Genomic DNA, 1153433 nt, shown 5'->3' with positions numbered 1-1153433 from the left:
TGGGAAAATGAAAAGAGACAAAAATAGCTGAAATAAGGTTACATAGTAAAGAGCAATAATTATTAAGAGTCAGCCTATGGATATCAGTAAAAGAAGTGGTTAGATACACTGAAACGTTGATATTTAGATTCTGCCTCATGCATTTATGATTCATGCAATTTCCTGGGTTTCTCTCTATTTCTTCAATATAAATTGTTGCATGAGAATAATATACAAGTGTATTTAAATACATTAAATATATTTTAGAAGAAACGGTGTTATTGGAAAACTTTTTGCTTGAAACACCTCAAGATTTTGCAGTTTGAGAAAAGTTGACCTAGGTGAACCGAACGCCATATAGGTTTTCAGTGAGTAGCCTATTTTTCCCTTCCTGCTCTCTCCACTGCCCACATGCTTGCATGCACGGCTATTAGACTGATTTATTCTCTCCTGGGCTTTTGTATTCTGTGACATTACGTATATTTCGTAACAGTAAGTCTGACACTGCAATTTTATAGACATCAATGGCAGTGGTCCTTGTATAGATTTAAACTTACCTGACCGCATTATATCCCTTGAAAATAGCCTTGCTATTTAAGGGATTGTCACTGAATCTAGTATGTATGATTAATGTATAATGCTGCCTATTAAGAACTTTGAATGTGTACATTAAAAGAGTTATAAATTGCACTTCATCATTGGTTTGTTTCTTTCATATATCTTGAGAAAAACCCGATGGCTGTAGCATTGCCATTTTGTGACTAATCCTTCATGTAATAAACCTAAGCTTCAATTATCTTGAATGAATGGTCTATTTAAGAAACCCTTTGGCTTAGGGCTGAACTGTATTCCTACTTAAGGAGCCAAACATCATGGAGAAACTTCCAGCAATGTATAACAGCAGCTTCCTCATTCTGGAGTTTTAAACTTCTACCTTCAGGGGTAAATATATGGATCCTAGAACCATCAGAACTTCCAAGATCTCATTGCAGATGCTTGAGTGAGCAGAGTTGTACTAAGATAGAATTGCTAATTTCCAGAGTTGGAATTACTGAGTTAATATATAATGCTGCTTTCTGCAAAAATAAGCCCTTAATGGCACAGTGTTACTATACTAAACACAATTTTATTTGATCCATTAAAAACAACAGGGTGAATGTAGATGCCAACATTATAGTGATGACTAATAATTGGAAGCAGTTACTTATAGCACTTTATACTAGTACATTTTTCTTACCATTTATTCTAATATTAATTTTTGTGGTTTTAATCTTGGCTACAGAACGCACATAGCATAGTTTAGTGAAGTTGGGCTCACATTTGTAGGCACTTCAGAATGCATATTTTAAGGACACACACACACTTAAGTTCAGTGAGAAAGTGAATATTTTGTTCAAAGAACAATATGCAAAGAAAGAAATAGCATGAGTACAGAATGAGAAGGACCTCATTGTGTTTGCAGTTCTCATGGGAAAGAATAGTTAACTGCAAGTACTAGATGAACCAATGTTGATATATCTGATCGATCAGTGGGATATATCAGTGTGATAAATCTGTCTAAAATCCTCTAAATGGAAACTTCCTGTGAGAGAAAAAGAGTCAACTTTAATTGAAATATTCTTGCTCAGACAAGAAAGTTATCAGAAGTTCATTGTGCACTAACAATAGTCAGACCACCTGCGGAGTATCCGGCTCATTGGCAAGCTAGAGCAGTTTCCCAGTATAATCTGCAGAGTAGTAGCTCTTTGTATATTGACAAGTATTATTAGGAGGAAAGTGTGTGGTCAACAAAATTTGGAAAGATGAGCTGTTAAGCAAGTCAATAGGTGTCTTTTGGGTAGTACTTCTCAGAGACTAATGTATCAATATACATTGTAAATGTCCAAGATGGGATGACATAGGGAAACCTGGAGTGAAATGGCCTACCCCAGTGTCCTGAAGTAATTTGCATTCACCTCAAAATACTTACATTCTCCCTTCATCCCCTGACCCTTCTTCTAGGACTCTGATCCTCCTGTCATTGGCTTTCCTGCCACTCTCTTGACTATTTCACTCTCCAGTGGCTGCTTTATTTCCTTCCTCAGACACAGACATGCTGTGTTTCATAAAAATAATTTTAATTTTGCTTCTCTCTCCAGATGCATACTCTCTTTTTTCTTCCTCTTGCTACTTCTGGTATTTGATGCCTTTTCCTCCCTACATTTTCGAATGAGGACTATTTTTCTTTCTTGGATAATCTTGCAGATTAGTATTCCATGGTACGTGCCTGGGGCCATGCTCAGTTAGAGATGCTTAAAAGAGGCAGAGAGAAAGACAATGCATTTGAAAATTAGGTATTTGTCTTTCAATGGTTGAGGGGTTCATCAGTGAGAAAGAGGATAGAATTATTCTAGTTTCCTCTAGAACAGAGCTTATTAACCATGAGTGTGTGTGTGTGTGTTTGTGTGTGTCCTAGATCCCTTTAGAAGACTGGGTAAGCCTATGACTGCCTTCTCTATATGAGGTTTTTAAGTATAAAATATAATTATAGGATTAAAAAGGAAATTAAATTATCAAAATATTAAGACAGATTTTTCTATAGTGCTATTGGGCATCTTGATTAATGCATCAGGTAACAAGATCTAGTAGGTCTAATGTCTACCATACTTTCTTTTGAGATATTTACAACAACTCTAATAAGGAAATATCTGTGATTATCATCAGTAACAAAGTTATACAAACTACTGTGGTTTGATGACTATATTCATAATGGAAGGAAATGTTATTTTTCAGTTAGAACTTAGTGAAAATGTAGATGTAATGTTTTCCAACCAAATTTATCAACTTCCTGAATTATTTGTGGACACCAGCTTTAAAATCACTGCAATAAATGATGGAATGTATACTTGCAAGGAGTCAGATTTAAGTTTATTGTAAGAAAAAATTTTATAATTGAGTTGTCCAAGAAAGGAAAGCACTTTCTCATGAAATAGTGGTCTACCTGTCAATGGAAATATTCAGTTAGCTACTGGATACCAAATATTGAGAATTTTGTAGTATAATACTAACTCATATTAGTTAACATCTTTTGAGTGCTTACTAGGTTTCAAATACTGGATTAGGAGCAATTTATGCTTTAGTTCTTTTAATCTTTATTACAGTTCCATGGGGTTATCTTCACTTTATAGATAAGACAATTTAAGTTTGGGGGTTTGCCAAAACTTTGCTGCAAGTAAGTGGTACAGTGTGACCTCAAACCCCGAATCTGGGGGACTCCAAAGCCCATGATTGAAGTTTATTTTGGTGGTAATTTTGGGGGCTGATTGGAAAGGTGAGAGAATTGGAGATCTTTGAGAGTCCATCCTCTTCAACTGATAGATGTTAGCAGACTGAAAACCCAGAGAAGTTAGATGACTTACTCCAGGTGACACAATTTGTGGCAGAGCCAGAAATTGGACTTTGATGTCTTGTTTATGGGGAAACATGAGAAGCTTTTATTCTTTGACTTACCATCTGGTAGAAGCCAAACACATCCTGAAGAAAGAGATAATGGAAGACACTATGGTTTGGAACAGAGTGTATAATCCCTTTCTACTTCTTCTGGACAGCACAGATATGTCTCAGAGTGCCTTTACTGTGTTAGTGCATTCATTCTTTATAAAGACAGAGTTACTTGATATATCAAATAAGGAACTTCCCAGTACTAAAATTTGTGCCTTTGATATGTTTATATTATGAATAAAAAAATTTCTCTTTTAATAACCATGTCCTTATCAAATTTTTTAACATTTTTATTAGAGTATAATTGCTTTACAATGGTGTGTTAGTTTTTGCTTTATAACAAAGTGAATCAGCTATACATATACATATACCCCCATATCTCCTCCCTCTTGCATCTCCCTCCCACACTCCCTATCCCACCCCTCTAGGTGGACACAAAGCACAAAGCTGATTTCCTTTGCTATGTGGCTGCTTCCCACTAGCTAGCTGTTTTACGTTTGGTAGTGTATATATGTCCATGCCATTCTCTTACTTTGTCCCAGCTTACCCTTCCCCCTCCCCGTATTCTCAGGTCCATTCTCTAGTAGGTCTGTGTCTTTATTCCCATCTTGCCCCTAGGTTCTTCGTGACCATTTTTTTTTTTTAGATTCCATATATATATGTGTTAGCATATGGTATTTGTTTTTCTCTTTCTGACTTACCTCACTCCATATGACAGACTCTAGATCCATCCACCTCACTACAAATAACTCAATTTTGTTTCTTTTTATGGCTGAGTAATATTCCATTGTATACATTTGCCACATCTTCTTTATCCATTCATCTGTTGATGACACTTAGGTTGCTTCCATATCCTGGCTATTGTAAATAGAGCTGCAATGAACATTTTGGTACTTGACTCTTTTTGAATTATGGTTTTCTCAGCGTATATGCCCAGCAGTGGGATTGCTGGATCATATGGTAGTTCTATTTTTGGTTTTTTAAGGACTCCATACTGTTCTCCATAGTGGCTGTATCAATTTACATTCCCACGAACAATGCAAGAGGGTTCCCTTTTCTCCACACCCTCTCCAGCATTGATTGTTTGTAGAGTTTTTGATGATGGACATTCTAACTGGTGTGAGATGATATCCCATTGTAGTTTTGATTTACATTTCTCTAATGGTTAATGATGTTGAGCATTCTTTTATGTGTTTGTTGGCAATCTGTATATCTTCTTTGGAGAAGTGTCTATTTAGGTCTTCTGCCCATTTTTGGATTGGGTTGTTTATCTTTTTGACATTGAGCTGCATGAGCTTCTTGTAAATTTTGGAGATTAATCCTTTGTCAGTTGCTTCATTTGCAAATAATTTCTCCCATTCTGAGGGTTGTCTTTTCATCTTGTTTATGGTTTCCTTTGCTGTGCAAAAGCTTTTAAGTTTCATTAGGTCCCATTTGTTTATTTTTGTTTTTATTTCCTTTCTCTAGGAAGTGGGTCAAAAAGGATCTTGCTGTGATTTATGTCATAGAGTGTTCTGCCTATGTTTTCCTCTAAGAGTTTGATAGTGTCTGGGCTTACATTTAGGTCTTTAATCCATTTTGAGTTTATTTTTGTGTATGGTGTTAGGGAGTGTTCTAATTTCATTCTTTTACATGTAGCTGTCCAGTTTTTTTCAGCACCACTTATTGAAGAGGCTGTCTTTTCTCCATTGTATATTCTTGCCTCCTTTATCAAAAATAAGGTGACCATATATGTGTGGGTTTATCTCTGGGCTTTCTATCCTGTTCCATTGATGTGTATTTCTGTTTCTGTGCCAGTATATCATACTGTCTTGATTACTGTAGCTTTGTAGTATAGTTTGAACTCAGGGAGCCTGATTCCTCCAGCTCCGTGTTTCTTTCTCAAGACTGCTTTGGCTATTCGGGGTCTTCTGTGTTTGCATACAAATTGTGAAATTTTTTGTTCTAGTTCTGTGAAAAATGCCATTGGTAGTTTGATAGGAATTGCACTGAATCTGTAGATTGCTTTGGCTACTATAGTCATTTTCACAATGTTGATTCTTCCGATCCAAGAACATGGTATATCTCTCCATCTGTTTGTATCATCTTTAATTTCTTTCATCAGTGTCGAGAATCCTGAAGATGCCACCTACTAGAACTAATCAATGAATTTGGTAAAGTAGCAGGATACAAAATTAATGCACAGAAATCTGTTGCATTCCTATACACTAATGATGAAAACTCCGAAAGAGAAATTAAGGAAACACTCCCATTTACCATTTCAACAAAAAGAATAAAATACCTAGGAATAAACCTACCTAAGGAAACAAAGTCCTTATCAGTTTTATTTCCCATGTGTCTCTTTGGCATATTATGAATCCTAAGTAAATGCCTAATGCATGAATGAATGAGTATAATTGCCCGGTTTGCTTTAATTCCTACCTAAACCCCACAAGTAATTGAGTATTTATAATACAATAATTCTGTTTTTTTCCACTGAATGATAATTATAATTAAATTTACCATGCGTTTATAATGAAGGAAGGAACTGTCCAAATTAGTTCAAAATACAACATGTAAATTCTTTCTGCAATAGGATGACGTATAAGTAATAAACAGTTTAAAAACATTTTTAAAAACTAGACTTTATTTTTTAGAGCAAGGCAGAAAGAAGGCTAGAGTGTGATTCTGATTGCAGAGGACTTGGAGGACTACATTAAGGAGATGTTAATAGTCTTGAGAACAATGGGAAACCATTAACAAGTTTTGGCAGCTGTGACTTTTATTACTGACCTCATTAAAATTGAGAGGAAGGTACAGAGATTTCCTGTGCACCCACTGTCTTATATGAATATTAGAGTCTGTGTGGGAGAACATTGCTAAATGGCCACAGTTAACACAAAAACTCTAATAAGCTGCAAACAAATGTTTTCATTCGTAACACTTCAAAAATCTTGGCCTCAGTTCTGTTATTTTGCAATTTTATTTATTTATTTTTTTTTTTGAGGGAGAGACTTGAGGGCAGGCTTGGTTTGTTCAACCTGGGCATTCACACAGGGCCCTGCACTTGGATGGATCCTGTAAATTATGTAGCAGGTCCTAGATGAAAGAGATACAAATCAAATTACAGTAGTCAAATTACTGATTTGATATGGAAATTAAGCCTGAAAAATATTGAGAACCCAGAAAACATCTCAATCTTCTTAGTAATGCTTTCTCTCATGCATTCAATATTTTTTGTTTCCTGTCTTTCCCACCTATAGAACTTTTTAGGTTCCACCACTGTGTCATTATTGGCACTTTCTTCCCCACTCCAGAGTCTTAAAAAAGAAGTTGTGATTAAGCATATGCAATATCCAAAGATTCCCCAGCATCTTTGCCAAGCTGCCATATGAGCATTTGCATATTGTTATATATAAATATGTATTTTAAATGAATTTTTGTACCTTTCTAAGCAAAGAGTACATAATATAAAAATCTGCCATTTTCTTTTCAATTTGAGATAACTATATTTTGCTTAATTACTATTCAACTCACTGTAGCACAAATATTGATGACAAAATTAGAATTTGCTTTTTAATTAACTGTCAGTCAAAGGAATAAAATGGAACGTTGTTTTCCTCTTCTGGTAAGAGAGTAGCTTAACTATAATTTACTTCAAAAAAGTATACTGTTTCCCAGAAAAAGAAAACTTTAAATTATTTTGACCCACTCAGATTTAAGAAAATGCTTAAAAGAAAATTAACTGCCCTTTGACTTTGAACATTCTGTCCGTATCAGTGAAATATGGTAAATTTCATCTTAGTAAATCGGTAGGAATGAAAGGTGACTGTGGGCTGTGAGATAAGTGCTGCCCATCTGGGTAGATTCCAAAGTAGTCAGCCTCAGTGTATCAGTTAGTGTAACCGATATTTACTGCTGTAACAGATAAAACCCCAATTCCAGTGGCTAAAACAATTGAAGTTTCTCTCTCATTCGTGCAGTCAGTTGATATTTCTGGTTGGTGGGCTGTCTTCTGCCTGGTCATTCAAACACCTAGATTTCTTCCTATGAATCTCTGGCTTCCTTTTCCTCTTAAGCTTCAAACATCTCTCCCATCACTCGCTGAATGGGGAAGCCAGAGAGGTTTTCTGTGAGCAGGCCCGGAAGTGGCGTACATTGCTTCCACTCACCTTATATTCACACGTCCATGAAGGGGAAATGGTCTAGCTCTTAGCCCAGAGAAGAGGGAATGAATTTTGGTGACTCTCTGCCTCTCTCTGGTCAAATGACAGTGTGCTATAACCAAATTAATTCCTTTCTGTAATCCTTAAAAAAGTGTGTTACATCACATTATAATTACAATAATATGTGCCTGTTTCTTTTGGACAATACTATTCAGTAGACTTCTTGACTGCTCTATGCCAAGGTCATTGTTATTGACTCAGGGTCATAATTTTGGATAAGTTATTCCAATATCAGAGGCTTCGTGTGTGTTACTCCATATCTTTTCCAATGGCCAGATAAGGGACTTCCCTGGCCGTCCAGTGTCTAAGACTTCGGTTTCCAATGCAGAGGGTGCGGGTTCTATCCCTGGTCGGGGAGCTAAGATCCCACATGCCTTGTGGCCCAAAAACTAAAACATAAAACAGTAGCAATATTGTAACAAATTCAATAAGACTTTAAAAATGGTCCACATCAAAAAAATCTTTTAAAAAAATGGCCAGATAATAAGTGGGGCCTTTCCCAATCTTACTAGTTGGATGTAGTTTCTCCCTCCCTCTGTGTTCTCATAGCACCTCTTCCTTGGTGTCATTTATAAAACTGTCTCCTGGTTTTCTTCTTTCATCTCTGGGTTTTCTTCTCTGTCTCCCTTTTAACTTCTACTTGGCTGTTAAGTGTTGGGAGTTCCTCAAGCCTGATTCGAGATCCCCCCTTTTTCTTAACCTGTACTTTCCATGCCTCTGATTTCAATGATCACTTACACCAACCTGACTAATTTATATATTCAACCCATTTGCTCTCTGGAGGTTCTGAACTGTATATGGTACTGCTTTGTCAGTATCACCAATTGAGATACCACTTTATATCCAACATATCCAAAATTGAAGACATGGTCTCCCTTACTGCCTGCTCACTATGCCATATTTTCCTCCTGTGGACCTTGTAAATATGAAGATCAACCTTCATCCAATTATCTATCTTCACCCCTTCTCTTCATTGCTACAAGCATTCTATCACTAAGACCTCTCAATTTTACCTTCCAGTTTTCTGTTGAATCCATCCTTCTCTCTTTATCTTTACCTGTGCCAACCTATCTAAGCTGCCCCCCCATCTACTCTGTTGTCCACACTGCAATAAGAGTCATTGTTTCAAAACACAAATCTAACCTTATCGTTCATCATATGCTTTTATCTTAAAACCTGTTAATGGTTTCCCATTGTTCTCAAGACTATTAACATCTCCTTAGTGTAGTCCTCCAGGTCCTCTGCAATCAGAATCACACTCTGTATCTAGCCTTCCTCCTGCCTTGTCCTGATGCATTCTCTGCCTCCCTCTCTGAGCTCCTCCTACGTTAATTTTACACTCCGTTCCTGTCTCTTAGGAACAGTTGCTCCCATCTCTCTTTCTCCTTTACTTACTGAGCCTGTCCTCATCCTTCTCACCTTAGAAAATTCACTTCGCTATAGAAGGCTTCTCTGAACTGCTAGACTAGGTCAGGACTCACTACTTTATGCTAACGTAGCCCTATATATTTCTTTTGTTTTTACTTCAGTGAGTTTTTATTTTTCTACATCTTCGTCTAGATATTTGAGAGCCTATATGTCTATAAACTTGCAACCTTGAGTCTGCAATTGGAAAGGCCTATTGTTCTTTTTTGTGGGTGTGTGGACTAATTTTCTTTTTTTATTTATTATTTACTTATTTTTTTTTTAATTTTATTTTTTTTCACACACACACTGGATTTTATTTTTACAAGAGATAAACTGATGCCAAGCATTGTAAATGGATGACCACAACAAAAGCAACAATGATTGCAATTACCAAACACGAAACACACTCATGCTATGTCATAATATTGACATTCAGTCCAGGAATCCTCCACTGTAACAGCTCCTTTACTTTGCAGTGAAAATTGATTTGTATATTTTTGCCTCTGAGTCCTTGTGGGATTTTTATTTTTTATTCAAACAGAAAGTCACAAAAATTATAATCATCCTCATCAGTCCATTCAGTCCCATGTAATTAATTTTTTTTCATCTTGATCTTTTGTTAGCACTTTTATGAATTCATCAGTTTTCCATTAGAGTTCTGAAAATGCTTATTCATTCAGTTCAGCAGTATAGTCAGTTACCAGAAACCTGTACTTGTCAGAGTCTTTTCCATGAATTCCTTGAAGATGAAACCCTTTTATAGGAACATTTTTACAAAAGCATCAGAGTACACCCAGAACTGTCTGTAAATGACAAAAGACTTAAAAATGACCACGGTTAAAGATTTGATGAAAGTTCATAATAATGCAATTGACAAGGAAATTTAGTTATTTCTGAGATATACATTTTAAAGTAATAACTAGAATTATGACTTATAACATTATACCAGAACATATAAGATTTTTAGAAATTTCATGTAATGTCTGAAACATTTATATTAACATATTTCCATTCAAATAACCCAAAGAAAGTTTAGTATTAGTTGGTTTTTTGTTTGTTTGTTTTATACTGCAGGTTCTTATTAGTCATCAATTTCATACACATCAGTGTATACATGTCAATCCCAATCACCCAATTCAGCACACCACCATCCCCACCTCACCACGGTTTTTCCCCCTTGATACCTACATCTGTGTCTCAACTTCTGCCCTGAAAACTGGTTCATCTGTACCATTTTTCTAGGTTCCACATACATGCGTTAATATACAATATTTGTTTTACTCTTTCTGACTTACTTCACTCTGCATGACAGTCTCTAGATCCATCCACGTCTCAACAAATGACTCAATTTCGTTCATTTTTATGGCTGAATAATATTCCATTGTGTATATGTACCACAACTTCTTTATCCATTTGTCTGTCGATGGACATTTAGGTTGCTTCTATGACCTGGCTATTGTAAATAGTGCTGCAGTGAACATCGGGGTGCATGTGTCTTTTTGAATTATGGTTTTCTCAGGGTATATGCCCAGTAGTGGGATTGCTGGGTCATATGGTAATTCTATTTTTAGTTTTTTAAGGAACCTCCATACTGTTCTCCATAGTGGCTGTATCAATTTACATTCCCACCAACAGTGCAAGAGGGTTCCCTTTTCTCTGCACCCTCTCCAGCATTTGTTGTATGTAGATTTTCTGATGATGCCCATTCTAACTGGTTTGAGGTGATACCTCATTGTAGTTTTGATTTGCATTTCTCTAATAATTAGTGATGTTGAGCAGCTTTTCATGTGCTTCTTGACCATCTGTATGTCTTCTTTGGCGAAATGTATATTTAGGTCTTCTGCCCACTTTTGGATTGGGTTATTTGTTTCTTTACTATTGAGCTGCATGAGCTGTTTATATATTTTGGAGATTAATCCTTTGTCCGTTGATTCGTTTGCAAATATTTTCTCCCATTCTGAGGGTTGTCTTTTCGTCTTGTTTATGGTTAGCCCTGTATATTTCTTTCACTGTGCTTAGATATTCTAATCATTTGTATATGATTAAATGGTCAATATCTCTTTTATTTACTGAAAAGTATCTGTGTGCTCATCATTGCATTAGCAATATGTAGAACAATGTCTGTAGCCAACAAACATTTTTATTTCCAACAGCTCCTCCTTTTTGAATCCCAACCCCAGTCTATGATCTAGTACAGAGTGAGTCCACAATAAATATTTAATTAAATTAGATGTTAGTGGTTAGCATTTAAGTATATTCAGTTGATTACATCCTTCACAAAATGGCATTATTGGCCCACCCACTTTGATTCCTAATCAAAATTGCAAGAGTGCCATGTGTTTCAGACACATAAGGTTGCTATTTAGAAGGAGTTTTTACTGATAGATTGAGACTGTCTTGAAGATATCAAGTTAATTTACTCCTATTTCACTTCTTTATCCATCTGTTTCTAAAGGAATAGGGATTTGGTAGGAGTAGTAAATACATATTAACTATTTGTATAATAAAAATTCTATGTAATTTTTAGTGCTTACTGTTATAAATAAGAAAAGTATGATAGAATAGAAGTAAAATCTTTTCTATTTGGTATTTAGGGTATTGTTTTGGCATCTGTGACTTGTATTACTGACCTCAGGCTTAAATTTGGTTTTATTTTTCGAAGATAGCTAAATTTGGGGTAGTAATTTATAAATATTTTGTGGCAAACCCCAGGGTGTCTATGTGGTCAGACAGATGCAATTCACTCTTTGAGTCAAATGTTGACGATGTATTACAATTTAAGATATGCTTGATGCTTTATTAACTTGGACACCTAATATTCTGAAGCTAATGAATGGAAAATCATAACCAAAGGCCTATTTAACGCAAAAGAACCATGTCTCCAATTATTTCCCTTTCTCAAACTGTTGCTTCTCTCAGGCTAGGATCTTTGAGATATTAAGGGAGAATTTTAGCTCAAAATAGCAACAACAAAAAAAGCACAGCCCTTATTTCTTATTTGGATGGTCTTTAACATTCAATTCTTAGCACTTATCTTTGCCATAAATAAAATTTTGTTTTACCTTTGGACATTGACAGGGAAGCCAGGATGAGGACAGCACCAAAGAGGGTAAACTAGATGATTCATTAATTCAACAAACATTTTGATTTCCACTATGTGCCCAAAATTCTTCTAGATACTGGAAATATATCAGTGTGGGTAGATAGTTTCTGCTCTCAAGGAGTTTAAATTCTCAAAGATAGGTAAGAAACCAGATGAATGCAGATATAGATGTAGATATAGATGCAACTCTATGTATATCTAATTGTATGTGTATATGTATATACAATTATATATATATTAACATACATATGTATTTGTGTGTATTATATATATACATATATATATATATATATAAAGAGTTATTCAGAGAGCAGGTCAGAGAGATCATGTAGGACTGAATAGTCATTGCAGAAGATTTTGCTTTAACTGTGAGTGCGATGGAAGACCATTGGAAAGTATCATCCAGAATGACACAATCTCCCTGTAAGATTTATTGGGATCACATGGTGCACTGTGTTGAGAATAGAAAATAGCAGTGAAAATTCAAAGACCAGTTAGAAGATATCTTAGATTAGGTTCCACAGAAGCAGAGATTGAGATGGAGATTATCAAGGAAGTGATTGACTATGAGAGTACTCTTAGGAGAACCTACTAAGAAGCAAGGGCAGCAGGATGAGGCATGGGGAGAAATTAAGCAAAAATTTATCTTCATTTAAACCCAGCCTTCACCTAAGCCAAACTAGAAGGAGATCTAATCTGGAGGGGGATGGATCTCTGGAATATGGATGGCACCACAAAATATTCCACTTTGAGATAAGAGGCCAGCTTTGTATCCCTGTATCACTAGATCACTGGGCTTCCAAAGACAATTCTCTGGAGATGCAGCTATGAGCTATTTAGCAATCAATACTCATAACATCTGGAAGATGAGTGCACCTGCCCAGTAAAGGGGATCTGGACAGAGTACCAATAGTATCTGTACAGAAGAAAAATGCATTATTCCAGGTGGAGGATAATAATAGCTTGGACCAGGGTGATAGTTGTGTTTTTAACAAGACAGACAAGATCTAGATATATTTTAATAGTAGAGTTGACAAGATTTGCTGATGGATTGATGTCAGTTGCATGAAAGAAAGAAGTCACGGATGGCTGTATGAATCCTGATCTGAGAAACTATATAGAGTTTTTATTTACTGAGATGAAAAGGGGGAGATCAGGATTTCCATTTTAAATTTGGTATACGCATTCAGGCATATTAGTGGAATAGTTGGGTAGACAATTTGTTATATGAGTCTGGAGTTCAGGTCTGGTTTACAAATGTAATTTGAGTTTTGATGATTTTAAAGTTAAGGAGCTGCTGGAGAAAAACAAGAGAAACCAATTCGATGTACTGAGGTTGGGGACCTGAGAAGGATACAGGAAAGGATATTGAGAAGCAGCAGCTGTCAAGGCAGGAAGACAACTTAAAATGAGGGAAGTTTTGGAAGTCAAGTGAAGACAGTGTTTCAAAAAGGAAGAAGGGATTAATTGCTGAGTGTTGCTTATTACTTGAGTGACAACTGGGCATTGACTCATGTATTTAGCATTGAGGAGGTCTTGGGTGAGCTTGACAAGAGTGGTTTCAGTGGAGTGCTGAAGATGAAAGCATGGTGGGAATGGATTCAAAAACAGGTGGAAAGAGAGGAAGTGAAGATCATGGTTCTGGACAACTCTTCTGAGGAGTTTTGCTCTAAAGAAGACAAAGAATTGAGACAGCTGGTAGTTGAAACCTAAATGGGATTTTATGTTGATTGGAATAATTCATAGAAGTGAATTAGTGATGCAAGAGAGAGGGTAATAACTGGAGAAATATTCTTGAGCAGGTGAAAGGGGAGGGGATTTGATATATAAATGGAGGGTTTGGCATATGTGATGGAGGAAACAGAGGAAATTATTTCCTATTTTGCTCTAATTTTTTTCAGTGAAATAGTAATCAGACTGTCAACTGAACATGAGAATAGGCAGGAAACTGTTGAAAGCTTAAAGAGAGTGTGAAATAATCATCTCTGGGTAGGAGAATGAAGGAACTAAGAAAATGCAGTAAGATTTCTGGACAGCTCTGAGGGTTTAAAGATTTTAAGGAATAATCTCAGAAAGCCCTGAGTGCTTAGAAAGTTGAGGTTGGGGGGAAGCATTATATTAAAACAATCACAAATAGTTGAAAAAACCCATATATCAGTTTATCTGTATCACAGAATTAAAATATTACATCCATTAGAATGTTTTAAAGAAGATATTGGGGCCAATCAGACCCAATAATCTCATTACATGGTTCAGTGCGATGCTGAAAATTTTGATAAGCATATTGCATCATTATGGGAATTAGAGAATCTGATGATTTGATTTGGGATATTAAACGATAATATTTTAGTTTTATCTTTTGGTTATTAAGGTGAAAGAGAACAATGGGCTATTACGTTGTTGTGGGCACATTAGTTAATTTATTTGGAATGTTTTAGAACTTTTTCTTAGCCAAATTTTCTTTTGTGGTAAAATTCAAATGCTGATAGAGTGGCTTCAGAGAAAAATCAGAAATGTCACATGGGACTGGAAATCCGTTTTTCCCCTGCCATTTGATATGTTTATCTAAGAAAAATATGGGCAGCCTCCTCATGTGTCTAATGCCCATTCCTTCTTTTCCATGGTCACTGAACATCAAGTGATACTTTGACACTGAGATGATGCTGTGAGTTGAAAATACTTTCTTTCAAACTAACATTTGTCAAGCACTTTCCTGCCTTTCCAGGGCCTTTAAATGCATCTTACTCTTCATCCCTCAGAAGTGGGTAGAAGCAATCACTAGACAACCCAACTAGTTTTGTGAAGTGGGAAGGTACAGGAATAGAGCTTCCAGCTGACAGTGGTGCAGACCATAATGCCTAGTCAGGGCCACGGTGTTCTCTGGGAAACTGGACAACTTTATGGGCCAAGCCAGATCTCCCTAGACCCAGCTGCCTACCTAACACAGACTGCCTGTGAGTGAAGACTCCTGCAGGGTTCCTCTTCACATTTCCTCAGCAGAAGAGTGACTTGAGAGAGCAACACCCTTTAGTAGCTCGTGGGTCTGGTGCTACAGGTCACCCATTGTCCACACCTTCTTTTGGTTCTGAGGAGCAGTCCTTGCATTGCTAGACCCTTTGTACAGCAGACCTGGTTTCTGGGCCCTGCCCTCCTGGCAAATGGGCCACCTCATTTTGTGAGCCCAGGGCTAATGTCCTCCATAGGTATCTGAAATTTATAGACATGAACTCCTACCTGGAGTTACTCAGACACACCACCTCTCCTGTTAGTACATTGATGCTCCCCATTAAGTACCATCAGTTCTGTTTTAATGCTTGTTTTGAAAACATGAATTTGTTCTAATGAGATGGACATACTAGGGAACAATTTTGACAAGCAGTTAAAAAGTGAGAGTAAATAATTTTAATGGCTCTATGCTATGTATCACCACTGGGATACATAACAATGTTATTTTCTCTAAGAAAACTGAAGAGTTTCTGGGCTTATATATTATTTTTTTATACCTAGAAATAAGGCTTGTCATAGTTAATTAAATGCCAAGTCTAGTAAACAAGATAGCCACTAAACTTTGAGTCTGCCTAAAGGTCCTATTTTTAGGTTCTGTCTCAAAGTTTCTCCTATTCTCTTTCTTTACATCTTTTCTCAGGATGAGACCATATAAATCTGTGGCTTTGAGTCCCATTTACATATTGATAACATCCAAATCTCTCTGTATATGACCAAAGACTAAACTTTTCCCAAGTCCAGATTTTGATTTATATCTGAAGTTACCCGAAATATTTCAAACTTCTTAAATATAAAATTGTTTAGTATTTCTCCTACTCATTGATACTTTTGCATGTGTCTGTGTATTTGTATGATTATATCACATATATTTATGTGTGTTAGGTAAGGTCCTATGTGCTTTATCTATATGAACTCATTAATTCCCCCAAACAACCTAATGAGGTAAATCCTCCTATTTTGCCCACATTACAAGGGAAGAAACTGATACAAATAGATTAAGTACATTGTTCGAGGTCAGTGAAGAAGCTGGGATTTGAATCCAGATAATCTAGACCCAGAGGACATCCTAATTCCAAACTTCAAACAGTCCAGCAGGGCAAAAACCTGTAAGGATTATTTTAATTCTTTATTTGAATCTCACTTAAGCAAGTACATTCCCCGGTAGAAAGATATTCAGGCTTTGGTTACAAAGCATCCTTCTAAGAGCATTTTGTTTACATTTACTTACTCATTGCTTTTTTGTGAATTCTTGAATCTTACAGAACATTTTTGGTGTTCAGCCAAATTGGAAACTGTTATGTGAATGCTGTCCATAGTACTTTCTTATGAATGTTAACCAGTGCTTCTAAATCACAGATAAAACGTGAACATAAGGTTTGTGTCACCAAGTAACTGATGATAAGACTGGAATGGTAGATTGAGAGTCAGATTGTGGAACACTTTAAATGACAAACTGATGAGGATAGGGGGCTTTATTTTGCTGCTGGTAGCAATGAAAAATGTTTGCATTGAAGGGCCGATGTGAGGTTCAGCTCATGTTTTAGGAAGAACCAGTTGGTCATGTGCTGGAACTTTCTGAACATTAAGGTATGTACAGACCTTGAGTGCTCTCCCCTCTTGTCTGGTGCTGTGGTTCTCCATCTTTAATGTATGTCAGAATCTCTTGGAGAAGCTTGTTATAATATCCTGGGATTGCTTCACAATGGGACCCCAAACCCTGAGAATTTGTTTGAGTAGAAATGGGTTTAAAATGCAGAAAAATGCAGTTTAATAAACACCACACTGGAAGAGTATATGCAGGTGGTTTGAGAAACACTGATTTAGTGGCTGTGGAATTAATACAAATGTCAGGTAAAAGTAGGGTGGTAGGAAAGTAAGAGGTGGAGTTTCAATTCAGAATGGCTACTTGAGCCCACATATTTTGCTCTCTCCCTTCCAAATGCTCACTGAACATACACACGCACACACATACACACAAACACAAACACACAACCCGTATCCACCCTGAAAAATGGGAAAGATTTCCTGCAGAGGTCAAAAGAGTGAGGTCTATGCACCATATATAGTACAGGGAGGACCAGGCTGAGGAAAGCACCCATCAGCTTGGAATCCCAAGCACAAATGGAAAAACCTTCACAGGAAGTAAATGCATAAAACTCCCTGGAAGAACCTCACCAAATTTTCAAGGGTGGAGTTGGAGGAACTGAAACAAGGGCTGGCCATGTGACCAGGAGCATAAGTAAACTTCAACCTTAACAAAGTCTGAAGGAACCATAGGTCACCAGAGAAGTCTCCTAGGGATATGGATTGATTGAGTCTGTTGGCAGTGATTAGTTCAGGATAGGATTGTTTAAAGCAAGAAAAGATATGAGGATTGATGACAAAATCTGGTTTGGTTTATGTCCACATTTAGGAAATAGGGAAGAGGCAGTCAGCAGAGCTGGTAGGAAACTTGACAGCTATCCAGTGACCTTGAAGCAAAGAAATTAGTGGCTTTCAAGAGAATGTGGTTAATTGCCACAAGAAATAGAAAGATCAAATAACATGTAAATTGAGAGTTGATCAATTGTGTGGCAACTTGGTGTTCATGGTCGTCTTTGTGAGAGATTTTCAGCAGGGTGGTGTGAGTGCAAGTCAGATTGGGGGATTAAAGAAGTGAGTAAGGGAAGAAGAAAGTCATCAAAAGTTGACTAGTATCTCTCTGTGTTTTTCCTTCTGTGAGTTTGGTAGCAAAAGGGAGGGAAAGAGGGTTGATAACTGCAGCAGTAATCAGTGAAGGAATATTTTTATGGGCATGAGGTCCTCCCTTCACATTTAGGCAGAAGAGGGAAGGAGACAGAGAAGTGAATAGGGAAATATTCAAGATGGCAGGGAGCAAGGTAATGACTGATGATGGAGCATGTGCTGTGGGATCAGAATCTCATTGGGACTAATATAAATCTTGTTCCTGGGTAATGAGGTAGGATATTTCATTCATATTTTATTATAATTGATTTAATCTTTTGAAAAAGGAATATAATGACAATAATAGCTCCATATTTTCAGTTTATAGTTGAATAAAGACTGATTTATAAAATATTGACATTGCTATTTTTGAGGTGGTAAGGTAAAGATCAGGAAGTGAAAAATGTTAAGGACTGAATTTAAAGAGAATGTGTTGGGTGCATGCTTTGCAAGTAAGTAGTAATCCAGAATATATCCAGTCTCTAAAGATACTAAAAGAGAAAGATGAGCTAGTAGGACTTGTAGAAGAAAATGGATTGATAACTCTTAAAAGTTGAGGGAAAAAAGAAAGGCCAATCAATTGGTCTTATAAGAATTGCCATTCTTATAAGGATCATTCCTTCATTTGGGAAGCAAATGTTAGTTACTATATTAGGCAGCTTAGGATGCCATAACAAAATGCCATAGATGAGGTGGTTTAAAAACAGAAATTTCTTTTTCACAGTTCCTGAGACCTAAGGTCCGAGATTAGGGTGCCACCATGGTCAGGTTCTGGTGAGAGCTGTCTTCTTGGGTTCTGCCTTCTCACTGTGTCCTTACGTGGCAGTGAGAGAGGGAGCTTGGATTCTTCTTTTTATAAGGACACTAATCTCATCATGAGAGCACTCTCTCCTGACCTCCTCTAAACCTAATTATCTCCCAAAGGCTCCACCTCAAAATAACATCACATTGGGTGTTAGAGCTTCAACATGAATTTTGAAAGGACACAAATACTCCGTCTGTAACAGTTACTCCTTTTGAAATTTAATTCTGTTTTAATGTAGTGACATGTGCAAAGGTTTTTGTTTTTTTTTATTGAAGTACAATTTATAATATATTGGTTTCAGTTGTATAGCATATTCATATCATATTCTATAAAAATATAATTCTATTTTTATAGATTATGCTCCATTAAAGGTTATCACAAAATAATGGCTATAATTCCCTGTGCTGGACCATATATCCTTGTTGCTTATCTGTTTTTTATACATCGTCGTTTGTATTTTTAACTCCATACCCCTATCTTGCCCCTCTCCCCGTCCCTTTTGCCACTGGTAACCACTACTTTGTTTTTTGTATCTGTAAATCTGTTTTGCTATATATATTTGTTTGTTTTATTTATAGATTCCACATGTAAGTATTATCATATAGTATTTGTCTTTCTGTGTCTGACATTTCACTAAGCATAATATTCTCTACTTACATCCATATTGCTGAAAATGGCAGAATTTCATTCTTTTTATGGCTGAGTAGTATTCCATTGTGTGTGTGTGTGTGTGTGTGTGTGTTTGTGTGTGACATCTTCTTTATATGTTTGTCTGTTGATGGACACTTTGGTTGTTTCCATATCTTGGTTATTGTAAATAATGCTATTATGAACATTGGGGTGCATGTATATTTTTGAATTAGTCTTTTCATTTTTTCCAGATATATACCCAGGATTAGAATTGATGGATCATATGGTAATTCTATTTTTAGTTTTTTGAGGAACATCCACAGTGACTGCATCAATTTATATTCCCACCAACAGTATACAAGGGCTCCCTTTTCTCTACATCCTCACCAACATTTGTTACTTGCAAACTTTTTGATAGCCATTCTGACAGGTGTGAAATGATTCTCATTGTTGTTTTGATTTGCATATTTCCAATAATTAACATCATTGAGCACCTTTTCATATGCCTGTTAGCCACCTATATGTCTTCTTTGGAAAAATATCTATACAGGTCTTCTGCCTGTTTTTTGATTGTGAGTTTTTTGTTATTGAATTGTATAAGCTGTTTCTATATTTTGGATATTAACCCCATGTCTGTTATATCATTTGCAAGTATTTTCTCCTATTTAATAATTTGCCTTTTCATATTGTTGATTTTTTTTTCGGTACAAAAGCTTTTAAGTTTAATTAGGTCCCATTTGTTTATTTTTGCTTTTATTTCTTTGGCCTTAGGAGACAGATCCAAAGACAGTGTTGTTACAATTTATGTCAAACAGTGTTCTGCCTGTGTTCTCTTCTAGAAGTTTTATGGTAGTCTTACATTTAGGTCTTTAACCCATTTTGAGTTTATTTTTGTATATGATGTGAGGGAATGTTGTATTCTTGTTTTACATGTAGCTGTCCAAGTTTCCCAACACCACTTATTGAAGAGACTGTCTTTTTTCCATTGTATATTCTTGCCTCCTATGTCATAGGTAAATTGATCATAGGTGCATGCAATTATTTCTGGGTTCTCTGTTCTGTTCCATTGATGAATGTGTATTTGTGGACGTACCATACTGTTTTGAGTACTGTGGCTTTGCAGTATAGTTGGAAATCAGGGAGGATGGTTCTTTTTTCTCAAAATTGCTTTGGCAATTCAGAGTCTTTTGTGGTTCCATATAAATTTTAGGATTATTTGATCCACTTCTGTGAAAAAATGTCACAGGTATTTTGATAGCTATCATATTAAATCTGTAGATTGCTGTGGGTAGTATGGACATTTTAACAATTTTACTTTTCCTAATCTGTGAACACAGGATATCTTTCCATTTCCTTGTATCATATTCAATTTCCTTCATTAGTGTTTTATAGTTTTCAGAGTATAGGTCTTTCACCTTCTTGGTTAAGTTTATTCCTAGATATTTTATTCATTTTGATGCAATTTAAATCAGGATTTTTTTTTTTACTTTCTTTGTCTGATAGTTCATTATTAGTGTATAGAGATGCAACAGATTTCTGTATGTTAATCTTGTATCCTGCAACTTTACTGAATTCATTATCAGTTGTAATAATTTTTAGGTTAAGATTTTAGAGTTTTCTACATAAATTATCATGTCACCTGCAAATAGTCTGTTTTACTTTTTCCTTTCAATTTAGATGCTTTTTATTTCTTTTTCTTGTCTGATTACTGTGACTAGGACTTCCAACACTATGTTAAATAGAAATGGCTAGAGTGGGCATCTTTGTCTTCTTCCTGGATTTAGAGGCAAGGCTTTCAGCTTTTCACTGTTGTGCATGATATTATACACAAGATCATACACAAAAATGGGTTTGTCAAAAATGGCCTTTGTTATGTTGAGATATAGTTCTCTCTACAAACTTGGATGAGAATTTTTATCATGAATGGATGTTGGAATTTTGTCAAACGCTTTTTCTGTATCTGTTGAGTTGATCATGTGACTTTTCATCTTTCCTTTGTTAATGTGGTGTATTACACTGATTGATTCGCAAATATTGGACCATCCTTGCATCCTGGGCATAAATCCCACTAGATCATAGTACATGATTCTTTTTATATATTGTTGGGTTCAGTTTGCTAATATTTTGTTAAGGATTTTTATCTCTATATTCATCAAAGGTATTGGCCTGTAATTTTCTTTTTTTATAGTGTCTTTGTCTGGTTTTGGTATCAGGGTAATGGTCTCATAGAATGAATTTGAGAGTGTTTCATCTGCTTCAATTTTTTAAAAAATAGTTTGAGAAGGATATATATTAGCTTTTCTTTATATGTTTGGTAGAATTCACCTTTGAAGCTCTCCAGTCCTGGAAGCTTTTTAAATTACAAATTCAACTTCACTACCTGTGATTAGTTTGTTCAAATTGTCTGTTTCTTCTTGATTCACTCTTGGCAGGTTGTATCTTTCTAGAAATTTGTCCATTTCTTCTAGGTTGTCCAATTTATGGGTATATAACTGTTCATAGTATTCTCTTATGATTTTTTTGGATCTCTGTGGTATCAGTTATTATTTTTCCTCTTTCATTTCTTATTGTGTTTACTTGGGTCCTCTCTCACATCTCATGCGGTGAACCTGGCTAAGGTTTAATAATTTTGTTTATTTTTTTAAAAAAATACATCTTGGTTTCATTGATCTTTTGGTTTTATTTTTTATTTTTTAAAATTTTTTTTACTTTCTATGTATTTCCTCTCTGATCTTTATTATTTTTTTCCTTCTGCTGAATTTGGGCTTTGTTTGTTCTTCTTTTCCTAATTCCTTTAGGTGGTAGGTTAGGTTGTATATTTGAGATTTTTATTGTTTCTTGAGGAAGACCTGTATCACTGTAAACTTCCCTCTGAGAGCTGCTTTTGCTGCATCACACAGATTTTGGAGAGTTTTGTTTCCATTTTCATTTGTCTTGAGGTATTAGCTGATTTTCTCTTTGACTTTTTCATTGACCCACTGGTTTTTTAGTAATATGTTGTTTAGTCTCCATTTGTTTGTTCTTTTCCCATTTTTCTTTCTGTAATTGATTTCTAGTTTCATATGGTTGTGGTTGGAAAAAAATGCCCTATTTAATTTCTATCCTCTTGAACTTGTTGAGACTTGTTTTATGGCCCAGCATGTGATCTATTCTGGAGAACGTTACATGTGCACTTGAAAAGAATGTGTATTCTGCTGTTTTGGAATGTAATGTCCTGTATATCTCTATTAAGTCTAACTCGTCCATCATCATTGAAAGCCACTGTTGCCTTATTGATTTTATGTCTCGGTGATCTGTTAATGATATAAGTTGGTGTTAAAGTCTCCTGCTTTTATTGTATTATTGTCAGTTTTTCCCTTTATGTCTGTTAGTATCTGCTTTATATATTTAGGTGCTCCCATATTGGGTGCACATATTCTTTTTTTTTAATGTATTTTTTTAAAGTCTTTATTGAATTTCTTACAATATTGCTTCTGTTTTATGTTTTGGCTTTTTGGCCACAAGGCATGTGAGATCTTAGTTCCCTGACCAGGGATCGAACCCTTACTCCCTGCATTGGAAGGCGAGGTCTTAACCACTGGACCACCAGGGATGTCCCAGGGTGCATATATGTTAATGAATGTAATATTCTCTTCTTCTACTGATCCCATTATCATTACATAATGCCCTTCTTTTGCTTTTGTTATACAGTTTGTTTTAAAGTCTGTTTTGTCTGATATGAGTATTGCTATCCCCACTTTCTTGTAATTTCTGTTTACATGAAATTTCTATCCCCTCACTTTCAGTCTGTGTGTGTCTTTTGCCCTGAAATGAGTCTCTTATAGGCAGCATATAGAAGGGTCTTGTTACCTCTATCCAGTCAGATACCCTATGTCTTTTGATTGGAGTGTTTAGTCCATTGACATCTTTAGTAATTATTGATAGGTATGTAGTTATTTCCATTTTATTATTTGTTTTCCTATTGTTTTTCTAGTTCTTCTCTGTTTATTTTTTCTTTTTGTTTATTTCATTGTGGTTTGATAATTTTCTTTAGTAGTATGCTTGTGTTCCTTTCTTTTTAGCTTTTGTATATGTATTGTAAGTTTTTGATTTGTTGTTACCAAGGGGTTCATATACATCGACCTGGAATTGTATCTACTTATTTTAAACTGGCAGTCATTTAAGTTCAAACACATTCTAAAAGATGTACATTTTTACTCCCCTCCCCCATATTTTATTTTTGATGTCATATTTTACATCTTCTTGTTTATTTGTTAACTGTTTATTGTAGTTATATCTGCTTTTACAATTTTTTGTTTTTTAATTTTCATATTGGGTTATGTAAGTGGTTGATCCTCAATCATTAATCATTATATTTGTATTTTTTAGTGGGCTCTTCCCTTTCCTATAGATTCTTCTTTTCCACTTAGATTTTCCACTTTAATATTTATTTTAGGGCAGGTTTAGTAGTGATGAATTCTTTGAATTTTTGTTTGACTGACAAGGTCTTTCTCTCTTCTTCAATGTTAAATGATAATCTTACTGGGAAGAGTGTCCTACGTTGCAGGTTTTTCCCTTTCAGCACATTGAATATATCATGCCACTCTTTTCTGGCCTGCAAAGTTTCTACAGAAAAATTAGCTGATAGCCTTATGGGGATTCCTTTATATATGATTCTTTGTTTTACTCTTGCTACCTTTAGAATTCTCTTTATTCACTTTATTTTTGGTATGTCTTGGTGTGTGTGAGCTCATCTTGTTTAGCACCCTCTCTGCTTACTATACCTGGCTATATCTGTTTCCTGTTTTAGGTTTCAGAAGTTTGCAGCCATAGTTTCCTCAAATACATTTTCAGTACCCTTCTCTCTCTCTTCTTCTGGGACCCCTGTAATGTGAATATTGGTATGCTTATTGTTATCCCATAGATCTCTTAAATAGCTTTCAGTTTAAAAAAATTTTTCTTTTTGCTGTTCTGATTGGGTGACTTCCTTTATTCTATCTTCCAGAGCACTTATGTGTTCTTCTGTATCACTTAGTTTGCTGTTTCATTCCTTCTAGTATGTTTTTAATTTCAGATAATGAATTCTTCATTTCTGATTGGGTCCTTTTTATATTGTCTACATCCTTGTTAAAATTTTCACTTTTTTTCATCTATTATTTTCCCCAATTCAGTTATTGTTTTTATTACCAATGCCTTGAATTCTTTATCTGGTAAATTGTCTATTTCTCTTTCATTATTTATTTTTTCAGGGTTTTTCTTTTGTTCTTTCAGTTGAGAGCAGTTCCTCTGCCTTTTCAGTTTGCTTAACTTTTTTCTGCCTCTAGGAAATTAGGTGACACAGTTATCTGTTGCAGTCTTAAGGGTGTGTTCTTATGTGGGAGCATACCTGTAGAGACTGCATGTGCCCAATGCCTTTTATGGGAGAGTTGGATTTGACATGGATGCAATTCACATCTTTCCTCAGGGTGTGCTGGCTGCTATCACCTTGGTTGGGGGTGGATCTGGAGATGGGCGGGCTAGAGCTGGGCCAGGTATGAGGTGGGACTTTCCCTCTACTCAGTGGCTGTCACCGCCTTATTGGTGACAGGAGTCTGATCCCAAGTTGCTGGAGCAGGAGCCCTGTGGGTCAGGCCTAAGCTGGTTCTGTTCCCTTTAAGTGTGTATTTTCCCCTCTCCCAGCACCAGGACCCTTGTGGGGAGTGTTGAAGCAGGTGGAGAGGGGGCTATGCAGGCTCTGGTAATAGGCAGAGGCCTGAGCTGCCTGTGTAGGTACCCACAGTTGTTTACCTCCCTCTGCTCAGACACAACCTTGGGTGCAAGTCCCCTTTGTCCCTCTGAGCTGATTACTGCCCCCAGACTTCACCTCCCTCACCCTTTTGTGGAGCCACAGCACAGGACAGGCAGTGTTCACATTGACCCTTGGTGTATAATGGGCATGAGCTATATTGGAGCATTTGCCATCAGAGTCGTGGGCTGCTTTTGACGTGTTGCTTGTGATGTGCTGTCTGAGTTACCACTGACAATAGCAGCAACTGCCCCACTCAGGCTTCACCCCAGAATGTGGTCACCTCTGCTTCCCATGGCCAAATGTTCCCCCTGGTTGTTGCCACCCTCGATCCAGTGCTATGCTGTGACATGGAGTGAGCAGGGCTGGAGCATCTGTTTGGCTCAGGCCAAGGTACATGATGAGGCACAGGAAACCTGGCAGCTGCTGGAGAAATCCTCTCTTGGCCCTCTCTGCCCTGCCTTGGGGGCAAACCAGCACACATGCACTCCTCATGAGCAGAGTCCACAGCCCTCATGCTAGTCCCAGCAGAACTCCAGCCAGCCAAGGGGGTTCATCTCTCCTGTGTAGAACCCCAAGACTGGGGCACCCAATCTGTGGCTCTCACTGCTTACTCCCCAGCGTGGGTCTCCAACCATGTATTCTCCCTTTTCCTCTGAGTCCCCATTCAGGGGCACAGGTCCCAACCTGATTGCTTTTCTTTCCTTCCTACTCAATTACATGTGAATCTTTCTTACAGCCTTGATTTTATAGGGGTCTTTCTGTCAGATTCCAGTTAGTTTTCATTGACACTTTTTCCACATGTAGATGTATTTTTGACATGTGACAGGTGAGTTCCACATCCTGTTACTCTGCTATCTCTACTGATTTCCCCCATAAAAGTTACTCTTAAATAATTCAATACTAAAACAAAACATAATATTAAGGTTAATTTAAAATTATATCACTGCTAAATTATTCAAAATTATTTATGAATACGGGTAAGGGTTGGAAGGAAATATTATTGTTTTGTTAGGACTATGCAATTTTGAGTAATGTTAAATTATTTTTTTTACTGAAACTACAATAATTTTGTGGAAAAACTTTTAAAAATATAGACAACATTGGTTCACACTTGTAGAAAGTTAGATGTTTTATTCAGGGCTCTCAGTTTCACATATTTTGATTGGTTTGCAAAGGGATTAACAAAAATACTGCTTGCTTTAACCGTTCTGTGTAGGTTGCTATGCTCATTGACATGATAGATACAAACTGCTGCTCAGTCACTTATAATATAGGAAGATATTTTTGCATTCCAGATGTCATATCCTGTTGGCACTGAGTTGGCAATTTCTGAAGTATAAGAATTTAATTTTTTCCTGTTAATTTTTTATATCTTTAAGGTTCTTGATTTTCTTTCATTTAGCAACAGCAAACAACTTATCTCATAAAGAAATATCTCATTAACCCAATTATAATCTACTAGTTTCTGCACTATTAGGTATTTATAAAACTAACAGAATTTAAATATGTTTTCCTTGCTTCTCTCTACTAAGAACAATATGTTGGTCAAATTCCTTTATGAATGACTTTAGAAAAAGTTGGGAGACTTCCAAAGGATTATATTGTGCTGATGGCATTGTATGGTATTTGGGAGTGGCACTAGGCATGAGGAGATTTCCCTCATTAACATCTTTTAGAAGCTCAGAATTAAATGTGTAGAATTTTTATATGCTACTGCTGTGCCTGTAGAACTCTCAGTCTCATCCTTTTTGTCTGTGAGCAAAAGTTTACATGTACAACACCAGGTGGGTTGGACACTGATGCTTATGGCTGCTGCAGCCTTAAGAGAGACTGTGGGTTATGTGTAATTCTTCAAGCTCCACCTATAACCCATCACTTGTCCTTTTAGAGGCCTGCATTGACACCTAGGCCAGGGACTATGATGTGAAGAAGACCTATTCTGGAGATGTGTTAAAGATATCTAGACCAAGAATTATGACGGGTGTTATCCTATATTAGTTTTGTCCTTTATTCATAAATATGATATTCACTGCAAAAAATAACCTCCAAGTTTAAATCTTCTTTACTAAATTGTGATTATAGAGATAAGTACAGAGATATTTGGGCTATTCCCCTCTCTGCCATTAACATCACTTTGTCAGTAAACTGATCAATAATTCACTCATTTCATATCAGAAGAAACATTTCCGTTTATAAAAGTACTGAATACCATAGAGATGTTGATACTATAATATAATGGAATTATGTGAATCTGTTGTCCATGTTTCCAGATCTTAAGTGATTAAAGGCCCTAAGATCTGGAAATATGAAGACAAAATACACAAGGAGTATTTTGCCAGGAATTTGAATTCCAATGATCTGGTTCTTTGATTTGGGTAGATTTTATTTAAGTTGTATAAGCTCAGGCTCCTCACTGAGAAACAGAGGTAATATTTATGTCATAGGGTTTTATTGTGAATTACATAAGATGTAAATGTCAAGTTCTTTCTTCTGTATCAGGTACATAGTAAGTGCTCAAAAATATTAACTTTTAATCATTATTTGTATCTCCAATCACATTTTTACATAGTCAATTATAATTAAATGTAGTCCTTCATTCATAAGTGATACCACTGAAGATGCTTCTATGTCCGATTTACTCAGACTGGCTCTTGCTGAGGAGGGAGCATGGTGGCAATTCTTACACTGGTGGTGATTCTGAGTATGGCAGTGATTCCTAACCATTCCCATGTTGCCTACCAAGTTCCCTCCTTCCCTTCCTCCCTCCATCCCTTCTTTCCTTCCTTCCTTCCTCTAATTATATATCCATATATACAAATACATATGTATACACACACACATATATATAATACCTTTATCAGTCTCAAATATGGATTAAGAAAGTGATAGCTATATTGTATTTCTTACTGTTTCTAACCCACTATGACATTCTATGACATTTCAGTAGGATTTTAACGAGCAAACTGATGACACATGTGAGTTTCTTTGCAGCCTAGTGAGATTTTTATCTCCATCAAAGCAAAGTGTTTTGGGGCAACATCAGGGATAAGCTTATGGAATTAATAATTTTTTTCTTCAGTGCACTCCATCTACTAGATTCAATAATTGTGTTCTCTGGTTCATACTCAGCATAACGTCGTGACCTCCAGATCCGAAACAACATATTTTCTGAGAGACGCTGATTGTGTTTCATGAAGTTCTGCAGGGCCAAGTAAATTGAGGATGTCTTTGTTCTGCAAATGGCTAATCTAAATTATATAGTCTTAACCATTAAAACATTAAAATGTACTTGATGGCCAGTTATAGATCACAGAATTTTTACAAATGTGCTTTATACTTTCTAAGCACCAACACAGATTTTTTTACATTTAAAACAACTGCTATACCACATCACTTATATTTAAAAAAACTAAGTTTCCATCTTATAAAAATAAATACATGGCTGTAATCTACAAAAATCATCAATTAATAACTACTGTGAACTTCTATTGTATACTGAGTCTGTGACATACTACTAGTTACTATGAGGATGTGGGATTTACTGAGTCAGGTAGAGCATCAAGTCCATTATTCTCATGGACTACCGATTCCTTGCATCATAGCTTCAGTTGTGTGAATTCATTTCAACAGACTTTTATCAGACATTTTCCACGTGTGAGGTACTGTTGTTGGTAGTGGGGAAGGAGAACAAATGGTCTAAATGCTTCTACGTACCAGTACAGACAGTCTTTGGACAGTCAGAGGTATCCTTGGAGTTTAACTACATGAGGGGGTTATTGGAGCTCTAAGCCTTCACCAGTAGACAGGGAAGTTTTAGATGGCCACTAGAGGTTATATAGTCAAGGGAGAATCTTTTTTTTGGTTAATACTGTGTATATGTTTAAATGCTTGTGTAAAAATGTCAGCTTAAAAGGAGAGATTGAAGACATAAGAGAGAGTGAAGAACTGATAGTTTTGGCAAAGTCTCTGGGTAGGCAGAAGTGAATGGAACCTAGGAAAAAGGTTTAGGGACTGGCCTTGTATCAGTGGAATGATGTCTCTTCCATTGTCTTGGAGGGAAGGTAGAGACTCAGGGAGGCTATTGCCATGTATGCCCCAAGGGAACTGGGATACACAGTGAGCAAAAATGGTATTATGAAAGGAGGCATATCTGGAAATGTCCAGCACCTATGCCTCTGCCTGACCCCTAGACGAGGTACTGCCATGATTCCTTCACAGGGAGCAGCATTAAGACTAAGATAATGGCAATGTAATGTGTGGGACTAGCTGGGAGAAGGTATATCTGAAAGTTTCTTGAGGGGAGAGTCTATCTTATGTTCATCTTTGTTATCTTTGTTGCATCCATCCCAGTCTTGAGTATTGTTGGTACTAAATAAGTTTATGGTATTTGTTGTGTCCAAAAAGGATGGACACATAGTTTGTTAAGAAGAGAGATGATGGCATGAAGGACTGATAATGCAAACTTGACTCTTCTGCTTAGGACAGGATTTTAATTTGGTTGATACACAGTTATAGTGTTTAATGTGTAATTTGGAAGCAGCAGAAGCCCTGATGGTTGGAGCATATAATTAATATTTTTGTAGAAGTTTACAAATACATGATTGGACCTTTTCATATACTAATTCAAAGCAAGTCCATAGGAAATCTCTCTTCAAGTGAAGTTGACCTATGTCTCATCTTTTTGGATCGGATGGTCCAATCTCTATCACCATAAAGAAGTTTGCAGATGTTGCAGGGAAAATAGAAGCAGGAACCTTGCGAATCTACCCTCCTCTGGAGATTTGAGATGGAGGTATAAAATAAAGGGAAAAAAAGTTACCCTCCTCCATCTCCTAGCGTGAAGAATCCCAGAGTCATTCTTCTCTGTGTTCTCTACCTATACCTTGTACAATGTAGACCATAGCCAGGTATTAAGAATTCTCAGTTGACTCGTACTCTGAAGTGGGTGTAAACACACTTACTGAGGGTATGGTTTTGAGAAAATAACCTAATCAGATGGTCTTATGACAAGACCAAATTAATCTTTTTGACTTACTTCTTAGCTGTAAGCTTACTTAGAAGTTTTCCCTGCAATATAGTTTTCAAAATAATTAGATCAGGGATATGCTTTTTTTTTTTTTTTTCGGTATGCAGGCCTCTCACTGTTGTGGCCTCTCCCATTGCGGAGCACAGGCTCTAGACGTGCAAGCTCAGTGGCCATGGCTCACGGGCCCAGCCGCCCCATGGCATGTGGGATCTTCCCGGACTGGGGCACGAACCCGTATCCCCTGCATCGGCAGGCGGACTCTCAACCACTGCGCCACCAGGGAAGCCCTGGGGATATGCTATTTTGACTAAGTAGAAAACACAGTAAAGGGATTCACTCAAGTTGTGACTAAAGGTTCACATTGTCCTTATGGGATCAAGATTAGCAAACAACATAATAACAAATCAGAAGTCATACTGTTCACTATATTGTTTCATAAATTTGGGTAAACATAATTCCACAGAGTTCAGAACAGTACTGATTATTCACTCCATGGAGGAGATGTCAAATGTGAAAAGAACAATGCATATTATTGGTTATAATGACTGAAACTGAGCACAAAAGCATTCATTTTTATTAGTTAATAATGTTTCAGAATGGAAATAGACACAGTCTTTGGACAAGATCTTTATTTTGACATCAATCAGTATTAATAAAAAATCTAGAGAAATTTAATGACTGCCCTCCTCTTCTATTAGCCAAGTCTCCTGGAGGCAGTTGAATTGATCAGAGGTTTAACCAGGTTCATTTGGATACCCCATGCAAAATGTGAAGAAATTGACTGTGGGATCAGTGATTTCCCAGAAGTTAGATTTTCTTTGAAGCCACACAATCAATATAGATGTCATAGAACTAAAATAAGGTAAAAATGTTTTGTAATCAATTATTAAATTAACATTTAAAAATTTTAATTTAAACTTAATTTTTAGATTGAAGTATAACTAATTTACAATATTATATTAGTTTCAGGTATACAACATAATGATTTAATATTTTTTATAGTTTATGCACCATACAGAGTTATTAAACTTCTATTGACTATACTCCCTGTACCATACATTATATAACTGTGACCTACTTATTTTATAACTGGTAGTTTGTACCTCTTAATCTGCTTCACCTATTTTGCCCAAACCCCACCCTCCCTCTTCACTTGTTTTTATCTGCATCTATGAGTCTATTTCTGTTTTGCCATGTTTGTTACGTTTTTTAGTTTCTGTATATAAGTGAAATCATACAGTATTTGTCTTTTTCCATCTGACTTACTTCACTTACCATAATACCCTCTAGGTCCATCTGTGTTTTCACAAATAGCAAGATTTCATTCCTTTTTATGACTAACATTCCATTGTGTGTATATACCACATCTTCTTTACCCATTCATCTGTTAATGGACACTTAGGTTGCTTCCATATCTTGGCTATTGTAAAGAATGCTGCATATACCTTTTCAAGTTATTGTTTTCAGTTTCTTCGAATTATACCCAGGAATGGAGTGCTGGATCATATAGTAGTTCTATTTTAGTTTTTTTGAGGAACATCCATGATGTTTTCCATAGTAGCTGCACTATACATGTCTCTGATAAACAGTGATGTCGAGCAGTTTTTCACGTGCCTGTTGGCAATCTGTGTATCCTTTTGGGAAAATGTCTGTTCAGGTCTTCTACCCATTTTTTAAGCAGATTGTTTTTTTGATATTGAATTTTATGATATTGAGCTGTTTATGTATTTTGGATATTAACCCCTTATTGGTCCTATCATTTGCAAATATTTTCTCCCATTCAGTAGGTTTCTTTTTATTTTGTTTTTCCTTTGCTGTACAAAAGCTTTTAAGTTTAACTCTGTCCCATTTTAAAATGTTTGCTTTTGTTTCATTTATCTTAGGAAACAGATCCAAAAAATAATTGCTCCAGTTTATTTTAAAGAGTGTTCTGCCTATGTCCTCTTCTAGGAGTTTTATGATTTCCAGTCATACATTTATGTCTTTAGTCATTTCGAGTTTATTTTTGTATATGGTGTGAGAAAATGTTCTAATTTTATTCTTTTATATGTAGCCCTCCGGTTTCCCAGCACCACTTATTGAAGAGACTGTCTTTTCTCCAATGTATATTCTTGTTTCCTTTGTTGTAGATTAATTAACCATAAGTGTGTGGTTTATTTCTGGGCTTTCTATTCTGTTCCATTGATCTTCACATCTGCTTTTGTTTCAATACTATACTGTTCTGATTACTAGCTTTGTAATATAGTCTGAAGTCAGGGAGCATGAGAAATCTAGTCTTGTTCTTTTTTAAAGATTGCTTTGGCAATTCATGGTCTTTTGCGGTTCTACATAAATTTTAGGATTATTTGTTCCACTTCTGTGAAAAAAGTCACAGGTATTTTGATAGGAATCACATTAAATCTGTAGATTGCTTTGCGTGGTATGGACATTTTAACAATATTACTTTTCCTAATCAGTTAACATGGGATATCTTTCCTTTTATTTGTATAATTTTTCAGTTTCCTTCATCAATGTTTTATAGTTTTCAGGGTATAAGTCTTTCACCTTCTTGGTTAAGTTTACTTCTAGGCACTTTATTCTTTTTGCTGTGATTTAAACAGGATTGTTTTCTTGCTTTCTCTTTTTGATAGTTCATTATTAGTGTTTAGAAAAGCAACAGATTTCTGTATACTAATCTTGTTTCCTGCAAATTTACTGAATTCATTTGTTAGTTATTAGTTTTTGGTGGAGACCTTAGGGTTTTCAACATAAAGTATCAGGTCATCTGCAAATAGTGACAGTTTTACTTCTTCTCTTCTAATCTGGATGCCTTTTATATCTTTTCCTTTTCTGATTGCTGTGGACTAGGACTTCCAATACTATGTTGAATAAAAGTGGTGAGAGTGGGCATCCTTGTCTTGCTCCTGATCTTTGAAGAAAAACTTTCACCTTTTCACTGTTGTGTATGTTATCTGTGAGTTTGTCATAATTGCCTTTATTATGTTGAGATATGTTCCCTCTATACCCACTTTGCTGAAAATTGTTATCATGAATGCTGAGGAATTTTGTTAAAAGCCTTTTCTGTATCTAGTGAGATGATCATGTAATTTTTATCCTTTGTTTTGTTAATGTGGTGTATCACATTGGTTGATTTATGGATATTGAACCATCCTTGCTTTCCTAGAGTAAATTTCATCTGATCATAATGTATGATCCTTTTAATGTATTGTTGAATTTGGCTTGCTAATATTTTGTTGAGGATTTTTGCATATCTGTTCACCAGGGATATTAGTCTGTAATTTTCTTCTTTTGTAGTGTCTTTGTCTGGTTTTGGTATTAGGGTAATGCTGGCCTCATATAATGAGTTTGAAAGCATTCCTTTCTCTTCAGTGTTTTTGGAATGGTTTAAGAAGGATAGTTACTAACTTTTTGAAAAATCCTTGGCAGAATTCCCCTGTGATGCTGTCTTGTCTTGGAAATGAGCATGCTGGCAGTTTTTTGATTACTGTTTCAATTTCATTACTAGTAATTGGTCTGTTCATATTGTCTATTTCTTCCTGATTCAGTCTTTAAAAATTGTGTATTTCTAGGAATTTATCCATTTCTACTAGTTGTCTAATTTGTTGGCATATAATTGTTTGCAGTAATCTCTTATGATCCATTGTATTTCTATGATGTCATTTGTAACTTCTCTTTTATTTATGATTTTATTTATTTGGGCCCTCTCTTTTTTGCTTGATGAGTCTGGCTAAAGGGTTATCAGTTTTGTTTATCTTTTCAAAAAACCAGCTCTTAGTTTCATTGATCTTTACTATTTTTTTTGTCTCTATTTCATTTATTCCCACTCTGGTAGTTATTATTTCTTTCCTTCTACTAACTTTAAGCTTTGTTCTTTTTTTCCAGTTCCTTTACGTGTAATGTTAGGTTGTTTATATGAGATTTTTCTTGTTTCTTGAGGTGAGCCTGTATCATTATGAACATCCCTCTTAAAACAGCTTTTGCTGTGTCCTATAGATTTTAGAAAGTTACATTTTCATTTCCATAGGTCTCAAATATTTTTTGATTTCCTCTTTGATTTCTTCATTGACCTATTTTTTTAGTATCATGTTGTTTAGTCTTCATGTGTTTGTATTTTTTCCAGTTTTCTTCCTGGAATTGATTTCTAGTTTCATACCATTGTGGTTGGAAAAGATGCTTGTTATGACTTCAGTGTTCTTAAATTTATTGAGACTTTTTTGTGGCCTAGCATGTGAGAACATTCCATGTGTATCTATCTTGGAGAATGTTCCTTGAGTACTTAAAAAATTGTGTATTCTGCTACTTTTGGATGGCAAGTTCTTAGGTATCTATTAAGTCCATCTTGTTTAATATGTCATTTAAGGACAATGTTTCCTTATTAAGTTTTTCTCTGCATGATCTGTCCATTGATGTAAGTGGGTTATTAAAGTCAATATTATTATATTAATGTCAATTTCTCTCTTTATTCCTATTAATATTTACTTTATATATTTATGTGCTCTTATGTAAAATGCATATATGTTTATGAATATTATATCCCCTTCCTGGATTTCCCTATTTCTAATTATGTAATGTCCTTCATTGTCTTTTGTTATAGTCTCTGCCTCAAAGTCTATTTTGTCTGATATAAGTATTGCTGCCCAGCTTTCTTTTCATTTTTATTTGCATCGGGTATTTTTATCCATCCCCTCACTTTCAGTCTATGTGTGTCTTTAGCTGTAAAGTGAGTCTTTTGAAGGCAGTGCGTAGATAGGTCTTCTTAAAAATCCATTCAGCCACCCTATATCTTTCAATTGGGGCATTAACTCATTTGCGTTTAAAGTGACTACTGATAGGCTAGGACTTACTGCCATTTTTTCACTGTTTTCTGGTCGTTTTTGTGGTTCTACTTGGTTCTTCTTTTAGTCTTTTCCCTTGTGGTTTGATGATTTTCTTTAGTGTTATGTTTGGATTCCTTTTCCTTTGTGTTTTGTGTATCTATTGTAGGTTTCTGGGTTTTGGTCACCATAAAGTTTGTATATATTGACCTATATGTATTTGTTTTAAGCTGATGGTCATTTAAGTTCAATCATATTCTAAAAGCTCTACATTTTTTTTACTCCTATCCACATTTTATGTTTTTGACATCATAATTCACATCTTTTTCTGTATCTCTTGACTACTTATTGTAGTTATAGTTGACTGTATAACTTTTGGTCTTTTAGCCTTGATACTTATTAAGTTGTTGATCCTCTGCCTTTATGATTTATTTGCCTTTTACTAGTGAGATTTTTTCTTCATATATTTTCTTATATCTTGTTATGGCTTTTTCTTTTTCCCTTAAAGGTGGCTTTTTAACAATTCTTGTAAGGCTGGTTTAGTGGTGATGGACTCTTTTAGTTTTTGCTTGTCTTGGAACCTGTATCTTCCTTCAGTTCTGAATGGTAACCTTGCCAGGTACAGTATCCTTGGTTGTAGGGTTTTTCTTTTTAGCATTTTGAATATATCATGCTACTCCCTTTGGCCTGCCAAAGTTTCTGCCAAAAAATCAGCTGATAGCTGTATGGGGGTTCCCTGCTTTTCTCTTTCTGACTTTAAAATTCTCTCTTTACCTTTAATTTTGTCATTTTAATTATGATATGTCTTGGTGTGGATCACTTTGGATTCATCTTCTTTGGAACTCTCTGTGCTTCCTTCACCTGGATATCTGTTTCCATCCCCAGGTTGGGAAAGTTTTCAGCCATTATTTTATCAAATACATTTCTACCCTTTTCTCTTTCTCTCTCTTCTCCTTCTGGAACCCCTATAATGTGAATGTTAGTATGCTTGGTGCTATCTCAGAGGTCCCTTAAACTATTCTTTTTATTAAAGACTTTTTTCTTTTTGCTCTTCTGATTAGGTGATTTTTTTCTATTCTGTCTTTCAGGTCACTTATGCATTCTTCTATATTACCTAATCTGCTGTTGATTCCCTCTAGTGTATTTTTTTATTTCAGTTATTGTATTATTCAGCTGTAATTGTTTTTTTTAAATTATTTATTGAAGTTCTCATTGAGTTCCTCTATTCTTTTTCTCAGTTTTTTGAGCATTTTTGTGACCATTTCTTCAAACTCTTTATCAGGTAAATTACATATCTCCATTTCATTAGGGTACCCCCCACCTCCCCTGGGGTTAACTTGCTCTTTATTTAGAATGTATTCCTCTGTCTTCCTATTTTGTTTCATTTTCTATGTTTGTCTCTATGAATTGGGCAGAATAGTTACCTCTCCTGGTCTTGAAGGTGTGTCCTTGTGTGAAAGTGTCCCTATGCAGACTGCATGTGCCCAGTGACTTTAGCAAGAAGGCTGGAGCTGAAGTAGATGCAGACAGAGGCTTCTCTTGGGGCACACCAAGGGCTGCTGCCTTGGCTGGAAGCTGCTGGAGCCTGAGCCTGGCATGGGCCAGGGCTTCTCCCAGGGCCCATCAAGGGCCACTGCCTTGGTGAGTGGGGCTGTAGCTGGAGCACAGCCCAAGATGGGGGTTTCCTGGGGCATGCTGAGGGACAGAATCTTGCTTGGTCTGCAGGCTGGTGTTGGCAGGCTGGTTAGAGTGCCAGGTACTTTTCTTTTTCTTTCTTTTTTTTTTAAAGTCTTTATTGGAGTATAATTGCTTTACAATGGTGTGTTAGTTTCTGCTTCATAACAAAGTGAATCAGTTATACATATGTTCCCATATCTCTTCCCTCTTGCGTCTCCCTCCCTCCCACCCTCCCTATCCCACCCCTCCAGGCGGTCACAAAGCACCGAGCTGATCTCACCTGTGCTAGGCGGCTGCTTCCCACTAGCTATCTACCTTATGTTTGGTAGTGTATATATGTCCATGCCTCTCTCTCGTTTTGTCACAGCATACCCTTCCTGCTCCCCATATCCTCAAGTCCAAGTTTATTCCTAGATATTTTATTCTTTTTGTTGCAGTGGTAAATGGGAGTCTCTTCTTAATTCCACTTTCAGATTTTCATCATTAGTGTATAGTAATGAAAGAGATTTCTGTGCATTAATTTTGTATCCTGCTACTTTACCAAATTCATTGATTAGCTCTAGTAGTTTTCTGGTAGCACCTTTAGGATTCTCTATGTATAGTATCATGTCATCTGCAAACAGTGACAGTTTTATTTCTTCTTTTCCAATTTGGATTCCTTATATTTCTTTTCCTTCTCTGATTGCTGTGGCTAAAACTTCCAAAACTATGTTGAATAATAGCAGTGAGAGTGGGCAATCTTGTCTTGTTCCTGATCTTAGTGGAAATGGTTTCAATTTTTCACTACTGAGGATGATGTTGGCTATGGGTTTGTCATATATGGCCTTTATTATGTTGAGGTAAGTTCCCTCTGTGCCTACTTTCTGGAGGGTTTTTATCATAAATGGGTGTTGAATTTTGTCAAAAGCTTTTTCTGCATCTATTGAGATGATCATATGGTTTTTCTCCTTCAGTTTGTTAATATGGTATATCACATTGCTTGATCTGCATATACTGAAGAATCCTTGCATTCCTGGGATAAACCCCACTTGATCATGGTGTATGACCCTTTTAATGTGCTGTTGGATTCTGTTTGCTAGTATTTTGTTGAAGGTTTTTGCATCTGTGTTCATCAGTGACATTGGCATGTAGTTTTCTTTCTTTGTGACATCTTTGTCTGGTTTGGGTATCAGGGTGATGGTGGCCTCGTAGAAGGAGTTTGGGAGTGTTCCTCCCTCTGCTCTATTTTAGAAGAGTTTGAGAAGGATAGGTGTTAGCTCTTTTCCAAATGTTTGATACAATTCGCCTGTGAAGCCATATGGTCGTGGGCTTTTGTTTGTTGGAAGATTTTTAATCACAGTTTCAATTTCAGTGCTTGTGATTGGTCTGTTCATATTTCCTATTTCTTCCTGGTTCAGTCTCGTAAGGTTGTGCTTTACTAAGAATTTGTCCATTTCTTCCAGGTTGTCCCTTTTATTGGCATATAGTTGCTTGTAGTAATTTCTCATGATCCTTTGTATTTCTGCAGTGTCAGTTGTTACTTCTCCTTTTTCATTTCTAATTCTATTGATTTGTGTCTTTTCCCTTTTTTTCTTGCTGAGTCTGGCTAATGGTTTATCAATTTTGTTTATCTTCTCAGAGAACCAGCTTTTAGTTCTATTGATTTTTGCTATCGTTTCCTTCATTTCTTTTTCATTTATTTCTGATCTGATCTTTATGATTTCTTTCCTTCTGCCCACTTTGGGTTTTTTTGTTCTTCTTTCTCTAATTGCTTTAGGTGTAAGGTTAGGTTGTTTATTTGAGATGTTTCTTGTTTCTAAAGGTAGGATTGTAGCGCTATACACTTCCCTCTTAGAACTACTTTTGCTGCATCCCACAGGTTCTGGGTCATCGTGTTTTCATTGTCATTTTTTCTAGGTATTTTTTGATTTCCTCTTTGATTTCTTCAGTGATCTCTTGGTTATTAAGTAGTGTATTGTTTAGCCTCCATGTGTTTGTATTTCTTACAGATTTTTTTCCTGTAATTGATATCTCATAGCTTTGTGGTCAGAAAGCATACTTGATACGATTTCAATTTTCTTAAATTTACCAAGGCTTGATTTGTGACCCAAGATGTGATCTCTCCTGGAGAATGTTCCATGAGCACTTGAGAAGAATATGTATTCTGTTGTTTTTGGATGGAATGTCCTATAAATATCAATTAAGTCTATCTTATTTAATGTATCATTTAAAGCTTGTGTTTCCTTATTTATTTTCATTTTGGATGATCTTTCCATTTGTGAAACTGGGGTGTTAAAGTCCTCTACTATGATTGTGTTACTGTCGATTTACCCTTTTATGGCTGTTACTATTTGCATTATGTATTGAGGTGCTCCTATGTTGGGTCCATAAATATTTACAAGTGTTTTATTTTCTTCTTGGATTGATCCCTTGATCATTATGTAGTGTCCTTCTGTGTTTCTTGTAATAGTCTTTGTTTTAAAGTTTATTTTTTCTGATACGAGAATTGCTACTCCAGCTTTCTTTTGATTTCCATTTGCATGGAATATCTTTTTCTATCCCCTCACTTTCAGTCTGTATGTGTCCCTAGGTCTGAAGTGGGTCTATTGTAGGCAGCATATATATGGGTCTTGTTTTTGTATCTATTCAGCCAGTCTATGTCTTTTGGTTGGAGCATTTAATCCATTTACATTTAAGGTAATTATCGATATGTATGTTCCTATGACCATTTTCTTAATTGTTTTGGGTTTGTTATTGTAGGTCTTTTCCTTCTCTTGTGTTTCCTGCCTAGAGAAGTTCCTTTAGCATTTGTTGTAAAGCTGGTTTGGTGGTGCTGAATTCTCTTAGCTTTTGCTTCTCTCTGAAGGTGTTAATTTCTCCGTCAAATCTGAATGAGATCCTTGCTGGGTAGAGTAATATTGGTTGTAGTTTTTTCTCCTTCATCACTTTATATATGTCCTGCCACTCCCTTCTGGCCTACAGTTTCTGCTGAAAGATCAGCTGTTAACCTCATGAGGATTCCTTTGTGTTTTATTTGTTGTTTTTCCCTTGCTGCTTTTAATACTTTTTCTTTGTATTTAGATAGTTTGATTAATATGTGTCTTGGCATGTTTCTCCTTGGATTTATGCTCTATGGGACTCTCTGTGCTTCCTGGACTTGATTAACTATTTCCTTTCCCATATTAGGGAAGTTTTCAGATATAATCTTTTTAAATATTTTCTCAGTCCGTTTCTTTTTCTCTTCTTCTTCTGGCTCTCCTATAATTCAAATGTTGGTTCATTTAATGTTGTCCCAGAGGTCTGCAACTTTCCTCAATTCTTTTCATTCTTTTTTCTTTATTCTGCTCTGCAATAGTTATTTCCACTATTTTATCTTCCAGGTCACTTATCCGTTCTTCTGCCTTAGTAATTCTGCTATTGATCCCTTCTAGAGAATTTTTAATTTCATTTATTGTGTAGTTCCTCACTGTTTGTTTGCTGTTTAGTTCTTCTAGGTCCTTGTTAAATGTTTCTTGCATTTTGTCTATTCTATTTCCAAGATTTTGGATCATCTTTACTATCATTATTCTGAATTGTTTTTCAGGTAGACTGCCTATTTCCTCTTCATTTGTTAGGTCTGGTGGGTTTTTGCCTTGCTCCTTCATCTGCTGTGTGTTTCTCTTGTCTTCTCATTTTGCTTAACTTACTGTGTTTGGGGTCTCCTTTTTGCAGGCCGCAGGTTTGTAGTTCCCGTTGTTTTTGATGTCTGTCCCCAGTGGCTACGGTTGGTTCATTGGGTTGTGTAGGCTTCCTGGTGGAGGGGACTAGTGCCTGTGTTTTGGTGGATGAGGCTGGATCTTGTCTTTCTGGTGGGTAGGTCCATGTCTGGTGGTGTGTTTTGGGGTGTCTGTGGCCTTATTATGATTTTAGGTAGCTTCTCTGCTAATGGATGGTTTTGTGTTCCTGTCTTGCTAGTTGTTTGGCATAGGGTGTCTAGCACTGTAGGTTGCTGGTCATTGAGTGGAGCTGGGTCTTGGCGTTGAGATGGAAGTCTTTGGGAGATTTTTGCCGTTTGTTATTATGTGGAGTTTGGAGGTCTCTTGTGGTCCAGTATCTGAACTTGGCTCTGCCACCTCAGAGGCACAGCCCTGACACCTGGCTGGAGCACCAAGAACCTCTAATCCACAAGGCTCAGAATAAAAGGGAGAATAAAAAGAAAGAAAGAGGAAGATAAAATAAAATAAAATAAATAATGTAAAGTAAAATAAAGTTATAATAAAAAATAATTATTAAAAAAATTTTTTAAGTAATAAAAAAAACAAAGAAAGAACAAAAGAAGAGAGGAACCAAACCAAATCCACAGATTATAACAAGTGCTAAAAACTATACAAAAATTAAAAAACCAGACAGACAGAACCGTAGGACAAATGGTAAAAGCAAAGGTATACATAGAAAATCACACACAGTAGCATACACATACACACTCACAAAAAGAGAAAAAATTATATATATCCTTGCTCCCAAGTCCACCTCCTCAATTTGGGATGATTCATTGTCTATTCAGGTATTCAGCAGATGCAGGGTACATCAAGTGGATTGTGGAGATTTAATCCACTTCTCCTGAGGCTTCTGGCACTGATTTCCCTTTCTCTTCTTTTTTCGCACAGCTCCCAGGGTTCAGCTTTGGATTTGGACCTTACTCTGTGTGTAGGTCGCCTGAGGGTGTCCGTTCCCTGGCCCGACAGGATGGGGTTAAATGAGCAGCTGATTCGGGGGCTCTGGCTCACGCAGGCGGGGGTGAGGGAGGGGTATGGAGTGCTGGGTGAGCCTGCGGCAGCAGACACCAGCATGACGTTGCACCAGCCTGAGGCGCCCCGTGTCTTTTCCTGGGAAAGCTGTCCCTGGATCAGGGGCCCCTGGCTGTGGCGGGCTACACAGGCTCCTGGGAGGGGAGGTGTGGAGAGTGACCTGTGCTTGCACACAGGCTTCTTGGTGGCTGCAGCAGCGGCCTTAGCGTCTCATGCCTGTCACTGGGTCCGTGCTGATAGTCGCGGCTCGCGCCCGTCTCTGGAGCTCCTTTAAGCAGCGTTCTTAATCCCCTCTCCTCGCGCACCAGGAAACAAAGAGGGACGAAAAAGTCTCTTGCCTCTTCGGCAGCTCCAGACTTTTTCCCGGACTCCCTCCTGGCTAGCCGTGGTGCACTAACCCCTTCAGGCTGTGTTCACGCCACCAACCCCATTCCTCTCCCTGGGATCTGACCGAAGCCCGAGCCTCAGCTCCCAGCCCCCGCCCGCCCCGGAGGGTGATCAGACAAGCCTCTCGGGCAGGTGAGTGCTGGTCGGCGCCAGTCCTCTGTGCGGGAATCTCTCGGCTTTGCCCTCCACACCACTGTGGCTGCGCTCTCCTCTGCGGCTCTGATGCTTCCCCTTCTGTCACCTGCAGTCTCTGCCCGTGAAGGGGCTTCTAGTGTGTGGAAACCTTTCCTCCTTCACAGCTCCCTCCCACTGGTGCAGGTCCCGTCCCTATTCTTTTGTCTCTGGTTTTTCTTTTTTCTTTTGCCCTACCCAGGTACGTGGGGAGTTTCTTGCCTTTTGGGAGGTCTGAGGTCTTCTGCCAGCTTTCAGTAGTTGTTCTGTAGGAGCTGTTCCACATGTAGATGTATTTGTGATGTATTTGTGGGGAGGAAGGTGATCTCCATGTCTTACTCTTCTGCCATCTTGAAGCTCCTCCTACATATTCTTCATTCTTGTTTAATGAGTCCTATTCTTCTACCATGTGCTAGTAATACATGGTACGAATCCTGGCATAGTAATTACTGTCCCTTCTTGAAATAGTTCATCCCTGAATGTCCTTCCTCCTTTATCCATCTTTTTTTGTTTATCCTAACATAAAGTAATAATTATTAATGAGCTCAGATGTTTGACATTCTTACACATTTCATGTCTACCTAAAAGCAAAGGCGAGTCAGTAATCATCATTTCTTTTGAGTCTGACTCACCAGGAGGAAACAGCGAGCTCCAGGATCTCTGACTTAGGCTGGTGTCTGTTCTGTCATGCAGTGAGACAGCAATACTGACTGAATTATTTTTCTGGAAAGTGTTCTTCTAGGACCTGTAGTAGTCACAGTGTTGTCCCACGGGAGCTTATAAATTAATGGAAATCATGGTACAAGGACACTCTAAGAACTTCCTTTACTACAAACCCCTTTACCTCTTGGTGAATGATGTTTCTGTTCTATTATTTCTTCTTTACTAAAATGAAGATTACAAGTAGAAATGGAATCAAAGATGGAATTAGCAGGAGGACATTTTCCTTTTCCTGGTAGACTGTAGAGCTGGGTATTCAGTTGGCTGTTTACAATGAATGTCCCTTCTAGTTGGTCATGGCCTTAACCCTCACTGGTTTGAGCACAAGCATATTGATTGTAAAATATATTGAATATGATCCCATGATTACAGACATTCCTGTTCTTAGTAATCCTTAGAGCCGAAGAAAGCCTTCTGTCTGTATTCTGTTCTGACCTTCTGGGTCATCATCTCTATCTTTTCTTTTTTATTAGGTCTCTATCTGCCCTCCATCAGTGTGTCTGATAATGCTAACTACTGATAAACTAGTTCCATGGCTACTTCAGTCCTGGAGTCTTAAGATTCCGAGGGGGGTGCCAGACACATTAAAATTAATCCTATCAATTCAGTTAAAGCACTGTTTGTGAAAGTGTAAGTGTCATTATGCAGCAGTTTTCATCTCCCCACCCCAGTCTCCCTTCCACACTTCTTCTATCCCTTCGCACCCACTCTCATTACCAGCACTGGATAGCTAGTGGGATATTTGAAGGATTTCTTCTCTACTGATTGAATTCAAAAGCCTTGATTTATAACCAGACTTCCAGTGATTTACTTTGCTAGTAAATTAAAAACCATCTGGACTAGAAGGCCTGGTTAGACAATTTATAGTTTATTGTAATTCTAAAATTAATTATATTTTAGTTCTCTGATACCCTATCTAGATCAGATTTCTAAGATGAATGCCAGACACATCAGGATTCAGTAGCTCCAAACTCCATTGAAATCTTCTCCTAATTTTCTTGGGCTGACTTGAGCATATTTTAAAAAAATTATTTACTTTCATGGTTTGGCAAGACCCAGACAGAAAGCAGCTTCAAGTGTCAGTGGCAGCCGGAAAGAATACTAATAAGTGTTAGTCATCCACAATAAATTAAAAATATAGTAATAAAGAAAAATTAAACTGCAGTGTGTTTGGGTGTTTGCTCTATTACAATAAATTCACACTCTCATCTTCTATTCTCTGAAAAAGAGTGGGTGTGGCAAGAAGCATTTGTGAAATTCCATTAGCATTTTTAGAGAAAATCACTCTACTAAATGATTCAGGATTCAGCTCCCAGCTTCCAAGGTTCAACTCATCTGTGTGAAACATTTTATTTTGTATATAAATGATACCATAGAATTCTTAGGACTTGGAAAGATTTGTTAGCAGCTAGCCCAAATCCTCTTAATTTTTAGGTGAGGTAATGCTACCAGTTAGCCCAGATTCTCATACCTAGCTACTGATGGCGAAGAGGTAGAAATTCACCATTCCACCTTCAGGTTGGATGTTGATCAAAATACTTCAGAAACAAGATTTTAGACTAGACTACAATGCCTTGCTCTTGGTAGGTAAATGAACAAATATAAGATGTACCCTGAGATTCAGAATTGGCCCTAAGAGGGTCTACATTATTAAAATTTGTTTTTCTCCTCACTTTGTTACTGAATAAGTTCATTTGGAAATGAATAAATGCAGTGATGCAACCAGATATTAAGTCAGATTTCCCAGGCTTTGAATTTTAGATGTGCATTCATTCCGTTTCTCTAGGAAATTTGCCTTTCTCTTTCTCTGCTTAGCTTTGATGCATAACAGATTCTGTTGCACTGGAGATCGTTAAGACTTCATCAAGTGAGGATTCCCTGACTTCTGCCTCCCTGCTGGCCCACACAAGTAGCCAAACTAATTCATGTCACATCATTCTCAACCCCACAATGCAAGACTCTATGTAGATCTAACACTGCTATAGCCAGTGATCCTAATTTCCTAGGAACATGATCACTTTGACAATTTGTACATTTGGTGTCTCTGCCAAACTCCAAATCACAGAAAGCTGTTAATTCCAAATCACCTTTTGCAAAACACATTTCAAAGTCTTCTCACAGATTGCTCAGAGTATATTCACTAGAAGGGTAATGTGCTTTTCTTTCTTTCTTTTTTATTTGTTTTTTTTTTTTAGTACTCAAAAAATCTTCCATTTTTAATTTAGCTTTCTGACTCTGCTTGTGCCCCCAACATTTTCACAATGATTTTCTGTTCCTCAATAAGGAAAGCATGCTTGATCCTGTCATGGACACATTTAGCACACATGAAACCACCACAGAATTTTAATTTTAGACCACCTCATAGCAACTTTACATCTCACAGCACAAATGCCTCAGAGTTGGCTTGGGCACACACCACAAGCCCCAGCTTTGACTTAGAAAAAAAACTCATGCTCCAGTGTGTATACATGACCACATTTCCTAACAGATAATATTTGCCCATGTTGTCCCACTGTAGACAATAAGTAAATGATAACAAACCATTTAGTGCATAAGCTCATATCACAGAATTTCAGTAGAATCAATAATTTAGTTAAAATTTAGGTATTGTCTTGTCTGAAAAAATGCAAGATTGAAGAACCCTGAGAAGAGTAACAGTTCCTGAAGGCAGGAATAGGAGATTCAGATATCTTCACTGTTGTTTCCAGTGTGGTGTCAAATGTGTGTCTGATTCATTGGTTCTATTTCTTATTGTGAAAGAAGAGTGGATGAGGGAAGTAAATGCCAGTGTAAATATTCTAGTCCACTTAAGAATTTGTGGCAACGTTATTCCTTCATTTATGTCTATTTAGTTCCTATTTCTACTAGAAAATTTTGATTCATTTTTATTGTTCTTTTTATCAACATTAGTACTAAAGGCTATGTATTTTCCTCTAAATGCTGTGTTAGCTACATAACATAGCCTATGATATATAGTATTTTTCATTATAGTTGTTTTCTGAAAAGTCTGCAATTACAACTTGTTTTTCTGCTTAGATCTAAAAATTATTTAATAGAGATGTTTAGAATTTCCAGGTGTAAAGGATATTTGTTGTTATTGATCTCTGATTTTATTGTGTCTAGTTTTGGGATTGTGAATAAAGATTATTATCTTTATTAGATGTACTATTTTGGAATTATGGGGTTTCTTTGGGACCTAATATGTTATCAATTTTCATGAATATTCAAAGCACTTGAACAGCGGGAGTATTCTTTATTGTTCAAGTACATAATTTAATGTGCCAGTGTACGTCTATAATATCTACCTTCTTGTTTATTTGGGGGTCTTCTATCACCTTATTTACTTTTTGATAATTGAGAGATATAAAGTTTCATATTAGTGTGTTTCTGACTATTCCTCCTTTAATCATTTATCATTATGCTTTATGGGAATTGCTGCTGTTATTTTTCATATAGATGTTTATAAGTGTTAGTTCTTCATTGTGAATTACAGAATTCAGCATTATTTATTGTCCCATTTAATTTTTTCTCTAATATTCTACGTTGTCTGATGGTAAGATCACAACTTCTGGTTTCTTTTTTCATTTGTATGGTATATCTTTTGTCCGTTCTTTCATTTTTAATTTCTCTGAAGCACTTTAGTGTATCTCTTATATGTGGCATAGAGTTTGTAATCTGTAAAATTTTGTAGTCTAATCTGAAAATTTTTTATTGTAATAGGTGATTTAAGTCCTTTACATTTATTGATATGACAAATGTATTTGATCTTAGTTCTCTCACATTATTTTATGTTTTACACATTTACATCTTATTTATTTTTAAAAGTCTTCCATTTGTGGTTTATTTTCTTTGGTATTTTGTTGTTCTTTTAGAATATGCAAGTTTATTTCTAGTGATTCTTTTATATTTTGTGTTTATATGTCTCTCTTTAGATAAAATCTATTTTATCCAAAAGAGCATTTATAAAATTAATTTGTGACCTCTTCCTCATTCCTTTCCTTCTTCTCCTCTACCAACCAATATTAATTAATAGTGTATTTTGCCTAGTATTTACCTTTATACTCCTAAACTTTAAATGATATCTTTTGACTTCCAATCATTATATGTGAAGCAGTCAGTAGTTATTCTTCCTTCTCTCCTAGTTTTCCTTCTATTTTTCTTAGTTGAATTGCTACCATGCTATCAGGGTATATTATATTTGTATGCTATTCTCTCAATCTTATCCTCACTTTTATTTTACAAATAAATTAGATAAAATAGATTCAGTCAGTGCCCATCATTTACTTTTTTCTCCCCAAAGTTTCCCAGTTATCCTCTACTAATTTTCTCAGCAATGGCTGATAGGAACAATATTCCTTAAGTTTGTGGACATTCATAATTCTGTGTTCACAATTTTTATATTTGAAGAACATCTTTGCTTAAAATCTTGTTCCTTGAATGTCTTCTAGGTTTTGCTCCACTGTTTTCTGCTGTTAAAATTTTCTATTACAAAGTCTGGGGCAAAGCTCATTCTAGGTTTTTGGTTTTTGGGGTTTTTTTTTGGTAATGACTAGATCGTTTTGCCTTTAGGCCCCAAAGATTCTTCTTTATTTTTAATATTTAGCAGGATATCTTAGTGTTTACCCTCCAGATCAATTTTCCTAGGTATGTAATATGCCCTTAAAAATTTTAGGGGGTGGTTTAAATTATAGATAAGTATTTTTTAATCATCTGTTTTTTCTTCTTCATTGACTCTATGTATATATCTCCTTTGTTGTCTATATATCACTTTCCTTTAAATACTCAAAAAATTCTTTCTTTATCCTATTGATTTTCTTTACTTTTTTCATTTTTTCCCTCTGTGTCTAATGTGGTTTTCAGTATGTCTATCTTAACTTATAGTCATTGTAATGGAAACTTTTTTTAAGATGTCTTTTCATTCTTTCTCAATTTCTCCCCTGAATTCTGTTAGTTTTTTCTTCCTGTTGTTTGGGTGTCTTTTAATCTCCTTTTGGCTGTCAAAATTTTCACTGAATTCTACATTTTCAATTCTTTTAGATTTACAATTGCTTTGATAATTTTAAAACAATTCACGGTAGAGTATCAGTTTGTATTTTCTCTCTACACTTCTGGAACATTTTCCTGATTTGTTTTTTTAATCTGCAGGGGACTTTTGCTGTTCTTTGTCTTTTTAGTAGTATCTTGGGATGGATGTGATGATCTTATATTTTAAAATAAACCTTAGATTAGAATGAGTTGGATATTCCCGCACCACCAATTTGAGGAGGATACTGGGAAGCACCAGAGTAGCTTTTCTGACTTCTCAGATTAAGGGTCCCCTCCTGCTGCTCTCTGGTGTTTTGTGCAGCCAGGTTCGCTTTGATCCTCAGCACCAGGACCCCTAGACATCCTCATTCTTTTCCACCACCCCTAGAATGCTCATGGCTGCACTTTCTCCCCAACACGCCTGCAGTTTGATTGGTTTGGGGTGTTTGGGCCCAGCCCATCCTTATAGGTAATTTAGTATTTGTGGGGTTTTCTTTTTCCTCTTTTTATTTTTTTATTTTGCTAAAAAGGTATTGTGTGTGTGTGTGTGTTTATATGTATGTTCAAGTGTTGAGGGGGGGAAGAGTGGTTTCTCAGTCTATTGCTCTATTCAGTTTTAAAGAAAATAATAGGAGCTTATCAACACTTAATGAAAAAGTGCTGAGAGATAAAGAGAAAGAGCAAGACTCTCAATTCTCATTCCACTTCTGCCATCTCTTTTGTCAAGATAGGCCATGTCTCTCCTCTCCTATACTAGAACGACGTTCTCACGTTTAAGGTCTGTAGCAACGTATGGATTCTGTGATTCAATGAAGTTCATATTATATTGGTTGTTAGTCCAGTTTCTTTCTTCTCATGGAAGTTACTTTTGCTGAAGGCAAAGAAGAATTGTTCTGCTAATAGAGAAAAGTGGCACGCCACTACAATGAGAAAAAAAACGGGAGCCCTGGATGGAAAAATCAGGCCTGGCTCTACCTAGGAGGGCAATTAGCATTCTACTCAGCTTTCCATTAATTATTCAAAGAACGATTATGCTCCCTTATGTTTGTTTGGTTTAGGCTCTGTGCTGATCATTTTACTAAGAGTTTGCCCAAAGCAAGAAGTAAGTGGAAGTCAGTCTTAAATCACCATGTCTGGCTGTGACCTGTGATAAAAAATTTAATGGGAAAGTTCAGTTTAGATGAGGGTAACAGACATTCATTGGGTACAGGGTGCTAGAGATATATTTAGAGCTAAGTTAGAAATAGTTCCTGCTCTTTGAGTAAGTCAGTCATCTTCCTCAAGTAAGTGATCACTTCACATCCAGTGAAGTTGTAACTGACTAAGAGAGAGTTTTCTAGTCTCTTTTTATCCCCATTAGCCTATATAAGCAGGTGTATATTTGGTTTCCTTCTGGGTCTTAGGGGTCTGTAAACTTCAGAACAGAGACCCTTTCTGCCTTATACATTACTGGATTCCTAATGCCCATCACAGCACCTGATAATAGCACACACACAGACACACACACATGTATGTGATATATTGAATGAATAAAGAAATATATTAACAGACAAAGGAGCTGTTACTAACTGATCTCTAACACCATTTTATTGTTCTGATAATTGTGGATTTATTGTGTCTTTGGAAGAAAGTAAGGTAACAGTCATAAACTATACACAAATTTGCTATGTCATCTCAGACACTCAAATATAAAATATCCTATACCGAAATGGTAAGACTGAATTAACTTTAGTAATCAAGGTATACTCTGAACACTATATAATCTAATTACCTTTTATTGAGAATAAGTTCAGAAAAACAGCTCATAGTTCTTTTTGCTTAAACTGTATATGTTATATGTATAGTTTTCAGATATGAATGGGATTTGGAATCAGAATGACAAAGCTTCAAACTCCAGTTCCTCCACTTGGTCTCTCTTTATGCTTCAGCAAATAACTTGATCTTTACAAGCCTTCGTTTTCTCATTTGTAAATAAATATAAAACTACCTCATAGCATTCAGTGACACAGTATGTATTACATGGCCCTTATGAAGCACTGGTTTTCTTATCTCTCCTTCACTCTTCTTTCATTCTCATTTTCACTCTTTGCCATGCTCAGTACTTCATTCTCTGGCTATGTTTTCAGGAGAAGAGTATTACTGGATCACTTTCATTTTTAACCTAACACATCACTTCCCATTTAGTTGAAATAAATATCAATTAGAGTTCACACTTCTGAAGCCCTGAAAAATATATTATCTGTTCAAGTTCCAGTTGACTGGCACAGTGAAGAGTCTTGATAAATTTAGAAATGCCCATTTTAATGGTATTTTGTGAGGCGTTAGCTGTTATTCTCAAAGAAGGAAGAGATTTGGTATGGAGATTTGGGTATGAGATAAAAGAACTAGCTGTTTCCTTATAAACTAGTGGCCCAGAAGTCATGTAATTAAATACCATAGAGGCTCAGAATTTCATTATTCCCTGATGGAAACATCACAGTTGCCTCAGTCATTAGCTTTTAGGATTTCAGCCCTGACCAGCACATTTCTGGTCTTATTAAAACTATGCATTTGCATTCAGTGACTTGTAAAAATAAACTTCCTTTTAGATAGTTTTATGTGCCTGTACTATAAAGCACATCCAAATGAATATACAGCATGAGAAAGACCACAATTTAAAGGTACCTTCTTTCATCCTCTATATTCTTGTTCATTCCAAAGCATAGTAAACTTGAGCCAGAGAGCAAACAATTTGTCTTTACAAAATTTGAGCATTTGTTTTCTCTCTTTTTTTTTTTTTGCGGTACGCGGGCCTCTCACTGCTGTGGCCTCTCCCGTTGCAGAGCACAGGCTCTGGACGCGCAGGCTCAGCAGCCATGGCTCATGGGCCCAGCCGCTTCGCAGCATGCGGGATCTTCCTGGACCGGGGCACGAACCCGTGTCCCCTGCATTGGCAGGCGGACTCTCAACCACTGCACCACCAGGGAAGCCCTGTTTTCTCTTTTTGAAAGAAAATGAGCAGCTTATACAGAGATTCCCTCTGTGAAGAATTGGCCTAAATTATAATTTTTTAAAATTCTATTATATAGCATTTTGTTTTCTTGTTTCCTCTGGTGAATTTTACTTTCCATGAAGGTGAAGATAAATGAATAGTGCTCATACAAAAATATAAGTATTTAGCAAAATTAAGTAACTGTATTAGTTTCCTGTGGCTGCTGTAACAAAGTACCACAAACTGAGTGGATTAAACAATAGAAATTGATTGTCTCACAGTTCTGGAGGCTAGTCTGAAATCAAAGTACTTGATTCCAAGAGTTGGTTCCTTCTAAAGACTGTGAGAGAAAGATTTATTCAAGGCATTTCTCCTTGTAGATGGCTGTAGATGGGTGGCTTCTCTCTACGTTTCTTGACAACATCTTCCTTCTACATGTCTCTGTATTCAAATTTCCCCTTGTTTTGTAAGGATACCAGTCACTGGATTAAGTCCCACCCTAATGACCTTATTTTAACTGAGCTATCTCTGTAAAGACCTCATCTCCAAATAAGGTCACATTTTATGGTACTAGGGGTTAGGACTTCAACATATGAATGGGGGTGTGTGTGGCACAGATTCAATCCATAACAATAGCCATTTAAATATGGGTGTTCTTTTCCTTTAAGCTTGAAGTCCCACCTCAGTGCTAACCAATGCCATCTTAGTGTGTACTCTTTAGAACAACATAAGAAGGATTTCCACATTTTTATTAACATTCAGGTTACCTTCAAGTTTGTTTTCAGTGTTTTATAAACTGCCCCATCCGGGACTCCCTTTAATCACTCACTCTGCACCACCCATAGGTTACTCCCTGACATCCAGTGATGAGCACTTTGAGATGCATGAAGAATGGAAACTCAGCTTTGCTAAAGTCATACAGTTAGCATGTGGCAGAGGCACGATTCAGATATCTCTCTGGTTGACTCTAAAGTTAGCGTTACTTGTGTGGTCAACAATATTATATTTTAAAATGCTCATTTGCTATTTATCTTTTTAATAAAAATACTGATTCTTTTTTCCGAATATAAATATAGCAGGTGGTCACTGAACAAAATTTAGGGGAGCCCCCCAAATTACAGAAATGAACATTAAAATTACCCGTGATTTCACCATCCAGAGATAATCATTATATATTAGCTTTCAGAACCTATGTGTACACATTTTTTAAATTCCATTTATATCTTTATGTCTGTAGAACTACACATATAATTTCACATATCACCAAAAATTCTTTGCAATAAAAGTTTTCAAATCTCAAATCATTGGCCCAATTAAAAATCACCCTAACATTACATGGTGAATTATTTTTTAAGTATGTGAAATAAGAGTTCTTTTTCATCTTACATTCTTCTGGAAAGACTAATGCACAAGCCTGTAAAGGTGCACATGGAATTCACTTTCTCTTCTTACTTTCTATGCTAGAGTCCTAAGGGAGGAGCTAAGACAGAGTGAGGGCAGGGCAGCAGCCAGCACTTTGTCTTTTTTTCACTCTTGGTTCATCTCTAAAGCCAGGACTTCTACCCAGGCGTGAAAGTATTTGCATAAGTGGCCCTTTCTAGTCCCTTGTGCTGATATAAAGTGGGGATTTTTGTCAGAGGAAAGGCCCCCCAAAAATCTGAGGTAGGAGCAAGGATAAACCTTTTGGTCATCCTCTTGAATATAAACAGAAGAGCCTAGAAGAGCATGGCATCCATGGCAACCATATCTAGATGTTACAGAATTTAGAGAACCCATTGAATCCTTTCAGAGGATGACTAGCAGACCTATGTTACATCAGATATAGCACCTAGCACAGAGCTAAGGACAGGATCTGTGCTGAATATGTCCTTCATGTTTGATACAGTATCATTCCAAGGCCTCTCCAGGGAAATCCCACATCTGCCTCACCATCTCACTTATTTATATTATGTGACTTACACACTTACCCCTACAATGTCATCTCCTGAGCACATTAGATCTATCTGACACTTAACCACTTGTAATCTGTTAGTTTTACGTTTGACTCTGAAAGTTTTGGTGTGGAAAGGCTGGGATCAGTCCTGATGAAATGCTTGACTCTGGCAGGCTGTCTTTCATAGTGAGGCGGTCTGGCTCACCTGGGCAGCTCCGTGGTTGGTCACAATACTTCCCTTGCACACTTGGTTGTTTACAATAGCCCCAGCATGACCCAGACCCATGGATCTTGCTCCAGGGCTTGTAAATAAGCCTGGACCCTGTTCACATTAATAAATCTGACCTTAGTTCCAGTTGGTGGTAAGATGAGCTTAATGATGCAGTGTTAGCCCTCACTGGAGTAGAGTTAAAGGAACTTCACTGCCAGAAAGAGTGACATTTGTATGGTGATTCTTCTGAGGTTTTCTAAGGTTGTTTGGAAGCACAAAGGTCCTGACTGTTCCTAGTGCCCTCCCTGCACTCTTGAGTCGACAGTTGTGTGTACATTAGGCAGCAGATGGAATCACTACGACTCATTCACTTTATAACCATTTATCCTTATGCTACCGTATGATCTATTTTTTCAGATCATTGTGACAAGTGTTCTACTCTTATGGAAAATTACTTTCATGGTTAAAGCTTTTGGTAAATGCTATGAAGCTTAATAATTCTCTCTACTGAATGGGAATAATTATGCAGTGGTTCATAAAATGCACTTGTGGTCTCATTTAGTCATTAGAAAAACTAGAATATGATGCTTAAATGTGAAAAGCTTCACAGGCTAAAGAGCCATAATATTGGACAATTGTTTTCTTTCTGAAGCTCCTTGGAGATGGAGGAACAAATCAGTTAATGTTCAAAGCAATTATTTGTTTTAGTTTTTTTTTTATCAGAAAGCCTACAGCTTCTTTTAAAAATAAGGTTTCCACATATTCTAACTTATTGAAAAAGCTATTTGAAAAATTCTACCTCAACCTCCCTATTTTATCTAAAATAGTCAAGGTTTTCTTAATATAAATTGTCAAAACTATGTGTTTATTCTCATAATCATATAACTATTCAGTTTGTGTGTGTGTGTGTGTGTGTGTGTGTGTGTGTGTGTTTGCTATCAGAATAAAAGTCTGACATTCCTAAACTGCAGGGTATTTTCAATGAGTGCAATAGGTAGCTTTCATGCCCTTTTATTGCTAAGTAATTAAAAATTATCAGAGCACATGCTTCTGAAAATAATCACAGATAGATGTAAAATCTGTTGTGTTCACATTGGCACTCTCTTCTATTTAGAATTTTGTATCTTGTCATATGAATAATTGCATTATTTTCAGGTCCACTTTTTACATAGACATAATCTCTAACCTAATCGTCTAAACTAAGCAGAACTCTTCTGGTTGCAAGTGACAGAAATCCAACTCAAGGTAACTTAGCTATTTAAATAATAAAAATAATAATGATGACAATGTATTAGTTATTTTAGCTGGAAGGATATCTGAAGACTTATAAATAAGAGGAATAACTATAGAGCCAGAGCCTCAGAGACTCACCTCATCATTAATGGAACTTTTTTTCTCCATTAATCTCCTACCACTTCTTGACTTCATCTACACACAGCCTCTTTCCACCCGGAAAGAAAGATAATATAACTGGCTGTTACTGGAAGTTGGGAAGTGAAAAGCAGGAGTAAGAGTCCTGCCAGACTCCTATGAAATGAGGGTGTGATTGTTCCCCAAAGCATGGGAGGCTAAGAAATAAAAAATACCTGGCTCTACAACCTAAGGCAATTGTCCCTTTTTCTCACCCTTTGCCCTGATCTACCCAGAATCTGCTCTTCCCAAACTCCCTTTCCCTCTCAGTGTGCATTTCCACTGGAAAATTAACCTGGGAGTAATCTCTTCAGACTTCCATCCTTAAAAAGACAGGGCAAAGTCAACAGCTCTGTTATACTTCAAATTTCAGTAAATTAAAGAAAGCCCCTAGTGTTTTAGTCCTTCCTTATTACTCTGAGGAAAAATTAAATGGGTAAACTCAGGGGTTAGATTAAGAACATTTTGTAACAACTACATAAGGCATGGGCACTAAACAGTCAGAACTGGTATCCATCTACATGTTGGCAATGCGTCCTGGAGGCCCTGCTATAACTCAGGCTTTAGTTTCCAGTTGCTGGGTAGTGGCATGGTCCCAGGTATCCTGTGGGTTGTGGCAGGCTAATAGTTGGGTATTCAGGGCAGCTCAAAGCAGCAACTACTTACCAACTGCATAGAGACTATCGTAATATTTTTGCAGTAATACGTAACCACTGACTTAACAACCTGGGTTACAGTGTAAGTGTATAGGATTAAGGGTTACTTAAGAGAATTAATTCTGCACAACTGACTTTAAGAGAATTAAATGTTTGGGATATCAACCAAAGGTGATATGCTTTTTAAGTAGTTGCTCTGTAGCATGTTTCTTGTTTGTTTTGGTTCTCTTTTCCTGCATGTATTTATTTTGAATGGGTCACTGAAACTCTGGAAATTATATTCAAATTTTGGTGGATAAGTGGTATATGCATGAATTTTTTTCCCCCTGAGGAGACTAGGCACTTTTACCAGGTTCTCCAATGAGCCCATGCCATACACACACATACATGCACATACACACAAAATGTTAAAAAATCCCTGTCATAAGATGTCATATATATAATCTCCGTAAGTGGGGAAGAATATATCAAGCTCATGTAAGAGTCATGTCAAATAATTAAGTTACAATTTTGAAAGGAGTAGGACCATAGCACATGCCTGCAGTTTCTCACTGGAAATTTTTCTTTGATGTTTACAACACCTTTTTGTATGCTTACTCTTGCAGTCGAATTAATCATTAAATGAGGGATTTATTTTGTGTCCATTCAGCTTAGCCCATTGCCAGTTCTGGTTCACATGAACTCATGGGTTAAAAACTACCAATATTATATTAGTCCTCATGAATTTCTCCACAGAGTGATAAAGTATAAAACAAGGCTCAATATCAAAGATAATTGGGCCTAGAGCTTGTCTACTTTTATAGAACATTAGCTGAAAAAGTCTCACTTTGCAATTTTAATGAAGAAAACTGCTCTAAACTTTAGTGCGAATGTCTAATAAGCCAAAAAGGTTAAAAGCCAAATGGGGTCAGAGCTGTCTTTTTGATAAATGATAAATTCTGACCTTTGGCTCCAGCCAGGCCAGACCATGTCCTTAGAGTTACTAAAGATAAACAATTGGCAAAGAACACACTCATTATTCAGACTGAAACTTAAACAGTTCTAGGAGTACTTCCTTAAACAGTTCTTTTTTATTTTATTTTTTATTAATTAATTTATTTATCTTGGTTGCATTGGGTCTTCATTGCTGCACCCAGGCTTTCTCTAGTGGCGGCAAGCAGGTGCTACTCTTCGTTGCGGTGTGCAGGCTTCTCATTGCGGTGGCTTCTCTTGTTGCAGAGCACGGGCTCTAGGGACATGGGCTTCAGTAGTTGTGGCACATGAGCTCAGTAGTTGTGGCTCGCGGGCTCTAGAGCGCAGGCTCAGTAGTCGTGGTGCACAGGCTTAGTTGTTCCGTGGCATGTGGCATCTTCCTGGACCAGGGATCGAACCCATGTCCCCTGCATTGGCAGACAGATTCTTAACCACTGCGCCACCAGGAAATTCCCCCTTAAACAGTCCTACATGTGCTTTATTTATTAACTTTTTAGGAAAAGCTATATAATATGAAAAGATCCCTGAGGCCCAGGCAATAAGTGAGTGAGGACTATACAAATTGCGGCCAGTGATTCTGTTTTGAAAAGTTAAGGAAAGGAAACTTCTCAGGTGATACATTTGGTTATGAACATCCAGGACTCAATTTTCCATAGTGTTTATGTTCTTCCTTGCTTATTGCAGCTGATGACCAGGCTCAGATTTTCCCATAAAATTATATTTTATTGAGTTTGTTTTGAAAGAATATGAAATTCTGTAGTTTTACGTTATTAAACTTATAAATGGCTTCTTCCACTTTTCCTTTTTGCATGTTTCTGCTCTAGCCTAACCATGTTTTCCTTGTTGTTTGTTTTGTTTTGTTTTTGCTGTTCAACATATCTTGTCAAATGTAGCACTATTTCCATATTTGGTGTCTAAACTTATAAAATTTATTTGGTGTGAGGCGAGGGAGAAATTTCTTTCTAAAGGAACTTAAGCTGAAGTCCTAAAAAGTTCTGGGTTTATTCACTTTGTTAACCAATATTTATTGTACAATTGAAAGTTAGTCATCAGCTGTATTCACAGCAGTGAACAAAATGAACCTGGTCTCTTAGGGCATTTACAGTTAAATGTAGGAATCTGACATGAATTAATCAGGGGAACAAATAACCGTATAATTATAAGTGAACATGAGAGCTACAAAACAAACAAGAGATCACCAGAGAACTTTGAAAAAGTGATAGAAGGGGTTACCCCAGATGGAGAGAAGCAAGATGTTGTATTCTTTGGGAAGGAAATATTTTAGCTATGAGCTGAAGAAAGAGAAAGGGTCAGCAATTGTGGGAGAAGAAAAATCTAAGAGGAGGGAACAGCATGTACAAAGATCAGCTGAGGATCTGATGATGGAAGGTCAGAATGGCTACAATGAGTTGGGGTGGGGTGGGGAATGGCATGAAATGAAGAAAGAGAGAGCTTCGTGGCAGCCCTAGTGCAGTTCATGTAACATTCTCCCTCTGTCCAGACGCTGGGTAGGATCCCACTTCCTGCTCCCTTGTGTTTGCGTGGGGGGAAGGGGTGGTACATGCTGATAAATCTGGCCAGTGAGTTGTGAGTACAAGAGATGCCTATCACTTTCTGGCTAAGCCCTGAAATAAGCCTAGTAATGGATAAGATCACCTCTGCAATGGAGTGGAACTTCCTGGCCATCAGCAAAACGGGGAGGAAAAATGGTGTTGGGCACCATATGAGGGGTACCACAGGTCAGGAAGAAGAGAAGAAGGGCTTTTTCAGAGGCAGAACTGAGGGGTAAAACCATTTTGTGCAATATTGTAGTAGGTTCTGCTATAGTGTGGGGTGGAGGGAGAGTGGGGAAAACCTTCCTTTAACCTGCAAAGAAGGAAGAAAATGATGGGAAGTAGTGTCTAAGACCCTGATGAAGTTACCTTTCTCAATCTCTAATTGCTTCATAGAAATAAAGAAATAAGCAAATAAACTATAAAGAAGTAAAGTATTAGTCACTTTTGTGTGCACTGAGAAAATCTCCAGAGGAGCCCAAGGCCAGTGAGGTAGGCTGTTTATCAGGCTTGCCCACCCAAAACTCAAGAACCGGTGACCCCATCAAAATAGCAGATGACACCATCTTTCAATACTTGTTAGACTCCACCTGGTATAAAGATGTGTCTGAGGCCTGCCTGATGACTTGATACGGTACCTTCTCTCATTAATGTCTTCAGGAAGATTTAACACTTGGCAGTCCCTTACTAAGTCAAATCAGGGGCATTATGTGGAGCTGTGGTCTTTAAACTGGGCATGTGTTACTTGGGTTATGTAAAGGCCTTACAGAGATTACCTGATTGGGGGTCATTTTAAGAACATCATTTTAAAATCCTCGATTAACATGTGTTTTCTTTCCTAAAACAGATCTACCTGAGAATTAATTTGGATGGAGTCACAAGTTCTCCTTTTCCAGTTCCCTTTTTCATAATTGTCCCTCTCCCATTTTACAAAAAAAGCAGAAAAAAAAATTTGACTCTTCTCCACCCCTACTATCACTATGGTGCATTGCTGTGAAAAATATCTAATTTTTTTCAGTAGAAATCAAAGGGACAATTTGACATACTGTCTTGGTAGCAGTATTAAAAAAGTGAATCACTCTAATAATTAACAATTTTTTTGTGCAGGAAAAGTGGTCATCAGTTTTTTCCCTTTTAACAAAATTGAAGGAGGAGCTTTCAAGTCTAACGCTGATAGAGAGTTGAGAATAATTTTTGATATTACATCATTTGGTTTTGGGATGTAATTTCTTTTTTGGCATGTATCAGGATTTCAAGGGATTTAATATTTCCATAATAAAACTCCTCCCATTCCCACATACTTATTTATATGTAGCACTTACTGTAGAATTAAAATATAGGAATAAAAAAAAAAAAGAAAAAAATATAGGAATAGATTTCGTTCTGAACTTTGTCTCATTCTAACAGTGAGATATATTCACCCACAAATAAGTGAGCAAATTGAGAAATTCAAGACCATCTGTTTCATCGAGATGAATTTCCAATGAAATTTTAGTTTTTATATTAAACAGTTACTAAAACTTATAAGATGTTTTGAATAAGTATGTACTATATGATTGTAATGATAGCTCTACTCCGAAGAAAAATTTGGATGGTACCAAATTACTATGGCATTTAGATTTCCGTGAATACATTTTAAGAAAATTATTTAACAATTTTATTGTAACATGTCAATTTTACTATTGGATAACCCATTCCTTGCAAATATTTACACTTATGATGAAAAATATAGATTTGACTTGAAAATATATGGGGAAGTAAATAATTTATAAAAATTATTTTAGATAATATAAAACTAAAAAATGTGAAGATCACTGGCATCGAAGGTTTATTCCCAGATATGACCACCTATTCTAAAAATCCTTTTAGATTATTACCAACTATTGCATAGTGTACCCAGTTGGATCTTTATGTATGACTGAAGATATATAGAAATTTGAGACATGGACTTGATGGCATGAAATGGTAGCAGGCAACAATAAGCCATAGAGAATTATCAACCTGTGGCCTTTTGAATTTCCTGGAAGTAGAATTTTGAAGAGATGTTCTTGAAAAGGTGAATGTGGGTGTCTGGAGGGGTACTAGCCACAAAAGTTTGGGGAGAAAGGGCTTCCTACCTTCCTGGTCGGAGTGAAGGCTCACTATTCTGAGGTTAAGCCTGTGGAAAAATAGAAGGAAAGAAGAGGAGGACATAAAAAGTTAGATGCAAATGAAGCCAAAGGTTAGAAATAAAATTAAAGCAGATAAAATATTAAAAGAGTAGACTTATGTAGTGAAAATGAACATGTAAAGAAAGTTAAATTAAGAATTAAGAAAAGAAGCTTGGAACTAAAGGAAGTAAAAAATATCAAAGTAAGAAAATCTTTAAAAAATAATTAGTAGACTGTTGAAGGTGAAAGGGTGATAGAAAAAAATGGGTGGAGAATTAAATTTCATGGTGCATGGTGACTTAGTGCCGGGTAAGCAGAGAGCAGTGGGTCCCCTTCTCTCTCTTCCTTCCAGTAAGACCTGGTAGCTTGTTCCCCAAGGAACGGAGGTGTCCTTGTATGGTTAGCCATGTTTCCTTAATGCAAATAGCTCAGGCAGGTGAGTGGCTGAGTTTGGCCCCCAAGAAAGCAATTACCCTATATTTTAACATTGTGTTGGAAAGACTCGAAGGTGAGATAGCCATGCCTAGATAAAGCAAATGATGGCTTACAGGATGGCACAGAGAGACTAGTATGAGAGGAATTTGCATCCCCTCCACTTTGTAACTCTTTCACAGTGTCACATTTCCCTCTGGTAGGGCTGGTTGTCTCTGAAAGCTGATAGAGGGAAGTTTTGAGACAATAAAAGAAGAGCCTACATACAGAATAGAGCCTTGCTTCCTTCCTCCCAACCCTCATATAGAAGCAAATCTGTGCCTTCCAGCTTCTGATGCCCTTGACTGAAGAAGGGACCTCTAACAGCACTCTGTCCATTCAGTGCAGCACTGCAGTGAATGAGCGTCTGAATTCTAGACTAGTTCGGGGCCCAGAGTGTCCCCAAAATATATGATGACCAGCAAGGGAAAGGAAGCCCTGAGGACAGCTTGCCAAGTATTGGGGGAAAGAAAGGGGCAATTGGATGAATGGGACTAATGTCATGTTTATGAGTCTCAACTCTTTTTTTTTTTTTTTTTTTTGATGAAACCAACTTCTTTTCTAGCCACGCTTAGCCATTTTCCATCCCTCAGTAGCTTGAGCCACACAGCTTCTCGAAGCACAGAGTTTTTCTGCATTTTCCCATACCTGTATCCACTCTGGGAACAGGAATCCTCTTCTCCCTTGCAGATGCTGCTATTATCAAAGGCCAGTGAGACCACTGTCTTGTCCTATTATGGTCTCTTGTCTAAGATGTTCAGTAGGGATGAAAAAATTTTAGTAAAAGCATGGATTGCATATGAAATAACCTGAAATCTTGAATCATTTACTTAAAAAAAAATGACTCCCGGTGTGTCAAGGAATTTGGTGACACTGTTTTTAGTGAGTGTTTCTTAAGTGGGATACCTGGCAGGAATATGTTCAGATTCCTCTTGTGCCTTTTCTCAGAAGTACCAGCCTTATGAGCACCATGTCACTTAGTATGTTCTTCTGGTAATTTTTCGTTCTTGGAAAGATCATTTTTCCTTACGACATGTATTTCTAGAAGCAGCGAAATGTCTGACGAAACTAAACATTTTTGAAAGTTAAAATAGGATGTGTGCTTTTTGAGGTCCATGTCAGAGCTTTTCCTGAAAATATCAGGCAGAATTATCTGACATGGATAATGAAACAGTTTCTTCTGTAAAAATAGAATGAAGAAAAAGAAAGAAAATGTCTTATTACTTTAGTATTACTATACTATCTCTGTATTTCAGGCAGAACTTCAAAAGGTCTGTGTTATGATAAACATGCTATAAAGAGCAGACATTAATTTATGTTGTACAATGTCACTGCCTGAATATGGATGTAACTAGCTCTCACAAAGACCCTCTACTCAACTCCATGCTGTATTTTGTCACCTGTAGCATGAAACAGAACTGTTTGTGCTCAGAGACTTTTTTTCAATGAATATAGTTACTTCATCATCTGACTATAACTCCTCTCTTCATTTGGGCTAAAAAACCAAACCTTCAATTGTGAATAGGTATACAGGGGTGAATATTTTTTAAAAAGTAAGGTGGCAGATACCATTTCCCAAACCCCTGCTTTAGTCAGCTCAGGCTTTATTATACGATAATATACAATGAGTGGCTTTAAGGACAGAAACTTATTTTCTCCCAGTTTTGAAAGCTGGAAGTCTGAGATCATGGTGCCAGCATGGTCAGGTTTCTGCTGAGATCTCTCTGGCTTTCAGATAGCTGCTTTCTTGCTGTGTTCTCCCATGGCAGAGAGAGAGGGCTCTGATGTCTCTTCCTCTTCTTATTAAGGCATTGACCCTTATGACACCAATTAACCTTAATGTCTTCCTAAAGGCCCCATTTCCAAATATAGTAACATTGGGGGCTAGGCCTTCAATGTATGAGTTTTTTAAGGGGACACAATTCAGTCCACAGCACCTACTGTTCTCTTGCCTCTTATTTCCCTTCCCTTAACACCACCAACTGCAAGTCCAAAGTATAAAACTCGTTCCTAGCTCACCATCCAATGTAAAAGTGGCTGTGCAGATCAACTCAGGCAAAGAGGTGCTGCTATAGTAAACAGCCAAATTCCAGATTCGCTTTTGGGCACAGTTAGGACAACTAGGTATATAATCAGTATCACAGAAGTCACGCCTTCTCTGTGACATAGAGCAGTTAACCCTCATTCTGGAATATTCCCTCACCTCCCTCAGGAATTCTGCCTCTAACCAGTGCTGTGATACAGCTCTCTACTGTGTGGGGGAAGCCTCGATGATTAGTCTTAAGCCCAGTGATACATCCTGGAGTTGCAGAACGAATGAGCACAAGTTTGGGGGCCAGTCAGACCTGATTCTGAATATGAGCCATGTTATTTACTACCTGCCAGAACTCAGCAAGCTATTTAACCTCTCTAACACAGAGTTTCATTCTTTTGCAAAAGAGAATGAATGATACTTAGCTTGCAGAACTTTTGCAAATAGAGATAGTAAAGTGACATACATCCAGGATTATGCCAGGAACATGGATTTGTGACTTGATATGTGATACTGAGAAGAAGGAAAGGAAAAAGGAGAAATCTGCTTAAGGAGTACTTTGAAGTAATCAAGATGATCTTTTCATTCACTAAAAGAAACTACAGCATTTTTAGAAGGAGGACGTTGGAAAAACCATGCTGCTTAGTTAAATAGGCAGTAAGGCACTGAAATTCTCAAAATGTCGCAAACGTGGGGTCCATCAAGACACAGTCGTATTCTAATGGACTTTCTCCTCTTGAACTCCATTAGATTGTCTAAATTTGGGGTATGTTCTTCATTTTTACAAATAATAACAGTTCATTTATTAATTTCCTTATAACCAATTTATAAGGAAATTAAAGGAGAACCTTCACACGTCTTCTTTCCATGATGTTCAAGAAAATAGACTGAGCTTTCTTCCCTGTCTCACTCCTAGTTTATATTTTCAAAGCCAAATGCAGATACCTCTCTGGGCCCAACCAATCTTCTTTCCTACTGTCCTAGTCTATCACACAAAATCCCCTTAAAGAATGCATGCTGTCCCTTAGCGGAGAGGCAAGCAGCTGGGCTTACATCAAAGCATACAGGACAGCTCGGCACTTTTCCCACAGTTACGAGACTTCAGGAACATAAATCAGTGAAAGGTGGGCATTCACTCATATGAATGAATATGAGTGAATACATCATATGTCAGAGGACAGAATTTAGTTGTGTCAAAAGAGGGCAGAGAATGCTATCCTTTTATTGCTCTTGTTTTTGAAGTTTCTTTTTCCTTTTTCATTATTTTATTGTCTGTGATCATTGCAGAAACATCAGTAATTACAGAGGAGCAAAGTAGTTTCTCTGGAAAAATTATAGGTGGTGATGGATGACGATGTAATCGTGTGACAATAAAATGCTGTATTAAGTACCGAGCTCCCTGCCAGATTATGGAAAGAACACACGAGTAGATAAAAGCACGACAATTTTCTTTTTTTACTGTGTCTCAGGAGAAAACAATGCATGCCAGCTAGATGGAAACAAATGAGATTAGTTAAAAGAAGGAACTTAATAATGTAGACCAAGCCAGAGTAGTGATTATGAATGAGATGACTCATCTAATGAAAGCATAAATGAAGACAAGTGTGGTTTCATCTTAGATTTTCCTGGTCATTTTCCTGAGGTGATTTTATGCTTTAGGAAGGAGTCGCACATTACAAAATGAGACAAAGACTTGATAATTATGTGGTTAGTTGAATTAAATGAGTCTAGACCCCAGTGGAATATTTCACTTCTAGGTCAACTGTCTACATTGTTGCAATGAACTAAGTTGGCTGTAAAAGCTCACTGTACTATCAAGAGATCATTCAGAAACATCTCCAGGTGTTAAATAGAGCTACCACAGAAGAGTGTGTTGTGTGCAGGGATGTACAATACATTGCAAGATATCAATAAAAAGTTTAAGATCATGTAAGCTACTCACACACTTAATCACCATAAGATGTAATATAGAACATGCATGTAAAACATCAATTTCACACATGAAAAAAGAATAAGTCATACACCCTCCCTTTTGTCCCCACCTCCCACCCACTTGCACTGTATCTGCAATAGCCTACCTGTTAAGGATTCAGGATCCAGCATAGATTATCTGACTTATCCAATTTCTTAGTAGCAGAATAAAGAGCTTCTTGGGAGAAAGAGGCTTATACTCAAAACCTGCTTTCTGAGTCCCTTTGAGTTGAGCAACAAAGGAAACTAAAAAGGCCCAGAAGTTGAAATGGAAGGTGTGTATCCAAGGTTTATTAGGAATGATTCACTACTTTATTTGGTTTTCTGTCCTACATTAGGGCATAGGCTTTGCCTAGAGGGTACGAATTTCCTGTAGTTCCTGCTCTTTTAGTAGTTCAGGCAGTGCAGAATGATGGATAAGGTGTATAAGACAGCAGTCTATTTGCCTGAGTTTTTGCCTTTGAAAACTCAGCCAAATAGACGACATCACATTTCATTATCTGACCCTGATGAGGCATGACATTTAGATTGGGAGCAGAAATGCCAATATAATTGAAGGGTTTGGAAATGGCCCTTTGAAGAAAGGTGATGAATTATTGATTTAATCTAAGAAAAGAAGATGGAGAAATGATACAGGAGGGGGTTAATTTCATATGCAGCTTGCTCAGGAGGCTGCATCTTAACCGATTTTGAATGACATGCACTCAGCTGTGCATGTGGCCTGGTGTTGGTAGAGAGAGTCCGATGAACAAGCTCGAAGGTCTTCATTGGATGTTATTAAATTTTTTAAGTGGACGGGTAGAAAATGAGAAGATTGCTCAGTGCCACAGAAGATTGCTGTGCCTGCCCTTAGTGCTGCCTGGATTTCCTCTAATTGAGAACAGTATGAAGAGAACTCTGATTGTCAAAGTCTTGCTCTTCTGTGAGAGGTAGTTATGGACAGAGGAATAAATGCTGGAAAGCTTGGTTTCAAATGATAATTCCTCTCCTTATTAGCTGTGTGACCTTGAACAAAGTATTTAACCTCTCTGTGTTCTCATTTTCCTCATTTGTAAAATAGGCACAACAATAAAACCTACCTCACAGTTTTGTTTCAAATATGAAATGAATCAATATTTTGGGTATTTGGAACATTTTCTGGCACAAAGTAAGCCCTCCATAGATGTTGTTTTCAATGTATATTTTTTCCAAGATGAAAATAGCTTTATTATTTTTCACCTGATTATGAAAGTGATATGGGCTTATTATTTAAAAGATAGATTTTTAGAGAAAGATACAAAGATGAGAAAAAAATGATTTGGAATCAATTTACTCTCAAATAACTACAGTTAACGTCTAGATATTACACTTCCAGTTTCCTCTTTGTAAAACTTACAAAATGTATAAAATTATATCATACACACATGTCATGGAACCAATTCCCTATTGACTCCTGTTCTATCCCACCCCTAAAATAAAAACACATATTAAGCTGTGACACTGTCATCTGTCAGAATCCATTGCTCTTCCAAGACAATATCTTCTACAAACTTTTTCTTGACCAACTCACTCTCTTTTGAATCCCATTATTATTATTTTATGTGTGTATTCCATGTAGCCCTTAACATACTGCTTCTTCATCCAACCAATAATATTGAATACCTTTTCTGTGTCAGGCACTGTGTGAAGTGTGGTTCTCCAGTGGTGAGCAAAGAGGAGCAGGGTCTCTGCCTTGCTGGGACTTAAGTCTCAGGAAAGAAAAAAATGCACAAATCAAATAATTGTACATATACATGTATAATTTACAAACAGTTGTAAACTTTTAGAAGGACTGTCCCATAGTGATTGCTCTGTAATAAATTCATCTACAGGATGATAAACAGTTATAGAAACTGTGTTTATAGAGAGACAATACATGTTATAAACCTGGTCATTGTAAGAATAACAATTAGGAGGAGGGGAAGGATGGGAGGAAGGAATGAGAGGATAGAAGGAGAGAATGTGAAAATATTAAGATGCTCTTTTATCTAAGAGGGGAGAGTGAGTTGTCTAAAATTAAATTGTTTGAAAAATAATCCTAATGCCTTCAAAGTTTTCATAATCTCTTTTCTTAATCCTAAAATCCAATATAATATCCTGTGGTTATATAAAGCTTAACAATGGTATCTTCAAGTTATTTTCCTTTTGTTAACATTAGTTACAATCAAATTTAATAATTTTAAATAAAAATAATAAGTATATAATTCAAAGTTTTAGGAAAATATTTCTCTTTCTCTCTCTCCCCATCAATCTATTTATCATAATACATTCTTAGAAAGATGTCTGGAATCACGTTTGCCTAATGTTAATGTTTAATTTCTTGTGGTGAGATTATAAAACTCTCACTTTCATCATTTTTCTTTCCTTTATTTGTAACTTATTTGAGGTGGGTATATATCAGTTTCTTAAAAGGTGGTTTTCTTAAGAAAAAGAGATTGAGATGGAGGCAATTATGCCAAAATGGTTGTAACAGAAGCTCCCTTGAAAGTTGTCTTCACAATTAAAAATGATGTATGTAAGATGCTTGGTGCAAAGCCTGAAATACAGTAATCGATAAATAAGGTAACTATAATTCAACTGTGGGTTATTATTTTTGATAGATAAAGAGGTAGGTGAGCCTTACATGGAAGTGGTAGCTGATACATTTTGGAACATTTAAGCCTGAACTGGGTAAGGGGAGGGAAACGGCAGAAAGAAAAATAACATGTTGGGAAAAGCATGCTTTAAAGAATTTCCATAATCATTGTTGTTTGCACCACAGAGGGAAGGTAGGAGCCTACACTGCTTTGTCTTCAGTGATTTGCATACCATATTTTACTAATCTCTTCTATTAAAGTCTTTAATCCAAGGTCGTGTAATAGAATCTCTTATTTTTTTCTTTTAGTACTTTTATAGTTTTGGTTTTTTAGATTTAAGTGTTAAATCCATCTGTACTTGTGATTATGATTTTGTCAAAAAGGATTATAATGTTTTTGTTCTAAATGGATAACCAATTGTTCCATCACCATATATTGGAATGACCACACTTTTCTCATTTACTTGAAATTCCACCATTATTATGGTAAGATTTTTGTGTTATTGTTGTAAGTTTCCACATGTACATGGTCTGGTTTTGACCTCTTTCTGTTCCATAATCAATTTTTCTAGTGCCTTGCCAATACTACCTTTGATTACTACAAATTTATATGAATCTACATAAATCTAGTAAGAATGGAAAAGAGAAGAGAGATTGGAGTTTTTCAAAAAAGAAAGTAAAATTGGTGCAACTCAGTGGCTGTTTTTTGCATGCGGACGTGAGTAAGAGAGAAGAGTGAAGGATGACTCCCAAATATCTAGGTTGTTTCTAGTTGGAAGGAAAAAAGGAAACAGGAGGAAGCAAGGAAAAAAGACACAGGAGAAATAAACAGGAGGAAGAGCAAGTCTGTCGGGGAGGATGGTTTGTCACATTTGAACATAGTACATTTGAGGTTTCTGCAAGATATGTAGGTAGAGCAGACTTACAGGCCTTGAGGTATGAGAGTTGCAATTGGAGATGCAAGTTCAGGAGTCATCAGATGTAGTTTGCAGGTGAACTCATAAGAATGAATGCAATGATTCCAGCAGTGTGGACTGGAGACAGTGGCTGCAGTGATCTTCAGTATGACCCTGGGGGGGACTTCCTCTTATAGTGAATGCAGTTTTCTTGCAGCAGCTGTGGATACTCCTGAGGTAGCCTCAGCTTATTGGTGTAACCTCTTTGCATCATCATAGATCTTTTCATTCTCCAGACTTGGCTCTTTAAGCCCTGGGAAATGTTCTTGTCTAATATTTCTTTGACAGTAGTAGCTGGAAGTAGTAGTTGGATGTATGATCTCTTAGATGATCTTCCCTATTTCTTATGTTTCCTATTTTTTGTTTCTCTCTTTAAAAAAAATTCTACTTTCTATGAACTTTTCTCACATTTGTATTCTACCCCTTCCATTGAATCTCTTATTTTAGCAATCCTGTTTTTAACTTTTATTAGCTCTGTCTTGTTTTATGATTGTTACATTATCATTATACCTTGTTATATTGAAGCAATATTTTCTTAAACCTCTCTTAGCATATAATTAGAATTACTAATTAAACTTCTCCAAACTATCTGTTTCATCCGAGGTCATTTTATTTTCTTTGCTTGTGTATATCGGGTTGTCTCCTTCAAGACACATTACCTTCAGGTGCCTGATGAGCCAGGATCATCTTTTTATTCAAGTTCAAGAGAGGAAAAACTGAACGGACTCTGACTAGTAGTTTGCTTTAGGGTGATGGAGCTGTGAATGGACAGTTTAATTGGGGGATCAGAACATTCCAGCTTGTGGAGATCCTTTGTCTGGAGCTATTACTGTTTTCATTCACTTACTTATTTTAGTGAACTTTTCATTTCTAGTAAAGAGTCCTTAAATATTTCCCTATGGCAGAGTGGCCTGACTAGTAGTGGGTGTCTGCTTTCCTGCAAGGATGGGTAGTGGCTACTTCTACAAGGGAGGCTTACAATTATTACTCCTATTGCCAGTTCCCCATTTCACTTCTGTTCTCTTTCCTGACTGCATTGTACTTGGTGGTTTGGAATTCTGAGCCATTTTGTTTGTGTAAATCAATCTCTCTCTCTTACTTATATCCCCTCAAGACACTCCAAGCTATGGTTTACTCTGTTTCATTAGTTATCACTTCTTTATCTGCTTTGACTTTTATAAGTTTGTCGAAATTTTCTGTTTTCAGATGACTCTCTTCCAGTTCCTTACTACCGTTATTGTTTTGTTTTGTACTTTTCTCCCCTTTATGACATCTGAGCTGGGGGAGGTAATAAATACATATGGCCATATTAGGGAAACAGAAGTAATTCTAGGAATTTCATACAAGACAGTATATAATACAAATAATTAAAAGCATACACAGTCATTCCAAGGGCTTGAAGTTAGGGAATCAAGAAGCTGCTACTAGAATTCAAGAAACCAGTGGTGCAGAGGTCACAAACACATGCCACCAGTGCTCTCAGATGTCCACAACGCAAAAGTAGGTATTCTTAGCAAAATTCCTAAGAACTTTACGGTTTTTTCCAAATGCCTGTCATGTGTGTACCATTACAGTATCATGCAGAATACAGGAAGCACATTTTTGTTGCAAAATATATATATATTAGACAATGCCAAAGTAGAATTTCTCATTTCATTGATATTTCTAGTTTCCCAAAGAGGCTAGAAACAATGTATCAGTATAGGTGACACCACATTATAAATCTATATATTTATACATAAAAGTTTGAGATAAGTAACTGTTCAGGGTTCAAGAGCAATAAATAAATATGATTTGGGATTTATTTTCTTTCATAAAAATAAACAAGCAGGACTTTTATACTATGGCGTTACAATGTAGCATCTATCATATGGATGACAATATGCCTTATGCTTTTTTCTCTAAAATATTATGGGGGAATGAGGTTAGCAATATAAACTCTTTTATTTTATTAACAGTAAACTTGCAGATGTTATTATGGGGGTTTCCAACTTTTATGATCTTTCTCACTTAGCTTCAATCCATAAAAAAGCTTCTTGTAGAAATACTTTTTAGCACCCCTTAAGTTCATTCCATCTTCTCTTTCCTCAAGAGACAAGTTAAGAGTATAGACAATATTTTCTCCGGATATTACTTTCATTTATGTTTATATATTTAGATTGACAGTTTTCACAAAAACAGCGCTAAAATCCAAGGCAAAAAGAGGAAGGTTTTGTAAAGTATGAATAGTTCTTAAGGGGATGGTATCATTTAACTCTGAAGGCTTTCTTTCTTTCACTTTTCATTGTTTTGGTTTTAGAGACCACTTGTAGAATATTTCTCTCAATATAAAATCAGCAGATCAAATGCAAAAAAACAAAGCCCAGAGTTTAGTACACTGCTCACTTTTATTATGTTCAGGTAGAGTTTTTTTTTTTTTTTTGCGGTACGCGGGCCTCTCACTGTTGTGGCCTCTCCCGTTGCGGAGCACAGGCTCCGGACGCACAGGCTCAGCGGCCATGGCTCACGGGCCCAGCCTCTCCGCGGCATGTGGGATCTTCCCGGACCGGGGCACGAACCCGTGTCCCCTGCATCGGCAGGCGGACTCTCAACCACTGCGCCACCAGGGAAGCCCCAGGTAGAGTTTTAATAATTTTACGAAGAGACACGAGTGAGAATAATCAACATAGTTCAAAATGCACAAAACTTTATATATTCAGGAGCCTTTAAAATCTCACCTTTTTTTTCAAGTTTCCTTTAAACATCAATTTTTGATGCCTTGCTTTTCCATAGGTTTGGTTAACCTGAGGGTCATTCACAGTATATTTTCTTGTCTATTTTCTACACTTTAAGTAGAGGATTTAAAACCAACAAACTATAAAGAAGCAGATTTGGAGAATCTTATTAAATTTCTCTCTGGAACAGTTGTACTTACACAAACATGTTATATACAGTTTTAGGGGCCTATCAACCCTTCTATATATAGCCAAGGTTAAGCTCTTCTTTCTGTTAACACAATTGCAGTCGCTTGTAACATTGTGTTCCAGATCTAGAGACAGGAATTATATAACTTCTCTCTAAATATGACATCTGTTTCCTTCAAGTGAAAAATGGCTTCAGTCATAAGTACCTATATCCATATTCCATTTAAATACACTTGACATTAATGAAACACTAGAGATTGGAATCCAGTATCATATTTATATTAATTAGTCAATATTTATGGAGTTTTGGGCACTGTGCAATTCAAGTAATACATATTCTTTGCCCTCAGTGATGTCACAGCTAGCAAATGAGAGAAGCCAGCACAGAAAAGAAAAAAAGAGCAATACAATGTCCTAAGTATAACACAGAGATAGTACCACAGGGTTGGAAATAACTAAAGGTGGTATGGAAGAGGAAGTGAATGAGGAACGGCTTCTGAGAGGAGGTGTTGCCAGAGCTGAATATTAAAAGATATGAAAGACTTATTCATGTTGATATGGAAAAGATTAAAGAAGGGAGGCATGGGTTTTTCTGAGCAAAGAATGCATATTGAAATCACAGACATATCAGCTAAGGCCAGGTATGTGGAGGAATCCAAGTACTTACTTTAGTGTTGTTAAAACAAAACAAATATGAGTCATGGAGTAATGACAGATGAGACCGGAGGGATCGACTGAGGGGGATTAAATCACACAGGAATAATCCCACATGTGATGCTAACAGTGGGATAGGAGAAAAGGCCTTGGAAGCTACTGACGTATTTTAAGCAGGGGAGGGACATATTAATAGATTGATTTGTGTTCTTCAAAGATCGCTCTGTTGGCTGCATGAAGAATAGATTTAAGAGGTAAAAGACTGACTAAAATGTTGTTTTCATAGCAAAGGGAAGAGATAAGACCCTCTATCAAGGTAGTAAGAATGCAGAGAAGGTAAATTAGATTTAAAAAATTAGAAAGTAAAAATCAGCTCGACTTGGTGGCTGTCGGATGCTGAGTGACAGAGAAGAGTCAGGAATGACTTCTATATTTCTAACTTGTTTTCCTGGGTGTACCTAGGAAGACTAAATTTTGATGGATGGGTGAAAGAAGAGGGACCCTGCAGAATGTTCTGGTTGGAAAGAGCAAGAAAATACCCTGCTGGTATCTCAGGATCTATAGTCTCAGTTTCATTTTGTTGCCAAGTTCTATTGATTCCATATCACTCTTTTGAAAAACTTTTTCATGGTTAAATGCCACGGGCATAAATTTAGGCCTCTAAGACATATACGCCTTCAGATGCCTCATTGCAGAGGACCTATATGACTTCATGTGAAGGTGAGGACATCCTAACACTTGTGTTTTGTTACTTCTCAAGTTACAAATCTATGGATATTTGCTGGATTGATTACTGGTCTTTTTTCCATCTTACATAACATCTTCACTGATAATCCTGGCTTGGTATGAAAGCTTTTACCTTCATCATCTAAATGTCTCTTAGTTTCCAGTTTCTTCTGTGTAAAGAGTTCGGTTTCATCAAATATAAGCTGACATTCAATTACCTATCTAAATCATAGGAGAACTTAACATTTTTATTCATCTTAAGATATGGCTGAAATCCCAGTTCTAAAGCAGTTGTTTTTACATGTGAGAAAATTCTTTTCAGTTGGCATTATTAGACATTGGAATGAGTTTCCTAGTAAGATGTTAAATGTGCTATCCAAAGACGTTTTTAGGCTAGATAAGTACTGACTGAGTAAAATAGGTGTAGTTCTATCTGGAGAGAGAAAGTCCTAATAATATCAAGCTGTGTATGTGTATGTGTGTGTGTACATACACACAAACAAACACATGCACACATGCTAGGTTGTATGTGCAAAGTGGTTTTCACCAAAGGTGGTTGTAAACAAAATGCCATAGATTATAAAAACTGAAAAGGACACTTTATTTTAAAGATATAGGAACTCAGGCCCAGAAAGATAAGGTAGGTTGCCCAAGATTGAGAGCAGAGTCCAGAACCTGAGCCTCTTAACTTCTCTTATAAAATATATCATTGTGCTTTCAAATTATAGATGTATAGACAAGAAGAAACTCTGTGATTATGCAGAGCTCATTTACAGCTCCCCAACCCTACCCCAAACAGTCTGCAGTCTCTCTTCCAGGGGAAATCCATTGAGCACAAAAACTGATCACTGTGGTTGGCCACACCTTTTTTTTTTTTTTTGCTGTATGCGGGCCTCTCACTGTTGTGGCCTCTCCCGTTGCGGAGCACAGGCTCCGGACGCGCAGGCTCAGTGGCCATGGCTCACGGGCCCAGCCGCTGCGCGGCACGTGGGATCTTCCCGGACCGGGGCATGAACCCGTGTCCCCTGCATTGGCAGGCGGACTCTCAACCACTGCGCCACCAGGGAAGCCCCGGCCACACTTTTTTGACAGCTTATACTGCTACTGTTGTTACCTTCTTTCCCAGTCATTTACATTATGACAGACCTCTGAGCAGAGTCTCAGTATAAACTTCTGATTCTCAGCACACAAAATTCATTTGGAGAAGATGTTTAATACATCTTTTAAAAAGGCCAGTGGCCTTTTGTATTTTCAACTGAGATAGAAAATGCTGTGATGGGTTCATTCAAGGGAGACCCGATATCTTAAATACAATGAAGAAGTCAGGCAATTTTTAGGAGTAGAAGTGAGAGGATGATTCATACGTAAATTTGTATTTTCTTTTATGAGTTTTTTTTTGATGTGGCAGTTACCCAAGTTTTATGGTGAGATGAGATGAAAGGCAATGAGCAGTGACTGAAAGATTTCTCATCTCCCTACAATTTTATCAGGAAGAACTGTACAGCAAGGATACAGTTCATGCACTCCTTTCATTTATTAGTATTTGTATATAAAAGTGGAGTCTTTCATCACTTTTCTTCCCTTCCTCACTTCTCCTTTCTTCTCCCCACCAATAACCCCCACCCCCCAGCCTTGGTTTCTCTGTTAAGCTTTTCTTTCTTTCTTTTTATCCTTCTTTGTAAGTGACTTTGCTTCTTCCTGTTACCACCCTTTGTCCATGGTCTCTCCACCCTACGGTATGTGATGAAGACTGTAGAAATAAGAATTCAGAGCAGTTTATGATGTAATGGTTGGTGTTTTTAAAAGAGCTAGTAATGGTAGTTGATTCATAAAACTCAAGTGATTAATCCAAGTAAGTGAAACTTTCATAAGCTTTTATTTTAATCAGCTAAAATGATTAGAGTATCCTACTTCAAGGTAAGAAGGGAATTTTTTTTTTCTTAACACAGTTATGAGAGAATTCTAGGTTCACTTAATTGTAAGTAAGAATCTTAAAGAAGGAAAGAAAAACTCATTGTTTAAAATGTTTCCTCAAAAGTCTTGAAGTAATTGGAGCAAGAATACACAATTAGGGTGATGTGAGAGAGTTAAGGCCAGTGTTTGTTTTCTGACATACTACTTAGGGACTGACTGGGGCATTGTAGAGAAGTAGTTCATTATATTATAATGTAACATTAGTCTTGAATGCATACACCTGGTATCACCTATACCAATAATGTGTAAATGGGTAGTTTGTTCTTTAAATAGTACCTCATACCAAAAATGCCAATTTAAATGGTTAAGTACCTGGAAAAAATTTCCACAAAGTGTGAAACTTTGAGTAATGGTTCAGTTTAACCAAAATAGAAGTGGATTAAATTATTTGGCCAAAGTTACAGTGAAATAAATGACGTGACAGTAGCCATACACAAATTTAACTAGGACCATGTCATTCTGTGTCCACAGGTGGGATCTCCACCCAACCAGCAGGGTCATCAGCATTTACCTTTTATTAATAGAGGAAATTGGTGAAAGAGTTGAGAGATGGGATGATAAAATCCCACTTCACTGGGGGAAAATCAAGCCTCAGCCACATCCTGCTGATGACGTGTTAGTACTATTGTCCTTCTATACAATATGCTTGTACCCACAAAGAGGCAATGCTTTTTGTGTGTGTGTGGTGAGCTATAAGTGTTTACATTAGAAAAATTCAAAAGAGAATTTTGCTTAGATCTTGATAAAATATGAACCTTGTGGCTGATGGAAGCTATAGATAGATAAATGAGTCCAGTTGTCTTGGACTTGTGAAACTTAAAGAATTCACCTCAAGAAACAAAGATAACTAGACAACTTAAAAGAGGAAGTGTTTCCAGTTTGGTGAGTAGAGTTGATTTGGCATTCAAAATCTATGTGTTTAGAAACGAATGATAAACATATAGAACTTAAAATATTTTCAGAATTTATTTTCTACAGCAAGTATTATGTTCAAGAATGTTAAGTGGGGTGTCCTGAGCAGCCATTGTACTTCACCTGGCTCTGTTTATTTGTCATCATTCGAAAGAGAATGAAAGCAACCTCAATACAATAGCAGAAGTTCCTCCTTGTGGCTATTATAATTTTACTGCTGAGGAAAGGACATCTATGGGTTTTTGATTAGACTAGAAAGCATCTTAAAATTCAGAAATTATAAATAAGTACTTTGGTGTGGGTTAAATTAAAAACGCAGGATTACATGGTTTCAGGACCACAGACATCTTAGACATAGGTAGTAAGAACTTTGTTTTATATGGGTTTTTTCAAAACTGAATATGACCTGCAAGAAAAAAAAAAGTGGAAGCAACTAATTTTTCCCAAATCTTCAAATTAATGGTGATATAAGCATATCATTTATATTTCATTTTAATTATATGATATCTAATTTTTTATGTGAAATTTTATTTCAGATCAATTAGATAATAACCATAGCACTAAAACAAAGTAGTTGTCTTAAGATCTTTTAGTGTTGTTCAGGAAATCACTTGAAGAATAAAAACCATCAGAATAAAAGCTGGATACCTAAGTTCCATATTTCAATACTAGCTTTGAGTTCTTCAGCTGAAAAAAACTGTATATAAATGGGTTAGGAGTTATATGCTTTCATAATGTGTTGTGTCTCCTTTGTAACACTCATTTTATTTAATTAATCTATTAGTTATTTTGGGGATCATTGTCCAATATATGTCTTCTCTGTTTCACTAGAAACTTCACGAGGGCAGAGAGAATTCTCCCTCTTGTTCAGCCTTGAAGTTTTGAGACACGGCATAGCCATTGGCACAGCATAGGTACTAATAAATATTAATAGGACCAGTGAATGAGTAAATTAATGAATAAATGAATAAATGGGCCTGAAGTAGAAAAGATATGTTACAAGTGTTAATAAGAGCCAATTATAAATTAATGCATTAATCTCTCACTTGAAACGGAAACAAATTAGGGACAACTCATGAACCTTAAAACTTTATGTGAAAATCTACTGCCTATAAAATGAAAATAATAATGCTTGTCTTTTATTTCCCCATTAAAATGTTATAAAAATGGTTTGGGGAAATGTTCAAGTGGGCTTTTTAGTTCTGTACTTTATACGTCTATTAAAATTAATTTTTAGGTGCTAAACATTTTAACATGTAATGCTTATAGTATACTCTGGCTCCCTCACCTTCAGAATTTTATAATGGCTTCCTCTCTCTCCAGCCCTACCCACAAGATAGTATTATTACGTATATATTCTTGCTTTGGTTTTGTGCTGTGATGGAGAACCATAAAGTCCTATCTGAATTAACCTCGCATCTAGCTAATTGAAGTGTGTGGGATTCTTCTGGTCTCTGATAACATCTCATAATGAGTTCTCACCCTTGCAGCCAGAGACAATGTTAAGATTTATCATAAGATCAAATATTTAGAAATAGTATGTATTTGGGATTTTGTACGTATTTCATGTTTTCTCTCTCCTTCCCTTGCCCCCACCCTCCTGGGCATGAATGAAATTTTGAGACCATTTATAAACAAAGTACTGTTTGATTTGAGTAAACCAAAGGACCCTGAAATGTCCAAGTCAGGGTTCATCGACCGGATTTACTTCATCCCCACAGAGGTGGGCACCTAGACCGGTAAGGACACAAGGTTAACTGGGGAACGGAAGCCCTTCTTAGGTCCTCTTGGTGGGGAGACGGTACTGACTCAGTGTCAGGTCATAAAGGAGACTCAGGATTTGTTCATTTCTTTTCCAAAATTCTATGAATTTTATGACTTCTCCAGTGTTCTTTTAAAAAAGATTTTGAAGGTATGAATATATATATGCCTTTTCGGATATATTCATGGGCATTTGCAGAGAAAGTGGAATAAATCATTAGGTTAATGTGTGTAAATTTACCAACACCTTTTTAATATCTCATCAGCCACCTTGTTTATTATTGTGATTCACTCTGCTGATGAGCTCATATCCCTTTTTTTTCGTTTTAAATGTAGGAATTACCATATGTCACGGGACCAGATGTTGCTGAAAATAAACAAAATATCCTCCTTATTTTAACTTGAAGGCACTGATTGGTGGGTCCTCACACTGTTATGTTCTGTACGAGGGTGTGTGCACAAATCATAGGACATTTGTGCCTGGATCCAGTGATAACATGTTATTTGAAATATTTAGAGCCATGTTTATCTTATGAATTTGCAGTTGATTTCTCTTTTCTATTTTTTTTTTTTTTTTTTTTTTTTTGCGGTACGCGGGCCTCTCACTGCTGTGGCCTCTCTCGTTGCGGAGCACAGGCTCCGGACGCACAGGCTCAGCGGCCATGGCTCATGGGCCCAGCCGCTCCGCAGCATGTGGGATCTTTCTGGACCGGGGCACGAACCTGTGTCCCCTGCATCGGCAGGCGGACTCTCAACCACTGTGCCACCAGGGAAGCCCTCTATTTTCTTTTTAGTAATTATTTTAAAAGAAAACTAACAAAAAAATCCAACAGTTTCACATGAATAAATTCATTTGTTGCACATCAAACAAAAATGAATATGGTATTTCCAAGCAATGATGAAAGATGATGACTGTCATATTTCCAGCTAAACTTTATTTTGAAACTCATCTGTTGGTGTCATATATTTGATATCTGTTAAATTCTGTAGGCCCAAGCAAACTGAGAAGAGTATAATTAATTTTATTTGTTGTGTAACATTAAAAAATTCAGAGTTTGAATGTGCTGGGAATGTTATATTGGCACCAGTAGAATGGCCAATGGTAGAGATTTAAAACACCAAAGACTTGTGTCAAGCCTCATACTTGGGAGGCCCACATGATATCACTGAGATTCCTTTGGCAATGCAAACATTGGAATGAGCCTTACTGGCCCCCTCCCAAGAACTAACTTGGTTATTTGTTTTAATGATTGGACCCTCTCTGTTGGGGAGCAGAGGTGGCAATGCTAACTTCTGTCATTAAAGAAGAGCCCACTATGTTATTTTCACAAATCTAATATGTAATTTATTATACGGACCATCGTTTTGGTTTGATGATCCTTAAGTATCTCTAGATAGTATTATTATTTTGGATTTTGGAATAAGACACAGTGTAACCTGATGGAAGGAAGAGGGGGTTTACAATCCCACAGAGTTTGGGTCCTGTTGTCATAGTGAGTCTCAGTATGAACAGGGGCAAGTTATTTAACTTCTCTGAGCCTTATTTTCTTCATCTGTAAGATGGAGATAACAGTCTCTCCCCAGGAAGGTTAAAGTAAGGATTAAATATGATAAAGTATGTAAAATACTTAGCAGCAGACCTGCCTCCAATATGTGTGCAGTAAGCTACTATCAATTCGATCAGTATACTCACACAGCACAGCATGGACTTCCTGACTTCTTTCCTGGGACCATGTGGAACTCTCTGGATCCAGCAGAGGAAGAGCTATGCAGAAGTGAGAGCTCCAGGACTATGTCTGGAATCCAATCTCATTGCTCAATGCCTTGATATATGTTTCTAAGTACTTTAAATATTATCCTTAATCATTCCCGTCTTTCAGAGAAAGAGAAATGGCTCCATAATGCAGGTAAAGTGCCTAGTGTAGTGACTACTACATCATAATGTTAGATATTATCATAATTTTTATTACCAGCTGTGGTAGGCTGAATAAGGGCCCCCAAAGACATTCACATCATAATTTCTGGAACCTGTGAGTATATGACCTCACATGGCAAAAGAAACTTTGCAGATGTGATTAAGGATGTTGAGGTGGAGATATGCTCCTTAGTTATCCAGGTAGATCCTAAATATAATCATAAGAGGCCTTATAAGAGAGAGGCAAGAAGGTGAGAGATGTAAGAATGCAATGTGACAACAGAAGTAGGAATTGGTATGATGTGGCCACAAGCTGAGGAATGTTGGTAGCTTCTAGAAGCTGGGAGAGGAAAAGAATGGACTCCAGCCTGGTATCTCTAGAAGGAACCAAGCCTGCTAACACTAATTTTGGAGTGCTCACCTCCAGAACTGTAAGAGAATAAAGCTGTGCTGCTTTACACTTTTAAGTTTGTGGTAATTTGTTATAGAGACAGTGGGAAATTAATACACTTGCCACCCATAACCGTATTTCTAAAAACCTGGAACTCTACCATCTCCTGAAACTATCCTTAATTTGCATGATTCTTGTTTTTGTGTATATGCTCTTCCTATTCACTTCTCCGCACATTATTACCCTTCTCACATCTATTTTACCCAGGAAGTTCCTACTTATCTTCTGAGATAGTATGATATAGTCTACCAGTGAAGAAAGGAGTCTCAAGACTTCTTTGAAACTTTGTAGTCCTTTATCTATAGCTCATGAAAAGGACTCTGAGCCAACAATATATATTATTTTTTATTTCATCCAAGAACCTACCCTAGAAATACTTTAACTGGAGAAAAAAAACTGGGAACAAACTCTGTGTCTTTTTCTCACATGCCTATTGCCAAATTCCTCTCCCTGCTCTGCTTTCACCGCTAATTCTAGCCATTGTACTGATGACTGTGACCTTACATGACCCTTTGACTTATCCAGATGGTGTGAAAATGCCCCTCTCCAAAAAGCCCACACCAGTTTTCAGCTTGCTAATGGGCAGAATCTCTAAGTACTTAGGGTGTCATCAAGAATGATGGACAGGGCTTCCCTGGTGGCGCAGTGGTTGAGAGTCCACCTGCCGATGCATGGGACATGGGTTCGTGCCCCGGTCTGGGAAGATCCCACATGCCGCAGAGAGGCTGGGCCCGTGAGCCATGGCCACTGAGCCTGCGCGTCCGGAGCCTGTGCTCCGCAACGGGAGAGGCCACAACAGTGAGAGGCCCGTGTATCGAAAAAAAAAAAGAATGATGGACACATCCGCCTGTCAGGTGGGTGAAATTAATACTGAGATTAATGGTTAGGCTAATGGCAATTACTTGACTTTAACAGATTTTATAGCTACCTAGTATCATTCACTCTATTTTTATTATAGTAAAAAAATGTACAACATAAAATGTATCATCTTACTCACTCTTTTTGAGACTATATTTTTGAGTCCTGGAGTATAAAAGTGGTAGGATAACCAAGGTATCTACTTTCTTGTAGAACCATCAACACTGACTTTTGAAGAGAGGTTTGAATGTCTTGTCTTTGAAATTCCTATTGCAAAGCTCTTCAAAACCCAAAGCGATCATTTATGAGGTGGTTATCAGACATTCGAGATAAATTGCTGGGGATTTTTATGTTCTGGTTCTCAGTATACAACCAAAGGTAGAATTTGACAGTGAAAGGAAATTCTGCCAGTCTCTCAAGGAAAATTAGTGCTTTACCAAAAAACAGCACAGATGAAAGGTGAGGCATTTTACCAGTGATATGTAGATCTCAGTGGGTAGAGACTCGGTTGAAAGTATATTGGGAAAGAGACATTGTGCAGACTTGGATACAGACATTTGTTTTGCCAAATCTGGAGATGATTTCTGATCACAATGGCACTTTCAGGAGAGTCAGATGCTTGATACAGAGATGTTTTATTTGGTGATGACGACCATGGGTTATCCACAAAATGATGCCATATTAAGTTTTCTGCTGACCTGCCTGCAAAGACATAAAGATTTTTCAGGAAGGAGACCTGCAGTTCTTTGAAATATGCAATGTAGATTTCAAAGATGGATGCAGTTTTTCTTTTTGAGGAGCTCTGAACAGCAACAAAGTTTCACAAGCTTCTGCAATATCTCCTGCTTTACACTGTCACCTAAAAGGACCCATGAAAAAGTAGCAAAGAGGGAGAAATCATATTTTTGAATGACAACTCTGTGGAAAGCTCTATGACAGGTGCTTTCATTTACTTCTCACAACTATCTTACCCAGTAAGTTATCCCAAATTGTACAGGAAGCAACTCCGAGAGGGTTAGTGATTTGCCTAGAAAGGGTAGGATTTGAACACGGGATTGTACTATTCCAAAGCCCACAATGTGCTTTATATGACACCAAGGTAACATATCGTGAGAATGTGCATCTTTCCTACTGAGAGCAAATGACTCTCTGTAGACATCTTACCCTTTGAGATTATAGAATGGCTCAGAAAATACTGTTTTGAGGCCATGAAAGGGAAGTTTAAAATAATATTGTAATTCTACAGATAAATACATGATAGACAAGTAGAAATGATGTAGTAAGTTTTGCCAAAGTATAAAACCTGATTTATTCAGTGTGACTCTACACATTGATCAATTGAAATGGGTAAATGTCAACTTACCACAGTTTAAAGAGGAATAGACTTACGTTCTTTCCAGTAAGTCACTAATTCTATTGGTTACTGTCTTCAAAAGAGTCATCATTTTTCTTAAATATAGCTCAATCTATAATAAGATTTTACTGTATTTCCCTGAATTACCAAATTCTTCTATTTCCAAGGCTCTATTAAAAAGACAATTTATCGTGTCTCTCACTAACCAACTGATAGTAAAATATCGATGCTTCATTATAGCTTCGAAAGATAATAGCTAGTAAATAACGCTGATTTTATTTTTCTTATAATTTGCTTCAACTTCGCTGATAGTCTATTGTATATTTCCTATATATATAATTACATCAGGTTTTGACCGTTTTGTCCCTGAGCTAAATAATTCATTATTTTAACCTTTAGTGAATGATCAGTAGTTTCTCTCTGTCTCTCTTATTGTAAGCCATACTATTTGCTTTTATCCATCCTCATTATAGATCCAGATTCGGCATAATTTGGATAGGTATTTTAGTGCAGTAGTCCCCCTTTATTCACAGGGGATACATCCCAAGACCTCCAGTGGATGCTTGAAACTTGTGGATAATACTGAACCTATATATACTATGTTTTTTTCCTATACATACGTACCTATGATCAAATTTAATTTATAAATTAGGCACAGTAAAAGGTTAATGACAATAACTAATAGTAAAAGAGAACAATTACAGCAATATACTGTAATCAAAGTTATGTGAGTGTGGTCTCTCTCTCTCTCAAGCTATGTTATTTTACTTTACTCAGTCTTCTTGTGATGATGCAAGATGATAAAATGCCTACGTGATGAGCTGAAGTGAAATGAATGAGGTAGGGATTGCTGTGTAGCTTTAGGCAACTGTTGACCTGGTAATATGTCAGAAGGAGGATCATCTGCTTTGGATAATCCTGAATCATGGAGCTATTATGCTATTGATGGTTGGAAATCCCGGGCAGGACAGAGTGGGACAGCACCAGATTTCATCACACTACTCCGAATGGCATGCAATTTAAAACTTATGAATTGTTTAATATTCCATTTAATATTTTTGGACCTCAGCTGACCCCAGGCAACTGAAACTGCAGAAAGTGAAACCACAGATAAGAGAGATACTGCTGTTCAATATTCTTACCATAAATATCTTACAATTTTTTAATGTGGAATTTCAGTAAAAAGTGATGGTTTAGCAGCAGGTAAAGAGTTAGATTGAAATTGTGTACATGAACTTCTTCTTTTTCCATTAGGCAGGACTAACTGATGGAGATCTACTTTGGTTTTGATTCAGACACATTTAAAGGGAGAATGTACATATAAATTATCTGTGGGTTTCTCACTGCTGCTGCGCTGAATGTTGGCAGCAGCCTGCAGACTTGCACCACTTTTTGGCCACTGTGATTTCCTGGCTCTTGTTTTGATTTGCTCCACAATGGCAGGATGTCATGGGAACTGATGTGGTAGTGAAATAAAGGAAAGCAAATAGCCCCTGCAATGTTTGATTTCCTGAAGATATATTTGCCACATGAAAGACTTAAAGTTTTTGTTCATAATTAATGTTTGTTCAATCAGAAGCCTTCTTCTGTATCAATGGAATAAAGCAGAGTTTCTTTAATTATGAGTAGTGATCTCCCATACCCCTTTTCTCATAGACATTTCCAGAGATGCTAAAGACGTCAAAGAAGATGCATATCTCTGAATATAAGGAAATATTCTCTTTTTAGAAATAAAATGTGAACGGTTTCAATTGTCCACTACATTTTTATGTTCTACACCCATTTTCAACGAAGCATTGAATTGTAAGGTGCCATATCATCTATAAATAAAATATGATTGTGGAGTGTGTTTATTTTTAAAATTGTATAGCTCTTTAAGGTTTGGCTTATACTGATTTCAAAACCTGACTATAGGTTTTTATTCTGAATACAGGAATGGTTGTTTCCTTGGAAGTATCCGGTTTACAGTTTTCAGCTCCACTGATCCTGGTTATTAACCAAATTTTTCAGCACAATTTGGGTCTTGGTTATTGAGGAGAAGTCTGTGTGATTGGGGCTTAAGGATAGGGGAATTAATTAGATCAGTTGCTCTTGACTCCTACCCAGTGCTTCGACCAAGCACTTTAGACATTAATGGGTGAAGATTGGAATGATTATGTAACCTCCAGTTGTGGTCTAAGAGCTCCTTGGTGCATTTACCTGGGTTGATTAAGGATTTTAGGTAGCCAAAATTGAGAATATAATTCACAGTATGACAGGTTTCCACATCACTGAGGGTAGTGCTGGGGCTTCCATCCCACCACTATCACATGCACAACTCACCTTGTCTGCCACATCCTCGCTGTTAACCACCACCACAAACACTGTACTCTCATCTCAACTTCAACGATTGCCTTCAGTTTAACTAGCTGGTGCTACAGAAGGATTCTTAATGGATTAACCATAGTCCTAGCCATAAAGGAAACTTCAGTTTAGCGGGAAGGACTGATATGTACCCAATTAGTTATACTGGAAAGCAGAGTATGCTTACTATACTGAGATAGAATTATCAAGTACAATAGATACCTAGAGAAGGGAGAGGGTAGTCTGACTAAAGGGATTGGGGAAGATCTTATGGAGAAGTTGCCAAAGGCTTGACCTTGAAACAAAGACAGAGGTTTATTTACTCAGCAAATCAATAGGTATTAGGTGTCCAGAATGCAGGGATCATGGGAAAGGGCACACTGGGCAGAGATAATATTGAGAGCAAAGATCAGAGGTTAAAAAAAAATAGTCTGTAGAATGTTGAGTCATGGAGAGTTATTAGTGCAAAGAATTGGAAGAGGACAGGGGGTGGTTGAGGATGATCAATCAGGGGCATTTTATGGAGTGTGCTCATTTTTAAGAGGTTGGGATTATTTTCTGCAGTCAGTGGAAACCATGGAAGATTTTGAGCTGGGGAGTAAAATGAATAGAGCTATGACTTGGGATGGATGGATTGGAAGGAGGGAACAATTATACTAAGGAAAACCAATTATAAAAGTTTAACAATAGTTTAGGCAGGCAAGGAAGGACATCTGACCCAGGGTAGTGGCTGCAGAAACAAAGGACTGATTGGAAGAATTTTGCCAAGGTGCATGTTGAGGGGAGGGGAAGAAACACAGAAAATAGAGGAAAGAGGCAAAGAGAATTCGTTGAAGGCTACCAGCCTGACAGAGATAAGGAGCAGAGGAAGAGGGTCTGGCTCTGAGGAATGGTGTCGTGTTTGGGCAGATAGAGCATGAGGGATGAGAGAAATATTTAAGGGTCCTCTGCTTAGAAATGAATGAAAAGGCCATGAGAGAGCATGCTATTGTCAGGGATAGAATACAGAGCATAGATCCTCAGAATTTTCCAACTCATTCATGAACCCAGAATCACAGAGGAGATCAAAGTTTTAACCCAGGTTCTTTGGTGACGTACTTCAAAGTGCAACATTTCTTTAGTATCATGTGTTTTATTTTTTAAAAAATATGTGTAGATTCTTCCTTCTACTCCATGATCTAGTCACACTTAAATTTCTTCCTGATTCATTCATTAATGGGCAAGATTATGCTGTATTGAGATTCATTTATTTAATCAACAATTCTTTACTGAATGCACTAGACACCGTTTCAGGCACTAGGGATATGCCTGTGACCGAAACAGGCAAAGCCCATCTTGGAGCTTACAGTCTGGTAAGAGGGAAACCAGCAATAGGCAAGAAATTCAAAAAATGGACAGGATTTTTCAGAAAGTAAGTACTAGGATGGAAGCAAAACATAGTAATGAAATCAGGAGTGGTGGGGGAGTGAGAGAGCATGGTCTAAGAAGCTTTTGAGTAACTAGGAGGATACAGTTGAGCTAAGAGCTGGGGAACAAGTCATCTGGGCAAAAAAATCACACCTGTAAATGCCTTCGGATGTGAGGAAGCTACTTTGGAGAACAAGAGGAGGGTAGGGAATTATGGCGTAGAATGAAGTTCAAAGAGTGAACAGGGGCTTGGCAGACCATGCCAAGAAGTGAATTTTATTTTCAATGCCCCAGCAAATACTGAGGACTTTAAGCAAGGGGATTAATGATCTGATTTAGATTTTTAAATGATTCCTCAGCCTGCTGTGTGGCCAATGAGTTGCATGGGGCCAGAAGTAAAACCTGAAATAACAGCTGAAAGGAATGGCTGACGGATTCTTGTAGGTGTTGAGGGAAAGTAATGACTAAGAGATGAGTCCCTACGTTTTTATTCATTGAGTTGATCATTTTCATGTATAATAGGGCTAAATTAAAGGCAGCTAATCATGTATTTTGGGTTCAGCATATCTATACTTTTTCTTCTCTGTCTTGGAGTCACCTTATTCGAAGGAGGCAAATTCACAGATATGTATGGGTATTCAGAACATCATTCTTAAAGACACGAGCTGTATATGAGGAGCAAGTCAGAATCACAAAAGGAAAGATGATGCCATGTTGTCAGGCTGCTCTTGACAAAAGTTTGAATGAGCTCATCTACTTGTTGAGTCGATGGCTCACTTGTCTACTTGTCTAGTAGGAGACAAAGAGTCTCTGATCCACCGGTTAGTTTTTTTTACACTCCCATGAAAATATTCATAAAGGACATTTTCAACAAGGAAATATGAATAATGATCTTTGTTTTGTGACTAATGCTGTCTTTCTGTCACATATAACTGACTGAGCCACAAATTATTCACCTTCTGATATCTCTTTTTAACTCTCAAACTTCTATTCCATGTTACAATTTGTCACACTCTATAAAAACCATCACCATAATTTTTTTTTTTTTCGGTACGCGGGCCTCTCACTGTGTGGCCTCTCCCGCTGTGCGGAGCACAGGCTCCGGACGCACAGGCTCAGCGGCCATGGCTCACGGGCCCAGCTGCTCTGCAGCATGTGGGATCTTCCCAGACCGGGGCACAAACCCGTGTCCCCTGCATCGGCAGGCAGACTCTCAACTGCTGCACCACCAGGGAAACCCCATCACCGTAATTTTACCTTGGAATAGTTGAATCACGAGGTTCAAACGTTAGGGGGGAAATCTGCTAAAATAAACAATCCCATGTGACCTGCAATTTGTTAGAAGTGTGAACAGTAAATTAACTCATAGCATTTAGGGTTTTTGTTTGTTTTATCATAATGTCTTTGTTATTTGCATGAAAATAAACTAATGTATGACTGGATTAAAAAACTCTAACCATGAGTACTATTTTTTGCTTGAGAATGCATTTAGGTAGTATTGTAAGCTTTCTAAGTCTCTTCTCATTACAATTTTATCTAAAATGAAGAATATTAAAAATACTGTATTTTGCAAAATTATCCAGTTTTACTAAGTTGCCTCAACAGCCTGAGAAAAATTAAGGAAAAAAAAAAAAAAAACCTTTGAAGCTGTCTCTTGGTAAATGCAAATATTATAAGGATGAGCGTATGTCTGTTTTATTCAGCGTTGAATCCTAGCATAGTGCTTGGCACGGTAGGAGCTTAAAAATATTCTGGATGAAAGATTAAATCATTGGCTGCTGGCACAGTGAGGGGCATAATGTCTTTTGTGCATATTAGTGCTTCCAAAGGCTTCCTTAACATGGATTTGAGTCCAACATTTTTTTCTAGTCAATATCACGCTAACTAAATTGCTTATATTTTGTTGAAGATTTCTTCGCCAGTTCTACCTTCAAGTACTTTAGCAAATAACACGCCTCGACACACTCCATTATAAGTGTAGATGACTAATAAAGTAGTTAGATCATTTGTATGTGAGTTTTCATCCTAATATTAGGTAAAAATCCAGTTTATCTTCAGGTTCTTGATTATTCAACAATGGCTTGCCTTGTAAAAATACACATTGTCATCTTGGTTGCCTGTTTTTGAATCAAAACAGATTCAAGCACACCGTGCTCCACCAAACCGCCCTTGTCTCTGGAGTTCTGCCTCCTGCAGTGATTCTGAAACAAACCTTGATGATGCTTCATGCAATTTTTTTCTCTGCCTGTTTGATTGTGTTTTTGAAGCATTGCTCACAGCCAAGATTTCTCTCTCTGAGCTTTTTAACGTTCAAACTTTTCAAAATTGGTTTAAATATTATATATTCAATGAGATGTTTACAGGGAGCTATTTGTCAGGATTTTTCCATTCAGTGGACATCAAGACAGGCTTATTTGCATCTCCACAGTGATTGAAAACCTGTGTTTTTAAAGGAGCATCAATACATACCTTCTAAATGTGTGGCCAACTGTGCTCACTTCAATTTATATAGTTGTGGTTGGGGGCTGTGCTCTGTTATTTTGAGACATCAAATTCCCTGTGACACGCCCTCTGCTTCGAGATTGTTCTGCATTTCCTTTTGCATTTTTGCCACTTACAACGTTTTGCTCCAACCGTTACTGTTTTTGACCACCTCTCAATATTTCCAACTGAAACTATAATTTAGAATAAATATATTTTTGAAGAAATAAATAGAGAGTGACACTGAGTTTTCTAAAGTCTGAATCTCTAGACTTGTTGCTGTTTTCAGACTAACTTCAGTGGGAAATGTAACTAAACAAGAGTTTCATGTTTGTAAATAGGACATTTGTCCAAGTACAATTGTGGTAGGAAGTTTAATCAACTTGCGGGAGCCAAAGGCTTTGTGTGTGTTTGTGTGTGAGAGAGAGTGTGTGTGTATATGTTCAATGTAAAATGAAATTAGGAAAACACACTGGTTTATTAAAAAAAAAAAAGACAACAACACTTGTTTTTTTTCAAAAAATGTCCTACTCATCTAGAAAGGCACTTGTCATCCTATGTTCAGGGGCTATGAGTGCCATCTGTGATCCTAACAGTGCATTAGTTCACTGATCCGGTTACAGAGATAGTGACTCTTGGTTCCCCAACAGCTCTAGAGTACTGCACTTTCCAATTGCTTGCTGCATGTATTTTCTATTTAGGGGGCTAAAAAATAAAATTTGCTGACCTGAAATAGTAGAATTCTGCTTGCGTCCAAGGGTGCTGTAGTCAAATATACTAATACAATGACTAATATTTGAACACACCGTGTTCTTCTCGAGGCTGTAGATGTGCTTTTGCATACCACACAGCCTTGTAATGCATCCCAGCATGAGAAGCAGAGATGCAGAGAGAGTAGATGTCAGGAAACACCTTGTCTTAGGAATGGAGGGAAGGAAAGGACCCCGAGAATCAGAGAAAAAAGTCTGGAAGGTGAGAGGAAAATCAGGAGCATCCGGAGTGATGCAAGCGAGGCAGAAAGACATGTTTAAAATGAAAGCGGTGGTCAGTGGAGAAATGAGGAAAGATAAGAATTGGAACAGGCCCTTCTGAACTGCAGTCTAGGGAATTATTGGTGTGTGGGCTGCAGCTGAAGTTGCATGAATACAATATAAGCCGCTCTTTCGAAAGAAGATTGGCATTGAAGTAATGAAGAGAAAAAACACTGATGCTTAAGAATATGGAAGAATGAAGAAAACAGTTGAGGCAGAGAAAGGGTTTAAGGAAGATTGAAGGTAGTCATAGCTAACAATGTCTGGCTGCTTACTGTGTACCAGAGTTCTGAATGCTTTAACGAATTCAATCTTCATAATACATCTATGAGATAAGTACTTCTTTTTTTTTTATTCAAACAGAAATTCACAAAAATTATAATCATCCTCATCAGTCCATTCAGTCCCATGTAATTAATTTTTTTCATCTTGATCTTTTGTTAGCACTTGTATGAATTCATCAGTTTTCCATTTGGGTTCTGAAAATGCTTATTCATTCAGTTCAGCAGTACAGTCAGTTACCAGAAACCTGTACTTGTCAGAGTCTTTTCCATGAATTCCTTGAAGATGAAATCCTTTTATAGGAACATTTTCGCAAAAGCATCAGAGTACACCCAGAACTGTCGATCAATGACAAAAGACTTAAAAATGACCACGGTTAAAGGTTTGATGAAAGTTCAAGGAAATTTAGTTATTCCTGAGATATACATTTTAAAGTAATAACTAGAATTATGACTTATAACATTATACCAGAACATATAAGATTTTTAGAAATTTCATGTAATGTCTGAAACATTTATTTAACATATTTCCATACAAATAACCCAAAGAAAGTTTAGTTGGTTTTTTGTTTGTTTGTTTATACTGCAGGTTCTTATTAGTCATCAGTTTTATACACATCAGTGTATACATGTCAATCCCAATCGCCTAATTCAGCACACCACCATCCCCACCCCACCACGGTTTTCCCCCCTTGGTGTCCATATGTTTGTTCTCTACATCTGTGTCTCAACTTCTGCCATGCAAACCGGTTCATCTGTACCATTTTTCTAGGTTTCACATACATGCATTAATATACGATATTTGTTTTTCTCTTTCTGACTTACTTCACTCTGTATGACAGTCTCTCAATCCATGACGTCTCAACAAATGACTCAATTTCATTCCTTTTTATGGCTGAGTAATATTCCATCGTATATATGTACCACATCTTCTTTATCGATTTGTCTGTCGATGGGCATTTAGGTTGCTTCCATGACCTGGCTATTGTAAATAGTGCTGCAATGAACATTGGGGTGCATGTGTCTTTTTGAATTATGGTTTTCTCTGGGTATATGCCCAGTAGTGGGATTGCTGGATCATATGGTAATTCTATTTTTAGTTTTTTAAGGCACCTCCATACTGTTCTCCATAGTGGCTGTATCAATTTACATTCCCACCAACAGTGCAAGAGTGTTCCCTCTTCTCCACACCCTCTCCAGCATTTGTTGTTTGTAGATTTTCTGATGATGCCCATTCTATCTGGTGTGAGGTGATACCTCACTGTAGTTTTGATTTGCATTTCTCTAATAATTAGTGATGTTGAGCAGCTTTTCATGTGCCTCTTGGCCATCTGTATGTCTTCTTTGGAGAAATGTCTATTTAGGCCTTCCGCCCATTTTTGGATTGGGTTGTTTGTTTCTTTAATATTGAGCTGCATGAGCTGTGAGATAAGTACTTCTAAGGCATGGGGAGGTTATGTTACTTTCCCAAACTCATACGAATAGGTGATGATGTCAGGATAGCAACTCAGAAGGTTTAACTCTGGAGGCTTGCTCTTAACCACTCCATCATATTACCTCTCTATGCTAGAGAGAGAGAGATTCGATGGAGCATTAATGCCTCTCAGCTGGTCACAGTTAGGGATGAGAATACATGTGTGCTGAGGAATCAGCATCAGAAGGAGGAAGAGGAGGAATGAGATGAAGATGCAAGAGGACTTAGTGTTTTTGAAATAGAGAAGGGAGAGGATATGACAATTTAAGCGTTTCCACTTGGTACAAGAAAGAAATACCTTACGAGTTAGGGGACCAGGGAAATAAAAGAGGAGCTAAGGAGAATAGATGAATTGGAATCATCACTGTGGGGTATGTGAGAGGGAGTCAACTGAGGCGAAAACAAGTGATTACTAACTAGCAGTTAGGGGCCCACACAGGCACAGGGACACGTTTGTAGTGGACGCTGTTAGCTTTGCAGCCATAGCAGAGGAGAAGGAAGATGGTGAGGTTTAACGGGGACCTGTGAGTTCTTAGAGATGGGATACTTTCAAGAACTTCAGTTGTCATCTCTGTCTTTAATAGAAAGAGGTAAGTACGGCAAAAACTTGCAGCCATAATTGGTTTGCACATTTTTTTTTAGTGTATTATGATTAAAGGAAGGCATTTTAAGACCTTACCAAAAATATTGTAAAATTCTTGAGTCTAGGCACACTCCATATGGTCAATTAATTTCCCATTTCTCCTACTGCAATATTTCTCATGTTACAGAAATTCAGCAAATACAGTGACTTAATTGTTATTCAAAGGATTGGAGGGAACCTAGGGGAGGGCAGGGATGGCAGAGGAGTCCCTCTGAAGAATATTTAAATTCCATCTTCTAAGTTAAGTCCATTTTGGAAAAGGAGCTCTTTTTAGGGAGAATGAAGCTGTCAGAACCACTCCTGTGATGATTTTTCAAGCTGTTCTATCCAGGCTTCTAAAATGGAATGTTTGACAAAACCACAGTGGGAAGACAGCAGCCATTAATACAGTGCCAGGGGTAAAGAGAAGAAATGTTTGGTCCTATTAATTATACAGAAATATTCAATATTTACTGTCGAAATGTGCTTCTTGACAATGAACTTGAAGCAGTCCACCAGCAGAACACATTAAAGACAGTCTGTTCCTGTTTTTTTGGTGGGGTAAGGAGAGTCGAGGGGTAAGGAGGAAAAGCAACGTCTAGACTTACAGAAGGGTTAATAAAAAGTATGCTTGGTGTATTTAGTACTCTAACACAGAGCCCCAGAAAATTGACTTGGAATTTGACTTCAGCCTTTCATTCAGTATGCTAATGAGAATATAAAATTTGCACTCTTCACATAAATAAACATATCCTCAAATGTGTTATTTTTCTGCCTTGGCAGATGGATCACATGCTCAGAATCACAGTGAATTATTATTCTGAGCAGCTTCGCACAGCACTCTGCGTCCACTCGTGTTGTTTGCCACGTGCTACAGCACTGCCTGTACCCTGAGCCTGGGTCTCAAGGTAGCTACAGTCTGATATTTTCCTAGAACACAGATAGGCAGGCTTTAATTGACCTCATTATTCTTGGATCCTCAAAGGCTTCCATGGCTGTGCCCATTCACTAATACTATTCTCTTGGGCTCTAAAGCTGTGTCCAATTATTCTTGTTGCATGTCATCGAGTGACTCGGTGACAACTGCAGCAGCCCTTCTCGCATTCCAATGACTCCATCCCTAATTTATTGTGACTTAAAGACTCTGGGGGCCAGTAGAGTTTTGTATAAGAGGCCTGAGCTTTTCCCCTTGCAGTGTCTTTGTTGGGACTTATACCCCTTTCTTATTTTTATAAATAGTCCTTTAAGTGAAGGCTGAAACCATAAGGTGACCAAATAGCTGTGCTATCTATTAAAAATCCCCAAATGGTCATTATATAGAGGGAAACGTGATCCCAAATAATTGGTTTGGATGAAATTGGGTTTCACTGATTGGAGTTTGGCAAATTCCCAGTTATAGGCTGACCCTGGACTGTCCTCAGAGCTAAAACTCTGAGAGAGAGTAAGCTTATATCTAAGATGGATGGTTAGAAAAGAAGATGTTTTACTTACCTAACGCTGTGTAGTGAACCCCGAACTTAGTGGCTTAAAGTGATTATTTTTTTTTTCCTCAAGATTTGTTGGGTCAGACATTTGGGCAGGGATTGGGTGGGCGATTCTTCTACTTCACGTGGCATCAACTTGTCTGCATCTGATGAGTGGCTGGGCTGGGCTGGGAAGTCCCAGAAGCCTTTACTCACATATGTGCTGCTCATGGTTTCTCTGTATGGTCTCTCTTTGTCTGTAGTAGTCAGGGTTCTCCCGAGAAACAGAACTAACAGGATGTGTATACACACACATTTATTTTAAGTAATTGGCTCAAGTGATCATGGAAGATGGCAATCCAAAATCTGCAGGGTGGGGCTTCCCTGGTGGCGCAGTGGTTGAGAGTCCGCCTGCTGATGCAGGGGACACGGGTTCATGCCCCGGTCCGGGAAGATCCCACATGCCATGGAGCGGCTGGGCCCATGAGCCATGGCCGCTGAGCCTGCGCGTCCGGAGCCTGTGCTCCGCAATGGGAGAGGCCACAACAGTGAGAGGCCCGCATACCACAAAAAGAAAAACAAAAACAAAAACAAAATCTGCATGGTGGGCTGGCAGGCTGGAGAGCCAGGAAGTAGTTGATATTGCAACTCAGGTGTGAAGCAGCCTCCTGGAAGAGTTCCTTCTGTCCTGGGGGCATTGTTCTTTTTCTTGAGGTTGTCAACTGATTGGATGGGTCCCACACAATGATAGAGAGTAATCGGCTTTACTCAGTGTCTGCTGATTAAATGTTAATCTCATCTGAAAATTACTTTCAAATCAGTATCCAGATGTGTTTGACCAAATATCTGGGTACGGTGGCCTAACCAGGTTGACACATAAGTTTCATCATCAGACTCTTCATGTGGTTTGTCATCATTCCGTAGTCTAGCCCAAGCTTCTTTACAGCATGACAGCTTGCTTCCCAGAGAGTGAAAGTAAAATCTGTCAGTCCTGGGCTCAAAAGCCCCAGGGCATCATTTCTGTTGCATTCTGTTGGTCAAAGTAAGTCACAGATCTAGCTCCTAGTCGAGGGGAGAAAAATAGAATCACTTTGTGGTGTGAAGAGCAGCATATGTAGACAGGGAGGAGAGGAATGGTTGGTGACCAGCATCACAGCAATTTCCTTTTTCTTCCCTGAAAGTTTCATCACATTACAGAATTAGTTCTCAAGCCTCTCAGTCCAGGATCTTTTCATCTAAATCAGGTACGTCTGAAGTTGAGCCTTTTCAGGTATAGCTTCTCTTGATCCAGAGACTTGATTTCTCAATAGATTAATGTAATCTCTGTACATCCCTATCCGCCAACACACAATGATGAGACAAGGATTATTCTATTTCTGGCAGTAGACCTGGCCATTCAAAAGAAGGGAAATGGGAGGTATGTAGCAACCACTGTTTCGCAGCAATCCTGAAGTCTAACTGGGAACATGTTATCAATTCCCTCAAATCTAGGGACAAAGAATGCTTCTTAAGAAGGATCCAGTTCTCTGGGTGTGATTTTTCTATTCCATTGTTTTCAGTGGCTCTTGGCTCTGTCCTCTAAATCATCCTCCTTTTCCATAAAAAAAAAAAAAAAAAAGGCCCATGTTTGTAGCTGAGTGGCTTTCTCAGCCTTGTTTTATGCCAGTAAAAGTTTAGAGCCCTCTTTTCATTTTGTCCAAGAAGGCACAGTTCCTTTTAAAACTTTGTGGTTTTCCATGTATCCAATTATAGTCCATTTCATTAAGGAAAAGCTATTCCCACAAATTTCTTTAAGATAGACATTTTCTGACTTTAGGCTAGGAGTCAAGATGCTATGGAGCAACATCCTTAAGATTTTTAGAAGCCCTTACCTTCCAGCTGAGTGTACCTTACAAGGGTTTTAAGAGAGATCTTACTGCCCCATCCTTGATTTGACATTTACTCTGAGACCACATTTTATCAGCAGCTCTCTGAATTTGCTAGCAGCTCTCTGGATTTGATCAGAGACCACTTCTTACTCTGAGAACCTTTTGCCATCTGGAGGAGCTGAGAACGAGAAATAATTCTATTTTCTAACCCAGCAAGTCCTGGGTTGGACTTTGTGGCTTAAAACAACAATTTATTATTTCTTGTGGGCAAGGCTTGCCTGGGAAAGTCTTCTACTCTAGGTGGTATTGATTAGATCACTCAGTTGGCTACATTTTATAGGTAAGTGGTCTATGCTGGAAGGTCCAAGAAAGCTTAAGTCACATACCTGGCACCTCTAAGCTCATCTACATGGCTTCTACATGTTAATAATTTTGGGCTACCTTACAGCATGGCAGACCCAGACTGGTCAGACTTTTTATATGGTGGCTGGCTCCAAGAGCAGGTGTTGTTGTTTTGTTTTGTTTTGTTTTGTTGCGGTACGCGGGCCTCTCACTGTTGTGGCCTCTCCCGTTGCGGACCACAGGCTCTGGACGCGCAGGCTCAGCGGCCATGGCTCACGGGCCCAGCCGCTCCGCGGCATGTGGGATCTTCCCAGACCGGGGCACGAACCCGTGTACCCTGCATTGGCAGGCGGACTCTCAACCACTGCGCCACCAGGGAAGCCCAAGAGCAGGTGTTTTAAATGAACAAGCCCTGTCCAATGTGTAAGTGCTTATCACGCCTTTGCTTAATCATGTTTGTCAGTGTCCTTTCACTAAAAGCATGTCATATAGCTAAGCCAGAATCAGCATGGGAGAGACTACATAAGGTTAAAAATAACAAGAGGTAGCATTTATCGAGGGGCATTCATGTAACAGTCTCCCACAGAGAATGATTTTACTGTCAGACAAATAGATTTGTCACTTCTACCTTTTATTAGTGGTGTGGCTTAGGGTAAATTGCTGTACTTTGGGGCTTCTCATTTTCTGCCTGTAAAATGGAAAATACGATATAAACATTACTAGATTTTTGTGAGAATTGTACACACACACACACACAGAACACCCATAGTAGTACTCAACAAGTAGTTTTCACATTTTAGTAGGGTATTTGTCAGACCAGCAGTCAGATATTGAATGCACCAGCTGTGGTTTGGTTTTGCCATATCAGGGCCAGTTTATAATCAGAAGCCAGGGCTTGCGTAAATCAATGTGTTTGATTAACAGGAAAAACTTGGAAAGGCAGGTGGACTTAAGAGAAGATTAGGTCTTGGCCAAAGCTGTTGGTGTTGGTAGAGACGGGAAGTTGAGCTCAGGGCTCAAAGTGGCGTGAGATGCACAGTGCTGGTGAGCATTGGAGCGAAACGTTAAGTCAGTATTTTATGTGGCCCCAAACTGCAGGACCAAGAAATTCTTATGGATCCAAACCAGATATAGAAGCTTCGGAAGTCATATGGAAATCAGGGACCTAGGTCAGAAATAGGAAATCAAGAGCCAGAGGACAAGCCATATGCTTAGGCAAGCAGTTATGGGTCCCAGAAGCAAGAGAAAAATTTGATGATTTGCAAAGCTGTTGAGGTCAGACTCCAAACATTATTGTAGCCCAAAGTTAGTTTGTGGGCAGATCTTGACCCACGGGTGGAAAATGACATCTGGTTAGAATAGGGTTGGAGCAGTTAGGTAGCTCCTAATGCTAGAACTCTTTTTCTAGTTGTCCCTTCAATTATTTCAATGAGCTAGTCTTTGTCTATTTCAGAACATGATGTTTTCCTAAGGAGGGGCTTCCCATGAAGATGCTATCAGACTCTAAAGTTCTCTAAGGCATTTGTGGTACCCATATGCTCAAAAAATTGATGCTGTCTCCTCCATCTTTTGTTCCAACTGAAGAATAGTCCATTCTTTGGTTACAGCAGTTTTATTCCTTGAAGGTGTTCTCACCCACAGGGAAATTGGAATTACCAGTGCTACTGTCTGAGGCTGAGTTGCAGAAGTCAAGATTTTTCTGACTGCTTCTGAATATCTTACCTAGACTTGTAGCTTGTCAGCAAGCTACAGCCCACAGGCCTTGTCTTTTCCTCTCAGGCCATATGGATATTCAAAAGTGGAGTCTATGGATAGGTCGTTGACCCATGAGTCAGAGGAACATAAGTTTTCTGGAGTCTCACCCCCAGTGGTGCTGGCAGGTTGGGGGAGCTTCCACCCTCTTTTGTTTGGCACCCCCTATAAAAGATGGAATCTTCTGTGAAATGATTGCTGGAACTAATTGGACCTTTTGTATTTGCAGACCTGTTTCCCTCAGTGAAGCTAACAGGGGTGGTCAGGAATCAGAATTCGAATGTTATTCTCGTTAGCACCGTGCTCGCACCGTTGCACTCCCGAAACTCAAGTGCAGATTGAGATAAATTCCTCCTGTGAAATGATACAATTCACCTGGAAGCATCTGCCTTTTTTGTCATACAGAGCTCACTTTTTGCTGTTGTTGATGTAACTGAGATGATATTAGGAGGTTGTAGGTTGAATTTTTTTTGGCAATACTAATAATTAGATGTTTTACTAGAGTTTACTATGAAGGTTTGAGAAACCATTACTACCTATAAAATTGAAGAAAGTAAAATAATTTAATACTAAAAATTAACCTTAAAATTGCACATTAGCCAGCTGTACTATGCCGCGGGAAAACATTGTCTGTGTCCTACTATTTAAGAAGAATATGACATTTCACCATATCTTTATAAATGCTTGATGACAAGTAAGAAAATTATATAGCTCTCACCAAATGGCAACTTTTTATCATGTCAAATCTACCTTTGCACAAATAAGGTTTTAGAAGTAAAAAAAAAAAAAAATAGAATGAGTATGAGTTTGGGGCTTTAAAGCCTCCCAATATTTGATATTTCTGGTTCAAATCATTTATTAGTATTTAGTCATGGCTGTTAAAGGTGTCTTTCAGTTTAAGATCTGGTGATTTTAAGCTGTTTGTGGATACATTTATTTTTATGTAGGAAATAATGGGATTTACCAAACGTTGAACACATTTAGGAGCATGAATTTAAGACTTTAAACCTAACACTGCCCTCAATTCTCCAGGCTCTAGACTGTAACATTTCAGAGGACTCAGGACTGTAACTATTGTTCGCCTTTCCTTCTTAATTACTTGTTGCAATGAAGTATACACATATAATGGTTCATTCATGTAAAATTTTGAAATAGGATGTTAAACAAGAACAGTGTTCGGATCATCTGCAACTTACCAATGATGGCTAGAGGAAACCCCTTAACTTATTCATGGTATTATATTTTTTTTTTTTTTTTTTTTTTGCCGTACGCGGGCCTCTCACCGCTGCGGCCTCTCCCGCCGCGGAGCACAGGCTCCGGACGCGCAGGCCCAGCGGCCATGGCTCACGGGCCCAGCCGCTCCGCGACACGTGGGATCCTCCCGGACCGGGGCACGAACCCATGTCCCCTCCATCGGCAGGCGGACTCTCAACCACCGCGCCACCAGGGAAGCCCTCATGGTATTATATTAAAATCGGATACAGGGAAACAAAATGGACTTTTTCCAAGGGTAATATATTCAGGTTAGAAAAGGTAGAATAAACAGGGGAATAAGTGAAGTTAAACTAGGTGAAGAAATCCATCCCCCCCACCAAACCCTACCTGCTGTGAATGAAATGGCATAGAAAGAACTTTTAGATGTGATCACTAGACCTCTGTAATTAATGCTATAGAGACAAGAACAAAATGCACAAAGGACCTAGTGATCCAGCAATAAGCTTTTCCAAGATGAAGCATGTGCTCAAAATGAGGCAAGAAGAAGTATATACAATAAATAGACATCATGAACAGTACAATATTCCTCTGCAGTGAGCGGGTTCAGCTTTCTTGGTATATTTGCATTTGATTGCTCTTACTTTGTGAGAAAATAATGTGCTGAGAAAAATCCCGTCTGAACCACCAAAATGCCCCTAGTATATTGGCATTAATCCCTCATTTGTCAATTCTCTGTGAATTTATTTGCATATAGAAACATGTAGCAGAATACATTGTGCTCCTCATGTGCCAGACACTGGTATAAACCCCTTACATGCTTTGTCTCATCGAATCTTCACAAAAACTGCATGATGTGGGCTCTATTATCACGCCCATTTCACAAACGAGGAGACACAGACATAAGTAACTTACCAAAGTCTTTGAGGAAATATCTAACGGTATGTTAGAGGTAGGATTGAATAATCCTAATTTTCAGGAAGAAGAGGAAAGTGAATTCCCTCCAGTTATATCCTTAGGGAGTAGGACATTAATCCTTTTTCCTTTAGTTCTTTTTGAAAATTTTCCTTTGGTACTTTCTTGGAGGCCTTCCATGGATTCCTATCTAAAATTACCCCTCATTCCCACCCTCTGGATTTTCTATCTACCTTCCCTGTTTTATTTTCTCCTGGACACTTGACACTGTCTAATGTTGTATGTAGTTCACTTATTTATATTGTTTACTTTCTCTTTCACCACACAAATGAAATTCTACAAAGGCAGGAATTTTTGTCTGTCACTACTGTATTTCTGGTGCCTAACATAGACACTCAGTGAACTGTTGAATGAATCAAGTGATTGATCTTAGATAACATTCTAAAGTGGATCTTTAAAAAAAAAATTCTTGTGAGCCTTTAAAAAGAAAGTGGTAATCGTGGAATTTGTATTAGGTCACTAATAGTGAAGTATATCAGATTAAGCTAATTTTCTTTTCCTACGGGACGAGTGTATCAAAGGAGTGATATAAGCATTACCTACCAGGATTTCAGCACGCATTTGATCAAATCTTCCATAGTGATTATGATCTTCTTGTGATTAAGATGCAGAAAAGCAGTTGATGGTACCATTAGACAAAGTCATAACTAAGTGCCTGTTTTCATGCATCAATGTCTGTTTAGAGAGAAGCTTCTCGTAATTGACTAGAGGAGTTGGCCTCTTTTTTAATATTTTATTGGAGTGTAGTTGATTTACAAGGTTGTGTTAGTTTCAGGTGTACAGCAAAGTGATTCAGTTATATATATATTCATTCTTTCTTAGATTATTTTCTCATATAGGTTTATCACAGAATATTGAGTAGAGTTCTCTGTGCTATACAGTAGGTCCTATGTGGAATCTAATTAAAAAAAAAAGATACACATGAGGATTTTTCTTTAGGTCTCTTCTGTTCACCATTTTTATTGTTAATTTTGGTAGTGGTATTAGTGGCATAAGGAGCTAATTCACAGATAAGGCAAAACTAGGGAGAACAGCTAGTATGGTTATTAACAAAATCAGCATACAAAAAGTACTTGACAGACTGAATGGGAGAGGTAAATATAATAAGACAAAACGTAAGAAAGGAAAATATTAAAGGAGAGAAGTACTGATTGATGTTATTTGAGAAGCAATAGGGGAAGAGGTGAGAACAGTTTAACAGCAATTGGAGATTTAGGTGATTGAAAATAGTTTGAATCAATAACATGATGCGATTCCCCCGCATCCCAAAATATTCACTCATTCTTAGGTTTTATAAATAGAAATGGGTCTAAAACAGGAAAGGTAATCATTTGGCTCTATATTAGTGTTGGTTTTCCCCATACCTAGAACTATGATGCCAATCCTGATGATTCACTTTAAGGCGGACATTGAGAAGTTGGAGTAGATTAAAAACTTGCAAACGTGGAGAGGGAGGTTAAAACTGTATCACATGAGTATCTAAAGTGGTAGCTCCAAACGTGTAGGCTTCAGATGTGTTTTATATGGCACACACAGAGGTTTTAGAAATTTGAATTAGTAGTAGATGTTTCAAATTGAGTATATGTTTCAGTAAAATATAGGTTTCTGGGTTTTGCTCTTACATTCTTATATGGAAACGAACCATGGAGATGTAGCGATTCTACTTTTGTGCTCTTCTCAGCCCACTTTAAATTTGCTTTAAATTCCTGGTTGCTATAGTAATCTGAGTGCTTGACACCTGAAAGAAAAAGCCTGGGGAATGCATGGCCTGTAATACAAAGTTGGAAGTGCAAGAGATACAAATATATCTGGAGAACTTTCATAGGGCAGAACAATTAGACCTAATCTGTGTGACCCCAGAGAGCTGAACGCTGGTGGTAATTATAGAGAAGAAAATTCCCATTAAATATATCATTTTCTCACAGTGACCTGAGACTTGCTATGTTTTATTCATCTTTGGTTCATCAGCACTGAGAAGAATTTCTGACACATATTGGCACTCAGTGACTCCTTATTAAATGAATGAAATACAACAGGTTGTGAGTGGTGAGTCCCATTCTAGGAGCTGCTGGAATGTAAGCTTTTGGAGAAGAGAGATCATTGTTCATTTTATTTACAGCTCTGTACCTAAATCAGTGCAGCCACGTGGTAGGTGCTCGTTAAATATTTGCAGATTCCATGATCAGAGATAAAGGTAGGATCATGGTCTACTTGTCAGTAGTGTAGGAAAAATTAATTAGGTATACATGTGAGGGGTCATGGAATAAGGGGAATATTGAACTAGATGATATTTAAAGTCACCTCCAACCCTGAGAGTCTATCAGGCAAGTGACATGAAATGAGATTATGTATTTTGCATCAAATATTAAACACGGTAAAAGTAAAGTAGAATGTATACGATAAAAAATCTGGGAGGCAGGCCTTCCCTGGTGGCGCAGTGGTTGAGAGTCCTCCTGCCGATGCAGGGGACACGGGTTCGTGCCCCGGTCCGGGAGGATCCCACATGCCGCGGAGCGGCTGGACCCATGAGCCATGGCCGCTGAGCCTCCGCGTCTGGAGCGCTCCACAACGGGAGAGGCCACAGCAGTGAGAGGCCCGCGTACCAAAAAAAAAAAAAAAAATCTGGGAGGCAGATCATTGAGCCAATTATTTATTTATGGTAAGGACAAGAAAATGATTTCCTGAATATTTTAATTAAAATAACCAATTATTTAAGATTTTTCTAATAATGGACTATATTTTATACCCATATTGATGTCTGTGTTTACTCCACTTTTGAGCTGTTATTCCTATGTGATGAAAATATTTTTGTCCCCTTATATTTGTAATCTAATTTATAAAATCCACATTATCTTGAGGTTTGGAGTGATTTGTTATTTTATCCTTCAAGAAAGCCAATAATAAATCAAACCACTGGGAACTGGTTTCAATTTTCATTGTTTGGGGTGGTTACTGAAGGTGATGTTCTGAAAAATCATCTTATAACTAACCTAGAAAATAATATCTGGAGTCCAAAATGTGGCAAAGGAACAAGATTAAGTAACTAATTTTTAAATGCTTGTTGTAAAAATTCTATGCATCTTTTATTGTGAAGCTCTAGCAATTTTAATATTCTCAAAATCAAGAAAAAGGAGGAATATTGCTTTATAACCTCAAAGGACAGAAAAGTCTTAAAGCCCTGATTTTGGGTGCCAGGGATGAATGTATCTAGAACGCAGTCCTGAGAGGGTTGTAGGCTAACCATGAAAAGCAATGGCTTAGTAAATTCTGGAAAACTTTTAGTATATCTGAAAGACAGATGGTAATTGATTTTTGCTAAATGTTATTGATAAAGGATAATATTTTCCTCTGAGTATTTAGCCCAGGACAAAGAAAAGAGCACCTAATTGTATAAAGGTTAGTGGGTCATCATTTTTACTGTGCAGATAACGAACAATGCAGAAATTCCTGTCACAGAGTGGTGTGCCAAACCTTAGAATCCTATATCATCGTCATCATCACTGTCATCATGTGTTGAATGGACACATCTCCTGTCTCTGAGGAACACTTAGCAATTTATGAATTTGTTTTAGTTTTTACCACTTCCTCATAGGGCATGGAGCACATACAGCTTTAACCCTAGTTTCAGAGTCAGCTTTAGGTAAAATGATGATCTAAGCACTATTTTCTTTCAGCGACTCTTCTGCTTGCTGGTATCCCCTCCTCCTTGCACAGCACAGCATCTTATTTTTCTTTCCTAGATTTAAAGGAGAAAATCCTTGACTATTTATAGTTTAAAAAAGTATAATGGAAAATTTCAAACACATGCAAAAGTAGAGAGAATAGTATAATACATGCTAAAGACTCATCACCAAGCTTCAGCAATTCTCAATACACAGACATTTCTTGTTTCATCTGTATCCCCACCCACATTTCCCTCTACTAGGATTGTTTTGAAGCAAATCTAATATATAACATTACTTCATTTGTAAGTATTTTAGTATGTGTCTAAAAATAGGCTTCTAAAAAATTACCTCAGAAACATTAAAACACCTGCAGATTTTTCTGATAATTTCTGAATATCTAATTTCTCTGATTTTTAAAATATTTTCTAATTTTTTGTTTGAAATTAGTTCCAAACAAGGTTAATAGATTGTAATTATTCTGTGTCTTAATTCTCTTTTAGACTATAAATTTCTCTTTTCTCTCTCTCTGCAATTTTTTGTTGACAAAACTGGGTCATATATGCCATAGAAATTCTCATGGGTTTGATTTTGCTGATTGCATCCCTATAGTGTCATGCAATGTAGTCACCTGTCCCTTGAACTTTGTAAAATTAGTATTTAAATCTAAAGGCTTGATAGATGACTTAACATTTCATTATTTGGGGAGAATAAATATATTGTGAAATGTAGTTTTTACCTCAAACTTTCATTTACTAAAGATCTGAAATACTAACTATAATTATTTTCAGTGCTTTTGTTGTCGTCGTTTTACCACATCATATTCTTTCTTCATAGTTTCAATCTCTTCCCCTTAGACAACTTGAATTTGTACCCTTTCCTATGTCTCCTATTCCTACTCCCTCCCTCTCTTTGAACCTTTTCCTTCCTATTCGCCTCCACATTTCTTGCTAGTATTGCAAATGGCGGGAGGTGAGGAGTAGAGTATCAATAACAGGATACGAAGGGTTGAGTGAGGATGGATGCTAAGTCAGGGAAGTGGTCACATCTTTTGTCTCAGAATGCAGTGGTGTTCACTAGTCAGTTCTTTGGTTTCAAATTGTACATTACGTATAATTAGATTTGAATGTGGGTGATTTAGATAACCATAAGATAACATCCTAAAGACAATTATTATGATCTATTTCCTTCTAGTCTGTTAGCAGTGTGTGTGTGTATGCGTGTGTATTACAGAGTTTGAGAACATTCTGTATATGTCCTATTGGCTCCTGCTTTTTCCATTTGACAAAATGCTGTCTAAATTTCTTTAATAACTTCTTTTTAGTAGCTACTTTGTATTTATGATATAGATATATTTCTAAGGTCATTTGTTTTAGCTGGATGATTTTTGGTTGTCTCAAAGTTTTCACCCTTAATTTTGTTACAAATAACACCCTTATTCAAAATGTGGAGCTGCATTGCTGACAACCTTCTTAAGTTAATTTCCAGAGAAGTGGTATTACTAGGTTAAAGGACATGACTGTTTTTCAGGTTCTTAGTGCACACTGTAAAGTGACTTTCCAGAAAGTTTCTTTCATCTTTTATTTCTCTAGTTGGTCATCTACTCTCTTGATTAATCATAGTATTATTGTCATTTAAAAAGTTGTCAACATAATGGGTCAAAAATGGGGACATAATGATCTCATGGAATTTATTATTACTAGAAGGAGGACACAGTTTTTTTCTGTGAATTATTATGTTCTAAGCTAATTTTTCCATTGAGAGAAGAGTGTTTTCCTTACTAATTTGTAAAATAATTTACATATTAAGGATATTTACCATTTGACATACCAGGTGCTAATATTTTTTCAGTTTATAATTTATCTGAAGTTTTATATATTTTTATAAATGAAAGTTTCCAATATTTAAAAAATTCATTTCATTTGTGATTTCTTCCATTGTCATTATGCTTATAAACACTTCCCCACCCCAAAGTCAATTAAATGTTTACTTATATTGTATTTTTATGGCTTATTTTTTTATGTTAAAAGAACACATAACAATGTTTACCACCTTAATGGTAATTTTTAAGTGTACAGTACAGTAGTGTTAACTATATGTACATTGTTGTACAGTAGGTCTCTAGAATGTTTTATCTTACAAAGCTGAAACTCTATACCCACAGAACGACAAATCCTCTTCACCCTTTCCCCAATCCCTGGCAATCACCACTCTACTCTCTGTTTAAGAGTTTGATTACTTAAGATACTTCCTAAAAATGAAATTATTCAGTATTTGATATTTTGTGACTGATTTATTTCACTTACATAATGTCGAGGTTCATCCATGTAACATTTGACAAGATATTCTTTTTTAAAAGGTTGAATAGAATTCCATTGTATGTATAAATCACATTGTCTTTATCCATTAATCTGTTGATGGACATTTGGTTTGCTTTCACCTCTTGGCTGTTTTGAATAGTGCTGCTCTGAACATCAGTGTACAAATATCTCCCTATGATCTTGTTTTCAGTTCTTTTGGATATATACCAAGAAACAGGGTTGCTAGTTTTATATATAGTTATATATATCGTTATAGTTATATATATATTGTTATAATATATATAGTTATATTTATATTTTTTGAAGAAACTCCATACTATTTTCCAAAGCAGTTACACCATTTTACAATCTCACCAACAGTTCACAAAGGTTCCAGTTTCTCCACATCCTTGCCAACACTTGTTGTTTTGTCTTTTTGATAGTTAGCCATCCTAGTGTATGAGAGGTGATAGCTCATTGTGTGTGTTGTTTTTTGTTTGTTTGGTTTTTACTCATTGTGGTTTTGATTTGCATTTTTCCAAATGACTGGTGATGTTGAGCATCTTTTCATATGCTTATTAGCTGTTTGTTTATCATCTTTGGAAAAATGTCTGTTCAAGTCCTATGCCCATTTTTTAACTAAGTTCTTTGATATTTCGTTGTTGAGTCTTAGGTGTTCTTTATATATTCTGGATATTTACCCTTTATCAGATATACTATTTGCACATATTTTCTCATTTTCCTTTGTGCATCTTCTATTGATATTTTCTTTGTGGTTACCATAGGGATTACATAAGATATTTTATAGTTATAACAATCTATTTTAAACTGATAATTTCAATCAGATACAAAAATGCTACTTCTTTACATCCCCCCACACATACTTTATGTTATCAGTTTTATTTATTATATATTTTTGTATTTTGTATGCACTAACATAGTTTTATAGTTGTTTTCATATGCGTTTATCTTTTAAATTGAATACCAGGATTTAAATTGATTTGTGTGCCACAGGATTCTGTATTTGTGTAAATATTTACCTTTACCAGAGAGCTTTATATTTTCATATGGTTTTGTGTTGCTGTCTAATGTCCTTTTGTTTCAACCTGAAGGACTCCCTTTAGCAATTCTTATGAGCCAGATCTAGTGGTGATGAACTCCCTCAAGCTTTTGTTTATCTGAGAAGATATTTATAGCTTCTTCATTTTGAAGGACAATTTTGGCAAATATAATATTCTTGGTTGGCAGTTTTTTCTCTTTCAACATTTTGAATATATAATCCCACTCTCTTCTAGCCTGTAATGTTTTTGCTGAGAAAATTCACTGACAACCTTATGTGAGCTCCCTTTTCCCTTGCTGCTTTCAAGATATTCTCTTTGTGTTTGACTTTTGACAGTTTGATTATAGTGTGTTCAGTGTAGCCTTTTTTGAGTTTGACTTAGTTCAAGCTCTTTTCTTCTGGAATTTGGATGTCTGGTTCCTTCCTCAGAATTGGGAAATTTTCAGACATTATTTCTTCAAATAGCTCTCTGTACTTTTCTCTTTCTTCTCTTTCTGGGACTCCCATAATGTGTATATTAGTCTATTTTATCATATCCCATAGTCCCTTAGGATTTCTTCAATTTTTTTATGCTTTTTTATTTTTATTCCTTTGATGGTATAATTTCAAATGACCTGTCTTTGGGTTTGCTGATTCCTTCTTCTGCTTGATTAAAGTCTGTTGTTGAACCCCTCTAGTGAAATTTTTCAACTCAGTTATCACATTCTTAATTCCAGAATTTCTGTTTTTTTTTTTATGGTTTCTATCTCATTGTTGATATTTTCATTCTGTTCATACAGCATTTTCCTAATTTCATTTATTTGTCCATCTGTGCTCTCTTGTAGTACCTTGAGCTTCTTTAGGACAATTATTTTGAATCTTTTAGGTAATTCATAGATCCCTATTTCTTTAGGGTCAACTTCTGGAAATTTATTTTATTCTTTTGAATGGGCCATGTTTCCCTGTGTCTTTGTGTGTCTTAATTTTTGCTGTTAACTTGTGCATTTGAAAAAACAGTACTTAGGTTTACAGAGAGTGTTTGTAGACAAGAGGAGGTCCTTCACAAGCTAGCATGGCTAGAAATTCTAGAGGCCTCTCGAAACTTTTCTGGGGATGCATCTTTCCTGGACTTGTGCATGTAATTGCTCAATTAGTGAGGTTTCCCTGTTTCTTTTTCAGGAGTTTATAATCTCTTGCGCCCTCTGGTCTCTGTCTGCAGTACTGAAGATTCTCTAGCGCTGCAGAGCTCTCTTTTGTTCTCAGTGGCCCCCACACATGCCAGGTATTCTGGCTCCCCATCAGTGCTCTGAATCAGGTGAGACAGAAACCAGTTCCTTGGGCTGTTTCACACACACACACACACACACACACACACACACACAAAAGGTGTAACACTAAGTGTATATTACACTCTTCTCTTCCTCCCCAACCCAAAAGCCATGAGTTGGGCTTTTTCTCCCATTTGCACCAAACTGTGCTGTCTTGGGAGATGGGCTATCACAGTTGAAATGAAATGGCTTTTCGTATCCATTTCAGTGTGACTGGTCTTGGCTTTGAGTTTGCTTGGGTACTAAAATTTCTTACCTGGTTTCTGGAAGTTCTCATACAGGCTCTTAGAACTGTATATTGTTGTTAAGTCTGTGTCTCTGTCAAGGAACAAGGTCTGGAGCTTCCTGTTCCACTATCTTGCTGATGTCACTCTATGGCTTACTTTTTTGTATTTTTAATATTTAAAATTTTTATTTCCTCTTACATGGTCTACATAGCGATTTTCCCCAACACTGACATAATTGTTCCTCCCGCATTAGTTGATAGTGTTTCCTTTAATACGTATTAAGTTCTATAAGAAATATTTAAGAAAATTTAAGAAAATCCATCCATTAAACAGGTTTTAATCAAATAATGATAACAATTTCTTCATCTTTCCTGTAGTTCTGTGTCTATTATTTCTATTTCCCACATTACTGAATTGGCCAGAAGTTCTTGAAAAGTGTGGACAATCGTGCATTTGAGCTAACAATGGTGAGCTTTAGGGTCAGGTAAGCCTGGTCTGAAACCCTGGCTTGACTATTTACTAATAGTGTTACTCTAACCTCCCTAAAGTGGGAGGTAAGTGGCAAAATAACCCCTCTAAGCCTCATTTTATGAATTTGTAAAATGGAAATAATAGCAGCCCTTCCTGCAGTTTTTAATGAGGATCAATGAGCTACCTATGTATAACATGCAATATAATAAATATTTATTAATGATCCTAAATAAAAGAGGTATTGGGGCACATCCTTGTAGTATTCCTTACTTTAATAAGAATAAAAAATATGTTTCACCATTGACTATAACATTGAATGTAGACTTATATAATATGAACATTCTTCTGATCCTTAGTTTATCAATGAAATCCTTAATAGTTATTTGAACATCAAAGCCAAGAGAGAAAGCTCTGCAGGCTCCTTCCATGTGAAGAGGGAATTTGGCATTACTTTGTCTCCCCTTTCCTCCTACACCTCAGTCTTTATTAGTTTATTCTACAGACTTACTTTACTATTATAAATATACCTTATCAAAAATGATTTTAGTTTTTTGTTTTCATGTTTGTAAATATTTTTTATTAATGTTGGTATTTAAGTATAACTTGAAAATGAAGACAGTAGATCTTTGTGCTCCCTTTAATGCTGTGCTTTGGCACCTGATTACTCAAGTGATAGATTTTTTGAAACAGAGAATAAGCCAGCTAAATTTTAACGTGTTTTTCTAGGAAGACATAATTTTCAGGGGCCAGAAAAACACTGTTAGCTTCTTTTATGTTGATGTGCTTCTATTACTGTGTATATCGTTGTGAAGTAAATAATTGATAGAAATCATGTTTTTCTTTAAATTTTCTTTCTTTTCTCTGCCAACCAAATAGAATCCACTTCATTTTTCAAGGTCACTCAGGAAAGATACAAAGCTATTTACATAAGGTTAAGTGAATCCTAGAGTTTCAGACAGACTTTCTTCTTGATGAGAATATACAGTAGAATATGACTGAATGAGAAGTTTTCCTATTCCTTTTTAGGAACTTTGTAGAAGTTCTGATGAGCGTATTATAGAAAATGGATTTAGAAGGACTTCAGTGATTTCTGTCTGTTCTAAGCAGTTTGAAATAACACCCTAGGGCTTCCCTGGTGGTGCAGTGGTTGAGAGTCCGCCTGTCGATGCAGGGGACACGGGTTCCTGCCCCGGTCCGGGAAGATCCCACATGCTGCGGAGCGGCTGGGTCCCTGAGCCATGGCCGCTGAGCCTGCGCGTGCGGAGCCTGTGCTCCGCGGTGGGAGAGGCCACAACAGTGAGAGGCCCGCATACCGCAAAAACAAAAACAAAGTGAAATCACACCCTATATTTGGATTATGCTCTGTAGATATATGAGAGCTGTCTGCAATCTTTGTGTTAACCTGGGGTGGAAATTTTCATTTGCATACATAATTCATTTTTTTTAACATCCTTATTGGACTATAATTGCTTTACAATGGTATGTTAGTTTCTGATTTATAACAAACTGAATCAATTATACATATACATATATCCCTATGTCTCTTCCCTCTTATGTATCCCTCCCTCCCACCCTCCCTATCCCACCCCTCTAGGTGGTCACAAAGCATCGAGCTGATCTCGCTGTGCTATGTGGCTGCTTCCCACTAGCTATCTATTTTATATTTGTTAGTGTATATATGTCCATGCCACTCATTCACTTTGTCCCAGCTTACCCTTCCCCCCCCATATCCTCAAGTCCATTCTCTAATAGGTCTGTGTATTTTTTTAAACTTTTTATTGGAGTATAATTGCTTTAAAATGGTGTCTTAGTTTCCCCATATCTCTTCCCTCTTGCCTCTCCCTCCCTCCCACCCTTCCTATCCCAACCCTCTAGGTGGTCACAAAGCACCGAGCTGACCTCCCTGTGCTATGTGGCGGCTTCCCACTAGCTATCTATTTTATGTTTGGTAGTGTATATATGTCCATGCCACTCTGTCACAGCTTACCCTTCACCCTCCCCATATCCTCAAGTCCATTCTCTAGTAGGTCTGAGTCTTCATTCCTGTCTAACCCCAAGGTCCTTCATGACATTTTTTTTTCTTAAGTTCCATATATATGTGTTAGCATATGGTATTTGTCTTTCTCCCTCTGACTTACTTCACTCTGTATGACAGACTCTAGGTCCATCCACCTCATTACAAATAGCTCAATTTCGTTTCTTTTTATGGCTGAGTAATATTCCATTGTATATATGTGCCACATATTCTTTATCCATTCATCTGTTAATGGACACTTAGGTTGCTTCCATTCCTGGCTATTGTAAATAGAGCCGCAGTGAACATTGTGGTACATGACTCTTTTTTAATTATGGTTTTTCTCAGGGTATATGCCCAGTAGTGGGATTGCTGGGTCGTATGGTGGTTGTATTTTTAGTTTTTTAAGGAACCTCCATACTGTTCTCCATAGTGGCTGTACCAATTCACATACCCACCAGCAGTGCAAGAGTGTTCCCTTTTCTCCACACCCTCTCCAGCATTTATTATTTCTAGAATTTTTGATGATGGCCATTCTGACTGGTGTGCGATGATAGCTCATTGTACTTTTCATTTGCATTTCTCTAATGATTAATGATGCTGAGCATTCTTTCATGTGTTTGTTGGCAATCTGTATATCTTCTTTGGAGAAATGTCTATTTAGGTCTTCTGCCCATTTTTGGTTTGGGTTGTTTTTTCTTTGTTATTGAGCTGCATATAAATTTTGGAGATTAATCTTTGTCAGTTGCTTCATTTGCAAATATTTTCTCCCATTCTGAGGGTTGTCTTTTGGTCTTATGTATGGTTGCCTTTGCTGTGCAAAAGCTTTGAAGTTTCATTAGGTCCCATTTGTTTATTTTTATTTCCATTTCTCTAGGAGGTGGGTCAAAAAGGATCTTGCTGTGATTTATGTCATAGAGTGTTCTGCCTATGTTTTCCTCTAATGTAAGGCCTTTAATCCATTTTGAGCTTATTTTTGTCTATGGTGTTAGGGAGTGTTCTAATCTCATACTTTTACATGTACCTGTCCAGTTTTCCCAGCACCACTTATTGCAGAGGCTGTCCTTTCTCCACTGTACATTCCTGCCTTCTTTATGAAAGATAAGGTGACCATATGTGCGTGGGTTTATCTCTGGGCTTTCTATCCTGTTCCATTGATCTATATTTCTGTTTTTGTGCCAGGACCATACTATCTTGATTACTGTAGCTTTGCAGTACAGTCTGAAGTCATGGAGCCTAATTCTTCCAGCTCTGTTTTTCGTTCTCAAGATTGCTTTGGCTATTCAGGGTCTTTTGTGTTTCCATACAAATTGTGAAATTTTTTGTTCTAGTTCTGTGAAAAATGCCAGTGGTAGTTTGATAGGGATTGCATTGAATCTGTAGATTGCTTTGGGTAGTAGAGTCATTTTCACAATGTTGATTCTTCCAATCCAAGAACATGGTATATCTCTCCATCTATTTGTATCATCTTTAATTTCTTTCATCAGTGTCTTATAATTTTCTGCATACAGGTCCTTTGTCTCATTAGGTAGGTTTATTCCTAGATATTTTATTCTTTTTGTTACAGTGGTAAATGGGAGTGTTTTCTTAATTTCACTTTCAGATTTTTCATCATTAGTGTATAGGAATGCCAGAGATTTCTGTGCATTACTTTTGTATCCTGCTACTTTACCAAATTCATTGATTAGCTCTAGTAGTTTTCTGGTAGCATCTTTAGGATTCTCTATGTATAGTATCATGTCATCTGCAAACAGTGACAGCTTTACTTCTTCTTTTCCGATTTGGATTCCTTTTATTTCCTTTTCTTCTCTGATTGCTGTGGCTAAAACTTTCAAAACTATGTTGAATAATAGTGATGAGAATGGGCAACCTTGTCTTGTTCCTGATCTTAGTGGAAATGGTTTCCGTTTTTCACCATTGAGGATGATGTTGGCTGGGTTTGGCATGTATGGCCTTTATTATGTTGAGGAAAGTTCCCTCTGTGCCTACTTTCTGCAGGGTTTTTATCATAAATCGGTGTTGAATTTTGTCAAAAGCTTTCTCTGCATCTATTGAGATGATCATATGGTTTTTCTCCTTCAATTTGTTAATATGGTGTATCACGTTGATTGATTTGCGTATATTGAAGAATCCTTGCATTCCTGGAATAAACCCCACTTGATCATGGTGTATGATCCTTTTAATGTGCTGTTGGATTCTGTTTGCTAGTATTTTGTTGAAGGTTTTTGCATCTGTGTTCATCAGTGATACTGGCCTGTAGTTTTGTTTGTGACATCTTTGTCTGGTTTTGGTATTAGGGTGATGGTGGCCTCGTAGAATGAGTTTGGGAATGTTCCTCCCTCTAATATGTTTTGGAAGAGTTTGAGAAGGATAGGTGTTAGCTCTTCTCTAAATGTTTGATAGACTTTGCCTGTGAAGCCATCTGGTCCTGGGCTTTTGTTTGTTGGAAGATTTTTTTTTTTTTAATTTATTTTATTTATTTATTTTTGGCTGTGTTGGGTCTTTGCTGCTGTGCGCGGGTTTTCTCCAGTTGCGGCGAGTGGGGGCTACTCTTCGTTTCAGCGCGCGGGCCTCTCATTGCGGTGGCTTCTCTTGTTGCGGGGCACGGGCTCCAGGAGTGCGGGCTCAGCAGTTGTGGCTTGAGGGCTCCAGAGCGCAGGCTCAGTAGTTGTGGCACACGGGCCCAGCCACTCCGCGGCATGTGGGATCTTCCCGGAGCAGGGATGGAACCTGTGACCCCTGCATTGGCAGGCGGACTCTCCACCACTGCGCCACCAGGGAAGCCCTGTTGGAAGATTTTTAATCACAGTTTCAATTTCAGTGCTTGTGATTGATCTGTTCATATTTTCTATTTCTTCCTGGTTCAGTCTTGGCAGGTTGTGCATTTCTAAGAATTTGTCCATTTCTTCCAGGTTGTCCATTTTATTGGCATAGTGTTGCTTGTAGTAATTGCTCATGATCTTTTATATTTCTGCAGTGTCAGTTGTTACTTCTCCTTTTTCATTTCTAATTCTATTGATTTGAGCCTTCTCCCTTTTTTTCTTGATGAGTCTGGCTAATTGTTTATCAATTTTGTTTATCTTCTCAGAGAACCAGCTTTTAGTTTTATTGATCTTTGCTATTGCTTCCTTCATTTCTTTTTCATTTATTTCTGATCTGATCTTTATGATTTCTTTCCTTCTGCTAACTTTGGGGTTTTTTGTTCTTCTTTCTCTAATTGCTTTAGGTGCAAGGTTAGGTTGTTTACTTGAGATGTTTCCTGTTTCTTAAGGTAGGATTGTATTGCTATAAACTTCCCTCTTAGAACTGCTTTTGCTGCATCCCATAGGTTTTGGGTTGTTGTGTCTCCATTGTCATTTGTTTCTAGGTATTTTTTGATTTCCTCTTTGATTTCTTCAGTGATCACTTTGTTATTAAGTAGTGTATTGTTTAGCCTCCATGTGTTTGTATTTTTTACAGATCTTTTCCTGTAATTAATATCTAGTCTCATAGCGTTGTGGTCGGAAAAGATACTTGATACAATTTCAATTTTCTTAAATTTACCAAGGCTTGATTTGTGACCCAAGATATGACCTATCCTGGAGAATGTTCCATGAGCTCCTGAGAAAAATGTGTATTCTGTTGTTTTTGGATGGAATGTTCTATAAATATCAATTAAGTCCATATTGTTTAATGTATCATTTAAAGCTTGTGTTTCCTTACTTATTTTCATTTTGGATGATCTGTCCATTGGTAAAAGTGGGGTGTTAAAGTCCCCTACTATGAATGTTTTACTGTCGATTTCCCCTTTTAAGGCTGTTAGTATTTGCCTTATATATTGAGGTGCTCCTATGTTGGGTGCATAAATATTTACAATTGTTATATCTTCTTCTTGGATTGATCCCTTGATCATTATGTAGTGTCCTTCTTTGTCTCTTCTAATAGTCTTTATTTTAAAGTCTGTTTTCTCTGATATGAGAATTGCTACTCCAGCTTTCTTTTGGTTTCCATTTTCATGGAATATCTTTTTCCATCCCCTTACCTTCAGTCTACGTGTCTCTAGGTCTGAGGTGGGTCTCTTGTAGACAGCATATATATGGGTCTTGTTTTTGTATCCATTCAGCCAGTATGTGTCTTTTGGTGGGAGCATTCAATCCATTTACATTTAAGGTAATTATCAATATGTATGTTCCTATTCCCATTTTCTTAATTGTTTTGGGTTTGTTATTGTAGGTCTTTTCATTCTCTTTTGTTTCTTGCCTAGAGAAGTTCCTTTAGCATTTGTTGTAAAGCTGGTTTGGTGGTGCTGAACTCTCAGCTTTTGCTTGTCTGTAAATGTTTTAATTTCTCCATCAAATCTGAATGAGATCCTTGCTGGGTAGAGTAATCTTGGTTGTAGGTTTTTCTCCGTCATCACTTTAAATATGTCCTGCCAGTCCCTTCTGGCTTGCAGAGTTTCTGCTGAAAGATCAGCTGTTAACCTTATGGGGATTCCCTTGTGTGTTATTTTTTCCTTGCTGCTTTTAATATGTTTTCTTTGTATTTAATTTTTGACAGTTTGATTAATATGTGTTTTGGTGTGTTTCTCCTTGGATTTATCCTGTATGGGACTCTCTGTGCTTCCTGGACTTGATTAACTATTTCCTTTCCCATATTAGGGAAGTTTTCAACTATAATCTCTTCAAATATTGTCTCAGTCCCTTTCTTTTTCTCTTCTTCTTGTGGAAGCCTTATAATTCGAATGTTGTTGCGTTTACTATTGTCCCAGAGGTCTCTGAGACTGTCCTCAGTTCTTTTCATTCTTTTTTCTTTATTCTGCTCTGCAGTAGTTATTTCCATTCTTTTATCTTCCAGGTCACTTATCTGTTCTTCTGCCTCAGTTATTCTGCTATTGATCCCATCTAGAGTATTTTTAATTTCATTTATTGTGTTGTTCATCATTGCTTCTTTCATCTTTAGTTCTTCTAGGTCCTTGTTAAATGTTTCTTGCATTTTGTCTATTCTATTTCCAAGATTTTGGATCATCTTTACTGTCATTATTCTGAATTCTTTTTCAGGTAGACTGCCTATTTCCTCTTCATTTGTTAGGTCTGGTGGGTTTTTATCTTTCTCTTTCATCTGCTGTGTGTTTTTCTGTCTTCTCATTTTGCTTATCTTACTGTGTTTGGGGTCTCCTTTTTGCAGGCTGCAGGTTCGTAGTTCCCATTGTTTTTGGTGTCTGTTCCCAGTGGCTAAGGTTGGTTCAGTGGGTTGTGTAGGCTTCCTGGTGGAGGGGACTAGTGCCTGTGTTCTGGTGGATGGGGCTGGATCTTGTCTTTCTGGTGGGCAGGTCCACGTCTGGTGGTGTGTTTTGGGGTCTCTGTGGACTTATTATGATTTTAGGCAGCCTCTCTGCTAATGGGTGGTGGTGTGTTCCTATCTTGCTAGTTTTTTGGCATAGGGCATCCAGCCCTGTAGCTTGCTAATCGTTGAGTGAAGCTGGGTGCTGGTGTTGAGATGGAGATCTCTGGGAGATTTTTGCCATTTGATATTATGTGGAGCTGGGAGGTCTCTTGTGGACCAGTGTCCTGATGGCTCTCCCACCTCAGAGGCACAGCACTGACTCCTGGCTGTAGCAGCAAGAGCCTTTTTTCATCCACATAGCTCAGAATAAAAGGGAGAAAAAGTAGAAAGAAAGGAAGAAAGAAAGAAAGAGGATAAAATAAAATAAAGTAAGATAAAATAAGGTTATTAAAATAAAAAATAATTATTAAGAAAAAAAATTTTTTAAGAAAAAAAACCTGGATGGATAGAACTCTAGGACAAATGGTGAAAGCAAAGCTATACAGACAAAATCTCAAACAGAAGCATACACATACACACTCACAAAAAGAGGAAAAGGGGAAAAAATAATAAATCTTGCTCTCAAAGTCCACCTCCTCAATTTCGGATGATTCGTTGTCTATTCATGTATTCCACAGACGCAGGGTACATCAAGTTGATTGTGGAGCTTTAATACGCTGATTCTTAGGCTGCTGGGAGAGATTTCCCTTTCTCTTCTTTGGTCGCACAGCTCCCGGGGCTCAGCTTTGGATTTGTCCCCGCCTCTGCGTGTAGGTCGCTGGAGGGCGTCTGTTCTTCGCTCAGACAGGACGGGGTTAAAGGAGCAGCTGACTCAGGGGCTCTGGCTCACTCAGGCCGGGGAAGGGAGCGTTGCGGATGCGGGGTGAGCCTGCGGCGGTAGAAGCCGGTGGGATGTTGCACCAGCCTGAGGCGTGTCGTGCGTTCTCCCGGGGAAGTTGTCCCCGGATCCCGGGACCCTGGCAGTGGTGGGCTGCACAGGCTCCCCGGAAGGGAGGTGTGGATAGTGACCTGTGCTCGCACACAGGCTTCTTGGTGGCGGTAGCAGCAGCCTTAGCGTCTCATGCCCGTCTCTGGGGTCTGCGCTTTTAGCTGCGGCTCGCGCCCGTCTCTGGAGCTCCTTTAAGCAGCGTTCTTAATCCCCTCTCCTCGTGCACCAGGAAACAAAGAGGGAAGAAAAAGTCTCTTGCCTCTTCGGCAGGTCCAAACTTCTCCTGGGCTCCCTCCCGGCTAGCCATGGCGCCCTAGCCCCCTGCATGTTGTGTTCACGACGCCAACCCCAGTCCTCTCCCTGGGATCCGACCTCCGAAGCCCGAGCCTCAGCTTCCATCCCTGCCCGCCCCGGCGGGTGAGCAGACAAGCCTCTTGGGCTGGTGAGTGCTGGTCGGCACCGATCCTCTGTGCGGGAATCTCCACGCTTTGCCCTCCGCACCCCTGTTGCTGTGCTCTCCTCCGCAGCTCTGAAGCTTTCCCTCTCCGCCACCTGCAGTCTCCGCCCGCGAAGGGGCTTCCTAATATTTGGATACCTTTCCTCCTTCACAGCTCCCTCCCACTGGTGCAGGTCACGTCCTTATCCTTTTGTCTCTGTTTTTCCTTTTTTCTTTTGCCCTACCCAGGTACGTGGGGAGTTTATTGCCTTTTGGGAAGTCTGAGGTCTTCTGCCAGCATTCAGTAGGTGTTCTGTAGGAGTTATTCCACGTGTAGATGTATTTCTGGTGTATCTGTGGGGAGGAAGGTGATCTCCACGTCTTACTCTTCCACCATCTTCCTCTGCTCAGAATGCTCTTTTCTGAATTAAAAGAACTTAGGTATTTACATTTATTGCCTTGACTTGTGAGTTTCCTATAAGATTATTTGAGCAAGCTTAGCATTGGATTTTAAGATAAAAAGATATATATATATATATAATGAGTAATGAGATAAGGGGATAATATTTAGCATAAGGCTGAGGAATTTTAAGGCAGATTTTCAATTATTGCTTTAGTATATTGTGAACAATTCATTGAGACATAGCAGAATTTATGTATATATATATATATATACACACACACACACACGTACAATGTCTACGATATATATATATACATACACATAATGTCTATCATGTATATAGTTCTTTTAGATTCTGAATATAATCTTCAATTCATTTCAATATAACCTATTAAATTTTACCCTAGTTCTTAAAGAGTTGGTTCAATTTTCAAAAATTGTCTTGTTTACAAATTCAGGCCCAGGGAAACTACTTTTTCAGAGTAAATTAGGAAACTAATTAGACAGCAGCAAGGATCGTAACATTGGAAGTTATAAAAACTAATCTTCAGCTTACTCTGTCTTCTTCCTGAAAATTCATGCAGTATTTAGCATGCTAACTTCTACAGTGCTCTGCACAGAATAGGTACTCTGGAGCACTGAGTGCCTGAAATCTTTTATCAGTTTTTAAAAATATTAGGTGAAACTGCTTATCATAATGAATCTATATTTGAAAGAAGTTTCAAACATGCGAATAGTCCAAAGCAATCTGAGTGGCTCAAATCCTGAAATTTTAAGAGAAATTCCTTGTATGGGCTGCAGCCTCTACCTAACTTACATTAGTAGTTACAAACAGAACATTACTAGTAGTACCAATATCTAATACTATTTCTCCATTTCCTGATTTCTTACAGTTGAGAAAATGGAGTCAAGTTTGTCTGTTTTCTTCAGTCATGCCTTCAGCAAGGTTTATTTTGCATGTGTTTTTTGTTTTAAACATCTTTATTGGAGTGTAATTGCTTTACAATGGTGTGTCAGTTTCTGCTTTATAACAAAGTGAATCAGCTATACATATACATTGTCCCAGGCACTGGCTGAGTACTGGAGGTACAATAGTTGTTATGGCATGCTCCTCTCCTAGATGTGTCTAGGCTAACAAATGGAATGACACAGGAATTAATCATTTCACTACAACTGGAAGGCTGAAAGCTGACTTGGGGTCATAAATAAAAAGGCAGAATTTATTTGTATTCATTGTCTTGGATAATATTTTCAACATGAGTGTGTTAAAGGAGGTCATTGAGAGAACTTGACCACCAGTTGACCTGTGAGCTGGACCCAGGTAATCAGAAGCTGCTCACCCCCTCCCTGGTCCATGGAATGTTCTGCCCACCATTCTCCTAGTAGGAGCAGTTTTCAAAGATGCAGGCTTGAGAGAACAATGTGTTGTTGAGATCATCTGGACAGTATACATAACTGAACCCAGTTAAGGCCTCTATATAACCTTTTCAGATTCTGGCAGCACATGCCGAGATCTAGTTGCCTTGCAGCCGCCCAAGACAAACCTGTATGTAAGTTCCCTTCCTTATTAATTCTGTCACCTACTGATCTGGAGTGGCGTGCCTCTTTCTTTGGCCTCTCCTTGCCCTCGTGTACAGGGGCCAGGTTCAGATTTCACCTGGGAAGCTCCTGAGGTTTCAAACCAATAGTGTGTAGGGTGAGAAGAGAAATGGTTGAGGATAGCTCGTTGGAGAGTGTCTAGATTCAAGAGACAGTTAACAGGGGATCCATCAACGAGACTAAACAGAACTGATTGGAGAAGTAGACAGGACCCAAAAATAAATGCCTGATTCACGAGGTAGTCATACCACTTAGTTTGCCTGAGACAGTCCTAGTTTTCTCCTTTGGTTGATGTCACTTCTGGCTAGCACCCTCTTTCACTCACAAAAGTGTTCATCCTACTGATGCACTCCTAAAGAGCCCTAAGTCCTCTGTTACAACTCTTCATCACACATTGGTGAAGACCTATTATATTTATCTTTCTCCCCACATGAATAATGAGTACTTAAGGAAAAAGGAAGTGTCTAATTCATCTGTATTTCTAGCACCCCACACACATTTTCAAGGTAGTAGATGCTCAATGAATATCTAATTAAGAAATTACCCAGAAAAGAATGATGTTATAATTAAGATAATTTGAACTCAAAGAGTAGAGATATGATTATATATATATAATACAGCACTAGCTGTAACACGGAGACTCCAAATTTTAGTGCCTTTCCACAATGGAAAATTATTTGTGGCTCATGTGGCCCAAATTAAGCATTCAAGTGGCTCTCCTCTGAACAGTGACTTAGAAACCATGATATCTCCCATCTTTTGTCTTCACCATCTTCAGTATCCAGTAAGGAGTTCCAGAGGGGGAGAGAAATGAGGGATTGTACTCACAGTTTTTATGGGACAGCTGTGAAAATGGCACATTTCCTTAGCCTGTAATCCTTTGCATATAAGGTAATGCCATTGATGTACCTATATCTACCTGCAAGGGAATCTGGAAATGTGGTCTAGCTGGTGCTCAGAAAGAAACATTTTCTGCTACAATGCCAATGTATAGTCACATATATTTTAAAATAATTTCTCTATAGAAAATTTCATATATATGTGTAAAATATTTATACATATATATGACACAAATATCAAAAACCCGAGATTATCAACAGCACGGCAATGTATTCATCACCAGTTATATGTATGTCCCTGCAGTAAAGGCCTTAAGTGGCTTGCAGTCTATTTTGGGATGGGAAAAAAAAGAGAACAAAGAAACTAATTAACTATCCTTCATGGAGACTGAAGAAAACGCAATAATAATGATTCCAGCAACAACAACAACAACATATTTAACACTCACACATTCGTTGTAACTCTTAATCATTGAGGGATTGCTTTCTTTAGGTATGTATTTCAGGGAGGCACTTGTCCTAACAGTGAAAACAATTATCTTTCAAGTTATTTTTCTGTCAACTATTCCAAGTAAGTTGGTTAGTTACCAAAGAGAATTTTGTTTTATTACAAATTAACAGGTTTGCATTAAACTCATTCAAATATTTTAGTGTCTTTTTCCTTTGGATATTGCATATCTTGAAGCTGAATGTGAGATATTTTTGAGTCCCATCAATAGCAGGTTCAATGTAGTTTCATTTTTTTATTATGACTTTTATTGTACTTTTAAACTCAAAATAGTACAAATTTATAGGGAATATAGAAACTAGTAATAAACAACAATGTCAAGATCACCACCAACACCATCACCTAGAGAAAGCCATTTTAGAGAACTGGGATATATATCTTTCTAAAATTTTTCTATAAATATAATATGTTTTGGTGTTTGTTTTTGTTTTAGTGTTGTTTTACAAAAATTAGATCACATTGTAATCTGTTTTTCCCACTCGGCATTATGTCATGAACATAATCACATATTCTTCTGCATTATTTTAACAGCCTCATAGTATTTCATAATATGATGTATCAAAATTTATTAAGCCAATCCCTCAGTACAATAATTAGATAATATCTGGTTATTCTTTATCATAAATAAGCTGCAGTGAACATCTTTTTGTTATTGAGTCTTTGCCAGACCATCTTATTGGACCATGTCTAAAATGTCAAAACCATTAGTTCCCAAATTTAAGCATACATAAGAACCATAGTGGAGACTTACTCAGACTCCCAGGCCCTAATAATAGAGATTCTGATTAGGCAGATCTGGAATAGGGCCTGGGAGTCTGAATTTTAGCAAGTACCTTCTGCGATTCTCACACAGGAAGTTTGAGCATCACTATTTTGAGAAATAACAGCTTAGAGATGCTATAAATACTGTCTTTTCCCTCGACCCTTGTAAAAATGTCATTTTCCTACAATAACATGAAATACATATTGTCCTGGTGATCATTTTTACATTTCTTTCCAAAATAAGGCCGTTTAACCTATCACCTGCTACCGGGTAAAGTTTTGTTTCTTCTTAAAATATCATTGATACACATTGATCTGGAATTTTTTAAAAGCCACTTGTTATGCTATTTTTGAATGGAATGTTAGGATATAGACATCTATAGCTTTATCATTTTTATTATCAAGATAAAAATGCTACACTTTATTTTTAATAGAGGTTGTTCTCTCAGAAGTTACCTCTTGAGGTGGTTTTATCTAAAAGAGAATGTCACAAACCTTAAGTCTTTTTATCACATGACCTGGGTTATAGAAAGCATTCCTTCAGTTACAATGCTATCTTTATAAAAAGATATTAACTTTCAGTGTTTAGCTCTGCTAGACTCATCTTTTTTCTTCTTTTCCACGTTTGTCCCAGAGAAGGATGTCTACACACTTAAGTCATTCATTAACTTCTCTTGAGAAATACGTGAGGCAAATCATGACCTGTTAGCAGTCCCAGAGTGTGGCTGTAGTTTGCAATTCTGTCCTTAAACGAACACACAGAACTTTGTAAGCACGTAGAGGCTTACTTTCTCAAACTAAAAGCTAAGAATGGTACATGTGCACACGTTTTCCCTTTATTATATATATTTGCCATCTCACTAAGCACTGATTTTACCACTGGCTATTATAAAATCTGAGTATTTCAGAGCTGAAAGTAGCCTTAAGGTTCATTTTGTACAATCTCTTGATTGTATGACTAAGGAAACTAAAGTCCAGAAGGGTAAAATGACTCAATACCACGTAAGTAATTAGTGGCAGAGTCAGGCCTAGATCTCTGTCTCCTGACTTAATCAACAAGGATTCTCAACTAATTTCCACTGTTTATATAGGGCTCAATTCTGTTCATTTTTTTAAAAATGTGAGGCATATTAAATTATGGTCAATTACTGTGTGTTCAATTCTTTTCTGGAAGTATGCACCTTGCCAGGGACCATACTTGTTAGAGGTAGTACAGAGTAGCTGTTAGTTTCAGGTTTAACTAAAATAGATTTGGGTTTGGATTTTGACTTGTAGGGTGATCAATCATCCTAGTTTGCTTGGGATTGGTGGGTTCTCCTGAACATGGGACTTGCAGTCCTAAAAGCAGAAAGGCCCAGGCAAACAGGAATGTTGGTGACCCTACTAACCACGTGGCTATGTGACCAGGGCATGTGATGATAAAAGTCTCTGTTTCTTTATGTGTGAAATGGGAAAAGTAATAGAACCTAACCCAGAGGACTTAAGTGAAAATTAAATGAGGTGATACATGAAAAGCACAGCACTCACTAAGTAAACCCAGCACTTGATAAGGACTCAATAAATATTAGTCATTATTGTTAAAAATATTTTCTAGTTTTTTTGAGATATAATTGACATACAGCAGTGTATAAGTTTACTGTATACAGCATAATGATTTGACTTAAAAATATTGTAAAATGATGACCACAGGTTTAGTTAACATTCATCATCTTGTGTAGATACAAAAAAGAAGAAAAAGAAAAAGTACTTTTTTCCTTGTGATGAGAACTCTTAGGGTTTACTCTCTTAATAACTCTCGTATATACCATCCAGCCATGTCAACTGTAGTCATCACACTATACGTTACATCCCTGGTACTTATTTATTTTATAACTGGAAGCTTGTACCTTTTGACCCCTTTCATTCAATTTCCCCTCCCCCACACCCACTTCTGGTAACCACAAAGCTGATCTGATGAGTTTGGGTTTTTTTCTTTAGATTCCAGGTATAAGTGTGCTCATACAGGGTTTATTTTTCTCTGTCTGACTTACTTCACTTAGCATAATGCCCTCAAGATCCATGCATGTTGTCTCAAGTGGCAGGATGTCCTGCTTTTTAAAGCCACTATTATTACTAATGTTGTTTTACAAAGCAAGTAGATTCCCCAAAGCACAGATTCTCAGAATCTAGATCTTCATATCTAGGACCTGAAATAAATAAACTTTGCGTTTAGCTTTGACGTCTTCTTTACCTTCCGGGTGCCTTCTTTTTTGTTTCTGTTTATCCATGAAATTAGACAATAAAACCCAAGGCTGAATAGAAGCCACCATTGGATGTCCTTTCACATTTTTCAAGCTATAAATCAGAAAAAGACAAATTTTCTGTTTTTGGAAAAAAATATGGATGAATGAAGTATCAAAGGCAGTATAGTGCTATGAAAAGATAAAGGGAATTAGCCTGGATTATAATAATAATAACTGCCATTTTGTTGAGTGCAAACTGTGGGCCATCTATTAGTACTTCATACACTTTGTATCTCTGATCCAGACAGTGACCCTGAGAAGTAAATATTATTATTATCCTCAGTGTTCAAGTGGAGAACCAATCTCAGTGAGCCTAAGTTACTTGCCCAAAGATGGTAGTATAGTAAGAAGTACAACAAAGGTTCTAAACTAGGTCTGGACTCTGCAAAGTCAATGCACTTTTAACTTATAGCCAACAGGCTAATTTTAGAGAAAGTACTTTGCCTCTCTGGGCTAGTTTCTTCACTTGTACAACTCAGAAGGAAAGGAAATTGCCATGACTGCTTATCACATAACAGGTAATGAGCTATGCACATTACATTCATGATCTCATTTAATTCTTGTGGGTAAATATTATTTCCATTTTTGTGTGTTTGGGGGGAGGTGGAATGGGTGGGTCATCCTCCATCCTGACAGGGAGTCACCCTTACCAATGGAAAGGTTTTTTAGGAAAGGGCAACTCCTACTTAGTTTCCAGAGCCCTTCCTTTCCATGTCTCAGGAGATAACCACTTCAAACAATATGCCAAAGAGACACAATTGAGGGTGGCCAATTCTGCTCCCCTACACACTGGTCCATGGGAGAGACCCTGCCTGGCCACCCACCCAAAGAACAGAGTCACTCACCGAAGCCCTCCCTTAAACACCACCTTTGGCTCCTAAAGAACAAACAGGGTGTGGAGGATAGTGGTTTGGGACTTCAGAGGGGAGAAAGGCCACTCACACGGAGATAGAAAAGCAAAGGTTTGGCCAACAAATGTGTGCTGCAGAGACGATGGATCTATTTCCATTTTTATGGTAAAGAAACAGAAAACTTAGATTAAGCAACACTCTACAAACACAACTGGCAAAGTGGCAATGCAAGGATTCTAAAACTCATTGTGTTATCTGATAACATTTGGTGGCTCTATCATTCTGTGTATATGGATATAATAAACGTTGCCAGACTAGACTTTCCAACCACTTGGAAATAATTATTACTTATGTAGCAGTATATTTTTTCAACTAGAGTCAAAATATTAAATTTTCTATTCGCAAAATTCAGCTGTGATTTAAATATATTTCTACTTGGTACTCAGATGTTCATGTCTTTTTTTTCATTCCCCTCACAAAGTCTTATCATAAAACTTTGTAAAGAATATCTGAGTAACATGTGACATATGAAAATATGTTACAAATATGGTCCTAATTATGAAGAAAAAAAAGGACTCATTTTCTTCCTCTTTCTTCATGTATTTATGGGTATGTAATATGTCAAGATATATATATATATATATATATACATACACATATATATATGAAATTTCCACAATTCATTTCATATTTGGTAGAAAAATGTTTTGATTTACCCTTGATTTCATAGAATTCATGCACAAAACTCATAAATTCTAAGATTATTGGAAATGTCAGTTAATTGTTAACAACCAAGCCATATCTGAATATACTGGTGAACAACTGTACTATTTTTAAAATAACTCTAGATTTCAGTTATTAGTTGTAGTCTTTTCACCAAATATTTTTCTGTTAATATCATTGCTTTCTAGTTAGCATTTTTCACGTATAATTTTCCCTCAATTTCTTTCTCCAAAAGTGTAAAGCCATCATGTAATGATAAATCATGGGACTTTTGTTGATTACTGAACTTTCTTGAACTTTTGTCTTAGGCCTCTGAGGAAACACTGCATTCCACTAATGAAGAGGAAGACCCTTTGCGAGGAATGGAACCCTATCTTGTACGGAGACTTTCTTGCCGCAGTGTCCAGCTTCCCCCTCTTGCCTTCAGACAGTTGGAACAAGCTGACTTGAAAAGTGAATCGGAGAACACTCAAAGGCCAACCAGCCTCCCCCTGAAGATTCTACCCCTGATTGCTATCACTTCCGCAGACTCCAGTGGGTGAGTGACCTTGGTGACATTTCCCCATTTTGTATTTTAGATGGTGATGGTTATCTGTGATCTTTTGAGTTTTGTGGCTCATTGCTTGATTTGAGCGGAAGGAAAATGGGGTTTCTAGAGCCAAAAGAAAGAAGGGTGATTTTTTTTTTCTGAGGTAATGTTGCAATCTCTGCAGGAGGAGACGTTTTAGTGAAATTATTTTACAAGGAGGACTTGAAAAGGTATTGATGAATGATAATGAGTATCTGAAGAAGGGGACTTGGACTTGGAAATTGATATTGGTCATAGGTAATTTAATAGAAAATTTCTTAACAAATGAGAACTAATGGGCAAATTACCATGTAGGCATACATATCTGGAAATGGTAGGCAATGTTTATCGATGCAAAGCAAATTTGAAATCAAGAATAGATTGTACTATAATTAGAATTAAAGGAAATATGCAGTTATAGTCATGAGCCTAGTAATTTGGCCTTTGACATTTTCAGGTGTTGCTTACCAGAATACTGTTTCAGTTCCCAGCACAAGGCACTTTTATTCTGCATTAGTATGTATAGAAGAATCAGATGCAATGAGGCCTCCAATTACAAATGTAATATTTCTAGTTCCTACTTTGCAGAGTATTTATGTTTTTATTCTTTTTCTACTGTTTACAATGGAGTTTTTACTCTTTAATAGCGATTCACCAGATAAAATATTGTCAAAGAAAGTGAGGATAGTGGGCACATCTGTTATTTGTTTTTTTGGGCAGCTCAGCTGCATTTTAAGAAGAGAGGAGGAAACCAGTGGAACATAGTCTCTTAAGCATTTACTAGGATTACAAGAACAGAGCAATTTGTTATGCTGAAAATGTGATGCTCCCTCATTCTCTGCCAAGTTCAAGGCATGTATGTCTAGAGAGGTATCTTTTGGATTTTCCTAAAAGTTGTGGTCAGAAAAAATTTCAGCAGTAACTGTCATCTAAGATATTGAATTTAGCTGTTTGAGTTGTTAAAGACCAGTTAAAAGTTATGAGGAAACCACTACTAGGTAAATAAGAAGACAACAAATTCTTACTTTGAAGCGATGGAAAGAGGAATTACGTATGTGATGTGTTTGGTTTGGTTTTTTTTTTTCCCTTGGGATGAACCATGTATATAAATAAGACTGTACACTTGTTGATCAGACACACTAAATCAGGTGGGACTTTTATATGGCAGTTTGAGCATGCTTTGAAAAATACTGTCTCAGAAATCCAATTTCCCCTTGTCGGCGTCAACACCACTTCATCTGTGTAGAGAACAGGATTCACTGCCAGGTGTGTCAGAGGTCACCAATTCCACCCCTATGTTGATTAATTTGCTAGGAGAGCCCAGAATTCAGTAAATAGTTGTATTTGTGACTGGGATTTATTACAGAAAAAGAATGCAAAGCAAAATCAGCGAAGAGAAAGGCACATGGGGTAAAATCTGGAAGAAACCAGATACAAGCATCCAAGAGTTCCTTCTCCCAGTAGAGTCAGACAGGATGCACTTAATTCCTCCAGTGATGAGTTGTGACAACACATGTGAAGTGTGTTCACCAGGGAAGTCTTCTACCAGGGAAGCCTATTAAAAACTCAGTGTGTGTATGAGGTATTTAAGAGTCAAACTTATAGAAACAGAGTAGAGTGGAGGTTGCCAGGGGCTGGGGGTAGGGGAAATGGGGAATTGCTATTCAGTGGGCATATAGTTTCAATTACAAAATGAATAAGCTCCCGAGATCTGCTGTACAGCATTGTGGCTATAGTTGAAAAGACTGTATTATGCACTTAAAATTTGGTAAGGAGAGTAGATCTCATGTTAAATGTTCTTACCACAATAAAAATAAATAAATAAAAGATAGATTCAGTGCCCAGAATTTTTATTGGGGGGTGGTCACTGGGGCACCCTCTTCGTAGCATGTGCCTAAATTCCAGATTCCCAGAAGGAAATCAGTTGTTCAGCATAAACCACATTTTTTACACAACCAGTTTAGGCAGTTGGACACTCTTACCAGTTAGGGAACGGTGGGAACCCTCCTGAAATCCAAGTTCACAGATGCCAGCTAAGGGCTCACCTTTCCAACAGGCTTTTCTAATGATAACAGTTGCAGGCCTAGTATAAACGCTTTTCTGCACAGCAGGTTTATCTTACAATCATTATCTTGCTTTCTCTACCTTTGAGGAAGAAGGGATTATAGTTATAATTAAAATTAAAATGAATTAATTTAAGCCTGTGTTGTATTCAATTCACTTTGGTACCTCAAAAAATTTGGTGGCTAAACATGATTTCTTTTTCAAAGCTGGTGTTATATCATGTGCCCTTAGAAGAAACTGATGCAGTATATTTAATATGCCTCTGTGTAGTTAGGCAATGCATATAATTAAAAATCTCATGTAAAAGCTAAGCTTATTTAATTAAATTTGAATGTGTTGCTAAAAGCAAATAGCCTCTAAGTGCCAAAGAACTTAGAGGTTCAGAATTGTCTGTATGATAGTACTTAACTTGGTTCAGAGTTTGTTTCCTTTTTAATCAAGGATCTAAGACTCAAGTATAAGCAAAACAGTGCTTACCATTTACAAATTTATTCAATATCTTGGAGGAAAGAATTTGTCTTTTAGAGAGATGAAACAAGAGTGACTTGTCTGTATCAGAAGGCAGCCAGGAGAAACCATGGATGAGAGTGGCAGAAACAAAGACTAAGGATGTCCTAAAGGGATTCCTATTATCTTTTGAAGCAAAAATAACCTAGTGGCAGGGCAGGAATAGAGACGCAGACATAGAGAATGAGAGGTTGGGACAAAGTGAGAGAGTAGCATTGACATATATACACTACCAACTGTAAAATAGATAGCTAGTGGGAAGCTGCTGTATAGAACAGGAAGATCAGCTCAGTGCTTTGTGATGACCTAGAGGGGTGGGATAGGGAGGTTGGGAGGGGGGCTTAAGAGGGAGGGGATATATAGCTGATTCACCTTGTTGTACAGCAGAAAATAACACAACATTGTAAAGCAATTATACTCCAATAAGGATGTAAAAAAAAAAAAGAAAGAAAGAAATAATGAATCAAGTGAATAAATAATTGATCATTTGGTCTAAAAAATATATATCTGTCAACTGAGTATCTGAGAAATGTAAAAAATCAGAAGTATAATTTTCTGGACTATCTAAGCTTTGGAAGGTAAGCAAATGGTAAAGTTAGGGATGACATTCCGTAGCTATTCCAGTTAACCAAGAATACAAGGTTCCTTCACAGCTATCAGAAAGGGCTAATGGGTAATTTAGACTATTTTAGCTAGGTTTTCTACAGCCCCGTTTCCCATCATTAAAGGTTAGTTGGCAATTGTGAATCTCTGATGAGAAAGAAGACTTTTCATGCCCTTTGGATTTATTTATTTATTTTTGCTCTTTCTTCTGGGATATCAGCACATCAGACACTTGCTCTGTTGAGTATTACACAGTGAGTCTAGAGACTTGTGCTACCCCTTTAGAAAGCCATGATGTGGTTTCTTAAGGGAATGTTGGTGGGCAAAAATGAATGTTATGCATGGCAGCTATTAACTTCCTCATGAAGTGCCTGGGTCAAGAGCCTGAGTTCCAGAGGACTTTTTAAAATTAATACTTTCACAATTCTACTTGGATTTGTTTTAACCAGGCAATATGAATGTGTTCAAATGTCCACTATTTAACAATTCTCTTTGAGTATGCCTAAGGTGTTAGCTTGTGTGTGTTGTGATTTAGCAACATTTTGAAACTTTCAGTGATCACAAAACAGAATTGTAAGGCCCGGGATGCCCAGAACCTTGAATTCACCCACCAGTTAGTTTTCCATATAGGATAGGATAGGATGACACAGGCTTCGTGGCTGTTTATTGACTCTTACTGAAGTAAGAGAGACATCTATTAATGTCTTGAAATGTTATGAACTTGGCAAGAACTTGGAATGTCATAGGTTTCTATATTTCTATCCTAAACAGTTTTCTATCCATTTACTTTCTTAAAAACTTTTTATATATGTATAATTTACATGCAGTAAAATACATAAATCTTAAGTATGCATCTGGATAAATTTTATATATTTGTATACTCATGTAATCACCATGTAATTTCCTATCTTCTGTCACTAAAGATTAGTTTCCCCTCTTCTTAGACATCATATAAATGGGATCATATAGTAAATACTCTTTGTGTGTGGCTTCTATCACTCAAAATGTTTTTTGATATTTATAGTGTTGGTGTATGTATCAATAGTTTGTTCTTTTTTATTGTGGTGTAGTATTCCATTGTATGAATATAACATAATTTATCTATGCGCTTTCATTGGTGGCCATTTGGGGTATTTCTAGTTTGGAACTATTATGAATAAAGTTGCTACGCACAGTTTTATACAAGTCTTTTTGTGGACATATGCAATTATTTCTCTTGGTTATATTCCTGGGGCTACAATTTCTGAGTTGTAGGTAAGCATATATTTATTTTTACTACTGTCCAACAATTTTACAAAGTGATGTACTATTTTATCCTCCCACTAGCAATGCATGGAAGTTCCAGTTGTTCTGCATCCTTATCAACACTTAGTATTCTCAGTCCTTTCATTTTAGCCATTCTAGAGAATGTGTAGCAGTATCTTACTATGGTTTTAATTTACATTACTCTGATGAGTAGAAATATTGTTTACCTTCTAATATGCTTATTGGCTATCTGTATATCTTCTTTTGTGCTATGCCTATTTAAATATTTATCCAGTTTTTTTTAACTTATTGATTTCTGGGGGGTGTTTCTGTATTCTAAACATGAGTCTTTTGTTTGTATTGTAAATGAATATTTTCTCTCACATCATGGCTTGAATTTTATTTTCTGTTTACTTTTAATATGGTGGTAATATTAAGAACCTCTGAAATGTGTGTGTGTAGGGAAAAGTGTCACAGTGAACAGTCAGGGAAACAAGGATAAGTGAGATGGCAGTGGAATTAGGCTGGAGAAAAGAGAAATGAGGATGGGCAGATAACAGGGAAAAACAGTGAAAAGGACAAGAGTGAAGTTTGCAGGGTGGAGAAGAAAATGGAAAGGGGGAAATGGAGGCAGCTTGCTAAGGGCAAAGCAGGTAACAAGGATGACACTTAACCTGCAGGGTAATTGTCCTGAGAGAAAAGAACAGTTGATCCCTTGAATATTGAATGGTGGCAAATAGGACATCCAAGCATTAAGGGGGCAGACAGAAAAGTTGAGAATGAAAAGACAATGTCATGGTAGACAGTGGCAGAGTAGTAAGTGGTTTAGAGTGGGGACTCCAGATAAGGTGGTCTGAATTTGAGTCTTGCGTGCATCACCACTTATGAGCTATCTGACTTTGGGAAAGTTCCTTACCACTCCAAGTTTCTAATTTCTAAAGGGCAAAAATAAAAATAATGAGAGTACCTCCCTCATGGTTTTATTGTGAAGATAAAATACTTGGTACTCTTTTGGCCTGTTATAGCTACTTACTGTATAACCACTACTGCTACTGCTACACTTATTTGCAAAAATATTGGAGCAAATCCTGTTTGTTTTTATCAGTTTCCTTGTTAGAATTGGCCTCAGAGATCCTCTATTAATAACTCTTGGGGTAAAGATGGGTGTTCTAGCAGATTTAGGAGGCAACCAGAAATTTGTTCCTGGTTCAGAAAGTTAAGATTGTTATGGACCTGTCACATTTGTGTTAAGAAGTCTAGGTCTTGCTTTTGGCATCAGTCCACAGACATGCCCTGCTTTCAAAGATTATTCAATTATGTTTGGAATGAGATCAGAGGTCCTCTTCATTCCTTACTTCCTCCTTGTTTCACTTCTATAATAACCCTTGCTGACTTCAACATAGTTACCTGGTCAGAATTCTCTGGAGGAATTAGGAGCTCCCCTTGGCATCAACTCTGGCACTGGCTTACTTTCCCTGGGTAATCCATGGACCCCCCAGATACTCTGAGGAGGGTTTAGCTTGCCACACATGGAACGCTTCTTGCACACAAGTAGGAGATTGTGGCAGCAGAGGGAGGGTAACAGGAGATAGTGCTACCTGTGTTTTAGAGATAGTGCTAAATCTTTCTACCTGTGTTTTACTGCTGCATCAGCTATAATAAAATAAAAGCCAAGGAGTAAGTTGTCCCCTTGTGACAGGATGACACACCTCTGGATGGATGTATATTCAGGGATACATGTGGGTGGAGAATATTACAAACACTTTCTCATCACTAGTGCCCCATTACCTGTCTGGAGAAGTACACTGTGTGCATTTGTATTACTATATCCTATGAAAAAAAGAAAATGAAAAGAAGTTAAAGGAAGAAATGGTCACTTGGGGGCAAAAATCAACTCCCCAACATAGGAGGAAGGATTACTTTAGTCAAATAAGGCTTCATATTATAAGGATCTTCCAGAAATATTTCCTTGAGTTATGTGCCATTCACAGAGGAGCTGGTCCCAGATGCCAGCTAGACTTTGGATTCTTTGATCAGCTGCCCATCATCTAATGTTCTTGAGTACACACAGTGCCTTAGTGTGAACATAAAAAAGCTAATTTTCAACATTTTGTTACTGAATCAAAATCCATACAAAATAAAATGAAGAGAAACAGAAGCTTGGTTAAAACAGACATTTGATTTTTCAAATTTCATCCTTTTAACTTAAGAAGGCATTGACAGTGGGCATTTCAGATTTGAAGTATTGTGGATATAAGGATTTATGAAGCTAAAGAGTTATATTTCATGGTGAACCCATGAGACTTGCACCTTCATATTGGATATGTGCTCAAGTTTCCAGATATTTATCTGATAAGTTCTGGCTGAAAGCGATGTGGCAGATCTATAACCCAGTAGGCAAAGATTTCTAAAATTGAAAATGAGCACACATGACTGTGATTATAAAATATTCTTTCAGAAATACGGCGTTCTTGAGCTGGATTTGGTTTTAAAAGTAATCATTGCAGAGTAATAAGTAGGCAATGTTTGCAATAATCATAAAGATACATGCTATATAAAAAAAATAATAAGACAACTGGATTCCTTTGTCTTTGATTTTTTTAAATGCAATTTATTTGTATAGTGTTTGTCAAAACTTCTCGGAATATCCACAGAATATCACAAGACTCATTTCTATAGCATTTACTCTTATTTAATTGAATCAAGTTTTACTTTGCTTTGAAACTTTTGAGTTTCAAGATTAACATAGACTCTAAGAGTGATGGAACACTTTGCTATATAATATCTTGGTAAATGACATCTTGAATCTAATCTAAGATAAACAACTAAATAATGCTGACAGTTTTCCCTCACATATCACAGAAACTCTGAGTGTTTTATTGTACCTGTCACGCCCTAAACTTCCAGAAAGTAAAAATATTTCCAATGAATGAAAAAGATTTCCAATAAATGGTAATTTGGTTAAAATAAAGAATACGTTAATTATCAAACTCTCATTTCTTTTTCAGACTACTGTAGTGCCTTTTCATTCTCATAGTACTCTCTTGCATCCTAATTAAGGTTACTCAAATGGACTGATACCATACCACAGTATTTTGATCTCTATTTGTATGTCAGTAAAGTAACATGTACTGGGGAGAATTTACTTTTGTAATCACAGATTTCTATCTCACCAGGCTCCCATGTTCATAAAAGCACTAAACGGAGTGGTGACTTGTGCGTTTATCACACCAGAGCACCTGGTCCCTGTTTTCAAACTTTTCTATTTCAACTTTACTTGTTTGATAGTATAGATTGGTTAGAGATCCCATATTTTCTAAAAATGAACCTGGTGAAGCATTTAATTTACCATGAAAAGTGATTGAAGAACACGATACTGTGGCAGGCAGAGTGCAGAGCTGAATAAAAACACTTTAATTATTTCCACCTGAGAATCATCATTTTTCAGCTCCTCAGATAGCTGCCTTTCCACAAACACTACCCTGTTTGACCATCCTTATATAATCACTGAAGTGTTTGGGGAGAGTTTCCAGTTCTTTCAAAGTCATGTTCTTCTGTCTTGCAATATCATGTTTGTGGGGAAAGAAAGTAGGTGAAAGCACTCTGATTGAATGGCCTTTGTTTAATTGTTAGGTGCTCCATAAATGTATGCATTAATTTACACTTAATATTGGACAAAGTGTATCAGTTCAAGAAGAATAAAACAAGAAAAATGCATTCAGCTGAAATTCAGGAAAAGATGAAGTTAGCAAACTCTTTCCCCTTACAAATGAGCACCACAAAATGGAAAAAAGATTTCTTTAAAATAAAATTGTATACAGAAAAAGAACTATGAGAAAACTACATGACCTCTTGTGTTAAACACACTTTTTTGTTATTGTTGGTTTTGCTGAAAATCCTGGCTAGTTGGTTAGAATTCTTTCTAACAGCTTAGGATTTAGGTGTTATTTACTATACCAATTTATCTCACTCATTTAGAACCTTTTATCCACTTAAAAGGAATTAAGTGGAGCTAAGCATTGTTAGACCTATTCCACATCTGTGGAATTCAATCAAAATAGTATGCCATTTAGTTGTTTGATGTCGTTTATTTAACATATCTGGATTGACTTTATTTGATGGATTAGCATCATTTACCCTAAAGTTGGTGGCTCTGAGCCTGGGAAAGGTGAGACCTTTGCCTGCATTTCCAAATGGGATTTACCTCAGGGTGTTCTGATTTTTATTCCAACGTGATTCCTAAAAAAATGTGACTAATGCTTAATGCCATAATAAATACACACACACACACAAACACCTCATTGTATGGAACCTATACATAGAAACTCAAAACTTTAGTATACATAAATAATAAACTTAAAATATATAATTTAAAATATACAAATAAGATTTAGAATATACATTTTAGAATACACAAATATGCTTTACCATTGACTCTCTGGACCTTTTCCATTTTTTAGTCATATATTTTAGGAGTGTTCTCTTTCTTTCCTCCTCCACTAACTGTTCTGTGCCCCTGTTAACATGTGACTCTGGCCTTCTTATTTCTCCAATATTATTTAATTGAGATTAACTTTATTTCTTAAAAGTTGTATGTTTCCACACATATTAGAAAATCAAGTTAAATTTTATAAATAAAAAAGAATAACTGCATGTTATATTGGTGAAAATGTTCATCTACTCCATCATGTATCAGTTATGTATTTATGTATTCATGTACACATGCATTCAACCATTAACAAGTGTCTATTTTTTCTACACACTGAGCTATGAACTGGAGATGGGAGGCTCACCAAGACCAACACAAGTCTCTTCTTTCATAGAGTTTAGAATTCATCTGGGCACACAAACAAGAAAACAGACAACTACAATCCCATTTGTTAGGTATAATGCACATATAGGACTGAGGACATGCAGAGTAATGCAGGATAATAGGGGAGCAAGTTAGCATAGGCTTATGAGGAACTGACACCTAAGCTGAGACCTAAAGGAGATGGTATCAGGCAGAGAGAACAGCAAAGTCCAATGACAAAAGAAAGCGGGATGTATGCATTCAGATAACTAAAACTGTTTAGCGTGGCTAGACCAATAGGCCATGTTGTAGGTATGGTTGATAATCATTATCATTAATTTTTCAGGTAACTGATATGTGAGGGTTTGGAATATTCTCCAGGAGTGCTGAGCACCCAAGGTATAGGCACTGAGAAAGCAAATAGTTCAGTTGATTCAAAATTGGAAAGTGGGGTTGCAAGGTAAGAAAAACTAGGAAAGGGATTTGAGAGTTTGGAAAGATAGTGAAAGAAGTGATGAATCATGGCACCTAAGCTGAGTATGGAACTGAGTGAATGTAAGAAGGTACAGATATAGACAGGGTTGAGATCTCTAGCGGGCTCTATGATGTCAAAGCGGTGAGATTAGAATAACTGAACAAGCTGAAAAGTTAGGAGGTTATATTTGAAGGATAGGATGTTTGGGCCTTCTGATTTAAGTTAGGTCATTTAAGGTGGTTTTCAAGATGTTAGCGGGTGTCCAGGGAAGAGAATGACTGCAGTGGGAAAGAAGTAGTTGAAGAATTGAGAGATCTGGGCATGAGGTAACCCTTTCACAACAACACTGAAGTCACACAGAATAGCAGCAGGGATCAAGATGTGAAATTGCTAAAAAGGTGGACAGCTTTCAATAAATGAGACATAGAGACCAGGGAGACTGGCAGAAGTCAGTGATGAAGTAGAGTTGATTGGCATCGATGCAAAAGGAAAGGTTTTGCAAGAGGACAGAGGAGTAATGCCCAGTAAGTTAATGTGAGTAATTAGGAGAGTCCCAACCCCATCTCAGGAAGAGGGTCAGGGCACTGAGAACAAGAGCAGCCTCCCCTCCAGCTCACTGCAGGGCCGTAATGTCCTCAGCAAAGGGCCATGTTTGAAGGAAGGTAGGATGTGGGTGACTCTTCAGAGGGGAGGTGAGGATGAAGGACAGTCTGTTTACCACAGGAAAAAAAGGGTTCCAGAAGACCTAACTAAGAAATTTGGAAGAACAGAGAGGGGCTTTGGACAGAAAAGAGAAATCATAGAGCAATAGACAGATAAGGAACAGAGGAGAAATTATCTATCTCAGGTAGTTCTCTGAATTAGAGCTGAATTTCAAAACATTTTCAAGAATTGGTCCAGCTGTCCTCTGACAGATTTAGGGAGGCAGAAGTGTAGCCTAATAAGTAAGTCTTTTACAAAGCCCACAGGGATTAGTCTAGTCCAGATAAGTAGGTCTACAATGGTAGCCTTTGGTTCCTAGTACTTTCATCATCTGTTGGAAACAGCAGCAACTTCTGGTGTGGGAAATTTTGCATCTCTCAAGCTACTCAGCTGTGTCCTAGATTTATTACAGTCTGTGGAATATGGGGAAGGATCTGATTTTTTCATGTGTATTATCTTTTTAGTCAGAGTATTATTTTATTTTCAACTGTTGTTTTTTTAAATATTCAACGCTATTTTGCCAGCTATAATAACAACTTAGGTGTTATTTAGCGTTTGGGTTTTTCTTTTGAGAGTTTCCTTCCTGAGCAATGATCATTGTCTGAAACAACTCTACTTTCTTAAATATTCTTAAATACTATTTCTGGGTTTCAAATACTATTCCAGTTCATCCTGCTGCCAGTTGTAGCAGCAAAATCTAGAATGAAAGTGAATTTTATGTGGACAAATTCTATTTGTAGAAAACTTTCTTCTGTAAATGAGACTACTAATGTGACTCTACTGAAAGAACACAAAGGCACATGCATGTGGTTTTTTCTTAACTTGGGTGTAATGTATTACTTGCGGACTTTATCTTATAGAAAACAATGCTTCTGTTAATTTTAATTCAAAACTATATGATAAGAGTTGCACGGTTAAATCCTGGGACTAAAAACCTTGATATAATGCCTCTGCGAACACAGTTTTTTTATTCTGGTCTCTCCTATGGGTCATTTTTGTTTGTTTTAATCCTCACCACCTGAAGTAGTATCTGTGACTAGCAACTGTGGAGTATGTCATAAATACCTTAGCAAAGGATATTAATTCTACTCCAAAGATACCCACACAGAGAGGGCTTCATTTGTCTTAAAAGAAATGTAAAGGTTGATTGATTTTCAGATTGTTGTTGGTTCTTTACAACAAATAAAGACTACATAGAATCTTTACCTTCTTATTTTGGTTTTTAATTTCTGGCATGTTGTGTTCAGTGTCCACTGGCAAAGCTGAGGTTAGGGCAAATGATTTTAGGTGTGTTTCTATAAAACTGCCCTATAAGCGAAAGATATCCTTGGCAGTGGCAAAACAGTGAATGCATAATAATGAAAATTCACATTCATGGACCATTATCTAGTCATTAAGATGATTGTTATGATAACTATATGGTAACATGGAAGACCTTGGGAACTTTTGGGAAGAAAAAAAAATATATAAGTACATCTCCATGTTTAAATTACAGACTGCAAAATATATGCCTGCATGTGTCTAAGAACTGGAAAGCAATATGAAAATAATTAGATATTTTTGAATAACAGGATTGTGGGTTTTTTCCCTCTTAATTCCTAGTAATGAAAATATGTGTTTGTCCAATCAGTAAATTACATTAAAATTGTATTTATGATTTATCTGCCATTGCATTCATCCAAGCATCTATAGAGCTTTAGTATATGATAGACACTGTGTCAAGTGCTGGGAGTATATTTTTGAAGAGATAAAAATAAAATTCATGGTATTTTGTTTTTCACATGTAAGTCAACAGGAATCTTTGGCAAATATGAGGGGAGGAATACTTGGACTTTTCGAGTTGTCCTGATCATTTTGTGTAACCAGGCTCTGCAGGCAGCAGACTCCCCAAAAAGATCACCAGCCGAACATATTGATCAAGCCAAACTTATTAGTCTCACTGAAATAAAGGAGAACACTGCCCTTAAACTTAGAAATATTTTAGAAGGGAGAAGTACAGAAAGGATATTTATAGAGTTTTATAGCCTGGTCTTGTTAGGTGGAAAATGGTTGGAATTGAGAAGAATTTAAGGTCCTAGTAGCTTTGGATTAATGGGGTCTTAAAATGAGGTGAGGGTCATAAAGAGGTTTCATGAGCAAACTGTTAGTTTTGAGAAGTAAACTTTTAGTTGGCTTACAGTCTTACAGTTTAAGAGCAAGCATTCCATGGAGCTAGTACCTAAGTTATTTTTGCTTGGTCCCAGGATTTGTTTGGCACTAAAGCAGGCACTTAAGCTTTGACCCATAATTGTTTAGTGCTGGGACAGGAAAGTATTTTGGTTTTAGTTCTTACCACCTTGGTTATGAGTGCGCCTAGGACCTATGGTCTGAATATTTATGTACCCCCAAATTCATATGTTGAAATCCTAACCGCCAAGTGGGGGGATAGTATTAGGAAGGGGGGCCTTTGGGAGGTGATTGGTCATGAGGGAGGAGGACTCATGAACAGGATTAGTTCCCTTATAAAGAGACCCCAGAGATCCTTCACTCCTAGCCACGGTGAGAAGGCCATCTATGAACCAGGAGGTGGGCATTAACCAGACACTAAATCTGCCAGCCCTTGACCTTGGACTTCGCAGAGTTGAGAACTGTGAGAAATGAATTTCTATTGTGTATAAGGCACCCAGTTTAAGGTATTCTGTTACAGCAGCCTTAATGGACTAAGATACTAGGCTTGATACTCATTCAGCCAGACATTGCAAAAAGGCAGGTGCTCTGTACCCTCTTTTTAAATTTATACTATTGTGACCTCATTGTTTGAGAATATAACCCTGGGGATAGTCAAGGGATGAGAGCTCAAGGAAGGTAAGATCCTAGAGTGGAAAACTGGTTTGGTTGGTTGGCATCTTCTGTTTTGAAGGGGTCTCAGTGTGGTAGGAAAGAGAGCCCAGCCTTCCACCTGGGAAGCTAGAGGGGACAGATATCCCCTCTGCGCACCTCTCTGAAGCAGTTAGAGCTCAGTATGGTAAATCTGATACTCCTAGCCAGGACTTTGAATCTTGAGAGGGTGGCTCAGACCCGCCATCACATGTGTCACCACTAAATGTTAGTGGCATGGAGGTTGTGGCTGCTGACACTGTGACCAGGGCTGATGGTGCCCAGCTGGTGAGCAGCAGCATACTAGGCAGACTGATCGTGTGGTTTCCTCCTGGCCTCCTGGCTACTCCTTGTTTCCAATGGATCCAGCTCGTCTGCTTCTTATATTCTTTTTTTTTTTTTTAAGAAGATGTTGGGGGGTAGGATTTTATTAATTAATTTATTTTTGGCTGTGTTGCGTCTTCGTTTCTGTGCGAGGGCTTTCTCTAGTTGTGGCAAGCGGGGGCCACTCTTCATCGCGGTGCGCGGGCCTCTCACTATCGCGGCCTCTTGTTGCGGATCACAGGCTCTAGAGCGCAGACTCAATAGTTGTGGCGCACGGGCTTAGTTGCTCCGTGGCATGTGGGATCTTCCCAGACCAGGGCTCGAACCCGTGTCCCCTGCATTAGCAGGCAGATTCTCAACTACTGTGCCACCAGGGAAGCCCTCTTATATTCTTTTGATGAATTCTTTTGATAAATTCCTTTTCCTGCTTAAGTGCATCAGTGTTGATTTCTATTATTTGCTACCCAGACCCCTGAGAGGTACACAGCCCTTAATAAATGTATTATGAAGCTTCACTGCTCTTGAAACCAAAGTACAGGAGGTGCTGTGACTTTTCCTTTACTTTAACTGTAAAATCAGTAGTAAAAGTTAGTAGGGAGGAACCAAAGGGGAAAATTAAGTTTTCATTTCAGCGCATTCCTTTTACATAAAAGGGTAACAAAAAAAGGGTTACATAAAAGGGTAGTAGAGAGAAGAGTGTCTTGAGAAGAGTCTCTTTGTCCCCGGCAAAGTTTGTGAAGCTCTCAATAAGAAGACAAGGACAGGGCTTCACTGGAATTACTCCCTTTTGACTGTTCAAGCTGGTAGGCTTAAAATGGACTCCTAATGAGAGTGGTTTGCACTGCAATTAATTAAGTGCATGAAATTACAAACTGCATGTCTTTTCTCTCTGGAGAATATTCTTCTGCTATAAGTACTAATTTATTTTAATTCCTGTCTCTCTCTCTGTGTCTCTGTATCTCTTTTTAAAAAGAAGTTCTCCCTGAAGGAAAATGAACTCTGGTTGCTGTTAGTCCGCTGAGAAAGGCTTCCCTTTGAACATGGGAACATACTTCTCTCTAATTCTTCCTTACATGTAGCGCTAAATTTATCAGGCTTGTTCCCGATATATTCTTTGAAAATAACGGTGAGGAAATAAGAGGAGAAACTGTTGCTTAAACTTTTTTTTACAGGTGTCCTTGTCTTTTAGAAGTCGTTTATCTTTTTCGTAGTGTGTGTGTGTGCACACATGCACACGCTTGTGTGTGATCTCCTTCAGAAGTACTTCAGAGACAGATCATTTCCAAAACCTTATCTTCAGCCTGCAGGGTCAACTCCTGGCAGAGAGGACACAGGCATGTTATCTCAATAGTAGAAGGTACTCCTTTCCTTCTTGGTCCCTCTCTACCTTTATGTACTATCTTAATTATATTCACAGCTTTTAAACCTCAATTGTAATTCTGTGCTTCAGGATTTGTATTGTTCTCCCACTTTCTCTCCTAGATTAATATTTATTTGCAGGATATCTGCTTTAGTCAAATGGAAAGTGTCTAATGAGGCCATTCTTCATGAGATGGGAGTCATTTTAATTAACTTAATGGCTTGTTTCAATGTTAACGGTGGAATTGTGAGGAGAAATGTGTGGGTATTTGAATTTTCTAAATTCTTCAGAGTATTAATTGCATATCCAGCACTATTTCTTACAGCTGAGAAAAATCTGGTTGCTTAACAAAAAATGCAGTTGGAATAGTTTTGAAAAAGGTTTGGCATTAGCATTCTCCCTTTGAGATCATCTGAACTTTCTCTGATATCTGCCTGAAGTTACTCCCCTGTTTCTAAAGAAGTCCCTGCTGAGGTCTACAATTATCTGGCATATTCAGACATGACCTTCAGATTATTATGCTAAAGTAACCCTTACCTGGAATGAAAGAGACCAGAGGTGATAAGGGTTCCCGGGCATTTGAGATCCTGAGAAAACTCAGGGGTGACTCTCCATAAAGATCTTGCCCTCCACCCCAACCTGGAGCCTGATTTACCAATTAGGAAATTATATCTTCATTGCAAGATGGTCTCGGCCTTGTTGGCCTGAAAGAGTTAATGCACCTTTAACAAATACAAAAGATCTCTCCTAGTAATATCTTAAACGTGGGGAAAAGTCTTTGTTAACAATGGTCACCTAAAGTCAGTTAGATTTCATTGTTAAAAATTAGCACCATTAGCTAAAACCCTTGCCCGTTCAAAATAATGCGTTGTCACATAGCACCAAGATCTATTATTAAACTGCCACACATTATTGCTTTAACGATTTGAGAACTATTATTTTTAGAAAAATGACTTTGTACAATACCCTATTAGAGTCTATTTATTGATGAGAAAAACAAAATCGGATGACATTTGCAAAAAATAAAGTTAGCATCTGTTGAAACATCTGTACCACTTCCCTTATTTAAAGGACATTTTTATCCTGGAAAATGGCTACTTCAATTAGCCTCACATCACAACAATAAAATAAAGTTGTCTTTGGATGACTTCTAATTTGCATTTAAATTATCCCCATGGCAGCATTTTGTAAGCACAAGCAAACAAAATATCACTTGTATGACATAGACCTATACACCTGAAAGAGAAATATATCATCTACAAAATTAAAAATATGGGTCTTAGTAAACACCTCTGAAAAGGAATTTTAAGGATCTGCATTTTTTCCTTCTAGAGTTTATTTTTCTAATAATGCTCCAGAAAAAGAAAATTCTAATATAATATACTTTCCTTGGAGGGGTCATGGGACAGTGATGCCGTTTGAGGCATATGGGGGTAAAAATCATGTGATGTCCTCAACTAGAGAGACTTTCTTTTATTGTTCTTTATCTCTACTATTGGCTCTAATGGTCTTTCTAAAATAATTTTATGTCATAAACTAGTAGTGACCTGGAGATTCAGTGGAGAGGTGAGGGTAATGAGTGAGATTCTCCCTTGAGAAGGATCAAAGAGTCTGGAGGCTGAGAAGTCCAAGATCAAGGCACCAGCGTAGTTGTCTTCTGGTAAAGGCCCTCTTCCTGGTTCATAGCCAGTGCCTTCTCACTGTGTCCTCATATGGTAGAAGGGGCTAGGGAGCTCTGTGTGTCTCTTTTATAAGAGCACTAATCCCATTCATGAGGGCTTCACCCTCATGACCTAAGCACCTCCCAAAGGCCCCACCTCCTAATAGTATCCCTTTGATGATTAGAATTTCAACATATGAATTTGGGGGAGACATAAACATTCAGACCATAGCAGGAATGATATAGTAGAGAGGGAAAAATTGATGATGCAGGAAGTTGCTGGGTCCATGTCTTTGAGTAGCTAAGAGGGTATGGATCTAGAATACAAGAGGATGGCTGGCCTTGGCATCAGAGCAAAGACACTTTATCCATAGTAATATAAGAAAAAGACTATATGATGGATGCAGGTAAGTGGGTAGATGTGGTGGTTGAAAATTATAGAAGTTCTTTCCTAAATGCTTTATTTTTTCTTAGCATGTGCAAAGGCCCTGAGGCAAAACAGAGCATGGTATAATTAAAGAATTAAAATAAGGGAAGTATAATTGAACTATAAAGTAAGCAGTCACATAGAGCAAGAGAGGCTGAAGAGGTAGGCAGCATCCAGAGGTAAGCCAGGCTAAGCAATGGGAAACCAGTGAAGAAAGGGGTGAAATCAGACTTACCTTCTTAAAAGATCACTGTGGGTGCTGTTAGATTACATTAGAAATTGAAACAAGAGTATCCGTGGCGAGACTAGTGAGAAAGCTATTGCAGTAATTCAGTGGGGAACAATGGCCCAGTCTAGAGTAGATGTAGCAAGTAAAAAATATGATCAGCTTTTGAGAAATATTTGCAGGCAGAATAGATAGACATCTCTTCTGTGTCTGGGTGTGGATAAGATTGCCTACATAAAGAAAAGAACAAATAGAGAATAGAGCATTGGAGTGGACATAAATGCTCTGGAAGGAGGATTGAGACCCTGGTTTAAGACATTGAGTGAGGAAGCTGGGCATTGTTGAAGAGGAGAGCCAGGCGTCACAACTGGCTAGTAGTCAAGACCTGGATCCACAAAATTATATGGTGTGGAAGGAGGGTACATTCTCCATTAGGTTAGTCTGGCTGGGCCTAAATGCTAGTTACTTCTGATTTTTTAAAAATGTCATGAAATTATATTGACTAATTTTACTTTTAAGAAAACATGTTAAACTTTTCATTTTCATAGTGAGACCAAAGTAAAGCTCAAAATCCTAAGGGGAAAAGAGTCAGAACTTAAAGGGCAGATTGTTGATTGACATGGTGTCAGGCTCTAGGCCCATCACATAGACTTTTCTTTGCTCTTTTGAAGTTTTTCTCACAGAAGCACTTGCATTTTAATTTCTGCATCCCTCCTAAGCAGGTGTAGAACACAGACTCTGTGATTAAACCTTCTCTGTACATCTTGCAGATGCAAGTGGCCTGCAATATGCCTCCATCCTGAACCTTGCTAGATATTTCTGCACTTACGAAATTATAGCTCTTCAGACCCTGTTAAAGAGATTACTATTAGATGGAGTTATGAAATGATTATAGAAATAAAAGAAGCAGAATTGGTTTCAGGAACCTAGTCCTATTAGACCAGGAGAGTTGAAATCTTCAAGAGGTTTTTAAGCTAAAACCCCAATGCTTGGAACGAGTCACCCCCTCTGAATAGGACTGTGTTTCTCACCTGAGCAATAGGAAGAAGATATTATTTTTTAATAAAAGCCCACATTAAACTATGAAGTATAACAATGGAAAGATTAGAATAAAAAGCCAAATAGGAAAATTTAAGGAATCTGATTTCACAATGGAGGTTTCTAAACTTGGGAGAGAATTATCTTTCTGATTCTAAAGTTAAATTAGGATAAAGAATCTGCATGTTGGAAACCAGCCTGTTTTTATGTACCATTATTTTCCTGCTTTTGGTATGGCTTGACACCAGTGTTTTCTAGTGAAAATTCCCTTCTCTAGGCTGCTAGGAGAGCAGAGCGGAGCATGTAAGTGCTATGGGTGTGGGTGAGTACATAAAGGTGTGAGTGGAAAGGTGTGAGGGGAGAGTGGTTATTCAGTCTTATTTCAAGCCTTGAAAACAGTCTTGGTTAAAATCTTCAAGTCTGTGAAATGAAGCTTTGGGGGACTTAGAATATTACTGAGATAAAGGAAATTAAATCTTGTTCCCACCTGTCTGAGATTTTTGGCCAAGATGGAGAATGAGAGCGTAATCTTTGGGTCTGGAGTGGAACATAGAAAGAGCTTCAATTGCCCATATGTTAGTAAACAAAGAACGTAGAGAGGAAATATTGTATGACCTTTTGAGCCAAGCCCTCTCTCCGCTATTCTTCAATGCTTTTTCCGTCTTAAGAGAAGTGACTCTAATTCTGTCTCTTTCTTTAAGGCCTTGGCTTCTCTGGTTTCCAGAGGCCCTTATGTGCATGTTCCTGTCTCCTCCTTTCCAGTCTTTAGTCTCTTCTACAGAGCAGATGCAAGTTTGAGGGGAGAGGGCAGCAGAGGCCTGGCCCTGAAGCTACTTCAGTAATGATGTCCTCTTTAAGAGCAAAAATAAGTATTTCTAGTATACTATATATCAGGTCCAAAGTAGATGCTGAAAATGAGAAAAGAAATCATGAGAAATTACAAACTCGAGTTAGCATATATCACAAAGTATTAAAAGTCATAATGTATTATTAACTGCCCAACATAATTCTATAGTACCTTTTCCTTACACTTTTGGCTTCATATTATTTGATTGTCTATTTTTAAAAATCTTATTGGAGTATAGTTGATTTACAAAGTTGTGTTGGTTTCAGCAAAATGATTCAGATATACATATACATATAATTCTTTTTCAGATTCTTTTCTCATACAGGTTGTCACAGAATATTGTGCTATATAGTAGGTCCTTGTTGGGTTCTCTGTCTTACGTACAGTAGTGTATGTAAGTTAAAATGACACTGATATTATAATGCTTTCTATGGAAAAGTTAGGAGATAATTCAGACTTTTCTTTAGGATAGCTGTTTCTTAAAATTATTAATTGTTTAGAAAAGTTAGGTAATACATGTCATATAAATTGCTAAAGCTGTCGAATTTGGAGAAATCTTTAATATGTTTCTTTCACATTTGAGCTGTAAGATTTGGGGGCATTTTGGTGTGTGTGTGGTGACTAATCTTATATACTTCTGGTTTGACTGGCTTAGCCGTTTGTCACTGATGTCCTTACTATAGTGTCACAATTGGTTTAGATGAGTTTTAGATCAGCTTCATCAAGGTCAGCAATTTATGTCAAATCTGAAAAAAAATTAAAAATTTTTCAGTGTGTTAGTTTGATTTGCTCTTTTTCATTAATTCAATTGTTAAGCAATCCAAGAACCAGTTCATCATTTCTATTTGAAATTTTCTCTTCCTTTTAATAAATTATCACTTCTGAGATAATCTGAAAAAACTGTTACAGTGTGCTGCTTGATAGCTGAACAATTTCTATTGACTTATGCATTCAGTCATTTCATTTTCCCATATTCCAATGATTGTATTCAAAATTTTCTCTTATTTCTCCCTTGGTTCTTTAATTAAAAATTTAAGGATTAAAAAATGTATCTTTCACATGTGTACAAATCAAGAGTCAGTCATTTCTCACCTGTCTTATTGAAACATTCAGAGCATCTTTCCAAATTCACTTCTTGAGATTGGAAGAATTTTTATTTTACTTCCACAATTTTACAAAAACATAGAACTAAATAGATGCATTGCCAGGGCCCGATCCCAGAACCTTGGAAGGTGCTTATGCAAACAGAGAGCCCTGCCTCTTAAGTTTCATCATCTTCACCATAAACCTACCTCTGCTTCTCCTCTTTTCCCCCACCTGTCCCACAAACACGCACAGGTACACACACATATTGTTTCTTGTGTATTTCACTCTGTGTGTGTACTATAAGGTTACTGAAAACTTTTAAAACATCAATCTAAAATGAGGTCTCTGCTATGGTTAAGGTACAACCCAGGCCACAAGACTAAGGCACTGGACCGACGGGTTTTAGGAGCTGGAGTCTTTGTGAGAAAAGGCAAGGGGGCAAGGGCTTTCTCCAAGTGGTCAGGGGCCGCAGAACTGTCCTGTGGACTGAAAGCTGTTGATTAACTTAACATAATGCTTGCTTGGGCCCACCCAGAACTCATTTACTCATGTTGTATGTCTATGTCCTATTGATGTGGTGGCCTTCTGCTTTATTATTCAGGGTTTCCTGTCACGTAAGACCTGGTCCACTCACCCAAACTTAGGGCTCTTGCCTTTGTATCATTGTCCAATTCAAACTTGAGCCACTTGCCTTTCTATCTTTGTTTGTAGGGCCTAGAAGTGCAAGAGGTCTTAGAGGTGAGCTCTTATGTTTCTTTCCAGAAGAGTATCAGATAACTTTATCAGTGAGGAAGTGAAGCACAGCCTCCTCTGATTGCAACACAAAAGAACTTAGGGAACAGAATACAAAGAAATACAATTACTCCTTTTAATAAGTAGGAGCAGTTCCACAAAGAGAACATGTAGACCTTATTTGGTGGTACATCTTCCCATGGAGAAGGGAGATCTGAATGAAGGGATCTTCAGGTAGGCAGGAGGGATGGTTGTAAAGGAAGGAGAGGTTCTGTATACTAGAGGACTTTCCACTGTGGGAGGATAAAAAGGATGGCTGCAGTAGGAAGAAGATTGGTATGAGAAATAGCCCAGCACCTGCCTGCTACAGAGAGGAGGTCCTCATAGCTGGCTCGTGTTATGATTAAAATGAGTGGGACAACATATTAAGCAGGACAACTCCCATATTGGGTGGAATTCTCAGGCTTGGCCGAAGAGGAGCTGAGTAATCCCTGCAGTGTACTGAAAGCTGGAAGACTGAGCAGAGTCAGGCCAATTTCTGTGATATCCCTAAGGGATTTCCTTCCTATTTTGAGCAGAATGGACTTGGATTGGGCAGCTTGTTCCTGCAAGTTGGCAGGCACCCACTGAACAGAATAACTGATTTGCTGCTCGGGCTGCATATGCCAGTTGAATTGCCAAGCAAACATTGCTTGGGAGAAATACCTGGTAAAATTGAAATGATCACTGGCTAGATGATTGGACACTTAACTTTGTCGACTATTATTATACATAACGTTTTTTTTTTAACATCTTTATTGGAGTATAATTGCTTTACAATGTGGTGTTAGTTTATGCTATATAACAAAGTGAATCAGCTATACATATACGTATATCTCCATATCTCCTCCCTCTTGTGTCTCCCTCCCACCCTCTCTATCCCACCCCTCTAGGTGGTCACAAAGCACCGAGCTGATCTCCTTGTGCTATGCAGCTGCTTCCCACTAGCTATCTATTTTACGTTTGGTAGTGTATATATGTCCACGCCACTCTCTCACTTCGTCCCAGCTTACCCTTCCCGCTCCCTGTATCCTCAAGGCCATTCTCTATGTCTGTGTCTTTATTCCTGTCCTGCCCCAAGGTTCTTCAGAACCACTTTTTCTTTTTTAGATTCCCATTTTATTTTCTTTAGATTCCATATACATATGTGTTAGCATATGGTATTTGTTTTTCTCTTTCTGACTTACTTCACTCTGTATGACAGACTCTAGGTCCATCCACCTCACTACAAATAACTCAATTTCATTTCTTTTTCTGGCTGAGTAGTATTCCATTGTATATATGTGCCACATCTTCTTTATCCATTCATCTGTCAATGGACACTTAGGTTGCTTCCATGTCCTAGCTATTGTAAATTGTGCTGCAGTGAACATTGTGGTACATGACTCTTTTGAATTAGGTTTTCTCAGGGTATATGCCCAGTAGTGGGATTGCTGGGTTGTATGCTAGTTCTATTTGTAGTTTTTTAAGGAACCTCTATACTGTTCTCCATAGTGGCTGTATCAATTTACATTCCCACGAACAATGCAAGAGGGTTCCCTTTTCTCCACACCCTCTCCATCATTTATTGTTTATAGATTTTTTGATGATGACCATTCTGACTGGTGTGAGGTGATACCTCATTGCAGTTTTGATTTGCATTTCTCTAATGATTAATGATGTTGAGCATTCTTTCATGTGTTTGTTGGCAATCTGTCTATCTTCTTTGGAGAAATGTCTGTTTAGGTCTTCTGCCCATTTTTGGATTGCGCTGTTTGTTTTTATCATAATGAGCTGCTTGTATGTTTTGGAGATTAATGCTTTGTCAGTTGCTTCCTTTGCAAATATTTTATCCCATTCTGAAGGATGTCCTTTTGTCTTGCTTATGGTTTCCTTTGCAGTGCAAAAGTTTTAAGTGTCATTAGGTCCATTTGTTTATTTTTGGTTTTATTTCGATTTCTTTAGGAGGTGGGTCAAAAAGGATCTTGCTGTGATTTATGTCATAGAGTGTTCTGCCTATGCTTTCCTCTAAGAGATTTATAGTGACTGGCCTTACGTTTGGATCTTTAATCCATTTTGAGTTTATTTTTTTGTATGGTGTTAGGGAGTGTTCTAATTTCGTTCCTTTACATGTAGCTGTCCAGGTTTCCCAGCACCACTTTTAGAAGAGGCTGTCTTTTCTCCACTGTATATTCTTGCCTCCTTTATCAAAGATAAGGTGACCATATGTATGTGGGTTTATCTCTGGGCTTTCTATCCCGTTCTATTGATCTATATTTCTGTTTTTGTGCCAGTACCATACTGTCTTGATTACAGTAGCTTTGTAGTATAATCTGAAATCCGGGAGCTTTATTCCTCCAGATCCAGTTTTCTTTCTCAAGATTGCTTTGGCTATTCAGGGTCTTTTGTGTTTCCATACAAATTGTGAAATTTTTTGTTCTATTTCTGTGAAAAAAGCCATTTGTAGTTTGATAGGGATTGCAATGAATCTGTAAATACCTTTCGATAGTATAGTCATTTTCACAATGTTGATTCTTCCAATCCAAGAACATGGTATATCTCTCCATCTGTTGCTATCATCTTTAATTTCTTTCATCAGTGTCTTATAGTTTGCTGCATCCAGGTCTTTTGTCTCCCTAGGTAGTTTTATTCCTAGGTATTTTATTCTTTTTGTTGCAGTGGTAAATGGGAGTGTTTCCTTAATTTCTCTTTCTGATTTTTCATTGTTAGTATATAGGAATGCAAGAGATTTCTGTGCATTAATTTTGTATCCTGCTACTTTACCAAATTCATTGATTAGCTCTAGTGGTTTTCTGGTGGCATCTTTAGGATTTTCTATGTATAGTATCTTGTCATCTGCAAACAGTGACAGTTTTACTTCTTCTTTTCCAATTTGGATTCCTTTTATTTCTTTTTCTTCTCTGATTGCCATGGCTAGGACTTCCAAAACTATGTTGAATAATAGTGGCGAGAGTGGGCACCCTTGTCTTGTTCCTGATCTTAGAGGAAATGCTTTCAGTTTTTCATCATTGCAAATGATGTTGGCTGTGGGTTTGTCCTATATGGCTTTTATTTTGTTGAGGTAGGTTCTCTCTATGCCCACTTTCTGGAGAGTTTTTATCATAAAGCGGTGTTGAATTTTGTCAGAAGGTTGTTCTGCATTTATTGAGATTGTCATATGGTTTTTATCCTTTGCTTGTTAATATGGTGTATCACATTGATGATTTGCATATAGTGAAGAATCCTTGCATTCCTGGGATAAACCCCACTCGATCATGGTGTATGATCCTCTTAATGTGCTGTTGGATTCTGTTTGTTGAGGATTTTTGCATCTATGTTCATCAGTGATACTGGCCTGTAGTTTTCTTTCTTTGTGACATCTTTGTCTGGTTTTGGTATCAGGGTGATGGTGGCCTTGTAGAAGGAATTTGGGAGTGTTCCTCCTCTGCTCTATTTTGGAAGAGTTTGAGAAGGATAGGTGTTAGCTCTTTTCTAAATGTTTGATAGACTTCACCTGTGAAGCCATCTGGTCCTGGGCTTTTGTTTGTTGGAAGATTTTTAGTCACAGTCTCAATTTCAGTGCTTGTGATTGGTCTGTTTATATTTTCTATTTCTTCCTGGTTTAGTCTCAGAAGGTTATGCTTTTCTAAGAATTTGTCCATTTCTTCCAGGTTGTCCATTTTATTGGCATAGAGTTGCTTGTACTAATCTCTCATGATCCTTTGTATTTCTGCATTGTCAGTTGTTACTTCTGCTTTTTCATTTCTAATTCTGTTGATTTGAGTCTTCTCCCTTTTTTTCTTGATAGGTCTGGCTAATGGTTTATCAATTTAGTTTATCTCTTCAAAGAACAAGCCTTTAGTTTTATTGATCTTTACTATCAATTCCTTCGTTTCTTTTTCATTTATTTCTGATCTGATCTTTATAATTTCTTTCCTTCTGCTAACTTTGGGTTTTTTTTTTTTCTTCTTTGTCTAATTGCTTTAAGTGTGAGGTTAGATTGTTTATTTGAGATTTTTCTTGTTTCTTGAGGTAGGATTGTATTGCTATAAACTCCCATCTTAAAACTGCTTTTGCTGCATCCCATAGGTTTTGGGTAATCGTGCTTTCATTAACATTTGTTTTCTAGGTATTTTTTTATTTCCTCTTTGATTTCTTCAGTGATCTCTTGGTTACTGAGTAGCATATTGTTTAGCCATCATGTTTTTGTATTTTTTACAGTTTTTTTCCTGTAATTGATATCTAGTCTCATAGCACTGTGGTTGAAAAGATACTTGATATAATTTCAGTTTTCTCAAATTTATCAAGGCTTGATTTGTGACCCAAGATACGATCTGTCCTGGAGAATGTTCCATGAGCAGAGAAGAACGTGTATTCTGTTTTTTTTGATGGAATGTCCTATAAATATCAATTAAGTCCATCTTGATTAATGTGTCATTTAAAGCTTGTGTTTCCGTATTTATTTTCATTTTGGTTGATCTGTCCTTTGGTGAAAGTGGGGTGTTAAAGTCCCCTACTATGATTGTGTTGCTGTCGACTTCCCCTTTTATGGCTGTTAGCATTTGCCTTGTGTATTGAGGTGTTCCTATGTTGCGTGCCTAAATATTTACAATTGTTATATCATCTTCTTGGATTGATCCCTTGATCATTATATAGTGGCCTTCTTAGTCTCTTGTAATAGCCTTTATTTTAAAGTCTATTTTGTCTGATATGAGAATTGCTATTCCAGCTTTCTTTTGATTTCCATTTGCATGTAATATCTTTTTCCATCCCCTCACTTTCAGTCTGTATGTGTCCCTAGGCCTGAAGTGGGTCTCTTGTAGACAGCATATATATGAGTCTTGTTTTTGTATCCATTCAGGCAGTCTGTGGCTTTTGGTTGGAGTATTTAATCCATTTACATTTAAGGTAATTATCGATATGTTTATTCCTATTACCATTTTCTTAATTCCTTTGGATTTGTTATTGTAGGTCTTTTCCTTCTCTTGTGTTTCCTGCCTAGAGAGGTTCCTTTACCATTTGTTGTAAAGCTGGTCTGGTGGTGCTGAATTCTCTTAGCTTCTGCTTGTCTGTAAAGATTTTAATTTCTCTGTCAAATCTGAATGAGATCCTTGCTGGGTAGAGTAATCTTGGTTGTAGGTTTTTCCCTTTCATCATTTTAAATATGTCCTGCCAGGTCCTTCTGGCTTGCAGAGTTTCTGCTGAAAGATCAGCTGTTAACCTTATGGGGATTCCCTTGTATTTTATTTGTTGCTTTTCCCTTGCTGCTTTTAATATTTTTTCTTTGTATTTTATTTTTGATAGTTTGATTACTATGTGTCTTGGCACGTTTCTCCTTGAATTTATCCTGTATGGGATTCTCTGTGCTTCCTGGACTTGATTAACTATTTCCTTTCCCATATTAGGGAAGTTTTCAACTATAATCTCTTCAAGTATTTTCTCAGAACCTTCCTTTTTCTCTTCTTCTTGTGGTACCCCTATAATTCAAATGTTGGTGCGTTTAATGTTGTCCTGGAAGTCTCCGAGACTGTCCTCAATTCTTTTCATTCTTTTTTCTTTATTCTGCTCTGCAGTAGTTATTTCCATTATTTTATCTTCAAGGTCACTTATCTGTTCTTCTGCCTCAGTTATTCTGCTACTGATTCCTTCTAGAGAATTTTTAATTTCGTTTATTTCGTTGTTCATTATTGTTTGTTTGCTCTTTAGTTCTTCTAGGTCCTTTAGAAAGGTTTCTTGTATTTTCTGTATTTTATTTCCAAGATTTTGGATCATCCTTACTATCATTACTCTGAATTCTTTTTCACGTATACTGCATATTCCCTCTTCATTTGTTTGGTGTGGTGAGTTTTTACCTTGCCCCTTCATCTGCTGTGCGTTTCTCTGTCTTCTCATTTTGCTTTACTTACTGTGTTTGGGGTCTCCTTTTCGCAGGCTGCAGGTCCATAGTTACCGTTGTCTTTGGTGTCTGCCCCCAGTGGGTAAGTTTGGTTCAGTGGCTTGTGTAGGCTTCCTGGTTGACGGGACTGGTGTCTGTGTTCTGGTGGATGAGACTAGAATTTTTCTTTCAGGTGGGCAAGACCACGTCCGGTGGTGTGTTTTGGGGTTTCTGTGAGCTTAGTATGATTTTAGGCAGCCTCTCTGCTAATGCGTGGGGTTGTGTTCCTGTCTTGCTAGTTGTTTGGCATGGTGTGTCCAGCACTGGAGCTTGCTGGTTGTTGAGTGGAGTTGGGTCTTAGCGTTGAGACAGAGGTCTCCGGGAGAGCCCTGGCCGATTGATATTATATGGGGCCAGGAGGTCTCTAGTGGTCCAGTGTCTGGAACTCAGCTCTCCCACCTCAGAGGCTCAGGCCTGACACCCAGCCAGAGCACCAAGACCCTGTCAGCCACACGGCCAGGTACATGGGGAGTTTCTTGCCATTTGGGAAGTCTGAGGTCTTCTGCCAGCATTCAGTAAGTGTTCTGTAGGAGTTGTTCCACATGTAGATTTATTTTTGATGTATTTGTGGGGAGAAAGGTGATCTCCACATCTTACTCTTCTGCCATTTTGAAGGTCCTCTATACATAATGTTTTAATTTTGAAAAAATGTCATGTGCATGTGATAAAAATTCAAACAAGAAGGTATATTAGAGTATCTTTTTCTTACCCCATATTCTCCATTTTCCAGTCCCTCCCCTGAGGCACAACTACCCTAGTGTTTATGCATATACAAGCATGTATAACTAACTTTCATGTATTAAATACTGCCATGGATGATTTTAGAGTAGGCATATAAAAGACAATTTGATTGTACTCGTTGCAATCACTTTAATGTATTTTTTTATTCCAGTATACTTGCTTTGTTTTAAACTTCAGCAATTGTAAACTTTATGCCAGTCTAGGGGAAAAAATCTGTAAATATTTATGTTGGAATCTTAGAAATCAGTTATTTTTTAAAACAATTTATATAAGGCATGTTCACTGAAGAAAATTTGGAAAATATAGAAAAGTGTAGAAAAGAAAATTTAAAATAATTTTACTGTACTACTCAGGGAACACTACTACTAATATTTTGTATTCCTTTGTATATTATATGTATTTACATAATTTTATTTATATGAAATAATATTTTAAGATAAATTTATAATTTAAAAATTGAGATAATATTGTAACTTTTATGTCATTGTTTTTCACTTAGTATTTTTTAACTTTATTGAGGTATAATTAACAAAATTGTAATATATTTAAAGTGTACAGTGTGATAGCTTGATATATGTATACACTGTGAAATGAGTCTCACAGTCAAGTTAATTAATTTTCATTACCTCACTTAGTTACCTTTTTCTTTTATGAGAATGCTTAAGATCTAGTTTCTTAGAAAATTGCAAGTATACAATACAGCATTAACTATAGTTGCCTTACTGTACTGTAAATCCTCAGAACTTACTCATCTTGTAATTGAAAATTTGTACCCTTTTGCCAACCTCTCCCTATTTCCCCCAACCCCTGGTAAGAACCATTCTACTCTATTTTTATGACTTCAGCTTTTTTTTTTTTAAAGGTTTCACATATGAATAATACCAAGTCATATTTGTCTTTCCCTATCTGGTTTATTTCATTTAGCGTAATGCCTTTCGGGTTCATCAAATGATAGGATTTCCTTTTTTTAAAGGCTGAGTAATGTTCCACTGTATATATACCACATTTTCTTCATCCATTTGCCCATCAGCAGACATTTAGGTTGTTTCCATAAGATGGCTATTGTAGATAGTGCTGCTATGAACATGGAAGTACTCATATCTCTTTGGGATAATGATTTCATTTCTTTAGGATATACATCCACAGGTGGGATTGCTGGATCATATGGTAGTTTTAATTTTAATTTTTTGAGGAACCTCCATACTGTTTCCCACAGTGGCTGTACCAGTTTACATTTTCACCAGTGTATAAGGCTTCCCTTATCTTCACATCCTCACCAGCATTTACCTCTTGTCTTTTTGATAATAGACATCTTAATAGGTATGAGGTGATATCTCACACTTATTTTCGCATTTGCATATTTTGCATTTTCCTGATTAGTGATGCTGAGCACCTTTTCATGTACCTGTTGGCCATTTGTATGTCTTCTTTGGAAAAATGTCTGTTTATGTTCTTCACCCGTTTTTTAATTAGGTTATTTAGTTTTGTCCTATTGAGTTGTATGAGTTCCTTATATATATTGGGTATTAGCCCCTTATCAGATATCTGGTTTGCAAATATTTTCTCCCATTCCCTAGATTGCCTTTTCATTTTGTTTACGGTTTCCTTTGCTGTGCAGAAGCTTTTTAGTTTGATGTAGTCCCAACATATTTATCTTTACTTTTTTTTTTTTTTTTTTTTTTTTGCGGTAGGCGGGCCTCTCACTGCTGTGGCCCCTCCCGCCGCGGAGCACAGGCTCCGGACGCGCAGGCACAGCGGCCATGGCTCACGGGCCCAGCCGCTCCGCGGCATGTGGGACCCTCCCAGACCGGGGCACGAACCCGCGTCCCCTGCATCGGCAGGCGGACTCTCAACCACTGCGCCACCAGGGAAGCCCCTATCTTTACTTTTGTTGCCTTTCTTTTTGCTGTCAAATCCAAAAGACCATTGCCAAGACCAATGTCAAGGAGATTTTCCCTACGTTTCCTTTTAAGAGTTTTATGGTTTCAGTTCTTATGTTTAAGTCTTTAATCCCTTTTGTGTTGATTTTTGTTTATTGTGTAAGATAGGGGTCCAATTTAATTATTTTGCATGTGAATATACAGTTTTTCCAGGCCATTTTTTGAAAAGACTGTCTTCTCCCTGTTGTGTATTTTTGGCAACTTTGTCAAAAATTGATTGACCATATATGCATGGGTTTATTTCTGGGCTCTCTATTCTATTCTATTGATCTATATGTCTGTTTTTAATGCCAATACCATACTATTTTGATTACTATAGCTATATTACAAAGCTATAGCAATTCACTTAGTATTTTTATTTAACATTCTTAATGTGTTGTTTGGTATCATAAAAATTCTTCCAGATAATGAATAGTTTGCACATTAATATTTTATTGCTTTAATTTCATTGCATTTATAACAGATTATTTAAAAATTTTCACCATTACAAATACCTATGCACACAAAGTGTTTTGAACATTTCTGATTTCCAACTTGGGAAAAATGTCCAAATTCAGAGAATATATTCTTCTAGGTTTAATACATCAGATACCTGTTACATAATTTCTGATAGAAGATTTAAACAAATATTTTTGTGCATCCCTTATATTCCAGGCATTGCCCTGTGTATCATTCACATGCATGAATTTACTTAATGGAGGTAATCACTAATCTTCACTATGGGAACCAAAAAGAAAAGGGCTTATAGCACATATATGTCATTCTTCTGAATCTGTCTGAAAAGTGATATCTTACAAAGTACTGTACTAAAATCTTGAAAGATAAGGAGAGTATCTTCAGGTCAGTAACTTTCTGCAACTAGGTCTTTGGGAATAAGAATGAATTCTTATTCAATATGTTAGTGCCACAGATCTTTAGATCTGCCATCTCTATTAATAACATCCATTTTTGACTTTTTAGTCTTTCCTGCTTTTTCACCACTACCTTTGAGTCTGAATCGCCCACCTGAACACATTGCTTCATGCTGAATGCTGCTCAGAAAACTGCCGAAATATTAGTTCAGTAATCCTGAACCAGGATGTTGGATTAATAAGCTAAAATAATTTGTAGGATAGTTTCCTTTTTACAGTGTCCAGTTCTTCTCAAAGATATGGCAGTAGTAATCCTTACTATATCATTTCTTGCTTTTCCCCTCCCTCTTTAAAAAAGGATATTAAAACTTTCCAAGGAATTGAGCATTTAGTGAGGTCCACGTTTAGCCTGACTGTTGAATAACTCTTACTTTCCCTAAGGCTTGTCACATTTCTTCCCTTATTCTGAAATATGTTCAGTTTAAATTGTATAGGTAAGGCAGATGGGAAAGTATTGCTACCTTTTTAGTTATCATTTATACAGATGTGTTATAGACTATTACAAATGTCCACAATATTCCTTGTAATTTATAGTACTGTGAGCAATATAAATAATTTGATAAGCACTGGGCCTGCTCAGTCTTTGTAATATCTTGTCAAAAGTAGATTGAGAACTGTGAAATTATGTCAGTAAATGCAAATTTCTAAGCTTACTGAAAAATATATTCTGCAACATTAAGGGTTGCTTTTATGATCGAATAATGTTCAGTTCTATTTCCAGTTTTATCAAGTGAATGTTAATGAGGACTTTAGTTGGCTCCAGCAAAGTTATTAGTTTATTTCTTGTGAAAAATATGAATTAAACTTAAGGCAATAGTCTAAATGCTTCACTTTTATGGTTTCAAAATTTTACAGAATATGAATATTTAACAAGTAAATATTTTTGATACATTTCATTAGCAAAATACAATTTACAGTTGGAGTTTTTCTCCTCTGCATAACTAAAACATGATACCAAATCTCATGTTTGTGATATAAACATTAAACCATTTCTTGAAGACTTGGAAATATTTCTATATAAATGGCTAGAACAAATATCGCCTTATAAAGGTATGAGATCAGAGACTTCCCTGGTGGCACAGTGGTTAAGAATCTGCCTGCCAGTGCAGGGGACATGGGTTCGAGCCCTGGTCTGGGAAGATCCCACATGCCGCGGAGCAACTAAGCCCGTGCACCACAACTACTGACGCTGCGCTCTAGAGCCCTCGAGCTACAACTACTGAGCCTGAGTGCCAAAACTACTGAGCCCACGTGCCACAACTACTGAAGCCCCAGTGCCTAGAGCCCATGCTCCGCAACAAGAGAAGCCACCACAATGAGAAGCCCGCACACTGCAATGAAGAGTAGCCCCCGCTTGCCGCAACTAGAGAAAGCCTGCGTGCTGCAAGGAAGACCTTGCACAGCCCAAAATAAATAATACATAAATACATTAAAGAAATAAAAATAAGTGTATGAGACCAGAACTTATTTGGTGAATATTTTAAAAGCAGTTTAGCAAAGAAGATGGTAAAACATTAATATGCCCCCCTTTCTCCAAGGTGAAGATACAAGGAATGATAGATGGTCATGCGTTCCTTTCTAAGGGGTGTATTAGTTATCTACTTCTCCATACCAAAATACCTCAAAATTTAGTGATTTAAAACAATAATAATATTTTATGATATCTCGTGGTTTCTGTAAGTTAGGAAATTGAACAAGGTAGAGTGGAGATGGCTGATCTCTGCTCTACCACATCTAAGGCCTCAGCTAACAACTCTAAAGGTTGGCAATTGTAATCATTTGAAAGGCCATTCACTCACATGTCTGTTGGTTGATTCAGGTTGTAGACAAGAGGCTTCAGTTCTTCTCCACGTGTTCTCCCTCTCAGGGCTAGTCTGAGCTTCTTCACAGCGTAGCGGCTGGTATCCTGGAGCAAGCATCCCCAGAGAGAAAGAGCCTGTTAGAAGCAGAGTCCTTTTTATGACCCAGACTTGGAAACTACAGAGTGTCACTTAAATCATACTTTATTGGTTGGATCAGCCACAAGTCTTGTCTAGGATTTAAAGACAGAGAACATAGATCCCACCTTTCTGGAAGGGGAATATCAGTCACAACATAAGAGAACATAAGATCTATAAATTTATCTTTGTATAATACAGTCTGCTATGGGTGGGTGCGGGTAGGTTAGCTAATGAAGCTTAGGGTTTTATTGAGTGGGACATAAAAGTTTAGGGCCAGAAGTGATGGGGCAGGGTTGGGGACAGAGTAAGGATTTTATGGGCTGTGGATTTAAAGGTGCAGAGAGAGAGGAAAGGTGAGAATCTGACATTCAGAGATGGACTTTGAGGGAAGAGCAGAGATGTTTAAAGAGGGTATTCCTAATACACTTAGCCACTGCTCTAAACTGCGATGTGTTTGGTAGAAAGCATTTCAATCTTTTTGCATTTGACATATTTTATTGATATTGGAAGTAAAAAGATAGTGTAAATTTATCGAAATACATGGAAAAATACATTATTTACTTCTTATATCCCAAAGGATTATTCTTTAGTTATTCTCTTCTTCTGTCTACTAAAAATAGCTATTACTAAAGCCGACGCTACACAAAAGTATAAAGAGCACAATATTATCTTTTTCATATAGGTTTTTTGTAAGAATTGAGTAAATTAATACTTACAAAGAACTTAGAGTCATGCCTAGCACATAGTATGAACTCAATAAACATTGCTGTTGATGATTTGAGAATGATTCTTTTGAAATTTCTCTTCTGCCTTACCACTCAACTGACATCATTGCTTAAGTGTTTTGGGCCAGACATTATGTTACTGTATTCAGACCCATGCTGGGTTAACTGTTGTTTCTTAAAAAATAACTGGTACAATTTTTTTCTTACCTATTTAATTTTAAATTACTCAGAAATGAAGCAAAAGAAAAAAAGAAGAAATAAAAAATATATCAATAATAAAATAAAACTAATTTCTTGGTAAGTGAAAAGGTAATGACAAAATAAACTTTAACTAAATACAGAACTTGATAGAGGAGGGATTTATCCACCAAAGGTCTAGGCTCAAACAGTCAAGAGAGAAGGCAGCCCAGGTTGTACTAACTGATATCCCAAGCTTTACTTCTTCATTCCAATAGCATACCCTTAATCATGGTTAGATATTTATCTATTCATTCATTCATTCAACAAAAATTGAGAAACTGTGTTCCAGAGACACAAACACAAATAAGATATCTGCATGCAGTCTAGGAAAATCTAGCATCTATTTCATAACAATCATAAATAAGGACCAAATTATAAAATAATTCAAATCATTTATAAAATATGTTTTCTTTGTATGAGTTTATATAAACACCTATAATTATAATAGCTGGAAGTTCCCTCTTATATTTTTATCTGCCATCCTCTGTAAAAAGATGGCGTTAACTAACTAGCTATGGGGCTGATGGTATTGAACCACACACCTTGGTGCATAGTCTGTTGGTAACCTTAGATCAGAGATATGTGGCCTTTATCCAAAGATACTGTGAGATATACAGAGCAAAAAACAGAAAAGTATGACCTTTAAAATGAGTCATGAAGAAAGAACCAAAAATCTCGAGTTCTTAATGCAAATAACATTTAGGGTAGATACGGTTAGAACAATGCAGTACTCTGTTTATACTATTTTGAAAATCTTACTCAAAGAAGCTTTAATTCTAATATTTGAAGTGGCCCCCATATATTTAAATTAAAAGCATATTTAAATGTTTATTAATCACATATAAATTAAACTATAGTGTTTGTGCTATCATCATAAAGTAGGTTTAAATTTAAATATCTCCATGTTGCCCTTTAAAGTAATATAAAGCAATCAATACACCAGCAGCCAATGTATTATATATGAGGAATAATTGTAAGGTAACATGAACATTTCTTTAACTCAGGTCTATACAAAAACAGGTTGGTTGGATTACTGAGTGGGTAATTTATGTCATCTCAAATATAACTCAGACCAGGTGACTTTCTATGGGAAAGCTGTTGCTTAGTGTTAAAAGTAACATATGTGTGCTTGACATGATCATGATGTATAGAATTGAACCAGAGATTCAGGCCCATGTGGTCATGGTGGTATCAGGAATGGACTTTCTACTGGCACATGACTAAAAATAAAACTATCTTATTCATCCCATAGTTCTCATTCCTTCTTCAGTAGTTCAGCCTGTAAGAACAGCCAGCCATTACAATCTCTGCACAAAATTAGAATTGCACTGGCACGTGACATGCACAGAATCTCACTGTGTCTCATAGCTTGTCCAGATAGTTGGTAATTCATGTTAAAATTGTTTTATCATGAATGAGAGCATATATCATGTAAAACAACCAGAAAAACCTATCAGACATTCTTATTTCTCTCTCCATTCTTACTTCTCTCTCCCTATCTCCCTTTCTCTCTTTCTCACTCTTTTTTATTCTCTGTCTCTCTCTCTCTCTCTCCCTCACACACACGCACACACACACACAGCATTCTAATAAATACTGAGAATACGAGTTTGAATCCTCTGCCGCATACTAGCAGTATAATCCTGGATGTTTTACTTAATCTTGTTTTGCTTGGGTTTCCTTATCAGTAAAAATGGGGACCAATAATTGAATATTACCTCCTGCCTCGGGTGGTTTTGAGGATGAAGTGAGGAAATATGTGTAAGATGCCTGGCACCCCTAGTGAGCATTCCATAAAAGTTGCCTGTAACTAGGTGGGAAGATTGAGGCCCAGGGAAATCATAACGTGATCAAGGTCACTAAGGTTCAAGGCTAATCAGGATTAGGATCTATATAATGATTCCTAGCTCAGTGTTCTTTCTTTTACGCTAAGTTGTCTCATGAACTGGCAGTTAATGATATACTTTTTTTTTTTTAACTTTTTGTATTTGTGTGTCTTTTCTCCCCAACTAAATATTAGTGTCCTAAAAGCCAAATGCATGGGTTAATGACTTCTTTATCAACCACAGCCTCTAGTGGAGAGTTCTTGCTATTGGGAGCTCAGGGTTCATTTGTTAATTATGAGCTTTTGACACAATCTTCAACCTAAAACTATTTTAGTCATCCCATAGTTCTCATTCCTTCTTCAGCAGTTCAGCCTGTAAGAACAGCCGGCCATAACAATCTCTGCACAAAATTAGAATTGCACAGTGCACAACCACTGACTACTTCCTCTGTAACTCCCTAGATAAGAGCATGCAATTTCCTACTAGATTTCTGCAGTGTGAAGAAAATAATATAATTCATCTCTGCTTTTGCTTCTGCATATATAGAATTTGTATACAGCATTACTCAATCACAAAAGAATTCCATTATAATTTAGCTTATTGTTATGTAAATTCAGGCATAACCCGGGCCACAGTATCATCCCAAGAATATAATAAGTACCAATAAGGAAAACCTGGTAGAATATCTCAAGAGTGGTGATTATTTTTAGCTTTGGATAACAACTTTTATATAAAGGAGCTCCACTCACAATGCATTTATGGCACTATTAAGTACACTCACTAGTAAGGTAATATTAGGGTATGTTTTATACATCTCTATTAGAATGTGCTAGTGTACTAAACATTACAAATTACCACCGTGATTGCCTTTGGAGTTACTCTTAAGAGTCAACCATATCCTTGAAAATCAGTTTCCTAAACAAACTTCCTCTTAAATATGCCTTTGAAAGGTTTAAGCTCCTCTCGGTAATGGCATTTCACATTTCAAGAATTTGCAAGCATTCAGCAGCAAGTATGTGTATCCTACAAGTTTCAGTCTTCTCTTGGTCCTCAGGATGTAGTTAATATCCATGCGAGGGAGGAGCTAGCAACGGACTTGCAGGACCAGATGGGCCAGTTTGTCCTTCTGTAGACCTAAGCCCTTGAGCCCATTAACGGGCCCTCAAGTACCTCCCCAGCCTTCCAGTCCTGAGCTGCATAATTCATCCAGGAATCCATCTCCTATTTTCGTGTGAATTGGGAAGGTAAAGGTTACCCTTCCCAGGTTAACCCAGGTTAAAAGAGAAGGGAAGGACTTGCTGAGCCTTGCCTTCCAAGGAACATCAGGATGATATTCAAAGGATAGCAAAGTGCTCTCTGTAGGGAAGTGCTGGCAAGTTCTATTCTCTTGTGAATAGGAACCCTTCAGACGACTTGAAAATAGCCAAATGCAGCAATATAACGACCAATTTCAAAGTTTGCTGGCCTATGACACTCCTCTAGGAATTCTTGGTTTCCAGCTGATCTCATTAGCTACACATAGAATCCACTAAGCTTTATCAGGATTCTGGCATTTTGTTTGAGAATCCAAACTTTTCTGTTTGAAAACTAGGGCAAAACTCATTTATATATCAACAGGGATGTGAGAGAAGGAGCATACAAGGAAAGTCATTGTATTATAAGTGTGTAGAACATAATAGTTTGAAGAGGAAGAGACTTCCGATGAGCCCGAATAAACACCAGGATATGTAACACACAGTCGAAAAGAGCTTCAATTTACACAATGTAGCAATGGGCCCATTAGGATAGAAATCATAACTCATTAATTTAAATAAGAGCCCCTGATAGGCGTGTAGTATTTCACCAATTAGAGAGTGCTTTCCATGAGTCATTTTTCACATTAGATGACTCAGGGCAAGTGAGGGCCTGGGTTTGATAACCTATTGGGCAAAATCAGCCCATCACTGTTGTATCCTGGTAAATGCTAAGGAGTCTACAACTCGATGAAAATGGCTTCCATGTTTGAATTATTTTCTTTAAATAAACTTAGGGAAGATGGGTGTCCTTCTTCAGTGCCTACCATGTTAGAGATTCAAGATAGTTCAGAAAGTCTTTTGGTCCAACACGCTGACTTGTGAGAGATTACTCTTGGTAGACAATTAATCTTTTTCTTTGTTCACCAAGGCATAGTGGCATCAAACTCCTTTAGTTACATGGAGGCAAGAAGCTAATTCCCATCTTTGCTGTAATAATTGCTAAACATGAGAAGTTGTGGGGATGAGCTCTAATTCCAACTACTTTATTAGATTCTACCATGGTCCCTGGTAGGTTGCTCACCCATCACTGTGCCAATATTATCATCTGTGACTTGAGGCTAGCAGAAGGGCCAGCTTATCTGAGTCTCAGCAGTGGGAAGACAGGGACAAAAGAGATAGATAATTTGAGCAGAATGAGCAGTATTAGCTCGAATGCCGCTCCCAGGCCCACTTTGGGATCATCTACGATGGGGAAGGTGGCTCAGACATGGGTCATTTTGTTCGGGAGACCACATATTAAAATCTGCTGAGGGCTTCCCTGGTGGCGCAGTGGTTGAGAGTCCGCCTGCCGATGCAGGGGACACGGGTTTGTGCCCCGGTCCGGGAGGATCCCACGTGCCGCGGAGCGGCTGGGCCCGTGAGCCATGGCCGCTGAGCCTGTGCGTCCGGAGCCTGTGCTCTGCAACGGGAGAGGCCAGAACAGCGAGAGGCCCGTGTACCGCAAAAAAAAAAAAAAAATCTGCCGACTTGTTCCTCATCATTTTCACTTGAAAAAAAAATAAAAGAGATGACTCTTTTGTGAGGCCATTAACTCCCTAACATCGCTTTGTCACCTGTCCTCCTCATCACTTTATTGGCATCAGGCTTTGGGATATGGTTCCCACATGGAAGATGCTTCTCTTTTATGTTTTATCCAGGTCTCTATCATAGCCTATGGTGTGCAAATGTTAGAAAGGAGAATGAAAGCCATGACCGTGTAAAGAGATACTAAGAGTAGGAAGAAAAACAGGAAAGTGATCCTTCCACGCTCAATTTTAGCTGAATATAGGTCGTCCATATCTTTGTCTCAGTCACTATTCAGAAGTGAAATATCCTAAGATGAAAGGATCCCAGATCTTCGTTTAATCCTGCCTCTTAAGCTTGGTCTATGTGGAAAACAGCACAGACTCTAATTCAAGCTCTGTAATCAAAGGCTTGGCTGTGATCCAAAGTGTTTTCAATATTTTTCTGATAGACTTTTAGTGATTTTTCACAGAAGGCACTTGAGTTAAATGTTATTATTTCATCTTTTAATGTTTTAGTCAACAGTAAATGATATTCTCTTCTGATACACTCCTTTCAAAGTGCTAGGAGAGCTTATGGCAAACTGCCATTTCAACCATTTATTCTGCTCCAGTAATGTGGTATTGAATACATAGAAACTGGGAAAAGCTAAACTACTTCTATACACTTTCAAAAGAAGCCACAGAAAAACCTGGCAAAGTAATAATGATGAAATTCTGTTGCTTTTCAATAGACTGATGTATTTGGTAACATTCCAGAAAACTTTAACATTTTAATAGATCAGAGTGCATATCTTAAAAGATAACCTTAAGGTCCAGGGTGGTTAGCCATACTTCATGTCACCTATATTTTGTGGGATTTGGAGTCAAACACATCCGGTTCATATTCTACGAACACTTCAGAGAAAAGAAGGTTAAGGTGGTAGGAAGGAAGAAGATAGGGAGGAGGGGAATAAGAAGGGATGGAGGGGGCGGAAGAGAGAAGACAGTAGGAAGAGAAAGGTAGATGGGAGGGAGGAAGAAGAAATACCTGAAGTCCATGTAGGGTCATCTGACACATGGTGCTGAAGAGTTATCTTCATCTCCAGTGAGTAAGGAGGGAATTACAAGGGGATCAAATAAGAAGTACTCCTGGATAAAATCCCAGTGCAAGACTTTCTTGAGACTAAACATATTCAAAACTGGAAAAAGTAGGAGAGAGATTTTCTGAAATCTATCCAAAGAGATTTAAAAATAGCTCAGGTAAGGATCTGTTACAACAAGAAAGGGGAGTCATGGCTCTTTCTCATCTTCCATACTTTACTCCCTTGCATTAACACTTCTCTGGTCTCCCTTGAGATCAGCCAGATTCATTGGGAGGAAGGTACATGTTCCCTGGACTCTTTTAGGGTGAGTCTGGGGACTGCTCCATGGATACTGTTTTCAAGATTTCTTCTACAGATATGACAGCATATTAGTGTGTTATTTGGCCCCAAGTGGCCTTTCCTCTTGCATTTCTTTATTTGCTTTTCATTCTCTTACTTCCCTCAGCCGCCATCATTGTCCCTGTGGTACAGCGTAAGTGCTTCTAGTAACTGTAACTGCACATTCGTTGTTACTGTAGGATTAAGGTATCTGGCTATTATAAAATGCTAATACTTAGTGTTTTGCAACTCATTCCTTTGGAGTGGAGGGCAATGAGAACACCTGAGAAAGGGTCAGAGTTCAGAACCAGATCCAGTGGAGTTCGGCTCTCCTTTGGAGTGGTCCATTTTTCGGTGCTGCACACTTGAGCCAGCTGTACCCCTCAGATAGGAGAACAGGGCTCACCAAGTGATGACTGGGACTGCAGAGCATTTTGAGGACAGGAAGGGTTGGACTCCTCAGATGGGTCCCAAAGAGGAAATGATGCTTGCCCGATGGCGGTGGAAGTGGTTACAAATGAGACTAAGAGGATTGGAGCCTGAACTGTAGATGAAGGTTCTTCCCTAAATGATATACTCGGCCTCAGTAATAAACTAATAACATGGTCCAGTAAAGAAAATGGGTTGGGGTAAAAGTAGAGCTTTCAGAAGGCAGGTAGGAGAAACATGCAATATTAGTTTAGTTGAAGTTTCCATTGTTGATACAATTATTGTCACCACAGCAAAAATATTAAGAGCTCCTTTAGCTACCTGGTCTAGAGTCAAATAGGCAAAGTGCGAATTGGGGCTCCACTATTCACTGACTTCCCCACCTGGGACAAAGCACTTATCTTCTCAGGATCTCAGTATCCTCCCCTGTATGAAAGAATAATAATAATTCTTACCCACAGAAAATTACACCTTTGTCTTCTGTACCTTCAGCCTCTTCCTCTCGACTAGATATTTTCCATGAGAATCGAAACATATTCAAGATCTTCTATGTTTAAAACAAGCAAACAAAAACAAATAAAACAAAACACTTATCTTCTCTCAATTTTTCCTCTTTGTTAGGGATTCTCTCGACCTTTGGGGCTGGACAATCCATTATTGCCAGGCTGTTCTGTGCATGGTAGGATGTTTCACAGCAACTTAGGATGAGCACCCATGAGAGCACTCCCCCAAGTTGTGACAATCAAAGATGTCTGCAGACATTGCCAAATGTCCCATGGGGGGTACAACCTCCCCAAATTGAGAAGCACGGCTCAGTGTCTGCCCCACTCTTCTTCTGCCCTGCAAAACCACACTTTCCCACAGTTTTGCCTGTCTCACTATCTTTATTCCCTTCCTTTCCTGTCACTCCTGAATCTGTTCTACTCTGTCTTTCATCTCCATTTCACTAATAAGATGGTCCTTATTCAGATGGACAATAAACTTAGTACCTCCAAATATAATGAATCTTCCAATCCTTCTCTTATTTGATGTCTCAGCAGAATTCACTGCTTTTAGCATCCCTGCCTTGAAATGTTCTGTCCTTCTGGGTTTCCTAACACCACCCTCTCTTGGCCTAATCTGTGAGGTCTGGGACACCTGACATAGCTGGGGCCTCTCTCTCTGTGGACTCACCATCCCCCAGGACACTAGCTCAGGCTCATTCAAATAGTGGTAAAAAGGTTCCCAGCATTAGGAGAGGGCAAATTTCACAGAGCAAGCACTTAGCAAGCTTCTGCTTATATCACATTAGCTAGCAACCTCTTCTTGGCCAACGCCCAGAATCAGTGGGGAGGGGCAACTCAAGGTGGAGCCATAGGGAAAGGACCACCTTCTGGTGGACAGCTGGAGGGGCTCTGGTGACTAGTTTCATTCCCTGGGGAAACCAGTGAAACTTAAAAAAAATTGTTTAAAGCCCTGGAAATGACCCTAAGGACAAACTGCAAATGAAGAAACATCTATCCAAGAACAGCTACAAAAATTCAGTAACAAGGGCTTCCCTGGTGGCACAGTGGTTGAGAGTCCACCTGCCGATGCAGGGGATGCGGGTTCGTGCCCCTGTCTGGGAGGGTCCCACATGCCGCAGAGCGGCTGGGCCCATGAGCCATGGCCGCTGAGCCTGCGCGTCCGGAGCCTGTGCTCCGCAATGGGAGAGTCCATAGCAGTGAGAGGCCCGCGTACCGCAAAAAAAAAAATTCAGTAACTAAGGTGCAAGGCTGTGCCATTTGAACCAAGACTGCTCCCTCTCATGCCCTTCCCAGTTCAGTGAGGTGGAGGCTCCACCCCAGACTGGTACAGCCAAGAATGCGGGACTCCCTTTCCTCAACAGCTCCCAGCCAGAGGGATTTCTTCCCAGGAGGAGCAGGCCTTCTGTATTTCTCATCCTGCTGCAGTGCCTGTTGCTAAGGTTAAGCCCTGGATGAGTGCAGTCAAGAGAGGGAGGGGCTCCCTCTTCCATTTTGTCCCAGTTGTGGAATAGAGACACCACCTTGTGCACAGCATGTGAGGATGCTGAGGTCCTCATCCCCCTCCCCTGGGCTCCTGAGATGGTGATTCTACACCAGGAGAGACAAGCCTAGAGGACATCAGGCTACTGTCCCCAGGTCCCCACTAAGCTCAGCTTCCAGAGTGGGAGCATCCCTCAGTCACACTGAGAGAAGCTTGTCACGCTTCCCACCCCCGTCTCCAGAACCCTGGTTTAGAGATTTTGCCTGGGAGGAGAAGCAGTCCATAAAATAACTAGTTCTTAATCTCTTCCCAAAGGAACTGACTTAATTTGCAACAAAGCATGGAGAAATTCAAGCTTAAGAGTGCTCTCAAGAGCAATGGAGGCCACGGTGAAATTGGGAGTCAAGATAACAGGCTAAATTGCAGGCTCATTTTTAGGAGAGAGTTGGGAATTGGACAACTGGGAGGACCCCTGCTGGGGTCATAACAAATACTGAACACTAACCTCAGAAACTGTTCCTTCAAAGGGGCCATGATTTGGTTGTATTTGTTTGTAGAGCAATTTATGCTCCAGGCCCTCTCTCTACCACCACCACCAGTACTTTAGCCTAATCTGTCATCTCTTACCTGGACTACTACAAAATCCTCCCCGCTGGTGCCCAAATAAAGAACACCCTCCTACCTGATGTGCAATCCAGTATCTACAGCATAGCCAGAAAAATCCTTTGCAATTCAAAATTAATCATGTTGTGTTCTCCCCTGCTCTACAGAGACTGGAAAGAGACTTGGACCTTCAGTGATGTTTGATTTAGTACTGACAATCTCGAAGCCTCATTTCTTGCCATGTCTGTCACTCCCTTCAGCGCCATGCCCCTCCTCTGTTTCCACCCACCCCCAAGCCCACACTCTTCCTGAACACCTCCTTTAAATTTTGTGCCAGACAGGTGATGCTGGAGGGAATTCTCCTCTATAAAATGCCTGTTCACTCTCTGCTCTCTCTCTCGCTCTGGTCTGGACCTCCTCCCAGAGAGCTGTCCTCTACCCCTTCACTTGGTGGAACTCCCCACCTGTGTGAGGGATACGTTTTTCTTTGATCCTATCAAAGGAATAGTATCACAAGTTTTGACATCAGAATTTAACCTTGAGAGGGAGCTTCCCATGTCACAGTGAGGTGCAGTGATCCCCCCTCCTTACCATCTTTAAATTCTTTCATGGCTTTCGTTTCATTTACTTTTATGATAAAGTCTAAAATCCTTGGCTTGGCCTACAAGGTATGGTCAGTCCCCATCTTGCTGATTTCTTTGGTTCTTTCACATTGGTCATGCTCCCCACTGCCCAGCTGTCCCCCTCAGGACATGTATACCTGTTATACTCTCTGCCTGAAATGCTTTTCCGCTTCCTCATTCCTTCTGGTCTTTACCTGGTTTGCCCTTAATTAGTTTGCGTAACTCAGCTCAAAAATCACTTTTTCTATATATGTGTGTTAGCATATGGTATTTGTTTTTCTCTTTCTGACTTACTTCACTCAGTATGACAGACTCTAGGTCCATCCACCTCACTACAAATAACTCAATTTCGTTTCTTTTTATGGCTGAGTAATATTCCATATATATATGGAATCTAAAAAAAAAATGGTTCTGAAGAACCTAGGGGCAGGACAGGAATAAAGATGCAGACGTAGAGAATGGACTTGAGGACATGGAGAGGGGGAAGGGTAAGCTGGGACAAAATGAGAGAATGGCATGGACATGTATACACTACCAAACGTAAACCAGGGGAAGCAGCTGCATAGCACAGGGAGATCAGCTCCGTGCTTTGTGACCACCTAGAGGGGTGGGATAGGGAGGGTGGGAGGGACATGCAAGAGGGAGGAGATATGGGGATATATGTATATGTATAGCTGATTCACTTTGTTATACAGCAGCAACTAACATAACAATGTAAAGCAATTATACTACAATAAAGATGTTAAGAAAAAAAAAATCACTTTCTCAGAGAGGATTTCCTCCCAACTGCGGTCCTCCCAACTAGGTCAGATGTACTTTTTCTTCATAGCACTGATTTTACCTTAAACTTTGTGTTTATTTATGTAATTATTTGATGAACTTCATTAGATCATGACCACCATGAGGTCGGTGATATTGTGTTTTTCTCACCATTGTACCCTTGGTGCCTAGGCCATTGTCTGGCCCACAGTAGATACTCTGATAAATATTTGTTGAGTATGGAATAAATGAAGACTCTTTGCACCATAATATATGTACAATCTCAAAGCAGAAATACTGTATTAGTTAGAATAAGCTAGGTTGTGCTGTAATAACACCCCTACCCACAAGGTCACATACATTCACAAATTTCAGAGGCTTAAAACAATGAAGGTTGATTTCTCACTCATGCTACTTTCCCCTTGTGCTTTAGCAGGGTACTCTGTTCCATTTCATCTTTATTCTGGGACTCAGGTTGATGGAAGCTACCACTTGAAACATTGTCTACTTCAGTGACAATGGGAAGAGAGACAGGAATGTTTCCATACTGGTAATTAAATACCCCAGCAAGGCAGTGACATACTTCATCTCCATATGCAATCAGTTAACCAGAACTAGTCCAGAACTAGTCCCGTGGCCCTGCCCATCTATAAGGGGACAGGGAAATGTAATCCTCTCATGTATTGAGAAGAAAGAACCAGATATGTGTGACCATTAGAAGTCTTCCCACTGGCGTATTAGTATAGAGCTGTGTGTGATTAAAGGTCAAATTGAATTTGAAGGATGAGAGAAAAACTTAAAAGGACATGATAATTGAACTGGGCTGAAGAATGAGATTTGGAGAGTCTGGGTGAGGAAGCATTGCCGGTACAGGAAACACCATGAACATAGTCAAAATGTATATGAGTATGTATCTAGGTCACGATGAAGAGTGATCAAGCTTGCTGAAGCAGAGAGTGTGTTTTGGGGGACCGTGGGAAGTGAGAGTGGAGTGACAGATTTGACCGTTAGCCTACCCATGCTCCTCTGTTAACATTTTTGTTCATAACATAAAAATATCCTCAGAGTAAGGAATTCAGTATATAGCATTGGACTTATCTGTCACCTCGACTTGATTGTAATTTCTTCATTTCTAAAATTCCAGATTGTCAGCTACTCTCCCAGGCTCTTTCTGGTTGGCCCAGCAGTTCAGAAAGAGCTTCACCTGACTTAATCCCTCTTTTCAGCTCACTGTCAATTCATGAGCAGGTAAACACCAGTGCCATTGCTAGGTTAAGAGTGGAGTGTCTTTAATCTCACCTTTAATTGGCACTTCTAGGGGCTTAACTGAGTGGAGAGACCCTTAAACAATGATACAAAGTGAAGGATAGTGTCGAATAATAGGTTTTATGAAAGCCTGGATGCAATTGAAGGACATCATTCAATAAATCTGCCCCTAGAAGCCAGTAATACTCAGTCAATACAATCTGACCTATTTTCTCCCACCTTACATTTGTTAGTTGTCCTGGCACTGGAAAAGAAAAAGAAAAGGCACACTGTCCCAGTTACACTAACAGGAAACAAATATTTGGGAGACATTACATTTGAATAAAAGTATTTGTTAAGCAAAACATTTTTAACCATCAATGGAGAGAGCTATGTTTTGCTTAATATGCCCTCTGTTTGTTGACCCTCAGAGGGAGCATAGTCTAGTAGCTAAGTGTGGTCTCCAGAGCCAGCCTGCCATGAGTTAAATGGAAGCTCCACCATTCATCACTGGGTGAATGTTATTTAATCATGATGTTGTTGCTAAAAATCATGAACGTTACTTAATCATGGTTATATGGTGATTCCGTACTGCTATGGACTGAGTTCTGTCCCCTTAATAATTCATATGTTGAAGTCCTAACCTGAATGTGACCGTATTTGGAGATAGGGCTTTTAGGAGATAATTAAGGTTAAATGAGATCATAAGGGTAAGGTCCTAATCTGATAGGATTAGTGGTATTCATTACAAGAAGAGGAGAGAGAGGCCTCTTTTTCCTGATGTGCACACACCCAGGAAAGGCCTTGTGAGCACACAACAGAAGACAGCAGTCTATAAGCCAGGAAGAGTATTCTCACCTGAACCCAACCATGCTGGCACCTTGATCTCAGATTTCCAGACTCCAATAGTGGGAGAAAATACATTTTTGCTGTTTAAATCACCTAGTCTACTGTATTTTCTTATGGCAGTCTGAGATGACTAATATACTCTCCTATAAAATAAGAATAACAATCATGCCTATTTGATAGCATGTTTGTGGAGGATTGAATGTGTTAATATATGCTGAGCTCTTAAAATGATGCTTGGTGTACAGTAAGTACTTAATAGACATTAGCTAATCTTATTGCTGTTTCCCTCCCTAATCCCTCATTTGGTAGTGTCATATTTAAGAATTCTACTTCTTTAGTCAGATCTGGGTTGGACTCTGAGCTCTGCCTCTTATAAGCTGTATGACCTTGTTCAAGCTACTAACTCTCTAAGTCTCAGTTTTATATCTGTACATGGGGACAGTAGTAGTGCTGCCTTCCTTTTAGGGTTGTAGTAAGATTTAAAGGAGATAGGCAGGTAATTGCATCTGGCATTGAGTGGTAGATTTGAGAATGAAAATCCTGTCTCACAGCCTGGTTATTATCTCCTAATGTGAAGTAAGGAATCCATATATATATTGTGGAAGACAGGAGTCGTGTATATCCGTATGCTGAGGTGCAGACAAAGGAGTATTATGCACAACACTGCTTCTTAGAATTTAATGAGTGAGTTGCCTGAGGAGCATGTTAAAATGCAGGTTTTGACTCAGGAAGTCTAGGATGGGACCTGGAATTCTGGCTGCTGGTCCCCAGGCTACTCTGAGTAGCAAAGATGTAGATGCTTTTAGCAGTAGTGACTTTGAAGATTTTTTGCTATTTTTTGTTTTGTTTGGGTGTCCATTTTTGTATTCATTCAAATGTACTCTGGATGCAAGAATTCTTTTTAATACAAATGGGAAAACAATTAAAAGTCCACATGGCAAAGACTCGAATTGAGTACATCTTAAATTTAAATGCTTCAATTTCTTTCTCCATGTTATGTGTACCTAAATCATTCACAATGGCTTTATTATCTACACTTTTTCCATCAAATGGGGAAGTAGTTCTCCTTGGAATTTATTCTAGTCTTTATCTTCCATAACCCACTTCATCACCCACCTCACCCTTCCTAAAAAACTCACCTTGTTTTCTGACCTCTACTGTCTCGAGTTTTCAGTTCTCACCCCCTAAGTAAGTCTGGCTTGAATTCTGTCCTCTGTCATCTCCTCATCTCTCTTGCTCTCTTCTTGGGAAGTTCTATCCATCTACTGCCACAGATTCAATTGTTACTTCAGGCCTTTGGAATCACTCCCTGATCAACATCTTTTGTCTTGAAAGTTTTCCTAAGTTTTAGTGTTACACAGTCAATGGATTTGATACTTATGACCTGCCAACCCTTTAAACTCAACACGGTGAAAACCAAAGTCTTCATCCTTCTTACCTCTAGACCCCAGGTCAACAACAGCCAGGTTATTTTACTCCCTTTATCGAAACTTTCAGTGGCCCTCTATTTACTGTGGAATAAACCTCTAACTCCTTAGTCTGACATTGAAAACCCTCCTCTCTCTAACCTCAACTTTCTTTCTACCCATATCTTCCATTGCTCATCGATATGTGGCTGACTGAAGTTAGTCAACATCCTCCTGTTTCTAGAACATGCATTGACATTCTAGCGTTTATGCCATTTTTGTGCTGAGTTGAACACCCTTACACTAATCTTTGCTTATCCAAACACTACATATCTCTCAAAGCCTACGTGAGATGCTACATCCTTTGTGGTATATTCTCGATTCCCCTACCCGATAGGAATTCCTGCTCATCCTTTGTGCTGCTGTAACACGTGTTCCATGCTGTTCAGATGGCACTTCCCGCTATGCTCTGTATTAGTAGATCTAATCACATGTCTGCCATCTGAAATCCCAAGTCCTCCAGCTTTCTGGCATCACTACTTTCTTTCCCAGCTAAAGAATATGGCTCGAGCCTCATGCCTTGGAATGACAGACTCTGACTTCCTTCCTTCCCTTTTAGGCTCACATTCCTCTGCTACGTTTAGGGGAGGGGAGAGTTGTCACCTATCTGTTTCAAGCCAGTTCACTCTAGAACTCAATTCTCTTCACTTACCCAGGTCCTAGAGCTACTTCTAGCTCTGCCTTCAGACTCTGCTTTCTTCCTGGTGGCCACCGTCTAGAACATCAGAACTCCACGTCTCCTCCGTTATTACCCCAAACACCACCAACAGCAGGGTAAAACTTTTACTGAAAGCTTTGGGGTAATACAAGCTAATTATAGCACAAAGGAGTCAACTGGAATGTGAATGATGGAATAGAGCTCCTAGACTTCTATTAGACACTCCCTGAGCAAGTCTAACAACAAACATGGGGCTCCCCATCTCCAGACTTTTCCTCTCCCATCTCCTCTCCCAGGGTCATAACTCTCCCATTATGCCAGAGTTCAACTCCTTTTACTTCTTCATTCAGAATGTTTCATCATTTCTGTTATTTAAAATTTGCCTGTTTAGATTATACTTAAGAGAATCTCGCCTTCCATAATCAAATAGGTTCTTAAGTGTTTTCCGAAACTTGATAGCAGTTCTGTCCCTCAGAAGAATTCTACCGTCCCGAAATTGTCTTGGGTCAGCCACATCAAAGTAAATTAATTTTTATAACTACAGTACAATGAGACATGCAAAATTTTTATCTACTTACTTTTAGATGTATCTCATTTTTTTCCATTTTGGTTGAAAACATATTTAGGGAAGGAGCATATAACTCCAAACATTTGATTCATCCCAATATGAAAAAAACAAAAACAGAGTTCAAATCCTTAATTCACCAGGTGTGAGGTTTATGACTTTGGACAAGTAATTTTCCTTGGGTATGCTCAGTTTCCTGAGCTATAAAGTAAGTGTAATAATATCTGCCTCATATAAATGTAAGGATTTAGATAATTTCTATAAAATCATTTAGAGTCCTGGCACACAGAAGGAGCCCTGTTCTTAGTACAAGTTTAAAATATTTGTTGAAAGTAAAAAGGTTACTCCAGTGAGCTCTGATAAACTTTGTGTTGGGTAGAATGTTTATTGCAGGATCCCAAAAGCTATTTGATACTCTTGATTTTCCTGTTTCAATCTCGTCATGTTTACTGGGGAGTCAATTCCATAGAGTTCTGTGCTTAATTGAAGAGACAGGAAATCCCGACTTTAAAACTTTCAGTGTTAAGAGTAAATGACACATTAGTTTAGAGACATATCAGTAATTATGGAAGTATCTTCTCCAATTATAATGCTTTCCTCTGCCTTACTGCTAGCAGTCAAAACCACTGAATTAATCTGAGCGGGGTCAGGACTTTGGATCTGAGGAAAATCACTTAAATTTGAGGCATTATGTATGCAGTACAGGATGTTCCAGCTGCAAATGCTCTGAATCCTGTTGAAAAGCAATGGTGCAGGGGACCAAAGACCCACCTCCAGACCTCTGAGTCCCATAAAGTTTGGGCAGGCCTCCAGAAATCTGATGCTGCTCCCAGAAGGAGGGGATTCTCGTAGTTTCTAGAAGGGTTAGCGACTCTCTGGGGGTGAGAGATGGGGAGTGGAAATTCTGATGTGGAAATTTCCATTATGCCCTGAAGTTGCACAAAACCCTACTGCAGGAAGTGTTCACTAAAGGTTTCCTAATTTTGTTAACTAATCTCTCTAGCTGAAATGCTTTTTCCTCCATGTTTGAAATTTCTCCCTGTCTTTTGAAGTACAACAGAGAAGCAACTTGATGCCTGTAGCCTTTCCAAATTCCCCCAAGTTGGAGTAAATCACCATTTCCTCCTTTATATTCTTAGAGCATAAAATAAAAGTGCTTACCAGAATCTTTGATTACTGACGATGGTGGAAGTTCAGTATAGTGCAGTCAGGCTCAAATTGGAAAGTCAGATTTCCGCTTACCAGCTCTTAGGCCCTGGGCACGTCATTTAACCCCATTCTTCATCAGTTTTCTCACTGTTATTTCAAATAAACTGCTGGGACATTAGGTAGAAAGCTCTTTGATAGCGGTGACCATATTTATATGGTCATGTAAGTCATAATGGTTACGCTTTTAATATGTGATTTACCTGAATGTGGATGGTTTCTAAAAATAAAGTAGCTTTTAATGGTACAATTTAGAATGTGTGACGAGATCAGAAAAGCATGTAAACCAAATTATTCAACATATTTTTGTAACTTTTATTCACTTTTTTATGTAACAAAATAAAGCTAAATCAACTTTTTAAAAAACATGGAAATGATCATAAACGTAATTTAAACTTTGCAATTGTCATATATAAAGTTTTCCTTGCACAAACATGTCAGGAGGCAAAATGGGAAAGATAAGTAAATATTTTGCAGAACTCTCTCTTCTTGAAAGGTATTACAGAGATTAAAATTCATATTTCCCCAAGGATGTTTACTTTGTGAATGGCAAAATAAATATGGAACATTTCACCTCAGTGCAGTTTTTTGTTCTCCTCTGAAAACTTTAAAAAAAAAAGAAAGGACAAGAGTAAGGATTTCTGAAATATTAGAAATCTGTCACATTTGTTGTGGCAATCACTGTGATCCTGAATAAAGCTTTTTTCTTTTGTTTCTCTTGCTTGGAACCTAAAACTGCCAGTACTTTAACTTATAAATGAAAGTTCATTTAGCCATATTTTTGTATAATGTTGTTCAAAACGGTCATTACTTTCAATGACTCTAAGTAAAATTTCTGCTTTTGCTTCTGAATGCAGCATCCCTAGCACCCTCTCCTTGAGCAAATGTACATCCACCCCGCCTGGTTTTCTGCACCTTTCTCAGCATAGGTAACATTGGAAGAGTTCAGACCCCAGGATAAGATTGATTCCGTATTAGTTTTCCGAGGCTGCCATGGCAAATTATCACAATATGGATGGCTTTAAACAACAGAAATTTATTCTCTGACAGTTCTAGAGATCAGAAGTCTGAAATCAAGTTGTCGGCAAGACTCGTTCATCCTGGAGGTTTTAGGGGAAATTCCATTTCTGGCCTCTCTCCTAGCTTCTGGTGGCTCCAGGTGTTCTTTGGCTTGTGGACACATAACCAACATCTCTGTCATCATATGGCCTTTTTCTCTGAGTGTTTCTCCTCTTCCCCTCTCTTCTCTTCTAAGGACATATAATTGGATTTAGGGTCCACCCTAATCCAGGATGATATCTCAGGATCTTTAACTTAATTGCATCTGCAAAGATCCTTTTTCCAAATAAGTTCACATTCACAGGTTCCAGGTGGATGTATCTTTCATGGGGTCAGTTTTCAATCCACTACAGTTTCGTTTGGACTAAGGCTGTGTTCTTGTCAAAGACGTACCGTGCTCAAAGGCTGTATTTGCATGAAGCCAACATTCCTTCAGCACTATTTGACTGCACTGCTCAAGCTTACGTTATGACTTCCAAACAGAGATAGCTAGAGCTTCCTTATTCATTGACTTTGAAGAGAAGCATTTTCCAAGGGAAGGGGTATCCAATTCTTTTCTGGCCTTTTCTGTAAGATGGGCTTGGCTTGTGTAATAATTATGCTTAGAGTCAGGTCCACTGATAGTCCATCAGGATGGAGAAATTGTCTCCAAATATGATGGGAATAAATACGGATATCAAGATTTCATAGACAAATGCATTTGCATGTTATTAACCAAGTGCCCATGTGCTTGCCTAAATCTTTTCACATTTTTAGACACAACATATTGGGGAAAATAATGTTAAAGAGGATGTAATGTCTAATTTTTAGGATTCTGAGGGGCAGGGACCAATTTTGAATAAAGAAAATATTGTAAATAAAGTATACTTAAATTGTTTAAAAGTTTTGTACCAAAGGCTGTTTTTTTAAAGTTAATCAAAATGGAATGGGTACGAAGATGGTGTGTTTTGAGATGCAAAAGAATTGACCTAAAAAAGGTATGACTAAATGGGTATGGATGGGGTTCCTTTTCTCTAGATAGAAAAGGGTGTACATGAGATTCTTCAGGGATTGCTAAGACCAATATTATAATTTTTCTGGGGAGGTGCAGTAAAAATGTCTAAACATTTTCAAGATTATACTTTTCTGGCCTGAAGTAAGCTAAGCTGATATGAGTAACATATAGTACGGGTATTAAAAGAAGATTAATTTTCATGTGAATGCATACAAAATTAGTGCATCTTCAGATTGTAAAAAGTAAATACACACACACCTACACAGAGAGAGAGAGTCTTTAAATACATCGATCTTTTCATGACCCAGGAAAGAATCTTTATTGAAACTCTTTTAACTGTAGCCAAAAATGTTAATGTCCACTAAATTTTTTGACTTTACTCTTTTTCAATTTGGGGATGGCAGTTGTAAAAATGAGCAAGGATATTTGATCTAATGAAAGGCGTAGCATTTTAATGTCTAGACCTGTGGGGGTGTCAAATTTTATGCTAAAAGGTAAAAAGAGAGACAGATGTAGTTCCAGGAATAGGATGGGAGATTTGTGGCCTGGTATCAAGACCATATTTGTTCTGTTTCAACCTTTTACAGGACAAAATAAAGTCCCAAGGGGGTAGGAAAAGTGATCAACAAGCTTCTTCCATTATTTCCATCCTTTATCCCTCCCCACTATTTAAAAACTCAAAAGTTGTGAAATTCCCTCTCCATCAGATTCTGTATATCCAAAGAAATGTCTTGAAGGAGAATTTCATATTAGTCTTTTCATTTTTAATATCTGCTCTTGGTGCTTATTTACTAAGTCCCCTGGGTAGCCTCCTGGGTCAACTCAGGTCAGGAAACCTGGTGCTGGGCCCTCCAAATCTTTGGTCAAACTCCATATTCCCACAGTCATAGTCACTAACACACTGCTCACATCATACAGCTCTACAGCTTGTCACCCAACTCAAATCCACTGAGCGTGATTCAGTCTGAAAATTTACTTTTATACCAAGCACATAAACAAAATGAAATACAGTTTAAGAAATCAGCTCTTAACATTTACAATTAAAGTCATTAATCAAGGTGGTTTATGGAAATGCCACATGCAAACTGTTAACTTCATAAATATTCAAGCACCGAACAACTAGACAATCACATTTCTTAGTAATAAATGCTTCGTCTTGGCGGCTTTATTTCAGTATGAGAGATGTGGAACATTCCCATCCACCAGCTCGTATTCTTATTTTGAAACTTTTTAAACCATGCATATCATCAAAAAGAACCTTTGTTTTGGTGACGTTTCTATTCCATACGTTCTCCATTTAACTTCCTCTCTAAATTTACATTCTTTGAGACTAATTAGCACATGCACCTGATTTCAGGAAGCAGCACTTGAATCAAACCAAGTGTCTTTGAAGGAAAAAAAATACCGAGTTCCAAGATTTCTAGTCAATAAATATGGACAATACGCTTTGTTGATGTTCTCATTCACGTGTGTCTTCCTAAAGTATGAGAATGTATGTGTACTTTCTTTTGGTATATACAAATCTAACTGCACTGGTAGCTTCATGTTATATACTGCAATGTACTTTGGCTGGCTGCCGGTTTACGTTGTTACAAGAATTTCATTGACCAAATGCAGGATGGTATTTACCACATTCACATTGTATGTTGATGAATTAGTTTCACTTACCAGGTTTGGGAGTAAAGAGAAGAGTAAGTAGCTCAAGGAGGCCCAGGTAGTCATGAGAGGCTTTGCATTTGAGGAAACATTTAAACTGGATCTTGAAGCATGCTTTAAGAGATCAAAGAAAGAAAGAAAACAGAGAAAAATTTAGGTAGGAGTGAAAGAAAAAAATGTGTTGTGGAGTAGGGACAGAATATGGAGGGGAGGATAATTTTAGGCAGGGGGAACTACAGCTCAAATGCTTTCAAATGCAGAAGTGTCATCAAACTAGCGAAATTCACTCATCCTTCAATTTCAAGTGTTAGCCAGCTCTACATAAACTGAAGCCTCCTTCTTCTGTGCTGCCATATCTCAATTATGGCAGTCGCCTATGTATTTTCTAATTGTTGCAAATCTGTCTTCCACCCGGACAGTTGAAGGCAGAGTCTGGTTTTTCATGTTCCTCTCTGGAGTATGACCCACTCTCTAGTATCCCTCTACTGAAGGCCAGCCCACCTGGCTTTGAATACTTCCAATGACTCATTACTTAACAAGGCAGCCTTATCCCACAGTTAGAGGACATTGATTGTTATGCAGTCTTTCTTCACATCTCATTCTTCTGCCTCTTGGTAATGTTGACGATTGGTTGCTAGTACTTCTCTGGTGTAGGCCTCTCTATTCCATGTGCTCTGCTCGGTAAGTCCAGTGAATACATAGAGGAGAAGCCATGATTCCTATTCCTGATAATTTCCTTCTTCAATATATCCATCCTTAATTTCTTAATTTCTTCATCCTCTCCCTATTTTCTACTCCTTTCCAAACTTCCTTTTTATTCATCCATCAAGTATTCATACAACAAACAAGCATTTTAGAGCCAGTAAACACCAGACACAAGCACACATAGTTTTTATTATTCTTCCAAATATTGGTTTTGATATCTGGGCTGCCCCTAGTTTTCTGATATTAAAGAATAAATTAGAAATAAGCATGATAGTCCAGATACAATCTGACCAACACAGAGCACAGTGAAGTGCCTTTTCCTCCACTGTGAAATTCATTTCCTTGAATGCCATCTAAGATGGCTTAACTATTACAGTTTCAGCATACTGCATCTTACATAAGTTAGTTCTCATAAAAGCTGCTTAAAGCCAGATCTCTCTCTTATTATAATTTTTTATTTTTCTTTGAACTAAATGTAGAACTTTACAAGTATACATGTTGAATTTCAATTTTCTTGATTCCTTCAAAATTTTTTTTGTTCAGTTACCCACAGAATTGATAAACCAGCCTTCCTTATCTCCACCCAAGTCATTGATAAAAATATAGAATTGAAATCCTAGACTTTATTTGAATCATGTTTCCAAGTTGATCCCAAGCTATTTAGCAATACTCTGAATACAGTGTTCAGCCAGGAACCAGTGGTTAATTCACCCAACAGCACAGTCATCCATATCACGTTTCACAATTTATCCATAAGGATGTCGTGGAAAGCTGTCAGGAGCTTGCTGAAATCAGTACCTCTTAAAGCTTCCTCAGAGCTAAAACTGTATCAAAAAAGGAATTGAGGTTAGTTGAACATGACCTACTCTGAGTGTTATCTCAAGTGTTCACTGCATAGTCTTTGAAATACTATCAGTGAGATGCTTAATAACCTATGTGTTTTTTTCCCTAGGAATCAATATCATATATTTAAGAGTATAGTTTCCAAATCTACCCTGTTTCATTTTGTTGAAATTCACAAATTCATAACTTCAACTTTTAATTTTAAAAGTTGGGCCTTATGTTTAATATGACTAAATACCACTATTAATATTATGAATACATAGTCATTATTATCTTTTTCCTTTTAGAGAAACTTCATATGTTTAAAAAATGCATTTTGTACCCAAATTATTTTGAACATGGGACAATATTTTGAGGTTTTTTTAAACATGAGATAATGTCTGTAATTTATAAAGAAGATAAAATGTTTGGACTGTGGCTTTGGGAAAGTTTTCTGTAAGAGAAAATATGTGTGAAATGTTTGAAGTTGTTTTCCTTAGTACAAAAAAAAATCACTAAAAATTACAAACTAATCTCAACCTAAACCTTGTTATCAATGTTATTAATCATTTCTCAACAGTGTATATTTCAGTGCTTTCACCTCAAAACAGTCTAAAACAGATGCTACTGAGAGTTCACAGTGATGGTACATTGTATGCATTTTATGATTACAATGGGAAAAAAATGCTCATAAATTCAGAAAGTGCAATTCTGTGGAACTTAGTATAACTTAATGTCCTTGAGGGCTTGAAGTTTTCTTAATACTGATAGCTTGTCCATGAAATAGAATATACCTTTTTTGGAAGATAAAAGTAAGCTCTTATTGAAATCTCGGTTTTGATATTTCTCTCAAACATCTGGCAAAATGCTTTAAGGAGGATTATTTGAAAGTGTGGCTAGACAAAATTTAAATGCCCTTTTTGATTTTCTATGTGTTTTTTCTAGGTTCTCACACTTTCTTGTTTATCCATAGTTTCCTTCAGGAAATCAGTCTTCTCCCAGTCCATTGCCATTTTCTTTTCATCTTTAGTCTTGTTTTAGCTCATTTTTGTTTTTACTGTTTTGAGTTTTCCAGTATAGCTTCAATGCCGTTCTGTAAAGATTAATGTTAAAATTACTTCTTAGGTTATCAAAAGAATATTATTAGTCATCTTAAACCTTTATATCTCTAGTAACCATGATAATGGTAATGTTTCAGTTGTTACATTTGATATGCTGCCCAGTTTGAAGTGTTGACATCAGAGGGGAGTATGCAGAAGATGGGCTATTAATAGCTAACATTTAGTGAAGGCTCTTTATGTGCCACACACTCTTCTTAACATTATATACCCATTACCACATTTCATGTTCGCACCAATTCTATGCCTTAGGCGATTTAGTTATCCCTTTACAGATGAATAAACTGAAGCTTAGAGAAGTTAAATAACTCACCAAAAGGCACACAGCTAATAAGCAGCAGAGCCAGGATTCAAACCTTGGTAATCTGACTCCAGAGTCTGTGCCCTAAACCACCATTCCATAATGAAGTTGATTTCTAACTTACCCTAGATGTTACATATTACTAGTTCAAACCCAGGGAGACAAAAGCATCTTTATAGGTCAGGGGAATACAGTGTTCATATATATATATATTTAATTTTTATTGGCTGTGTTAGTTTCAGATGTACAGCAAAGTCGATCAGTTATACATATACATATATCCACTCATTTTTTTTAGATTCTTTTCCCATATAGGCCCTTACAGAGTATTGAGTAGAGTTCCCTGTGCTATACAGCAGGTTCTTATTAGTTATCTGTTTTATACATAGTACTGTGTATATGTCAATCCCAGTCTCCCAGTTTATCCCTCCCTGCCTTATTCCCTGGTAAGCATAAGTTTGTTTTCTACATCTGTAACTCTACTTCTATTTTGTAATAGGTTCCTTTGTACCCCCTTTTTTTTAGATTCCACATATAAGCAATATCATATGATATTTGTCTTTTTCTGTCTGACTTACTTCACTCAGTATAACAGTCTCTAGGCCGATTCATGTTGCTGCAAATGGCATTATTTTGTTCTTTTTTATGGCTGGGTAGTTTGGGTAACGAAGATGTGGTACATGTATGCAACGGAATATTACTCAGCCGGCATATATTTTAGCTGCACACAGCCCATTTACATTGAGCGAGAATTATATATCCAGCACTTCAGCATTTCCCTAGGATGGTAGAGTGGTGTATAGGAACAAAAATAGTGATTGTGATAGATAGTTGTTCTTTCCTTTGAAGTATGGGCTTGGGAAATGGCAGAAATAAGAATTGCAAATTGATAATTATTAGCTTATCCATTTTGGTATTAGTTATTATCTACGGCCATATAGGGTTATATAGGTTTTGAACCAGGGTAGGATATTGAAGCTGATGACAGGGTTTTATTTAGAGGAGAACCAATATACAAGAGGTATGTCTCTTCATGAGGCTCATCAATGCCCCATCATAGGTTGTTTTTGCTAGCTCAGTATTAAGGTTTTGTCTGAATTTTATTTATGGATTCAGTGCATGTGTTTAACATTTAAACAATAAAAGTGCATTTTACATAATCTTAGTTAAGTTGTTCTTCCCTGCATCTTTGGTTGTTAGAGAAAGTTAATTAAAATTTACCATGTGCATTAAATAAATATATATATATATATATAATATGCCTCATTTAATAAAGGGGAAATGTTATCAGAAATCATCTGCTCTATCACTAAAGAGACCAACGCATTTACAAATTAATCTTTGCCAGGTTACCAGCTGGATATTTGTGAGGTTAAAATGTGTGTGCATTTATGTGTAAAATCATTTTGAAAAATAAAAGTTCTTAAATATTCATTAAATGTCTACTATGTGCCAAGCCCTGAGCTGAAAACAGAAGAAAAATATGCAAGGTCTCTCCCTCAAGAAGGAAGAAATAGAGCAATAAATGCATGATTACCATGTCCAGTGATTTGTATGGAGTATTCTTCAAGTACAGATGAAAAGTACCTAAATCAGACCAGATAGAAGAATTCCAGATATGGCTTTCAAAGGATGTACATCTGATCTGAAAGGCATTTATTAGTAAACACGGCTATAGTTAATGCAATTTGCTTGATAATCAGGAATTGGCACATTTGATGAAAGAAAGACTTTCTTGTAGAAAGTCCATGCAGATTGCATGGTGTGGATTTAATTGGTCCCTAGGAAAGACTTGGGTTAGAGGAGGGAAGGTGAGAATTGAGTAATATAGCCCTGCTCCAGGCTCAAGAATATTTCTATAGCCATACTCCAAACACACGTCCTAAAGCCAAGATGAAACTATTAGATTGGAATTGGCAATTGGCTGTTTCATGGATATAAACTTAGCAGATTGTTGATGTTATCAACCAGCTTATGAAGTAGTTTGTGGACTCTATCCAGCTGTAAATTATTAGAAAGCAAAATTTTTTAATTTGAATTCAACCAGTTTTCAAAAAAGATGTTACTAAATTCTGCTGTTTTCTCCCCAAAAGAGAGTTTGCTTATATTTATGTGACTTGATGCATATATGTATGTGATTTTTGAGTCTGTCTGTGATATTTGTCAGAACGATTTCACTTCCTCAAATATTTCATGTATTAGTTTTTTATTGCTGTGTAACAAATTACCATAAATTTAGTGGCTTAAAGCACGTTTATTATTGTACAGTTTCTAAGAGTTGGGAATCCAGGAATTGCTTAGGTGGATTCTTTGCAAAGTTGCAATCAAGGTGTCAGCCAGGGCTCAGTTCTCATCTGGAGGCTTGACTGGAGCTGGATCCACTTCCTAATTCACTTATGTTTTGGCAGAATTAACTTCCTTGCAGCTATAAGACTGAGGGTCCTAGCTTCTTGGTGGCTGTCGCTTAGAAGTCACTATCAGCTCCTAGAAGCTGTGCTCAGTTAATTTCTAGGTTGCCCTCTCTGTAGACCCTTTACAACACAGTAGCTCATTTCTTCAAAGAAAAATAGAAATAAAGCAAGTTTGCTAGCATGACTTAATTTCATATAACATAAAGTAAGGAGCGACAGCCCATCACCTTTGCCATATTTTGTTTGTTAGAAGCAAGTCACAGTTCATACTCAGGATGAGGGAATTACACACAGCTGTGAATATCAATGCCACATTCCAGAAAATAAAATCTATTCCAGTTCTAGGCATGTTGGAAAGGTTTCCAAGTAATCAGATAATCAACTTTAAATAATCAATTGTTTGAATGGCATTTAACTGTTGCATAAACAGGTGCCTCTTTATAAAATAATACGTGCACATGCACACACACACACACACACACACACACACGTGTTTTAAAGTAGAGACAAAGCATACCAAGAACTGACTTGACTATATGGTTTTATTTCTAATATTATTTATATTCCAGACCATGTTGGAAACACATTTTCTTTCAAATGATGGTTATATTTCTGTCCATATTGTATATAATGCTATTTTTCCCACCAAATTTATCCCACCGTCTTCCTCCTTTTTGTAGGACTGATGTATATGTATTATAAAATCATAGGTCATTAGATTATCATTTTAGAAAGTGATTAAATTTAGAAGACTGATTATACATTTTGATTTTCTACATAAGCATATTTTAATTACATTTACTGTTTATGGCAGTTTGTAAGAGGAGATGTGATTATGTAACATTTTGTTCTATATGATTTTAATAAATGTTATATTTTTATATAACAAAATCTATATTGGCAAGTATATTAAGTTACATTAAATGTCCACAAATGGTCATTTAGGTAAAATAACTTTCATTGGAATAGCATGCTCCAGTCTTCCAAATTCATTCTAAATTTAGTCAGCAATACTTATTAAGCAAGCATTAACTATATTCTAGAATATAGAAACACAAGGGTGACTAAGTCACATTTCACTTGATGCTCTTAATTCTCAGGTTGAGGCTGGAAGAGTATTAATATAGAATAATTAGTGAATGAGGACATTAAAAGTCTGAGAGTTTAATTAACATATTTTAGGTCATAAATTTAGGGAACCTGGAACTGGAACTGGAACCTAGGTCTTCTATATCAAAGTTCAGTGCCCTTTCACTGCCTCTTATGACTCCTAAGTAATGAATTGATTTCCATTTCTTAGAGAAGGTGATTAGTGTACTCCTATGAGAAGGCTGAACCCTTTAAAATTGTTTCTTCAGAAGTAGTTAAAACGTTGTGTTGATCCATACAAATTATTTGACCTAGTCCCCACTGAGACCAACTGAGCTGTGAGTCAGCTGGTGATGGTTAGAATTCAGCTTAGAAACATGAAACAGAATGAGGTTAATTGACACATATCAAAATCAAACCTGTGACTGGCCTCTTGAGTACCATGCTAGCCAGTCATGTGTGTCAATACAGTCTATATGCTGCTTTTCCCCCGTCTCCTTTGACCTTCACTCATTCTGTTTATCAGTATGTAATGAAAGACATCTTTAAGAAGTAATCTGTTTAGCTTCATAGGTTTGCGAAACATACTATATTGCCAGTTTGTTTGCAGTGATTCTTAAAACTGTTTACTAAAAGTTGGTAATATCCAGAACCATCAAAAAAAAATTCAAACATAATATCAGTGTTAACAATCAGTGAAGCAACTATTTGATTAATGGTCCTTTAAGCAGGTTTTAAAGCTGAATTATATGTAACTTCAATTGGCTTGTCAGATTCTAGTTATTAAATGCATTGATTTCATGCTGGGAAAACTCTTATTTCCCTACAGTTCTTTTGACAAGTGCAATTGGCACATATTATTTTGACCGGAGTTACTGTATTTCTTATTGTTCATTGTATCTGTGCATCTGTCTCTTTAAAAAATTTTTTTTGCCTAAACTTGGTTGCATGAGGTAAATTTTTCTCATATTAAGAAGACTTCAGGTAAAAATATAATTAAAGGCAGAAGAGCTCATTCTTTTACTTCAGTTGTATATATGCATACTTTTGTTTTCTTGTTGTAGACATTGTCAAGTAGTATTTTTTGGTTGATATGTGAGCTTATTGCCCAGATTATTTTCCATTTAGCTCAAGTCTTGGTGTATCAGGTAGGATTTCTAGGAGAGGGCCCACTATTTTCCTATTCTCCTCCAAATGTAAAAGTTTGGAATAAAGGTCTTTCATAGATTATACTTCATGGTTGACTATCCATATTTAGGAAAGGTGCGTGTGAGGTGATGAGCAAAGGTAGAGAACAGAAAAACCTGGTTACCGAGAATTCTGGAGAGTAGATTAAAGAAAGAAGGAAGGGTCTGGGGAGATATTATTTGTATAGGTATATTTCAAAGAAATAAATATTACATGTTTCAGATTTAGATCCATGTGATCTTAAGGGATTATGTACAAGCAAACACCCCACTTTGTTTTTCTGGAGTGATAATATTCTTGATAATTCATGTCACCAAAAGGAGATAAGCATTTTCAAGAAGTGAAAATTACCTTCAGAGAAATATATGATTTACTCATATTTCCTATTAAGAATAAATTACACAACTATGAGGAGGAAATTGATACATTGCTAACATAATGCAATGCTATAGTCCCTAGTGAGGAAAAATGTATGAGAGGATGTTTAGTCTCACATAATTGGGAAAACGACAAGGACAATGCCAATTATTTGCATTACAATCCAGAAATAATATAAAATTGTGGTCTTCATGCCCAAACTGTTCTAACACTAAGGCAAACCATATTCCTTTCCAAGGTCTACTGAAGTCTGCAGCTAAAAAGCTTATTCCCAGGGTTCTCCAAGATGTAGGCTTATCAAGTTATTGAGTCCTCTTAAGCAACTACCTAATGTCAGTTACTGACAATAAATTTCAAAATGATCTTATGTGTGATTGAACCATCCCTTCCCTTGGTTTCTAGGATGATTTCTCTTTCTTATTCCTCTTTCTTTGCACTGTCCTTTCCCCAGGTTCCTCCTAATTTACCAAACTCAATTTGATTCCTTGTAATTCACCAGACTCAGTCTGCAAACTTTCCCTTCACTCTCTGTAGTCCTGCCTTAACTGGTTGCCCACTGACAACAACTCATAAACCTATTTCTCTAGCCCCAACCACAAATGAGAGTCACTATGTCAATCCTAATACAGAATTTCTATAAGGAAAAGTAAATATTATACCCATAGACAAACACAAGTACCCTATATTTTCTGCACTCTTCTTGAAGAACTAATAGATGTCTTAAACCTAATCTGCCCTAAAACATACTCCGAATTTACAGTCTCCTAACCTGGGGCTCCCTCAGCACCCTAACCTCACTGAACAGAAGCATCATAATTCTAGTTGCTAAGACCAAATGATTTTGATTTCTTTTCTTTTTGACACACGACATCCATTCTGCAAGCAAAATATAGCTAAACCTTGACTATTCTCGCCATCTTCCTAACTACTACTTCAAACCTGGTCAGTTAATTCTCAGATCAGTTATTGAAATAGCTTCCTGTCTGTATCTCTACCTCCACACTTGCCACTCCATGATCCGTTCTTAACATGGCAGCCAGAGTGTGAGCCTCTTAATATGTAACTCAGACTGTGATATTTCTGTTCTCAAAACCTGCCAAGGGCTTCCATCTCATTCTGAGTCAAAGACAAAACCTCTCCCCACGAATACACACATACACAGAACCCGAGTTCAATTTTATCTCCCCTCGTCCCTCACTTGCTCAGCCCACTCCAGTCACACAGGCCTGCCTTTGCTGTCCTGCCCTGCCTCAGGGACTTTGCACTGACCATCCTCTCTACCTCTAATGCTTTTCCTTAGTTCCCCCCAGGTCTCAGCTCAAATACTGCCTTATCATAGAGGATTTTTCTGACCACATAAGGCTGTACAGTTTCCTCTCCCGCATTCTTTATTCCCCATGTCTTTATTTTTCTCTGCAGAACTTATCATCACCTGATAGAATTTGCTTATGGTCTCTTATCTATTTCAAGGATGATAGGAATTTGGTTATTTTTATGCCATACTCCAGTATCCAGAATATGTAGTAATTATTCGTATTACTTAAATGTCGTTTAATTAAATAAATCATTTTTACAACTGATTTGCACAAGTGGGATCATGTCAATTCTAATTTAGAATTTCTGTAGAGAAATGTATGTATTATACCCAAGGTAACCCACCCTATCCTTAAAATATATTTAAGAAATATAAATATAGTTTATTCTATTAGACATGCATAGAGAAATAGAATAGAAATATAGAAATAGTATATAGATGTTATCTGATGGCTTGTTAATCATATGGTTTTTAATATTGGATATAGAAAAGGATAAATGATGTCTCTTAAAAACTACAACTACATGCCAAAAAATTCTGACATTGCTCTGATCGTACTTTAAGGCCATTATTATCCTTGATCCCAGTATTGGCATTTCATGTTTGTTCCACCGAGTTTTATTTTCTTTTTAAAATATTAAATATTTAAAGTATACAGAAGCTATTTTTACAACTGATTTGCACAAGTGGGAGTCAGCATATCAATTGTAACTCCAAATTTCTACAGAGAAATATACATATTATACTCTAGGTAGACAGACACAAGTATGCTATATTTTCTATACTCTGAAAATTTAGTATCTTTATTGTCACAGAAATTAATTACCTGAGTTGTTTCCACAAAAGCCCTAATAGTTATAATTAAGGTTCTGGACCACAGCCTTACTTTACTTTTTATATATTAAATTTTGTATATCTTTCTTTTTTCTCTCTTCAGTAGAAGTTTTATTAATGAAAATTTTAAACGTATTTGTCTGACTCTCTCACACACATGAAAAGGAGTTGCATTTCCCTTTTCTACTCACAGAACATTATAACAACTGCCACATCTACAGACTCATGAGGCCAGAAGTGTCAGGCTCTGGGAATTGTCTACCAAAGTCCTTGAAAGATCCAGTGTTTCATAAAGAGTTCAATTGGGATTAATCAAACCATCTTGACCATAGAAATTTTGCGGTTTTTTTAAGTAGAAAATGCTCCTTGGCAGTTGTCTCATCTAACACCTTCCGTATAACAATGGGAAAACTGAAATATTCCCCACGTGCTTGAATAGTTGCTGGCTTGATTTAATCTCATCTGCAGTAACTTGGTGTCTGTTCATTCGAACTGGCCAAGCCATTCTTTAAGGCTGCCATACTAGCCTACTTTTCCCTCTGTAATGATTTCCTCCTGAGGTTTGTATTCCTGGTTCCTCCTCCATGTCATTTGGATCTCAGCCTAAAAGTCACTTACTCAGAGAGGTCTTCCTTGGCAACCCACTCTAAAGCAGCCTCCAGTCACCTGCTAGTACATCCCTTATTTTAATTCTCAGAATAGCATGCCTCACCATTTTCTTTCTGTAGTGTTTGTTTTTTAATATATAATGTGTTTATTGTTCACCTCACTACATTAAATACAGATGGTAGCCAACCTGATTGTGTTGTTCACTGCTATATCCCCAGTGATTAGAACATTTCCTGGCAGTTAGCTGGTGCTCAAAAATCACTTGTTTAATAAATGAATGATGTGATCTCTGTTACTTCTTATATTTGTATAAATGATTAAAAACCATTAGGGATCCAAGAGTGTAGAACTCACAAATGTGGACTCCCAGCCTCATCGTGGGTCATTAACAAAGCACCAGATTAACTGACCTGATCTTCATAGGTCATCAGGGTAATGTGCCCAGGAGTTTTGATATTGTTAGACTACTCTGTGATAAACATATTGATCACAGTATGTTTATTAGTTTGATGATGATATGCATCTCCCATTACCAAGCTCAGTCTTGCCTTCCTGCATCTAAAAGAAGAAAAGACTAATTTATTAATGTTTTCCCTTCCAAGAAATATTTTACTCAAGTATTTTAGATGAGTTAGATAAAATATAGAAAAATCAGCTTTAATATTTTTTTCTGATCAGTAAAATGGGTTAATTATATTAATTCAGCAAATGATTTTTTAATACCTACCATGTACCAGCTCTTCTCTCATTTAATTTTAGGGGGAAGAAGACAATAAATAACTATATGGCAAGTGCAGTTTTAAACCCATTCATGTATTATTATATCCTTACTACAGTTCTTTCATGTAGAAATTATTATTCCTTTTTTTTAAACATCTTAGGGAAATTAACCTCAGAGGAGTAGACAACATACCCAGATTTGTACTTATAGTGGCAGAGCTGGGTTTTGAACTAAATTTTTATTACTCCAAAGACTCCCCTTATACTTTGTCAATGGAAAAAAGGAAAATTCTATGAAAATTTAAATAGCAGTAATAACAAAATTATTGTGAGCCTTATAAAACATTAAAATAATTATAATTCATACAAAGAATAAACTACCCATTTAAGTGGAGAGTTTGACTGTATGTTTTGGTCATAGAAACTAAGGACATAGACATTGCTATAATGCATTACTTTAAATGTCTAAAAAAATGGATCATTGTATAAATTAGACCTCATCAAAAGACCATTTAGATGCAAAGTTTATCAGTTATTGTCCAAATATTCTCATTAGAATAGCTCAAGTTGCTTTACAGTGTTTAATAGAGTGGACATTAGATTCTGGTAAACAGATAAGCCAGTCTTTCAGCCAACCAATGCTCCTTTGCTAATCCTTCAGCTAGTTTATTGTCTGGTCCCTGACAGACTGTAGTGTGGACCCTAGCCCTACATCATGTACTCTACTGCATTGTGAATTCTGACTTTGTGTTTTAGACATGGTATCCTTTGGAGGCAAGGAGATATTTGCGATTATAAGTATTATGGTTAAATGATACCAATAGGGAACGTGGGCTCTGTGGTGATATGAGAGCCGTACAACTAAATGACCAATATCTATTTGGGGTGTTGAGAGCTGTAACTGAGAAATGAGGCATTTTGTGATTATGTGACTGGCCAGAATGATGTTTATAACTTCAAGTTCTACGTCACAGTTGAACCAGCCACCAAGATCTTCATATGATATTTGGACTAGAGTGTTAATGCTTCTATTGCTGGCATTTTGTCTGATTTGGGATTAATTCCATTGTCATGAATAGCTCTTTGGCAAATGAAAATGAGAGAAGTGTAAGATAGTAAAATTAGGGAATCTCAATGCAGGATATGTGCAATTCCAAAAGAATCATCTCTATCAGCCAAATAATTGGTTAAGTCAATGGAGACTTAATCAATTTTTAATTTATTTAGTCATTTCAAAAATATTTATCCATTGTTTATAGGTATGCTTGCAGCACACTTAGATACACAATATTCTCATCCTCAGAAATTTCATGGTCAAAGTGTGAAAATGAGACACACATACATTAAAGATTAAATGACAATTCAAGAAGAGGCACAGGCAGTCTGTGATTAAGTGCCATGTGAATAGTATGAACAATAAATGATATGAGCTCACAGAAAGGAAAGATCAAGGAAGGCACCATGGAAAAACTTGGAATTGCCTTGCTTTTGGATTGCATTGCAATTGGGTTGGGGTTGAAGTAAATAGAAAGTGTTCCAAGCTGGAGGTGGGGGCAATTAAAAAAGAGTTGAATGCATGAAACTAGGAATTAGCTTGTCATCTATGGGAGACAGTGGGGGACTACAAAAGTAGCTCCTGACTATCTTGTGGGGGTCCTTGATTGCCGAGATGAGCCATTTGGACTTCATCCTGAGAATAATGGTAAATCATGGTAGAACCTCTACAGAGGAGTGGAAGGACAAGGAGAGTGCATTAGAATGACGAACCTGATAGAAGTGCTCACACTTTCCTGAAACTAGGGAGAGATTAGAAAGGAAGAAAGCAGTTTGAACAGTGCTTCTTAAACTTAAATGTGCTTAAGAATCCACCTAGGTAGCTTATTAAAATTGCAGATTCCTGAGCCTTACTCCAGAGATTCTGATTAAGTCTGGAGAGGGCCTTTAATCTCCATCTAAACAAGGATCAATGTGATTCTGATTTAAGTGGTCTTCAAACCACAATTTTGAATAATACTAAATTAAAATGCTGTCACAGTAATCCAAGAATGAAGGCTTATACTATAATTTTGGAAGTAGCAATGAAAAGGAAATGATGACTGTAAAATATACAGTTAAGGAAGAATTGATAACACTTAGAAATGTTTGGATATACAAAATCAAAGGGAAGACATAGTCTAAGATGATATTAATGTATTTATTTCAACATATTGGATAATTTTTGTTTTTACAACTAGATTTGCTAGTCAGTTAATTCATCTAAAAGAGTCATGCATATAAAGATAATGCCCAAGTGTGAACTAAGGAGAAAATATAATATGAAATAATGAATATGGTAATACACATAGATAAAAAAGAAATCCAGAAAAATTAATCTACCATTTTGTATTATATTCAAATATATTCTAATGCTTATTTTTCCCATTATGGGTTTAACTCTAGTCAAGGTTCTTGAATTCATTTCATCATTAGATTTTGAAAATAGATGTAGAATTCTCAGTTATCTACATCTTCCCCATTTAGCTAAGAGGGCAACTCTAGGGAATGTATTGGAACATCTCGGTAGTTATGGTTATCCTACATCCTTGAGTTGGGGAAATAATTATAATTAAAAATTCTGGGAGTGTAATGTACAGCATGGTGTCTATAGTTAATAATACTGTACTGTATGTTTGAAAGTTGCTAAGAGAGTAGATCTTAAATGTTCTCAGCACAAAGAAAAAAGATTACCTGTGTGGTGATGGATGTTAACTAGACTTATTTTAGTGATCATTTCATAAGGTACTCGTATCGAATCATTATGTTGTACCACTGAAACTAATACAATGTTATATGTCAATTATATCTTAATTTTTAAACGTAATAATAGTTTCCTTTTCCTAGAGAATTATCTGACTATGAACCCCAGTTTTTGGTTTGGACAATATAGTTACTGGAATTATAGTCCATAGTGGGTAAAATACACAATCTTGGACCTTATTCTCAGCTGTTTCTAAGACAAAGTCATAAGAAAATCTTGAGGAGATTATCACCGTTAGGTTCTAGCTTATGCCATTAAGCCATCAGGAATGGTAGTGATGAAAGGTACAAGAAAAACTGAATTTTAAGTAGAAATTATAATAATTATCAAAAGTTTTTCAGTCTCAGGTTGATGCAAATTTTGGGGTCATGGTGCTTCCACTGAAACAGTAATCAGTACTCAACACAAGTTTTCCAAAACCAGTTCCACCTTTTCTTTTAAAAATTTTTGAGTTTCTTTATTTCATACCTTCCTTTATACACGTAAACAAATTTCTTGGCCTTTCAGTTAATAACATCTGAGTATTTTTATAGATTACCTTTAGAGTTAGTATGAGCTATAACGTGGGATTAGGGACTGGAAATGTTTCTTTCACATGCATATTGCCTAAAATTACTGAAATTTCAAAGTGCTTGCTTCCACCATCAGAAGGGAAATAAATAAATCCAAGTGCCTTGAGGAGGTAAAACATTGTATATAAGTCAGTTTCAGTTAAGGGTAAATAATCATATTCCTTCATGCTTTAAAAGACTGTTTGATTGAAAGAGGGAAGGCTTTGACTTCTCAAAAGGGATGAAGGAAGACAGGTAAAGAGAGGACTTGAGAGAAGTTGCAGTTGAGGGGAAAAGGGAGTAGCAAGGAAAGGCTGCAGACAGAAGGTGAGCAGTCTTTATTTGTGCTGGGCAGCTGGGAATTGTGCAGAGGAGCTCTTCCTGTGGGGTGAACTACCTGAGCCAGAACTGTCCTCTTGAGTTCACACCGCCTCGTGCCCTGGGTCCCCTCTGGGGCTGACTTGGAGGCTGCCGAGTATGTGTTCTGTCTGGGACCTTGACACTCACTTTTGCCCCAACATGACAGGGATTATTTCCTCATAGAGAGAACATTGGTGGTTTGTTAGTGACAGAACTTATCAAATATTTTCTTATTCATTAGAGGTTAGCAAACTGTTTCTCAATATAAAGACCTATAGAGTAAATATTTTAGACTTTGTGAGCTATACGTATAGTCTCTGTTACGACTACTGAACTCTGCCATTAGAGTGTGAAAGCAGTTAAATACTTAGATAATCAGTAAATGAACAGATGTTGTTGTTTGCCAATAATACTTAATTTACAAAAACAGGTGGTAAGCTAGATTTGTCCCATGGCCATAGTTTGCCAACCCCTCTTTTACTGTAATATATGGTATTTCTATTGTGGACTAATAGACTGGCTTAGAAAGCTAACTACTTTTCCTAGCATAGTTTCCCTAAAGAAATGGTTCCAGGTTAAAAATAGATAGGAACCTGACCCAGTACTAGATTTGGTAAATTCCTTAAATAAAGAAGTGTAAAAGGCTTTGGAAGTACATAAATAGTGTCTAGAAATTGGGTTGCAGTATTTTCTAGTTGTGTAAATTGTACACCTCTTTCTTATCTGTAAAGTAGGAATAATAATACCTACCTGATGAAAAGGCCATGGCCATCAATTGCCATAACGTAAGTAACTGCCCATTACAGCAACATCTGACATATAGTAGACCTTCAGCAAACATTAGTTTTCTTCCTTCTTTTCCATATGCCAGAAAACACATATGGAGTAGAAATAAAAGTAGGGAAAAAAAGCAGAGTAGAAGGCATAACTAGCTTCACTTTTAAGGTACAACAGCTCTTTATTTCACAAAAGTATTCATTGCTGGCTTAAAGGCATAGTCCTACTACTACTTAGACACAGCTCATAATTTTCAAGAGCTCTGCACCTAACATGATACTGTAGGGGTTATTGGTTCTCCATTTCCCTCATTTCCAAATTATATGTAATAAATGTATATATGTGCATATATATATAAAATAATATATATGGGTATCTTTGTATACATATATTACTTATATGCCAGATACTGTACTAAGCTTTTTGTATTTATCATCTCATTTAATCCTTACAGTATTTTACAAAGTTGTTCTCTTATCACCCCCATCTTATAGATGTGAAATTGATAAAGAGGTTAATGTAAATTACCTGCAGTCATACATGTAGAAAGTCTCAGAGCTGGTACTGAAACTCAGGGCTTCAGGCTGTAGTGTCCATTTTCTTAATAATGATGAATGGTACACTTTTTTAAATAAAAATAATATTTAAATACAGTGAGACTACTGTTTTGACCATTTTGACTGAATACCTTCGTCCATTTATGGGGTATTTGCCCAATGCTAATGAAGAACTGTGTTGAAAACCCAATGTGTGGTTTATAATTGGTCAATTCGTCCCTATCTTTGAACCTGCACAGAAGCCACTTGCAAATAAATCTAGATCTCCATTTGGCACACTCCACAAAGCCTTCTAAACAATTCAGTGTGTTCACATGATGAGATTTCCATTTCTTATGTATGAAGAAAATCTGCCGTTTTCCATGCACTGAGCCGGAGGCAGGGAGGGGGCAGAATTATTCAGCCTTAGTAATATTAGACCACGGCTCTTCCATTTATTTGCAAATGGTCGTGTCGTGCTGAGGAGAATAATAGTTCAGATCCTTCTCCTTCCTCCAAACATTATGTCAAAACTACATTGATCAAAATAAATAAAATCTTGTATCATTGTGTCAAGGCTGTAAGAAGATAGAGTAAGCCAGCATAAACATTAAAAATGAGCATGTTGGAGAGTGCCTTGAACTGTGAATTCTATACATTTTTACCTCTCCCAAGGTTCTTGTTTTCTTCTATTCTACTTACCAAGTTACATGGAAATTTTACACTTCTATTGAAATAAGCAGCACCTTTTCCCCATTTTTTTCAAAAGGTACTACTTCAATAAAAAATTTTGCATTTACAAAGAAAGGGAATAACTGGGCTGCAATTCAGGTTAGTTTGTGAGTGTACCCCAGGTACTGATCTGAATTCTCTTGTTTGGAGGGAGCATGTATTCCTTGAAGACAGGTTAAGAATCTAGTCTTTCCTCAATGCCAGGACCCCCTGTGAAGTCTTATTTACCTCAGTTCTTAAGGACAAACTGTAGTACTGCTGAAAAATAACATATTTGTTATCACTTGAGGAAAAGCCATTTGATATAATGAGCTAAGCATATTCACCTTTCAATTAATATCAGCAATAGCTACAGTGAGATTTGAGTTTGGTGATCTTGGATACTTTTCTAACAATATTCAGAGACCAACACCCGCCCCCCCCCCCCCCCTTGGAGGCTAATGATTTAAACTTGAACAATCCGTCCTAGAATGACATTCCTGTGAAGTGGGAAAGAATTCCCCTATCTTACAGGTTTCTAGTTTGGGCACCTGAAAGTTGGGTTCCTGTTGAAGCTCTTCACAATGTGTTTCCTTACTTAATTGCTGTCTGATTCAGGGAGATAAGAGAGGAAGAAAGCAACAAAAAGAAAATATTTGTCTTTTTATGTATACTATATGTACGTGGTATAGCACAGTATTTGCACAAGATCTGGAGTAGACCTGGGTTTAAATTTATAATCTCATTTAATAATTATCATCATAGTTATAACAACAATAACAACAAATTCTTACTGCATGCATAAAATGGCGGGCCTCAAGTTAAATGCTTTCCATGAATTACTATATTTAATTCTCACAAAATCCTGTCATGTGTATTTTGTCACTATCCTCTTACAAATGAGAGAACTAAGGCTCAGCAAAGTTACAAAACTTGCCCCCAAATCACACAACTTTTGGGGATTCAAATTAGTTCTGTTTGATCCCTATACCCATCATCTTAACTAGAACATTCCACTCCATTCATGAAGAAATTAGGAACATCCATGCACACAAGATGTGCTAATAGAGGGGCAGGTACTGGAACTGCAGAGGCATCAGGGAACTAGAGGGAGAGCTCTGTGTGCCCTTTGACAAGTTATTACCTTCTCTGTGCCTCAGTTTTGTTATCTGTACAATGGGGATAGTAATAAATTCTTGAAAAGCAGTTAGAACAATGCCTGCCTCAGAGTACACTCCGTAAATACTAGTTATCGTTGGAATTGAGACATCCTGACCTCTGTTGTCCTATACTGTTTACTCCTTAGAACAGATAGATATTAGATGAGTGTATGATTCAGAGATGTATCACAACTTTTTATACATCAGAACAGTTTGGAGAACCTGAGGTTATATTAAGATAGCAATTTTTTTCTCTGTCACTATCCATATTCTATTTTAAATTATCTTAATTCTCCTCTCTTTTCTGCTAACCCCACTTCTTGATCCTTAGGCACGTATTTTGAGTTCTTGTTAGTTGCTTCAAATCCCTGCTGTGATGTTTGCTGATGGCTAAAATGTTAGATGATAAGGAACGTTATATTTTAATGGCAGATATTTGAGAAATTAAAACGCTTCCTGATCCTAGGAAGGAAACTTTCTGCTGATCAAGGGGATGTAGGGGGTAGATATTTAGGGATATAGGAAGGGACAATCACAGCCAAAGAATGAAGCACACTTACCTTGCGTTTGAAAGGTACAGATATCTTTTCACAAATTTTTTTATTGTTTCAGCATCAATTTAAAAGTTAAACTTTGAAAGAAAGATGAATTCTATCTTAGAGAAGTTTGCAGTTATTTTTAGCTCAGAATGCTATTTGGATTTCCCACATTTTTTATGCTGGCACAGTTTAGAAAGTTTGTGCAGTGATTTACTTCGGGGAGTACACAGATACAGCGTTCTTACAACAGAGCCTATAGCTGTCTCTTCTAAATATGGAATATTTGGCTCCACAATGCCCACTGCTTATTCCTACCCTCCTCATTTTATCTGTTCTGTTGGTGATAATGTGGGTTCCCTGCCCTGTCGATGTTTGTGGGGTTTTATTATGCAGTATTCAATTTGTACAAAATAATCTTTGTAACATGTATAGGTTATAGAGCATATCATTTTCGAGCTACAATATTGTCAATACATCGCATCTTCTTTCTCCCATGACCATCTCTTTCTTTCCCACCAAGTAATAACCATCCTACATTTTATGAATTTCATAACCTTTCTACCTTTAAATTCTTCATAAAAGATCACATATGTATGTATTCTTTAAAATCTTGCTGGGACTTCCCTGGAGATCCAGTGGTTAAGACTTCGCCCTCCGGGGCTTCCCTGGTGGCGCAGTGGTTGAGAGTCCGCCTGCCGATGCAGGGGACGCTGGTTCATGCCCCGGTCCGGGAAGGTCCCACATGTCGCGGAGCGGCTGGGCCCATGAGCCATGGCCGCTGAGCCTGCGTGTCCGGGGCCTGTGCTCCACAACGCGAGAGGCCACAACAGTGAGAGGCCCACGTACCAGAATAAAAAAAAAAAAAAAAAAAAAGACTTCGCCTTCCAATGCAGAAGGTGCGGGTTTGATCCCTGGTTGGGGAGCTAAGATCCCACACGCCTCTCGGCCAAAAAACCACAACATAAAACAGAAGCAATACTGTAACAAATTCAATGAAGACTTTAAAAATGGTCTACATCAAAAAAATCTTTTAAAAAAATCAAATCAAATCATATCAAATCTTGCTGCTTAAGTGTGGTCCACAGATCTGTTGCATTGGTGTCACCTGGGAGCTTATTAGAAATACAGAACCTCAGCCCCAGATCTATTGAATCAGAATCTGCATTTAATAAATAATCAATTCATATGCACATTAGTTTGAAGAGCACTGTGCCGAATATATTATTTTGTTTTCCATGGAGTTTTTGCTTATTTTCTCATTTGTTTCTTGTGTTTGAACTTAAGAAGAGTATAGTGTTCATAGTCTTCTGCCACTAGCTTTAACTTCACAAGGCATTTCTAAGATTCATCCACATTGTCTTGAGTAGTCATTTATGGCTGTGTGATGTACCATTTGTGTGAATATCCCAGAATTTATTTTTTCTTTTATTGATAGAAATTGAGGTTGTGTCCGGCATTTTGTTATAAAGCATAATCCTACTCAGGTACATGTCTCCTGGTGTGTGTGTATGTGTGTGTGTGTAAGAGACTCTATGCTAAGTATCCAGGAGTGGAATTGTAAGTAGTAGTCCATGTAAATGGTCACCTTTACCAGATAATGGTAAATTTTTTCCCACCAGCAATGTATAAGAATTGCCATCGAATTCCCATCTTTACCAACACATAATATCATCAGCCTTCTTACTTCTTTGCCAACTGAGTGGACATTGCATGCCTTCTCACTGTGATCTATACTTGCATTTCCCTTGATTACTAATAAGATTGATCACTTTTTCTTATGTTTAATAACCATTCAGCTTTTCCCTTCTGTGAAATGCCTTTTCATGTATTTTGAATATTTTCCCATTTTTTCTTCTTGATTTCTAGGAGTACTTATTTTAAAATAATCCTTCAAGAATTACATGTATTGCAGTATCTTCTCCCAGTTCATGACTTGTTCTCTCACTTCCTTAATGGAAGTTCTACATGTTAATGTAGTGTGGTTTATTAATCTTTTCTTTCACTGTTAGTACTTTTTGTAACATAAAAAGGAGATCCTTGCTTGTATAAATATCATAATACTATTCTGCAATACTTCCTTCTAAATATTTAAAATTCTAAATATCTAAACACATGCTTCAAAAAATCTTTAATACAATTGGAATTGAATTCTGTTTATTATATGAGGTAGGAGTCAAGATTCATTTTGTGTGCTATGGGTAACCAATAGTTCCAGCACTGTTTATTGAACACCTGCTCTTTTCCCAATAGGTAGACATGCCATCTCTCTCAAATAACAAGTTCTTACATATTATAAAGGTCTATATCTGGGATCTTTATTTTGCTTCATTAGACATTTTATTTATCCTGTGCTAATACTTTACTGTCTTTATTAATACATATTTAAAATAAGCATTAATAGTTGGTTGGGAAAGTACTCTCACCCATTTCTTCCTGTTTGTTTTTCATATAAAATTTTTATAAGCATGTAGATTCCTTGAAATATCCTGTTGGAATTTGGAGAGAATATTATTGAATCTAATAGATCATTTTGTGAAAAATTTTCTTCTTTATCTGATTTCTTCTATTCATGAAAATGGTATATCTCTCTACTTACTCGGGTCCTTTAAAAAGTTTTTTAAAATTTAAAATTTTTCTCCATAATGTTCTTACATATTGTTTATTATATTTATTCCTAGGAACTGTATGTATGTACATATGTATGTATGTATATGTGTGTGTGTATGTACAGCATTTATCTGTTGCTGGTAAATGGAAGAACAATTGATTCTTGTAAATTAGTCACCCTTCTAAACTCTCTTAACATTCTAATAATTTGTCTACAGATTCCTTTGTGTTTTATATGTGGATAATGATATCATCAGAGAATAATAAGTTTTGTTTCTTCCTTCCTTTTCAATCCATATATCTTCATTTTCTCTGTGTGTGTGTGTGTTTTGTCTTATTAAGCTATCTAGGACCTATAGTTTAATTTTTATTAGAAGTATTGATAATGAGCATTTGTATCTTGTCCCTCACAAAAGATATTTCTAATATTTCAGCTAATATCTTTCCAGCTCTCCACTATAATATTAAACTACCCATCCACTGATATTATTAAACAACTCATCCATTGACATTTTAATTTCAAAAGTTCTATGTTGAGTTTGTCCCTTTGTCATCCAGGCAAGATCACGCTTTTTCAACTCAGTTTGGCCAGGGCTCAAGTTCAGGCTTTGATGCTAAACAACTATCTGAACTTAGGCCAATGGTTGTCTTCCTGAGCTTCAGCTTCCTCATATGGAAGATGAAGTTAATACTAGAAATCCTCCATTTTAAGGGACCCATTCATTACAATATTCAACTCAATTTAATAGGAACTTTGTAAAATGCAAAGTATCATCTTAAATTTAATTTTCTGAAACAAATGGAAAATGTGTACATTTTGCCATATCAGTGTCTACCGTGTTAATTTTCAACATCTCAAAGTGTAGGATTAAGTCTTCTTAACATATAAAGACTCTTAACTATTTTTGGTCTTTGCTAGTTGGGTCTAATTTCATAGTAACAGGCTACTTCTTGTAATCTCTTTTTCATCTTTGAGATTGAGAATGACATTTCAAGGCATGGTGACTCATTTTTTAAATTTAACTATCAAACACTAGAAGTTTAGCATCCTCTCTTAAAAGTCAGCTAGAAGCTTTGACAGATGGACATTTAGCACCTGAGTAATTATTCTTCAGGTCTCACAAATCAGTCACTTTGAAAGTTTTATGATATCTTCTGAGGGATAATATCTACTCATTTTAAGTGTATTGCTGCTATATGATTGGCCATGATTTTGGAGTTATTTTAATGATAAAACAGTATATAACTTGAAGCACTTTGAATATATATATATATGTGTGTGTGTGTGTATATGTATATATACATATATATATATGTATATAGTCTCTCTCCCTGAAAGAAATATTTTCTTCACTACGAGTAAAAGTTGGTCTCCCAGGCATATTTTCATATTTTTCTACATATAGAGTAACATCTCTTCAATTAGGCATAGTCTTTTGAAGACATTTTAAATGATTATTAGGTATCTGAATATAATTTAAGTCTAAAATTCAACTATATGTTGCTCTATGAAACAAGTAACAAATCCAAAGTTCTTACCATGACCAACATGGTCCTTCTTGATCTGTCCTTATTTCCAGATACCCTCCAACTCACTTCACCCCAGGCCACTGGTCAGCTTAGTATTTCTCAAATATAACAGACTTGCTGCTATGTCAGTGTCTTTCCACTTGCTTTTTCCATAACCTGGAGTACTGTCTCACTCCCTTACTTCCTTCAGGTTTTTACTTAAATTCTACCCTATCAGAGAAGGGTAGGATCTTCCTTGACCACCATTTCCAAAATACCACTCTCAAATACCATATTCTTAGTTCTTAATTTGCTTCAATTTGTTTTATAGCACTTAGCGATATCTGACCTATTTATATCTTTGTCTGAGTGTTTATTCTGTCTCTTCCAATTAGACCAGGAGAACAAGAACTTTTCTGTTTTCAATTCTTTTACTCCAGAACTTAGTGTTTGGCACATATTAAATTTTCAATAAATATTGGTTGAATGAAGTAATTAATGTTGAGACAATCAGGGGCACGTGTGTTTTCTATGTAGCGTTAAGGTCAGCCAGGCTATACTCAACATCTGCAGGAGACTAGCACTGTCCTTTTAGTCTCTGTTGAAAGACTCATGATTTTCAAAATGTTAAAATGTGAAGAAAGAAGTGCATTGTTAAAAAGCTTAAATAAAATAATGCATGAGAAGTGTTTGGCAGAATGCCAAAAGTTAAATATTCAATAAATGCAATAAACTTACTTCCCTCTGAATTCATCCTTTCCCATTTCCATCCTGTCACAATGGAAGTGTTGGCTTTTGTCTAGTTTAAGGCAAAGGCTTCCATCTCTATCTTAGAGTTTAATCCACCCTCGCCTTCTCAGGGACAGCTCTCTTATCCTCCTTCTTCCTCTCATATCTTTGATTTATTCTCTCTTTGCATCCTACCCATCAACCTTAAAACCTGATCCACCCAGAAAGGGCCCCTTTTGATAATTGACACAAAGTCACCATATTGGCTTGAGGGGGCACTTCATAAGAGGTGATTCATCATCAGATGTTTGCATACGCCTACCTGCCCTCACAGATTTACAGAATCACTTGCCATTTTCTGAATGTCCAATGCCCCATAATTTCTCTCATCTCTAAGTTTTTGCCTATGTCAGTTTCTGCCCAGAATGCCTTTACCCTTTGACATTCCCCAAGGCACACACATACACAGTCACACAAATATATTCATACAAAATGAAATTAGCTAATTCCAATTTGTGCATAAGATCTTGGTCTCAGCTTAGATACCACTCTCATTGTGAAGACTCATTGAGCCTTAAGAATTGAATATCCCTCTTGTGTTTCCACAGCAGACACTACATATCCCCATCAAAACTCTCTCTCTCTCCCTCCCACTCCCTTCCCCCTGGCTTACAGCTACTTATGTATTTATTTCCCCTACAAAACACTAAGCTCCTTGAGGACAAGTATTTTTTCATGTTCATCCATGAAATACCAAAGTCTGCGTGGCAATTAGCAGATAGTATATAAACTATATTTTTTAATTTGAATTGACAAATGGAATGGTGTCATTAGAAAGTTACAAAATTGCTTTGTGGTAGTACTGAAACCTGTGGACCAACCAACAAGTTGCTACTGAATTAGCATCAATGTGCTAGTCAAAGGCAAGTACGCTCAAGAGTAGCATTTCTTACTTTAACATTTATTGCATATTGCCATTTGTTTCATACCAGAGAGAAAATACTGAAAATGACTTAATATATTGGAAATAATGGGATAGAGACTTTAGTACTAGTATTTATAGTGGTAACATTGACAATATATATTATTTAATATGCATATAGATTTTTACAGTTTTCAGAGTCCTTTTATGGCTCAAGGAAATACTAAAAAACATTGAAAACCTAGGGGAAATCTAAGACTGAATGTATCCTTTGGGTATTTCTAACCGGTCAGCAGATTAGCCTTATATGACACAATATTGATGATTAAAATTTCCAACTTTATGCTGTTTGGCATTGAATTAATGCACCCTATCAAAATAACACATGTGTGTTCAAGTATACATAGGATATATGAAAAATAATGTTTCTTACGGAGAACAGTATGGAGGTTCCTTAAAAAACTAAAAATAGAGCTACCATATGATCCAGCAATCCCACTCATGGGCATATATCTGGAGAAAACCATAATTTGAAAAGATGCATCCACTCCAGTATTCACAGCAGCACTATTTACAATAGCCAGGACATGGAAGCAACCTAAATGTTCATCAACAGAGGAATGCATAAAGACAATGTGGTACATATATACAGTGGAATAGTACTCAGCCATAAAAAAGAATGAAATAATGCCATTTGCAGCAACATGGATGGACCTAGGGATTGTCATACTGACTGAAGTCAGACAGAGAAAGACAAATATCATATCATTTATATGTGGTATCTAAAAAAAGGGTACAAATGAACTTATCTACAAAACAGAAATAGAGTTACAGACATAGAAAACAAACTTATGGTTACCAGGGTTAAGAGATAGGAAGGAATAAACTGGGAGATTGGGATTGACATATACATACTGCTATATGTAAAATAGATAACTAACAAGGACCTACTGTATAGTGCAGGGAACTCTACTCAGTAGTCTGTAATGGCTTATATGGGAAAAGAATCTAAAAAATAGTGGATATATGTATTACTGATTCACTTTGCTGTACACCTGAAACTAACACAACATTGTAAATCAACTATACGTCAATAAAAATGAATTTAAAAAGCTTCATTGAAATCCTCCTCCGATCACCAAGTTAGAAACAGACTCTTAGTTATTGTAATTTACTACTTAATTCTGTGTTCTGGATAGAAATGATGCCTGACTTTCAATTGACAACATTTCTGCCAGAACTCTCCATCATTGTTGACAATAATGTTCTCCCTTGTTAAGTGTCCAGCAGCATGTTGAGTGACTGACTGGCTCTCTAGGGCAGATTGGAAAGGCGTTGGCAGAAAAGGGTGGTGGTAGTGTTGTATAATACTCTGTCTCATGGTAATGGCACCAACTAACTGCTTATTTAGGTTTATTCAGAAAAAGAAATACACTGATAATTTACCTGGACTTTATAATTATCGTGTTCATATGGGGCATCTTTGAAAGCTTTCACTACTCACCATCAGCATATCTGCATAAAAAGTGAAAAGTCCAGCTTGTAAACACGCTTTTAGACTGTCCCATAAAACTCCAACATCTATGATCATTCAGTGGGGAAAATAGATTTATATGACATACAAGCACAGAAAACCAATTGAATATTTCCATGTTTTGGTTGTTTCAAATATGAGTAGGCACCCCCTAGATTAATGAGAAGAGTTTTTAAGTAGAAGACTTGGAGTGCCCATTTTTAGCAGTATAAGTCTTTCTTTTAACATAGAGACAACTAGAGTAATAGACAAAGTGTATATTTTCATGGGATCTGGGCTCTTAAACTGGTTTCTCCAGAAAGTGAGTCCCAAGGGGAAGTCAACAAAGAGCACCTGGAGTGTCTTTGCAACCACGTAATAAGGGAGTAGGTCTGGATCAGTAGTTATTGATATATTGAAATCACCTAAGGAGTTTTTGTAAGTGCTCTTGTCTGGTTCGTCTTCTGAGAAATACTAATTTCACTTGTTGGGGCACAGGAATGATTTCTAAACTTTAGACTGAACCAGAATCACCTGGCAAACTTGATAACCATACAGAGCCCCAAGCGCTATCCTAATTCAAGGAACCTGGGCCTTTGGGTGCTTGATTTGCTCTCCAGGTGATTCTGATAACATCCCAGTTTGAAATCACTGGTCTAGCATTCAGCATCAGGCATTTTTCAAGTCCTCTCGGTGATACTCCCTAGGTACAGCCAAGGTTGGGAACCAATGATGAAAATAATATTTAGGATTCTTCCAAGTCTGAAAGGAATAATGAAAATCGCTAGCTTTTATTAAACATTTATTGTATATAATGTATTGTGCTAAGTATTATTTCACTAAATAATCAGCAGACTCTGGGAAGTAGGTAATAGTAGTACTACTTGCATTTAAGAGAAATGGAGGGTTTGTAATTTAGCTAAGGGCACATGGATAGGAAGTGGTAGACTGGAATCCAAGATGTCTTCCCTCAAAGGTCACACAATAAACTACTACTATCAGTAATTATAAGAGAAAATTATTATAAGAGAAATTGAAAACTCTCAAAGTTGGGAACATGTTAGAAGGTAGTATTTAAATGATTTTTTATACGTAAAATATACTCGACTTGTAATTATATAATAAAACAAAGAAATCATTTTTTTTAAATAAATGGAGAATATAAGAAGAGTTCACGAATTAAAAGGAAGTTGAAAACTGACAGTTTTAGAGAAGCAGGTTAGATTTGAATTATTCTATTTATTCCGGAAAGAAGATCATAAACTGCTTGTACTAGTAGTATTTGAGGAGTGAAAATAAGAAGTATGGATAGAGATATTTTGTCATAGTTATACCGAGGAGCAAGGTGGCAAGCATTTCAGGGGAAAGAAGAAATTTGTACACTCCTCTGAAATGGTTCCAAATGTTAATAACACAATGAATTAAAAGAAAATAAGCAGTTTATACTCCATAACACTTCCTTGTCTCTCCTTTTGTGTTTGGAAAGATACCAGCTCAATGCCTTCCTAGGCATGGAAAATGCTTTGTCCACTGCCATTAGTCACACTTGTGTCTGTAAAGGGGAGAGAGAGTGCCCCCGTCAAGTATGTTTTCAGTCATATACGGAGGGGAATGGTACTTGGGAGACTGTCCTGTTCCTCTCAAGACATAGCCTTTCTCAGGTTTTGTGCATGGGCCACGTATGGCAGAGTGCCAATACTGAAATGTTGGAGGAAGGGACATTTCCTACCGTAAAAAGCAAGAAAAAAAGCCCATGAAGAGATGCCAAGGGTCTTTTTGCAAAGGATTAAATTTAATCCTTCCACGTAGAGAAGGGGATACTTGGACATTTTATAGACTGTTCTTACTAACAAGCCAAGTGAGCATTTATTTTCATTGATGTGATTTCCCAAATGGTGTTTACACTGATCATTCACTGTATGGAGAACACTGGATTTTCAGCACTCTGGAGAATCTGTGAGTTGGTTCCTGATTCTGGTACTTTAGTATTCACTATATGATATGCAGAAAATGTACGTATTCAATTATGTGAAGATTGAGTGTGTGCAGAGAATGGAATAATTGTGCTGCCAACAAGCTATTGTGAGCCCTAAATATATTTATATTTCAAATAATGGATGGTTCTGTAGTAACTCCCACAAAATCTAATTCTAGGATTATTTTAACAGTGAGTAAATGACATATGATCTTTAAGGAATGTGGTAATATAAAAAAGGTACAGGAAAAAGTATATATTGCTCTGAAATTCTCTTGGCTTCTCCAAAATATTCAACATGGCAGGAAAATACAAATTAAAGGAAGACAAATAAAAATTGAATTTGGATTTTAGTGTCAAATATGACTCTAATTTCTGTCGAATAATAATGATATGATATGTTTTAAAATGCTTTGGTACTAGAGCTGTGTTCTGTTGGAAGTGGCAGAAAGGCAAAATTGCAGGCAGGCGCTGATGGTGGAAACCACTGACGATAACCAGAGGTTTGTAATAGAAAAGGTACCCCAACCTTAACTGTGGTCAGCTAGTTCAGCCATGGCAACGGGGTCGCCTTGATTTCCAACTGGGACCACTGCTGGAGATCTTAATCACAGAAGCAGCAGCAATACAAGCTACCAGTTGGAGGAAGGTCTTCAAGAGGAAACACTGGGAATTCTCCCTGCTATGATCCACACAATACTTAATCCTATGTCAGGGACAGAGACTGAACTAACCCTAAAATTGGATCTTCACCTAGATCCAGTTTTTCAGCGACGTACACACACACCATTCTGGGCAACTTTGCCAGGTCACATCCCTCTTCTCTGGAAGCTCCAGCATGGGGCTCTTCGTCAACAAGCTCTGAGAATCAGCCCGGAACAACCAGACTCCATTTCTCCAAGAGGACTGAGGCAAGCGGAGGTGAAGAGGAAACCTCAGGGGCAGTAGGGGCTGTCGGGGGAGGGAGGCGGGGGCACGGGAAGGGGAAGGATCAGGACAGGTCTGACTCTTGACTGCCTGGGGTGGTTTTGGAGAAAGTCACAGCTCGGGCTCACCACTCAGGAGCTGTCCAACTTTTCAGCAGCTCCGGGATCGGGGTTCGGGGGCCCTGGACCGAGGAGGCGGCTACTCGTGCCGCTGCTGCTGCTTCTGCAGCTCCAGCTGCTAACAATTCCTGCTCTCGCCGCCGGCGCCCAAAGGAAGGAAAGCAAGAAGAAAGCGAGGAAGGAGGCACAGCCCGCTGGGGAAGCCGCGCACCGCGCTCCTTAGTCTGGGTGACTCGGGGAGCCCAGGAGCGTGTCTCTGCCCAAACCACTGTGGAGGGAGCCCTGTCGCGTTTCGTGACCCCTCCCGCTGGCAGAGCCCCCTTTCGGTCGTCTCAAGCCTCTGGTGGCTTCAAGTGGGAAGCTGAGCCCAGCCTCTGCTCGGCTCCAGAAGCAGCGGCGGCGGCGGCGGCGGCGGCAGCATCGGGGAGGCGCTCGGGCCAGCGCGGCGAACCGGGCTGGGCAGCAGGGCGCGGAGCCGCGAGCCAGGATGGAGGCAGAGGGCAGCAGCCTGCCGGCCAGGGCGGGCAGCGGCGAGGGCAGCGACGGCACCGGCGGGGCCGCGCTCAAAGCCCCCAAGCACCTCTGGAGGCAAGAGCAGCACCACCAGTACCCGCTCCGGCAGCCCCAGTTCCGCCTCCTGCACCCCCATCACCACCTGCCCCCGCCGCCGCCGCCCTCGCCCCAGCCCCCGTGCCCCGTGCAGCCGCCGCCGGCCCCCCTGCCCCCGCCCCCGCCGCCGCCCGGGGCCGCTCGCGGCCGTTACGCCTCGAGCGGGGCCACGGGCCGCGTCCGGCACCGCGGCTACTCGGACACCGAGCGCTACCTGTACTGCCGCGCCATGGACCGCACCTCCTACGCCGTGGAGACCGGCCACCGGCCCGGCCTGAAGAAATCCAGGATGTCCTGGCCCTCGTCGTTCCAGGGACTCAGGCGGTGAGTGGAGAGCGCCCCCTCCCCTCCGCAGGCAAGGGACCACCTCCCCGTGGTTCAGAATCTCCTCTGTGGTCAGTTTATCACTGGCTTTCCCGCACCCAGGGCCAAATTCTATTCTGGGGATTGCGGGAGGGCGAGCAGGGGCGTGTCTGGCCTTGCTGGAAAGGTTACGATTCAGGTGTGTGTAAGAGACCCCCAAAGTACGGCGTAAATGTTGAGTGTGCGTGTGAGTGTATGAGACAGGGAGAGGGAGAGGGACAGGTTCCCAGTCGTATACACCACCCACCGCTCCCTCCCACCCCCCACTTCCATCCCACCCTGGCGAGTGAGACTAAACAGGCGAATTCCCTTTTCTCCGGGGGGAAGAGGAGGAAGGGTGAAGGAAGGGAGGCGGGAGGTTTGAGCCAGGGAAACACCCAGTAATCTGTCTGCAACCCCCAGAGTAAGAGGGGTTGGCAGGGCAGTTCTGATTGGGGCAGGGGGTGGGGGAATGGGTGAGAAAGCTTGGTCCCAGAATTGTGGCCAAAAGCCCGAGAACAACTCTAGTTTCTCTTTGTCAAGTCGGGAAGTAAATTGAACAGCGAAAGGGGAGAACAAACACGTGGGTGACCTGGAGAGTTTGGAGCAAAATGTTCAGCAATCCTTAGGAGAGGGAAGGAGGGAGAGATGGAAAGAGGGAGGGAGCGGGGATGCTGTGGGAGTTACACTGTGTCGGTGTGTGGTGTGTGCAAGCATTTGTGAGAGGGAGGGAGCGAGGATGCTGTGGGAGTTACACTGTGTCGGTGTGTGGTGTGTGCAAGCATTTGTGTATCGAGTCGTCCCTGCAAAATCCCAGGAAGAAAGTACCTCGTTTTAGCAGAAGGCAAGGCATCGAGATTTGATTACAGTGATTTTCCTCTTAATGTAAATTGCTCCGGAAGACGGGGCAGGGAAGTGGCGTTTCACCCAGAATTTTAATACCAATAGATGCCGACCGCTCCAACTCCAAGGAAATGACTAGTGTAAGAACCAGTTACAGCTGCTCTGAGTAGTCAGCTCCAGATTCTCGACTCAGGCATGGTGGTGGAAGTTGGGCCGGCAATCGGTTCCTTTCCTGGCAATCCAGAAACAGCTCCTTTTTACCCTGTCCCAGGCCCTCCAAGCCACGAATCCCCTCCCCCACACGGACGCGAGCACACACAAATGTTTCAGGAGCTGCAGGTCCTTGGCACGCCTAATGGCAAAGTAGGGCTGTCATCACTAATCTTAGACTTGGGCAGACATTGATGGACTACAAGTCCAAGTCACATATCTGGATCACGGGTAATTGTAAATTGTAAATGGAGGCTGGGTGTGGAAACAGGAAAACCTGGGGCTGGGATTGTTTGTCCAAGTCTAATTGACAGTAGGTTGGATTTATCAGAAAATCTTAATAGTGTTCAAATATGTTTTTCTGAGTTTCTCTCTCTCCTTCCTTCCTTTCCTCCCTCCCTCCTTGCCTTCCCTTCTCTCTTTATGTTGTATATACTATGCTCAAAGGGAATCCAGTCTGATAGAACATCCCAACCCTGATGTGCACACATGCTTCTCACACCCTTTCCCTTCCTCACACCCCTTCCCTTCCTCACACCCCCAGGTACTGGACATTGTTCCTGGTGATGTCACTGTACCTGTTAGATATGAAGAGTGAGAATTGTAGTTAATATCAATTCAGATCAATTTAAACTCTGAAGATTGCTGTGATTTGCAGACATTCATAAAATTAATATGCAAGTTTCATTTTTATAGCCCACACTGCTAAAACCCACACGCAGTTTTACCCTTTGTTTGAACAGGTGGGTGTCCTCCACTTGGGCTAAACAGTATGTCTATGTGGGTCCCCAAAAGTGGAATAAAGGCAAGCATGGCACTTTGTATATTTGACCTATGAATAGAAAATTTTTGTGAGACTGAGCCCTTAGTAAACATTAAATAAGAATAAGAGTTCTAGCTTACTCTGTGGGTTGATTGACTTTGTAGGGTCGCTTACTTAACTTCCTTTTTAAAAATAAAATAGAATATGTCTGAGAGGGTGGAGGGGGAAAAATGAGCTAATTGGAATAGAGGTATTGCATCGCTGATTTGAATTTATTTTTTGCTGTGCTCTCTACACTGATTAATTGTTCTATTTGAAATTTGTTAGTTGAATGGTTTACAGAAAACTAAGATGTATAATATTTACACATAGCTTCCACTGTGGCTCATCTGATAAACCATTGTCATTCTATTTAAGGATCTTTACATCATTTATGTATTTTCCAAACACTCGAACATTGCATGTCAAGATTTCCTTAATAGAGTTGCTTTTACAAATAAATGTATTTTTCAAGGGGGTATGGATATTACTTGCATACTTTAAAGAGAATAGTAGCAATGCTTTAAAATTATCCCCAAAATCACATTAATTATTTGAACCTGTGAACAACACTGAGATGAAATGGCACTGTGTCCACTTTATAGATAAGAACACTGAGACCTAGAGGATGTGAATGACTTGTTCAGTAACACAAGGACTATGAGTACCGGAGCTAAGACTAAACCCCAAGTTTCCTGACTCAACAAAGGCAATGAGTGCTGCTAAAATAAATGTGTGCAGAACCTGGGTGTGTTGACAGAATCAAGAAATATATAAAACGGAGCATGAATTTATATTGATTGATACTACAGTTCATAAAGTCCAAATGGACCAAAAATGAGATATGGTTTAAATCCACTTTTTAAAAAATTGACAGCATAAGCTACGGAAGTAGTGAGAGATTTTTAACCCTTACTTTTAACTTTTGCAGTCCTGGCCATGACACTGGTGTTGTTAATGATTACGGGAGAGGCAAACCAGTGTATTTGTTCACTTCATATAATGCATATGATATAATAATAAATATGAAACAGTGAATTATCAAAGAATCAAATAAATATAATCAGAACATTTCATGTTATTTTCAGTGATCTTCTAAAATGAAACAAACATGTGAGACATGCAAAGAGTGTGTGTACGTATGGCACATGCCTGCGTGTGCCATCATTCAAGTGGAAGGCTAAAATTGTCTTTCAAGTTAATGTCTCTGAAAAGCCTCATGGATGGATGGATGAATGATTCCCTACAGGTTATCCAGAAAAATATGTCTTTTAAAAGGCTATTTTTAGCATGTATAGCAGCATTTCCAGATATTACCATCTTGACTGAAATTTTGAGAATTAGTTACGGTGAGAAAAGCACTGGTAAAGACGTATATACTTGGTTTAATGAAGAAATTTGTATAAACAGGAAGGAGGCAATCCTCAGACATTTCATGATCTGTTCTTTTGATGCCATGGAAAAATGTAGGTATGTTAAATAAATTTTTTAGTAAATTGTATCTAACAAGGTAGATTCATTTTTTTAATCCCAATGTAGAAGTAATCTGAAATAATAAAATTACCAGAGGAATGAGTCTTTATGTTACCAAGAGAACCAAATGAAATATTAACAAAATTTACACTCTTTAAAAAATATATATATATCAAGTTAATCATTTTAAGCTATAGTTCCTCAAAATGTAACAGCTGTTTAAACTGATAAATGATTTAATTATTTATTTGATTTCTTTTTACACAACAAAATATTTTCCTTATCGGTAACATGCTTTTCTAAATCTACAGGAGCTGTACGTTCTCAGTAACAAATTAATGCTCTACATCATTAATCATCAGAAGAACGCAAATCAAAACCACAATGAGTTACCACCTCACACCTGTTAGAAAGGCCATTCTCAAAAAATCAAGAAAATAATAAGTGTCCGTGAGGGTGTGGAGAAAAGGGAACCCTCCTACACTGTTGGTGGGAAAGTAAATGGGTGCAGCCACTGTGGAAAACAGTATGGAGGTTCCTCAAAAAATTAAAAATAGAACTACCATATGATCCAGCAGTTCCACTCCTGGGTATTTATCCAACGAAAGGAAAACTCTAATTTGAAAATGTATATACATTTCTATGTTCGTTGCAGTATAATTTATAATAACCAAGATATAGAAACAGTCTAAGTGTACATCGATGGATGAATGCATAAAGAAATTGTGGTCTATATAGACAAAGGAATATTATTCAGCCATCAAAAAGAATGAAATCTTGCCATTTGATAATCTGGGTGGACTTTGAGGGCATTATGCTAAGTGAAATACGAAATGATCTCTCTTATATGTGGAATCTAGAAAAATTAAAACTAAAACTAAAACAAAAAACAAGCTCAGATACAAAGAACAGATTTGTGGTTGTTTGATGTGGGAGGTTGGGGTGGGAGAAATGGGTGAATTTTTTTTTAATAAATAATTGAAAAATAATTAAGGTTAGAAATTCCAATACCATAGGTGACCCTTGGACGTTATAAAAATATTCTAGGTGACAGAGATGTAAATATCAAAAAAGTAATATTTGATTTAGGTATTTTAGAAGGAAAGTAGCTAAGAGCTATAATTGTGCTCATAAATCTCATGCATATTATAAAAGACTTGTTCGACATTAGGTTTGAAAATGTATTAACATAATATATTAAATGAAAGGAAAAATTAATTCTATTGTAATATTTAAATACTAAAAAAAAATCAGGTTTTTACTTTTCTACTCTGGGTTATAAAGGATATTTCTCAATCAATCAATATGTTTTATTGATTTTTGTCAAAGTTTTGCAGTGTATTTTTTTCTTCATTAAGGGGTGTCATGGTAATCTGAGTTCATGATGCAAAATTTGGATTTCACATTATCAAAATAACTGATTGAAAACTTGATCATTTAAACTCTCTACATCAGTGTGTCTAAGACTTTGGATTTTAGGAAACAGTAACTTTTAAAGAAATATTGGATAACTGACACAAAGTTGCATCTTCAAATTTTAATATGTAAAGGCATTAAGGATATTATTTAAATATTTTAGTATTTAAACAAAAAAGTAAGGCAAAATTCACGTTTTTCACATTTCCTACATGTTGCCAAAACAGTGTTAGCCTTTTTTTTTTTTAATTTATTTTTAGAAACACTAATTTCAACATTTCTGTGTGTTCTGAGACTTCGGTGCATCAGAAGAAAAATATCATGAATCCATTACATTTTTTATTCCGAAATTGCATACCTTCCAAGTGGAGGGGGGAGTGGTGAGAGAGAGCAGGTAGAAGGGAAAGAGAGGTAAGAGCCTGTCTGCCAAGCATGGAGTATACATAAGCCCTTCTCTCATTCTGATTGGACCATTTTGGTTCAATTGCCCACTTATGGAGCAGTGATAGGGAAATATATAACCTGCAGGATCCACAAGATACATTTCTCTAAAACTATGCTAACTATGGAATGTCAAGATGGGGAGGGACTTAAATTTTTTTTTTTTTTTTTTTTTTTTTTTGTGATACGCGGGCCTCTCACTGTTGTGGCCTCTCCCGTTGCGGAGCACGGGCTTTGGAAGCGCAGGCTCAGCGGCCACGGCTCACGGGCCCAGCCGCTCCGCAGCATGTGGGATCTTCCCGGACCGGGGCACGAACCCGTGTCCCCTGCATCGGCAGGCGGACTCTCAACCACTGTGCCACGAGGGAAGCCCTGGGACTTCAATTTAAAGTAACGTGGCCTACCACTGCCCAGCTTTTACACTGGAAGAGACATGTGTCCTGTGGGGTTAAATTACTTTACAGAATAGTTTGCTGGCAGAATGAGAACTGCAATTTATATCTCCCATATCTCCTGACAATTACTTTACATTTCTCATTGTGGCTATGTTTTAACAGTGACTGTCCCCATCTCCCCAGCTATATAGCCTGAAATCAAAAGTTTGAAAATTACTCTTAAAAAGCATTTGTGAGTAAATGGAATCTTCAGATATTGGCAAGAAAGACCATTTCAGAAAACAAAATATTCTTTCACTTTCCAACTTGGATACATTCATATACACACACACACACACACACACACACACACGCGTACACACAGTGATGAATTGGTCACTAATTTCTATCTCCAAACTTGAATGTGGTTTTGGAAAAGTATCTTGGGAAGAGTTCTTAAACATCATATAGAATAATAATGGGAAAGGACTAAACCCTGTTAGCACCTTTTGGTAGTTATTCAAAGGCCTCAAATCTAACATTGGTATAATTATGTCCCTCTTAGAGCTTATTATCCATCTACAAGTTTAAAAATATACAATATGTGAGTCTATAACTTGATTTCTGTTAGTCCTGGCTCATAGCAGGAATGTTGCTAAGGGATTATACCAAATAGCACTCTATTATATTTCAAAAGATGTTGTGGTTAATTTTACCCTGAGGAACATTTTTCTACATTTAAAAATAGGAAACCTAAATTTTCCCAGAGAAGAGGGCATTTCACATTATTTTTTAAAATTCATCAGCTAAATTGATTTGACCCCATATACTCACATACCACCATCACCACCTTAGCAAACCACTTTGGAAATTAAATAAGAAATAAGGTATTTTTTATCATCTATGTAAGCGTTTACATTTATTGATCCGTTTCAGTGTGTGTTATCACCGTTCATCCAGTGGTCTGAAGCCAGTGGTAACCTTAGGCTCTTCCTCTCCCTTGACTCCTGGATTTCAGAGACAACCAAGATCTTTTGATTCTACCTCAGAAATATCTCTTGTATTTTCCATTGTCATTTCCCTGGTTCAAGCCTTCATCATCTGTCCCCTAAACAGTTGCAAGAGCCTCCTAAGTAGCCTACAGATCTAATCTCTCCTGACTGCAATCTATTTTACACTCCAGGCCACCCAATCTCATCCCCTTGTCTGAAATGCTTGTATGATTTCTTTTTGCCTGCAAGACTAAAATCTCAATATCTTAGTCTGACTTTTCAAAGTGTTAGCCCAGTCTCTTTCTCCCAAAAGTCTTGCCATTCATCCTCTTCTGTAAACCCTGTAAAATCACCACACTCAGCTTCTTGCCATGTGCTGAGCTCTCTATGCCTTTTTACACTTCTTTCTTTCTGAAGCTGTTTCTTGCTTCTAGGCTGCTTTCCCTACGTCCTTATTACAGATTAAGTTTGAAAAGTTTGAAAAAACTCATGAAACTTTTCAAACTTAATTTGTATATTACCACTTGTGTGGATATTCCTACAAACAAGAATCTTTTTCTCTCCTGGGCTTTCACATTGCATTTTTGCATATATCTATACTCTAGCAGCTACCAATTGCAGTTTTATTTCTGTCTCACCCATTAACTACATCAGGATCTTTCACAGAGTATGGTTTATATAGGTCCTCGACAAATGCTGAGGTTTTAAATGGGGAGCTAGTAATAATGAAACCTTGCCTTTTCAGTCTGTGCTGTCTCAGAGAGGATACATTTGATTTCCTTAATAATCTCTATGAGGTAAACAGAGCTGGTGATATTTTGCCCATTTTATAGGTGATCAAAGGGAATGTTGATTCTCACAGAAATAGACACGTATACTTATTTAAAGACAGAAATCAGACTTGAGCCTTAAAACTCTTAGTCCGGTGATCTTTTCATCATACTGTGAGATATATATGGGTTGGTACTGGATGAGAAGCAGCCCATCATTTGACTAAGACTATGAAGGCAGAAATTATAATAATCATGAAGAGAGAGAATGCAACTTGTAAGAAAACAACATCAGAATGAAAATAACTCTGGTGGAATAATGTCTCCATTTTTATTTAGAGAGATTCCTTTACAGAGTGAATTGTTAACTTTGGGTTCTTTGGCTCTAGAGGATCTATTACATTTGGGGTTAGGTGCACATTTTGGGGAGAACATTCATCAAATTCTCAAGTCTGTGATCGACAAAATTTAAGGCACTGTGCTCTAAAGTGAACTAAGTCATTAGCTAATTCACTAAGGGAACAATTGTAAGAACATCACATACCAATGGAGTAATAGTCTCACTGGAATGACTGAAAGGAATCCATTTGAAATGGGATTTTTAAAAAATGCAACACTCCAGACAGATAAAATCACAGGATTATTTCAAATGACATAGTCCCAGTGGGATTTTAGAGGAGTAATTGACTTAAAGTATGTGTAAAAAATATTTTGAAAAAAATTAAAAGATGTTCTTCCTATAAGATATTGGAACGTATCATAGTCTTTTAATTCAAACAGTGTGATATTAATTTAGGAATAAAGCAACGGAACTGAATAAAGGGTCAAACATGAGACCTATGTATATGTGAAAATTTAGGATTTAGTAAGGGCAGCATTCCAATTCTGTGAAAACAGGATAAATTATTTAGAATATGGTGTTTATTAGTTTGTTGAAATAAAAAAGATCCTTACCTCATACCATTAAAATCACTTAAAATCGGGCTTCCCTGGTGGGGCAGTGGTTGAGAGTCCGCCTGCCGATGCAGGCGACACGGGTTCGTGCCCCGGTCCGGGAAGATCCCACATGCTGCGGAGCGGCTGGGCCCGTGATCCGTGGCCGCTGAGCCTGCGCGTCCGGAGCCTGTGCTCTGCGACGGGAGAGGCCTCAACAGTGAGAGGCCCGCGTACCGCAAAAAAAAAACAAAAAACAAAAAACACTTAAAATCAATAATAAAAATATTTAAAACTTAAGATTAAAAATAGATAAAGGACATAAGGAGGCAATTCAAAAAGGAGGAAAGGTTAATGACAGTATACATTTGAAAAGATTCTCTATCTTATAAACAGACAAAAATTAAAATATCAATACTATTGACTTTTTCATCTATTTCGGAAAAAGATTAAAAGATTAATAATTCAAAAGATTGGAGAATGCGTGGAGAGGTAGGCACTTTCTAATATACGTTAGTGGAAAGTGTAAATTAGGAAAACCTTGGTGGGTAATCAAATAACATGTAGCAAAATTTTAAATGTGCATACCTTTGACCTAGTAATTTCATGCTTGGGAACTTGGCCTATACATACACATATACATATGTTCTCCCCAGGAGGAAAAAAGCACTAATTGTTATAGATATGAGAAGAAAGGATGGTTAAGAGAGGTCTTTGATATTTTGTTTTATGTTCTTTTCTCTGATTTCCTTTAAAATGAGTATATGTTACTTTTAATAATAAGCAAAAGATATATTTTCTCCTTTTATAAAAAAATCTAATATTTTCCACTTATTTAGGTTAACATATTTTATTTATATCTGACTTTCCTCTCTTCCCTCAAAAGCAAATGATTGTGTCTCAAAACAACTTACTACTACAAGGTAAACTGAGGATGTCAAATAGAAGAAAGTATAAGTGCGTGAAAATAGTATGAAATAGGGAAGCGAAAATGCATGCCATTTATTCCTGAGGAACTGGTAGAAGTGAATCACAGATTTGGTTCTAAGCTTCCTGTCAGCAAATCCAAGGAAGGAAACGCTATCTGTTCAATATTCACAGTACCAGTAAGTTTAAAAAATAATTAGTTGTTTGGGAGAATGCATTGGTGTTAACTCTGAGAATTAAAAGGACTATTTCCCCCATGAATCTTGTAAAAAGGATACTTGTGAAATGGTGTGTAAGTTTTCAACAACTTTCCTACACTATATAAAGTATTAAATAATTACGCATGTGTTTGTAACTATGGCTATTATAAAACTACGTACTGATGGCCTGATATCAAGAGGCACTTCACTGGAAGTCCATCAGCTTTGGAGCCCCAATTAGCCTTCATACCAGTGCTTTCCCTTTAGTGCTGAAGGCTGTGTGTGCTCTGCTAAACGTAGCTGCATTCTCCAGTTTGGAGAATTCCTCTAGACTCCATCTCCTCTGTTCAGTGTTCAGCCCCTTGTTCTCATTTGGTTGCCCTATTTTGATCTGGATGCCTTAAGTGCTTGTTCCCTGGTCTTTAGAGAAACTACGTTTTGGGTTTTTTTCCACAATTTCTCCCTCAAATACTTTTTTCTGACTTGGTTGGTCCCTACAAATGCAACCCTCAAGCAAGTCCAACTTGATTAACCCCCAAGGTTGGCTCAGAATTCTGGGATACCTCAGCCCAAACTGGGTCCCACTTACTCGTGACATGAGAATGGAACCAAAGGAATAAGAAAATTCAGTCTTGGAATCCAGCTCTCTGATTTTCTGGCATGATCATCTACTTCAGTTGAATGCTCCAAGATAAGGTAGTTACCAGATGTAGCCTGATAAATACATGGATTGTCCCCTTAACTATGGACAGTTAAATGGTAGAAGTTACTCACCCAAAATGAGGTTGGTGTTTCACAGTAATTTACTTGCAACCCTTGTCTCTGAAAGTAATTAGAGAGGCACATCACTGGTCTATTGAGATTCCTGCAAATTCACAGCACTACTGTCTTTGTTTTCCTATTGTTATTGTAGTTGTTGTTATTTACCTAGCAGGCAGGTATGCTTCCAGCTCATCTGGAAGCAATTTAAAACCATTAGAATATAAAGTGAAAGTTTGGAGCCCTCTATATGCATTTTTGTTTTACTACCACTCTGAATCATTCCCACCGCCTGGGGTCTTTCAGTTGCATTGAGGGTTAGGTTATTGTCTAATGACCAGTAGCCAGGGGTCTCTACTAAAATCATATAGCTACTCATCATGGAGGTTTACTACAGATACTGAATAAAGATCATCAAATACTGAGAAATACCCATGTTGTTCTTAGCAGGTTTTTTGAGAACTAATAAATAGTATGAAGATGACCCTCATATAGAATGTGAGTATAAGAAATTCATACTTATATTAACAACTAAGAAACTATCATATGCATTAACTGAAATAGCCAATAAGTCAATAGATCCACAGCCTGTGGGAAATAGAAAGTTCTCTGTGGTTTCAACAGACTAGACCAATCTTTGTGTCTATGTACCTTCCCACACAAGGGCCTCTGTACGTATTGTTTCCTTTGCGAGAGATGCCCTTTCCTCCCCATCCAGTAGCTTTGATAACACCTATTCATACTTCAGATCATAGCTCTAACATCACTTTTCCAGTAAAGACTTCTCAGGTCTCCTAAATGTATTGTAATACCTTATATTTCTTTTTTATTGCATTCATCATATTTTAAAAATGCATGTTTAATTGTGTAATTTGATTAACACCAATCTCTTCCACCAAACTATCACGCCCTGTGAAAGCAAGGAGCCTGTTAATTTTGTTCACATCCAAACACAGTACTTGCACACTGCTTGCACTTAAAGATTTGTTAAATAAATAAATAAGCCTCAGAGTTGGTAAGGTTATCAAATTTATAAAGCTAGGAATTTATTATTAAAAGAGAGCAGAAAACAGTTCTAATTTAGAGAATCTTCAACACATGCTTTTTCAGTTAAAGAGTTAAGAAATTACTATTTTCTTTATTCGATGAAAAGACACTTGAGTGTTAGCAGGTGTAAGTATCACTTCTGGAAAGAAGCCTGCAGGAAAGGAAGTCAGTAAAGAAATAGCATCACAGACTGCCAAGATTGTGATGTTGTAGAAGAGTTATAATTAAGGGGCTAGCAAATAAAAATGAGAATAAAGGCATTAGATACTAATTTTAATGCTACTTTATGATTTGTTTTCATAGTTACTTAATTCATTTCAGTGTTGGTGGTTTATACATTATTTAACCTTTATTAATAAGTTAAAAGTACCCTGCCTAAAACTCATTGTTTCTGTGAATCTGGTTCAAACAAATAAAAGTGTACATAACTTTTCAGCATCTAGTAGCTCTTTGACTGTAAAATCCAAGAGTAAAAATAAATAGATTCCTTGCTCGAGAATGGAATTGCTAATCCAAAATGATCTAAGAACTTTAACAATCATAGGAAAAAGTAAGAGTATACACCATTATACTGACAAAATGACACTTCAATTTCATAAATGTTGTCCTTGTATATTAATTTTACTTTTGGTGTAGGAAGGCATGGAAGCTGTTGGCTGAGTCATTATTTCTGTTGCCATGAAATATTTTGTAAACCAAAATCACAAAAATGTTTATGGAAAAATCATTAATAACAGGTCACATAAACACGTAATAATGACACTATTGCAATATTTCAGAAGAAATACATACTTAGGAAAAACAGTTTTGTGTTTGTTTGTTTTTAATGGCAGCTGTGACGTGGGGACCCTAGACCAAACTGAATTATTATTTACTCTCTGGTGGATGCTATTCAATTTTCAGTGAGTTCAAATATAATGATTATATATCTCATTAGTTAGACACAAGACGGAGAAAATAATAGTATGCTTTCTGGTATATCATATATCAACAGTACTTTTTTAAAAAAAACCCTGCTTTCTTAGTGAGCTTTAAGACCTGACTATATGAGCAGTTGAAGTAACTAGACCGCTGAACTGGTTGATCAACTTGGCCAGCGAGTTCAATGTAATGTTTCCCCTGAGATTTTTTTTTTAACTGATTTGACCAGATTAGAGTATTGACTTGACAATACTGGATCATATACTCCTTTGAATGTCACAACATCTGTTGGAACTCATGAAACATTTCAGAAATGTTTGAATCCGTCAAGAAGCTATTGAGAACATAGTGAGGGTTGGTGGAAAGGAATAACATAGACAGGCATTGACCCTCAACCAGGCTGGCAACCTGTTTATTGCTTTGGACGCTGCTTGTGTCTAAGCATTTGCTTTAAATATTTGATGTCGTTAATTAATGGGTATTTTGGATGGTTGTTATACAAATCTGCTTATAAAAAATAAATGCAACAAATTACAAATGATAAAGGACCAAACTGAAATACAGTACTTTTCTCCTCAAATGTCCACTACCAGTTTGATAACCAGAATATTGCTGTCATCTGATTTTTATTAAATAATAGGAATTGTTAGGTAGATAGCTAAAGATTGTAGTACCCAATGCTTAGTATTTTCTAAGGCACCAACCTGAGAGTAGTTCAGTACACGTGGAGTCAGGCTGACTAGGGCAGAGCTGGCAGGGAGAATGGGAAAAGGGAGAAATAAGGCTTTGCTAAAGGTTTCTCAACTTTCCTCTGAAGATGTTAGAGAAGCCCTGATAGATTTTCAGCAGGAATATTGTGTGTTTAGCTTTGAATTTTTTCGAACTTTTTCTGGCAGTTATGTGGAACATGGAGTGGGAAGAAATTGGAGGTGCGATTTAAGAGTTTATTGCAGGAAAACAGATAAGGGATAAAACCATGGTAGTCTGAAACTAAGGCTCTGGCAGTAAGAATGAAAAGGAAGGGATGAATTTAAGAGAGATTTTATAAGTGTGTATTGTGTGACTTGTTGACTGACAATGCTGTTAGATAGAAGGATTTTTTAAGTCAAATGTATTTGTGAAAAATATGATTAACCCATCATTTCTTAACTAGGAATCTGGTACAACAGTCTTCCCCAATCTGATTTTCTAATCTCAATTATTTCCATACCCATCCATTCCTTCAGCCACTGGTGTGTGCGTGTGTGTGTGTGTGTGTGTGTGCTTGTGTTGTACAAAATTACCACTCTTTTGCTTCATGTTTTAAATCTTTCGAAAACTTGCTTAAGCTTTTCCTTGCTTTTCATCAATTGTTTTTGTTTTTTCATATTTACCATGAGCTTTTACCTCTAATAGTTAAGACTATTTGTATATAATTTGCTAACTTATACTGCCAAGCCTTTGCATTTGATATACCTCTCACAAACAAACAAACCAAACAGCAACAATAAACACCCCTTACTCTCTTTTTTGTTTGTGTCTCTTTCTGAAAGCTCATTTTCTCTAGGAAATGGTCTATTTCCATGTTCTTATAAATCATACCCAACAAGGATAATTCCTTAACTTTTTCTTAGAATTTGGGTACTTTGTTACCACATTGAGTTGTTAGTGTAAGCAGTTTGCTTTCAAACCTTTTTTATTGTTATATTTTCATATATTTTGGTTCTTTGTACATATTTTTTGGCTCTATGTATATTTTCATACTACTATTAATGTATAAAACAGTTGGTATGTATTTATTTTCTTCTTTGTCATCTTTCTTATTTCCCCTCATCCCTCAGTATTAAGATATGTAAGTACGCAGCAACAATTATTTTCCCTTTCCAAAATACAAAAGCTTTTACATCTTTCTAAGATAATATTGAGAGCAGCCATGTATAAAGTTTTAAAGACTTTTTCATAATGGTTTAACATATACTGTCCCAATTGACCCTCGTATAGAAGGTTTTTAAGCTGAAGTTAAACATAATGTATTCTAGAAAGATTCCTCTGATGCTATCATAGAGGAAGATGAGGAAAAACTGGAGGTGAGGAGTCTAATTGAGATGTTATGACAAAAATCCAGGAGGAAAGGTGAGAAAGGCGTCAATTAGAGCAGCAGAAGAAGTAAGAATGATATTAACAGGCTAGGTTTGTCCATCCCTAGCATTCAATTGGAAAAAGGTGGGTGGATGAGGAATAAAGAAGAAGTGGAAATCTTAGGCTACATACCTGGTCATCTGGGTGGATGATGGTATCACTGACCAGGTCAGGTGAAGAAAGTTGATGAATTCAGTTTGAGTTTGCCTGTGAACACACACATAGAAATGTCTCGTTGATAAGTATCATCGTCATCATCATCTCCTCAGCACAACCATTTATTGATTAATTCTCTAGGCCTGTTATTCCTAAGAGCTTTACAAAGACCATATTTCATTTATTCCTTCCAACAGTCCCTGAGGTAAATACTATTGTTTCTATATACAGACCTAGTAAATGACATTTATCAAGGTTACTCAACTTGTAGATTCACCTAGCTCAAAGACAGGGTCCTCTGACTCCAAGTTCTGGTTCTTTCAATACTTCAGATTTCAGAGGTCAGAAGGAGAATGATGTAGATTGGTTTGGGAGTTATTAGCAAAATATAAATGGCATCAATAAGAGCACCCAAAGAAGGGATGTCAGTATAGAAGTGGCATAAGGATAGAGGCCAAGACAACAGCAACATTTAAAGTACAAGTGGGAGAAGAGGAGCGAGGGTGGGACCTAAGGAGGAATCCTTGTCTGTGCTTCTTCAAGCAAAACACAGATTCTTCACTGTGTTCATTCAAAGCACGAACCCTGGACAAAGCACAGTTTGTTATCGTGGATGTATAAGAAAACAAGCCTACTATCATGATTGGCATATCAAGAGAAGAGCTTAGGATCTGTGAACATTTCCTGGAGTTAGGTATGTGGAATTCTTAATCATTAATATATGGAAAGAGAAGGTTACCAGGTACCAAGGAGCCTTCTGTATTACCTGGTAAGGGAGGACATTTGTGGATTCTTATTCCCCAGGCACTTATCAGATTGGAACCCGAATGCTGCTGCATAGAATTACTCTTTAAAGAATCTGACTGTTTACTGGTCTAAGAAAACGAATCAAAGCTTCAGGTTAAAAAATTATAGTTGAAGTTGAGTCACGTCACAGTCAGGTGAATGTGCCATTTGCTTTACATGAGTTCTATCTACATGAGCGAGGGGGAGGGGGCCGCCAAGTCAGGTTAGAAAGTCTTGGGAGCAACTGAAGGGAGGGAGGTCAACTGTGGATCTCCACAGAGTCCGAAGAAGAACCCAGTCCTGACGTCATATTTTTCTTTGTGTGAGAAAAGAGTGTACTATTGCCGGTTACTTTTTACATAAAATATTACTTTGGATTCTCCAAATACTTTTAAAAAATAGGTAAGAAATAACCAGTAGAAAGAGAAAAAAAACACAATTATTTTTCTTCCAAAAATATTATCACTCTTGGGTTATAACTGTATTATCTACAGTCTTTCCAATCATGTTAAGTGATTGTCTCTGCAATAAGAAGGCTTTTTTGGCAGCCGAGGTTTCCTTCTGGTGCATGTTAGAATTCTTCAGTCTTCATATTTCAATTTTCCTTCAAGGTGTGGGAAAGGAACTGATGTGATAAAATTTCCTGTAGTCTCATGGGAATAGACATGTTTGCGCAAAGAACCTGGAGATGCTGAGAGGTAGAGTGAAGGGGCATTTTCTGAACACTAACATTTCACTGGAATCACCAACTCTGAATCTTACTTCTCATAAATGCAATTGTGAACAAAGGATCAAGGCTGTTTTGTATTAAATTACTTGATTTTTTAATTTCAACACCTCTTTTTGACTTAAGAACATTTTGTTAGAAGTCCTGGCCTATCACTGGTTTTCAAAAATACACAAAGCGGCCTTTAAAAGGAATGAAAAAGTCATGGATCCTGATTATATTAGCAGATGTTTTTCTACTTGCATACGTTTATTAGTTTAGAGATATTTATGGGTCATCAAACTGGTACTTTAAAGCCGATTCTCTCCTCTTTCCTTCTGCAATATATTGGATGAGCCATCTTTGTAGGTAAAAGTTGTCAAATATTGCCAGTTTCACGTGGTTCAGCCTAATAGAACTTCATGTCCTTTTAGGCCTTGGATAAGAGAACCCTTGTTGTATTTTCTTCTTCCTGATTTTTGGCTTAATCCAGGCTCCAGCATATTTGGAGTGGCAAATCCCACTCCTGCATCCGATGAGCTGTGCAGTTAGCAGCTCTGACACTTTCTACACGGCTCAAACAACCACAGCCCAAAATGTGAGTGTGGCCTTAAAAAAAGGCTATTCCAGTGTGACCACCAGATTGCTTCACAATCTGCCCAGTCATCCCCTTGACTGTGCCATCCTTAAAAAGTCTGTGTCATCTGGGTATAGAGAATGAGAAGAATGTTCTCTTGCTGTCTGCTTACATTCTCAGAATTTTCCCTTCTAAACCACAAGCTAGAGAATTGGGATTAGACTTCTTTAAGACTTGGGTCCAAGTAGTATGTTTCTTTTCCCCTGTGAATGTATATTCTGTAGACATGGGAAGGGGTAAGAAAATGAAGGACAGGAACAAGTGTTTCAGCCCCAGGTACCTTCAGCAAATCATATGTAGTGTAGCTGGTTAGACCTGACCACTTTGTTCTCAAGAATATTTGGGAATGTACAGATATCGTCTCCAAGTATTTCTTCACATTTGAGAATTGTAGAAATAGAGGTGGCATATAAAAATCCTTCCATTTGCATTGAGGGGACCCGGATGCTATGTCATTTCATATCAGTCAGCAGGAGTTATTTCTATGATCTGTACTAACTCAATTGTCTGCATGTAAAAATATTTCCTGTTGACAGCATGGCCTTCTATTTCTCCTAACTTTATTAGCTGCTAGTAGATGTTAACTTTATTGCTCTCAGGTGTACCCATTCCCTGAGATCAAGCTCATTCAGCAAGCTTTCATTCATTATTAAAGGGCAGAACGAGTACTGTCTTCACGTCTTACCATTGGGCAAATGGGCGGAGCAGGAGACAGAACTCAGTTTTATTGAACCATTATTATGCCAGGCCCTTACGGTAATTATTATTTCAGCTTCCAAATTCTATTTGCCAAAAATTATGATTTTAACTAATCTATCCAAGGTCATAGAGTTAATAAACAGCTTCCCCTCTCAGAAAAGTTGCTGATTCATTATAGAAACTTCATTTTCAAATTAAAAATAATTTCCTGCAAGGGAAGACTATGCTGAGTTATGTTTTATTTTTTACCACTCTTCTGTTGGAAATCCTTCAGTGGTTTGCCATTGCTTTTAGAATAACAGAACAAGGTCTGTAAACGTATCCACGATCTCTTATGCACATGTGGTGTCTCATCTCTTGCATTTTTCCCCATCACGTCACAGTCCAGTTCTATTCTTTGTACTTCCTGTCCGTACTTCCTGTCCTTCCTTCCCATTGAGGATTCTGGAGAGCACATCCACGATTGGAAGGGAGCGTGGGCTTGGGGGGTTGTGAGGAAGTGATGGACAGAGAGATGAGTTAGAAACCTTGTTTTTTCCAAAGAAGAAGAGCTAGCGAGTGGCAGTGAGATAGAACTAAAGAATATGATGAAAAAGGGTTAAAAAGAAGTAGTAGGACTTGGTGATAATCTCTTAGAAGTGATGGGGCGCAATGAATCATCAATGATGAGTCTTAAGTTTCTAGTTGGACCCCTAAATGAATGTATTTGTCTTTAAGATGAGTAGGAGAAAAGATGGGGCAAGTCTGGAGGTGATGGTAAAGAAAGAAAGTTTGCTTTTTCTCCCTTGATGACAGATTTGTGTTCGTGGATGTGTACACTTATTTATGTGTGCATTTGTGAACATTCATGGATTTTTCTTCCAATTCTACTGAAATTGTACTAGTTAAGCTACATATATGCTTTCAGCATGGTACCTTTTAAATCATTTTATCAATTTTTATTGCAGTATAGCAATTTACCACAAACTTAGCAACTTAAAACAGCACACATTTAGTATGTCATGGGATTTCATGGTCTTGAGGCTGGGCTTGGCTTAGCTGGATCCTCAGTTCAGTGTCTTGAAAGGCTTAAGTCAAGGTGTCAGCCAGGGCTGGAGTCCCATTAGAGGCTTCGGTTCACCTTTTAGGCTCATGTTGGGAACTTATTTCCTCACAGCTGTAAAATTCATGAAACTTGCTTATTCTAGGCCAGCAGGAGAAAGAGTCTCTGACTTCTAGGCCCCTGTTTGAAGGGCTCACTTCTTAGGACAGTTCCCTGTCCCCCGCTCCCCAACCCCAGGATAATCTCCTCTTGGATTAATTTAAGGTTAACTGATTAAAGACCTTAATTCATCTGAAAAATCCTCCACGTTTGCCATGCATATTCCAGTGGTTAAAAGCAAGTTACAGATTTTGACCATTCTCAAGGGAGAGAATAGTGCAAGGGCTTGGGTGATTGGGGATCATCTTAGAATTCTGTTGACGACAGTCATGTTCTATGTTTATGCGGTATGTGTGGGTGTGTGTTTGCATGTGGAGATCATTTTACAAGTAGCCAAAAACAGGTGGCAACTACGTACTTCTTTGCCTTCTTATTTGGGACTTTTTTCCCTGAAGTTTCTCCAGGGTCTTCTACTCCCATTGTTAGATGTCTCTTCTGCTGTACTGTCCTGACTTCACCTTTCTTAGACAAGCAAGCATTAAATTTGGCTCTGAAGTGTACATTTCAATACACGCTCCCTGTCTTGGCAGCAGTGGTGAGTAAATCATTAATGATCCAGAATGAGTTTCAGCAGTTTGGAGTGAGGCCATGGCCTATGTTTGACGCCACCAGCCTGATTTTAATATGGAAACTATATCAATAAAATAGATAGTCTCTCTTTAAGCATGCATTATTACTTTTTATTGTATGTAATGTTCAGTCATTCTTGCAGTGGTGTAGATCGATATTAACCCCTTCTTTGTCCCACCTGCCCCAGCAAGGTTAAAAGAAAAGGTGATGGTAATGAAATGGTCACAGTGGACTTGTTTTTTGAGCTCCTGTCAATATATTGGGTGAGCTTTTGGGAATTAAAGGCGTAGTTTTGTTTATATACATGTTCCATATGTCATTCCATAAAAGGATTAGAGGTGGCTTACAAGATAGATTTCATGTTGGTGTAATATAAACAAAATATAATTGGAATGATGCAAAGAAGAGAAAGCATTTAACTGTTACAGTCACAGTGGGTCAGTGTGGCAATTTAATTTGTTCTCATTAATGCAAAAAACAGAAATGTATCAATTCCTTGGGGAAAACAATGTGTTTTGGGGTACTAAAGTCTAACATTTTTTTTTCCACGTGAGACTTTATGGGAAACTCTAGATAACATAGTAAACCTGGTCCTAATAACATGTGGGCAACAAATCCAGATGCAACTATCATAGAGTATTTTCCTGTAACAGCCTTTGTCAGAAGGTGAGGCTGAAATGTTGAAGCTGAACTCAGGACAGATGACTCAAGTGCTAAACTACTGCGGTCTCAGTGGACTATTCTGGTTATTAACTGATTCTTGGATGCAACTCTTAGAATCAGAGCGTTGGAGAGACATTAGTACAGTTCTTAGATAATCATCCTGAAAATTTACTTCTCCCCGAAGCTTTTGCTAGCAACTTGGAAGAAAATTTCAAAGTAAAACTGTCTGTGTGGACCTAGAATGTTATATCACACGTTGCTGATTGAGGTCAGGGAATATTCTTTGAACCTTTTACAAGCAGATGGTAAGGTCCACTTTCAAATGAAAATCACAAGGATCCGTTAGTCTGGATGTAAGGCCACCTTCCCTTGAATCCAGTAAACATACCAGTAAAACTCCACAAGTGTATGTAATAACTTTCAACAGCTTCCTGTTGCTCTCTGTATAAACCGCGAAAACCTTCCCATGGCATTCAGACTCTATGTGACCTGACCCCTGCCTATGTTGATAGCTACATCTTGCATCATTCTTGACACTGCTCTCTGTGCTTCAGCCACACTGACTTAACTTCAGCACCTGGGGCCTATTACATCCCTCCTGCCTCAGGGACTCTGAACATGCTGTTTCCACTCCAGGAAAGAACTCTTCCACCCCCACCCTCCCTGTCTATTAGCTCCTACACTGCCTGCAGGGCTTAGCTGAAATCTCACTTCTTCTGAGACCATATTCCTGATTCCCCAAACCTTGGCAGGTGGCAGGCCCTGGAATATGCTCTCAGAGCTTACTTTAGTTTTATTTCATCAATGTTAGTCATTTATGACTTTTTGATTAATGCCTGTCAGCCAGCTCCAGGAAGATAGGTTACAGGCTTGTTTTACTCACCACTCTATGGCCTGTCCAGAGCACAGTAAATGAGCATAATGCACATTCAATCAGAAGTTTGCTGAAAGGATAAATTACTGTTATTTATTGCCATGTTAATTACAACTTTTGTTAACCCCTTACAAGCTTCCTCTCTTAGATGCTACAATTCCCATCCTACAGAAATGGACTGGTGTGAATACAATAGTGGTTTTAGGAAGAGTAGGGAAATAGTTTCATATGTCTTAAATTAAAATATTAATATGTTGGAGATAGATTTTTATTTTCCAAAAAGATAATCTTGTTTGGCGAGTGTTGAAAACTAGCTGGGCATAGAAGATATTTTGCTAAAATTACTCCATTGGAAAACTGAACTTGGTAGGCTGTTTCTCCTAGAATATTGCTTTTAATCAGGCACTGTTGCCTTTTTTGAGCTTCATGAACCTGTGTTAGGACAGGCACACAATATTGCTAATGGAGTTAGACAGTTCTGGAAAGTGAACTCAGCTAAAGAAGGTGATTTATTTTTTCTACCATGGCAAGTCAGTTGTAATGTTCTGTTTTCAGTCTGACCAGGGAGTCCCAATGCCTGATCCCCAAGATGCTTTTAGGGATTACATGAGACCGTAAATATTCTTATAATGATACCAACATGTCATTTGCCCTTTTCACTGTACATGTTCTTAGTGGAGTTCTCTAGAAGCTACATAATGTGACCCATGTCATGTTGCAACAGACTGAATATGGAAGCAGATATGAGAATCCAGCTGTCTTCTATTACACTGGACATTGCAAAAAAGGAAACACATCACTGTTCTTAGTAATTTTTTTGGAAAAACAATTATTTTTAGTAAAATGTGTTTTTGTTTTTTTAAAACAAACTGGAAATAAATATTTTAAATAGTCTCAGTTTTAAGGGTTTTTTTTTCAGTTTTAAGTTTTAACATAATAAATATTTCACATAAACAAAATTCTTTGGGTCTTCAGTAATTTCAAGACTTAAAAAGATCCTGAGACCAAGATGTTTGAGAACCACTTCTCTGAGCCATGTTATACACACAATGTACCCACACTGACCTGACTTTGCAACCTGACTATTTTTAGTTAGCTTCTCCTTTCAAAGCCTCTTCTAAAAGATTGATTGATTAATCGGTTTGCATAGGTCCTACAAGCACATGAATAAAATCCTCTTCCCTACCAAAAGATGTTCGTGAACAGTAAATCCCCTTGTCCCCTCAGTCTCTTGGTTTTCCAGTACCCTCTCCAGGTGACTTCCATTTGTGCATTTCCTGACAAAGACCTTTGATGTGTTTACCTAAATGCTAGGATACAATAGACCCCCATTCTGCTTCTTGCTTGTGTCTCTTAATGGTATAGCAAGGAGAATTATTCCTAACTGAGTATGTAGATCTACCACATTACTTTTAACAGTTGCAGTGAAGTCCACTACATGGATGAGATATAATTAATTTCGTCAATCTACTGGTGGATATTTAGGTTGTTTCCATCTTTTGCCTTTACCCACAGTGTTCCAATGACTATCCTTTTACTTATTTGTGCATATAAAGTGAACATGTCTGTATCATTAATATTTGGTGACAGAATTTCTAAGGCAGAAGAAATATGTATTTTTAAATTTGATAGGTATCACCGAATTGTCCTTCAAAAAAGTAACACCAAATTTACCATCCCGGGCTTCCCTGGTGGTGCAGTCATTGAGAGTCTGCCTGCCGATGCAGGGGACGTGGGTTCGTGCCCCGGTCCGGGAGGATCCCACACGCCAGGAGCGGCTGGGCCCGTGAGCCATGGCCACTGAGCCTGCGCGTCCGGAGCCTGTGCTCCGCAACGGGAGAGGCCACAACGGTGAGAGGCCTGCATATCGCAAAAAAAAAAAAAAAAAAAAATTACCATCCCATGACTATTTGTACTTATTCTCAGTATATTTTATAATAGCACTATAAATTTTTAGTATTTGACACTTAGATAAGTGAAAAATAATATCTAAATGTAGTTTTAATTTTAATTTTTCTTTTTTATGAATAAGGTTGTTTTAGCTGAAGGGAAATGGAACAATATATTCTTCTCTTCTTTTTCAATGAAGCCCGTTAGCTTCCAAAAATAGGTCCTCATTTCATGTCCTCATCTCACACAGTCTTTGAACTACACCAGGTCACAGCAATTCACTCTTTTTTTTTTTTTTTTGTAAGCATTCTTTATTCTTGACTTTGAGTCAAATAAGTATTTCAAAGGTATCACCAATTATAGTTGTTATACATTTTCCAGTAGTTAACTTCTATCAAGTTCAGCAAATTAACTTTTTAAAAGACTTTATTATTTTAGAACAGTTTTAAAGTTACAGCAAAATTGAGAGGGAGACACAGAGATATACCCCACACATGCATAGCCTCCCCCGTTATCAACCTCATTTACCAGAATGGTACATTTTTTTGTTTTTACCAACGATGGACTTACATTGACACATCATAATCACCCAAAGTCCATAGTTTACCTTAGAATGCACTCTTGGTGTTGTACATTTTATGGGTTTGGATAAATGCATAGTGGCATATATTCATCATTATAATATTATACAGAGCATTTCCACTGCCATAAAAATCCTCTGTGCTCTGTCTTTTCATCCCCATCCCCGACTGACAATCACTGATCTTTTCATCGCCATAGTTTTGACTCTGAGGAAATTAATTTTTATTTTCTGAGGGTTTTTATGCTGAAAGGGTGTTGATTTTTACCAAAAGCTTTTCCTGCATTTCATCAAATTATTTTTCTGTTTGCTCTTATAGCATTAACAGACATTAAATACCTTTTTTTTTCTTGAATGCTAAACCATTCTTTCAGTTTTCAGATATACCACACTTGGTCATTATGTAATACACAGATGGATTCATTTTGTAATATTTTATTTAGTGTTTATGTGTCTATTTTCATAACCCAGTTTGGCTTATAATTGTTCATTTTCATTCTCTCCTTTTCTGCTTTTGATGTCAAAACTAAACTAGGCTCGTTAGAGAATTGAATACTTTTTCTGGAACATTTATGTAAATTAGAGATTATATATTCTTTGAAAGTTTGTTTTTTGAAATTTGGTTGAAGGAGTAGATTTTTCATTGTTTATTCAAGTTTTAAACAGTAATTGTAGGGCTTGTCAGGTTTTTTGTTTCTCTGTGGGTCGGTTTGAAGAGAATTTTCCCTAAATTTAATTTGATTAGCATAAAGCTCTTCGTAATCTCCTCTTTTGATGGTTAAAAATATTCTCACTAAAAAATGCATTTAATTACAACGGTGGGTACCTGTCATTATACATCTGTGTAATGCAAAGGCATTCTGTATGATGAAAAAAGCCAAGCTTTGGAGAGAAACAACATGCTCTTGAGGACCTTCTTTCCCAGCTCTGGGGCCCCATCTCCTGCTCCTTGCCTCAGACCTTTCTCTCTCTACACGCCTCTGTTAAGTCAGCTTCCTGTCTTATCCTCTGAAATCAGAGAGTCCTTAGGATTCCAGACATTGGTGACCCAGCCATCTAGTTTGATGTTTACTTGCAAATTACTTTCAAGGACTGAAGTCAGCCTTTGCTCCCTACCATATGAATTCATATGTACTTAGGAGGAACATTTATTTTAAGATAGGGAAACACTGCTTAGTTAGTCTCTAGGGGGAAATCATAATTAATGAAAGAACTGTCTGATGGAAACCTTAGTCTAACAAATCATCCTAAAACCTCATTAGATATCATGTACTCTCTATGGACACTGTTGAAGAGACACTTGATTAAGCCAATCGCGACAACTTCAGTTTTGCCTGTCTCGTGTGCTCCAGAGACTCCTCAAAAATCAAGAAAGACTTTCAAAAGGAAGGAATGGCTATTTATGTTTTAGAGATACTATTGATACAGCTTTGCTGTATTTTCATGTACTTTCCTATGTAAATTTACATAAATGTTTGATACCTCCTTTGGTTTTTTTCTGTGATAAAATAAGCAGTTTCTCCCTTGGTTCTGTTTATCCCAAGACATTTCTGGAATTTGGAATCCAGAAGAAAAAGTGTTTCTTATCTGTGATGAAAATGCCATTGTTCCTTTTATTAAGAGTGTGATATTTTGGATTCAACAATTATGCCTTAGCACCAAGGTGAAAATATTGCTTTAGATAAAGTAGGTGTGGGTGAAACCTTAAAGCATAATCAGAGAGAATTCAGATAATAAGATTTTCAGTGAACAAGCAAACAGGAGACAATAAATATGTGTCCTGCCTGCAGCAAAATTTTAAAATGGTTTTACTGGCAAAATAGAGTTCAATGTTATTGCTTAACTTTTTCAACTGCTTTAAACAAATGGCACAGATGATCGAGAACACAGTGGAGACTGAAAGTAGAATGTTGTTTTAATATTCTTTCTTACCATAAACTTGCTGTGCAGTAAATTATTATTAGTAAATTACATTTTCATAGGATCTCAGAGTTAAAAAACACATAATTGACCTCAGAGGAATCCAGGTGATCTCATAGCAACAGACACCATGTGCTCTAGTAGCAATCACGTGTCCCGATGACTTAGGTTAGTCTTTCTGTACCACACACTTACTAATTATGAAACTTCAGTGTTCCTTTGTTTCTCTGATTCTCAGCTTCCTCCTCTGGGATAATAGCGAAGCTTACCTTGCATTGGGAAGAGGAAGGCAGATAATGCACATGAAATCACATGTGTAAGTCAGCACTCAATAAATAAGAGTTTATCATTATTACTATAGTAAGTGGCTACCATCTAAAATTGGATATGAAAACAAAGTCAAATCACTAAATTCATGTAAGCATATTTGAATTTAGGTATAATTTAGACCTGACAATTTAGATATAATTTATTCACCGTGGTTCAAAATAAAGAGCCATTTATGAAGTTTTAGATAGAATATTGTGGATTGGCATATATACACTAATTTGTACAAAATAGATACCTAATAAGAACCTGCTGTATAAAATAAATAAAATAAAATAAAATTCAAAAAAAAAATAAAAACCAACAACAGCACTGTGTTAACATTTCTTTTGGATTTGGCATTTATCCACTGGGTGTGGAGGGAGAACCCAGTTCTTCCCGCTCCACAAAAGCCTGCAGCAACTGCCCTGAATAAACTGCAGGAAGAAACCCCAGTGGCACCTCTGCCTTTCAGTTAATAGGTTTTAGGTTAACTGGGATTTAATCCCCGGAGTCTTAATTGCATTTAGAGCCTTCAGATCATTGTGATTATTTATACTACATAGAAGAATCATCAAAACATATTTATCAGGCTTCCCTGGTGGCACAGTGGTTGAGAGTACTCCTGCCGATGCAGGGGACGTGGGTTCGTGCCCCGGTCCGGGAAGATCCCACATGCCGCGGAGCGGCTGGGCCCGTGAGCCATGGCTGCTGAGCCTCCGCGTCCGGAGCCTGTGCTCCGCAACGGGAGAGGCCACAGCAGTGAAAGGCCCGCATACCGAAAAAAAAAAAAAAAAAAGAAATATATATATATGTATATATATACATATAAATATTTATCATTTATAAATAATTTAAAGGTAGTTTTTTAGACAATAAAACCAACATCTAGGTAAATTCAGCTTGCTTTTATGTAAGTTTTCTCTACTGAAGAATTCTAAAAAAATGTTTTGCACATAAATTGCCCCCCTTAAGTTTTAAAGTCTACCTAGTTTGGGCACTGAGTGCTCACCACCTTCATTTTAAATATATCTTACAAATCACCCCCAGAAAGACATGCAGAGAATACGAGGCTATCTCACAGAAAGCCATAGCTCCCTGCCCTTTCCTGGTAACAAGGTAGTTATTATTCCTTGCAGAGCTTATCTCAGGAAGAGGGTGTGAGGTGACCTGGAGTGGGACTTGCTAACTCCCAGGCCACTCAGTGGCATTGTTTGCTGCTGCACTGGGCACTGCGGCAGCCTGTCAGCATCCTGCCCAGCTTTGAGTAGGGTCCACTGGAGAACCTAGTGGGAGTGACGTCATGTATCAGCCTGTACCAGCTAGTCCTCTCTGCAGCCCCATGTGTTGCCAGCCACACAAAGGAACAAGCCCTGCAGGGCGTGGCTGTAACCACTATCCTAAGGGCACGCTCCACAGGCCTCTAAGGGGGAAAGGTACCACCAGTCTGTTGGGTTTGTTATTCCCGTTGAGCTACACAGGAAATAACACCACCAGAAATAACACGTTCAAACCCAGAGGGCAGTCTGCTGTCGGCATTCATAAGCACACATCACACAGTTCTGTACCTCTGCACAGATGTTTACGAAGCACGTTGAAATACCCCCTTGCATTCCAATTAATTATTAGCCAACACTGAATAATCATTGTGAGAGGATAGAAGAGCAAGTGAAATACGAAGTGGTGCTAGTTTATTTTTAGAAAGGTATTTCTTTAAAGTGTCGATTGATGGGACAGGTGTTTAAAAGCGTTTGTCAGAGTCAATTCATAGGAACTCTCTTTCACGTGCAGGTTACAGCCAAAGAAGAAAAAAGCCTACACATTTTACAATTTCAATTGCAAAAAGTCATATTTTTGGACTTGTGTGGGTATTTGGAAATATTGAAGATTCTACCAGGTCCGGTTAAAGCTTTTAATGCTGTAAGATTTCAGACTCCCAGCAGACCTTCGCTCAGCATCCTCGCATTCCACGGGTGTCATCTGAGACATCTGAGAATGTTCGGGTGTATGTCCCACCAAAGCCCGAGGCTGCCCTGCTTGAACCACGAGGTCACTGAACAGAAAACAAATCCTTTTCTGAAGAGCCTCCAAGAGGAGGATATTTCGGTTAATTTCAGCTCCCTGCCAGCTAAAAAGAATTCTTCGGTGCCCTGTGCTCTTCCCATGAATTCTTCACGTGGAGCACCGCTCAGTGACTCACCCTTCTAGGCAGCCAGTCATCCCTTCCATCTTTGAAGTTCTTTCGGATTTCATCAATGGCATAGAGGGATATTTTTAAAACAATGTAGTTTTTCAGGACTGCCAAAAGGCCTCCTCTAGTTGCAATGCTGACACTATCACAAACATAAATTATGATGGGGGAAAAAAAAGGATCCTAAGCTAAAAATTTTGGAACTAAAATATACCTAACGGAAAAAAAAAAAAAGATACCTAACATTTGTTATCATTTCCAGAACTCAGGTCAATGGACAGAGATCAGTACCAAAATAACTTGCAAACTTCCAGGATAAATTCAGATAAATGATGGAGGATGAACAACTCTGCAAAAGTAACATAATGCCTACGACAAAAAACTGGTCCAGTGGTTGTTTCAGTGAGCTGGTGGCCTTGATAGCAGCAAGTGTTTGTTCTTATCAAACTGAAGCCAAAGATATTAGACTCCTCAGCTAAAAGTTGCTTTTTAGTGGTATTTGGAGGAGTGATTTACAAGCCTTTAAGCCTATGGGAATATTTTCTATACTGAACACATAAAAAAATTCTTCTAAAATATTGTTTTAGACCTAAATTAGAAAAAAAGCAAGATAATAATAAAACAAATGATATAGCATTGTTCAGATATGTAAATGACAGGCCAGCATTATATCTGGCTTCGATAAGAGAAAATATACTTCTGGGATTATCTTTTCAAAGTCTGGCAGTCCATTTATGAGCACCTGACCAAACACTAGACTCTCGTGTAATTGAGTATTAGAAATGCCAATTTGGAGTATGTTTGATATTCTAGCAGGAAAATTAAAACAGTAGATTTTTAAAATAGCTAATATAAAATTTTAAAATTACTGAATTTGTGTGCAAGAAGATCATCTACTGCCACAGTAATTCTAAACGTTGCTCAGGTCACAGATCCCTTTGATAATTTTATAAGAATGAGCGCTCTCTCTCCCCTAAGAAAAAAAATAGACTTAAAATTTTTCTTATGTAATTAAATCAGTGATTTGGAAGTTGATCTTAGTCTAGAAAATCATGGTAGCCTAAGAAAAGAAATGCTGAATTTATCTAAAATAGCTAGTCCATAATTTTCCTTTGCGCTCTTTGGTCTAACAACACAGAAGCTCTAAAATAGCGTTTATCATTTGACTTTGTTTTGACCCCATGGGTTCCTCGTATTACAGATAAGGAAATTGAGACACAGAGAAGCTAAGAAACTTCGGCATGGTATTAAATCTGCTAAGGTAGAGCTGGGATACAAATCCAGGCAGCTGACTCTAACACACTTCCCTTCCCACAGCATGTACTGTGGTTAAGAGTGCCCACATCTGTGCTCATAGCTACTCCATGACGTAAGTCTTATTAGCATCCCTCTTTTACAGATGTGGAGACTGAGGTACAGAGAGGTCAAGAAATTTGTCCAAGGTGACAGAGCCAGGATCCAAACTCAGCCAATCTGTTTGCAGAGGTGGGAGCTAAACCAAAACACTATTACAGACACAGATGCACACACAGAGAGACTCACAGACACAGAGACACACACACACACACACACTGAACACATGAATGCACATTATACATGTTAGAGCAGTCAGGTAAGATGGGGATGCTCAAGACTAGTCAGATTATGAATGACTTTTTCCTTCGTTTTTCTGAGTTTCAAAATTATTCTGAGTTTCAAGAATTACTTTTGCATAAACATGTTCAATGTTATTAAAATTTAACAAAACTGTTGATAGCTTAAGATAGGTTTTCCAGTCAAAGCTGCTAGCCTTATGAGACATGATTTTGGTGGCCTAAGGATGTAGTCTTGGGTGCATCCCGGGAGACAGCTCATGATCAGGTGTGGACATTAAGAGGTCGTCAGATGCTAGTAGGATTGAGTGGTCCTCTGACGAGTGAGAAGAGAGGCCCCAAACCCTTGGCTGCCCAAATCACAAGAGGGCAAGCCTGCTGCTCTAAGTAAACTCTTAAGATGAGCTGGGAGAGAAACTCTGAGTTTGGACTACTTCACAATTTTGCCTAAGGTTGGCTCTAGACAGGCCGTCACTAGCTATTCTCTTACTTCTATTAGGCCCACAGTCGGCAGGAAAGCAGCCCTGATTCCATCAAGCTTTAAAAGAATTTTTTAAAATGCAGATTCAGAGCCCCGTACCCACTGTTTTCCTCCCCTAAGTTTGAGAATGTGCATCTTTGACAAGGATCCTCCCCAGGGAACCACAATGCAGAGGTACAAGAACAATGCTTTGCAAGGTGTCTTCACAGGGTGAGGTTAGTGACCAACAGGAGGGAGATTTAAGATGAGGAAGAACATCAGCCATAGAACAAGAAAGCAGATGTTCTGGAAAATGGGACATTTAGCTTCTCCTCCCTCTCTTTTTCTCTAAGCCATTGAAGAGCCACTCAAATTGATTACTTTGCCATTGGTTTGAATGGTTGCTTGATTTAATTTAGTGAATTGAACTTGAAGTTTGTGGGATGGGGGAGATTCGGTAACCTAATTGGGAAATAGATGTCTACTTACCATTTCGGCATTTTTATCTATTAACTGGTTAACAAACTGGTTTGGAAACTCTTCCAGCTAAGGCTACTTTAGGCTTTGTTTTAAAAAATTGGATAACTCTGTAAAAAGTTGCTGGGCTTTAAAAATGAACCGGACTCCTTGATTCCCAGATTTCCACTAAAAATACTGCTAAGTTAAACATAGGCTATTGTCTGAATTTAAAATAAATTTAGAGTGAAAAAAAATACTCCAGTTTGGATTCCTAAGAGGACCCTGAGTTTGTTTCACTAGCAATAGTATTTATATTTGTTGTTTATGGTTACTTTCTTAGTAAAAGCTAGTTAAATGTGAATCTCAGATTTCATTTTTAGTTTTTGATTAGAATGTGGTCTTTTAGGGTTTAAACCTCTTTTCATTATGCAACTATATACTTTAAAAGTGATTCATTTTGATGCTCTGTTCAGCAGTTAGCACAAATGTTACTACATTAATTATTAATTATGACTACAATAGTAACTATTAACTTCAATAAGTAAAATAATTGGTCCTTATTATATAGCATATTTAGTAAAACATATTACTCAGTGGGGTGTGTGTATATGGAACAAGATGAAGATTTCCTACCTCGTCACAGTATTTCTCAGTAAAGATGGAAGTGCTCTTAATGAAATCTCATTGCATTGTTTGCTTGAAGACAAATCAGTAACCAGTAAGTTATTTCAGTGTCTCGAGTTTTCAGGATTATGCATCCATCTACTGCATAATATCCCTCTCCATGGATCCCAAGGTCATCCCCATCAGTGCATCCTTTGCACAAGCTATCTGTTCTCACAGTAAAAAACCCCCAGCCTTCATTTTTCTTTGTTTTCTCAGATGGTTTTATTTTTTCATTGCGAATTAATGATAAACTTTAATTAATTTAATGGGTTTTTAAAACATCTTTATTGGAGTATAATTGCTTTACAATGGTGTGTTAGTTTCTGCTTTATATTCTTTTGGAAATGTGACGCATTATCTCCAAATCACTGGGACCAACACAGTCCCCTCTTACGCTGGTCCCTGTGTCTAATGTCTCGTTGGTTTCTCCTGTACCCTTCTTACTTCCATTATGCCTGTCAAGTTGGAGCAACCCATGACTTCACAGGCTCCGGTTCAACCTATCAAACATCCCATCCTTCCAGAATGCTGTCGGGCTGAGGATTCTGGGGGCTTCTTCCAACTACAAGCCCTGCATGCCCATCTTTAGCAGAAGTCATCATATTTTCAGAGTACCAACTTGTAAACTTGATTAGGCCTGAAGCTTAATCCATGTTGGAGTTTTCTGGGGACCCAGACCCAACCCGATAAGCTCTTACATACACACTCAGGACCTCATCCTCCTTGATCATCTTGGGCTTCAAGTACCATCTCCATTAGTGCCTTACTTGTGTGGAATCTCACCACAGTACTGCTAATCACACCATTTTTTTATCCAACAGTGGAAACACAAATTCATATTCTCTTAGCACACACTAAAGTAGTTGGTTTCAGTTCATGTTTAGGAAATTTGGTTAAAACTTAACTTGGTTATTTATCATCCTGTTCTTTAAAAAAAATCATTAGAGGGTTTCCCTGGTGGCGCAGTGGTTGGGGGTCCGCCTGCTGATGCAGGGGACGCGGGTTCGTGCCCCGGTCCGGGAGGATCCCGCGTGCCGCGGAGCGGCTGGGCCCGTGAGTCATGGCCGCTGAGCCTGCGCGTCCGGAGCCTGTGCTCCGCAACGGGAGAGGCCACAACAGTGAGAGGCCCGCGTACCGCAAAAAAAAAAAAAAAAAAAAAAAAATCATTAGACATACTTTTAAAAAATCAGAGAATAGTCTTGCCTTATAAAAACAAAGGACATATTCTTGGTACTTTTTTCTGAGAGTTGCTAAAGCAAGAATACCTGCTACCTTTTGAACTGCTTGGAATTACTTTTGAACACCTCTCAACAGGGATTTTTGTCTGAAGCCTTGTCAGACAGAAAGGGATGGAGATGATGGAAATCATATGAATTGATGCAGTGCATCCACTAGAAATTGCCTCCTCTTCATTCCTGCACTGCCTATGTTGACATCACACATAAAACTGTCCTTTAGGAAGCAGAAAAAGCGAAGCTGAGAAAATGAGACAGCTCTCATGTCTTTATAAAATGTACCTAGGTGGCAATTACTGGCAAATAGTTTCTTGTTTGTCATGTATTAGGTTGAAATTTTGCTTGAATTGGTTCTCCCAGGATATGAAAGATGTATACTTCTTACCTGTTTGGGAAAGACAAGTTCTTACCAAAGATTATAATGACTATCAGTGCTTTCATTTGTCTTCACAGGTAATGAGTGAATCTGGAACAATTATTGCTTACCATCAAAACATAAATTCCAATATTGCTTTAGTACTGGTATAACATTTGTTCTATAGCTTCCATTCAATATTGACTAGGCTATAGTAGACCCTCAGTGAGACCTTTGTAAAAAGAAAAGTCATCCTCCTTCTCATTGTTTCACCTGAGTATTTGGCAAAAAGATATAAGGTCCCACGGAGACTGATATCCATAGAGAAGCTGAATATTTCTGTTAGATTCCCTCACAAAGGCACCAAGAAAATATATCAGTTAGCTGTTACTGTGGCTTAAACAACATTTTTTCTAACAAGTCTGAGGGCCAGCTGGTGTTGAGTTGATCTATTTTGAACATATGGATAGTTCTGTGAGTGTCAGCTAGTGTCAGCTGACATTGATACAAGCTGGGAGTGGCTCTATTCCACCAACCTCTCACCTTCCTCCTAGGACCATGGGCTTGCCTGGGAGAGTTCTTCTCAAGGAGATGGAAAAGATAGAAGGATACAAGCCCAGTACACAAACACTCTTTCAAACCTCTTTCCTTATATTTGCTAACATCCCAATGGCTGAGGGCAAAGTCAAGGGGTGGGGCAGGTTTTTCCACTCCTGCTGGGAGGGCTCAGCAAATTTACATGGCAAAGAATGTGGATACAAGGAGTGGGGAATTGGGGCTAAATGATGCATCCTTCCACAGAGAAATGGGACAGAGGGAAGTTCTAGGGTTTCCAGTCCCTTTGTTTCAAATAACTAACAAAATTCAGAGTTCAACTATGAGGGCACCAAGAAGGGAGGCCAAGGTCAGCCTTAGCACCTTCACAAATGTATAAGGAGAACATTCGCCTCTCAGATACCCATCAGTCTATGAAATGTACCTATTTCCTATCACGGGCCAAAGTAAAACTCAAAACTATTGAGGTATTTGTCTTTGTATAGAAAAAAAGTTCCAAATAGAAATCAACTCCCCTTCCCTCCCTCCCTCCCTCCCTCCCGCCCGCCCTCCCTCCCTTCCTTCCTTCCTTCCTTCCTTCCTTCCTCTCTCCCTGCCTCTCTCCCTTCCTTCCTTCATCTTTCTTAAGTTCTGATCTTTTGCGTATCTAGTTAATGAGGTCTCATTTGATGCTTATAGGTCTTTCCCACCCATGTCCCTTAGCATAAGTTTTAGGCTTCTTAGAAGCAGTCTGGCTGATAGGTTTACTGGTGCATCAAACCCATTGAGAAATGGCTTCAAGAGTTCCATCTTTTGCAATATTACTAATTCTAAAGTTAGTAGTTAATAGTTCACAAAAATAAATACTGATTCAGAAATGGGCTTGCTCATCAGGGAAATAAACATGGTAGTTTTTAGTCATAATTTATTTAGAAACCCTCCCATGTTATATTCAGAGATGAACTTTGAATTGAAGAAGAATTCAAGTATTCTTTTTCATATATTTTGAAAATATAATAGCCTTTGATGTATTTTGTGAGCTAGAATCTTTAAAAGCAAAATAAAGAATGACTTCTCTGGAGTTAGGAAGGCCCCAGTAAATCACCCAAAAAAACAAAAACCGATTAGACACAAATGTGATTTCCCAGAAGGCATAACAACAAATTATTGTTCTTTGTACCAGACAGGATAGGAGTGTTCCTTGCTCTAGGCAAATGCCTGATGTGTAAATCCACATTGGCCAAGGGCATAAGGCCAGATGTAGGTCTGCATCCTCAGCAGTCATTCCAAAGGCTGTCATTTCTATTGGCTCTCAGCTCTTCGCTGACTTTGCACCCTTACTGGGCATTTCTTTGTTCTGAATTCTGGAATGAGATTTAGAATCTGATAGGTGACAAGGATATTGTCTGGACAAACAAGGCTCTTGTACGTGATAGGAAGAATGCTGAAGTTTATTGCCTTGTTTCATTCCTCCTATTTCTGAATCCGTGATGCTAAGGAGCTCTTATGTAAAATGCAGTATTCCTGCCTTCTACCAAGTGGGTAGGTTGTAGAAAAATAGAAACCTTATTAAGACTCATTTTCTTTGAAATTGACTTTTCTGGAAGAATATTTTTGAAAGAGGACTAAGCATTTAAACTTTCTAACAGAAGTTTGAAAGTAATGCATTTCTAGTACTCAGAAATGAACATTTTGAGACTTCATGTCAACTTTGCCTGTATTGGAATATATTTCTGGGGAGACACTTGCTTCTGCATTTTTTCCCCATGATTTACTTCAGTTGAAATTTCAGCCAGATACATTCTTTTTCTTCTTTGGCACATTATGCAAATTAACAGCAAAATTCAGTGACAAGAGGTAAAGGTCTCAGTATTCAGCCGGTGCCACATCAGTCATAGAGTAAGGTAATTACAGAATTACTTGCAGCTACTATGACTGTGAATTCTCTACTATTCAGAGGAAAATCTTTTATGTACTCATCACTACAAGATTTATTCTTCCACTGATGTGTGGGAGATTGATGCATTTAACTGTCCTACTCCTTGATGGGAGAAGCGCTCTCCTACAGAAACACATTTTTTTTTTACATCCATGTGACATTTAATCCTGACTTTATTTTTTTCTCCACTAAAATAATCTCTTGTAGACGGTCTTCTCTTCATCTGTATTATGAGTATGAACATCAGAATGGCTCAGTAAGCTGGAAGAGCAGACATATCTGTGTATAGAATTCCAGTGCCAAAAGAAAAATATCATTTTTTGTTTTCTACTTTGGATAAATAAAAGCAATAGCAAAGTCGTTGTCAAGAAGAGGGGGTGAATTAAATGATCTCTAAGTATTCTTTCAGCTAAAAAAAATGTTATGATTCTCATTTATTACAAGGAAATAGTAGTACTGAACTGGAATTATGAGCTCTGTGTTCAGTCAAGTTCCCTCACTGGATTGCAGTCTCATTTTGGAGGGATAATTCCCATTTGATCCTTTAGTCTTAAGCTATAATATGTCCTACAGTTGTCATGTTTCAGTGAACAAACCAGAAAAAGAATGACTGAATCATATGTAACTCTTGTTCAATCCAAGGGCAATAGCTTAGAATACTTAAACTCATAGTTTAAAATAATTATTTTTGTCAAGGTCAAATTAAGTATTTTGTAGATATCATAATTATGGGAATCAAAAAACTGTATTTGTGTGAAACAAATGCCCTTCCATACCAGACTTGCTATTAAAAGATGTTAGTCTCCTACTGCATGGTGATAATTTCTTCTTCTTGTCTCCTAAGAATATATTGAGAATGAAAGATTATAGGAATAGAATGTTCTCGTTTCAAAGACATCCACAATAGGCATTGATCCTAGTAATAACTGTGAATGTTCCATATTTAAATAATGGGTGGATTATGAAATATAATCGAAATATTTCATCATCCCAGGTTTTTCTTTGGAACATAATTCTCTGTGAAAATCAATTTCTTCTGTAAAAATTAATTTGGGGGATGGGACTTTCACAAGTTCCCTCAGAAAGTGTGCTTGGAACTTTTCCTGTGGTATACATGCTTTGATTGTTTTCATCTGATTTTCTTTTTATCACTCATTTTGACTTTCTGATTTTTAAAGTATTGGTACTATGTTTATCCTTGAGTGTAAAGAGGGGGCTTGAGAAAATTGATGTTTCAGGTTGGAACCTTGTTAGAAGGACAAGCAAACATGTACTGATAGCAGCAAAATAAGGTTCAGGTATAAAGTTTTAGAGAACTAACTATAAAGATGAAATCCACAGAAATCCAGAAGAAAATATCTTGAATACCTATATAATCGTGGATGTTTGAGGTAACCACCTCCAAGCACAACTTCAAAGGCAGAAATTATAAAGGAAAATATTGATATATTTAACTACATAAATGTTTTAACACTTAATTTACTTGAAAGAGGGTAAAGATAACCAAAAAGGAAATCACAAATTGAAAAAAATTTGCATAGACAAAGGGTCAATACATTTAATATATAAACAGCCCTTACAAGAGAACAAAAGGATGAACATAGCAATTTTAAATGTGTAGAAGACATTAATAGGTTGACATTCACTAATATAAATATGTCAAATAAACATGAAAATTAACTTCACTACTCACGAAAGAAATGTAAATGAAAACAACCAAGGTACCATTTTCACCTATCAGAGTACTGTAAAAATGATAAAGTGCTCATACCCTGTGTTGTCACAGTGGAGGAGAAAAGTGTCCCCTTTTCACTCTTTGGTCAACATATAAATGTCTACAATATTTATTGAAAAGTTTTTTACTTTATCAAATACTTAAATTTATTTTTATATTTTCACCCAATAATTATACTTTTGGGAATCTGTCCTAAAGAAATAATCTAAATTTGAAATGATACATGTTCAAAATTTTTATCAAAGACAATAACTTAAATCTACCACAATAACTCATCGTAATTATATAAATTTATAAATATATAAATTGTGTCCAATGACAAAATACTATATACCCACTAAATCATGTTATGAGACAATATTTTTATTGGAACCTAGTCTCAATATTTTGCTAACCAAGTAAGAGCAAGATAAACACAGTATGTATAATGTATTATCTTTGCAAAAACATAGACGTATGTTTTTGTATATGTATAGGTTAAAAATATATGTATATTTTTAAAGATTGAAAGGTAGTACACTAAAATCAAATATTAATTCCTGAATAGTAGGGTTATTTTTCCTCAGGTTTTCTTCTGTTTCTGTCTCACTGCATCATACTCTTGTAGTTTAAAAATTATTAAGAGAAGCAGTTAAACATAGCTTAAACACAATTTTAGTAGCACAGGGAAATTATTTTATTAATGCTAGTTAAATGTAGGTGAAAAATACAACATTCTAGTGGCAGGAATATTTCCATTTTATTACATGTATAGAAAGCTGTTAAGAGTGTTTAGCTCTAAATATGGGGGTTATGAATGAATTTTATATCCTTTACTCTTTATTTCAAAATGTTTACAGTAAGCATTTTAGATTTTTATAATCAAAAACAAATTACTTTTAGGACTCCCTTCTAAACTTGTTTGCTTATTTTCATTCTCAAAGTGTATGTCCGATATGGCTTCAACATTTCCACTCTATTTTCCAAACATTAAATTTGTCTTGAAATTCAGTTAAAAATTAGCAATGAGTTGAAGTTATAGCATTTAAATTCCTCATCCCAAAATATAGTCGCTGTTCCCCAGTTCAAAGGAGTCCTTAATATTATAATTTCCACTGTGTGTAAGAGACATGTGTTTCCACTTTGTCATCATCTGGTCCAAAAGGAACTTTATTCTATTTTGCTGCTCTTTTCTGTACAAGGCATAAAGAAAGGTGTTAAGGGAGTGTTAAAGATAATGCAAGGTGTTAAGGAGAAGAGCCAGGGGAGAGAAGAACTCTTAATCTTTTCATCTGGTCCAGTTGGCAAAGTCTTTTGTCTTTAGCTATCATTTTTTTCATCAGTGACATGTAATCCACTTAACCATGGGAACAAGAATCACAGGTTTAGCCTGTGCTTGTCTGCAAACCTCCCCTTAAGTACTACTGAACAACTCTTCTTTCTTTCTTTCTCTTTTTCTTCTGTTGCAAACTGAACAGAGGCTCAGTCTTTAGAAACCGTCCTTTACACCTCTTAATTAGCTACTTATTTCTGCATATGCCCCAAACTTAGCAGCTTAAAACAACATAACATTTTATTATTACCACAGTTTTTTGGGGTCAGTAATTTGAGAGATGCTGAGCTGGGTGTTTCTAGCTCAGAATTTCTCATGATATTACAATCAAGATATCCATCAAGACTGCATTCATGTGAAGACTTGACTAGAGCTGGAAGATCCACTTCCAAGATGGCTCACCCACATGGCTGGCACATTGGTGCTGGCTCTTGGCAGGAAGCTTCAGTTCCTTGTCATGTGGTGTTCTCTATAGGATTGCTTAAGTATTCTCATGGCATGGGGGCTGTTTCACAAAGTGTGAATGATCCACAAGAGATTAAGATGAAACCTATAATACCTTTTAGGATGGAGCCTCAAAAGTCACACAGTGTTACTTCTCAAATATCCTTTTGTTCACACAGACCAGCCCTGTTATGTATGGGAGCGGGGGACTACGTGAGGGAGTGAGCCACAAGAGGTGAGGATCATTGTGTGTCATTTTGGAGGCTGGCTCCTAGTAGAGGAGTCTGCCCTCTGACCCTCAATGATTCACATCCCTCTCACATGCTAAATACACTAACCCCCTTTGGTGGTCCCCCAAATTCTTATTCTATTATAACATCAGCTCAAAGTCCAAGATCTCATCATCTAAACCACGTGTATTAGTTTTCTCTTGCTGTGTAACAAATTAGACAAATATAACAGCTTAAAACACGCCCATTTATTATCTTACAGTTCTGTAGGTGAGAAGCCTGAGCACAGAGGTCTGGGTTCTTAGCTCAGGAGCTCACAAGGCTGATATCAAAGTGTTATCCAGGGCTGCAGTCCTTATTTTGAGCTTGGGGTTTTCTTTCAAGCTCATTTATGTTGTTGGCAGAGTTCAGTTACTTGCCATTGATAGGCTGGGGTTCCTAGAGGCCACTGCCTTTCTGGGACATGTAGCTCTCTCCACAATATTGCAGTTTGCTCCTTCAAGGCGAGCAGAAGAGGTTCCCTGCTGCTTATTCTGATTTCTTTGACTCTGACCTTTAGATCCAGACTTAAAATTTGGGGTGATCAGATCAGGCCTACCAGCAAAATCGCTATTTTCGTTAACTCAAAGTCAACTGATCAGCAATCTTAATTGTATCTGGAAAAATTCTTTTTGCCTTATAAAGTAACAAAATCAATGGAGCGGTATTCCGTCATACTCACAGATTCCATCAACACTCAAAGAGTGAAAAGTGCACAAAGAGATGGAAATCTTAGTATTTGCCTTCGATACCAGGTCTAGGTGTAGGCAAGATACATCTTTATTAGTTTTCTGTTATTCTTTAGTGAGTTACCCCCAAACTTAGCAGCATAAACAATAAGCATGACAAACAATGATGTAGCAATAAACACGATTAACTTCTCTCAGTTTGTATGCATCAGGATTTCAGAAAGATCTTAGTTGGGTGATTCTGGATTGAGGTCTTTCATGAAGTTGCAGTCATGAAGTCAGCCAGGGTTACAAACATCTGAAAGCTTGACTGGAGCTGGAGGATGTTCTTCTAAGGTGACTGACTCACATGATTGTCAACTTGGTATTGGCTCTTGGTGGGGGTGGGGTCTCCTTTCCTCTGCACACAGGCTGCTTCACCGGCTTCATGAATGTCTTCATGACATGGTGGCTGACTTCCAGTGGAGTGAGTGACCAAAGAGAACAAGGTGAAAGCAGTAATATCTTTTATGACCAAGCTTCAAAGAGTTATACACCATCACTTCTGTCAATTCTATTGGTCACAGAGGCCAATCTGATATAATGTAGGAGGGGCCATGAATACCAGTAGGCAAGTATCTTTGGGGCTGTCTTTGAGGCTGGCTACTCCAACCTCAGTTAACAACGAACAACAACGAACTAAACAAACACACTTATGTTGAGGAAAGAGATTTCTGAAATCTGTTCCTGTCTATTCAGGTTCTCATCTCTCTCTGTCTCTCCCTCAGACCTCTGCAGTACCCTTATAACTTCTGGCCTTGTTTCCAGTGACATTCATTCCTTTTAAAACTCTTCAAAATGGTCCTGCTATAAAGCATGGCACCTCCTACTTTCATAACCCTATAAGTAAAGTTCTTAACAAGGCACTCTAGGCAGTAATCCGTGCCTACATCTCTTGCTTTCCTTTTTGCTCTGCTCACCCTCCCATTTTTTTTTTATGTTTCAGTCAAGCTAAACCTCTTATTGTTTCCCCCAAAATACTAGGCTGTGTCATGTCTCTGTTTGCCTTTGCCTATCCTGTTCTCCCTGCCAGAAATAAGAGTGACAAGTAGTAGTGACCATGCATTTCCTAAAAGCTAGGCAGCTACTGTGCTAAATCACATGTTGAATAGTCCAGTTTCATTCTTACCACAATGTTATGTGGTTACTATTATTATCCTCATTCTACAAATGAGCAGTACTAACCCTGTATGCATAGTGGTTAAAAACACAGACTCTAGCGAGGAATTTGGAAGTTCTACCGTAAACTTCTTTGTTATTTCCATGCAAATAGATTGAAAATACCAAGTTTTATTATTCTCACTTACTAACCAATTTTAGGTATGCCCAACCAAATCAAGTTGAATTTTCTTTTTTAAAAATATGTGCATGAGTGTGTGTATGTATTGCAAGTGGAGAGTAGCGGGAGAAAGTGGCTAATCTGAACTTTGATTTTCCTTTCCTGCGACAAAGGAGGTTTGGGTATGTCAAATTCTTAATCTACTTAGATCTACTTAGATCTTCAGTATGGATAGAGGTATATTTTGTCCACTTCTCTCTTTCCAGACATTTTTCCCCAGTGTCACAAGCAGCTTGCTTGCTTCATATTGCCAAGTAAATGTGTCAATTCCACATGTTTATGACCCAGACCATTAGAACACTGCCTAAATATTGTACTTTCAATATTGCTTGCTTTTAGCAATGAATCGTAACACCCAGCCTAACTTAAAAGAATTCGTTATTCAACTTCAAATCATACCAAACTTGAGATTTACCAAAGAATTTTTAAACATTTTTTAAGCACTGGACATTTAAGAAATGTTATGTTAAAAACAAAACAAAATAAAAAAATTGACAAGAGCACTGTGAAATTTCAGGAACTACGGTGCGAACTCTCTTTTGTCTGGTTTAGTGCTCTCACAGAAAATTGAAAACTACATTCATTTCTGTTTCCTTTAGTATTGGTAAAACCCCACTGATTCTAATTCAGGAAATTTGACATTTAGGAAATCAGGCTGAAGCTCATCTTTTTACTGTCTAAACCAAGTAAATTAATAATGTAAATCATACAGATGAGTGCAGCTTGCAGGGACACTCATGCCTTCGAGCAGCACATATATGTATAAAACAATGAGTTTAATGAGCATAGTGCATTCCTACGTGAACTCTTTGACTTTACAAGTTATTCGTATTTTACTGGAAATATTAAACTTCATGTCTTTTTCTTGCTCTGGTACTTTTAAATTTTATATTTTTATTATCAAAGTTGTGCCTTAATAGCTTAAAATAGTATGAAACAAAACAATTAACCCCCTGGTCTATACCACCCAATATTCTAGAGGTAATTTCTATTAAATAAAGATTGATTTCTGGAGAAAGCAATCTATACTCTAATATTTTTAATATTCTTGGATGATCATTTACTATAATAGGCTTACGTTGATGAGTCTTTTACTTTTATCTTACTTTCCTCACCTGTCTTCTGTCAAAGGCATGAATTTAACACATTTTAGATTTTAAATAGTTATGTAGCTTCTTCTTTAGAGATGATATTTGTATCATTGCCTTCTTTTAAAAACATTTTTGGTGATAGCCATCCTAATGGATGTGAAGTAGTATCTCATTGTGGTTTTAATTTGCTTTATTCAGTTATTTATTTGCTTTATTCAGTTATTTGTTTTATTTTATTTTTATTTGTATTATTTTTAATTTGCTTTATTCAGTTATTTATTTTTAACACTGGGATATATTTTCCATTTTTTATGCATAATTTCTTTAATTGGGGTCACTGGATATATGTAGTTGTAGTTTGGCAATCTACATTTAACAGCGTTAGAAGAGTACTCTCCTATGCCATTAAAAATTCTTTGTGAACATTATTTTTAGTGGCTGTAGAACCTTACAGTAGAGAAAGACATACTCAAATGTATGTGTGGGCCCATTTTCATTGAATATTAGCATACTGAAAAGAACAGACCTTAATGGAACTAGCAATCTTAATACTAAAAGCAGATCCTAGCCTCAGACAACAGGAGTGCTGTGGCTATGATGAAACAGGTGAGTTTTCATAACACCTTCTGTCATTACATTAACTTCTTTAAACAGTAAATTCACTTGATATTACAATAAACAAAGTTAAGAACAAGCATTAGGTAATTTAACCTATCAGATATCCAAAATCAGTCATCTTTCACTGGAGGTTTATTCTTTGTGTAATTAGACATCTTTTATTTTTTTTAACAAAGGTTTTAAAATAAGAAAACTCTTTACGGATTAAACCGACCAGATTTTATCTTTGAAAACATGTTCACAGTTCAGTGAAGCCTGGCTTTCCTCTGGATAATCACCCTTTAAAATGCTCACCAGTCGATCTTTAAAACATCCTGTTGATGGACTTCCCTGGTGACACAGTGGTTAAGAATCCAGACATGGGTTCAATCCCTGGTCCAGGAAGATCCCACATGCTGCAGAGCAGCTAAGCCCGTGTGCCACAATTACTGAGCCTGCGCTCAACAGCCCATGAGACACAACTAATGAGCCCTCATTCCACAACTACTGAAGCCTGTGCGCCTAGAGCCCGTGCTCCACAAGAGAAGCCGCTGCAATAAGAAGCATGCGCACTGCAAGGCAGAGTAGCCCCCGCTCACCGCAACTAGAGAAAGCCTGCGCGCAGCAACGGTGACCCAACGCGGTCAAAAGTAATTAATAAAATAAATAAATTTATTTTTAAAAAAGTCCTGTTGAGATCAAGATCTCAGTGATGTATTATGAAATAAAATGCACTTATAATGGAATAATTGAACCTTCCTGCCCCATACAGGAGATACATTTTTATATTTATGGTATTCACACTAAGAAGTGGTGTTGAAAAACCCAAAATATTACTTAATTTTACTGGTTTTGAGGCAGAGGAACTGGTACTGCCTTGATTTTTGTATAACTTGACACAAGCAAATGCTTTCAGGAGGGACTTTCAGAGCAGATTTCTGTCAAATTTGCTATATGGAGTTACTGGGCTCAGGTTATAGAGGTTTTCCTGGTTGTCAGCCTGATTTAGGAATTATCAGTGCTCTCCAGGATTTTCTCCTAACACAGAGAGTGTGTAAGGGAAGAAATTCACACCTCAGGAAACCAGTAAAGTTTGATATTTGGGAGGTTTCAATGGTTCCCAACATTTCTGAGATACGATCTCATGAAGAGCTTCATTGGCAACAGCAAAGATGGTTCCTGTTAGCCCTTGTGCACAGCTAATAGTCTGACACTTAACCTTGTTTAATGATCCCAACTGCCCCTTTGCCTATGCTCATTGCCCCAGCACTCCCCAAAACCCAAGACCATATCAGCTACAAGGCCAGCCTGAGGAATGAGGTTGAGTCCAGGGCAGACACAGAAATCTCCTTTACTCAATAACATCTTAGTATATTGTAGATACAACCTTGAGTTTACCTACTTCAGAGGACTGTGGGTGATGAAGTGTGGGATATTGTGGGAAAGAAGATCTGAAAACCTTTTTCACTAGGAGAGGAGGGGGAGGGTACTTGTGGGGAGGAGGAAAGCGAAATCCCATTTTGAGAGTTTTCATCTTCTGAACACTACAAAACACCTCCTTCTCATAACACTGAGTTCTGTGCGAAAGGCAGCCCCGTTTTCAACTGGCTTTCCTTGAGGAACGTCATGTAGATGGATTTTCCTTCCTGTCTCTTACCTATGAAGTTCACGTTCATGTTCTCATGTCACCATCACTGTCAATGATCTTTTAATATTATGATGAATCATCCTAATGGATTAAGGCAGAGGTTGAAAATTGGCCCCCTTAGCAAAATTATGGATTTTATTTTAAAAATCCAGTGTTTTCAAAACAATCAGAGGAACTTACATAAAAATTAGATTTTCTGTTTCTCTTGAAAACAAAGCCAATCTGGCAACACTCAGCTCATGTTCCCATCTCCCAAGAGTGGTGCACGTTGAAAAGTGGCTCTTGCTTGGGGCTCCCTCTCTGGAGCCCCAGTGGAGTCCCCACCTGCTTACTTTATGCATTTGCATCCCTGCTTAATGCCTGAAGACATCTGAGTTTTCTACCCCTCATTTGGATTAGGGAATTTACCAGAAAAGGGACACACACACCCCCATACACTTTAAAGGGTCTTTCTCATGCAGAGCAGAGGACACCAAGCAAACATGTTCTGGTCGTAGGGGCAAGTCCTCTGAGAAGCAGTGAGGACAAATATCTTAGTGATTTACTCAATAACTCTGAAAAGTGAGAATTAAAGCAACTATATCATAATCATCTCTGGGGTTTGTTTACAACACATATGCAGGGCCTCACCTCAAACCTAAGGGAATCAGAATTTCTGGGGGAAGAACCTGGCATCTGAACATTAAAGAAGTATCCCAGGTGATTTTCATGAAACATAAAGCTTGAGAATTATTGAATTCTTCCTGGAGCTGACAGCTCTTCTGCTTGGCAGATCCAATTAGAAGGAACCGATGGGCCTTAGGAAATAATCTTAACTCACCAGTCCAGCAATGCTGAAGATGCAGAATTTTTTCCTTATCAAATGCCAATCGATGCTGACTATTTTAAGTGAGTGTCGAGCATTAGATCAGGTACGAAAGTGAATACGGTAGATAAATATGCAGTTTTGTATGTAACAGAAAGAGGGTTATTTTTTTTCCTCATCATCATAAACAACAGGGAATCATTGAGCCGTGATGTTTATTTTAGCTGCATTATTATTTTAACCCCTATCTTTAATGTGGAGTTAAAATATCACACATCTGCTTGCTTTCATTTCTAATATGTGGAAAGTTTTCAGCTTGACGTAATTAGCATGTAGACCGCGCTCCCTCCTGTAATCTCCCAGATGAGTCACTCCACCACGCCAGCACAGAACTGCTTCTAGGATCCTGTCTGCTAACCAGGCTTTGAAACCCAGAGGGAAAAACTTGTGTGTTTTCTTCAGAGGTAATAAATAAATGCAAAATTACCATAAATATGCAATTTTATTCACTCTAATTTTTACATAAAAACTGACAAAGCTGCACACAAATTGGATCTAGACTTAGGTTCTGTATCTACACAGCTAATGCATACATGAATTATTCAGTGAAATTTGCTTCAGTGGGTTTTTCTGAGTCATCTCTATGCGTGGCCAGTTTCAGATAATACATTAAACTTATGCATTATGGTCAAGTCACTATATATTGGTTCAAACTGCATCCTGTGTTGGTAAATCTTTTAGAATTCAAGTTTGCATTGTTCACATACGTCATCTTTTCCTGGATGTCCCTATGTATTATAGTCATCAAACAAAGATATCTTCACCTCCTTGAGCTTCAGTATTCACAGTCCTTCACTGTGTTGGGGACGTGAAGGTGAGAAAAGCGATCATTGCTATCCCCGCTGTAATTGCTGTGGATGGGAGAAGTACAAAGGAACCAGGACAATAAACAGGAGGGCCAGGGCAGGCACCTTGAAGGAAGGGACCTCAGAGCTCAGACCTGAAAGGTGAGCAGAAGTTGCTGAAGGAAGAGAGAAAGGGAAGGCATCCATTTTCTATTGTTGGAGGATCACACCACTGCAGATTCCGTCACTCAAAAAAACACTTACTGGTAGCATTTTTAGGATTCTCTAAATTCTCATGATGCTATGTATAGTATCATGTCATCTGCAAACAGTGACAGCTTTACTTCTTCTTTTCCAATTTGGATTCCTTTTATTTCTTTTTCTTCTCTGATTGCTGTGGCTAAAACTTCCAAAACTATGTTGAATAATAGTGGTGAGAGTGGGCAACCTTGTCTTGTTCCTGATCTTAGTGGAAATGGTTTCCATTTTTCACCATTGAGGACGACGTTGGCTGTGGGTTTGTCATATATGGACTTTATTATGTTGAGGAAAGTTCCCTCTATCCCTACTTTCTGCAGGGTTTTTATCATAAATGGGTGCTGAATTTTGTTGAAAGCTTTCTCTGCATCTATTGAGATGATCATATGGTTTTTCTCCTTCAATTTGTTAATATGGTGTATCACGTTGATTGATTTGCGTATATTGAAGAATCCTTGCATTCCTGGAATAAACCCCACCTGATCATGGTGAATGATCCTTTTAATGTACTGTTGGATTCTGTTTGCTAGTATTTTGTTGAGGGTTTTTGCTTCTATGTTCATCAGTGATATTGGCCTGTAGTTTTCTTTCTTTGTGACATCTTTGTCTGATTTTGGTATGAGGGTGATGGTGGCCTCTTTCTTTGTGACATCTTTGTCTGATTTTGGTATCAGGGTGATGGTGGCCTCGTAGAATGAGTTTGGGAATGTTCCTCCCTCTAATATGTTTTGGAAGAGTTTGAGAAGGATAGGTGTTAGCTCTTCTCTAAATGTTTGATAGACTTTGCCTGTGAAGCCATGTGGTCCTGGGCTTTTGTTTGTTGGAAGATTTTTAATCACAGTTTCAATTTCAGTGCTTGTGATTGGTCTGTTCATTTGGTAAAGTAGCAGCATACAAAATTAATGCACAGAAATCTCTGGCATTCCTATACACTAATGATGAAAAACCTGAAAGTGAAATTAAGAAAACGCTCCCATTTACCATTGCAACAAAAAGAATAAAATATCTAGGAATAAACCTACCTAAGGAGACAAAAGACCTGTATGCAGAAAATTATAAGACACTGATGAAAGAAATTAAAGATGATACAAATAGATAGAGAGATATACCATGTTGGATTAGAAGAATCAACATTGTGAAAATGACTCTACTACCCAAAGCAATATACAGGTTCAATGCAATCCCTATCAAACTACCACTGGCATTTTCCACAGAACTAGAACAAAGAATTTCACAATTTGTATGGAAACACAAAAGATCCCGAATAGCCAAAGCAATCTTGAGAACGAAAAACGGAGCTGGAGGAATCAGGCTCCTTGACTTCAGACTATACTACAAAGCTACAGTAATCAAGACAGTATGTTACTGGCACAAAAACAGAAAGAGATCAATGGAACAGGATAGAAAGCCCAGAGATAAACCCACCCACATATGGTCACCTTATCTTTGATAAAGGAGGCAAGAATACACAGTGGAGAAAAGACAGCCTCTTCAATAAGTGGTGCTGGGAAAACTGGACAGGTACATGTAAAAGAATGAAATTAGAACACTCCCTAACACCATACACAAAAAAAAAACTCAAAATGGAGTAAAGACCTAAATGTAAGGCCAGACACTATCAAGCTCTTAGAGGAAAACATAGGCAGAACACTCTATGACATAAATCACAGCAAGATCCTTTTTGAACCACCTCCTAGAGAAATGGAAATAAAAACAAAAATAGACAAATGGGACCTAATGAAACTTCAAAGCTTTTGCACAGCAAAGGAAACCATAAATAAGACCAAAAGACAACCCTCAGAATGGGAGAAAATATTTGCAAATGAAGCAACTGACAAAGGATTAATCTCCAAAATTTACAAGCAGCTAATGCAGCTCAATAACAAAAAGCAAACAACCCAATCCAAAAATGGGCAGAAGACCTAAATAGACATTTCTCCAAAGAAGATATACAGACTGCCAACAAACACATGAAAGAATGCTCAACATCGTTAATCATTAGAGAAATGCAAATCAAAACTACAATGAGATATCATCTCACACTGGTCAAAATGGCCATCATCAAAAAATCTAGAAACAATGAATGCTGGACAGGGTGTGGAGAAAAGGGAACACTCTTGCACTGCTGGTGGGAATATAAATTTATACAGACAATATGGAGAACAGTATGGAAGTTCCTTAAAAAACTACAAATAGAATTACCATATGATCCAGCAGTCCCACTACTGGGCATATACCCTGAGAAAACCATAATTCAAAAAGAATCATGTACCAAAATGTTCATTGCAGCTCTGTTTACAATAGCCAGGACATAGAGACAACCTAAGTGTCCATCGACAGATGAATGGATAAAGAAGATGTGGTACATATACACAATGGAATATTACTCAGCCATAAAAGGAAACGAAATTGAGTTATTTGTAGTGAGGTGGATGGACCTAGAGTCTGTCATACAGAGTGAAGTAAGTCAGAAAGAGAAAAACAAATACTGTAGGCTAACACATATATATGGAATCTAAGAAAAAAAAAAAAAAGCTCATGAAGAACCTAGGGGTAAGACGGGAATAAAGACACAGACCTACAAGAGAATGGACTTGAGGATACGGGGAGAGGGAAGGGTAAGCTGGGACGAAGTGAGAGAGTGGCATGGCCATATATACACTACCAAGCATAAAATAGCTAGCTAGTGGGAAGCAGCCGCATAGCACAGGGAGATCAGCTCCGTGCTTTGTGACCACCTAGATGGGTGGGATAGGGAGGGTGGGAGGGAGGGAGAGGCAAGAGGGAAGAGATATGGGAACATATGTATATGTATAACTGATTCACTTGTTGTAAAGCAGAAACTAACACACCATTGTAAAGCAATTATACTCCAATAAAGATGTTTAAAAAAAAACAAAAAAACAGTTACAATCTCACAGTTTTCCTGGGTCAGGAGTCTGGCTCAGTCTTTCCTGGGTTTTATGTGTAGGGGCTCATGAAGCTGCAGTCAGGTGGTGACCAGGCACATTCATTTCTGGGGCTGAGGTCTTCTTCTCAAGCTCCTTCAGGTTGTTGGCAGAATTGAGCTCCTTGCAGTTTTAGGACTTAGGCCCCCGCTTTCTTGCTAGCTGTCGGCCAAGGCTGTTTTCAGGTGCTGTAGGCCGTTGGCACTTCCTCACCCTCTCACAGCCCTTCCTACAACACGGCAGCTCACCTCTTCAAGACCAGCAGACCGACGTCTCGCTTCAGAAAGGGCCCACTTCCTCTTTTAGGAACTTGCTTCTGATTAAGTCAGGTCCACTTAAGATAATCAACAGATTTGGGACCCTGAATTCCATTTGCAAAATCCCTTCACCTTCTCCAAATACTGTAACCTAACCATGGGAGTGACATCTCGTGTTCATAGATCTGGCCCACATTTGAGCGAAGGGGACTATATAGGACATGGATATAAAGAGATGGGAATCTTGGGGGCCATCTGAAAATTGTGCCTACCACGGGGAAGGATATTCCTGGCAGAAAGAACCAAGTATATGAAAGAAACCTAAATGAAAGCATGGCATTTAATGGTGTCTGATGGTAAGCCTGTAGTGCTGACCAGGGGAGCCCAAGCAGGTCAAGCTAAGAAATGTGGATTTTATCCTCAGAGTATAGAGAAACCACTGCTGGGTTTAACTTCCCATGCGCGCATACGATAGTATGCAACCAGTGAAGTACCTGTTTTCAAAGAGTATCTGAAGTATTGTAATATGGAAAACTTTATACGATAAAAATTGAAAAATCAGGATAGATGTTTATATTACATAGTATCCATTTTGGAAATGTCTATGCATATTTTAAAAGACTAGAAGTAAATACAGCCATCTGTTAGCCATGGATCTGGGTGGGGAATTATAGATGTTAGCTATTTCTGGGTGGGGAATTATGAATGATTTAGAGATTCCTTGTCCTTTTTCTCATTTCTAAAATTCTCCACAATAAACATGTATTTCTTTTATAATAATAATTAATTTAAAATCTACTTGTGGTACTTGCAAAAACAAATGAATCCGAACACAGTTCTCTTTGAAGTTGGTTGAGAATTTGGTGCTCCAGATGTTTTGATAGGTGGCAAAGCAAGGTCAGGAATTAGCTGTACGTGAGCTGTACGAAGCTGAGGACCAGCCAGTGGGAATGAAGTCCACGCTCAGCCAAGGGTGACAAGTATACCAGACCTACCCAGGTTTGTCTCATGACTAAACAATGGGCAGGAAACTCTGTCTCTAAGTTCTGGGGGTATTGAAGCAAGCAACCTCCCTCTACCTCAGTTAACTTATGTCTAAAAATGCAGGCGAGTGAGATTCAGTTCTTGTCCCGGGACTCCATTTTAAGTAATACACAAGTGGCCTGAACTTCACCTATCAGTCAAGTCCCCTTCTTCCTGGAGGAGTTACTTAAACAGTTCCGCTTACCAAGCACCCACTGAACACGGATGAGCTCAGAGTCAGGGGGAGATGCTGGAGGTGTCAAGTGCTATTTCATAAATGGCATCACCTGTGTCATATTGCCAAGTCCATTCCAACTTTCAGAGGTGCTCATTTGGGAAGAGTCCTTTGAGAGCCAGATGGGAATTTGGAAATAAGTAACATTGACAACAAAATCCTTCAGACACATCTTCAAGTTTCAAGAGAGCAGTTAACAGAAAAGAAACATGTATTTTTAGAAGTTGTTTGGGAGGTGAAAGGATTTTTCGTGGGTGGGGGAAGGAGAGCAGAGATTGGGTAGAAGAGATTGTTTTCCTTGGCACTGTAATATCTCAGGGATCTTTGAGTCAAAATATAATGAAATGAGACTTTGCATCGGTCTTGCTTCAAAACAATGAAAAGCAAGTACACTAGAAGATGAATTGGTCACCGAATAGACCACATTTCTAATAGATGGCAAGATGGCTAAAATAAAAACTCTCAAAATACATATTTTAAAATTAGATTTCTGACCTTCGATAGGGCTTATCATGCTATTTATACTTGTAGCAGAAGGAGCTGATTTTTCAGTAGTTGCCTCATCAAAGACATGACTCACATTTCCTTAAGCATTTACACCATATGTTTCCTGAGGTATAAAAAAAAAAAAAAAAACTAAGGTTTTTCTTTTTTCTATGCAATTAGTGAGATGTGAACAAAAAGTTAGAAGAAATCATTTAAAAAGTATACTTCTGGGGGCATACAGTTTACAAATGTTGATTTCTAAAAATTGAAATTATATTAACTCTGTGGCCAATGTAGCCATTTGGTAGATTTATGAATATAAATTAGAAGTAATCATTGTGATTCTAGTTTTACCACTAAGAAAAAAGACAGAATTCAGAGTTTAGCAATGAAACACAGATACTACTGAAACTCACTTAATATTCAGAAATGTGAATTGGAGGTAAGAAAGCCTTTGTTAAACAAACTGAAAAGAATCATTTTAACATTTAAAAAGAAAAATATTACTTTAATTAACATTTAGTGACATTTTTGCATGTGTACAAGCTGTGACTGTAAGATAATGGTTCATACTATTTTGTGGCCAGTGGAAATTAAAACGATTTTATTTTTATAATTATTGACAACAGGGACCATTTTAATCAAATATCTTTGCACAATACAATATAGTTGTTATAAAACTCCTAGGAAATGTATATTTTATTTAAGAGATGGGGAAGTACATATAGAGAAAATCATTAATATATGAAAATCGGGGTCCCAACTAAGGAATCCCTAGTTTCCCACGTGGTGCCCGAATCACTTGACATTTTATTCCATGACTATTTTTTAGGGCAGTAGATTTAGGCATAGAAAACAGGTTCTACACATGTAATAAACTTATGTCTTAAGGAGGTGCAATGTTTCCTGTAACCCTTACTTGCCCCTGGATTGCCCTGTCCTAGGCTGTTCCTACCTCTGACATTACCTGGCTTTGGAAAGGTATTGCCATCCTTCCAGTCACGAAGGTCAGAAACCTGCCCATCACCCTTAACTCCTCCTTATACTCTCTACCTAATCGTCCCCCAAGTCCTTTGACTTCTACCTTCTCAGTATCTCACAGATATATTCTCTCTCTCAACTTTATTTTTTTTGAGCAGTTTTAGGTTGATAGCAAAATTGAGTGGGAGATACTGAGATTTCCCACATATCCCCTGCCTGCCGACAGCATAGCTTCCGCTATTATCAACCTCCCCTACCACAGTGGCCCATTTGTTATAACTGATGAACCTGCATTAACACATCATCACCCAGAGTCTATAGTTTACGTTAAGGTTCACTAATTACACCCTATGGGTTTGAACAAATGTATAATGACATGTGTCCACTATTACAGCGTCATACAGAATAGTTTCACTACACTAAAAATTCTCTGTGCTCTATCTTTTCATCCCTCTCTTCCCCCAACCCACTGATCTTTTTACTGTCTCCATAGTTTTACCTTTCATAAAATGTCATATATTTGGAATAATACAGTGTTTAGCCTTTTCAGATTGGTTCCTTTCACTTAGTAATGTACACGTAAGGCTCCTTCATGTCCTTTCCTGGTTTGATAGTTCATTTCTTTTTAGCACTGAATAATTTTCCATTGCCTGGACATATCACAGTTAATTTATCCATTCACTTCCTGAAAGACGTTTTGGTCACTTCCAAGTTTGGGCAATTATGAATAAGGCTAGTGTAAACATCTGTGTGCAGGTTTTCGTGTGGATGTAAGTATTCAACTCCTTTGGGTAATCACAGATATTCCCTTAAGTTCGACCCCAGTATCTCGGCCACCTCATTCACCTCCCTGACTCCCGGTCTGAACTGCCTTACACCCCTCCCCACCAGTTTATGCCCCACCTTGCCACCAGGGGAATCTCTCTTAAATGCAAATCTGATTGGTCACTTCCTACTTTTGAAACTTCAGTAACTTTCTAGAACCTGTTCCTGGATACATTCTCAACACCTCACCTTGGCAAATAAGATCCTTTTCTTATTTCGCTTCTGCTTATCCCTCCAGGCTCACCTTTTGGCACCTCCCCTACATCCTTCTGCAGCCCCCTTCTCACCACGCACACACTGAGTTTTAGTCTTGCCAAACTATCTGCAGCTCCTTGAGTGGGCCTCCCTCTCTGCACGGCAGTCTCCTTCTGCCCAGAGAGCCTTTCCCTTCCACCCCCGCCCCATCTGGGCAACCTCTACTCTTCATTTAAGTCTCAGCTCTGAGTATACGTCTTCTCCTTTAGGATGTACTCTTTGTCCCTTTCGCATCTTGGAACTAGGGCTTCTCTGTTATCTTGGCATCCTGTGCATCCCTCTGTCGTAGATTTTATTTCATTGAATTGTAATCATGTATTCACCAGTATAGTCTTTCTTTTTTTTTGCGGTGTGCGGGCCTCTCACTGTGTGGCCTCTCCCGTTGCAGAGCACAGGCTCCGGACACGTGGGCTCAGCGGCCGTGGCTCACGGGCCCAGCCACTCCGTGGCATGTGGGATCCTCCCGGACCGGGGCACGAACCCATGTCCCCTGAATTGGCAGGTGGACTCTTAACCACTGCACTGCCAGGGAAGCCCAGTCTTTCTTTTCTAGCAGAGTAGATTTTGTATGGCCAGGGACCCCAACACACTGGCCAGATCCTAGCGCTGTGTCCGGAACACGATAGTCATTTCACAATAGCTGACGACTGAGCGAGTATATACAATGAAAACAGCCACCTGCCTGAACATTAGGGAATATAAAATTAACATATTATTATGTAATATATTATATAAATAAATATATAATAATATATATAGATAATTGAATATTACAATAAAATTAAGCTTAACTCTGACACTTTCTGTAATATCTCTGTGTCAGTTAGAAATGCTTTTGCCTGCAAAAAAACCCTACTAACAGTCTTTTAAACAAATAAGGAAGTCTGAAAAGAGCTGCTGGCCTTGGGTCAGTACAGTGGTAGGGCCGGAATCTCTGTGCTTCTCTTGGCTTTTCTCTAATGATCACAAAATGGCTGCAGCTCCAGTCATCACATCCTCTTTCAATTCAAGAAGGAGAAAGGCAGCAATAACCACTTCTGTCTCCTTTATCAGGAAAGCAAAGTTATTCTGGGAATATCCACCATTCTTTCAGTTATTTCTCTTTGGCTAGAACTATATCAAGAGGTCAGCCCAACTGTAAGAGAAGCTAAGGAAATGAGTGTTTAGCAGTTCCAACCTCAATATTGGAAGTGAATAAGAGATGATAGTTTGGGAATAGGTGTGGGATTAGGCAGCCAACAGTGTCCACTACACCTTAGGACAAACCATGATATTTCTTTTACCCTTTGGTTCCTCTTTTCAGAGTGAAGAATTAAAAGGAATGATCTTTCTTCCAAAATCAACTTTCTCTCATTCTACAATTCCTGTATATTGTCTTGTCCATCGTGGAATTACCTTCTACATCTGAGAGTTAATCCAAGTCTTTCCCTGATACTTTACATTTAGAGAAAGTCCTGTCTAAGGAAGAAGCCCATCCTTTTTCAAGAGCTCCTTTGTTATAGTCTTTCCGTGAAAAAGCCTGAACGATACACTACACACCAGATTTCCTGCCTCTGACCTCACCAGTCCCTTTGCTGTGTGGCAGCCCCTGAGACCATTTATGACCGTTACCATGGCTTCTCTGAATCTGCTCTTTCCCAGGCTAAAATTCTACTTGCTCCAATAGTTTTACAGATAATCCTATTTTGTACTCTCACCACCCTGGTCAGCTGACACCAGACATACTCTCTTCATTTACTTATGATTGATTGAATAAATATTAATGAGTTTAAGCCACGTGCCAGCACTGTTCTGGAGACTGGTGATATAGCAGACAACAAGGCAAAGAAGGCCTCTTCTTTCATGGAGCTTACAGAGGAGTAGTAGAGGGAGGCAGAAGATAAACTGCATGCGTGCACACACACACGTGCGCACACGTACACACGTGCACGCACACACACATACACGCGCACACACATACACACGCGCACACACACATACACGCGCACACACATACACACGCGCACACACATGCATGCGCAGACACGCACACACATACGCACACACTTATACACACACTTATACAGACATACACACACACCATCATTCAGATAATCAGTGCCGAGATAAAAATGACACAGGGATGAATGGGAAAGGGAGAAGGGGTGTGTGTGTGTGTGTGTGTGTGTGTGTGTGTGTGCGTGCACATGTGCTTTATATTTGGTCATCAGGAAAGACATCTCCAAGATGTGATTGAGGAGAAGTAATCAGCAAGGAAAATGAAGAGCTTTTGATGCAGGGGAAACTGTAAGAGAAAGGTCCTGAGTGGAATGAGCTAGGCCTGATAGAGGAACAAAGATACTCAGAGGAGGAGAGTTTGGGGGATGAACCTGATAAAGTATTATAGAGATCCCATCATACAAGATACTGAAGGCCAGGACATGAATTTAGACCATAATCAATGGTACTTCAGTATCATCTGAAAATGTGTCTGGACAAAACTGAATACACAGCTGCACGTACAGTGTGAAGGGAGCAGTCAAGTGTACAGCGTCTCCTTATACTGGGCACTGCATTTCTATTAATGCACGCTAGGATTCGGTGACTTTTTTGGAAGCCATTCTCATCCCCACTGTGAATTTCTGTGCACTCTTTGACGTCCACCGCTCACATGTCTGAATATTACTTGAACAAGAGAAGCTGTAGGTGTATGTGATGCAAGGAGTTATTAAAATGATTCATATCACACTTCCACCATATGAAAAATAATATAGAGTCAAAAGCAGCCCAGCTTGGGGAAGCCTAAATCACATACTTGAAATTCAGTCAGGCATTGAAATGAGGTAATCTAGTCCTGAAAAATGCATTCCTTGAGAGCTTTCCTCCTAAAGCAAAATTGAAGGATAAGAACAAAATGAAGTCTAAGCAGCCCCCCCCCAAACAGAAAAGATTAAAAAGTTGATAACTCCAACCAGTCAGGAACTGGGGGGAGGAAAAGAGTTATTGGTACTGAAGTCGACATGCGCCAATTAAATGTTGGGTTTCCACCTTCCAGGGACCCCAATTATCTCTCCTCCAGCAGCCTTGGGTTTCTCTCTGGACTGTGCAAGTCAGGCCTCAGAGCTGACAGCTCTGGTGACTATGTGCTCCCTTTTCCTGCCAAGCTGCAAGCATAGGTGCTCTCCAAGGCAGCCTGTGAGCCCCTTCCCTCCTCTCCTGCCCTGTACACTGCATCTGCCATTCGGTAACTCAGGCAGCAGGGATGCTGAGGACTCTCCTCTCCCATATGGCACTGAGTTTCGTTTCATCCTTTTCCTCTTTCCTATCAGTAGGTATTCTGGAAGACAGTTTTATGATGACACTCACAGCTAGCATTAAAAGCAGATAAAAATAAAACAGGATGTCGATAAAGAACTAATGATGTGTGTCTGTGTAAATGTATAATAATAATAAAAAAAAGAGATGTCTGTTTGCAAAGGTACCATTTTAAAGTCATGGGGCTTTAAGTGAAGCTGCTTTATAAACGGACCAACATATGTGAATGTTTGCCTACGTCTCTCAGCCATGAAAATCTCCCTGTAGACAGTGGGCTCTGAGGTGAAAGGCACGCTATGGGTACTAAATAGTTCACCAGAACACCTTCGCTAAGTGCTAACCTAACTACTTTCATGATAGAAGTTTCGGGAGGATAGCTGACAGCAATTTAGGGGGCATGGAAAGAAATTGTTAAACAGGCTGGTAATCTGGCATTTCCTAAAGTCTGGGTTCAAAAACCAAGGGCAAACAACAAAGTCCTACTCTATAGCACAGGGAACTGTATTCAGTATCCTGTGATAAACCATAATGGGGAAAAATATGAAAACTATACATATACTTTATATATATAAATATATGTATATAAATCACTGCTGTATGGCACAAATTAACACAACATTGTAAATCAACTACGATAAAATTTTAAATTAAAAAAAAATTTTTTTTAATTCAAAAAAAAAGCAGGACTTCCCCTGTGGCGCAGTGGTTAAGAATCCGCCTGCCAATGCACGGGGACACAGGTTCGATCCCTGGTCCAGGAAGATCCCACATGCCAAGGAGCGACTAAGCTCGTGTGCCACAACTACTGAGCCTGCGCTCTAGAGCCCATGAACCACAACTACTGACCCCATGAGTCGCAACTACTGAGCCCACGAGCCTAGAGCCTGTGTTCCACAACAAGAGAAGCCACCGCAATGAGAAGCCCGCACGCCACAATGAAGAGTAGCCCCTGCTCGCCAGAACTAGAGAAAGCCCGCGCACAGCTACTAAGACCCAACGGGGTCAAAAATAAAATTTAAAAAAAAAAAAAAAAACAAGGGAAACTAGAAAGAGGAATCAATGCTAGCCTTGTAGGAAAGAAGTAGATGCCCAGTGTGGAGATAGAGAAATGCCTGGAAGGATTTAGGTGAGAATGGTGTTGTCAGTAATGACCTTGGTTTAGGGTCTGTACAGTGTGGTGGAAAGACCCTTGCACTGGAGGGCAGGAATCCCTCATGGCTCCTCTCCTGACAAGCTGAATGATATTTCTTACCCTCTTTGAATCTCCTCTCTTCTGTGTTAAGTAAGGGGCTAGTCCTGGTCAGGTGTAGTTCAAACTATATGCTACATAATTTATGGGTTCTGTGGTGAGGGGTGGTATGCTTTGGGATGGCGGGTGGTGAAGGGGAGTTGTGAGCAGGTGAGGCTTCAGACTCTCTCCCAGTCTCCCCACCCCCCTTTTCAACCAGAACAACTCGACTTTTACCTCATTATACACTGAGTTCTTTGTAAGATCCTAGTTTAAAAAAACAACTTTCAATACTTAAAAAAAAAATAAAGCTTGTAGACGTCTAGAAATTTGAGTAAGATTCCTTCCAACTCTAAAATATGATGCTTCTAACACTCTAATTAAAGTATGTAAATGATATACAACTATCTATGGGTGTTAGCAAATTGTCAGTATTACTGAGTAGTGATAGTAACACTGAAGTAAGAGAATGGATCCTAGCAAGAACAACATCTCAATGAGCAATGCATATTGATAAGCTGTGGATAATGTATAGTGCAGATAATGAGCACATTTATTATTTTTATTTTTCAACAAAAGATTGGTGGACATTCATCTGTCAGGAGCTATGGAGTTCTATCTGTGCTTGCCACGACTACGTGGGAATTCTAGAATCTGCTGGTGTGTCCCTGAGTGCAAAAGCAATTTTTTTGAACTTTTCAAAGGTTGTTTTTCTTTTTTTTTCTGGTGGTCTGGAAAAAAATCTCACAATTAATGTTAAACACTCAAATATTTAGGTACTGATTTTTATTTTATTTTATTTTACTGGAGTTTAATTGCTTCACAATGTTGTGTTCGTTTCTGCTGTACAATGAAGTGAATCAGCCATATGTATACCTATATCCCCTCCCTCTTGGACCTCCCTCCCACCCCTCCCCCCATCCCACCCATCTAGGTCGTCACAGAGCACCAAGCTGAGCTTCCTGCGCTTTACAGCATGTTCCTACTAGCTAGCTATTTTACACATGGTAGTGTATATATGTCAGTCCTAATCTCCCAATTCGTCCTACCCTCCCTTCCCCGTCTCGTGTCCACATGTCCGTTCTCTATATCTACATCTCTATTCCTGCCTGGCAAGTAGGTTCATCTGTACCATTTTTCTAGATTCCACATATATGCGTTAATATGCAATATTTGTTTTTCTCTTTCTGGATTACTTCACTCTGTATGACAGACTCTAGGTCCATCCACATCTCTACAAATGACCCAATTTCTTTCCTTTTTATGGCTGAGTAATATTCCACTGTATATATGTACCACATCTTCTTTATCCATTAATCTGTCATTGGACATTTAGGTTGTTTCCATGTCCTGGCTATTGTAAATAGTGCTGCAATGAACATTGGGGCACATGTGTCCTTTTGAGTTATGGTTTTCTCAGAGTAGATGCCCAGTAGTGGGATTGCTGGGTCATATGGTAGTTCTATATTTAGTTTTTTAAGGAACCTCCATACTGTTCTCCATAGTAGCTGTATCAATTTACATTCCCACCAACAGTGCAAGAGGGTTCCCTTTTCTCCACACCCTCCCCAGCATTCATTGTTTGTAGACTTTTTCATCATGGCCATTCTGACCGGTGTGAGGTGATACCTAGTTTTAGTTTTGATTTGCATTTCTCTAATGATTAGTGATGTGATTTCTCTAATAACTAGGTATTGATTTAAAGCCCATAATATGTGCTCAGGTGTGGAAAGAGACTCATTCATCATTTAGCAAATGTTTCCTGAGTCCCTAGCATGGAACAGGCATATTCTCAGCACTTGGATTCATCATGAAACAAAACAGACAACACACATCCCAGCCCAAGGGGAGCACCCATTCCAGATGGTAGGTTAAAGACTTAGGCACACGGGATATGTCTCTTTCTTGCAAGAAGCTTAGAGTCCAGTTGGGAAAATGAAATGTCAAGGCATACAACAATTAGAGACTGAAATAGGTGGTGTGGACCCCAAGTGCTACAGTAGTTTCAGAGGAGGCAGATAGTTGGACTTGGGTAGACCTTGGACAGGGAGTAGAATTAGATAGCCCTGGACTTAGTACCTGGTACACAGTAGTACTTGCTCAAGTATTGTTGAGTAAATAAAAAACCGGAACTGACTGGCTAGGCGGTTCCCACATTGAGGTAGTAGGAAAGTAATCTGGGGGAGTTAGAATGAGCCTAGGTGAGGGAAGCCTTGAATTCCAGGTAAAGGTTTTGGATTCGTGTGTGGGGACAAAGGTTGAACATAACACGTAGAAGCAAGAGTTTGAATCTGTCCCTAGAAAGGCTGTTGCAGGCCGGGGTTCTGGAAACAGGGACACCTGTCAAGAGCTTTTCCTATAGGGCATCTGTGAGGACATGATGGCCTTGGCTTAGCAGAGGCAGATAGCAGAACAAGGGACAGAAGTGTGAAACAATCGTCTTGGGACATAGGGTATACTGAGAGGGAGAGGGAATGAAGAAGTGAGGTGGGAGTCTCAGGTTTTGGGGGTGAAGAAGCTACTTTCTGTTTGAGAGGAAATGATGCTCACAGATCCCGGGTGTGAGTCCTGGGGCTACCACTAGAAGTGTATGACCTTCAGCAAACTACTTAACTTCTCAGTGCTTCAGTCTCCCCATCTGTAAGATGGGAATGAAGACAGAGCATCTATTTTAAAGCATAGGAGTTTGTAAGAAGTAAACGGGACACTGAGGAGAATGTCCAGCAGAGGCCCAGAGGGGAAGAGAGGCAAAGATGGACTGAGAGGGTAGGGTCTCTTTCTGTGCCACCCCATTCCCCGCTCTGCACTGAGAGCGCGTGTGAGGTCACCGAGCACGGGAGGGCAGGGGTCTGCTGTTCCCACATCCAACTTGGTGCAGTGCCTTCCACACAGTAGATGCTAAGAAGGATGGCAGAGCCAGGATTCAAACATTTATCTAGTGAATAGTGCCAATGACAGGTGTGGGGACAATGAGATAGTGTCCTGAGGACACTCCAGAGTTAGTAGAGAGTGGGAGTTTGAGTCTGGATTGAAACTCTGGTCTTCTGGATTCTGACATGCTGCTGGGTTTCAAGTAGCTGCTACTTTGTGTTCTGTGACAGACAGATTTGCAAAATACTGAGATGGTCGCTTGACTTGGGAGAAGAGTGGGAGCAGCAAAGGTGGTTCCCTTTGGAGGAGAGACTGTGATTCTGGGAGTGCGGTGCCCAGAGCATCTCCTCCTCATGTCCCCCATCCACACTGACCTGGCGGGCCTGGGGCCTCCTTCCAAGGACAGGCCAAGGAGGCACGGTGGTTCTTGCAGTGGTCTCCACCTCAGGAAGGGAACAAAGCTTCTGGTGGGTTTTCCTGGAACATGCCTAGTGCTTCCCTTCACAGTCCAGGAAATCTGTCACTGCTTCTGGGCTCTGCTCCAGTCTCATTTTTTATGTGTTGTGCAAGAAATATGATGTGTACATTCCTGTGTCCACCTTCTATCTTTGCTGCTTTTTATCTAAAATACCTGTAACAGCCTGCCACCCCTGACCTGCACTCCCAGCCGTCTCTCCCTTTGTGATTAAGGAAACCCCTGGGTGCTAATTCAGCACTTACACACTAATACATCTTAAAGTGGTCAGCAAGGTGCTTTTGTGAAGAGCATTTCATTTGATTCTCACTGCAACCCTTCTAATTACTGAGGATTGTTGTCCAGTACTCATTGTGCATATTAAGAAAGTAAGCCCCAGTCAAGGGGATTTCTGGAGTGATGTAAATGTTCTATGTCCTGCTAAGGGTATTGGTTACACTTATATATGTATTTGTCAAATTTGATCAAACGGTACCTTTAACACCTATGCATTTCACTATGTGTAAATTATATCTCAATTTCTTCAAAAAAGTAAAGAAGTTATACCTGGAAAGATTCACTGAATTGCCAAATATCACGAAGCTAGAAATCAAGTTGAAAGACTTTTTATTTGCAGCATCTGTTGGGACTTCTAAGGAGTGTGAACCTGACAAACAGGACACTTCTCTTTGCTTCCTGGAATGCCTCCTTAGTGGAAGCGTAAAATAGAAATCACGGATGATGGATGGTCCTTGAGGGTGTGTGTAGGGGGAAGGTAGATGAGAGAGGCAAGGTGCCTCTGAGTGGGAGAGAAACTAAGGAGGAACCAGGGTGTACAATGGGAATTTTATCAGGGATCTGTCCAATGTCACTCTGTTTCCCCATGTCAACAGAAAACACTTAGCACCATCTGGTTCAGTCCTGTCTCTTCTCTCTCTCTCTCTCTCTCTCTCTCTCTCTCTCTCTCTCTCTCTCTCTCTCTCTCTCTCTCTCTCTCTCTTCTCTCTCTCCCTTTCTGCCTATCTGTCTGTCTTTCCCTCCTTCCCCATAGATTCAGGGCAAGGTAAGAGTCAGACTTGAGACTTCAAACCAATTCTCTTGTTTACACTCTGCCTTTTAATCTGTTTATAATATGCTCAGACTCGCCATCTACATGTTCACATCCTTGGTAGAAGAGATTATTTCCTATACCTCTTTGTATTTACTTCTCAGCACCAAAATGATCTAAACCATTATTTTCTTATTATACCTTCTATTTTTTTCTCACTTCAAAGAAATACATATTCATTGCAGATAACTGAGGAGATACTGATAAGCTAGGAAAACAATAATATCAGAAATGAGGGCTATCATTTAGAACACAGTCACAAAAATCATAAATAATGTGCTCCGTGTTACAACAGTGCCGCTGATGATTGTAATGATAGTGATGATGGTGATGGCTCCCACTTATACCTGACTGTGTGCAAGGCACTGTTCTGAGCATTTATATATCTTAAATTGTAATCTTCACAACAACCCCAAGAGGTATTATTATTTCCCCCTTCCTTTTTATTTTATTTTATATTATTATATAGATGAGGAATCCAAGCAGAGATGTTAATTGTCCTGGTCATGGTCACATGACAGAAAGTGGCGAAGGTGGGATATGAGAGCTGGGCTCTAGCTTTAAGGGTACAAGTAAATTTCAACTTTGTAGCAGCCCTAGGTGATAGAGACTGTCTTCCTTTATGTTTTCCCTTTCTAGATTTCTTTGTAGAATAACTCAGGTGGTTAGTGGCAGAGTAGATTTCAAACACAGTAGTATCTACTGTGAGCAGAAGCTCCTAACCACAGAGCTTGTAAACAGACTCCAGCAGATAATCACTGTTGACCTTTATATAAGCGATAAGCACCCTGCTTCTGCACCACCGCCCTGAGAAAGGTGGTCACCAGCTCCATCCCCATGTCATTGCTGCAGAGTATACTTGCTTCCAGGACTGTGACTCCTGTGGGGATACAGCCCCTCAGCAGAGGGTGATGGAGAACGACAGCCCAGAACAGGGGAGGGAGAAGGATTTATTTTAGTAACATTTAAACTCCTGCTGTGCCTGCTGCCTTAAAGTGGCTGTGAACTGTGTGTATTTCAAGGCAAGTGAATTAAGGAGTGTTTTGTGTTAACGGGCTTACTGTTTGTCTCCTTTGCAATGAAAAAGCATCTCTTTTAATTTGCAGGATTACAGGGGACAGTGAAAATTCATAACTAGGTGATTTGTAATGTCAGTTAAGGAATGACTAAATAACTCCTTTCTACATCTTGAATATTATCAAAAGTTCTTCAAAGACCTAGCAGTATTACCAGACCCTATGCTGAGTGTTAGTTTGTAGTTCCTGAAATTTTAGTTAAAAACAACCCCCTTGTTCATTGTTTAAAAAATGTAATAGAATGCTTCAGTGCAGCACCAGATGGAACATTTTGTGGTAAACAGGTTAGCCATTGCCTGCTGAGCTAATAGACCCTTCTAGAGAGCTAGCTGGTCCAGAGGCAGATCTGCAGGCCAGGTACCCTCCTTCTCTCCATCCACACAATGCTTTGTCCTCTGATCCCATGGCCAGTTGGAACTGGGATGGACATAAAGTAAAAACCTGCAAAGTCCTAGGTGAGATGCTAAAGATTCAGAATAGCTCTGGTTAATGAATGGAGGCCTGTTTCAGATCCATGACTGGAAAAGACAGGCATTATCCTGCTTGGAAAAGTGGAACAGAGTTTGCAATTGAAATGTTACTCATGCATTTGCTAAAGCTGTCAACAGAGGGTCATTCATTGTGATTCTAGCCTTTGAATTCAGAAAAGCCAATTATCCAAACAAATGACTAGAGGAAACAATAGTACAAATGTATTTTAGAGGAAATTTCCTCTCCCCTAATCCTTCTTATCTGACATATAATTTTAGTTTTACCTGTTGAACTGAGGAGAAGGTACGGTGATGTCATTCCCCTCTGCAAGGTTAGTTGTTTTTTGTTTTTGTTTTTTTCTATTTCTTGCAAGGTTAGTTTTGCTGAGGTTCTCTCCAGACTCTGGCATTCAACTGGTCGTTTGGGTGACAGAAAACCTACAGAGCCAGCTGAGACAATAATTTCCCCTTTACCACATGTAAATGGAGCCTGAATTCAGATGCTATTACATGAGTGCCATCATTTCTCAACCTAATATCTTACTTGTCATTAAAAACATTTTATTTTTACATCTGATTTATATGCCATTGGGTGTTACATTTTTAAAAATATATTAACAGTAGTGACGAGGACCTTGCTGGAAGAAAAATAACATGCGGGCCTTGATTTTAATCCTGTGACACCCCGAGAGGATTTCTCCATATTATTTTCTCAGAGTTCGGTAGTGTACAAATTAGAGAAAGGGATGTGACTTGAAATGAGTCTGAGAATTGTTTTCAGCTGGTTCAGACTTGCTGGAGTTGTAGCAATCTTGAGTTTTCTAAAATTGGTAAATTTTACCTTGAAATCCTTGAAGTCTCAATTCCAATGAACTAATCATTGTTGGGGCAGGGGTTCCTCTGTGTGTGTTGTGTGTGTGTGTGTGTGTGTGTGTGTGTGTGTGTGTATTTGTGTTTATATTCTTAGCAGGTAGCTAAAATTGTTTTATTTTCTCCTTTGTAGTATAATGTAAAGTAAGGGTATTCATATTCTCCCAGGAAGCAACACTTATCTGTGCAAAAGAGTTCATAGTACAAAGAATGTCAGTGGGTTTGCTATTCAGAATTCTGTCTTTCTCTCTAACGTCAGCACTATTCACTCCCAAATCTGTACCACACCCAGGGAAACTGAGTCAAGGCAAGTATTGGTTTCCACCTGGAAGAGCTTCAGCCCCTGGAGCATTCTGCCCACAGGCAGGGCTACAAATGTTCCACTTTCTCCATGAAGAAAAATGTTTTGTTACATTGTGGCCTCAGACTGAACAAACTGTATTCTTTTTTTTTTTTTAATTAATTAATTAAATTTATTTTTGGATGTGTTGGGTCTTCATTTCTGTGTGAGAGCTTTTTCTAGTTGCGGCGAGTGGGGGCCACTCTTCATCGCGGTGCGCGGGCCTCTTACTGTCATGGCCTCTCGTTGCGGAGCACAGGCTCCAGACGCGTAGGCTCAGTAGTTGTGGCCCATGGGCCCAGTCGCTCCGCAGCATGTGGGATCTTCCCAGACCAGGGCTCGAACCCGTGTCCCCTGCATTGGCAGGCAGATTCTCAACCACTGCGCCACCAGGGAAGCCCCAAACTGTATTCTTAATGGAGGGACTAATACACCAACTCACTCTGGCAAGATTTATTACTTTGTAAGGACAGACAGAGAATTCCTGGGATAAGGATCCGGCCTGTTAAATTCATCATCTTAATTTATTGCTTTTCCTTCTACTCATAAACACAGAGTGATAGCAAGGCCACTGCACTATTTGTTCCTCATGGAATCTTGTAAGCACACTAGGCAAGACTGTGTCTGTGTTCCCTGGTTTATACACATCATCCACGTGCAGAATTATTCTGACCATTCAGGCTGGAAATAGCACGCCCCGTAGAGTCTCAATAGTTCAAGCAAATTTATTATTATTTACTAATTATAACTATAATTTTTTTTTTTTTTTTTGGCGGTACGCGGGCCTCTCACTGCTGTGGCCTCTCCCGTTGCGGAGCACAGGCTCCGGACGCGCAGGCTCAGAGGCCATGGCTCACGGGCCCAGCCGCTCCGCGGCATGTGGGATCTTCACGGATCGGGGCACGAACCCGTGTCCCCTGCATCGGCAGGCGGACTCTCAACCACTGCGCCACCAGGGAAGCCCTAATTATAACTATAATTTTATCATTATTGATTAATCCAAGTAATGATTGAGCCATAGGCCCTGTGATAAGTAGCGTTCACACACACCATTTCCTTTAATCACTGTAAGCCCATCTAGGTATCATTCTCATGCCCCATAGTGCTATTTGTACCCTGAATACATGTGTCTGGCTGAGGGGGAGAGTGGGGCTCAAATCCAGGCTACACTCTTCTTGTTAATCCAGGTATCCAAGGGGATGCATCTACCCAGAGGGGAAGCCTTTTCTAACATGCACAAAGTCCCCAACTAAGTTAATGTTGTCCTGGAAATGATTATCCTCATTTTACAGATGAGGAAATTAAAGACCCGAAAGATCGAGTCGTTTCTCAAGAACACGTATCCAGGAAATAGCAAAGCAAGGACTCAACCTAAACCAATAGAGCTCCAAAGAGCTCGCCCCGACCCCCTCCCCCAAACCACTGCTACTTCTTTCAACTAAATTGCATTGATTCAATTACTGGAATAAGGCTCGGTGTGCCATTTAAAATGCAAGGACCATCTGGTTGTGTATTAGTATTTTTAGATCGTTTTCTGAAAGTGAGTTTTAATGGGGAGGTGGAAAGAGACAACCAGAAGATAGTTTTGTGGTGGTAGATGGGAAAACGCTCGATAAATCCCCCCCCCCAAAACTCTACCTCCTTTAGAGTATTTGAGAGAAGAACCCCAGCGCATCTACTGAAATTTCCGAGTGAACTATTTACCTAATAGGGTGTTCATTGATAACAAGCTATTAGTGGCTATTAACCTATGAAATTGCATTTACAGTTCACAAATATATTTGACTGTCACAAGCCTTCCTGAGGAACAATGATCAGTCAACACTCTTTGCCTAAAGGGTGTGATCACAGAGCACAAAGCGTGACAAATGAATATGCAGCCTTTGAATTTGGAGTTGACAAAGGATCATGTTTCACAGGTTGGCACATTGATCTTCCCCCTACTCCACACAGCCTCTGAATTCCATTTACAACTTCGCAGGATTGAATGTCAAATTAAAATATAATCGTTCCATTTCAAATAGTTCCCTGTACAATGATCTCATTTTTAAACTTTCACTAATGTGGTTATTCTGGTGCAGTTATTATCCTCAATATATGTATGTAAAAATGTCAATGCTGAACAACAGATAATATCTTCTAATAACATGTAACAAGGATGAGCTGCTTTCCCATAGAACCTCACACTTTTGGTGGATAAGGTGGAAAGTGGAGGTGGAGAAACATAGTATTAGCTGTTGAATATAAAGCAAGGACAATAGGCATTCAGTCAGGCTGTCATTTTTTGGTATTTCTGCTGTAGTTTTGCTGTTCTTTTGGTTCTTTTTATAGTGGGTGGATCTGTTTATATGGAGAAAAGTGTATTTGTTTATAGAGAGAGGGAGGTTGAATGTGTATTTCGTTATTTCAGAGAAATGCAACTTGGTATTATGAGCATTTAATTCTACAGGACAGTCTCCAGATCCCTTTGATGTAGAACTTCGTCCTGCAGATACTATTGATTCCCTCCCCCCACCAATTATAAACACTTGCTGATTTCCCCTCAGTTAAGATCTTGACATAAAGGTATTTCAGACCTGCTCCCTTAGAGTTCTGTTGCCCGTCTCTCTTGACTGTAATTATTGACTTGGCATATCAGTTGACATATAAAAGGGAGAATCAGATTGCCTATATTTATCATATATAATATTCATAACCTATATATAAGGGCTGGGCACAGTAATTTTTGTAATCTTTCAAGTGATCTTCCAGAAGATTGCTTCTGACCTTCTCTTCTACAGCTCTGCCAATCACACACACACACACACACACACACACACACACACCACACCACCACCGCCACCCTGACTATTTGGAACAAGACTTCAGAACAGTAAAATCTGAACTGACCATAAATCTCAAACTTGCTCCTGGACACAGTGCCTGCATGCAGTGGAAACACTGTAACTGCTCAATAATTCCCGAGGAAATTTCTCTTTACTTTAAAATCAGTAAACTTCTCTCTGTGTCCCTCATGCCTTCTCAGAAAGTTCTCCCTGATCTTTCTTATTTGAAACTTATTTGAAACTTACCTTGACCTCAACCTACCCGTCTCGCTCTAGGTGTCTATGGCCATTGCTGCTTCCTCTTTCAAGTCCCAAGCACTTCAGGGGTGGGAGACAGAGTTGGGGGGTCCTCTTTTTCCTCCTTTGTCATTTCCACATTATTCTTCCCTCTCTTCCGTGGAGGCTGACGCTAAACTGACTGCCCTTTCTCACCCTGTGTGCTCTTTTTCACTGCCTTTCCAGAACCCTCCACGTTAGTCAGTCTCCCTTGCCACCTTAATTCATTCCACAGGCCAACCCATTGATGATGACTGGAGCCGCGTGGCTTCCTGAGCCCTTCACAGGAAGAACCTTCTGTCCACCACAACGGCCAGCACACCCTCACCCTCCCATCACTGTCAAAATGCAAAACTGTTCCACCTCCACAATCAGTAGTCCAGAAAGCCTGCTCTCCAGGCGCCACCCTTGTTTCCCAGTTTAACTATGCTGTTTCTCACGGAGACTTCTGGGAATTCCCTAGCGGTCCAGTGGTTAAGACTCTGCACTTCCACTGCAGGGGCCGCAGGTTCGATCCCTGGGCAGGCAAATAAGATCCAGCAAGCTGATCGGCATGGCACAGAAAAGAAACTCACTGACACTTCTGCTTCACAAGACCCTCACTGAGCCCTCCAGTGGATCAGCCTCGTCCTTACTCTCCTTCAGGCCCCCGCCTCTGCTTCAATAACAATGGATCCATTTTCATCTGTTCTGTATATTGATATTCCATCCTGGCTTACTTGGAATGAACACTTCTTCTAACGCAAATACTCAGGCATCTCTCTCATTTTAGCAAGGAAAAAACAGAGGCACAGAGAAGTGAGGTGATCTCTTTCCGATATTATTTAGTGACAAAAGTTCCCTGATAGCCAATCCATATTCCTTTCACAGTAATACAAACTACCAGACTTTAAAAATAAGATAAGAAGCCATCTTTACATGAATGTTTAGGCTTTTGATATTTCAGGTCTGTTTCTGTAATATGCTAATTTTAAGAATTATTGTTAGCTTATTTAAAATGTCATTAATTACATATATATGCAATTATATGTTAATATATATGTATTTATATAACACATATATGTATACAAAATCTCCTACACATATAGTTACACATGTTCTATAGAAGTAATGGGGATTCATGCCTTTGAAAGGAATGACCACTGCTGATTTCGGCAGTATATAAACCTAGACACAGCGGGTAAAGCTGCTGACATCTTTAGATGCTTTTGATTCTTGCATCCTGATGTCATAAAAGAGCTTTTTTTTAAAGAGCATTTTAATCATGACTCATTTTCCAATTTCCTTCCTCCCTGATCCCAGCATCTTTTCCTGAAACACACACTGTGCCTGGGTTTCCATGAGGAACCAAGGGCAGCGATGCCAGGGAGTCGGAAGTGTGTCAGAATCAAGCAGAGGGGATCCTCACCAAGGCATCAGAACATCTGTTGGGTCTGTGAGGGTTCAGGAGTTTCTCTTTCACTGAGAGCCACGGATGGCCAGAGCTGACCTCAGGCTTCTTCCTGGAACTTCTTAATGTTGTTTAATGTTTGGATGCCATACTTATCCCTTCCAGACCAATGGTCTTTTCTAGCAGAAAAATCTCTGGGATAGGTTGGCTACCATTACTCTTTGAACTGCTCCAGTGTTTACTTAAGTTGAAAGCCAGGTACCTACATCTTTCTCTGTGAATGGTTGCTGTTGTTGCCATTTTGCTGTATCCATGTTTCTGTTTTTCATCAATCTCTGGTTTTGTCTCGCTTGTATCCTTTCCTGCACTTCGTTGCAGAGTCAGAAGCCTTCGTAGTCAGTGTCCCCCTATTCATCTGATCTACTTCGCCATTTGCTGCACTGTGTTCCCTTGAGACTAACTACTAGGCAACGTGCGCTTTCTTCTTGCTCTGCTTCTTAAGATTTCACTTTCATTTTAAGACAGTATATAGCTCACAGAATGCAGAGCCTTGAGAAGCCAATATGTAAAATAGATCCAAGAGCTTTAGAGTCAAAGCTGAGTTCAAATTCAGGCTCTGACTCCAGGGTGTGACCAAGGTGGAGCTGTATAACCTCTTGAAGCCTCAGTTTTCTGTGACTTAAAAAGGGGATTGTAATACTTAGCATTCTACCGCTCCTCAGATCGATGCCTTGATTCATGAGATAATGCGTGTAAAACCCTTGGTGCAGCACCCGGTGCCTTGAAACATTTAACACGTACAACCAACACAAATAACATATGCTGTGTTATCATTATTAAAAATAACCAATTCTTTCAGATAATCTTGCCCTTGGCTACCACGCCTGGAAGGCAGTGGTAGTGTTCATCTCATTTTCCTAGTTTTACGATCACTGGAACAACCATTCTGGCCCCAACGTGACCATTCTATCTGTACATACTACCTTTTAAAGTCTATTAATACTGTAAGGGTTTTTTCCCCAAAGCTAAAAAATGGTTTTTCTGTTCTAGTGTTTTCTTGGCAGGAAACAATAATTTCTAAATAAAATGCCACTTCTAAACCAATCTCTTAATAAAAATAGATTATTTTTGTTTCTGACCTTTTCTTAATCCATTTCAGAAGCTAATTCTTTCTCCTTCTTTAAACAAATTATAAAACCTTCTATATTTAATATGCTGAGACTTCTAGTCAAACCATTGCTGTCCCAAAAGAAAAGTCCTTTTAGCACTTTTACAGCTTCTTGCCGTGTGCCCTAGCAAATGGTGTTGAGGGATGGTTTCTTAACCATTAAAATGACATTCGAAAATGCTTTTATTTTGAAGGATTACTAAGAGGTTTTAAACATTTCTAGTTAGAAAAAAAGCTGTTTAGCTGCGATCTGAACCCATCGGAATAAGCAATTCTGATGACTCTGTTTTGTAATTATTTATACATAAAAGGCAAATATGCTCTTTACCTTCTTGGTCATACGTTTAATGTTTTTCAATTTTCTATATGCTCTTTATTTCTTTGTCAGTGTGGAATATTCTAACTTGTTAATGCTCTAAGGGCAGCAGAAGGCTACTAATAAAATGTACAGAAGATGTTTGGTAAATACTTTCTGAAGAAGATGATGATGGTGATAATGATGATCACCACAATGATATCTAATTTAAAGTAATCTTTACTCCCTAATCTTCCCCCAAAATGTCTCATACTGTTACCAACCAGTGTTCTTGGCCTCCTCAATTAATCAAAATCGATTAGAGGCCAGACCAGAAATTCAGGCAAGGCTTTACTGGGGCCCCTGCTATAGCAGGAGGGAAGGAGAACAAGTAACAGGTTCCCTTGCTTGCTTGCTCCCTGATGGGGTGACGAGCTTCTTCCTTATATGCGGTGAGGGTAGGGGTGTGTCCAGGGGTTGGGCCAGAGGGTTGGCTTTGGTGGTCCGCCCACTCCTTTGGTGGTGGTGTATGCAGGGGGCATGTGCAGTACCCTGCTTTTGCTCCTAGCTCTTCAGAAGTGGCGGTTGGGTTTTTGGTCTTTTTGTATCTTCTTGTCCATAATTTGCCCCAGCTGTGCATGTGAGCAGTTATTTTTAGTTCGTTATCGTTTCTTTGTATTTTGTTGCTTGAGGAGACATTTGTCCAGGTGCAAGCACTGCAGCAAAGAATTCCAGGTCCCAAGTCCTAGCCTGTCTCAATACTAGATGAGTGTGTGTGTGTGTGTGTGTGTGTGTGTGTGTGTACTTTAAACTGTAGACTTTACTTTATTGGATGGTGATGGAAAGATCACTTTGAAATAAATAGATTAATTTTCCACGCTATTTTTCATGCTTGGTTCCTGGACATTTTAGAAATTACTCATTTTAAAAATCTTTGTTCAGGGCTTCCCTGGTGGCGCAGTGGTTAAGAGTCCGCCTGCTGATGCAGGGGACGCGGGTTCGCGCCCCGGTCCGGGAAGATCCCACATGCCGTGGAGCGGCTGGGCCCGTGAGCCATGGCCGCTGAGCCTGTGCGTCCGGAGCCTGTGCTCCGCAACGGGAGAGGCCACAACAGTGAGAGGCCCGCGTACCAAAAAAAAGGAAAAAAAAAAAAGAAAAAACTTCACTTTTCAACCTTTTATTTTCTGAGTTTTATGTTTCTTTGTTTTAGGCTTACAAATAACACAGAAGTTGCAGAAAACCCAAAAGGTATGAGTCTTGGCACATCCTTTATGGATACTGCTTTAAGTGAGGGGCAGGAGGCTAACAGAGGATGAGCTGGAACACCAGCAGGGGAGCCTCCCTCTCCTCTGGTCCTTTTCAGTCCAGTTACAGGTGAAAAGATGTTATCCTTCAGCCTGTCATTTGAATTCAAATATAGAAAAGATCTGTCAGTTCCCTTTTATGTACTTCTTGCTAATATGAACGAGCCTCATACTAGGTCTTGTACTGATGTTTCAGCTGAAGTTGGCTGTACTTATAAACAGAGCACTGGTCAGGGAACTAAATAAGGATGAGCACTTGTTAACAGTGTGAAACTTAGCATTTCAGATATATGTCCTCTTACCTTAGGATTTTCAAAAGAAACAAACACTAGAGGAGTTTTCTAAATTAAAAACAAAACCCACCTTTCCAGGGTGTTTCAAAGAGAGAGGATGAATTCTCATTGCATATGTGTCCATATGTGACCTGCATATGACCCAGGCTTACTAGTGGCCTCTTTTGCCCTCTTACCTTTTAATTAACAAGGAAAATACAAATAAGAAATTTTAAAACTACTTAAATAGAATAGTCAAAAATTGAGCAGTTAAGGGATACTTACATAATTAGATTATTAAAGATAACCTGGAAGAAACAAGGGATGTAAAAAAAAATTTTTTTAAACACTTTTTATATGTTTCAGTGACCTAGAGAAGGTGGACTTTTATTTTAATGAAGTACCATGCCTTAAAAAAGATTATTATAGCAGATATGTGAAGGGCTTTGATATGTCTTAACATAAGCATTGACAAAATGTTTGTGTCTATAACCAATCATTTTGAATTTTTTTTTAATGAAATATACATCAAAATAAGACCACTAGTTTTTGTGGATAACCAGAAACTCAAGATCACTTGCAAATAGAGTTACTTTTCTTTCTTTGTGGCATCCTTGACAAACTGGAAGATTGTGCTCCTGGAATGTGGGGAAAACAGCTACCATGGATGATGTAACAGGAGCTCCCCCCACCCCCTACCCGGACAGCTGGCTTCAAAGATAATTCATTGTGACAAGAGTGAGGAAGTAACCCGCAAAATTGTGTCCATGGGAAGTAATTTACATAATTGGGCATAGATATAAATGGATCTTTTCCTATGTTATTCTTCTAATATAGAAAAAATCTAATCTACCAACAGCTGACTATTCAATAAAGAACCTGGTTTTTTTTTTAACAAACCAAAAAGTATATATTCTAATGTGTGCTGTTCTTCTAAATAATATGTTTCTGTGACTGTATCCTTCAACCCGTTACAATTGCTTGATGTATGTGTGTGTGTATTTATGTGTGACTAATGCTTAATCCCTAGCTCCTGTCACTTTAGGCTCACTCCATGAACAACCTAAGAAAGTCTCTCTAATAGTCTTTGCATCAGAAGTGCCAAATATATCTTTATATCAGGGGTAACGAATGTGTGTCAAATACATATGACTTCTACTACTCTCACATTATAAATTTATTTATGCCAATATTTTTGGCCTCTGATCCGAGATAGCCTAGCCATCTTTCTGAAGGAAGTGTTCCAGACAGCTGCCATGGATGAATCAGAGCTGGCATTTGAAATGGAGCCTCTTTGCCAACCCTTTTATACACATAACTTGCTTTTTACCCCACATGTGATACTCTGTGCTGTGTCTACTTGGTTCATGGGATCCTACCTTCATATAGTCCTGTTCCTTGGAATCTTTATTAGTGTTATATACTAAGATACAGGATAGGGTTAAGCCAACATTATTGGGCTCTTAAAAGGATTCTTGCTGAGGTTTGGCAATACCTGCCAATTAAAAGCTCCTCCAGCTTGATAACCAGGCTAGAAGTTTTGAATCAGCAGCAAAAGCATATAAGAATATAAGAAAAGCATGTAAGCATATAAGAAAAATAAAAGCATATAAGCATATAAGAAAATATAAGAAAAATAACATAGCAGACTCTGAAGACAAATCTTAAAGAGGATCTGCAAACTTTTTTAAGGCATGGATACTTCATTAAAATAAAAGTCCACCTTCTCTAGGTCAGTGAAACACATAAAAAGTGTTTTAAAACTTTTTCTCCCTGTACACATGAAAGAATGCTCAACATCATTAATCATTAGAGAAATGCAAATCAAAACTACAATGAGATATCATCTCACACCGGTCAGAATGGCCATCATCAAAAAATCTAGAAACAATAAATGCTGGAGAGGGTGTGGAGAAAAGGGAACACTCCTGCACTGCTGGTGGGAATGTGAATTGGTGCAGCCACTATGGAGAACAGTATGGAGGTTCCTTAAAAAACTACAAATAGAACTACTATACGACCCAGCAATCCCACTACTGGGCATATACCCTGAGAAAACCATAATTCAAAAAGAGTCATGTACCAAAATGTTCATTGCAGCTCTATTTACAATAGCCCGGAGATGGAAACAACCTAAGTGTCCATCGACAGATGAATGGATAAAGAAGATGTGGCACATATATACAATGGAATATTACTCAGCCATAAAAAGAAACAAAATTGAGCTATTTGTAATGAGGTGGATAGACTTAGAGTCTGTCATACAGAGTGAAGTAAGTCAGAAAGAGAAAGACAAATACCATATGCTAACACATATATATGGAATTTAAGGGAAAAAATGTCATGAAGAACCTAGGGGTAAGACAGGAATAAAGACACAGACCTACTGGAGAATGGACTTGAGGATGTGGGGAGAGGGAAGGGTAAGCTGTGACAAAGCGAGAGAGAGGCATGGACATATATACACTACCAAACGTAAGGTAGATAGCTAGTGGGAAGCAGCCGCATAGCACAGGGAGATCAGCTGGGTGCTTTGTGACCTCCTGGAGGGGTGGGATAGGGAGGCTGGGAGGGAGGGATAGGCAAGAGGGAAGAGATATGGGAACATATGTATATGTATAACTGATTCACTTTGTTATAAAGCAGAAACTAACACACCATTGTAAAGCAATTATACTCCAATAAAGATGTAAAAAAAAAAAATTTTTTTTTCTTTTACATCCCTGTTTCTTCCAGGTTATATTTAACAACTGATTATTTCCTGGCTCCTTAGCTCTTTACAAAAATGAAAGAATGAAGTATTCTCTATAACATGTATCTGGAAGTTTTAATTTTAGATTTATAGTTTCACATTTTAATGCCATTATTTTTCTAGTTTTATTTTGCCTTATTTCTAGATTCTTCCTTTTTTCCCTATCTATCTCTCTTTTCTTTTTGATTTTGAAATTATTTTAGATCTTTAGAAATCCACTCTTTTTTTATTAGGCCTCAAATTACTTCCTTTGCTCCATTTTAAAAATTTCTTTCCATTTGTTTTTTCCTCTACTTTCAAGCAAGCATTCATATTTTCCATTAAGTACATAGTTTCCCCTAATCTCTATAAACATTACGGAAAGTAATATGTTAACAGATACATTAAGACCTCAATTAACTGTCCTAATACAAGTGGAAATACAGAGATAATTCCAAGAGCCTAATTTTTATTTTAATGTATTTTTCATATGTACATTTTAATGTGAGCTTTTATGATATTATCTTTCAGCCCCACTGTTTCCAAAAAAACAATGGAGGCCTTTTGTGAAGACCAAATTCAGGTTGTGTTATTTGGACATCCAGTTGCCCCAGTCTTTTCTGCAGTGTCCCTATGGGAGCATCTAGCATCACCTGTCAGAATGAGACCGAGCCCTGTCCTGCCTCCCCTTTCTGTCCCTGATCTTCTCTTTCTAAATCATCTTTTCCTGATGAACATTTTCTGTTTCTGATTTAACATCCTCTAGCTGGGCAGTAAAATTGAGTGAGGGTCATACAAAATTGTGAAATGTATAAACAGACACTGATGGCTTAATGTATCAGCAATATGCTGCATAGTTGAACTTGAAAGTAAAGCTAATAAAGATGACTGAAGTTGAATTTTAGTATTATGGGATCAGATAAAGACATGCTTTGATGCTGCTGCGATGCGTAACCCTTTCAGGCTGCTGCAATAGAATACTTCTTCAGAGATCCTGAGCTCATTCTTGTGAAATCAATTTTAAGAAGACCTGAGTGGTTGAATGCATCAGGAAATTTTGGCTCATAAACTACCCTTATCTGTTGATTCATACTTGTTCTTTTTACAGGACAAGTGTCTAGTTTTAAGTCAGGTGAATATGCAACTGGTCTTAACTACTATTGCTGACCTGGCCTTATCTTTTTACCAAGTGTGCCTTAAGCCTTTCTCAGCAGAAACCGAACCATTTTTTTAGAAGGCTAAAAATCATTTCAACCACAGAGGCTCTCAAAACCTTTCATTTGACCATAAGCTCAAAGTTCAAATCAGGTAATTTACCTTAAACCTGGAAGGGGAGCTAACTATATGCCCCAAAATTCAGATTGAACAACTTTCTAGATGTTTTTTGTCTGATCGTTCAGACTCATCCCCATTAATCCTTTGATATCCATTTCCAGAAGCTATTTCTGTTAAATCGTAATTGTTCTAAGTGTCATGCCAGGAAAAGCTCTTAAATGTCATAATAATCAGTCAGATTATTCAAATAATTTCTCCATTGTCTATTCCTATTTGGCACTAATTTGATAATAGGTCTTCCTTATATGGGTGTTTTCCCTTTACTGTCAAAAAGAATAAAAAGCAGTGTGTTCTATCTATTTTCTATTTTCCCAGCTTTTACTCCCTTGCTTGGAATTGACTTCCATGGAAAGTGCTATACAAACCTTAAGAAACTGGTCTTTATGATCCCTGAAACTTGGCTCTTGTGTGAAATTGTAAGAAGTGAAATAGGCTCTTTGGTACTTGATACTTTTCCAAAAAGTTCTCAATTTTCCAAACTTGACTATGTTTCTGACTTCAGAAATCAGTAAGAACATGAATGAGATTAATTTTGCATAAATGTTTTTCATGTATACAACTTAGAGGTCTTCAGAGGAAAGAATCAATATAAATCTCATATTCTATACATAATTTTTGCATTGCTCCCTGCTGTAAACTTTGGTAAAATCTAAAACTTAAAAAAAATTGTATACTGTAAAAACTGAGGGTCAAAGATTGATTAGTCATTCATTTTTAATTCATTTATTCATCGAAATTTTTATTCCTTAAGTCTCGGCCCTCGGCTAATCGCTGGGGACATGTAGATGAACAAATGCCTAGACTTTATGGAGTGAGGCATCTCCTGGAGAAAGAGACATGCTTATAAAATCTTAGTAGGCCCATGTTTTTAGTTCTCTTTCTTTTAAATTTGTAATAGAAATTGCCTCCACTCCTGAGTCACTCCTATCTATGGGGAAAAGATTGATTTATCAGACCGGTGAAGGAAAAATTCATTGGTTCAAAGATTCCTCTTGGTTTAAGTTGTGCTTGTGCATTAGAAGCCATGGGTCATGAGAGTGATCTTGTTTGTTTTGTTCTCATTTCACACGCTCATCACCACCCCTCCTAATAGACCAAGCCCTCTGCACGGGTGGCCTTGTTTTCTTTGTCCTCACTCTCCTGGCTCTCAGATGGGTGACAGGGAAGCATCAATTTATTATACAAGAAATGAGTCCATGTCCTCTGCAAGCATCTTCCTTCAGCTGCTGTGTCTCAGGACTGAGACTTGAGAGGGAGTATTAGAAAGCCTGATTCTGCCCTGATACAGGGGTTGGTATAGATTCACATTGTCAAATTCACAAGACAAAATAGACTTCAACCTAACACTGTATTTGCTTAGCATAATAGAAGGATGCAAGACAAGAGATACATCAGGTAAAGCAGCTTCATTTCATCAGGTGGCCCAGCACCTAGCCAGTACACAGCTTCTTTTGCTGTCATGGAGTGTGGATGGCTGCCATGGACAAGAGCTAGGTGCATGGGGTTACTTTAACACAGAGAAGCTGTGTCCTCTGTTTCCATCTAACCTTGAAGAACTCTTCTAGTTCCAGAAGCCCAGGCCTCCATGCCAACCATAGCTCCCCTGCCCAGGTAACAAGGGGGACACAGTCTTCCACGTCTATCTTCACTCTGTTGTTTCTGACACAGAGCACCATGAGAAGGCAGACTCTGAGATGATTCTTCCAGGCAGTCCTGGATCAACCCAGACCTGATCTTAATCCTTTACTCATAATGTCCAAACCACGTTTACCAACAATAAAGATGATACTTTGATCCTTATCTGATGCCTTTATATATTTACCATTTTCTGACCAATGCATCACTGGGAGGTCTCTGAGGAGCCAGTTACACCCCTTTCCCTCTGAGTTCAGGACAGCTGAGACACATCAATTGCAACCATTGACACACATGACCAGTGTATGTCAGATTTTTTCCATCTTGTCAGTCAGGTAAATTAATTGTCTTCCTGTGGAGAGGTCTAAAGTGTTACTCTAATACTGTTACCAACCCAGGAGTGGGATCAAGAGTCTTCTCACAGAAACCGAGATGAAGAAATAGGTCACCTCTATCTTAAGAGTAGGTTTAATGCTATGATAGAGGACCATCCAAAGTGTAAGTTGTGTCCAAGGATGCCTGGAGGAGACCCACTTCCCGTAGCAGTGAGAATTTGAGTTAGGATGTGAGGAAAGAGTAGAATTTTCTAGTGAGATGAACAGAGAGAAGGTATTTCATTTAAGGATCTAGTAGGTGCCGAGGAGGAGCTGAACAATATCATGGAGATCGTGGGGAACACAAAAAGACCAGGGCTCTTTCCCCCAAATCCATACTTATATTATGAAATCAATAGTTTTTCTCACTCAAGATAACTAATTGGTTTACTTCAATCATTTTAAGCCCTTGAAATTGTATGTAAAGATAGGTATTCAACTGTGGTACGTATATACAATGGAATATTACTCAGCCATAAAAAAGAAAGAAATAATGCCATTTGTAGCAACATGGATAGACCTAGAGGTTATAAACAGTAAGTGAAGTAAGTCAGACAGAGACAGAAAAATATCCAATATAAATGAACTTATTTACAAAACAGAAACAGACTTATAGGTTTCGAAAACAAACCTATGGTTATCAAAGGGGAAATGTAGAGGGGGAATAAATTAGGAGCTTGGGATTAACATACACACACTACTATATATAAAATAGATACCCAACAGGATCTACTGTATAGCACAGGGAATGCTACTCAATATTCTGTAATAACCGATATGGGAAAAGAATCTGAAAAAGAATGAAGGTATATATATGTATAACTGAATCACTTTGCTGTACACCTGAAATTAACACAACATTGTAAATCAACTATACTCCAATACAATTTTTTTTATAAAAATAGGCATTCAAACTTTACTCAGGAATTCCACAGAGATCTCAGAATTCTTTGAACTATTCTCTCACTCACAAAATGTTTCTTGAGTACCTACTATGTGTCAGGCACAGTTCCTTCTATAAACACAAGGAAGGAAGCAGTGAACAAGACAGGCAAAGTCCCTATTCATACAGGCATACAGCCACCATCAACCACATGTGACTATTGAGCACTTGCCATGTGGTTTGTCCCAGTGGAGATGGGCCAGATGAGTAATGTTCACACTAAATTTCAAAGATTTTTGTATAAAAGGAAAGAAAGTAAAATATCTCATTAATATGTTTAATATTGATTACTATTGAAATAATCTTAGTTGTATTGAGTTAGAGTATACCATCAAAATGAATTCTATTTGTTTATTTTGCTTCTATATTGTGGTTACTAAGAAATTTATAGTCACATAGGTGGCTTGCCTTCCTGTTGGACAGTGATGCCCTTGAGAGAGAGGAGTCAAAATATGAACTCGTTCACAAATAAATGAACAAGACGATTTCTCATAGCGCTAAGTGCTATAAAGAAAATAAAACTGGGCAGTGTGACAGAGAGTGGCAGAGACCATGTTAAATGAATCTGCCAAGGAAGGCTTTTCTGAAAAACAATTTTTGCTGACATATGGATAATATGCTGGAGCCAGCCAGGTGAATTTCTATGGGAAGAACAGCATTCTAGATAGAGAAATGGCAAAGATCCCAAGAAATGGCTTGTCATCCTCAACGAAAACAGAAGTCCAGTGGGGTTAAACAGTATTGAGCCAGAGGGAGAGCGGTATAAGATGAGGTCAGAAAAATAGGCAGAAGCCAGTTCCTTAAGGACTTGCAGACCTGGAAGTGAGATGGGATTTATTCAAAGTGCAGTGGAAAAAGCACAGAAGGGTTCCTAGCAGAATGGCAGGAACTGATTTACATTTTTAGAAAGACCTCTGTATCTGCTTTACAGAGAATCAAATGCAGACAGACAAGATAGGAAGCACAGACACCAGAGGCCATTTCAGTAGTGCTGGCAAAAGATACTGGTGGCTTGGATTGGGAATAGCAGGGGGTGACATAGAAGTGAACTGATACTCAAAACACTTTCGCCTTCCAACTTTCAGAATCTTGCTGATGGTTTGGATATGGAAGGGAAAGGATGGAGATGGATGAGCAGTTACTCCTCTTTCTGATGTGAGCTGTAGATGGTGGTGCCGTTTACTGAGATGAGGAAATGACGAAAAGAACAGATTGCGGGATAGGTATTTTGTTTTGCCCATGTTAAGACTGAGATTCCTATTACAAAGTTAAGTTAGGAGTTGTCGGTTTGGTGGAGAAATCAAGGTAAAAGATGTAAATTTAGGAGGCAGCTTATGCTTCTTTAAGCCATCACCTTAATTTATGTTTCAGCAACTTGTGACTAAAGGACTAGATACTGATATTTTTCTGTATTATCAGCTTCTTACTGAAACATCCTTTCATCCAGGTCCAATTTGATTCCATAAACTTCTACCCAAAAGTTGCTAATATTAATCTTTCCTGGAGTAAAAATAAATAACAGGATTATGATGTACAGTCAGAAAAGTGTGTTCAGAAAGTTCTAGTGTTCAAGAGTCTGCTTAAGGCTTTCAAAAGGGGCCTCTGGGGAAAATGAGGAACCTTCAAACCAGCCATCTCCTCTCTAGGCTAAAGCTTTGCTGGACAAGCTTCTGTCCTTCCCTCCATTCTTGCTTTTTGCAAGCATCGGAGATACTCTAAAAGCATCATTGTTAATGTTTTTCAAAGAATGGAGAAAAAGGAAGCATTTTAAGCAGAAAATCATTAAAGTGGGTGAAATTGCTTTATCAGCTGGAGTCTCCAAATGAGAGAATTATACAGGAAGGCTTTAAACTAGGGGCGTGAGAGACATGAGTTTGATTTCATTAGTCTTTGCTAAGAGATGAAACTCTTTTTGAAAGCTCCAAGACCCCCTGGGGTCTGAGTCCATAAGTGATGCCACATAGAGCAGTACAACTCTGATGAAGCTTTAGCTAGTCTTGAAAGGAGTGGAGGACACAGCAGCTTTGGTGCTAAAGAAAAGCAAGCATGCTTTGTTAAAGACACTGATTTGTAAGGATGGTTGCCCATTCTGCAAACCCCAGACACACCTCTTTTAGGTGACAAGGCCATTAGGAAAAATGGTAATTAGATGAGCCAGGATTTTCGTAGTCAGTCGCCAGGTGAGGAAAGCATTTTCCATCCCCGCTGCTGAACAGCCACTTTGGGATCATCATGCCACCAGAAGAAGACCGTAGTCTGAGACAATTGTTAGTCCTTGACTGTGATACTTAAAACTGCCAAGTGGCCAAATGGCAAACATTCATCCAGGGCCTGCATAGTCTCAGCCCTGTAGTAGAAGCTGAAAGCACATGTGTGCACAAATTGGATTCTACTCACAGCCAGATCAGCTATAGCTTTAGTGGTCCTTGTAAAATATCTTATCTGAGGGAAGTGTCTTTGAATAGGGGTGGCAACAGATCAATCTGTTTAACAGCAACATTTTAAATATAACATTGGCTCAGTTATTAAATATGGTAAAACTAAGCATTTTATTCGCAGTCTACTCTTTCCCCCTCTATTCTACTCTCAGTTTTTTAAAAAAACATCTAAGATACCACATTAGTTTAAAAAGGGTGGGGGGAGGAGAGGTGGTATAAAATACAAATGAAATGAAATCTACCAAATTCTGATACAAGATTATTACCCTCAATACAAAGTGAGCCTATCTATCTCTCTATCTATCTTCTTGTATAATGAATATACAAAAGAAAATTAGAATTTGGTAGTTCTTTTATCATCAAGATCATAAAAATGTTTCAATAGAGAGAGTTGTCTGCATTTTCTTGAACCTTCACAAAAGTGTTTCCCTATCTCTAATTTTTAAATATAAAGTTTAGTAATATATGCCCTTTCTAACAACACATAAATAATAAAAATAAAGTAAGAGAATATTATGCTGTATATGAATGGACCAATTTCTCCCACTCAGTATCAGATTGGATTAACAACCAAGCAAGCAAGTGTGTAAGCCTCTCACTACAAAACACATACACACATCAATCGTTATAAATAACTTATGGGAAACATAGTTAAAATGTATTTATGTAGATTGAAAATAAAGAGTCAAAGACATATAAAGCCAATGTGAACCAAAACAATGCAGGAGTAACAATATTAATATCAGATAAGGCGGAATGTAAAGTTTAAACAGCAACAGGATAAAGAGAGAACTTACATGATAAGGAATATAAAATCCTTGGCATTGAGGAGTTGGCTGGTACCAACTCATGAGAGCCGACTGTTAACATTTATTCCCAAGTCCATGTTTTATAACATCACGTGGAAGTTGGCCTTGGTGCGATTATTTACGCCATGGAAATTGGCAAATGACACACATCAAGGCCTCCTTCACCCCGCCTCCAATTGTTAAATATTTACCTGCACATCCATGGATACAACTGATGAACTTAAAATTACCTGAAATGGGGGTTTCCCTGATGGCACAGTGGTTGAGAGTCCGCCTGCCGAGGCAGGGGACACGGGTTCGTGCCCCGGTCTGGGAAGATCCGCGGCTAGGCCCGTGAGCCATGGCCACTGAGCCTGCGCGTCCGGAGCCTGTGCTCCACAACAGGAGAGGCCACAACAGTGAGAGGCCCGCGTACTGAAAAAAAAAAAAAAAAAAATTACCTGAAATATATATGTACTAAACAATATAGCAATTAAAACTATTTTTAAAAATTTATCAGAAATGTAAGAAAACTTTATTTAAAATACATAATCAGGGCTTCCCTGGTGGCGCAGTGGTTGAGAATCTGCCTGCTAATGCAGGGGACACGGGTTCGAGCCCTGGTCTGGGAGGATCCCACATGCCGCGGAGCAACTAGGCCCGTGCGCCACAACTACCGAGCCTGCGTGTCTGGAGCCTGTGCTACGCAACGAGAGAGGCCGCGATGGTGGGAGGCCTGCGCACCACGATGAAGAGTGGCCCCCGCTTGCCACAACTAGAGAAATCCCTCGCACAGAAACAAAGACCCAGCACAGCAAAAATTAATTAATTAATTAATGAACTCCTACCCCCAACATCTTAAAAAAAAAAATACATAATCATATTGGCATATTTCAGTTTACTTCTTCAAAATTGTACAGATCCCCGAAAATTAAGTAATAACATAATTTAATGACATAATCCATAAATTTGATAAATGAAATATATAATACTTATTATATACAAGTGTGTAAATAGATGTCAGTTTAAAAGTGAGAAAATTTTAACAATTAAATAAGGAAGCTATGGTTGGTTTGAAATACTATTGTCCTTTTAAGTATCACTATCTGATTTAGTAGGATATGAGAGTTAATCATGTCATTTTCCTGTTTAATTTTGTATTTTAGCCAAAGACTAATTTACATTTGCTAAAAAATTATATTTAATACTGGTGAATGGTGGCTTAGATGTTCTTGACACATTTTATATATTACCATAAACCCTAACCAAATTATAACAGTAGTTATCTCTCATTGAGACATTAAACACAAACTTTAACTTAATATTTCAATGTTAATTTAATACCTTAAATAAGATATAGATATATATTGGAGGTGAGTACTGCTGGGCCAGGAGGAAGAAACCCATAAGAATGATTTTTCTTTCTTTCTTTCTTTCTTTCTTTTACAAAAGAACTACAGTGTTAAGGCTTTTTCTGTATGTTCTTGTCAAAGGAAGGAAAGAATTTTTCGCTGACACCCTTGATTGCTAGTTGGTCACATGATTACTCTTCAGGAAACACAAGAGACCCATCTGAAAGTGGGGTAGGAGGATTTAATGTAACTTCCTACTTAGAAACCGAGATTGCCTGTAACAAGCTCCATCTGATTCCTTCAACACTGCACCAAGACAGTTTCCTTTCTCTAAATGTCAATCGGACAGAAATGAAAAGAAAATGTGAGAAGAGGTGTCTGAAGTTCAGAAAACATTATCCTTGTCTGAGATGACTTGTCATCATTTGGGGATACACTGTGGAGAGTATTTATCCATGTACCTAGCAGAGCGGCCATTAATAACCACTTGAACAAATGAACAGATAGATAATAAATGACAGAAGTAGGCAGAGGGCCAACGATACATGACCTAAGAAACAGTACCATTGTATTGGAGATTTCAGAAAGTGGGAAGAGGCAAGAGCATGAAATAGAAACACTGGAAAAGATATTTAAATATTGGATGATTTTTCACAAAGCAACTGTCCATAGCATCCTTACCATCCCTTATGGGATGCAGACATTCTTGTTGTCATTCTCCATACGGGGACATTGCCATTCTGACATGTCAAGGGACTGTTCAAGGTCAAATAATTATTGAAGGTAAAACCACCAGCATGTGGCAGTAGCAGAAAATAAGCACATCTCTTTGATTATAAATCCAATAGGCATTTCAAAACACCACTGTTGCCTCTAGGGAAATTGCCTCAAACAGAAATCAACACATTCTATTGCAATTTTAATTTGAAAGCATTTGCCTTAAAACTGTCTAATTCCTGGTTCTTTTTTTTACCACCTCCATTCCCACCCTAATTTCATAGCTATTGAGGGGAACGCAAACTACTGTCCAGATATTCTTGCTAAAGCATCTCACTTGAAAAAATCTTTTCCCCCCTCAGGTTTTCACTTGACTCACAGTGTAATCATATGAGTAAGAAAGATTTTGTTTAGTCATACCTGGTGCCAGATTTTCCCCAAAAAAGCAAAATAAAACGATGTGTAGACTACCTGGTTTCCACAGAATAGCATAGTTGGTCCTCTATATCCTAGGGTTCCATATTCACAGATTCAACCAATGTTGGATTGAAAATATTCGAAAAAAAAATCCAGAAATTTCCAAAAAGCAAAACTTGAATTTGCGGCACACAGGCAACTATTTATATAGCATTTACATTGTACTTACACCTATATACATAGCATTTGCACTGTATTAGGTATCATCAGTAATCTAGAGATGAGTTAAAATATACAGGAGGATTTGTTGTAGGTTATAAACAAGTACTGTGACATTTTATATAAGGAATTTGAGCATCCACAGATTTTGGTATCCTCGGGGACCCTGGAACCAATTCCCTGCAGATACCAAGGGATGACTATACAAAAATCAAGGAGAACAACTCTGATAATGTAAGAATAAAGTCAGTATTTATGAGTAACAGGCCTGTTTGACAAGCAGCATTGCAGTATATAAAATTCCAATGACAACACATTAAAAATACAGTAATTGTCTAGAAGAATGAGAGAAACAAAGCAGAAGCCTATGGAAACTAGCGGATTTGGAGTCCTTTGGAAGAGAACGAGGAAATAGCTGTCTGAACACTGTCAGAGAGATACCTACTGACCACACTTGCACCCAGTTTTACCAGACATTGAGAAGGAGAAAATGCTCAAGAGGAAACAACATGCACAGCGCTTACGGTCTGACAGTTTTAAAACAATTTCACTTCACTTTATGTAATTGCAAAAAATGTCCCCATCAAAGAAAAACCTAGGTGAAAACATTTTTCAATATTATTTACTCACTTTAATGCACTCTACCTTTGCACAGAAGTAATTTCTTTAAATATCTACCAATATGAGACAAGTACGGCTCCAAGTGGATGACGCCTGCCCACCTAATCCCTCTGTCCAGTTCCCTTTGATTGCTTGTGTTAACAACAGAGTTAGTCTCACCATATTCACCTCTGTCTTTTCAGTTCTCCTTCACTTCTGCTTATCTCTTTCTTGTTTTCTCTTTTCTTTTTTTCCATCTGTTTTTCTCACTCTTCCACAGGGGCACTTGAAGAAGCGTCTTCATCTTGCTAACAGTTTTTGGTTCTAGAAAGGATGTTTCACCTGCACCCTGACCTATAAGGAATGAGTCAGCCAACAGGTTCCCAGGTGTGTTCTGGTGTCCGTAAGCAGAAATAATTTGTTCCCTCAGAAGAAAGCCTTTGTCACGAATGGTTTTAAAATCGTGCAAAGGACTTTCCAGTTTATAACACATGGGCTTCATCACTGGTTTTTTTCCTCTTGTGGAGCTGGAGGGTGGGAGGGACAGACAAGCATAAGTAATTTCCTAGAGATGGTCAGGGCTAGGGTGCTCAGAGAAGATTTAATTGAAAGGTACCAATTCTGAAATTTCTTTTCTAATATTCAGTCTATGGCTTTCCAATAATAATAATAATAGTAGTAGTAGTTGTTGTTGTTATAATAGTAAAGATAGTAGTAGTAATGGTAGTTATATAATAGCTAGTGTTTATTGAGCGCTGAATATGTGTCAGGCTTTGGGCCATGTGTCTTAGATTTATTAACTCATTGAAACCTCCCAATAACCCAATGAGGTAAAGATTATTATTATCCACATTTCACAGTCCAGGGAACTGGGCTTGTCCAAGCTTACACAGCAAGGCAGTTATCAGTTACACACCTCTCCTCCCTGCAAAAGAACAGTATATTTCCCGAGAACATTCTGATGTGGCAGTCTCATTTGCTTCTAAAGACGGGTCCTGTCATATCCTGATTGTTAACCATTCTTAAACCTGAGGCATGGGGCTGCCTTTGAATGAATCTTAGCTTCATTCAGCTCTTTACTCAAAGTCCCCTCCTCAGAGGACCTCCCTGACTGCCTCTTCATCATCTCTCTCTGTCCCTTTCCTCTGCTTGGTTTTAATTCTGAGCACTTATCACTACCTGAACTGTCTTAGTCTGCTCGGGCTGCCATAATAAAACACCACTGATTGATAACAAATGACAGACTTTTATTCTCTCACAGTTCTGGAGGCTGGAAGGCTAAGGGCAGGGTGCCAGCATGGTCAGCTTCTGGTGAGGAACCTCTTCCTGGCTCACAGACACCCACCTTCTCGCTATGTGCTCACGTGGCCTTCCTCCGTGAGTGCACAGGGAGAGAGAGAAAGAACTGTCTCTTCCACTTCTTAGAAGGACACCAATCCTATCAGACTAGGGCACCACCCTTATGACCTGAGAGGAGAGAACAGGTTCACAGTTGAGGGATGACTCATCCTTGAACATTTACCCCCCTTTAAGAGGAAATTTCCTCTGCCAGTTAATGCTGGCTTCCCCTCCAGGGATTAAGCTTCCACGCGCTCCTTGCTTGGCATGCTGTGGATCTAGGAACATCTGTGTGGAAATTCATTTTAAAATGTGCATGCTCAGGTTCTAATGACATGGACGTTGCCTTCTCCTACCCACAGCACCTCTTGACACAGGCCTCCATGTGTGAGGAGAGTGTTTGGCAGAAAAACTGGGTATTCCTTAGGAAGGAACTCCTTCTAGGTTTTGTGGAAATCCTAGGGTTCTTCCTTACCTCTTGAGCGTGGAGCAGGGCATCTACGCATATACTACTGTTAGTGCCGCTTATGATGTTGGCGTATGGCTTAGGTCACAGGGAAAATCTACACTGAATGTCCACTGGAAGCCTGCAAAAGACTCATGACCCATGTTTATGCTATTGGATATACTTTTCATAGCTTACATTTATATCTAAATATTAATATTAGTGTTAATAGTAATGATTTTATCTTCCTGATCATAAAAGTTAGAAGTTCCATAAGGACAGGGATCTAGTCTCATTTGTTTTCTCCCAAGAGCCTAGCACAAAGTAATAAATCTCTGCTGATTGGATGAGTAGTCCTAAATCATGTTATGAAGTGATGGTATTTTATTGCGATTTTACAGATGAGAAAAAAACTAGTGAGTTTACTGAGCTTGTGCATAGTTTGTAGCCAGCCTTAAAATAGAACCAAGTTCTCCTGATCCATAGGAACTTCTGGTAAGCAAGAATCCCAGGATCCTGTCTGGGATTATTTAATTGTATAATTAAATGTATTAAATATTATTTAATATACAAGTTCCACATGTATATTAAATAATAAATATTTGAATGAGTTGAAAGAATGAATAAGAAGTTTTAGTTTTCTTAACATGTACCTCATGTGACACTCTGCAATCCCTCCACTATGAGATCTCTCAGGCTTTATCTGAATATGCTCAGTAAGAGAGAAATCACTAGTGCCTTAGGCATGACATTTCTATATTTTGTCAGTTCTAAATGTTGGAAGTTGTTTTTGTATGCTTGGAATATTTCACAATATTTTACGATTTTCACAATAAAATAATTTCAGGTCTTATGGATAAAAAATATTGAACAAGACAAGGCTAAGGACAATCATAAGACTTGAAATTAGAGAGGCTTCATGGAGCTGAAGTGAAATTATAGTTATGCAATCAGATATGGATCTGTTTTTCAGAGCTACCATTCAGACTACCTTTTCAGTTGGTCCTGAAACTCACCAACCTTTCAGTTCACAACCTTTTCAGCTGGTCCTTAGTTTACAGCATGTGAGACTCTGTGAAATGTTCTGTCGGAATTTGATTTCATCCAGGTCTGTAGCATTCTCCTGGCCACTTGTTTGATTTGTATCAATAATAATAGCTGGTGATTACATACCACCGATCTGAGCCCTGCTCTGTTCTTGGTCCTTTATGTATTTTCAGTCATTTAATGCTTACAACAACCCCATTTCCAGGGTGCTTTTATTATACCCATTTGACAACCCAAAAAATGAAGGAAGAGAGAAGTTAAGTAACTTGCCCAGGGTCACACAGCCAGGAAGTGACAGAACCAACTCAGATCCCAGCAGTCTAGCCCCAGAGCCTATGCTCTTAACCACTGCGCTGCAAGCACACTGCATACTCATGAATCCTTGTGAATCATGCTGGCTCACCCTCTAGTGTTCAAAAACCATCTGCTAATTAGTCGGTTCTAAAATATTTTCAGGGACCAACACCAAAATCACCGGTGATGTAGCTGGAGAGACGGATCTTTCCCTCCTCTGGAAAGATTAGGATTTTCCTGATTGGGGTCCCCTGCCAGGGCTCCTCGTCCCCACGGCCTGAGTCACCTGCTCGGCTTTTCTCAGCTCCCCGGAAGGCAACTTTCACCTATTATTTCTGTCCTTTTTGGCACACTCTAGCACACTCTCCCTGATGTTGAGAATTCTCCCTGGATGTCTCTTTTCTTGATGTGTACAGTGTTATTGGGCTAAATTCCCTCATTTGTGTTATTACTCAGAATCTGCGCAAAACCATGTAGACCACAAGACTACGTGTTGCCTAGTCATCTCCCTGTCCTTCTTACTAGTGCATATCTCTTCAAGACTTTTTGTTATTGTTGTTTTCTCTCTGCCTCAAAGCCCTTCATTTTCCCCATTTATCTGAACATCTTTTTATCCTCCTGACCACATATCCAGCTTTGCTGTGATCCGATTGGGAATTACGTCTCTGAACAAATGCGGGCTTTCCGGCCTTGTAAAGTGAAGCCTGTCCTCAGTGGAGAGCCTGAACCACCATGATTGTAGGCAAACTCCCATGGGTGGGAAGAGATCTGGGTTTTTCTTTCACTGGTGCAACTTTCAACCGGAAGCAGAGATGAAAGCCCCAAAGGTCCAGGTCTGATACAATATAGTCTCTGGATATGTGTCTAAGGGTTCTTTGATTGGCATCCTTTGTCTGCCTGTGACTCACTGGAACTGGCTGGCAGATGGTAATTTCATCATACTCTAAGCATGGGTTTTCAGAAACTGGCACCCCAGTGGTTGACCAGACACTTTGATACCACTCTCACTTCTCTATCCGTGGTGGAAAAATGCTGTAGATCTAGGGAAGAAGTCAGTAAACTTACTCTGTAAAGAGCTGATGGTAAATATTTTAGGCTTCAAGGAACATAACTGTCTCTGTAGCAACTACTCCACTCTAGGGCAGGATGAAAACAGCCATCGACAATGAGTAAACAAATGCGGTTGGCTGTGTTCCAGTGCAACTTATTTACAAAGACAGACTGTAGGCTGGATTTGGCCCCGGGGTCCAAAATTTGCCCCTCCCTAGCATCAAGAAGGAAGAAGAAGGAAATAGGACATACCTAGAGGAGGAGAAAATTGTCACTAACCACTTCTCCCAGTCTGGCATTAATTTTTTTCTGAGTCCGATAACTAAATAACCCGTTCCTGGGGGTGTGAACCTCTTACATAAATTTGGGACCAGAGTATCTAGTTTTATGTTATCTTGAGTTATTTTTCCATTTTGTTCTATTTCAGATTTTTAGAGGTAATTTTTAAATATTTCAGCTGTGATACATGAAGGGGCTGACAGTGCCCCTCTGAGGCCAAGATGATGGTTGCAGTCATAACCAGAGGAAAATATCTAGGAGTTAAGACTGGGAAGGACAAATCACTTGGCCCAGACAGTGATATGCCAAGCATTGGCAGCCTTGAAAGAGATACAATTTGATTTTATTGAAGAGTTTTCTTGCACAGGCCTGTTGTTTTTCTACATTGCTTTTGTAAGTACAGCATTTTCCCCCCCGCTAGATTCTTGTCTAATGTTCTTACCATTGTACGGAAAAAAAAGAAAGCTGAAAGTCTCAAAAATAATTTCTTACTGGCTTAGGAATTCTTTTCCTATTTGTCTGTTAACAGCAAATAAATCTACCTTATTGAATTACTGTTAAAGCAGAGTTTCATTCTTTGGGCAAAAAGTAACCAATGACAGGCACCTTTATTTATGTTTGTGTGTGTGTGTGTGTGTGTGTGTACACACATATGCATGTGCAAGTTGGACAGCAAAAGGAAATTAATTGGGGAGGAAAACATTAAAGTTAAGAGTGGTAGGTATTCATTATCATCTAAAGTCTGTACACACAGACATAGGCCTTGACAGCCATATGGGAGGAGTCGGGGCCTCGATGATATTAACAGAGACGTCAACAGTTGTTGGTGCGTTAGTGCAGGAGAGACCTGAACCAATACAAAGCTGACCCGCTTAGCAATCTTTGCCAAAACTCTATGACGGTTCTGAGCAAGACAAGAAGGATACGTTTGCTTAACAATAGGAGCAAGAGCCCTTGGGCCAGAAGCAAATGTCCAGAAAATTGTCACTTGTATATGGAGATTAGGTGCTTGGAAACAAATCAGGGAAAATCTTAGCAGCAAACCTCATGAGTGTAGAAGAGATAAACAGTCCTGTCAGCAACAGAATTTAGGAATATTACTTCGTGTCCCATTTAAAGGGAACACGGAAGGCTGACCTGGCAGAAACCGGGAAATGGTTTTGCTTCTGTCCAGCCAGATTCAGCCTGGCCCTTTGCAGTCCCTTCTACTGTGTATATTACGGCCAGAGAGAGCGAGCCACTTGGGGCTGCTAATGAGAAGTCTGCAAAATAATACTGGTTTGTGATTCAGGCCAAAGATAACAGAAGGAAAGCTTAACATTCCCTTGTCTGTAGGAATACCTTTCTTGATAAACTAGATTCTTTAAAAATTTTTCTTTCACTTGTTAAATTTGAGGGTCTCCTAATGTCTTGAAATTGAGTCTGCGAATTTATAAAACAGGCTGATGACCATCCTTCAGACATGCCTTCACATCACTCAGGAACAAGGGAAAACGTGTCTTGGGGTTGGAGACGTGGACTTGACATTCGTCTCCAAGGTTGGGCTGATTACGGTGCAGAGGATCATCTAAGAATGTACCTGTAGATGGAGAAGAGACTGCCCAGGAGAGAATCCTGGGGGCATTTGAACTCAGGACCAAAGAGAAGAGGAAAGAGCCTGAAAACAAGAAAGGATGGATACAGAGAAGCTGTGGTAGGTGAGACACGGGAAAGCGTGAGGTCACAGATCTGCAGAGCCTGGACTAGGTCACTCCCATCACCCTGGTCCCAGCACTCGTGATGTGGAAAAGTTTTTTACTTCCGTGGCTTAAAGTTCTTCAGTTTTAAAGTTAACAGGGATCTGAGGGAATTTATTGCTAAATAGTGTGGACAGCGCCTTCACAAATAACACGTCAGCAAACCCCAAAACATCGCAGAGAGCAGTTTCTACACATGGGAAAACAGAATCTTGGAAAAATTGTCTCTTGCTCATAATAATAGTGGAAACACTGGCGTTCAAACCCAAACCTTCTGAGTCTAAAGCTTATACAGTTTCCATTCTGTTCTGTTACCTTTTGCAGCCAGATGGGAGGTTGGCCTGAGACAAAAGGAGGGTGTGCTATGAGGAAGAAGGGATGTGGGTGATTGCTCCTGGGAGCTTTGAGCTCATGGAGAGTAGCTGTGGGCAGGAAAGCAGGTTGCAGAATCACTGGTGGCCAGGGTGTGGGCCCAGCAGGTCAGGGGATTTGAAAAGAGTGACAAGAGTTTTGAAACATTCACTGAGGTAACATGAGAGAGCATTCTCCAAGGGTGATTAAAATTACCACCTAGGACACAGCTGAAGTGAGACAGGATGTAGGAGGCTTGGATATTTTGGGTATGTGAGTCTCCAGCAGAAATCAACTGAACAGTAGAGGGAAAAGCGAGTTGGTCCCTAACTGGATAGAAGAGGAAAATGTGGACACAAGAGCTTAGGAGGCTTTCTGATGAGTCTAAAATTCTCCAGGGGAAATCCTGCTTCTTTCCCTGGACATCGTCCATCCCATGTTCTGTGTGACAGCACGAATTTTCCAGGACATTCTAGAACACAGTCAGACTTCCCCCTGCTCTGTCACTTCCATTCTTTCTCCTTTCTCCTTCGTTTCCTGCCCAGGCTCTTCAGTTTTACTCCACACATTTTTACTCTACACATTCTGCACCTACTTCTTTAACTTCTTTCTGCTTTCCTCCAAATTCTTCCTAACCGATTATGCTACTTTCTCATGTCAACTTCTGCCCTATTATGTATTCAGGAAACGAGGCCCTCAGGAACAGTGAGTCCATTTTCATTTTGAGCCAGGGATATCTGTCTCACAGCATTTGCTTAAGGTCAGTAAACATAGAAATCATTCTTGATTTTTCCACTGTTGCCCAAAGCCACAAATATATACAAATGAAAAATGCACTGATTTTTTTAAACAATGCGAATATCTGTACCGAATTTCTCATTGTTTTATCCTTTAAATAAGACAGAAAGCCTGAGGATAATATGGAGGAAGGAGGGAAATGGCTAAAAGGCTGGAGGCTCTGCACACCAGATGGTCTGAGACTGCAGTAGTCCTGAGGCTGGCAGGCATGGATGGGGACAGGAGTGAGAAGTGGTGGGCTCCAACTGGTGGGAGCACAGCATGGACTATGTGTCTAAAGGGCTGAGCTAGACCTTGGAGATGCCCCTAGAGGTGGTCAATCTCCGTCAAGCCACCTTTTCATTATAAGTTCCAGGTAGAAAGGTATCATCATTTTAAATTTGGTGCAGCACTGAACACACTAAGGAGAAATCAATATATGTTAATTTACTTATTGTACTAAAAAGAAATAAATTTAAATAAGTAATGAGCAGGAACCATTCTGTTCTACATCCTACTTTATAATTCCCAGCAACTGTATACATTTGTGAGCATAACAGGCTCATGTATCTGATGGATAATTGTCACGCTGTAAAAGCCAAGTGACCTTTCTACTGAAAGACATTTTTAAGTGAGACTGTTTTGGTTCCCTGCGGAATTGGTTTTTCACGCTCATGTTTGATATTTCTAAGAAGTAAGCGCCACCTTCTGGCTACTAAGAGGATTGTCGAGCAGCCAAACGGAGTAGCTTGTATTTTTTGACCATTCTTAACCAGAAGGTAGAATTTAAATTATCTTTCATTTTCTAAAGCCTAATAATCCCTTAAGGATCCACGTGACTTTGGGGACGTCCCCTTTTCTCCTTTCAAGCAGTATGTAATTTTTATTCCATGTGAATCACCTTCTCTAATGTGAGCTATCTTGATAATAATCAACAATACCCTAGCACAATCAGGGAGTTCCCATACGTTCTCCAGGGAGAGGTGGGTCCCCGGCCCCAGGATACAGGCTAATAGTTTAGAGGATATACTAACCCTGGTGCTCTAACTCGGAAACTAAGTCTGAGGTGGGACAGAGTTGTACACAGAGGCCTTCTTTTTTTGTGGCCTCTCCCGTTGCGGAGCACAGGCTCCGAACGCGCAGGCTCAGCGGCCATGGCTCACGGGCCCAGCCGCTCCGCGGCATGTGGGATCTTCCCGGACCGGGGCACGAACCCGTGTTCCCTGCATCGGCAGGCGGACTCTCAACCACTGCGTCACCAGGGAAGCCCTGAGGCCTTCTTGATAGAAGTGGATTTTGTCCCTTCCTCCATAAGGGAAAAAAGTACAGTTCTCGTCAGTAGATTAATCACTAAAATTGGCCTTGATACAAAATCCAACATAGGCGTCACCTGCACTTCTGGAAATGTACCTGTGAGATGCATGTTAGCACATGCTTATAATCCAGGCAGGTAATACTGTATCCCCAAAGTGCTCCTCTTTGGTGACATTGAGAAAATAGGAATTACCTAGGGTAACTTTGACAAATGGTATCTGTAGTATTATCTTCTCTCAGTTTTATTTTCTTCTTTCTTATGAAATTTGTACTTGAAAACTGCTCCAACAATTAAAAATTAGAGGGTCAGGTTTAGAAGTTCTTATACAACTGGCAAAATCATTTTCTAAATTGCCTAGAAACAATAAAGACTTTAAAATCCCAACTTACATGGGTCCATATCAGTTTCTTTGGCTTAATTTAGATGCGTGTTTTTTTTCTTAATTTTGAAAATGATGCTGCTATCTACAAAATCACTAGACTAGGAACCACCTTGAAAGTATTTAACTGATACAAGCATCTCAGTACTCCCTCCTTCTTAAGGGGGAGAATGGTGTCATTAGCAACGTCCAACTTGCTGCTAAGTCACTGCACTTGAATTTCAAGTACAACTTTTCATCTCCCATGAACTACGTTGTACATGTTAAATTTCTAAATTACAGGGTGTGGACTACATATGTCCCTAGAATGTTCTGTAATAGTGCCAAGGGGACAAAAAACCCACTTCTTGCAAACCAAGAAGGACCTAGGGGTTTAACAAAATTCTTCCCCCATCTAAAGCTCTAAAAAGCCATGTTGGTGCTACCTGTCCTTAGCCATGAGACTTCTCTGTGGAAGTTCTTGGGGTGCGTTTTGGTGAGACGCCCCTCTGTGGGCAACACTTACAGGTGTTCATGGAATGGGCAGAGTTGAAAAAGCTGGAATTATATTCACAACCAGTGTTTGCTTCATGCTGTAAAAATGCTACAGAAATGGCCAGAAAGTCTTTGGGTATCTGGGGAAAACCAGTCCTTTGAAATTTTTGATGTGTAAGCAGATAATGAAAGCTCGTCTGTTTCCTGTACTTTTATCGCACACAAACATCATCAGATTGGGATTTAATTGGCTGGAATGTGGCCCAGGCCTGGGAAGTTTTTAAGGCTCCCCAGGTGATCATAATGCACTGCCAAAGTATTAACAGGCTCCGTGCAAGCAAGAACTGTTCCTCACATGGCAGGAGAGATCACGCAGCTCTGAGCTAGACCACTGTATGGTGAATGAAAATTCTAGGCTTCGAGGAGTAGAGACGGTTAGGGAGAGAAAATAGATATTGGGTCAAAGAATTAGACTCAGGAATCGGTAGGGAAGAACAGCCAACCGAAAAAGTGAGAGAATTCTATTGACGAGGAAATGACCTGAACTCGGAGTGACCGCTGAGAGGGCCATCACAGCTCCCACGAGATGTCTGTAGACTAAGAAAAAGCAGACTGGAAGCCACAGCCCATGGGGCTCAGTAAACCTGTTTCCTGAACAGAGTGGAGTTGAACTTGGTATGTGCCTCCTATTCCAAAATAATCTGTTCTCCTTCACCGGCTTTCACTGCTTGCAGATGGATTACTCAACACGACTTTGCTGACACGAGGACGTGGTATGAAAAATGAGAGAGGAGATAAGGGTCCAGGGCAGTGTTTGGCAAATGAATCACGGGTATGAATCATCTGAGGAGCCTGTTGAAATTCAAATTTACCAGCCCAGCCTGAGACAGTTTGTTTCAGCGGGTCTAGCGTGGGGCCTGGAGCAGAGCTACTGCTGTAATTTGTGAGGTTGTGAGATAAGAATGCAGATGGAGGGCTACACACCACGTGTCTAAATATTTAAAAGTTATAAATCACACTAACAAACTGTTAAATCAAGGAAGCTTGAGCCTCCTTCCTCGATAAATAGGCCTACATACCATGACTGGGAAGGTCAAGTTCAAATAGAGAGGCCTAATGTTTAGATTCTGTCATCTCCCTCAGTGTCAAAAGTCTATCCTCCCACCTTGACAAATATGCCTTCATTATAGTCTGGAAGGCCAGGTTCAAATTTAGCATTTTTAAGTCTCTCAGTGTTGGGGAAGCAGCCCGTGGCCCACTCACTCTGCTCTATCCATCCAGCTCCACCTGGAACAATGAGGCACCTCTATGCACGTGTGGGGACCTGCCACGCCACACGCCCAAGTTCTGACACCAAACCTTCTATCCTTACCCCCCAAGCAGTAGCCCCTCAGGCCCAGGGGTGTGCACACTGGTGACATTTCTGCCCCCTAGAGGCCAGATGGGGGAATGGGACTGCATGGGCCCAGTGGGAGGGCTGGGCCATTTGGGTAGGCAATTCCAAGACCCATTTCCCAGGTCATGGTGTAAAAGGAGCACGCAGCCTCTGTGTGGGCTTGTTCCCAGGTCCCACCAATGCCCCCCAGGAGGCAGCGTTGGAGAAGGGGCAGTGCATGCCCTCCCACGCCCCCCAGGGCAAGGCTGCCCTTTGCCTGACCTAAGCAGGGCATTGAACCCAGGTGACAGATGCTTGAACCCTGGTCTTAGATGCAGTGATCTTAGGAGCACTGATCTTACAGAACCGGCAGCAAATGGTCTTGTTGGCTGCTGTTAGGTCATTATCACTCCAGAGTCACTTGAGACAGTCAAGGCACCTGAGCTGGGAAATCCTTCCCTTTACTATTTCCCCTCCCATCTCCATAACTGCTCCCACCAAAGAAAGTCAAGGACAAATCCTTTCCACCCCTACTCCAAATGGTATTTAAAAAAGAAAGTATCGGGCTTCCCTGGTGGCGCAGTGGTTGAGAGTCCGCCTGCCGATGCAGGGGACGTGGGTTCGTGACCCGGTCCGGGAGGATCCCACATGCCGCGGAGCGGCTGGGCCCGTGAGCCACGGCCGCTGAGCCTGCGCGTCCGGAGCCTGTGCTCCCCAACGGGAGAGGCCACAACAGTGAGAGGCCTGCATAACGCCAAAAAAAAAAAAAAAAAAAAAAAAAAAAAAAAAAAAAAAAAGAAAGTATCCATCTTAATAGATGTCTTTCTCACACTTAAGATACTTGAGTTTTCAGAAAACAGAAATAATAAACTTGAATCAAAGAGAGGATATAATTTCACACTAATGCAATATATCTGTTAAACTTTACGCCTTATTGACTATCAGCGGAGAACTTTACACTTCATTAAGAATCCATTAGGGCAATGACCACACCATTAGCTCTTCAGGAGATGCCTTCAAACCTTATTTGTTTCAAAGAAACAAGGCTTTCAGCAGGCACTCCTGAGTGTAAGTGGCAGTATTGCTCCAGTGTTGAGTCCCCAGAAGAAGGCCCAGCTGTGTCTAGGGAAGCCTGTGACCTCAGCCAGGTCGAGTTGGTCAGCACTGCAGCTTTGGGGCAGCCCAGGGAACCAGAGCTCCGTGGCACCAGAAGACAAGAAGCTGAGTTTGTCACTCCTTTCATTAAGTAAGTCCCTCAGGCTGCAGTAAGATCCAGATATGGCTTTAGGGAGAAAAGCTATGTAAATGATGTTCTGTCAACTTTGTAATTTATTAAAGCACCCACGGAGGGGTTGGGCATCTCCCGAGATTCCTGTGTAATTGTTCTGTAATGAGCCCAGATATCAGTGTTTTTATAAAACTTCCAAGGGATACTAGTATGTATGCAACCAGTGTTGGGGACCACTGGTTTAATGAACTGGCTAACATCAAAGATTCTGAGATAATGAGACGGAGAACAGGTAGGTCTTGATGAGAAGGGAGGAGGGAAGAAGGAGGAAAAGAGGCATGGGGAGCAGTGTGGGGAGGACACCAAGGAAGCCTTAAATCAAGACTGAGGGCGGGACTTGAGATGGTGGCAGTGACTTCGTACAAGTGTGACCCTGACAGGCTGGGGGACAAACGTGCAGGCACAGACCACCAGGTGGTTATTTAGGGCACCGTCCATGACCTTATCTACTTCCCAGGATGCCTTGTCCTAACTTAGTCCACACTGAGGCCAGAATGAATTGCCCAGCATGACTGGAAACTGACCATTCCCATGGTCCTGTTTCAAATGTTTAGAGTCCAAGGACCACATAGTACTCTCCACTGGGCTTCGTCCACTGCAGTGGATGACGTGCCCCAACTTTCCAAACGCTTACTGAGATCAGCACTCCAACATCCAATGTCTTTAAATGCCAAAGGGAAGGAAGACATCCTGACTTAAAATTCAAATGCAGCATGAATCCTATTCTTACATTTTTGTAAACTTTGTACGGAAGAACACATGAATACAAATGCATCAAATACAAGTGTAAAGGTCAGTAAATGTTCACAAAGTGAACACACTGGCGTCACAAGCACCCCGGTCAAGAAACGGCCTCCCTGGAGCCTCCCTCCACTTACTAACCCGCCAGATACTAAAATTGGGCTTTTACACTAAAAATTTTGTATTCGTTTCCTGTTTTGAAGCTTTATGTCGGTGAAGTCAGAATCTGTATACTCTTGTGTCTGGCCATTACGTTTGTGAAATCTTTCCATGTTGTTGCATGAAATTATAGTTGGCTCACTCTTGCAGTCGTATAATATTTCTATTTTTTAATAAGGTGAGATATAGAGTTAGGGATTAAAGAGAAAGGGTGATATGGTCATGTCAGATGTCTAAAATACTGTAAGTCTTATACAGAATATAAGTTTGTAAATGTTTCTTAGTACCTGGAGTCAGCAAATTTGCATTGACATCACTGTTTACTTAGTCCTGATATTTTTTTCAATAACTAGTTTTCTATTTTAAGACCTTAGCTAAGACTGCTGTCCTCTTGAGTGGTTCTCAGCAAAAATGATCTTGTCAGTGTTGAAGCATCAATGAATATATGACCCTGTACAGGTATAATGTCTCTACTTCAGCAAACATGATTGATGTAATGGTCAATTTCATATAATATCATTCCAAGGACATCCTAGCCCATAGAGAGAATTTTATTCTCAAGAAAAACCTTAAAACAGTGGTTCTCAAACTTCAGCATGCACCAGAATGCCCTGGAGGCCCCAAATCACCTGGAGTGCTGGTAAAAACCCATTGCTGAGTCCCATCCCCAGGCTTCTGTTTTGCTGGTCTGTGGTGAAGCCCAATGATGTGCCTTCCTAACAGGCGTCCACGCGATGCTGACACTGCAGGGGTAAGGACCACATTCTGAGAACTACTGCCTTAGAGCCTGCAAATAAAGTTATGTTTACATTTCTTTCCCATATCCCATATGTTCCCTCCTGCCGTACATTTGTTTTTTTCAAAATCCTTGGGATCAGCCAGGTGGCGATATTAAGGTTGTTATCATATTAACCCCCCTACATCATTAACATCCATTATTGCTCTGCCCTGCAGTACAACTCTGCTTATAACTCATTTGGAGCCCGTATTTCACTTGGAGCTTGTACTTCATTTTTCTTGATTTGCTTGCATATCGGTGACCCTACTTGTCAGTTCCTTAAAGGCATCTGGCCATGTACATGTCTGTATCCTGGCAGTCCCTAGCAGGGAATCCTGCGGGCACTACTGAACTCATTTTCTATATTCTCTGCTGGTCCATTGATTTAATCCATATCGCCCCTGCTTCTCACCTGCATGTGCTTTGTTCTTCTGCATACATACCTATAAAATGAAGCTTTGCTACTTGCTGTTATAAGAATAGGGAGGTTATAACAATAGTCTGTGGTCATATCATGACTGGTCCCAGGAAAAGGCATTACTTTCATGCTCTAAGATATGTATTTCTCAACTAAAGTGTTTCTCAAACCTGGTGCATATTGGCACCACCTAGATAACTTTAAAAAATGTAGATGTCTGGATCCCATCCCAGTGGTTCTCTTTTTTTGTTTGTTTTTGTTTTGCGGTGCGTGGGCCTCTCACTGTTGTGGCCTCTCCCGCTGCTGAGCACAGGCTCCGGACGCGCAGGCTCAGTGGCCATAAGTCACGGGCCCAGCCGCTCTGCGGCATGTGGGATCCTCCCGGACTGGGGCACGAACCCGCGTCCCCTGCATCGGCAGGCGGACTCTCAACCACTGCATCGCCAGGGAAGCCCTGAGTTTTTTTAAATATAAATTTATTTATTTTATTTATTTATTTTTGGCTGCATTGGGTCTTCGTTGCTGTGTGCGGGCTTTCTCTAGCTGTGGCGAGCGGGGGGCTACTCTTCGTTGTGGTGTGCGGGCTTCTCACTGCAGTGTTTTCTCTTGTTGAGGAGCACCGGCTCTAGGTGCGCGGGCTTCAATACTCGTGGCTCGCAGGCTCAGTAGTTGCGGCTTGCGGGCTCTAGAGCGCAGGCTCAGTAGTTGTGGCGCATGGGCTTAGCTGCTCCACTGCATGTGGGATCTTCCTGGACCAGGGCTTGAACCCGTGTCCCCTGCATCGGCAGGCAGATTCTTAACCGCTGCACCACCAGGGAAGCCCGCAGTGGTTCTCTTTTAGTTGATGTGGACTAAAGTCTGGGCATAGAGATTGTGCAAAACTCCCAGGTGATTCTAATATATAGAAAACTTGTAGAATTTCTCAAGTACCTTGTTTTTCTGATGAGTTTCAAGAGAGCCACATTTTTTTCCAGAGGGTTATTTTCAGAAACACCTATCCTCACTTTATTTCTGTGCCTCCTGTGGATGTTTTCCTTTTGAATCTTGCTTCCTTAAACAAGAAAATGTAATGAACTGCTATCTACATGTTGCACAAAGCATTAAATTCATTCCCAGTCCTGGATAAACTTGCTCTAAGCTAGAAATAAAAAATAACAAACTCTGCTGAGTTCAGTATTTCCGGTTGCAATTTAACTAGCCCATAAGGCCTTGGCAGGAAAGATTTGTTGTTCCTGTAATTAATGACTAGAACAAGATTGTTTGGAGTAAATGACTCCTTTTGAAACAGTCCTCTAATTTCCAGGGACATTTTCTCATTGTAAAACAATTACACATAAAAACAAAAGTACCACTTAAATACCAAGATTTATAACATTGCCATGTCATTCCAAATGTCATGACCTTGTGTCTACTACCCCACTGGTTTGGAAAAATAAAACAGATGGATTGCAGCCTAATGAAGCTCCTTGAAAATAGCTTAACTTTGATCAATCAGAAACTAGTTGTTTCCAACCTAACTGATGTTGTAAAAGGAGTCAGCTGTTTTCCACCCCATTGCCCAAGTTGATATATAGATAGCTCTCACCAGAGAGAAGACAGTCAGTTCCTAGAATAAACCTAGGAAATAGATCTTTCTCAAATAATGATGGTGTCAGTAGGTCTAATCTATTAAACCCCTTCTATTTGGTCCTTTTTAAAAGCTGAGCTCTTGTATCTCAGAATAATTAAACATGGGGCGAAATTTAATTATCGTTTATTTATAGCTATTTCATAATTTAGAGCCATCAGTCTATATTACTTACTGAAACTGCTAAGAAAAATATTAATAACACAATAGGATTTCTAGAGTGATAAAATTTAGGAAACAAGGTGTGATAGTTGTTCTCAGTTCAGTCATTGATTCGATGTATAAACTTGACAAATAATGTCTTACCAACCTCCTCCTCACCTAGAGATTTTAAGACTCATAGTGGCTAATATTTATGTAGCATATTAGAATTTATAAAGTACACATATTTCATTACACTTTCTCCCAAACCCAGGGAGACTGAAGAGCAACGATTTACACATTACATATTTTTAAAACATGAGTCTCAGAAAAGTTAAGTGAATAACCTAACATCAAACCGACTGAAGTGTGTGGAACTAGGGAACCACCCAGATTTTCTGACTCTCAGTTGACTAATTCTATTTTACCGGCTATACCAGCTACCTATGTGACTGATAGTGAAGAAAAAACACAATTCTCAGGATCATTGTATTTTGATCACTTCTATAAAGGATGTTTTATATTGTACAGTCAACTTGACATCAGTAGAAATGTCCCTGTTCTGGTGCTTTGTTTAGATTGTAAACAGCAAAGCTATAGACATACATTTGGAACTACCGGCAATGTCATGTAAGTTAGATAATTAAGAACAGGCCTGCTCGGGCTTCCCTGGTGGCGCAGTGGTTGAGAGTCCGCCTGCCGATTCAGGGGACACGGGTTTGTGCCCCGTTCCGGGAAGATGCCACATGCCGCGGAGCGGCTGGGCCCGTGAGCGTCCGGAGCCCGTGCTCTGCAATGGGAGAGGCCATAACAGTGAGAGGCCTGCGTACCGCAAAAAAAACCAAAAAAAACAAAAAAAAACAAAGAAATGAACAGGCATGCTTGCCACTGTATCAGCATTTCCTATATGGAGTGATCAGTTATTTTCCCTGGTACTAAAGGGAAATTAAACAGATCTTCTTTTCATTTTTTTATCGCGTTTTCTTCGTTTTTCCTTATCACATTTCTTTCAGTTATTTTTTCCACTTTCCCAGGTTTTGTAGTTCTTCCAGAAGGCCACTAGAGGGTAATCTTTATTCAGTAATGTCACATACAGTCGGGTGGGAATGTTGATTCTGATTGGAAACATTGCATGAAGCTGTCCTCCCCTGGTGGGCGCAGAGTTAAGGACTCGGTGATTTAAGGGTCTTCTTTTTGATTTTTAGTGACTAAACCTCTCTTGGTTCTATACAGATCCTTGCTTCCAGATACTATTTATCGAATAGTTCTTTCTTTCCCCATCCTGGCCTTATTTAAAGGATGAAATACTGTATGTCCTGCCTTTGATGGTGGTTTGGTCTAAAGTCCTTCAAGGCAAAGCTGATTGCTCTGGACAGTGTGTTCTGGGGAAGCACAACAGTCGGCTTAGAGACGCGTGCTGCCAGCTTGGGGAGCAACTGGGAATTTGTACCTAGAACTAAATTGCAGGATACCCCTGTACCACCTTTAGTATTCAAATGGTTTTCTGCTAGTGATACCACATTGCCAAACCTTTACAAAGCTACTCTGGACAATCCAATCCAAGTCTTCCGTTTTATCCAGGCAGTCTGATTTCCCCAGCAAAAACAGAACAAACAAGAATTTAGTCACACACTTGTTGTGTGATATGGCCCGAAGGTTTACTGTATTACATTTGTCATCTGTCACCCAAGCACAGAATCTAAGTCAGCCGTTTCTTGTGTTTTTCCCCAGTGACGGTTGATTCTTCCAATACCATGGGTTTCCTTTACAAACTCCCTTTCATGACCAAACCTGTGTTTCAGGTTCTCATTCTTTACATACCCAATCAAAAATGAGATGTCATTCCTTCTTTTATTCAGTTAATCAAGTCCTTCGAATTCTCACGTTCTCCAGGAATTTTCTGTACAGCCTTACTTCATGTTCCTACTTCCTTAAAGTCCTCTCACTGTTGAACAGAAGAACATATGACACACCCGCATATAATCCTTCTTTGTAATCATTCTCTGCAATTAACAGAGCTCCAGGATGGAATCAGACCCCAAGGTTAGCAACTGAACTGTTCACCTGCCCAGTGCAGGGGTGGTGGTAGTTACTTGGGTGTAAGAATATGAACTTTCAGTTGCTCAGGAACAACCAGAAGCTTGGTTTCTAGTGGCCCAAGTTAAACTTTAGTCGAGATTTTTATTGTTTATGGTATATGGAAATTCTTCCTCATAGGAGTCAACTGAGTTCACCTTGTTTCCTAAGATCTATTAGATAAAACTGGCTCAAAACCCCATTGGGCAGCTTGTGAAAAGTCCCATATTCTCTCCAAAGCTTTTAAGAATTTCCAGGGGACTTAGAGCCTACCTCCCGATCATAGCAGGTTCCAAGTCTCTGCAACAGCAGAATAGTTCAGTTGAGGGAATAGCTCACAGGAGCCATCACTGAGCTCCCTCTTCACCACCAAGGCCAGTGGTAGAATTGCGTCTCTCTCTTCGTTTTCCCAGACACCAGCCTTTTCTTTCCCCTGAACACAGGCCTTTTCTTTCTGCCATGAAAGGAAACTTATCCACACATATTTATGTATCTATCAGACCTTATTGATGATTTGAGGAAATAAAAGCAATTTACATTCACAAATAATGTGAAGTGAATAGTATTTAGACATTCATAGTCTTGGACCTAGAGATGATCATACTAAGTGAAATAAGTCAGACAGAGAAAGACAAATATCATATGATATCAGTTATATGTAGAATCTATACATGAACTTATTTACAAAAGAGAAACAGACTCACAGACATAGAAAACAAACTTATGGTTACCAAAGGGAAACGGGGGGAGGCATAAATTAGGAGCTTGGGATTAACACATACACACTCCTATATATAAAATAGATAAGCAAGAAGAACCTACAGTATAGCACAGAGAACTATATGCAATATCTTTTAATAACTTACAATGGAAAAGAATCTGAAAAAGAATATATATATATATATATATATATATCTGAATCACTTTGCTGTACACTAGAAACTAACACAACATTGTAAATCAACTATATTTCAATAAAAAAATAAAATAGATGTTCATAGTCTTATAAAGTAAGTTGCCCAGTCATGTCTACCACTAAGGTGCTAGTTTTCTGCGATTTTGCTTGGCCCTTCTCTCCCATCCTCGCCTTCTGTATCTCTCCTCATCCAAAAGCTGCTCATAGGAGCTTCACATTTTTCTCACTTAATGGGATTTAGCACTTTACCTCTCTCCTTGTGCTCCTCCATCTTTTAACTTCCAGATTTACCAAGGTGCTCAACAGAACAAAATGACCTTTCATTTATTAGTGCCTCCCTCATAGAAGATACCATTGGTTACAAATAGCCTGGGGGAGGGAGGGGTGTGCACATGCTTATATAGGGTAAGATGATCAAGTTGAATTGAGCCTTCAACTTATCTTTGATCTGGAAATTCCATACAGCCCATCTTAGCATTTATTCATTCAGCAAATAATTGTTGAACACTTACTTGCAAAGAGAAATATAGTTCCAAATGTAAAATAGATAGTTAGTGGGAAGCAGCTGCACAGTGCAGGGAGATCAGCTCGGTACTTTGTGACCACCTAGAGGGGTGGGATAGGGAGGGTGGGAGGGAGGGAGACGCAAGAGGGAGGAGATATGGGGATATATGTATATGTGTAACTGACTCACTTTGTTATAAAGCAGAAACTAACACACCATTGTAAAGCAATTATATTCCAATAAAGATGTTAAAAAAAAAAAAAGAAATACAGTTCCTTCTCTGTTGAAGCTGACAGTAGAATGAATAATCAAAAGTTACAAGTGGCCATGACTAGTTCTAAACTCTAATAATCCCTTTATAGGAAGGCTATGCAGTGCTTTGAGAAACTATAACAGGAAATGTGTTAGTCTTCTTGCACTGCCATAACAAAATACCACAGACAGATGGCTTAAACAAAAGACATTTATTTTGTCACAGTTCTGGAGGCTGGAAATCTGAGGTCAAGGTGCCAGCACGGTCAGTTTCTGGTAAGGGCTCAATTCCTGACGTTCAGACAGCTGCCTTCTTGCCATGGTGGAGAGAGAGGGAGCAAGCTCTGTGGTGTCTCTTCTTAGAAGGGCACTAATCCCATCATGAGGGCCTCATCCTCATGACCTCATCCAACCCTAATCACCTCACAAATGCAATCACATTTGGGGTTAGGGCTTCAACATGTGAATTTGGCAGGGGAGGGGGCGTAACATTTAGTCCTTAACAGGAAAAATCAGGGAAAAGAGAAAATGGGGCTGTGGCTTCATCAGATTTACTTTAAAAAGATCATTCTGGCTGTGTTGTGGGGAAGAAATGGCAGAGCTGGGGTGTAGATGTTGGGAGCCAGTTAAGCCACAGTTGCTGGAGCCCAAATGATGGTTGTTTAGACCTGAGTGGGGAGGTGGTGGCAGAGATGGTCCAGTCTATTAGCTCTGGCCTAATCAGTATCTCTTTGTCTTCTTCTCCCATTCTTCTACCCATGCACATAGACTTAGTCTGTACACCTTATTTCCTTTTCACGTTCTAATAATTCCCCCCAACGTTCCTATGTGTAGGAATGGACTGGATATTCCTTTGCTTTCTCCTATAAAGTTCTAGGATTTCATTTCTGGTAGGTTGGATAACTATCTACCACTCAGAAATATTAGTCAAATACTTTACAAAGGAAGTAGTAAATACTTAAAACATTAACAGAGAAAATAAATTAGTGAGTTGGGTTTTTTTTGTTCTCAATGATAAAATACTTGTAATATGCTATATAAATTCTCTGTGGACACTAATGCTCTAAACAAGTAGCATTATGCTTTGGTGTCCATGCTATTATCCTTCAGTTAAAACTTCAGCTTTTGGCAAATTAAGGTGGCACTAAGATACCAGTTTCCACTTAGTTGACTGACAGAAAGCTAAAAGTTTGGTAAGATATTCTGTTAGTGGGGCTGTGAGGAGTTTGCTGGTGGGCGTGTGAGTCGGGCAATTGACAATATCTATTGATGCCTGACTGTCAATTACAAATGCATATACCTCTTGATTCTGCGATTCCACCTCTGCAAATTTATTCCACATGTTACTTTCACATATTTGAAATGATTTATGTTCAAGGTTATTCTTTGTAGAACAATTTGTAATAGTGAAAGCTTGCAACCAACACAGAGGCCCTTCAATAGGTGAGTGGTTCAATAAATTATATTCCATATAATTGAATAATATGCTTTCTAAGTAGATATGGAATAATCTCCACGAATGATGGGTGAAAAAAAGGACGTTATGAAATGGTATGTATAGGTTACATTTTTGTGTAAAAATTGGGGGAAGGTATAATGGTTCATACTTATATATGTGTAAAGATATTTCAAAAAAATATACAATAAGATAATAAGTATTTACTTGTAGAAAAAAGGGAAAATTCAGATGCAAAGAGATGATACATATAGAGCTTTCTCTGTGTGTATGATTTTATATGTATACATGCATATATGTATATGTGTATCCACACATATGTATTTACATGCATATGACTTTTTTATTTTCAATCATGTTTAAGTATATTACCCATACAGAAGAATACATTTTTAAGTGCCAGTGTTTGTTTTTCTGTTTAAAATGGTGTTCTCTCATAGCTAAATAGTTAAGACTCCAGGTGTTGGAGACAAACTTCATGCTTCTGAATTATGCCTCTGACACTTACTACCTTGGGCAAGTTACTTAACCTCTCTGTACCTCAGTTTTCTCTTACATAAAATGAGAATAACCACAGTTGTTGTTTAGTGGATTTAGAGTTCCAGTTTGGCAAGATGAAAAAGTTCTGGAGCTCTGTTGCACAGCAACTGTGAATATACTTAACACTACAAAACTATATACCCTTAAAAATGGTAAATTTTATGTTTTTTTTAACCACAATTAAAAACAATATATTTTTTTCATGAGGGTAATCATAGTACCTACCTGTAACTTTGTTAGGAGGATACATCAATCAATATGTGTGAGGCCCTTAGGGCAGAGCCTGACATTCTGGAAGCCTGGGGGGTTTTGAGCTAATCCGTGTTGGAATGCAGAGACAGCAGGCTACGCATCTCCTCACCCTTGGAGCTTCCGCAAGTGACTCTGTCCGTAGTGGTCCCTCTGTTTCTAGATGAAGCCTGATTTTCTCTGGGTGTATTATCAGACATTTATTCCAAGGTTCAAGTGTGATCCTCAGGAACATGGAGGGTTGATATATTTATATTGCTAAAATCCCCCATTTAAAAAAGCAATATAAAATTTTATGCTGAAGGGAAGGCTTAATAGCTCGAGCATAACACAATAGCGTCTCCAGAATATTTTCATTTGCCGGGAGTATCTAAATAGCTGGTCCTCCCATGCAGGTGGGTAGCCCTCTCAGGAACTGGCTCCTGCGATTTCATAGAGCAGAGCTACGCCATTAAGCAGATTGTCTTCTCTCTCCTTTGGCATGTCCATAACATGACTATGATACCAGCTGATCTAACTTCTAGGTTTTCTCATAACAAATATTCTATTTCCCATAAGCAGCAAGATCCCCCATTTCCCTGGGTAGAGGGTTTATCTCCTTTTACTTTTTTAGCAGCTTTTCAACTTCTGACTTGGTTGAGTTTTCAGACATTTTCTCTCCTGAATCTACTAAGTACTGCAATTTAGGTTTGGCCTAACAAATCAATACAACAAGTCAGATGTGTGTGACAAGGTAATTGAATTTCCATCCCTGCAACCAGTTCTGAACAATAACTGTTGAGAAGATAAGCTTGGTTTATTCACCAGTAGTTCGGTATTATGACAGGTATGGTCCAAATCAGAGCTCAGCCACCTTATTTTGAAATATTCCCAAGTCTATGAAAATAATGACTTTGTACATATAATATCTTGTACTTTTCTGGGTAAGTAGATAGTTTAGTGGGCTTATCCATATTCTTGAATAGGATCTTCACATTTGGTATCTAAGTCTTATATTTCTTTCCAAGGAATGAAATGCTCCAGAATAAGAGATCTGGAACAAATTACATACAAATAAAACATAAAGTAAGTGTCATCCAAAAAGATGAAAAGCAAACAAATAAAACTTTTTTGTTTTTAACTTTTAGGTGTTTGCCTTTAAATATTTTTAAAATTGAAAGCAATTATCTGCCATCAGTAATCATAACAATAGATAAAATTCAGTTAATGTTCACCTTAGGTGAAATGTCATCCTGAGTGCTTCAAATGCACCATCTCTAAGAGTCTGCATAATACTCTTCTTGAGGAAATTGAAAATCAGTGAATGTCAGCGGCTTACTGAAGGTTACACACTGGGCAAATGGCAGAGACGAGACCCAAACCCAGGCAGTCCGATACCTGAGGCGGGGTTCTTAGTCACAGTGCTCCACAGTCACTATAGCCATCTTTATTTTTCCAGTCATAAACACTGCTTAAATTTCTATGAATAGTAACTTGAATTTTTTTTCCCCTTCTCTGGACTGTAAATTTGTGTAATTTGATTTCTACGGACCTTTGCACTGAAGACAATATCTGAAGTGGATTTATTTTTCAAAGTTATGATGTTAAGTGACTCTCCTGTCATCTAAAAATTCCTCCCAAGAAACCAAACCCTCCCTCCTAGTCTGTTATTTGACTAAAATTCATATAGCCAGCTCTATTAGTTTCCTAGGGCTGCCATAACAAAGTATCATAAAATGGATAGCATAAAACAACAGAAATGTATTGTCTCACATTTCTGTGAGACAGAAGTCTGAATTCAAGGGGTCAGCAGGGCCATGTTCCCTCTGAAGGTATTAGGGAAGAATCTGTTCCAGGCCCCTCTCCTTGGTTGTAGGTGGCTGTCTTTTCCCTGTGTCTTAATCTCTTCTTATAGGGACACCAATCGTATTGGACTAGGACCCACCCTAATGACTTTATTTTAACTTGATTACCTCTAAAGACCCTTTTTCTAAAGACAGTCACGTTCTGAGGCTCTGGGGGTTAGGGTTTCAGCATATCTTTTTTGGAGGATACACTCCAAGCTGTGACACCAGCTTCTGAATCGGAATAGTGTGTGGAGTAGAGGCCTTGTACTGACAGGGTCCTTATCCTGTGGTGTGGCCTGAGGCAAGTTTCCCTTCTGTGGAATAGGAGATTGGATTGTCTGACCTCTACTCTAATTTTTTTTTTTTTTTTTTTTTTGCGGTATGTGGGCCTCTCACTGTTGTGGCCTCTCCTGTTGCGGAGCACAGGCTCTGGACACGCAGGCTCAGCGGCCATGGCTCACGGGCCCAGCCGCTGTGCGGCATGTGGGATCTTCCCGGACCGGGGCACGAACCCATGTCCCCTGCATCAGCAGGCGGACTCCCAACCACTGCGCCACCAGGGGAGCCCTAATTTTTTTTTTAATTGAAGTATAGTTGATTAACAAAGTAATTCAGTTTTATATATATATATATATATATATATATATATATATATATATATATATTCTTTTTCATGTACTTTTCCATTACGGTTTATTATAAGATATTGAACATAGTTCCCTGTGCTATACAGTAGGACCTTGCTGTTTATCCATTCTATATACAGTAGTTTGTATCTGCTAATCCCAAACTCCCAATCCATCCCTCTCCCACCCCACCTCCCCTTGGCAACAAGTCTGTTCTCTATGTCTGTGAGTCTGTTTCTGTTTTGTAGATAGGTTCATTTGTATCATATTTTAGATTGCATATATAAGTGGTATTTATCTTTCTCTGTCTGACTTACTTCACTTAGTATGATAATCTCTAGGTCCATCTATGTTGCTGCAAATGACATTATTTCATTCTGTTTTATGGCTGTCTACTCCAATATTTTATGTCACAGTTGAGTTCTATTTTAACAGAACAGATGCAAATATTAAACCTATATTTAATAGATTTTCTCGCTGCAGTAATTTCATAAAAGTTTTTGGTAAGGGGGCTTCATCTTTCCTCTTCTACCCTTTAGCCACAGAGATAAGTGCCTACCCTCACCCACCGAGGTCTTCTCTCAGTAGGACCAGCTTGGGGCCTACAGAGGAGAAGATGTACCCAGCATCTTGCCACTTTTCCCTCTCAGACCTTCTTATTTTCCCCGTTCCTCTTCTCTCATAGAGACAAACCAACAGCCTCTTATTATCTTCACATATGGAGGCTCTTCTATGACAGATTTCCAGAGAAACCAAAAACTCTGTTAGATTTTGAAGGAGCTCCCTGTTGAACTGTGAGTGCCTCATCAATATTTATTGAGAAAGAAGGTTGACCTTTGACTTTAGCCTCTGTAACATCACCAGATAATTCCAATAGCAAACATTCTTGGAGAACTACCGGTAGCAGAGGCTTCCGTTGTTCTCACCTAATCTTCCCAACCTGCCCTAGGACGTGAGACCTAGTGCTGCAGAAGAGGAAACTGAGTCTCAAAGATATACAAGAGCGCCTCTCAGTGGACACGTTGGGTGTTAGGAGACGGGCCAGGTCAGCTCCGGTAGCCTCTCTCCAGAAAACCTCAGTCGCTCAGGGATTCTGCTCCAGGCTGGTGAAGGGCCAGGCTGCCCGCTGGACCAGCCTCTGTCTGACCTTTCGCCTCTACCCACCCAGTACTTTAATTCATTCTTGGATTTTTTTTTTGCACAATAAATTAGTAATTCAGTAATTTTTAAGATGTTATTACTAAGAGTTGTTTTAAATGCCTTAATTATGTTTTGTTGGTTTTACTATGTACCTTACCAGAGGCTTTTGCTGTAAAGCATGGTGTTTGAAGACAAAATTTTTAAAAAATAGAGACAGGCAAGAAGACTGGTGAGCCATGTATGAGGGGAAAATTGGTATAATTACAGTGAACATTTATGGGTCAGTGGAACATAAGCCCCGAGGGAAAGACTCTGAAAATGGGGCTCCGTGAACCAGGAGGGCAGGGGAAGCCCCGGGGGACTAGGTTTTGCTGTGCCAGCAGCACAGATGGCAGCTTGGTAAATGGTTGTTCTTTTGTCCCTTCTATACAAACATCTTGAAGAGGCACATATATGCCCCTTTTCTGCTGAAGAATTTTTCTCTCAGTGTGACTCATTCCACTTTGTCGCCAGATATGATTATTCTTCAAGCATTCTGAAAAGGAAGATGAGGCCAGCTGCAGGGCTTGCTGAATTAGCCCAGAGATGGCTAGTGGGGTGTGTGTGTGTGTGTGTGTGTGTGTGTGTGTGTGTGTGTGTGTGTGTTTGTGCAAGCACACAGGCAAAGTCCCACATTGGATACTACATGGAAACCTCCTGCACAACACTGGAGCTATTTACATTCCTATATTTTCACGAGGGTCCCCTGGAATAGAGATTAAATCAGATTTCACTGTGTATACCTAAGTAGTAACATTTTAAAGATGTATTTGCTATCATGGCATGAATAAACCACTAAGGGAGAAAATCATACCGAAAAAGCCCCTTTGTTCATACTTCATGGCTGAACAGGCAGATGTTCTTCAGAAGGCATGGGTCCTCATTCCTCATGTACTGAACAGGTCAAGTGGTTAATCATTTGACTAGAACTTTCCTTTGCCATTAAAGGTACTTAGACTACATTTCAAATCCCATTCCTTCCTTTTAGGTAATGAGCCATTAGGAATGAACCTTCATTCCTTAAAAGGCTAGATGCTCAGGCTCAACTGTGCTGGCAGCTGACCTAAAACAATATGATTATGAACATATTTGGGTTCTTGTTTTTTGGACACGTGTCACTGCCAGTGAAGTTCGAGATGGTAAGAGTTAGCTACTTCCTTATCATTTCCTTAGTTGGTTAGAAGGAAAGCAAACCTCAGATGAAATTCTGATTTATGTGAGGATATTTATTAACTAAACACTTATAATCAAGCAAGAATGAAATAAACATGTCAGAAGACCGATTCTGTCTGTCCCTCTAGGTGCTTGCCCACCATTTTCAAGCTTCACTGAAGGCAAAAAACCAAAATTCCAGTCAATCTTTTGTCATTATTGTAGAAAAAAATTTTTAGTATTCACAGCTGGACACTGGGCATTTCCCAAGAGGTGGTTCTCCCTCATTCTGTCTCTGAGTTTCTCTCTTCCATGGAAATCCTGCACACCCACAGCATGAACTGGGACTCCTACAGAGACTGTCTGTAATCAGACCCCTTGTCCTACTACAACTGCCTTTTGGACATTGCATCTGACTGTCTCGTCACTTGAACTCTGTGTTGGTCAGCAGGCTTCTCTTTCCTGCAAAGTCAGCACCCTTCTGATGTCTCCATTCCCGCTAATGCAGCCATCACCGCTTCTGGGGCACCTGAGCTTGAAGCCTACATTCGTTTGAACACCTCCTTCAACTCCCAGTTCCAACCATGCACTGAGCTGTCCCAGCTCTTCCTTCCTATCTGCTCCTTTCCTTCGATCTCTACCCTCAGCCAGAGACACATTACCAGAGGTCAATAGCTTTTCTTTTCTCCATGTCTTCCCCATTAGGTTATTTTATGCCAAACCAGCCTTCCCAAAACCATCTCAAATTAGATCATGCTTCTGTTGAAAGACTTTCCATGCGTCTTTATTTCATAGTGGAAAATGTTCGAACTGCTTGACATCATACCCAGGTCCCAGTAGACCTTTACTGCTTTGTTTCTTCCTCCTTCACTAAGTAAACCTCTATCCAGCTGGACTTTTGAGTCACAGCCCCTCAAATATGTCACAAGCAGTGGGCATTTCTTGTTAGGTTTTTTTTTCATGATGATCTTGCTTTCCTCATTTAATTCATGCCCATTCTCTGAAAACACACACACACACACACACACACACACACACACACAGAACCTCTTCTAGCTTCAAAGCTTTTTGCTAAGTATTTCAAGTGCCTGGACCTTGTAACTAAAAAATAAATGAGTAAACTGGTTTTAAAGGTAGATGTTGCCACTTACTGGTTCTAGTGTGGCCTTGGGCATGTTATATAACATTTCTGAGCCTTGGTTTCCACATCAGTTGCAATGGGACTAAGGCCTACCTGCACATTGCTTGTCCTTAATTCATTTTAGTTCCCTTTCTCTACCACATTTTCTTCCCAGGAAACCACTTATGACCTCACTAGTCACAGATTTCTCTCTCCTCTGAGCCCCTAGCACACCCCTTTGGAAAATCATCATTTGCCTCTTTGAGGAACCCCTTGATTCTTCTTCAGTGTCTCCTGGGACCACACATTGTTTCCTACGCTAGGGTGTGTGAATTCCTTGACTACAGTGCTCTGGTTTTGTGTGGTCATAGCACCCAGGGCACTTTGTCTCACGTTCTCTCATTTGTTCTCACAACATCTTAGGAGGAGGATGTAATCACTGTTTGGTAGAAGGGAAAGTGAGAGTTTAGAAGGCTGAAGTAAGTTGCCCAAGGTCACTCCGAGAGCAAGTGGCAGAAGTACTTGAATTCTGAGCCCGGAGCTATCTCCTCCCTCCCAAAGCTGTAGCCTTGGGGCAGGAACTTATTTTTTATTTCTTGTATTTCAGTATTTAATTTTGTAACCATTATAGGTCCCAGTCCTGACTAGAATTGAAATGGAATTCTGTGAATATTTTTGAAGGAATAAGTAAATGAATACTACAGACCTTATTAATAATTCAAGATAATCCCAGGAGTCTGAGGGCCAATTCTCTGTGTATAGGGTGGTGGGTGCCTTGTGCTTGGTCTCCCCATCATTTACCCTGTTTCTCTGAGGGTTAACAGCACAATGTTTCCATTCTAAAACATAAAATCATGAGGTGAAAGGAAGCATTCAATGCCATCAGCTGAGAAGACCCAGAATTCACATGCAGGTTCTCTGAAGTGGCTTTGTGTAGCTCAGAGCACTGTGAACTCCACCATTGTGTTCACAGTTTTTAATCCTTTGGCTAAGATCAAGTAGAGTGTTTGTTCCTGAGGCTTTTAACAGCTGACTTCTCTATCCAAGGATAACATTTTTAGACTGTATGTGCATTACAAAATATTAAGGTCCTTGAGACAGCAAAATTTTAAACAAGAGATTTATTTGAATCCTCTTGGATGACATTCTTCTATCGACATTGCTCCTATAAAATGCCATAAGAGATCAGTCTGTGATGCTGGTTGTACTCTGAGCCTGCATACCAGCAAGTACTCCTAAGACAGGGAGAGATAAGGAGCGTTTTCTTTCTCACAGAGTATTGACATTGCACTTTTGCCTCCCTGTCAGCAACACACACACACACACACACACACACACACACACACACACACATTCCAGGATAGGTGGAAGGTGGCTCCAAAGAACCAATGTAGCATACAAAGTAAAACTACCACCAAAGAAACAGAGTGCACCTGCCTGGGCGGAACATGAAGAACAGAAGTAGACAGACTTTTTCATGATACATAACAAATTTTCAATTACTTGAGTTTCATATTAATGTCAATTAAAGAAAAGATAAAGGAGACAGATAAGAGGACAGAGAGTATGGAAGGGGAGGAAACAGAACTGAGGCAGAGGGTGGAATGAAAAACGAGGACAAAGAGAGGAAGAGGAAAGAGAAGGAAAACGAAACATCACGTCAGCAACTCCTGGGTTCGGAGGTGAGCTCGCCGGTCTAGTTCAGCAGCTTTAGTCACACATCCTGTTATTCACTTCGGGCATCAGGGTACATTTTCACTACCCTTTGAAATTTCCATACTCTCTACAATGATCTTGTAGCAATCTTTCTTTACTGGGAAACTGCTTATCTGCTCTTATTTTCAATCTCTGACTTTTTTTTTTTTTTAAGGTTTTATTTCTGCACAAAGCCCAGACTGTTTTGAAATGGGTAAAATGATGCCTTTGGTCTTGACTCTTTCCCTTTTAATCTCAATTTTGGGCCACTAGAACAATTCCCAAATATAGTGGAATGGCTTTTTGATACAAGAATTGAAATACAACATTTAAAAATATTATCACTATTATTGTTTTGTTGTGTTTAGTCATTTGAAAGAGGACAAATTTTGATTCAGCAGAGCTGTGCTTTAATCTGGGCTGTTCATTTGACTAAACTATGGTCACCTGTAAACCCCAGCTTTCTTGTCTACAGAATAGAGAGACCTTGTGCCTCTCCAGTTGGCATGAGGATGCCATGAGGCCCGGAGTGCCCCATCACAGATCTGGCATAAAGGAGACAGAAATGAGTCAGTTCCTCCCTCCTAACACCCCCTCCAATGGCACTCCCACCGACTGAAAAAAAAGTACATAAAGAATTCTTCCTGCCTTTTAATTTCCACTGATCACACTGAATGGAATAATTACGTTAGCTCATAAAGCACAAAGTCATTTTCAGGGCTGCAGCTCTGTATACTCTAAGCTCAGAGCAATAGAACTTTGGTTATCCATGAAATTTTACCTGGATCTGATTCTGCTCCTAGAAGGATACTGACCACAAACTCCTGCTTTGCAGAATCCTGTATGAACAGGTAAGGATACAGCCACTGGCTATAAAGTCCACCAGGAATCCAGAACACTTATGGAACTAAATCAATGATTTCACCTTTAGCTTTGATTAAAATATCACTTCTGGGGCTTTCCTGGTGGCACAGTGGTTGAGAGTCCGCCTGCCGTTGCAGGGAACACGGGTTCGTGACCCGGTCTGGGAGGATCCCACATGCCGCTGAGCGGCTGGGCCGGCGAGCCATGGCCACTGAGCCTGCGCGTCCGGAGCCTGTGCTCCACAACTGCAGAGGCCACAACAGTGAGAAGCCCACGTACCGCAAAAAAAAAAAATTAAAATAAATAAATAAATAAAATATCACTTCTACCCACTCAGGGCATATTTTTCACCCCCATCAGGAATAGATTTTATAGCTGTATAAAGCTTAAAATACAGTGACTAATTAAATACACTGTGTGACTTCAGGGAAGCCGAGAAAATTACAGTAATTCCAAGTAATACGGTTTTGGGCAGACAAAGCCCAGAGAATCTTGAATCTTGGCACTGGAAGGAACATAGATGTTTCTTTTTAGCCTAATCACTTACCCAGGACAGAGACTGCCTTGATCACAGATCTGATAGCTCTTCCTGGGAACGTAGAATGGCCTAACATGTATTGCCTTTCAAGGCAGCCTGATGTGTCATGAGATGGCTCTGGTCATTTAGAAACCCATCTTTATAAGGAGCTGTTTGTCTGCCTCTCTGCACTGCCCACCTCTTGCTCTTAATTCTGAGTAAGAGATTTCTGCTAATTTTTCTTCCTTCAAATGGCCTTCATTATTTGGAACAACTGGCATGTCCTCTCCAAGCGTCTTCTTTAGGTTCGACTTTCTGGTTTTGGAACGCTTCTCTCATGAAATATTTCAAGACTCATTGACACCCCCATTCCTACTAAAAATGTGGTTATCTACTTCAGGCAAACCCTGACCAAGCTGGGAGAACAGTGAAGTGATTGTCTCCTGTGAGAGTATTTTAACTGTGGAGGTCAAAGTTTATTTTGGATTTTTTTGGTTACTTTTTTTATTTCACTTTTTTTTCTTTTTATAAAACCCACACCACTACTTATAATAAGCTCATGACAAGAGAACCTTCTAAATCTTTTTCTCCTGTACCTATATAATACATTCTTTAAAAAAGAATCTTCATTCTAAATGTTGCCAGACCTTACCAGCCTATGGCAACGAATGAGGTTATGTTAGCTTTAAATTTTTTAATTTCATTAGCTTTCCCCACGTTTGCTGAAGTAGCTCTCTATGCAACACATCTAATTATTTCAGGGAGTCCCCAAGGGTGTCTCAAAAGAACAAAGTCCCCATTTGTTGGAATTACCTCTCGTCCACCAGGCCGAGCAGCTCTCTGCATCCCCAAGGCTCAGGGGGTCCTGCTGCTACCCAGCAAATCAGATGGACACCGCAAGGCCATGCCTCTGCTTTATAGCTGCTCCACTGACATTAAACCTTCTCCCTTTGTTCCTGATGTTGCACAGAATTAACATGCAACGTCTCTTGACTTCCAGCTCTCTGCTCTCCCCAAGGTCCAAAGATTTGTCCCTGGGAATGCATTCAAGTAGCAGGCGCCATGTTCCTCTCCAAATGGCTCTCCCATCTGAGAGCTAAGGCTTGTTATTGGGCTAAGCTCCCGGTGCCCAACACCTCCCATTGTACAAGGAGCTCTCACCAAAGAAACCACTAACCCCCCTGTAAACAGTCTTTGATTAGATCTTTCAAACCATGTCCTTTATTCCTCTTGAAAGGAGTATTGTACCATGAACAGTTTTACTGGACCATTAAACATTATTCAAAGTCATCATTTTTTTTCTTTTTCTTTTTCTTTTTTTTTTTTTTTTTTTTTTTGCTGTACGCGGGCCTCTCGCGTTGCGGAGCACAGGCTCTGGACGCGCAGGCTCCGGACGCGCAGGCTCAGCGGCCGTGGCTCACGGGCCCAGCCGGGGGCACGAACCCGCGTCCCCTGCATCGGCAGGCGGACTCTCAACCACTGCGCCACCAGGGAAGCCCTAAAGTCATCATTTTTAATCCCTCCATAATCTCCATCTAATGGACATACCATGCTAGAATATATTTACCCATTTTTCTATTGCTTAGGATATGGGGTCTTATACATGCATAGCTTATTATTTTAAGCAAATATTGTGCTTTACTTTATTCTTATTATACTCTTAATTCAGCTTATTGTTTAGCACTTTGTAGATAATTTCATACCTTAATTATGTCATATTAGCATCATTTCTAGCTTTTGGCTTTAGATATGCATTTTTAAGATGAGTCTCTAACTTTTCTACCATCACACCAAATTTTAGTTGCTTATAGATCCAGATTTTATGTGTCAGCCTACGGAGCTTCCATAGCTTTTGAAGTGAGATCTCTGTATAAAAGACATGAATATGCCTTTTGAGTAAATCAAAATCTCACTTGTAATTTCAAATGTCACTGAATATTAATGTCAGCTGCTAACTGTTATATCTCCTAGTAATCACTTCAAGCCCTTCTCATTAAAAATACATCATATAAAATGAATAATAAAATTAAAAGAACCTGCAGATATGGTCTAGTTCAAGGACCTAATTTCAACAAGTCATTTATCACCCTCCTTTTATATCCTAGGGACAATACAAGTATTTGGGATAAAATAGTAAACCCCAAACCCTATCTTTGTGATATGGGTGATTGATAGAGGAGTGAATAGAAGTGATAAAGGTGTGATTCTACTCTTTGGTAGGAGAAGGATGGATTCCCAAAGCAAGTAACACTTAAGCCACACCTTTAAAAAGAACAAAGATTTCAGCAAGTGATTATGTGGGTTGGGTAACAGACGTGAAAGGACATGGCATATTGGGTACTGAATTTCTGTAGCTACAGCAATGGAGTACACAATACCCTCCCTGGTACCCTGAAATGAAGTTGCAAAGGTGTGAGTCCGGTAGTAAGAGCCTTGGTATAAGGAACATAAGAAATGTATATATTATCTACCATAAAGCAGGAAAAAATATCAAGGTTATTCAAGTAGGGGAATGACATGTTTTAGAAAGACATTTTTGATAAAATTATAGAGGATGGATTATAGGCTGGGGGCAAGAGATAAGGCTTTTCTTTGTCAGTATGACAGACTATTTTATTAGTAAAGCACATAACTTATGATAGATCTGTGTGACAGGAAACAGGTTCATCTCGACTTGTCCAAGGTTTTTGGGAAAATGGAAAGCTTTTTGATATTGCTTTGTTCATTTATATGTGAGCTGTATTAGACTGGCCCTCTGTGTCTCTTGATGAAATCTTTAAATGGATAGAAAATAGAAAAAGGTGAAAAAGGGTATTGGAACCTCTGTTACCTGAGTTTTGGAAGATAACTGATCCAAAGCTATGAAACTCGACATCTCACCAATCCTGTGTTTCATTTGGTTGAACAATGTGTCAAGAGAATGCCTCAGGCTTCCTTTGTCCATTAACAGGCCAGTTGTGAGTCACAGTCTAAACATGAGGTCATGTTCGTTCACTTTTTCATAGTCATGGCAATGAGACTTCTTTATGCCCAGAGTACCATCCTGGCCTAAAGTCTCTATGGAGAAGGTGATTTTCTGCCACAGGCAGAGAGCAGAATGTCAAAATACAATCTGAGAGCTCCATCATCATTCTGCTAGCCGGAGGAAGCTGAGGTTTTACAGCTGCCTGGAACCTACATGCTTCATGTGATGTGAATAAGCACTGTTAATTAGCTGCTTTAGGATTCACAATGCCCTGTGGCTTTAGAAACACTTGTTAACCCACAGCGGGAGGAGAAGAGCTGGAAGCAACTGGACTACGGCCTGAATTTATTATAATTCAATTCAATAAACACCTTATCTTTATGAATCCCAGTTCAGGATCTGTTGAAAATTATGGTTGATTTCAAACATTCTCAGTGACGCATCCTGAGAGAAGAGGGAGATTGCAGTTCAGGGTTTCTTGAAGCTACAGAAATGTGGAGAGCTGCAGAACTGATTTATGGTGCTCTCTGGACCCACGCAGGCACTTTTCCGTAGGGTAGAAAAGGGATGCCAGGGTGGGGAAGAGGGAATCCAGTTGACGTGGAAAGGCTCATGGAGAGCACCCAGGAGTCTGCATTTCTGATCTCCTGCCAAAAGAAACACTGCCAATGCCCACCCCTACCGCCTGCCATTCTCACTGCACAGAGCTGGCACTCAACAAACCCGTAATTCTTCTCCTTAATACAATTCCCCTGACATAACCTGACTAACTACTTGAAACCTAATCAAGAAAACAACTGTTGTCATTGGCAACAAATGCAGGAGTTGCATCACAAGTAAACCACATGCTTTACTCCACAGAGCAGAACGTTAGAGTAGAAACTGCAAAAACATGTTGCTACCTTTTGTCAAGTACATGATATCATCTAATTAAAAAGAGCCTCATAGGAAAGTCCGTATCATATTTTTAAAAAGAAAACACATGCAAAGGTTAGCTGTGTTGACATCTTTCCCTTACAGGCTACTATAAACTATTTCGTCTAAAGATGGCTCTTGAAACAGCCACTTGTCTGTCTACTGAACTTGAATAACAGCATCCCTTGCCCATCCTCATCCTCTTAAATAACACCAAGAAACACTTCAGTAGCTCACCATCCTTGGCTGAAGCTTAAGGAGTCAGGTTCCCTTCTGGGTATCAGGAGAAGTCAGTGATCCAGTACTAATTATCTTTGCACCATTTTACATAGTATAAGCCTGGAAAATAGTAGGTGCTCAATAAATGCTGAATGAATGAATGGGTGAATCAATGAATGAAGGGCTAATTTTTAGGAATAATCTTCTGGTGAGCCTTTTACTGGGAGAAATCTGCTTGTAGTCACAAATAAAAACAAAATATACTCAAATTGGGAGATTATAAGCAGTTTTTCCATTCCCTGAACTACAGGCACTCTTTTTTTTTTTTTTTTGCGGTACGCGGGCCTCCCACCGCTGTGGCCCCTCCCACTGCGGAGCACAGGCTCCGGACGCCCAGGCTCAGCGACCATGGCTCACGGGCCCAGCCGCCCCGCGGCATGCAGGATCTTCCCGGACCAGGGCACGAACCCGTGTCCCCTGCATCGGCAGGCCGACTCTCAACCACTGCGCCACCAGGGAAGCCCTAAAGGCACTGTTATATGCTTCCCATTGAGCTTTTGAAATGAGAGATTAAGAATTAAGTTGGAAACTAATATGCTAGTACATGATATTGCAAACTGTAAATATCATACTAGTGTTTGAGACCAGAATGTCTTTGTAGTTCATAAAATTTTCCAAAATGTTGTGTCCATTTTAAAGTGGGCTAAGTTTAAGACATTAATTTGGTACTAGAAAAATAATGTTTTTAAACATTGAGATTAATTAGCGTAACAAACAAGAAAGGTGATCCCCGGTTTACTACTATACAGATTTTTTAAGTGTATGTTTCAACCTGTTCCATGCTATGCCCTTCATTAGAGCTCTCTGTTGGGGCCTGAAAAATTTTACTCTTTACTGTTTACTCTTTCCTTTCAGTCAAAAAGAACTGAGAGGATCTTGAGTCTCCTTTTGCACATTTAGAATATCGTCTGGCTCTGACTTTGATCTTTGGTTCTTAATCCAAGAATACCTGAGGACTTTGATTTACAACTATAAATGTTAAAAAGAACAATCCTTTTTTTTTTTGGAAGTTGCTTCTCGGAATCACAGAAATATACTTCCTTATTCTCCTGGAGAGTTGTGGGTTGAGGGAGGGAAATCCTATTCCCTTCCCCGATTTGCTATCACTTATCTCTCTTGTAGAAAAGTCCTGTTTAAATCCTGGGTTAGCTCTTTGTGAGCTCAGGCAAGTTGTCTGGCACTTCTTGACTTATAGAATGTCACTTTTAAAATGGTTCTAGGGTCAATTAAATGCAACCACCTATCAAATTATGATTTGTAAGTAAATATATATGAATTGCATCCTGCTCCAAGGTAGTCAGAAACAGGTATCTTCCGTTTCATAAAAAATGAATCTTTAGATCACAAATGAAGATTGGCATAGGATCCTGACTAAAGAAGACTTAAGAGAGGGAAGACATGGGAGGAAAGCTAAGATTATATAGCTAGGGAAGACAAGGCTGTCCTAACATATCTTTGGTTAATAGACCTCTTTGGTTAATAGGACCTCTTCACAGCGGTAGAAAGCAGATGTTTTAACTCAGGACGGAGTAGAATAAATGCCCTTAATTTATAGACGCAGGTGCTGTTTTGTACCAATATTTCTCAACCTGGGGTTACTCTCAAACTTGGCTGCATGTTGGAACTTTAACAAATTGTAACAAATTGCTGATGCTTGGTCCAACCCCCAGAGATACTTACTTATTTGGTTCGGGGCCTGGCCTAGACATTGAAATTAATAAAACTCTCTAGGTGATCCTCATATGCAACTAAGGCTGAGAACCACCATTCTGTAGACTGAGAGATAGTAAAATTAGGCCTCCTGGTGCCTGAGATTCTCCTTATTATAGTTTCTTCAATAGGTTTGGACATTGTTTCCAAAAGCTCCTGGCTAACGTGAATTATATTGCTTTGGGTGGCATAATGCATTAACACATTTGTACTATCAATAGGTGTTACATAGTTTGGAAGGGGCCATGAATCAAAGGAAAGTTGGTGGAAGGAAGAAAAATGGAATAGGGAAAGCCCCAAAGTATTAGAAGCCTTTCAGGAGGTGAAGGGGACAAATATAAACCCACGGAACAAAAAGGAGATGTTGGGTCATCACATTCTGTTACACAAATTGAATTTAAAGTTCACTGTCTTTTATCCCTGGTTTTAATCACCACATGTCTCTAAATACATTTTCACAAAATTCTCAAGGATCATTAGAATAAAATAGCTTATAATTCGCTCTTTCTTGAGTGAATGCATAAGTTGTAGCCCTTGAGTGGAGAGGGTGCTGCAGATGTCTGAAATGTCAGTGAGCATATTTGGTCCATGCTAAATGGTTTTGGACAGGACCAAATATCAAGGACCTTTTGGCATGGACCAAATGTCTTAAGGACATTTGACACAGGACAAAATGTTTCTGCAAGTATCAAGCCCCTCTTGGTGTGGACCAAAGGTCTTATGGACCAGATGTCTTATGGACCAAATACCATATGAACGTTCTGGACAGAACCAAATATCCAAGACCTTTTGGTGTGGAACAAATGTCTTGTGAATGTTTTGAACAGGACCGAATGTCCTGCAAGGACATACTCAAAACTCATCGTTTTCAAGTTATTTTACTACATGTTGTTATTATCTATGCTCTTGAGGCTACTTGTCTATTGTATCTGTATGGTGGGAACACTGCAGAGTCAGGGGCTACTGATGGAAAGCTTCTCTTCCCAACTCCATGTTCAGTGATGACATGTTGGTAGCTTGAAATTTGCTGTGGTGGGGGTATTTATGTCATAGAAATAAGTAAATGCTGCAAGTTCGGGATTGTTTGTTTGTTCTGTTGCTTGTCTAGACTTAAGAGTAATGGAAAAAATGTTAACAATACAGGTTAAAGTTGTGCGTCTGTAGACATTACATTGTAAAGAGCACAAAAAAATTAAGGAACATTCTTCTAGAATTTTATAAATGTTATCTGATGCAGCAAAGGAATGGCCCAAGTCATTGACAAATGAGTGGAATTCCAACATACATCTTTGTTGCTTCACTTTTGTCTTGTTAATATAAACCAAAATATCGACCAACAGTCAAATAGGAACTACACTCTTTTTTCAACTGCAACCTTAGTTTGGCTACATATACAAGAGTTCAGCAAAAATCAATGAATGCATTCTGTGAGAGTCAACTGGCTTTATGGAATTTACAATTAAAGACTATTACGCACTTTTTATTATTTGTAAATTATGTACTTTATAAAGTTTACAATAATGTTATATGTATAATTTTCCCCAGAAAGCTGGTTGTTAAACATTTACAACACCACTGCCAAAACTCTCATGAAAAATAGTTGTCACCACTACTCACTTACAAAATGTAATTAAAGTCACAATACAATACTACGACACCTTTACCAGAATGCCTAAAATTGAAATGACTGAAAATATCAAGTGTGGACAAGAATATAGAGTATTTACGCTTACACAGTGCTGGTAGGAGTTTAAGTTGGAAGGATCACTTTGGAGAACTGTTTGGCAGGATCTACCAAAGGTAAACCTACACGTACCTATGATACATCCATCCACTCCTGGGCACCTATCCAACAAAATGAGTGCCAATGTCTGATAAAATAGAAGGATGTTTATACCAGCTTTATTTATACTAGCCCAAACTGGATACAGTCTAAATGTCCATCAGTGGTAAAATGGATAGATAAAATGCAGTATATTCAAACAGTGGAATACTTCAGAACAATGACAAAGAAAAAAATACTGTTATACACAATAGCAAGAATAATCTCACACTCATTATGTTGAATGAAAGAATGCAGACGCAAAATGGTACATACTGTCAGTTTCTGGTTATATGAAGTTCAAGAATAGGCAAAACAAATTCACGGTGTGAGAGGTCAAAGTAGTGGTTACCTCTGGGGGGAGTTTTGACTGAGAACAGCATTTTCTATAATTTGATCTGGGTATTGGTGACATATGTAAGTACACATTAAAAAAATCAAACTAGACACTTTGATTTTGTACTTTATGTAAATTTAGGATATATGTCATTTAAAAAGTCAACATTTGCTTAAAAATGGCCCCCAAGACTGACAGCAATTTCTCAGTGTAGTCACAGCATAGTGGGTTTTTACCACTTAGACATGAACTCGTGACTGTCCCCCTCTGGGGCTGTGCAAGGCACAACTTGCAAACACACGTGCTGCAGCCCTGACCACGGTAGTCGCCATAATCTTCTGCAAATGCAGCTTTTGTAACATTAGTGATTTCTCTTGATTCTGTGAGGTGTTTGCAGTCAACTAATAGCCATAAATCTGAATTGCTGCTGGTAATTTTACTGGAGCTACAGGGTTTTACATTTTATCCAAACCGATTTTCGTGTTGTTAAAGTTTGATCTGCTCATCCACCCTGTGAAGGTTTTCTTTTTCCTTTTCTTTTTAAAAAAAAACTATTTATTTGAAAATATTTATTCTTGGGGTTTGATTGTATCATCTAGGAAGGTGGTTTTCAAACTTGACTGATCGTCAGAATTACTAGAGAAAGTTTCCTGGACCTCAGCTCTCTTGGTTCTGACTCAGTAGTTGTGGGTTTGAGTTCTGACTTCTGTTTTAACATCTCCCTTAGAAAATTGTGATGATCAATCTGGTTTGGGAAACTACTAACCTACCACTTCAGCCATCCTTCCAGCTTTGTGTAAGAGTCATATCTGATAAACATAAAGTAGAGTTTGTATCTTAACATACTTATAACTCTGAATATGATGGCAGTGACTGCTCTGCAGGACTCTATTAGTCCACACCTTTTGGGAACAGTTGTCTAACACTTATGAATCCACCTACCCATCCATGTAGCCCACTTTGCTCCATTGTACCTACAAGTATATTCTGAAAGACCCTGTCAAACGTCTTCATGAAAAGCAGATGCAACATGCGACAGATATTCATTCTGTAACCTTTAGCACAGTCACCTTCTCTGGAAGGGAAATGATATGAATTGTAAATAATAATTTGACTCCTGTATGCTACCTGTGTCACAGAAGGTTCACGACTAATTGCTTAAATAATTTATTCAAGAGTTTGCCAGAGATTAGCATGAAAGTTACCAGTCTCTAATTTTTGGAGACCCTTGTCTGTTCCACCTTTTAACTGTAAGGCTCTAAAACACTTCTGCAAGTTTCCAATACCTCTGCCTCTCTCTGCAATTCCTAAATCCTCCCCAAGCAGGTGACCCTTACCATTGAAGAATGCTTAGAATGGCATTGGGTCGAACAGTACAGCAGGTAGAAATGCATAAACAGTATGTGCTCTTGCAGAACATACGTAGTTGACTTCACATATTAACGAGTGTTAACTGATTTTACATAAAACCATTCCTGATGACTTCTTTCTCTTAGTTCAAATATTACCCAATCTTTACAACTAACATTTACAGTATTGGGTGATCTATTCTAAGGAATAATGAATTTTACCAGTGAAAGGGACCTCTGTGGTCATCTGTTCCATCGCCATCATTTTCAGATAAGAGCACTGAGACCTAGAGAGTGGAGAATTTGCCCCACTGAATGAATATCTGGGTCCTCAGGCCCCAGGACCAGTAGTTGAAGAGTCAGGATTAGACTCCTGGTCACGTGCTCTTTCAATCACACAAAACTATTTATCTAAGAATGCTGCAGCAACACTACTGCCAGACTAGGATCCAGGGAGTTTACAGAGTCAGTCCTTATCTGGACCATTAATTTTGTTCAAGGAAACAGTTCCACAAAATAGTAATAAAGTCCCGGCCAGGCACTGAAAAATTCTACACTGATGTATGAAAGAAGGACTAGGCAAGAAGGATAAATGCTCATCACAATCTATCTTTATTATAGGAAAAGCAATTTAAAACTATTTTACTGAGTAGTGCTAGAACATTACTGAAAAAGAAAGTTAATTCCTCTTCCTTTGAAAAAGCCTTCTATAATATGTAGATATTGTCATATTAGAGACACTCCTGGGAAATGCTTGGTCAACTAAAATTGTTAAAATGCTCAGATTGAACATTGACTTAGAAGCAAAATGAAATATATTTTCCCACTTCTGTGCATTTTAATGGTAGCCATGGATGCCCTTCTTAATTTCGTCCACAATAAAAAATAGAAGATATTATTGAGTGGGAAAAAAAAGTCTTTGCCAGCTAGTGTAGGGAAATTGATGGCAACATCAGGCTGTTTGAAGAAAAAATGTTGGGAGCTCAAACCCTGCTGGTGGGAGTGTGAATTGAATCAGCCACTTTGAAGGACAATTTGGCAGTTCCTATTAAAATGAAGAATGCTTTCTCTTGTCATTTAACAATCCTACTTCCAAGTATCCGTTATTCTTAAAAAGTGTCTTGGAATACGTGCCCGATGAGGAGTTTGCAAGGCTGTTCATTATGTGTCACAGCGAGCAACTGGGCACCTGAATGTCCAGCAGTAGGGAAATGGCTATTTGAACTGAGAAAATAGCCATACTATGGAATACTGTGCATTAGCTAAAAGTCACGAGGGAGATCTTTGTTGAATGAAAAAAGCAAGTTGCTGAATAATCAGAACGGTTATTAGTATGATTATGCTTTTAAAAAGCCTCAGAAAACAGTAATATATGTTTCTATAAGCACATAATTATTCACGAAATCACATGGAGGTCTAGAATTTTGCTGCCCAGTATAGCAGCCACTAGCCACAGAAAGCTATTGAAATTTAAATTAACACATATAAGTAAAAATAAAAATTCAGTTCCTCAGTTGCATTAGCAAGAATTGAATAGCCACATTTGGCTAGTGGCTACTATAATGAGGAGTAGAGGTCTAGAAAGATAAACACAACTGATAATAGGGCCACCTGTGAGGGCCCTGAGTTTGGAGATGGTGGTCTATAGGTACTTTTGATTTCTGGGTGACTTTAAAAAATTTTACACATAGATTATATATGATCTGGATAATTTAAAAGTAATACGTTTGCAAAATTGAAAGTATGCCTAGCAATAGGATTTCTAAAACATTTCAGACTTTTACTGTGTAGATCAGTGCAAATTCATTAGGGCACACTGTCCTTTCAGCCAGTTAACTGTCTAAAAGCACACAAAAAATACTCAAACTACACACACCATTTTTCCTTCCTTTAACAAGTGTCTGCTGAGTACTTCCTATATTCTAGGCATTTAAAGTATGTAGATGAAGAGTATTGCCTGCCACATCAGTAAACAAAGGATGTTGCAGCCATCAAGTCATCAGCCACTGCAGCCATCCCATGGTGCACCCTGAGGGGATTCAGGATGGAAAAAATAGGATACTGGCCCTAGATAGTTAAGGTGTATATCAAAGGAATGGCTTGAATGAGCCCAGACTCGTGCATCTTCCCATACTCAGAAAATTGCTAAATTCATTAACTCAAGATGTCTGGTTTTTCTTTAATTAACAATAATCTTTTTTTTTTTTTTGCGGTACGTGGGCCTCTCACTGTTGTGGCCTCTCTCGTTGCGGAGCACAGGCTCCGGACGTGCAGGCTCAGCGGCCATGGCTCATGGGCGCAGCTGCTCCGCGGCATGTGGGATCTTCCCGGACCGGGGCAAGAACCTGCGTCGCCTCCATCGGCAGGCGAACTCGCAACCACTGCGCCACCAGGGAAGCCCAACAATAATCTTTTGATGTTCCAACTACCTGGTTTTGTTGCTGTTGTTTGCAAAAACCCTTATATATCCTGGCTCCTCCCTCACCTCTTTGGAAGAGTAGCTCAGAGCCATCTGAGAGGGTGCCTCCCAGGCTTAAGTCCTCACTATGTCTGCCAAAGAAAACAATTCTCAATTTTTAGGTTGTGCTTTTTTTTTTTTTTCAGTCAACAAGTACAAGGATCTCGAGGCAAATGCTTCTTTAAAAAAGTGTATTCACCATGCGTTCAACAAGAGGATTTCTTTGTCATTCATTATTTTTCCTTTGTAACTGATTAAATAATTACTGGTTGGCTTTATGCAATGTTTATATAATTACAGAACATAAATGGTGGTTATTAGATTAGCTACAATGTAGGCTTTTATACTAGTGTAATACTTATTTTATTAGGGCTGAAAAGTAATTATTCTGGAAAAAAATCAGATTTGGTGGACATAATTTAGCAATCATTTGAGCACTTCAAGGTCAGGATAACTTCACTGAAAGCACCAGAAAGAATGCATTTACCTGCTTACAGTTATTATATGTAGATATACTATGGGACTAGGTGTATTGAATTGACGGAAGCACAATCACTTTTTCGATTAATTTTTTAGATAATAGGTCAATAGCATGGCAGTGAATCTTGATGAAGAGTGTTCTTGACAATGCTTCATATATAGTAAACAACACTGAAAGTCCCAGCTAACTCTGAACACAGCGAAGAATGAATCTTGTGTCCCCAGATATACAAAGATCAGCATCCTCATTATATTCATAGAACCTAGTCATAGTATTTGTCCAATGAAATGCTTTCAGATTAATTAAATTATATCCTGGATAGAGTCTATTAGTCTTAAATAAGGTTTTCCTTTTAATTTTAATGAATAATGTAGAAACAGGCAAGGAATTCCACCACACTTGCAAAAGAATCTGTTTTTCAACTTCTGTCAAGTCTTTTTTCCTTCATCTTAAAATGTGGATCTAGGGCTTCCCTGGTGGCGCAGTGGTTGAGAGTCCACCTGCCGATGCAGGGGACACAGGTTCGTGCCCCGGTCCGGGAAGATCCCACATGCCGCGGAGCGGCTGGGCCCGTGAGCCATGGCCGCTGAGCCTGCGCGTCCGGAGCCTGTGCTCCGCAACGGGAGAGGCCACAACAGTGAGAGGCCTGCGTACCGCAAAAAAAAAAAACCCAAAACAAACAAACAAACAAAAAACAAACGTAGATCTAATATAGCAAAATTTGCTTTTAGAATTGAATCCTTTTGAATGTATGTGCTCAGTTGAAAAAAATGGTTTATAAAAGTTATTTTTTAAAATTCATTATTAATATATCAACAACAAATTTAAGCACTACACGAATGGCTGAATATAAATCTAAAATACCACCACCTGGGTACAAGTTATTTGCTAGGAATCTCTACTTATTCTAGTAGCTGGATACTTATGGAGGGATCCATGAACCAGCATTTATATCACCTGGGAGCTTTGGAAATCCAAAATCTCAAGCCCCACACCCCAGACCTACTGAATCAGAATCTGTGTTTGGCATAGTCTCCAGGTGATTCTTAGGTACACTAAAGCTTGAAAAGTAATCATGTAGCCTTCAGTTGCCTTTGTGCATCTTCTCACCAACAGTGCCATCTAGACCAGCCCTTCTCTGGCCCCTGAGCCTGTTCATAGCTTTTCAACTAGCATGCTCTCTATAGGGTTGTTATTTAGACTCAACCCCAGCTATGTCATAGCCTCTATCTCATAAAGATATCTCATAGCCTCTGCTAAAGTGATGCCTTTTACAAGGGGAGATAGATATGCAAATTCAAGAGGAGGGCAGAATTAGCCTCAGAGCAGGAACATAACAATTACCTTGAGTCTAATAGAAGATGGTACCAGGGCAGCACCTCGAATACTCATAGTTCTGTTGAAAGCATTCTGTTTGACTGCAGTTCAGTGGAAAACAAAAAGCAGCATAACAGAAGCCAGGGAAGGTTCATATTATCCCTCAGCTATGTTCAGGAAGATGTTTGTAGTAAGTCCAGGTAAGCATTCCTGGGAATACCCATCTCTGGACATGTTGGAAGATGCAGTGGATTCAGAGCCAAGGAAGTGTGCTTTCATAAATCATATTAGCATATTAAAAGACTTAGAGATCTTATTGCAAGGAAATGGGAAACCTATTTAATTATATTCAACTCAGCCCCATATATATATATATATATATATATATATTTTTTTTTTTTTTTTTAAATCACAAAATGCTTTTTTCCCCCATGCAACACATTAAAATTGGCCCAAACTAGTCTTTGTGAAATATGAGTGCACAAGTTTCTCTTATTGCCTAAAATGTGAGTTAAGCCCTGAAGTTTTGGAAAATCTAACATTATGTAACAGTGAATATACCTATTTTTGTAGTTTCACTATTTTAGAAGTAAAACAATGCTTTGATTCCAAATATTAAATTAACTTGGGCATTGCTCTCCCACTCTGTCTCCCAAGCTGTGACTCAGATGTCAGAACAAATTTTTTTTACCTAGTTAGGGAAGGAATTTTCTCAAGTTTCAGGGCCATAAAAGCATTAGTAAGGCACCTGGTTAGTGCAACACACTCTTATTTTCCCTCTTCAGTTTCGTAAATATTAAATTTATCTTCTCCATTTCTCCTTTAAAAGCACCATCTGTAGCACATACCATCACTACATGCAAATGGAAGAGGACATAGTGCCTCAGGATACACTTGATAACAGTTTTTCTTCAACAGCAACTGAAACTTGCCACTGCAGACAGCATCTAATTTTCTTTTTGTGCATTATAAAACCCTATTCAAGTTATAGGACTCTTAAATAGACAACTAAGTTCCGGTGAAAGTGAATGAACTTGTTCAGGGTGACTTAGCTAGTTAATTACAGAACTGGGACCAAAACTGTGGTTTCTGTGATGCCTTTTGTACAGCATCCCAATGAATGACTAGGTCTCAGAAGGTTCCTTACAGTTAGACACGAAAAGTGTCATCTCTAAAAACACGATTTGTGGGCTTCCCTGGTGGCGCAGTGGTTGAGAGTCCGCCTGCCGATGCAGCGGACACGGGTTCATGCCCCCGTCCGGGAAGATCCCACATGCTGCGGAGCGGCTGGGCCCGTGAGCCATGCCGCTGAGCCTGCGCATCCGGAGCCTGTGCTCCGCAACGGGAGAGGCCTGCGTACCGCAAAAAAACAAAAACAAACAAACAAACAAAAAAATGAAACACAATTTGCTTATGAAGGATCATTGTCTAAATAAGTTAAACTTTAAAAAACAAATTGCTAGCTACAATTATAAACCTCTGAACTATGGACTTTCAGTGAAATACACTACTTTGTCTCCTAAACACCATCTAAAAAACAGAAGGACTGAAACAGATATTATGTGTCAGGGTCAGAGGGAGGCTTTCTAGTTATATTATGCTAACTAGAGAAAGACTTTAAAAATCCTTTCCTGGGGCCACTGGGGGATGGGTACTGAGACTGAAAAACAGAGATGAGGAAATGTGTTCCTAGGTGTCGAGCTTTGAATAGATCACCGTTGTGTTATATTCCTCTGAGCTTAGGATACATGTTGGATTTTTTTCACTAACATGTCTATTATGTGCACAAAAACAACAAAAGACTCTGAAAGTCTACCCAAGTTCTTTTGTCCATTCAATGTCCATTGTTCGCAATACAATTTTGGGGAGTTTGGAGATCTTTTGGTTATGAAGAAATATCTGTCAGAGCCTCAAAATACCATTACTAATGGGCATTGATTGGGGTTTGGAAATGTTTTTACTTCAAAAACTGTTGTGACGGATATTTTGTAGGGATTAGGTTTGCACATATCAACTTACTTGAATTCATTTTGCTAAGAGCTTCTTTATTAATTTGCTTGACTTTTTTTTTTTTTTTTTTTTTGCGGTACACGGGCCTCTCACCGTTGCGGCCTCTCCCGTTGTGGAGCACAGGCCCTGGACGCGCAGGCTCAGCGGCCATGGCTCACGGGCGCAGCCGCTCCACGGCATGCGGGATCTTCCCGGACCGGGGCACGAACCAGTGTCCCCTGAATCGGCAGGCGGACTCTCAACCACTACGCCACCAGGGAAGCCCCTGCTTGACTTTTCTTTTTTAAAAACACAAAGGCAGTCTAGTGCAGTGGTTACACGCATGGGCTCTGGACTTGGACTATCTGCTTTAAAATCCCAACTCTGTTACTGGGTGTATATGACCTTAAGGAAGTTGTTTAATTTTGGCGCCTCAGTTTTCTCAACTTTAAAATGAAGGTAGTAGTACCTGCCTCATTAGAATGATTATGATGACCAAATTAAGTAACGATGCAGAGTGCTTGTGCTTAGGGTAGTTGGCTTTGCACTTAAATCTAGAGAATTGCTGTCATTCAATATGCTAGGGAATAATCCACTATAGATATAGTGGAATAGGGGATTCTTCTGTCTGCAAGTTGAAGGCAAAATGCCTGGCTATTCTTCTCATTGAAAGAAGACCCAGAAATATCACATATTTTGTTAAAATTTTAGTGGCCATCAAAACCTATTGTCTTTATTGAAGTTTGACTTATACTTAGAGAGAGCATTCTAGTGTTTCATTTTAGCAGAGTAATCAAGAGGAATTCTGTTCTAGTATTGGAAGCTTTTTTAAGTGACCATATCAGCAGAAACGGAGTCTTGAGTTTTGTGTTGCAGTTTTTTTTCTCAGAAATAAAACAAACATGCTATGTTTATGTTGCTGGTATAAATTGTGCCCTATAAAATGGTAACTTTTCTTTCGAATTAAATGTTAGCTTACTATTTCAATAGATAGATCCCTAACATTTAGCTTTAATCTAGGGGGAGAAAAAGCCCACTTAACTAAATTTAATCTAGTAACAAAACCCATTTAATCTTTTTATTAAAATGAATTGAGCTTGGAAGAAGACATTGTCTGCTCAAAATATAGCTCTAATATAAATCAAACAGTTATATTTCTTTTGTTCAACAAACCCCAGGTCCTTTCTTTTACCTTAACAGCCTTTTGATGATTAATTAGGTGAACCACACTTAATTAGATGGAATGTATAATTGATTAAGTTAAGAAAAATCTAATCTATTTTTGACTTCCTTATTGGCCTGAATGCTCATGTATAGCCAAGGAACAAATCCTTCTAATTCTTATGTGATTAGCTCCTGTCTTTCCATTTCTACACAAATTTATATTGAAACAGAACTGTGACAATAAACAGTCTTCAGAATCATCCGTCTCCAAATTATAATATACATTGCCACCAATTTAATCTTATTTGAATTTCTCTGTATATTATTTAGCTATATCCAAAATACATAAATTTTACTGTTTTTCCATAGAAGTCTACAAATCCAACACCTCTCACCTCCGCTAGACTATTTACGCCCCCCCAAAACATCTTATTATTTTTCTTCCACATGTACTTTCTTTTAAGGCCTAATTTAAGTCCTGCTTCTTCTCTGAGTTATTTTCCACTGGTCTAGATATATATAGATTGCTCATTTAAATCTCTGAGGCACTGATTGTTTCTATTATTAGCTTCATATTTATCATTTATTTTCTCTGTTGGAGGGGTTGTATATATCTTTTATTTTCAAATAGATACTTTACTGTTTTTAATCTCTGCCAACCAGCCCAGTACCTAATAGATGTTCAATGATAATGATGATTTGAAAGCCCTACTCTACAATGTTCAGATGTGCTTTTAGATATGGGGATAATATAATTTTTTTTTTTTTTTTTTTTTGCGGTACACGGGCCTCTCACTGCTGTGGCCTCTCCCGTTGAGGAGCACAGGCTCCGGACGCGCAGGCTCAGCAGCCATGGCTCACGGGCCCAGCCGCTCCGCGGCATGTGGGATCTTCCCGGACCGGGGCACGAACCCGTGTCCCCCTGCATCGGCAGGTGGACTCTTAACCACTGCGCCACCAAGGAAGTCCCGGGATAATATAATTTTATCATCAGAATTTATAAGGATATAAATTCAAAATAAACACATTGAAAATATAAAAATAATTTTCAAATATATTAGTTTGTAAAGTGGAAAACTACCATGGAGTTTAATGAAAACGCGTCCATAGCAAAGAAATACAGGCATGTAGATGAAAAAACACTCAGGAATTCCACCTCAAGCTGCCCTCACTTGAATACCATGTCTTTGTAAGAATTTCATGACTTGGCAGGCTTCACAGGCTGTCACCATATATGTCCCAAGTGAAGCCAAGGACAGAATTTAGTGTTAACTAAACCAAGAGCTCAGGACACTCAGATTTCTACTATTTTCCATAGAAATATTCATCATTGATTTTAAATATTAAATCAGCTTTCCTTTCGGGGTGGTTTGATATACAGTTGAAATAAGAGGCCCTGGGACTTCATAGATAAACCTCTCTTGTGCATTGTTGAACTAATGGCTTTGGGTAAGTTATTTAACCTCCTTATGACCTCTTCAGTAAAACAGTGTTAATGAAATAACACGCTAAGAGTTATTGCAAGAATTAAATGAAAGAAAATGCAAAATACCTGGTATATAGTTGGTATCTACTACGTGTAAATAAATTTCTGTAATTTCCTTGTATCAGTTAGTGGCAGGTTTCATTTACTGGGTGTTTATCCTGTACCAGGCACTCTTCATATACTTTGTATCATGGGTATTAACACACTCAATCTTTGCAGCATTCTTATGCAATAGCTATTATTCTCATTCTGTTTCACGCATGAGGAACTGAGCCATAGACAAAGTACACAGCTAGTAAGTATCATAGCTGGGGTTCCAAACATGCTTTTGGGTTCCACACATACCCTCTTAACTGCTAGACAACATAATCTCTCCCACTGTCGGGTCATTTCCCTGGACCACATCCTGTGGACAATTTAAAAAGCAGTCTCATTTTAACGCACTATTTACCTAACTAAAACATGGTTGGGAGAAACCTACAATGCATTCCATAGTCAAGTATAACTCATTTTAATTTATCCATTCTTTTGAACTAACTGTACCATTGCTCCCTTTCAGTTGTGAGAAATCCAGCCTTGCTTGATCTTACCTGGGCAAAGGCATACTTTGTAGTCGTTGTCCCAGAACTTGTGCAAATCTTATTTCTTATTTGTTTTGCTGCTTATGAATAATTAATTAAATAAATGCTTTCAAGGATTCCAAAGAAGCTAAAAAAACAGATTTTGAAAATCCACAAAAAGGTATCTAGGAAAACTTTTGTTAAGTTAAGAGATGTTATCTGTTGTTCTAGGCGTGGGTGCTTTTATCAAAACATTTCTCCTACTTTCAATTTTCCACTCGTTAATAAAATCTAAGGCCTTATTTGGCTGTCACTTACGGTACTGTGTTTTTTGGAAAAGTTTCTGGCAGCTAGTTTTTAAAAGATTTTGTTAAAAAAAAAAAGAAAGAAAGAAAAAGCAAGCTGTGTAGTCCTCCTGTTGGAAGAATTCCTCTGACCTTCTGCATTATTATAAAGAGAATTGCCAATTTATCCAGGCCTCCCCCACCTGGTTATCTTCAGAACTTTACAATGTGTTCTTTTCCTAAGGCAGTTATTTTCAAGCATGATTTTGTAACACTGCAGGGTTTTTCAAGCTATTTCAAGGAGGTGGCAAAGAATTCTCAAAACCAAATTAATTTTATTTTCAAAAAGGAGCATGCATGCCATAAATCATTGGGGGGCATTCAAGAGGGTAGTTGTAGATGTCAGGAAATTGAACAAGTAATGATAGAATATAGGCACCTGTACAGAAGTAGACAATTCTGCTTCTACAGTGGAACCCTTTAACATGCACCAAGCAATGGGAGATTTGCAGAACGCCTTTTTCAGTCTTAGTCCGTGTTTAACCACAACACTCAATGATTTGTTTATAGAATAGTGTTGCATCTTCTATTTCAGTGTAGTTGTGATCATCCACAAAGTGTCCAGTCTCTTTGAGCATCCACATGGCATACCAATTATGAGAAGATTAGCGTGTAAATATTTTACTCCTCTTAAGGGAAGGTCACTGTAAGCAAGAATAGAACCTAGAATTCTCTGAACTCAATGAATTTCCCAACATAGATCCTATATCATTCTCAGTCATATCAATCCCTTTATTTGGTCACTGAGAATCACTTTTCTCTACTCAGAGCCAGGCATTTAAATATCTTCAGTTTCCAGGCTCTCCTCTGGGTACCTGGGCTACACTTTGTCAATTGTTTTGCACTTTATCTGCCCTACTGGATTGTAAACTCCTAGAGGGCAGGGACAGCATGGGACTAACCTTTAAATATCCTAGAGCACTCGATATAGTGCCTAGCACAAAATAAATGCCCACAAGTGTTTGTTGAATGAAACTAAGTCTTTAGAAAGTGGGAAATTTTTCTTTCTTTTCTTTGCCCTGTCAGTTTACTGCCTACTGTTTTTTTTCTCACTTTATCCTGTTATCTGAATTTTTTATTTCTATAAACCTGAACAGGGTTTATTTTATACATACTGATTTCAGTTTTTTTTTCTTTTTGAACAAAACTTGCTTACTTCTTCTTTATTGGAACTGCACGTTGTAATTCCTCATCCGGAGTGCACTTCTTTCTTAATTTCCTTTCCATTAATTTTTGATGTTTCCCCTCTTCAAGCTTTACTGCAACTCAGCATTCCCTCTTTACTTATGTACACCATTCTCATTGTATATTTCTGCCCCTGATAATTTCACTTTTTAGGTCTTCTGGTGTCTTTTTCTGAGCATAGTGTAGTCCTTTCCATTAAATTATAAACCCTTTGGGGGTAAGCACGCTTATGCGTACCTGTTTTGCACAACTCCCAATGTAATTGTCAGGCCCTCAGCCCATTTTACAGAAATTGGCTATTCATTTTAATTATTACTTAAGTGTGTGTGTGTGTGTATAAAACAAATTTTCTGATTAAGTCATGGTACATGTGTCTCATTAAATTATTATAGGTACACCAAGTGGTGACCCTGTGCTTCTGTGAACAGAACATCAGAGTGTCCTTTTCTGTAACATTTTAAAGACAAGAAATTAAAACTTAAGGTGGAACAACCAGGGAAGACAGTAGGAGGAACTCTTAGAATTGACCTAATAGTTATCATAGAAACCAAAAAAAAATTCAGTCCGACTATTCTGTTCTGCACTTCCTAACTCCTTCTTAAGTTACTGTGTTTTAAATTTTTAAAAAATATTTTCTTAGATCCTGAGATATGTGATTTGATTTCAATCCTGAGCTGTCTGTAGCATCACTGGGCTGCTGGGGACATCTATGATCAAAGGTTTGGATTCCCTTCCAAACTCAGTTCTAATGTTTACACTTCTGGTGTCCGTATAATGAGATTTAACAGGCCTTATCACCTACTTACTTGAATTATTGTAATATTTACATTTTTTCTCCAGTAGCAAACTAAATAGGTAAGAAATAATATCTTCTCTTTTATTTTAAACCTCCTTTGAGTAAGTTTGTTGAAGCTATTCTGACCACGAATAAAAATCTTATATTAAAAACATTTAAGGAAATAACTATGAAAAGCTAGGTTTATTTCTTTTATAATTGAATAAAAATGTATATACCATAAGCAATAATTGAAACTCTAAAATCTTTTTTAGGCCCCTGTGAAAACAGTCTGTTCCTCCCGTGGATCGTAAGTTTAAATGTAAAGAGATAACAAACACCATTCGTGTATGTAACTTGTGTTGTTCCCTGCTTTGAAAGGGCCTGCATTAGCAAGGCTAAACAACACAACGCAACCTGTAATGTGTTCCATATGCAGGATTTTGAAACCTTTTGTTTGGTTTCTAACTAGAGAGAAAGAGGGAGGAAAAGAAAGAGTTCATTTTATTCTCTTGGGATTTGTTTTATAAGGTGCATCAGATTGAGTTCAGCCAACAGGGATGTATTTCTCCTTGTCTAGCTCATGTTTGTTTATTCTCTCCTTATAAAAACCAGGGACTAGCAATTTCTTTTATGAACGCGGACCGAAGGGAGATAAACAGACCTTGCGGGAGAGGAAGGTCAAGTTCAAAGTTTTTCTTTCCTTTGGATTCAGGAATAAGCAAATGGAAAGACCAGCCAAACAAACAGCAGCAGGCATCTGATGGTTAAGCCCTTCCCCCCAGGACTTTTTATGTACATAAGCAGAAGTCACAGGAGCAGCTGCGGCGCATTAGTTCCGATAGTTTAACAGGCTGCCTTGTAGCGCTGACAAAAGCCTCGCTCGCCGTGGCTTCCCTCCATGTTCCTCTGCCCTGCGAGCTCGGCGGTGATCTTTGGCAGGGGATCGGCAGAGGAGGGGTGACGTTCAAGAGGCTTCCGCAGTGGAGTGCGCTCGTCTCCTCTACTCCCAGCCCAGTCTCCGCCGAGAGACTGAGGCAGGCGACCGAATGAACTAGCAGCGGCAAGATCCGACCTGCTTCCCCGGACATCTCCCCGAGAGTCCGAGGAAGGCAATCACTGGAAAGAGGCCAGGGAACCACGTTGCCCTGGATCGTTGCCAACTGTACAAAGTTGGCCGGGAAAATGGCTCAGCAGACGGCAAGCCCGGACACTTTAACAGTCCCTGAAGTGGATAATCCGCATTGTCCAAACCCCTGGCTGAACGAGGATCTTGTGAAATCCTTGCGGGAAAACCTGTTGCAGCACGAGAAGTCCAAGACGGCAAGGAAATCGGTTTCTCCCAAGCTTTCACCGGTGATTTCGCCGAGAAATTCCCCCAGGCTCCTGCGCAGGATGCTTCTCAGTAGCAACATCCCCAAACAGCGGCGGTTCACAGTTGCACATACGTGGTAAGGTTTGCACGGATTATCAGACATGGTGGCCAGGTGCCTCTGGGTGATTTTTGCGCCTCCCGCTTTTCACTTTAGGGGTAGGGAGGGGAGCGTCTTCGTCTTCACCCCTGACCCGTGATTTATCAGAAGTAATCTACCTTAATAAATCCCACAGATGTCCAAGTCAGGGCAGTAATCCTTGAGATTGGTAATAGGAGCCTTTGAGGTGGGTGGTTCTCAAAGTTCAATTCCTATTGCAAGTTCCTACAAGAAAACTGAATTCCAGATGTCAAATAAGAATGCAGGTTTTTTTTTTCCTATACGATGTGGTGGTGTTTCTTTGAATTCCTAAGCTATAGTCCTGCCGGGTCCTGCAACAGCCTAGGAAAGAAAGGACCAGAAAGGAGAGGAGGAAAATCATAGTTTGTTCTCTTTTCTGCATGATCCCCAATTAAATAGAGATGTGTATGGAGTGTGTGTGTGTGGGTGTGTGTATGTGTGTAATGGTGTGTCCAAGTAAAACCCCTCCTAACTACTGACTTTAATATGTTTGTAATCTCAACGCGCCTTTTCAGTGGGTTTAGGAATGCCGTGCAGAAAGTTGCAGGCTGGTACTAGGTAATACTGCCATGTGCCTTGAATTTGAATTCTTCGACTATTTTGTCAATATTTTTATTTTCTTTACGAATGTTTTTAGGTGAATTTGTTTTAGGCATATGATACCACGTAGGTTTCTAGATGATTCTTGATATTTTCATGCTCTTGTAAAAAATACTAAAATACATCATCGTGTGAGCTTATGGTGTTTCTGCCTGAAAAGAGGCAATTTTAGGCTATGATCGGAGAAAGAGGGGTCTGTGATACACAGTTGGTTAATTTTAGGCAGTAGTAGGTTCTATGCACTACTTCCACATTTTGGCAAAATGAATATTAATTATGATGAAGAAAACAACATAACAGAAAAAAATAACGAGCACGTTAGTTGAGAAACTGACTGAATGATTTTTATACAGCTTTTCCGTAGAACACGAAAGAGTATGCCAGGAATGGAAAAAACAAAACAAAACAGAACCCAAACAAGCAAACAAACAAACAAAAATCCCCCAAAAAACAGAATCAAGACTTCCAGGAAAGAAGCAGCAAGAAATAGAATCAAAATCTAAACTTAAAGCCACATGGCCCTACCCAGGAATGCATTCATGTCATAGATGAAAATAGGCAACAAAGGAAATAAAAGGCATGACCCACCCAAAGAAATGTCTGACCTCAGAATTGTCATTTTAAATAGCTAGATCTCTGATCGGGGAAGTGTTCTTATTTTCCCCAAGGTTTTAACTAAGTGGCATTTCTAAGTTTAGTTCTTATTTTCCCCAAGATTTTAACTAAGTGGCATTTCTAAGTTTAGTTAGATATAACCCTCGTAAGGGGGGTAAGACAAACATTGATTTTTTTCAGTCTTAAATGATGGAAAAGGATGACTTCTCTCTGAGGAAGATACTATTGAAAGAATTTGTCAGAGATAAGTAGTGAATGAAAGGCATAGATGAACACTAGGAGATGCTCTGAAGAGAGGGACGGCTTGAGACGGAGCATCAGCAGGATGCTGGCTGGAGTTCAGACAGGGTCAGGGCCAGAATTCTGGTATGCAATGTCCCTTTTGGTTGAGATGCCTTTTTAATTATAGTTCCTTAATTGTACCTGTTGCTAAATGAGTAAGCCTCCACTCAGACACTTGATTTCTGAGTGAAGCACCCTCGAGTTCAGCTGAAGGTTATCGGAACTATTTGGACATGTTGAGATGTAAGGAAAGCAGGAAATCTCATGAAAACAGGCTTTCTTCTGAAATTTCTGGCACTTCCTTTTCTGATGCTGTTTGGAGAAACTCCAAGGTCACAATTTCTGCTGATCTTTCATTATGGTGTATCAGGTCTCCAGCAGATGAGGGAGGCATCAAAAGAGCGATGGACGTGAAAAAGAAAAATCATGATACCAATTCTCAGTAACGAAGGGGAGACAATATCCCTCATGGATAAAAAAGCATCCAGCAAGGGAGTTGGAAAGAGTGCCTCATATTTTCCTATTGGTTCAACAAGCCACAAGACGTTCATAATATCCACAGGCATCTTTCGACAAATATTGTTCCATCTGTGCTTTCATTACTTGGACTAAGCATGATCCAGAATTTTAAAAATTTATTCCAAATTGTGCTGCATATATATATATATATATATATATATATATATATATATATATATATATATATAGAGCTATCTAAACTGCTGCTACTACCGCAACCATAGTCAAATCCTTCCCTCCTCCTAAATTAAACGATCAGCCATTTAAATACACACCATGTGTGTTCCTGCCTCAGAATATTGGTTCCTATACTTGATATTCCTTTCCATTCGATATGCATATATTTAATACCTACTGAGTCCAAAGTGTTTAGCTTGTACCTACTGATCACAAAGTTGAACAAGAGCTGTTCTTGGTTTCAAATTATTTACACTACAGTAGAAAAAATCATATTGGAAGGCATCTGATTAAGTTCAGGTAAACATTTTGCTTTAGTGGATTGACACAGTAAATGTTTATTTCTTGCTTCTGCGTCTTGTGGGGAGCTAGCCTGCCCTGGGGTAGTTCAGGGACGCCAAGTTCTACTATCTTGCGGTTCTTCTATTGGTAACACATGGTTTCCAAGTTTGCCAGGCTCAGCTGAATCCGAAGATGGCAGAAGATGGCATTTGTGAGTTTTTATGAGGCAGGTCTAGAACTGCACACATTACTTATCCCAGAATTCCCCAGATAGAACTCAGTCCTGTGGCCACATATAACTGCAAAGAAGGCTGGGAAACCTATCTCAGCCACGTTGCCAGGAATAAGGTAAAACATCTGGTGAACAGCCCACCCATGTCAGTCACAATGCAGTAACAGCTACTGGTTCACCCTCTATACCATAGTTAAATTCATAGAGTAATATCTATGGTGACTGGTCTTTTAACATCTCTGCATACCTCCTAGATGAGGATTATACAGAGAAATTCTATTTTTTGACAAGTCTAGTGACTGGGAAGTCCTTGCTTACATACAGTTGAAATCTCCTTCCTTGTAATTGTCATCCTTGGTTCCTGGATCTGCTTTTTTTTTTTATTTGTCTGCATTGGGTCTTTGTTGCTGCACGTGTGCTTCCTCTAGTTGTGGCGAGCAGGGGCTTCTCTTGTTGTGGAACACGGGTTCTAGGCGCACGGGCTTCAGTAGTTGTGGCGTGTGGGCTTCAGTAGTTGTGGCACGTGGGCTTCAGTAGTTGTGGCGCATGGGCTTAGTTGCTCTGCGACATGTGGGATCTTCCTGGACCAGGGCTCGAACCCTAGTCCCCTGCATTGGCAGGTGGTTTCTTAACCACTGCACTACCAGGGAAGTCCCCCTGGATCTGCTTTGAAAACCCCACAGCTTGAATCTCTCCTGTCTTCCATAACTTAGCCCTTAAGGCAAGAGGCTTGGAAAAACCCATCAGAGAGCCAGGACCCTGCTCTATTCATCTTGGCACATCCATTAATCAGTAATGTCAGTGTTATCATGCTTTTTAAAACTTATTCTCTTAACTAAACACCCTAGGTTATTTCACGTTTATATGCTGTAGTTATCAGGTTGATCCTGATTGTTCTTAACCAGACTTCACTTGGATTCTCACAACCCATTTAAAGAGTATTTTACTGAATTGATACAACACTCCAGGTGCTGTGGGACTCTTGGACAGAGAGCATCTGAGAAGAAGTCCGGTTACTTATGTTTAAATTTTGACTTCCCGTTTACTATTGTGATTTTTGAACAAGTTGCTTCACATAGGCTTGTTTCTCTGTTACCCAATTTCCTGGGAATAGTAATCGTATCCACTTGGTGTTGTGGTTTTATTAAGTACAATTATGTGTAAATTAAAGTGTTTTGCACAGGGACAGACACTTAATGAGGGTCATTACATAAGCTAATATTTTCTTTATTATGTGTCCATTAATCCAGTCTCGCTCAGCCTGAATCTCTAGGTTACCCTGTCAGTTGTTTGTGGATGGGACAATGTTTTTAGTAATCATTATATCCCTAGCTAATGTTCACTGAACACTGGTGTTCGATCTGGTGCTGTGTGTTAGATTAGGACCCTCTTGTATTCGTGCTTCTCATCACTTTGTTTTACCATGTTTACTTAATGTCTAGTACTTTGTAGTCCAGTGATTATAGACCAGACTCTGTTTTCATCAGAGTAGGGAATTCCCTCTGATGTCAACATGAACGTAGGGAATTCCCTCTGCTGTCAACATGAACGTCAGCGGAATTTCTGGTGAAGAAAACTTTCAGTGTTAAGTTTATTTCCGGAAAATCAGTCAGGCAAATCTTTATATTTTTCAGTTTTTTTTCCTTACTTTACACTGGGTTCTGTGTACCAAATGAAGGAACGTGTTCTAGAGTGTGTAAGTGATACTAGGCAATAGGATTTCTCTGGGCAAGATACTATCCAGATAATACCATGTGTCTTATCTTTAAAATTTCTGTGTATGCGTGTGTGTTTTTAATTACAACATATCCAAAGGTAGAAGAAGCAGTTAGTAATGTCCTTAAACAACAAAATAATTTCTTTAGGTGGATTTTTGAAAGGCATTTTTCAGAAGACTTTTAGAAAATCTTAAAGATTTTCAGGGAGCTAGATAAATGTTTTGGGCTATAATTTTTGTTTATTATAAATTTCTCTTTACTTGGCATTGGGTATAAAATTGCTCATGTTTAAAAGTAAACATTTGCTTTCTTGAGCCATAATTTCTGCAGCAACTACAGTTGCTCTCATGGTTGTTGTTTAAGAGAGAAATACACTATAAATTTTCTTTAAGTTACAGAAGGATCCAGAAACCCTTTATCACCTATAAAGAAGAAATCCAGCCATTTAGAGAGTTTATAGGTCACACACAAACACACCGCCACACACACCCAAGTAGATTTTCAAAGCTATTATTTAGGTGTTCTATTTGAGACTCTTTCTTCTTTGTTCCAACTTTCCTACATTTGCCTGACTTAACTTTAAGGTTATCTCCTCCCTTATGGTAAGGATACCCAGAGAAGGGCATTGCTGGTGCTCTCCTAGGAGCTGGGAACCCAGAGGTGGGCTGTGGTTGTAGTGTGATACAAGGAGGTGGGGAAGTTTCCGGGGGAAATTTTCTGGGACGCACAACAGGAAGTAATGCCAGCAGGTTAGGTGGAGCCAGTTGGCTGAGTCTTTAGCTGTGTCTCTGGTGTAATTGGCTGTGTGGCTTCTGCAGGAATCTTGGGGCACTGCAAGTTAAGCGTGTCTGTAACTTTTGAAAAGCATGCTTAGCCTTTCCTAAAATCAGAAGACCCCAGGAAGATATTCATCTTAAAAACTTGTCAGTTGCCTTTATGATATTTAAGAAATTACAAAATAAAAATGTGACAGATAGTTACTGAGGAAAATGAAGAAAACAATGAAATAACCTGGCAATTTATGACTCATGTACTTTCTGTGACCTTTGACATTTATCTTAAAGAGAAAAGAGATTAAGTGTATCTGTACCAGCCAAAGTCAATTCTGTCAATGCTAGTGGTGAAACTACTTCCAGGCAAAAGCACAGTCTTTTTTATAAACTTGGTAGAAATGCTGAATGAGAAGAAAGTAAAAAATTGAATCTCAGAGTTCATTAAAATAATTTTTAAATCATAGCTTTAATTTTAGAAGTTATTCTTTATATAAATTTCTTTATAAATAACAAGCTCCTGTGAGGTTAGGTAATTAATTGAGCTTCAGAGCTTCAGCACTTTTTTTTTTTCTTAGACAGGAAGCTACCAAAATTGTTCTTCAAGTAGCAGTTTCAGGAAGAAGCTTTATTGTCACCAGTGTGACAAAGTTATGTCATTGTTTTTTAATGGTTTTGCTTTTGAAAAAAATCATGTTTTTAAACTGTGAGGAGTTTAGCATAGTGGAAGCCACGTATTTCCAGCTCTGTGGCCACTTCATATTTGACCTTAGTTACTCAACCTTTTTGAATTGTAGACTTTTTATTCATAAGTCATATGGCTATAGAGGCATTTGATATTTACAAGTAAGAAACTGACTAAATTTACAAAGTGATAACAAACCACAGTACATTTAAGATAAGTAATTAAAAAGAAGTTCCAACTTGCTGTTGTAAGCTAGTGAGGTGCATGCCTCATGGGTAAAAACAAGGGACAGAGTGCTTTAATAATTCTGTGGTTCATAAAAAGGCTGCAGGACCTTCAGAATGAGAGCATTGGTGGTATTCACTCTAGGACACCATCTGGAAGCCATGATTTAGGGTAGGAAACGTGGAAATCTGTAGATAATAATAAAAATTCAAATTAAAAAATTTTTTTTACTCTATCTTCAGTTATATACCATCTTAACACACCAATTTCTTCTACTATGTATAAAAAACAGGAAAAAATCATTTCATGTTCAATTTTAAGGACATAAATGCTGTCCAGCTATTTCAAATGAAGTACTTATTTTCAAAATGAGGTCTTGAGTTGATATGAGACCAAATTGTTTAATTTCATTTTAGACTAAAAACTTTAGGTTCATAATAACATAACTTTATAATCTTAGACTTATTATAACATAGGCAATAATGATTTAGCTCCTGCTGTGTGTCAGATACTTTATGTACATTAACCTTTCAAAACAAACACGGTTGAATTTAAGTATTATTAGCTGTATTTTACACATACACATGCCAAGGCCAGAGAAATTGGTACATAACCAAGATCATTCAGCTATGCAGCCATGAAGTGAGTTGACTTAAACTCAGGTTTGCCTAACTTTCCACCGTGTATTCTTTCAGTATTACCTTCCTTTGGGCTAAGAATCACATTCACATTTATTTCCCTACCCAGCTTGTATATCAAAGCTGCAACAGTGCATATTCAATGACTTCCACAGAATGGTGGTTAGTTAACAGAAGGGTAGGAACAGACCCTTTCTTAGTGTGGAATCTCAGTGTGTTTGTTTAACACCTGTGGCTTGTATGAATGTAGACTTTTTTTTTGACAAAAATATGTGTATGTGGAGGAGAAATCTATGTCCTTGATGAAGGAAGGTTTTAAGGTCAACAGAAAACATTCTGTTTTAGAGTAGTTTTAGACTAAGACTGGCATCAAGACAAAACCAATCAGAGGATAATTTTATTTTCAGTGATTCAGAGAGAAAGGCATGAAAGGCTTGAGCTCTGAAGAAAAGATTAAGTCAGAAATCTATTAAAGTTCGGTTCCAGAAGAGCCAGCTGGAAATGATGGTCTGCAGGCTCAAGTCACTAAGCAACAGCAGCGAACTGCTTGGTGACCAGAGCTGGCTTGACTCACAGGCTGACGGCGAATGACCGGGTGGCCAGACAGGAGGACCACAGCCCATCTGACCTCAAAACACTCTCCTTCTACCCATCCTCCAGCTTTCCTGCCCAGTCCCCCCATTTTGGGATGGTCTCTTTGACTTAACAAGATACCTGCTTTCAGAATGGAAATATCTCTGGGACCATAAGTACATGCTATCTGTCTTCTTTAAAAGGGCATTTCTGAGATTGCTTTCTTTGGGCCAGTATATCATAAATAAAATGTAAAGTTTAATGAGAGGAAAGGAAGTGAAAACACTGGGATTAATGGCTCGACTTTGGGTTTTCAGGAGCAAATGTGTACAGGGCCAAATTGCCTACTTCATTTGGTGAGATCTGTCCTTGAACTCTGAGAGCACAGTGTTGCCATTTATTTAACACTTTCTGTCTTATGCTGTCTTCTTTTTCATGAGTGTGTTTTGACTGTGCAGCTGGACTGTAATTTCCTAAAAAATAGGAACCCTCGCATACATCAATCTTTGTATCCATTGTGAGGGGCCAAGTGCCACCTGTATAATATATATTTAGTGAATACTTGTTGTTTAATTGAGAAACATACCCTCAATTGCTGTGGCTCTTATGCTGAACACCTGGGGAGATCTATAGCCTTCCAGCCTAGAAGTCCTGGTGATGTCCTGTTTGATTGCCATAGTCAAAGAAGTTTCAAACGCAATGATTAACCATTTGTTTGGACTTTGTCACCACGGCTCTGTGTGTGTGAGTGTGTGTTCTGGGTTTACACACACCTAGATGGGTATGATTTGACTTTAGTATACACGAATGAATCCGTATATGACAGTGTCACTAATTTGTCAAGTATATGCATTTTAATAATTTTTAGTTTATACTTTGAAAATAATTTATGCCTGTTGTATTTCTGAAAAAATATGAAAATATATTTATTATTCTTGGTAAATTACTGAATAACTAGCTTGTTAAACTCTTATGACTAATTCTTATCTCTTAGAATTCATAGTGGTTCAATTATACACAAGACTTACGCTAATAAAAGAAATGCCAAGATTTTGAGGAGAAATTTGAAGCAAACAAAATCCCCAAAACACCCTGCAGGTTTTTTTTGTTCGTGTTTTTAGTATGAAATTTGGAGAAATTTGAACTGACGGAAACAAAGTACCACTTCTCCAAAGTACATCTTCAGAATAAGTAAAATTGAATAACAGAAAAACATTTTCAAGAGATTTAGCAGGTTATTTTAATGTAAATATTTAGTCCATAGTTCATACCCACTTTTACCTTGCAGTAATTTCAAACCAACCGATTTCCTTTCCATTAGTCTTATGAGATAGCCCTCTGATCAAATTAGCTATCATTAAAATAAAGTGGCCTCCTCTGTATATTATTATTAGGGGAGGGTACATGGTTTTTTTTTCATTTTCTTATGTAGCTGATTTCACATTTATACTTATAAATGGTGAGTGTGTATTGTTGACCTTTTGAAGAAAGCAACTTTCTGCCTAATAAGGTTATTTGGATTATCATTTCTACTGGTTACCTTCTTTAGGTTTATAGTATTTGTTTTACTTTGCAGTGTGATTTTTTTATGACTTTCTACTGAGTGTCTGCCAAATAGAGCAGTGTATGATTTATGGGTGGTAATAACTAAAACTTATATGAACTGGAGGCGGGTGACCCACAAGGCGGAACGCTATACAGCTTGCCTCTGAATAGAACCAGGCTTCTTTGATAAAGCCCTCTTACAATAGCAATAGCAGTGTCATTAATGGTGCGCTTATTCCTGTATCACCTTCCCAGTTTAAAGTACATCTGTGGGTCATTTGTACAGTGTTGTATTTAATTTCTTTTTGGTTGATTTATATTTTTATTTAAAGGCCTATATGTTTAAAAATGAAGCTTTATATCCTTACTGTAAATTGGAAACCAGTGTCATTTATCATACATGGAAGATCATTGAACAAAAATACAATGAATAAAAGCTAAATAGATTCAAGTTTGACTGGAGACTACGACCGGCTAGAGGGTCTGAGTCTGAGGTCTGCTCTCTCTTCGTTTAAAATGGCAGTTAGTAAGTAATGTAGAGATGTGAAAGACCAGTTAAGTCCTTCTCCTTCAGGTAGTAAGAATGACTGAAAGGATTTGGGAAGGAAGTAACCTTCTCATTATTTAATTCAACATTTTAAATTCAGTAAATGACATCCCTTATGCCTAAAACCATCTTGGTGCATCAGATTCTCTAATGTATCAACCCAGTGGTCCTAAACCACTGATACTTCCACTGTTGGAAGAAGGACCTCAGTTTTTGTAGGGGTTCTTTGGGTCTGAATCCCTTAGTTGGAGGTAAATGCACTGAACTTGGATTGGGTAATTCCAGTTACCCGCTTGAAAGTCAGGTGTTGGGACCCCATTTTTATCACCCTATAATTATTAATTTCCTACCTGGTAGCTGCAGAGATGCAAAGAAGCATAGAACTGCTCTGTGGAAAACTGCTATACCTGCTAATGGCAGTTTCTAAGTTCTACTTCCAAAGGGCACAATCATGGGCTTTTTAAAACGGTGAGGATCTCTGTGCAAATAGGTGAAAGCTGAGGTAAGCTAGGAGCCCAATTTTTCTACACCTCTGTAATCTTATGGAGGATTTACTTCCAGACTAGAACACCCACATGGGACCGGCTACCTAACTTGCAGGGTTCAGTGTGAAATGAAAATGCAGAAACTCTCGTTCAAAAAAGTATTAAGAATTTCATGAAGGCAACAGCAGAGCATTCAGTCCCACACAGGGCACTTCTGAGAGCGAGGCCTGGTACAACTGCTCAGGTCACATCTAGGAAGCCAGCTCTTCACCCACAGCAGATCTGAGATGGGGGCCAGTTAAGAGCTGGATCTGGTCTACTGGTCATAGTTTGCCAATCCCTGGTCTACAGGATAAAATTCATACTCCTCAACTTGGTGTTTAAGTCTCTGTCATCAGCTGCAAACTCACCTCCACAATCTTCTCTGGTATTATTTCCTATGGATTCTTCACAGTCAATCATCCTGGAGCTGAATCCAGAGCAGAGGTTCTCAACCTCGATGGGCCAAGGCAATGCTTTGTCATGGGGGCTGTCCTGTGCACCGCAGGCTGTAAGAGCATCCCTGGCCACTACACACTAGATGTCAGTCACACCCATCCTATAGTAAAAGTCCAGAATGTCTCCAAACATGGCCAGATGTCCACTGGGGGCGAAATTGTCCCTGGTTGAGAACCACTGATCTAGAGGATAAGCTTTCACTTTATTCACTAGTGTATTCCTAACGCCTAGCATAGTCTTGTGATACAGAAAGAGGTCCCAAAATGTACTGTCTGGTCCAACTCCGCTACTCACTTACTGTGAGATCCCAGGGGTATCATTTAAACTCCACAGGTCGCAATTAAGTGCATCCATAAAATGGAACTATTACTAATTCATTCCTTACTTCGTGGAAGTATTTAAAAATTCAAATGATATACTTAATGAAAAGACTTTTTGAAAAGAATAAAGTACTATTCAAATATCACGTAAAAAGAGTCATGGAGGAACACTGAGGGTGATCTGAACCCATTGATATCTAGAAGCTTAATTCACCTCCTACTGTGTGTACTTTATGAAGGTTGCTGTATGTGATGCTATCGGGGCATTGCTGTCTTTGCTTTCAAGGATTGTGATCAGATGGGGATAAAACACGATTACTCAAATAACCATAACGCAGTAGTTGCCATAACTAAGTACAAAGAGTGGTGGAGTTTATAGGAAAGTAGAGATTGTTTCTAATGGTGGGAATCATGTGAGACTTGAGATGGAGTGTGAGATAGAGTAGTCACAAAGAAGGCCCACATTGAGCTTTTCCTTAGCTTATGTTATTTACTATTCATGGCAACTTTATTAGGTTTATGTTTAATTGTCACATTTTACAAAGAGAAAAATGGGGCCTAGAAAATAATTTGATATGAACATGAAGCATAGAGAATTTCAGTAGGAAGAGAACTGGAGTGAAGTATGGAAGGACAGGAAGTGGTAGGAGGTAAGTTCTTTTCAGTAAAGGAACAACATGAACCAATATGGGGATTACATGGGGTTTAGGTGAGATTGGGTACAGCATGGAGTATCTTTACGGAAAGCGACTGTAAAGGAAAGCTGGAATCAGGTTTCAAAGGTCAGCTAACATTCTCTCTCTCTCTCTCTCTCTCTCTCTCTCTCTCTCTCTCTCTCTCGCGCGCGCGCGCGCGCGCGCGCGCGCGTGCGCGCACACACACACACACACACCCCACAGATTTATATTAAGTGAAACACAATCAATTTTATCTTTCTTAAAAGCTTTACTCCAAATAAAAGGAAGTGACATTTTGAGTTATTACCCCATGCTAAGCTTGCTAAACCACAAGTATATGCACTCAGTGGTTGGAATGTGAGATTTAGTTCAGTTAGACCAGTGTATACCATCTTTCCGCTAGCTATGCCTTCTACTCCTTCTAAGATAATCCTTAAGAAATAGCAGAAAACATGGTTGTATTTCCATTCAAATGAGATGTGTTAATTCCACTGGTGGCACTTGTGCTCTGATGCGTAGAGCAGAGACATTATTTATGTGAGGACTGTATCTGCCTTTTCATTAAATTGCATGAGAATATAATGCTTAAAACACATCTAGCACTTCTGATGGACTGTACACAGAAAACCATTTCACTCTTACGGTATTGATACTCTATTTCAAGACTGGCTTACCAGGGTAAGAATCAAGAGCTAAATACCCTGTTATCCTTTCGTCTATTCAATCAATAATTTCTGAGTGTCTACTCTATCTGTCACTCTTCTGAGGATATAACACTGAGCAAAAAAGACAAAGTCCTGCCTCCATGGAGCATATATTCTAACAGAGAAGAAGACAATATATAAATAAATATTCCAGTAGGTCAGAGAATAACAAGTACAATAAAGAAGAAGAAAGCAGGGTAAGGGGATAGAGTTTTAAATACTTTTTGGGAGAGGACTCTCTGTAAGGTGACTTTTGAATAGAGGTCTGAAGAAGGTGACTGATTACCTCGGGGAAGACCATTTCAGGCAGAAGAAGTAACAAGTGCAAAGGTCTGAGGGATGATGTGATTTGTGTGTTTGAGCGAGGGGGACGTTGTAGAAAATGAGGTCCAAGACATTGAAAGGAGTCAGGTCACGTAGTGTTTTGAGGCTATGGTAGGATTGGGGATTTTTCTTGGTGATGACCATTATGTTTTGAAGGGAGAAGTGTTAGCAGTGGGAGTGTCTGCCTCAGGGAGAAATACAGGCTGTCTTAAGTTTTGAAAAAATCATTCAGGCTCCTGTGTAGAAAATACAGATGTGGGGCAGAGGAGGAAACAGGGAGACCAATTTAGACTGTTGCAGTAATCCAGGTGAGATATAATGGTGGTTCAGAGGAGAGTAGTAAAAGGGAAGGTAGTTAAGAAATGGTCACGATTCTCTCTGGAAGCAGCAGAGGAAAGCGAGAAAGATACCTACTTCTCCTTTAGAGGAGGTGGTACAAAAACATGCAGGGGAAGTAGCCACCACATCAGAAAGCCGAAATAAACCAGCATCCTCAATGGGCAGCCATCAGTGTCACAGCAAGAATGTGCAAGCTCACTATGGAGAGTTTGGAGGGGGACTGGGGGAGGGCTGGGGACTTAAATCAGACTAGGGGATTTACAGAGCCAGCTGGGGATGAGAGTCTGGTGATGAACAATGACCTGGCAGTCTTGGGCTTCTTGTGGTGATGACTGTGTGTCAAAGACAAGGATCTCGTTTGAGGCCATGCAGTTAGACAAGTACAACTCTTGGGCTAGGATGGCCAGTCTCTTGGGTCTACTTGTTTTCATTCATTCCAGACACCCTAATTCAGCTGCAGTGCATTGATAGAAATGGAGGAGAGAGGCAATGAGAACCAGCTGGCCAGGTCTGCCAACATTTCTGTCTGGTAAAGCCATGTTCTTCCCATCTCTTTACCATACATTCATGCTCCAGGGATGAGAAGTGTGACAGAAGATGCAGAAAGGCGACTGGGAAATCGCTAGTTTCCAGATGTATGGCCCTAGGGCAGATTTTCTAACATGAAATTACCATGTTTTTTCCCCAGCATTGGATACAAAATCTTGTTCTTAAGCCTGATGTTAAAAATAGATATTGAAGAACTGAAAAAAATATTTCTGAAAAAATATATGTTGTACTTGCCGCAATGGTTCATACATATAGTTGTTACAATGATACTGCTTTTATTAAATAAATAGGTTTTATGTGTAGGCGTAAATTATTTTCTAAAGAGAGCAAGACCGTGCCGCATTTTAACATTTGTTCGGGGATGTTTTCATGATCATACTTTTAAACAAAACAAATATGAAAATGGGTAGAACATAGCTTTCTGTTTGGAGTTTGGATTGTTGGTTTGTATTACCTGCCTGCAAATGGATATTAGGTGAACCTGGCTGTTACTAGGAAATACGATCTTCTGTGTCTTAGGAGGTTGACCTGCAAAGCAACCTGTGCAAACCTTTTTTTTTTTTTTTTTTTGCCCTAAGGGAAAGGGCGAGCCCTGGCACCTTTTCACCTGTAAGGATTATGTTGCTTTTGCTGTGATTGATTGGTTGGCTTCTCTTCCAGAAATGCTCCCGCTGTGTGTTTTATGTTCTGACAGAGCCACGGCTTTGCTGTTCAGCACATCACCCCCATGAAGACGTGGGTAGGCTTTTGTGCATTAGCTCTTGCAGCCTGGGAAGCATATTTCAACACACCACCCAGAATTGGCTAGAATATGCTTGTCACTCCCAGCTGACTCTGATGACGCTCTTGCCAATGTAGATTTACATCAACATGATTCTTTACTGGGAGAAGCTTGTTCGGAATGTATAGGGTGGCCCATTTAAAAGAGGCGTAGCATCAATTTGCAGAGAACTGTATTTTAAGGGAAGTGCCATAAGAAATACACTGTCAGTTAAATGCTCCACAGAGCTCAGAATTGTAATCAGTATGACTCAAGATTTTCCCTTCAGAAATTGCATGTTACTCCAAGTTTTAGAGAGTGTCTTATCCTGCATCCCTTCTATTCTAGACTTCTCAGCATGCCGAATTTCTAGCCTCTTCTTTCCCTATCTATGTAATTCTAACCTCGAAAGTATGAGATGCAGTATGATGTGACAGCATTGCTTTTTTACCTGCCCAAAATTCAGTTTTGTCAATTCAATGGGTAAATAGATTCTACTCTTAGCATGAAACCCTTTGGCATATGTCCATCTCATTTTTTGATGCATCTTCAATACCCTAATGAATGTTTGGGATAGGCATATTACTCAGGTGCGTGGTGCTATAGACAGGAAACCAGACACTCAAAAATAAAACCTGTTACCATAGCTCTTCAGAAAAAAACACAAAACTGTCTTTGCTGTACAAAAGAAAAATTCAGTATCAGTGGCACATGACTTGTGATTACTATTATTATGACCCTACACTGCTCACCCTTCATTTTCGTTTTCCTAGTCTATTCTAAGTCATTACAGTAATGGATACAACTGAATGGGTTTGCAATTTTACCCCTTTCTCAGGACAACCAGCAGGATTTTCAATGACACATGCTTTGATCTGTCTGCTTTTAAATCTCTTAAGCACGGCAGCTCTCGACAGCTTCCTCTCCGAAGATTTTATAATCCTAATAGACGTCATCATGAGTTCTATATTCATGCTTGTTTAGATGCATCAAAGTCAGGCTTTATACCAGGGGCCACCTAAAAAGTTAAGGTCGTCAGCTTCTTGTTGTAGCCATAGGGTTACTGTCATGCCTACTAATAATGAAGACCGACCTTGTAAAGTGATCAAGAGTTGTGGGCTGCAATATAGGAATATTAGAAAATGTTCTGCCATGTTGTTTCTCCTGCTGTATTTCAGCTAGAGTTAATACTATGGTCACAATTAACTGCAAAGTGTTCTGTGATGCCTGTATATAGTGCAGAGGGAAAGAAAAGAAGTAGAAATAAGAGTCTTCCCCTGTGAATTAACATATGAAATCTACACTTAACGCAACAGAGCCAAGATGCAACACTTTAAAGAGATGAGTTGACAGGCCAATGAGATTGGTGGGAATTTGAATAGTCATAGAAGAGAATCACGAAAGAAAAAAATTGGCAGTGCTTTTTCAGACATTGTGCTTGAGAGAGGAACTGTTGGTTGATAGACTGACATTAAACATTCCAATTATGTTAATAATCTTACTAATAGCCTTCTTTATCTATCTTATCTGTCTGTCTATCTATCTATCTAATCTATCATCTGTTTATCTCTATCTTTTGTTCTGGTTCCCCTTTCACCAAGCAGTCTTCTGATTACAGTCTTCAGTGTTCTATAGGACTTTCTACTGAGAGGGAGGGTATTGGGTCACATAGTTGAAGCATTATAATCAGGGCGATGATGTAGTGCTTAATGAGAAGAAGCTAATTGGCATTTGGATTCCGTTCCGCAGTTCCGTGAGCTTGTGTGATATGGGTTTGCTTCTGAGAGAAGAGGTCTCTCTCATGGGCTGAGAGATTCCAGTTTCTGAATCTACAAAACTCAGTGCCAGATTCTAATCTTAATAGTTTCTCCAAGGTATTGCCAATCCCCAGAGCCTTTTTTTTTTTTTTTTTTTGCTGTACGCGTGTCTCTCACTGTTGTGGCTTCTGCAGTTGTGGAGCACAGGCTCTGGACGCGCAGGCTCAGCGGCCATGGCTCACGGGCCCAGCCGCTCCGCGGCATGTGGGATCTTCCCGGACCGGGGCACGAACCCGTGTCCCCTGTATCGGCAGGCGGACTCTTGACCACTGCGCCACCAGGGAAGCCCCCCAGAGCCTTTTGAGAGAAATATCTGCCGACCTTCTCAGGTGAAACTCTTCTCCACTGCCATGCCCGGAACATTTTCACTGAAAACCATGGCAGAACTAAATACACATTAAAGCTGTAATCACATTGAAAATGAGGAAAAGGTGCATTGTTTCACTTCCTTAATCGCATTCCTCAGTGGCAGCTGTTTAGTGAGGCAATCGTGACTTATGCTTTGAAATTCATTTTCTGATACATCTAACAGCACAGGATTTGTTGGTTATATTTTTGTTTTTACGATGATACAATATCTTAAAGAACTTGGTCAGCTGCTCTAGAAAACATGGTTAGTACTCAGATGCAGTGTTTGGAATTTTCTGGACCCTTTTCTTTCCCCTCTCAGATCCAGTGGCCTAGCGGGTTCCCTGAAATATTATAGTTTTCACTCCAGAAAGTTTTATCTTCTAAGGAGTTTCACATTTTAATCGGTGTTTTTGAAGACAGAAAAGCCCCTGTGACCCACATACATGGATCTCAGGTTGTAGAATCACAGATTCGTGGGATAGAGTTCAGATCAACCACATGAACAGGTGCAGCACTAACAGGAGAGGTTACTTCTCATAAACACTGTACACCAAAGTTATGTCTTTTTCAACAATATTTACGACGTCATGGTGACATGTTGACTGTGAAGACTGTGACAGAAAAGGATGAGAGGAAGTGGTGTAAAAGTGAGGGTAAGTGTTGAAACAAATTGAAACATCTGTTCTCAGATAAATGTCCTCCAGAGAAGGGCATCTGAATTAGTTTCCTAGGGCTGCCATTACAAATTACCACAAACCTGGTGGCTTAAAACAACTAAAATGTATTCACTCACAGCTCTCGAGACCAGAAGTCCAAAATCAATGTATTGGCAGGGCTACACTCTGTGCGGAGGCTCTAGGGGAGAATCCGTACCATTCCTCATCTGGCTTCTAGGGGTTACCGACTTCCTTGGTTTGTGGCTACATCACTCCAATCTTTCCCACTGTCTTTATACGCCTTCTCTGTGTCAATCTTCCCTTCTGTGTGCCTCTTATAAGGATGCTTGTCATTGGACTTAGAGCTCTCCTGGATAATCTAGGATAATGTCCTCATCTCACAATCCTTAATTTAATACGTCTAGAACCATTCACAGGTTCTGGAGTTTAGGATGTGGACCTATCTTTTTTTTGGGGGGGGCCACCATTCAGCCCATTACAGTGTCTAATGGTATGCCTTGTTCTGGGAGTCCCTGGGAAAGCCACGTACATAGTGTGAGGTCTGGGCCACACCCATATGGACAGTACTATTCCAACAGCTCTTAAGGATTCCAGGTTGACTAGCTAAGGCAACAAGGTTTCTTAGGGCAAGAAGCCAAGAACACTTGGATTCCTTTAAGTGAACAATTGTCATCCAGTCCTCCTGCTGTCTTGATGTTTCTTCTCAAAAGCTCAGGAAAGGGATGAGAGAAAGAGAAATGGGGAAATGTTATTTATTTTGCATATAGAGCTCTTTTGAAAGAAGAAGAAAGGAAAACTGTAGGCAAGATGAGTTCAGAAAGGAGAATGATGAGTGTTTTTCCAATGTTTTATGAATGTTTGGTCCTGATCTCAGTGACTAAAATTAACATTTTAAAACCATAAATGTAATACATGCTTATGGTAAAAATCCCTACAAAAGGTAATGGTGTGTGGGTCCTCACATGCCCTTTCTCAGCCCTCTCAGCTTTCCATTTGCTTTCGCCAGAGTAAATACTATTAACATTGACTGGTGTAACCTCCCAGAAATATTTTAATTATATTTAAGTAAATTTAATAAAAATATTGATAACACTAAGTAATTTCTATGTATTAAGCACAGTGCTAGGTATTTTCAGGGATTACTTCATTTAATTCTCACTACAGAGCTAAAAGATACATTTCTATCAAGTGATACATCTCTATCAAAAGATATGTTTCTATCAAGTGAAATCATGTATTGGCAAATTTACTTCTAAAATTGTTTCATCATTTTACACACCTATAAACAGTATGCCAGCGGACCTCATTATCACTCTCACTGTCACTGAATATGATCCACTTTATTTTTTGTCACTGTTATGCATAAAATATAATACATTTATTATTTACTGTTCTGTTTTATGAGTGAGTTCAGCATCTTTTCATTATTTATTTACTATTTCTTAGTCCACTGCCTGTTAATATATTTCATCATTAAAAAAATTGGGATAATAACCATTTTGTTCATTGATTTGTAATAACTGAGTATGTTTAGGAAATTAACTCAAACTGCTTTTTTTTTTAACATCTTTATTGGGGTATAATTGCTTTACAATGGTGTGTTAGTTTCTGCTTTATAACAAAGTGAATCAGTTATACATATACATATGTTCCCATATCTCTTCCCTCTTGCCTCTCCCTCCCTCCCACCCTCCCTATCCCACCCCTCCAGGCGGTCACAAAGCACCCAGCTGATCTCCCTGTGCTATGCGGCTGCTTCCCACTAGCTATCTACCTTACGTTTGGTAGTGTATATAGGTCCATGCCTCTCTCTCGCTTTGTCACAGCTCACCCTTCCCCCTCCCCATATCCTCAAGTCCGTTCTCCAGTAGGTCTGTGTCTTTATTCCTGTCTCACCCCTAGGTTCTTCATGACATTTCTTTTTCTTAAATTCCATATATATGTGTTAGCATACGGTATTTGTCTTTCTCTTTCTGACTTAACTTTACTCTGTATGACAGGCTCTGGGTCTATCCACCTCATTACAAATAGCTCAATTTTGTTTCTTTTTATGGATGAGTAATATTCCATTGTATATATGTGCCACATCTTCTTTATCCATTCATCGGATGATGGGCACTTAGGTTGTTTCCATCTCCGGGCTATTGTAAATAGAGCTGCAATGAACATTTTGGTACATGACTCTTTTTGAATTATGGTTTTCTCAGGGTATATGCCCAGTAGTGGAATTGCTGGGTCATATGGTAGTTCTATTTGTAGTTTTTTAAGGAACCTCCATACTGTTCTCCATAGTGGCTGAACCAATTCACATTCCCACCAGCAGTGCAAGAGTGTTCCCTTTTCTCCACACCCTCTCCAGCATTTATTTTTTCTAGATTTTTTGATGATGGCCATTCTGACCTGTGTGAGATGATATCTCATTGTAGTTTTGATTTGCATTTCCCTAATGATTAATGAAGTTGAGCATTCTTTCATGTGTTTGTTGGCAGTCTGTATATCTTCTTTGGAGAAATGTCTATTTAGGTCTTCTGCCCATTTTTGGATTGGGTTGTTTGTTTTTTTGTTATTGAGCTTCATGAGCTGCTTGTAAATTTTGGAAATTAATCCTTTGTCAGTTGTTTCATTTGCAAATGTTTTCTCCCATTCTGAGGGTTGTCTTTTGGTCTTGTTTATGGTTTCCTTTGCTGTGCAAAAGCTTTGAAGTTTCATTAGGTCCCATTTGTTTTTTTTTGTTTTTGTCTTCATTTCTCTAGGAGGTGGGTCAAAAAGGATCTTGCTGTGATTTATGTCATAGAGTGTTCTGCCTATGCTTTCCTCTAAGAGTTTGATAGTTTCTGGCCTTACATTTAGGTCTTTAATCCATTTTGAGCTATTTTTGTGTATGGTGTTAGGGAGTGATCTAATCTCGTACTTTTACTCAAACCGTTTTGAATATTTTTCTCAGTCTATTTTTTTTCCTTTTGCTTTATAGTTTCTAAAAGTCATGTATAAATATTCTAATTTCTTATTGTGGTAAAAAACACATAACATAAAATTTATCATTTTAGCTATTTTTAAGTGTACAGTTCAGTAGTGTTACACATATTCACATTGCTGTGGAACAGATCTCCAGAACCATTTTGTCTTGCAAAACTGAAGCTCTACACCCATTAAACAATAACTACCCTTTCCTCCTCCTCCCAAGCCCTGGGAGCCGCCATTCTACTTCCTATGAATTTGACTACATTCGGTATCTCATATAAGTGAAATAATACAGTACTTGTCTTTTTGTCACTGGCTTAATGTCTTCAAAGTTCACTTGTGATGTAGCATGTGACAGGATTGCCTTTTTAAGACTGAATACTATTTCACTGTATGTAGATACCACATTTTGCTTATCTGTCTGACTGGCAGTGGATGTTTGGGTTGCTTCCATCTGTTGGATATTGTAAATAGTGCAGCTATGAAAGACCCTGATTCAGTTCTTTTGGATATATATCCAGAAGTGGGATTGCTAGGTCATGTGGTAGTTCTATTCTTAATTTTTTTTTTTTTTTTTTTTTTTGCGGTACACGGGCCTCTCACTGTTGTGGCCTCTCCCATTGCGGAGCACAGGCTCTGGATGCGCAGGCTCAGCGGCCATGGCTCACGGGCCCAGCTGCTCCGCGGCATGTGGGATCTTCCCGGACCGGGGCACGAACCCGTGTCCCCTGCATCGGTAGGCGGACTCACAACCACTGCGCCACCAGGGAAGCCCCATGTGCTGCTTTTATAACATGTTTAAGGAGTGTGCCACTCCATTTTAAAATCATCATATTGTTTTTCACCTTACTTTTATCCTATTCTGTTAAGGTTTCTCTTTTTGTATTTAATTTTTGGTACATCCTCATTTGTTTTGATGTGAGGAATAAGGAAAGGGTCCAGCTATTTTGGACCGCTTCCCCAACCCCAACTTATAAAATAATCACTGATCACATATTAACTTGTAAGATTTGGACATTTTAAGTAGGATTTCTTATCAAGTGCCACTTTGCCACACCTACAACTGTAATGATTATACTAAGTGCAATGGTATCTTGCTGGATTTTGCTTGCATTACTCTAAATGGTAAATGTTAGCTATTAATATAGGTTAAATACTGGGAAGATGGGCTTTAAAACACTTTATTATTTCCTTTCTTGAGCCCTATTTCCTTTCAAAATAAATATTAACTATGTTTCCCAGTAACATTCCTTTTGTGGGGAGTAAACAAGAAGTGTTTTCAGTGACATGGGAGGCCAGTGTGAAAGAATGACTTCTACATTGTAGAATGATTCTTCTTTCAAATGTGAAATGGTGACAGAGTTTCTACAAAAGAAGAAGAGATGTCTATTTCAGGACATCTATCTAAATGTACTTCTTGGGATAAATTTAGGATCCTGACACCTCCACATCTGGGAAGAAGATGTAAAACTCTTGTGACTACGTGAAATCCAACTTACAATCTTACGGTACAGATAGAAGAGTAGGAGTTCTGGAATTGGTTTGTTCAAGGCCTGGCTTTACTATAAATTAGCTGTAAGATTGAATAAGTCTCCTTATTCTTCTAAACATCGGTTTTCTAATTTGGTAAATAGGGATACATAACACACATGAAAATTTCTAAAAGGTTGTTTAGGCAATTAAACATGTTAATTTGTAGGATTTGTACTTTATACAACATGACATGCTACAAAGATGATGATGATAATTGTTATCAGTAACAGCAACAATAATTATGGTGAGAGATGATCCTGCTGGTGCAACACACATTCTTCAGTCCATTCCCAACATGATATGCACTCCTGAGACAGCAGGGCTAGGCTCCTAATCCCTACATTGTATAAAGACCCATTACATTTATGAATTCATTTGAAGCATCAACACCTAAAAGGTTACTAGTAAACTATTAAACTTAGATGACATACTGGTAGAAAAAATTTCCCTAGCCAGTTTTTCTTATTCTAGTTTCTTCTTTATTACACTAACTGTGGAGGTTTATTAACTGCTCGAAATATGTAATTTCAAGTTGCTTGAAAAGAAAGAAACAAGCTAGTTTTTTTGGGGGGGATAAAATTAGTCGCCTATATGTGATGCTCCCATCTTTAAATTAAAAGCATCTTTTCTCCTCTGACTTGAAAGGAGGAAATTAGGTTCTGTGAAATGAAAATATATGAAATTTACAACTAACATCCAACAGAAATGTCTCAAGACAACTTTGTAGCCAGAGCTAGTTCTCTTTCAGTGAACTGTATTACTATGAAATACTGAAATGGTCATAGTACAATTAGAATTATTAAAAGCTCCTGTTATTAGGCACATCCACTGAAATTTTTTCTGCCATTAAATAGCAACTGTAGGAATGAATTTCTTTAAGGTGAGCTTATTGCCTGGATAAAGGGTTAAAAAGAAAAAAAAAAGAAGGAAGATAATGTCAGCTGTTCAGAGACATAGAGGAAAAGGGGACTTGGGGAAATCATCTTGAGTTTTGCGATAATGACACGAGGTCCAGAGTGGTACAGAAAAGTGCTCAAGGGTACACCTTAGGGGAACGTGAGATCTAGAACCCAGATTATATGATACAGCCCAGTGTTCTTTTTAGTCTGACCCAGAAGCCTTGGGGGATGGGGCTGGAAGGAAAGTAAGGAGAAGTCATCATTAATTCATCACCTCTACTCAGTGGCCACTTGTTTTATTTTTTCCATAACTCTTGTTTAATTTTTCTCTTGTTTTGACCCTGGATTTGGAGTGCAACATTGCATATCCGATTTCGACTTGCGCTAGGTGCCTTGAGTGCAAGAAGCAATTATGTAGAAATGAATTAACAGACCAATTTACTGTAAATCTAAAGACCTTTGTTGTTCCTTCTCTGCCACTAGCTAGTTGTGTGACCTCAGACAAATGACTTAAATTCTCATAGGCTCCATTTCTTCAAATGTAAAAAGAGGGTGTGGGTAGTTCATCTCTAAAGTCCTTTGTGGTCCATAATGCCTTGCTTGTCCATGTCCATCCTTACCTGGATGATTCCATAGGTTGCTGAAGCAGCAGTAGTCACTAGGTTCTTAGCTACTGATTGCATATTTCCCTCAATCCACTATACTTCAATTAAAAAAAAAAAGAACAAATAAATGAGTGATGGTAACAGGAAGGAAAACCTCTTCCATCTAAGTTCTGCATAACTGTGCCACTATTTATTGTTTCTGTACAAGTTATAAATAGCTCAAGACTTTAAAAGTTTGTGAGAATTGCCTATTGCCGCAAAGTGTACTGAAGACAGTGCTTATAGAATAATTCCACATCCTTTTCCCCTCACTCGTTTCTATTTTAGAATAAAAATGCCAGTAGGAAAAATAAATGGATGACTATTCCAGTAAATACACTGGAGTAGATTATTAGGTTATTATTAAAAATAGTTTAAATATGTGAGCACTTTATAAAACAAAGAGTAAATGATAGAAGGTTTTTATGTATTTGGAAGGTCCAGACTGCTAGTAATTTTCTGTACTTAACCCAAAAAATGGGCAACAGACATGAAGGTACTAAATGATTTATGGATTAATTCAGTATTCAGTTTCAGAGCACCAACAGTAATATAGTATTTCCCACTTTTATAAATAGCTCATGTAGAGTGTTTCTCTATAGGTCTACTAATTCTTATTTTCGAGGGTGTATAAAGAAGAAATATTTATAATGCAGTTGTATGGGGCCAAGATAATTAGGATTCAGACCTTCAGCCTCTAATCAGACTTTTTGTGCTTGTTTAAAATAGTATTTGAAAATCATAAAGCAAGATTCAAATTAAAATTTAAAACATTTTAAAATGTATTTCACATTTTCATATATTATTCTATGAATTTCTATAACATGATTTTATATTCCTACCCTTTATTCAAGCATTTTAAAAATGTTGGATATTTAACTGTTTTCAATGATCCTAAAATCAATATCTTTGAAGATCAGTCCTGAATTGTTGCTTTAGGATGGATTCTCAGAAAAGTGATTCATGGAGTTAAAGAAGATTTTAAGAGACACTGTGAACTGCTTTTCAGAAACTGTTACTAGTGTGTTGATAGTATATCATACTGCCATATCCCTGCATTATTCCAGGTATTGACTGTTCTACAGTTAATAAACATTTGCTAAATTAGTAGGATGAAGAATCATATCTAATATTTCAGTTGGTTAATATTGAGGCTAAATTTTTTATATGTGTGCATCATAGGAATTATTTATTTCTTCTTTGTGAATTGTGTATGAGTGTTATTTGTCTATTGGGACATTAACCGTTTCTTTTTCTATCTTGTTTTTCACAGAAATATTTTTCTCAGTTTGTTATTTGCCATCTAATTATTTACATTGACTTTTGATGTAAAGGGATTTTTTCAAACTGTAGGCAGAACAATTATTTTTCTTTTGAAGATTTTTTTAATATAAATTATTTTATTTTATTTATTTATTTTTGGCTGCGCTGGGTCTTCATTGCTGCGCACAGGCTTTCTCTAGTTGCAGCGAGCAGGGGCCACTCTTCGTTGCAGTGTGCGGGCTTCTAATTATGGTGGCTTCTCTTCTTGTGGGCTCTAGGCATGCGGGCTTCAGTAGTTGTGGCACGCGGACTCAGTAGTTGTAGCGCAGGGGCCTAGTTGCTCCGCGGCATGTGGGATCTTCCTGGACCAGGGCTTGACTGGTGTCCCCTGCATTGGCAGGCAGATTCCTAACCACTGTGCCACCAGATAAGCCCTGAAAAATTTTATTTACTACTTTCATTCATAAAAAAGCTTTCTTCAACCCCAAATTAGATTAGAATCCAGTTTTCTTTTCTAGTTTTTTTAACACTTTGTTTTTAATCACCCTGCAAATAACTAAAAGAAGATATGTAGTTTAAAATCTGTGTAAAATTAGACCATTTTGTTAAAAATTGAAAAGGATACAAGATTTTTTAAAAAGATTAATCTCTATCTAGTATTCATTTATTATACTACTGTCATCAAAGCCAGGAACTTAAATACATACCTAAAGGCATTTTGTAAAATATCAGAAACTGTACAAAAGCAAGAATAGTCATAAAATAACATCTTAACATTTTTAAAAGCAGATTATTCCAAATGCCGTCCCCTCCAAGAGGACCACTTTCAAAGCCTAAGCTTTATGTTATGCCGACAAAGTCATTGGATTGGAAAAAATAAAAAACAAGTCATTGGACTGAATTCTAAAATAGTGCTGTAATTAATGAAATGTTTTTACATAAATACAGAGTTAGTAAAAAGAATTTCAAAGAATATAGCAATGCTAAATTGTTTTCTTGATAACTTCTAATTGCTATAAAAAAACTATAACCTAATACAATAATATTCATTTTTCATTATATTATACATATATTTAAAGTATTTTATTAACAGATATTTTTCTGATTACCAAAGTAATACATTTGGACTAAATGTTTAAAGACTGCAAAAAATGTGCAAAGAAGAACCAGGTCTGAAATTTTTAAAAATGTGTGACCTTGAGCAAATTACCTAACCTCTCTATCATTGTCAACACCTATATAATGAAGGCATTGAAATGCACAATTTCTTAGTACTCTAACAGGTTACAGTATTGTGAAAAACTAGTTATACATCTAAGAAATTAATAAAAATAATATTTCGTTAAGTTTAATACATTTTTGCAGTACGTCAAAGCATATTGTTAGTATTATCTATAAAATGTCAAATATCCAGTTAATAGACTTTTATCTGGAGCCCAACTTTATATGTTTTCAAATATATGAATATTTAAAATTACATGTATAAAATATAAAATATCTTGTTATTGACCCAATGTTGAACTCATTATCTGGATTTTGCCATTTTTATAAATAATACAAATGAATATGTAGATTTATGCATATATAAGTCTATATCGATAGTAACTAGATATATACATAACATACTATATAGAATCAAATATTACGGCTTTCTTTTGCAAAGTCAGCATTAGACAGAACTGTATTTCTCAAAACACACTTTTTAAAATAGAAAATATGCAGAGCCATATTTTTCTGCCAGTTGATATTATAAATTATAGATTTATTTACTGCTACTGTTGCTGCTGATGGAATCCTTTAAAATTTAGTCAGTGAGAGATGCTATTGCTATGACATATATTGCTTCAAATATCTACATATATCAAATCAAATATGCATAGGTTTTGGGACCAAGATTATTTGAATAAAGGTCTCAATTTTATGTAGATACAATATGTATGTAACCATACATGGGCATATGCTGACATTTTTGTTCAAAACATTTGTCATGTACTGTATTTTTTTGTTAGGTTTGCAGAGTACAGGGGAATACATTATAAGAATGACAAATTTTGAATGAAAAAAAAAGGATTTTATTCCCCATGAATGGGAGAGCAAAAAGTGGTATGATAATATTTGCCTATGACAATTAAATGTATTAGTAAAATATATAAAATATAGTCACAAAAAATGGCGTTATTATTAATTTTCTGAAGTGGAAAAGAAGAAAATTTTAAAAACAATGATAATCCCGCCTTTGAATAATTATTCTCTAAATGTTAAACATTTGAAATGCTTCCAGACTTTTGCTGGTATAGGTAATACCTATACCAGCTGTTGTGAACATCTTTGTCTGCATACATCTTTTAACTTGTCTGGAACTGATTGCTTACTTCATGATTTCTGCTACATTTTGTCACATTGCTTTTAAAGAAATTTATATCAAGTTACAATGCCTCAGCAATATTGTGTCATTTTAACAATATTGAATACTATAATTTTCTTAAAATGTTTGCCTCTTTGGATGGCATAAAATACTATCTCAATATTGTTTTCAGTAAGGATCGGTATTTTTCCGTTTTGTTTGTTTTCCTGTTGTAATTCCATTTGCCTGAACTCTGCTCAGAGGCTTTCAGCATCTGCCTAGTGGATCAAATGATTGTTTGTTTCTTATACATGTAATTAGTTCTTTGCTTTCCATAGTTCTTTTCTTTCCCCATAGGTTTGATTCTTTTGTTTTATTTGAAGCAACTGTTTCCCGGTCTTTTGCTTTTTATTTTAGTGTTTGAAATTTTATTGTAAAGAGGTTTTCTTTCTATAACATGTTCTACTTTATAGTGTGTTTGCTTTTCATATTCAGAAAAACGAATTATAGCCCATTTGACTATAGTAAATAATGCAAGATATGTTACCTCAGCATTATTTATAAGACCTATCATTCTTTCTTGTTTCGTAAAGCCTGTTTAATATCTGAGTTTAATATTTTGAGGGGTCCTATTGCCACTGACTTAAGAAATAGAGACACAAGGGTCCCCCTCAAGTGTTAATCTTAGAAATTGTTTGACATTCTTTCATGATATTAGCTGAATAGGTTAGAACCCACACTCTGGGGTGCAGATAACCTGAATACACTTAATAGAAAACAATGTATTTCATCCAAGCACCTTCCCTGACATTACTGCTCATTCCTTTGCATTCGTCTCAAATCTAATCTCCTAGTCTGTGTGTCCAGATTCACAGCTTTAAGATTTATGTTTCATAATTGCAACGTCACTGTATGATGCATAGATGGGATTCTTACTCAACTATTCCGTTGGTTTTCAAATGAATAACTTCTTTCACCAAACTTTTCAGGAGACAAGGCCTGTTGAAGGGTATCACTTTTAAACAAATATCCTGTGGGCAGTGGGTAAATCTGAGGTTTTTTTGAGTAGAAGGAGCTCAAAACTCAGTATAGGATTTATGGGGTCTAAGGGATTTTATAACACAGGGCTTATGAAAGTATGCAATTCCTATTAAAGATTTCATCCATGGGCATGACTGTGGGCACATCATGGGCCATGCTCTCCCTAGGAATCTGTAAAGCCAACTTGAGATTCAATCATAGACATTGCAGACAAGCTTTTGAACGTGATTGGACTACCTAGGTTAATCTCTAGGTCAGCTGCAGGGAGTTTTCTTCATCTCTTCCTCACATTATTTGCAAACCATTTTTTTTTCTCACTATGTTTTTAGCTGTGGCTTTCCTTTAAAAAAGAAAGAGAGGAAGAGGAGGAGAGGATGGGAAAGAAAGAGAGAGAGAGAGAGAAAGAGAACAGGAGAGAGACAGAGACGGTCTGCAGTATACTCCATAGAATGGCAATGAATTAATATGTAAAATTATCCCAACATTTTTAATTCCTTCTTGAGAGTTCTCTTATCTCTATCTAGAAGATGTCTGATGAAACAATGGACTTTACTTTGTTGATGAGGTATTTGATCGTTTTGTACATGTCCATGTTCCAAAATTTGACAAGGAGACCACAGCAGACAAAATCAAAACATCTTCCTTTTCTTTCTGAGCCTATCTTAGTTATGCAGCGCTTGTAATAACTTAAAGGAACTTAACTCTATTGTAAATTCTTAGGGCAAATAGACACAACAAGGTAGAAGAGTTGTATAATTTATAAATTGTATGTCATTTTCTGTATATGTTTGAAAAGTCCAAAATTAGATACAGTATGGATTCTATTCCATTGAGTCTGTTGTTGTGAATGCAGTAGACAATATTTTATGCTACTTGTTCTTTTCTTAAACCATAAACCATGGTTTGAGCATAGTTTAAGGGAAAAAAAAAGAAGTTTTAAATAAAACCATATATGTGTGTACATGTGTGTGTGTGCGTGCGCACGTGTATACATATTTTGAGGATTATGGCTCTACCTCTGTCCCTGGGGGAATTTTTTTCCATCAGACCATAAAATGGAACAGAGGTTCAGATTATCTATTTTACTACATAAAAGTTTATAATCCCCTAATCTCTGGTTTATGAAAATCCATAAAAATTCCCTACTTAGATTAGTACAGATTTAATCCTTAACCCTTTGTCTCAAAATTCAAATTTACTCTTTCTATAATAGTCAAGAAGTTGTTGTCAATAATAGCCTCATTAAGAATTATTATTTCAGCATTTAAAAATTGATGAAATTGGTACTTTCTACTTTATGTGCTTAAGATTCGCTCATAAAGGTTAAATGGTGAAGGCATTAAGAACTGTGAATAGGGAGGGAAGAAAGAGGAAGGAAAGGATGGTGATAAATGTGTCTTTTCCATTCACAGAGAGAAAATTATGGTTGAGGTAAGTCATCTGACGTTTCAATTTTTTGGCCATTAGTTAAAGGGTAGTCAGAATCACATACTCAGCAGATAACCTGCATTAAAGTGAGATTTCAGCTTTGTTTCAACATAGCAGATAATGTCTTAATCCATGTAATCATAAAGAGAAGCAGAAATAAATCTAATCCTAAAATTTTTCAGTCCTTTCCTCTTCATAGAACATAGTTCATGTATATCCATGTTCGGGTGGGGAGGCATTGAAACTGATTATACTACATCTCACTAATATACTCTTCTCTCTCACCTGATAATATTTACTGTCTTCTCAAAAAAATCTAAACTCTTCAAGGAGTTCTTTAAAATCCTAGTTCCATTTTACCTGTTCAGGATTTTCTCTCATTTTTGCATATATTCCAACTCAACAGTATTATTTTATGAACTTCCACTGCTCTTTGATTTACCCTTCCTTATGCTTGATAGCACCATTTATCAAAATCCATCCCTCAAGGCCTTACCCAAATAGTACCTCAAATTCTAGTTACTTATCATCTAATGTGAGGGTGACCTTTCCATTCTGTACAGAACTATTATTTCCTCCCTAAGGAGCTTATGCGTGAAAATAAAAAGTGTCTCATTTATCTTCAAATCTCCACTGTGCAATTTCTCACTCTCTTATATAGAACATTACTCATCATATTTAGAGGCTGAATAAATGATTAAGTGGTACCACCAGTGGGTCCATGGAATTGACTTGAGTGAAATTCGTATAAAAGGCACTTAATAAATATTAAATGCTGTCAGTTCTTAATTATTCATGGATATATTATTCACACTATAGCTGTGATATGACTTTAAAGGTCATATTTACATAATGAATGATCCTGCCTGATGAAGCCTTTAGTTGACATAAATAGGTTCATGGTTTGTGTCCATCTGACAGAGATTAGAAGTGAAACCTCTGTAAGTCAGTTTTATTATTTAATTACCACCAGTTCCCCTTTACCATCTTAGTCAAAGGCTTTCAGCTGCTTTGCCTAAATCTGAACGCTGATACTGATCATTCCCAGTGTTTAATGGGGGAGCGTGGAAAAAGCTGATCCGGAGATTAGAATCCAAAAGGTCAGGAGTTTTCCATTCCTCCTTCCATCAGATCTTCATAGTGGAGTTTTGTTAATTTGTGAATTAAGTTGTTTGGTTAATTCAGAAAACTTCCTGATGAAAACAAAGGCCTTTTGGTAGGGGGAAATTCTGCCTTTTTGTGTTCATTTTCTCTCTCTCGCTCTCTCTCTCTCTCTCTCTCTCTCTCTCTCTCTCTCTCTCTCTCTCTCTCTCTCCCCCCTGGTGTTTGAAATACACTGTGCAGTTTGCAATCAATAAAATCATAAAAATATGGCTTTCACTAAGGATATGAGCATAGATTAAGATAGAGGATTTCAGAGAAGGATGGGTTAGTTGATGGGTTTATTTTAAGCCTTAGATAAAACCACATACAGAAAGAAGAGAGTAAATTTTATTGACATTCACACTGTACAGTGAGTACAGAAAATTATAGGGAATGCAAGATATAATTTAATAATACATAGCTAGTATTTTGAAATTAAGAAGGCAAATATAAAAGCATTAGCTGATCCACCAGGACCTGCGATGTTTGCCTAGCAGTGATCTTTGTGGACAGATTTTGGAAATAGTCAGCAATTTTATTGTCTGTCAGCATTTGCAGTGGCAAGGATTGGGATTTACTTGATAAATTCATGCTAGATAAAAACCTTTTGTGCATATTAGCATGACTACCAGTGCATAAAATACAATAGAAACTGCATTCAATTATAATGTATTTTACACCAAAAGAATTAATCGTTTAGGAAAGGAAGCAAGAAATGAATTAGAAGACTTACAAATATTTCTGCTTTTTTTTTTGCAATTTCTAAGATAGGTAATTTCTGTATATTTACTTAAAAAATGCCTAGTGCCTAGTAGGCAAAGACATGACTGAAGGAAACATTACTTCTAATAAAAGCTAAATGAATGTGTCCAAATATAATAACATTAGGAAGAAGGCAGTCTCTTGAATTATTATAGCCCAGCACCAACTCTTTTAGAATGCCCATGTTTTAGAAGTATATGGCAGGTTTGCTAGGAAGTCTCTACTTAAAAAGGATTGAGTCTTTTTTATCAGGTGGGAATGCATTCAGCTGTGAGTAACAGAAAACTAACAGCAGTTTAACCATCTAAGGCTTTATTTGTCTTGTACAAAGGATGCTCGAGATAGCAGCCTAGGGCTAACACTGTGGTCCTGTGATATCTTCAAATACCTGGTTTCCTTTTATTCTTTCTTCTCAGCCATCCTTAGCATACCGTCTCATCCTCTGCTTGTCCCCTCATGATCACGTGCAGTGTGACTACTGCTCTTCCAGCATTGGACCCTCATTCCGAGCAGAGTAAAGAAAAGACATACGTGGGAAGCAGGAAGGGGTGGCGTCTATATCAGGGAAGCCAGGGCTTCCTGGGAACCCTGGGCTTGCATCTCCTGCACAGGAATAATGCCACAGGACTGGCTTCAAGGGAAGCTGAGGAGCTTGTGCTTTTAAGTGGAAATATTTGAGGGTGAACAACATTGTCCTTGTATAAATGAGAACGAAGGGGAGACTGGATTTGGATATCCAGTCAGCAATACCTGCCATACTCTTGTAGTTCAGACGGAGCTAAAGTTGATGAGATTGGAAAGGCAATTAGCTGATGAGGTATGAAAAGCAATATACCCAAACCGCCAACTTATTAGGAAAAATAGCTTTTCTTATCTAGTATCCAAGATTGGTGAGGAGAAAAATAAAATGAGTGTTTTCAAACAGAAAATCAGATGATATTACCTGTACACAATTATGTTAAGGATCTAATACCAAAAAACACGAGCTAAATTTAGATTAGTGACAAGTTATTCATTTTCTGCACTATCAAGACCTCCTTTGTTTCATAGACAAATGGTCTAGCGTAATTGGCACAAAGCCTCTGTGGCACATGACTGAAATAATTGAGCTGGAGCCTCTCTGATCTTTAATTCAAAGTGATCCTGCTTTATCAAGCAGTGTGGAGATCAAACTCTGAAAGCAGCAGAAAATACCAAATGGACAGATTTGGTAGCGATTTATAGCTGATACAGAAATGAAGGGGGAAAATGAGGTAACTCTCTGATTAATGGCAGCCCCTATTCCCCTTATGGTCTGAAATAGCTTGATAAATGAATCTTAAAGTTGGAGCTAGCTTAAATGATAAATGTTTCAACTGTCCACTCCTCTGTAGACGTATAAGTAAGTAGAGTCTGAAAGTAAAGTTTGTAATCAGAGTAATTTCATTTTTAAAGCTTGAAAATTAGTATATCTATCTTAACCAATGGCTAATATTAAACAAAATCTCTGTATTCTATTTTTTTTTAATCCCCCTAATCTGGAGGCAGAAATAGGATTTGTACACAGCCGAAATGTTACCTCTCTGTATCTAGGTTTTCCCCAGTTCAGTGTCGCTCAACCATTGCACATATTAGAGCTTCACCCCTGCTTCTTCCTCTGCCTCTTTTCTCAGTGATAGAGATTTTACCTTCTCTCCTCCCCAGTCTAGTTCGTTCATACCTAGAGTTTTCTGATTGAGGACAAATGACACTACTTGGTCTGTAATGTCATTTGGATTGAGCAAGGTTCGCTCTGTGTTTACTGGCTTAGAAGCTGTTCATTCCATAGTCTGTGGAGTGCCTCTAACGTGTCAGGGCTGTCCTAAGTGCCAGGGGTGTGAAGATGAAGGATATTTTATTTTAGCCACCTGAGGGCTCACAGTCACGCTTCTATTTGGGGACTTTCGCTGCAACTGTGTACAAAAGACTCGTTATGATGATATTTGACCTTTGAATAGGTTCCATGGGGCATCATGAATTGGTCTCATTGCAATCCCCCCATGCCCAGAGAAGTTAAGATTGGTATTTTACATTAATTTGTAGAGGGAGTAAAATCCAATGTTTTATATCTTTCATCTGAAGTAAGTTTCTTGTCATTAACTTTGCTTCTGTTTATGCTTGCAAGGTAGCTACTCCTTTTTTCCTCCATTGAGAATCTGGCCATTATTCCCCACCATGTCTGAAAGGGTGCTTGCGTAGTTACTGGCCATTACCAGAGATAATTCCGTTTTACTCATGGCAGGACATGAATAGTCTGGAATCTAGAAAAGTCTTGCAAAGCATCCCTTTGTAATTCTACTGGGTGGGGTTTGCATTCCAAACAGAATCTCCTTTTTATTGTCTACCCCTAGCCCATGCTCTAACCCCATCCCTATTAAGAATGGGATAAATCTAAGACATAGTCTCCTCTGATAAAATTGATAGTTCATATTATTTTATGATAGGTTATATTAATGCTTATCACATTAGTGCATTGTTTTTGCTAAGATATCCTCCACTTCTCCATCAGGGATAAAGAGGGTGAAGAAGACACAGAACTCTACCATACATAAAAACAATAATTAACCACTTATATTTTGAAGCTCCAAAGTAGGGTCGGCTGATGCTTGCAACAGAAATATACAGCGGCTTCAACACAAGAGAGGATCAGGTCATGTCTTCTTCCCAATCATTCAGGGACTAGGCTGGTAGAGGCTTTAATACATGGTTTCCAAGGTTGACCTTGGGGACATCACCATTCCAGATAGCCAGAAGGGAAAAAGCACAAAGGAGTCTGGATAAAAATCTATCATGTGATTACACCTAATTGCAAGGGAGGCTGGGAAATGAAATCTAGCACGTGTCCAAAAGAGAAGGATTTTGATGAGCAGTTAGCAGTGTAATCCCTTTTACAATGATAAAGTAGCTAAAAATCAGATTAGAAGTGATTGTACTGGAACCTGATCTTTTGACAAGTCCATATTTTCATCTAAACCTGTAGATTGCAAAGTGTAACAAGCCTCCCAGAATTTCAAATACTTACTAAGGAGGCCTGGCAAATGATGTTATTTATAAAACTGCTTTCTCCAAAGTTGAAGTTTTAGTCCAAAACCAGACCACAATAGAATGAGACAGATTATTCTAAGGTAACATTAGGAGATATATACAAATATTTTTCCAGGAGTGATGATATTCTTTTTCTGACAAAGAATGTTTCAGGAGGTAATGGCCTCTGTGAGACATGCTGAAGACCTGGAAAATACTTGGTATTTTTAGGTGCAGTGCTTTGTAAATGTAAGATCTGTTCTAAATCTTCTTAGATCTTATTTTCTTTCTCAAATTCTTTAGCTGCTCTCTAGATTTAGAAAAAGCATCACCATGCTATTGCATGGGAAATTTACCTCCTAGCAACTCATTTATTTCTTTTAGGGATTCATTTTTCTTTGTAGCTTTGTATTATAGCATAGCCTATATGTTACGTGAAAATTATACATATTGTAAGTATCCAGCAACTTGAACTTCCTTGCTCATGTAACCAGATTCCAGATCAAGAAATAGAACATTGGAAGTCCCCACATCTCATTCTAAGCTTTTCTTCTCTCTTCCAGTTACTACCCCCTCCTTTCAAGGATGGTCACTATCCGCACTTCCCATAGAATAGACTAGTTTGGCCTCTTCTCGTACTTTATACAAATGGAATCATGCAATATAGGCTTTTTTTGTGTGACTACCTCCTTTTGTTCCACATTAGTTTGTACAATCATTCATATTCTATTGTGGAAATAGACTATAATTTATTTATTCATTCTACTGTTGATGAGCATTTGGGTAGTTTATAGGTTTGGGACTGTTACAAATACTGCTGCTATAAACATTCTAGTTCATGCCCTTTGGATAAAATATGTACAGATTTTTGTTGAGTATGTAACTAGGAGTTGAATTGCTGGTTTACAGGATACGGATAAATTCAACTTTTAAAAATACTACCAGTTTTCCATAGATGCTGTACCAATACACTTGGGGGTTCATTTTTAATTAAAAAGAAATAGAGACTAAAACCTGCAAATTAAAATGGAACTCAACTCTTATTTGCCCCTTTCAGACGTGTAACCTCTGTTCTCAGTGGGAACCTTCTCCCAGGGCATTGTAGACAGACTCCAAATAGGATGTGATGAGAACAACTAATTAATGATAGCTATGTGCTTTTTGCTTTCTAAGTATTCTGTTATATTTGTAGGCTTGAAATACAAATAATAATTTTGTGTTGGTGATTTTACTATATTCATTCTGAATATTGCAGTAACCTCAAATAATGATCTAGCTCATGCTATTTTTTCTTCAGTTCTGTCAGCAAACTGATAATGATCTGAAAATGCATTAATTAACCTTTGATGCCGTATCTCCTTCCCAGATCTTTCATTATGTTTTTCTGTTTTCTGCAGACTTATCATCTTTCTAAGGCCTCTGTAAAATGCTAAATTATTAATTGAATCGTGACTCCCTTACTTTGAAGAATGGCTCCTTTTGTACTTTTCCTGTTAAAATCTTATCTGTGCAATGTGATATATCTACAAAATTGTAAATGTCCAAATACTCCTCATTTCACTTTGATTATATAAGCTAGACTTATATAGGGAAAGAAAACCAGTTCAGATATTAGACATCCCTCTGAGGAATGTGAGATAAACATAGATGCACTGATATTTAATTTTCTAGATCTACTTTTATAGGTATTTTCCCAGTGTAAAAATAGAGGGAAAAAATACTTAATTCGCTGTATTAGTGATTCTGCTAGTAAACGTATATGATATAGACTTGTGATTCTTGACCTTTGCATTTTTAAATACTGATTTTAAAAATGCAGTGACATATTAGGTTGCCTATTTATGGTTTGCCAAGTGAGGTCATTTAAAAAAAAATCTTACCCTCCACTCTTATCATTTCATAAAATCAAAAAATATTTAAAAATTTAAAAAGTGGTAACAATCATGTCAGAGTAAAGATAGTACTTTAAATGGGGTAACTATAGCTGAATGACAAATACTTGCAACTGTTGTTATTTCTCTCTTTTCTATGTGGACTGGTGAAAACTTTCTTAAGGAGAAGCTTTGGTGTTTAGAAACCACTGAAGTAGATGCTCTATTAAAGACTTTAAATGAAAGTAGATTTTTCCAGTTTTAAATTTTTGAAAAGCCAACTGTGGTCGACAATGAACAGCATGAGTTGGAAAGGTCCATTGGTAAAACCACTGTCTATAAAGGCCTGTATGTATCAGGCCAAGGTGCTTCCAGAATTAACCTTCTCAGAATGATCCTACTCTCTTGCCCATTCTTTTACTCTCTTTCATTGAAAGACAGCATGTCAACAGTTTCTTCATAAATGTAAGATGATGCAGTATGTCATCTGTGAAACTGATGCACACATCTTGAGTTGTGTGAAGATAGAATAGCATTTTCAGAGGGAAATTCTCTAAACAACTTCATACTAATGAAATCTGGGAACCAAGAATATTGTATAAGATGTGGGTGTCTTATCTAGAAATAGAAAGTGTTTTTATGATTTTTACATTTTTCATATAAATAACATATATACTTGTGACAGCTGAGATTCTACAAAAAAGTAAAAAACAGCCATTCATTTGAAATCTTGCCCCACTCTTGGAGTGGTGGACCAAATTAAATGAAAATCGTTAGTTGTATTTTACTAACTGTAGAGGATGTGCAGAAGGCAAGCATTCAAACCCAGCTTTATGTACTGTACTCTACTACATTCGTCATGGGCAATCTTTTTCCCTCTAAGTATTAATTATCTATCATTAATAATTGTCTGTGTATGATAACTGGGAGCCAAACCATTCAGAGAACCCAGCTACGTGGTGACATCAAGAGCGAGGTGTTAATCTGTGCTACCAAGTGCAGAAAGATCAGCCTGTTCGTGCCCCACTAGGTTCAGTATAAAGTTTCTTATCACCGTGCATTTGAATACTTGAAATGGGATAAAGGGAAAGAGAAATGCCGGAGTAGAAAATTTCCTTGTTTGAGCCTCCTGGGAGAAATGCTATAGGGAGATTTTTTTTCCTGGTATTTAAACATAAATTCCCCTGGAATTTGGTGTTTTTCTTTTTTTAATTTCTATTGGAGAATAGTTGCTTTACAATGTTTTGTTAAATTAATAATGTTGTTGTTGTTGTTGTTTTTGGCCACGTGGCGCACTTGCGGGATCTTAGTTCCCCGACTAGGGATGGAACTCCGGCCCCGGCAGTGAAAGCGCTGAGCCCTAACCACTGGACTGCCTGGGAGTTCCCTGAGTTAATAACTTTGAAATCAAACCAAAAACTTTTCTTCAGGTTACACTGGTGGGGCATGGGTGGCAGAGGACGGGCGTGAGAGCATATTAATTATGGTATGCTTTTATGTTGTATTATGCTTTTATAGTATATTGATATTAACATGAAGTTTAGCATCACAGTTGATCTGGACTCAAGTTCTGACTTCATCTCTTCCAAACTGTGTGACCTAGAACAAGGCACTTAATGTGTCTGTGCTTCAATTTCCCATCTATCAAATGAGGATAACAGAGTTACTGACTATGGATTAAGTGAAATAAGACCTGCAAAACCTGGTACCGGTATAAATTGACTCAATACTTAGTGAAAATGCTATTGTTATTTGCTTACATGTGTGAAGAGAAAGTAAAAGGAAGAAAACATACAAAAATTCTAATTCAGTGGAGCTAATGGTAGTCTTTTAAATTGTGGTTCCTTTTTCTCTTCTTTCCACTGTATTATTATTATTAGCTGCCAGATATTGAGAGCCTACTATATGTCAGACACATGGAATACATTGTTCTCTTGAATTCTCAACTCTGTGAATGGGTCTTACTTAGTTCCAGATTACTGATGAGTAGATGAGACTCAGAGAGGTTAAGAAGCTTTTCCAACATCCCATAACTAGTTGACATCAGAGCCAGGACCTTCAGCAGGCTGTGGGACTTTAAATCCATGCTCTACTTACTCAAAATTAATAGCTATTCCAGGATCCCATCCTGACTTCTTTACCTTTTTGTTTGTTTGTTTATGTTCTAATTAGAAACAAGTTTTCTGACTTGGGTAGACCCAGTAATCTTTGCTCCTGAGGAAAAAGGAATTGTACATGTCTCATTACAGTCTTTTTTTTTTTTTTTCCTTCAGGGATGTAATCAAACATCAGTGAATAAAACCAGCCCACACATTTTATTTTCCCTGTGGCATATTGCTGGGGGAGTCTATTTCCGATTTTAAGAACTCAACATACGCTGAACCAACTGTCTATTTGCATTTAAATTGATAGGAGCTGAGAACTGTGACTTATGTTTCATTTTTCACTTCCAAACATTATTGGTCTATTTGACCTTAGGGTAGAAAACTTTGTTCTGCTTTGGATGTCTCCTAAGTAAGTTTCCCTAAGCAAAAAATGTCAGGGGAGGGGCTTCCCTGGTGGTGCAGTGGTTGAGAATCCACCTGCCAATTCAGGGGACACGGGTTCGATCCCTGGTCCAGGAAGATCCCACACGCCACGGAGCAACTAAGCCTGTGCTCCACAGCTACTGAGCCTGAGCTCTAGAGCCCGTGAGCCACAACTACTGAAGCCCGTGCTCCACAACTACTGAGCCTGAGCTCTAGAGCCCGTGAGCCACAACTACTGAAGCCCGCGCGCCTAGAGCCCATGCTCTGCAACAATAGAAGCCACCATAATGAGAAGCCTGCGTACTGTAACGAAGAGTAGCCCCTGCTCACTGCAACTAGAGAAAGCTTGTGCGTAGCAACAAAGACCCAACAAAGCCAAAAATAAATAAAAATGTCACGGCACAAGTTTTGGATTAATCTAGGAAAAGTCAGCAAAGATAATTTTAGGAAAGAACAGTTCTAAAGTTTTAGAACTGCTTTTAATATTATATTAGTTATAATCTTGAACCCTCTATTAAGGCATTTATCATACCTTATTACTTGCCTTATGTCTTGTCTTTCTCTTTGACTGGGTGATGGATTCTATGGGGTTAAAAAGGTGTTTTGTTCATCTTTATTTACCAGTTATTGGTTCATTTCCTGGCACATAGTAGACACTCAATACATTTGTTGAATTAATCGATTAGTGAATTGACGTTATATAGTGATACAAATGATCTATAGTCAAAATTTATTTTATATATGTATGCAGTATGTATGTGTCTTTGTGAGTAAAGAGAATCTTATCTTCATATTATTGAAAAGTTGTATTATTTGTCATGCAGGTTTTATTCCTTTAGCTAAATTTACATCAACATTGAATTGAAAATAAAATGATGCTGTGTTGGTCCATAGGTAGGTTATGTGCTTATGACAATATAGTACCAAGCTACGGTTCATATATAAATTAGATTAAAATATTTTACATGATTCATATGTTCACACATCATCTAATATCTGAAATTTATTTAAAAAATGAAAGCATTGGAAAAAGATTACTTTGCCAAGAAGCATTTAATATCTAATAGCATTTAATTTACAAAATGTTTATTGAAAAACTATTAATTTTAGAGATAATATATTGTTGGAGGGCAGGTGTGGGTGGGAAAAAGGGAATGGCAGGCACTGTGCTAGGAGCCTTTTAATGAATTATTTCATTTAATCTTTGTAGCAGCCTTTAGGATGGTCTTATCAACCATTTTATGGACATGCAGAGAAGTTTACTGACTTGGCCAGGGTCACATAGTAGGCTGAAAGTGAACTCTAATCAAAGTCTTCCTGTTTCCAAATAAAGAAGTCTTTTGGGGACTATCTGTTATTTGTGTGAAAAAAAAAAAAGCAAAAAACAACTAACCTTGATGTTTAATGGAATCAACAAATCTGTTTCCTAAATCCAAAAGTTCCCAATGAAATTCAAGGCACTATAACTCTTAATGATTTAAATGAAGCACTTAAAATGTAAATGCTAACTTCTTTCTCAAATAACATTTAGAATTAGATTCACTGTTAACATTTACAGAGAGCCAGGGCTGTAAAGCGATTTCATATACACTGTATTTCTTTGATCATAACTCATATTTGCAAGCTGACAAGAAGAATTTCACTCCACTTCCCCCAAGTGGTATGTCTCCTTTTTTTTAGGCAATGAATGAAACTCCTCCAGAAAGTCTTTTTACTGGTTTGCTTACTCTTGTTTCTTAACATTTCAAGGGTTCTTGATGTGTTTTACAAAATATTCAACCAACTTTCAAGAGCATCTACAGGGTGTAGATGTGGTGGGCATGGCCTATTCGTGACTAAGATAATGCTTCACAATATCGACCAGCCCTTCTAGTCCAGGCGTGAACAAAACTCAAGGAAAGAAACAAGTGATTGTTCAATAGAGTGGAGATCGCAGAAACTACAGGCTGTGTGAGATCTGACACTAGCACAAAGGGATGGCTGAGCAGCTTTGCCTGAAGAGGTGATGTGTAAATGGGTATTTATTCCCCCAGGCCAACCAGAATGAGAAGGGAAATTCCGGGAACAACATATGCAAAGGTGATGATGAGAAGGGAGGGACAGCAGGGAAAGAGTCTAGAGAGGTAGTCAGATTCCCAGAGTACCATTAAGATATTTCAAGATGGACTTCCCTGGTGGCGCGTCGGTTGAGAGTCCGCCTGCCGACGCAGGGGACACGGGTTCGTGCCCCGGTCTGGGAAGATCCCACATGCCGCGGAGCGGTTAGGTCCGTGAGCCATGGCGGCTGAGCCTGCACGTCCGGAGCCTGTGCTCCGCAATGGGAGAGGCCACAACAGTGAGAGCCCCGCGTACTGCAAAAAAAAAAAAAAAAAAAAAAAAAATTTCAAGATAATATTTCATTATTATCTCCACTTATATGCATGAGAAAATGAGGCTTAAAAATGTCCAGTGTGACAAGAGTAATAGGAAGCAGTTGTCAGGGTTTGATGCAAGTTGTATGACTCAGCTTTTAAACTCTACTTGATAAGAGGTATTATTTATAATATCATTATATATTTTTATTGTGTTTCAGCAAAAACATAAACAAAACCTCGAGTGCACTAAAGTTCCAGGAGTATAGCCGTGTTTGTGAAGTTATTTCTAGCAATTCTTGGCATTCAGACAAATTCTTCCCAACTTGAAAAACGTTGTGAGGTGCCTGGCACTTCCCTGTGTTACCACCTGATGGCGCACTCACATCCACTACCAGGAAAAAGGGTTAGAGAACAGAGGACATCCACTCTCAAGCCAATGAGAGTATCTGTTGGCCTCATGGCTTCAGAATAGGCACTTTTAATTACGCATAACCAAAATGCAAATAAACAAAGACATTTACTTTCTAAACAACATCCATTCTGTTTCCTGTCTCGTTTAAATCATCCTTCTTCACTCTGTCAGAATAATTTGAAATCTTGATGAAGTGATCCTGAGATTTTATATTCCATAGATTGAATTCCTGTGTCTAAATAATCCTCGAAGTAGCCATTGATGTCTGAGCTCTTCCAAATATAGAAACCTCCATACTTAGGGGATTGTAACACCCCAGCCTGCTACCTCCAGACGTAATTAGCTGGGAAGCTCAGCCAACAGCCTACACTGGAGCAGTCTTCAGGTATGTCTTAGAAGCCTCAAGGGTAATCAAGTGTTGTCTCCTGTTGTCCCCATCCCGCAAGCTTTCCTTTTTCCAAGTAAGGACTAAAGGAGATTAAAAAGCATGGCTGGGTGGGCACCCCTTTAAGCCCATGACTCTCTGCTACATGAGGGGAAGGCAGAAAAACAAAAAGCAAAAATCTGATAGAATGCTCTATGACCTGGATTTTAGCTCTTCTATCCCTTCTCTGTATGAACTTATTTAATGTAACTAACTGCAAGGAGAAAAGTTAAATCAGTGGCTTCTGCTTTCCCTGAAAGCACTTTTCCAAACCTAGCTGCCATATCAAATGCCTGCAGTGTCATTTTGAACGGTTACCTAAGTGGATCTCAGAAATGCATCTACAAAGGAAGTGTTCAAATATTTTCCACCGTGAAAACTCATATAGGTATTTTTGTTACAGGCTATCTTCTGGGGTTCCAGCATAAAGTATATCGCCCAAATACACTCAGGTCATTCCTGCAAAGAACAGTGCATCCATACCCATTTCCCCCCATACCTGTTAATATGTAAATGATAAGTCTCACACATCACAACTTTTAGTTTCTTCCTTATGGCTTTCCCACATCTATATTTATCCAAATTAGTAAAAGAGACATTCCCTAGGAATATAACAATGGTCCATATTTATCTAGCATTTATTCTGGGCTAAATGGGTTAAATGCTTTGTGTGCAATATCTCATTTAGTCTTCACAACATCCTATGAGGTATTTACTCTCCTTTTCTTGTAAGGGTAGGAAAACATGTTTAGCTATTTAAGTAATATGCCCACATTCACACAAGTCATGGGAGGACCAGAGGACCCAGGAGATTTAAGCCCATGTTTCATTATTACTTCCCAGCTTAAATTCTGGAATTTGACTGCTCTAGGAAACCCCACCTATGCTTGTGTTTTAAGATTTCCTGTCTATCACCTGAGAACATTAAAGATATATGCACCTCCTCTTTTCCTATTCATCCACTCAACTAGACCTTGATCTGTGGGATGGAAAATTGCTTTGGGTTTGATGCGACCTCAGTGCCCTCTGTATTTGAACAGTGCTCGGTCACATCCCGATCAGCTTTGAAAACATAAAGATTATTAGTTTTTAAAGGAATCCGAACTGTGACTATATAACAGAGAGGCAACTGTGAAAAATAAAAACATTCTTCACATTCTTTTCTTGAACTTCCAGAGTCGTAAAGCAACAGTAAAGGGTAAGGCCATTCATTCTGTTTGTGTATGTACTGAGTTGCTACTATGTGCTTTCAAAAGCGCGAGTGTATGAGCTCAATTAGATTCAAATACCTAGTAATATGCTGGGCAATAAGACGCTTAAATATTCAATATGTAAAAGTATTTCTCATTATGAATCTTTTCTATACTGATTAATGATTATATAAGTAGGGAGAATTGATGAACCCCAATAAGGCATATTTAATATATCCTGAGACAGATTTTTCTATTCTCCCTAGGTTTCTGGCAGATAACAGCCAGAACCCAAAAACAGTCTTCAGAAAAGCAGAATAAATAGAACTGTTATGGAAACGTGTATAGGGATAGCATTAAGGAAACAGCAGAACTGGAAAAAAACTATTGGAAAAAGGGAAATTTTTATAACAATGAGTCTTATTAAGGTTCTAGAATATTGTAAATCAAGTTCAAAAAGATTAGACTTTTAGTTGCAGTGTCCTTTGACTGTTTTCAACCTAAATTATTCCTTTAAATTCAGGTTATTCATCCCCCAAGATGGGTGTAATTTTGCACATCTTATATTAGAGACTTCTGTATTTCTCACTCATTGATATGATCAAAAACATTTTATTTATGTTAAAAGAAGAGAAATGAAGACCATTTTTCTGGCATTGTCCTAGAGCCACATTTTCTTGCCTTATTAGCATTTTATTTCATTCTGCTAAATCAGAATCTTTCATACAAGAGGACAGTGCTTAGGAATTCTGCATTTGTATGAAGCCCAGGTAGTTTTTATCCAGCAGTAAAGAGTCTATCTTAGAGAAGGGCAAGCTTATTCAGGCCCTTATTTAGGCCCTATGTAATTCATTTTCAGCCAGTCTTATCCTTGAATCTTGAGAAGAAGCAAAATGGAACAGCTTTCTTCAGCACCTGGCTTAGCCTTTACCTCTTTTTTGAAGAAGTCTTCCTTCACTGATCAGTGTTTATCATTCTCTCTCTCTCTCTCTTTCTTTTTAAAAGACTTGGTTGGTTTTGTTTTTTGAGCAGTTTTAGGTTCATGGCAAAATTGAGAGGAAGGTACAGAGATTTCCCATATACCCGCTGCCACCACGCAGGCACGGCCTCCTCCCCCGTTATCAACATCCCTCACCAGAGTGGCACATTTGTTACAATGGATGAACCTCTACTGCAACAACATTATCACTTGAAGTCCATGGTTTACCTTAGGTTTCACTCTTGATGTTGCATTCTATGGGTTGGGACAGATGTATAATTATATGTATCCACCATTATAGTATTTTACAGAGTGTTTTCACTGCCCTAAAAATCCTCTGTGCTCGGCCTATTCATCCCTTCTCACCCACCCCCAACCCCTGGCAACCACTGATTTTTTTTTTTAAACTCTCTCCATAGTTTTGCCTTTTCCCAGATGCATGTACATGGAACCATACAGAATGCAGCCTTTTCAGATTGGCTCCTTTCACTTAGTAATATGGATTTATGGTTTCTCCGTGTCTCTTCATGGCTTGATAGTTCATTTCTTCTTAGTGCTGTATAATGTTCCATCATCCGGATGTACCACAGTTTTATTTGTCCATTCACATACTGAAGGTCACCTTGGTTGCTTCCATGTTTTTAAAATTATGAATAAAGCTTTTATAAACATTTGTTTGCAGGATTTTGTATAGACACATGTTTGCAACTCTTTGGGTAAACATTAAGAAGCATGATTGCTGAATTGTATGGTAAAGGTATGTGTAGTTCTATAAAAAACCACCAAATGCTCTTCAAGGTAACTGTACCATTTTGCATACCCATCACCAATGAATGAGAGTTCTGTTGCTCCACATTCTCACCACGATTTGGTGTTGTCAGCTTCTGGATTTTGGCCATTTTAATAGATGTGTAGTAGTATCTCATTTTTCTACTTTGCATCTCCCTGATGACATGTGATGTGGAGCATCTTTTCATAAGCTTATTTACCATCTGTATATCTTCTTTGGTAAGATGTCTGTTAAGGGCTTTGGCCCATTTTTTTTTTTTTTTTTTTTTTGTGGGGGCACGCGGGCCTCTCACTGTTGTGGCCTCTCCCGTTGCGGAGCACAGGCTCCGGGCGCGCAGGCTCAGTGGCCGTGGCTCACAGGCCCAGCCGCTCCGCAGCATGTGGGATCCTCCCAGACCAGGGCAAGAACCCGTGTCCCCTGCATCGGCAGGCGGACTCTCAACCACTGCGCCACCAGGGAAGCCCTGGCCCATTTTTTTAATCAGGTTTGTTTCGGTTTTAAGATTTCTTTGTATATTTTGGATAACAGTTGTTTATGAGATGTGTCTTTTGTAAATGTTTCTTCCCAGTCTGTGGCTTGTTTCATCATTCTCTTTTTTTAATGCTGACGTTGAACACTTTTATACTGTAGCACTTAACTCACTGAGTTATGACTGTTTACAGTTTTATATCGCTGAACTACTAGTGTTCTCTTAGTCTCACCTTAAAATTTAGTTACTACTCAGGAAATCAGTTGATCTTGAAACTTGAGAAACCTACCATCCCCTGAGTTCCTTGTTTAAAAAGCAGATTTCTAGATTCCATTGCTCACATATTCTCTAGTTGAAATGAGCATTTACAACGAGCATGTAAATAGTCCACCATTTGCTTTCAGAATAAAAACCCAACACTGAAAAATGCACATGAATGAATGTGTGACAGAGCTGAAGTGACAGCTTTAGAAGGGAGAATAAACATAGCATTTACAGAAGATAATGAGAAGACCAGTGCTTTGGCATATTGGATACAGTGGCTAAGGGAAAAAATAGAGTTGACTGGGTAAAATTCTGGGTGTCCTTGAGGAATACTCAAAGGAATTTTGAATTGAATGTGATCCCTTGAATGAAGTGGTAATTTTGGAGTAGGAGAATGAGGAAGGCTGGTACCCCCAGTAGACGTCTCCATGACTCTTAGGGAAAGTTGGATCAGATGATCTCTCAAGTTTCTCTTGACACTGAAATTGTGTAGCACTATCATTCATAAAATTATGTAGATATTAAATTGTGTTAACAGTTTGTACTTAGGAGGTGACACTTTCTACTTAAATAAATTTTACTTAAATTTTATATAAATTAGAAATTTCATTCATTAAATGACTGTGTATAACAATGGATCAGTATATGGAAGGTTTACTTAAAGTTTGTAATAATAGGCTGGACCAGGTAGCACCAGCTCATGAGAGCCAGTTGTTACATGTCCAGGGATTTTTGAAAGCCAGTTGTTTGGCACAGTCATTATTAAATTATATAAACCTGCAATTGAATAAATTATATAAAAAGCAGAAGTAATATATACTCAAAGCTTATTACTTAACTAATTATTTTACTGCATGTTACTATTACGTATGCTCTTGAGGTTGTCAGTTTATCTGTGTGGTGGAAATACTATATAAGGAAGTGATACTGCATATCTCTTTCCAACTCTACATTTAGTGGCATCACATTGGAAATCAGACAAGGGAGAGGTATTTATACCATGGAAATTGCCAAAGCCTACAGATCAGGGCATTTTCCCCCTGGAGAGCCATAAACATATCTTTGCCAGCACACCAGGGGCTACATGTATAGAAAGATCCCACTGTTTTGGGTAGACATTCATTTTGGTCCATGACATAATTCAGAAGGTAGCCCATTCAGTCATGCCCCAGTTCAGCATGCGCCCCCTTTCCGCAGCTCCCCGTGTCAGACTAGGAACAAGAGGATTGTTTTTAAGATCCACAAGTGAACTGCTTTAGTTGTAAAACAGAGAGCAGGTGCCTTTTGGGTGCTTCAATTTCACGTCTTTTCAAAAACATCTCAGAATCTTTTTCAAAAACTGTTTTCCTTCCAAAGTCTGATGACTGTGCCTCTATTTTATCATCATTGACAGTTTTTTTTTTTTTTTTTTTTTTTTTTTTTTTTTTTTTGCGGTACGCGGGCCTCTCACTGTTGTGGCCTCTCCCGTTGCGGTGCACAGGCTCCGGACGCGCAGGCTCAGCGGCCATGGCTCACGGACCCAGCCGCTCTGCGGCATGTGGGATCTTCCCGGACCGGGGCACGAACCCGTGTCCCCTGCATCGGCAGGCGGACTCCCAACCACTGCGCCACCAGGGAAGCCCGAAATTACTAGAATTTGAAGGATGTTTGCAATCTCTCTTGAAAGCCAGGGAGACTATAGCCATGGTTGCAGAAAACAATGGCTTATTCCCCCTTTCACTGTAGAAAACCATTCTTTATCTTTCTGGAAATAAGAAAATGAAATGTTTTGTGAGGTCAAGAACAATCTCAAGATTTTTCTGATAGCCTGTATTCTGACAATGTGGGTGTTACTCTAAGCTTATAGTTCTGCTATAGAAGTCCAAGAATCTTCCTCTTGCAAGGACCCTGAAAAAAGCAAATTGTGCTCATAAATGTTCTGTGCTTGTGCTGAAAGCTAAATGAATGGCTGCGTATTCTTCAGGAATTTTTTATTTCTCAGAAATGCCTTTGAGGGTTGTAATCCTTACTTAAGCAGACATCTGTTTAAGGAAGGATTCTGGAGAATTTTCCTTTCATGATTTTTCAAAAATTAAGAAAGGTGTTCACCAGTCTGTGACAGATTTGTTGTGAAAGAGAAATGCGGCTTCTCAAAGACAGTGCTATGACTTTGATTCAAGCAGAGATAATTAAGGTGTAAACATATCAATTAGTTTGTTTTGATTAAACTTTAGATGGAGATAGAGAATCAAGTTCATTGAGGTCAAAATAAGTATTCTTACTCTGAAATGAATGGAAATAGAATGTCCAGAAACATAAAGACAAGGACCTAAACATCACTAGAGAGGCCTTGGAGGTAAATGGAAGTATCCTTGGGAATTATTTAGTGTTTTCCAAGCTCGGTCCTCAGACCACTTGAAGATGGAGCTTATAAAACTATATTTTTGGTTGTCTACACCTAACCAACTGTACTGTATCAGAGCAGGGTGTAGGGATGGTCAGAAAATTTGCAATTTTTTCACAAGGTCCTTGGAAGATTTTTATGTCCACTAAAGTTATAACCCACTGATTTAGAAACTATAACTGAGAATTTGCTTCAGTTTCTTCAACTGCAAAATGGAGATGGTAAAAGTAGGGCTGTTGGCAGATTGAATGAGTCAATATATGTAAAATGCTTAGAAGAGTATGCTATTTTAGAGTAAATGATATGTTATCAGCTATTATCACTACTATTGTTATTGTTGTTACTTTTGTCAAGGGATTATCAGTGTTAGCTGTCATGGAAACAAACTAGAATGCTTCTAATCATTGCAACTATCAGAGGCCTTAAATAACTTAATGAAGCCAACACACAGCTGAAGAGCCATCCTCAATTTAATAAATCGTCGATGTTGAATAGCCATCCTAATAATTTTCCATAGTTTCCTATTGAGCATGTAAACTTTTTGTTTAAGCACTGTATTTTTCTGGAAAGGTTATATTGCTTTTTATTACTGCAGAAATGTTAGATGTCATTCTAGGATCATGGCTGTGTCTTTACCTTGCTTGTGGAATTCAATTTTTATATTCTTTACAAACAAAAGACATTTATAAAAGATAATGATGGGCTGACAGTGAGTCAGAAGATACGATGTTGATTTACATGGGTTCCCCCAGTGGCTCCGTTCTTCACTGGAGTCACTGGTCCCTGAGGCAGGGAAAGCATCCCTGAGTGGCCTTGCTCTGTGAGTAAGGACACACACATCCTCTCCTGGACAGTGGGCACTTCTTCCAGGTGAAGGCCATGCTGACTGAGGTGCACTGAGGGTCATGAAGTGGATGAAGGCCTTATGCTGCAAGGCAACAAAATGAGACAATACCCTGGGGTCAATTAATGTGATTCAGCTGGGAGAGAATGATGGCGGGGAGCATTTCTTCTGTTTTCCATCAGTGACACACCCATCATTCCTGCTTGGCATTGAGCTTTTTTTAATTTTAATTTTTTTTCATTGAAGTATAGTTGATTTATAATGTGTTAGTTTCAGGTGTACAGAAAAGTGATTTATATGATTTATATATATATATATATATATATATATATTCTTTTTCAGGTTCTTTTCCCTCATACGTTATTACAAAATAGTGGGTAGAGTTCCCTGTGCTTTACAGTACGTCCTTGTTGGTTGTCTATTTTATACATAGTAGTATCTGTTAATCCCAAACTCCTAATTTATCCCTCCAACCCCTTCGCCTTTGGTAACCACAAGTTTGTTTTCTATGTCTGTGGGTCTATTTCGTAATAAGTTCATTTGTATCATTTTTTGTATCACCCATCATTTATGCTTAGCAATGAGCTTAATGAGAAGAAATTTTTTATCAGTGCCTAGTAATAGATGCTTGACTCCATGACAGTGGAGAAACCAGTGCAGATTTAGAGCCAACCTGGCTGTGATTTTATGTAGTTTCTCGTATATGCTTAGTAGCCACACAGTTTTTGTTTTGTTTTTTATTGAGTTGTAAGTGTTCTTTTTTTTTTAACATCTTTATTGGAGTATAATTGCTGATTCACTTTGTTGTACAGCAGAAACTAACACAACGTTGGAAAGCCACACAGTTTTGAGTTACACTGTATTTGAATAAATAACTTGTTTATTATTAGAGTTTTGTTTTTGTATTAAGGTTGATGATTTGGAATTGCTGAATCAAATAGTTTTTTCCTAGATTCCAATGACATACTGAAGATGTTGAGACATTTATATTTTAAATAATTACTCCTCAGATCTATTGTAAGATTACATAAAAATTTGCATGTAAAGTGGATTCTAATGTGCTTTACATGACACAGAATGTTCTGTGATACAGCTCAAGAATTTTATAAAAGTGTATTGGATTAGTTATTAAAAGATACGTAGGGGCAAATAGAATGTACCTCAATCTAAAGAACATGAAAATGGTTTCTGGATTAGCTTGTTTACGTATTTAACAAACAGCACAAATTTTGTGTCAGTATATGGCACATTGAAAGTACAATGTAAGTGCCTGATATAGCAAATAAGAAGAAACCCTTTTAGATAGCTAATACTATTATTAGCCACATTTTACAGATAAGGAATTGGTTGCACAGAAAGGTTAAGTACCTCTCCCAAAGTCACACAGCTTAGTAAGTATGATCCATATAGGTCTTTTATAGGAGTTTGTTAGAATCTAGGTAAATGGCTGTATAGCCCTGGTAAACAATCATCTAGTTGTGGTTCACTAGGTTAATTCAATAAACTTATAGGCAGAGCTAAGGCTGAACCTTTAACACACCCTTCTATTTCCATGGCTTTCAGAGATGTTAAATGCTAAGTGAAGCAGGATTCCCTGTGAACACCTAATGAGTCTTTTAATCACTGTTCCCTTTTCAGTAACTCCTTTCTCATCATGTAGTTGTTGTTGTCTTTTTTTTTTTAATAAAAGAAAAGAAAACACTACTATGTATTACTAATTTGTATTTAGTTGATTTGATTGTGTAATAATTACTTAGTTGTTATAAATTTATCTTGGTTCATTATGCTCTTTGTACTTTAAGTTTTCAGTCACTCTGTAATAAACTAATTAGGTCGTGTTATTGATAGAACCAATGTTTTTACAAATTTATCTTATAGGCATTTATAAAAATGTGCCTATGTACAATTATAAATTAATTTTATGGGTACCATAGGCAGTTTTTAAAATATTAAAAATATAGAAAATTCAAAGCTCAATATAATAAATACATGTGCAGACCAATTAGAATCAAATTTTTATTATCTTTTCATATTTATATTTTAAAAATTATAGATACAAATTAGAATCCTCTTATTCTGCATCCTGATCCCATTTCACCCTGTGCAGAGCACTGTCATGCAATTGTGTATATTACTTATTCATTTTTATGTTGCTTTAACATACATGCATACACACATATGCATCCATAATATTGTGTTATGTTTTATGTGGTTATAAGTTTTACACAAATTACTTATCATTCAAGTAGCATTCTACAACATGCTTTTTTCACTCAACAGTATTTTTTCCCTCCATTTTGTGACTGTACACTTCTTTATTTGCCTGTTATCTCATTGGTGGTTATTTAGATCCTTTTAAACTTTTTAGTATCAAAAACAGTACTGGGGCTTCCCTGGTGGCGCAGTGGTTGAGAGTCCGCCTGCCGTTGCAGGGGACACGGGTTCGTGCCCCGGTCCGGGAAGATCCCACATGCCGCGGAGGGGCTGGGCCCGTGAGCCATGGCCACTGAGCCTGCGCGTCCGGAGCCTGTGCTCCGCAACGGGAGAGGCCACGGCAGTGAGAGGCCCGCGTACCGCAAAAAAAAAAAAAAACCCAAAAAACAGTGCTGGGACACACCAGTGATGGCACGGAGAATTGTCTGTTTTAGTCCCAGAGATAATCCCAAGCAAATAAAACTGTGCACTCAATGAATATTTGTGAAATGAATAAATGAATGACTAAACACTGAAGTGAACATCAGTGTCATGTTTGCTTGTGCACATTCAGAGAGCTTCTTTGAGGTACATAACCAGAAGTGGAATTGCTGGGTCTTAGGGTAAATAGGATTACCGATTTCCCTGAGTAATGCAGTTATTCTCTGAACTGTTGCAAGTTTACTCTCCGGTAATCAGCATATGAGTGTTATCTGTCTATGGCATTGTCACCACCATTTTATCAGATTTAAAAATTGTTGTCTATTTGTTAGATATCTGTTATTATTGTTTTAATTATTTACTTTTGTCCTTATTGCTAGCAAAGTTGTGTATCTTCTCAAATGTTCATTAACTATTTTTTCCTGTCAGTTTTTGCATCTAATTTGAACAAGACTATTATAACTTTATCATATGTTCCTAAAACATATACTTATGTCACAGAAGATCTAAGGGTAGAATGACAATGTGTATGCCAGACCACTTACAATTTAAATTTATAGATGATAAATAACTTTAACCACTAAATATTCCACAGTGTATAGTAAAATATTAATGCTGAACTGTTCACTCACAAACTAGTAAAAAAAGTCTTCTTTGTTTCTTTATCTATAATGAACATAGAGCATAAATCTTAGGCCCTTGCATGGAGCCTTCTTCTAGTAGCAGTAATTGTGAAATTAATTTTATGTACAGTTCTTTGAGAGTTAAACTTACTCTATAAACAACCATATAGCAAATACATCACAGTCCTAGTATATATATATATATTTTTTTGCAGTACACGGGCCTCTCACTGCCATGGCCTCTCCCGTTGCGGAGCACAGGCTCCGGACGCGCAGGCTCAGCGGCCATGGCTCACGGGCCCGGCCCCTCTGCGGCATGTGGGATCCTCCCGGACCGGGGCACGAACCTGTATCCCCTGCATCGGCAGGCGGACTCTCAACCACTGCACCACCAGGGAAGCCCAGTCCTAGTATATTTTAAAAATAGCTTAAAGCTCATTGGACAGAATACATATCAGTTTTTATCAGTACTTCTTGGGCAGGATGAATTCTGTAGGCTAGTAATAAATCTTTGGTGACAGTAGTAGGGTTTTAATTGGCAACATTATAACTTTGGATTTTCATAAAAACAACTTACACGTGCAAAACTTAACAGTTATTTCTGTATTTGTATCATTGCGGTTCTCTGATATGTGAAGACTAAGGGAGAGAAAGAGAGAAAGATATTGAGAGAGACAGAATGAAATCATTTAGACTGGAAAGGCAGAATAAGATTGTGAGATTATGGAAAGAGAATGAATATGGTAGAAATACATGGAACTGGAGATAATGAGGAATTATCGTTCTTTACTTATGAGTCTGCCCCAGGATGACTTAGTTTGATGTTATTTTAGCCATCTCATAGCAGTTTATACCCTAAAAGCAGTAGAAAAAAAATGCTCAGTTTCTATACTATCTGAATATTGTCAGTGCAGGTCCAAGTATCAGAAGTCAAATTCAAAGTCACTGGGGAAAATTCTGAAAAACTCCTGAAAAAAACCAAAGGTACTTGATTTTGATAATATAATTGACAAAGGAAATTGCAGTCAAATATGAGAGCTAATGAAAGACTGCATGGATAAGTAAAATCCACAAATTATCATAGATGTCATTTGACCATTTCCCCTTTTTTACCCAACAAGAAAATTTCATGAGAATTGCTATCAATAAAACTTCAACATTACGTAAGCGTTATAAGCTTCCCCCTCAACTAGTCTCTCCAGTTGAGGCACCAACAACAAATAACGTGTCCATAATATACAGAAGAAGGAAGATGTATGATGAATGTATTGATAATATACTATCAATTAAAAATCCTGGAATAATTCAGCATTGAAGGTGATGAAGGCATGAGAACAAAGCTGTGTGGATTAAAACAACAACAACAAACAAACCGGGAAGTGTGGGTCGATTGTAGGAAATGACTAACAATCCGTTCTGATTGTGATTCCCAACCAGCTTTTAGTCGGAGCCTTGGGCACAGCAGCTCAATCCTAGTGGGGGGAAAAAAATGCAGACAATGTGAAGGGAGTGGAAAGAGCAGAACAAAGTATGATGAAAGACCTGAAATATTATGCAACAGAAGAATATTTACAGCCTGGCTAAATAAATGAACATATTAGGTACTTTATTTTTAAAAGAGAATAAATGCTTCAAGGGAAAGAGATTTAAGGGGTGATACTAAGGGCAATTATGAGAATTCCTGGGACAAAATAAAAGTTTTTTTAATCAAGAAAAATTCCTGGGAGTATGATCTGTCAGAATGCAGAAAACTTTCCAATGAAGTTATTACGAATTCCCTTGAGACGTTGGTAAGACACCCATAGAAAACAGTGTGAGAAATAGCGGAGTGGAACTGTTGTAACTTTTCATCTGTAAGTCCTCTTAGAGAAGGCATGAGAGAACTTTTTGAGAGGCACTAGATCAAATAGTTAATACATTTTGTTTTTGAGTCTCTGTCCCTTATTATCTGTGAGCAAAGGCAAATTACTTCAACTTTCTACATTTTAGTTTATCTTGTCTGTAAAATGTGCATAGATTTATGGCACCTTATTAGGCTATTGTTAATGTCAATTATATAAACCATGTAAAATTTTTACCATACGCCGGTGGCTGTCAGTGCTCCATGGGGGTAGCGATTGGCTAACCCATTTCTTTGCTGTCTAATTGAAAGTAGGATATGTGACTTTTTTTTTTTCTGAAATAGTGAGCTATTTATTGAAAAAAAATGAAAAACTTCTGGAGTCAGAAAGACCTAAATTTTTTTAATTAAAAATTTTGTTTTTAGTTTTCTGCTCTTTTTTTTTTTTAATTGAAGTCTAGTTATTTACAATGTTGTATTAGTTTCTGGTGTACAGCAGAGTGATTCAGATATTATATATGTTCAGATATATATGTATATTTTTTCATATTCTTTTTCATTATGGTTTATTACAAGACATTAATATAGTTTCCTGTGTTATACAGGAACCTTGTTGTTTATCTAATTTATATGTAGTAGTGTCTGCTAATCCCAAACTCCTAATTTATCCCTCCCCCAGCCTTCCCCTTTGGTAACCATAAGTTTGTTTTCTATGTCTGTGAGTCTGTTTCTGTTTTGTAAATATGTTCATTTATGTCATATTTTAGATTCCGTATATAATTGATATCATATATTTGTCTTTCTCAGACGTGACTTTTAAATATCAAAATATGACATCTGTAGGATTTATAGTAACAGTGCTGATATCAGTGAAATATATTATTAGACTGGATCTTATTACTTCATTTTTAATGTTGACATTAAGTTAAATATTACTTTTGTTACTTGAGATTAGCCTTTTCTTTTCCCTTTTCTGAGAACAAGTACAATTATGTTACTAATGAGATTTTGAAAGATTAGGGTATAATAGACATTCTCATTGAATTATTAACATGCCGAATTCTAGAGTTCTGTCCTTTGCAAGAATTCCCACATTTCATTTTAGATAAAGAGTAAGTTCTCTGCAACAGTGGAGGCTTCAGAAGCCTTTGTGCATTCTTTTGTCATATATTAAGTCGAGGTTTTCCTACTTCCCTGCCTCCTATCGAGCATAAGCCCCTTCTGCACTTTTCAGCGTAACCAGGTCCGATCTCAGCTGTAAAATTCATCTGACTTCTCCGTGTAATCGTTCTTGCCTCATCCCTGTCTCAACCCCTGACTTGAATTCTTCCCACTTCCCTCCATACTGAACTAGCAGAGTACTGTTTAGTTGTGTAATTGTTTATATACTTGGGACGTGTTCTCATACACATATTTACTCTGTCCCATTTAGAATCAGAAAGCTCTCAAGGATGTAAAGCACATCTTCTCTTTCCCTAATAATCCCCAAAGCCCTCGATGCCATGCTATGCCCCCAGAAGGGAATCAGTAAACCTGATACAATGGATTGGAGCCTCCTCTTCGCCCCACATTTGCCTTAGGCGGTCTCCTGCAGAGCTCTGTGTAAAGTAATCCAGGCTTCGGACTTGTGCTCTCATGCTAATGGTTATTACTTCCTTTATTTTTGAAAAACCGGTTGTTGGGCTCTAAGCTAAACATGCTATTTTCTGCACCCAGCAATTCTCCATGAGAAGCTGCCTCTCAGTCTTATGCTCTCTTAGGCCATCCTCCTCCCCCCAGTAGGAGAAGGATAAGAGGAAGTTGCAATATTTACTCTGAGATGGAGAGCCTTGAGCACTTGAGCCCCGGGGGGGCTGCCTCTGGACCAATGTTTCTGTTCAGCTTCTCCCAGGTTTTTCAGCAAGAGCTGTCAGAAACCAAGTTTATGCCTGAAGAGCAACTTCATCTGTAATTTCCATTTCTCTCGACTCCCTGCTGTGTTTCTTGCTATCTGGAAACTTCTCTCAGAGTAGCAGGCTCTTGGCACCACTAATCCTTTTCCTCTCTCAAATGCCATATTCTTCCTTGGAATGTTAGGTTTTTTTTCAGAAAATTCTATCTTTGTAAAACTACCCAGAAATCAATGTTAGGCGTTCAGCTGTGAAATTACTTCAAAGAATGAGTTAAAGCAAAGAGGTGTCATTCTTTTGAAGAGCTTAGATTTTCTGTTTATAGAGAAGAGTTCCTGGGAATTATGTGCTTAGCTGAAAGTATTAAACACTTTTTTCTTCAACATTAGTTTTTCTTCCTGGGTTTACAGAGGAGAAGGTTACAAGTTAAGGGCTCTGATCATGGTTTATGCTCTAGCTTGGTCATTTGAGGCAAGTTCCTTTACATTCATGGACTTCTATTTTTCTCTTGTATTGATATAAAATGATGAGAAGTGTCAACTGAAAATAATACACAGCCTGAAAGTTGAGAATTATGTTTTATTTGGATTTGCTAAGGACTTAAGCTGGGGAGGCAGCCTCTCAGACCGCTCAAAGGGACTGCTCCGAAGAGGTAAGAGAGGAACTAAGATATATAGGAGTTTTTGCAACCAAACAAATAAACAAACAAAAAACAGGTAGTCAGAACATCAAAAAATTACTCTTAAGAAAAAGCAGACTTCTCAAGTTAATAAATTTAGCACTTTTCTATGGCTGGAAAGATGCAAGAGTCTGGGCTCATTGAAATCATTCCTTTGATATGTGCCTTAACTATCTAGGGCCAGTATCCTCTTTTCTCCATCCTGAATCCCCTCCGGGTGCACCATAGGTGTAGCTGCAATGGCTGGTGGCTTGATGGCTGCAACATCCTTTGCTCACTGATATGGCAGGCAGCATTCTTCACCCACAGTAGAGTGACATATGAAAAAGATATTCTTTAAAGCACCTTTCAAATTTAAATGTTATTATTCTACCACCAAATTCCCATTCTCAACACCAGATAAGACTTAGTATTAGTGTTGCTGAAAAAAAAATAGATATATATATATATTTTTTCATCTGCACTGCTTGGCATGCAGGATCTTAGTTCCCTGACCAGGAATAGAATCCGTGCCCCCTGCAGTGGCAGTGGAAGCATGGAGTCTTAACCACTGGACCACCAGGGAAGTCCCTATTGGGGGATAGTCTTGATTAAAAAAAAAAAGACGATCCACATGAAAAAGAAAGAATTTTGAGCCAATGCTCAAAACTTTAGTCAGGGTGACTTTCATGTCTTAATTTGAAGTAAGCAAGTGGAACATTCATTAATGGGAGGCTTAGGTAATCCCTCTTTTATCAAGATTAATCACTTATTTTTACATTAGTCATTGTGAATTAATATAGCAATTTGATCCTTCCTAGTTATCAGGTTCTTTTTGATGACTGTCTTAGCCTACATTAATTAGAAGAGAATAAAGTACATAGGTCTCCACTTCACATCCAAGCCATTAGGTATAACATAATAACAAAAGCAAATATTGGATTGAATTGTGATTTCCTCTGTCAGCTGAGAAACATGCACAACCTCAAAGTTGAGAATTATGTTTTATTCAGTGGACATACTGAGGACTTAAACCACGGAGGCAGCCTCTCAGATACCTCTGAGGGACTGTTCTGAAGAGGTAACAGAGCAGCCAGGATATATAGGAGTTTTTGCAGAAAAGAAAACCACACCAAAAAACCCAAGTAGTTGGAACATCAAAAGATTACTGTCAATTAAAGAAACACCAAACGTCTCAAGTTAATGAATTTAGCCCTTTTCTTTGTGTGGGGTGGGATGGCCGCAGTGCCTGATGGCTTGATGGCTGCAACATCCTTTGTTTACTGACTCAGCAGGTGGCATTCTTCGTCTACACCCTGCAGGCTCTTGCTGTAGAGGAAGTACAAACTGCCATCCAGCCTGTTTTCCTAAACTCCATAGACTCAGCAATCTGTCCTTTAGACATCTGATAAGTGTCTTAATGGAAGATGAATGCCAGGCTGATGTGACAGTGTTCTTGGGGGCAGGATTAGCTCTGTCTCTAGTCAGAATTTGGTGACAGATTCCACTTAAGGCAACAGGACACAAGACCCAGTTGGAGCCCTAAATGGAGGACACCATTTAGATTCCTGTATATCCCTGTTCATCAATGGTAAGGGTACAGTTTTTGAATCAAATGACATTTCTTGAATTCCACTCAGTTCACCTGTGAGAATGCTTTGAGTTACAGCTCAAGATAGCAATAGTTTGTGCTCTTACGAATAGCCATTTTTGGCTTCTCTCTCTTTCTGTCTGTCTCTGTCTCTCTGTCTCTCTGTCTCTCATACACACACACACACATACACACACACACACACACACACATTCACACACTACACTACTTGTACTGAAATACTTTAAGATACATTATTTCAAACTGTATAACAACATAATAAAAATTTCTAGTAGTACCAAAGGATATGTCTCTGAGTACAAAACTATACAAATTTTGTGTAACTTTCTCAAAGTAGTCAATGAATATAAAAATATGTATGTGTAGATAAATCCCCCCCTTTTTTTACATAAATAAGAACATGCTATAAATACTGTATATACCTTGGGTTTTTTTTTAAACATATAAATTCTCCTGGATATCTTTTTATAGCAGCATATATAATACAGCTCTGTTTTCCAGTATATATATTGTGTGGATATATTTGTATAATTTATAAATTAATTTATATTTATCATTTATAAAGTAATCCATATTGGTTACATGTCCAACATTTTGTATTTTTCACTAGTCTCTGAGTGATCGTAATCCTGTGAGCACTCCCAGTTTGAAAATGTTAGGTCTAATTGAAATTGATAAGTTCTGTCATTCATGAGACCATAGATTGGCAAACTTTTTTTTAAAATAAAGAGCCAAGTTAATAAATATTTTAGGTTTTGGGGGGCCATAAAGATTCTGTCTAAAATCTGTTCTCATGGCACAAAAGTAGCCCATGGCAATATGTAAACTAATGGGCATGGTTGTGTTACAATAAAATCTTATTTCAAAACCAGGCTAGGGACTTGGTTTGGCCTGAGGGCCAGAGTTTGCTGGGCCCTGCAACTAGACCAGCAACTGGAAGTGACCAACTTGTGGATGAGTTTCCACAAGACCGCAAGCTCCATAAAGGCAAGGATCGTATATTTTCATGTCCAATTCCCCCCAGTGCCTAGGTGAACATTGACTCAACAAATATTTTTTGAATTGAAGAATTAATTCACAGAAGAGGTATAGAATCAACCCATTGTTTTACCATTTACTGTCTCTGAACATGAGCATGTTGTTTTTAGCTGAAGATAAATGTATCCCTCACATGTATAGCTAAGGAGATGTATAGGTTTTAAACATATGCTCTTACTAATCATAGCAAAACAATTTCACCAAGAAACAGAAAAGAAGTTTTTAACAAAGCTGAGGTGCCTACTTCATGCTGTAAGTTCCTGCTGTCTTGGCTGATATTCTGCTATAAAACTTTACTGGGTACTGTGTTTGAATTACTGGTTTCATTCAAAGCGTCTCATTATGATTGACCCAATTTGTTTTGTGTTGTCCATAACCAAAAACAATTGAGCATCACTGATATGCATACTCTCTTCTTTAAGTTTTGAGAAAACTACTCAGTAATATTTATTAGGAGCCATTATTTTTATCAAATATATATACATATCAAATATATATATGTTTTATCAAATATATATATATTAAGGAGAGAGAGCTAGAAAAAGGATCTGTGTTGGGCTTCCCTGGTGGCACAGTGGTTGAGAGTCCGCCTGCCGATGCAGGGGACACGGGTTCATGCCCCGGTCCGGGAAGATCCCGCATGCCATGGAGCGGCTGGGCCCGTGAGCCGTGGCCACTGAGCCTGCGCGTCCGGAGCCTGTGCTCCGCAATGGGAGAGGCCACAACAGTGAGGGGCCCGTGTACCGCTAAAAAAAAACAAAACAAGAAAAAGGATCTGTGTCTCACTGTGATACTATTCTGTGCTCTTCCTATTGCTACTTCTACCCTACTATATTGAAAATATCTATATAAATGTGTCACGTCTTGTAAGCAGATGTGCATTCTAGAACTCATTTCTTCCTAAACCATGAAGCACCATCCATAAACAAGATGAACTCCCTGAAACCTCTGTAAGCCACACTGAGAGAAGAACCTAGGTCAGGTAGAGCTGTGTTTACATTCTGGGCTAGAGAGATAGTTCTAGGCCTGATAGCCTTATAACTTCAGCCCAGAATGTCAGGCTCCCATTACTTTGGCCCTTTGGTCCAATCACATTGTTTCTGATATCCTAGCCTTCAATTATTTGAATTCCCAATCTTGCTCAGGAAGGTGAGCCTTTGCCAGGTTAGTCAGCCTTAAGCTAATGGCTGAAAGGATTGTCATTGGCCCCTGTATCCAACCCAGTTACTTCCTGATCTGAAGTAGCCAAACCAACTGGGGCACAAATAACCATGAAATCCTCACGGCCACACTTTCCCCTGCCTCTGAGAGAATCTTCAGGAAAAAGAACAGAAAGGAACTTTTGTAAAGGGATTAGCTTGGGTGAAGAGCATTATCCATAACCAAATAAATGGATCCTGGTGACTCACCAGGCTAGCCTTCAAGTCACCAGTGCCTCTGGGGATGTTAGGGTCTGTCTTTCATTTCTGCAAGTTTAAAAACATCAGATAACTCTGGAAGGGTACCAGAGGTCAAGGTACAGGTCTACAGATGGATCAAGCAAACATATCAGACTTAATCTCCAGAATTATCCTCTGAGATTGGTAGTACTGTTTTCTTCATTTTGCCATTTGCCCAAATTCTTGCAAGGATTCAGGTACAGACCATTGAACTCCAGAGCCCTGACTTTTAACATTGTGCTATAATCCACCATTTAGAGTAGTGGATCCCACAGAAAGGTAAGTAGGGATCCCTGGACTGCTGTGCTAAGCATTATCCTATCAAATTCTTGGGAAGAATAAATGCCATAATGTATGTGGAGTGCTGTGTACAATTCCTGGCACCAAGTTAAGCGCTGGAGAAAATGTAGCCGTCAATATTAGCAACTCGCATAGGCTCTGGGCAAATTAGCAGGAAAAGCCTTCTTAATTTTACTCAATACGGTGTTAAAATCATCTAACCAAGTGCACAACAAGATATATATATATATACCATAACCTGGGAAAACTGTCTTGCTTTTTTAAAAGAATTGAATTCAGTGAGAAACAGCTTTTAATGGTTGAAAAGTGAGAAGTGTAGGGAATAAGAGACTCTTTCCTGTGTTTATATTTGAGGCTTGCCTTTCTTACTTTCAACTTTATCTTCATAACTGCTTCCCCTCTGGGTCTGTATCTTCTTCAGTTTTTTTTTTTTTTTAGAGTGATATCTTCCCACCCAACTATTTAATTTATTTATTTATTATATTTTTAGATGTTGGGGGTAGGAGTTAATTAATTTATTTTTGCTGGGTTGGGTCTTCGTTTCTGTGCGAGGGCTTTCTCTAGTTGTGGCAAGCGGGGGCCACTCTTCATCGCGGTGCGCAGGCCTCTCACTGTCGCGGCGTCTCTTGTCGTGGAGCACAGGCTCCAGACGCGCAGGCTCAGCAGCTGTGGCTCACTGGCCTAGTTGCTCTGCGGCATGTGAGATCCTCCCAGACCAGGGCTCGAACCCGTGTCCCCTGCATTAGCAGGCAGATTCTCAACCACTGAGCCACCAGGGAAGCCCCGTCTTCTTCAGTCTAAAGAAGGTGGCAAGACAAGTCCTAGAACATTTTGTTTGTGTGTAATTGACATGACAAATGATGGGCTCTTACCTAAGAGGCCCCAGATAAGAGGTTGGTTACTAATGCAGGGGGGGACCAGTGGGAGCAATTGTTTCTGGTCTCTTATCAAGCCCAGAACAATCTTTCATTTACTATATTCATGCCGCAAGAGCACAGGCAATTTTAAGTTCCAAAAAAAGGAAAAACTCTCCCACAGAAACAGCTGTGTTCATTACACAGCCAGTTTACTACAGTGAATTGCTAGAAATGGGAAAGTTTCCATTTCTTTTTGTGTTTATCCTTGACAGTTGTCTTATAAAAACTGCCTTTTGTAAATAAGGGAAGGCTGGTTTTAAACAGCTTTGACTAATATCTGTAGTTGGAGTATTACGTTCTACAGAGTTTCAGCAAATTAAAATAAATCTGATAGAAAGACATATATCTTTCAAAGAAAATATTGTGAAGCATCCTGGCCACAGAGTTCCATTTTTCCCCCATCTTACACGTAAATTGGATTGTGTTCCTTTTATGTCTACATTGTCACTTAGTCTAAAACCTGAGAGATGTCATTTAACCTCAGAGTTGGACCCCACTGAAAGCTTGTCTGTGGACACTATGCTATCTTTGTGTAAATGTTCATTGCTGATGCATACTACAATGGAAAAAAAAAATTAGTTTCTTGAACACCAGAAAATACCCACCTGTTAATCTCACTGGGTTGTAGCAAACAACCCAATGGATTGGTGGATTCTCTGAGAGCAGGAACTTAACTGTGTTCTCTCCAGGTCTTATTCAGTTCCAAGCACAGTGCTGGTAATTCTTGAAGTTCTCAGTCAATGCTGAAGAACTGAAAAACAATCCACAAAATTCAGATGACCAGTTAGCTAGATACGCCCTGATACAGAATTCTGTCCATGGCAGAAGTATTTGCTGATTAGGGAAATGGAGTAACTACTACAGACAGCCAGAATCCCGTTAAGCATGGTGCGTTAATTACAATAAATAAAAATTTGGTGCTTGAGAGAAGGAGTTTTGCAAAGTATCCGTATTAATATCAGGGAGTGGCCTAAGCCTTGGGGAGATGAGAGTCCTCTGCTTTTAGATTAATAGAGCTGGGCTTTTGTTTTGTTTTCTTGTTTGCATTGTAAAAGAAGAGTTGTTAACTTGTCACCTACATACTATTGTGTGAGTGACCAAACAAAGGTGAAATCCCAGGTGTATTCCATAGTGTTGACAATGACTGAATGTTCACTCTGATGGGAAATTTGTCAGTTGAGGGGGTTATCTCCTTCACACTCCTTGAAATCTTTTTCTTCATTCAAATTTTCCTAGCTAGTGTAACATTTGTACAATGTTAAATTTCCTGTTGTGTAATATAGACTGTCTCTGTTTCTGTCTCTGTCTTTCCCTCCCCAGCTTGGCATCAGGGATATCTAACGAAGTTTGCTCAGTACCCTTGGTCCCTGTCACAATATCAGGCAAATGCTAGACGCTGAATCATTGTTTAATGAATTTCTCTTGAATGGATGTTATCTTGCTTCAAGTCATTCATGCAAACATTGAAGAGGACAGACAGAGCTCTGCTGACCTCCTCTAGCAAACCACTCTCTAGTAGACCTCAACACATCAGTCTGTACTCCTTGGTTACAGTTGTTCAACCAGTTACTAATCTAACTAATTGTAACCGGTTGAACAACTGAACCCAAAGGGTGCAAAGTGGAAACATTTCATTGGGAAGTCGGCTCTGGACAAAGGAAACACCACCAGATCCCCTTCAGTATGCAAAGGGGAAATTCCTTCTCAAGTAGAAGCTCCATGGTGCCTCTCTGAATTATCGTTAATTTGTAATGCTGGGTGAGTCTACATGTATCATCTGTTCTTTGGGTGAGGCTTATTTGAAGTGTAAGGTGCTGCCTCCATAGAGGGTGATACTAACCGAGTGTTAAATAACTGTTGTCTGAAAATAACTGATGATATGAACAATAAAAAGCTTTTAAAAATAAGACGTTTCTTTTATTGATAGTCGTCCGGTCCATCAAGGTTGAAGTGAGATATGCAATGTGAGATGTAAAATCTGATGTGAAACAGACAATAATTTGTGGTTTATATGAGGGAGTGTATCCATGTACATTTATGCTTAAGAACAGGAGGCTTTTAGGTCATTATTCTAAAGTTTGTTTAGAGAATACGTTTACTTTTTATTTTCTTTAAAATAAATTTCTTTCTGTTGATATTGTACAGTATTTGCAAAATGTTATGATAAAGCTGTTGCTCTTTGTTTCACAATGTTTTCTCTGTGAGGACCCAGGGAACATTTCTACCTGATGCTTCAGTATCAAGAATAGCCCCATGTTGTCTGAATAACTTCAAACTGTAAAAGATTATGTTCTCTTTTAGCCGCTAAGAAGCTCACTTTTCACCTGTGGTACCTGTGGGATGCATTTTGAACAATAACTTTGTTTTCTTATTTTTCCTTAGCACCCCCAAATCTCTTTTTTTTTTTTTAAGGCAGACTATAATTAATAAATGCATAGCAAACAAAAACCTGTTTTTAGATGAGATTGCTGTTGATATATGAATTCATCTATCATCCAGCTTCCCACCTTATTCTCTCCTGCCATATTTCTATTGACTAGGGCTCTCTTGTTCCGTGAAGAATTGATTAACTTTTGCCATGACCTCCATGCCAAGGCCACACTGAACACCTTTATGCTCCTCTCTGCCTTCAGACCTCTGTATCCACCTGTAGGTGCTCTTTTTCCTGCGGGGCCTCAAACCTGAATGCAAAGCTGTCCAGTAGTTGAGCTGTGTTTCATGAGGAATCCAAGAACCTGCAGCATGGGTGAATTTGACAATTTTGCCAAAACCTTGAAGTGTTGTCAGGAAGATTCACACTGAACATGCACCATGCAGCCTTCTTTTGTCTTGCTGGCCTCATCTCCTCACCTAGGCATTCCTCTTGGAGTCTTAGCTTTCTAAAATCAGCACTTCTACTCTCACCATGAGACCTGCCCTAATTGTGAAACTCCCTGGGTCTGTGTTAGAGGGCTTCATCCCCCACCCCATCCCTGAATTCCGAGGAATGACATTTTCTCTGCCTTGTTTACAAGGCAATCAATTAATTCACGTAACAAATCTCTTAAATGTATCTACTATGTTCTAGATACTGGAGATACTAGCATAAATAAATAACACAAATAAAGCCCATATCCCTAAAAGTTCAAATTGAAGGAGTTCAAATTGGGGGGTTAGAGAGCAAAGATTTAAACAGATTAGAGGAAAAATACATGGTGAGTGCCATGATTAGCAATATGCACAGGGCTTTATGGGAGAGGGTCTCACCTGGAGTGGAAAGGTGTGACCTCAGGTGAGTCTTAAGGAATGAGTGTGGGCTTGGGGGAGGAGAAGGTGGAGGTTCCAGGAGGAGGGGGCTAGCAGGAGCAGAGATGTTGAGGCAAGGAATCACATGGTATGTTTGAGGAAGGGTCATTGACAAGATCTGAAGCTGGAAATAAACAAGGACTGATTTCTAGGGACCTTGTGTGCCAGGTTAAGGACTTTGGGTTTGTCCTGGAACCATGAAGTATTCCAAGTAGAGGAGGGAGGGGGCAAGGTCAGATCCTGGAGGCTGAATGGAGAATAAAAATGCAAGGACAAGATTGGAGGCCCTGGAGTGTTAAAGGAGGTCACTGACGTGGCTTGGGCAAAACATCACAAGGGCATAGGCCAGGTTGGTAGTTCTAGAGATTGAGAGAAGGGCGTTAATTCCATGAATGTGTAGTAGATATAATTGTCATGTTGTACGAGTGTACTTGGGAGGAGGGGACTGGTCATTTAATAAGTAGTTATATCACTGGTGGATTGGTGACTTCCTCAGTTCTTGCCCTTTCAAGGGAAATAATTCAGTTGAGAGATGTAGAGCATTTTTAAGTAGCAAGAGTTTTATTAAGCAAAAGCGGAAGTATGCTCTCGAGAAAGGATGAGAGCGGGCTGTCTGGAAACCAGAAACAGCCCTGCAATGGGGCAGGGATAGGTTTTTTAGAGTGGCGGTCCCTCCCTGTGTCCTGCGTCATTTGACTGACAAAGCTGATTGACAGCTTTAGGTTATATAACTTTTCTCTTAGTGCGCAGGCGCTTACCCGTAAGCTCCCAAGCAAAAGCCACGGGGGCAGGGGTGGGAACTGCAATGCTAATTTGTTACAAATGTGGCACAATGAACCCCCGGGTACCTTGAGTCACCTTTTAGGTCTTGGTGCGCCCTTGCCAACCTGTGCTGGAGGTTTTAATCTTGCTTGGTCCTGATACGGCTGGAAACCTAGCGGTGGTCCTTGACCACAAGAGGGAGGATCTCTGGGTGTGTTCCAACCACCAGTGTCCAGGTGGGGGAGGGAAAGATGACTCCATCCAGGATGGGGCAGGACCTGCTCATGTCTGACTAACTACCTAACAGTTATTGGTCATTGGTAAATAAGATGCAGAAGAAGGTGAGGGTTTGGGGCAGGTGGAGTGAGTTTTGGAGGGATTAAGGGGCTTGAAGTTCTGTAGAACAGGAGGATGGGGCAATCTAGGAGGCAAATAAGTATCCAAACACCTCATGTATACATTTATATAAAACATGGATAAATTTATTCTCCTTCTTTGCCCATTTATTGGGTATTTTATATAAATATAGCTGTTACATCTGGTATTTTTTTCCTCCCATATAACTTTTGGAATGCAATAACGTGAATCATGAAGAGATGACCATTTCTATTTAATCTCTGCAAAGTTGCATTCTTATCCTATTTTGATTCATAATAAAATGCCTAAGTTGGTTTTTTCTAACCTGAGGCACACGATTTATAGAAGGTAAATAAAAATGTCAAAGGTATAACTGCCCAAACTTGGGATGTTGGTAAAGTGATATAATATCAAAAATGTTTATCTGGTTAGTTGACTACTGAAAAGTTATATTACTTGTGTTTACAATTAACGGATGATTTCTCTTTAGGCCAGAACCAATAGAGATTGTAATCCCGCAGCCCTGCAATTTCGAATGTTTTTGTTCTCCCTTTTGGAAGTTTTCCAGGTATTCTTAGTTGGCAACTGGAAACAGTTCAGTGATGGCTATGCAACTTCCTCATGCGTGGTATTGAAATTTGTGACCAGGGATCCCTGTAGAGCTACTATTGACATTTCAGCCCCCTCTTAGATTAAATCTACCTATACAAGCTCAAGGGGTCCTGCGTGGGGCTGTCTGATCAATACTCTATAGCCCCTGTGCAGAAGAAACTACTAAGATTTTCTCAGAAGGTAGACTGTTGAAATTGGATCTAAGTAGTAGACAGTGATTCGAATGAGGGATATACTGACAATTTGCATCAATCTAGACTTGGGAATCGTTTGAAAAAAGTAAATTGCCTTTTGTCTCAGCTTTGAAGGGATAGATGTTAAATATCCCTTGTTCTCTATTATTGCTTCTTAAGTATTTATCAGGAAAGTGGTATAAGTCAGTCCATAGACAAGGCTCCCCTGACCTTTGATCATCAAATCATCCTCCCCGTCTTCCTCTTTGTTGCAGTCACTGCAGTCATCACCACCACCACCATCATCATCATCATCTCATTGTCATCATCACATCATCATCACAGATAGCTCCACTTCTTGGGTGCTCAGGTTTGCCTGTGTTTGAATTAGGCATTATGGGTCCAAAGCCCATGATCTTAATTTCTACTCCATACCTCTTTTCTAATAGCCCAGAGACTCCCATGGGTGGGCAAAAGGTTGGTGCTGTGCTTTTAAAATGGACTTGAGATCTAGTAAGTTTTGTTTCTATTGGTGTCTTTTATATAATTTTGGAAGGTAATGTGAGAAGACACAACCTTTTGAATTTTTTTAAAAAAAATTTGAGACACTTGTAACCACCAGCTATGTAGCTATAATTTATTGCCACATTTAGTGTATTAAATTGTAACAGGTATTTCTGATTCTTACTCCCCACTTCTCCCTTAAAAAAAAGCATTTGTTAATTTAGCATACCTCCTTCTGTCTGTTCCATGAAACTATAATTTCTTTTTTTTCTTACATCTTTATTGGAGTATAATTGCTTTACAGTGGTGTGTCAGTTTCTGCTTTATAACAAAGTGAATCAGTTATACATATACATACATTCCCATATCCCTTCCCTCTTGCGTCTCCCTCCCTCCCACCCTCCCTATCCCACCCCTCCAGGCGGTCACAAAGCACCGAGCTGATCTCCCTGTGCTATGCGGCTGCTTCCCACTAGCTATCTACCTTACGTTTGGTAGTGTATATATGTCCATGCCTCTCTCTCGCTTTGTCACAGATTACCCTTCCCCCTCCCCATATCCTCAAGTCCATTCTCTAGTAAGTCTGTGTCTTTATTCCTGTCTCACCCCTAGGTTCTTCATGACATTTTTTTTCTTAAATTCCATATATATGTGTTCGCATACGGTATTTGTCTTTCTCTTTCTGACTTACTTCACTCTGTATGACAGACTCTAGGTCTATCCACCTCATTACAAATAGCTCAATTTTGTTTCTTTTTATGGCTGAGTAATATTCCATTGTATATATGTGCAACATCTTCTTTATCCATTCATCCGATGATGGACACTTAGGTTGCTTCCATCTCCGGGCTATTGTAAATAGAGCTGCAATGAACATTTTGGTACATGGCTCTTTTTGAATTATGGTTTTCTCAGGGTATATGCCCAGTACTGGGATTGCTGGGTCATATGGTACTTCTATTTGTAGTTTTTTTAAGGAACCTCCATACTGTTCTCCACAGTGGCTGTATCAATTTACATTCGAACCAACAGTGCAAGAGGGTTCCCTTTTCTCCACACCCTCTCCAGCATTTATTGTTTCTAGATTTTTTCATGATGGCCGTTCTGACTGGTGTGAGATGATACCTCATTGTAGTTTTGATTTGCATTTCTCTAATGATTAATGATGTTGAGCATTCTTTCATGTGTTTGTTGGCAGTCTGTATATCTTTTTTGGAGAAATGTCTATTTAGGTCTTCTGCCCATTTTTGGATTGGGTTGTTTGTTTTTTTGTTATTGAGCTGCATGAGCTGCTTATAAATTTTGGAGATTAATACTTTGTCAGTTGCTTCATTTGCAAACACTTTCTCCCATTCTGAGGGTTGTCTTTTGGTCTTGTTTATGGTTTCCTTTGCTGTACAAAATCTTTGAAGTTTCATTAGGTCCCATTTGTTTATTTTTGTTTTTATTTCCATTTCTCTAGGAGGTGGGTCAAAAAGGATCTTCCTGTGATCTGTGTCATAGAGTGTTCTGCCTGTGTTTTTCCTCTAAGAGTTTGATAGTTTCTGGCCTTACATTTAGGTCTTTAATCCGTTTTGAGCTTATTTTTGTGTATGGTGTTAGGGAGTGATCTAATCTCACACTTTTACATGTGCCTGTCCAGTTTTCCCATCACCACTTATTGAAGAGGCTGTCCTTTCTCCACTATACATTCCTGCCTCCTTTATCAAAGATAAGGTGACCATATGTGGGTGGATTTATCTCTGGGCTTTCTATCCTGTTCCATTGATCTATCTTTCTGTTTTTGTGCCAGTACCATACTGTCTTGATTACTGTAGCTTTGTAGTATAGTCTGAAGTCAGGGAGCCTGATTCCTCCAGCTCCATTTTTCGTTCTCAAGATTGCTTTGGCTATTCGGGGTCTTTTGTGTTTCCATACAAATTGTGAAATTTTTTGTTCTAGTTCTGTGAAAAATGCCAGTGGTAGTTTGATAGGGATTGCATTGAACCTGTAGATTGCTTTGGGTAGTAGAGTCATTTTCACAATGTTGATTCTTCCAATCCAAGAACATGGTGTATCTCTCCATCTGTTGGTATCTTTAATTTCTTTAAACAGTGTCTTATAATTTTCTGCATACAGGTCTTTTGTCTCCTTAGGTAGGTTTATTCCTAGATACTTTATTCTTTTTGTTACAATGGTAAATGGGAGTGTTTTCTTGATTTCACTTTCAGATTTTTCATCATGAGTGTATAGGAATGCCAGAGATTTCTGTGCATTAGTTTTGTATCCTGCTACTTTACCAAATTCATTGATTAGCTCTAGTAGTTTTCTGGTAGCATCTTTAGAATTCTCTATGTATAGTATCATGTCATCTGCAAACAGTGACAGCTTTACTTCTTCTTTTCCAATTTGGATTCCTTTTATTTGCTTTTCTTCTCTGATTGCTGTGGCTAAAACTTCCAAAACTATGTTGAATAAGAGTGGTGAGAGTGGGCAACCTTGTCTTGTTCCTGATCTTAGTGGAAATGCTTTCAGTTTTTCACCATTGAGGATGATGTTGGCTGTGGGTTTGTCATATATAGCCTTTATTATGTTGAGGAAAGTTCCCTCTATGGCTACTTTCTGCGGGGTTTTTATCATAAATGGGTGTTGAATTTTGTCAAAAGCTTTCTCTGCATCTATTGAGATGATCATATGGTTTTTCTCCTTCAATTTGTTAATATGGTGTATCACGTTGATTGATTTGCGTATATTGAAGAACCCTCGCATTCCTGGAATAGACCCCACTTGATCATGGTGTATGATCCGTTTAATGTGCTGTTGGATTCTGTTTGCTAGTATTTTGTTGAGGATTTTTGCATCTATGTTCATCAGTGATATTGGCCTGTAGTATTTTTTCTTTGTGACATCCTTGTCTGGTTTTGGTATCAGGGTGATGGTGGCCTCATAAGAATGAGTTTGGGAGTGTTCCTCCCTCTACTATATTTTGGAAGAGTCTGAGAAGGATAGGTGTTAGCTCTTCTCTGAATGTTTCATACAATTCGCCTGTGAAGCCACCTGGTCCTGGGATTTTGTTTGTTGGAAGATTTTTAGTCACAGTTTCAATTTCAGTGCTTGTGATTGGTCTGTTCATATTTTCTATTTCTTCCTGGTTCAGTCTCGGCAGGTTGCGCATTTCTAAGAATTTGTCCATTTCTTCCAGGTTGTCCATTTTATTGGCATAGAGTTGCTTGCAGTAATCTCTCATGATCTTTTGTATTTCTGCAGTGTCAGTTGTTACTTCTGCTTTTTCGTTTCTAATTCTATTGATTTGAGTCTTCTCCCTTTGTTTCTTGATGAGTCTGGCTAATGGTTTATCAACTTTGTTTATCTTCTCAAAGAACCAGCTTTTAGTTTTATTGATTTTTGCTATCGTTTCCTTCATTTCTTTTTCATTTCTTTCTGATTTGATTTTTATGATTTCTTTCCTTCTGCTAACTTTGGGGTTTTTTGTTCTTCTGTCTCTAATTGCTTTAGGTGCAAGGTTAGGTTGTTTATTCGAGATGTTTCTTAAGGTAGGATTGTATTGCTATAAAGTTCCCTCTTAGAACTGCTTTTGCTGCATCCCATAGATTTTGGGTCATCGTGTCTCCATTGTCATTTGTTTCTAGGTATTTTTTTATTTCCTCTTTGATTTCTTCAGTGATCACTTCGTTATTAAGTACTGTATTGTTTAGCCTCCATGTGTTTGTATTTTTTACAGATCTTTTCCTGTAATTGATATCTAGTCTCAATAGTGTTGTGGTCGGAAAAGATACTTGATATAATTTCAATTTTCTTAAATTTACCAAGGTTTGATTTGTGACCCAAGATATGATCCATCCTGGAGAATGTTCCATGAGCACTTGAGAAAAATGTGTATTCTGTTGTTTTTGGATGGAATGTCCTATAAATATCAATTAAGTCATCTTGTTTAATGTATCATTTAAAGCTTGTGTTTGCTTATTTATTTTCATTTTGGATGATCTGTCCATTGGTGAAAGTGGGGTGTTAGAGTCCCCTACTATGAATGTTTTACTGTCGATTTCCCCTTTTAAGGCTGTTAGTATTTGCCTTATGTATTGAGGTGCTCCTATGTTGGGTGCATAAATATTTACAATTGTTATATCTTCTTCTTGGATTGATCCCTTGATCGTTATGTAGTGTCCTTCTTTGTCTCTTCTAATAGTCTTTATTTTAAAGTCTGTTTTGTCTGATATGAGAATTGCTACTCCAGCTTTCTTTTGGTTTCCATTTGCATGGAATATCGTTTTCCATCCCCTTACTTTCAGTCTGTATGTGTCTCTAGGTCTGAAGTGGGTCTCTTGTAGACAGCAAATATATGGGTCTTTATTTTGTATCCATTCAGCCAATCTGTGTCTTTTGGAGCATTTAGTCCATTTACATTTAAGGTAATTATCGATATGTATGTTCCTATTCCTCTTTTCTTAATTGTTTTGGGTTCGTTATTGTAGGTCTTTTCCTTCTTTTGTGTTTCTTGCCTAGAGAAGTTCCTTTAGCATTTGTTGTAAAGCTGGTTTGGTGGTGCTGAACTCTCTCAGCTTTTGCCCGTCTGTAAAGGTTTTAAGTTCTCCATCAAATCCGAATGAGATCCTTACTGGGTAGAGTAATCTTGGTTGCAGGTTTTTCTCCTTCATCACTTTAAATATGCCCTGCCAGTCCCTTCTGGCTTGCAGAGTTTCTGCTGAAGGATCAGCTGTTAACCTTATGGGGATTCCCTTTTGTGTTATTTGTTGTTTTTCCCTTGCCGCTTTTAATATGTTTTCTTTGTATTTAATTTTTGACAGTTTGATTAATATGTGTCTTTGCGTATTTCTCCTTGGATTTATCCTATATGGGACTCTCTGTGCTTCCTGGACTTGATTAACTATTTCCTTTCCCATATTAGGGAAGTTTTCAACTATAATCTCTTCAGATATTTTCTCAGTCCCTTTCTTTTTCTCTTCTTCTTCTGGAACCCCTATAATTCGAATGTTGGTGAGTTTAATGCTGTCCCAGAGGTCTCTGAGACTGTCCTCAGTTCTTTTCATTCTTTTTTCTTTATTCTGCTCTGCACTAGTTATTTCCATTCTTTTATCTTCCAGGTCACTTATCCATTCTTCTGCCTCAGTTATTCTGCTATTGATCCCACCTAGATTATTTTTAATTTCATTTATTGTGTTGTTCATCATTGTTTGTTTCATCTTTAGTTCTTCTATGTCCTTGTTAAATGTTTCTTACATTTTTTCTATGCTATTTCCAAGATTTTGGATCTTCTTTACTATCATCATTCTGAATTCTTTTTCAGGGAGACTGCCTATTTCCTCTTCATTTGTTAGGTCTGGTGAGTTTTTATCTTGCTCCTTCATCTGCTGTGTGTTTTTCTGTCTTCTCATTTTGCTTATCTTACTGTATTTGGGGTCTCCTTTTTGCAGGCTGCAGGTTCGTAGTTCCCGTTGTTTTTGGTGTCCCCAGTGGCTAAGGTTGGTTCAGTGGGTTGTGTAGGCTTCCTGGTGGAGGGGACTAGTGCCTGTGTTCTGGTGGATGGGGCTGGATCTTGTCTTTCTGGTGGGCAGGTCCACGTCTGGTGGTGTGTTTTGGGGTCTCTGTGGACTTATTATGATTTTAGGCAGCCTCTCTGCTAATGGGTGGGTGCTCCTGTCTTGCTAGTTGTTTGGCATAGGATGTCCAGCACTGTAGCTTGCTGGTCATTGAGTGAAGCTGGGTGCTGGTGTTGAGATGGATATCTCTGGGAGATTTTTGCCGTTTGATATTATGTGGAGCTGGGAGGTCTCTTGTGGACCAGTGTCCTGAAGTTGGCTCTCCCACCTCAGAGGCACAGCACTGACTCGTGGCTGCAGCACCAAGAGCCTTTCATCCACACGGCTCAGAATAAAAGGGAGAAAATGTAGAAAGAAAGAAGTAGTAGAAATAGAAAGAAAGAAAGCAAGAAAGGAGGGAGGGAGGGACGAAGGAGGGAAGGAAGGAAAAAAAGAAAGAAGAGAAAGTAAAATAAAATAAAGTAAGATAAAATATAATAAAGTTATTAAAATAAAAAATAAGAGAAAAAGACAGATAGAACCCTAGGACAAATGGTGGAAGCAAAGCTATACAGACAAAATCTCACACAGAAGCATACACATACACACTCACAAAAAGAGGAAAAGGGGAAAAAATCATAAATCTTGCTCTCAAAGTCCACCTCCATAATTTGGGATGATTCGTTGTCTATTCATGTATTCCACAGATGCAGGGTACATCAAGTTGATTGTGGAGCTTTAATCCCCTGCTTCTGAGGCTCCTGGGAGAGATTTCCACTTCTCTTCTTTGTTCTCACAGCTCCCAGGGGCTCAGCTTTGGATTTGGCCCCGCCTGTTCGTGTAGGTCTCTGGGGGGCGTCTGTTCTTCGCTCAGACAGGACAGGGTTAAAGGAACCGCTGATTCGGGGGCTCTGGCTCACTCAGGCCAGGGGGGAGGGAGGGGCACAGAGTGTGGGGCGGGCTTGCGGCGGCAGAGGCCAACGTGACGTTGCACCACCCTGAGGCGCGCCATGCGTTCTCCGGGGGGAGTTGTCCCTGGATCCCGGGACCCTGGCAGTGGCGGGCTGCACAGGCTTCCCGGAAGGGGGGTGTGGAGAGTGACCTGTGCTCGCACACAGGCTTCTTGGTGGCGGCAGCAGCAGCCTTAGCGTCTCATGCCCGTCTCTGGGGTTCGCGCTTTTAGCCGCGGCTCGCGCCCGTCTCTGGAGCTACTTTAAGCAGCGCTCTTAATCCCCTCTCCTCGCGCACCAGGAAACAAAGAGGGAAGAAAAAGTCTCTTGCCTCTTCGGCAGGTCCAGACTTTTCCCTGGACTCCCTCCCGGCTAGCCGTGGCGCACTAACCCCCTGCAGGCTGTGTTCACCCCACCAACCCCAGTCCTCTCCCCACGCTCTGACCGAAGCCCGAGCCTCAACTCCAGGCCCCGCCTGCCCCGGCGGGTGAGAAGACAGGCCTCTCGGACTGGTGAGTGCTGGTCAGCCCTGATCCTCTGTGCGGGAATCTCTCCGCTTTGCCCTCCACACCCCTGTTGCTATGCTCTCCTCCGTGGCTCTGAAGCTTCCCCCCTCTGCCACCCGCAGTCTCTGCCCGCAAAGGGGCTTCCTAGTGTGTGGATACCTTTCCTCTTTCACAGCTCCCTCCCACTGGTGCAGGTCCTGTCCCTATCCATTTCTCTCTGTTTATTCTTTTTTCTTTTGCCCTACCCAGGTACATGGGGGGTTTCTTGCCTTTTGGTAGGTCTGAGGTCTTCTGCCAGCGTTCAGTAGGTGTTCTGTAGGAGTTGTTCCACGTGTAGATGTATTTCTCTTGTATCTGTGGGGAGGACAGTGATCTCCACGTCTTACTCTTCCGCCATCTTCCCGGAAGCCTCGAAACTATAATTTCTTACAGAGCTATGAGAGTAATACATTTCCCCAGTTCTCAGTAGAAATTAATGGGTTAAGAAATTCTGCTTCAAGATCTCAGATGATAAAAGCCATTGACCACTGGAAGCTCTTCTGCTTCCTCTGATGGAGAATGTGGTAATGGAGAGGTACAAAGTGTACCACGTACCCAACAAGCTAATTGCCCACTTTGAGTCCTCTCTCAGGCCCAAGTGCCAAGTGAAACCTCTGCTCTCAGGGAAATTAGGCGAGTGACACAGAGACTGGGTTCGTTAGCCTTATCTAAATCTGTGATGAGCTGGTGATAGTCTGTGCTAATGAAGGTGATTCTTTGAATCAAATGCTTGTTGATGTGGGTTTTCTGAAGTATAATGTTGATTTGATATTGCCATCCCTGTCACAAGAGCTGCATATGTAATTATGGTTTCGCTCTAAATAGATTTGCTTTTGGACTCTAAAGCACGCCCCGTTACTTCATGTTCTTGCTATCTCCCAACCTCAAAAAAAAAAAAAAAAGACCAATAAATCCAAAATATCTTTAAGCACCATATGTGGGCTTGCATTCTTTTTACATTTAGTGTCTTAACGTTTTCAAACAACAGATCAGTTTGTAAGTAAGGTTCTTTGTGATAGGATTTGAGCGTGCATGCATGTGATGCTTCCTATCTCTGTCCTGCCTGACCCTTCATGTTGGTAATGGTTTTAAATGGCCCAGTGGGAGATCAAAGCACAAGTCAACCTTTCAAATATCCATACAGTGTAGAAAGTCAGGGACCAAGGTTATTAGCACTTGATCTGCTCAGAGGGGACAGGGCTATTTCCCTCCCCTCTAGTACGTGCCCGGACACACCTCAGCCAACCATTCACAGTTTGAAAAACATGATGGGCTTTGTCTGGCCCCTGTAGAGGATGCTGTTCTTTCTCCTTCCTTTCCCTAGCATCCTGCTGCTTCTCTCCAATCTCCAGGTCAAAGACCAGCTCCTCTCAAAAGCCTTCAGACAAAATAAGGAGCCTCTCAAAAGCCTTCAGGCAAAATACATCAGAAAGAGAAAGACTAATGCCATATGGTATCACTTATATGTGGAATTTAAAATACGATACAAATCAACAGCTCACAGATACAGAGAACAGACTGTGGTTGCCAAGGGGGAAGTGGGGTGGGGGAAGGAAGGATTGGGTGTTTGGGATCAGCAGAGGCAAACTATTATATATAGGATGGATAAACAACAAGGACCTACTGGATAGCACAGGGAACTATATGCAATATCCTGTGATAAACTATAATGGAAAAGAATATGGAAAAGAATGTAGATATGTATAACCGAGTTACTTTGCTATACTGCAGAAGTTAACACAACATTGTAAATCAACTATAGTTCCAGAAAACTAAAACTAAAAATACATAGACTGTTACTTGTTCCAGTCAGTTGCCAGTCTGTGATTTGTAGGAGCAAATGACCATGGGGATGCAGAGTACTCTTTGGCCCTGCTTCTCAAAAAGTACTGTGGACACCTGGTCCCTCCCAATCCTTTGACTTAGTTTGAAAGCAGCCTCCCTACTAATCCTGAGATCTCTATGCTGGATCTTTTACTTCAGACTGTGGCAAGAAGAGTATGGACTGGTTGTGCATTCAAGTCGGAAGTCCAGAAGCTCTCTTGATGGTTTCCCACCCAGTTATGGCATATTACTGTAATCCCACACAACAGCTGAAACATCTTTTTCTCATTTCTCTAGATTCCTGTAGCATTTGATGTCTCTACCGTGTAATTTACGTTTAATTCTAAGTTGTTTTGCATCATTTTATGGTTATTTCAAGTATAAATGTCTTGCTTTCCTCAGAAGATTTTTTTAAAATTCCTTTTAGAACAAGGGCTCCCTGCACAGTACCAGGTAGAAACATGGAGTAAACCACGAATACTAATGTCACCTCAAAGTTACTTAACCTCTTCTCAGCAAAGAAGGCCAGTCTGGCATATAACTCATTCTTCTAACCTGTACCTACTTTATAGAGGAATAAATACACTGAGTTAGTGGGAGTTTGTGAATGAAGTGACCAGAGTTTTAATAAGATAATGCAGTTTTTTTTAATTTAAAAAAAGCTGCTAAATGAGAAATAGATTTGGAAATGGAGACTGGGGTTGGGCAAGGGTAAAGAATTGTGCCACAACTTAGTGCTGGGAAAATGTCTGACTTAATCTAATGAATAAATATGACTGTCTTTGAAGTCTTCCATCCCTTCCCCACTCCTCAGTATCAATTCAAATGCTATCCATGTTGGAGTTACCCCTACTTATCTCCACACTTAAGGCAGCAAACTTTGATGTCTTATTTTCATATCCATTTATCTCTTAGAACTGATATTCAGTAGAACAAAGGTAGAATAGATTTATCTATGCCTAAATCCTATCCATAGAAGATTTCAGGCTTATTGTAGCTGAATCCTATATAGGCTCTTTTCATTTACCTTCTCACTGCAAGATGGATGGTTACCTAGAACCTTTGATACTAAGGTGTGATAAACTACTTTGCTAGGAAGTAGATAAAGAAAAATCACTTTCCAGTTACTTAACAAGTACATCCCTTCATATCTCGTCTAACTTATGGGCCAATAACTGTGCTCTGGGACCCTCTTCAGAGTCTTTACCAGAATGGAACCAGATGCATTTTTTAACGCCTTTTAATTAAAGTTTCATACCACTGAGTCCAATTATCTCTAAGGATAAACAGTGAATCCACAATAAAAAGTTGCATTTGTTTCACTAAAATTTGTAGATATGTGTGACATTTTAAAATATTAATTCAATTTGACCTTGAAACGAATGAAAAAAACTTCTTAACACATTTTTTAAGGTTTATCACATTTCTTTTTTTTTTTGGGGGGGGGAAGTTAACTTTAATAACCACATCTAGTATATAGCACAAAGCTATGTGATGCTGAGAAAAACATCCATAGGTGTAAAGATTGTTCATATAAAAGTTTTGAAATGAAGTGTTATTTGGTAAAGACTGTGGACATTTGTATGAAGCACTTCATGTTCCATTTGTTTATTTTACTATGTTACCAGCTTATGGAAATAGGGACTTGAATTTCTACAGGGCAATTTGCTCTTGGAGTTAATTATTGGTAAAATTAAGTCTTTGTATATGTTTTGAATACTAAAATATGAGATAAGTTGGTGGTTATTTCTTTGTGAATTTGAAGCCCCAGGTATTTCTTATGTTTGTTTTTTAATGTTATTTCAAATAACCGATCCCCTTGTTTGTGTTCCTCACTTAAGCTACTTCTTTCTTTAACATTGTTTTATTAATCTGAATCTCTGAGAGTGACCAAAAACCTGAAGAAAACTGAACTGTTAAACTGTTTCTTGAACAGTTGAAGGATTTTACCTTGAGACTAATACGCCATTTGAGGATTTGGCAACTCCATCCTTTCCTTGTAGCTCCCCAGACATTTGTTTCAGACAGGCCCCTTCTCTCTCTTACTTGAGAGCATTCAGTTCTCATCCTTAGGCAATCAGTAGAATAACGCACTGGTGCCGGGCCATTTGCAGGAGGAAAGAAATAACCTATACATTGGAGTGCTTTGTTATGCAAATATTTCTTGTGTTGAGATACAGCCTGAGTACATTTAGTAAATATCAATAATATTCATTTGCTTATTATTTATTCATTCAACAAATGTTATTGAGCTATGCACTAGGCATTGTTCATTCTTCTAATTTTCAAAATTATAATCAATTCTATTTTTATAACCTATTATTTAACAAAGTGCTAATACTGGGATCTTTCTTTCCAACTGAGTTTTGGATGTATAACATAAAGATCATGAGATCGGGCTCTAGAACCAGAGAACTTATGAAAAGCTCATCTCCCAACACTTTTTAGCTGTGTGACTTTGGACAAGTTAATGAACTTCTCTAAGCCTCACTTACTTCATCTTTACAATGGTGATAATAATAATACTTACCTCACCTCCATTTTCTGAAGAGTGAATGAGAAAATGCATGTAAAGTATATTACACTGGGCTTGGCAGGCAAGAAAGTACTCAACAGATATTTTTTGCTATTGTTTTTAAATCATAGTGCTTGGCTACTTGAGTGTTATAATCTTTCTCAACATTTATCGAGCATATACCTATGAAGTGTACTCAGAATAAACTTGGACAGTCAGAGAGACAGCACCATCTGGCCTGTTGTGTTATAAACAAAAGCCCTAAAACTGGATCTGGCAGTGGTGAGGGTAACAGATGCTCTGAATGCCTTCTAGAATTTGTTTTTCACTATATGTTTAAGCTGTGATGAATGTCATTAATGTCATCTCTCCTTTTATTTTAGGTAAGTACATCACCATTTTTGAAACTCTGTGCAGATGGGTAAGTCTTGCTGTTGGAGCTTTTCATGTTGATTTGCATACTTGGAGAATCTGGACCAGACAATGTGCTTATCACGGTCAGACAAATGCTTTTATTTTATTCAAGCAGAGATCTGGAAAGATAACAACATTTCCCACACACATTCCATCTCTGTTTCAAATCTTTGGCAGAAAAAAATGCATTCATTATTTTAAATTGGATAACATGTTATGTTTAATCTAAATAATTGAAGCTTGAGTTTTTTACTCTGTCAGTAGAAGGCAGAGTATTTGAGACTTCAGGAAAGAAAAAAATGATTTCCTTTCAATTAACAATCGTAAAAATCTCTCTGAAGTAAACATACAAACCTTTACTTTTCTGCTTGAAAATGAGGAATCTTCCTTTTTTCTTTTCTTTTGGGTGAATAAAAGTCAGATATTCCATGAGTAGATTATATTAATGAGACGTAATTTTGTAGCAAATAGAAAATGTGACTAATAGTCCTTCAAGGTCATGTGTACAGAGCATTGTAGAGAGAATTACTGTTATGAGTGAGAGTTTGCATAGTTAATTTAGTATTTCTATAGTTGGCTATGATCTATCCCCATAGAAACTGAAGTGGAAGAAAAGACCTTAAAGCAAGGGATTTAGTATAGACCTAAGTTGGATGTGAAAGATGATTAAGCTATGAAACAACTCACAAAAGGAAGTTATGAAATCTTTGTCACTGGTGACCTTTAAGAACTACATGGACAGTTCTATTTGTATTAGGAAATTAAGATGTATCCTGCCTTGGGACAAAGTATTGAATTTACTAGTTGTCCTCAATGATAAAAATCAATTTGCTCCTCCAGATTTAATTTCCCCTACTTACTCCATGTATACTCTGTACTTTCTGTGTTAGTCTTGGTCTTCCAAGAAGCCAGTGCTAAAGTGGGATTAGAAATGCAAGGATTTTAGGAAATGCTCATGTAAGAGAAAATAGAGAGGGAGCCAGATAAGGTTGAGTGAGAACTGAGATTATGATATAAATTTGACCGTAAGTGAAGAAGAGAGATGTTGGGTGGAAACATCCTAGATTGGGTTAGGTAACGCCTTACACGTGAAGTCCTTAAGCCAGAATCGGCCACCAGAGGAGTCCTGTGTTTCCTGGGAATGGGTCTGCCTCAGTGTCTCTACGTGATCAGTCATGGCTGGGAGCAGGTCATGGGAAGTATGGTTGTAACTCAGATGCTGCAGTGGATTTCAGAGGCAGCAGCTGGGGACCCTTGGCCTATTATCATCCCTATCGTTGGAGTCTGCAGTACCTTCTTGTGGCCACCACACTTAGGCTCCTACGTCTTCGTTCTTTCTGTTTCTTGTTCTCTATTACAGTCCCTCTCCTACCATCATTTTTGATACACATCCTACTCCTTCTTCATGCTCAGATTAGTTAGCACTTCCTTAATGATGTGGGCAAGCAAGTGGCTGGTGGTTATAGCTCTTTTTTGGAATTTTATGATTCTATGCATTTTCCTATGGTATTTGTTGCCTTTTATTGTCCATTTGTTCAAAAATAATCATCAAGAGTTGTGCTTGTGCTAGACATCTTATTCTCTGGGGAGGGGGTCAGAAAAATTAAGGGCTGTGTAACATTTTGAAAAGCTCATGGTAGCCTAGTGGGAGAGACAATACTATAAAATATATTAAATTAAAACAGTGTAAAAGAGAAGTGTGAGCAAAGAGCTATGAGGCAACAGAGAAGGAAGAATTACATTTTGGGGGAGAAGGGAAGGTAGTGCTGGGAGAGGGAGGAAAAACTTCATGCAAGAAGTGACACTGAAATTTGTCTTGAAGGATGATCAGACAGCTAGGGGTTGCTAGTGGAGTGGGCACCATGTTCAAAGGAGTGGTGGCTCGAACCATCATAGAGAAGGTTGATGGTCCAGTGAATCTTACATGACATATACATACAATTGTATATAATTGTAATTCAAGTATCAGAAACAAACACCTAGCTCTATCAAGTGTGATACATTCTAATACTCTTTCTTTTATTGCAGCTCATTAAGAAAATTCTGGTCATATCCCACTAACTCAATTTCATAACTTACTAATAGATTACAGCTCACAGTTTGAAAAATGCTTATGTGGACAAAAGTAGACATTTGTGTTGTTATTCAGAAATAAATCTATGAGAGCCATTTATTACAATTGGGTCTGAAAAACAAAAGCCAGCCAAAGAGTCTAAGTACTTTCTCACTAACAAAGGAATTTATTTTAATTTTTAATTTGACGTAATTTCAGATTTACTGTAAAGTTGCAAGAATGGCACAAAAGATTCCTGGGTGCCCTTCACCAAGAGTCCTCTACCATTCTCATTTTCCATCTTCTCTCTTCTATCTATGTCTATCTATCTTCTGTCCATATATACACGTGTAGATACACAAATATATGTTTATTTTTATAGTTTTTTCTTCTGAACTGTTTGAGTAAGTTGTAGATGTGATACCCTTTTACCTTTAAATACTTAAATATTTCATAAAACATGGAATTAGTTTACATACAGGTCAGTGATCAAAATTAGCAAATTAATAGTGTTACAATGCTATTATCTAATCTATAGACCTTGTTTCAAATGTCAATAGTTGTTCCAATAGTGTTCTTTATAGCAAAAGAAAATACAAATGAATGCTTTGCAATTAGTTGTCATGTCTTTTAAATACCCTTTAAACTGGAACAGTTTCTGAGACTTTCATTGTTTTTCATGACAATGGTGTTTTCTGAAAAATACAGGCTGGTTGTTTTATAGACTGTCCTTCAGTTTGAGTTTTACGTTTCCTTGTGATGAGATTCAGGTCATACCATTTTGGCAGGACTATTACAGGAGTGATGCTGAGTTTTTGTATCTGGAGGCACATGCTGTTGTTTAGTTGTTTCGTTCCATTACTACAGTTTTAACTTTGATCATTTGGTTAAAGTGATGTCTGCCATGTTTCTCCACTGTAAAGTTACCATTTTCCTCCTTTGTAATAAAGTGTAACTTGTAGAGTGTTACTTTGAGACTATGGAAATATCCTGGTATTTCTTAAATTTTTATCCAACAGTTAGAATTCATTGATGATTTCTGCCTGGATCAGTTATTATTACGATGGTTGCTAATGGTGATTTCTTCTTCATTTATTAGTTGCCATCTTATCATATGGAAGAGTGTTCCTTTCCTGTTTGTTTGTTTCTGTATAGGTTTATGGATTCTTGGTTTAGTAGATTATAGTCCTTTATTATTGTTACTTAATATAATTATTTATTTTGATGCTCATACTGTCCCAGGTTTGGTCAGTGGGAGTTCCTTCTACTTGGCTCATTGCCATTTTGTCATGTCCCAATCATTCCTTCAGTACTTTCTTATTTTTTGGCACAAGAGATCCAAGACTCTAGTACTTTCCCCTGCCTCAGCTTTGGAACCAGCTGCTTTTTTAAGGATCCTTTGTTCCTTTTAACAGAAAAAAAGATATTTAGAAACCAGAATTTGGAGAGAGGGTGTGCTCATTGCTATTGGGGAGTTTTTACTTCTAGGCTCTCTCAGCAGATAGATCTGGGGAAAAAGTATATGTGTATACATACTTATATACATAAATGTGTGCATAAATAGACATACCTGTGTATACCTGTATCCATGTGTATATCCAGGTATCTCTATAGATTCAATCTGTGATTGCACACTGATACTTCCAATTCCAGTCTAATACCACAGTATTCATTCTATCCTTCTCCATTTTCATCTGTGTAACTTCTTTACAACAGTAAAAAAACCTGGCTCTCATTATTCACAATATATTGCATGTTTGCTTCATCCTAGAATGTAGTTTCACAAAATAGTTTCAGAATTGCTAACCCATGCCTCTGTGGAAAAAAAAAAAAGGAGAACGTGGGGGAAAAAAAAAGTTTGTAAGCCTTTAAATTAGGTTTTTAGCATTCTTTTGGTCTCGTACACCTAATCCTGTATTCAAAAGTCACTTGGTTGGTTCTCCCTTCACCCGTATTCTCATCCTCCTTCAATGCAGTTGCATTATTCATTCGAAATATTCAGTTGGTTTGTTTCAGTTTGTAAGTTTGTTTCCACCTGGGGCTGAATCCTACAATATGGGGATTGACATTTTCTATTTCTATATTTTAAATATGGTGCTAATAATCCCATTTCCACAATAATGAGAATTGCCTCACACCATTAAATACCCAGCTGAAGTAGGTACTATTTTTTTCCTGGAGTATATAGCTACGATTTAAGGCAGAGTATCTGCTGAACTTTGTCTTGGACTAAACTTCAGGATCATCTGGAAGGATAGTGCAGGAGTGTTTTCAAACATGTTTCTGAGTGAATTACAAATATATTTGTGGGTTTTGGTAGCTGGTTATTTGTACCTCATCTTATTTTGATTAGTGTAGATGACTAAGATTAGGAAACAAAAGCAATATTATTATTTATTTATGTATTTTTCATGCTTTTCTTTTAAAAAAAAGGATTTAAAGCTATTCTAATTTAAAAAATGTACAAATGGACTAGGTAAAGCTTAGTCAGAAACACAAATGTAAAAGTATATTTCGTGTTTAGAGTTAAATTTAGATCTGAGTTTCCTCAAAGACTTAGGGAAATCTGATAATATTAATATGTTTAGCAGTAAAACTTTCATCCTGTAATTAATGCTAAGATTTTTCATTCGTATCTTTGTACAAAGCAGAGCAACAATGTCTTTACAGTTTTATGTGAGTTACCTAAAAGCACAGTATTCACTATTCATTGTGGGTAAATATAAGTATTCTTATACTTGATACAAGTCTAGTTATTGAACCATTATCCTATGTAGGATTTTTGTAAGAGTTTAAGTCATTACAGGTCTGATGACTTGATATTTGGAAACAACTTAGTATACATATCAGAATGGCTTTTCAGCCTTGCCATTGGATTACCTTTGTCATATATCACTTGGTTCAACTTAACTTGACAGGAACTTGATTAGAGAAGCTAGATGGTGTCCAATTGACATTTAGCCCTTTGTTTGGAGTGTGAATAATCTGAGATTTCTATTGGAGTAAGTTCTAGAGGGTTTATATTGCAGGATTATAGTTAGCAAAATCACCAAGAAATGTTTATGGATGCAAGATAACCGCAAATATATCTGTTACCTATTTAGAGCACTTGAATTGGAATTTCTTAGTGTTTCTTATGTAGTCAAGAGCAATAAAATAAGATAAACTACAAAGTATTACGTTTTATTTTTTTCCTTTTTACAATGGAAAAGTAATCACTGTATCAAGATAATCGGTTATGTTTCAATCAATATGGGAAACAAACACCCTTCCTTTAAGCCATTGTTCCTATGACACTTAAGTTCTCTAGTCTAGAAAATGTTTCCAGGCTCAGCAACTTTGGAATTAAAATTTATTGCCCTTTCCCTATCCTATAGCTGTAGAAATAGGAACTGTATCATTACAAGAGAGACTGGCCATGTAATACATATTATGGGTTAAAAATAATTCTTGAATTCTTCTACTATTGTTGTCTTTTGCCAAAAGAGAGAAAAGAAATTGAAGGAATAAGCTTGTCTCTGAGTCTTTTTTGAGATTAATTTGAAATTTTACTGGAAACATTGCAAACAGTGATACCTAGTGTGTTACATAAAGATGCTCATTAATGAGTTATTGATAATAGTCAAATGTTTGAGGTGAATATATATCAACAGCAGACTATTTAAAATTATGCTGCTCCCATATATTTACAACAAAATGATAGAGATATTAACATTAAAATTTGTCACAAAACTATACATACTGCAGTTGGTTACACATTTTTAAATACTTATACTAAAATATGAAACCAGTTCTATCTGATAGAATTATAGATATTGTTTCCTTGTGTTTATAGTTAGACCTTAAATAAATTTTGAAATAATGTTATTACTTTTACAATGAAAAGTTATGACAGAATATTACAATAAAAATAATCTAGCAAGAATTTTCTTTAACATCACACATTTCTTGAAAGCAAGCCAAGAATACTTTTTTTCATTCCTTTGATGATGAGTTTAAGGTATTTGAACAAGTCTTGGGGGACTAACCCTTCATCTTACTGCCTTAGAAATTTATGGATGCACCTCAGTTTCAAGCAATGAGGAGATCATTCATTTACTTAATTCATCATTTATTGAGCACTTATTATATGCTTAATAGGACTTGAGAATACAAAGATAAGTGAGGGTTTTGGCCCCCGGGAACTAAATGTTTAGTGGAGAGATGATCATAAACACACACAAATCCATGTTAGGCTGTGCCAGAGTGTGAACAATGTGGTTGGTGACAAATGACTCTTCTTGAAGACTCACACCCAGGAGGGGCTAGAGGGGACAAATGGCTGGGGAGTGGGATGACCTGGATTCCTGGATTGTTGGGTTAGCTCAGGGCTAATTCAGAAAACCTTCCGCTTTTAGTTTTTCTATTAAACACCATTATAGTAACAGTGTCCATTCTGCTATTATTAAGTTAGTCTTGGTCAATAACAGCCTTAGAGTAATGTAGATCTGCCATTCCAAGCATCAGTTCTGTCTATGTATATGTAAAAGCAATTTGACTGAACTTTATAATCTATAATTCTGAGAAATCCACAACTCCCATTGTTCTTTTTCAGAAGAACAATGATGAAGAACAATAGAAGAAAATTATTGCCAGTGTAACTTGATTTTCTGTGCATCTCCATTGCTCGTCTGTCCCAGATGGTTCAGGCTGATTGCTGTCTCTCTCTTTTAATGTGATAAGAGTCAATAAGATTATTACTTCAAAAAAACTTAAGCTTCTACTTAGAAAAGGCTAGATAAATGCTAAGTAGTGTGTTATTTAGGTGGACCAAGAGAGGCCAGATCACTAGAATACAGATAGCATGTAAGTTAAATCACTGGTGTAAGACTGCTAAACAGTGAAGAAACATTTTAACATATTTCATCCAGAATATGCCTTTCTGCACATATGCGATAGCAAATAATGTCTATTCTGTTACTTTGTGGGCATCTATACATATAGCTACTGATTTTTAAAATTATGTACTTTAAACAGTTTTTTCTTTCAATTGACAAGATTGGGGAATTCGGAGTTATAGCTATTCTTTTCTTTCATTTTTTTCCTTTTTAAAGCCATCCACATTTTCTTTCCTGCTGCTTTCTCACACAATATAGTCTATACATACTTAAGTATATGTATTTCATATCAATACATACTTTGTATAATGTCTTTATGAAACACAGAATAGTTTGAGACTTAAAATAGATAAAATGATTCTTTACACTCTAAAAAATCATAAAGTCCTTCAGCTTTTAGTAGCTCTCAGCTGCCTTATTTATCACAAATTTAACACTGCATCTAGGTTTAATCTGTTTTGTAAAACACAAGTAGATCATTTCCAAACCTGTGCTTGTCACAGAGAAGGCCTTTTATAAATATCAGTTGACTCAATGAAGTTATAAATAAATAAATGTTTTTAGTCCTTTGAAATATATGAGATGTGTCTAAAAATATCTGTTACTCAAAGTCAATGCTAAACATAAAATGAATTCCTAAGAAGGCTCTTCCAGGCATACAGCCATATGGATTAATGTTTCAAAACTAGTCATTAAAAACCTCTTTCAACTGATTTTATTTTCCTATTTCAAAAGATAAATGCAGTTTTTAGTGTCTTTGCTTAGAGTTCCTGTTTTCTGTTTCACAAAAAGTGTGTACTTGTGTTATTGAATATACAACTTGATCCCTCATCTCAGTTAGCAAGCAAGCCCTCTCTAAATTTAAAATCATTATAGATCACACTGTGATCTCTTAATATTAATTTTGTCACAATCATGTTTCTTAACAGACACTTCAAAATTACTTTGTAAACTATTGCTCTCTTGAAAGTTCCATGTGTGCCAAAATGAGAACTTTGGGTCACCAAGATTAGCAGAGAGCACCTCCATGAGAAAACTTAGTCTCAGAGAGGTGCAGTAACTTCTCAGACTAGAAAGTAGAAGAGTCACACTTGCATCCAGGTCAGAAGGCTCTGAAACCCTTTTAGTTTCCTTTACAAACACTGCTTGATTTGTTCCCCAAAATATCGTGAGAGTTTGTATGTCCATTGTCATTTCATATCCTTCAAACAGCTATAGGTCGGGAGGCTGTAGCCCACAGACACATTTAATTATCTTAGGGACAAACAACTGTGAGTTTATGATTGAGAGTTGTATGGCTAAGCTGTAGGTATCTATGGATGTGTTGGTTTAAGAAAAACAAACAAAAAAGCATTCCTTTTCACCCTGTGACCGTCTTTGCACTTTGAGAGTAGTACTGTCATGGGAGGTTTACTGTAGATTATGGAACAATTACTGACTTGAATCCCAATTCAGCAACTAGAGAAATCCAAATCTACTTTTTTTTTTAAATTTTACTCTATAGAGAAATTAAATGTTTTGAAATATTTATTCGGTAAAGGGCATATCTGAATAGTCTCATTGAAATTCATTATACCCCATAGGGAAAACCTAGTTACAGTTAGTCGGAGTACAAGCGTAGATACTATATAGTTGATGATGACACATATATGCCATGATTTGCCTAAAACTGACTGGACAGTAATAGATGATTAAGGAAGTTTCCTGTGGAGATGAAACGATGTATCAGGCATGTTCCTCGTCTCTGTGGAACTTTCCAGAGGGAAAAGCCTGGGCCAAATCTGCCAGGACAGTATGAGCAGCCTGGCAGGACAGCATGAGGCAAGTGTACCTCACGGTGTTCGTATCTTCATAACACCGCGGTTAAACTAGAAGAGCAATCATGTGCTTTTTCCTGACAGTAAGGAACTCTTTTGGTTCCACGGTGAGTAATGTTTTATTCTTTAAGTAGTATGCCATTTATTTCATCTAACTTTTTCCTCTGTGTTTTAAAATATTCGACAATTTAGTAGCATCCCAACAGGGTGTCTCTTAAAGCCAATAAAATGAGGCATTTTTAAGTAAATATATTTTACAGTGCAGTGTTTGAAATTATGTTTCGAAAGTTTCATTAACTTCTAACGAGCCAAAGACATGGTTCATTGATATTAAATGTTCCACATAAAGACACCTATTTTGGAAACTATATGACTATAACAATGGTAGGTTGAAGTTAATATGTGACCCTAAAAAAGCAAGTACGTGACCCTAAGAGACTGGGAATGCCATGTTCATATAGTTATAACTCACGTTTTTAAAATAATGACCATTCAGAATGGTATACATAGCAAATAGCTAGGTAAAGTTCCTGCCCAAGGAATTTCTATTATATTTATCTTCTTTCAGTTCTACTCTGTAGTCCAATTCCTCACTGTTAATACCGAGTTCAGAAAGAACGCGCAGATGTGATTTCTTATCTGATCGCTAGATGGCATCCTGCTCCCCCATAGAATACAGCTGCTCGGGAATTTCCAAGTGCAGTTCACATAGAAGCCTAGAAGATGATGAGGCAGTTGATCTTCTCATACGGTTTTGATTTATTAAAGTCATCAAAGCAACAAATAGCACGTGTTCCTTTGCAGTCAAAAGGAGGGTAATGATTGGGTTTGTAAGCAGTATCAAGGAAACAGTCATTGCTTAGGAAAAACGTGAAGTATGCCTTTAGGCGGTAATTCAGAAGGAGGTCTGTTTTACTTTCCAAAAACTCATCAGAAACAAGGAAACATCTTGTTCTTGCTTGGGAAACTGGTTCCTAGTCAGTGAGCCATGTATTAAAGAATAGAAATACTGGCGAATGTTGTAAAGTTTACACAGTCATTCTCTGCAAACCAACTAAAAGATAAATTGCATTCTGTACAGTCATAGGCAAACAGTCATGGGCTACTTACTGTCCTACCCAAAAAGGCCATGCCAGATGCCTCAGAGCACAGGGATGTATCTAAAGTGTCCATTTAACCTTCCTGAGCAAAGATGTACACTTGTTAAAATGGAGTAGAAGACTTCTCTGTAGGAAGTATTATTCATGTCTGTAAAATTGTAGACTTTTAGAAAATTGAGTTAAAAGGATTCAGAGGAAGTCGTCTCAATGCCCTTATTTTAGAGAAAATATGGATGTTGCCATTTCATGTACTTAAGATATTAATGGACTAAACCACAATACATTTGTGACACATTTTCACATTATAATTTCCAAACTTTGTCAATAAATATATAGGCTCAATGGTATAATTTGGGAAGGCGAGATATTGCTAGCTCAGAATATTAAAAATCCTTTCCCTTCTCTTCTGGCACATGAAAAAATAACTATTCCATAGAACTTCAGAGACAAAAAATCTGCACCAATAAAATTTAAAATAGATTATGCAGAAAGAATTACTGATTACATGCAGTGTTTTTCAGGGTGGTGATTTTAGTATGGTGTTGGTATTTTAAGGATATATGCAAAAAAACAATTATGTATTTGGCTACATTATTGTAATATAGCTACCTACTGAGAAATTGGAAGGGGGTGACAGTAGGTTATTATCAAATTTCAGAACTGGGTTTTCCTGCTTTGGTTCATTGACTGCACTGAATCTTTGTGTTGTGGGTGGTGTGAACGTTTCCTTTTCATTCCTTCTTTTAGGAGTGGCTCTGGGGAATCATTAGGCAAATGCTTGTTGGTTTTCCATAATAATTATCTCTGAGCCTTAATGGTTTCTGGTTTTGGCCCCTCTTCACTTTCTCCAACTTTAGGCAGGAGTTCAGAATGGCTTCCAGTTGCGAAAAGAATTCTCAGTACAACTTACCATGTAGTCTCTGTCTGTGTGGTCTTGGCCAACTCTTCAGGCCTGGCCAGGCATGATGTTGTTGGCAGCAATGAGGCTCTGCCTCAGCTTGGGCTCCAGCTCTGCCTTTTTGCCTGAAGACTTTCAAGATTTAGGGAGAGTCCATGAATATGTGAAACATTTTCTCTCCAAGAGTGTGCCATAGAGACATGGAACTCAGCCATCTTTTAAAGCTCCTGAGTTTAGTACTATACTTCAGTGCAAGTTCTCTTAGAATTAAAATTTTTAATCACTTAGAAAGTATCTGCTGGAAAAGGAATTCCAGCATTTGCTGAATATTCCATGGGTAGTGCTTTTGATGTGAAAGGTATTTATTTAACAGGAAGATAATAAACCAATACTTGATTTCTCTTTACTGTTTGGAAAGATAACTAATTATCATGGCTGTTGTCTTTGTCAACCCTTATATACCGTTTTGTATTTTCATCACCTACCATTCACCCCAAGCTTATTTTTTTTTTTTTTTATGTTTTTATTTGGTAATCTTTTTCTTTTCCAGTTCTTTGGAAGATAGTATTGGTTATTTAATAGGAGTTTTTACAATGCAAGTTCTCCATGTAGTTATATCTATTGTAAGCATTTATTTATTTATTTATTTATTCTTTGCGGTACGCGGGCCTCTCACTGTCGCGGCCTCTCCCGTTGCGGAGCACAGGCTCCGGACGCGCAGGCTCAGAGGACATGGCTCACAGGCCCAGCCGCTCCGCGGCGCGTGGGATCCTCCCGGACCGGGGCACGAACCCGCGTCCCCTGCATCGGCAGGCGGACTCTCAACCACTGCGCCACCAGGGAAGCCCGCCCCCCAAGCTTATTTTATAGTTGGAAGAGAATTGTGCTAGCCAAACAGTAGTTATCTTTCCATGAGGTAGAGGAGTTATTGCTCTTTCATGTGGTGATCTGTTTACCTGATGTCTATTTGGATCTTTGATAATTTCTTCCTTTGATCCCCCAAGTCAAAGGAAGGTGGTCAAGGCCATGCTGTTAGCTTTAACCAGGGTGGGAACCTGACCTCAATTTATACATTGCCTCTTAGATAATTCGAAGAGGTAATTATCAACCAGGACAGGATCACTGACCGTATTTAACTCTGCTGTCGTTGCCAGGCTAAATAGCCAGAGCTTATACTTCATTTCTGCTCTATCTTCAGAAACACTCTGTACATGGAAACATGTGTTGAAAGTGTGTGGGTATTTGTTGGGTGTATGTACTTTAAAATTCTCCTTGGAATAGTAACTAAAAGAGCTATGCTGATCATTGCAGTGATTAAATCAAAGAAAAATATTAACATTAATACCTGACATAGAAGGGTTTTTTCCCCCATTTTCTTTATTATCTCTCTTCACAACTCCAGAATTAGTATATATATATTCACCACAAACACTGAAATAATGGAATCCTGTAATAATAATAACAAAAACAATAATAATAATAATAATAGCTGACATGAGGTATTTATGTGTCAGGTACTCTAAGCATTTTATAAACATTAACCCAATTATTTTCCACAAAAACTCAAATTAGATGCATGATTGTTATTTCCAATTTTTAAATGAGAAAATGGAGAAGCAGGTAGTCTGATCTGTGTTCTCTACCATAATGCTATTCTATTTTTCATCAACCTGCCACTGCCTTTTCTGCATTCGTTGATGGGAGTTCAGGGCTATAGAATTGACGAAGTAGAGCACAAATTAATTTTGCATAAGGAAAGTGAAACTCAAGGAACATTTAGGGAATGGGCAATGTGCAGTGTTGTGGATCTAACTTTAAAATCAAGGGATTGAACTAGATGATCCCCAAAATTCTGGGTTTTAAACGGTGGCACTGACTGGTAAAATACAAACTTAAAATTATTTAATGTTTTCACATTATGAACTAAAAGTGGATGAAAATGCATAAAAAGTTCTGAGACTGTGGGAGGGATCTGTAAGCTTGCAAAAAAATTTTAAAAAAAGAAAAACAGAAAAATTCTTATGGTCCATATTATGACATCAAAATATGGAATGAAAACTCTGGTTTTAGAAATTTCCCATGAAGTATTTTAAGTGTTGAAAAGCAATGTCCTAGACCAGGGCTCTCAGCAAGCCCATGACATCCTATACTGCCTAGCATGTCACAGCAATGGTCCAGAAATACTTGAAATTTAACCATTTTGTGGAGTACATTAGTGTGAAACCAGCTTTTTGACGGATAGGCAGGTGACTTCAGCATGAGTCAAAGAGCAATTCAGCAATCAACATTTATATAAATATTTATTTTAAATTATGCATTTATATGGGGTATTTAAATAATTATTTACATTCAAATAAAGGGAATTATCCATATGATCATAATATTACAACTCTGTCTTTCTTTTCTTTCGTACCCTATGTCCAGCAGTTTCTGATTCTATTATGTCTTCTGAATTAGCATCTATATTCCAAAAGAGTCAATGACCCTCAGTGGCCTGTTTTTAAGTAGCTGAATTAATTCTAAGAGAAATATCAGCATTGACCATAAAAGTGATAAACATAAGTCGAATCCCAGAAGGATGCCTTACAAGCATATATAGCATTAAAGAGGTTGTTGATAACACTTTCCATTATACAGAGCCTATTAACCTTTACTCTTGCTTTACATATTCATCATTTTTAAAAGTTTCATAATTTCAAGTATTTGCTCAATATCAGTTTAAAGATGCCAAAGAGGGGGCTTCCCTGGTGGCGCAGTGGTTGAGAATCCGCCTGCCAATGCAGGGGACACGGGTTCAAGCCCTGGTCCAGGAAGATCCCACATGCCACGGATCAGCTAAGCCCGTATGCCACAACTACTGAGCCTGCACTCTAGAACCCGCGAGCCACAACTACTGAAGGCCGCGTGCCTAGAGCCCATGCTCCACAATAAGAGAAGCCACCGCAATGAGAAGCCCGCGCACCGCAATGAAGAGTAGCCCCCCTCTCGCCGCAACTAGAGAAAAGCCCGCACGCTGCAACAAAGACCCAACGCAGCCAAAAATAAATAAATAAATAAATTTATTTTAAAAAATGCCAAAGAGACTTAAACTGTTGTAGTCATCATATGTAGTCTAAGGATACACTTATTCTCAACCCTTTAAGGTTTGATGATGGGTAGGATTTCTACAGAAGTTGGGAGAGCACAGTTATAGACAGAGGAAAGAACACTGGACAAAGGCACAGAAGCAGGAAGCATGGTGCAATTTGGGGAAAGAGCCAGTGGGCCAGTGAGCTCAAGTACAGGATGAAAGGAATTAGCAGGAAGATGCTGATGAAATGCCATAGGAAGATCCATCTGGAGTGGTTTCATGGGAGCATAGACTGGGTGTGTGGTCTAAGAAACATTGACTGGTGGATTAGACTTGGTAAGAGGTAAATGTGGCCTTAAGTTGGTGACAATGAAAAGACTCAGGGACAGATAGTACAGGTATTTCGAAGATATTATGCCATATTACACAAATCAATATGGTCGTTGAGAAAGAGTGAGACACCCAAGGTGATTCTCGGGCTCAGGCCTGAATAACTGAGAGAGTGATGAGGCAGGAGCAGAAATAGGGAAATCAGGAGAAGATCCTGAATTGGGAGAAGATGTCGGGAGAGATATGTTGAGTTTGAGTGTTAGCAGGCGATGCAAGTAGTTATGCCTAACTTGGAAGTGAAGTCAGGGTGGAGGTAGGAACTTGGAAAACGTTTATATAATTGGGCTATTCAAAGCCAGTGAAGTGGTTGAGAGAAACTTTAGAAAGCAAAGAGAAGAGGGCTTATGGTTAATCTTCAAAAAGGGAGTGGGAAGTAGATGCAAAGCTACTGAAGAGAGATGCACCTGAGTAGATAAAGCAGCAGGAGGAGAACCAGAGTAGTTCGATGTCCTGGAAACTCTCTCAGAATTTCATAAAGGGGGATAAGCAGTAGTTATCCAATCTTTAAAATCAACCTGAATGATAAATTGTGGCACTGTTATGAATCCCATGAGAGAAGAGGGATGATTTTAGAGACTCCCATCTTCTCTAACACTTATCTTTTAATTAAACACAGATGGGGACTTGACTGCAAATCACATTTAGTACTGTATATAATCTAAACTTAGCGACACCAGTGGTTGCCCCTTCACAACCTATTTTGTCTCTTATGTTACCAAAGATACTAATTCTTCAGATGCCACTCTTCTCAGGGAAGGCAGTCTTATCCCCAGGTCAGGGTACATTGGGTAGTCTACATTAATCAGGATGATCTCTTGTTCCCTAAAAGTGATTGTCTTAGGAATGGGCAGGTGACACAGTTCTGGAGCATGAGGTGTGAAGTAAGTTTGCTGGAGGGCTTCTTAGCTGTAGATGCTTAGGGGAAGCATTTATTCTGTGCCTTGCCATGTCCGCAAATGATCTTAGTGCTATGGTAGCCATCATATGGTGGCCACTAGAGGAATCCTGGCACTTGCAGGGTGTGGAGCAGAAAGATGGAAAGGATGTGTTTCCCAGGATATTACTGTCATGCACGTAACCAAACCGGCAGTCACCTGTCTGAATTTTCTGGCAGCTGAAATTTGATATTTCCTCATTTTTAAAGCCAGCGGAGTCATAGTTTTCTATTACCTGAAGTCAAAAGCATGCCAACCGATATAAAATATAAAGTTTTCATTTTAACTTTATTGTCATCATCGCGGAATTGCCAAAGCCTCCATATAAAGAAGCCCCCAGAGGACAGCTTGATGAAAGAAATATTTTCTTCTGAACCATAATAAAAATTTCTGGCAGGGAAGCTGAGCAAACCTAGTGAAATTTCCCAGGCTAACTGGAAATGTGTGTGTTTTGCTAAACAGGCAGCAGTTGGTAAATCTAATTTTTGAATTGGACTGCAAGTTGTATTGGAATGTAATATTCACTCATATTGTGCATTTCATGAAATTACCCCGTTTTTGTTTTTTATTTTGGCATTTTCTAAGCTCTAGTCTGACCCAAACACATTATTCATTGTACAATACCTAGGTCCTGCCTTACACATGTTTAATACATACACTGAAACTGAGTGTCTGCCATCTGGAAGAGGGTACTGCAGTCCGTCTTGCAGAAAAGAGCTCGAGTATTAACAAAACAACACAGATTTCACTCTGACACCAATAGCATCTGTCATACCCCTAACATAGTCTAATTATAAGCCAACACTTTCATTCTTCTTGGAATCCAAAAATCAGGAGGGTTGAGGGGGCGAATTCTTAAGGGATCGTGAAATCTATCATTGGTAAGACTTACAATTCAGTTGCTTACTCTTTTTAAAAATCTGCCATCCAGGAGTCTTTTTTGGTAACAGTAAGCCATGCTATGCATTCCTATGAATAAAATGTACAGTAACTGCATCCAAAAATCAGTGACTGAGCTGTTTGACTCCTCCTTGGATATTTTTTAAAAAATCTGTTTAGGCAGAGACCCTTTATTGCTTGTTGAAAAATTCCAAAAGATTTGAGACTATGTTTAATAAATTGAAGTAACTATATAGGATTCCTAAAGGATTCCTATAGTTTTTTCTAAAATAATGTTTTTGGAGATTTTGTTGTTGTTACTATTATTTTGGGGGAAAGGCCCATTAAAGAATCCAGCAAATATTGGGAGAATTAGTTTTTTTGGCATTTATAATAAATTAGGTCATTTCAGGTAATCTGCACATTAAATTTTGCTACAATAATTGTGTGCTCTGTACATAGGCCATATGTAAGCTATCCAATCATAAGACTTTGCTAGAGGGCCTGAGGAGAAATTGTTTTGAATGTATTGTTGTTAGCGTCTTTTTCCTTAGTTGTATTAGATTTCTTTTTGGATAGAAATTTTATGTTGGGAAAAGTAAGAGATTCAGTGACCTGAGGCAGAAAAAGTATATTCACAAGAGGGTAAGATAATTACTGCATCAACTTGGAATTCTGTTTAGAATGTCAGCACCAATAAGAGTCCTTGGAGCTTTGTGACTACTCCAGCAAGTGCACTAACATAAGAAGTCTCTCCATTAGCATCGATCACAAGGTCATGGTTACTTTGTTTGCCAGAATACCTGGAGGGAGCTCAAGGTACAAACTCACGTTTCTACCATGGAACATTTACTTTCATCACCCTAGGAAGACTCTGGGCAGACCACCAGTCAATATTCCTTTGGTGACATTTCAACTTTATTTGTATGGTGTACGAGGTCCAATTTTAGGGGGACATATAACTGTAGAGAGCAAGAGGTCATTATAATGAAAAGAAGTTACCTCATATTGGTGATTAGGTGTATGACTCCATGAACATGTGTTTTCCTAGGCATTAGTAATATCCTTTTTGGAGGTGCGATAGCATTCCAAAAATGTCTGTCCACAGGAAATTGGCAGTACCTAAAGATAATGATAATGAGGGGAATATGTTCATCTTAGTCTGATGTACAGAACTTTCTTTGCCATTTAAAAAATTCATTTCTCTGAAGTGTAAATAGGTTAGCTTTAATAAAGAGTAAAATGTTGTTATTGACATCTGAACTTTTATTGACTCTACAAATTTCTTGTCAAGATTTCGACTGTTCCTAAAATACATCAAAATGAAGAAAATGCCTTTAAAAATAGGCAAACCTTGGTTACTTTGGCCTTCAATTTTAAAACAAAGTATAAATCTTTATTTACAGATAGTATATATATTTTTTGCATGTTTTTTCTGCCCTTAAATCTTGGTTTCTCAGAATTGGGTACCGAACCCTATACACCAAACTCCAATATAGAAAACAGATAAAACTGAACCATTATGGTTGAGTTAGGGCAGGGATGAATCTGGAGATTCACTATTTATCTTTCTCTTTCCATCTTTTCCCTCCCTACTACAGTTTCACTCAAACTTTTTACCGAAAGGTCTTTGTTTCTAATTCCCAAGTCTTGGCACCCATTTGATAGTTTTCTCCTTGAGTCTGAGCTCCATCAAACTGCGTAACCTGTACCCCAGCCTCAATTTCCCTTGTCCCTCTCTCTCTTCACATTTAGTCAATCATTGCCATTTCATCACAGAAATGTGGATGCATCTCTCTTCTCTATTCCTTATGTCTTAATTCAGGCCCCCCTTTTTTCTTATTTGGACTGTTTTCCTAGGCCCCTCACTGATTTTCTGTTTCTGATTCATTTGTTAATAGTTTATAATTTTTCTGACATCATATGTCATAAGACAAGGAAAAAGAGAGATTGAATATGAACTCCTAATATGTTTATCTAGGTAGGTATGAATTTATATGTTATATATATATACTAATATGTAAAGTCTAAAAAGACAAATATCAAAATTAAATAGGATTTTACATTCACACACACAGACACACTTTTATATTTCTTCTCATACCCTGTAGATGGCTTGACTACCCTCTAGCATACCCTCTAGTGGAGTGTGTACTCCACTTTGAAGACTATTGCTCTATGTGTGACAGGGAATCTTTCTGAAATGAAACTACATACTTAAAGTCCTTGAATAGATCTCAGTGACTAGTAGATAAAGTCTAAGTTCTTAAACACTGAAGCAAGGCTGTTCATGAGCTGACTGTTGACTGCTTCTCAAATCTAAAATAAAATGATACCTATAAAAGCTCTTATTAAACAATTTACACTTGCCAAGATATTAAATGATTTGAACTTATCAAAATAAATATGTTAATACATAGCTTCTTGAACAGTCACAGATTTGATTGTGTTGTAGGGTTGACTGGGTCAACATTACAGCCAGACTATGTGGCATAAAATATCTACTTGACTCTCACAAAAATGTTAATAAACAAAGAATGTTAAATATTTGGAGGGTATTGGGGAATAAAATGCATATGTGGGGTTCTAGAGCATTTATATATATCAGTCCTTGGGAAATTAGTGAGTAAGCAAAATAAAATAAAATGTTGGTATTAGCATCAGAAATTTCATTGGCTCTACAAATTTCTTGTCAGTATTATGACTATTTCTAAAGTACATCAGAATGAAGGAAATCCTTTTAAAAACAGGCAAACCAACAAACAAACAAAAAAAAACCAGGCAAACATTTGTTACTTTGGCTTTAATTTTAAAACAAAGCTCCACATCTCTTTTGTTTCTTTGCTTTTGTTGAAGTGTAGTTGATTTACAGTGTTTCAGATGCACAGCCAAGTGATTTGTTTACATATATGTGTATTTATTCTTTTTAAGATTCTTTTCCATTATAGATCATTACAAGATATTGAATACAGGTCCCTATACTATGCAGTAGGTCCTTGTTGTTTGTCTATTTTATATATATAGTGTGTATCTGTTGATCCCAAATTCCTAATTAACCCCCCCCTCCACCGCCTTACCCCTTTGGTAACCGTAAGTTTGTTTTCTATGTCTGTGAGTCTGTTTCTGTTTTGTAACTAAGTTCTTTTGTATCGCTTTTTAAGATTCCACATAGAAGTGATAGCATATGATAATTGTCTTTCTCTGTCTGACTTACTTCACTTGGTGGAAAAAAAGGAGACATTTCCTGTACCTGTGTTACGACGAGACGAGCTTAAGAAAAAGAGCAGAGCTTAATGTTATGTTATCCTGCTAACCTTTGTCAGGCCCTTCTGCCTTGATATGGTTCAAATGTCTGCCATATATTTTGATACTTTCTGTCTCCATAGCAGTTGCCCAGGAATATATTGCCAGAAATGACACTGAAAATGCAATTAATTTATAAATAGATCCTCCTGTTTCATAGAAGCCAATATTTAGGAAATTATGTGAGGTATTGTGGGAGACTGAACATATGGTGGAATAGTTCATTTGCTCAGAAAAATATAAATAGTTAGAAATACCAGAATATAACCAAGCAAGCATCAGACAGATTAAATTAAATGATTATTCAGTATTTCTTTCATGGCAAAGAAAAGATTTAAAATTGATTTTCTATTTGAAAAATACCAGTGGAAATAAGCAAATGGGTAATTTCTAAACCTTATTTTCTATGTAAGTGATGAAGAAATAAATAACTTTGTTCTAGAAGTATTAGGGAGACAAACGGCAAAGTTTAATATGAAGTGCTGACTCATAATAAATACTTTCTTTAAACCTAGTGTGTATTAAACTAGGGTTAATATTTTCCCACTTAAAATTTCATCACTGATGAAGAATCCTAGATGTCTGTTTGTACATACATTACTTATTCATAAAAACGTTTGAGTAGAATTAGAAATGTCTGCAATATATAAACTATTTTGAAAGGAAGACAATTAATGATAAATAGCAGAAATAAAAGTTATCTTTCTGGAATCTGGGAATCTCTCCCTTCTCTGCCTGTTTTCCGTTATTTGACATATGAAATATTATAAAATTAAAATATAAAACAGTGAGTATCTAACTGTTAAAGTTCTTTTCATGGAGGGTTATTTGCCTGGTTTCTTAGATGCAATTAAAAGGAGAGGGTAAATGTGGTTTCCTTAAAACAGTGCTTTTCTTTCTTTTTTGAGTTTATGAAATTGCTTTAGGAATAGCAAACTCAGTGCACCAGTGGCGTTCAGTTCTCATGATTTTTAATTTCAAACCTTTTAAAAAGTAAACTCTATGAGTAATGTGATCAGATGCATAGGAAACCGAAATTAAAGCACTCAAACTGTTGTGACAAACAACAGATATTCAGGGTCAGTGCAAATAAGGTTACAGATAATCACTCTGTCTGCTCCACTGTTGGCAAAAATGAAGCCCAGATGCTGCAGTGTACCTTGTCTTCCTCTTGTATCTTGGCCATTGACACATAAGATTTCCAAAGGGGAATCTAAATTGCTCAGGCTTTCCCCTGAGATCATGTGAAAGAGTTCCTCTCCATCTAAAGTATTTTCTTGTTTTCCTGTTGATTCAGTAGGTTGGGCCACTAGATCCATTAGAAGAAAGTGGAGAGAAGGCCTCAGTGAAACCTTCCTCAGAGTACAGCTGCTTGGGCCTGTGGCCATTGAACTGCTGCTCTTTCTGTCACCAGGCCGCCAAGCCATCCCTGACGGCCTCTCAACCTAATGCTCAAAGGAAATTAGATTTAGAGAGAAGCAGGCCTCTTATGCTATTTTCTTTTTCTTTATAATAGATAATTACATAGCAGTCAGCTCTGCTGTAGTGACAAGCAGCCCCACTCTCAGTGTCTTAAAAATTCCAAGCCTGTAGTTCTTGCTTGTCTTACATGTAGGTGCTACTAGTCTGCAGCTCTGCACTGTGTGTCTTCTCGTTTGGGGATTCAGGCTGAAGGAACAACTCCCATGTGGGGCGTGCTGTTCTTATGGCAGAGGGAAAAGAGAAAGAGGCTAGTGGGAGCTCAAGATGCTTTTTAGAGTTTTTGGTCTGAAATGACATACTGTCACTTCCACTCACTTTCCACTGACCCAAGCAAGTTTATGACCAACTAGACAATGAGGCAAAGCAATATATCCCCCCCTGCAAGAAGGCCTAGAAATTCACTGCAAATCTTCTAGAGAAGTGAGTGAATTGTTGAGAGCAATAATGCAACCCACCATGGTATACAGTGGGCAAAATGCCTACCCCCAAGGCACAGCTTTCTCCTACACTGCAGTGTTCCTTTGCATCATTTTTTTCCTATCAAAAATGAACCACTCTCAATTCATCTTAACCTGATTTTTACACACCTATAAAGAAGGCAAGAGAGATGCAGTGGGCTCAGAAATAAGTGAGAATATTGCCATATGTGCGATTTATTCTAGACTCTGTCCAGGTTCTGCTTCATTCCTGGATATCTTGTTATGGAAGATTAATAGATGCATGGTACACTGCTTATGCACAAGTTTATTTACCTAACTTTAGCTCAGAGAGTACAGGCCAATTACTGACCACTTGAACATGCAGAAAGAAGTACATCTGCATGTTGTTTATGCAAAAGTCCAGAGTCCTACGTGTCAGTTTGCAAGCAGACAAAATGTGGGCTGCATGTGGGCTGGATATGTCAACACCTTGGTCACTTTACTTGTCATTAATTGTTGTCGTATAAATTAGCATCCTAATGACACACCCTCACTGCTTTTACTCTTTTTTTTTTTTGCGGTATGTGGACCTCTCACTGTTGTGGCCTCTCCCGTTGCGGAGCACAGGCTCCGGACACGCAGGCTCAGCGGCCATGGCTCACGGGCCCAGCTGCTCCGCGTCATGTGGGATCCTCCCGGACTGGGGCACGAACCCGTGTCCCCTGCGTCAGCAGGCGGACTCTCAACCACTGCGCCACCAGGGAAGCCTTGCTTTTACTCTTTGTCCTCCCTAACCCCTTAACTTGGGCCAGGGAGTAAAGTTTTCAAACGTTATTGGATAATTTTATCTCTTCAGAAAATAATACTAGGGCAAAGCTCTTTAATTTGAGCAAATTTTATCTGTTTACTTTTAACAAACATTTATATTACTTTAACAAACAAATATATTATTTATATTGCGAGGAATTTAAAATTTATAATGTGGTTATTAAAATTTGACTTCATAAAGGTAAAACATGCTAAGAGCTTCAGGAAGATCATTGCAGGAGCTAGGTGACGAAACAAGGTAACAATATTGCTGTTAATGGCAGTGTTGGAAAACTACTCCTGTGGTTACAAGTGCATCAGTGAAATCACCCTTTCTCCTGTCTTTTTAATACTAGCCATAGAGTAGACTGGCCAGTAGGGGTTACTCTATGCATTACGATCTCAGAGTGGTGAATTAGAGCTTGAAAAAATAATGACAGTATCTTTTAAAATAGCTATTCTCGTGGTGAATTTAGTTACAAGACTCAGGATTTGTGATAACTTGTTTCGAGTACTGTTTCAGGAGCTTTTATCCCATTCATATGACTTTGAAGTATATCTCAATAATTCATTCAGTCAGCCATACTGATTGTCCTTTATTAAACAAAATCCAGAGATCAAAACTGCAAAGTAGCTCTGTAATTCCAATATAGCATCTTTTTTTTTCTTGGGTAGTATTCTCCATCCCTGAGGTTTGGATTCTAGACATCTTAGAACACAAAGTTTTGTATGAATGTGGTCACAATGCTAATTTTTAAAAAGGCAAATATACAACCACTTTCAGTGACCCTAGAACAGCACCTGCTCTCTGGTCACGTGGCTCTTTAATTTTAGAAAATAAATTGCTTTTGAAATTTAGAGAGAAAATTGGAGAGTAAAAGGAGGACAAAATAAATAATTCTCATGGTTGTTTGTACTTGAGGGAGAGAAGATAAATGAAAGTTAAGTGGTTTTAAATGCAGTTTCCATAAAAAAAAGAAAACTTGAAAAAGATAAGTTTTCTGTCTGAAGCCCAAATTGATAAAAATGAGTTCTGCTTTCCAGAGATTGGACAGAAAGACTTCATTAGAATAAAATACTATCACCTTTAAAATAAATAAATATTATCAAAGGATTGAAATGCAAGTGTTATTAATTTGATGTATCTTTTAAAAACATTTTTATTGACATAATTCAATGTATCTTTAAAAAAATCTAATTTGTTACAAGATACTTGCAAGAGAGTGGGAATCTTCTCACTGCCCATGTCTTGATGCATATGGAGCCCAAGGACGCACAGCATGGTTCAGACCATGCCCTGTACACTGGAGCAGAAGGCTGGCCTTTTGATGGGTGAGAAAGAGTATGTTATAATAAATAACTTATTCAAATATGGTTAAAACTCTTCAGGCAGTTTGGTGTAGATGTTAGTGTAGCTGAACACCATGTCAGAGAAAGGGCACAGCTGCAACAAAGTACTAAATAAAAACAATATTTTTGACCATCCTTACCTGTTAAGGCTTAATCTCTTCTCTCATAGCATTATTACTGGAAAGGCCCAGATGCTACACTTTGAAAAGAAAAGCACTCCTTAGTTGTGATTTTAGTTTTCATCATAGTTTTCCCCACTCAGCTAGAAGAAACCAAAATGCAATTAGTCGTTCCTCTGTACCAACAATCTGTCCCTAACTACCTAGATTTAAAAGATTTTTCTTCCCGGTTTCTTCTACTTCTTGTGTGATGGAATCATTTTTAGGGCTTTATTTCCCTTCTGTTCAAAGTTCTCTTCTAGTTCTTGGAAAGAAAGATTTACCCTATTTACCTTATGTTTACTAATGAGGAACCAGTAGGTTTGTCCACCTCCCTAAGTGATTCACTCTAAGCAATTTCTCCCACCAGACATGTGGTTGAAACTTGCAAAAATTGCTTTTATTTACTGACTAAAACATATCACTTCCTAGCATAGAGGTCTCCCTTGGAATTTGTAGCTTTAGATTATACAGTGAAAGCTTGGCCTTAAAATATTTAAGTTGCATCAAAATTTTCTAAAAAAAATTATAAAGACATTTTTCAAACCATGCAGTAAAGGAGAATCTTTGGCACTGTCATTTATAATTATGGACCACTGGAGTTATTCAGACAACATCAGACACCAGGTGGCCCATTTGAAAATCTAGCTGTCCAGCTCATAGGTAGTGGGCATAGAGTCAAGTCTCAAAGTTTGGGGTTTGAATTCAGCATACCCTCAGGATCCCAGTACCCAGGACTAACACTGCTTTAGTATTTTTTCATGAGCTTCGGGTCTTTCTTCCTTTCTTTTTTTAATCTTAAGGTACAATAGTGATATCTCTCTCTTATAATTTTTGAGGATTAAATGAGATAATATATTTAAAAACTGATTATCGCTCTACCAGGCATAGAGTAAACAAACAGTGAGTTTTTTATTTTTAATAAGTGGTATTTGTAATTATTCTTTTTATATGTTGATTGTAATTCAACAAACTAGGGTGAAACTTAACGTCCCCTTTCTCACCCATCAAAGGGCCAACCTTCTGCTCCAGTGTACAGGGCATGGTCTGAACCACACTGTGCATCCTTGGGTTCCATATGCATCAAGACATGGGCAGTTAGAAGACTCTCACTCTCGTGCAAATAATAAAATTTCCCCTAAACCTATTTATAAGGATACTTAGGGAGTTTAAAGCCATTATGTATTTTTAGCTATAATTCAAATATTTCGATGTCTGTGATCATAAGGGCTATATTAATTTGCAAAGAGGAATAACATAAAACACTGATTAAATTCAGATTGCAAGATATTAAATAGTGATTATACAATAAAAGTGTAATTTAGAAAAAGCCTTATTGTAACATACAAAGTGTATTAGCACTCTTTGGCATGAAGAGGATTTATATATCTTTGTATTTATTTTATACATCTGTTATGAGCTAATGACGTGTGTGTGCCAGTTTGAAGAAAGAAGATGGTTTTTTGAGTAACAGTCTGGATGAGTCTAAATACCAATGGATTAACACACAAAATTTCAATCCTCCTCTTTACAAATAATTAGATGGTATATATATTTATATATATATATATGGTATATATAGTTAACATAAATATTGTAAGCTTATATGGAAACATATGGAGTTGCTGTTATTTTTTAGGAAGTAAATGATGAAATGTATTTTTCACTAGAAATTTAACCTAAAACTTTCATTTGTTCAGTGGTCTCGATTCATTTTAAGGATTTGGAGATTAAGACACAGTTGCATCCTTAGTTCGTTGGTGATAAAAGGTCCACTCGTTGGCAAAATGGGAAAAAAAATCACTAGTCTTGTATGGAACCGTTTGACTCCCCAGACTTTCAGTTTTGCTTGCAACCGTGAAAAATAAATTACTCTTTCTTTTTTTTTTTTTAATAAATGTATTTACTTATTTATTTTTGGCTGCATTGGGTCTTCGTTGCTGCGCGCGGGCTTTCTCTAGTTGCAGCGAGTGGGGACTACTCTTCGTTGGGATGTGCAGTCTTCTCATTGTGGTGGCTTCTCTTGTTGTGGAGCATGGGCTCTAGGCATGCGGGCTTCAGTAGTTGTGGTGCGTAGGCTCAGTAGTTGCGGCTCATGGGCTCTAGAGTGCAGGCTCAGTAGTTGTGGCACATGGTACTTAGTTGCTCTGTGGCATGTGGAATCTTCCTGGACCAGGGATCAAACCCATGTCCCCTGCATTGGCAGGCAGATTCTTAGCCACTGCACCACCAGGGAAGTCCAAATTACACTTTCTGAGACACTCTTCGTTTTAGCAATTATTATAGCAAAGAATCATGATTATTCATAGAAGTTATTTGTAATGTAGCAAATGGTTATCATATTTCTTATAGAGATATTACTTTCAGATAGTCTGTTTTTAATTTTTCTCTTTTCTAATTTGTCCTTTCAATATTTCAAAAAATTATGTTGTGACTACAATTCTAAGTATATATTTTTCAGGGATGAGAATAATTGTAATGGTAGCAGTAGATACCATTTATTGAATTCTTACCATGTGCTTAGTATTTAATGTGGAGTTTTTGCTCCTAGAACTTACAACAGCTGTAGGAGATAGGATCTATTATTATCATAGTAAAGACACTGAGGTTTAGAAAGTCCTAAAGTTCTCACAACTGATGATGGTATTGTGGCTAAGGGCTTAGAAATATCAGAATCCTCTGCTGTTGCATCCTCCGTACAGTTTAGGTTTCAGGAGGAGATGCCTAAGTGTTCTCAAAGCCCAGATGCAAATCTTTGGTTCTGATTGCTTTCCTGTCACCCACGTGACACAGGGACTTGAGAAGTGCTTTCTAGCAAGAGAGATGGCACACCTTGACGCTAGTTACCAGCCAGTCCTGGAGGAAGGAAGATTAAGAGAGAGTGCAGCATGTCCCCTTATCACACTGAGTCTCTACCCTAGAGAACTTGACCCAATGCCTTGTAATGCGATGCATCAAATTCACAAACTTTTCTTCCCTTGTGTGTGAACATGTGAGTGTTTTTTGTATGTAGGTGTGAGGTATGAATGTGTGAGAGGTCTGCGTGTGGTATATGTATATGAATGTCATATGCATGAGATTTTTATGTGAGTATGGTATATGTAGAGTGTGTATGTATGAGTACGTTCTGTGTGTTTGCGAAGTGTTTATGTGTGGGGGGTGTATGTGTTCTTTGTGTCTGTGAGGTGAGTGTATGTGTGAGGTGTGTATATGTGTGCCTATGGTATGTGTGGTATGTGTGTGTATGTGTGTTGTGTATGCATGTGTGTAAATTGAGTGTGTGGTTCAACTATTGTGTGTGGTGTAAGGGAGGTAGGGTTGTAGAAAGGAAAGGCAAGAGTAGTGATTGGACAAAGGGACATAGCTGAGAGTTACCTTTGACTAGAATAGTTATAACTGAAAGTGCTCTAGACTTGAACTTTGGAGTCTTGGGGTCAAGTCCTACCCAGCTCTGTAACTAACTATTTAATATTTGAAAGCAGCTTAGCCAGTTTGATTTTAGTTTTCTCATCTCTGGAAGAAAAAGACTTTTAACTTAAATGCTATGTGGGTTAAGTGAGTAATTTTAGGTTGAAGTTGCTGATAAACTGGAAAATGCTACATAAATGTAAGGTATTGCCTATTTGTATTAGTAGTGGTGTTATTTTTCCAACATGTTTTATGTTGAAATTCCAGAACAACAATATAACATGCAAGGGATTGTAATAAATTTATTACTATGTGCTTCTATCTTCAAGGAATTTTTAAAGTTAATTTTCATAAGTAATACATGATATGTTGTATCAAAAAGAAGAAAGACTTATGCTGTTATAATTCCATGTCTAGTGAATGTCTAGGATATTAAACACTTGACAATGTTAATTCATGGAATAATAAAGCCCATTTGAACTAGGAGCTTTGCTCTAAGATGTAGGGCAGCAAATTCTACCATAATAGAAGAACTTAACATTGACTTTTTCAGATCCTTATTTTTTACATATATGAGAAAGGATGAAAATGATATGGAACATAGCCATTCCTCAAATAGTTAAGCGTAGAATTACCATGCAATCCAGCAATTCTGCTCCTATGTATATACCCCAAAGAATTGAAAACATATGTTCTCACAAAAGCTAGTAAATGAATGTTCATAGCAGCATCACTCATAACAACCTAAGAGTAGAAACTCTCCAGATGTTCACTAACTGATGAATGGATAAATAAGTGTGGTATATCCATACAATGGAATATCATTTGACAATAAAAAGTTATTCAGTACTAATTCACACTATTACATGGATGAATCTTGAAAACATGCTAAGTGAAAGAAGCCAGAACAGTATATTACATGATTCCATTCATATAAAAGGTTCATAATAGACAAATCTGTAGAGACAGAAAATATATTATTACTTAAGGCTGGGGTGGGGGGGCATGAGGGATTGGAGGTTGATGGCTAAGGGGTGAGAGATTTCTTTTGTGGGGTCATGAAAATATTTTAAAATTATGGTTGGGTGAACAACCCTGTGAATATACTAAAGCCATTGAATTGTATACTTTAAATGGATGAATTGTGTGGTATTTGAATTATATGTTGACAAAGCTGTTAAGAAATATAGAACAATTTTTCTAAGAAGTGAACCCTCCCCATTTATTGTACCAATAGCTCTGGGTGCAGCCCGTCCTGACCTTCCTTGTTACAAATCCACAAACACAAACAGGATAGGAGGCAGTTATACTAACAAGGCATTCCAGACCACAAAGTCTGCCTGTAAGCTGATGCCTTTTTTATCAAGGGTGAATGTCCAGCAGTAGGGAATAGATGAGCAACTCTCAGCGTTTTAGTGTCCAGCAGTATGTTCTACAAGCAGCAGGCACTGAGGAATGCTATGTGAAGCGTCATTCTCTTTTCTCCTCCTGTCCTCTCTCCTCTCACCCTACCCTTCCTCCTTCTCCTTTCGCCTCTCTCTCTCTCCCTCTCCTCTCTATTTTTTCCCCATAAATTGCTCTTCTGACTCATTAATTTAGAGTTACGGTTGAGTGTACATTTGAAGTAACTGTTTTCTTTGCTTCCGTGGTTTTGAAGTACTTTCTTAGACAAGATTCGGGAAAGTACAGAGTTAGAGTGAATCTTCTGTGGCCTAATTGCTAATAGGAAGTCTTTTAGGTATGAATGCCCGCATTCTTTGCTCTTTCTGTGACTTCTAACTGAATCTCCAATCCTCCAGAGTAGTATGTTCTGCTTCTAGTCTTACATTTCCACCCCATTCCACTTCCACATACAAATATCACATTCACCATGGTTTCAGATGATCTCTCAGGAGTAAGATGTATACTCCTATTACATTCTCACATATAGTTACTGTCTTTTTAAAACCTTTTTTTTGCTTAACATTTAATTAAAGAATAGTCAGCTCAATATGCAGCTACGTGAATCTAGCCAATAGATGTATTTTATTAGCTTCAATGTTGAAAGGGGGGATAATATCTTTCACTTATAAAAACCGGTATTTCTATGAAGTGTCTTTTTTTGCATTGAAATGTTTCTGGAATGTGACAGTTCAGTTCTAATAACTATGATTAAGTATCCATGAATTTGTTTTGAATAAGCACAGCCAGATAAGTGGTGTTTATGTACCTTGCAACACTATTTAAGATTGCCTCCTCAGCACGGAAAGAATCACTGGCTTACCAAATAAGAGAATTCAGATCTCTTGTTTGTCAGTTCCACGTTAACTGCATTTATAGCTCTGACAGTTTCCATGATGGAATTTGTAAAAAAGAAATGAGCACACAATCAGATCTGAATTGGTATATTTAAATGAGTGTTTCCTGATCTCCAATTAATGGAAGTGTTGAGATTTGAAGAATGCTTGAGGAGTCAAGGTTTTATAATTGCTCTTCTGGAGAAAAAAATGGGTAGAGAGTAAAGTCCTGAAAGCTCTACTATCAAACAAATACACAATCATAAGGAAGATAAAAAGCCACAGTGAAATGTACACATCCTAATTACGTTAACTTTGATATCTATTTTAAATAGATAACCAGTATTAGCTGTAAGAGTTTCATATGTTTTGCAGGAGGGGGTTCTCTTAGTGTACTCAGTGTACTTATCACTGTTGTAAGCTTATACCCTGAGCTTACAACACAAACATTTTGTGCAAACAAAGAATCCAGGCTGGGATGTATCAGTGCTTATGTGGCCTGTCAGTGGAGATGGGCAGAATGGAAAATATGGAGAACTGGAAAGGCTTCTAGGGTTCATTTTTTTCAGTGGTTTTCAAAGTTAATAGCCAACTCATAAAGAATGAGTGGTCTGAGGCAGGGACTACCTATATACCCACGATGTTCTAAAACAATTGGTTCACAGACTCTGTGAAGCAGAGAAGCAGATTCTGAGAAAGAGAATTTTGGGACCACCACCTGTGGAAGAGGAGGGAAGAAAGCAGGTCTGGAGAAGAGGGAGAAGGAAAAGTTGTTCTGCAGTGCAGTCTCAAAAAAGGCCTCAGCAGACCCAGCAGAGAGTATGGAAGCTGGGATGGGCCTTCAGAGTTGTCCTAAACAACTCCTGAGCTGGGCCTTTGTACCCTCTTGTTTACTTGATATTAGATGCTTGGACAAGGTGGCCCTCATTAGCTGACACAATTCACAAAGAGGGCTGACAACTGAGAGCACTTCCTAAACCTAGGGAAGTGAGTCATTCATTCCTGAAGGGGTTATCATGACAGCATCCACTAGGAATTGTGAGTTATTTTAGAACCAGCAGGCGTTGGGAAATGCCTTGTGGATAGACTCCTTGCTTCTTTCATTCCTTTGTTTCCTTCTTTCTCTCCCCCAACCCAGTGTTTTTCCAAAAATAAAGGACTAGGCTGTGAGTTATTATGTGGAAGGAAAAGATATAATCATTTTTATGAGTCCAACTAATCTTTTAATGTCAAGACATGGATTAGTTATTATTGAACTCAACAATCGTAAGTGTTTTCCATGGAAAACTTAGCTCCATACATCTGATGACCCAAGTACCCCTTGTGACAGTTCCTATCTATGTGATGCTAGCATCCTGACAGCCAGATGGAATGTCAGGAGGAAGGTCCAGATAAAATTATTTTTTTCCTTTGTCCTGAAGAAGAAAGGAAAGCATATTTATTGAGCCTCCACTAAATGTGACATCAAAGATTTTTCTTATCTGGATTACAAGTTGAAAACAAATGAAACAGTACATTGATTTGAAAAGCTTTGTTCTCATTTTAACCACAATTTTTTATAAAGTAAAAATTTACTAACCAAGGTGTAAAAACAGCATTTAATAAAACCTACGGCATATTTATTTGGGCTGCATTGTTGTTTCGACTATCCACGTTTATTTTTTGGATTTTTTTACCTATTGCATTGTTTTGAAGCACCATAGCAAATAGCAAATGGTGGAGAAGCTGGTAAATGGATATGCAAAAGCAGTATATTGAATTGGCAGCAGAATGATATTGTTTATTAAGTGCTGATTTTTTTAGCAAGGCGTTTCAATAAGACAACCTTACCATTAAACATAGCATAGAAACTACTAACTGGAAAACTTCTTAGGTCTTTAAAGTTGTTTTCAATGCTATTTGCTTTCAAGGCACTTAGAAGTGTCACCTAAATGGCCCTTAAGAATGGATATTGGCTAAAGCCTGTGAAGTCTTCTAAGATTTTCATGAATTTTTTTTTTTTTTAAAGATCCCTCCTCAGTCAATTCAAGAGAGTTATAATTGCTGGCTATACAGCACAGTACAGATTCAGCCCTTGAAGACACACAAAGATAACTCAAGGAACTGATTTCTGCATCTTCAGCCACCTTATTCCATTAACTCTTAGAATGAATTTCCTCCAGACATAATTTGTATCAAGCAAAAGATTAGGAGTGGGGACTTCCCTAGCGGTCCAGTGGTTAAGAATTTGCCTTCCAAAGCAGGGGGTGCAGGTTCAATCCTTGGTCAGGGAGCTAAGATCCCACATGCCTCACAGCCAAAAAAACCAAAACATAAAAAAAAAACCAGAAGCAATATTGTAACAAATTCAATAAAAACTTAAAAAAAATGGTCCACATCAAAAAAAAAATCAAGAAAAAAAAGAATAGGAGAATTAGAACAGCTTCTGAGGCTTTTCTGTGACTGAAAGAGTGATTGCTTTTTCAACAACCATAAGTGTTAGATTTACCAAAAGGAAAAAGTGTCTTAAATTGAACCATTCTTCTAATCCGTGAATCTTAGTTCTGAAGGCATGTGAGTAAATATCATGTTGCTGAATCTAATTTGAAAAAGTGAGGGAGGGAAAGTACTGGATTTTTTCCCTCTTAGAAATTACATGCTGTTTGCAGTGTTAGGTTGACTGTACTTTTCTTGTAAAACCTCCTGTACATCAAGAACGAATTCAAACTAAAAATAGAATTGCCGTATGACCCAGCACTTCCACTACTGGGCATATACCCTGAGAAAACCATAATTCAAAAAGAGTCGTGTACCACAATGTTCATTGCAGCTCTATTTACAATAGCCAGGACATGGAAGCAACCTAAGTGTCCATCGACAGATGAATGGATAAATAAGATGTGGCACATATATACAATGGAATATTACTCAGCCATAAAAAGAAACGAAATTATTTGTAGTGAGGTGGATGGACCTAGAGTCTGTCATACAGAATGAAGTAAATCAGGAAGAGAAAAACAAATACCGTATGCTAACACATATATATGGAATCTAAGAAAAAAAGAAAGGTCATGAATAACCTAGGGGCAAGATGGGAATAAAGACGCAGACCTACTAGAGAATGGACTTGAGGACACGGGGAAGGGGAAGGGGAAGCTGGGATGAAGTGAGAGAGTGGCATGGACATATATACACTACCAAATATAAAATCAATAGCTAATGGGGAGCAGCCACATAGCACAGGGAGATCAGCTCGGTGCTTTGTGACCACCTAGAGGGGTGGGATAGGGAGGGTGGGAGGGAGGGAGACGCAAGAGGGAAGAGATATGGGAACATATGTATATGTATAACTGATTCACTTTGTTGTACAGCAGAAACGCACCATTGTAAAGCAATTATGCTCCAATAATAATAAAAAAAAAGAATAGATGCTCTTTGTCAACTTGTAGGCAAAAGTCTAAGCAGTTCTTTAAAAGAAACTCTGTAGCATAAACTATCAACATTTTCTAATCTCATGGTCAACTTTGTTTCTCAAAGTGGTGGTTTTAAATGATTATATAAGAATAGAACTATGTTTTTCTTCAATTATGCAACAAACATTTCCTGACAGATGCCAAGCAAGTGGCACCCATGTGCCATTTCTGGTATCAACACTATAAAATGCCCAGACTTTAGTAAAGGCCTCATTTTTGTTATTTCCAAACTTCCCTCCTCCATCTTCATGAAGGTATTACTCCTGATTCAGGAATAGTTCTATCCATCCTTGTCTTTTGGTTTCCTGTCTCAATTCTGCAATCTCCTCTCTGGCCGTTACACTCTTGAATCATTTCAAAATCCTGCCTCCCAAGGTAATCTGTCTCGCTTTTCTAATCTTCTAAGTTCCCATTACTCATCATTTCAATTCCTTCTACTGGCTCCCAGTTGCTTTGCTAGCCAAATTTGAATTACTTATCCTTATTTCGAAGGCCATTCACCACTCTGCCCCTGCTGACGTCTTTTTCTTTGTCACTACTGAGTCCTCCCTTTGCCCACACTTCCACACGCAAGTGCATTTCCAGAGCATGAGGGTGCTTTGGATTTATATAATGCTTTTGCCTTGAAGAGCTTTAATCTTTTCCTCATATCTTCTTAGAGAAGAAGGTAATTGAGCTGTGGTTTAAAATTCATGAATGCATTTGGCAGTAAAATTCTGTATTTTGTGTACAACTTACTCTGTACTGACATCTCTAGTCCTTGGCCTCCCATGTAGCATTCACCGATTGCTATCTAAAGGCCATCTTTAGGTAGCTGCCCTATTATCAGGCCGTGGCAAGCTCTACGGTGGCAAACAATTATTCTTAATAAATCATAGAACCACAGAATTTAAGTTAGAGACGGGGATTTCCCTACATACAAGAATCCAAATTCCCGCTCAGCACAGAAATCCCTCTCAGAACATTCCTGATGCCTAAAATGGTCTTTTCAGGAGGGAAAGCCAACTTACAGCGACGAGCTCTTTCCTTGTTGCTCACGACTCATCTTGAGAAAAGTATTCTTTGTGTTGAATACAACCTCCTGTTGGGTATCGCATGTCACTTGAGAGACACGAAATAATTCTGATGATCTCTCTTTGCCTTGAAAATACAACTGAGAACAGCCACCATCTCCTCCGTTAAATGAATCTGTTTGGGGTTAGATGTCCAAGTTGCTTCAATAATTCCTCTCGTGGCAGACCTTTTTTTATTTGGCTGCGCTGGGTCTTAGTCACGGCATGCAGGATCTTCAGTTGCCGCATGCAGACTCTTAGTGTGGCATGCATGCGGGATTTAGTTCCCTGACCAGGGATTGAACCCGGGCCCCCTGCATTGGGAATGCAAAGTCTTAACCACTGGACCACCAGGGAAGTCCCTTGTGACAGACTTTTTGAGAAATTCCACGCTGTTGCCTCACCTCTTATATAGCAGACTTCACAATCAGGCTTGCTGTCAGTGTCAGGCCTAATGTTGCTGTCACTTACTGCTCTGGTCATTAATATTGAAGGCAGTGTTTTATAACCTTAAAATAAATGAATAATTAATCATCCTCTTTGTCCTTTAATGAATTTGAAAGCTCATATTCATACTATTTTGGTTACTGAAGTATCTCTAAGCTCAAAGAGTACTTAAAATTGTCATGTAATGGTTCTGACAACATAGGGGTAACATATAGTTGTGTTTGAGACTGACTTGGAAAAAGACTCTGGTTTTTAATCTGATATTTTGAAGAATTATTGAGATGTCACTGAACAGTATTTTTAGAATTTTCACATTGCTCACACATGAGCACTTTGGGAATTGTTCAGTGAATATGTCTCCTGAGCACTTTGTTCCTTGACTTTATCAAAATCTTGGAATTTATTTTTCTCCGTATCTTGTGATGTCTGGGTAGAACTGGGACATCACTATCACATTTAGAAATTCATTTCTTTTCTTTGTTCTTCCCCATGAAAATGCTCTATTCCAGTTGGAAAATAAAATAGATTAGGTTTATGTTTTTTACTCTTTTAGGGGTTCTGGAATCCTCTAAGTATCCAGTGAGATCTAGCAACACTCTCTTGGAAACTATATGTATACTGATAATCACATGGAGAATTTGCCTTTAATTTTAGGGGTACAGGTGCCAGTGGGATCATATACATGTTACCATTACAAGGTACTGATTCCAGGTTAAAAATCACTGATTTGGTTGAACCTCAGTTTACATGTATCTCTTCCTGAAAAGATATATAAAAATAAAATTGTATTAACAAGTTACGTGTTTAGTAGTTCCATTCAGTAACCTTGTAAGGCAAATTATTTCCTAAATTAGTTTTAATTCAAATCTTTATAGAATATTGGGTTTCTTAATGTGCGCACATTTGTATAATCTTATGCTTCAGCCTTTTTCTTCTGAATGCTTTCTTAAAATATGTTCATGATTAAGAGGATTAAAAATACTTTTTCTCTGTAAAGCCTCACCTCTGACCTTCTTCAGTCTTATTTGCAGTTATTGCCAGCACAAATAATTGATATGGTAGAAGATGCATCTTGAGACAAATTTTAATTCTTTAAAATGTGTCACAATACCTGCATATTTTACAGGTATATTTATGCAGGTATAGGTGTATTTGAAATCAGTTTCCCTTATTTTTTAAAAAAAATTTAGATTCCCCAACTTCAAAAATAAGATTTATAAATATATATTTACAAATAATGTACAAGGAAATAACAGCATGACTCATATGTGTATTCAGCATATCTAAATTCATAGTTTTAAATATAATAATCCTATTCTTATTAGCTATAGATAAAGGTTTGATCAGTGTTTTTATAATATTAACCTTAGTTTACCAATATTAACCTATAAATTACTATACAAAAATGATCTGTAACACCAGCTCTATTATAACAGTCTTTTGTCATGTGTGATTTATATAATTTGCTGAACCTGATGAAAACTTCTATCTCGGCCTGAAGGCTGTGGAGATGCTGAGCTGTGTGCAATCTGTAGGAAGGGCTATGGGGCTGAACAAGTACAACAGATGTGTGGAATATATCGTTTACAAGTTTTATCACTTTTGGTAAGAAATGTACAAAGCTCATCACAATCTTAATTCTAACTTATATATGCTTGTGAATATTTAATCAGAGGATTGTCAAAACACATTGCTATACATTGAGAACATAAACTTTGGTTTTATGTGTAACGATTTTTAAAATATACTTCGGGAAAACTATGCATTTACATCCAGCACTTGTAAGGCAAATTAAATTCAGAATGTATTATGAGGAATATAATATTTTTATTTCAGTGCAATCACGAAAGGGGGGCAATCTTTTCATCTTAATTAATTAATTTATTTTTAGCTTGGCAGTAGGAGTAAGCCTATTATATTCCTGGGTGACCACCAGAATCAGTCCCTAAAAATGCTGAGTATCACAATTTGGTGTTTAACAAATAGATTCATATTCATTGTATTGTTTAGTCATAGTGTAAAGGAAGTTACCTCTTCATATCTCAGGGTGACTTTTGTGGTTGACAAGGGGTGGGTCCAGACTGTATGGCACCTGAGCCTTTATACAACTCCGGGAGCCCACTTTAAGACAAATACAACATTAAGTAACAACTAATTACTTATTTAGACTAAAAAAGGAAATCATGACAAATTACAAATTTAATAAAGCTGACAAACTCCACAGGCGTCAAAAAATCTATAAAATTATGATTTGGGGGGTGCTTTATAGTTTTTGGCTGTGTATTCTCTGATTGTCTCTTCATATGACCATGATTCTGTAATGTTTTCTATGTAGAGAATGATAGGACAATGCAATTGTGGGACAGCTAGCGGTAACCTAAGGATACAGGGAAGAAACTAAGAGCAACCAAATAACCTCACCAAACCTGAGCTAAATGCATCTCTAGTTCAACTTTTAATTAGCCAGATCTCAGAAAGGTCCACAGTCACTCCAGTGCCACCCAACCTAAGGGGAAGCATCAGTGCATAGAAAAAAATCAGTGAGTAGACGTTTTTAATGACTACAGTTAAAATATCTTACTTTTGCAAAATTCCCAAATCATCTGAATATGTCAACCCAGTACTTCCAGTGCCTTGGAAAGAGGCTTGAAACTTTGCCCTTCATGATAAACCCTCTTCTTTGGTGGACAGGAAAATACCTAGACCACAGCAAATTGCCTAAGGAAACAAAGAAGTTGGCCTTACAGTTATACAAAAGTAGTTCTGTTTTTCCTAGAGTTTAGCCACCATTTCTCAGATATTTCAATGAAGTTCTTTTCATGCATTCTTCTCTAGAAGTTTTTAATTTCACAACTTATACTACTTTAATTCACCTCAGTCATTTAATAGCATAATCTTTTGAAGGGGAAAAATAGCTGGGCTCCAGTAAGCTTTAAATGTACATTTGTTTCCCAGTATTATGACCTGCATAGAAAGAAGTAATACCTTTATGTGAAACGTTCCCCTTGGTTTATTTTAAAACACCAAATGGTATTATGTGATACTAGGATGTAAACCTAATTCAGAGAGTAGAAAATGCTATTTATGATCTGGACTGTCCTTTAGGTTTTTTAGTATAGTCCTCAAGAGGCTGAGAATTCACCATTGTCTGATTAAAACACACACACACACACACACACACACACACACACACACAAGAAATACAAATTCTATAAGCATACATTTGATGGGCAGGGTAATTCATCTGAAAAACCTGAAATAAATGCTGATGAGAACCTCTGGACTAAGTTTCAGTGTAAACAAGTGGGTTATTTAAATTCTCTCTCAATATAGAAACTTCAAGTGAACAAGGCAGCCTGACTGTAGGACCATAATTCAGAAACAATCTGTAAGGCAAAATATAGAGGCACTAATTTTGTTGCATTTGCAGCCCACATACTGTAATGCTGGGTTTATTCCTGTTATTCTGGCTAAAGATGAGTCAGGGACCTCTAATATAGCCATTCCTAAAAGACAGTAATTGATTCAGAATGTGAGACTGAGAGAAATCCTAGAAGTTTGACCTTCGGATCAGTTTAACTGTAGATCAATAATACATTACTTAGACCAATGCAGTATCCCAAATCCCCACAATTGGCTGCAAGATAATATTATACCTCAAATAATTTGTTTGAGAGCAGTCAATATAGATAATTTTGTCCCGATGATAATTTGCTGATTCAGGGAACAAACATGCAACATCCAGCCATGATGTAGGTATAGCTCAGGCCAGCCCCATAGAATATGGTCACCTGGCTTTCCCATTTTCCTATAAATGTCCTATTGGAAGAATAGCTCCTAATGTTCAGTGAAACAAAAGCTTGTTCTAAATTCCCTAGACTTTGCTTCATGAATGATTATACCTATCTTGGCATGAAATCCTTTCCCTCTTGGAGTTAATAACATTGATATATCTTCTAGAGATGCTAGGCATCATCAGTATTATGGGGAGAAGAGGGTGGGCAAACTCTGGTCTATGGCTTTGTGTGTTATTAGTGAATTATGGTTTGTTAGAGTGATAAGTCATGATTAAATAGCCACATGTTAGGAAAACTTTGATCCAATAAAGAAAACCACCAAAATTTTACCAAATGTAAAATAGATAGCTTGTGGGAAGCAGCCGCATAGCACAGAGAGATCAGCTCGGTTCTTTGTGACCACCTAGAGGTGTGGGAGAGGGAGGGTGGGAGGGAGATGCAAGGGGGAGGGGATATGGGGATATATGTATATGTATAGCGGATTCACTTTGTTGTAAAGCAATTATACTCCAATAAAGATGTTAAAAAAAAAGAATTTGCTACCTCTGGTTACAAATTATAGAGATGTTTTGGTAGCATCCTCACTTGCTTTCTTACAATGTATTGGGATAGCATGAAGAGATGTAAATTGATGCTACGTTGCATGGTGTATATGGAAAGAGTTAATTTTAACAATATGCTACCCCAGCAGTCCATTTTAAATCACATTAATTTTTCTTTACAAAATTATTTTTAAAACTCCATTGAGGTAAAACCATATACAATATACTGCACGTATTTAAAGCATACAATGTGACAAATTTTGATGTATATATACGTCTGTGAGAAAATTACTAAAATCAATACAACAAACCTAGATATTACCCCTAAAAGTTTTCTCTTGCCCCTTTGTTATCCCTGCCTCCTGCCCTTTGCTAGAAAGCCCACCAACCCAGCTGATGGATGCTCAGCTGAAGACTGGAGGGGAGCCACTGGGGACGTTGAAATTCTCTGTCTGGCGGCCCCTCTGTCACTCTGCTCAGCAAATTCCACCTGCCCTGACCTCCGCACATTCCCAGCTCCATCGCCTCGATTTAACCAATTTGCTAACAAACATCGATGTTGCTCCTAACTTGTCGATATTGTTCACTTGTTTATTTCCTTAGTATTAATTTGTAGACAGTTGCTATATCAAAAATAATGTCCATTTAGTATTACAATAGTTCTAACCAAATTACCCTCCAGAAATCTGTCCTTTTTTTCCATCGATATATTACTGTCTCCTTTCAAAACCCCTCTCCAACCTTTAGCATTATTTTTATCTTTGGGATCTTTGCCCAAAAGATCAATATAAATGAATACCTCTGTTATTTTAATTGTCATTTCTTTAATTATTAGTTCGATTTCAACTTGTTTTTCAGCCTTCTGGGGAGGAAGGGGGATTCTTTGCCTATGTACTTTGCCTAGTTTTATTATATATTGACATGTTCATCTTATTTTCTAATTTGTAACAAATCTTCTTAAAGGTTCCTTTTTCCCCCTTGGATAATTTTGTCACATCGTAAAGGAATCTTGTTATATTTTTTATTAAAATCAAATTGAGTTTATAGAGAAGTTGGAGAGGGTTTGATGTCTGAATATGGTATGCCTTCTGCAAAGGGAGTACAGGGGTGTGGAGGGAAGAGGGATTCAGAAGGAACCTAAGGGAACTTTTAGGAATGGTGGATGCGTTCATTACCCTGCTTGTGGTTATGTTTTCATGGGGATATGCATATGGCAAAACTTGTCAACTTTAAATATGTGCATCTCATTGTATCTCAGTCGCGGCTCAATAAAGCTGTTATTTTAAAAAGTGACACCAAGCATTCTACCCAAAATGAGAATTGAGTTTGAAAGTAAGAATTGAGTTTGATCAGAATTTTTTTTTTTTTTTTTTTTGTGGTACACGGACCTCTCACTGTTGTGGCCTCTCCGGTTGCAGAGCACAGGCTCCGGACGCGTAGGCTCAGCGGCCATGGCTCACGGGCCCAGCCACTCTGCGGCATGTAGGATCTTCCCGGACCGGGGCACGAACCCGTGTCCCCTGCATTGGCAGGCGGCCTCTCAACCACTGCGCCACCAGGGAAGCCCCCTGATCAGAATATTTTTGTGTGTCATCTTGGTTAGATTTCTCCTGTCACAGTTACAATGGCTTTCTAAAATAAATGGGGAAGCCAAAGAAAGTCACTTTCACCTTCAAGATGAAAAAAACTGAACCAATAAAATAAGTGGTTCTGAATCAGACTCAGTCTAAAAAAAACCCTGAATAAAAATGACTTCTGGGTGGCATTATATGGGAATCATAATCTATAAATCTCTGGGAATGAAGAAGAGAAAGCAAGAGAGAGGTACAGGATGGCTTTAAACCTCATCCATGTAGTTAAAGAATGATAATGGCCTTATAATAAATTTTTAGAGATTTTTCAGTATTGAGAAAGAGGCAGACTTAAAAACCTTTCCTTTTAGTACACGAAGTGACTATTTAATGATTCCAAAAAGCAGTATGAGCTTGAGTTGCACCCATACTTATCAGGCAGGATTTATGGAGTCGAAGGTCACTGAAGAGTACAAGAGAAGAATAGGTTACTAGGAAGGGGTTCCAAGTAATATCCACAGGGCTGTGAGTCAGCCAGGGCTTACAGTTTGTCCCAGTGGGGCAGCAGGCTGAGCTTCCATAGTGAGAACAGACTGAAAGTCTTGTGCATCGGCTCAGCTGTGCAGTACAAAGGCAAGACTTTTATCAATTTTCATGAAATGACTTGAAAGTTTCCATGCCGTAAGAATGAGATAAACTTTGAATTAACAACTTAAAGTTTCATGATTAGAAGGAGGAGAAAGAGAAAGTGGAGAAAGGCAGTAAAGAAAAAAATGATGCTGTTGAAAGATGGTGGGAACAACTCTGCTGTTGGAGTCTGAAGGGCAGGGTTCAAGTCCCAACTTTGATATTTATCAGCTGTGAAACACAGAAAAATTATTTAGCTTTTCAGAACCTCAGTTTTCTCCAATTGGTAAATTTGTAATAAAAACATACACACCTTTTAAAGTTATGGTAAAAATGTCTTGATGCAAGTGTAAGTATTTTTCAAAATATAATTCTACCTTCCAACAATGTTTTTGGTTCCAGATGCACTCTGATTTTAAGTCTACAATTGTTTTCCTTCCTCAATCAGCATCCTCCATCGTGAGATCAAAGCTGTTCTTTAAAGCTGAGGTGTTAATGTTTAAAAATAAAACCAAAAAAATCTGTTACAGCAAATTCAGTAACTTTGGACAACATCAAAAAGAAACTTTGATGTGTAATCCCTATCCCACCACATACTCATTATATTTTTAGAATTTGAGGGGTGAAAGGAGAAGGTAATGGGAGCAAGCAGACGGGCACGTGATAGCAGAGTGAGTATCATAAAATAAAACTAGATTTTATTGCTTTCGTCTTACATGTATAGATCTGAGCAGGTCTCTGTCATAGGATCCTATTATAGCTCTACCTGTGCTCTGCCCATTGACTGTTTCTACCAGGATGCCTTGAAGCCACCTCAAACAGAGCATGTTCAATTTGGAACTCATTATCTTCTCCCCAGTTGTTCAAGCTAGAAGCCTTCAGGCCACCCTTGACTCTTCTCTCTTCTGAAATCTCTCCTCTGCCCCATATGGATCAGTCTCCACAATCTGTCAATTCCACCTTCTAAATGTCTTTTCTGCTCTTATCACTTGCGCTTCTGTTGCCACTGCCTGAGTTTAGGTTATAGGCTTCTCAGTGTTTGGTCTCCTCTCTCCCCCAATGGATCCATCCCCCAAATTGTCACCACCAAGAACTATCATTCTAAAATACCAACTATCTTTCCAGAACTCAAGACTCTCTCTCCTCTATAGGAATTTAACTTTAGGGTGTATTCAGATAAATGAGCCAAGATATCTGTTAAAAATATGTTCACTTCAATATTGTTTATAATAGGAAAAAGGGAAAGAACCCCAAAGAAGGGACCAGTCATACCAATGGTTCTACCAATAGACTATAAAATAGCATTAAAATGGTGCTACAGATCTGTAATGAATAATTTGAAAAATCATTAATTATAAAAAACAAATTACTGAAAAATGTTCATAAAATTGTAGAGAATATATTTTACTGTAAAGAGAGATTTCTGGTGGTAGAATTCAGCAGGAATTTTTCTGGTCCCACTTCCCCCAAAACCAAAAGGAAAATGAAACTAAAACAGAACAAAAACCCTCCTATGTGGCTCTTTATAAAAAGTAATACTTTTGGTAAGAATTTCAGTGACCATCCCAACTTCCACAACTCAGCACAGCAAATGTGAAATGCCATAAAACAAATTCACTAATGCCTTAAAAGTTATGAAAACCAGGGGCTTTGAGACATCCTGTATCTTCCCCATGTTTTTCACAAAAAAATTTTGTACAGTCTCTCACATGAAATACCACGTGGTGTCCTCAATACACTATGGTTTACTCCATCTATTCATAATTGTATTTTCTATTTATATTTCTTTAAAAAATAACTACGTTCATGTGTATCTTTGAAGGCCAAAGAAAAATAATGCTGTAAAGATTGGAGGAGAGAGGAAGGGGCAGACAAACCCTGTTGTTTTCTTGTTTCGTTCTATACTTGTCACTCAGCTAAGGCCCCTGATAGGAGCTAGTTATCCTCAAACACTTATATTGGCTGATTCATTGTCTCTTAAATGGCATTTATAATCAATTTTTCAAAACAGTAGTGGGATCTGGTGTTGCATGTAGCCTTGCTCTGTCAGAAGGCTTTGAGACTAAGGCGCCCGTGGGCACATGCGCTTGCGTGCGTGCGCACGCACACACACACACACACACACACACTGTAGCTTTTCAATTTGCATATGTTTTGACACTGGTGGGACTGTTCATTGTTTTTACAGAAATGCCGTTATTAAATTCTACGTAGTGTGGTATGTTAAGGGTTTTTCATTTTTTAATAATCAGTTGCCTCATAGCAAATATCTTAATCATTGTCACTGATTAAACCTTAATCTCTTCTCAAATCACTTCACTTTCTATTGATATGATGTTTTCCATCTGCCCCTCTCCACACCCCCATTTCTCTTTTATGTTATGAAATATAATAGAGATGAGTAATGATGTTAAGTAGTATCGACTATTTATTGGTATAAATATCTACACACAAAGATTAATGGAGGATTCTGAAAAAGACAGCTAAATAGTTAATACTGGCACTTTTGCTATTTCCATGGTGACTTACTATATATGAAAGATAGGTCTTTCAAATGTATAGAAGAGTAGGATTGTAAAATACTCCATGGTAAATAGTATTTAGGTCTTTGAACATAAGTATTTATCTTTTTCTGTTATAGATAGCTGTATGTATTATATATATTACTCAAACTTTATTAGTTTTGCTTTAGAATTTTAAAAATTATCAGTTATGTTAAAATCTTTTTGACCAAAATCAAAAGTAATTATCTCAATAGTAAAAAAAAGCCAAATAAGCAACAATAAAAACCTCCTTTTTTAAGGGGATATGGTGAGATGAGAGGGACTGTTATTAAGAAAATAGGCTGTGGGGTGTGATCAGTCTGGGCTCAAACCCACTTTCTAGAATTAACTAGCTGGATAACTTTAGGCAACTCACCTGAACTATTAAAGCACTCATTTCCTCCTCTGCAAAGTGACAATAGTAATAGGACATAATTGATCATGTCATTATGAGATAAAATGAGGTAATGCCAGGTAAATTGATTGACAGTGTGCTTGGTACTCAAAAAGTATTGATATTTTAAAATAATTTTTAATATTTCTAAGAGCCATTATTTATAGATAGTAAAAATTATGCCTTTTGCTTGCATTTTACTTTACAGTTCACAAAGTACCATCACAAACATGATCTCATTTTATCCTCACCATAAACATGACATAGAGAAACTCTAAATGAATCTCAGGAAAGATCAATGACTCAACAAAGTTCTACAATAGGACTAGGACAAAGTACTTCCTGTGAAGGTCATACTGAAGCTAATTGATATATCTAATCTATGCCTATATCTATATCTACCTCCTAGATTATAGGTAGGCGTATTTAGTATAGGCAGCGGTTGTATTTCTATATGTTCATTTCTGGCATTGGATGCTATTCCTTTTATAAAAGTTGTGACCTTGCCACTCACGGAACAGATGGCATCGCTTGATTAAAGTCAGGCCATATTTAGAACATTTCTAAAAAGCCTTTCTCATTTGGATAAACATTTCTGCCCACTGAAATGGTTTCTTTTCATCAACTGAGCAAACCAAATCATGGACTGTTCTCCTAAGAGCTCTCTGCCGTCCATTCCCAGGAGGGCAAGTGTTGAGATTATATTTTCAGAAGTGAACTTTCATACTCTCCAGAAGAGAATGTCAAAGCTTCTTTGACAAAGGTGAGGGTCTGTGAATGTGCACCCTTGTTCATTAATAAGCAAATTATCTGTCCTCATGGAAATAAGACTTTGAACAATTTGTTGTCTTCTGAACAGGTAATAAAAGAGTATCAACTCTTACACATGAAAGACAAGGGAAAGTAGTGGGGGAAAAGACTGAGAAGAAGATTGTGCATTTTACATAACGCTACTTAAATTTACCTAAAATATACAATAGGCTAAACATGTACTGTATGTATATGTAAGTACATATATATAGTATGTATATGTATGTAACAGATGGATAGATATAGCCATATCCATACTCCAAAGACCAAGGTTTATATATTATTAAGGGAATTAAACATAGAATTTGTTTTAAACAACAAAAAAAAAACCAAATAAGACATTTCTGCTAAATTTTAAATTTTTATTTTAAGCAAAACACTACATTATAGTCATTATTATATAGGGTAATGTTATTTACAGACAAAATTAATTTTTTAGTTTGCATTGAAACAGATATGTGTGGAGTCAGGAAAAGATGAGTCAAACCAGTCAAAGAGAGTAATATCAAGAGGACATTCGGGTGCAGCAGTCAGGCCAACTCAGATTTCTGTCTGGACTCTGCCACAGAGCAGCAAAACTTCCTCAGTCAAATTACTTTATCTCTTTAAGGTGAATATCCTTATCTGATGAATGAGGACCCCAATGCCTAACCCATAGGATAGGTTTGAGGATTAAAGGACATGCACAATTCACACAGCTTATCCATCTATGTCTACTTCTATTAGTTAGCTAGGACTGCTGTAACAAAATACCACAGATGGGATTGTTTAAACAACAGAAATTTATTGTCTCATTATTCTGGAAGCAAGAAGTCTGAGATCAAGGTGTTGGCAGGTTTGGTTCCTTCTGAGGGCTATGAGGGGAGATCTCTTCCAGGCCCCTCTTTATCTGGTAGATGGTATTCTCCCTGTGTTTTTGTCTTTCCTCTGTACCTCGTTCTGTGTCCAAGTTTTTCTTTTTCATAAGGACACCGGTCATAATGGATTAGGGCCCACCATCCTCCAGTATGACCTCATCTTAATTAATTACATCGGCAACAACCCTATTCCAAATAAGGTCACATTCTAAGGTACCAGAGGGTGAGGACTCCAGCATCTGAATTTCAACCCATTACACTGTTCAAAGGTTACTTTTTCAGAGAGATCTTGCTTGACCATCTTTTCTAAAAATGCTTCTAGCCCTTCCCAACAGACTCATACTCTTGCCCTACATAAAATGTATAACTGTGTCAAAGTAAATTATTTTCTTATTTTTTTTTCACTCTCTCACACTAGCCTGGGACCTAGACCTTACCTGTCTTATAAATCATTCTGTCTTGGGACACAGTATGTGCCTGGTACAAAATAGTCCCTCAATAAATAGTTGTGAAAAAAAAGGTAAACTTTCTGGCTCAAGATCAGGGCTCAATAAATGATAAGCCCTATAACTAAAACATAGGGTCATTCTCCATCCAAATTGGTAGTCACTAGCCACATGTGAAATAAACTCAATTTTAAATTTTGTTTTAATAAATTTAAATTTAAATAGCCACTTGTGTCTAGTGGTCATCGTATAATGGGCAGTGCAGATATAGAACATCTTCATTATTGCAGAGCATCCTATTGGACATTGCCGGACATGGAGAGAGAACCATGGATGCGTAGATGAGGGTATCAGAGACAATGCAGAACTGAGCCAGTGCTGCCTGACAGAATCTGACCACACTGCCCTGCGTCGTAGCTCTCTCCTGTCACTGAACAGCTCCTCTTTTCTTCCTTGTGGTACAGGTATATTGCAAACATTCTTTTCTTCAGTTATTAAATCAAAATATATAACTTGAAGGTTTAAAAAGCTCTAAAGGGATTGTCTTGAGAATCGCATTAACATAATTGCTGTGGATTGTGCCACAGCCATTTTTACTTTTAATTCCTTTCCTCTTTGCTATTCAGATGAGTAAGAGGTAAGTGTAGATAATTAATCTACTGACTCTGGCTTATGAAACTTACAAATGGCTCTTTGAGAAACAAAATCTTTAAGGACACAGAACAGAGCTATCTCTTTGCTTAACAAGCAAATGGATGCAGGTACAGGTGTGGCTAGCCAGGAGCCAGCAGGTATCTGTGTGTGGGCTCAGTTCTTCCCGCAGCCCCAGGAAGTATGCAGGTTTTCACCAGCCTTGTTCAGCCTCTGCTATGAATAACAATCTGGACCAAAAAGTTTTATGAAAACTCTTTTGGCTTCATATAAAAATCTGTCTGATACTTCAGGTCAGTAGCACACCTTCAAATACATTTCTGAATCCCAGACTATATTCCTTAAGGATGGATTCAGTGATGTTACCTGTTAAATAAAAGGATGGAGAGAGAGGGAGGGCGTAATTAATGAAAAATGCAGTTAGAAAACAATAGAAAGCATATTGTTTATATAAAATGCAGTGCCTAGATAAGAATAAAATATTAAATGTATATGACAATGAACTTAGAATATCCTCCTATTTGGAAAAGAAATCCTAGATTTTTAAAATAATCTGTTTTTGTCATGTTAATCCTCAGTTGAACAGTAGCAAAATATCCACGCCACCTGCTTGGTGACTTTTCTGAAAAGAATAGGTGGTCTCCGCGTATTCCCTACTGTAATGGCATTGATCTGACCAAACTCATCACCATCCAGTTTAATGAATTACTTAATTCCTGAGAAACGTTGCTTGCCTCAAGTGAGCCAGGCATATTTATCCTAGAGAATGAAAAACACTGCTGGAGGGGCTAGACTCTTAGTACGTAACTGAGTTTTGAATCACCTAAATGTGGTTGTAGAGCAGACTGTTCTCAAGCAACTGAACAAGGGAAATGTGAAAAATTAAAGGCAAAATATAAAACTTTATAATGGGTCTATTGGACTGTTTTTCAAAAGAAGCAGAAGCTTTACCATTTGTGGATTGTAGCACTAAAAAAAAAGCAAAGTTGGAAAATATTTATAAGGAATAATTCTTAAGATGTAGACTAAAGATCTTATTTATGTTTTAGGAACAGGAAGCAATAGAAGCATATACTTCACAGGCTCTCAAAATGTCTCCACTCATCACTGCATTTTGGTATTTTAGTTCACTGCTCATTAAGGTTATTACCTTAATTTATTTAATCAGAATATTTATTCTCATGCTGCAAATGACTTGTGACAAGATTTGGTTCCTTAATATGCTTTTACCAATGAAAGCCAAACAAAATAATGCTCATCCTTTCACCATTAAAATACTAATTTTTTTTTTTTTTTAATTAATTAATTTATTTTTGCTGTGTTGCGTCTTCGTTTCTGTGCAAGGGCTTTCTCTAGTTGTGGCAAGCGGGGGCCACTCTTCATCGTGGTGTGCGGGCCTCTCACTATCGTGGCCTCTCTTGTTGCGGAGCACAGGCTCCAGATGCGCAGGCTCAGTAGTTGTGGCCCACGGGCCCAGCTGCTCCGTGGCATGTGGGATCCTCCCAGACCAGGGCTCGAACCCGTGTCCCCTGCATTAGCAGGCAGACTCTCAACCACTGCGCCACCAGGGAAGTCCCTACTAATGTTTTTATAGTGTTTTTATCTTAGTTTAGAAGTTTCTTTTATAAAAAACCTTTGTTTCTATGTTCACAAACTACAGACTTTCAATTTGTTTAACCAAAATTTATATAATTAAAATCTCCAAATTAAGAAGCTAGTTAAGTCACCCATTTGTTCTGTAACGTAACAGCCAGTAAATAACAAAATCCATCATTCCCCATTACTGATTTGTTTTGCCTATCTAATTTTCTAATAGAAAATTATTTCTAGTAGAAATTATTTATTTGAGTGTTTGAGATATGGAAGCTCATCCCATTGAATACTTCAGAATCCACCTGTGACTTTATAGAATTCAGCAAACATTATTTTAATACAAATTAGGACACTAGCCATTAGTTAAATAAATTACCTTATTTTGGAATGTTCTAAGGAATCTGTGACTAATATAGTAGTCCAGCTGATTTTTTTAAAGAGACTGTTGCCAAAATCCCTTTGTTTTTCAAGTTAACCTGAAGTGAGACTTTATTTTAAAAGAAAATATACAAATTAATGTTTCAAAGCTATGAGATACTCCTTCCTCTTGTCTATGGATACAAAAGATACAGCAGTATATTATCCAGATGCTTTTGGCTGTGTTTATTTTTCATTGCTGCATAATAAATTACCACAAACTTAGTAGCTTAAAACAACACCCATTTCCTTCTTTCTTTTTTATAACATCTCACAGTTCTTAGGTCAGAAATCCTGGTTGGCAAGGCTGGGTTAATTGCTCAGAGTCTCACAAGGCTGAAATCAAGGTGCTGGCTAGCTGTTTCTTATCTGGAGCTCAGGGTCACCTTCCAAACTCATTCCTGTCATTGGAAAAATTCAGTTCCTTGCAGTTATAGGACTGAAGTCCCTCTTTTCTTGCTGTCTGTTGGCCAGGGATTCCTCTGGCCTTCTAGAGGCCACTCAGGTTCTTGCCCCATTGGTCATCTCCATCTCAGCATTGGAGAACCTCCCTCCTGTTGAATCCTTCACACATTTCTAATCTCTCTGACTTTCTCTATTTCTTCCAGCCAAAGAAAACTATCTCCTTTCAAAGATCTCACAAATTTAGACACTCTGGAAAATTTCTCTATCATAATGTCAACTGACTAGTAACCTTAATTACAGCCACAAAAATTTCTTTTTCCATGTAACTTAATATAATCATTGGGTAATACCAGGGCTGATGGTAATGGGGGCTATCTTAGAATTCTGCATTAAGATGTACAATTCTTGTCAGTTAATTTAAACAATAGAAAGAACATAAAATAGAGTGAATGTTGGGATGACTCATCACTTTATATTTAAATGCTAAGACAAATAATACAGCCATCAAATTTGGTCAAATGATGATCTCTTAGGAATTGAAATATAGGGATAAGAACTGATATAGACAGAAATCAGATTGTAAGGGCTTAAATGCATGCTGAGAGTTTTATCATTTGAGAAATGAAGAACTACCAGGTAAAATGAAGAAATGCCCAGGTAATTGAAAAGTTATATGAAGTAATTCTTAACTTTAAGACACAGGCTAAATATCTTGATGTTTGGATCCAGAGGCAGAAGCCATATACTACCTCTATGCATCAATCCGTCTGGATGTTTTCGTTTGCTGCATATTAAAGCTGAATGCTACTGTATTTGTGCCACAATACATCCATGGCTTCCTACCTCACCACTGCTTGGGGTCATGCTTTGCACTGTACCGCACTTCCCCGCCACAGTTTCACAAAGTTTGAAGGGGTAAGAAAGGAAAGGGAGGAGACTGGAGAAAAAATTAGGCAAATTTGAGAGAGGAATTTTTGGTTTTTTAATGAGAATTTGTAGGTTGAGTGGAAAGACACTCTGTGAGTATGTGAAGGAAGGGAGAGAAATGAATGTGCCAAAGAAAGAGAAAGAGAAGCTGCTGAAGGATGAAAGTGTGGATGGAATCAAGAGAAAGATCCTCAAAGGTAGCATTAAGAGCATGCATGGGTTGACTTACTTTGGAAAGGGGAAACCTTTTTTTCTCCTTTACAGGAAAAGGAAAGAGAACGAGTAGTGGTTTCGCATGAGCGAAGTTAAGCCAGTTCATGTAAAGTAGCTTCTATCCTTTCATTTTATTGAGACCATTTTATATATATTTCTTCTTCTCTAAAGTGACAAAAAATAGTAGAGCCAAAAGAACACAGCCCATATGAATATTAAATGATGTAACACATATATCATGCTTAGAATAGTACCTACCACATTATAAATGTTTAGAAATGTTAGCTATTATTATTATTTTCTACTGACAGTAAAGGAAAATGAGGTAAGGTTGGGGACTGAAAAATAATATAATGCTCTTTACTAGATTGTTGAATAATAGGACTCCTCTCCTGGCACTGAACTCCGGGTAAAAGTAAATAGCATTATTCATGGAACATCCAGTTAATGTGGTTAATAATAATAATACTTAACAGCCTGAAATGTACAGAGAAAGCAATGGGCATCGAGGTTTATAAAAAGTCAGAGATAGGAGCTCTGGGGAATCTGGTTATTCTCATGAAGGTAGATATCAAATTCAGAGTGAGCTAGGAAGTTTAAATAGGAAAATAACAGATTTCATTAGAGACGCAAATGTGATAGTGTTTTAAGTCTTGGAGATGGAGGGGGAACTGCAGAGCTTAAAGTATCGGAAGGCAGAGTTGGAGGTGACCATCTCCATGACTTTGGCTTTCCAAAGTGAGGTGGAAATGAATACGAAGAAATTGTCACCATGATTAAAATTGTATTGAGGGTAACAGTACAAGCTAGGACAGAAGGATAAGAGTCTTATACAACTGGTGAAAGGAGTTCTGGCTATCAGGAAATAGAAGATGATATGGACTCCAAAGGAGGCCGGGTTAGTTGAAAGAAGCTGTTCGAATAGTAGACCAGAAGGGCAATGGAGAACCAGCAATTGTTAACCCCTCCTCAGGTTCCAGTAATGTGAGAAACATAAATAAAGTCCATTTTTAAGAACTGCGGGAGAAGTAGTGCCCATTTAATGGAGCCTCAGGTTGCTAGATCTGGGATTCTAGAACTGTGCTAAACAATACAGTAGCCACTAGACACATATGGCCATTTACATGTTAAGTTAAAATAAAAGAAAAATATTTATTTCCTCAGTTACACTAGCCACATTTCAAATGTTTAATAGCCACATGTAGACAGCAGAGATTTTAGAACATTTCTGTCACTGTAGAAAATTCTAATGGATAGCACTGTACTGGAAGTACAGTGGAAGTGAGCGTCTAGTCTTACAGAAAGTGCTGGAGCAGAAGAAAACTATGCTGAATGAGGATATGAGCAAGGACATTCTGTGTTTTGACCATTTGAAATATTGTTTTATTATGATACCATTTCTGAAATCAGGATGAGTCATACGATCGATGTGGTCATTTCAGAAGATAGGGTTTATTTTTTCTCCTGAAAACAACTGTTAACAAATTGATGATGCATCTCACAATCAGCGGCATCTTGATATCAATGGAATGCAGTAAGAACAAAGCCAAAGGGGTTTTCATCTGGGATAGTGATCACTGAGATAAAGCATCAGGATTAACAGGAAGATTGGAGAGTGATGGTGATCCGGGGAAATGAGCTAAATTTAGTAAGTACTAGCCCCAAGACACCATTTGGAACTTTGGAGTAATGGTGTATTGGCAACAATTTAAAGTACTTTCTCAGGTTCTGGATTCTCAGATTCTGATTCTAGATTCTTAGACCTTCTGCTGACTGAGAACTGGGTTGATGGCGAGTCTCAGGCTAGTAACCCCAGTCATTCTAAAGTACCAAACCTCAGTGTTGAGCAAATACCTGGCTTTGACAACTACCACATGGCTTCCTTAAGACTGGATGAAAGGGAGAGAGCTAGAAATGTGTCCAAAACAAAGGAAAAGCCATTGTGATAATTAAGATAACAACAGCCATACATCAAGGTAGCCAATATCTTCAGACTGGAGGTCTGAACTTGAATGGCGATCTGAACTTGAATGTCAGTGGGCCACGAAGTACCCGTCTCAACAGAGAGGCATGTCAGAGGAGAGCTGAATTTTTGTTGTTGTTGTTGATTTTGTTCTGCTTTTTGCTTGTTTCGTTTTTCGATGTCATAATAACTCTGGCATGCCTTTTTACAGTAAATTAGAATTAAGGTTTTAAAACTTTGTCTCACATGGTTATTGACAGCTACCATAACACTTTTTTTTCCTGGAATTACATTTGTTTTCTCTTAAAACATACATGTATGCATTTACATATATTGTTATATGTGTGTATATATATATTTATATAAAAACAGTGTAGTAGAAGGAATTCTGTTCTCTGAGTCAAAATATCTGATTTTGAACTTGGAGTCTAGTGTGCCACTTAATTTCAGATTTAACTTCAGCCACGTTTTATCTTTTGAAGCCATAGGTCAGTTTTTGGTTTTTTTTGGTCACTATTTTTAAGACCAGTTTTAGATTTACAACAAATTGAGAGGGAAGTACAGAGATTTCCCACATACCTCCTGCCCCTACATGTTCACAGCCTGCCCCTTTATCAACACCACTAGCCAGAGTGGTACATTTTTCACCAAGGATGAACCTACATCAACACACTCTAATCACCCAAAGTCCATACTTTACCTTAGTGATCACTCTTGGTGTTGTACATTCTGTGGATTTGGATAAATGTATAATGACACAGAGCCATCATTATAATTGCATAGTATTTCCAATGCCCTAAAAATCCTCTGTGCTTCACCTATTCATATGTCACTTTCTTTTAAAAGAGGCAATACTTATCCCCATGGTTGTAAAGATCAGATGAAATAAGATATATGAAAACATAAGCTACAATATATAGACATTCTCAACTGTAAAGTGATACACATTGAACGCATTGAAGTCATGGTTGTTATTTATTGGAGTCCACCTCTCAAATGTTGCTTGTTTCTTGGGTACAGAAAATTGAGTTTGACTCTCAGTATTACACAGCCTAATTTATCAACATCTCTTTATTCTTTGCTGATATATTATGTAGGGGAAAGAAATCAAGTAGAATTATTTAGATACCTGAATCTGAGGAATTCTTGATATAGTAAAAGCCAGACTTGCTAGGGACAGTATTATGAGTGCTTTTATTTATAATCATGATCTTTTTTCAACCGTAGACATCTCAGGGTAAAGTCCTGGGGCTCTGTCACTGCAGGAGGGAGAACAGGCAGTAGAAATGTCCCTCAGATTTAATCAGCTAGAAACTACGAGGAATTAGCCACAGTGCCAAGAATATCCAGTCATTATTTTGCTGTTTGGGTAAGCTGAAGCATCATTTATGGGCCTAGCAAATTTGCTTTCTGATAATATTTAAAACCTTCACCTGGGTGAACTTCTATGCAAACCTATAATTCCAGGATACTGAGGTCACCAAGGTGGAATTCAGCTGGCTTCTTATTCATTGCATCCCAGATGGATGAAGGTGTTCTCTCCAGGAATCACTAAGAATATCTGCCAATTTTGAGCTTTTATTCATAAGACAAAGAGTAATGTTAATCCATAACCTCTGCAAGGGGTCTGATCAGTTCTTTAATTTCTGGGGCTGGGTTGTGGTTGAAAAGCTAGCAAGGGCAGGCCCCAGTCTAAGAAACTGAAGACACCAATCTGAAGTCGAGGAGGGAAATTGTTGCGGAGTTGAGTCTGGGAGTGTTCTATAGGCCTATATCTCTAACCTGGCCTGATTGAACTGTTAAAAAGAAAGTAGGGGTATGTTTGAACTCCAAGTCTATGGGGAAAATAGAGGGAATGAGGGTTTTGAGTGTTCTTCTAGGTTCCTGTAAGAAAGAAGTCTGACAGCATAATCCTACTTCGATTTATCTTTTAATCCAAACCACAGCATATCGAAGAGGGTTTGAAATTCTTTGTTGCTTCCTGTGCTGGCTATTTTGCCATTCCCTTCATCTCCCTTAATGTTTTCTTCAATAAGAGTTCTAAAACCAAAAATATCCTTATAATTTTCCATCTTGAGTGACTTTGGAATCCAGTTAGACAAAACAGGCAGCAACTGAGCTCTGTGGTTCTCAACCTTTGTACCTTTAAAAATATTCATGCTTTGGTCCTGTCCACAGAGATTCTGATTTCACCTGGGCCTGTGTATTGAGAGTTTTTCTAGCTCCCCAAGTGATTCTGGTGTGCAACCAAGAATGAGAACCACAGCCTTATTCTCTAATCATCACTTTCCTCAGATCCACTGACCTTGACTTTGGTTCTACTCTGACCACTTAGCCCCATGGCCACTCTCAAACCTTGTGATCGTCCAGAACTGCTCCAACCAACCTTAAAATCTTAAACATCCCACACCCTCAACGTAGCTTCCTTTCTTTCTAGCACCTCTTATTACATTGAAGACCCAGTAGTCTGATATTTCAGCTGCTCTCTTGCTAAAGCCGTCACTGTTGTTCTGCTATACCCAAATAAGAAGTTCAAAGTCAGGATTAATTTACCTGTGCACTCTCCCCATTTTTATCCCTAGTGTTTCTGGAGGAAATCACAATCACATACAGCGGTGCCACAGCAAAGTTATAGTCTCTAGTCTCAACTGGAGGGAGCCTCAGTGGTACCAAAGCATCCATTTGTTTTCGTAGTTAGCCTTGTCTCCATTTCTCCACGCAAGGCCCCTTCCCTTCCTAGGAAAAATCCTACTCCCGTGCCTTGAATCCTACTCCCTCTGCCTCTTTAGTGGACTTGCTCTTTCACCTGTCACTCTTCTTGTATCACTGGCTTTCTCCATATATTGGTTCTTTAACATCAACTTCCATGACAACATGGATAAACCTGGAGTACATCATGCTAAGTGAAAAAAGCCAGATGCAGAAAGACAAGTACTACGTGATCTCACTTATATGTGGAATCTAAAAATAAAAAAGGTAAAGGTTGAACTCATAGTAACAGAGGCTAGGGGTAGGGAAAGATATTGATCAAAGGGTACAATCTTTTTCAGTTATAAGAAGAATTAATCGTGGAGACCTAATGTGCAGTATGGTGACTGTAGTTAATAATAATGTACTGTAAACTCGAAATTTGCTAAGCGAGTATATCTCTTGCATTCTCACCACACACAAAAATGGTAAGCATGTGAGCTGTTGGATATGTTAATTAGCTTGATTATGGTAATCATTTCAGTGTTTACATATATCAAAACATCACGTTGTACACCCTAAATATGTACCATTTTTATTTGTCAATGATACCTCAGTAAAGCTGGAAAAAAAGATGAACAAGCTCAAAACACTCTCTTCAAAAAACAAAACAAAATGATGAAACAACAAAAACAATGAAAAAACAGACTTTCGTTGGCCCTCTTTTCCCCCTTTGCCTAATTCTTTCCTCCCTTTCACACCCAGAGGATTTTACATTCTGACTCCCATTCTTGCATTTTCCTCCACCAAAGATACTGAATTTTTTAGCGCTAAGTCCCGGTGTGTTCTCAGTCAGTATTTCACTCGGACACACTTCAAGACTATTAGTAGAGTGTTGACCCCTCTCTGTTCTTAACCAGTCTCTTCCTGCGTGTACTCTCAGTTCTTCGCCTCAGTTTGTCAGTCTTCTCTGAGGTTTCTTCATCCTTTGTTCAGACCCCAGTGTTCTTCTGGGTTTTGTCCTCAGTCTGTTCTGTCCTCACGCCTTACCCCAGAGGCGCTCTGCAGTGGTCATGCATCCAAAACACCTGCAAAACCTGTGCAAACACAGCAGCCTGTTTCCTCTGCTAACCATCTGAATCAGTTCCTGTGGGGTGGGGCCCAGGCATCTGCATTTTTCAGTAACTGCACAGATGGTTCTGATGTGCAACCAGCCTTGACAACCAGCCTGAGCCTGTTATTCTCACCCATGCCTCCACGGGCATCCAGCCCGTCTCCCAATTTTTCATCTGGATTTTTCCCTTGGGCCTGAGGTTTGTTTTCTAGATATGTCTACACAGGGTCTCCAAACTCAGTGTGTCTACGACTGCCTTCCTGCCTTTGACCCGTTCTCTTCACATCCAGATCTGCTCCTTCCCCTCTGTTGCTATCTTAGTGAATGATGCCAGACTTCACCAAATTTTACAAGCCAGAAATGTGGTCATTCCTTCTGAATTTTTTCTCTCCTTCATCCCCCATGTCTTGTCCACTGTTTTCCACACTCATAGACACTACCTTAGGCTAAGCCACCATCATCTCTCTTCTGAAATACTAAAACCACCCCCTAACCATTCTCTCAGCTCTCACTTTGGCTTATTTCCACCCATCTATTCCTCACACAACACTCAGTATATTTATTTCTTAAAGGTAAATATGATTCTGTATGTTTTCCACTTAAAAGTTCTATGACTATCTGATGCCTTTAGAATCAAGTCGAAACTTTGTAACACGACATATATGACCTATCAGGATCTGACCCCTGCTGTCTTCTCTGGTCAGGGCCCCCTTTCATTCTGCACACAGTCTTTCCCTAAGCCTTTATTACTCCTTTTGACTAGAGTGTCCTCTTTCCCTCGGCCCGGGTCTCCCACTTTCCACCCCTGCCTTGGTAACCCTCCTTACTGTTCTAGTTCATATATCACTTTCTAAAAGGATCTTTGCCTAACCCTGCATGATGGGCTTAGAAGAACTTCCTATATATCCTTATAGTTCAAGACTTCTATTCTTAGAGTATAAGACTGTACTCCACTCATTGATTTACTTCTCTCTCCCACCTGACTTTAACTTTATGTTTCTTGAGTACAGAGACTCCTCTTATTCATCATAGAGTTTTTGTTTTGTTTGTTTGTTTGCTTGTTTGCATGACACACAGCAAACTCTCAATGTCTGTTGAAGGAATGAAATGAGAAGGAATATTCAGAAATGTTAGTAAAACAGTTCTCAGAAATGTTAGTAAAAAAACAGTTCAGAAAGTAATGGGAGAGTGAGCTCTCCAGAGGAGCGGTCAACAGGTCAGAAGCTACAAGTAGAATGAGCTTTCTGGTCTTGAAAAGAGGTCATGCTTAGAGGAAAGAGTCTCACTGGTGTGGTAGGGGTTGAAGCCAGAATACAGGAAACTGAGGTTGGGTGGTATATCCGTTTACAGGGCGGCTGTAACAAAGTACCGCAGGCTGAGTAGTTTAAAGAGAAGAAATGTATTGTTTCACAGTGCTTGCTGGGAGAAGTCCAAGCTCAAGGTGTCAGCAGAGACTGCCCCCTCTGAAGACACTGGGAAAGGACTCCTTCCTAGCTTTTGGCACACAACTTCAGTCTACCCGTGCATTCTCCCTGTTTGCACATCTGTCTCTTTACATGGCGTTCGTTTTATAAGAACACCAGGAATGTTGGATTGGGGGCCCACACTACTCCAGTATGTCCTCATCCTGATTAAACCTGAAACGACACTCTTCCAAATAATGTCACGTCCTTGGGCACTGGAGAGGAGCTTTGGAATTCAACATATGAGTTTGGGGGAGATACAATTCAATTCATAACAAGTGGAAATTAATGAAGTGTTGTCAGACTCTTCACTTTACTCATGCGCTATCATTGTCAGATTCATGTAATAGGTCAGTACTAGCTTTTCATCTTTTATTTGATTCCACATTATAGTATAATGTTTATTGTGGTGACCGTGGAAGAGAAGTAAGTAAATAACTTTTATTATACAGGGCTGCAGCACTGGTTTCCAAATTGTGCTCTGCACAGCTGGAGATCCTCAGTCATAGCAACTCTTTCTGTATCCAATTTACCCAGAGAAAGGTTGGAAATCTACCTGTTGAAAATTTAGAAATGTTGGAGGATAGATTTTTTTTTTTTTTTTTTTTTGCAGTACGCAGGCCTCTCACTGTTGTGGCCTCTCCCGTCGCGGAGCACAGGCTCTGGACGTGCAGGCTCAGCAGCCATGGCTCACGGGCCTAGCCGCTCCGCGGCATGTGGGATCTTCCTGGACCGGGTCACGAACCCGTGTCCCCTGCATCGGCAGGTGGACTCTCAACCACTGCGCCACCAGGGAAGCCCCGAGGATAGATATATTTTTAGTCGTAATGTTGATAGCAAATAAGACAATCTGTACCCTCAACAATTGGAAATAAGAAAATTGATGTATAGTTTAAAAAAAGAAAATAACAGAAAATATGAAATATTATGTCCCTGTATTATCAAATACTTTAAAATCTTGGATAGATGTATCATTATTAGATCTAAGTAATACACTGATAAGTTAAACACTTGATTATCTTTGTTGGAATATATATCTACAAGAAGCCTTTCCCACATTAATTTTAGCTCTTGAAATGCATAGAGTAGAAAAAAAAGGAGAACTGTAATCTCCATGGAGCAGCTTTATACCAAAAACCACAGAAGCAATTCTGTGTGCAACTTGCCAGAATATTAAATTTTAGATTAACTTCAGTGGTTTACTTTCATTTTCACGAATAAGATTTGAAAAGACAAGGGCCAGTGACCATTCCATGGTTTGGGAGAATTGCTAGTAGGCATTACACTATTGTAGAGACTCTGGTGACTTAGGAATAGCTCTTTTTTTATAGGTGGCTCCTATTCTTAAAGTCAGTATGAGTTGCCAATTTGGAAAATTACTATATTATATTTATCACACAGTTATAATTTCTAATGGTTTGAGGAGTCACAGATCTGACCACACCAATACTTGGCTCATTTTCAAAACGGAAAGAAAGTGCTGAAACACCACAATACTGTGCTGAATTCTTCAAAATGGAAAAACAACTGGTTTGAATGTAAAGTAAAATAAGAATCAAATGGGTGGAAATGACTGCATTTTTGAAATTCCATTGTAAATTATAGTCTAAAATATTAAAAAAAACAAACAAACCCAGTATGTTAGCAAACATGTTTGACTTGCAGTGGAAATTAGAGGGCCTTAATTGCTTGGTTTTGCTCTTCAGACAGATTGTGGACACTTACATAAAATATACTTTTCGTAGTCCTTGGAAGGCCATTTTAAGGACTTCTGTGATAATTTACTAAGTATATTGGAAACTTCCTATACTTTGCTAAAGACTGGGTTAAATGAGATTGGTGTAAACTAGATCCTTTCTAAGGCCTTTCAAGTACTAATTCTCTCTCTTTATAAGATCGTTACACACATAAGGTATTTCACGATATCTCAGTCAAATTCTCAATTGATTCTGAATGGATCAAGTGTAAATAAATAATTATTTTTCACTGAATGTAGATTTAAGGAATCAGGGAGGAAAAAAGAACTTCTTAAAAAGTTGGAGATATTTTACAAAGCTTTAAATATTTCGAGGAGAGAACCCAGTTTAATTCACAAGATAGTCCTCTTTTGGTATAAACTCATTTCTGTCTAGCTAACTAGCTAGTCAAGAGTGTAAGGCAGGCAGTCTAATGAATTTTAAACTTACTAGGGTCATGTTCAAAATAAGCCTACAGCAAAACCAGGATGTCAGATTATCTTGGGTCACGGAGACTGCAGCGTGAACTGTGATGTTTGAAGAGCTTCGTTTCCTCACAATTGAAGGGAACAGGAAGACTGGTGAGGTTCAAGCAAGCGTGGGCACTTTTGGTCACTTTTATCTTGTTTTGAATATGCTGGCTGAGTCTATGTCTTCTGAAGATATTGAGGGGTCAGCAAAGTATATTTGACTCTTTGCCAAAACACTTTCCCTAATGTGTCTCATAGCCTTAAGTTGTTCCTGTGGAATTTAATCCATGTGCTTATGATTCATTTACACTAGACTCATCAAAATGTCACAGGGAGATATTGGATGTCCGAGAAACCTTTAAGTTTATGGGGCTATTTAAGACATTTATCTCTGAACCAGAAAGTCAGGGTGTACCAGGAATACTCAGAATTCAAACATAATGGGGGCACAATTTCATTTTGTCTAATACACCCTAGGAAACCTTGGAGTGGATTCAAAATTTCTACACTCCAAATGCTTGTCTAACATTCACATTACTAATGACATCCCAATAACAAGTACAGGGCTAGAACTAGAATATTCAACATTAAACATATCTGAAAGCCACATTTTGAATAATTTAATGTGAGTATCTGCACAGTGGCCTGAGGACCTGTAGATTTAAATTTAAGTCCCTTCTAAGTAACAGAAAAACAATTGGCACTTCTTAAATTTTTACTCATTATAAAGGAAGTTATTCCTATGTCAAAGGAATCCTTTGACATTCTTTAATATTCTGTCATTTAAAAAATGCTTTAAAATTTGTAATCTCATCTGATTAAGTAAATAGGTCTGGTATTGCAATCTCCATTTTTCAAAAGGGAAGATGGAATTATATGTAACTTTGAAAATTGTTGCTGTAGTTGCAATAATATGTATCTTGTGATAGCTCTGAGCTGTGATTGTGTTCACTAATAAAAGCAGTGCTGCATATATCCCATGTAGCTCTATTTTACCTTTACATTCATCTTTCCCACACTTGAAAGAAATCTTTGACTTGGATTGTTAGTAAAAACCAAACCAAACCAAACCGTAATTCCTATTATAACACAAAGCATGAATATTATAATTGCCATAAAATTCCGTTCCAGTTTTTCTCCAAAAATAAGATGCTCGCTCCAGCGTGATTCTCTTCCTTCCTAATTCCACATATTTGCATTTTAAAATGGCCTTTTCCTATGGGGTAACATAAGCTCAGAGTGTTTTTTGAACTTAACGTATACCCCATGGTCAGGTCAATTCCATCAGGGCAGAAACTAAGTGGGCCAGAACTTATTTAAATTATGTAGTTGCCTGGAAATAAGTTTAACTTACACAAGTGTGCTGCAAAATGTGAGTGGAGAATATTTTTCTCCCTTAATAAACTGTAATTCAGATTATTCATTTTTTAAAAACTGAGCCAAAGATTAAGATAGTCTCCATTGTGTAACATTGTTAACATAATTTGATGGTGGCCTTAAGAGAGTTTCATTTTGATGAACTGACTTATAATCAGTTAATCTTGCAGATTTCATAATCTCTGGCATTTCTTCCTTCCTTTATTGTTTCTATTTCGTCAGCTGCTTGACTCCCCAAAATATACAACTAAGTTAAATGGCCATCCTGGTGAAAGTTTATTGGCATGTGAAGCCTGTAACTGAATAAAACTTACAAAGCAGATGTCTCCACACTGACGCTCCGGACCATTCAGAGAAGAAATACTACCTTCACTAGGGTTTCAGGGCATCTCATCCTCCAGGTGTTCCTTTCTACTTTGGTTATTCATTCTCATTCTCCTTTGCTGCTTTCTCCCGAGCTCCTCAAATTGTTACCGTTGATGTGTCTCAAGCTTTAGCCTGTGGCCTCTCCTGTCCTCTTTCTACATATCTCCTACCTGATCTCATGTAATCATACAACTTTAACGTCTATATGCCATTGTCAAATTTCCACCACCCACCTGGACTTCTCCCCTGAATATAGACTTTAATATTCAACTGCCTACACACCATTTCCACTCGGATGTCTACCGTATATCTGCAACCTAACTCGCCCATAACCAAAGTCTTGTTCTTTCTTACCAAACCGGCTTCTGCTACACACTTCCCATCTCCGGCCAAGCTTTGCAATGATCTTGGCCTCCTCTCTGTTTCTCACCACCCTCCCCCCATCCAGTCCAATCAGCAAATCCAGCCAGCTGTCCCGCAGAATATAACTCAGAATCTGACCACTTCTCACCACCTCCACCGCTCCCAGCGTGGTCCTGGCCATCAATCTTTGTCACCAGCCACCTCTGCACCTGCATCCCTACTTCCCCCGTGCCCACTTCAGTCTGCCCTCCACACATCAGTAGAGTGGCACTGCTGAACCTAGGTTGCGTCAGGTCACTCCTTCGCTCAGAACCTTTCAGTGACCTCTGATCTTTATCAAAGTTAAAATCCTTATAACAGCCTACCACCTGTGGGTTCCTATTACCTCTGATTCAGTTCCAACTCCTCCCGCTGTGATCCAGTCATACTGAGTCCCTCCTGTTCTTCCAACTGTCCAAGTACAGTCCTGCTTTGGGGGCTTTATACTTTCCATTACTTCAGACCAGAACCTGTATCTTCCATTATCCCCTTGTTTTACTTCCTTACTTCTCTCGTTCTTTATGCAAATATCTTCTTAGTGAGGCCTTTCCTGTCCATCCTCTTTAATAATTATATCCATACAATCCCTGTTCCTGGAACTCTCCGTGCCACTTCCTTTTTAAAATTTTCTCCTTAGAACTCATCACCATATAAATAACTCTATAGATTTTGCTTATTCATTTTATTTTCTGCCTCTCCTTCCCCAAGTAGAAAGAAGGCCCTAGTCTATTTTATAGCTCACTGCTATATTCCCAGCTTCTAGAGTAGTTCCTAGAACATGGGGCAGTCAAGAACTATTTGCTGAATTAAAGAAGAATGAATGATTCCTGCCCATCTTTCACTCCTTAAGTAGAAGCAGGAAATATAAAAATATGAATTATTAAATTATCAGACTTGCTCATAGTCATATGTAAATGTAATAATCCAACTTGGTTGTTGGAATATGTCAAAAAAAGTTATGAGAACATGCATTTTTAAAAGCTTGATCAAACACGGTTTTTTCTTCAAATCTAAGAAAAACCCACTGTCAGTCAAGAAACCAGAATTATATTGAATTAATTGTTTCTAGGTCATTAGTCAACTTGACTGTGCTGTTACTCTCAAAGCACTAAATATAGCATGTATCGAACCAAAGGTCCTTCATGACCCTTGAAACTTCCTTGCATTTCTAAAGAAATACCCAAGCTTATGGGAAGAAGTTTTAATGAGACATTGTGCTGTTCAGGAAAGAGGAAATCATAATTTTTGACCTCGGGAGCATTGATGAAATAATAGAGCAAAGGCTCTAGGGATATTAGTTTTTAGGAAGTGGAATCCAGTGGTTCATCGCACATCTAAATAACATCAGAGTAAGAATGACAGTCTGGCTGATTGGGTTTAGTTGATGTGGATAGATCTGGCTGCTGTATCATCCAAAATAGATTGAAAACCCCCAAATATCAATGAGACCTTACAAAGGTATAAGGACTATAGAGCAGTAATTCATTCTAGGACTCCATGTAAGTGAGAACAGCGGGTAGGCCAAGAGAAGTCAGGACAATTTCAGTATTGGAATTATAATCAATGAAGATAGATAATCTTAAATTTGTTCTTGTGCCTATCCTGACTTGTTCAATCCACAGATATTTCTGACACATCTACTGTGTACCGGGCACCGTGTTAGAAAGTGTACACAGCAGTGACTATGACAGATACGATGCCTGCCCTCATGCAGCTTCTGTCCTAGTGAGCGAGACAGACACGTAGACAGACAAATGAGTATATAAGTGCAGATTGGGATGGGTGCTTGAAGGAAGAATAGAAGGGTGCTGGTGGGGAGAACAACAGGGCCACTGAGCAGGTTGTCATGAAAAGCTACCCTGAAGGTTCAATTTCAGTCTGTGAAGTGTTTGAGGAAGCCCTGTGTGCGAATCCTGTGTAAGGACATTCAGATTTGTCCTCTACTTCCACTTCCTCCCACTTTCTAAGACACCTTGTGCCCCCAGCCCCTTTCATTCAGCCAGTGCTTTCCATTTTTCTCCACTATCTCCCCACCCTCTGCATGATCAGTTCTCTCCTATTTTGAAATAAAGCCATCACATTTGACTTCTTCTCTCCAGCCTTACTTACTTTATTTCCTCACCACTAAAAACCTCCCATAGTCCTCTCTTAACCCCTTGTTGATTTTGTTTCATTGAGGTGTATTTAAATAGGCTTCTGAGGCATAGGTCTGTCCAAAAGACTGATGCACATATACTTTGAAGTTTTAATTCAGCTGAACTACTAACATCTTTGCTTCAAGTACCATGTCATTTTTCATTAAATTATAAGCTATTACATCTTAAAATAATAACCATGTGATAGTGTTATTTTTGCAGTTTCTCACAATAGGTGCAGTTGAGGACAGATTAAACTGTTCTGGGCTAAAATGAAGCTCTTGCCAAAAGAATTTTAAATCCTTAAGCTGAGACTAGATCAAGGTAGAACCACATATTGCCACATGACACAGTGTGGATGTGGAATGGGTTGTTGTAATAAGCAAATTAATAATAAACAAATAACAAAGTGATTGGTTTTTGTGGGGCTTTTCTGGTGTTTAATCTGCTAGCAGATAGGCATAAATTAGGTCACATTAAAATGAATTTTCCAATTTTGGTAGCTCTATGCCAACCTGCCGGAGTGTGAATCCCAGTGACTTGCATAATCTCTCTTACTCAAGCATCTCTGAGACCCTTCGGAGCAGCTGACAGTCGCCCCTGCATGGATCTGCCCAGGATGCCACTGTGTACTGGCCTCTGCTCTACCAGTGGCCTCAACCCACATTCATCAGTCTCTAGAGCACCTGGCGGCAGACAGCAGCAAGATCGTTCTGGCTGTTAATGCTCTCTGTTCCATCCGGGGGGTGTCAGCACATTATTCTCTTGCCCAGTAGAAAGGAGACTGCATCCTCCCTTCTAGTTCTCTCGGGGGAGCCAAACAGCAGTGCTTCTTCTTGAACTCTCAAGTTTTAAGAAATTAGTAAAAAAGTTCTTCCAGTTCTCACACTCAACCCTTTGTCTTTCCAGATTGTGACTGGGAGAGTTCATATGCCCATCACCACAATCTACTCAAAATCACTATACTTTCTGGAATCCCAGGCTTTATAGCTGAGTCTGGTTATTCATACTAGATTTCTTAGATTTTCTTAGAGTTAATTCCTACCCAGAGTCTTACTTTCTGTTTTAGTGAGGATGGTCTCCAAAGAACTCCAAAGAACTCCAAAATCTCAACTGCTTGAAACAATATAAGTTTATTTCTCGTTTATGCTGTGTTTTCATCATAGATTAGTAGTGGGGAGAGGGGGGTTCTGCTCTTTACCTAGGGACATGGCTAAAGGGAGACTTCACCATTTGGAAAGTTTCCAGTCATGGTGACACAGGACACTACATACCGGTTCTTAGTGGTTTTCCCCTGGAAGTGGCATGTGTCACTTCTGCTCAGGTTTCCTTGGCTAAAGTCAGTCAGGTGACCACACTTAACTTCAAGGGACCAAGGAAGTGCAGTCCTGCCATGTGCCTTGAAGGAGGTGAACTGGGAATGTTGGTAAACAGCACTAGTAATGATCACACCGCCTTCCTTGAAATTTTGCTTCTATAACCTTCTCCCTCTCCCTGCCCACTCCTGCCCCTTATGACATAGCTCTATTTGTATGACCTTCAGTCATGTAAATGTCTCAAGTTTCCTCCATATTAGTGAGTGGTTCTTGCTAAGGGTCTCTCTTGAGTTGTTGGCTTGGACTTCAGTCATCTCAAGGCTCATCTGCTTTTAAGGTCACTCATATAGTTGTAAGACCTCAGTTCCTAGCCATGTGGCCCTTTCCATTGGGCTGCATTTAACATGATAGCTTGCATCCCCCAGACTGAGAGATGAGAGAGAAAGAGACATCCCAAGACAGGTAGAAGCCACAGTGTTTTTTAATCTTATCTTGAAAGTGACATGCTGTCACCTTTTGCCAGATGATGAACCCTGGTACTGTGTGGGAGAAGAGACAAAGGTGTGCATACCAGGCGGTAGGTAATTGAGGACCATCTTGGAGTCTAGCTAGCACTGTCCTTCAAGAAGGCTCCTCACGCCCCATGTAAATCCATGGCTACAAATAAATGCTTTCTGAATCTCAGCTTCTGCCAAGCAGTGTACCCAACACAGAGCAAATATAATTTAGAATTTCTCTCTAAGGGGTCACTTCATTTAGACTAGTGTTGGCCTTCTTCTATGCAGTTAAATAGTCTTGTATCTTAATCATTTTCTATGTCCCATATCCAAGGAAGTACATTTACTCTTCCACAGAACATTTGCTTTATTTATGTTCTAAGTGCTATTTTTAAGTCACTTGTGTTTAGGTGGTGGTTGTACTTCAAATGTTAGCAGACATAATATATTGCAAATAAGAGCAAATAGATACTTGATATTTTTTCCTGCCCCTTTCTATAGAAGGATGAGCTATGTGAGCTAAGTGTGACTTTAAATAGGACACTGGGAGGAATTAGAAATTGTGGCATGGTTGCAGAAACCCCACATTACAGTCCATCCTTGTCAGCACCCTGTGATTCCATATACCAGTATTCCTTTGGGGTTAATCAAGAAATCGTTGAAAGATATTAGAGGGAAAATACAATTTTTTAAGGGGAAGGAAGTTCATATTTGGAAGGAAGGGATTATGCATGGCCATTATAATAACAAATAGGGGAATGCATATGTGAATTTTCATGCACTCTTGGTTTTATTGAGCAAAAGTAGGGCGATTTATTTTCCTTTCTTTGTTAATTGTTCATACAGAAATAAACCCTACTGTGCAGGAAACTAGGCACTCTTCCCTACCTTCTCCTGGTATTGAAAGTTTATTGAAATCCTCAAATCAGTTTCATACCATGGTACCAGTGATGTCTCTTGGATTAATTCAGTCAAACCGTGCAGTGTGACCAATGCAGACAGTCTGTTAGAAGCACATGGATAGCTCACCTATTCTTCATTCTTTCTGCCTCTATTGTTCCTGCATTTTGTTTGCTTTTATCCTGCCATCTTGAATCTCTTATACCCCAAATTGTAGTATGCTCATTATATGCAAGGTTTCTCCTCCTACCCGCCCCCTCTTCCTTCCGCCAGTGACATCTCACTTCATTCCCAAGAAAAACATCACCCTCCCCTCTCAGCCCGCTGTATTTACATTTCTCTGCTCTTTTCCTCTCTCCCCCTGGCATGCTGGTTTAATCAATTTTACCAAATGACTTTCCTGGCAGCTGTAAAAAGAAAACTCAGAGCCAGTTAATAGCAATCTAATACAGTACTTTTTGTCATTTCTCTGAAATGTACAGAAATGTTTGGTCATTGGATTGATTTTTAACGATCTAAATGATCAGATGTCTCAACTCTGCACTGCAGCAGCCTGATAATAAATAGGAAAGGGGAGGGGCTTGGGCACTGGTTGCTCACTCAATGCCACATAAATAAGCCCCCAAATGCCAGCCAAAGAGACAATGTGAAATATGTCTTTGCCAAATCATATATTGGCATTTTTAAACAAAGGTACCTAGCTCTTTTAATTTTGGATATGGAGGAACTAAAACAAGATGTTTTGGATGAGGGTTTAGAAAGTCATTGATGGGTTTAGCGATCAGACCTCAGCCTAATTCTATGCATATCTGTTGACATAAGCAGGACGTCAGCAAAGTGCTTCCCAACATCCCCAGAGAGCATCCTGGCATCTCAAAGGTAGGGGGAAGCTTTGGCTATCTTTTATCTGAAAGGCAATAGAACTCTCAAACATGTACGAAATCAGTAAACTGCAAAACAAGTCACTTGTTTTTTCTCGCTGTAAGAAATAAATTAAAAAAAAAAAGATAAGTATGGGGAAAAGAAACAATGAAATATTATGAACTCCCCATAAGGCTTATTAACTAGCTGTGAAAGCTTGGGTGACTTTCTTTTTTTTTTTTTTTTTTTTTTTTTTTTTTTTTTTTTTTTTATGCGTTACGCGGGCCTCTCACTGTTGTGGCCTCTCCCGTTGCGGAGCACAGCCTCCAGACGCGCAGGCTCAGCGGCCATGGCTCACGGGCCCAGCCGCTCCGCGGCATGTGGGATCTTCCCAGACCGGGGCACGAACCCGTGTCCCCTGCATCGGCAGGCGGACTCTCAACCACTGCGCCACCAGGGAAGCCCTGACTTTCTTAACTATTCTGGGCTTTGGTTTCCTCACTGTAAAATGGACAGACTAGTGGTACTTCTCTGGATGATTAAATGGAGAGCAGCAAGTCAAGTGTTTAGCATTGTGTCTGGTACTTACTAGCTACACAGCTCATGATCGTTTTTACTGTATCTACTCTCTCTATCATTACCCCTTCCCACAGTCCTGTCTGGCCAGGTCTAAATCCACAGAATGAGGCTGCTCTCACAGTACCGTGGGCAAAGTGGTTTTGGAGTCCAGTCGCAGCTCAGACACTTACTTTCTGGGTCCATGAGCAATAACCTAACCCCTTCTAGGCTTTTCAGCTTCCTCACCTATAAAGTGGGCGGTGTTAATACTAGCTTTATAGGGTTATTACAAACATTAAAAGAAATAACTTGTGTAAAACTCAGTGCACAAAACCTTTCCCCATCAAAGGGACTCAAAAATGTTAGCTTTATTTCATCCTTCTCCCCTCATTTCCAAAAGTTCTAAATGCTGTGTGGAAGGAAGCTCATTCGTTTCTTATGCTAATGCTTCAATTAATATGATGTTCTTTTGAGAAGCTTAGCTCAATTTACATAGCTGGAGCTATACAGATACATCCTTTACACCAGGCTGATTTGGGGCTCACACTGATGAAAGGAGTTTTATATATGTTTTCTGTCAAAAGAGTATAGTTCTCCTTGAGAAAGAAGGCACTGTTTCATTTTAAAGCCTGGATCTTAGTTATCAGTACAATAAAATAGCCAAGTTGGGCTGCCTACCAGTCTAATGAGTTTCTGTTGGATTAGTTCCATTTAGTCTGTTTCATGGCCTGGGTCAGACAGCTCACTAATGGATGCACTTAAGGATGCCACTTTGGTCCAGATGGTGTGACTGAAGAGGCTCAATTTCACTGTTGGTAAAAGTGACCCAGAGGCACTCTTTGCTGATGATATTAGGGGCATATGGTCTTTGTATTTGAAAGACACCATCTCCCTCTCCCCATCCCATATTGCAAGAAAATTAGATTCTAATAGAAAGAACAGGGCCCAAGAGTTGTAGTAACAGTTCATACCCTCATTTGAGAAATTTTGTATTCCTGGGGTAAATGAGATCAATTTTGGCTTATAATAAGTGTTCCTTATGTTTTTCAGATGTTGGAGAAAGTGTGGCAACAAAGCAAAGCAAAGCAAAGCAAAACTTTGCAGTTACCATGGTGGGTGGCAGTGGAGATATAAAGCAAGAAAGACATAAAACAGAATAATAATCAAAATTATAAATATATTTTACAAAGGATTGGAAAGCTGAATATCAATTATATTGTTAAATGTTTCAAAATTTTTAAATAGATAGAAAAAATCTGTTTGGACTTAGGATCCCTAATTATTAAATATTTATTTTTAGCTCTGAAAACAGCAAATCACCTGCACATTTTATTAATCTATATCATTGTCTTTATACATACTAAAAATGTCTCGAGCATTTGTTAGTATTTTGTCTTTGTTAGTATATATTTTTAAGCATCTTCAACCCTATTAAATGTTTGGTGGCTTGGAAGTTATTAGGGAGGAGAGAGAAAGGTACAACTTCTCCAAGAGCTCAGCATCTGGTCAGAGAGATAGAAATAGGATCCTTTTATTACTGTCAACCGTTCCCAAATGAATATCCTTGTGTGTGTGTGTGTGTGTGTGTGTGTGTGTGTGTGTGTGTGTATTTGCACTAAAGGAATCCTTTTTGTAGGATAGACTTCTGCAAATCAAAGTTATGTGATTTTACATTTTAAAAAGTCTACTCATTTGTACTACAAGAAGGTCTTTCCAATCCGTGTTTCCACCAAATACTTTGGGTATACCTGTTTCCCACCCCTTCACCATCACTGGATATTTTTAGTCTTTCATTTTTACCAATGTGATAGGCAGAATTTCTCATTGTAGTTTGAATTTATTCCTTTGGTTATCAGTGAGATAGAATATCTTTTCAAATGGCTGTTGGCTATTTGCAGTTCTCCTTATGTGATGTTTGTTTGCATCCATTTCCCATTTGTCTTTTGGGTTGTTGGTCTTATTCTAATTAATTTATAGGTTCTCCTTAAAGCAAATGATACAAAAATCATACGATGGCTATGTTTATAGCCTACTCTGCTAACTCACTTTGCATTAGTCATTGCTGGAGAAGCCTATACTATTTAGCTTTTTCATATTTCTACAGTGTTGTTTTTCTTCCTCCCAAATTTAACATTCCCACCATTGAAGTCAGCAGGTTAGATGGCAAACATTTGAGGAGGTCAAGGGCAACAAATATGTATTGATTTCTTGTATGTGTTAAGTGGTTAACCTATACCTTCCCATGTACAGTCATTGTACTATAGTAATCCCAAACAAACCTAAGAAATAGGTATCATTGTTGTTTTCCAGAGGAAAAAAAAATAAGATTCAGAGAAGGTTGAGAAATGAGCCCAAGGTGAATGAAGTGATGAGAGACCTCAGGTCTGTCTAATAATACCAAACACCTGGGCTCCATCCACCAAACCACACCTTCTTCAGTAACACTTCTATTAACCTAGCACTGCAAATTAGCTCGTTTATATTCAGGCCTCCTAGAAGATGTAATACAGAAAGAGGCAAAATTGGGACTTAGGTTTATCAGTCTCAAGCTTTGGTTGGGGACTAGAGGCGGGAGGACGAGGCTAATGATAAGAGGGATAAAGTCATCCTTGGATTAACTTGAGTAAAGGAAGAAAAAATGGAAAAGGCAATCTCAACAGTACTGAGGATAGGGTGCCCATATCAGTGAGCTGGAGCTTGCAGACGAAGAGGAAGAAGGGAGAGACCATCCAAATAGAATGTGCATCCACTTCAGTGTTCATGAACCATCAAAGAAACAGCATCAACAGAACAACGACAACAGCATGGACTGGAGAACAGTTAAGACTAATGGTGCCTCATTATGGGATGCCATTCAGACAATGGAGGTTAAAACAAAAAAAAGCAGAACTTCATACTGCTGAAAGTTCTCCCAATAGGAAGCGTGTTCAAATACTAGAGACTTAGTTTCATGGGAAGAGGATTAGTTATACCTTGGCCTGTTTATCCAAAAGCAAAGATGTGGGTAGCAAGTTTACTAGAAGTGTCTTTTTGGAGTATAAGGGACAATTATGATAGCTTAGGCCACCGGCTTTCAGTAAATTCCATCTTGTACTTTACAAAAATTAGCTCATTATTCTGCTGTTCTTATGAATGTGTTAGTCTGCAAACATATCGTTGTCACAAATTAGTCACCTAGTGTTTCTCTGAAAGTGATTTAAAATAAGCACACCCACGTCATAATGTGGAATAGTAAAATAGGTCCTGGCTTGATCCTTTAAATGGAATTCAGCAGAAAGTATGCTTCGCTTTCCAAGGGGTTTTTGGCACACACATCATCTTCTGATTTCCTAAGATTAGGATGTGATCCTTGCCCTCAGTATTGACAATATCATGTAATATAAGAAACCTCTTTAGTTTCCCCCGTGAACTCCAAGAGAGAACCAAGCCTACTGATGAATGATGGATTTGCAAATTGAACATAGCTTTTGTTTGTTTCAATTTACATTGGTTGTCACAGGTGTCATCAGTTATCACAACTTGTTTCAGTTCAATAATAGCAATTGCGATTTTGAGAATTAAACATCTGATTTTAAAAGTTTATTTTTGGCAGATGAGCTTACTCACCAGCTATTTAGAAAGAAAGAAAAAATGTGAGAAACCATAAGCTTCCCTCTTCTAACTTGGTTACCTGTTGAGAAGTGCCCTGGATTATAATCAGTGTTTCATGTTGAAGTCTCTCAGGGAGGATGCCTTTGGTGCAAGTTTGGAGCTGCTAACTCAATGGCTTAACATAAACAAATAAGGCAGATGTATTGTCTTATAACATGAAATTCCAAGGTAGAGCATTCCAGGGATGGTTTCTTTTTGTTTCATTTATTTGTTTATTTAGTTAGTTTTCAGGGATGGTAATTAAGAGGCTCAGGCACATCACCCAGGTTCTACTTGCCTTCTTAGCATGTTGTCTTTTTGCTCAGACTGACTCTCCTAATTATCACAAGATCACGGCCCCAGCCAGGCACAAGGTCCAAAGGTAGAAAATGAACCCTTTCTTTCTTGTGCTTCTCTTTTTTTTTTTTTTTTTTTTTTTTTGCGGTACGCGGGCCTCTCACTGTCGTGGCCTCTCCCGTTGCGGAGCACAGGCTCCGGACGCGCAGGCTCAGCAGCCATGGCTCATGGGCCCAGCGGCTCCGTGACACATGGGATCCTCACGGACCGGGGCACGAACCCGCGTCCCCTGCATCGGCAGGCGGACTCTCAACCACTGTGCCACCAGGGAAGCCCTGTGCTTCTCTTTTTAAGAAACGCTTCTCCCAGAAGTCATCTCAGCTGACTTCATTTTATATCTCTTTGGTGAAGTTTGGTCTTAGGACATAAAGGAATTATTGGCCAGAAAATGGGATTAGACTGTTCAGGATTTACCCCTGAGCTGGGCAGGGAGTCACTTTCTCTGAGTACTTAGCTGCCTCAAAAATTAAATTTACTCAAAAAGTAAATTCCCGCAAAAATAATTGGTTTTCTGCCAGCAAGGAAGAGGGAGGGTGGATGTTGAGTGGTTGATCAGCGATGGTAAAGGAACCATGGTGTTAATCACATGGTAACAAATGTTAAAACCGCAGTTTCAACAAAGGCAGTGAGGTACAATAGCCACATTCCAAAGTGTGGTGCCCGTCCTAAATTCCAAGTTTCAAAATAGGTGGCCAAGACTCAGTTTCATGACATTTGGGCCACTTACACCAGGGCCCTTAACTCAGATCAAGGCAATAACAGAATTCAGAGAGGGGAAAGCAAGTGCAACTTATGAAAAGCTATTATTCATTTTTTATAGAAAGAGATAACTGGGTGGTGCTATGAACCCTACCCTCTCTTCCCTCAAAGGGGGATGCAGTCATCTCATTCACATCAAACCCAGAAAAAGAGGATTCGATGGTGGGAATTTTTCCCATGGACTGGGTGTACACCGCACGTGAGCGAGAGCTGGCCCTGAGCCAAGAGGCACTTGGACTTCAACAGCAAGGGTTTGGGTTTATAAGGATTGGATCCCTAGGCTTGGTGGCGGGCTGATGAACCAGCAGTACTCCGAACACAAGCTCTTCCTGGGTCCTAGGAGTTGTCGCCAGAGGGACCAGCGGGGATGTGGCTGATGAACCCACAAAAGTGCCCACGAGACAAAGAAGCAGCTTTCAACATCTGCCAGGTCCCCAATGCAAGTTGCCATCTTATGACAGTGCCAGTTCAAAAACAAAATCTTCTCCTTCCTTTCATCACCTCTCTCCATGCTCTCCGACCCCAGAGTAGTCTGTACCAACAGCTGTGAAGTCAGGCTAGCAAGGGGGGGGGGAAGATAAACCTTACCGCTGCCTCACCCACTTACCCTGTTGCAAACAGCTAGTCTGCAGTGGGCCCAGCTGGGAGCTGGAAGATGTGAGTTAAATCAAGTTTGGAGTTTCAGATTACAGTTTGGAAGGGACATTCTATTTTTATTTTTATTTATCAATTTTTAAATATTTATTTATTTATTTGGCTGTGTCGGGTCTTAGTTGCGGCACACAGGATCTTCATTGCGGCTCACAGGCTCTTCGTTGGCGGCATGTGGGCTTCTCTCTAGTTGTGGAGTGCAAGCTCTGGAGTGTGCAGGTTCAGTAGTTGCGGCACACGGGCTTAGTTGCCGTGCAGCGTGTGGGATCTTAGTTCCCCGACCAGGGATCGAACCTGCATTCCCTGCATTGGAGGGTGGATTCTTAACCACTGGACCACCAGGGAAAGGGATCCCTGGAAGGGACATTCTAATATCTGAATAGAATCTGAGTTGATGGTTTAAAGAGAATATAAAGTTCTCTGTTGCCTGAGATTGCCCAGAAAAGCGATAAGACTTTCTCCATAAATAAAACTTAAAGGGGTAGTGAGAAACCAAAATAAAATGTGTTTCTAATACGTATCACATGTCCTTATTTTCAATGACTTTGTTATAATATTAATATTCTTTAAAACATTTTTTTAATATCCTGACAATACCACATCACATTTGTATCTCTAGTTGCATGCTTCTCCTTTCAATCATCCTCTAATATTTGAAAGGAAAATTATTTACACTGTCCAGCAAATATTCTGATTTTTAAAACACCTATGTGCCAGTGGAAGAATCTCAAAGAAGATCTGTGTTAAAGGTGTAAGAAGCAGTAAGTCATTGTGAAAAACAAGGGAAATGGGAAAGTTAGCATTACTGGTAGTGCCCTTGTGTCCCACTCCACTGCCTTTCACTTGCCCTTGTCTTTATTCTCTTCTTCTTCCAGACTTCTTAGGACTGGGAGTTCAGGATTGTCACTTGCTCACAAAAGGTACAGCCCATGAGGAGAAGTCACCAGGGATTCTGGGTTGCAACAATGGCTTGATCCTTCTCCTTCAGGAACAAAAATATTCCAACCCTTGACACACTATGGTAGCCTCATCCAAATGGCCTGTGCCTCTAATCAGTGGGTATTTGTTGGGCAGAGGGAGAAAGGTGAGGAGTTTATTCATTAACTTTGTTCCTGCTTCCAGTGCAACTTCCATTCTTTTAAAAATAAAGCAGGCATTTCAAAAATCACGGAAGCTTGCTGAGAATCCTGGTGACAAAGGTTCAGATCCTCATCTACCTGTTCCATCAGCCATCTAAAGGGGAGGGGTAGTGAGAAGAGTGGAGAAATCCTCAAAGTAAACTTACTGTTTGATCAGCTTTGCTACTTTATTTTGTGGAAAAATTTAAAGTTCTTTTGTGTCTTTATCCATTTTACAAACCTCAGAACTAAAAACGGCAGATGAAATCATGTTACAATTCACATTGACTTCTTCCTTACTCATGTGACGTGCTTCCCATAGAGAAAAGTATAAGCTACATGGCTAGGCAAATAGATCACATATTAGTATTTTTCTTTTTGCAGTTTTGGACATGGTGTTTATGTTTGCCTGTTTGTATCTGTTAAGTGAGCTGTGTGGTCTGTAGTGATGCTTTTAGGGGTGGAGTATACCAATTAGAGAGAGAGGCAGGCTAGTTGGTAGTTTCAAGTGCCCAGTATTATGGATTCTCCTCCAAGTCAGAACATTAAAAAACAGAGCGGAGCAGAAGGTATTAATGCTAGGTGACGGAGGAGTTATCTGTCTACAATAGGCAACTAGGATTTAGTAATTAGTCTTGAATTTATTTTGCACTCAAATGCAAAGAATGTTTTAATTAATTATATCAAAATGACTTTAAAACAGTTATTCTAAAATATTGACTTCTGGTTTCAATGTTTTAATATTTTAAAACTGTTAAATGATTATTTTAAAATAATATGAATGCCCTTTTTTCTCCCTAAAAAGGAATTATGCCTTTCAAGTACTAAATTCTCTTCCTCCATAAAGCTAATAAAAATCACACTATTTTCCACCTTCCTTAATCTCTCTCTCTCTCTTTCTGTCTTTTGCCTCATTATCTGAAACAAATTAACATTCAGTGAATAAAATGATGAAAGGGGTTTGAGAAAAATAAGAAGCTAATATTTTGACTGGAAGTGTAATAGCTGTCAGTCAGAGAAAAAGGATGCTCTCTACAGAATCCCTGCGTGTGGATGTAGATGTAGGTACATTAATTAATTCCTCTCTCTCTCTCTCTCTCTGTGGGTGTGTGTGTGTGTGTGTGTATGTGTGTTTTAATTTAAGCCCCTTGATTGAGTAACCATCAATTCAATGTCAAGCTAATTCACTTGGCTAAATTCACTATTACAATATAGCCTTAATTTTAAATTGCTTTATTTTGTGGGGGAGGGAAAGGATTTATGAATAGCAACATAAAATTTCTTATATGGTGACGCGTTCAGTCAAGATTTTGATTGCAAGAAAAACTGACTTAGACTAGCTTCTGTGGAAAAGGAGGGAATGTAGTTACTGGAAAGATACAGAAAATCACGGAAACAAAATGGAACTGGGTCTTGTTGGATTTGTAAAACTCAAGAATTGAGGCAACTCCTCTTTCTGTGTCTATATAATCATCCATTTCTGTTTGTCTCTGTGTTTCAGCTCTTTGCCTGCTTCTGTCTGTAATTGCTACAATTTCCTTAGTCATTAGTTTGCACTTGACCCAAAATGCCTTCAGCCCCTAAGTCCACATAACATTTTGGTTCAAGCTCATCTGGAACTGATTAGATTCCCTATTTTCTTACGACCATTCACATGCCAAATATACAATATTAATGTTTTCTATCCAGTGAATGAATCAGGTGCCAGTGGGTCAAGTTTTCATACCGATTGCAGTCAGGTTTTAGAAGGGTAATAAGGGTGTAGGTAAGGAAAGCTCTTTAGAAACAGCTGTAGGCAGACAAAAATAATCATGTTTGGTATAGTGATTGATTCATTTATGATAATTATTCACTCAAAAAATATTTCACTGAGCACTTCTTATGCACCAGACACTACTCTAGGCACTGGGGATACTACAGGGACAAAACCAACCAAAAAAATCCCAGTGCCCTGATGGAATTTCTCTTCTTATGATGATCATTAGCCCTCTATTTCAAAGCTAACTGAAGAAAAAAATGGAGTAGCAATGTCCTCATACGGTAAATACGTGTTGAAATAACAATACATATGTATGTGTCTTTATATGTATATGTAATATCTACATTATAAATATACACATATAATTTGTAAATATCACAGTCATAATTTCTTTTACTTAGTTAACTGTCAATAGTGCGTGAGTGGGAGCATGTGTGTGTATTGGAAGCAGCAGTTGAGGTCTTTGAATTTTAAATGACATGTGATTTGCAGATTTTGATGCAGCTTCTTTTAACTTCCTATGAAAATGGCTATGAAAATATACCCTTCCAAAATTACAATTAAAAAAGCCCTTAAACCCAGGACCAAGAGTGATTCATTGCCAGAATATTAAAGAAACAATAAATTAGATTGAAAATATAAATGGTAGACCATCCATCCTATTCCATTCTAAAAGTAGGTAAAAATAATTTCTTGGATTTACCTGGACCAGAAAACATATATACTGTATATCGGGTTGGCCAAAAAGGTTTGTTCGTGTTTTTCCGTAAGTTGTTACGGAAAAACCCAAATGAACATTTTTGGCCAACCCAATACTACTACTATAGTAGGTACGTAACTACCCTAAGTTTTTTAAAAGAAATATGCCAGCAGATACAAAGTAGGATCAGAATTAAGGAGTTAGGAAATCTTCAAGTTTGCAGATACTTACATATTTGAGCTGGAGTAAAATAAACACATCCTGTTATCAAGATGTGCGATCAGATATTTCACTTTGCAAGTAGATATAGCTTTAATGTCGATGGTTCCAGCTCTGAATAAGTACTGCTTCTGGCCCCAGTTACAGTGCTTGTATGGACGTGGAAAAAGAATAAATCAGTTATTTGTTTCTCTTTTTAAGACTTGATATTGATTTAGCTAATGATGTTAGTGCAATGTTTGAATTCTTGAATATACATTTTGAATTTAACTGTTCGGTTTTGAGGTTTGACGTTAGATATTTCAAGTCTACCAGAGATTCTATCTGACAAATATTAGAAACTTGGGTTTGATATTCCAATACAGTGATATTAACTATAAATGACTATTCTTCCTTAATAAATACTAGGTATATTTTTCTCTTCAGTGGTGTCTCAATTATGCAAATAATACATGGAAATATTCTCATTAAGAAGATTAATCAATTCAGAAATATGTAAAATAAAAGGTGAAAATCCTTTTTTAACGAGGCCTACTTTTACTTCCTTATCTCAGAGGTGATTAGTTGGTCAGTAGCTTGGTGTATATCCTTCTAGATCTTTTCCTCTACATTGGCATAAATATATATTTATATTCACATGCATATTTAAATTCATATTAAGTAATTCATATTAAAAATATTAGGCTGCAAACCTGAGGGTTTTTTTTTTTCACCTACAGATATTTTTTCCAAGTCATTCTTAGAAATCTATACTATCCCAGAAACATGGGTATATATTGAAGCTGGGCCTTATCTTATTACATGAGAAATATTTTTACTCCTTTAAATTTCTGAAACAAATATGATACAAAGCTTTTAGAAAAGTTTAAGGTAGAAATGAAGTATAATTCCATTTCCGAAGGGACTTCCAATACTATCTCATTGGTTTTTGTTTCCATTTTTGTTTCCATTTTAATTTAAGTAAATTGCAGACCATGTGAAGAATCTATATTTTATTACATTTTCTAGTGATTGAATTAAAAGTATATGTGAGCAACATTTAAGGAGCTCTCTTCATGTTACAGAGTGTTTTCTATAATTTACCCCAGAAATTTAAAAATTATAATAACCTATAAGTTTGCTATTATTTCTGTTACAATAAGGAAACTGAGCCTCACAGAGTTTTAGTGAGTTGTTCAAAATTACACAAAAAGTGAAAGGCAGAACCTGAAATTAAGGGCTCACATCTTGAGACCCTAAGAAAGAATACAAATTCGACTTTTTCTTCTTCAAACTTGCTGTAGATTTTTTTCCACATTTGATTTTTGAGTAATCAATAGTAAGTGCTTTCTCTGTATCCTAGCATTAGTTATTCCAACACTTCTACTTCCAAAGATATTAAAAGTGGAATTTAGCAAGCTTTCTAAATATCCCAATTATGAAATGCATTGTGTTTGATGGTATGAGAATTTTGTCCTGTAAATGTGTTTATTTATCATTTAAGATGAGAAGATTTAAGTTTAGGCTATATGATCCAAAATGACTTGTTATATTAGTTAAATCATGAAAATTTCCATCAAAGCATCTGTTGGTTTTAGGTGATCAAAATGGGTGTTTAATGAATTTCTTTTTCACTTCTCTGTTGGTGGTTGTATTTTTGGTCATAAGAACATGTAGAAATTGAATGAACTAGCAACTTGCTGAAACATGACCCAGTTCCCTGATTCTTAGTGGTTGAAACCAATGGCTTCATAAAGAGCTCCTCTTATTTTAGTTATAAAGGTGCTGAACAGTGTGCCTTCAGGCTTTGCTAGAATTTGCCAGAAGTGGGAAGTCATCACTATCAACATGGTCATTAGTTAACGTTTGTTTACTGAGTGCCAGCAACGTTTCTGGTGTTATAAATACACAGAGGAAGACACTGTTGGGCTTGGGATTGGTTTTCTGCAGCGGTGGGAGAGAGGATTTGGTCTTGAATGTTCTTTTCCTACTCAGAGGTAGGGGTGGGGAATGTGCAGTCATCTTGGGTCTCATTCTGTGTACTGGGATGCTACTCTCACCTGTTTATTAATTGATGATATATATATAATACATAGAACAAAAATATGTATATTTACACACACATGCACATGCATAAGCAAAAAGTACACATAAATTTCATTTTTATTAGACAATTTAAAAAATATTTTGCTTTTTTGGCTTTTGGTGAAAAAGTCATATCCCCCAAGATATCCAAGTCACTGTATCTTCTAATTATCTTCTATTTATAACATACTCATACTGCTAATATAGAGAACATGTTAAAAAATTATGCAGAGGTATTTGTATATATAAATATTTTTATGCAAAAGGTAACCAGCCTCTTGAAAGAATGGGAGGCTTCTCTAAAATATCTGAAATGACAATTAGGATTCCTAGAAGATTAATCATAGAATACCTTTTAGACCCTTGTCCATATCTAAACCTACAGGAGTTTTAATTTTATTTCACCCAAGTTATTTAAGAGGCAATCATTGATAGTAGCTGTTGGTTATAGCAAAATGTGATGGTGACCGAAAGATACACCTTAACACTTGAAATTAAAATTTCATTCTGAAAGTGAAACTGGGAAAATCAATGAGTTAAGTCATTACATCAGATAAGTGACTGTACAGATAAGTGACTATAAAGAGTTTTAGGAAACACACAAGGTTTGGACTAGGGTGTGTCTTTATTATGCTATGCTTATGTTAGCATAAAGATATAACTTAATGATTTGTTTTAAACTCATTGTGAAATTGAAGGGGTTTGAAGAGAATGGAGTCCTGAAACTGACAATACAGGGATAAGACTTTGCCTAGAAAGTGTTAATTTTGTATTCCTACTCTTATGTTTTTGTAAACATCTTTTAAAGAACTCCCCTTTTCAAACCAAACCTAGATATAAAACAGGTAAAAGCAGAGGGGCTCTGGTTGAAACAGTACAAGGTAGTTGGCCTTCCCTTTGCCCTGAGTTGGCTTGAGGCAACTTTGCCAAACCACAGGACTCCCAGGAATTTAGTTTGAACACCATCACCCTTGGGAGCAAAACCCCCTAGCCATGGCAGAAAGAGACTTTAATTATAGGAAAAGGGCATGGGGACACTGGTTAGTTAATTCTTCTCTGACTTTGAGTACAGTAAACAGTCTTTCATGAAAATGTTAGAGTATTCAGTTTGCTCGGAGTTTGTAGTTTACACTTTATCAATAAAATGGCATCCTGTTTTTAAATTTTTTTCTTGTATCAGTCTCCTATGAGGATAGTTAATGTGAGTCCATCCTTGAAAGACCGAATACTCTCGTGCTTATCTTGGGATTAAAATTTTAAAAAGGAGAGGATGACTAGCCTTTGTGTTGTTAGAGCTGAACCTACACCATGGCTGTAGGAAGTTTGTGCCAATCTGTGGTGTCCTGCTAATAATTAGAGCTCCTTTATTGATTGAAATGATGGGGCTGGGATCTGCCATAAAAGTAAATTTTTATGCTTACTCCTATATTTCTTAGAACTTCCATGAAAAGATGATTACCTTTTAGTAGAAAAAACAGATTTGTATTACCCTAGTCCATCAACATTATTCATCTTTGAGAACTTTTTTTTTCAAATTACCAACCTATTAGTTCTGCCCAAATGTTGTTTCATGAAGACCACACATTTGTGAAATATTAAATAAGTCTTGTGAAGTATCAGTTTGTAAAATAGTGGTCATAACTCTGAAGACCCTGTTTATAATATACATGGAATAAAAATGCTGGAAATCAGCTATTTCTATTCTCTAAGCAAGCCCATTCTTTTATATATGTTTGTTACCTTGAGTTTTCAAAATACTCAGTTTAGGATTGCTTATTAATGTGTAGTCTTGGTTCCCTGAACTGTGAAGTAAACTACGTTTTTTTCTTTGTTGTCCCTCAGGCAGAAATTTGGCTTTTCTACTATTTATCATAGCTTCTCAGTTGTGTGTCCTTTCTTTCTAATTTATACCTTATTCTAGACAGTTGCACCTATAAAAATAGAAATAAAAAGCCAAGAAAAGTTTACTTTAAATATATTCAGTTGAAATCTCCTCTTAGTTTACATATATTTTAAGTTTACATTTCCTCTAGTAAGCCGATGACTAAATTATTTACATTTAAAAAATTTTTAAAGTGATTTATTATATCATTGCCCACAAATGGAAAAGTGGCTAACAAGTATTGAATGTTGAACTGTGTGGTAATTGAGAGAGATTCAGAGATATTTTTGGTATTATTTCACCCATGGGTATCACTTTGGCATACAAACAGAGTAGAGTAGAATGAAGTAAAAAATAAGGAAATTTCAAATAAATGTTTATTACAAGGGAAAATAAATTTGTATATCATTTTTAAAAATCCTTGTATTTGCTACTTTCCATGGAGACCTACTCTTTAATGTAGTGTGAGAACTAACTATTGGTTTTGAAATAGGTTAATATCCATCATCCTATCATCATCATCATCATCAAAGAACACTAACCTGGGGGCTTCCCTGGTGGCGCAGTGGTTGAGAGGCTGCCTGCCGATGCAGGGAGCGCGGGTTCGTGCCCCGGTCCGGGAGGATCCCACGTGCCGCGGAGTGGCTGGGCCTGTGAGCCATGGCCGCTGGGCCTGCGCGTCCGGAGCCTGTGCTCCGCAACGGGAGAGGCCATAACAGTGAGAGGCCCGCATACCACAAAAAAAAAAAAAAAAAGAACACTAACCTGTCAAATAATCATCAAATAATCTGAATTTTCTTCCACATCTACTACTAACATGATTTGTGATGATGAGCAAATACTACCATTTTGGAAATTCATCTCCAGAGTTGTCATAATAAATGTCCTACTCTCCTCAGCATGGTTCTGTGAGGCTAAAATAATACCTGTAAAAATAAAATTTTAGAAAGCATAGCACTAATGCAAGATGGTATTCTTATGTACAGAGGCACCAAAATATAGTGGTAATGCAGGCAGGCTTTGGAGACAGACTTTCTTGGTTCATATTGTGACTCTTACTAGATATGTGACCTTGGGCAAGCTGCTTAATCCTAGAGCGCCACAATTTCCTCATCTGTAGATCAGGGCTGATAATAATCCGTCCGTGATATTGTTGTTGTGAGGATTAAATGAGATAATAATGTATAGCACTTAGTACAGAGGCTGGGACATTGTAAGTGTTCCTTGCTCTTAAATAATATTTAAATATCTCATGTAATATCAAATTTTGAATTAGTGATGCTTGGTTCAAGCATTCATAGCTTGTTAAAAACAATTCAGACTGCAGTCTTCTGGTTCAGATCACAAATGACTTTATGGAAGAGATTTATTCCCTTCAGCAAAAGGAGGTCGTGAGGACACTGCCTAGGCTACAGGAAATCCCAGGAAATATTCTCAAATTCCTTTTCAGCTGTGGTACCATCTTTTTGAACCTACAAGTTCAAATTGCTTTTAAATGAATCACTCAGTTCTTCCTCTGGCCAGGAGTACTTTCATTAGGATTGTCGTTTGATCAAAATGAAAACTCCCCAAATCATGGCAGTTTTCACGACCAAATTTCTTTATACCTGGTTTTGAATTTGTGGGAAATGCCACGCCCCACTGCCCCGACAGCTCTGTGTAATGTTTTCTGCTATGACAGGGCCTCACTGGGGAAATCCTAGCTGAAGATAATAGCATGATAATATTAAATGTTGCCAGTATTCCATTTAATGATAAGCAATTGCATGACAGGCTTTTTAAATACCTAAAAAGTGATACATTAATATTGAGTACACTGCTACTGTAAAGTCCATTCTCCTCCCGATTTCCAACCAACACCATTTAACTGCCAACCTCCTGTTACAAGAGTTTACTATTTTATTCTTGCTCCAAAATGGCATCAACAGCGATGGGGTGCTTTCAGGGGATTGTTGAACAGATTTTTTTCAACAAAGGGGGAAGCTTGAGGAAATGCAAAACAGCCACTGTAGGCATGGCAAAGCTTTATCTCAGCACGCCTCAAATCCACACACCCCTTAATCAAACAAGCAGCTTTATGGCATGCGCAATTGCAACTGAAATATAACCGACTTCCGCAGAACTGGCTTCCAGAGGATTTCCTGTCCAAAAATGACCGTGTGGTCATCTGTAGCTAAATGGTTACAGATCGTCAAGTCAGCAAGTCACCCCCTCCCCAGCATTTGTGTGTTTTAAAAACAAGAGAGTCGAAGTGACCAAGCCCTGTCATTTGCAGATTCTCTCTCTGGACTTCTTTGATTTCCTTTCTTTTCATTGGGTAAAAAGGGGAAAAACAAAACCCAGCCAACAAAACCCCTCCCTCCTTAATATCAGTTTGTTCAATGTGTCATTTCCCTGGGAGGTTATTTACAGGTTTCTCGCTGCTTAGCTTGTCTTGCCTGGTGATCACTGACTGAAAGAAGAAATCTGCTTTTTTGGGGCGAGCTGTGCCTTTAACCCTTTTGGTCGGCTCTTCCTTGGAGGCGAGCGAAGCGCGCTGCAGTGTCCGGGAACCCACCTAGAGGGCCCCCTTGACGCCAGCACATCCCCTGTCGGGCAGCAGCCTCTGCAGACGAGCGGGCTGCTGCAGAGTTAATGTACAGTACCACGGAGCCTGCAAGTGTCCTGAGCTGTTCAGAGCCGCCGGCAGGCACAGCCCAGGGCAGACGAGGCGGCTGCGACGATTCCAAAGGTTCTGCTGGAAATTCGGCGCTGGGGGACCCCAGTGGGAGCCTGTTGCCATTGTGTTTTAAAAGCATGCAAGGTCTGTATAGCTCGGGCGTGAGAATCTTTCAGAAGCTGTCAGAGCATCTGAGTAAATGACACCTACTGGGAAATTGAATTGGGGGTAAAAAGAGAGAGAAAAAAGAGAAGAGAAAGACAGCGGGGGAAGAAATTCTTAGACAACGTCTGACTGGCAGCTGTGAAAATTCATTTCTTTCCCAGGCAAAATATGAAAAGCCCGCACATGGATTTGATAACAACAAATTAGAGGGGTTGCTGCAGGGAAAGGATCAATAGCTTAGTCATTTGACTGAAAGAGAGCAGACAGCCTTATTAAGGGGTTAGGCAGCAGAAATGAATTTCCTCCTGACAGCACCTTCTGAAGTCATGATGGGAGCTCATGGTGATCCTGTCCTGCAAAGCAGAAATTGCTCCTTGCCTTCCTACTTTTGCAGTTGAAAACCAGCAATTCTGAGATTGGGGAGAGAAGTTGGCTTTTGGTTATACATGGTTGCTAGCCCCCCTGCCCAGGTCTTTGTCTGACACGTCTCAGAAGGCAGCACTGCGTTAAAGTGACCACACATGAATATGTACCTAAGAAAGAAGAAAAAGCAGTATTCATTTCTAAAGGACAGCATGGCAAAGCGACCTGAAGTTTCCCATTTCCCTTCTAACACTTCTTTAACAAGGATAACAAGAAACTGTCTTTTGACTCCTTTCTTCCCACATTCCAGAGTCCTTCCTGCAAGGATGCATTAATTTCCGCTCTAGGCAGTTGGATTTTACTGGGACAATATTTGCCACCATTTAGGATTAGCGAATGAACTGGTTATTTTAGTGTGTTGACTAACTAGTGGAACCTAAATGGGTGGACCGATACCTGCAGTACTCTGTGATGTTTCTTTCTTCAAACCCTGGAAGGGCTTTTGTTGTTGCTCTTTGTTTTTTTTTTTTTTTTTTTTTTGTGGGGGGGTGATTTTTGGGAATTCAGTACTTGTTGCAATAATTGCCCGTGATAGCTGCTCAAACAGGAGAGTTGGAATTCATCTTTGAAAATCACTACATGTAACATACGAGACAAGGAAAATATTAATGACAGAAGATCTGCCAACATGATGCACGTGAATAATTTCCCCTTTCGAAGGCATTCCTGGATATGGTGAGTAATCGATATGCCCTTCAGTTGGCAATACTCAGAATTATAAAATTCCACGACAGGTGCCAGAGGCGGGTTTGTCTTGAAAAAGAATATTGGTCTCAAATGAGGATGAAAAGTAAAACACGTTTAAAACCAAATGCTGTCTGAGAAAGTAATGGTTATGCAAAAACAAATTTCTTGTTAATATAAAAGCATCCCGAGTAAGAAGTCAGGTATGAGGGCATTGGCAGTTGCTAACTGATTTCACTGAGAGACAAAAACAAACAAACAAAAAAGCAGCACAGCAACTTTGAGAATGGCAACTATTTAATAAGTAAAAGAAAAAGGGAGGTTTGGGATTTGACTTCTGCTTTTTGTCTTCTTTTATTTGAAAACTCCCTGGGGAAGGACACATATGCATTTCTGACATCTCATGCCAGTTCGCTTGGCCTTAGATCTTTGTAAATTTCCAAAAGAAGGTTAAGGGAAAACTTAGAATGTTGACTCAGTTTTAAAATGACATTAAGATGCGTTGGTGCCTCACACTAAAGGAATATTTTAACTATTCAAGAAATATTTCTACCAGAATGAACCAATTTCATAGAATTCTAACAGATGATTCATGAGGTGCTCAGGCTCTCATAGAACATGCTTAGTGCATTGAGATTTGGTCACGTATTAAGGTTCAGTGTAATGAATTAAGGTCCCTGGGCATGTGACATCATGCACTATTTCTTGTTAGAGTTTATGACTAGACATTTATAGGAACTAGTTGCTGAGGGTCGTATAAGGGCAAAGCTCACTATTTAAAAATTGCCTGTTTCACCACACCTTTAGGGTTGACTGGATTCAATTTCTCATAGCAGAAACTTTGTGAATGCATGATAAAGGCACAGTTTAAGGTTTTGTGGCTATGAACATGGTTTGGTTTGGATACTGCACTGTATCTCATTTTGAAAGTATATTTCTCAGGTATATCTTTTGGCTGGCCTTAGGATAAGTGATACACGTCAAATACAGGTTTCTGAGGGTTTTCTAGTTGCTTTTATGGCAGTGTCTCAAATGAAAGTGTCCTGATATCTTGAGGCTCCACCAAAATCCCCTAGTGATTTATTACAGACGTTTTAGCTTGTTAACTGAAAATCAGTTACAGAGAAGGGTGAGTGACCTCCTCGGTCACTGGGCAGGTACTCATTTTCTATCAATATCAGATACATCCAGAATCGACACTGTGGCGTATCTTCCTTCTCTGCCGCCCAGAGCCACTGTCCCCAGTGTCTAATGTGCTTGGGAGGGAGTCTGGGTGACATGCCTGCAAACCTCAGTGGCCCACTTCCAAGTGCATCATCAGAGTTCCCGACTCAGTGGGGAGCTTTGGTGCCATCGCTTTGCTGGACCTGATGGTGAGGGTCAGGCATCAGCAGTGAGGCCTTTGTCATTCTTACCGATACAGTCACATAAATAGTCTTAAACCCTAAGATTAAAAGGTCATGGAAACAGTCCCTGGCACATAGTAGGTATTTGTCAATTTTTTTTTTCATCCATTTCCTATGCCTTCCTTCAAGGTTAATTTTGTACCTATTAAGATTTGTATAGGGAAAAAAATTACCATTCTCATTTCTATAAAGTGTACTTTGCTCTAGAGCAACAGTTTTTGTTCTGCCTAAGCCTTGCTGTTTGGGTCTATTTGTTTATATTACAATAGGAAGGATGCAAGGTACTCTTTGAATGCCTAATATCATAACCACCTTTTATTTTGTTGTTGCATTTACCTCACCTCTGCTTTTGACTAGAAAGAAACGAGCTATTCAACTCTATAGTTTTTGAAAGAATGCAAATGTGCTTATTCATGCTCCTCTAGATCTGTAACATATATGTTTGAAAGCTTTACAGGGAAGTTGAGAGCCCTGTTGGTTTTCTTTTGTGCCTGAAGCTAGGTAACCCTTCATACATTTCACTGCATGACGTGCCAATTTGTTGGTATTGTGGTCAAACAGATCCACGGTGGAATGTGAGTGTTCTGTGTATCTATTCTTGCCTGGGCCCTTTAGAAGGATTCATTAATAAGATGTTAAACTCAAAGGAAGAAGGTGGTGGCTTTTTCCAGTTGACCCAATTAATGTTGTGCTCTACTTCCCCAATTGTTGTTTCTTTTTTATTTATAACCTCACCTTTCAGTACCATGGTAAGAGATTCTAGGTGTTTGTTGACAGAAAGCCTTCTTTCCCTTTGTCCTACTGTACGTGTCCCCCCGTTGGATTGGATTGCATGCTTATGAATGATCCTGCTAAGAAAAAAGGATTTGCCAAGTTGTTCTCCTTTGCATCTCCAAAGTCTCTCCTCATTCTCACATGCAGGTCTTTTTTTTTTTTTTTTTCCCACAAAGCGGGTAGATCAGAAGTTGGCAACAGCTCAATGCCAGGGAGTAATAAACATTTTAAAGGAGATGTGTGCTTTGGGTTTCACAAGCTAATCTCTACGAAGGCTCTAAACCCTTTGGATAGGCAGGGTACAGAGGTGCATACTTAGTTCTCTTCTGCTTTTTCAAGGAGCAAGAAGGAGGGAAAGTTGAGATGCAGGAGGACCACGTGGAGTCTTCAAAAGTTCATCAGAGGTAGTGGTTCCAATAGAAACCTAGGTGTAGAGTTCCTACTGTATCTCTCATCCTCCAGCCCTCGGGCTAGTGTGTTGATAATTGAGCAATAGTATGACAGATTCATCGTTTAATCATTCCAAGCTACAGTTAATAAGCAGTCTTTTACTTGTCTTAATAGAACACTACCCTTTGAGAGCTAAAAGAGTTGTAAGAAGAATGTGCTTTCCCGGTTGAAAGCTACGTTAGGAAAATTTGCTGGAGGATTTTATTGTAAAGGCTTCTTTCCATTACACTTTTTAACCTTTTTACTGCCAAGCCAAACAAAGATAAGGGTTCACCTCACTAGGTAAATAAGTACCACATAGCCCTTATTTTTTATTCTGGCTACTGGTGAGACTATAGTGGTAGCCTGGCAATTCAGGAATGGGTCTTCTTGCATGGTTGGAAGAAGGGAAATGCAAGTCAGCTTTCTAGGAATTTAAATTTCATCTCATAGCTATTAAGAGGACTCTTTAGAAGCATCATGACATGGAATCATTATGCAGGGATCTAATAAGAGGGACGTAACATAGTGTGCCTAGCATGTGTTTGCAGCTTTTTGCCTTACTTAAAATATATAACAACTTTGTATAATCTGATTTATAAAAACTCTGTAATTTCATGCCAGAAATGCCAGGGCCATGTCGCATGCAATTGACTTTGACATTTATAAAATTCAGGAGGGCATTTTATTGAAATACCTTGGCATCCTTTTTTATGATGGACTCCAGGGACTCAGGGAGAGGACTGTGGGAGATAGAAGCCAAAGGCCTCTGCTAGGGCAGACTGTCCTGTGCTGCTCTCTGTGGGCTCCTCTGAGGAAACCTGAGCAAGATTTGGGACTAGTGATCGTGGATGGTGATTAACTATTTCACTTATTTGACACATAAGATTTAACTTTTTAAAGCTCACATGTTTAAATACTTTTACCAAACTCTCTCTGTGATGCTGAGAGGTCACTTCCATCAAGAGGCAAAATGGGGTGATTATAGCACTTTGACTCAACATTGAGGCTGCTTTTTCCCTTTTCTAGACCCCAACATCCTTTCATTGGATTTGCCCTTTCCTGGTTCCTAACAAGATTTAATCTAGCAAGCCACAGTTTGGTTGTTCCTCTGTAAACCGAGGGTTCAACTCACATACCAACCCGTTTTGTTTTTTTCTTTGATCTGATTCCTTTATGGAATGAAGCATGATATAAATATATCAATGATATTGTATACACACACACACACACACACACACACATATAATTTCAACAGCAAATCCAGTGAGATCAGAGAAGGCAAGATGGCCTGCTTCTTAATGAAAGGGTAGTCCTTCTTATCTAGCCTGTTAGAATCTCATCTTTTAAGTTTTTCTTCTCTTTATATGTCAAGACTACAGGAACTCAACCCAGAATTGCATTTTTCCAGAGTTTATGTTTTGGCCTGTACATATAATATTCTCATTTGTCTCATGAGAGTTTTAGTGGGTGGGAGAAGTGTTGTGTTCGATGACTGTATGCTTTGAAGGACAAAAGGTATTAAGTCTCCTGCAAGATAACAGAGCTCTGCTCATTTTAGTCAAGCTAAAATTCTGCCAGTGTCTGCTTGTCTTCTAATGACATTTCAGGTCATGGCTGACCTTGCTTTAGTAGCATCTCTTCCTCTGAGTGACAGAACTACCCAGAAATTCCAGTATGCAAATACCAAACTCTCAGCTTGATTCTGAATTCCTGTTACGGCCATATACAATTTGTTTGTAAACACTTATGGCCAGTAAAGTTGAGGTAGAGCTCATAATTACACAAGCTCATCTTGTTCACAGATCCCTGGGGCTCAATAGCAAAGTCAGCCACTGTTGAAGGTGTAAGTTCAGGTTAAGATAAAATACAGCAAAGATTTTCTTTTAGATGAAATATTCATCCTATCAAACATATAATTTTTCTCTTGGCTCACTATTTTACTGTCTTTTAGTGCCCCTAGCTATAGCCTCCTTAATTTCTGTTAGCAATACCTTATAATTTAAGCATGAAGATGAAAATTCATTTTTTACATTTTTAAAAAAAATTTGATTAAGGAATGGTATGACAGAGGAGGAGAGTTGCTATCAGTAATATCAGTGTGCCCACAACTTATGAAAATTAAATATAACTTTCAGTTGCAGCAGACTTTCTACTGTAGTAACGTAGTTTGTGTACTTTAAACTGCTGATAGGTTACATCCTCACTGGGCTAAGTGGGTGGCTCAAGACAGGGAAGTCTCTACAAAAGGAAGAAAGGGAGAAAGTATTCTCCGTCATCTGAAAATGATTAGCTGTGGATTGGGGATGTTTTGCTTCTATTAAATTCTTCACTTTCCACCACCTTGTTTCTGCACTCACTTGAGCTGACTGTTACTGAGTTACTTCCACTTAGTGCTGAGCTATCCAGGTTCCAAGAAAAACAGGCAAGTAAGGGAAAAAAAGAAGATAGTTCAGAATTCTGAGAGGAAGATCCCAAGGAGGGAACTTAACAACCAGTTTCCCACTTGCCTCGGGCTAGAAGTTTCTTTCTTTCTTTTTTGAAAAATAGCCGTACTTCACCCCTTCCCCCTACGCCTTCAGTTGCCCCCCACAGACATTCGTGCTCACAAATACCCTGGCTAGCTATAGAATCATCCCACTATTTTTTTTTTTGTTTTTTCGCTCCGCGGCATGTGGGATCTTCCCGGACCGGGGCACAAACCTGTGTCCCCTGCATCGGCAGGCGGACTCTCAACCACTGCACCACCAGGGAAGCCCCATCCCACTTTTTTTTTTTTTTTTTTTTACAATAGCTCCAAAGTGTCGCCAGGCCAAAGTTAACTTCTGTAACTATTTACCACTTGATGGACTATTAGATGGTGTTTCTAGTTGTTACAGAAGTACCAGACTATAAACATACCCAAGACAACATATTTCAACTGGTGATTATATTGTGTAAAATTCGGAGATATATATTTGGTTTCAAAGATGGATAATCCAGATTCTATATGTTAGGCTATTGGCTGGAGAAAAAAGAAACGAAACAAAACAAAAACCCTCCAGGTTTCTAACTCTAATTCTAGTGTTACTGCTTTGTGTGACCTTGTGCAAGCTCTCAGAGCTCTTTACCTGTTGAAGACAATTCAGGGGATATTTACCTGCTTCATTTTGAAGAGTAGACCATTAAAGGAACTTTCATAGCACATTGGTAAGAATCACTTATTAGACTGGTAAACATGACATGCCAAAGTCTTTTGGGTGAATTTCTTAAATATAGGTAACAAATGTAACTACTGTGTATTTCATGGAAGAGATCAACACTGATTGAACCCAGGCCACATGTTTTCACATAAACGACATCCTTTAATGACAATGGTAACTTTCAGAGGTGAGTCTTATTTGAACCCCTGTTTGTAGGTGAGGACAGTAATGCCCATAGAGGGTAAAAAACTTGCTCAAGGTCGCGTGTCTATTACTTCGGAAAGCTGACCCACTGAAACCAGGTCTGGCCTCATTTTAAAACCCAGTGTCTTTTGCTTCACCATATTGTTCTGTGGCAGACGCCTTAGCATTCAGTCTATGGACCTTCTGGAAAATAGATTAGCAGTAAGACCAGAGAAAATAAGCAGATTCCCTGTTAGTTAGCAAGTTGGGGAATTACACGGGGTGCCTAGTGAATGTCAAAGGGTTTCCCTGAGAAACCCATCCTGTTCATGTTAGGACTATTACCTGTACTTCAGGCCGTGGCAGCAGATCTTCTTGTGTTGTCTCGAAATTTTACAGGGAATTTGAAGTGACCCCTGTTCCTGGGGCCACTCTGGCCTATGAGTTTTTTTCCTGTGAATTAGGGAAAGGTGCTTCTTTGGGCGGATACACTTCAGGCAAATGAATTGAAAATGCAGACAGTGGCACTTGGTGAATGGACAGAGCCTCTGTGCAAAGCAAGAGGCACCCCTTCCTCTGTGCACAGCCTCAACCAACAGAGCAGAGGTGAACTCAGCCTCACTCACCAAGCTCTTGGGCAGTGATCACACTGCACAGCCCTGGCCCTTCTTTGACCTGGGTTCCACCCCTACCTCAAAGGCGGTTGTGACAGTCAGATGACAGTGCTTTGCTGCCAATAAAAATCATACAAGGTTTGGGTTTTGCTTTCATCAATATTACTTTCTTCCCAATATTCTAATTACAGGTCTTTAGAATTTTTTTGTTTTGCACAGGTAAAGAATATTAACGTTTTCTACAATCAGAGCTAACGCGAAACAGCTAAAGAAACATTTTAATCACGAAATAGCCTGATGCCCGAGCTGCTGAAAAATGCCATTCTTAGTGAATTGGATTAGAACACGTGGATTAGAACATGCTGATTTATTTATGCATAGGGGATGCCCAGATAAATATGGTAACTACCAATCCTGCCCTGAAGATACTCATAGACTAGTGAGGAGAACATCCACAGAAATGAATGATTACAGAACAGTGGGGAACATGTTAATACAGGAATATACAAAATGTTATGGGAGTTTAAAGGAAGATGCACCTTCCTTTAAACTGGTTGGCCTAAATACCTTAAAGAAGTCTAGAAATGAGGGACTAAAAGTATATCTGATGGATTTGAGAGTTAGTAATTATTGGCAACACATTGGAGAGTGGTTGAAGAGGGGGAGTTATACTTCGGGGGTTATAAAAGCACAGAAAAGTAGTGTACACTCCTTTCAAAATTTTGGACAAGAAGGACAGAAAGAGGAGAGCAGAGGGGAAAAGGAGAGGAAGGCCCAGTAGTTAGTGAAGAACACCAGGTAATTTTAACGGCCTAGAGCACGTCCCAAAGGAAATATCCAGATATAGGCCCTGGACAACGTGTGAAGGACATGACTTCCTCCAAGATAGGAGGAAGGTGTGGAATGACAGAGGCAGATCGTGTAGAGATAAGGGAGGTAGAAGGGGAACTTGAGGCAGTTTGGTCTCATGCCCTCTGTTTTCTTTGGAAGGTAGAATTCAAGATCAAGATCAGGGCTTCCCTGGTGGCGCAGTGGTTGAGAGTCCGCCGGTCAATGCAGGGGACACAGGTCCGTGCCCCGGTCCGGGAAGATCCCATCATGCCGCGGAGCGGCTGGGCCCGTGAGCCATGGCCGCTGAGCCTGTGCGTCTGTGCTCCGCAACGGGAGAGGCCACAACATTGAGAGGCCGGCGTACCGCCAAAAAAAAAAAAAAAGAAAACGGACAGCGATATGACAGAAATGAAACAATCCTGAACTACTAAATTAGGAATTGTTTTGTAATTACAGTTTCTCCTGTTGATTGTGTTTTAGGGTTTCCAAAGAATGCAGAATTGATTTTATCGTTGTTGTCTTCTTGGTAGTGTGGAAGTTGTTTTATGAACATGTTCATTAGACTGCAGTTCCAGTCTCATGACCTGATTTGGGAAATGTGAGATTTCCTAAGCTGCAGGGAAATAACTCTGGGGTGACAAACAGAAGTTCTAAGATTTTTACCTTGAGTTTTACCTACAAATGAATAAAAATCACAGTGAGAAGAGAAGGCAAAATGATCCAACTTTACTCACTTTTTAATGGGCGCCTACCTTTCAGTGGTTTATGTTGTAATGTCACAAATCCATATATATGTAACCTGCTTTCACAAAGATTTCTTCAAAATCCTTCTGAAGTTGACTTGAAAGTGTCACCAGTCTCTGAGAAACTTACTGAAAGCAACAAAACATCATATGACTTTAACCAGAACTGGTATAACCTAGTTTAAATATTTATACATTTAAATTCTCTTTTATGTTTCCATGATACCTCAGGGGGAAAAATGACAAACATGAGGTGTAAGTTAAGGGAACATTTTAAACAGCCTTATAATTTTTTTTAGGCCATAATTATAAACCCTATCGTGTACCATGAGTTTGGGAGATATTACGAATTCCTTTTATCTCTTCTAATCACTAGAACATTCTCCCAGGTCAGCAGAGCTTCCTCTTTAATATCCTTGGCGTCCAGTGCTCACGATTACTTTGTACAGGGCTTTCTGTCTGGGAGTTCAGCTTCAGCTCCAAAGCTCTAAATAAGGTCCTGAGCAGTCCTAGTCACTTATAAGGAAACTTCATTCTGCCCTCCTTTTTAGTCCTCATGTTTTTCTTTTTTTTTTTTTTGCGGTACACGGGCCTCTCACTGTTGCGGCCTCTCCCATTGCGGAGCACAGGCTCCGGACGCGCAGGCTCAGCGGCCACGGCTCATGGGCCCAGCTGCTCCGCGGCATGCGTGTTCTTCCCAGACCGGGGCATGAACCCGTGTCCCCTGCATCGGCAGGCGGACTCTCAACCACTGCGCCACCAGGGAAGCCCATGTTTTTATTCTTAAATCTGAAGTTGAGGAGGTGCAACTAAATGATCGCTGTGGTGCTATAAAAATACCTACAGTTCTAAAGATTACCTTATCAATTTACTCATTTCTGGCTTGTTTAGGCATAACTGTCCTTCAGTTAAAGGGAATGCTGAGAAATAATACATTGATCCACAAGCTACTCTGGGGCTGAACTCCGATGCTTTTCTGAAGTATTTGGCCCTTCCTGTAGACAACTCAGCCTCTCAGCCTTAGGTATTTAGCTTAATTCCTTCTACGTGCAACTTTATTTTTTAATTAATTTATTTTTTTAATACATCTTTGTTGGAGTATAATTGCTTCACACAGGGAGATCAGCTTGGTGCTTTGCTACACACAACTTGAAATAGCAGCCTTGTTCATGGGTAAGATGGCAATTTTATGCTCATTAATGCTGATATCACCAGTAATTGAGAAAATGTGTCTCACGTACCATTTATGTGTCCCTTATATCTTCCCAACTCTTCCCTGGGTCAAAAGTCTGAAGCTTATCCTTGTTCATCCAGCCTCCATCTAGTCTAAGGAAGTAACATGGGGTGAAGTTCTCAATATCAGATCCGTAGTTGTTGGGTTGCTTTGTGTATGTGTGTTTGCTTAGTACATTTACAACAAATAATTGGCAACATTATGGAGAGGCCCCTGATGTCTTAGAGAAGAAACTTTAACAAGTTGATAATGGGCAAATTGATAAGACCCCAGGATTGCTGAGAGTAGTAGAAGAGACCTCTTCTAAGTCATAAAGTATGGCATTGGAGTCTTGGCAGTTTGAGTTCTAAAAGAAGAAAATATTTGTGGAAAAAATCCCATTTTCTAGAAAGTTACCCAGGCAAGTTTGATTTCTGAGAGAAGTGAAATGTTCTGGTGGGTCAAGTTGTCACCATTTTAAAGATTGGCCACGTTCGGCCTTCCTGCACATGTTGCTTCCAGGAACTTCCTGTGACCAAGCGAACCTGTGAGACTTCACGGTAACAAATGACATTCCGTTCTCTTCATGAGAGTAGCCACCTAGACCACTTTGTTCTACTTTCTATCCTCAGCTCCGGCACATTGCTACACCCACAGGTACTCTAAAAATTTTTCCTCAGTTAATGAGTATGTGCAAAGAAAAGAATGAGTAACAAAAAAATTGTATGGTTGGGTATTATTTACTTCAATAACCTTTTGCATTATTCAAATAATGTTACTGTGCCATGTTTTGAGATGAAACAAAGGAACTTATGCTATTAAAATAATAAAGATAATATATATCACATTTGAGAGGTTATTAATGCCAAGTATAGACTAAAGTTTCTATATACGTTATCTCATTTAATCCTCCCCAAAATCCATGACAAGGGTGTGTTATCTACTTCTTAAGGTGTGTAACCTTGGGTAAATTATCTAACCTCTCTTTGTGTTTCAGTTTTCCCACTAGTGAAATAGGGGTAATCAATAGTGCTCACTTCTTTGGGTGGCCTGAAGATTAAATGAGAACACCTGTCATTCAGTTACGCAACCAATAAATGCTGGCTGTTGTTATCGTGCAGATTAGGAGAGTAGGCTGTGAAAGGTTAACCAGGTTGCCAAGGGTAATCTAGATGTCTAGTGGCAGGCCCCTTCCAGCCTAGGCTCTAGATCGTTGGGAAGACTAAACTGCTTCTTTTGTATCATATTCTTGGAACCTTACGGCATATATCAGAGACAACACCTTGGGTTGAGTTTGAATTACGGGGAATAATGCATTTCTCCTTGTCTCTCTAACCTCAACAAGAATCACCAACCCTTAGAAAACTTCTAGAAATTTCCATAAAAATTTTCATCTTGAACATACATAATTCCCACACATCTTGGTTTCTGAAACTCAGGAGAGTTTAACTGAGTTTGCAGAGGCACCCATCCACTGAATTGTGTTTATCTACAAAATCCAAATGCTATTGTTCCAAATCACCTCTGTATCTAAGATACTCCTTATTTCTTTAAAACCAATAACCAGTCCATTCACTTTTATGTACAGGAATCTTTCTTTCCTTGAAGATGTCTATGTTTTCTCTTTCTGGCAAGACAATATTGGGCAAATTAATCTTCAGCCAGTCCATATCTTTATTTATAACATATATCCTTTGTTTCATTTATAACATTTATATTACATTTTAATTACTTTTTGACAATACATGATACAGTTCTCAGGCATGGCCCAGCCTCCATGTATGGCTCTTATCTCTTCTTTTCATACATCTTATGCTGTCAAGCTAGGCTCTAAAAAAGTTGTCCCCTTCATAGCTCTTCTTTTGCCTAGAGAGTGTATTGGCTCTGTGTTGTACACCACAGAGCATGGGCCCTGCTCACCTGGCCTCTGCCTTTCTTGTCTAATGAATATGCGTCAGCTTCTGTTAGTATTAATGTTTCTTCCCTTCTTATTCCACTATACATATCCTTGTGTATACCCTTAAATATATCCATCTTTAAGACTTTTCTTCTCAAATTATGAGGCATTTATTAAGAACACTGTGCTAAGCACACAGAATTTAGGCAATAGTTTCAACCCTTGAGCATCTTACTTGAATATGACCTAACTCTCCATGTACAATTGTTTAGTTTTATTTTTTTTAATCAGAAAATGTGTTTTATCAGACATACTTCCCATGGATTATTTTTACACCCATAAGTTGCTTGTTTTGGCAAATATACAAAGTCATGCCATAATTATCCCAGTTTCTTTTATGCCCCTCTCCCAGTTCCGGCCCCCAATAACCACTAATCTGATTTCTGTCTCTATAGTTTTGTTTTTTATCAAATATCACATAAATGAAATCTATAGTTTAAAAAAAGTATATATATATATATATATATATACACACACACACACATATGTATATATCCATCTTTAGTATAGAAGTTACAAACATATTTTTAAGTCACAGAACCCTTTCTTCAAGCAAAAGCTTAGGCAGTAACCTAATATGTAAAATAGATATGACAGGTGTTGGGGAGCAGCTTTATTTAAATGCTGCACTTTGGAAGAAGGGCTGTTATAAATAAGGATATGGACTGGCTGCACATTAATTTACCCAATATTGTCTTGCCAGAAAGAGAAAACATAGACATCTTCAAGGAAAGAAAGATTCCTGTACATAAAAGTGAATGGAGGGCTTCCCTGGTGGCGCAGTGGTTGAGAGTCCGCCTGCTGATGCAGGGGACACGGGTTTACGCCCCGGTCCGGGAAGATCCCACATGCCGTGGAGAGGCTGGGCCCGTGAGCCATGGCTGTTGAGCCTGCGCGTCAGGAGCCTGTGCTCCGCAATGGGAGAGGCCGCAACAGTGAGAGGCCCGCGTACCACAAAAAAAAAAAAAAAAAGTGAATGGACTGGTTATTGGTTTTAAAGAAATAAGGAGCCCAGCTAGTCACCAGCCCCCACCTTGACCCCCTCCACACCTTGCTCTAGCACCCTTGATGGGGCTCCGTGGCATCCGAAGATACTGCCCCACTCATGATGGGCCTTGTACTGCAGTGCACTTCTGCCTTCTTGACTTTTGTCATGAGGAACTCCTGCTCCATCGGGGCTTGGTTTGCTTGGCCTTCCCTGACCTCCAGGTGGAGTAAGCCTTTCTTCCGTTCTCCTAGAGGTCTCGTACTTCCTGCAGCACAGTTTGTGTCACATACAGTAATTTCCCTCCACATGCAGAGAGACGGCTAACTTAGTGACAAAGAGCACTGACTCTGGATCTAGAGTGTCGGGTTCAAATCTGAACTCAAGCTTGTTAGCTGTGTGACCATGGCAAGTTGTTTAACCTCTCTGTGCCTCAGTTTCCTCCTCTGTAAAATGGAGTTTATAATAGTTTTCACCTCGTAGGCTGTTTTAAGGATGGAATGTTGTAACCTTTATAAAGTGCTTGGAATGGGCCTGATGTACAGATGCTCCAGTGCGGTTTCTTGTTACTGGAGAAGTTGCACATCCTGTCAGGTTGGAGTCCCTCAGAAGCAGGCCCTGAGAGAAGGACTTGAGTGCAAATGGTTTATTCGGGAGGTTATTCCAGGAAACACTGGAGTGGGGGAGTGGGAAAATGAGACACAAAAGGAGAGAAAGCGCATACAGGGTACGTGAATTAACAAGAAACTGAAGTAGGCACCTGGGTCTCAGTCCTGCTGGGGACCTCTAGAAGATGATGTTCAGAGTTGTCCTACACAAGAGATGAGGACACTGCAGCATTTATCTTCCAACTCCCATTCCTCATTGGCTGATGGCTACTCCTAGGGGTGAATTCCCAGTATTCCAGCCTGACCTGCGTGCAGGCAAAGCCTTAGGCAGAGTATTGCACGTGCTTAGACTAGTATTACACTGGCATGTTATTGCTAAGGGGATATGGATAGGGCCCTGACAGCGATTGCTACAAGACTGTGAACAGAATTCTCCAGGGCTTTCTGTCTTATTCTGTTTTATTTTCCCTGGCCCATGTACTAGGCATCCATAGATCTTTATCGAGTGAGTGAATGATTGAACACATGGATTTTCTCTAATTGACCTTCAAAGGTTTTTGTAATTGTGTCTCACCCTGTTTTTTTTTTTTTTTACATCTTTATTGGAGTATAATTGCCTCACAACGGTGTGTTAGTTTCTGCTTTATAACAAAGTGAAACAGTTATACACATACACATGTTCCCATATCTCTTCCCTCTTGCATCTCCCTCCCTCCCACCCTCCCTATCCCACCCCTGTAGGTGGTCACAAAGCACCGAGCTGATCTCCCTGTGCTATGCGGCTGCTTCCCACTAGCTATCTATTTTACGTTTGGTAGTGTATATATGTCCATGCCACTCTCTCGCTTTGTCACAGCTTACCCTTCCCCCTCCGCATATCCTCAAGTCCATTCTCTAGTATGTCTGTGTCTTTATTACTGTCTTACCCCTAGGTTCTTCATGACATTTTTTTTTCTTAAATTCCATATATATGTGTTAGCATACGGTATTTGTCTTTCTCTTTCTGACTTACTTCACTCTGTATGACAGACTGTAGATCCATCCACCTCATTACAAATAGCTCAATTTCGTTTCTTTTTATGGCTGAGTAATATTCCGTTGTATATATGTGCCACATCTTCTTTATCCATTCATCCGACGATGGACACTTAGGTTGTTTCCATCTCTGGGCTATTGTAAATAGAGCTGCAATGAACATTTTGGTACATGACTCTTTCTGAATTATGGTTTTCTCAGGGTATATGCCCAGTAGTGGGATTGCTGGGTCATATGGTAGTTCTATTTGTAGTTTTTTAAGGAACCTCCATACTATTCTCCACAGTGGCTGTACCAATTCACATTCCCACCAGCAGTGCAAGAGTGTTCCCTTTTCTCCACACCCTCTCCAGCATTTATTGTTTCTAGATATTTTGATGATGGCCATTCTGACTGGTGTGAGATGATATCTCACTGTAGTTTTGATTTGCATTTCTCTAATGATTAATGCATTCTTTCATGTGTTTGTTGGCAGTCTGTATATCTTCTTTGGAGAAATGTCTATTTAGGTCTTCTGCCCATTTTTGGATTGGGTTGCTTGTTTTTTTGTTATTGAGCTGCATGAGCTGCTTGTAAATTTTGGAAATTAATCCTTTGTCAGTTGCTTCATTTGCAAATATTTTCTCCCATTCTGAGAGTTGTCTTTTGGTCTTGTTTATGGTTTCCTTTGCTGTGCAAAAGCTTTGAAGTTTCATTAGGTCCCATTTGTTTATTTTTGTTTTTATTTCCATTTCTCTAGGAGGTGGGTCAAAAAGGATCTTTCTGTGATTTATGTCATAGAGTGTTCTGCCTATGTTTTCCTCTAAGAGTTTGATAGTTTCTGGCCTTACATTTAGGTCTTTAATCCATTTTGAGCTTATTTTTGTGTATGGTGTTAGGGAGTGATCTAATCTCATACTTTTACATGTGCCTGTCCGTGCCTGTCCAGTTTTCCCAGCACCACGTATTGAAGAGGCTGTCCTTTCTCCACTGTACGTTCCTGCCTCCTTTATCAAAGCTAAGGTGACCATATGTGCGTGGGTTTATCTCTGGGCTTTCTATCCTGTTCCATTGATCTATCTTTCTGTTTTTGTGCCAGTACCATACTGTCTTGATTACTGTAGCTTTGTAGTATAGTCTGAAGTCAACACCCTATCGGTCTTTAATTCTCATGATTTCATTCTCATAATCCCCAAACTATATTCCTCTTCTTTAATCATGTCAATCTTCTCGCTGTTCTCAAATACATCCATCTCTTTACATGGGCTGCTCTGCCCTCTGCTCTAACTCAGCTCTACTCATTCTTCAAGTTCCCTCCTGTCTCCAGCATTTCATCTCTTCCATGGAATCTTCTTTGAACTCAGCTTACTTCTCTGAAGTCCCATTAACATAAAAAGACTGCACAATTTAGTGTTTGATTATCTGCTGACTGGTGGGGTACCATAATCAATGCATGTTTCAAGGATAAATAAAAACATCCATGTCTTATATACCTCTGGTCCTTTTCACGAACTTGGACACATCATACGTAGTCAGCACTATTAAATACTGAGAAGCTGTAGTGCCTGGGATTTGTAGTTAGACAACCATGATTACATCCTTGCTCTTTCACTTGTGAGCTGTATATGACCTTGGGCAACTGGATAACTTACTTACATCTCTTTTTTCCTTCATCTAGAAAATATAGCTAATGATCCTGCATCATACTGCTTAAGGATTAAATGAGATATTTTATGTAAAATGGTTAGCCCAGTTCTTCTCAAGAAGTAAGTGCTCGATCTACAGGATCTGACAGGTTCTTTTGATTCTGAAGTAATCAGTATCTTCTTAGACTTTTTGGATAATTCTTTAGTTTTTCATTTTGCTATTGCTTTGATTTTTAGTTGTTTTCAAAAGACATTAAATGACATCTCAAGAAAAAGTTTGATATTTGAAATGTTGAAAATGTTAAAATTTTATATGAAAAATAATTTCTCAGTTGAACCTTTGCAGTGAAAATGCAGTATTTTTCATGTTTCATTTAAAGTATCAATCATATCTATTAGCTAAGATGATAATTGAAAACTTGAAATTCCTTTGCATAGTAGAATAAAGTTTTGCTTTATCATGAAAGAACATCAAGGACTATTTTATATATTTATAATTTTTTGATCAGAGCACATGTTGAAAAATTAACTGCAACTTTAACATTTTAAGTTTCTAGAGCTGTGGTTCTCTGGTGGAAATGGTGAGGGTTAGAAAAGGTGTCATTGGGGAAGATAATTGTATCATATATCAGAAATTCCTGGAAGAGTGTGCAAAAAAACATTCAACCCTCATCTTATCATCCCAGTAACAAGGACTGTCAGAATCTGGGGGTGGAGGGATGGGTGGGAAGAGGAGATGACATGTGCCTTTTGGCAAAGCATTCAAGGGGTCTCGTACCCACTCTCTTAGCAGGTAGTACTATGCAAGAGAAGGAACCCATTCTTTAACTTTTTTTTTTTTTTTTTTTTTTTTCCTGCGGTACGCGGGCCTCTCACTGCTGTGGCCTCTCCCGCCGCGGAGCACAGGCTCCGGACGCGCAGGCTCAGCAGCCATGGCTCACGGGACCAGCCGCTCCGCGGCATGTGGGATCCTCGTGGACCGGGGCACGAACCCGTGTCCCCCGCATCGGCAGGCGGGCTCTCAACCACTGCGCCACCAGGGAAGCCCGGAACCCATTCTTTAAAGCCATATTGAACTGAGTTCAGATGCACCTCTGATAGTGGCTGACTCATTTTGAGCAAATGATCTGACTTTTATGAGCATCATTTTTCTCATTCAGAAAAGAAAAATACAATAGTACCAATCATCCAGATTTGTTGACGGGATTCAGTGAGATAATATATTATTTATTTGTTGGTTTAAGCCTTGCCTTGTTTCAGGCAGCATTTAAGGCAGCAGCAAAGATGTAGAACTATAACTTATAAGGGAGAATGGTGAGGGAAGGGCAAAGGGAAATGAGGTATGATATTAATACTCATATGCATTTGTAATGAGGTGAGGGAAATTATGTTACCTTCACAAATGGCACCAGAACCTTCTTGGGGAAGAGAAATGCCTTTGCTGGAAGAAATACTTTAAAGATGCCCTTGGGGTAAGGAGAGAGTCCTTGAGGATTTGGCTGCTGGTAGGTGCTCAAGTGATCTGGGGGAGAATTTGGTCCTGCCGAGCCAACTAGGATGGCAGAGAAGCGGAAGAGAGATTAGAAGAGAGGAGAGGAAGAGGAGAAGCCTAGGAAAGGCTGAGACCTATGCGCACTCTGTCCATATACAGACGCCTCCCTCCCCAGCGACAGGAGTAAAAAAAAAGACCACGAATATCTGTATGTCTGATTTCAAGCCTCAGGAGGGCTTGAAGTAAGTCATTTCAATGGTGTTGATGGTACACAAATCAAAAGGACTTGTGTTGTATTAACAAGAGAGGTCAATGAGCCCCACCCCAAGAAATGATCACATGTCAAGGGTTGAGTCTGGAGACTTGCTGGTCATGAAGTTGGCAAGTTCGACACAGTTTTGTCAGATTTCAAGGGAGAGAGCTTTCCAGCTTCTTGGAGTTTAACAGACCATGAAGTCCAAGGGTATTCAGATAAAATATATAAAATTCTTGCAAAGCTTCCTAGGAGCCGGTGTAAATCAGGAAGCTTTCGTACAAATCCCAGTGTCCATTAGATATAAACAACTCAGTGGTTCAGGGGAAGCACACCTACTTCTGATACTAAGATTGAAAGGAAATTTGTCCTAAGGATATGGATAAAGGGGAATGAGATATGTAAAAATCAGAGCACCTGATATTTTGATACTTAGGATGTCCAATGCATTTTAATTCCCCTCCTGTCCCTTTCCTTCCCCATAAGTTTCTGTGAAGATTGTAGTATATTTGAAAGCTCTTGGGAAATTGTTAAGTACTGTTGTTAGTTAATAATCCAAAGAAAGTTATACACCAGATTTCATTAAAATTTCATTAAATACTATTGAGGTGTTCATAAAAGGATAACCTGAATCACAAAATGTGTTCTTTATGAAAAAAATACTGTGTCTTTCCAAGTTACTATCTTGGAGTTAAAAACACTCTCCCATAATTTGAGACCTCTCATAGGCCATCCTAGCACCAGGTTTTAGAATCCTGAGTCCTGCTCCATTTGTAATGGCAATAGGATTGTAGGGTGATGCAGGCTTGTGTGACTCTTAAGGAGATCTGCAACTCGGAGTCAAATGTTCTTGAGTCTGTACATGACTTTTGTTGTGTAAGAGCAAACATTTAAGTCACACTTCTGAGTGAGGCCGCTCCCAGTTGGATCTGTCAATTCATGTCAATTCACAAGATTGCTTCCCTGTGCTTCAGATGTTTCAAGCATAAATTCATATGGTTAGGAAAATGAGAACCATGAAAATGTTTATGAAATGACAAGAAGCCTGGAAAGAAGATGTAGACAAATGCCAAGGCTTCTGGAGATGATGAAATCCTTTACATTTATGAGGCCAAGTCCAATAAGTAGTGTTTTTCAAGAATGTGTGATATGACTGCCATTTATTTCCCCCCAACACAATTTCTTTGGTAGTTAAAAAAAATGACTACATACACCCCCAAAAGAATGGAATTCTAGAATATAGGCTATAAAGGCTCCATACATTGTTCCATTTCTTATCATTTCTTCATTGTTTGCCCACCTAGGCGAATTGGCTATTAAATGTTCACACCATGAATTTGATTCTAATACTAGAATAGTGCTTGAATTAGCCATGAGTAAAAGATCTTTGATTGACAGGTGAGTCCATTTGTATCAAACATCTTTAAGAAAAATCCACTTCTTTGGAAGCAATAACACATCAAAAGAACTTTGGAGATTATGGCCATTACCCCCCTTCCTTTCCTCAGAATCTGTTTTTGTTCAGCCTCATCATGAGCATCTCCTTTGGGTAATCTGAGTTGCATGCTTTCCTCACTCCTTCTGTATCCTTAGTGTCTTCAGAGCTTCAATCAAGACAGGCGAAAGATAAAAGAAAATAAAAAGGTTTTATTTCCAGGGAAATGGCTTTTCAGGACCTGATTCTTCATGCCTATTCATCACCACTAAGTGCTCCAAAACTGCTGAATACATTGTTCAGGAAGCAACTAGTACATCAGTCTTATGTCTATTGTTCTTAAACTGAGGTCCCTGGTGCCTTTCACGTTGTGTTTTGTGCTTCAACAAAATGATGTGTGTAGAACCTTTATGTCTAATAAAGGTTAGAACCTTTATGTCTAATGTGGGAAAAAAATCTCCTTCGTTCTCATGTTACCTTAAAAAAAAATCAATCTCAAATCAAAATACTTCAGGGAGAAGCAAATCGTTGTTTCATATATGCTATAGTGCATAAGAAGAGTGGACATGAGTACCTATTTCTTAGACATGTGTATGAATTAGTCTGTAAAAAAAAAAACAAACAGTACCATTTCTCTTGTGAGGAGCTAAAAATTAGATATTTTTATAGCTGTCTTTTTCCTGTGCTAATTTATTCAAATGTAGTCTTGACTAATCTATTATTTTGTTAACATGTCTACTTGATTAATATGTTTTTCCTCTCCTCTGATTCTGATCTACAAATTCTACAGCCATTGATTGTGTTATTTAATCTAAGTCCACTGTAAATAAATTCCTTAAGATTAACGTTATTCATCTTTCTTGATTGAGGATACCAATAATATCACTAAGTAGCTTCTTTCAGATAGAAATTTGGCTGGTATTTGTTACTTGTTATTTTTTTTCTTGGAGATTTGTCATTTTGGGGGCATACTTATCAGTGTTGTGTATTCCTGAAAGCATTAATGTTTAAAATATCTGTATCTTGGTCAGTAAAACTGATAGAGCTGAATCAGAGGGATCGAGAACAGGACTTTAAGTGCATTTCAAGGAAATCTATCGCCTGCATTGTCCTTTTATTCCAACACAGTTTTCACAATTTGCAAATGAAATTTTATATACAATTTTATGTATTTTCTATAAAGATTAGAAAAATGTATTCTTTGGCATCTGAATTTTAAAGTGTTCTTGAAGTATTCATCAGTATTTTCTGCGTGACAACATTATTTATTATCTCATGGGGATACATGTACTTTAAGATATCCAGAAAGTACCAAGAGATTAAATATGGAGATTAAAGAGTACTCTCTTCCTACTGTTATGTTCAGTTCTGATTTTATATCTGTGTAGCTAGAACAAACAAAGGAGGTTTATTTTGTTTGTTTGTTTTTAGCTTTTTTGTTTATTTCTGAATAAGGGAAGGATGGACAGTGTGTCATCTGAGGGTACCTCTGGCTGTGTCATCACAGGAGGGCTGTGATACATGAATACTCAGAGCCTCTAGGAGGCCAAGTATGATATTTACAGACAAATAATAATGTGCTAACCTCATTCACAGTAATCACCGATAATGTAGTATTTGTATCCACTATCCCGTTTTGAAGGTAAAATATGGAACTTATTTTGGAGATTTCACATAACAATGTGGGTTACATTAATAGAACTAGAATGACCCAAAATAAAGAGGTAATGAGTGCACTCAACCCTGCATCATTCAGACCTTGGCTGGAGTATTGTGCTCACTTCTAGGCTGCAGACATACCGGAGAGGACTCAGAGGAGAGTGGCAAGGATGGAAGCAAATTCATACCTTGTCACATATAAAGTGATTGAGGGACTGCGATTGTTAAAGAGGATAAAGAAAATGATGCAGTAGTTGAAGGACTCGTGCTTAGATGAGACTGGTTCTTTGTGGCTGCAAATCTGAAATGTAACTAGTGGGTACACCTACAGTAAGAGAGACTTTACCCCAGAATGGGTCTGGGTGTTCTCATAGTCAGAAGAAGCATTTCATGTGACATAGCCTGGTCCAGATGGGGAAGTGTAGGGATGGACAAATGGTCTATGTTTGCTAGGGAGTCCCTTGCTAGGACTATGTTTGCTAAATGGACATTGTTTGCTAGGGTCAAAAATCATGAGCAAGTGATAACATCTGATCAATTTGCTGAAATTTATCTTTTTTCTGGTTGGTTTAAAAAGTTGTATTTCTTCCCTAGTTTGCCCTCTGGCTTTTTGGTGTGTCTTAGAACACTAAACCATTCTTGACTCTTTTCTCTGTCTTTTTGAAAGATACATCCATATGGATAATGCATATCTCCTTTTTAGTAAACTTTTCTTTAAATGAGTAGACTTATAGTAAACTTTTCTTTAAATGAGTCATATGTTTAGCAATTCCCTAACATTCTAACCCATCTTTAATTGATGATGTGTAATATCTAATATTTTCTAAAGAAATGTAAAGAAAGCAATTAATCATAGAGCTTAATATATGAAGAATACTATGTCTTTTTGTTTAAGAGAATTAAATGTTGGATTATATCAGTAAGAATAGATTTTACTATTTAATTCTACCAGTTTAAATTAAATTTATTGACTTGTAGGGTTTCTTTAAAATCAAGGCTTTTATTTGAAAACAGTTTTAGACTTAGGGAAAAATTGCAAAGTTAGTACGTATACAGCACACCCACTTTCGTCTATTAACATCTTATATGAATATGATATTTTTGTTATAATTAATGAACCAATACTAAAAGAGTATTATTAGCTAAAGCCCCTAGTTTATGCATATTTCCTTAGCTTTACCTAATATTCTTTTTTCTATTCTAGGGTCCCATCCAGAATAGCACATTACATTTATTTGTCATGTTTCCTGAGACTCCTCTTGGCTGAGACAGTTTCTCAGATTTTCTTTGTTTTGAAAATGACCTTGGCGGTTCAGTATTTGAAAATACTGGTCAGGTATTTTGTAGACTTCCCCTCAACTGGGATTTTCTGATCTTTTTCTCATGATTATACTAGGGTTATGTGTTTTGAGGAAGAAGACCACAGAGGGTAAAGTGGCATTTTTATTGCACTATCAAAATGACTTATTGCTGTTCACGTTAACCTTGATCACCTGGCCGAGATGGTTTTGTCGTGTTTTTTTTCTTCACTGTATACTTATATTTTTAAACCTATTTTCATACTGTTATCTTTGAAAGGAAGTCACTATGCATGGCCCACACTTAAGGAGGAGGAACTTATTCTCAACCTCCTTGTAGGCACAATATCTACATAAGGTATTTGGAATTCTTCTCCATAGATGTGTCTGTTCTCCTCCATTTATTTAATTGTTTATCCAATCATTTGTGTACATCGGTATGGACTCATGAATATTATTTTCTACTTTAGGTTATAATTTCGTGCTGCGTTTTGGCTCCGATTGTTCCAGCTGTAGCCATTGGGAGTTCTTTCAGTTAGCTCTTGTTACTCTTTGACGTGTCCCATCATTGCGGGATTTTTGTTTTCTTAGAATTTTCTTACTTTCTGTCATTACAAGATGCAGGCTCATCTTGTACATTTCCTTCCCCAGTCGTAGATTCAGCCATTTTTCCAAGGTTCCCTGGTTTCTTTCATTGGAGTTTGGTGATGAGATTTGGTGCTAAGTATTCTCGTTGCTGTTGGGTATCATTGCTTCTCTGTCCTCTTGGCTGACAAAGCAAAGAAATACATGTGTGTATACTGACCTGTGTAACTATCTGTATATATGGTTAAACAGAGAGATAGGTAAATAAAAAAGCATGACTTCATACTGGGGTTGCCACATGGATCATTCTAGCTTCTTCCCCTTGCTCTGTGTAACCTTCCATTCCAACAAAGAAACCTCACTCCCACCATCTACCTTTGTTCAGTTCCAGTGGAGTTGTTCCAGTTATCCTGGCTGAAGTTGAAATACATAAATAAAAGTTGTATTTTTCTAAAAGCCTTATAAAAATTCAGTATTACCTTTTTCCAAAAAAACTTTTTTTACCCCAAAAACTCATGACTTTAAAGTAGTGTCTGGGTTCCAGACATTTTTCTGTATGTAAAGATTGACAGTCAACTTTAGATTGTTCACAGTAATTTGGGTTATAGATCATGTAAATTCTCAGATATTTCCACAGTTTAAATTTATCTATCATTTTAACCTTCTTTTCTAACAAGCATACTTCCTACATGAAAACTATGTCTGTAATAAGAAAATTGACTAATTTGAATTTTACCTTCTTTACATAAACATCTCCGCACTTCCTGGGGAGATGCCCAAGACCTGTACGTTGGCCATCTCCTGCAGGTAGCTCAAGGAGAGAAGAAACTTGTAGGACCCACCATTAGCAACTGAACATAGGCCCCCTCTGATTTACCGAGAGTCCTTGAAATCACAAAGGAAAGCAGGGATTTGACTTCACACATTAAATCACGTCTTTTTGAGTGGCTAGATGATTAGAAACACACTGAAGAATGGATTTTCAATAATAAGCCATACTTTCAATGAGTGTCCTAAGGAAAATAATGTTAAGATCTTGCATAAAATAGTTAACATGCCTCCAATTTGCATTTAATTTTGTGTTAGGTTCAAAGCTAGTATAGAAACCTATAATATAAAACTTATGGAACTCAAGAACACTTGCTTCTCCTTGAACTCTAACAGAAAGTATACTACCCAGCAGTGCCTTTGTTTGTTGTTGTAGTCTGAGATTTTAGGGAACTAAAAAAATAAAAATAAAAAGCTAAATAAAATTTTAAATAGCCATATTTTCCCACTCAGTCCAGAAAGAAGAAATACAGTGTGGACATAATACTTAGGATAGGAAAGTGGTCAATAGAGTAAGTTGATTTTGACACCTGTTTTCATCTTCAGGTCCCTCAACCTCTTCCCACACCCTGATATCACCACATGCGCACACATACTTATTTCCATTCGCCATTCATTTGTAGACATTGAGGGTCACGTGGAGAGCAAAATCAGACACTGTCCCTGTCTACATGCAATCATAGTCAAGTGGGGGCAAGGAAGCATTAATTGGATTATCACACACACGTGCCTGAAACCGCACCTGGGGCAGATGCTACAGAAGAGAGGCACATGCTAAGAAAATGCTAAGAAAGCAAAAATCCCACAATGATGGGACATGTCAAAGAGTAACAGAGAGTTCAGAGAATCTACGAAGTGGTATTTGACCTAGTCCAGGAATGGCTTCCCTAAGGGAGGGTTGTTTACACTGTGATTTGAAGGATCACTAGCAATGAACCAGGAGAAGAAAGACAAGAGAGAGAACTTCTGCGGTGAATGGACAAGCGGCGGGTGGTGAATAAGAGCCAGAAGGGAGGTCAGCCCAGAGGGGAGAGATGAGGCTAAGCAGTGGGTAGGGGCCAGCCCAGCCAGGCTCGGTAGGCACACTAAAGATGCTTTTGGTACCCTGAAAGTAATGGGCAACAACTGCATTTCAAGGTCAAGAATGCACTTCTCATCTCTGTTCCTCTGAATGTCAGAATATGGTCCATATTTTGGAGGGCAGAGAAAGGAGACAGGATAGGAGAGGACAGGAGAGAGAAGATGATAGGGGATGGCGAACTGGAGTTCAATCCTGAGCATCCAGGGCCTCACCTTCCCAATCGTTTTGCCATCTTTACTTGAAGCTAAGGGGAGTCTGGTGCTTCACTCTTCCTCATGAAGTTGAGGCCATAGTCCATTCACTGAGTCCCTCTCCTTTTGTCATTTTTCGCTCCATGCAGTAACTTTCTAAACAGTGTACAGCCCTCAGTCTCACCACCTGCCCCGCTCTCCTTGCCTCTTCCTCCACAGGGATCTCTCTAAAGGGCAAAGCTGAGCCCATCCCTCTCCTGCACATTCTTCCATGAGCCTCCAGAATCTTTAGTACCTGATTTCTCAGCCTTGGGTTCCCTACCCCAACTGCACGCTGTTCGTGGGGAGTGTCCTGCAACGCCTTAAACATATCCTCTTACTTCATTTGTCAGCCTTTGACCATGTGATTCCTTCTGATCAGGTCTCTCCTCCACCCACCCCAGTCTGACTGGCCCCCTCCCTTTTGGACTCATCCGAAGGTTCCTCTCTTCCTAGAAGTCTTTCCCACCCCCTCCCCTCATGTGGCATCCCAAATTTCCGTGCTTCCCCTGCAGCCTGTGCATTGCTTTTTGGTTGGGTTTTTAATACCACCTCTCGAATAGAATTGTGCCTCCTCTTTTCTTGTCTGTCTCCCTCATGAGAATGAGTTTCCTGGGGGCTCCTGCCATTTCTACCTGGAATTTGAACCCAGGCCTCTCTGAGGTGAGCCCAGGTGTGCACTTTCCTTCCATGCTATACTCTCTCCCCTCCTATGTGGTCACATGCAATTCAGGATCCACTTCTCAAGGTTTTTTCTTTGTTTGTTTTTTTGTTGTTATTCTTTTCTTCTTCTTTTTTTTCTGTGGACCTGTTTCAACAACTGTGTACTTCTTGGCACTCAGCACCTATCATTTTCTGTATTCTCATGTTCATTATCGTTTCATACATATAGCTTGTCTCCTCTTGGAAGCAAAGACTGGGAATTTTCTGCATTGTCATTTCCTCCCTGAGAGATGGTAGATCTTGGGTTGTGAGGGAGGCGGGCTTCTTTATTTCGGCTCTCCTTAGTCAAGTTCCTTCACTTTTTAAGCCCCTGTTTCTGCATCTGTGCCATGAGGCAAGTCGTGATTCTTACCTCTGAGAGTGACTGTGAAGATGGACTGGGTTAATGCCCCCAGAGCACTTACAACCACGCCTGGCACATAATGACATTCCCTCATAGCCTGCGGGGTCCTTTGCACCCAGATGATGTCCCTCCATCTCAGTTGAGTGACTGGTACAGGATGTCTTCTTGCTGGCGGCTGTGGCTGCCAGGGACTGCATTTTTGTTGGAGAGTTCTGTTAACTACCATGGGCTTTGTTTGCTTCTCTCTCTATCATGGAGCCCTGCTGCTCCAATCCTGGGGAAATGAAACGTTGTGAAAGCTTTTATTTGTTCAAATTTCTCAGACTCCGAGATTCCTCCAGGGTCGCTGCTGAGGGCTTCACGGGGCAGCCCCTCTCTCCTGTCCTCAGCCCTATGGCGATCGTTCACTCAGCAGTGTGTCCAGCACCTGCTGTCACCGCCCCCCCCACCCCGACCCAATCCTTGCCACATCCTGAACAACCTGGCCATGCCCAGAGGGGCTACCCCCGCTTGGAGCCCTCTGGTAACACAGTTTGGAGTCAGCAAACTGACAGCTCCTTTCTCCAAATCAGGCAACAGAATCACGTGCACTTTCATATTTATCAATAGTTAAATATCATTGAAAGATGAGAAAGAGCCTCCCGGTTAATCCCTATCTCCGATTGTACAAAATGACGAAGCCGAGTATAAAATATCTCACAATAACACGCCCTGTTGTCCTGAAGATTCAGCTCTACTGAGATCCAGTTACCACGTGAGAGAGTGAGAAATAGATTTTCTCTCTTTCTGTAGTACACAGAAAATAGAAAATAGGCCGCTTTTCTTGGTCACCAACATCAGCTTCTTGTTAGGGTTTTGCTTTGGTTAAAGTAGTATTGTTTTTACGAAATAAAACAAAATAAACTCTAAGGGTTTTTTCTAAAAAAAGACTCAAAACTAAGTAGATAAATATACTTTATTTCAAGGTTCACCCATTTGACATAACTATGAGTGATAGAGAGAAAAAAAAAACATGGTTTCTTTTTTTCAAAAAAGAAAAGCTAATATTCTAATGATTTCCACCCCAGTGGTTTATTTGGAAATGAATTTCCATCCATAACGTCTTCATTTGTCTTCTGATTTTCATGCAATTTGAAAGGGTTAGGTTCCTTACCCAAGGAATCATCCTGACTAGATCTCAGTGGATCAGCTGAGGCATTCTGATTTTACAGGCGAATTTATATCTTGTCATTTCAGGAAGTATTTCAGGAAATGTTTCCTTCACTACCATCTAAGAAATATCTGATTTGTTTTTTTTAATATTTATTTATTTATTTTTGGCTGTGTTGGGTCTTCGTTTCTGTGTGAGGGCTTTCTCTAGTTGCGGCAAGTGGGGGCCACTCTTCATCGTGGTGCACAGGCCTCTCACTATCGCGGCCTCTCTTGTTGTAGAGCACAGGCTCCAGATGCACAGGCTCAGTATTTGTGGCTCACGGGCCTAGTTGCTCCGTGGCATGTGGGATCTTCCCAGACCAGGGCTCAAACCCGTGTCTCCTGCACTGGCAGGCAGATTCTCAACCACTGTGCCATCAGGGAAGCCCTGATTTTTATAATATATGGACATAGTATAGTCCTCTCATGAGACTTACTCCATGTAAAATTTTAGATGAGATAAATTATTTGATTTTCTAACCATAAGAATAAGCAGTTTTCCTTTTGATACTAATTTTAAATTCTTACTGGTACAGGAGATTTAAAAGCATTTCCAAAGAAGGGCCTATCAATGAATTCTCCACTTTTTTTTTTTTTTAAGGAGATGTTTAGATGCATCTCTGAGAAAGAAGACTTCTGGCTTCCTCTGCATTCTCCAACATTTCTTAACACTTATTGACATGTGGGATAGAGACAAATTGGTGCTGGGAAGCAGGCAGTAAGCAAGCAGAAAGTACAAAGAATAAAAGGCATGTAAACAGGTACCATATTCACTTTTTGGAGCTAACCTATTCTTTTAAGGTATTGTAATACCGATACCATATAACTGATGTACTACTTCTTTCTGAAACTTATTAAAGTAAATGCACACTTTCTTCTTTGTACTCTACATTTTTCAAATTTCCAAAACTACAAACTAATTGCAAGTAAATAAACAAGCAAAAGCTCTATTAGTTGCCACTTCTAAGATCTGGAAGGAGTGATTTGATTGACCAGTACAAGAAACTTACTTTGGACAGGTAAGCAGCTCTAAGAAGGAACATCACTTGTTTTCATTGAACAAATTACAAATCAGGGCTAATAGCTTGTTAATTAAAAGATTATCACCCTTACTTGGGTAGGTGTATTAGTCAGGGTAGACGAAGTTATACTGCAGTAACAGACAATCCCACTGGGAATCCAGGTGACCCTTCAGGCCAGCAATCTTCACATGATCACTTAGAACAACACCTCCATATCAACCACAGGCATCTACACTCCGCACACCAGAAGAAAGAGTTAGAGATCCAAACAGTAGCAATTAAATTCTTCCACCCACATAGAAAGGAATCCTATTTCATTTTCAAAGCAACACAACTTTGTTAATTTCAAGGAGGCAGGGGTGCACAGTTCTCCTATGGGGCCAGAAGGAGAAGAAAACTGGAAATTGGTGAATATGTGAAAATGTCTGCCTTAGTTTACAAATGAGGATCATAGTATTATCTTACACTGTCATGTTTTGCAAAATCACTTGCTTACAATTTTTTAGTGACTTCCCAGAGCCCTGAAGATAAAACACAAAGTCTTTAGCTGGGCCTTTTGCAGCAACCCAGCACCTGCCTCTCTCTCCATGTCCTATTTGTCATGTCCTATAAGACTCTCTCTAGGAACAATAAACGTATTGTTCTCTGTTTCCTGCTTACTTTTCTACCTTTGCACAGTCGGCTTCATCTGCTGGGATCACCCTTCCCTAACTAGCCTTACCGTCCATCTCCTTTGACAATTCTTCTTCCACAATGCCACCTACCTCCTCCAAGCCCCAGGCCTGAGGATAGGATTGTTGCTGTGGCTCTTCCTCTGAGTTTCATCAGCATCCCGGGCAAACTTTAACATAATTCTTACTGGGTTATAATAAGCTTTTTACCTGTCTCTCCTCCCTACTGAAGATTAAAAGTACTAGAGAACAAGAACCAGATCCCACAGACCTTGATATCACCAAAAGAGCATCTAACCCAGCAGAGGGGCTTGATATCTACTTGTTCAATAAATGAATGAATGAATGAATGGGTTTTACCTGCCTGACTCTAGCTGATTGTTTGTATTCTTCAGGGCAGTATGTGTTTCTTATGTCTTTGTACAGACAGGCATTTCATAGAGTAGTACACAAGCAATGTTTAAATGAACTGAGTTTACCTCATTTACTTTGAGTTCTATCACTAGGAATTGATTTCTGATCTCTATGACATTTAGACTTTATATGCTAGACTATGTTTAAAAACATGGAGTCACCCATAAACCACATCTGGGACTCATTTTCATGGATTTATTAAACTTCACATTTAATCAGAGTATCCACTGCCAAGGCCTCTGGTGTCATATCTTAAACCAAATATTTAAGAAACATTGTCTGCAAAACAAGGCTGCCCTTGTGCTTTGGAAACTCTTTCAAATAACATGTCATTCCCTTAACGTTGAATCTATTAAAGACTTACAATTGCAGCAATTCACTGGACTGTATGTCCAAAAAATGTTAGTTTGAAAGGATGGCATGTTCCTTCATCTGTATGTAAATTATTCCCATGTGCTTTGGATACAAAAATGGAAATTGTGGAAATGTACTTAGCCCTTAAAGAATGTGATTGATCCAGGAGGACATCATTCCAGAAAATAAGAGCAAACAGACAAAAACTCTTCTTGAGTGCTATATGCAACTTTTCAAAATATCCAGTATAATCCTAGGAAAGGTTTACATTTTTTTACCTTTCCTAATCAGAAAGTCTTCAAAGCGTATTTTAGCCATGTGTTCGGTATTGTGGAAATATGTTCTGTTCATGAGCTATGAGGTATAGGTGACCTTTGATATCACAGGTTAACTTTGAGAATGACTTCGTGAAATGTTTTCACACCAGGAAGTTTCACATAGAACGGAGTCAGTTACACTCCTATCTACAATTTACGTCCAACAGGGCCATTAGAGGCTTCGATGCTTTGAAGTTAATAGCATGAAACTTCTCCAGAACAAACATTTAAATTTTTTTCTATTAATTTCCTTAAAGCTCATGCAATAAATGAAATCATCTCCTTTGAATGACATGGTAATGAATCACACATATCAATGGGTCCAGAATTACTGGAAATCCTAACATGGCTCATAAGAAGTAATAATTACATTATTTTATTTTATTATTTTTTTTTTGCGGTACGCGGGCCTCTCACTGCTGTGGCCTCTCCCGTTGCGGAGCACAGGCTCCGGACGCGCAGGCTCAGCGGCCATGGCTCACGGGCCCAGCCGCTCCGCGGCATGTGGGATCTTCCCGAATCGGGGCACGAACCGGTGTCCCCTGCATCGGCAGGCGGACTCTCAACCACTGTGCCACCAGGGAAGCCCAGAATTACATTATTTTAAGATTTTCTTTTTATTTTAAAACTCTAATAATAAATAGCTTAATGGGCACATATATTCAGACTTTTTTCTCAATGAATATCTTTCCTTAAAAGATAGAAACCATTACATCGTCTCATAAGATGAAGGGTGACAGGTGCCACGTTAGGAGTTTTACATGTATTATTGTTAGTACTTATTAACATTTAGTGAAGGAAGTAACTGAAGTTAAGCAGTTTCCTCATGACCCAGAGGACAGAGCTATGATTCTATTTGAATATGCGGTATTGTGGGCTCACGCTCTTTCTCTTTCCCCCTGTTGCCATCAGTCAAGGCCACACTAAGTTTTTTTTTTAGAAAAAGGTGACTAGCTTGCGGTTGTGAGGTTCACAACCCTTCCACTCCACTCATTGATTTTCCCCACCTACTTAGTGTGTCTTAGATCTATGGAAAATCCATGTGTTTTGGGTACTGCTTCTGAGATTGCGGGTAGCACACATGTTGTGTTCATGACATCTTTGCCTATAGTATGAAATATAAGCACAGTGGACATTAGTAAGTAGCCTTGAATCTCCTGAACTCGCTCATCACCCTAACATGACTCTCCCAGCAGAGATGAGAACGTCTCTAATCTTCCACCAGTATTTTCATGCCAGAAGAAATTGAACCTATGTGCCTGGTATCTGGACGAGTAGCCTGAAGTTATGGTGTCAAATACAAATTTTTTTTTTTTTGCGGTACGCGGGCCTCTCACTGCTGTGGCCTCTCCCGCTGCGGAGCACAGGCTCCGGACGCGCAGGCTCAGTGGCCATGGCTCACGGGCCCAGCCGCTCCGCGGCATGTGGGATCCTCCCGGACCGGGACACGAACCCGTGTCCCCTGCATCGGCAGGCGGACTCTCAACCACTGCACCACCAGGGAAGCCCAAATACAAATTTTTTAAATGCCTCCAGTTTTATTTTTTAAATCTGTGTGTTCTGGCCCTTTACCTTTCTCTGTTTTTTTCTTCAACATAAAAATAGGTTCTTTTTCTCCAAATTTTTGGCTTTGACTCTGCTTTTACTATTCCATCATCTGCATGTCGCTGCTTGAGAGGCACAGTCATACAGTATAGAAAATGCTTTTCCTCCAGCACATTTAGATTCAAATGAGGTAGTGGTTTGCTTTCCACCAGATATTTACATGGCTTGTTCCCTTCAAGTCTTCACTCAGAAGTCACCTCATGTAGCATTTGCTAGACAACAGCTTGAGAGCTAGACTTCATTTCAACTCCCAGCATTGCTATATTTTTCCTTCTCTTACTTAGCACAATCTAATGTACTTCATAATTTATCTCCTCATCTTAATGTCCATATTCCTCCAACTAAAATGTTAACTGCATAAGAAAAGTTGTTCTGTTTTGTTTCCTGTTATATCCTCAGAGCCTAGAACAACACTTAATGTATAGCAGATGCTCAATTCAGATTTGTAGGAAGAAAACAGATGAATTTCCCTTGCTGTAAATCTGCAAAGAGTCATTGTTTAGAGGTATTCTTGAAGTTTATGGTTCCTGCACAACCAAGTATATTCCCTGTAGAGCCACCAATAACATTCCATATTAAATGTACAATATTTTATAAAGAGGTAGAACTATAGTGACTCTTCACCCTGTCTCTAGCTCTTTCCAGCTGAGCTGAAGTGAGGTACTCCTGGGTTCCTTCCTTCCATAAGTTCCCATTCCTTGCCTTGTCAGTTTACACTTTCCTCCCTTTAGCTGATTTCATTTGCAAATATAGCAATGCTGATCTGTGCTTGACATTGTGTGGCTTCAGTGTTTATTTTCTTTATGTCCACTTTGCTATTTTAGCTCCTTCTTTAGTTAAATAGAATGCCTTGTTCTCTCAGGATGTCAGCAACTAAAAGAAGGGTACGCCAACCATAATGGTTAGTGTAAAATGCTTATATTAGCTCATAAGACATACATAAATGGACGTAAACCTACTGACGAAATTATTTTGGAAGTATATTCTATAAACCGTCATTGTACTGTAAACATCTGACAAAATGACAAAAGCTGGCCACAGTCTTCAACTCTGCTCAGTGTCTCTGTGGCTTTTAAGACACCTAGCCAATTGTCAAAGATGGCAGGACTGGCACGTAAAGATTCTCAATCCCAAGATGCCAACAGGACCAGGAAATGATATTCATGGTGTGATATCATTGCAACAAGTATCTACCAATGTAGGGGTTGAGGATGGATAACATCAAGTGCAAATGGGTATAAAATCAGAGCACGTGATATTTTCAGTAGTTACTACACTTCTTAGAATGGCATAAAGGATCTTACGGATGAAAGCGTAAATCACAGCAGTACAAAGTTTCATTTTACAGTACTCCGTCTTGTTAGACTAGGTTTAGCAAAAAACCTTTTGGTTTAGGTTTACTCTTGGGGAATCTTGTGATGTAGTGAGCAAGGAACATTAGATCAAAGACTTCTCTGCCTGAAAAAGTTTATGTATTTAAGCATTCTGCTCTGCTTCATTGTCTTATTAGACAAATCTTTATATAAAGGATTTCTAAAGATAGTGTTCCGTATAACATTTCATTAAGGTTTTATTTATTAGAAAACAAACCTCCCATTGTTTGAAAATATAAGTGACCGTCATTTTATATGTTTACCTCCTTGACTCCTTCCTTCCTTCATTTTTTCCCTGCCTATTTATAAAAAGGACTTGCAGTGTCTTACAAAAAGTATAAAGTCAATAAAGTCTTTTCTTAAATTAAGATCTTTAAAAATGGAAAATTGGAGGAAGAGAAAGTGGATATTCCAGTAATAAGGGTCACTGTGTTTTCTCTAAAGGAGCACAGAAATCTATGTCATAGATACATGGTGGCCAGTCTTAGCAGTAAAACAAGAAAAAATGTTAGATGAGAAGAGCACAACATCCATTTCTCAGGGAAGGCAGAGTTTTCCTTGTACCAAATCCTGAACTGTACTTCCTTGGGGCATACTGTTTGGATAAAGAACAGTGAGTGCTATAATAGCTTGTGTCTTTAACACCATTTCACAGCAGAGAAGAATTCCCAAGCCACGGAGATGGCCCTGTGCGAGTAACCTCTCTCCACCTCGGAGCTCTCTGCTCTCATATTTGGAAACCACAAGTATATCCCTTGTAGGATTGTTGTGCTAACTACAGGAGGGACTGTTCATCCAGTGGACACCTAGCATGAAATAAATATATAAAGAATGAGAGAGAATTTGTTTACAAAGTCAAAATCAAAACATGATGACGTGGGCTAGGAATTCAGTCCCAATTCTGCGAGGTGCTGTATCTCAGGTGTGCAGGCCCGAGATGTCATGTGATGCTCACTGCCCCTCAGGGGAGCCCAGCGTAGTCAGAAAAGGGAAGAAATAGCATTTACATTGGGTTCTGTGAAAGCTTATTAAAAAAATATCATCAAGGACAGGGTTCATAAACTCTGGAAAGCAGCCAGAAAGAACATAAAACATTAAAATAACTAGAAAAACTAAGGAAACCTGAACTGTCTATCCACCTGAAGTGGGACCATTCCACCTCCTCCAGCAAACAACTTGAGGTGACCAGGGTCCCATGGAGCACAGATTGTCCCATCTAATGAAGCTCCTGCTCTCCCATCACTAGCTGGAAACAAGGTCAGGGTGTTTCATCCCTTGACACAAGGAGTGAGGATCATGGGGTATTCTCATTTGTCTTGGAATACCCTCACTACAGTTGGGATCTAAGTGGCAGAAAAGACGTGGATTTGCTTGCATACCCTCCTCAGGATCTGAAAATGTCAGTGGTGCCAGTGGTGGACTCCTTTTGGTTCAGTCCCCAAAGGCTTGGGTTGAAAGAGAGTCCACAGAGGGTCAATAATCTTACAGATTTTCAACAAGTTGGGGATGAGGGGTAGTGAGCAAGACGACCTTAAGGAAAGAATTATACTTGTTGCCAGGGGACCAGTGTATTCCTTTAGCTCTTTTCCTTATACTTTTCCACAAATATATGTACTTTCACCTTTTGTGTTTCATCTTCTTACACTCTTACCCCCTCAGAAGTTTAGAATGAAAATACATTTATTCAGATGTTACATACCCTTTGTTTTTCTTATTTTTATGGCAGCATTCTGAATTACTGTGTTGAACATAGAAACAGGATCCTACAGTCTTTGTAGTCAAGCTTGGCTCATGTCTTTTGGGAAAGTGAGACCTGCTTCTGACTTAGGTGTCGACATTGTTTCACGGTTAACCTTCATGACACAGTTTCAGTTGTTTCACTGTGTTCCTTCCTCAGTGGAGACTTGGAAGAAATGATGTCTAAGGAAAACTGCCCACCACAGAATTAGAAATCATAGCCTTCGCTTCCAAATGCTAATTTAATCATATTTCTTTAGATTTTATAAAAATTATTCCTCGGGGCTTCCCTGGTGGCGCAGTGGTTGAGAATCTGCCTGCTGATGCAGGGGACACGGGTTCGAGCCCTGGTCTGGGAGGATCCCACGTGCCACGGAGCGACTAGGCCCGTGAGCCACAACTACTGAGCCTGCGTGTCTGGAGCCTGTGCTCTGCAACAAGAGAGGCTGCAGCGGTGAGAGGCCCGCGCACTGCGATGAAGAGTGGTCCCCGCTTGCCACAACTAGAGAAAGCCCTCACAAAGAAACGAAGACCCAACATAGCAAAAATAAATTGCTAAAAAAAAAAAAAAAAAAAAAAATTATTCCTCAAATTCAGCCATCTTTCCTAGTGGAAATTTCTGAAAATATAGTAATTAAAAGCTTAGAGCTTGAATTAAATAGTCTGGGTGCATATTCTGGCCCTGTCACTAGCCAGCTATGTGACCTTGGGTGGGACAACTTCTCTTAAGTCATAAATGTCCTTCTCTATTAAGTTAAGGTTGGGGCAATCATGGTCCCTATTTTATAAGGTTGTTGTGAAGTTTCAAGAAGAAGATGATACAAGTAAGGCACTTAGAACAGTGCTTAGCATGTTGTAAGTAGCTTATAAGTTAGGCATTATGTATTCTCAGATGGAACTTGAGTCAAACTTGAAACAGTGGTACAAGGTAAAGAGCATGGGCCTTATTAATGGTTACTTTCTAGTTCTGTGACCTTGGGGTCTGAGACTCAGTTTCCTCATCTCAAAAATGGGAACAATAATAATTGGTATGTAGGATGGTGATGAGAATGTAATGAGATGGTTCCTATGAAGAACTTGTTGTCCCTGGAGCCTGGCACCTAGGAAATGTAAGCTATGCCACCTCTCCTCTGCTCTACTTCTTATGGTTGGTTGTCAGTTGCCCCAAATGGTAGAGCTCGTGTGTATAACACCTAGCATTATGCCAAGTATGTGGCAAGTGCTCAAAAAACTGTAGCTATTATTACATTCCATACTTTGCTTCATTTGTTATCAACTCAGTAAATAACACAGTGCTCCATGAGGGTCTGCTGGAAGGAAGGTTTATTTTAGAAGCTTTGTTTCCTCCAGGTTTTGCTTTGTAATACTTGACTTATCTTTCATTTTTTTCAATCAACAGTTACTACACTGGTTCCTGAAATATTAGGTATCATTTATTGTGCTCTGTTAATCTTTCTCAGTTAGTGGCATAAAAAATATTTTAAATTTCTATTTGAAAACTCGCGCTAAGCATTCATTTAAATGTTGCTCAAAATGTTATATAATATTTAAAAAAGTACATGTTCTTTCTGAAATTAGTCCTGAAGAGCTCCCTGGATCCAGAGCCCCAGGTAGTGAGAATGGAGACAAACAGCTGAGAAGTGTTTCTGTTATAAATCTTACTGCTGATTTTGAATTTCGTGAAACACCTATTAAATCACTTAGCAGCTAGATTATGAGGGTTGGGGGGGATGCCTGCTCACTCTTTTAAAGCTGGAAGTGGAAAAGTACTCCCTGGTGATTAGGAAAAATGATCACAGAGGTGTGCACTGTTGGCATGGAGACCCATCTATGAGACGATGGTGTTTCTCTTGGGAGATGGTGAAAACTTGAGAGAGGATACTTTATTTCTCACCTGCTAAAATGTATTTCCCAGTTTTCCGTGGTGAGAGAAAATGAGACACAGTCATGTCTAACAGTTGGTGAAACAGTTACATATGTATGTAACTATTTTATATATATATATATATATATATATATAAAGAGACAGAGAATGTATTTTATTAATTATATATAATAGAATGCTACTTACTAAAACTCTTGATTAAATGATGCCTTTCTGTAAAAGTATATATTCGTGTGTGTGTATATATATATGTATATATATGTAAAATTGACATAAGTTGAAGTATATAACCTTGATAAAGCAATGTCTGTTGGGAAAAAAAGTGGAAAAGTTGCTTTTCCAAAAAAACAGCTCTGCAAAAGACATCAGAGAATTTCTTTGAAAGTGTTTACAAACACTTCACACACTTTGAAGAATAAAGAGCTGGTATGTTATTTAAAATTTTATAAAGTTTGTGAACAGAAGGTCAACTTTACATTTATTGTATGAACTAGACTTAACTGCAATAGAAAATCTCTAACCAATCTTACCATTAAAGAGATATAATCCTAAGTATAGTATTAGTAAATTGAATCCTGTATTTTGTTAAAAGATTCATGCTCATGTTGAATAAGAATGATTCTATACATAAACATGTGGTTCATTGTGAGGGAGTCTGCTCACAGAATCCATCATATAAATAGGTTAAAAGAGAGCAAGAGGTTTGCAATGACAGATGTCAGAATTTGACTAGCAGTTAATTACCCATTCATTGTTTTAAAAAGCAAAACTCAAGTGAAATAGCAGCAGAATTATAGTGTCTATCTCAACAGCCAAAAATATTTTAAATGAGTCATTTCTATTAAAATAAGCTCAATTATAAGCTCTATCATGTAATATTAATATTTTAATATTATGGAAAGTTCTAGATAGTACAATTATTTGAATCATAAAATATAAAACGTAAAGTGAATTTACTACTCTTTGGGTATATACATGGAAAAAAAAACTAGTTGAAAGATTATTAGAAATAATGCAGAGATTCAGTAAGGTGGCCAAATACAAAAATACATGGACATCATTAGCTTTTCTATAAAAGAGTTAATATCAGATATAAATTATAATGAAAAAACTAAAATACCTTTTAAATAACACAAGATTGCTGTCACAAAAACCTACTGTACCTATGAATGAAAATAATAAGAAATCAGAATTTGTCATCAAGAAACCAATAAATTGTAACTAAAAGAAAACTCAGAGACATAATACTATCTCATACTAATTATGCATTTAAATACCTTACACATTGCATATTAAATCGTCTGTTAATTCTATACAATCCTATGAAGTAGCTAGTTGTTATTATCTTAATTTTACAAATTTGATAACTAAGATGCAGAGAAATTAAGCCACTTGTCCAAGATCATAGATCTGGTAAGAGCTAAAGCTAGGGCTTGAATCTATACAGACTATTTCTGTGCTTACTGTGTATGGGAAGACCTATTTAAGACCTTAGAAATGTCATTTCTGGCCAATTAAATCTACACAATTTATTCAGTTATACTCAGTACCAGTGAGATATTATTTTTATTTTGATTAATTGTTTCAAAAGTTTACCCGAAAGGATAAATATATGAGAAAGCAAAACAATTAAAAACTTGAAGCACAATGGGTGAAGGGTAGATAGATGGAGAACTCACCGTTTCAGAAATTATAACATGTTATAAAACTATAAGAATTAGGACAGTGGTTTAGGTGAAGAATTAAAGATCATTTGAAAAGGCTGTAGATTCCAAATAAGACTCGTGTGTGTGTGTGTTTGTGTGTGTGTGTGTGTGTGTGTGTATCCATGCATATACACATATACACTTATGTGATTAGCATTTTATTCAATGGAAAAATAAAAGAGATAGTTTTCAATAAATGGTGTTGAGGCAATAGCTAATTATTTGGGAAAATAATATAAACTTAGATTCCTTCCTTATATCTTACATACAAATATATATTAGATAAGGTTTTAATGAAAATAAAATAATACTATTTATTAATATATATTTTTAATGTAACAACTAAACTATTAAATTAGTATAAAAATATAGGTGAATACTCATTTAATTTCAAAGTGGGAAAGTATTTCTAAGCCTGTCACCAGAGCTAGAAAACATTAAGAAAATATTTTACAAATATGTGTACATTTAAAAAATCAACTATTTAGGCACATCAAAAAACACCATAAATAAAATGTAAAGGCACATGACAAACCAAGGAACCTGTTTCCAACACTGCTAAAGGGGCATTATCTTTAATGTATTAAAAAATCCTTAGAAGTCAACAAAAAAGGTGACCTTTCTTACAGAAAAATCCACACACAGTCAATTCATAAAAAACGAAACACAATTTGACGATAACATGAATAAAAGCCCAAACTGAAAGAAAAGCAAATTAAACAACAGTGGAGAAATATTGGGTAGGCCAAAAAGTTCGTTTGGGTTTTTCCATACGATGTTATGGAAAAAGCCTGAACAAACTTTTTGGCCAACCCAATATGTTCTCTAATCAAAGTGTTAAAGATTAAAAAGCAAAGCCAGATAATACCAAATATTGATTCAAGTTGGGACATTCTTATTTAATCGTAGTAAAAGTGAAAATTTGAACAGACTTTCTAGAAGGCAATTGAATAATCATTACCAAACACCTTAAAAAAAAATACTTTGTGAACCAGCAATTTCTCTTTTAAGAATTTAACCTAAAAAAGTAATTAGGGACATATGAAAAGATTTACAACCATCATTGTTTATGATAGTTGAAAATTGGAAATAGGTCAAATATGCAGCAATATCAAGGTACATGCATATGATGGAATATTGATGTACAAGGATAATTTTTAACATGGTAGATAGTCACGGTATGTTAAATAAAAAAGTATGTAAACAGTACATAAAATGAGAGAGCGCTTTTAAATATGAGAACTATGCATATACAGCTATATGTATATACTAATTCATAGGAAAATACCTGGAAGGATATTCCAAAATACTAACAGTAGCTATGGCTCAGGGTATTATAGCTGATTTTTATATTCCTGGTGAAGTAACCTTTCTCAGACTTAGTCTCTTTACCTGTGAAATAAAAGTCATACTAGATTAATCCTAAAGTCTTTTCAGCAAACGTGTCTCATAATTCTAAGGATTAATGATAGTTAATAATCTTGAGAAAATGGTTAATGCTTTTTTTCCATTGAACTTTGGAGATAGTAGAGTAAAACCAGGTTTATCCTGAGCTATCCCTTGTTTTAGTTAAACTTCAAAGCCCAGTGTCCATTTATAAAGTGTGTGTATATGTTGTGCTTTCTTTTATGAATGTCTTTTTGGTGTGGTGTGAGGTGGAGTGGGTAGAGTTGTGTTAAACTTAGGTACATTTCCCTATAGAATTCTTAGAAACACAAAGAAATCTTGTTAATATGTAATATACATTTTAGAGTTTCATCTACCATTTGGAACCCTTCCAACCGTTCTTGTTTTTGGACAATTTCTTTAATCAAAATTCACATGGATAAACTATAAGAGATTCAATGCTTGTAAAAAGTCCTTTTGCTAAAGAGAGATTTGTGTGTGCTTTAAAAATTGCTGGAAAAATGATTGTTATTATTTAATGAATATTGCTCTACTCTTATTTCTCACTAGTAGTGGAATTGCCTGGAAAATGATAAGGACTAATATTTCAAGTGATTATTCAGAACCTTATTGTGCTAGTGAAATCAAAAACATACTCAGTTTTAATTTGCTGTTAAATACTCAGTATTCACAGTGGTTGTTTGGAGGCCACATACAATGGTAGCGAAGTGGCTTTTGAAAAATGCTTTGCCTCATTCTTGCTGAATCCAGGTTGTCAAGTGGTAAACCTGGCAGACGTCATGAAACTCCAAGAGGGAACATATTTTATTTGCCTTGCACCCCCAGAGGATTTGGCCAATTATTGCTATTTGTTTAATGTTGGTGTTGACATAGTGCCTTTGCCCTGAGGAACCCCAGGTGCTTTATAAAATTAGTCAGCAATTCACATCACAGCCCTCACGCCAGAGAGTGTACACTGAAAATAATAATGATTCATGGAACCTACAGCTATCCCTAACTCATATTTCTGTTTGCCCAGTGAAACAAAACAAATAGGCCAGTCCCCTCAGAGAGCCAGCAGTAAAAGGTTCTAGTGTGGAGGAGGGGGGCATCAATGGGAGTTTCTCCCTTGTGTAAATAGGTGAACTCCTGTCAGGAAAATTTGCCCTGCACCCTACCGGTGAGCCTGACTGTACTCTCTTTCAGGACCCATACCTTCCTCAATAAGGAGCTCACTGTCTTTAGATCTTTGCTCAAATATCGCTTTCGTAATAATACCATCCCTGACCATCTATTTAAAGAACAGCAAAACATAACAAAACAAAACCCATCATCAGCCCAGACGTTGTATATTCTCTTTCCTGCATTAGTGTTCTCTATAGCACATGTTGCTATCCAATATATTTACATGATCTATCTATTCATTCATTGTTGGCTCCCTCCTACAGATGATAAATTTTATGAAAGTAGACCATTTGTCAGTTTTGTTCAAATATGAATCTTCAGCAGGTGCCTGGCACAGAATAGGTCTGTGGTAAGCATTTGTTGAGTGAATGAATGTACGAATGAACGAATGAAGTTGCTGCAATAGTGCAGCAAGAAACAATTGGATTCTTTTATTGTCAATCAAATACAAAGGCAGTAAAGAGAGGGATAAGTAGGGCTTCCCTGGTGGCGCAGTGGTTGAGAGTCTGCCTGCCGATGCAGGGGACACGGGTTCGTGCCCCGGTCCGGGAAGATCCCACATGCCGCGGAGCGGCTAGGCTCGTGAGCCATGGCCGCTGAGCCTGCGTGTCCGGAGCCTGTGCTCCGCAACGGGAGAGGCCACAACCGTGAGAGGCCCGCGTACCGCAAAAAAAAAAAAAAAAAAAAAGAGAGGTACGAGTAAGCAAGAATGGACTTGCATCATATCAATAGAATATTTTTTAACATTGAAAAGATCCATATGGTGAAGTGGTATATCAGTCAGACTGTTCTCCCCCATTAGTCGCAAGTAATAGAAACTAAATACTTAAACCAACAGAAAGATGGCTTATGGAATCTTGAAACTGGGAAATCCAAGGAGTGCAGCTGATTTTCATGGGCACAAGGCTTGCTCATGTGCTCTTGCAATGTGATGAGGACGTTGGTCTGTCTTTCGCAATCTCTATCCCTCTCTGCGTTGCTGGCTTTCGCATTGCTGGCTTTCCCTATGTGGTGGCAAAGAAAGCTAAGGCAGCAAGTGGCATAACTCTGCCTGTAGTAATTCCAGTGGCATAAGAGCATATATTTCCCAATGGCTCCAATGAAGACTCAGTCCTGACACACATGGGTGGACTTGAAGTGCCAGCCTTCAACAGTGACTAACCAGGCCTCTGTGTCACAGACATCAGTTCCATCCTTTAGGGGTGGTTCTCCAACAAGAAATTTTATCAGAATAAGAAAGGAAAGACCCATGACAAGTATGCAGAGATACACTGTAACCAGAACAATGTCATATTTAAAGAATTTCTCATTACAATGAGGCAGAATATAATTCCAGATCTTCCAATGTTCTAATTTTATAATATCCAATGGCCATATATTTAATAGGCTAATTGTGAAAGTTATATTTTTAGAGGGAAAAAATTAACTTCTGCTTTATTTTCAGTGGCAGGTCCTCTCTACTGGTTTACCTACATGACAGTGAGATATTGTTCCTACTTTAGTGAAAAGGAGATAAAAATATGGGGAAAAAAAGCAAAGTCTTGGCTGTGCAATAAGGAAATGTTTATTTAAGGTGGTTGTTATTTTCTTCACATGTAATTTAATAATTCTTATTATCTTATTTTGCCTTATTAGTCATATTTTATGTAGGAAACATGTTATATTCTAATTATTTTCTATATTTGTTTTAAAAAGAGACTACTTAGAATATACTAGATCAGATAGAGAAGGAAAAATACTGTATAATATCACTTGTATGTGGAATCTAAAAAATACAACAAACTAGTGAATATAACAAAAAAGAAGCAGACTCACAGGTATAGAGAACAAACTGGTGGTTACCAATGGGGCGAGGGAAGAGGGGAGGGGCAGTATAGGGGTAGGGGGTTAAGAGGTACAAACTATTAGGCATAAAATAAGCTACAAGGATATATTGTACAGCATGGAGGATATAGCTAATATTTTATAATAACTATAAATGGTGTATAACCTTTAAAAATTATGAATCACTATATTAGCCCTGTAACTTATACAATATTGTACGTCAACTATACTTCAGTAAAAAACTAAAAAGAAAAGAAAAAAGAATGTACTAGAAACCCTAAAATTTTCAGTTCCAAGTACTGGAATTTAGATTGTTGATATACTGGTACTTCTCTTTCCTATAAAAATTTTATGGACGTTCACGGATAAATACAATTCATAGGTAATGCTAAAACTTCATTTCAAGCACTACTTCTTGCCTCTTTCCGTACCAAGAAATACTTGACCAAGACTCCAGAACTGAAGGTATTTGATTTCCACTCCTCATTATTGCATTTGTGTGTGTTGCACAGACTAGTTAGAGCTAGAGGAATAATGAGATAGTATGCAGAAATCAACATCCTATTAATTCAGAGGCAGGGTGGCTGAGGCATCAAGGCATGCCCCGGTTGCCATAACAACACAATGGCTGTGTGAACCAATGTTAGTTATGCTGTACCATATGAGAAGGGCATTCCTGATATTAGCTTTGATACCAATACTAATTCAGTACTAACTCAGTAGTGTAATATGACTATCTACCGAAGTATCCACCTAGATTCAGGAAATTACTCAGTTGAATCAGCTAATTCAGTGTTAAAGCAAAAAAGTTTTGTGGGTCAGCATTTCTAAATTAGTGTTTTTCTTAAGGCACAACGTTCTACTAGTTCGTCTTCCTTCATTCCTCTGAAATTGTGATTATGTCTCAGTTGTTGCTTTCCAGGTAAAAGCAGAAAGGAAGGCTTTCGTAAGAAATCCTTTCTTTCATGGCCCAGTTGAATTGGATTTGTGATTGATGTTCATTGATGTGCTACCAATATCCAATCCAATTGATAAGAATTTTCAATGTTTTTTGTTTGTTTTTGAGGGATTGGTTTTTGTGGTGGGAGAGAAGAAATAAAAGGCACACAACATTCATGTGTCCCTAACATCCCAACAAAAAATAATGCCATAGAAAATTTATAAAAATTAAAAGTAGCCCAGCTCGAGGCTATACCATGACTTTTGTGGGCCCTACACACTTTGGGCTTTGTGGGCCTCTTTTTCCATTAAAAAAATACTAAAAATTACACTTTATAACCGCCTTGATATAAAGAGAAATGTAATCTAAGCTGGATTATAATCATTTCGTTTCTGATTTTTAAAGAAATTAAAACATTTTCGAGGACTTCTAAAAGTATTCTGGGCCCAGGGCAGGGTACCTACTGTGCTGTACCTACTGGTGGTAGGAGGTAAGCTGCCTCTGTTGTAGCTCAGTTGGTTACATTTTAAGCCAAACAACTGTCTTCTGCCTATTGTTCTTTTTAGTTTAAATGTATTTTTATAATTGACATTAGTTGCTCCACGTGGGGTGGGAGTTGGGGGAGCGAGGGTTTGGAATAAGCTGCTCTTAGGCTCCATCAGCAAAGTTATTCCTGAAACTCAGTCTCAGGTTTGGGGCCTGTAGTCTCTTTTCACAGGATTTAAAGCTATTTTACTTAGTTTGTCAATATCCGTGTTCTTCAAAGATTTGCGTTTTTAAATGACCGATGCTGTGAAAGGAAATGCCATCATGATTATGTTTACATTATGCGTTTGTACAGGAAGGAAAAACTAGAATTTTTCATGCAGAGAGCACTTAGGGTTTTACTCAATATACTTTTTCGAAGTAAAATTGATGCTGGAATATTTCTCTCGTAATCCAGGTGAAAAGCCAGCCTCTAGTTGAACAAAGTAAATGCTCATTCGTGTGTTTAATAAAAACTCTGCTCCTCCCATTGAGGCTGACTTTTATCTGAATCTTTAGTTTCCTCTTATTTTTGGTTTTTGGGAAACAGAGCTAACTTGGATACATGAATTCTGTCAACGAGTATTTCTTGAGAACCTCTTGGTCGTTAACCATCTAGAATGAAATGGGTGAACTAATTCCAACACCCATTCTTCTGCCAAACATCAAATAAAATGCAACAGTTTTTGCTTGCTAGGTGTTGAAATTTGACAGTTCTGCATTGAAAGCCAGTGTCGTTGCTCCTGGCTGTACGGCTTCAGTTCATTCTTGACGTTTCTGATTGCCCACCAGATGCCAGTCACTGTTCAAGGCACTGAGGGTGAAAAGGTGAATAAGATGCAATCCCCACCTTTAAGGAAATCACACTTTAAAAGGAAGACAGGCAAGTGAAAAGCTTATGAAAAGAACAATGAAAAATGCAGGGATAAAAGGAAGGTATATGAGCATCTCTTAAATTAGGTTATCCCATCAAGCAAACCTTCTTGGAGGAAGCGATGTTTTGGTGCGTCTCTTTACCACTGAGCCTCTTTTGCTCTATATGTAATTGGACAGTAACCTGCTAGGGTTAAAGATGAAAATGTATGAAATCATGTAGCATCAAGCCTGGGACATGCTTTTTGCACCATAGTTTGTACTTCCATCATTACTTATTTTCTTATAAAGAGATGTGAAAAGGAAAAGATGGAGGAAATGACAAATCACCAATTAGATAATCAGTCCCTGAATGAAAGAGGTAAGAATATAGGGCTTCCCTGGTAGTGTAGTGGCTAAGAATCCACCTGCCAATGCAGGGGACATGGGTTCGAGCCCTGGTCTGGGAAGATCCCACATGCTGCAGAGCAACTAAGCCCGTGTGCCACAACTACTGAGCCTGTGGTCTAGAGCCCGCAAGCCACAACTACTGAGCCCACCTGGCACAACTACTGAAGCCCGTGCGCCTAGAGACCATGCTCCGCAACAAGAGAAGCCACGGCAATGAGAAGCCCGCACACTACAACAGAGTAGCCCCTGCTAGCCGCAACTAGAGAAAGCCCACACACAGCAATGAAGCCCCAGTGCAGCCAAAAATAAGTAAAATAAATAATTTTTTTAAAAAAGAATATATATTGTTCATGTTTTATGAACTATGTATATTTGTGTTTCACTAAGAGAGTGTGTTAATACATTCATATGTATCATTTATCCCAGGTGGCTCTGTCTGTTCCAAAACAGTGATGACAAAAACAAAACAAAGCACAAGCACTAATGATCGGAATTTTCTGTTTCCATTCATATATTTGGTTGTGATGTAGAGAGTGCTAGAAAATGAAATGCTTCATGTTAGAGGAATCAATCTATGTTTTAATTTTATTTTTTTATTGAAGTATAGTTGATTTACGATGTGTTAGTTTCAGGTGTACAGCAAAGTGATTCAGATATATATATTATTTTTCAGATTCTTTTTCCTTATAGGTTATTACAAAATATCGAGTAGAGTTCCCTGTGCCATATAGTAGGTCCTTGTCGGTTATCTATTTTATACATAATAGTGTGTATATTAATCCCAAACTCCTAATTTGTCCCCCTCCTTTCCCCTTTGGCAGCCACGTTTGTTTTCTCTGTCTGTGGGTCTATTTCTGTTTTGCATGTAAGTTCATTTGCATCATTTAACATTTTTTATTTATTTTTAGATTCCGCATATAAGCAATATAGAGTCAGTTTGTTGAAGGAAATAAACTAATACTTGGGAGGCATCATCAATGTAATACTCACACCTAGAAATTGTGCCTCTGTTCTGTCTATAGGTTGCTGACTTGGACGGGAGTTACACTTAGGGCACCCAGTGACACTACAGATAACATTTGAAGAAGCACTTGTTATCCCAGCTTCCTAACAGACCACCTCCCCTAGTACCCACTGTGGAGATAGCTTTTACTTAATAGCTTTGGATCTCCCAGACTAACCAACCACTAATAGCACAGGCTACCATGTGGTGGTAGGAAGTTGGTGTTGCTCCAAATATAACTAATAGTGATGGTTTCTTGTTTTTGTCCTGTCCTTTCTGTGTGGCCAGCAGCAAAGACTGTTTATCATCAGTTTCACATATCCAAGTTCGGTTTATCTCTCATGCTGACAGATTTAAAGGGTCACATCTTGGGATCGTTGTCTCCTGTGTCCCTCTCTAAAGTCCAAGTCAGAATAGCAACGCTCATGACCAAGGCTGGTGAGAAGCCCCTTTTCCAGCACTTCTCTATATAGCTGTCCTCTCTGTCCACACTAGGGACCAGAAAATTCTGCCTAAATCCAGAGCAACTGTGGCCTTTAGCAGTCTTGTAAGCGTTTGCCTTCTGGCATGGGTAGAACTAGCGTCACCTGGGTAATTCAGTCCTCGAGCTTCTTCCATGAATGAGAGAATCCAATAATTGGCTGCCTCTTCCTTGTGCCCAGTTTCCTTTGATGCAGGGTGCTGAATGGTGACGGTCCATCTTCGTATCCTCCCCGCTCCTGCCGCTACAGGATTTATGGTCTGCATGCCCCAGTTGTGAAGCTGGCCTGTGGTATTTTGCTGCCGCAGGCCTGTGGATGTTTAGAATTGTGTGTTTATATTTCCAGGGCTACAGTTTGAAAGTCGAGGGAGCAAACAGATAGCAAAGAATTCGTAGGTCAAGATGCTACTGCTTCCTCCTTGGAGGACTTGTTTTCTGCCTGTTATCGTCCATACCTAGGTGCCTATGGAGCTTCTGGTTTTATGACTTTCATTTCTTTGGTTAGATGCTTTCACGTGGGTTTTTCTGTAAGAAATCCCTGTAGAAGAGGTGTTTACATGAAGAGATGGGGGAGTGGAGTTTGCCTGACACAAGGAACCTCGGAAACTTCCCCGTAATGAAAAGGTCTAGCTTGTGGGTGGGCGCCCTTCCATCCAGACAGACGGGAATGTGACTTGGCAGCCAGAGACACATGGACTTATGACCACTGGGAAAGGCACCTCACTAGAAAAATCCCAGCAGCTGGGCCTGTTCATCTCTTCTGAATGTACTGGCAGGCATGGCACTGCTTTAAATCTATACTAGATTCCTTTTATGCCGTGGTAGTCATTATTTTCCTCCTCAAGAATTCCCTTATGTGGATGCCCTTAATAAAACCCTTTTTGCCTGCTCCCCTCTTGACCACGGTGAGTTAAATACGAACGTGAATTTCACTAATCGTGAAAGAATCAACGTGGCCTTGATGAGGCCATTTCCACTCCATTTGGTCCTTTCCTTCTAAGAATTCAAACAAGTCTTTACACCTAAATGGATGCTTTTAGGCACTTAACGATTACCATGAACTCAGTATCCTTAGAGCAGATGCCAAACTATGCTCCCAAAACTCAGGTGGTGTGATTGCCCGCCCCTCTCCCCGCCCCAACTCTGGATGGCTAAATTCCCTGCATCACAACCAGCACCTGAGTACAGAATCATTTATTTTGGTGTCACTTCATGACGAAAGCCCAGCTGGCATTAGCTCAAGTTATGCAGCTGGCTATTAATTGAAGAAAACTTCTCTGTCAGTCCTCAGTCAAACCCAGTCTGATTCAGCATATCCTTTTCACTCGCCTCCCTTCTATTATACCAGAAGAACAAACGTAAATAACTCCCACTTGGCTCAGCTTCTCATGGATTGTAAATTAGCTGGCGGCATGCAGACTGATGACATTGATGCTTTCTGGGCTGCTCTTCTTAATTGATTTTTATTTCTAGAAGAGGTTTGGGCATCTCATTTCTGAGGCTTTAGTGTTGTCCAGTGGACAGAAATGTTGTAGCCTGCCTTTGTTCTTATATCTTGCACAGCTAATTTTCAAAGTCGTTTCAACAGAATTTCAAATTACATCACCTGTAGGTAGGTGCTGGTTTTCTGTGAGTTGATGTTCTGTTTTTCTATCATACGTGATCGTGCTTGTGGTTGTATTTTAAACAGAACTTCAAGAGAGATTTGTTCAGGATTTTAGAAATATATAAACATGTAACATGTAGCACATGGTGTGCCAAACATTTTTGATGAGTGCATTTTGTAATTCTTAAAGTATGAAACTACTTGGTGTGAGGAGATGCGATAATATGTTAAAAATCGTGGAACTTTTCCATAAAGTAAAATTCTACAGAAATGATGTAGGAGAATTCTTGCAGGAGTGCTAAAATAGTATATCAATTTGATCCTCCCTGGATATGAGAATTCACCAATTATATTCTTCTGTAGAAATATGTTTCAGCACCGAGGACCTCTTCAGTGCCCTCCCGCACCCCAATTTCTGTTCTTTGTACAATGTGCTTGTTGGGTGCCGAATGACTAGTCATTATTATACCCTGAGCCCTGAAAATGAACTTAAGACAGCAAAATTGTACCTTTTAGGACTTAGGGTGTCAATAAAGGGCTCAGTGGGATTTTAGGAACAGAGACTGAGAAAGAAATCAGAACTTGGCAGAAAAGAATAGAACTCTGGTGCTAAGAGACCTGGGAGAACTGCCTTGTCCCTAGAAGCTGGTCTTGTGACTTATTAGAGGAACAGTATCCAAAGGGCATCAGAGAGCCTGGCTTGGATTAGGCTGTCTTGGGTTACAGGAGATCCAAAGCTAGAACTGGAAATAAAGCATCATGGTACGAAGCGCTCCTAATTCAAACGTCTGATGCAGGGTCTAGTGTCTGTGAAGTAGGCCTTAGAGGTTTGAGTGATCTGGGAAGAGAGGAGATTACGCAGGAGCCAGAAGCCACAGCTGACCTCTAGATCCAGATCTGAGTGGCATGACCTAGATGCAGCTGATGTTCTTGTAATGGATCCCTCCCTGGAAGGATTCTTTCGTGAATTCAGATAGGCTAAGGCTGCAGTGAGTTAGATTCAGTTGAAGGGGCTATAAAGCTCTAGAAGCTGATATGACTGCAAACTGGAGAAGATGCTTTGAAGACACCATTGGTATTAAAAAGAAAGGCAATCACATTTGTCTACTTAATAATTACATGCCCTTGCTACACAATTCTGTATTCCCTCTATAAAGGGAGGTATCTCATGAGGAATTCCTTTCCATTTATGAACTGGCAGACAATTTAATTGAAAAATGTTTTACTAGTTTGGGCATTTCTTGAGTATAAAACCAGGGATTTAGTCTTGAAATGTAAATGTATATTTATGTTATCGCCAGAAATCTGGGGATGGATATATTTGTAGACTGGGGGTTAGAGGAGGTTATATTCCAGTGAGGTATCTTCTGATTTGTTTCCTTCATTTGTAGAAGCAATCTTTGTTTTGGCAACATTTAATTTATGAACTCTGGTATCATGTTACACTTCTTTAATTTTTATTGTGCATCACCTACAAAGCTTATAGTTAGAGCCAGTCAGGCAATAAATGTTACATATTGCATGCCTTCTATTTTGGGGGCACTAATTTAAATTCTACAGATAAAGTAATGAATTAGACAGAGTCCCCACTCTGAAAGAACCTTCAAAAAGTGGGAGCTTACATAGTACCTTGTAATGGTCACAGTAAGGTGTGCCTGATTTCTTCAGAAGCGATTACTAAGGGCTTTCTTAGTAATCACTAAGAAATCACTTTAAATTCTGAGACTTGACTCAGCTGATGCCAGAACTGATGAGAATTCAAACTCTCTAAGACATTGTATCCTTCTAAGAAGAAGATTGAAATAACAAATCTACAAGACCAAAGTAACCCTCCTCCCAAGGCCAACTCAAGACAAGGTTTTCACCTTGCTCTTCTGAGCACATTATGACAGACAGACCTAGAGGGAACAGAAGGCTTTGGAACAAAGCAATTCTATGAATGTCACTTTGTTGGTGGACTTCACGATTAGTTCTGCAGTGTTTAAAGAAGATGACTTCAAATTGCTGCTTTACGTTAAGGCTATGAATGGTTTAGATGGGGGAGGGTGTGACAGGATCGAACATCTTCCCCTTCCTTTGTGGCTCTGAGAATTCAGAATGAACAGCCACCATTACGTAACAAGAAAAGAGAAGGAAGTAGAACTTGGAATGAGCCTCTGTGTGGGCCCTCATTGTTCCAGGGTTTACAAAGGACTACACTATCATCATATTAGACAAATGGCTTCTCCTCCACTGCCAGCTTAACTGCCAGCTTGGCTCCTGAACAAAGAAATCTCAATTGAGGCAAAACACGTTTACCATTGAAGGTAACAATCTTAGAGCAAGCTTTGGGTTGTTTTTCTATTTAATTTTTTAAACTTGCAGAAGGAGACCTCTTTTTTAAATAAAATGCTGTACCCTTATGCTCTTACTTTTCAGTATTGAGTACCTGCTGCACATATTAGGTGGCAAAACTGAGTCAGATACCAATGACCAACATGGTTAAAATAGTATGTTTTATATTATGTGGCTTTTACCACAATAAAAAAAATAAACAACAAAAAAATAAATAAACAGGAAGGGTGAGCGGGATAGGACATGTCAAAATGCCACGTTACTGGTTTGGCCAAAAGCTCGTTCGGGTTTTTCCATAACATCTTACCAAAATCCCGAAGGAGCTTTTTGGCCAACTCAATATAACTACATAGACAGAGGCAGAATGTGCTCCTCTACTATAGGTTGCATGTATCGGTTACATTTCAAAGTGTGGTCCCTATTGATATCACGAGAACTCCTTAGAAACACAAATTCTTTGGTCCGGTTTCAGGCCTAATGAGTCAGACACTCTGGAGGTGGGCCCAGAAACCTACATTTTCAAAGCCCTTCCGGAGATTCTGATGTGTGCTGAAGTCTGAGACCAACTAATGCAAAAAATACCACAAGGCAAATGTAGAACAAAACTGGTTCAGCAAAATGAATTATGACAATATTTAGAAATTTGAAGAAAGGTATATAAATCCGTAGTGTTATTTTTTTCTTTCAATCAGAATTCTGTGTTTGGAAATACGGGTTAGAATTTTTTTCATCTGTTTTTTTAAAATTATTTTTGAAATTAAGAAGTAAATGGGGAGGAACAATGAGGTATTTATGTTATTGTGTGGAATTAATGGAGTTTGTTCTAGTGGAAAAGGGTATCTCATGGAAAAACTTCAGTAATCTGTCTAGACACATATTCTTTTTAGAGGCAAGAAACACAAAAGAGAATTGGCTTCTTCATCTAGTTCAAGGAAATGGTGTTTTAATTCTGTAGAGAAGTAATTTCATTTTCTTGGAGAAATGGGTAGACCGATATTAGTAATTTAATTTTCTTAAGTATAATGATGGTTGCTACAATTCTTACCAATGCTAAAAGAAGTAGGGTCAAAACTAGAAAATGATTGAATTTTTCGGAGGGGGCAGTGATGAAACTGTATGGCAGGGAGTTAACTTTATAATAACCTATAGCCAGCAAATTATCCTGTACTATTTCCTGTAGTACTTTGACCAGACAGCTAAGGGCAGAAACAGAAATCTGAACTATGTGGTACATAACTCCATTTGGATTTGTTCATTTAACAAATATTTGTGGAACACCTACCATGGACTTAATATATTAGCATTGGACAAATTAGTAAGACAGTCACAGCCATGGTTCTTGTGAAGCCATAGGTCCAATGATAAAGCTAGATGATTAAACAAGCAACTACAAATGAAGTGCCGTAACTTTCAGGATGAGGCAGAATATAGGATGCTGTCTATGAGAGCAACTCTCCTGGACTTGAGGGTATGGGCATGGGTGGTCAGGAATGGTTCATGGAAAAGGCACTAGAACTTGCAAGGCTGAGCAGAAATTAGCCAGATGAAGCAGGGGCAGATGGAGAGGAGAGCATGTGCAAAGGCCAAAGGCAGTGACTTTTGGGCACCATCATGTGACTGAACATGGCTCCATCTGGTGGAGCTTGGAGGGCAGGTGGTGGCTGCACACGTTCTGGAGAGAGACGGGAGATGAAGCTGGAAACATTAAAAAAAAAAAAAAAAAAGCCTTGCCCACCATGCTAAGGATTCTGGACTTTATTCCAACAAAATGGAAAGCCTTTGAGGTTGTAGGATTTGGCCGCATTAAAGAGACTGGATTGATGAAGCACAATGCTGGAGGAAGGGTGGCCAGTGGAGACCCTGTTGCAACATTTCAGACAAGTATTCATCCCTTAGACCAGCAGCAAGGTGGGGATGAAGAGAAATTAAAAGATCTGGAAAATAGCCATTTAGGAAGCAGATTCAGTGGGATCTGGTGATTCATTAGGTGTGGGAACAACTAGTGCCATTCATTGAGCTAGTGCCACAGGAGGGGTGGCAGGTATCAGGGTGAAATGATATGTTCCATATGGACATGCTGAGTCTGAGAATTCTGTAGTTGTCCAAGCAGAGATGACGAAGGCACTGTTGGAAATGCAGCATAGGCCTGGAATACAAGTGATCCGGGCTCTTCTCTTAAGCCACTCTGCCCTCATAAATGTTTTCCATGCTTTATCATGCAGAAACCACAGCCAAAGAACTTTCTTTATGGTCCTTGATTAGCCCCGTAGCCATTGGGCACTACTTTTTATTTTAAATTGAAGTAGAGTTGATTTACAATGTTGTGCTAATTTCTGCCATGCAGCAAAGTGACTCAGTTATACACGTACCTACATTCCTTTTTTATATTCTTTTCTATTATGGTTTATCCCAGGAGATTGGATATCCCTGTATTGGGCACTATTCTTGATGCCAGTTTTAAGTGCTAAGTGAAACTTAAAGTCATAGAATTTTTCTGCAAGAAATCCTAGAAAGCAATTTGATTTCCTCATTGAAACATACTCACCGACAAAGCATCTTTCAGTTGGTGTTTTATTTCAACAATGGAAAAAAGTAGAGAACTAGAATGATCTAACCCCAATTTAAATACTCTGATCTTCATTTACATTAGAGATTAATTCCCTGTACCAGTAAAATATAAATATATTTACTATAGATTTGTTGTTTGCTGAGAACAGCACTAAAATATGAAGAGGTGAATATAATAGCTAAAGGGTAAAATAAGTATTCACATTTTGAGGAAGAAGAATTTTGTTTATCACACAACTCTCCTTAGTTTTACAGTAATGTTATAGCAGTATGTTTTCAAAGAAAATATTTAAATTAGAACTTCAGAAGTTTCTTTTGTCATATCTAAAAAGAGGTTGAGGGCAGCCCATTTACTGAATAATTGCATACACAAGTGATGGTTTTCGAAAACTAAAGAAAAATCTCATATAAATCATGAACTACTCTGTACATTTTTACCCAACATGCTCTCCGTAATTTTGGAACATTTGAAGTTATTTTTAAGAAACCACAAGTTGTCAGAGGAATTAATATACAGACATGTAAATTTCAACTAGCCTTCAGGAATAATGAGAGCAAGCATTGTCATCAACAAAATTTAGAATGGTGAAATCCCATGAGTGTTTGCAAGTTACCAAATTAGAAACGTTAGGAAGCATGTATAATATATTTCTGATGATGCAGTCTTTTCAACTCACATTACTTTAGTCTGTTAAGTGAACGGTTAAGCCTACTTGCGTGATACACTACATGTAAACTTTTTCCAATGAATAATTGGGAGGCTTCTATTTGAAGTACAAAATTCCTGCTCATACATAATGTAGATGAAAGCTGTACAGGTTAGGGGCTGATCAAAACTGTTAAAGCTTGTCTTCCAGTCTCATTTTCTGTTCCTGAGCTCTTTGTCCTAATTCAGATCATCAGAACCCTTCTTCTCTCTAATAAATGCTTTATTCCAGCCAGTACAGTGCTCATCCTCATATCCAATCATGACTTTGTCTTAGCCATTCAGCAATGGCTGAATGTGTATACATATACACATGCATATTTAACTATCCAATAAATTACGTTAAATCTTTAAATTTAGGATAAGCCTGTTTAAATTTGGGGTGAATTTTGTTTATCTATTTTTTTAACATCTTTATTGGAGTATAATTGCTGTACAATGGTGTGTTAGTTTCTGCTTTATAACAACGTGAATCAGCTATACATACACATATCCCCATATCCCCTCCCTCTTGCGCCTCCCTCCCACTCTCCCTATCCCACCCCTCTAGGTGGTCACAAAGCACCGAGCTGATCTCCCTGTGCTATGCGGCTGCTTCCCACTAGCTATCTATTTTACATTTGGTAGTGTATATATGTCCATGCCAGTCTCTCACTTTGTCCCAGCTTACCCTTCCCCCTCCCCATGTCCTCAAGTCCATTCTCTACCTCTGCGTCTTTATTCCTGTCCTGCCCCTAGGTTTGTCAGAACCATTTTTTTTTTAGATTTGGGGTGGATCTTTACTGCAGCTTTCCAAATGGTCCATAGACTATTTACTGGACATAATATATGGAACAGTATTATACTTAGATCTGAGGTCCTACTTTATGTAGGATGTCCCAAATTTATGGCAGTAAACAAATTAGATTAGCTCATTCACAAAGAATACAGGAATGCAGAATTATCTGTATTTTTCCATAATGTCATTCGCTGCAGTAGGTACACAGTAAACATCATATTAAAGAGTAAAGAAAGTTCATTTTTAAAAACCTGCAAGGGGAAGTTGAATAAAGGCCTTAGAAATATGCTGCATAAGTTGAAATCTAAGAGATCGGGAAAAGCGGGAGGAGCTAAGTCTTATAAGCACACAGAGCCCAGAAGTCTTAATTGGACCCTGACCTGGGTAGTGCTAACGTTTGTGTTGAAAAACTTTAGAATAGGTAAAAGCTACCTCTCTAATCACACACTACGGATAGAATTTTATCTGTATTGTTACACTCCACATGTGTGTATCCAAAATTACTGTGATCTATGCTTTTGCTTTGTATCTTTATTATTTTAAAATAGAATCCACTGAGGCCTTTGTTTTGATATTTTCTCTTTTTTATATTTCTTATTTTTGACTCCCAACATTTTTTCTTCTTTTTTCTAATAATTTGAAATATTATATTTATGTCAGTGCCCTAAAGAAATATATTCATCCTTTGTTCAGGCATTTTAATTATTTAAGAGCATGCTAGTTACATCTCTGCCCAGGTTTTCCTGCTTCTGAGTTTCAGTCACTGTTCCTTAAGGCTTGGTAGAGATCAATTTCTTCAGCACGACCCAACCCCAAACAATGTAACATTAGTATAATATATTAACACTACACACGTGCTGACGTCCTTCAGACATTTACAAAATCTTTCTTGAATATTAAGCATGTGCAAGGCAAAGTCAACTTGGGAATTTTAGGATTTATAGGATTTGTCATCTATAAGATTTTATGAATCAAAGTCAACCCACCCAATGAGTGTTGACATCAGTTTGCATTTACAGCCCCTCTGATGCCTTTTAAAAAATATATATCCACTCATTTTATGTCAATAAAAAGGATATATTTATTATTAGTTGTGATAGCTAGTGCTTATGAAAAGTTTACAGCCTCCATGTTAAAGATAAAAGTGAAGAAATTATGCTACTTTGGTGTGTTTCCCAGTGATTTTTTAATAAGGTTTATATACTCCCTACAGAAAAGTTTTGAAACACTGGTGCTGATAATAGGGCCCAAAGAAATACCAGCTCAATGTACATATATTATCTTATTTGTTTTTGCATCATCCCTAGGGGGTAAATATATCACGCTTTGACACCATTAGCATCGTAACAGATTATTAGGCAAATCAACAGAATGGAAATTTAAAGCTACACTATCACATTGAAAAAGCCTTCACTTATATTTTCAAGCCATCGTTTCCACCCACCTTAAATCACTTGGGGAACTTTTAAAAATCTGGTGCCCAGGTCAGACACTTGACCAATGACATTGGAATTCCTGGGAATAGTACCCAGGAGACGGTATATTGAACACCTTCCGTGACTCCATTGATTTAAAGGCTCACCGACCTCCCCTCATAGAACTGCTGGTTAAGAAATGCAGCCACCACACCTGTTCTGCCTCCCAGTGATGCTGCTTTCCACCTGTTCCTTTCATTTTGAAAAGTGATCATTTGAAACATCTGGATACATGAGAGGAGACCCCCCCCCCACTTCCTATCTAAGCATAAAAGCCTTATTTAGCCATCAACAGTATGCATGGATAACTAATGCAAAAGAAGCATCACACCCAATATTAAGAAATGCTTAATACGAGGTTCAAGATTCTGCCTTGTTTCTCCCACCCCCGGCCGTCACATTCAAACCCACCTTAAGTGTCTCTCAAGTTCTTGCCTGCATCTCTGCCACCCCTGCTTCGACCCCACCTTTCGTTAAGTTAGAAATTGCCAGAATTCTCTGACATGAGTCTCTGTGAGATTCAGTCCAGAGCTCCCACTTTTGCCAGAGCCCATTTTCCTAACAAGAGATTGTGTTTTGTAAATCCACAGCCTAGAAACTCTCATTGGCTCTCCGCTGCCCACAAAGAAATTCAAACCCCTTAACTCAGGAAGTGTGGCGTCCTGCAGCTTCACAGCCTGCACGTTCATCCCAGTAGGTCCCTTCATGATGGGGTGCTCTTGTGTGTGCACTGTTTCTCTTACGGGAAAAATCTTGAATCCCGTTCTGTACCCTGGAAACTCACCATCCAAGACCCAGCTCAAGAGTCCCTCTTTTGAGACAATGACCCTGGTTCTCCAGGAAGAATTAGCTGCCACGTCCTCCAGCCTCTCCCAGAACTTTGGCATGACCTTTACTATAGCAATTATTATGCAGGTAAAATGATATTTTCAGTTATTAAAACTATAGACAATACGATAGATGTGTTTTGTGCATATTTGACTCACAAAGGAAAATACCCATTTTTTTTTAAACTCTGGAAGTTTTAAAATCTAGTTGCATAGAAAAGAGTTTTGTTTGGTTTTGCCTTTACATGTTTCTACCCCTAGGCTCTTTAATTTTTGTTGAGAGAGGAAACCTATCTCTGGAAAATATATCTAAAGTATGAGAGAAGAATTCCAATAAAATATCCCAGGTTTCTATTAATATCAAAAAAGCATTTCTTCATATGATATATAATGCTTATTTTGCACAAGTGAATTATGTAAACTGCAGAAGAATAAATGAGACTTTTATATTTGGTTGCAGGGGAGGCTGTATCCTGTATTCAGCTGATTCACATATCCAGTTTTCAAAATAATCTGCCCATATACTTTTTAGATATAACTTAGTCCAAACAGCTAATTGTTGACTCCACTTTTCACCTTTTAACGAGCAATTGTGCTTTTCCATATGCAGCATCAAACAAGAAGTAAGGCATTACATTTTAGAGTAAGAAAATAAAAATACATTCACTGTGACTTCAGCCAAGGAGTTCTCAGACTTTGGTGAGGTCTGAGTTCTCAGACCAACTTAAAAAGTATAGTGTTAATATTTTACATTTCTTTAAGAATTTTCAAACCATTTCAGTGTAAACCGTATTCACGCTAAACCACTCTGCAAAGTGGACAAAGTGATCACCTGATTTTTCAAATGACGACTAAAGATTATTTAATTAGAGGGATGCACTCCTCAAACACAGCTAGTAGAGGCCTGTGTTCTAGCACCTGCACTTCAGATAGGGCTCATCATCAACCAAATCTGGCTTTCATTCATTCATTGAAAATATTTACTGAGTACATACTGTGCACCAGATGCTGTTCTAAGTGCTTAGGACACAACAAAACAAATGAAATTGCATGACCTCATGGAGCTTACATTTCAGCGAGGGGTATGTATGATAGGCAGAATAATGGTCCCCACAAAGATTTCACTGCCTAATCTACAGAACCTATAAGTATGCTATCTGAATGGAAAAGGGGATTTTGTAGATGTGATTGAGACCTTGAGATGCAGTGATTGCCTTCGATTATCCAGGTGGGCCAAATCTAATCATGTGAGTCCTTAAAAGCAGAGACTCTTTCCTTACTGCACGAGAGGGAGAAGTGATGACAAAAGACTGGTCAGAAAGATGCAACTTTGTTAGCTTTCAGGCCGGAGGAAGGGAGCCATGAGCCAAGGAATGCAAGTGGCATCTGGAAGCTGGCAATGAAGGGAAACAGATTCTCCCCTAGAGCATCCAGAAGGGAATGCAGCCCTGCTATCACCTTGACTTTAGGTCCATGAGACCTGCTTTAGACTTCCAACCTACAGAACTGTAAAATAATAAATTTTCATTGTTAAACCACTGTGTTTGTTGGAATTTGTTACACCAGCATTGGAAAACTAATGCAGGGGAAGGTGGAAAATAGTCAAGAAAAATAAGTAAAATATATTGTATGTTGGGTAGTGATAAGTGCTAAAGAGAAAAATAAGTCAAGAGTATCAAGGTGAAATGCAATTTTAGATAGAGTTGGCTTCCACCTTGAGACTTGGGTAAAGAGTTGAAGGAGGTGAGGGGTAAAATGTGTCAGAGAACAGGAGGCCAAAGTCTCTCACTCAAGGATGATAACCCTGCATGTCTAGATCCTGAATATGAGCATCAGAAGAACAACAACCATTCCAGAATATCCTAGCTTCCCCCAACAATCATGTATGGTGATTGGGATAAAGGCTCAAAACTCAAAAGATGACATTCTGATATTTCTATAAGGAAGTAAACATCCTCGTTTAAATAGCATCATTCATTTTTCCTATTTTTAGGAGAGTACATGAAAAAATACACTGTCATATAATTCATACCATATTTTTTTTTAAAAAGATAACTTAAAACTTAGGCTAAGGCAAACACCTTAGGTACATTCAGACCTGAGTTCTTTGGGACCATTTACTCAACATCATTATCAACCAACAGCTTATAGCACTGTAGAGGGATCTCAGATTATATCTGATCCTGGATCGTTGCTATAATGAATTGAGTGCCAGGAAAAAAAAAGCTGTTATAATTATTTTATTATCAGAGACTAACATACTGTAAATAAAAATAATATCAGACTGCTAATTCAGTGCACCATTGGCCATCAATCTTGATGGAATTATCCATTGATACTTCCAAGTTATCTGATTATGGAGGCCAAGTCAATGGTTTTATATAATCATTCCCTTAAGTGGCTGGAGGAAAAAACCTGGATGTCTGATTTTTATTATGTTTTATTATAGCATATCTTTTAATTTTCAGAGAAATAAGAATAGAAACCCTATGATCTGTGTCAGTAAAAATGTTAATATATAAAGCAAAGAAATCATTGGTGTAATAATAAACATTCTGCAATAATGCTTCACGGGACATATGCCTTACCTTGCTACTCAAAGTGTGGTCCTTGAACCAGCAGCATGAACGTCACTTGAGAACTTGGTAGCATGCACATTCTTGGATCCCACTCCAGACATACTGGGTCACAGTCTGTAGTTTAACAAGATCCCAGGTGATTGATAGGCACAGTAGGTGTGAAAAGCATTGGATTGGGGCAGTATCTTGAACCCTCATTACAAATAATGCCACCAAGTATTTAATGTTCTCCAGATTCTGATAGGTCCACATGAACTCATATTATTCTGAATTTAGTGCTTTAGCATATAACGTTTGAGAAGCTTTTGAGAAGGGAGTGTAGGATCTCATGCCTCAGAGGAGAGCTACGGGGAAGTAGGTAGTTGGTGTGATGCTTTCTGAGAGTCTAGCAAACCTTTGGGCCATATATTGTTTATATTTCAAAACCTCGAAGTGGTCAACATAGTTTTAAAGATATAATAGTTCAAGTTGAGGGGTGAGGGGTACAGAAGTTTAATTAGTTCAAAGGAAGGTACATTGAAAATACAGAGGAAGACAGAAAAGAGTACAAACTTCTTGCTGAAGCAGAATTTTCAAGTTGCAAGAAGACACCAGTGCCCTCTGGTTCAGAGCTAATCCAAGCTATGACTTGACCTTTCCAAGGCCAATGCTGACTGTCCTGTTGAGGCTCACACAGAGAACTCACCCTTCTCCCAGAACCTTTTATATTTTGTTGGCCAGTTCTGTGTTGTCGGCTTGTTCTTGCTTTCACTGAATCAACTTCTGCCTCGATGAGGCTTCCAAGTAGCATTGCTGCCACCTCTGCTTTTGTTCTAACCAAGGGGTGGGACTTCAAATGTGTTCCATCTTGTTAGATTCGGGCCATTAAGCTCTGTTTATATCATGATTCTATCATGCATTCCAGTAGCTCTTCCTCCCAGCTTGAAGTCCCAAAACCACACCCCTTTCCTTAATAGTCTATGGCTGCTTCCTTACTCCTTCTCAAACAAGCTTTATCATATGTCTGTGAGGAGCCCTGTAGCTGATGTTACTAAGTATGAATTTTTCTGGCACATGTGTATGTGTCCTTAAATGCCACTTAATCACAGTTTTTCAGTTAGATTACAAACTCCTGTTATTAAGAATCTTCTGCTTCGTCTTCACAGCTTGGCTTTAAGTATACATAAATAATGTTGACTTTGCACGATGACTGATGGTTAACAAATAAAGAAGAGTGAGTTGGGGATTTGGTGTTTTGGATATAACAGAAGGATGATGAGGAAATGCCTTTTAATGAACAAAACTCTAGCTTTTGTTAGCAAAATAGGAGGTTCAAATGAAGCTAGGGGTGCATCACAAAAGGCTATAATAGGTTAATTCTTTTCAGTCCCTAACCCATGGTGGTTGTATATTAGCCAAGTACCTTGCATTTGATTTTAAAACAAATCAGAAAGTGGATGACTCAGAAATGGGTGACTCAATCAGATTATAGGCAAATCCCTTGCTGCAGTGATTCTTGTTAATTAAATATCTGTGACAGCAGAATCAAAACAGGAGGAATTGTATACAATTTAGAAGCAAGGCTGTAACATTATTCCTTTCAGCTGAAGACACCTTAACTCCTTAAGCACGTCACATTTTTGAAGGAATAAGAATGGGCCTTATTCTACTTTGTAAAGGAGACTTGAATATTTGAAGTTAGATTTCACTTTATCTCATTTAAATCAAGTACACTAAGCCTCATCTGTTCTGGTTTCTCTCAAACGTTAGAAGAATAATTTTCAAGTAAACTTTTTTTTTGCCTGCTGTAATGTACTTTTCTTCAGTGATTGAAAAAATGTAAGCTTTGTGAACATATTGCTGGAAAATGGATATGGTTTTGGATACTTTAAAAGCCTCACAGGATTAAAATCTAGCATGTTATAAAAAGTACATGCAATACCGTCCAATTTTTACAAATTGATGCATTTGTTTATTTACATATATATATAAATTTGCAAATTTACATATATGCTTATACTCGGAGAGTAAAGGATAAATGTATGAACACACTTGTACACACACGCACACACACACACACACACACCACCAAACCATTCAGTGATTATTTCAAAGTAGGATTGTAGATACTTTTAAATGTACACATTTTTGTTTTCCTGTATTTTCACTTATAAGTTTTCACTTTGGCATAAGAAGAAAAATGTAATGTTTTAAATTTAAAATTTCCTCAAAGCATTCTGTGTAGTAGTGAAAAATGGAAATGAATAAAATATCTATTAATAGGGGAATGGGTACATAAACAAAAAAAGACAAATAAGAAATAACATTATTAAGCTATGCGAAAAGATTCTTGTGGCTATTTTCAGGGTTGATCAACATGCAGATTTCCTTTGGTGTTGGATAGCAAGATAAGCTAACTTCCTGAAACAGCACTTGTTATAAATAATAACATATAAATGTTTTGCTTTCCCTGACTTTATCTAAAATAAAAGCAAAGAGAAAAAGTGCATTGCAGCAACATACACTTAATTATTTTAACAATAATTCTCAGTTTTAATGTTCTCTAGTCGACCCACCAAATGGAATGGTGAGTAGCAGACATCAGTCTTTGTCTTCCCCTGCCTGGTCCCTTTGCTGTCCTTGATGCCAAAAACTAGATAGAGGTTTGCTGGCTTCAAAGAAACATGCTTTGATATTGAAAGTGGTAGTAAGTTTCCCCTCATGGCCTCATTGTGGTTTTATATCAGGCTGCAGCGTCTCGTTTTGCAGAGCTTTGTAGTTGGCTTCCATGGGACTGTTTGCCCCGTGATGTTCCTGGAGCATGTTGATCTGGAGATGAGCCCCCAGTGGCCCCGGGAAGTGCAGCTGGTTCCACTCTGAGGCTCGGAGCACAGAAAGCAAGGGGGGTGGCGCAGTTTTGCTCTACACTGTCTCTCATAATACTTAAAAAATGAAAATGTTTATGATTGCAAGAGTTGGTTTTTGATAAAGGGAAGTGTATCTTTTTGTTGTTGTTATCTTCCATTTTTTTTTTTTACAGAGAAGCTTATTAAAGTTAGTAAGTAGTTTTCTTAGGGGCAGCCTTTCTCCCAGATATGCAAAATTCAAATGGAAACAGGCAGAAAACTCTATTCAGAGCTCATTTTGTATAAATATCCTAGGAATGTTTTCGTGGTTCAAAACTGATATTTGATAGCTATATAAATATGTGTTAGATTTCTATAAACATTTTACAAGATATGTCTATAATCTTCAGGTAAAACAGTAGTATTGGTCTTAAACTTCTGTGTTGACCACAGGTTTTGTGCTTTTGCAGGTACACTTTGATTTACATCTTCTCAGTGGGAAAAAATGAGGGAGTGGTGTGTGTTTGTGTGTGTGTGTGTGTGTGTGTGTGTGTGTGTGTGTGTGTGAAATGTATGAATAAGGGAAAGGGAAAAAGAAGTGAGAAAGAGAGAGAACCACTGACAGTGGTGTTGGTCAATTTCAAAAGCCACCTACCCCAATTTAGAGAATTTACATTTATGACTAATTAAATTAGAAGCTAATTGAGCAGGAATGGAGTTAAGCTTACTGATGGTGCTTCATAAATATTCATATTAACAATGATAGAAGATGTTCTGTTCCATGGTTTCTAAACTGTATGCTGTGTGAATGTTGGGAAGTCAGTGCTGTTTTGCTCCTGACCTTCCCTGTCCCTTTTAACAATAATTCCTACTCAGGTTAATGACACACAGACCTGCAGCAGTAGAACCCCTCTGTAAACTGAGGAAGTTCTCCAATGCTGTGAAGATGGCAGGCATTTCAGAATCACATCCTGTAGATGGTTAACGTCAAATGGCATAAACAACTTCCTTCGACCACAAGATTCTTTGCCTGGAATTCACATTTTAATAAGAACAAGTGTTAAAAATTGTTGGTGATTTCTCCAGCTCTTTTGGAAACAAAATGGTCTTCTCAAATTACAGCTTTGGTGCATTAAGAGTTACCCTGGTAGCCTAAGTGAGTGAGTTAATGTGCGGATTAAATATCTGATGCACACCCGGAAGTAACTCAGGACTGGGGAATCACCCTCCCTTGCTCCTTGATTGCCCTTGGCGTACAACAGTGCAGTGAACCTGTTTGTGTGTGGCTAGCAACTGTATCTAAGACTTGGGTTTATAGGAGAATAAAGTGCACTCCAGTTCCATGAGCACACATATATTGACCTTGATTCATAGGACTTGCTTTAAAACTACCCACCAAATAAACCCGCTTTTAAATTTAATTTTTCTACATTTCTACATGGTTATTCTTAGTTCAAGAACAAAATATTTAAGTGCTACCCATCTAATGACTATGCCAAGTAAATTTCATTTTTTTTTCTCTAAGGAGATGAATTGATTCTCAAATTTACTTTATATGAACTTAATTTTGGTTAAATTGTAATGCACTTATTTTTTAAATTTGTAAATGTGGGAGATTATACAGTGTTCTGTAATAATCATAACCTGAGTTTTCTTTTAGTCTCAGTGAAAGATTATTCCTGTTCACTCAGCATTCTTTTTAAGGTGTCTGAGTGCCAGCTGCATCTTATCTGAAATGTAAATTAATATAAAAACCTTTTACATTGCCAATAAATGATCAGTTACTGTCTTCATATCTTCATGCTCCTCAATAGTCAACATTCAACCTTCAATGGTTAACAAACATTTAAGTGCTTACTATGGACCATGCAGTTTTCTCCCTTCTGGGAAGACAGATGTAGAATTACAAGTGCATCAAATCTTATAACAGGGAGGTGGGAGGGGTGCCTCAGGATTAAATAAGAGGAGGAGGGCTTTCCTGGTGGTGCAGCTGCTAAGAATCTGCCTGCCAATGCAGGGGACACAGGTTCGAGCCCCAGTCCAGGAAGATCCCACATGCCGCAGAGCAACGAAGCCCATGCGCCACAACTAGCCTGCGCTCTAAAGCCTGCAAGCCACACTAATGATCCCGCGTGCCACAACTACTGAAGCCCATGTGCCTAGAGCCCGTGCTCCACAACAAGAGAAGCCACCACAGTGAGAAGCCCACACACCACAACAAAGAGTAGCCCCCGCTCACCGCAACTAGAGAAAGCCCATGAGCAGCAACGAAGACCCAACACAGGCAAAAATAAAATAAAATTTAAAAGATAAAATAAATAAATAAGAGGAGGATATAAATATAATTGTAGAGGTGGGGGATGGTGTTAGAATAGGTAACTTTCCTAGAACTTACCAGGAAGTTATGTAATGTGGGATTTGGGGGTAGAAAAAGTTGGGGATTGTTGGGAAATGAGGTACAGGCAGATGGTAGAGGATTTGGTATTTACTCGAGGAAAGTTTAGAGGCCATTGTGGTTTTCTGGTGAAGAATGGAGTGCAGAAGGGCAAGTGAAGATGTGCAAGACTAATTAGGAGGTCACATCTATAGCAAACTCAAGGGATGGGGATGACCTGGATTAAGAAACAAAAACTGTTCTATCTTTTACGTGTAAAATGATCATTGGCTCTGTCTCCCCTCCATGCCAGAGTCAGGTTCTCCATATTATGGGCAAGAGATTGAACAGTCATGCATCTCTTTCTACTTTTATTCTAACTTGGTTGCTTTATGCAAGATGGGCCAAGTCTCCCCGATACAACATCAAGAATGTATTTATGTAAAGTCGAGACACCTTCGGCTCCCTCCAGCCACCTTTCCTCCGTTCTGGTCCTCATGCCTCGGGTCCTGTCTCCCCATTCTCAGCTGTACATCATTCACTATTGCTGTCCCTGTCCTGCCTCAGTTTCCCATTAGTTTTATTTTGCAGGCGAGATCTTTTTAGGAATGATCCCTTATTGTTCTTTTCGATTCCTTGAAATACACCTAGTTAACCGTGGTGAGCCTTCATGAGGCAGGCATATCTCTAAACCTCAGGAATATAAGGGTTTCTTGCATATCTAAAGGACCAATTCCATGCCAATCTTCGAAACTGAAGTTTCTCATAAATTTCATATTTCATTGGTTATGAACAGCTCTTTTTTATCTTTTAAAAGCAGAAAAATACTTAAAATATTGACATTATTCAGTGTATTTGTAGTTGAAATTTAAGAATTTAAGAGGCTTTTACTGGTTTAAAAATAAAATCTGTGAAGTAAATCCTGAGCCCTTTTATATCTTTTTTTGAATGAAAGTTCCCATGAAACTTGTCCTCCTTCCTGTCATTTTAAATCTACTTTCCTCTTTTGCTTCTCTTAGTTCTCCTTCTTTCGTGTAAAATACATGCTCAGATGAGCATCAGTTTCCCTGAGAGGCACTTCTCTCCAACACTCATGCCCCTTCTCCTCTTCTCACATGAATCACCTTGTCCCAAATCCCTCCTGTGACCCTTCTTGCCTCTGTGCCTTTCATTATCCCCCTCGTTGGGGATTCAGTTCTACAAACCTTTTAAGCACCTTTGTCTGAAAGCATGTTTAGGCACTGTGGTCAGCACTAAGGATTACAGACGAAAAAGGTGTGATTGCTGGTCACTGTCAGCAGCCATGGCTTAACGAGAATAGAGCTAGAAAGACAAAAGTGCTGAAATAGAGATTACATATGAGAGAGGGAGATGAGTGGGCCTTTGCCCCTGAAATCCAACTTGTCTGATTACTTCCAGTGCTTTCCCCCAGGACTAAATATTTGATCTGACATAGACTGTTGCGGCACCCTCCTACCCAGTTTCCTTACCTGTGCTCTTGCCTCTCTCCAGTCTCTTCCCCACACAGTGGAGTTATTCTACCAAAACAATAATTAGGTTACATTGCATTGCTTTCCACTCAAAGCCATCCAGTAGCTTCCCATACTATTTAGAGTCAAAGTTCAAGTTCTTGCTGTGTCTTTTATTAAAGGTCTGTGTGATCTGAACTCTGCCATCTACCTCCTAGGGATCTGACCTCTTCTCAAGCCACTGTCCCCCCGACCCAGTCACGGCCACCACTCTGTCTTCATTACTGTTCCTTGAACAAACCAGGCTTGTTCTGCATCGTGGCCTTTGTACTTACTGTTCCCACTGCCAGGGAATCCCTTTTTCTCACTATATGCATGGCTGGTTCCATCCTGAGCTTCAGATAACTGCTCGTTTGCCACTTATCAGTGAATGCTCTTCTGTCCATGCTATTCCCACCACCGTGAAACCCCCTGCTCTGTTTTTCTTCATAGCAGCTGTGACCTACTATACCATTTCTTGTGTCTCTGTCTATTGACCATCTTCCTCCAACAAGAATATAAGTCCTGTGAGGGCAAAGGCTTTTGCCTGCTACTTCACAGTTGCATCCCCTAGACACCTACTCTGTGTCTAGAAGGGTACCTACTATATGCTCAGTAAATGTGCTCAGTAAATGTCTGCGGAAGGAAAGAAGGAAGGAAGGAAGGAGGAAAGGAAGGAAAGAAGGAAGGAAGGGGAAAGGGGGAAGGAAGGAGAGAAACAGGGAAGGAGAGAAGGAGGAAGGTTGGAAAAAAGAATCGAAGGGAGAAAAGGAGGGAGGATGGTAGAGAGGAAGGAAGGACATGAAAAAGTCCACGGTAGTGTTACTAAATCTCCAACTTACATTAAACTTTTAAGTTTTACTTAGTGTCACAAAGTCTCTAACACTTCTTAATGTCTGCTTAATATCTCTTTTAAAGAAAGGCAAAACTGACCTCTAGCCCAAACCCTTTGGAAAGTAGCATTCTCTGGATAGAAATTAGTGAGGTTGTTTTCTGTTTACACTGTATTTATTTTCAGATACCTTCTACTTTTTTATGGGAAGTGGTATTGACTTACCATTTATGGGAGTTTTATAAAGTTTCTCTTTAAATAAAAGCATTTAGGGTTTCCAAAAACTATTCTACTTTGGAATTTTTAAATAAATAATGGTATGGGGAAATTCAAATACAACAAAGTCATGAAGTTGAACTGTAGATATGGCAAAATACGGAGCTGGTAATTTAAGGACTGAAATCGGGGGTAACTGACTTATGAAAAAATCTACTTGTCTTCATCCATTGTTATTCCCACTTCATCTATAAAACATTCCCTGACTACTGCCTTTCTCACCTCCTTGTCTCTTATTTTTCATTTGACCTGAACACTATCGTAGGTTGACCTAAAACTGTTCGGTATGGCTCATTGTTGCTTTGGGTCCTTTAATTCTGTCTCTTTAAATTGATTTGAGCTCCTTGATGTGAGTGATCATGTCCTGCTCTCCTCTTACACAAACCACATTGCACATCCTAGCACTGACATAACAGACCATTAATAACCTGCCTTTGTTATTTTCATCATGACTCAACTACACAAGGTGTAGGTTGGGCGTGGAGTTGGAGTGTTCAGACAGCAAAAATACCTAAGCAGGCCTTATGATTGCAAAACTACGGAATGATAGTAAATGGCAACCATTATTTTGGCTTGCAAAACTGAAAACACTGTTTTGCCCCTAGTAAAAAATAATCTTCATATTTATTCAATCTGGTAAGAGAAATTAATCACTAGGGCAAAATCATGAAATAATTGGGGCCGAATTCTAGCACATACAATCTGAATGCATGAGAGTTAAAAGCTGCTAAAATTGCTGATCAGAATAGAAGCTATTCATAACTATATTAGTCTGGTACATTTTAATAAAAGTGGGGAACAAAAGATAATAAGTTTTTTTAAACTAATATATTTTGATATTCTGAGTGTCAGGGAAAATCTTTGTTGCACTGTTTTACTGATATAAATGGTGTTAGCATTATATTTTCACTGGAAACTTTTAAGTTTAAAATACTATCAAAATACTACCAAGAGGGCTTCCCTGGTGGCGCAGTGGTTGGGAATCTGCCTGCCAATGCAGGGGACATGGGTTCGAGCCCTGGTCTGGGAAGATCCCACATGCCGCGGAGCAACTAAGCCCGTGAGCCACAACTACTGAGCCTGCGCGTCTGGAGCCTGTGCTCTGCAACGGGAGAGGCCGTGACAGTGAGAGGCCCGCGCACCGTGATGAAGAGTGGCCCCCGCTCGCCACAACTGGAGAAAGCCCTCGCACAGAAACGAAGACCCAACACAGCCCAAAATAAATAAGTAAATTTAAAAAAAAAATACTATCAAGAGCAAAAGCTATTTAGATTGTCTGAAATAACCATTGTTTTGGTGATATTTTCTGCAGCATGATCTATTATTATGTGAATAATGTGAATAATAATAGCTAACACTCATAGATCACTTGCTGTGTACTAGGCCCTGCTCTAAGCACCTTGTGTTTTAACTCACATAACTGCCACAATTTAATGAGGTAGGTACTCCTTCAGCCTCATTTTACTAGTGAGGAACCAAAGCTCAGAGATGCACAGTTACTTACCCAGGGCCACACAGCTAGTAATTAGCTGAGCGGAGTGTTGACTACCAAGTCCCTACCCCTAAGTATGAGACCCTTGAATGCTGCTGAGTCCTTCACGAAAACCACCTTTGTGGTCCAAGTAGACAAAGCCACAAAGCCACAACAGATGGGTCCCAGGGCCTAATAGGAAGTTTGAAAGGTGGCTGTAAAAGTAAGCATTTGATCCTTAAAAATTAAGTGAATTTGACTTGTCTTTCTCAGTGGCATTTGCCATCAAAACATTTATTGTAATCTACATTAAAATTCCAATATCCTTCTTTTACAAAAAAAAGACTTTCAAGGAGTATGAATGCATTTTATACAAGGTTGAAGAATTTTTTAATGAAGGGCTGATCAAAAGGGGGTGAAATGCCTTTTCTGTAATACATTTTTAATTGATGTAGTATTAAAATATAAAAAATCATGTGGCCAAGCATTTTTTCTTTTCTTTATAAACGATATAATTATATTAAACTAAGAAAGTTAGTTTTTATCATTTCTCAATAACAGTTAAGTTCAAACGTTGAAGAAGAGTTTAACACTTTACATAAAGAATCCACAGGCAATAATTTTTAAGTGACTTAGAAAAGGTTTACCACATTTTATCCTTGAATGACTCTGTATGTGTGTATGTGTATGTGTGCACGTGACTGTGTGTGTGTAAAATTTAGTGATTCTCAATGAGTGAGATGTGTGGTCATGTGCAGTTTGTAAAAGTTAAGTGATCCTTTTTTGTCACACAGGTTTTTCAAACTAGTGGTAATAAAATGATACTAATTGTGGTATTAATGTTGATTTCTCTGTTAACTAACAAATCTGAGCATTTAAAAATATGATTATTAGACATTCTGCTAATAAAAAATCTGCCCAAGTGTTTTGCCCATTTTTCTCCTAGGCTGTCTTTTATTGCAACGATTTTTAGGAATTCTTTGTGTGTCGTTATAATTCCTTGTTGATCATAAGTATTGGAAGCATCTTCCCCCAGTAACTGTTGAAGCCTTTTGAGAAACAGAAGTGTTTTTTTTCGCAGGAATTTCTTCTAAAAGTTTTTCAAGATCTGCCTTTTACATCTAAGTCCTTTTACATATTGAGTTAAATGTTGTATACAGTGTGAGAAGTAATCCAGTCTTATGTATGTGTTCCACATGGCTAAGTACCAACTGACTGCTCCATCATTTCCTGCTGACTGGTAGTGCTACTTTGATAGGTGTTGAGTTTCTTGGTCTATTTCTGGGGTTTGTATTCTGTTCCATTTGTCTGTTCTTTCTATGTTCCAACCCCCATGGTGCTAATATCTATAGGATTTCAATAGTGAATACCAGGTAAAAAATTCTTTCTGCCTCATCTTGTTCTTTTTCAGTTGTGTTGACTATTCTTCATCTTTATCACCTCCATAATTTAAAAAAAAAACAGCTTATTAAGTCCCTTGAAATAAACTATCATGGTATTGATGGAAATTCATTGAATCTGTACATCAGCTTAAGAAAAACTGATGTATTCAGGATATTGTATTTCCGTCTATAATTTATAAATGGATCTCAGTGTTTCTGAGATTTAAACCTATCTTTTCAGAGGTAACTTCGGAAAGTTGGAAGAGTCTGTCATAACATATCATGAAATCCTATTTGTACACATCAAGGCACATTTATTTGTTATAACTCATTGTTTGAGTCTTCAGGTTTCCCTGTCACATGACCTTTCTTAAATTCATATTTATTTGTTGCCCTGTTGGTAACAACTCAAGGAATTTTTTCTTTGATACAAATTATGATACAGAAGAAAATGCAGGAGACATTATCCTGTTCATGAAGAGTATGAACTGAATCTTAAAGATTTAGTTTCCTCATCCATGAAAGGAGTTTGAGCTAGGCAGTCTCTCATCTCTCTACCAGCTCTAATGTTAAAGGATTGTGTTCATCCTTACACAGTGTTTTCTCATTAAGATGCAAATATGCATAATTATCATCATGGAGGTTGATGAAACCCATCACCTAGATGATGTGGTGACTGATTTTTGTCAATATTCTTGACTCCACTTTAAAAAGTCTCATCAATATGATTCATATGGTCTAGAGTGGCTAATTAGTTCCAAGCTTTAATCATTCTCTTGGGCATATTCCTGTAGACAATTTTGTAATGATAGATTTAGTAGAGAAAATACAATGATAATATTAAATTAAACCTAACAAAAAAGTAAATGTAACTAAATAGCCATACAGTTTCTGATTATTAAAAATATATGGGTGAAGGATATTAAGAGGTACAAACTTCTAATTACAAAATGAGTCACAGTGATGAATTGTACAGTGTGGGGAATATAGTCAATTCATCTTTTAAAAATTAAAAAAAATAGATATGGGAATGAGAAACCTCTATATTTTTTCCTCATTGTTTAAGGTGAATACTTGGCCCTTCATATTCATCATTGATTTTTTAAAAATCACATTTAGACTTTGGAAATTATATACAATGTGTTTGTATGACAGTGAGAAGAACAACCTAGACGGTACAGTCAAATAAACTGTCTGAATTTTATACTTTGACATGTTTTTCTTTTTAAGCTAGACATCCCTAATTTTTTCCAAACAGGGAAGTAACTTTTTCTCTTTGTCTTTCGTACTGTTTCACACCTGTTTGTCCAGTGACATTGCTATTCTGTGATAAGATTTTATTAGAGAAAATGTCCCTACCTGTACTTGAACATTAACCTTTCTTCTTTTGTACAAATGCCCCTTGTTTTAACTTACATCAACTGCTTTCTGAATGAATACTATCTTTCCAACTTCCATCCCTTTAAAATGATAAATCCAATGTTACACCCTTTAATAAAGATGAAGCCTACACCTGTGTATCTAGAATTGTGGTTTCACCAGTTCAGTGGAGTTGAACGTTTTTGAAATTGGAGAGACATTTCAACGTTTACTTCATGTTCATTCATCTATTCATCTTCTCTTTAATTAGATCTGGTTGAAAAATAATTTTCATTGATTGATGTGGCTTCCTGGAATATGTTTTTATAAAGATTAGGTTTCTGAGACTCAGCAGAAAAGAGTGTTTGGATAGATAAGTGATTCTGCAATAAACATACACACACTGAGTGGGATTTACTGACTCAGGGAGGAATATAGCCTTAATGGAGACAAAGGCAGACAAGAGATCTTTAGGTCATCTGACCTAGCCTGTTTTCTTCCAGGAAATACATTACCACTCATCCAAAAGGGAACTGTCTATAAATATTTTTAGAATCCCTTAAGATGTGTATTTTACAATGTGGTATTAAATAGCAGAAATTAATTTTTCATTTTTTTCTCTCTTAACACTGAATCATTAAAATTTCAGATTTTCTATGGCTGTAAGCAGTTGAGCTTATAATACCAGATTTTAATACTGGATACAGTAAAAAATTTAGACAGCCACATCCATTTTATGTTTTGTTTATACTTCATTTTTTTTTAAATTGAAGCATAGTTGATTTACAATGTGTTAATTTCTGGCGTACAGAAAAGTTATTCAGTTATATTATATATATATATATATATATATATATATTCTTTTTCTGATTCTTTTCCATTATAGGTTATTACAAGATACTGACTATAGTTCCCTGTGCTGTCCTTGTGATTCATCTCTTTTATAAATGGTAGTGTGTATCTGTTAATCCTGAACTCCTAATTTATCCCCATCCCCTTCTTTCCCCTTTGGTAACCATAAGTTTGTTTTCTATGTCTACGAGTTTCTGTTTCGTAAATAAGTTCATTTGTATCATTTTTTTAGATTCCATATATGTGATATCACATGCTATTTGTCTTTTTCTGTCTGACCTACTTCACTTAGTATGATAATCTCTAGGTCCATCCATGTTGCTGAAAATGGCATTATTTCATTCTTTTTTATGGCTGAATAATGTTCCATTTTATATATATATATATATATATATATATGTATATATATCCCACATCTTCTTTATGCAATTCCTCTGTTGATGGACATTTATGTTGCTTCCGTATCTTGGCTGTTATAAATACTGCTGCTATTAACATTGGAGTGCAAGTATCTTTTCAAATTAGAGTTTTTATCTTTTTCAGATATCCCAGGAGTGGGATTTCTGGATCATATGGTAACTCTATTAGTAGTTTTTTTAAGGAACCTCTGTACTGTTCTCCATAGTGGATGCACCAATTTATATTCCCACCAACAGTGTAGGAGGGTTCCCTTTTCTCTACACCCTCTTCAGCATTTATTATTTGTAGACTTTTTGATGATGGCCATTCTGACTGGTGTGAGGTGTTACCTCAATGTAGTTCATTTTTAAATTTCTATAATTCTATTATCTTTTCATTGTTACTCGTATCTGTTCTTACCATTATTTCCTTTCTTCTACTTTCTTTGGGTTTATTTTTCTCTTCTTCCTATGTTTTAAAGTAAATCACTTTGTGCATTAATTCTTAGCTTCCTTTATTTGCAATATGTTCATTTAATTTTACTGCTTTAGCTGCATCTCACATATTTGATACACAGTATATTTACTATTCAAAATACTTCCTTAATTCTATTATGATATCTTCTCTGACCCAAGTGCTACTTAGAAGTTCTTTAATTTTTTTTTCCAAAGGAAAGGGTAATAACCCTAGAAAAATTTCCCTGAATATTTAACATAGTAAAGGCTAAAATTAAACAATATTTTTCCCCTCCTCCTCAACAATACAAGAAAAATGGATTTTAGTTTTCTTTGCATTTTGGACATTATTATCATAGTCCAGTAATAGTAAATATGCACAAAAAATGGACCAATCCATTTTTGTGAATATTTACTAGTATGTTTTCTATTTTCTTTTCTCCCCCACTGTTTTTTGGCATCTCAGATCTTCCTTGTTCTTAAAGTACATCATTTACAAGTTCCTCTAGTGCCCAAGAGTAGAGAATTCTAGTGTTTGATTTTCTTAAAATCTTATTTTGCACTTTACACTTGAAAGCTAGTTTTGCTGTATCAGTATTTCTAGGTTGACACCTCTTTCTCTCAGCACTTTAAAGATACTACTAAATCATCTCTTAAGAAATCATCTTTCAGTTGGAGCAGTGTTCTTTTGATCTGTTTCTTCTGTGTGGCGCTCTGAAATTCTTTTTATCTTTGCTGCACGGTTTCACTCTAATGGGTCCAGATGTTGATTTTTTAAAAAAAATTTGCCTTACTTAAGATTCATTAGCCTTCCCACATGAATATCTGTATCTTTTTGTTAATTTTGCACAATTCTTAGCTGTTATCATTTCAAATATTGTCTCATTACTGTTTCTTTTATTTTTTCTATGAAACCCTAATAAGACTGATGTTGACCTTCTTACTCTATCGTTCACTTCTCTTAATCTCTCTTTCATATATTCTGTCTCTTTTATTTCTCTATTACATTCTGAATGTTTCATTCATATATGTCTCTGGTTTACTAATCCAACCTGCAACGGTGTCTAATTTGTTGCTTAATCTGTTTAGTTGGTTTCTAATTTCAATTATTGTATGTTCAATTTTAAATGTTCTATTTGTTTTTATTTTAAATATGCCTGGCAACTTTTTAATCAGCTTTTAATCTTGCTCGTCTGCTAAATTTTCTATCATTCCTTATATTTATTGAAACAGATTCAATATATTATTTTATTTTATTTATTTGGTAATTCTAATATCTATAATCTTTGTGGTCTCTTTCTATAGTTCATTATTTCTGTCGAGTTTTTTTCGTGGGAGTTTACTTCTTCATGCATTCAGTGATTTTCCTGAGATGCTCCTTAATATTTTATCTGTGGGAATGAGTTGTGTTTACTGTATAGTTTTTCCAGAGAAAATTTGCCTGCACCAAGAAACTGCATGATCTATCAACTATAGACCTACTTCAATTTAAGTGTTCAACTTCCGGGCCAGACAAATACCCAACCCTTTGCGTATGCACTTGTGATTAGAAATTTTCAAAATAAACTTTTAAAAAAATATGCTATCTGGAAGCAAGGCAAGTCTTATTCTGCATGAAAGGTTTAATCTAGAACACTCTCTGGGTATTGACTTTTGGGTATAAGACTGCCGTGGAGTCTGAATGTGACTTCCTTCTCTATTCAGGCTCAGGGCTTTGATTGTTTCCCCGGCACATGAAGCATCGGCAGATGCCTTCAGGGTAGACATCATCTCTAGTGCTTAGCTCTGTGGAACTATAGTTTCTTAATTCCAGGCCTCAAATTAGAGCTCCTAATTGAACACTTTAAAACAATCATCTAGTATAATATTTAGAGCAGATTTTGGTGAATTATATCATAGAGAAAAACACACAAGCCTAACTGTACAGCATGATGAATTTTCATGAAATGAACTTGCACATATAACCAGAAACTAGATCAAGAAGCAGAACATTACCAAATCGCTGAAGCTACCTTTGTGCCCCCTTTCAGATACTGCCTCCCAGGAGTAGCTGCTGCCCTGACTTCTAACACCATAGATGCCATTATTCACCAAAAATAATGTACCCTTCAGTGTCTGGCTTCTCACGTACTGTTTAGGTTCTTTTTCTCAACATTATATTTGGAACATTCATCTGCCTTTATATGTGTAGTTGTATTTCACTTTTATCCTTATACAAATATGCCATAAATTATTTATCCATTTTCTTGTTGATAAACATTTGTTATGCTTTTGTTTGAAGTTATTACAAATCCTGCTGCTATGAATGTTATTATACCTATCTTTTTGTGCACATAAAGTATACATTTATGTTGGATATATAGTCAGAAGTGAAATTCCTTGGTCGTGAGGCATTAGTTATTTTCAGTTTAGAAGATACTGCCAACAGTTTTCCCAAGTAGTTTTTCCAATTTAGATTTCAGCCTGTACTGTCTCAGTTTTCTGTTTGCTCCACATTCTTACCAGCACCTGTTATGTCTTTTTTCATTTTAACCACTCTGATGGGTATGTAGTGGATGTTGTTGTAGTTTTAAATTTGAATTTTTCCGATGTCCAGTGATTTTGTGCATGTTAACATTTTTTGGTCTCAGCCTTTTTTTTTTTTTTTTTTTTTTTTTTTGCAGTACACGGGCCTCTCACTGTTGTGGCCTCTCCCGTTGCGGAGCACAGGCTCCGGACGCGCAGGCTCAGCAGCCATGGCTCACGGGCCTAGCCGCTTCGTGGCATGTGGGATCTTCCTGGACCCGGGCACGAACCCGTGTCCCCTGAATCGGCAGGCGGACTCTCAACCACTGCGCCACCAGGGAAGCCCGGTCTCAGCCATTTTTATCCAGTCTTTTGAAGTGTTCCCTACTGAAAAGTGTTCCTCCCTGTAGGTAGTTCACCATATTGCTGGGAATTCAGTCTGTATAAAATGCCGTCTAATAATTTCACTGGGCATCTCTGTTCTTAACTTCCTTTTTCTTCGCTTCAACACTCTCTTAAAATATTTTTTTCAGTACTCTTGAAGTCAGCCTTTAATTTGGCCAACCTGTCTCTGAGTTCCCTCTGCCGTTTTCCCACTTAAATTATATACCTGTTTATTAGGCATAATTATCTTTAAAATGATGGATTCTTAGACAATAAGCTATTTTAAACAAAAACATTTCCTTTTCCCAAAGAGAGGGTGTCAACCAATTTAGATACTAACTCAAGACAAAAGAAATTTAAAAGTAATACTTAGAAAACTAGTACTTTAAAATGTTATTTGTCTTATCTAGCCATTTGTATTAATGTAATGAATTAACACTTCAAATTACTTAAAACTAGACAAACTACCGAGTCATATGTTATCTTCTCAGGTATACCATAAACACATTGAAGTCAACATTATGACTTAACTTCTTTCTCTCTCCTTCTTCACAGTTCCCAGAATATTTACTTGGATGTAATTCAGTCATTAACTATTGAAAAAATCTAAAGGCATTTATTCAGTTGTCTTGCTACATCCAAATTCATGGTGTACGTTTCTTTAGGGCAATGTAGCTAAAGTGAATAAAGCATACCGTACAGTGTTTATATGTATTTCATCAATCAACTGTGACAGATAATATCTCCCTACATTAGAGTATAATAAAGGTTCTCCTTCTCAAGCTTGTCAGTTGATTAGCTTCATAAAGGCCTATTCTACCTTAAACAATGACCAGGAAGCAAGAAAATTCATAGCCTTATCAATGTAGATTTGAAGCCATATAATGAGTACATGAGTTATGAACTTTGGATGTGACTAAGGCTCAGTAATAATATCTAATCTATAGGATTTTTATAACGATAAATGCAGTAATGTGTGTAAAATGTTTAGCACGGTACTTGGCACGTAGTAAATTCTAAGCTGTATTTTAAACAGCTATCATGTTATGAATAAGCCCTAAATCGGCATTTTTTCCTCTTGAGAATGTTCTATTTGAACGTTGAAAATCTGATTTTCCCCTGTCCATGTTCATTTCCTGAACATTAGTTTTGGAAATGGTGCCACATACCCGTATATTAATGCACTGCAAGAGGCCAATCAAATGTAAGCATAAAAAGAGTAATTTCCTGCTCTTCTCAGCACTCTCTGCTAATAAAGCTGTTTGAACATATTCTAGAAAGACTGTTGATGCCAGAACCAATTGAGAATTAGGCAAGTGGGTGGTTTTAACTTCTGCTAATAATAATATCACTTCCCTCAGTTCTTGCTGTATTAAAGCCGCAGTTCCCTTTGGCTAGCTTCTGAGTGGAACCTGGCTTATGATAGCTTTTTTAAGAGGAGCAGAGGAGGAGGACCAAGTAACCAAAGTCTAGGTGATTAGACCATTACAGCCATTGTGTGGGATTCAGATGAACTGCCACCCAATTTGGTTTGAATGTAGAGACTAATGATCACACACACACACACACACACACACACACACAGGCGTGCACCAGGAGGTCATGAAACATTTATTACCTAGTAATTGAGACTTTTCTGGAGCCAGCAGGGCAAGGTGACTGGCTTGGGGATTTTAGGGCTTTTAGGGGGTGAGGCCCAAGCTGAGAGAGTTGCTTGGTAGAGGATTGCGGGGGTTGAAGCTCTCACCGGCACCAAAGGAGAGAATACCTGGGCTTTCTTATCATTTTGCCCAAATGTGGGGCAGAGGTGAAGAGGGAGGTGTGAGATGTAAGAGCCATCATCAAACATCAAAAAATGGAGTCAGAGGGGCTTCCCTGGTGGCGCAGTGGTTGAGAGTCCGCCTGCCGATGCAGGGGACGCGGGTTCGTGCCCCGGTCCGGGAAGATCCCACATGCCGCGAAGCGGCTGGGCCCGTGAGCCATGGCCGCTGAGCCTGCGCGTCCGGGGCCTGTGCTCCGCAACGGGAGAGGCCACAACAGTGAGAGGCCCGCGTACTAAAAAAAAAAAAAAAAAAATGGAGTCAGACTCCTTATTACAGAGACCAAGATGTATGAGAACAGGACAATGGACCACAATGATGCACAGCCAATTTTGCCCAGGGCTAAGAACTAGGGTCACTTTTTAAAAGCATGTGTTTCTATTGATTAACACACATCATTTAACCAAATTTTATTAAATGGGGTTGTTATACATAAGTTATACAAGTAGAGAGACTCCTGTTTGCTTGAAACTGCTTAAGACACTATTTCTTACAAATAAATGCAAAACGGATTGTTACTAAATATGCATATGTATATAACCAGTACTCAGTCCAGTTGTATTATGAAATGATATAGTTTGTACCTTTCTTAAATAAACAGGATAATAAATAAGGTGACAAATCAGTATTGGGGTTCAAAGGGGCTTATATAACTGTATCTGCCATGGCATGATACCAAGTCTGGTACATGTGGTACCTGTCACATGTCATTACATTTATTGGTTGCTTATTTTTTATTCATTATTTCTTTTGTTCATTTGACATGTATTTTACTGTTCCCCTAACATGTCCCAGATTCAGTATACACAATTAATATTTTGTCTTTGTCTTACAAAGTCCACAGTCTTCTGGAGAAATAGGAATACAGAACAATAACAGATATGCAATATTATAATATCTCTAGTTGAGAAATATAATTAACATTCTGGATATGTTGCTTGAGACTTCCAGAGCTTTATAAATAAATACAGTTTAACAGAATAGATACATTGTGGTGGTGAGGAAAGTCTTGTATTCCTTATTTGTCCCTTGTTTCATGTTCCATCACATACTGTTTTGGCCCAAAGAAAGTGTTTTTTCATATCAGGACCTATTGAACTTTCATCACTTTGCCACACTCCGTAAAATTACCTACGAGCTCCAAAGCATGAAATTAACACTGAGGAATATTTCAGTCTAACCTCAATTTTTCCTACTTTGAATGATACTGAAATGAGAGGTCTTCCACAGCAGAACCCTCTTTAAATTATACTTTCAAATGTTATACACTTGTCTTTGGATCCTTCCGGATTCTTTTCTCCTAATAAAGGACTGACATCGTATTTAAATGATAGTTTAAATGACTGAGATCACCTCTTCAAAAACAATCAAAAGAAGTACTTTCAGCAAAAAATTTTACAAATTTAAAAATTAAGGCCTTTTACTCTCCTATAAAACATCCCATTAAAATATTATGATTTAGGATTAGAAATTATGTGAAAGCAGATGTTAGCTTGTCCTTTCCACTCAAATTTCTCCATTTTTTGGTTTCTACATCAATGTAAGGAAAAATATTTCTTGTAATATTTCCTAAAGCATGTCTTACAGTATAAAATAATAATAATAAAACAATAACAAAAAAACCTCCCAACTTTAGGAATAAAGAAGTTATCTAAGTGGAAAATAATGATACTTTCAATGTTCCTGAGTTCAAATAATTATCTGAGTTTAATTTGTCTTGTTCCCAAAGTGAACAAAATGTTTCTGTCTTTTCAATGTTCACTCCAGGTTTTAACTGGGTGGAACTATATTGAGGAAACTCCCATTGCTCAGAGCCCAAGTTTACAGTTCTCTGAATCTGAGTCACATTGCTTGAGATAGACTTGACTTGCAGAAGTTGTAGGTGATTAAACAGGTATCTATTCTTTTAGGCAGCTACTTGGGTGGGTGTTAAAAGTCATGTCATGAAAGTCTGACCTCTTTCTCTTTGCTTTGGGTTCTAGTCTCAGATGGACTTCTGTATTAATGGAACATAAGCATGTAGGCATTTTGTTATCCTCAGATATCCCATGTAAATTTAATCCAGTCATTAGTTAGATGTCCTCCATGGACTGAAATGGTGTTCTGTGCTACTAAGGACCTTTTAATTTAGTAAACATTTACTGAGTGATTGCTCTCTACTAAGAGTAACGCACCATGCTAAGAGGTATGAGGGATATAGAAATGAAGAAAGCATGGTCTGAACCCTCAGAGAAGTTTTAATAAAGAGGGGAACACCAGGACAAAGAGACTGATACATCAATAGAACAAGATAGCTTCTCTAGGTCTCCAAAGGCACTTTTAAATTTTATAAAACTTTTCAAGTTGCCTGGGGAAACTTCGGGTAATTTCAGAATTTTAGCTGTCAAGAACATGTTCATGTTTCTTCAAGCTTTATCTCCATCCCCAAACTCTCCCTTAAAATTTAGACTCTTTCCTGTCTATTCCACTTGACATTCAGTTAGCAACTCAACCTCCACCTGTCAGAATCTGAACTCACATCACTTCCCTGACCTCTTGCTGCCCCAGTATTTCCCTGGTATAGTTAGCTAGTGCATCCAATCCTTCACCAAAATATGCTGTTTTCATATGCTAAATATTTCTCACGTCCTTCCCTTCTTAATCAATTCTATTATGACTGCACTCACTGAAATCCTTACCAGCTCTCACTAGAACCTTATTACAGCTTTCTCACTGGTTTCCTTTCCTCTAATTTTCTCTCCACTTAAATCCGTTGTTCACACAGAGAAATGAAGAAACTACTGGAGAAACCTATCAAAAACATAAATCGAGCCAGGCAACATATCTGCTTACACCTCTTCAAAGATTTCCAGAAACTACAAGATAGGGACCCCAAACTATAGGAAGGCTTACCATAGCTTTCCCAAACTAATTATTTTAGCTTATTTCTTTGAATACCCTTAATATGATTTAATTTATTGTTGAAACAGGCGCCTTTTGAGAATCAATGAGAGAGCTATCAATTCTTGTGTTGGGAATGCATGTTCAAAAGGTGATGGGGGCTTCCCTGGTGGCGCAGTGGTTGAGAGTCCGCCTGCCGATGCAGGGGACACGGGTTCGTGCCCCGGTCCGGGAAGATCCCACATGCCGCGGAGCGGCTGGGCCCGTGAGCCATGGCTGCTGAGCCTGCGCGTCCGGAGCCTGTGCTCTGCAACGGGAGAGGCCACAACGGTGAGAGGCCCGCGTACCGCAAAAAAAAAAAAAAAAAAAAAAAAATGTGGTCACCCTACTCTTTGCTAGTGTCTAGCTGCTTCATTGTATTGTACACAACCTGCTGTTTTCTCTTTCTAGAACATCTACTTCCCTCTTTCTTCCCTAGGTGCCGCTTTCTAAAGACTTTTTGAGATTCACCACAAACTGCATATACCTCTAGACACATCCCCTCAATTTCCTGCCTTCGGAGAGGCATTTAATACCTCCTTTGTGTTCCCATATGCTGATATGTATCACTCATTGCACTTGTTATGTATTGAAATTTGCTTATGTGTTTATTTTCCCCCAAGGATTGCAGGTTCCTTAAGGTCAGGAGCTCTTCTTTTACATAGTCATCCTGCCTAGTGTATTTATGTTTAACAAATATTTGTTGAAATGACCACATTTGAGCTTCAAATTTATCTATGTAATCTCCTTTTCCCAGTACAGGTCAAGGATAAGCTACTGATTTTTGGGGGGGAGGTGGGGGCAATAAAAGTTTGACAGATTAGTCTACCCCCAAATTTTTTAAACCATCAACTGTATGATCAAACATTATCAAAATTAGAAGGCAAACAGAGTGAGAAAAATATGTATTGTAAGTATTCAAAGATATGACTTTGTTATTATTGGGAAGAACACTTATAATGGAAAGAGGGTTTGGGTTTCACAAGGTGGAACTTTGGAGGCCAAGGATGAGAGATTCAAGAGTGCTAATGTGAATATGGTCGGGAAATGGAATTCTGGAAGCTAAGCTAAATAAGGAAGAAAGTAGTTGGTCCAGCACCTGAGGCTATAATATAGAAAAAATAGGAAAAGAATACTGTACTGGAAGTGATAGTGGGGAAAGAGAGAATATCAGAAGGGATGAACAAAAGAAGAAATGGAAGGATTAGAATTTATGAACTTCATCATAAGAAGCAACGCAATGACCAGTCAGGGTGGGAGAGGTGTCTGTACTTCTGAAGGATGGAAATGCAATGGAGATATGGAGGTGAGGATTTGTGATGAGGCTTGTAGATGTTTGATGATAAATTTCACCATGAAAGTTAGAAAAAGGGTCCAGAGGTTGATAAATACTGGACATGGAGTGAGGGGTACAAGTAAGTATGATGAACTTACCAAAGGGAAGCCTTGTTGAAGAATAGAGATAGGCTAATGGACTCCAAGAAGCATAACACCAGGAAACCACTTCTGATAGAAAAAGCTTTGGAAGTCAGTGTCATCAGGAGAAAGCTTGATTTCAGTGTGGTCAAGGAGCTGAACAGGCCATCTTCAGAAGTGACTGAGGATGTATGTGGGTTTACCCACAAAGGCTAGATCACAAAGGCTAGAGAAGACCCACAGAAGGCTCGTGGGGAGGTAACGGTTGGTGGAAGAAGTGCAGCTGAACTGGGCTGGATAAGGCAGAAAGACCATACTGACAAAAATAACAGCCAGAGCTTTCCGCCTTAGGTGGTAATCGCAGAGAGTTGTCTGAACGGGATTTGAACACAGGAGTCTGTGTTAGAGACTAGTTTTTTTATGACAGAAATGTAGAGAACGAATCCATTCATTCCAAGTGAGGCTCCAAGTGATAAATAAGGTTTGGGTTCACCTCCAAGTCTTCCTCAATCACTGAGTGATTTTTTGTGTGTGTGTGGTACGCACGTCTCTCACTGCTGTGGCCTCTCCCGTTGCGGAGCACAGGCTCAGTGGCCATGGCTCACGGGCCCAGCCGCTCCACGGCATGTGGGATCTTCCCAGACCGGGGCACAAACCCGTGTCCCCTGCATCGGCAGGCGGACTCTCAACCACTGCACCACCAGGGAAGCCCACTGAGTGATAATTTTTCTGGGCTTGGGGGAGGCAGACTGCTGGTGGGACTGCTTCAAAGTCCTAATGCAGGTGCATGGAGCCTGTTGCTAGACATTAGGAACTTTCCCTGGCCTCTTGGAAGATGGAGATTAGGGGTAGTTAATAATAATTTAAAAGACCATTGTGCAACCTTGGTCACACTTCTTTGCAATAATTAATGAAAGTCACTTAAAAATTTGCAAAAGCTGGAGCATAGAAGAATTTAAAGCATCCTAATGAAATGAAAGCTATGACTAACATTTCAACTTTCTGCTGATGTCTCACTTTGTAACCGTTAACATGGACTAAGAAAGAAGTTTCCAGGTTTTTAGCTTGGGTTTACAGATCTGGTATTCATATCAAATGAGGACAGTGACCTTCCCTAACAGATATTCAGGAGCTGAATATGTATCCTAATTCTAGCTAGTATTTGTTTTTGAGATCTACCATCCGTCAGTATCCTAACACGGCAATGCCTCAAAAGTTTAATGGCTATATAGCTTCTAGAAAGTGCCTTCATTGCCTGCCTGACGCATTGTGATATCCATAAATGAGCACGGACAACTCTGGCAGCTTAGATGTGTTTTCCCTGCCGTTGTAGATCTGAACTCACTAGGTAGTAGCACTTAAGAGCATTGTGTTGTCTGTCACACTGGGCTGCACTGCTTTTCGATATCATGCTGCAGGCTACTAAATTTCTCTAATCTTAATTGGGGTTGCAAGGGTCAAAGCCAAGTTTACAAAGCTCATGTTGTTTCTAATCTTCTTCCCTTGCCTGTATAGTAAACCATTTAATTTATGAAGTCTTTCTTATAATTGGGGGAAAAGACCTGTTGTGTAGTTGGTCACATGTGATCAGATCACTGTTTTTATGCCCAGATACATACGTTCCACCTTCTTCCATAATGCTTTAATATCCTGACATGGTGCACATCCTTCTGGGATTGTGTGTCTTCGTGAATCTAACTTAAACAGTCGTGTGTTTTCACAAATATGTAGAATCAGTCTTCCTGCCTACTGTGGTGGATCCTACGATACCTTGCCACATCCATCTCTAGTTAATCATTCCATTTCTGTTATAGTAATTTACCTACACACTAAAACATTACAATTATATATTTAAATCACTGGGACATCTATCATTTGGAGTCTGTAACATGAATTGTTTTTTATTAGAAAAGAACTATTGAGTTTTTATTTATAACTGGATGAGATTCTGGTCATTTAAAATGCAATTTAACTTGAGAATGAGAGAAGATGGGGAAATAAGAGGCCGTATCATGTTTCAACAACTTGTCATTAATTTTTGAATCTTTACAAAGGATTTTAGCCACCTGCAAAAGAAAAAGTTTCTCTTCTTTTCCTAGTTGCCTTTTTTTTTTAATGTGGCTAATGCATATTTTGTAATTTTTGCCAAAATGCTTAAAATAAATTATTGAAGTAAAAAAAAATCATAGTTTGGGACCAATCAGACAGTAAATTTTTAAATGTTTATTATATTTAAGTACTCATTTATTGTTAAAATAAAATCAGATAAAGTAAAAAATAAGGTATCTGAGTTCTTCTTTGGATCTGCATGGATATACATACATTTAATCAGGGATATCAAAAGTGCTCTAAGTTTTTATTTCATCTTTCCAGAGAAATATTGAGAAAAATATGTGAACTTTACATAACCTAGTTATCAGTTACTATACAAAATGAGAGTACAGAGGTTTGCTAAAAATTTTAAGTAAAATTTGCTTTCTATGTTATGTGATTTTCCTGTATAGTAGTTACTTAATTAATACTATATCAATCAATACTGACATTATTAAGTTGCTTCCCTAGAAAGTCAAAGTTCAATCTTGTGACTGAAATTGGTGAGCCAGAAGGTGATGGTATATTGGAAAGAAAACAACTGTAAAAGTATAGGGGAGCTAATATTTGAGAGGTACCTACTATGTGTTATCTACTTCATATATATCTGATTTAAAGTTCACCTCAGCCCTCCCTCCAGAAGTGGCTATTATCAATTGTCATGTTATTTATTTATCCATTTTACTCTTTTTATTTTTCAAATGAGATGCTTCAAACGTAGAGAAAAGTGCAGAAAGCAATATAAAATCACATATGTAATTATTGCCCAGAAGTAACTAATGTTCAGTACCTCATCATAAGACAAATTTGCTTCAGAAAATAGAAATAAATAAAATCTTAAAGATACACTTGAAATACCTTGTAGCCCTTTCATGTTCAAGCTGAGGAAAGAAAAGTTCAGAAAGAGATGAAGTAACTTGCCCAAATTCACTTGACTAGCATGTAGACCCAAGATTAGATCCTCCATGAGGGGGCCTCTGGATCTCGTGTTCTTTCCCTCCACTATGCAGACCTTCTCTGTGCTCCCTGATGGGCTCACAGCCCCAGTAGAGACATATTTTGTAGAGCTGATTTATAGTGGGGGAAATGATCGAACCTCTTACTTTTGTGGTACCATATCAGTTGCCAGTTAATATTGGCACATAATACAGTATTCTGTGTTCACCTGTTCAATTATTTTCTGTACCACATCAAGGGAAAAGATAATTTGGTTATAATAGCTTCATTTACTTCAATTTAATATTGTTAGTCATTCTGGTGCACAAATGCAGGTATACAATGGAATGTCACAAAAATGACAAATGTAGAGTGTAGCAAATAAACAATACTGCATTTCTAAGTGATTTAAATTCTGTATCTGAGCATATATTATTGGAATAGAATTTTTTTAAAGAGAAGAAACAATTTTAGTTGGTTTTAGTTCTTTACCACATTTGTCATTTACCTCTCCCTCATTATCTATAAAGTGGGGATCATAATATGTCTTTCATGGGACTCATATAAGCATGCTTTATATGTAGATGATGTATATGAAGGCATTTGACAGAATGATTGTCATACAGGAACTATTCAATACTTATTTGTCATGGTCACTTGAAAACTGGTATTTTGCATGTGGTGGTGTGGTTAGGAAAGAGCTAATATCTTACATATTTTAAAATAATTTTATTTAACTGAGTTCAACCAGCTGCTGTTTAAAAAATCATTTGGCAAGTAGAGAACTATTTTAAGAGGATACTTACTTCATAGCTGATTTAAAAAAGAGAGAAAAAAAATCAATCTACCTTCTTGTAAGGGTATTTTATTTTTGTGGTTTATGAGAACTCGAAGAGATAAACAAACATTTGAGAAATGGTATTCTTGCTACACTGGCAGTAATACCAATTAAAGTGTTATTTTATTAAGGCAATGCTCTTATAATAATTTCATTCTCTAGAGAAATACTAGGGATTTTATTAAACACATACTTTCAAAAAGTTGAAGTCTTGGACAATATTATCACTAATATATATGTGAGAAAACAGCTGCATTGGGAAAGTAGTGTCGATAGGTTATTAAAATATAAAGCAATAAGGAGGAAACTGAAAATTCCATGATATTATCAAGGCTTCCTTGAGACTCAACCATGAACGATTCTTTTATTTTAAGATTTCTTTCTCATTGATGAGTCATTTTGAGCTCTTTTTTTATGTGGGCACAAGGAAATGAATAAGAATTCATCCCCATTGCTAAAGCACCCTGAATCTTATTAATTCAAATGTTGGGAGTATTGAAGCAGTGAAGAAAAAACGAATACTGAAACTCCATATATCTGCTTTCATTAAAATAACAAATATCTCAGTTTCTTACACCAAACATCTCTGTATTTTCTAAGCGTGGGTTCCTTAAGATATGAATTTTAAACATTGTATGTGATTCTCCCTAGAAATATAGAGGTCTGAAAAACAAAGTAATTCCATTTATCAACTTAAATTGCATTTAATTAAAGAATAGTTCTGACATATCAAGAGGGAGGCTAATTAATATTTTCTAGAGACCTTTGGTTTTGTAAGAAACAAAAGAGCCGAAGTTAGTATAAGCCTCAGGAGGATGGCATTGCAGAGTGAGGAGTAGAAACAGTTCTTATTAATATTAAAATAAGAAATTGGCTTAGATTGGAAAACAGCCCAAAGCTTATTTGCCACAGGAGTTTGGCATTTTTCTCCTTTTTTGACTCATCTCAACTGGAAAGCACAGATGTTCCTTACATCTGCCTCTCTTCCACTCACCCTTAAATTTTACTTACCAGCTGAACCATCCATCCTAAAACACCCACAAATATTTTATCATGCTAATAATTCAACTGTTGTATTTGAATGCATACAAATTTCTTGAAACCATAGATCTTCCAACCATACTTTGAAAGGTCTCTGAAGACTCTTCCAAAAAAAAACAAAAATTGTCCCAATGGTTCTGGTTCATTAAAATGTTTATTGTTCTACCGAATATATACCTAGTTATTTTTTAAAATATGAATGCATTTCTTGGCATTAAGTGTTTGCTAAGCAGTGTGCAGAGCTATGCATACACTAATGCCATCATTACCAACTTTATTAAAAAGCCAGGATGCATAGCAAAGCGAAGAAGAGGTGTTCCCAGTAATGGTATTTCAAATGCGTATTTAAATAGCTTATCTACTCTCAGTTCATTTCTGATAGATTAAGTAGCTGTATTCCAAGTTTTACAAGATGAACATCTCTTTTTTTCCTTCCTCAGCTTGCATCAGCTGAATAGCTCAAATTATTTGCTGCAAGTAAAGCATGAAAATGTGAGATAAAAAAGGAAATGAAAGCCATAGACTGAGTGGCCTACAGACCTTAAATATTGTAGCACTTTTGAATCTAGTATATTTATTTTGCTTCAACTGTTAAACTTTTTTTTTTTTTTTTTTTGCTCTTGCTGATGTCCTAAGATCTATCTGGGTTGTGTGTTTACTGCTTAATGATGATCTGGCTAAAACCTGAGAGAACCAGGGGCAACCAGTCAAATCTAAGTAATTAGCTAAAGAATCCTTCCCACGGAAGGGCCGGGCAGTGTGCAGGAAGAGCGATGCGCACTGTGCTTACCCCACTGTGTGTCTGATGGAGCGGAGAAGAGAGCAGGGGGAAGTGGAGGGGCAGAAAGTGCTGTGGTAGCTCTCTAAAGAGACAGTCTTCATAGGCTTCCTTCCTTTCCAGCTCCTATACTATGTGCTGTTGTGTAGAGCAGAGGAGCCGAGAGGAGATTAATATTTGTCACTTGCGGGATCTCCTTGATCTTACAATGCTAGGAGGGAGATTTTTCTCTTCTTAAGTTGTGCAGCTCACCAGGTTTCACTTGTTCAATGGTTGCTTTAAAGCTTAGAGTCAAGTTCATAGCCAAGGCATACGTCTTTGTGATTGGCCTTTTTGTATTAACCTCATTCGGGCTCTTTTTCATGTTCTTCCCCTTCCTGATCTACTTCTTAAAATGTTACCTTAACTTATTTGGAGTTAGTATCCAAAAATATACAAAGAATTCATACAACTCAATATCAAAGAAACAATTCAATTAAAAAATGGGTAGAAAATCTGAATAGACATTTTTCCAATGAAGGCATGCAGATGGCCAACAGGCACGTGAAAAGATGCTCAACATCACTAATCATCAGGGAGATGCAAATCAAAACCACAGTGAGATATCACCTCACACCTGTCAGATTGACTGTCATCAAAAAGACAACAAATAAGAAGGGTTGGTGAGAATGTAGAGAAAAGGGAACTCTTGGGAATTCTTGGCGGGAATGTAAATTGGTGCAGACACTATGGAAAATAGTATGGGGGTTCCTCAAAAAATTAAAAATAGAATTAGTGTATGAATCAACAATTCTACTTCTGGGTATTTATCTGGAAAAAACAAAAACACTCATTCAAAAAGATACATGCACCCACAGTGTTCATTGAAGCATTATTTACAATAGTCAAGTTATGAAAGCAACCTAAGTGCCCACCAATAGATGAATGGATAAAGAAGATGTGATATATGTGTGTGTGTGTGTGTGTGTGTGTGTGTGTGTATTTACAATGGATTATTCAGCATGCAAAAAGAATGGAATCTTGTCACTTGCAACAACATGGTTGGACCTAGAGAGTGTTATACTAAGCGAAGTAAGTCAGGCAGAGGAAGACAAATACCATGTGATGTCACTTGTATGTGGGATCTCAAACAAAATGAACTAACAAACATAACAAAACAGAAACAGACTCATGGATACAGAGAACAAACAGGTTGTTGCCAGAGAGGAAGGGGCTGGAGAGTGGGGCGGACTAGGTGAAGGGGATTAAGTGGTACAAACTTCCAGTTACAAAATAAATAAGTCACAGGGATGTAACGTACAGCATAAGCAATGTGGTCAGTAATATTGTAGTAACGTCATGTGGTGACAGATGGTAACTAGACTTACGATAATGATCATTTCATAATGTATAAAAATATTGAATTACTGTGTTGTATACCTGAAACTAATGTATTGTAAGTCAATTATACTTCACTTAAAAAAAGTTATCAAAGGGGGCTTCCCTGGTGGCGCAGTGGTTGAGAGTCCGCCTGCCGATGCAGGGGACACGGGTTCGTGCCCCGGTCCGGGAAGATCCCACATGCCGCGGAGCGGCTGGGCCCGTGAGCCATGGCCGCTGAGCCTGCGCGTCTGGAGCCTGTGCTCCGCAGTGGGAGAGGCCACAACAGTGAGAGGCCCGCGTACCGCAAAAAAAAAAAAAAAAAAAAAATAACAAAAAAAAAAGTTATCAAAAAAGCTTAGCTTAGGTAATTTTTAATTTTTATATAATTTTTAAAGTTTACTTTCCATTTACCGTTATTACAAAATATTGGCTATATTCCCCGTGTTGTACAATACATCCTCGAGCGTATCTTATATCCAATAGTTTGTATCTCCCACTGCCCTGTTTTATTTTATTTTATTTTATTTTATTTTATTTATTTTTTTAACCAGGTGGACTATTTTATTCTTTTTTTTTAACATCTTTATTGGGGTATAATTGCTTTACAATGGTGTGTTAGTTTCTGCTTTATAACAAAGTGAATCAGTTATACATATACATATGTTCCCATATCTCTTCCCTCTTGCATCTCCCTCCCTCCCACCCTCCCTATCCCACCCCACCAGGTGGTCACAAAGCACCGAGCTGATATCCCTGTGCCATGCGGCTGCCCTGTTTTAAATGATTTTCCAGTCATTTCCATTTCTCTGTGTTTAACAATGTTATCTCTGCTTGAATTCCTCTCCCCCTTTTCACACCCAGTAGTTCTACTCCGTTTTCCGAGAAGAGTTGGAAATACCTTCCCATGAAGCCCCTTTTGTCCTGAAAGAATGTCATTTTTCCATCACTTATCAGACTCTACTTTGTCTTCTGTTATCAACATAGAAGTTTATTTCTTCCTTGTCCCCATACTGACTAGGATTTTGTTTATTTCTTTTCTTTTAATTTAAATCACAGGTACTAGAAAGATGGTCTTAAGATTTTAAATGGTGGACATATGATCCTTATTATTTTACTCCCTCTTCAAAACATTCCTGAATTAGACAGTTCTTGGGTTGGGAACTGAAACAAGAAGGTGTATTAACTATTTCTGTAAACCAAATTATATTTATAAGGTTCTCAATGTAGGGCAAACAGTTTATTATTTACTTTTTGGTTTCCACTACAACACAGGTGTGTCAAGTATTGACTTACAATAAATGTTTAATAATAACCTAGTGTTTTTAGGCAAGTGCCCAAGGCATTGTATATTTACTTCTTTAAAGGTATATAGATCATTTCTTTTATGTGCTTTCCATGCTCTGAAAATGAAACAATATATACTTACTAATGGCTAACAACATGGGCATTTTAACCCAACTATACAATTAAGCTTTCAGCTTCGCTACGTGCAAGCTGTGTGACACTGGACAAGTCACTTGACAGCTGTGGGCCTATATTTCTTCACCTATAAAAAGGGGATAATGATAATACTATCTCCTAAAGGTGCTGTGAGGAGGGTTGACTGAAATATTCAATAATACATAATATAAATCAGAGTGTAAGAGTATGGTAAATATTTTGTAAATGTTAGCGTTTATCATTAATTTGTAAAAAATTAAAGATGGCACAGAAAAACATCTATGGGAACCAAGGTGAAAGGTTTTTAGCTGTTGGTGGAGAAATAATTAGAACGATATTTCAAATATTTGAAAACCTTTTTCTGTTTCTGAAGAACAACCATGGGAAATCTGTTTCGTGGCATTAGATAGTGATTTAGAGAAAATTCTAGGGGAGGTGAGGATGGGGGATGAGAGCTGGGGGAGCGAAAGAATCAATACCATCATAAGGTTTCCTAGACAATGCTGTTTGCAGAATCCCAGAGGTGGGAAGATCATTACAGAGTCTACAGCCAAGTCACATCCATGTGCCTGTAGGAGGTAATTTTTAACAGGGTGCCAATTGTGTCTACTTTACTTATTTATTTATTTATAATTTTTTACATTTTTATTTTTTAAAAATCCAAATTTATAGCAAAGTCACAAGAACAGTTAAATTAACTCCTGTATACCCTTTACCTACATTCACTAATTCTTAATATTTTACACAATTGCTTTTTTTTAACATCTTTATTGGAGTATAATTGCTTTACAATGGTGTGTTAGTTTCTGCTGTATAACAAACTGAATCAGCTATACATATACATATATCCCCATATCCCCTCCTGCGTCTCCCTCCCACCCTCCCTATCCCACCCCTCTAGGTGGTCACAAAGCACTGAGCTGATCTCCCTGTGCTATGTGGCTGCTTCCCACTAGCTAGCTATTTTACATTTGGTAGTGTATATATGTCCATGCCACTCTCTCACTTTGTCACAGCTTACCCTTCCCCCTCCCCGTGTCTTCAAGTATATTCTCTACGTCTGTGCCTTTATTCCTGTCCTGCCCCTAGGTTCTTCAGAACCTTTTTTTTTTTTTTTTAGATTCCATATATATGTGTTAGCATACAGTATTTGTCTTTCTCTTTCTGACTTACTTCACTCTGTGTGACAGACTCTAGGTCATCCACCTCACTACAAATAATTTCATTTCTTTTTATGGCTGAGTAATATTCCATTGTATATATGTGCCACATCTTCTTTATCCATTCATCTGTTGATGGACACTTAGGTTGCTTCCTTGTCCTGGCTATTGTAAATAGAGCTGCAGTGAACATTGTGGTACATGAATCGTCTCTACTTTAAATCAAACTATTTTATATCCTGATAGTGGTCCTAATTGAAGGGAATAAAAAAGCGTTGATCATGTTCTACAGGCTTACTGTTGGGTGGTGAAAGGCATTCAAATGAGCTTAAACTCTTTTGCCAGTATTTCAAGTAGCTTTGATGGCATTTAGATGGCAGCCTCATTTTAAAGAGAATTGGTTTCTCACAGAACCCAGAAGAATCAAGCAGCTGGCATAGCCAGTTATCTGAATTTGATCTAAATTGACGTCAGGGAGCTGGGAATGCTCCAGGCAATCCTGCATTCCTCCTCTTTGTGCACTATTTTAACAATAGTGAGAACGTCTGAGTGTTCATCATTCTCTGACAGTGTTGGCTCTGATGTTGTGCAAAAATGAAAGCGTTTAGAAACTTTACCTTCTTACTCTTCAATGAGGGCATTTCTTCCAGAAAAACTATTCTGCAGTAACATTGTATATAGCTATACAATAAATATATGTACCTATATAATGTAAAAATATGTAACTGCAGAGTTTGGTAGAAGAAGTCTTACTTCAGGACATCATTCTTGGGAAGCGAGGTTATTTTGTAAAACCTTATTGGGAGAGACTTAAAAAAAATTAAGCCAGACTTTTATATCCAAATATAAATGTTAATTTCCTAGGTATATCTTTTTTTAAAACTCACAGTGTGGGGATATAAGCAGGGCCAGATGTCTCTGTCTTAATCATTCATGCTCTTTAATAAATAACAGTGACATACAGTCAAAATAAAGCCCAGATGGCTGACACATTGCACAAATCATTGGATGCACTGTGTAGCCATTCGTTAGTTTCCTGAGTACTAATAGATAGTACAGATCATCTTTTTATTTATTTGTCAATCAAATAAGTAATTACAGTATTTTCTATGAAATAAGCACGGGGCTAGTGACTAGGCAGATTATAAAAACACAGATACTACCATTTGCTTTTATTTCTATTTTCCTCAAGCTCTAGGCTTCCCTAGGAGACTCAGGTTTCTTGGAATTCTTTTCAAGAGTGCTCCAAAAGCAGAGTTGAGTTTGCCTTGGTGGTTGCTTAACCAACTGGTTTACTAGTTTGAGTCTCATGCATCATGGTGGATATTACTGGTTGTCAAAGAGTGGTTGATGAATCATAGAATCATAAAATTTTAGAATTCTCAAGGAAATTCAGAGCTGACTCAAGTTACATTTTACAGAAGAGATAATGTGAAACAAATGGCTAAGTGATTTCGCCAGAGCCAGGTAACTAGTTAGTATCAAAACTGAGGCTTAAACTATAGGCTGCTAACTTGTGATCTGATGTTCTTTCTAGTGTAACTGAATCACAGACGCGTATGGGATTAAAAGTGCCATCATGGGAATGAGGGTATAGTATCGTGGGTTTGCTCCTGACGTTGACTGAGGATGGGATGAAGGAAGAGCCACAGAACATCACCAGTGCGCCTACTGTGTTTACTTGTTCTGGAATGTTAATGGGGGTGTGGGAAGTAAGAAAATTGGATCTGGCTCCACAAAGCCTTAGCGGAGGCTCTGACTGGTCTAGGATTACCTAGACTTTCTCAAAGTACAGAACACCATAGTCACAGAGTCTTGAATGACAGGGAGGCCATTTTCGTAGGTATGATATTTACAGGGCCAGTGTGGAAAATAAAGATATGCTAAGTGGTTGGCTTTAGACAACCATAGTCCAATACATGTTGGGCATACAAACACAAGCATTATTCATCAGGTACTAAGTTGCCAGTTATTACTGGTATTAGGATAAATCCATTTGGCATGGAGCGTGTAGATGTGACACTCCAGGAGAACCACAGCTTGGCTTGCCTTCCCCAGTGGAATTCCCCAGAGATGTCTTACTTCATTGGGATCCTCGGCAGTTGATGGTGTTGGGAAGAAGCGCAGAGCCGGGGGAGACAGCAGAGCTGTGAGTCAGGGTTATCCCACAGGATGAAGACGCCCAAGTGAAAACCAGATGTGCCTGTTCCCAACTCCCCATAAATTGCATCATTCCTGTTGAAATGCAGTTATGTTGTCCCTTGAGCAGAAACCGTAATACTCTTTGCTACACTGGTTCACTTTCAGTGTTTATACTGCTGTTTGCCAACTTAGTTAACGATCATTAACGTTAGCCTTAATAAGGAAGAAAAGGGCATGCTTCTTTCTAGCAAACATAAGACCCAGTCTTAGAGGTAAAAGGAGGTGCAAGTGTGTTACTAAAAACTAAGACGCATCCTGACCCCAGTGTGGGTGGAGGCCACTGTTGACAGGCAACCGGCCTTAACAGGTCATACTTGCAGGTGAGCTTTACATGAGGTCGTTTCAGCATCAACCAAAATGCCCTTTCCACTACCTCCTCCAGCCCCTCAAAATGAGCTACTCGAAACAAAGGGGCCAGGATGCTTATTCCATCAGCAACCCTGGAAGAACTCGCTGTGTCTTCTCTCAGAAAAATGGGGAAAAAAATAAAATTTTACAGAGTATTGGTTTGTCTGCTCTAGGCAGGCCCTTGGAAATAGGAAAAGATTTTAAAGATTATGAATATTTTTATCTATGGAATTTCAACAAGGGGATAGACTCAAGTTTATACATGTGAGATGCTCACATATTTTCTTGTTTAAAGATTTTAAAATGTATTTCCAAGTATATATATTCACATGTAAAATAATGATTGAGCTCATATGGGGTATAAGAAAACGTGGATTTTTATTAGAGAGGAACATAAGAAAGTGATTGTCATTAGAAAGACCTCTTTGCTGATGACCATTGAACAGGAGTCAATAAAGTTTGCCCTATTATGATAATGATTTATGCACAGGGTGTCACAGTAACTTCTGTGGGTCTGTTTAAAAAGAGCAAGAGAGAATCACTTTTTTTCTTTTATTTCTTTGACTTATTTGGATTTTTTATGAAAAATTTTGAATTTCTGAAAGCATAGTCTCTTATTACTACAGGGATGATTTTGTCTCAATATATTTGAAATGGCATTGCAAAATGGTCTCCTGTAGAGCTTATCACTGTAGCAGAGGTCATTTTAAAGACAGTATTTTAAAGAACAATACCAAAACAAAAGGCTCCTGTCCCTGCCCTTGACACTCATTCCCTAGAAAGAAGAGGTGGAGAGACAGTGGTTGAACCAGCATGTTTCGATAAACACATCATCGCTCAATTAACTGAAGCAGTTTTCCAAAAATTATTTTTTAAATGTGTAATTAAAAATCACAAATTTAAAGATTAACACATGCAATAGTACAGAATACACAAAGCTTCAAATAAGTCTGGCCATGAAGGAATGTCTATTATTTGTTAGTTGACAACCTGGAGACAGTATGAGTAATAAGGGTATGTTGGAGACTAGAAGTTTACTCTTTTGAGTCTAATGCATGAGCTTAGAATGTGAAAGTTGAAAACTTTTTTTAGTGTGTGTGTTTCCTTTTTCTTAAGGAAGTATATTTTATATGCACAAAGAATGTAAAGAGAGAATTATGCCTACAAGCCGAGGAGTGGTTTCAACAAAGATGGCATGGCTAACAGTTGACAGTGATGGGAACACCACAGTAACCAAAGGGCCTTATTTCCCAAAAAAGACACATCATAAAATCTTAATGTTGGGAGAGACCATGGAAGTATTCTGGTCGAGGAGTTTTCAAACTGTGACCTGGGTACAGCCTTTCCCCACTACCACCCGGAGGTACCTACAGAGCAGAGGAAAGGGGCCAGGAACTTTATGGAGTTTTCCAAATGGTGGATTCACAGGCCTAATTCAATTCTCATTTTAGAAATGAGGTAGGTGTGTCATAGAGGGGCTAATATATATCCAAACACACAGCTAGTTGCTGCCAATCCCAGACAAGACTTCCTGAATCATATTTGTGTGTGTATGTTTGTTTTGTTTTGGGTTGTTGGTTTTTGTTGGTGTTGTTGTTTTTGTCTATATTATATTCCTTCTCAATCTATTAGAAAGAATAACTGCCGTGTTGAATACCTAGGATTCATGGAGCACAGTCAGAAAGCATCGGTCTTTCCCTCCACTGCCCTTAAAACCCAGTGGAGAGGTAAGACTCAGAATGATTGCAACTCTCCCAACATAAATCCTCTCTCGAATTTCCTGTCTCTCTTAATTCAGTCCTCCTGGCCTCTTTTTAAAGCTGGATGTGGGGTGTCAAGTAGGTCAGAAAAGCTGTACCTTTGCAAGTCCTGTGAGATGGTCTAGCAACTCCAGGCTGTAGGATTATTTGCCTTTTATTGTTTTGTCTTTGACCTTCTTAGGACCACGGGTGAAATGAGAGGAAGAGCCCCATGAACACCTTGGTACACGAGCAGTTGTTGAGTTCAAGCACACCATGTGCATGGTGTTGCCTGGCCAGTGCTCTCCTGGTTACTTTGCAAACACTAAAGCCTATAGGCCTTGACTTTAAATCCATTTCAAATGAGGAGAATGACAAATTATTTTAGTCAGGGCAATTTGCTTAAAAGGAAGTGGACTCCATAAAGGCTGGGGCCACCCTGCCATGTTGATTAGTATTGACTGTCTGGCACACAGTAGGTACTCAATTAGTGAATGAGTGAACAGAAGCTGCTTAAAATTAGCTCAGGTAAAAAGAGATTTGTTGGAAGGACACAAAATAATTTCAGTGGAATAGACATGCTGAAAATAATGCCTGGCTTCCCAGGGTACCCCATCCTCACATGCTGGTTCTGTTAGTGTCCCTGCTGTTGAAGCTCAGTGACCCAGGATGGCTGTACACCAGGATGATGCGAATACAGTGCCCATCATGAATGAGGAAAAGTAGAAACATTCTTGAGTAGCCTGGACTGGACCAGAAGCTGGGGGTTAGGTGACAGTGGGAAATAGGATAAAGGAGGTAGTCTGTGGTAATCTGTGACATTGGCAGACAATGTTTTTAAATTTGTTTTTCCTTTTTCTCTTTTTCTTTTTCTTTTTTTGGCTGTGCTGCGTGGCTTGTGGGATCTTAGTTCAGGATCTTAGTTCCCTGACCAGGGATCAAACCCACGCCCATAGCAGTGAAAGCATGGAGTCTTAACCACTGCCAGGGAATTCCCTTTTTCTTTCTTTTTTTTTTTTAATGGAAGTATAGTTGATTTACAATGTTGTATTAGTTTCAGGTGTACAGCAAAGTGATTCAGTTATACATACATATATATCTATTTTTTTCAGATTCTTTTCCCTTATAGGCTATTACAAAATATTAAGTATAGTTCCCTGTGCTATAGACAATTTTTTTTTTAATTTTAGACCATTCAGAGAACATGGGGGAGCATTATGTCCACTGCTACACTCTACAACCTTAAAAGATAGTTTTTCAAAGAGAAATACATACTTTCTGGGCAAGACAATAATATTGCCACAGGAAACATCATTTTCTCTTATGTAAATTATTCCACCCTTTTTGATAACTTGGCAAATTTTAAAATATCACTGAACAGTTGAGTAAAAAAAAACTCATAAGCTTTCGAGTACTAGAATATCCTAATACTAAAATCTTGGAGAAATTTTCCAATAAGGAAGTTATTGAAGAGTTTACACTTATACAAATTTTCAGTATTGAGCAAACAGAATTAAAAAAATACAACTTCCAAAAATGTCTCCTGTGAGTAGGGTGACCAACTTGTATGGCACAAAATATTAGTAAAACAGTTAAAGATAAAGGTAAGAAAGTTCTTAGGAGTGGAAATTAGAAATTAATTTGCACATCCTCCCTACCTCTATATGCATTTATAGGATATACACCATGGTTATTCTATTAGGTGATATTTTTATGAGTTTAGTACTACTTTGATTAATATCATGACTGGATAAACTCTTATTTTTCATGACATTATAGAGGCTTATCAGTCTTCTGATAGTGAGAAAAAGATAAGGAGTTCAAACTGGCCAAAAGCCCAACAACCTACTGCAGAAATCATTTTACTTTACTACCTAGCACATGTATTCACACACACACACGTATATTTAACTGAGACGAAAGTTTCACAAAGTTCTACTTACTCTTACTACATGTGATGAATCTAATCTATTCCATTAGTCATAAAATGTGTCACAACCCATGCCATTTGTTTCACAACCTTCCCATTGGTCATGAGCCCACAGTTTGAAATACACTGACCCAAGATAAAACTGCAAATAGGGAATTTGAACATATCATCAAAGATGGAAAGGTTAATAAATAGAATGTTTGTATTATTTCACCTTACTTTCCTCTGAGGACAGATCAAAGGAAAGGAGAATATAGTTAGATATTGATCAGGAATTGTTCAGACTTAACCATGGCTAGTAAAGGCAAACTATGGTCTTAGTATAGTATCTGCCTAAGAATTGTGATGGTATGGGTCTTCCAATCCTAGCAGTGCTTTAGAATCACCTGGGGAACATTAAAAACATATGGATGTCCAGGCCAATTGAATCAGAATCTCTGAGCACAGGCCCTGACCATCAGTATTTTTAGAAAGCTCTCCAGGTAATTCTAAAATGCTGCTAAGGTTAAAATCCTTGCCAAAAACTCTCAGTCCGTGTTTCTGTCTTGTGCACTGAATACTTTTGTCATTCTAACAGTTCTTTTTTATGTGATATTTTATGGGATGCTTCATGTGCGTCATCCAAAAGCAACAGATGCTACAAAGTTAATGAGGTTAGATAGAGTAAACAAGCATACACATCATTAAACCTTACATTTTAAGATACTCATTGCTAAAGTATTATAGCTGTAATTTGTTTACTAAAAATCTTATAAAGAATCCATTGACAGGAGCAGGTACATGTTAAGTACTACTTTGCTAGTTGAGTGTGGCTTAGGAGAAACTAATTAACTAATTAAATCAAATGGGTAGTTTTGAATATTTATATTTATCCAAATAATACACTTAAATGATCCTCAGATATTTTATCTATTATCTTTCAAAATCAAAAATGAATGCTATAATTTTGTCACGGATTTTAATTAAAATTGTTACAAACACACACACACACACACACACACACTGTAGGGGTTTTTTTTTAACATCTTTATTGTGTTAGTTTCTGCTGTATAACAAAGTAAATCAGCTATATGTATACACATATCCCCATATCCCCTCCCTCTTGCACCCTCCCTATCCCACCCCTCTAGGTGGTCACAAAGCGCTGAGCTAATCTCCCTGTGCTATGTAGCTGCTTCCCACTGTAGCTTTTAATCTCTGTGGTATGTAATGGTTGAATTGTTTTCCACAGTGTCTTGAACGTTCAGTAAACTAATTTAGAGTTTTAAAGTACTGACAAATAGAGAATTTTTCTGTACCCAATTTACAAGAAGATAAAAGGACTTGTAGTTAGCATATCCATTTTTCACATTTAAACAGAACTTAAGAAGTTCTTAAAAACAGGTTGTTCTTTTAGGTAATTTCAACATTTCTTCTGCAGTCTTATTTCCAAATTTAGTTCAAAATGTTCTTAATCTATCTGAAAAAAAGTGGTGTGGTTATAAACTTTAGGTCCATGCTTATATAGATTGTTACCATTTCTAATTAGATAATTCTCTGGCAAAAATTACTCATGCCTAAAAGAGAATAAGAAATGGATATTCGGGCTTCCCTGGTGGCGCAGTGGTTGAGAGTCCGCCTGCCGATGCAGGGGACACGGGTTCGTGCCCCGGTCCGGGAAGATCCCACATGCCGCGGAATGACTGGGCCCGTGAGCCATGGCCGCTGAGCCTGTGCGTCTGGAGCCTGTGCTCCGCAACGGGAGAGGCCCAAGTACCGCCAAAAAAAAAAAAAAAAAGAAATGGATATTCCTGTATGACAATTTCTAAATGTTCTCAACTAAATCTGGTATTTTTAAATTTTCTAAGAGTTTGTTACTTGAACCTAACCAAATCTATTTCTTTTCATATCATTAAATTATATACAGTTTTAGCCTTTACTGATTTTTTAATCGTAAGTGTACATATTTCTTCCTTAATATCTATAAAATTAATAATCTATCCCCCACAAGAGAAAATCTATCCCTTTTTTTGTTTTTAAAAAATAAAACATATGAAATAATATGAACTCCTTCATATGATTATTAGTAAAACCAATTTAGTAGCCATTGCTGCTCAGTGGAATAAGGACGTTATAGAAATGTTTATCTTAATATCTCTATCAGGTTCTTTTTTTCTAAAACAGAATCAATATTCTCATTTTACTTTTCTGTAGGTGGTTTTTACATCTGGCTTAAAATATCCCCTGTAAATTGTGAATAGAGATTCAAATTCTTAAATTTTATAATGGTGTGGTTTCTGTGTTCCCTCGCTTGTATTTATAGACAGATGGTCCTATTGTTCTTTTTTATGTGTTATTACAACCTCTGAATATTTGTCTGTAGATGGTTAAAACTTATGAAATTTAAATTATTTACCTTCTAAAATGATCTATTGTTACGTGTTATCATGCTCTTAGGAAGTGTAGTTTGTGTGCAATATTTCAAAGCTTTGTCAGTTTCAAACATAGCACAGGATATTTATTCTGTAATTATCAGCTACATAGATTCTGTATGAAATCTCCTCCTTTCCCCCCTCATGAAATTGATGCTGAGTTGACGCTGAGTTGAGTTATGGGGGTGGGGGAAGATTTGACCACATGCAATGTGGTTTTCCAAAATTTGTAACCCAAAACTATATTCAGAGCAAATGCAATGCTAAATGGTTGAGGCTTTGTACAAGACTGTGTTGCATGTGAACTTGTCAGCCAGATGATCCCATCTCAGACTAGCACTTACATAAAAGTGTCAGAGGAGAATAATTCCAATGGGGGTAAACTTGAATGCATTCAAAATGGCTAAAAGTTAAGATTCCCAGAGAAAAATGTACGTTATGCTTGGATTTTGCAAATGATGTGTTTCCAGGCATTCACCAGGCCTATTACAATCAGTTAACATTTTTTATTAATATGTTATTGAAATAAAACCTATGTACATGTAAGTATCCAATTATAAGTGTAGAGCTTGGTGAATGTCCAGGAAATGAACATATCTGTGTAACCATCATCCAGATCAAAAGATAGAACATTATCAAGTCTCCCAGAAACCCCTGGTACCATTCTCTAACCACCCCTCTCCCCACCAAAGGTAACTGATATCTTTGGTTTAGATTATGTTTTGTCTTTTTTTTTTTTTTAACATTTATGTGTTCTTGGTTAGACTGCTGCTTTTTTGTAAGCTATTAAATCATAGTCAGAAGCAGAACTCAGGTAAATTTTAATTTCACCATTTTCTCTCCGTATAATGGAGGGAAGGATGGAAGGATAGATTGCTGGAAAGAAATTCCTGCTTCTCATTCATTCTCTACCCTGTGACATATGTAACCAGGCTTTAAGAGTCTTGCTTTGTGTCTTTTGTGATACGCTTGGCAAAGCATTTGAAAACGTCTAGTTTGGGTTCTTTACACGTCATGTGTTGTATAATTTTATTTTGTATGGTTTTAATGATAAAATGGAAACAGTCAGAAATGTTGGAAGGAGAAGAGTGTCTTTAGAGGACCCTACCTACCCTATAACTTCCTTTTGGGCTTGGGTGGCCAGTGGGAACACCTGAGGAGCTTAGGGACACTGAGGCGTATAGCAATCAGCAAGCCCAGCCCCAGAACAATTGAGTCAGGAAATCTTCGATTCTGACAGTCCAAAAAGCACTGTGTAGGAGGCCAAGCCAAACTTTCATTCTTTATCTTTTTAGAGGGAGACACAAGTAGACTTAGGGACTGGGTAGAAAACTCATCATCCTTGACCCCTCTAACACCTTTTCTGCAAATCCTTTGAAATCAACTCTAGTTAACCTCCTGGTTAGAATTCAAGTTAGGGTTCCTGCTTTGCAAGGCTAATTTGCAGTTTAAAGTGGCAGAAGTAAAAATTCTTGCCATGGCCGCATTGATCTGAGGGTGAAAGTAAGGCTACAGATTTGCCATCCCCAAGAGTCGTGTAGAATCAAATTAAGATTATGGTTTATAATTTCTCCTTTAAGTAGGGCCAATGTCTAGCCATGGTTCTTAACCTTATTTTGGATATGAGACCCCTTTGAGAATCTGATTAAAGCGATAGGCCTTCTTCTCTGAAAGTTGTACAGACATACCTGCAATTTAGCTACTTGCTTAGTCAGACCCCCTTAAGCTAATTCATGAACCCCTTGGGGGATCCTTGAGCCTCATTCTAAAGTTCTCATTCTAAGTTCTAAAAGTTAAAGTTCACCAGTGGAAACAATCTGGGAGTGATGGAAGTGTGTCCCTAATAATAGTTTTCTAGGGAAGGAGACTGCACAGCCTTCATTATTTTCCCCAGTTTCATCCTCCTTCCTGATGATCTAAAAGATTTTATTTTCTTCTTTTATTTTCTCTTATTTCCAAACCAAAATCATCTTGCTTCAAGTTAGTTTTTTTTAATTAAACAGAAGTCTGTGTCTTTGGAAAAATTGTTAATACCTTTCCAGTGGGAAGAAAAAGACACGGCCCTGTTTCTATACTTGAAGATAGTAATTAAGTCAATCCTCAGTTGCTTTTCATTTTTGAACTTAAATACTGGGCATCGTTAACCATTTTTTTTGCATAAAACTCTTCATGACTTCAGTTATTAATATTTTTCTGTTTTGATGACTCATTGTACAAGTCGGATAGGCTAGACTATTCTGAATTAATCCAAAATCTCAATAGCTTGATACAACAATAGTTTATTTCTTACCCCTCCTGCATATACAAGATAGATGGGCAAGGAGGCTCTGCCCATTGTAGCCAATCCGGAACCCAGGGTTCTATATGGGAATTGTCAAAGGAACAATGGCAGTGTTGCTGCATTCTTTATTCAGCAGAACTGACTCCTGTTGTCCTACTTGGAATGACATGTTGAGTGATGAGAAACTCAAATCTCCTTGGTCATTTTCCTCTAACAGTTTACTTTAAGGCATCCTTATTGGTCGACACCTTCCTTTCAGCCTGACCATTTGCTTGAGGGTGATGAAGGGTGATGATGACAGGATGGATGAGCTCTAGATTCACAGATTTCTTAAACACATGTGAAATAAATGCAGATCCATTGTCAGGAATAATAACACCTGGAAATCTGGACATTGAGAAGCCCCCTTACAGAACTGCTTTTGTTGAAGCAGAGGTATTTTGAGATGGTAGCAGCGGCAAGCACAAAATTCTTGTCCTTGCAAAATAAACAGGAATTCTGACCAAGTCAACTTGACCATTTTCCATGAGAAGGAAAGGGGTCATTGCTGGATTATTTGGAGTGGTCTGGCATTGGCTACAGTCTTCTAAGTATCACAGTTAATTACACGCTTTAGATATAATTGTTAATATATAAATCTCCATTCAAGGGGCTTCCCTGGTGGCGCAGTGGTTGAGAGTCCGCCTGCCGATGCAGGGGACACAGGTTCGTGCCCCGGTCCTGGAAGATCCCACATGCCGCGGAGCGGCTGGGCCCGTGAGCCATGGCCGCTGAGCCTGCGCGTCCGGAGCCTGTGCTCCGCAGCCGGAGAGGCCACAACAGTGAGAGGCCCGCGTACCGCAAAATCAATCAATCAATCAATCAATCTTCATTCAAAAATTCCTGAGTGAATTGCATATATTATTGCTGTAATAATATGATGAATTATATGATGTCTCTCCTCTGGTCACTGGAAATCAAGGAGCAAAGCTTGGATTAGAAATTGAGGTCTGAACTGTATATTTGGGAGGTTTTAGCATAGTTATAACTATGAGAGTAAATAGGCTCCCTGAGCTAGGTCATGTAAGAAAACAAAAGATCTAGTACAGTCTTGAAAATATCCTCAGCTAAGCTGAGGAACAAGAGACAGAGCAGATACAGAGATGAATTCAAAGTACACATCCCCAAAATAATGAAACAGAAGAATAATGTCTTACACTGTCGGGAAGCATGAGTTATAAGGAAGTATTTTCAAACTCTAAGAACAGTGAAATGACAAATGTTCTAAAGCAATAAACTCCAAATGATTGGCAAGTAATCACTTGTCAGGGGAAAGGTTTAGCACGGGGGTCTATGTATATTTCAGATTAAGGACTGCATCCAGTTGCCTATAAGGAGTACTTCAAAGTGAAGTCAACTGCCTGTTGCTTCACAGATTTGTTTGATCAGGATCCAGTCGTTAACACTGCAGGAATGATCAGGCTCTTTACAGAATTTGATTCGTACTTAAAAAAACTAAAATTTTGCCCTTAGGACTATTTTTAGAGCAATTTTGGGCTAATTTTGTACTTTGAACTAACTTTGCCCTTAATCACTATAACAAATACAATTTATTCTGCACATATCATATTCTAGACTTTCTTCTAGGTCATGCTTTATTTCTTTTCTTCTATATTTTTAAATTTTTTCATGAGGAAATGGAGTGATTCAAACTAGATATAATTAAATTGAAAGTCATGAACCTAGCTTTTCTTTTTAGAATCTTAAAAAAAAACAGCTTTATTGAAATACAATTCACAGATCATACAATTCATCCATTTAAGGTGTACAATTCAGTGTTTTTTAAATACCTTTAAAAGGTTGTGAAACCATTACCACATTCGATTTTAGAACATTTGTATCATCCCAAGATGAAATCCTTTGCCCTTTAGTTATTGCCTCTATCTTCCTATCTCCCCAATCCCCAGCCCTAATAAACCACTAATCTACTTTCTGTCTCTATCAACTTTCCTATTCTGGATTTTCAAACAAATAGAATCACAGAGTATGTGATCTTTTGTGATGGCTTCTGTCGCTTAGCATGGTGCTTTCAAACTTCATCCATGTATCAGTACTTCATTCTTTTTTGTGGCTGAATCATGTTGCATTGTATGGTAGACCATGTTTTGTTTATGTGTTCATCCATGGCAGACTTTTGGGTTGTTTCCACCTTTTGGCTGTTATGAATTACGCTGCTATAAGCATTCGTGTACAAGATTCTCTGTTGACATATTTTCACTTCTCTTGGGTGGATACCTAAGAGTACAGTTGCTGGGTCATATGACAATTCTCTGTTTAATCATTTAAGAAACTGCCAGATTGTTTCCCGAAGGAGCTACACCATTTTGTGCAAAAGAATGCCTTTTCTTTGCAAGTAGAAGGATTACAAAAGCCCAACAAGAAGTATGCCCTCCGAGAGGATGGGTCAAAGGGATCTGCGGTAGGCACCAGGGGTAGCTGAGTGTCTGGAAATGACTGAGGCTGAGTAACGACCCTGTTCTGCCCCGCAAGGGCAGGCATGCAAGAGGGTCAAGGCACCTAGGACCAGTTTTCAGCAAAAACAGACATCGAGGTTAATGCAGGACCCTAACAATGAACGCGATCAGAGCCAGAGAACTAAGGAGGGTGTGGGAGGGTGAGTTCTGGAGATGACTCCTCTTCAAGATTGAGTCTCACTGCATGGTACACATCTCCATTCTATAGGACCTGCTGGCAAGTTACCTGTGGGCACTGCAGGAGCTATCCGTAAGAGTCTAAGGACGGTGTGGAGAAACAAGAACCTAACTCTCTTTAACAAGAAAATCTACCTATGGCTGAGTCACTTTGCTGTGCACCTGAAGCTATGAAAACATTGTTAATTGGCTATACTCCAGTATAAAATAAAAAGTCAAAAAAAAAAAAAAAAGAAAATCTACACTCTTGTTGCTAGAGTTGACTTACTCCTGTTGACAGTGTCTGATGTGTGTGTGGGTTGAATGTAAAAGAAAGTAATCCTTCTCCTACAACCGGCTTCTAGTCTTTATCTTCCATGTATGTTGAAAGCATTTCCAGTCAGGGTTATTTTTTTTAAGCTGTCAGCAAGTAGTACTCAGTCTACAGTAACTTTTTAATTAGTTTGTGACATATCAGCCCATTAATTAGGCCTAGGATGGCTAGCCAGCCGTCTTCAGTGTCGGCTGTAGGTAGGCATTAGTGTGATAGTATGGAACTGGTGTAAAGTCTTAATTTTAAAGCATATCGGAAGACAACTTAATGAATTGTGCTGAGAGATTTATATGACCTGTCAAAGCAATTCATAAAATTCCTATTTTGAAGGGGAAATTAAAAGTCAAGGTGATGGGGAGGTTATATTTATGCATTTGCAGGAGATGAACAAAGTAGATAGGGTGCCTTTGAAAGCTAATGAGAAAGCTGCTTGTCAGGCAACCTGTTCAAGAGCAATGTCAGCAAGTGAAGTGGGTTATTGCCTTTGGGGAAATGATTCATAGTGTCTGAAAACGATGAAAACCATCTTGGTTTAGGAGCTGGGTTGACCATGGCACATCTCTCTCCTGACTTTTCGGGTCTCCCTCCCTTCCTGTTTCCAGCACAAAATCAACTTTTGCTTATGAAGAATGCTATCCAAACTTACCTTCTACTCATGTATGTTCTCTGTATGATTTTAAATAATGAGATTGACATTGGACACATTAGGAAACAGGCGTATTTACTTTAGTTACTTTTGTATTGACCTACTCTTTGTATTAACTCCAACAAAGTCTGCTTAATTTGAGCCCTAATAAAGTGTTGTGCTTTCAAAGAGAGTATACGGAATTAAAAGAATATGCAATTCCCCTTTGTGGGAAAAAAAAAAAAAAACTTTCCCTTTTCTTTTCCTGTGTTTTTCCTGTGTTTCCTGTGTTTTTCTCATCTCCCTGCTATCTGACCTGGTCCTGGCAGAGACCCTTATGTCATATCCCTAGTTCTTATATATATATATATATTCTACCATTTTAATGTGGAATAAAGCAAGTTATAGTTTTTAACCTTTTATTCATTAATACAAAAATAGAATCAGTATTCTAAGCAAATGATCTTGAACACAGAGTAGCTCTTCTGGAAGCTTGGCTACTTGGTGATACATGATACTTGGTAAGCCATATATCACCTTAAAAATAAAGAAAATGGGACAATACTCTCTGTGCTGCTAGAGAAAGGACACAGAGCCAAACTGCTTGTCACTTTATATTCTTCAGGCTTTTTAAACCATCTTCCTTTTGGATGATGCACTTTGTAGCTGTTGTCCCTTGTGCAATTGGAAAGGGAAAGGAAACAAATAACATGAGTTGAAGGAGCGTAGAGGGATGTGAGTCTTATGAAGATCCTTAAGATTTACAGAAGCCTTTAAAGCTATTTGTGCTGCTTTGTGGTGCTCTGTGCCCCATGTCAGTTAATATTTCATCTTTACTCCATTTTTTTTTTTTTTTTTTGCGGTATGTGGGCCTCTCACTGTTGTGGCCTCTCCCGTTGCAGAGCACAGGCTCCAGACGCGCAGGCTCAGCGGCCATGGCTCACGGGCCCAGCCGCTCTGCGGCATGTGGGATCTTTCTGGACTGGGGCACGAACCCATGTCCCCTGCATCGGCAGGCGGACTCCCAACCACTGCGCCACCAGGGAAGCCCTTTACTCCATTTTTATATTCTAAGAGGACCTGTTTTAAAAATCATTGTTTTGACCTCCTTTCCAAGTTCACCCCCAAGTCTTCCATCTTCTGGCCAACACTATTACCTTCTTTGATTTAATCTTCACAGTCCTTTGACTTGGTCAAGCAACGCAAAATGAATGCATCTATGCCAAGACAGACACATAGAGCATCTTTTAAAATGGCAGTACAGGTTCACCTGCAAATATGAAACATGAAGGAATTTCCATTTAACCTCTGATGAGTGTAAGTATTAGTACTGAGGTCAGTTCACAGTTGTCTGATATTATGACTAGTTTTTTTTAAGTTATATTTCACTTAGTAGTGGAGCACCTTACTCTGAACAAAGCATCTCTTTGTATATAGCATGAAATTTGATATACTCCTGTAAAGCACTGTCTCATCCTTTTAAATATACCACAACATCCTGGAAGTGAAATCAAGATTTCAGAATGTCTAAAGCAAAGAAATATTGGAATGTAATCAAAACATTTTCTGAAGAAAAGAAAACAACTGATTTTGCATTATTCAGACAGAAATAGCTCAAGGCTAGCTAAGGCGTAGTAATGAAAATGAAGGTCTCCTAGGTGAAGAGATGCTAGAATAATGATGCTAAATTAAAGCCCCCTTTAGTTCACAGTTTGCACTAAAGAGATTTTGCTGTATACTCTGTAATGTTCAAAACTATTCCTTTGATCAATTCACTGATGAAATTGTGGGGGGGTCTTGGTTTGTTTTATTTGTTATATTTACCAACTGCCTGCAACAGAATGAACTAACAAGAAAATAGTGCCCTCTATGCGTGGGTGTGCAGAAAGCATCTTATTAGCAAGAATCAATGTCTTGTAGGAATGGAAAACAGCATGTGATGGCACAGGCCAATTAAAAGAATACATCTTATGCTAGTTTATTCTTTTTAACCAGTGGTTTGTTGAATAAAAATAAAGGGGACATATTCCCTATCTCTATTCCTGATGTTTTTTTTAATTATGATTTTTTATTAAATTCGGACATAATGATGTAGCTCAGTCACATCAAAGAATGACCCCTGACCAGCAGCACTTAAAAAAGTGAGAACCCACACCTTCTAGTGTGTGGTTCCTAAAATGATATAAAATAATGATAAATTCTCCAGGGGTACTTATTTCTTTCTTTCTTTATTTTTGGTTTTGTTTTTTTAGTTTTTTTTTTTTTTAACATCTTGGAGTGTAATTGCTTTACAATGGTGTGTTAGTTTCTGCTTTATAACAAAGTGAATCAGCTATACATATACATATATCACCATATCTCCTCCCTCTTGCGTCTCCCTCCCACCCTCCCTATCCCACACCTCTCGGTGGTCACAAAGAACCGAGCTGATCTCCCTGTGCTTTGTGGCTGCTTCCCACTAGCTATCTGTTTTACATTTGGTAGTGTATATATGTCCATGCCACTCTCTCACTTCGTCCCAGCTTACCCCTCCCCCCTTCCCATGTCCTCAAGTCCATTCTCTACGTCTGCATCTTTATTCCTGTCCTGCAGGTTTTTCAGAACCTTTTTTCTTTTTTTTTAGATTCTATATGTATGTGTTAGCATACGGTATTTGTTTTTCTCTTTCTGACTTACTTCACTCTGTACGACAGACTCTAGGTCCATCCACCTCACTACAAATAACTCAATTTCGTTTCTTTTTATGGCTGAGTAATATTCCATTGTATATATGTGCCACATTGTCTTTATCCATTCATCTGTCGATGGACACTTAGGTTGCTTCCATGTCCTGGCTATTGTAAACAGAGCTTCAGTGAACATTGTGGTACATGACTCTTTTGGAATTATGGTTTTCTCAGAGAATATGCCCAGTAGTGGGATTGCTGGGTCGTATGGTAGTTCTATTTTTAGTTTTTGAAGGAACCTCCATACTGTTCTCCATAGTGGCTGTATCAATTTACATTCCCACCAACAGTGCAAGAGGATTCCCTTTTCTCCACACCCTCTCCAGCATTTATTGTTTGTAAATTTTTTGATGATGGCCATTCTGACTGGTGTGAGGTGATACCTCGTTGTAGTTTTGATTTGCATTTCTCTAATGATTAGTGATGTTGAGCATTCTTTCATGTGTTTGTTGGCAATCTGTATATCTTCTTTGGAGACATGTCTATTTAGGCCTTTTGCTCGTTTTTGGATTGGGTTGTTTTTTTTTTGATATTGAGCTGCATGAACTGCTTGTAAATTTTGGAGATTAATCCTTCGTCAGTTGCTTCATCTGCAAATATTTCCTCCCATTCTGAGGGTTGTCATTTTGTCTTGTTTATGGTTTCCTTTGCTATGCAAAATCTTCGAAGTTTCATTAGGTCCCATTTGTTTATTTTTGTTTTTATTTCCCTTTCTCTAGGAGGTGGGTCAAAAAAGGATCTTGCTTTGATCGATGTCATAGAGTGTTCTGCCTATGTTTTCCTCTAAGAGTTTTATAGTGTCTGGCCTTACCTTTAGGTCTTTAATCCATTTTGAGTTTCTTTTTGTGTATGGTGTTAGGGAGTGTTCTAATTTCATTCTTTCAAATGTAGCTGTCCAGTTTTCCCAGCACCACTTATTGAAGAGGCTGTCTTTTCTCCATTGTATATTCTTGCCTCCTTTACTAAAAATAAGGTGACCATATGTGCATGGTTTATCTCTGGGTTTTCTATCCTGTTCCACTGATGTATATTTCTGTTTTTGTGCCAGTACCATACTGTCTTGATTACTGTAGCTTTGTAGTATAGTCTGAAGTCTGGGAGCCTGATTCCTCCAGCTCCATTTTTTTTTTTTTCTTAAGATTGCTTTGGCTATCAGGAGTACTTATTTAAAATGGAAATTCCAAATCTTGCCTTCAGAGATACTCATTCAGTAGGTCTAAGTGGATCCTGGGAATGTCATGATTTTTACGTAGCAGCCCAGGTGATTGTGACACACTGTGGGCTCAGAAAATGATGCCTTTTGGTGCCTCTGCCCTTGGCATTTCTCTCCTCATTGTAAATAGAGCTCTTCTACTCTTCTCTCAAAAGTTCCATTTTATCTCAGGACCCTTTCTCTTGTTTGGCTTTTGCCTGTCAAGGATGGAATAGGAAAATCATTTCTTCTGAAGGAACTGTTCCTTTGGTTTTTGGTAACTGAGGGACTGAACAAAATTCTTTACTTGGTATGCCCTGTACTTTTTACCACCCATTCCAGTACTGCCAGCCACTAGTGCCATGCCGAGCACATTTCCTACCATCTCTGTGATCAGCATACTCTCCAAGACATCATACCTACATGCAGCTGACACCTTGATGGAAACTACAGATGTTTGCCATTTATGGTTTCAGTGTAACTTCCCTTAAATGCATATAATCATTCCTATTCTCTGCTGTAGGCTACATCTGATTATGTGTGTTAGCTTTGATGTCATCTATGTTAATCATGCCCCACTCCTCATAAAGTGGGCCCTTCTGCTGACATTAGAATGGCTCATGGTAACGGAAGCCCAAGGCCTTATAGGCATGAGGATGACTGTTAGCAAAGTCTTTGTTTCTCTCACAACCTACCAGTGGCAGGCATGTCCCTGTCCTCTCTTCCTGATGCTGTTGGGAAGCATGACATTGTAGCTCTGGTTTAGCAGAGATGTAAGGTCTAGAATCAAGGTCTTCTGGCTTAGAATGATGAAAGTGTTATTATAGGCAGTTAACAAAACCTGTTTAAGTACAAAGAGAGATTATAAATTAGCCTCCCCAGGATGGAGTCAGCGATAATGTAAATTGCTTGGAAAATTGAAATGAAAATAAAATCAAACTTTTGCTTAACCTATTCACTTAAAAAAAGAAAAGAGGACAACCCTTTGCTCTTTTAACTTTCAGAAGAGTGTACACCTTGTACTTTCATTCCTTGCTGTTTCATCTGCTTTATTTGCTGGATGGTTCAGCGCCTTTAGATGCTTTAGGTGTTTTTATCCCCACCTCACTGCTTTGTCAAGCATTCAGTCCTGCTCACGAATTCACTTTAATCCTTCTCTTTTTGTGTTTTTTTGTTTTTAGGTAAGTACTTTTGGTTTTCCTCTTCCTTAATGCAGAAAGAAAATGCACCTGCTTGATGTAGAACAAATGGCTTATAAACACAAAAACTGAAAGATAAAAAATAACGTCAACAGTAAAGAATGACCTGCTACCTGCTACTGGTAAGAATGTTCAGTGGCATTTAAACACTCCTCTCTTTTCTAAGGAAGGGGACTAACAGTGAAGGAAGATGGGGTGTGGGATTGTTGCTGTGGGAGAAAGGAGAGGATCACAAGGAATGTTCATGAAATATTTATTTACACCTGCTGATTGGGCAGATGAACAGCTGATGGTTCTAAGCCAGTTTGCCATTTCCCAGATTGGAAATTAGTCACCTAAATGTAACGTTTAAACATTTTCTGAAAATCCCAAATGGAAATGGATGTGGGCAATACCGAGGAGTTTTTTGCCTGTCTGTCTGTTAGGTTGTTTGTAAAATGGAGGTAAATATAGAAAAAAAAATTTGTATTTGATTTTCATTTGTATAGGTATGAAGCTATCTACTTAAATGCTTCAGTAACATCTGATCATGAATATATATATATATATATATATATATTTCATCCAGAAAAATCCTAAAGCTTTTGATAAATATGTATAATCTGGATAATGAGAAAGAAATACCAATCTACTCAAATGTCATTTATTTCATGTATTGCAGGTATCTTCTCTTTCTCTTTTTATATGTGCCTCCCCCCGTACCTATGAAATAACATATAAAATACAGTTGAATATTAATGCTTCCATGGTATTTTGCCAATACTTACAGTCATACTTTATTTGGCTATGAATTTTAAGGTTTAAACATGCATGGTAAATAGTATATGTTCATATCAGTGTTGGTGTAGCCCTTTGAAATAATAACACATTACATTTAATGTAAATTGAAATTCTCTATCCAATATGAGCCAATACATTAATAGAAACACACTAACATTTAATATAAACAAATTGCAAAGGTTCAGGCTTTAAAGACTGTTACCAATGACTAACTTATTTTCTCTATCAATTAAGATGCTTACCTCATTGAGTTTTCCGCTCTCCTAGAGTATCATCTCTCTGGCTCTCCTTCACTTAGTTTTTGTCTGTGTTCAATTCTGACCTGTGTCCTGCACAAAACCTTCTCAAGTACTCCAACATATAACCTCAACCCTAACCCTACCATAACCCTTATGCATGCTTTAGTAGCATCCCTGTATGTTTGCTAGGGCTGCCATAACAAAGTACCACAAACTGGTGGCTTAAACAAGAGAATTTTATTTCCCCATTGTTCTGGAAGCTAGATGTTTGAGATCAAGGTGTCGGCTGGGTTGAGTTCTTCTGAGGCCTCTCCCCTTGGCTTTGTAGATGACCATGTTCTCCCTGTGTCTTCACATGGTCTTCCCTCCTATGTATCCTAATCTCTTCTTTTTAAAGGGCACCAGTTATATTGGAGTAGGGCTCACTATAAAGACTTAATTAACTTATTACCTCCTTAAAGATACTATCTCAAATACAGCCATATTCTGAGATACTGGGAAGTTAGGATTTCAACATATGAATTTGGGATGGAATGCAATTCAGCCCATAACTGTCCGTATTACAGTTTCTTAATTATTTTTCTAATCATTCCACGTAAATTAGTTCTGTCTTCCCCAGTTAGAACAGAAGTCTCAAAGATAAGGACTGATCATATTTTAAGTTCTATTGACTATTCATAGGACCTAGAGGGCCAAGCACATAATATTAAATAACGTTTAGAAACGTTGGAAGGAATAGGGTAAGAGAACCGAGTGAGAGTCCTTTTGTCAATTCTTGCTGACTTCACCTCCCTTACTTTGCCAGAAAGAAGCCAGTACCTTAGGTCTTGGGGTCAGGCAGTGGTCAAATGCATTGTCTACTTCATTCCTGGTAGCCCCACCTGCATTCCGGTCAGCAGAGACAATCTCGTGAAATAAAATGCTGATCTCTGCAAATAGGTAAAAGTGTAAAGGATGATGAACCCAGGCACATACCACAGAAGACAATTTGGGCTGATGGAAAATAATTACCCAATTAAAAATCGTCAGATCTAGAGGCAGGTTTTGGAAAGGTAAAACTGTGAACACATAAATGGCCCCAAGGTGGTAAATTAGGTGAAATCATGTTTCAAGTTCTGAAATCCTGCTTAGCTCTTTACTAGTAATTCTAAGAGTATGCTCTCTGATTTTCATGTAAAGCGATTACATCATTAAATTTCCAACACTAAAAAAGTGGGTTCAGTTTGTGACCTTTCTTCAGTTTTTTGTTACATTCCATTTTCAACAATTTCTAGGGCCAGCATTCAAAAGTATTTTCAGTGCTTTATAATAAAGTCATCCCAAATTCAAATTATGCAAATGCCCATTTAATGCAGTTATAAACATGGCTCCACATTTCATAGAAAACCCTAAGAAAATACAAAACCCTCCAAACTTCAGTATAACCATGTTAATTTCTCTTCCCGGATGTGTGTTGTTGGATGAGTTACTAAGCCTCAAGTGAGTCTGAGGTTCTCCATCTCTTAAAAGGGAATAGAATACCTACTTTACTGGGTAGTTGCTGGTATTAATACGTGCAAACAGTTAGCCCAGTCCTTGTAAAACAGCTGAGTTCAACAAATGTTCCTTTCTTTTATTCCTCCTTCAGGTTGAATTTTGCTCAGTGGATTAGCCATCTATATAGAAAAGAGACACAAATTTGATAGATTTGACTGATTCACTCATACTCTCATTTCAGCAATATTTAAGTATTAGGATTCACTGTATCCTGGTTTCCTGCTAGATGTTGGCTAAATAACAATGTGAAGAAACAGAGTCCCAGCTTTCACAGAGAGATGGGCATTAACCAAAAGGTCCAAAAATATATGCAAAATTAAAGTAATGATAAGTGCTGTTCAGTGCTAGAAGATTTTGTAGCAGGGAGACCTGCCTTTTTTGAGGGCATGTGGAAGACATCAGGAAATCTCTTTGAATATAGCATGTGAGCTGAGTTTGAAGGTGTGTGTGTTTCTGTTTGTGTGTATGTGTGTGTGTGTGTGTGTGTGTGTGTGTGTGTGTGTGTGTATTTCAGTAAGAATAGTGGTTAGGGTGATGGTGGTAGCAGTGTTAATGGTGGTGGTGATGGAAAGGAGAAGCAGGAGGGTGAAATAGCAATAAATAAAAGACGGGTATTCAGGGAGCAACATGTATACAGTCCAGACCTGGGAAGCTGTACGGAGAGCACAGTTTCATAAAAGAAGGCCAGTGAGTCTGGGATGCTGAGAGCAAAAAGGAAGACAGTAGCTTGAGAGGAGAGTAGGGACTAACTGAAGCAGAGCCTTATAGACTAGTTAAGGAGTTTGTCTTCTATCCTAAGAACAATAGGAAGCCAATAAAAGGCATTAGTGGGTGGGAAGGTGAGACCCAAACATACTCAAATTTGTATTTTGAAAAGATTTTTTTGTCCTCCTGTGCTTTTGCAAGAAGACAGAAATTCAGAGTATGTGTATTTACAGCAAACACACAGAAGTTCCCCATCTTATCGGTGTTTTAATTGCATTAATTTTGCACATGACCCCTGAATGACCTAAGAGTCTTTAAGGTCCCAACACGTTCGATTTTCTGAATCAGTGACACTTAAAAAGGAATGTTGATTTAAACTTCTAAGTACAGCTGCTGTTTTGACCCAGTTAGCAGAAAAATTTTCTGACAAAATATCTCTCTGCTAATTTCACTGAGCAGTTGCTTGGTATAGCAATGGAAAATTCAAACAGTAAAATGATAGTCATAATTTCCCCTGGAGCACCTTTATTGTCAGAGATGAACCCTTGGCCGCCTGGTTTTAGTAGAAAGATAATAAGGAGTATGTGATTCAGGGAGGGGACAACCACCCCTCTTGATTCTGGAAATATCCTGTGAACCAGGCTGGCACCAGTTATAGATTTTAATAATGAGAAACTTTTGCTTTGTTTCACTGGCAAGAAATCTTATTTGGAGATTCTATGTATGTGAACTTAACCTTGTTTTCCATTTCTTCTTAAAGCTTTCTGTGGTAAACATATGAAACAAGAGATTAGTGTAATCAGTAAAGATTCATATCAAGTGTAGGAAATTGGAGGATTCCCACATAATACATGTTTTCACAACAAAGCTCATGTTTCAACATGATGTGAATGCATGTTCATCCTATCATTTCAACTGAGTCCTTCCTACACACCCCCAATTTAAATAATACAACGTTTTATCCAATTTCCAACAAGAGGCCCTCATGTTAACCTTGAACTATGACAACGCCTACTGGACATGTAAGAAATGTAATTGAATTTCATGACTAACGAAAGAGACTTTAGTCATTACAGCTTCTTAAACAATTATACGTAAAGCATACAGGAGTAAAGGATACAGGTATTTCTAAGTAGGAAGTTTAAATACTTAGTGATGAAAGGAAAATGTGTCTGCAGATTGCTTACAATTGCCTTATGGAAAGTGATTTCCCCCATTTACTCATCCTGCTTCCTTTGTCATTGGTGGTGGTAGCAGTGGGGTATTTTTTAATAGTTACGGAACAAGCTAAAGAAAAAACTGAGAGAAGGGGGATTACCGATCCACCTGAGTTCCTCCCAGAAGTCACTGCTTCCTTTGTTTTTAAATACTGTTATGGAATCCTATTAGCAACAATGGAATGTTAGAAAATAGGATGTTAATTCCACATACTAAAGATGCAGTTTGTTCTACTAACATCATTGAAAAGTTTATATCCAAAGACATATCCTTGGTGTACCAGTCCAGATTCCTCTTATTTGCTCTCTGCCCCATTTAGCAGATTTCATGCTAGATATTGACCTAAACAAGTCAACCACGGCCAAAAGAAGTGCTGCTGGTTGTATATGTTTGATGGTTAGGAAGAAAATGCATCTGTTTAACAAAGATTGATTTCTGTGTATGTGGGGAAAAAATGATGATAAGATAATACAGGATTGTACTCATCTGACTCACAAAACCCCAGGATGCTCAGACCTATTCTAATGTGCAGGAGGCGCTACTTAGGAAGGTAGAGGAACAGCCTGCACGTGGTCGGCTGATGTATGCACCCAAACAGGAAGCACCTAGGATGTCTTGGGACCATCTAGAGACACTAGCTAATCTTGCCAGGGTAAATGGAAGGATCCAAGGAAATGGTTTTGTCACACACAATTGGCAGATGATATAATAATATAACTAAAACTAAAATAATTTGGGAAGGAGATACGGAGAAAATTTAGTTTAAGTTGTTCTACTTGCTCTTCTTGGAAGTGTTTACATTTTATCTTCAGAAAAAAAATTGACTGTTAAATAATTGCCTTAACTAGTGTGGTAATTTGCTCATTCTAAACAATTTTATGAATGCTATGATATTTTTCTCTATTACTTAACCTGACCTTCAGAGTATAGCTAACCTCTTAAGAATGACAGCTTGCAAATACCAACCACATAGGCCAGTATGTTTTTTTTAACAAAATACTAGTAATTTTTGCCTTGAATTCCAAACACTTAATCTAGTTTTCCATTAAGAACCCTTAAAATGGACAAGAAGTAGGGACCCAATATGATCATGAGTAGAAGATTCTACTGAGAGCCTCTGGAAAGGATCACCAGATTCCAGAAAAATCTGTCCAGTTTACAAGATGGCATATTCAAAAAACTAAATTGAGGATCTAAAGAACAACCCTTTGAAAAAGTCTAGTTTTCTCTGAGGCAGGGATTAGTTAAGGCCTACACAAATATACTTACTTTGACAGAGCTGAAAAAATCAGACAGATGGCCAATTCAGTGGAAAAAATATAAAGTTCAGTCTTTAAGTTGTTCACGTTTTTATCACTTTGCATTGTTCTTAGCTGAACTGAATGCAGGCAAAATGGTGAAAACATTTTGGCCTAGAAGGCAGCCAGAATGATCTGGAAAGTAATTTCTTAATCACCAAATGACTCTATTTTATATTGTCCTTTAGGAAACTAAGTTTAAAAACTCTGTCTAGGGCTTCCCTGGTGGCGCAGTGGTTGAGAGTCCGCCTGCCGATGCAGGGGACACGGGTTCGTGCCCTGGTCCAGGAAGATCCCACATGCCGCGGAGCGGCTGGGCCCGTGAGCCGTGGCCGCTGAGCCTGTGCGTCCGGAGCCTGTGCTCCGCAACGGGAGAGGCCACAACAGTGAGAGGCCCGCGGACCACAAAAAAAAAAAAAAAAAAAAAAAAAAATCCATCGGTACAATGAAAACAGTAAAATCCAACAAAGCGTAAAATTTCAACCAAATTATTTTAGGAGTCATCAGAACACCAAAAGAGTATATTGTCTTTACTAAACAGATTTACATTTTTTTTGTGTGTTTAGAGTTAGCTCAGCCGTCTCTCAGGGTCTCTCTGAGATAATTAGACTTTGATAATGGTTTAAAATCATTCATTCATCAGTTGTGTAGTTATTTTCCAAAATGCGGGAGTTTCTTTTTTAGCATGGAAAGCAGTTCAGCAACAATGGAAGGGGTAGGGGGCCCAGCCACAGACCGAGCCCAGAGAACATGCAAAGGGGAGTTTGAGTTCAGGATCAGGCAGTTAATTCCAACTTTGTCTGGTGATACATCCTCTGATGTTCAGTATCTGTTGATTAATTCATAGACGTCTTTCCAGCGAAGCTTCAGCATGAGTTCCTTACTGTCAGGGGCTGCCTTCCTGTGTCTTAAGCAGCTAGCATACCTTAAAAATTACTTATGCAATAACTCATTCACCAAATATGTATATCGGAGGCCTATTTTGCTTATTAAGTGCAAGGCATTAAAGCTTTGGTAATACAGCGATGAATGCAATCGATAATTTCTTTCCTCACAGAGTTTTCGGTTTAGCCAAACTTACTAGATGCTCGATCCATGTTTGTTGAGTAGCTAAATGAGTAAGTAAAAGAATGACAAAGTAATCATGTTATCTGAATCACAACCACCAATCAATGGCCACATGCTTTTCTCATCGGTGTGGTTTTTTTTTAACATCTTTGTTGGAGTATAATTGCTTTACAATGGTGTGTTAGTGTCTGCTGTATAACAAAGTGAATCAGCTATACATATACATATATCCCCATATCTCCTCCCTCTTGCGTCTCCCTCCCACCCTCCCTATCCCACCCCTCTAGGTGGACACAAAGCACTGAGCTGATCTCCCTGTGCTATGCGGCTGCTTCCCACTAGCTATCTATTTTACATTTGGTAGCGTATATATGTCCACGCCACTCTCTCACTTTGTCACAGCTTACCTTTCCCCCTCCCCATATCCTCAAGTCCATTCTCTACATCTGTGTCTTTATTCCTGTCCTGCCCCTAGGTTCTTCAGAAGCATTTTTTTTTCTTTTTAGATTCCATATATATATGTGTTAGCATACGGCATTTGTCTTTCTCTTTCTGACTTACTTCACTCTGTATGACAGACTCTAGGTCCATCCACCTCACTACAAATAACTCAATTTCGTTTCTTTTTATGGCTGAGTAATATTCCATTGCATATATGTGCCACATCTTCTTTATCCATTCATCTGTCGATGGACACTTAGGTTGCTTCCATGTCCTGGCTATTGTAAATAGAGCTGCAGTGAACGTTGTGGTACATAACTCTTCTTGAATTATGGTTTTTATCAGTGTATTCTGAGAAACATTATCGGAAAGCCAAATAATGCAAAACAGCATACAAAGTCAGTATGACATAGTAACAAGTGTATGGACTCAGATAGACCAGACTCAAATTAAAGGGTCACCTCTTGGGACCCTGGATGGTTACTTTTCCTCTCTGGGCCTCATTCTTCTCATCTGAAAACAATGAACAATGGTATTATATTCATTTGTTCATTCAGCCAATTTTTACTGAACGCCTCTCGAGTATTAATTATTTTACTAGAAAAGAAGGAAAGCCTGACACACCAGCTCCATCAGAATCCTTGCCTTCATGGACCTTGCAGTCTGTAACAGAAGAAAAATTTTAGTAAGTAATGATATAAAATGTAGTGAATGTTTTTGTGCTGCCCTTGGGCTTGTCTACTCTCAGACCCATTTCTTGCTCTTCTCTTTCTCTGCCCTTAGTTGTGGGAGGCTAACCCCTGAAGCCTGCAGTTCCCGGGCTGCCATGTCTGTTGATTGTTAGGTGGATTCCGGTATGTTGGAGACACTGGCTGAGCGTTTGGAGAGAGAGAGAAGCCAGGATGTTTCCCTCTCTCTGCCTGAGGCAGTGTCACGGGCAGTGGCTTGTCTCTTCCAGGGCACCAGCCTCAGCCAGGTGACCCCCAGCCGGCATCAGCCCTCCTTTCTCCCTCCAGACCAGGGTTGGCAATAGCTTTTGCTGTTGGTACAACCTTCGGATTGCCTCACAGTCCGTACTTGGCATCTCACCTCTTTCATCACCTGAATGAATTACTATTAAATTCACTCCTTCTGTGTCTCTCTCTTCTTCGTCGAGTGCTGTTTATTAAAGTCTTGATAAGAATGATAAAGGGAGACCCTATGTTAGAAGTAGTCAAAAAAGGTTTACCTAAGATAGTAAAATTTAGACCAAACCCTCAAGAAGGCGTAGGCATCTATCAATGAAGAAGGGGAAAAATGTTCTAGATCACGTAGTGAGGGGAAAGAAAATGAGACACATTTCGGGAACTAAAAGCACGTGGATGACTGGAGTGTGACAGAGAGGGAAGAAGGGAAAGAATATTAAAGGCCTTTCAAGCTTTAAGGATTTTGAATGCAAACCAATTAGTAGACATTGCAGTGGAATGATATGGGCATTTGTGTTTTCTAAAGTCCGTGGCTACAGTGTACAGAATTGTTTGTAAAGGAGACAAAGAACCATTTATAAGACTGTTGCAGACAGCGGTGGCGTGGTAGAGTATATGATGGCACAGCCAACAGAGAAAAATGAGCCAGTTTGAGAAATGGAGCTAAGAAGTGGAGACTGCGTGTCTTGGTAATTGATAGGCCCTGGACACAAAGTTGAAGAAGGAGTTAGTATTGTTCCCAGGATTCAAAATGGGGTGACTGGGTGAATAAACGGGGCATGATCTTCACTGCAAGAAGGAATACTGGGAGAGAATTTTGAGCGTGGTTGAGCTTAAAGTATATGTGTGACATCTCCAGGTGGAGCTGCCCAGGAGCCAGGTATGATACACGTTTTGGGAACTCAGGAGACAGATCTGAACTAGAGAAATTGATTGGGGTCTGTCCATCCATAGATAGCCATGGAGGGCATTTGAGTCGATGAGATCAACCAGAGGGTGTGCAAGATTAGGAGAACAAGAAAGCCAAGAAGAAAAGGAGTGTTTCAGAAAGGAGGGAGTGACCAACAGTTGTGGAAATGTTCATTGGATGTAGTGAAATGTAGGTCAGATGGTGACCTGGTGAGATAAATTTCCATAGTGGTGGGAGCAGAAACCAGAATGAGGTGGGTTGAGGTGAAAGTGTGAGAGGGGAATCAAAATAGTCTAAAGGAAATGACCGCAAGAAATTCGGCTCAGAACGAAGAGGAGGTCTGGAGATAGCTGGATGAAGTAGGAATTGAGCGAGGTTTTATTTAAGATGGGAAATATGGCTTCCATTTGAATTCTTATGGAAAGGCTTTAGTCAAAAGGAAGAAAATAGGAGATGATGCATAGAGCTGGGCTTCCGAGGATGGCAGAGGGACTGAGATCTGACTGAAGCACAGGCGCTACCAAAGGTGGTAGCGTTTGCCTGAGGTGGTAACAGGAGCGAAAATGGAAATCATCAATGTGGGTGTGGATGAGTTTGTCAGCTGGGTGGCTGGACATGGAGAACATTCGTTTTTGATGGTTACTATTTTCTCTTTGAGGAGGAAAGTCATCTGCTGTGTGTGGGAAGTGGGGAGTCAAGTGTTTGAGAAGAAAGAAGAAAGGACATTTGCTACAGTCCTTAGGGAAAATGAGAGAGAGAGATGATTAATAGTTGTTAGAAATTTTAAATGTATGTATGGTGCTTGGGTTGTAGTCGTTTAAGGAATATTAGCAGCCTTGCCTCTGCATTTTATTGTTGATGCTGCTAAACCTATGTCCGCAGTCCCTCTTTCGACCACTAGATGGTGGACTCTGCGCTGAAATGCTGACCTGCCATGTTCCTTTTGTTACCAGCCAATACTGACAAATTGGTAAAGTGAGAGGTTAACTTCTTGACATGAATTGAGATGTTTTTCTTTAAAAAATATTTTCCTTAAAAAAATCTTAAATAACACGTTCCTCAATTTCACATACAGTTTATGGGGCAGAGAATGACTGTGGCACCACAAAAGCCTTAGGAAATATGTGATTTGACTTCATACTAAGTGTAACATGCAAAACATACCATCTCTTTCAAATTCTTTGCCTTAAGAATGCTAATAAGTTGGCACTCGGCGATCATTTGCATAGTCAAAATAGAGCTTTTGGCTTAGCATTTTATCTTAAAATAAAGCAGAAATTGCCTTGCTCTGGATGTCAGTATGGTACATACAGCCAGAATGCTGAAGAAATACTGCCAAATGGCAAACGCCACATAGAAACCGAATTCCATCAGTCAGCTACCGCTTGGCAAATGTATGTGTGCGCCTGGGTGACTATAATGTCAGATATTAGTCCAGATCTTTGTTTTTAAAGAGGTCTTTGTTTTCATTAAAGGTTTTTAATAGTGCCCTGTAAGTTGAAGTGATACAAGGAAATCAAGTCATTCTATGGAGTTTCCTCACTGCTTCATAACGAAGATTGGGAAGGGGGATGACCGTGAAGCAGGTGGCCTTTTCCTGCCACTATCATTTTTTTAGGCATACCACCATCCCCCCAACATGAGATGTTAGACGGAAAAAACCTATACAATTTAACCAAGTAAAGAATATAGGCATTTTAAAAATACTGAAAACAAAGTTATTCTTTTGAATCCCAACCCCAATTATTTGACATATGTCCTTCTTCTTGCAAGGAATTTGTGACAGGTAAAAAAAAACAGAGGTAACAGAAGGGAGTTCTGTATGGGTAATCAATATAAAGTCTCCAAGATTAAGAAAGGGATACTTTTGTACAGTGGCTTCAAGATTTTTTTAGGGAGGGTATTTTTAAAGTTCTTTTTTAGCACATTCGGAGAGGGGGAGACCTGGGAAGAAAGCTGTATAAGCCTAATATGAGAGAGCGCTATGGAAAATTCCTGGCACAAACTTTTCTGGGCCTAAACACTTCCTGATACTGAACCTGGATTTAGAGTGACCAAATAATTTGCTATCTAGGAGTAAAAGGGGAGCTATTGATAATTGTACAGGAATAGGAGCAAACCCAGGAATAGGTGCAAAGCAGGGCTGTCTTGGGCAGACTAGGAAGGCTCTAGGCAAAATGGAACACTGTTGGGAAAGGGCATTAAAAGTCACGAGCACATGACTGCAAATAGAATTAGTATTTGTAGGACTTGGTGCATCAAAAGTATAGTTACATGATCAGCCATCTTTCACACCTGTCAAGCAGGGCCTCTCAACCTCTCAACCTGGAATTAGGGACCAGAGATGACATATGGGTGGGAGGTGGAGGGTTGTAACAGATTCCCCTGGGGAAAGATATTTTTATTTTTTATTATCATTATTTTTGTTCCCAAACTACAACAACTCTCCCTTTGCTCTCTGTGTTGGCACGGGGGGAAAAAAACAAACACATTTGAGGATCCCCACTGTAAAGATTATTCTTTGAATTGTGGCTGCAGTTACCTCCGTTGTAAATTTCCGTGGATTATTGTTATAACAAGACCGGGAATGATACCCTGGCGTGTTGAAAATTCAAGCAACTTCATTCCCCATTCAACCAAGCACTACTTACTAGGGAAGTGCCTGAGGCACTTGGGAGAACAGAGCCCAGAGAAGAGAGAAAGGAACTAGGAAAAAGCTTCCCCTCCGTGTGGCTGACTGGGTGCTGAAGCGTGGCATAGAGACTCTTGCTCAAATGGCAGCAGAAGACCTTATTAGCATTTATTGTCAAAAACATCAGGACAAGCTAGAGAAGGTACCACTTAATTTTGCCAAATGACTTTGCCTTTATCAAATCAGACTCCCTTTTGTCAGCCCACCTTGTATAAAGAAAGTAAAAATGTCTGCCCGCTATCTACCCCTGACAACTGTGAGCTTATTCTTCGTTTCCGTTGAGACTAGCTATGCTGAGGTAACAAACCACTCTGACATTTCAGTGGCTACAACCACAGGTTTATTTCTTGCTCTCATTATGTATTCTTAGCTGGTCGACGTTGTGCTGTTCCTTACCCTTTTCATTAAGGAACAGCCCATCCGGAGCCCATTCTGAGACCAGCCCCTCCTGAGATGGCAGGAAAGATGGGGAGGGACTTCCCAGGTGATGCAGTGGTTAAGAATCCTCCTGCCAATGCAGGGGACATGGGTTCGAGCCCTGGTCCGGGAAGATCCCACACGCCACGGAGCAACTAAGCCTGTGCATCACAACTACTGAAGCCTGTGCGCCTAGAGCCCATGCGCTGCAACAAAGAGAAGCCACTGCAACGAGAAGCCCACGCACGGCAACGAAGGGTAGCCCCTCTCGCTGCAACTAGAGAAAGCATGGATGCAGCAACAAAGACCCAACAATGCCAAAAATAAATAAATAATTTTTTTAAAAAAGAAAAGAAAAGATTGGGAGATGGCAGGGCCACTTAGTAATGGATTTAAAAGCTCAGAAATGCCACAGATCTCTTCCACTCACAAGCCATGGGCCAAAGTAAGTCACAGGGTCAAGCTTGGCATCGAGGGGCAGGAAGTATAACTCTTACACAGGAGTGGGTTTGGAAAGTCAGTAAATATTTTGGCAATAACGTAATATATCACATTCTTGCAAGTTAATTGTAAAATCTACTTAAAGTTTTAACATATATCCTGTGTCCTGCCCCTCATACTATCTCTAATGTTACTTTCTCGTGGTGACAAATTACTATTCTTTTTTTTCTTGCAAATGCTTACAAACTCACACAGTCCAGTAGCACTTAACACACTTGTGCTTGGTTTCCTTGTCTCTCTCCTTTACTGCGGGCCTTGGAGAGCGGGAGTAATCTGTGAGTCCCTGGTGTGTGGTTGGCACATAAAAGAAACCCTAATAAGCATTTAGTGACTGCTAATGAATTAATAGATAAATGAGGGAGTGTTTGCCTTGCCTTCTCCATCTTCACACCTCACTCCCTTCCAACAAGCAATCTTGTAAAAGGAATAGAGATCACAGTGGAATCTTGAGGAATGGCTAGGCGTTCGCTACATGGAAAAGCATGAGGGGGCAAACCCAGGGAAAGAGAAGTTGATGGATTCAGTTGCAGTCTTGTCGAGTGAAGGTAAAATTCTCTGATTTTGCATCCTGAATGCAAGAGTCCATACAACATCAAGCTTGGTCACTGCCAGGTCTGATGTATCCCATAGCAGTGGTGTAATGAACTGCCCGTGTAGGGCCCAGTCTGACAAGTCTGACCCTTATTAGACTCCCCCGCCCACCAAAATCTTTAATTCACCTGCACAGATGATGCAGAGTCATTGAAGGCATGTATAAATCAATAATTATTTTTCAGGACTTCCGATGTGACATTTTATTAACTGCTTACTTATTAAAATCTGCCGTACCATAAAGTCTAAATATAGCATCACATCTGACATTGACTCTGGAAATTACACAGATTTTGCTTTACTATTTTTAAAACATATATGAAGAGAAAAAAGGGAGACAGATTGACAAGAACATACTAGCATGTATACTTTGACCAAATAGAGATTGAGGCTTCCTAAATGGTTCCTGTGGGAAGCTATCCACTTCTGAGGATGTTGCCATTATGCAAATGTTTGGGGGATTCTCCTTTGGAACCTTCCTTCAGAGTATGTGCTGCGCTGATTTTTAAATTCATTGATGACCAATATCCATCTGCTGAAGGCGGATCCGATTCTAGGAACCTGCCAAACGTCCTTTGGCATTAAGTCTTTATGATTAAAGTGGATGATCCAGTTAGCTAATGCTATTTGGGTCAAATGGGAAGTGACTGTGAAATCGAGAAGCGGTTTTCTTATACACGCTGGAGTTGCTGGTAATGATAATCCCCAAAGCATTATGCCAAAAATGCCCTCAGCCCTGGTAACGTTCATTCATTCAGCAAGCAAGCTCTACTGATTCACTGAAATAAGTCATTTAGGAAATACTAATTTGAATTTGCGAATGGTGTACGTGTTTGAAAAATCACTCTCATTACTTTATAGGCAGTTGACTTAGTAATTACTTAAAATGAATATAAATAGAATGATAGATTATGATATCCATATAATATTTACATACATAAAGGATTATATATAACATGTGTATACCACACATATATGTAGCACAATGAGCAAATTATTCTTTTTTATTGAAGAATAGCTGGCTTAGAATATTACATTAGTTTCAAGTGTACAACATAGTGAATTATTTATGCATTATGCATCATACAGAGTTATTCCAATATCGTTGACTATATTCCATGTGCTGTACATTACATCCCTGTGACTTATTTATTTTATGTTATTCTTTTTTTTGTTGTTTTTGTTTGTTTGTTTGTTTGTTTTGTTTTGTTTTGTTTTCGCGGTACGCGGGCCTCTCACTGTTGTGGCCTCTCCCATTGCGGAGCACGGGCTCTGGACGTGCAGGCTCAGCGGCCATGGCTCACGGGCCCGGCCGCTCCATGGCATGTGGGATCTTCCCGGACCGGGGCACGAACCCGTGTCCCCCGCATCGGCAGGCGGACTCTCAACCACTGCTCCACCAGGGAAGCCCCTATTTTATGTTATTCTTTTACAGTTCTTTTCAATTTTTAAAAATCCACATTATGCTTTTAAGCAAATGCATTTGTTATATCAGAAATAACAAACTGAAAAATACTACTAGGTAAATTACTTAATTATTGGGGATTCTATCTTTAAACTAATGGGCTTCCTTTATACCTAGTCAACACTCAGCTGTATATTACCACGTGGGATAGTTAGTGACAAAAAGCTACTTTAAAATGTACATTGTGTGCTATGTATCATACTTTCTCTTCTTTAACATTTCTAGCAATTGCAAATAAATTATATTGTGAGGCAGAGAGAGATACATTTTTCTAAAGTGATGTATGTCGTCTTTCCACAAATATGTAAATAAATAAATATACGCACATATATATGCAAGATAAATAGTATAATTCCAAAACTATGAAATTTTCTGTTAATCAATCTGAAGCACTTGAGTAAACAAATGGGACCTAATTAAACTTAAAAGCTTTTGCACAGCAAAGGAAACCATAAGCAAAATGAAAAGACAACCCACAGAATGGGAGAAAATATTTGTAGACGAAGCGACCGACAAGTGATTAAACTCCAGAATATATAAACAGCTCATGCAGCTCAATATCAAAAAATCAACCCAATCAAAAAATGGGCAGAAGATCTAAATAGACATTTCTCCAAAGAAGACATACAGATGGCCAAGAGGCACACGAAAAGATGGTCAACATCACTAATTATTAGAGAAATGCAAATCAAAACTGCAATGAGGTATCACCTCACACAGTTCAGAATGGCCATCATCAAAAAATCTACAAACAATAAATGCTGGAGAGGGTGTGGAGAAAAGGGAACTCTCCTACACTGTTGGTGGGAATGTAAATTGGTATAGCCACTATGAAGAACACTATGGATGTTTCTTAAAAAACTAGAAATAGAGCTACCAAATGATCCAGCAATCCCACTCCTGGGCATATATCTGGAGAAAAACATAATTCGAAAAGATACATCTACCCCAGTGTTCATTGCAGCACTATTTGCAATAGCCAGGACATGGAAGCAACCTAAATGTCCATCAGTGGAGGAATGGATAAAGAAGATGTGGTACATATACACAATGGAATACTACTCAGCCATAAAAGGAATGAAATAATGCCATTTGCAGTGACATAGATGGACCTTGAGATTGTCATATTGAGTGAAGTAAGTCAGACAGAGAAAGACAAATATCATATGATATCACGTACATGTGGAATCTAAAAAAAATGGTACAAATGATCCTATTTACAAAATAGAAATAGAGTCACAGATGTAGAAAACAAACTTATGGTTACCAAGGGGGAGAGGGTTGGGGAGGGATAAATTGGGAGATTGGGATTGACATATACACACTACTATATATAAAATGGATAACTAATAAGAACCTACTGTATAGCACAGGGAAATTTACTCATTGCTCTGTAATGACCTATATGGGAAAAGAATCTAAAAAAGAGTGGTGAGATATATATATATATATATATATATATATATATATATATATATATATATAAAAAACGTATATATAAAATATATACATGTTACATATATATAAATATATATAACATATATATAATACATATATAACATATATATATAATATATATAACATAACTGATTCACTTTGCTGTACAGCAGAAACTAACACAACATTGTAAATCAACTATACTCCAATAAAAATTACTTTTAAAAAAAAGACTCGAGTGAAGCTATGCCTACGTGTTGTTTGAAAGTATTTGAAAAGTTACAATTTGTTCATGGTATTATTTTGCCTACATGATCTCAAATAATTTTGACTAAATCAGTTGGTATTATTGAGGTCATGTAGATAGTCTTCTCAAATTCTCATTAAATAATTGACTGTCTTTACAGTTTCACACAATTGCATCAGGAATCTATATATTCAGGCAGTTTAGTCTGCAATTTAATGGCATATAAATGTTGAGAACAAAATTATTGGAAATTTCAGACATATCACCATAAACCAGAACTGCAATACATGTCAGTCCCATTGAGAGTATTTGCAGGCATAAACTCGATATGTTTCTCGGGTACATGAAAAATGTGCTATTGAATGATTCTTCCTTCACAAAAATTGACTATATTGATCTTGGTTTAAATATAGGTCTGTATTGGTAAACAAAAGCATTTTTTCACAATACCCTAGTAAGTTGCTGTTACATACTAATGAGGCAATTCCAGAGCTACTGTGAAGCTCTGTAAAGAGTTGAAAATAGTTCCTGAAAATGGTAAGTCACGTTAGGAAGGCCAGCTGAGTGCTAATGTTTTGATTAGAATTTGACCAGTTTATAGGAGATTTACTTCCTTCCCAGCTCAAAGTTTCATTTGAAATATCTTCATGTCAAAAACTTATAGAAGCTAGGAGGAATGTATCTGAACTAGGTAGCTTGGCTGGGGATTGTGTCAAAATGAAGAATACCTGCGCCATGTAAAGGAGGTAGCTGATATTCTGCTTTAGTTTTAATTCACCGTGTAGGAAGAGAGGGCCTCCCTGTTCTAGATCTTATAACTTTTCAGAAGAAGTCCAAATCTCAACTTTAGTGTAGACATTACCCGTGTGCTTTAAATGTTGGATCAAAAGAAAATAAATTAACAGTGTATTGGTCAAACTCAGGTCTGTTAGCCGTGTGTGGTCCAAGCATGACCAGTTCACCCACTTCTACTCCATCCTACATCTCTTTCCTGCCCACAGTGTTTCCTTTCGTTCCTCTTACATAGAATTGTAAATTTTATACTCCAGTTTGTCCACAGCTATGAACAAGGCCAAAGGTCCGTAGCCAAGCCCTGGATTTGTTTCTGATATCTTTAGAAAACCCCCAGAAGGATTCTTCTGTTTTTCTCACCATGTCCTAAGGATAAATGGCCCAAAACAAAAAGACAAAGTACTCCAGGTATTGTGAGCCGTTAAGAATCCAGGTCACTTGCTAAAATTGGAGTATGTTCTGTACGAACAGGATGTCATGAAAGAAAGGTATTAGAGTTTGGGATTAGGTACTGTCTTACTTGATCTCAACTAGTTTAATTCTTAGTGACTTGCTAAGAAAGATTGCTTCTTCAGTGTTACCCTGCTGTATCACCCAAGAAACCACACGTATTTTCTCATTTCTCTCTTGCTTTTTCTTTTCTTTCTTTTTTTCTTGCCTTCCCAGGCTAAATCCTGGGATTTTTTTTCCCATTACCTGTTTTCTGTCATCTTTGTGTCCAGAAGGTGAAGTGAAAGGAAGGGGTACTTCTCAGTTGAATCGGGTTACCTCTTAGAACATCTGAGGGCAAAAACATAAGCAAGGGTTAAATGCCAAATGTATTCACGCTGCTAGAACACATTTGTGGTTTAAAAAGCACACTTCATTGAATAATTTAAAATATGTTTGTACCGTCTGCTCTCTTGGGGATTAACGTTGTTCATGGTAGCAAAATAATCACATGTTCAATGAATTCTAGATACTGCATTCTATCATTCATAATAGCAATAATACTGGTAATTCAGATGACCTAGCCTTTTCTTTCTCCATGTAATTCAGATGACCTAGCCTTTTCTTTCTCCACGTAATCACACCGTTGATTTTCCCGTATGGGAAAGAACAACTAAGTACATGCTTTTTCCTAAATGGAACATGCAGTTCAGGAATTCTGTCGTTGCTTTTATGGAAATAAAAGAAGTACAAACGATGTCATCTTTGAAGGTAACGCTATGTAAGCGCTTGGGAATAATATTTGCTGTCTCTTCATCTACTCTTTTGCGTAAATTCATAAGAAAAATGATAAGATTGTCATATGCATATTTTAGAAACTATGCAATCAGTTTTATCCAGGGATTCTGTTGTCTGTCTAGAATGATATAGGGCAAGAGTCTCTATGTAAACTGAATGGGTTTACTTCAGGGTGGAAACTGATTTTTTTTTTCCCCCTGAGCTCTTACATTTCATGTTTGAGCCTCAGTATGGACTGTCTCATACTGACTGCAAATTTATCCATGTGTTTGAGCCTTTTTTTCCCCAAAACTATTGTAAGCTTTGTAAGGGGTTTCCCACTCTGCTGGGCTTTTCCAAGGGCAAAATAAATGATGAGTAAATGATTGAGTTTTTAATGCTATAAAATAGGGAGAAAGGTTAAAAGAAAAAAAAAAAGTTGATTCTGGTAGCACATGTTCAAGATATTTGGGTCAATGATTTCTTTTACTCACACCTAATTCAGGTGTATAAACTGTGTGTCCTTAGCTTGGGCTCTTCCTGTGTGAACCTCTATGACAGTAGAATATGGATGGAAGGGCCCCTGAGGACATTTCAACAAATACCTTGTGCTGAATAGCCATCTATTGTCAGATAACCTTCCCGAGTTGCTGCATTCTATTCCCCGTGATTCTCTTTAAAAACCAAATCTTATTTCCTAAAAGAGGATGGAATGCAGTAGGCATCATTATTCTTTGCAGAAGGTCTCCAAGTCATATCATTAAATCACCCTTGTCTTCTCACCTCTAAGCAAAACGGTACCAGTTTATTTAAACATTCTTTCTTATTCCCAGTACATTCTCCTACGAAAGTTCTCCGAGTATCACTCTTCAAGCTGACTGAGGTCTCTCATTTGATCAAGGAGTCTATAAAAGGCAGATTGAGTTCAAAGACCCTGATGTTGCAATCCTTTTTGTCATCCCATTTGACCTTCTTGCTTTTGTCCTGAGCTGTTAACGTGCTGATTTGTCACTGAATTATCGTGTTTTGTATACTTGATATTGGCGAACTGGAATTTCATTCCCCTTTCATGTTCACTATTTGGTGTTCCCCACAAGTTACACTCCCTTGGTCTCCATTAAATTGTTTTTTCATGTTACAAAGTCAACTTAATATCTGAATGATCTTCCAAGATACTGCCTATTATTTCTTTTACTTCTGTGTCACAAAGCTTTCAGTCGGATTGATAAAAATATCTAGTCCCAAAGCCCATCGTTATCATTTGCATTTGCCAATTCACATAGAATTAGTCATAGTCTCACTGTCACTTGTCTGGTAAATCAGACAAGCGCCGTAGAAATAGTGTATTTTTATTTTGGTAAGGAATATGAAAAGGTCTCTTGTATAACTGTAGATACAATGGATATGTGGGCTGGATGAAAATGCAGTTAAATAGATTTTTTTTCTAGTTGAACAATGTAGATGAAGATTACTGAATAACAAATAGAAGATTATTTATGCAATCCAATGTACAGAAAAATGGACTTGAAAGTGACAGGGAACACACTGGAATGCAGTCAGGATCAACAGTTATTTACGTTTGCTAATAAAAATGACTGCAATTTCAAGTTCACAGTTAATCTGAATTGGATTATGGAATCCTAAGGAAGATAGTACACTGATTAAGAGTATGGGGAGATTTCTGTCCTAAGCCTCATGTATATAATATTTATTTTTTATTTTAGTTTTTTATTGAAGTATAGTTGATTTACAACATTTAAGGTATACAGCCAAGTGATTCAATTATATATATATATATATATATATATATATATATATATATATATATATATATGTTTTCTGCTTCTTTTCCATTATAGGTTATTACAAGATACTGAATATAGTTCCCTGTGCTATACAGTAGGTTCTTGTTGTTTATCTATTTTATATATAGTAATGTGTATCTGTTAATCCCAAATTCCTAGTTTATCTCTCTCTCACCTTTCCCCTTTGGTAAAGGTCCCTCTCTCACTTTTCCCCTTTGGTTCTTTTTCTATGTCTGTGAGTCTACTTCTGTTTAATAAATAAGTTCATTTGTATCATTTTTTTTAGATTCCACATATAAGTGATATCATATTCTATTTGCCTTTCTCTGTCTGACTTACTTCACTTAGTATGAAAATCTACAGGTCTATCCATGTTGCTGCAAATGGCATTATTTCATTCTTTTTTATGACTGAGTAATATTCCACTGTATATATGTACCACATCTTCTTTATCCATTCATCTGTTGACGGACATTTAGGTTGCTTCATGTCTTGGCTATTGTGAATAGTGTTGCTGTGAGCATTGGGGTGCATGTATCTTTTCAAGTTAGAGTTTTTATGATGAACAGAGAAATGCAGATGATTGTCTCTCTCTGCCCCATAATAGTCATATCACACCTGGAGTGTTGTTTAATTTTGGATACAACACTTTAAGAGGAATCAACAAGCAGGAATAAGTCCAGAAGTCTGTTGCCAGGATGGTGAAGCATCTGGAAATTATGACATATTTGGAGCAATCAAAAGATCTGAAACTGTAGCCTAGAAAAGGGAGAGGGTCAAAGGAAAGTTCTTTTCGCAGGGTTGTCATAATAAAAAAGAATCAGGTTTGATTTTGAATGACTCCAGATCTAGGATCAAGAGATAGTACATGTCGAAAGGTGAACTTTAGTTTGGTACAAAGAACTTTACAATATCTGGATCTGCTCAAAGCAGAGATGCTGCCCCGTGAAGCAGGGTGATCCCCATCCCAGGAGGGGCCTGAGCAGGACCAGATACTTGTTTCTCCCTGGAGAGTGTTCATGCATTAGAAGAATACATTTCCAGTTGCTTCTAATAAATCTTCCAATTATGATAACTTATTACATAAAAAGTTCTTAGCAGAGTCCCTTTTATAGACTCCTTGATCAAATACTCAGGAGATATTAGCTGTAATTGTTATTGGTAGTGACTAATCCATGAATCTGTAACTGATTAATTGTCTCAAGGGAATAAGTAAAGGGAAGGTGTCTCTGTTTAAAATTTTAGCCAGCTTCTGTTGCTAAATAATTAAGGTACTTAACAAGGGCCTATGCTACTTGTAACTGATTTACTCTTAATTTATTACCACTTTATGTTTTCTGTAATTGCCTTTACATCCTATGGTACCTGGATTTGGGATTAATTCATCACATTTAATGGGAAAAATTTAAGGAGTTGCTAAATCACAGTTCCTTATATTAAATTCTCTAGTGACTAACAATAGCAAATAGTCCATCAACAAAGGATTAAGTCATGACAAAAACATGGATCTCTTCCATTAATTAAAAGGAATGTTTCAGTTTAGGGACTTTTAGAATCTTAATAACAGTTGTGTTCTATGTCATGTTAGCTGCATTGGATTTTTTCTTGGGTGATATATTTATCTTTCAGGATTGCAGGTAATATTTATTGAAGGCATTAATTCATTCACCCACTTATTCATTCAATAAATATTGTACCAAACACTGCCTGGGTCTGCATCTGCCTCCATATCTCTGTATAGTCTCCTTTTCCCTTTATCTCCACAGGAGTCAGGCACCACAGGAAAACTAGCCCCTGCACATCCCCACATCCCCCAGAGTCTACCACCAAGGGCTCCACAGCAGTGAGGCAATCCCCCTCCTTACCCCATTCCTGAACTTCTTGTATCACTTCCCTGCTGCATTTTTCTTTCTATCATTTATCACCTCTCTTATATATTTTGCTTAGTTATATGTCCATCTACCTACTTCTACTGGAATGTCAGTTCCATGAAAGCAGACACATTTGTCTGTTTTGTTTGCTCCTGGATTCCCAACACCTAGAATAGTAACTTGACAAATATTTGTTGAATGAATGATTAAAGCTTAAGTGTCCTGGAAACTGATACTAGAAAGGTGTCGTTAATCCTCCAGGGTTACCTAACCCATTTTTGGCAGCACAGAGCCGTGAACCAAAGTCCCTTGGCTCCAAAACACCATCCTCATTCTTGATCTCTCCCTCATTTACAAATAACTCCTGAATTTTGCTGAATGAACCCAGGAATCTAGAGGTATTTGACAATGGCAAAGATATTTCACTGCTGTATGGATTTGTGTACAGGGGGATAACTTTTGTATCATCCAAATTTAGGAGAACATCCAGGTCAAAACTTACCTGCCTAATCCCTTGCTATGCAGATCACTCCTTTACATTTTGTTTCTTCTCTGAATTTATTCAGTTTGATTAACTCTATCCTGAGCTTTTCTATTATCCGTTATTGTCTCTTGGGTCATTGATGTAGACCCTAGAAGAAGCGGGGTACAGTGATAGATTTGGAGAAGCAATTATGGGTGAGACTCAGTCTTTGCCTTTGAATTGCTTTCAAGCTAGTGGCTGAGATAGCCTTGTATATTTGCAGTTCCAGAGTCAGATGATAGCCAGATAATTTAAGATCCAAACAATGATACTTTTGAGAGTAAAAGGAGACACTACTTAATAATCATACTGGGACAATAGCTAGTTTAAAAAGTTAATGAGTAAAAAATATGAGTTCAAGTCCTTTTTAACAAATATTTACTGAGCACGTACAACACGTAGACCGATGTACTAGGTTCTGTGGATAACCCGAAGGTGAATATGCATGTATCTGCCCACCTTGTGGTTTGTAATCCACTTGAGGAGAGAGACCATTAACAGCTCAATACAGGGAAGTAAACGATGGCATAAGCTGAATGTAAACTTGATGTGATGCTAGCCAACCACAAGGTTTCAAATAGGATCAACTGATGTGGAAACTTTTCGTTTCTATCTCACAGTATGGTCATTTGAAGTGAGTCCTTCCGTGATGCATGAATTGGACATCAAATGGATTTATGACTTCTTTTCCTAGTTAAGAGTTACAGCATTCACTTCTTTTGTGTATATATAGAAGATGTTCAACTCATGCTGGCTGACTAGCTAGCTGGCTGAGGTAGAAGAATGAGTTGATATATTTTTTTTAAAAGTCATCTGGCAACCAAATATAGAACAATCTTTGCCAAAGACACCTCCTGTGCGCTTGACGAACTAGTTGACAGAGTAAGAACCAACAGCAAGATTATTTTTCATCTTCAGATTTTATAATGATAGAAGACGTTTGGTTATTGGAAAATAAGCTTAAAAGTGTTTTAATTCTTTCCACTGCTTCCTACTGTTGGAAATTCTTTTGCGGCTGAATACTGGCAACAGTTTGTCTTGGCAAGTAAACAGTGCTGTTTAAGGACGAAAGTGTAGGAAGTTAGTGGAGGACATCTGTTGAAGAAGTCATGTTGTCAAAGCCCATTATGTATATTAAACTCATTTGTTTCCATTTTCATACATTCTAAAGCAAAATGTCACTCCATTTAACATTCAGTTTATAAGAGCTTGGAGACATAAATCGTGTGGGCCTACCTGAGACTTCAATGAATGAGCATCATTTTCTTCAGTTGATTTTATTGCTCATTTAACTCAGACTGAACTTTGGATATATAATAGGTTTGTTGAGATAAGATTATCAGTAGTCGTGGACCTTTGTTAGGTGTGAAGACTGAAACCAACAGAATTTCCTGCCCCTGTTAAATGATACTGGGATCAGGCTACTTTCCCATCCCTGTGTTAAAGAAAACTGAGAACAAGCAAAAACAACTTAGCTGCTTGCTTCCCTGACTTCTTATAGGGTACTCTTAAGACCCTGTCCGAGTGGTCTTCTCCCTTACTGCAGCAGGTTTAATTAACTTTATATGTTTGACAGGTTTCTGCTGGGATTTTGAGAAAGTGACAGTTAACAGATATCATAAAATTTTAAGAGAAATTCGTCAGATGAATAAAACTTTTCTAAGAAGATGAGAAGCTCTGGTTCATTTATTCCAAACTTGCCTTCTTATAAAATGAAGCAGTTGATTAATTTAAAGAAAAGCTAACCTCGCTATAAGGTTAGGCCTGCTGACTAGGCTGACTGATTTATGGGGCTTTATGTTTTTTTAAGTTCTAAAAGGCATGCCATTGAGTCTCTCATGAGTTTTCACAATCTGTGGAATTGAGTCATGCTAATAATTTTCCCAAGAGGCTAATTTATAAGTCAGAATGTTAACACTATCTCTTACAACTGAAGATATGACTGGTCTAAGAACGCCAATTCCACATGACACCCATTTTCTAGGTAACTCTAATCAAGAAGTCAAATTCCAGATCAGAAAGTTGTTTGTGAATGTCAGTCAGATTAAGGGGCTTCTTTCTTAAGGAGACAGCTGACTCTTTCATTTTTCACTGTATTTTACTTTATAAATTATTCTTTAAGGATTTTTCATGTGACTAACAAGTTATCTATTTTTAGAATACTCGATGCCTTTGTTACTATGAATGAATTCATTTGTTTCCAACCTCAGCATGACCAATGCCCCCTCTATTTGCATCTATAATAATCCAGTTGTCCCCCTTCATTTTAGCATATTTTACAGCATATTTTAGCTCAAGTTTACAGATTCATTTTTATTGAAATATGTTCCCTTATAAATAAGGAAGCACCTTGACTGCATACGTTCTTGAAAACAGTTCTATGGTCTGTGAATCTCAGCTTAATTAGCTTTGGTCCCAAAGGATACCCAGATTTTAGGGCCTCCCTTATCTATAGGAACTATATTTTCTTTTTGTTCTCTACTCAAGTCAGAGCAATTTTTTGCTAGTACTACAACTGTATCTGAAGACATGCCAAAGATGCTACAGACACCAACTGCAAAAAAAAAAAAAAAAAAAAGTCATCAAAATTTCTATTATTTTCTGCTATGTAATTTGCTAATTGATAACAATCAATAATTTCTCTCTAGTCGATGGAATCCAGATTCTGACATTTTAATAAAATTTCACTTGTTAAAATAGTGCTTATTAAAATAGTAACACAAGAGACATTCTAAAATGCTTAGATAATATAGGTAGGGGAACAGAAGAAAATTAAAATCATCTATTTCTTCCCATCCATGTATATTTTTATATTCTGATGTGTATTCTTTTTGTTCTCTTGTTTTTCAATATATATTTTTCCTTTGTTAAAAACAATATCATACTGTTATACTGTTTTATAACCTAGTTTTGAGCTGTCAATATTTTATGAATTCTTCTGCATGTCATTAAGTATTATCTCAGAAACATAATTCCCACAATGTCACATAGGTTCCCATGGAGGGTGCCACACACTCTACCCATTTCTTATTCACAACTCGGAGCAAACATTAGCATAATAAAAACTCTGAGGGCCTCCCTGGTGGCGCAGTGGTTGAGAGTCCGCCTACCGATGCAGGGGACACGGGTTCGTGCCCAGGTCCGGGAGGATCCCACATGCCGCGGAGCGGCTGTGCCCGTGAGCCGTGGCCGCTGAGCCTGTGCTCCGCAACGGGAGAGGCCACAACAGTGAGAGGCCCGCGTACCGCAAAAAACAAAAACAAAAACAAAAAAACAACTCTGAGTTCTCCTGCTCCTCCAAAACCACCTATCTAACTTTGTTTAATGGAGAATTTCCCAAATGCACGTGGCTATGGAATTCATGTGTTTGTCTGTATTTCTGTGTTTAAGATGCCTATAAGCATATCTTAGTGTAGTCTGAGAAAAGTTTTTCAACACAATCATTTTAATGGGTTCATGATATTCGTACTGATTGGATATTCCTTTTTCTTTTCAAGCATTTGGACATTAAGGATATTTACATCCTCTTACTTATTTGGGAAACACTGTGATGGCCTTCATGGTAGTTTAATATTCATATGGACTTGTGGTGTCTCCTGTTTGAAACCATTTTGTGCATGACTGTGTGAAGTGTCCTATGTGGAGTGTTTCAGAAGCAGATTATCAGAAAAGCTAATGCTTAATAGAAGAAGACTGATTAATTAATTAATTTGAAATTTGCCGGTTGTATTCTCAAAACATAGAGCGTGGCTAAATAAAGGCATAATCCCATGATTAATCAGGTGCTTGAACAACTACTTGGATAATTTTTACTTACTGAACTGAAACTGTCGGCCCAGGCAGACACATCTCCATCACCCCGCAGCTAAAACCCATGTATACTCCTTATTCTCTGTGAAGGGGCTTTGTCCTCACACTGTAGTGGGTGCTCTTTGGAAAATATTTCTGTTTGATAAAATATAGTGAATAGCTCGACTCCTAATGTATTTTAGTAGTTAATAAGTTTATTATTATCATGGAGGAGTTGCTGAGAATGAGGGATTCAGGAAAGTCTTTGGGACATGCAGTGCCTTACAATTTCAGCTGCCTTATTTGACAAGCAAGTATGGTTCGACATGCTCAAGTTGCAAGTCAAATAAGGCAGAATGTCTGCCCTCAAGAAACTCGAGTGCCACAGGGAGAGTTATAAATGTGTGAAGAGCTGTGAAACAATGCGCTAGAGTCATAGGTGGGTGGGAAAACTAGATGAGCGGCATCTCAGTAAAACTGAGGAATGGAGACCATGTTTTGGAAGAGATGACACTTCAAAGGAGTCAGCCAGCCAGAGAAGGGAGAGAAAAGTCTGCTGGTCAGAGGGCTTCTCATCTTTGAAGACCCAGTGGCGTGAAAGAGCCAGACTTCTCAGGACATTACCAGGGTTACTCATGGCAGATTCGGGAGAGGACGTCAGAGCAACATCAGAGGGGATCTCTGTGCTAAGCTTTGGATCTTAACTTTTGAGCTTTATCACTAAAGGAATGGGGAGTCATTGAATGACTATAAGCAAAAGAATCACACGTTCAGATTCCCATTTTCAAGTGACCCACATGACATGCAAGTGAAGGATGGAATTAAGGTGGAAAAGCCTGGAGATATTAACTCTAGGTAAAAGATGAAAAAATGGAAAATTATTTAATTAATTAAGGAAAACAAAATCTGCCAAGAGGAATAACCATAGTCTGATTTTTGGAGCCAGATTAACTAATGCCTGACTCTGATTCCACCACTTAACACTCTGTTTGACCTGGGGCATCTATCTCAATCCCTCTATGCCTTGTTTTTCTACAAAATGAGCATAACGCTAGTGCCCAATTCGTAGAATTTTATAAAGATTAAAAGAGCTAATTCCTACCAATAACAGTGTCTAGCGCATAGAAATTACCTGATCAAGGTTAGCTATCATCTATTGTTAATATTATCATTGCTAATCTAATATAATTATAACATAATATTATTATGTTATAATAATATATTATTTAATGTAATATATTATTTAACATTATTTATGTCTTTAGGATTCATGGCCTGATTAGAAGTGATTGTCGGGTGATTGACTGAATGGTGAGAGGGCCAGAGAAAACAGGAAGAAATGTGTTTTGGGGGGGTAGGGAAAAAGAATTGATGTGAATTACATTATAAATGCTGGAATGAGGTAGCTGTGGGACTTCCAAATGGAATTTTCTTGTGAGCAGAAAGGTATGGACTCTGGAAGAAGATGTGGGATTGTTTTAGAACATCATGGGTATTTGACGCCACTGGATTGGATGCATTCACTGGGAAATACGTAGGTCAGAAAGTGAGAAAAGCTTGGACAGCTGAAGGTGGGTTTGAACCCCAGAAGCATTGCTTGCCAGTCTGGGTGTGATAGAGAACACAGGGTCTGGGAGGGAGTCCTTCTAAACCACGAGTAAGGGAAAATGATTCAGCTGATCCTTGTGCTGTGATAGGGTTGTAAACAGATGATTTCCTGGTGTCCTGAAAGAATTCCTTCAGCTTAGCGAATTGCCAAACCCGGGCCAGGGTAGAGCTAACAGCTGAAAGAATCTTATTTAATAAATAGTGGAATTATTAGAAGAAAAGTGCTCTTGCCTCAAACTGTTACTTGCTAGCAATTGCTTTTAATTGCTGTTAAGAACATTACCAGCGTTGAACTTCTAGTATACCGAAAAAATAAAAATGGTTTTCTAGATACCCTAATGTGATTTCTGCCCTTGTTTTAGAGTCATGGCGTTGATGAGTGAGATTTATGCTAGATTTCCATACCCGAATGCCATGGGCAGTATGCAAAAACAAACAAAAATGTAAATAGATAAGCCTGGCCATTCCTTAGTGACATTTGAGCCCTATTTTATAAAATTAAGTTCGCCAGTGTGTTTGTATTTTCCATAATGTAGAGTCCCTAGCCACCTCTACCAAGCCTCAGAGAAATGGAATTGTGGAGGTTAGGAAGGTTTGATTTTGCCTCCGAGGCCACCCCTGCTAATTGGCCATCATTCCCACAGATTCTAAATTCTTGGCAGGTTGGATTTAAGATGTAATCCCTTCTCATCTCAATTTAAGTACAAGTAATCCCCAGGAAACCCTGCCAGGCTCATGGTAAATCATTGCCGAGGACAAGCAAAAACCTAGGGGCAGAACAGGAATAAAGACGCAGACATAGAGAATGGACTTGAGGACACAGGGAGGGGGAGGGGTAAGCAGGGACGAAGTGAGAGAGTGGCATGGACTTATATATACACTACCAAATGTAAAATAGCTAGCTAGTGGGAAGCAGCCGCATAGCACAGGGAGATCAGCTCTGTGCTTTGTGACCACCTAGAGAGGTGGGACAGGGAGGGTGGGAGGGAGGGAGACGCAAGAGGGAGGGGTATGGGGATATATGTACACGTATAGCTGATTCACTTTGTTATATAGCAGCAACTAACACAACAATGTAAAGCAATTATACTCCAATAAAGATGTTTTAAAAAAAAAAAATGCCCCTGCTAAGAAAATCAAGGAATTTCACCTATCTGTTGGTGGCTGTATATTTCCTCCCATAGAGTTTTATGTCTTACCCTTCAGTTTTTTATTTCCACCTCTTTTAAGAAATTCTTATTGGCAGCAGATCTTATTCTCGAGTACTGGGCAAAGACTCCTAAATTAGCTTACAGATAAAAATATTGTGCGTTTGTTCTTAGGACTCTAAGATGGGCAGTAGGTCCAAAGGGCCTCTTAAATTTGAAAACTATAAATTATACACAGTTGTACATCACAATTAGTTGGTACCATGTTGTAAAATTATATGTTTCCCCAATTATGAAATATTATTAAGGAAAATATACCAAAGAGTAGAAACATAGGAGGAACTCCGTCCATATTTTATCTCCCCTTCATTATGCAAATTAAGCAAAAAATTCCTTGCTACCTCTACTTTGCTTGGGTGTGTTTTCTCATGTTGATGAGGTTCCAGACTTCTGCCTGGTATATCTCAGTTCAGGTAGGTTGCCCTTTCCTTCATAGGCACTTTAATAACAGTTTCATTTTTATAAGGAACTCTTTGCGATCACTGGGCATTTTGGAGAGCTGGCTACCTTATTTTTCTGCTATAAGGAAACAGATTTGAATGTCAGTAGAGGGTGTTGTCAAGAGTATGGGCAAATAGACCTTTTCCGACATTTTAGAAGTATGGACTGCCATAGGCTATTAAGGGGAAAACTGCACAGGATTTGGGATCTAGCAACCCACTTGCAGAAATAAAAGCACCAACCAGTAAGAATATATTAACAAATGTGTTTATTGTGTATAGAAGCCCATTCATTGTATGGAGTCTTATGTAACTATTAAAAAGAACACACTGGATTTCTATGCATTGCCTGAAAAATTATCCATGATTTATTTCAAGTACAAAAGTACTTGTAGAAGATTATGTATAGTATAATCCCACTTTATAGAAACAGGATGGAGAAGCCCTGTGTATGTGTCAGTGTGTGTGTCTATGTATTATAGTGTGTGTGTGTATGTATATATCTGTATGTATATTGATAGATTGATAGAATTAGCATAAAGAAAATGGGTGAGATTAATGCGTAGGAAAAGACAATAAGAATTTTATTTATATACCTTTGTGTCATTTGACGTGTTAAAATGACCATGTGTCATTTTGTAATAAAAAGGTACAAAAAGGAGAATCATTAGATAGGAAATGCTTCTTGTCAAATGGGAAATTATCTTCCCTTTCGAACTAAAAAAATTCTGAATTTAAATGGTGTTATTTAAATCCAAACAGTGTTTGAATTTGGCCACTACAGAATAAAATATAGCTTTCTCTCGGCATACTTTGTGTTTGCCCAGGTCCCAGGACTCTTAAATAAATAGGTTGTGTTTATTCAAATCCTGGATAAGAAATCATTTTTCAAACATAAAAATTACCTGCACAGTACTCTGAACTCCTATCTTCAGACTACACACAAGGGCTGCAGTGGTTTTGTTGCTGTAACACTAGAAATGAGGTAGGGACTGGTAAAAACTGTGGGCTCATGAAAGCTGTAACCTTTCTCTGAGATGCTGCAGCCGTAGGTCGAATTTTGGAATGATTTACACTTTGTCCAATTTGTCTTTCATTGTTATGAAAAGTTAACTTCCAATTAGTAAAGAATTTCCTGTCAGTTTTACGATAGGTCTTCATCCGATGAGCAGCTAGAGGTTCCTCCTGAGAGAATATTTCTAATAAGAAAAAAAATCAGTTTCAAAGTCCAAGTTAGTATACAAAGGGCTTTGCTGACAATTTTTATGTTCCTGAGAGGCTAGTGCAGTTCTATTGTGAACAGTAATTTATGAATGAGAACCCACAGTTTTTGACCAGCAAATTGGAAAACACCATAATCATTTCCATGTGCCCATCTCATTTTCTAAGGCTCTATAATCAGTTTAGTAAACAGTTCTCCCCCTTTGAAAACATACCAAATACTTGATTATTTCCTCCCTACCAGATGCATGTTTGGTGTATAGGTAAATAACTGATTTCCCAACCACTGTTACATTAGGTCGATGTTCTTTTAGACATCAGACATTTTTTATGGATTAAACCTTGCTACCTAGTCAAGAGATCTGGTTTGTGGAAATAGGTTTTTTGTGGCGCTCTACAGAATTTCTACCTCATCTACTCAGCCAATAATTGGTCAGAGCACTGACTCTGGCTAGAAATAAGCAACAAGCTTCCCGTATCCATGAAAAGAAAACAAGAGAGCGCGTGTAGCCTCCGAGAAACACGCATTTACTCTTGAAGCAAAGCAGCACCCGGCGACCAGAGAGCAGCATATGTCTGAAATCCATTCTCTGACAGGTTCTTTCCAGCATTCCCAGGAATGCTGGTCTGACTACTAAGATATGTTTTTACTTCCTGCCTTTTGGATAAAATGAGTTTGCCAACCAGCTGTGAGTTCCTAACACTGGGGAAGGTGGCTAGGTTCCGAAGCGCTGCTTATGTTCGTGGATCGCCTTATGCAACCAACAAGCCCATTGACATTAAGCCACAGAGGAGACGGTAACTGCTTTCCTTTCTTCTAGTTGTTTGTCTGTAAAAACGTGTTTTGTTACCCTTTGGTAGCTGCTTTGGAGGTCTGCTGAGCTGGGAGGGTCAGGGTGAGAAGTTAGTTTTAAAATTCAGCATACGGGATAGTTCGGAAAAAATTAACCAAAGAGGAAATCTGGAAATTATTCTTCGCTTAGTTAGCAAAAGCTGATCCGGTTTCAGGGTCTGTAGGTTTTAACCATTTGAGAGATTGCTAGTGCTTGTACTACCTTCAGAATCATCCATGGTAAATATTTGAAAGAGGATTTGGCCAACTAATGGATATATTTATTAAGATCTCTTATTGCCAGATACCCAGTATCTCATAATATACGTATAACATTCCTTAATGCCAAAGTGCAATAAATATGTTAAAATTCTATAAAAAGCATTCATTTTCGTGGAGGCCAGAATAGGGTTAGATATTTCTCCTCTGAAGAAGATGTCATTTCTAGGTCAGTGTTCCAGAATTCTGCGAACGCACAGTCTCCACAACCCGCCCCCACGCTACAGACACACTACCCAAGCAAACTCACGTTGTATAATTAGGAATTACAAAGTTGAGCTCAGTGTTTTCATAACAAGAAAAGAGGGTGTGCAGTAAGGAAAGCCTTTCCATCCTCTAGCCTTTTTATTGCAGTGTCAGAATGGGGATGATACGTTTGACTAATAGGTCCAAAAAAATCATCCATCAATTTAGGTTTTATAGTCATTTTATTCAGTGTTTCAGAATGAACTTCAGAAACTTTTTACAATGATATTCTGTTCTCTGTGAAAATGCCAGTTCTCCATAATTTTATGAATTCTTGAAATCAAAATCCAAAATTCTAAAAGCAACATAATTTGCTGGAAGGATATCATTATCATCTTATGCTTCTACTTTTCCTTTTCTAATTACACATGCATAAACTCACACATAAAGCATACATTTAGCCAGATATGACCTTATTTGTAAACATAAAGGAACATTCAGACATTTAAGTGATTTTTTTCTAAAAGTTTCCAAACTTCAGACATGCCTTGGGATTAGTTTTTCAACTGTAAAAAAAAAAAAAATTGGTGTGATGGGAAAGAACTTTTTTTTTAAGTAGATTATATATTGTTCAAGAGAATTATCCATAGCTCTTTCATAAAGGTAAAATCAAAACTTTGTGATTCAGTTCATTCAATACACACATGCACACACACATATATATGTGCATATATAAAATTATTGAAATGATAACTCAGCTGTTGAGCTTAAAATAATTTTAATAGATTATTGAATATTCCATTTTACTTGGCTAGGTAAAAATATTGTTAAACACATGTAAAACTGAGAATCTTTAGTCCTATATATACATTAAAATATATCCTTGATTCCATCTTTGGCGGTTTACTGGAAGATGAAGAAAGCATATGATAAAAAAAAATAGGAGAACATCTGAATTAAAATAAAAACTACAGATGTCCGAAGCATTATAAATTATACTTAAATGCCAAACTTCAGGTGATCGGGAAACATATAGAACTGATTATGCTAATTATTCTGAGGAAGTTGAATAATTAGCCATTTAAACCTATTTGGAAATGCCACAGAGAAAAAAAGTTTAGTGCTGTAAAAAATTAATTACATTTTTTTAGAGGGAGATTTCAGGAAGAAGTATGACCCAAAGATATAAGAATGACGCCATCAGATCTTTACTAATTTACTATGGCATAAAGTCATGCCCAATTATAGGGCAACTTTGGTTATACCTCCCTGAGAACCATCCATCAGTCATCAAGGTTATATTAACTTATAATAAAATATATGCAGAGGAACTGTAGTATTTTAAAATATTTTACTAAACTGACAGTAATACTGTTTATGAAGCAAAAATAATAGTAATGCCATGGTGCAACCACTTTGGAAAGCACTTTGGTCTTAATCTTTTTTTTGTTGTTTTTTTACAGCAGGTTCTTATTAGTCATCAATTTTAGAATTTTATCCACATCAGTTTATACATGTCAATCCCAATCACCCAATTCATCACACCATCACCACCACCACCCCTGCCGCTTTCCCCCCTTGGTGTCCATACGGTTTTTCTCTACATGTGTGTCTCAGTTTCTGCCCTGCAAACCGGTTCATCTGTACCATTTTTCTAGGTTCCACATATATGTGTTAATATACGATATTTGTTTTTCTCTTTCTGACTTACTTCACTCTGTGTGACAGTCTCTGGATCCATCCACGTCTTAACAAATGACCCAAGTTGATTAGTTTTTCAACTGTAAAAAAAAAAAAATTGGTGTGATGGGATTGAAAAAATTTTTGTGAGTGGAAATATTTGATTCTCTTCTCCAAGTACCACGGCTCTTCCTGTCGACCTCTAGCACCATTTGAATTTATAACAGGCTGGCAGCAACTATGTCCAAGTACATTTAGGAGAATGTGTCCTGAGACCCCCTACACAGCTCAGTGTTCATCAGTCACCCAAATCCCTTCTGTAATCAGGGGTGCGACACCACAAAGGCACACAAGTTACCAAATTGTTAATGTATGGTCATGAAAATGTAAAATTCTTCCATAATAGAAGATGTTGCATCTTGAAAGCCTAGTTGACATGGATATGCCATACAGATAGATAGGATTATTGCCTATAATTTAACTTTGACAAAGTTAGGTAATTTTTACTAATATCTCATTCATTGAGCAAGACATAGTGGTTATGGCATTGGCTTGAAACCAGTTAAAGAGGGTCTGATTCCTTTTTTATTTTAAATTTACAGAAGTAGGCTCTTCAAATATGTCAATGCTATGTCCCTATTCACATTACCTTACTTTTTTCTCCACTTAAAAGTAATCAGCTTTCTGTGTAAGTCAGTGGAATCATGTGTTTATGTAACCTGATGAATATATGCATGTAGTGTGGACTCTTAGCATACTGTATTATACTCAGGCAATTTCAGACTTACCTCCAATCAGTTTTTACATCGGGCATCACAGTGTATTTTGCAAGCAAATATTCTTGCAAGGCGTTTGGCAATAACCAGTATTTTGTAGTATAGACCTCAAATTTGTAAAAATATCAGGTCCAGCTTGTCCTTTAGTACAATACATTGCTTATATATAGCAAGTAAATGGCCTTTTGTTTAAAAGATGTGTAGTCATTATATCATTATATCTAGAGTTTATATCCCATAGAAGTATAACTATGGGAACAAATTTGTAATGACGATGGTTGAAGGGGGTGGATGAACGGATGAAGGAAGATATAAATCATAGACAATGTCTTTTTATTCTGTAAGTCATTTTTTAAAGTTGTAAATTTCCTTTATTTGAACTTCTTTTTATCTGCTGAGAAAACAATACATCTGGAACTGTGGTAGGTCTTTGTCCTAGATGCACTGAACTTGACCCCAAATTAAATGGTGAAGTTACAGGATGCTTGCTGGGACTCATCTAAGATTTGTCTAAAACAGCCTGTTTAAGTTTATTTTCATGTAGTTACAGTTGTGCTCTTAGGCAGAAAGGATATTGTTTTGATAATTACTAAAAGGGAGGGAAGGAAGGAGGGAGGAAGCAAGGAAAACATCTAAAGAAGAGGAGCTGTATGTTGATGTTTTAACCTAGTCAATGAAGAGTGATATTGAGTTGGTAACAGAGATCTGACTTTTCACTAAATGGAGAGAATAAAGTAGGAAATCTAATCAAATATGCAAAATATAGCTCCGACTTCCATGGTGGCGCAGTAGTTAAGAATCCACCTGCAATGCAGGGGACACGGGTTCGAGCCCTGGTCTGGGAAGATCCCACATGCCGTGGAGCAGCTAAGTCCATGTGCCACAGCTACTGAGCCTGCGCTCTAGAGCCCGCGAACCACAACTACTGAGCCCGTGTGCCACAACTACTGAAGCCCGCTCTAGAGCCCGCGAACCACAACTACTGAGCCCGTGTGCCACAACTACTGAAGCCCGCACGCCTAAAGCCCGTGCTCTGCAACAAAAAGAAGCCACCGCAATGAGAAGCCCACGCACCGCAATGAAGAGTAGCCCCCGCTCACTGCAACTAGAGAAAGCCCGTGCACAGCAATGAAGACCCAACGCAACCAAAAATAAATAAATAAAAATAAAACAAAATATAGCTCAATTTGAATCCAAGTATATCCTTATAAAGTAATGACTTCTTGAAAGAACAGCATGTTGTCTTAGAACACAGGGGAAATAATTTCCATATTGAAAATAAGCAGTATTGGAAGCATGACCACATGGTCATTTGATAGTTCTGAATTCTTGTTTCAAAAGCAGCAGTGAAGAGATTAACAAAGCAGCTAACAGTCCTAAATCTTAATTAATCTCAGTATTGAAGAGAATGACAGTCCTATCATCTGTGATCCTAATAATTTTCTATATTCATGATTTTAAAAATTTTTCCTCCATAAACTCTAGGACTCTGTATTTACTCTTGCAAGAAAAATAACTTCCTTTAAATATTATAATACTTTGAAGTCTCAGTTTTAATCCATAGAGAAAAAAGTAACCAGATTTAATCTGGTTCTTCTACTCCGTCCTCACCCAATCAGGCTGCAGAGTTTTTGAGTGTGTGGATCACGTCTTGCTCATTGTTACATCCTTGGTGCCCAGAATAGAGGCAGGCACAGATCAGACAATAAATGCTTGTTTAATAAATGATGAGAAAGTGATGTTACCCATCTTGGCATAGGTGTATATATCACTTCTCTGGGTGCCACCATATGGAGTCTTTGGCAAGGCTTTTGCCTCTGCTCCCTTCCTGGGTCAGCTGAGTTCCCTTCCTCATTTCCCTGTAGAATCTGCATACAGCACTGATTGACTTCAGATCCCTGGCTTAAGTGGTTGGGATCATGGCTTTTGTTTTTATCAGGTCAGCAAAGCATATATTTTATTTTATTTTTTGCTTCATCAAATATAACCATATAGTAAAAAGGAGAAGAAATAGTCACTGTGAGAGGGGACAGAGGAAAATTCCTAGAGGAAAAAGGTATTGCAACTGTCAGAAATGTGATAGAAGCGCAAAAGTTTATAAAATAAGTTACAAAAATTGCGAACTGTAAGCCCTAGTTTTGTTTGTCCTGCAGTAATGTAAAACTCAGAAAAACATTTTTTTAGCAAAATAGAAAACAAAACTTGGGAGCAGCGAAAGAGGCGGGTCAGGACTCACCAGCACCCTAAGGTACAGAAAGCACCTGTGCTCCTGGGCAATACTTCTCACAACCTAGCACAGGTCTGCATCTCTTCCCAGCACCTCTGTGGGCTCACACATCTCAGCGGCTCTGCCCCGTGCCTCTGGCTGGTGGGGCTCTGTCCTGTGCCCTGCTCTGAGGTCCCTCTTGCTTCCCACCTTCTCTCATCCCCTCCAGCCTGTTCTCCTAAACCCTATAGTTTTGCTCATTGTCTCTGTAATCTCTGGGATCAGAAAAAAGCACAGCGCAAGAGAGCCAGAAAATAGGAATGAACACCAGGAATCTGAGTACACCTTAATCAGCCTGTTTTCTCCTTGAGGAAAGGTTACAAAATTGCACACTTAGATTTCTAACCAATCATCAAGATTTCGTTTACTCAAATTATTACTTTTAGTTCATTAGTATTATTATTCTTAGTAAATTTTTATTCATATTAGTTTGCTAGGGCTACCATAACAAAATACTACAGGCTGAATGGCTTAAACAACAGAGATTTATTTTCTCATAGTTCCGGAGGTTAGAAGTCCAAGATCAAAGTGTTGTCAGGTTTGGTTTCTCCTGAGGCCTCTCTCCTTGGCCTGCAGATGGCTGGCTTCTCACTGTGTCCTCACATGGTCTTTCCTATGTGCCTGCACCCCTGGTGTCTCTGTGAGTCCAAATTTCTTCTTCTGATAAGAACACTAATCAGATTGGATAAGGGGCTCATTCATCACCCCTTTAAAGACTCTGTCTCCAGATATAGTCACATTCTGAAGTACTGGGAGTTAGGCTTCAACATATGAATTTTGGAGTGACACGGTTTAGCGCATAGCAAATTGTGTTCATAGAAATGCTTTGCTAGTAATGACTGTGGAAGGAGATAGGAATTGGACTATGATTCCTCAATAATTGGTGACCTCCTGTTCATAAAAATATGTTCAGTCAATGAGTCTGAACTTGCACAAGTGAGACACTGCAGAGTATAGATGAATACTTCCCACTTTCTGTACCAAAGGAAAACCATTCCACGTTGTGAACAGTCAATCTTCATCAAATATAACCTCTTTAACCTGGAGTCTAGAATCATTCAGACAGGGCCGAAGCCAACATTTGCTGTTCTACAGCCCTTTTTGAAAAGTAGATATTAAATTTATTGTCAGTGTAGCCAGTAGTTTTCAACTGGGGCAGTTTTACCCCCAGGGAACATTTGGAAATGTATAGGGACATTTTTGATTGTCACAAGTTGGGGGGTGACTAATGGTATCAAGTAGGTAGATGAACAGGATGCTGTTAAACATTCTCGTATACACAGGGCAGCCCCTACAGCAAAGAATTATTCTTTTAAAAAAATGATACAACTGAGCTTATTTACAAAACAGAAATAGACTCACAGACATAGAAAACAAACTTACAGTTACCAAAGGGGAAAGAGGAGGAGGGATAAATTAGGAATTTGGGATTAACACATACACACTACTGTATATAAAATAGATAACCAAGAAGGACCTACCATATAGCACAGGGAACTCTACTCAATATTTTTTAATAACTTATAAGGGAAAAAGTGTGAAAAAAAATATACGTATGTATAACTGAATCACCTTGCTGTACACCTGAAACTAACACAACATTGTATATCAACTATACTTCAGCTAAAAAAAAAAATCTTAAAAATAAAAAGAATATTCGACCCCAAATCCCAAAATCCCAATGGTGCTGAGATTGGGAAAGTCTTGTATAAACAAATTGGATTGGGGAGTACTTTGAAGCTCTTTGAAGACCTGTATTTGTATCCAGATAATTGATTTTTTTTGATATTTATTCATGAAAACACCTTCATTTTTCTCGTGGTAACTACTAGATAATGCTCTCTTAGCCTGGTTAAAAATAGACAACTGCCACACTTTTTAAATGGTCTAAAATATTCAGTGATTCAAACAGCTTTATTGCATTGTCAGGGCCTGTTATTATTTCAGCAGAGCTACTATGAAAATTTCATTACAGAAAGCTGAATAAATGCTCTAATACATTCTTGTCGCTCCAGGCTAGGTGCTAAACATTGATCTGCTTTTCAAAGTGAAGTGAAAAATACTAGGTAAAATTACACAGAAGATAATGAATATCGAGTGACCGTCCCACTGGCCTGGTATAGTGAAGCTCTGCTGGACTCTTGTCACCTGTCCCCATGCCTTTGTGCATGGGCACATGTTTTGGGAATGTGTGAGCCAAATGTGGGTTTTCATTATAACCAGCTCAGCTCATCCTAGCAGCAAAGAGAAGATTTCGTAAGGGGAAAATTCTGGGGGAAAAGGAAGTACTTCCTCTGATAAGAGGTCCTTCTTTCCACTAACTAAAACTTCTAATTATCATCAAGATTTCTTCTAAGCCTCCTTTCATCTGGATAGAAATTATTGGTGGTAACAGTTTGAACTAGAATGTGTATTACCAGCCCCTCATTCTCTCCTCAGATCCAAAGCAGTATTACAACTGTCTGCTAGCTAAGGGTTCTCCAGAGAACTGACTCAACATATTTGAAATTAAAATTACTCAGGGTCTCTCACCATCTTCCATTTCCTCTGTGATCCATGGCACTTACCAAAAAGTCATCCTAACTGCTTCCTCTCCCTCAGCCTACCCACCCCATCACTACCTGGCATCAGGTGCATTCTTTCTCCTTCCTTTTGTTGCCATCCCCAGCACGCCATCCTAGCTCAAGCCCTCATCCTCTTTTGCCTGAAAGACTCCTAGCCTCATAATTGTTCTCTTTATTCTCCTATCATCCTCTTTCTGATTGTCATTCTCTAAAATTTCATCATGACGCTACCATGCTTACGCCAGTAGCTTTTCATTGCATACAAAAAAGGCTCGATTCCAAATGTTCCTGGTCTACTTCCTCCAAACCCTCTACCCTTGTAAATGCCCCCTCATCACCCACTTATACCCTGTATTGTAGGTGTAAAGAGCTACTGACTATACCTATTTTTAGCCTGTAGTTCTCCTCTCCCCCCTTTTGTGATGAACCCCAACTCATCCTGCAGATATTTTTCATTAATCCTCTCCTGATTCCCTAGTTCCAAAAGGAAGTTTCTCCTTTAGCTAGCTGTTGTTTTTTTTCTTATATGTTTATCACAGCATTATCATATAAACCTCAGTTATTTATATACTGTCTTTCCTGCCATTTAGTAGAGGCATGATGGAAACAGCTGTTTTAGGAAGAATAATTTGGCACTATCTCGCAGCATAAACTGAAATGGAAAAGACTGGAGCCGTATCCTGATTGAAGCAAGGAGAGTAAAATCCTGGCAGGAACAATTTCATTACAATTACAAAATACATAAGTATGTGATTACAATTGTGAGAACGGCTAAAAAGGAGACAAGGGCCCAATAAAAGTATATAAATACATACCTAACATAGTCTGAGCATTTGGAAAACGTTTCCCTGGGGATGAGGAGGCCTGAAGATGAGTAACATGTTCTGCAGAGAACTGTATGAGGGAGGCCCTGATATTAATGTTAAAGAAACTAAAAGGATAAGGTGTCTGGGCTATAACAAGGGAGGGCGGAGAGTGGCAAAAACAAAGTGAGGGAGATTGGTTTTAAAAGTAAATGAACAGGGGGCTTCCCTGGTGGCGCAGTGGTTGAGAGTCTGCCTGCTGATGCAGGGGACACAGGTTCGTGCCCTGGTCCGGGAAGATCCCACATGCCGCAGAGTGGCTGGGCCCGTGAGCCATGGCCGCTGAGCCTGCGCGTCCGGAGCCTGTGCTCCGCAACGGGAGAGGCCACAGCAGTGAGAGGCCCGCGTACCCCAGAAGAAAAAAAACAAAAGTAAATGAACAAAATAATTCTTAATTTCTTTTTTGGAGAGAAACATCAAATGATATTTTAATGTAATTCTTTCATTGGAAATGCAATTTTAAAACATATCCTTTGTGTCTTATTTATCACTGAGGATTTTAAAACACTGAAATAAACAGTAGGTAATATTTTCCAACTGAAATTAGAAAAAAGCGGTCTCTTTTCCTATCTATTGCCAACTGCTAGAGATTAATAAAACCAGTCATAAATATTCACCTTTGTCCCTCTGCACCAGTTCAGCGTTCACCCATCACCTAACCATACAGCCTCTCCTTTGCCAAACGGAGTGAAATGAGACTATTTAGAATACTTAGAATGTTTACTGCCATGAAGTACAGGAGATTCTACACAATCGCAGTGACCTTCATGTATTAGTCACAGGACATGGGGAGCAGGCAAGGTAAGCTGGGACGAAGTGAGAGAGTAGCATGGACATATATACACTACCAAATGTAAAATAGATAGCTAGCGGGAAGCAGCCGCATAGCACAGGGAGATCAGCTCAGTGCTTTGTGACCACCTAGAGGGCTGGGATAGGGAGGGTGGGAGAGAGACGCAGGAGGGGATATGGGGATATATGTACACGTATAGCTGATTCACTTTGTTATAAAGCAGAAACTAACACACCATTGTAAAGCAATTATACTCCAAAAAAGATGTTAAAAAAAAAAAAGACATCAAATTACCCATCCTTTGAAACTTCTTTCAGTAATTTTCCTTTTTTGTTGTTTTGGTTTGTTTTTCTTTCCTTTGGATTTTTCTCTTGCATTAAACAAGATTATTACATAGATAAACTCATGCTACAAAAAGAAAGCTTTTATTATCACCTTTATTTTACTTTGTTAACTGCATAAATGAAATAGTGAATTCTGACAAGCATTCCAGGCTTAGCATAGCACCTTGCTATCAAGCAGATTATATATTGATGTAGAAGGTCTGAAAGAAGCAAAGACAAAAAAAAAAGGGATGGGCAGTCAACTTTAAACTAAGATTGACGGCTTTGGACTTGATCCCTAATGCCATGTTTTCTACAGCCCCAAGAGGAGGGCTGCTCCAGCAAAGAAGATAGTTTTGCCAGTGATGATACTGTGGAAAGAAGAAGTTTGTTGAGAAGGAAGTTTCAAGTGTCCAAGGGAAAGCTAATCAGCTTCCCAGACAAGATGGAATGTGTTCTAAATTTCAAAAGATGGTCAAGGCTTCATTCATGTGGTTTTCAGTAGCTCATGGTGTTACTCATCCTTCAGGCCGCATCATCCCCAGGGAAACATTCCCTAAACACTCAGAATCTGTTAAGTACCTATTTATATACTCCTATTGCACCGTTATCTTCTTTTTAGCAGTTCTCACAGTTGCAATCCCATATTTACGTATTTAATTGGCCTCAGAGCCTACTTCCATAGTCAATTATGGGATCATGGGAATAGGGTCTAAGTCTGTGTTTTAAACCACAGTGTGTCCAGTGCTTTGTACAGGGCCTGGAACATAATAGGCATTCAGTTAATTCTTATGAAATGTATTATTCTAACTGGGAATAAGAAAGTCATCAGAGACAGTAAATAAACATGTACCTCTTGGAGAAACATATTGCATTCAATCTAGCAATTTCCAAACTTGTATCTCAAGCCCTGACCGCTCTTCCCATTTACTTGTATCATTCTCACTGCCTTAAATTATTATGAGTGTTCTCATGGCCAACATTGAACTCATTGTCTTACTCTTAAGATTTGTTTCTCTTCCATTCCTTGATTAGAAGGTCTAATGGATTATTCCCCAGTTACCCAAACTAGAAATATGGGAGTCACTGTAGTCACCTCCCTTTATTTCAACTTGCTCCCTCATCACCAGGTTCTCTTTTACCTACTATTAAATTCTTATGGCAGACACTTCCACTCTGTCTTTACTAATACTGCCCATTAATGTGATCTGTTATTAGAACCTCTTAAATGATTTCTGCATCCTTGGTTTCTGTATAATCCACCCAGAATGGCTTTGTGTGTGTTTGTTGGGTTGTTTTCATTGCTATAGTGATATTTCCTTTTTTTGCCAGACTAGTAAATTATACAAAAACCCTTTGGGTGGTAGATACTCAGTTCTGAAGCTTTACTATTATCCCAAGTATAAAAAATACAAAATTCTACCTTTGTGGTGCTTTTTCCTGAGCAATGGCTGAGTCAGAAAACAGTGAATTTGCCTAATTTGCATGATAAAGACATTTAAAATTCCTCTAAGATTTCTTGAAATCTGAGCTGATGATCGTACAAGAATTCACAGTAAACCATCTCACAAAACAGGTAGCCTTCAGTTTATCATAATACATGAGGAATTAGTGGCATTTAGTTATTGATTTTTAATCCAGGCAAAAGTTAGAAAAATATATATACATATAGCTACAGAAGTCTCCAAGTCTGTTGAGTAGTCAAAATTCTTCAACTTGCCCTTGTGATAGGCATACAGTTTTCCTAAATTTGCAGTTGTCCTTTGGTCCCTGCCACCTTGATGGAAAATCTGTGCTCTTGTCTGTGCTGTTATTTCTGAACAGTGTATACTGGTATCTGATGTAAGATGAGTCAAGTGGTACCGGCGTTACCATGGTAATTCCTCATGTAATAACAAGAACATCAAGAATACCAGCAGCTTGCTGTTCCCTTTGAGTTTCTATTTTCTTTCCTCTCTCTCTCTCTCCTACTTTAGGAAACCAGTGGCTGTAACACCAAGAGTAACACAATCAAATTTTCCCTTTCTGTAGTTTGTTGGTACTCTGCTAGCAAAGGAATTCTTGGACATTTTGACTTGTAAGAGAGTTTGCTTCTCCTTGATATTTCTTTTTGTCAGTATAGTTTTCTTCCCTCCAGAGGAAAAATCATTTGAATCCTGAGGCTGATACATGTCAGAAATCCAGCATGATAAACCCTGTGAAACCAGAACATTCCAGCCCTGGGGTTGCCATTGTCTCTGAGTTCAGTATGTGTTCAGAATCACCTCAAAGTAGAGTTAGAAAATGAAAGTTAGCCTTTACATCACTAGCAATTTTTAACATACCACACTAGGCTCTCCATGTAAGACTTGGAAGTAAGGTATTACAGGGATGATTGGGGTTAAGTGACTCAGGACCTAATGATGTTTATAAAGCTCCATTCATCTTTACAGGCTATTGAAAAAAATTTCCTGTGCTGTGACTAAGGAGATACTGTAAAAGAGCAGTTCAGTAGAAGTGCACTGTCCTAACACTTAATAATGCAAATTCAAATATACAAACTAAGCCAAGCAGGAGAGAGAAAGGAGAGAGAAATAGCAATTTAAATAGGCAATTCTGCTTTCTCCACCTGCTACCACATTGAGTGGATCTATGCCCACTAGTAAGTGTGAGGTAGGAGCTGTGAGTCTTTTGCTCTCTCCCCATCTCAGTTCCCCTGGGCCTGCCATAGCATGAACATCTTGACTTAACATTTGGGTGATTTAGGGGATCCTCCATGATATGGAGATATGGAACGGATTCTCCATTCTCCATGATATTGACTAGACTAATTTTCGCCCCAAGGGCTGATGTTAGAACGTAACCTAAATAAGATCTCCCCCCACTGAAGTTTGTATTACTGTACCATCAAAAGATGTATCTATGTTTATAGACATTCTTATATTCGATTTGAGAAGGAACTCCAGTGTTGATAGTAAATATAATTAGCCTCATTTGCAGAGTTAAACAGATATTAAGATTGCATGCACACCAGGAAAAAAAAAACTGTCACACAGGAAAGTTCTATATGAAGGAGCATTTCAACTCATGATCCAGCTGAGCTACATTTTTCTATTCAACTTTCTGTAAGTATTCGTTCTATATCATGCATATGGAACTATATGGATACAAAGATGGATCACCCAAGGAACCTCTACTCATGGAGCTTATAGTCTAATGAGAGAACACAAGTACTAAACATAAATAACTGATTCACAAGATCCAGATATCAGTAAATTCATTTATTTATCTGTTCGTTCACTCATGTATTCACTCATTCAATGAACATTTACTGAACAGGAATTGAGTTCAGAGCTTTCCACTATGATTGTACAACTGGGTAAGACAAATTTCCAGCCTTCAAAAAGATCGCAGTCTACCTGCTCTGGCAAAAAATTAAATTAAAAAATTGAATTATAACCACATAAAGACTTTAATGATCCTCTAGGGACACATAGGGCCAAACACCACCACCTGTTCAGGGAAGGTCTTACAAATTAAGTCATGAAAGAGGATGAACCATTCTCTTTAAAGGCGGTGCCTAAAAGGGAACACCTGGCAGAGAATGAACTCCCAATATATAGCACTTTGTAGTTTACAAAGTAGATTTCCATATATCATCACCTTTGGTTCTCACATCAACTGATAAGAAAACTGAGGGTTCAAGGGTCTTGCTCACAGCCAGAGAGTTACTTAAATGGTAGAATTTGTACTCAAGTCCCAGTCATCTGTCTCTACATTTTGTACTGTGTACCCCTAGGAAAAGCAGAAGCAAAACACTTTGGCAGCTCTGAGAAGGCAGAGTTTACTTCCAACTAGGGATGCCATAGCATGCTTCATGGGCAAAATGGCATTTGGTCTTGAAGTTTGCACTTAGTTTTGTGGAGTTGAGAATCTGGCAAAGGTATGGTTATGGGAAGGTAAGTGAACACTTATAGGGAAAAAAATAAGTGTGGCCAAAACTTAATGAACTTGAGAAGCAATCATGGGAAATAATATTGGAAGGAGTGAGACTGTATTTTTAGGGTCACGAAAACCAAGCTAAGGAATTTTTTCTAAGCTAAGGTGAGCTATTGGAGATTTTGAGCAGGGGAATTCTATAATCTTAGCCTCTGCTTAATGAAGAATCAAATGTCACCAGTGAAGACATAGTTTGGAGCAGCAGAAGATAGAGTAAGGAGACCAGTGGGAAGGGTTATAGCAATAATTTACTCTAGAGGTAATAATAATACTCCATACAAGATGATGGATCAAAGTATTAATTTATGTTATTCTTTTTGTATATTTTACATTTTCTACAATGACTGTATAAAAATTTATGAGGAAAAGTAAGGTTGTCTCTTTTAAAGAGAGCATATAATTAGGGCCTAACATGAAGTGGTACATGTAGTAATAAATTGATAGGAGGGAGACATGGAGGAAGGATCAGCAAGACTTGAAAATTTTTGTGAGAAAGAAAAAGAGGATGCCGTTTCCGTGGTGATACCTGGACATCACAACTATTCCTGAATTTCTGGCAAAAAGAATTGTACAGTTAACAGAAATAGGGACTAAGAAGAGGAGCATCGGGCTTCCCTGGTGGTGCAGAGGTTGGGGGTCCGCCTGCCAATGTAGGGGGCGCGGGTTCGTGCCCCGGTCCGGGAAGATCCCGCATGCCGCGGAGCGGCTGGGCCCGTGAGCCATGGCCGCTGAGCCTGCGCGCCCGGAGCCTGTGCTCCGCAACAGGGGAGGCCGCGGCGGTGGGAGGCCCGCGTACCACAAAAAAAAAAAAAAAGAGGAGCATCAGGTTTGAGAGTAAAAATTATGACTTATTGATGAATAAACTGATTTTGAGAATTTGTGGGGACAAGTAGATGGAGAAGAGCAAACAAATATCAAAGAAAGAGTGAAAAGAAGTCAGCGTTGGAGATAGGAAAACTGAAGAGGGCCAAGCGAAGGTCTTTGGGGAACATCTACATTTGGAGTTAGACTTAAATTTAGCAAAGCTTAATTTTTTGTCAGAGTCAATCACTTTTTTGTTTATTCGTTTCCAATTCAGAACCTGACTTTCACCCTGCAGTATATTGTGCAGACCTCTGAATGCATCTTGAATAGAAGATAAATAATTTTCAGAAACATCCAAAATACATCAGACTTTGTCCCTAAATATTTTATTGCTGAGGTCACTCAGATGTTGGCTGAACTGTAAGATTGTAAGGCTTTGTAAAATGGCGTTTATTTTTAAACTGACCATGAATTTCAAATCAAATTGTCATAGTGAATCCTGAATCTTTTTGTAACCAACAAAGGCTTTCACAAAGTAAATATTAACAAGATGATCCAGTACTGATCTGTTCTACTACTATTATTTTCTCAGAAATAAATATTAAATGAGAATGTTGAAGCAGCACAATTGCCAGAAATCAACCAAAAATGGCCTAATGTTTAGGGATGTGTTGACTACGGATAGAACTACATAATTTTGGAATTATAGAGGACAGCAGAGAAGCAACCAACAAAAAATAACATACTGTGACCCAGTCACTGGAGAGAAGTATGTTCATAGCTGCACAGTGAGAATTAGCTATGAGACTGTGTTCTATCCTTTTCTATTGTGTTGCTTGTGAAAAACAATGTTAAAATAGACTCTTCCTTTTAAGCAAACATTTCTTACTGGAAATTCAGTAGGCACACGTTTGTCTTGTTTGGCCAGATGTGAGTATTTGTCTTACTCCCTTTTAGTAGTTCTGAAAGCACTTTTATCAGTAGTTAGATACAGTCCTTTCCCAGGAGCTTGGGTGTTTTATTGAGGCTGTTTCAAATGCATTTAATGTCCTCTCTAACGGATTTGTTTATCTGTTTCCCAAAGCCCTTTTTTCTCTTGGCAAGAGAAGTTACTTTTCATGTGCCTTATAGTATGAGGACCTCATTGCTAGAACCTATAGTTTATGGCACTTTAGTATTTCATACATACTTTTAATATGAGATATATCATATATCACTTGTAAGTAAAAATTTATAGAGAATTTATTGCTTGTGATCTCCTTATAGAGAATTGTTATAAATAATGCATAGTCAATACTTGAAAATAATAATTAAAAATTAAAAAGGAGTGAAGTAGATCAGTTTATCTTTTGCACTGAGACTTCATATACAATAGTCTCAAAAATTGGAATATATCTTGGAGGTTGAAATTATTTCATACAGATATCATATAAATGTGGAAGTATAATTTTATAATTTTATCCTATGGGGTGGGAAGACATGGGCTACATTTTCTACACCAAGAACATTCTCTAACCTGCATGAAAGTTTTTACGAAACCTAAAAACCAAAGGAGGATTTAGTAGTAAGTTAAGAACAGAGTGCTTAATTGAATAAAGGCCAGGAAACACGCACATTCTTATAATGGCATTTGGCTACGAATTCACTGACCTGAAGTATTCTGTGGGTAGATTCTAAGTATGTCAAGGGAGCTGGCATAGAGAGTGGAAAAAATACTACTCCCCTTAGCTAGCAAGTAGATGTGAATTTCCGACGTCTGATTTTGGTCATTCTGGGATGAATCAAATGTTTACTCTGACCAATTTAAAACATCTGGATAATTCCAATTTGGGGGACATATTGCTTCAGATACACTGAGTCCTGAAAATTGGTAGAATTTTACATTTCTTCTCTTGATAAATGACATTGGCTTAATTTTTGTCATACCCAAAGATTCACAAGTCCCTAGCCCTTGCACTATTCTTTACATTAATTAAATTCTTCTACCTTCTATTACACATATAACTCTCAGAAGAGCAAATGTCTGGATTATTATCAATAGTTCTCAAACACACCAAGGTTTCACTATCAGACTATAATCCCCCATTAAAAAAAAAAAATTCCAGGCATACAAGGCTATACTTTGTTATTGAATAACTCCTAGTTTTCTAGCTACTATTTTCCTAGAACAGCTCTGAGCAGTTCTTGGTGGGGTCTCCTCTGGGGTTTTGTTTTTTTTTGTTGTTTGTTTGTTTTATGATACACGGGCCCCTCACTGTTGTGGCCTCTCCCGTTGCGGAGCACAGGCTCCAGACGCGCAGGCTCAGCGGCCATGGCTCACGGGCCTAGCTGCTCCGCATCATGTGGGATCTTCCCGGACCGGGGCACGAACCCATGTCCCCTGCATCGGCAGGCGGACTCTCAACCACTACGCCACCAGGGAAGCCCTCCTTTGGGGTTCTTTGATAAATCAGTTCTAGATTGAGATTGACATGAAGATACAACTTGAGATGAAAGATAGAAAACAGCTGTGAGCAAAGTAATTCACCTTTGAAAGGTAAACAAATACAAGACATACCAAGAAAAGGTAGTTAGAGTTGTTTTCCCTGAAAATGGTGAAAGAGTTGACCAATATAAAAGAGTGGGGAGATTAACAATCAGTCACATCCAGGGCTCAGCGTCCCATTGAATTAAGACAATTTCTATATTCTCTACAGATGTTGTCAAAAATAGTCATCCGGAATGGAAAAAGAAATAACCTGTGTTCCCTTAACTATGTCATTTGTCTTGTCATGCAGTTGACCTCTCATTTATTTATTTCTCACTATTTAGACCTACAATAGCCAATAGAAATACTATGCAAAACACACTTGTACTTTAAAATGTTCTGGTACCACATTTAAAAAATAAAAAGAAACAGATAAAATTAATTTCAAAATATTATAATCAATAATTATTATTGTAAGCAATATATAAAATTATTAATGAAATATTTAAAACCTTTCCTCATTCTGGGCCTTTGAAATCCTGTTTGTGTTTTATATATTGATTTAGATGCTAACTTTCCATCAATCTTGCTAGATCTAAATTTAGATTTCATAAAATTTACAAAGAAATGTAGATTCATTTACTCAAGTTTCAGATTTCCAATAACTGAATCAGTTTCATAATTTAAATATTAATTACTAAAAATGAAATTTAGTTCTTCAATCACACTAGCTCCCTTTTAAGTCTCTATAGCCCTGTGTGACTGGTGGCTGCCATATTGGACAGTCCATATTTAGATTATCTAGGTTTGAGCTCAGGCTCTGCCACTCACTTACAGTGTTACCATAGGAAAGCTGATTTCTCTTTTTGTGTCTTAGTTTCCTCATCTCTCAAATGGAGATAATAATAATACCTGCATCCGATGGTTATTATGAGAATTAAATGAAATAATGCCAATTATACATATAAAACACTTAACACAGTGCCTGGTATGTAATGAGCTCTCAACAAATATCAGCCTTTATTATTACTATTGTTTTTATTGTTATCATGTACTTGCTCTTATGACATTATCAATTCTAAGTATCTGGCAGAAGTAAACGTCTCATCTTTGGGGTTTGTAAAGCAGATAGATGCTGGACCAAATGCAAAAATGTAAGCTTTTTTTTGCTCCAGATCTGTATCTCTAACTGCCTAGATATCCTACTGTTCAAGTGTCAGCCTGGCTAACCTGAACTCACCTTTCTTCTTGAATCAGTTCTCCTGAATAGGACTCACATATTCCTCTTCAGGACAATGCCATTTTCCCGTTTACGTAAACTCAAAACCTTAGAGTCATCACTGAATCCTCCTCTCTCTCATCTGACCCTCATCAGTCAGTCATTGTCAAGTCCCTCAAGATTTTCAGTATAAAAACTCACGCTTCCCTGCCTTTTCATTTCCACTGCCACTACCTTTCCTCTTGCTGGAGAGCTGAACTGATCTTCTATTTAATGAATTGGAGTCTCAGTTTCCAGTCTCTAACCATCGTATTGTGCCCATTGGATGCTACTGAATTAATCTTCTGAAAATGATATTTTCATCATATAATTCCACTGTTCGAATCCTTTCTTCATTGCCCATCACTTCCAGAATAAATTCATCTCCTCTATGAAGCCTTTCTCAACAATTCCTATGCCCATGATAGGGGACCCAAATGATGACCCCCTTGCTGTGTCACTGTGACTGTCACTCAGACTTCTGCCACAGCCCCAGAGCAGTATTCCGTGTACTGGGGCAAGTGGACCTGTAGCCCTAGAAAGACAAAGCCTATTTTGTTGCCAGGTTTGTTTTTTGGGTTCTTTCTTTGTTTGTTTGTTTATTTCTTTTACGTCTTGATACTTCCACAGTACAGCACAGTGGTTCCTCAATAAACGCATTTGTTTTATGAGCTATCGAATGACACTCCTGTGTCTGGCCTTCAAGGCCTCTAAAATTAGCCCCAATCTACTATTCTGGTCTTATCTCTGGCTACTAAGCCACAACATTTATCTCTAAAGAAATTGGTTTGTAGCTGTCTCACAGATCTGCCTTCTCTGTTTCCATCTCCACGTCTCGGTTCACCATCCCCTCTCCTGAAGTATCCCTCTCTCCTCTTGATCTGCCCAAATCCTACCCTTTTTTCAAGATTCAGCTCATCCTTCTGACATGGTAACGTGCACAAAGCACCATGCACTCTGCCATGTTTCAGAGTCAGGATTGCATGACCTCAAGGAAGGAGACCAGGCTTGGGGTCCGAGTGGATCTGTTTGTTTTCCTGACCAAGCTGCCTACCTTCTCTGAGCCTCGCATTCTTCCTCTATGTAATTAGAGTAGCAAAGCCTAAGTTTCAGGGCTGTCTTGAATATTATGACTAATGTATATACTGGCATGCAGTGAGGGTTCAGACGGAATACGTGAGTTCTCTTATTTTCAGTTCGATCATAGGGCATCTAATCATGCAGCTTTTACAATCTAATCAAGATTAGGGCATCTAATCATGCAGCTCTTTTACCGTGAGATTTCACTGTCATTTGGATCGCTCTACAATACACGCTTTATTTCCAACTAGACTACAAGTTTCTGGGCTAAACTAGCACTTAGTTGAATTGTGGGCACACATACACAAACAGATATATGTGTATATATTTATAGACAATAAAAGAGAGAAGGATGTATATTGACTTTCATGTATATTGACTTTAATCTTCCCAAGAAAGCACCATTTTACGAGGAAGTTGATAATGTCCCTATTTTATTCATGAAGAACTGAGACTTGGAGAGTTTGAGTCCCTCCCAAATCAATCCAGATCGTGGTGATAGAAGCAGGAAATTCAAACAATGCTGACATATCTTCCCCAAATCTATTTTATTTTATTCTTTTTCACATTTCACATCTGCGAGGTCCTCTGCCTAGATCAACATATATGCTCACCCCGTGTCTATTTTGATCTGCGTGCACTTGGCAGCCAGGTTCAGGGGTTGTGGAGGGAGGTGGATAGCTGTAGGAAGGATACCGCATAATGTGGGAGGCAAATGAAGGACCCCTTCAACAAGACAACCATGGCAGTTTTCATTAGGCCACTCAGCATTGCTGTCAGAAATGACAAATGATGCTTGAGTTCCTTTTTTCCTGAAAAAGAGTAAAAATGGCCTATAGGTAAATACAATGAATATATATACACATAATATATAACAAGGCTTTGCTGCAGACAATGGTTTTGTGATTGGAATATCCTAAAATTTAGTTTATTTTTATCCAAATGCTCTCTAGTATCAGCAAAGTTTAAGGTTGGCTTAATTTCACATCTGGACCATGATGCAGCACCAGTCATGCCAAAATAGAAAATTTATTGGGAAAGATACAGAATAAAGAAGACCCCATATAAATTATCATCTTAAGGTTAATCTTACACACATAGAAAATCCCCTATAGCCAATGGAGGAGGAGGGAGATATATGCACAGAATATTCTAGAGATAACAGGTGATGATTTCTCATCAAGAAATCCCAGGTTAAACCAAAATCGGTCCTCATATTTTAGTAAAGGACTGGGATAGCTTACTAGTAAGTGAAGTGATCATTTATGTATTGCCTTATAATCATTCTGCATGCACGTTGTATAGATGGTCAAGGCAGAGATCAGCAGTGCAAAGTAACAACCTCTCATTGCTTAAGTTCAGGTTAATCATTAATATTTTTCCATGGATCGATACCCCTTAGAAGCAAGAGTTGTAGCCATGCTCTTCAATTCCATGTGTTTGCCAAGTGTGAAAAGCCATGGGCCAGACTTGCTGGAGCTTTGTCATATGCTACTTTGTCACAAGTTCTTCTTAGCTCTTCTCTGTGAATGGTTCTTCCCCTGCCCCAGTCCTCCTCAGCCTGCCCTGAGAGGGTAGATGTGTGTGTGTAACTATGGGGGCGGGGGGGGGGAGTCCTTTTAATGCTGCTCAATTCTTAACTTTCCTCTTCAATTGAAAGTTGAGTTGATATATTCCCTGAAATGAAATGGTGTAAGGAAAAGTAAGATAAGACAACCCTTCTAAGTGTGTGACTTCTGAGTAACAAAAGTGACTTTTTTTTTAAAGTGTGAAACATGACATTTTATGTAAAAGATGAGATATGTTAGTATCCACTTGGAAACATTCTGTCAAGTTTTTTCAGAAGAATCACCATTAAGGTGTTAATAAATATTTTAAATTTTAAATTCATAGATTGGGTCTGACTTACCCTTGTATCCCTTGTGCTGCTGAACCAGAAACCTTACGAAAATAGATGCCCATTAATTGTTATTTAATAAGTGAGTGAATGAATTAATGAATATATATATTCTTTTTTCTATTCTTTTCCATTGTAGGTTATAGCAAGATATTGAATATAGTTCCCTGTGTTATACAGCAAATCCTTGTTGTTTATTTTATCTATGGTAGTGTGTATCTGTTAATCCCATACTCTTAATTAATCCCTCTCCCCTTTCCCCTTTGATACCCATAAGTTTGTTTTCTATGTCTGTGAGTCTGTTTCTGTTTAGGATACAGGATATTTTCAAGATGCTTGGAGTAGTATTAATTTTTAAAAAAGTTTTTAAACATACCTTTGTTATGGGCTGAATTTTGTCCCCTCACATTTCATATGTTGAAGTCCTAATCCCCAGCACCTCAAAAAGTAACTGTATTTGGAGGTAAGATCTTTAAAGATGATTAAGTTAAATGATTACGTTAAAGGCGATTAAGCTAAAAGTTTAGAGTGAGCCCTAATCCAATATGACTTGTGTCCTTATAAGAAGAGAAAATTTGAAAACACAAAGAGAAACACCAGACATATGGACACACAGAGGGAAGACCAGGTGAACACACAGCAAGAAGGCAGCCATCTGTAAGTCAAGGAGAGAGGCCTCAGAAGAAACTAAACCTGCTGACACTTTGATCTTGGACTTCTAGCCTCCAGAACTGTGAGAAAATAAATCTCTGTTGTGTAAACCACCCAGTCTGTGGCATATGCTATGGCAGCAGGAGGAAACTATACAACCGTCTTATGCTGCAAACTTTGAAAATCCTCTCTTAAAATGATGCTAAGAGAATAGAAGGGTATAAATCCCCAAGAATAGAGGGATGAGGAAGGAGACAACTGGACATAAGAGAGGAGTATTTTAGAAGTGGAAAGTAGAGAACTGGAATTAGCAAGGTTGAGAATGCTAATTACAAAATGCCCACAGAGGAGGGTATCAGGAGAGGCAAGCAACTCCCTTTGTAGAAATCTGGAAAGACTTGGGACTTGAGGAACCAAGTGTGCTTAAAAATAACTGAAGATTGTTGGAAAATCTGCATATGAAGTGGAGGCTTCCGCAGCCCTCCTCTCACCCCGCGTAGCTAAGAGACCGATTCCATTCCATTCTCATCAGAACATTCGAAATTTATTCTATGAAAAAATTAAACAAGAGGGGTTCAGCCTTGGAGATACCAGATACAGTGGAATGTGAGAGATTAAATAAAAGTCTATCAAATGAATACCAAAGCCCTGGCTTCCCTAGTAGCATTTTAGGACAAGAAGTCTGCCAGTTAGTCTTAAAATGCCATGGCAGGAGATTGAAGAATCCTTCTCTAGAAAAATGGAATCACCACTCACAGAAAAGACCTACAGATACTGGGATTACACTGTTGCCAGTGAAAAAGGCAAAGTTCTTTATTTCCCAGTTAACCTACAGTAAATCCCAAGAATCCACAAGCCCACTTAGGACATGCAGAGCTTCTAGTCAGCATTTTAGTGCCTCCCTCTTTAAAATGAATGAACTGCCAAGGCTTCACAAACCTTTAAGGAAACTCTCCCAAAATAAAGTGTAAAACAAATGAAAATAATAAAGCAATGGACAATTTAAGAAACAAATAGAAGTTTCAGGAAAAAATATGATATTCTCAAGAGGCAAAAACTTATTACATTCATTAAACAAGATGATAACATACAAAATTAACAAGTAAGAGCAAAAAAGAGTTATTAAAATTTAAGACAATGATAAAATTAAAAATTTAATGGAAGAGCTGAAAAATAAAGTTTTAGAAACCTACCAACAAAAAGGCAAAAAGATGGACAACAGAAGTTAAGAAAATTGGAAAAACAATTCTGTGACTAAGCTGTAACTAGTAGGAGTTTGAGAAAGAAAAACAGAGAGAGAAGAAAAACAAAGGAAATGAGGTCATCAAAGAAATAACACAAAAGTTTCCTCAAATTGAAGAACATATATTTTTTTCATTTAAAAGGCCCATAAGTACCTAGAACAATGAAGGAAACAGACCCATATAAAAGATATATCTTGACATTTCTGATAGGGCCTCATGAAATATTGATTTTATCCTCTAAAAAGCACATTGATGCCTAGGAGACAATGGAGCAATGCATTCTAAATTCTATGTGAAAATGATTTGCAGCCCGGAATTCTAAACCCAGCTAAATCGTCAATCAAGTGTGAGGGAACTGATAAAATAATTGATATGCTTTACCCAGGCAGAAAATATATTACAAAGAGCTTTTGAAAATTACTTTGGAGAGTTCTGGAATAATTAGTGATAATGCCACATAAAATTAAGCAAATAAAAAGGAGGCAATTTATAACTCCAGAAAAAGCAAAAGCTTATTCAATAAGTGAAACATAATCACGGTACACTATTTGGCTTATCAGTAAACATTACTTCCCAGGGATAAAAAGATAAAACCTGAATATCCATTTAACTATCAATTGTTGGGTAACTACATTGAGAGGATAGAAGGAACTAAGTGAGGAATTGAGATGGTAAAAGTGTGAAATGCTCTTTGTCTATAATGGGAAGCCAGAGGTATGGAGTTACATAGCAGAAGAAAGGACTAAAAGAGTTTCAGAGAGAGTGAGAGGGATGGCACAAAGGACACCTGTTTCTAGTTCTAAGCTAGTATAGTACAATTTTGGGGGGAAATGGGTTAAATAATTCTTTTGAAAATTTAAAAGGAACCAAAGCAACCAAATTTCCAAATATGATAAATGTCCTATGTTTATTGGCATGATCACAGTTAAATGTCTTGGGTTGGGGTTGTACAATATTAGAGTGGGCTATTCCATTTCCCCTTTAATACTTGGTAGGTTTAATAGCATCACTAGCTGTAGAGAAGGGACTGATGGTGCTATTTATTGGCAGAAGTGAGGCTGGCTTCCCCTAACCTTTCAGGAGAGAGAAGTCATGAACCAGTCAGACTAGCAGATTCAGTGCTGGTTGATGAGTGAGGTTTCAGACATTGAAGGCAGTGTGCTGTTCAGGTGTTAGATTATCTTACTGATTCTGGTAGCTTGGCCTCTGTGCACTGGTGCCAAATCAAATCTCAGAGACGGTTTTAGGTGAAGTAGAAAATAATAGCTGTATTGCTTTGCCAGGCAAAGGGGGACACAGTGGGCTCCTGCCCTCGAAAACTGTGTGTCCCGATTCAGTAAGATTTGATGAGGAGTTTTACAGCAACTGTTCAAGGGTGGGGTTGCTGATGAAGATTAGGGTGTATGCAGGGCCTGCACTCCTCTGATCTGGTCTCAGGTAATCTTCTTGATGAGCTTCTCTGGTTCCTGGCTTCAGGTGGTCTTCTCTGGTATGAAGAATGCTGACATCTTCCATTTGTTGGGTTTTAATTCTATAAATAGCTTAAAGACATTGTTATGTATATCCCTTGAGGCAGAATGAGGACCCTGCCCCAAGGCTGCACCACTGTTTCTTGGCTGCCCCTCCCTTGTCTTTGCATTGCTTCCCAGATTATTGACTGTTTGAATCTGCCCTTTGGAACTCAGGGAAGTTCATGAAGGCTGGAGTAAAGAAATGGGGGACAGAAAGACTTCCTAGCCCCGAAGCCCCACAGGGTTCTAGCTCAGTTTCACTACTACAGCTCTCTAAAGATGATTTATAAATGATGCTTTCCATTTCCAGTCTTTTCACTTCTCATGTAAAACAATCAGGATAAAAAGAAGTCGCTATATCACTTTGAGTTACTGCACTCACACTTAGAGGAGGTTATCCTCCTTACAAAGAGTGAAATAAGCGTAAGCAAGTTGGTTTTCTGTGCAGGGCTTTGCAGAATAAATCTGACTTGTTTACAGTCACACTTTCACTCTCAGAATTACCATGACCCAAGCTGTTCCTTGCAGGTTTGGAATTCCCTTTGCCTCAAAAGCATCTACAAAAAATTGTTTGACCTTCACCATGGTTGGCAGAACATATGCTGTGAGGGCTCCTTGATTTGACAGAAAAGTCCTGTGCTTTCCAGCACACATTCATTCGGCTTGTTGGACTGCCAGCCTCCCTGAAAGACTGGTGTGTTGGAAGTAGAGTAGACAGAATCTCACAATGTCAGACTTTTCCCTCTAGAGCAGCACAATTCTGTTGCTGAAAGGCAACGACCAATGCCGTCATGCTGTTCCCTCTCCCTTTTCTGTTAACTTGGAAACCCAATAGCTGCAAGAATGACATCAGCAGAGCTAAACGTAAGTGGAGTCAATAGAGAGACAAAGAGCCCAGGAGAAGCTTGTGTATCTCTACATGACGCCGCAGAGTTCCACACTGTAGCGCTGGTGTTCTGGAGCTCATCTCTCACTTGCCCCCCTCACTTGCACGCTGGCATTATTCATGTACACATCTCTCTCCACCATGGGATCACAAGTTCCTGTGAAGGTGGGGCCTGTATATTACCTCCACCTTGCATTTCACCCACTACTTAGTGTACAGCTTTGCACATAGTGGGCCCTCAAAAAACAGATGTTAAATGTATTGTCCAATGGACATCATATGTTGTAAAACACAATTCCCTCGGTGTTAATTCCTTGTGGTCACAACCTGTCTCACTTACACCTGCGTTTCCAGAATGCACTGTCTATGGCCTAGCACACTGGTGAAGGGGCCAGGCTTTGGACTCAGTATCTAAGTTAAAAGCCCAAGCCCTCACTTATTAGCTGTTTGTCCTTGGGTTCTTAGAGTTTTATCATCTCTAAAACCAAGATGGTAATGTTAACCTCTGTGAAGCCTAAATGAGATGATATCTGCATTGCAGATATTAATATGCTGACACATATTAAACTCACAGTGTTTGCTGTTATTACTGGCATTATCCATTATTACTGTTATTAATTTCCTAATTTCTAAATGAAAACAATAAAAATAATAATGCCAATCTTACAGGGCTATTGTGAGAATTAAAATAGTTTATCTGAATATATATTTATATATATGTATATACTATCTGTATATACATATATATTCATACACATGTATATGTGTATACATATACATATATGCACACATACACATATATATGTTTAATAGTAACTAACACATAATAACCACTCATGTTAGTTTTTATTGCTGTTAGTATAAAACAGCAATAATGAGTATGAGTAATAACTATTATTATAGTTTTCTCTTATATCTAAAATGAGGTTGGTAATGCTAAGCTTATAAGGTTGTGGAAAAGATTTTAAAGTTAATGTATTTTAAGGTCTTGGAACTATTCCTTGTTGATGGTGAGCACTATAAAAGTGTTTACTTTGGTTATTTTTGCTGGTAATACTAAAATGATGATTATATAGTAAACATGTAAGATACCATATGCTCAATAAGTTGTTAACTCACTTTGGTATTCATTTCCTGGTACACTGATAGCACTAATGGGATGACTATAAATGACAACACATGCTTTAACGGTAATATTAATTATCTTTCTACATACTGGGGAAAAAAATTCCAGGATGGCATAACATCTTGGTCCAGAATTCTGCCGTCAGCAAAACAATAAGATGTGAGTGAGGAAAATACGCCTAGAGGAATTGTGAGGGTGGCATTTTGCCTGCTATGAATAGTGATTTGCCAATTTCCCTCTCAACAACTATGACAGTGACACTGATGCTAGTGGAACAACCTGCATAATGCTTCAGGGGCACATCCTTTCTCTGAGGCTGCAGGCTCGCAGAGGAGACAGGATGCATGCTTGATTCCACCTGTTGTCATTTATCTGCCAGTACAGATAGCAGACGTCTGTGGGGCTAACAGACTATCTTCTAGCAACTCAAAGGAAACCCCCTCAGAGTATTACAGGTGGAAAACACCTTATGATCCCTTCAATCCAAAGAAATGAGTATCCAAAATTTTAAACATTAGACTCCAAAGGCAATGGCCCCTTAATAACAGAATAAAAAAGACAACTTCCAACTTTATAGACTGAACTTGTTTTAAAGAGTCTGGAGAAAACTTTTATCAATTTATCTTCCACTTTTAATGAAAGTACCTGTTTTCTAGAAGGACAAAACTTTGGTTTTAATCAAGTTTTAGAGGAAGGGCAAAGAAAGGAGACCACCTGTTACGTTCTTAGTGCTGTCCTTGGTGCTGCCCTATGTTGAAGAAGATGAATTTTATACAGCATTTGAATTAAAAATAACCAGAGTCTTTTTTAAAATTAATATTCTACAAGCCATCAGATAGAACTACTTTCTCTTTACTCAGAGATTTCCACAGAGTATATAAATGGTCTGGACATAGAAAGTCAGGAAAGGAAAAGGAGGGAACCTATTCAAATATTCATGGTGCCGTTTATCACTTGTGTTCACTGGAATGAGATTATCTTAGATTCAGAATGGAGAGGGAAGGGACACACATGGAGTGTGGAAGCAGCCAGTTTCAACACACTGCATCATGTGCACTTGTGTTTGAGTAGGTGTGTGTCCTTCGGATGGGGGGAGAGAGGAGTTTTTTCTTCACATCTCATTCCAACCACTTGACCTATAGTTGAGAATCTTCTCTTCTATACCCTATTTTTATCTCTTGTTCTATATATTCTGTTCTTGAGATGGTCTTCATCATAATGTACCTTTTCATAGGTGGTATATAAACACGATGCCAAATTGAATCCTCATCTCTGATATTGATCTCAAAGTCCTTTTTCGTTATCGAATACCTTTGAATCTGTGTCTTCAAACTCAGCTTATATTCATCAAGATCAGTATATTTCTTTCTACATGTAGGTCTTCTGATCTCTTAAGTTGACTCTTTCCCAAGTTCTCTTAGAACATGGGGAATTATCATTCTCTTAATCAACCACTATAGAAATATCAGTCATCATTACTCTTTCTTTTCCTTCTTTTTCAATATCCAACACATTCTTAAGTCCTGTTAATCCTTCCTTCAAGCTCTGCTTCCTCAGCATGTGAACCTGCCACAGTCCTCATTGTTTGTACCTGGACTTGGACAAAAGATACTGGAATGTCTGCATCTAGTATTGTTACATCCATCCTACTCACTACTCCAAGGTGATGTGGTGAAAGTTCTTACTTGATCCTCTCACTCGCCATTCAGGGCTCTCTCAGCAGAGGTCACACATCAATGGGGGTCAGGCAGTTGGAGAAGGCAGGTGATGATTCTGACCCAAGGGAAAGTGCACCCTGCTCTGCCTGCACAGCTACATCTAAGCTCCTAACAGTTGTTGCATGTGAAAGCACAAGCCAGTGTTGGCAGAATTTCTGATTTTTCAGGAGAACAAATAAACCAAGACTTTAAAAAAATGTTTATTCAGTAGATATCTATTGTAGGCATACTAAGTTCCAAGCTTTATTCTATGTGTTGGAGGAGATACAGCAATGAACAAAAATTGTACCCTCTTGATGGTTATATTCTTGTTGGGGGAAAAGATAAGAAAATAATAGAGAGAGAGAAAGAGAGAGGGAGAGAGCGAATGATTTTTGTGATCAGTGCTATGAAGAAAAATGTATCGGGAAAGAAGTTAATGAGTGTGTGTGTGTGTGTGTGTGTGTGTGTGTGTGTGTGTGGTGGAATTTTCAGTAGGATGGTTAGGAAAGATCTTATTGAAAAGGTGGAATTTCAGCACACACATGAAGGAGGTGGGTATATGAGGGAAGAGCGTCCTAGGCAGAAGGAAAATAAGGAGTCTTGCTGCCATGATTGAGGAAGAGTCAGGAAGCCCTGAGGGCTGGGGTGAAGTAGCAAAGTGGAGCACAAGAGGAGACAAAGTTGGAGATGAAACATAAGTGGGTAAAGGGGGTAAGGGTGGGGGCAGATAAGTGGCAATTCTTGAAGACCTTTGTGGACCTTCCTAGTGACTTTGGTCTTAATTCTGAGTGAAACAATAAGCCAGCAGGGAGCTTTGAACAGGTTTTAACAAGATCACTCTGACTACTAATTTCAAATAAATTTAGGAGGTTAAGGGAAGAAGCAGAGAGTCTAGGGGGACATTCATCATGAGAAATGATGGTGGTTGACCACGGTTGTGGGCTGAACAACTGGAAGGATGGAGTTGCCAAAAACTGAGATGGGACAAGACATCGGAAAAAAATAAGGCTTGGAGAGGGAAGATTAGAAGCTCTGTTATGAACATATTAAATTGAAATGTTTATAAGGGGATGTTGAGTAGACAGTCTGACTTGTAAATTTGGGGTTCAAGGTTGAAATGGAGGAAAATTCTGAATTTGGAGAGAGACAACTAGACCACATGCCTCAGCTCTCTTTCTCCTAAGATGAACCCTTTTCCCTGAGGTCTTTGTGATTTTTGTTTTCAGTATCATCATCTTTTAATGAGGCAGAGACTGCTCCTCTAAACCCAATTTATCCAAATATGGGGAAAAAACAAAAAAGCCCTCCGTTTTTCGGTGTCAACAACTGAGACAAAGTAGACATTTTTAAACAAGACTTTACTGACAAAAGGAAACATGTAAAATCAAAACAGCATGAGACTAGATAATTTGACTTATTATAGGAGCTATTTTACTCAAATTCAGCCCCTTATGAAAAGCCTTCCCTCTGGCTCTCACTCCACACCAGGCAGCAGAGGCCTTACCACAAAGAAAAATTCTTCTCTCAAGAGAGAGAGAAGCATGACAGGGAAGCTTAATCTCCTCTTATGCTTACAGCTCACCTCCTTCATTCTGATTTTCTATCCAAGGACCTTTCTCTTCCTTTGGTGATTGTATACTGGGATTTAGTACAACATTTAGGAAAGAACCACCTACCCTCAAAATATCCAAATATAGCACCACAGTTCCAATACTTTAATAAGAGGCACATGCATATATCATTAAGTTAGAGGGATTATTTAATCACAGCATGAATCATACTATGTCCTCAATAAACATTAATTACCTTTCCTTCCCCGTGGAATGGCTTTCAACACTCTATAACTCACCCAGCCTTAACTGCAGGGAAGCCATTTTCTTGCATGCCATGACCACATCATGCCAAGCTTTTTCTTGTGATATTTGCCCTTTCTGGAATATTTCCCCTTACCTTCCTCTCATACAAACCTTGCAGTTCTTTATAGGTCGAACCAACCTCACAAGGTCTTTTATCTAATTGAATCCCACATTGATGTCTCGTCTTCTTTGTACACCTATAATTTGTTTATACCAATCATTTTTCATGTAAATATACTATGAAGTGTTTGGGTATGGAAATTTTGTCTTCCCTGAAGGATAAAAACCACGATTTGCTTTTTAAACTTTAACTCCTTTTTAAAAAAATTCATCAGCATGCGTAGCACAGGGCTGTGTATGTAGGAGACAAATAACAATGTGGTGATAATGTAGTAAATAATCTGTAAATGTCTGCAATATCTGTTCATTAATCCATTCACTAGAAAAACATTAACACTTTGTCAGGCATTGCTAGATATTCAAGCACAGAAATAAAACAATGTTGGAGAACCATTTATTGTGAATATGAGATTTTTAGATGAAGAAAAGATGTTAGAAATAGCTTTTAAGAGGCTGGTTTGGTAAACTCGTATATCCAAGATTATAGAGAGCCATCTTGTGGGCAATTCAGTTTCTCACTCAAATAAGATCTTTAAATAGAGTTTATATATATAAACTTTATATAATTAAGTATATTTTAACCAGTTCCCATAAACTACTTGTAGTCTTTACAGTGTTTTTTTAATTTCTTAAATATCTAAAAATAAAGGTCCCAGCAAAGAAATTACTAAATGTCATAAATATGACTTATGATACTTTCCATAAAACATAAACCGTGATCAGAAGATAAAGAGCATCCCTAGAGATTATCTCCTCAAATGATCTATCACTTTTTGGAGGTTTAAGGGTACTTTGAAAATTTGATTAAATCTGTAATTCTGCTCCCTTGAAAAATGCAAATATGCGTACAATTTTGCATATAATTTCAGGTTCTTCAGCAACTCCCCTGCAGTTTACTCATGAACCTGTTCGTGGACTTCATATTTTAAAATCCTGTATTTTACATAATACACAGGAAGGTCTAGCAGATTTGGGTGAAAAGAAAGATTTGATCCCATTATTTCTCCATCCCCAGAAGCTCATGGTCATACATCAGCTGAATAAAATCATGATGAAATATTTTTGCCATATTGTTTGTGTCTCTCAGCCAAATCTTAATATTTATAGTGTTTAGTTTCTTAAAGTTCCTGACATCAACAAAGACGATGTTTTAATATTAGGTCATGTCATTCATGTTGCGTCAAAATCTTTGACGTTTCTTTTCTCTAAAATAAAAGATATATTTTGGAATTACATCTTAGCCTTGAACCCACATTCATGGGTAAATGAAGTCCTGGTAGTATGAGGTTGATACATTTGAGCAAAAGGTCCTGAACCATACGCTACCCTACACATATACATACAATCAGACTGTTCTCTGTCTCCTCTTCCTGTCTCACTGAGAAACCAGGTGCATTCACAAAAATCACCTCTTTGGGTCAGGACCATTGGAGCCCTTTTTTTTTTTTTTCTTTTAATACAATACTTATGATAGTTTATGTTTTCTTCATCTCTTGCTACTAAGAACTCTCAGTATGTCCCAAAGTAAGTTCTGTGGAATACTAGTTCCATATAATATCAATAGATGCTACAAGCAAAATGATTCTATGGTCAAATAGGCTGTGATTCACAAAATTAAACTGATGTATAACTGTAAGACTCCTAAAGTCTTTAACAGACTAAATAAATATTTTAAATCTCCAGGAAAGAGGTACCATATGCAGAATATTCCAAACTTTATTAAATATGGAACTTTTTTGTTTCTTTATTTTCAGAGTATCTAATGGGTTTGGTTCTCCACAGAGAACATTTTGGCCCAAGCTAAACTAGAAATACAAAGATAGATTTAAAAATACACAGGGATTTCTTGAACAAATTTCAGGATGGTGAGAAACTGACTTATAGTGTAGAATATTCTGGGCAAGGAAATTTTACATTAAATGATCATAATTCAAATATTATAACTAATTTTGATTTAGCAGGCAACTTGATCTAATAGATAAAAGCACTCGCCTGAAAGTGAGCTACTGTGTTTTGTTCCTCAGGACAGTCATACTGTTTTTCAAGTGATTAGCAATTCATGTTACCTCTCCAGTTAAGTTAAGACAATTCTTTAGGAGTAATAGAAACACTATGATTCATATAAAACTCAGTTTAAGATGCCTTGTGCAGCAATTCCCAAGTAGTATTCTAAAAGATGACTTACTCTGATATTAACTGATGTCCGTGGGGAATGGTTTAATTTTTCTGCAGAAGTTCTCCACCTTCTAGAATAGCCTCATTCCAATTATTATATCCAAAGCTCTTAGAAGTCCTGCAATGAAAAAAAATGTTTTTCTTCAAAACTGTCAAGCCAATATCTTCCCCATTGTTTATATTTTACTCCCCAAAATATGTTTTTTTAATTCACAGATTTCCTGGGTCCAGGGAATCATTTAAGTTTTTGGTCTAAAACTCATCTACTAGGTTCAGATTATATATGAAAAAGGACTCTATTCATAGAGAGAATTGGCCTTTAGAGAATCTCACTGCCAGCCCTACTGGCATCTACAAGAACTAGAAAGCATTATTTACAGAGAATAATCCACACAGTGATAATTAAGGATTAGCTATGCTTATGATGACAATTTTGTCTAATTTACTAAAGAAAGAAAAACTAAAATGCACTCTGATTTGAGATTTACTGATCTTTTTCTTTTCTCTTGCAGGTAAGTTTGGAAATAATTTATTTTGCTTATGGAATAGAGGTATGGTGTCACTTTTTTTAAATTTTAATTGCTTTTAACATTGGGTGTGACAGATGATACGTTTCACCATGCATTTTGTTGCTGCTGTTGTTGCCAGTATTTGAAAGGTAACATTGCGGGTTTCTTTGATTCAGAGTTTTCAGTATGTGATTCCATAAAGTAAGTCTATGCAGGGTTTGTATTTGGGTTTGTGTTTAAATGATTTCTGTGTCAGATACAAGGATGGAGACTGTAGTAGGAGGGTGAGGGAAATATAAGAAGAGTAGATATGATATGAAATCAGTGAGAAACTGTAAGGCTGAGAAGGGCAGCAAACTTCAGTTCCAGGTGTGTAATCTATGACGACCATGAATGCGTATCACAAAAATAAGATGCCTTTTCATTAGCAGAGGTAATCAACCAGAGACTGTTTTCATTCACTTTTCCAAACCTGTGGTGTTGTGTTTTCTTCGGTTATTGTACAAAATTTCTGGCCAGGGTATTGTTGATGTATATCTTTGTAAAAGGAATGGCTATAACCATTGCGAATCAGAAGTCAACTTTTAAGTTAGAAAACAGTAAAATAGGTCCACTCCCTGAAAACCATATGGAAAAGAAAAAAGAAAAACTCTAATGAACTACAATTAACCATTTCCGATAAGAAGAAGGAAGTTTCAGTAAATCTTCTAGATACACAAATGAGAAGATAAGATATCAGAGGGGCGTAGGAAGAAGTGGGATTTGTCCTAGGGAAGGAAGGTAGCCTGTTAAGTTGCCCACATAGGACTATGGCCTTATTATTGTACATTATACTTTCATTCATATGTGAAAGAAGTGATTGAGATTTGAATCAAGCTTGAAACTGAAGTAAGCTCCGTGTTAATTATAAATGATATGTTTACTTTATTCCAAAAAGACTGTATGAGTTTGTAAAAGCAATTGCAAGCTTTAGTATTTATTAAATGTATAAAAATAGAGAACTTGCTAGTCTGAGTTCTACCTAATCAATAAAAGATGATGTAGCTCAGGAGGCAAGAGAGTTCTTGGGCCCTTGGTCTTGGTGGGTAAAGAACTTTAATCTTGTTTTATTCTCACTGATATAATCATATCAATACCAAAGTCATCAAGAGGGAGTCAATATTATCACCCTGAGTAGGCGTGTAAACGTTTTCATTGAGAAAATACAAATTTGGTATTTGAACCACAAAGCTAATTGACATGGCTACTACTCTTTGTTTGAACTAGTATTCCATTGTTTGATGGAAAGGAATGGAATTAAAGGACATTGTAAAATGTCATGATATCGTTAGGAAAATACATGTATTTTTTTCCTCTTCCAATCTAAGTATCAGAGAGATTCTTTAACCCAAGGATAAATCAGTAAAGTTTTTCTGTGAAGGGGTAGATAGTAAATATTTTAGACTTTGTAGGACATAAGGTCTCTGTGGTACAACTCTGCCTTGTAGAACAAACGTGGCTACCCATAGACAAAATGTAATGAATGAGCATGGTATATTCCCATAATGCTTTATTTACAAAAACAGGTGGTGGGTGGGATTTGCCCTGTGGTAGGTTTGAAATGAAATTAAATGAAGAATTATAAGTAATCTTTAAAATTTTTGGAACAGTGTATATGTTGGCTACCTTTTGCTGTAGAGAAACCCTGGTATAAGTAAGAATGAAATGGTGTTCAGCTCTAGTTTAGAAATGTTACAAACTTCTCAAAAGGTTGGATGAATTTAAACACTAGAGGGCACAAAAGGATATTTTTAAGTCAAGGACCTTTTCTAAACAGAACTCTACAATTATGAAACACTGTCTCAAGTCAAGTGCTGTGACCTCAATGTACTTAATTTGTCAGGGATGTGGGCCTGCAGTTCCAGTAACCTCGCCAGCCACAAGAACTTGAAGTAGTTGACCAACTCTGTGTTGCTATAGTAATAGCCATATGTCTTTTTTTTTTTTTTTTTTTGCTTGCTTGCTTTTTCATAAAATGTGGCCCAAATTAAGGATTTATAGAGCAGAATTTTTTCCGTCTTATAAGAGAAGAATCATTTTTTGATTGCTCTAGGTTCTGACTAATTTTCATGTGGTGAGTCTCTTTGTAGTAAATAACAAGTTATTTTCAATTATCTTTTGTTTTACTAATCCTTAGAAAAGTCATAATAAAATAATGCATATATAGTTTTACTTTGATTTTTGAACTCATTTGAGGGTTTTATTTCATAAAAATGATTAAAAATCATTAGAAGCCTCAAGCCTCAAAAATACTCCTACCCTTTAATCTAGTAATTCTACTTGTAGGTATTTGGATTACGAAAGTAATCTGAGATATTAAAAAGATTTATGTTCAAAGATATTCACCACGAAAGTACTTACAATGTTGAAAACCTACATATACTCTAACTCTGCCACATAAACTAATGTTTAAATAAATTTTCATATTAGACAGAAGAATCTTATCAACCATTAAAAATATTTTCAAATAACTTTAGGATATGGGAAATTGCTTATGGTATAACATTAAAGGCAAAGCAGAATCCAAAATCTTATACACTAAAATCTCAATTGAATGTTAAAATTAGATGCATATATAAAGATATGTATATACATATAAAAATAAGGAAAAAATGAGCCACAAGACTTACAATCGTTACCTCTTGTGTACTTGCTCTTTCTTTTTTCCTTTTTCCTCTTCTGCATTTTCCAGCTTTTCTATAAGGAATATTCATCATTTATATAGTCATGAAAAATAAATGTTACTCAAACAGAAGACTATTTCAGCATTCTCACACTTTTTTTAGGTGTGATTTTTAGGTTAATGCTGGTAAAAGTCAGCAAGGTTATAAGAAAAGTCTATTATTTTATGCATCAGAAAATCCATTTAAATGAATTATTGATTGTTAGGCAAACACACCAAAAGAGTCACCTTTTTAGGCCTGCAGGACAGACTTCTGTGATGTGGTTGAGTAGTAAGAGGGGCGCAGAGGCAGGGGAAAGAAGACCAGTGAAGCAAGAGCCTTCTGGAAAGGCCTGGCGTGCTGAGTTTTAGCACAAAACCCCCCTGTAAGCTCCCTAGACTGTGGTAAATCAGGACGTTTGCAACAGGCTTGCGTGCGCGTGCACACACACGCACGCGCACGCACACACACACACACACACACACACACACGCATACACCTCTTGGAATCATTCTTCCTCCCTTCACAATCTGTCTGGTGCCCTGGCCTTTCCTTGCTAATGAACTTCAGAGTGTGTATGGAGAGGGGCTAGAGATAGAAATGCGGGAGACTGAAGGATGCTAAATTGGACTTTGCCTTGAGGACAGAATTCCTGGGAAATGACTCTGCATAGAATATCAAAGGAAATCCCATAAATAATATTGGCAAAAATACCACAATCATATGGAACAAAGCAAAATATTGTCGCTAGTGTCAGTTGAGCTTTTCCTCGAGACATTTCTAGTAGGATGAATTATTTACTAAAATTGTAGTTTTATCTTTTTTTACTTTATAAAAAGATAGCTGGTTGTAACATTTGTGACTATAGTGAATAATACTGGAAAGGGTGAATATAGCATGAGCATAGGCACACAGGTTGAGCTACATGGAATTACTGCTTTCTTCATTCACTGTGGATTTTGTAAATTTCCTTGGAGCTTTTAATCCCTAGTACCTAGGAGATTGAGAACCATGTCTACATGTTTACCTGGCAAATAATTTGATGAACTGAGTGAAAAGGTGTAATTGAGACTGCCTAATGCCATCAAACAACCCTTAGGACTTAATTTTCTCTATATCTAATTTTCCCTTCATTTTTAACTTTTGAATTAAATTGTCTTGTAACATAAATTGATAGAATCAGTCATTTGGAATTTTTCACAAAGTTATGTCAGACATTCTGAAGTTTAAATATGGAACTTTTTAGTTTATATCCTCAAATGATAGTGGTATTTATATATATGGTATGTCTATGTATTGTTCTCAAACATATCAAGGTCAAATAAAGCTGTGAACATTTAAGCACTAGCTGTTGTCCACTGGGTAGTGCAGAAATGGATGACTTAGTTTATCTAAACTAATTACCAAAGGAAATAGAGAAGCCTTTAGTCCTTTCTTGAACAAGTCAGAATTAAATATTCATGACAAGAAGGAATAGTAGAATTTAGAGCAAAATAACGAAATGTCCCTGGAGCCTGACTTCTAAGAGGTTTGAGGGGTTCACTGAACATACATTTATTTAGCTCCTACTGTCCCAGGGTTATGTGACCACAGGAAGTTCACGGCCGAGTAGAACACTGAGAATATAGCACTCTTTTTCTTGACAACACAGTTCCAGAGACAGGATGCCTGCGATATGTATTATGTCCTAGAAAAGAAACAAATTAAAGTGACTACAGATGCCTTCAACATGTTTATCCCCATGCACTCATACCTATAGCTCACCAGCTAACTCACAGCACATTTCTATCCAACCTTATCTTTTTTCACTGCCTTATTTATTAGTTCTCAGATAACCTGAGGAGAATGAATCTGAGTTTTTCACACCTGTAGTAGGTTCACTTTCCATTCCAGAGAAACCATAGGCAGACCTTTTCTCAGCTAAAGTATATTAGTTAACATAAGCAGCATGGACAAAGAGATTCCTAATTGAGCATGTAAAACATGGAATAATACAGTTGTCTAAAAACTGTGTTGGAAAGATGAATGAGTTCTAGAGAGCAGCTGTATAATATAGTGCCTATAGTTTACAATGTGGTATTATGCACTTAAAACTTTGTTGAGAGGGTAGATTTCATGTTAAGTGTCATTAACGCACACACACACACACACACACACAAATCCGAAAACCAGAGAGACAGAAGGAAACTTTTGGAGGTGAGTAATATGTTTCTTACCTTATTATGGTGATGGTTTTACAGGTGTATGTATATGTCCAAGCTCATCAAATTGTATACACTAAATATATACAGGGTTTTGTATATCAATTATACCTGAATAAAGCTGTTTTTTAGAACCATATTGATTATATATGCTAATGTCTTGGATATTGAGATAAATGAGGATTTGAGGGGGAAAAATTCATGACATTTGTCTCCCTGGCTCCAGTCTTCCCTGCTCAAATCCTCGTGGAATAGAATCAAGCATCAATTGTTCTAAAATTCTGCTTTCATTATTTTACTCCCTTGTTCAGAAACTTTTGATGATGCTTCACTTTTAAATGGAACAAAGGTGCCACTCCTAACAAAACATTCAAAGTTTTGCACACTCCAGTCTAAACCTTTCCTTCCTACCTTTTCCTGACAACCACTGTTCATAATAATCTCCCCTCTGAACTCCAGTGGTTCACCACGCATGGGATACAGCTTGTCTCCTTGTGCACTGGATACATTATGCTTCTGAAGAGCAGCAGCTGCTTTTACAAATTTGTCACAGGACAATGCCAGTCACAGTGTTTAGTAAATATTTGATTAATAACTATCAGTATTTATCTCATGTGGCTATCGGACCAGTGAATTCATCTACTTAGCAGATATATATTGAATGCCTACAACTAACAGACCCTATTCTAGTTGATGGTAAACAGCAGTGAACAAAGCAGAGTCTCTGTTCTAATGAAACTTGATTTTTGTGCGTGGGGGGGAGATAGACGATGTAAAATACACAAACACAAAATATACAGTATGTCATGATGATAAGTTCTATGAAGAAAACTAATGCAGAGTAAAGAAATAGAGTGACAGCAGTGCTATTTTAGATATAGTCAGAATAAGTAGCCCTGTCTATTAAACTGACATTTGGATCTTAACAGAGTGAAAGGATTGTGCCAATGTCTGAAGCAAGAGCATTTCCGGAAGAGGAAACAGCAAAGTGCAAAGGTCCTGAGGCAGGAGCAGACACGCTGTGTTAAAAGAACAGGAAAAAGACCAGTGTGGGTCAAACCAAGTAAGCAAAGGGGAGAAGAGAAGGAAAAATGGTCAGGAGATAGTAAAGGGCTTTTGTAAGCCATGGTAAGGAGTTTGGATTTTGAAGTGGGAAACTAGAAGAGGGTTTTGAGCACAGAAGGGACGTACATGTGCAAAGGATCACTCTGAGTATTCTGAGAAGAATAGACTTGGAATGAGGCCGGAAACAGTAAAAACGGTTACAAAGCCACTTCAGTAGTCTGGGCAAGAAACAATGGTGACCTGGACCAGGGTGGTGACAGTGGAAGTGGTGAAGAGTGACCGGATTCTGGCTCCAATTTGAAAACAGAGCTGACAGTATGTGATGATGGATTTTCACACGAGAAAAAGAGAAACAGAAATGAGTCAAAGATGATTCAAGGCTTTGGGTCTGAAAATATTAAAAACTTGTGTTTTCATTTGCTGGGTTGAGGAAAGACGAGGGAAACGTAGATTTAGTGGTAGGGTGCTGGAACATGAACCTAAAATTGAGCGTGGCAGCTTAAGTCTGAGCGGCCTATTTGTGGCGGAGGTTTCAGGCCCCACCCCATTTCCCCTAGACTTACCCCAGATGCCACCTGCCCCTGTGGCGGGCAGATCCTGTGTGCTCAGTAGACTTCTCATTTGGGCAGCTGGGTACTTTCTCTGTTCAAAGGAGCTTGCTAGACTGGGTGTGGGCTGCCCAGAGGGCAATCCTCAGACATTGAAAGACCAGAGTATGCTTACATGCCCCACGTTTCACATGCCTCAGTGGGATGAGCCCTAGACGTGTGTGTACGGTCACTCAAAGGGGTCCCCAAGAAGGTTGAGTTCCATGTGCTCACAGTGGTCACCTGCTCATTAAGGCACACTTCACTGATTCTCGTCTCTCCCTGCCCTACTTCCCCAACCCCTAACTTCCTACAATCACCTCCCTGCTTCCTCTCCAAATAAAGTACCCACGCCAAGATTTTGCAGCATCTGCCTGGAAGCAATTCAACCTAAGACTATTATACGTCCAAATGTCAATATTCAAGAAGGAGGGAAATATGCTCTTTTGAAAAGAGGGGAAATGTCAGGGGTGCAGTATAGCTGGGAGGTGTTAGTCTTTAACAACCCTATGTGAAAGCACAAGGTGTAAATACGGGTTGGTTCGTACACATGTTTGTTCCTTTCTTCTCTGCCGCATGGTCATTTCTCCGGGTGAATACAAGGCTGCTCACTAATGAACAATCTGAGCTTTCCACAGAGGCCACAGCAGAATATCTAGAGAGTAGTAGCCTGAGGAGTGATGACTATTTGATTGGAAAGAAGGGGATCTTGGGAACTTGTCTTAAATCTGCATTTGCGTAGGAAGGCCATTGTTTTGACTTTTCTTCTATGTTTGTTGGAGTGGTTTTGAAGAAACTGGAGATTATAGAAGGCCATGCCAAGCCACCCTTTGGTGTTGTCTTTACTTTTTCCTACTAGTTTATGCTCAGCCATACTATTTCTCTTGCCTGGCTCAGGAGCATGTTTTGTGTGCCAGTTTGAGGAGGAAAGTGAGTAGGGTTGAATGAGATCCTCATTAACTAGGTAGGATAGCCAGTCGCAGGCAAAGCAAAGACCTTTCTTACTTGCAATCAATTGTTCAACTGAATGTGAAAACAAATCAGTTTCTCTTGTTTTGAATGAGAAGATCAGATAAAACACAGTTCTCCTTGCCATACATTGTATCACATTCCAGAGTAATTTCAATTTCACCTTTGCAGGAAGCAGCCAGAATTTAATGTTTTCTGCTGAGCAGTTATCCGGATCATTGTAAACCAGTGGAAGCATTGACGTGAATAAGATTTTTCTTCTAATTAAAGAGCTAATTCAAGCATAGAAAAATGTTCCTAGTTCTCACTAAAATGGTATTTTTTTTTTTTTTTTTTTTTGTGAAATGCGGGCCTCTCACTGTTGTGGCCTCTCCCATTGCGGAGCACAGGCTCTGGACGTGCAGGCTCAGCGGTCATGGCTCACGGGCCCAGCTGCTCCGCTGCATGTGGGATCTTCCTGGACCGGGGCACGAACCCGTGTCCCCTGCATTGGCAGGCAGACTCTCGACCACTGCGCCACCAGGGAAACCTGGTAATATTTTTTTTTATCAGTCGTTATCATGTAAAGTTTCAGGTGACTAATACATTTCCAAATGGCCGTCATAACCATGCTAACATTTTATAATTACATGGTTCTTTGTTTTTAAGATGAATGGACAATATCTGATTTTTAATATATTGTCCAATTTTCAATATTCATTTGCCTTTTGTCAAATGGAGAGACAGTATTCATCAGAGCAAGAGAGCAAGTTTCTGAAGTAATGGGGGCAAACAGGGATGCTGATTTCCTATACTGGGAAAGTTCTTTTTAAAACATTAAACATTAAGAAACACAACCATGTGGAATATTTATGTACACATTTAATAACAGAGAAGTAGATTACCAAGTCTTGGAATTGCCCATACCCACGTATGCGTCCTCTGTAAGGTCCGTAAGTCAGTTCCCAGATGATGAAGACTAAGCAAATGCCCTGTAGGTCTAGTTGAAGCTCTTGGCTCTTTCTTGGGGCGAAGGTACAGTCTTGAAAACCTCTCTTAACAAGGGGGAGCTGTGCATACATCTAGCTCTTTTCATAGAATTTCCTTGCAGACTGGCGTGAAGTGGGTCTCTAAATCTACAAAGAGCTTGGTCTCTCTTTTTGCTTATTTTCTGGCCATGGTTTGTTTACCTTGAGGAGGCAGACTCCTCTGTCTTCTCTACTTAAATGTCTACAGATGGTATCACGCTGCCTCCAATTTGATTTTACATCAGATCTTCCTAGGCGTTAAACGATGTATATGCTTTCTGGCTTCCCTGCACTTCTCTCTCTGACCCTTTAACATCTCAGCAACGTGTAAACTATGAGACGTGTTTAATTTAACATGGATTCAAAAGTTTTTGTTCATGACCTTTGGTTGAAATTTAATCAAACTAAAAACCTAACACTCCTAGTGGTAAAAAGAAATTGGGTTATTCAAGGTTTTTAGTAGCAAATATTTAGTTTTACCTAATTATAGAAATAATCCCTATGCACGGTAGAAAATTTGAACATTACAGAAAAGAACGTTTAAAAAGGCCTATGATCCTAATACCCAGAGATAACACTGTCAATATTTTGGTGTATATTTTTATTAATTAGATTTAATTGGTAAATGCTTTTCACGAGTAACTAGATTCTACTTAGTAATTTATAATGCACCTCTATCATGTCACATAATTATTATTTCTTTTTTGTGGTGGGAAGAGTTAAGATCTAGTCTCTTAACAACTTCAGTGTTTATAATACAATACTGTTGTCTATAATCACTATGCTGTGCATTAGATCTCTTGCAAATTTGTACCCTTAAACAAAATCTTTCCCGTTCCCCAAGCCCCCACTGCCCCAGCTTCTGGTAACCACCATTTTACTGTTGTTTTCAATGAGTTCAACTTTTTTGGATTCCACATGTGAGTGATATCATACAGTATTTGCCTTTCTCTGTCTGCCTTATTTCACTTAGCAGAATATTCTCAGGGCCCATCTATGTTGTCACCAATGGCAGAATTTCCTTCTTTCTCATAGCTGAATAATATTCCATTATGTGTGTGGGTATTTTATATAAATATGTGTGTGTGTGTTTATACACCTTACGATGCACTTTTTAACAAGGTATTAACATTAACATCTTGAAAATGCCACTCTATGCTTTTTTTTGCTATATTTGCCATTTTCACTGACCTGCTCTGATAAGTTACTACTAGAGTTGCAAATACACATCCTTCAATGTACCTGAAGAGACATTCCTCTGAATCTGAGATGCTTCACAGTCCTTGGAGCACCTGAGAACCAAGGCTTCTGAGATGACTCTGCAGTACTTACTCCTTCTTGATTGGATTTAAGTACCCAACTCCAAACATGTGCTGAGAGTGTTTAGTAATTATTTGTATGAGTTCTTTAGTTTCATGGAGACTAAAATTAGGTTTCCTCTGTCACTCTTATGATGTCATTTGACCTTGACCTGCATCTCAAATTGCTGAGACGGTAGCAAGCTTTCTCCCTAAGCACATCAGAAATAGTAGGTGAGGGGGGGACATTTAAGATGGTGGAGGAGTAAGGCATGGAGATCACCTTCCTCCCCACAAATACATCAGAAATACATCTACATGTGGAACAACTCCTACAGAACACTTACTGAATGCTGGCAGAAGACCTCAGACCTCCCAAAAGGCAAGAAACTCCCCACATACCTGGGTAGGGCAAAAGAAGAAAGAAAAAAGAGAGACGAAAGAATAGGGATGAGACCTGCACCAGTGGGAGGGAGCTGTGAAGGAGGAAAGGTTTCCACACACTAGGAAGCCCCTTCATGGGCAGAGATGGGTGGGTGGCAGAGTGGGGGTAAGCTTCAGAGCCACAGAGGAGAGCACTGCAACAGGGATGCGGAGGGCAAAGCGGAGAAATTCCCACACACAGGATCAGTGCTGACCAGCACTCACCAGCCCGAGAGGCTTGTCTGCTCACCTGCCAGGGCAGGCAGGGCTACGAGCTGAGGCTCCGGCTTCGGTCGGAGTGCCGGGAGAGGACTGGGGTTGGCGGCGTGAACACAGCCTGCAGGGGGTAAGTGCGCCACAGCTAGCTGGGAGGGCGTCCGGGGAAAAGTCTGGACTTGCCAAAGAGGCAAGAGACCATTGTTTCAGGGTGCACGAGGAGAGGGGATTCAGAGCACCGCCTAAATGAGTTCCAAAGACGGCGCGCGGCTATCAGCATGAACCCAAGACGGCCTGAGACACTAAGGCTGCTGCTGCAGCCACCTAGAAGCCTGTGTGCAAGCACAGCTCACTATCCACAGATCCCCTCCTGGGAGCCTGTGCAGCCTGCCACAGCCAGGGTCCTGTGATCCAGGGACAACTTCACAGGGAGAACACATGGCGCACCTCATGCTGTTGCAACATCATGCTGGCCTCTGCTGCCGCAGGCTCCCCGCACACTCTGTACCCCTCCCTCCCCCTGGCTTGAGTGAGCCAGAGCCCCCTAATCAGCTGCTCCTTTAACCCCATCCTGTCTAAGCGAAGAACAGACATCCTCAGGCGACCTAAATGCAGAGGCGGGGCCAATCCAAAGCTGAACCCCAGGGTCTGTGCAAACAAAGAAGAGAAAGGGAAATCTCTCCCAGCAGCCTCAGGAGCAGCGGATTAAATCTCCACAATCAACTTGATGTACCCTGCATCTGTGCAATACCTGAATAGACAACGAGTCATCCCAAATTAAGGCGGTGGATTTTGGGAGCAACTGTAGACTTGGGGTTTGCTTTCTGCATCTAATTTTTTTCTGGTTTTATGTTTATCTTAGTTTAGTATTTAGAGTTTATTATCATTGGTAGATTTGTTTATTGATTTGGTTGCTCTTTTCCTTTTTTTTTTTTCTATATAGCTATATTTTTTTTCTTTTTCTCTTTGTGTGAGTGTGTATGTGTATGCTTCTTTGTCTGATTTTGTCAGCATAGCTTTGCTTTTACCATCTGTCCTAGGGTTCTGTCCATTTTTTATTTTTATTTTATTTTTTTTAGTATAGTTTTTAGTGCTTGCTATCATTGTTGGATTTGTTTTTTGGTTTGGTGGCTCTCTTTTTTCTTTCCTTCTTTTTCTTTTTTTATTACTTAACACTTTTTTATTTTTAATAATTTCTTTATATTTTATTTTAGTTATTTTATTTTATTTTTTATTTCTTTCTTTTTTCTCACTTTTCTTCTCAGCTGTGTAGCTGACAGGGACTTGGTGCTTTGTCCAGGTGTCAGGCCTATGGCTCTGAGGTAGTAGAGCCAAGTTCAGGACATTGGTCCACCAGAGACCTCCCAGTTCCATGTAATATCAAACGGTGAAAGCTCTCCCAGAGATCTCCATCTGAATGCTAAGAACCAGCTCCACTCAACAACCAGCAAGCTATAGTGCTGGACACCCTATGCCAAACAACTAGCAAGACAGTAACTTAACCCCACCCATTAGCAGAGAGGCTGCCTAAAATCATAATAATGTCTCAGACACTCCAAAACACACCACCGGAGGAGGTCTTGCCCACCAGAAAGACAAGATCCAGCCTCATCCACCAGAAAACAGGCAGCAGTCCCCTCTACCAGGAAGCTTACACAACCCACTGAACCAACCTTAGCCAGTGGGGGCAGACACCAAACACAATGGGAACTACAAACCTGCAGCCTGCAAAAAGGAGACCCCAAACACAGAAAGTAAAGCAAAATGAGAAGACAGAGAAACACACAGCAGATGAAGGAGCAAGATAAAAACCCATCAGACCAAACAAATGAAGAGGAAATAGGCAGTCTACCTGAAAAAGAATTCAGAGTAATGATAGTGAAGACGATCCAAAATCTTGGAAATAGAATGGAGAAAATACAAGAAGTGTTTAACAAGGACCTAGAAGAACTAAAGAGCAAACATACAGTGATGAACAATACAATAAATGAAATTAAAAATTCTCTAGAAGGAATCAATAGCAGAATAACTGAGGCAGAGAATGGACAAATAACCTGGAAGATAAAATACTGGAAATAACTACCACAGAGCAGAGTGAAGAAAACAGAAAGAAAAGAATTGAGGACAGTCTCAGAGACCTCTGGGACAACATTAAACACACCAACATTCAAATTATAGGAGTCCCAGAAGAGGAAGAGTAAAGAAAGGGACTGAGAAAATATTTGAAGATATTGTAGTTGAAAACTTCCCTAATATGGGAAAGGAAATAGTCAGTCAAGCCCAGGAAGTGCAGAGAGTTCCATACAGGATAAATCCAAGGAGAAACACGCCAAGACACATATTAATTGAATTATCGAAAATTAAATACAAAGAAAAAATATTAAAAGCAGCAAGGAGAAAACAACAAATAGCATACAAGGGAATCCCCATAAGGTTAACAGCTGATCTTTCAGCAGAAGCTCTGTAAGCCTGAAGGGAGTGGCAAGACATATTTAAAGTGATTAAAGGGAAACACCTACAACCAAGATTACTCTACCTAACAAGGATCTCATTCAGATTCAACTGAGAAATTAAAACCTTTACAAAAAAGCAAAGGCTAACCAGCTTTACAACAAATGCTAAAGGAACTTCTCTAGGCAGGAAACACAAGAGAAGGAAAAGACCTACAATACCAAACCCAAAACAGTTAAGAAAACGGTAATAGGAACATACATATCGATAACTACCTTAAATGTAAATGGATTAAGTGCTCCAACCAAAAGACACAGACTGGCTAAATGGATACAAAACCAAGACCCTTATATATGCTGTCTACAAGAGACCCACTTCAGACCTAGGGACACATACAGACTGAAAGTGAGGGGATGGAGATAGATCTTCCATGGAAATGGAAATCAAAAGAAAGCTGGACTAGCAATTCTCATATCAGACAAAATAGACTTTAAAATAAAGACTATTACAAGAGACAAAGAAGGACACTACATACAGATCAAGGGATCAGTCCAAGAAGAAGATATAACAATTGTAAATATTTATGCACCCAACATAGGAACACCTCAATACATAAGGCAAATGCTAACAGCCATAAAAGGGGAAATTGACAGTAACACAGTCATAGTAGGGGACTTTAACACCCCACTTTCACCAATGGACCGATCATCCAAAATGAAAATAAATAAGGAAACACAAGCTTTAAATGACACATTAAACAAGATGGACTTAATTGATGTTTATAAGACATTCCATCCAAAAACAACAGAATACACTTTCTTCTCAAGTGCTCATGGAACATTCTCCAGGATAGATCATATCTTGGGTGACAAATCAAGGCTTAGTATATTTAAGAAAATTGAAATCGTATCAAGTATCTTTTCCAACCACGACCCTATGAGACTAGATATCAATTACAGGAAAAATTCTCTAAAAAATACAAACAGGGCTTCCCTGGTGGCACAGTGGTTGAGAGTCTGCCTGCCGATGCAGGGGACACGAGTTCATGCCCCGGTCCAGGAAGATCCATGTGCCGCAGAACAGCTGAGCCTGTGAGCCATGGCCGCTGAGACTGTGCGTCCGGAGCCTGTGCTCTGCAACAGGAGAGATCACAACAGTGAGAGGCCGTGTACCGCAAAAAAAAAAAAAAAAAAAAAAAAAACACACATGGAGGCTAAATAATAGACTACAAAATAACCAAGAAATCACTGAAGAAATCAAAGAGGAAATCAAAAAATACCTAGAAACAAATGACAATGTAAACACAACGACCCAAAACCTATGGGATGCAGCAAAAGCAATTTAAGAGGAAAGTTTATAGCAATACTATCCTACATCAAGAAACAAGAAACATCTCAAATGCACAACCTAAACTTACACCTAAAGCAATTAGAGAAAGAAGAACCAAAAACCCCCAAAGTTAGCAGAAGGAAAGTAATCATAAAGATCAGATCAAAAATAAATGAAAAAGAAATGAATGAAACAATTGCAAAGATCAATAAAACTAAAAGCTGGTTCTTTGAGAAGATAAACAAAGTTGATAAACCATTAGCCAGACTCATCAAGAAAAAGAGGGAGAAGACTCAAATCAATAGAATTAGAAATGAAAAAGGAGAAGTAACACCTGACACTTCAGAAATACAAGGGATCATGAGAGATTACTACAAGCAACTGTATGCCAATAAAATGGAAAACCTGGAAGAAATGGACAAATTCTTAGAAAAGCACAACTTTCTGAGACTGAAACAGGAAGAAATAGAAAATATAAACAGATCAGTCACAAGCACTGTAATTGAGACTGTGATAAAAAATCTTCCAACAAACAAAAGCCCAGGACCAGATGGCTTCACAGGCAAATTCTATCAAACATTTAGAGAAGAGCTAACACCTATCCTTCTCAAACTCTTCCAAAATATCGCAGAAGGAGAAACAGTCCCAAACTCATTCTATGAGGCCACCATCACCCTAATATCAAAACCAGACAAAGATATCACAAAGAAAGAGAACAACAGGCCAATATCACTGATAAACATAGATGCAAAAATCCTCAACAAAATACTAGCAAACAGAATCCAACAGCACATTAAAAGGATCATATACCATGATCAAGTGGGGTTTATCCCAGGAATGCAAGGATTCTTCAATATATACAAATCAATCAATGTGATAAACCATATTAACAAATTGAAGAATAAAAACCATATGATCATCTCAATAGATGCAGAAAAAGCTTTCAACAAAATTCAACACCCAGTTATGTTAAAAAACCTCCAGAGAGTAGGCATAGAAGGAACTTACTCAACCTAATAAAGGCTATATATGACAAACCCACAGCCAACATCATCGTCAATGGTGAAAAACTGAAACCATTTCCTCTAAGATCAGGAATAAGACAAGGTTGTCCATTCTCACCATTATTATTCAACATGGTTTTGAAAGTTTTAGCCACAGCAATCAGAGAAGAAAAAGAAATAAAAAGAATCCAAATCAGAAAAGAAGAAGTCAAGCTGTCACTGTTTGCAGATGACATGATACTATACAAAGAGAGTCCTAAACATGCTACCAGAAAACTACTAGAGCTAATCAATGAATTTGGTAAAGTAGCAGGATACAAAATTAATACACAGAAATCTCTTGCATTCCTATACAGTAATGATGAAAAATCTGAAAGAGAAATTAAGGAAACACTTCCATTTACCATTGCAACAAAAAGAAAAAAATACCGAGAAATAAACCTACCTAAGGAGACAAAAGTCCTATATGCAGAAAACTATAAGACACTGATGCAGTAAATTAAAGATGGTACAAACAAGTGGAGAGATATACCATGTTCTTGGAATGGAAAAATCAACCTTGTGAAAATGGCTATAATACCAAAAGCAATCTACAGATTCAGTGCAATCCCTATCAAACTACCAATGCATTTTTCACAGAACTAGATGAAAAAATTTCACAATTTATATGGAATCACAAAAGACCCCGAATAGCCAAAGCAATCTTGAGAAAGAAAAATGGAGCTGGAGGAATCAGGCTCCTGGACTTTAGACTATACTGCAAAGCTACAGTAATCAAGACAGTATGGTACTGTCACAAAAACAGAAATATACATCAGTGGAACAGGATAGAAAGCCCAGAGATAAACCCATGTACCTATGGTCAACTAACCTATGACAAAGGAGGCAAGGATATACAATGGAGAAAAGACAGCCTCTTCAATAAGTGTTGCTGGGAAAACTGGACAGCTACATGTAAAAGAATGAAATTAAAGCACTCCCTGATACCATACACAAAAATAAACTCAAAATGGATTAAAGACCTAAATGTAAGGCCAGACACTATAAAACTCTTAGAGGAAAACATAGGCACAACACTCTGTGACATAAATCACAGCAAGATCCTTTCTGACTCATCTCCTAGAGAAATGGAAATAAAAATAAACAAATGGGACCTAATGAAACTTAAAAGCTTTTGCACAGCAAAGGAAAACATAAACACAATGAAAAGACAACCCTCAGGATGGGAGAAGATATTTTCAAATGAAGCAACTGACAAAGGATTAATCTCCAAAACTTACAAGCAGCTCATGCAGCTCAATATCAAAAACAAACAAACAAACAAACAAACGACCCAATCCAATACTGGGCAGAAGACCTAAACAGACATTTCTCCAAGGAAGATATACAGATTGCCAACAAACACATGAAAGGCTGCTCAACATCACTAATCATTAGAGAAATGCAAATCAAAACTACAGTGAGGTATCACCTCACACTGGTCAGAATGGCCATCATCAAAAAATCTACAAACAATAAGTGCTGGAGAGGGTGTGGAGAGAATGGAACTGTCTCGCACTTTTGGTGGGAATGTAAATTGATACAGCCACTATGGAGAAGAGGATGGAGGTTCTTTAATACAGTAAAAATAGAAATACTATATCACCCAGCAATCCCACTACTGGGCATATACCCTAAGAAAACCATAATTCAAAAAGAGTCATGTACCACAATGTTCATTGCAGCTCTTTAGGCAGGATATGGAAGCAACATAAGTGTCCATCAACAGATGAATGGATAAAGAAGATGTGGCACATGTATACAATGGAATATTACTCAGCCATAAAGAGAAATGAAATTGAGCATTTGTAGTGAGGTGATGGACCTAGAGTCTGTCTAACAGAGTGAAGTCAGAAAGAGAAAAACAAATACCATATGCTAACACATATATATGGAATCTTAAAAAAAAAAAAAAAAGTGGTTCTGAAGAACCTAGGGGCAGGACAGGATTAAAGATGCAGACATAGAGAATGGACTTGAGGACCCAGGGAGGGTGAAGGGTAAGCTGGGATGAAGTGAGAGAGTGGCATGGACATGTATACACTACCAAATGTAAAATGGATAGCTAGTGGGAAGCAGCCACATAGCACAGGGAGATCTAACACTGATATATTAAAATATATAAAAATATAACAAAATATATTAAAATATGAAATATAAAAATATAAAAAAATATATTAAAAATATAACAAAAGGAAACACAAAATAAAGCCCAGAGAAAAACCAAAGTTCCCATTTTTTGAAACAGCTCCTGATTCATGGATTTTATAGGGTATTTTGTACAATATCAGAAACTGTGTAATATGCCCAGTCATCCCATTTCTAGTCACCTGACAGAAGTCATAATTTACTGAGAATTACCCTGTATGAAACAATCCAGAAAACGTATTACATAGGACTAATGTGGAATAAGAACTCATGATTGACAGCTTTTATCACCTAACTGGATATTGATTTTGATAATTCATAATCTTTAGCAGATCTTTAACATTTACTGTGTAGTCATTAATTTGCTTTTGTTAGTAAGATTTAGGAATTCAAATACACTATGGTATTTACATTACATTTAACAAATATATCGTCTTTGCCTATACCAAGTCCACACTTTACAATAGACTTAGTATAAACTGAGAGACTTAAATGTAGGTCAACGTCATGTACAAGCCATGCATATTGTTCAGGTGAATCTCACTATAACAGTATAGTTCTCGTTGCTCAAGTCCAATATAATAATCACCTGTTAAGAAGCAAGCTCTTAAATGTTACAGGCAGAACCTAAGTGGTGGCTGCACAGCTTAGGTAAGAATTCACTGTAGAATTCTTTCAACTTTTCTAAATTTTTGAAAATTTTCATAATACTATTTTGGAAAAAAATCTCTTTTTGATACGGCAAGAACCATATTCTACATTTTTTTCTGAAACAAGTTTTATATGGCTCATCAAGTTTGTGTTTTTGCCATCTGTAATTCAACTCATTCTGGAATATTCCAGAACGGAGTGCCCTCTTTACAGCATTCTTTTTTGTGCCCCCTTTATCTGTAAAAGAAAAATGCCAAGGGACAGTCAGTTTTAATGTTGTGAGCAATATTGATACATTTAATTGAGGAAATGCTGACCACCATCAGGTCACATGTTTTTATGAGGTAAGATGTTTTCTCAGTCACAATCCTCTATAAAGAGGGACCATTTTTCTTTTGTATCCTTAGCCACTTAGCACCAACTTAGACCCACACCCACTCTCCCTCATTCATTCCTTAGCTCACTTATTGTCTAGGCATATACTGGTTAACAACCTAGGTTTTATAACTGTTGAGGCCTCAATTTTAACCTCAGATTTGCCACTCATTGGCTGTGTGAGCATAGGGGCAAATGACTAACTTTTTAAGCCTCCATTTCCTTAGCTAGAAAACAGAATAAATATAAGGTAAGCTTTTATCAGTATGTTATTGTGAGGATAATATAAGTTATGTTAAGCTCTTATCACACTGTAAATACCAAATAAGTAGTTGATATTGTCATAGTAAAATAAGGAATTAAAAAAATACCCTGACCTTCTGATGATGTTTACTTCACAGAATCAGTCAGTGCATGGGCAGTGGCAGGGTGAGGAAGGCGTCCTGGGGGTGTCAGGTCAATAAGTGCCCAGGAATGGGAAAGTTTATGAATATTGGCTCCAATAAATGGATATCCAGATTTAGCGAGATATTGAACACTGTCATGGAAAAACTTCCTATCGCCAAAGTTGAAAGCATGAGATTGTTGTTATTTAGAGATTCATGGTATTTGGGGACTTTTTGCTTTCTCCCGAGGGAGTAGTTTTATTTCTCAGCCTGGTAATTCCATCACTGCTTTTCTTGTTTGTTAACATAATTCTGAAAAACTCAAAGAGGCCATTTCTGCCCTTATTTGGTGTGTGGTCAACAAGGAGAGCAGCATGAGTTGGAATCAGTGCTGCGCTGCAGATGCTTTTCCAATTAAACACCTTGTCTTCAGGATCCCATAAGTTTTCAAAAAATAAATGGTAATGGGGCTTCCCTGGTGGTGCAGTGGTTGAGAGTCCGCCTGCCGATGCAGGGGACACAGGTTCGTGGCCCAGTCCGGGAAGATCCCACATGCCGCGGAGCAGCTGGGCCCGTGAGCCATGGCCACTGAGCCTGCGCGTCTGGAGCCTGTGCTCCACAACGGGAGAGGCCACAACAGTGAGAGGCCGGCGCACCGCAAAAAATAAATAAATAAATAAATAAATGGTAATGTTTCTATATTTAGGTGAAGCCCAGGATTTTGAAGAATTGAGAAAAATTCCATCAGCTAACTTTAGTAGAATCCCTTACCACTTAATTTTTTTTTTTTTAGTTTTTTAAACAGAACCAGTAGATGGTTTTCAATCTGCAAATAAACATTAAAATTTTGCTATGAGATTAACCTTTAAACATAACACCTTGATATTCTGTCATTACACACTTAGGATAAAAAATTTAAAATGGGGGAAAAAAGGACAATCAAAACTGAAGACTGTTACCCTTCTGAAACTGGTTAAATGATATGCCGACTTACCATGCTCATGAAGTGACCATTTTAGAGGACAATTCCTAAAACTAGAAATGTTTCTAACAGTATGGATAATTTTTTTTTTTTCGGTACGCGGGCCTCTCACTGTTGTGGCCTCTCCCATTGCAGAGCACAGGCTCCGTACGCGCAGGCTCAGCAGCCATGGCTCACGGGCCCAGCCGCTCCGTGGCATGTGGGATCCTCCCGGACCGGGTCATGAACCCGTGTCCCCTGCATCGGCAGGCAGACTCTCAACCACTGCGCCACCAGGGAAGCCCTCTAAATGCTTTTATGTAAAGTACTCCATTCATCTCAAAAACTCTGCAATGGTTCTCTTTTGGATAAGACACTGAACTCAGCAAGGTCAGGCAACAGTGCTCAAGGTCATATGACAAGTTCATAGCATAACTGTGGCTAGATCTAATCTCCCTTACTGGGGCTACCCTGAATACTTGCCCAATGGTGTTTCATCAAAAATCAGACAAACAAACATTTCTGGGGACAGGCCTATATTCATTTGGTCATAACAATGACAGTGGTTTTTCTGGTTTTGTTATTTTATTTTATTTTAATTGATTGATTGCTACAATTGTGACTTTGTCAGAAGGTACATCTAAGGACAGAGAAAATAGGTAAGTCCCACCTAAATTACCCATGGTGAAATTTTTTGCCCCTATTTAGGAACATAAAAGAATATAATGTAGGTGATACATCTTATTTTCAAGAAGTCCTGAGATGATTGGTTTACTGATTCATTAAACAGAATTATTGTGACTTGTTTATTTTGCTAGGCACAGAGGATGCAGTAGGAAAGCAGGCACAGTTTATGTCCTCATGATGTTTAGGTCTGTCAGGGAAGCCAGACATTGAAAAAGTAATTGCAAATGTGCTGACAGTGACAAATATTAAAGTGCAGAGTGCTGTGGAGACATCTGAGAAAGCAGGGAAGGCTTCCTGGAGAAAGTGGCTTTCAAGAGGAAGTTCTGTATCCACCCTTTCACTCACCAGTCAATAACTAAGGAGGATGTTTTTTTCAGTCTTCAATCATGAGTACAATATTGAAAATAAAATTTTTCTGACTTTTAAAATCTTCACATACAGAAATTTAGACACTGACCCCAGAAGACTTTTACACACATTTTAAAACATCATGTTTAGTTCTTTATTTCAAGTGATTAGCCTATACTAATTTCAAATTTTAAAGAATTTGACTCTAGAAATATTTCCTGTTGGCTACTTTAAAAAATCTCCTAGGACTTTGTCAGTCACTTACTAGACACTTAAGAAACATAAAACGTCTTTCTCTTCCCTCTCATTTCTTCCTCCCTGTTTTTTTCCCTACAACCCTCATTTACCCAAGTGTTTAAATAGAACTCAGTGCCTTACTGATAGAAAGGGCTTGACCTAATTATCTTCCAAATTGCTAAAACATTCCTAAAACACGTAGATAGAAATCTTGAGTGTATAACAAAGAATTTTGATTCACAATCCAGTTTTATTTTACCTTTTATTCTTATATTTAATCATGCCTCGTCATTTATTTTATTCTATGTCTTCATAATTTTAGCTCTTTTCAAATAACAATTGCTGGAGAGGGTGAGGAGAAAGGGAACCCTCCTGCACTATTGGTGGGAATGTAAGTTGGTGTAGCCCACTGTGGAAAACAGTATGGGGGTTCCTCAAAAAACTAAAAATAGAGTTACCATAAGGTCCAGCAATTCCACTGCTGGGCATATATCCAGACAAAACTATAATTGAAAAAGATACATGCACCCCTATGTTCAAAGTATCACTGTTCACAATAGCCAAGACATGGAAACAACATGAATGTCCAAAGATAAATGGATAAAGAAGATGTGATACATATATACAATGGAGTACTACTCAGCCATAAAAACAGAATAAAATAATGCCATTTGCAGCAACATGGATGGACCTAGAGATTATCATACTGAGTGAAGTCAGATAGACTAAGACAAATATATGATATCACTTATATGTGGAATCTAAAATATGACACAAATGAACCTATCTACAAAACAGAAATAGTCTCACAGGCAAAGGGAACAGACTGGTGGTTGCCAAGGGGGAGGAGAGGTGGGAGAGGGATGGATTGAGAGTTTAAGGTTAGCAGATGCAAACTATTGTGTATAGAATGGATAAACAACAAGGTCCTACTGTATAGCACAGGGAACTATATTCAGTATCCTGTGATAAACCATAATGCAAAAGAATATAAAAAAGAATGTATACATATGAGTACACATGTATAACTTAGAAACTTTGCTGTATAGCAGAAACTAGCGTGACATTGTAAATCAGCTATACATCAATTTAAAAATAACTTAAAAATTTTTTTGTAATAAAATAATTACTAATAAAATAGTAATAATAATTTTAGCTCTTTAATTACACTTTATTCCTGTTTGTGTCCTGGAATATATATGAATAAAGGATGCATTTGAAGCAGGTTAATATGCAGAGTATGCTTTCCTAATGCTCTTAAGACTGTGGGGTACCTTCAATTCTGTTAGCACTCCCCTGGGTTACAGCTCATAAAAAACAGTTTCCAAAGTTTCCTTCATTTCAGAACATGGAATAATTCACCTCTAAATCAAGTAGACACTCATAAGCTTTAGAATGACTATTTGAAAGCAATTCAAAGAAAACAGCGTTATTTTGCAGCATTTCCATTTGGAGTAATAATTGATAGTTGATGATGATACTGTATTAATGTAATAAGAGGGCTTGTTTAAACCACAGTTCCTTACATTGGAATGAATTAGGTTTCAGAAGTGCACAAGTCCACTTGTTAAATTTCCTTTCGGCACACTCTTTTGCAACGGATCACCCTGAAAATCGAATTGTTATGATGAAATGATTATCAGAGGTAGCTGGTAACATGAAAACGAAATGCAGTTGCTGGCTTCCACATTAACTTCTGCTGCCTTTGAGTCTGCAACCAGCAGCTATTTCAAAATACTGCGTTATCCTGAACCCATATCTCTGCCTGCTCTGGTTTCCTGAGGCAATGTATTTCAACATCACACAAGCCCATTAATTTAACTGTCTGTTTCTCTGAAGTTTAGCTCAAAACTTCTCCTTCCGCCTATCAGACAGTGGCTTGGTGTGTAAATAAACGCTTGTGTGGCTTATGTTTAAATTCTCCTACTTTTAAATTTGGGATTTTTCAGATTTGATTCATAGTAGCCATCTCCTATAAAGGAAATTCTGAATTTCTGTGTCAAACATCAAACCCCAAACTTGCATTTTAACATCTGGAATCTTGGAATCAAAATCCCAGAAATGTTCAAGAGGCAAAAATGTCTTATTTAGAGCTCTGCAAAACATAAGATCTACGTTATTGGCAGGAGGCAGGCATTTTCTTGTGATTTTGGAAAGGATAGGAATTATGTGAATAACAGTTGGGTGAACACAAAGTTTAGATTTCAGAACGTGGTTTTCTCTGCCATATAAGTTCAGTTTCCAACTTGTAAAAGAAGCATTTGTCTCAGGGATAAACTGAGGGAACATCTCTCCCTAATATTCAATCATGCTTTTCCAAAAACAACTTCTGGGAAATAAATGCTTACTAATATAACAAATTAAAACATTCAAAAGATTCTACTTCATTTCCTTCTCTATCCTTTAGTACATGTGAAGTGAAAGTTATAACCAGCTGTTTGAAATACAAATGACAGCACAGGTTCATCCTAGCAAACATCTTATTTAATTTTCTTATTGTTTCCAATTGCCTAAATTCTCATGTCTGTGAAGTACTTGCCAGTCCCTCAAAATAATATTAATGTTTATACTTGAAATCAAGGCTTAACTTCGCTCATAATTAATCTCAGAAATAACTAGTTTATTTCCGTGACCTTGCTGAGACCTGGTCACCTAAGGGGGATTATGCCTAACTGTACAGAAGAAATGGGATGGAGGTGGTGAGTAATTATTTTTAAGGAGAAAATAACATTAACATTGGCAGATACTTCTTGTATCTTTATCTAATTTCACATTAGGAAAAAGGACCAAAGTTTCCATTTTTCTGCTCATCATTTCACATTTATAGTTCCATTGTTTTGATCTTGCTTAACTGTTCTGGATATCTGCTTTCAAGAAGCAGAGAGGGAAAAGAAGAAACGTTTCGGCAATAATGAAAAAGACAACTCTGCATCTCCTTCAATTTCTTTTAGAAGAAGGTAGACATTCTATAAAACCTTCATTGTGCATTATTATTATGCCTTTATACTTCATCAATTAGATATCAATTAACAGAACATTCTTTTCAAAATGTAAATTGGTATGAACAAAGACAAGCATCCGTCAAAATGCGTGTTGCTGGCTTTAGCCTGGCTGGGAAGACAGGGTCCATCTTGCCTTGACAAGTGCGTTTGGGCTAACAATGCAAACAATATTTTTCTGCTTCCAGTGTTGTATATATGGACTGTGGCTTTCGTATTTAAAAACCAGTGATGCTATTTGTCCTACAAAATTTGAAATGCCACTGGATAAAATGAGAGCTTTGTATTGCATGGAAGGTGAATGAAGGAACTCTTCGCCAGTACCTTCCCTCCTATTCTCTTACTTGTTCTGTGTCCACCCCCCTCCCTCCCTTCATGCCAATCCACCTCCCACTCTACCAGTTTTCAGAGACATCCCCCCTCTTCACCCAGACTCCCAGTTTTCTTCCACTGTCTGGCTTCAGTCTCAGATGAAGCCATTCTGTTCAACCCCGACTTGTTCAGCTCTGTGTCAGCTCTTCCAGGAATGTTTGCACTTCCTAAGAGCTGTGCTGACATGGGAATTAAATAGAATACGGGAATAAAGTGCTAATGGTGGAATTTCATACACCAGAAGGGCAGGCTGGGGTAGGTATGGACATTTTCTCTGTCCTTTCAAAGAATACCAGGAAGGTGACCACCAGTCTTGCTCCTGTGAAATGGGGATCCACATACAAAAGGGTATAGTTTATGAAGCATGAAAATATTGCTAGTTGATTCGGAGAGACTGTGTTTAGTTTTGAACTTCTGGCTTCTCCAAGGTCGCCGCTGTTCAGTCAGCTATCACTCACCCTCTTTTAGCCCATCTGTCAGATAACACAGAGGTGAAACCGTAAAAACGTTTTCTATTACTCATTCCCGAGCCTGATATGGAACCTGTAGTGTTCTCAGGAACCCCTGGTGTGCTGGATGCTGTCATGAAAATAAGTGTCATGTTTACTGACTTGAGCTTTTACAGAAACTACAGGAATAGTTTGGACCCCTTGGGTATATAAGAAGAGATAGTTTGGCTACAGGGGGTCTCAAAATTTGGCAGACGTGGTGATGCTTACCAAGCTCAACTATTGGTTATATTTGTCCAGTCCAGAGGGAGTTAAATCACTGCTGGGCACTCCACACCTCTCTAATCTTATCCCAGAGAAGTGGAGTTCTGCCTTGGTTTATAGTTGAGGTCACAGGCGGGGCAGTGTTTGGACAGGGACTGGTGGAATTATGCCACATTGTTAACATTAAATAGCACTTGGTGGTGAGGACCTACGACAGCACTGGGGTCCTTTGACTCCTGAAGCATACTCTTGAAATAGATGCCTCACTGAGATGTGCTGGACTCTTAAAACATGTGAAGGGCTCTATGTGGCTTCCATCATTTATTTCATTTGAAAGAAGTTTGTTTTAAGAGACTTATCAGACAGTTAAGAAATGATTTTAGGGAGTGGAAAATGAACAAGAAAATTGATCTCTGTCGTCAAAGTCACGCATTATAACTCACTTTCCAAGGTGACACAGTATCTCCTTGAGGGAAAAGCTGCCAAAAGCACTGAAAGTGACCTGCCTGCTTTCTTCTCAAGCTGACTTGCAAGGAGGCGCTGGTCTTTCAAGACCATTAAATCCTTGTGTGAGGTTTGCTAATAACTATGTACATCCCTGTTTCTAAGAGAAGTTGAAATAAGGAAAATGATATTTGGCGGCTAGTTGTGTGAAAGTTAGTAAATCTCTGTTGAATTTCCCAGTCATGGGCATGTATTTACTTTTTTTTTTTTTTTTTTAAACAAAGGCCCTCTGTTTACTTTTTTTTCTTAAACTTCACACTTCAATCATGCCTTTCACAGTGTGTGCGTGTGTGGGTGTGTGTGTGAGTGCGTGTTGTGCTTTCCAGGAGTGGCATGTGACTGCTGTTTAATCAGGGCTATATTTAAAAACAAATTTGCAAGGGAGCGTTTCTCACGTTATTAACGAGATAAAGTCGAAGTGAAGCAAGCTCTGTCGCAAAGGGCGAGTGTCACGCAGCAGGAAGTCCCAGCCACCTCTTCCAGTCCTGCTTCAGCCACCCGCCACCTCCCTGGCAACACAGAGCACCGCACAGAGGAAATGCCCTCCCTTGGCCACAAGTACCTCCTGGTCCTCCAGGTGCCATCCGGCCCCAGGGCCCTGCATCCACTCTGACTTGCCAGCGATCCTGCCAACTTCTTTACACATGGCTTTTGTTTGGGATCTTCGGGGAGTCACAGTGCCAGTACCCTCCACAAGAGTCAAATCAAGATTGCGTTTCTCAAAGTCCTACAGGTACTGCTCTTTCTTTTTGTGGCTGGGAAGAGTTTTCTTTTTTCATCAGCCTCTGTAGCTTTAGGCCCCCTGCAAACAAGTCTTTGCCCTGTGTTGATCTGTTTAATTTCTGTTTCCTATACTACATTACATTAGCAGGATGAATTGGTAGTGTACAGAATAGGAGCTAAGAAGATGTGAACCTTAACATAGTCAGGGGTATTTGGGAACCCACAGAAGTAGAAGGAAATTGACTAACTCTAAAAGCTGATTTTGAGAGTTAAATGGTGAACTTATAAAAGCATTCCTGTGACTGGTATCTGGAAAAGAAGTGTGTTAGCCAGCCGAATGGACTTAATGTAGCCAGAATTGGTCATACTAATCTTCAGTTAACCCTTTAAATGTAAGGAAAGGGTTCTAGTTTGATTCAGCAAACAAACAAGCAACAACAACAAAACACTGCTGTGTTGTTTTTAAGTGTTTCAGGTCACATTCACATGGAAAAGTGGAAACTATCTCTGTGGTCTAGGTTGTAGTTCAGAGTTTTAATGTTGCCCAGGAGAAATAGAAACTATGAAATTGAAGTGTATATGTTATTAATCTGTTATGTCTAAAGATTTCTATAGAAATCATATGAAAAATGTTGACCTCATGACCTCAATAAATTGTCAGTTACAGCTTTGCTTTACATCCAAGTTAGCTTATTTTGATCAAATAACTAGGAAAAACAGAAGACAGAAAAATCCTTGATTTCCTTCTTTGCTCTAGTGTTTTAGATATTTACAAGAAAAAAGATTGATTCTTCACACAGTTTTTGTTTCTGATTGGTTAGTCTGTAGCACCGCAAGCTATTTCACCAATAGCAAATGGAGGTGAAATTGTCTGCAAAATCTCAAGAATAGGTCTTCCTTCTTTAGACCAAATGTAACATATGTAGAAACTACCAGGCCTTTATAAAAGTATGTGTTAAATTTGGATTAAAATGTGTTCTGATTTACTCTCATAGAAAATATTCAAAGTTTAGATTAAAATAATTCACAAGAATTATTTATTTGTTTTAGACAGTGTGAAAGATTGTACCCTTGGAATATTTTAGGGAGCTATAAAATCAAAGGAATCAAATTACAAAATTCCCTAGTAAAAATGCATAAGCAAACTTTGAAAGGGGTAAATAAAATTTGGCAGTTAAAGGTGTAAGTAGTACTTCCTTACTACTAGATGTACTTCTACTTCAAAACAAAATAAATACCATTTATTTTTATTAATTATGTTACTTTGTTACAGTTAAGACCTGCTTCAACATTAGAAATTATATGCCTACTCTATGCTTTACTTTCTACTGAATGCACTTCTCATGTTTATTATTTGCATCTCATGCTTATTATGGGCTAAGATGTATGCTCATCAAAGATTTGTAAGCATTACTGTACATATTTCCAATAGATGGTAGTTTCTAGACACTTCTTATCGTTGAGATCTGATAACAAGTTTCTAAATATAAATATCAAACTGCTGGGTAAGGTGAAAACAATAGTGTGTTGGACTAAAGAATTTCAGAAATCTCAGGAAATGCAGAGTTTAAGCTCTACTGTATGATTTGTAGACATATTATGAAATTTGCCTTCTTGGTATGCCAAAGATATTTTCCTTTTCCTTGGTCAATTTAATCCTTTCAGAAATACAACAAACACTGGAATGTCTAAGGATGAGTTTTCTATGTATTTAAATGCCCTGTGTTTATAGTTCTAACAAGTTTCTTTCATAATGAGTTTAAGAGGTGAGAGTGACATCCAGAATAGCCATCATGGGCCAATCTCCTTTGAAACCTGAGAGACTTTGTCCCTCATATATTTGCTTTTAATTTGAATATTAATTGCCCATAAAATAATTAATTTTTTATATGTACTGTCTTCATTGTTCCGTGGATCCTATTTTCTCTCTCCCTGTGGACTATAAATTCCTTGAGGCCAGAGGCTCCCTTACATGCGAGCAGAATGCCATTAATGCATGTTCGATGAAGCATCTTGCTACACTCTCTTAGTTGGTGTCACCCTTTTATTTGTAAAATCAACTTGCTGATATGATCAGGGCCTATCATAGGCCAGGAGTCCAGTGGAAGGTTAAGGAGCTAGGACAGCAGTTGGACACTCTCATGTCACATTTTCAGAGATCTCTCAGTGCTTAAAAAAAAGAGAGTATGCATCCAGTCCCAGCAATATACTGACAATAATGAAAAAAAGATGCTTGTTGTACAGCTTTAAACTTTTAACAGACCACACCACCTCAAATGCACCATGAGTCGAAGTATTTATGTATGTGTACACACACACACACACACACACACACACACACATCTTTAAAACATGGAAGTAACTTAAGCTTATCTTGACCTTTGAGAGGCTTTACACATAATTCCACTATTGAAGCAACTGAAATAACTAGGTGTTAACCAACATTTCTTTGTTGAGTTTCTCCTTTACAAGTTGGTTTCTTTAATAAAAATAATTTTGTATTTTGTAAAATCCCCACACGTGTCTAGTAGAGTGTTATTTTTTTCTTTGAAGATTGAATGGATATTACACATGATACTGGTGATACACTTGGGTTTAAGCTGGAATATTTGTCTCTGGCATTGTTTTCACTCCCTGGTGGCATTCAGGATGAAGAAAAGCCAAGTCTGTAAAGAGTCTGATTTTTTAAAGTAACAGTAAATCATATGTATTTGATGAGTGTTGATCCCTGAGAAATACAACCTTGGGTAGTTATGCTTAAAGTAGATTTGAAAGTCATTTTTCAGCGGTGGCGAGTTTTTGCCTTTTATTGGTAAAATGTACTTACAGAGAAAGCCAAATATAATTAATATGTAGCTTATTAAGCTAAGTTTCACTTGATGTGGAAACAGAGAGAGTCAGAGACAGACAGAGAGAGAAAGAGGATTACATCCTAAGGAGGCTAATTTTCCTCTGTGGACCTGGAATAAGAATCAATCATTACTTTAGAGCCACACCTCTCGTGTCTGTCTTAGAGGAGAGAGTGGGGGGAATGATGTGCTTATGTTAGATTTGAGAAAATAATGTCAGTGAGTGAACTCACGTTGAAGGTTTGAATATAGTACCTGAAAAAATTGGGAAGAAAATGATATGGGAAGCGAAGAACGAACAAGGAGCTAGTACTTAGCAGATTGGCGGGCTCTGACAACTCCCCAAGGGAACACTAGGACATTTTGTTTTTTAAAAATGTTGTTGTTTAAAGTTATAGTAACAGTCGAGGAAACTTGAAATAACAAGTTACTCTTCTAGAGATGGTCTTGTCTTCCAACCAGAACAAATCACAAAACTTTCTGCTTTCTGTCTTCTCAAAAAGGAATGTTAAAAGGAACATATTATATGGGGACTGTGGAGTGGGTATTGTACAAATAGAGGAGAACACCATCCAAGGTACCTTGAAGTGCAGGGTAGAGGTGATTTCACTAACGTGCCACAGGTCAGAAACAAAGTATGCTCTAGTTTTCCTGCCCCTTACACTAATAGGCGTCATGGAGTATACTACATTATTGACTATTTGCAGAAACAAACAACCCTAGATAAACTTAAATCACCTCCTGTGCAAATCTTGGACAGTTATGCTCAAATCCACAACTTTGATCTGGAGATTTTTAAGTAGCAGTTATTTGCAGGGACAATTGGAAAATACTGTCTCTTAGCTACTCTTTGTTCCAACTGAAACGGAAGTGTAGCACATCAATAGCTGTCAAATTAAACCTCAGTTTGCCCACTAGAAAATGCTGGCTAGAGCCCAAGTCTGAGAAAGAGAAAGGAGCGCCACCCACAAATCAGTAAGCTAGGACATAACTTTCTAAGTATCACATTAGCACCTCCTGTTGCATGGCATTAAAAAAATTTTTTTGGAAAGCTTTTCAGATGTAACAGATGTTAATAACTGCTCCTTTTAGTGTTCTGTTCCGTAGCTCATCTCATTCAATTTTTTAGGGTAAGTGAAGAGGGTGGATATAATTACCACCAAATAAGAGAAGAATTGCAGGTTCAGGGATCAGAGGCTACACAACACACATGTGGTCAGAAGTCCAGAGTAAGAGTAATAAGTTTTAAATTGTATTGGGAACTTATTATGTGCCAGACAGTGTTCCCAGGGCTCTACATACATTATCTTATTTCATCCCACAAAACAACCACACAAGGGGGACTGGCATTGCCTTTTTTTTACAGATAAGGAAACTGGGCAGAGAGAGTTTCAGAAACTTGCCCAAGTTTGAACCTTGGCAGGCTGTCCTAGAGGCTAGACTTCTAGTCACTTGGTCACCTCCCGTTTCTTGATCACATCTTCTCATCACCACACAAGGAGAAGTTCCAAAATGAGAGGTGTCATTCCAATAGACTAAATTGCCTCATTTAACTCAACTCAGAATCTTCCTCTGAAGAAAGAACACTTGTAAATTTGGTGTAGAACAGGGCTTAGTGATCGATCAAAATATAAAGTTATCAAATAATATCTGAAAAGATAGCCTCATCCACCAGAGGGCAGATAGCAGAAGCAAGAAGAACTACAATCCTGCAGCCTGTGGAACAAAAACCACATTCACAGAAAGATAGACAAGATGAAAAGGCAGAGGGCTATGTACCAGATGAACGGACAAGATAAAACCCCAGAAAAACAACTAAATGAAGTGGAGGTAGGCAACCTTCCAGAAAAAGAATTCAGAATAATGATAGTGAAGATGATCCAGGACCTTGGAAAAACAATGGAGGCAAAGATCGAGAAGATGCAAGAAATGTTTAACAAAGACCTAGAAGAAGTAAAGAACAAACAAACATAGATGAACAATACAATAACTGAAATGAAAAATACACTAGAAGGAATCAATAGCAGAATAACTGAGGCAGAAGAACGGATAAGTGACCTGGAAGACAAAATGGTGGAATTCACTGCTGCAGAACAGAAAAAAGAAAAAAGAATGAAAAGAAATGAAGACAGCCTAAGAGACCTCTGGGACAACATTAAATGCCACAACATTCATGTTATAGGGGTCCCAGAAGGAGAAGAGAGAGAGAAAGGACCCAAGAAAATATTTGAAGAGATTATAGTCGAAAACTTCCCTAACATGGAAAAGGAAATAGCCACCCAAGTCCAGGAAGCACAATGAGTCCCATACAGGATAAACCTAAGGAGAAACACACCGAGACACATAGTAATCAAATTGGCAAAAATTAAAGAAAAAGAAAAATTACTGAAAGCAGCAAGGGAAAAAAGACAAATAACATACAAGGGAACTCCCATAAGGTTAACAGCTGACTTCCCAGCAGAAACGCTACAAACCAGAAGGGAGTGGCATAATATACTTAAAGTGATGAAAGCGAAGAACCTACAACCAAGATTACTCTACCCGGCAAGGATCTCATTCAGATTCGATGGAGAAATCAAAGCTTTACAGACAAGCAAAAGCTAAGAGAATTAGCACCACCAAACCAGCTCTACAACAAATGCTAAAGGAACTTCTCTAAGTGGGACACACAAGAGAAGAAAAAGACCTACAAAAACAACCCAAAACAATTCAGAAAATGGTCATAGGAACATACATATAGATAATTACCTTAAACGTTAATGGATTAAATGCTCCAGCCAAAAGACACAGGCTTTGCTGAATGGATACAAAAACAAGACCCATATATATGCTGTCTACAAGAGACCCACTTCAGACCTAGGGACACATACAGACTGAGAGTGAGGGGATGGAAAAAGATATTCCATGCAAATGGAAATCAAAAGAAATCTGGAGTAGCAATACTCATATCAGATAAAATAGAGTTTAAAATAAAGAATGTTACAAGAGACAAGGAAGGACACTACATAATGATTAAGGGATCAATCCAAGAAGAAGATGTAGCAATTATAAATATATATGGACCCAACATAGGAGCACCTCAATACATGAGGCAACTGCTAACACCTGTAAAAGAGGAAATCGACAGTAACACAATGATAGTGGGGGACTTTAACACCTCACTTACACCAATGGACAGATCATCCAAAATGAAAATAAATAAGGAAACAGAAGCTTTAAATGACACAATAGACCAGATAGGTTTAATTGATATTTATAGGACATTCCATCCAAAAACAGCAGATTACACTTTCTTCTCAAGTGTACATGGAACATTCTCCAGGAAACATCACATCTTGAGTCACAAGTCAAGCCTCAGTAAATTTAAGAAAATAGAAATCACTCAGGCATCTTTTCTGACCACAATGCTATGAGATTAGAAATGAATTACATAGGAAAAAACATAGAAAACACAAACACATGGAGGCTAAAAACTACTTTACTAAATAATGAAGAGATTACCAAAAAAAATCAAAGAGGAAATCAAAAAATACCTAGAGACAAATGACAATGAAAACACGACAATCCAAAACCTATGGGATGTAGCAAAAGAAGTTCTAAGAGAGAAGTTTATAGCTATACAAGCCTACCTCAAGAAACAAGAAAAATCTCAAATAAACAATCTAACCTTACACCTAAAGGAACTAGAGAAAGAAGAACAAACAAAACCCAAAGTTAGCAGAAGGAAAGAAATCATAAAGATCAGAGCAGAAATAAATGAAATAGAAACAAAGAAAACAGTAGCAAAGATCAATAAAACTAAAAGCTGGTTCCTTGAGAAGACAAACAAAATTGATAAACCATTAGCCAGACTCATCAAGAAAAAGAGGGAGAGGACTCAAATCCATAAAATTAGAAATGAAAAAGGAGAAGTTACAACAGACACAGCAGAAATACAAAGCATCCTAAGAGACTACTACAATCAACTCCATGCCAATAAAATGGACAACCTGGAAGAAATGGACAAATCCTTAGAAAGGTATAACCTTCCAAGACTGAACCAGGAAGAAATAGAAAATATGAACAGAACAATCACAAGTAATGAAATTGAAACTGTGATTAAAAATCTTCCAACAAACAAAAATCCAGGACCAGATGGCTTCCCAGGTGAATTCAGTTAAACATTTAGAGAAGAGCTAACACCCATCCTTCTCAAACTCTTCCAAAAAATTGTAGAGGAAGGAACACTCCCAAACTCATTCTCTGAGGCCACCATCATCCTGATACCAAAAGCAGACAAAGATACTATGAAAAAGGAAAATTACAGACCAATATCACTGATGAATATAGATGCAAAAATTCTCAACAAAATACTAGCAAACAGAATCCAACAACACATTAAAAGGATCATACACCATGATCAAGTGGGATTTATCCCAGGGGATGCAAGGATTCTTCAATATATGCAAATCAACCAATGTGATACACCATATTAACAAATTGAAGAATAAAAACCATATGATCATCTCAATAGATGCAGAAAAAGCTTTTGACAAAATTCAACACCGATTTATGATAAACACTCTCCAGAAAGTGGGCATAGAGGGAACCTACCTCAACATAATAAATGCCATATACAACAAACCCACTGCAAACATCATTCTCAATGGTGAAAAACTGAAAGCATTTCCTCTAAGATCAGGAACAAGACAAGGATGTCCACTCTCACCATTGTTATTCAACATAGTTTTGGAAGTCCTAGCCTCGGCAATCAGAAAAGAAAAAGAAATAAAAGGAATACAAATTGGAAAAGAAGAAGTAAAACTGTCACTGTTTACAGATGACATGATTCTATACATACAGAATCCTAAAGATGCCACCAGAAAACTATGAGAGCTAATCAATGAATTTGGTAAAGTTTCAGGATACAAAATTAATGCACAGAAATCTCTTGCATTCCTATACGCTAATGATGAAAAACCTGAAAGTGAAATTAAGAAAACACTCCCATTTACCACTGCAACAAAAAGAATAAAATACCTAGGAATATACCTACCTAAGGAGACAAAAGTCCTGTATGTAGAAAACTATAAGGCAGTGATGAAGGAAATTAAAGGTGATACCAACAGATGGAGAGATATACCATGTTCTTGGATTGGAAGAATCAGTATTGTGAAAATGACTATACTTCCCAAAGCAATCTACAGATTCAATGCAATCCCTATCAAATTACCAATGGTATTTTTTATGGAACTAGAACAAAAAATCTTAAAATTTGTATGGAGACACTAAAGACCCCAAATAGCCAAAGCAGTCTTGAGGGAAAAAAATGAAGCTGGAGAAATCAGACTCCCTGACTTCAGACTATACTACAAAGCTACAGTAATCAAGACAATATGGTACTGGCACAGAAACAGAAACATAGATCAATGGAACAAGATAGAAAGCCCAGAGGGAAACCCAAGCACCTATGGTCAACTAATCTATGACAAAGGGGGCAAGGATATACAATGGAGAAAAGACAGTCTCTTCAATAAGTGGTGCTGGGAAAACTGGAGAGCTACATGTAAAAGAATGAAATTAGACCACTCTGTAACACCATACACAAAAATAAACTCAAAATGTATTAAAGACCTAAATGTAAGACTGGGTACTATAAAACTCTTAGTGGAAAACATAGGAAGAACACTCTTTGACATAAATCACAGCAAGATCTTTTTTGATCCACCTCCTAGAGTAATGGAAATAAAAACAAAAATAAACAAATGGGACCTAATGAAACTTAGAGTCTTTTGCACAGTAAAGTAAACCATAAACAAGACGAAAAGGCAACCCTCAGAATGCGAGAAAATATTTGCAAATGAATCAACGGACAAAGGATTAATCTCCAGAGTATATAAACAGGTCATGCAGCTCAATATTAAAAAAGGAAACAACCCAATCCAAAAATGGGCAGAAGACGTTAATAGACATTTCTCCAAAGAAGACATACAGATGGCCAAGAAGCTCATGAAAAGCTGCTCAACATCACTAATTATTAGAGAAATGCAAATCAAAACTACAATGAGGTATCACCTCACACCAGTTAGAATGGGCTTCATCAGAAAATCTACAAACAACAAATGCTGGAGAGGGTGTGGAGAAAAGGGAACCCTCTTGCACTGTTGGTGGGAGTGTAAACTGATACAGCCACTATGGAGAACAGTATGGAGGTTCCTTAGAAAACTAAAAATAGAATTACCATATGATTTAGCAATCCCACTACTGGGCATATACCCAGAGAAAACCACAATTCAAAAAGACACATGCACCCCAATATTCACTGCAGCACTATTTACAATAGCCAGGTCATGGAAGCAACCTAAATGCCCAGTGACAGACGAATAGATAAAGAAAATGTGGTACATATATCCGATGGAGTATTACTCAGCCATAAAAAGGAACGAAATTGGGTCATTTGTGGATACGTGGATGGACTGTCATACAGAGTGAAGTAAGTGTAAGTCAGAAAGAGAAAAACAAATATCGTATATTAACGCATATATGTGGAACCTAGAAAAATGGTACAAATGAACTGGTTTGCAGGGCAGAAATTGAGACACACATGTAGAGAACAAACGTATGGACACCAAGGGGGGAAAGCCGCGAGGGGGTGGTGGTGGTGGTGTGATGAATTGGGCGATTGGAATTGACATGTGTTCACTGATGTGTATAAAATTGATGACCAATAAGAACCTGCTGTATAAAAATATATTAAAAAAATAATAATATCTGAACAGTCTTCTAACCTAATTGAGATTGGCTTAAAGTAGTGTTAAGCGAACGCATCAAAATATGTGTTTCTTATGGGAAAAAAAAGGAAGCTAATCAGTGATTTTATGTGCTTCTCTCCTCTCCCTGAGTTTTGCTTCATCAGCTTCCATCTAGCCTATTTCCTGTGGCCAAAAACACTGGTCATGGTCGTATTTTACTACCAAAATGTTGCTCCTTGGCCAGCTGTTCAGAGGAGCCAGAAGATTCTCTGAACTACAGAGGTCAACTTCATCCTGTCTCATGCCTATTTATTCCGTTGGCATTGTCTTGAATGTAGAAACATCATTCTTAATGATATTCCAAATCGTGAGTAATATTAGCTAAACTGAAGATGAGTAAAATAGTTTCCTTATAGGCAACACAGCAGTCATTATGAGAATAACATCATGGTTACCAACCATTGCACATTGTGTTAGGGGGCAGGGTATAGGAGGGAGACTTTGGCTTTAGAGCCAAACAGACCAAGCTTGAATGCCAGCTCTGCTGCTTTCTTAACTGGGTAATTCCCTAACCTCCATTAGCAGATTCCTAGTCGGTAAGTGGAAAATAAAAATGTCTGCTTTAAAGGGCCAGTGTGCCCTTAAATGAAATATGTACATAAAAGTTGGCCTGCCTACCATCTCTTTAATAGCATTTTCTACACTTCCCTATCATTGGAACCACTCTTGGTTACAGAATAGCACAATACAGCTCACCTATAAACAATTATCTTATAAGCAACTTGCACATAGAAAAACAGTGTCACCTTGACAAGGTGCCGGGTACGGTGATTAAGAGCTGGTTGTCTCTCCAGCTGCACTGCTGAGGTTGAAATGTCAACACTTTTACAGCTCTGAGACATTGGTCAAGCTACTTCACTTCAGACTGCCTTATCTGTTAAATGAGAGGGTGTGAGGATTAAGTGTGTTAGCCATAGGTCATGCCTGGCACGTAGACAACACTAAAATTAAAGTTAGTAGTAATACATACTAGAATGTAAGCTCCATGTGGCCGCAATTTTTGTCTTTTTTTCCACCTCTGCATTGCCAGTGCCTCGAAGGGTGTGTGGCATATAGTAGATGCTTGATGTATATGTATTGAACGAATGAACCGATCAGCCAATGTTTTTAGGCCCCTGACATGAGTAAGGACACTCTGCTTTCTTTCCCCGTATCATGGCACAGAGAGTTAAAGCTGAAGAGACGTCAGAGTTCATCAGCTCAAACCCATCACCCAGCATTGAAAAGCCGGAAGACCACTCTAGCTCTTAAGTAGGTGAAATCAATCTAATGCAAAAGACAGACATTCCGAGAGCAACAAATGTGTAAGCGACATTCCAAAAAGAAAGCCTGGGAGTGAACCTGAGAAAGAGGAACTCTGTGCTGGGTTAGAGGAACACACTCTGTAAGAACTAACGTGACCATGAATAAAACACTCGAATGCATTCATTCAGAGACTGTTTGTTAAATGCCAGTGATAAGCCTGGTCCGTGGCATGCTGGTAAATGTTAACAGCCAGTTCTCTGTGAAGACACCAAAAAAGCTTATTTGTAGTATTTGCTGATTTCTGTGGCAAAAATTCTCGCACCAGCCCACTTCAAGCCACAGATCTCACTAAATATGCAGTTGGCGAGAGATGCAGAATGGCACATATAGGTACAATAGACGTAAATGACCTCAAGAACATAGATAATAGTAAAGTGTAGTCAAATTATTAAGTGATGGGTTTTGCATATTTAACACCATTCTTTTCAACATAATTTATTTAATTGTAAGTTTAAATAATTTAATTTTTATAGTCACTAGGTATAACAACTGACTTAGAAATACTCCTGAAAATTTAACAGTTCACTTTTGCCAACTAGTGTGGATGGTTCCAGCACAGCCCTGTGCCTAGTGCTTTATTAGACACGTAAAAATATTTACCTTATATTGGGGATAAAATGAAGAGGAAAGCAGTTGGGGGATGGGTCTTTGTTCTCATAAAGCTTACTTTCTAGTGGAGGAAGGCAGAAAATAAACAACAAAACGAAATAAAATAGGGACTGCAATGGGAGATTCTGCTTGGGGAACTCAAGGGAGCCTTCATGGAGAAAATGTCAATATGTAAGTTGAAACATTTTCATTCCATACATCCATGGGTACATTTGCAGTCCTAGGCAGACAAGGCATCACTTAGATTGCATCAAGTTGATGAAACCATATGGGTATTGACCTCATTACTGACTGTGTTCTTGGTCAGATCAGACTCCAATCTCTTGAGTGAATTTGCCTTTGCTTCACCTTTATTGTAAAAATACACGGAAATATAAGGAGATGGAAGAGAAGGAGCGATTTACACAATCCAAGAAGCTATACTAGCTTCACACACAAAAACGAAAAAAGAATCCAAACATAACAACAAAGATAGTCATCAAATCACAAGAGAACAGGGCTTCCTTGGTGGCGCAGTGGATGGGAGTCCGCCTGCCGATGCAGGGGACACGGGTTCGTGCCCCGGTCCGGGAGGATCCCCGCATGCCGCGGAGCGGCTGGGCCCATGAGCCATGGCCGCTGAACCTGCGCGTCCGGAGCCTGTGCTCCACAACGGGAGAGGCCACAACAGTGAGAGGTCCGCGTACCGCAAAAAAAAAATCACAAGAGAACAAAAGAAGAAGAAAGGAACAAAAAAGACCTACAAAAACAACCCCAAAACAATTTACAAAATGGCAATAGGAACATGCATTCAATAACCACTTTAAATGTAAATGGACTAAATGCCCAATCAAAAGACATTAAGTGGCTGAATGGAGAGAGTATATTATTTTTTTTTTGCGGTTGTGACATGCGAGTTGTGACATGCGAGTTGTGACATGCGAGCTCTCTAGTTGAGGCGTGCGTGCTTAGTTGACCTGCAGTGTGTGAGATCTTTGTTCCCCAACCAGGGATTGACCCCACATCCCCCACATTGAAAGGCAGATTCTTAACCACTGGACCACCAGGGAAGTCTCAGTGTGATGAATTTTTGATCTTCAAAACTAATCATACAAATGTAAAATCTTGGATTAGAAGGAAAGCTAGCCAAACCAAACTTTTCTCTAACACATACATTTTTTGGATGGTACCTTTAAGTATTAGGCTTCTAATGCTTGTTGCTTGATCCCTCTTGACAATTAACTTGTCTTTAATTGATTTGTGGACTATCTACTGAAAATTGTTATGAGTAACAGAATGTAATGGCAGAATTTGTTTATATAGGATAACAAAGTAGATTGGCTGGGAGGAGAGGTTTAACTCTGTACAGTATCCACGGTTTTCAGAGATTTTTCTTTTTACATATGGCAGTGTTTAGATAGAGAATGAAAAACTAGCGGAATCTGATTAATGTTCTCATCCAAAGGGAAGATTGATGTCCTATTTAAGAATCACATTAGCTTGATGACATAAATACATTCTCTAATGAAAGGGTGGTCACTTTAGGGGAGAGAAAAACATAACAAGAAAATCCTTCTGCCATCTTTAGGTTGTACTTTACAAAAAGCTCTCATCTGTGGGTGATACAAAGTATCACTGCCCTGATATCAGATGAACTACAAGAGGAAAACATTTTATCACTCACATTACCATTTTATTTTTATAATATTACTGTTTCCTAGAAAATGACTAGATATTTCCCTGCCATAGCTTTCCTTAGCTCTTTGTCATAAACTTCAAAATGACTTGAGCAAAGTTGCCAGTGGTACTGCTGCCAGTGGGCATGGTTTTGCCCTGTCTTCCCTTGTCAAGGATAAGAATGACCCTTGCAACTTCTGTTGTATGTGCTGCTTTCCTAAGCCTTGGCTGAGATACTCAGGGACAAGAAACATCAGGAACATATGACTTGCAGAAATGCCAAGAAAGGGGAAGAAGAAGCTATTGGCTGGGGAGACAATATCTTGTGTTTTGGAATGAACTTAAAAGGCTTAATGTTTATGTTAGCCCTCTATGACTTAAAAAAAAAAAGTATCTCGCCTTCCCAGTGTTGGTTACTGGACTCTTTCTATGTCCAGTTATTTCTATGTAACCCTTAGCACTCTGTGAGATTCTAATTGGTTATTATAGGTGTGAATGCGCTACTAGGTGAGAAAAAAATGCTTAACCAATTTTACTCATATAACCAGTAGTCAGCTTCCAAGGATACTAGCTCCCAAGGATACCCCTTCATGCCTCCCTCCAGTCACTCTAATTCCAAAGATAAGCACTATATTAACTTCCAAGAGCATAGATTTGTTTTGCCAGTTTTATGCTTTTATGAATGGAATTATACAATATAATCTCTTCTGATTTGGCTTCTTTTGGTCAACAATGTGATAGTGAGATTCATCCATATTCTTTTGTGTGGGTATAGATTGCTTCTTCTCATTGTCATAGTATTGCATTGAGTAAATTTACTGCCAGTTACTATTGTTGGTGGAGACTTGGGTATTCCAGTTTGAGGCAACTATGAATGGAGCTGCTCTGAACATTTTAGGATATGTCACTTGTTAAACAAATTTGCATGCAGTATGTGTAAGTTTGTGTGCATACACATAAGTTCGGTATATCTCAAGGAGTAGAATTTTGGGGTTGTAGGTTATGTGTATGTTTTCAGATATTGCTGGATAGATTTCCAAAGTGACTGTACCCTTTATATAATCCCCAAAGCAGTGTTCCAGTTTTCCACATCATCACCAATGAGATATTCCACTTTCAATGACAGCATCTTAATAAATGATTACTTAGTAAGAGCAATGTTGTCTAGTACCTTTTATTTACAGAGATGGATCTTCTGACTGATTGGACCCGTTTTTCCAGGAATGATGTGGGTAATAGTGAGATATTCACACTGTATTTCTCCTAATGAAGAATAACACATAACTGTGAAATAACTGACTATAGTAGGAAATTTGGCCTGTTGTGCAGAAATAGAACTTTCCCTCTCTTTGACCCATATTTAGTTTAAGTCTATGATCTTATTCTTACATTTTATCCATATACATTTGTCAGCCCAGTAATAATCATTGTTATCAAAATCAGTTAGTGATCTTCTATTTTAAAATTTCCTTCTCCTATTTTATATTTCTAGTTATGTATCTTGTGCTGAGTTTAAGTCAGGTTTTCTCTCCCATAAATTATTTCTTTGAAAAGTTGTCTTGGATGTTTCCTAAGTGAACTTAACCTGTTTAAGCATGCTAATACATAGGCAATGTAAGTCAAGAAACAATACATTTGTATTGCTTTTTTCAAAGATTTTTTTCAACTCATGCACTTAAAGCAGTTTTTCTTCTTTTCTTCTCTTTCCTCTTTCTTTGTCATTATTATTTTTTTAATGTCGAGATTCTGCTGACATATAAAATCCTGTTTTGCCTCTAAAGTTCATCATAAACTGATTGATGATATCAGTCTTACTTCTAGTTTATCAAGTAAGCAAGCTGACCCAGGTTCAGTGTGTACCATGTCAAAATGTAATCATTAATTTCTCAAAGATGATTGGAGAAATGTAGCGTGTGTAATAACTGTGGGTCCTATTTCTTAAAGCTTTCAAAATCCAGTCCTAACGTCCTCTAATTGGTGGCATATTAGGTAGAATAAAAAGGAAAGTTATGGCAGTATAAATGTATTCTGGGGGTTTCATGACATGAAATAATATATACTTTATTACCAGACAGATACTTGAAATCATGAATTTTGAAAAGTTAGTGTCAGAAATTGGGAAAGGAATTAAGGATTTATGATGTTCTCTTTTAAAATTTAGTCTCTGCCTTAGTGGCTTCTGGATGTTGTTATATTTGAAATTTACTTTTAGATTCCTCGGAAATGAGGTTTTCCTTAAAATATAATCCTCAGAACCAACTTTTCTCAGTGCCTAAGTAACTCCCTGGGTCTGGCTAGAAGTTGTATTCATTTTTTCAGTTCACTAAGATATTGTTTCCGATACAAAGCAAATAGCTTCTTCAAATGGCTAATTGTTTGATCAGTGATAAATTAAAATTTATTATGTGGCATGATAAAGTCCACAGGATTCATTTGACCCAATATTTCAACCTATCACACATTTCAGCCAAACTACTAAAGAAAAGCAAAATGACTAATCTTAGTTTTCAACTCCCTGCTGTCCTGTCTGCTGCCAGGGTGATAACAAGGTACAAAATATCCAAATTCAGACAGAAAGAGGATCGCTAGGGACAAGGATCATCCTCTAAGTAGATAATCAGCCCCATATTCATTGAATACAGATTGATCCACGTGGCATGATGGAGCTCAACCTCCATTGGAGGAACTTATTCTGAGAAGGTGCCTTATGGAGGAATCTGACAGCAAAATAAACCTGGGAAAATAAACAAAGGACGTGGTCTGTTTTTCAGGGCTTATTTTTACCTTGGAAATGTTTTTTCTTTCTTTTTTTTCAATCATTTTACTATATTTGAATAAATAGCTAGCTTAGGCCCAGCACCAGAAACTGCAGGGGTACTTAGGCTTTTGCTGAAAAGAACAAGGCAACTTATAATCAAATACTAAATTCTGTGGCTTAGGCCAGGGCCTCTCAAAACTGAATGTACACACTTAATTCCTGGGGATCTTGTTAGAATGCCGGTTCTGGCTGAGTAGGTCTAGGGTAGGGCCTGACACTGCATCTCTGACAAGCTCCAGGATGGTGTCGATGCTTCTAATCCAGTTTGAGTAGAAAGGGTTTTTAGGATGTAGATGTTAGAGTAAGTCACTTCAGATGAAGTAAATTTTGCACATAAAATACAAATATCTTGCTCCATGTGAAATCGGTATGAAAAAGTCATGCTTTTAGTAGAATCCAAAAGTAATCCTAATTCTTATTAGCGTAGGAGAGATTTCATAATATCATAAACTGATGCACAAACAAAATATTTAGACACTGGAAAGAAATCATGGGGACTTCTGTAAATACTTAAAATAAATACATATCTACAGCATTTAATGATTTACTCCTGCTTGACAGAAGCAGTCTTAAGATGACACTATTGAGAGGAAACATGGAGAATGTAAGCTATTTTTTTTTAAAAAAAACCTCAGAATGAGGTTGCCAAGGCATCTGATTTTGCATCAAAAAGTTAGTTAATGAATCTTCATTTTCCGTGACTGATTTAAGCCACTGAAAAAGAGTCCCGAGACATATCTAAAGTAAGAATTAGAGAGGCTGAAAATCTGGCCCCATCCACCTGTATCATTTCCATTCTCTGAGACGAATTTGTCATGCTTCAGAGAATGCTGTCATCCTACGCCATTAGAAATATCAGGAAGTCTGTGTTACAAAGTTAATGATCACTGGCCACTTTTCAAGCATTTTATTTATCCTTTACTATTGGTGACAGTCAGTGAACTAAGAGGTGAAGGGAAGGCATGGGCCAGTGCCTCTTTCAGTTTTCCTTGTTTGTCAATGAAAACTAAGTAGTGACTGAAGAAGTAGAAAGTTATTTTTTTATTATAACACCCGCAGCAAAGAAGTCCTTCCCATAACCCATTCTGTATATTGTATGAAGACATAATATAGTGTTTAATACTCAGATCCAATCTCAGACTTCAATTATCTACCATTTATTATCTATTTCATCATGCAAAATATAATTTCTTATTTTTACTATAAATTTTCTTTATTATCATTGTGATGAAGTCCCAACACACAGTGTTTCTTTAGGTTACATTTATATGATGATCAAAATATGAACTATATCAGTTTTTGCATGGAAGACTGGCAACCAGCTGAACGAGATTTCCATTCTTATCTTGGCTCATTATATATCAGGCAAGTTACTTCTCTGGGTCTCAGCCTTCTCATGTGAAATTGAGTATATAGACTGTATAATTACTGTGTCCCTCTAAGTTTATAGAAGTAGCATTATGGAGGTGTAAGAAAACTATAAATGACCCTGGATTTATGCCCAAATATTTCTCCATACCTCAAGCATTCATTCATTAAACCAACACCAAGCCTGGGAAAGATGAAAGAGCACTTCAATGTCCTTCTGAACTTATGTTCAATTCCATCATTCATTGAACAAATGCCTATTGAGAACGTATAATCTGCTACATGTATGAAGTCTCCAAATGTATGCTTTCAACTCTGATATCTGTTGTTTAAATCGGGGGTTGGCAGACTTTCAAAAGTGACTCTGTTGCTAACATTACTCTTCTGAATAATAATAACTATTAATAATAACTACTACTCAGAAGGAGAAGAATTATTCTTCTGAGTATAAGCAGGAAGTATGTATAGTATAAGCAGGAAGTAAGTATAAGCAGGAATATGGATATGAAGATGAAGACTAATTCTTACCTTATGATGTGTGTTCTGGGGTTCCGAGAAAGATACCTCCCTAATGTCTACTCTCAAATGGATTAATGTGAAATTAATGAGCTGTTTACTTGCCCAGTTGGTTCAACTAGTTTATGTGCAACTATTAGCAATTTAAACCCTGCCACATTGTCCAAATAAAAATTTAGGTACTACTAAGGTAAACTTGTTCATTCTAAAGTTTCAATTTAATAAATGAGAGAAATAAAAAGGCTTAGTAAAAATTATATGAAGAAGCAAGTCCAAATATGGTAATTTACAATTCAAAGGAGAAAGGTATTTGTCATTTCTCAAGAGCCACTAGACCACAAAACGTCAACATTAAAGATGAATGCATGCACTGGGAGAAATGACACAGATATGAGATGCCATATGTTTTAGATTCAGGAATTCTTCAGAGATAAAGAATGAAGCTGAGCCTTTTCCTGGATGGATCTCGATGATATAAAATGAGAGGTAATGCTAAGTATAAAACTATGTATTTACAAAATTCTTTCCCACTAAGATCTTCAGAAATATTTAAATTCATAAGAAATATCCATATTGTTTTTAAGTACCTGTTAGACAACAAACTGTTATCTAGAAAGAGAGTGTGTAGAACATCACATGTTTAAAGTGAGTAGTTTAGCTTTATGGTTGAACAGAGATTCCTTTGTTCAAATTGTGGGTTTCCCATTTGCAAGTGTATGACATTTATTAAATTTCTTAAATATACTCTATTTCAGTTGCCTCTGAACCTACGTCATTAACTGCCGTGAGTATTAAGAGAGATAAGGGATGTATAGCCCTTAGACCAGTGCTTGGCATATGGTAAGCAATCAGCTTGTGCTAGTTATCATTATTCACAAGAGTAGGCTACAGATTTCTTTCCATCAAAGGTAAATTTAAGTGTGAATAGGAAGTTTGTTTATGAAACAAGACTGATTCTCTGTTTTTTTATCTATGGTGCCCATTATTTAAAAAAAAAAAAAAGACAAAATAACAATCACCAACCACTGACCCTTTTAGAATGGGTGGAATTTATGCTCTGCATGTGTACATGCATATGTGCATATATGCATATATTTAGATATATATGTGTGTATTTGTGTGTGTACATACATACATACCACTGCGAGGAAAATTGGATTTCTAGTATCAAGTAACTATTCTGAAATATCTTCATATCTAGTAACTATTCCGAAATATCTGTCGAGACCCAGCCAAGTGTCGTGTATGCAATTGGTATTCAACATATATTTGCAGAATTTAACTTTTTTTAAAATTTCAGATCACTATTATTGCTTTTTCTACTTGTAAAACAATTACAATAACCCCTTGGCTTTTGTGATTTGGGCTATTACGTGGAACTCTGGGGCTTCATGACAGGTAGTAATTTGATCCCTAGTACAACCAAGCTCTTCTGTGGATTTAAGTTACTTAACTATGGAATGAGCCAGTATCCACATCACAATATGGTTTCTTCATTCTCCATTCTTCCTTGCAAATGCAATAACTGTGAAGTGATAAACACATTGTATCTGTAGAAAAATGGCCCCCAGAAGAAAGCTGACTGTTGATCTAGACCTGGGCTGTCCAACAAGGTAGCCAGTAGCCACAGAACCCTTGAACTGTGGCTAACCCAAGGGAGAGGTGCTGTAAGTGTAAAATGCACAGAAGATTTCACGTACTTAGTATGAACACAGTGAAAACTCTCTCACTAGTAATTTTTATATTGATTACAGGTATAAATAGTAAATTTTGCACATTTGGGGTTAAATAAAATATATTGTTAAAATTAACTTTGCCTGGTTTTTCAAAAATCTTTTTTGTAATATGGCTTTTAGAACATTTAAAATTATATGTATGGCTTTCTTTTGTGGTTTATATTGTATTTCTATTGGACAGCCTTAATCTAGACAGAAGTGACAAGAAAGAAAACAGCTAAGAAAATGATAATTCTTAGAAAAATGATAAAAATTATGAAATTTAAAATGATTAATGAGAGTACATTCTATGAACCAGTCCCCCATAGTCCACCATATGTTTGTTTTCAGGAAAAAAAAAATATTGGGGGATTTTTCATAGAGCATTCCAGTCAGTGTAAGATTGCTCATCCAGGGAGAATTAAAAATTTAGCATACCAGTGCTGTTAATGGACGTGAGATTCTAGGAAAGGCAAGAAGGCTGAAAACATTTCCATAAAGTAACAAGTGGTAAAAGCACCAATGAGAGTATTTATTTATTTTACTAAATTTTCTAAGGGAAAATTATACCTATAGTGATATAAGTAAATTTGGAGGTTTGTGAAGCTGCATTTGAATGTCAAGGATATAATGCAGTTTTCCCCAGTATTTTTAAATTTAATGATCTTTTGTTAACCTCAAGACATCGAGGCTTAGAGCAGTTCAGCAACTCTTTCAAGGCTGCACAGCAATTCTGAGCTGGTACAGGAACTCAGATCTGAATGACTCCCAAGCTCATGTGACGAAGTGTACCCATGAGATCTTGGTTCTGGAACCACTCTGCAAAATAATGCTCGTATGCTCAAATAGTTTTAAGAAAAGCTGCCTATTCTGTTTCCTTCTCAAACATTATCCATTCATTAGCATATTAAAGGTACTAGTAAATACTGAAAAACTTTGCTATATTTTTTTCTCAAACTTATTTTATCACATAACATCTGTTCCCCTTCATATGCATCTGTATATCATATATTACCTATGTGTTCTAGAACTAACCTAGAGAACACTATTTGGAAATGCTAAAATATATTCAACTGCCTCCTATCATCTTTCATTATTGATTACTAGGGAAAATGAGAAGATCTAAAATAGTCAGGAAAATATATACTTTAATGTTCTGATGGCTCACTCCTAACTTGATCAGAGAACCAAACCTAAGATTTAAAAATATACTTAGACATATTTCTTGGTTATTCTTATATCCATAGTGTGTGATCTAGAGAGATTGAAAGAAAGTTCTCTTTAGACTGATCGCCTGCCAAGGAGTCTGTCTGCACTGGACAAACTGTAGGACTTACATGCAATGAAGCTACAGTTCTGAGTAAGAACTTCTTGGGATTTGGAAAAGCATTGGCAAGATAACAAATACATCATCACCATCAAAAATGTAAACTGTTGCACAACTGGTGCTGGTTACATGGTGGACAGAAGTTTCATAGTGTATCTCTTATTTTACATTATTTTTTAAATTTTCTGACTTTTTTTTTCTATAAATCATGCTAGAAACGCCATCAGGGATCATGAAAATAGACTGTCATTAATAGTTGCTATAGCAGTGATACATCTGTAAGAGTTTAAGTCAAAAATAAAACTTGTTGTTATTTAGCTATTCTGTATGCTGAAATTAAGCATTTCTCAGGGGCACCTCTGCCCTCAATCTGTCCCCTGGTGCCTTGGACACTGCATACTTATACTGGGGTTTCCAAGTAGTATCGTAATCATACTACTTTTATGTCCACCATACTCTGATTATCTTGGATTCAAAATATGACCCTCTACCGTCTATACAGAAAGAAACAACTTAGGAACATGAGCTCCACGGTAACAAGTTTCAAGAGCTAATGGTGTACATTCTCTCAGCCCTGCTTCGCCAGACACTGTTGAGATAACCAGCTTGTTTAGATTTGACACTTGAATGAATCCTAAAATAAACAAAGATATGAGATTGTTGGGCCTTGATTTCCTTGTGCAGAATTTAGTTCACTGAGAAGACTGTTTTCACCAAGTCATATGCTAAGAGTATAACAGAAGACCTTTTGCACTGATGTAAGTATTACTGATGGGAATTGTGGACCTGGGTGCTAGCTTTAGGTTCTGTTTTGACTGTGCCACATACCTTGGATCCCTATCTTTGCCTCTGTAACATAGGGCTGTTTTTCTCTTTCCTACTCATCTCACAAGTGTGCTATGTGGTTCAAATTAGATCATGCTTACGAAATAACATAGGGATGTGTAGTATCATCACGGGATGCAACATTTGCTGGTGGGCATCGTAGATGAACGGAACCTTATAGAATCCTTACTTGAGAGACTGAAAGATTCACATGAAATCATATATGAGACCAGTGGTTCTTGTGATTTTTAACCTATGAACTTTCCCGAGTCTCTTCCCACAACATCCCTCCCCACTACCAAAGAAATGCAGTTTACAGCCATGTGTTTTGTAACATGAATGAAGATGGGAATGAAGGTGGTTGGAAAGAGGGTCCACAAGATGGAGAAGGATCCCCATGCCATGCCTAGCTTTGAGCTAATGCCCCTATGACCTCTTAAAATTTCTCCATGCCCCCTCAAAATTCCCCAAGAATATGTTGGAGGCAGAAAAATTGATGTTATGAAATCATTCTGAATGTTTTAGTGGAACTGTGTGCAGGTCCTCTTGAGTTCAACTGCTCATCCAAGGGAGGCAAAGTCCTGGTCTCTGAAGTCAGACCAGATCAGTCTGCTGCCTCCTAGCTGGTTCTAACACTTACCAGTTGTGTTCCCTCTCTCTGCCCCAGCGTCCTCATCTGTAAGTGGAAATAATAATAGCATCCAACTCACAAGGTTTCTGTGGGAATTAGTAAGATAATCTTGTAAAGTGCTTAGTATAGTACCTGGCACTTGGTAAGTACCCCGTAAATGTTAGATGTTTACTACTGTTGCTGCTGCAGCTGCTGTTATTTGCAACCATCGTCATCAAAGAGGGGTATTTATGAATGCCTTTCACATGCACTCATGCCTTTAAAAATATACTAATAGTGCCATTAAGAGAATACAAAAGGGATAATAATGGCAAACTATTAGGAACGATAGGTTCCTGGCTACCAAATTCTGTTCTGGCAAAACTGCAACTTGTTTTAAGTGGTTCTTTCTTTTAAAAAATGAATATAGAATGCATAAATGCTATGACTCCTTTCTTTGGCAAGCAAACACTTCTGTATCTGGGGTTAAGAGAAGTTTATATAGATGTTAGCTTTTCAAGATACTATTTAGGAAACAAAACAGTTAGCTTTAGCTAAACTCAGGACAACTAATTCCCAAGTATGTGATTGTACTTGAAGAGAGTAATGTAGATTCTGAAGGTCTTAAATCTCTTTTATGTTTTCTTTTTATTCAAAGAATAGTGATCAGCCATAACCTCTGGAGTCGTTCTCAATACACATCTATGAACAAATGAAATTCATGCTTTCCTCTTTACTTCTCAGAATACTAAGATTAATTTTCTTGATGATTAAAAGTTCACTTTTAATGGCATTTTAAGCTTTAAAATTTTTTTTTTTTTTTTTTTTTTGCAGTACGTGGGCCTCTCACTGTCGTGGCCTCTCCCGTTGTGGAGCACAGGCTCCGGACACGCAGGCTCAGCGGCCATGGCTCACGGGCCTAGCCACTCCGTGGCATGTGGGATCTTCCCGGACCGGGGCACGAACCCATGTCCCCTGCATCAGCAGGCGGACTCTCAACCACTGCGCCACCAGGGAAGCCCTAAAAAATTTTTAAACGTTTTGTTTAATAACACGATTGTTTGAATACTTATTTTAACAGATAAAATTCCTATAGAATATATTAAGTATAGTCAGTCCATATCAGAAGAATATTCAGCATAAGTAATGCAAAACTTAACATAGATTATATGCCCAGTTCAAACATATAACAAAGATTAGCTACATTTTAATGATGGTGAAAATGCGGCTCTTAGAATCTGTAAACTTCAACAAATCAAGAAGTCATTGATCTGCTTGGCCACATATAAGTGTAATGTTGTCCAACCCAAGTCTGTGTGCCCAGTGCACAGTGAGACCAAACCAACCAAAATGTCAGAGTTTGGAGCAGAGAAAGGTTATTGCAGGGACGATCAAGAAGAACAGGTGGCTCATGCTCAAAAGACCTGAACTCCCCAAAGGCTTTCAAGGAAGGGTTTTTAAAGGCAACATTTAAGGTGAGGGCTGTAGGGCGCACGATTTTCTTCTGATTGGTTGGTGGTAAGGTACCAGGGTGGTGTTTCGGGAATGTTAATCATCACCCTTCAGGCTCCACGTGGCCTGGGGTCTACCTGGTGGTACTCAGCAGGTAGTCATCATCCTCCACCTGAGTTGGGGGGGGGGGTCTTAGTTCCTGCAGAACAACTCAAAGATATGCATCAGATTGTTATGTGTATCCCTTGCGGGGCTAGGACTCTGTTTTATCACTGAACTAACGTTTCTTGACTGCTTTTCCTTTGTTTCGGCATTCCCTCACAGCCCTAACTAGTAACTGCTTGAATCTACTCTGTGGAACTCAGGGAAGGCCTAGGAAACTAAAGCCTTTTTCTATAAGCAAGAAACAGGGGACACAGAGGAGGTTTTGTACCCGGGAGGATCCCACAGGGTCCTGCATGGTTTCAATAACTTACTCTAATGATACGAGAGGTAACTATCAACTAATGCTCTTTTATTTTAACAAAAGGGAAAACATTGCACATTACATCATTTTTCTGGGTAATATCTCAGTGTAGGGCATTCTAGACTCCCACTTTGTATAAGCTGCTGGATATTTAAAAATAAGATACTTACTGTTTCACTTACAGCTATGTATTTGAAATATCCAACTTCCCCCATTTCACATTTTTAATTTTTAATATAGCTGCCCATAGACCAAATACAATGTAAAAACACCCATCTGTGAATTGAAGTTTCAAAGAATCCCATAAATAAGAGCTTTGGATAATAGGTCAGATTACTATGACAGGCAAGATGAGGATTAATTTGGGGTTGATTGTTTGTAGAACATCCCTGTGAAAACAAATATTAGACCTAAATATTTTGGCTGTAAAACATGAAAAGCTAGGAGTACACAATGTAAGAGGCACACAGGCTTGATTCACCAAAGAATTGGGCAGAGTCAGGGTGAGCTAGTTCAATAGAGTGACTGAGGGCAGGTAGCTTGTCTTTTGAGATCTTCTTCCTTCATCTTTCTCCTCTTTCTGTGTCCCCCTTTCTTCTCAAAGACAAAGCCCTTGCTCATTCTGTATTCTCCTTAATAGAATCTGCTCACAGTAAATTGTAAAAAATGAAGAAGTGTAACTAAATAGTTAGACATGAATTAATGCTTTTTTCCCCTTGGGAACTTCTGCATTCTCACATGAACTGAGCATTGAGTAAACAGACTGAATCCTTAATGGGGCTACATCCTGTGTTAGCCACACAGAGCTTCCCAGTGGGCAGCAGACTTACCAGGCAGTCCAGGTGGTCAACTGCTAGGAAGGCTCATACACTGAAGATGGAGAAAACGAGGAAGAAGAAAAGGCCAGAAGAGAGGAAAGGAATGAGATTTTGATACATTAAATCCAGATTATAGACCTGACCTTGTGCTGGTCATTTTCAGTGGTCATTTGGTTAATCCTCACCAGCTCCAAAAGGTGGGCATTATCATTACACACACGCCCACTTTTGTCAATAGCTGTGAAAACAGCAGTCCTGTGGGCAGTGCTTGCTGAAGGTCATAGTGCTAGTAAGTAGCTAGTACACTGAGGTTTGAACCCTGGGCTGCCTACCTCAGCAACTAAACTTTTTTTAAAACTATACCTTCTTCTAACATCAATAACCAAAAGTACCTTTTCAAATATATGATAATAGTCATAAATAGGAATAAAGAGAAGTCATAACAAGAATAGCTCAGTTGGGGCTTCCCTGGTGGCGCAGTGGTTGAGAGTCCGCCTGCTGATGCGGGGGACACGGGTTTGTGCTCCGGTCCGGGAAGATCCCACATGCCGCGGAGTGGCTGGGCCCGTGAGCCATGGCTGCTGAGCCTGCGCGTCCGGAGCCTGTGCTCCGCAACGGGAGAGGCCACAACAGTAAGAAGCCCACATACCGCAAAAAAAAAAAAAAAAAAAAAAAAAAAAGAATAGCTCAGTTGAGGTCACGGATGGATAGGAAAAAGGAAATAAATGCAAATTCTTTTCTACAGAATTTCCTCTGAGGATTACTTTCCCTGGCTGTCTGGCCTTGTGAAATTATACCTTCCCTGATGGCTTGGAGTTGAGCGTGCCCTTCTTTCTGTCAAGGGCAGCTTGAAGTTCATGGAATAGTTTATTTGAAGCTTGTGGGTACCAATTCCAGGCAGCAAGATACTACTTTCAGAGACTAAATTAGCTTTCTTCAGAGGCACGGCAAAAAGAGATACAATTAAATTGATTCCTTTAAAGTGCCTTTTCAGTTTTTTTTTATTGCTTCTTGAGCCAATTTGTTCTCTCAGCGGTGTCACTCTTACAGAAGTTAGTCTATTCTGTATTCTCATTTTATGAATAGGAATCATCTGAATATAGCCATAGACATCTAGTCTAGACCATTTTTCTCAGAACTACAAAGATGGGGAAAATTCCAAACCGTACTTGTTCCAAATGGTGGGGAGTGGCTTGACAAGTTATTTCTGTAATCTTTTGAACTATTTATATTATTTATATGAATACTGCCATTGGTTGTAAGCATGCTTATATCTAGTCATTGATAAGGCCTTGGGAAGTTGTGATAAAACCAAGGTGGTCTGCTGCCACCTAGCTTTTTCTGTGTCCATCTTCAGGAGTTCCCCCCAGGGTTTTACAGAAAGATATTTTTTAAAAATCAGTGCTTCTTTCATCGCTGAGAGGGAGACACTTGTAATGATACTGCAGAATCTCTTTAAAAAAAAATCTTTATTTTACTTGTGTCTTTTTTTTTAAGTTGATCCTCGAGTAAAAATGATGAATGAATAAAAAAATGATGAATGTTCTAAATCCATTACAATAACTAAGCACCAACCCCCTTCCAACAGGGGCAAAATATATATATTTTTTTCGGTAGCAAAGATTAATAGCCACCACCACGACCCTTGGCAACACTGTGAAACAGATGCAGTTCTTTTTTGCCATCTTCCTTTTTTTCCAGAGTCTGAGCACTTCCCAATCTTTGCAGCACTCTTCTCTGCAAAATGGGCATTTTGCAAAATGGAAACTGCTACACTTGCTATTCTTCAGGGCCTGAGTCCCATGCTCTGAACCCAGGAAGGCAATGTGAGCTCTACTGCCCGGTACATTTATTGAGCTCATGTATTAATCTGTACTAGACTGTGCTCCGCTCTGAGGAAACAGAGGTGAATAAAACAGACATGGTTCCTGTCCTGGAGAGTCTGACAAACCTTAAACGAGTCATCCCCAAATGAAATGCATAATTAGATAAAGTGCATTGAAGGAGAAGTAAAGATTCCAAGAACATATTACACAGGGGAGAACCAATTAATTTGGGGGTGGGAAATCAAAGCTTCTGGGACGAAATAAGTAAGCTGAGAAATGAAGTGTGAAAAAATATGTACCAGTAACGTTTCAAAAAGAGGTGGGGAAAGCCAGATGACTTGTATCGTTTTTCCTAATGAGTGACTGACTAATTGGTTTATCTCTTCTGTGGATGATGTGTATACAGTGTAATTAATTACTCGGCTGTAAGAAAAAATTTATTTCCAGGAATGGGGAGGTAAGGAGAAGGCCTGGTTAATGTTATGTGCCCATGTTAACATAGTTCTGCTTTGCCTGTAAACCTCAGTAAAACAATAGTGGTACCAAGGGGTGGTTGGGAGGCATTCGTTTTCTTCGCATACTCCTAACTAACAAATCTAAATCTCATGTAACCAGTGTGCTTACCGAGCAAACACAGCATCTCCTCCAGATCTCCTCCTCCAGCTTGTTATCCCTAATTCTTTCTCATTGAGCTGCTTTTGTCAGTCCTACAAAGGCTATCAGACCTGTGCAAAAAGGACACTATTAATTTGGAACTTCTTAGAGGTGTAATGATCCTGTGCGTTTTGTATGTAAGTTTTGTATCTAAAAGAGAGCCCTATAACTTAGCATTAATAAACAAGTAAGGGTACCTATCGTTCAGACAAGCAGTAATATTATTCTATTTAAAGACTTTGCAGCTTTGGATCAACATAAACAAAGCCTTCAGGTTTAAAAACTTGCATATATTACCTGTATTATATACAATTTTGTATGTGCTTCATGAGATTACTGTCCTGGGTTTTCAGGATGTGTATAAAATACAATTAAGGCATTAAAATCAACTATAAATTGTCCCCACCGGAAATAATCCTAGCTGGTTATTTACTGAAGAATCTCGAATCTAGCAGATCAAGGGGAACTCCCCAAGGAGACTTTAATTAGAACTCTTTAGGACTTGGCTGAACTGGAACCAAAATCCCTCCTTAAAAATGAATAATGCCTCGGGCTATGTCACTTATAAAACCTAAAGCCCTACAACATTACAGCATTGCACCAGCTGATTTTAATTGCTCTGATAATAAGCTGGAGAGAGGTACAATTAGCTTCCTGAATTTATGTTAGAAATAAATGGGATTCTTGCCAACTGGGGATCACAGTTATGAGGTGTTCTGTACAAGGAATGTAAAACAAATTTTTTTAATTAAAAAAACAGGTGGACAACAAACATCCTATGCCATTCTATGCCTTCTTCACTCATGGAGAAGGAGATTACAATAATGTTTATGTGAAGGCTATCAGTGGATTTCTCACTTAGGTCCCTCCTTTCCATCTAATTTTTAATTTAACATTTTCCCTTCCTTGAGAAATTGTTAATAATAATCCCTGAGGGAAAAGAAAGAGGGTAACAGAGATTCTCTTACTGATGAGTGATTTATGTGAAAACAGCCAACTCACTCTCCCTTGCTTCCTTTTTTAAAATTAATGTGTTTTTTATTTTATATATATTTTTCATTGAAGTATAGTTGATTTACAATGTTATGGTTGTTTCAGGTGTACAGCACAGTGATTCAGTTATATATGTGTGTGTATATATATATATATACACACAGATATATATATTCTTTTTCAGATTCTTTTCCCTTATAAGTTACTACAAAATACTGAATATAGTTCCCTGTGCTATACAGTAGGTCCTTGCTGACTCCTCGCTTCCTTTTGACCTAGGGAACTGGATTTGTGGGTTTGTAACTAGATTTTGATTAGGGAACACATTCTAGGGGCCATAGGGGCCAAAGAAAAGGTTTTCTTTGTGGAAAACTCAAACTGTCAACTCTGGTGTATTAGTTTTGAATGCTTTCAGCTATAAGTAACAAGAAAGCTGGACCAAAAATGGCTTGAACAAATATGGGTTACTTTGAAATAAGTGGCCACTAGAGCCATTTGAGCTGCTGTATGACATTATCACCATTTGCAGAAGGCCAGCATCTATACAATTTTCTTGGCTTTTCCCTCATGATGGCAAGATGGCTGCTGCAGCTTTAGACATCACATCTGTGTTCCCTGCAGTGAGGGACAGAGGGGAGGGGAGAGGTGGAGGCGGAGCAGCTGTAGTCATATCTACCCAGTTACCAGAAACCTAAAAGCCTTCCCCAAAACCTTCAAAAGACTTCTGCTTATAGCTCATTAGCCAGTACTATGCCTTATGGCCATCTCTAGTGGGAAGGAGATTAGAAAGTTAATATTTGCTTTCTAGGCTCTATAATACATGCAGCAAAGATGAAGGGAGTTGGAAAAAGCTATGAACTAGACTGAAAAATTTGGCCACTTATGGCCTATATTAATTTTTTGTTTTCAGAGACTTAAGGCAACTTATTAAGGTTTCTGTAGGACAAGAGGATAGGGGAGAACTAAGATCTTCGTGCCAAATGCAGAGTAAACCTTGGAAAGAGTAAAGTAGAAGGGAAAATAAGTTATAATTGACCTAAAAGTGCCTTGAAGACAGAGCTTACAAAATTTTTGGCAAACCAGTCACTAAAAATAAACTCTAAGGTTCTTTAACTCATAATGTAGATAATAAGAACATTTCTACTAGTTTTCACAAAAGTCACCAAAAAATTTTGGTTAAAAAAAAAGTGTGTGTATATGTATAAGATTAGCAATCTATAATTGTTAAAAATAAAAAATAATTTGTTATTTGGGGGAGAAAAATAATCAACCAAAATAATCATTATTGACTCTTTTAGTCATCAAGCCGTGGTTTATGCCGTGTCTATAAGCTGAACAAAAGAATAAATAATAATTGATAATTGTTTGAGATATTTTAATCATATTGACACCTGAAACAATTGATGTCAAGTAGACTGGCTTTAATCAACTCAATAAATGGTTTATTCAGTACCCATGATGCTATGAGCCCTCTGTTAAAGGGGTACTTAGGATTTAGGGAGTGAGGAAACTGGCAGAGAAAGATTAAATAAGAGAGGTTCAGGTAAATGGGCTGTGGCGCAGGACCCAGGAACCACAGTTGTTTGGAAGGATGTAGAAGAGATTGAAGAAAGGTGATGGTAAAGTAAACTAACATTTACTTAGCGCTTTGAAAGATGATGCCATTCTTAGAAAAATATAAATGGAAACAACGGAAGTACAATATAGAGGTCTGCGTTTGAGTAATCCAGAGTGACTATGTTTTATTAGAATCATAGGAAAGGAAACTTGAAAATGGAAATGTGGATTATAGAGGGGCTTGAATGAGAGAATGAGGAAATTAACATGGCACAGTGGGGCTTTGGATTCTGAAGAGAGCGTGTTTGTTTAAGGAAGTGTCTGTGGCTGTGGAACAGGGTTTTTCTAAAGACAGTCAAAATAACTCTGGGGAAAAATATTATGACATTCTGCGATGAGAGCGTGTGCCATAGGAAAAACATGAGTGCTGTAGACTGAATTGTGTCCTGCCAAAATTCCTATGTTGAAATCCTAACTTCAGTACCTCAGAATGTACTTGGAGATGGGGCCTTTAAACAGGTGACTAAGGTAAAATGAGGTCATATGGGTGGGCCCCAATCCAATCTGACTGATGCCCCAATAAAAGGAGGAAATTGGGACACAGACAGGCACAGAAAGACCCTGTGAAGACAAAGGGAGAAGGTGGCCACCTACAAGTCAAGGGGAGAGGTCTCCAGAAGAAACCAATCCTGCCCACACCTTGATCTTGGATTGCTAGCCTCCAGAACTGTGAGAAAATAAATTTCTATTATTTAAGCTCCCCCAGCCTGTGGTATTTGTTATGGCAGTCCTAGCAAACTAATATAATGAGTAAATATTATTTTTGTTAAAAAAAAAAGCGATGAGACAATAAACTAAATTCATGTGTGTGGAAATAGAAAGAAGGTAGTTTCTGGAAACATTGTTTAGGTGCAACATCATTGAAATTTGCAATGAATGCAGTGGGGTGTGGAGATGAAAAGTCAGTCATGACTGAACTCTAAAGAATGGGAAATGGGAAAGTCTAGAAGGACAGTGGGTTGGTAGAAGAAAAGGATGAATATGGTCTCAGCTATGTTCTCGTTGAGGGGGGCTGGGTCCTCATAGTAGAGGCATCCGTCAAGAAGTCAGAAATGGGGGCTTCCCTGGTGGCGTAGTGGTTGAGAGTCCGCCTGCCGATGCAGGGGACGCGGGTTCGTGCCCCGGTCCGGGAGGATCCCACATGCCGCGGAGCGGCTGGGCCTGTGAGCCATGGCCGCTGAGCCTGTGCATCCGGAGCCTGTGCTCCGCAACGGGAGAGGCCACAACAGTGAGAGGCCCGCGTACCGCAAAAAAAAAAAAAAAAAAGAAGTCAGAAATGTGTGTGAGACGTGAAGACACTGATGAGATGGCTGAGGAAGCCAATGTTGAGTATAAACAGAGAAGCACCACAAGCTGAACAACCAGTGAATCAATTATGCAGTTCTTTTTAAGTCGCTGAAACAGCATGATCCAATTTGTCGATTTAGTTTGTATATGTACTTTCAGTAACAGGCACATTTCTTTTACCTTAAAACCAAATAAGCAGACTAAATGACCATATCTTCCTGATGCCCAATGCTTACAATTTCTTTTGAAAAGGAAAAAAAAGTTTTTTTGTGTTTTGGCCTTTTTACACAGAGGTAAGGCCAAAAAGGTAAATACCTCATAGAAAGGTAAAATAATGGTTTGAATTCATACAAGTATGAATATCTGAGATTAGATTCTTTCGCAAGAACAGAATTTTATTGGCATTAGTGGGGAGTGGGAGAATCTCAAGACATGCTTCCCACCCCCTCCCTCACAGGAGAGCATTTTGTGGGCGGAATTGATGAGTGCCACAAAGAACAGGTCACCTGGGGCCAGTTTGCGGACAGCATCCAAAGCATCTCCCAATAGTGAAAGGAAGGATCGTATTTTCCCTACCAAGGGAAAGTTGGCTTCAATTATGCGTTCCACTTCTGTGCCAGATTTTGCTTAAATGCTACCCTCTGGGAAAATCAAGAAATTTAGAATCAGTTTTCCAAATCAAGAGAGTACTCCCTGCTTTTAGCTCTTGTTCCTGAAATGTCCTGCTGGTCCTCAAGAGTAATGCTTGGCTGACATGCTTGCATGAATTGTTTATATTGTTCATTACTTAATGTGACGAACATATTAAAAACAGGACTCCCAGTTTTCATCCTGAAGTCCTGCACATAATAGCAACAGCCTTTAGCCAAGTACTGCATTATTTATTTATAGAATGGCTTTGACTCATTGAATAATGCTCTGTAATTCATTTGTAGATTACTTTTTGACTTTGCACAATTATAATTTAGCATTATGTTCCCACAGAGGAAAACGTTTTTGTTGTTGTTGTTTAGTATTGATCAATTTCTCTTAATGTGCTCGACTATTATGTCTATAGATAAATGTAAATATTAGTGTGGTTAAAATGACCCAAACTTTGCAGGTACTCATTTATTTCCTAACTATTTTGAATATCTACAGTGTTTCAGGCAATGCTGCAGGTGTTGGGGGATGATGTTGCATAAGCAGAGCCTGCCACTACTTGTTTTATATTCTTTTACATTCTTGTTCAACCCTTAAAGTTTAAGTTCAAATTGTAGGAGAACGAAAGATGATGAGAGAATTTTTGAAACCATCTTGTTTTATCCTAGAGTGAATGCAGATGTGCTCAATTTTATACATTTAATACCTAAAGTCTTATCATGGTTGTTAATCCAAATCATGACCTTCAGATATTACACTAACCTTAATAATAAAAGATTATCTGTGTTTGATATATTCCATTGTCATGATATATTTAAGGATTTCAATAAGTATTTAGACGAAAGAGAGCAACTCGATCAGGCAATGTAATTTCCGAGGAGGATTTCTTTCTGAAGCGGACATACTGATTAGATTTAACTGGGGTCTTACAAATGGTATATGTCAATGCTTTTCTCTAGGGGGGTTTCCTAGCAAATGCCTCCCTAAAAACATTTGCGTGGAACTCTCATCTCTGCCACATTTGCCTGATCTTGGGTGTCTAAATCAACAATGCTGATGTAGCAGATGGTCAAATTAGATAAGAACAGGTCACAACTTTCCTGTCCGGTAGGTGTAGTCTCGTGGAAAATCACTGCTGAGTCCAACAAATAGAATAAGGCAGCTAGTCGTAGCCTATGGGAAAATCCTAGTGGAAGTCCCCAGCTAGCCGTCTCCTTTCCTTCCTCACATTCTTGGACTTGGTGAAGCAACCAAAATGACTTTCCTCTCAAGGAAGATGCAGTCAATGATTCACTTACTGACAGATAGCTGTTTGTGGAAGACGTGACCCGGCCGCAGTCCAGGGCCTGAGCGGTCTGCTGAGCTGATGAATTGCCCCTCTGGATCCTTCTGGGCTTGCAGTTAGCTCAGATGAAAAACCCAGGCTTAGGAGCTGCCAAAAAGTATTTGGCAAAGAGCCCACCTTTTTTTTCTCAAGTGCAAGGATTCAGTTGACTTGATTCCTCAAAGAGATATGTGAGAGTGAAAGTAAGTTCATTGTTGACCTCTCATAGTCCTGAACTTTTAATGAGGTAATAGATGTGAAAGTGATTTTTAAAATCACAATGCAAATACAAGACACTTCTGGGCGTTATTTCAGTACCTGAAAAAATAAAAAAAGGTAAAAATAAAGAGGGACTCAAATTTTACCAAGGTCCCACGTGAGTGTACTTTGTTTCACTCTATATTTCAGCCCTCTAAAAAGTGTGGGCTCATCTGGGCTGTCGTTTTGTGAATTATGTACTGAATTGCTTCTCTTTGTTCTTCTAGCATGCGTCTGGGGTACTTCCAAAATGTGCATGTGAGAAATCTGTGCTATTTTTCAAGCAATGTAAAACAAATGCTAGCCAAGAGTTAGCCTAGAGTTTAAAGAAAGCATCATAGAATGAACACCTAAACAACAGTTACTCTAATATAATGCTTATATGTGCCAGCCCCCTTCTAATGTTTTATATGTATTAAGTACTTCATTCCTCACAATAAGCCTATGTATTATTATTATCCCCATTCTACAGATGTGAAAAGTAAAGAATAGACAGATGAAGTGATCTGTTTCAAATCACACAGCTAGTATATGATAGAGTCAGAACTCAGACCCTACTAGTTTGTCTCCAGAGTCTGTACAATTAACCATTACATCATATTCTTTTAAATATTAGTTTTATGAATATTGTGCTATTTCTAATAGGAGACACAATATTTTTGTTATATACGTTTCTTCTTTGTCTTCTCCTTTGGATCTAGGATCACATGTTACATGACCAGATTTTAGCTCATAAGAGACATCTGTGATGATTATATATGAAATAGTTTACATTTGTAGAACACTTATACATTGTTAAATATTTTCCCTTACCAGTATCTCATTTGATCCCCTCGCTAACCTTTAAATACATAGGACTTTATCCTTATTTTTCAGATGAAGAAACAGGTCAGAAAGATTAAACAGTTTGTTCAGTTTCACATCACAAGTGCATAGTAGCTCTCATAAATCAAACTTACTAACTGTTGGTCTCTAGCACTCTTCCCAATATGTCAGACTGTTGCCTCATTTCTTTCTCTTCGAGTTTGGAAAAAAACTGAAAAGAAGTTTAAGAGTCCCAGTAAAATTGGAAAAGCACTATTTAGAAACATTTAGAATAATTTGAGAACACCCCTCACTAAAGCAGAAGGTGAAAATGCATCCTGTGAACAGTGAACTTGGTTAAGTAAGTGCATACAGCTGGGTTCCGGCTTAGTCATTTTCAGTGTCTCATTTCTCAGCCTGCCCTATGTGAACATTTTGACAGGACGAGTCTCAAGTGCTCTCTTGCTTTATGCTACTGCTTTTTTAAGGCAGCTCATTTGTATTTGTTCATCATGCTCTTTCTTCACTCAATCCCAGAAGCTGTGTTGCTAATTATTGACCCAGGAAAGCCTCAAAAAGGACAAAGGCAGATAAAATTGGAGAGCTCTTGACATAGAAGCACAATGCAATTTACGTTTTTCAGAAAGAGCAAGGCATTTTTAGTTGTAGGATTCAGAGACCATTCAGTTATATGGACACGAGTTTCTGCTAAAGAACTGCAACTCAGTTTTAGAAAACAAACACTTTTTTTGGTATATCATTCACAGCCAGGTTATTGGTGTATATGTGTGTGTGTGTGAGAGAGGGAGAGAGAGACAGAGAGAATTTTTTTTCTTTCTGAATCAACATGTAAGACAGGGAAGAATAACATTCATTAATCCCATAAATATTTCTTGAAGACTTGCTAGGAGTAAAGAGTAGTACTAAATACAGTGGGAGATATTTAGATGTCCAATTACCTTATCACGGGACCTAACACATGATAGATGCTCCAGAAATATTAGTTAAACTGAAATGAGCTATCCCATGAACTTGGAACCTATTGGGGAAATTATGAAGTCATTAAATATTTGAGAATTGGAAAGGAATTCAGGAATTATCTCAAGCAGGCCTTTTATTTTAGAGGTGAAGCAGTCAAGACTCAGACAGTTTCTATGAATTTTCCAAGAACACACATCTATTTAGAAGGAGTATCCTTTTTTCATCATAATGTGTTTTAGAGATTATACATGTGTCAGTGTGTAACAATGCAGGGCATCATGTGAGAGGATCTGATGAATGTTCTTGAACAGTGCTACCTAATGGAAGTACCATGCATACCACATATGTAATTTAAAAAATTTTAATAGCCATATTTAAATTTCTTTAAAACTTAAGAATGTATTTTAATTCAATATATCCAAAATATAAGCTCAATATGTAATCAATATAAAAATTATTAATGAGTTATCTTATATTCTTTTTTCATACTAAATCTTCAAAATCCAGAGTGTCTATTATACTTTTGACACATCTCAATTTGGACTAGCCATATTTTAAGTACTTAATAGCTACATGTGGCTTGGAGCTACTCTGTTGGATAGTATAGCTCTAGAATCATCGGGGGAAAATAATTATGCATTTTTAAAGCTGTAGTATTTTTATCATTGCTTATTTTTACAGTTTGATTTTGATGTAAACCCACAAAAATAAAACAACCCAAACTGACTCAATGAGATATAAACAAACTGGAATAGACTTATAACCATTAGAGAATTGAGTCAATGGTTACAAATTTAATATCTCCCCAAAATGAGTAAATAAACAAACCATCAAAAATATTGACTCAGATGGTTTCATACTTCTACCAAAATTTCGAGGAGGATGTAACTTCTACCTTATACAACTTGTTTTACAAGTAACTGTCCACAAGTATACAATCAGTTGTATTTGCAGCACTAATAGAAACTTAAATTGTTAACCAGTTTTTGAAAAATATGATCAAACAATAATTTTGTTCCAGTAATATGGAGCAATATCCAAATTCATTACCTTATGAAAATGAAGAATTGGTTCTATTTTGATAAATGGCAGGGAGCTGCTATTTAATAACCAGCTGCCTCTGTCCTCCCTGACATCTACTTAATATTAAATGCATAAAAATGAAGGTAGGAAGAAACTTCCTATCATAGGAATCTAAGCTCACCAATTTTTTTTTTTTTTTTTTTTTTTTTTGCGGTACGCGGGCCTCTCACTGTTGTGGCCTCTCCCGTTGCGGAGCACAGGCTCCAGCACGGACCCAGCCGCTCCGCGGCATGTGGGATCCTCCCGGACCGGGGCACGAACCCGTGTCCGCTGCATCGGCAGGTGGACTCTCAACCACTTCGCCACCAGGGAAGCCCTCACCAATTTTTTTGAGGCCAAAAATAGAGGATTTTTCTTTCTCGTTATTCTCCACATTCCTGTTTCTAACAAGAGATTCTGCCGAAGCAGAAAGACTACTGCATTGTTCAATGTTCAGATCCACAAAAGGTTAATGTGACTGTGGGTTTGAATATCACCTTGACCTTTTCTTGGATCTTTGTTCAGAGCCTAGGTGAATATGTTGGTGGGATTTTCCCCTTTTAGGTTCTTCAGCTTTTGAAGTAAAACCAGGACTGGCATGAGAAAGAAAGAGGAAGGCAAGGGGCTAAATAAAATTAGGTCACATTTCTGGAGGCTTCTGAATTTGGTACAATCCCTGTGATCACTTTATACCCAGCTTTTTAAAGGACTATTACAGGTTCATTTTATTCTCTGGCCCAGAGAATAAATCAGTAGATTTCTACAGCATTTTCTGTAAAAGCTGATTCTGATTCTCTCTATAGTACCACATTAATAATAATTTTCCTTATTGATTACCGTAAAGCCATGCAGCCTTCTAAGATGTTTTCTTTAAATTCTTAGTCCTTTTACAGATCCTATTTACAAACATAAATTCTTATTCATATCAGTACAGTAAGGAAGATAGACAAGTGTGTAAGTCAGAATGCTTGTAGCTATAACAGAAAACTTGAACTCAACTGACTTAGACCGTAAGCAGTCCTGGACGGGGAGGCGGGGCGCAGCTCAACTCACTCAGTAACTCAGTGACATAATCAAAGGCTTGAGAGTCTTTTCTATCTTTATTTTTTGCCTTCCTCAAGTGTTGGTGGTTTTTCTGGGTTGTTCCCCCATGATCTTAAGATGTCTGTCACAGTTCTAGCTATCAAAGGCAGATATCCATGACTAGTGAAAAAAGAAGGATCTTTTCTTTGTCTTCTTTTAAGAGAGAGAAAAATTCTTCCCCAACAGACTCCCGTAACTTCTCTTCAATGTCTCATTGGTCAGAATTGCATCACGTGCCAACGTCTTAATCACTGTTGCTGAAGTAGTACCTTCATGATTAGCTGAGACAATCAGGCGTCCTTCATGGGAGTTGAGGCTGAGGCCCACCTTTCCATAGGTGCATGGCTACAAAGGTGTGTAGATATTTGAATTACACTAAGGTTCTAGCTGGAAGATGAAATGGCTCTTGCTTAGGCCAGCTATAGAGTCAGCTGCAAACTAATTAGAAATTGCAGTGTAGGATAATAAGTGCTATAGGGAAGCATGTAAATCCAGGATGCTGTAGAAACATATAAGAGGGGCACTTTCCAGGTCTATCAGAGCAAGGGGGAAAGGAAGGAGTCAGAGTGGTCTTCTAAAGAAAGGGTTATCTGACCTAAGACATAAAGGACAAGAAGAGAGAACCAAGGGAAGGGTCGTGAGAGGAGAAAGAGGGTATCCGATGGACAGAACAACATGTGTAAATGACTGGGAGTAAGAGAGAACATAATGGGTTTTGGGTGATGCAGAAAATTCAGTTTGCCTAAGGTAGAGAACACAAGGTGGGAATTAATCAGAAATAGGCTACAGAACTATACTGAGGTAGATAATAAAAGGTCTAATAAGTCAAATAGAAATTTGCACTTCATCCTGCTGCAGTGGGGAGCCAATCAAAGATTTTAAGATCAAAGGCCATAATCAGATATGAACTTTAATCTCTTTGGCTGCTATGGGAAATTGGTTTGCAAATGTTTAAGATTGGCGATAGGTGGCACAGGTGAGAATTAATTACAAAAATCCTGTGGGGAAATGGTGATGGGGCTGCAGAGAAGTGGATAGATTTGATTAAGATCCAAAAATCCTAAATAGAAGTTTTGATGAAGCAGGACTTGGTTAATAGGTGAAAGGAGTAGAGATCAGTTATCACTCGGATTTCTGGCTTGGGCAACTAGGAAAATGGAGAAGACATTTATTGAGTTAGGGTCTATAAAGGAGAAGCAGATATGAAGGGGAAGTGGATTGCTTTAAATTGTACCTGATTATTTGAGGGGCCTATTCTTTTTGAAATTCGAGAGAAACATTCCTGTTCTTAAAGTTCTTTTAGATACTAAAGGATATATTAGCCAATAAGTGATACAGGAGAATACTAGAGGTACTATAATTTGTTGCAGAAGGTGATATGCAAAAGAAGAGAGGGATACAGTTTAGAGAAGGAAGTGCTTCTTCCTGAGGGATAAAAGAGTGGAAGAATCTGAAATTTTTTATGAAAGATAAAAATTTTAGTTGAAATTTATGTGTAAAAATTAGACAAATGGGAATTGTAGAGGGATGGGAGCGTTGTATTATTTATCAGGCAGATTTGAGGAATGATATTGGCTGGATTTCTAGGGCGATAAAGTTTGTGGACTGAATTGGCCAGAACTCTTGGGATCCCAAGAGAAAATAATTATACATATTAACTATATTGGTCTTTCATTGCCAGGTGTGGCAGTTAGCTGTTGATACAGTAATGCTACATAGCAACCAACCACAAAATACCAGTAGCCGGTAACCATAGGTGTTTGTTACTTGCTCGTCAGTCTTCTCATAGGTGGGCCGGGGTGGTGCTGCTTCCTGCTGCTGATTGTCTTCTTGTTTGTTCTCATGTTTCTTCTTCTTCTTGGACCAGTCAGTTTCTTGGACCTGTTCTCGTCATGGCATTGTTGACAACTCCCTGACAGGAGGAATCACTTTGTAACTTGTAAGGTCTCCGCTTGGAAGAGGCATATATCATTTGAGCCCACATTCTGTTGGTCAGCCCACAAAATCTGGCCAAGCTCAGTATCATTCGGGGGTAAAAGGACGAGGAAGGCAGTGAATATTCGATGAATAACAACCTAATTTATGACACAAGGTAAACAGAAAGCTGAGATATCATGGAATTTGACCCATCAGTCACAAAACTGCTGGAAAACCAAGGTTCTCAACTGTGGAGTGCCCAGTGGGCTTCTTAAACAAACGCAGGAGAGCAACCCAGTTTGAGCGACCTCCTTCTTTGCCCTGTGCTTCTGCTTTGCAAAGAAATGTCATGGGCTCATGAGCTGCTCATTGGTCAGAATCAGAGCCAGCTGCTCGTGACCCTCTTTGGTCATGATGAGTTTCCTTTGGTCTCACGTAACAGTATCAGTCCCTTTTTCTAGGACTAGTTAGAGGTCGATATTACCTCCCTCACCACACTAATGAGTGAGTGATGAGAACTAAAGCAATAAAAAAAGATTGTATTATTTTCCTTAACATGTATTTTTTGGACTTCTTCCAAAAATCCAGCACATTTATGAAAGCGAGCTAAGTAAGGCATCATGCTGGTTATTATCCAATAATGTGTCTTAACTATCTCTAAGAAAATATGCAGTGCATGGGAGTGACATAATTTTCCCATCATTGCAGAGCTGCATTGTATACCTAAGACTTGAAGACATCCTCAAACTATGTTATCTCCAAATCTCTACTTAACCGCTGCATAAGCAAGAGATTTTAAACATGTTTTTGAGTTCCCGAATGGAAGATACAGGACAATTGCATTAATTGATCTATAAATTCTCAAGCCCAAATAGTCCCATGGTGCTTGAGTAGAACCTATAGTGTGTGTGTGTGTGTGTGTGTGTGTGTGTGTTCTGTTTTTAGAAGACCTTTTAATACGAATACTGGTGATATGGTCAGATAATATGCCAAGGGAGCTCACTTCCTGCTTCTCTATACTTCCCAAATTCTACTCAGCACTTTTCTCATTTCATTCTGTGACTTCTGTGCTGCTGGCAATGACCAGACTCAAGAAGGCTGCATACAATGAAAAGAGATTTCCTTTCCAGGCACAGTTGTTCCATGAGGTTCCTTTTCCCACCACCAAGATGCAAATGTGTTACCGCTCCTCTTCTCTCCATCCCATACACATTTCAGAGCAAAGCTCTGGCTTCTCTTTTATTATTACTTTTCCACTGCAGACTCTCTTTAATGCTAAAGTAGGCCTTTGAGAGAGAGGAAAGAAGAGCAGGGGGAACATGAAGACAAAAAAGATGAGTGAGAGGCCAGATTTAGGAAATATATTCGTGTTTAATCCTTTACAAATTAAATCCTACCAAGGCTTAAATATTAATTGTCACAGGGATACTGGGATTGTGCTTGAAAATCTGATTCCAACCCTGAGCATAAGTATCTTATCCAGGCAGAGCTGTCCATCTGAGGATTCATTACTGCACCTGTCATTGGAGTTAGGTCTCAGTCAAGGCCAGTTTCAAGGAGTGGCCTCTCAGGGAGCAAGGAAGACATAGTCTAGGTACCACAGCACGTGCATTGTGAGAACCCATGAGGGTGCCAAGTTGGAGGAATAAGAGGAGAACCAAAGTCAGAGAGCAGGCTTGAAAGCCCAATAGACATAATAAACTGAGACTGGGCCTTCCCTGGTGGCGCAGTGGTTGAGAGTCCGCCTGCCAATGCAGGGGACGCGGGTTCGTGCCCCGGTCCGGGAAGATCCCACATGCCACAGAGCGGCTGGGCCCGTGAGCCATGGCTGCTGAGCCTGCGCGTCCAGAGCCTGTGCTCCGCAACAGGAGAGGCCACAACAGTGAGAGGCCCGCGTACTGCAAAAAAAAAATTAAAAATTAAAAAAATAAACTGAGACTGAACAAGGTACAAATAGAGTCAGGTCAAGTTTAATATGAATATTGTGAGAGCCTGTGTTCTATCCCTGGGTTAAGTACTTTCCTGCTGGGATGAGTCCTTAGAGCAACAGACTTTGGAAATTGAATAACTTTAAATTATATATTTGCTACAAATACACTTACCAATTGAAAAAACAGTAGACTACTTACCTAGTTTGCCTTAATGAAAAAAACAACAAAAGCCTTCGACAAATCATTGTTGTTTGGCTGGATGGGTTGAAAGAATGAACAAAAATTAAGGGAGAGAGGGAGAAAAGAATGTGTGGAAGGAAGGAGAGAAGCGAAGAAAAAAAAGGAGAAAAAGAAGCAAATGAAAGAGGGAGGAAAGGAAGTGAAGGAGGGAGATCAGCGAGGGAAATATGTCCCCTAATTTCACTAGTTTTTGGTTTTTTTTTTAAGCTATGTATTGATGTTGTGCAGAGTAGTGGTTTTCAAACTTTCTTATGCAGTGGAATCCTAGAGGACTTGTTAAAACTGCTTGCTGGGCTCCATCCCAGAGTTTCTTTTTTGTTTTTTAAGATGTTGGGGATAGGACTTTATTAATTAATTTATTTAGTTTTGCTGTGTTAGGTCTTCGTTTCTGTGCGTGGGCTTTCTCCAGTTGTGGCAAGTGGAGGCAGCTCTTCCTCACGGTGCGTGGGCCTCTCACTATCGCGGCCTCTCCTGTTGTGGAGCATAGGCTCCAGACGCGCAGACTCAGTAGTTGTGGGTCACGGTCCCAGTCGCTCCGTGGCATGTGGGATCCTCCCAGACCAGGGCTCGAACCCGTGTCCCCTGCATTAGCAGGCAGACTCTCAACCGCTGCGCCACCAGGGAAGCACCGAATTTCACTAGTTTTAAAAGCCAATGTTTATTATTAATAAATTATGTACCCTCTCAATCAAATCTTATACTCCTTTTTTTCCAATCTTCACAACTCAGATTTTCATATCTCAGTGTAGTATGTTCATAAAACGCTTTTTTGGATTTTTAAAGAGATGATTAACAACGTTAGCAGCTCAGAGGTTTTTTGCTGGAGACAAAATATGGATAACAAATTATATCAAATAAGTATAATTACAAGTCAATGCTTCTAAGTTTAAATTCAGTAAGTTGTTATGGTTAAAAACATTTCACTCTATGTTCTCCCTGTATAAAGGCTTCTTATAAATAATAGCTTATACTTATAGAGTGTCCATAAAGTCTGGAAATATAATGTTTTGTATTTTAATAGGCCAAAGATATCCTTTTTGATATCATGTGTTGTCACCCATGTTTCCAGACTAAGTTCCAGGCACCGTACTAAGTGATTTACATGTATTGATTCATTTAGACTCTGCTTCGTTAGTATTTTTCTCACCTTATCACCACCTCACCCCTAGCAAGTGAGTTTGCGCGCGCACACACACACACACACACACACACACACACACACATCTTTGCAGTTGGAATTCTGGCTCTCATGGAGTTCTAGAACATGAGAGCACATGATTGGCCACAGAGACTCAGAAAAGTGTAGCTGCGGATGTGACCAGCACTACCCTAGCATTTATGGGTGTGGACGGGTGGCCGCTGCACTCACCCTTGGCTGTGGTTTTGCTTCCTTGCTTTGGAAGTGGTGTGGAGAGTTTTATTTTACTTTTGTGGTGTTTCTCTTGGTTCCTGTAGAACTGGCTCAAGGTTCAGAAGGTATCCTCCCACGTGCATTTGGAAAAATACATTTTGAAAACTTTTCCCGGTAATGGAAATTTTAAAGTCATTGAAAAACTTGTGCGATAGCATTTGTTGAAACAATTTCATGACAGAGTGCTTTAATTGTTTTTCCCAGCAGAATTTTAGTTGTATACAATGCAAAAAAGTACATAGTTAATAAATCTAAGAGGCAAAACTATATCAGATATTGCAACTATAGATCACCTCGAAAATACTGGTGACATCTTTTTTATACAGACTTTGTTGATATTTTATGCACTCACGCAAAAGAAAAACTGCAGAATCATGGCTGGAGTTTATACAGGGCCAGTCTAAAGCCAGCCATAGCCATGTATAATTTCCATGATTTTTCTCCCCATCAATGGAAAATTACTGTCCGCTGAGCTGGGGTCTACAGACTGTGAGCAAATGTCTGTTTTCTTTGCATAACTGAGTGTTTGAAACTTTTTTCAATCTGTAAAATTACCACTAAAGGTCAGAGATTAGTTTTTCATGCATGATTAATTCCATTTGCTTTAAAAGTATTATACCAGGAGAGTAGGGTTTTTTTTCTGACTTTAAAACCAAATTAGAATTCAAATATTCACAGTTTTGAGTCAACCCCAAACCATTTCCTTCTGTTTATTTTCCCTTGGCAAAATGGTACTTTTTTAAAATGGAGATGAAAGACTTCTGAAAGAAATATGTATGTTCTCCCATATTTGAAATTAGCATGCAGTCTAAAGATACTGAGCACCAACTCTATGGTTCAGTTTAACTTGTCTTTCATTAGATTCTAACCACTTTGAAAACAGGGACTTTGTTGTTTAAATAAATACCCTTCGTAATTGATAACCTGTTTTTTTTTTTTCTTAACTAATGACTGCACAAAATAAACATAAAGGCTATGTTCTTCCTTCTTAAGAAAAAATTTTCCAACTCTATGATTGGAGATAAAAGATCTTAAAAATTAATCTGCATGTAAATTGAGCTAAACTGCTATGACATCAGCAGCCATCTTGTGCAGAAAGAGGCTGGGCTTCCATAATTTATCTCTTTAACACATTGCTGTTAATTACAAAAATAATACATCCAGAAGTTGTGGAACAAGAAGTTAAAAAATCTCGCCTAATATTCTACCACAATAACACAATTATATTTTAACATTTTTTCATATTTCTTTACATATTTTCTCTTTCCATAAATTGCAGTCAATCTGTAAATGTACTTTTCTGCTCTGCTTCACTGACTACAAGAGAATAGTTTCCCCTCTTTCGGAACCTTTATTTTCCTTTTTAATGACTTCTTTGGTGTGTTTGAAGCAATTTCAGCTTAACTTATTGCATGTACAGATCTTTCTCCACTTAGGATGGGGTTATGGCCCCATAAACCCATCGTAAGTTGAAAATATCAGAAATCAAAAATGCATTGAATACAGCTAACCTATGGAAGATCACAGCTTAGCCTAGCCTACGTTACACACTATTAGAATATTTACAGTAGCACACAGTTGGGCAAAATCATCTAACACGAAGCCTATTTTATTTTACTTATTTTTTTTTTTTTTTTTTTTTTTTTTATGCGTTACGCGGGCCTCTCACTGTCGTGGCCTCTCCCGTTGCGGAGGACAGGCTCCGGACGCGCAGGCTCAGCGGCCATGGCTCACGGGCCCAGCCGCTCCGCGGCATGTGGGATCTTCCCAGACCGGGGCACGAACCCGTGTCCCCTGCATCGGCAGGCGGACTCTCAACCACTGCGCCACCAGGGAAGCCCCCGAAGCCTATTTTATAATAAAGTGTTGAATGTCACATGTAATTTATTGACTACTGTACTGAGATTGAAAACCAGAAAGGTTGTGTGGGTACAGAATGGTTGTAAGTGTACTGGCTGTTTATCCTCATTATCGGATGGCTCACTGGGAGCCATGGCCCAGCATCATGAGAGAGGATCATACCACATATTGCTAGCTCAGGAAAAAGATCAGAATTCCAAGTAGTTTCTACTGAATGTGTATTGCTTTTGCACCACTGTAAGGTCGAAAAATCTTAAGTGATACCTTGTAAGACCTTGTAAGTTGGGAACCTTCTATTCTGTAAGCAGCTGCCCCTCAGGGAATACACAGGTTTTTCTTTCAAATATCAAGGAAAATGCAGAATATTTTATGATTTTAATTAATTACTTCTTGTCAAAAAATTTAGTCTCGGGCTTCCGTGGTAGCGCGGTGGTTGGGAGTCCGCCTGCCGATGCGGGGGACACGGGTTCGTGCCCCGGTCCGGGAGGATCCCACATGCCGCCGAGTGGCTGGGCCCGTGAGCCATGGCCGCTGAGCCTGCGCGTCCGGAGCCTGTGCTCCACGACGGGAGAGGCCACGGCGGTGAGAGGCCCGCGTACCGCAAAAAAAAAAAAAAAAAATTAGTCTCACATTCTTACCCCTGAAGAGGTATGTGTCCCTAGCTGTGTGGCCTAAGCAAGTTATTCAACTGTGCTCCACCTCAGTTTTCTCATCTGTAAATGAGGATAGCATACAGAGTAGGACTAAATGCTATATTTGTTATTGTTAGTATTATTTTTAGTCTAAAACTTCCTCTCATTTGACAGAAAAGATACATTCAAAACAATTCACTAGGTTTGTAATAAACTATGTGACAGTTATTTAAATGCCTTCAGTGTATCCCACACCAGAAGAAACTGGGACTTAGACCCAAATGTTGATTAGGTATTCTTTCTCAAGGTACCTGCCATTAGTTAATTTAAAAATGCAATCTATTCTCTGTCATTTGTCAAAGCTCTATTACTCCTGGCTTATTTTACATAAAAAGGAGAGCCGTCTGTCGAGGAGGAAGTAAGATGGGTGACAACCAAAATTCCATATGTGCTTTAATCTTGCTGCCTTCTGAGAGGTTAAGATCAGACACATCTGCTTTGGTTTGAGGAATAACTGGGTACCCAGTCCACTGTCATCACAAAGAGACTGGAAGTACCAGAAGGTAGAATGAATGGTTTACAGTGAGCCTCTCTGCTCTCAGCTCTGAGAATATCCAGCTGCATAACCTCAAGGGAACTACATGGAAAAAATGAAGGAAATGCTTTGAGTTGGAGAACTTTGCATTTCCTATGAGCAACGCATCTTCCGCCCTTCTCTGGCCCGCATCCCCATTATTCTCACATCACGTCTTCCGGCTCATTCCCTGCCTGGACCTGGTGATCCAGATCCTTAAGATGTTTATGAATATGAAAAACAGATTAAGTCAGACTGAAGTTGACTGTGCCTGCTGGGACTGTGGCCAGTAATTTGGGGTGTCATGTTACGCTGCAGAGACTGAAAGTGGGATGGACCTAAAACATGTCTCCTTAACGAAAAGGCTGTTGGGAAAGCCTGCTGGTCCCCTCACTGGGTGCTGCTATCTAAGTGAGGCAATGTGCTGATTGATTTCAATGAAGAGCTGAAAAAAAAATCATTAACTGGCCTCCCTCCTACTGACTGATGAAGGAAGATAACACATGCGCGCTTGCCCTGTTTGTCCCCTCTAGGGAGAGGTATGAATGCAGCTGCTTCTGGAGGGCCAGGATGGGGTCTTCTCAAAACCTTCCTTGGCTGAGGTTCTTCCTTCATGCCAATTGCTCCCTACCAAGCCAGTGGGTGCTCTCAAAGTCTAGGCAAGTGCCAGAAACATCTTGGTTGACTGAGATGTGCACTGGCCTGCTAAAGGCAGCCGGTATGTGAAGAGGGAATGTCACCAGCTCCTTGGTCTCAAATTATCAGCCTGCTTTGACAGCTGAGCAGATGGTGCATGCCTGTCCTCTGGCACTGAGGCCATGACCAGTGTTTGTGGAGTGACCACAGTCTCAATCCCTAAAGTAGCCTTGGAAATATTCCACTGAGACCGGAAGGCAGCACTTGAACCTGGCATCAGGTTTTGGAGTTGTGTCTAAAAATGGACTTTCTCGTTCCTCTACCTCTGCCCATGTGTAAGGCAGCAAATATTTTCATAGAGGTGAGAAAGACGGGTATTTATTATGGTATCTGTTTATCTCAGACCAGTCACCATGCCAAGTTCACAGCCGTCATCAGTTAAGTTTGGTGAAGCTTACCTCCTCCATCCACAACTGAAATGACAGTAACCACATTCTAGAATTCATTATGCAGCGCTGTTCTGTGGATAAGTTAATAGGTAGTTTAAAAAATTAACTGGATATAGCCTTTCCTCTTCCACGTAAGTCAAGCTGATTTCTCTACTTCTCCTCTGCCCATCTGAGTATAGTTTGTATACAAATCAGAGGCAAGATGGAAATTTACTCTGAGCTTTGTGGGGTTTTAACCTGCTGAAGTATCTAATTCTTTATACATTTCCTTCTTCCCCATTTCTAACCCAAAACACACCTGCACTTGCTTGCTCTAGAACGTGATCATCTATTTGGAGGTATATTGACAAACCAACATTGTATATATTTAAGGTTACAACAAATTGGTTTGATATACATATACATTCTGAAATGACTGCCACAGTCAATTAAGGTGCGCTTCTGCCACCTCATAGTTACCATTTTCTTGGTGTGTGTGGTAAGATCACTTAAAACCTATTCTCTCAGTGAATGTCTATATACAATACAGCATTTTCAATGGTCACCATGCTGTACATTAGATCTCCAGAACTCATTTATCTTATAACTGAAAGCTTGTACCCTTTGACCAACATCTCCCCATGTTCCCCACTCCCCAGCCCTTGGTGACTACAGTTCTACTTTTTGCTTCTATGAGTTTGGCTTTTTTAGATTCCACATATAAGCAAGACTACACACTATTTGTCTTTTTCTCTCTGGTTTATTTCACTTCCCATAATGCCCTCCAGGTTCATCAACATTGTCTCAAATGGTAGGATTTTCTTCTTTCTTATAGCTGAATAATATTCCCTTGTGTATATGTACCCCATTTTCTTTATCCATTCATCAGTTGATGGACACTTAGGTTGTTTCCATACCTTAGCTATTGTGATTAATGCTCCAATGAACGTGGGAGTGCGGATATATCTTCAAAATAGTGATTTCATTTCCTTTGGATATATACCCGGTATTGGGATTTCGGAGTCATATGATGGTTCTATTTTTTGAGGAACCTCCACACTGTTCTGCATAGTGGCTGTACCAATTTACATTCCCACCAACAGTACACAGAGGTTTCCTTTTCTCCAAACACTTGCCAACACTTTTTTTTTTTTAACTTTTTGATAAACGTCATGCTAACAGGTGTGAAGTGATATCTCATTGTGGTTTTGATTTGCATTTCCCTGATGATTAGTGATGTTGAATACCTCTTTATGTACCTATTTATGTATGTCCTCTTTGGAGAAATGTCTGTTTAGGTTTTCTGCCCTATTTTTAATCAGATTATTTGGGTCCTTTCTTTTGTTTTATGGGTTATTTTGCTATTGTGTTCCTTATATTAAATATTTTGGATATTAATCCCTTGTCAGATATGTGGTTTGCAAATATTTTCTCTCATTCTGTAGGTTGCCTTTTCATTTTGTTGATGGTTTCCTTTGCTGTGCAGAAGCTTTTTTGTTTGATGTAGTCTCACTTATCTATTTTTGCTTTTGTTGCCTATACTTTGAATGCCATATCCAAAAAATCATTGCCAGGACCAATGTCAAGAAGATTTTTCCCTATCATCAGCTACTTAAGCTATCTCTATAACATAAAAAAAAATACAGTTAATGTTCAAAGAAGGAGTCCAGGTAATATCTTTTAAAAGAAATAGTTTTACAGAAATATGTGAGGAAAAAAGTTGCTTTCATAAACTTTGTGATTTTGCTGGTTCCAGATCTCCAATATGTCTTTATGATTGCAACACCCTATAGCTCTGAAGCTACAAGGATTCATAATGTGGAAGTTTGGGCAATTATTTTTATCTATCTTTTGATCAAATATTTAAATGATTGTGAAAAGTCTAGAAACATTTTACCCTTCTTTGTTCTCTCATTTCTTTCTCATTCTTTCTTTCTCTTTCTCTCTCTTCTTAACATTTAAAACACCTCTAAATTCCTTCCTATTCCTACTCAGCAAAATGGAGATCAAAATCACACTGAAATGTCTATTCCCCGCCCCACCCCCACCACTGCCTCACCATTTCACAGTGGGCTTTCTCCTTCCTAAGCATTTATGGAGGGAAAGAGTCGAAAAGGTCCTCTTCTGGCCTCAGACATCTGAAGAAAATCTGTCCTTTTTCTCTCCCCAAGTTAAAATACTTGCTATAAATATTTGGAGATCTTGGGGCGATTCTGACACATCTGGCTTTTTAATAGTGTTGACTAATATGAATCTATGGTGGCTCCAGGCTTGTCGTTTTTGTTTTGTTTTGTTTTGTTTTGTTGCTGTTTTTTTTCTTAAGACAGGTAAACCTTGTTAAGGTTTATTGTTGATTGATTTTCAGTATCTTTAGTGTGCTCATTTTATAAGGGGATATGTCAAGTGCACACACATGTATGTGTGTATATGTGTGTGTTGGTTCACACCATCAGAAAATATACTGATTTCAGAGTAACACTGATTTAGGTCCAGGCAAATGAATGCACATTGCCATTTCTTCTAGAAATAACATTTGCCTGGCAACATATGATTTATTCATAATGAGTCCCTAGCACACACACAAATGGTAAAGTATGTTTTGGTCCATGTAGTAAACACTCTGAAGCTGTAAGCATTTTTTTTTTATTTCAATGTTTCTTATTGACCTACCCCCGTGGCATCCCACTTCATGTGTGTATGTGCCAAGGGGCTGAAGAAGCCAAATGTCAAAGAAAAGCAAGGACGTAAAGAAAAACAGGAGGAACTTGAGAAAGGTTGTATTAAAGTAAAATGGTAACATTTCAGTGTTTGAGAAAGAACAAACAAACATAACAATCTCACTTTAATCCCCTTTTATTTATAGTTTCCAAGTCCCAATCAAAACTCTTCTTTGGTGTCACAAAATAATGGAAGAGGCATGTACTGGTCTAGGTTTCCCCAGAAGTAAACCCTGAGACAAGAAGTACCACTAGTTTATCTAGAAAGTCCACAAAACATAAGTAAAGGAGTGAGGAAGTGAGACAGGGAATGGAAGGACACAAATGCATCATCAAGCCAGTTACCCCAGTGGGCAAGTGAAGCCGAGTCCCACTGGGCACACTCGCAAGACAGTGTGTGTGGGATACTCCTCAGAGTTACGCCATCCATGGGATGAGGAAGCTGGAGTCCTTATCCACCAACTCCCCCATCCGTCACCTGTTTCTGGGGGTTATTAACAACCCACCACTCTGGTTTACTTATCCATGGGTCAAGCATGTTACCTATGGCCAGAAAAATGGCCCTTAGACAAAGACTCGCAGGTATTTAAAAAACAAAACAAAACAAGCAAACAAACAAAAAACCTTCAGGTGGGGAGCTGCAGATTTTTGGAGGATTCAGCTTTGAGAGGTAGGTGTTCAGAAGATACAGGCGCCAATACCTGCCTCTATGTAGGTCATAGATACTGAGTTAATTTCATCTGCATGTTTATACAAGTATTTTCAATTAAGGCTTCTCTTTATTCCATGTGTTTGGAAAATTTAAACAAACTATTATTGTTTTTATATTAGTGTCTTGGCATTTGAATATATGACACCAGAGATGATTTAATAAATATAAAGCAAATCCATTTAATTTCTCACACCATCAGAGGTACGGCCATATATATTTACTTGAAGTTCTCTGTAGACTACCATTTGAAAGAAGAGCTTCCATAGGGTGTGATTTAAAGACATTTTTCTACAAGCTGTTTAATTAGAATGGGCTTTAAAAATACTGTATCATATCATAAACCTTCAAAACAAAATGGTTAATCGTCTTCTGAAGGCCATAGAAAATGTTTCTTAAATGTCATTCTCAAATACCACTTCTAGAGTGAAGGTAAAACAATTGTTTCCCCACCAGCTGAAATGTGGTTTTGCCAAATACAAGATGAAACAACTCCAGTGGTTAATTGAGCTTTCTCTTGATTTAGGAAGATAAAGGCAACATTTTAGTTATGATTCACTCAAGGAATTTAAGACGTTCTCTTAAATTATTTTGAGCAACAAAGCAAAAACAGAGGCCTGGAATCCCCGTGTTCGAGGGAACCTTAAAAGTTCTACCTACTCCTCAGGGCCTGACTGCCCATTCTCACATTTTCGTTGTGTTTTTCTTCTACCCAAAGCTCCAATACATCTCCTCACAGAAATTGCCTCTTCCAGCAACCCCAAGGGAGCCTATTCTGTTTTTGTTAAAACGTTCTTCTTTATGTAATTCCAAGTCTCTTCACCAAGATTTCCTGGTGGAATAACACTTTACATCGCTGTAGGCATCTCTCAGGTCTTGCCCATCCTTTTTGTCTCTGTCATTCCTCCCAGAAGAATGGTCTTCTCTTTTCTACCAGCTTTCAAGACCCAATCCAGGATCCTCTTTCCTTGACATCTTCTCTGACTATCCATCCCACAAGGATTTTTTCCTTCTCTACCTTCTTATCATAACATTCCTGATCTGTGTCATTCATTCATTTGTTGATCTGCCCAATGTTTGTTGAGTGCTTCCTATGGTCCAGGCACCGTTCCAGTTACTGGAGATATAGGAGGATGTAAAGCAGGCAATTCCTGTGCTCATAGAAGTTCTATTCTAGGAGGTGAGATCCACAATGAAGAACACAACAATTTCACATATGATAAGACCTAGGAAGTGAATAAAATACAATAATGTGGTGCTTTTCATGGGTGTGTGTCTCTTACCAACCATCCCCTCTTTTTATTGTAAACTCCCTGAAGCAAATACTACCTCTTTATATTTATTTGTATTTATTATAGTGACCCCAAAATACTGACTCATCTTCATAAGTATGTGATACTATTCTAAATAGATAGTGTTTAATCATTTGGGATTTATGTGAAGTTGGATTAAGTTGGTAATGTCTTAATTAGAGTTGATGCTGCTTGGAAAAACACATTTGACACTTGTGGAAGCCTTAACAGATGTCAGAGTGTTGGTAGGTTCCCTCACACGATGTTAACTCTGAAGCTGTCCTGGTAATGTATGAACTAGTTTCACTTTCAACTGTCTACCCTTGACTTCCTATGAAATCAAGACAGATTTTGCTATCCCTTAGCTTTCCCCTAACTTCTGTTGACCCCTCCCCCTCCAACCCCATCAGGCCCCCACTTCTCCTTTAGAAAAATCTGAAAGGTTAAGTCACCTACTTACCTTTAATTACACGCCCAACCCTGTTTTGATTTTTGTGATGAATATAAGGAACTATGAGATCCCAGTTAATGTATACATTGTATACAGTGCCTAACAATGAAATGTGATGGCTCCAATTAAGATGAAAAAGCTTCTATTTATCAGCACAGAATTATTCCCTTTGAATTATCATACAGCAGCTGACCCCATCTTAGCGCATGAACTTAACCTTGTTTTGGGTGTGTGTGTGTGTGTGTGTGTGTGTGTGTGTGTGTGTGTGTGTTTTACTGATTGCCAGTGGTACCAGATCCTGAATTAGTACTTAGCAACATCAACATTCATAGCATAAAAGAAGTGCATGGTCCAAAGGAGTTAGGCATGACCTTTCCAAACATCAACTTACAGCTACAAAATAATGAATAATTGCAACTCCTTAAGGGATTGTTTTGAATATTGGAAGAAAAAACATAGATAAAGAACCAAGTGTAGGGCTTCCCTGGCGGCGCAGTGGTTGAGAGTCTGCCTGCCGGTGCAGGGGACGTGGGTTCGTGCCCCGGTTCGGGAGGATCCCACATGCCATGGAGCGGCTGGGCCCGTGAGCCATGGCCGCTGAGCCTGCGCGTCCGGAGCCTGTGCTCCGCGGCGGAAGGGGCCACAGCAGTGCGAGGCCTGCGTACAGCAAAAAAAAAAAAAAAAAAAAAAGAACCAAGTGGATAGTAGGTGTTAAACAAATACGAGTTTCCTCTACCTTCTCTGAGTTACCAAATCACTCATTCAGCTGGTCACTCAGACTTTGGTTAATGATTAGCTAAAGAGTAACAGTGAAGATTTTTATTTTTTTAATTGAGTCTACTAGGATTGGTTTCATGTGTGGATGGATTAAGCACTTGCTGTTTCATCACAATTAATTCTCCAAAAATGTTTTGTTAAAGGCCTGAAATGTTTGAAATTAATTCCACTGGTTAAGTTATTGTTATTTACTATACCTACTCTTAAAATATAAATAACTGATATTAACTCACTGTTGCATTAGCCTGTCTACATAAAGGGGTTTCTCTGAGATTAGTAAAACGGTAAATCAGTAAATCCTAAACGATGGTTAAAAGGAAATCTGGTAACACAGCCAGCACTCCCCACATCAAATTTATTTTGTTTGGCTTTACCGTGTTGACCAGGCAGTATTTTATAAATTTTGAGTTAGCACCACTATTTTAAAAGGAGAGATCTCTCATATAATTCCAAATTTCTGTTTACAAGCCAAAAACGTTGGTCACATTGGGGTATCATTCCTGGTGGATGAACCATTCTTTAGGAAAGAGTGGCTTTTTATGGACATCTGATTACCCCAATAAAAATCTTCAAATGGTTCAATGACCTTTGGTCATCGTCTTTTCATTTTCTCCAAAAGCATACTGTTAAACTATTCCTAGTACTCCACTTTAATGGGCACATAGAAAATGTTTCCTCTGGAGCCATAAATACTCTTGAGGCCAAATTATTATTATAATACAGCTATGATTGTTTTTTCATTCATTCCAGAATCTTAACAATTGAACAAAAGGGAGATACTATCTCTTTAATAGTAAGAGTTAACATTTATTGAGTCTCTGACTACGTGCTGAGCACTGTTCTAAGCATGTTACCTACATCATCTAATGTACTTCTCCCAGTCACCTCAATTACACCCATTTTACAGTAGAACAGGCTAAGGCATAGAAAGGTAAAGCCACGTGGCTTGGGTAAGGAGCCAGGTTGGGATTTATATGTTGTCACTCTGACTCGTGGTCTTCCTAACCACTGTCTGATACCACTTTCTCTGTATTGTCCGGTGTGTTAGCCTCAATGCTTCAACTGGAGCCTTTGGGATCTATTTAAAGATGAAAAACACAGTCGTATTGTCTCATCATTTGAGAAACAGAAAGATAGGACTGCCATGTTGCAGGACTCAAAAGACACAATTCACATCATGGGTTGTGTAAATGGTACCCCCTGGAGTTGTGCAAAGTACAGTTTGCATAGACATATGCAGTGGCCCTGCTAACAGGATCCTGCCCACAAAAGGGGATTTTTACTCTTTGTTCCTTTAAAGATTTTTAGTGAGCCGCCCCCCAGACAGCTTCTACTTAGGTCTCTCCTCATGCTAGGAATCAAAGATCACCATTGTTTCCACAATTAGTTCTTTCACATAATCTAAAGACTGCCAGGCAGTTCTTGAGAGTGAATTGAAATTCTCTGTAGCCGTTTCTTCTGCTTCCGGTCATGTCAAGCAGTAGTTGAAGACATACGTTCTCAGAAATAATCTCTAAGGAGTTGGAGCCAGGTTGCTCACAGGTTATTTCCCCAGGATAAGCAAGCGTGGTGTTGGCTCTTCTGTGCTGTTGCAGAGCTTGGTGTGCAATGGTGACTCACCGTCCTTCCACAGAACATGTGGTAACCCTGCAGCCAGATTGTGCCCCGTGGTATGTGACTCCCATTGAGTCAGGAGAGTCACTCAGGCATTAAAATTTGACCTCGTGGCCTACCTGCCGGTTATGAAAGGGCAAGAATTCCTCAGCATTACTGAAGCCGTATCACTTTCATTGTAGGACCTATTTAGGTAACAGCAACAGCAATGAAGAAAAAGCATTTGGTTATTGAGGCCCCTGTTGAATATCTTGTGCTATTTCAAAAGAACACATTCCATTTATCCTTAAAAAACAGAAAGTTCATTTCAGAGGAAATACATCAATTGTACTCACTGAGCAATGGAGCAGAATAAGAGTCAGAGTTAACTCAAATATGCCTGTTTCACTGTGGGCTGAAATCTCTTCTTGTTTCTAGTTTCTCTAATTGAAATGGAAACCTAACCCCATTTCAAAACACTATCCCCTGGGCCTGAATAAAAATAAAATTGGCCTCATAAGGACTCTCATCTGTCTTCTTGCACTATGGAGGAATGCTGGGTCCCCAGCAATTATCTTAGTGCCTAAGTCACTAGGCAGGCGTTTTAAAGGACAATTTAACCAATGATTTTGGTACAACCAGACAATAATATTACTGTTTTAGTTTGGTCACTCAAATACCCAAGCCCTGAAGTCATTATCTCACAAGCACATGTGTTCAGTTATTAAAGAGAAATTCTAACCTTAAGGAGAATAGTATTTTTTCTTCCCAACTAAACTATTACGTCCTCCAGGGCGGCAACCACATCTTGTGCTTTTTTATCGTCCATGGGATCTAGAATGAGTAAGTCGTGAAGGCTGGATGCCTTACTTCACCTCTTAGCAAAGTAAAGTATAACTCATAAGTATCAATGTAGTGCAGGAAATAGCACACTATCTGGAAAGGTTAATAAATATGTCTCCTTGCATGAATCACTTCTTACCAGAATTCTCTTTCCTCCCAGATCCCAGCACCAGGGTTCTGTTGTCCATGGCACGTACTCTAGTCCTCAGTGTCTAGAGCCTGTGAACTTTTTATGGGCCTTTGAAAATATTTGAGAACTGAAAAGTAAAGTAATTGACTCCAAAATACAAAAAAAAACTGCAAAATCCTGATTAAAGTTTAATTAAATGTTCAAAAGTGTAGCATTATGTCAACTTCGATAATTACTAAGTATTTATAAAAAGTTTATTATATTTGGAAAAAAAAAACTTGTGGGCTGAGGGTATTTTTCATTTCACAAGAATTCTAAAGTGTGTTGGATGATTGCAGAGAAATCAGGGTTAGTCGTTAGCTAAATGAGTTTAGTAGCAAATAATTTCAAAAGCAAAATTATAAAGATCCTTTCTAGATTTTCATAACAAAAATATTGTATAATGTGGGAAGTGGATCCATTTTAATGTACTGGATGTAATGTGTAGTAGGGATTAAACTACTGTCCATTTGCAGGATTATTTTTTAAATAACTTATTTTTTTATTTATTATTTTTAAAAAAATAAAACCAAGCTGTCATTGTCATTTGGAGTTCCTATAAGGTAACTCTTAAGAAAAAGGTTAACTATCTGCAGAGAAGTCTGAATGTTAACCGGGGACTAACAGTCCTGGGGGAAACTAACTCACGGAAGGACTGTCAGCTGAATGAAGGCTTAAATTTCATGGACTTGGAGGGAGAGCCTTTTCACATTCTCTTCCCATATGGAGTAAGAATCTGCTCTGAAAGTGGAGAGTATTTTGCATTATCTCTTCTAGCTCCTTTCCTTTCGACTTTCCACAAAGCAACTTCTGCGAATTACCATCTTTAAGACTCAACTTCTTTGCAAAATTGTCAAAGTACTCTCTTTAAGAACACAGAGAACACGCTAAGGTAGTTCCTCTGAAAATCACAGTTCTCTGCTGTGTACAGCTATCTTTTTAGAGTTCACTGCCTGCCTGGAATGAACAGGCTGTCTTTCTCCGCAGAAGAGCACAGGCTGATACACAAGGTCAAGTTAAACAGTATCTAAGTCTGCTTTCCTATCCCTTATACAGGAATTATCTAAAAGCAAAATTTAACTGTAAAAGCAAAATTTAACTGTAAATATTCTAAAAGCAAAATTTAACTGTAAATATTAATATACATATAGAAATTGTTCTTGAGTTCAAAAGGAAAATTAGTCTTCATTTTGAAAAAGAATCAACATAATAAAATAAAAGTGTGTATTATTTTTTCCAAAAGTGATTGTTGACTACTACCTTTGTATATCTGGTATCTAAAATACTTGAAGTATTTGTAAGTTTTAATTCCTAGAATGAAAATAATGGTTAATTTCTAACGATTTTGATGTTGTGTCCACAAAAATAACTGTGACCAGTAGTGAAAGTTTATCCATCCCATCATCTTTATCTTAGGATTGCTTTAAAAAGTTAAAAAATAAAACACTCTCCTGCTGAGATGCTATTTGCCATGCTATTTGTTTAGTTCTTGAGGTCTCAGTCCTACCCTAAGGCCTTGAGAATGCCTCTTAGGCTCCTCCAGACCTCAGTTTCCTCAACCGTTTGAGGAGGAAACTATAGTACTTAGCTCATGAGTTTGTTTGTGTGTTTTCTTTTCTTATTTTTTAAATTTATTTTTTTCAAGTATAGTTGATTCACAATGTCGTGTTAAATCCTGCTGTCCAGCAAAATGATTCAGTTATACATATATATTCTTTTTCATATTCTTTTCCATTATGGTTTATCTCAGGATGTTGAATATATCAAGTTCCCTGTGCTGTAGAGTAGGACCTTGTCGTTTATATGAGTTTATTTTAAATATTAATGAGATGACATGTGTGAGCACCTTACCCAGTGCCTGGCACATGGTGAGCCTGAGTTCTAGCCACTTCTTGCACTCAACTCTCTGGGAAGCACTCTCTGGACTTCAGTTCCCTCACCTGATAAATGGGTACGTAAAGGCTTCACACGGCTGATGTAGAAGTTAAGTGTGTTAATAACATCCAACATTCAGTGACTCCAAACAGGTTCTTCGAGCTCTGGCCAGAGCAGACTTCCCATCCAGAGGCACGGCTCTCTCATTCACAGGCCGATGGGTGGTTGGCTTTGGCAGATTTCGTGGGTCTCCACAAGCACCCTCTCATTTTCCTTTCAATATGTGGTGAAACTCTTCCCGGAAAAGTCATTTCTTTGAATTGAGCTTGAATATATCCCTGTTAGAATTGAAGTAGTTTACCTGGATTTATAGCACATGACATAATAGCTTCTCCTAAACACTTAAGAAAGAATCTTTTCCTCCTTAAAAATGATGCTGGGGTCAGCTCACTGACTGCCCAAGCCTTCTCCCAGTGTGTTTCTTACCCAGTTCCTTTTTCTTTGGGAAAAAATTTTTACTGTAAGGACGTGGGAACTCTGTTTCGGCAAAGAAGGTCAAAAGTAGCTTTCAGAGATAGAGGGTTATGAAAAAGAATTCAGGCAAGATCAATTTTTGAATTCTAATTCCAGCCATGAAGCAAATGCCACAAAAGGGCACAGGAAGAAAATCTGTAAAATGCTTATCTGCCATGGTTAACCAAAAATGTACTCTGTTGTTAAGCTGACACCCTGTGAGCCAGATATTGTGCTAGGTAGTGGGAATACAGAGATGAATAAACCGCATTCCTGCTTTCAAGGGGCTCACAACATTGTGGGAAAGCCCACATGTCTGTTTAGGGCCAGACACTGGGGATACAGGGATGGGAAGCCACGATCCCTTCCCCTTCACCAGATAAGGAGAGGATCACACTGTGTTCGTAAGCACTCCGGTTGGAATTAGCACCGGAATCTGGAATTTGCTTAGCCCAGGGCAGACTGAAAAGCAGTGGGACTAGAGAAGCTGGCCCCTGAGTTAATTCCTGACCAAAAAAAAAAAGAGAGGGAGCAAGAGAGATAAAAGGGAAGAACAATAAGGCTGCCAGAGAAGCCTGTGCAAAGATCTGAAAGTGGAAGAGAAGGAAACCTTGCAGGTGGGCAACATGTTGTCTCCTTCCATCCCAGAACAACCCTGGGAAGAAGATAAGTGTGTTATCTCATAGAAGAAAAGTGGCATCTTAGGAGATTAAGTTGTTTTCAAAGATCACAGTCAAAATCAGTTGGCTGAACAGTAGCTGTGGAACTCTGCTGTCCCTATAATTGCTATTGCATGCTGCTGAGCATTGTAAATACGTTACAAAGTAAAAAAATATACATATGTAATAGTAGTAATCAAAATTAACCCAGGATGTTCACAAAATTGAATGAAGCCAAGGAGACTGAACTTCTGAGCTTGTCTCGGAGTTAGCTGGCCTTTACTGCTGCTTGTGTTAGATCTTGAAGGGCGATGGGGGAGAAGGTGAAAGGCTCACAAGGCAGGGGAAATGGCATGGGAAGATTTGGGGCAAGGTGTGTACCATGTGTAGGGCTGTCATCGTAGGAGAAGGCTGTAATTGATTCGGTAGCGGGGAAGAGGAGGCTATTGAAGGTTTTTAAGCAGGGAATTTAACATTTTAAGTTTTGTCTTAGAAAGATAACCCAAAGACAATAGAGAGACTAAACCTTAGATGTGTAAGATGGGAGGCAAGAGAACTATTCACAGTCTATTACGTAAAGGGAGTCAGGGGATCAGGGTCAAAGCTAAGATGGAAACATAAAACAATGATTGTATCTTTTTTTAAATTTTTTTACTGAAGTATAGTTGATTCACAATGTTTTAGTTTCAGCAAAGTGATTCAGTTTTATGTGTGTGTATATATATATTATTTTCCCTTATAGGTTATTACAAAATATTGAAAAATATTGAGTAGAGTCCCCTGTGCTCTACAGTAGGTCCTTGTTGGGTATCTACTTTATATATAGTATTTGTGTATCCATTAATCCCAAACTGAATTCGTCCCTCCACCACCCACCCCTTCCCCTTTGGTAACCATAAGTTTGTTTTCTATGTCTGTGGGTCTATTTCTGTTTTGTAAATAAGTTCATTTGTATCATTTTTTTAGATTCCACATATAGGCGATATCATATGATAAAATGATTTTAAATCAAAGTATTATAATAGTAACATCATACACTTTAAAGTTTTAAAACTACTCTCCCTCATATTTATTGAATTCTCTTTTAAAACTCATTTTTAAGAGAAGATATCATATATTGAGCCCTTACTATATGCCAAACACGTTTTGGCAAGATTTTATGTGTCTCATTTAATCCTCACAAACCCTATTTTATCTCCATTTTATAGCCTAGGAATCAGGCTTAGAGAAGGTTAAGTAACTTGTTCAAGGTCAAACAACTAGTCACTAGTGGTGTTTGGATTTGCACCCAGGCAATCTGACCTCAAAGGCTACTTTTTAACCCTCTTTAATTAACAGACATTGTCTCAAAAAGCAGACTTTTTACATTAAATAGAACTTATTTGTAATTGTGGTCAAGGGGAAATTACTTGAGTTGCCTGGATTATTTTACCATTACTTTTAACATGGGCAAGGAAAAATGTTATCAAACAAATGTAAATTAAACGAGTCCACTGAAATTTTGCTTTCTAGTAAATCAATTTCCTTCTTTATCTATTGCATCAGGTGTTAAATTATCATTAAAGGACATTCTATGTGCATTTATTTCTGGCACATTTTTTTCCAAATCCTATTTTAATGAAAACCTCCAGTTGTCTCACAATGTTAGAAACAAGGGCTTCAGTTGGCAATGTGATTTTTCCAGTCGTATGTCTTTCAAAAAATCTTTTTAAAATTATTTTTATTAATTTAATTCAATTTTAGAATATAGCATTGTCCCTTGAGGTAGGTAAATAGCATTAGGAACCACTTGATTAAACATAGGGTCTGGTATGAATCTGAAAGCAGAACTAAAGATATAATATGACCTATAATTTGGATACATGCTGATAACATTTATGTACATTTAAACAAAGTACCAGCTAAAGAGATGATTTAAAGGAAAACAGATGTTGGTCAAGGCAATATTTTTGCTCTTGACTGTGTCTATGTAACAGCAAGCAACACTTTATAAAATAGAGTCAGTGATGAATAAAGCAAGTACATTGATTTCTCAAGGTGAGAATCCATGTCTTAAACCTTTTATTTCTAATGCTTTGCTTTGCTCTTTAAGAACGAGACGTCTAGAACAAGACTGGCTATCAGTTCCTGAATGTACCATTAAAATTTAATCTTTTGGATTCCACTTACATCAGTACTTAAATTCATGGAGACAGAAAGCTGGTGGTTGTCTGGGTTCAGGAGGAGAGGGGAATGGGTGTTATTGTTTAACGGGTATTACGTAGTTACACTTTGAGAAAATGAAAAAGTTTGGAGACGGATGGTGGTGATGGTTGCCCAACAATGTGAATGTACTTAATGCCATTGAGCTGTACACTAAAAAGGGTTAAAGTGGTAAATTTCATGTTATGTCTGTTTTACCACAGTAAAAAAAAATACTTAATCTTGACGTGTGCTGATAGAGGGTCCAAATATAGTTAGCCATTTGATAAAGGGAATAGCTAATTCCTTCACTTTAAAGTAAAATCTATAGATTTCTAGCTTCAGAATGGTGGACAGATGACCTCCCTACCCCACTTTTCTCTAAAAACATCACCCAAATCCATAACATGAGTGAACTCTGAAAATAGGGATCGTACAGAGGTGTGTATAGTGTACACCCATCCACAAGCCCTCACTCTCAGTATAGTCAGCGTACCCTCCCCTTGGAAGACAGAGATTCTGGAATAACAGTCAGAGAGAGCAGAAGGAATAGCTGTGCAAACAGGAGGATGAAACAAAACTCTGCAAATAGATCAGGAAGACCTCCACTTCCCTTCTGTTGCCCACATCGGAACGCTAGCAGGCAGATTTACACCTGTCCCTAGAAAACGCAAACTACCTCAGAGGAAACAGTCTTACAGTGACATTTAGGGTGGTCACATAAAATACCTGCTGGGCACTGACCACACTATAGCCACTCCCCCAGTGCACAAGCCCTACCCAGGCACCCACAGCCACCATCATCCTTCTAGGCCTCAGCCTCATCTATGAACCAGAATCAGGGATCCAGGCAGGAGTTTGAGGATCCTACTCTCACTACTGTCTGATGAGCTATTTGAGTGCATCTCTTTAATACCATTTAAATATTTAATTAAAATGAGGTTACATTTACAAAGATACATGTAATTTGAGAATTAAGAGGACCATGAAGAGTGAAAGAAGGAGAAGCAGGGGTTAGAATATAAAGGAAATACAATAGCACTTATGAAACTTTAAACAACTTACTTGATCCATACAATGTGGGTTCTGGGTTTTTTTGATACAGTATTTTGACTTAGTGCAAAGTTCTCAAAGCCAATTATAAAGTGCATATCCTGTCAACATTACTGATCCCAGGCAAAAATGTTGATACTAGTTTTAAAAACTAGTTTTCTGCACCTTTTAACTGACAATATAATTTGTTGACAAATGTTGAAATCTATACCTTATCAGAGGTCTCACATATTGTTACCTTTTAAAATGATCATTTGTTAGCCAGTATTACTTAATGAGGCAATCAAAATGCCATGTGTTATGTAGGTAACAGCAAACCACCCTTACCCATGCGAGGAGTATGACTATAAAGACCTTATCCCACTTTACAGCTAACAGGCTCGTGATCTTGTCATATATACCCTCATTATGAATCTAAAAATTAGAAAAAAGGACAGTGAACTTAGATTGTTTAATCCTGGATATCTTGAAAATCTAGAATTTACTGGCTGTTAAATATGTCCATTGTTATGCCAGTAACATGCACACATATACCATTTACAGTGGATATTTATTCATTGCTGCTGTCCAGCTGAAGAGGGTGGATGTCTTAAAAACAATTCCCAAGAACATAATAGCAACTTTTAATCTCCGTCTCTTCTCCCTCACCAACCCACTCCCCTTTCTCATAAGCAAACACACACATACACACACACACACACACGCACGCACGCACGCGTGCACACACAGCAGATACATCTGGATCCAATTACTTTTTCTACCTCCAGTGATGTGACTTTGAACAAATCACTAGCTTTCTTTATTCATAAAATTATCACCCTTAATTTGCAAGGTAGCTGTGATGAATAAATAAGAAAGTATATTGTACTTATTAGGTAATTAATAGTAATTATTATTATTTTTTAATTTATGACAGCTTTATTGTTTTAAATTAATTTTTCAATGCAGACTCAGTCTCTAATCAGTGTAGAATCATTTAGTTTTTCCATTTGTTTTGTCAATTTTGTTGGTTGTGTTTTTCAAGGAATTTTTCCATGTTGCTTAAATTTTCAAATTTATTGGCATAAAGCTGTTCATAATACATTTTCATTAATTTTTATGTCTATAGAACTGACACTGATAATACGTGTTTTCTCAGATCAGTTCTTTATCAGCATTACTAGGTGTTCGTCAATTTATTATTCTTTACAAGGAACCAGCTTTCGGCTTTGATGATTTTCTTTTCTATGTCATTGTTTTATACTCTTATCTTTATTTTTTATTTTATTTTTCTTTTATTCTACTGTTAAAGTATAATTGGCTGTTATCTTTCTAGCTTCTTGATATTATACTTTATAAAATATTGTCAATCTTTCTTCTTTTCTTTTTACCCCCCAGCTTTATTGAGGTATAATTGCAAATAAAATTATGTGTATTTAAAGTGTACAACATGATGATTTAATATTTGTATATATTGTGAAATGATTACCACAATCAGGTTAATGAACACTTCTATCACCTTACGTAGTTACCATTTTTTATGGTGATAATACTTAAGACCTACTCTTTTAGAAAACTGCAAGTTTACAATACAGTATTAACTATAGTCACTGTGTGGTATGTTAGATTCACTGAACTTATTCTTCTCATAACTGAAGGATTGTACACTTTGACCAGTATCTCTCCATTCTCCCCTCACCCATACTACCATTCTACACTCTGTTTCTATGATTTTGACTTTTTTTTTTTCTTTTAGATTCCACATATAAGTGAGATCATACAGTATTTGTCTTTCTCTGGCTTATTCACTTAGCATAAGGTCCTCTAGGTTCATCCATGTTGTCACAAATGGCAGGATTTCCTTCTTTCCCGTGGCTGATTAATATTGCATTTTACATATCTATAAATATATATACACACACACTATATATATGCTATATATACTATATGATCTATGATATATATATCATATAATCTTTACTCATCCATTGGGGGACACTTAGGTTGCTTCCAAATCTTGGCTGTTGTGAATACTGCTGCAATGAACATGGAAGTGCAGATATCTCCTTGAGAAACTGGTTTCTTTCCTTTGGATAAATACCTAGAAGTGGAATTGCTGGATCACATTATAGTTCTATTTTTGATTTTTTTGAGGAACTCCATTCTGTTTTTTATAATGGCTGCACCAGTTTACATTCCTACCAAGAGTGTACAAGGCTCCCCTTTTCTTCACATCTTTACTAGCATTTGTTATTGCTTGTCTTTTTGATTAAAAAAGTCTTAATAGGTGTGAGGTGCTATGTTATTGTGGTTTTGATTTGCAATTCCCTGATGATTAATTATGTTGAACATCTTTTTATGTACCTATTAGCCATTTGTATGTCTGCTCAGGTCCTTTGCCCATTTATTAATCATATTATTTGGGTTCTTTTGCTATTGAGTTGTATGAGTTTCATATGTATTTAAAATATTAACATTTTATCAGATATGTGGTTTGCAAATATCTTCTCCCATTCCATAGGTTACATTTTCACTTTTGTGATATTGTGATTTATAAGAAATATATATTTGGTCATTCAGCTGACCAAAATCTCTTTCTAATATATATTAGGTCTTTTTCCACTGGTTCCTGGTTCATACCTCTTAAAACCGCTGGAATTTCCTGTGGTAAGGGCCATAAAGGTGTCTTTTGTTTTGTTAATGAGGTAACTTAAGGAAGAGGACTGGTTGGTAGGGGAACCCACCAATCCTTTAGAGGATTGGAATTTTCAGTTTCACCCAGACCTCTGGGAAGGAGAGGGGCTAGAGGTTGAATCAATCCTCAAAGGCCAGCGATTTAATTAGTCTTACCTGTAACAAAGAAGCCTCCATAAAAACTGGAAAGAATGGGGTTCAGAGAGCTTCTGGATTGGTGAATATGGGGAGATGAGGGCCAAGTGGTGCTCTAGAAGAAAGAGTGTGGAAGCTTTGTTTCCTTTCCCCATACCATGTTTGCATCTTTTCCATTTGCCTGTTCCTGAGTTATATCCTTTTATAATAAACCCAGTAATCTAGTGAGTAAATGAGTTTCCTAAACTCTTGTTAGCAGCTCTAGCAAATTAATCAGATCCAAGGAGGGGGTCATGGGAACCTCTGATTTATAACCAGTTTTTCAGAAGCACAAGTAACAACCTGTGCTTGCAACTGACATCTGTAGAGAGCAGGAGGCTGTCTTGTGGGACTGAGCCCTTAACCTGTGGAATCTGATATTATCTCCAGGTGGATGGTATCAGTATTGAGTTGAATTCTCAGACACCCTGCTGGTGTCAGAGAATTGCTTGTTGGTATGGGAAAGCCTTCCCCACACTCACACACTTTACAATTGGGTGCAGAACCCAAAAGAATTTCATTGATGATTTCATTTGCTGTGCAGAAGCATTTTAGCTTGATGTAAAGGTTCGATGCAATACCTATAAAAATTCCAATGGCATTTTTCACATAAATAAAAAAGACAATTCTACCATTCACATGGAACTACAAAAGACCATTAATAGCCAAAACAATTTTGAAACAGAAGGACAAAGCTGGAGGCATCACATTTCCTGATTTCAGGCTATACTGCAAAGCTATAGTAATCAAAACAGTATGATACTGACATAAAAACAGACCCACAGATCAATGGAACAGAATAGAGAGCCCAGAAATTTACCCATGCATTTTTGGTCAATTAAGTTTTAATAAAGGAGCCAAGGACATACATTGGGGAAAGGATAATCTCTTCAATAAATGGTGTTGGGAAAACTGGATAACCACATGCAAAAGAATGAAACTGGACCCCTATCTTACACCATTCACAAAACTTTACTTGAAATAGATTAAAGACTTAAATAGAAGACCTGAAACTGTAAAATTCCTAGAAGAAAATAGGGAAAAACTCCTTAACATTGGTCTTCGCAATGATTTTTTAGATAGGACACCAAAAGCACAGGCAACAAAAGCAAAATAAAACAAGTGGGATTACATCAAATCATGATAATTATTGTTCTAACCTGACATTTTACAAAAGAGGTAGGAAACCTGACGGTCAGAAGCCTTCAAAATGTGATACTTTGAGCTTTTCCTCGGAGTTAAGGAATTTAGCTCCAAAGACATTTATGCTCATAGAAAAGTCCTTGAATCCAAATGTATACTTAGTGAGTGTAGTAAGATAATAGAAACAGCTCAAAATCTGCTCCAGATTCCCGTCCAGATAAAGGAAATACCACATTATTCCTCAATGAGGAGGAAGTGCTGCAAGATTTCAAAATGTCTTGTTTTGGGCTTCCCTGGTGGCGCAGTGGTTGAGAGTCCGCCTGCCGATGCAGGGGACACGGGTTCGTGCCCCGGTCTGGGAAGATCCCACATGCCGCGGAGCGGCTGAGCCTGCGCATCCGGAGCCTGTGCTCTGCAACAGTGAGAGGCCCGCGTACCGCAAAAAAAAAAAAACAAAAAACAAAATGTCTTGTTTTTATAATATTAGAGTACAGTGTAGAATGCCAGGAAACTGTAATCAAAAACAAAAAACAGAACCCTGCAGATCCATGGTCATTTTTTCCTAAAAAGTTAGTTGACATATATACAGTCCTGACCTTAAGCACATTTAACAGGCCTGCATATATTGTTAGATCATAGCATGGTTCTCAAAAATCTGCTCATGACAGATCTGTTGTAATCTGAAAATAAGAGTTTACTCAGAGAAGATTTGAAAGTGGGCAGAGTATTTCAAAGTCATAATATCTGAAAAAACTTGGATTGTATAGTAAAATCATTCCTTAACCGTTCATTCAGTTGGTTCCAGTTACTGTTTTATGTTTAACTCTTGGCTTTTGGTAAACGTCCTTAGTCCCATAAGTCGTGCTCACCATTGACTAAGAGAAGAGGAATCATGTTTAGGGTGCACCCAGTCTTGTTGCATGCAACTGGTGCTTTCCACAGGAGTGTTGCCCATATTGCCTTGTGACACCAATTAGTATGAGAGAGATTTTCAGTGATAGTTGGACCTTTTTTTTTTTCTATTAATACTTATATTGGGGGGAAAATGTAATCAGCATATCAAACCCATTTATCAAATAAAGTTATCATTTAAATTTATGTTAAGTTAAAAAAAGTGAGTCAATGAAGAAAAATATCTAGTAAGTAATGGTGTAGATGGTATAGATGCCAGTAGGGCAGATTTGTAGAGGTTGTGTCCAGATGCCTGAAGTTTAGGAAACATCATACTGCACAGTGGTTTGATTCAACCAAATGTATACAGTTGAATGACCTCAGTGAACATAAACGTTTGTAGTACAGTCCTTTGAAATGTTGTGGTGACAATAGTCAGACAGAGGTTTATACAACACTGTACAATTTAGTGCATCGGGGAAATGCTAGAAATCATAGCAGCTTCTAGATTAAATGTATGCTCTTCAAAGCCATCCAGACAAGTGCCTCATGGTTCCTAAAGTCCACTCTCCTCAGATTCAGCCATCCACGTTAGCCATCTTATACACTATCATATATTTGTATACTAACAGGAATGTTTGGCGTTGGGAGCAGAGCTATATCCCTCCATTCTGAGAAGCTTTTCAGAGGAAAATTATGTGATAGTCAACATATAAAACATTATTTAAGAAATTTCCCTGTGACTCCAATAAAGATGTAAAAAAAAAAAAAAATTTCCCTGTGAAAAAATTGCCTTAGGATGGAGAAAACACTGTAATATTGAGCAAGTATTATTAGGGTTTTTGAAAATTATTATTATTTTGTGACTACCTTTTTTTAGCACTTTTTTAATATTTATTAAATTTAATTAATTAATTTTGGCTGTGTCAGGTCTTAGTTGCCGCATGCAGGATCTTCGCTGAGGCATGTGGGCTCTTTTGTTGTGGTACTTGGGTTCTTCGTTGCAGCATACAGGCTTCTCTCTAGTTGTGGCGCCAGAGCGTGTGGTTTCTGTAGTTTGTGGCACACGGGCTCTCTAGTTAAGGAGCGCAGGCACAGTAGTGGCACGCGAGCTTAGTTGCCCCTTGGCATGTGGGATCTTAGTTCCCCAACCAGGGATCGACCCCACGTCTCCTGCATTGGAAGGCAGATTCTTTACCACTGGACCACCAGGGAAGTCCCCTGTCACTACCTTAAATGTTAGGGGTAAGAGCAAAAGTAAAAATTTCAATCTCCATGGCCTGGTACTATTGTGTATCTGTCTTTTTCTGTAATGGCAACCTTGAAGTAGGGGTCCAGGAAGCTTTGAATCTTCTGGTTAGTCTCATATGTTGTCAGATTCCCCGCTACTTAAACTCAGTTTCTTTGGGCACAGGGATGATATATTAGTCATTAAGGGACTGTTACACAGTGTTTAGGAGATACCCAACAAGTGGGCTAGGATTTTCAGAGATAGATTCTTGGAATACGTGTAACATTGAGCAGCACACAGGACAGCACTAACCTAAGAGGTTAAAGATGTGTTTGTGACAGGGAAGGGAGTGCCACTGAGCTAAGTAATCTCACTGGGACAGAGAGCCTTCTGGGGGATGGTGGAGCATAGGACTGACTATTTCAGGAGAGTTTAACACACAACATTCAGACATTACATTTTGTGATCACTGTCATTTTCTTTCTGAAATGACAGAAGATATTTGCTGGACCTTGCATGATAGAGGACAGTGCTTCAAATAAGTAATAGTAGTTGGTTACTTTTACTCAGTCTGGGTTTTTTTTTCCCCCCACATTAAAATTCCAAGAAAAAAAGATAAACCTCTTTTTGTAAGCCCCCTGAGTAGTTCCCTCAGCTTTCTTTTGCATTTCTGAAAATATGTGATTGGTTAACCCGCCTTAAAGTGGCAGCAACACGTTAAACACGGAACAGAGCCAAGAATCCGTGAAGGTCCCTGAATAGTCATAGGAAAACTGAAAAGCTGAAGGAGATAACTATATGTCAAGCAGTTTATTGGTATTTACCTGAAGAGGGCTGAGGGTCACTCAGAGGAGACTAAAATAAAACAAATAAATGCACCTTGAAGTGTGACCAGGGGAGGAGCTGAAGTGTTTTTTGTAATGAGCAGCCAGAGGTCTGGCGGGATGCCTTACTACATTCATTTTCCAAGTCCTTTGGGTGGGTCACAATTGCGCTAAAACATCCTGCCTGCAAATGCTAAATAAATACCAAGTTCACGTCAGACTAGAGAACCAACGTACTGACTAATGTCATTTAAGAAATCAGAATGCTTAAATTATTTTTCACTTGATAGTTCACATCCAAAATAACTGAAGTTGGCACACCCAGAGAAATATATATCCTCGGTGCAAATGTTTAGAGGGATGGGGAGGGAGGTCAAATCCTCTTCTCTTAGAAGCAATTTGAATTGTTTTGTTTGTTTGTTTTTAAAATTTTTATTGGAGTATAGCTGATTTGCAATGTCATGCTAGTTTCAGGTGTACAGCAAAGTGATTCAGTTATACATATACATATTTAGTCTTTTTCAGATTCTTATCCCATATAAATTATTACAGAATATTGAGTAGAGTTCCCTGTGCTATACAGTAGGTCCTTGTTGGTTATCTATTTATATACAGTAGTGTGTATATGTTAATCCCAAGCTCCTAATGTATCCCTCTCCCCAACGTTTCCCCTTTGGCAACCATAAGTTTGTTTTCAAAATGGGTAGGTTTAATTATGTTTACTATAATAGAAAAGTTTTTATTTCAAATGTAGGAGGTGGGGCAGGGATTAGTCTTCACAATAAGAGATGTTGAGGTGATATGATATAAGCTTCATTCCTTACTGAAGGACTGTTAGGAATTTGCAAACCCAGAGTCTTGGTATATATAAATCAATGAAATTTGCATATGATTTTCAAAATGAAATAAGGTTTAGAAAACATTGTGCAAGAAAACAGCCTCAGTACATGTAGCCACTTGTCCAGCAGAAATTCATTAGATTTTTCAGTTTAAACATCACGGCATGACCTGATGCAACATTGCCTGCTACGTTCTGTTGGATTTTTAAGAGGCAGTTTGTATCTCTACAACCAAACCTAAAGCGTGACATTTCATTAAATGGGCTCAAAATGAACAGCTGCTAAGTTCCCCAAGTCCTCTCAACTTTGCTTTTGACTAGAAATTTTAGTTTTCAGTGCCAGACTTTGAGAAAATGATTTTTTTTTTTTTTTTGAGGGAGGATAAACAAGTCTGTGGAAAAGGGGTGTGTTCCTTATGAAGGTGCTCAGGGAATCTTACCCTGAATAACACAGACACCTCATTTCCCAGACGAGGAAATGGATTTATAAATTTTGAGATGTCTTCTGCCTGCTTGGCTGGTTTACACTCCAGGTCTCTGGTGCTGATCTGCAGCGAAGCTTTATAAGTTTCAGCAATTGACGAGGCTGGCTGGGCGCCAGGTCTTTTTTTTTTCCCCCTCTCACTTCCCTGCGATGTTTTGAACTGCCTTCCTACAGACGTCATACAGCCCTTGAGGAATAGTTTCTGCCTGGTGAGATTGAATGATAGTTCTCATTCACAAAGGCTTGGAGTCAGATTCTAAGCAGGGGACACAACGGAAATTACGTTCACAGGTACAGCAGCGAGCCCAGCTCAAGTGTGGAGAGCTTTGTTCCCTCCATGACTTATTGGCTCCCCCCGGAGAAGAGTGTTTTCCTGTGGTCGCCCTGAAATGGAACTTCACTGACAGCTCTGTGGTGTTACTGTACCTCGCGGTCATTTTCGTTTCCTTTCTCTCTACCTGAGCACTTTTAGAGTGTCAGAAACCTTTAAACCTTTTATTGTGGAATTGTAAAAAGGATGCGATCAAGTGGCTCTTTCACTGTGTTGGTTGCCCTTGTGACCAGATGAAGAATAGATTCAAAATCCAGTTCCTCCCTTGGCAATGCAAAACAGAAAACAAACTGTCACTTAAGAACAGCCCGGTGCTGGCGTAAATTCAGTATGAAAGAGGAAAAAGCTCCTATGTCTTAGAAGCCTCCCTCTGTTCTGGACTGGAGGCAGGAGTTGGACTCCGGGAAATTTGGATTTCTTCAAACAACCTCCTTTGGAAATGGAGTATATTTCAAGCCATCTTTTTCAAAATACAGCTGAAATGTATTAATCAGAATACTTGAAGATTTTTTCTTTCTTTTTTTTTCTCCAAAATGAGCATTATTATGAAGCCAAGATCCCGGTCTACAAGTTCCCTGAGGACTTCGGAGGGAGTGTGGTAACGTGCTTTTCTCTCCTGCTTCTCCCCTTCTTTCCTTTTAAGATTGACGTAATAGTGGAGTATTTAGTAATTGCTGACTCGGAGCTTCAAGAGTTAAGTGTGATGTTAAGGCTTTGTAAGAAAGAGCACACTGTTGGTGACACTTTCATTCTCTATTTTGTGCCTGATTTTGTCTGTTTTAAAAACAGTGGCGCTCACACTTTTTTTTTTTAACTCCACGTGGACCATAGCAATTCATCTGGTGACAATTTTTAGAAGAGGAAGGAAACTTGCAAAAAACGTTGGGAGTTTAGAAAATGAAAACTTGTCATTTTTCACTGCCTGATCAGGCTGTGTGTTTTCTTATCTTTCTTGCCTGATGCAAGCAGGCTGGTAGTTGACAGTCTTTGTCATGGTCTTTAAAAGTAGTACCTGGGCTTTTAGCACATGTGTGTTAGCGTAATTAATAACGTCATATATTTTAATCATATGAACCAACTTGAATTTAACTATGACTAAATGTATATCAAGTTGCTTATCATTCAGGAATCTCCTACATTTTATTTTGTTAGTATAGTGTTCCCTGATAATTATGTTTTTCGGTAATTTTAGTGTTTTCATCCTAACAAAAAGTACGTTAATTTCAATTTATTGCAATATTTAATTCTACTATTTCCTCAATATTGTTTGATGTGGTCATACACACATGGTCCTTAAGGAATAGTTTCTCAATAAAGTAATTTTTGTGTCTAAAATAGTTATTTACAAAAATGTTTTTATGGCTGTTTCAGAGGTTAATTTTACTTTGTTTATCTTAGTGATTGATTGTAAATAAATAAATAAACTCACTTTTTGAAATGGAAATAATCCTTCAGACAGGAGAATTAAAAGCAGTGATTGAAGGCAGGTGTTGGGGATAGAATGGAAGCAGGCAGGTAAAATGTATTACATATAATTATGTGAGCAGGCAGATACACAAATAAATACTTACATTATTTGCATAAGGAATTCAGTCCACATTTATGTGACTGGGTTATCATTTGCTGTTATTGTACTAGTGTTTTATAGGGGACTAGAATCAAGAGTTGTCCCTTCAGTGGTATTTCTGTGAGTTTTAATAAACTATAGATGCAGATTTCATCTCATATCACTTGTGATCTTTTAAATAAATATGTGCAATAAATTCCTCCTTGAGTTTATTTAAAGAAAAGGTTGCATCTGCAAACAAATTCGTGTGGCTCTTTTACACCAAGTAATAAATACTGGGAAATACTTAGAAACCTTCTATTAGTTACCATAGCTAATGTAAATCTCTAATATAAATGGGTGATCAGAATTTATAAAATTCACCTGTGATTTCTATCCTCTTATATGTGAATAAATAGTATTTAACCAACCTATCTCTTATTTTTGCCTAAAATGCCGGGAGACATTTCCAAATTCAGGGTTCAATCAATCAGTTAGTTCATTTCAGGAGTATAGTAACATTGACATCCTTTACTCCTCCGAGAGTGTCATGGTCTGTTTTAATCCACAACTGTTCTATTTTATTATTCTAAATTATAAACGGTATCATCATAGATAAATAGGGCCACAATTCAAAATATATTTCTAAAAATATTGATTTATGAATGTGTATATTGTTCCATTTAATTTTAAATAGTTTGCATAGTGTTTGGGTCAGAATGGTGTTTATGTAAGAAATAAATGTCTCTCTTTATGCTGATGATCCCTAATGGCACACTACGGAAACTCCCAGTTATTAATCTTACATCTGTCTTATTAATAATATGACTGTTTAGGTATATCATTGCTACCTCTAAATCATTTGACCTGAGATTGTAATTGCTGTAATTAGTTTAACTGTTTTATTATCCCTTTTATCATTCAAATTCTATGCACACATTTATTTATTTATATTTATATTTTTAAATAGTAGAATCTACATAGATTATACATCAGGTGTATAGAGGAAATATACATGTGTATGTGTATACGTATACATCTGATTAGGAGATTACATGGCAAACTCCTAATGATATTATATACCCTTCCTCTTAATTCATCTACTTAAAAAACACGCCTTACTTATAGTTAAAATTCTATTAATTTCCAAAAATAAGATTAAAATAATCCTGAAATTAATCTGTTTCCTGATTATATAATACTGTAAATATATATAAATTTAAAGTATTATATAACAAGAATATATACTAGGTAGCTTTTAGCACATCTTTTTTTTTTTAACACCTTTATTGGAGTATAATTGCTTTACAATGGTGTGTTAGTTTCTGCTGTATAACAAAGTGAATCAGCTATACATATACATATATCCCCATATCTCCTCCCTCTTGTGTCTCCTTCCCATCCTCCCTATCCCACTCCTCTAGGTGGTCACAAAGCACTGAGCTGATCTCCCTGTAGCACATCTTTATATGTGTAGATGTCTGTATATCTGGTAAACAACAATTTGCTCAGTGTCTAAAGTATGGCAGATAAGCATTCCAATACTGTACAGATGTGATTTTCTGAATAACATTGCTTCTCAGATCAATAAATGATTTCTCTTTTCTATTAACTCTCTCCTCCTAAGGTTATAAAAGTTCGGGATGGCTGAGAATTCTTACTTTGGCCTCATGATCATAGTAAGAGTATTTGAGTAGACTAAAACTACTAGTTTTCTAATTGAGAATAAAAAGATGTAACAACAATAATATTTTGGAGGGAAAATTACTTATAACCCCCACTATCCCATCCTCAACTATTCTCATTTTTCACTTAACCTACATATCTTGAACAGTTGTAAATTCTGTGCTCTGCGTCTTCATTTACATGTCAGCATGTACTTTTGTAATAATAATACTTCTAGCTTTCATTTTATTGAGTATCCCTTGTGAATGTGGACTCTGTAGAGAATTTTACATACAGTATCTTGTTTAGTCCTTATAACAGAATTGAAGGGAAGGAGTTGTTAACCCATATTTTACAGATGAAGAAATGAACCTAAGTGATAAGATAACTTGAACAGGGCCCTTTAACTGCCAGGGAGGGCTGGGATTGAACCCAAGTCAGTCTACTTCAGAAGCAGTGCTCTTTTTATTTCAGCATGTTGCCTCCCTCTACTGTCTATCTAACTATCATTTTTAATGACTGTAAAATTATTCATCTTGTGACTATATCTAAATGCACTAAAATATTTGGTTAGATATTGGGCTATTAAAGAAGTAAATTGGAAGTTGTCTTTTGATAAGTATGATAGCCTACAAAGTTTAAGGCTGATGTTGGGCATTGAAAAATGACTATTTGAAAAACTTTTGTAATTATTTTCTACTGGTAGAAAAGAAGGTTCTCTCTTCCCTATTAAAGAGAAATAAGAAGCAAAAGTCAGTGCTTCTCAGTTCTGAATAGATAGATCATCTTTCCAATTACATTAGCAAGTTTTACTATGTTCTCTGCAAGCTCTGTAAGGCTTCAGGTAAGAAACAAGTACTATGTCTCAGACTTCGTATGAAGTTTCATACTGTTTTAAGTCAGCTTTGAAAAAGGTACAAAATCTTCCTTTTTACATCTTTTATCTTACAGGCTTTTGTAAATGGGAAGACAAATGGAATTTGCATACTTTCTGCCTGTTCAGTATACACTGACTTGGCTTAGGGAAGTGACTATTTTCAAGATTGCTTCAGAGTTTTGAACCTGCAATAAACTTTTTTGATCCTATTACCTAAGTTTGTATCATATCTGGTATATAATACACCTAGAGATAAACAGCTTTGAAGAGAAGTGGTTAAGATACCTTGAATATAATTTAAGACATAAAAAATGTTTTAATGCCAGGGAAGCACAGAGTGGATCACAGATAGGTTTACTCTTTAAAGTCATGAATTGTGAAATTCTCTGAGAAAGCCGTTTGTCCACTCTACGTCTAACTTGCTTTGTGTCCCTGGAGAAGCCACCTAGTCCCTCTATAGCCAGGTTTACTCACCTGTCAAATAAAGGGAATGAGCTAGATCAGTGAATTTCAAACATGTATTTTCAATGAACACTTTTTACAAATGATATGCTAATATAAATACGGAAATGTGTACAAAACGTTTAAAATTATATGTTTATATTTGGTATATAGAGATAAATTTTTTTAAAAGTATATATGTATGGTATATATAAGTAAAAATCTATAAACATACATATAACAATAAAACAACCACTGAGTTAGCACCTTTACTCCCCACCCTTGCAGTACCTTTAAAGAGCTTTTTTGAAAACCACTTTGCTAATAAACTACTATGATCCTTTATAATTCTACTTTCTGTAGTGCTACACTGCCACTGGAGAGTCATTTGTGTTTTCCATATCCCTTTGTGGACTGGGATAAACTTGCTGGTAATTAAACTTCCTGGGAAGTTCAAATAACAACAGTTCAAAGACTTGAAAGACTTTAACATTAGGGGAAAATTCTCATTTCTGGGAAATCACAGAAGAGTTATAGTTAAGATTCACTCATTTTATTTAGCATCTTATTTTTTACAAATCTATTTTAAACTTGTTTTGGCTGGGAAAATATTTGTTTATTACATATACAGATAGTGGACATCAGGAATACAGCACGGCAGTTGATAAAGAAATACTGAATTGGTATTGAATTGTTTAGAAGAAAGGTGCTTCTTTGGTTTGGGTATTGACAAAATGGGGTTTTCAACCACTTTTTCTATCATGTCACTGGTGACTAAAGGTCATAGGTTAAATTGCCCTGTGCAGCAGTCTCCTTAGCTACACTGCAGTCTGTAGACTCCACGTGAATAGAACTGGCTGTGGTTATATGTGCAGCAACACTTACTCCGACCTGTAACTCTACTCTTTTCTTCCCCAACACCATGGTGTTTGCCCCATCACTAAAACCTGCCTTTCAGCATAGGTTTTTACCTATTAAGGTCTTATTAGTCTCTCTGTCAGTCACTCCAATCATGTAGTGAATTTTATCAGAAGGAGTGAAGATATGAACGCAACCATGGGTATAGGTGTAGTTAGTCATGGATCCATCCAACTAGCAAGATTGAGAAAAGTAGGTTCTAAGATGAAGCCGAAGAGGTTCAAGGAGATTTTCCTTAGGGAAAGATGCCTGAGAGATATGTATAAATATTCTGAATAATAGAAATACTAAACATAGAGAATTGCAAAAGCCTGGATAAAGGTAACAAGAATGGGACCTGGTTGCTATTAACTAGGTTGGTGAAGAATATAGTCAGAAAGAAAGCACAGTCTTAATGAAAAGCCAACGTAGATTTTTAACGGAGCTCCTCCAGAGATTATCCAACTTCTCAAGAGATAAAACAGAGGTGTTTTATCTCTTGAGAAGATATATTAGAAAATGGATAGTAGAAGTAAAGGATGCTCTAACCAAAAGCACCGAGCCTACAGGAAGCCTGGGGTATCACAGAGGCACAAAGACCAAAGACAGTGAGCCTGGATAAGGTACTATTAAGTGTAACCACATAAACATAACTAATGGGAGGCCATGCCTGTGATGTGTCTCAGCTCTCTAAATGCCTTGCTCTGTGGTCAAGTTTGGCCTAAACTCGGAAGTCCTTCAGAAGGATGGAGAATAGGTAGAAGTCCAGAACCTATGGATGCAGCTCTTAGCATAACAGGGGAGATACGAATGATATATGTTTATTATCTACCTTCAGCCTTCCGTGGGGGTTGGCTCTCCTAGGAGCATCCTGGGTGATGTGTGAGGGTGTGAAATGGGGAAGCTAAGGTAAGTTGCTCTTCAGAAAAAAGTGAGAAACAATACGGGAAAGATTGTGGGAAAGAGCTGAAGAAATGGTTAGAGAAGTAAGAGGGATGGTCAGAGGGGAGGCCGGAAGAACTCCATCCCATTTTGAACCAAACATCCACCATCTGGCACCCTGCCCTGTTTAATTACACTGCCACCTTCTGGCAAAAGCTCCGATAATGAACTCAAATGTGGTAGTGGGGTTTTTTGTTTGTTTTTTTTTGGGGGGGGGTTTCTCCCCCTCATCTCAGCACTAAGAACTTCTGCCAAAGGATACAGAAAGTCAACTTCAAGTCTTTCCATTTCTCTGTTAGGTGAGGGAAAACAAGAAATTAAGAAACTAGGCGTAGAATATATGTACACCAGGATTACAGCTTCCAAAGCTTCCCTACTGGAAAAGTGCTGATGTTTTAAAACCTGCACAGTTCTGACGTTTTGTTTATATCTAATACTAGTCTCCCTTGCTTAAATTTTAACCTATTTCTTCCTAGTTATCAGGGGTAGTGAATCAGTAGATAAGTAGATTCTCCTTTATGATATTTGAAAACTGCTAGTAAGTGACTTCATGGTCTTTTTCCTTTTATATTGCAAAATATTCATTCTGAATTGTAGAGATGGCACCAGTGTGACTTGTTAAAAGAAAGGTTTCATAAAACATAGTTTCAATATGTAATTGTTTTCAAGCCTCACATAGAAGAGTGTTCCCAACTCTCTGTCCTGTTTAAAATACATTCAAGATAAGAAATTCAACTTTCTAAAATGAATACGTATGAAATATTCATGTATATATGCAATACAGAAAATAATAATTCCTAACATCCATGATGTCATTCCACTGCAGTGTGGTACAGAACTTCTTCTTTGTGTCAAGGGATTTATATGACCGATACTATTTTAGTTAGGATAAATTCCTGCAGAATGTGTCAACTTTTAACCAATGGCATTCTGGCATACAGACAGCCACTGCTGTAATGTTTCATCTGATACAGCTTTGTCGTGGAACAGCAGGTAACTGATTGGCAGCTAGATCACCAGCTAGCTAGGACAGCAGCTCCTAAGTCTATAGTGGTAATTGGAGTGGTGACCACTGTAATGAGGACAGCTGTACAATATTGAGCACCTACTGTTTGTCAGACACTGGACTTGGTGCTGTACATGATGTAGCTCCTTATGTCTTCATAACAACTATATGAGACAAAACTTGTATTTAAATCGCAGTGCTGAAGGAAACATGGTCTAATTCTAAACCCCACATTTGTTGTTGTTGTTTTTCTTGTTTTATTTGCTTTTCCCCACTATCTCCACTGCTTTGGCCACCCACAGTTCTGCCTCCTGGCATCCCAAAAGTGGTCAGTAGGCTGCTGCTTTATACCTTTCCTTCCTGCCCTAGATTGTTCAAGTTTCTCCTTTTAACCATGTGCACCTCAAGAACAAACATCTTTGTATTTTTCTACCTTCTTTCTCAAGATTTGCACACAAGCCTTCCACCATGGACCATAGAGATGGATGGAGAAGTAGAAAGTGGACTTTGACCCAGATTCGTTCTCTAGAGATCTCGCTAGTTCCTGATGCGTTCACTTTATTGACCCTCTCCCCCTGGTCAGACTATAAATTGCACGGTCTTCCTCTCTGGCACCGGACCAATGAGTAGAACCATAAAATCTTGGAAATGAATGGGACTACAGAGAATAACCTATAATCTAATTCTCCCCACCCCTGACCATATTTCGGAAGTGGACAAGTTTTGCTTAACATTTCTAGTCAAGAAAAATGGTTAGAAACAATGTCGGTGATTTTGTGGCAACAGATTTTGTTGGAGAAATATTTTCTAAAAACAAACGTGAAGTTTGAGGTGAAATAGAGAGCTAAAACTTTGTCAGCCAAATGTGTGAAAGCATTCCTATTTATAATTTGTATGGGATTTTAATGTAATTCTTAAACTTATATTTGTGAAGTTAGCTAACACCATGATAATTCTGTCATAACTTCTCAAAACATTGGATTGGAGGAATATGTACGGAGGGGTATGGCAGATGAGACCTCAGAGATCTCCTGAAGGAAATTTAAGACAGTGCCTTGACCAAAGTCCTGCCCAGATAACTGAACTCTGATCACTACATGTTTTGGAAGTGACATGGCTAATTAAGTTTCCAAAATCCATGTCCTGAGGTTGTAACTTCACTCCTCTCTGTTCTCCTAATATAGTCTTCACAGAAATAAAAATAGTGGTTAATTGCTATTTACTAAGTTCTTCTGTGTGGCAGGTACCAGGCTGTGCATTTGACAAGAATTATCCCATGAAGTCCCCATCATAAATCCTGTGAGGCACCCATTCTTATCATTCCTCATTTTATAGGTTAGTGAGGCAAACTTGCTTGCCCAATGTTGCGTGGCAAATAAGAGAATTTCATGGATTCACATGCTTTTTAAAATTATTAAATGTGGGGCTTCCCTGGTGGCGCAGTGGTTGAGAGTCCGCCTGCCGGTGCAGTGGACACGGGTTCGTGCCCCGGTCCAGGAAGATCCCGCGTGCCGCGGAGCGGCTGGGCCCGTGAGCCGTGGCCGTTGGGCCCGCGCATCCGGAGCCTGTGCTCCGCAACGGGAGAGGCCACAACAGTGAGAGGCCCGCGAAACGCGAAAAAAAAAAAAAAATTATTAAATGTTACCTTTGGTAATGATATATATGTTAATATGTCAAATGAGTTAACTCAATTAAAATTAATTCAAGTCCTTAGCACGGTAGCTGATTCCTCGTGAGTACCAGGAAATATTAGCTTGTACTACGCATTTTTCAAGTTTGTATATTAGTGGTACTTTTTGAATAGTCAAGAACTATAAGTGTGAAACTGATTCAGTCTATAAGGGCTTCTTTTCCATAAGGCAGTCTTCTTGGGCACACCTCAAATGGAGCACTTATTCAGAAGCTAGGTGTTCTGGATAAATCACATTCACGCTGTGATTCAAAGAAGATTTACTTCTATTCAGGTGGGTGGATCAAATAAGTAAACTACATAGAGAAGGTGGCACAATAAGAAGTAATCAGTTGAAAGCTAAAATCCCTCTGATCTAGTTATTTAAAAATTGGTCAGAATCCTCTAGGGCAGCAGTCCAGGCAGGGGGTTAATCTCACAGGAATGGCTGGGAGCCTGGACTTCATCCATAGATGCATCTGTGTAAAGACTTTCTCCATGTAACCTTCCTACTTGGGGCCTCCTGGTGGTTCTGTGTTACTCTATCTCACTGCCAGGCCTTCCCTACCTCTCTAGATCCCTTGCTCCTCTTGTCCTGACATGCATTCTGGGTTGTGTAATTCATAGATTGTTATCTCCTAATTCACAGATTGTTAACCTCTGTAGCCTGCTTCTACTCCTCCTTAAGTAGACTGGGTAGGACTCCTATTTAGTTTATCCTGCCATCCTAGCATAGCAAAAAAGGTCTTAAGCCTCTTTCTCCATCTGTTTCTAGAAAGACAACAGGCAAAAAAGGGATCTGTTTAGAAGATCTGTTTCTATGGCCCAGAGTATGATTGCTTCAGGACGAGCTGAAGAGCATAGAGGCTAGAAACGTAGTGAATCCAGTGGTTTCGTGAGAGCAGTTAATTAGTATTCCATTGTCTCTGGTATCTACTTCTTTTATTATGAGTAGTTACCAATAAAACGTGTAAAACTATTACTTGGTTATAATTAACAACTGTACATTGGGTTAAAAAGTGTGATTGAGGGTGGAGTTAACCACCTTGAGGGAAAAACCTGGGTCACTAAAGATTCCCTGAATCTCTGCTTGGAAAAAATATTCCTAATTATTTATCTGAGTCCTTTTGTTAAAATTGCATCTAATTGTATATGAATCAGTGTTTCCATGGTAATGTAAAAGACAGAAAGCAGCAAACTTGCTGTTAGCAAACATGCCTTTATGAAGGTGTGATTATAATTGGGAAAATCATTTTACATACATAGGGGTGAAATTTTACCCTGACCTAGAAATACAGTGAAATTTGTCCTTAACTGTAAGGTCTTTCTCATGTAAATAACAAAAGAATTAGACAGTCCTCATTGTTTAAAAGCAAGGTGGCTTATCGTTTTCATCTGTGGTCAGTTAGTAGTAGCCACGTGGAATAAAGTACTGAGAGCTGCACTAGGACTCAGAAAAGGTGCTGCCGCCAGAGAGACGAGCAGCGTCGTGTGGCTGTTTGCCATTTAAGTGGCCCTGGTGATCTCATAATTTTTTTTTTCCGGTACGCGGGCCTCTCACTGCTGTGGCCTCTCCCGCTGCGGAGCGCAGGCTCCGGACGCGCAGGCTCAGCGGCCATGGCTCACGGGCCCAGCCGCTCCGCGTCGTGTGGGATCTTCCCGGACCGGGGCACGAACCCGTGTCCCCTGCATCGGCAGGCGGACTCTCAACCACTGCGCCACCAGGAAAGCCCTGATCTCATAGTTCTTTATATCTAAACTCTGCCATTAAATTTGCATGCAAATGAAGTTGCATCAAAAGCAGGATTTGTACATCCATACAAATGTGCATGTATACTTTTTAGAAATTTTTGACATGTTTTTGGTCATTTGTCACCTATGAGAAACATGTGTGCATATCATAAACCATAACAACTCTTTTTGGATGTTGCAAACCAGAAAAAGGAAGAAAGACAAATTAGTAATTCTGATTATCAGTGGCTACCCTTATAATCACCATCCAGATTAAAAATAATGCTACCAGTAACCCTACAGCCACCTCTGTGCCTCTTTCAGCCACTGCCCATCAGCACCAGGTATAACAACTATCCTGATATCAAAAAGCACAGAATACTATTTTCTACTTTTCAATGTTATGTAAAAGGAGTAATGCAGTTTGTAATACTATTTTTGTGGCGGGTTGGGTTTTTTTCCCCTGCAAATAGATGTTTGAGAGTTTATCCCACGTTGATGTAGTTTTATGTAGTTCATTCATTCTCACTAATGTACAGTTAATTAAGCAAACTTTTGTTTGAAATATAAATTCAGGGCAAAAATTATTTATGCTAATTGCTTAGATCACAGTTTGGTATATAGGACTATATGCGCATTTAAAACTGTTTGCAATTTACCGTAATCATTTGAATACAATTTCATGTGCAAACTCTGTTGCTTAGATTCACCCTCAATGGACGTTTCTTCTGGGAAGCCTTCCTAGCCTCCCCATTCAGAATGAAAATGCCCTTCTATGTGTTCTCAGGAGACTGGGTCCATTTCTCTAGCACAGCTCTTGAAGCATTGCAACAACGGTCAGCTTTCTTGCCTGCCTGTCCTCTGGGACTGTGAGTGGGTTGTAGGGTAGACTGGGTTTATTCATCTTTGTACCTGTGCACCCAGCACAGTGCTCGTCCCATCAGCAGCATTCAACATCTGTCTGGTGCATGCAGAGAGAACAGAGAGTGGTTTTACATCACCAAGAATACGTTCCAATCTGTTTTTATGTTTAATTTTCTTTTAATAGATGGCACTCTGCTGGGGATTGTACTGAGTGAGTTGTGGAGACAGAATTTACTCTCTGGGGCAAGGAATTGTAAAGTATTAGATCGGGGAGGACGTTTGCCTGTTTCCTGTGGACTTCACCCTTAGTTTCCCACCTTCACTAGTAATTCCAGCCTCAACACTTTTCCTCATTCCCTCATGAGTCTCCTGTTCTAGAATCTACACTTCCCAGTTTTCCTCAACATCTTCTCCTTGCCTGAGTGACTCATCTCAGTACCATCAACTAGTCGTGAATGGCTTGTACAGATGCTGATGTGTGTTGCACACGTTAATCAGCCAGTTGACGTGGCTGACCTTCTCTAACTCTATCAATGCAGTGGTCTCTCCATCTGAGACACCTGCTGGGGGTGAGGACCATGACCACCACTTCAGGCTCACCCCAGCTTCATTGACAGCCTTTTGAAACCAAACACAGCTGTCCCATCAGACAGACTCCGTAGCTGGGATGCGGAGTCGGAGACCCAAGTGTGGCCTAGAGCCCTAACAAATGGAGTTGAACTCTGATCTCCAAAGTCAGGGTTAGCGTTCCTGCCTGGATTATGCACTTTTCCCACTATTAAGTTGCTTTTAGCTTTACCACCTAGATTTAAATTTTTTGGAATGCTAAGAAATTAGGGCCTAATCCTTAGTAATTGAGAAAGCGATTTGTTTTTAGTGTCAGACAAGATCATTTTCTAGACACTCGACCATGTAATCTGATTCTATAGCTTAAAATGTATAGTCCTTAAAGAAGAGTTTTCTTTCTGTAGCTTTTATTAGTTGCAAAAGTAAACATGCATTTTTCTTTTTTTTAATACTTTATTTTTTTTAATTAATTAATTTAATTTTGGGGGGCTGCGTTGGATCTTCGTTGCTGCATGCGGGCTTTCTCTAGTTGCAGCGAGCAGGGGCTACTCTTCATTGTGGTGCATGGGCTTCTCATTGCAATGGCCTCTCTTGTTGCAGAGCATGGGCTCTAGGTGCACGGGCTTCAGTAGTTGTGCCTTGTGGGCTCTAGAGCTCAGGCTCAGTATTTGTGGTGCACGGGCTTAGTTGCTCCGCAGCATGTGAGGTCTTCCCGGACCAGGGCTCAAACCCATGTCCCCTGCATTGGGAGGCGGATTCTTAATCACTGTGCACCAAGGAAGTCCATCGTGCATTTTTCATTGCTTCACTTAACAATGTTTATTAACTCAGTTCTACCCCAGGCACCCTGATAGCTCTTAGAAAGACACTGATGAAGTATTAGCCCTCACCTTCATAAAATTTCCAATCCAGTGACTTTCTAAACTATTCCTGTGGGGCAGAGGATTTCTACTTTAATATTTTTCTATATCCCTGGTATATTTTTTACTTTCATAATAAAAGTACATTTATAGTTTAAAAGTGGCTCAGTTGCTGTCAAAAATCCCGTGGTGAACAGAATAATTTAGAAACCTCACTGCTTAAATTTGGGGTGGGGTTATATGAAATAAATCTGGAATATTTGCTTTTTTTTAAACCAAATATTTTCCCTGGGCTAGAGGGATATTTTCATTCTAGGTAAATTGTTTATTCACTCACTTCCTAACAAGGCCCTGTCAGCCAAGTTAAATATTTAAGTTCATTTTATTTAAATAAGTTTTAAAACCAACAGATTTCTTTCATATTTAGATGAATTTAGCTTTTAATTTTGCAAACAGAAAATATATAAACGAGGGAATTTTAATGTATAAAGGAAGAGAACATGAGAAGGGAGCATCAGAAAAATAGGAAGAAATGAAGTTTAAACAAAAATAACTCAGGTTGACATTTGACGTAGTTTAATTTATTGCCAAAATGTGTCTTCACAGATAATCTCCAGGAGACTTTAGTTTTTATAGGTCCTAGTTAAGTTTTGAAAAATATTTGAGGGCTCTATTTCACTAATAAGGGAAATAAACTTATCCTTTCCACAAATGACTGCTACTAGCTTCTTTGCCAGCTCTGTAAATAAACTCATTTTACTGTTACCGTGGTTGAGTGCAGTTATATTCCTTTAAACATCTTGCATAATCCGTGGCTTCAACTGCATTAATCTAACTAAGGTCATGTCATCAAATAGGGATCTAATAGGAGCTTTGGAAAGAACTGTCAAAGACCAGATTCCATGTCGAAATCAGAAGAAAATGCCATTTGTGTCCCACTGTAGTTCAGTGTAAAGGATTTGGCCCTAGTGATTACAGCTGCCATACAAGGGGACCACACAACAATGGAAAACCTGTTTGCCAACAAAATATCAAATTATTATCAGACTTTCACAGTGAACCATATTATTACATTATTTCCGTCAAAAATCTGGACTACTGGTATTTTTGTGCAATTATAACAGCTCTGGCTGTATATTAACTAGTTTTGAACTCAGTCTGACATTAGAACCTACCCCATTTGGTATACTGTAACTTTTCAGTACATAGTGTGGGCGATTCCATAAATAACTTTTATAAACTTTAGCCAGTAGTCAGAAAAACGATAAGATTTTGTTTATAAACTTTATAAAGTTTATTTATAAGATTTTAATTAAATTACAAATTAATTTCTCACTTGAATCTCCTACTTCTCCCAGCATTATACCTTTGGTCACCCCTTCTTAAATGACTAGTTTTGAAATTGGTTTTTCTTTTCTACTTCTAGTTTTGTTCTGTTGGTGATTTGACTTCCTTTGTAAACTGTTGGTAATTTCATGTATAAAGCACAGATGTTCATTCTTTTAAATTTCACCCATGTGTCGTACCCTAATAGTCATAAATTTCCAATACACAGAGCAACATTTTAGATAATTTACTTCAATAAACTAGATAATTTATTCAAAGCACCAAACCTGTTTGCTTCCATGATTCATGCCATTTTTATGTTAGTGAATGTATACACAAGAGATAGGTAAAGCATGAATACAGACCTATACATGCAAGCCTGGACTTCCCCAAGTCTTTAAAGTACTAAATTCCCTTGGTGCCAGTCCCTCAAGGCATTTCATGTTCGCTCAGCTGCTTCCTGAATATTGCATAGGTATAACCAACCCTGTAAATTTCAAATTCACATAAAGAAGCTCTAGCCTTCAAAGCAAGACTTAATTGAATACCAAATGAATATCTATTGTTTTCTGAGATATTTCTGAATAAAAATTGCTTTTAAAGTCTTCTTTGACTTTCTGTATTCTTTCTTAAAATATTTATTTATTCATTCATTTATTATTTTTGACTGCGTCGCGGGCTTCTCTCTAGTTGTGGCATGCAGGCTCCAGAGCTCCAGAGCGCGAGGGCTCAGTAGCTGCAGTGCACGGGCTTAGTTGCCCCGTGGCATCTTAGTTCCCCAACCAGGGATCAAACCCGCGTACCCTGCGTTGGAAGGTGGATTCTTAACCACTGGACTGCCAGTCCCTGACTTTCTGTATTCTTTAGTGCTCAAATTGGAATGTCACCCTATTTGAAGAGAGAAAAAAAAAAAAATCTCTCAGGACAATCTTTTTTTTTTTTTTTTTTAATTTAATTTATTTATTTATGGCTGTGTTGGGTCTTCGTTTCTGTGTGAGGGCTTTCTCTAGTTGTGGCAAGCGGGGGCCACTCTTCATCGCGGTGCACAGACCTCTCACTATCGCGGCCTCTCTTGTTGGGGAGCACAGGCTCCAGACGCGCAGGCTCAGTAATTGTGGCTCACGGGCCCAGTTGCTCCGCGGCATGTGGGATCTTCCCAGACGAGGGCTACGAACCCGTGTCCCCTGCATTGGCAGGCAGATTCTCAACCACTGCGCCACCAGGGAAGCCCAGGACAATCTTTTTAAATGGGTGACAATCTGTTCTGGCTAAGAGAGAGTACATTCAGTAGTCTGATAAAAACAAAGCTAGTGCCTTGCATATCAACTCATGTTGGAACTTGTGATTTCCTATAAAGTTTTCTGGGAAAAGAAGTTCAATCCATGAAAACTTCTATAGTGTTTGGTCTCAATCCTAGCGATTTCTGATTCAGGATAGCATCCTGAATAAATTCATCCATACTGGTGGGGAGAAAGAAATATTCCTTGTAAAATATGAGTTGTGAGTAAGAGGAGTAATCGTTAGAAAATAAGGGCCGAGACGTAAGAGGGAAGAGATATGGGAACATATGTATATGTATAAATGATTCACTTTGTTATAAAGCAGAAACTAACACACCATTGTAAAGCAATTATACTCCAATAAAGATGTTAAAAAAAAGAAAAGAAGGGCCAGTCCCTCAAAATAATTCTGATGACTGAAGACAGATTTGGAGAGGGACTCTGAGTAACTTGGAGTTGCTTTTACGGTAGGTGGGTAGGTGGAAAGTTATGCTGCATAAAGACATTTAATCTGGAATCTTTGAGAGAAAGTCAGTTCTTTTTTTCTCAGGTATCTAAGAAACCCTTTATCCATTTTACAAAAAGAAATCAAAAACACTTAGAAAGTTTGATGTAGCCTGTTTAAGCTTCCTGCGTGAGGAGTAGACCAGATAGTCATGTTCTTTATGGCTTTATAGCTACTCTTTTTTGTTCCATGTAAAAGTTAATGGCTAGTTTTAAACCTTGAGATCACTTAGATGTGAGACCTTATCTGCTTTACTTCATTCAAAGTATTTCTATTTCTTTAGACCCTAGGAAAACACAGGATATGGCATCATAGAGCTGAAACTTGAGGAAGTTTGGAATTGCCAACAATAGGTCATGGGGAGATGGGGAGGGTCCTGAACTCAGGTCAAGTTCAAAACTAGCCTCCTCCAGTTACAAGCTGGGTGATCTTGGACACAGGGAAAAACAATCCTTGGAGTTCCTAGAAAGACTTCATAGAAAGTGCTTGCTTGGCACAAAGCTGGGCACACAACAAACCAAATAAGTGTTAGCCAGCTTATTATGATTAGGAGGGGAAAACTCCTAATAATGTTTTCTTGTTTATGTTTTAATCTTAGTTTTCGTGTTAGTTTAGACTCAAGTTACTCTTTGATACAAGTTATTGTTTGAGGCTGTAAGAATTTTGGCCATTTAACAAAATGGTATAAGATATGACATGTATATAATCTTTCACAAGTGAAATGATAATGGAAATTTTACTGAAAAAAATGTCATAACAGCTCTAGGTAAAATCTAATTATTGTTTAATATGAAGATGAATACATGTAGATCTTGGCTTGATCTAAACTTATTATTCCATTAAATAATTTTACATGAATATGGAGTAAATCAACCTCACTTCCAGCTAAATCTAGTCTGAAGCCTTCTTTGACATAGCCCTCTTAAAAATAGATATTATTTTCTAAATATTACAGTATTTAGAAATATGTTACTTTGTTCTGTGCTTAAACATATGTAAGTTACATTTTAATAGTAGTCTACAATGATGCCACAAGAAGATAGAGATATAAAATGCTTTTGTATGAGAAATAGTTCAACCAGGCTTTTTGTTTAGGACAGTTTGCTGTAGTTTTGTGTAGGGTAGTTTCTATAAATTTCTATACAGACAAATACATATTTGGTCTCTTCTATGGGCCAGGCGCTGGGGATGCATTGGTACTTCCCTCCATTCATGGATCTTACTGAGTAAAAATAATTTTTTTTAATTATGTTTAATTAACAAATAAAATGATTCCCAATATGGTAAGTGCAGTGAAGAGAATACTACACAGGGGACTAAATTAAATTTTGTGTGTGTGCGTGTGTGTGTGTGTCCTGGAGATGTACTTTAGTTGGGTGGTTGGGGAAGCTGAGAACTGAAGGAACCCGTCAAGTAAAACAAGGGGAGAAGAGGATTACCTCATTTATATGGGCCTCACATTCAGATTTCCAGTGAAAGTTGGAAATCTTGATAGGATGGGTTCCCCACTGTCAATCCTTGGTTTTGGTCTTTGGCTGGGTTGTTTTCTAGCACCAGCCTAACCTCAGGTGCTAGAATGTTCTTGAGAGTCCTGGTGGGCTGAGGTCAGAGAAAGTGAACATCACGTAGGGATGGAAGGAGAGCCTTCTGGAGTAAAGGTGCCCCCAGGTTGATATGCAGCTACACATTGCTCCTCTTAATACAAAGTTTAAGAGCCTCCCAAGAGTTGACTTGCTAGGATTGGAAAACATTTTCTATTAGGCTTAAGATTTTCATTGCCTTGCAATGCCTCTCCCAGCCAAGGAAACTATAGAAATTCCAGAAATCACTAAGAACTACTTAGCCCTGTGATCACACTTAAAACATAACACTAGCATCTGTGTTTCCTTATGGCAGATTTACCTCTATTTTAGGTAACAAGTCGCTGTTGAATTTTCTCTTGCTATGAGTATGTAGATTTCAGTGTTCTAATACCTCTATGGGCTAAATTTAAAGTTTGAATTCAAATCGTAATTGGTAAATGGATATATGTGTGTAAAAACATGGTTCCAGCAACTGGTTAGAATAATTTTCCCAGAGGATATAATGTTGGCCTTCAGCTGATAGGAGGGTGTGTCCACCGTGACAACATGAATAGTGCAAAAGACAGAAGTTCTAACTGGTAAGGCTGCTCGAGACATAAGTCTTGTTCTTTTCCCTGCCACCCTTAAGTATTTCATGAATGGGTTCTATCAGCTTCAGACAGTGAGTACACTGAAACCCGTCACAAATTATCGCCACAGTCATCACCCTGTGCTCATCCTCCAAGTTCTCAAGTACTTTCTGGATCAAAAAAAACAACAAAATAATGACAAAGACAACAACCAAAAATAAGTAAATTAAGGTCTTAGTGTGAAATATAGCATATTGCATTCTAATTCTTTTGACAACCTAATGTTTATTAAAGGTATATGTATAACTCTCTGTTACTCTGTCAACCGTAAGAGTTTGTTAGTTAGTATCTACTATTCCTTGACCATAGTGAATAACAGTTTCCTTTGCCCAGCTATGTCTATTTAAGTAGAGATGATAATGCAGCTAAGAAGAACCACTCAAAAACAACTCCAAAATGAGCCAGAGAGAGTGGAAGGAAAAGAAGGGGAGAATGCATCCAAACATAGCCCTGAGTTCCATGGACACTCAGTAATATCTCTTTGCACCATCAAAACTTCACACACTTAAATTTTACCACATTTTCTGCTGCCCTGATACTTTGCATTTTTTTGATGACGGTTTTTGCCTTCTTGGAATTCAAATAGTCTAATCGGGTCTTGACAGTTGATGTTTATCTTAGTTGAAACTGAGATTTTCTTCATCCTTTTTCTCGGAGACTCCTACTTTGAGGCTGAAAGGTCACTTGAAATGTGCACAGCATTTGGGAAACCACAGAATGAATTCAAATAAATTCATGCCTATTAAAAGGAGGCCTCTCGGGGGCTTCCCTGGTGGCGCAGTGGTTGAGAGTCCACCTGCCGATGCAGGGGACACGGGTTCGTGCCCCGGTCCAGGAAGATCCCACACGCCGCGGAGCGGCTGGGCCCGTGAGCCATGGCCACTGAGCCTGCGCGTCTGGAGCCTGTGCTCCGCAACGGGAGAGGCCACAACAGTGAGAGGCCCGTGTACCACAAAAAAAAATAAAATAAATAAATAAATAAAGGAGGCCTCTCTTGCTCAAGTTCCAGAGCTTATGTAGAATAAACCATTTGGGTTTTGTCTGAATTTATTTTCAAAGGAGCTTATTGTGCTTCTTCTTTAATGCTCTCATGACAGAAAATGGGAAAATTCTAAATTTTCATTTAACCTCTTTCAGAAAAATGCATTTTGCTCAGCGATTATGATTAAACTCTGAGTTTTTACAGCTGCTACAGCTGTCAACAAATTTAAGAGGTATTCTTTGGTTACATTATTTAAGGATTTCTTTATATTGTGTGTCTTTAATGTAGCAACTCAACTTTTTAAAATTTTTCTCCATCCATAAGCTTGTGTGTAAGTGCAAAAATATATGTATAAAAATGTTCTGCAGCAGTTTTTATAACAGAAAACTAGGAACAGCCTAACTGTCAATCAGTATAGGGCTAATTCAACAATTTTGTACAACAGTAATGAAATACTGTGTAGCTGTGAGGAAGGTCTCATGTACTGGTATGGAGCTATCTTCAGGCAATGTTACTGTTATTACTGTGATAATTTGGAAAGATGGTACTCATATTCAGAGGTCTCCACTCTCATTAGTTTCCTTTGTGTATCCCTTAGAGTTTATGTAAAAGCAAACAATGAGACTAGGTTCTATTCACTCCCCCTTTTTACACATAAAGAAGCATAGTCTATACTTTCACTGTCCTGCAGCTTCCATTTTTCACTTGACAATGTGTTGGTATATGAAGAGGCTTCTTGCTTTTTTTTTTTTTAGGAGATTTATTGAGATATAATTCACATACCATATTATTCACTCATTGAAAGTATACAGTTATTTAATTATTAGTCTATTCACCCAGTTGTGCCACCATACCACAATCAATTTCAGTACATTTTATCTCCCTGGAAGAAACCCAGTACCCTGTAGCTGCCACCTTCCAATTCTCATGTCACCTGCTCTACTCCAAGCCCTAAGCAACTATTAATCTACTTTTTGGCTCTATAGATTTGCCTGTTCTGAATCTTTCATTTAAATAGAATCATGTAATGTATAGTCTTTCCTGACTGACTTCTTTCACTTAGCATAACATTTTTAAGGCTCACCTATGTTGTAGTGTGTATCAATCAGTATTTCATTTCTTTTTATGGACAAATAATATTCCATTGTATAGATATACAACCTTTATTCATTCATCAGTTGATAGAGATGTGGGTTGTTTTCACCTTTTGGTTATCATGAGTTATGCTGCTATGAACATTTATGTAAAAGTTTTCTTGTGGAAAAATATTTTTACTTCTCATGGGTACGTACCTAGTAGAAGAATGCTGGGTCCAATGATATGTCTATGTTTAACTTTTTTTTTTTTTTTTTTTTACTATTTTCCAAAGTGGCTATATTCTCACTCTTTTTTTTACAGCAGAAAGTTAGGCTATGGAATAACTGCATCATTATTAATTTAATTGTCTAGGTACGTTTTTAAATGACAAAGTCAAAGTACAATGTTCCCAGTTTTGTAAATATACAAAGACTCTCAACCCACATGAATATGTTTTCACCCGCCGGCGTATTTCTGCGTGTGCACTCAAGGCAATGGCGATAGTTGCTAGCTTTAGAGAAGAGATGGCTGCTCTGGGCATCTGAGGTGGAAGGGGGCTGAGTACTCACCATTTTGAATTAGAGGGATTTTTACTATGTGCACGGATGAATTTTTCAAATGAAAATGCGATTCATTATGTAAAAAGAAGAGATGTATTTTCTTGGTACTCTTCTAACAAATGTTGGTCGGGCTAGAGACTTCTTTATCTGTGCTATGCATCAGTTTTCCTGCACTATGAGGTGTCAGTGCTACACAACCCATCTTCTGCCCAGTCTGGTGTCAGTTTTAGTTGTTAGGGCAAAACATTGACGTCTGCTGTTCTATCTTTAAAAGCCAAGGTATCATTTCAAAAATCAGATATTGTTTAGCTCTTACTCTAAAATAGTGTTTCCGAAGTGTTTTATACAAACCAATCCACGTCAAAGGCAACAACAACAGCAACAAAAAAAGCTAGGGTGAGCATCTGGGTGAACCCTGGGATTGAGAAACAAGAGGAAGGTGGGTGAAATAAACATGAAAGGTGTGGTACGTGCCAAAAGCAGGGCTGCTTAGTCTGAAGTCCTTCAGTTTCCTGTACAGTCTATCCAAGTATTGTGTGTTGGTGACTGAAAGAGGGAATCCTTACTTCCTGCACAGCATCCATCATGTAGCTCTGAAACGGTTCTTTGCTTGCTTTCATCTGTGCTTGAATATCAGATTTTTTTTAGTGTGAGTTTTTCTAATTATGTAAGACAGGACCTATAGTGTTCTTTTCTATTTAATCCACTGGTGGTTAAACACAGTAGATTCTGGTTTCTGTCTTTGGTTAAATGAGCTTATCTTACTGAATGATAGAAACATGCCTGCCTGCATTTGCTTGTTGATTTGTTCATTCTTGAGTTCACTCATTTATTCATTAAGCATTTATTTCTTCAACACTGCTCTGACACAGCACCTTAGTGAGCGATGGCTCCTTCTGTGGTGCTGGGAAGGCATGATTTGCAGCTGGAGAAGAATAATTTCGCATCCTTTAATGGTCAAAATCCTTAACTGTTTTTCTTCTTACATATACTAACAAAACCTAATTTTTAAAACTACATGACTTTGGTGCACTTAGTTCTATAAAATGAAAAAGATCATGGCAGTGATCAGTATTGATTAGCTTAAAAATATGTCAAGAAAGATAGAAAGAAGAGATTCTATAAAAATAAGTCTTTAGGAATAATGTAAAATAATTTGATTTTATCAGAAATTTATAAAACAGATGTTCCTTGGGGCTAAAAAGTCTTTTTCAAAGGAATAAAACCATAGGTGAATAAATGAATACATTTTTCTTCAATCATTGTCTACATCCTGCTGTGGGGATGAGGAATATGCTGTGTCTGGGGATGGAGGGGGGTTGAGTGATGGAATTAACAAAGATGCCACCAGAACAAACATTGCATCCAGTTGACTTGCCTATTAACAATCTATTCCTGAAGAGTTCATTTTTGAAGATGAGTGTAACTAAAGAGAAGTCTTATTAGATTTCATTTTATTTAAATATCGAGCTACCTTATTTCGCAAAATTTATTCCTTTCACGTCATGATGCATTTTGCCTTTGGCAGGACTATTGTTTATTTTTAGAGAAGATGCTGATTAATCACAGTGTTTTTTCAGAAATAAATAGGGATTTTTCTGCCATGAGGCAACTAGTAATTCATTTACCAAATGTCAACAGAGTTAACAGAGAATTTTGTATCATAAAAACCTCACAGTTGCCTACTTTTCTCTCTCATAGTAAAAAAAATAAGCAAGATCTTTCACATTTTTATGTGTAATGTGACAAGAGGATGTGACTCTGCTGTTGATCATGAACTAATTGCAATTGCTAAGGACCGGGGCTGAGCTGGCACTGGGTTATATACATTGTTTTGCAAGCACCCAGTGAAGAAAGCCATGGTGAGGGTATCACTGGTTATTTATTTATGGATCTCTTTCTATCCATTCCTTACTGTTGCTTCTCCATTTACAGTTTAGATGACATGAATAATCATATGAAGCCATCATTCAGTTATTAGAAAATGGGGTTGATAAGGCATCTGTATAGGGGAAACAGTGATAGTATCTGGTTAGTCGGGTGAAGCCTGCAGAGATAGGGTCACCTGTGTACTGTCCCTGTGCCCTACGTGGTGGAGTGAAAACTCCCACTCAGGCTGCCGGACACCCAATCCCACACCCTTGACCGCTCTGCTGTACTGTCTTTCCGACAACTTGCCTTATGGGAAACTGCCTCGATACAACTTGTAAAAATAAAGCATAGCACAGTCGTGGCTTGCCCCCAAGTCAAACATGAAAGGTGTAATATTTCACAGATTCTAACCATGTTCAGTTGTTGAGGACTCCTTTATATTTTACTCAAATAGGAAAATGTTACTAATTTAAATTTTCTTGCCTATAATCTGCAAAATATTTACAATCAAGGCACACTAACCCTCACATATTTTCTTTTATTAAAATAAATTTTATTATAAAAGCAATTCATGTGTGCTCTAGGATCTTTTGAAAATATAGAAAAATGCAAATACAAGTTACTCATAAACTCACCACTCCCCAAAATGACCGCTGTGAATTCTTAGGTATTTTCTTCCAGTATTTTTCTAAGCAAACATGGTACTAATAGCAGTCATATGACTCATGTACTTTTACTTCAGGTTTTTAAAAATTTAACATTTTATCATGAGCATTTTCCCATACGATTTAATATTATTTGAAACACTATATGCATGCACATATTCTACCTTAATATATTTCATAATTTAAATATTTGACTATTGTTGGACATTTAAGCTGTTTCTAATTTTTCCCCAAATTAAAAATATTAGCCATTCTTTGAATTTTCTATTTGCCTATTAGTTGTTTTTCTCTTGTGGTCATATAGTTGTTCTTGTTGGTTGTAAAAGTTCTTTACATATTAGATATATGAGTCTTTCTCATCCCACATTTGTGGTAATTATATATTCCAGATTTTAGTTCTTTTTTACTTTTGTTTATGGTGTTTTATATAGTCAAATCTATTGTTTTTTTTTCTTTTATAACTTCTTTCTTTGCTTTAACAGTATGACTGTTTTTTCCTCTACTAAAAGCAGATAAATATTTAACCATGTTTTCTTTGTGAATTCATTTTTTACCTAATTCTTTAATCAGTTTGGAATTTATTTTAATATGAGGATCCAAGTTTACCTTATTTCCAAATAGTTAAGCATATGTTCCAGGACCATTTGTTAAATACTCCCTACTTTACTTATTTTTTTGTATCGCATATAAAATTTTATGTGTCATCTATCATGTGTACACTTGTCAGTTATAAAATTACATTTTACAATTAACATCTTAAAAGAAACCAGTAATAATTTTAAAAGCCTATGCAGTTCATTGATAAAAACATACTATATTAAACTATTATAATTGTTTAACTGTTTTTACATTTACCTTCAAGAACTTTTTTTTTTTTTTTTTTTTTTTTTGTGGTACGCGGGCCTCTCACTGCTGTGGCCTCTCCCATTGCGGAGCACAGGCTCCAGACGCGCAGGCCCAGTGGCCATGGCTCACGGGCCCAGGTGCTCCGCGGCATGTGGGATCTTCCTGGACCGGGGCACGAACCCGTGTCCCCTGCGTCGGCAGGCAGACTCTCAACCACTGCGCCACCAGGGAAGCCCCAAGAACTTTTTATTGCTTGTATCCATTTGCTCACCTTTGTAGAAACCTTTATCCTTTCTTATCTCACAGACTTGATAAGTTAATGATATTAGTATAAGGCAAAATGAGAGAGATTGGAAGCTAGAATGAGCCCTTTCATTAGGATAAAGCAGAGATTGGTGGGACCTGGTGGTAGGTGGGTGGAGGAGGTAGATGAAAGCCAGAGCACTGGACCACCCAGAGGGGCTGGGGAATTCCATCTGGCAGGCATGATGGCAATATCATCTACCAACTGCTGTTTGGGGACAAAACATACTAGTGTCCTAACAAGTGGCTCAGAGCAGGTGACTCTTAGAAATATATGCCCAGAGTGTGGACAAGACAACTTAGTGGAACATGGAAAGAAAATGGTATATTTTTTTCTCATCCTCTCAGAATTTATCTTTGTAGTATATTTCATAAAGTAGATAATATTTTGGTATAGTAATGCAAGAATATAACATAACTTATTAAAAATAAACACCAAATGGAGGTGCTTGCATTTAGAAATGTGCTCTCCCATAAGATTGGAGATCACTGGTCTAGATCATGTGACCCCAGGGAGGTCTGTAAACCAGCTTATGTTTCAGGGATAGAATAGGAACAGAACAGCCAAGCCTACCTCTGGACGTCATATGAACTGAAGTCTCAGAAAAGGAAGACAGGCACACGGAACCAAGGAGGAAGCCAGTAATGAGATGAGGCATATATTCGAAATGACCGTGGCAAGTGTGATGCCACCTCCCAGAGTGATGCTGAAGGGCTCCTAAATTCGCTCCTGCTTAAAATCAAAATTATTCCTAGAGAACGGGTAGGAGCAGAGCAACAGGTGAGGTTCAAGTGACCTCAGGTTGCAGAACCTGCGATCCAGGTCACCTTTCAGCAAGTTTCCATTTTTCAAACAAGTTTCTAATATATAATAGAGGGTATCTTTGACCAATAATGTAGCCTATGGCTACATTCCATTTCTATTTAAAAAGCATCCACCAGTCAAATGTTGCACAGCAGATTTCATGCATGTGAAAAGCCATTGTATTCAGTCTGGGCAAACTACCCCACCCTGGTCTTCCTGAAGTGCCCATTGTGGAGGCTCTGGGAAGCTGAGATTGCCCTTCGCCGTGAGTGAATATGGGCAGGACCTCTTGTTTCTGCTTTACTCAGTACACGTAGGCTTCTTCTGCATGATGGCGCCCACAGACTTTGAAAATACTAACCCAGCTCCTGAAAATCAGCACTCTACTGTTTTCACAAGAATCATGCCCAATATTTGTCCTGTTTTTAGAAGATAACCATCAGGGAGAGTATGCGCTCTAGGGGGCTTGTTAAGCTGTTGGTTGAGGGACTTTGTTTTTTCCCATTTTGATCTTGTATCAATTAAGGGTAGACTTTAAGCTGTGCAATAATATATTACAAGAAAAATAAGGTATACATCATCTTTCAAATAAAGAATCACATTTCCTGCTTACTTAAACTTCTGAAATAATTGATCATTATTGCAGATTAATTGTTAGTAGGAAGTAGATGAATACTTCCACCTTCACTCTAAAGTATTCTAATTTCTCTCTTGAAGTAGCCCATGATTCAACCTAGAGTCACCACAGTATACATGCATAGTGTACAGATCATGAGAACCGCTCTTTAAGAGAACTCTGTGACAAAGTATAAAACCCATAATTTTCACACTTTGAAAATTGCTTTTGCTTTGCATAACCATAAAGGGAAAATTAATATTTTTAGCTATAATAGTGAATAAATGTACATTAGTCTTTGCTTTGTCTAGATTTTAACCACATAAACATTTTACTATAAGAAGGTATTTATACGTTCATGTCTTTATTCATTAAAACTATTTATTGAACAAATGCTGTGTGCTAATGTGAACTGTGTTCTGTTTAAAAGTAGGAGAGATGATCTGGTCATCTAAATGATGTATCTGAGTGAAATATTTAACCTATCACAATGTTGCCCTTTTAAGGGATTGTTTATTGTGTGCCTTTTAATGGAAGAGCATTCACTAATTTAACAAGGGTTGCAGGACACATGTCATTAATTAGCTCAGCTAGCATGGCTGTGGGGTAGGTAGTCCTGTAAATCAACTGCTCTTACAGTCACTAATTAACTGACTTAGTTTCATGGCAGAGGCATGTATTTCAATTAGACTGTGGTTCCTGTTATGATCAAATGAGGTCAAGTATACACAGTAATGTGAAAAGTAGGGACACCAAAGGGGAAAAGTGGCGGGGGTGGTGGTAGTGGTGGGATGAATTGGGAGAGTGGGATTGACATGTATACACTAATATGTGTAAAATAGATAACTAATAAGAACCTGCTGTATAAAAAATAAATAAAATAAAATTCAAAGAAAGATAAAATTGAGGTATAATTGACATCTAACACCATATTATTAGTTGAAGGTGTGCAAAAAAAAAAAGTAATGTAAAAAGCCATAGTATAATGGTGCATGAATGTGTATGTATGTGAGTGTAGTTGGTTTTACAGGCAAAATGTGTAATACAAGCATTATTGCTTGTAACTGAAATAAAGTTTACAAATTTAATTGGATTCTCATCCCATAATATATGCATACATGTATGCACATGTACACAAACACATGCACGCACACACACACATGCACTGTGATATTTATCTATGTATTTGAATGATATAAATATTTAATTTTTGGAGTCCTGACAAAGAAATAAAATAGTCACACTTTATCTGGGTGAAGATCAGCATCTGGAACTATAAAAATGAGCATTCCAGATTTTTTACTAATTTCATTGCTTTTATTAGTATGTTGACTTCATGTAGATCCAGCCTTCCTTTCAAGGGGGAACAAACATGTAGAATACTTCCATAAATGGTCTCTCTTCTCTCAATAAGAGCAGCCATATACAAATTATAGAATGTTTAGTCATCATGGTTGAAAATATCACATAATGTTAATATAGTCCCCATCTGGTGATACATTTTAAAATCGGATTTATTAAGATCAGAGTTGGTTTTGACTAGGGCTATGACATTAACCACTGTTATTTAATATGAGATAGAAGGATAATTGTCTATTTCTTTTCAGACATTTATGTGTTTTTATTAGGATAATGAATAATGAGTACAGAACTATCAACATCATTTTGTGTAGTTATTCTGTTTGTTTTTAAATAATATCTGTAATGTCAAGCTCATTTTTATTGCATAACCTAAGCACACACAGAGCCTACAGTGAAGCAAAACAGAGGTTGAAACATATTCATTGCCATTGGCTTTTAAAGAAACCTCTGAGAAGTTTGTCTCAATATTTAAAAGGAAAAAAGATGGGTACCTTTCTGAACAGATGCCATTGTGTTGCTCAAACAAAGCTGACTCTGTAGAAGAGAGATGGATTGTTTTGCCTTTGACCAGTGAGCATTGTCACCTGAACAGAACTCACTAGGGACAATAAAGGATTTTCAAAGGTTTAGTTGTTGTTTAAGCAGATATTAGTTATTATTCCAGTCTTAGAGATATCTAAAATATATATCTACATCTATATCTCTATCTCTATGTCTCATCACACATACACACACACACACACACACACACACACACACACACACGTTTGACTACATCCCTTTATTCCTTGAAATGCTTTGCGAGGCCTGATATCATCTTTCGGTCACCGAGAGGAGACTGGGTTCAAGTTCACTTGTATTCGGTCTTTGCTGTGTGCCTGGCTTTGTGCTCCATCCTTGATTCTCATTTTTTCACCCAACCTCCCAGGACCCTGTGTAGCATCAGACTGTCTATATTTACAGATGACAAAACCAAGATGCAGAGAGGCTAAGAAATCTGCCCAAAGGCACAAAGCTATTGGCAGAGCCAGGATTTGAGGCCAAGTCAAGGTTCTAATACACACGTACCTAAGTATGAACTCAAACTCAGTTGAAAATAAAGTGTTAATGAGGCTAAGTGTCACAGCTCCATGATAAGAAGTTTAGGTTTGTTAAGATCTTTCAAGAACTCAGAGGGTTTATTGCCAGTTTTACTCTTCTCTTAAAGAAGGGTTTTCTCCCATTGCTGGCATGTGCAGTTATAAAAATAAATTAGAGGTAAACAGATAACAGTTTCCTGGCTGCCTTCATGTCTGTGAGCCTGACACAGATCCCAGAAGGAAAAATATGCTGCAAGGAGGCTTATGTGATGTTGGTTATTTAGGGATCCTTTGATCATTTATTTACGATATCCAGTTACGGCCACGTTACTTTCCTTTTTGGGCAAAAGCACACATTCACTTGACCATTCTTCTGGCGGAAGCTGACATTGCCTACCACTTCCAATATGTCCTTGTGTGCCCAAGCTCATAATTGCGACATTTGAGTTCAGAGCTCCCCTGACAGCACAATTACCACCAAATTCACCGCCGTTGGGAACATTGGTGAGGCCTGCCTCAGAGGCCTCTTTATTAGTCAGGAACATGCAGACATGCCTCATTTTGCGTCATAAAGGTATTTCCAAAAGGAGTTTCTCATTGAATTATTTTGTAATAACATATTTTTCTAAGTACAAAATAAACACATGTTCCTTGTGGAAAAATTGAGAACTACAGAAAATACATGTTATAATATATAAATAACCTGCAACAGCAGCATGCAGGGATAGGCATCATATACAAACAGGTTGGTTTATTTCCCGAATAACTTTTTTTTTTAACATCTTTATTGGAGTGTAATTGCTTTACAATGGTGTATTATTTTCTGCTTTATAACAAAGTGAATCAGCTATACCCATACATATATCTCCATATCTCTTCCCTCTTGGGTCTCCCTCCTTCCACCCCCCCATCCCACCCCTCTAGGTGGTCACAAAGCACTGAACTGATCTCCCTGTGCTATGCAGCTGCTTCCCACTAGCTATCAATTTTACATTTGGTAGTGTATATATATCCATGCCACTCTCTCATTTTGTCCCAGCTTACACTTCCCCCTCCCCGTGTCCTCAAGTCCATTCTCTAGTAGGTCTGTGTCTTTATTCCCATCCTGCCCCTAGGTTCTTCATGACCATTTGTTTTTTCTTAGATTCTATATATATGTGTTAGCATATGGTATTTGTTTTTCTCCTTCTGACTTACTTCACTCTGTATGACAGACTCTAGGTCCATCCACCTCACTACAAATAACTCAATTTTGTTTCTTTTTATGGCTGAGTAATATTCCATTGTATATATGTGCCACATCTTCTTTATCCATTCATCTGTTGATGGACACTTAGGTTGCTTCCATGTCCTGGCTACTGTAAATAGAGCTGCAATGAACATTGTGGTACGTGACTCTTTTTTGAATTATGGTTTTCTCAGGGTATATGTCCAGTAGTGGGATTGCTGGGTTGTATGGTAGTTCTATTTTTAGTTTTTTAAGGAACCTCCATACTGTTCTCCATAGTGGCTGTATCAATTTACATTCCCACCAACAATGCAAGAGGGTTCCCTTTTCTCCACACCCTCTCCAGCATTTATTGTTTGTAGATTTTTTTTTTTTTTTTTTTTTTTTTGTGCGGTACACGGGCCTCTCACTGTGGTGGCCTCTCCCATTGTGGAACACAGGCTCTGGACGCACAGGCTCAGTGGCCATGGTTCACGGGCCCAGCCGCTCTGCAGCATGTGGGATCTTCCCGGACCGGGGCACGAACCCATGTCCCCTGCATCGGCAGGCAGACTCTCAACCACTGTGCCACTAGGGAAGCCCTGTTTGTAGATATTTTGATGATGGCCATTCTGACTGGTGTGAGGTAATATCTCATTGTAGTTTTGATTTGCATTTCTCTAATGATTAATGATGTTGAGCATTCTTTCATGTGTTTGTTGGCAATCTATATGTCTTCTTTGGAGAAATATCTATTTAGGTCTTTTGCCCACTTTTGGATTGGGTTGTTTGTTTTTTATGATATTGAGCTGCATGAGCTTGTAAATTTTGGAGATTAATCCTTTGTCAGTTGCTTCATTTGCAAATATTTTCTCCCATCCTGAGGGTTGTCTTTTGGTCTTGTTTATGGTTTCCTTTGCTGTGCAAAAGCTTTTAAATTTCATTAGGTCCCATTTGTTTATTTTTGTTTTTATTTCCATTTCTCTAGGAGGGGGGTCTAAAAGGATCTTGCTGTGATTTATGTAACAGAGTGTTCTGCCTATGTTTTCCTCTAAGAGTTTTATAGTGTCTGGCCTTACATTTAGGTCTTTAATCCATTTTGAGTTTATTTTTCTGTATGGTGTTAGGGAGTGTTCTAATTTCATTCTTTTACATGTAGCTGTCCAGTTTTCCCAGCACCACTTACTGAAGAGGCTGTCTTTTCTCCATTGTATATTCTTGCCTCCTTTATCAAAAATAAGGTGACCATATGTATGTGGGTTTATCTCTGGGCTTTCTATCCTGTTCCATTGATCTATGTTTCTGTTTTTGTGCCAGTACCATACTGGCTTGATTACTGTAGCTTTGTAGTATAGTCTGAAGTCAGGGAGCCTGATTCCTCCAGCTCCATTTTTTGTTCTCAAGATTGCTTTGGCTATTCGGGGTCTTTTGTGTTTCCATACAAATTGTGAAATTTTTTGTTCTAGTTCTGTGAAAAATACCAGTGGTAGTTTGATAGGGATTGCACTGAATCTGTAGATTGCTTTAGGTAGTATAGTCACTTTCACAATGTTGATTTTTCCAATCCAAGAGCATGGTACATCTCTCCATCTGTTTGTATCATCTTTAATTTCTTTCATCAGTGTCTTATAGTTTTCTGCATACAGGTCTTTTGTTTCCTTAGGTAGGTTTATTCCTAGGTATTTTATTCTTTTTGTTGCAATGGTAAATGGGAGTGTTTTCTTAATTTCACTTTCAGATTTTTCATCTTTAGTGTATAGGAATGCAAGAGATTTCTGTGCATTAATTTTGTATCCTGCAACTTTACCAAATTCATTCATTAGCTCTAGTAGTTTTCTGATAGCATCTTTAGGATTCTCTATTTATAGTAACATGTTATCTGCAAACAGTGACAGCTTGACTTCTTCTTTTCTGATTTGTATTCCTTTTATTTCTTTTTCTTCTCTGACTGCTGTGGCTAAAACTTCCAAAACAATGTTGAATAAGAGTGGTGAGAGTGGGCAACCTTGTCTTCTTCCTGATCTTAGGTTTCAGTTTCTCACCACTGGGGATGATGTTGGCTGTGGGTTTGTCATATATGGCGTTTATTATGTTGAGGAAAGTTCCCTCTATGCCTACTTTCTGCAGGGTTTTTATCATAAATGGGTGTTGAATTTTGTTGAAAGCTTTCTCTGCATCTATTGAGATGATCATATGGTTTTTATTCTTCAATTTGTTAATATGGTGTATCACATTGATTGATTTGCATATACTGAAGAATCCTTACATTCATGGGATAAACCTCACTTGATCATGGTGTATGAGCCTTTTAATGTGCTGCTGGATTCTGTTGGCTAGTATTTTGTTGAGGATTTTTGCATCTGTTTCTCAGTGATATTGGCCTGTGGTTTTCTTTTTTTGTGGTACGCGGGCCTCTCACTGTTGTGGTCTCTCCTGTTGCAGAGCACAGGCTCCGGACGCGCAGGCTTAGCAGCCATGGCTCATGGGCCCAGCCGCTCCGCGACATGTGGGATCTTCCCAGACCGGGGTACGAACCCGTGTCCCCTACATCGGCAGGCGGACTCTCAACCACTGCGCCACCAGGGAAGCCCTGTGGTTTTCTTTTATTGTGACATCTTTGTCTGGTTTTGGTATCAGGGTGATGGTGGCCTTGTAGAATGAGTTTGGGAATGTTCCTCCCTCTACTATATTTTGGAAGAGTTTGAGAAGGATAGGTGTTAGCTGTTCTCTAAATGTTTCATTGAATTTGCCTGTGAAGCCATCTGTTCCTGGGCTTTTGTTTGTTGGAAGATTTTTAATCACAGTTTCAATTTCAGTGCTTATGATTGGTCTGTTTACATTTTCTATTTCTTCCTGGTTCAGTCTCAGAAGGTTGTGCTTTTCTAAGAATTTGTCCATTTCTTCCAGGTTGTCCATTTTATTGACATATAGTTGCTGGTAGTAATCTCTCACCTGCATAACTTTTAAAAGTATACATACACACACATAGATACACAAACATATTCTAACACACACATATATATGTATATGTAAATAGAGAATGGACAAAAAAATTAGGTCACAGAGATTGAACATTTGAAACATGTTTATTGCTATATAAATCTTACTGTCGTGTACCAAATGACTGTCAGGACTATATATATCATTTTTTTCATTCTGCATTTCTCACTTTACCTTTGAAATACGTATTTTCCCATATCATTTTGTATTCTAGGAAAACCTGATATTCTGATGGTGGCATAGAATCCATTTTACATAAAATAAAATGATTTATTTAGCTATTCTTTCAATTGTTGGGCTTAAGCTTTCTGCCTTTTCCTCTATTATAAATAATCGTTCATTCAACATCTTTGTTATAGAAATCTTAATCTGTATCTGATTAATTATGCAAAATTCTTGGAAATACCATTACTGGACCAAAGAGCTTAAATGTTTATTAACCCTCAATACACACTATATTGCCAGGTTATTTTTTTCTTTTCTTTTTTTTTCCCTTGATTTTTTTCATTTTTTTATTGCCAGGTATTTTAAGAAACATATTTCAACCCTACTTAAAGAAAATTGCTTTTTCAAAAATGTTATAGTAAATTCTCTTTTTTTAAGGACAATCACTTGTAGTTGGTATTTTTAATAAAATCTAAATTTTCATAGTATTTTATCTAGTCAGACACTTTTTTTTACAGATGGGAAATTAAGGCTCAAGTTCCATACAGAAGACAGAGTAGCACAAAAATCTATCTTCCAAGCCTGGTCAAAAGCAGTTACATTTGTGTTATCAATTCAGTAGAGAAACAGTTTGGGTTTCAATGGTTGAGACAATTTTTGGTGGGAGGGAATATTTCAGTATTTCCTTGAAGTGTGGTGTTGTGTTTTGACTCATAATTAGGGCCTCTATGGTAAAATGAGAATCATTTTTATTCAGTCTGGTTCATGTAGCAGTAGTATTCTGTGAAATCCGTGCTGTATAAAAAAATATGGTGTGCGTAAGAAATACTGTGTATGTGTGTTTTTAAATGTGGAGTCTTGGTTTTCATCCTTAAGACTGATTCACTAGCTCTGAATAAAACTTAGAACTATTCTTTTTAACAAGCAACGAGTTAATTCTGGGGCAGATGTTCTAAGGCCACACTCTGAGAAATACTGGTATGATGATGAAAAAGTCTGTTTGACCTTGGTGCTTTGACTGTAGCTCTAATCTGTCTGTAATTGACTTAACTTCTCTCTGCCTCAGTTTTCTTATCTATAAAGAGGGGAGAGAAATACTAGTTTTCTCCAGCTAGGATTGTTGTGAGGATTTAGTAAAATAAGCCATGCAAAAGGATTTAGCACAATTCTCAATAAACAAATCCTCAGTAAACACTAATTTATTGCCATTGTTTGCATTGGCATCATGTCTATGTCATTATTCCTGCACTGGCAAATTGAAATGGATGCTTTTAAATGGTTGGTATTGTTGGTGAATTATTGATTGTGATTTGTCCTGTTGTCCCTTCTGACATGGCTAACTAAATTCTATTTACTTAGATATTTCCCTTTTTTTTTTTCTCTTGTTTCCATCCATACACGCCACTATGGTTGAAATTCAATTGAGGTCACAGATAGCAAGACCTACCCAGAGAGTCTGGTAGGACCAGTTGAAAAAGTATCAGTGAGTCTTGCTGTAGATAAAGTAGTGATTCTGCTGCTCATCTACTGAGAGACCCCATTAGGAAGTGTCAGTTCTCCTGAATGCTGTTGCGCTACAATTTGTGCATCATATCAGCCATGGCATGTGTTTGCATAGTTAATTCCCCCTCAGCTGGTCCAGCAATAAAACCTGTGTTAACCAGAGAGATTCCTTTAAGTGGTTGTTGAAGTCTAGGTATAGCATACACATTCAATAAATAGTTATTAATTTCCTACACATGGTGTCAGAACTGTGTTTGGTGCTGGGGATACAGAAATGAATATATTAAAGTAAGTTAATTCCACTGTTTCCTGGGATCATCTTTCTTTTTTTTTTTGGTACGCGGGCCTCTCACTGTCGTGGCCTCTCCCGTTGCGGAGCACAGGCTCCGGACGCGCAGGCCCAGCGGCCATGGCTCACGGGCCCAGCCGCTCCACGGCATGTGGGATCTTCCCGGACCAGGGCACGAACCCATGTCCCCTGCATCAGCAGGCAGACTCTCAACCACTGTGCCACCAGAAAAGCCCTGGGATTATCTTTCTGAACAAAACAGTATGATACAGAACCTTCAGGCACTATTCAATTCATGGCTACTTCCTACTAAAGCTGAATTTATCTGATATTGCTGGCTGCTAGATATTCCAAGCATTTCAAATAGTACTAATTTAGCTAAAGAGTCTACTTGGACGAAAATACGACACCTTAAAGCACAAGTCAAAGTCTTAAGAGAAAATAACATCACACCAGCAAAATCTCTGTATAATCCCTAAAGAAATGTCCTCTCAAAGCCTATTTATTTCAGGTCATATTTAGTTAAACTACATAACTTAGGCATTCCCCTGAGTGTCAGTAGAATTTCTCCCGGTGCTGTGAATTTGTCAAGCCAAGTTACTCTCTCTCCTGATCCATGGAAAGAGACAACATTTATTGAGAGGTTATTGTATGTCAGTCCTTAAAGTGGGTACTTGCGTGTCCTCTCATTAAAACCTTCTAACAGCTCTTTCTTATAGCTGGGACCTTGTAAAGACTATGTCAGGAACAGAACAATAGCGTTGTAAGGTTCAGGCAGCCAAGAAGCTGTTTTGCTCAAGTTCAGAGAAGCCATTGCTGCCAAGATCTTGTGGCTGGTACAGGCTGGTGCTCCTTGAAAAGAACAGAGGGCTGTGGCTGGACCCATTGTCCTGCCTCCTCAAGGCCAGGCAGGGTAGCAGACCTAGTTGTTTAATGCCCTTTTATTGATATTTTTACTTTAATAGGACCTTGTTGCTTCCATGGTAGGTGGATTGTCCTTAGCTGGTTTTAACTCTTTCCCCATTTCATAACAGAAATTCTGAACTTGGCATCCACAAAGAGGCTTTAAGGACCTGTAACTCCCTTAAAATAATAACAATAAAAATTTACAGAGCACTCAATGTCCCACTTCACATTATTTATCTTATTTAAACCTCATCATGGCCCCATCAGATAGGTGCCGTTTTTATTTCCATTTTGATCATGAGGAAAATGAAAAGAGGTTAAATATCTTGCAGAAAGTCTATAACTATATAGCAGCAGAGTAAGGGTTTTAATTCAGGCTATCTGGATCCAAGCTAAAACTCGTAGGCCTAACCATTAGGCCATACTAAACTTTCTGGAATTATATCCAAAGGGGTGTGTGTGTGTGTGTGTGTGTGTGTGATTTTTATTCTGAAGACTTACATTTCTGAAGATTTTCAAGTCATTTGATTCTTAAAGAGATCTCTCTTTTTTTAATTGAACTATAGTTAATTTACAATGTCTTATTAGTTTCAGGTGAACAGCACAGTGAGTCAGATATAGATATAGATAAAGACATAGATATTCATTTTCAGATTCTTTGCCCATATAGGTTATTACAAAATATTGAGTATAGTTCCGGGTGCTATACAGTAGGTCCTTGTTGCTATCTCTGAGCTCTAAAATTTGAAACTCTCTGCTACAGAATTGCTATTATGTATGAACATTTATTAGAATGATCTGAGTGGAAACAATCTGTTCCATACCTTTGGGGAGTCTATACTTGTGTTGTCAGTTGAACCACTTGGTTCATTCACCAGGAAGGTCTGCAGGTCTTGAACTGAGAGCCCAGTGCTTCCCAGACCTGCATCATTCCTTCCTTCTGCCCTCTGACCACACCTCTCCTTGGAGCACAACACCAGGTTTTATTTCGAAATAAAACCTATGTCACTCATGATGTATCCAGAAAACTAGGAAAGCTGCAGGAAACTAAGAAGCAGGTGAGCTCAGGGGCAAAGAAATCATAAATTTATAACCTTCCATTTAGCTTTATCATATGTTGCTAAAACTGGCATGTTAACCTAGGCATGGATTGGAATATGCTACTCAACAGTAAAGAATTTTCAACTAGTTTATTGTAGTGAAATTCACTTTTCTTGGAACCAGGATTAAAGTCACATCCTTTCTCTGCTCTGACAAAGCACAGCCACATAAAAGGAAAGTCTTAGAGTCCAAGTAATAACAAGATATTTTTATGATAGAGACTGTAAGTATACCAACACCTCTTTTAAAAATATAATTGGACCCCCTGAAGCGAGGCGGCTACATGTTGGCCATTAGTTTCAGTCCCTGGAAGGGCTGCAAATAATAATTTCATTTGTGTTTCACTGGCCTCAATGTGCATGCAGTGAGTCAAATTACGACCATCTTAAAAAGGGAATTAACATTTATTGAACACTTACCACCTTCAAAACACTGTCTTGGGTGCTTTAATGTTCATTAGCCCATTTTGGTTTTCTACATGTGAGTGCTTTATAATCCCTTTTCAACAAGCGTGGAAGCTCGGGCTTAGAGAGCTTTGCTTAAGGTCCCAGAGCTGGCAGGGAACAGAGCCTCTTCAAATCCAGATCTGATTCCAAAGTCCATGTTGTTTCTACTAAGATATGATACTTGGGGGACCTAGTTTTCATTAACTGTATCAGTATTTTTTAATGCTGGTTCCTAGAGAAGCAATGATGTATAATAGATAAAAATTGAACTTCAGCCAAGTTACTTCTCTGAGCACCATTTCTTTCTCCAGCATAGGAATAAAAATCAAATGAGACAATGGATCTAAAATGCTGAGAATACTCTATTCTTTATTGTTATTGTCTATTGTTATTATTGTGTAATCCTTAAAAGGCCTATAGAACAGGGGCAGTAAGGTCCCCATGGACAGTGAATCTCCCACTTGAGGACTGTCTGGGAGGGCTTGCCTTTGGGAGCTGCTAGGATATCAGCTCTAATTCTATCAGGGATGCAGTGGCAGAGAACAGGGTTAAAGAAAGTTTGACAGATAGTCAGGTCTCCAGTGTGGGAGACATGTCATCAGAGTAATCAGTGTTATCAGCTTTGAAAGATGTTGAAGACCACACTGTCTTCTAGGGACATCAGCCAAAGTGTGAAGCATCCAGGAGAAAGTATCCGTATAGCAACACATAACAGTTACAGCACTGACGGTAGATTTAATACTGGGCTCCCAAAATTGTTTGCCTATTTTATTTTACCAAACAGAACTCCAGCAAGGATGGGAAAACCCTACTTCTGTGGTTCCTCTCTCTTGTTTGCTGTTGCTTAAGCAGTGTTTATTTTGGTAACAGGAATACCTGGCCTTCTAGAAGCAACTTAATCTTCACCGTTCCAAAGATTATCTCTGTGCAATAAATAGCGCAGGTTTCTTGTGATTCCCAAGGGCACAGATCTCACATTACTTACCATCTTATAGTCAAAAATATCTTTGCTCTTCCTTCCCACTATATACAAGGCTGGAGAATGGAAGAGATGATTATATTTTGCTTGATATATTCTGGCATTACCGGTAGCGTGTACTTTTATTATTACAATTTTTAACTATGGTGGAACACGTCTGAAATTTTTCAGGTGAAATAGAGGCTGTGACATAGTGTTCAAAGGGAATAACTCTGATTCCGGGAAACACTTTCTAAAGCATGGCGCCCTTTTTCTCCTTTCAGTTCTTTCTGTTTGGTGGTGGGGCAGGGAAAAAAGAGGTAGATTCAGTCATGTCAGATGAGAGCATCAAAGGCAGTAACTGGAGCTGTTCCACGAAGGTCAAAGGACTTTTATTCCTACTCCATTCATAAATCCATGAGAACGGATATCTCATTGCGTTTAAATACAAAATGCACACTCCCATTTCTTTTTTCTATAGATACGTGAGTTCTCACGTGTTGTCCAGATGCTCATCTAATTACCATTATCTACTAATCCAAATAGAAATGACAAGGTTACAGTGTTCCTTTTGTTCCTGTTTTACAAGAGTTACCAATACATTTGGTTGAGAAGCATAAAGGCCAAGTATTCTCTCCTTGTGATAAGCATAGTGCCTCCCAGCACAGGAAAGAGCCAGCAATTACATAGTACTGAGCATATGCCAGCTACCAAGCTAAATGCTACTTTTTTCCATTTCATGGAAGAGGCAAGTGAGGCATAGAGAGGTTGAGTAACAGCCAATAAGAGAGAGAGTCAAGTTTTGAACCCAGACAGCCTAGATCATGCGTTCTTTTTTTAAAAATTAAATTAAATTATTTTTTTATTGAAGTATAGTTGATTTACAATGTTGTGCTAGTTTCACGTGTACAGCAACGTGATTCAGATTCTTTTTTCTGAATCAGATTCTTTTCCCTTATAGGTTATTACAAAATACTGAGTTGAGTTCCCTGTGCTATATAGTAGGTCCTTGTTGGTTATCTATTTGATATGTAGTAGTATTTATCTGTTAATCCCAAACTCCTAATTTATCCTTCCCCCCTCCATTTCCCTTTTGGTAACTATAAGCTTGTTTTCTATGTCTGTGGGTCTATGTCTGTTTTGTATATAAGTTCATATGTATCATATGTTTAGACTCCTCATATAAGTGATATCATATGATATTTGTCTTTGTCTGGCTTATTTCACTTAGTATGATAATTAATCTCTAGGTCCATCCATGTTGCTGCAAGTGGTATTATTTCATTCTTTATTATGGTTGACTAATACTCCATTGTGTATATATATGCCACATGTGTTCTTAACCACCAGGATGTAGTGCCTTTTAATGTTTTTCCCTGAAGATGAGAGGTTAAATTCTCAGGAACAAACATACCCACCACGGGTAGGCATGTGCACAGAACTCAGGCACAGTCAACAGAATGACTGCCTCTCACGCAGAGTAAAAAGCCAGCATATAATGAGTACTTGCTCTGTGCATGCACTGGAAGGGTGCATTTACAAATTTTATACGATGGCACTCACACACACACACACACACACACAGACAGAGTATTATTTCTTCATGCGATAGATGAGGAAAGAGAAGCTCAGGCAGATTAAGTTGTTCAATGTTGTCCAACCAGCAAGTGGTGAATTCAAGATGCAAACAGGTTTCTCTGTCATCAAAGACCATTATTTTCCCACAGCGCCAGGATGCCTCCTCTCCCCTGTCATTCATGCACTCAGTCATTTAATATGCATTTATTGAGCACCTGCTATTTGCCTTGGTAGACAGTATAGGGGAAGCACAAGATTTAAGTTCACAGGATCTAGATTCAAATCTCAGCTCCGTCATTAATCAGCAACTTATTAAATTTTTCTGAGCTGCAGTTTCATCATCTATAAAATAGGGAGTGACAATAATATGCATCTCACAGAAGTGTTATCAAGAGCAAATGAAATAATAGATACAAAAAGCATTTGGTAAAAAATAAAGCACCATGTAAATCTTATTTTTATTATGCTAATTAAAGGAAGTGGTATGTAGGTAGCCTCCCAACCTCAAATAGCTGGGGAGGGGCAGCTGATAAGTGGAGAGATGTTTCTGAAGCCTGTTGCAGTACTCCAAAATAATGCTTTATTGAGGACCCGAATAAGTTGTTTGGAATTGCAGGAGCAAGAATTGGAGGCATATTAGCCATTGTTTAGTCCATGTGGAGCTTTGAAGAGTAAGAAAGATTGCATGGGTAGAAATAGGTGGGGCTCCCATAAAACTTCATCATCAGCACAGTATACTCTGGATATTGAGTACAGCGTGAGGAAAAGTATCTTTGGAGGGACCAGAGATGAGGTTTGGGAGGGAGTTGGGACCAGATTTTAAAGAAATTCAAATGCCATGACAAAGAATTTTCATATAGTTTTATAGGCAAGAGTGGTTATCCAAGGAAGTAACATAATCACATTTTCCCACCACACCACGTTATCTCTGGCCCCCTCCTTCCTCCTCTACCCCTCTTCCCTTCTTCCCTTGTTTCTTCCTTCCATTCAACTATGCACAAAATCCCAACAGCAGTGTAGAGAATGGAGTAACACAGCAGACCAGTGGGCAGGACACCACCTAGGAAGCTGATATGACAGTTGGGTTGAGAACAGCACTGGCTCTGGATACCCTGCCTCACGAGTGAGGGTGGAGTCCAGGAATACAAGCTGAGTTCAGTGCTGTGCAGCTGAAATCAGAAATGTTCAGGCTGGAAGAGATCTTGGAGACAAATCTGGTCTTCCTAACTTGCCAAGACATCAAATCGCCTGGACAGCTTTTTAAAAATACCTAGATCTACTGACTCAGAGTATCCAGAAGGAGACCTAAGAATCTGTATTATTAACAGTCTTTCTGAAGTGGTATGCAGACCAATAATTGAGAGTGACTGGTAGTCAACCTTTTTCTTTTATTGATAAAATTACTAAATCCCAGAAAAGTCAAGCGGCTTGCCAATGTCACAACTAGTCAGTAACAGTGTTAGAACTCAAACTTGGTGTTCCCATTCCCAACCCAGTACTATAGCCCAGGGTCAGTTCTTATCTTTATGCTAGAGAGAAATACATTTCTTTTTTGTCATATACTCCTGCTAGTATGAAATTAGAACCCCTTTGTCTCGCAGAACTGGTCTGTATTGTATTTAAGTAATTTTAACCACATGGTTGTTGGCTACATCTTCCCCCAATTATTATTAAGCATTTACCAAACATTCAAGGCATTACAGTGTGGTCAGGGTGATTAGCAAAGTTACCAGAGTGGAGGACCCTTACTTTAATTCCTTTCAAGTTTTTGTCATACTATTATTTAGAGACATGTAAACATATCCGTTCATTTCAGCAAAATGTCATGTTCTACACAAAGATTTTGAAGGTTATGCTCAAGGCAGCTAGATAACATCTCACATAGGGGACAATAAAATAAGAATTTGTCTAGGTTTCAAGCTTTATGAAATTAAAACGAATCCAGTGGTACAATCCTCCATTTAAATCTTTAGTCCAAAGATCAGAGTATTTTGTTTTAAGTCATAATCCAGTCACTTAAATCAATGAGACTCCAAATAAACCATTGCCCTCCTTCCTGAGTCTCAGTTTTCTTTTCGCAAATGAGGATAAACATCCACAGCCCTCACCCCCACTGCCATTGCCCGGGGTCACTGTGTGAATTCCACTGAACCCTGACAATGAAAGGGCTTTAGAAAACGATGTGGGACTGCAGAGGAGAGGCACAGTTAAGGAGGGTCCTTTGGGAGAAATTCTTTTTTTTCCCCAGGAAGGCTCATCATAGTACAGGTCATCAAAAGCCACAGATGGAGCTCAGGGACATGGCAAATGGCTACAGCATCCTGAGAGATTATTTCCATGTAGCCTGGGGGCCCAAGTACGTTAGTGGGATTGGTGGCAAACATAGTATTCAAACTTGGGCTTCCCTGGTGGCGCAGTGGTTGAGAGTCCGCTTGCCGATGCAGGGGACATGGGTTCGTGCCCCGGTCCGGGAAGATCCCACATGCCGCGGGGCGGCTGGGCCCGTGAGCCATGGCTGCTGAGCCTGTGCGTCCGGAGCCTGTGCTCCGCAAGGGGAGAGGCCACAACAGTGAGAGACCCGCGTACTGCAAAACAAAAACATAGTATTCAAACTCATAATTACATTGCAAGTTTAAAGGACAGGTGTGTACAAGGAAACCAAGAACAGAATAAGCATAAATGTGGTGTGGATTTTTTTCCTCTTCTCAAATTTGATTTCTAGGTCTAAACTTACAGGAAAAGAAAAAGAGGTGTAAAAAAATCACATTAAGATTTTTTTAAGTTCTAAAGATAGGGAAAAAAGCAAAAAATAATAATAATGAAATAAAAAATAAAACAAAAAACCCTCAACTGAATGAATGCTTAGAAAAACTCCGATTTGGATTTCAAGAAGTATAGGTATCTCTAGGCCTATTTTCAAAATTTGGTCAAAATTAAATTTTAAAGATCAGCAAAGTATGTAATCACGTTTGGGTTTTTTTCTTCCAACATAAGTTTAAACAACTGACATCTGTTCTTTTTTAGACTCTCTTAGTAGCTTAATGTATGCAAAAGAATAGGATTTATTTTATAAGATATCTATTCTGTGAAGGTAAACACATTTTAAATTAGATTATCTACCAGTGGTACTGATTTTGTATAGGCAGGCTGGAGATTAAGGTTTATTTACATATTTACACTATGGTGGTACAATGAAGTACTAAATATTTTACATAACAGGAATCAAAACAATTACAGTTCCTATTAGGAAATAATATATCTGAGGATTCTGGCATGACCATCTATAGCCAGTTAGAGAAACTTTTGCTAGATTGAAAGGTTGTCCCATTACAAATGTCCTTGTTTACACTGTACTTAGAGCTCCATGTACCATTTTGGACTCCTCATTAAAAAAGCATAAATCATTTTTTAAAAGGAATATAAATTCTACCAAAAAGGAAAAAGAAAGACTAAATATACACAGTTGAATATCAGAATCCATCCAGAAAAGAGGCCAGTTGGCACAAATGGATGATTATATCTAAATATTTGGGATCTATCATTGCATAAAAATGAAAGGAATTTTTATGGCTAAAGAAGTAAAACTTGACTTTTTAAAAAAACATAATGTCAAAGCAAAGGAGGTCAGCAGTGACAGCCATGCATTTTTCTTAACTATGGACTTGGCAAGTCAATAGGACTTATGAACAGTCTCACCAGGAGTTTGGTTGTCCTGAAGGAAAAAAGTCTCATTTTAATTTAGGAGCAGAAATTCAGTGCAACTACTACAGTCCTCGTGCCTTCTCAGAGCACTCCATTTCTTCCATGATATCTGGCAGTACTAGGCGGTTGATGAATATCTGTGGAATCGATAGACTCGTTTCTGTACCTACTTCATCACCTTCAGTATGTATTGATCATTTGAGTTTGATCTCTAGGGTGACAATGAAATATTTTTCATACCAGAAATACATTGACACTCAGTGAAGGGAAAGAAGCCCAAACTAGACAGTACTCCATTATTTTAGAAGCCATACAGCCCAGAGAATGTCCCAGGTAACTTCCTTTCCTCCTTCTAGAAAAACCTATCTGGCTCTAGAAGGGCATTTCGTCTATGAGTTCAGAACAGGAAGGATGGCTTTAGGCATCTGATTTAACTTATATCATCATTCCCAGTCTGAAGAATCAACTCAGATCTAATTCTATTTCAAATGGGGTAGAAAACGGTGAAGAGTGGTTCTGTTCCAGATTTGACTAAGCTATGAAATATTTCTAGAATTTTTTTGTAGTCTCTGGCTGTACTCTTCAAAATGTACACATTCAGAATGTCATTTTGGTCTGGAATCCCATTCTAAGCAAGGCAAGCCTAATTTGATCTGGTGTTTCTGAGACCTCATTGACTCCAGTGGAGCATGGATCCAAATCCAGGGGAAAGGCAACTCCTTGTCCTGTATCCCTTCTGTGATCCCAAGACAAACTCATGTTCAGCTGGTCCTTTCTAGCTTTCCGGATTGTCATCAAGGAAGGACAGAATGAGGCTGGCTTTCGCTCTTTACAGAACAGCCACCACTGTGTGTAATGGTTATAAACTTATTCTCTAACACTTCTTCAGCACTGGATGATAAGAAATGTCTTCATGAAAATAAGTGCGATCAAGGAAGATGGCGGGGTGTGGGGGGAATCTCAACCAAGTGTGAAGACGGTAGAATTAAAGAGGCAGTGGGTTTCACTTGGGCATCTATGTGGCACTTTTTTTTTTTTTAGTCCAGAGGTAGATTGCATGTGAATGTTGACAGTTTAATACGTTTTCAGTACTGCCAACTTAGTTTGGTGTAATGTAGTGCGTTAGATGTTATTGTGAAAACAAATAAACCCCCCAAAACTGAGTGTTTTTTAAAAAGTGAGTTCATTTTTCATCAAGTAACTATCTAGGGTGGTGTTCAGGAAGACAGGGCAGCTCTCCTCCTTGTTGTCATTTGGGGACCAGGATCCTTCCATCTTGTGTTCCCACCATCGTTCGTGGCTGCAGAACCTTTGGCATCCAGCTGGCAGAAGGAGAAAGAGCACACAGCCAGGCATGTGGGAGGAGTTATGAGCCAGTCCTGGAAGTGGCACGCGGGATTTCTGCTCACATCCAGTTACGTGACCAAATCTAATTGCAAGAGAAATCTAGAGACCAGCACTTCTTGTCTGCCTAGGAGTAAGCAGAGAATGAAATTTGGCAGATGGCAAGCATAAGTTGCCACATTCACGGTCCTGATTATCGAATTCTATGCTTTTCCAAGATTGTTTTGTCTTTAGTCAGGATTACATATAAAACCATTTCAAGGAAATATAAAAAATATCTTTACTCTTCAAAATCGTTACTGAAGTGGATCGACCCCACAGCTCTTCGACAGTCCATCCCAATGTCATAAAACATTTGAAGGATCATTTGTAAGCACATCCAGTGTAAGAAATCACAAAGGAAAGCAAATATCAATGGTCCTATAACACAATGATATGTAGGCAGTTTGCTGTGGGCATTTACATCTTTCTTTTTATTCTCTGTGATATATTTTTAAAGAATTGTGAAAGAGTGTGATTGTTTATGACCATCATAGGACAATATTACTACAATTGCTTTCCCTTGGTAGAATTGAAGAAATGGTATCTAATTCAGGCCACACTGCTCTCTGAAGCCCTTCTCTGTTTGTTCCACTTCCATTAAAATGGAAAAACCCATCTGTTTGGATCACTGAGGTTGGAAACTGAGTGATATCATTTCTCCAAAATAGATTTAATAGTATGGCTTGGTGAATTGTTTCCTGACCTGTTTGAGGGAGAGTCCACACCTAGAGAAAAACATGGTGTATAAGTTTTCATATTCAGTAGTGGAAAAGAATCAGATTTGGATTATATACTTTTTAAATTTTATTTATTTATTTTTGGCTGTGTGGGTCTTCACTGCTACACGCGAGCTTTCTCTAGTTGCGGTGAGCAGGGGCTACTCTTCGTTGCAGTGCAGGGACTACTCTTCGTTGCAGTGCAGGGGCTTCTCATTGCAGTTCTCTTGCTATGGAGCACAGGCTCTAGGCACACAGACTTCAGTAGTTGTGGCATGCTGGATCTAGAGTACAGGCTCAGTAGTTGTGGCACACGGGCTTATTTGCTCTGCGGCATGTGGGATCTTCCCAGACCAGGGCTCGAACCCATGTCCCCTGCATTGGCAGGCGGATTCTTAACCACTGCACCACCAGGGAAGTCCTAGGTTACATTTATTTATTTATTTTTATTTATTTATTTTTTTATACAACAGGTTCTTATTAGTCATCAATTTTATACACATCAGTGTATACATGTCAATCCCAATCGCCCAGTTCATGACACCACCATCCCCACCCCCTTGCATCTTTCCCCCCTTGGTGTCCGTACGTTTGTTCTCTACATCTTTGTCTCATCTTCTGCCCTGCAAACCGGTTCATCTGTACCATTTTTCTAGGTTCCACATACATGTGTTAATATACGATATTTGTTTTTCTCTTTCTGACTTACTTCACTCTGTATGACAGTCTCTAGATCCATCCACGTCTCAACAAATGACCAAATTTCGTTACTTTTTATGGCTGAGTTGTATTCCATTGTATATATGTACCACATCTTCTTTATCCATTCGTCTGTCGATGGGCATTTAGGTTGCTTCCATGACCTGGCTATTGTAAATAGTGCTGCAGTGAACATTGGGGTGCATGTGTCTTTTTTTTTTTTTTTTTGGCGGTACGCTGGCCTCTCACTGTTGTGGCCTCTCCCGTTGCGGAGCACAGGCTCTGGACGCGTAGGCTCAGCAGACATGGCTCACGGGCCCAGTCGCTCCGCGGCATGTGGGATCCTCCCGGACCGAGGCAACGAACCCGTGTCCCCTGCATCAGCAGGCGGACTCTCAACCACTGTGCCACCAGGGAAGCCCGCATGTGTCTTTTTGATTATGGTTTTCTCTGAGTATATGCCCAATAATGGGATTGCTGGATCATATGGTAATTCTATTTCTAGTTTTTTAAGGAACCTCCATACTGTTCTCCATAGTGGCTGTATCAGTTTACATCCACACCAACAGTGCATGAGGGTTCCCTTTTCTCCACACCCTCTCCAGCATTTATTGTTTGTAGCTTTTCTGATGATGCCCATTCTAAATGGTGTGAGGTGATACCTCATTCTAGTGTTGATTTGCATTTCTCTAATAATTAGTGATGTTGAGCAGCTTTTCATGTGCTTCTTGGCCCTCTGTATGTCTTCTTTGGAGAAATGTCTATTTAGGTCTTCTGCCCATTTTTGGATTGGGTTGTTTGTTTTTTTAATATTGAGCTACATGAGCTGTTTATATATTTTGGAGATTAATCCTTTGTCTGTTGATTCATTTGCAAATATTTTCTCCCATTCTGAGGGTTGTCTTTTCTTCTTGTTTCCTTTGCTCTGGTTTCCTTTGTTGCACAAAACCTTCTAAGTTTCATTAGGTCCCATTTGTTTATTTTTGTTTTTATTTCCATTACTCTAGGAGATGGATCAAAAAAGATCTTGCTGTGATTTATGTGAAAGTTTGTTCTTCCGATGTTCTCCTCTAAGAGTTTTACAGTGTCCAGTCTTACATTTAGGTCTTTAACCATTTTGAGTTTATTTTTGTGTATGGTGTTAGGAAGTGTTGTAATTTCATTCTTTTACATGTAACTGTCCAGTTTTCCCAGCACCACTTATTGAAGAGACTGTCTTTTCTCCATTGTATATCCTTCCCTCCTTTGTCGTAGATTAGTTGACCATAGGTGCATGGGTTTATCTCTGGGCTTTCTATCTTGTTCCATTGATCTATGTTTCTGTTTTTGTGCCAGTACCATATTGTCTTGATCACTGTAGCTTTGTAGTATAGTCTGAAGTCAGGGAGTCTGATTCCTCCAGCTCCGTTTTTTGTTCTCAAGATTGCTTTGGCTATTCGGGGTCTTTTGTGTTTCCATACAAATTGTGAAATTTTTTGTTCTAGTTCTGTGAAAAATACCAGTGGTAGCTCGATAGGGATTTCATTGAATCTGTAGATTGCTTTGGGTAGTATAGTCATTTTTACAATGTTGATTCTTCCAATCCAAGATCATGGTATATCTCTCCATCTTTGTCATCTTTGATTTCTTTCATCAGTGTCTTACAGTTTTCTGAGCACAGGTCTTTTACCTCCTTAGGTAGGTATAATCCTGGTATTTTATTCTTTTTCTTGCAATGGTGAATGGGATTGTTTCCTTAATTTCTCTTTCTGGTCTTTCGTTGTTAGTGTATAGGAATGCAAGAGATTTCTGTGCATTAATTTTGTATCCTGCAACTTTACCAAATTCATTGATTAGCTCTAGTAGTTTTCTGGCAACATTTTTTGGATTCTCTATATATAGTATCATGTCATCTGCAAACAGTGACAGTTTTACTTCTTCTTTTCCACTTTGTATTCTTTTTATTTCTTTTTCTTCTCTGGTTGCTCTGTCTAGGACTTCCAAAACTATGTTGAATAATAGTGGTGAGCGTGGACATCCTTGTCTTGTTCCTGATCTTAGAGGAAATGCTTTCAGGTTTTTACCATTGAGAATGATGTTTGCTGTGGGTTTTGTCGTATATGGCCTTTATTATGTTGAGGTAGCTTCCCTCTATGCCCACTTTCTGGAGAGTTTTTATCATAAATGGGTGTTGAATTTTGTGAGAAGGTTTTTCTTCCTCTATTGAGATGATCATATGGTTTTTATCCTTCAATTTGTTAAGATGGTTTATCACATTGATTGATTTGCTTATATTGAAGAATCCTTGCATCCCTGGGATAAATCCCACTTGATCATGGTATATGATCCTTTTAATCTCTTGTTGGATTCTGTTTGCTAGTATTCTATTGAGGATTTTTGAATAGGTATTCATCAGTGATATTGATCTGTAATTTTCTTTTTTTGTAGTATCTTTGTCTGGTTTTGGTATCAGAGTGATGGTGGTCTCAGAATGAGTTTGGGAGTGTTCCTTCCTCTGCAATTTTTGGAAGGGTTTGAGAAGGATGGGTGTTAGCTCTTCTCTAAATGTTTGATAGAATTCACGTGTGAAGCCATCTGGTCTTGGACTTTTGTTTGTTGGAAGATTTTTAATCACACTTTCAATTTCATTACTTGTGATTGTTCTGTTCATATTTTCTATTTCTTCCTGGTTCAGTCTTGGAAGGTTACACCTTTCTAAGGATTTGTCCATTTCTTCCAGGTTTTCCATTTTATTGGCATAGAATAGTAGTCTTTAGGATGCTTTATATTTCTGCGGTGTCTGTTGTAACTTCTTTTTCATTTCTAATTTTATTGACTTGAGTCCTCTCCCTCTTTTTCTTGTTGAGTCTGGCTAAAGGTTTATCAATTCTGTTTATCTTCTCAAAGAACCAGCTTTTAGTTTTATTGATCTTTGCTATTGTTTTCTTTGTTTCTATTTCATTTATTTCTGCTCTGATCTTTATGATTTCTTTCCCTCTGCTAACTTTGGGTTTTGTTTATTCTTCTTTCTCTAGTTCCTTTGGGTGTAAGGTTAGATTGTTTATTTGAGATTTTTCTTATTTCTTGAGTTAGGCTTGTATAACTATAAACTTCCCTCTTACAACTGCTTTTGCTGCATCCCATAGGTTTTGGATCATCGGGTTTACATTATCATTCATCTGTAGGTATTTTTTGATTTGCTTTTTGATTTCTTCAGTGATCTCTTGGTGATTTAGTAATTCATTGTTTAGCCTCCATGTGTTTGTGTTTTTTACGTTTTTTTCCCTGTAATTCATTTCTAATTTCATAATGTTGTGGTCAGAAAAGAAGCTTGATATGATTTCAGTTTTCTTAAATTTATGGAGTCTTGATTTGTGACCCAAGATGTGATCTATCCTGGAGAATGTTCCATGCACACTTGAGAAGAAAGTGTAATCTTCTGTTTTTGGATGGAATGTCCTATAAATATCAATTAAATCTATCTGGTCCATTGTGTCATTTGAAGCTTCTGTTTCCTTATTTATTTTCATTTTGGATGATCTCTCTATTGGTATAAGTGAGGTGTTAAAGTCCCCCACTATTATTTTGTTACTGTCGATTTCCTCATTTATAGCTGTTAGCAGTTGCCTTATGTATTGAGGTGCTCCTATGTTGGGTGCATATATATTTATAACTGTTATATCTTCTTCTTGGATTGATCCCTTGATCATTATGTAGTGTCCTTCCTTGTCTCTTGTAACATTCTTTATTTTAAACTCTATTTTATCTGATATGAGTATTGCTATTCCAGCTTTCTTTTGATTTCCATTTGCATTGAATATCTTTTTCCATCCCCTCACTTTCCATCTGTATGTGTCCCTAGGTCTGAAGTGGGTCTCTTGTAGACAGCATATATATGGGTCTTGTTTTTGTATCCATTCAGCAAGCCTGTGTCTTTTGGTTGGAGCATTTAATCCATTAACGTTTAAGGTAATTATCTATATGTATGTTCCTGTGACCATTTTCTGAATTGTTTTGGGTTGTTTTTGAAGGTCCTTTTCTTCTCTTGTGTTTCCCACTTAGAGAAATTCCTTTAGTATTTGTTGTAGAGCTGGTTTTGTGGTGCTGAATTCTCTTAGCTTTTGCTTGTCTGTAAAGCTTTGATTTCTCCATCGAATCTGAATGAAATCCTTGCCAGGTAGAGTAATCTTGGTTGTAGCTTCTTCGCTTTCATCACTTTAAGTATATCATGCCACTCCCTTCTGGCTTGTAGTGTTTCTGCTGGGAAATCAGCTGTTAACCTTATGGGAGTTCCTTTGTATGTTATTTGTCTTTTTTCCCTTGCTGCTTTCAATAATTTTTCTTTGTCTTTAAGTTTTGCCAGTTTGATTACTATGTGCCTCCATGTGTTTATCCTTGGGTTTATCCTGTATGAGACTCTCTGCACTTCCTGGACTTGGGTAACTATTTCCTTCCCCATGTCAGGGAAGTTTTCAACTATAATCTCTTCAAATATTTTCTCTGGTCCTTTCTCTCTCTCCTCTTCTTCTGGGACCCCTATAATGCGAATGTTGTTGCACTTAATTTTGTCCCAGAGGTCTCTTAGCCTGTCTTCATTTGTTTTCATTCTTTTGTGTGTGTGTGTGTGTGTGTGTGTGTGTGTGTGTGTGTGGTACATGGGCCTCTCACTGTTGTGGCCTCTCCCATTGCAGAGCACAGGCTCCGGATGCGCAGGCTCAGTGGCCATGGCTCATGGGCCCAGCCACTCCGCAGCCTGTGGGATCTTCCCAGAATGGGGCACAATCCCGTGTCCCCTGCATCAGTAGGTGGACTCTCAACCACTGCACTACCAGGGAAGCCCTCATTCTTTTTTTCTTTTTCTTTTTCTTTATTCTGTTCCACAGCAGTGAGTTCCACCATTGTCTTCCAGGTGTCTTATCCATTCTTCTTCCTCAGTTATTCTGCTATTGATTCCTTCTAGTGTAGTCTTCATTTCTTTATTATATTATTCATCTCTGTTTGTTTATTCTTTAGTTCTTCTAGGTCTTTGTTAAATGTTTTTTGCATCTTCTTGATCTTTGTCTCCATTCTTTTTCCGAGGTCCTGGATCATCTTCACTATCATTATAATGAATTCTTTTTCTGGAAGGTTTCATATCTCCACTTCATTTAGTCGTTTTTCTGGGGTTTTATCTTGTTCCTTCATCTGGCACATAGCCTTCTGCCTTTTCATCTTGTCTATCTTCCTGTGAATGTGGTTTTGTTTCACAGGCTGTAGGATTGTAGTTCTTCTTGGTTGTGCTGTCTGCCCTTTGGTGGATGAGGCTATCTAAGAGGCTTGTGTAAGTTTCCTGATGGGAGGGACTGGTGGTGGGTAGAGCTGACTGTTGCTCTGGTGGGCAGAGCTCAGTAAAACTTTAATCCACTTGACTGCTGATGGGTGGGGCTGGGTTCCCTTCCTGTTGGTTGTTTGGCCTGAGGCAACCCAACACTGCAGCCTACCTGGGCTCCTTGGTGGGGCTAATGACAGACTCTGGGAGGGCTCATGCCAAGGAGTACTTCCTAGAACTTCTGCTGCCAGTGTCCTTGTCCCCATGGTGAGCCACAGCCAAGCCCATCTCTGCAGGAGACCCTCCAACACTAGCAGGTAGGTCTGGTTCAGTCTCCCCTGGGGTCACTGCTCCTTCCCCTGGGTTCCAATGAGCACACTACTTTGTGTGTGCCCTCCAAGAGAGGAGTCTCTCTTTCCCCCAGTCCTGTTGAAGTCCTGCAATGAAATCCCACTAGGCTTCAAAGTCTGATTCTCTAGGAATTCTTCCTCCCATTGCTGGACCCCCAGATTGGGAAGCCTGACATGGGGCTCAGAACCTTCACTCCAGTGGGTGGACTTCTATGGTATAAGTGTTCTCCAGTCTGTGAGTCACCCACCCAGCTGTTATGGGATTTGCTATTACTGTGATTGTGCCCCTCCTACTGTCTCATTGTGGCTTCTCCCTTGTCTTTGGATGTGCAATATCTTTTTTGGTGAGTTCCAGTGTCTTCCTGTCAATGATTGTCCAGCAGCTAGTTGTGATTCTGGTGTTCTCACAAGAGGGGGTGAGAACACGTCCTTCTACTCTGCCATCTTCTCATTGTTGCTTTCTATTTCTGTACCCTAGGTTATATTTTTAAAGGCAGTTTTGGTAGAATTATTACAGTTTTTGTTTTCAGTTATTTTAAACTTACCTAGACTTTAATCTACTTAATATATGATATTTAAATGGTATTTTCACAAAGGATTTATTATTTGATAATTCTTATTCATCCAATTAAGCCATTTGAAAATTAATTCCTAATAAGTCTAAATACATGAATAGCCAGGAACGAGATTGAGAACCACATTTTAAAAACCCACCTCTCAAACAGAAAATCATAATCCCTGTGGAGACATATGGTTTAAAGCATATCCCTCTAAGACCTTCAAGTGATTCTAGTATCCTACCTGGTGGAATCACTCATCTGGAAGAATGAACATGTGCAAATAGCAAGAAAAGTTATGAAAAATATAAGTATGCTTTGGAAATTTTGGGTATCAAAAAAATAAAGACAAAAAAGAATGAGGAAAAAACTAATCTGAAATAATAAGATACCTTTTAGGAAAAAATACAGTACCACATTCCCATTTTCAGCCATTCCATTGTTTTTCTGTCCTTTCCTGTTCTATCACAGCCTCAAAGGCAAATTTATTGTGAAACTGATGATGATCAAGCTTAGAGCCTTTCACTGTCTCAGGCCCATTCTAAGTTCTAGAAAGGAAGCTTACTGGCCACTGTACATAATTATAGGTTTTGTAAAATTTGCAGAAGTAGGAATTTGAGGGGTATTATTTTTCTCAAAACAGACTCTCAAAATTATAAAACCTTCATGTGCCATGAAACCAGGATCCCATCTCTGATTCCATGGCTGACTGGAGGGCAGACAGGAGGATGTTCAAGATAAATTCTATTAAAATGTCTTTTAACAGTCCAGCATTCCATGTGCTTTTCCAGATGATTTCTTCAAATGAACTAATCAAACTTCATTAGTTCTTTCTTTAAAAAAGTGACTGATTCCTGGCTGAAATAAAATAATAGTAATAATAGAGTTCATTTGAAGTAGAACCACACAGGTAACCGTGGTAAATAATAACCAGGCTATAGTAAGTAGTGCTGCATGTAAAGATGTTAATGTATTCATAATACAAGTATTTATTGAGTACTATGTACCAGGCACTAGTCTAGGTGCTGAGCATATGTTAATGAACAAATTGGATAAAAATCCCTACACTTACAGAGATAAATACTAATGAGCAGAGTATGATAAACAAACTAAGTAAATGAATGCTATGGAGAAAAATAAAAAGAAAAGGAGGCTAGAAAAGGCTAGGAAACTACGGCGGGAATTTTATTTTAGTTATTTTTTTATTGAAACTTTATTTTTTCCAGCTTTACTGAGATGTCATTGACATAAAACATTGTATAAGTTTAAGATGTACAGTGTAATGATTTTATATATGTATATATTGCAAAATGATTACCACAATAAGGTTTGAACACATCCATCACCTCACATAGTGACAGCTATCTGTGTGTGTGTGGTGAGAACTTTAAAAATGTACTCTCTTGGGGGTTTCCATGGTGGCGCAGTGGTTAAGAATCCGGCTGCCAATGCAGGGGACATGGGTTTGAGCCCTGGTCTGGGAAGATCCCACATGCCACAGAGCAACTAAGCCCGTGCGCCACAACTATTGAGCCTGCCCTCTACAGCCCATGAGCCACAACTACTGAGCCCATGTGCCACAACTACTGAAGTCCACATGCCTAAAGCCCATGCTCCGCAACAAGAGGAGCCAGCACAATGAGAAGCCCGAGCACCGCAAGGAAGAGAAGCCCCCATTCGATGCAACTGAGAAAGCCTGTGCGCAGCAATGAAGACCCAATGCAGCCATAAATAAATGAATAAATAAATAAATATCCATATATATATATATATATATATATATATATATGCGCTCTCTTAGCAATGTTCAAATATACAGTATTGTTAACTATAGTCACCATGTTTTATGTTATATTCCTGGACTTATTCATCTTATAACTGGAAATTTCTACCCTGTAACCGCCTTTACCTGTTTCTCTCACCCCCTACTCCCCAACCCCTGGCAACCACTGATCTGTTCTCTATGAGGTTTTTTTTTTTTTTTTTAGATTTCATATATAAGTGAGATCATACAGTATTTGTCTTTCTCTTTCTGACTTATTGAACTTAGTGTGATTGCCCTCACGGTTCATCCATGTTATTACAAGCAGCAGGATTTCCTTCTTTTTCTTAGCTGAATAATATCCATTCCATATGTGTGTGTGTGTGTGTGTGTGTGTGTGTGTGTGTGTGTGTGTGTGTGTATACTATATTTTCTTTATCCATTCATTGGTCAGTGGACACTTAGGTTGTTTCCATGTCTTCGCTATTGTAAATAATGCTGCAATGAACATGCTGGTACAGATACCTCTTCCAGATAGTGATTTCATTTCCTTTGGATATTATATACCCAGAAGTGGAATTTCTGGATCATATGGTAGTTTTATTCTTAATTTTTTGAGGAACCTCCACACTGCTTTCCATAGTGGCTGTACCAATTTACATTCCCATCAACAATGTACAAGAGTTTCTCTCAATAGGAAGCTAGGAAAGGCTAGGAGATTAGGATGGCAAGTTTAAATAGAGTAGCCTGGGAATATCTCACCGTGAAGGTGGCATTGAGCTGATACCTGGGTAAAGAATATTCCAGCAGAGGGAACTACAAATGCAAAGTCCCTGAGGAGGAAGCACTCCTTGAACATATGTTCAAGGAACAGCCAGGGGACAAAGAGGCCGAGGCACAGTGAGCCAGAGGGAGAGAGGTACAGGGTGGGATCAGAGAGGCCTCAGGGGCCCAAATCCACTGAGGAGGGCCTTAAGCCCCCGTAAGGACAGAGTATTTATTCTGAGTGCAATAGAAAGCATTGGAGGATGCTGAGCCGGGACTCCTAGGGATCTGATTAACATTTTAGTGGGATCACTCAGTCTGCGATATAAAGAACAAAGAAGTCGGGGGCACACCATTAATTACCAGTGTTCCAGTGTGGGCTTATCAGAGCAATCTTAGTTGCTCTGTGTCACAGAAGAAATAAATATACACAGAAACATCCTCACCTCCACCTTGTTAACAAGACGCTCTTCCTCTCTTGGGCTTTAGCTTAATGAAGCCAAGGTTTGATGAAAACTGCATTTTGGAAATAAAAGAGCTCAGACGTGGTCTCAGAGAGCAAAAGCCTGGTGGTAAGGTTGGTATTTTCCTTGCACACAAAGAAAGTAAAACCAGGGGAAACCTTGCAGGACTGCATCTGATGCTCACGCCCAGCCCAGCTGGGAGACCTGTGCTTTACTCTTCCTGTCCCCTCCATACTCTCAGTTTGAGATTAGCACCTGAAAACTGGATGTCAAGGAAAGGAACACGTGCTTACTTATTTTATTCTCAATCACAGTGAAGCCTGGATGAAATTTTCAGAAATATTAACGTCTACCAACAACTACAAAAATAGACACTTTCGTTGTCAACATATATACAGGTTAAATATATGACTTGAACCACTCATTATTTTTAGAGATTTACTGCAAGTATGGACCTCACTTTGCCACCACAGGCTTTGCCTCTAACTCCCAACACTGCAACCCCATGTTAGGACCTGTTTGAGAACCTTTGTTAACAAATTTTCAGCCATAAAAAAGAATGAAATAATGCCATTTGCAGCAAATGGATGCCACTAGAGATTATCATACTAAGTGAAGTAAGTCTCAAAGAGAAAGACAAATACCATATGATGTCACTTAATAAGTGGAATCTAAAAAGTGACACAAATGAACCTATCTGTGAAACAGAAACAGAATCATGGACATAGAGAACAGACTTGTGGTTGCCAAGGGGGAGGCGATTGGGAGAGGGATGGAGTGGGAAGTTGAGGTTAGCAGATGTAAGCTTTTATGTATAGAATGGATAAACAACAAGGTCTTACTGTATAGAACAGGGAACTATATTCAGTATTCTATGATAAACCGTAATGGAAAAGTATTTTTAAAAAGAATGTATATATGTATAACTGAATCACTTTGCTGTACAGCAGAAATTAACACATCATAAATCAACTATACTTCAATAAAAATAAATTTTAAAAAGAAATAAACCTCAAGTAAAACAATTCTGAGTTTGAGCTTTTTAAATTTTAGATCGAATCTTTTAGAAAAATCAGCCTTTTGCCATCTTGTTTGGCAAAAACCTACTAATCAAGTCCGGCTTATTCCTTCTGGCCTCCAGTCCAAACATCAAACTCACACCATCGTTTTCATCTTGAATCTCTTTATTGGCCTCTGTGACTTGAGAGTGGCATAGACATGTCAGAAACAAATGTTGTGTGTTCCCTGAGATCATCTGATATTTTTACTCATAAATAAGCATATGCCTATACCCTTTTTGCCAGGCTTTTGTTTATAAAAACCATGTGTGAAAACAAAGGGTAAAATTACATTCTCCATGCAAATATACGTATTATGCAAGATAACATGCACACTGTCACCTCTATAATCCACTAATGTGCTAAATACCATGCCCTCTCACGGTGTCCTATTCAAATTTGAGATGCAGTTTTGGGATTGATTGGAAAAAATCGTCATTTATGCATATCACTGTAAAATGCATTTTTCTCCAGTCTCATCTCTGTAGATAATCTGAACAAAGTAAATATTCAAATGGGGAATTGGAAGAAGCAGTATTTATTTTCTTTACTCCAGAGAAGGTATTTGATCTTTCAGGAAAACTTTGAATGTTAAATATCACTGGTGTTGATTAGAAACAGGTTTCATAGCCTCGTGGTATTGATCCAATGGTAAAATACTTATTATAGAGAGAAAAAATATTTTTTTTACATCTTTATTGGAGTATAATAGCTTTACAATGGTGTGTTAGTTTCTGCTTTATAACAAAGTGAACCAGTTATACATATACATATGTTCCCGTATCTCTTCCCTCTTACGTCTCCCTCCCTCCCACCCTCCCTATCCCACCCCTCCAGGCGGTCACAAAGCACCGGGCTGATCTCCCTGTGCTATGCGGCTGCTTCCCACTAGCTATCTACCTTACGTTTGGTAGTGTATATATGTCCACGCCTCTCTCTCCCTTTGTCACAGCTTACCCTTCCCCCTCCCCATATCCTCAAGTCCATTCTTCAGTAGATCTGTGTCTTTATTCCTGTCTTACCCCTAGGTTCTTCATGACATTTTTTTTTATTAAATTCCATATATATGTGTTAGCATACGGTATTTGTATTTCTCTTTCTGACTTACTTCACTCTGTATGACAGACTCTAGGTCTATCCACCTCATTACAAATAGCTCAATTTCGTTTCTTTTTATGGCTGAGTAATATTCCATTGTATATATGTGCCACTTCTTTATCCATTCATCTGATGATGGACATTTAGGTTGTTTCCATTTCCAGGCTATTGTAAATAGAGCTGCAATGAACATTTTGGTACATGACTCCTTTTGAATTATGGTTTTCTCAGGATATATGCCCAGTAGTGGGATTGCTGGGTCATATGGTAGTTCTATTTGTAGTTTTTTAAGGAACCTCCATACTGTTTCTCCACAGTGGCTGTATCAATTTACATTCCCACCAACAGTGCAAGAGGGTTGCATTTTCTCCACATCCTCTCCAACATTTATTGTTTCTAAATTTTTTGATGATGGCCATCTCTGACTGGTGTGAAATGATATCTCATTGTAGTTTTGATTTGCATTTCTCTAATGATTAATGAACTTGAGCATTCTTTCATGTGTTTGTTGGCAGTCTGTATATCTTCTTAGGAGAAATGTCTGTTTAGGTCTTCTGCCCATTTTTGGATTGGTTTATTTGTTTTTTTGTTATTGAGCTGCATGAGCTGCTTATAAATTTTGGAGATTAATCCTTTGTCAGTTGCTTCATTTGCAAATATTTTCTCCCATTCTGAGGGTTGTCTTTTGGTCTTGTTTATGGTTTCCTTTGCTGTGCAAAAGCTTTGAAGTTTCATTAGGTCCCATTTGTTTATTTTTGTTTTTATTTCCATTTCTCTAGGAGGTGGGTCAAAAAGGATCTTGCTGTGATTTATGACATAGAGTGTTCTGCCTATGTTCTCCTCTAAGAGTTCGATAGTTTCTGGCCTTACATTTAGGTCTTTAATCTATTTTGAGCTTATTTTTGTGTATGGTGTTAGGGAGTGATCTAATCTCATACTTTTACATATGCCTGTCCAGTTTTCCCAGCACCACTTATTGAAGAGGCTGTCCTTTCTCCACTGTACATTCCTGCCTCCTTTATCAAAGATGAGGTGACCATATGAGCGTGGGTTCATCTCTGGGCTTTCTATCCTGTTCCATTGATCTATCTTTCTGTTTTTGTGCCAGTACCATACTGTCTTGATTACTGTAGCTTTGTAGTATAGTCTGAAGTCAGGGAGCCTGATTCCTCCAGCTCCATTTTTTGTTCTCAAGATTGCTTTGGCTATTCGGGGTCTTTTGTGTTTCCATACAAATTGTGAAATTTTTTGTTCTAGTTCTGTGAAAAATACCAGTGGTAGCTTGATAGGGATTGCATTGAATCTGTAGATTGCTTTGGGTAGTATAGTCATTTTCACAATATTGATTCTTCCAATCCAAGAACATGGTATATCTCTCCATCTATTTGTATCATCTTTAATTTCTTTCATCAGTGTCTTATAATTTTCTGCATACAGGTCTTTTGTCTCCTTAGGTAGGTTTATTCCTAGATATTTTATTCTTTTTGTTGCAGTGGTAAATGGGAGAGTTTTCTTGATTTCACTTTCAGATTTTTCATCATTAGTGTATAGGAATGCAAGAGATTTCTGTGCATTAATTTTGTATCCTGCTACTTTACCAAATTCATTGATTAGCTCTAGTAGTTTCCTGGTAGCGTCTTTAGGATTCTGTATGTATTGTATCATGTCATCTGCAAACAGTGACAGCTTTACTTCTTCTTTTCCAATTTGGATTCCTTTTATTTCCTTTTCTTCTCTGATTGCTGTGGCTAAAACTTCCAAAACAATGTTGAATAAGAGTGGTGAGAGTGGGCAACCTTGTCTTGTTCCTGATCTTAGTGGAAATGCTTTCAGTTTTTCACCATTGAGGATGATGTTGGCTGTGGGTTTGTCATATATGGCGTTTATTATGTTGAGGAAAGTTCCCTCTATGCCTACTTTCTGCAGGGTTTTTATCATAAATGGGTGTTGAATTTTGTCGAAAGCTTTCTCTGCATCTATTGAGATGATCATATGGTTTTTCTCCTTCTATTTGTTAATATGGTTTATCACATTGATTGTTTTGCGTGTATTGAAGAATTCTTGCATTCCTGGAGTAAACCCCACTTGATCATGGTGTATGATCCGTTTAATGTGCTGTTGGATTCTGTTTGCTAGTATTTTGTTGAGGATTTTTGCATCTATGTTCATCAGTAATATTGGCCTGTAGTTTTCTTTCTTTGTGACATCCTTGTCTGGTTTTGGTATCAGGGTGATGGTGGCCTCGTAGAATGAGTTTGGGAGTGTTCCTCCCTCTGCTATATTTTGGAAGAGTTTGAGAAGGATAGGTGTTAGCTCTTCTCTAAATGTTTGATAGAATTCGCCTGTGAAGCTATCTGGTCCTGGGCTTTTGTTTGTTGGAAGATTTTTAATCACAGTTTCAATTTCAGTGCTGTGATTGGTCTGTTCATATTTTCTGTTTCTTCCTGATTCAGTCTTGACAGGTTGTGCATTTCTAAGAATTTGTCCATTTCTTGCAGGTTGTCCATTTTATTGGCATATAGTTGCTTGTAGTAATCTCTCATGATCTTTTGTATTTCTGCAGTGTCAGTTGTTACTTCTCCTTTTTCATTTCTAATTCTATTGATTTGAGTCTTCTCCCTTTTTTTCTTGATGAGTCTGGATAATGGTTTATCAATTTTGTTTATCTTCTCAAAGAACCAGCTTTTAGTTTCATTGATCTTTGCTATCATTTCGTTCATTTCTTTTTCATTTATTTCTGATCTGATTTTTATGATTTCTTTCCTTCTGCTAACTTTGGGGATTTTTTTTGTTCTTCTCTCTCTAATTGCTTTAGGTGCAAGGTTAGGTTGTTTATTCGAGATGTTTCCTGTTTCTTAAGGTAGGATTGTATTGCTATAAACTTCCCTCTTAGAACTGCTTTTGCTGCATTCCATAGATTTTGGGTCATCGTGTCTCCATTGTCATTTGTTTCTAGGTATTTTTTAATTTCCTCTTTGATTTCTTCAGTGATCACTTTGTTATTAAGTAGTGTATTGTTTAGCCTCCATTTGTTTGTATCTTTTACAGATCTTTTCCTGTAATTGATATCTAGTCTCATAGCGTTGTGGTCGGAAAAGATACTTGAAACAATTTCAGTATTCTTAAATTTACCAAGGCTTGACTTGTGACCCAAGATATGATCTATCCTAAGGAATGTTCCATGAGCACTTGAGAAAAATGTGTATTCTGTTGTTTTTGGATGGAATGTCCTATAAATATCAATTAAGTCCATCTTGTTTAATGTATCATTTAAAGCTTGTGTTTCCTTATTTATTTTCATTTTGGATGATCTGTCCATTGGTGAAAGTGGGGTGTTAAAGTCCCCTACTATGAATGTTTTACTGTCTATTTCCCCTTTTACGGCTGTCAGTATTTGCCTTATGTATTGAGGTGCTCCTATGTTGTGTGCATAAATATTTACAATTGATATATCTTCTTCTTGGATCGATCCCTTGATCATTATGTAATGTCCTTCTTTGTCTGTTCTAGTAGTCTTTATTTTAAAGTCTATTTTGTCTGATATGAGAATTGCTACTCCAGCTTTATTTTCATTTCCATTTGCATGAAATATCTTTTTCCATCCCCTTACTTTCAGTCTGTATTTGTCTCTAGGTCTGAAGTGGGTCTCTTGTAGATAGCAAATATATGGGTCTTGTTTTTGTATCCATTCAGCCAATTTGTGTCTTTTCGTGGGAGCATTTAGTCCATTTACATTTAAGGTAATTATCGATATGTATGTTCCTATTCCCATTTTCTTAATTGTTTTGGGTTCATTATTGTAGGTCTTTTCCTTCTCTTGTGTTTCTTGCCTAGAGAAGTTCCTTTAGCAGTTGTTGTAAATCTGGTTTGGTGGTGCTGAACTCTCTTAGCTTTTGCTTGTCTGTAAAGGTTTTAATTTCTCCATCAAATCTGAATGAGATCCTTGCTGGGTAGAGTAATCTTGGTTGCAGGTTTTTCTCCTTCATTACTTTAAATATGTCCTGCCAGTCCCTTCTGGCTTGCAGAGTTTCTGCTGAAAGATCAGCTGTTAACCTTATGGAGATTCCCTTGTGTGTTATTTGTTGTTTTCCCCTTGCTGCTTTTAATATTTTTTTTTGTATTTAATTTTTGACAGTTTGATTAATATGTGTGTTTGCGTATTTCTCTTTGGATTTACCCTGTATGGGACTCTCTGTGCTTCCTGGACTTGATTAACTATTTCCTTTCCCATATTAGGGAAGTTTTCAACTATAATCTCTTCAAATATCTTCTCAGTCCCTTTCTTTTTCTCTTCTTCTTCTGGAACCCCTATAATTCAAATGTTGGTGCATTTAATGTTGTCCCAGAGGTCTCTGAGACTGTCTTCAGTTCTTTTCATTCTTTTTTCTTTATTCTGCTCTGCAGTAGTTATTTCCACTATTTTATCTTCCAGGTCACTTATCTGTTCTTCTGCCTCAGTTATTCTGCTATTGATCCCATCTAGAGTATTTTTAATTTCATTTATTGTGCTGTTCATCGTTGTTTGTTTCATCTTTATTTCTTCTAGGTCCTTGTTAAATGTTTCTTGCATTTTGTCCATTCTATTTCCAAGATTTTGGATCATCTTTACTATCATTATTCTGAATTCCTTTTCAGGTAGACTGCCTATTTCCTCTTCATTTGTTATGTCTGGTGGGTTTTTATCCTGCTCCTTCATCTGCTGTGTGTTTTTCTGTCTTCTCATTTTGCTTATCTTACTGTGTTTGGGGTCTCCTTTTTGCAGGCTGCAGGTTCGTAGTTCCCATTGTTTTTGGTGTCTGTCCCCAGTGGCTAAGGTTGGTTCAGTGGGTTGTGTAGGCTTCCTGTTGGAGAGGACTAGTGCCTGTGTTCTGGTGGATGAGGCTGGATCTTGTCTTTCTGGTGGGCAGGTCCATGTCTAGTGGTGTGTTTTGGGGTGTCTGTGGACTTATTATGATTTTAGGCAGCTTCTCTGCTAATGGGTGGGTTTGTGTTCCTGTCTTGCTAGTTGTTTGGCATAGGATGTCCAGCACTGTAGCTTGCTGGTCGTTGAGTGAAGCTGGGTGCTGGTGTTGAGGTGGAGATCTCTGGGAGATTTTCACCATTTGATTTTATGTTGAGCTGGGAGGTCTCTTGTGGACCAGTGTCCTGAAGTTGGCTCTCCCACCTCAGAGGCACAGCACTGACTCATGGCTGCAGCACCAAGAGCCTTTCATCCACACTGCTCAGAATAAAAGGGAGAAAAAGTAGAAAGAAAGAATTAGTAGAAGTAGCAGGAAAGAAAGAATGAAAGAAAGAAAGAAAGGTAGGAGGGAAGAAGGAAGGAAGGAGGGAAGGAAGGAAAGAAGGAAAGAAAGAAAGAAGATAAAGTAAAATAAAATAAAGTAATATAAAATATAATAGTTATTAAAATAAAAAATAATTATTACAAAAAGAAAGCAAAAAATATTTTTTTTTAAAAAACGGACGGATAGAACCCTAGGACAAATGGTGGAAGCAAAGCTATACAGCATAAATCTTGCTGTCAACGTCCACCTCCTCAATTTGGGATGATTCATTGTCTATTCATGTATTCCACAGATGCAGGGTGCATCAAGTTGATTGTGGAGCTTTAATCCCCTGCCTCTGAGGCTGCTGGAAGAGATTTCCCTTTCTTTTCTTTGTTCGCACAGTTCCCAGGGGCTCAGCTTTGGATTTGGCCCCGCCTCTGCGTGTAGGTCGCTGGAGGGCGTCTGTTCTTCGTTCAGACAGGACGGGGTTAAAGGAGCCACTCATTCGGGGGCTCTGGCTCACTCAGGCCGGGGGGGTGGGGGAGGGCGGGGCACGGAGTGTGGGGCGGGCCTGCGGCAGCAGAGGCAGCGTGACGTTGCGGCAGAGGCCGGCGTGACGTTGCACCAGCCTGAGGCGCGCCGTGCGTTCTCCCGGGGAAGTTGTCCCTGGATAACAGGACCCTGGCAGTGGCTGGCTGCACAGGCTCCCCGGAAGGGCGGTGTGGATAGTGACCTGTGCCCGCACACAGGCTTCTTGGTGGCGGCAGCAGCAGCCTTAGCGTCTCATGCCCGTCTCTGGGGTCCGCGCTTTTAGCCGCGGCTCGCACCCGTCTCTGGAGCTTGATTAAGCAGCGCTCTTAATCCCCTCTCGTCGTGCACCAGGGAAGAAAAGGTCTCTTGCCTCTTCGGCAGGTCCAGACTTTTCCCCGGACTCCCTCCAGGCTAGCCGTGGTGCACTGACCCCCTGCAGGTAGTGTTCATGCCGCCAACCCCAGTCCTCTCCCTGCACTCCGACCGAAGCCCGAGCCTCAGCTCGCAGCCCCGCCAGCCCCGGCGGGGGAGCAGACAAGCCTCTCGGACTGGTGAGTGCCGGTCAGCCCTGATCCTCTGTGCGGGAATCTCTCCGCTTTGGCCTCCGCACCCATGTTGCTGTGCTCTCCCCCGCGGCTCCGAAGCTTTCCCCCTCCGCCACCCGCAGTCTCTGCCCGCGAAGGGGCTTCCTAGTGTGTGGACAGTTTTCCTCCTTCACAGCTCCCTCCAGCTGGTGCAGGTCCGTTCCTATCCTTTTGTCTCTGTTTTTCTTTCCTCTTTTGCCCTACCCAGGTACGTGGGGACTTTCTTGCCTTTTGGGAGGTCTGAGGTCTTCTGCCAGCGTTCAGTAGGTGTTCTGTAGGAGTTGTTACACGTGTAGATGTATTTCTGATGTATCTGTGGGGAGGAAGGTGATCTCCGCGTCTTACTCTTACGCCATCTTCCGGTGAAAAAAATGAGAAAAAATATTTTTGAAATAATTTTCCAACTTGCTTACACTTCATTAAGCTTGAGGGCGAACCATACCCTCGTCCTGAGTGGTAAAGCACCAAAATGGATTCCGTCATACAGCCAACAGCATGGGCTACCATATATACAGCGGAGTCAGGTATAGGAAAATAAACAGCACTGTAGTTGTGTCTCAAGTACCGGTACCAAGCTAGACCCAGTGGCTGGAGGCCTGAGGTCGGAAGGACCGTTTCTGCTCATTCTATTCCACCAGAACCCCACCCAGGTTGTTGGGATCTCCATGCCTTCCATGTTCCTAGCAGGAAATTGTTCTTTCTCCTCGGTGAGGAATATCTAGAGAAAAATCAACAGTCTCTACTCTCTCCCCGGGTGTTATCACACTGGAATGATGGAGTGGAGTGGAGACAGCAACTAAGTTGTAAAAGCAGCTCAAGCCGTAAGAGCAATCTGGCTCTAGCACCTGTCACCTCATTGATTGCCAAGGTTGATTCTGGTGCTTTGGCTGACCAGCCCTCAGTTCCCTCTCTCTCCCATCTCTCCCTGTAGGTTCTTCCCAAGGTAGTGTGCTCAGGAAAAATCTGGATGGAAAGTACCCCTTAAAGAAAAAGGGTAATAATAGTAAAAACAACAATAGCTGCTAAGTATATGGAATGTGCTGGCTGCCAGGCAGTGTGCTAAATGCTTTCCAAATATTATATAGGGCCTGATAATTGCCCTAGAACTAGATACTGTAATTGTCCTTATCAGGGAATGGAAGCTTAGAACGGTACAGTAACTGCCCAAGAGCATGCAACTAGAAGGTGGCAGAACCAAGATATGAAATTTAGACGTTTTCTAATTCCCAAGTGAATGTCTTTGGAATATTTTTGGTATCTCCCCATCTCCCAGCGGGAAGATCTCTGTTGTCAATGCACCATTGTTAATACATAGCAACAGAAGCAGCTCTCAGATGCTCCCGACTTGAATAGAGCCTTCTAGGGTCCCCTCCAGCGTTCAGCAGCTGCTCGTTCTCTCCAGGGTCTTCCCTGTGGGAGCTCTTCACAGATGCTTTGATAACGGGACCTCTGTTGATCGGGGCTTCCCGTAGCTGCTCCACTGGAGTCCTCATGTGTCTCACCTTCATCAAACTCCACACTGGGGGTCAATGTTGAGTGTAAGGTCCTGATGGCCAGGTGACATGAGATGAGCTGTTCACCCGGGATAATAGCAGGATCACGGCTCAGGAGAGAGTCCACATCATGGGCAAGAAGGGATGCAAAATATGTAAACCAGAGAAGCAGGGTCTAGCATCAGGCCAAAAAACTGAGAAATGATCCCAAGCGGACAGATGATTACAAGGTCAGTAGACACGAAGTGTGGGAGCAGTGGAAGAGGCTGAATGGAAGGTGGATCATGACAGGTAGTCCAGTAATTCTACTGATTTGGAACAGTGTAGAGAGCTGGGGAGCAGTTTGGTTGGTTGGTCAGTTTGCTTGTTTTCTCTTTGGTTTTTAAAGGGTCCTGAGTGGAGTGAATGGTCCAGAGTAGTGCTAGATGCACACAGCCTTCAGTAGTTCTAATTGCAACAGGCTGGCAGGGCCATTACTCTTTACCGCCCCCAACTGGGGACCATGCACAGCTGCATTGCTGCTTTTCCACTAACGACTTCTTGGTAAAAGCCAACTCTGTCAGGGAACATATACATCATTGAACTGCATTAAGGACAGCAAACATGTGGGACAATGGAGCATCTCGCTTAGTTTCATTTGCTAAGACCTTCTGCAGACTCACCATCCTTCCTTATTCCAAATGAACTCTAAAACTCTGTAACGAAACCCACCCAAAAGGTTTCAGCAGAGGCTGTTTTGCACCTTACTGTTGTATTCAAAACTGAAAAAACAGAGGATTTGGAAAATTCCAAAATTGGGGGTCATATAAAGACCAAGGCTCAGAATTAGCCTTGGCAAACGTGATCCATAAGTTGTTCAGAACGTTAACATTTGAAGTTCTATCCTGGTGAGGAAGCTAAGAGATGTTCTATTTTTATAATGAATAAGAGGAGGCTTTGCAATGGAGAGAGAAACACAGGGGCCATTCTCCCAGTCTCTGGAATCAGACAGTTTGAGTTTAAAACCCACTGACAAACTGTATGGCCTTGAACATGTGACTTAACATAGAGCCACTTCTTTATGACTCAGATTCCTCATTGGTCAAATGGAAAATATAGTGGCTACTTCAAAGGGTTATTGTGGGGATTCAATGAGATAGCGTACATAAAGCACACAGCACGATTCCTAGCGCTTGGAGAGTGTTCCAAATGCTTTATTATCATTATCATTATGATTATTATTCTCACCATCATCATTAGACTCAGACATTCTTACTCTCCCCAAATCTATACTTACTTTCCCAAACTTCTGCTAATCTTACACTTGGGCTTCATCTAATTGGCAGTGAGTCAAAAGAGGATTCATTATATCAAAGTGTTTGCCAAAGAATGTTTTAGGCAAATTCACAACTGATCTCTTTGGTGCCAATGTCTAAGGTTAGGGTTACCCCTCACCACCTTCTTGTCTTGTTAATAATACCATGACATTGACTGTTTATAAAGTTACGTTTCAAAAATGAACAGCTTATTTGAAGCCATCCATATTTTCAGGCTAAATAAAGTCTCAGTTAATATACTATCCACCGAATGAAGTACTGCCTTGAAGTGTTCCCAACCTAATCTCTCCCAAGAAAAGACCCTTAGTTCTAATACTTGAACAAAAGAGCTCATTTTTTTAAGTAAGCATAAATGTCTAATAACAAATCAGCGACCATTTTTTAGATCATTCTCAATCTGTTTGTAAAGCTAATACTAATATTTCTTAGGCTAATATATTTTCATCAATATTTGGTAATCCCTTCCTGTAAATTTTGAGGTTTTATTTTTTGGATAATATTTAAGAGGTTGTTTTCATGAGTCTTTAAGAAATAGATAGTTTTGGCCTTTATTTACAATAGATTTTTCTCAAGAAAGTGATCTCCATCCAATGGCCAAATTGTTATATTACAACCTGCAAAGAAAAGTATCAAAGCCCATATACTCCCATATCAAGCACTTTATGACCTACTAATAACTGTTTGGTTTTAATAGGTAATACTACCGCAAAAACTGTTAAATATTTTAAGATACTTATCAGTATTTGTTCCAAAACTGATAGTGGAGAATTTTTTTTGTTAAGTCAAGACTTGCTTAATTTAATTGGAAAGATTATAATAATAAAAAAATGCAAATTTCTGACTTGGGGGTAATATTGGTATTTCCTCAACTGAACTGAGAAAAACTAAGCCAAAAATCGTACTCCTGTATCTCCTATATTTCTGTTTCTGCATAGCATGAAAAGGATACCATATTTTATTTTTTAAAACAGTAAGAACATTTTGATATTGGAGGGGAATCAACATAAACATTTTTTATGTGTTTACATTAAGACCTCCTCATACTGAAGAGCGGCCATCACTATCTCCTTAGAGCAGAAATCACCCCTATCCTCTCCCTATGCAGAGGTCTTTTATGTCTTTCAACTGTATACTGGATGCCTTCAAAAGCCCTCTTTAAATACTACTTTTCCACGAAGATTTCTCAGATATCCCAGCTTGGATTAATCTCATCTCCTTTATTTTTGTACCTCAATGTGCTTATGGTAGGTACTTAATAAATGCTTATTGAGTTAAGCATATCCAAGAAGAGCCTGCCAGAGATCCTGAATAAGCCTCTTTAATGATTAGAGGTCCCTTCCCTTTGGCCTTTCTCAGGATTGTTAAAGTCCCAGATGCATGAAGTATCTGTCCGCAAGAAACAGATGTCCCTGTTTGGGTGTCATAGTTGCTGACACACTTTTGTGGTTTACAGGATTATGCATTACAGCTGGGAGAACTTCAGGAATAGTAGATAATTAAATCCAGTTAGCTCAGTAACTTTGGTCAATTAACCTTTCTAGGAGCTGGTATCCTTGTCTGTAAAATGAATCTGCTCAAGTAGATAATCTCTCAATGTCCTGTAAGGACCAAATGAATATATCTGTAAAGTGACAAAATTCTAAGAAAATTTTAAATTGAAAAACATGTTTACGACTGGCTAAGCTAGATTATGAGTTTTTCCTTTATTTTTTTTACTAGACGGATTGATTTGGAGTTAATGTTCTACTTTGGTCATAGATTCATAGGTGATTCATGAAACATCAAGCCCCTGGATAATTCTTCCAGTTTGGCCTCCAATCTTTGGGTCATAACACTATTTATTAATAACTCCAGTAGAAAAAGTAAAAGAATATTTTAAAAGTAGCCAGTTGATAGTTTGGATAAAGGTTCTAATGGGAAAAACGTTGCTAACAACTGAACTTGAATTCATTTGTTTATTCATTCAACAATTTTTTAAACCACATACTTGCTGAGCTATCCTGAGCTATCACCCTCCTCTTATAAGAACACATGAGAGTTGACTTTGTTTTACTACTGGTTGATGCTAGACTAGAAAAACTCTTTGTAGAAAGCTTATCTAGATTGTAAAGACTGTGATGTTAAGAATGGCATGTATGGTTCTTTTTTTCCCCCAAACTCTAAAAGCTGTATTGCCAAGCATCATGCCTTTCATTCATTTGATCATTAATTCAAACCACTTAGTAAAAATTTTCTGAAGTGCCACCATGAAGTGCTTAGAACACCCAGAATCTCCATTCTCAGAGAGCTCACAGTCTAGGAATGGAGATCAAGTGGTAATTATTTCCATCTCATTGTAAACGCTATCCGTGGGGAGTGGGAAAGAGTCTTGGGAACACAGAGAAAGGGCATCTCATGAAGCTCTGGGGTATCAGGGCAGCATTTCAGATGAAGGCTAAGTCCTCAAGGATAAATAACAATTAGGCAGGAGATTGGAGGGTTGAGAAATTGGGGAGCAGAAGGTTAGGTAGTGAGAGCCTGATACAAGTAGGTGGTGGTTCAATATGAGGGGAGCATGAAGTTCCCGATGGAAAAGCATTGCATATCGAGGTTGGGAAAAGGGTTTGTTGTCATTGAGAACAGATGCTTAAGACTCTGTCAGTTCAGCCAAGAAATGTGAACTTTATCTTGAGGACAACAGTGAGCCACTGTAAGGTTTTGAACTGATGAATTACACAGTCAGGTTTAGATTTTAAGAAGAATCATACAAGGTGGAAAATGGATTCAAGAGACTAATTTAAAGGCTCTTATAATAATGTAGGTGACAGTTGACAGAATCCTGAACTTAGTATACTGGCAGTGGGGATGGAGGGAAGTGGCCACAATAGAAATTAGTGATTGGGTAGGTGTAGGTGGGAGTGGAGAAGCCCAGGTTTGGGGAATCAAGGATATTAGGCATGTAATGGGCACTTGTTGAACTGAACCCAAATATTTAGTGAATTACTATGTAAAAGGAATTCTGTACTTAGGAGAGCTAGTCTTTGCAGAATGGCTCCTTTTAAACTGAAACTGAGTTCAGAGAGACCTATATATTTTGTATTTGGTCAGTTAACAGAGGTACTCAAAGGTGTAGGAAGACAAGTATATGAAGTCAGTGTGTTTTTTTTCTTTTGTGTATTTTGGTATTACCATTTTTTTTTGACAGCAGGAATCAGCTGTAAGTTTTCCTATTGTCAGTTCCTAAACTGAAGTCTCCCTTTACTAAACTATTAACAAATAATTCACAGCAATGTCATTCTTTCTCCTTAATTGACAGCTTCGATGTGGACAATGGCACATCTTCTGGACGGAGTCCCTTGGATCCCATGACCAGCCCGGGATCTGGGCTAATTCTCCAAGCAAACTTTGTCCACAGTCAACGCCGGGAGTCCTTTCTGTATCGATCCGACAGTGATTATGACCTCTCACCAAAGTCTATGTCCCGGAACTCCTCCATTGCCAGTGACATGTAAGTGTGATGGGGAGCAAAGAGAAGAGGGCGTGCTTAGAGAAAAATCAAGTAAATTTCCCTCTAGAGTTGATAAAACCAATGATATTTGTTTAACTGCATCTTTCTCTAATTTAAAAAGGATGGTGGATAAAATTATACAAGTTGAAGATAAATGGTAGATTGAATCTGTCACTCTTGATAAGAAACATTTATTTTCCCAGAGAATACATTGTCTGGGAAAAGAGAGAATTAAATTTGCAATGGAGACATTTACACTTAAAACTTTAGCTTATATTCCTGTAGGGCCTGAGTTTAGCTACCCAGCCATGTGAATATTTTCGAATATTTTGACAGGCTTTAAACTCAGTTTGCAAGTCCCTGTGATATTAGCACATATAGCCCTTTGAATATATGTCCATTGACGTACTGTGCAGATGTTAGCCCTGGTTTGCCAGTTCATTTGAAATCTTTGTGAAGGTTTGCCTAAATTAAACCATTTTGGGAATATTAATCACGGGAGGCAAGTACAGAAAACATTAGACAGACTTGAATATCATTTTAGACATGCCACAGCTTGGAAAGTAATTAAAACTGATAAGCAGATTCGCGGATCATATACCATCATTAGCTCATTTTCTTGTGCTTACTGTAGTGTTCATTAGTTTCCTAGTTTCTGGAGGCTTCTAAATAGGATCTAACTCTCACTCAATACCTGCACTGTCATTGGTGGTCACTCTGCCTCTGTGTAGAGTTAGTGTCTGCTTTCCTCCTCTGCATCTAGGCATTTGTCTGATAACATCACCATCTTCTCATGACACCATCTCAAAAACTCAGCACAGGTTGCAGTACATCTTAGAGGAACTGTGTGTGATTCCCGAGGGTCTACTGTTATTCTTGGTATTCTAACAGATCATCAAGGTATCTTAATAGGTCTCTATGGGATTCTAGAAATGGAATTATGCTTTACTCACTTCCCAACCTATGGCTCTTAGTTGCCATTTATTAATGGTTATAAAATGACAACATTGTCTTCTCCCTAGGAATGAGCAGCTAAAGTACATTCACTTTGATTCAAATTCTGAATTATGAAATTCACATTGTGTAACTGTCTTTGAGAACTGCAGGAGAGAGAAAAAAACTCTAAGACAGAGTTCTTGTCTCAGATAACTAATAATCGTATGAAATGACAGGTTTTAGATCAAATAATTAGTGAAAAAGACAGTATGTAAGTCCTAATTTCTGTCCTTGTGGTCTACAGGTAAAAGCATCTCATCACCTACCTCTATGCACAGGTCTCCACCATCTTTCAAAAACTACCCAATCTACTCTCCTTTTTTATCTGTTGTTTTTGGTAATAAAACTTCTGCAGAATCATATCTCTGCCCATCCTTCCAAGCCCACCTCAAGATCTACATCTATTCTTTATATTTCCTTATATGTTGTTGTTGCCTTAATATTCTGAAATCTATCTTCAAATCATACTGACCTCTGAAAATCCATGAATTCAAGTAATGTTTATTGGCCACCCATAAAGCAGAAGGCATGGTGCCAGTTATTAAAGGAAATACAAGGTGCGTTTCATCTCCTAGCTGCCATCACTGTTGTGTGCTCTCTTCCCTACTGCTCACAGACCTCTTCTTCACCAGCTTCTCTTATCACCCCTTAACATATTTCCCCAAAGTATAGCCCGACCCTCTGGGCTCTGCTTTAGAAAACTCTTTTGTATGTATGTTCGACTATCAGCCTTCATCAGATGACTTACTGCTCAGTATCTCTGGCCCTGCAACCTCAGTTGAGCTCCAGATCCAGAGCCCCTAATTGCCTTCTGGAAGTTTAGACTTTCCCGTTCAACTGTTCCTTCACACTCACTAATTAGTACATATTCAGCATTAATTCATTGTATTGATGGCGTCCACTCTCCTTCACTACAAAACAACTTCCTTTTCCCATTCTTAGGTTTGAAAATTAAGACATTTGTTTATTCATTCATACGTAATAAAAATACTTACTGAAAAGCTATGGTGTGTTTAAAGCTCCCCATCTGCGTGGGGGTAGGGGGAGAGGCAGGGCAAAAGGGCTGACATTTTAGACCTTTGGAATAAAATCTGGTGAGCACCATCCTTGAGGCATTTATGAGAGAAAAGGAGAAGAGAAGGAGAGTTTGCCAGCCAGGGATAGTCAGGTGAAGGGGGCAACATTTAGATAATGTGGGGCGAGGGAAGTCATGGCTCAGTTAAAGAATGACTGGTTGGTGTGAGTAGGGAAATGTGGCAGGAGAAAAAGAAGGTTGGAATACGGTGTATGGGACCTCAGAGCCACAGGTTTTTAGCTGGGATCACGTGATCGCATTCTTGTTTTTATTGCTTCTGATTACTCTATTGTTGAATGATTGTATAGAATGAAGTGATTACAGGGAAATAGATCATGTTGAAATTCATAGAAGCAAAGCAGGCTGAATATGATGGACGCCCAGGTCAAGGGAGTGGGGGTAGGATGAGGTTAGTCCAGATGCAAGAAGCAATAGGCTTACAGAATGGTGTGTGTGTGTGTGTGTGTGTGTGTGTGTGTGTGTGCGCGTGCGCACGCGTGTGCATGTTGGGGGATAGCCAGTGGGCAAGGAGAATCAGAGAGAATGTTGACGTTTTGACCCCGAACAAGTAAATGAATGGTGATGTTGACATGGGAACACAGGATAGAGTGGACAACATAATGACATAATGAATTTGGCTTTTACACGTTGAGGCCAGAACTCTAGGAGAAACAAGACAACAATTAAAGGACAAGGACAGAGAGCAGAAACAACAGTGCAGAGGGTGAGGGGAAATTAGGAGAACCAATTCCCTTCTGTAATGACTCGATTTGGGATGAAGTGGGAGAAGCATCTTAGTGGGGTAATAGAAGAATTAGTGAAGGAGTGAATTGAAAGTAGAGACAGCAGCAAGTGCAGCCATCTCTTTAAAAGGTTAGTGAGTTAAAGAGGAAAAGAAAAACTAAAGCTGCTTGAGGGAGAATTAGGTTCAAGGGAAATTTTTTTGAATTCAGAACACTTAAGCTGAGGGACGCAGAGGTTAAGTATGGAGTTGTAGCTGCTGATGAACATATGATCATGAGCCTAAGTAAAGGGACTAACCTTGAAAAAGTAGTAGAGACAAGTACTGCATTCTTTCTAACAATGAAAAAAAGAAGTGAAAGGGGGAGATATAAATTTGGAGATGGATGGCTGAAATGTTTAGAGAATTGATGGCTTATGATCTCTACTTTTTCATGCAAGTAGAAAGTATATAAAAAAAGAACGTATATATGTGGATAACTGAGTCACTCTGGTGTACAGAAGACATTGGCACAGCATTGTAAGTCAACTACACTTCAATTAAAGCAAAAAGGAAAAAGAAAGTGTAGCCATCGACGACTAAAGGAAAGAATGATGGGGCAGCTTGAGAACGGGGAAAAAGCTTAATAGAGCCACACTGCAATTATAAAAAGAGAACAGAATAGGGGTGAGTAGAAAAGAAAAATGCTGAAAAGCCCTATAGATAATTATATATAATGTTGAATGGATGAATGACCAGGTTGAAAGTCATCTCCTCCAACTTCATCAAATGTGAAATAACTGAGCTTTTGATAGAGGCCAGGGACAAACTCACAGTGACTTAGTAGACTCTGTTTTACATAGTTATGTATTCTATTGATATTTTCTAAAATTATAGCAAATTGATTTTTGGATACCAGTGTGTATCCGTGCATTTTATGAAAAGGCTACAATATTTAACAGCTAAATAGTGCTTTTCTTTCCAAAGTAAACTTACGAGGATGACCTCATTTTCCCCTCTACCTATTCAAGAGTTCCTTTATCTGATTGGACTCACATAAGAGTGACAAATCTAATTAGACCGTGATGCAACTCTATATTTTGTTGAAAAATAATGTCTTGACATGTTCAGCTTTCTCATTCCCCCTGGGTATTTATATTGCAGCTCTACGGTTTTCCTTTGACAGTAACTGACTCCTGAAAAGCATTCTTTCTACTAGGGAGATGTTTCTATGAGAAGCAAGGTGAATAGAATAAATAACTACCACTTCAGTCTTCAATCTGATACTATACATTCCATCTACAGATAAAGTGTTATCCTTTCTCTTCATTTGACTTCACATGTGGCCATATGTAAACCTCCATTTTCTTACCTAGTTCATGATAATGCTGGGAAGATTGTTCGGTGTCTTTAATTGAACTACACTTTATAGAGAATGACATTATTATATATTTTAATCACTTTTGATGATTTTATACTTAACTGTTCTAGTTAGTTTTCTAAACTATTGAGAAAATCCCTTAGAAATTTCAAATACAAACAGTAGCAATGAAAGTTTGTGATTATCTATTTGAATGAAGTGTTTTGGAAAACCATTAAATGCTCTTTTAAGTTGAAATATAATTGTTTAATTTGTTGGTAAAGAGAGAAGGAAGATAATTACCTCCTATAAGACAGGATGGCATTATCTTATCTTCTATAAATAGATACTGATTAAATAGCTGAGGCACAAGAAGAAAATAAGACTAATAATGGTAGTAATAATAATCACAGCATACGTTGCATCACTCTTCATTCTTCTAAGTATTTCACATCTGTAATCTCATTTGATACTTTCCACAGTCCTATGCAGAGGGATATTATTATGCTGTTTTACAGATGAGAGACCCAAGGGCCTGAGAGCTTAAACTTCTTGAAAAACACAACACACATTTCGATCGTTTCTACGAGAACATTATTTGCAAATGCCATAAAGTGCTGTGAACTATTGTGGCAAAACTGCTGAGAAACAGAAGTACCTGTTCACCAAATCCAATTGATCAAATGAATGACTTGGCACTATGAAAATTTAGTTTCCACTTATAGTTTAAGAATGAAAGAAGATACAAGCTCACATTGGTCAGAGAAGTAATAAAGAAAATATGCAACCGACTCTTGGAAAATACGCAGCTGACTCAAGTCTATAGAACTAGGCTAAACTCAGCATCTAAAAAAATTAGCTTGTACAAGGCAGAAGAGAAGTTCCTGGCAGCCTCTGCTCAGAAGGCTGTTACATAGTTTGTTAAAGGTAATCCCGAGAAGCAACTTAATTCTTAAGAATAATAAGAAATAGAAATAATGATTAGCGTGAGTACAGTAAAGAAATAAATACATGAAAAGTAAACTTAAACTATCATTAAGGGCTTCCCTGGTGGTGCAGTGGTTGAGAATCTGCCTGCCAATGCAGGGGACACGGGTTCGAGCCCTGGTCTGGGAAGATCCCACATGCCACTGGGCCTGTGAGCCACAACCACTGAGCCTGCGCGTCTGGAGTCTGTGCTCCGCAGCAATAGAGGCCGCGACAGTGAGAGGCCCGCGCACCACGATGAAGAGTAGCCCCCTCTCACCGCAACTAGAGAAAGCCCTCACACAGAAACGAAGACCCAACACAGCCAAAAATAAATAAATACATTTATAAAGAAGAATTATTATTTTTTAAAAAAAAGCTATCATTAAGAGTAAAAAAGTATTTTATAAGAGTAGAAACAACTAGATAACAGAAGGTTGCCCAAGTGCTGTCATGAAGAAACATGAAGAAAATTACAGAATAGATGGATAATTACATTAAATATGTGCAGGGTTTTTTCCCTCTTAAATTCTTCAGAATGCATTTAAAACTATTTTAACTTCTGGACAACAGTTACTTCTGTTGCTGCACTTCATTCAATGATATGTTATTTGTATTTACAAATACATAGATTCAAGTCCCTGGAAAAATTAACAGGAGAATTATCAGTAACAAAACAAATAGAATTTAATCATAAAACTGAGTTTATTGAATACAAACTGCATGTCAAACCACATCAGTTAAAAACACGTTTCAATTCATCTGGATAATGGACCTCTAGTCTCCGTCTTCTGCTGAATAAACACTAACACAGAGAATCCAAAGATGATCCAAGTTGCTCTTTACTCATATCTACATACTGATATATACGGGGGAGGGTGTGGAAGGGGCAGTGAAGAGGAAGTGAGCGGACCCAATGTAGCATAGAAAACTGGGGCACACTTGGCAGTCTAGCTAATTAGTCCCCGTCACCATACAGAAGTATAGGACCTCATTTATCAAGGCTTTGGGGTGCCCCATGTGGGCATTCTTTCAGCTAGGAAACACTATCCCCCATCCCCAACTCAAATTTCTACCCTTTCTTTAGCAGTTAGGAAGTCCCTCACCACCTCTTGAGCCTTTGTGAGTTTTCGGTTGTAGCTGTTCCTGGCCTCTTCCTATGACTATGGGGTAGAAGGTGGTATTGCCTCTAGTCCTGAGTTTGAAAAAGGAAGAATGATTGCTTATGTACCTATTCATCAATTCTATTACAGGTTACATTATTCTTCATTAGTCTTACTAAGGCATCTCTGAAAATAAAAAGAAATGTTGCACCACAAAGGTTCTAGTCCTCACTGGATCTACATGAAAAGTCTGTAACCCCACCTAACTATATTTTTAGATCTTATTAGCACTGATGAGCATCTGTCTCTTTTCTAACCTTGATCTGCCATTTGAAAGTCCTCTACCATCATGTAAACACAGAAAGGTGCTGTGGTCAAATAATTCCTTCCTCAATTCCTGAGTTTTCCCAACTGAGGGAGTGTCCTCACCCCTCACTCAATGGTTTAAGAGTAATGAAACTAGGGCCAGGACATGTGCTGAGGTACCCTGGACCACCACAGGGAACTCACACGGGTTCCAGAGGTATTTTAAATTTTCAGGGAAAATTTAAACGCAGAAACATCTGTCAGTCACCTGGAGAACTAATAGCTTGACATAGTTCCCAGTTTCAACTTTAGATCATTCCTTTTCTTTCCATGACACCATATCTTTGCAAAACTGGGTTATTGACCATTGCTGTGATAAGAAGCAAGCAATGCACAAAAATCAGCGTGGACCAGGAAGTGAGGGAGGCAGAACATCCAGGCTCATTCCGGAGTGAGAAGTTGTGCAGGACTCAACGAGCGCTCAATTGTGGAGGCAAAACCTTATTAAATCATTTGAACTAAATTCTTAAGAATTGCCACTGGTAGTTATTTCTTTTGGCCAGTGAGGTGCTGTAAAAAACTACTGAGGTGCTAAGAGTATCATGAATTGAAGAAGTTTGAGAACCTCTGGATTAGGGTGTTTATTTGTGTCCTTAGGATTGGAGCTAAATCAAATCTTTGTGTGAAGAGAAATTTTGTTAAGAGAAAGAAAAATTTCAGCAGATTTTGAAAGCCATGAACTTCCGGATGAGCTCTAGAATTGAGAATTTATCCTATCCTTAATTCTGTTAGGACCCCAGGTAGACAAATAATTCATTATTATCAAGAGTGATATCATTTTGGTAGTGAGCCAGATAAACTAGGATTTTTCTTCCACTCCTTGAGGGTTGGCAAGTTACTACGACTACTATTATTATTATTATTAAGTATTGATACAGACACTTAAACTTACACTAGCCATTAAATCCCAAGAAGTCTATTGACAGAATATTCTAAGGTCATTGGCTACTAGAGTACTACTACTAGTTGTGCTACCTTTTCTCATCTTTCTGTTGTTTTAAAAATTCCACTTCTCTGTTCAGTCCCTGGGGCCGTTTTATTTCTAGCTCAAAAAACAGGAGGGCCATAAATGGTTAAAAAAAACCTTATAAATTAGGTAAACATGCTTATTCAATTTTTGAATTAAGGAATTAAAAATAGCAGCTGAATACACATTTTATATTTCTAATCTCATACTTAAAAATCATAAAAAGGAAGCTCTAATATTCTGACATTTTGAATGAGCATGTTTGTTAATGACACAAGGTAAAAACAGTGGATTTTAATGCATTACCACAGCATTTGTTCAGTATCATTGCGCTATGCTCCAGTCTTTTAAAACAACAAATTAATTATGTGTTCTAATATCCCTTGCTTATCACTGCCAAAGTGATATATCCTGAGGTCTTAGGGGACATGAAGAGATAAATATTAGTTATGAAAAGTTCTTAAGGCAGAGGGAAAAAGAAATTGAGATTGACAAAACTTACCAGTAACTCATTATTTTCATGTTAAGGTTACTAAAATGCTATTACGTCTTTAGGAGAGTTTGCCCTAATATTTAGCATCCAATTTTCTTTTCTGAATTTCCTTCATACCCAGTATGCTCCTCAGTGTTTGGACTCTAGTTTTATTGTGAAAAAAGAAAAAAACACCAGAAAAATAGTCACCTGAGTGTTTCTCAACTCCCGTAACTTTAGAAAAAAAGGCACTGTGAAAGTAAGCTATTTAAACTTGTAAATGATTGACTATGCAGTTATGCTTTTACCTCAGACTTAATACTTTACACAGGGTAACATCTGCTTTTTAAAAAAATGTGGGAGAATGGTAGCTTAATAATAAAAGTGATTACTCCATAATTTTATGAGATCAAATCCCTGCTAGAGAGCAAACTCATATCAACCTTGGTCAAGGAAGAGCTGGCTTATTATGCAGTGTATACAAAGAACATCATCTCTAAGAGCAAAGTATGAATAAAATTAACTGTGCAACTAAAAATAGGAACATTTGAAAACGATCTTCAATGAAAAAAGCGCAGTAACATGCATAGTGCTCTCAGTGCAGTGTGACCCTAGATGAATGAACCAAGTTGAAAATTATGAGCTTTTCCTGCTTCTTGTAATGGACAAATGGCCATTACACAAGAGGATCTAGTTCTGTCAGTTATAGATACCGTGCCTGGGGACCCTCACTTGCTTTTTTTATCCCAACGCTCTTTCCTCCATGTACTAAAGGAGACTAAAGTCAAAACCATGCTCTAGTGTCATAAAATGAAAATTTTCTGAACTTTAAATCTTGATAGTAGGTGGTGGGAATGGAGCGAATGGTGATAGGTCAGGAGAAAGGAGAAAGCTGATTTCCAATGGAGGTAATCTGTGTCTTCTACCACATTCTAAATAAGTATATTGATTGGCTGCATTTTTGAATGAGAGTGTCATGCTTTCACTCAGCAAATATTGACAGTACCTACTTCATGTCTGGGTATCATTTGAAGACACCATAGACCCACGGAAACAAGACAAAAATTTTGTTTGGATGATGCATTCCTGTCATTTAAAAAAAATTCTAGATACTTACCCAGATAGAAAAGGACATTTACCCAGTCAATATTGATATTCCTATGTAAATCCCTGTTTCCACTAATACATCAATCACTTTAGCTATTGATTTTGTTTGACAGTCTTAGATCCTTAGTGAATTTTTCTCAGTGTCTCCTGTACAGCTGTATGAGCCATATAAGGAAAAATAATCACACTACTGGAACATTTATGTGATGTGCTTCTTGAGATAAGATATACCAGGGATTGTTAGTAAATCATCCTCACTAAATCCCTGTAAGATGAAAATTTAAAGATATGCTATTTGAAATATGAAGAAAGAGAGCCTTCAACCATGCCTGTGGTTTTTCTTCAGAAAACGGCAAGTCAAGAATATTGAACACTGGGCTTTGCTATCAGATTCCTGGCACTTTGTGGCATGGTTGAGGTGAGATTCACTGAAGAAATATCCCCAATTATTCCATCTGCCTATTGCGGTTTCTCTCAAGCTTTGTGTCAGCTTCCCGTTCATTGTCTTGAGACTTCAGGGTTTTCTTAATCTTGGATGAAGAAAAATTTGTTGTCATTGACTACTGGATAGTTATGTCTAGACATATGTAAGACCTTAACTCCTACAACCTGTCAATGGAAGTAGAGGAGTTAAAAGCAGAAAAAGAGCTGCATGAACTGTTTGTATATTTTGGAGATTAATCCCTTGTCGGTAGCTTCATTTGCAAACATTTTCTCCCATTCTGAGGGTTGTCTTTTTGTCTTGTTTATGGTTTCCTTTGCCATGCAAAAGCTTTTAAGTTTAATTAGATCCCATTTGTTTATTTTTGTTTTAATTTTCATTACCCTGGGTGGTGGATGAAAAAAGATCTTGCTGCAATGTATGTCAAAGAGTGTTCTGCCTCTGTTTTCCTCTAAGAGTTTTATAGTGCCCAGCCTTACATTTAGGTCTTTGATCCATTTTGAGTTTATTTTTGTGTATGGTGTTAAGGAGTGTTGTAATTTCATCCTTTTACATGTAGCTGTCCAGTTTTCCCAGCACCACTTGTTGAAGGGGCTGTCTTTCCTCCATTGGATATTCTTGCCTCCTTTGTCATAGATTAGGTGACCATAGGTGCGTGGGTTTATCTCTGGGCTTTCTATCCTGTTCCTTTGATCTATATTTCTGTTTTTGTGCCAGTCCCATACTGTCCTGATTACTGTAGCTTTGTAGTATAGTCAGAAGTCAGAGAATGTGATTCCTCCAGCTCCGTTTTTCTTTCTCACCATTGCTTTGGCTATTCAGGGTCTTTTGTGTTTCCATACAAATTGTAAAAATTTTTGTTCTCATTCTGTGAAAAATGCCATTGGTAATTTGATAGGGATTGCATTGAACCTGTAGATTGCTTTGGGAATATAGTCATTTTCACAATATTGACTCTTCCAATCCAAGAACATGGTATATCTCTCCATCTGTGTTGTCTTTGATTTCTTTCATCAGTATCTTATAGTTTTCTGAGTACAGGTTTTTGCCTCCTTAGGTAGGTTTATTCCTAAGTATTTTCAAATAAAACCAAATAAGCCAATCAAAAAATGGGGGGAACATCTAAATAGACATTTCTCCAAAGAAGACATACAGATGGCCAATAAACACATGAAAAGATGCTCAACATCACTAATTATTGGAGAAATGCAAAGCAAAACTACAATGAGATATCACCTCACACCAGTCAGAATGGCCATCATCAAAAAATCTACAAACAATAAATGCTAGAGAGGGTTTGGAGAAAAAGGAACCCTCCTACTCTGTTGGTGGGAATGTAAATTGATACAACCACTATGGAGAACAGTATGGAGGTTCCTCAAAAAACTAAAAATAGAACTACCATATGATCCAGCAATCCCACTCCTAGGCTTATACCTGGAGAAAACCATAATTCAAAAAGAGACATGCACCCCAATGTTCATTGCAGCAGTATTTACAATAGCCAAGACATGGAAGCAACCTAGATGTCCATCAACAGAGGAATAGATAAAGAAGATGTGGTACATATATGCAATGGAATGTTACTCAGCCATAAAAAGGAAGAAAATAGTGCCATTTGCAGAGACGTGGATAGACCTAGAGACTGTCATACAGAGTGAAGTAAGTCAGAAAGAGAAAAATAAATATCGTATAATATCGCTTATATGTGGAATACAGAAAAATGGTACAGATAAACTTATTTGCAAAGCAGAAATAGAGACACAGATGTAGACAACAAACTTATAGGTACCGAGGGGGTGGGATGAATTGGGAGATTGGGATTGACATATATACACTACTATGTATAAAATAGATAACTAATGAGAACCTACTGTATAGCACAGGGAACTCTACTCAATGCTCTTTGGTGACCTAAATTGGAAGGAAATCTAAAAAAAAGTGGGGATATATGTATACATATAACTGATTCACTTTGCTGTACAGCAGAAACTAACACAACATTGTAAACCAACTATACTCCAATAAAAATTAATTTTGAAAAAAGCAGAAAAAGGACATCTGTTTACATCTCTGCAAGTGTGGGAGTCAACACTGTGACAGAAAATCATTTAAGCAGTTCAGTGCATGATGTTGCCTGCTAGTAAATGTTATGAATGATCCCAAGACCACGCCCTTTTAGCTCCTAGTTTTCCTTCCAGGGAGAACAGGGCTGCATGCAGATCTCATGTTTCCGTGTCTCAACATCGATTCCTCCTTTGGGACTTAGAGAACTCCAGACTGAATTTGTTCTATCCACCAGGGCCAGTTTTGTTTGTTTGGCTGGTTATTTTTTGTTCCTTTGTTTGATTTTTTTTTTTTTTTTTGCCAGGAAAATCAGAAAACAAGCATTATGATTTATGTGTTATCTAAAGGTTCCTGTGGTGATCTTTAAAAAAGTGCAATAAAACTTTCATTCAATCACTGTTATTTTCAATTATGAGTACATTTTTACAGAAGCTAAAAAAGAAGGCAGTTGGTAAAAAGAACTCTTTTGCATCAAATCACGGAGTTAATTCCATGTGTTGAGAGCACACTTTCGTTTTATGTCTTTTCATGCTCATTATTTATCTTCAACACATTGAGTTTCCATTCATTTCTCCCACCTACTATAGAGATTAGATAAAATTTCCTACATATTTCACTATTTCTTGGTGTTTTTTTTTTGTTTGTTTGTTTGTTTTACATTTGTTTAAAGGTAGCCCATCTTGTACTATATTTATCCAGGAAAGGAAACTGATGTTTCCCAGACAGACAGCTTATGTATAACCCAGCACTCCAAACACCGAAGCACTTTGAAAGTGGTGAAAGGATGTCTTAAAGGTTCATGAAGACATCAGTTCAAGTTCAGGATATTTACAAGGTCCACCATGTTTTGCCCTTTGTGGCTCTAAGTTTCGGTACACTCTTTGGGAAGTGATGTATATAGAAAGGAATATATTCTTAAAATTGCCTGAAGTCTGTATAATCTTTATAGCTGACATAGAATTCTCCTCTGAAGTTTAATACTTGATCCTCAAAACAATCATGTAAGGAAACAATGGAAAATATTAACTCAGTTTCAGAAATACAAAATTCTGCTCAAAAATGTGTCTTGCATAGGCACACACATGCGCGCCATGAATTAGAATCCAGGTATCTTGACCCTGAACATAGTGATTTCGATCAGCAGCTGCTGCTAGACCATACTTTTTGGCATTTGCTGGCCAGCACAGTAGCCTCTAGGTGAGAGTATAATAAGCAAAGCAATTAAACTAAAATCTTTATTTCCCTTTCAAGGGTGGAGAATCTTGATGGCCGTTTGGGCAAATCTTTCCACTTAGGGTCTTTGCCAAACAATCAAGTATTTTTGTTACGTTAATATATCAATGCTCTTCTGCCCCCAAGCTTAGAGTAGATTTTTGTTTTTTTCAGTTATATAAAACATTGTCTTCCCCTGGAAAACTTAAAACTGAAGTTTTGTAAAGATTGCTCAAGAGCTGCACTGGTCACGATGATAGCCACTACCCCAGGTGACTTTCTCTTAATTTAAATTAATTAAAATTAAATAAAAGTGGCATTCAGTTCCTCACTTGCACTAGCCACATTTTCAGTGCTAAGTAGTAACGGTGGCTAGTGGATACCGTATTAGACAGCACAGAGAGAGAACATTTCCATCACAGCAAAAACTTTTGTTGGACCGTGATGTTCTAGAGTCTAGAATATGTACTTTTATGGGGCTTCAGAATAGTCTGAATCCGTTTGTGCCTGCAGAAAGCAGCGTGATGCAGTAGAAGCGAAACGGTATTTAAAGCCTAGGTTTAAATCCAGCTCCACTGCTCATTTTCATGCCTTGGGATTTCATGACTCACTAAGGCTTCAAAAACCATCTGGGGGACTGACCCAGGGTTACTAAGTGCTTACTTTGCCAGATAAATGACTTTATTTATTTAACAAGGAAATTCCCATCGATACACACAATCATTTTGTTTTCCAAAGGCATTTCACTAGAATTCTTTACAAAGGGAGTGGCACATATTCTCAGAAAAAAGGAGAGTTTTCCAAAGGACTATGGTTAGCTTTTGTTTTTTAATATGACTTTTTAAAAATCCTTACTCCATGTTTCATGTTTATTCTCACCTTCACAAGGACCAATGAGCATTCTCTTGGGCCAGTACCAGGTATCAGCCTGGCATTTGGAAACCACTGAACTCTGCCACTCGCCAAGGGCATGACCACTGATGAGTTACTTAAGTTCTCAGAAACCAGTTCCTTATCTTAGGATGGGAATATGAGCATCCATTTAGTGCAGAGGCATCAGAATTAAATACCGTGTGTTAGTAGAGCAGGGTCTGGTAATAGTAGGCATGCAGAAGACATACTGCTGTCACTCCTCTCCCCATTTGATCACACCCTTCCTTTTAATCTCCTGAATCATTTTACCTCATGCAAATCTTAAAAAATTGTTGTTCTAGCTACCTATAAATCTTTTCCCTGGGAACCCATCCTAGAGAAAAACCAAGAAGGCAGAGCCACTGACGTTAAGAACGGGCCTGTCAAATAAGATAAACTAGAAAAGAAGAACCTGTTCCTACAACAGAGTGAGGGCACTTGTGAAAGATTGCTGTGTACTTGGTCCTTCCCCCGTCCTCCTTCCCCCTCCTCCCGCCCATGGAGGTCAGTCATCAAAGTTCCGTGACAATAATTTGTGACATCAACATGCCTAGAAGGACCCCTTTATTGTATTAGCTTTTATTAAACAAAATAAATAGGCTTAGCAAGTGTGTCTCTACATGTGCAAAACACTTAACTTCTTACAACTGGAAAATCTTTTGCTGAATAATTCTGAAAACATGATCTTTCATGCCATCATTTAACTAACAAATTTGAGGCCATTTATTGGCATCATGTACATTCTCTAACGAAGCCTAAATTTTTGTTTTATGACAAATAAAGAAGAGATTACACTTCAGAATAGAGAATTTTTGCTTATGTTGCATTAGCTCCAATTTCATTTACTTTCTCATCAGTGCATGTGATATGAGTACACATGGGCCAAAAACTGAGGGTTTTGTTTTTAGAATGTTTTTGGTCAAATATCAGGCAAAGGCCTTAATTATTAAAACTGTGAATAAGAAGTGAGCAAATGATTTAGATTTCAGAAGACTAAATAACTTCCAAGGTCACATCCCTTTCTAAAGTTATATGATATATTTTTGTCTTTTTAATTTTTTAAGACTTCAGACAGCATTTCTAGTTTCACAGCAAAATTAAGATGAAGGTATAGAGATTTCCCATATACTTTCTGCCCCCATAACAGAGTGGTTCATCCGTTATAATTGATGAACTTGCATTGACACATGATTTTTTATTTTTAGATTTTTTTTGATGTGAACCATTTTTAAAATCTTTATTGAATTTGTTACAATATTGCTTCTGTTTTATGTTTTGGTTTTTTGGCCACGAGGCATGAGGGATCCTATCTCCCTGACCAGGGATGGAACCCGCACCCCCTGCATTGGAAGGCGAAGTCTTAACCACTGGACCACCAGGGAAGTCCCCCCATGATATGTTTTTAATTTTAGGAAGTATACCTTAAAATGTAATATTTGCAGAGCAGTTGGTCTTTGAAGGGTTTTTATATTGAGTAAATATAGTAAAAATATAGCAAAATAATATAGTAAATTTTCTTTATGTGGATAAGTATTGTGGTGGATACAGTACCTTTATCTCCTCCCCACCCCATTTGAAATACAGAGGCAGAAAATCAAAATGCTTTCCCTAGGATTATACTCACATGCACACACAATATATACATAAATACATTTATATGTAGATGTTTACATATACATATATATGCACATAAATGCCATCTCCAGAGACCTTTGTTACATATGATATGCATGTAATCTTGCTACACCCTGAATATGGACATATGATATTAAACTCTCAGCCAGGATTATCACCTCAGTAGGAAACCAAAAATTATTTTATTTCATTTTATTATTTTAGCTTAGGGTAGAAGGACATGAAAATCAGCAGGTTGGTAGAGATTGTTTAGTTTTGTAAGTCATTTTAGTAATTTTTTTGTTTTAATTTTTTTTGCATCTATATGTTAACTCTTCCATTTGTTGTCTTTATGGTACATATCATCTTTATGAAATGGAAAATGCCTAGAGATTAGGCATTGTTTGGGATGTGCTTTTGGCATTGATAAATGCCATTACTGGTGCAGAATTACACAGTGTTTAAGCACAGACCCACCAGAGTCATATTGCCTGCCTTTGAATCCTGACCCCATCACGCCATGGGCATGGTGATTTTTTTTGTCCTTCTTGGGCCTTCCATTCCTCATGTACAAAAAAAATTAAATAGGAGATAATCAGTGAAATGTGCTTTGCACAGTTCCTGGCACAGAGTAACCATTTGATAAATATTGGTTATCATTATTGTTTTATAAAAATTATAAGTGTTTGAAAGTAATACCTTTATTATTTATCAGTTTGTTGGATATTTGTACTCTGATTTTTTAAAATAATTATATTGAAAGCCCATTTAAGAAATAAAAAATACTGCGAACATATTAAAAGGGCCCCCAGAGCTGAAGTCAACAAAACATTGAGTGACTTTCCTGGGCATCAGTGAAAGGGATGCCAGGATTAGTTACCACTCAAGCCTATTAGGAAATTACAATTCAAGGACAAAGAAAGCTGTTTCCTCATCAAGTTAAGAACTTAGATGACCTCAGTCACCTGTTTTTGTAGAATAAGTATTAGTTTATTTGTCTGTTAAAACTGGGGAAAGGGCTGTAATTTGGTTTCTTCTTTTGGTGCTGATATGGAATATAAACACAAAGGTGATCTTCAAGTGAGGGTAGTCATTTCAACTTGATGATTGATAACTAGTTAGCATTATCAAAAAACTATCAGAGTTGTGTATACAGACATGCACAAATGGCTTGGAATTTGACATTGAAAAATTTCAAATTGAAAGATACTACCGTACACAATACTGAACTGCTTTAATTTTGATCTTACATTAATTTACATTATTTTTAGTTCTCAGTAAAATGTTGCTGGACATTCTTTCCAAAATGCAAGTTTCTGTAGTTGTGATTTTGACCACAGGACCAAGCTTTTGTGTTAAAGGGATTACTTTAATTCTAAGTGGCAGTAGCATCAAAGCGGAAGATCACTTTCAGGTATGGCTGAGGTTGGCTTTGTGTTATAGGAACTTCAGTCCCTGGGGTTCCGTAAGGGGAAGGACTAGTTAATTCTTTTTACTTACAGTGGAGCTAGTTCTAAACTAAAAGGCCAAGCAATGCAGAGAAGCCATATCCTCAGGTGAATCTGCTACCGATGAAGCAGAGTTTTTCATTTGTTTGTTTTAGTATTTTGTCTACTAGAAGTTTATGGAAATCATAATACCTCCTTCAAAAGTAATTTTAAAAGGCTCATTATATTCTTAAATGTGACATTTACATTTTCTCAGAGCCCACGTTATTCTTTTGGAAAAAACAAATCATTACAACAGTTATCTTTGGATGGCTCTTAAAATTTTTCTGTATTTCCCAAAGTTTCTACAGTTAATATGTGTTTTATATTCAGTATATGTATAAATGTTAGCTTTTACAAGATCAAGTACATTGTGTATGTATTTGTTTGTTTATTTTCTATGTCTGTACTTCTGTGAACATGGGAGTAAAGAGTGGTGAGTAGAAAAGTTCCTCCTGGGGCTAATTCCTGGGTGTTGTCAGACAGGGCTCCCAGAAGCATTTTTATGCTTCTAAATGCATTTTTTGTGTTGGGCTCCCAGTAGCATTTTTATGTGCATATTAAAAATAACATACTTGTTCTCTATTGACTCTCTAATTTTAAAAGAGGTGGATCAAAGATGGTGATGAATGGGTGATAGTTTTGAGTCTAAGGGAAGAAAGACACCAGGATTTCAAAATACCACTATCTGTATGTTTATCATTTCCTTAACCCTACTGACAAAGTCCAGAGGAGAATGTCTTTCTGGTTTTATAGCCAGGGAGAGTGAAGCACAGAAGATCAAAAAGTTTGCACAACATTCAGGAAGTAAGCCTCGGACCATGGCGCCTCTTCAAAGCACTAGTTCATCCAGCCACTTACCATCCTGAAATTTGCAATGTGTGATATTCAGAAGCAGCAGATACTTTGTGGCCTCTAATGCTTTTCACAGCTTCGTAGGATTAGAAATCTTCTCTCAATAAAGTATAAACTTTCTTCTAATTAACTGCTGGTTTCGTAATAATAAAGCGTGGAAAGGCCCTTTTCCTTCTGGTTTGGTAATAATAAAGTGTGGAAAGGTTGTTGCCTCGTGTGTTTCAAACACAATCTTGAAATGAACTAGGTTACAAAACGGTATTTTCAGGCGCTGCTGTTGGTTGAGTTTCTTTTGCAAGAGGGCAAGAGGCTTTTCCCCATTTAAGTGCTTAAACAGTTTCTGGATCCCAGTGAGATGTCTGTGAGGGTTTGCTTTTTGATTTCTCTCTTTCAGTTTCTTGCCAGTGTTTCTGGCTTCTTATTACAGAAAGAATGAGGGTAGAAATGAAAGCACTGTAGTAAATAATACAAAAGTAGCGGAAGGATGGCCAGAGGCATAGGGAGTAGTTCTGTTGTCATCCCTTCCTGGAAGAACAGGAAGTTCAGCGGTGTGCTACTGTACTGAGCCTCCTATCCCCACCTCCAGTGGCCAGCAGTGCAGGCTCAGAACTCCGCAAGCTTCTCTTTGAGGGAGGGGAGAGGCTGCCCCTGCCCCAGGGGCCAGAGTGGGTGGCTCCAGTTCAGCCCATGGTCTCGAGGGCAGGCTACCGACAAAGGCTTGGACAAAGATTCTGTCATTATACATTCGGTATATATTCAGAGATAATGTATTTTTTTTTGAAAAATGTATTTATGTAAGTATGTTTGGCCGCGTCGGGTCTTCGTCGCTGCGTGTGGGCTTTCTCTAGTTGCGGCGACTCGTTGCGGTGCACGGGCTTCTCATGGCACAGGCTCTAGGCACGCAGGCTTCAGTATTTGTGGCTCGCAGTCTCCGTAGTTGTGACGCACAGGCTTAGCTGCTCCATGGCATGTGGGATCTTCCCAGACCAGGACTCGAACCTGTGTCCCCTGCTTTGGCAGGCAAATTCTTAACCTCTGTGCCACCAGGGAAGTCCCTATTCAGAGATAATTTAAACCTTACATAATTTTGAAAAGAAAAGGTTAGGTTATTTATTGAGGACATTTGCCACTGAATTGCTAGAAATAATTCTACTGTGACTAAAATGAGACGGTCTTGAGATATTTGGCAAAAACAATTTCTGGGTAAGTCAAGAGTGAAATATTTCCATCACTAAAATTATAACTAATTTTCTTTATGCTTTGACACGGAAAGAAAGCAAGACTGATAAATTACCCTAAATATTGTATATTCTAAATAAATATTTTATAGTGCTTGGGAATGAAATACAACCAAAGATAGAATTAAGTGTTTTAATACACATGCACATGCTTTTCAGTTTAGAGTGATTCAAGTCCAGTGTAATTCATGTGAAAAATTAAAAGACTTATTTCCAGGGATTGATTTCAAAATGATACTGTGCCTTGGCCAAGATGACTAAGTTCTTAGAAAATAAACTTTGTAGTCGGGAAATTATAAAGAATAAAATGGAAGAAAAGACTGTACCTCGGGAAAATATCTAGATTTTGTATTAGTTAAATTTTGGCTCTCTGAATGATCTCTCCAAAGAGCAGTGCCCCTCAAAAATGTAACTGTGGAACGAAGAGGGTGCAAAATAACACACGTTTCCTTTAGAGTGTGTTCCACCCCTTTTCTTCTTTATTTTTCCCACACTTTGAATTTCAAGATCTCTGTGTAATTTGATGATGACCTTAACAACTGGTCTAATTACTGGCAGCAATCCATTTACTAACGTCATCCATATGCTGCCTGTGCCGAAGCATATTTCATGAGTGCTGTTGTAGGTCACTCAAGCCCTTTCCAGAATTGTTCATGAGTGAGTGAACCATTTAGTTGCAATTTTCTCAGTTAGGGTCATGTAGGGAAGCTTTCTGTGTAGAATAATTCCATTCCCTTTTGATTAAAGAGTTCCAGCTAGCTAGATCAAGAAATATCCCGTGGAAAGTTTGGAAATCCTTCTCATGAACCATTCATACTAAGAAACACCACGAAAGAACTCTGGGCCTGGGTTTCTTACTTTCTTCCAAGCAGAATGTTCACAACTTTCCTTGCCTCTCCCTGTCCCTCCAAGACACGTCATGCTGACACCTTGCTCCTGCATCCTCGGCACAGTGTCACTGAGGTTGCTGTAACAACAGCACACACGGGGTAACATTCCCCCATAAGTACGGCGGCTGGGACGTGAGTCAGTTGAAAAGTTTCACTGGTTTTTATTAGAGTATGACGCAGTCTTATGTCATCCACAGTTCCGAGCCCATCCAAGGCTCACACATGATGATGCAGAGCACCTGATGTTCATCACCTTCCAACGTTAGATGGTCCAGGGACCTCTCACCAGAGCCATTGCCGTTGCTGGCTCCTTCCACAGCACCCTTCAGTAATACTTACCATAAGCAGCAAAGAGTAAAACTCAGGCCCCGCTGCTGGAACTCCGTTTCTACTGTTATATATCCCGTGTGCATAATAAGTGCCAGTGACCTTGGTTGATGATCAAGAAGCCCCTCTTTTCACCCAGGGAACTGGACAATTGTTAACATCCCAGAAGACACATCTTCACGCCCATGACTGAGAAGAACATGTGTTGAAGAATAAGGATGGAATTACTGTAATTCTCTGTGGGGATTTATGAATGAGAAACTTACTATTTAATATTGCTTGAAAGTGGTCCTAGAGTGATCAGTGCCATCTAACGTGGGCTTTGTTTTGTTTTTCAGACATGGAGATGACCTGATTGTGACTCCCTTTGCACAGGTAAGCCCAGCTTGCTGAATGGACAGGTTTCTCACTCATCTGAAAATTTAATTGTGGGGGTTAGTTCGGGTTAGTTCTTAATTTCATTCTAAATCAAACACAAGTACAAATACAACTTCTGTGGTTCATTCCAGTAATTTAAAAGCCATGCTAGAGAATGTGACCCTCGCCATATTGGTCTGTTTCCTATAAACCCATAGATCCACATGCTTCAAATTACAAATTACCCAAGTGACATACTTAAATGGGACCACATTTCCTTAACTGACATAAGCACTAAAAGAGGAAAGCTATATCATGGATTAAGTTACATTTAGTATAATTACGTGCATGATCAGTTCCTGAAATTCCATCTTCCACTTCAACCTGATGCTTTATTTACTCTTTTTTTAAACACGTTATTTGTCCATAGATTTAACTGAGTGACATATTTGTGTTTATTTATTCCTTTTAGGTATACAAATCATGAAAATACTTTAACCACATGACAGAAATGCTAGAAGGTGAAAAAACCATCTAAAGAATTTTGATTGGTTGATAACCCGATATTCTTTGTACAGACCAGTGCTTCTCAACTCTAGCTACGCATTAGAATCATCTAGAAAGATTGTATCCCATGCTGCACCTCTGATCAATGGAATCCAAAAATCTGGGGGTTGGACCTAATCACCTGTAATTTTTAAAGGCCCCAGTATTTTCTGAGGAAAAGTTGAGAGCCACTGGTATGGACAGACTATGGGTAGAATGGGATAAAACTGATTCAACCTGGGGCATGAAGCATGTTTAAAGCCAACACTGACTGTTAATAGGAAATGTTAATTATTGGAATACAAGTGATCTAGAGGGTTATAAAAATCATAATCAAGGCTACATCAAAACTAGCTCTACTGCCTTGGGCAACTCACTTAACTTGCCTAAGACTTCTTTTTTCCAATTGGTAAAATTGGGGACTCGGCTGGATTAAGATAGTCAGGGCCCAGTCAAAGCCCATCATCTACTCTTGCTAAATGAATGAACTTGGACAACTGACTGAACTTGGGCAAGCCTGGTTTCCTCCTCTGTGAAATGACACTTACAAGACTACTCACCTCATGACATTGTCAAGAGATTGAAATAGTACCAAGCTTGTAAAACGCTCAGCACAATTTCTAGAAAATAAAATACTTACTGAATTTTGTGTTGTTATCAGTAAGGGTTCTTTCATTTCCAAAACGTCATAATACGCATTGTTTTTAAAAAATGCATAATGGCAGGGTTTGGATAGCAGTATTATGTGTGATTCTTCCACTTTTTCAAATTTCCTGAAATTTTTTAATTGCTATAATTTAGACCAAAAATTTAATTAAAATTTTAATTTATTTGGTCTAATAATTTAATTAGACCAAAATTTAATCTTTTTCATTGATGCAGACAATTAAAGATAGAATGCAACCACCATCCTTTTAGAAGGTCAATGTCTCATTTGCTTCAAGTTTTGCTGGATATCATTAGTTCTTTCTAATATCTATATTTCTGTGTTGAAAACATTTACAATCATATGTTTTCATCATATTTTGTGATAGCAAATCTTACGAAGCTAAGGACTTTTAATTGGTTGCTATTGAGGACCCATAACTTTATATCTAAGAGCTCAGAGCTCTTAGATATAGAGCTCTCAGTAGACAGAATAAATCAGGCAAAATAATATATAAATGACCGTCACCAAATGGAGAAACAATCATTCCAACTTGAGTTTATTTAGTTTATTATTCTTGCTTCTAACTAAAATCTCTAGGTATTGTTGTAAGAAAAATATATAGAAAAATATGGAAAAAAATAATCTGTATATGATACCTTATCATCTCCCTTCAGGTAGTATGTATGAATCTCCAACTAACCGGTCAATAAATTTGACTTGAACCTTGCTATTAGCACCCTTAAATTCTAAGGAAATCTAGTCTTTTACATATTTAGGCATTTTTTTTTAGTGTACTTACAATCTCCAAAAAAACTAATAGAATTTCAGTATACTGAGAAATATATATATATGTCAAATATCATTTAGTCTGTGTTAGTGAACTGTTTAAATAAATAAGATATATACTTAATGCCCTTGAAATCGGAACTTTGAATAAAACCAGCTCTGTGTAATTTGTAAGCATATACGATGCCTGAAAATAATCCTGGAATCTATTTAGGAAAGTTTGCTTATGATTAGCTTAATGACTCATGATACCTTATAGAAGGTGGTTATTGCCCCAGAGGCTGAAGATTCTGTTTCAGTGGCTTCATCCCAGTTTTCACAAATGGCCTTTTACTAGGGTATATGATCTAGAAAGCTCTACTAGAATTTTTTTAAAAGCCTGTTTAACCCTGAACAATTTTGATAGAGTATCTTTGGGGAAGCAGGTAAGAAAGAAGGCCCAGTTAGTGGCAGTTGTCTATGGCCTTCTCTTCAGCCCGATTGGGCACCACTAACTTATTTCATTGACCTAACCAGTAACTCCTCAAATTTTTAATACAGGCTGGAGTATTCACCATTTAATGCTAAATATTATAATGCTTAAGCTGTAAGATGTTTATGTCACTTGAATTGATACCAACATTATTTGGTCAAATATACCAACGGACAGAAGACAGTGGACATTAGACAGGTCACTCAGGGAAGTGTTCAAATAGGCCAAAGAATTCCCCCCTTTCCCCAGCATGCTTTGGGGTTTGGAACTTCACTCTAGATCATTCTGGTGAAAAAGCCATACTGCTTTCAAAATAAAATCTTTTGCATAGAAAAGAAATATAAGCAGAAGGAAGAAAAAGAAAATTTCCTATAATTCCAAACCCCAAAAGAACTACTATGGACATTTTACTTTCTATCCCTTTCGATTTATTTTTCTGTGCCTTATTTCCTTCCCATAATTCTTTAAAATGGGCCTCCCACTCTAAACTGGTCAAAGTCTCTTCCCAAGCCCATCTTATCTTCTGCCTCCTCTTGAGAACTCATTTCTTTATGCTTGCCTTCATCTCCAAAACACGAAAAGATCCCTCCCTGTTGTTTCCCAGTCCCAGTTTACTGTGAAGCTAATTTACGAGAAGTAAGTTACGAGAGAATTTAGGAAGACGTGCAAGGTCATATTCCACTTTGGTGGATCGGGCTGAAGCATCGTGCACAGACGTAATCTTCAGCAAAGATCCTACAATACAAGATCCTACAATACCCCTCCATATTCTATTCCCAAGTCTAAAACACTGCCAGGGTTAGAAATTCTTGCTGGTGTTCAACCTAAACACTTTTCCACTTCCAATTTCTTATGTTTTCCCCTATAAGCTCAGAATCCTTTTGATCCCCAGGAAAATAAATATTTTATTGGTTTCCATTTTGAACTATTCTCCTGTGTTTGGGTCAAAATCTTTTGGTTTGGGTATTCCCTTAGGGTAAGCGTTTTCCTCCCAAGGGTGTAGTCACAGTCTGGCCAGAGTTCTTGAGGGGACCAAGGAGGCACAACACTGATGAAATGTAGGGAACCCTGCTTTGTAGTCAGTTGCCTTCAGCCCCACCTGTCCCATTATTTGTGTTGCATCATTTGTGACTGCCTTGTAGAACTCTAAGTCAACTAAAATCCTCCTCTGGAGGTGTGCAATAAAAGAAGTGGAATCTTTGGTTGAGGAAAAGGTAGGAAATATCCAAGTATTATCCTGGATCCTTGGAGAGACCTTCACGTCATTCAGACTGAGCAGATTTGCCTGATTTAAAATACAGGGTAGGAGCAAGCAAGTCATTTCACCTTTACTCTTACCAAAATACAGCACGTAAATGCAGTGGTTACTAACCCTGCAGAACATTACTGTTCCTTGGTAATTGGACATTGTCAATTTTATAAAAATGCCCTTGCGTGTCTCTTCCCCATTTCACCCAGAAACAGGAATCTTGTGGTCTCATCATTGAATCCAACAGGCTCTCCCTGCCGGGCTAAGAAAGAAGAAAATCATCACATTTCAGTCGCTTATACCTGTTAGGTTTTTTTTTATCCTTCATTAAAATAAATTTCAGTAGCATGTTCTCGGAATCTAAGTACTTTGGGAGTTGAACTATACGAAACTATCAATATTCAACCTTTGCTGACATACAAAAACAGCAAGTTCATATGGTTTAACCAAAACGTAACTTGGAAAGAGGTTTTCTATCAAGATGATCTCTTTGTCTTGTAAATAATCATAATTTGGCTCCAGGTTTTTCTGGAGGTAAAACCAAGGCAAGGAGTTCTTTCTCCCTCCTCAGCCCCTCCCACCCCACCCAACCCAAGGCCTGTGGCAACTCATGGTCTGTGTTTTAGTGCCATCTAGTGGCATAAAGTGTATTTGGAATCAAAAACAATTTTTTGTTTCTTTGTTTTTGGTTTTATTTGGTTATTTTTTAATCAGGAGGTTTTTTTTTAACACGGATGTTATTGCCACATCTTTTTTTTTTTAAGCAATCTCCTCTTCAAATCTTTATAAGAATTTATTATTATATACGTACACATTTCTTTTAGGCTAGTGTGTTCAGATGTTTAACTTTTTAATGAAGTCCACATTTTCCTGCCATTTTCAGTGAATCTTATTGGTTAATAAATGTTTAGGAATACCTAAGAAAATCTGAGATTAGTGTGTGCAAATAGCATTTAATCCCTCTAACAGACCAGTACCACTCTGTGCAAAAGTTTTCCATAACAATGTCATCATTTCTTTCCTAAAGTGTATTATTTCTCCTCACTCCCAATGTATTTTGACCTTGACTGATTATACTTTTGCTTGGAGGGGCAGAAGAGAAAGAAATGACCTTCATTTTCTAACGGTTGAGCTGTGTGGGAGAAAACCTCAGGGATCTTTTTGGGTAGCAAGCATTAAAGAGTGAGGAAAATTATAGGAGCGTCAGAGCCCTGACTATAGCTCTTAGAGGGTTGAATTCAAGAAGGGTGAGAGCTGCCCTGTAACAAAAGCGAAGAAAGATTGAACCCTAACTAAGGGGCTTGTGTAAAACTGTTTTTAGTTCTTCCCCACAGCCTGTAGTAGTAGATGCCTCACTCTTTGTGTCCTACAATGCAGGCGGGAACAGAAAAGACTAACACAGTGCCTTTGGGATGTGGTCACCCAGGATCACTCAACTCGGCCTAGGGCAACACCCCCTTATAACATTTGGTTGAGACTGTTATTTACACTTCTTGCCAGTGTCATGTGTCATAGTGCAGGCGAGAATAGTTAATACTTAACATAACGTGTATAAACTATTATTTGTCCTACCACAAAAACAACAATGTAATACTTGCACACATAGTGAATGACGTAGCTGCAAGGTTATTTACTGCAGCAGTGTTTGTAAAAGTGAAATTTAGGAGACAATCTAAAAGTCAATGAGGAGAGGGCACAGGCAGCTGAATGGAGAAGGGGCTGAAAGGGAAATTTCTTTCTTCACTTTCTATTTTGAAATATTTCATCCATATAAGAGAAGCTATCTAGTGACTTTCTAAAATATAAAGAATAGTACTCAAGTCAACAGTTTAAGAAATAGAACAGTGCCAAGATTTTAATGCCCTGAGTGTCCTTCCCTGATTTCATCTATCTGCCTCCTCTCAGAAATCACAATAATTTTGCTTTTGTCTTTATTATTGAGAAAGAGACAGTCTACTTTTGCTTAAATTCTGTACCATGTGGGGATAGAGATTATGCAAAAATAAATATAAAATTTAAATTTAAATTAAAAACCAAAATAAAATCATCTAATTTAATATCTTTATTATCCCAGAGGCAAAAACCTGTATCCAGAAAAGCAAGTGGAGTAGATCTTTCATGAAGTAATGCTTCCTTTCAAATGAGCAGAGAACATGAATTACCTGTGCTACTATTTCTGTTTGCCCAGCTGTCAGATGCAGTGCACTTACTATAATTTATTAAAATAAAGTTCTCTGAATTCTGAGGTTAAATTTTTGCCTAGAATAAGGATCGAGCAGGGGGTACAATAATCTTATTTAAAATGCTTTATTAGTGTATTTGATATTCAATTCTTAAAGCATAAATTCAGCCTGCATGATTTGTCAGATTTCTTTCTGCATCACTCAAGGTTTCATGCCTAATAAAAGACATCGTGGTTTGATGTCAGCAGTTGGCTATTTGAATACTCCATCATAGGCAGCGTGACCTTTCGGCAATGTGAGTTGTTTATATGTGATAATGAGCCAGATTTTTCCAGTGACTGAGTTAATCGTGGTTGGCACCTTAGGAAACACCATTAACTCCTTCAGGGGATAATGCTGTAGGTCACTGTCCCAGGGCATAAACAGTATCCCAGTGACTTAGAAGAATTAATGCCAGTTTCAAAAATGTCTGAGACATTTTGTCTTAAAACAAAATTTAGGCTGACTTTAGTCTAGGTCAGTGCCAAATGACAAAACTCTGGAATCAGCTCTGAAACCCTTGGAGCAATTATAAAAAATTTGCCCTGCTCCCACTGCCACCAGCATATTGTCAGTTATAGGCATTAAGTGAATTCCCTGTGCGCACGCCAAATCATTAAATGGAATGTTGCCATAATGGGCTAATATTCACTGAGTGCCTTCTGTTTGCCAGGCACTGTTCTTGGCACCGAAACTGTCATTTAATCTCATTTTCACAGCAACCCTGTGAGGTAGATGTCACTATCCTGGTGTACAGATGAGAAACTAAGGGTCAGAGAGATGATGCACCTTGTCTATTGTCTGAGTTCACACATTGACTATATAACAGAACTAGGCAGTCTGGGGTGTTATTGGTACCTAATAAGACATCTGAAATCTATGTTTTAGGTAAACTTAACATTGTCGTTGTCACCCAGATGACCCATAACCTCACCTAATATAGGCTCCACCCTGGGGGAGACTTGTCCATTCTAGGAGAAAGTGAGGGGGGTAGAAGGAGACAGTGCTCTTGTCACTTTTCTCTCCTAGTCTTTCGATTCTTTTGCCACTTTATAGTTTCACTAGAATTAGAAAAAGGAGGGGCTATCAGAGATAGTGGGACCTATTGGTCCAGCCTTGTGTATGTGGATATGTTGTGTCTATGTATTCATTTATTCAACAGATTTTTCTTGAGTGTCCTCTGTGGGCCAGGCACTGTGCACATACAGGACAGTCTCACTTTATTTGAGACCATGTAATTCATGATTCAGATAACCTTAACGAAGAAAAGAATCTGTTTACCAGCTAGAATAACCATGTGGCAAAGGTGAAAAAACAATTTAAAATTTACTTTGTTTGCCAATTTCAAGATTATGGCATCATTGGTGAACGTTTGAAGAGAACTTGGGGGTAATTTTGTTTGACATTTTGCCCCTATAGTGAGACTTTATTAATATTTTATATTATGCTATTTCAAATATGCATAAAATGCAACAACACGCTATCCATATTGCCTGGGATACGGTTTTAGTGGCTGGGGAATCCAGGAATACTGTGGAAGCTGCTGCTATTGTCACCATATTCATAGACGATGAGGAGAAATATCTGGAAAATCCTTAAGTCTGGCCTCTCTGGCTTTCAAATGGATCCATGTAAACTTTACCAGGTGCTGGGAGATTCTTCAGTGCTATATGAAACTCAGTTGCAAGCAATATCAAATTTTCACTTAACAAACCATTTTTAAAAATCACCAAACCACTTCATAGTGCATTAAAGAGGGCCTTATTTCAAGAAGTTTAAAGAATCATTTTTGTTGTAGGTCTTGGCCAGCCTGCGAACTGTACGGAACAACTTTGCTGCATTGACTAATTTGCAAGACCGAGCACCTAGCAAGTAAGTTATTCATTTTTCCCCCCTCCTTCTGGCTGAACTTTTTATAGTGTTTTTTCCATTTGATTGAACTCAAGGCAGTGTATTAGATTTCTCTGAATCATTGCCATGCTGTCTAACCATTTACACTAAGTCATATGAAGTCCTGTTAACTTTCTGTAAATACTTTGTAGTGATGGTTCTCATAACAGAAATGAATCAGGATGGCAAATAAATATGGTGATTCCATCTGTCAGAAATCACCTGGCAGGATCAGTCCTCTGCCCAGTTATTTACACTCAGGGTAACTTTATAGGTTTGGCTTAATTCATAAATTTACCACGGGCAAATAACATCATCAAGCTTTGAAGTCAACCCAAAGTTATCCTCTTACTTCTAAGACAACCATTACTTGGAGAAGTGTCATATCATAGGGAAGATCTCTAATTCTCTTGCTGTTACTGACTCAGATCGGCAGCAGCATGGAAGAGTTAACAAGATGGGGATTTATGGGATAACAGGGGAAGCATTTGAGAGAGAAAGCTCAGATGGAAAATAACTATAATTTGGGGGTTCTAATAAAGATGGAAAATGAAAAAAAGAAAATTAATTTTCTAAGATTAAATGGAAAACTGATTATTCAAATGCCATAATTTTGACAATCTATTATGAATAATACAATATTATCTTTAAAATATCAACTCTGAAGAATTTTCCAGAAATAAAACCATTTCTTTTTTTTTTTTTTTTTTTTTGCGGTACGTGAGCCTCTCACTGCTGTGGCCTCTCCCGTTGAGGAGCACAGGCTCCGGACGCGAAGGCTCAGCGGCCTTGGCCCACAGGCCCAGTCGCTCCGCGGCATGTGGGATCTTCCCGGACCGGGGCACGAACCCGTGTCCCCTGCATCGGCAGGCGGACTCTCAACCACTGCACCACCAGGGAAGCCCAAAACCATTTCTTTAAATCAATATTAAGAGGACAGTGAATAGAAATTTATTTGAACTTATCTAAGCATATAAAATTTTGTTGTAATTACTACTTCTTAAAGAACACATGAAAAAAATCTAAACTTTCCATCCCATAATAATAGAGTCTACCTCCCAAATTCACATTTTCCATGATTAAAAAAAGCTCTGGCCATTATGCACATACTTCTCGTGATAGAACAAGGTTTTTTTAAAAAAAAAAAAATCAATATAAATGCCACAATGCAAATAATTGGAATGGAACCCAGAGGTGTCAGTTGACTGTCGTGTGTTGCAGGTAATGAAATTTTGCAGTCCTGTTCCCTTAGCCTGAGCATTTCTCACCTTCTTCTTCCCCTCCTCATCCACTGGGCTAATTGTAATTCATTCTTTAGGTTACAGCTTAAATATAATTTCATTTGGGGCACTGTCTCTGACTAACACCCAACATGCATGCACACCCACAGGCCCCAACCTGGGTGGTATGCTTTTCCATTGCCATCTGATTGCATCCTGTCCTTAACCCCTGCTTTAGCATGTTTCTCTCAGTGTCCAGTTACCTATTTGCTTGTCTTAAGAATGTCAGTTCCCAGAGAGCAGAGGTCACATCCAGTCCACATTTGAATTCCCGGTGCCTAGTGTAATACCCAGCACAGCGTCATCACTCTGCACGTGCAGAAAACTGGCTAGAGGGGTGACGCCAGGATGCAGAATGGGAAACCTGAGCGTGGGCTTCAAGCTGTTTGTTCATAACCAAACACATCTTCCATGTTCAATAGCCCCTTTGGGGCTTTCGGCATTTGGTAGCTCCTAGGTATAGTCACCTCCTCTTTGGAAAGTCTCAACCCTGCAAGAGAAATGAAATTACTGGTGTCCCTTACAAACTTTTTTTAGCCTCAACTTTTGTCCATGAGATTGAGATTTTTGTCTTTGAAAGGTGGACAAAACTTTTATAGTGAATTCCTTTTATGCTTCCTTCAGACTTGGTCACTTGTGTAGCAGCGTCTCTACCTGTGGCAGACACAGGTGTGAAGGCATCAGGCTGGCCTTTCTGTCCCCAAAGAGATGATCTGAGGCCCATTCTATATGAGACAGAGGTTTTCAGCTGACCTACAGGGACAAAACAGATTAAAATGGAAAAGAGCATCTAGAGGAGGGTAGAAAATCATACTTTATGCCTGAACTTGTCCTGCTTTATAATGCCCTGGGTGAAGTCTAACCAAACAGCATTATCTGGCAGACCCTAAGTACAGGTGTTTGTGGTCTCTCTTTTGGTCGGTACAGATTTGTACCTCCTTTACTGATTCAAACCCAATCAGCCTTTTCAGGTATCAGAGTCGTAGGACTCAATCTACACACAGATAAACTCTGTTCTGTTCAGTGATAGCAAAATGGATGTGGATAGTAAAATGGTGCATCACGTGATGACCCCAGGGAGCCAGAATTCCCCCGCAGGGTACTCACAGTGCCACTAGAACACTCCCAAGCTCACCGCTGGATTTTGTGGAAGGCATATGCTAGCTTGCATGATCCACCTTTACTATTTACTACAAGAAAGGAGCCTAGAAGGATGCATCTGAAGCCGTGAGCCCTGAAGGTGTTCACTTGCACGTGGCTGACTTTTGCTAACTCGCTGCTGGTTCCTGTCCCCTTGCTCTTCCTTGCCCTTGAGATTTTCCATTCAGAAGTGAGTTCGGGCTCATTCTTTATTAACTGATTTATCACTGTAGCCATGGATCAAATGATTGATATTTTCTGCTTGTCTTTACTTGTTGAAATATCAAGTTCCCAAGTGCCCGTTGTAGGATTGAAATCAAAAGAAGATAATAAGAAACAAGTCTATGATGTGGTTTTCAAAACTATAGAAAAGTTTAAAAATACTTCTTTGATGCCTTTCCTAGACAAAATAAATGCTTTCTAAATTTTCACAGAGCAAGGACTAAAAAGGAGTAATCATTATATAAATGATTTGAATGATAAACTCTCAGCAAGTAGACATCTATTAGTATATAGACCAAAACTATTTCAGAGTAGCAGTTTTAAACATTAACCTTTCTTTTTTATAAAGCATTAGTTAAGTTTCAAATTCCCCCATTTTATTTCATAATAAAAACTGAAATAACTCAGAAGTAAATTTTGGTGCATTTCCAATCAAATGCAAATTTTCAATCCCAAACTGATATCAGTAAATTTAAGAGCAACAAGACAGAGCCAGATGCTGACTGGAACCAAGGCAGTGGGAATTTAAAAAGTACCAGACTGCTTTCCCCATGTATCTTCCAGCCCTGCTAAGAGATTCATCATCTCAGGAAGGCAGATTGGACCAGGGCTCTGCAGGAACCTGCCATCTGCACAGGTTCCACGAAAGCAGCCTAAAAATAAGGCAACATAGCAGTAGTGCAGGCCCTAGAATCACATTGCTTTAGTTCAAATCTCAGCTTTCTAACTTTGAAGAAGTGATTTACACTTCCAAAGCTTGTGTTTTCCTCATTGGTAAAATGGGAACCATGAGTCTGCCTGCCTTAAGGTTTGTTATGAGGGATTAAATGAGATAATTCATCTAACGTGCTCATTTAGCACAGCATTGGACACACAATAAGTCATTAAAGTGTTAGCCACTACTAGAAATACCAAAACAGACAACCCCCAGAAATGAAAACAAACATTTTCAGACACCCTTGAATGTATCTATTTTCTAAAATTTTCTTAAAGATCACTAATTTTAAGAGCTTTCAATTGTAAGTAACAACTTTATAAAAAATTTCAAAAAAATTTAATGGAGATTCCATAAATGATATTTTCTTCAACATAATTGATTAAGCAGTGGATACATTGTGCTGGGCTCTGCAGGGAATACAAGTTAATCAAATAGCATGGGGTTTTTTTTGTTTTTTTTTTTTTTTTTACCCCAAGGGGTTTATAATCATCGTGTGAAACTTCGCCAACATCTGAAAAATTAGAGAATACAAAATAGAATTGGTTTAAGCACCTTTAGTTTATAGTGTTTCTAAAGTCTCTGTAGCATCTATTTGGACCCATCGTTAATATACCTCTCTAACGAATGGATCAGAGATGTTTCTTAATATAAGAAAATAGAAAGGAAAAAGTTGAAGTACAATAGCTTCTCAAAGTGCAATATGGTTTACAAGGAGTCATTCACTTCTGATAATGTATAGGCAATCGTGAGAATTTATGCCAAAAATAAAAGTTTCTTAACACTGTATTAGAGAAACCAATTGTAGACTGACTGCTTTTTCAAGTTCAGAAAGTCTGTGTTTGCTCTGTAAGCCCGGGCTTAATTGAATATGGTCAATCAATAAGGAGTTCCTCTTCTCTCTTGTCTCTGTGACATTTACATCAGCTTTATTTACCCCAAAGTCTATCACCGTGTGATTTAGCTTTTTTTTTTGACGCGTGATCAAAGGGTACCTAGGAACTTGACTGGCTAGTCTGAAAGAAATCTTCATTTGCATGTCCTAACTTAAAAATAATCCTTAAATTTAAATGGCATATCTGAAATGACTCAGAGAGTCCTCAGACCAACAAAGTATAATATATTTACAGCTCTGTATTTTTCTCTCTTTGTCAGAAGATCACCCATGTGCAACCAACCGTCCATCAACAAAGCCACCCTAACAGGTAAGAAGGACCTGGGAGATTATTCTTCTCACATCTAGGAAAAAGGCATATTTTCCAAGATTCAACCTTATTAGCACCAGTTTTTTCTGCAATTCTAAAATCTTTAAGAAATTAATCCTTTCTTCTCTATATTATCCTTTCTCTCACTGATCTCACAAGCTGTCCATTTAACCTATTGGAAAAACTTAACTGATGTGCCATTTTTTTAAAACAAGTTAAATTTTTGCTCTTACTCGGTTGAGTGTTGCTCTGGGCATTTGTATTTTGAGAGATAGCATTACCTTCGAAATGCTGACCATGTTTCCGAGCTTGTGTTTTCAGCATGATGTTAATATATGGTAGCTTGGTTGAATGAAAGTCAAAGCATAAATAAAAGATACCTTCTTGGTTAATGAATTTCCCAGTTGTGTGTAGGAAGGAACACCATTCCAGTACTCCTGATTTGGACCCAGAGAGTTGAGATTAAATTCAGTCTGGGAGAGGAGAGAAGAAGTAATTTTACAATACAGAAAAGTTCAATGAGATCAAAAGAACAGATGTTTGGGGAAGAGAAGTGGATGGAAGGATGAGGGGCGTAGAGGTCAGAAGAATAAAATTACTCCGATTCCTATTAGTCTATTTTAGACATGGGGCTTGACCTCAGCTGAGCCAAAAACAGAACAGATGATCTCATTTTGCTAAACCTGAAACCAAATTGAACTCATTTGATCATTTCTTGAAACCCCAATTGATTCATTAAGATAATTGCCTGGAGAAGAAAACCCATGTTTTCTAAAATTATTACCAGAAGACAATTAACATATTCTCCAAACTAGACCAATACTTCACTTGATTCAAGTGTCTTCCTGGGACTCCAGCTCGTAATATGCAGAGGAGCTCATTATTACATTATCAGTGACTCTATTTTGCTTGAAAGTTAACTTCATCATGTCCAGTCAGGACCTTTCAACTGGGCTCCTTTGTGGTCACCACATCAAAGTGATTCTGGGACAGCAGTTAATGTTGGTCCTTCCCGAATGCCTTTCAAATGGGACTTGTGTTCCACTGACTATTACATTATTGGTTTTCTTTTCCACGTGTATCTATCAGGATCTTATTGGTGATGATTTTCAACTGCCATTTCATACTCTTACGTATGATTTACCCATTTTCTTCTTGGCATTGGTCAAGAGATGAACAATAATTGAAATTCCTACAGATTAAAGTAAGTTCTTTGAGTAACAGATTTCTTCTTCAGAAACCCCAATTTAATATGAAAGAGCCCAAATCTACCTGGGGCCTCTAATGAGAGAGACCACATGGAACCTGGTCCCCAGCCCTGCTCCCAGCACTAGACCTGACCCATATAAAGAGGGAGACCGTCACCCCCTTTATCTTTGCAATAAGTAAGACTCCTCTGACATCAGTTTGTGCAGAACTCCGTGCTATTTTGGTCCCTGAAAGCTTGTAGCTTGAGGTCACATATGAGCCAGCCCCACAGAGCATCCTACCAGAAGAGCAGCTGCAGGTACCAGTGGAGGCTGCTGTATCCACCAGGAGGTGGTGGGTGCTCCGTGGTCAGGGCAGCTGTCCGGCCACCCTGGTCAACGTCTCGCACTGATTAAAGAAGGAGTAGCTGCACTCAGAGGGCTCAGACTTGGCCTTGAACACACATGAGAGGCCCCGTCGAAGCTCCCAGAAATTTCACGTAGTGCTGAGGCCCGGAAGCAATACCACAGGGGACTGTGAGCCACAGAAATCTGGGCTAATATGGCCTCATTTGTACCCACATGATCTTGACCTGAGGCCTGGGGACAGTGAGGCTCTAGAAATATCTTATTTAGGAAGGGAAACTAATTAACTGTCATTAAGGGCTTTGTGCGGCTGTGTTCATCCCAAAGCACAACAGGAAATTAAATGACTTGTGAATGGAAGCCTTTTTCCTTGCCCAAGAATAGCAAACCAAGGTGAAAAAATCAGATGAGGGGGTGAGGGAATGAGGGCAACAGCAAGGGACATTCCTCTCTCTGAGCTCATTCTGAAAAAGTATGCCCTTAAAACCATAAATCATGAAAACAGTAGTGGTTGAGACTTCAATGGGAGACTTCAGACATACAGAAAACGTGGTGCTTGTGAATTCCTGCCCTCAGCAGCTGACTGCTCAGGATTTAACTCCAAGTTTGCTCCCTGGCAAGTGAGTGCAGTGGAGAAGAGTGTTAAAAAGAGTCAGTGGGGCACGCTTGAAGAGGAACTTGGCCTTCTTAGAAATTTTTCTTAGGTTCTAGAGGAACAGTGTAGTATGCAGGTAAGTTCACGTTTGGTCCAAAAGGCCGCTGTGGTGGACAGCGCCAGGCGCCTCTGGAGGGCAGCTCCATAGAACAGCACTGACAGGGCGCTCCTGGAATTGGGGGGCAGGGGGCGGGAAGCTGCTCTGCATGTCCAGAGTTCAAGCCATGTTCTATCATGATAGCTGTGTGGCTCTGGGCAGGTTACATAGCCTATCCCTGCCTGTTTTCCCATTTACAAAACAGCGATCATACTTCATACAGTTATTGCTAAATAAATGAGTTCATTTGTACAATGCTCTTAGCATAGAGTAAGCACTCAGTGCATCATTTTATTTTGCTTTGTTGTTGTTTTTATTGGTTTTTGTTTTTAGGATTCATGCTGTATGTAACTAGGGGTGATGGAAAGAACAGGCCAGAGAGATGAGAAAAAGAATGGGAAGAGTGAAAGACAAACTAGCAAGGTCAGAGGAGTACAAGTTATGGATCGCCCCCAGAATGGTCAAAATGCACACACTTCCTTTGTGCCTGTTGTAAGTGGGGCCTCTAATTGCTCCCAGCACTGTATCCCGGCCTCTCATCACAGCCACAGGCATTGGTGCCTTTGTGGTGTGGATGATAAACTATTGTTCAGGATTATTTTCAAAGTTGAAGAACTTATTTTTGAGTCACAGAACTTTGAAGACAGAAAATTAACTCTCCATAAGTCAACTTCTTGAGTTTTATAAAAGAAGAGTTGAGAACTTTAACTCTCTCTCTCTGTCACACTACACCTTCTAAAACTTGCTCCCATAGAACTTAGACTACTCTTTGCCCCCTTAGAGGTTATTCCATTTGACATGTGTTAAAGCCAGGAAAGTTTGATTTTATATCATTAGGGCTAAAGCATGTTAGTTAGTTGCCAGATTTTATTTCTATACATAATACATAAATACATAGCTCTACAACGATTTAACAATTTTTTAAAACATAAAGTTTCCAAATGTGCATTTAGAAAAGAGCCTTCCTGCTAAATGGCTCTTTGTTCTTTAGTGTGATATAACAAAAAGACTGGAGTGTGGCATTTGGGGCCTGAGTGCAAACCCTGTATCTCTCATTCGCTTTATTCCCTCGTTTGAAAAATGGAGATAGGAGCTCCTCTCAGTGCTGTTGCAGGAATTCAAGGAGGTAGGTTAGATGAGGAACAGAAGCCTGTCATGAGTAACTCACCAAGTGTTTCTTCCTACAACCCTCCTCCATGCCTGACATTTTGTTGTTGTTCCTAAAGCTATTTTAAAAACGGGTAGCATAGAGGAGGACCTTGATGATGTGTCAGCTTTACTTGTGCACTTCATTTATGATTTTGTTTGCAGACAGTAATGATGGGGCATTTTTAGGAATCCCTGTACTTAGTGCAAGGCTCACGTGCATAGGTCCTTAGCGGATGGTGAAGAGCAGAACTAAAGCGTGTGTTGAAACGTGAGAGGGCAGCAAAGAGTCAGAGCTGCCCAAGCCATACCTGCGTTGTGACACTGAGCTCTGGTTCGGGTGTAGAGCCATGTCTTTGGGGGCACAATTGGTTCTCTTGAGCATTTCATTTTCACTCAAGAAAAGAGTTCTGTGACCATCTCATGAGACCTTGTCACGTCTCCACGATACCACTTTACAATGTTTGTTATTTACATATTTTCTGCCCTTTATTTAATCATATTTAAACTGAGGATTTTCATGTGAGAATGTAACTGAGAGAAAATTTATTTAAACTTCTCTATTTTAAAGATGAGAAAACTGAGACCTAGTGAGAGAAAATGCTGCTTAGAGGCAGAGCCAGGAATAAATGCAGGACTCCTTTTTGCCAAGTCTAGGATCCTTCTTATACATAACCCTATAAAATTATCCATCAAATTAGGGTAGCCTTCAGACCCACCATGGAAGTATATGTTTTGGAGAAAGTAAAAGAAATCTTACAGGATGTTGATTTCTGGGTAATAGATATAACATTGGATTTTCTTTGTATATGGACCCAAAAATTTGAAAATATCCTGTCCCGATTTCTCACTGGACAGGTCTTTGTATTTAGAGCTATTTTTATTATATCCACAGCCTATATCTTAGAGGCCCTCAGATAAGTAAAGATTGGCAGACTAAGGAGAAAATACAACTTCTATCCATGCAATAAAACTAGTTCAATTGCCTCCTCTTTACCTGTAGAGGGAGTGCAGGGACAAGCGTAAAATAACGCAAAAGTAGTTTTAGTCCAAAAAAAATTTTGGTATATCTCCACTCATATTTCTTGCCCTGAATATTCCTAACTCCTTTAAAAAAAAAAAAAAAGAGTGCATTTTCAATAGAATTTAATCAGTTGGTAAGCAGAGGATTTAAAAAGTAAACTATCCAAATATACTAGTTAGTCAGAATACAATAAGACACTCTTGTTTGTTTACTGTTCTTCTAAAGCACAAAGCAGTTTATAAAATCCATTGAAGAAAAAAAAAGAAAGCAAAGATTTTTAACTGGAACAGTTATTTTGTTATCACCGGGACTAATCATTTAACACTTTGTGCCACTAAAGGAAACTAAACAACTACTTTATGTGACAATAGCAATGCTAGTGACTTATGTAGGTTTGCCTTTTAAATCTGCGCGTGCGCGCGCGTGCGTGCGTGTGTGTGTGTGTAATAAAAATAACTAGTGTACATAACGTGAAAAGAAATATATATATATATATAGTAGTTGGAAGCACGAGCCACTAAAGAAGGCAAAAGAGACCTCAGTGAGAGCAATACGTAAGGGCTGAGGGGACATCGAACTAAAAATGTATGTTAAGGCAGCGAGTGTGGGAGGAGGACGAAGACCCAGCCATTGCCCTGGAAGTCTCACCCTCTTCATCAGCCACTAGCAGGCACTAGCTTCATCATGCAGCTCTTTTTCTCCTTTCTTTTAACAAGAGCAAAGATTGTGGCAACACTTTAATGATTGCAGAGAATGAGTGCGCAGTAAGCTCTTTTAGGAATGTGATTGAAGAATGCTGAGTACACATTATGCTTAATGGCTTTAATAAAAAATAAAAATTGTGTATGTGAGTGTTAGACATTGGCTTTTGTGGGGAGTTTTTTGCTTGTTTTACTTTTATATTTAATACATCTGATGAATGTGGAGTATTCTAAATTTTTTGAGCCAGAGGAGTTTACTTTTACAAAAATCCCCACATTAAAAAGACCTCTCCGGGAAAAACATTGAACTAAAAGATTTGCTCAAGTGCATGGAGTATGACTACTTGTTACTTAAATTTATGATCTTTTAGAGGGTCAAAGCCTGTTTTCTTCCTTATAGGCTAACTTGTTTTGCCTTCTTACGCTTTCACTAAATAAGTAGAGTTATCTCTATTAATTTGTAAAAAGACCAGGTCTGACAATTGCTTTTTGACCAGGAATTGATTAAAGTTATATTTGGTTTCCTAAATAGTAAGAAAACAAGTGAATGTCACAGTCATGGGAAAATATAATTTAATTGTAACTGTATTGCCTGAATATCTGCTCTGGGTATTTTGTTATAACTTTAATTGAAACAATTAAACAAAACTGCATATTCATTGAGTCAGAACAGCAAAAAGGTTATGAGTGAAACCACATAGATTGAAAACCCAACTTTCCTCTTACTAGCTATGTGATCTTGGTCAATTTACTTAAATTCTCTAAGCTTTCATTTTCTAATCAGTAAATTCGAAGTCAGTGATTAGCATAGTGCTTGGTACCCAGAATGTACTCAAGAAATGTTAACTATCATTATTGCTTCAATTTTATTATTATTACTATTATCATTATTATACATTTGGTCAACAAATATTTTCTGTGTACCTTATATGTGGCATGCAATAAGGTAGGTGTTGGAAATAAAAAGATGAGTAAAAGGTGACTACTGGCTTCAAGGAAGTCACATGGGGACACCGGAGGGAACCATGAATAATTAACAAGCTAAGTGCCACGACTGAAGCAAATTCAAATACATATATGTATTTGAAGGAGAGGGCAAGTGATTCCACCTAGGGGAAGCTCCCTGCTGAACTTAGAAGAAGGTGGAGTTCTCCATATGGTTAGAAGGAGAGCACCTCATGCCAAGGGACCAACAACAGTGAGTGCCAGTTCAGCTCAGGGCACTGGAGACAGTAAAGAACAAAAAGAGTTGAAAGAGTATGGGAGCAACAGAACATGATCTCCAAGCGTAGATTAAGGCAGTAGTATGAAGAGCATTAGAAGTCAGTGTAAATAACAGTGGACTATATTTTACGGGCAATGGAAAATCATCAGTCATTTCTAAGCAGAGGAACAAGTACATATGTTAGAATGACAATGCTGGAAGCTGCATAGAAAACAGATTGAAAGGAAGAGAGACTAGCGGCAGCCTCACACTCATCCAAAGGCCGTTACAGGCCAAGTACCCGCTGAAGGTCATGTGAATCTGAACTGGGGTGGTGGTATTGGGGGTGGAGATGAGGAAATGGATTCACAAGTCTTTTCAGAGAGTTGAGAAAGCTTGGTGGGTGATTAGATTGAGAAGTGAGGGAAAATAAGAGAAAAATGAAGTCATACACACAGGTGTTCATCACAGCATTGTGCGTTTGTACAAGAGACTGAAAACAGCCCAAGTGCTAAATAATATGTGAGTTCTATTTAAGTATCAAAAATTCTATAATAAAAAAATTTAAATAACTTATTCATGAGAAAAATTTTATAATGTAGAAAAGTGCACCTAATTTAAAGAATATATGTTAAAGTTCTAAGTAAGCAATAGCCACACATTTCATGTATTTTAATTATGTATATTGTATTTAATTTAAGACATTTTTGGATGTTGACTGGTAACTAGCAAAGGCCCATTTTACATAGAATCTGGTGACAAACTTGTAAATATCTCTCAGATCAAGATTTCTGTTTGCCTCTCCTCACTAGAAAAGGTACTAATGAGACACTGCCAAATGATCTTTCAATATTATTGTGCCCCAGTGAGCATTCACTTTATTTTCAGATAATAATATGCCTTGGATAGGGCAGCACTCATGGTGGTTGTTGAGCTTATGACAAGACAGCTCTGTTATCCTCCAGTCGATCAGAAAAGCTACCATGAAAATAGAGGCATTAAAGTCACCAAAGTCCCCTTCAGCCTGTATCCCTTCCTCACCACCTCGAGTTAGAAAAATGCAACATTTCCCAAACCTGCCTGATCTAAGGAACCCCCAAGGGATCCTTGAAAATAAACACGAAAAAACAGATTCCAAGACAGTGCAGAACAAAATCTTGGGGATAAGTCTCAGGATCTATATTCTCAACAAGTGCTCCAAATTAACGAATCAGCCAAATTTGGGAGAATAGTCGGATACTGAATGAAGTAGGCAAGAGTGCTGCTCTGGACAGTGTTGACATTGCGTTGCTGGAAAGTTGTTGGAAAATCATTGTCTTTCTGGAAAATGTATATAGTGACACCCACACCCCCATCCAACAAACAACGCAGCCTAGGATAAACAAGATAATATGTGTGAGGTGCTTTGCGATTAGCAAAGGAAATACAAGGTGACGTTATTATCTGTGCCATCCTCGTCATCATGGTCATCATCAGCTGGCCCATCATCCCTCTTATCTCTCCAAATGTATACAAATTTTAATTAGGCCAGCTTGCCCCTCTCCTAGAAGAAAATGAAGTATCATGTCCATGTTTGCGTATGAGGGTGGGAGTGAGTTTGGGAAATGTTATGTTTAGTAACTGTATTCTTTTTGTCTTCTCACACACTGTACCAAGTTTCCTTTAAAAAAAAAAGAAAGAAAGAGAGAAAGAAACAACAAAAGCTGCATTCTTAAGTCACTCCCTTTATCCACAGAGGGCTTCCCACCCATGTATGCCTTAAAAAGTATTCCCCTGGGCACACTCAAATACAAGACTGTGGTAGAGCAAAACAATGAAAATTCCTTTGGGTCTAATTTCCCAAATTTTCCTAGTTGAGTGTTACACTGAGTTATTTAACTCTATGAATAAATGAGGATTTCACTCACAGCATTCTTTCTTTCACTGTCTCAGAAAATGCTTTTTTAAAAATTGGATCTATTATTAATACTAATATTAATAAAAATTAACATTTTCTGACATTTGATATCAAAGACTCTACATGCATAATCTCTTTTAAATCTTATGATAATTCAATATATAGCTTCAAATGACAAAGTGTAGATTAAGTATGACTCAAAAGCAGAACCTAGGGCTTCCCTGGTGGCTCAGTGGTTGAGAGTCTGCCTGCCGATGCAGGGGACACGGGTTCGTGCCCCGGTCCGGGAAGATCCCACATGGCTGGGCCCGTGAGCCATGGCCATTGAGCCTGCGCGTCCGGAGCCTATGCTCCGCAATGGGAGAGGCCACAACAGTGAGAGGCCCGCGTACCGCAAAAAAAAAAAAAAAAAAAAAAAGCGGAACCTAGAGGCTTCCCTCCCTTAAAATGTGTTGATCCATGCACAGAAACACACACAACCTGCTGTCATCTTCTCCCCAAAGTTATTATTTTCTTTCTTTCTTTCTTTCTATCTTTCTTTCTTTCTTTTTCTTTCTTTCTTTCTTTCTTTCTAAGTAGAGACAGCAGAAAATGAACCTACGTTGTCTATTACGGAACATGTATGAATGGAGGGTATGACGGAGGATGGATTAGATCTGTGGATACAGAGCAACCCTTTGGGAAACCCAAAGGAATCAGTTTTATAAGCTAAGGAAAGGACTTTTGCTTGTGAGGAAGAATTCCTCAAGCCTTCAATTTTCACAGTTCTCTTCCGGACTCCTCTGAAGTGCCTGTGTGACAGCGCCCAGGGCAGCAGCATCAACAAGGAAAGGACCCCACAGTGTGTGTGAGCAGTGAGGATGTAAGATGGTTCGGCATAGGGCAGTGCTTGAGCCTCTGTGCTCACCTTGCTTCTAGGACCAGTCACTGTTAACCCCTGAGATAACAGTTTCTATCATGGGGTGATATTCATCTTCTCTTTGTGCATAGACTCACCGTAGGCTTTTCATCTCCATTATCATTTGCTTGGGTACCAGTTCTAGCCATGACATTCCCCAGCTCTCTGTGCCCCAAACGCACTTCCTCTAGATATTTCTGATGTCTACATATCCAGTGCTTTTTAGTGTGCTATATTCTCTTTTGTGGTTCTTTTTCGGCCCTGTTGGCACTCTGAAGGCATTTCTAATTCACTGGACTGTTTTCTTCTACCTGCCTAGCAAAACAAATGGATGTTCACGTCTTTTTTTTTGGGCATGTTTCTGGTATTTGCATATTGCACACTGAATTGTCCATGTGGAGAACTTCATTAATGGGTTTGCTCCTTCACTCATTCAGTCACTTGGATGTGAAAGACTGTGCTTGGGCTCTCAGGACCCAATGAGGTATAAGATACCTCCCCCGAGCTTTATGACCATTATCCTAGAGGTTTGTGGAATTTAGAAAGGTAAAATGTGTTCTGTTGAATGACGGAAAGCATTAAGTAAATAGAAAACAGAGGGTTTGTAAATAAGTAGATAAATGAGTTGATAAAATAAGGAAAGTAGGAAGAAAGGGAGGAAGGAGGAAATTGATCAGGCTGAGATCGTTTTCCGAGAGAGCCAGGAGGCTGTCTACAGTGTCAATTAGCTTAGAGACTGGAAAAAGTCTGGGAAACCACTTGAGGAACTTAGGGAAAACTTAGCAACACAAGCATGTAGAGGAGTGAGAGTAGTAAAAGAAAGGTTTTCTGAATCACTAAGGAGGAAAATAGCAGATGATGGGTCGGGGAACTGAGACCTCAGTTGAGGAAGATGTGACAGACGGTCTCTAAGATGCTTCTTCTGTCACTGACTGTGCTCTTTTAAATTGTTTATGTAGAAAGAGATCTAGGTTTTCTCTTCCAGCAGGTTGTAATTTTGTAAAAAAATTCAAAATGTTGTATGTTTTGTTTGCTTGTTTGATGTACGAGTCAGAACGTACATAGAGGACTAAGAGCAGGGCTCAGAAGTTGCGAGGTCTGGGTTTCATTGCTGGCTCACCTGCTGACCCACATTGTGACCTTAGAAAAGTTCCTCAAACGCTGTGAGTCTTTTCTGTTAAAAGTGTTGAATAATAAACAACAACAACGATAATAATTGTGATAATACTTTCCTGATCTTGAGGAACATACAGGACAATCTATGTAAACATTTTGTCACAGTGTCTGGTTGTGTCATTCATGCTGATCCTCAAAGTTGTCATCTTTGTACCCCATACACTTTTTTCGCCCTGCTGCCATTGCTAAAAGCATTGGGGGAATGGCTTTAGAGACAGTTTACAGGCCATACAAGAAAAAGCCATCTTATTGGTTTACCGTCATGCTTCACTTTTGACCAAAAATATTATTTCCAATATGATTACCAACCTTAGTCACCAAATAAGATATCAGATTAGCCTGGATGAGGCTAATTCTAAAAATGTAGCCATTCCAAGGGATGAGACAATTTTGAGGCATTTGAGAGAAGTATAATGTGGACTCTGAAAGCAGTTCCAAGACAGAGTGTCACATCATTAGAGTGATGGCAGTATATGGAATAAGCATACACACACACACACACACACACACACACACTCGTTTTCCCAGTTGATACTTTGAAAGAGATAACTTCCTCTGAATTCTATGGGGTGGAAATGGTCTCATCTCTAGGAGTCCTTTTTACTTTTCAGCCACACTTCATAGAGTCTGTGTTTCTCCAGATCTTCACAGCCAGGTTCCATTCACTGGAAACTGCTGAAGGTGCCATAGATAAAGGAGAGGGCTGGTGTGTCCCAGCCCACTGGCCAGGGAGGGCTTCACCCCTCATCATTTCCACAGAACGGGCAGCAGAGGAAATGAGCCTGGCACTTCTCACACTATTATTTCTCACTGCCTCTATTCAGTTATTATTGGGCACCTATAGAGCTTCAGCATCCTGTTCTTTGAGGGTTCCATACAGTTCTCTCCTAGGCTGGCTTATAACCCCACCTTCGATAACAGTGTATCAGCAGTGATCCTCTGGTTACAAGATTAAAAACCAACTCTGCTCACTTAAGCAAAATGGGATTCAGTGGAAGAATATTGGGAGAATTTCCAATTCCCTGAGAATCAGTGGGGAGGCTAGAGGATCAGGGTTGAAGGAATCAGTACATCTTCAGAGTAGTAGAAAGCCAAAGGGTAAGGGGGAAATCTCATGGCAGGATCAATCAAGTGAGATCCCTGCAACTGCTTTTAGTTTCTTTGTTGCTCTGTTTAAGAGTCAAATTCCAGTGAAGGGGTCCAGTGGGTCTAGTTTGGGTCTTGGGCCTTGGCTAAAGGAGAACAGGGCATCAGGCTATTTCACCAGACCACGTAATAGGATGTAGGGGTGAGAGCCTAAGTGATGGGGCCAGATTACGTGGATTCGTTTTCTAGTTCTCCCACTTCCAGATGTTTCTCCTCAAACGATTCATTTAACCTCCCCAAACCTCAAATTCCTCGTTTTTGAAGTGGGCAGAATAATAGTAATTATCTCTTAGGGAGTTCGTGAAAATTATTTGAGATGATATTAAAGAAAAACTAAGCACAATGCATGGGCACATAGTGAGCACTTGATCATTGTGGGCTGTTTCATAGTTAGGATTATCTAATGGAAATGCCAAGTAATTTCCTGAAAGAAATTAGGGTGCTGTTAGAAAGGGGAAATAAATAAGTGCTGGCAGGCCGGAAATAATTATTGATTATGGTGGAATAAGAGGGTCGGCCTCAGTCCACTCTTTATTTTACTAATATATTTCTCAGTAACCTACGCTTTATGATATTAAGGTTCTCAGGGATGCAGGATGGTACCTGTTTGTTAAGGTATCCCTGGGAACTCAGTTCCTCTGAAGGCATGTGACTTCCTGATCATTTGATCCACACCCATTTATTGATGCCTCCCTTATGCTTAGATCTACACAGGATGCCATGGTCTGTGGCTTCTGGTTTACTCACAAGTGTAGGAATCAAAGTAAGGAATAATTTGCCTTCCTCTGATCTTTGTTTAATAGTCATCTAAATGGGCTGTTGTCTAATAAGTCACCACCTAATTAGGTTTACTTTAAGGGATACAGGATTATAGAGAGAGAAGGATTATTTTTTAAGCCTCTCCACTTCCTGAGAACAACATTGAAGTAGGCCCCAGCATATGAAGGAGCTGGCATTCTAAATTCATCCAAAAGTTCATTGTTTGAACTTTAGAAAAGAGTATCCACACACTGGCACTCATCAAAGGCCCCTTAGAACCAGCCTATATATCTCCATTCCAGGAAAGTGCAGGTTTTCCAAGGAGAGAGAATCTGAAGGAGAATTTGAGGTCCCCAAGGAAAGGCATTTAGGTCCATCAGTGGGATGAGCTGGGCTGAAATCTCTGAAGGCCAATGGAAGGTCACTGTGGAACACTGCACAGCCTACCCACTTGGAAAGTCAGAGTCATTGCGAGGAGGAGAGCCCAAGCCCAGGCTTTGGGAAGCTGGATAGACAGCGTGTCATGCGCCAGGACAGAATCAGTCAGGCCACACCTCACTGCCCCATGGCTGCTGCCTCCAAAGCCATGGAGGTGCTGACCTCTGACCACAAGCTGCCACCTGCCCGCCACACCCCTCCACCTCACACTCTGACTGAGCTTCTGAAGCCACCCAGCCTGCAGCAGGCCCTGGCCTCTGTCTCTAGCATCTCAGCCCTGACCGCCGTCTCCATTACCCCTCACCCAGGACCAGTCATGCCATCCTCACGACACCTTTTCCAGCATCCAGCCTTCCCCAGACCTGACCAACTCTGGCCTCTCCTCCAACCTCACCACACCATGTCACCCAACACCAGAAAGGCATGACAGAATTGAAACCGGAAATGGAGCCACCCTGAGTGTTAGTTTCTTACAAAGGTATCTATCTTTTTCCAGGGGTGTAGCTAGTAGGCATTGTAAGAGGGTGGGCTTTGGATTCCTTGAATCAATACAGAGAATTCTAGCTATGCCACTCCTTAGCGATTTGACTTTGGGCAAGTTATTCTGTAAGCCTCAACTTTCTAATCTACAAAATGTAGGAAATAACAAACCTACCTCAGAGGGTTACAATAAGGATTAAATGAGATGTATAAGCACCAAGCCTAGTACCTGGCACATAAAAGAAACTAAAAATGAAATGCTAATTCTTGAATAAACTTTCCTTTTTTCTTGAGTGTACTGTGACACTTGCATCAGTGAGTTTCAGAGGCAAATGAATCCTCTTTAGACCTGGAAGCTTGACACAAGGAAGAATGAAGTAAAGAAAACAACTGAATTTCTCTTAAAAGCATTTTCCCTCACTAACTTTTCTTCCGTTGTCTGTGTTCATAAGAAACCAGCTATGCCTGCAAAAATGTCTGCCTGTTTCCTTTTCTACGTGTTTAAATTCCTAATTGTGCACACAATCTTAGTCACTGTATTTTCACGTGCAAGCAATTAAGACTCATTTAACAGCCTTCCCCCTGGAAGGTTTTGTTCTCCATCTGCCACAAATCAGATTCCTTAGGAACGTGTTTGATTTTGAAACAATGTGAAAGTACTGTTCATTTTGTTCAAATTTCATTTATGTACCATTTTTTAAAGTGATGTAAATGGACAGCCACAAAAAGCTCAGCAGCTGGTCAAAACAAGACTTCAAAGAAACCATTGAAATGGGGCAAAAAGAAATTGTTTTTAAACTAATATGCTAGGACAAAGCCAAATAAAACCATAGTATGATAAACAGTCCTCAGACATATTTCACTCATAACAAATATTTACTTTACAACAGATTTCAAATACAGGAAAATGGGAATGCACCCCAGTTCCCATTCTGAATCTTGGAAGTCTTGAGCTCACAGCAATGAACGTGAGGAAAAAGGGTAGAAGAAGCCAGGAAAGGGGAAAACAGGAAAAGATTAGATTTCTCAGGCTTTTTGGAGAAACATGGTACAAAGATACACATTTCAATAATATTAACCAGAAGAATCAAACAGATTTATATGACTCTTTGTTGCTGTACACCTGAAACTAACACAACATCGTAAAGCAACTATACTTCAATTTTTTAAAAAATCAGATAACTAGGTTCTCCCTCACCACAGGTGAAGTCCATTTTTGTTAATTTGTTCAATAGGTTTCCTTACTTTAGAACATCAAATAGAAGCTAACACTTGGTCAAGTTAAAGGCAAAAAAAAAAATGGTTAGGTTCTGAACACAAATAAGTGTCTGTGAATTGGTAACAAAAATTCAGCAAACATTTAAAAAGGATTAGATTTTCTAGAAGAGTCTCAAAATTAGATATCGCCATTTGAAGGCAGCTTGCAAAAAAATATTAGTTTTCGCTACTTACATTTCCCGTTGTTTCGGGACTTGAAACAAAAAACCAGCAGAGTTAATGCAGTCAATCCCTATTTATATATTAGTTGGATATTTTGTCCACCATCTTCCTGAGGCTTTATGAGCTGAATTGTTTTGATATCACTCAAGGAAACGTTCTGTAAATGTTCAAAGTATTGCTGTTATTTTGGGCAGTCACACCTGCACCTTTAAAATGCCTTTTGCGCAGAATGTAGCCCAATTTGCTTTCAAATCAGACCTTCAAAGAAGGGTAGATTTATACCTGTGACAGATCCCCTGAGGTGCTTCCCTACAAGGAAAAGTTAAAGCTAAGAGAGCCACTCCCACCCACCATCTTTGTGTCTTTGCGCTTAGACATCAAATGGCATCTCTGAAAAGAAGAGCAGAGAAAACATGAGTACCTCTCTGCTGGAGATCCAAAGCAAGATACAGGTCTTCTGGAAGAAATGGCACCTAAGAATTTGCAAGTAGTTGGTAAATAAATAGAAGGAGAAGGTGAAAATGGAGGAGTCCGCACCTTTCACGAACAGTGATTATTTACTAAAAGGCAACTGTTTTGTAAGAGCAGCTAAGCTCAGAAATCAGAGACGTCTGATGTCTGCCGTTAAAGGAGTTAGTTCTACTGTAGGGTGTAATTAAGAGTCAGATGAAAGGTGTGCTAAGTATTCAGGATAGTGGTTCACAAACTTATCTCTTCATTAGAATCACCTGGGAATCTTTTACAAGTTCCAAAAAGTGAAGGTAGAAAATATCAAAGGTTTGGAGAGCAGTTGGAGGACAATAACACTGTTGGAGAATTAAGTCCAATAAGGGCCCTACACCAGCAAAGTAGCTGGATATCAGGAATAGAAAGGAAGAGGAAGAGATAGTTGTAGAAGATGAAAGAAGGACCCATGTGTAGGATTTAGTAACTACCAATTGTATGATTTTATGGAGTGGATGTAGAATGGTTCTGAAATATATGAAGATTTATAATCTTATATATGGGATATATAGGATTATATATAGGATAAAAATAGCTTGACACTTGGATTCCAATGTAGAATTGAAGCCTGATTTATCTCAGTGCCTAGATTACCTACATTTCATTTAGGAGAAAATGTTCTATATGTCAACTATTCTAGAAAACCAAGGATCATAATCTTATATGAACTATTTGGAATAAAAATCTTTAAAAGGTGTTATGTTGCTTCTTAATCCCTTAAAGGCATGTACTGAATGTACTTAAATCATTTCTCGTGGCTCTGGTCATCATTGTGCACATCTGCTTTTATACTTCTGTGTCATTCACAGATGCCCCTAATGGTCTGTGGACGTTTCCCCCGACTGTAGAGGCCCCCAAACTCGGCTGCGCTTTAATTTCTCATCGCCTGCTCCCAATGGCCATTTCTTGATGTCAGTACTGAACTGGCTTTAGTGCCATCTTTTCCGATCTGCTGCTCCTTTCTCCTTGACAAACCAGTTTACCAAGCCGTTGCGTTGAGCCTAAAATAAGAGCAAATTAACTCAAAATAAAAATGGGGTTTGGGGGCAATCCATTTCAGAGGAAAGCCTTTAGGATATTTAATGCATATAACAAATATGTCTTTAAATTCCTTTAACTTGTATTTTGGAGTACATTTCATCTACTTAACTGGTGTTGAATAGTATAAATTTCTGGATAATTAATCTCTGGACAAGTAAGTTGTTACTCTACTCCTAGAGCTAATAAAATAAATACTGGTTTATCTTTAACCAGTCCACAAAAACATGTTTAATTCTGTGCTCTGGGCTTCAGGGAAACAGAAATGAATAAGATGTAGTCCCACCACCCCCAAGGACTTGGCAAGATATAATTGTACATAGGTACATGAAAAGGTACCATGAATCTAAGTCCCAGGATTTCACAGAGAGTAAGTGTCATAAAAATTCAGAAGGAAAAGAAAAAAAAATCCAGAAGAGCCAAAGATCAAATTCAGACAATAAGCAATGCCTTGAACATTTCCCAAATACTTTAGAATTAGTGAAATGTCCCACCTGGTCAGACTTTTATAATGGGAGTGTTAATGGATGATCACTACCTAACCACAGAGATTTAGGACTGCTTCCAGCATCCCAGCAAAACAGCCCTTTTCACCCAGGACCATTTGCTATTACAAAAGAGAGGTGATGGCTTGTGATTTATTAACATTCCTTCATTTTGCATCTGACACTGGGCTTGTGAAACTTGTGGAAAGATCAATGACCTCAGGGTTTAGGGAGCAGAGCTATAGTTCCAGCTCCATCCCCAGCTTCCTGTTTAACATTTGGTCAGTAATTTAACCTGGTTATTCTTCAATAAGATGAGGATGTTAGGTTAGATAATATCTAAGGACCCAACTAGCTCTTATTATAGTGTTTTACTATTTTAAAAAATGCATGCTTCTGAATAATTGCCTTTATTTTCTTTAGTTCTGTTTCCCTAAGATGTGAATATAAGATGCACTAAATCAATGTATGAATTCTGCTTTTCCCAATAGATAGAGGCTATCCTTGACACCATTTGCTGTTTTGAGTTTTCAACAAAGAGTTAAAAGAAAATTCTGGCTCCCGTGGCTATCATCCTCTCCAGTTGGCAAAAGGCTTCACGCAGACTTGATGGTTGCCTAGAGCAACAAAATATTAGGGACAGAAACATGTTCAGGGACTCGATTGTATAAGTGACTCAGAGCTGAGAGACCTTTCCCAGCTTGAAGGGAGCCCATACTTAGCTAGAGTGGGTATTTGTCTATGCCTGTCTGCACTACTCTTCTTAGAGGTGACTATAATTTTGCTTACTAAAATATAGACACCAGCCTTGAAACCTGCAGAGAGGAGTTATATGGTCAGAAGGCAATCTTCTTCATTCAGCATGTCTCACACATGAAAGGTCATTAGGACGAGTGAGTATACACAAGATGAGGAGACCAATCGGGCTTTCGAAGAGCACATACAAAGAACATTATGAGAACTCAATAAAAATTCATTGTCAGAGCCACTTTTCAAAGCCAATTATCTCTTGTTCTTTTTTAAAATCTTTATTGGAATATAATTGCTTTACAGTGTTGTGTTAGTTTCTGCTGTATAACAAAGTGAATCAGCTATACACATACATATATCCCCTTCCTCTTGCATCTCCCTCTCACCCTCCCTATCCCACCCCTCTAGGTGGTCACAAAGCACAGAGCTGATCTCCCTGTGCTATGCGGCTTCTTCCCTCTAGTTATCTATTTTACATTTGGTAGTGTATATAAGTCCATGCCACTCTCTCACTTTGTCCCAGCTTACCCTTCCCCCTCCCCGTGTCCTCAAGTCCATTCTCTAGGTCTGTGTCTTTGTTCCTGTCCTGCCACTAGGTTCATCAAAACCATTTTTTTGTTTTTTTTAGATTCCATTTGTTAGGAGAACCCAGTGGAGGAGCTACTCTTGAAAATTCAATACCCTTTTCCTTCCCTCTGTTGGAGCCAGACATCACTAACTATGCTCTGAACTAAAATGTGAATTTAAAAATAGTTTTTCTGTTCCTACACTCCTTTAATCTGAGGTCATCCCCTCTCTGTTCCATCAGTCTGTCTCCATGATAACCAATTACTCAAGCTTGTTCAGGGAGTTATTAGCATCCGGGAGTCCAGTCTTTTTTTTTTTTTTTTGCGGTACACGGACCTCTCTCTGTTGTGGCCTCTCCCGTTGCGGAGCACAGGCTCTGGACGCGCGCATGCTCAGCGACCATGGCTCACGGGCCCGGCCGCTCCGCGGCATGTGGGATCTTCCCACACCGCGGCACGAACCAGTGTCCCCTGCATCGGCAGGCGGACTCTCAACCACTGCGCCACCAGGGAAACCCCGGGAATCCAGTCTTTTGCTTCTAGTCAGTGTTGCCTAGAGCAAGAATTAGAAGAGGATTAGCCAAGTCTCCGTACTTGAAGTCCTTTCTCTTTAGCTGCTCAACTAGGTTTCATTTTAATTATGTGTTTGGTTGGTATTGTTTCTCTACCCAGTACACATTCTTCCCACTTGCACTCGAACAAGTTCATTATGATAATAATCACAATTATCAACTATTACTTTTTATCCTGTTTGAATACTTATTGAGTGTCAGTATAATCAGAAACTGGACTTCTTGGTTTGGACCTTGTGATTTGTAATGAATATTCTTTTTGAGTGATTGGAAACATAGTCCTAAATTCAAATGGTTTACAGTAGTAACCCTTACCCGAATAACCGTAGCAGCTGTTTGGAAACATGGCTTCAGATCAGTTGTTTGCAAATGTCTTTTTCAGTACAATCCTGCGTGGAGTGGAACCCATATACGTTACTTGACATGTGAAACACATGTGACCCAGGCAGATGATTCGGCTGACCTTAAAAACTACAGCTGCTAGTGCCTTTAAAAACAACGCAATACAAGTGATTTACTAGGCTTGGGCTTAAACCATTTTAGGCTGACTGAAGGGAATTCTGACCCTTCAGGGAGGGGATAAAAAAAGTATAAGACAATGGAAATGTGTCATCCCGGGTGTTAATGTTGTCATCCATTTTAACACATCTCTTTACAAAAAGTGCAAAGAAGACTGCTTAGTGTTACAAGCAAAAAAACCCAGTAATATCCATGTGGCTTTATTTTGCTTTATTTTATAAAAATTTAATGAAGTCCAAGTTTCAACTTTGTTTCCTCTCCATCCAAATCAAGAGCAGTCTATAATCTTCTAAAAAGAGCAACGCTTCTTTACTTACTTCCCTGCTTAGGAAATACATTGTGGGGCATTAACATTCTCTTCTAAGCTGACCTTATGTGTGCTCCAGTTGCTATATAACACACTATTTTAGCTAGAATTTTGTTCAGCTAGAGTGAAAGAGACCTGAAAAATTATGCTTTAATAAAGACAGAAGTTTATATCTCTTTCCTATAGATAGCTAGTGGGAAGCAGCCACATAGCACAGCGAGATCAGCTCGGTGCTCTGTGACCACCTAGAGGGGTGGGATAGGGAGGGTGGGAGGGAGGGAGACGCAAGAGGGAAGAGATATGGGAACATATGTATAACTGATTCACTTTGTTATAAAGCAGAAACTAACACACCATTGTAAAGCAATTATACTCCAATAAAGATGTACAAAAAAAAAAAAAAAGAGAGACACAGAGTGGGGAGTCCAGAGCTGGTATGGATGTTCTAAGACTGTCAGGGACCTATGGTTCTTTCAGATAATTCCTCCATCGTCCTAGATTATGGACTTTACATCCATGGTCCAGAATGATTTCCAGAGCTTTAGCCATCACATCTAAATTGCTAGCAGCAAGATGGAGGAAGAAGAGCACACACCTTCCTTTTGAAGAGACTTGCCAGAAATCCCACGTAATGCTTCTATTTACATCTCCTCGACTCAAATTCCATCACATGCCACATCTAGCTGCAAAGGAGACTGGGAAATAAAGTATTTTTTTTTCTGGCAATCTCCTAATTTGAGGATTTCAGTCACCCTCGAGTACCCGAGCCCTCACCCAACCTCTCCTTCTTGTCTACCCAGTCTCTCTCATCTACCTTGCCATCCTGTTCTTATACCTCTTGGGAGAAACCCATCCCTCTGTCAGTTTCACAATCTGCCTTCTCCACTTCCTTAGCTGAACTCCTGGCAGGGAAAATCCCATGTCACAATACTTTAAACTGGAATTCCGATTAAGTCAAGAGCGCTCACCTCAGCTGGATCCTGAGATTCACTTGACATTTTTTTTGGTTTTTGTTTTTTTGGCCGTGCTGCGCGGCATGCGGAACTTCCCCAACCAGGAATCAAACCCGTGCCCCATGGCATGGAGGCACGGAATCTTAACCACTGGACCGCCAGGGAAGTCCCCACTTGACATTTTAATCCTTGCTCTGTTCCCTCTCTCAGCCACCTTGATGCTTATTCCAAACCTCCTCCCCATTCTCAAGCGTCCTGAACCAGCAGCTGCTCATCACCATTCAGCAAACTATTTTATTCGTTGCTCAGTGAAGAAACTCATTGTCAAGACAGGAACTTCCTCAGTTCTTACATCCTCTTCCTGCCATCCGGACCCATCCTTGCCTCCCTCCTCCCGGTCTCAGCAGACGATGTGTCCCTCTTCCCGCTTTAAGTCAGCCCCTGCTTCCGTGCTCCTGATTTTCTCTCCTCCCAGCACCTCCAGGTCCTTGCTGCATCTATTTCCTTTCTTTTTCTTGCATCTTCAATTTCTCCTTTTCTTCTGGCTCTTTCCCTATTCGTGTCTCTCTCGATCTTAAAAACAATACAAAACCAAACAATAGCAAAGTCTAGGAACAGACTCTTTTTTTGATCCTTTAGCAAGTTCTCGGCAGTCAGGTGGCTTCACATCCTCACCGCCCATGAATTCCTCAACCCATCGTAGTAGGATTTTCTCACACACACTCTGCTTCAACTGCTTTGCCTTCTCCTTGCTTGTCTTAGAGGCCTTCCTCTGAAACTCTCTCCTCATTCATTTACTCAGTAAATATTTATTCGACACCTTTTATGGGAACCATTCTCTCCCAGGTGATGCCACTCTCTCCTTGCTGCTCTGCTACTCTTTCACACCATCCTCTGTGATCGGTCTTCCTCCCCTCATCCCCCCACTTAAACATGAGTCTTCTGGATGTGACTTATTGCTTTTCTCAGTCTGTGCATTCTCTAGATGTTTTCATGTACTTCAGTAGTTTTATTGCCCGTCCTGTGAAGGTGATTCCCCAAACTCTATCTCTACTCAGACCTCTTCCCTGATTTTCAGACTCCTATATACAATACAAAAGCCCAATGCCAGATGGTGTTCTAGTATTTTCAAAACTGGATTCATGCATTTCTTTGCAGATCAGTTTCTCCTGTCTCCATCAGAAGCACTTTTATCCTGGAGTGAAACTTGGAAACCATACACCCATCTATGAACTATATTTTTATTTTACTTTCTAAATATCTCTCAGATCTGTCCTCTCCTCTCCAACTCACTAATACTTCTTGAGTCCAGGACTCACCAGCTCTCCCCTGGATTACAGTGGAAGTGCCCCAAATAGTGTTTTTATAACTGTTGGTTGCATGTAGCATTTTATAAAAAATATTATATAGAATTGAATTGAAAATAATGGAATAGCAAACCACATCTGTAATATCAAGGATAAGTATTGTTTTATGAAAATGTTGAGATACACACACACACACACACACACACACACAGAGAGCCATTTTGCCATGAAAATGTATTTCTTACTATAAATCAAAAGATTTGAGAACCACTTTCCTAAATAGTCTGTCTCTGGTATACTCTCCTCAGCTCTGTCTTCCTCAGTGCAACCAAACTGATGTAGCTGGAAAATGAGACATTCTGAAAACGTCATAAAACCCTTATTAGTCACAAGATGAAATCTAACCTCCTTGGCATTGGTACACGAGGCCCCTGCCCAGCTGTACACCATTCCTCCTCTCCAGGCAGTCCCTGCCACCTGACGCTTTCCACCCACACTCTGTGCCTCACAACTCACTGCATTTGCTTGTTCTCTTCTTCCCATCTAGAACTCACTTTTATCTCTTAATTGTTTGGTTCACTTCACCTCATTCTTTGGGTGAGGTGACACCTGAAATCTAAGCCCTATTCCCTTCCTCAGGTTGGGTCAGGCCCTTGTCCTCTGTGTTTCCATGGCCCCGTACCTACCCCTAGCGTGACTCTAATGAAATTGTTCTAAAATTGTAGTCTATGCCTCTGTATTCTCAAACAGCCTGCCCAATGCGACGTCAGTTCTTTGCTGTCTTCACCGTACAGTGTGTGGTACTAGGACACCCCTATGCTCGACTTGTGTGTGTCCAGTAGACCTGAACTCCGGAAAGTCCTCACCTTATATGTCTTCTCAGAACTTCCTAAAATGATGATTAAGGAGACTACAGAAGCAAAACATAGGGCAGTAGATGCCAACAATGAAAACTTTTTTTTCTCCTGTACAGCAAGGAAAAGTGAGGTGAAACTGTGCTTCTTGAACCCTTTGATAGAAGGTAATACCTTGAAAGAAGTGGGTGAAGGATGGTCTTCTCCATGGTGTCACACTTCTGAATTAGAATGTGAGAAGCCATGCCGTTACTGACCTATTGTTTCATTGGCCAATATGTTAAATAACTAAGGTGGTTCCGTAAAAGGACAGGTTTTTGTGAAAAGAATAGTACTCCTTTTGCTTTATTCTGAGTGGCATTTAAGAGTAGCCTTACTCATGGTCAGTGAGGGTTGGGCTCTCACCGCCTGGTCACTGGTGAGTCTATGAGCGCACTATTTATTCAGCTTTGTGGAAATGCTAACGCGGAATGTCTGTGATCTGCCAGCATGCAGCTCCGTGCCAAGTGCACCTTGGAGCATTTCTGTGATGAGTGTAATGAGTTTTTTCCTTCTGATTTGGTCTGTAGTTTCATCCCTCCTCCCCAGTGTAAGACTAGACTTCTTTGATATCTCTTTTCATACTTTGGCTACCCTACCCCTCCACTTTTCCTTCTCCTTTTCTTGAGAGGGCCAACTCTGTAGAGCCTTCCTTTTGTGCTTTGGGCCAGTTCTGTTGAGTTGTTTTATGGTCTTGGACTTAGAGCTGCCTCAGCACTCAACACTAGCCCCTGGACTGTGAGACTAATGAGAAAAGCAAAATAACCTCAAGTAAAAGGAAGTGGTTTGTGTTGTGGAGAGAAACTTGGAAAGATACACCACCAAGAACAGGAGGGGCTCTGTTTTCCCTACTGTCTACCACTGGGTTAACACATTTCAAAATAACCAGTCAATTTAGTTAATTCCATCAAATGGCTAGTCAATACAGTCAAGCGGAAGGGAAAATAAACAAATGGTTTTTTGGATGACTAGTTTAAGCTTTGTGTAGCTTTAATCTTACTCATTTCCAGGGAATAATTTTAACTCTTAAGGAAATGCAGACTACTACAGGTTAGTTCAATACAAAAATACATTTTAAAAGGTATTCATATTCAACACACATGTGGTTTTCCCGAGGATCGTTAAAACAGGTAGAAATGAGATAGTGGGCATAGAAACTTGGATGATAATATGAGGAAAGTAAGGTTAAAATCATTAGCAGAAATTTACATCTTTTTCATTCTTCCACTGTCTGAATATCTGTCCTCCCTACTTCCTTCATTTCGTTCTTTCCTTTGTTCTACTGTTCCTCCTCTTTAAACCTCAGTAACGGTGACACAAACTCTGTGCCAAGCATGGTGTTAAGAGTTGACATACATGATCACATTTAATTCTCACAACAACCCACTGAGGTAGGTAGAAGGATTACATCATTCTACAGAAAAGGAAACTGAGGCTCAGGGAATTTAAGGACATTTCCCTCAGTTGGAAATTCTGGAAAGTTGTAGAGCTGGGATTCAAACCTTGGCAGTTATATTTCAGATTCCACACCCTGAACAAAATTCTGCTGTCCCTCTCATTTCATTGAAGTTCACTTTAGTTTTCTCCACATTCTCCTCTTTTCTTATCTTTTGCACTATACTCTCTTCCCATTTCCCTTTCATTATATCCTCTGCTGCTTCTTTTTCCAGTCTTCTCTCTCACTTTCCCCCGTTTCTCTGGGACCTCCCATTCCTTATCTAACATCTCTTTCCTTACCTTCTTCTCAACTCCCTAATCCTGCATCACACACCCCTCAAGATGTCCCCTCATTCCTCACTGCCGTCTTTCCCATGTCCAAACCCTGCCCCATCTGTCATTTTTCTGCCTCTGCTTTCCTAACACCTCTCTCTCTAAGTTAGAAGTGGTGCCCAGTTTTAAGCACAAGACAAAGCATGGTTATATTCAAGAGCCTGTGTCCCTCTGCTCCCATACACAAGGAGTACTGTCTGTGATTATCAAGTGATTATAAAAAGGAATTTCATTCCTGCCAGAGATCTCACGAATTAGGTTTCTGTTGAACTCCAGATGGTCTCTAGTGATTGAATGCCTCTCGCTCTGATCACTACCAGGAAGTGAGCTCCAGGCAACAGATAGAAACCAACCCCAGAACTGTGAGATCCAAGACGAGTAAAATTCCTATGTATAATTCAATTTCAGTAAACGCTGAGGGGGAACACCGTGATGTAGTACTTTGAACAAAATTATATTTTACTCAAGTGACCATATTTTCAACCAGTCAGTACAGGACAAAAGAGTTTCATTTCCTTGAATCAAAGCTGTTTGGTGACTTTTCCTGGAAATACTCTAAGAGTTCCAAGAAAGGACTCCAGATTCCCAAGCTGCTGGCAAAGAGCAGGCATCTTCTCTTCGCACAGTAATTCACAAAAGTCCCTCATCAGCATATGGTAACATTACGATCAGATTGGCTTGGTTATCAGAAATAACTAGGTCAAAATAAAAGTCATTCTTAAATGAATGAGGGTGTTAAAGTTTTGAAGAATCATCACATTCTAGAGACCTTCAACTTTCACTTTTGCTTGTACGACATACAGTATCTTTCTTGAGACTCTGCCATTTGTTTGTTTGCTTGGTACGTCCAGTGTGTTTTCTTTTTGTGGACTCGCTTCCACTCTTCATCCTCTGCTTTTTTGTTGTCCCAGCTTGCACATGGCTTTTGCCAAAGCTTCTCCAGCCCCAGTTTTACTACAGACCACCTAGAGATGCATTTTTTTTGACACCTCCTAACACCAATTACCCTACTGGCAATTTCTCATTTATAGTTACAAGTAGACAGAACCTACACATTTACAAATACGATAGGACAATTTTTCATTCTCCTCGTATATTATAGGCCACTGGTTACTAATGAGCCCGTGAATTGCCTGCCTTTGAGTTAGAACTCCAGACCTGGTCTATTCAACAATTTGGACAACATTCTCTTAACAAATAATTTCTTGATAGTCTCCCATGTGCCAGACCTAAGCAAGGCTCTTGGGATCCAATGGTGACCCAAAGAGGCTTTATCCTTGGTCTTAGTCCCTATAATGGGGGGCCAGGAGAAGGGCCAGTATTAATCAAATAATCACAGTACTGAATATAAAATTCCAAACTAAAGTATGTGATATGAAGGAAAATTTCTATGAGAGTGGCAGGCTAGAAGAAGCCCAGTCTGCCCGTGCTCCCGGCATCTCCTGCAAAAATAAATACTTACGTCGAGCAAACTGAGTGTTCTGAGAAGGTTCCAGAGGCATGTCACCCAATCAAGAAGAATGAGCAAATTTAGCCCAAAAGCCATTTCTTCTGTTTGTGATGACCCTACTTCAGAGCTTCGCTCCCGGCTGTCCCACCCAGAAAAGGTCTCTTTCTTGGAAAGGTGGGCACTGGCTTCTCTGCCTCCATCAAAACAACTGGAATGGGCTTCCCTGGTGGCGCAGTGGTTGAGAGTCCGCCTGCCGATGCAGGGAACACGGGTTCGTGCCCCGGCCCGGGAAGATCCCACATGCCGCGGAGCGGCTGGGCCCGTGAGCCATGGCCGCTGAGTCTGTGCGTCCGGAGCCTGTGCTCCGCAAGGGGAGAGGCCACAACAGTGAGAGGCCCACGTACGGCAAAAAACAAACAAACAAACAAACAAAAAACTGGAACATCTTCCTTTCAGCTCGAAGGCTCTGAATTTGGACCTCCCACGTGGTAGGTACTCTAGACTAATCCCTTAAGCCTGCTAGATTTCCAAAACATTCATTCAGATTTGGAATGGCTGGGACCTCTTGGGTAGCCCTGGCTGTGTTACTTTCTGCACTTGAGTTTTAAACCCCTAGAGTCAGGATTTCACCTGAAGACTTCCAAGTAATTGCTTAGATGGCACCAAAAAGATATCCGGGTTAAAAAAAAAAAAATTCTACACGAATGAGTCTGTTGGGTTTGTTTTGCAAGATATAATGATGGGGGAGGGACGGGCTTCCTTTTGGACAACTCTGACAAAGCCATTCTGAGTTGTAGTCATGCTTGATCCCAAATCTATTGACAAGAAAAATTCAAGGAGCTGGGGAAAGACGAAGTTTACTTTTGTCCTTTAACTAACCAGTACAGCCACAGAGAACCAGCCATAAGAACCTGACATGAAAATCTTAAGGACTGTTTTTTCCGACTCTGAAATTCTCCTAAATCCCCATCCCAATATCACTCAAGGTCTTAAAACCTTTATTTGTCCCTAAACTGTAACTTGTGCCTGGAATTCCTACTCTAGGGTTCCCTGGTAATTTTAATAGTGTGGTCTGATGCTGCAGCCGGCTTCTCCATGGTTTGGGAGTTAAATGGAACGCACTGATTTGGTGTGCTCTAATAGCTCTTGGAGGAATGTTAGGACAAATTAAATTCCAAATAAGGTAGCACCTGAAAGAACCCAGTCACTTAGTGAAAGGACTTAATATTACAGAAAGGAGGGCTTAGCAATTTCTGTTGACCCCTAAATGATTAAGAGGAAGTACTTACTATTGATCGAACTGAATTTGGAATTGGCTTTGGACTCAAATGCAGACCATTCACTTAGATTCACTGATCATTTGTGCATCTAGTTCTTCTGTTTGCTTTTCTGCCTAGTTAAGCCTGAGGATGTGTGTTAAAGAGAAAGTGGTATTCTTAAACTAAGGGGTACCCTTACAGAAATGGGGGAGGGCAATAATTCACACCTTTGCTCAAAGCACCAAGTTCTGTGAGCTGATGATGGCCCAGTTTAGGCAATGATTACTGCCATTACTACTCAAATAGGTCTGGCATTTCTTACACATAATCTTGATGCCCAGGTCCATGCCGAGCAAAAGCATTACAGGGTTTCACAGCCTGATGTTGGGCAGCTTTTCTTTTGAACAATAGTTAAACATCATTGGTGCGTTTGGATGGTGTGTGGTTTTAGAGTAATAGAAATATTTTTTAGAACAAACCAACTTTAAAAAAACATATATATATACATATACTTTATATACTGTATATTTCTATACATTATAATATACATGTGCATATGTGTTTTGGTAAACAGTTTTATTTCCTGTAGATCTTTACTATAGGTCCACTGAATAACCTATTATCTATGGAGTTCCTTTTAAAAAGTCTTCATTGGGGGTGGATTTATTCCAGGGAGAACAGGTTACATGTAAAATGCAACGAATACCTAATTAAAATAATGACAAATAACTTGTATTCTGAGCTTCCTATGCACGTGCCGGGCTAAGCTCTCTACCTGCGTTGTTAATTCTCACTTTCCTCCATGTGAGCTTCAGGTCTGTCGTTATTATCTCCACGATACAAATGAGACACAGAAGCTTAGAGAAGAGGAATAACCTGAGGGTTTAGACAGTATTTGAGGAGTTACAATAAAAAGAAAACAGAAAAGTCTCCTTCAGTTTTTGTAAATGTGCTTCTTGCCCCACTTGTCATATATAATTTTTCTCCTCTCCCCTCAGTTGAAATAAGGGCACACAGCCTGTACATTGTAGGACCAGGGCTCTAAAGTCACTGCCACCAAAATCCCAACAAAGTAAAGGTCAGCAATTTAGGAAAATACATTTTTTTTCTAATTGAGGATACCTCCATTTGACATGACTAAATTACCAAGTTAAGATTATTGGCTGGAGTACCAAATCATCTCTTTGCTAAGAAAAACAGGAAATAACTCAGATACAAATGATGCAAGTGACTGCTGAGTTAGGAAGACATTCGAAAATCCCCTCATGCCAATAAATTACACATTGGTGGCCTAATTAATTTAGTGGGTGATATTTGTAACTGGCTCTCTTATTTGAAAGGTTATGGAGACTAGAGAGTGGGAAGACCAAGAAAAAACTCTTCAAATAATAGAATTTTATGGGAAAAAATAAATACCACATCTCACTGGACATTGTTGGAGAGAAGCATAGAACTTTTGGCAAAAACAAACCAACAATAAGAAATAGAGTTACTAAGTTAAAGCTCTTAAGTTTAGTTTATAAATATTTATAGAGCCAACTAGAATTGTGGAGACAAAAGCAGGACTTCAAGAAATTCTAAATGCCATTTATTTAGAGAATCATTAAAGGACTAGAGATTTAAACAGTGTCAAAACTTGTGATCTTCAGGGGTCACTCTCAAGGTGAGATTGTAGACCAGTAACACTGTGTGCCAATTTGGTCTTCATACCACTGCCCAACTCATTGAAAAATGTAGGCAGCTTGGACAAGCAATTAATTTGATCAGTATTCAAAACTGACTCCATCTTAGGAATAATGAAGATTTAGACAATATTTGAGTTTTTAAAAGTCTCCCCCAGTCCAACTGAAAACTCTTGATAAGTATTTCTTTTCTACTGCTCAAAATAATTTTTGTCCTCTAGTCTCAACCGTACCATAAGAATTTATCTTTTGTTGTGTTGTAAGGAATATTTAAAACAGAAGTATCAAAGACACTCGATTTTTAAAATTTTACATGGAACTGTTGACATCATGGCCAGAGATGTGAAAGCATTGTTCAAGGGAAATATAATTCTAACCTGAGTATATCCTTTATGACATTTCTATTTATTTTATTAAGGTAACGTTTTTACTCAGGAAATAAAGCTGTAGGCAATTGTTTTCTGCAGCTTTCCTGTAGAAAGCCTTATCTAATTATATTATCAATTTAAGTTCTACTGCTGTGCTCTCGACAGAATATGGATAAGGAGAAACTCTCCAAATCCAGTTTGGAAATAAAAGTATCAAAACTCAACAGTTTGTGCTGGACTGAATTATTTGATCTTATTTGATCTGGAAGAAAGTGAGTCAAACCATTTCCATTTCTTTTTTTAAAATTTATTTTTGGCTATGTTGGGTCTTCACTGTTGCACGCGGGCTTTCTCTAGTTGCGGCGAGCAGGGGCTACTCTTCGTTGCGGTGCGTGGGCTTCTCATCGTGGTGGCTTCTCTTTGTTTCGGAGCACAGGCTCTAGGTATGTGGGCTTCACGTGGGCTCAGTAGTTGTGGCTCAAGGGCTCTAGAGCACAGGCTCAGTAGTTGTGGGCATGGGTTCAGTTGCTTCGCGGCATGTGGGATCTTCCCAGACCAGGGCTCAAACCAGTGTCCGCTGCATTGGCAGGCGGATTCTTAACCATTGTGCCACCAGGGAAGTCCCCATTTCCATTTCTTGATGAAACAACTAACTCATTTACTTGCTTTAAAGAAATGACTCTCTTCAGTGGCTTTGAACATGTTACATTTCTATCCTACACTCCCTGTAGTAATTACCCCTCACAGTTAGAACTGTTTTTTTTTTTTATAACTGAAAATAGATAATAGATGCTCATGCTTCAAAATTCAAGATGTGTTCTAGCAAGGATCAAATGTTAACAGTATCTTGTGTATTATATAAATATATTTTATGCATATACAAGTAAAAAATACATATTTTCTAAAAACCTTTTAAAAACATAATAGGAAAGTGTTTAACCTTATTTAGTATTTTGAAAGGTATCATTAGGGGGAAAAAAAGCTTCCTGCAGTTTTTTTTCAGTATTATTTTTTTAAATAAGGACAGGATTTTGCTTTTTGTAAAAAACCTATTAAAATTGTCTTCAGACACATATTTTAAGTTTTTCTTAAAATACATTTGTAAATATATTTATGTTCATTAGACACTCTGCATAATTTGCCTGGACATGGAATTGTGTGAATGCAATCAGCAATTTTCATTTAGGGCTTAATATCGTTAGACAGAAGATATCTTTCACCCTTTGCATCTCTGGCATAACGTTTTTCTTGCTTAATTCAGTAGATTTCTTATACCTCTAGGAATGGCTTGTACCTAGTATATCTTTTTTTTTTTAAAATAAATTTATTTATTTATTTTATTTTTGGCTGAGTTGAGTCTTCGTTGCTGCACACGGGCTTTCTCTAGTTGCAGAGAGCGGGGGCTCTTTGTTGCGGTGCACAGGCTTCTCATTACGGTGGCTTCTCTTGTTGTGGAGCACGGGCTGTAGGTTCATGGGCTTCAGTAGTTGTGGTGCACGGGCTTAGTTGCTCCACAGCATGTGAGATCTTCCCAGACCAAGGCTCGAACCGTTGTCCCCTGCACTGGCAGGTGGATTCTCAACCACTGTGCCACCAGGGAAGCCCATACCTAGTACATTCTTTGCTGGAGAATGTAAAATTGCATTTAAAATTCATTCATTGGGAATCTGATTTTCTAAAAATCATACTAGGAAGGTGAATGTACATTTTTAGTAACCCAAGCTGGTCAGTAAATCTCATAGTATTATTTTCTCATAATCTTTGTCCATAAGATGTGAACCGGGACTCCCCACTCTGCCCCCGCCTACCTCACCCTAAGCCCAATTCCAGACAAGCACTGAGGATGAAAGGAAGCATGAAAGAGTGGAAGAGCATGAATTTGGGAGCCTGCCAAACCTGGGTTTAATTCCACCTCCCCGACTTATTTACTGCGTGAATTCAGGAAAATCACTGGCCATCCATGAGCCTCATTTCTATCATCTGTCACATAGTATGGTGATAATACCATGTGTTATTACAAAGATTAAATGAGACCATATGGAGAATGCCTAAGACAACTTTGTACTTGAAAATGGTCATTCGATTAAATCCACCCTTTGTTTTCTTTAAGATTAAAATATATTTTTTTCTGCATTTTCCAACTAACTATCTTTCATGGTATATGTATTCTCTAATAAAAAACCACGCATTTTAACATCTCTTTAAAAGAGCAAGGACATCTATAAAATAACAACAACAAAAAGTAACTTCTGGATAGGAATCTTTAATTGTTAAAGGGGGAGAGTCTCTAGCAGGGAAATCTGAAGAACTGTGTTAAACATATAAACTATTTATGTCATAACCCTAAGTTAGTCTAACTGGGCTGATCATTTGTTTTGATGTGATTTATATGTCACCTTTTAAAGAATTTATATTAAATCTGCATTTTTCTTACCTGCCTACTTGATTGCATGCTGCTGCAGGATAGAATTTATTGAAGCCAAACTTTGTCAAAGTCCAAGACACCTAGATACAAACTTTATACACTGTCACGTGCTCAAAAATGCTTGCTTAAGACACACAAATCCCTGTTATATGCAGCCAATTAATTATGAAGGTAATTTTAACAGCTGAAATATTCTGAAGATTAACACTCAAAACACCACTCATCTTTTTTTCTCATTGAAGAATCTAATGAACAGCGTTCATTGATTTTTTATTTTTATATTTTGGTCTCATTCTATCTTCTATGAGTATACCATTTACAGCCTTCTAGTTCATCTGGAAAAGTCACTTGGTGTGAAATAATGGGCTGTTAGGGCAAGGAAGGACCTCACTGATCATCGATGCAAGGTCCAGATTAGAGACAAGGCAAGTGACTCATCTCAATAGTCAGTGGTCACAGCTGGTCAGTGGCCAAAACTCACATTTCCTTACCCAGAGCACACTTGGATTTCCACACAACTGGCCATCTTGGTTAAGGATAAGAGAAGAATTATTTTCTCTTTACCAAAATAAAATTAGACTAATAAAGTCATTAAAAAGATGTTTCCTTTTTATAAACCATAGAGAAGTTCCTAATGGTTCCTTTTTTTGGATTTGTGATCTTCAAAACATGCAGCAAACCTCTATAATTGGATTAAAGTGAAAGCACATGATCATGAGGAAATTGAAGTACCTTTGCCTAATTCTCCTTTGCTAGCCAGCTTCAGGGATAGAAGCACACATTGTGACAAGCAGTGAACCAACATTAACCCTGTGCAATTCTTGAGACTGAGTTGCACCTTCCCAAGTTCAAAGCCTACCAATTCATTATTTTTTTTTGAATTTTTGCATTTTATTTTACTTATTTTTTTATACAGCAGGTTCTTATTAGTTATCCATTTTATACATATTAGTGTGTACATGTCAATCCCAACCTCCCAATTGATCCCACCACCCACCCCCACTCCCGCCATGTTCCCCCCTTGGTGTCCATACGTTTGCTCTCTACATCTGTGTCTCAATTTCTGCCCTGCAAACCAGTTCATCTGTACCATTTTTCTAGGTTCCACAAGTACACGTTAATATATGATACTTCTTTATCTCTCTCTGACTTACTTCACCCTGTATGACAGTCTCTAGATTCATCCACGTCTCTACAAATGACCCAATTTCGTTCCTTTTTATGGCTGAGTAATATTCCATCACATATATGTACCACATCTTCTTTATCCATTTGTCTGTCAATGGACATTTAGGTTGCTTCCATGACCTGGCTATTGTAAGTAGTGCTGCAATGAACATTGGGGTGCATGTGTCTTTTTGAATTATGGTTTTCTCTGGGTATATGCCCATTAGTGGGATTGCTGGATCATATGGTAATTCTATTTTTAGTTTTTTAAGACACCTCCATACTGTTCTCCATAGTGGTTGTGTCAATTTACATTCCCACCAACAGTGCAAGAGGGTTCCCTTTTCTCCACACCCTCTCCAGCATTTGTTGCTTGTAGATTTTCTGGTGATGCCCATTCTAACCAGTGTGAGATGATAACCTCATTGTAGTTTTGATTTGCATTTCTCTAATAATTAGTGATGTTGAGCAGCTTTTCATGTGCTTCTTGGCCATCTGTATGTCTTCTTTGGGGAAATGTCTGTTAAGGTCTTCTGCCCATTTTTTGTTTGGGTTGTTTTTTTATATTGAGCTGCATGAGCTGTTTATATATTTTGGAGATTAATCCTTTGTTGATTCATTTGCAAATATTTTCTCCCATTCTGAGGGTTGTCTTTTCATCTTGTTTATTGTTTCCTTTGCTTTGCAAAAGCTTTTAAGTTTCATTAGGTCCCATTTGTTTATTTTTGTTTTTATTGCCATTACTCTAGGAGGTGGTTCAAAAAATATCTTGCTATGATTTATGTCAAAGAGCGTTCTTCCTATGTTTTTCTCTAAGAGTTTTATAGTGTCTGGTCTTACATTTAGGTCTCTAATCCATTTTGAGTTTATTTTTGTGTATGGTGTTAAGGAGTGTTCTAATTTCATTCTACATGTAAAATTTCATTTTACATGTAGCTGTCCGGTTTTCCCAGCACCACTTATTGAAGAGACTGTCTTTTCTCCATTGTATATCCTTGCCTCCTTTGTCATAGATTAGTTTACCATAGGTGTGTGGGTTTATTTCTGGGCTTTCTATCCTGTTCCATTGATCTATATTTCTGTTTTTGTGCCAGTACCATATTATCTTTATTACTGTAGCTTTGTAGTATAGTCAAAGTCAGGGAGTCTGATTCCTCCAGCTCTGTTCTTTTCCCTCAAGACTGCTTTGGCCATTCAGGGCCTTTTGTGTCTCCATACAAATTTTAAGATGTTTTGTTCTAGTTCTATAAAAAATGCCATTGGTAATTTGATAGGGATTGCATTGAATCTGTAGATTGCTTTGGGTAGTATAGTCATTTTCACAATATTGATTCTTCCAGTCCAAGAACATGGTATATCTCTCCATCTGTTGGTATCATCTTTAATTTCTTTCATCAGTGTCTTATAGTTTTCTGCATACAGGTCTTTTGTCTCCCTAGGTAGGTCCATTCCTAGGTATTTCACTCTCTCTGTTGCAATGGCAAATGGGAGTGCCTCCCTAACTTCTTTTTCAGATCCTTCATCATTAGTGTATAGGAGTACAAGAGATCTCTGTGCATCAATTTTGCATCCTGCAACTCCACCAAATTCATTGACTAGCTCTAGTAGTTCTCCAGTGGCATGCCTAGGCCTCTCCATGCACAGTATCATGTCATCTGCACACAGTGACAGTCTCACCTCTTCTTTTCCAATTTGTATTCCTTTTATCCCTCCTTCCTCTCTGATTGCCATGGCCAGGACCCCCAAAACCATGTTGAATAATAGTGGTGAGAGTGGACATCCCTGCCCTGTGCCCGATCCCAGAGGAAATGCCCCCAGCCCTTCACCATTGAGAATGATGCTTGCTGTGGGCATGTTGCACATGGCCTCCATTATGTTGAGGTAGGTTCCCTCCATTCCCACTCTCCGGAGAGCCTCCATCATAAATGGGTGTTGAATTTTGTCAAAAGCCCTCTCTGCATCCATTGAGATGACCATATGGTTTCCAGTCTTCAGTTGGTCAATATGGTGCATCACATTGATTGATTTGCATATATTGAAGAATCCTTGCATCCCTGAGACAAATCCTACCCCATCATGGTGCATGATCCTTTTAATGTGTTGTTGCATTCTGTTTGCTAATATTTTGATGAGGATTCTTGCATCCATATTCATGAGTGACACTGGTCTGCAATTTTCTTTTTTTGTAGTATCTTTGTCTGGTTTTGGTATCAGGGTGATGATGGCCTCATAGAATGAGTTTGGGAGTATTCCCTCTTCTGCAACCCTCTGGAAGAGTCTGAGAAGGACGGGTGCTAGCTCCTCTCCAAACAACAGAATTCACCTGTGAAGCCACCCAGTCCAGGACCCCTGCCCGTTGGAAGATCTTCAATCACAGTGTCAACCCCACCACTTGTGATCGGTCTGTTCAAACTTTCCACTTCCTTCTGGTTCAGTCTCGGAAGCCTACACCCCTCCAAGAATCTGTCCATCTCTTCCAGGCTGTCCATTCCACTGGCATAGAATCAATTGTAGTAGTCTCCCAGGATGCCCTGTATTTCTGTGGTATCTGTTGTAACTTCTCCTTTTTCATTTCTAATTTTACTGATTTGAGTCCTCTCCCTCTTTTTTTTGATGAGCCCAGCTGAAGGTTTATCAATTTTGTTTATCTTCTCAAAGAACCAGTTTAGTTCTTTGAGTTTTATTTATCTTTGCTATTGTTTTCTTTGTTTCTGTTTAATTTATTTCTGCTCTGATCTTTATGATTTCTTTCCTTCTGCTAACTTTGGGTTTTGTTTGTTCTTCTTTCTCTAGTTCCTTTAGGTGTAAGATTAGGTTATTTATTTGAGATTTTTCTTGTTTCTTGAGGTAGGCTTGTATTGCTATAAACTTGCCTCTTAGAACTGCTTTTGCTGCATCCCATAGGTTTTGGATCGTCGTGTTTTCATTGTCATTTGTCTCTAGGTATTTTTTGATTTCCTCTTTGATTTCTTCAGTGATCTCTCAGTCATTTAGTAATGTATTCTTTAGCCTCCGTGTGTTTGTGATTTTTACATTTTTTTCCCTGTAATTGATTTCTAATCTCATAGCGTTGTGGTCAGAAAAGATGCTTGATGTGATTTCAATTTTCTTTATTTACTGAGGCTTGATTTGTGACCCAAGATGTGATCTATCCTGGAGAATGTTCTGTGCGCACTTGAGAAGAAAGCGTAATCTGCTGTTTTTGGATGGAATGTCCTATAAATATCAATTAAATCTATCTGGTCCATTGTGTCATTTAAAGCTTGTGTTTCCTTATTAATTTTCTGTTTGGATGATCTGTCCATTGGTATAAGTGAGGTGTTAAAGTCCCCCACTATTATTGTGTTACTGTCAATTTCCTCTTTTATAGCTGTTAGCAGTTGCCTTATGTATTGAGGTGCTCCTATGTTGGGTGCATATATATTTATAACTGTTATATCTTCTTCTTGGATTGATCCCTTAATCATTATGTAGTGTCCTTCCTTGTCTCTTGTTACATTCTTTATTTTATTTATTTATATTTTTACATTCTTTATTTTAGACTCTATTTTATCTGATATGAGTATTGCTACTCCAGCTTTCTTTTGATTTCCATTTGCATGGAATATCTTTTTCTGTACCCTCACTTTCAGTCTGTATGTGTCCCTAGGTCTGAAGTGGGTCTCTTGTAGACAGCATATATATAGGTCTTGTTCTTCTGTCCATTCAGCAAGCTGGTGTCTTTTGGTTGGAGCATTTAACCCATTTACATTGAAGGTAATTATCGATATGTATGTTCCTATTACCATTTTCTTAATTGTTTTGAGCTTGTTTTTGTAGGTCCTTTTCTTCTCTTGTGTTTCCCACTTAGAGAAGTTCCTTTAGCATTTGTTGTAGAGCTGGATTTGGTGGTGCTGAATTCTCTTAGCTTTTGCTTGTCTGTAAAGCTTTTGATTTCTCCATCAAATCTGAATAAGATCCTTGCCTGGTAGAGTAATCTTGGTTGTAGGTTCTTCCCTTTCATCACTTTAAGTATATCATGCCACTGCCTTCTGGCTTGTAGACTTTCTGCTGAGAAATGAGCTGTTAACCTTATGGGAGTTCCCTTGTATGTTATTTGTTGTTTTTCCCTTGCTGCTTTCAATAATTTTTCTTTGTCTTTAATTTTTGCCAATTTGATTACTATGTGTCTTGGCATGTTTCTCCTTAGGTTTATCCTGTATGGGACTCGCTGTGCTTCCTGGACCTGGATGGCTATTTCCTTTCCCATGTTAGGGAAGTTTTCAACTATAATCTCTTCAAATATTTTCTTGGGTCTTTCTCTCTCTCTTCTCCTTCTAGGACTCCTATAATGTTAATGTTGTTGCATTTAATGTTGTCCCAGAGGTGTCTTAGGCTGTCTTCATTTCTTTTCATTCTTTTTTCTTTATTCTGTTCCGCAGCAGTGAATTCCACCATTCTGTCTGCCAGGTCACTTATCTGTTCTTCTGCCTCAGTTATTCTGCTATTGATTCCTTCTAGTGTATTTTTCCTTTCAGTTATTGTATTGTTCAACTCTGTTTGTTTGTTCTTCAATTCTTCTAGGTCTTTGTTAAACATTTTTTGCATCGTCTTGATCTTTGCCTCCATTCTTTTTCCGAGGTCCTAGATCATCTTCACTATCATTATTCTGAATTCTTTTTCTGGAGGGTTGCCTATCTCCACTTCATTTAGTTGTTTTTCTGGGGTTTTGTCTTGTTCCTTAATCTGGTACATAGCCCTCTGCCTTTTCATCTTGTCTATCTTTCTGTGAATGTGGTTTTTGTTCCACAGGCTGCAGGATTGTAGTTCTTCTTGCTTCTGCTCCCAATTCATTATTGATACTAAGGTCTAACTTGGCAGGAGCATCCAGTAGTTTTTACAAAATTATCTCACTTGAGTGAGATAATTGCAAAACACAGTAGAAGCACATGAATTAAATTATTGCATACTCATTTGCATAATTAGGTGGAATACTGGAGTGTCCTTTGCTTTATTACTTTGCAATGATATGAATAGTATATTATAATGTTAACACTATATTAATTATATTTGTTGAGTACTTACTATGTTCCAGGCATATCTAAGCTTTTTATGAACACATTATCATTTAATCTTCACAATTACACTTGGAGATGGATAGTGTTAGCTCCATTGTTTGTAGGAGGATGTGTAGTTTAACTCTCTCAAAGACATACATGGTGGAGCTAGAGTCCAGACTGCATCCGGCTGACTCAATAACCTCTTAATCCCTGTGCTAAATCAATTTCTCTGCCCATGCTATAAATTTCCTTGATTCTTTAGTTGATTTATTGATGGTGACGTTGAAATTTAGTTTTCTTCAAAGTGGAACCCTTTTACCCTTACTGTAAAAGCAAATCAAATTGACTGGAGTTTGAATTTGGATAAATGTTTGGAGATAACTGAGCATTTAAGGGTTCTAGGAAGGATGAAGGATGGAGAAAAAGAGGGAGGGTGGGAAGGGGAAGAAAGGAAGGGGTGAGGGAAAAGGAAGGGAAGGAAAAGTAACTTAGGGCCTCTTTAGGCACTAAGTGTTTTTTATGAATATAAATTTTAGGACATATTTCCCAATCCTACTTTCTATTCCCATGTAACGCCCAAATAATCCATTACTTACAGATCATTCTTTATAATCGTTATTAAATCCCATTTTAGTAGGAAAAATTTCTTTCATATTCCCCAAGCAAATACCTTCAGGAAAGACTTCTGAAAAATGGAGACACTAACTTTAAAAAGTCTTATTCTATGGAAGATCTTTTAATTGCGATGATCTCTGCGAAAGAGATTTTGGTCTTCATGATGGGAGAAGCATAATTTTTAAAGATACTTATTGAAGCAAAAATATACATTAGAAAAGTGTTAATAGAAAACTTTTCTCAGACCCCCATGCAGCTTGAGAGCCACTAATTGGTGTGGTTTCTACCCTTTGTATGCTTCTAAAAAGGGCCCACCTTTAGGCAAAACTTAGAAAGAAAACAAGTCACTTAGTCACTAATTGCCTGAGGTCAAGTATCTCCCCCCCACCCCCCACCCCGCAGTAAAACTGTGAAAAGGACTTTAAATTTGAAGATTACAACCTGGAGTTTGCTTTGAGATGGAAATACTACATAACATCTGGGACTGTTGTAAGCCTTCTTGACTTAATTTGCAATTAGAATTGAAAGAGGAAGGAAAGTGAGGTTGGAGAGCTTGGAGGTTGGGAGAAAGAAAATTTAGACTCTCCTTATAGGTAGGAAAAGATGAAATGTAGCTCAGGAATAAAATAGTAAACAAAAGAAGAGAGAAAGCAATCATAAAAATTTCTAAGAAGACTAGTGGAAAATGAGGTTGAACTCATTTACCTTCCTAACACATCAGGACTGCTATGACCTTGTCATTTCATCATTGTTACATTTACTATCTCTTATCTCTTTCCCTGCAGTTATTATCAACCCATATTCAGTCAGTCAGTCGGTCACATGAGTTTCAAGGCTTGTGCAGAAACAAAAAGGTGGGTCCAGTTTAGGAGATTGTGTCCCTAACCTGAAAGTAGGTGTGTCACAAAAAAGTCAGGGCTGGCCTTAAGAGACACAAGCTAACCACATCCCATGGGTCTGTGGAAGAAAACAAGAAGATAATTAGAAAATCATCTGAGGTCAGAAGGGATCCCCTGGAGGTATAACTACAAGAACCTCCAGACCCTGTAACAATGAGGCCCCAAGACACCAAGTTAGATTCTGGGGAAAAATCCAAGATGAGTAGGACAGGGTTCTGGCGTTCTGGAACATGTAGAGTGCCCACAGATGTCAGGACATCTTCTCTTCCACATGCCCAATCTATCAGCAAGGTCCTGCATGTTCTCATTTAAAAATTTCATTTAGCAGAAGATGTCTTCCTTCAAATCAGTGTTATTCAGAAAGAAGCCCGGTATATAACTCTGTGTAACACAGCAGACCTGCTTGAGGTGAAGTGTGGCCAGGGGCCACAAGCCCCACCTGGTTGCCTCTTTACCTCATTTACTTTCCAGGACAGGGCCCTCAGGAACTGCCTCAGGACCAACAAAACATCAAAGAACAAGATCCCAAAGTTGTCCATAGTCTTGATTTTGTTAATGACAGATTATGGCTTTGTGACCTTGAAAAAATTGTCTTCCCTCTCCGGGCCTCATCAGTGAATTACAGGTGTTGCTGAAACTACTTTTTAAAGATGGTTTTAGGTGTGAACTTCCTGAAAATTGCTGTCAAGCTCATTTGGGCAAGCAGGTTAGTTGCAGAAAAGGAACTGAAAGATTATTTAGACTGTGGTATAATTTACTTTGAGGGATATTTCTATTTTGTAGATGCAAAGAAATGATTATCTAATTGTGAGTTTTCAAGTAACATTGTTTGTAGGAAATGTTTTTTATTAGGAGTTCAAAGATCACGAGACTGGTTGCCGTTTTACCAGTTATATTGCATTTTTTTTACTACCTGTAGATCCTGAAACCTCTGGAACTTTCTTTCTGCCACACAAGTAAAGTGTCCACTTACAGTATGTGTAAACTACTTATACTTTATAGATGGAGGATTCTTTCTGATTTTACAAGTAGAATACGTATACATAGGTATAATTTTTACCTTCAAAGGAACAAAGTTTCCCTTCAAAGGAACACTGATTATTCCTGAATCTAGCCAGACTTTTGCAACCTTCAAAGAATGACTGTCTCCTTGACTCTGAGATGTAAATCTGGTAAAGATTTTAACCTTTTATGACAGAATCACATCGAGGAATGTTACTACTTCTTTAGTTCCTGTAACCATATCTTGATGATAAGAATATTTGCTTGCCATCTCAAAATCTTGATCCTCTGGTGCAAACACTTTTGCCTACTATAAAGTACAGATGTCTGTGTATATCTTATATGTATACAACAGAACATATATTTCTGAACAAGATCAAGCCGCAAAATTTTCACTGAAAAATGTTTTTCTAATTCTTTCAAAAACAATTTCTAGTCTTCTGGACTAGAGCTTATGACAAAGCAGTCTTTAAGAACAACACTCTGATTTTTGGTTTACCTTCTTCATTTGTGCAAAATCAATGTATATCTGAAAAAGATATATTTCCAATCCAAAGAGGCATTATAATACTGTCAAATTTTTAATTCAAGAAGTAAATTAACTTTGCCAGCCCTGAGTGAAGATCCCAATCCACTCCCCTCTCCTATTCCTGAGCTCTTTAACTAGACCTAATTTGCAGGACATGACTTGATGGAAATTTATAGCTACACTGAGACATACTGCTAAAGAAAGCTCTTAGGCCAGCCATCACCTTAAACTTCTAAAGTAGTAGGATCACTTAACAGGAGTATCATAACCCTTGGCATTAATTACATCAGTGCAAGTTGCAACTGCTTCATCTTTTCCCAGTGTCTCCAGCTGTTGCCCTTAAGAAGAATGGATGTCTTCTGCCAGCCCGGCCATCTATATGGGACTGTATCTGTATGCATTTTGTGTTTCTCAATTTTGGAAATTTATCATTATTTAGCCCTCTAACCCCTCCCCCAACCCCACTCCCCTCTAAGATGGACCAGAGTTTCCAGGATCCAACTTCATCAGTTTTGTAACTTACATTTCACACTTGCATGTTTCTAAACATAAATGCAAGAATGACCAAATCAAGTCCTAAGAAATCCTCAACTTTTCTGTACAAGCCACGAGATGCTGACCTTTGTTGCAAAAAAAAAAAAAAAAATGTTTCTCTCTCCTCCTGGGAAAGCTCCCTCCCAGTTTTCCCTGGCTTCAGTTCCCCCTCCTGAATGTAACTGTCAGAGTAATTTTTTTCTAAAATGCAGTTCTGATCATATCTCTCTCCTGCTGATACGGTCAGAGTCCTCAGTGCCTTCAGGGGAAGGTTTAGGCTTCTTTACCTTTCAGTGTCCTGTAATAAAATGACCAGGGGCTTTGGTATTAAATACACCTGACCTCAAATTGTGGGTCAGCCCAGGTGTATAACTTTTCTCATCTTCTGTTTCCTCATCTGCATGATGGAGTAACAGACATTGTTAGGAGGTTATTGGAATAATCACACGAGATACCAAATATAAAAAGTCTGGTACAAAATGAATTCTCAGTTAATGACTGCCCTTCCTTCCACCTTCCCTCCACTGTCTGCTCTCACTTAAACCGGTTCAAGTTCCTTCCTTCCATCCTGTGCCCCCGCCCCGATTCCAGTCCACAGTTTGTAGTTTCCTGATCAAGCTCTGCTCTCCCACACCTCTGTAGCTTTTGCTTATACTGTTCTGCCACCCTTGGAAGTCTTCCCCACCCTCATCTCTTACAGAAACTGGAGGGTCCCTCCTTGCCCCTTAAAATGGCGATTTCTGACTTCTTCCTGAGTTTAAGCTTTCCTCTTCTCTATGTCCAGAAAATCAAGCACACACCTCTTTCATCTTACAATGTCCTAGTATTAGTTGTCTTGTCTTTTCCTTCATGTACCGTTACCTCCTGGGACTGAAATCTGTGTCTTCCTCATCTGTGAAATTCCAGCGCCCACCCCCTTGGCAAATATTAGTTAAAGGATTGCATGGCTTTGAAGAAGTGGCAGAGGCTGCTGATATATCAATGCAAAAAGCAACACACCCACCCACTAAAGGGCGAAAGTGTTGAAGGCCGGAGACTAGATAGCTTGTAAATCACAATGAGCATTTTTTTCTGTAGGAAATCTTAGAAAATGCAACCAAGCTGAAAGGGCTTCAGCTTTCCTTCAGTAAATGGTTACTGCGGGGACGGGACATACACGAGAAGAATACCAACATCGTCATGAGAAACACATGCACTGAATAGCTATACTTCTGATGCCCTTGTTCTCAAATCGGAAACATTGCCCGCTTTCAGGGACCAAAGGGAAGTAACATGTGTCCCCAATGTTTGGCTTCCCTCTTGCCATGGACACTGTAAACAATGAGATTCCCCAGGGACTTCTCCTTAACCTTTGTTAGGGTTGATGAGGGCGATCGCGTGCACACACCACGGCACCTGCCACTGAGGATAATTTAAGTCTTCTGCTGTTAGTTACTCCCTCCAGAGTGTCCTGGGTCATATAGACAGTGTCAGAAGAAGCATCTACATTGTTAATTACATCCAGTGGTTCCTAAGGGTTGGTGTGTTTTGTTTGGAGAGTTTTCCCCTAAGATGACCCCCATTTTTATTTCACTTAATTTCATAGATATCAGTTCACTTTTTCTGATGAATATGGGTTTATCCCTTCCCATCCATACCATGAAGTTTTTTGTCACCTTGAAAACCTCTTTGGATTTATTATTCCCAGACCTACAAATAACTTTTTTTTCCCCTCAGATCCAAATTCCTTCCCTCCCAGTTCTTTCACAATAGCTTCTTTTTTGCTGGAAAACTGTATACAAACTCCAGAAAACCCCCAGTTTTAGATCCTAATCCCAAAGGTGACATCACCAAAGCAAACTCAAAATCCTTGCACCAAAAGATAGAGGTGGAATTCTGGGATAGGGAAAATTGTGTGGACCCTTTGACATATAGGTAGAGGTACAGGGAAGCTGGAATGTGGGCAGGAAAGAAAGTAGGTCAGCTTCTCCTATGCCTTCAGTAAATGCATAAGTCTCTGTAGTAACTTCAGGGTTGGCTCTGGAGACCAGCAGTTCCACACGGCCTGGGACTGAAGAGCTTCCGGCATGTGGGACATTCAGGACTAAAACTAGGAAAGTCCTGGGCAAATTGGGATGAGTTGATTCCCCTACCTACCCTTTGTTACTATGCTTCTCTCTCTCTGTATCTCTCTCTCGGCCCTCCTTAAGTCTTCATTCCTTTAAAAACATGTATTGATCTTCATTTCTTCCTGATTCAAGCTGTATGCAAATCTTCAAAGATCTTGGACCAGCACATCCTTCAGAGAGAGCCCACTTACAGTAAACGTAATCACGTGAGAGAGCAGGAAAGCATATAGGTGTCCCTTGTACCAATTCTAATTGATGGGTCATGACGGTCTAAAGTGTTACTAGTTTCTTGCATATCCTTCCAGAGAGTGCTACGCATACTATTCTGCACCATGCTCTTTTTAATGTAACAGTATATCTTCCGGCTCTTCTGTATGTGTTTATATAAATAATGATCTACATCTTATTCTTATTACCTGACGCATGGTATTTCCCTATGTATGTGCAATAATCCATTTAACGCTATTGATAGACCTGTAGATCATTTCCAGATTTTTACTACTACAAATAACACTGTGAGCTCCCTTCTACCTGAACATTTTTGTGTCCTTTTGTATGTTCATTGAATAAGCGTTTAGCAGTGAAATTGCATCGAAAAATTTCATGGATATTGCCAGGCTGTCTTCCAAAAATACTACTTCAAGTTAGAATCCCATGATCAGCCTAAGAAATTGTTGTATTCCCACGCCCACTGACTCTGGAATTCACAAACAGAATATTTTGCCAGTCTAATTTAATCATAAATGAGGCTGGTCACATTTCCATATGTTTATTGGTCACCTTTTTTTCACTTTTTAAAATGAATGTAAAAGATTCTTTAAAACAGTTATCCTTTCGGGAGTTTTGTATATATATATATTTATCAACATGTTAATGTTAAGAAAATGAGCCTTGTATGCAAACATTTTGTTTTCCTTATTCTAATTCAACTTTGTTTAGGGTGCTCTTTACCAGTTAGGCTTTTAAAATATTTCTGTAGCCAGTCATCTTTTTCATATGATCTCTAGATGCCTCAGTACCTTTTATCCTTGTTTCCTGGCACTTGGTGTGACATCTATTACATGGTAGATCTTTCGTAAATTTTTTTTTTTTTTTTGTCTGCATTGGGTCTTCGTTGCTGCGTGCTGGCATTCTCTAGTTGTGGCGAGCGGGGGCTACTCTTCATTGTGGCACACAGGCTTCTCATTGAGGTGGCTTCTCTTGTTGCGGAGCACGGGCACTAGGCACGTGGGCTTCAGTAGTTGTGGCACACGGGCTCAGTAGTTGTGGCTCGAGGGCTCTAGAGCGCAGGCTCAGTAGTTGTGGCGCACGGGCTTAGTTGCTCCGAGGCATGTGGGATCTTCCCAGACCAGGGCTCGAACCCGTGTCCTCTGCATTGGCAGGAGGATTCTTAACCACTGTGCCACCAACGAAGTCCCCAGTAAATGTTTCTTGAATGAAAGGATAAAAAAGAATCTGTGGCTAAATTGATGTTATTTGCTGCTTCTTATTCATCCTTTGGAGCGTAGAGATTTGGAAAATGAATGCTAAAACCTCTGTTTCAACAGGATGTTACAATGGGTCATCTTAGGGCAGGGATCTTGCTCGGCATGTCATCCCTGTCACACGTGTCACAGTGCCTGGCACACAGATGATATTATATGTGTTGAAAGAATGAATGAGCTATCAGAATAATGAGATAAATAAAACTTGGATGGACTTTATCCTCCTATACCAATGACAGGCTTTTCTGGAAAATGAGCCCAGACCAGAGAGGGTTATACTTCCTGGCCCAGAATTTCAACTTATCTTAATATTGCTGGAGTTTCACACTTCTTTCCTTGGTTCCAAGTACGTTAAATGGAGTGGCAAGAAAAAGAAAAAGGGTTCTAACCATCATCCTGGGACCAGGGACCCTGTTTAATTGAATTTATAATGCCTATAACATCTCTGCTGTGTTTGAAAGGTTAGAAATTTCCTAGAGAAAACAACTATTCCTACTGCTTGCCAAAGTACTCATAAAATGGCCTGATTGCTAAGAACAGAAAACAAACCAAACCAAAATAAAATGAACCAAATAGCAACAGAAATAAATGTGCCTCAGTGTAGTTGGATGATTACCAGATCTGTTCTCCACAGACCACCGTCCTTCAAAGTAAGGCCATGTCCTTCAGGATAAGTGCATCCTGGTCAGGGGATGTTTAAGGAGGGGCAGTCCCTTCCGTGCGTCAGTTTCCTGGGTCATTTGGGGTCTTAGGAAAATCCTCTCCTTAGTTTCCTGGGTCATTTGGGGTCTTAGGAAAATCCTCTCCTTAGTTTCCTGGGTCATTTGGGGTCTTAGGAAAATCCTCTCCTTAGTTTCCTGGGTCATTTGGGGTCTTAGGAAAATCCTCTCCTTAGTTTCCTGGGTCATTTGGGGTCTTAGGAAAATCCTCTCCTTAGTTTCCTGGGTCATTTGGGGTCTTAGGAAAATCCTCTCCTTAGTTTCCTGGGTCATTTGGGGTCTTAGGAAAATCCTCTCCTTAGTTTCCTGGGTCATTTGGGGTCTTAGGAAAATCCTCTCCTTAGTTTCCTGGGTCATTTGGGGTCTTAGGAAAATCCTCTCCTTAGTTTCCTGGGTCATTTGGGGTCTTAGGAAAATCCTCTCCTTAGTTTCCTGGGTCATTTGGGGTCTTAGGAAAATCCTCTCCTTAGTTTCCTGGGTCATTTGGGGTCTTAGGAAAATCCTCTCGTTAGTTTCCTGGGTCATTTGGGGTCTTAGGAAAATCCTCTCCTTAGTTTCCTGGGTCATTTGGGGTCTTAGGAAAATCCTCTCCTTCGTTTCCTGGGTCATTTGGGGTCTTAGGAAAATCCTCTCCTTAGTTTCCTGGGTCATTTGGGGTCTTAGGAAAATCCTCTCCTTAGTTTCCTGGGTCATTTGGGGTCTTAGGAAAATCCTCTCCTTAGTTTCCTGGGTCATTTGGGGTCTTAGGAAAATCCTCTCCTTAGTTTCCTGGGTCATTTGGGGTCTTAGGAAAATCCTCTCCTTCGTTTCCTGGGTCATTTGGGGTCTTAGGAAAATCCTCTCCTTAGTTTCCTGGGTCATTTGGGGTCTTAGGAAAATCCTCTCCTTAGTTTCCTGGGTCATTTGGGGTCTTAGGAAAATCCTCTCCTTAGTTTCCTGGGTCATTTGGGGTCTTAGGAAAATCCTCTCGTTACTGCACTGAACTGCACATGCATTATGTAACTCATTGCAGCCCAATAGCTGAGCCCATGGTTTCATAGCTCTTAAAATATGCCACAGACCAAACCACCTGTGAGGCGCCAACTCAGCAGATGTGCCTATGTGAAAAACAGTCATAAAAAATACAGAAAATGAGGATGAAAGAAGACTGAATAACAAGCTAAAGCTCATATATTTGATGTCATGAGGCATGAGAGGAAAAGTGCTCCATGTTAGTTGAAGGAAGATGGCAGCCATGGGCACTGGAATTGAAGACCATTGTCACTATGTGAAAGGGTCATACAATGTGGCATGAATCAGACTGACCACTGTGGGTCCCCTATTGGAAAAACTGCAATTATGGATAATTATGTGCAAACACTAGGAGAAATGCCAGCCGTTAGAATCTATGTTTAATGTGAAAATTGCATTTCGTTTTTTGTGGAACCTCAATATATAGCTTACTCTATAAAATGCGGGCATATTTCTGAAGGAAAGAAAAATGCCAGAGTTGCATTTTAACATCCTGTTACATTTTAGTTAAATACAAAGGAACATGGATTTTCAAAGAGAAAAATCTCTCAATATCTCTCTCCTTCTCTCTCTCTCTCTCTCTCTCTCTCTCTCTCTCTCTCTCTCTCTCCTGCAAGACAGCATTAAGTGATTCCAAACATCTTATCTTGGTTTATAAGTTAAACTAGACTCTATGGAAGAAAAGGAATGATGGGTTGTCCTCAAAATCCCCTTGTTCTACTGACTGGATTAGTTATTCTTTGTTAATAAGGTGGAAATGTGGCCTTAAGAGCTTCTACTGTTGAGGGAATCCAAGGAATTATAAATAAGTTGAATTGGTGTATTGATGAATTATGAATTTTCTCTCTCTCATTCTTGTACTATGGTTGCCTTGTTTTTCCTAAACCTCAGTCTTACCCCAGATTCTCTTAGAGATAGCTTACATGCTAACGTTTTATGGGAGATGGAGAGTCATGTATCTCAAGGAAGCAAGAACAGAGTGGGGTTGAAGGGAATAGCAGGAGGGGAGAAGAGAAGTAAATACAAAGTAATGTGTTACCAAGCTTGTCACATCTTTACAAGAAATGCCACAGCTAGTTGCTAAGTTACAAAAAATATTGCTTATGAGGTTGTATAGAACCTCATTTCCACTTGGGGGAAGAGGGGTGAGCAGATTTTCTGCCCCAACATCTATTGTCTCTCATTGGTCAGTTTGCTCTACAGAACCTTGACTCCCTTGACCCTCCAGAAGTCCCTGGGGAAGCCACAGGTTCCACATGTCTTACGTGGAGCCAGATGGTTCCTGTCAAGTCAGAGACTGTTGCTCAGGCCAGGTCCTCCAGAAAAAGGATGGGGAAGCAGAAAAGATGAGGCAATTGCAGTGATGGCCAAGACCTTACTGGGGCTGCTCCCATCAGGAAGCTGGGAAAGTAGACTGTGCCCAAGGGGTCAGCTGGGGAGAGCTAACCTGGGAAGGCCATAAAGGGGGCCCAGTACACTTACCTGCAGTTTACTGTCAGAATTAGAATGGATCAGACCAGAGGCTTATTAAATTAAGCTTCTCTACTGTCCTGATATAACGCACTGTAGTTTAGTGCTGTATCTCCTGTTGTCTGAGTGCCTCATTGTATCAGGTGTTGTGCTAAATGCTTCAAGTAAATTACCTTTCTGAACTTCCACAACTCTATGAAATCTATTTTACAGACGAGAAAACTGAGACCGAAAGAGGTTAAGTAACTTGTCTGTGTTCACATAGCTAGGAAGTGGCAGAGCTGGAATTTGGACCCAAGTCTTTCTCATTCTAAAGCTGCTGATCTCCTACACCATGGAATGAGTATCCATTTTACTATTCCTACTAGAGAAATATGAATTCTAGCTATGAGTCACAGTGAGGATGGGGCATTCTCTTCTGCTTCATGTTATCAAAGTCTTCACCTTTTTCTTTTTGTGTTTCATGGGCATGGCAAGATTATCATAGATTGTGTGAGAGAGAGACAGAGAAAGAGAGAAAGAGGTAAATTTTTCAGGTGAATTTTCCAATTCTCCAAATAATACGAGAATGGAAAAACAGATGAGTGATGAGCACAATGTTTGATGCCAATGTGTTCTTGGACATAGACTGATAACGGTGCTAACTTCAGCCAAAGGAATAAAGAAATTCCTGCTGCAATAGGAAGATCTCCCTTCACTAGAACAGTGAAATTGTCAAATTTTGTTAAATCAGGCTGAACATGTGTAACAACATGATCATTTTTCCAGCTCGTGGGGTTTGACTCATAAGGACATTTCTAATATATCATCTTGAAATCAGGTATTAACTCCAAAGCAAAGCTTAAAACCAATGTCACTTCCCACAATCAAATGGAAATGTTAATCACATCAACATGCCAGTAAATGCCATGAGGTCCCATGCTGTATATGTAACAGGAAGAGCAATAGGAACTTTTTTAAAAGAGAGGATAAGGCTAGTGTTATCTTCACTTGTTCATTATTGTATGCTTCGCTCTATTACCTGTTTTTAAAAGCTATAGCTGAAATATAAAATTTGAAATCTTATTCCATTGAATAAGGTCATCTGAGTAGTTTTGAGTTGTAAGGTTCTCAGTTTCAACTTACGTGTACATTGAATCATGTAAAGGTCATTTAGGTCAGTGCTTTCCAAATGGCACGTTTGGAATTAGATTTCTAGTGAAGGCTAAGTATATTTCTAGTGAATGCTAGAGTAAGTAAGGAATGTGGCTTGTGTTCAGTCTCCCACGCGTTTGCCTCGAAATCCGAGAGGAATCACTGTCTTGGCTCAATTTTGATCCCTAACCTTTGGCACACTATTAGGAGGTCTAATGTATGTAGAGAAAACTTAGTCTACCTCACCTTTAAAGGTTATACCTTTAATTATTCCAGTGGACTGTGGGTGAGTGTATCAGACCCATCTTTATAAGGTATATAATTGGAATTTTAAAATAACTTCTCTTAAAGTGAAATAAACTGTGTAATAGATTCGGAAGGCCTAAAGTGGGGAGAATCATTATACAGAATTGCAGTTTGAAAATAATAAAGTTAGGAAATAGTATGGTTGTAGGAAGCATCAGAAAAGTCAAAATATAAGGATTGGGAAGTGAAAGAAGGAAGGATCGTAAGCTGGAGCCACGCACAATTAGAAACAAAGACGTGCATCACAAAAATCCTCATCTGTGTTCCGATGGGAAAATCCTGCTGTCAATGGTTCCCAGACTTTGGAATTTCAAAATAAAAAATTCAGAGGTCCAGCGTAGGATTATCAACTCATCAACTCGTTTTTTAGCCAAATAAAGCTATTTTCAACAGAACAACTGCCATATATGAGAACCATGATTTTATATGAGGATATTTATATCCTACATCCTACATACATGTAATATCAAAAAACAGGAAAGGACAAAAAGAGCAGTCATTCCCCAAAAGGGGACTTTTGAAATCTTTCATTAATGTATGTGTGCGTGCGTGCGTGTGTGTGTGTGTGTGTGTGTGTGTGTTTGTGTGTGTTTAACTATGTTACATTGACCTTACTTTTTTTTTTAATCATTTCACCAAATGCCCATAATGTTTGGGTGTGACCATGATAAAGTCATTCACGAGGGTATGGAATTATTTCATATCCTCTCAAAAATAACTTCTAGGGCTTCCCTGGTGGCGCAGCGGTTGAGAGTCCACCTGCCAATGCAGGGGACACGGGTTCGTGCCCCGGTCCGGGAAGATCCCACATGCCGCGGAGCGCCTGGGCCCGTGAGCCATGGCCGCTGAGCCTGTGCGTCCAAAGCCTGTGCTCCGCAGCGGGAGAGGCCACGACAGTGAGAGGTGCGCGTACCACAAAAAAACAAAAACAAAAAAACGTGACTCTAATACCTTGAAAATATCAATACAAGTTGCTGTGAGAGTATATAGTCAAATCAGCATTAAACTGTCCCTGACAGGACTGCCCCTGTGCCTTTTGTATATTTAAGTCATCTTTTGTGTATTTTTAAAAGGCACCATCTGTCGTCGGCAGATAGATCACAAAAGGGCCATCCCCTTGGATGGGTGAATTAGAAAGTGACTCTCTTTCCTCAGGTTTATACAGGCCTGCCCGCTGGGAGCATGGCTGGATGGATGGAGCATCTCTAGTGAAGGGTTTTAGGGGAGGGAAGACCATGATCAAATTTACATTTTAACTCATTAGTTTGGAGTAGTTAGAGGTGACTAAACCCTTTCCATTTGCTTGAGTGAAGTGGAAGCGATATCAAACATTCACAGTTGGCTAAGGTATCGATTGGGTACAAAACTTTTATTAGGTTGGTGGGTAAGACCTAAGGATTCATTTAGAAAGGAGAGTGCTTTTTCTCTAGTCCCCCAGGCAGAATTGATTGATTCAGGGCTAACTCACCAAGACGGACACCCTTTTCTGAATCACACACAGGTCTTTTGACATCTAAGTTTCCTTGATTCACATCCAACCTAGCATTTACTCAGATCACTCCGGTTTTGCTTATGAAATTTAGGTGAGTCACCTTACACAGGCGTGGCTGTAATTTGTTTCTGAGTTAAACGCTATTCTCGTTTTATATTAGATTATTGATTTCTCCAAAGAGAAAGCATTTAAATTTTGATACATTATGATGTTAATTAAATGAACTAAGTTTTGCGGTAACGTGGTATACAGTGAAAATAGGCTTTATGGGAAGCTGTGGCTTTGCTTACAAAGGGACAGCTAGGCTTTCCAAAGCCCTTGCGCTTTTCCTGAGGGTTTGCCTTTAGGTTTAAGGAATTACTTAGGCTTCTTATCTCAGTGTACACAAAGCTAACTTATTGCCTAGATGAGTACTGGTAGTTTGTCTCAGAGAGAGGAGAACCAAAAAGTGGCTCAGCCCCTAAGCACTTACCTTTCGAGTCTCTCTCACAGACCAGTTTCAAAATAATCCTTGAAGAACTTTTAAGAACACAATTAGATTTTGTAGCTACTTGACACTCAATTGCAATTAAATGCTCAGTGCAAAATGCATTTTATAGAAACTTATCATGTGAGCGTGTGCTCACATATTTGGTTCGGATAATTTGTTTTTCACTAGAAGAATTCTTTAAAGGAATATACCCTTCTAGTTTTAGTGGTACTTCTCAGCTCTAACTCTGGTCACAAGGGAGAAAATACTCTCTGTCCTCTGTCTGCTGTTTGTGCTACTTTACTAGTCCTTACCAATTTTATGATTCTCCCCATTCATTTTTTTTATCATCATTTGTATCATTATCCTTTAATGAAGTTTCTCTTATGTGCTAGGCATTGTGCTAGGAGCTTAGTAAGCATCATCTCTAACCCTTTCAATAACCCTGTAAGGTAGGAATTATTATTCCTATTTTACAGGTAAGGAAACTGAGGCTCAGACAGGTTAAGACATGCCCTAAATTTTTATAGTAGCAAGCGGTTAAGCCAGACTTCCAATTCAGGTGTGTCTGACTCAGAAGCCATCATGTTTCAACTCCGTCCCATCTCTTCTCCTTCATTCTGGACCGGAATGTGATACATATCTGTCAAAAAGAAAGTGCCAAAAGGTGACTTAAAAAAGTACTCAAAGTTCTCTGTGGAGAAGGCAAAACTAATATGGAGAGTGCTGGGGGGAGGGGCATCATGAAGAAGGGGACTCCAAAGATCTTGCGTAGAAGTGAGGAAACAGTAATCCAATGGCTTGAATCAGGGAACGAATGAATTACATTAGGATTACAACATTACAATCAGGTGGCTGCAAGCTAGGTAGTAAATGAGGCAGAATGATGGCTGGGTGCAGGGGGCTCCCATATTTGGAACCCAGATAAATCTTTGCTCTTTCTTCCCAGACTCTATCATTACTTTTTTTAAGACCACCTGAATTTCATGCCTGTATTATTTTGTTCCATTCTATTTAATAATCTTGTCTTGGGACTTCCCTGGCAAGTTCGGTGGTTGGGACTCCACATGTCCACTGCAGGGGCCACGTGTTCAATCCTGATCCCAGTTAGGGAAATAAGATCCCACGTGCCTCGGGGTGTGGCAAAAAAAAGAATAATAAATAATCTTGTCACTAGTTGTGGAACTTACTGAGAACAAAAAAGAAATTTCATAGAACTCTGTTCATCCAAAAATTCCTGAAAACACACTTTAATAAAGAAATTCAGAATTATTCTTCAAGTTTGTATGAAAAATGGAAAGGTCCTAGGCAAATGGGTTTGGGCTTTTAAATAATCAGGAGCACAGTGTTGTAGTAGAGAGAACGTACCATTTCGCATGGGATAGTTTGAGTTTATCAAGCCTGACACTTAATAGTTGTGTGACTATGAATAAGTCATGAACCACCTCTGAGCCTAGTTTCCCCACGTGAAGCTGGAAGGGTTAAACCAGATGTAAGCAGGTGCCCTTTAATTTTGTGATTCTAAATAGTTCTAGTTGGAATTAATGATTGTGCATTTCATATGTTGCTAAATGGCTTCTTTCCAGTACAGTCGCTCCTAATAAGTTTATTATGGATGGCTCAGTAATCTTCAAGAGGAACCATTGTTATTTGGATACCAAGACCGTTTTGATTTGTCCCTGTCAAAGATTGGGAAGATGAAAGCTGCCTAGATGTGTACCATTCTGTCATCATGTTAAATGACCTTGAGTCTTTAAACGTCTAGATTTGAACTGGAGACATTTCCGAAATGCCTGGGGGTACATTTGGACCATAATAAACTCCACTGCAAATGAAAGTTTCATCATCATCATAACATCTTCCCCAAAACTTCTGGGTGGGAAATGAATGACGATTTTTAGCATCTAGGCTACCTTATAACATCAGCCTTTGAGATCAGGCCTCTTAAGTCAGGAGTATTTAGAGGAAAATGTTAAATTCTCAATGATGCTTTTCTCACACTCAGCTATTATTATTGCTATTACTGTTGTTGTTCTACGGTGACTCCTTCCCCTCTCTGCTCAACCTCCTAATGTTTTCCTTATAATAAAAAGAGGAGAGGAGTGCTTGCTGCAACCTGGAGAAGTGAAAATGGGCTTTTGCTTTTTGGACCTGGGCTCAAGTTCTGACCTAGAGAGTAAGCTAGGAGCACTTAACCGAGTGGGTCTTGTCCATGGCACGTTATAGGGGGAATCATCAAAGGCTTTAGCAAAGCCTAAAGAATAATCAGAAGTAGGTCAACCAGTCTTGCCTAGGTGGAGGTACACACACACACACACACACACACACACACACACACACACACACACACACGGGCAGATCTCTGAAAGCTGGGACACAGAGAAGGCTCTGTGATCCACTTAGTCCTCTCTTCCCCTTTGGGGTCTTTGCAGGCGAGACCACTAAGGAACAGCCTTAACTGGCAAGCTGCCATCCAGAAGAAGAGGGTGTCTGACTGAGGCTTGCTAGGAAAGAGGAGTTAGTCCCTTTCATTTCAGAAATCCATTCCACGTTTTACCAAGAGCCCAGACCCGGTGAATAAGAGGAGCCTCTGAGGGCTGGTTTCTGATGTCGCACTAGGCACGATAAGAATGCCATTGACGTCAGCAGAGTCATCATCAGGGAGAATGGCACCCCAGCTCTGGAAACCACACCGAGCAATTGCAGTGCTTTTGAAAATTAAAAGCCGGTGCTCGGGGGGGAGGGGGCACGAGGGGAGGAAGGGAAAAAAGCAAAGACGGGGGAGTGCTGGCTCCCGCTGAACCCTTTTCTTTCTTTCGTGCATTTCCTGTATTTTCAAAAGACAGGCACTCGGGCGCTCCGGGGTCCAGCACACAGACCCTTGCCTCAGCTCGGCCTCAGTGGGCGCTTTAACCTGAGTTGGTGGGGGAGGAGCGGGGGAGAGGATGGGAGAAAGAGGGGGACTGGAGAGAGAAGAATTTAATTTGGTTAACATTTCTGAATTCAGAGAAGACAAACCGTGCCACCCAGGTGCTGGACAGAGGCCCTGAACCACAGGAGAAAATATACACAAGCCTCGGGAATGAAACGGTTGAGCTAAAACTGATATGCTTGAAATGCCTGTTGATGAATAGATTACAAAGGAGGAATTAAACACTTCAAAAGAGCTGCTACAAAGCAGCCTCCCCTCCCCACCCCCACCCCAGCATCACTGTGGGCTCGTGAGTGTTTGTGCATCTGCCTGAGAAAATGACAAAGTCGTGGGTTTGCAAAGGGGACGCTGTGGGCAGGTTGTGATTGCAGCTTTCAGAGGCCGCGCCAAGAACATCACCTCCAGCTGCAATTCAAAGGGTCCCTCCGCTGGAAAACGTCTTGGAGGTTAGGAAGTCTTTGAAAACAATTCTTTAGTGTAAATGGTCCCCACTTTCAAATTCCACCATTAATCTAACCCTTTCATTCTCTTTCCCTCTCCCAACTGTTCTACCAGCTTCACCCTCACTCCAGCGCCACCCGGGCCCCTCCCCTCCCCGCGCAGCGATGTTAAAACCCCATAGAGTAGACTTGATGGCATCAGTGCACAACGTGCTTTATTTTACAGCATCGATTGGCGGCTTCCCAAAGCCATAACATCTTTTGCTGATCTGATTTTAATATCCATATCCTTCAGCTATACCAGAAAGAATGGTTTCCGAGTTGGGGAAATGTTAGGAGGGAAACAAAAGAACATATGCACGTAAACCAGAATCTGGCGGAAAACGTGGATTTCATAAATTGCATTATTTGAAGCTCCCATTTTAAAGGGACTGGTAAGAAAGGAGCATGAGGGAGAAGCACAGTAACGGATCTTTCTTTTCAAAGACCTGTTTCTTTTTGAAAAGGAAGAAGCGGCCAGCAGCATCCTTTCAAATACACAAATAGTACTTGGGGTGGAACCCTCTTCCTCCCTCCCATGTGTTCTTGAAAAGTGTACAGGTTACATTAAGATGGGCTTCCTCCTTTCATGTGACCGAGTAAATACAGGAAGAAGGAGTTTAGCTCAGCACGTTTACTAGGTACACTTAGTGCATCCATGCGGTACTGTCGGTTGCGCCCTCTGACAGGTCCCACGTAAAACATCGTAACCTGGCTCATATTGGCTATTTTTGTTTTGTAACAGACCTCCCTCCCTTCCACCCTCCCTTCCTTCTTTCCTTTCTTTTGAAAAATACTGAGTACTTTTTTTTTAACATCAAAAAAAGAAAGAATTCTGAACCTGCAGTCCCAGCATCTTACAGGGGCCTGAGGAGAATCAGAGCCCCCTCTCCAGTTGCAAGAGGTTGAGTATGTGAAGGTGCACTAGGTGATGGGGTGAGGGTGGGGTAAGGATGAGGAAGCAGGGACCACAGCCTTCTCACACGGCTTTGTCCACAAAACGGTTAGAAGTACTGACTTTGATGTTAAGCCTGTTAACACAACGCAGACCAACGGTTTCCATTCTCTTCACCTCTTCTGCTCCGTTGCCTTGATTACAAGCATTCTGACCTGTCTCCCCAAGTTGTTCCCGTTCCTGTTGGTGTGTCTGTCATCCCCCACTCCTGCCCCACCCCTCCCCTTCTGTGGTTATCTGTTATTCTCTGTCCAGATCATTTCCTCCAGCAAAAAATGGCAAACGCCTTTCTCCCTCCTTCCTACCTAGAGATTCCTTTTGTCTCTTGCTATATACCTTTCTCATGGCTGGAACACTCCCAGACCCCTGTGATCCACCATTTCCTGGTGATGCTTAGGTGCGTTTTGCACCAGGCACCCTAGCAGGAAGCTCAGAAGCCCCCCCCCCCCCCAGAGTCTGGGTGTGTTTTAGAGATGTCAGGCTCAAATTCACTGAGCACTAATTTGCAACAGGAAGTCCTAGTGAGCCTGATGAGGGATGGGAATTAGCAAATAAGGTTGGCAGTCAATTGACAGAGGAAGCTTAAGGAAGGGGCTCATTTAGAAAGGAAAAAGAATTTAATCCTTTTCAGGTGTGTTAATTTCCTTTATGGGCAGAATTACCATGGACTTAGGGTATTTTTTAGTCTTTCTTCTCCCTAAGGTCTGGCCTCATTTCATAGGAAGGAGGAAGGATAAATGCAGTGAATTTGATTATGGACACTAGCCTAACCCTGGCTTAATGAGCCATGGAAACAAAATAGCTCAATCTCCCATAACTTCTGTAATCCAAAACTAGAAGCACTGAGAGCAGCGTGGCTTTGGTTACACATATTTGTACTGTAAGCCTTGCCCCAGCATTTGAAATGTTCATCAAGAGATCTGAAATGTCTTAGTTCTTTGAGTAGCAGGTATAAATGTTTTTAGAATTCGTTTAGAAAAAACAATACCAGAAATGAAGAGCTCTAAAAAAAAAAAAGAAATCCACAACTTAGAATTAACAAATATTAATATCTGTCATAGCTGGCTCTGACTTTTTTTAATAAAAGAAATAAAACAATAGAGATAAATTTGAAGATCCTATGTCCCCCACCCCCAGCAGCAGCCCCATTTCCCTTCCTTCTCCAGAAGAACCTCTGCCATAAATTTGGGAAATTTATGAAATTTGGGAAATAGTCTCAAAGTTTCATCTTTTTACTATAAATATTTTATTCATAAATAATATACTATAATGTTAAAAACTACCAATATCTTTTAGCTTAAAACGTTTTATCGGGCTTGCCTGGTGGCGCAGTGGTTGAGAGTCCACCTGCCGATGCAGGTGGACACGGGTTCGTGCCCCGGTGCGGGAAGATCCCACATGCCACGGAGCGGCTGGGCCCGTGAGCCATGGCCGCTGAGCCTGCACGTCCGGAGCCTGTGCTCCGCAACGGGAGAGATCACAACAGTGAGAGACCCGCGTACCGCAAAAAAAAAAAAAAAAAAGTTTTATCCAACATTGTGTGTTGGATTTTTTTCTCTTTTCCTTTTCACTATGTAATTCCCATTAATTAACTGGTTGCAATAGATCAGCAGTAAAGTAAGTGATATGAGAAGGTTAGTAGAATTACCACTTTCAGAAGGGATCTCAGATGGGGGGGCTAGTTAGGCTGCAGTATGATCAGGACAAAATTCAGCCAAGTGGCTCCGGGTCAGGCTGAGCTGCGATAAATGAGGAGAGGGAGAAAGGAGGCATGGTCAAGTCAAGGGGAAATCAAACTTGCTGGGGACCAGCTTAGGATGGGCTGGTTTTACAGCACGCTTTTCTGTGTGACCTTGAGCAAACCACTGAGCGTGATGGCCTCTCTCTACTCCTTGGTGGTTCTCAAGTTTAAAATGCAATCCCGGAATCCCAGAGTGCAAGTCATAGAACTCTTCCTCCACCCTCCCTGAGTTAATAACCAAGGAATTGAAGACCTAGAAAGGTGTTATGATTCGTATATACCCATCAGAGTGAAATCGGAAGCTGGGCGCTGAGTAGGAAAAGTTAATTCCTCTTTGAGTACATTTCCAAAAGTTATACCTTTTCAGCAGTTTCCAAGGTAATAAGTGGATTGACTTGACGGTTGGTCAAATACTGAAAGTGGTGTAAAGGCAAGGCCTGTGCATTAAACAATGCTGCCTTACTACTGTGTACAGCTGACGCTCAGACGATTTAAGCAATGTGTGGAGGGTTGCATAGCTTATAAACGGTAGAGCAAGATTTGGCCCCAAGTTTGTCCACCTTCCACAAACATGTTTTTTTTTTGTTTTGTTTTTTGTTTTTTTGCAGTACGCGGGCCTCTCACTGTTGTGGTCTCTCCCATTGCGGAGCACAGGCTCCGGACGCGCAGGCTCAGCGGCCATGGCTCACGGGCCCAGCTGCTCCGCGGCACGTGGGATCTTCCCGCACCGGGGCACGAACCCGTGTCCCCTGCAACGGCAGGCGGACTCTCAACCACTGCTCCACCAGGGAAGCCCCCACAAACATGTTTTGAACTGCTGTGCCATAGCATGCTGCCCCAGTACAGGCTCCTTTCAAAATGCCCTTACTTCCATACATCTCTACCACTTAAGCTGCCCCACCCAGAAGGTTTCCGATTTATAAGGACATACATATTTCCTGTCTGTAAGTATTAGGGTACAGGGTGTCTGGAATAGAGCCTCAGAAGGAGGGTGAAAGATGCTGGTATTATAAACTTCAATGTCAAGAGAAGGAGCCTTGGCAACTAATATTTTCAGTGAACTGGAGAGGTCACAGGTTTAGGAATCAAATGTTTTGATGGCAAGACAACAGTGTAAGAACCAAGGATTGGAAGTGTTTAGAAAAATTAAGAAGGAAGAGGATTTGTAAACCACAGACTATGGAAGGGAATCCAAGATTACCTGGAAAGAATTTTGCTTTCTTAATCAACTAAGTTACCTGAGTTGGCAGTAAAAGTAAATATCAAAGCATTTACTGATAGAATTGCTGATAGAAAATTAAACAAAGAAGATGCAGTGGAGACATTTTTAGAAAAAGCTGAACTGCTGCTTATGGCTGAAGACAGAAAGAAGATTGTGTGGGCTTTAGACATGAAGTGCTGAGGCACAGGGGATAAGTCAACACACAGATCTGTGAGTTCTTCACGTTGATTGAGCTTTAGAAACTGTGTCATAATACTATCAATACAACAGTGCCTTAGCTGCCAGCCCGAAGGAAACATCTACGGGCTTTGGGAAATGAGAATCTGGAAAATTGACCAAGACTGAAAACAAAACAAAGAAACAAAATGAAGTATGCCATTTAAAAAAATCCTAAGACAGAAGACTGACTCTGATTTTAAAAGGCTCTTTGAAGCAGTATTTTCTCTCAATGTCATTATTTAAGTTAGAGTAATTATTGACATAGAAAGGTTTTTCCAAAATGTGTTTTTAAATGAAGTCTTCCCACACGTTGAAATTTAAAGTGGTCTTGGAGGAATAAACTGCTTTATAAATCAGGGATTTTATTGGAATGATAGAAATCTTTGGAACTAGGTAGAGATGGTGATTGCACAATGAATTTCACCTCACTAAATTGTATTGAGAGAGAGAGAGAGAGAATTTAGCACTACAGCTTTATGAATTAAAAAAAAAAGTGATCTTGGCCACCATAAGCCTGTGATGTTCCTGAGGGTTTATTTTGTGTCTTATTGACAGTGGAATTCGCAGTACTCAAAGTGCCTGGCACGTAGATGGGATTAGTATGTGTTAGATCAATGAATGAATGAATGGATGATCCTGACCACGTCATAGCCAGTGAAGGCCACTTCATGGGGTGATCACTTGACTCTATTTTGTGGGATATATTAAAGGAAAATAGGACACAAAAAAATGAAAGTTACTTTCAACTTTTTTCTTAGGTTGGTTGGTGGAAGAATAATATTTTCAGATTTTAGAGTGTTGTTGGTTTGATCTTGTTCTGCATTTTTCTCCATTGGAATTGAAATGAATCACAAGACGTTTCCACCCTATCCTTCTTGGAACATGGTTGAACAGCTAATGTCAAGACATACAGCAGAGCTCCACGATTGAAAAATAGTGATACTGAAATGAAAATGACTGTATCCTAAGTTTTCTTTATTATAGGCTTCTGTTATTTTCTTTGTCATATTAGCACCATTGAAAAATACAAGTTGGAGGTGGGATGGAAAAAAGTAATGACAGTCAGTGTTTTATAAACAGTAAAAAATTCAGGCTTCATAAAATTCATCTATATCTTCTGCTCTGGTGTTCGAAACTTTCTACCTGAACTCTCTCAAGAATTATTTCAATTCCCCAAATAATATACTTCTGTAGATAGAGCTCACATGTTGACAGCCCCTATATTCTTTTTTTTTTCCACACACACACACACACACACACACAGTATTTTATTTTTACAAGAGATAAATAAACTGACACCAAGCATTGTAAATGGATGACCACAACAAAAGCAACAATGACTGCAATTACCACACACGAAACCCACTCATACTATGTCATAATATTGACATTCAGTCCAGGAATCCTCCACTGTAACAGCTCCTTTACTTTGCAGTGAAAATTGATTTGTATATTTTTCGCCTCTGAGTCCTTGTGGGTTTTTTTTTTTTATTCAAACAGAAAGTCAAGGAAATTATAATCATCCTCATCAGTTCACTCAGTCCCATGTAATTAATTTTTTTATCTTGATCTTTTGTTAGCACTTGTATGAATTCATCAGTTTTCCATTAGAGTTCTGAAAATACTTATTCATTCAGTTCAGCAGTATAGTCAGTTACCAGAAACCTGTACTTGTCAGAGTCTTTTCCATGAATTCCTTGAAGATGAAACCCTTTTATAGGAACATTTTTACAAAAGCATCAGAGTACACCCAGAACTGTCTGTAAATGACAAAAGACTTAAAAATGACTACTGTTAACGATTTCATGAAAGTTCATAATAATGCAGTTGACAAGGAAATTTAGTTATTTCTGAGATATACATTTTAAAGTAATAACTAGAATTATGACTTATAACATTATACCAGAACATATAAGATTTTTAGAAATTTCATGTAATGTCTGAAACATTTATATTAACATATTTCCATACAAATAACCCAAAGAAAGTTTAGTATTAGTTGTTTTTTTGGTTTGTTTGTTTGGTTTTTTATACTGCAGGTTCTTATCAATCATCAATTTTATACACATCAGTGTATACATGTCAATCCCAATCGCCCAATTCAGCACACCACCATCCCCACCCCACTGTGGTTTTCCCCTCTTGGTGTCCATACGTTTGTTCTCTACATCTGTGTCTCAATTTCTGCCCTGCAAACCAGTTCATCTGTTCTAGGTTCCACATACATGCGTTAATATACAATATTTGTTTTTCTCTTTCTGACTTACTTCACTCTGTATGACAGTCTCTAGATCCATCCACGTCTCAAAAAATGACTCAATTTCGTTCCTTTTTATGTCTGAGTAATATTCCATTGTATATATGTACCATATCTTCTTTATCCATTCTTCTGTCAGTAGACATTTAGGTTGCTTCCATGACCTGGCTATTGTAAGTAGTGCTGCAGTGAACATTTGGGTGCATGAGTCTTTTTGAATTATGGTTTTCTCTGGGTATATGCCCAGTAGTGAGATTGCTGGATCACATGGTAATTCTATTTTTAGTTTTTTAAGGCACCTCCATACTGTTCTCCATAGTGGCTGTGTCAATTTACATTCCCACCAACAGTGCAAGAGTGTTCCCTTTTCTCCACACCCTCTCCAACATTTGTTGTTTGTAGCTTTTCTGATGATGCCCATTCTAACTGGTGTGAGGTGATACCTCATTGTAGTTTTGATTTGCATTTCTCTAATAACTAGTGATGTTGAGCAGATTTTCATGTGCTGCTTGGCCATCTGTATGTCTTCTTTGGAGAAATGTCTATTTAGGTCTTCTGCCCATTTTTTGATTGGGTTGTTTGTTTCTTTAATATTGAGCTGCATGAGCTGTTTATATATTTTGGAGATTAATCCTTTGTCCATTGATTCATTTGCAAATATTTTCTCCCATTCTGAGGGCTGTCTTTTCGTCTTGTTTATGGTTTCCTTTGCTGTGCAAAAGCTTTGAAGTTTCATTAGGTCCCATTTGTTTATTTTTGTTTTTATTTCCATTACTTTAGGAGGTGGATCAAAAAAGATCTTGCTGTGATTTATGTCAAAGAGTGTTCTTCCTATGCTTTCCTCTAAGAGTTTTATAGGGTCTGGTCTTACATTTAGGTCTCGAATCCATTTTGAGTTTATTTTTGTGTATGGTGTTAGGGAGTGTTCTAATTTCATTCTTTTACATGTAGCTGTCCAGTTTTCCCAGCACCACTTATTGAAGAGACTGTCTTTTCTCCATTGTATATCTTTGCCTCCTTTGTCGTAGACTAGTTGACCATAGGTGCGTGGGTGTATCTCTGACAGCCCCTATATTCTATATAGAGGGCATGACTTTCCTCTACTCTCTTGATATTTAATAGTAATTAGGATTTTTCTAAAAGCATTTTATTTTGCTTTCCCATTGTTAGAAGGAGTCCTGGATCTATGAAACAAAAATAAGATTTTGACAGTTTACAGAGAAATTCACTTCTATGAATAGGGTAACATCAGCTATCTTCCTTAAAGAAGGAGGCAGGCAGTAAATTTGAATTAAGAATTTTAGAATATTGCTACCTTATTTGGTTCTCAAAAAACTTAAAAAAAAAAAAGCTCATCCTTTCCACCCCAGTTTATACAATTCTCTTATGCTTTACTTCACTCTAGTATCGTTTCCCCTTTCTTCCTTAATGTCTTAACTCCCCCAAGTCCTGCGGCCTATTTTTCATTTGTAAGGCATTAAGCATAGAACAATAGAATGACAGTGAAGACTTCCCAGGGATAAACAAGGTATCATTTGGATTGTGGTTCATCTACCATGGATGCTGAAGAAGAGGAGAAAGAGGACAGATGCATGTGCACAAGAAAGGACATACAAACTAGAAGACAAAACCATGATCCTGAAGAGACAGGAGAATGCGGTCAGGCACACTGGATGGTGCATAGAAAGAAAGCAGTGCTCATCTCTCACAGTGAGATGTGAATAAATTCTGTCTTTGAAATTCATGTCCTGACAGTTACTTTGTATATTTAAAAAACAGTGTAGCATGGGCTTCCCTGGTGGCGCAGTGGTTGGGAGTCCGCCTGCCGATGCAGGGGACACGGGTTCGTGCCCCGGTCCGGGAAGATCCCACATGTCGCGGAGCAGCTGGGCCCGGGAGCCATGGCCGCTGAGCCTGCGCATCTGGAGCCTGTGCTCCGCAACGGGAGAGGCCACAACAGTGAGAGGCCCACGTACCGCAAAATAAAAAATAAAAAAAAAAAAAAAAAAAAAAAACAGTGTAGCAAAGTCACTGAGGCCCATTCATTAGAGTCATCAGTGCTGTGAACAAGTGCCAAAGCAGACCTACCTTATATAAATGGCTTTATTCATTTATCTGAATTGCTGTGTTCCCTGTCAACAAATATTTATTGGAGCACCTTCTACGTGCCAGGCATCTCAGACCTGGGGAAAAGATAGGATTTAACATTTACACAGCTTGCTGTGTAGTGGAGAGATAGACAGGTCAACAGACAATGAAAATACAATGTGTTTAAAGTGGAGTTATTGAAGTCACAAAGGCCACTCAGTGGAGGTAGGGCTTCAATGGCTTGGGCCAGCCAAACTGGGGAAGTGGCCTGTGGAAAGTTACAAACTTAAGAAATACCTAAGATGTTTGGGAAACAGCTCCAAGGTTCTAAGGCTAGAAGTGAAAGGGCAGTGTGGAGCCCTGGAAACTGAAGCTAGAAAGGTAGAATGATCTTCTCTTCATTATATACTGTGCTGGGCACCATAAAGAATACAAAATATAGAGGAGATATAGCTAGCTACTGTGGAGTCTACAGTTCAATTTTGATCCATGGATATACATCCACGTTGGAATTTAATTCCTTGGGAAGTCATGGGTTACTTAGTCCTGGAAGTATTTAAATTTATATTGGCTCTCTGTAATAGGGAATTGACACAATATTTTAATTGTAGTAAGGAGAGTTAGATTGGAGAGTCTGTTGCAGTGGTGTGCTGGTAGACCAGTTCTCTCCTTTCCCCCTTTTCCCACCAAAAAGCAATCAAACAAACACAACAAAACCTGATTGCGGTGTTGGCCTATTGCCATCATTTAAATACTCCCACCATGGCTGATTTCAAGCTACCATTGGTTTAACAGTCCTTTTGCAAAATTCTTGAGTAGTTAACAATTGACAACAGTCAGTCCCAGAATATCACTGCAACAGTAATTCTGTAATTCTTAAGGTCAAATAAATAATAGAACCAATAAATCATATAGATATGAAGGAAAAGAGGAAGAGGAAGAAGAGGAGATCTTTGAGAGCTAGATTAGTCAGGATATGCTCCATGGAGGAAGCAAGGCTTGAGTTGGGTCTTATGGATAAAGTATTTAAATAGATAGAGAGGAACAGCCATCCCAAATGAGATGGACAGATGTTGAATCAGGGATGTATGTGACAAAGTGACAGTCTTGTAGCAGAAGTCCAGATGAGTGAGGTTAGAAGGGATTTAGGTTGTGAAAGCCTTGGCCAGTCAAACTATGATGTTTTGGACATTAACCTAAAGTTAGTAGACAGTCATTAATGGTTTTTGGACACAGATGGGCATAGCAATATTTTCACAAAAACAATATTTTAGAAAAATTTATCTGACAATAAAATGAATAACTGATAGCAGTGAGACCCCAGAATAGAGTAATATGCCAATGAGAGCTACCTTGTGCAAATAAGAGTAATTCAACTTAGCTGCAATCTTGGAATTTTGCTTTTGACTTTTTTTTTTTTTTTTTTTTGCGGTACGCGGGCCTCTCACTGCTGTGGCCTCTCCCGTTGCGAATCACAGGCTCCGGACGCACAGGCCCAGCGGCCATGGCTCACGGGCCCAGCCGCTCCATGGCACGTGGGATCTTCCCGGACCGGGGCACGAACCCATGTCCCCTGCATCGGCAGACGGACTCTCAACCACTGCGCCACCAGGGAAGCCCCAATCTTGGAATTTTGTAACAACTCCCATGTTGAGGAATTGTAGCCTAGAGTGTTGGGTAAAGCCACTGTGAAGGCAGTGAAGTAATAGTGACTAAGTGTAGAGAAACTGAATTCAGATGGAGTTGGCACACAAACCCACGGCATATGTAAAGTATTTTTATTGGTATTAGTCTCGCCATTATTGTTGCTAATGATGATATTGAATAATTATCAACTGTTGTTAATTATTTAAAACCAGGTGCCTAAAGCAAGCTCTCATCTTGCAGAAAGTTATCTTTCTTTGAACTTTTAAAAAAACTTGTTTGAAACATGGATACTTAGAATAGGAGGTCTACCCCAGCAGCACATCTGCAACCTGTCTCATTCCTGTTGTCTTTTCTTCCCTTTCATCTTACACTCCTGCCCCCATCCTTCTCCGGGCCAATGCAACTTTCCAAGCTTTCCAGTCCTTCTCCCACCTCTTGTCTGGCTTCACAATCATCATTCAAACAGCTCTGGGTCTGTATCTCCTTTCACCAGAATTCCTGCAGCCGTGGAGTACATGCAGAGCATCTTTCTTTGGACTCTCTTAAAAACTCTGAGGGTGTTTTCTGACACACATTGCTTTGTAATTCAATAACAGTGCAGTTGTGGCTTTTTTTTTTTTTTTTTTTTTTTTTGGCTACGTTGGGTCTTCATTGCTGCGCACGGCTTTTCTCTAGTTGTGGCGAGTGGGGGCTACTCTTCGTCGCGGTGCACTGGCTTCACATTGCGGTGGCTTCTCTTGTTGCAGAGCATGGGCTCTAGGTGCGCAGGCTCAGTAGTTGTGGCACGTGGGCTCAGTAGTTGTGGTGCAGGGGCTTAGTTGCTCTGCAGCATGTGGGATCTTCCCGGACCAGGGCTGGAACCCGTGTCCCCTGCATTGGCAAGTGGATTCTTAACCACTGAGCCACCAGGGAAGCCCTGTGTGGCTTTTTTAATTGCAGTTATGCTGATTTTTAAAAGCACTCAGAGTGAGAAAGAAAGGAAAGGTAGTAAAACACGTGTACGTAGATGTTCACTGAGCACGTTTGCACATGCTCTTGGCAAATGTTATTTTCAAAACCTGTCTGAGCAGGTTTGAGCTGCATAAATTTGGTAAATCAGGGTCAGAGGGCAAAAATTTTGCTGTGTCCTCACTGTAGAATGTAAATTACACATCTCATGTACATTATAAAGAGATCCAAGGGATGAGCTTTCTGAAATTCATTCCTTCTTGTTTACTCTAATTATACAGTGGGGAATTATATGCTTTATGCCATTTTAATTTCTTGAATATATTTGCTCAAGCAAAGTACATTATAATACAGCTTAGTACCATACATGCTGAAAACAGGTTGATAATGAATCTGGGCAAAAATTCCCATTTCATTTCCTGAACTTTACACAGTTTTTGGCTATATATTTATTAGTTAGGACTCCAGCAAGCATTAAGGCACCGACTCTCTGAGATAAGAAGTGTGTTTTCCAATAATAATTATAAATCTGCCAGAATATTGTAGAAGTTACGTTGTTGGGTATCTAAACAGAACCAAAATCATTGCAAATTTATTTTAAAACTGTTGTTAATTATTTATGTAATCATAGATTATGGCTTGCAGAAGATGCTGATGAGATAGTTCCACAAACTAGCTATGTAAGTTTTGTAGAAGGGCAGTAACTCTTGATAAATAAGCTCAGAGTATTCCATCAGCCTCTTCTCTATATATACACACTGTGTTTTGGTAAACATGATATATACATATACCTCAATTATTGACAGCAATATACATTCTGACTATTAAGAATTCAGCTCCCCAGCCCTCACAGCATCCCTTTTCTCCTATAATGAAGATCAGCACCAAGAAGAAAGCAACACAGGTCTCTGAGTACCCAAAATAGATGTTCGCAACTTCACCCGGTAAAGATAACGCACTTCATTAGCAAGAGAAATGTATACCCATCTTTTAGTGATGGTTCATACACACTTGGTTATGTGTTTCCAAGCCTTCCATAATCGGATGAGCAAATTAGAAAAGGGTGGGTAGGAGATTCCAGGGAAAACCACAACTCATAGTAGTCAAGTGACAAATGATAGCCTGAAGCAGAAAGTCTATCAAAATCAACCAAAAAAGCACAGCTGTCTGGGGCCTTTTGGAAGGGGACAATAAGGTCAACCTGTTTTGAGAAACAGTAACAGCATCTCTATCTGGACAGCCGAGTATAACAATTGATGTTCAAATTGATGGCACCAAGTCATGAAAAAAAAGGCTAACTTACATTCTGCTCACTCTGTATTGATTTTCTATGTAATATGATAGAGAGATTTCTATTTTATGCACTTAATAATAAGGGGGAATACTCCAAACCTAAACCTGTCCCCTTCAATATTTCCCCTGGCTATTGCTCCATCCATCATATTCTCACTTTGACCTACTCTCTGCTGGTTTCTTCTTCTTCAGACTGGTTGAGTTCCTCACTTCCTAAGGGAAAAAACTCCCTTCTCCTTTGATTCTGTGTCAACCATACCTCTATTGATTTTCTCACACACACTTTTAGAAAGAGTTTATACTCACTACCTCCATTTTCTTTCCCTCCCTTTTATTCCTCAATTCACCTGCAGTCAGCTTGCTGTCCTACAACTCTATTGCAACTATGGTTCCTCTGATCTAACTGCCAAAACAAATACTTTTCAGCTCATTTCTTACTAGGTTTCTCTAAGGCACTTGTCTGTCTGTCCTCCTGGCTTGAGGTCTTGCATTCTTTCTGTCTCCCTCCTTGATTTCGATTCCTCTTCCTCCACCCTTCCACCTTGGTGGAAATACCTTGGTGTTTCCAGGATCCTGTTCTCAGTGAGCTCTCCTCACTCCTCACTCTTCATGTTCCCCAGGATCTACTCATGCATTCTTGTTATTTTAACTACCACCTCTATGCTGATAACTCCTAAATTCACATCCAAGTCTATCTTAGCCTCTTCCATAAAGCTTGAAAACTCAACTATTTATTGGAATTTCCCACCTGAGTATCTCACAGGTTTATCAAATTCTTTATATCCAAAGTCAAATTTAGCTTTTCCCCTAAATTTCTTCCTTTTTATTTATCTCAGTTGGTCTCACTACTCAGTCATTTGAGCACTTCACTCATGTTCAGAAAATGAAATAAAAATGAGTCACAAAAAATGTTAAAACCTCTACAGACCTAGACGTGCAGAGATGACCATTGTTACTATTTGCTTCATAGCCTTCCAAATGTTTGTGTACTTCTGCATATTTTTAATGAAATCATAATATTTGACCATTTACCATTGCAACAGTTTTTTCATTTAACAAAAAAAATCTTTTTTAAAATTTATTTTTTAAATTGAAGTATAGTTGATTTATAATGTATTAGTTTCAGGTGTACAGCAAAGTGATTCATATATATATATATATGAACCTTTTTCAGATTCTTTTCACATATAGGTTATTACAGAATATTAAGTATAGCTCCCTGTGCCATACAGTAGGTCCTTGTTGTTTATCTATTTTGTATATAGTATTGTGTATATGTTACTCTCAAATTCCTAACTTATCCCTCCACCATCCCCACCTTTCCCCTTTGGTAACCATAAGTTTGTTTTCTGTCTGACAAAAAAATCTTGAACACTTTTCTGCTTCAAAATATACTTCTTCAAAATTATTTTTGAAATTGTTTGCGTTCAAGCCAATAGTGTTATTTTTTTTTTAATTTTTTTAATACAGAGAAATTCCTTACCTTTTTTTTTCCCTTAAATTTTATTTATTTATTTTTGACTGTGTTGGGTCTTCATTTCTGTGCGAGGGCTTTCTCTAGTTGCAGCGAGCGGGGGCCACTCTTCCTCACGGTGCACGAGCCTTCTCACTATCGCGGCCTCTCTTGTTGCGGAGCACAGGCTCCAGATGCCCAGGCTCAGTAGTTGTGGCTCACGGGCCCATTTGCTCTGCGGCATGTGGGATCTTCCCAGACCAGGGCTCGAACCTGTGTCCCCTGCATTGGCAGGCAGATTCTCAACCACTGCGCCACCAGGGAAGCCCCTAATAGTGTTATTTAACCAACAGTATTGAGCATTTATATTGTCTTTCTCAACTTTCTTTCCCTCCTTGCTCTTTCCTTAAGAAAGAAATTATTGCAAATGAGAAAGAAAAAAAGGCATATAACATCAAATACGAAAATAAGCTCCTGCGAAGGGAGGAGAGAATTCCTTGGTGGATGGTAGTAGCAGTAAGATTAGCCTAATTACACTCAATAAGTAGTACCATCAGTTGAGTGCTTTCTGTGTGCCCCACTGTTCTAAGGACTTTGCATAATCCTCACCATAAATTTGTGAGGCTGGATAAATTATTGTTCTTATTTTATAGTTGTGGAAACTGAGACACAGAGAGGTTAAATAACTAGCCCAGGGACACATAGGTAATACAAAACAGAGTCTGGAATCAAACTTGGGCAGTCTGTTCCAGAGATCAGTCTCCTGACAGCAATGCTAAGCTGCCTTTTGTTGTACCCTAGGGCGTCCTTTCTACTGGAATGTACCACTTAGCAGTCAATTTCTTAGAATAAAACCAATAAATAATGTAGTTAGTTGAGTTCTTGAAATCTTTAATGGATAGTGGAGAGAGAAACAAAAAAGATGCCATTTCTATGAGATAGTAATGAATGTTTCATTCATATCAGTGGTTATTCTGGTTGGTTTGTTTTTGATAATATGGTGGGCAAAAAAATGTGCCAACCACTTAACGATGGAACCCTAATTTCAGGTTTAACATAATTTTCTAAGTAGAATCGATATGGAAGTTTTGCTACATTTTCCAAATTATGGTTAAAAAATTGTGACTTCCTCAAATCTGTTAATATCAGAAGCTAAATTTTTAAGAGGTGAGTGATAGAATGCAGGAGGTGCCCTGCCATCAATTCATCACTGCCTCATTCTGTCATTCACATTCTGTTTGCTGGTGAGATGCATTGAGTCTGTTGTATCTCAAGGTATAATGTCTGGCATTTGTAGATGTGCATGGAAAGAAGGAAATAAGGAAGAGCGGGGTGGAAGGAATAAAAGAAGGATGGAGGGAAGGAAGGGAGGAAGGAGGGAAGGAAAGAAAGAAGCGAAGGGGAGGGAAGGGGAGGGGAGGGGAGGGCTGATCTCCAGATATTCCCAACCTCTTCCCAATTTGCTCTAATCATATCTTCCCCATCTCTCTTGCTCAGACCAAAGTTTGGGGATATCTTTGTGTGTCTTCTTTCTTTTCTTTTCTTTTCTTTTTACTATTTATTTATTTGGTTGCACCAGGTCTAGTTGCAGCAGGCAGGCTCCCTAGTTGCAGCACATGGGCTCCTTAGTTGCGGCAGGCGGACTGCTTAGTTGCAGCTCCAGGGCTTCTTAGTTGTGGATTGTGGGCTCCTTAGTTGCAGCTTGTGGGCTTCCTTTTTTTTTTGTGCGGTACGCGGGCCTCTCACTGCTGTGGCCTCTCCCGTTGTGGAGCCCAGGCTCTGGACGCACAGGCTCATTGGCCATGGCTCACGGCCCAGCCGCTCTGCGGCACATGGGATTCTCCCGGACCGGGGCACGAACCTGCGTCCCCTGCATTGGCAGGCAGACTCTCAACCACTGCTCCACCAGGGAAGTCCTTGTGGGCTTCTTAGTTGTGGCATTTGAACTCTTAGCTGTGGCACGCATGTGGGATTTAGTTCCCTAACGAGGGATCGAACCCGGGCCCCTTGCATTGGGAGCCCGGAGTCTTATCCACTGTGCCACCAGGAAGTCCCCTTGTGTGTCTTCTTTCTGTTGCATCTCATTTCCAATCCATCAGGGGTCCTGAAGCCCCTACTGTCAAAATATACCCAGAGCCCAAGTCCATCTCCCCACCTCCAGTTTCTTCTCCTGTTGCAAGCCATCATCTTGTCTGACCTGGATGATTGCAGTGGCCTCTAATAGGTCTCTCTGCTTCTACCCTTGCTGCACTACAGTCTGTTCTAAGACAGCAGCCAATGCGGATCAAAGTGCTTGTTGTGGCTTACAGCGTCCAACCTGACTTCGTACCTCTTTCATCTCTGACCTTCTTCCCCATTCTTCTCCCCTCATTCACTCAGCTCCAGCCACACCAGCCTCGTTGCTGATCTTTGAGAACATCAGGCACTCATGTGTCTTAAGACCTTGGTGCTGTATGGAATGGTCTTCTTTCCACTACCTTCAGGCCAGTTCCCTAATTTTCTGCAAGTTTCTGCTCATGTCTCATCTTCCCCATGAGGCCAACCGTGACCATACTATTTTTAACTGCATCCTGAATTTTCTCCATTCCCTGTCCCTGCTCTACTATTTGTATGTTTGTTTGCTTTCATACCATGTCTTTCCTTCTGACATAATTTATTACATTTATTATTTAGTGTCTCTCCCCATCAGACTGTGAGCTCCTTGTGGGCAAGGATCTTTGCCTGTTGGGTTCACTGGTACAGACATATATAGAACAGTGCTTTGGTCATGGTAGGTGCTCTGTACATTCTTGAATAAATGAATAATCACCCTACTCAGTGTCTCTTATAGAGATGATTTGGCTTCAGTGGCTTCCCATTAAGAGCATTGTTCTCATTGCCAAATCCATGTCCCCAGTCAAGAGGTTTCATTAGGAGATCAGACACATCGGAGACATCAGCCCTTTGGTGCCTGAAAGCTGTGGTCTTGGTCTCTGGCTGCCTAATTCCCTCTGGATTTAGGATAGGAAAATGGAGGTAGAGGACACATTCAGATACCCCAAACTTAATAAATATTTTAAAAGAAAGGATGACATTTTTGGAAAAATAATGTCTTAGTACTGATTGACGTTTGTGTAAATGTCCAGTCCTGCATTAGGACACTTACACAGTAGGAGGCATCCAGGGGGACAGTCATCACCCCAAGAACCTCTCCAAAAGTAGCTTTCTATTATCACCTTAGGAAACTACAGGAAGTTCCCCAAGGATAAGCCCGCATTTTGCTGACCATCTTCTAGTTCCAGCCTCATGCTCGCTCAGTCGTAGGTTGGAAGGAGCCAAATTGAAACAAATTAAAAATAGGCAGGAACCATCCCCTGTGAGATCACAGAAAAACAAGAAGGAGAAAAGATGGGATTATGGATAGGGAGCTGAGCTACTTCTCTCTCATTTGGGTGAAGCATTGGTGAACCCAGAGGAGAAAGCATCCAAGTCCTGTGTGACACCAAGAAAGGTGCGTAGATCATCAAAGCATACAGGTAGAGGTCCTTTGTTCTCCCTTCTCCCTTCAAAGAAAACAAACTTCACAAGCTAGAGTTTGGAAACGAATGCACTTCTAGACAGTCCTCCTCGGTGCATCGGCATCAGCGGGAGGCAACATCCTATAGTATGGGTCCCAGGTGCCCGCTCTGGAGTCACACTGCTCTGAATCCCAGCCCTGTCATCACTACTCTTGATACCTCTTGCCTCCTAACCTCAGTTTCCATTGTCGGAAAAGAGGAATAATAATAGCAGCACCCTTAGTAGGAGGATTAAACGAGATAATCCACACAGTGCTCGGCACAATGCCTGGTACACGGGCAGCGTTCAGCAGAAGGTAGTGTGCTACAGAGCTGCTGGAGCTACTATCCCTGTAGAAATTTTACATGAAAAATGGTGTGTGTGTTGGGGGCGGAGGATTACCTAGGGTTGCTGCCTGGGGAGGGACAGTTGGCCACCCAGACAGACCCTTACAGAGTAGTATTTTCCTTGGTGAATTAACTGTATTCCAGGGTTTGCCTGTCAACCATGCAGTCTTAGAAAGGTGATATTGTGCTTCTCAGGAATGCTGACTGCCACTTTCAAAGCCCAGAAGATTTCATTTATTTTATTTTTTTTATACAGAATGTTCTTATTAGTTATCTATTTTATACATATTCGTGTATATATGTCAATCCCAATCTCCCAATTCATCCCACCACCACTGCACGCCCCCCCGCCACTTTACCCCCTTGGTGTCCATACCCAGAGGAGCCTTAAAGCTAGAATTATCAGTTGATTAGTGCACACATTCTCCCTCTACAGGTAAGTTCCAAAGGCCAAGCGCCTACACAGTGTGGATTTAGAATAAGCAGAGTCACACATGATCAGAAGGTTTACTGTCTCCTGGTTTTGAGGACCTAGGACATCCAGGTGAGCAGGAAGGACAGTCTTTTTCAGGAGGACAGGCTCACTCCCTGGGCCCACACAGGCACCCCCTCTTCCCAAGGGGCACAAGTCAAGTCACCTTTTTCTCCAATTTACTTGCTAGCCACCCCCCCCCCCCTTTAATGGGAGCATTCTTTCTCCAGATGTGTCAACACCTTGACCAGTTACTGTCTGGGTTCAACGTGGGTGTCTCTTGCAGATGATTTTGCATAACTCTGGATCAATCTCGTAATTCCATCCTGAAATATGGTAGATGATTTTATTTCATCCATTTCTGGACTCTAAGAGGAATACTTCAATGTTGCCCCCTTGCACTCTTTTCTCCAGACCCAGCAGACCAAGAATTGACAAAATGCTGAATAAGAGCTGGGCCCAGCAAGCTAAAGGCATGTGCCAGCACTGCACCCAGCTTTAGGACTGGATAGAGCTTCAGCCCGGCCTAGGCCCCCCTTGGCTCTTTCAGCACCTCCTGCTGTGTTCCTCTGCTAGCCATGGGCAGGCCAGAAAGTCTGGAAATGCTTTGTCTAAAGACTGACCTCTATTGCTTTGGCATTGCCCTAACTTGGCATCCATGAACAGATCCACTTCCACACTCCACAGTCAGTGGAGTCTCCTTATGGCTTTTTATGGTACCCATGCTTTTCCTTCCCAGCATTTATCACAAACGAAATGAAATCATCCTTTGTGCATATTTTGTTGTTGTTACTGTTTAATGATTAATTTGCCCATGAAAGAAGAAACTATGTTTGTTTTTTTACTGCTGTACCCAAGAGTTAAAACAATGCATGGAACATATAGGGTTTAATGAATGTATATTGATTGATTAATGATTCTTAGGACAACTGTCTTTCAAACTGAGGGGCTTAACCTACTTATGCATTATGAAATCAGTTTAGTGGGTCACAACCAGCAGGAAGAAAAGAAGAAATGGAGTAGGATAGAAAAGAAGAAATGGAATAGGATAGAAAAGATGATCATGTATCACACATAAGGAATTCTTTACTCATTCCATGTGAATATGTCTAGACAACACAACACATACACACATGCACAAATGCACACATACTCTGTAATCTGAATAAGGTGCTATTGTCTAGGACGGGCAGAAGGAGGGGTGATGCAGGGAGTGTTGTTTGAAAAGCCTGATCACTTTTAAAATAATTTTTATTTGTAAAAAAGAAAAAAATCCTAGAATTTTGTGCACTCAACTCTAATAGTAAGGTTCAAAACCAGTTTTGACTAGTGTGTGTGTAGAAGGACAGGGCTAAATCTGAATCTCCAGGTAGGTGTATGAGTTTTATATTCATCAAAAGAAGGTGCTGGGCTTCCCTGGTGGCGCAGTGGTTGAGAGTCCGCCTGCCGAAGCAGGGGACACGGGTTCGTGCCCCGGTCCGGGAAGATCCCACGTGCCGTGGGGCGGCTGGGCCCGTGAGCCATGGCCGCTGAGCCTGCGCGTCCGGAGCCTGTGCTCCGCAACGGGAAGAAGGTGCTGATTTAAAATATGGATATATGCTCTGTTTCAGTTTTCTATGGCTGCATAACAAACTCTTCCAAAGAGTGGTGTCCTAGAAAACAACCATTGTATTCTGCAGTCAGCCCTGGGCCCAGCTGGGCAGTTCTTCTGGGCTTCCTGTAGTCCTGAATGTGGCTGCATTCAATTGGCTGGTTGACTAGAGGCTGGGGGCTCAGCTGAGATGACCTTACCTCCGTGAAGCTGTCTCTCTTCACCGAGTCCCGGGTCCTTCCTCCCTCTCCATGTGGTCTCTCCAGCAAGGTGTTCAGACTTCCTTACTTGGCAGCTCAGGGCTCCCAGGACTTCTTAATGTGTAAGCCCAGAACTGGCACCTGGCCAATTTTGCCGCCTTCTGTAGGTTAAAGCCAGTCCCAGGCCCAGTCCTGATTCAAGGAGAGGAGACTATACAAGTAGTAATATTACGACAAATGTAATAGCATATCATACTCTCGTTGGTCCAAACTGCATATTCCTCCCACCCCACCTCTGTAATGTTTTGCTAACGTGAGCCCCATTTCCTGCAGTGCCTTCCCTTGACTTCTCCATTTACTGAAATCCTATTCATTCTTCCGGGTCCGGCTCAAAGCTACTTCTGCGTCTGTTTCCTTGACACATCCCCTTATCTCATGCTGGAAAGAATCATGCCCTTATCAGTATTCTCAGTACTCAGTACTCTCATGGCGTCATGTCTGTATTTCATATCATGCCTTGACATAAGAGTTTTACAAACAACGCACACAGGTGTAGCTCCCTTTCTAGATTCTAAGCTGCTAATCTAAGATTAAGTGATCAATAGCTTTTGAAAAATAAACTGGTTCTCTGTGCCTTTTCCATGATAACCCTACATATTTATAATTTCTCACTAGTATAAGGAGACAGGTAGCGAGATGCTTAAAACTATTGCAGTAAAAAACCAATATGGAGCACCAGCATAAAACAACAATTACCTTTTACATCTTTAGAAATCCCTTTTCTAGACAGTAATTTTCATACCTGGATTTTTTTTGTCTTGCGTTTTTCCAAAATAGTATATACTTAATTTCTTTATATGGTGATTTCCCTTTGCCTATCACAAAGAAGCTTCATCTCTTACGTTGGAAAAATATACATTTCCACCAATTTATATTTTATGGAAATGATTGAAGAACCATCAGCCTTTACACAATAGTATCATCGATCAAATACACAGCAGATTTGAAGTTACCCTCTATTACTGTTAAACTATGGATTTTTCCCCTGCCCCAACTATGTACATTGGTAGTCTTAATTTGTGATCTGTGGGCCCCATGGTGGCTTATGCCATTCAGAAGGAAGTTCAGTGAACCTTCTGAAATTATACGTATAAATGTGGGTACACATTTCATATCTGCATTTTTCTGGGGAGTTAGTCCAGTCATGTTTTTAAAGTTGAAGAACCCCAATTATATATTGATTGTAAATCTGCTTACCCTCTTAGCATTCCTCCCTTACTAATCCAGAAATAAGATTACTTTTGTACTTCATATGCAATCAGTTTCTTCTGGAGAAATTGGACATTTACATAAATGCTTCACTCTTGTCTTTCATCTTTGCCTTATACTTCTAGTTAACACTAACATTATGCTACAAACTCTCCTACCTGAGATTCCCTGTCATCTCTCTGGAAACTTCACCAACATGAGCTTTCTTAAACTGGTGGACTTGCTACCTCTCATGTGAACCCTGGACCAGCAGTGTGAGCATCAGCTGGGCACTCGTGAGAAACTCGAAAAGGCAGACCTGTTAAATCAGAACCTGGGGACTTCCCTGGCGGTCCAGTGGTTAAGACTTCCCCTTCCAGTGCAGGGAGTGTGGGTTCGATCCCTGGTCGGGGAGCTAAGATCCCACATGCCTTAGGACCAAAAAACCAAAACATAAAAAAAACAGGAGCAATACTGTAACAAATTCAATAAACACTTTAAAAAATGGTCCACAACAACAACAAAATCTTAAAAAAAAAAAAAATCGGAACCTGCATTTTAACAAGATCCCTGGGAGATTCCTAAGGACATTAAAGCTTAAGAAACCTAGAACTGGTGCATCTAATACCTCACTTTCCTGTTTTTCAAACTTTAAGGATTTGCGTTTTAAATTTTCTATAATCCCATTAACAATTACCGTAAGATTTATATTTTAATATCACCTAACAGTTTTGAGTAAGTCTCTTAACTTCAGAATTTGCAAGGCGCTAGGAGTGGGAGAGTGAGTCAATTAGTTTGTCTGAGTATTAAACAGCACTACTATTCAGGACATATGTATAGTTTCTGTGATTCCCAACAGAATTTATGGTACCTACAGCCTCTATTCTTTGTTTTAGTGTCTGTGCTTCTCTACTGTATTTAAAAACATTTACAGGGAGAGGCCAGAAAATTAATTATTTTAAGATGAATATTATGGAAGAAATAACTTTACTAAAAACTGAAAATGCAGCGCTTATGCTGAATTACATTGGAAAAATCCAGTTTATAATCTGAAAATTTTCTAAGGCAGAATTTTCTGTTCCCGTTTCTCATGGGAAATCTAGCAGTACCAAATTAGACATCTTTTCTGCTCTATGGTGTGTGTACCAAACACTCTTTCTCTCCAACATTTGACTTTCATCTCTAAGAGTTTAGGGAATTTATGGCTTGGTGCATTTGATGTGGCACCGTTCCACATGTGAGGCATGGTAATTTGGATAGCATGATAGAAGTGTGTGCCAAGAATAATTGGCTTCTGTATTGCGGAACAACTCAAATACTATGTGTATCACAGCATGTAATTTGGGTGTACAAGATGCCTGTAGTTCAAAGTGCTTTACTCCTCTGCAGTGGCAAGCCGGGCTTCCTGTTGGCTGGCTCCTTGTGTTTGCATTCAACAGCCTGGGTGCAGTTAGAAAGAAAGAACCCATCTAGAAAGTGCATTCTCATTATCCTGCAAATGGATAGACCTTAGCTCCAAGATTCTTTCCCTCCCTCCTTCCTCCCATTAAAAATAATACAAAGCAGTTCTTTCTCTGCTTACTTCGACTCTTTGTCAGCTTTCTCAAGCAGTGTTTCCTTGCTATTATTAAGAATTAGCTGAGCCTCTGATACAACATGCAGATTCCCAGGCTACTCCTCTTCAAATCTGATTGAGTAGCTTGGGAAGGAATAGAAGAACTTGCATTTTAACTAGTGTCCCAAGCTTATAACCAAGCTAGTTTGAGAAGCGCTAAAGTTCTCATATGGAAAGGCTTTGGAGTAAGATGGACCCTGGTTATCAACACCTGCTGTATGACTTTGGATAAATTACCTAAACTTTTTGAGCCTTGGTTTTTAATGTGTAAGAGAGGGGTAATGCTAACTCATAGTATTGCCATAATGGGACAGTCTGTATAAAGCACCCAACATAGTTCATGATTTATAGTTTATAGTCAGTAATGTTTATCCCTTTATCTCATTGCAGAGTAAGGCTTTTGAAGGGTTAATTTTGAATTTTCCCAAAAAGTTTATCTGTGTTAGGTATAATTTCTAAAGTAAAACACAGGTAATGAAACAGCCAAATTTTAATTCAGCAAAGGTTTTTGAGGGTCTATGGTATGTCATGAATTTGAACATACAATTATCTAATTTAATTATCACAATAAACCCTATATGTGGTAGATATAGTCATTCCCTTATAACAGATATATCAACTGAGGCTCAGGGATAACTTTACACTTAGTTAAGTGGCAGAAGTACATCTAGATATTAGAGGCCCAGTCCAGTAGTCTTTCTCCTCTATCACGACAACTTTTGCCCTCGATATTTTGTCTGTTTTTAAAATAACTAACGTCTACACCCTTGTCCACATATTTACACAAATAGCTATGAAGTTACAAAATAAAGTTAATTTTCTGAGTGATTTTCTTTTAAAATCATCTTAATTATTTATTTCATGAAAACTATTTATATGGATCAGTGGTCCTCAAACTTAAATGCATGAAGGGTCAGACAGGTAATGTAAAAGGACGAGCTGGGCAGCTATCAGACAAGAAGGAGTGGTAGGGACTATGGCAAACTAGAGGGAATAGCCCATCTGAAGGAAGCAACTTCTGTTCGGCTCCAGGCTCTTGTTGAAGGGCCAGGATGTGGGTTCCCTAATGTCAAATCTTTAGCTTTTTTAAGACAGGAAGAATTCCAGAATTTTATGTGAAATTTCCCAATTTTTAAACAATGTGTGTGGGCCAAACCACATCTGTGGACCACATCTGGCCGGAAGACTGCCAGTTTGCAGTCTTGACCCAGCTGCCCTTAATTCTCCACTTCTCTTGACCTGGTAAATAGTCCATTTAAATAGCTTGGATACATAGTGGGCCCTTCCGGGTAGTGTCTTCACAATATACATAAATTTCAGGACTGACCTTTAGTTTCCCAGGTTCAGAATTTTTATTTTCTCAGAACCCAGTTAGGTTGAGTGCTCTTACTGATATTCAGAACTCAAGAACTTCATGCAAAAAGAAGGACACTAATGAAGTAATTTACAGTGAGAAATACATTGCTGAGTAGATAGGATACTATATTAGCCGGATCAGTTAATTCTCTCCTTGTAATTCATCCACCTGGGAAGCAAACTCCTAATCAGAAGGTGCTTTCATGCATAGGGAGTCAGAACCCAGAAACTGACGGACTTGAAAGAAGTACCTCCCTGTAGTGGGTCTTAAAATCTTCCTCTCCTTATGGGAGCCTTGCCAGTGGGTTGAAATATTAGTACTCTGCCCCCACCCCGACTCAGATATGCCAAATAGACACTGAACAAGTGCCTTCTTTACTATTATAGGACTGGTTCTCAAACTTAATGCCCAGAGATTTTGTTAAAACACAGATTGCAGGGCTTTATACCCCAAGGATTATGATTCAATACTTCTGAGGTCGGACCTGAGAATTTTGCGTTTCTAACAAGTTCTCAAGTGATGTGGATGCTGATGGGCTGCTAGATGGGAAACTCCCTTTGAGAACTATCGGGTTGGCCAAAAAGTTCATTTGGGTTTTTCCACAAGGTGTTATGGAAAACGCAAACGAACTTTTCGGCAAACCTGATACTTCACTCCAATTCATCTTCACCTACTGCTCTTGTCTGTGTCTCTGCTGTGCTAAGATAGTCACATCCTAATGCTGGGGATGGAACCCGGATGTTTGGACAATTTTAGGTTGTCATTTTTACCTTTTTAAAGTATTTCACTTAAGTGAAAATATTTGATTAATTGCTTTAATTGGTCAAATCCAAAATGCCATTGATTGTTAAACACACCTAGAATTTAGAGACATTAAAATTGCAAAAAAATGAATGCACTTCGGGGCAATCTCCCTGGATTATGTTATATAAAGCTCAACTGGGTGGATACATTTGAAGAAAGGACTCTGTGTCTTCTTTGAACAAACACAAGATGAATTTGAAGCTTACCTTTCCCAGTTCTTTTGGGTTTTTTTAAAATTTTTATTGGAGTATAGTTGATTTACACTGTTGTGTTAGTTTCAGGTGTTCAACAAAGTGAATCAGTTATACATATGCATGTATCAACTTTTTTTTTTTTAATTCCTTTTCCATATAGCCACCTTTCCCAGTCCTTAGTAGAAAAGACACTGCTGGCACAGTGATCTATGGCTGACTTTGTCATCTAATTGAAATTTATTGTTATTGTATTTGTCCTCTGCTGCTCCAGTCCAACCCTGGAATGCCAGATCTTCGCTATGGAATGAATCTCTTTTTGCCTTACTAGATTGGTAGGGCCATGCACCTTTTTTAAATGGTTGATTATCAGACTCACTGTTTCCTTGGCCACGCAGGAAAGCACAATTAGGACAAGAGTTGCTCAACTGTCCTAATCCTACCTTGTGTTTATGGTCATAAATTACTGGTCCTACGAAAAAAGGACTTGGAAAAAATGACTGGTAACTTCAGTAAGCATCTTCATGCATATGTAAGAGGATGACTTGAGAGGCAGAAATTCTGACTGTATGCTTGCACTTCTCAGTCTATTATTGGAAACCTCTTGGGGGTTCATTTATTTATTAGTTTTTGAAAAAAACCACTAAGTGAAGTCCCTTAGTTATGTAAATATTAGGCCAGGCATCTCTTTCTTCAGAGAAAGAGTGTGAAAAGAGCTCCCCCTTTTCATTAAAACCTGCCCCTCTCCTTGGCAATATTTAAAGGGAGAGTAGACCAATTTACCTAAGAATTTGGGAGTGTACTAGGAGAAAAAGAGACTGAACCCTCAGCTTTCTCTCTGAAATGAGAAGTAAGAGAAACACATTAAATGGATCAAGGTGGCGTCACACGGTCTGTGGTCAGGAGAGAATGTTGATACAACAGGCCTTGAAGGGGTTAACACATCAGGATGAAGGGGAAGCCTGGGCTGCCTGCTCTAGGCAATGACCTAAGGTTGATGATGAGGGCTGATTTTTGTCTAAATAAGTGAGAGTGATCAAAGAGCTACAGTCTTGGTGTTTGAGGCTGGTCCATCCTAGAAGCCAGGGGAGTCCTGAACCAGCAGATCATAGAACTTCACAGGGCCAGTGTTCAGCTGTGATACCACATGGCGATGGCAGAAGCCTTCATGCTAATTGGCAGTCCTCTCTCCGCCTGAAGTTTAGGAGCAAGGCTCTATTTCAGACTGAATAACCAAGAAGGGGGAGTTTTCAAGGAGGGTGAGACTGGATTTCCTACTGAAAGGCTCCAGTAATTAACTGGAAAAACAAAAGAGATGTGACAATATTTACATCTAAGTATTATGCCAGCCTCTGTGGATGTAGAATCAAGTGAGACAAGATCTATTATGACAAGCAGGTAGACTCCAAAGAAAAGTATTCAAGGTTAGTTAGGGAAACTGACAGTTATTCATTTAGCAGACTATTGAGTATCTCCTGTGTGTCAGAACTGGGACCCACAGCAAGATGAAATAACACAACCTCTACACTCAGAGGGTTTTCCAAACTCAGTAGAATAGCTGTAATACTGGAAGTGCTTGTAAAGATATACTCAAGTTTGCTGTCCGAGTTTCCCTGTCTTCTAGAAAAGGCTGGATATACATACTGTAGATAGTAATTGACTTACACCCTAGAGGCCATTTGGAACCTCTCCATAAATAAAAGAAAGAAGGGCATTTCAGACAGGGAACAGCATTATAAAGTCACAGACATGTGAAAAAAGAGATGATTATTTCTGAGTAGCTAGTAGTATATAGGGTACAAACAGGTGGAAAGGAAAGGAATAAGATTAAATATGAATGCAGGTGGAGGCCACCTTCCAAATGTTTTAACTTATATTCACAGATAGTGGTGCACCACCAAATATAAGTATAGCTTGCTGTGTTCTATATTTTTGAGAAATCACTTAGGTGACCTAGGTGGAATAGGTAGTGAATGAGACTGAGAAAAAAGGATCAGTGAAGCCCCTGGAAACAGGGAGGGAGACCAGTTTGGGAGAGCATTAAAACGTGCTAAGCATGACATTGTGAAAGAAAATTGGAATCTGTACCATATGCTGAGTGTTATGGACAATAAAGATGGTATAGACCCTGCTCTCAACACGCTTAAGCCATAAAACAAGTAAAACATGAGAGCAGGAGCCTATGTAGTTCAAAGCACTGAAGAAAGTATACAGTAATGACTTACCATCGTGGTTATATTTGGTTGAGAATGCTGCTGGGAGGAGAGTGTGAGGAAGTGATTGATGACTGTAGTGGAGGAAGAGATAAGAGGATTAGAAGAAATAGCTTAAAAGAAAAAAGGCTTCAAAACATTCAAACCTCCTTTGTATAATGGTGGACACTATTTTGAGAATGTCAGTTTCAGGAGACACCATAATAATGTGTGTGTGTGTGCTTAAAAAGCCACCACCATAAAAAATCTGGAGTCCACTCATAAAGTTCAAGTACCAATTTTTGCCCGTGAATGTGGAACATTCTGCTTTCCTACAAACATAACTGTCACATTATAAGGCATAGCTCTCATTTTCTTGGTAATTTAGTGTCAATATAAACACGTATATGACTTGTGGTAAATATGGTGATTCTCACTTTATAACCAAAGAGGGTGGATGTTACAGCTTGTGAGCAGTTATAACCGTAAAGCCTGCAGTGTGAGTCACCAGGTTGGCCCAGGAATTAAGATGTGTTATTATTCATGCTGGTTAGCTGAAGTTCCTGCGCTAACCGCTAACCTCGTTGGAGTTTGCATTGTTGTCAAAGGACGAGATCTTTAGTGATAGATCAAGTGTGTGAATTCTGCTCCTAGTTCTTTTGCTAACTGGTTCTGTAGTTTGGGGCAAACTTTTTAATCTTTCTGTTCTCAGTTTCTCTATCTGTAAGCAAGGGATCAGACCAAATTCCACCCAATATTGAGAAATCAGCGATTCTGTGGTATGGCAGAGACTGCTAATGATGACTAAATATCCTCAACAAATTTGTTCAGTTGGTGACCAGTATAATGATGGTTACAAAGTGAATCTTAATTATATTGGGTGGCATCTGCCAAGCCTAAAGACAACATTTCTTAGCCTCCCTTAGAAATAGGTGTAGCTAATGAAATGTAAGCAGAGGGAGCTCCTGCCCAGAAGCACTCCCTTTTACCCTTGCTCCTCTTCCTGTAGCATTGACTTGGGACAGTTCATGTGATGACTGGAGCACCAGTGGCCATCTTGCAACCTGAATGGTCTTAAGAATACAAGGCATATCTTAAGGATGGTGGAGCAGAAAGATAATAGGAGCCTGGTTCTCTGGTGAAAATAGTGTCATCATTCAACCTTGGCCTACCTCTGGATTTTCTTCATATGAGACAAAAATAAACCTCTCTCACTGAAGCCACTACTAGCCACCTAATTCAATTTCTAACTAATATATTGGTATCAGGTTACCTTTATATAATTTTACATCACTAGGTTCTCTCTTTGCAATTTGGGAGACAATAGCTTATAATAAACCTGGAAGTTTTTGGTGCTGTGAGGTGCAACATAATTCACCAAATATCTAAAATTAATTAATGAATGAATTTATGAAAACACAGCCACAATATGTAAAGAATTGCCAATGTTTGGTACAAACTGGGAGGGAGAAAATCAAGGGCTGTTTATTAATCAAGGAAACTACAGAATTTTTTAAATATTGGAAGTTGTTGGGATTTGGGGAGCTAAAAGTACTTTTGATCTTAGTTTGTAGCAAGTTCACATTTTAATAGAATGGAAACCTCTAGTTTTCAGTGCACCTGTGCTTTGATCTCCTTGTCTGTCATTGCAATGTGATTATGAGGATTACTGGGTCATTCTCAGACTAAGTTGTTTTTATGATTTAATTTTCTGGGAGAGGAAGGGGATCATTAAAGGATATCATTAAAAGGAGAGACATGAGGCTTGTAATTGACCTTCCTTGAAAGTAGTCCCATCTGGAAGATTTTATCGGTAAACATTTATCAGTGCGTTTGGCTTTTAAGCAGATTCTTCTCCTCTATTCTTTAAAATAAGCAGGCAAAGTCTAAAAAGAAACCACATGAGTGCCCATAGGTTGCTTTCGTGCATACTCATTGGGAAGAAAATTTATATGTAAGAAAAAAATTCTCTCCTAAGATAATTATACGATTCTTTTTTTAAGTTTTGCTTCAGTGATTCTCTTTCCCAGATTATAATTTGCAGGTAATAGTGTTCTTCAATGGCAGTGCTTTGTTGTGATTTGTTTTCATGTATGTTCAGAGTGGAGGTGTTAGGAGGGATGGGATATTTGTGAAATCTAGTGTGCAGGTGCTTTGAAAACCTGTTAAAGCTCTGTTAAGCCCAGCACTAGTCTGAAACTTCATATTGTACTTTTCTAAAGTACCGCAACTGTTTTTTAGGAAGACAGACGTTGCTGTGGTTTAAATAAAAGTACCAACATGACGTTATCACCTACCAGTCAGAAGACATAACCCAGGCAGTCTCGTAAAGTTGTGTTTTGTGGGTATCAGAAGAGTTGCTTCCATTTTCACATATCTTAAAGTTTTCCTGTTTGGTTGGTTTTGCTTGTTGACCTGTGTGTGTCAATAATCACAACCTTTGTCATTTTCCAGTTCCATATCCACTTTCAGAGAGAGAAAATTTCTTTTTTAAAAATCTATTTTGAAGTTTTACATTTACTGAAATATTTCCCCTCATTGATAGCCAACTCTGTTTCTTCCATTCCCTTGAGCATACTCTCTAGTCAATTTAAAAAGCAACATCGACATATCACACACCCATAAGCAGTTGTTACACACTTGTTTTCACACTCATTAAAATGTCCTGGCTGGGCTTCCCTGGTGGCGCAGTGGTTGAGAGTCTGCCTGCTGATGCAGGGGACACGGGTTCATGCCCCGGTCTGGGAAGATCCCACATGCCGTGGAGCGGCTGGGCCCGTGAGCCATGGCCGCTGAGCCTGCGCGTCCGGAGCCTGTGCTCCGCAACGGGAGAGGCCACAACGGTGAGAGGCTCCCATACCGAAAAAAAAAATGTCCTGGCTGCATTTCTCCTATATGTTGTATATTGATGACGTCATCTCTCCACTTAATGGGGTTCCATGAGGTTTTAGGTAAAGTATGGGTACCATTTGGATTAGACTTGTTTATGAGGGTTAGTCTATGGGTCCTATTATCAGAGCTCTCTCCAATTTTGGCTTCATCCCATTTCCATACACCTGGGGACAGCACCAATGTCAGAATCCTAGAGCTGTATCTTTCCAGGTTTTTCATCCAACAAAAAAAAAGAGCTTCTCTCTCTAGTAGCTCCCATACAATAAGGTTGTAGACACTACAACCAATCACAGTGACCCCACCTAACAGTGAGCAGGTTCCCTGAAGGGAATCAGGGTATTGTTTTCCAAGGAAAGGAAAACTGAATGCTGGGCATCCGTAACGACCAATTGCTCACTAGTGATACAGGCCTATTTCTTCATGAGATAGCAGCTTCTCATTGTGTATGGACTTCATGACAGATCAATCACAGCTAACTAGTAAATTCTGAAGTCTTATTGCATGCCTGAACTCTAGGCCAGTTACGTCTGTTTATAGCTCAGAAGGACTGCCACAGCAAAGGGAGCAGGGCAAACAAACCACATTACACTAATTATCAAGTTAACCATCACTAGGGCCCACCTTTGTTCACAACTTGATGCCCCTACAACAGACTCCCACACAGATCACTTATCTCCATCTTGAAGGAAAACACTAGATGTTTTTATCTTCTTACTTTTCTCTGCAGTAACCAGCACAGTGCTTTGTACATGATACACAATTAAGTAACATTTGTGAAATGAATAAAGAACATTTGAGGGAAATAAAAAGCAATCATTCCTCATCAGGAATGAGTTGAGAACCACCGGCATAGCCTGTTTGACAGCTTGGACTGGATTCTGTTTCAGGTTTAGTTTTTGGAAACTCTCCTTATTTTAAGTAGGAATGATTATTAAAATGATTTCATACTTGTTAATCTATTATTATCAGTCTTAGCCAATTATAAAAATGGGATGGAAAATTAGGGGGGAGAAACTTGAATGTTATAAACAGCCGAGCATATTGTATACATAGTGAAGAAAATATTTTCTTCATTTTTTTTTTTTTCTGGTAGCTGAGGTAATACCAGAAGAACTCAAGAGTAGACTTGAAGTGATATCAGAAGAAGGTGGTTACCCAAGTTTACTGACTGCTGGTAGGTGGCCAGAAATAATGAGAGGGTACAATAGATATGTTCAGTTTTCTTGGCACACATAGCTATTTAATTATCTCATTTCTGAAAGAACTATAGCTCCACTGTTACCTAAGTTTATCCTTTAGCTGCTTAATATAGTAATACCCCTAGTGTAAAAGAGGGAATCAATTACTGTGATAACCTGGATCTTTTGTAAAAGAATACTAGCATACCAAGGAGGGTTTTTGTTTTTTGTCTTAGTCTATTTTTTGTCCCATTCCTTTTTAGGTAAGAATTAGCATCTAAAAACACCACATTATGGGATTGTAAATACAATGTTTCCCTTGTAACTTAATAAGCATAAAAATAAACAGTCACTTCTCCACTTTTGCCATACAAGAGAGTTGAATGCTGGGTCATTAGTTACTAGCAAAAGTCCTTCTTTTTTATTTTTTTAATGACTTGCAAAATTTGCTGGTAATATACAAAGTCTAAGCGAAACTGACTTCAGAATGAGTATTGGGCTTTCATTGTTTACTGCATATTGCTCACTGACCCATCTTTTCAGAGGTATCAGCTGTATGAAAATAACAGTACACTTTTTCAGAAGCATAAAGTCAGTCAAAGTTCATCACTTTGCTCAGCCTCTTGAGACCCTGACCCAATGATGTTAGCAAAAAAGAAATTGTCTCAGGACTCCAGAGTCTCAGAGAAGTGCTAAGAGTACCCATCATTCATTCCTGTGTTTCTGCATTTAGCTTCAAAGTTGAGGATAAAACCTAGCTTCTGAGATTCCCTCTTGGGGCATCTTTTGTGTCTACTTGGGTTCCACCAGTCCTTCATTTGAACCCTCGGGCATCTCAGGCATGGTTTAACTGTAATTGAATTGTAAGTTACAAATATACTTTCTCAACATTTTGCAAGCATCCTTCCATTGTTTTCTAACATTGGTGACATCCCAATGTCTATTCAAAACCTATTTTTCTTTGGAAAAAAATGTTATGAACTTCTCTTCATCCCTGATATCTCTACACTTCATGATCAATTGTCTTGGTCTGGGTGTTCATCCCCCCCCCCCCCCCCCCCCCCCCCCCCCCCCGTCCTGGGCGCACACTAGATCTTTTCACTCTAGACACATGGGTCCTTTAATTCTGGATTTGTTTTCTTTTCTTAGTTCATCGATAATTTTACCTTTTCCATTTTCTCTGTTTTCTCTTCCTCGGGGTCGTTAGTTGAATGTTGGACCTCCTAGATCAGATCCTTTAATCACCTCACTTTTTTCTTCTTCTTTTTCATCTCTTTGGTGTTTTGTTATACCTTATAGAAATTTCTTCAAATTTATCTTCCAACCTTTCTATTAAAATTTTCATTTTGGCCATTTTATTTTTCAATTTCAGTACTTTCTTGTCCTCTGCTGTTGCCTTTTTAACAGCATCTATTCTTATGTCAGGAATGCATTATCTTTGTACACAAATGATAGTTCTCTAGAGGTTTTCCTCTGTCTGTTTCCTGTGGATTTCTTTATTCAGTTGATGTGGTCTGCTTATACTAGTCTCTCTTCTTTATTCTGGATAATTTCCTCAAGAGGCTGTCCATTCATATTTAAAGATCTCACACCACACACACACACACACACACACACACACACACACAAAGACAACCAAAAAACAACGATGATAACAACAACAAATATACCACCAAAGTTCTTTGAACATGGATGGGGCTTGTCAACTGCAGAGTTTCACTATAGCATGATTGGTTGTTCAGTTGAGTTATTCTTTGGGAATTCTGAAGTGTCATCATGACAAGATTCTCCAATTTCTGCCTGGAAGATATGCAACTGAGGGCATATACCTGACTGCTAGTGTTTGGGGAACATGGCTTATAAGGAGGTTGTATGTCTTACTGGGAACTGTGTAGTTAAGCATCTGTTTTTCAACCTTGGGTGTCACCTTGTTTGCCACAGTGCCTGATGTCCTCAGTTTGATGTCTCTCTAGCTTACTTTCTCCAAAAAAGGTAAGATTTAGTCTCCAACAGGAGAGGGAAATAGTTGGGATCCAAAGTCTCCATATAATTTTAATGTACTTTCAGCCTCTCACTAAACTCCTGCCTTCCTTAGTGTATGCTGCCTCTAAGCTCTGCATCTCTGGGTTGGGTAGAACGTGTTGGTTCACTTTCCCTTGGAATTTGCTCTCTGTAATCATCTTCTCAATTGTGCTAAGGCAGTTTCTACTTCTCATCCACTCTCTCCTTTCTAAAAATCGTTGAAATTTCTCCTTTGATGATCTCTCCTCCCTCATTATCTGTGCCTTTGTGTGTTTTTATTCCCTTACTTTCATTTTAGTGAGGTGTCAGAAAGAGAAGATAAGCATGTATAGTTTCCCCATCTTCGCTAGAAATCCAGGGAAACTATAGCTGAGGAGGAAGGTGGCTTGGAAGAGGACTTAGAAAAAAAGTGATCAAACAAGTTGGATGAAAGATAGCAAGATTCTAGAAGGTCCTGATGCTGACGATAGCTGACATTTATTGAGTGCTCATTATGTGCTTGGAGTTTTGCAAAAAGTTCTTTACGTGGGACATTTATTTTTGTCCTTATAAGAACACCAGGAGGTAGGCACTGAGACATAGAGAGGTAATATGACTTGTCTAAGTTAGTAAATGGTAGAGCTGGGATTTAAATCCAAGTCTGACTCCAGAGACCATCCTCTCAACCACTAAACTATCTTGTCTCCTGTAAATTGCTTAAACAGGGATTTTAAATGAAAATGTATCTGAAAACAATACTTTTCATGTCTGTGATTTAGGAGACTTTCTTTTCTACCAAAATTATTAATTGGCCTATTTAATAATGTTTTAAGACTAGAAAATTCTTTCAGGTTTGAAAAGTAGTAAGAGAACTTTCTTCAGATGAATAGGTACTATCTGTAGGACTTTATGAGACTTAGGTACTCATCATTTTACAAACCTATAGACCATCTATTTGAATTCTGCCCTCTTACCATTTTGTAAAATAAATATGCTCTTTACAACTGTGGTTTTACTTTTTTTTTTTTTGCGGTATGCGGGCCTCTCACTGTTGTGGCCTCTCCCATTACGGAGCACAGGCTCCGGATGCGCAGGCTCAGCGGCCATGGCTCATGGGCCCAGCCGCTCCGTGGCATGTGGGATCTTCCCAGACCGGGGCACGAACCCGTGTCCCCTGCATCGGCAGGCGGACTCTCAACCACTGCACTACCAGGGAAGCCCTGTGGTTTTTCTTTTAATATTCATTGGCATATAGTTGCTTTATGACATCGTGTTAGTTTATACTGTACAGCAAGTGAATCAGCTATATGTATATGTATATCTCTTCTTTTTTGGATTTCCTTCTCATTTAGGTCACAGCAGAGCATTGAGTAGAGTTCCCTGTGCTATACCGTAGGTTCTCATTAGTTATCTATTTTATGCATAGTATCAATAGTGTATATATGTCAGTACCAATCTCCCAATTCAGCCCACGCCCCCAACTGTGTTTTAAATCATATGTAGAGAGATGGAGGTTGTGTCTGTACAACACCAAACATCTGGAAGAAAAAATTCCCCCACCAAAGCTTGTTAAAAGAGATTCATAAGCAAAGCATGAAGATTCATGTCCAACATCTTGAAGAACTCTCACATGTATGTTTATGTTTCAAACATAGCTTAGAGATCATTAAGATTAAAATTCAATTGTGTGCTCTGTTGTCTTTGCCATCAATTTCAGTTAAACCAGACTTGCTTGGCAGTTTTGGAGAGAAAGGTCTTCAGTGCTTTTCCTTTTGCTATTTTGACTTCGGGTTCCCCCCCACCCCGTAAGTACATATTATTTAAGGAGACTCTTTATGTTAAACCTCTAAATCATTCACCAGGTGGTCTTCATCAGCACTTATACAGATGAAATAGAACTAAAAGTTTCCACAAATTAATCTTTTTTAGGCTTTGTAAAATTTTTGTGAACTTCCAAGAAGCCACATGTGTTCAGGTTTTTGTCTTCTGTTTTTATTTTTTAAATAGACTTTATTTTCTAGAGCAGTTTTAGGTTGACAGCAGAATTGAGTGGAAGAGATTTCCCATGTATACCCTACCCCCATATATGCATAGCCTCCCTATTATCAACCCACCCCACCAGAGTGGTACATTTGTTACAACTGATGAACCTACACTGATACATCATTATCACCCAAAGTCCACAGTTTACATTAGGGCTCACTCTTGGGTTGGGAGAAATGTATAATGACGTGTATCCACCATTATACTTTCATACACAGTATTCTCACTGCCCTAAAAATCCTCTGTGTTCCACCTGTTATGCCTTCCTCCCCTCCCTTCCCCCACTGGCAACCACTGATTTTTTTAACACTGTCTCTGTAGTTTTTGTCTTTTCCAGAAGTCATATAGCTAGAATCATATAGCATGTAACCTTTTCAGTTTGGCTTCTTTCACTTAGTAATATACATTTAAGTTTCCTCCATGTTTTTTCAAGGCTTGAGAGCTCATTTCTTTTCAGTGCTGAATAATACTCCATTGTCTGGATGTACCACAGTTTACTGATCCACTCACCTACTGAAGGATAGCTTAGTGCTTCCAAGTTTTGGCAATTATGAATAAGGCTGCAATAAACATATATGTATAGATTTTTGTGTGGACATAAGTTTTCAGTGTTTGGGGGATAACTACCAAGTAGTGCTATTGCTGGATCACATGGTAAAAGTATGTTTAGTTTTGTAAGAAACTGCCACACTGTCTTCTAAAGTGGCCAAACCATTGTGCATTCCCACCAGCAATGAATGAGAGTGCCTCTTGCTTCTCCACATCCTCTCCAGCACTTGGCGTTAACACTTTGGCCATTCTAATAGGTGTGTAGTGGTGTCTCATTGTTTTAACTTGCATTTCCTTGATGACTTATTTAGAGCCACTTTTCATATGCTTATGAAATGCACCTCTTAAGGAATTCACCTATTTTTTAATCAACTTACTTGTTTTCTTACTGTTGAGTTTTAAGATTTCTTTGTATACTCTGAATGACAGTTCTTTATCAGATATGTCATTTGCAAATATTTTCTCCCCAGTCTGTGGCTTGTCTTCTCATTCTCTTAACATTGTCTTTCACAGAAGAGAAATTTTAATGAAGTCTAGATTATCGATTATTTCTCTCATGGATTATGCCTTTAGTGTTGTATCTAAAAAGTCATGATGAAACCCAAGGTCATGTTTTTCTCCTATGTTATGTTCTAGGAATTTTATAGTTTGTGTTTTACATTTAGGTCTGTTACCCATTTTGAGTTAATTTTTGTGAAGTTAATTTTATAAAGTCTGTGTCTAGATGACTATTATTATTATTATTTTGCAATGTCTAGTTCTTCCAGTGCCATTTATTGAAAATAACATCTTTCCTCCATTGTATTGCCTTTGTTGAAGATCATGCTTCTTTGTCAAAGATCAGTTGACTGTATTTATATGGATCTATTTAGGAGCTGTCTGTTCTGTTCCATTGATCTATTTGTTCCTTCTCCAATACCACATGCCTTGATTACCATAGCTTCATAGTATCTTTGTAAATTTTAAAATCATGAACTATAACAAACATTTATAGAAGTACATAAAACGTAAGGGTTAAGTTTAACCAATAATTTTAAAGTAAACACCTATTTTAATCATCCCTCTGAAGCACCCTGTTTCTGTTTCCTATCTCCAAAGAGATAACTACTGTCCGAATTTTTTCTTTTCCTGCTTGTCTTTATGGTATGGTTTACCACTTATGCATCCATCCCAAAACAAAGGAGTTCAATTTAGTTTGTTTTTTGTATTTTATGTAAATAGGCTCATCTCGTGGATACTTTTATGTTTTGCTTCTTTTACACAATGTTATACTGGTAATATTCATCAATATTGCATGTAGCTGAGGACCACACATTTTCATGACTATATCGTGTTCTGTTGTATAAAGTAACCACAATTTATTTGTCCAATCTCCTCTTGTTAGGAAGTTGGGCAGTTTCCAGCTGGAAAATATTATGAATAAAGATATTATGGATTTTCATTTACACGTATCTTAGTGTTTATTAGCATGCATTTCTGTGGGGGAATGTACCAAGAAATGGAATCTGGGGTCATGCATGTCTTTAACCTTGCTGTGTAAGGGGAAAGTATTTGATAAAGTGCATAAAAAGTGTATGAGAATTCCTGTAACTCCACATCTTAGCCAAAAATCATATCGTATTGTTAGACTTTCTAATTTGTTTCAAATATGGAGATTTTATAATGAGATCATTGCATTTCCCTGATTACTAATGAGGGTGAGTGCTCTTTCATATGTTTAGTGGATATTTGAACTTTCTTTTTGCTGTTGTTATGCTTCTTCATGACAAGTGTTTTCTAAAAGGCATTTTCAAGCACCGTTTAGGAAACCAAAGGCCCCGTAGATACAATCTGTGCCACAACCTGTAAATGAGAAAGGCTAATAATACTCTAGAGGACTCAATGATGGAAACTTCTGAGAATCTATAGTATATAGAATGCAAATATTAGTTTGGATTCAGTGTCATTGTTCTTGTTTCCTATCCTATAATATTTTGCATCCCTTCTCAACATTTTTATAATTTGGGACTGCCTTAGAGATATTTTTCCTTATTGTTGCTCTTGTGTATAAAAGAGATGGTAGGGCTTCCCTGGTGGCGCAGTGGTTGAGAGTCCGCCTGCTGATGTAGGGGACACGGGTTCGTGCCCTGGTCCGGGAAGATCCCACGTGCCGCGGAGCGACTGGGCCCGTGAGCCATGGCCGCTGAGCCTGCATGTCCGGAGCCTGTGCTCCACAGCGGGAGAGGCCACAACAGTGAGAGGCCTGCGTACCGCAAAAAAAAAAAAAAAAAAAAAAGGTGCTAAAAACAGATCATCCAATATAAGTGCTCAATAAATGTTAGCTCTGTTGCGATCTTTTCTGATTATTTACTCTTAAAGAGCAATAACATGTTACCAGAAATAAGAGGTAGAGCTGCCAGAACTAAAAGTGATTTTTGTAATCATACCTATCAGCCTAGATTAATAGCTTTGATTTCTTCATCTATAAATATAGAATAATTAATCCCTAAACATTGTAAAACTAATACATAATGTTGACTAGAACTCAATACAGATTAGTCTATTTATCTTGATGAAACCGTATCACCCTCAGAGCTAAGCTGATAACCTGAAATCATGCACAGCCTCTGTTTCTTTTCTGAACTCATAATTGCATCCTCCAGCCCACTTAGTACATTTACGCCAGAAAATCTGTAAGTTGCCACAATTGCTTGAAGTATAACACTGGGGGTTTCCACGCAGCAGGGTCTTCTGGTGTAAGTGTACGTTAATAGGCATCGTCTAAAGGCAAAATGAGGCTATTCCACAAATATGGATTAAATTTCTACAATGGTCTAAGAACTGTGAGGAACAGAGAAGATATTATGAGTTCTTGCTATTCTTTTGACGCTAAGACCTACATGACTAAATGATTAGAGAAAAAAAAATATGCTCTATAGGGGCCAGGATGATGTCTAATTCACCTTTGTGTTCACTCACACTAACAAATAAATGATTATTAGTGAATGAATTAATGAATGAATTGCAGTAGGAAAAAGAAAGATAAATATAGATCGAGGTCATTGGTCCATTTAACAAACACCTATTGAGTGCATTGGAATTGTCAAGGTGTGTAACTTTTAGCTATAAAATTTCTCATATAGGCACCCTCTGAGAGTTGTAAAGTGTACTTAGAAATCTGTGACCTCTTAAATTTGAGAAATGCTGATATGGAGATAGAATCAGGGTGAATAGGGGAAAGACAGGCACCAGGAAAACTGCAATAATCACACACGAAACAAAGAGGACTTGAACTAAGGGAATTCAAAAGAGAAGAAATAAATCCAATAGTTATTTATGAAGTAAAACAGTCAGAACTTAGTGATGTCCAGGGGTTTGGGCTTGAGAGAGAGAGGACTCAAGGAGCATGCTTGGATTTCTGGCATCAGTAACTGGGTGAGTGATTGTGGCATCTCAGTAAGAGATCTCTCCATAGCAAGGTAGCAGACAGAGTAAGTACCAGTGTTGGAAATATGGAGTGTGAGGTGTCTGTGCACATTCAGGTGGAGATTGCTGGAATATGGAAGAGCAATTTAAACTGTAGTTTTCAAAACATAAGTAGGTAGATATTGCAGTTTTGGGGGTAATTTACTCACAGGGGCAATGAGTAGGGCGAGAAAAGAAGTGTAGAGAAAGATGAATCCAATAAAGAGATTGAAAAAGAGTGACTGAGAAGTAGGCAGAAAATCAGGAGAGTGGTTCCCAAATCCAAGGTAGGAGAGAATTCCAAGAAGGTCTGAATTGTTAGAAAACCTGTGTGGAGAAGGTAATTGAACTGGGTATGGAAAAACAAGTGGAATAGGTAGGGCAGAAAGAAAGGAAGAGGTATGGATTCTGGGTTGGGAGACGTTATAAACAGTCTTATAAGAGATGTAAAATGTGTACAAGAGGGTTGGCTGGAGTAGGCAGGACAGCGCAGGGCTGAAAGATGGGCTCTGAAACCGAACTCCTTAGGTTCAAATTCCAGCTCCCCACTTTTAGCTGTGTGATCCTCAGCAAGTTATATAACCTCTGAGCCTCAGTTTTCTCACGTGTAAAATGGGGACAATAAGAGTTCGTTCTTCATTAACTTGTTTATCTTTTACTCTCCTGTATAGATGTCCTTGCAAAGTTGGAATGATTTTATATATACAATATTGTTTTTAAGTATCTCTGAATATTTTATTCTTTGTTCTCCTACCATCCCAGCCCCATTTATATTTTCCCATTTATGGATACTTTATTTTAATAAACAGAAGTTTTAAACTCTTTATATATAGCCTATATATTAAAGTATATAGATATATTTGATATATCCTTAGCAAGTCTTTTCCTACCCCAATATACATACCTATGTTTTACTTCAGTCCTTTATGGATTTACATTACATGTTTAAATTTTTAATAATTATGCAATATATTTTATTGTAAGTCAGGGCTGTGATAGTCTTTACCTAGGTTTCTTAGATTTTCAGAACACTATTTATTAAATAATCCATAGTTTCCTTATTGGCTTGAGATGTCGCTTCTCTATTTTACTAATTTTAAGGGTGGCTGGTTCTGTTTTTAATCTTTATAGACTGTTCCTATATAAAAAGCACCATGGTATAATTAGTATGTATAAAAAATACATTTTAGTATCTGGGATAACATGTGCCCTCTTAATCTTATTTTTCACAATTTTCCAGTTTTTCCCACTTGGTCTTGATTTATAAATATTACTTTAAATATTATAAAAATTAATTTTATAATCAATTTGTGAAGCCCTCCCAAAAAAATTCTACTAGAATTTTGATTGAAATTGCATTAAGTTGCTAATTAAGCAGTGTACAAGTGCTACACAACTACTTATGAAACTCCTGAGAAACTCCTAGTTCTTAAATTATAAATATTCACAGTCAACAAAGGATCATGAGACATTTGAAGAAAACCAATAGCAAGAACAAAAAGAAACTAATGAGTGAACAAAACAAATGTATTTTTCTAAAGAAAATTTGTCTTCTGTTTCCAGAAGAAACAGAGATGATAAAAGGTATAGGAAAAAACCCTTAAAATATTAAATTTTCAGAGATTAGGGGAAGAGTACATTCATTAAGTATGCTCAGGTTTCTGTGAAATAGGAGCAGGATGCTGAAAAAAATAGGAAGATTGGATAAAAGACTGAGTGTGCTTGGAGACTGAATTAGTCAAACAAAATCTCACAGAATGTAGAACAAGAAGAGAGGGATACAAAATATGGTAGAAAAGAGATAGGAAGAGTGAGATGGGAGTAGGGAAGTGAGAAGAAACAGGAAAAAATAATTGGAAAAAACAAACAAAAACCCCTTGACATGAAGAGTGATTCAAGTCCTCAGATTGAAAGGTTCATCCAATGCCTGACAGGGGAAAAAAAAACAAACTGAGACACATGCTGATAAAATTTTGGAATTCCAAGGATGAGAAATTGATCCTAAAAGGTTCTAGAGAACAACAAAGGATCTTTCAAAGGTATCAGACTTCTCATCAGCAAAGCTGGAAGCTGGGACAGACTAGGCAATGTTTCAAAGTTCTGAGGAAGATTAAGCAGAGCCCTAAGTTGATAGCCAAACTATCAAGTGTTGGGACAAACTAAAGATGCATTTAGACATATATGGGCTTTACACTCCAATAAAGATGTTAAAAAAAAAAAAAGAAATTAAAACTGAAAAAAAAACCCATATATGGGCTCAAGTTTGCAAGTTTACTTCCTATAGATCCTTCCTAATGAAAAAGATATATATATTGCTCAAAGATACATTCAGGCACAACAAAACAACAAGAATTCTACACAGTTCACCTAGGATACAAAGAGCACTGGAACCAAGCCAGCTGTCTTACGAAAATAAATCCCAGGATGACAACAGTGAAATAGGCCTAGAAAGCAGGCAGCCTAAATTAGAAAGAGTTGTCACAGAGTTCCAAGAAAAATGTCTTCAAGAAGAAAGTAGGTATCGTAAATCAAGTTGCATAGTTAAGAACCTTTTAACATTTAAAGCAAAGTTAATTGCCTTAAAGTTATAGATTAATCTGTCTTTATAATATTGAGTCTTCCCATCCAGGAAATTAGATATATGTATATTTTTCTAGTTTTTTTTAATGTCCTTCAGTGACGTTTTATAGTATTATTTGTACAAGAATTTAATATCTTTTATTAAATTTATTTCTAGATATTTTGTATGTTTTATGCTATTGTAAATGGGATACTTTCTCTATTTTCTAACTGGTTATTGCTGGTATATAGAAAGCCTGTCGTGTACGGTATGCATTTTATAATGTTCTGCCTTTCTTATAAATCAAAATGTTCTGTCTTTTTTGTACATTTTAGTTGGTTGTCCTGAAATTTTGAGTTGCAGAATTATCATCTGAAAATATAATTTTGTACCCTCCTTTCAAACATTTTGTACTTCGTATTTGGTTTTCTTATTTAATTACCTAGGTTAGAATTTTCTGAGCAGCATTAAATAATTGGAGACAGTGGGTAGCCTTGGCTTGTTTCTGATTTGCTTCATTGTTAATTATAGATATTGAATGAAAACTATTCACTAGCATAATAAGGAACCCTTCTTCTATTCCTGTTGTACTAGGAGTTTTATTTTACTGTCAGCTTTCTAATAAGCATGCTGGGATGCATCATGGACATTGTTGAATGGTAGGGAAAAGATCGTGGATTCAATTTTATACTATAGGGGACCATTGTAGAATAATTTGATTTTGAGGAAAAGATACATAAAACTGTTCAGTAATTCAGCCACCCAGTGATAATTGTATAACCATATGGACAAAAGTAGAGGAAGTACATACAAGAGGATTGAATTTAATAGATAGGTCAGATAAATAAATCCAATTTTCTTTCCTGATTTCTTTTTGCCCAAAAGACTCAGAATATTTGACAGCAAAACAATTTGAAATTGATGTTGAGTAAAATTTATACATGACTGCTAAAAGCAGACCTATTTTTCTGCTTCTTATCATGTATACATGCGTATAAAAAGCAAAACTGAATAGCAAGAAATTATTATTCCTTAAAGATAAGACAGCATTCAACGTTCCCTTCTGACATAGGGAACACCAATGATTGATACTCTAGTCATTTTTCTCAAAAATTTTCTAGTTTTTATAAAATATTGTTTAAGCCATAATTGGCTCCCACCATCTATTTTGATGACTTAAATTTTTTTCAAATAAAACATAAATGAGTTTTCATATTATGGATAACCTAGCAGCATTTAAAAACATGAATTATCCTTGGAGATGGTAGGACTATGCTTTCTCCTCATTTTTCTATAAAGTTTCAATAAAAAGAATCAATAATTTGAGTATTAATATTTACTTGAAATTAGTCTATCACTGTTTCATTAAAAATGTCTAGCACATAAACTTCTTGGGATGTTGATGAAAACTTTTCTTATTCTGCCCCTTCAAAATGACAGATAGTATCAGGCTATAATTTTAAGATTTTATGTAGTTATATTGGGGGTAAGATTATAAATTTATATACTTTCTCCTTCATATTAATAGTACAGATCTTGAATTATGAGTTTCATGATTGTATTATAAGATTAAACATAACATTGGGGAAGCTTCACATTTCCTCTTTGTGAATCTGACTTCCATGCCTGTCAAGATTGGTATAGATTCAAGTTTGTTTTCAATAAACTTCAAAGAAAATCAAAACCAGGGATCGTCTGTATCATTGCTCTCACATGATAGCTGTCTAGGACCCCTGTTTTGCCCCTGTTTTTCCTAAGGAGAAAGCCACATTTTCAGGTGACTACTCGCTTTTACAGGATTGGTATTTGTTTTTAACAACTTTAGGTAATGAACTGCAAAAAACAATGTGAAAATGTTGGTAGATGGAGAGATACACTCCTTCACCATCTGGTGAGCATCCTAGAGAATGGAGACAAATCCCACACCATGAAGGAGTGAAGTCATTTTTGCAGGAAGTTCAGCTTTGAGGATTAGTTTAAGAACTCAGACCCGGCTATATTGTGGTGGACAGTTCCGCATGATTCTCTGTGGTTTTTAGTAAATTACAGACTGTTTACACTGGAAGGGACTGTAGAGGTCAGTTTAGAGATGAGGAAACTGAGGCCCACAGAGGTCCAGTGGAGCGTCCATAACATTGACTTGAACCACGTATCAGAATCCACATTCCAAAATGTGCAACTGCTGTCTTATTAAGGAATTTACAATGACACATTCTGAGGTCATGAAGGAAATGGACTGAAATGCTAGGAATTAGGTCAGTAGCTTGAGACAGTGCAGTCTTCCAGGCAGTCTTCAGCTTCCCTAACCCAACTGGGATGGGGAACATAGAAAACACGTGTGTGCGTGTGCGTGTGTGTGTGTGTGTGTGTGTGACTATAGCACCATCTATGCATCATGTTTTCAGCTGAGCTTTAAGTTGTACAGAAAGAAACCACAGCCTACTTTGGCCAACAGTTCCTATTACTGCTTCTTTACAGAAATCAACTTTTTTCAATATTTCAAACATTTTAGAATATCAGGTCAATGAGATGAGACCCAGTTATGTTTAAAAATTTACTGTGTGCATATATGTATAGAAAAAATATTAACTTTGAATAGTAATGAACATTGGGTTGTAGAAGTAAGTATATGCGCTTTTTCTTTATTTTCTCTACTTCTGTATTTCCTAATATTTCTACCATGAGATTGTCTTTCAATGCATAGTTTTATTACATAAGTAATAAGTACTTTTATGTCATAAAATACTTAAAACGTTGTGGAATATGGGAAAGTCCTCCTCCATGCTCCTTTAGGCTTGCTTTCCTTGAAGGAACCACTTAACGATGGATACAGTTTGGTGTATAACCTTTCAGAATTTTTAGCTGAATATTCAGTTATTTGAATTGTGGAAATGTTTAAAATCAAAAGTGATAAACTACACATGCTTTTCTAAGACTGACCTGTGTTTGATATGTTTTGGAGAATATGTATTATTACATTCCAGTACATATAAATCTATACCAATATTCTTAAATCACCACATACCATGTATGTCAAATTTCTTATTTAATTATATTCCTATTGATGGACATTTTTTGTATTACAGGCAGTACGTACTGCATTGTTGTGCACGCTTGTTTGTTGCGTTGGTTTTTAAATCTGTGAACTAGTTATAAAGATGGAAAGAAAGACGACAAGCAGGGAGATGGACATGAGAAGAAGAGGTTAAAGGAGATAGAATCACATTTCTGGAGGACAGAATATTCATCCCCTAGGTCTCATCAAACTCCACGGAAGATTCAGATGCTCAATCAGGAAACAGCAACTCTGCTGTAGAATATTTTTTGGAATTCAGGGCTGCTAAGAAGTTTGGGTCAAAACCCACACTACCAAGATGGTTTTGGGCTTTGCCCTTCTTGTGCAAGAAAGAGCACCTCCTCTGACCTACAGGTGGAACGTGGCTGCTTCAGGGTGGGGGAGGGGCAGGTGTCTGATGGGTGGGGGGGCAGGCTCCTGGCCGATGCCATCTCGAGTCTCCTGTCCTAGCCCTGAGGCAGTCTCCTAGTGCAACTGACTGATCCTAGGCATATGGTAGCCCTCAGGTGTGTCTGAGACAATAAATTATTGGGAATTCTTGCCAAATCTTGAAAATCAGCTGTCGGACTTATGCATGTACAGTATGGCGTAACTGCTCCAGCTGCCTACAACTCCCTTGTACAATTCAAAACAAATGGGAGAAAAATGGGGGAAATTTTTCCCCTAGAAAACCAAAGTGACAAAAAAGAATTGTTAAAAATCATGGTTGCATTGAATGCACCTTAAGGACAACTCCTTCATTTATTTAAAACTTCAGTTCTCTAACTGCTAGCCAGTATTAGTTGTCCGTTTTGTTAACTGTTACCTTTATGTAGACATTATGCTAAGAGTTTTGTATATAATGCCTTTTTAATACTCAGAAGAGCCCTATAAAACTATCACAACTTTACAAATAAGAAACCTGAGACCTGGTTAAATAACTTAACCAATAGTCATGCAGTTTTGAACCCAACTTTTATTATATTTAAAATTCTAGCTCTTAACACCAGATTGGAAATAAACCTATATTTAGTTGTTAGCATGTTTTCATATTGGTGGCAACTCCAGCAATAATAATATGTTTCACCTAATACATATGTTGTAGATTAGTACTTTGGGTTATATTATCGCTTCAAATTATGGTATCTTTTGTAAAATATAGAAATGCTGTGTTGTAGATAAGACCATATAGCAGTAAGAAAGGTATGACTTTTGCTCTTATTTGTGTCAATCATACTATCTTGTTTGAGTTTTAGAAGAGGGAAATGACAGGGTGGGGAGAAACAGAGCAGATTAGCTGGTATATATGATTCTAAAATCTGAGTTATTTGGCATTTTTAAGGCTAAGCACTGATTCAGTTTTATAAGCATAAGTTGGCAAGAAAATTAATACCATGTGCTCAATAGCAGTTCTTTGCTCCTAGGAAAGAGTATTTGTTTCAACTTGAGAGTCATAATCATATTTATCAAACTTGCTGATTGTGTGAACTGTATGTAAATTGTCAGACTCGTAAAGGTATGCATTTATGGTCACCAGGTGCTCCTTAGCTTCCATATTTGCATTGTTGGGGGAGTTAGATTTTTTTTTTTTCTGTGTCTCTTATTGTCACTGAAGACTTTAAACAGTCTAGCTGGTATTTTCTGTGATTATATAGGAATATTCTGAAACCTAATTGCTTACACAGAGTACAAATAAGAGACTTTTCCTGTTAGATTTTTAAAGTACTTGTTCTCTAGATTTAAGCTCCACTTTTACTAATGGGAATAAGTTTTTCTTTTATTTGCCAAGAAGCTCCACTTACAGCTGGAGAAATGTGTTGTTTTCCTATTTATAAAAGTGTGAAGCATGTACTGTGTAGAATAGAAATTACTGTTGTGAAGTGGCCATTTTAGTTTACATTGATTGTGAAAGTGAGCCAGGGAATTCTGTTTGATTAACTTTAGGGAAGCTATAGTTTTCTTTTGTCTCTTTAGCCTTCCTTCTGGTTTACTCCAAGGATTTTCAGCAGGTTGCTCCAGAGCTCCAAAGGAAAGTACGATTCTTGCAAAGTGCTTTCTGGAAGGATCTGCAATGGCGTTTAGGACTGCCAAGCATCAGGAAATAGAAAAATGGAGAAATAAATTACCCCATTTACAGAGAATGTCATTTTAGGTTAAATCACATAGAAAAAAATGGTATGGGTCTTTAAAGACTGCAAACAGATATGTATAACTGAAAAATATGGATAAAAAAATAGGTTGTGGGAAATGTTTAGAAAAAATAAAATAGTATTCTAAAAGGTAACTTTTATGTCTTCCTAATGTTCATCTTGGAAAAATGGTGAGAATCTCTTGTATGCTTTATATTTGTAAGAAGTAATAATAGATTTTGAAATAATTCCATATGATAGAAAATTTTTTTCTTTGTACCTGATTCCAAATAAGCAAATGTTTGAAGTAAATCTGTGATTTTTTTATTTATAAGAAATGCAGTCTATTAATAAATACCTAATTACTTAAGTCAGAAGATAAACAAAATCTGACAGAATGAGTTTCCTTTGCAACAAATGTACATACCCACAATTTTAAAGTTTAAAAAAATAACACTTTCTATTTGAAAGCAATCAAGGTGATTAAAGAATAGTTTTGCATAATCTCATAGCGAATAGTAAGCCTATCCACTGTCCCAGAGAGCAAACTAAAACAAGAAATGAGTTGAAAAGGGAGAGGTTTCAGGTACTCTAACCCAACATTTAATGACTTTTTCAAAAGAATAAATTTGATAAGATAAACTAAGCCAAAATGAGATTAGTCATAAATTATATGTGGTGTACTCTTTTCTTTCTTATTTTCCATTTCTTGTTCCCCATTACATCGTTCCTATACATGGAAAATAATTGTGTGACATTTCCCTCATCCTGTACCCATCATAGATATACATAATTAAGAAATCGTGCTATTTCTGTAGACCTCAGAATCCTTCTCAACAAAGCATTACACTAGCAATAGATTAGAATTGTATGCTAATTGTGCCTCCTAGATCTTCTGATCAGTTCTTTTTGTACTTGCTCTCAGGAAAATAATCTGTATCTACAATGAGACGTAAGGAACTGTGTGATATGATAAAAAATGCCTAAGAAATATCAGAACATAATGACCTAGTCCTGTTTCTGTCACTGAGAGGAGAATCTTGGCAACTTGTGACTTCTCTAGGACTGATTTCCAGTCTGTAAAATTGAGGGGGTTAGGTTAGACTCTCTTTCTAAAATCCTGTCTAGTGTCAACTTGTTATATTCTATACCTTCAACAACGCCCCCAAAGACTTCTCACCATTCCCTAAATACACATTGTTTTACATCTGTGACATTGTGCACATTCTCTTATTTCAGCCTGGGAAGGCTTCTGTCACCTTTGCAGCCTGGCAAAACCACCACTCATCTTTCAAGATCCACCTCCTTAGCGCCAAAGTCTTCCCAAGTTTCCCTCAACTCACAGATCAAGGGAGTTGTCCTCAGCTTTGTGCTTCTGATATACATGAGCCTTCATTGCTTTATAATTATTGATCTGTCTTCTCCTGAAAAATCCTGCAAGGAAGGGACTCAGACCCTTGAAATTTATACTCTCTAGGATGTGGTGCTTCATACATCCCAAATGTTCCATGGAATTGTATTGAATTAATACAGTTAGAGGTCAATATTTGCCTGTTATAAGGGTAAAGTCTAGTGATAGAAGGTTGTTCTTTATATGATTTTACAAACATGTATTTTGGTGAAATATTCATAGTAAGTTTCATTACATCTGTTCCATCTAAGCAATACATGACCTGTGTACGTTCTAAACCACAGATACCACAGATAATTCAGTGAGCTTTGAGATCAGTTGAACTAAAGATATTAGAGGTCAGGGGTTAATACAGTAACAAAGAGCTCATGCAAATAAGTAAGGAAAACACAAAAGCTTTGATGTTAAATCATCAGAGACGTGTTCAGACAATTCACAAAAGAAAATATATAAATGACAAGTTAGAATAGTAAAAAAAGAAAAAATTGGGATGTCTGGATAAAGATAGAGCAATTAACACATGCATTTAACACCTCTACCTTCTGAAAACCATAAGCATAAACCACAATGACAAAGAAAGTGAGAAAGGAGTAACAACAAAATTTTGTAAGCTCAAAACACATGGTCAAGTGGTAACTGCCTTAGTAAACAGTTAAAGCTGAATCCTCTGCTAGCATTGGGGAAAGCAGAAAAAGCAATCCCACTAATAGTGCCAACAGCAAGAAGACAAAAATCAGCCATACCCAGTACCTAAGAAAGTGGTGTAAAGTCTAAAACTGTTTAAGAAGCGGTTAGACGTGCGGATCCCATCATACGTTCTATGGAGCGGTGTGACAGTGCCTCATTCACCCCAGCAAAATATTGGACATTTATTCTCAGAAGGGTAAAAGCCCCAGTCCTTATAACAGAGAAAGTTATTTATTGAGACAATGCCAGATCAGGTTAATGGTGCCAAGAATGGAATCTGGATGAAGGCTAACCTAACAAGGCCATCTGGAAGTGTGAGTCACTCCAGCACCATGGACCAGAGGCTTGTGCAAGTGTGCCCTGTGTTGCAGTGACTGCTGTTTTGGTGATTGCCCAGGAATTTCCCAGGGAAGAAGGAGAGGGCTTCCCCTTTGGATAAAAAAATGAACTTCCTGTCTTGGAACAGAATCCAAAAATAGTATATGTGATATGTGATAAATAAGTATATTTATTAAGGTAGAAAATAATGATTAGGATGATGGTAGAAGCACCACTGAAATATTCCTGGACCAATTTTTGGTCCTTTAATTGCATATTCTGGACCTGCTGGAGCATCCAGACTCTCACATGGGATGTGTTTGCTGTTAACTTTTCTTTCTCTGTTTTATCCAATGCTGTAAAATCTGCTAATCTTGATATACCAAGCCTCTTAACACTGGGTTATTATAAAAGAGGTCTGTGTTTCCATGGTATGGGGAATGGAGACGAGATAAGGAGAAAGAAGGATTTAAGTTAGTTTTTAGGATGCTTTCCTTTGTTTATCAGTTGAAAGAAGAGGTAGAAAGGTGGTTAGTTATATAACATTATGCTCCAGCTGCACTGATCATCCATCCATTTCTCCAAGAAACCATTTTAATTCCAGCCACTCGAATTTGCACTTTGTTCCTTCTCTCTAGAACACCCTAACAACCTTTTTCTGTCTGATAAACTTTACTTACTCTTCCAGACCAAGTTGGAATGTTCTCTCCAGTGTGAAAACTTCCATAACTCCAGAATATAACAATCATAATAACTGCAATTTAACGAGCCGCCTGGCCCTTTAGCCGATTCTTATCTATCAGATAAGCAAGGTAGTTTTCTTCTTTACAGAGAAGGAAACTGAAGCTGAGAAGACTTGAGTAAGTGGCTCAAGAGCAGAGACAGTTGTCCCTCAGTATCTGCAGGTGATTGGTACCAGGACACCCCTCAGCAAAATGTGTGGATGCTCAATTCCCTTATATAAAACCGTGTGGTATTTGCATATAACCTAACATCCTCCCTACTCTTTAAATCATCTCTAGATTACTTATAATAACTAATACAATCTAAATGCTACGTAAATAGCTGCCAGTGTGAAGCAAATTCAAGTTTTGCTCTTTGGAACTTTCTGGACATTTTTGGGTGAATACTTTTGATCCACAGTTGACGGAATCCAGGAATGTGAAAACTGTGGACACTGAGGACAGACTATAGTGAGATTTGAAATCCAAAGCCTAAAGCCCATTCTTTTTGAAATCTGCATCACTTACCAATCATTTTGTTTTATGTTTGCTAACATGCTTGTCTCCCTCACTGGACTGAGTCTTTATTCCTTCATGGAAAATAAATTGTCTTGGGGGGTGGCATTTTTACATATAACATTAATCAGATTTAAATTTTTCATTTATTGTTGACATTCCTTGTTTGACTCTACAGTCCACAGGGCAAGGTGTTTAAACCAGATATGTTTTATTCATTATTGAATCCAACACCTGTCACAGTGTCTGCCACAGGAATTGCTCAATATATATTTTTGAGTGAATAAATGAATTAACTAACAACTGAATGAACAAATGAATGAAGCAGAAGGACTGAAATTCAACTCCTAGCAAAATAATACTTTTTTTTTTTTTTTTTTTTTGCGGTACGTGGGCCCCTCACTGTTGTGGCCTCTTCCGTTGCGGAGCACAGGCTCCGGACGCGCAGCCTCTGCAGCCAAGGCTCACAGGCCCAGCCGCTCCGTGGCATATAGGATCCTCCCGGACTGGGGCACGAACCTGTGTCCCCTGCATCAGCAGGTGGACTCTCAACCACTGCACCACCAAGGAAGCCCTACTTTTTTTTTTTTTTTTAACTTTCATTGTCCCCATTGTCTGAATAGGCAGTGATTTCTTAAACTAATGTGAAATATACCATCAACGTCAACAATCATGTTAACCCAGATGAAATCTGTACCCTAACAGAATCTCAGCATGCTGGCAGTGTGGGTTAGGGGCAAGTTTTACTTTCTTATAAACAAAGAGACTGAGACTTCAGAATACTCAGCCATAGAGATGTTGGATTTTGTATTTCATACATACAGGCTGTTGTTTTTATTTTTAAGGAGGACAAAACTAATATACTTTATTTTTTTTTATTGCAAGACATACAAAGACATTTGGATTTTTTTTCTTTTTAAAATTTTTTTATTTTATATTGGAATAGAGTTGATTCATAATGTTGTGTTAGTTTCAGGTGGACAGCAAAGTGATTTAGTTATACATATTTATGTATCTGTTCTTTTTCAGATTCTTTTCCCATATAGGTTATTACAGAGTTAGGCTGTTTTTAATCGAGAACTCAAATAGGCAGTTTTAAGCTCTGGATGTCAAGCCAGTGTGGTTCATGTTTTTTCACTATAGGCTCTACAGTAGAACTTTATTTTAGTAGTCTTATGAAGTTTTCTTAAATTTTGAGTTATTAAAAACTGACCACAAAGAGTATTATAAAAGATTGCACCAATTACAAGGCACTTGGCCTCTAGGGACTAACTTACAATTTACTTAGAGTAAATTAAGAAATATATGTTTACTTGGAAAGTCTAAAAATAGTATGCTTTTTGTAAAGAAAGCCCACATCCTATTTTTCTTTTTTTAAAAAATTAAAGCCAATTAGAAATAAGACGTAACAAAAGTATTAAATTATTTCTTCCATCATAGCACAATCCCACATCAGATTTTTAATATTAATACAAAAGAATAGGCAAAAGGATAATGGCACAGACTTCAGTTCTAACCCAAATAAGGCAGGAAATTTAGTGAAATCAGTTTTCCTCTAATCTTATGTGGGAAAGAAAAGTGTCATATGGCAAACCCATATGATTTCAGTCTGCTGGGCTTATTCATCCCTGCAGTGACATTCAGAAACTATATCAGAAACACAGTCAATATTTCAACACCATCATGCAGGCTAGAAATGTGGGTAAGGTATGTGATAACTTACTGCATTTCAAAAAGAAGTGTCCTTGGGCTTCCCTGGTGGTGCAGTGCTTAAGAATCCACCTGCCAGTGCAGGGGACACGGGTTCAAGCCCTGGTCCGGGAAGATCCCACAAGCTGTGGAGCAACTAAACCCATGCACCACAACTACTGAGCCTGCGCTCTAGAGCCCACAAGGCACAACTACTGAGCCCACACGCTGCAACTGCTGAAGCCTGCACGCCTAGAGCCTATGCTCTGCAACAAGAGAAGCCACTGCAATGAGAAGCCCTCGCACCACAGTGAAGAGTAGCCCCTGCTCACCACAGGTAGAGAAAGCCCACACACAGCAACGAAGACCCAACACAGCGAAAAATAAAGTAAATAAAATAAATTTATATGTATAAAAAAAAGTGTCCTGATTGGGACAAGATGTTGATCATATATCTTCTCTCTTCAGAAACTTATGGCTCTTTTCTTCCTTGCAACTCATTCTCCGTAAAGGCATGTTTTCTCTTCTTTTCTCCATAGAATGAAAAAGAAAAAGAAGAAGGATCAGTATCTTAAAAATAAGCTTTCCTACCACTTGGGGAGATGACCAGCTTCCTTTACTAGTCACTCATTTCGCATGATCCTCTCCTGCCTCAACTTAAAATGTTCTCCCACACGTGCACCCTCTCCTATAACAAATACACCGTTCCCATGACTTACACCTTTGTCCATGTTATTCTCTTTGTCTGGGACCCCTCCTCACCTCCCCACTCCTTCCCCCACTCCACCCTTGCTCCTCTTCCCTGCACCTAATTCCTGCTTTTTTTTTTCCCTTTTTTTTCTTTCTTTTTTTTTTTTTTTTTTGCGGTACGCAGGCCTCTCACTGTTGTGGCCTCTCCCGTTGCGGAGCACAGGCTCCGGATGCGCAGGCTCAGCGGCGAGGGGGCTTCCCTGGTGGTGCAGTGGTTGAGAGTCCGCCTGCCAATGCAGGGGACGCGTGTTCGTGCCCCGGTCCGGGAAGATCCCACGTGCCATGGAGCGGCTGGGCCTGCGCATCCGGAGCCTGTGCTCCGCAACGGGAGAGGCGACAACAGTGAGAGGCCTGCGTACCACAAAAAAAAAAAAGGGAAAAAAAAAAAGCAGGAATTAGGTGTGCAAAAAAAAAAAAAAAGAATCAGTTCCTCTAGGAAGCCCCCCAAGAATAAGTTAGATGCCTCTGTGTTCTGAATGTGCTGTCGGAACCCTCCTCAGTGGTCCACTAGGATTGTTTGTTAACTTTCCTTACTTCTTGACCGGACTGAATTTCTTAAGGGCAAGAACTTATCTATTCATTATTGCATGTCCAGCATCTTATCCAGTGTTTAGTATATATTACATGTTCAGTAAATGTTTGTTGAATGAATCAGTGGTTTTCCATTAGGAGAGTGAAGAAGGTATATTTCTTAGAACAGAATCCAAAAAGCACACAGGAAGAATTGGGACATTTTTGGTTGAGGTAAAAGTACTTTGACAGGGACCACCTTTGAAACTCCATCTACTCGGGCCTCTTGTATTCTTTGTGAGATAGGAATATTAATTCTCAGATCCTATCAAAGGAGATCTAGTGATTAAGGGACAAAACAAATTGGTATAAAATCAAATTTCAAATTTCTTATAAGAGAGTCTCAAATCATATATCCTAAAGACAATATTATAATGAAGTCTCAGTAGCTTCCAAATACTAATACATGTAATATCATATGATTAAAACAGTATGAGTCAAAGGAAGGAACAGGATGTCTAGGTTTTCAGATTATTTGGTATTCCTTAACACAATATTTTATTAGTGTATAGTCTCTTGACAATTATTTCCTGATCTTATTTCCCAAGGAAACTGTAGACTTAAGATGTTTATTCTGCAAAGATAGGTGTGTGATATTTTATTTTCATTATAGATATAACAAGTAGAATGCATTTATCCTTTGTGGCCAGGGAATAAAAGGAGCCCTATGTGTAGACAGCAGTGAAATCTCCAAAATATGAAAATTAGGTGTGGGTAAACTTGAAGTCAGTGTGTAAGGCAAGCATAGAATCTTCTGACTTTCTTTTCTTTAATAAAACTTAATTATTTATTTATTGTTAAGGAAACTCGGAGACCCTGTGGACATTTCTACCACTGAAATACTCCTTACACTTGGAAGTCAGACTATTTGTTGGAAGGATAGAAAAAAAGCTAACGCCTAAAAAAAAACTAAGCTTGGAGAAGGGATCATCACTAATAAGATATATATAAGATATATATATATAAGATAATAATAAAAATAATATATATATATAAGATCCATGTATTGCTGATCCTCTGATTAAATACTTTTTTTAAAAAAGTTATTTGGTGAATGAATAAAAACAGATGGTTTATTGACATTTTAGAGAGGAGTAACAAACTCTAGTTAAAAAGAGTCCCAATCTGAATTAACAAATCACCATGTTGTGCAGGATGTTGAAATTTCACTGCCAGTAGATTCATGGCCTGTTCTGAGTATTTCATTCCCATTTGACTCATTGTGAGAAAATACTGGGGCGTGGGTAGTCTTTAGGACCTGACAGCAGACTCCACTTTAGTAGGACCAGCATCAGGGCTGTGTGGTTTCTTTTAGGAGGCAATGTAGTCTACCTAGCCCCAAATGGACCAATGAGAGCTTGGCTAGGACTTGCTTATGGTAGCCCATAGAACTCACCTGAAAGAGTACCAAGGATGCAAATGTCACCTCGGCCAATTGGCCTATCAGTTGACTGAAAAAATAAAACACATTTCTAACGTAGTTTAGCAAAATATGATATTTTGAAAGGGGTCTGAAATATAACAGGGATCTTAAAGCTGGATTTTTGTTTCTTTCCAGACTTTGTCTCTTTGTCTGTCAGTCAGTCAGTCTCTCTTTCCGTCTCCTTCCTCTTGTGAGCTGGTAGGTAACAAGAGAAAACATATATATTGTCTCATGTTTCTTTATTAATAATAACAACCAAACACTTGAATTCTGGCCACCATCCATGTCAGATTTTTAATTTAAATGGTCTCTTCCTTGGAGTTACCTTGGAATTAGGCTCTTATTCCCTCTCTGTCTCTTTTGTATTTCTGAAAGATATTCATCAATTTAAAATAAGAATCCCAATTTCATTCTAGAGAGCTAATACTATCTGATTCTCACTCATTTTTTAATTTCTTTTTCTTTCCCCATACCTCTGCCACTGCCAAATAAACTGATTATCTCAATTTTTATCTTCTCTTTTATATTTTTAAGGCAAGAACTGAAATTGGCTTGCTCCGAGGCAGATACTCTAGGTGACGGGATAACTTGAGGCAAAAATGGTTTGAATCAATTTATGGGTAGTTTTGATCACATCTATCAGTTTTATGACCTGCCATTCATAATAGATCACTTCCTAACCTGACCCTGGCCCTGGCCCTGGCCCAGTTTAGAAAATTACTAGCATAGTTACTGGTTGACACTTAAATGCATATCTTCAAGTTTAGTAATCTGAAGGAAAATTTCCAGAGGCATGATAATAAGGAAATTTAATTAAGAGCTCATGTTGACTCAGGAATACTATGTACAGCATTGATCCACAGTATAGCTAATACATTCATTATGCTACACGTTTCAAGTGGTTTCTTAGTACATTGGCCAATCAGAGTGGAACCTGTCTCAACAGGAAGATTGAAAGAGGCAAGGCAATGAAACTTTCATCTTCACTGGGAGTGAACTAACTTGCCAGATCTGGGCCATCAATCATAGTGAATATGTTCAAAACAAATCATACATCTTCCACAGTTCATTGTATTCATCAGCACGTTTGAAGTCAGCAGTCCAAAGTAGTCGCTTTTGGCCAAGTTTTCCATAGCCTGTGGTTTAGGCAATATGCTTCAGCTGTCTTTTTCCAGGCTGTGCTTCTCATATAGTTGTACTCCATGGGCCAGTGTCAACGAAATCTGAAAGGACAAAAGGGTGGCCTCGTTTATAAGGAACGTCATTACGTTATATCTTTGAAAATGCTGTCTTAAAAATCAAGTCATTGTCTAAAAAGTCTTGGAATCACTTAGAGCTTGAATGGATGAATAGATGGGAAGACTGAGCTTCCCACTCATGTACTGTGCTAGCACTCACTGTAGGCAAAAAAGTGCAGTATGAAGTGTTTATACGTGGGGGGGGGCAGGAGAGTGTTCAAACATGAAATAATTTATTGTCACTGTTCTGATTGCCTCTTTAAAAAAATGTTTTATTTGGAAATCATATCAAACATAATAGAAAGCTTTGTGAAAAGTACAGAGAACCCATATGTATTCCTCACCCAGATTGACCCATTGTCAACACTCTGCCCCATGTGCTGTATCACTGTCTTTCTCTTTGTGTACACACACACACACACACACACACACACACACACTACTTTTCTTCTTAGAAGCCCTTGAGAGAAAGCTGCACGCATCATAGCCCTTCATCCTCCAACTCCCCAATCTATATCTCCCAAGAGCAAGGATACTTTTCTAAACAACTATAATATAGTATCAGACACCTGATTGCCTTTGAATATTTCAGCATGAATTGTTTTTATACCTTTTTACCTCAAATTCTAACCCAGATACTGAAACTGGTAGAAAGAATAACTCAACTATCTAAAAAAAGTCATATCACTCACATTTTAAATTTTGCCAACAAACATGGTATGTCAGTATGTGGGAAATGACTCAATGTTGGTTTTAGGAAAAATACATGTGTTAATACTAACAGAGATTTCCCTTAATAAAGAAATCTTATCTGTTTAGGGATGCATCTTATCAGTGGCACTACAGTTAGCTAGCATTCATTAGGACAGACAGAACATCTTGTCTTTCTGTATTTTTGACCCTGTCTTTCCTCTTGTGATCAGATAACCCCAGGTTTTGAAAGATTTCAGTAGTTTCTACTTAGTCAGTGCCCTTGCCTTTCTCCCTGGCAGTAAGCAGCAGAGAAGTGGAGCGGGCATTGGCAATTCCAGATGGGTTTTGGAGAGATCAGGGGTCCTGTGGTCATTATCCTGACACTACACCACAGCCATTCCTTCACTGAGACAGTCCCAAAATGGTTCTCGTAGCTGTTTTTATCTCCTATCTTATTTTATTGAATGCAGGTTTACACTGCTGTGAATAAATAGAACTGAGATTTATGTTTAATAAGCTATGTAGCTAATTTTGATAACGCATATCTGACAGTCGCAATTTTTTTCCCTAAGGGCCTTGAGCTGGTATATCCCTCTCCACCCCAGTGTATCCAACAATATGCCTATGTATTGGGGGATCCAACTGAGAACAGCAGTGCTTCAGGTATTTAGAATGGGCAGCAAGATTTTCTGTAGGAGGAAGTTGTGATGCTGTAGCAATTTATGAAAAACTGGTCCCTTGGTAACTATGGTGGACACTATAGTGGCACAATCCTGCAGAGTCGTCCAGGAGGTTGTGTGTTCATCCAGTGACAATGTACACACAGAGGTGCGTCTCAAGTATGTGCAAACAACAAGTTTACTACCCTGAACAGAGTCTTCATTTATTCATTTAACGGGTTTACGTTGAAACGGAATGTTCCAGGAGCTGGGGATTTGGTAGTAAATAAGACAGCCATGGTCTATAGTCTCACGGAGCTTTGCTTTAAGATATTATACATTAAGAATTATTTGTTCTCTGACCATATGACCACCGTACGTCATTCTATAAACCTTTCAGACATGACTTGGATCCACAAGAATTTAGTTTTAAAGCTGTTGGATTTGCAGGAGGAGAGAACATTGGCTTTGAGTGACAAATCATAGAAAGAAATAATTTTGAAAAAGATCCTCCAGGTTGTAACGATATAACAAGAGCAGTGTGCTCAGAGACTACTGAGTGAGAAAAAATATGTAAGCATCCATGTGTTCAAGTGTATAAATGAGTGGGGTGGGAGTCCAGGGGGAGAACCTTCCGGGAATGAGGACAGTGTTCTTCTTCATGGTGGGGAAACCATTTTTTAGTTCATCACTTCCAGGCTCCCATCAGCTTCCAGGCTGGAATGGCTTCCAAATTAGGCTGGATAGGCAAATATCTGAATCCTAGGGGAAACTCCGGGGGTTCTTGCAGGGTTTTGTTTGGCCTATTTTCTCAAAATTATTTTCAGATAGTTCCAGAGCAAGCTCTTAATTCACAATCTATCACTGCACAATATCTTTGAGTTAGAGTAAACCGGAAACCAGTCATCCGTTATCTAAATTTCAGCCTGGCCTATGTCAACACACTTCTTGTTGACGAGACTAAGCTATAGTCCTAGATCATAGGTGAATAGGAGTTTTATTAATGGTGTTTGTATTAGTTGGGATTGTATTTGGCTGTGAATATAGACGTTTAAAATAGAAGTGGTTTAAACAAGGTAGATGTTTATTTCTGCATCATGTTAAAATCGGAAGGTAGGTAGTCCAGAGCTCATGGGGCAGCACTTCTATTCCATAAAATCTTCAAGGACACATGCTCCTTCCATTATGTTGCTATTAGACGTGGCCTCAGTGTATAAATTCAACCCATGACCTGATATGGCAACCCCAGCTCCATCCATCCACTTCATACTCTAGCCAGTAGAAAAGAGAAGGGAATGGAGAAGAACACATAAAAGATATATGAGAGATGTCTTTTAATGAGAGTTCCTGAAACTTCCATGTAACACTTCTACTTCCAACCCATTCACTAGGACTTAGTCTTATGGTAACACTAGGACTCTGGGAATTTTCTGTTTTGAGTATCCATTTGCTTAGGTAAGAATTGGGATTCTAATAGAGACCTGATGAAGAAAAGCACCAGTATTAGGGACCAGCCAGCAGTCTCTGCCACAATGTAGCCTGTTAATAATGTTGCATGTGTTTTAAGTATTTGACATCAGTGTGCAGGAGTGTATTTGCAATATCATTTGTAGTATGATCTTGTACAGTACGAGCTTAGTAGCTGCAGTTTTCAGGAAAGTCGTGTTAGGCTCTGCTAGAATATTTTACCTACCCAGGCTAAGGGTCTAAAGATTACATGTGCTAGCCTAATGACTAATTTGAATGGTGTGTGGAAATAGATTCCCTACCTCAAAGCTGGTGTGTTCACCTAGAATTGGGGAAAGGAGAAACTGGTAGCCCAGAACAAAAGTAGTTTGGCCTCTTAAGACTGTTTGAGGCTCTTCATGTTCTTACCAACTCATACCCTCATCTAAATTTGAATCACGGGTACATTTTGAACTCACAGTACAGTCCTAAAGTCCCACACGAGGATTACTCTGCTTGTTCTAACAAGATTGTGTCCCAGCAGGCATGCCACAATTTGAGGGTTACAAATAGGGAGGTCTGAAAAGAGAGGGGCGGAGGGGGTCATTTCTCTTTAACTGCAGTGTCTTGGATTAAGGTAGATAATGATTCCCATTTTGCTGACATGAGGCAGCTATGTCACTAAATAGGGAGAATGAAGAGTCACAGAGCTGATTTAATTTCCAGCGAGGTTTATGGAAGCACTGAAACATGCTGTAGCCAAGTGTTCCTAAAAGTATGAAGTAATCTAATTCATTCCATCATTACAAGAAATTAAAGCCAAGAACAATTACATCCCAGTAGTAAAAAGGATCAGTTCAAGTGCCATTGTTATTGACTGAATGAAGTGAGCTTTCTGATTACCTTGACCAGCCAACATTTTAATTTTCGTCTGTCCATTTATTCCAAATCGCATTAGAGGGGCTTAAACTGATTTTGACCAAAGAAGCTACATTATTAAGGTGCAACTTAACCTGAGAAGCTTAATTACTAGATTAGAGTTTTCAAATGGACGTGTCTTCTAGATTTCAGTAACTGGGGATGCAATTGTTAGTGATTCTTTGTTTCTCAGTGTTCCTAAGTGGTTCAAGATGAAAGAAAGACTTAAATTTAGAGAACTGATTTTTTTCTGTCGTTTCACCAAGAGTGTCTCTGAACAGAGGTGCCTGTTCCTCCAGCAGTAGGCTCAAAGCTTCTGTATGCTTTGGTGATTTGAGAGAATTGCTTCCATAGAGGAAAGCCTCGGGCCAGTGTGGTACCCAGACTTCTGGAAGAGGCAGGGCTGGGCAGCTAAATGATGTGTGATGAACTCTCCCATAGTGTCCATATGATTTAGCATCCATACCAGGACACGTCTGAGAATGAAATGCAATGCTATTCATATTTATGCTGGGATAACAAACATAAACCTGGTAAATTCAAGGCCAATTAGAATATATGAAACCCCTACCCACATGGAACACAGGGCAATAGATATCTAAACAAACAAATGAAATGGGGTGTTTAGGCACCCAGAGAATAAGCCATTCTGTAGGGCACTAGGAGGGGAAACTGAAGATAAGGTTCACTATGCCAGGGATTTCTCTTCGCAGCACAGTTACTCTAATCACGCAATATCTCAGAGCGTGAGGCTTACTAGCCCCTGAAGCATGTTAATATTTCTCTAACAGTCCAGTTGTTGATTCTCAGAGGTGTGAGAAGCTCTGGAAACATCACAGAAAGGTAGCCTTAATAAAGGGACTGTTTCATGCTTTTTCAGTTCAATTCAATTCAGCAAAAATATTGGATATCTGGTATGTGACAAACCAGTGTTTTGCACCAGAGATAGAAAAATGTATTGATATGGTCCCAACCCTGGAGAAATTCATTCTAGTAGAAACAAATCATGGCAATAGATTATTTAGTGATTTAATTACTTGAAAAGTTGGCTTTCATGCATCGAAGATGATATCTGCCAGTCTCTGTCTTTAGAGGGAACTCCTGCTGGGTGGTAACCTGGGTTTTTCCAGACCCCCTACTCATGCTAGACGCTATGGTAAATAAAAGGGGCGAGTGGGTTGTTTTTTACTCAGAGGTCTTTGTTTTCCAGACTGTTCATTTACTTTTTTCCACCTGGAAAGCCCTTCCCAACCATCTGAGCTGTTCTGACCAAATCAGCAGAGACAAGCTACAGAGATTCAGGATGTCTGGGTTAAAAAGGTTTGCTTGTTTAATTAGATAAACAATTTGAGAGTACTTTCCAGGATTACTCTTCTTAGTCACATCGGTAAAGGCTGGGAAGACCCTCTCAGTCAGTCAGTGAATAATAGAATCTGGGAGAAGAGTGAAACACTGGAAGGAGCTGGAAATAATTCAGAAAATCCTAACATACTCTATGTGCCTGCATCTAAAATTCCTCATCATCATGCTTTTCTGAGCACTTACTTTTACACACACGCAATCCTATAAATCTTCAGAATCACCTTGTGATGTAGGTCCTGCTCTCGGCACTTTTCAAATTAGAAAACAAGCTTAAACAAGCAAATTAGCTTATATGAGGGTCTCAAGCTAGTCGGTGGCAAAACTCAGGCTGGGAAACAAGGACTGACTTACTCCAAACACTGTTCTCTTGAATTTTCAGTCCCTCTGTGGCGCAGAATAAACCAGCATATAGTCTACTCAGAGATTAAGGGGAGCCGGGGCCCACCCAGCCTCATTTCTAAGTAAAGGAATAAGGGGTGGTGGCAGCTCAGAGCTCCAGTAGGGGCTTTACTCCTGTAGAAGAAGCACCTTCCTTCTGCAGCCAGCCAGCCAGGTTCAATTCAAGTGCCAGTCTCACCCTGAAGGACAATTACGTTATCAATGGTTACTTGCCCTGATGAATTCATTTCTGAACTTTCAATCCCCACAAAGAGAGCAGGACCCTGGGGCCCCAGAGACCAACTCATGGGGAGGAGGACGGGGCAGGCAGAAGGGGCAGCAAATGGGGAATTCAAGCTGCAAAATTTAAATCCTCAAAGGGTGGGATTTTTTCCACTGGATTATCTGCCAGCCCCAGCTTTTCTTCTCTGCCCCCCACAGTTTCCTTGTCCTTTTCACATAAACATTGTCTTCTTCATGTTCTCAGCTTCCAGTTGGCTGGATTTCTCCACTTTTGGAGACCCATGCCTACCCTTTCCTCCTTTGCCCCCGTGCTTGTAGCTCTCTGCCTCCTTTTCTCTCTCACTCCTAGGCTTCCACTGAAGAGAATTTGGAGAGTTGGAGAAGAAAAAGACTGTTTTTGTGTCTGGTGTGCCTGAAGCCTAGTGCCACGAGCTGGTTCTTGCCCCATCTGAGCCACCAGGTCCACTCTTGCTGTTCCCTAAACCCCAACCCAGTTTGTAAACTCTGATCATGAGTTACCAGGTAGAGGAGGGCTTGGACATTGTCTTCAGGAAGACTGGCATGCTCCTGCCTTAGCACGCATGACTTTCTTTTTCTTTTCTTTTAATTTTTATTTTATATTGGAGTAGAGTTGATTTACAATGTTGTGTTAGTTTCAGGTGTACAGCGCAGTGATTCAGTTATACATATACATGTATGTATTCGTTTTCAAATTCTTTTCCCATTTAGGTTATTACAGAATGTTGGGCAGAGTTCCCTGTGCTCTACAGGAGATCCTTGTTGGTTTTCTATTATAAATATAGTAGTTTGTATATGTCAACTGTTTGAAATCACTGTCACTGTTCATTTTTGGATGAGCACCTCTAGACTGGGGGCTCCCTGAAGCCAGAGATCTGAATTCAGCTCTGTACATTGAGCACCTCTTAGAGTATGAGATACCCCCTAACAGATGTTCAACAAATATTTGTTGAGTAATGAGTCGAACCAAAGTTTTAAGTAGACAAGAATGAATCAATGTCAATAAAATCAAAACAATGTCTGGTTTCCCAACTTTGTCCAGCAAAAGGACTTACCCCCTTGGTAAAACCAAAACAGACAAAGTATATGGATTCCCTCCAGCTCCAGAACCCATCATCCTAAATTTTCTCCTGAGTGTCCCCCTCCCTGGGTGATCTCAGGATCACTGCTCCCCAGACTTTCCTGCTGCTCCTAGGGAGAGCTTGTCATCGGCTTCTATGCAGAGCTTCCTTTGGAAGAACTTTTGCATGAAGGAAGTGGCCTTTGAAAGGCAGGAATGGAGTAGATGGAAGAAAAGAGGGAATGAAGGACTGGATGAGCAAGGGGTAAATATGACCAAATGTGCAGATGTGGGACTCTGGGGGGACTTGCTGACAGGAGGTGGGGAGTGTAGGTGGGGTCAACCACAAGGGATGGTGAGGACAGATGGGTCTAGTGAGATGGATTTTAAAGGACATCCCGGGAGTCTAACTGAAGTTTAGATACAAACCTATATGCATTAGAATCCAGAATATGGTCTTGTGTAAGGAGAGATATTATTATTATTATTATTATAGAAGAGGTGCTTTGGGAACATAAGATTATTTAGGAGGGATTGAAAGAGGAAAAGACCCCTAGAAACTGAGGCAAGAGCTAGGTTTTCTGGGAATTTCTTTGTAAGAGTTAAAGTGTGGGCCAAATGGAAAAATTTATTTTTTCCTATTCATTTGCCAATGAAAGGGATAATATGTGTGGCAGGTTTTGGGAAACAGTGCTCCCTGTTTGGTTGGGTCATTAGTAATTTTTAGGTCATTGGAGTCATATCTTTTTGGTCAGGCCAAGTTCCTCACAGCACATCTCATAGGGGTCCAGTTGGTGCACGGACAGCTGAGATCATTTGGCCAAGACCATCCCTGAGTAATTATTGGAACCTGGTAAGGAATCTCTGTCTTTTGACTCCAAATCAAAAGTCTTTGTGACCCTACATTAGCCTTCCGGATTCCAGAAACATTTAACTTAATTTTCTACCTTGAAATTATAATGTCCTTATAGGCTTGTCTAAAACACTACTCTCAGGAAGACTTCTGTCACTTGTGCTAATAAGCACCGCAGATATTAGACATTGCAATCTGGCCATTAAGGGTTATGACTTTTATTTTGTTCCGTCCTTAAAATGTTTAACTTTTTAAAACTAGTTGCCAAAACTTTAAAAACAAATTTTGCATATAAAAACTCCAAATGTGGGGATTCTTTTGAAAAATCTGAAGATCTGGCAACAGTTGGCCATCATTCCCACATGTGCCCTCTGAAGTCTCCACCTGCTTCCCCCTCAGTAGCCCCAACCACGTCATTCATCCATTCATTCATATGACCTGTCTGGCTCCTATAAGGCTTGTTAGTGAGTGATCTATGCTTTATGTGTTCAGCTGGTAAGCCTCTAGTGTCCCAAGGAACCTCACACATGTATAGAGAAATGACTTATGAAGTATCTGCATGTTAGACAGCTCATACCATAAAGAACCCTGTGTTCTACTTACGTCTCCCTTGCAGTAGAAGAGTAGAGGGAGAGTTTTTGTTTGTTTGTTTGGTTTTGGTTTTTTTGAGGTACGCGGGCCTCTTACTGTTGTGGCCTCTCCTGTTGCGGAGCACAGGCTCTGAACACGCAGGCTCAGAGGCCATGGCTCACAGGCCCAGCCGCTCTGCAGCATGTGGGATCTTCCCAGACCAGGGCACAAACCCGTGTCCCCTGCATCGGCAGGCGGACTCTCAACCACTGCGCCACCAGGGAAGCCCAAGGGAGAGTTTTTATTACAAATTGGGAAGAAGAAACAAGAGGGAGACAAAGCTAACAATTATTAAGCTAGATGATTCCTTACCTCCGTGTTTTAAAACTTATTGGTAGATTGCAAAATCAGTTTCATGGGTCACAATCAATATTCTTAAAATGAATAGAATAGAAAACATCAGAGTGAATCATACATGGTAAGAGTAAATATTTCATGTAAGTTCTATTTCAGTTCTTTATATACTGGATCAAATATGTGTCCAGTGTGTGTGTGTTTCAGTTATGTATAGATTTCCTTTATATGGTGTGTATATCATTCTTTCACTTTCACTTAAGTGCATGGTTTGTTAAACAAAGACTATAAACAAATTTTGCCATGACTATTATATATAACACACGAAAGTTGCTTTTAATAGGAGTTCACTCCCTCCTACCTTTTATTTTTTTTCAGTAGTGTGTATGTGTTAATTCCAAACTCCTAATTTATCCCCCCACCTTCCCCCTTTGGTAACCATAATTTTGTTTTCTACGTCTGTGAGTCTCTTTCTGTTTTGTAAATAAGTTCATTTGTAATTTTTTTTTGGATTCCACATATAAGTGATATCACATGATATTTGTCTTTCTCTTACTTACTTCACTTCGTATGATAATCTCTAGGTCCATACATGTTGCTGCAAATGGCATTATTTCATTCTTTTTTATGGCTGAGCAGTATTCCCTTATATATATATATATATATATATATATATATATATATATATATATATATATAGTTGTTATATATATAGTTATATATATAGTTATATAGTTATAAATATATATGTATATGTGTGTATGTATGTATATATGAAACCACATCTTTATCTATTCATCTGTCAGTGGACATTTAGGTTGCTTCCATGTCTTGGCTATTGTAAATAGTGCTGCTATGAATATTGGGGTGCATGTATCTTTTCAAATTAGAGTTTGCACCTTTTCTGGGTATATGCCCAGGAGTGGGATTGCTGGATCATATGGTAGTTCTATTTTTAGTTTTTTAAGGCACCTCCATACAGTACTCCATAGTGGCTGCACCAATTTACATTCCCACCAATTGTGTAGGAGGGTTTCCTTTTCTCCAACCCCTTACCTTTTTAAAACAAACAGGTATCAAAACCTTCCTGTACATATTTTTTATAGCAGGAGTCAGCACCCACACTTCTTCAAAAAATGAGCACAATTAACAATAGCATTCATTGTACTTCCTACTTTAAACAAGTATACTGGTCATAGTATAAAATGTGTTTCTTACCGTGGTTCACTGTCAAAAATATTTAAAAGCCACTTCCTTATTTCATATAATCTTCTCCCAAAACTCTGTATGGGTAGAGTCTGAGCCTTTAAGAAAATGACAGTCTCTACAGGAGTTGAAGTTCCCCATAATTTTTACTTGTTGGAAGGTCTCAGAGAATGCCAAAAAGGAATTAGCTGGGGCCTTGAAGCTGATGAACAAAGGGAACTTTCAAGCTGGGAAGCCATGATTATTAGGTCACCAGGACAAATTATGAAAACAAAATACACAGACTGGAATTAGAATGTGGACCTAAATATCCAGAAGCTTCTCCATTGGTTATTTTGCAACAGAAAATTATATGAATGAAATAAATAATGCCAGTGAAATGGTAGATGCACTGAGAATAGTGGTGTTAGCAAAATGGCAAAAATCATGAAACTTAAAAGTTGTATTTCAAGAGTTAAGGTATGTAATACCATTTAAAAATATAAAGTAAAAAATATAAAGTTAAAATATAAAGTCACCAGAAGGACACACCACAGCAACTTATTTTAATGGATCTCAAACTTGTCTTAAATTTAAACCCTTAATGAACTCAACGTGAAATGTCCACACGTTAAATAAATAATTCTAGCTGGTAAATATATCCTGGAGATTTATAAAAATATTTATAATATATGTGTAGTCATTGTTTTCAGACAATAGGAAGGAAATTGCTATTCAACATTTTTTTTCTCTAATCAAGGAGCTGTAATTTATGCATAAACCTGTAATACTCAAAATAAAATATGGTTTTGCAAGATCAGAGGATGGCAAGAAGTGTCCAGATTGTTTTGAAATAATATATATTTTCAAAAGCTAATCTTAAGAATGAAATAAAACACGAATGGCATGCTTTAAGCATCTAGCTTAATAAAACGACTACAGTTTTTTGTTGTCTTTATTGGAGTTTAATTGCTTCACAATGTTGTGTTCGTTTCTGCTGAACAGTGAAGTGAGTCAGCTCTCTATATAAATACATCCCCTCCCTCTTGGACCTCCCTCCCACCCCTCCCACACCCCACCCCTCAGGTCATCACAGAGCACCGAGCTGAGCTTCCTGTTCTTTACAGCATGTTCCCACTAGCTAGCTATTTTACCCATGGTAGTGTATATATGTCAATCCTCATCTCCCAATTCGTCCCACCCTCCCCGTCCCCCTCTGTGTCCACATGTCCATTCTTACGCCTAATAGTTTAAAGTAACAGGCACAATGAATACTCTTGCTCATTGTGTTAATTTTCAGAGAGAGGCAGGGGCTAACTACTACTAGTATCAAAAATATGTACAGAATTGTTTTGATAACCGTGTTTGAAGAAGAGATGAGGAGGAAATGGATGCAGTTAAAACCAGCTGTTACATTGGGCTTCCCTGGTGGCGCAGTGCTTGAGAGTCCGCCTGCCGATGCAGGGGACACGGGTTCGTGCCCCAGTCCAGGAAGATCCCACATGCCACGGAGCGGCTGGGCCCGTGAGCCACGGCCGCTGAGCCTGCGCGTCCGGAGCTTGTGCTCCACAACGGGAGAGGCCACAACAGTGAGAGGCCCGTGTACCACAAAAAAAAAAAAATCAGCTGTTACGTGTTACGTGTAACAAACTTGATAAATATTTATAATTTTTTAAACAAATCATGAAACCAACAAAATGAAATAGGCATATGGATATGTGATTCTTTAAGTTAGTCTTAAATTCAAATAAAATATGGAACATGGCCTGGGGTTCAATCTTCTGTGGGGCGTATTTTTAGCTCTATTTACAAATGAAAAAACTGATAGATTGAAAGTTCAATAATTCACCCAGCTTTGCCACATTGCTAAGTTGCAGAGCCAACATTTGAGCCTAGGTCTCTGTCCCCAGTGCCATGCTCTTCCTATTGCTCATGACTGTCCTAGGAGGCCACTAAAATAGATACCCCTAGAAATCTTGGTTCATTGCTCACTGTGCATCTGGACTCCTGCAATAGATTCTTTTATTTATTTATAATTTTTAGTTTTGGCTGAATTGGGTCTTCGTTGCTGTATGCGGGCTTTTCTCTAGTTGTGTCGAGCGGGGGCTACTCTTCATTGTGGTGCGCGGGCTTCTCACTGCAATGGCTTCTCTTGTTGCGGAGCATGGGCTCTAGGCGTGCAGGCTTCAGTAGTTGTGGCTCGTGGGCTCTAGAGCACAGGCTCAGTAGTTGTGGCGCACAGGCTTAGTTGCTCTGCGGCATGTGGGATCTTCCCAGACCAGGGCTCGAACCCGTGTCCCCTGCATTGGCAGGCAGATTCTCAACCACTGTGCCACCAGGGAAGTCCTGCAATGGATTCTTAATCTACCTCCTCCCTTCCTCATTTTATCCTCCTGGGCCACAAGTACACTTATGCAATTCCCTCAATATCCATTAGCTCCAGGCCACACACTGAAGTATTCCACTCTGTTTTCCTCCTGCTCCCTGGAAGGAGTCTACTCTATCCGGGCTATTTTCCACCCACACATGGAATCTTTATTCAGGCTTCAGATACTTGTTTCTGCTACCTGAAAAGAATGCCAGTTGACTCCCTCCTCCCACCCACAGCCATTCAAACCACAGACTGCGCCGAAGACCTCCAGCCAGGTTCACCTTCTTCCTGGAACCCTACACACCTAGCTGCCTGCCCTGAGCCACAGTAGCTCTTCCAAGCTGATGATTTCCATGCCACCTTCTACTGTCTCTAGGCAGCAACTGGTCATGTGTCTGATTTTCTCAGCAGGGTATGATAAGTTCCTTCCCAGGCCACTGAATCTTTCATGTTCTTGTATTTCACAGCAACCAGCACATCAGAGAGGCTCAATAAATATGTATGGATTGTTGGACTGCTCTCTTTCTGGGATGAGAGAGAGAAAGGGGGAGGAAGGGGGAGAGGAAGATTACTCTCTTGCCACTTCTCAATAGTACATGAGGGCATGAGGAGGGGAAAGAAGATGTCCTTGGTGGAGATTTCAAATATATGGGAACCTACAGAACATATGTATTGTGTTTGTTTTTGGACTTACCTGACATGATATAGAGCAAAGTTTTCCAAAGTATGCTTCAAGACATTATAGTTGTTGCACTCCAAGATCAAATATGTTTTAATAATACTTGTTAAATGACATTAAATAGGTCTCTTTGCTGTAGAACTTCTAGCTTTTGGTAGGTTCATGTCCATTAAAATCACTGCTCCTTAAAATCATATGTAACATTTCCCAATGTTGTTTGCCCACAGAATTCTCTTAGTAAGGAGACTCTCATAGCAATTATGTTCATTTAAACATTCTTTGGGAAATGTTGGAGTGATATCTCCCGGTAACTTCATAGTAAGTGGTGTTCTGTCATTAACCAATGACATATTGGTACTTTTGTTTTTTTAAATATATTTATTTATTTACTTATTTATTTTTGCTGTGTTGGGTCTTCGTTTCTGTGCGAGGGCTTTCTCTAGTTGCGGCGAGCGGGGGCCACTCTTCATCGCGGTGCGTGGGCTTCTCACTATCGCGGCCTCTCTTGTTGCGGAGCACAGGCTCCAGACGCGCAGGCTCAGAGGTTGTGGCTCACGGACTTAGTTGCTCCACGGCATGTGGGATCTTCCCAGACCAGGGCTCGAACCCGTGTCCCCTGCATTGGCAGGCAGATTCTCAACCACTGCGCCACCAGGGAAGCCCCCGTATTTTTAAATGCTAGTGACTTTGTGTGATTTGGTGTGGTCTTGTGAAGGCTATTCTAGATCTTAGATTCTTCACTCATGTTCAGCCCAGAACTGGTTAATAATTGAAGGATGATGGTAAGAAAATAGTAATTGGCTTAGGATTGAGAACCTGTGAGAGTGGAAGTAACCCTTTACGTATGAAATGCCTTATTGTAGATGAATTTATTTAAACAACCTTATAAGTTGGGTCAGAATAATAGTTACTATTGATTGAGTACCTGCTATAAGTCAGATATACGTGCATTACATGCATTTTCACATGTGTTTCTCATAAAAATTAATTCCCAGTTTATACAATGGGCTCAGGTATTTAAATGACTAATTTAAGATAACAGGATGACTAGAACAATGGCAAAGCTGGAATTCAAATTCTGGGTGACTTAAAAATCTATGCTCTTTCCCATCTGTCATACTGCTTCCCATGGGGAACCCTACGGGTTGTGGGTCTTTGCATGTGTGTGTAAGAGCTTTCTTATCCAAATCTAAACCTCCCCAGATACTCTTGTACGATTAGAAAACTAACTTCTTTGTTTTTTTTTTTTTTTTTTTTTTTGTGGTACGCGGGCCTCTCACTGTTGTGGCCTCTCCCGTGGCGGAGCACAGGCTCCGGACGCGCAGGCTCAGTGGCTATGGCTCACGGGCCCAGCCGCTCTGCAGCATGTGGGATCTTCCCGGACCAGGGCACAAACCCGTGTCCCCTGCATCGGCAGGCGGACTCTCAACCACTGCGTCACCAGGGAAGCCCGAAACTAATTTCTTTTACTTAAGCTTGTGTATGGTGCCAGTTCATGCACAAGTAGACCATCCATGTATATATGATATAATCTTGAGTGCTAAAACTTGCTCTATAATGTATACACATTTAACAAATGCAGGTTTACCAGTAGGCTGACGTGGCTTCTCACTCATATGTTCTACTTATAGCACAAGTAGTGAGTATAAACATGGGACATAAGAAGTTACCCTGCTCAAACCTATTCATAGCCTATTTGAAAGAGCCTAGTCTTTCTTTGGACACCTTTTGTATAGATATATTTTTCTTAGCTCAGACTTCAATTCCCTTAAATGGAATGAATGTCTCTTTGGTATTACTTCTCTTTAGGTATCCCTAGTGAAGGGTAGTAAGGAAACAAAGAAGGCAGCAGAGGTACCAATTCAGAATGAAAAATTCTGGAGCAGTTTTGATTAAAACAATTATTTTCTTTTCTCCATTCAGGAAGGAATTCTCCACCTGGAGTCCCTGGGGACTTCAGGGAAGCCAGTGAACACTTTTAAAATAAAAACTCTGATTATATGAACATATGTCCAGTTTTCTGGAGAGGTTTGCTTTAGATTCTCAAAAGGTTTATTAGACTTCCAAAAAGGTTTACAAGCATTGTGCCTCTTGAAGTACAGGGAATCAAAATATACCTACCACCAATGTCTCCTTTATGGGCAATCACTTAAGGGAGTTTTCCTTCCATGTGAAAAGTCAGAACAAAGATTGGGAGATAAGGATGCTGGAGTGTACAAGATAGAATAGTGAGCAATGAATCAAGTATAGGTAATGGTGAAAAGAAATACATGATATAATGTGACCATGAATTATAAATATTGAGAAAGGATTCTGAAGACAGAAAGGTCATATTCTAAGGAAAATCTAAATAAAAGTCTGGAATTAAAAAATCTAAATTATGTTTTAAAGCGTAAAACCAACAGAGTATGTATGTGTGGGGTGTAAGAATGGGGAAACAGATGGGGATGGGGTGGATGGGGGAGATGAAGTAGTGAAAACACAGAATAATCTAATGGGGAGGCCATAGACAGTATTTAAGTTTATTACATTGAGAGAGAAATATAGATTTAAATATGGCTGTTAGAAAATAACACAAGCACTACAGATTGGCTAAACTCAGAGTGACAAGAATAGGTAAGTAGGTAGGAGATCCAGCTATTCTCCCAATTTTGATTTGCATGGGGAACCCATTCTCTTGATCTTGGTAGGATGGATGGCACACAGCCTTTAGTTCATTCACTTGTTCCCCTCAAAGTTCATACCTGCATATTGATGGAATCTTTCAAAATTTTGCCTGATTTTATAAAGTTCATTCTCTGTATTTATCATAATACCTATCATTTCAGTATAATATTAATATATCTTCCAAAAGACACCGTGATGCATTAACCATTCCAAAGTTCTGGCAATGTTAGCTTCTGATACTCTTTAGCAACAGACAACACAGTTTGAAAGCAAGAGATGTAGCATAAGAGATACACAAAGATGGATCCATCTAGAGAGGCATACCCAGGACATGATGACTACTTAAATCTTACTTGGAAAGAAATATTCTTATTTGTTATAAAGCATGCCTACTTATTGGTTATTTGCTCACAAATACTTGTTGAGTGCCTGTAAATGTCAGCAACTGTCCTACACACTTGTAGAAAAGCCTAGAAACATATATAAAAGTGACATAAACACAGTCATAGAGACAGAAGCCAGCAAATTGTATCTAGGTGGAAGGATTGGCTAAGAATGGCAGCCTTAGATGGGATGGTGAATAAGAGGATCTGGAATGGTGTGGAAAAGCCCACTGGGGAAAAAAAAAAAAGGCCTTCTGTGAACTCAAGAAGTATGGCATTCATAGAATAAGAAGGAGGGAGTTTGTGCAGCTGAAGTTTGAGTGAGGAACTTACACGTTAAAAACAGAGCTTAAGGGCTTCCCTGGTGGCGCAGTGGTTGGGAGGCCGCCTGCCGATGCAGGGGACACGGGTTCGTGCCCCGGTCCGGGAAGATCCCACATGCCGCGGAGCGGCTGGGCCCGTGAGCCATGGCCGCTGAGCCTGCGCGTCCGGAGCCTGTGCTCCGCAACGGGAGAGGCCACAACAGTGAGAGGCCCGCGTACCGCAAAAAAAAAAAAAAAAAAGTTAAAAAAAAAAAAAAAAAACAGAGCTTAAGTAAGATTATTCTGACTTTATAAACAGGACTGTGGTGAGAAAAACTGCACCCAGGGAGATCCAGTAGTCAGCTGTTACACGAATCTAGAAATATATAGATGAGGATTTGACTGAAGGTGGCAGTTGTATAAATTAAGAAGAAATTGGTAAATCAATTGGCAAAGTATTAGATGGGAATATGGTTGGGGGCAGGGGTAGAGGGTATAAATATACAGCAGAGAAAGCAAGACTTTCTACTTATCAATAACTTTCTTTCTCAAAATATCTCAATTTCAAATGTAAAACATCCATACCTGGTATACAGTTGAACTAAATTCACAGAGTTCCAGAACCATGGTATTGGATGGGAGCTTTGAAGGCATCTGGTCAATTCTGGAATGCCCTCTATAGTAATAGCTGACCCCACCCAGGTTAATCAGTCATGAACAACTTCAAAACCAACACCTCACCCAGATTAACATAGTGTCAGAAGTTATAAAATAAGCAAGTATCAGAGCTGTGTGGGAAGTAGAGATCACCTAAGCAAACTCCTTACTTGCTATAAGGAATGCTTTGTGCAAGAACTGACAGAGATAAAGATGACTGTGTCATCCCTGAAGGTTGATGGAAACACAGATACCCTCCTACAAGCCCCCTCCCCACGGGAATCAAAATGACTCCTAAGGTTGTAACAGGAGTATGAAAATAACATACATAGTTCTAATAGTTTTTTTTTTCAGCCTTTTTGCAAAATGTTTGTTGTTCTTTTATTGAAACAAATTCCCAGAGAGAAGCTTCCTCACTAGCATTTCTAATCTTTGTTGGTGAAATATAAATTGGGAATGAAAATCATCTTACCTCAAACTGGTGGGTGTATATGGTATGGTCTGTTTTGGATATCAGTGGCTATGCCTTGATACTCTCTCCTTCGAAATTCTTTTTCTTTGCTCCTGAGAGGTTCTCTCCCTACCTTTCTGGCAGCTTCTCCTCTCACACTAGGCCTCCTAACTGGTCTTGTCTTTCTCCAACCCTCTTTTCACACTTCCCAGAGTAATCTCTCTGAAAAGCAAATCTGACCATGTGACATTCTTGCTTAGATTTTTAGTGGCTCCTTGGGGAAAAAAACCATAAACCCTTGGAATAGTATACTAAATCCCCCATAACTGCCTCTCCACCTTTATCTTTGTCCATTGCTGGATCCCAAACTTAGCATTCTTCTCTGCTTGTAGCTACCTGAATGGCCTATGTTCTCTAACTGGCAGTGACACGTTACTCTCTATCTTAGATGTCACCTCCCATTTCTCACCTGGTTAACTCTTCAGTTCATCCTTGGAGACTCCAGGCTGGCATTCCCTCTTTCAGAAAGTTTTCCCAGATCTCTCCTGAGATGTGATAGTTTGCACCTTCCCTGTCCCCCATCTCTGCCTTATGCCGACTTTGCTGTACCTACTGCCTGGTTTTGGTGGAAACTTACATACATATCTCCAATAATTGCCTTCCTCGTTGGACTATGAGCTTCTTTAAACCCAAAGTTATTTCCTTCCATTTGGTGTACCCAGCGCCTGGGACCTGGCAGGTGTTCAATATATGTTTATTCAAATGAAAAGAAAATTATTATAACCAGTAGAATGTAAACTCCTTGAGAGTAGGCAGGAACTTTTAACTACCTTGTTCATTGCTAAATCTCCATCATTTAGTGCAGTGCCTGGAAAAGAATCTAGTAGGTAAGCAGCACAAGGTTATTTAACTCATGGTCTCTCACTTAAAATAATCTACAAGGTTCTTGTTATTATCCCCAATCTACAGGTGAGGAAATTAAGGTCCAAGAAAGATTAGGTGATGTGCCAGGGATTATGGCTTGTATGTAGTGGAATGGAGATGGGGACCACCTCCTACGCTTCTAGTTTCCATCAAGGAGTAATATTACTTATAGTCGTTCACATGTCACATAAAGTCCGCAATCCAGATGTCTGATTAAGCTTGGCTGAAACTCCAATTCCTTGGACAAAATTCCATCCTGCTCTTACACTGAGTTCCAAAAGCTTCCTCCTCTTTCTCTGTCTCTTCTCAGTGTCAGCTCAGGCTGACATTTCAGTTTGAGCCAATCTGGCTTCCAAGCTCAGATTAAACAAAACAAAATCTCTTTATCTCAGCATTTTGTACCTTCAGTAACTTTATTAAAGACTGGGGGGAGTGGGAGATTTATAGGGTGAAATTATCCTGTAAACAAAACTGACTCCTTTCTGTTATACACGCGCGCGCACACACACACACACACACACACACACACACACACACACACCCCACATATATTCCCACTGGAGCAACAAGCATATTCTTCCCCTTTCCTATGTGGAAGAGACCACAGGTTAGTCCCGCCCAAACCAGTACTCCTCAAGTCCCATCTTCTGTAATAAGTAGCCTTGTCAAGCACTTTCTTGCACTCTCCCTGAAAGAAATTCTGGTGAATAGAGTTACGATGAATACAATATGATGACAATTTCAGTTTTTTTTTTTTTAAATATTTATTTATTTATTTTTGCTGTGTTGGGTCTTCATTTCTGTGTGAGGGCTTTCTCTAGTTGTGGCAAGCGGGGGCCACTCTTCACCGCGGTGCACGGGCCTCTCACTATCGCGGCCTCTCTTGTTGCGGAGCACAAACTCCAGACGTGCAGGCTCAGTAGTTGTGGCACACGGGCTTAGTTGCTCCGCGGTATGTGGGATCTTCCCAGACCAGGGCTCGAACCCATGTCCCCTGCATCGGCAGGCGGACTCTCAACCACTGAACCACCAGGGAAGCCCCACAATTTCAGTTTTTAAGAGCAAGAAGTCTACTCCTTTGGAAGTCCCACTGAGCAGTCCTTCAGTTCATGCCTGACATGTCATGAGAGCATATGCTTATGTCAAATTTTAATACTGAGGGCTTCCCTGGTGGTGCAGTGGTTGAGAGTCCGCCTGCCGATGCAGGGGACACGGGTTCGTGCCCCGGTCCGGGAAGATCCCACATGCCGCGGAGCGGCTGGGCCCGTGGGCCATGGCCGCTGAGCCTGCGCGTCCGGAGCCTGTGCTCCGCAACGGGAGAGGCCACAACAGTGAGAGGCCCGCGTACCGCAAAAAAAAAAAAAAAAATTAATACTGAGATTGTTTTAGATAAGAATAATCATCAGAAAAGCAAATATTCTGTAAATTATTAATTTTATTCTACCAATAACATGGCTGAAGATAATGGTCTCACTGACTTCAGCCTTGCCTCCCTCAATCCCATTTACTGCAGAGTCCTAGAATTTTCCATGTTAATAAAACCAGATCCCCTATCGAGCAGTATTCCAAATCACTCAGTGGCTCCTCCTTTTGAAGATTCAGTCCAAAGCCCCTACACGTGCCTGACAAGACTTCCATGACCAGTGTCTGTGGATTTCTCCAGCCTCTTTCCCCCTGAGCAAGGTCCTACTCATGGGAGTTCCTTTCCCTACATACACATATACATACATCTTTTGAACACAGGCCCATGTGCTTGTTCATATTATTTTCTCTTAAAAACTCTTCCCACCCCCTTCACTTACCTCCTGTTTCATTCTTTAAGCCTCAGCCTTCTCCCACTCCACCTCTGATTTAAATTGCCTTCTGGTATTCTCCCATAGCCTACATGCTTCCTTCTTTCAGAATGCTTTCTACAATATAGTATGCTGAAACTATCTCCACCCCTGGACTCTTAAGCTTTCCTTGGATAAGGGGCACATTCTTTCATTCATCTTGTTTTTGCAGACTCTAATAAAGTGTGTGACACATACTTGGTGCTAAATAAATGTTTGTTGAATTTCTCATGGTACTAGAAGTCAGAGAAATCCAGTCTTGTATTTATTTCTTTAAAAAATTCTACTAGAGCCTTAGGCAGACCCAGAAAAAGAATCATAGATAGTGGGAAGATAGAAAAAAACTCACAAAATTATGTACACCTGCTCCTTGGAGGTCTTTTGAAGTACTAAGTGAAATTTTATATTTTTCATAAGATTTTAAAACAAGAACTTGATGCCAGAAATACACTTGGAAATGAGGACAGCTTGCCACTGGCAAGCTCTGCTTAAACCTGTTACATGTACACATTGAAAGTGTATCCAACACCTTCATGTATTTCCCATCAGATAAAATGTAGAGACAAAAAAAGTCAGCAAAAGTTAGAGCTAAATTGCATCAATCTTTTACTGTAGCGAATTCAGGGAGTGACTAGCTTGAAGCAATACATGGTGAAGTGGAAATCATTTTTCTCCAGCTCTACCTACTTTAGACACTATCAATTCCATCCTTAGGAACAAAGAGGGAATTTGGGTGGGAATTCAGAAAGGAGAAGCTGGAATTGCTTAGGAAGAGATACATTTAATTACTCGCTCTTAGGAGATGTTTAGTGAAGGGCTTTTTTTTAAAGAACAATCTGAATCAGCCGTTACAGTTTGTATTTATTTTTTTTAATGAAGTGAAAGCAAATGGTGTCCAAGGTAAAGTGATTTTTTTTGGACTTGTTCTCTTCATTTACACCAATAGGCCTGTCTAGGAGTTATGACAAATTCATACAGACCTTTAATCAGTCAAGAGTTGGCAAAGAAACTGACATCCATAGAGTCACACATTATGTAGAACGGATCCTTTTACCTCAATGGTCAACATCGCTGTAAGTTGTGGGTAAGAGTAAGCGGCTGAACATTTCACAAGAAAATGACCTCAACCTCTAGCTCAGTGCCGTGGCTCTGAGGCAATTAGTTTTTTCCTTTTCAAAAGGAAGCTGCTGCTTCAGCATCTTCTCCTGGAGCTCCTGGCACCATTTCAGGCCATGTGTCAGGGGAACCCTTGATCACATCACAATGACGGAAGCCAAGTGCTGGCCTGCAAGAATTGAGGACTGTTTGTTCACAGAAGATCCTGAGCAGAAACACGGGTGTCACATAGTTCAAGGGGGCCTTGAAGGAAACTGATGCTGCTGTAGGAGGGGACTTCCAAAGGCTCAAGTTATTTCTCAGTTGCTGTTCCAGAGCCCTCTCCTGGCTTTTATGGAATTTGGCCAAGAGTTGTTGCTTAGACAGTTTCTCCCTATAGTCCCTTGACTTAGCAAGATTTGGGACGGGAAAATAGAAGAGTTTTCTTATATTTTCAAGTAGTGCCACAGTGACCGCTACTCTCTGGGGAGAAAAGTATTTTATTCATGAATGCAGTATGTGTTCTTGGTAAAACCCCAAATTAAACTAGCTCACTGTTTTTGTCCTGCGAAATGTTGGTGACATTTAGGTGTGTTGTTTGGTGTGCTGACTCCGTTTCCTGGAGGATAGCTGGCAACTCCACATTGAGGCTTTTTTAGTGGGGATGAAAAAGTCAGTTACTTCACGTTTTAGAACATTTGGGGTTAAAATTCCTAAACGTTAAGCTTGAACACTGATCCTGAAAAACGGTGGCTAACCGTATTGCCTATCAGCCTAGGAATTTGGAAAAAGTAGTATTCTCAGCTCTACGCTAATATCAACAGTGATTCTTTATTTGAGCCACAGCTTTATAGAACAAACTGCTCTTTGCTCTGTTGTTAGTAATTATTTTCTTACTTATTGGTATGTAGGTGTGCTCTGGTCTTTTTTTTTTTTTTCTTTTTTCATTCTCCATATTTATACAGTGCATGCAGAAGTAGTTAGAACTTAAAATACATACACAATAAAGGTGTTTAAAAAAATAAAAATAACAAAATACATACACAGGCCACATTCTTATTATACTCAAATGCTGATTTTGTCAAAATGACTAATCTATGATTGGGACGTAAAGTAGACCTTCTGAAACAAGCTGTCCCTCTTGTCGCTGTACTGCCTTCTTAAGAGCAAGTCCTGTATTTAAGTACATAATGTCTTGAGGCATTGAAACTTGACTGAATTACTTCTTCACTATTACAATTAAAAAGTAAATACTGGGCTTCCCTGGTGGCGCAGTGGTTGAGAGTCCGCCTGCCGATGCAGGGGACACGGGTTCGTGCCCCGGTCCGGGAGGATCCCACATGCCGCGGAGCGGCTGAGCCCGTGAGCCATGGCCGCTGAGCCTGTGCATCCGGAGCCTGAGCAACAGGAGAGGCCCCAACAGTGAGAGGCCCGCGTACGGCAAAAAAAAAAAAAAAAATTAAACGCTGAAGTGTAATACGTGGTGCCACATCCTGCTAGGTCCAAGGCCTATATTTCTGAAAAGCTTTGAGGAGTTGGTGAAGATGGGAGGGGGACTGGGAAGTCCCCCTGGGGCTCAGACTTTGGAAAAGTTGGAGAGCAGGGGAGAGGAACACGGAACACCAAGCCTTTGAGGTGTGGAGAGGGGATTCCTGGCTCCTAGATATAACCAGTGACTGGAAAGATGGCAGTGAACAAATCCTAGATACAATGGTCATGCATCTTTAATCCATTGGATGAGCTAACTATGGGTAGCCCAAATCAAATCACCTAAAATAAGTTAATTTCCTCTTAAAATTCCTACATCCTTATTTTATACCTTGGAAGAAAAAAGCCAAAATAAAACTATATAGTACATGTACTTCCATCACAGCTAGGTAATGCTATAGTTGCATATGGAAGATATTAAGTAAAATGAAAATGTGTTATGGTCATAGGCTTAATTATTATTTGTGATCTTTAGGGTATGGGATTACAAGGAACTTTCTGCATTACATCTTTGTGTAATGTTTCAAATTTTATAACAAGCATGTTCTAGTTTTATATACTTAATCAGGGAAAGGCTATACAGATAAAATACTTTATACTTACGATTTAAGATTATCTTTAAGGCTTTTCCTTTTGTTGGGGGAAAAGCTCCAATCACACTTTAATTCACCTGGCAAGGTTAGGTAGTTGTTGTTCCCCAAAAGTATATATTTACAGAGATTGGTGCAGGAAAAATAAAGTGGAATAAAAGAGGCAATTTTTAACCTAGAGTTCCCAAAGTGAATAGAAAACAGTTCAAGAATCCCTGATAATAATAAGCCACATGGCCCATGTAACAAATACTTTGAAAGTTATTCTAACTTTTACAAATGTTATATAAAAACCTATCTGGAAAATCCCAGGAGCCCGAGATTCAGTCCATGAAATTTTTTGTTGTGACACTCATCATTTATGGAGTCTAAATTTCAAGGGCAGAATTTCTTCTTCAATACCTGTATATTCGAAGACCAAGGAAAAGGATCTCACCAACTTCATGTAAGCTTTTCAGTGTATTCTTTCTAATTGACAGTAACAAAGTTTCGTAAGATGGGCTCTTTGGAGTTTGGATGTTTTCCCTCCTCTAACAGGTTCACTTACCTGCATACTAATATAGTGAAGTTCTCTGCAATTGATCCCTTACTGTAGACCTCCCCCAGGGTCAAATTTTGTAAATAGAACCTGCTTCCATACGCTGTCTTTGGATGTGGTCTTTCCATTTTCTCACGTTTGTAGTTTTTCCTGTGCACGGTGGGTAGAAACACTCTTCCAGACTCTTCCCATTGGCATCAAAATACCATCCGGGTCCCTGATTTGCAATTCCACTGACGAAGGAAGCATGTATGCAGGACGGGCGTAAATTGCCCATACGGCGTGCTGCATTCACATTGCTCTTCCTTTACTGTAACTCTTAGACAATTCTGAATGTGAAAACACAACATATTGCGAAATCTGTGAATTCTAAGCCGTTCATACCCACAACATTGTATGTTTTTGTTTTCTTGCTTATGTCCATCCCGAAATTTAGACGTATGGTTCTTAGCAGAGGCTGGGCTGGGAACTGAGGGTCTGGTCTTAATAGAAATACTTTTGATTGCACAACCACCCTGTCCTCTTGAAGTAGGTAAATCCTAAACCCTCAGAAACGAAGCCTCAGAAACACTAAAACCCAAACCCACACAAACGGTTGCGCGGGTCCTAAATAACCATCTTGTGCCGCCCGTCGGGCTCTCCGGCGAAAGCTCGCAGGAAGCACGGGACAGTGGAGACGCGGAGGCTCGGGCCGTCTGGGCAACCGGGAGGGCCTCGGCTCGGCTGGGCGCGCGGGGTCCCCGCGGGGCAGGTGCGCCGTTGCGCGCGCGTGCGCCCCAGGGCCCGCCTGAGCCCCGCGGCGGGCGCGACCCCGGGCGGCGGGCAAGCCGGCGGCGGGCGCTCCACGCCGGGTTTTCCGCCGCTCCCCTCGCCCCGGCCCCTGGCAGCAGCACTAACACACACTCTAGCGCCCGCGCCTCCCCAGCCGGGCTTCGGAGCGAGCGGCGCGGGGCCGCGCGGGGTGATGCTTCGGCGAGGCGGTGGGGCGGCGGGGGCCCCTGGCGGGCCGTGGCTCCGGGCGATCTCGGCGTGAGAGAGCCGAGGAGGAGCCGGGCGGCGCCAAGGGCCGTGCGGGGCGCTAGGGGTAGTGTTCCCGGAAAGCCGCGGCGATGGAGCCGCGCTGCGCCCGCCGCCGGAGGAGTTGAGAAAGAAAACAGGAAACGTGGTGGCTGCGCCCCCGGCCGCGGCTGATTCATTCGCTTTGAGTGAAGGCTCGGCAGGAGGGGCGGGCGCGGGGCCGCGGCTCGGGGCCGGGCGCCGCGCAGATCGCGCCGTGGACCAGACGCTCCCTCCGCGGGGCGGGCTCCCGGGCGCGCGCGCCATCCCCTTCGCCGTCCTCCGGCACCAGGACTTCTTCAAAGTCGCATCTTGAGGGTTTTGGTCCGTGTAGAAGTTGGCTTGCCGCACTTGGCGCGCCCTTCCTGGACGCCGAACAGAGACGCCAAGCTGGAGAGGGCGTGCGTTCCCGAGGCCGTCCGCACCGTTAGCAGAGCCCCGGCCCCCGTCGCGGTGCCCGGCTCGTCAATATGAAGGAGCAGCCCTCATGTGCGGGCACCGGGCATCCGAGCATGACGGGGTACGGCAGGATGGCCCCTTTTGAACTCGCCGGCGGCCCTGTGAAGCGCTTGAGAACTGAGTGCCCCTTTCCCTATCTCTTCGCAGAGGAGGCCTACCAGAAACTGGCCAGCGAGACCCTGGAGGAGCTGGACTGGTGTCTGGACCAGCTAGAGACCCTGCAGACCAGGCACTCCGTCAGTGAGATGGCCTCCAACAAGGTAAGCCCCGGCTCGGCTCTCACCGAGGCTCCTAGGCTGCTGATTCCCACGCTGGTGAAGCCACCAGTCCCCGTGGCCCGGGGAAATACATACAGGGGTTTGTCACACTCACTGCATTTTGGCTCCCTTAGAAGGAGGTTCCTGATGCCATGCCTTCCCTCTCTCTTCTGTTCACTCCAGAGAAATTAAACATTTTGCAAAAGCAACTTCGACATAGTTTGACTGCAGTACCCCCAAGGCACTGTTCGTGTGTGTGTGTGTGTGTGTGTGTGTGTGTGTTTGGAGGGGGTACTTCTAAGTGAGACTTTGCCCTTGCAACAGAAACCGAGTCTGGTCTACAGGCAACCCATGTTGTAGGGTATTCTTGGGATTCCCAGTGGAAAATAAGAGTTACTAGAGGTCAGTGCAATCCCTTGGATGTCACCACCTACTGAACTCAAACGCAGAAGAGTTCACTGAACTTGGAACCTTAACCCCCGTTTATCTAAGTGTCAGGGTACCCTGTAAGAACTGAGCCTTTATCTTTTTGCTTGGCCATATGTGTCCACAGGGGACGTCAAAGTTAAGGTTCATTGTGATCACTGCCTTTGTTTCCGTGAATCTTGGAGAGAGAGTCCAGTTTTCTGAGGTTATTTAGTTACAGTGATGCTTCAATGGGGCATTTGTGCCGTATGCCACAGTGCTGGTCTTGGTGGATAGTGGAGGTTTGAGGGCTGAGAATCAACCCTTAGCCTGGCACAGTCTTAAAGCAAGGTAGAGTGTTGTCAGTTTTGGTGTATTTTTTGGAATTCCTTGTTTGTTTTTTTTTTTAAAACAATCTTCAGTTATGTAAGGAAATAATTGGGCTTATGTATGTTTTTAATGATTGTTTGGCTCAGGGGATAGGAAAGGAGGCATGGGCATGTTGGATGCAGGTGGCTGAGGGATTTAGCCAGTAAGGACTGGTAACTTTGTGTGGTGATTAATAACAGTTGCCCCTAAAGATATTTAAAGATCTTTGGCCACCTATTTACAAGGTCAGGAAGGTATACCATTTTACTGTTTATCTACATGCACATATTTTTCAGAGAGCTATGCTTTTTTTTTTTTTTTAGTTTACTATAGTTTTTATCCCACCTTTTTTTTTCTCATGCAGTTTTAAAAAATATAGCATATCACCCACTTGATTGTCTTATCTGTTGACAATGCTTATGCAGACAGCATGGTTTTTAAGTAAAAAGTTAGCTTCAAATAAGATAAAAAGGACGCCCCAGTCACTATCTGAGGGCACTAATCTACCCGTAAGCACACTGACCTACCCATATGCACACTGATGATCAAATCTGTATTTTTTTTTTTCTGTCATTGAAGCCTCATTTCTAAATTTGGTATGGCTCCGCATCAAAATGATGGGTTATTACTCTCTTACTCCCTGCCGTGGCATCAGGTGCCATTGTTCTCATCTGGCTAACAAATTCTTAGTTCGTTGATTCATTTTATAACATATAGATTGTTCTTTCATAATTTGGTTCATAATAGCAGTAGACATATGCTGAGTATCTCCAGTGTCCTAAACGCCGAATGGGACCATTCTGCAGTGGGCCTGAGTTCTTATTCTCTTGTCTGGTTAATTCTGTGTAGTAAAAGGAAAAACCAGAAGGCACCAAAAGATGTGCAAGCCTTTGCTTATATTTTCGAGATGATTTGACAGTACTTTTTTAGCACAGTGAACCTCAGCGGCTACAATTACTTTCCCGCTAATCCATACTCTTAATGATGAGACCTCTATTTGAATTTAAAAATTAACATGAAATCTAATCATGTATTGTGAATGACTTCAACTGTCAAGTATTAATTTATCTATACTTTAAGATGAAAAAATAAAACTTGAGGTCACAGTGATTGGTCAAAATGATTTCTTTCTTTTAAGGGCATTTCTTTCTTTTAAAATTCCTGTCTTTTAAAGACAGGGATTTTTTTTTTTTTAATCTTTATTGTGAAGGCCCCTCAGACTTTAGGTTAATTTACAGGTTTAGTGTAGGAGGTGAATTTATTTGGTTGAAGTGAAATCTAGGTTAAGTAAGAAAAGACTTTTTCAAAATATAGTCATTCTAGCTGTGTTTGTGTCTTGTAAGATTATTGACATGACACTTTTTTTAACATCTTTATTGGAGTATAATTGCTTTACAATGGTGTGTTAGTTTCTGCTTTATAACAAAGTGAATCAGTTATACATATACATATGTTCCCATATCTCTTCCCTCTTGCATCTCCCTGCCTCCCACCCTCCCTATCCCACCCCTCTAGGTGGTCACAAAGCACTGAGCTGATCTCCCTGTGCTATGTGGCTGCTTCCACTAGCTATCTGTTTTACATTTGGTAGTGTATATATATGTCCATGACACTCTCTCACTTGACACTTATTTTTAACATTAAAAAATTCAACTCAGCTGAAGCTGTTGATTAAACTTTTCATGTCTAATTCATTCATTTCTTTCTTTTAAAAAACCCGTTCATTTCTAAATGAGTGCTAAGCTCCTGTGACTTTTATAGATGAAAACGGATTAGCATAGAAGGAATAAGAGCTCTTGGTAAAGGTTGTAAGGTTACCCTTCAGCCAGATAACAAGGGCACAAATAAGTCACATCCACATGAGCTGTAAACTGAGTTGGAGCAGCTGGTCTAAAGGTCCCCAGGAGTGATGCCGAACCTAAGTCTGAACTGGAAATGTGACAACTTGCGTCACATGTCCGCTAGGTTGTCGAGCATCTCTTGAGTGTGAATGAATAAGTCTGAAACATTGCTTTTGATTATTAGTCTTATTGCCATCCATTCTTTTCACATGTACTTGTTCGAACCAAACCAGTGTTTCCCTTGAAAAGTCATGAAGTTTTTGTTTTCTTCTCTTTTTCAGGCTTAAAAAAAAGTACTCTAATAGATTAAAATGACACAATAAAATACTAGTAAGAAATCAGGATTTTTAAGTGATTATGTAGAGAAAATATTTATTATGGAGGTGGATTTGGGTGTTAGGAAGAAGGAAATTGATTCCTCAAACTCATTTAACAAATTGGGTTAATGAATTCTTCATATTTTAAAAAATCTTAATAGAAGGAATCTGAACTATTAGTTTTTAAATGATGCTTTAGAAGCAACTAGATGTACTTCCTGATTGGGATTGTAATGTGCATAATGCTTATTGATGGTATTGAGACAGGAAAATTATTGAATTTTTGGCTACTGCCAACGTTGGCTATAATACATGTAGGATGCTTGTACCAAGTAGGGTAAGAGACTCCAGATGGCATTTAGTTTGAGAGGTTAAATCTATAGCATTTAGCCTAATAAGCCCATTAATCTGCCCAAGATTTGTACAGATTTCCTTTGAAACCTCCCTGCTAGAGTTAAGAGAGGTTTTGGTGAGGTCTCAAAGCTTTGGAGGCAGACAGACCTGGAAGTTGAATCATAGTTTTGTTCCTTACTAGCTGAGTTACATTAGAGAAATGACAAACATTTTTTAGCTTCGGTTTCCTTAGCATAAGATGAGCACAATGATATTTCGAAAGGTCAGTGTAAGAATTTGAAAGAATATGTGTAAAATAGTTAGCTAATAGTGTCTGACAGGGACTATACCTGCCATTATTGGTATTATTATTGAAGGTTTAGGTTAAACTTGATTGGTTGCCTACTTGGCTAAAATATTTTTTTTACCATTCAGTTGTCATTTATACTTGATGTTTTAAGTTTCATGGGTTTTTATAATACAATTCTTAATAACTGTCTTTAGTGCACAGTTCTGTATTGTAAAAAATGCTTAAATTATATTTATACTTTTTTTAGTATAATATAGACACAAACATTTTGAAGTTCTAAATAGAAGCTTAATCTTTTCTTAAATTTCAGCTACAGAATTCCAGACAGCTAAATACTTTTTCTCTTTTATTCTAAAACTGAAAAAACAGCACTGATTAATTTTGAGAAAATATTAAATATAAGGTGGGATTGGTAGGTACATTTCCATCCTTTTGTACAGGTTTTGCAAAGCTAAAGTAACTCTTGAGACTGTTTTTAAGGCAGAATAGCTTCACAGTGTTTTTGGTTACCTTTCTCTCATAGAAAGTAAATGAGGATGTGAGGAGTGCAGGCTAGGATCTAAGCCTCAAGGGTTATGCTGTGGAACCCTGTAACTTTATTCTCTTGTGACCTAATAATGCACATTTCACCACATCTTCAATGTAAGTGTGGTGATGTTTGAAGGAGAAAAAATCATCTTGATTTTCCCCCAAAATATACTACTACAAAAATGTATTGTTTCTTCTCTCTAAATTTGGGGCAGTTCGAGGCTTGGCATTGCTGGAACCTACCATGCTTCAAGCTGAAAGTCTGCCTTGAAGTTAGGATTCAGGCATCCTTCTAAGAGACTTAAGGTTTTTCTTTAGTTCTTTCTAGACGTACGTAGGCCAGCTTTGCAAATGTGAACATGACTTTTATATGGAATTTAGTTTGTCTGTTTGGCTTTTAACAAAGATCTCTATCATGTTTCTGTTGCCTATAAATTAAGTTGCTTTTCTGGGGTGCTTTATCTTAGTGTTTTTGCGCTCTGCTCCCCCTGCTGCTTTTTAATAGTCAATGCATACTTAACATATACTACAGCTTTCTGTGACTGCTGATATATTTTCTTCTGGGCAAGAGTGGTCCTGGAATGAATATAGAATGTTTACAGAAGTGGCTAAATCTTAAGATTTTTCAGCATTACATGATTATAAGATAGCTCAGAACAGAAATAAATGTTTAATTTTGCTGAGAAGGAAGGTGAAACTAGTTGGAAAAGGCATTTTAATTTTATGAAGAGCAAATAGCAAATAACAGTCATTTACTTCAAAATACTAAAACTTATTGGCATAGTCATACAGAGTTGTTGAGAGTTAATCAGCATACCTAAAGGAAAACTCTAAATTTTAAAAGAATACATCTTTCGTAAATATAGAAATTCAGCTTACTGATGCTTTGAGTTTGCTATCTGCTTTTTCACCTACTTTATAAAAGTAGATTTACCAAAGATTTATGTTGTTTACATATAGAGCCTTAAAGTTAATATGACAGACTGTGCATGCTTATTTTTATGATCACTGTTTAAAAAAATACTTTCTTTGCTTTTATTTTAAGTAATAATAGAAAGAGGGAAGCACTTTAAACAGATATTTTTATGTTTCATTGAATAGTGAAGCCCTTGACTTGAACTTAATAAAACAGTAAAGATTAAAGCAAATCTTTATTTATCTCTACTGTCATCAACTCAGTTTCTGTATCAGTATTTAGTGGCAGTAAGCTTAAATATCCTTAACATTTAATTATCAAAAACTTCTATTTTTGTGATTCAGTAAATTAGTCATTACTTGAGAAATTGCTTTCAGTTATTGCATTTTGATTTAATTATAGGAAAGCGGTAACTTCTCGTCTCAGAGTGTTATGAACTATGTCTTTTTTTTTCCAAAACAAAAGGCTTGGCCAAGATAAAATAGCACTTTTCCCAGTGTATGAATAGATTAAGCACATTTTTTCCCCAAATAGCAAGGATGATAGGTAATGATTTTGTTCAATTTAAGAAGATTCCTATGATAGTCATAGATTGTAGCTATTCCTTAAGATACGTATAATTATGGCAGATGTGAAATGCTGATAATGATTTTCAGTTGATCCATAAAATGCTATGTAGAATCTGATTTTCTCTTTTTCAGAAAGAAACCAATCCTTTTAAACTGCAAATAGCTGGAGTTTATTTTGTGACAGCATAGCTCTGCCAGGGCTAGCTCTGTACCTGGCTAGTTGTGATAGTTGAATTGGCACTTTTAGCCTGAGATCTTTCTAGGAAATAGAGCATGGGTAGCCCTTTAGTTTGCTGTTCACATTAGTTTTAAAAGACATTTTAAGACGGCATTTTCTTTTATTTACTCGAACAGGGATTAGGATGGGGAGGGGTGAGCCTTCCTGTTTGCTTAAACAACAAAAAATTCTGCTTTGTCCATCGGGAAATTTGTTAAATTGGATTACCAACTGCAGTGATCATAGCTTTATTATCCTTTACACTTAGAGAATATTTTATCTTTAATGAAGTATTTTTCTTTGTTATTATTGTTGAATATTCTGGGGGTTTTTTTGTGCCTGTTTTGCTGTGTTTTGTGTGTGATGGGGATGAATGGTATTTACTCTTTCTCCTGACATATACACCAATGCTTATGGCAGCTTTGTAGAGTGGAAAGGACATAGATGTCTTTTGTCAGGTGGACTTGGTTTCAATTTCTGGCTCTGCTGCTTCCTCCCTAATGTTTTGGGGAACATGCCTCACTTCTCTGAATCTCAATTTCTTCATTTCTAAATGGACATAATAAAAGGGGAAAATAAAATTGAAGGTTGTTAAGAGCATTAGATATAATATATAGAAAGCTCACTTTGCCGAATAGCATATACTGGCTGCTTAATAAATTACATGCAATTTATTCTAACCCTAGACTATACTGGAAAGGAGAGACTAAGGAAAACCATGTGTCATATACTCCTTGTAATATAAGAACATCACATTTTTCAGAAGAAAACTGTGACCTTTATTCTATAATAAATAACAAGTCAAAATTAGTGTTCTCAGACTTCCTGTGTACATTCATAGCTACTATACATTAAATGCTTTCATTTAAAGCATTTATTTTTTAAAGTTAAATGTCCACCTGAGTGCCTCATCTTAAGCAAGGAATTACATGAAATCATGGATTTGATGTTCTAGTTATTTTTATTATAATATTAAAATACGTTATTTTTTAATATAATGTTCTAATTTTTTTAATATGCATTGAAATTAATTTGTAACAAAATCAGAAAATACTCATCCACGCCACCTTAAAGCATTTTACTTACCACTCACAGACAATGGGCATACTTTTCATTGTACTAGTCTAAATTGGCAGTAAGAACCATCTGGGGAGTCACTTTTGGTTAGAAAGGTATGTCTGTTTTAAACAACCTATGGTTTTTCTTCTCTGCCATTAACGGGATTTCCCCACTAGAGGAGAAAATGCCAGCTATCATCAGCAGAAGTCTTCCCATTCATTAGGCATTCATTCCGCAGGCAGAATGGTCTATGGATTTAGAGCACTCTCCTGCAGCCAGACTGCCTGCATTGGATTCACTCTCCGCCCTTTACTAAATCTAAATGGGACAACTTACCTTCTGTGCTTCAGCTTCCTCTTCTGTTAAAGCGTTACTGTGATGATTTAATGAATTAAAAGATGGAAATTGTCTAGACAGAGTCAGGAACATAGTGGGTGCTCAATAATGTTAGGTCCTTTATATCCATCTATAAAGGGATATCATCTTTCTTTTCTTATTTTGTGGGGTGAGAGTTTGCCATCCTGAGACTTAAGCCTCCAGTGACCTTTTAAGAGAGAATGGTGGCCTCATGATGTTGATGTGAACCAAATAGGACTCTTGGAATGTTTCATTTGCTCTTCTCCCCATCAGTGACTTTTCTTGGAGTTTACCTTTTGTTTCTTTGTGTAATTTTATGGTAGAGCCCATCAACCTGGCCTGAGGTTTTCTCAGAACATCTAAAACTCTCTAAGCTGTTTCTAGCAGAAATACCTAAATAGTGGATAACAGTCCAGTGACTTTTTTTTCATAAATGAATGCACCCTGTTATTCCTCTGAATGAGACTGAAAGTAACCCAGGCACAGAATCTCTTATTAATACTTAATGTTAAGAAAACTGTGTTCAGGACATAGCCTTCCATGGCACTTCTCAGCAACTTTACCATCAAGTATATGCAAACATTTCCTTGTTCAGTCAGCCGAGAGAACCTAAAGCAATGACACCCCAGTAGCATTGAACACATCTAGCACCCTCATCTTGGTTTCTAATACCATTCTCCAATAAAAGGAACCAGGACTCCTTGAAGTAGCTGATTCTAGAACTGGGGCAGGAAATGAGGCTGGAGCCATGTTGCAGTTCCAGAAAGTAAGGAAGTGGCCAAACAAATGTTGATGGGAACATATCAAAGGGATACAAGAACAAACTGAAAGAGCTCCCAGTTCCCCGCTGGAACTATTTGATCAAGAAAATAAACTAGTGTTGAGATACAACTCAAGGTATAAAACAAATAGCCATGAGTTCAACTGATATAATTTATTGAATAAATAATTAAATGGGGGGAAGAGACAAATCCCTTGTGCTGAAGAAGTCCAAATAATTTATGTATATACTCTGCTCTCAAGGAAGGAAAGTATAACTCTCCACTCCTTAAGTGTGGGCTGTGCATATTGACTTCCTTCCAAAAAGCACAATGTGGAAAGAGGGAAAGAGTACCTCTACTGTGGACAAACCTGATAAACACACACTACCTCAGCCAGTGATCAAAGTCGACATCAACGGTGATAAGTCAAGTTGTAGTAGGTACCCTTGATGTGATCTGATGAAAATGGTACTGACATCTGAGTTTTTTCTACCAAAAGCGTATAACCCCACTCTAATCATGAGAATAGCATCAGATAGTTCCTAGTTGAGGGACATTCTACAAAATACCTGACCAGTACTCCTCAAGACTATGAAGGTCATCAAAAACAAGGAAAATTTGAGAAACTGTCACAGTCAAAAGGAGCCTAAGGAGACATGCTGACTAAATGTAATGTATCCTGGATGGAATCCTGGAACAGAAAAGAACATTCGGTAAAAACTAAGGAAATCGGAATAAAGTGTGGGCTTTAGTTAATAATAATGTATCAATATTGGTTCAATAATTGGGACAAATGTATCCTATACTAAAGTAAGATATTAATAATAGAGGAAATGGGGTGTGGGGCATATGGGAACTCTCTGTACTTACTTTCACAATTTTTCTGTAAAACTGAAGCTTTTCTAAAATAAAAGTTTTATCAGACAAATCTTAACCATCCTTTAGGGTCTACCTGCAATGCTACCTCTCCTGTGAAGCCTTTTCTGTCCTGTCTTCTCCCATATCTCCCATCCCAGCCTCCCCTAATTGGGTGTAATGTCTTCCTTCTTTGACCTCCTACAGGACTTTATTTGTAGTTCTTTTAACTCTCCGTACAATATTTGTTTCTTTGTTTTATTCCTGTCACATTTACACTAGGTCATTAGTCTTAACTCGTTTGCCAGCCCCCATCACATGGGACACAAGGCCATATTGAATAGGTGCTCAATAAACATTGGGTGAATTGTATGAGTGGTATTGTGGTGGTGATTCTGGAAAAGCACCATTCAGTGGTTCTGATCTCAGTGCTGTAGGAATCACTGATCAATCTCAGGGACTAAGTTTATTTTTACTCATCTAAGCCCTAAGGCTTAGAAGATAAAAATTCTTCTTCCTGTATGGGTAATAGCTTCAACCTTATTGTTTGTCAGACCCTTTGCAAGGGAGTTACTGAACATTAGGTCAAATAGTTGAAGAAATTTATCCTAATTTTTCTGTCTAATTATCACTTGAGTGGAATTAATAGAAATTAGTAAAATGAAAATATACTCTGTTTCTGCCTACCACTTAGTTCTTTGGTAGTTTTGGTAGTATTTAACATGATCAGTATTTCAAAGCATCATTGTTACTGTTATCCATTATTCCTCTCACACTCAAGCCTTATGTGTTAGAACTGAAGGAAGCAGAAGTGATCATTTGTCTGACTTATCTCAGTTAGAAAACGAGGCCCAAAACTTGTCCACGTCCACCTATAGTTAGAAATCTCCTGACTTCTTACATAGCAGTTCATTTTCTAGAGGGTCTCTGCACCATTTGGAGTTTTGTATGCAGCCTTTATCTCCACTCATATTCATAAATTGTGGGAGGGAGATGCAACTTTTTATCTTTGAATGTGTTAACGGAATACAAGCCGTGTTTCTGATAAGTATATGGATTCAATAACTGTTCAAGTACATAACCAGTGAATTTTCTACCCAGCCACTAGGGATACTGAAGTGTCCTACGTGGCTTCTAGCCCAAACCCAGTGAGTGTCAGTATATCATTTTGTAGTTGGTCATATAAATTAGTACCGGATGCATGGTGTTGGTTAAAGTAAATGCCATTTTTCACCTTGGATTGGTAGACAGGGTCTGTACATGATAGTTGATATCTTGCAAGCAAGTGGCTTTTCTGTTATTGACAAGAGTCCTGATCATTTCACACTTAAAAATCTCTCTCCTGCTTATAGATGCTCATCAGAAATTTTAACATCGTTTATGCTGGGTTTAGTTTCATCTCAGTTAAATTAAAAGTTTGTATTATACAGACAAAAGCCATACAAGTCATATTGATGGCCTTAAGCTGTTCTCTCTCCACTGTACCTGTTTTAGCAATAACATTCTTCTTATAGGTTTGTTCCCAGTAAAAATGACATATCTGAATACTTTCCCTGCTAGCCTGGGAAGAAAAGGTTGTGTTTGTTGGTTTTTGCCTGTTACAGAGTATTCTGTGCAGTTTTACCCAGCTCGTGCTTGGGTTCCTGGCAGCATCTCTGGCCTGCTGCAGTGTAATCCCTATTGTGGCAGCCTCTGACATTTATTGCTGGCAAGCAGTGTGCTTGCAGACATAGGCACCATAATAGGAAACACCTCGGCCTGTCATAAACAGGTCTGGAGAGTAGAAAGCAAGGCCTGACAGGGATGTGTCCATAGCGAACAGGCAAAGATGAGGCTGACATTGTGCAGTAAGTCCAGGCTGATGTCTGTCTTCTTCATTTCAGAAAATAACCAGCTGATTTTTAAGGCTGCTTTCCATTGTTGGCATAGCACTGTTTTGGTTGCTTTGTTTTTTGCTTTAGACCGAAACATGAATAAAGACATCTTAAATAATACTCTCCAAAATATTTTGAGAGGATACATCAAAATGTTTTCCTATTGCTAGTCTCCTTCTAATTCTACCTGATCATTCCAATCCATACCCATTAGGGAGAAGGAACAGCTATTTCATTACAGTGGAAAATTACTTTTTAAAAAAGAATTATATAAAAATAAAATTATCATGTGTATATTTAAAGAATTATAAACTATACTGAATTATAAAGAAAAGAGCATTTCTTAGGTGACTTTTTTATGCCTTACATCAAGTTCAAAGTTTAGAATAGGAGTACATTCTTTGACCAAGAACGGTTCTATTTTATATTCACTAGGTATTTTTTTCAAGCCTCAGAAAAATAATGAGCTACAACTTTAACAATGATGAGCTTTGTCACAAGGATTTAGGAAGAAGATAAATTTCAAAATTGAAAGGACTTTATAACAGTTTTTAATAAACAGATAGAAATGCTTTCATGGGTGCTTTAAATATATATGTGTCATTTCATTATTTGCTAGGAACCTTATTTCACAAAAGAGGTTCAAGACTGCAAAGGATGAAAAAGCTGTAATTTTGCTAAAAAGCATATTAAAATTTAGATAGACACAGGTGAAAGTCTTGAACTTTTTTTTTTTTTTAGATTAGGTGTTAGGTGGCTATTTGCTGACCTGCCCCTTCCCTTTTTTGTAAGTAAGCACCCATCTTCTTGTACTTTTTTTATTTTGAAGATTTCAAGTCAGTTTCAACAATATGCTCTGATTAGAATGAAACTAATTAATATTATCTTTGATACACACGTTGATTTTCTGCTCTTTGTTTTCTCAATCTTATATTCTCAGTGTGGTCTCTTAGATCTCCGTAAGGGTAAGGGATAGTGGGGTTACAAGAAATCATAGGAATTTTTATTTACTAGAAATAGTCTTATTTCTTTAATATGCATCAGGAAAGATTAGTTTACTTTCTCCTGGAAGATACTGTTTGGGCCTACATCTTAATTTTTCTAGATAGTGTTAAAAAGCAGTAAAATAATAAAGGGTACATAGTCGAAGAGCCAGAAGAGGGCTTGCATCATTACAGGCTGAATATTCAGTCCCTGTATGAGAGGAATTTGTTCTCTCCAAAGTAGAATTCAGTGGAAAAATTACTTGTTGTCCTTTAGCCTTATTTTCAAACATTTTAGCATTATCCATTTGATAATGTAGTCTTTGTAGTGTTTGACTACACTGATCAGGAGGTATCAGTATGTGCCTTACTTTCTGATGTGAGATATGATCCTGATGGTTACTCATACCTCAAACCTTACATTTCTAACTCAGTTCCAGAAGCAGTACACTACACACCAAAACAGTTTGTCCCATTTTTAAAGATGAAAAACTGAGGCTCAGTTAAACTTGTCCAAGATCCACATGCTTCTTAATAGATGTAAAGGTAACTCTTCTTCTGAATGTAGCATCCGGGGGAAGGACTGGGAGATAGGGAAACAAGTGTTTGTGCTCAGGCTGCATTTTCAAAATATGTGCTAATTTATTTATTTAGTGAGTACTAGATTCCAAACTAGCAAGAGCCATTTTAGCAAAATATCATCCCTAGAGGGAATTCTGTTGTGCAACTGATTCTGCCTTTCTTGTTCTCTGTATCATGTCAGGACGGGCACAGGACCTTGCTAGCTCCTAGCTCCTAGGAAGAGTATGATGGTGGGATGGATGGCTTGTTAGGCTGGGAGTCAGCCTAGCAGTCAGGTGGTAAACAGGGCACAGATGTAAAATGAAGGATAATAGGGTCAGTGGATGAGAAGACCAAGTGACTAAAGCAGATCTGAAATTCTGAGCTGGCAGGGGGTTTGAGGTGGAGGCAGATAGAATTGGATGGGCTGAAGCTTAATAGTGGGGAGGGCGGCAGCAGATAGAGAAGGTATAGAATGAACTCAGGGAAGGTGTAAGCAGTTTTTAGGATTTTTTAAATGACCTATTACTATGGAGTTGCCTTGGAGGTTTGTTTCCTTATTGGGGCAAAATGGGAAAGGAAGCTGGGCTCGTGGATAGAGTGAAGAGTGAAGATTGAAGGAAAGAAAAGTAGGAAGGCATATTAGACAGTGAGAGGAGGAGGGGGGATGGCAGAAGGACTCTGACTGGGCTGACCTAGGAGCAGGGCTGCCCTTGGCTGGAGACAGGCTGACCGCTTCGTGTTCCTGCCCCCCTCCCACCTCAGGAATGCTGAAATCTGGTTGGGATAAACCTTTGGGACAGTCTCAGAGGAAAAAAGAAATCCCAGAGGGGTCACGTGCGTGTGTGAATGTTTAAGAGAGGACAGTTGGCCTTGGGGGTGCGGAGGAGGGAGAGAACCAGCTGGAGAGGGGAGATTTATAGACATAGGGTATTTCACGTGGCGTGAGTCTTTTTTAGCACCAATAGCTGGCGTCACCTTCTTCACCTGTTGGCTCCTTGAGTCATGGCCCAGTAGCAGCATGGGTGGGTTGTCACATCCAAATGCTGGGCCATCCCCTAAGGACCTGTTGCCTCGGAGTGAGGACGTGGGACAGCAAAGTACAAGCTGGAACAGGGTGAGGAGAGACTGAGGTTGATTCACTAATAGTGATTAATTATTAGATGCCAAGAGAAAAGTGGAACAGAATAGCCGATGACAAATGTGAACCTTTATCTTGATTCTGCTTTAAATCTCGTAAATTCCAATGAGCTTAGCAATTCCTCTTCTGGATATGAATGCACCCCACTAGAGTTGTGGCCTTGGATACTTAAATTGCTTCAACTTCTCTGAGCTTCTGCTTTCTCGGTAAATCGGGATTAACAAAAATCTATCTCACAGGATGGTTATGGGACTTTAAATGAAAACTTACGTCAAGTGCAGAATATGGGGCACACCTCTAATAGGTACTGTGGTCTATCTTTAGTTGGGAAGGGAACTAATTTTAAACTTAAAAGGTGAACTTTATATACTGCCATATAGGTAACCCAGTGCAACTGGAGCTTGAATCAACAGGCCTGGGCAAATGAGCTCAGAGTATGCATTTGAGATCTTGATCGCCATCATGGTGATTTATGAGCCCTTGTCAGCTTGCATATGGGATGGCCCAATGAAGTTGTTTACTTTAGTTTTAGCTCGTTACCTAGCATTCATGGATAGCATATTTTTATTTACGCTCTCACTGACCACTTAACCATGATTACTTTGAAATAATATGTACGAAGGCAGCCACGGAAGAAACATTAGAGCGGTGAGGGCCTCATGTGGACCTTCTGTCCACTTTGTCTAAAAATTGTCACGTTACTTAGACTTTGCTTTTCCCTCACCCTGGATGACCTCAAAGCCCCCTCCAACTAATTTTTCTGATTCTGTGAAATATTGAGATTTTGATTATTAACAAAAGTGTCAAATATCAATCGATATCAGGTTACCAGATGTCTATTCTTGGGGAAAGAAGAAACACGAACCAAAAATAGAACTCTTTAATCATTGCACAGATTTAAAATGACAGTTAAGCTGAGAAACAGAGGAATGGATGAAATGACCTTGAACGTAGTTCCAGCCCAGATGGGCTAGTTCCAGTCTGAGTCATGGGTCTGACATTAGCCGTAGCCAGAGGGAGAAGAAATCCCCCAGCCGTGTAGTTGTTATGAGCTGAAAATGAATAAGTGATGGATCCCTTTCCATTTTCCACTTGCCGTCAGCCATTTTGCAGAGAAATCAAACTTTGTTATGCTCAATAAAAAAAGTTCTTTTCTTTTTTAATTCCAAAAATCCTTAGAGGTGGAAGAGATTTATGAGATCAACCTGTTCACTTGCTTCATTGCAGATGAGGTATAAAGGCACAGGAAAGTTAAAGAACAGTCCTGTCTTACTTCTGTCAAGGCTTTTGTCTTGTGGGAAATAAAAATTTTTCGTAGTTAGACAAAACCCTGATTTCAGTCTTTATTGATATTATCACCTTCTAATGACATTTTTAGTTCTGTTTTTAGCCAGATACGATTTTCATGTGGGACATAAAACAGGAGGTTTTTATTTTATTGTTGTTTTGCACCTTTTGACTTCAGATAACCTCAGTCCAGTAGTTAGGCTTTCACTAAGGAATTTTTGTTTTTGCCTGGTTAATGTAGGACATATATCTGCTCCAAAGGCTTTTATAGACGAGATGAGCCTTTTACATATGTGCGTTTGTATTCAAGTATATAGAAAGAGAGAGAGACACACACACATACATACATACATAAAAACCAAGGCATGTAGACATATACATTGAAAGTATAATATGGTAGCCATATTAGTAAGCCTGTTGCATGTTAGAGAGTAATTCATGGTGTTCTGGTCCTGTAGGGGAGCTCAGGGTGTGTTCAACACTAAGGACGAGAATGATTGGGAAGCATCCCAGAAAAAGTGCCACTTAGGCTAGATCTTGAACATAAAAGTTTCATATAGGTTGCCAACGAGGGAGGAGATGATACTCCAGGGGCTGGATGAGGCAGGGTAGGCCTGTGCATTTACCTTATTGTTTGTGGGAGTGGGTAAGGAGTGGGTGTCCTGTATGAGTGAGCCTTCCTGGAACAGAAAACTGATTATAGGAGCAGAGGCAGGTGTAAAAAATGTAGATTGGGGTCCTGCAATGTAGAGCACCTTAAGTGTCAGACTAAGCCGTTTGCACATTACCCTGTAAGCTCTGAAGAACCGTCGCATTTTATTATCAGAAAAATATTACAAGGAGAGTAACAAAATGATTTTAGAAAGATAAATCTGATGGTAGTATGCAGGATGGATCATACTGAGGGGAAATAATGAAAGCAAAACAAATCCATTAGGGAATTAGGCATATAAGTAAGGAGGGCCTGAAATACGATGGGAAGGAAAAGAAAGGAATGGTTAGGAGAAAGACTGCAGGAAAGGTGGCAAGATATATCAGACTTTTCGGGGGAAGGCACTGCAGCCAGAGGAAAGTATGAAATTCTCAACCGAGGTAATAACAGGACGATGGTTGGAAAATCAGGAAGAGAAGGTTATTTGAAGAGAGTGGGGTGGAGAATATGGCAGTTAAATTTTTAGACATGAAATTGGAGTGAAATTATATATCGAAGTAGAAATATCCTATAGGCCTTCAATTGTCATGACTGGATTTCTGGTGAAAAGACAGGCAACCTGGGAGTTGCCTGTACAGAATTGATGGTTAAGACCTTCAGGCTCATCTGTAAAATGGGAATAATAGTAGTCCTCATAGGATTGGTATTAGAAATAAATGAGATGATGCCAGGCAAGTATTCAGCACTATTCCTGACACATAGTAGACAATAAATAAATATTTATCAATATCAATCAATAAATATCATCCATTACTATTTTCTACTATGCGTTTTAGAGACCCATATAATATGAATTATTAGAACTGGTATTCTGGAAGCTCTATTAAAGCCATCTGTTTGGTGAGTTTTCTTAATATCCCAAATGGAAGTTCATATGTTCTGATTCACATGCTTGCTTCCCTAGCTGTTAAGGGAAAGTGACAGCCCCAGCTGAAATTGCTCACGTTTAACTGTTGATCACTGTTTGTAAGACCTGGAGTGTTTTTTTGTTTGTTTTTTGGCTTTGGTTTTTGTTTTGTTTGTTTGTTTTTTTAAACATCTTTATTGGAGTATAATTGCTTTACAATGGTGTGTTAGTTTCTGCTTTATAACAAAGTGAATCAGTTATACATATACAGATGTCCCCATATCTCTTCCCTCTTGCGTCTCCCTCCCTCCCACCCTCCCTATCCCACCCCTCTAGGTGGTCACAAAGCACTGAGCTGATCTCCCTGTGCTATGTGGCTGCTTCCCACTAGCTATCTATTTTATGTTTGGTAGTGTATATATGTCCATGCCACTCTCTCACTTTGTCCCAGCTTACCCTTCCCCCTCCCCATATCCTCAAGTCCATTCTCTAGTAGGTCTGTGTCTTTATTCCCGTCTTACCCCTAGGTTCTTCATGACATTTTTCCCCCTGAAATTCCATATATATGTGTTAGCATACGGTATTTGTCTTTCTCTTTCTGACTTACTTCACTCTGTATGACAGTCTCTGGGTCCATCCACCTCACTACAAGTAACTCAATTTCGTTTCTTTTTATGGCTGAGTAATATTCCACTGTATATATGTGCCACATCTTCTTTATCCATTCATCTGTAGATGGACACTTACGTTGCTTCCATGTCCTGGTTATTGTAAATAGAGCTGCGATGAAGATTTTGGTTCATGACTCTTTTTGAATTATGGTTTTCTCAGGGTATATGCCCAGTAGTGGGATTGCTGGGTCGTATGGTAGTTCTATTTTTAGTTTTTTAAGGAACCTTCATACTGTTCTCCATAGTGGCTGTATCAATTCACATTCCCACCAACAGCGCAAGAGGGTTCCCTTTTCTCCACACCCTCTCCAGCATTTATTGTTTGTAGATTTTTTGATGATGGCCATTCTGACCAGTGTGTGATGATATCTCATTGTAGTTTTGATTTGCATTTCTCTAATGATTAATGATGTTGAACATCCTTTCATGTGTTTGTTGGCAATCTGTACATCTTCTTTGGAGAAATGTCTATTTAGGTCTTCTGCCCAGTTTTAGATTGGGTTGTTTGGGGTTTTTTTTTATGTGACTAGTTAAGGATGTGAACTACTCTTCTGTTTGTTGCAACTTCTGTAATAAAAGCCCTGAGCCGTATCATTTTTCATCTGCTGCGTCCAGAGTCAGATCAACTTTGAGGGGTTTATAAAGGGCTTTTGAAGAACGGTATTAGCTCGATGTAAGCAAATGACCATTAGCTCAATATCATCTCAGTGTTTTAAAACTACATTCGTTCACCCAATGTGGAATGAACTTACACAAGAGTAGAAGAAATCCAGGAGAGGTGGACCTTAATTATGAAGAGTTGTAGGACTCCCGTCTGGGTAGAAGGTTGGACTAGATGTCTTCAGAGGGGCTTTCCAGCATGGACGTAGTCCGCAGAATCCAAGCACTGTCCTCTGTTTGATGAGCCTGCTTCACCTCATGTGTATGGTTGACGTGCTGTCTCACAGGGCATTAGATTCACATTTGGAAGGTCAAGTAAAACAGACTTTGTTGTCTGGTTTTAGTTGTATTATTTTATTTTGCTTTACTCTCAGAGGCAAAAAGTTTTACGTTCTCCCCTCCGAAGGATACAAATATAGACAGGTATTTTAGAAGAATAAATGTCATGGTGGTTAATACCAATTTTTATTGAAGTATGAATAAAAATAGATTAAATTATTTTTTTAAACCAGGTTTTCAGGTCTAAGTGCTTTGTTAGAAGGAATATATAGGTGCATCTTAGTTTATGGGCAATTAGAAAAATTGAATTTGTTTTTCAAATATTTTAGTGCCAGTAATTTACTCTCAAGATATAAGAATAATCCTGTTTAATTTTAAAAAATTGTTTAAAAGCAGTATTTTGAATAAAAATGACTGCTATAGTATTAATGACAATTATCTAACCTTACACTGTATTTTATAGATAAAATACAGTACACTTAAAATATGACAAGACTTCCTTTTCCAGCAAAATGGCAACATGTATCTAATTTGAATTCCAGGAGAGAATAAAGAGAATGGGGAAGAGGAAATATTCTAGAAGTTCAGTGAATTCCAAGCAGGAAATTTTTTTAAAAGAAACTCACATCCAGAGAAATCACAGAAACAAATAGATCCCAACACAGCCAGAGAGAAGAGGCAGGTTATCTACAAAGAAATAGCAATTAGATTGACAGCTGTTTAATTTGTGGGAAGGAGTGGGGGTTCTGATTGGAAGAAATTAAATCACATCTGAAACTTTAGCTGCAAGGGCATTGAGGATATGGATTTTTCACATGTCCAGCCTCTGGAAGGCTCATAAAAGGAATGTGGGGGGCTTCTCTGGTGGCGCAGTGGTTAAGAATCCGCCTGCCAATGCAGCGGACATGGGTTCGAGCCCTGGTCCGGGAAGATCCCACATGCTGCGGAGCAACCAAGCCCGTGCGCCACAACTACTGAGCCTGCGCTCTAGAACCCGCGAGCCACAACTACTGAAGCCCGTACTCCTAGAGCCCGTGCTCCACAACAAGAGAAGCCACCACAACAAGAAACCCACGCACCGCAACAAAGAGTAGCCCCCACTCGCCAGAACTAGAGAAAGCCCACGCGAAGCGACGAAGACCCAACTCGGCCAAAAATAAAATAAGTAATATAAATAAATTTATATATTAAAAAAAGGAAGGTGGGATGGCTACTGTGCACACCTGTTTACCTTCTGAATTCCACACACTACTAAGTAAGCTACTTCAGAGCAGTTTGCCGACTGACCTTCCCTTAGTGCCTGGAACCGTAGCTAACACATAGTTGGTGCTAATTAAATATTTGCTGATTGAAAGGATTAGCATCTTAAATCCTCATTGGTACTGGGCTTGATCTCCTTGATTCGAAGGCACCTGTAAAGTTGTACCTACCTTTTCCTCTGGAGATTGGAATTTGGTCCTGAAACCTGAAGGGATGTCCTTGCATTTGTCAGGTCAGTGCATCCTGAGAAAATTATCCCTGTTTGTTTGATATCTCCAAAAGCATTTTCCACTGGTATCAGTGATTCTAATAGTTTTCAGACAAACCATTGATTGCATAAGCAATTGGGTAGATATTACTCTAGGAATCTTCATACAGCTGTTTTAACCAGATTGTTTTCCTTATGACAAGTTTCAGTGTTTCTGGTCCCAATGTAAATAACTTATCGCGTTCCTGACATCTACTTAACACACTGTCCTAGATGACTTTCATTAACTCCAATCCTCCACACAACCCAGAGACCTTAAATAGCTTGCTGTATATTATTGTGCTCATAAGAGGCCGGGTCAAGATTAGAACTCAGGTGAAGTCAGCTAGAGAAACCAATGCCCTATACTATCGTATTTCTCATCATTCTCTTACTCTACTCTTCTGTCACTGTTGCAAAAAAAAAAAAAAAAAAATTCCCATCATTGCACGATTTTTAATTGTGTTTATGATTGCCTGTAGTAAAGTCTTCCTTCCAAAAATGCCTAAAGAAGACATATCACTTTAATAAAAATATTGCCAGCTATGAGTGTTAGATTCTAATTTTGGTTATGTTGTGTGACCTTGCTTAGGCTTTCACATTAATAATTTGCTATGAGGATGGGATTTTTAAAAATAGATTATCCGTTGATGCCCTTTCTTTTTGGCTATTCTAAAAACATATTAAAAGATCTGGATGAACGTGGTCTATCCTAATGTAATGTCATTAGAGTATTTGAAAGTAACTGTATATTCACCATTCCATCATCTGATAGCTTTTCTCATCCAGAACTCTGAAGAACTTCATAGCACTCTTCTTTCTCCTTCTTTATCCTCCTCCAAATCTTTACCTCCCCCAGGTTTCTCCACAGCAAAGGGCACAAATATCCATTCAAGGCAGGGAGTCTAGGAATTGATTCTTCTTATTTCTTCACTTCCAGCGTTCAAGTCTTATCAACTCTTCCTCCATGCTTCTTCCTCTTCTATCTGCTTTTGCCTCTCTATGAGCTATCCTCTACAGAGGCAAGTTTTTAAAATGTAAACCATGTCATGTCACTCCCTGCTCAGAACCTTCTGGTGGTACCCCACCCCCTCTGGAAGGCTTGCAAGGACCGCATGATCTTGCCCTGACCCATCTCCAATCTCATTCCGCATACCTATCCTCCATCATGCTGGCTGTGTTTTTCTAGCCCTTGCTCAGAGTGCTTTGGTCCAAATCTTTCAGCTCTTTCTAGTCATCAGTATCTCATCTCAGATATTACCTTCCTGACTATTTAATAGTCTACCATCACAGTATCATGTTACCCCCTTTTCTTTTTATCCAGCATGTTTGTCACTCATTTTTTTTTTTTGTCTGCTTGTTTTTTGTCTTTTTGCCCCAAGAGTCCAAGGCTTACATGAGCAGAGAACTCTTCTGTCTTGTTCAGTACTATATCCCTCATGCTGGCACATAGTAGCCATTTAGTAAAAATTTGTTGAGTAAGTGAATAACCGTTCTAAACATTTTTATTACTTGAGAGCTAAAGACCATTACTTTCCACAAGAATTTTCAATGAAATCCTGGTATTTTTGTTCATTTTTGCTTGTTAATAAATGTGAAGGGAGCAGAATTAAGTACTGGAATGATTTTGAGAAATACTAAGTTAAACAAAATAAAACAAAGTTACGTAGTATGGGTCTTGGCAGAGCCTTTAATGTGCTAAAGTACACAACTTCCAAGAAGGTTAGCACTATGTCAGAAGTTTGACACTGGATGTCTTCTTTGGGAATGATCACATGGCACTGCTGTTCTTTACAACGCGTTCTGGGAAATGCTGCCTTAGACAAAAACCCGTCATAACGGAAAGGGGAAAGGGACGCTATATTGAGTATAAGGAGGCAGATATATTGACCATAGGAGAACAGGCTGACAACCAAGGACTCAGAAAAAACTAAAACCCATGAAAAAAGGACAGAAGGACTCAAAAAGAATACAGCAATGGGACTATTCAGTTTTCTGCAGGCTACTCTACCCACTTTACTGGATTTTTCTATCTCTAGCAGCTGGCACAGTGCTTGGAGTAGATGAGCATACAATGAACATGTGTTGACTTTTCAGAGATGAGTGAATAATGGTGGCCCAGGGTCACCATAAAATAATTAAATTAAGATAGTTTGGTTTGTTTAAGAAAGCAGGAAAATGCCTGAAGTATTTTAGGGAATATGTCGTTCTAAAGGATTAAGATTAAAATGTTATTAGTACTTATGAGAATACTTTCATTGGTTATTATATTGCCTAAAGGCTTTGTAACTGGGAATTTACTATATATTGTTTTATTCAAAGCTGGCACAGATTTTAGACAAACATATGCATGTTAGACTGGAATATTATGGTGGCTGTCTTTAGAAGGGTACAAATCTTATTTTACCAAATGGAACTATGCTTCAGATTTTTGTTTTTCATTCTTCTTTAGGCAAAGTTAAGCAAATTTGGAATTAACATAATTTGATAACATCACCTAACATTTTTTAAAGTCAGGTAAAATTTACAGATTGATAAGATGTACTTTTTAAAGATATAGTTGAATGTTTTTTGACAAATTATACAATGGTAAAACTACCACAATAATCTAGATATAAAATATTTCCCTCACCCAAAAAGTTTTCTCTTGCTCCTTTGTAGTCATTCCCCTCCCCTGCTCCCAGTGACTGGAAACCAGTGATCTGACTGTCCCTATAGTTTTGCCTTTCCAGAATGTCATGAATGAAATCATACAGTGTGTGTGTGTGTGTTTGTGTGTGTGTGTGTGTGTGTGTATGTATATATAGCCTTTTGTTAATGGCTTCTTTCACTTTTCATAATGCTTTTGAGATTCATCCATTAATAGCTTGTTGCATGTATTATTAATGTTTCTTTTTATTGCTTTCTAATATTTCATTTTATGGATGTACCACAATTTATCCATGCACCAGTCGATTGACATCTGGGCTTTTTCCAGGTTTCTGCTATTAATAGAATTTCTAGAAACATTTATACATAGCTCTTTGGACACATGTTTTCATTTCTCTTGGGTAAATGACTAGAAGTGGGATTGTTGGATCATATAGTCGGTGTTCTTGTTGACTTTATAAGAAAGTGCCACACTGTTTTCCAAAGTTGCTACACTGTTTTGCATTCCCACCAGCAATGTGTGAGAGTTCCATTTTCCCTGCATCCTGGCCAAATTTTATGACTTAAATTACTATAAGATTCACATCTAAAAGTGATGTTCATAAAAGATTGAATATGGATTTATAGAAATATGCCTGTTTGCATTTTTTATTATTGCTTTAGAAGACAGGTATTCTCTGTTTAAATTGTTTTCACAAAGCATACCGTGAGGTACAGAGCGGTACCTAAGTATTTTGTGGTGATTATAGTAGTCATCATAAACATGGAGAATTGGTATTAGGACAGTTTAAGTGAATTAGGGGTCCTAATTTTCTCTGTAAGTAGGAAGTTCCCTTTCATGCAACATTACTTCTGTGGACGCTTCCTTTATGTGAGGCTTGTATACCCATTCATTGCCTTAATTATTCTTCAGTGAAACGGAAGTCCTTGGTAGGTATTATGATGATAATGGCGTGGTGATTTCAGCTAGATTTACTAATGAGTTATGAACAGAGAACACTATGGATCTACTCTGTATGATTCAAACTGTATTAACAATTATAGGATACTATGCTAACATTTAATGAGAGTTAGCCCATGTGGAAGAGAAATTTAAATAAAGGTATTATCCCATCAGTTCTCATGTTATTTCAGCTTTAAGGAACCTTTCAACAAAGATAAGGTTTCTTATATTAGAATTTCTTTCTCAGTAAATGTTACAGGTTTTTCCTGTTTTAAATAAAACTATATTTTGGTGAAAACTTTCTAACCAGGTTAATTAAAGAATGATTCTTAGCTTTTCAGATGATTTTTAGGTTTCAAAAAAAAATCAACCTGAAAAAACCCCAAATCAATCAGGAGTTCCTCTTAATCTCAAGCCTCCAAAATATTTATAAAACATGTTTTTGTTTTCTGAAATGTGATGGCTTTTCAGGAACAGAGCTGTTCTTTAAATCGCATTTGGATCCCTTATCACTAGAGGGCAGTAAACACAAACAGATTTAGTGGATTTACTTGTGTTGTTTTTGTACTATTAGCGTTAATCAAAGAAAGTGTCGTTTTTATAATGTAAAAATAGATTTAAAATTCTGTTATTTGAAATACAGGTTGTCAATTAATTCTAGATCATTGTCTGCCTCCAAAACTACTTTTAAGTCGTTTGAAAGCAAAAGAACACTCAGTGATTTCAGAGACACTGGTATGCTGTCGTTATTGTATTTAATATCTGAAGTTTAACCTTACCTCAGAATTCTTCCAGGGTCTTTTAGCAATTAGATTTGCATATGTTAAGCCGAGCAGTATTGGATATGTGACAGCCTACTTTATACAGATTTGCTTCTTGATTAATAACAACTCCCAGAACTTGATCCTAAGTAGAAAGGTGTAAAATAAATATAACTGATTATAGGATAAACTATTTTCAGATGTAAATTCTACCAAAAGCACTGCTGTTGCCAGGAATATCCCTTAGTTGGGAGAAATCTAAGAGTTAATAACACTTATTTTAACTAATTTTTAAATATTTCAAGGACAATAATAGATTATATAGCTTAGAATTTATTATGTTAATAGACATATTGTTTACAGACTCTAGGGTAAATGCAGATGAATGCCTGAAATACTGTTTTGGCAATTTGGAGTACTCTGAGGCCACACAGCCTGCGTTCAAATCCCAACACTGCTACTTTGGCTTTGTGACCTTGGCTAAAACACTTGACCTTCTGAGCCTCAGTTTTCTCACAGTTTGACTTATTTCTTTTCCTTTTTCCCTATTCAAAAATGTTTTCTCTCTCTTGACCTCTGTTGCAGAGGCAGTGATGTCAGCATGTGTTAGTATATCAAAGACTCCACTCCATCAGCAGATTTTTAAATATCCTGAAATAGTCCACAAAGGTTGTTGGTTGCTTGGGGTATCGCTTAAGGACCAATGAAATGAAGAATAAAATAGGAGTGACATCTAGAGATCCTGAAGATTATTATTAGGAAAAGAGAACTGAATGCTACAGAAAATTATGTATTTTTTCTCTTTTGGTACATACACACACATTCATATGTGAAATCATTTGGATGTTTGAGAGGAAACTCAGGAAACCTGAGTTCTCCCTGTGTGTGAGGGCATCTTGTTCACATGGTACCCACACACACAAGTAGGTCTCACTGTCAGGTGAAGCTGCCTTTCTCTGGGCACCAGCTTCCTGACTGCACTAGTTAGTAGGTGGAATCAGCACAAGGATTAAGAATAAATGAATCCACTCCTAAATTCATACCATTTATCATAGAGTTTGAATCAGCCTAATTATATGACGAGCTCTTCATCCACCATGAAGAGCAAAGACTAAAAGAGACCTAGACTCTCATCTCAGCCCTGCCACGTCCAGGGCAAGTTATTGACTATTTAAGAGTGTCTGTCTTTTCATTCTTTAAAATGGGGATGATATCTATCTACCCAGGATGTTGCAAAGATTAGAGATAAGATATAAATATAAAGCACTTGGTGCAAAGTAGGTGCCTAATAAATGCTGTAAAATTCCTGTTACGGTTTCCCCATTAAAACTGTCAGAAGCCAAGTCTGTCTATAAACATTGTATCTCTCGGGCTCCATCCATATTTCTCTTCCGGGTTGTCTAGATTTCTTTCTGCAGGCTCTACAACTGTGGCAATGGAAAGGAGTTTCTAGTCTGCTTCTTATAATGGGAATAATTAAATGAATTTTAATTTGGCTCAGAGTGTTAAAAAAAAAGATTTCTTATTCCCTAGAAATATGGAAACCTTCCTTGGTACTTTTTACTTGATATTATTATTACTACTACAACTACTACTACTACCACTCTGCTCTTACTATTATCTCCCCTGCTACAGCAAAGTAGGGATTTACAGTTGAATCTCTTTGTGCCTGTGGCTCACTATCTACTTTGAGAAATATAAAGAAAGAATACCTTCTTGCCTCAAGCATCCTCCACCCTGGTTGAGGAGACAAAGTTCAAGGCAGTTGTAGCAACTAGGACAGTGTTACTTAACACTGGGAAACATTGAGGAAATTTCAGGTACACTGATGGGACTGGACTCCTGGCATTTCACGGACAGAGCCAGGGAGGCTTGACGTCCTAGAACACATGGGGTAGTCCTTCACCAGGGAGTGTTTCTCTGTGTCAGCAACCATTCACGTAGGTTGAAAAATTCACTCATGGTTATCTGAGCCTAGAACACAACTACTTTTTACATATAAATGCAAAATGTTTTTTGCATGGTTTTAATCCACACTAAATTTTTGAGTAATGCAACCACAGTGTATATTGAGGGAGGATGGTACTTTGTTACATTTGAAAACCTTTCCAAGAGCCATTCACCACTTACGAAAAAGATCATCCCTCCACTACAGCACTCCTGTAGATATTTCCATTTTGCTTTCACATTCATGGTAATTTCTCCACATCAGAGGAATCAGAGCAAACACTTACATAGCACGTGATGTGCTAAGTGCTTTATGTGTATGTACTGATTAAAACTCACAACAACCTGTAAGGAAAATACTATTATTATTCTCATTTTCCAGATGAGTAAACTGAAGTATGGAAAGTTTAAATAACTTTCTCAAGGTTACACAACTAGTAAGTGATAGTAGAATATAAGCTTTTGACTATTTTATTATTTTTTAAACGTAGTTCTGTACAAGTATTTCTATTTTGCAGTGTTTAATATAAATTATTCTTCTTCACCATTATGTTAGTGATAAGCCATTATACAGGGTTTTGTTTTTTTTTAAGTATCTATATAAGGATTTACTTAGTATGTATGTATACATTTAGTAAAGTGTGTATGCAGGAAGAGCATTTAGGAATTTCATTTCAGGATAAAAAGTATTTGTTACAAAAAGAAAGAAGTCACTTAGTTTGAAGTTCATCAAAGAATAAAACAGATTGATGGATGGATACAAAAAGGGAGCAGTAGGTCTGATATGGCTGAGAACCCCCATAAAGCATAGTTAGGATTTAAATGATTGTATGACCTACGTTGCTCTGGGGGAGCTCACAAGGCCTGCTCCTGCCTCAGAGCCTTTGCCCTCGGCAAACCCAACACTTGACTCCCTCTCCTTCCAGATATCCACGTGCCTCTCTTTCTTCAGGTCTCAGTGTGTGTCACCTCATCAAAGAGGCTTTCCCTGATCATCTTATAAGAGAGGAACCTTTATCCCTAACACTTCATACCCTCCTTATCATTTCTTTTTCTCTATTGCATCTACCATCACATGACATATTATATATTTACTGACTTAGTTGTTGAATGCAAGCTCCAGGTGAAAAACCTTTATTCACTGCTATGTCCCCAGTATCCAGGACAGTGTCTGGAATATAATAGGAGAATAACAAGTAATCGTTAAATAAAGGAGTGAGTGTAAAACAGAGTTTGGAGAAGGGCTGGAATATTTGGTTTTGATATGTACTTTGAATGATTTAAATCTGACTTTGAAAGACCAGCTTGAGGTAGATGGAATAAAAGAAGCAGAGTACTCTAGGCAGTGAATTCACTGTGAGTAGAGATAGGAAAACGGGACCATCTGCTATATTGTAGGGATGGGTGGCATAGTAGCCTGTTGGGAACAGAGCAAGGGTGTAAAGAGCTGTTGAAGATGGGCTTGGAGTTGGGGATTAGGGTCAGAGGTTGTCAGGCTGGAGTTCCCAGAGGAGTCTGGAAGGTGAAGCAGGTGATGCCGAGTCGTCAGTGACTGGCTTTGGAGTGGCAGGCTGAGGCTGGATCTCAGGAAAGCTGGCCTGGCAGTGGAGATCAGAAAGGGGTTGGAGGGAGAAAAGCCAAAGGAGATGAGCTAAGAAGCAATTATAGTGTTTTGGGTCTGAGACATGGAACGATGTGATGCAATTGGAAGGAAACATGATATGTTTTTTTAGAAAAAGGATAAGCCTGGGAGTTAAAGTATGTAGGTACCTTCATGGAATAGTTACGATGATGATATCATCATCATCACCTAATACCTGTTTATCACTATGTATCAGATGTTGGGTTTTTTTTGGGGGGGTGGGGTTGATTTTTGGTTGGTTGTTTGTTTGGCCACGCATCCCACGCAGCATGTGGGATCTTAGTTCCCCCACCAGGGATTGAACCCGGGCCCCCTGCAGTGGAAGCATGGAGTCCTTAACCACTGGACCCCCAGGGAAGTCGTCATATGATGTTTTAAGTGCTTTGTGTATAACATCTCATTTATCCTCATAATAATTGTTCTGGTTATTTCTTGCTATATAACAAATCACTTCAAACTTAGTGGCTTAAATTATCAAGTTTTTATTACTTTTCATTGTTTCGCGGGTCGATCGGGCTTGGCTCGACATTCTCACTTGGAGTCCCTCGTGTGGTTGCAGTCTGATGGTGGCAAGGGCTGGAGTCATCTAAAGGGGCAACTACCTGGATGACTAAGATGGATTCTTCACTCTCAGGTCTGGCTCCAGGCTGGCATGGCTGGCAGAGCTGGAGACCGGCCATGTGAGCGTGTACACTGGCTCATACTCTCTCTCTCCTCTTCCTCTGCGTCTGCTTCTCTCCGTCCCTCTCCCAGCAGCCTCTCCATAAAGTTAGCATGGGCTTCCTCCTAGCATGGCAGTCTCAGAGTAGTCGGGCTTTCTTACAAGGTGGCTCAGGGAGCCCGACAGCACGTTCACGGAGGCAAGGGTGAGAGCTGCAGTACTTCCTGTGACGGCCTCCACAGTCAGGCAGCATCCCTTGTTGGTTACACAAGCCAGCTCAGATGCAGTGTAGGGCAGTGTGGCTCATTAGGAGGCATCTTTGGAGAGCAGCTACTACGGTAAACAATTTTAAGAAGAGGGAATAAAGGATTTGAACTCAGAGTCTGGTTCTTGGTACCTGGGTGAACTTGGGAAAATCATTGTCTCTCTAGGTATCCCGTTATATGGAAATGAGGAAATTGGAGGAGAGGATGTTGAAGGTACTTCCATTTCTCTCGGCCTTTAAACCTTTGGATTTAGATGATGGGCCTGGGAATGAAAGGAACAGACTAAGTGAAAAGGCGTTCTGTAGAAGACAGTAGTTTGAAACAGTGTTGGTGGAGGGAAGGTACGGGGTGGATGGGGAACACGTAAGGGTTACTCAAGGATTCAGTTGGATTATTGTATGAAACATCTAACAGTGTTCAACTCACATGGAACACCTATTGCACAGCAGGAAAGAGTCATAGATTTCAGTCTGGGACACTGGAATATGGGCCCACTGAAGGAAATGGGAGTAGTCATAATAAGCACTGCTTTAAGTAGAAAAACGGATCCACCAATTTTGAAAAAGTTTGAGATGACTAGCAGGGCATTCCAACGGGAAGAATATCTTTTAGTCATTTGGAAATAAGGTGCAAAAATTCAGGTTAGAAGTGGTCGTTAGAGAGTGTTGGCCCTCCGAGAGAGTCTTTGTGGATATCCCGAGTTAGAGGATGAAGAGAAGAAGGCAACAAAGGTATGGTCAGAGAAGTGGGAAGAAAACCTTCATAAAGAAGCTGCAGGTCTTGGGAGTGAGGGAGAGGGGAGAGGGTGGTCAAACAGTGTTGAACACTTTGGAGAAGTTGAGGAGAATGAGAGACTAGTGAAAGGGGAGCACCTCTGTATTCTTCCAGAAGCAGTTTTAGTGGAGTATTGGGGGTTTAGCATCTTTCTTTTGTAGAGGATTAAGAGGAATTTAGGAAATGAACAGAGTGGGTGTGAACTGCAGCCGAGGACGTTGGCAGCAAAGGACCAAGAGAAGCTCAAAGAGGCAGGGATTACCTGGCTGTTTCTGATGAGGGTGTGCTGTCTGAGGTGGACATACCTGATGCAGGAAGACTGAGCAGTCACCCGGTCAGCAAGTCATAGACGTGCCGAGCAGTAGGTATAAACTGAGATGGAGGGGAGGTAGAATGGACAGAACTTCATGCTGAAATAGAGTAAAAGCTAGATTCCCCTCATTTCTTATCCATAAGACCTCTTTAGTATAAAAGTTACAGAATAATGCTGTCCCAAACCAAATAAGAAAGATCCTTTTTTCCCAGAGGAATTTAGATTTCTCATTTAGCTCTTCTTGTAAAAGGCCTGATTACTCTTGAGCTCAATTCTGTATTCTTAAGAGCCACTCTGTACCTTTACACAATCATAAACATGTTCTCTTCTGATCAAAATATAGATCCCAAAATCTGTACACAGGACACTGCATTCTTTAACCATACACAGTGCATTAGCTTTCAGGGTTTTTTTCTTCCCCCACAATCAGATTTATAATAAATCATCCCCACCCTTAGATTTTTAAGATTGTGGAGCTCAACCATATATAACAATAGAAACAAAAGGAGCTGAGAATAGCAATGCCACACAGGTGAGGAAATGTATCACTTACATTTATGAATTCTGGACATTAAGCGTATTTTATAATTACAGTATGCTGTTATGTTGGACTGAGGAAGGAACTTCAGCTATATCTGTGTTACCAGGGAAACCACTTGTTTTGGATTTGACAGAGGGAGACAATTAAAATGCCTGATTGCCATTTTTAGAGCAGCTTTTATTTTTTTAAAATTTTTACAGCAGCTTTTATTTTGAAGAGAAATCAGAGAATATTGAAATTCATAGAAATGACTCTGAAAGGATTGGCAATTCTTATTTAAGAATGAACTATGAATTATGTAGAGTTTTATGGTGGTTATTCATCACTGTGAGAGGGGAAGCCCATTCATCTTTTCATGCGGCAGCCTCAGCTATAGGGATACCATTATTAAATGGCGTTTACCAGAGGTGAGGAGGAAAACCTCCTCCCCAGAGGTTCACCCTTGCCAACCAATCACAGAGCAACCTGGGCCTGGTCCACACCCCCTGCCCTGTTAGACCCAGGGACGCAGTGTGATTGGTGCATAGTTGGGGCTTTATGGGAGGGGTTTCTTGTCACTCTTCCTGGCTTCCCTGCAGTTCCTTATTTGGTAGCTTTTGACAGAACTAGTCTTTCTTGCAGCTAAGCATCTTGACATACATTATTCATTAAGCCCTGGAGCTCAGGGAGAGAAAGATGCAGACCCTTAGATCTTTAGATGTTTCTTTATCACATGAATTGTCTTTATTCAGAATAGTGGTTGAATTCTGTTGCATTCTGGAGTTTTACAAATGGAATGCATTCAATGGGAAACCAACTGGATGGGATCTAATGCGAGGCTTTCTTATGTGTACTTAATTACCAAAAATCTTTAAAAACCTACATACTCTGTGCTTGTGGAGATTGTTAAAGTATCAAGGTTTTGAAGATACACATATTTTAGAATTTATTGTCTCTCTATATAATCAATCAAAAATGCCTGAAGCAAACTATTTACTGTCAGTATCTTGGGGCTACATAAAGGTAAGATTTATTTAGCCTTTGTAAACTCCTGATTACTCTGAGTACATAACTAATAATTTTAATAAATTACAATGGAGTTAAGCTTTCTAAGCAATCTTTTATTTTTTCCTTAGATATAAACTACAGAAGAAATGTGGGTTTTTAGTGGTCAAGATAAGGAGAAATTGTAGAACTTTTATTATAATCTGCATGTTAAAATAGTTTTTAATGTTCAGCGTTTCTTCTGTTTTGTCATGTGGTATAAATTTGAGTTATTCTTTTAAGTATCAAGGTAATTAAATTCATTGGAAATAAATACTTGGGCTAAATTATAACTGGTACATGGGCTCTAATTAGTATGTAGCACTTAAAGTTTATAAAAATTAATTTGTGGCTCTTTCTAAAAATCTGTACTGCTTTTACCTGATGAAGAGTATGGTTTTTTTCACCTTTGTATATAAAGCTCTAGATGACATTAAAGTTGACATTACTTGACTTTTCAGGTGATATCTTATTAAAATGAACACTTGATCCTCTATTTGTAAAACTGGAAGATGTAAATTTATATGATACTGCTATTTTTGTTAATCTCAAAAAATGAATTAGTACACTGCCTTTAATAAGATTGTGTTCCTGCTTGGCAAGCTTCTTACACATGCCCTGTGGTAATGCTAGCCTGGCGATCCTAGCTGTTTAATAGAAACCTGAAGTAGAAAAACCTTTTTCAGTCCTAAAGGAGGCATCACTTCAGAAATTAGAATTTATTCTGGAATATTTGAACAAATCACAATACACATTTTTAAAGAATCCTTTTCCATTACTTTAAGGACGCTCAGATTGTAATACTTTGCATTTTCTTTGTTTCTTTTTAAAGGAGAATGTCCTCTTTCCTGTGAGATTTACTCGCATTCTAAGCAAACTTATTTCAGTTTTAGTTGTCTGAATAGTCATGATTTTCCACCTCCCTTTAAATCTAGATGGTCCAGATTTTTGTAATTTTCATTATTTGAATTTTGCTAGCCATTTCTTAGTTTAAAATGTTTTTTAAATATAGAAAAATGTGGAGAATAATAAAGAAGCCCCCTCCCTCCAGAGGGACTTCCCTAGAAGTCATTTCTTAGCTTTTAGACAGTTCATATATGATAGCTTTTTAAAGGGCTTCACGTTTGTGTTATAATTATGAATAATACCTTCAGGAATCTAAACACAGAATTTTAGTGCTTTTTGAGAAAATGTTTGCTGGAAAGCTTTATGCTTTTAATACCATATTGCTAAAAACACTTAGGAAGGACCAATATAAATGTATTTAGTCTTATTACGTATTTTGAAAGATTTATTTTTATATAGCTAATACAGTATTTCTTTTAGCTTTTAATGCTGATATCCACCAAAGTTGTAGTGTACCACAGTGAAGCATATTCAAATGATTTTTAGCAGAATGTTGTGGGGAAAAATAAACATTTACTTAATATTTAAACTTTACCACTTTCTTAATTATATACTAGAGGATATATAATGTACCCAGTAGCACATTAGCATGAGGGGGAAGTACAGGGATTAAATTTAAGAATACTTTAATTTTGTTCTATAATTTTGTTTCATGCACAGTCTTAAATATAGAACATAAATTGGAAAACTGGAGTTGAAAAAGCAATATACAGTATTCAATTCAACTGCACTTTCACTTTCTTTTATGCTTTAAATTTGCTGCATACAGACATTCTGATGCATAATGAGAACAAAGGATTTGAAAGCATTCACTTAGAGATCTTCCTCTGTTTTTCTTTGTTGCAACAATAATTCTACATATTATTTCAGACTTATTTAGAGACCAGAAACCATCAGAATAACTCATCAGCCAAAAATATTTAGAGGTCACTTTTAAAGATATCTAAATGCTCAATTAAATAGCTCTGCATTTTGCAACCAGTTCTTTTGAAAAGCAGTTCTGAATTTTGTCACTTATTGAGAACCCATAACAGTGTTCCTGAAAAAGTACATTCTATTACCTTTTCTAATCATTTTCCCCCTCATGGCAATTATATATCATTATCTTAATAAATGGTATGTAGTTATCTTAAAATGAGAGAAATTCCACTTACATTTTTAAATGATTGTTGAATGGTTAAGTTTATTGTTCTTTAGCACATCCTGCTGTGCACTCCAAGACCAAATTGTAAGAGCAACTACCAGTTGAGAAAACTCTGATGGTAATTTTTGTGGTTATTAATTTAGCTTCCCTGGACTGTATGTTTTATATCAATAGCACAAAAAGGAAGCCATATTAATTCCTCTTAGAAAGTGCCCTTGCGTTACAACTTAATTGACTCTCTGGAAATTGTCTTTAGGAAATCTCCCATACTCTTGGGAAAAAGAGGACTGCTTAAAATATTGTGTCATCTAATTATGTTGAAAGGAAATGTTGACTTCCTTGGAGCACCTCACAAGTGGGAGGGAGATAAGTGTGCCATGAAGGGTTTCTCCACCCATGCTTTTGAGTTTGGAACAAAGGCAGAAGGGTAGTCTGGGAATATATGTGTATGAATCAGAAATAATCAGTAGAATATAATCTGTCATTTATCAGTCTGTACAGTAGAATCCTTTCACTGGCATTTTTTTTGCCTCAGTTATCCGTACCAACTGGCTATTTTGATGAGTTGTGTAATCAAACTGACAGGAAAAGACACCTCGTTCTTCATATTCTGACAGATAAATCCAATCATTTGTGTGGCATATCTGCAGATACCAAGCAGTTTTTCTGCTTGGGCGTATGGCATCATATTCCTCCTACCAGGTTGCTTACAAGTTAGAAGGTGTCTCTATAGAAAAACTGGGCTCCTATCTACCTTTTCCAGGGGCACCAACTCCCCCACACCCCACGGAGGTTGCATCGTTTTTTAGTTACATTGAGAGAAATTCACGGAGGGCAGGTGGACAGTGGTTCCTGTATAACACACTGTAGAAATGCTAGGAGTGGCTGATAGCCTTACCTATTCCCCCAGCTTTTAAGAAAGGACTTTGTCATGACCAGGCAGTTCTTAATAGCAACTTTTATCTCATAGCACAGACAATTCAGGTCAAAGAAATATTTCATTAAATATATGTTTAAGATATTTAGCAGACTCTCTTGAATATATTTTGCCCAAAGAGTAGATTTTTTCCAAGAGTAAAATTTCATTCATTAAACAGGATTTACTTACCTTTGTGCCTTATGCGTGGTATTATTGTTATATTTTTGAAGCATGGTGACCATTTCTTATATGACTAATACCCTAATTATTTTTTGGAATTGGTAAGGGAGCTAGATATTTAGATATATATTTTGTGTGAGCCTAAGTATAGTTAGATCTTCTATCCATTTGCCCTGCAATGATAAAAATCAGCTATCACTATAAAAGGGCCCAGGAAACTGGGAGATAGAAAGAACTCAATGTTGAGCACCCACTGTGTGCCAGTGCGAGTTAAATAATCTAATATATTCCTGGTTGATAGCCTGTAATTTACTTAAGAAAATATAACTTTATAAAAAGATGAGCAGAAAATTTTTTGAACGCTATTGGAAATGTCTTCATGAACATTCTTGGAGGGTTCCAAATTTTATGTTTCCCCCAGCGGATCATAATATATAATGCTCAGTGAAAATAAGCAGCAACCCACGTTTCGTACACTACGTGATGCCAGTTTTAAAAATATATATACATCCTTGTGACTTATTTATTTCATAACTGGTTGTTTGTACCTCTTAATCCCCTTCTCTTATTTTGCCTATCCTTACCCTGCCCCCCACTCTGGCAACCACTAGTTTTTCTGTATATGCGAGTCTGTTTCTGTTTTGTTATATTTGATCATTTGTTTTGTTTTTTAGCTTCCACATATAAGTGAAAACATACAGTATTTGTCTTTCTCTGACTTCTTTCATTTAGCATAGCACTCTTCAGGTCCATCCATGTTGTCACAAATGGCAAGATTCCATTCTTTTTTATGGTTGAGTAATATTCCACCGGGTATGTGTGTGTGTGTGTGTGTGTGTATATATATATATATATATAGAGAGAGAGAGAGAGACACACACACACACATATATATGAGATATATATATATATATGTATATCTCATAAGATGTAATGTACAGAGGAAGACGCAAGAGGGAAGACATATGGGAACATATGTGTATGTATAGCTGATTCACTTTGTTATAGAGCAGAAACTAACACACCATTGTAAAGCAATTATACCCCAATAAAGATGGTTAAAAAAAAAAAAAGATGTAATGTACAGCACAGAGAATATAGACAATAAAATTACAATAACTTTGTATGGTACAGAATCTATAAAATGTTTAGTCACTGTTGTGTACCTGAAACTCATATGATATTTTTAAGTCAACTGTACTTCAACAAATATATATATACAAATGGGAAAAAAAGGCATAGAAGGAAATATAGCTATTTATATATGGTTATTAGCAGTGGGACAGTGGGGTTGTACATGAGTTCTAATTTTTTCTATATAGCTTTCTAGATTTTTTATATCCCATATGCATTTTATAATCAGAGTAAGTTATAAAAAAAAATACACAAAGAAAGTGAACTTTGTGTTCCTGAGTTTGAGAATAACCTCTCAACCTGTAAGTTAAACAACCAGAGGCATTTCTATTGGTTGTAGCCAGTTCTTCAGTTTTGACTGCAAGAGAGCGCTAATATGCATTTCTTGTTTTCCAAAGTCTGTTGAGGGCTTCCCTGGTGGCACAGTGGTTGAGAGTCCGCCTGCCGATGCGGGGGACATGGGTTCGTGCCCCGGTCTGGGAAGATCCCACATGCCGCGGAGTGGCTGGGCCCGTGAGCCATGGCTGTTGAGCCTGCGCGTCCGGAGCCTGTGCTCCGCAACGGGAGAGGCCACAACAGTGAGAAGCCCTCGTACTGCTTTAAAAAAAAAAAAAAAGTCTGTTGAAATTTTTTATTGATCTCTCTCAGTACTTTACAGTGATAAATTCTTATACCTAATCTAGGTGGTCAATAAGATTAACTCTGGAAGCTATTTGCCAAATTATCTTGAATTAGAACACCTTGGTATGAATTATGCAGAGAATCAAGATTTTTTTTAAAATTCTAATAAACTAATTAAATACTGAGTTAGAATTACATTTCAGGCATTACTAAACAATGAACTCACTACTCTCTTTTTCCAGACTTAAATGAGGATTTATGGGGAAATTCAAAATTTTAAAGGCTACTAAATATTAGAGTAATATGTGACTTTTTTGGATCAAGTATCTAATAGTTACTGTATGTTAATGTATGTTAAGAGAAATATTAAGGTATATTAAATGGGTTATTTAATATATTAATATATTTAATTTAAAAAATATATATTTAATATATTGGGTTATTTTGGAAGTCAAAGGAAGATACATTAAGAAGCAGTTGAAGTAGTTGAGAAAACCATAATTCAAAAAGAGTCATGTACCACAATGTTCATTGCAGCTCTATTTACAACAGCCAGGACATGGAAGCAACCTAAGTGTCCATGGACAGATGAGTTGATAATGAAGATGTGGCACATATATACAGTGGAATATTACTCAGCCATAAAAATAAATGAAGTTGAGTTATTTGTAGTGAGGTGGATGGACCTAGAGTCTGTCATACAGAGTGAAGTAAGTCAGAAAGAGAAAAACAAATACCATATGCTAACACATGTATATGGAATCTAAAAAAAAAAAATGGTTTTGAAGAACCTAGGGGCAGGACAGGAATAAAGACACAGACGTGGAGACGTAGAGAATGGACTTGAGGACATGGGAATGGGGAAGGGTAAGCTGAGACAAAGTGAGAGAGTGGCATGGAGATATATACACTACCAAATATAAAATAGGTAGCTAGTGGGAAGCAGCCGCGTAGCACAGGGAGATCAGCTCCGTGCTTTGTGACCACCTAGAGGGGTGGGATAGGGTGGGTGGGAGGGAGATGCAAGGGAGAGGGGATATGGGGATATATGTATATGTATAGCTGATTCACTTTGTTATAAAGCAGAAACTAACACACCATTGTAAAGCAATTATACTCCAATAAAGATGTTAAAAAAAAAAAAGCAGTTGATGGATGGAAAAGCATAACATCATGGAGAATTCTGGATTTTGATAACGCCATGTAGTGGTGGTAGATAAATTCCAGGTGATAGACAAATTTCTTTGGATAAAATAGGCACCGGAGCGCCAGTAAAATAAATTGTGAAGCAGTGAAGTTTCAACTGAACAGGTCAATTTTCAGTTGTTTTTATGGGACTTAGGAAGATTGGTAAATTCTGTGAATGTTTGAGAACCAATAAATCCCTACTTAGAAAAAACTTTACAAAGGAAATATCATATAGTATCTATTCAAATATTTTCTCCATAGTTCTGGGAGAGTACTCAAATACATCTATCCAGTTTTGCTTTGGGGGAAAAGACTACATTTTAACCTCTGACCAGTATACTTACTCATTTCTGCTAATGACAAATTAATTGGTGAAAACATACCATGTTTTATTGTGTGGCAACCCTTTTGTATGTTTCTAAATTAGTTTTTTTCTCTTCTCTAAATACTAATAATGCATGTTATTTTTTATGCCTTTTTTCCCCTTAATTAATGTCGTCCTTGAGTGTCTCAATCTGTGCTGTCCAATATGGTAGCCCCTAGCTACATGTAACTATTGAAGTTTAAATTAATTAAAATGAAATAAAATCCAGAGTTCAGCTCCTCATTTGCACTAGCCACATTTCAATTGCTTGATAGCCATATATGGCTAGTGGCTCCTGTAATGGATAGCGGAGATTATAGAATTTTTTCATCATTGTAGGAAGTTCTATTGGATGGCACTGATCTAAAGAGTCAGGATAGGTTAAAAATTCTTTGGCATATTTTCTGTATCTCAACATATGCTTATGTTATTTCACTTCAACTTTCCTCTTCTGTTATTTCATTTTATCTTTCTGTTTTTCAGTTTAAAAGGATGCTTAATCGAGAGCTCACCCATCTCTCTGAAATGAGTCGGTCTGGAAATCAAGTGTCAGAGTATATATCAAACACATTCTTAGGTGAGAATAACAATTTAAATGCAATTTTTAAAAGTTTTTTGCATTGTTTGTTTTTGGAAGCAGACTGGAGTGCAGACTTAATTTGGAAATAAGAGTTAGGAATTCCATTTGTTTTCATTCATCATATTAATAATTTGAGCCTCTAAGCTTTAGAACCTAAGGTGACAAAGGATGTGTTTTATCTTTTTGTTTTATTCAGGACTTCAGGGATTCTCTGAATTAAAGTTGTATATTGTCCGTTTTTCCAAAGTACTCAACTGTAAAATGTATCTTATAGAGAGATCTATTCATGCATTCAACAAATTCTTGTTAAACGCCAGTCATTGCTGGGCACTAGGTATTTAATGATCAATTAGAAATGGTCCCTAAACTCAATGAGTTGATAGCCTGATGGGCACCATGCCTGGTAGACTGGAGAGACAGATAAATATAACAGAAGAGCTAAAAAAAAGCTTGCTGATAATAGCTGACAGTATGGTGTACTGGGACACCACTACCCCACCCTCCATCCACAGAAAGAAAATGCAGTAAAGGAAAACCAATAACTTGAACACATCCTTGATCTGAATTTACTTTCAAAACAAAACTGTCATAATAGCTGATTAGCACATTCACTAAACAGGCATTTATTGAACACACACTCTGTGCAAGGACAAGTTAAAGGAGCTCACTGTCTTGAAATAGTGAATGAGTGTACTGAGACATCTGATGTCTTATTTGAAAACAACAATTAGCTTTTGTGAATCTGCTATTTAGTTATCAGATAATATTGGAGGTACTCTGCGCTCCCCATAAAACCTTATTGCATTATTCCCCCATCTCACTATCGTATAGAAAACGTAAACTAGCAGTAGCGATCTAAGTCCTTCACATACGCTGTGTTTGCTCCCACAGAATGACCCATTTCAGTAAGCTATTAGGTTCACACAGTGCTGTTTTTATATTCGTGCACGAAGTTTCTTCCATTTCAAAGTAGGTATTGAAACTGGAGTTCTTAATTGGCAAGAGCAGTGTTCTCACCACTAAGTGAATTTTAAATAGGAATGAAATCGATGAGCAGTGAAAATAACCAGTGTCTTTTGCCTTTTCCAAGTCTGCTATCGAAAGTTTTTCAAAAGACGTAATCACTGAATACATTGGATGTTAATTATTTTGCAGTGGAATTTATTTGCTTAATTTTGTGTTTGAGAGTATCAAATTAAGTCCACATCGAATTATAAATACTCAACTTCTTTAAAAGGAGTTTTACTTGGAAATATTTCCTAGAATATATACTGATCAATTAAAATCCGCCATTATGCATGTTATAATAAAAAAAACCCAGGTAGAATTAATAGTAAATGAAGAATTTTTTTTTTTAATTTTTAAGATAAGCAACATGAAGTGGAAATTCCTTCTCCAACTCAGAAGGAAAAGGAGAAAAAGAAAAGGCCAATGTCTCAGATCAGTGGGGTCAAGAAATTGATGCACAGCTCCAGCTTGACTAATTCAAGCATCCCAAGGTTTGGGGTCAAAACTGAACAAGAAGACATCCTTGCCAAGGTAAGACGATTTCAAGTATCCTGATCAGAAATATGCAGTGAACTTTGATACCTTCTCTTTTATATAAATGGAAAAGTTTATTAATTTGTGGGAGGTTTTTTTTGGAAGATGGGAAAGCCCTTTATAAAGCTCTTTCTAAATCACTTGGGTTTTATTAATATGTGGGTTTAGACAGGCAGTTTGGTGTTCTTTATTTTTGCATCTATATTTGATTCTTTGACCTTAAACAATTAAAAAGTCTTTTAGGAGAATAATTAAAGTTTTTGAGAGTAGGTTTTAACTATTGGAGAAATACTTTGAGATCAATATTTCAAGTATGTAAATATGTTTTATTGTCAGAGACGTAAGGTTAAGCCACACCATTCAGTTTCTAGTATGCTTCAGCGGATTTGCCTAAAGTTTGCCTGTACTTACATGGTGCATCATTACATTTAAAATGAATTTTTTTTTAATTTAATGATCTTTTCATTGAAGTCAGTAATTTTTAAATGATTGTGTTCATTGTTTCCTGTTCTACTTCTGCAATCAGATTTGTTCTATCTTTCGTTAACCCCAGGAACTAGAAGATGTGAACAAATGGGGTCTTCACGTTTTCAGAATAGCAGAGTTGTCTGGGAACCGGCCTTTGACTGTTATCATGCACACCATTTTTCAGGTAATGCAGTTAAGTTCTATCACCCCTCTTTTATTTGGTGTCATAACGTCCAGTCTGTGAATTGTGCATGCATTTTATCTTCTTCACTTCTTACCCTCTTTGACTTATTTTGATAACTTTTTTCAAAATAAGGATACAGAAAGGTTAGCTTGTGGGTAAAACACAAATCAATTGTGTTATTTTTTTCCATTGAAGAAAAAGATGTGATGTGGGCGAATTAAAGCACTTCATTAAAATAAGAATTTAAAAATCATCCACGTGATCCTGACTTGCATAGAGAATGGAGCGCTAACTTTACAAATTGAATAAGCCCTTTGCTGACTAATCTTAGTATGTAATTTCTTCAGTCACTGTCTTGTGGACTGCTCTCTTCTTCACATCGGTTTCTCATTCTTGTCAAGTTTTTGCCCCAGTTCAGTGTTAGGATTTATATGAGAAGTTGCAGCTATAAACACCCTGGGACATGGAAGGGCAGCTCCAACCCTCGAGAGGATATTGTGTCTCACTTGTTTTGATCCAGTATCCTTGTCATTGGTGTTGTACTGAAGCTGCCTTCAGGATCCCGGGACACAGATACTTTGATAGTTGGCAGCTCATTCCTGACACCATATAACTTGAGAAAAGCATTGCTGGGCTCCAGAAGGACAAGTCGACTCTGGTTTTGTCCCTGAAGTCCCTGGATCATTCCCAAGGGTTTTCATTGTCTTCACTAGACATTGAGAGAGTGCTACTCCCATTTCTGGGTTATCCATAGGCGACACTGGGGGTGATATTTTGTTGTTGTTGTTATTAACATACTGTATGGAAAATCTTTTCTATAAGGACAAAATGTTAAGAGAATTTCTTCTCCCCCAGGAACGGGATTTATTAAAAACATTTAAAATTCCAGTGGACACTTTAATTACATACCTAATGACCCTGGAAGATCATTACCACGCTGATGTGGCCTACCACAATAATATTCACGCTGCAGACGTCGTCCAGTCAACACACGTGCTGTTATCCACACCTGCTTTGGAGGTAAACCTGCTTTCTAAACCTTTGAAAACACTAACTTGCCACTCATAATGGTTTCTTCAACTTTTATACTGAAGGGGGCACAGGGCAAACAATAATCGACTTCACTAGAAATATTATTGAGTTATGGGAGCGAAATGTCATTGTGGTAAATAAACAGTTGAGTCTTTGATGAATTTTGTCTGTGATAATTAATCAAAGATTTAGGGGGCTTCCCTGGTGGTGCAGTGGTTGAGAGTCCGCCTGCCGACGCAGGGGCCGCGGGTTCGTGCCCCGGTCCGGGAAGATCCCACATGCCGCAGAGCGGCTGGGCCCGTGAGCCATGGCCACTGAGCCTGCGCGTCCGGAGCGTGTGCTCCGCAACGGGAGAGGCCACAGCAGTGAGAGGCCCACATACCGCAAAAAAAAAAAAAAAAAAAGATTCAGGGATTCCTGTGTTTTATGATACTGCTTCTTTGAAATGATCTAGTGGACATTCCACAAAGCAAATCTGGCTTCCTCAGTTTTCAGTTAGTGTGGGGTTTTTTGGGAATTTAGCCTGAGGATTTTTTCAGTTATAGTTCAAAGATGATTATTTTATAAAATATCAATACTAGCAATGCATTGGTATTTTTCATAGAACTTATTAGAAGGAAACACATCTTTAATGTTACCAGATCCTATGAAGTTGTTCCATTAAATGTTTAGTAAAGCAGTTTGATTTCCTTCATTGTTTGGGAGAGAGATTCTCTTTGCTAATATATTTCATAGTTCGGATTGTTTCATTATAAAACTGTTAATACGTCATCGTTTGAGTGAAGAGTTCTCAGCTGGGGGTGATTTTCCCTTTTACTCGTACTCCTCCCTTCCCCCAGGGACATTTGGCAATATGTGGAGACATTTTTAGCTGTCACAACTCGGGGCTACATGCTACTGGTATCTCATGGGTAGAGGCCAGGGATCCTACTAAAAATCCTGTAATTCACAGGATGGCCTCCCATAACGAACAATTATCCGGCCCCGAATGTCAGTTTTGCTGAGATTGATAGTCCCTGTTTAGAATGGAAGAAAAGAAAATAATTGCTCATGTCATTAATTTTATGCACATTTTCAGAATATCCTTAAACATCATCTTAAATACTTTTAAAATAAGCCATTATTTTCTATAAAAAATTTGTAGATGCTCATTTTTTTAATATTTAAAAAAAATATAACCATTGGAAAAGGTTTGATCATGAGTTATAATAAAATCAGATATTGTCTGGATTTTTTCAGGCTGTGTTTACAGATTTAGAGATTCTTGCAGCAATTTTTGCCAGTGCAATACATGATGTAGATCATCCTGGTGTGTCCAATCAGTTTCTGATCAATACAAGTAAGTAAAGCATACTTATTTTTGCAGAAAAAATCTTCCTTTGTACATTTTAGAATGACTGAGAGTCTTTATAGAATGACTGAGAGTCTTTATGTTTCCAGAGCCATAATGTTCTCTTGAGATGTGCAGATAGGCGTTTCAGTGGTAGCATATGTTAATGTAGTCTAGCTCTAAAAATTATATTCATATCCCATGAGGCATATGATGTTTGAAAAACATGCATTCCAATACTTCTCTAGAAATAATATATTACCATATTAGTAGACAAGGGCAATCAAAAGTGAAAATTTGCCAAAAGATGTCGATAGTTAGATTGCCCCTAAAGTTTCAAATAAAAGAAGTTATCAGAATAAATGTTAAATTCGTCATTTTCTGTAGGTTGTCATTTAATCCTCTCCAGAGGCTGTAACTCCTCTTTCCCTCTCCACCACCATGCCCTTCCCTGTTCTTTCCTTTTTATTTTATTTTTTTATTAGAAATATCTCCTTTATTTTATTTTTTTAAAATTTATTATTATTTTTTTTAATTTCTCGCCGCAGCATGCAGGATCTTAGTTCCCTGACCAGGGATTGAACCCCTGCCCCCTACCAGTGGAAGCGTGGCGTCTTAACCACTGGACCGCCAGGGAAGTCCTTGTTCTTTCCTTTTTAAATCTCCTGCTGAGGGCAGTAGGAACTTCTCTTTTGACTATCTCTTTTTATTTAGTATTTTTTTAACCATTAATTTTTTCTCACTGGTGACATTTCATAAAATAAGTCATCACTGAATTTGGAAATATAAAGAATAGTAGACTCTTCAGTGTGCGACACCTCTGACACAGCTGCATAGAAAACCTCTGTAGGGAATGTTAGTGGTGCTTGAGCTAGGCTTTTGCAAAGAGGTTAAGCTTTACAGAAATTCTCTTCTTTCTGTACTTGAAGTTAACTGGTAAATAATTTACGTGTACCATTCATTATTAAATTCCCTCACACCATGGTAGATTAACATTATAAAGTCAGTTTTATATATGAAAAAATAAAGTTCAAAGTTGTTAATGTTTTTCATATCTGTTAAGGGTTTGCCTTTCCTCTTTGCCGTGAGTTGTGGATAATAGTCTCCTGGTGCCCCATAGCAATCTAGCTCCAGTAGCATCTGTGCCTTCACCATTCATTCACAACACAGCCAGATTTAAAGAGAGAATTTAAGTATAGCCTTGTTTTGAGAGATTTAACTCAGATCTTTTGGATTATTTACCTATTTGTATATTTTTAATAGCCTCTGGACTGCCCTGTAACAGAATGCACTTTAGTAACTCACTCATGTATAGGAGGATTGAAAGTCATGGATTTCCAAAAATGTGTGGATAGTCAGTACATTTTAGAAGTCTGGTTTATGAACTTATTTATCTAGGATTAGACAGGATAACATTTCATGTTTCAGCCACCTTATGAGAACCTATAATGGGGTGCTTTCAGGAGTCACCAAAACATTACTATATACTGACACATAAATATTAATATACATTAGAGGCAGCTACATGAGTTTACATTGTATCATTGGTTAGGGTCGACTGTGTCCTTTCTGTAAAGAACAGGAAGTTCATATAGTAAAAGGTACACTGCCAATTTTTTATTATCCTGGCTTGATTCATTTTTTTGATTCTTATGTATGTCTTGATATGTTCTTAATTTTATAGATTTTTAACAAATACATATAAATTTTGTTTTAATTTTTGCCATTAAGAAAGGTGTGCATTTTTTCTTTAAATTAATAATACCAAAATCAGACCTATGTGTTTTCTTTGCATCCTATTATATATAATATTGTATGTTCCCATATTATAACATTAGAATTAAGAATAGAGAACAAATTAAAACAACTGATAATAAAGTCACTGTCTTCCAAGTACTCTGATACATTTTTCAAGAAAAATGAGGACCAACTCTATTATTCTTTCTTGTGGACCCTCTAAGGGCAAATGGGCTTAGGCTGGCATCAGAGTACCCGTGGAGTCTGCAGTTTAAACTAGCAAGGCCTCAGTCCACAGATGGATCTGATGCCCTTTAAAGTGTGAGAGCCACTGAGAATAGATAATGGAGACATGTATGGGGTAATTATGCATACAGGACAGCGGCCAAGGGTGTCTGTTTATTAAGGTCATTTTGCTGATGATCTGCCTGAGGTGGAAGGGTAACTGACCGTGTTTCTGGAAGCATTTTGTTATTCAGTGATGCTGGCAGATCTCCTTTCTGTGGGGCCTCAGCAGCACAGGGTAGTCAACAGCTTTGGATTGCTGATGTTTTCTTGACGGTGGGGTGTGATGAGGCTGTGTTATACCTGAAAGAGTGAATGAGCATCGTCACCTGGTAGATGAAAGTTATCCCAGTGTTGATCAGAACCCCAGGGCATCATGAGAATTACTGCCTTAGTTAGCTGTTAACTAGGGATCAAGCCAGCAATCATTTTATTTCAGGACTCAGAAGAGGCTTAGTAGCCAGTAACACAAGTAAGTTTTAGCTTCACAGCATACTCTAAGGGAGTCCCTCTAATACCTTGCAAACTTGTAATAAATAGCCTTATGAAATACCCTATCAGAATTATGTGATTATTTTTAGCTACAGTAAACCCTTTTCGATAGATGTTAAATTTGTGCTTTCTCTTTCTTTTGGGGATTGTTTGAGCGTCAGTGGCTCAGGCTAGCACAGTCTCGGCTCTTAGCCTGGAGCTGGCGCTGCCAACCTGTCCAAAGCCAAAGGCTGAATCTGTGTTTCTTGTAATAAAGACTTGGAATCATCAGATCAGACTTCCTGTAGATGGGAGGTCACCTGTTCTATTTTAAGGGAGGCTGCATGGCTCGCCGTGGTGGAGGGGCACTGGGGCTCACCTGGCTGATTCCTAGGCCAGAGACACCTCTGCTTCTTAGTTGTAGTGACAGTTTTCATTAATCATTCTGCTTCTATTAGTTTTAGGCGCCAGATGATTTGCTGTTAACGACACGTACACTCCTTGTAAACATGCTGCAGGTTTTGAGTCAGTTAAGCTTTTATATATGACGTAGGGGAATGGGGGACTCTGAATAGGATGTAAAGAAGTGGGAATTCCAGGTGAGAAGCTGCATAAGTCTTTTTCAAGGACAATACTATGTAAATAAATCCATAAAATGTAAATAGAATCATGAAATATTGAATAGAACACGTTAGGGGAGATTTATCTTAAAAAAAGCATTTCACATAACAGCATTGTTTTCTGAAACAGTGAAGCAGCGTCAGAACATATATAGCAGTAAATTTTACTTAGAAAACGAATACTTTCTGTTTATAGCAAAGATGCCTGGGTTTGGGGGGAAAAGATCTCCTCACACATTTGAACACAGTAGTCGTGTTCAAAGCTTATGACTTTTGAGATTCAAGAGCAGAGGCATTTCACTGTATGAAAGTGGAGCTGGACCTAGCGACAGTACACACACTTTATTTCACTGATCTCATTTTAAAATAAGCTTTCCACAGCTATATTTGTAGCTTATAAATAGAATGTTATTTTTCTGTATAAACCTAAAATCATAGGATTTCAGTCAAAATATACTTGAACCCCTCTCATCCTCCCTAGCTTCTTTAAAATAGTCATTGAATAGTATTGGATATTTCTTTATTAGAAAAGAACATATATTTTCCACACACGAGTCAGAAGAAAGATCAAATACATATGCTTTTAGTCTTTACAGTGACTTAAGTGGCAACAGAATGAAGCACCCGTCAGTTTTTTTTAATGACTACCTTATAGGTCTGAGTCTGCTATTTATAGGAACTAGGAAAGAGGCAGGATTTGTCACTACCTAAAATAGGTCCAGGGCAATTGTGGGGGAATGGCAGAATCTTCACTCTGGAGAAATGTAGGCAGCTAAACACCCGTCTCTGTGTGAAGCCCTGAACATGCAGCTGGGACGGGCAATATACATGTGTATAGTGACTGCCAAGATACTTGGAAAAGGAAATGGAAAAATGAATAAAGCTTTGCCTTTCAAAGCTATACTGTGAACCAAATAAGCACAAGCATGAACAAGTCTGATATTGTTCATGTGTTCCAAGCTGTTCTTGTACCTTCTCAGAGTACGAATAATCCTAAATCACATGCACTTTACATTGTATACAGTGTTGGGTAGGTGGTCCACAGTTGTCAGGAATACAACATTCTATGCTCTGGACATGTTGTAAATGTTAGGGATAATGTCTTCTTCTGCTGAGCTTACGGAGCTGCCTCTGGCAGATCCGGAGAGGAGGCTCAAGGTAACCTGGCCTAACTCTTCTTTCCCTTTAAAGCGGAGGAAGCTGAAGCCATGGGGTGAACTGACCTGCCGTGTGCCAGGAGCATTAGAATACACTCCCAAGATTCCAGGGATCTCTCTGTGGTTACATTAACTAGCAGACTTTCTCCTAGGTGTTGTCATGTAATGGGAATGCGAGCAGAGACGTTTAGGGGAAATTGCTTCCTAAACCCAAAATATCTCAGAATATGAAGAATAAGATAAACTTAGCCTAAATGGCTTTGCTAACCTTCTGTCTCTTTCTTTCAAGACTCTGAACTTGCCTTGATGTACAATGATTCTTCTGTCCTGGAGAACCATCATTTGGCCGTGGGCTTTAAGTTGCTTCAGGAAGAAAACTGCGACATTTTCCAGAATTTGACCAAAAAGCAAAGACAGTCATTAAGGAAGATGGTCATTGATATTGTAAGTAACTGATAAAAGCAAAAAGAGGACTGTGATGCAGGGTGTTTTTAAAAAGAAAAAAGAATGAGATGACTATCAGGGAAAGTATCGTGTATATTTCAAGATAACGCTGCCTTGTTTGTCCCAGAGGCTGGCCCTGCTGCTGGCAATGATGCTCCACTGCTAACAGTCTGGGGCTAAGAATAATGACAGCTTACCCTCATTCTAGGTTTATTTTCTGAACTCCTCCTGTCTGATGGCAGACAGAGATGGCTAACAAAAGCACAGGGAGCTGGCTAAAAAAATGGATTTTTTCCATTCAAAAACTGGAAAAAAAATCTCTGTCAGGGCAAGTGCCATGTAGAAACATGCATGACATTAGTCTTTTCTCTATGCATGTTCTTCACAGTGATTATGAGACACACGAATATCTCTGGTTGTCAAAAACGTAATCTGTTAAGCTTTGTACATACAAAGAAAGGCAGGTATTATCTGGTTTGGATAAGCAGAAAATTGACCAGAATATTGTTTCTGAAGTACTCTGTAAGCAACCTTGACTCACTCCATCGTAGTCCAGTAACCACTTTCTAGCACAAGGGATAGAAAAACTTCAAAACGTGCAATGGGGCTTCCCTGGTGGCGCAGTGGTTGGGAGTCCGCCTGCCGATGCAGGGGACACGGGTTCGTGCCCCGGTCCAGGGAAGATCCCACATGCCGCGGAGCGGCTGGGCCTGTGAGCCATGGCCGCTGAGCCTGCGCGTCCGGAGCCTGTGCTCCGCAACGGGAGAGGCCACAACAGTGAGAGGCCCGCATGCGCAAAAGCAAACAAACAAAACGTACGATGATGTCTTATCTATGGAAATATCCCTTTCTATCACTATGAAAGTGGCTGCCAGTGCCTGCTGTTTCTGTATACTGCACATATGTATCTGGGCTTCCAGGGAAGGTGATAGCAAAGGGGAGAAGACTCTGCCCCAAGAAGCAGTAAAGGATTCCCACACACAGCTATTAGACAGCAGAGTGGTTCTCCATTTCTTCTCACGTTCTCCATGATATTTTTATGTGCAAATTCTGACTTTTTTCCCCTGGACGTTTTTTACTTATTAAAATACTCTTTGTTGGGACTTCCCTGGCGGTCCAGTGGTTAAGACTTCGTGCTTCCACTACAGGACACACGGGTTCGATCCCTGGTCAGGGAACTAAGATCCCACATGCCAAGAGGTGTGGCTAAAAAAAAGAAAAGAAAAGAAATATCTCTACTGTATAGCACGGAGAACTCTACTCTCAATGCTCCATAATGACCTGTATGGGAAAAGAATCTAAAAAATAAAGAGTGGATATATGTATTGTATAACTGATTTACTTTGCTGTACGTGTGAAACTAACACAACATTGTAAATCAACTACACTGCAATAAAAATTTTTTTAAAATACCCTGTCTTTTAAGGTACTTGCAACAGACATGTCAAAGCACATGAATCTGCTGGCTGATTTGAAAACTATGGTTGAAACTAAGAAAGTGACAAGTTCTGGAGTTCTTCTTCTTGATAATTATTCTGATAGGATTCAGGTAAAGCATTCGAATTTGCTGTGTCTGAGTGTGTGTGTGTGTGTGTGTGTGTGTGTGTGTGTACACACGTCTGTGTGTCTAGCTTAGATAAGATTTATGTCTCCTTTTCTCCAACTTACAATTTTAGTAGCTATAAGCAGGATTTTTATCCAAATTCTTAATCTTGAGAATTAACCAGATAAAATCCTGTTGGCCTTTTCAAGTGGAAATGCGTTAAAAAAAAAAAAAGTAACATCCTACGAAACCAACCACTTACGCAGCTCTGAATTTAATCAACCATGCACATGAACAGTTTCTCTTATGACACTTAGATGCAGTAGAAGTGGCATAATTTGGGACTATTAATACAGGTGTGAACTTCACACAGACACACCATGGTCGAGCTGTCTGGCACGACTCTTACACTACATGTATTTTTAAGTGTCACAGTCATCTGATGTGAATTTCTAGTAAAAATGGAGCAGGTGCTAAATAGAGAAGGCATTGATCTGTTTTAGGTCCTTCAGAACATGGTGCATTGTGCCGACCTGAGCAACCCAACCAAGCCTCTCCAGCTATACCGCCAGTGGACGGACCGCATCATGGAGGAGTTCTTCCGCCAAGGGGACCGAGAGAGGGAGCGGGGCATGGAGATAAGCCCCATGTGTGACAAGCACAATGCCTCTGTGGAAAAATCACAGGTGATGCCTTAAGCATAAAGCTTTCAGAGAGAACACAACTACACGGAACATTCGGTTACGCCGTATGCATGTCACACAGTATTTTATTGGGTTTTCTTAATTACTTTCTTTTGTCAAGCTCAATGTCCACCTTAGTGTTTGCAAGCCAAAAAATTCTTTGATTCTTAGAATTTATATTCATATAGTCACATATACGTTCATAGACGGTATATTCATTCATTGTGACTATATGTACATAGTATATTCATATGTGTAGAATTATTTCAGCTATCTCAATTCATAAGTGAATAAAGTTATATGAATCCATATAGAGTACATGGCATTATTTCAGCTCTGTGGATTTACCTACGAATGGGCTATTCTAAAATAAAGTCCCAGCCTCAAGCCAAGTCCTGCCATGTAAACAACCGGAGGTTTTTTTACATCACAGACTCTTGGACTCAGAGTTCGAGAAGCTAGTTTTTACCAGGTAGTAACGACATTTTTTTATTGGTCTGCTACCTAAAATAATGACTGTTTTACCAAACTAAGGTTAGTAGTCTTCAGCTCAGTGTTATACTTGCAGAGCATATTATATATTTTTCTGTAAATTCTATATATCATATATAAAAATTTAATTCAACATATCAATTAGTTACATTTGAGGGGGCTCCGTTAACCTCTTCCATTGTTTCTTAGTCCCAATCGGCTTTGTTTTTTTTTTTAATCAGGTGGGCTTCATAGACTACATTGTTCATCCTCTCTGGGAGACGTGGGCAGACCTGGTCCATCCTGACGCCCAGGACATTTTGGACACTTTGGAGGACAATCGTGAGTGGTACCAGAGCACGATTCCTCAGAGCCCCTCCCCGGCACTGGATGACCAGGAGGAGGGCCGGCAGGGTCAAACCGAGAAGTTCCAGTTTGAACTGACTTTAGAGGAGGACGGCGAGTCAGACACCGAAAAGGACAGTGGGAGTCAAGTGGAAGAAGACACTAGCTGCAGTGACTCCAAGACGCTCTGCACTCAAGACTCGGAGTCCACCGAAATCCCCCTGGACGAGCAGGCGGAAGAGGAAGCCGTGGGAGAGGAGGAGAGCCAGCCCGAGGCCTGTGCCGTCGGAGATCACTCGCCCGACACATAACAGGGCAGAGACTTCCATGCCTTCTGTTTGTGTTTTTTGTTTTTTTAAGTAGAAACATTGTTTCCAAAGTGCATGTCACATGCCACAACTACGGTCACACCTCACTGTCATCTGCCAGGACGTTTGCGGAACAAAACTGACCTTGACGACTCAGTCTAGCGCTCAGGAATATCGTCACCAGTTTTTTCACCTCCATGTCATCAGAACGAGGGGGACATCTCCACGAACGGCAGTGTCCGAAGACTGCAGCTCGGTCGAGCTGAAGAAGCAGAGAAAATCAACTCCAAAGTGTTTTCTGGGGAGTGTGGCTCATCAGGCAGCCCAAAAGTTGAGATGATTTGGGGGTTCTTTTCCTTTTTATTTGTTTGCAATATTTTCAGCAGAAAGAAGGCATTACGTGGACGGAGTGAAGCAACACATGGGTCAGGAACAGGACACATTGTGAAGCTGTTACCGGGAAGAAGATGAGCCACAGAAATTGCGTACTTTTCTCATTTCAAGTCTTCCTGATACCTGACTGACAGTGTGGTCCAGTGAGTTGCACTGACCTCTACATTTTGTATGATATGTAAAACAGATTTTTTGTAGCGCTTACTTTTATTATTAAATGTATTGAGGTATTATATTTAAAAAACTACGTTCAGAACTTCATCTGCCACTGGTTATTTTTTTTTCTACGGAGTAACTTGCAAGTTTTCAGTACAAATCTGTGCTACACTGGATAAACCTAATTTACAAATTTTACTTGCACCTTAGACTTCATAGCAATTAACCGATTTGTAGTGACCCATCGTTTTATATACCGATGACTTCCATATTTTAAAAACAAAAATTGACTTTATGTTGCAGGAAACCCTTTTTGTAGGTCTTCGTTTACTGGCTTTTCGTTTCACTCCTTTCAGACACGCAGAGTTGCTCCCCACTTACATTTCTCTTCACCGTGTGCAGAGTGAATACTCGTTCCGTAATACTTTGATGTGCATTCTGTCTAATGTGTCTCAAGCCTCATGGACACTCAGTCATCAGTTGGTGTTGTCTGAAGCAAGTGAGAGATATATAAATACCCAGTAGCTAAAATGGTCAGTCTTTTTTAGATATTTTCCTACTTAGCGTCTTCTGAGAACATTTTGCTGTGGCGATAGACCCTCATTTCACAAGTGCATGTCTTTGTAATAACCCACACATTTCATGCTCGTTTTTGTTTTCACAGTCATAGTAAGAACTTTTCCCCCCTGTGCTGCTTCATTATCAGTGTGTGTTTGAACCTCTGTCCACATTCACTGCGTGGGGTCTTATCAGATATATCACCACCATGCTGACTGATGCAAAGAACAGGTAGTCAAGTTAGAGTTAGAATTCTTTTCTGCCATGAGGTCACATATAATGACTAGCTTTTACTTTTGATTTACAAAGAAACGTTAACAGCTAGCTAGGTAATTTTTTAACAATATTAGCAGAATATATTAATGAAGACCAGTACAATGAATGCTCTTTTGTTTCTCTGATTTCACCATGGGATTAAGAACTGTATGAGGAATATTCCTGAGAAGTGATTTTAAGTGTAGCAATGACTCTTCCTTAAAGGACAGCCATGTAACACGTAGCACTTGATTTATCAGTTATCATTGATCCATAGGTATGTCTTGTGGAGAAGAACTTCTTTAAATACACTGACAGAAAGAAGTTGATGATGCCCCTGGCACCAGAGATTTGGCAGTATAATGCCGTTTTAAAATACTGGGCTGGGTAAGAAGATTCTGCGTAAGTCAAACATTAGAGATCGCTGTTGGCTAAATTTAGCATCAAGAAATGTATTACAATTTTAGAGATTGATTCCCAGTATTTATGTTCAGTTGGCATCTTGGGGCATTTATTTAGTTTGGACTTCCTTCCCACTTCAGCTCTTAATAAAGTGTTTACCGTCTCTGTGAAGAGTTTGGAGCCCGAATAATCATTTTTTAGAGCGACATCCAAGAACCCAAGTAGAGGCTAAAGGAGTATCCTACCAAACGGAAAATAAATAAAACACTAAATAAAATTGTAACCCTGAAAAACATTTATATTGGGGGTGTCAAAAGAAGCCATCTGGGGACTAATCACTAAGTCGGCAGCCAGGGAAATGACCCAAGCTGAAGATACTAGTTTAATCCCCTGAGATCCGCTGATGCTTAGGAATTTGGATAGAAAAATTATGTAGCTCCGATCTTTCACACAGAGCACAGGATAGGAATTGACCAATTAATTATCAGATTTCCACCCTCCTTCCCCTGTAAAAACCAGACTTTCAAAGAAAGTCTTATGTTTGGCAAGTGGTTTCACAAGAATATTTGGAAACTTGTTTCCATTTTAATTTTATTTGTCCCTGATGGAGGTTTAGAGGAAAAGGCAAAGAATCTAGTGTTTATTCCTTTCTCCAAAATATTCTCATTCCCTCCCCTCCCTAATGCTTGGTATTTCCCCCACAGAGTGCCTAGAATCTTAATAATGAAAAAAAAAAATTAAAACAGCAATATGTCACAAACAAATCCAGACCTGAAAAGATTTATAACTGCACTAAAAAAGAGAGGCTTTTTTTTTTTCTCAATTTGTTGGGTTTTAATGGTCACGTGTTGTAAAGATATCCACTGATGGACAATCAAATTGTAGAAGAGACATAATATCCAAAAGATAGGGACTAGTGCGCTATACAATATACTTCTCCTCTCCCTTCCCTTTCGCCAAAGTGTGCTTCAGAATTATAGACCGCTTTAAAAAGAATATCCTTTTACAAGTGACTTTACATTTCCTAAAATGCCATAAGAAAATGCAATATCTGGGTACTGTACAGGGGAGAAAATGTCCAAGTTTGCATAAAACCAGTACATTTCAGCTTGCAAGTTACTAAACACAATAATGCTGTTTTAATTTTCTTTTACGTCACTTAAAATTCACAAGAAAATAATGTAGATAGAACAAATTGCAGACAAGGAAAAAAAAACTTGAATGAAGTGGATTTTACAGAAAGCTTTATGATACTCTTTGAATGCATTATTTATTTTTTGTGCCATGCATTTTTTTCTCACCAAATGACCTTACCGGTAATACAGTCTTGTTTGTCTGTTTACAACCATGTATTTATTGTAATGTACATACTGTAATGTTAATTGTAAATTATCAGTTCTTATTAAAACATCATCCCGCAAAGGGATGGTGTTGATATATTTGGAAACTCTTGGTGAGAGAATGAATGGTGTGTATACATACTCCTTGTACATTTTCTTTTCTTCTATAAAATAGTCTTGTCACCTTAGAGCTTGTTTATGGAAGATTCAAGGAAACGATAAAATACATAAAGGTATATAAAATTAAGAAAACATAGCTGCAGGTCTTTGGTCCCAGGGCTGTGCCTTAACTTTAATCAATATTTTCTTCTGTTTTGCTGCCTTTGAAAGTTAGGTAGTGGTGGGGCTAGGGCTGGGCATTTCACATCTAAGCTTTGATCTGTTGGATTTCTGGCAACAGCTGGATTTTACAGAAACACAGACAACGTCTGGAGCATTCTGAGACCCTTTTGAGAGACAAGCCCTTAGGTACTTTTTGCCATGAAGCAGCATGGCATATACGATGGTGATTTTTCCCTATCAGATACTAACTGAGCTACGTTAGTTAGTTACATTTGATTTTTTATTTTCAAACACTACTGGGAAGATATATTCTTGTCCAGTGATTATAAAAAGTCTTTTTTGGCTTCTAGAGCACATGGGCAAACAAATTTGATTTGAAATTAGAGCCGTAGGTCACGTGTGTTAGTAATTTATTCCTTGGCTTCCTGTCATGTTAAGGAAATATATAATATGAAAAAGGTCATGTTTTTAACCCTTCAACTAAGATGAACCAAATTTCCTTACGTATGTAAATCCACGTATTTAAACACAAAGTTTTATATGATGCCAATTCACACGGCATAATGGATTCACCATTCTCTAGAATCTGTTTCAGCAAAACTTGAATTGCTTTAGAATTTTTAAATTCAACTTTGCACAGCTCCTAAAAGCTATGAAAAATTCCCAGTGGCCCAGCCCTCAGGATGTGTGACTTAGTGAAAGGAGAGATTCTTTTTCTAGAAAAAATGAGCCTCCTTTTATTTTCTTTCTTTCTTTCTTTCTTTCTTTTTTTTTTTTTTGACACAAACTGTAGATTTTAGCAGCCCTGGCCCAAAGGAATTTGATTACTTTTGTTTTAAACAGTACAACGGGGACACTATAATTACAAAAAAACATCCTTACTGATTTTAGTTGTTTTTAATTTGATTTCTTTGGATATATTTTCAGAGTGGTAAATTGTGTGTGAGCATTACAAATGATGATTCTTTTAGTGGTTTCATAGCCTCTCTTACAGCCCATGGGGATAGTACTGTACATCAATACCTTCATATGAAATTTTTATATGCAATGGAAATAAAAGCATGGGTTGATTCTGCCTATTTATGACTCGATCTTTTACAAATAAAAGGTTATTCATTTTAACTTGTAGTTCAGTCAGCACAGGTGTCCGAGGGCCATGAAGATTGTTAAGGAGGGATAGAGGAGGATAGTGACATCATACATTACTATTGATAGTCACAGTCCAATGAAACCAAATTATGTAGATTAATCTTGCTGCAGAAAAAAAATGCCAAAATTATGTAAATGGCCTACAACATTAAGCACAGTGTTTTGTAAACAACCTTGGGAAGGGGACTTCTCTAATTGAGTCTGCTGGCATCCTGAAAGTTATTCAGATACTCCACAGTTATTTGTTGGGTCCCTACTCTGCAGACTACAAGGTTGTGAGGATTCAGCAGGGAACGAGACATAATTCCTGCTTTTGTGAGCTTACGGTCTAGAAGAGACAAAGGTATTAAAGCATCCCGTACACAGCATTGTAGGTGTCCTCAGTGCGGCAAAGAAGCTCAGGTGCTGCCATTGAGCAGGAACCTGACCTTGGTCTCTTCTGGAGGGCCGGAGAAGGCTTTCTTCGGGAAGCGATTTGGGGCTGAGCTCTGAAGGATCGTGAGAGGTAACTTGGCAAAAAGCAAGAGCTGACACAAAGAAGAGGAGGATCCAGACAGAGAAAACATTTGCAAAAGTCCTGAGGTGCAGATGAGCTCCAGACCTCTGGAGAAATGGAAGGAAAACACTCCTGTTCCATCACTCATTACTCCCTCACCCTGCTTTCTTTCCTCTATAACACTTATCGCAAATTGACATATGCATCTGTTTGTTTATTGTCCGTCTGTCCCACCAGAACATAGCTTCACGAGAGTAGAGTCTTTGCTCACCGGTGTATCCCGCACACCTAAAACGATGCACAGTAGGTGTTTAATATTCGTTGAATAGGGACTTCCCTGGTGGTGCAGTGGTTAAGAATCTGCCTGCCAATGCAAGGGACATGGGTTCGAGCCCTGGTCCAGGAAGATCCCACGTGCCGCGGAGCAACTAAGACTGTGCGCTGAGCCTGCACTCTACAGCCCACGAGCCACAACTACTGAGGCCACATGCCACAACTGCTGAAGCCCGTGTGCCTAGAGCCCGTGCTCCACAACAAGAGAAGCCACCACAATGAGAAGGCCGTGCACTGCAACGAAGAGTAGCCCCCGCTCGCCGCAACTAGGGAAAGCCTATGCACAGCAACAAAGACCCAACACAACCAAATAAATAAATAAATAAATAATATTTGTTGAATATAGACACCAAACTGATATTGGATATAATTCAATCTGGTGATCCAGAGATTAGGGTTGATACTGTAAAAATATTCTGGCTGTTTTTTTCTTTTTGAGCTTGTCAAGATCCTAGATAAAGAGAGGTTACCGTTTTCTACCCTGTTGCTAACTAAAGACTCTGCCTCTTCCTCACAATTTCTCCTTTTTTCCCCTGAATGGCAGAAAATCAGTTTTCATGATGAGGAGAGTAAAGAAATCAGAAAAAGTTTAATCCCTAAATCGTAACTAGAATAGAGTTAGTTCAATAGAAAGACGGTGCTCAGCCTCTTCACCATTTCCTCCCAACACCGCAGAGAACGACAGAGACTAGAGCCTAAAGACCAAATCGTGCCATCCAGGAAGGCTTGAGCAAGCCCAAGTCCCCTTCCTCAGTTTATGTCCCCAAAGTGAGACTCTGGGACAAAGAAACGGGCAGCCTTCTTTTCCCCACTCGTCCCCCCATGCTGATTTAGGCCAATTTGGGTGTGCTGAGCCCACCTGAGTTTAGGTCTTTGACTGGAAACACCTCCTCAGGTACACAGCTTTGAACCCACAACAGTAAAACATTCCACAGAAGAAAAGAAAACCGTCTTCCCTGTCGCCAGAGAGCACCACCCCCAGCAGGGATGCACTTACTTACAGAGCCTTGTTTTAGTGGAATTCCACCTCTGCATTCCCAGCTTTCTGATTTGGGGGCTGTTTCTTTCGTAGCTATTCTCATATCTCCAAATATGCAATGTCAGACTCAGTGTAATGGGTATAAATCTCAGCCCATGCACTTAAGTGTGCAGGATACCCTGCTTGCTTTATTTCCATCAATTAACATGGGCTTTACGTCCTCATCCTACTACAGTCTTGGGACTTTCCATCTCTGTCTTTATTAGCACATCCCCTCACCCTCCCAACATAAAAGTGCTCTCACCTGCGGCCGAGCAGAAACACCACTCCTGGGTGTTGTCAAGACTGCAGTGGTTCCTTACAGTTGCTGGGTTCTTTGCTTCCTTCTCACGCACGTGGTGCCCGCTGAGGCTGGGAACCCTGGTTTGGGGGTCCTACGTCCTTATGCCCACCACAGATGCAAAGGATACCACCCTCCCAAAATCCAGAGCCACTCCCCAAGATAGTCCAAAAAAAGACGGACCTAGACAATTCCTCTGAGAGCTGGCCACGGTCAGTAGGACCCAAGCCGCAAATGAAGTACATTCCATTTCCTGTCCAGCCTTATATGAGCTGCAAACGGAGTGCAATCCACATTTCTGTTGGGCCGTATTTTGGGGGCCCCCAACTGGAGGGTTGAGCTTCCTGCACAAGTAAGAACTGACAACCTGTGTGCCCCAGGCAGGCAGAAAGTCACGCCAAGTTGGCAGGACACAAGATGAGACAAACAAGGAGCCAACGGCTGTTCCTGGGAGAGAAAGGATCCACAACCAAGGGCTCAGGCATCGGAAAGGAAGGGAAAACTTGAAATTTTACCTTTCTCAACGGAGCACTACAGAGATCCAAGCGAGCTGATGCTGGTAAGAATTCTTCCCCTTCCTTGGCTTTTCTGCTGGTTTTCCTAGGATCCCATCTGCAGGCTCCAGAGTGAGTAGGCTTTCAAGTAGAGAGTGTAGCCCTGTGTCTGTGAGAACTTGACAAGGCTTTTCATTAATTTGAATGTTAGCTACTCCTGGGCTGTTGAAGGGAATAACTGATAATAGTTGATTGGAGAATATCTGCGAGTCTGGTCAACCCTGGGAGGGGCCCTCTTTCGAGGGTAGATATGGGGGCATTCGAGTTGGAGTGGAAGGATTTGACAAAACCTTTTTTCCAGTGTCCTAAGTGAATGCCAATGAGACGATTTGTTTTGCCGATGGACCCCAGGAGGGTGCAGTGGGGGAGGCCCAGGTGTTCCAGGTTTCTGGCTTTAAAGCTGTTGCAGCTATAAGGTAACTGACTTGGTGGGCTTTTAGTTACGGCCTTGGGGTCTCTTCAGAGTGGAAAAGCAATTCAGTGCAGGCTTAGTGAGTACTCAGGCATTGGAGGGTACAGGCGTCGGTAGGAATCACCTCTTTGGTCTTTAATTTTTCATTAGCCTTTTACAATGAATTTCAATGATGCTTTTTTGGAATCTTGAAGCTTTTGGAGGCTTCTGCATGCCAATTAAAATAGATATCCCATTCTGTTCATTGGTTTGGGAACCCTTGCTTTCAGGTGCACTTCTTAAATGAACGATCTTGCCTAATTGGAAAGTTCCCCATGATGGCCGTTGTAATTCTAGGTTGTCTTAGTAAGATTTTGCCATTTTTGTAGATATCTATGGCTTCCTAGACCACAGTTCTTAGACTTAATATAAGCAGGTGTGCCGGGAGGTGGCACACTCAGGTCTTTGAAACTTGAGGATCCCGTTACTTTAGCTAAGCCTTGGGTCTCTAGGAGACAAATTAATACCTAAGGGGGATGTGCTGTTGGGCTAGGGCTTTTGTGGTGTTTCAAAAAACTTGCCAAAAACTGTTTAAAAACGATGAAAGAAGATAATTTGGGTGGTACGAATGGAGAACTGCCAAAGGGGGCAGAAAGCAAGGAGCTTTTATAGGTTAAAGAATAAAGAACAAGGAAGAGACAAATAGAAAATATCTGCTTGGCTGGGGACAAATACTCAACCTTGTTTGGGGCAAGAAGCCGGAGGCGGCCTGGTGTTTGGGGATTGGCTGACTGGATACACTGTGTTTCTGATCAAGAAGAGCATTTACAGGAACACAAAAGTTATGTAAGTTTTGGTTTGTTGATGTGGCATCTCAGGCAGGAGCCGCTCCATCTTGGGCCTAGAAATTTATTTCCACCGTATTTTGTACATATCCCTAGATTAGACGTGTACATACCCCTCACTAGCTTGTGAGATTTTGCAGAAAGTGTGCTCCTTTTGGTCTGGCTAGTAAAGATTTAAGTCAAGACATCAATATTTGCCTGTTCCTTCTCCTCTAATACCAGTGGTCCTTGCACTGACATCAGAATCAACTAGATTCTTGTTAGAAATGCAAATGATCAAGCCCCAACTCAGATCTTGGGAATAAGAATCCCTAGGGGTGGGTCCCAGAATCTGTCTTTTAACCAGTCGTCCTGTTATTCCTATGGGCCATAAAGTTTGAGAAACTCTGTTCCAGACCTCTTGGAGTTGTTTTTTCCTCTTTCGGTTTGGCAGAAAAGCAGAATAATCTCAACCCCCTTTCTAATTCACTGCATTTACTCAAAGGGATGCATGTTACAGCAGGAGTTTCAACAGGTGTCGCGGTGACAGCTAACGGCAATTGGAGGAACGGTAGAAAAACACTTTTAACCAGCCAGTTTCCATCAAGCAGGAATAGTGAAGCCAGCCATTGGCTCTCTTCAGTAGCAGAGGAAACCTCAGGTTAGCTGTTACCATCATGACAGTTATTGACATAATTACGGGTTCTGGACCCAATTTCAATGTGGAGGGTTGGAGTGGGTTCTTCATACCAACAAGGAATTCACTTACACCAGCTGGGGGTCCTACAATCCAACTTAATTCTGGCACTATCCACCTGGAGATAGTATTGGATTCCACAAGGGCTGCAGGACTTAGTACTAGAAGACACCCACCCTCACCCCTCCATCCGCACCTCCTCCACTTCAGAGGCCAGTGGCAAACTCAGGTCGTTACCTGCACTTCTGACCTACTAGCTGTAGATCGGGGGTTCCAGCGACACCCCCGTCTTGGGTTCCATTAATTTACTAGAGTGGCTCAGAGAAATATTTTACTTACTAGATCACTGCATTATTATAAAGACATATCACTCAGCAATAGCCAAATGGAAGATATATAGAGAGCAAGGTATGGGGAAAGGACAGAAGTTTCCATGCCCTCTCCAAGGACATCACCCTCCCCAAATCTACAGTTTTCACCAGCCTGGAATCTCTTCGAACCCCAGTCTTTTGGCTTTTTTAATGGAGGCTTCATTACACAGGTATGATTGAGTAAATCATTGGCCATAGGAGATTGAGTCAACCTCCAGCCCCTCTCCCTGGAGGTCAGGGAGTGAGACTGAAAGTTCCAACCCTCTATCACATGGTTGGTCCTCCTGACAATCAGCCCCCATCCTTAGGTGTTTTCCAAGCCACTATTAACGTAATAAAGGACGACTTTGTCACTCACAACACTTGGGAAATTCTGAGGGTGCTTAGAGCTTTATGCCAGAAACTGGGAAGAAGACCAAATATATGTTTTTATTGTAAGTTACGGTATTACATATCACAGTTGGCATGGGCTAAAGGGTGTAAGATTAAAATATCATTCAAAGAAGAGATGAGACAAAGGAGAGAAGATCCCGCCCATATCCTCCCTGCAGGGCCATTAGTGTAACAGATGGGGACTGGGCACCTTCACCCGGGCTTCAGTTGCCCCATTCTGGCTGTCAGTCACACAGCGCATGCCCCTCTGCTTTTGTAATTGGGTGAAACCCCACAGCACAGGGCTTGGAATCTGGCATCACAAGGGGCCGCCAAAGGGGCCACATGACACACCCAGAAGTTCAGAGGGTTAACTTTTTTTTTTTTTTTTTTTTGCGGTACGCGGGCATCTCACTGTTGTGGCCTCTCCCGTTGCGGAGCACAGGCTCCGGATGTGCAGGCTCAGCGGCTACGGCTCACGGGCCAGCCGCTCCGTGGCATGTGGGATCCTCCCGGACCAGGGCACGAACCCATGTCCCCTGTATCGTCAGGCAGACTCTCAACTACTGCGCCACCAGGGAAGCCCCAGAGGGTTAACTTAGACCATTGGGAATCCAGAGATGGGAGGAAGCCAGGTCAGTTAATTTCTTTTCCTTCTCTCTCTCTGGGCTACTCTGAGGCAAGGTTTCCTCTTGAAGCCACAGAGACAATCCCTATATTCCTATCCAGTGGAAGCCCCTCCGAAGCTGCCTGCAGTGTCTCAGCTGTACCTTGTGAGGCAGTAGCCAGCGTAGAAGCATCACAGCACACTGCTTCCCATCTTTCCTGCTTCCCTTTTCCTTCCTTCCTTGCTTCTTTCAGCCTTAATCCTTTTTTTCTCACCCCACTGCCCAAGGGTTTGCACCTCCCAAGTAAACTCCCATCAATTTAATCTGTGCCTCCCGCTCTGTTTCCTAGAGACCAGGGGCTCCATGCCATGCTTTACATTCAGAACAGCAGACACACATATATGTACTACCAAACGTAAAATAGCTAGCTAGTGGGAAGCAGCCGCATAGCACAGGGAGATCAGCTTGGTGCTCTGTGACCACCTAGAGGGGTGGGATAGGGAGGGTGGGAGGGAGGGAGACGCAAGAGGGAAGAGATATGGGAACATATGTATAACTGATTCACTTTGTTATAAAGCAGAAACTAACACACCATTGTAAAGCAATTATACTCCAATAAAGATGTTTTAAAAAAAAATCAGCAGACGCCAAATTTGAGTATATGTGCATGTGCATTGCGTTTAAAATAAGACCTTTGGATATTATAAGCAGAGACTGTGCCTTCTTCATCTTTGTTTTCCTATAACTTAGTTCAGCATCTGTCATATAGGAGGTGTTCATTAAACAGGAAAAGAATGACAAGTGGGTGAGTAACTGCCTGAAAGAATGAGGTTGATGGTGAAGAATGGATGGAGTGGGTGTGAACTGGCCTAGAATGGATAAACAGGAACTGACACAGTCAAGGGGCCAAAGGCAGCTAGAGGAGAATATGGAAGCAACCCAAGTAGAAGTTGAAGGGATTAGTCCTTCTAACTAGAAACAAAGGACATGGGAAGAGAGATACTGTGGCGCCCTTCACCTTCTGGGAATTCTTATTTGTACCCACTGTAAAGTGACACTCTTGCTTGCCTACTCTATTATTACCACCTCCCCCCCACTCCCACTTCATCCTAGGGAGTGGAAGTTGGAATTAGTTTGGGTCTTGTGAAGCCACGGAATTCTGGGGAAATTCGGCCCCTCCTTAGTCCCACAGGCTGATTCTGAACCTTTTATGAAATTCCTCTGCCTTTGCCAGTGATTAGGTTAGAATTGCGGCTTGCAGGGCCGCGATTCTAGACAATGAGATACAGGTAACTCCCGGGAAAGTATCCCGCACTCTTACAAAGGGAGAAAAGGAAGGGACTGGGCTTTGGAAATGGTTTCTGAGGCTGCCATGGTTGGACTGTTATCTTGAGATCATGAGAGGAATTATCTGAAGATACAAAGAACATACTAAGGATGACAGAGTTGATGACAGAACCGGAGTCTTTGAAGATGTGTTTTTTTTTTTGTTTGTTTGTTTTTTTGCGGTACGCGGGCCTCTCACTGCTGTGGCCTCTCCCGTTGCGGAGCACAGGCTCCGGACGCGCAGGCTCAGCGGCCATGGCTCACGGGCCCAGCCGCTCCGTGGCATGTGGGATCTTCCCGGACCGGGGCACGAACCCGTGTCCCCTGCATCGGCAGGCGGACTCTCAACCACTGCGCCACCAGGGAAGCCCTGAAGATGTTTTTGAGCTGCTGAAATAATCAACTTGACTTCTAAGCTAATTATGTAAGATAATGACCAGTTTTTCATTATAATGTAAGCCATAACAGTTGGACATTCTGTTACTTGCCCCTGAAAGAATCGTGACGAACACCTCCACTATCTATTCCAACAACATGGCAGGGAATCTGGCATGTTGGGAGGCATGCCTGGCACAATGGAAAGGTTGGGGCTTTGGCCCCAGTTAGCTGAGTGACTGTAGGTGTGTTAATTGATATCTGAACCCTACTTTTTCTCATTTTAAATATGGTAATTATGATATTAGAATCTATTCTAATTCTTCACAGTGTTATGAAAGCAAATGAATTAATGCTAATCTCACTGTAAACTTTATTTTTTAATTTAATTTAATTTTTTTATACAGCAGGTTCTTATTAGTTACCTCTTTTATACTTCTTAGTGTATACATGTCAATCCCAATCTCCCAGTTCATCCCACCACCACCTGCCCCCCACCCCGATCTCCCCCCTTGGTGTCCATACGTTTGTCCTCTACATCTGTGTCTTTATTTCTGCCTTATAAACCAGTTTATCTGTACCATTTTTCTAGATTCCACATATATGCATTAATATATGATATCTGTTTTTCTCTTTCTGACTTCACTCTGTATGACAGTCCCTAGGTCCATCCACATCTCTACAAATGACCCAATTTCATTCCTTTATATGGCTGAGTAATGTTCCATTGTATATATGTACAACAACTTCTTTATCCATTCATCTGTCGATGGGCTTTTAGGTTGCTTCCATGACCTGGCTATTGTAAATAGTGCTGCAATGAACATTGGGGTGCATGAGTCTTTTTGAATTATGGTTTTCTCTGGGTATATGCCCAGGAGTGGGATTGCTGGGTCATATGGTAATTCTATTTTTAGTTTTTTAAGTCACCTCCATACTGTTCTCCATAGTGGCTGTGTCAATTTACATTCCCACCAACAGTGCAAGAGGGTTCCCTTTTCTCCACACCCTCTCCAACATTTGTTGTTTGTAGCTTTTCTGATGGTGCCCATTCTAACTGGTGTGAGATGATACCTCATTGTAGTTTTGATTTGCATTTCTCTAATAATTAGTGATGTTGAGCAGCTTTTCACGTGCCTCTTGGCCATCTGTACTTTGTAGAAATGCCTATTTAGGTCTTCTGCCCATTTTTGGATTGGGTTGTTTGTTTTTTTAAATATTGAGTTGCATGAGTTGTTTATATATTTTGGAGATTAATCCTTTGTCCGTAGATTCATTTGCAAATATTTTCTCCCATCCTGAAGGCTGTCCTTTTATTTTGTTTATAGTTTCCTTTGCTGTGCAAAAGCTTTTAAGTTTCATTAGGTCCCATTTGTTTATTTTTGTTTTTATTTCCATTACTCTAGGAGGTGGATCAAAAAAGATCTTGCTGTGATTTATGTCAAGGAGTGTTCTTCCTATGTTTTCCTCTAAGAGTTTTATAGTGTCCAGTCTTACATTTAGATCTCTAATCCATTTTGAGTATATTTTTGTGTATGGTGTTAGGGAGTGTTCTAATTTCATTCTTTTATATGTAGCTGTCCAGTTTTCCCAGCACCACTTATTGAAGAGGCTGTCTTTACTCCATTGTATATCCTTGCTTCCTTTGTCATAGATTAGTTGACCATAGGTATGTGGGTCTATCTCTGGGCTTTCTATCCTGTTCCATTGATCTATATTTCTGTTTTTGTGCCAGTACCATATTGTCTTGATTACTGTAGCTTTGTAGTATAGTCTGAAGTCAGGGCCTCTGATTCCCCTACCTCCATTTTTTTCCCTCAAGATTGCTTTGGCTATTCGGGGTCTTCTGTGTCTTCATACAAATTTTAAGAGTTTTTGTTCTAGTTCTGTAAAAAAAAATGTCATTGGTAATTTGACAGAGATTGCATTGAATCTGTAGATTGCTTTGGGTAGTATAGTCATTTTCACAATATTGATTCTTCCATTCCAAGAACATGGTATATCTCTCCATCTGTTTGTGTCATCTTTGATTTCTTTCATCAGTGTCTTACAGTTTTCTGAGTACAGGTCTTTTACCTCCTTAGGTAGGTTTATTCCTAGATATTTTATTCTTTTTGTTGCGATGGTGAATGGGATTGTTTCCTTAATTTCTCTTTCTGATCTTTCTTTGTTAGTGTATAGGAATGCAAGAGATTTCTGTGCATTAATTTTGTATCCTGCTACTTTACCAAATTCAATGATAAGCTCTAGTAGTTTTCTGGTGGCATCTTTAGGATTATCTATGTATAGTATCACGTCATCTGGAAACAGTGACAGTTTTACTTCTTCTTTTCCAAATTGGATTCCTTTTATTTCTTTTTCTCCTCTGATTGCTGTGGCTAGGACTTCCAAAACTATGGTTGAATAATAGTGGTGAGAGTGGACATCCTTGACCTGTTCCTGATCTTAGAGGAAATGCTTTCAGTTTTTCACCATTGAGAATGATGTTTGTTGTGGGTTTGTTGTATATGGCCTTTATTATGTTGAGGTAGTTTCCCTCTATGCCTCCTTTTGGAGAGTTTTTTTCATAAATAGGTGTTGAATTTTGGCAAAAGCTTTTTCTGCATCTATTGAGATGATCACTGAGATGATGGTATTTATTCTTCAATTTGTTATTATGGTGTATCACATTGATTGATTTGCATATATTGAAGAATCCTTGCATCCCTGGGATAAATCCCACTTGATCATGGTGTATGATCCTTTTAATGTGTTATTGGGTTCTGTTTGCTAGTATTTTGTTGAGGATTTTTGCATCCATATACATCAGTGATATTGGTCTCTAATTTTGTTTTTTTGTAGTATCTTTGGTTTTGGTATCAGGGTGATGGTGGCTTCATAGATTGAGTTTGGGAGTGTTCCTTCCTCTGCAATTGTTTTGAAGAGTTTGAGAAGGATGGGTGTTAGCTCTTCTCTAAATGTTTGATAGAATTCTCTTGTGAAGCCATCTGGTCCTGGACTTTTCTTTTTTGGAAGATTTTCAATTTCATTACTTGTGATTGGTCTGTTCATATTTTCTGTTTCTTCCTGATTTAGTCTTGGAAGGTTATACCTTTCTAAAAACTTGTCCATTTCTTCTAGGTTGTCCATTTTATTGTCATAGTGTTGCTTGTAGTAGTCTCTTATGATGCTTTGTATTTCTGTGGTGTCCATTGTAACTTTTCCTTTTTCTTTTCTAATTTTATTGATTTGAATCCTCTCCCTCTTTTTCTTGATGAGTCTGGCTAAAGTTTTATCAATTCTGTTTATCTTCTCAAAGAACCAGCTTTTAGTTTTATTGATCTTTGCTATTGTTTTCTTTGTTTGTATTTCATTTATTTCTGCTCTGATTTCTTTCCTTTTAGTAACTTTGGATTTTGTTTGGTTTTCTTTCTCTAGTTCCTTTAGGTATAAAGTTAGATTGTATATTTCAGATTTTTCTTGTTCCTTGAGGTAGGATTGTATTACTGTAAACTCTCCTCTTAGAACTGCTTTTGCTGCATCCCATAGGTTTTGGATCATCGTGTTTTTGTTGTCATTTGTCTCTAAGTATTTTTTGACTTCCTCTTTGATGTCTTCAGTGATCTCTTAGTTATTTAGTAATGTATTATTTAGCCTCTATGTGTTTGTGTTTTCTTACTTTTTTCCCCTGTAATTTATTTCTAATCTCATAGTGCTGTGGTCAGAAAAGATGCTTCATATGATTTCAATTTTCAATTTTCTTAAATTTATGGAGTCTTGATTTGTGACCCAAGATGTGATCTATCCTGGAGAATGTTCTGTGTGCACAAGTGTCCTGCACAAGAATGTTCTGTGGACAAGTGTCCTTCCTTGTCTCTTGTAATATTCTTTATTTTAAAGTCTATTTTATCTCATATGAGTATTGCTACTCCACGTTTCTTTTGATTTCCATTTGCATGGAATATCTTTTTCCATCCCCTCACTTTCAGTCTGTATGTGTCCCTAGGTCTGAAGTGGGTCTCTTGTAGACAGCATACCTATGGGTTTTGTTTATGTATCTATTCAGCGAGCCTCTGTCTTTTGGTTGGAGCATTTAATCCATTCACATTTAAGGTAATTATTGATATGTATGTTCCTATTACCATTTTCTTAATTGTTTTGGGTTTGTTTTTGTAGGTCCTTCCTTCTCTTGTGTTTCCCACTTAGAGAAGTTCCTTTAGTATTTGTTGTAGAGCTGGTTTGGTGGTGCTGAACTCTCTTAGCTTTTGCTTGCTTGTAAAGCTTTTGATTTCTCCGTCAAATCTGAATGAGATATATTGCCAGGTAGAGTAATTTTGGTTGAAGGTTCTTTGCTTTCATCACTTTAAGTATATCATGCCAGTCCCTTCTGGCTTGTAGAGTTTCTGCTGAGAAAGCAGCTGTTAACCTTATGGGAGTTCCCTTGTATGTTATTTATCATTTTTCCCTTGTTGCTTTTAATAATTTTTCTTTGTCTTTAATTTTTGTCAGTCTGATTACTATGTGTCTTGGCATTTTTCTCCTTGGGTTTATCTTTCCTGGGATTCTCTGTGCTTCCTGGACTTGGGTGGCAATTTCCTTTCCCATGTTAGGGAAGTTTTCGACTATAATCTCTTCAAGTATTTTCTCGGGTCCTTTCTCTCTCTCTTCTCCTTCTGGGACCCCTATAATGTGAATGTTGGTGTGTTTAATGTTGTCCCAGAGGTCTCTTAGGCTGTCTTCATTTCTTTCATTCTTTTTTCTTTATTCTGTTCTGTGACAGTGAATTCCACCATTCTGTCTTCCAGGTCACTTATTGATTCTTCTGCCTCAGTTACTCTGCTATTGATTCCTTGTAGTGTATTTTTCATTTCAGTTATTATATTGTTTATCTCTGTTTGTTCTTCAATTCTTCTAGGTGTTTGTTTTTTAATTCTTCTAGGTCTTTGTTAAACATTTCTTGCATCTTCTCAATCTTTGCCTCCATTCTTTTTCTGAGGTCCTAGATCATCTTCACTATCATTATTTGGAAATCTTTTTCTGGAAGTTTGTTTATCTCCACTTCATTTAGTTGTTTCTCTGGGGTTTTATCTTGTTCCTTCATCTGGTATATAGTGCTCTGACTTTTCATTTTGTCTATCTTTTGTCTTTCTGTGAATGTGGTTTTTGTTCCACAGGCTGCAGGGTTGTAGTTCTTCTTGCTTCTGCTGTCTTCCCTCTCATGGATGAGGCTATCTAAGAGGCTTGTGCAAGCTTCCCAATGGGAGGGACTCGTGGTGGGTAGAGCTGGATGTTGCTCTGGTGGGAAGAGCTCAGTAAAACTTTAATCCACTTGTCTGCTGATGGGTGGGACTGAGTTCCCTCCCTGTTGGTTGTTTGGCCTGAGGCGACGGAGCACTGGAGGCTACAGGTTCCTTAGTGGGGCTAATGGCAGACTCCAGGTGAGCTCATGCCAAGGAGTACTGCCCAGAACTTCTGTTGTCAGTGTCCTTGTCCCTGCAGTGAGCCTCAGCTACCCCTCACCTCTGCAGGAGACTCTCCAACAATAGCAGGTAGGTCTGGTTCTGTCTCCTATGGGGTCACTTCTCCTTCTCCCTGGGTCCTGATGCACACACTAGTTTGTGTGTGCCCTCCAAGAGTGGAGTCTCTGTTTGCCCCAGTCCTGTCGAAGTCCTGCAGTCAAATCCCACTAAAAGTCTGATTCTGTGGGAATTCCTCCTCCCATTGCTAGACCTCCAGGTTGGGAAGCCTGACGTGGGGCTCAGAACCATCATTCCAGTGGGTGGACTTCTGTGGTACAACTGTTCTCCAGTTTGTGAGTTACCCACTCAGCAGTTATGGGATTTGATTTTATTGTGATTGTGCCCCTCCTACCATCTCACTGGGGCTTCTCCTTTGCCTTTGGATGTGGGGTATCTTTTTTGGTGAGTTCCAGTGTCTTCTTGTCAATGATTGTTCAGCAGTTAGTTGTGATTCCAGTGCCCTCTCAAGAGTGAGTGAGTTCACGTCCTTCTATTCCACCATCTTCTCTCACTGTAAACTTTAGACAATAATTTCCAGCTGCAGCTTGTGAGCCATTAATGGATTGTGAATTTAAAAGATGGTTGTATCGAGTACTAAAAATTAAAAGAACGAAAGTGGAACAGAAAATATTGCAGTTGCCACACATAGTAAGTTTAGTCTTCTGCAATTATTGTTTCATTCACGTGTGTAGTTGTACATGCATGCATGTGTATGTGTACATAGCTGTCAGGTTAAGTATATTTCTTGCTTTAGGTCATGCACAAAAATGCTTATGAAGCATGGATTTAAAACAAACTCAACACCTGAGATGACTAGAGGAACCTGGGTCTCTCTCACCAACCCCCACCCCTGCCAAGTTACTTTCCTTCCAGAATTCCAGAATGATTTCTAAAGATAAATAAAAATTGACCAAAAATGGAGTCCTAATGTGAAACATAATAGGTAGCCACTGCTGGTTTTAGGGCAGTATAATGGTACAGTGTTTGGGAAAAGATCCCAACAGTGATATTTCAGATTGTGTGGAGAGGAAAATAGAGAGACAAAGTGATTTCCAGGTGTATTAGTCAGGGTTCTCCAGAGAAACAGAACCAATAGGATGGATAAGTAGATAGATAGATAAATAGGTAGATAGATAAATACAAGCAGAAATTTATTATAGAAATTGGTTCACACAATTATCAAAGCCAAAAACCCCATGATCTGCTGTTTGCAGACTGGTAGACCAGGAAAGCTGGCATTATAATTCAGTCCAAGTCCAAGGGCCCAAGAACCAGGGAGCCAACCGTGAGTCCTGGTCCAAGTTTGAAGGCCTGAGAAGCAGAAGCACCAATGTTTGAGGGGAGGTGAAGATGGATATCCCAGCTGGAGCAAAGAGAGTAAATTTGCCCTTCCTCTGCCTTTTTGTTCTATGCAGGCCCTCAAAGGACTGGATGATGCCCAGCCGCATCAGTGAGGGCGATCTTCTTCACTCAGTCTACTGATTCAAATACTAATCTCTTTCAGAAGCACCTTGACATACATCCAGAAATCTGGGCATCCCTTAGCTCAGTCAAGTTGATACATAAAATTACCCATCACATTTGGCTTTTGAGAATCTGTGGTTTCCAGAGCCTTGTTCTAAAAGACTGAAGACATAGCATGCCAGCTCATCTGTGTGAGAGGACAAAGGCAATGCCACACTCGGGAATACTAGTTGGAAGTCTCAGCTGAAAATCAGCTACTGGACTATACATCCCTTGAGGGTTAGGTATGTAGCTTAGACTTGCCTGGGTCTCAAATTTCACCTGGTCTAGTGCTGGATAGATGTAAGCCATTCATATTTGAGCCGTCATCCATTGCAAAATTTTCAAACTAATATACCTTTCCTTTCCCTTGTTTTGATCCTCTGCTGAATGTTGGGGTAGTCTTCAGGTGAATTGTGGTGATGTGCAGTGTCTCCTGGGAAGAGACAGAGAACAATGGAATGCACCCAGAACCAATAGGATACCCCACACCTCATGGGAAAGTTGGCTGCTTTGGGGGACAGGTAGCTTTGCTCTGTTTTGTGAACATAGGGTACTGTTTAATTTTATGCTCCCTATCACCAACATACATCCTAGAGGGATATGGGCTAAAGAAAAGAGGAGAATGAAGGTTTCAATTCTTCTTACTGCCTAGACACAAACAGGAGACACCTGAGTGGAGGTGGGGCTTGCTCACCATAACCTTTAATCACCATGGGGCTCAAGTGTGTGCACAGGCAAGAAAAGCAAAAATTATTCCAGTGCAAAGGAAAGAATAAAATCAAATCCTTTCAAAATGCAGGTTCTGTTATGGATTGTTTTTCTTCTTTTAATGAGCAAGTAGAGAAGATTAGAAAAAATTATTTTTTAGATCATTCACACTTATCTGGGAGAGGGATAGGGCCTTCAACCATGAAGAGAGAATGGCAAATTCAAAATCAACTGAGTGATAACTGCCTCTCTATGGACCACTGTGTTAGGTGCCTTAAAGGACTGGTGCTTGACTCTTGCTTTTGAGGAGCTTTCAGTTTGGTTGGAAAAGGATGGTGGAAAAGGTAGGAATCAGGGAGGAGTATAGTGAGTACTGAGGCCACATCACACCTGTGCTTTTTCATTTCAAGTTGACAGGAACACAATGTTCCCTCTGTTTTACAGAGAAGTCAAAGGAGGCTGAGAAAGATAAGGTTGCTCATTCAAAATGTCAGAGCTGATATTTGAACATAAGCCTGTTTTTCTCTCAAGTCACCTCTATCCCCTGGAAAGGAAAATCTTTAACCTGATTGTCGCTTAAGTTCCTTATTTCTTTTGCTTAAGTTCTTTACCTTGTCAGCTGTGAGTATCCAAGTTATTATTTATGGGATTTCTTTTTCTTATCTCAAATTTCCATCTTCTTTAATAACTACTATCAATATTATTAAAGTAATTAACATGTTGGGAATGTGGGTATTTTGCTCCACATTGAGCAAATACTTAACATACATTATTACCAGATCTCATTGCAAAAGTTGGTGATCACCACCTCCCCCTCCCCCTCCCTCTTCCTCTTCTCATTTTAGAAATTAGAAATACAAGTGAAATACAAAGAAGTTAAAAACAAGCAGACAACCTTGTGTCCTCAGTATATGGCAGAGCAGGATTTCTAACCTATGCTGGCTGACTTTTCACTAAACCTCTAACATGTACACATATATGTACATGTGTGTATTTAAAACAGTTTCATTCCCATGTTTGAGGCCAATCAAATAAGAGTGAACACAGAAAATCCTAATAATTCATTCTCTGTATTCTGGGCCCTTCTCAGATGCTCTGCAGATGCCTCTTTGTAGCAGTCAGTCTCATGCATTTTCTTAAAGCTGATGAAGATCAGTGTGTTCAGTGCTCATTCAATGATTCTCACCAGGATGAGTATTTTTTTACCAAGAGTTGAATTGCAGCGTAGTGAAATATACCACCATGTTTGCCAACCTTGGAACTCAGAAAGAGGAAGAGGGCCACAAGTTTTGGTTCCTGCTAACATCCTCCATTTTTCTCTAATTTATACATATGGTAACAAGAAGCTGGGCTCAAAACATGGACTCACCTTGCCAGGAAGGCCCTCCGAGACTCGACCCCACTGTTGGGACCTTCTCTTCTCTCTCCCTGGATAGCCTTAGGGAGAAAGGGGAAGTTCCCCAAGAGCCTTTTGTAATTTCATACCTTCTTTGGTTTTACTCAGGTTCATAGCGCTGTGACCTATGTGAACTCTTTTTCTTTAATACGAGAAATAAAAATGTTTCTTCCATCAATGCAGGCCTCAAGAGAACTTCTGAGTTCAGGTCTCCCAGTACGAGGGCCATGTCTTTCTGCCAGAATCACTCCCAGGGCAGCCCTTGAGCTGGGGAGTGGTGTTCAAAAGTATGCTGATGTGGGCTTCCCTGGTGGCACAGTTGTTGAGAGACTGCCTGCTGATGCAGGGGACACGGGTTCGTGCCCCAGTCCGGGAAGATCCCACATGCCGCAGAGCAGCTGGGCCTGTGAGCCATGGCCGCTGAGCCTGTGCGTCCGGAGCCTGTCCTCTGCAACAGGAGAGGCCACAACAGTGAGAGGCCCGCGTACCGCAAAAAAAAAAAAAAAAAAGTATGCTGACGAGATCTGAAGAAATGAAGAGTTGACATACTTAACTGTCCTAAGGGAGAAGGATGCAGAGGGCGTTTTCCTCCAGGGCAGTCCAAGCTGTTGTTCTGAGCAGTCAGGGTCCAGTGCTGCCAACACGAAGGGGCTGAGGTCTTTGTGGGGCCCCTTGGACCCTGAGAGAAACTTGGAGATCTCTGGGCCCAGGGGGTGAGATACACCTGGCTTCAGATTGTCACCCTGAGCATATTCTTCAACTAACCTGAGCTCCAATTTTCTTTCCTATAGGATCTATTTCACATGGTTCTTATATTTATTAACAATTTTTTAAATTTTTATAAAAGTAATACAGGTACATTATTTTAAAAGTCCAATTTTTACATGACTCATTACCGTGTATTAGTTTACTCAGGCTGCCATAACACAGTACCATGGACAGGGTGGCTTAGACAACAGAAATTTATTTTCTCACAGTTCTGGAGGCTGAAAGCCCAAGATCAATGTGTCAGCAGGTTTGATGTCTCCTGAGGCCTCCCTTCTTAGCTTGCAGACGGCTGCCTTCTCCCTGTGTCTGCACACGGTCTTCCCTCTGTGTGCACATCTCTGGTGTCTCTGTGGGTCCAAATCTCCTCTTATGAAGACACCAGTCAGATTGGATTAGGGCCACCCGTATGACCTCATTTAACTTTACACACCTCTTTAAATACCCTATCTCCAAATACAGTCACATTCTGAGGTGTGGGAGGGAGGTGGGGTCAGGGTTTCAGCATGTAGATTTGAGGGGGGCATAATTCAGCCCATAACAACCAACAAAAGGAAACCCTCCACCTATCCCTGCACACCCTGATTTCCACTTTCTGAGAGCCTAGCCCTCCTTTTCCTTTTTCTTCCTGTATTTACTGCCATATTTATAAATGACTTGTTTGTACTGCTATTTCTTGCTTTTCTGATTTTAGCTCTAATCTGATTTTATTATCAGAGATGAGGATATACCCTCAGTTCCCATCCCCACATGCTTTCTTAAAGTCTTCTACCAGAAGTGTATCATGTTTTTGGTTCGATTATAATTAAGAGTTTGCATTGTTATAGTTACGTAAAAAATTATATACAGCCAATCCATGTATATATAGTTTGTTATAATTACGTTTGCATTTTTCTGTAGTGCCTTTCCTGAAGATAATAATTATTTCCATTTTTATTACCTTAGTTTTCAACCTCCTTATCACTGTTCATCCCATGCTCTCCACTGGAGCGAATCTCCTTTCATTGTCGTGAACACATCAGGGAGTTCTGGCTTTCACTGGCACACCTGCTCCATCCGGGATGGTCGTTTTCCAGGACTGTGGCTTTGAGATCTTGTCTTGACTACTGTCCTTGGATCTTTGTTCAGCATCCTCCTGGAGAATCCCTTCCCCTCTTGCTATACTGGATCTTCTGTTTCCTGGATCTTAGTGTTTTTGGTTTTCTTGGCTTATTTCTTATTTACTTTGGTGTAGCTCATGCCTTAGTAGCTTCCTGAGAAAGAGTGCATAGTAGATAAATTTGATAAGACTTTGAGTATGAGAATGTATTTTACTCTGCTATTTTCGTCATAGTTAAGTAGAGAATTCTGGGTTGGAAATACATTTTCTCTCAGATCTTTGCAGATGTGCTAATTTCCTGCCTTGGCACTGAGAAATCAACTGACTCTCTGATTCTTATGTATATCACCTAGTTTTCCTTTGTTGTTGTTTTTCTTCATTTTCTTGATGCTTTTAAGATCTCTTTGTCCTATTTCCACCCAGCCCTCCTGTTTGCAGAACCCACTTGTGCCCTCATTTCCACAGGTCCCTGGATTCTTCAGTTTCTGAGCCTTTCCGGGATTCTGCAGAACAAATTGCTTATTGATGGGCATCCCTTGCTCTGGGCTGGGGTTTTTTTCTAATTCTGCTCCCAGCTCATCTCTCCATCTGCTTCCAGCTTCTACCGTGCGGTTGTGACATCTTCTTTTCCATTCTCTTCATCCTTGTGGGTTTATGCCTTTAAAGAAAATCCTTTTACTGTCATCTTTGTGGAAAAATATACAAATATGCATATTCAACCCCACTTGTTTAAGTGAAAGTTCCTCACAGGATTATCATAAAAATTAGAAATTCTATATATATATATTTACAACCACTTATCATATATAGCACCTGTTACATAGCAGACACTGAAAAAATAATATTTATGTATATATGTGTAACAGAGGGCTAACAGGGATTTAAACACACTGAGGAGCATATGATGGCCTGGAAGCAATCTCTGCATGAAGACTTACAAAAATCTTAAGAAAAAGATGGAGCCTGGCATGATTCAGTAAAACCACAGTCAGAGGGAGAAGTACTTCTGAACATAGGACGGTATTTTCTGTTACTAGACTCTGCCTCTCTCAGCCCCGTGGATTCATGCCTATGCCCTTGATGGGGAAAAAACTCTAAAAAGGAATGCAGCAGACTTTCGTTTTAGGTCAGTATTTGTCCATAATCTGCTGTTATGCTTCAGCCTTCAGAAAGCCTACTTCATTATTTCTGACATCTGTGTATCAGTGATGATATAGTTACATATCAAATCAGTGTAACAGCATCAGATACACGAACAAGGCATGCAATTAAAGGTATTGTTAATATCTCTACACTGTCTTTCAGATCCAACTTTAGAGAGCAAATCTACAATGTGTGAGTTGCGCTTAATGAGGGCTATAGAAAGATTTTGAATATTAGTTCACCTTGCTGAAAGGACACTCAGAGGAGGTGCTGCCTGAGTGTGGAGGCACTGGGTAAAGAGTTAGACAAATCAATTTGCCACTCACATTCATAAGAGTTGGTGATAAAAACTACAAGAATTCTGAAATATCTACGAGTTGCTGCACCGAAAGTAAAGAATTAAGGGGAAAATGCCAAAAGGTAATGAGAAAAGAATCAACAAAGGGGAAATTTTCAATTAATCAACCCAGGATATTTCTTGAGCATATTTTGTGTCAAGATCCTAAAGAAGTGGCCAGAGAGATTAGGAGGAAAGAAAAAGGAGGTCATCCTACCCTGGGGTCCCATGTCTGTTGAATAACAAGGTAGTATTTTATTCATGACAAATCTGGGCAGAAACCAAAATGAACAACAGTGGGGAAATAGGATTTGAATTTGGTCGTGGTCAGAGATGTGGGTAAATTCAATGATTTTCAATCAAGTGGGAAAGAGGCCCCCAAATCTAGCTGTTCAAAAATCTACAAACAGGGCTTCCCTGGTGGCGCAGTGGTTGAGAGTCCGCCTGCCGATGCAGGGGACGCGGGTTCGTGCCCCGGTCCGGGAAGATCCCACATGCTGTGGAGCGGCTGGGCCCATGAGCCATGGCCGCTGAGCCTGCGCGTCCGGAGCCTGTGCTCCGCAATGGGAGAGGCCACAACAGTGAGAGGCCCGCGTACCGCAAACAAACAAACAAACAAAATTTGCAAACAAATGACAAGCATACTTAAAAGATAATGGCAGAAAGTGACAACAAAGGTGACCTGAGGGTCACAAGTGAACTGGATTTCCTGAATAGCTGGGCAAGCAGGTTGCATTTGGGGAAAGCACCAGATAAGTGTAAATGGAGGGATTCTCCTTTTCATTCTCCTGAGAGACTTCACCTTGGAAAATGATGGCATTATTGCTGCCTTTTTGGAAGGCAAAAACCAAAGGATCCTACTGGGTTGGAATGACTTTGAGCTTGTACCCAAATGTGGCCAGCCCCTTTGCAGACAGCTTATTTACCTGATCGTTTCCCCTCGTATCTGGAGTCCCATCTCCCACCTCTCTGACTCCATTAGCTCCAGTTCCTCTCAAATGACAGCTGAAAGCATTTATTTTCCTCTGTTCCCCATACCCCTTAATCTGCAGCTTCATTGGCTTTTGCTTAGTATTAGTAATCCTTGGTCATTGTTTCCACATTGGTGATTGTTGCAGCACTGGCAAGTGTATGAAGTGTTTGGTGATATTGTTGTTTGGGGGAAGCTGGGGGAGTGAGGGAAGTGTTATCGTCAGAATTCAGTGGCCTTTAAATCCAGTTTGGTGCCAGTGCACTGGGGGATTCTCTGACACTCGTGGGAGTATTTCATTCTTACATACTAGGAACGACCCGAGAGATCCACCCCAGTGCATCATTCACAATAGAGCCTGCCTTTTAAATAGCTTTTCATTTGGTTGAAAGAACAGATTCCCACATGGTTTTTAGAATGCATGGAAAAGCCCCTATCATTTTCCTGCCTCGACACCCTCTTCACATGCAACCACACAGTTCTTTGCTCTATGAGAGAGAGAGAGAGAGAGAGAGAGAGAGAGAGAGAGAGAGAGAGAGAGAGAGAGAGAGATGGAGGGAGAGAGAGATGGTGGGAGGGAGAAAGAGAGTGGCCACGGATGACTCTCTGGGCTCTGCAATGACCTTTCCTTCTTAACTGTTCTGTAAAAGGTATACGCCCTCACTAGGCGGTGTGCAGAAATAATGAGTGGGCAGGGGCTTTATTCTATGCTAGTATCACCACTGCCACCACCCACACGGACATATGACTCATTCCACAATCGTTTCCTCTTGTTTCTATGAAACACTTCTGACTATGACAGGAATTATAGAAGGAATATGTATGTGCTCATTGTTGAAAACTTGGATAGAAACAAAAAGCATACAAGGTACAAGAGCAGAAAAGAAAGAAACAAACTCGGAATACCACTCTCAGAGCCAAATACTTAATACTTTGTGGTATTACAAATCAAGGATTTATTTAATAATGTATCAAAGATTTACTGAGTGCTTACAATGTACCAGTCATTATGCTAGTTGCTGCAAATACAGAGGCAAACAAATGAGGTCCTTACTCTTGTGAAAATGTGCCCCTGTGAATGTAAGTCCTGTCTGAGATGTTTCCTGACCTTCTAGCTCCTGCACAGTGTGTTCTGCAGTCATAAAAGGCCCACTTCCGGGCTTCCCTAGTGGCACAGTGGTTGAGAGTCCGTCTGCCGATGCAGGGGACACAGGTTCATGCCCCGGTCCGGGAAGATCCCACATGCCGCAGAGTGGCTGGACCCGTGAACCATGGCCGCTGAGCCTGCGCGTCCGGAGCCTGTGCACCGCAACGGGAGAGGGCCACAGCAGTGAGAGGCCCGCGTACCGCAAAAAAAAAAAAAAAAAAAGCCCACTTCCTAGGGGCTCTCTAGGCTGGGTTAGCTGATCCCTTTCCTGTCTTTATGCAAGGTTCTTCTTGGCTTATCAAGCAAAATGGTGGGCATCCTGCTCTGAAGGAGGGAAGGTGTGAACATTTGTCCTCCTGAACATCTGGCCAACCACTACATCCTCTGGGGACTGACAAAGATTTATGGAAGAGCCCATGCTGACAAATTGAGGGATTTTTGTCGTCGTTGTTTTTTATTTTAATCAAGCAAGCTACTGGACTGGTCCTTAGGTTCCTGTAAGCACCTCAGCCAAGTTTGCTGGTGTAGCCACGGACTCTGACTCTGTTCACCTGTTTATTTATTTACTTCACAAACGTTTACAGAGTACCAGTCACTGTGCTAGACAGTGATTGCAGAGAGAAGAAACAGCGGAAACACTCACTCTCGAGTTGAGGGGAGATTCCTTCTAGACAAATACAGCGCAGTGCTAAGTACTCCAGCACGCTGGGAGGAGGACCAAAGGATGGTCACCCAGCTTCACTGCGGTCTGGGCACAGGCAGTTCAAGGAAGTCTTCCTGGAGGGGAGATCTGAGCTATATCTTGAAGTTTGAATAGAAGAAGCAGATGAAAGGTGGGGTGGCAATTAAAGAAGAAGCAGCATGTGCAAATGCCAGTGAACATTAAAGAGGCTGGTGCAGTGGAGAGACAACCAGTAATTCACTGTGGCCTGTTCCATTTGCAGGGGTACAGTGTGAACAATGCAGCTGGCCAAGTGGGATGGATGCCAGATTTTGAAGGGCTTGTTTCTACTATGCTTGAAGGTTTAGACTTTGTCCTGAAGATATCCAGCAGCTATCAAAAGATTTTTTTAAAGCAGTGGCAGAATCAGTGCATAGTATGAAGAGGACAGGGAAAGAGGATGCTTTTATAATTCAGGTGAGAGAAATAAGCCTAGCAGAGATGGAGAAAAGAGTTGAGAGATGTTAAGGAAGGAGAAGCAACAGAAGTTGACGGCTGGCTGAGTGCTGGAGGGTGAGGGTTGGGATGACTCCCTGGTTTCTGATTGGACAACCCAGTGGGTAGTGATGTCCTCCACTGAGACAGGTGATACTGATGGAGGGACTCACCTAAGAGATGGGTATTCAGAAAGGAAGAGAGACTGAGGAGGAAGGTGAAAAAGCAGCAAACAAGCACATTAACAAACAAAAAAGCCAACCAGAAAGAAGAAAAACCAGGAACTAGGAGATCACATGTGAGCTAATCGAGAATGATTTCCTTGGTATAGTAGGGGCCAGGGAGAGATTACAGTGGGTTAGGGGGTACGTGAGAGGTGAGAGGGAAGGAACAGCCATGGCAGGCTGCTGTGCGGTTGAACTGGGAGGAGGGAGAGGGGGGCTGTGCACCAGCCCGAGGAGGACTTAGTGATAGGTTGGGGTGGGAGTGCCTTCATTATGGCACTGAATTGAGGAAAAATAGCAAGTAGAGAAGGTGAGGTTGAAGGTTAAAAATGAAGGGCTAACTGATGAAACAGACTCCCTGAAGAGAGATCCAGAACACAGACCAGTAGTTGTCCAACCACACAAGGGTGATGGCTCTGGCGGGAAGCACCTTGGAAATGTGTGGGTTATCACAGTGCTTTGGGGCTGTTAAGGCATCAAATGCTCAGAGTCCAGGCATGTTCTGTGTCCTGCACTGGGTGATATAGTGAAGAAAGTCTCCACATTCCAACAACTTTCAAATGACCTACCAGTCAGGAAAGTGAGAACCCTATTTAGCATTATCTGAGCCTGGAACCTAGCACTGTTTTTCATAGAGACAAAAAGTAATTTTTATGTAGTTTTAATATAGATTAAATTTTCCAAAGTTTCAACCACAGTATAAATCAAGGGAAGATTGTACTGTGTTTTACTGGGACTTATAAGGCATTGCTTTTCATTTGGGAGTGGCGTTTTTCTCCTACTATTTGAGTTCCAATATTAAATACCTGTATCTGTCTACACATTCATAATTCCCACACAGCGATTCTACATCTAGATGTAAGGCTTTGTCTACCTAATTTTGTATTCAGTATAATAGTATGTGAGCTTTTACATATTGAAAAGCATATTACTTTCCTTTACTTTTCCTTTTATTTTAGAATTATGCTACTAAACCAATTAAAGTATAATTATCTAGGTAGGTTATAGTCATTTCTCGATATTAAAGGGAAGGAGAGTTACAAAATATTTTATTTTTATAGAAAGAGCATTGGATCTGATTCTGCTGAGAATCGCCAGCAAACATAGAAGCATTTAGGAGGAGAAGCTTAAACACTGCCCTAGAGAAGGCAGTAAGGATGGATGAGACTCACAGAAGTCAAAGGAGGGGGGACATGGAGTTGAGGGAATCATCCTGTCCTTTATCCTCTGTCAAGTAGGAGGTTAAGATGTGTTCAGAGTGAAGGAGAAAGTGAACTTGAAGAAAGTGCCGTAAAAGAGAGAGAGAGGAAGGCCAGTGGTGGATGAGTGCTGTCTTCAGACACTTGGAAGATCACCAGGCAGTGTTAAAAGTCCAGCTGAGGTTGGAGACCATAAATTTGTCAAGAGCCTCAATCAGCACGGCTCTCGCCTTTGCCAGAAGAGCTCAGTAGGAGCGCTTCTCCAGGGGAGCAGAGAAGGCTGGCTGGATTCATCCAGGGTTGGAGTTTCCCTAGGCAAGAGTGGCAGAAGAATAAAAGATCAAGTCACCGAGAACACTGACTACCAGACTGAGCAGCTTAGCAGTGAACCACGATTAGGGCCAGAAGTGACACCTAGGAGACTGTTACATTGTAAAGGCTGCTGGTCAACCTCAGGGGCCCTCAGTGGTAGTACATCCTTCCTCTTTCTGTTCCAAGAATGGAACCAGCTTTATCCCCTACCTGGTTTGTTAGTTGGTGAAGCTCTTTTAAAAGATTTTCCTTTATTTAGCTGCATGAACTATTTTGCTCTGACATTCTCCCAGGACTCTGTAAAGAAAAGGTGCAGTTTCCTGGCCTCCCGATGTAAATGGAGGCAGGCTTTGCTAGGGTGAAGGTGAGTGTTCCCAAATCCAGAGGGAGGGTGGCTTTTAAAGGGGAAAGTCAGTACAAACTAAGGTGAAAATATGAGGTATAGCCAGTGGAAACCCCTTGGTTTAAAAGAAATGCTCTGTAACTTCCCACATGTCCTCTGAAGAGTCAGACTTTGTAGAATCAGGTGGGACCTTCCAAGTTGCTCATCTAAATTTCCATCCTAGTTTCCATTTCCAAGTGTTGGAATCTTAAGTGGTAGCCTCTGGCCGCACAATCCGAATGCCTTCCTGTTCCCCTCTTCTCCTTAGCGGCAGTGGAAGCAAAAGAGGCACCAGGAAAGGAAGAGGGTCGCCATCAGATGGCCACATTCAGATGCGGGGACTAAGACATGGAAAGGGAGGGAGGGGCGAGTTGCTTCACCGGTGCCGTTGCTGGAAGCTGAGGACACTTGGCAGCTTGGAGACACTGGGAATGTCAAGGGCATGACTGGGCTTGGGGCAGGGGTGTACACTCATGTGGGACTTGGATATGGGTGGCAGACCTAATGTAGAAACTGATATAAAATGCTGTGAGGTCTCAATGAATAAGGTGCTGAGAATATCTTCCTTGAAAGATCATGAATAGAAGTGACTAAAACCAACATGAATTCATATCAAGAATATACAAGAAGAAAAGGGTATGATGAAGGGAAAACGCAAATGGAAAACCCAAATGGCTAATTGTTGATAAGTATATGAACAATTACACAAGCACTAATAATCATAGAACTGCAAATAAAAATGGGGTCCTGGAGAGCGGGAAGAAATGGAAACTTAAACAACAAAGCATTGGCAAGGAGACGGAGGAATAGGAGTCTTCAGGCATTGCTGATGGAGCTGCAGACTGTTAAAGCCATTCTGGAAAGTGATTTGGCAGTACTTAATGGAATTAAACATGAGAATACTCTGTAACCGGCTGTCATCCTTGTCTATTTATACCCAAGAGAAATTCTTTCAAAAATTCCTAAGGGGGGCTTCCCTGGTGGCGCAGTGGTTGAGAGTCCGCCTGCCGTTGCAGGGGACACGGGTTCGTGCCCCGGTCTGGGAAGATCCCACATGCTGCGGAGCGGCTGGGCCCGTGAGCCATGGCCGCTGAGCCTGCGCGTCCGGAGCCTGTGCTCCGCAACGGCAGAGGCCACGACAATGAGAGGCCTGCGTACCTCAAAAAAAAAAAAAAAAAAAAATTCCTAAGGATTGTCACAGGGCTATCGTCATGGTGGTGTTTGTGGTAGTGGGGAGTTGGAAGTAATCTGGGTGTCTATCACTAGGGGAGTATGTAGGAAAAGTACGGTGCTCTGCAGCACTTAGAAGTAAGAACTAGATGTGCTCATTGTAGCAAGGATAGAGTTTTTAAAATAGCGCTGAGTGAAAAACCTAAGAAACAGAACAATGCCATTTAAAATGGGAAACACATGCAGACATATTAAATGCCCTACACACTTTGCAAAGATGCTGTATTTATTTAGGAAATTGGATCAATGGCTGTAACAGAAGCACTCAAAATAATGATTAAACTGGATAGATTTTTCTCCTGTAAAAATTCAGGTAGGTGATACAGAGGGGGTGAAACATCATCAGGGACCCAGCTGTTTCTGTCATTTTACCTTCCCACCTTCAACTCATGACTTTTATCTCAGGGTCCTCTGTGGCTACCTGATCTCCTAGCACGCAATCAGAATCTGCCCGGTGGGAAGAGGGAAAGGAAAGGAAAGGACACATTTCCGCCTACACAGCAACCTAGAAGTTGACACATCACTTTTGCTCATATTCCATTGGCTAACATGAAACAGTGTAGTCATGCCTAGCAGCCAGCTACGAATTCTGTTAGGATGCAAGGAGGACGAGGACCAAGTGTGCCTACCGCAGACATGTACGTGTGCAAGTAACACAAGTCAGGCACCTTAGGGTGGGGGCCTGAGGATGGAGGAATGGGCATTGGGCTGAAAGGGGAAGAATGACATTTGTACAGAATAAGAAAGAGTCTTTGTGTGGTTCATGATGAAAGTGTATCATAAACTATCATAAACTGAGATCTATGATTACAGCACTCCTCTGTACCTATGGAAGGAAGGAAGGGAGGGAGAGAAGGAGGAGAGAGGAAGGAAAGAAGGAAGAGAGGGAAGAAAAAGAAGGAAAGAAAAATGGCAGAGGTTATGGTCACATGAGAGTCCCCGGGAGAGCAGTGTGGGGAGACATAACACAAGTAGGTGAGTGCGAGGTGTGCCAGGATGGGAGGGACATTTCCCCAAAAGTCTCATGAAACCACCAAAAAGAAGCAGAGTTGGTCTCTGGTGTCATAGGTTAGCTGGGCTGCTGGCTTCCCTCCTGGTCACTGGACTGGTCACAGATATTCCAACTGCTCAAGTGTACAGAGTCAATTACAGGTAAGATCAAGGGCAGGGTTTTCCAAGGCCGAGTATATTGTGAGTCAGTGAGCTCTCCACATTCTCTTTTGCAGACACTGGGGAAAACAGAGGGGTGGGTACTGGGGTAGAGCTCCCAAGCCACCGTGCTCTGGGGAGGAAATAAAGAGGAGGATGAAGCAGGCTTACCAGTCTGAAGACTTTGCTGGAAAGCACTGACTTAGGTTCAGGGTTTAGCAAGTCTCGTTTGACTTATGCAAAGGAGAACGAAGTCTCAAAAATGATTATGCTATAGTTAATTCTGAACGGCTACACTGAATATCTTTAACTGACTGACTAATATCTATGTATTCTAATAATCAGTTACTTTGCAATTATCCATTAACAGTATCTGTGATGGAATAGAAAGAGAATAGCTTAGAAATGGTACAGATGCAAGTTCACATTCTTGCTTTAGTACTTGTAGATGTAAAGTCTTGGGCAAGTCACTTAACCTTTCAAAGCCTCCCTACATTGGTAAAATGAACATAACAGCGGTTACCTAGCAGAGTTACTTAGGATACTGTAGGTAAAATAAAGTGTCTGCAGTGCCTGTTACACAGGTGTCCAACAAATGTTAACCTTATCCGCTAAATACCAGAATAGGTCTTTTCCCATATTATTTTTAGTTGGTCATTTGGCTAATGCAGAAGTTCACTATATTTCTAGTTAATAAGTGCATGTGTGAAGAGAAAGCGAGAGTATTAACACTGATCAACCTATTTCATTTACATATAAAATTATCATCTTTTTTATTTTATTCAAGTATAGTTGATTTACAATGTTGTGTTAATTTCTGCTGTACAGCAAAGTGATTCAGTTATATGTATATATACATTCTTTTTCATATTCTTTTCCATTATGATTTATCACAGGATATTGACTATAAACCTCTGTACTATACAGTAGGAGCTTGTTGTTTTTCCATTCTATATATAATAGTTTGCATCTCCTAACCCCAAACTACCGGTCCTTTCCTCCTCCCACCCCCTTCCCCCTTGGAAACCAAAAGTCTGTTCTCTATGTCTGTGAGTCTGTTTCTGTTTCGTGGATAAGTTCATTTGTGTCATATTTAGATGCCACATATAAGTGATATCATATGCTATCTGTCTTTCTTTTTCTGACTTACTTCGCTTAGTATGATAATCTCTGGGTCCATCCATGTTGCTGCAAAGTGGCATTATTTCATTCTTTTTTTATGGCTGAGTAGTATTCCATTGTATATATGTACCACATCTTCCTTATCCATTCATCTGCCGATAGACACAGAAGTTGTTTCCATATCTTGGCAATTGTAAATAGTGCTGCTATGAAAATAGGGGTACATGTATCTTTTTAAATTATAGTTTAGTCTGGATATATGCCCAGAAGTGGAATTGCTGGATCATATGGCAGCTCTGTTCTTAATTTTTTGAGGAACTTCCATACTGTTCTCCATAGTGGCTGCACCAACTTATATCCTCACCATCCAACAGCCTTTGTTGTCTGTAGAATTTTTTTTTTTTTTTTTTTTGCGGTACGCGGGCCTCTCACTGTTGTGGCCTCTCCCGTTGCGGAGCACAGGCTCCGGACGCGCAGGCTCAGTGGCCATGGCTCACGGGCCCAGCTGCTCCGCGGCATGTGGGATCTTCCCGGACCGGGTCATGAACCCGTGTCCCCTGCATCGGCAGGCAGACTCTCAACCACTGCGCCACCAGGGAAGCCTGTCTGTAGACTTTTTAATGATGGCCATTCTGACTGGTGTGAGGGGGTACCTCATTGTAGTTTTGATTTGCATAAAATTCTCATCTTTAATGTTGTCAATCCTTTTAAACCTACAGGTCAGTCATTTTTCCCATTGTTGAAACAGTTGATTCTGGGACACATATCCCACAAAGAGCATGGCAGCAGGAGGGGAGAACACATGAGAACAAGTGACATGATGAGAGGGCTGTCTTCTGACCACAAATTGGGCAGCATTCACATCTTCGGTTATGACATTAAAAAAGAAATGCCACGAAGAACTTTTGAAACGGCTGAAGGAAAAACAGTCAATGGAACAAAGTCTTGAACTTAGAGAAATCTTAGCTGTCCAAGAGAACAGTCCTGCTGTTTTCTGGGAACACACAAAAAAGTAGAATCAAGGGTCGCATGCCAGTTCATTCAGCATCCAGCTTTGCACTAAGGGAGAGCCAGAATGAAGCTTCACCTAGCTTAAGGACCAAATGAATCACAGAGCTCAGGTTTCAAACACACTGATGGAGAAATGAGTAATTTTCAGTGAATGACTTTCAGCATATACTTAAATCTTAAACTAAAAGAAATCGAATAATAGCAAGGAGACTCCTCCACTAGCTGGGGTTTTCATGAGATAATTACACCCCTGGAGGATTAAGGGTATCACCTTTGTTTTTGGCTCTGTAAGACTATGGAACTGATTGTCTTTCAGTTACCACCCCCTGCTCTGTCTCTGGCTCCAAGACCTGATGGTAGGTAAGGGAGAATATATTTGTGTGTAAAATCATGGGTATGTTTTATCTGGCTTGCTGTCACATACCTTACGTTTCTTAAGGATAGCAGAATAATCATAGAAGTCAGAGAATCCATTTGCACACTTTAAACTGAACCTCCTTTCAGCCCAATAAGTTTGAAAGAAATTATACCCACAGCCATACATACACACCCACACCCACACACCTAAAGGAGGACATTTATAATCACCATTTTCTCAAAAAGAATCTTCATAGCTTAATGGGATAAGCTCACTTCCAGGAAAAATTTTATCTTTAGGTGAGTTTGTATGTGTATGCAATGAAAATATAGTAGATTATTTCTCTTTTCACCTTAGCTTTTAATTGCAACAGTTCCTTTTATGCGGGTGCCTTGTCATATCTACTCCTTTATCTCTTTTATAGAATCTCTGTTTGGTTCCTTAATCCTTAATTGTCCTATTTTACATAATGTTTAATTTTATGAGATGCCTGGAATATTTCTGGAAACGTAGATGTTTTAAAATCAGTTGAATAAACCCTCCTTTTCCTGAATAGAAGGAGGTAAATTCCTGTAAATATTCCCTTGCCAGATTCAGAATTCTGCCACGGTCTTCAGAACCTCTCTTGTTCAGGTGTTCAAGTTGCTTCTTTCTCTGCAAACTACTCTGTCCCCTTAACCTTCACCAACCTGTCCTAACTCAAGTAGTGGCTTTATCATGCCTAGATTACACATACAGTGTCCACCCTGGCACCCTCTCCAGCCAAATTTCCCCTCCATTTAATCCCCAAAGTGATGCCAAGCCAGCCTTTTTATAGACAGCTCGGGGTCTCCTAGGTCACTGACTGTTGTGGCTAAAAGCTAAGGTTATGTCCATTCAGCCCCAAACTTTAATCATCAGTGAGCATCTAAGCCCCAAGGTCGACGTGATCAGCTTCCCAGACCCTTATGCCTAACCGGGAGACTATGTTGCCTTCTTCTGGAATGATTAGGACTTATCCTCTTGAGATCAAATAGAGATGATGGAGTTTGTACTCCCAAGGATTGTTTTCTTGTCCCACAAGTCTGAAACACAGGGCAAAGGCTCTAAGAGTTGGCATGTTTATTATCGGATAAGGTGACAACCTTTCATACTTCTGGTTTGTTTGACTGGAAACAGGGATTACAAACTCCCCCAAGGACCAATGAAGGAGAAGCATCTTCAGCTAAAAAACAGTAAAAGCATTTCTGTGTAGCACATGCTCTTTACCTGGTACTCCTGAAGTTCCCTGGGATCTGTACACGTTTACCTCCACACACTGGCCAGCTCAGGGTGACGATTATCAAGCTGATTTTATTTGATGTGCTCATTTTTTAGGGCTGCCGGGAAAAGTACCAAACACTGGGTGGCTTCAAATGACATAAATCTATTCTCGCAGAGTTCTAGAGTCTAGAAATCTGAAAGTAAAGTGTAGGCAGGGCCATGCCCTCTCTGAGGCTTCAGAGGAGAATTCTTCCTCACCTCTTTCTAGCTTCTGGTGGTTCTCAGCAATCCTTGGCATTCCTTGGTTTGCAGACGCATCACTCCTGGCTCTGCCTGTGTCCAACCCGCAGCCGTCTTCTCCTTATGTGTTTCTGTCTCTTCACGTTCTAGCCTCCTCTCTAAGGATACCAATCGTACTAGATTAAGGGTCCACCCTACTCCAATATAACTTTATCTTAACTAATTACACCTGCAAAGACGTATGTCCAAATGAAAGGTCACATTCTGAAGAACTAGGGGTTAGGACTTCAGTGTGTCTTTCAGGGGGGACATCATTCAACCAGTAAAATTTGGGATAAATTTAGCTTAATGCCTCCCAGATGCCCTTATATCCTGCAGGAAAGAACTTGTCCTTAAGGTGAAGGGTACACAGTTGGGGTGGGTGTTGGAGAAAGCACAGATCCTCACTTCTCCAGTGCTCGGAAGGAAGAAATCACCCTTTGCTCTTCTGAGGGCCTCGGTTTCTGTCCGCCAGTCGGCACACACTGTAGCCCGTGTCACGACCAAGGTTCTGTCTGCGTTTGCAGAGCGAGCAATCAAAACTACATCTGTGCTGAGAAAACGCTCGCAAATCTGCCAGGAACATGAATAACAGGCATTTCCCACAAAAGTTCCTCTTCCTCAGTCAAGCCAGGAACTGTTTTCTGAAAGCACCACAGAGGCAGTGAGTTTTCTGGTTGTAAATCTCTTTGTATGGAGCCAGATCAAGTGCCAACTTCCTCTGCCCAAGTTTCCTCTCCTCCGGCCCTGAGGCTAGACTTAAGGGAGAAGCTGGGAATGTGCTTCTGCCTGGGGACCACAGGCAAGGTCATCCTTGGGACATTGATGGGGGATGAGAAGGAAGTAGAGGGCGCTGGGGAGGGCTCAGGTCTGCCTTTGGCTTCCTAGTGAGGAGCTAGTGGGCTGAGAGTGTGGGCGGACAAGGGTGCGGGCTGTGCTGGAGCAGCTGGCCTCCCTCCTAGTCCCCCAGCTGCTTCCCTCCCTGGTAGCAGCTGCCTGGGTACTCCTTTGATACAGCAAGAACACTCAGAAGGGGCTCTGTGGGGCAGGCCCCGGGCAGAGCTGCGAGAGACAAAGTGTGTCAGGGCTGCCATGCCACACATATGCCCCCTTCCAGCACCTCAGCCCACTCCATGCCTCTGCCCGTCTCAGCCAAGCTTGCCTCTCACTTGGCTGGCTCCTACCCTTTATGTTAAGAGGCAGACAGACCCAAAGTCGATCTGCGCCTTTTTGCTCCATCAACTCCTATCTCAAAAGAAATAAAATCCAACAAGAAAGCCTTGAAAAACACCGTCTTTCCTGATAGCTTAAATAAGGTGGCAAAATGGGTAGCAGGCAACATTCTGCCATAAAACAATAAAATATCGAAAACCTGATCTTAAAGATTCTCCCCCCAACGTGATTGCCTCATACCCTCTCTTCTCTTCTCTCTCCTCCTCCAGGTTTCTAAACCACTGTTTCTTCTTGTGTAAAGTGATCTTGGCTCTGCCTTTCTTCATTCTGCTTCTGGACCCTTTGCCTTTTGTCATCAAAACAAAGGCAACAAAGCATTGTGAATGAAAACTCTTCCCATAGAAACCTGGTAGAGGGAAATACTGAACCAGTAATAATTTTGGTCCATATTACACTCTCCCCAAAACTTGAAAATCTTTTATTCCTTAATGCACTAAAAAGTGAAGCTTTAATTGGAATTTTAGGTACAAAGTGGGGGAGTTACTGCTGGTATGGCGGGGGAGGGGTGCAAGTGGAGAGGTGGGTGGAGAAGGGATTACCTGTCTCCTCCTAGAATAGCTCTGGGGCCCAGTGATGGCTCCGCCCCCTCTGTGGAAGTTTCTGGTGAAGGCCCTAACTCCCTGCCCTTCTACACCCTGGGCACAGGGCTGACTCAGAGCACCCAGGTTCAGGCTGGGTTGTATGCCTCAAGAGATCCAAACTGGTGTTGGCTGTAGCTGCATGCACAGTGCTACCAGGTTAGGCTGTAACCATAGATCATAATCTCCCCGAAATACCCTATCTTAATTGTATTTAGTTTCATCTCCAGGTGATGCAAATGAATCGTTGAACAGTTGTGCTTTTAGCTCTTTGTTACAGCCCCAAGGAGGTAAATCCCCTAAAGTGAATTTTTTCTTCCATACTTATATAGAAGCTAGCTTTACCTCAAAGTTCAAGACTGTCCCACTCCTACACATCCTGCCATGAGTTTGTAAATCCTCAAATTATTTAAAAGGCTCAGCATCTCTGGTTCTAGTCCACGGCTTTGAGACAGTGGAGTGGGCTGAGGTGGAGGGAGTGAAGGGATGGGGTGGGGGTTGAGTGGGTGGGGATGACAGGAGAGAAGATTGTAGTCATGAGCACACCATGTCACCAGTCCCCAAAGTCGCCTCAACGCTGTGAAGTCTCAACACAAAACTGAAAGGGTTCATACCTAGGACACTGAGACTTCCCCTGAGACATTCTTATGAGTTCATATTTGACTAGCAAGCTCTGGAAGGGAAGCCAGGCCTTCCAGTGACGGCACGGGGTGAAGGAAAGGGGTTATAACCTGGGGCAAAGAGTGTAGTTTGCTAGTGGCTCTTCCTATTCATAGTAGTTATTTCTATTTTGTGCCATTTTCCTTTCATCCTAATTAATTTTTGTTAATAAAGCTTGTTGTTCCTGACTCAGTGATGAGATACCTAAGGAGGTTCTTATCCTAAATTACTGATTTGTACTAACATCCATAACCGCTAGCCTTCTTCATTTATCTAAGAAAGGCTTTCCTGAAAGTAGATGTTGATGTTGAGGTGAGCTGGCCAGTAACTCGTTAAAAGACCTTTTACACACAGATGGGCTGGTAAGCAAGGGAAGGGCTGGACAAGCAGTTCCTGGAGTTCAGAAGCAGCTATAGTTACAGATCTCTCCAGGCTGCTGGAACCACAGCCGAGGTCTCCTGGGCAGTCCTCCAGACCCAACCAAAGCTACCCTGGCTCTACTGCCTGGCTTCCAGGTGGCCCATGCAATGTGTCCATCTACACCATGGCTTTGCTAAGAGTACTGTGGCGGTGCTACTATCCTCAAGGCTGATTAGGGCAGATCCAACCCTCACTGGGTAAACCATCGACCCACACTTGGAAGATCAGTAACTTTGAAGACAGAGAACAAAGAGAGTATGATTGAAAACAAAAACCTTTTGCCCCAAATTCACCTTTCTTATATTGTATTTTTTTAACAGGTAAGACTGCCCAAATGGTTCCTTTTTCAGCAAACCTAAAATATTATTTTTCTAAAAGATTGAAGGGAATACAGATAACATCATTTAGATTATGATCCTATAAATTGTACTGCCTTGGTCCAAAATTATCTAGCTTGTCAATTTCAGATAACTATCAAAGAAGAGAAGCTGAAGCATGGTATTTGCATGGTCAGCTCTAAAAGAAAGGATGAGATGGTCAGATATGGAGAAACTCTCTTCATCAGTTAGATCACTGGCTAATTATGCCAGGCTTGCAAATAAAAATCTCCCTTAGACTTCCCAGCTTCACTCAGAGAAAAACTCTATTCTATAGCTAGATTATACCCCAATATCAGCAAGTCATCCCACTAACTGCTGGTCAGGAAAATGTGCAAACAGCAAAACGTAGGAAGTTCAACCAACACATCCTCACGACTGTGTAGACAGGATCAACTGAGGAGGGACTGGGGGAGTCATCTCCGAATAGCAGTGGCATGTCTGGAACCGTGCATATGTGCATATACAATACGTGTTTATGTCTCACATACATAGTCAAGATAGTTCTAGCTCTAACTAGTACATCCATGAGCCGGTCACACAGCCATCACCTGATTTCCTTTTATGGGCTTGGCACTTCACACACCATCCATTTAATATGAGACACTTTAAATTAAAGAAATTAAAAAAAGAATTTGCTGATGTCTGACTCAGAGAAAAAGAATGGAAAGCTAAAAACAAGACACAACTCCAACTGAAATAAATTTGAATACTCACCATTCTCTATATTCTCAGTACTCATGTCTTAGGCTGAAAGCTCTCAATTGTTCGATGAACTGAGTAATACCAGTGACTGCAACTGCTGTCCAGATGACATGAGTTCACAAGATAAAGATAAAAACATTTAATTCAGTGTGCCAGGAAAATAAAAGTGTTCATCTGGTTGAGAGGAGGAAGGCACTAACAATTACATTCTAGAAATTTCTATGGCTATAAATGTCTGAGTCTTTTTTTTAAATTTAATTTTTATTGAATGAAAGATTCTTTAACTTCTGTAGTGCTCTACTATTTTCAAAAGTTTCACACAGATGATTTTATATAATCCCATAATAACCCCTTTTTCCCCCATACCCCTATATTGCCCCTCCCCCTTCCCTCTCCCCACTGATAACCACTAGTTTATTCTCTATATCTGTGAGGCTGCTTCTTTGTTGTTTTTTTTCACTAGTTTGTTGTATTTTTTAGATTCCACATACAAGTGATACCATATAGTATTTGTCTTTCTCTGTTTGACTTATTTCACTTAGCATAATGCCCTTCAAGTCCATCCATGTTGCTGCAAATGGCAGAATTTCATTCTTTTCTATTGCTGAGTAATACTTGTGTGTGTGTATATATGTATATGTACACACACAACATATTCTTTCTGCATTCATCTGTTTATGGACACTTGGATTGCTTCCATACGTCGGCAATTGTAAATAATGCTGCTGTCAACACTGGGGAGCATGTATCTTTTCAAATTAGTGTTTTTGGTTGTTTTGGACACATACCCTAGAATGGAATTGCTGGGTCATATGGTAGTGATATTTTTAGTCTTTTGGGAAACCTCCATACCATTTTCCACAGTGGCTGCAAAAATTTACATTCCCACCTTTAATCCACATCCTTGCCAATTGTTATTTGTGTTCTTTTTGATGATAGCCATTCTGACCAGTGTAAGGTGATATCTCAGAAATGAAAAAGAAGCTACAACTGACACCACAGAAATACAAAGGAACATAAGAGACTACTACAAACAACTATATGCCAATAAAATGGACAACCAAGAAGAAATGGACAAATTCTTAGAAAGATACAATCTCCCAAGAATGAACCAGGAAGAAATAGAAAATATGAACAGACCAATTACCAGGAATTAAGTTGAATCAGTAATTTAAAAACTCCCAGTAGACAAAAGTCTAGGACCAAATGGCTTCACAGGTGAATTCTACCAAACACTTAGAGAAGAGTTAGCACCCAGACTTCTGAAACTATTCCAAAAAATTGAAGAGGAAGGGACATTTCCAAACTCATTCTATGAGGCCAGCATCACCCTCATACCAAAACCAAACAAAGATATCACACAAAAAAAGAAAATTACAGGCCAATATCACTGATGAATATAGATACAAAAATCCTCAACAAACTATTAGCAAACCTGAATCCAACAATACATTAAAACGATCATACACCATGATCAAGTGGGATTTGTCCCACAGATGCAAGGATATTTCAATATCCACAAATCAATCAATGTGATACACCACATTAACAAATTAAAGAATAAAAAAAAGATCATCACAATAGATGTAGAAAAAGGTTTTGATAAAGTTCAACATCTATTTATGATCAAAACTCTCCAGAAAGTGGGCATAGAGGGAACATACCTCAACATAATAAAGGCCATATGTGACAAACCCACAGCTAACATCATACTCAATGGTGAAAAGCTGACAGCATTTTCTCTAAGATCAGGAACAAGACAAGGATGTCCACTCTTGCCACTTTTATTCAACATAGATTTGGAAGTCCTAGCCACAGCAATCAGAATAAAAAGAAACAAAAGGAATCTAAATTGGAAAGGAAGAAGTAAAACTGTCACTGTTTGCAGATGACATGATACTATACATAGAAAATCCTAAAGATGCCACTAGAAAACTACTAGAGCTCATCAATGAATTCAGTAAAGTTGCAGGATACAAAATTAATATGCAGAAATCTGTTGCATCTCTGTACACTAACAATGAGCTATCAGGAATAGAAATTGAGGAAAGGATCCCACTTACTATCACATCAAAAAGAATAAAATACTTAGGAGTAAACCTACCTGAGGAGGTAAAAGACCTGTACTTGGCAAACTATAAGATACTGAGGAAAGAAATCAAAGATGACACAAACACATGAAAAGATATACCATGTTCTTGGAAGAATCGCTGTTGGTTAAAATGACCATGAAAGGCAATGTAAAGATTCAATTCAACCCCTATCAAAATGCTAATGGCATTTTCACAGCACTAGAACAAATAATTTTAAAATTTGTATGGGGGACTTCCCTGGTGGCACAGTGATTGAAAGTCCACCTGCCGGTGCAGGGGACATGGGTTCAGGCCCTGGTCTGGGAGGATCTCACATGCCACCGAGTGACTGGGCCTGTGAGCCACAACTACTCAGCCTGTGCTCTAGAGCCTGAGAGCCACGAAACTACTGAGCCTGTGTGCCACAACTACTGAAGCCTGTGTGCTTAGAACCTATGCTCCACAATAAGAGAAGCCACTGCAATGAGAAGCCCGCGCACTGCAATGAAAAGTAGACCCCGCTCACCGCAACTAGAGAAAGCTCATGCACAGCAACAAAGACCCAATGCAGCCAAAAATAAATATTAAAAAAAAATTTGTCTGGAAACAAAAAAGATCTGGAATAACCAAATCTATCTTGACAAAGAAGAATAGAACTGGAGGAAACGTGCTCTCTGACTTCACACTATACTACAAAGTTACAGTAATCAAAACAGTATGGTACTGGCACAAAAATAGATACAAAGATCAAGGGAACAGAATAGACAGCCCAGAAATAAACCCACACACTTATGGTCAATTAGCCTATGACAAAGGAGGCAAGAATATACAGTGGAGGAAAGACAGTCCCTTCAATAAGTTGTGCTGGGAAAACTGGATAGCTACATGTTAAAAGAATGAAATTAGAACATTTTCTAATACCATATACAAAAATAAACTCAAAATGGATTAAAGACCTAAACGTAAGACCAGATACTATAAAACTCCTCAAGGAAAACATGGGCAGAACACTCTTTGACATAAATTGCAGCAGTATATTTTTGGATCTACCTCCTAGAGTAATAAAAATAAAAACAAAAATTAAAAAATGAGACCCAATTAAACTTAAAAGCTTTTGCACAGCAAAGGAAGCCATCAACAAAATGAAAAGACAACCTACTGAATGGGAGAAGATATTTGCAAATGATATGAATGATAAGGGGCTAATGTTCAACATATATAAACAGTTCATACAACTCAACATAAAAAAAGCACTAACAACCCCATTAAAAAATGGGCAGAAAAATTGAGGAGACATTTTTTTCCCAAAGAATTCAACAGGCACATGAAAAGATGCTGAACATCGCTAATCATCAGGGAAATGTCCATGATTCATGACTGAACTCTGCCTCTGCAGATGTGCCAGGGAGCTGCCATCCTTCCATGTCAGGCCTGGCCCCAGGGCTCTGCCTGAACCCACAGCAAGCCCCCACCTGGATCGCAGGCCAGTTGTTCACATGTGGAGCTGCTTGCCTGTAAGGTGTCAACCTGAGCCTGACAGGCAAAGATGGTTTCCCACATTTACCCTTGGTGCTTCCTGGATCGAACTTCAGACTCTCTGTTGACCTCATTAATAATTAGGAAGGAAAGAGAGGCTATTCTGTTGTGAAGTAGAATGATGCCGATGAGCTTTATTTTTACACCTCAGGATTTGTTTCCTCCATCATTCAGGAAAGCTGTTAGATAACTCTGGATGATATCACTGCAGACCTCCTCCCTGTCTCCTGATACTAGATATGGGCAGTTTGAAGTAGGCTTTAAGGGATCAGCTCAGAGCAGTGAGCCAAGTTTCCACCCATAGCCATGTGATGACCAAGTGACAGCACAGAGGAGAGGAAAGGGGCTGTGTGCCCGGAGCCGGGGAGCGGATGCTGGGAGCTGAGGCTCCATCCTCCAGTTAGGACTCTAGCTGAGTAGCTTCCCAGCGCACGGGTCTATGACACGAAAATCCCATCTTGGAAGTCACTGCAGACCGCCTTACCACACCAGTTCAACTAGTCTAGATTCTGGGGTTCAAAGCCTTGTAATTTATAGAGCAAAGGTCCCCTAAAGTCAGTGTGGGAAACTGCAGATTGGGAAGCCAATAAAAACCAGGGGATAGAAGCCACTGGCATTTAAAAATGCTTTGATAAGATTGATTGAAATATTCCGGGGACCAAAATAGGCTATTTTTAATATCCGGCACCTTGTCAGCGTACAAAGGACATTCACCTTAATCAGAGCAGAGTGGGGGTGGGTGGGAGGACTTTAACGTTTTCTTTCTGAAGGTCAGAGTGTCCTGAGGGTGTGTGGGTGATGTCTGTTTCACCACTGTTATGGGAGGTTTTGTTACTGTGGCCCACATTTAGCATAGCCAGAACTGCAATGTTTCTTAATGACATTTAGCTGGTGTAAAAAGGCACTTAATAACAACAGCAAAAATCTCTTCTACTGTAGTTTTTATTTTCCCGTCCAGGACCACTGAAGGCACCTCTGTTCCATCACACCCTGCTGAGGGGATCTGAACACCAAAGCACTGGGCTTCACCTCAACCCAGTGACCTACATAGTGACACTCAGCCATCCAGGCTCCTGCAGGCAGCAGATTGTTTCAGCATCTCTCCGTGGGCTGCTACTGCCATCTGGGGGGAGGGGGAAGCCGGGGGAGGGGAGAGCTGGGATTAGGCTTGGGCAAGTCATTGCATAGGGCTGCCTCTTACAACGAGGAATAGTAGCACGTCTGTTCCCCTGCCCCACGTTCAATGCCAGAAAATCCCTTCCCTAATACACATTTTCAAATGTCCCTATGGGAAGGAGAAATGTGGTTAAGAAACTTTATATAAAAAGAAGTGAGTCATAAAAATTCAAGCCTCTTGCATAGCTGCGTATGAAGAGTTGAAGAGTTTGGACGCCACATGGCCAGTCTGCATGGAGCCATCTTCTAAGGAGGCATTATTCTGAGCCCAGGAGTTTTGTACCCCATAGTTTTCCACAAATGATCTTATCTGTGATCTCAGAGAAAAAGAGACAAGTAGATGAGCAGAGAGAAGTGGCAATGAGATGATGTTCAGACAAGAGATTGATGCGTGTCCCTGGTTCCCAACGCTGTCCCAGTCCCTCCCTCCACAAGTGTCTCATGAGACCTGCTGGACTTTCCACTCTTAGATCCGTGGGATTGTCCACAGCCTTAAAATAAATGTCCTTCCCCCTTTGTTTTTGGCTTAAGCTAGTTTAAGGTATTTCAGTTATTTTTAACAAGAAAAGCTTGACTCAGAACTTATACTTGAAAGGATAATTTTTAATGCATCATGCTCATAAAACAAGCCATAAACACAGCGAGATCATGGAGGAAATGTCATACATATGGTGACCAGGCTTGCCTGTAAGTCTTAGTTTGTATGATTGCCCCCCTTTCATGTCCAGTGTCCCAGTTTGCCAGTAAATTATATGGTCACCCTAGCCAGAGGATCCAAAATGAACAACAAGTTTTCATGAAGAAAGTTGACCTTAACAGAAGAAGGACTTCAGATAAGAGGAAGAGGAAATATTTTGCCTCAAAGGGTCTCCTTTAGCTGTAGATGCACCTGAGCATGGTATAAGATGAAAAATAGCTGGTCCTCAAGCAATCGGCTGTGGATAAATAAAAAAGGGAGAGAGTAAGATTACTCTATTCTGTTTACCTTCACTGACAAACCCATGTATTAAAATCTGTTACAGTGGGCTTCCCTGGTGGCGCAGTGGTTGAGAGTCCGCCTGCCGATGCATGGGACACGGGTTCGTGCCCCGGTCCGGGAAGATCCCACATGCCGTGGAGCAGCTAGGCCCGTGAGCCATGGCCTCTGAGCCTGCACGTCTGGAGCTTGTGCTCCGCAACGGGAGAGGCCACAACAGTGAGAGGCCCGTGTGCCGCCATGGCAGTAACTAATTCTGGTTTGGTAGACAGAATGGCTAGTGTTTTAGGTTTATAATCCATTAAGAGGAATATTACCTAATCAAAGTGCTTAGATGGCAATGGTGATTTCCAAGGTTAAGGGACATATGAAGAGAAGGTCTATGTGAAAGTCCAGGGGCCACATTTAAGCAGCACTTGGCAAAAGCCACTGTACCTCTGGCACCAGCCAATGGGTTGTTTCCCTTTGAGGGTTCTTGTTGCTGGGGTAATGGCACTCTCTTATAGAGTCGAAAGTCAGAGATGCTTTTTTTTTTTTTTTTTGCTTTTGCTTTTTAATCTTATTAATTTTGGATACGTGGGTAGTGTTTTGAACACTTAATGTCTGATCCTTTTTCTTGTAGCAATTCATTTTATCAGCAAGACTTTAGTCAGCCATGGGGTTCTGCTCATCACTGAGGCCAAGTTGCTCTGATCAAAGAGGTCTACTCCCTTCAGCAAAAAGTTCTTTTCTACTCTGCGTGTGTGTGTCATGTTTCTGTTTTACGTTTCTATGTCTAGGAAGAGAGAGAAGGAAAATAAAGATTGGACTACTTTCTCCCATTGTAATCTTTGATGGAGAGGCAGTATATCAATTAATTAATTAAACAATGGGACTAATGTTGAACATAACCTGTGTTGTAAACTGCTTGCTATGAGTTTCTGAATACCCCTGTGATGGTTAATTTTATGTGTCAACTTGACTGGGCTAAGGGATGCCCAGGTACCTGATAAAATATTATTTCTGGGTGTGTCTGTGAGGTTGTTTCTGGAAGAGATTATTATTTAAATTGGTGAACTGAGTAAAGCAGATGGCCCTCCCCAATGTGGGTGGGCATTATCCAATTTCCTGAGGGCCCTAATAGAACAAAAAGGTGGAGGGAGGGTGAAATCTCTCTGTTGGAGTTGAGGCATCCATCTTCTCCTGTCCCCAGACACCAGTGCCTCTGTTTCTCGGGCTTCTGGATTCAGATCAAGAGTTACACCATCCGTCCCCTATCACCACCACTACTAATTCTCAGCCCTTAGGACTTGGACTGAATAACACCACCAGTTTTCCTTATCCTCAGGCTTACAGATGGCAGACTGTAGGACGTTTTAGCCTCCATAACTACATGCACCAATTCCTGTGCTAAATCTCCTCTTGTGTATGTCTACATATATCTTATTGGTTCTGTTGCTCTGGAAAAACCTGACTAATACAACCCCTCAAAGAGCTTCGACTCTCTTGTTTTTTTCTTTTGGGCTTTGCATCTGCGCAAATAGTAGGACTTCAATTTGTGACTACTGAGGATGCTTTCTGTTATTTGTGGATTTTATTTTTTTTATTTTTTATTGAAGTGTAGTCGATTTACAATGTTGTGTTAGTTTCCGGTGTACAGCGAAGTGATTCAGCTATATATATGCATGCACAGGAGATTAAAATCCACAAATAACTAAAAAAATATATATATATTCTTTTTCGTATTCATTTCCATTATGGTTTATTACAGGATATTGAATATGTTTCCCTGTGCTATACAGTAGGACCTTGTTGTTTATCTATTTTATATATAGTAGTTTGTATTTGCTACTACCAAACTCCTAATTTATCCTTCCCCTACCCCCTTTCCCCTTTGGTAACCATAAGTCTGTGAGTCTATTTCTGTTTCATAAATAAGTTTATTTGTGTCATATTTTAGATTCCATACATAAGTGATATCATATGGTATTTGTCTTTGTCTGACTTACTTCACCTAGTATGATAATCTCTAGGTGCATCCATGTTGCTGCAAATGGCATTATTTCATTCTTTTTTATGGCTGAGTAATATTCCATTGTGTGTGTGTGTGTGTGTGTGTGTGTGTGTGTGTGTATACACACACACACACACACACCCCACATCTTTATCCATTCATCTGTCAATGAACATTTAGGTTGCTTCTATATCTTGGCTATTGTGAATAGTGCTGCTATGAATATTGGGGTGCATGTATCTTTTCAAATTAGAGTTTTCTTTGGATATATGCCCAGGAATGAGATTGCTGGATTATATGGCCATGCTATTTTTAGTTATTTGTGGACTTCAATCTCCTGCCTTTCTTTTCTGAATTCATAGACTACTGTTTTTTTGCTGTATTCACCTTCTCTGTTGTCTTTATCCATCTTCTTCCCCCGCTCCTGTCCAATCCCATTTCCCCTTTTTACTTTGCTATATTTACAGATCCAATGTATTGTAATGTACGTACCTATAGAAGCCTCTAAAGTAGATCAGTACATTCATCAAAACCAAGGCCACACTCTACCAAAGCTGGAATTTGCCTGCTCTCCTGTTTCCCAACCTGTTATGTCTGGCTGCTTTCTCCATCACAGCCTCAAATGATCCGCTAAGAAAGTAAATGGAAATATTGATATCAAAAGCATAAAGCCGAGTCCGCCTGCCGATGCAGGGGACACGGGTTCGTGTCCCGGTCCGGGAAGATCCCACATGCTGCGGAGCGGCTGGGCCCGTGAGCCATGGCCGCTGAGCCTGAGCTTCTGGAGCCTGTGCTCCGCAATGGGAGAGGCCACAACAGTGAGAGGCCCACGTACCGCAAAAAAAAAGCATAAAGCTGCTCTAACACTAAGGCTCTGGCCATGTGGACATGCCCTGAATTTGAATACCAATATCATCACTTGGTCAAATTCTTTTTTTCTTCTGGTTTTATTGAGTTGTAATTGACATATAGCGCTGTAATAGTTTAAGCATAATGGTTTGATTTACATACGTCATGAAGTGGTTATCACAATAAGTTTAGTGAACATCCATCATTGCACACAGGTACAAAATTAAAGAAATAGAAGGCAAAGATATTTTTCTTGTAATGAGAATGCTTAGGATTTACTCTCTTAACAAGTTTCATATATAACACATAACAGTGTTAATTATGTTTATCATGTTGTACATTACATCCCTAGTATTTTTTTATCATATAAATGGAAGTTTGTTCCTTTTGACTGCCTTCAAACAATTCCCCCTCCCCTCGCCTCTGGTAACCACAAATCTGATCTCATTTTCTATGAGTTTGTTTGTTTGTTTCTGAAGTATAATTGACCTACAACCCTATGTTAGTATCTATTACACAACATAGTGATTTGATATCTCTATGCATTTCAAACTAATCCCCATAATAAACCTAGTTAGGCTATGCCCACAACATCAAATTCCTGAGGTAAAGTCCAAGTATTACTTGGTAAAATCCAATTCAAAAAAGTCTTAAAATTCAGACTCAGATTTCCCTTTAATGAGTTGAAAGTCTGAAGTCCAAAATTCTTAAGTTAATGTCCAAAAACCAACTTCAAAGTTTCTTATTCTTTTCAGTTTTGTCAGAACCCCAGTGGTTTCTGAGTGATGGAGAAAAAACAAAGGAAGTCTTTTTGATTTGTCTCCTTAAGTTGTTGGTCAGTGAACGCTAGTTGTCCAGAACCCATGACTTGTAAACTTTAGTGCAAAGGGGAGAAATATTTTTGGCATTAGACATTGCTTTGTATTAGAAAATTCGTCTATGTACACCTTCCACTCTCTGAAAGTGGCTTTTGAGATACTGCTGTCTTCTTTCAGAGTCCAGAAACATGCAATAGAAGCAGCCCTTCTAAGTCACCCTTCTCATTTGACTTGCCTTTCTTCCCTATCCAGCATAACCAGAATCTCTTAATTTTTATTTCTTCTTTGAGCCCCATGTTCCTGTCTCCTCTCTGACCCTCCAACTTCCACCCTGTGTTGTATGAAAGTGGGACTTTGTCTAGTTTCCTTGTCTTTACTATCTCTTATAGAGCAGGCATTTTCTATGCTTCGCTAGATACAGGTGGTGCTTCTTATCTGTGGGTTCTGCACCCGCAGAGTCAACAATCCATAGGTCAAATTTGTGGTTAGCTGAATCCATGGAGACAGAAACTACAGATGTAGGATCCCTTGTAAATGACTTGAGCATGTGGGGATTTTGGTATCCACGGGAGTTCCTGAAGCCAATCCCCTGCAGATACGGAGGGAAGACTATCTTTTTTCCATGCCTTCTTGCTGTGAAATTACTTAGTTCTGAAAACCTGTCACCTGGAGGAGGTTCTCCCTTCTCCCCATATTTGTTGATTTTGGAGAATCACATTGAACAGATTCCCAAGCAAAGCTGTTGTTGATGCTTCTGAAGCGTGTGTCCCTGGGGCGTAGAGACCAGCAACGTTTCTGCTGTGCACACCTCCGGACGCAGTCCTTCTCTGCTTTTGGATATTCCAGACCTTGAGTAGCATTTTCTCTGCTGCTTCTTTTGCTGCAGTCCTGGCTTTGCCTCTAGTGTTTTATCTTCCTCTTCCCTGCTGCTCCTCTGCTTTGGGGAAGGTTCAACTGACGTCTAACTTTTGACTCTGTTTCTCAAGCTGGTGCCCTGCTTTCCCAAATCGTTTGCTGGAATTAAGAGCCTGCCTTCCTTTCACATCTTCGTTGCCTTCTGGCTCAGTCATTTGTTCTCAATTTGTGTCCTGTAATGAAAAATATCAAATCAACCGTTGCATGGGTAAACATTCATTTAACTGTGTTGTGTCCAGCAGTAACAAGGAAGGAACTATTGATCCACCCCAAACAGAAGTGTGTCAGGTGCACTATGCCAAGTGCAAAAAACCAGACTTAAAAGGTGACGTACTGTGTGATTCCATTTATATGGAAATCTGGAGAGTTATTATATGGACATTCTGGAACTGTCAGAAATATCCTTATTTTTAAATAAATCTTATCAAACTTCTCCTGCTTGACTGAGGTAATCCCTCCTGGGAGATAGTCTCCCATCAGAATAGAATGTAGCTCAGGCCTGACTGGTCTCAGTCTATACCCACCTTTCCTGGTTCTCCTTTCATCTTTGCAACTTTCTTTTTTTTTTTTTTTAACATTTATTACCTTTTTTTTTTTTTTACATTTTTATTGGAGCATAATTGCTTTATAATGGTGTGTTACTTTCTGCTTTATAACAAAGTGAATCAGTTATACATATACATATATTCCCATATCTCTTCCCTCTTGCATCTCCCTCCCTCACAACTTTCTTTTAGAATCTTAATTCTGCAGATTTCTTGGTCATGCTCCCTTGTGGTACAGGCAGTGGTCCAAGGACTGTAAACTTTTAATCAATCAAGTTGTGCTTTGACTATTTTATATGACTCTTTTTGGCCTTCCCACTCAAATCTGTCCAGATCTACTGAATAGAGTTTACAAAATCTTTACACAGCTCTCTTACTATGGATTTCCACCTAAAAACACCCTCATAGAAACACTCATAAAAACGTTTGACTCTCTGGGTACCCATGGTCCAATCAAGTTGGCACATAGGCTAATCATCATCACTAATATTCTGGAATCAGACAGTGGTGAAGGTTGCACACATTGTGAATATACTAAAAACCACTGAATCGCACACATTAAAATTAGGTTAAAATTGTGAATTTTATGTTATGTGATTTTTATCTCAATTTTAAAAAGTTAAAACCACAGGAAATACCACTACATATGTATGTATGTGTGTATATATATATAAAAATATATATGTATATATGTGCACATATATATTTAAAGAGACAGAGATACACATGTATATAAACTTATATATATGCATAAGAATTGACAATACCCATTGCTAGCAGAGATACAGAGTAAGTGTAATTCTTGTACATTGCTGTTGGAAATGAAAAATGATACAGTCATTTTGGAAAATGTTTGGTAGTTTCTTAAAAAAATAACCCTACACTTACCTTAAGACTTGGGTATTCCACTCCTAGGTAATTACCCAAGAGAAATGAAAACTTATATTCACATAAAAACAGTATGTGACTGTTGATAGCATCTTTATTTTAGTCTCCCTACCTCCTAAATGGAAACAACCCAACTGTGCCTCAGTGGATGAATGGATAAACAGCCTGTGTTGTGCTGGGCAGTAACAAGGCAGGAACTATTGACGTACCCCAAACAGAAGGATGTCACATGCAGTATGCCAGGTGCAAGAAGCTGAACTCAAAAGGCGACATACTGCATGGTTCCACTTATAAGGAAACCTGGGGAATTATAATGTGGGCATTCTGGAAGAGGCAGAGCTATAGGGATGGAAAACAGAGCAGTGGTTTCCAGGTTCTAGGCATAAAGATAGGGGTTGACTACAAAGAGGTGAGGGGGGATTTGGGGGCTGATGAAACTGTTCTATATCTTCACTGCGGTGATGGTTACACAACTTATATATTTGTCAAAACTCCTAGATTTACATGGTAAAAAAAAGTCTAAATTTTATTGTACGTAAATATCTTAATTTTTTAAAATGGGGGAAATGCATATACGTATCCTTGGTACAGCATCTGACATAGAGTCAGGGACTCAATAAATGTTAAATGTAATCTTTTATTTTTTAAAGAGTTAAATGATACGAACACCTAAAACAAAAGCTAAACTTTAATTTGTTGTAGGTTATTGAAACTTTTCCTGGCAGCCCTATTGAGATAATGAGAAATCCCCAACTGTATTAAAACATAAAGTTGGGAATGGTTGATTTAAAGTTTCCATGACCTTTGGACATTCTTTATTTGGGACAGGTATTTCATTTGCCCTTGATTTATGTTATGCCGGAAGGAGTCCAGCTCTTTTCAATTTGTGTGGAAAGGAGGACACTTAAAGGGGCTCGAGTCTCAAATTGTGGCTGACAGAATACTTAGAGTACCGATGTGAGGTAAAATGAAAAAGGTAAGCATAAAGTAATGAGTTTTCCCTAGAACTAGATCTATTCAGCTTAAAAGACTGCCCTTTATTCTGAGATCATGTCCTTTCTTCTTATTTTGATACTCAAAGTTCTTTTATTTATGAAATAGTGGTTATGGTGGATAATTTTTTGATATTTTGTTGTTTTTTAGATGTTACAAGAAGAGTCTACAATGCTATTTCAGTCATTCTCTGTTCTCTCTCTGTCTCTCTGTTTCTTTATCTGTCTGTCTGTCTGTCTCTCTCTCTCTCACATCTATCTTTACCAGTCAGTGAAATCCAAGAAGCTGTCTGGTAAATACCAGTTAAGATCTGAGTTGAGCATGTTGTATGGGGGTCATGAACCTGGCGATGCCTGGCTGGACCCCCTGTGGCCATGGCTTTCCTTCTTCACCGTCCCCAGTCTCTGCCCAGGCTCTTGTGCCCAGCTGACCTCAACAAAGGCAGCAGCTTAATGCGTCTCAGAAATGTTTTGAAAATTTAGGAGGCATTTTCTAAGTTCCAAGGACTTGCTCAGAAATGTTGGATTGAAATGATCAAAATCTAGGCTTTGCAGGTCACCTGTTTTGCCCCATGAAGGGTGGAATTCACACCTCTTTGGATACTTCACTGTTTCATCCTGTCTGCCTGGAAGACAAACAAAACAGCCCTGGTTCTATCAAGGCTGGGTTTGGATCATGCCTTTCACCCTGCTCTCAAACAGGATCCCACTGTGATCACATATTTTCATAGATGCTGCCGCTCTCAGTCTGTACACTTCACCTGCCGTGGAGAGGTCTTTCCACTGGCCTGTGAGAACATGTCTTTTAAAGGCATTCTCTGAGCTGAGTATCATTCCACTGTTAACTCTACTGAGAGTCATGTTTATTTTTGCAACCTGATTGAGATTTAACTAGGCTGCCATGCTGTGCGACAGGCTCCGGGAGCCCAGAGTCCAAACTCAGGGGTAGTAAACAACCCTCACTGACTGCCGTTGGCCAGTTTAGGATCAATCTAAATTTGTCTTGACAAATTACAGTACCTTATAATAGTTACACTCATTAACAGGTATATGATTCTTTGCATATGTGGTTTTCTTTACAGATAGTTTTATTAATCATTCCTTATAAGAAGCCCGTAAAACCAATTGTTCTTTGCCTGGGAGGCCATCATTTCTCTCCCTTTTCACATCTTCCCATCTCCCAACCTTGGAGTGATAGTGTGAAATGAAAGGCTGGCCCCCTTGCCTCAAGAGGGTCTAACTTTGTGGTGCAAACTCTGCATAGGGTCAGACTGAAGTTAGTCTCTGGCTGAAACCATATGTGGCTCCACTTTTTCCCTCCGTCTTCTGCTTCTCTCACCCCCCCCCTTATCCTGACAGCATCCCCCAATCAATAATTTGAACAAGAATCTCTGTCTCAGGCTCTGCTTCTAGGGAACCTTATAAGACTGGCATGACCCCAAAGTCGCCACACATGGTACAGATGTGGAAAAGTCCAGCTGCCTTTGAGATAATTTGTCAAGAGCACTTCCCACTAGGGGTAGTCCATGTTATGTGACAACAAACCAACCCAGGCTTATCTTCTCTTTGAGGCGAAAGTTGGCCACTGCATTTCAGGTTATTTTCCTGAAAAGAGGGGAAGAAACATTGTTAAGATTCAACAAAGCATATGACACATCATAATGCTGGATACTCTGGGACTCAAAGGCATAAATGGTATTGAGGAGTGTATACATTTCTTGTGGCTACTGGAACAAATTACCACGAACTTGGTGGCATAAAATAAATTTATTCTCTCACAGTTTTGGAGTCCAGGTGCCCAAAACCAGTATCACTAGGTCGAAATCAAGGTATCAGCAGTAGGGCTATGCTCCCTCTGGAGGCTCCAGGGGAGAATCTGTTCCTTGTTTCTCCCAGCTCCTGGTGATAGGCAGCATTTCTTGGTCTGTGGCTGCGTTACTCTAATCTCTGCCTCTGTGGTCACAGTGCCTTCTCTTCCATCTGTGCCGTATCTCCCTCTGCCTCCCATTTATAAGGATATACGTGATTGCATTTAGGGCCCACCCTGATAGACCAGAATCATCTCCACCTCGTCTCAGGATCCTTAACTTCATCTCAAATGGAATGATCTTACTTCCATGTAAAGTACCATTCACAGGTTCCAGGGATTAGAATATAGTATCTTTGGGGTGACCATTTTTCTACCTAACACAAGGAGACAATTGCAGTTCTACTTTGTATTCCCATGTTCCTTGTAAAACTCTATCACCAAAGGTGAACCAAAAGCTTTTGCTTTACTTGTTTTATGCTTACCACAATATATACTATGGAAGATATAGAAAAGTGAAATCACAGTCCTGCTCTCAAGATCTTGCCATCTATTTCAGGAGAAGTACCCCATGCTCAAATTAACATAACATTACCACTGACATAGGAGTCTTTTTTTTTTTTTTTTTTTACTAAATTTATCTATTTTATTTATTTATTTTTGGCTGTGTTGGGTCTCTGTTGCTGCGCAGGGGCTTTCTCTAGTTGCGGCGAGCGGGGGCTACTCTTCGTTGCGGTGTGCAGGCTTCTCATTGCGGTGGCTTCTCTTGTTGCAGAGCATGGGCTCTAGGCGCATGGGTTTCAATAGTTGAGGCACTCAGGCTCAGTAGTTGTGGCTAGAGGGCTTAGTTGCTCCGCGGCATGTGGGATCCTCCTGGACCAGGGCTCGAACCCGTGTCCCCTGCATTGGCAGGTGGATTCTTAACCACTACACCACCAGGGAAGCCCGACACTGGATTCTTGTAGGCCTTGTATTCCAAGAAGAGATAGAGAAAACCAGTGGGCTGGAGTGGTGAAGGGAAGCTTTAGAGAGAGGTAAGACTTGAACCAAATCTTGACATTTTGTTGAAGTTGGGCAAGCAGAGGAGAAGAGGGTTGTCTTCATTCGTTCTGGCTGCTGTGACAAAATACCACAGACTGGGTGGCTTATAAACAACAAAAATTATTTTTCACAGTCCTGGAGGCTTGGAAGTGCAAGATCATGACACCGGCATGGTAGGGTGAGGGTTATCTTTCAAATTGCAGGATTCTCATTATATCCTCACAAGGTAGAAGGGGCTAGGGAGCCCTGTGGAGTCTCTTTATTAGAGGACTAATCCCATTCACGAGGGCTCTACTCTCATAACCATCACATTGAGCATTAGGATTTCAACATGTGAATTTGGGGGAGACACAAATATTCAGACCATAGCAAGAGTTCAATTTATTTCCTCATTTGATTTTTACAATTGCCCTTGAGGGTTGTTTCTTTGGAACATTTTTGGGCCCAACTCATATTAAGAAATATATTTTATATTATGACTTAGTGTATGAAATGTACTTATGGAATAAAAGTTTCATAAGACAATATTTATTTTTAACACCTCCAATCAGTTCTGATTTTTAAAAAAAATTCTATTCTGTTCTATTCCATTCCATGTTATTTCATTAAAAAATTGCTGGTTGAGGCTCACTAGCTCACTAAATTAGATCATGACCACTAGGATGGATTGAGAAACAGATATTTGAAAAATACCACTTCAATGCAAATACTCTCTATCATGATTTCTGACCATATTGGTTATTAGTTATCTATCGCTGTGCATGACAAATTATCCACAAACTTCCTGGCTTAGAACAATACCCATTTATGATCTCAGAGTTTCTGAGGGTCAGGAATCTAGGCATTGTTTAGCTAGGTGCTTCTACCTCAAGGTTCTCTCACAAGGCTGCAATTGAAGTGTTAGTCAGAGCTGTGGTCTCATCTGAAGACTTGACTGGGGAATAGAAGGATTAACTTCCAAACTCATTCATATGCTCGTTGGAAGGATTAAGCTCCTTGTGGACTTTGAGAGTCTCCATTATTTGCTTGCTGTTGGCTGGAGGCCTCCCTCAATTCATTTCCATGTGGACCTCTCCACAGGGCACCTAGCGACATGAGAGCTGGCTTCATTAGAGTGAGTAAAAGAGAGAACAAGGAGTGAGCAAGGCACAATCACAGTCTTCTCATAATGTAGTCTCAGAAGTGATATTCCAGCACTTTTGCTGTATTCTCTTTGTTAGAAGTGAGCCACTAGGCCAAGCCCACACCTAAAGGGAGAGAATTATGCAGTGGAGGTGGGGAGTCACTGGAGACCATCTTATTGGCTGCCTACCACACTGGAAAATCTGGTATCAGCAAGAGCAGATATTAGTGGTTCTTGAGGGAATTGAGCATAATGTGAAGTCTACCTTGCTTAATCCGTTAGTGAGCCATCTTGACTTGTGATAGTATATCCAGAGTGTGACTGTTGTCTACAGGTATGACCTTGAGGAACAAAACACTGAAGAGCATGGCTTTAAGGCAAATAGGGAAGCAAGAGTATTGCCTTAATTTGACATTCAATGAAAATGAGCTGTGATGGTTGACTTGTTCGTGCTCATATTGTGAGTTAGTGATAATACTGTAGTTACCATCCAGTTCTGGCTAGAGAGACTAGTAACCTGACCAAGGTTGCCCAGTTCTCCTGACTTGATAATTTATTAACTTGACCATGGTTACACAGTTAGATGTTAACACAATACTATACTCTCTTGTACCAGGCTAGAAATTTGAATAAGAAAAACTGATGCTCTCTTTCATGTTAAATTAACCAAATTTAGGAATTTTTTACTTTCTCTGAGGCAAGGAGGATAGTATAGCTCTTATGGAGGAAGCAAACCCTTTTAATTTTTTTCAGATTTTATCTCAAGAAGTAGGCATTCTTCTCTTCCACCTAACCCCAGTCCATTCTTCATTGGGAACAAGAAATTCTAGCAGTCTTTAGAAACTTGATAATGATTAATGAAAAACATTGAGGAGTCTTAAGAACAGGATGCTATGTCACACAAAGTTAAGGTCTTGCTGTCTTTTATTTATTTATTTGAGGGATTGAAAGATTGGCATTTGGGAGATACATTTCAAGTTCTTTCTTTTTTTTTTTTTTTTAATTTCAAGTTCTTAGACTCGTATTTCTCCTAGGGCTCCAAGTTTGACGTATATAATGCCTTAGGAATGCTCAGGTGATTAGCCAGTGTGTCACTGATAGACAGTTGGTCCTCTGAATCTGTGAGTTCTGCATCCAGAGATTCAACCAACCACGGATTGAACAATTTACATAGCATTTACATTGTATTTACATCTATTTACACAGCATTTATATTGCATTAAGTTTATAAGTAATTTAGAGATGATTTAAAGTATGTGGGAGGGGAATTCCCTGGTGGTCCAGTGGTTAGGACTCTGTACTCTCACTGCTGTGGGTCCAGGTTCAATCCCTGGTCAGGGAACTAAAAACCCCACAAGCCACATGGCGTGGCAAATATATATATATAGATAGATAGATAGATAGATAGATAGATAGATAGATATTTATATTTATATAAAGTATATGGGAGGTTATGCATAGGTCATATTATGCAAATACTATGCTATTCATATAAGGGATTTGAGCATCTGTGGATTTTGGTACCTACAGGGGTCCTGGAACCAATCCCCTGCAGACTGAGAGATGACTGTATCTATTTTATATATATACAATTTTCCAGTTTGTTGAATGCAGTCTAAATACTAGGAGGAAGGGGGTGACTTCCAGTAGCAAGAGGTGGTGAGAGATCTAGCAGGATGTAGAAGAGGATAAATTTGAGCACTCAAGGCCCTTTCTGTAGCATCACCCCAGGAGGGAACAATAACACTGCTCTTCTTTACCCTGCTCTTGTTGCCGTGGTGACTTCTACACTCACAGCAGCCAGAGACAATTGTGCTGAGACTCATCTCCTCCAAGATCCTCTCCTCGTGATAAACCACTAGAGAGATTTCAATGACAATGCTCACCTATGATGCAGGCTGCATTCAAATGATGGCATTGAAGGCTTTGACTAGCAGGAGGAACTATCATGGAGTGACCCAGAAAAGGAATTTTGTAAAGAACTTTCTCCTGAACTAGGAAGAACCTTGGGGTTTGAGAGAATTTTCTAACCTTTCATTCTGTCTTCACTGTAATCATACCTCCGAGGTTCTGAAAAAAAATCTGCCCTGAGCTTCCACTTTGCATTAAGTGGGAAAGAGGGTTGAGGCATGAAATTAAATGAATATTTCTTTCTTTTCCTGTTTCTCAGAATTTTAACCAGGGATGGTGGGGAAAGGAAGATGGAGATGGTGTTTTTTTATCTGAGAGCTCTTTCCTCTCTCCAGATGCTTAGACATAGCAAAATAGAATAAAATTGATCTGTGAGTTCAAAAAAGGAGACTGAGAAGGCCAAAAGAGGATTTGGATACCTTGAAATTAATGATGAAAATTATTTAAAATATAATGAAAATATTTTCGAATGATTAAAAAATTAATAATATACACTTATCTTTTGATTCTTTGTTTTCAATAACTGCTGATCATTTTTAGCAAGAGGTCTTTGCAATGCAAGGGTCTTGGCTGACAGAGATGTTGGTAGAACTTCTACTCGTGAACAAGTTCTTGAAACTACTCGAGTTTTCCATTCAGGGCCTGTATTCCTGTCTATTTTCTTTCTTCTCTCCCTCCAGTCTTTTCTTCCTGTCCTCCTGTGTTCTAGTTGGTTAAGCATTTGATCTCTTTTGTTAACATGCACTGGGGAGTGGAGACTGCCAATGGGGATCTCAGCTGATAGCTGGATCTTAAGGAAACTCAGGAAGAGTTGACTCATCAGGCTCCACAGAGAGAGCAAGAGGCTGGGAAAGCCTGGCCTCACAAAGCCCAGGAGGGGTCAGGATGGCTGTTTGGAATGCCAGCCCCCTTCACACACACACACTTCCAAACACACCCAGCAGCAGGACTCAACGTCTCTTGGCCCGGTGCTCTGCCTGTCCTGTGGTTCTGCTATACTCAGCTTCTGCTTGTCTTGGCATCTTCTTGCTTTTTTCTTCACGGCTGATTCTCTCCACATTTCCCACTTCCAATTCTGAGGAAATGTCTGGCTGGCCACCTAACTGTCATCATCTCTCTTTGCACAGAGCTCTTTGTGCAAGATCACATCACGGGTCTCAGGCCCATGTGGGAATTGGTAGTTTTTGTGCCAGAGCAGATCACGTAGCCTGAACATTGCCAACCCTACTGGAATTATTGCTTGGGAGCCCCTTTCCCCAGTGGGGCAGTTTTTCTCAATGGGACGGGGAGGTCTCACACGGTTAACTGTCTGCCAGGAACACTCTTTTCCACTAAGACACCCATGGCTTCAACAACGTCTTGTCCCACATGTTTTAATCTGACTTAAGAATGACTGCTCATTTACTTGGTAATACTCCCTTGAAGGAAATTTGCAGGTGGGCTAGGCAAGATCTTCTTTCTTTACTCACAAAGGAATGCTATTACAGGTAAGAGTACACCAGTGAGATTTTAGAAAGTGTAGGTGAAACCTCCTCTAATCTTGCTTTAGATTGCCCGTGACAATTTGCTAACCTCTTCCTTGGTGTGTGAGTGGACATTGAACAGGACACTGACTGGAGCTTATGCATGGACACTGCCATCAGCTGTCCAGTCCATCAGATCAGCCAAACCATCCATCTAAAATGGATTAAATGATAATGACCTCAGACTGTGGATTAATCTGTTTCCCTACAGGTGTTTCTCATTCTGGGTCAATTGGTTCTCATCTTCCTTGCACCACGTGGCCAAGAGTCAGGGCAACGTGGAAGATGCAGACACGGAAGGCTGGGCAGTGCCGAGGTGAGTCATACATGGCTGGCTTGGGTTTTGTTTCTCTCTTTCTTTGTGCCCGACTGCTTACATGTCTTGTTTGGGGTCGGGAAGGATACCATTTGGGAATACATGATTTCCTTTTGAAAAGGACTGATATGGGTAGAGTTTGAAAAGTCAGCCATTTCAGGAACTTTACCAGTGTTTCCTCCTTGACCTAGTTTCCAAGTCTGCTGCTGTGTTTCCTATTTCAGCCTTTAAGATTGAGATTGCTATGAAATGCCTTCAGTTCAGTTTGCCCCAGAGGCCAACGCTCCAGCATCTGGTCCACAGCAAGTGACAGAAAGTCACTAAATTGCTCAAGGTGTCCTCAGTGTAACCAATAGCCCACCTCCCACTAAGGTAACCAGCTTGGAGCCCTGCGTTCTAAATGTGAGCTCATCTTTATACGGTGAGAGAGAGAATGAATTTCTGTGAACCTGCGTTCTACACCTCTATTTATACATCTACATGTTTTCTGCTTCCCTTTAAGATAACAAAAACCTGTAGCTGAAACCACAAATTGCGTAAATGACCTCATTTAATCTGCTTACTTCTTCCTCTTCAAGACTGTATTTAAAGAGTTAAAAAAAAAAAAAAAAGGACAGGAGGTTATGCAGGTGTAAATTTCAGATTTGCTGTTGAAAATTCAAAACAGTGAAAAACTACCTGGGCAGAGAACTTACTGAGAATAACAAATGATGGCGAAATGCCTGAGGATGTCTTATGAATCATTGTATATTGATTCATGTTTTTGAGTTCTGGTTTAAAATTCACCGTCAATGCCTTATGTGGGAGCTTCTTACAATGCAGAATCTCAGGTCCCAGCTCACAGCTGCTGAGTCCAAATCTCCATCTTCACAAGGTTCCCAGGTGATTCTCAGGCACTTTAAAGTTGGAGAAGCACTGACCTAAATACTTTGTTGGTTGTTGTCATGACAACCTGGTCACTTTGATTCCAGTGTTTTATTTTTAATCCAGCCCAATTGCTCCCTGCTCAGTGGTCTGCAAGTCTTCCCCATTGCCTGGCAAACTGAGCCCAATTTTTTTTTTTTGGGGGGGTGGTGGCGTAAAGGCTGGGCACAATATCTACAACCTACATTTCTAGGCTCGCTTCTTCTTAGTCCCCCCTACACACATGTATCTCCATTCACACTAGGATATTTCGCTCATCATGCGAAGGTGTGTGACTTGACATTTCTTATGCTGTTCTTTCTGTCTGATGCACCCTCTTTTCCTTTCCTCCCTGTATGCTGAGATCCTGTCAGGTCTATAATACCATATCAAATGGTCTATCCTTCGAGAAGCCTTTCCACAAACGGACAGGATTCCTCTGTCCTTTTACTCCTGTAGCACTTGGTTTATAGCTCTTTTATGGTGTTCTTCTGAGGATGGTTCATTTTACTCCCAGAGTGCTCATCTGAGTTTCTCCTATCTCTCCCAGCCCTACTGCATATTGTAAGCTCTTTGAAACAGTGGCCACATCTTAACTCATAACTGTCCTCCCAAAGTCATGGCCTCAGTACCTTGCACGTAGTGGACAGTCAGTAAATTAAATTCCTAGGCAATACAATTGGTGAATATAAAATCACCATATGGTAGGCTTCACATATAAGGTGGTGCTGTACACATCGTGAGCAGGATTTTTAGTGCATGAAGAACACACTCTCGCTCAGTTCTCTTTTTGAGTACTTGCTTCAGTGGCAAAGGACAAGAATGAACTCTTTGGCCTTAGAACGTTGTGAAGCAAATTGGTCCCAGGATGCATTGCATCTGTGGTTTGCCCACATTCATGTGGGGCACCCACCAGGATGACGAGCTCAATGTGTGAATCTTGGTTCTTTGACTTCCTAGATTTATCCCCTTGAGCAGGTAAGTTGAGCTCTCTAAGCCTCAATGTTTCACATAATTAAATGAGACATAAGACATTTATCACGGTGCCTGGCACACAGAAAGCACTTAATAAACATTAACTATTTTGATAATTTCAAAGATAATGATGAGAATTGTGATAAAATTAATAGGACCATCTATTTTATTATTCTAAGAAAACATTTAAACCACCAGATCTTCAGATGATATCTAACCTGGAGTGTTCAGTGCTGGTCTTCTACGGCAGACAATAGTGGACAGATCAGAGCCCACACGAGACACTTCTCACTTGTCATTGGATAGCGTTATCTCCAAATGATAAAGTGCTATTAACTCAATCATGGAAAAATAGTATTTTCCTCTCACACCATTTAAAAAATTTCTCTGCATAATTTATTATTTTTAAATCAAATCCTACACAGAATAGCACCTATAGCTTCTAGCAACTTTAAAGTAAGAATAATCCATGTGGAATAAAGTAAATAAAGAAAATTTGTTATCATCCTGAACACTGACAAGTAACGAAGGTAGAGGGGAAAAATAATTAGATCATGGCATTACCAACATCCCCGTTTTCCATTTGTGATATTGCCATGGTGATGGAGGAACCAGTTAGTGGAACAAAATCTTTTCCGTGCTTGGCTTATTTTGTCACCTGTCCTATTGGAAAAAGTAGCATATTGATAGCTCAACAGTTTTAACACAGAAATCTTGATTAAGTTGATGGATTTCTGCTTTCTTGAAACATCCGTCATTGACTAGCTCTTCCTTTGCTGACACTGCAATTTTCAAAATAATTTTCCTTTCCTTTCCATCCTCCAACATTGCTCATCCTCTCTGGCCTCAGATTTTTGTTAAACGAAATCATATTCTCATCTTTCATACTTGTTACTTTCTTATTAAATTTCCAACTATTTCAGTGCATTATTTAATATTTCCCATGACATCAATGACTCCACTGCCCTTTGGACTTTCTTCAATTTGTGTCGTATGTTAAATTATGTGAAACCGAAAGGAGGATTTCAGACATTTTTTTACTGGCAGTTCTCATTAAGAAGGGTCTCAGATTATCACTATCATTGGAGAGGCCTAGAAATTTGTAGGAAAAAATGAAGCCAGTGGGATCTTACTGTGCCAAATAGAAAGGATTAGAAAATTCTGTGGGCTCTAGAGACCTATTTTTTTCCCTTGCCTACTATCCTGTTCTTCCTTTGATAGCAGCATCTCATTTTCCTTTGGGGGATGCTCCTCTCCCACACGTAGACCATATGATCAGGTCGGGCTGACCTCATACCCTCTTGAGAGGCTGGCACATGGCCCAGACCTGGCCAATGAGGTCCCCGGCCAGAACTTTCTGTGGATTCAGTGTGAAAGGCATTTTTCCAGCTAAGGTGGTGAAGTAGGTAAGATGTAAGCTGGAGCTGCTATTGCCTGTCCTTGTCACCAGGGCAGAGCTCACCTTTGGATGAAGCCATAGAGAGAGAAGCAAAGCTGAGATGAAGTGAGAGTGACTAAGGACCCACTAGGCTCAGAATCAGAGCTTTTGGTTACATGAGACATTGAAGCTCCTAGCTTAAGCCAGCCTGGGTTGTGTTTCTGTTCCTGTGAGCTGAAGTAGTCTGATACAAGTAACCTTGATTCATTCTTAGCTATCTGTGGCACGGAACAGTAAGGAGGAAATAAGAGTGCTTCTGAATTTCCGTGTCGGTTCTATCACGTAAGAACCTAGGAGAATCTGGCTTTACCCTGTTTACATAGACTTGGAAGCAGCTGAGCACAGTGGTGAGAGCAAGAGCTTTGGGAACAAAAAGTACTTGGCTCCAGATTCTACTCTTACAGCTCTGTGGCCTTGGGCTCTTTGACCCCCAGTAGGATAGCATGGGGACCAGCCTGGGAGGGCGGGGGTGTGCAGGGTGACATTTTGGGAGGGTGTGAAAGGAAACTCAGTGTCTCATGACGGTAAAGCACCTGCAGCCTCGCAGGACAGGAGCAGCCGTTGTGGCGACCTCACCTCAGAGTCCTGTGTACAATCCTGGGTCTCACCCACTGTGTGCTCTGTAGAAACCCATGACTTTGTAAACCAAGCGCCTGAATCCAGCCATGTCACTGCCATTTTTAAAATCCCTCAATAGCTACTCGTTGTCCAGTCTTCTGAACTTATACATAAAAAAACTCTTCCCGATCTGACCCAGAAAGCCTACGGATGGCCGCTGAAAGATAGATGGTACTTGGCGCAAATTGCTTAAAGGTATGCAGGGAGAGGTTGAGTTACAAAAAGGCTCTTTCCTGGGTGGATGCAGGAACGTTATGCGGTGTGCAAACAGCACAACCTTCTATGGGAGGGCCTGCCTCACCTCCACCTGGCACTTTTTTTTTTTTTTTTTTTTTTTGCGGTACGCGGACCTCTCACTGTTGTGGCTTCTCCCGTTGCGGAGCAACAGGCTGCGGACGCGCAGGCACAGCGGCCATGGCTCACGGGCCCAGCCGCTCCGCGGCACGCGGGATCTTCCCGGACCGGGGCACGAACCCGCGTCCCCTGCATCGGCAGGCGGACTCTCAACCACTGCGCCACCAGGGAAGCCCCACCTGGCACTTTTGCCTCTTTTCTTAGGCAGGGTAGCACCATCCTTCCTTCTGGCCATAGAGAATTTCTTCCACTTCTTTAAAGGCCTAGCAGCTTTCCCCCCTCTGGCCCTGTTATCAAAATCTGTTTTCTCAGTCTGGAAGCTTTCTCACTTCCTTGATACCTGGAGAACACCTACCTTTGAGGCAGGTGTGAGCAATTCTCCCAGAAGCCTTCCCCGATCACATCTAGGCTAAAGGTGACCTTAGTATCCCATACTTATCCCTTCCATGACACTTGTCAGATGTTTTTTTTATTATGATTGCTTGTTGAATTGTCTGACTTCAGACCATTGGGTCTTAGTACGTGAAGGCATCACAGTCACTTAGGGATCCCATTTAAAGTGTAAGATTTTGGGGATCCAATCCCAGAGAGTCTCCTCCAGTTACTCTGGGCACTGGGATTCGATCTTTTTAAGGTAGGTTTAGGGTGTAAGTACTGAGCCCAAACTTCCAGATTTAAGTCATGGCTCTGTTGTTCCCTAATGGTGTGACCTTTGGCAAAGTAATTCACTTTTTTGTCTCAGTTTTCTAGTCTGTAAAATGGGGATAATAATAATAGGTCAAACATAGCGTTGGTCTGAGAATGAAATTACACTACGTGTAAAGCACTTAGTTTAGTGGCTGCCCATACCATGCCCTTAATACGTGGTAGCTGTTACTACTAGTGATGATTCTGAGGCAGATGTTCACCAGACCACACCTTGAGAGGCACCACATTAGATGATGAGCATTCCAAGGTCAGCAAGCAGGTCTGTCTTGCTCACTGGAGCCCCCAGAACTGAGCACTGTGCCTGGCACATAGCAGTCACTCAAACAACCCTCTTTTGCTTTTTTGAGTAGTTGGTATCCACACCAGTCATTTGGCACCTTTCCTTATATTAGTGTATATCATAGATTACTCACTGCTTTCTGGCCTTTACCTTGTCTGTCATCCAAATCAGAGGTACCACAAGGGCAGAGGGTGTGTCTGACACCCCTTGTATTTCCACCCAGCAGGACTTTCCCATGTTTCTTCACAGAAACAGAGCTGAGCCCATCACCCTGCTTGGAGTCATCACACATCTGACCCTTCTGGAGGGCAGAAGCCTGCAGCACCCAGCATGGCTCCCCATATAATGTGGAACATTCAATTCTCTATCTTTTTCCTCTCCCACATGTCAGGAGACAGATATACTACATCAACCTTAGTAACATGAATGCTTACTTCCAAGGTGGGTGGTGGCAGTGGTATACCGTTCAATGTTTAAAAATAAGCTCTCTGGGGTCAGGGATGGGGAGACCCCTGGTTTATTGTGGTTACCAATTTCCATGGCATAAATATTTCCACCATGCCTGATTTCAAGCTACCAATGAGATGCAGCTGGATGTAGAGTTGGAAAGAAACGTGTGCAACCCGCTCCTGTGAGCTGGTCAGATGTGTGATGACTCTAGCACATCATTAGTCCGTGGGTAAGTAGGTATTATAATTTCTGGAGGGGTGGGAAACCTATATAGCGTGCCACTGAAAGACTCCCCAGAAGATTCTGAGAAGTTCCTTTAAGGGGGAGCTCTGCCCTCCTTTTCTATCACCCAGAATTACCTTTGTAGATAATTATCAAATTCAGAAAGCTGCTGGGATTTGGGGGAGGGGTATAAGGAACGTGGATGCTAATTTTTCAAGTTTTGTCCGGGTACTTTGGGTCAGGGGCGAGGATATTAAGAGAAGCTCGGGTGTTAGAGTGTACGTTTAGCAGTAATTCTCCTGATGATGCAAACTGCAACCACTGTAGCAAGTATTCCTCCACCTATTGCTGGTACTGAGAATTTCTTTCTCAGATGAGTTTTCAGAAATTGGAGAGTTTCATTGTTAGGTGGTTTCACATTTTATCTGTGTTTATTGATGAATGCATGAATCAAACTATCCAAAATTTTTTTCTACTGCCTTCCAACGCAAACTCTCTATTGTAGCTGGTCTGGGATTTTCATTGTTTTCCAAAGCCCACGCTCACTCTTGCTTCTATACTTTTGCATTTTCCTATTGTCCTTCTTGGTGGCACTACTCTTTCTCCCATGGTGGAGCCTAGGGCATGGGAGATGAGGAAAGGAACTGGACATAAATGTACCCTCTCTTCTCGGCTAGATCAGAGTCAGGAAGAACTGCGTATGTGTATGCGGGTGGGTTTGTGTGTTTAGAGTCTGTTATGTAGTAATGGCCAAGAATCGTTGAGTCTTTACTACATATCAGGTACAATGAAAATGCATTAGTTCATTTCATCCTCAGAACAACTCTGTGAGGTAGGTACTGTTAACATCCCTTTTGTAGAGGAGGAAATGGAGGCGTAGGAAGGAAAAGCAAATTGCTCAGATCACACAGGTGGTTGATGGGAGAGCTGGGATTTGAACCTAGGCCTGGGCTAGATACATAGGGCTGTGAAGGGCTCCACTAGGTTCTCACCCCAAGCTGTGGCTTGGGTGGCGGTTGGGTGGGAGCAGTGTGGTGGTTACCACGCTGCTTACCTTGCATTCTTTCACCCACCTTTACCTAATCCCATAGGATGGGACTGTGTACGCCAGTAACTATGATGTCTTTTAGGAAGGCATTGGCTATTAGCTGTCCACACTCCAGGGAAGATCCCCTTGGTCGACCTCATCCAGCGAGACAGTAGCAATCTCTCCCTGAGAACTCCCCCACAGCCTAGTCAAGAGGGGCATTCTAAGAGGGGCAGAGAGCGCTGGCTCTCCTCCAATCTTCTTTCTTCCCTTCTCTACGTAGAAACAGAGGTTCTAGCTGGGTAAATGCCAGGGATGGCCATAATTCCCAGGTTCCTCAGCAGCTTGATGTGGCCAGTTGACTGCTTTCTGGCAAACTGGATAGCAGAGAGAGTGAAACATCCAGTGTCGAGGTTACACCCCTAAAGGGAAGAGTGTACCCTCACTTCCCATCTCCTTCTCCTTCTTGGACAAGATGGTGGCAGCCATGAGTGGAAGCCATGCATTGAAGCCTGGACTCCTGACCACTTTGAGAAGCAGAGTTTTACTATCAGCTTGGATTTTTATGGGAAAGAAACTATTAAGTATTTAAACCACTTTTGTTTTCGCTCTCTGTTATATTACCTCAATCTAACTAAGGCATCAAGAGATATTCAACATTTGTAAATCACAACAATTACTTCCACTTCCTTACAAAAATCTTTTTTTCTGCTTACATAGGCCCTTTCATGCTCCTGTTACCATTCTCACTTGTCCCCATGGAGAGTGTCCTTCCTCCAATTCTCCGTATCGTCCATTTCCCAGAGCCCCACTCCCTTTATGTCTCTCGCTGAGGCCAAGCCCACATATATTAAGCAGATGAGGACTGAGCTGGGATTCAGGCGAAGTCTGGGGATGATACTGAGAGTAAGACAGGGGATAGGATAAAAGCCAAATGTCAGGCGAGGCAGTGAATCAAGTATCTGCTTGCAGGGAGGAACTAGGGAACAGGAAGAAATGGAGTCAATACAAAAATGAGTCCAAAAGGCAGGCAGGTACGTAAGACCAGAGGACAAAGAAGAATTCGGAGGTTAAAATACAGCCATGGGTGAAAGTCCGATGTGCATTTGGGAGAAGAAAAATAGACACATCCAAAAAAAAAGCAAGGAACCTTTGGAAGTTAGGTGAATCTGCCCCAGATAAAAAGACTCTTAGAGCTTGCCTGCTGTAGCAGGAACTCAGGGCTGACTCAGGCTGAGATCCACCGAGAGCCCGGGGTAGCAGCTCACAGTTCCTGACTGGCCTCCTGGCCTTGTTCACGCAAGAGCTCAAGTCGTGCATGAGCCTTTCGCGTCTAGTGGACACCGTGGTGGCGTGGTACATCCTATGGGCTGGCTCAGTCAATAGCCCTTCCAACCTCTTCTTGTCCCTTCTCCACATTAGAGTCAGGAGAGTTAAGGGGTCCTTGAAGCCTGGTTATAGATGTAGCCCCAGTTCTGCTGAGCAGATGCAGCCCTATGCTGCTGGGAAGGAGGATGTGACCTGTGTGCTCAGCTCTCCTTGTAAGCATGGTGGCCGAGCTATGTTCCCCAGGCGTCTCTAGCAGAGTTTGCACTCTCTGGTCCCTCGTGTCATTGGTGCTGAGTGGCAGACCGTCATATCGCTGATTTCCGACAGAACGGTCCTTGGGTGGTTGGTTACTTCCTCTGGCTGCTGCTTAGGCTCTAATCCTGGCTTACTGGTCCTGCAAGAGATTCTATAAGCCACCTAAGAAATTTCTTTTTGCTTAAAATAGTAAGAGTGGGTTGTTTGCAAATTAAGTGTTCTGGTGGCTACATGCATATTGTTTTACATTGTCTTTAGATCTTTTATATCTATTGCTATATCTTGCCTCCACAGCTATAGCATAAGCAAGTTTTAGATAAAGAACATGTTTTATTCCTTTATTTACTCATTTTTTGTTCCTTCCAGAGTGCTGAGTACATAGTAAAAGCTCAAAAAGTACTTTTTTAAAACTTGAAACGTGGCTCTTTTTGAGGAAGGAAATATGAACTGTTCAGTGATCTCTGTGGGAGATGCATAAAATGAGCCATTGTTGTGCAAGAAGAAAACATTAGAATAGAAACTTAAAATTTATGAGCACAATTTTTTATCATTTTACTAATATTTAATACAGATTGATAATAGTACATACACATGGACAAACAAATGTGGGTGTGCACTGCCAGAAAGTTGTTACTTATATGGGTGAGAAATTAAAAAAAATATTGGAGGCCCCTGGCCTGAGTGACCTTTCACGATGCTTTCCAGTGACTTTTTAAAAAACCACTCAGATTTCTCATCAGAGCCAAGAGACAGGCAGAGAGCTTAGTAGAGTGCCATCTGGTGGTGAGTACTTCAACCTGCAGGGTCGATCCCATTGTTCCTTCAGCAGGCTTTCCCTTAGCTGGACTGCAGGCGTAGGGGACAGTTCGTAGGAAGGAGAGAGTGAAACTCATCTGGCCCGAAGGAAGCGAAAGGGTGGAGAAGGCATAGAAGCACAGGACAGAGGACACAGTGAAGAGGGAGACAGGTGGGTAGAGACACAGACTAAAATAAAAATCTGTACGTAAAAGACACAGTGTGACTAAGACAGAAACATGTTGCAAAAAGGATCGAGATCGTGCCTCCTGGGTTCTACTTATCCACATTCATCATCAAAAACCGAAAGGCCAGGATGCAGGGCGCCTGAGCGCTCCTCTCTCCCTGGGGCCAGGTGTCATCGCAGAACAAAGAGACCTGCAGGCTAAACTTTACTTCGCCGAGAAAGAAATTATCTTTCAAAAACAAACACGTGGTACCTAACCACAAAGAGCAGAGCCTGAAATTCTCTTCTCTACCAGATGAATGACGTCATGTTTCCTGCTCTGGATCCTTGTCTCCTTGACTAACCGCCCCTCTGGGGGAGGTCTGGTCATAAGCACGTTAGAACAGACACTGCGTTTTTCTGGGGCATCACAAGGTCACTGGCTGTAACGTCAGAGGAGGCTGCTCCTTGGGAAAAAGGAAGCAAACAATGACAATTATGCTTCCCAACAGATGCCCGTGTCCTTAATCTGCCCGCTGTGGAGTGAAACAGCAAAGGAGACATTTGAATCATCCCGGGATGAGGTGTCAGGACTGTCCAGTTTTGATGAAGAGGCACTGGGGAACAGGGCACTGATGTCTCCTCACTACAAGTGTCCCCTCTCTTTTATGCACAGGGGGATAAAATAAATCAAGAGGAACAGGTGAAGGAACGCAGGCAGGGGAAGGAGGGAAATGATGCCAGAGAGAGGGAGGGAGGTTGGGAGGGAGGGGATAGAGGAAACCACACAGCAGGAGTTCCCTGTTCTTCTAGGCAGAGAATTTCATCAGGACAGCACGTAGGGCTGAGGAAGGGGGAGAGGGCTGGAAGGAAGGTCCGGCAGAAACAGTCACCTTCAGAACAAAGAGAGAATAAAGATCTTGGGACCTCAGGCTTCCATGACCGCGCCGCGGGAGTTTGCAGGAAAGCAGAGGCTGTGCGTTGGTAGTTTGGTCTCAAAAAAGCAGAAGGAGCTGGTCAGGAGAAGATATTGGGGGTTTCCTAGCTGGAGTGTCACAGGGAAGATTCTTCAGTGACTCAACTTATGGGAGTCACTGAAGGAGGTGGGTTAAAGCTGCGTTGAATGTGTAGCAGAGCCTCCTATGTGCTGCGCGAGGGAGCGTCCCCGGCTCTGCTGAGTGTGGGCAGGGGGCAGGACAGGGTCAAGGTGACCTCAAGGGTCTGCTCACTGAGCTTTACCGTGGTCATCGTCAATGGAAGACAGTGCTGTGGGGAAAGGGGTTCGGGAGACCACTTCCCCTGTCCTTAGGTTCATGACCCTGTATGTGTCTCATATCTTCTCTAGCCTTATTTCTTTATCTGCAGAGTAGGTAGGCTTGTCCTTGTTTAATCATTCATTCGTTCCTGATAGAGTTATTGAGCAGCAACGAAATGCCCACAACTCTGCCCCGTGCTAGGATTGTAAAATGAATCAGACTTGCCCTGCATCCAGGCCTTACCCAGCCCCATGCACTTTATCTATTTATTTTTTACATGGAAATTTTTATTTTATTTTTTTATTGAAGTATAGTTGATTTACAATGTTGTGTTAGTTTCAGATGTACAGCAAAGTGGTTCAGTTATATATATGTGTGTGTGTGTATATACTATTATTTATATTATTTTTTAGATTCCTTTCCTTTATAGGTTATTACAAAGTATTGAGTATAGCTCCCTATGCTATGCAGTAGGTCCTTGTTGGTTACTTATTTTATATATAGTAGTGTGTGTCTTTTAATCGCAAACTCCTAATTTATCCTTCCCTCCCTTTCCCCTTTGGTAGCCATAAGTTTGTTTTCTATGTCTGTGGGTCTATTTCTATTTTGTATATAATTTCATTTGTGTTTTTTTTTTTTCTAGATTCCACATATAAGCAATATCATATGATATTTGTCTTTCTCTGTCTCACTCACTTCACTTAGTGTGATAATCTCTGGGTCCATCCATGTTGCTGCAAATGGCATTATTTTATTCTTTTTTTTTTGCGGTGAATAATATTCCATTGTATGTATATGCCACATCTTCTGTATCCATTCTTCTATCGATGGACACTTAAGCTGCGTCCATATCTTGGCTATTATAAATAGTGCTGCAGTAGTGAACATTGGGGTGCATGTATCTCTTAAAATTATGGTTTTCTCCGGGAATGGGATTGCAGGAGCATATGGTAGTTTTATTTTTAGTTGTTTAAGGAACTTCCTTAAATGTATCAACTCACTACCACTACCGTCAGAGGGCAGTGCTTTCATTATCTCCATTTTACAAGTGAAGAAGCCGAGCACAGATTAAATACCACACCAAGGGTACACAGCCGCCAGGAATTGGAGAGTCTGAATTTGAACCCAGGCAGCTAGCACCAGAGGCCAAGTTCCCACCCTCTGCTCTGCTTCGGGGTAACCACAGGCTTGTCGTTTTGTCTAGAAAATGGAGGAGGTTGACTGCATATTCTCTGAGGTTGCTTCCATGCCTAGGTTTAAGGAGCCAACCATGCGGTATCTCAGGGTTAGAAAGAACTGCCTGCAGCCGGGCTTACTCCACGTGCCCTTGTTCCACGCAGAATGTGGGAGCAGACACCCTCCCCAGTTCCCCACGACTCCCCAGGCTCTCAGCCCGTCCCCCTCTGTCGTGGCCAGAAGTGGACGCACAAATGTCACCTAGTTAAGCACAGACGTGAGTCACTGTAGCTTTTCTGAGAAGAAAAGAGGGAACACTGGATGGTAGGGCTACCTAGGAGAATATCTCATACTTTTTTTTAATATGCAACGATTTTACCTCATTTACTAAAACTGTGGTTAACAGGCTGACAAAATTATATGCTCTGGATGCCCTGATATCCATGACAATAAACTGCTACTTGAGGCAAAAATGATAATGTCCACTTTGCTCAGTGTTTGTTTTTGTTTTTTTCAAAGCTAGTTAAACCAGGGTTAAAAAGAAGCTTATTTTTCTTCTATCCCAACCCTGCTGGTGACCTGGTCTCCAGATGTGTACATCCCAGAGGGGCCAGGAATGAGGGTAGAGTTGGCAGTGGGTGATGCAGGGGTTTTCAGACAAATGAAACAAAAGCCAGTGCTGGCTGACCTTCGGGGGGCATACCCAAGATGGCAGGGCCTGAGTGGTATGGTTTTTGAAGGAGGGAAAAGGATGTATGTTTGAAAAACAACCAACCAACCTACCAACCAACAATACTCCCATCTCAAGAAGAAGTTGTAGGTTCCAATATATATATGTATTTTTTCGGTACGCGGGCCTCTCACTGCTGTGGCCTCTCCCGTTGCGGAGCACAGGCTCCGGACACGCAGGCTCAGCAGCCATGGCTCACGGGCCCAGCCGCTCCGTGGCATGTGGGATCTTCCCGGACCGGGGCACGAACCCGTGTCCCCTGAATCGGCAGGCGGACTGTCAACCACTGCGCCACCAGGGAAGCCCCAGGTTCCAATATTTTTAAAGCATTACGGGCAGAGGACCTCTCAGGGGAAGATGATGGTTGCCTTCTCCCTGCATTTCTACTCCACACGCTTCTGCTACAAATCCCCACGGAGGGGTGTGAGGAGGGGGCTCTGTGACTGGAGAGCAGGCCCCCTAATCAGGGACACTCGTGACTTGGGGGCAATCCTTGTCAGAGCGTTAATGGGCTTTTTAAAAACTCATTTTTCTGTGTCAAAGAGAGGCTGGATAGGTCTGTGGGTCCAGCAAGAGGAGGTGGGGGCCACCCAGGGTTGGACGCCAGTGGGTAAACAGGGGAGACGAGATGGAAGACACACAGGAAGGCACAGCCCCAGCCAAGTGACACAGAGCCCAGAGGACCAGTACCGAGTTGAGCAGGCCAACAGCTGCCCAGACAGTGTTTGCACCCAAAAGCCAAAGACTTGGGACATGAGGCCAGCAGGGAAATAGTTCAGCCACTCCAGAAAACAAAGGTCTGCCCTGGGATAAGAGAATGGAAAATGCCAGTTGGCCTGGGGATGACTCTTCATCCCCACGGCAAGGCCTGAACCCTCGCAGGGAAAGCTGGCAACAGACGGGCTCTGTCAGAGGATGCTGAGTGCTTGGAGACTGACTGGGAGTGGACCTGTGACCTCCCCCAGCGCCCACCCCGCGATTCGGAAGTGTTTGCTACCGGCATTAAGCCAGCTGAGGACGGGAGGGCAGTGACAGGATGTGCTGGAGAACAGGATATCTGGGGAGAGTCTTCAGTGAAGAAACTCCCCATAGTTTCGCCCTTGGAAATCCACAGAAGCAATCAACAAGAGCCTTGCCTGGGAGGAAGCGTCCATCTGATGGGGAGGGCTGTTCTGGGCTTGGGTAACACTTGGAATCACTTTAAGATGCTGGGAGTTGGTAGTAGAAAGCAGACAGGATACAGAAAGCATTTTAAGTCAAAAATTACAGCTGAGTTAAAACAGAAATGCTTCTGGAAGAGTTAATGATGTCCTGAAATCAAGCTGAGGAGTAAAAGACTGAATCTTTCCCGACACCGGGGGGATCGGAGAAGGGGAGGAGAGGGGTTACCAAACCAGACGCTGCGTCTGGGAGGGGCTTGGAGGTGGACTCTGGCGGAGCGGGGTGGACGATGCACACCAGGGCCAGGGGGATCACCCCCTTCAGTCTTGGTCCTGGGGGCTCTCTTGCCTCACCTTCGAGAACATACATATTCTGCCTAAACTGAACCTATACAGGCTGCAGACTCCGCCTTTCTGAGGTGCTGTGCCGTTTGGAGATGAGCACTGCTCTCACTGCCCCAGACCCGGGTCCTGAACTTCCGAAACACAAAAGGCGGGAAGTTCCCCTGTGTTTGCACGCTCCCAGAAATGCCCTCCTTTTCTGTGCCTCTTAGGAATGCAGAGACGTGTTGATATTATAAAGTGGTAAATGTGATTCAACTATTCTCTGAGAGTAGACACACACACACACACACACACACACACACACACACACTCCTTCATATTAAACTATCTCAGTGTATTATCAGTAACACTCTTCACAACTGAGTCCAGAACAGTAAAGAACTACAGCTTCAGGCAACTTGAAAACAAGAGACAATTCAGTGACAAATTCCAGCCACCTTCCCACAGAAAGCTCAACTCAAGATGGCCATCTGATCTACAGGTCCCATGGGTCTCAGCCTTAGGGTTTTGGTTCGCTCTCAGGCACGTGTTTTTCTGGTCTCCGGTGAGAATGCTGCTCAGGCCACCAGCCTGCACCATTCCGGTCTGACCGGAGGGCGCCCTCTAGCGGCTGTCTGGAGCAGGTTCTTTTAATTTCCAACCCACCAAATTTAGAAATACATAATTCCAAAGGCAACTGTGGAGTTCTTAAATCTCTTAATTCTTTTTCTTGATAATGATAATTGCTAACTTGTTTGAACACTTAATACCTAGATGTATTCATTCTCACAATTGTCTCCTGTTTTACAAACGAGGAAATGGAGGCACAGAGAATTTACCTAATGTGTCAAGATCATGCAGATGTGTTGTGGAGCGGGGTGACTTTGAACAGCCATATTCTAGAGCCCAGGCCCCAACACTGCCCTCTTCTCTCTTCCTAAGCCGTGTATAGGGCCCAGAATGCCAGGGTCACCACGTCGGTCTCTAGGCCTTCAACAGAAGGGCACTCAACAGATTCTGTAACTAGCACTTGGGTTTCTTTATAATCATCACTTTAGACAAACTTGTAGCTTCATTTACTATTAAAAGATGGTTCAGTTTACAAGGTAAGCTCCCTGAACAAGGTTCTGGGCTCAATTTTGCTACCATAGCAAAAAGCATTTAAAGCTTAAAGTATCTTCTATTCTTCAGTTTCCTCATACCTAAAATGTAAATAACACATTATTCCTACTTTTTTTCCTTACAGATCCTAAGTTCTGTAGACAAATTTAATAGATCTTTGGGTTTTTGAAAGCTACTGTCTTCCTGTTGTTTGGAGAGTTAGATTCCTGAGGTTTAGAGGACATTGGTTTTGAAGCCAAAAAGAATCAGGGTTGCATCTGGCTCTGCTTTTCAGCAACGGGTTGACCCAGGCAAGCATTTAACATTTCTGGATTCCAGTTTCCTTACCTGTAAAATGGAGGAATTTAACCAGATGAATTTTAAGCCTCCTACTAGTTGGAATATTAAGTATTGGTAGGTTATGAGAGGAAAAATATAAAAAATGCCATCATGATTAAAAGGTGTTGATAATTTGGTTCATACAATCGTGTACCACATACTCTACCTTCTAGATCTGGATAAGTTAAGCTCATTATTATCTAAATTCCTATGTGAAATGGGCTGCCTGACTTGGGATCCTCAATTAGGAATGTCAAGGTGAAAATGAAATGCCCCATCCAGTCTCTGAGTGGTTCGTATGAACTAAAATAAATTAGGATACATTTTCCAATCTTGTGTTAAAATACTGGCATGCGCATGGCCACACACTTTCTTCTGTTATCTGTGTACCATGGAAACCCACGGCATATTCGTAGTAATATAGGTGACCCATGTTATTTAAAAGGAGTATTCTCCTTTTTCTCAATTTGAGTCACAATCAGCCTCCTCTGAAAAGCAACCAAGCCCAGGCTCAGATGCGTGTGGCTGTCCATGATTAACCTTTACAGAGTGTGAGTGCAGGAAGTCAGGAGTAGAGTTTTTCTTGAAACCACTAAAGAGCAGGGTCAGGCCTGGGTTGAAGAGAGGAAGAGGAGGATATTTGGATCTGAGCCTCCTGCAGAGCACGTAGTAAGCAGCTCTCTTTTCCTGATCTGCAAGTGATCAGCTTTTACAAGGATTAGTTTTTAAGTCAAGTTATAGCAGATCAATTTTAATGACTGGAATCAAAGGAAGGAAGCATTTTCTGGTGCAGGAACAGGAAGCATAAAGTCAGACTTAAACTGTGGTTGGAAGATGAGAATCAGCCAGGCGTCAAGTGTTCCGGTGTCCAGGAGAGGGTGTCATCACTCAGGGTTTTAAGTTGCCAACAACAGAATCCACCTCTGGCTTGGTTGAAATCCTTGAAAGGGTTGAAAACCTAGGCTTTGAACCTAGACAGCCAGGAATGGGTCTTGTGTGCAGGTTTCCTTCCCAAAATGATTCCACACAGCTCATTCTTTTGCTTTCCCAGTGTCAGATTCAAGTTCTTGCATGGATGCACCCAACTTGTGGAGCTCGGGTCACATGCCTCTACCCCAGTTGCAAAGGAAGCTGGGAAAGTGAGCTTTGGGCTTCTGTAAAAAAAAGCTATCTCTTTCTCCTAAGGGGTGGGGAATTCTCCAAACCAAATATATTAGTCAGATTCTTGGCACTCTCAGCTGGGATGATTCAAGAGTTTCATGAAAAACTACTCTAATTATAAAGGTGGGGACAGCAATAAGGAAAACCAAGTTCCCCAGGGCCAACAACAGAACAGAAGTCATTACCACATCCAGACCTGAAAGGATAGGGAGCTATCAGTGCAATGTAGTAAAACCTGTAGCTATAGCAGTTGTGGCTCCATAAAGAGGAAGGCAGCCACTATCAACCTGTATCCTGGCACCGGACACAGGTTGCCAGGGGAACCTGAGTTGGGGAAATAAATACCTTGCTTCCTCTCTCCCCACTTTTCAATCTCCTGCTGGTGCCTCCCATTAACTGGACACAATTGGAAGTTAGCAGTCCAGGGAACTCACGATGCTGTCCTTGGAGGTTGGCCTTTCAGGCACAGAGCCAGATGAAGAAAGGTAAAGATTGGACATGGAGGGCCAAATGGAGACTATCCAACACCTAGGAAGGGAAATCAAAGGTGGGGGCTGCCTCACCATCATAAAAAATATTCTCTACAAAGTTGAGGGAAAGGGACCCAAAATAGAAAGCCACATGGTGCTGTTGCCAGCAAACAGAAATAATTTCACTTCTTCCTTTCCAGTTTGGATGCCCCTAATTCTTATTCTTGCCTGATTCCCGTGGCTAGGACTTCCAGTACTGTGCTGAATAGCAGTGGGGAAAGTGGGCATCCTTTTCTTG

The 1153433-nt window shown here is 38.7% G+C and overlaps 1 protein-coding gene and 1 non-coding gene across 6 annotated transcripts; both read left to right on the top strand.

Annotated features, from left to right (window-relative positions):
* The first annotated feature begins 207819 nt into the window (after positions 1–207819).
* Positions 207820–1075013, top strand: PDE4D (phosphodiesterase 4D). 5 transcript variants are annotated; one of them, XM_065873344.1, is made up of 15 exons: positions 207820–208265; positions 854483–854674; positions 875190–875226; positions 882931–883004; positions 887535–887584; positions 1024366–1024478; positions 1062294–1062387; positions 1063757–1063929; positions 1064486–1064584; positions 1065440–1065604; positions 1066856–1066955; positions 1071506–1071660; positions 1073087–1073209; positions 1073707–1073889; positions 1074600–1075013. In XM_065873344.1, exons 1-15 carry the CDS (start codon positions 207820–207822, stop codon positions 1075011–1075013), a joined length of 2418 nt encoding a protein of 805 aa, XP_065729416.1. The 5 variants fall into 5 exon arrangements, with proteins under 5 accessions (XP_065729416.1, XP_065729417.1, XP_065729418.1 ...); XM_065873345.1 differs by lacking the exon at positions 207820–208265 and adding an exon at positions 347106–347371; XM_065873346.1 differs by lacking the exon at positions 207820–208265 and adding an exon at positions 654190–654317.
* A 58404-nt stretch (positions 1075014–1133417) lies between these two features.
* On the top strand, positions 1133418–1133490 carry TRNAE-CUC (transfer RNA glutamic acid (anticodon CUC)). The gene has a single exon. It is a non-coding gene; the product is annotated as a tRNA-Glu (tRNA).
* Positions 1133491–1153433: the final 19943 nt, after the last annotated feature.

Source organism: Phocoena phocoena, chromosome 3, assembly GCF_963924675.1.
Source record: "Phocoena phocoena chromosome 3, mPhoPho1.1, whole genome shotgun sequence".
Taxonomy (NCBI): domain Eukaryota; kingdom Metazoa; phylum Chordata; class Mammalia; order Artiodactyla; family Phocoenidae; genus Phocoena; species Phocoena phocoena.
This window is presented reverse-complemented; position numbering and strand designations above follow the sequence as displayed.

Excerpts from the sequence above, each read along its gene's own strand:
- PDE4D (XM_065873344.1), top strand. The coding sequence starts at position 207,820 with ATGGAGGCAGAGGGCAGCAGCCTGCCGGCCAGGGCGGGCAGCGGCGAG. Across the intron at positions 1,065,605-1,066,855 it reads TATCCACACCTGCTTTGGAG|GCTGTGTTTACAGATTTAGA; the intron begins GTAAACCTGCTT and ends GGATTTTTTCAG. Across the intron at positions 1,066,956-1,071,505 it reads TCAGTTTCTGATCAATACAA|ACTCTGAACTTGCCTTGATG; the intron begins GTAAGTAAAGCA and ends CTTTCTTTCAAG.